Here is a 1,153,433-nt window from a genome sequence, read left to right as displayed (position 1 = left end):
AGATAGATGGTAATAATTTTCACCCTAACAATCCTTCCCTTTTATGCCTCTTTCTCCTTTCAACTACCCCTTTCAAGGCCAAACTTCTAAAACAAAATTCGTCCCCGCTTGCTGACATTCCATTCGCTCCTCAGGGTACGTTCCCCAAGCTCCATGCCCACCTTGTCACAGAACCCGCTCTCATCCCCCCCCCATGACCTCCATGTTGCCAAACCCACTGCCCCCTCCCTAAAAATTTTAAATTTATTACTTTTTTTTTTTTCTGCACTCATATCATGTATAAGTTCCAGGGCCAGGGATCGAACCTGTGCAACAGTTGAGACCAATGCCACAGCTGTGGTAACACTGAGCTGTGGAAGTTCCTCCCCCTCCCCTTTTTAGATTATTTAGGACTATGTGACCCACTTGCTCTTCCCTCCTTCTTGGAAGAATGTCTTCCTTTGGTTTGGGGACATCACACAATCTCAGCGTTTTCCTTAGACCTCCCCCTGCCCCGAAAGGCTCCTTCCGGGGTTCTTTTTCTCTGCATGTGGTACTATCACTAGCTGTTTCTGCCATAGCCATTCCTTCCTTCTTTCTGACGATAAAACCCCAGTGCCAGTCAGGGCAGCTAAGTGCCCAGCTAAAAATACTTCCCTTTTTGCATTCACTTGGAGCCCAGAGGGTGTGTGTCATAGCTCTGGACAATGAAGAAGCTGGCCAAAGAAAGGCTTCTAGGACAGCTTTCATTTCTTTCTTTTTTCTTTTCTTTTTTTCTTTTTGATTTTTGGGGCCACACCTGAGGCATATGGAAGTTCCCAGGCTGGGGGTCAAATCAGAGCTGTAGCTGCCAGCCTACTGGTGTACCACAGCCACAGCAATGTGGGGTCTGAGCCGTGTCTGTGACCTACACCCCAGCTCATGGAAACTCTGGATCCTTAACTCACTGAATGAGGCCAGGGATCAAACCCTCGTCTTCATGGACATTAGCCGGGTTCGTTACCACTAAACTACCTTGGGAACAGCTTTCATTTCTCGATAAAAAAGGCGGACTTGCCCCATAACCCTCCTGCTTCCTATCTGAATTGTGGTTGTGAGCCCAAAGGTACACCTGCCATCTGTGACCATGAAGCCACAAGCTTGAGGACAGAGATCGACTTGCAAAAACAGCAGAGAAGGAAGATAAAAAGTATAAGTGATCAGCTGCACCATCCTTGGGCTGCCCAGCTCCAGACTTCCCACGATGTGACAAGACTGCACCCCGGTCTAAGATGCTCATGTAGCATTTTTTGTGCTTTGCCATCAAATAAATACCTTCCGAATTAATAGACTTATTACCTGGCCTCTGAGGCTTAGAAACACCCAGGATTTTGGTCCTTGGACGCTCTTCTTTTATCTTTCTAATTATAAACAAACTCTGGGAGGAGGGAACTCGCACTAGGTGACTCTCTGTACTTCCTTATATAATATATAATGTATGTTAAAATGCCTAATAATAATTACATATACCGATAACCAAATTTATGCCTCTAGCCTGAACTGATTTGGCATCTACCGTTCAGCGTCTTAGTGAGATTTCTAGGTGATATTGTTTCTTCTCTACATCTCACAATCTGATCCAAAGGGAAGTTCTCTATCTCCTGCCTCTCAAATATGTCGAGAACTCATCCACTTCTCTCCATCCTCAGGCTCCCTCTCTAGAACAAGACACAAGAAGGGAAGACACCTACTCCCCACACAGAGCCAGGACTCAGAAGTGAAGGAAACCTCCGCCCCCAGAACTGTCCACCTTCACGTGAATTTACTCTTCCTCTGTCTCCATTGGCATGACTTGACTTTTCCAGGAGATACGTCCCTAGGCAGAGAGTTTGGTTGCTCCTTATAGGAACTTCTTGGAAGATCTGTCAAATTTTTGCTATAAAGCATCAAAGGATATTTTATGCTCCCAAATTCTTCGATCCCTTTGCCTTCAAATCATCACCTTGCTGGTTTCAACAGTCGTGAACTATTATATCATGAGCCTAATTGAGTCTCCATACTGGAAGGCCTCCCTTAAATCACACTCCAAATTCTCCATAAAATACAACCTTGTCTTTGCCCTTCTAAGACATTGCCAAAATCCTGTTTTGCTTCACCGCAGAAGGCAGTAAACTCAGCTTTGTCTCATCAACACATTGCATTGGGAAGTTGGCTTTTTTTTTTTTTTGCTTTTTAGGGCTGCACCCACGGCACATGGCAATTCCCAGGCTAGGGGTCTAATCAGAGCCACAGTTGCTGGCCTACACCAGAGCCATAGCAATGCCAGATCTGAGCCGTGTCTGTGACCTACGCCACGTTCACAGCAAGGCAGGATCCTTAACCCACTGAGCGAGGCCAGGGATCCAACCCACAAGATCATTGTTCTAGTCGGATTCGTTTCCGCTGAGCCACGATGGGAACTCTGGGAAGTTGGCTTTTGACATCATCACTCTGGCTGTCCCCCAATCTCTTCTTCATCTTCTTCTTTTTCCTTCTGGCCATGCCTGGGGCATGCAGAAGTTCCCAGGCCAGGGATCGAACCCATGCCAGAGCAGCAACCCGAGCTGCAGCCGTGACCATGTTGATACTTCACCCAGGGAACTCCCAGAGTGATCTTTTGAAAAAACACAAATTGGGAGTTCCCCGGTTAAGGACTCGGCCTTGTCACTGCCGTGGCACAGGTTTAATCCCTGGCCTAGGAATTACCACATGCCATGGGTGTGGCCAAAAAAATTAAATTTAACCCCCCCCCCACAAAATTGGACGGACCTTGTGATTTTTTTCTGCCTAAAAGCCTCGTGTGGGATGTCACCCATCCTCCCCTCTCAGTCACTTCAGATTTCAGCTGTGGCTTTAAGGCCATTCCTAGGACAGTGGCTACCTGCTCTGCACACCTGGGTTGGGGGACTTTTGCTCCCTGCCTGGGGAGTCTCCAAAGTCGCAGATGCCAGGAAGCTTGGGGCAAAGGATGAGCAGTCCCACCTCTAGGTCCCTCAGGATCATCACTCTGGGAGGCTCCCTTTGTGCTTCTCAGGAGCCTGGGCATGAAGCCCCACGGCTTCTTTTGTGAATGCAACCTTGGTTTTCCTCTTCCTTTGGCTTAATCTCTTGGTCTCATCTCTTTCCTGAGATCACTTCAAGTCAACTGCTTGCGCGGAAGTTTCTGGTTCAGGCTCCGTTTTCTCAAGGAACACAAGCTACACGAACTTTCTCTTTCACCTGGAAAATCCTCACTCCATCAACGGCTCCCCTCTGCTCTCTCACCTTGTTCTGCTCTCCCCTCTTGTCCCCCATGGTAGGCACACGGGCCACCTCTTAGCTTCCTGAATACATATAAAAATGGCTCCTCAGGGGAGCAGACTATGCCCCCCAAAATGTGCTTCGTTGGCATGAGGATGTGTTTGAGCTGATAATTTGTGAAGAAAAAAGCAGGCACAGGAGAAGCTCTAAAAAGAGTAAAATTTGGAGTTCCCGTCGTGGCGCAGTGGTTAACGAATCCGGCGCAGTGGTTAACGAATCCAACTAGGAACCATGAGGTTGCAGGTACGGTCCCTGCCCTTGCTCAGTGGGTTAACGATCCGGCGTTGCCGTGAGCTGTGGTGTAGGTTGCAGATGCAGCTCGGATCCCGAGTTGCTGTGGCTCTGGCGTAGGCTGGTGGCTACAGCTCCAATTCAACCCCTAGCCTGGGAGCCTCCATATGCCGCGGGAGCGGCCCAAGAAATAGCAACAACAACAACAACAAAAAAGACAAAAAGACAAAAAAAAAAAAAAAAAAAAAACCATTAAAAAAAAAAAAAGTAAAATTTATATTTGTATTTATACTTATACATTTGTGAGGAATCTCCTTCTCTGTGCCAGAGAGAGATAGAACATTCTAAATTATTGAAAACCTCTCGCCAGATTTAGCCTACTGAGTTTCCTGGTAGCCTCTCTCTCCTAACTGGCCTCCCTGACCCCCCTCGTTCCTTTGTCTTTGGCTGGACATGTATTTAAGGTGATGGCTTGGGCCATTCCAGGGAATTACTTGGTTTCCTGGGTCCCTCTTACGTAGACAGGAGGGATACCTGTTATTAAAGGTATGTTTTTCGGAGTTCCCCTTGTGGCAAAGTAGAAATGAATCCAACCAGTATCCATGAGGATGCAGGTTCGATCCCTGGCCTCGCTCACTGGGTTAAGGATCCTGCGTTGCCTTGAGCTGTGGTATAGGTCTCAGACGCAGCTCAGATCCCATGTTGCTGAGGCTGTGGTGTAGGCCAGCAGCTGCAGCTCCAATTTGACCCCTAGTCTGGGAACCTCCATGCTGAGAGTGCAGCCCTAAAAAGCAAAGCAAAAAAAAAAAAAAAAAAAAAAAAAGTATGTTTGTCTCTTGGAAATTTGCTTTGTGTTACAAGGAGGTCTCATCCACAGAATCTAGGAGGGTAGCAGGAAAATCATTTTTCTTCCCCTCCACCATTCTGCAGATGTCAGCGGGAATTTACCCTGGCTGGAGAACCAGGGCTGGCCATTTCCAGAACAAGCAGGTGCACGCAAGAGGCCAAGGCTGGGTTCTAGAGAGTGCCAGGAGACAGGAACTGAGGGCAGAGGGGAGGAGGAGCATGCGGACCCCTGGAGGGGCCAGCCCCTACCCTCTTCTTCCCTCCAGGGATCTTTCTGTGCAGATCCGACAGCACCCCGCCTAGTGCAACTGGGCCTCTCCCTGGAAGAACAGACTGACTTGAGCAACGAGGGTGTTACTGGCGGTCTTTCCTGTGGGAGCTTCCCTAAGCCGCCTTGCCCTCTCCCAGGGGTTCCTCCCTCCCCGCTTCCATTCTGTCAGGACAATTCTGTCTTGGATATGTTACAATTAATCACATCGTAGATTGAAAATGACATGTATATTCTATGTTTCCCGGGGTTTGAGACACATCCTAGACTCCCTGATGAAAACTGTACATTGCTTGGTTTCATCAGCATCGGGGTGAAAAAGTTTTCCTTCTATGCTTCTAGGTCCTTCGGCTGGTCTAGTAATTACATTGACATGAGACAGATTAACAGGAGAAAAGAATGTAGTTTTGTGTGGGAGCCCCATAAAAATATGAGACCCAGAGGTAATCAGGCAGTTGAGGCTTCTGTGCCATCCTGAACTCAGGAATGGGGCAGGGGCCTGGGGCTTCAGAAGACAGGAGGGTAATTCACGGGAAGATAAGAGCAGAGGTCTGTTAATCAGATGCCTGCCCTGCATGCAGGTAAGTCAGATAAAGAGTTATCTCTGGTAATAGCTCTCTCTTTGGGCCAGGCCCCTATCTAAATTCTTTTAGGCAGTTAAGTGAAAGTACAAGTTTTTCTTAAATCTGCTGGGTCTTGATTGCCTTCAGCTCAAAATAATCCACATGCCAAAGGCCAAAGTGGCATATTTGGGGAGGGGGGGTATATATTCCATTTCCCTTCTTCAGCAATATATTTCCTTTTCTAATTAGTTTTTGTGATTTTATTTATTTATTTATTTATGTATTTTTTGTCTTTCTGCTATTTCTTGGGCCGCTCCCTCGGCATATGGAGGTTCCCAGGCTAAGGGTTGAATTGGAGCTGTAGCCGCCAACCTACACCAGAGCCACAGCAATGCTGGATCCAAGCTACGTCTGCAACCTACACCACAGCTCACGGCAATGCCAGATCTTTAACCCACTGAGCAAAGGCAGGGACCGAACCCGCAACCTCATGGTTCCTAGTTGGATTCGTTAACCACTGCGCCATGAAGGGAACTCCTGATTTTATTTTATTATCATTACTATTTTTTGTCTTTTTAGGGCCGCACTCAAGGCATATGGAGGTTCCCAGGCTAGGGGTCCCATCTGAGCTATAGCTGCCAGCCTACACCACAGCCACAGCAACACGGTATCCGAGCCACATCTGCAACCTACTCCACAGTTCATGGCAACGCCAGATCCTTAACCCACTGCGTGAAGCCAGGGATCAACCCCACAACCTCATGGTTCCTAGTGGGATTCATTTCCTCTGTGCCACGTAGGGAATGCCCAGACTTTTTTTTTTTTTTTTTTGTCTTTTTGCTATTTCTTGGGCCGCTCCTGCGGCATATGGAGGTTCCCAGGCTAGGGGTCCAATCGGAGCTGTAGCCACCGGCCTACACCAGAGCCACAGCAACGCGGGATCCGAGCCGCGTCTGTGACCTACACCACAGCTCACGGCAACGCCGGATCGTTAACCCACTGAGCAAGGGCAGGGACCGAACCTGCAACCTTATGGTTCCTAGTCGGATTCGTTAACCGCTAACCGCCACGACGGGAACTCCCCCAGACTTTTTTTTAATGCATGATTTCCCTGTATATAAAACCACCTCTATGCTTTAAAGCTCTCCTCCGTGGACGACTGCTTTCAACCCTCCCCCACCCCCTCCCCATCCCCCAGATGCTCAGGCCTGCCAGTCACTCTGACAATGGGGGTGGGAACATGACCCAAGTAAGTCCTATCAGGCCTTCCCTGGGAACGATATGTGGATTCTGGGAGAAGGGAGCTTCCGTTTTTGACTTGAACTTCTAGCCTGGTCTGTGAAATCCTAGCAATAGTGGTGAATACTTTTCTTAGGATGGAAGAAGCATAGCATACTGTAGAAAGAGAATAGAACCAATATACAAAGACTAGCCAAGGAACAAAGAGAGAGCAGACAAAGGGTAAGAACTGCCGTTCACGGATAAGCATCTGTATTGTTCAAGTCAGTCATATCCATGGACTTCCCAGTTTATAGATGCCAATCAATTCCATTTAAAAAATTAGCTTTGGGAGTTCCTTGTGGCTTAGTGGGTTAAGGACAATGCCAATTGTCACTGCAGCAACTTGTGTCACTGCTGTGGCACAGGTTTGATCCCTGGCCTGGGAATTTTTCTTTCTCTTTTTTCTTTTCTTTTCTTTTCTTTTCTTTTCATTTCTTTTCTTTTCTTTTCTTTCTTTCTTTCTTTCTTTCTTTCTTTCTTTCTTTCTTTCTTTCTTTCTTTCTTTCTTTCTTTCTCTTTCCTTTCTTCCTTCTTTCTTTCTTCCTATCTTTCTTTCCTTCTTTCTTGGCCACACTCATAGCATGTGGAAATTCCCAGTTGAATTGGAGCCACATCTACAACCTACACCACAGCTCACAACAATGCCAGATCCTTAACCCACTGAGTAAGGCCAGGGATCGAACCTGCATCCTCATGGATATTAGTGGGATCTTGACCCACTGTGCGACAATGGGAACTCCATGTGTCATGGGCGTGGCCAAAAAAATTAGCTTTAACTGGGTTTCTAATATTTGAACCTAATGAGTTATGATTAGTAAAGTGCTTGCAGGCATCATCCCATTTCATCCTTCAAAAAATCTGTGAATTGGATTTTAACCATGTTTTACAGAAAAGGAGGCTGAAATTTAGAGAGGTTCAATAGCTTGCTTATAATCACTTGGGTGGAGAGTGTATCTAACTCCAAACTTGAATTCTTATTCTTGTTATGTTACAGTTCACTTTTATTTTAAATTAATTGTTAGAAAGGCTCAGTTTTACTGCTGAATTTATTTGCTGCTGCTTGATTCAGGATGTTAACTAGCCCCAGCGTAATAATACCTCCTCTTTACTTTATCAAGGGTGTCAGGTTGGGACAAGACAGGAGGAAGAAACAACTGGCCATAGATCCCAGAGAGGGACCAGTGGCGTTACCTTATTATGGGATGAGCCTGCCCTAGGTTTTCTCCACTCCTTCCTCCAGTCTGACCACAACTCCCACAAACTGACACACAGCGGAGAAACACAGCCTGGCCTGCGTCTTTCTATCATGGTTGATGTTCTCAAGGCAAATTGAGCACATGAATGTGACATATTCTCATCATAATCAGTGACTTGTGACAGCCACGGTATGGAGAGAACCAGGATCAGGCTTCCCCAGATCAAGGGATTGGCATGTGTACCTCGAAGGAGCTCCAGGTATGATCCAGAAGCACACGTTGTATTCTCCCCGAATTCTGAGCATTCCTGACATCGCTTTTTTCAGAGTGTTCTCCTCTCAGAAAGTTAATGGTATAGCTCAGCGGTCATATGAGTTTTCTAGCGCTGCCGTAACAAAATAGCACAGACTGAGTGGCTTAAAATATTTCATATTTCTGGAGGCTAGACATCTGAAATCCAGTTGGAACTGGGGAGTTCCTGTTATGGCTCAGTGGTAATGAATCCGACTAGTATCCATGAGGATGCAAGTTCAATCCCTAGCCTTGCTCAATGGGTTAAGGATCCAGTGTTGCTGTGAGCTGTGGTGTAGGTGGCAGACGAGGCCTTGATCCCATGCTGCTGTTGCTGTGGTATAGACTGGCAGCTATAGCTCCAATTCAACCCTAGCCTGGGAATTTCCATATGCTGTAAATTTGGCTCTAAAAAGCAAAAAAAAAAAAAAAAAAAAAAAAAAGATGGAACAGATTCCTGCTTCTTCTGAAGGCTCTAGGGCAGAATCCTTGTTTCTGCCAGCTTATTGTGGCCCCAGGTGTTCCTTGGCTTGTGGTACCATAAATCTTATCTTTGCCTCCATCTCCACATAGGTTTCTTCCCTCAAGTCTCTGTCACAGTTTCACTTTTATTACTAAGACATCCATTTTTTTTTCCCCTCCTGGATGAGGCCTAGCTTGAATGTAGGAAGTGTAGGATAGGAAAAAAATTTTTTTCCTCTACCCTCTTAAGTCCAGTACTTGGACCTGCAAATTAACCTGACAAAGGACAGATTAGCAGAAGGAAAAAAACATGGTTTGTTTCATGCATGCAACATGTGTGCATGTGGGAGTTATCACTGATGAGTAACTCGAGGGGTGGTTGGAATACAGGGCCTGTTTTCTGTCTGTCTCTCTTTTAATTGCCATAGAAATTTTAGTAAGACTTGATTTCTATATTTATTTTTTGTCATGGCTTGCAGTGCCTTGACTTGGGATCTTGTCCCCGGACCAGAGATTGAACCCAGGTCACAGCAGGGAAAGCACCGAATCCTAACCACAAGACAGCTAGGGCTTTCCCTATATACCCTCTTAACAAAGGGTGATAAATCCATGGAGATGTGATAAAACAAAGGAAAAAGGGTTGGACTCCTAGGTCTGGTCAATTGTGGGAAGGTAGCTATGTGGAGGAAACTAATAGAAGATAAGGATTATTTTAATAAAGCTTGTTTATACAGACCCAATTCAAGGCTGATTTTCTGTCTCTCGTGATAATGGTTGTTTTCCTCCTCCTCCTACAGGAAAGGGGAGGGGACACCTTCACAAAGGGAAATTTATGACCTGCTTCTAGGCAGACGGGGGAGGGCGAAGAGCTCTTTCTGCTTTTGCCACCGGTTCATTGTTTGAAGCTCAAAGCAACCCTTATGCCCAAGTGGCGTGTTTGGGGTGGCACATTCTGATCTCCTTCAAAATATATCAATTGATAAAGCACGTCAGTTATGGGTATGTTTTTTGTTATAGATTTCTAGAGGCCAAAGTATGAAAGGACTTGAAAAATGATTCCTACATACTTACTCTAGAGGCGGGACACCTGGGCCCAGGGACATCCAGAAACTTGCTCCTGCTTTGTCTCTTGCCTCCTGCCCTTTCTGGCTCCTTCGTACATGGAGTAAGTTCCAAACGCGGGGTACAGGTTCTTCAGGTGCTGTCTGCCATTCCAGACTGATTTCCCATTTACTCATCCTATTTTTTTTTAATTTTTAATTTTTATTTTTTGTCTTTTGTCTTTTTAGGGCCACACCCGTGGCTTATGGAGGTTCCCAGGCGAGGGGTCCAATCCGAGCTATAGCTGCTGGCTTACACCACAGCCACAGCCATGCCAGATCTGAGCCACATCTGTGACCTACACCACAGCTCACAGCAATGCCAGATCCTTAACCCACTGAGCAAGGCCAGGGATCGAACCGGCACCCTCGTGGTTACTAGTTGGGTTCATTAACCACTGAGTCGAGACGGGAACTCCATCATCCTCTTTTTGGTTGCTCTCATAATGGTAAAGTTTTTGTAAATCTTTCTGTGGAGATCACATTATTTTCTGTTTCAGTGGCTTTGCCCTTGCAGGTTTCCACTGGCTCTCTCAGGCTCCAGCGCCTTCCAGAAGCCTTCTCCAAACCCCGAGGTTGCTCTAAACCCCACCTTCCACCATTCCACCTGCAGAGAACACTGTGCATCTACCTGTAGAGCCATTGCTCTGAATATTGAAACTAATGGAATCTCCCAAACTGTAAGTCCTTTAGGTCAGGGATCACGCCCCATTCATTTTTATGACACTAGACCTAGCACAGTGTCTAGTATGTAATAGACACTCCACTAACATTTGTAAATTAAACTGAATTGCTCTTACAAGTTAATGGAATAATCAGGATAGTTACTGCGCTCTATCCACTCAGTCATCCTGCAGTTTTAAAAATGCTTCTTTATTCTTCCAGGTTTTTTGAGGTATAATTGATACAAAGCACTGTGTAAGGTCAAGTGCACAGCATAATGGTTCGACTTACATACATCATGAAATGACTAACACACGTTTGGTGAACTTCATCACCGCGTAGAGATAACGGAGAAAAGAAAAAAAAATGTTTTTCCTCGGGAAGAGAACTCATAGGATTTACTCTCAACAACTTTCATATATTTCCCCGCTCTAATCAATTAAGATTCCTAAAATTTGTGAGCAGACATTTTCCTTGTTTTTCATTCAATAACTTGTCTCTTATTGAAGAAAATGCAATTTCCTTCTTTTAAGGCTTCAGACCACCTCGTGGAGTTTCTCTTTCATGCATGCATGTGTCTGTGAAGGGAGTCCCCCTTAAGTTTCTAGGCCTTTCTAATTTATTTCCAACACAGTTTAGTTTTACAGAGCACCCACTCAGTGGGGGAACATCAGAAATTCATAAGAAGGAGTACCCGTCGTGGCTCAGTGGTTAACGAATCCGGCTAGGAACTATGAGGTTGTAGGTTCGATCCCTGGCCTTGCTCAGTGGATTAGGGATCCAGCGTTGCCGTGAGATGTGGTGTAGGTTGCAGACGCAGCTTGGATCCCTCGTTGCTGTGGCTCTGGCGTAGGCCAGTGGCTACAGCTCCAATTCAACCCCTAGCCTGGGAACGTCCATATGCTGCGGGAACGGCCCAAGAAATGGCAAAAAGACAAAAAAAGAAAAAAGAAAAAAGAAATTCGTAAGAAGGTTCCCTTATCTTTTGTCATTATTTTGAGGAACCTGTTCCTTCTAATGTTTCTTGGAAAGTCACTGTTTAGAGCAGAGAAATTATACCACACCTGCCCTCTCTTACGTCTCTCTACTTTATCAACAACTAACACAAGCTAAAAAGCACCTAAAATTCCTTCCTCTCTAAACCTTGTCATTCTACTAATTTCTAGAAAATGCTTTCCATTCTCAGACTTCAAAAGCTACAGCAGGAAGTTCCTATTTTGGTGCAACGGAAATGAATCCGACAGTATCCATGAGATTGTGGGTTCGATCCCTGGCCCTGCTCAGTGAGTTAAGGATCCGGCATTACCGTGAGCTGTGGTATAGATCACAAAGGTGGCTCAGATCTGGTGTTGCTGTGGCTGTGGTGTCAGCTAGTAGCTACAGCTCGGATTTGACCCCTAGCCTGGGAATCTCCATATACAGCAGGTGCAGCCCTTAAAAAAAAAAAAGCAAAATAAATAAATAAATAAATAAAATAATAATAATAATAATAACTAGAGAACATGGATGATTGGAAAATAATTTGGGGATGGAGAATTTTTTTCTAAATATACACCAAAATGTTTATGCAAATTTGGGAAAATTTTGGCAAAAATGTGACAAACATAAGGTTAATATTGATAAGTCACAATGAACTCTTTATATAAAAACAACAACAACCAAAAAGCAGAAAAGCAAAAACCTATGAAATTTGGTTGTGATGATTGTTGTACACCTATAAATGAAATAAACTTCATTAAGTAATAAAAAAGAAAAAAGAAAAAAATGGCAAGGGATATAAATAGGCAATTTCACAAGGAACAAAAACAAATAACCAATATTAATCACATTTATACACTTATTACTGAAATAAATAATCGAAGAATGCAAATGAAATGTCCTATTATTTCTATCATATTGCCAGAGATGGAACATTGACAAAAAGATTGAGAAAGAAGTAGAGAAATGAATATTACCATGTATTTATTGATTGTAGTTGAAATTTATCTGACCTTTCTGGGTCCCAGTAATATGGACCAAAGTTTAAAATATGCATTTTCATTGACCCCTAAATCTCAGTTTTTGTAAATTTTTAAAATCACAAATGCAAAGATATGCATGTAAATATTTGTTATTATTTTAATTTTTCTTCTGTTTTTTTAAAATTAAAATTATCCATGCACATAATTTAAAGAATCAAAGAGTTCTATAGAGTTCGTTACTAAAAACAGCAACCCCAGATCTACCCTACCTACTCCCTGCTCCCCAGACATTTCTAGGACTTTTAGTCGATTATTTCAGTATTCATCTTCAGAGTTTTGAATAATAAGTTATATGTTTACTTCTCGAGCTTTCAGCTTTAGGAATTATCAGTTGATTTCCCAATAGAGGGGTGAGGCCATAGCTCTCTCTTACAGCTGAGCGGAGGATACACACTCATTTTCCCAATATGGTTTTTAACCCTCATTTAGTTTGGATCAATACTAATATGTACATTATTATTACTATGTAAATGTTAATCATAACTTAGCCATATGATATAAGAAGTTTTCATTCCTTGCACAAATTTGCTTTTTCTGCTAATAATTGCCTCTTTCTTTCCTTTCTTCATTCCTTCCTTCCTTTTCTCTCTTCATTTTCTATGAACTTAAACCACTTCATCTCGAGCTTGCTTTCCATTGTGTATTTCAGCAGCTCGAGGGAACCTCATCATGTGAACACTTTGGGGGAAATAGTGGGGTATCCTAAACAGCCTGCTGCAGATACTGATTACATAGTAAATTCTCTTGGAGGAGAAAGCAGTGGTCCAGAATATGGGCTCGAATTCTAGCTCTTCCACTTTCCGGCTACGAAGTTATTTCATCTCTGTGAGCCTCAGTGTCTTCATGGGAAAGGTGGTAGCAGCACAAGGTAGCAACAGTTTTATTCTAAGGAATCATGATTAAATGAGTAGCAGTGTTCACACGTAGTAAATACTTATGAAGAGATGTTTTTAAATTATTCTATGAGAGCAAAAGGAGTGGGAATTTAGGATGCTAATATCCAGCCAGAAATTTATTAGTTTTTCCCGATGAAGCAATACATATTCATCAATAGAAAATTTGAAAAGCACACTAAGCGTAGAGCAGCACAAAAGAAAACGTCTCATAATCCCACTTTACAGAGGCAACTTCAGTTAACCTTCTGGCATATTTTGTACCAATTTTTGTTTTTTATTTAATAGATTTTGGGGGGGTAATTTACATGCTTATGATGTTAATGCTTTATTGCATTTTTTTTTTTTTTATGGCCACACCTGCAGCATATGGAGGTTCCCGGGGTGTAGCTGCTGGCTCACACCACAGCCACAGCAATATCATATCTGAGCCACGTCTGTGACCTACACCACAGCTCATAGCAATGCTGGATTCTTAACCCACTGATGGAGGCCAGGGATCTAACCCACAACCTCATGGTTCCTAGTTAGATTCGTTTCTGCTGCGCCATGACGGGCTCTCCATTATTGAATTTTGAATTGTTTTTTCTTTTCTTTTCTTTCTTTCTTTATTTTTTGATTTTTTGTTTTTTCTTTTAGTTATGTTTAAAAAAAATTTTTTTTGGTCTTTTTGCCATTTCTTGGGCCACAACCGTGGCATATGGAGGTTCCCAGGCTAGGGGTCCAATTGGAGCTGTAGCCGCCGGCCTACGCGAGAGCCACAGCAACGTGGGATCCGAGCTGCATCTGCAACCTACACCACAGCTCACGGAAACGCCAGAGCCTTAACCCACTGAGCAAGGGCAGGGATCAAACCCGCAACCTCATGGTTCCTAGTCGGATTCGTTAACCACTGAGCCATGACAGGAATTCCCATTTTTTAAAAATTTTTAAATATTTGATGATGATTCAACCTCTAAGTTTTAACCTAAGTTAGGGATTCTTAGATTTTTATACATATATAAAACCTAAGAATTATATAATTCTAATATATTAGATACATATTCTTCGAATTATATATTCTATAATATTATATACAGAATTTTTATTAAAGTATGTTGATTTAATATATATATTTATTCCTTCAAATCAAAGTATAGTTGACTTACGAGTTCTGCTTTTTTTCTGTGGCTTACCGTTAAAAATTTTCTCATGTCATTTGAAAAATCTTTAATAGCTTTTTAAAAAATGAAAATTACATAGTATTTTATTGACCAATAACCCCTATTTGCCTCTGTCTGGAAAGGGTTCTTAGGACATTGAATTTTTATTGGAATGTCTAGGGCAAGCCAGGATTGAGTTGGTCATCCTACTTTTACATACCCTGTTAATTGGATAATTAGATTATTTTTTCCCCATTTTTTCCCTATTTTTTTTAACCTTATAAACAGCACTGTTGAAACTTTTTTTAGCATTTAAGGGTCTTTCAAGTTGTTTCTATAATAACTGCTCTTTTCCAACTTCTTGGGGGCAAAAAAAGGTCTTTTGACCTAGTTTTTTTTTTGTTTGTTTAACCTACAGGGTCTGGAGTAATTATGTAGGTGCTCAATAGATACGGTACTAAGCAAGGGAATGACTACTTAGGTTATAGGCTGAGTTAGGTACCTCCTGAGAAAAGATATGTTGAAGTCCCAAACCCTGGTGACTGTGAATGTGACCTTGTTTGGAAATAGGATCTTTGTGGATGTCATCAGATGTAACTTAAGAGGAGGTCAGAGTAGATTCGGGTGGGCCCTGATTCCCTTATGTCTGTATAAGAGGAGGGAAGACAGAGAGAGAGACACACACAAAGAGAAGAGGACACTATGTGACGTCACAGACACAGAAGGAGGAGGAGGATGTGGTTGGGAGCAGAGACTGGGCAGATGCAGCTGCAAACCTGGTGTCTTAGTTCGTTCTGGCTGCTGTAACAAAAGACCCCAGACTGGGTGGCCATAGGAAACAGAAATTTATTTCTCACATTTCTGGAGCCTGGAAGTCCAAGATCAGGGAGCCAGCATTATTGGGTGAAGTAATGCTGGGTCTCAGATTTGTTGTAACCCCTCATGGTGGAAGGAGCTAGGTGTCTCTCTGGAGCCTCGTTATAAGTCATTAATTTTGGAGTTCTCATCGTGGCTCAGTGGTAATGAACCTGACTAGTATCCATGAGGACACAGGTTTTATCCCTGGCCTCACTCAGTGGGTTAAGGATCCAGTGTTGCCATGAGCCGTGGTGTAGGTTGCAGACGTGGCTCCCATCTGGCGTTGCTGTGGCTGTGGTGTAGGCACACAGCTGCAGCTCCCATTCAACCCCTAGTCTAGGAACTTCCATATGCCACGGGTGAGGCCCTAAAAAGCCAAAGAAAGAAAAGTCACTAATTCCATTCATGAGTCTCCACCCTCAGGATGGAGGCACCTCCCAAAGGCCTCATCTCTTCTTGAATAGGAGTTAGGATTTCAGCATGTGTGGATTTTGAAAGGGACACAGGCATTGAGACTATGGCATTAAGGAACACCAGCTCTCCCAGTTCCCAAAGCTAGGACAGTGAGTGTGGTCCTGCTGACACAGCAACCTCAACCATCTTAGCTCTAGAACTCTGGGAGAAAAAATTTCTATGGTTTTAAGCCACCCAGTTTGGGGCAGGTTGTTAAAGCTGTCCTAGGAAACTAATCCAGGTGCCTTGGGTGAAAATGGAAGAGAGGGATGTCAACAGCCCAGCAACATGCTTGTGACTGTGTGTTGGCAGAGTGCTTCCAAGTTAGTTGGTGTCAGGCTGTTTGAGCTGCTATGAGAGAATACCACAGACTGGGTGGCTTACAAACCATAAACTCTTATGATTCTAGGGGCTGAGACATCTAAGATCAAGTCATGAGCTTATCTGGTGTCTGGTGAGGGCCCATTTTCTGGTTCAGAGATGGAGAACTGTTTTCTAGCTGTGTCCTCACTTGGCAGAAAGGGAACGTTTCAGGGGTCTCTTTTATAAGGGCACTAATTGCATTCATGAGGGCACCACCCTCCCGACCTAATCCCCTCCCAAAGCCCCACCTCCAAATTCTGTCACAGTAGGAATCCCCAACTTATGGATTTGAGGACAGACAAACATTCTATCTACAGCAGTTGGTATTTTCCTTTCCTCTCCTTTCCTCCTAGCTGTTGTTCCAAAGGATGCCTCATGTCTGCCCTCCCTCCTTTTATTTTTTTTTCCTCTTTTGCCACACCTGTGGCATATGGAAATTCCCAGGCCAGGGATCAAACCCGCACTGAGGCTGCAGCCCACATCTGTGGCAATGGCAGATCCTTCACCTGCTGCCCCACAAGGGAACTTTCTCTGCCCTCATTCTTAAAGTGGCTTTCCCTGAAATGAGGATGAAAACAAACCTAGTTCCCTTAGTAGATGTTTTAATATCCTAAAATGATTTATGACATCTCCCTCTGGATGTTCTCTTATGTTAATTATGAAGATGCTCTAAATATTGCTCATCTTATGGTTTTGTATTTCATGAGTGGCCATGAATTGCTGGGTTCTAGGGGTGTTATTTTCTGGAAGCTCTTCCCAAGGTAGCAGCAGCAGGCATTTCTAGGCAGATAAACTCTACCAGCATTTTTCTTGCTTCCCCTGGGGACATTTGAGGTTCCTCATGCTCACATCTTGATTAAGGAGTCTTATTAAACATAAAAGGTAATACGTTACCCCCATCTTTAAGACTTTGATGAAAACACATAAGTAGACAATGGGGGGCTATTTTTCCCCATGCTTATTCCCCAATTAATCAACCATGAAAGTCCTGCCCTCCCCCCACCTCACTCTCAGGGTTGGAGGCCACCTAGGGTCTCCCACTTTAATATCTGAATCTGGCTGCTTCTCTGATATTGATATACAAAGAAATGCTGCAAACACAATTTGACCTCACTTTGTGGTCTGCTTTAATTTTTTAACAGAATATCAGTGCTAGAAGGTAGCTCAAGAGGTGTGGTCAAGACCTTTGCCCCAGAATATCTGAAAACATAAATCCTCTAAGGCATGCAGTGGTCTATAGTCTATTCTATTTATTCTATTTGTAGGGCCCTCTAGGGATGGAGATTAAGGGACTTTCCTTAGTTGCTTATTCTAGTGTTCTTTGAGTTTTCTTACTGTCTTTGTGGAATATAAATTTTTTTTTTGTTTTTTTTTTTGTTTTTTACTAATGCTTTATTTTAGAAATTAATAGGTATGTAACTTTGGACTAGTAGAGTTGGTGACTGATGTTTGAGGAGAAGAGAGGAGAAACAAAAACACTTGGGAGGCATATTAGTTACTTTATTCTTTGGCCGAGAGTATTGTGATTTGGATTTCGGTTCTCGAGGACAATCACAGATTAGAGCTTCATTGTTTAGGAATTCTTGCCGTTCTTTAAAATAGCACATGTTAAACATCAATGATTCTCAGAGACAACAAAGCCATTGTGTGAGGACTCCATGCTAAGAGGACACGGCCTTCTCTGGCAAGGTCCACTACGTTTTAAAGGCAACAGAATATTTTGTAACTTTTTTCTTTTTTGAAGGGCTACACTGGCGGCACATGGAGGTTCCCAGGCTAGGGGTTGAATCAGCTGTAGCTGCCAGCCTACGCCACAGCCACAGCACCTTGGGATCTGAGCCACATCTGTGACCTACACCACAGCTCGAGGCAACACTGGATCCTTAACCCACTGAGCAAGGTCAGGGATTTAACCTGTGTCCTCCTGGAGGCTCTTCAAATTCGTTCCCACTGGACCGCAGTGGGAACTCCACAACACGTATTCTTCTACTCCCTGATGAGCCCACCCAGGATATGCAGAAAAGTTTTAAAGAGCAGCTATATTATCATTTGTCAGCAAATGGATTATGTGAAGTCTCTCATCCAATCAGGACTGTAGGAGAAAATGCCTATCCTTAATCAAAATACTATCAATCAATAGTAACTTATGTGATGGTCAATATGCCACCTCTTCCCCAGGAGGAGTAGCTCCCTATATATAGACCAACACTATCTTCCAAGGTGAACTCAAGGGTAGACTCTTACCTGGGTGTGTAGACACAACATTTGTCCCCCTAGCCCCATAACCCCATTCAATATTTATTCTGTACCTTCTAAGAAAAGATATTCTTCTATCAACCACAGTACTATTATCACACCCAAGGACATTAACATTTATTTAATTTTTTTTTTTTTTTTTTTTTGGCTGCACCCATAGCATGCAGAAGTTCTGGGCCAGGTATTGAACCTGTGCCACAGCAGTGACCTGAGCCACAACAGTGACAATGCAGGGTCCTGCTGAGCTATCAGGTAACTCCCAACATTTATTTAATATTTATAATCTAGTATATAATCTGTATGTACATGTCCCCAGTTGTTCCCAAAATACATTTTGTAGCTTCCCCGCCCCCATCACCTAGAATTCAATCAAGGTCCACATGTTACGTATGATTATTTTGATTTATTCTTTTTTTTTTTTTTTCTTTTTAGGGTGGACCCACGACGTATGGAAGTTCCCAGGTTAGGGGTCAAATAAGAGCTGCAGCTGATGGCCTACACCACAGCCACAGCCACGCCAGATCTGGGACATGTCTGTGACCTACCCCACAGCTCATTCGTGGCAAGACCAGATCCTTTAACCCACTGAGCAAGGCCAGGGATCAAACCTGCATCCTCATAAAGAGCAGTCGGCTTCTTAATCCACTGAACCACAAGAGGAACTCTCTGATTTATTCTTAAAATGGGTTTAAGCACCTTACTTACGCCTATGATGAAGAGTCTTCTCAAGGAGTTTCATAGGAACTCCTTGGGTTTGGAAATAAAAGCATTATTATGTTATGGTGGAAAGAGAACGCAGCTAAGCAATGAACATCCTAGATTCCAGGCCTTGTCCTGTCCCTGATTATCTGCCCAAGTTCAGGTGAGTGACTTGGTCCTTCTGGGCCTCATTTTGTTACCCAGAAACGCTGTGGTATGATAAGAACATAGGCGTTGAAAGACCCAGTTTCGGTCTGGGTCTGCAAAAATTGTGTGAACTTGAGCTCACCCCCTGCCTTCCCATTCATTTATGATTTTTTTTTCTTTTTTTTTTGTCTTTTGTCTTTTTAGAGCTGGACCCGAGGCATATGGAGGTTCCCAGGCTAGGGGTCTAATTAGAGCTGTAGCTGCCAGCCTCCACCACAGCCACAGCAATGCCAGATCCAAGCCATGTCTTCGACCTACAGCACAGCTCACAGCAGCATGGGATCGAGGCCAAGGATCAAACTCAAAACCTCATGGTTCCTAGTCGGATTTGTTTCTGCCGCGCCATGACGGGACCTTGCCATTTATGATTTTTTAATTTTTATTTATTTATTTATTTATTTATTTTGCCTTTTCTAGGGCCACACCTGCTGCATATGGAAGTTTTCAGGCTAGGGGTCAAATCAGAGCTATAGCTGCCGGCCTACACCACAGTCACAGCAACACAGGATTCGAGCCACGTCTGCGACCTACACCACAGCTCATGGCAACGCTGGATCCTTAACCCACGGATCCTCATGGATCCTGGTTGGGTTTGTTAACCACTGAGCCATGAGGGGAACTCCCCATTTATGAATTGATTTGAGAAATTTGCCTGGAGTGCTGACTCAGGGCCCGCTGGCCATGGCAGGTTCTGTCCCTGTCCTCCCAGAGCCCAGAGCACCACTCAGCAGGCAGAGGTGACGCACAAAGTCGCACTGGTGACTGATTTCAACTCCGGCAAGGTGACACACTCTGAGAAGAGTGCTGCTGACAGAGAGTAACGGGGAGACCTCCTCCAGAGGAGGGGGCAGGGGGTGAGGGAAGGAAGGGGAAAACCCCAGGCTGGCTTCTCGGAGGAAGCTGACACAGGAGGATGAGTGGGTGTTGGCCAGGTAAGTTTGGGGGAGTTTTCCTTCTTTGAAAATCAGCTTTTCTTTTTTTTGATTCAGAAAAAGGAAAACAGATGTGGCGGAAATTGCTAGAAGTCCCCCCATAGATACTCTACCCTTCTTCCTTGTCACAGAATTCTTGTTATTCTTGGCGACAACATTGCCAGCAACCTTTGCACCTTCTTGTGGTCTTCTGATGAATTCTGGCCAGAAGGGATGCTTTCTTTCTTTTTTGTTTTCATAATTTTTTTTTGTCTTTTTTTTTTTTTTTTTTTTTTTTTTTTTTTGGTCTCTTTAGGGCCACATCTGGAGGTTCCCAGGCTGGGGGTCTCATTGGATCTACAGCTGCCGGCCTACGCCACAGCCACAGCCACAGCCACACAGGATCAGAGCTGTGTCTGCAACCTACACCACAGCTCACGGCAATGCCAGATCCTTAACCCACTAAGCAGGGCCAGGGATCGAACCTGTGGCCTCATGGATACTAGTGAGATTCGTTAACCACTGTGCTATGATGGGACCTCCAGGGATGCTTTCATATAGGGAGGTGATATACACTTTCATCCCACCCTCCTCTGCTCTGTGGCTTGTAACAAGGACTTGGTCATGAGCCTTCTTTGGCCATGGGGGCAGGGTCACATCTGGGGTGGGGGTGTGCTGACCTGGGTTACCCCGCCATTCCTACTGCCTATAGTTGTGCTTATATGAAAGGGAGAAATAAACTACTGTCTGGTTTAAGCCATTTTGGACCAAAATAAGATAGACTTCTGTTATATGAAGTTGAACTTAAGTCCTAAGCGATACAGCGTGCCTATCAAACATTCCCACTGAATAAAAGAATACAGTGAAAAGGAAAGCTTATTGCCTACAGGCCTCAGAGTTGCTTTGAAGCATCATGATAACCAGAGCTGAACCCAGACTTCAAGTGTGAAGTGACCAGACTCTCCTTCTGCTCTGAATGCACCTTCATCAGGGTGTTTGGGGGTATCCCTCACTTGGGGAAACACCAGTTCAGACTGCTGACTTTTTCTTTTGTTCTGTATCTAAGGTCACTTCAAACCCCACCTTCATTAATGGGGCCATGTTGCAGGATTTCTGGTCAGGAGCTATGGCTTTATGGTATTTGGGGGTCTGTGAACCCCCTTTTGACGCAATGACTGAAGTGACCTTGGCCTCAGATCCTCCCCCCGAAACCTTCTGGGCCTCCAGGACCACATTCACAGACCTAACCTCCATTGGATGAATGATTTTTGTTGAGAAAGCGCTCTAGTGATTCTGAATTCTTACTATTAATTTACATCATAAACCAAAGAATAAACACGAATACCAGAAAAGTTAAACAAGCTGAAGAACACATGGGCATGGATCCTCTTGTGGGAACAGCTTTCCATTCATGGTGTTAGTGTACAGCATTAGGAGAGACACCTCAGTGCTACCCAAGTGTTAAACTAATCCACACACACACACACAAACACACACACACACACACACACACAGCGTGCCATCTTTTTCTCTAGAAGGTAACTGGGTTCACAGGGATTAAGACTCTTTATGGGAATAAACAGATTACGTGTTGCATTGTCATAACAATTCATAGCTGGGCGGGGCCCCAACATTACCTGGCACCATTTGCGTTCCTGCGTTCCTGCATTAGAGCAAGCAAGCTGGAGAGTTGAATGCAGAATCTCATAAACGGATTTGTGCTTCTGGCTTAGCTGATTCTGAAAAGAATTCAGTCAGATAAAAGCAGTGCATTAGGGAATACTATTTTGAGCAAAAAGATTTAATGAAATAACATAAATCCATTGACCGTAAATAATCGGTCTATGGAGCATTCTATTTACTGCACACCTGTAGAGTGAGAGGGCCTCTTGTGGGAGAAACGGACATCTGGGGTCACCACATTGCACAAATGTCTTCCAGGGGTCATTTCCAGGGCGGCCCATAGTCTTCGCTGTGGAAATACTGTTTGTGAATATTTGCTGGAAATTATGTGAAAGTGGACAGTAAAAAGAGGGATTTGACCTCAGTTCTGCTGGTGGCCTCCGTTTCTGTTCCCCGTGGTATGCGAGGCCCTTCCAGTCTAGCCCCTGTAACCTACGCACATCTTCCTATATACCTTATTTTAAAAAAATTTTTAGGAGTTCCCGTAGTGGCGCAGTGGAAACGAATCTGACTACGAAGCATGAGGTTACCGGTTTGATTCCTGGCCTTGCTCAGTGAGTTAAGGATCCGGTGTTGCTGTGAGCTGTGGTGTAGATCGCAGATGTGCCTCAGATCTGGTGTTGCTATGGCATAGGCTGGTAGCTACAGCTCCGATTCGACCCCCAGCCTGGGAACCTCCATACACCGTGCATGTGGCCCTAAAAACAAAAACAAAAAACAAAACAAAAAACCTGCCTCCCCAAAAATTTATAGTTGATTTACACTTCTTCCTGTATATTTTAAATAATCTCTAGATCACTTATAATACCTACTATGATGTAAATGCTATATACATTGTTGCCATTTCATGGCAAATTCACGTTTTGTCTTTTGGAATTTTCTGAAAATTAAAAAAATTATTATTCAATCCATAGTTGGTTGAATCTGCAGATGCAGAACTCAGGGACACAGAGGGTCGACTCTACATACAATGGGATGTTATTCAGCCTTGAAGGATAAAGGAGGGACATTTTGATACGTGCTCCGACACACGATGAGCCTTGAGGATATTCTGCTGAGTGAAGTTAGCCCATCACGAGAGGGCAAGATTCCACTCTTATCAAGTCTTTAGAGGAGTCAGATTCATACAGACAGAAAGGACCATGGTGTTCGTCCCTAGCTGGGAAGAGGGAGGACGGGGAGTTGGTGTTTAGTGGATGCTGAGTTTCGGTTTGGCGAGATGGGATAAATTCTGGTGATGGATGGTGGACGTGACAGCACAACAGGGTGAATGTACCTAATGCCACTGGGCTAATCACTGAAAAGGTTAATGGTAAATTTTGCACTGTGTTCCTTTTGCCACAATTAAAATAAATTAATTGAAAAAGACAACATAGACATCTCTGACCCCTTCAGTCTGGGATGGGTATCTCTCCTACGTGGCCCCAGAGCACACAATACTATTTTTATTATTAAACCATCTCACACATCTTATTTCTTTTTTTTCTTTCTTTCTTTCTTTCTTTTTTTTTTTTTTTTTTTTGTCTTTTTGTCTTTTTAGGGCTGCATCCTCGGCATATGGAGGTTCCCAGGCTAGGGGTCGAGTCAGAGCTGTTGCTGTTAGCCCACACCAGAGCCACAGCAACACCAGATCCGAGCCGCATCTGTGACCTACACCACAGCTCACAGCAACGCCGGATCCTTAACCCACTGAGTGAGGCCAGGCATCAATCCTACAACCTCGTTGTTCCTAGTCGGATTTGTTTCCTCTGTGCCATGGTGGGAACCCCTCACACTTCTTTTTTTCTATTGTAGGGATATATCGTATCAATAATGTAAAAACAATTAGCATCTTACCTATGTAGTTACTATTCAATAAACACATTATTATAATATTTACCAGTTGGATTATAATCTTTCTTACTTGTCTGTCTTTTTATTTTTTTAATTTTTATTTATTTATTTATTTTTGGTCTTTTCTTGGGCTGCTCCCGCGGCATATGGAGGTTCCCAGGCTAGGGGTCTCATCAGAGCTATAGCCGAGGTCCTGTGCCAGAGCCACAGCAACACAGGATCTGAGCCTTGTCTGTGACCTACACCACAGCTCAAGGCAACGCCGGATCCTTAACCCACTGAGCAAGGCAAGGGATCGAACCCCCAACCTCATGGTTCTTAGTCGGATTCATTAACCACTGAGCCACGACGGGAACTCCTTGTCTGTCTTTTTAGATTATAAAATCCTTGAAGACAGGAACTTTTATCTGTGTGTCTCTGAAGACTATAGCAAGGTATCTGATGCATGAGTTTGTCAAAAAATTAAATGAAAGTTAAATGGACCATTCATGGAACTTTAGAGTAGGAAGAAACTTTGGAGACTAAAGAGAATATTGCATCCACCTTCCTGAAAACTGAGTTCATCTATGTCAAGGGCACTGCACAATTCTGGCACATAGTAGGCTTTCAATAAATGTTAATTTTTGTTCCCTTTCCTCTCATTTTACCAAGAAGGAAGTGGAGGTCCACAGAGGTGAAGTAATTGGCTCAGGGTTAAACAGCTTAGGAACAGAAGAGACAAGTGCCACATCTTCTGGTCTAGTGAATCTTTTTTTTCTCTATAAGATGGGACATGTGGGACATGGGAATGACCCTTGACCTCAAAGTAATAGGTTGACAAATAACTTTTTTTTTTTTTTTTTTTTGTCTTTTTGTCTTTTCTAGGGCCGCACTCATGGCATATGGAGGTTCCCAGGCTAGGGGTCTAATTGGAGCTATAGCCACCGGCCTACACCATAGCCACAGCCACGCCAGATCCGAGCTGTGTCTGCAGCCCACAGCACAGCTCACGACAATGCTGGATCCTTAACCCACTGAGTAAGACCAGGGATGGAACCCACAACCTCATGGTTCCTAGTGGGATTCATTTCTGCTGCGCCACGGTGGGAACTCTGACAAATAACTTTTTATTATGGAAAGATTGAAATGTACACAGAAGTAGGGAGGACAGCATTATGAACCGATATACCCATCGCTCAGCTCCAACAATGATCCGCCCTTTGTTAATCTTTTTTCATCTGTACCTCTATTTCCCCCCTCCCCTCCAGAGTATTTGAAGCTAATCCTAAACACCTTATCAAACTCTAACTGTATTTTTCTTTATTTTTTTTCTCATTTTGGCCTGTGGCATATGGACATTCCTGGACGGGGGATTGAATCTGAACTGCAGCTGCAACCATCAGCAGCAACAGTGGACACTTAACCCACTGTGCCCGGCGTGGGAATCAAACCTGCACATCCCCTGTGATCTGAGCTACCGCGGTCAGATTCTTAACCCACTGAGCCATGGTGGGAACCCCCACACTGAAATTTTTATGGATGAAATGATAGAAAGTCTGGGACCTGCTCCAAGATAACCTGGTGAGGAAGTGGCTGGGGGTACAGTTGAAATAAAATTAGCTGTAAGTATTAACTGTTGCAGCTGGATGATAGGTACATAGGGGGTCATTATAATGTCTATTTTGATCTATGTTTGACGTTTTTCATAATAAATTACTTTTTTCAAAGTCTCTGGGAGGGACTGTGAGGGTCATTTAACACCTCTCTGTCCTCAGTGGCTCTCTTCTTTCTCGCAGTGAAGACATTTGTGGTCCAGGAGGGAGAGGGTCTCTGTCACCCATCAGGCCAGGACTGGAGCTGGTGATAACTGCTCCCAGGGGCTCCCTGTGCCCCGTGATACGGGTATGCCAAGGGTGCATACAAATCAGCTGTCCCTTAGCTACTCTTGTTGATAGATTGATCCGGCTGTGCTGCTAGAATCGGGTTTGGTGTTTAGAATCCAGACACACAAAATCAAGGGATTTGTCCTCGTGCTAGTTCCTACCGTGCGTGGATTTACTCAGCATCACCCAGCCCGCCTTAGGCCTGAGGGGCCCGAACCGAGGAATGAGAGGTGACCCTCCCATGAGCCCCACCTTGGCCTTGTCAACTGTCAGAGGGCTTCAGCCCGGAGTGGAGGGGAGGGTTGCTGAAAACCAGCCTCGCTGTATTCAGCGGGCAGAGAGGCCGGCTCCTCCTGGGGAATAGAAAATACATCGCTTCCCTTTGGGAGTTGAATTAACTCTTTCAGGCCCATTGAATTAGTTCAGTAATGACTGTCCCGCTGCCGTAGGATTTCCCCCACTGGTGTTTTTAATGAGCCACCTCGTACTGCCCATGTCCCGATTTAAAGGAATTGACTGGTACACTCCGCCAACAACAGGCTTGACAGTTGTTTTTCTTGGAATAGACCAGGTGTTCTCACGAAGGGATCAATTGACTGCTTGCTTCAGAACTGAGAAGGCGCAACCGCATCAGAGGCTGCGGGGAGATAAGCCCTGGAACAGGCATTCATTTTCAGAGCAGCCCATCCTCGGGTCTTTTGTGTTCCTATCAAGTCTTAGGTTCCTTGTTTCCAATTTGCTACATAATTTCTCTTCAGGCTTGTAGCTTCAGAGAAAAGGAGTAACAGTAAGCAAGTTTTAACTGACAGGTTTTGAAACCTGAAAGTTAAACATCTAGACAGGTTAGCAGTTGCATTGAAAACGCTTTCAAGAAGCCTGCCTTTGAATTGATTTCCAACTTTGCAGGTGGCAGTGTTTATAATTGAACGGCTTTGAATTGCGAAGAAAAGGTCTACTTTTATTTGCAAAATAATCTCATCTCTACCCCTTAATGGCACAAAGTTTGGAGAAACAGGAAAAATAGGATTCTTTTTTTTTTTTTTTTTTTGGTGAAAGGCCATCTTGAGAGGTTTTAAGGACTTTCCCCCACTTTCTTTTAAGCAGAAAAGTAGTGACGTCACCTGCAACTGGCTTTTTAAAGAAAAGACAGGAGAATTGGTCAATGGCTGTGGTTTGAGAGAGAAATTTGCTCTGTGAGAGAGTAGGATGCCGTTTGCTACCTTGGAAGAGGTAATTAAACCATATATTAGCCTGGCACCTGGAAAGGGTTAACTCATTTCTCAAGGCCACCTAGTTTATTTCTAGAGAGCACACGTTCCCCTCACCTCAGGATGGAGCCCTGGTCCTCTGCTAAGCTGGGGGCCTCTGGCTGCACACCCCAAGGAGTTCTCAGAGTCAGGCTCTCCCTGCTCGGTTACCCCAAGGAGTCACTGTCTGTTGGATGTTAGTGCACAGATTTGTCCTTTGTGGCTGCTACTGTGTTAGTTAACTCATCCATCCCTAAAGCCAGGAGGGCACCTGCTGTTCCTCAGGGCCTCAGCTTTGGAGTCAGGCACACTCGGGTTTGGATCCTGAACCTAAACTTTCCTAGCTGGGCGGCATTATTTAGAACCCTCAACTTTAGTTTCTTTTTCTATAAAGTGGGTGTGATAGAGAGCTGGGGCTTTCAGAGGAAGGCCCAGTGAGTGCTGTAGCTCAGGACCTGGGCTCTGAGCTCTCAGTTGAGGCTAGCTATTGCTATTATTATCCCCAGGTCCTCACGCTGGGCCCTGCCTCCTTCTCTCCCTGATGAAATCCTCCATAGCTTCTCTGTGAGGTCTCTACAGGTTCTCCCCCTACTGTGTTTGTGGCACAGTTTGTGGGGCATTTGTTGTAGCCCTTACCACATTGTATTCAAACTGCTGGCTTCCCCTACCATGATGGTGGTTATAGGTGCTAAAGTAATGTATGTTCCTGGCACAGGGGAAGCAATCGGTGAAGGGCAGCTTTGTTGTACTTATTAAATATCTGTCTCAGTTGGCACGATTTATCCAACAAATGCTCAGCGAACGTCTATTATAAGCAGCAATCTCATGGAACCCTAACAACAATCCCAGAAAGTCGATACTCTTACCATTCCCATTTCACAACAGAGGAGGAAGCTTGGAGAGGTCAAGCCAGTTGCCCAAAGCCACCCAGAAGTAAGGAAGCAGAGCCAGGATTTGAACTGAAGACTGTGAGAGCCAGGACAACAGGTTCTCTATCGTTGCATTCTTAGCCACTTGCATAGCTGCTAAGACTTGTAAATGTGCTGTAAATATTGAGCAGATGCATTGGAGTCAGCTGTCACTCTTCGCCCTACAAGCTAAAGAGGGCTCCATTGATTGAGTCTTAGTTCAGCGCTCTATGCTGGTTGTGTGGCTGTTTGTTCTCAGATCCAGTCCTCCTACACCCCCTGATCTGCTCTGGATCAGGCACAAGGGCTGACCTGCAAAGGTATTTCCCAGGCTCTCTTGCTGCCTGGCTTCCAGCTACGTTCAGCCAATGCAGGAGCTGCAGCCACGGAGGAGGTGCAGCCATGGCCAAAGATGCTGCCTCAAACAGAAGTGAAGGGATTTCTCCTTTCCTCCTGTTCCCCCATCTCCACCCAGTGCCCTCCCGGACTGAACACAGCTGGATGCCAGTGGAAAGGGGGCCTGAGAGGTGGAGTTTGAGAGATGAAGTTCCCCTGTGATGCAGAACAGAGGGGCAGTGCATAAAGCTGAACACCAGGCACGTGGTCCCCTCTTCGGTCTAGGCCAGAATTTCTTCCAGTCTGGAGCTTGGCTCAGATACACGGAGAAGGTGCTAAACAGAGAGGAGGGGCTCTACTGGAAAAGGAAAGGATGAGGAATGGGGGGCGGTGGGCGCGAGCAAAAATGTCTCTTTTGGTGTTCTATTTTGACGTGTTTTTTTGCTGATTGGGGTTTGTGGAACAAGTCAGAGTGTATCTTGATATGTTTTTAACTTGCACAGTTAAAAAAAATGCCCATTTACCTTGTGAAAAATGGCCATTTATCCTGAAGATATTATATTCACTTAAGACTCCCACTAGGGTGGTCACGGGGAATATCGTTCATGAATTTGCAGCAGAATGAAACTCGTCAATAGTGCGCTTAATAAATATAGATTAAAAGGATATCCAATATCTGCCTTAAAGCCACAAAGGAATATAAATTTGCAGCAAGAGATCAAGACTCTAATGAAGGCAGCAGGAGATGGCTTTAAAGACAATTCCCTATTGCAGCTTGATGATGAAAATCAGTCTTAACTGTGCATTTAATTTCTTTTGTGGGTTCAAAGCACATCCCTAAAGTTTCATCCAAAGAAGGTTAATCATCATAGTCTTTGGAGCCTACAAAGCTTCTAATATTGCATAGAGTTAGTAAAAGATATTTGCATGAATAAAAATATTTTGCTTATTTTAAGTGAGGTGTTATTTAAAAAAAAAAAAAAAGAACCTAAAAAAAAAAATACTGTCTTTGTAGAAATCCTTGAAGAAGCTAATATGAGAAAAGATATGGGATTCCTAAGTACAAGGCATTCATTTGTTAAAAAAAACACATACACACACTTTCCTCACTCTCCACAAAACATGTTTCTGTAGCAAAATTCTGTTTGGTTTTGTCTTTTTTTTTTTTTTTGCTTTTTGTCTTTTCAGGGCTGCACCCATGGCATATGGAGGTTCCCAGGCTAGGGGTTGAATTGGAGCTGTAGCTGCCGGCCTACACCACAGCTCACAGCAATGCTGGATCCTTAATCCACTGAGTGAGGCCAGGGATTGAACCTGCAACCTCATGGTTCCTAGTTGGATTCATTTCCACTGCGCCACAACGGAAATTCCACAAAATTCTGTTTGAATAAAGAATCCTTTTAGGGAGCTCCCATCATGGCTCAGAGGAAATGAATCCAACAAGGAACCATGAGGTTGCCAGTTCGATCCTTGGCCTCACTCAGCGGATTAAGGATCCAGCATTGCTGTGAGCTGTGGTGTAAGTCACAGATGCGGCTCAGATCCCGAGTTGCTATGGTTGTGGTGTAGGCTGACGGCTACAGCTCTGATTTGACCCCCTAGCCTGGGAACCTCCATATGCCGCAGGTGCAGCCCTGAAAAGCCAAAAGAAAAAAAAAAAAAAGAATCCTTTTATACAAAAGGAAATTTGAAAAGGAAGGAAGAGCAGCAACAAAGCTCCTTCCTTGATGAGGTGGCAGAGACCTACTTAAGGCAGGACATTTCCGAGGCCCATGGCAGGTCCATAAAACCTGTGCTCTTTTTCTTTCCTTTTTGCTCATTGATTTTCCTTTTTGGCCTTTGTCCCTTCCAAGTGGCTTAAACTGTCAAGGGGGCCACACTTCCTGATGCTCACCTTTGATTCCACACACAGCCCTGGTCCCAAACCTTGTTCTTGCTTCCTTCTTATTTCTCTCTAGCTCTACACCTGAGGGTGTCACAGGTTATTGTGCACAAGGATAATATGAGAATTGGGGCTAAAAATTCAGATTCCTGGGCTCTGGTGCCCAGTGTTCTGAATCATTGACTTTGTGCTGAGGTCTGAGAATCTTGAATTTTACCAAACACCTTAAGTATTTCTGTTGTAGGTGTTGAGATATGCTGTTAGGTTATTGAATAAGATGTGACCTTTATTCAGAGGTTTTTTTTTTTTTTTTGCTTTTGAGGGCCGCATCTGCAGCATATGGAGGTTCCCAGGCTAGGGGTCCAGTTGGAGCTACAGCTGCCAACCTATGCCACAGCCACAGCAATGTGGGATCCGAGCTGGGTCTATGACCACACCACAGCCCATGGCAATGCCAGATCCTTAACCCACTGAGCGAGGCCAGGGATCAAACCTGAAACTCTGTGGTTCCTAGTCGGATTTGTTTCTGCTGCATCAAGACGGGAATTCCCCAGAATATTTTTGTTTTACTGAAGGAAGAATGGATCTTAAATTATGGACTTACTGGCATTAGCAATCAGTGTGTCTAGAGAGGTTCTGTGGAAACATGGCTTCCTGGCAAATCCTACTGTCTGGCCTGCAATTCTTCTTGTTTCTCTTGCTGCTCCGCCTTCCCCAGGTAGTAGTAGAGGTGGGGGGTGGGGGGTGGGGAGGGAACCTGGAGGTCAAAGAGAATCATCTATCTCTGGTTTGAGGTTCCAGGACTTGGAGAGTCGGTGGCCCTAATTCTCTGATAGACTACTTTCCAGGTTTGTTGAAACATTCCCAAAATTTAAGCTAAAAAGGAATCAAAACTTGTACTCAGCACTTGCCTTACATACAAGAAGTTACTTCTATAATATGAATGGAGGGGAAACAACTCTGGTTTCAAAAAATGGCTCCCTGGAGTTCCCGTTGTGGTGCAGCAGAAACAACCTGACTAGAATCCATGAGGAAGCAGGTTTGAGCCCTGGCCTCGCTCAGTGGGTGAGGGATCCAGTGTTGCCGTGAGCTGTGGTGTAGGTCACAGACACAGCTCAGATCCCGTGTAGCTGTGGCTGTGGTGTAAGCCAGAAGCTGCAGTACCAATTCGACCCCTAGCCTGGGAACTTCCATGGGCCGCAGGTATGGCTCTAAGAGCAAAAAACAAACAAAACTAACCTAGAGCTACCATATAATCTAGCGATCCCACTCCTGGGCATCTATACGGAGAAAACCATAATTTGGAAAGATACATGCACCCCAGAGTTCACTGTAGAACTATTTACAGCAAGACATGGAAGCAACCTAAATGTCCCCCCCATAGATGAATGGATAAAGAAGATCTGGTACATAGATACACACTGGAACATCACTCAGCTATAAAAAAGAACAAAATAATGCCATTTTGTCACAACATGGACAGACCTAGAGATTATCTTACTAAGTTAACTAAGTCAGAGAAAGACAAACATCATATAATATCATTTATATATGGAATCTAAAAAAATGACACAAATGAACTTATCTACAAGATAGAAACAGACTCACGGCCTTTGAAAACAAACTTACAGTTACCAAAGGGGAAGGGCTGAGGGGGAAGAGATGAATTGGGGGTTTGGGTTGGCATATGCACACTATTGTACATGGGACGGAGAACAAGCACCTGCTGTACAGGACAGGCATTCCACTCAATATTCTGTGATAAGCTACATGGGAAAAGAATCTGAAGAAGAATGGATATATGTATTATGTATAACTGAATCGAATCACTTTGTTGACAGCAGACATTAACACATACTGTAGGAGTTCCTGTTGTGGCTCAGTGGAAACAAATCTGACTAGTATTCATAAGGACGCAGGTTCAATCCCTGGCCTCGCTCAGTGGTTTTAGGATCCAGAGTTGCTGTGGCTGAGAACCTCAATATGCCATGGGTGTAGCCCTAAAAAGCAAACAAAACCAAAAACAAAAAACCCTGCAATTAACAGAGGAAAGTGCATTTCTCCAAAGAAGATGCATCACCAAAAGGCACTTGAAAAGATGGTCAATATTCCTAATTATTAGAGAAATGTAAATCAAAACTACAATGAAGTGACACCTTGCACAGGATGACTACCATCAAAAACTCTACGAACATGGAGTTCCCGTCGTGGCGCAGTGGTTAACGATTCCGACTAGGAACCATGAGGTTGCGGGTTCGATCCCTGCCCTTGCTCAGTGGGTTAACGATCCGGCGTTGCCGTGAGCTGTGGTGTAGGTTGCAGACGCGGCTCGGATCCCGCGTTGCTGTGGCTCTGGCGTAGGCTGGTGGCTCCAGCTCCGATTCAACCCCTAGCCTGGGAACCTCCATATGCCGCGGGAGCGGCCCAAGAAATAGCAACAACAATAACAACAACAAAGACAAAAGACAAAAAAAAAAAAAAAAAAAAAAAAACCTCTACGAACAATAAATGCTGGACTGAGTGAGGCCAATAGGGAACCATCCTACACTGTTGGTGGGAGTGTGAATTGGTACAACCACTATGGAGAAGAGTATGGAGGTTCCTTTAAAAATGAAAACAGGGAGTTAGTTCCCTTTGGGGTGCAGAGGGAATGAATCCAACTAGCATCCATGAGGATGTGGGTTCAGTCCCTGGCCTCAACCAGGGGTTGGGGAATCCAGCATTACTGTGAACTGTGGTGTAGGTCATAGAGGTGGCTCGGAGCCAGTGTTGCTGTGGTGTGGACTGGCAGCTACAGCTCCAATTCCACCCCTAGCCTGGGAGCTTCCATATGCCACAGGTGAGGTCCGACAGAAAATAATAAATAAATAAATAAAGCAAAAACAACAACAACAACAACAACAACAAAAACCCTGCTAAAAACAGAGCTACCATATGATCCTGCAATCTCACTCCCAGTTAAATATATATTCAGAGAAAAACTATAATTTGAAAAGATACATGCACCCCAATGCTCATTGCAGCATTATTTACAATGGCCAAGACATGGAAGCAGCCTAAGTGTCTATCAACATATTACACATATATATAACATATATATTACCCCCCCACCACACACACAATGGAATATCACTCAGCCATTAAAAAAGAATGGCATTTTTAAAAAATGAAATAAAGGGGAAAGTGGAGTGGGGGTAAATTAGGAGAATAGGAATAACAGATACAGAGTACTACTATACATAAAATAGATAAGCCACAAGGATTTACTATATGGCACAGGGAACCATACTTAATACTTTATAATAATCTATATTGGAAAATAACCTATATATAGATGAGGAGGTCTAGATATATCTAGACATATATATCTGAATCACTTTGCTGTACACCTAAAACGAATTCAATTTTGTAAATCAATTATACTTCAATTTAAAAAAAGGGGGGGGAGACTTTAAGGTAGAAGTATGTATTTGAGTCATGCAAGTTGTATTAAATCCTGTCAAAGCTTTATAAGACTTTGAAACCCGGCCTCCTTTTGAACAGCTGTAGAAATTACTGTTTGAGGAGTCACAGTCACCTCGTTTTTCTCTTTTCTTTTCCCCTCTTATTTTGCCACGTCCTTGTCAGTACACTGTCTACAAAAATTACTCCTAAGGGTGTGCATGCAAAGTTGCTTTCTGAGCCAAGAACACAAGCTCAGTGGGGCCCAGGCAGCACCCACACCGAGGGCTCTCCTTTCCCATTTGTCTCTAAGAACCTTATGACCTTGGCAAGATTGCTTTGGATGCCTTGATTGCCTCACTGATAAAGTGGAGATAACAATGCCCATTATTCAAAAAGGATTCAGAAGATAACAATCTGGGAACTTTCCTGAAGTCAGGGATAAGAGCATCTTATAAGTGCCCTTGTTTCTGTTCTCATTAGCATGATTGCAGTTACACCAGGGGACTTTAATTTGGCTTAATGCCCTCTCATTTGCAGCTATTTGATAAGAAGTACCTGATTTTTTTGTTTGTTTGTCTTTTTAGGGCCACACCGGTGGCATTTAGAGGTTCCCAAGCAAGGGGTCTAATCAGAGCTACAGCTGCTGGCCTATGACAGCCACAGCAAGTGGGGATCCAAGCCTCGTCTACGACCTACGCCACAGCTGACGGCAACGCTGGATCCTTAACCCGCTGAGCCACGCCAGGGATGCAACCGGCAACCCCATGGTTCCCAGTCGGATTCGTTTCTGCTGCCCACGACAGAATTCCAAAAAGGGCTTGTTTTTGACTTTTACTCTGAAACAAAATAAGAGCTATCTTAGAGCAGATTGAAACTTTCTGGCAATGCAGTTTTCTTTCAACTTGAATAAAAATCATTTTCTGACCAGGATCTCCTGTTTTGATGGTCTGAAATTGTGTGCATCATTTAAAACTCTGCTTTCTAGCACCTGCTTTACTTTGAAGCCAAAGTTGCTAAACTGTGAAGGATTCTAGTAAGATACATTGAAGCCATTGCAAACGGGCAATTCTGTTTCTAGGTATTAAGGCTGCAATAAATTGAGCCACACGTGTTCAGCTCATCCGATGGGGTCCCCCTCCCCACCCCGAGGCAGTTTGCTTTCTCATTCCTAGGCTCTAAGCGAAAGGCAGTAATAAGGGCAAACAAGTGTGCAGGGGCGGATCTATTTTTGATACACTACCCAGGTCACCAAGTGTGTGCAGTTGCCTGGAAAAGTGCACACTCTGCGGCGGGGCCTTGCACATTTATATCCACTCACGGGTTTAATAGGAAATATTTGAGCCTGGTTGCAAAGATTTGTTCAGTGTGAAATCTGTTCCTAACGCAATGGTCAGATCAAAAGGAGACTAGAAAAGGTGAGTGCAATGCTTTCCCGTGTAAAGTTGCCATGAAACTTCCGAGCCTTAACCTCAAAATCTACTCCAACATTTATACAGAGAACCAGGAGCCTTGAGCTGGCTGCAACTGCATGTTTGATCTTGGTTAAGTTCCAAAAAGCCAGGGAGAATTCAAAGCAGGGCCAGGGGCAACTCCACACTTTAATCCACGCTCCCCTTCTCCTTCCGCCTTTAGTCTCCCTCTCCCTCCTCTGGTATGAACTAGGGTGTATATCCATTTCAATAAGCCTAGACACTGTAGATTCTAGAACAATGAGGAACACGTCTTTCCTTATTGATCCTGACAGGCCCTTTGTTCAGAAAACGTCCCTCAACAGATGTTAGAGAATGTGGTCATAAACCAGAAAGGTATCTGTTACAATTTTTAAGGCCCTTGTATTTCTTGCTCTCTAAATTCCACTGGATAAGGTTTAATTCCCCCCCCCCCTTTCTTGAGGTTCAGGACACAGGAAAGTAGTTATGGCTTACGATAAATTGCTGCCTTTGCTTTTGCATTAGTCACTCCTTCCCCATCTTCCCACAATGAAATAGAGAGAGAACAGAAAGAACAATTACAAAGCCGTACCAATAATAAAGCAAGAACCAGCGCTCTCAATTCACTGTTCAGGGTACTCTGGAAATCAAATAATGCCATCCCCCCTCACCACGTGAGCACCCTGGATGCAATTTTAGTTCAATCAGAGTGTTGGACGACAGATTTAGATTATTTTAACTGCAGCTAAAGAATGCGTCCATTGATATCAAAAAGACTTGATTTGTGCCCTGACTTTGAGGGGAATGCGTGCCTGGGTAATGACCTCGGCTGAAGTTCACGTTCTGTCTAATGAGCCACGTGGCACAAGTGAATTCCGCTCAAAATTCCTACCGAAGCCACAAGTGTGGTCATAAATACATGACCCTGGAGCTTTCGCACTGTAAGGCAATGCCCTCTGTGTTCCCCAGATTTATTCCCTATGCTATAAACTAAACGTGTATGACGAGTAAACAAGGAAAAGGACGGCAGGGGACAGACGTGGTAGGCCGACGTAGGTGAGGGCGCTGACAGCTGTGTGCGGCTTTGCTCCCACCTGGAGCCCAAGTGGATCCTCTACGCGCTGAGATCAGCATTCCCAGTGTCGCATTTTGTACCCCATCCGCCAGTTTTAAGTGTGCGTGCGTGCACACACTTACACACACACACACACCCACCCCTGCTCTGAGTTGGGGCAGGAATGGGCAGGAGAGCTATTCTGTTGTGTTTTCTTTGCGGAGCTCCTGAACACTGCATGGCAAACGTGCAGGTTAGAGTGTGTGTGTATGTGTGTGTGTGTGTGTGTGTGTGTGTGTGGAGGGGAAGGTCCTGAGAACCTGAGTACAAGGGAAGGCACACTTAGGTCCCTCGGAAACGCCATCTGCCCAATCTGTATCATCCTACCTGTTTGGTTTGTTTGTTTTTTCAATGTGATGTTGACATTCCTCCACTGAGAAGGTGTGTCCCTGACACCTCGACAAATAGAGTGCAGCAGAAGTGGTGTGGTTTGACCTCCGAGGCAAGGTCGCAAAAGGCAGGGGGCTTCTTTCTGGCTCCCTCTCCCTCAGATCGCTCGCCTTGGGCTCCCAGCCAGCATGCTGTGAGGAAACCCTGACCACGTGGAGAAGCCACTTGCGAGTGTTCCAATCCGCAGCCTTAGCTCAAAGGTGGTCCTAGGTGGTGGGGGGGTGGGGGAGGGACAGAGGAGACTGGAAATGACTTCAGGAATATGGAGGTTTCACATTTGTGCCAGCTGCCATTCTAGGAGCTGGGATTCAGCTGTGAACAAGACGGATAAAACAGCCTCCTGCCCAGCATCTTCCATGGACTCTGTCAACTGAACTTACCAAGGCTTCTACAACTGGGAGAAACAAGCTCAGATTTTATATGATCCTGACCAAGTTCTGTAATCATGGTAAACCCATTTCATGGGCATTAAGTTGTGCTTTGAAATAGAGTTCCCCTTTGTTAAGGATGAATCAACAAAGCCTAGGAAGTTGGTGGTGATTCGACTTCCTAGGACTCTTGGGGATGACAGCTCAGTCATCTTTGCCCCTTGGGTTTTACTGTTTCCATAAAATCAACAGGGGTCTGCTCCCCCCAGGTGGCCGCTTGCTCCTGTTAGTTACATGGCAGACACTCATAATATCTGGAAGGCCCTTGGGTGGGAAATTAAGAGGACTCCTGCCCCTTTTCCCCATCCTGGCTGGGTGAGGTGCCCCTCTGCGGTCCCCCAGCGCCTCTCCCACCACCCCCTGCACTTTTTTCTGAGTACTTACAGCAGGGCTGCCTTCTTCGCTGCATGGATGTCTCTGCAGGAAGGGAGAGCAGGAGACTCCTTTCCGGGTCCATGGTACCTAGGTTGAGTTCTCAGCCCAGAATAAGTGTGCAGTGAAAGCTTGTGCAATGGTGGTGGAATGACCATGTGCCAGGGCGGTGCCGTCTGGACTCTGCTCCCATTAGCATCCTGTGCTTGGGTTTTCTTGGCTGCCACTGCTCTAGGTCATATACTCTGGTGCAGGAGCTCAACCCTCCCCAGCAAAGATTTGCTGCCCAGCTTCAGGGAGTTCGGTCAGAACAGCCTTCCCCTCTCAGCTCCTTCAGGCTCGGGTTCATCTGCAGAGGCCCCCCCTGCCCAAGGTCATGCCGTGTCCTGAATCCCATGACTGGATACAAGGAGGATACGAGTCTGGCTAGTGTGGCCCAATGGGGGCCAACTCAGACGCTAATATCTTACTTAACACTCCTTGCCTGGTTCAATACAGCACCCCTCCCCCATTCCTTCTGCCCATCTTCCTTCACAGGTGCTGATCCTAAACAAGCATTTTATACTCCAGACTCTATCTCAGCATCTGCCTCTGCAGAACCCGGCCTGCCATGACTTTCTCTTGCCTTTGGTTCATTTGTAAGGCTCTTTGTCTTTGGTCAACTTCACCATTCATCAAGTTAATTTAAAGGTTTATTTGGTGAAGGCTTTAAAATATTCAATTCTGATTATGGCCTAGAAGACAATTGAGCAACAAAGGCTGGGCGTGATATCCCTGGAGTGCTCACTTGGAAACTCCAGGTTGGTAAAGCCTTTCTCACTGCTGTTTAGGAATATATATTTGGGAGTTCCCGTTGTGGCACAGTGGTGAACGAATCCGACTAGGAACCATGAGGTTGTGGGTTCGATCCCTGGCCTTGCTCAGTGGGTTAAGGATCTGGCGTTGCCGTGAGCTGTGAGCCCCGCGTGGCTGTGGCTGTGGTATAGGCTGGTGGCTACATCTCTGATTTGACCCCTAGCCTGGGAACCTCCATATGCCATGGGTGTAGCCCTAGAAAAGACAAAAAAAGAAAAAGACAATAGAAAATGAAGCTCTCTCTCTCACACACACACACACACAAGGAATATATATTTGGCTGAAATTAGATATTTTGATGAGATCTCTGCATTAACTGATAGGCATATTGTGGATTTCCTTTTTTTCTTGATCACAGTTCTGCTGTTTTTGATCATCATATGCCCTGTAAGGAAAATCTGCTTCTGCTGACAACTCTCAGGTTCACACCAAAGTGACCCTTCTCTCTGGAATTTTGCCCCCTGAGATCCTAGGTGCCTTGGCACCCCTCAAACAGACTCTTCTCCCCACCCCATTTTTCCCCAGTTGCTCTTAGGGGAAGTGTTAGTCTGTTACAAATTAATCTGCCACAGCTGGAGGCCCAATTGTCCAGGATCCCCTCCCTTCCAACTCATTAATCTTAACCAACAGAAGTGGTTTGAAGGAGTAGATGTTATCTTTTGTAAGGAAGAAGAGGAACTCCGATCAAAAGTTTATTAGAATAAAAATACAAGATTGAGCAGGCTCTGAAGAAGCCTGTGTTGCTTTTTCAGTCAGAATAGAATTCCTTAATTTATCCTTAGGGTAAAACGTGGGCTTCATTTACCCATAACACATTCAAACTTTAATTCTTTCTGTTATTATTTTTGTTTCCTTATGTTCTTTCTTTTCCTTCCTTCCTTCTTTCTCTCCCTTTTTTTTTTTTTTTTTTTGTCTTTTTTGCCATATCTTGGGCCGCTCCCACAGTATATGGAGGTTCCCAGGTCACCGGCCTATGCCAGAGCCACAGCAACGCAGGATCTGAGCCGCGTCTGCAAACTACACCACAGCTCACTCAAGGCAATGCCGGATCCTTAACCCACTGAATAAGGCCAGGGGTCAAACCTGCAACCTCATGGTTCCTAGTCGGATTCCTTAATCACTGTGCCACGACGGGAACTCCCTTCCTTAAGTTTTCTTAATTCCATCACTTTAATTGTACTTAATAGAAAGTTATTAAAAGTTATACTTTTTTTTTTTTTTTTTTTTTGGTCTTTTTGCCTTTTCTAGGGCTGCTCCTGCGGCATATGGAAGTTCCCAGGCTGGGGGTCTAATCAGAGCTGTAGCCACCGGCCTACACCACAGCCACAGCAACACAGGACCCGAGCCTCCTCTGCCGACCTACACCACAGCTCACGCCAAAGCCGGATCCTTAACCCACTGATTGAGGTCAGGGATCGAACCTGCATCCTCATGGATGCTAGGCAGATTCGTTTCTGCTGTGCCATGACGAGGAACTACCTCCTTATTTTTATTTTTTTATTTTTTGGTCTTTTTGCCTTTTCTAGGGCTGCTCCCACAGCATATGGAGGCTCCCAGACCAGGGGTCTAATCAGAGCTGTAGCCACCGGCCTACGCCAGAGCCACAGCAACACAGGATCTGAGCTGTGTCTGCAACCTACACCACAGCTCACGGCAACGCTGGATCCTTAACCCACTGAGCAAGGCCAGGGATCGAACCTGCAACCTCATGGTTCCTAATCAGATTAGTTAACCACTGTGCCACGATGGGAACTCCTAAAAGTTAAACTTTTGAATTAAACTTACTTCTTTATTCTGAAAAAACTTTAAGTCTGAAGTTACCTCTCAATTATTTACAGTAAAATGTATGGGGAATTTGTATTCATAATTCAAAGCAATGAATAATTCAAAAATTTAATCTTTGGCTTTGGATGCAGGTCATATTTTACTTGTTAAAAATTCATCTTTCTCACATGCACCTGCATGTTCATTGCAGCACTATTCACAATAGCCAGGACATGGAAACAACCCAAATGTCCATCAGCAGATGATTGGATTCGGAAGAGGTGGTATATATACACAATGGAATACTACTCAGCCATAAAAAAGAATGACATAATGCCATTTGCAGCCACATGGATGGAACTAGAGACTCTCATACTGAGTGAAATGAGTCAGAAAGACAAAGACAAATACCATATGATATCACTTATAACTGGAATCTAATATCTAGCACAAATGAACATCTCCACAGAAAAGAAAATCATGGACTTGGAGAAGAGACGTGTGGCTGCCCAATGGGAAAGGGAGGGAGTGGGAGGGATCGGGAGCTTGGGCTTACCAGACACAACTTAGAATAGATTTAAAAGCGGATCCTGCTGAGTAGCATTGAGAACTTTGTCTAGATACTCATATTGCAACAGAACAAAGGGTGGGGAAAAATGTATGCATGTAAGAATAACTTGATCCCCATGCTGTACAGCAGGAAAAAAATAAATTAAAAAAAAATCATCTTTCTGGAGTTCCCATCGAGGCAGTGGAAACGAATCCAACTAGGAACCATGAGGTTTCGGGTTTGATCCCTGGCCTCATACAGGAGGTTAAGGATCTGGCGTTGCCGTGAGCTGTGATGTAGGTTGCAGATGTGCCTCGGATCCCATGTTGCTGTGGCTGTGGCACAGGCCAGAAGCTGCAGCTCTGATTAGACCGCTAGCTTGGGAACCTCCATAATCTGCAGGTGTGGCCCTAATAAGCAAAAAGCAAAAAACAAACAAACAAAAAAATTTCATCTTTCTGATTTTATTTATGAAACGTCTACTGACTTTTAAATCTATCTTTCTTGTCTAAACATTTCCTTTTTATCATGTGAGTCAGAGCTAACAAATACTTTTTTTTTTTTTTTTTTTGTCTTTTCTAGGGCTGCACTGGCAACATAGGTAGGTTCCCAGGCTAGGGGTCTAATCGGAGCAACACAGCAACACTGGATCCTTAACCCACTGAGTGAGGCTAGGGATTGAACCCGCAACCTCATGGTTCCTAGTTGGATTCCTTAACCACTGCGCCATGATGGGAACTCCCTTAACACATACTTTAAAGACTGTAGACTTCCTTCCTGGGCTGTATGGCATTCCATCATCTTCTATGACAATTAATTAATGTCATTGGAGCCTTTTGTAAATATTGATGTTTTTGGCTGTGTGTATGGTTAGATATTATTCTCTTCTTTCCGACTGTAACAGATAATAGTACCGAATCTCCACTGTGTTGGTTTCATTATCTAGGAATATCAGAGATTGTACCGTCACAGCGCCAAACCCCTGACCCCCGATGGCCAGTTGGTGAAGATCTCTTGCTATCCAGAGGCAATACCTTGGGGCAGGGGCGGGGGTGGGGGAGCAACCAAGGAATGAAAAAGCCTTTCTGAGCAGATTGGATTAAAATTCAGATCTATTGACAAACGCTGTTAGAAGAATGACCTTCCCCCAGGCACCTGCTGGGATTTAGAGCCTTTGAGAAGGAATTGGAACAAAAGTGATCAGGGGAAGTGTCTCTCTTCCCTGAGTCTCGCTGCTGTTGTGACACAAGACCAGCTTACCTGGTCAATCCAGACACCCTGGCTCAACTGGATCTGACTCTTGCCATGGCCTTTATTTTCTTAATCTGAGGACACTGACTATGCTTTTCTGATTTGTACTCAGTGTATGTCTCGTTTGCTGGTGGTTCGTTCTTGCTTTCAGGGATTTCTTTCGGATCTAGTCCGTGTGGGCACCATCCCTTTATCGATGCTCTATCATATACAGCAGAGGGCATCTTCCCTTCTAAAATCACCACTCCCCTGGCCTTCTCGTCTCTTCCTTGACCAGTCCCAGGCACCACATCAGACCCTCGGGGAAAAGACTGATGGTGACTCAAGGAAAGCAAGGGAAGCTCACTCCTGTAGTGACTCTCTGATTGTTCTTGGTTCTCTGAGCTCTGTTCTGATTTGTGTTCTGGTTCACAGGCCAGGCTCCCCTACTCACCCTTCCTCCCTCCCTCCCTCTCTCTTCCCCCTTTCTTTCTTGGCTGCGGTGTGCCTCAGTTTGATGTAGGATCTCAGTTCCCAGACCAGGGACTGAACCCAGGCTGCAGCAGGGGTTAAAAAAAAATGAGTCCTAACCACTAGAACACCAGGGAACTCCCTCCCCTGCCTTTTCGGTGGAAGGACCCAGGATGTGGTATCTAATTTTTCGTGGCACAGTAGATGAATTTCACTTTGCATCTTTAACGCTCCTGTTCGGTACCTAAACTGTATCTGGCTTTGTCACTGCACAGAGACAAATGATTAAAGAGAAGCGAGGTGGAGGAGAAAAGGTTTTCCTTCTTCATGCCTTATTGCTATAAGCAGTGAAAAGCTTTAGAAAACTTCTAAGGGACTCTATACGTCAGAGACAGGGGGTTAGGGAGAAGGTATTGGACTGTCTCATATTCTGTAGCACACTAGGGAGAAGAGAGTCTTTGGTCATAAGGAACAGATGGTGGTGATGGGATAGGAGGTTAGGGCTAATCCTGGGACCATCAGAAGAAAATAAAAGGCTTATGGAGTACCATCTGTACCAGCTCGCACAGGCATGATCTAATTTAGTTTCCAAATGTCTTCCTTGGAACACTAGTCCCAGGAGATGTTCTCCAAGAAAAGAGGCCTGGATTTAAATATGTTCGAGATGGAGTTCCCATCGAGGCTCAGTGGTTAATGAACCCAACTCGCATCCATGGGGACGCAGGTTTGATCCCTGGCCTCGCTCAGTGGGTTAAGGATCTGGTGTTGCCGTGAGCTGTGGTATAGGTCACAGATGCAGCTCGGATCCTGCGTTGCTATGGCCGTGGCTCCGATTAGACCCCTAGCCCGGGAACCTCAATATGCTGAGAGTGCGGCCCTAAAAAGCCAAAAAAAAAAAAAAAAAAAAATAGAAAGAGAAAGAAAGAAATCAACTGAATCCTCCTCATCTCATTAGCCCAACTGCTATATCAAAAGGTGGTGGAGTTCCCGTCGTGGCGCAGTGGTTAACGAATCCGACTAGGAACCATGAGGTTGCGGGTTCGGTCCCTGCCCTTGCTCAGGGGGTTAAGGATCCGGCGTTGCCGTGAGCTGTGGTGTAGGTTGCAGACGCGGCTCAGATCCTGCGTTGCTGTGGCTCTGGCGTAGGCCGGTGGCTACAGCTCCGATTCAACCCTTAGCCTGGGAACCTCCATATGCCGCAGGAGCGGCCCAAGAAATAGCAACAACAACAACAACAACAAAAGACAAAAAAAAAAAAAAAAGGTGGTAATACTAATAATAACTCCCATAACTTATTGAGCACCTACTGTATACAAGACACGAGACATATCATTATCCATCACCACAAGCCTGACATAGAGACAGCCTCATGCTCATCTTCATTTGAGGCTCCAACAAATTGATTTGACCAAGCTTCCAATGAACAAGAGTCACTCAGTTTTGTGTGACTTCTCTGAATCATATTGCCTTTTTTTGAAAATGTGTTTTGAGCCCCAACCAATAACCAATATTTAGCACACATCTGGTTGCATAACTTAAGGTTGCCCTAATCCCAAATCTCATGGACAATGATTGGTTACCTTTGTCTCCAGATATGACTGTTTGCTTACCCGCTGATGAAGGTCTGCTTTGATTTCAGCAGAGTGAAGCTACGGGATTATGAGATTATCCTCTCCTTCCTATTATCCCCTGATGCTTTCCCTCTCTTTTTTCCTTTTCCCTCTGTTCATCTTTCCTTTTTTTCTAAGACTGGTGAGGTTTGATGTACTCCCAGCATATTAACACTATTGCCTTTTGCCCGGTTGGGCATCTAACAACCTTTGTGAAGTCAATCAAAATGGCAGGAGAAAGTGGGTGATTCTTGGTGTTTTTATCCTGCAACCCTCCTTCCCCTCCTTATCCCATAATCCAACTTCTCCCATCTCTTCCTTCACCTTCTTGCTTCCCCTCCCCCCATAGGGAGGTATTCCTTCCACGGGGAGAGGGATTCGGATTCAGGAGTGTGGAAAAGGCGGTGTTGTAGGCCAGGTGTGGGAGGGGTGTGAGCTGGGGGACCCGGAGGCAAGTCGTGAGGCTGGGGTGCAAGGAAGGGTCTTTGCGCGACAGGGAGGGCTGAGGACGTGCCGCTGAAATCTTCAGAGGTGAGGAAACAGAAGCCAGAGCCACAGAAGAGGAAGGAGCCTGGGATCAGAAGGCTGGAGAGAGCCGGCAGGAGAGTGAGACTGCAGAGCAAACAGGACCAGGTGGAGGCAGGTGACAACACAGACATGTAGGAGAACAGAAGGGCATTCAGGGAGGAGAGCCAAGGCCACATAGGGTTGACTTTTTTTTTTTTTTTTTAAAGGATTAAGGCTGAATCACTGTTTTCATAAGCATCAGTGCACACGCCATATGTCAGGTGTTGCTGGAGTGGAAAACACGGTACCCTGACTTAGAACTGGCCTGACAGCCTCCCACTCCGCCCCTGTCAGAGGCTGCGGAGAGCACCCTGTGGGTTTAGACTCCCCCAGGGGTGAGGTCATCTCCCAGGAGGCTCTTGGTCCATGACCTTCACCCTCTCCCTCCTTTAAAGTGAAACCCAAACCAATATAAACCCTGTAAACCTCTCTCTGCGGCTCAAAGGTTAGAAGAGCGGGGATTCACTGCACCACTAATGACAGATTCCACAGCAAAGGCTCAATAAACACTTGCTAATTAATTACAGGGAAAGGAGGACCAGGATACTAATTTAGGCCATAGACTCCTTTGAAAATCTGATGAAAGCTACAGACCCTCTCCCCAGAAAAGGCACATGTACCTATACATACGATTTTATTTATATATGAAATACTTTTGCATCCGTGAACCATGGATCTGACCAAAACCCTGGAAGTAGGGCAGATGCCACCAGTATGGGGCAGAAGAGGCAGGGGGCTTGCTCCCCACATCTTTGCCCCCCAGAGGAACGTGGGGCTAAGCATTAGGGCTCTAATGCCAATCTTGTTCCACTGCCCACTGGCAATCTGGAACCTACTGTTAGAAAGACAGACTTTTTATTTTTTGACTTTTTGGTAGTTATCAAGGCTTTTAGAAAAGGGAGAAATTAGAGTTCCTGTTGTGGCTCTATGGGTAAGAATCTAACTAGTATCCATGAAGATGCAGGTTCGATCCCTGGGCTTGCTCAGTGGGTTAAGGATCCGGCATTGCCGTGAGCTGTGGTATAGGTCGCAGATGCGGCTTGGATCTGGTGCTGCTATGGCTGTGGTGTAGGTCAGCAGCTGTAGCTCCAATGTGACCCCTAGCCTGGAAACTTCCATATGCTGCAGGTGTGGCCTAAAAAGAAAAAAAAGGGGCGAGGGAATTAGATTATACTTCTTTATCTTTTGAGTTAATAGCACACTTTCCAGCCCAACTACACATATTATAGTTGTTGCATCTTTCCCTCTGTCAGGAAAAAAACCTACCTGTCATGGGGTCCACGTATGATGGGATGACAAATGCTTCAGGTCGCAGTGAACCAGAGCCTTGCAAGGCAACGTGGATGTGCTGACGTCAGGCACAGCCTTCTGACCAACGCACGGACCCGGCGCCATTCCAGTCACTTGCCAGTCTAGAAAGTCTTCTTCTCAAGCAGAACATCCATCTCCTTCACGGTTTAACAACAGAGCAATGTATGCTGGTAACCTGTGAGCCATGGAAAATGGGTATGACGCTGTATACTCAAATCTCAAGAACTGGAGTTCCTGTTGTGGCTCAGTGGTAACGAACCCAACTAGTCTCCATGAGGATATGGGTTGGATCCCTGGCCTCGCTCAGTGGGTTAAGTATCCAGCGTTGCCGTGAGCTGTGGTGTAGGTCACAAACGTGGCTGGGATCCCGAGTGGCTGTGGCTGGCAGATGCAGTTCCGATTTGACCCCCAGCTTGAGAACTTCCATATGGCACAGGTGAGGCCCTAAAAAGCAAAAAAAAAAAAAGATTGATGACCAGAGGTGTAGCTCTCCATATATGACGTGCATGAAATTCACTCAGGGATTTGTTCAAAACTCTTGGGCCCCAGGCACCAGGCAAAATGCTTATAAGAAATTCCAAGACTGAGTTTGTTGCAGAAATTGAACCATGTGCTTTGAGCAGCTCTAACCTAGAGGATTAGAGAGGGACCTAGTCGACATCTCTGGTGTATAGATTCTCATTCTGGAATTCCTGATTAATTTTTCTTTTTATTTTATTTTATTTATTTTTTTCTCACTGTACAGCAAGGGGATCAAGTTATCCTTACATGTATACATTTTTCCCCACCCTTTGTTCTGTTGCAATATGAGTATCTAGACGTAGTTCTCCTGATTAATTTTTCTACTTTCAACTTCTCAAGGATGACGAGCTCCTTGAGGGCAGGGACAAATCGAATGCTCATGTTTCTATTCCTGAAACCTGACATAGTTACTGGTTGTTGACTGCATGTGACAATGGACATGGTAATTAAAAGGTCAGAGGATGAATATTAATATATTGAGATATGCTGATTTAATACTACCACCATGAAAAAGAAATCTTTACCTAGCCCGTAGAAATCCCATAGGCCATAAAATCCTAAAAGGAGGGAGTTTAAGTGCTCAGAATAATTCACAACTTCCTACCCTTCTCCCTACTTTCTGGATATACATCTGGTTAAAGACATTTTCTGCTGTTTTGGAAAACAGCAACAGTATGAAAGCACGCACTCTGGATGTAGATATTGTGGCAGATAAAAAACTAAAGAGTTAGTTCCCGTCCTCCTAGAGACTCCGGTCTGGTAGGATACCTGGGAGGTATCTGGGCATCAGGGCAGATTCAGTGAGCACAGGAAGGGATGGGGGCTGGGGACCAGGATGCCAGTTAGAATTGTCTGGGGGTTGAAGAGGTTATTCCAGGTTTGAGCAAAAGCAGAAATGGGGGTCTTTTTGCCTTTTCCAGGGCCGCTTCCCACAGCATATGGAGGTTCCCAGGCTAGGGGTCAAATCGGAGCTGTAGCTGCCAAGCCTACACCAGAGCCACAGCAATGCCAGATCCGAGCTGCATCTGTGACCTACACCACAGCTCAAGGCAATGCCAGATCCTTAACCCACTGAGCAAGGCCAGGGATCGAACCTGCAACCTCATGGTTCCTAGTCAGATTCGTTAACCATTGAGCCACGATGGGAACTCCAGGATTGGGAGTTTATAATCATCTGTTTTTTGTCAGTCTAACACTGTTTTTGCTTTTTCTGGGACAAGCACCTCCTTTTACTTTCGAGGACACCCCCTCTCCCACTGCACGTGGTCTCAGTGGTGGTGGCTTTTCTCCAGACAAGGCGTGGCATCCAGTTAGATGAAGCAGACTGTTTCCCTGGAATCTGGAACTTGAACTCCTCGTTCCTAAGATAGGAAACCACTGGCCTTGATTTCTCCTGGTGGTAGAATTCTAAAAACACTGTTTTTGTGTTCCTGCTCAGGAGAAGATGGAGCATAAACAAGTGGAAGCCAGACTTGAGGGGCTTAAATGTTTTGGGAGGTAATGGGTTCCCTATTACTGAAGGTATTCTGGTCTTGCCTGGAGGACCACTCGGTAGGGATGTTACCTAAGAGATTTAAGCCTTAGATGAAATGACTTCAAGTTGATCTTCAACCGCAAATTCTAAAACTCGTGTTAGTCAGGTATAGTCAGTGACTGATCCTTATAACATATAGCCCAGGAGTCCAGAACAATCATATTTTGGAGCCATGAGGAATATACAAATGTGAGTTGTCCTAGGCTTCTTCACGACGCCTTTAAGAGCAACTCTGCTCTTATAGGATCTTGACTTTAAGCGTGTAAAGCCCCCTGTAGGATCTGGGCAAGTGCACATCTACTTGGAGAAAGAGAATTTTGCTTTCCCTACATGAGGCAATAATTTGTAAGCCATATGTGTGACGACTGGCTTTTAAAGCAGCAGTTGCTGTAATAAAATATTCAACTTGGGGGAAATTTCAACCATCTCTCTGCTCACTTCTTTCATTTCCAGTGGGGTTTGGCTGGGGCCTTGAGAAAGGAGGAAATTTTCATAGTGGTAGTCATTTCAAACCAAGCTGCTAAAGTACAGCCATGAATGAGCCTGGAGTAAGAAGCTGGAAATAATGAGATGCATTTATGATCTATTTCAATGCCTTCCATTTTCAAAGTGTGTTTTTAAATATTTTTTTTTCCCGGAATATCAACTTACCTTCCCACAAAGCTTGTTGTGTGCTCCTGCACAAGCAAAGAAAAACATTGTAAGAGCCTGTTTTGGACCATTAAGGTCCCAGTGATGGGTTACCATCCAGCCTTTACATTCACTCCCTGCGATTTACACTCTCCTGCCACTGATGGCCAGGAGTGCACTGTTACTTGGTTTCGGCATATTGGGGTGGGTGGCGGGGGCGCATGTAATATATAGTATTATATATAGGCATTCCCGTTGTGGCACAGTGGAAATGAATCCATCTAGTAATCATGAGGTTGCTGGTTTGATCCCTGGCCTTGCTCAGTGGATTAAGGATCTGGTGTTGCTGTGCGCTGTGGTGTAGGTCGCAGGTGTGGCTCAGATCCTGCATTGCTGTGGCTGTGGTGGAGGCTGGCAGCTGTAGCTCTGATTGGACCCTTAGCCTGAGAACTTCCGTATGCCTTGGGGGTGGCCCTAAAAAGCAAAAATCATCTCTTAGGTTTCTCTGTCAAGATGGGCCACCGTTTAGAAAGCCTTGGGGGTGGCCCTAAAAAGCAAAAATCATCTCTTAGGTTTCTCTGTCAAGATGGGCCACCGTTTAGAAAGCACACTGGTTTTGCAGGATGCTAAATGTGGCCCAAGTTAAAATTTGGTGGGATGTCTCATAAGCCACATGGCTTCTTCTAGACTCTGTTGAGGGTGTGCAAATGACAGAGAGCATGGGACTAGTGACAGTGTTGATTTGATGAACATTTATTAAGCACGTATCATATGCTGGGTGATAAATATCATGCTCCCCACTGTTGAACAGCCCAGTCCTGCTGAAGAGACCAACACATCCAAGCAACTAGTTCCAGTTCCAGGTGGTTAGAAATGCATATGTAGAGTCTGATATGCAAGCTCTTCTCTTTCCTGGGTGCTAAGAGGGGTGCTCTGATGATTTCTATGTTGGAAACAGAGTTGCGCAGAATTCACGGAGAGAGGGTAGGGAAGAGCATTGTAAGCAGAAGGAACAATATGAGCAAAGCCTTGAAGGTATGACCACGTGGGACTTCTTTAGAGGATGATGGGTAATTTAGAGCCCAGCTACTCAAAGTACATATAGTCCCCAGACAAGCAGCATTTTCATCATCTGGGGATTTTGCTAAAAAGCAGATCCTTGGGAATTCCCCTTGTGACTCAGTGGAAATGAACCTGACTAGTCATCATGAGGATGTGGGTTCGATCCCTGGCCTCGTTCAGCGGGTTAAGGACGTGGTGTTGCCGAGAGCTGAAGTGAGTTCGAAGATGTAGCTCGGATCCGGCATTGCTATGGCTGTGGTGTAGGGCAGCAGCTATAGCTCCGATTCGACCCCTAGCCTGGGAACCTCCATAGGCTGCAGATGTGGCCATGAAAAAAAAAATAAAAATAAAAAATAAAAGCAGATCCTTATTTAGTACATCTGGGGAGGGCCCAAGATCCTGCATTTCTTGTCTTTTTTTTTTTTTTGCTATTTCTTTGGGCCGCTCCCGCGGCATATGGAGGTTCCCAGGCTAGGGGTCGAATCGGAGCTGTAGCCGCCGGCCTACGCCAGAGCCACAGCAACACGGCATCCGAGCCGTGTCTGCAACCTACACCACAGCTCACGGCAACGCCGGATCCTTAACCCACTGAGCAAGGGCAGGGACCGAACCCGAAACCTCATGGTTCCTAGTCGGATTCGTTAACCACTGCGCCGTGATGGGAACTCCCAAGATCCTGCGTTTCTAACAAGCTCCTGGATGATGCCAGTGCTGGTGGTCCATACACACACTCTGAGTAGCTAGACCTGGACAGCTGGGGGTGAGGCATGTGACGTGGAAAGACAGGATGCAGGCTGTGAAGGTCGTCCTTGCAGTTCTAAGGGGTTTGCTTCTGATCTTTGGGGCCCCGTCTTTGGGGTAAGGACCCTTGAATTCTATTTTCACCTTTGCAATTTCCTCCCCTTTCCCACAGAGATCATTTCATAGGACTGTTCGTTTTTGTCCCTTGTCTGAACTACTTTGAATTCCCCGGCCAAGAGGAGTTCTTGACCAACTCTCAGTACGCTGGTGTTCGGGGGGCTGGAGGGACCTGAGAGAAATGACTAAACCCTACACTGCGTGGTGGGAAGATACAAAGCAGATGGCCCGTGTCCTGGCACACTTGACGCAGTGCCCAAATCTGCAGCAACCATCCCTTATTCAGTCATCCAACCGCGTGCCTCGCTCTGCATGCTCAGTCCTGGGGTCTCGGGAAGGGCTGGGGGTGAGATGGTGAGGAAGGGAAAAGGGACCCCTTTGACCTGGACTTGAATGCAGACTTGGAAAGCAGTTTTCTTTAGCCAGATAACTCTGAGCCAGAGGGAAAGAAAAAGCAGGGGCCGGGTTAGATGTGGAAGTGGAATCAACAGCAGGATAGGTGTTCAGTATGGAGGACTGATGAGGTGTCACCGAGAAGCGGATGGATGATGGGCTGTGGGCAAACCACAGGCTGACTGTGCACTTTCTGAGCCATTTCTGAAGCACAGCAAGAGGTCATCTAGGTGAGATCCACTGTAATCAAGACATGGCCCAACACATCATCTCAGGAAGGACAAGAGTTTAGCTTGACCCATACTTGGCCCAATTTACAGCCTTAGGAGAATGAATGATACCCAGGTGGATACGATGTCCTTCTTTTATAATATTATTATTACTATTATTATTATTAGGCTTTCAGCCTGAGATAGAAAGGACCGGACTCTTTGCCAGAAAATGGATTGCTAGTGCCAGCTAATGGGAAGCGAAACACAGAAGCCATGGGGATTCCTCCTGCCCATCACTGTGCTCAGACAGAAGAAAGAGCTTGAAAGGAGTAGGTTGGAAATCCTCCGCCTTGTGAGAGGGCTCCTGTGCATTTTACCGAGTAGCTACCCTGGGCCAGGTACTTTCCTTTTTTTTTTTTCTTTTGCTTTTTAGGGCCGCGGGTGCAGCATAAGGACGTTCCCTGGCTAGGGGCTGAATCAGAACTGCAGCAGCCAGCCTATGCCACAGCCACAGCAATGCAGGATCCGAGCCACAGCTGTGATCTACCCCACAGTTCATGGCAATGCCAGATCCTTGACCCGCTGAGTGAGGCCAGGGATCGAACCCACATCCTCATGGTTACTCGCTGGGTTTATTACCACCGACCCACAATGGCAACTTCCCAGCCAGATAGTTTTCATGGGATAGCCTACTTTAATCTTCAAACCGCCTTATGATCAACTACCTTTACTCATATTTCACAGTTAAGTAGGTTGAGACTCAGAAAAGTAAAGGAGCTTGTCCAAGGTTTCACAGCTTGTGACTCACAGAGTCAAATTTGAATCTATCTCTGCCTGGTGACCAATGCTCCCTGCCTTCTGGTACAAGGCCAGTTTGTGCCATCCCCGCTTCAACTGGACTCAAAAGACACAGGATCCAAAACTAATGATGTTAGCAGTAAGTCAGTAAGTCATGGTCCCTTTACTAATGGACCTAGTGGTTTGAACTGTCTCAAAGATGAGGACAAGGCTCAGTGAATTCCTGGAAAATTTCTTTCTTTCTTCCTTCCGCCCTCCCTCTTTCTTTCCTTTCTTTTCGTTCTTTCTGTCCACACCCATGGCATGTGGAAGTTCCCGGGCTGGGGAGCGAACCCAGGTCACAGCAGTGACCTGAGCCACAGGAGGGACAATGCCAGTTCCTTAACCCCCTGAGCCACCAGGGAACTCTTGGAGAAGTTTCTTCATGAGAAGGGAGGGTGTCATCTTGAACCCCTATAGAGATTGTTATCCCTCCAGGAAAAGGTAAGACTTGGTAGTGTCCTTAGGGTCTTGAACCCTAAGGAAGCTGTATTCAGCTCTCTGCAAACAGAGACTTCTTTGTTAGAGACACTTTTCCAAAAGGATTCGAGATGGCTCGTGAAACTCTCATTAGCTATCTGGGAAATGAAGAGAAACCAAAGATCAGGCATATTCCTGAGGCCTTAAACCTTAGGGTCTTTCCTTTTCTGGGAAGGCTCCAAATGGATGTTAAAAGAAGAGTGGATTAAGCCTCTGGCGCAGAGTATTTTCCTATTTTATTTGGAGAAGTTGTAATGGTCCATTGGGAAAGAGAACCTGAAGCAGGTGGATGATCTCAAGGCTATTTGTGGACCCCTGCAGCAGCTCAGAGATGCTATGGTCTGGTAGAAACAAACAAACAAAAGTAGCTCTGAAGCGAGTGGACCTGTCCTCAATCTTCAGTTCAACCACTTAATAGCAAGTGAGCTTGACAAGTTATTTAAACTCTCTGAAAATCAATATCCCCAAATATAAAACGAGTCTAAGAATACCTGTCTCGGAGTTCCCGTTGTGGCTCAGTGGTTAACAAATCTGACTAGGAACCATGAGGTTGCGGGTTCGATCCCTGGCCTTGCTCAGTGGGCTAATGATCTGGCGTTGCTGTGAGCTGTGGTGTAGGTTGCAGACGCAGCTCAGATCCTATGTTGCTGTGGCTCTGGCGTAGGCCAGTGGCTACAGATCCGATTCAACCCCTAGCCTGGGAACCTTCATATGCCGCAGGTACGGCCCAAGAAATGGCAAAAAACAAAACACAACAAAACAAAAAAACTGTCTCTCGGAAGGGGGGGGCAGATAAACGAGGTGATGTATACATAAAGAGCTTAGCGTGATGGCTAAGCTCTAATAGAAGCTTGGAACATGTTGCTACAGTAAAAGAGTATTTTACTCTTAGGAGTCAACTTCTATTTAGGAATTTAAACCAGATTCGTTTGCCCTGCGCCACGATGGGAACTCCGCTTTCTTCCATTTCAGGACACAGGGAGAAGGGCCAGGAAGCAAGATGCCACCAGACACTGAATCTGTGGGTGCCTAGATCTAGTTCACATTCCAGCCTCCAGAAGTGTGAGCAATGAATTTCTGCTGTTGAGATGAATGGATTAAGATGTTGTAGTATAGGCATTCCCATCATGGTGCAGGAGAAACGAATCTGACTAGGAAGCATGAGGTTGCAGGTTTGATCCCTGGCCTTGCTCAGTGGGTCAAGGATCTGGTATTTCTGTGAGCTGTGGTGTCAGTCGCAGATCCAGCTTGGGTCCTGCATTTCTGTGGCTGTGGTGTAGGCCGGCAGCTGTAGCTCTGATTGGACCCCTAGCCTGACAACCTCCATATGCCACTAGTGTGGCCCTAAAAAGCCAAAAAAAAAAAAAAAAAAAAAGAGAGAGAGAGAGAGAGAGAAGATGTGGTATACTTACATAATGGAATACTACTCAGCCAAAAGAAAGAACAAAATAATGCCATTTGCAGCAACATGGATGAACCTAGAGACACACTAAGTGAAGTAAGAAGGAGAAAGACAAATACCATGTGATATCACATACCTGGAATCTAATACACGGCACAGGTGAACTATAGAAAAGAAACCCATGGACTTGGAGAACAGATTTGTTGTTGCCAAGAGGGAAGGGGAGGGAGTGGGATGGACTGGGAGTCTGGGGTTAATAGATGTAAACTATTGCCTTTGGAGTGGATAAGCAATGAGGTCCTGCTGTACAGCACAGGGAACTATATCTGGTCACTTGTGATGGAACATGATGGAGGATAATGTGAGAAAATAAATGTATGTATATATGTATGTATGTGTGACTGAGTCACTTTGCTGCACAGTAGAAATTGACAGAACATTGTCAATCGACTATAATAGAAAAATATAAAAAAGCATAAAAAAGCATTTCTGCTGTTGATAAGCCCCCTGTCTGTGGTATTCTGTGATAGCTGCCTGAGTGGACTGACACTGCTCCCAGTATGGTCATCAGCAGGTTGTTAGTTACAGAAGCGCGGGCCCCACTTCAGACCTACGGAACCAGAATTTGCATTTTCCCAAGAGGCGCAGGTGATGCATGTGCACATTACAGTTTGGGAAGCACTGACGTGACAGGTGGGAGGCCTGTTAGTCCCAGAAAATTCATGGAAAGGCTAGAGGTCTTTAGATCTTCATGGTTATTGCTGAATTACTTAGTGACCAGCCTTCTGGGGTTGATTTGAAAGAAGGCACTTCCCCTCCCTCCCGGCTCCTGTTGCTCCATCAGAGGGCCTGTCACCACTGGGGACCTGGGTTGGTAGGTCCCTGCTACTCTCAGAGTACTAGCATCCTTTCCCACCCCCTGAGAACCATCCTATCCCAGATACATGGGGCCAATAATCTTTTTTTTTTTTTTTGTCCTTTTGTCTTTTCCAGGGCCGCTTCCCACACCATATGGAGGTTCCCAGGCTAGGGGTTGAATTGGATCTGTAGCCACTGGCCTACACCAGAGCCATAGCAACGCGGGATCCGAGCCACATCTGCAACCTACACCACAGCTCACAGCAGCACCAGACTCTTAACCCACTGAGCAAGGCCAGGGATCGAACCTGCAACCTCATGCTTCCTAGTGGGATTTGTTAACCACTGCGCCATGACGGGAACTCCCCAATAATCTTCCCTTGCATCCCCATTGTTGTTCCTAAGGAGGGAGTCAAGTAACCCACATTTTCTTTGCCAGGAAGCTCTGTGAAATGGGTCTCAGCTGTGGATGGGCACTGAGTCCTGACAGCCAGTGCTAGTGGGGGACCAGAGCTAATCCACAACATGGGGAAACACTAGAGGACGTCAGTCCCACTTCAGGTTCAGGTTGGACCCGTGAAACTGGGGGCTTGGCTGTATTTTGTCCTATGAAATAATCCAGATATGAGTGGACCAAACCTTCTCAAGGCTTGGGCAATGAGTGTATTTCCTGAATCAATATCAAGACATACCAGCTGGGAATTCCCATTGTGGCTCAGCTAGGTACTAACCCGACTAGTATCCATAAGGATGCAGGTTCGATCCCTGGCCTTGCTCAGTGGGTTGAGGATCTGGTGTTGCTACGAGCTGTGGTGTGGGTTGCAGATGTGGCTCAGATCTGGGGTTGCTGTGGCTATGGTGTAGTCCGGCAGCTGCTGCTCTGATTTAACTCCTAGCCTGAGAACTTGCATATGCTGCATGTGCAGCCCTAAAAAGAAAAAAAAAAAAAAAAAAAAAGACATACCAGCTAACACAGGGTTTCAATGCCATTCAAATGCTTTCCTCCTCCCAGAACAAACAACTAAGAATTTCCAGGACATTTTAATTACTTATTGTGAAATGGCAACAGAAAATTTGAAATTAAGGCTGATTCAGGAAATTCAAAATCTGAGTCTTTTTTTGGGTAGGTAATTGATGTTTTGGGAAAAATAATTTGATTATAACCCCTAATCCGCTTTTATTGTCATTGAAAAGAACAAAACAGATGCTGTCACTGCAGCGTTTAACTGACTAAGCTTTTGAGAATTCATTTATTGTTGCAAGGTAGCACATCTTCAAGGAAAAGAGAAAAAAAATGTTGCTACAAAAATTTACCATGAAATAAGCTTCAGGATAAATGTTCATTCGATTCCAGTTTTTCAAAAAAATTATTATTGGAGTTCCTGTCGTGGCTCAGCAGAAACGAATCTGACTAGGAACCATGAGGTTGCGGATTTGATCCCTGGCCTAGCTCAGTGGGTTAAGGATCTGGTGTTGCCGTAGCTGTGGTGTAGGCCGGCAGCTGTAGCTCTGATTAGACCCCTAGCCTGGGAACCTCCATATGCCGTGGTGTGTGGCCCTAGACAGATACGCACACTCACACACACACACACAAATTATTATGATTAATTTTTTTGCGAGTAAAGGTGAGATCTAAAAAATCAGTTTGAGCCAACTCTCAGGTGAATTGTGCCTGGTTGCCCTGGTTAATCTCTACTGATTTTTGTTCCTGGAATTATAATCTCTGCCTACATCACTATTAAGGAGGAGCTCCCATTGTGGCTCAGCAGTAACAAACTCAACTACTACCATGAGGACGCAGGTTCGATCCCTGGCCTCACTCAGTGGGTTAAGGACCTGGCATTGCCATGAGCTGTGGTGTAGGTTGCAGATGCAGCTTGGATCTGTGTTGCTGTGACTGTGGTGTAGGCCAGATGCCACAGCTCCAATTCGACCCTTAGCCTGGGAACTTCCACATGCTGAGGGTGCAGCCCTAAAAAGACCAAAAATAAATAAATAAACAACCCCTCCCAAACAAAAAAACTATTAGTTAAGGAGACTTAACGTTTAGATCTGTTTTAAAATTGCTATTAATTTGGGTGCAGTCAGGTTCTCCTGCAAGCTCACAAAGTCTTCAGACCCAGGGTGAAGGCTGTTTCTCATTTAAACATTGTCAAACTAAGAAGACTGATTGGATTGCGCCTGCATTTTGCATATGTCAGCATAGTAGAAGCTTAGTCATGCAAATCCCTATTACTTAGCATGTCCCCAGTCCAGAAATACGGGGCTGTGTTTCCATATTTTATCTGCATTTGTAGTTGAAAGCATGCCTTCTTTTGTGCTTTTAAAGAACAGATGTCAGGACCATGTTTAAAGCACATAACCCGAGTATTGAAAAATGTTTTTTCTACTTTAAAAGAGGAAAAGAATCCACAATAATGAATTCAGTCTGCCAGTTTGTCTTTTCAAGGAATATTTTAACTGTGGAGGGACTTCCCAGCTCCTACCCTTTAAATTTTGCCCTCGTACCACCAAAGAAGGGCCAAAAATATTTCTAACTAACAGTTTCTTTTACAGACTCACCGGGACAGTGATATGTGAGTCAGTCTCTCGAGGGCCGAGTCTCCCTGAGAACTTCGGGGCTGTGTCACATTCTCCTGTATTGAGCCGAACGATATCTGGGGAAATCAGTGATGGACCCGCCCACTTTGAAGACCTAGACAAGGATGAACCAGAGGCAAGTGGGTGCTCAGGGAAAATCGGCGGGGGGGTGGGGGGGGGATGGGGGCAGGGAGGGTTGGAAGAAAAGATGAACGCTGAGGACGCACCAGCTCTCCTGGGGAAATGGCAGGTGAACTGGCAGGAACTCTGGGGGGAGTGGGTGGAACAGATGGTCCCGGGTCACGAATCAAGTTCCATTCTGCGCCGGGTGGCGATCAAAGGTGTTCAAACAGGGACATGAAGCAGGGGGCAGGGCACAGCCAATAGAAGGGTAGATAAAGGTCACGAGCCTATTTGCCCACACCTGGCAATGATTTGCAGCGTTTGCGTGCAGCACAGGGCAAGACTGGAACGGTGCCCGGCGAGGCCAGGTGAGGCTCCTTACCTTATTCCACGAGGTGGAGGAGGGAGGGCGGAGATTACAGGTGGGGAGTCTGCAGCCTGGAGACGTCTGAGATTGACTATAGCAGGTCCCCATTTTTGGAGGTGAGGAACTAAAGCTGCCTTTAAAAGGTGGGTTATTTGCTGTCCCAGGGTCTCAGCTTGACTGTAAATCAAAGGTTCCACTAGAAGGCTGTCATATTTGTTGGGGAAAAGGGACTCTGGCAGTGTCGGAAAAGTGATCGGCAGTGTTGGAAAATGAGACACATGAACACAGGAGATCTCGACAAGGCTCTTTACTTCGGCAGAAGGGCGTGAGGGTCCACAAAACGCCAGAGGGAAGACCCCCCCACATTTATCCCTAACGCAGGTGATGTACCTGTCTCCTTCTCATTGGTCAGGTCAGGGCGCACGTTCTTCTCGGTTGGCTGATTTGAAACAAATTGCTACTGGGAGAAGAGGGAAAGAGGGGGGTGGAGGAGGGTGCCTCATACCAAGCAGGAACAAATGGAGTGACCAAGACTTCCTTGGATAGAAAAGACCTGTGTCAATTTTCACATATTGATAATGCAGCAGCAGAACCCTTCAAACCCCGATCTCTCCACTCTGTTGTGTTCACATATAACCTTTCTCAGAACTGCTCTGCAAATTAGCACTCGGCAATCACAGGAAGGAAGACAAGATGTGGTCTAAATGCTATGATGCTGTTTCAGACTTATCTGGGTTGTGCGTGGCTCTTAGATTTTGGAGAGACATTACCAAGAGGAGCAAATACAGGTTTGGTGCTGGAATCAAATGCCTGTGCCCTTAATTATTCTTTGACAAGCGGTTTTTGTGGGATGCACACGAGACGGCGCTCATGGAATTCCTGGGCCCAGAAAGCCCAAGCAGCCAAGTCTTTGGGCACGTCTGATGATTCTCCATCAATAACCCCTTTTTGGATCTGTTAACTGTGGGGTCAAACAAGTGATTTCAGAGGGGTCTCATGAAGTACTGATGGGCGAGAGACTTGTTTCAGGAGCACGCTTCAGAGGGGCAGGAGCTGAATGAGCCGCGGGAACTGTGCCTGGCTGACACCATGGCCATCTTAGTGCCATTCCTGACCCTTCCCTCATCAGCAAGAAGGGATAAGACACTGGCTGCGTCTCCAGAGCCGCAGATGACAGGCGGCATTCAAGGTAGGTCCCTGCCCTTAAGAAACTTACGCTCTACAGAGACTCTAAAACAGATTATTTCAAGTGCTGGGGAAATAATTACAAGGTAGCTCACATTCTCGCCTCCTTTGAGGGAAAAGATCAAAAGGACCGTTTTACAATGGGTCAGCATGCTGGTGCCTGTCTGAATTGCCCAAGTGCTCCGGAGGCCCTGGAGGTGAAGAGGGGCCAGGACTCAGTTTTAGTGGCTCTTGGCTTTCCCACTCCCTGCCCTGGCTCTGTCTCCTCACCTAAAGCCTGGGAATCTCGGCGCTGGCTTTCTGACTCACCAGGATGTCATTAAGATGGGCGAGACGTCTGTCCTGCACCTTCCGTCCTTTGACAGAAAGGCACCTCTAGAGATGAATACAGGGTGTTGATGCTGATGACAGCAGTTTCGATTTGCATTTCCATATGCTAGACAACCTAATCCGCCCTGTCTAAACATGGAAATCCCATAACTCTGCCCAACTCATCACTCCATTAATCCACTTAACTCCTGGCCAATACGGAATCTAAATATTTAATCTTGTCTATTTGTTATCTGTGTTTATTCCATGTGAATTTATGGTCTGAATCTCCTCCCTGTTTATCCATTTCCGTGGACTCTAACCTCAACTCGGAGGACCCCAAGTGGGGAAAGAGGATGTCTTTCTTTTCTAGCACCCATTACTGGACTTGGCACATAGTAGGGGGCTAACCAGTTGTTTGATGCGAAAGGGCAAGAAGCCCTCAGAGGAACTGCTCTTTTTTTGGTATCTGCAGAGAGATCTTTGATTACTGCCATGGAAAAAATCTTAGGGTTTCAAACACCTGCCACAGGGCCTGGCCTACAGTGAGGATTTATTTTTTTATTTAAAATTTTTATCGGAACAGAGTTGATTCACAATGTTGTGTTGGTTTCAGGCGTACAGCCAGGTGATTCCGTCGTGTATATGTATATGCTTTGGTAGCATTCTCCTCATTATAGGTTCTTACAAGATACTGAGTCGAGTTCCCTGTGCTATACAGTTGGTTCTTGCTGGTTATTTTAATATTGTAGTAGTGTGTACCTTTTAATCCCAAATGCCTGATTTCTCCCTCCCTACTCCCACAGTGAGGATTTAATGAAAAGTTGGATGAATGATCTTTGATCATACTGCGTCAGCCAGCTTAGAATATAAAAAAGGATTATTCTAGAAGGTAGGAGAGTGGAAATCTGTTTGGCCATAAACTATTACCTGAGGTTGGGCAAGCCCCCTTTTGTTTTTTGGCTGCCTTGAGGCATGTGGAGTTCCTGCATCAGGAATGTCAATGCTGGATCCCTAGCCCACCGAGCAGGTTGGGATTTTGGGACTGATCCTGCGTCCCCAGTGCTGCAGAGGCTGCCACTCCCGGTGCACCCTGTGGGTCAAGTCCCTTAAGGCCCCAGGCCTCGGTGTTCTCATCTGTCTCACACGGACAGATGGGATCAGGTGACTCCGAGCCGCCTTGACCCTAAGGCTCTGTCTGGGTCTGGGAGTCAAGGTCTCGGGGGAGGCAGGAGGACGGGGTACTCAAGGGTTGGAAGGACTGCTTGCCCCGTCGCTGCTGCTGGCACTCGGGGTTCAGGGGATTGGGCAGGGAAATGGGGTGCCTGCTCCCCTCCAAGCCTCCTCCTCACTCTCACGGGCTGTCCCTCACAGCCTGGGCTCGGGACGCCAGACATCTGCTCATTCCATCTGCATCAGCTCATGTTTGTTCGGTGCCCCGGGCCGCCTGGGCCGGGAGTCACCTGGGGGAGGCCTGTGAGGAGAGGGCGGGGGTGGGCCCCGTTACGTCAGAGCCTCCATATGGACTGTGTTTTGCCCCGCGAAGCCCGAGCATGTGGCGGGGAGGAGGAGAGGGAAGGCGATCCCAATTTATTGCTCAGTCATGTTTATTTTCACTCTTGGCTGGCTTAGGGCATTTTTCTTAATGTATCGGGGTCACAATTTTATTGACTTCAAGGACGCCTGAAAGCTGTGTGTGTGTGTGAGTGAGAGAGAGAGACAGAGGCAGAGTCTGTTAAGATGACTTGAGTTTTTCTTTTTTCATGAATTCTTTCCTCAGTAAAAATTTGATTTTTAACATAAAGAGTTAGCCATCCTAGCTAAACGTGATTCCCTGCTCACGATTCATTACAGCTGTCAGCATTCTACTATGATTAGTTTAATTTGCCTAGATCAAAAATTAGGATGTGATTTAGCTGCTTTTAAAGAGACTCCCTCTGAACTATAATGGAAAAGAATTAAAAAAGAGAGAGAATATACAGATATATATAACGGAATCACTTTGCTATATACTTGAAACTAACACAATATTGTAAATCAACGGTACTTCAATAGAAAAAAGAGGCTCCCTCACCTTCTACTTTCCTCCATGAATCTGCACTGCTGGAGTCCTCTGGGGTCTTCAATAATAAAAGTAGGGAGTTCCCATCATGGCTCAGCAGAAATGAATCTGACTAGTATCCATGAGGACGAAGGTTTGATCCCTGGTTTTGCTCAGTGGGTTAAGGCTCTGGCATTGCCGTGAGCTGTGGTGTAGGTCAAAGATGTGGCTCAGATCCCGTGTTTTTCTGGCTGTGGTGTAGGCTGGTGGGTATACCTCCGATTAGACCCTTAGCCTGGGAACCTCCATATGCCTTGGGTGTGGCCCTAAAAAGATAAATAAATAAAATAATAATAGTAAAAGTACCAACTTCTACGTATTAAGCAGTATTAAGCACCGTGTCAGGCCCCATGTTGAACAGTTATATAATTTGATGTAGGAAATCTCTCCATTGTACAGATGAGGGAATTAAAGGAGGTTAATTGGGGTTTAAACACAGGTTTTCTGGATTTGTTCATCTCCTGCAAATTGAGTCCTAAGAAAATAGGATTTAAAGCCTGCTTTGGAGTTCTCGTCATGGCGCAGCAGAAATGAACCTGACTAGGAACCATGAGGTTGCGGTTCGATCCCTGGCCTCGCTCAGTGGGTTAAGGATCCGGTGTTGCTGTGAGCTGTGGTGTAGGTCGCAGATGCAGCTCAAATCCCACATTGCTGTGGTTCTGGCTTAGGTTGGTAAGAACAGCTCTGATTTGACCCCTAGCCTGGGAACCTCCATGTGCTGCAGGTGTGGCCCTCAAAAGACAACAGAAGACAGGAAAAAAAAAAAAAAAAAAGCCTGCCTTGGAGAGCCAATGGCGGGGTGAAAATGTACCTGAGTTCAGAGTGGCAAAGATGGCAGGCACATTTAGGGCTCTTAGGCATGAAGGCAGCACCCATCTTCATAGAAGATGTTTTAATGCCCCAGTGTTTCTCCTGGGCTATCTCTAGTGAGCCACAGAGTCCGCTTCAGATCTTGGGAAACAACTGTCATCACTCTTGCTGCCCTGACGCATCGTCCATCACTGGAAACCTTATTCCTGGGAAGGTGCCACTTTTGAGTGTTTCACCTCATTCACCCCGACTGTCAGGCCCAGTGCTACAGCCGCTGGTTGCAAAGATAGGAAGACTTACTCTCTACCCACCAGGGACTCACAGTCGAGCCCTTCAAGGTTTCTTGGCAGCTCGTTGGGTTGAGATGATGGTGCCTGGTCACTGGGGGTGTGGTCCTACATGAATCTCAGGCTAGAGCCCAGCCCTACATAACCCAGTTCTCTTTCTAAGCTCAGAGTTCTGCAGTGACCCAGATGCAGCTAAGTGAGTGATTTCGTTTATCCAAATTCAAGCACGGCTGGTGTTGACCGACGAGCAATGATAATTTTTTGACTATGTGTCCCATTCAATGGCCTTTCAGTAGTAACTTGTTCTGACAGCCCCCAGCAATGCTTTTTGTGTTAAATTACACTTTTGAGGAAGGAATGGTGTCTGCCAAACTATCAAGGAATGGCCAGGTTGGTACATATTTTTAAAAGTCATTTTTTGATGATTGAGGAGAAGATGTCAAAATTTTCTAAACTTTGATCTGTTTTCCTGATTTATTTATTTATTGGCTACTGATCCTTCCCCTCTGGCTTCTGGAAGCTAGCAGGAAAGGAAAGGAATGTTAGGAGAGTGGTCATTTGAGGGTGACAAAGACGAGTTACATGCACGGCGGGGGGACAAATTGGGCACTTGAATTAGAAATGATTCTGAAACATGGGCCCAAGTATTTCTTACTTGTCATAGTCTATTGTATATTTTTTCACTGTTGAATTTCACCAAGAAAGGAGAGGATGATTGAATTTTTTGTTAAAGAGAAATTACATAAGGAATATTTGTTTCATTATTCCTACCTATAGACATGGAGAGAATGGGTCTCTATGCTGGCATTACAGACTGTTTCTGAGACAGTCGGTGGGAAACTTCTTTGGACTCTGTTTAGATGTTGGTGTTGGTTTTGTGTCTATGTAGATGGTTCCGGGGTCAAACTGACTGTGTGACTTCCTATACAGAGGATGCTAAGAGATCATGCAGAAACTCCTCTAAAGCAGGAATGGAGCACATGGCTTCATAAGAGCCAAAACTTGGGGCCACTTGAGAAATAGTGATTGAGCAGCTGCTGTGTGTCAGACACAACAGCTTCTTGACAAATTATCAAAGAATTGTTTGGTCAAATGACACATTTTCTTCCTTAGCACTTCCAATCTGTGCCTCCCTGAGAGGTGAAGCGGGACTCAGTGATAGTTCCTGTGAGTACTTGTCACTATAATTTGATATCTCCGAACCTAGTTTAAAGACTGCAGAACTTTCTTTGGGAAACAAAAATGCACAGATACAGGTCAAAGCCTTAAACTTTGGCATAGCCATCGACTCAGTAATTTTGCTTATAGAATTAATCTTAGGAGTTCTCTTGTGGTACAGCGAGTTAAGGATCCGGTGTTGTCACCGGTGTTGTCACCGCAGCGGCTCAGGTCACTGCTGTGGCCCAGGTGTGATTCCTGGCCTGGGGAGCTTCTGCAGACCACAGGTGTGGCCAAAAAAAAAAAAAAATAATAATAATAATCCTAAAAAAATTGTCACACATATACCCAAAGCTTTAGTTGCAAGACCGTCTGTCTCAGCACTATTTATAATGAAATCTGGAAACGACTTTGATGTCCAGCATTAGAGGGTTGGTTCAAAACTGCATGATACAAATACATGGCGGGGGTATTATTACATCATTTAAAGTAGTGACGAAGAACACTGTGTGACATGGGACAGTGTGGACGGTAACAGGAAAATGGTTAAAAGATGACATGCACATGATTGTATCGTCATTAAGGAATGTATATTCGCACACAGAAAAAAGATCGTAAATTATGTGGCAAAAAGCTAAGGGTTGTCTCTGGTAAGGTTAGGCATGAGGTTGTCTTATTTTTTAATGTTTATAATGATCATATTTCTTTGTAACAAACAAACAACAAACCTACTTGCAAAAACTAGAAAAGCTTTCAAACAGAAGCGCCTTGTGGACGAAAGCTCAAGTAGATGAGTCCTTCTACATTAACCTCCAGCAGCTCAATTTCATTGTAGCTCAAATGGTGATAACATATGGGGAGGAAGATGTCTGACCTTGGAGTTTCTGTATTTTCTAAAATCCAGAGTTTAGTGGTGATTAAAAAAAAAAAGTTGGGGAGTTTCTGTTGTGGTACAGTGGTTAATGAATCTGACTAGGAACCATGAGGTTGCGGGTTCGATCCCTGGCCTTGCTCAGTGGGTTAAGGATCTGGCATTGCTGTGATCTGTGGCGTAGGTCACAGACACGCTCGGATCCTGCATTGCTGCAACTGTGGTCTAGTCCCGAGGCTACAGCTCTGATTAGACCCCTAGCCTGGGAACCTCCATATGCTGCGGGTGCAACCCTAAAACGCAAAAAAAAAAAAAGAAAAAAATAAAATTTACCTAGAAGCATTTTTCTTCCCTTACAACTCTGAAGAGCACCCAGGAATGAACTCAGCTCCAGTTAGGCAGGTAGACGGTCATGCATGCAGCTCTTGTGATGCTAGCGCAAAAAATGGTGCAGGTAACATGACAAATGCTTACAGGGAGGGATAGGAGAATACTTTTTTTGGTAACAAATGTGCTATTCTTAAAAGTTGCTATCGATTTTTTTGAGTTCCCGTCGTGGCTCAGCGGAAATGAAATCTGATTTGCATCCATGAGGATGCAGGTTTGATCCCTGGCCTCTCTCAGTGGGTTAAAGATCCGGCATTGCCACGAGCTGTGGTGTAGGTCGCAGATGTGGCTCAGATCCCACATTGCTCTGGCTGTGGCATAGGCTGGTGGCTATGGCTCTGATTTGACCCCTAGCCCGGGAACCTCCATATGCTGTGGGTGTGGCCCTGAAACAGAAAAAAAAAAAAAAAGTTGTTATCGATTTTTTAAATTGAAGTATAATTGACTTAAATTACATTAATTTCAGGTGTACAACATAAGGATTCCATATCTTTATACATCAGGAGATGGTTACCACATCCATGTGCTACTTTATTATTTTTTTTTAATTTATTTTTTTTTTTGTCTTTTTGTCTTTTTTTTTGTTATTGTTGTTGTTGCTATTTCTTGGGCCGCTCCCGCGGCATATGGAGGTTCCCAGGCTAGGGGTTGAATCGGAGCTGTAGCCACCGGCCTACGCCAGAGCCACAGCAACACGGGATCCGAGCCGCGTCTGCAACCTACACCACAGCTCGCGGCAACGCCGGATCATTAACCCACTGAGCAAGGGCAGGGACCGAACCCGCAACCTCATGGTTCCTAGTCTGATTCGTTAACCACTGTGCCACGACGGGAACTCCCCATGTACTACTTTAATTGTTTCACTTGCAAGACATGCAGTGGCACTTCTCAGAAGAGCTGCTATACAGAGAGCTATTTTTGAGTCCGCCATATGACTCTGCGGTCGGGTTTTCATGAACAAATATTTTAGCAAAGCGTCAACTGCTCAGCCAGTACTAACAGCCTTACCAGGATGAGGATTCATGCCTTCTTTGGGTGGTAGGGGAGCTACTTTGTGTTTTTCTTAGTAGGGTTGCTGGATGGTAAGAGAGGTACAGAGGCCGACAGATGTTTCTGGTAGGGTTGGGGGTGACTGTACCCCACTGCCCACACCTGACTCTAGTTAAGAGCTGCTGTGGTTACCAACTAGCTGGCGGGACTGGAAGAACAATGAATTGTGAACGAAGCTAGCAGCTAGTAGTTCCACGGCAATTTTGCTTTCAGGTATGTTATTACATTCAGCCCTTTTTGCAACCTTCTGAATGTTATTTATTTATGTGTGTATGTGCTATTTAGTTTTGTTTTTTTACCATTTCTAGGGCTGCTCCCACGGCATATGGAGGTTCCCAGGCTAGGGGTCTAATCGGAGCTATAGTCACCGGCCTACACCAGAGCCATAGCAACGCAGGATCAGAGCTGCGTCTGCAACTTACACCACAGCTCACAGCAACGCTGGATCCCTAACCCACTGAGCAAGGCCAGGGATCAAACCTGCAACCTCATGGTTCCTAGTCGGATTCGTTAACCACTGCGCCACAACGGGAACTCCCTGAATGTTATTTAGATATCAGAAAAGTGACTCAACCCAATATGGAAATCTGCAAGTGACATAGCTGAGACCAAAACCCAAGTCTTTGATACCAAATCCTATTCTTTTCCATAATTTTTGTTGGTTGGAGTCATATTAGGAACAAAGGACTACATAATATTTGGCCAGAAATTTCCTAGCTTAAATCGATGTGGTTAGCTTCTATAGGCTGAGAAATAACGTAATAGACATTTCTTTTACATGATTTGTTTTCAATAAATCTTTTTAGATGATTTTCAAATATCTTACATCATCTTTAAAACTAAGTATTAATTCGCTATCACTTTATAATTTAAACGTTGGAAATTTATATCATCCCTAAAAACAATTGTAAACCTTCTCAATAGAGTGAATTTTTAATCCATTTTGCAACTTGAGAATATGCGATTGTATAAATCGATAACACTCTGATGGCAGACACTGGAAATAGAAAACATGAATCTTGAGTACCTAATTCCATGTGAGAAATTATCCACTTTGCAGACATGCGATAGATTTTCTGTGATTGGGAATCAGTTCGGATACAGATTTAGCACGTGGTGAGTTAGGGGTAAGAGTTGGAATTCTTGAGAAAACTCGGCCTCCTGACACTAACATCGTTTTTTGAAATGGACATCTCTAGGGAATTGACACACAGAATCTCACTACTCCCCAGTTACCTTTGGGGCCTAGATACTCCGTTTGTGTCACCATCATTATGACAATGACGACGTGAAGGAGAAACTGAGGCTGTGAACTAAGTGGCCAGGTGTCTGGGGCCCCAGAAGTAGAGCAGGCTCCTGGCACATCCTCTGAATGAGGACGTTTAGGACCTGGATGGGTGGTACCTTAAGCACTGAAGTCTTGGGAGTCAAAGACAGACTGGAGGAACGGTCCTCAGATGTTATGAGGGTGAGGACCCTTGTTAATAGCAGAGAATTTAATGAGCCTCATGTGATAGTCATTATACTTTTAATTATCTTATTGCTGGAAACTACTTGGTATTGCAAACTACTAGCAACCTCCTTGCAATTACCCCCTTGGCCTATGGAGTAGGAGCCACCGGAGAAGAGCGAGGCACCTTGGCTTTTTGGTGCCCTGATGGGTCCTAACACTCCAAATAGTCTTGCTTTCAACCACCTCTTTGCTTTTAATACTGTCTTTCCCTCGAGAGTCTGGAATTAAGACTATGAGCGTGAGTTCTCTAAGCAAACCTCACTTTGTGCATCTGGGTTGAGTCTCCAAGAAAATTCCAGAAAACTGTGGTCCATCACCCCAGATACCCTTGCTCTTGCCTAAGTTAGTTTTTGCTTATTTGTTTGTTTGCTTTATAGGCTGCGGGTGTGGCATGTGGGAGTTCCTGGACTAGGGGTCAAATTGAAGCTGTAGCTGCTGGCCTACACTACAGCCACAGCCACAGCGACACTGGAACCTTAAGCCACTGAGTGAGGTCAGGGATCAAACCCGCATCCTAATGGATACTAGTTAGTTTCATTACCGCTGAGCCCCAATGGGAACACCTCCTAAATTCTAGTTTTTTGTCTTTTGTCTTTTTTTTTTTTTTTTTTTTTTTAGGGCCACACCTGCAGCATATGGAGGTTCCCAGGCTTGGGGTCTAATTGAAGCTATAGCCACTGGCCTATACCACAGCTCACAGCAACACCAGATCCTTAACCCACTGAGCAAGGGCAGGGATCAAACCCGCAAGCTCGTGGTTCCCAGTCAGATTCGTTAACCACTGAGCTACGAAGGGAACGCCCAGTTTTGACTGATGAATTTGTTTTCTGTCTTAGTGAGCTTTCAGGTAGTCATGGGGAAGCCGCATCTTGCCAACTTACTTTTTGAAACAAAACATGCAGAAAACTTAACTAGTTTTCGGACCAGGTCGCAAGTTCTCCCCTTCCCTCTCTCTTTTTTTTCCAGTTCACCTTTTTATTTTAATAAAATCAGAACATGCATAGCACTCGTGGTGTTAGCATCTAAGCTAATACAATAAGCACTTCCTAAAGCTACAGTGACTTGAGTGGCCGTCTTTACATGCAGCAAGTTTAAATCCACGCTTAGGGGATTTTTGAAACTTTATTAACGGCAAATATTGTTTGCTGAGAAAATGTGCTCAACTGAAGGTACAGGTCGCCGTACATTCCATTTCTTGCTTATGCCAACTTCCCCCCTCCCTTACCTGTGTGTGCTGAATTTCCTATAATCACGTGTATTATTTGCATCACACAAATGAATTGGAAAGTATGTCAACTTTGATTTCTCTGCTTGGGACTCACTCCATTTTTCTGTTTTCCTTCTGCCATTCTTCTTCGTGGACACGAATAGAGGCAAGCATGCTGCTAAGCATGATGTTGGTGTAAGACCCACAGCGGCCTGGACAAGGCTCGTGTGCCCCGAGGGTACGCTTGCATAGCCGGGGTGAGACGGTAGATGGTGTGTGTGGGCTGGTGGGTGTCTGGGAAACCGTCTACCAAACGGATGTGTATTGTGTATAATACACAACAATAATTTTCCAGGCAGGGCTTTTTGCTGTCGTTATTGTTGTTGTCTGTCAAGCTCCAGAGTGGCTCAGTGTGCGCGCAGTGCAGATAAGAGTAGCTGACAATCGGGACAGAAAAGGGAGGGCTCCCCTCTGATAGGCTGGTTCTGGGGGTGGCTGGGGGCTTGGGCGGCACTGATGTGATAATCAGAAGTGAAATTTCAGCCGTGTGACAGATTCTCCACCGAGCCGGGCTGGCTTCTCGCTTTGAAGGAGAAATTAAGCTCTTTCTTCTTGGGCTGCTTATTAGCCTTGCCTGACCTGATTCCCATCACCCAGAATATGGAAACTTGGAGACTTCAGTTCTCTGGCTGAGGAGCCACCATGGCCCAAAGTAAACATTCGTTCACTCGAGTCTTATTTTCTTTGATTTCCGAGGCGCTTCCGAGCAGAGCGCAGGGGAGATGGAAGGGGGTGCTGGTGAGGTAGACTCCAAGTTCATGTGCTGTGGGCTTCCTCAGGCAGGTTGTGGATTTCATCGTCTAGCCATCCAGTTTCTTTGGCAGAAATACTTCTAATCTCAAAAGCGTCTGGAGCCTGAGAACGCTCCCAAGTGTCTGATTCTCGAATCTAACCTAAGTCATCCCTGGTGATCCGGTCATGAATCTGACCTGATTGTCTGTAGGTCTGGCTGGCTGAGGGTACAGAGTACATGCTGCCGCCGCAGTGGCCCTCGCTCACCTGGCCCACGTTCTCCATCCTCCGGTACCTGGGTGGGTGCCTCACCTGCAATCACGGCCGGCTCCTGCCCTTCGCACATCACTGCCTCCAGAGTTGCTGCTTTACTACTGCTGCCAGGGCCGGGCAGGCTGGTGATGTGCTCGTGCCACCTCAGGTGGGTCCCTGTGGACTCCAGCGTTCCCTCGGTGCAGCTGCTGGCCCCGGCCACCACGGCATGCCAGTGCCCAGATCTCTCGGTGCTGCTGCTGCAGCTCCTGGTGCCATGGCCGTCGGCTCTTTCTCTCTTCCCATGGATGCCTGCTTAAGAGTTGCCACTTAATCTGCTGGGGACCAGGAGGCAGCAATTTCACGTGCCTTCAGGCCATTGCTGTGCTCCACACGCCTCAGCTTCTGGATATGTCCGGGGAATGTGGCACACTCTTGGGAGGTGGGACGTGGAGTGGTTAAAGCACAGGCCCCAAGGTCACTGGCTGGGTTCCAGTCCCAGCTCTGCTACTTACTAGCTGTGTGACTGTGGGTAGTGTACTCCCCCTCTCTGAGCGCTTCCTCATCTGTAAAATGGGATGGTACTCCTCTTCCTCCCAGGATTGATTACAGAATTCCTTCACTTAGAACCCTGAGAAGGCTGTAAATGTGTGCGACATTAACAATGAGTGTTTTTGGAGTTTCCTCGCGGCTCAGCAGCTTAAGGATCCAGTGTTGTCCCTGCTGTGGCTCTGGGTACTGCTGTGGCACGGGGAATTTCTGCATGCCGTTAACACGGCCCCAAACCAGAAAACAAAAATGATTATTTTCTGCTCTGTCCATTTCATTGAACACTGTCTCCTCCAACTGCAGGTGTCCAGGGATTCTTTCTGCGCCACCCCCCCCCCCCAGTACAGAAATGACCTTCCTTTTCCTTTGTCTTTCTTTCCTTCCTTCCTTCCTTTCTCTCTCTCTTTCTTTATTTCTTTCTTTGCTTTTTACGGCTGCACATGTGGCATATGGAGGTTCCCAGGCTAGGGGTCAAATTGGAGCTACACCTGCCAGCCTACACCACAGCCACAGCAAAGTGGGATCCAAGCTGGATCTGCAACCCACACCATAGCTCACGGCAACACCAGATCCTTAAGCCACTGAGTGAGGCCAGGGATCGAACCTGCAACCTCATGGTTATCAGTAGGATTGTTTCCACTGTGCCATGACGGCCACTCCTGTTTTCTTTTCTTTAGAGGGCTCCCACTGCAGCCATTTCAGGCCTTTCCTCCCCCAAGTCAGACGTGTCCAGGAGGGTCGCCACTAGCCACGGGTGGTTATCGGGAACCTGAAATGTGGCTGGTCTGGTGTGAGGTGGGCCATAGGGATAAAATGCTCATGGCAATGTCAAGTCAAAGTCTGAGAAAAAGAATGTAAACTCCCTTCTTGATGATTATGTAGACTCCATGTTGAAATGATAGGTTTTGAGGAGTTCCCACTGTGGCACAACAGGATCAATGGTGTAGATCCCTGGGACACTGGTTCGATCCCTGGCCCAGTGGGTTCAGGATCCCACGTTGTTGCAGTTGTGGCACAGGTTGCAGCTGTGGCTCAGATCTGATCCCTGGCCCAGAAACTTCATATGCCTTGGGGTGGCCAAGAAAGAAGGAAAAAATGATAGGTTTTGAATATTTGGGGCCTGAGGAAATATATTACTAAAGGTTGTTTTTTGTTTTTTTGTTTTTGTTTTTGTTTTTTGTCTTTTTTGTCTTTTCTAGGGCCGCACTCGCAGCATACAGAGGTTCCCAGGCTAGGGGTCTAATCAGAGCTATAGCTGCCAGCCTACACCACAGCCACAGCAACGCAGGATCAGAGCCACGTCTGCAACCTACACCACAGCTCACAGCAACGCTGGATCCTTAACCCACTGAGCAAGGCCAGGGATTGAACCCACAACCTCAAGGTTCCTAGTTGGATTCGTTAACCACTGTGCCACGACAGGAACCCCTATATTATTAAAGTGAATTTCACCTGTTTCTTTTAAAGTTTTAAAAAATTGACTACTAGAAAAGAATTTTTGTCGTGACAAGATGCAATGCACCATTTTATCATTTTTAGGCATGCAGTTCATGGGCATTAAGTGCATTTACATTGTTGGGGAACCATCATTTTCAGCTCCAGAACTTTTTCATCTTCCAAATTGAAACTCTGTACCCATTAAACACATGCCATTCTCCCCTTCCCCCAGTCCCTGTGACCACTATTCCTCTTTCTGTCTCTATTAATTTTATTATTATTTCTGCTTGAGGAGTGCCAGTCATAGCACAGTGGAAACAAATCCAACTAGGAACCATGAGGTTGTGGGTTCGATCCCTGATCTTTGCTCAGTGGGTAAAGGATCCAGCATTGCCATGAGCTGTAGTGTAGGTCGCAGACGCAGCTTGGATCCCGCGTTGCTGTGGCTCTAGCATAGGCAGGTGCCCATAGCTCCAATTCGACCCCTAGCCTGGGAACCTCCATATGCTGTGGGGAAAAAAAATTAAAAAAAAAGAAAGAGTTACCTAAGAACTTTTCCAGATTTTGGAAGTTTCTGGATGTAGCTCTCAGCAGGACAACTCCCGGGACCTGGACAGGGATCTGCTTAGATGGCGAGTTACACGAGTGGAAGTGGCCTTTCTCCCCCCCCCTCACCCCCCGCCCCCGTCGGGAGGATTAGTGTAATTAGAGCCTCTGCTTGTACAGCACTTTGACATTCTTGGATGAAAAGTGCTAGATGAGCGTAAAATTTTATAACTGTAATGGAATCTGAGCAAATAGCATTGTAATAAATGGGTCTTGCTGCTGATGCTGCATTTAAGAGTCCCTTCTTTATTATCTCATGTTTACTATATGTGATGAACCGAGGTGATTAATAACAATGATAATAATTACTCCTACAGCACTTTACGCTTTCAAAGGGCTTCGTGGCGGGTTCATTATGTAATCTTTACTCTCCACAGTGGCTCCTGTGCTCTGTCAGGTCGGTTTGTTTAAACATTTTCATAGAAAGGGAGACTTTGGAGGAACAGCACAGAGGCATGAAGTTTTCAAGTTCATGCAGCCTGGCCCCGTGGGGCTGGGAGGTCTCACGGGCAAAGCGAGGACGGGTGAGGAACTGGAAGTGAGGATGAAATGGAGCCAGAAGAAAGGCCCAGGTGAGGCTTGGTTGCCTTGCGGGGCTGGGTCTGGACTGCTGGGCTCTGGATGGAGGACCTGAAGCGGGGGTATTTGGCCAGCTAACCCCAAAGACAGCTTGATCCAGAATTTGGGGCTTGAGGTTCCCACCCCAAGGCCCCTCTGCTCAGGCCTGAGTGTGCCCATGGAGTTTCGGTGGAAGCCTGTGTCCGCTCAGCCGCTCCCTACCAGCTGGCCAAGGTTGATCAAGGGGAGTAGGGCTTTATAGCAGCTAATTGGGTGCTATAAGGAACAGACCCCCAAACTGTAGTGTCAGCAACTGTGCATGGCATAATCAGCTGCTCCAAATGCCCGCCTGAGGATCAGCCCGCGGTGAGCCAGCGCTGTAGGTATTTGCCAGACGAGCAGTGTGTCAATTACTCCGCGGACGGCCAGATTTATGTGCTTTTTGGCCGTGTCGCGGAGCTATTAATCATGCTCGTGAACAGGCCCCATGTAAACCACAAGCGAGTGGCACATCCTTGGACCATCCCAGCGAAACACTGTCATGTTTCCCCCTATTTCTTCTGCTGAGGTCTAAGGGACTAAAAATCAGGATGGAGGCAGAGTATGGAGCAATAATCAAGTACCATCTACCTTTCGTTTCTCTTCTTTGCTCACAAATAAAGACCAAGCTATGTTTTCTGGGCCAAGGAGGCCGGATTCCTAGTCAGCCTCAGGAAATGGCATATTTCACATAAAAATGTACCCATTCCCCATTTTCTTTTAATGACAAAGTGAGGATTTCATGGCTTTCTTGTATTTTTTTTTTTTAACACCACAGATTAGATTGGCCATACATGTAGATTTCTTATTACTTGCTAAGCTACATATCTCAATACATCTAATGTCATAATTAAATGTCATCAGGCTAATGTGTATGAGTGTTTTGAGCTTTATCGCTAATTGCTGTGTTAGCATGAATTAGACAGGGAAGTAATTAGAAGCCCCCATGTATCTGAGTCACGTGGTGCGGTTTCTGGGCCAGGCTATGCATGTGTGTGTGTGTGGCCGGGTGGATTCTAGAGAATCGGTTCTTCCCGCTTCCCCCTCATTCAGGATCGCCTCAAAGCACTCGCTAAGCTCTCCTGTCTGGGCAGAAGCCTCTGAAACAGCACCCAGAATGGAGGCCATTGTCTGCAAGTGGGGTTCCATGTTTCTTGAAATAAGCAATTTTCTGTCATCAGTCACCAGGGGAAGCTTCACTCTGAGCAGCAGAATTAAGGGAAGACAGGTTTCAGGGCTCAGAAAGCACGTTCCTCTTCAGGACAGATAAGCGGGGACTGGGGCGGGCACGTATGTGTGGTGAAAGGGTCAGGGTTTGTGCGAAGGAGGAAAGAGGAAGACACTTGTTTGCAGCTTGAGATCTCGTCTCATCTTCCGACATTCATCAAGTCCCGAAGGGCCGGTCCTGCGATCATGTGATGATGGAATGTCTACCTCCTCCCCTCTGCCCCCATTCTTCTTGGTTTTGCACTAAACTGGAGTCAGAGGCGAGGCCTAGGACAATCCTGCTCTGGCTTCCAGCTGCCCTGGCTCTCTGGGGGGAAGCAAGGCCAGGCCTTCGTCACCCAGGCCCTGGGTCCAGGAGAGCCCCCCACCCCGCCTCCTCCAGCCCCAGCTCCTCCTGCAGCGCCTCTCAGCCCAGTGGCCCTCTTTTCTTGGAAGGGTGTGACTGCTTCCCCTGTGAATTTAATTCTCAGGGAGCTGAGGGAGACAACGTAACAGCCTCAGGGAAAAGCCTATCCTTAGATAACCTTTATCTGCCAGAGAGGCCCCTGCCACCTGCTTGATTCTTAGGCAATTTTAATTCCCGGCTGCCCAGTGATAGGGAATGGGGGGGGGGAAGGGGTGTCCTTCACTCAGCTGGGCTCCCCATAGGCTGTTCCCACAGCCCCGAGGTACACTGTGCACTTGGCCTGCTCCTGTTTTGTTCATCCAGATGTTTTTTAATGTGACGGATTTATGCGTCTGCCCCGCTCATGTCGGAGCAGCGTTTCATTGTGGTTTCAGCTCTTGTCCTGCAAGGACTGGCAGAGCCCACGGAGCTGTTCCCCTCCCGGGGTGGGAACAGGAGAATGAGAAAGACTCTGCCGCTGCCTGACAGCTTTGACAAGCCTTGTCAAATTCCCATTCCCAGAGGTGCCTCCTGCCCATTAGGAGGCTGATTGCTTACAGGGGAGCCTCCTGAATTCCACCGGAGACAAGATCAAGGCCTGATGCCCCGCCAGAACGCCGGGCCTCCCTGGGTCTGACCAACACATTGTGACAGAATGGCTTGTCAACAAATAGGCCTGGGCGAGGAAGATAAAGACTTGTCATTTAGAAATAAATGCCATGATTTCTCTTCACAATTTGTAAGCTCTTTTTCAGCTCGTCCCCCGCCACCGCCTCCTCTCTCGGCCCCATTTTTGCTCATACACGTCTCCTGCGGGATGCTGGTGCCCCGGTGCTCACTCCTGCTGGGGGCTTCTGGCTTCTTCCTCAATAGCTCCTTCCCCGCTTCAAAAAAAGTCTCAAGGCAGCACGAAAGCAGGTCAGAGGCCAATCCAAAAACCTGTCGCGTCTATCTCTAAAATGGGCAGGAGGTATCTTTAATTCCTCCCTCTGAGGAGAGAGAAATCAGAATAGTAGCCACTGGCCAGAGAGGGAGATTGATAAGCACACAAGGGGACTTTTGGGGATATCGGTGTTGGTATACCTATTTGTCAGAACTTTTTTTTTTCACGGCTGCACCCACAGCTTATGGAAGTGTCCGGCTCAGGGATGGAATCTGAGCTGCAGCTGTGACCTACACCACAGTTGTGGCAACGCCAGATCCTTTAAGCCCACTGCACTGGGCCAGGGGTCGAACCTGAGTCTCTGCAGTGACCCAAGCTGCTGCATTTGGATTCTTAACCCATTGTGCCACGGCGGGAACTCCTGTCAGAACTCACCGTACCCTTAAAACCTGTGCACTTTGCTGTCAGTAAATAATACTGGCATTTAAAAAAGGCAGAAGGTAAAAAGAAGAAAAATATTTTAGTAGTTCTACCACCCAAACAAAATCACTATTGACATTTGGCATAGTTCCTTCCAGTATTTTTTATGTGTGCTTATTATATATTATGTATATACAGCATGCAGAAGTTCCCCGGGCCAGGCATCAACCTGTACCATAGCAGCAACCCAAGCAGAGACAACACGGGATCCCTAACCTGCTGCACCACGAGAGAACGTCCATGTGCTTATTTTAATAATAGAGTTGTAACCAGATTGATGTTTGCTGTTTGGTCCCCTTTTCAGTTAGTGCTACATTGTAGGCATTTCCCATGTTATAATACGGATTTCAAAAAAACGCCACGAGTGGCTGGATGGAGGCTGGCTGGTTCACCTTTCTCGCCGGCAGCGGTGTCTAACCGAGCGATGGTCAGCTTGCCAGCTCGAGCCTTATGACCGTTTCCCTGAGACAGAATAGATCAGTGAGAACAAATGTCTTTGTGTTTCTCAACATATATGCAGTTTAAACATTAATTTTAGTGCCTTAGGAAGATTCATGCACGTGTATACAGAGCTAAAATGGCTAAGGTTAGTTTATTTTGCAGGGTTTTGTTTGTTTGTTTTTAGGGCTGCCCCCACAGCATATGGAAGTTCCCAGGCTAGGGGTCGAATTGGAGCTGTAGCTGCCGGCCTACACCACAGCCACAGCTACAAAGGATCCAAGCTTTGTCTGCCGCCTGCACCACAGGTCATGGCAATGCTGGATCCTGAACCCACTGAGTGAGGCCAGGGATCGAACCTGAGTCCTCATGGATCCTTGTTGGATTTGTTTCCAATGCACCACAACAGGACCTCCCCCATTTTGCCATTTTAAAATGAGTATCCCATATTAGCCATAAACCCCAATTCACTTCTGATCTCTGGTTTGCTTTGTTGTCTATACCAGAGTCACAGGGACCCATATCCATCATGAAGTGAGTTATTCACCGGCATGTGTGGGGATAGCGTGAATGCTGTCATTTTCATTTTAATGTGTGGAATGAAAAAAAAAAAATACATCAAGGCTTTTTGACGAGCATTTGGAGTCTCCACTGCCTCAGAGCTGGAGGCTTAGCTGCCAAGTGTGCAGCTTGACTCCTCTCTTCCTGAGTGTCTTACCTCTGTGCACGATCCCGTTCTGGGGAAGGCTTGTGACCTTGGCTGGACCCTTTCTTGTCCACAGTTGGTTGCCTTCTTGTCTTCTCAGCATCATGGACTCCTCGCCCCACGTCACCTGCGGGGAAGATGTTAGGTGACCCCAGAAAGGGAAGGAGCCCACCGACCTGTTATTCTGGGTCAAACACGACTCTGAGGTTTTCTCATTTAATTGGCACAATGGCCCTTGAAGGTGGATGTTGTTTCTACTTTGCCCAAGAAGAAACTAAAGTCCAGAGGGTTAGGTAAGCTGCTCCTGTAGACATGGTTGTTCAAATAAGAGAGGTTTACGGTGGAGGTAAACGAGCAAGTCACATCTTGTTCTCATTCCCCACTGTAGCAGCTCTTCCCCGGAAAGGCCCGAGGCTTCGTGCAGAAGGAGATAAGATGCTGAAGCTTCCAGAAGACCTGCCTTAGCCAGAGCCATGTCAAGCAGAGTGTGTCCGGTGGGTGGGTGGGTGTTTGAGAACCAAGTATGTGTGGGGCAGGCTAAGACTTAGGCCCCATCAACCCCAGTCACTTCTGGTGGCACCTTGTGGTCAAACTGTGTTTCCATTCAGGTGGCGGTATTTCCACGAAGGTACTTCCAGATGAAAAGAGTTGGCTCTGCGTGTTGCCAGCACTGCATGTTTTTCCTTTCAGCCACCGTTTCACCAGAAGTGGTGATTCTGGCAGGAAACTGGAAGGATGGAAGACGTTAGGAAGTGTCAGGTCCAAATCAGAGAAGGGAGGACCCTCGGTGAGTTTAGGGGCCTTCCAGGTCTAGGTTTTGGACTCCTCTTCTAGCCTCTACTTTTCTCAGAAGATGATTAAGTACCGGTGGCCTCCTAGGACAACTTAGGTTTGAGAAGAGTATTTCTAATTCCTCTATCCACTGATTTTTCTGCCTGATGTTTGCCTCCCCTCTTGAGACACGCAAACCATCCTAACCGTTCTCATTTGGAGGGACTCAATCAGAAGTGAGAAAGTTGGTAAGGGCTGCTCTTGGCTGGAGGTGACACACCCTGGGACTCTGGCCACTGTGACTCTGTCTGGTGGCCCCGGGGTCTGCAGGCATCATTGTCCTCTGTATAGGGTAGGCTTTCCACTGGCAGGAAAGCGGCTAAGGTGTCAGCAGGCACATTGCAAGTACGACCTTAGCCTTAGGGGAGAGTTCCAAGGGTAAACAGAAGTTGTCTTGTAACCTTGTCTTTGTAACCTCTTTCCATCTCCTTCTCTCTCTCATACACACACACACTCTCTCTCTCTCTCATACGTTAAATAGGAAAAAAAAAATGTTTGGACTCACATCTTGGATTTAGCATCTTATCTTTATGCTGATGGAAACACCATTGATGGGGTGGTGGGGGGGAGAGGGACAGAAAGAGACAAAACCAGAAAGAAGAAGACAGATGGAGGAAGAAATTGCATTTTCCTGGCAATATTCAGAACCACTCATCCATAGGTCATAAACCATTGAAAAACTTCCTTGGAATTGTCTAGCCTTAAATAATGCTCTGGGTACTATTAATACAGATCTAGTATCTAAGTTGATTATGAAAATAGGTAACAACATGAAGCGATGTGTAAAGCAGGGACTTAAGCTATGCCACTTATCCCGTGACCATGGGGAGCTGTCGAAGCTTTCTGTAAAATGGGGATAATGATACTAACCTTCTGAGGCTATTCTATTAACAGAGTGAAAGAAGATGTGCGAAAGTATTCTGTGCGTACGTTTAACTGGATGCTTAGCTCACATGAATTCTCTGCCCGGTAGCTTTACCCTAAGATGGTCTCACGCTGCAGCGGCAAGCTTCCGGGGAGTTTCTCTCGGCACGCTGGTAATTGTCATTAGTCTTTAAAATGACGCCCAGAGTAGATTCATCTCACCATGAATTTTATGGTTCAATAGAGTCTAACTTGACAATGTGAGCGGATAGGAGGTGAAGGTGTCGTATTTGTAAATGCAGGTAAAATGCCTTGCTGTCATGTATGCATCTGTGCATCTAGGATGTTCCTTCCACACGTGGAAAGGGCTCTTGGTGAAAATATTGACTCTCACGCCCATCCCATAAAATAGGTAACATTATCCCCATGTTACAGATAGAGAATCTGGGGCCGGGAGATTACGGGTCCTGGGTGACTCTGCCCATAAGGGGCAGAGCTAGGATTCCAGGTGGGTTCTTCCTGACTCCATCGCCTCACCGTTATCCAGGCTTGTGGAGCCACAGTGTGAGTATAACAGAATAACATACGTGATCCCAGTGACATTGCCTGGGAGTCAGATGTCTTCCCTTCCGTGTGCTCTCTGGGAACAAAGCTTGCCTGAAACTTGAGTTACCCGAGGCACCTGTCTGATCTAAGGTAAAATGGAGCCTCAGAGCAGGAAGAAAGAGCTTAATGACATCACCCAACTCTCACCACTCTTAACATTCTGGTTCACACAAATTTTTTCTTTTCTTTTTGTCTTTTTAGAGCCACATCCACAGCACATGGAAGTGCCCAGGCTCGGGGTCACAATGGCGCTGCAGCTGCCACAGCAATGCAGGATTCACACCTCGTCTGTGACCTGCATCACAGCTCACGGCAATGCCGGCTCCCTAATCCACTGAGTGAGGCCAGGGATCAAACCCACATCCTCCTGGAGACGACGTCGGGTTTTTAACCCACTGAGCCAGAATGGGAACTCCCACACACAGTTTCCTTTTTCAAAAGTGTGTTTTGTTTTCAAGGTTATTTTGCCATTAATTAACATAGGGGAATGGGACAACGTGGATGCCCGAATCTTTTCGTATAATTTTTTACTTGTTGATCCATGGCTGGTATTGGATTCCATTTCTGAAAATCTTCCTGGTGCTCTCTTATTGCATTCCTAGGGGCAAGGCAGTCCCTGGAGCACAGCTCTCTTCCCACCTCACCAGGAACTCAGCCTCTTGGCTCACAAGAGATGTTCCTTCCTTGGCATCTGAGGACCCAAATGCTGGAACCCCTGCCTGCCCAGGAATCATTCCTCTGGATATTTCTTAGGCATTTTTTCCTTTTGTAAACCATGCAATGTTATTTTAGAACAATTCTATTTCCAACGAATTTTTTTTTTTTTTTTAAGATTTGGCTTTAAAAAGATAGGTTTTGGCTATTCAAAAAGGTTACTTATATAAACTGCCTCATTCATTCCTAAGCAAAGGGAATTCATTCATGAGACTGGGAACCTGAGCTCTGTCTTCCAGGGAGGGCTTTGGAACCCTAGAGACTAGAGTTTGAAACCCCTTTACAGGCTGAGGCGGGCCAGGGATGTCCCTTAACCACTCTGTTGCTCCATCTTCAAAAGGCGAGGATAATATGGCCTCACCGAGGTCTTGGAAGGATTAAATGGGATGGTGTCTGCAGAGACCTCGTGGCATCAGGCCCCGGCGACTGCTCATAGGACAGTCTCTTACAATCACAGCAAGGCATTCAGACGGCAAGAGCAGCCGTCCTCTCTTGCTACGAAACATTTGGGTCTAAGTGTCTGAAGTGGTAATCATTCAAAATCTGGCTGTGCGCGTTTTAAATCTGCTCTGCAGAAAGGGCCCGGAGGAGTTAAACAGGAATATCATTTTTAGTTGTTTTGGAGTTTTTCCTCTTTGTTTAACATCAAAGTGGTCTGCAGTCCATTTTGCCAGTTGATACATATTGTTGTACTCACAGAAAGGCTGGAGGAGCTGAGCTGGCTGCCTGATTAGCTGTGACTCCTTTGCAGACTGGCTGAGAGACCAAATGGATTCTACCCCTTTAAGGTTTTAATGATAAGGGGGCGGGGGTGGGGAGACGCTCCTTCCTTTTGGAAGGAGACTCTGTGGAGGCCCCGCTAATAAATCATTTGTTCTCTCTGACTGCACTCTCGCATTCACATGGGCACAGACTCAGATGGTTTCCACTTGAAATTTCTCGTCAAGTGCAAATAGCTCCCAGCCCGAATGGGAGAGGCTTTGAGAGGGGAGGCGCAGCTTGTGACCGGTCCCGGGGACTCACGTGTGGGTGTACAAAGCCTGTGCCGCACAGGAAACGAAGTCAAAGGCTCCCTTTGTCCCCACCCCCTCCCCCCCAAGAGGAGAAAATCAGCCCCAGCGAGGATTTTGGAGCTGGACGGGCTGGCGCGATCCTGGAGAATCACCCCCGAAGCCTGCGCTCTCCCAGGGAACGCTTTGCCAGGCTCTGAAGAAGCTACGCAGGCTCGGGAGGAAAAGCAGCAGCGGAAAGTAACTTGGCTGGAGGGCGGGGGGCGGGGACGGGACCCTCACCTGCCAAAATCTGCTTGGGCTCTTCGGGGTCCTTCTCGCTCCTGGCCTCGGGGGGCGGTGTGGAAGTGGGGGGATGGGGGACACAGTGGCCACGCCCCCTCCGGCTCCCGGGCCTGCCTCCCAGCCGGGTCCATCCTGCCGCCGCCAGGGAAGCCGCTGGCCAGGTTCGCGCCCCGCCCCCGCCCCCAAAGGTGTGTAGCTGGGCTACCCGATGGTTAATGCGCGTGTCTGGTGGGCCTTCGCGTAATTTGATTTGCTTGATATCCAGAGTGATTCCCCCCCTCTGCCTTCCTCCTCCCTTTCTTTTCCTGAGTTTGTGGCAGTATTTACCTTAGTTGGTGTTTTGAGTTGATGAATGACACGTGTTTCTTGGTGTTCGTTTCCGCCCAAGTTTTAATTAAATCTTGCACGAGGCTTCTGTAATTATGGATCTGGGTCTCTCTCCCTCATTTTGCGTGTCAGCGTTTCTCAGCGTTCAGAACTTTGCTGGGGTTTCCTTTCTCTCCTCCTCACCATCCAACCCCAGTGCTGATGGGCCAGCGGGAGGCCCCCTTCACTTGCAGCCATCCTTTGGGTTTTATGGTCTGTGATGGTGGCAGCCACATTCTGCTCCTGACCAGTCCATTAGGCTGGAGGGGGATCCCCCTCTCAGAAAGAGGTGCTGGCCTGCTGGAGGAGGGCCGGGCTCGCCCCAGGTCATGGGACACCTGCACAATAACCCCCTCAGTAGATGCTGCCCGGCCTGCTGGAGGGTTCTGCTTCTATCATGAGTGAGGCCACTGCTGTTTACTTGTTCTTCTTCCTTCTTTCTAAGAGCTGTATGGAGGAAGCAGCCTCTGTATGTTCCAGCTGAGAGAATGCCCACACGGCCGAGACAGCAAGAGCAATGGAGTAATGGTCTAGGAAACAGCTGAAGTGAGCCAACCCGGGGTTGCTATCTGCCTGCAAAGCAGCGATAAAAGGAGCGCAAGGCCGTCTGGTTCAATTTTTGGAGGATCCACAGCTATAGGGCCCAGACGTAAGCTGAATGTGCTTCTGAGGTTGCAAAAATTGGCTGTTTCTTTGACCATATTATTCACCTGCCTAACTCACTCCTAGAAAACTGCTAAGGAAGACATTCAGAATTGGAAAAGGAGAAAAAGATCTTAAGCAGCATTGAGAGATATTTTAGTGGTTAAGAGGATGACCTAGGAGTTCCCATCGTGGTGCAGTGGTTAATGAATCTGACTAGTGAACCATGAGGTTGCCGGTTCGATCCCCGGCCTTGCTCAGTGGGCTAAGGATCCGGCGTTGCCATGAGCTGTGGTGTAGGTTACAGACGCACTAGGATCCTGCATTGCTGTGGCTACAGCTCCAATTCGACCCCTAGGGTGGGAACTTCCATATGCCGTGGGAGCGGTCCAAGAAATGGCAAAAAGACAAAGAAAAAAAAAGAGGATGGCCTTCATGGTTTCGACATGGACTTATTCTCATGACGGTGCTGAAAGTTAGAACACAAATGCCGTGGGGTGTGGTCCTTGCCTGCCCTGAAGTAGCTTCACAATCCTGTTGGGGGCAACAAAGCTAACACAGGCATTTAAAACAGTGGCAAGACGGAGTTCCTGCTGGGGCGCATCAGGATCAGCGGCCTCTTTGGAGTCCTGGGACACAGGTTCGATCCCTGGCCTGACACAGTAGGTTAAGGATCCAGTGTTGCCACAGCCTCCTGGTGTAGGTTACAACTGTGTCTCAGATCTGATCCCTGTCCCAGGAACTCTATATGCCATGGAGCTGCAAAAAATAAATGAATATGTAAATAAATGAAACAGTTCCAAGAGGCCAGGCCAGGCTGTGGAGGAGAGGGTGGAGAAGGCACAGGACATAGTCCCTTCCCTCCCCGGCCCTAGGGAGTGCCGGGCCCGGGCGTGTCATTGCTCTGGCCTGGAGTCCTCCTGTGTGTTAAAGGAGTCAAATGCAATAATCTCCTCAAGTTCCTTAGAGCCTTGATCTTCAGAATCTAATTACCACCACCAGTCGGTCTAGTGTATAACCCAGCAGTAAAGGGAGGGAGGCAGACGGAGGATGCTGTGAGCCCCCGGGTTCGGGAAGGGCTTGTGTCTCCATGAACTGTACGGCTGCAGGAGGAACCTCTGCAGAGCTGGGGCTCAGGCTGGACTTGGAAAAGCCGGCAGGAGACCTAGCGATAATTGCTAATCCTGTGATCGCAAGGTGTGTTTGGAGAACAGGGAGGAGGCCAAACGGTCCCAGCGGTCTGGGAGCGAGAGGGAAGCTGGAAAGTTGGGCTGGGGCCAGCTGGCGGGTGTAGAACTCTGGCCTAAGGAGCTAGAGGCTGAGCTTGTGGGTAAAAGGCGGCCATGGCAGGGCTGATGGAACAGAGGGCAGGCTGCTCTAGGTGTGTTTCTGGGACAGCGTGGAAGCAGCCCAGCCCTCATTTTTGGCACAGGTCCTGGCCCCTCCTTGGTGTCAGAAGCTTCAACTCGCTGCTTTTCCCCACTTGGCGGTGCTCAGTCAACCACCGGCAGAGCACTGGGTCAGAAGACAGGGCAAAAGACAAGGAAGTGATAAACGGGGACAGTGGTAATTGCATTAAATTTTTTTTTATTTTGCTAAAATATACATAGCATAACATTTAAATTGTAGCCACCTTTAGGGATACAATTTGCTGGTAAGTCCACTCACATTGTTATACCACGGTCACCACCATCCCTTTCCAAAACTTTTTTTATCATCTCAAATAGAAACTCTGTACCTGTTAAACAACAACTCCCCATTCCTCCCTCCTCCCCTGCCCCTGGGAACCACATTCTACTTGCTGTTTCTATCAATTTGCCTGTTTTAGGTACTGCAGATGAGTAAATTCATACAATGTTTGACCTTTTGTGTCTGACTCATTTTGCTTAGTACAGTATCCTTGAAGTTTATCCATTTGTGCATCAGAACTTCATGCCTTTTCAAGGCTGCATCATATTCCATTGTATATTTATACCACATTTTGTTTATCCATTCATCTGTTGAGTGACACTGGGGGGGGGCCTTTCACTTTTTGTTTTTTTTTTTTCTTTTTTTGATTGTCTACATGATTTATTAGCACTAGTTTGACAAAATCAATGAGAAAGTTAATATGCCTGGAGTTCCCATCGTGGCACAGTGGTTAATGCATTGACTAGGAACCATGAGGTTGCAGGTTCGATCCCTGGCCTTGCTTAGTGGGTTAAGGATACAGCATTACCGTGAGCTGTGGTGTAGGTTGCAGACGCGCTCAGATTCTGCGTTGCTATGGCTCTGGCATAGGCTGGTGGTTGCAGCTCCGATTCGACCCCTAGCCTGGGAACCTCCATATGCTGCGGGAGCGGCCCAAGAAATAGCAAAAAAAGACCAAAAAAAAAAAAAATGCCTAATGAAAGTGGACTCAACACTCATATATATACTACAAATGCTTCTCTCATTACTACCTTCTTTACAGTGGCACAAGTACCTCCAAAATGCCTCCCCAGACATTCCCCCATAAGAATTCATAAAAATACATAAAGCCATAAAGTATCAGGGGAAAAATTATTATAAATCCTCCTGGGGTGGGAAAGGCTTTTTAAAATAGGAACTAAATAAAAATGGATGTATTAACTATACAAATATTTTAAACACCATAAACAAGGTAAACAAATGACAGTTGGAAAAAATTATTTGTAAGACACACACAGCCAATTTCCCTTCGCCACCCCCGCCCCCGAGACTTTTCAGTCACTAACAAAATGAAAAATTTAGAAGAAATTTGCAATGTGTCAGAATCTACTAAAATGGTCCTAAAAATTAAAAATGAATGGAATCTATAAGCGCAAAGAGAACGAAAGAACAGAAAGTATGACATAAGTTTTAGAAGCTGGCAATTACCTACCCGAAGGAGAGCGAAAAAGCAAAACTGTTTGCCCTATACAACCTTGGAAAGGTTAGTTAGGGTATATGGCAAGACCAAAAAAATTTTTTGTTGTCAGTCTCTGAACACAGACCTCGAGATCCCCTTCTTCAGCTCTACACAGCCAGTTCATGCACAACTTGAAATATTTTTGCTAGTGTGGACATACACATTCAAAACACTGAGTTTTCAATTTGGAAAGTTAATTCTAAAGAATATGTTTTCAGAGTTCCCATCGTGGCTCAGTGGTTAGCAAATCCGACTAGGAACCATGAGGTTGCAGGTTTGATCCCTGGCCTTGCTCAGTGGGTTAAGGATCTGGCATTGCCGTGAGCTGTGGTGTAGGTCACAGACGCGGCTCAGATCCCGAGTTGCTGTGGATGTGGCATAGGCCAGTGGCTACAGCTCTGATGAGACCCCTAGCCTGGGAACGTCCATATGCTGCAGGAGCGGCCCTAGAAAAGGCAAAAAGACCAAAACAAACAAAAAAATGTATATATATGTTTTCAAGTCTTTATAATAAATACTCAGAGTTTAGGTAACAAGGAAATATCACGGTATGCCTTCACATGGTCATGGAAGATTCTGTGACATACCTCCCTTCATCCTTTCCAAATTACCCCAATAGTCCCAAAACCGCATTTTTTCTAGATCCCAAAATGTCACTTTCTGGATCAATCACATCACATACTCCTTTGTTCTTAGAAAATAAGAGACTGGACTAGAAAATCTCCTGGACTAATATTTTACCATAGAAGGGTATTTCAAAGCAAAAGCTAACTTTATGAAATTTTAAAATTTGTCTTCAAAGGCCAGTCACACCATTATAACCACATACATACGGCTTTTTTCTTCCTAAGTTCTCCTTAGGGAGAAAAAAAAAATCAAAAAACCTCCCAAATTATGAACTCCACTTTCCGTCATTCCAACAAATCCATTTTTTTAAATAAGTCCACTACAGAATTCAAACCATGCATCCATGCCTTTTATTATGTATAGGTTTTAAAAGTTATTTCTGCATTTTCTTCATACACAGGCAGAAAGTGTACTGTTTAGCAGCATATGGGAACTTGCAAATCTGATCACTGCCTAGGGAGGGAAAATTCTGCCTACAGCAGGCTTACCCAGGAGGCCAGTCCATCTGCCCGCCTCCAAGAACATGGCGATGAACATGATAGACAGACTGTCCCCCATCTGAACCTTCCATCACTCCATCCGATAACCCTTCTTTCAGGCCCAGGTCAGCGGCACATTTCTTGCCGACCATCATTCAATGTCCAAGGAGGCTTTCACCGTCGTCCTCTGCGGCAGAATCTGAGATGTGCATTTCTTGGCTATCGCCAGAAAATGTGTTGGCGCTCGAGGGGAGATGTCATGGAAAGCAAGACACTGAGCATCCTCAGAAGCGATTTTGGCCGGCATTTCCTTGCCAATGACCTTCCCGAAGATCGTATCGCCACCAGGCCCGGCGGCCTGAGCCTTGGCAATCCCATCTGCCATCTCGGCCTCCCTCCCTCCCCTTTTGGTTATGGTGAATGATGCTACATTTGAAATTTGGCTGAGAAAGGCGTACCTTCCAGGCACTAAAAAACCATTTTTCTACACAGAACTTTGAGCAACTGAAGGACTCACAGACGACTCGGGGGGGTGAGTTGGGTGACTTGGGGGAGGGACCTGAGGGCTGAGAGGCAGGATGGCTAGAATGGCCTTTTTGATGGCGCCTCAAAGCTCGGAATAAGGTGATGAGCCAAGGTCTTGGCAGAAGGCAGGAGCCTCCTCTGGGGGGAGGCAGAGGTTTAGCCTCCGTCTCTGCACCTGCCCCTGCGTTGCCGCTGCTTCCTCTCCTGCCCCTCAAACGAATCTGTTCTCAAAGAAGCATTATTATTATTATTGGTCTTTTTGTCTTTTGGGGGCCGCACCCATGGCACATGGAGGTTCCTGGGCTAGAGGTCTAATCAGAGCTGTTCCTGCTGGCCTACGCCATAGCCACAGCAATGCCGGATCCTTAACCCACTGAGCAAGGCCAGGGATCGAACCCTCAACCTCATGATTCCTAGTCTGACTCATTTCCACTGCACCGCGACAGGAACTCCAAAGAAGCATTATTTGTTGGAATAAGCACCCACTGACTTTCAACTAATTTGTTCTTTCTCTCAGGAGTATCTGCATTTAAAATCTCATCTCTCATTAGAGAATAAAATTTGATTTTGTTCATTGTTAACTGTCAGATGGATTCTAGCACTTGCCACTCAGGCAGAGGTGTAGCTGCCTTTGCTGGAAACTCCCCCGCCCCCCGCCGCCCCAGCAATGAGGTTCCTTCCTCTTGTTTGGCCTTGAGGAGGGAGGTCCTGGCCCTCACAGGAGGAATCGGAGAAGGGACTAGAACCCCGAGGGGTGGGGGAGCACCCCCTTGCGTTTGCTTCTTATTGGAGAGACCATCCAGGCCCTGTCCCTTGAGCTAGGCAGGACCTCGCCGTTGCTAAACGTTTCTGGGATGGGGGCACTTGAGCCCCTTTCTTGGCGGACGGTCTGGAGATCTTAGCTCTGGGGGAAATTTCCCTAAATTGGTTTCACCAAGCATGACTGACCCGCTGGATGGGGGAGCGAGCCGCCGTCTTCATGCACAACTGCAGGCGTTCAGAGGCCAGCTGTCCCGAGGGCTCTAAACGCCTGAACAACCTTCTGGTGACAAGACTCATCTCCGGGGTTCCCACTCTGCCTGCACACGTCCGACCTCTGAGACACAGAGGAGGCTGCCTTTATCCCAGGAGACCTCCCAAAGCCAAAGCAGCGGTCACAGGAGTGGGGGCATTTTGGGGTGTGTGCGCCAGCGTGGTGGAGCCCAAAGACCAGAACAGGTTGAGTCAGTAACACTGCGGCGTGGTGTGTTCAAGGAACCTGCAGAATCCTTTCCCTTTGGATGCTCAAAAAAGAGGACAAAGGTGGCAGTACCCTTATCAAAAATGCAGTCAGTGGCATTTAGTGGGTGCTTCCTGTGAACTGGGTGCTGGGGATAAGCAGAGAAAAGAAGGTCTGTTTTCTGTGCACAAAGTCAAGGTGAGAAAGACAAGCACGTAATCAATTCCAACATAGTGCGGAAGATTGTATTTCTCCCAAATGGCCACAGTGATTATTCTAAAATATGGTATATTAACAGAAAACTTGAGGCATGGTAAAGCCAACAGCTCAGACAATGTTTACGCCTGAAGAGACAGTTTGTTACACTCTCAGATTCCAAGAGGAGGGGGCAGGCCATGCCACCAGGGGCCACACGGGGAAACACCAGAACCATCAGAGGGAGGGAGAGAGGGTGCCTAAGAGTCTTTATTGTGGTTTCTGTGGGGAGGAACCATGAGGCAGGAAAAGCAGGCTTAGGACTGGCTTGATTTGACTAATTTTATCCAGCCTGGGGCGTGGGGACTGTCCCTAGTCTGGTACCAAGCCTTGGGGTGATTAGGTCAGGTACACAGTGGCCTGGACCATGAGGGCTGATAGGGAAGATGGTTGGGGAATGGGCTCTGGACTGGCTGATTTGTGTTTGCGGTGAGTTGCTTACTATCTTGAGGAATTGGTTAATCCTGGGAGGGCAGTCTCTCTAAGGTCAGCAAAACCCCAGATGTCAAAGCATCAGAATACAGAAAATAAAAGCCATGGCTAATACAGTGTTTTTTGTTTTTGTTTTTTCCTGGCCGTGCCCGTGGCACCAGAAGTTCCTGGGCCAGCTGAATCCCCTGCACAGCAGTGACCTGAGTCACAGCAGTGACAATGCCATATCCTTAACTGCTCGGCCACCAGGGAACTCCTTAATATGGTATTCTTTCTGGTGCCACATGCTTTTCCAGAACCTGCCATTGCCCCATCAAGAAGGGGAGTCTAGGGAGTTCCCGTCATGGTGCAGTAGTTAAGAATCCAACTAGGAACCATGAGGTGTCGGGTTCGATCCCTGGCCTTGCTCAGTGGGTTGAGGATCCGGCGTTGCTCTGAGCTAAGGTGTAGGTTGCAGACACGGCTCGGATCCCGCGTTGCTGTGGCTGTGGTGTAGGCCAGTGGCTATAGCTCCGATCAGATCCCTAGCCTGGGAACCTCCATATGCCGAGGGAGTGGGCCTAGAAAAGGCAAAAAGAGAAAAAGACAAAAAGAAAAAAAGAAAAAAAAAAGCAGGGGAGTCTATTTCCTCTGACCTTGAGCTTGGAGGGCCTTTGTGACAACCTCAATGAAGAGACCGGAGGAAAGAGCACAGTGTGGCTTCCAAGGTGAGGCCATTAAAGGTGCTTGGTTCCCACTTGGCTCTTTTCCTGCTGGGACACTGGCCCTTGGAACTCAGCCCCCAGGTTGGGAGGAAGCCTGAGGCCTCTGTGGAGGCTACCTGTCTGTCCTGACGGAGAAGTCAGCTAAGGTCCTAGTTGTCAGCCTGCATCCAGAACAGAGCATGTGAGTAACCATGGCTTAAGGTCCAGTCCCCAGCCTCCCAACCACCCTGGCTGATGCCAACTAGAGCAGAGAAAGCTGTTCTCGCCAGGCCTGCCCAAGTGCAGATTCACGAGCAAGATTAATGGTGTCATTATTTTCAGCCACTGGTCTTGGGTGGTTTGTTGCACAGCAGTAAGTGACCAGGACACAGGATGAGAAAATGACGCCAGAGGGCGGGGCACAGGGTGTTTTGTGTGCGTGTGGAGGGTGGGGTAGGGTGGAGACAGGGTTCGGGATCGAGACAGGTCAGAAAAGGCAGCCAGAGACAATAATACTGACCAGGTCTCAGAGGTGACCATACACCCAGGCTCTCTTTTAAGCACTTTAGGTTCATTTGAGCTGTTTCCATTGCCAACACTTTTTTTTTTTTTTTTTTTTTTTTTTTTTTTTTGCTTTTTAGGGCTGTATCCGTGGCATATGGAGGTTTCCAGGCTAGGGGTTGAATCAGAGCTACAGCTGCCAGCCTACGCCATAGCCACAGCCACGCGAGATCCTTAACCCCCTGAGCGAGGCCAGGGATCAAACCCACAACCTCATGGTTCCTAGTTGGATTCATTTCCGCTGCTCCACGATGGGAACTCCTCCACTCCCAACATTTCTGACACCAAATGTATGTTTTTTTTGCTCACACCAACCACTCCTCCTACTCCTCTCCCGACGCTGGCATTGAAAGCGCATGCCCCCGAAAACGGAGTTGCTCCGCCAAGTTTGTGATTAACCCCTCTCTCCAAAACTACACTCCCTTTCTTGTCCCGCCCCTGTTCCCCTCCAAATTGAGGCGCATCCAGGAAAAGGGGAGATTTCCTGTGAACAGAAGCTCTTCTGTGTCCCACCCCCCCACACACACACAGCCCCCCCCCCCCATGCACCCCGTGTGTAGAAAAAGGCTTTTAGTCTCTCAGGCCTTTTCTGAGTTGCAAAGAGCAGGCTCAAGTAGTTACTAATTAGGGAAGTGAGGGACGCAGAAACACAGGAAAATCAGTCGTTGATAAGCAGGGCCCTGGTTCCTCCGGGGATGTACTTAGCAGTCAGAGTGGTTCTGCAGGATCCATCCTGCCCCCACCCCCACCCCAGATAGAGCGGGTTGACTGCGGGCTGAGATGCCAGGCTTCTCTTAGGACCTTCCCAAGGCTTTCAGAGCTCAGAGGGAAGAGAGAGGATGTGGCCAGAGGGTGACAATGTGTGGGAGGGGTGCAGGTGCTGGCCACCCTGACCTATGATCTATGACCTATGACCCTAGGCCAGTCTCCCCTCCCCCTTCTCAGTCACTGCCACCAGAGCCACCCTCTGTTCACCAGCTTCCTTCCCAGCTTCGCCACCTTCCTCTCTCCTCCCACCCTCTGGCCCATCGACTCTGAAAACAATCGCAAAGGACTGTTGTGTTTTTTTTTTGTCTTTTTTTAGGGATGCACCCACGGCATATGCATATGAAGGTTCCCAGACTAGGAGTCCAATCGGAGCTGTAGCCGCCGGCCTACACCACAGCCACAGCAATGCAGGATCCGAGCCACACCTGTGACCTACACCACAGCTCGTGGCAACGCCAGATCCTTAACCCACTGAGCGGGGCCAGGGATCGAACCTGCGTCCTCATGGATGCTAGTCGAGTTCGTTAACTGCTGCTCCATGTGGGGAACTCCTGTGTTTGGGGTTTCACAGAACATGGAGTCAAGTATAGAGCACACCTCTGCTCCTTGTCTCATTTTCTTCCCGTCACCAAAGCAAAGTGCTAAGAAGAGGAAGTCATTTTACAGTTGCTGCTGCTGAATTTAGATTGGAAAAATGATTTGCTGGAGCCAAGTGGCGATCAGATAAATCCCATGAATTTGTTGCTTAAAAGAAAATATGTCTGTTAGAGGCGAGGGGGCGGCCGCCTGGTGGGGGTCGGGGTGGGGCCCAGGGCCTTCGGCCTCCTTTGGAAGGAGCTGTGTCCACGCCTGTCTCCCGGCCTCAGAGGCGGGCTGGGAAAGACGAAGGCCATTCAGCCCTTCAGCATCCTTAAGACGCTTTCCTTCGGCCCGATCTTACTCAGCCCTCACGATGAGATGGGTAAGGGAGCCGGGGGCTTACACGCCGTCCAGTTTATCAGTAACGAGAACGAGGCAGGAGTGTGGGCCCGCCCGGCAGACCAGGACAGGGTCCATCTCTAACCTCTTTGGGGGCCCGACGTGCATCGACGTGTTCTCACTGGTTTTCGGATGAGATTCTCACTTTGAAGAGAGGCGGGGAGAGAGCCCTGTCGTTTATTTTGTGCTCCTTTGTGCCAGGTTCAGGGAGGGGTGGCTTCTGTTGGTTATCTCATGGAACCCAAGACCCGAGAACACTGGAACCCAAAACAAACGTGAACAGCTTTCTGCAGTGCGGGCTTTTAATAAAGTGGGAAACAGTCGATCACAGTTGCTTTTGATGACCTGGGCTTCTCTAGCGCCACGTCTTTCTCCTCCTGCCCAGCTGTCTCCTGCCTGCTCCCCCGCAGGAAGAAGCTCCAGGGCTGCTGCTGCTCAGGACATCAGGGCTGGGCCCTGTGCCTGTAGCCTGTGTCTTCAGATCTCTCAGCCCCTGGCCGACACGGGGTGCCTGTTACTGCGGCCCCTCTCCCACCCGGGCCCTTGCCCTGCAGGCTCACCAGGACCTCCCGCCCCTGTGGAATCCCCACCAGGTATTTCTGAGAATTCCCCGGGGTGTCCCACAGGTGCTGCCAACAAGTCTGGCCCCACTCTGCGACTGCTCTGTCTTGTCCCTGCCGTGCTAAGCCCCTGGGCGTCCTTGCTCAGCCGGTCTCTGTGGCGGGGCTGCCTGTTCTGGGCACCAAGTGCCCCAGTGTGTCTCAGAATTTCGCTAACACAGCTTCTCAGCTTCTTCCAGAGCTCCTGGTCCCCTTAGGATGCAGTCAGGCGTGCCATGAGGATGAACTCTGATATCCAGTGCGCCTGGCACCCCCTCTCCAGTGACCCCAGGCGCCACGTTTCTGTGCAGATGGTCTGGGCTGGTTACTGGGTCAAGCTCAAGGGCCTGGGCTCCTTCTCTGCTCTGGGCGAGTTCTCACTGTAATATAATAACTGACAAGGGGAGTGTCGGTTATTATACCCCCCCAACACTAACATGTGAGTCACTGATAAACAGCAGCCAGCAATTGTGGATTATCGACACTGTGCCAGCCACTTCGCGGGGAGTTTTATATGCGTTATCACCTTAGCATCCCCGGAACCACCCTGAGATGGTCCACTGTGCCGCCCCTGGGATCAGAGGTCGGAGGAGCTGGGCAGACTGTCCAGGAAGTGACTGGACCTTTCTGGGTCTCAGCCCTTCACCTGTGAAACCGAGCCAGTTAGACTGTAGGTGTTTAAAATCCTTTCAGACTCGAGCACTCATTTCTGTAGCCTTTTTAAGGAATATTTGCAACCTCACAAAAGTCAAACCTCCAGCCCTCAAAAGACGCAGGGCTGATTGTAGACATTCTTCTCATGTCAGCTATCACTATATTCAGTGGGTTACTATTTGGAGGAAGGAGTTGTTTATTTTTTATTTATTTATTTATTTGTCTTTGTTGTTGTTGCTATTTCTTGGGCTGCTCCCGCGGCATATGGAGGTTCCCAGGCTAGGGGTCGAATCAGAGCTGTAGCCACCGGCCTACACCAGAGCCACAGCAACGCGGGATCCGAGCCGCGTCTGCAACCCACACCACAGCTCACGGCAACGCTGGATCGTTAACCCACTGAGCAAGGGCAGGGACCGAACCCGCAACCTCATGGTTCCTAGTCGGATTCGTTAACCACTGCGCCACAACAGGAACTCCCCGGAAGGAGTTGTTTAAAACTGCTATGGTTATTTCAAATTTCAAGTAACCGGCATTCCCATGGTGGCTCAGCAGGTTAAGAACCCGACTAGTATCCTTGAGGATGCAGGTTTGATCCCTGGCCCCACTCAGTGGGTCGGGAGTCTGGCGTTGCCATGCGCTGTGGTGTAGGTCCCAGATGTGGCTTGGATCCCACGTTGCTGTGGCTGTGGTGTAGGCTGGCAGCTGTAGCTCCCATTTGACCCCTAGCCTGGGAACTTCCATATGCCACCAGTAAGGCCTTAAAAAGCAAAAATAAAGAAATAAATAACATTAAAAAATAAAATAAAATTTCAGATAACAGAAAGCTCATCTCCCACTGGCTTCATGAATGGGGGACTAACCAACCCATCTCTGAAAGGTCCAGAGCTGAGAGGGGGCCTCCGCTCTTTCTGTCTACCATCTGCAGGGCTGACCTTTGCCCAGGGCTCACCTTTGTCCTCACCTGCATTTCTTTCATTTGCAAGACAGTTTTCCAAAGCAGTAGGGGCTGGTGGTCATTGAGGGGGAGAAAGCGCTGCTTCCATAATCACTGAACAGTGTTTACTTGCATCCTGGTTGGTTCATCCCCAAACTGCTCTAAATAATCCTAGGAGTTGACTGGCATGGGCCTAGGTTACTATCCATACTTAAAGTGAGCACTGTGGCATAAGGGATAATATTGTATGGATTGTGAGATGCCAGCTGGAGCCCATCCCTTAGAGCAGGGGTCGGTTCATTCTTACTCAAGGCTCCTTGAGGCTGGGCAGAGTCTCCAAAGGAAATTCCGGGTAGTGCATCCAAAGGGATAGAACAAGTTTTGCCGCAGCAATAAACAAACCCCACAGCTCAGTGATTTGAGGCACTTCTTGCTTAGGTTTGGTGCAGGCTCACCAAGAAGGCTCCCCTCATGGGGTCACTCCCGGACCCAGGCTGATGCTGATGGAGGCTTTGTCTTAGCACGAGCTTTCACCATGACTATGGCGGGGGCGGAAGGCTGGTGAGACCAGCACCAGCTGTTAAAAGTTTCCCCTTGGAAGTGGCATGCACCACTTCTGCTCACCTTTCCCTGGGGGAAGCAAACCAACTGGTGATGTCTACCTTCAAGAGGGCGGGACAGTGCAGCCCCTCTGCAAGCCTAGCAGGAGAAGGGGAGCCGCGTCAGTGAACAGCAGCGAGGTCTGACATAGGAAGAACAGGCGCAGATGGGTCATCAGCAAATACTCAGGGTGATACTTCTGCAATCAGAACAAAAGGATTTGGGAGGTGGCTCTGATGTGCTGGAAAAAGCACCAACTTTGCTGCCGAGCATCCAGGTTGGCGTGTGATTGAAATTTACCAGCCATGTGTCTCCAGGCAAGGAATCTTTGAGCATCAGTTTTCTCAACTGTAAAAATAGGGATGGCAGTATTTACCATGCAGAGTCTTTATGTGCTCCAGTGAAATAATGCTCGTGAAAGTACAGTGCACGTTTGTAACTGCTGTTTGCTCTGTGAAAATGATTGTAACGCTTCTTGGACTTCTACTTCTGGAAAACCTTAACATTAACCCTTGTCAGCTCTGGAAGAGTTTTGGGAAGGCAAGTGCTGACTCTGCCTTCAGACCACTGTTTACCACTCTGACCCTATGCTGCTCTTTCCAAATGCTGGATGACAGGAATGGTTCTGATTTTCCAAGGAGTCTCCTCTCTTTTGTGCTTTCATGTCACACTGTGTCCGTGGTCTGTTTCCTCCCAGGTGATATGTAGTTTTAGTTCCGTGGTGACATGAGCTCTCTGAACTCTCTGAGAGGCACCGGTGGCCTGGGACATGGTACGGTGACAAACGTTCCTTCCCAGAAGTGTGAAGATCTGGGTTCCGTTCAGGGTTTTGCTACCCGTAAGCTGTCCAACCCAGACAAAACCCCCAGTCAATTCAACCTCATTGTGCTAATTGGTAAAGTGCAGATAAAAATTCTAGCACCATCTTCCACGGAGGATTTTTGGAGGATAAAGGAATTAGTATTCCCATTATATATCCCCAAATGCGCATGGAGTATTTTCAAGGTGGGCGAGAGGCTCTGAGCCAGGTGCCAAGGGGAATGAGTTAATTGGATGTGCAGAATGCGTGTGTCCGCATGTGAGGCCTGCTTGGCTCTCTGGGGGGGGAGTGCTGGGGGGGGCCTAACCTCGAGAGCATTCTGGCTCTTACGGGTACTTTAGACACTGAGGTGGGGGAGGTGGGAGGTTGGGGAGAGTTTGGGGGCGATGGGGACCTGAAGGAAACACCCTGATTGCTCCCCTCCAGTGACCACTCCCACTTACGGTGGCCCCATCAAGAGAAGCTGGAAGCAGGTGTCAGAAGGGGTGGGTGGGCACCTGGTAGTGGGAAAGCAGAGAGTGAGCGTGTCACAAGGGTACTCACAGGTTTTTTGGTTTGTTTTTTGTCTGTTTAGGACCACACCTGCAGCATATGGAGGTTCCCAAGCCAGAGGTCAAATCTGAGCCGTAGCTGCCAGCCTACACCACAGTCACAGCAACGCTGGATCTGAGCCATGTCTGTGACCTACACCCCAGCTCACAGCCATGCTGGATCCTTAACTCACTGAGCCGGGCCAGGGATCAAACCCACATCCTCATGGATACTGGTGGTGTTCGTAACCCACTAAGCCACAGCGGGAACTCCAGGGTATTCATCTTGAAGACTCTGTGGCCATGGCAGTGTACCCGGGGCTGGTGATTTACCTGCACAAGTAGTAAATGAAAGCCCTTTGGGGGTTTGGCTATCATTCTTTTGGTCCAGTTTCCCAATTCTGGGGGGAGCCAAGGGGAGCTTTACAATAGCCTTTTCACTGGAAGCAGTGGGACCCCACCTCCCGGGTAAATACTGGGGATTTGCCCTCCTGGAGAGCCCCAAGAATGTCTCCACCCCGTCTCAGCTCTGAATCAGCTGTGTCCCCTGACGGTTTTGCTGGAGCAGGGCTTTGGGTGAGGGCTAATTAGATAATGCCTGCGAAGCACTTGGAGTTCCTTGGAGACGGCGCCTCTCGATGTATTATTAATAGCGGTGAGCGCAGTGTTTCCAAACAAAGATGCGCCTACTTAAATACCCAGAGTCGGGGGAGCGGGAGGGCCGGAGAGCAGACCCAGCCAAGACGGTGGTACTTTGGGAAGGGCTTCCCCCAGGTCACGTGATCTTTGGGGTGGGGGTCCGTTCAGGTACTGTCAGCGGTGAGCTGGACAGTGGCAGGGTATCCCCTCAAGAGACAGGACTTGTGTGGACAACTCCGGAGGGGCACTGGTCTGTGACGGGGGCGCTGAGGATGGAAATCAGTCCACATGGCCAGGCTGTGCCCCCCTGAGGGTTATTTCCTACTGAGGAGACCACTAGCTTCCAGGAACACCGCCTGGGTCAGCCAGCTTTCCTCTGAGAGAGGTCTCTCTGTTAGCTGGCTCTGTTCAAGCGGAGGAGGGGAGGTGACTTTCCTGGATGAACCCCTGTCCATCCCAAAGGATGGGGTGCACCCCGTGCAGATTTTACTATGAAATGGCCAGGTTATTAAAGGACTAATTTGGGGAGGCCAATTCTTATATTAGGGATTGGGACCCTCTTTCCCCTGGAGGATTTAGCTCAGAGACCTGGAACCTCTGTCCCCACTGATTCCTGTAGCTGCTCAGGTGGGCAGGTACTCAGGCCACCCCCAAAAGATATGTTGACATCTGTAATGGGTGGGATGTTTGTATCCCCTGAAAATTCATACGTTGAAGCCCTAACCCCTCGTCCCCTGTCCCCTCCATGGTGTTTGGAGACGAGGTCTTCTGAGGTTTTCCGGAGCTGATTAGGTTTAGATGAGGTAGGAGGGTGGGGCTTTCATGATGGAATTAGTGCCCTGATAAGAAAAGGCACCAGAGAGCAGCTCTCATTTTCTCTCTCTACTTTGCACCAGGAGGCCATCTGTAAGCCAGGAAGAGATTTGTTGCCAGAAATAAGACCAACTGGCACTTGGTTCTTGGGCTTCCAAGCTGCCAGAACTGTGAGAGACAAACTTCTCTTGTCTGCAAGCCACCTAGTCCATGGCACTTTGTTGTGGCTGCAGAACAGACTAAGTCCCAACTTCCAGTCCCTTACAGTGTGACCTCGTTCCCAAACTCAGGTTTGGCTGCGAAGACAAGTGCTGTCAGGAATGATTGCTTTATTCAGGTGACCAGCAACCTGAGGAGAGGGCAGACTCGTGTCCAAAAGCCAACTCTGAAGACTCTGATGACCATGACAGTTTTTAAAGGGAGAGTCATTTGGGGAGGGGGTCGAGGTCTCCATTATCTTCCACCCTGTGCAGACTTTCTTCTGATTGAATTGGTGCTGAGATGGCAGGGTGGTGCTCCAGGAATCCTTGTGCTCAGTCGAAGCACCCTCCACCTGGGTGGGGGCCTTCATTCCTGCAGAGGAGCTCAAAGGTATTGTTATTGGTATTCCTTGCACTATTGTTTCTAGACTGTTCCTCCTTTGTTTCTGCATCCCCTCCCTTCCCTGATAAGCAAATGTTTGAATCTGCCCTTTTGGAACTCAGGGAAGGTCAAGGAGGTTGAATGACGCCAACTTCCTACAAACGGGCGTGGGGGGGGGGGTGTTGCTCAGAAAGGATTTATACCCAGTATCCTGCTCTCTTTCAACCTTACTTACCTTACTTAGAAATGAGGTCGTGTAGATGTATTTAGTTAAGATGAGGTCATACTAAAGTAGGGTGGGCCCCTAATCCAACATGCCTGGTATCTGTATAAGAAAAGAGTGGAGTTCCCTTGCAGTCTAGTGGTTAGGACTCTGTGCTTTCACTGCTGCAGCCTGAGTTTGATTCCTGGTCTGGGAACTGAGATCCCATATCAAGCCATTGCACACTTTGGGGGGAAAACGAAAAAATGAAGAAGAGACACAGACTCACACAGAGGGAAGCCAATGCAAAGACCCTCAGGGAGCCCACTCTGTGGAGAGGCAGAAGCAGAGATTGGAATGATGCATCTACCAGCCCCAGGATGATCAAAGATTGCTGGTCACACCAGAAGCTAAGAGAAAGGTCTGGAACCATCCTTCCCTCCAGCTGGCGGAGAGAGTATAGTCTGCCAACACCAAGACTTTAGACTTCTCATCTGCAAAACTTTGAGAGAATAAACTTCTGCGGTTTTAAATCACCCAGTTTGGGGACTTTGTTACAGCAGCCCCAGGAATTAATACTTGGGGGTCCAAGAGTGTTCAGATGCTCTTTCAAGCTGACCACAAACAGCGCCGTGGCCTTAGAAAACCGGCCAAGCCCAGGAGGTCCCGCGCTCTTTGTGTCTCTATTTTGGGAAGTCTGTACACATGGGCTCCCAGGTTCGCCCAGTGAAGCCAGGCCTTCTGCTGCCAAGTTCTCACACAAAATGTTCCAAGATACAAAAGGGCTTAGAAACCCAGAGGCTTGGGCCAGTAGAAAAGCAAAGCTGTCTTCCTGTTTAGCCAAAGGACAAACATCTCTGAATATCAAAAACCACACATCATTATTTAGCCCACGCCTTGTCACAGCATCAGGCGGACACTGTATGAGAGGACACCCATCCTCATCAATAGGTCAGTACCATAAGCTACCAGGTGGGAGTGGGCGGGTTGAGTGCAGGCTCATGTAATCCCAGGGCATTTGATGACCTGCCAAGTTCTGGCTCAGAAACATCTTTGCTGTGGCCAATAGTTGCAGATCACTGCTGCCTAGTCACTGTTGGGCTTCAAGACCCCTTCAAGGAGATAGAACTCAAAGCCTCTGGCCAACACAAGAATGACCAGACCCTTATCATCGCCCCACCCATCTCATTGTAATGCCTCTGCCCCCGCCCCCGAGCAACCTGCCCTATTCCTTCCTGCCCCCTACCAGGAAAGGTATGTGGCCCACTCGTCGTCACCCCCACCCCTATAGGGCCTTATATGCCCCCAACCAACCAGCAAGTGTATCATAAGACACCCCCCCCCCTTTCCCCAACCAATCAGCAGGTCAGCAGTATCCTGAGACCTCCCCTCTCCCTGGGCTAGAAAAACAGAGGTGACCACACACTAGGTGTCAGCTCTCCTTGATTGTCAGGACGTCATCCCGCTGTGCTAGCAAGTACCTCTCTCTTATCTCAATAAACTCTTCTTTCTTTTCTCCGCACTACCCCCTTCCGGTCCAGGGCAGAGGGGGCGGAGCTTGTGGGGAGCAGAGCCGCAGACACCAGGCCTATCTCGGCTTAGATCATCTTTCTCGGAGGAAGAAGCCTAAACCTCCAGCAACCTCGAGACCAGAATCCACCTGTAGAAAGGCTCCTTCAAAATAGCGCCCTGAGGTTTTGCCTTCGGGGAAATCTCCGCCTCCACAGGCACCCTGGCGTCCTGGGAGGGCCCTCAACCTAGGAACTCAAGCCTTCTTCATTGTGTCAGTTAAGCTGCCCAGTTGACTCAAACCTAAGCTTTTCCCCAGTCGAGGAGCAGAGCCCAGGACAGGAGGAACACGCCCCTGGGGAGCAGGGCTGGCCCGCGTGGTTCCGCGTGGCTGGAACTTCATTGAGCTGAGGGCACCTAGGATGCTCGGCTGGCAGAAGGGGGAGTGCCTCCAGAGAGCGCATGTGTGTCCTGCAGGTGCAGCGGGATCGCGGTTCCCTGCCGAGCCTGTGCTTGGATAGCTCAGAACACCGTCTATGTGGGCTGGCTCTTCGCACACTTTCTAGGGAGTGATACAGTCCTTATCAGAGCGAGTGAGAGTATACTGAGGTGGGAGCGCTGAGGGCCACCGGGAGGGGCGAATGCTGCCTGGGCTTTGGGGTGCTCCAGAAAACTGTGGGTGAAGAAGGAGCAGCTCTTCATCAAAGAGTCACTTGTCCTAATTTGAAAGGGCGGGGCAGGACTGCTGAATGATTACTAAATAAATGGACCAGTTTCCTTAATACACGAAAAGAAAATGTTGCTTGCTTTTTAAATATTTCGGTCATAATAGGAACAGGCAATGAAGGTGGTAACATCCCAGTTTATTTCCCCTCCACCCCAGGGTAACCACGAACTTACTTGGAGGTGGGAAGCAGGCACTTTGCACTCCATAACTTTAAGTGATTTAGGAGTGTTCTTCCAAATGTAACAAAAACAAATGCCCATGAGCTGAAGTTGAATTTAATGCAGTGGAAAGGGCACTGGACTAAAAATAAGATCTTGGTGCTTAACTAGATTCTGCCACTAATATGCTTAATATGCTGTCTTACAGGGTCTTCCATTTAAGACTGCAGCTGGGCCTATTAGCTCAGGGTAGGCTTGTCATTTGGGAGCCTGGTAACCAGGAGATGCCCTCTGGCCCAACTTCACTCCATTTGCAAGGTATCTGACTCCAGCCTTGTCTAATCAGACTTCCTTTTAGTTTTCGACACTTTTTTCTCCCTAGGATTTTGGTAATTGTGTCATCAGTCTTTTCCACTTAACCACCCAACTGTTGAGTTGGCTCTTTTTCTAGTTTGATGCTTTTGGACAAATCTCACAAAACTTCCACAGGCAATCTATAGTCATGTGGGCAAATAATCTGTAAAAAAGAGGAGTTAGAAATAATAGTGACCATTTATTGAGCACATACATGAGCCAGACATCATGCTATAAGCATTTTACATGAAGTATCAAATTCACTCCTCCTGACATTTCAACGCAGTGGTGTTTAATGAGCTTGACGGTGAGGGTGGTTTTGGCTGCCAAGTAATGGAAAACCCAGCTCAAGGTGGTTTACACAATAAGGACATTTATTGACTCACACAACTCCCAGGAAGTCCAAGGTCAGAATGAGCTTTAGAGTTGGGTGTTCATTCATCTAGAAGAATAACTTCAAGGACCTAAATATTTCCATCTCTCTGCTCTGCCACCAGCAGTGTGAACTCTCTCCTAAGGTTGGGTCACCTCATGGTTGAGGATTGGCTGTCAGCAGCAGTCAGGGCTCCTGGCTTTCTTTCTTTTTGTTATACCTCAGGAGGGAATTGCTTCTCTTAGAGCAACTGTCCTAGAAACTCTGGGCAGATCCCCTTGTGTCTGGGTGGCCTGATCTGTGTCATGTCTCATGAACTGAAGAGGAGGATAAAACCATCTTGATTGGTGTAGATACATCAAGACCCACTTCCAGAGCTGGAGAAGGGGTTAGCTTCCCTGAGTCACATTGGCTGCCTGGCCAATGAGAGCAGAACCAGGGTTCTGCCAAGAAAGAGGAAGGAGGGATGCAAATGTTGGGTGGCCCACCAACAGTATCTACCAAAGTGAAGTTAACTAACTTGCTTGAGACCAATCTTGTGCAAATCAGCCTTGTTCTTAACCACAGTACCATGTCCCTTCCATCCTCAAACACTCCACACGTCAAACTCAGTTAGAAACATTTCAACCGGTATCAGAAAGGACTGTGAATAAATGCTGTACTAATCCCCAGACACATTCAACTTCTCTAGATAGCCGCTTTTCAAAGGCTATTTTATAAGTACTGGTGAATGTTGAAGAATACTTTGGCATAAGAAATTTGATTGTCAGTTTATGAGCGGGATGGTTCAGTTTCAAAGTTCCAGATCTCTTTCCGAGTCCAAAGTATGCAAGTGTACAGGACTTCATTCCAAACAAGTCATAAAATCAAAGAGTTTATCCATAATAAAAGCCAGGGAAATGAAACTTTTATATTCCCCTGAGTTCACTAGTGAGGACAAACTTCCCCAGTTGTCCTTAACATTGGGAAAAAGAATCAGAACCTATGTATGAGTTGGGTGGTTATCAGTTTCCACGACAGCTCAAACTGACTAAAATAGTAAATAGAATATATTGATTTGCATTTACTGAAAAACCTAGAGCTAAACAAGCTTCCTTTAGCTCAGGAATGATACCCAAGATCCTATTTATTTTGTTCTCTTCTGTTTGTCTTCTGTGGTTATGCTTCATCTCAAGGCCAGCTCACCTCGAGGTCACAAGAAGACTGCCCAAACTCCTGGACTACATCCTCCGCTCTGGCTCTTTTGTCCTTGAATTATTCATTCAACTTCATTCATCCACATCTCTGGACAACGGGTATCATTGAAAGAACTAGGAAACTTCATCCTCGCAAGTCTCTAGCAATGTCTCCTTGAAGCTCATTGGCCTGAACCAATGTGTGTGGCCAGAGTAGGCTGATTCCCATTACTCTACATCATATATCTCACCTCCTGAGTTGATCCTCCATGGCCTGCTCCTACCCAGGGCCTCTAAAAAAGGGAAGGAGAAATGATGCTGGGAATATTACCCACAAAAGTGGATGGCAGTAGCTTACAGGAAGAAGGGCTTGCCCCTGTTGATCAACAGTCCCTCGTCGACTTCCCAGAAACAATGCCCATGATGGCATAAGAAGGGGGCAGTGAGAGAGTAGGGGGAAGAGAACAATCATCAAATTGTAGGCACAGTCTGTTGGAATTTAGCAAGAGTTCTCTGGCTAACCCAAAGTGTCTGTGGGTGGAAAGTTAAAAATCATGTCCTGACAAGGCTGGCTGAGTCATCCCCACCCCCAAAGCCTCCTCCCTGCTCCCCATTGGTGAAGCGTTCTCTTCCACTCCTTTCTGAGAGCCTCAAACTCAGTTTTTAATTTGTCTTATGTTTATCTGAACACTGGCTGGTACCTTCCCGCACAGTGAGGGATGGCTCCCCCCGCAAAACACTTCCCCTGGTAGACCCCAACCCCCCCCCCCCTTCGCTACTTGGTCCTCAGTAGCGAAGGGACGGGCATGCAAACAGAGAGGCTAATGCTAGAGGACCCACGGCTCTTTTGCCCTTGAGTTATTCATTCAACTTCATTCATCCACTCATTTTACAGGTATTTACTGAGTGCCTACCATGTACCAGGTGTTATTCTATGCACAGGGTCTACAGAGTTCAATAAAATTCTCAGAGTCTCCATCACATGGAGCTGTCCTAGTAGTAGAGAAGATAGAAATAAAATATATATATATATTTGTATACAAAGTTAGGAAATGACAAATGCGATGTGAAAAACAACGTGGAGGGAGTTCCCATTGTGGCATGATGGAAATGAAACCGACTGGTATCCATGAAGATGCAGCTTCGATCCCTGGCCTCGCTTAGTGGGTTAAGGATCTGGCATTGCTGTGAGCTGCAGCATAGGTTGCAGATGCGGCTCAGATCTCGCATTGCTGCGGCTGTGGCTGTGGCCAGCAGCTGCAACTCCTGTTTGACCCCTGGCCTGGGAACTTCCATATGCCAAGGGTATGGCCCTAAAAGAAAGAAAGAAAGAAAGAAAAAGTGGAGAAGGGCAAAGGATAGGTGGTGGTGGTGGGGGGTGCTGTTGCTTCGATAATGTGATGAAGGACGTTCTCTCTGAGTAAGAACCAGCTGCAGAAGCCAGGGATGTTCAGGACACAGGGAAATCCCTTAATAATTAATTAGTTAATTGGTTTGCTAGACCCAGAGTTGGGCTTTCGCTACTCTTCGCTCGGAATCAGGACCACTGCAATTCATCCAGATTGCGGACAAACTCTCCGGCCTCCAGTAGAAGGCTTAAACAAGCCATTCTACCTTCCAGCTGAAAGGGCTGAAACGCAGAGGAGTGAGTATGTAAATACTAATTTGCCTCTGAGGTCTGTGCACATTTACAGATAGAGCTTTATGAGTGGAGAGGTGGTCCTTGGGGTTCATCTGCCCGTTTGCAAATGAGCATTTCCCCCAAATGGGCCCATGCGGACTCTCTTCCCCCCACTTGTGGGCTAGTTAGTGAAGCTCATGTGGATCCAGGGACTGAAAGCACCGATTTGACCCGAGCATTCTTTGACCTACATGTTTATGTGGGAATTGAGCGTAGAATGAGTTGTCACTGAAAATATGTGCTTTGTGTATTTAGAAGATAAGTATTTTTTTATTGCTAATTAGTGTTGGACCCACACACATTTGTCATGTTGGTATGTCAGATTCATTTGTCCTTTCAAACCCACTGCCTTAATTAATCTTTCTCCAGCCACTCTCTCTTAGAGCCTGGCTGTAACTCAGACTGCTAGGCTCTGTGGTAAGAGGATTTCTACTTAGAAAATCATGAATTTTAAAGCAAAATCCAGAGCTTGAATCTTGCTAAAGAAAAGATCATTTGGTAAATCCAAGAACCAGCCTCGCCACAGTGAACCCATGGGATGGGGGAGAAGCCTGGGTGTCATTTTTTCCTCTGAAACATTTCCTGAGTCCACCCTCTCTTCCTAAGACTCGGGCAACTCTTCCTCCTTTGTGCCCAGGTAAGACCTTTACACACAGGTATCCAAGTGTCTCTGATTTTATTTTTATCTTCATGTAATGGCCTTTCTCCCACCTTTCTAGAAGCTGTATTCCAGCTTCTAGAATACAGGAATGGTACCCCATTCATGAGTGTCCTTAGCACTCAGCATCCTGCCTGGCAAGAGGTTCTTTGAAAAATGGCACAAAAGAGTCATTCTTCAAGTGCAAGTTCTCCTGCAAGCATCTGAGTCTCATCTGACTCCTACGACTGTTAAGTAGCATTGGACCCTGATGTTTCGGGAAAATCTAATTGATGGTAAATTTCGTATTGAGAAAATTCTGTCACTGAATGAAAAAAATGTTTTTTTCCCCTGGAGAGTGAGAAAGACTGCCATTGTTCCCTTTCAATAACAGAACATCTTTTGGCACCTCAGGGCCCCCTGATGATACATTTGAGAAGTAGTGCCTTAACGAATAAGTATTCCCGTGTCAATAATGTTCTAACCTTAAAAAATATAAAAACAGTGATGACCTTTGTATATCATTTTACTGCTTACAGGGGCTATCCTGTCTGCTCTGTGACTTGACCCTGAAAAGAACAGGCAGAGGCAATTATTATAATGATAACCATTCAAATAATGAAGGAGGTGAGAAGGGGTTTGATTGTTCCAGTTCACAAATCTGGCAGGTAGAAGAATGCGGACATTAGCCCACGTGCTCTGTCCAAGAGTCCTGGGGGTTCCCGCTGTGGCTCAGTGGTTAATGAATCCGACTAGGAACCATGAGGTTGTGGGTTCGATCCCTGGGCTTGCTCAGTGGGTTAAGGGTCCGGCATTGCCGTGAATTGTGGTGTAGGTCACAGACGCGGCTCAGATCTGGCATTGCTGTGGCTCTGGTGTAGGCTTGGCAGCTCCAGTTAGACCCCTAGCCTGGGAATCTCCATATGCCACTGGGAATCTCCATATGCCACTGGAGTGGCCCTAGAAAAGGCAAAAAGACAAAAAACAAAAACAAAAACAAAAACAAAAAAAGAGTCCTGTGTGGAGTGTGTTCTAATGAAGGTGTGAAAGCATCTGTAGACACAAGATACTGCGACGTGATGAGAGGCAGGGCCAGGAGACTGCCTAGTTCCTAGTCTTTCCACATTTTGTCTTCAGAGGAATTCCATCTGCACTGGTCACGACCACAGGCGGAGAGATGGCCTCTGGTGGGCCATGGTGATAAGGCTGAGGCCCAGGGCAGGGGTGGAATTGGGCCACATGCTGGTTCTCATCTCCAGCTGGTGTCTCTTGCCCAAGGCTGGCTGTTTTATCTGCCCTTACAGAGGTTTGTTGGTGACCCTTCCCAGGCAATCCTGCAAGTGAGCTCAAGCTAAGAATAAGCACAGCTCTGGGGATCATGGTCATTAAAACCACCTGCGGCGGGTTGATCATATCAACCACAGGCCCCCAATCCCACATCCAAAATCATTGGGGCCAGATGAGCTTCAGGACCAGAATATTACCTAACACCCGTGGTGGAGATCCTGCCGCATTGTGTAATCAAGCATCTTATTAGCTCTGCAGCCGAAGGCACGACTGCACTCTGAAAGAGACTATTAATAGGCTCACATGTTCAGGTCAGCCCTGGACACCCAGTGAGCTAGGAATTAACTCATGGTTTGGGGAGCACCTTGAATTTCAGAATGGTGGGTAAAGAATGACAGCCCCTTATCCTCCTTTTACCATCACCACCCCATTTCTCCTTTGTGTGCATCTCAAGGACAGAAGGTTTTCTTTGGCTTGCTGGGCTTGACCATGGCCAACATTCGTTTCCTTAAAAAGATGCTTTGTCATCCCCCTCTGGATGCATCTCCATATGTGAAGGCCAACTTTTTTTGAGCCTGAGAAATTGCCTTTAGGTGTTAATAATTAAAGCTGGTCTATATGGAAGTTTGGCCAATGGGTCAGTTCTTCAAGAATGGTTAGAATTTTGCGGACGGATGGGACTTTGGAGAAAGCCTCACGTGGTGGTTCCAGCGGGCGTCTAGGAGCCTCTAGGCAGGGGCCGTCTCTCCATATAAGAGATGGGACTGGGGAAAGGGCAACTGCAGCGCAGACTTTATGTTGGGAAGAAGTGACTGGAGCTGGGTTTCTCAGGGCGGGGATTCTCCAATGAAGGATTTAGGTTGTAGGTCCTACATGATGGAAAGTCACTGAATGTTTTAGAACCGAAACTGCCCGCTGTGTGCTAAAACTGTCAACCTCTCCCAGCATCTGCAGCTCAGTCCTTTGCCTGAAATGCCCTTCCTGGCACCTTCCCGCCCAGGCACACTCCCGCTCATCTTTCAGGACATGGCTCGAATGTCACCTGCTCTGTGGAAGCCTCACCCTGACCCCAGGCGACGCTAACTGCTCCTTTCTCTGTGACCCCACAAGCCTTTCCATGCACCTGACGCCACTTCTTTCACTGCATTGCAATTGCCCTTGAGGCTTTGTCCCCCCAAGTTGAACCACAGGCTCCCTTTGGGAAAGTGCCATGTCTTTTTTTCTTTTTTCTGACTGGCATCTGGCACAATGCTTGACCCGTGCGACTTCTAAACAATTGTTAATTGAGTAAATGCTTCTATGTCTCCTACCATTTTTCAGTGTTCTCTCTGTTCCTATTTTTCTTTCTTAAAAACTTCTCACATCTGTGTAATTGGAGTGATAAATCTTGTCTGGTCTAAGTTTTGGGACCTAGGAGTTTCCACCCTCCTCCAATAAAGAACCATGAGATGGTGTGAAAATAAGCCTCAGGGAAAGATTGAGGTGAAGTTTGTTGGGTGCTGTAGTGGTTGTCTCCCAAAAGATACACCCAAGTTCCAAACCCCAGTACATGTGAACGTGACCTTGGAAAAAGGGTCTTTGATGATGTAATTGAGGAGAGGATCCTGTATGAGATCACAGATTGGGTGAGTCCCAAATCCAGTATCAGGGGTCCTGATAACGGGAAGAAGGGGAGATCCAGGGTTCAAAGGAGAAGGGGTGTCAGGACGCAGGCTGAGATTGGAGGAAGGCAGCTGCAAGCCAGGGAATGCAGGGTTGCTGGCAGCCAGTAGAATCGAGGGCAGTGGTGTGGTGTGGGAGTCTCCATCCCAGCCTCCAGAAGGAACCGACTCTGCAGACCCCTTGATTTTGAACTTCTAGCTCCTCTGCCTGTGAGAGAATAAATGGCAAGTCTGTGGTCATTTGTCACAGCAGCCCTGGGGGACGAATACAGATGCTGCTTAAGATTTCAAGCAGCGTTATCTGGCAGCCAGCAGGGATGCTGAGAAGAGGTGTAGCATAAAGGTTAGGCATCATGGAGTTCCCACTGTGGCTCAGCAGTAATGAACCCAACTAGGATCCATGAGCATGCAGGTTCAATCCCTGGCCTCAATCAGTGGGTTAAGAATCTGGCGTTGCCATGAGCTGTAGCATTGCAGTGGCTGTGGCCGGCAGCTGCAGCTCCAATTGGACCCCTAGCCTGGGAACTTCCATATACCTCAGGTGTGGCCATAAAAAGGCCAAAAAAAAAAAAAAAAAAAGTTAGGTGTCAGACAGTCCGAGTATCATCTCAGCTCTATCCTTAGTGCCTCAGTTCCCTCATCCAGAAGATGGGGTGATGGACTATTAGTACCTGTCACATAAGACTCTGCCTGGCACGGGGAAGGAGAATTGAGACGATGGATGAAAATTCTTAGCACACACATAGGAGAGACTCAGTATTTGTCATTAGTCAATTATTAGGCAGAGGGGTGGTTTACTGGCCTGCGAATGTCATCAACATGACTTCAGAAATGTATTTGAACGTGAAATTCAACTCTCATACTGCTGAGCCCTAAAAGTGTCCTGCTTTTCTTTTCTTTCTTCTTTTTTTTTTTTTTTTTCCTGGTCTTTTTGCCTTTTCTAGGGCCGCTTCCTGAGGCATATGGAGGTTCCCAGGCTGGGGGTCGAATCAGAGCTGTAGTCCCCGGCCTACACCAGAGCCACAGCAATGTGGGATCCGAGCTGCCTCTGCAACCTACACCATAGCTCACGGCAACACTGGATCCTTAACCCACTGAGCAACGCCAGGGATCGAACCCACAACCTCATCGTTCCTAGTTGGATTCGTTAACCACTGCGCCACGACGGGAACTCCTCTTTTCTTTTCTTAATTGAAGTAGAGTTGATTTACAGTATTGTGGTAGTGTCAGGTACACATATATTTGCATACATCAATATTCTTTTTTATAGATTCCTTTCCATTATAGGTTATTTCGGGATACTGAGGTAGTTCCCTGTGTGATACAATAAATCCTTGTTGTTTATCTATTTTATATATGGTCGTGTGTGTCTGTTAATCCCACACTCCCAGTTTATCCCTCCCAGCCCCCTTACCCTCTGGTAACCATAAGTTTGTTTTCTTTGTCTGTGAGTCTATTTCTGTTTTGTGCAAAAGTTCATGTGTACTATTTTGTAGATTCCACACATAAACGATATCATGAAGTATTTGTCTTTCTCTGAGTGTCCTACTTTTCAGCTTTCTCATAGAGATCCAACCTGCTTCCTTTGGGTTGTCTAGTTGTACTAATTTGCAGGCACCTGTTACGTGGTTAGAACCATTGAATTTTATTTTATTTTTTATTTTTTGCTTTTTAGGGCTGCACCAGTGGCCTATGGAGGTTCCCAGGCTAGGGGTCGAATTGGAGCTACAGCTGCTGGCCTACGACACAGCCGCTGCAATGCCAAATCTGAGCTGAGTCTGCGACCTACACCACACCTCATGGCAATGCCAGCTTAACCCACTGAGCGAGGCCAGGGATGGAACCTGCAACCTCGTGGCTCCTAGTTGGATTCGTTTCCGCTGCACCACGATGAGAACTCCAGAACCACTGAATTTTAGAGTTTATCCGTCATCAAGTGAAGAAGTTTCCACCTGGGCTACCCAGAGGGCTAGCCTCCCCAAGCGTAGTAATGGGAGGCCTCAAGTGCTTTTCTCCATTCAGGATGTCTGCCTGTGCATTACTCATGTGGGGAAGAGGGCACAATGCAGCTGAGATGGTAAGGCTTTGCTCGGTGGGTTTTTTGCATTTATTAAATGAAAGGTTTCGACTCCCAATCCAAGACTGTGTCCCACCAGCCTCCTGTTTTCCGTGTCTTCTGAGGACTTTCAGGTGTTGGGCCATTACTGTACATCCCTTGCTGAGCACACAAGTGTGAGCTAGGCAGGCACTGCCCCTGGACAGGGCTCACGGTCCAGGTAGGGACATGGCCAGAGGACACCTGGAGAAATCCAGCATCAGCGAGAGTGGGAATTTACAGCCAAGACCTTGGGTACCTCATGGCCCCTGGGGGCATGACTGGGATCAGCTACTCTCCGAGGGAGGGACCTACTCTCCGAGGTTACTCTGCCCTTGGTCTCTGACTTGCTCAGGTGTCTGCTCCATTCTCCCCTCCCCACCACTGCCCCCACCCCCAAAATTGGCCAGCTTCCAGGTCCACATGGTTAAAAACAACTAAAGTCAGCTCCAAGGTGGCCTAAAAGAAAGGTGAGAGGTTTTTGTTTGTTTGTTTATGATGGAGACTCTACAGAATGCTATTTCAAACTCCAGAAAAGGGTATTTAACTTGAATGTGTGCTGAGATCTGAGGTACAGGTCAGAGATTTATACCATGTATTTTGTAATTTTGCTGCCTTGGAAGAAAATATTGGGCCGCCTCCAATTGCCCTGCATACTCTGCCGAGTGTCCAGAGGACTCGGGTCCTGGGGGCGCTCTCCACCTGCTGCTTTTCTCCTGAAATGGTTGTGGCCCTGATCAGCCCACAGAAAGCCTTCCTCTCCACGGAGGGAAGGGTAGCCCCTCGTTCTGCAGCATCCCTGCCATGCTTCCAAGATGCCTACTGTCACCAGATCCAGGCATTTTGCCACACTGGGGGAGGGCTCATTCTAGGCTTTCCAATTTGTCAGCTTGGTTTTCTATGTCTGGACAGAAGTTGTGCTCTTGTTGGACTTGGTTATTCCTCCCCCCTTTTCTGATCAATTACGCCATCCAAGCAAGTCAGTTCCTGGGATACCAGCCTTTTTAAGGGACCCCAGCTGACAAGTAATACTGACAGTTTTCCTGTGGCATTGCTGTCCCTTTGAGAGATGCAATTTGGGAAGAGAATGCTAATTGTCCCATTTTTATGAGAAATATTTTTCAGAGCCACCCATTCATTTAACTTTTTTTTTTTTTTTACTTTTTAGGGCCACACCCACGGCATATGGAACTTCCCAGGCTAGGGGTCCAATCAGAGCTACAGCTGCCGGCCTACACCACAGCCACAGCAACACAGGATCCGAGCCCGTCTGTGACCTACACCACAGCTCATGGCAATGCTGGATCCCCCACCCACTGAGCCAGGCCAGGGATTGAACCCATGTCCTCATGGATACTAGTTAGGTTTTTCACCTCTGAACCACAGTGGGAACTCCTCATTTAACTCTTGAGGGCATAGTAAGAGCTGTGTTTTGATGTGATTTTTTTTTTTTTCCCACTGTACAGCAAGGGGGTCAGGTTATCCTTACATGTCTACATTACAATTACATTTTTCCCCCACCCTTTGTTCTGTTGCAACATGAGTATCTAGACAAAGTTCTCAATGCTATTCAGCAGGATCTCCTTGAAAATCTATTCTAAGTTGTGTCTGATAAGACCAAGCTCCCCATCCCTCCCACTCCCTCCCCCTCCCATCAGGCAGCCACAAGTCTCTTCTCCAAGTCCATGATTTTCTTTTCTGTGGAGATGTTCATTTGTGCTGGATATTAGATTCCAGTTATAAGTGATATCATATGGTATTTGTCTTTGTCTTTCTGGCTCATTTCACTCAGGATGAGATTCTCTAGTTCCATCCATGTTGCTGCAAATGGCATTATGTCATTCTTTTTTATGGCTGAGTAGTATTCCATTGTGTACATATACCACATCTTCCGAATCCAATCATCTGTTGATGGACGTTTGGGTTGTTTCCATGTCCTGGCTATTGTGAATAGTGCTGCAATGAACATGTGGGTGCACGTGTCTCTTTTAAGTAGAGTTTTGTCCGAATAGATGCCCAAGAGTGGGATTGTGGGGTCATATGGAAGTTCTATGTATAGATTTCTAAGGTATCTCCAAACTGTTCTCCATAGTGGCGGTACCAGTTGACATTCCCACCAACAGTGCAGGAGGGTTCCCTTTTCTCCACACCCCCTCCAGCACTTGTGATTTGTGGATTTATTAATGATGGCCATTCTGACTGGTGTGAGGTGATATCTCATGGTAGTTTTGATTTGCATTTCTCTTATAATCAGCGATGTTGAGCATTTTCTCATGTGTTTGCTGGCCATCTGTATATCTTCCTTGGAGAAATGTCTATTCAGGTCTTTTGCCCATTTTTCCATTGATTGATTGGCTTTTTTGCTGTTGGGTTGTATAAGTTGTTTATATATTCTAGAGATTAAGCCCTTGTCGGTTGCATCATTTGAAACTATTTTCTCCCATTCTGTAAGTTGTCTTTTTGTTTTCTTTTTGGTTTCCTTTGCTGTGCAAAAGCTTTTCAGTTTGATTAGGTCCCATGGGTTTATTTTTGCTCTAATTTCTATTGCTTTGGGAGACTGACCTGAGAAAATATTCATGATGTTGATGTCAGAGAGTGTTTTGCCTATGTTTTCTTCTAGGAGTTTGATGGTGTCCTGTCGTATATTTAAGTCTTTCAGCCATTTGGAGTTTATTTTTGTGCATGGTGTGAGGGTGTGTTCTAGTTTCATTGCTTTGCATGCAGCTGTCCAGGTTTCCCAGCAATGCTTGCTGAATAGACTTTCTTTTTCCCATTTTAGGTTCTTGCCTCCCTTGTCAAAGATTAATTGACCACAGGTGTCAGGGTTTATTTCCGGATTCTCTATTCTATTCCATTGGTCTGTCTGTCTGTTTTGATACCAATACCACACTGTTTTGATGACTGTGGCTTTGTAGTATTTCTTGAAGTCTGGGAGAGTTATGCCTCCTGCTTGGTTTTTGTTTCTCAGGATTGCTTTGGCGATTCTGGGTCTTTTGTTGTTCCATATAAATGTTTGGATTGTTTGTTCTAGTTCTGTGAAAAATATCATGGGTAATTTGATTGATTTTTTTTAATTAAAATTTTTTATTGTAGTTGATTTACAATGTTCTGTCAATTTCTGCTGTATGGCAAAGTGGCCAGTTGTACGTGTGTATACATACAACTCACGTTATCCTCCATCATGTTCCGTCAGCAGTGAGTAGATATAGTTCCCTGTGTCATACAGCACGATTGGATGTGATTTTAAAGGAGCATTTTAAAGAACCTTTCTTTTAACGAATACTTCACATGCTGGCCACTGGTCAACCTTCCCATGTTAGTTTATCTTCTTTTCAGGCATTGAAAGCCACAATTAAAATGCCATTTATGCCTTAGAGTAATCCATGCCTTCACCTGCTGTTATCACCCAGGTCGAATATGGTTGTTGGCCTGGTCTCTACTCCCTTGAACTATCTGGCTACCCACGTGTCTGCTCCCCAAGCTGGTGGCCGTCCTGGTTGGTCCGAGGTTCAGAGGCTTCCCCTTCTCTCAGCCCTTCTGTTTGCTCTCTGAGGTGAGAAGGCCATGGCTTTACTTTTTGCGAGTGGAAGAAAGGGACCTGCTCTCCTGTTTAGCACAAGCCCAGGGAGAATGCTTCCTGCGGCTGCTGCTTTAGCATCCCTGTCTTCTGCAGACCGTCCCCTGTCATGGTGTGGGCTCAGAAGGACAGGGACCTGGAGAGGTGGGTTTGGGAAGGGGTGGGGTGAGGAGAACGCGTGCAGGTCTAGCCTGAAGTCAGGGAGCATCTCTGGGTCAGAGGGGCCCCTATCCCAACCCCTGGGGGTGTGGGGTGATGGGTGGCAGGAGGTGGAGGGGCGTAGGCAAATCTCTTTGTCTCTGATCTGGTCCAGCCCCAGCCCTGCCTCCTCTTGCGTGTGGGTTCATTCTGCGCATTCCCTCCCCAGGCTGGCATCCCAGGCAGGGGGCTGTCTTACATTTGCAACCACACACACTTGTGCACCGGGTGGTTGAAAAGCCACCTTGAAGACTGATGCTTCCCGTCATCCAGAGCAGACATCATTCTACGAGCGCTTTATGAGGTTTCAAAGTCCCCCCCACATGCGCCCCCCCGCACGTTTCTTTACACCTTGTTTTACATGATAACCCCTGGAGGGTTCCACACAATTTCTCTTTTTTTTTAAGCCTGAAGAAAAACACATTTTCTTCTCCCCTTCACTGTTCGTTATCAAAGCACCGAAGCATTTGATTTAAAAGCAAAACAAAAAGCAAACACATGAGGCCGAATTATGCCCTCCGTGGAAAGGAACTGTGAGTGTGGATTAAAGAACTGAGTTGAATCGCAGGAAGAAAATGACATGGATTTTTTAGAACAGACAGAAGAGAAAAGTAGGTCAAATTTTCCAACCTCTCAACTCTGTCATTGTCCCTTTAAAGCTCTTACTGCCAGGGTTTGGGAAAGTCGGTGCAAAGCCATGGATACCAAAGTCACACTCCAGTAAAATACGGAGCATTGGCTTTGAGAAAATGTGGGGGAAGCCTGGGTCTCGGTGAAGACGTTGTAAGGGAGAGTCAATTCCTTTTATTTCCACGTTTGAAATCAAGGCTAACAGATCAGCAAGTAACACATTTGCCATTTTGGTTCCCTAATAATACACCATGGGAGGAAGAATTCAAATTTGACCATAAGAAACTAAGGTTCGGAAAAGTATTTAGATGAGATATTCTTTCTGAATCAAAGCTGCCAAGGACATAGCCCTTCAAACCCTTCTTTTTTTCCCCCCCTCACAAAATTTTATTTTTTTGATTAAACAAAATAGACCTTTTTTTTTTTTTAACATTTCAGATATACATTCATTTAAAATTTTAAAATGGAATAAAATTTACATAGGCCTTTTTCCAGTTTTGCTGTGTGTGTATATATGTTCTTTTTTTAAAATTTAATTTTATTGAAGTATAGTTGATTTACAATGTTTTGTTAGTTTCAGGTGTAAGCAAAGTGAATCAGTCATATATATAAATATATTTATTTTTTTCCCATGTAGGTTATTACAAACTATTGAGTAAATTTTCCTGTGCGATATGGTAGGTTCTCATTAATCATCTGTTTTATACAGTGGTAGGTACCCTTTATTCCCACCCTCCCAATTCTTCACTCCCCCCAGTGGTTTTGAGGCAGAATATTAACTCAGGTAGTCAGTGTAGAAGCATGGGTTTCGATGCATTCTTTGATATGGCCATTGATTAACATTTGTGGCTTGGGGAGTTCCCGTTGTGGCTCAGTGGTTAACGAATCCAACTAGGAGCTGCGAGGTTGTGGGTTTGATCCCAGGCCTTGCTCAGTGAGTTAAGGATCTGGCATTGCCGTGAGCTGTGGTGTAGGTTGCAGATGCGGCTCGGGATCCTGTGTTGCTGTGGCTCTGGCGTAGGCCGACATCTACAGCTCCGATTCGAGCCCTAGCCTGGGAATCTCCATATGCCACGGGTGCAGCCCAAGAAATGGCAAAAAAGACAAAACAACAACAACAACAACAACAAAACAAAACAAAACAAAACATTTGTGGCTTAAGGGCTTCAGGTAGTAACATCCCCACAGACCTTGTTGATTACAGGGAGTGTACCTGCGCCCAGATGGACACTAATCCCCAATCCCCTGTGACTCAGTTTACAGGAGAAAAAGGTCAAAGAAACTAGGAGACTTACAGGACATTTCCACCCCCAGGACCCTATTGGACAAGGACTGATATAACTGAATAAAGCCAATGGAAGAAGACCACATGTTTCTGGACCCTACATTGGCGCCCCCCCAACTTTAAGGAATAAACCCCCCTATAGGACAATAGAGAAGCGGGGGCTCTTCTCCCCCCTCCCAGTAACCCTGGAAGCTATCTGCTTTCCTTTAATGAAAACTTTGCTTCCTTGCTGCCTGTGTGTTCGTGGAGTTCATTCTTCGACCGCCGTGAACAAGAACCCAGATTCTGGTACCATCTTTCTGGCATCAGTTTCACCTATGGTGACCATAAGATTGGTTTTTTTTTTTTTTTTTTGGTTTTGAGAGTCATACCCTCCGCATATGGAAGTTTCCAGTCTATGGGTCAGTTCGGAGGTACAGCTGCCGGCCTACACCACTGCCACAGCAACATGGGGTCTGAGCCACATCTGTGACCTACACCACAGCTCAAGGCAACACCGGATCCTTAACACACTGAGCAAGGCCAGGGATTGAACCTGCATCCTCATGGATCCTAGTCAGGTTCGTTAACCAATGAGCCACGAAGGGAACTCCACCATAAGATTGGTTTTGAAATCTGTTTCTGTGTTTTAAGTTCTTTTGTATCATTTTTTTAAATTAGATTCCGCATATAAGTGATATGTGATATTTATCTTTCTTCTCACAAACAGTGACAAAATGCCTACTGTGGGTGTCTTAGTTTCCTATATGTGCTATTTCAACAAATTACCAAAAACCTCATGGCTTAAAATAATGGAAATTTATTCTCTGGCCGTTCTGGAGGGCCGAAGTCCAAAATCAAAGTGTCACTGGGACTGTGCTCCCTCCAACGGCTCCAGGGTGGAATCTTTGGAAGCATCCGGTGGCTCCTGGAGTCCCCTGGCCATGGCTGAGTCCAGGGTCTGTCTCCAGCTTCATGCGGCCTTTCCCTCCTGTCTCTCATAAGGACCTACACCACAGCTCCTGGCAATGCCGGATCTTTAACCCCCTGAGCGAGGCCAGGGATCAAACCCGGAACCTCATGGTTCCTAGTCAGATTCGTTTCGGCTGCACCACGATGGGAAATCCTGTATCCCTTTTTTCACATTCCATATATAGCCGATGTCATATGATGTTTGTCTTTCACAAATAGGATTTTTGTTTTGTTTTTATTTCATTAGAAATATACCTTCAATGAAGAAATTTAGATGTTACCCATAAGCAAAAAAAAAAAAAAGCAAAATTATGTCACATTCACGCCCCATAAAGCTCTATAAAATAGTTCTGCATTTTTTCTGCTTATGTAAACATCTTTAGAATATATTTTCCAATCAATGAAGTCAGAACACAATGCCCCATTTTGTGACCCAATATTTTGACTTATCAATAATGCAGGAATGTGTTTCTATGTGAATAAATTTACAATTCCTATTCCAATTTTCGGTCACCAGTGTCCCATTAAAGGGCTGTGTGTAAAAATTTCTTAACCACTCTCTATTGTTAAGCATATAAGTAGTTTTCAAACTTTTGCTATTTTGAGGTCTGCTGCAGTGAATATTCCATCATGTCGTTTTTGTGTGCTTGCCTGATTATTTTCCATCAGGAAAATTATTAGAAGTGGAATTGCTGGCTGCAAAGGTATAAACTTATATGACTTTTGATAGCTATTTTCAGAAAAGCAATCTGAAAGGTCATAACAGAGGGAAGCCAATGAAGTGACTTTTTTTTTTTTTTTTTGCCACTTTGTTTTTTGTGTTTTTGAGAGGAGTGACATCTATAAGGTCTGTTCCAGCTCATAGAATTCTGGGATTCCTGGATTTAGGAAATATTAAAACTGTGCTGGAGATGGGGTTCCCATCGTGGCGCAGTGGTTAACAAATCCGACTAGGAACCATGAGGTTGCAGGTTCGATCCCTGACCTTGCTCAGTGGGTTAAGGATCTGGTGTTGCCGTGAGCCGTGGTGTAGGTCGCAGACACGGCTCGGATCCCACGTTGCTGTGGCTCTGGCTTAGGCTGGCAGCTACAGCTCCCATTTGACTCCTAGCCTGGAAACCTCCATATGCCGCAGGAAAGGCCCTAGAAAAGGCAAAGAGACAAAAAAAAAGAAAGAAAAAAGAAAAAAAGCTGTGCTGGAGAAAGAAAGAGACTTAAAGAGAAAGTCAGTGGATTTGGAAAACTTTAAGACCTGAAGAACTGGATGTCCACAAGGAACAAGGACCTTGCGCTCCAAGATGATGCTGGGAGGAAGACCAGAGAGGAGTGTAAGACCAAGGCGTTGAATTTCTTAATTAACGCTTTGGTGGGGACCAGAGATGAGGTGGTCAATATTCTGCTTGTCCATGGCTTCTCCTGCCTCAGAAGTTCTGCCTGGTCTCTGTTGTTCTGTATTTGTTTCTTTTGTGTCCTCTGATCCTTTCTATACCTTGCCCTCAGTTCTCTAAATTGAGGAATATGTTTGGACCAGTCAACTACAGACTAGTCTAGAGATCCCTGTTGTGCAGGTAAATTCAGTGGCTGCTGATTAGCTTCCCAACAGATGCTTTTGTCTTGGGTGCCCACCTGGTCCAGTCGGCGTGGTCGGCGTGGCAGGGCAGGATAGTATTGTACCAAGCATAGGAACTTGTGCGAAGAAACTCTCAGAAGTGGCTGGGATGTGGCGGATATCTGGAAACTTAGACGTGTGGGGGAATTCCTGGTGGGTTCTTTGAATTCCCTGCCCAGGACAGGAGGCTAGTTAGGAGGAGCTGATATAAAGCAGCCAGGTGACACCAAGGACCTGAAATAGGGTGAGGGAGTGGGCATAGAGAAGAGGGAGGGGATGATGCTGATAGTGAACATTGGCTGAGGGCTTTGGATGTGCCAGCGCCTGTTGCCAGCACTTGACACAGACAGTAAAACCAAGTGGTAAATCAATATCCCATAAAACACAATTGGCTATTGGTAATTATGTCCTGATCTCTGCCTGCCCCCAGTCTCCCGTGGAAGCTGGATAAAATTTTATTCTTTGGGGAAGGGGCATCCTTTACATGCCACAATCCTGAAGTTAACCTTGATCTTAGTCCCTCGTTTTTTTTCCTGGCTCCTCCTCTTCCCACTCCCCTCCACCCCCCCCACTTTGAAATTCAAATTTCCTGCCCTCCTGCCGACTTCTCATTACCCACCACTGTGCCACGTCCTCCCTCTGCTGCCCCCTCCCCCGTACCTGAGGCACCATTTCTGGTTAGTTGTATACAGGACCTATTTTATTTTATTTTATTTATTTTTACTTTTTAGGGCCGTACCTACAGCATATGGGAGTTCCCAGGCTAGGGGTCAGATAGGAGTTGCAGTTGCCTGCCTATACCACAGCCACAGCAAAGCAGGATCTGAGCTGCATCTTCTACCTACAGCACAGCTCACGGCAACACCAGATCTTCACTGAGCGAGGCCAGGGATTGAAGCTACGTCCTTATGGATACTCCTTGGGTTCATTACTGCTGAGCCATGACAGGAAGTCCTATAGTATCTATTTTATAAGTTTACTTTTGTTCTTCTCCTGGCCACACAGACCGACTGAAAGTACCATTTTTTCCTTAACTTTCCCATAACAGGACCATTTTTTACACCCCTGAATTTTGGGGGCCATGCTTGTCACTGTGTTAGGGAGGGTTTACAGTGTATTCATTTGTTGGATCCTTACAGCCATAGGTAAGGTGGAAACTATTATATCCCTCTCATTCTATATGTGAGTCAACTGGGGCAAAGAGATCTTCAGTAATTACATCAGCTTCCATAGCGAATACGGTCAAAACCAGGAGTGATGATACAGTCAGGGCAGGGCAGGCTGACTCCAGAGCTTGTAGGGTCATCGACTAAATCACCATACTTTTTTTTTGGCCTCACTCAGGGATAGAACCTGCGCCACAGCAGTGACAATGCCAGATCCTTAACTGCTAGGTCACCAGGGAACTCCTACACCACCATAGCTTGTCACGGCTCTCGGGGACAACCTCGAATTACACTGCTTTGTCTATGCCTCCAGTTTACCCACTTCACTTTTGCTTTTCCTCCCAACACATTCAATCTTTGACCAGGAGTGACTTTTCTTTCTTGGCCCACTGGCATTTCTCCCAACCTTTTAGAGTCTTTCTTTTTTTTGGGCTTTCCAGGGCCGCACCTGCGGGAGGTGGAAGTTCCCAGGGCTAGGGGTCGAACTGGAGCTGCAGCCACCAGCCACAGCCACATGGGATCTGAGCTGCACTGCAACCCATACCACAGCTCACAGCAATGCCGGATCCCCAACCCAATGAGCGAGGCCAGGGACCGAACCCGAGACTTCATGGTCACTAGTCGGATTCGTTGCTGCTGGGCCACCACAGGAACTCCTAGAATCTTTCTTTTTTCTTTTCTTTTTTTTTTTTTTTTTTTTGTCTTTTTGCTATTTCTTGGGCCGCTCCCGCAGCATATGGAGGTTCCCAGGCTAGGGGTCGAATTGGAGCTGTAGCCACGCCAGAGCCACAGCAACGCAGGATCCGAGCCGCGTCTGCAACCTACACCACAGCTCACGGCAACGCCGGATCGTTAACCCACTGAGCAAGGGCAGGGACCGAACCCGCAACCTCATGGTTCCTAGTCGGATTCGTTAACCACTGCGCCACGACAGGAACTCCCTAGAATCTTTCTTACTCTATTTCCTTTTCCTACACAGTCTAGATCGCATGTTCCATCATTTTTATCACTTCTCAGGAGTCCGTTTTCAGTCTAAAGTTATAGAAACCCACCCCCATCATGTTTCCCCATCGCCACATACCACCTGTATTCTCATCCGCTGTCGCTGCCATCACCCCACTTTGCCTATCACCACACTTTCTTCCCTATCCACACACCACCTATGCTATCATTTGTTTATTTTTTCTTTAAATCATTTCACATTTAAAAAGTGACTATAACCAAAAACACCCTTCTAATTGAACATAGTCCAGGCAACTTAAGGGAATTATTAATTTTGTTATGTGTGATAACGGGTACGATTTTGTAGAATGCGATTCTTGTTTTCTGGAATTCCATGCTGGAGTATTTTTGGGGTGAAGCACTTCAAAGTCTGTAATTTACTTTTACGTTGCTGAACAAAAAAGACATTATAGATGAAGGAAATCTGGAAAATGTAAACAGTGGTAGAATCCCTGTTGGGGGGATATGGATGTTCTCTGCGCTCTTCTCTTATTTTTTATGTTTGAAAGATTTCTAAGTTAAAAGTAAACATTAAAAAGACTCTTCCAGAATGAAAGAAAAAAAAAAAAAAAGACACTTTTTGGAGTTCCTGTTGTGGCTCAGTGGGTTAAGAACCCGAATTGTATCCATGAGGACACGGGTTCGATCCCTGGCCTTGCTCAGTGGGTTAAGGATCCAGCATTGCCGTGACCTATGGTATAGGCCACAGATGTACATGTGGCTGGGATCTGGCTTTGCTATGGCTATGGCATAGGCAGGAACTGACTCGCTGCAACTCTGATTCGACCCCTAGCCCAGGAACTTCCATATGCTGTGGGTGTGGCAGTAAAAAGAAAAAGAAAAACAAAACAAGACACTTCTCTCACAAACATAAATGGAAAACTTCTATTGCTTACCATACTGGGACGACGATTCTGGAAATAAATATACCGAAAATACAACAGAGTCTTTCGATTCCAGCTAAGTATCCTTGCCTGATCAAAAGCTCTGGGTGTATTCTCTTTGCAAATAAAGGGGATTAGTAGGTATTAGAGAGGTGTTAAAGAAATCAAGTCCATTCTCCCTACATGATTACAAGAGAATTGGAAAGGGAATAACCCTTTCATTGCATGTTTCAACGTTATTTAATGCCATGTCCTTGTACCTCTTAAATCACCAAAGCTCTTCATGGCATAGTTTGGGAAATGTTCAAATCACTTTTTCCTTTCCTTCCATTGAACTTGTCCTGCCAAATGCTAATCTGAGATCAGCCCAACTATTCAGCTTCATACTCTTTGGCTGTTTTGGCACTAGAGGGAACATAGATATTCATCAGGGTTTTGAGGTAGGAGATGGAAGACGTTCTAGGGATTTCTAGCAGACATGGATTTAATACAAGGAGTTGGGTACTTATGAAACTGTGAAGATGTGAGGGAGTAGAGGTAGGAACATCCTTGGGCTTTTGGCTTCACAGTCATACTTGGGATTCAATTAGAAGGAATTGCTACCTCCGTTGCCATGGGCACTGCTGCCTCACCTCCAGCAGGCAAGCTGATGACCAGACAGTGGAGAATACCAGAAGCACCCACATCTGCTGAGCTGGCTTGTCTGCTGCCCTGATCCCTCAGGATGGCCCTCCCTCCCTCGTCCCTTCCCCGCACCACACAGGGGTATCTCATTGGCAGAGACTAAGTGACGTCCAGAATCCTATTTACAAGGGAGTCTGGGAAATGTGGCTTTTAGTCTTCTGGTTCCAGTCCAGTGGAGGAGATGGAAGAAGGTGAGAATGGACGTCAAGAGCAAAGAACACACAACCCAGGGGCACCCCCATCACCTCAAATGTGTGGTTTCCCAAGCCTGGGTCCCCAGGGCCGCCAGGCCAGCTCTAGTCATGACCACACACTACTCACTGTTCTCTCGGATTTCGCGCATTAGATTTTGTCTGTTTGGAGGATCTCTTGTTTTGTTTTCAATTCAGTCTTATTATTTTCTTAGGTATGAGTTATAATTTTTAGCATTCAATTCCTTCACCCAAGTTCAGCCACAAAAACTTGAGGACATTAAATAATAGACACATTCTAGCCATCATTACTTTATTCCCAAGAGTTAACACACAGGATTATATTTAAAGATAGATTGCTGAAGCAGAATGTGCAAATCTAGTCAGTAAAATATCCATGGAAGGCTTCTAGTTTTCCGAATGCATAGGAAATCACAGCGTCTTCTTCTTTCTCATTCTTCTCCTTGTTCTCCTCCTCCCCTCCCCCTTCTTCTCCTTTTCAATTGAAATATAGTTGATTTAGAAGGTTGCATTATCCCCAGTGTGTAGCACAGTGATTCAGTTATATATGTTCTTTTCCATGGTGGTTTATTAGAAGATATTGAATACAGTTCCCTGTGCTAGACAGTAGGACATTGCTGTTTTTGTTTTATTTTATTATTTTATTCTATTTTTTTGCCTTTTCTAGGGCCGCTCCCATGGCATATGGAGGTTCCCAGGCTAGGGGTCTAATTGGAGGTATAGCTGCCGGCCTACACCAGAGCCACAGCAATGCAGGATCCGAGCCGCATCTGTGACCTACCTACACCATGGCTCACAGCAACACAGGATCCTTAACCCACTGAGCAAGGCCAGGGATCGAACCCACAACCTCATGGTTCCTAGTCAGATTCATTAACTACTGCGCCATGATGGGAACTCCTGTTTTTCTATTTTATATATAGTAGATTGTATCTGCTAATCTCAAACCTCTCATTTGTCCTTCCCACCTCTTTTCCCTTTGGTAACCATCAGTTTTTTTATGTCTGTGAGTCTGTTTCTGTTTTGTAAATAAAATCATTTGTACATAGTTTAGTTTCCACGGACATATAAGTGATACCATATGATATTTGTCTTTGTCTGACTTACTTCACTTAGTATGATAATCTTTTTGTTTTGTTTTTGTCTTTTTGCCATTTCTTGGGCTGCTCCTGCGGCATAAGGAGGTTCCCAGGCTAGGGATCTAATCGGAGCTGTAGCCGCCGGCCTATGCCAGAGCCACAGCAACGCCAGATCTAAGCCAGGTCTGCAACCTACACCACAGCTCACAGCAACGCCAGATCCTTAACCCACTGAGCAAGGCCAGGGACCGAACCCGAAACCTCATGGTTCCTAGTCAGATTCGTTAACCACTGCGCCACGACGGGAACTCTGGTATGATAATCTTTAAGTCTACCCATGTTGCTGCAACAATAATTTCATTCTTTTTTTTTTTTTGTCTTTTTAGGGTCTCACCCGAAGCTTATGAAGGTTCCCAGACTAGGGGTTGAATCGGAGCTGTTGTTGCCAGCCTGCATCAGAGCCACAGCCACGCCAGATCCAAGCCGCATCTGCAACCTACCCCACAGCTCACGGCAATGCTGGATCCTTAACCCACTGAGCAAGGCCAGGGATTGAACCCGCAACCTCATGGTTCCTAGTCAGATTCGTTAACCACTGAGCCACGACGGGGACTCCGGTATGTTAATTTTTAAGTCTATCCATGTTGGTGCAAGATTGATTTCATTCTTTTTTTTTTTTTTCTGTCTTTTTAGGGCCGCAGATTTGTTTCCACTGTGCCATGACGGGAACTCCTCATTCTTCTTTTTTTTTTTTAATGGCTGAGTTATGTCCTGTTTGTGTGTGTCTGTGTGTGTGTATATCACATACTCTTTTTGTTTCTATATCTTGACTATTGCAAATAGTGCTGCTATGAACACATGGGTGCATGAATCTATTTAAATTATAGTCTTTTCCTCAATATATGTCCAGGAGTGGGATTGCTGGATCATACGGCCTCTCTATTTTTTAGTTTTTTAAGAAACTTCCATCCTGTTCCCCATCGTGGCTCCACCAGTTTATATTCCCACCAGCAGAGTAGGAGTGCTCCCTTTGTCCAAACCCCCTCCAGCATTTAACAAGCCTTCTTTATGCATGAGGAACAGAAAGGTGACTTCTATGCATTCAACTGCAAAAGGGCTTAAACCGGGGGCCAGTAGAGGCGTGGCAGAAATGAAGGCCAGAGGGCTAGAGCGATGACGCTATAGAAGGTGCCTCCCTAGGAAAATAGTTGTTTACTCTATGAAGAGATTTAACACGTTGTGCTTTTAAACTCATCATTTAAAATAATCTCAACTTGCCCATTCCTTAGCTTTGTTCTTTTTCCTTTATGGTTTGCCATGCACTGCAAGAGGGTGGATTTCCTGAGGAACTGAGTTAAGTCCCACCTCCTCCCCTTCTTCCACTCCTGGATCTTGCCCTCTGGCAGTGGAGGGAAGTCAAATTGTGTTTTAAGTGGCTCATCCACCCCCATGTGCTCTATTTGAAGTTTTTTTGGTTTGGGTTTTGTTTGTTTGTTTGTTGGATTCCTCAGTGATAGGATATAAAATGTGGGTTCGTTATTCCACTTGGTAAGAACACATTCTTTTCCCGTTAGACTCATTAACCCTCGATGATTACATGGTAATGCTGCATAGCGTTATGTCCTTGGTATCTCTTTATATGGCCACTAATCCAGGTAATTAAAATTAAGAACAATAAGAAGAGGAGTTCCCATTGTGGCTCGGTGGTTAATGAATCCAACAAGGAACCATGAGGTTGTGGGTTCGATCCCTGGCCTTGCTCAGTGGGTTAAGGATCTGGTGTTGCCGTGAGCTGTGCTGAATGTCGCAGATGCGTCTCGGATCCTGCATTGCTGTGGCTGTGGTGTAGGCCAGCGTCTACAGCTCCAATTCGACCCCTAGCCTGGGAAGCTCCATACGCCGTGGGAGCGGCCCTAGAAAAGGCAAAAAGACGAAAAAAAAAAAAAAAAAAAAAACAGAAACCAATAAGAAGAAAAGTTCCTTAGCAGCTTGATGACCCATCTCTTACAAAAGAATCCTTTGCTAGGAAGATGACAATTTTATTTTATTGATTGATTGATTGATTGATTGAAAGATGACAATTTTACACAATCAGATTCTGCCTGGAGTTCCTCTCAAAAAAGGAAAACAAAACAAATGGGGTGAAGAAAGTCATCATTGCTTAGTACGGTTAATGGATAGAACCAGCAGAGAGTACAGCCCGGAACCCAGGCCCAGGGAAGAAAACATTAGCTTCCGGAAGAGAGGCTCAGAGAATGGGTAGAAGTGGCTGGAAGCCATCCTCCTCTGTGATTTGCAGAGAGCTTCCTTATGCAATTAAAGTGCCAGGAAGCAACAACCCTAAAATGCAGCTAATGTCAGAGAAGATGTAATCTAGGGAATGGTAATATGCCCATCTTGAAGTAATGTCGTGATGGCGGGAGCTTTCAGTGGCTGATAAGGAATATCGAAAGCGGTGCCAGAATGAGGGAAGGACAATTTCTAGTTTCTCCAGTGGGGACCCCCGGTGCAGCCGCCCTGACCGCTGACCCACGTGTTCCTTTCTGGAGGGCGAGCGTAGGGCCGTGTCGTGGAGAAAGCTGAACCACGATATGACGGCCAGAAGCTGTTCCTAAAGACCTCACACGCCTCCTGAGCTGCTCCTGTGCTCACTCTTCCTGCGGTTGGCTCCTCTTAATTGAATTTCCCAAGTTCATTTTTCTACCGGGAAGAGAAAGCGCTGAGCAGCTGGGAAGCAGAAGCTGGGCGGAGAAGGGTGTGGTCGGAAATGGGGGGTGGGTGGGAGGCGGCGCTTCCATCAACTGTCCCAACCCGTTTCCTCCCGTAAAATGCACGGGATGGTATTTCCCACAGTTTTCCGCTTTTGTGAAATGACACCAGGCCGTGGATTCAAAGCTCCTGCCTGTCCCAGCTCTGAAGACCCGAGCATTCCAGGTACTCAGGCACTGTTGCTTCTCTGCGGAAATGAACAAGCTGGGGCTCTCTGCTTTGGCTCACGCACTTCTGTTTTCCTCTCGCAGGCATTTATGCAGCCGATGCATATTAAGTGACCTGATCCTCAGTCATTCCATAAATACTTGTTCCTAGAGGACCAGAGTGTCATGTTAATTTTTCTTCTCCATTTTTTTTTTTTTTTTTTTTTTTGTTTTGTTCTCTTTTTTCTTTTTGGCCGCACCTAAGACCTGTGGATGTTCCAGAGCCAGGGATCAAACCCATGGCACAGGAGTGACAAGGCCCTTAGGGAACTCCTGTGGGTTGTTTCTTATGACCGACCTCTGGTGTCACTGGCTTCCCCTGACCTGGGCCCTGGGAACTTTTGAGTGTGTGGCCGGGGGAACCCAAGGTAGTGGGATCTCCTGCATCTCCGTGGATGCCCAACGTTCTACTTCAGAGAAGGGACTTAGGATGTCGTGTCTTCTCTCCTGGGACATGGTGGCTGCTTGTTTGAAAGTGTTCTCCCCCTCAGCTTCCAGAGAGGTGGGGAGATCAAGAGAAGGGTCCATCTTAGCCTGCCTCCACCCCTCAGGCTCTCCTTACCAACTTCCTCCTTCCAATCCCGCAACTACCACATCAGGGGGCCATGCATTCTTGCAACAAGTATTTAGTGAGCTCCCGGTATGTGCCAGACTCTATAAGGAGCTGGAAAGAAATGCCTGCTGTTCTCTGAGGCCTCAGAGCCTGGCATGAATGACCTTCGGATGTTGAGAGGCTAAGAGAGTCAGTATAAAGTAATGGGGGGAGAAAAAAGCAAAGCAAATAAAACAACCTTCGCCATCAATAAGCCACAATCCAAGTAGCAACACATGTATTAAACTCATTCTGTACCTGGAGTTTCCACTGTAACACAATGGGATTAGAGGCGTCTTGGGAGTGCTGGGACACAGGTTCGATCCCTGGCCTGCCACAGTGGGTTAAGGATCTGGCGTTGTCGTAGTTGCAGCTTGGGTTACATCTGTGGCTTGGGTTGCATCTGCAACTTAGATCTGGTTTTGATCTCTGCCCTGGGAACTCCATATGTCATGGGTTGTCCAAAAAAAAAAAAATTCATTCTGTACTTGTCTCTCAACTTTAGTACTTGTAAAACTATATCTTAGAGTCTAGTTTCAGAAGATATTTGAAATAATCAATATTTAAAATTTTTTTTGTCTTTCTTTTTTTTTTTCTTTTCTTTTCTTTCTTTTTTTTTTTTTTTTAAGGGCTGCACTTGTGGCATATGGAGGTTCCCAGGCTAGGGGTTGAATCAGAGCTGTAGCCGCCGGCCTACACTACAGCCACAGCAATGCCAGATCTGAGCTTTGTCTGTAACCTCCGTCACAGCTCACAGCGATGCCGCACCCTTAACCCACTGAGTGATGCCAGCAATCGAACCTGCATCCTCCTGGATGCTAGTCAGATTCATTTCTGCTGAGCCACAACGGGAACTCCAAAACAATATTTTTAGTTGAAAGCACTTAAGAGCGTGTTAGAGACTGAACTGGGACCTCCGCAATTTTTTTTGGTAAAGTTCTAATGGCTGGTGTGACTATTTGGAGAGAGGGCCTTCAAGGACATAATTAAGTTAAATGTGGTTGTAAGGATGGGACATTAATCCAATAGAAACTTCTCTTTCTCTGTGAGCACATAGAGTGAACACCACGTGAGGACACAGTGAGAAGGTGGCCACTTGCAAACCGGAAAGAGAGTTTGCACCAGAAACTAACTCTGCTGACCCCTTGATTTTGGACTTCCAGGCTCCCCAACTGTAAGAACACACATTTCTGTTGGGTAAGCCAGCCAGTCGGTGGTATTTTGTTATGGCCACTTGAGCAGGCTCATGTAGAGCAGTTTTAATTTTTCTTTCCACATAGATTCAGAAATACATATATTTATGGGATGTCTTTTTCTCTGCAAAAGTTGTTGAATCTAGAACTTTATTTGCTAATATCTGAAAAGTATTCAAATAACAGAACACACCTCAAAACCTTTTCTTCCTTCCTCAAAAGAAGCTAACCTTTCCCCTGATCCTCCCAATCTCTTGAAGAGTCTTTCTTAACAAGTGTATTTGGAAATAAAGATGCAATTTCTGCATCTTAAAAGTATTTCGGTGGGAGGGGATGCATGTTGATTTAATGCAGGAGCACAGATTTTATTTACCCACTGCACTGTGGGATCAGGGCAGGGCCCAGGGGAGGGCTGGGAGAATAATGCCCAGACACTGCAATAGCATCTGTTCCCCAAGTCAGGCCGCCAGTCCCGCTGCAGGAAATGCGGGGAGCAGCTTGAGGGGCTCCTACACAGTGCCTGCTTCTGACCAGCTTCTCTTCATGTACTTCTCATATGTATTGATACATATTTACATAATACTATGTATATTCAATCAGTATTTGTTGAATTGAATTATGGAAATGTGTGCTCGCCCATAGTATAAAACCGATTCTGCCAGGATAGAAGCTCTTCAATCGCGAGGCAGGTCCTATTTATACACCTCATAAAGAATGCTAAGCTGTGAGAGATCTGTGGCATCACAGCTTTCATTTATAGCTAGGGGAAAATATTTACAAGCAGGAATGTGGAATTGCATTTGTGTTGACACGTTGTGGGAGGTGTTCTCAGAAAGGTGTTTGGAGGGAGTGCAGGGTCACCCACCGTTGATCTTATTCTGGGATCCCCAGAATGCGCAGGTCGGTCGGGCAGGCTCGAGGCTCTTCCCTGAGCCGTGCAGAAAATATTCGGTTCCGCTCTGTCCTCTCCTCTCTCCCTTTCCCTCCACTGCTTTCTCTTATCTTTGCATCTCCTCCTCCTTTCCTTCTCTTCTTAAAATCTTCTAGTTTTCCTTTTGCAAAAATAAAACGATTGTTGAATTGTTGGTCAAGTTCAAGTTGGTGGGAGGCTGAATGGTAAGTGTTGGGAAAACTACCTTGGGCTGATTAACTTAATATGTGTGAGAAGCAGGAATTCCCGTCGTGGTTCAGTGGTTAATGACTCCAACTAGAAACCATGAGGTTGCGGGTTCGATCCCTACCCTTGCTCAGTGGGTTAAGGATCCAGCGTTGCTGTGAGCTGTGGTGTAGGTTGCAGCCATGGCTCGGATCCCAAGTTGCTGTGGCTCTGGTGTAAGCCAGCAGCTACAGCTCCGATTGGACCCCTAGCCTGGGAACCTCCATATGCCACGGGAGCAGCCTAAGAAATGGCAAAAAGACAAAAAAACAAACAAAAAAATATGTGTGAGAAACAAAAATAGGTTAAACCAGGACTATCCACAGCTGTGCAGGTGTAGGTTTCCTTCGAACTTTGTGGGAAGATTCTGTTTCTTTCTTCTGGCTTGGCTGTCCCCCTCCAGAAGGATGAGGAGAGGAAGTCTTGATTTATTCTAGAAAGAACAATTTAAGGGGGAGAAAAAGAATAGCTCAAGAGGCAAATCCTGGGACAGTGGCCTTGGGAGGTGGTGGTGGGGTTGGGGGTGCAAAGAGGATTTAAATAGGTTTTGCTGTATTTCCTTTTAGTGTTGAACTTTTTTTTTTTTTTTTTTTTTTTTTTTTTTAAGAAGACTAACAGCAGATTGAAATTGCTTTTCAATAGTATTGGGGGGCCAGACTGGTATTTGTCCTGCTCAGGACTCTGTTCAGACACTTGGCATGACTGTAGCTGTTGCAAGTGGGAAGGTTGTCTCTCTAGTCCTGACCTTCAATTCAGCTGTTGTGCCTTTTGCTGGAAAAATGCACGGGTGTGGTAGGCCGTCTCCATCAGCAAAGGCCCTCAAAGTTTCTGGAAGACTCAGTGGCTGGAGGAGGGTCATGATGGTCTTAGATGCTACAACAGCCTATTTTTGCTTCAGGGAGGCCGAGGCTCCTCGAGGGCTGACTCCTTCCTTCCTGGTCTTGCCCGGTAAAGTAAAGCCCATCTGGGCATGGAAGCTGGAGGCAGGCAGCTCAACAACTGCAGAAGAATGAGCAAGACTGGTTCCTTGGTGGGTTGAGCTGCATCTCTGAGATTAAGTTTCTTTTTACAGTGGAACAGGAGTTCCCTGGCGGCTCAGTGGGTTAAGGATCTGTCACTGCTGTGGCTCTTCTTACTGGGATGGTATGCGTTTGATCCCTGGCCTCAAACGTCCTGCATGCCGTGGGCATGGCAAAAGAAAGAAAGAAAAGAAAAGAAAAAGAAAACAGAACAAAACACCTCCCCACACTCCACCTCACCATGGGCCTGGAGATGGAGGGTTTTTTTTTGTCTTTTTGCCATTTCTTGGGCCGCTCCCACAGCATATGGAGGTTCCCAGGCTAGGGGTCCAATTGGAGCTGTAGCCACCAGCCTACGCCAGAGCCACAGCAACGCGGGATCCGAGCCGCGTCTGCAACCTACACCACAGCTCATGGCAACGCCGGATCGTTAACCCACTGAGCAAGGGCAGGGACCGAACCCACAACCTCATGGTTCCTAGTCGGATTTGTTAACCACTGAGCCACAACAGCAACTCCAGAGTGGTTTTTTAGAATAGAAGAGAGACAGCCGCTGGAAGTTAGTGGTAAATCCAGACTCTGAGAGTTGTTTGGAATTTCCTGGGTGTATGTCCCTTTGATTATCCCCAAGCCCATTTTGACAGAGGCCAAGTCATAATGCAAAGGCCTCAGCCAGCACCGTGGGGATAAGGGCGGGCCTTGGCCCGTTTTGGAGATGGGGGAGGTGGCATGGCAGGGGAACTGGTGTGAAGGTGACTAAAAGAGTGTGGGCATGAGTCAGTTGCTGGCTGGTGTCCATTGGCAGCCACAGCAGATTTATAGAATTTCTCTACATCTGCTGGTGTTTCCAGATGCCTGGAAATAATTGGAATTTGGTGGCTGGGCAAGTTAGGTAAGGAGTAGAGGGAAGTATAGTCTTATAGAATTGAATATTATTACTGTGAGAATGATTGCAGAGTCATAATAACTCCCATTTAATGAATGTGTACAGTTAGTCTGTCTCTGGGTCCTATGCTTTGTCCAGAGTAACTCATTTAATCCTCACAGCAACTTGTGAAATCTCTTGCCTGATTTATAGACAAGGAAGCTGAGGGTCAGAACGGTTATGTGACTTGCTCAAGATCACGCTGATGCTAAATGTTGGAACCAGGATTCAAATTCCACATTCTTGGAATTTGAAAGTCCACATTCTTGGCTGTGACAGCACGACTGCCAGCTCAGCTGGTACAGGACCACCAGAAAATCAGCCATCACTGGGGCACAAATCAGATCTTAGTTGTCATTTTGCTTTTGATCCTTTGCACAGTTCCAAGCACATAACAGGTGCTTAATAAAGGTTGTTGACTCAGTCTCTTTGCTCAAGGGGATTACTTTCTTGTTGGAGGGAAAATACTCTCATGCCGGAGAGAGAAACCAATTTGGAACAAAATACCCAATGCCAAAAAAACCATGGGAGGGTCACGAGGGAAGAAAACACATAATCATTTAACAGATTGGATCCAATTAGCTCCTTCTCTTCTAGTGAGGAAACCACCAAAAATCAAATTAAGATCAGATGGTTGTTTGATGAATATAGAATCCAAGCGAAGGAAATTGGATTTCCTAGAGGGTGTATTTTCATCACATGGTGACCACCCCAAGTGAAAAATCCTCCTTCAGCCAGGAAAATGTTTGCCCAGTGGACTGGATGTTTGTGTTGGCCAGCTTGTAGTCTGTCCTGGTCAGTGCTGGAAAAACACCTCGTGTCTCACCTTCCAGCTCTTTCTAGACCCATGGTGACTCCCCTCCCCCCGATGTTTGAACTCGTCATTACGACACCCCCTCCTGGGTTTCCACACTCTTCTCCCGTTACAGATTCTGCATCTCTTCTTATGCTATACACTTATGCCGTTATAGTTGATTCTACCTGGATTAGAGGTGTATGATCTTCAAGACAGTAGGCGACTTGTCTCCTGGTCACATTTTAGGGGTGCCTCCTTCAGTGAATAGGTACTTTGCAACCTTAATCAAGGAGCTAGTCTGTTCTGGGCTTTCATTGTCTTTATCTTTTCCTAAAGACCATATTAAGGCTTATCTTTTTTTCAGACTATGGCTCTCTGAAAAGCTTAAGGTGAATTCCATATAGACATTGAGTTATTTAAAGAGATTTAATAGAAGACATTTAAATAATTATGGTATAAATTATTTTAATTATAATTAAAATATAGTTTATTTAAATAAACATTTTGGGGGGTCTTTTTTTTAGGGCCACACTGGTGGCATATGGAGGTTCCCAGGCTGGGGGAACTGCTGGCCTACACCACAGCTACAACAATGTGGGATCTGACTAGCATCCGTGACCTACATCATAGCCTGAGGCAACACCGGATCCTTAACCCACTGAGCAGAGCCAGGGATCAAACCTGTGTCCTCATGGATGCTAGTCAGGTTCATTACCACTGAACCACAAGGAGAACTCCAAAAAAATTTTTTCTATTTTGAGATCATTACAGTTTCATGCGGTTTTTTGGGTTTTTTTGTTTGTTTGTTTGTTTGTTTGTTTTCCTGTCTCATGGCCGCATCTGCAGAGCATATGGAGGTTCCCAGACTAGGGGTCAAATCGGAGCTACAGCTGTTGGCCTACAACACAGTCACAGCCACACAGGATCCAAGCCGCATCTGCGACCTACACCACAGCTCAATGAAACGCCGGATCATTAACCTACTGAGGGAGGCCAGGGATCAAACCAGCATCCTCATGGATACTAGTCGGATTTGTTTCCATTGCACCACGATTGGAACTCCTCACATGCAGTTGTAAGAAATAATACAGAGAAATCCCCTGTACCTTTTAAAAAACATGTTTTGATGGTGCCCGTGGCATGTGGAAGTTCCCCAGGCCAGGGATCAAACCCAAGCCACAGTTGTAACAAGAGCCACAGCAGTGGCAACACTGGGTTCTTAACCCACTGAGCCACAAGGGAACTCCAAATCCCCTGTACCTTTTACCTAGTTTCCCCAGCATGGTAAAGACGTGGACACTGAAAGTCAGGGTAGACAGAGTCTATTTCCATGACCTCAGGAATCCCTCAGGTCTCACTTTTAGAGTCACCTGTTTCCCTCCTGCCCCTAACCCTTCCAAAACCATTGGCAACTCTTAATCTCTTACTTTCTATAACTTTTTCATTTCTAGAATATTATAGAAATGGAATCATATAGTTTGTAAACTTTGGGGATTGGTTTTTGTCATCCAGCACGATTCCCTGGATTTTCAGCCTCAGTGGTTTGTTATTTTTATTGCTGGATCAGATGGATGTCGTAAATGTACCACAATTTGTTTAACCATCACCCATTGAAGGATGCCTGGATTGTTTACAGTTTTTGCAAATAGCTGTTCACACTTGTGAACAGGTTTTTGTGTGACCATAAATCTTCATTTCTCTGGCATAAGTGAGCAGGAATACAATTGCTGGGTCATATGTTAAATCTGTGTTTAGTTTCTTCAAGAAACCCCCAAATTATTCTCTGGAGTGGCTTTACTATTTTACGTTTCCACCAGCAATGTATGAGTGATCTAGTTTCTCCACATCCTCAGGAGAACTTGGCGTTGTCACTGTTTTTTATTTTAGCTATTTTGTTGGGTGTGTAGTTAGATCTATTTGTGGTTTTAATTTGTATTTCCTTAATGGCTAATGATTTGAACATTTTTTCATGTACTTATTCGCCATCTGCATATCCTCTTCGGTGAAATGTCTCTATTTCTTTTCCCACATTCTAATTGGACCGTTTTTTTCTTCTTGAGTTTTGAATGTTCTTTTTATTTTCTAGGTACTAGTCCTTTGGTAGTTAAGTGGTTTGTAAATAGTTTCTTCCATTCTTCACTTCTTAAGCGGGTCATTCACAGAGCAGATGTCTTCGGTTTTGATGAGGTCCAGTTTATTAATTTTTCTTTTTATGAACCATGCTTTTGATGTCACATTTAAGAACTCTGCATAGCCTTGGATCCTAAAGATTTTCTCCTATGTTATTTTCTAAAGTCATTATAGCTTTACATTTTACACTAAAACATGGTCCATTTTGAATTAATTTTTGTGCAAGGAATGAGACTTAGTTCAGGTTTTTGCTGTTGGTTTGTTTTATTTTTTGCTTTGGATGTCCAGTTGTTCCAAGACCATTTATGAAAAGGCTATCTTATCTTAATTGAGTTGCTTTTGCATCTTTGTTAGAAATTAGTTCGGGGAGTTCCCGTCGTGGCGCAGTGAAATATAGTAAATCAACTATATTTCAATAAAATTTTTAAAAAAGAAGGAAAAAAAATCTGACATGAAGCTTGAAAGTTAGAGTTATAAGAAATGTTTAACAGAGAATACATACTAGGTATATTATAGCATTGTATTATATCATTGCTTGAAAATTAAATGAAAGGAGTTTTTTTATTTTATTTTTTATTTTTGGTCTTTTTGCCATTTCTTGGGCCGATCCTGCGGCATATGGAGGTTCCCAGGCTAGGGGTCTAATCAGAGCTGTAGCCACCGGCCTACGCCAGAGCCACAGCAACGCGGGATCCGAGCCGCGTCTGCAACCTACACCACAGCTCTCGGCAGCGCCGGATCCTTAACTCACTGAGCAAGGGCAGGGATCGAACCCGCAACCTCATGGTTCCTAGTTGGATTCGCTAACCACTGTGCCACGACGGGAACTCCGAAAGGAATTTTTAAAAAGGAAATAAAACCATTAATTAAAGTGAGATATCTTCCTGTCCGGACACTAGATGACTAAATGAAATACTAAAATGTTCCAGTAACTGCATGAAATAATAAACCAATTTCAAAAAAGTATTAAAAATACATACCTCTATATCTACTGTATCAATAATCTGATTCATTTTAAAGGCCAAAAATCAAATGAATGAAACATACCTTTTGAAGTCCTATTCACAAAACACAAAATTGCGTTCACAATGTTGGGTTGAAATTTAACGGCCAAAGCTTCATGTTGTTTCCTTTAACACCTTCTCTGTTTGCTCCGCTATGGGGTAGAAACGCAGGAAATATCTTTGTGGTAAGTTTAGGACCCAAGTGTGAAGATTAGCACTGCTTCCTCCCTGCTTGACACTTCTCTGACCTGTGTTATCCTGAGTCTGTCACTTAATGTCTGTGTGACTGTGGCCAATTATTAACCACAGGCTCGGCGGCGTGGGCGGCTCCAGGTATTAGGGGAGGGGGAGCCGCGAGCGGAGGGACCGGTGTGTGTTGGAGGGGAGTGGGCTGGGCAGCGGTGTGACAGGTGGTGGCCTGGGTCTGTGCAGATGTCGGTGGGTGAGAAATTCAGCGGGGTTGGGGTGGCTGGAGGCAGTTTGTAAGTGCTGTGATGAAATGGGCACCCTTCTCTGGGCTCCCCCACCATCCCTGTCCCCCACACCATGGGAAACTGGTGTTTTAAGCAATGGGGAAAAAAAAGGTAGGGAGGAGAGTCGAGGTTGGTGAAATGCCTCTGGGGCTGAGGGTGAAGGGGGAACAGGAAGCCAGCGCAGATCCTAGAAGCCAAGCCCTCCGGAATTCAGGAGACCTGGGGGGAGGGTCCCCACCTCCTTCTGGCCCTGGGAGAGGGGCTTTGAGTGGGATTTACGTGAATCTCAGAGGATGCAATTTAGGCTGCTGTCTGTAGAAGAAAGAAAACCATTTGTTTCCTTCCAGTATTTTTTCCCCATGCATTTCAAAAATGCAGTTAATCTTGCTGTATATAGTTCAGGGGAGGAAAATTATTTTCCTTCTGTCCTTCTTGGCTAGATCCCTCTATAATAAAAGACAGATTACCAGGAGAAAAACAAACAAGTTTAATAACATGGACACTTCCTCTAGCCCTGGGAGAGGCCCAGGAAAGGTGAGTAACTCCCGGAAATGGCCCAAGTCACCACCTTAGGTCACCTTAAGTCACCTCAAGTCACTTGAGCTAAAGACAGGGAGATGCTGGACGCAGTGGGGACAGTAGCTTTGGGAGGTTCCCGGGAGAAGCATGGGGAACGGGGGCAGGTCGTTCAGCAGATGTAAGTCGTGGCCTTCTTGGTTGATAAGAGGTTCTAGAGATTTAGTCCTCCTCTTCCGTGTTGAGAGGGAGACACCCTCGCAAGGGGGGATGTTCCTTATCACTGTAAAAAACGTCTCTCACAGTAAACTTCTATTTGGTTTTCAGAGCTTCTTCTTTGTCTACTTTTTACTTATTTATTTTGAAATAACCAGATCAAAATAACTCCTATGCCAAAGAGGCATGTTTGGGTGTTTGGGTGGCATATTCTGCTCCCTTTCAGTAACCATTTTTCTTTTTCTTTTTAAAAAATATTTCTGGGAAAACTTTTCTTTAATTCAGTGGCTGTTTTTCTGGACGGCTGCATCAGTCCCAGGAGAAGGTGGAAACTCTTTTCTGTTGCTGCCAACGCCACCATCTAGTGCCAGGGCCAGGCAGAGACCAAGTTGCTGGAATTGCAGCCTGGGGCCCCTCCACTGTTGAATTCCAGGAGGACAGGGCTGTCCTGAACTGCCGGCCCAGGACGGAAAGTGTGTATATCTGTGTGTGTATGTGTGTGCGTGTGCGCATGCACGTGCACACGTGTGTGCACGTATGTAAGGTTGTGGATAGCCTCCCCCTTCTCTCACCTTTTTGCTACCCTCATCTCCTAACAGGGTCTCAAAGTCTCCAAAAATTTAGTAAAAAGGCCTTTTGTTTTTTCACTCCGTCTTCTCTTCCTGTGACCCAGGCAGGGGTCCTCAGAGAAACTGATGAGTTGAAATTCTAAGAGGAACACAGCTTTACATGCAGGTTGAGTTTCAAACTGTCAAGGAGGAAAAATAATTTTCCTTCTATTCTTCTGGGTTCTGTGGCTGAGACCCCTTGTAATAAAAGACAGATTAACAAGAAAGAAAGCAAACAGAAATTTTAAAAACATGTGTACGTAGGGGGAGACTGGAAATCTGAGTAAAATGCCCCAAAGTGGCACCACCTTAAATACCATCTTTGGCTAAAGACAAAAGAAAGATGTTGGGGGGTAGGGAGAACAGCTAAGGGAGTTCAGCCCAGTTAACAGGAGTAAGGCTGTTATGCAGAATAAAAGGTGCTTTGCAGAACTTAGTCAGTACCTTCTCCATTGATAAAAGTCTCCTGTGGTTCGGAGTCATCTTCCTCTTCCTGGTAGAAGGAGGGAGGCATTGACCAAAGGAGAATTCCTTCATAAACACAAATATCCCTTACAAAAGGGTAAATTCTGTTTTCAGGGATTTTCCTGCATCTGCAGTTTCTCAGGAATCATGGGCTCAAAGTAACCATTATGCCAAAGAGGCATCTTTTGGGGTGGCGTGTTCTGTTCCCCTCCAAAGGCATGACGACGTTCTCAACCTCTTCTTTCACCCCATAACTCACACATGTCAACACACACGCCATACCCATTAGCCAGTGGAAAGGACAGTCCTTTTAAGATCAAAATGGAAAGCTAGTAAGACTGGAGGTAGAGGAGACTGTTGGCCTTCAAGCCCCTTGCAAGGAGGTAGAACTCAAAGCCTCTGGCCAAGCAAGACAAGAATGACCAGACCCTTATCATGGCCCCACCCATCTCATTGTAATGCCCCCTCCTCCACCTGAGCAACCTGCCCTATTCCTTCCTGCCCCCTACCAGGAAAGGTATGTGGCCCACTCCTCATTCCCACCCCTATAGGGCCTTATTTGCCCCCTACCAACCAGCAAGTGTATCATAAGTCTCCCCCTTTCCCCAACCAATCAGCAGGTCAGCAGGTGTATCCTGAGACATCTCCTCTCCCTCTATAAAAACAGACGTGACCACACACTAGGTGTCAGCTCTCCCTGAGTGTCAGGAGGCTGTCCCTCTACACTAGCAGCGTCCTTCTCTCATCTCAATAAACTCTTCTTTCTTTTCACCTCGCCATGCCAGTGCATTCTTCTTTCCAACCCATGTGCACAGACAATGACAGAGACCCCGGGGCAAGGAGGGGAGGAAGGAAGGCCTGCTGCCGGCTCGCTCAGAGTTCATCACCCCCGTCCCCCTCCCCTCCTCTCCTCGTGTGTTGGGGAAAAGTGACTCTGGTTCAGATAGTCAGTGTCAGAAAGTAAGACACGTGAACGCAGGGATGTCTCGACAAGGCTCGTCTGCAGAAGGGTGAGAGTGCTCAAAAAGCATGCTCGAAAGAGGGAAGACCCCCCCCCCCATTTATTCCTGACCCAGGTGGTATATCTGTCCCCTTCCCATAGGTCAGGTCAGGGCCCACGTTCTTCTCGGTTGGCTGATTTGAAACAAATTGTTACTGGGAGAAGAGGGAAAGAGGGGGGTGGGGGAGGGTGCCTCAGACGAAGTAGGAACAAATGGAGTGACCAAGACTTCCTTGGATAGAAAAGACCTATGTCAATTCTCACGCATGGACACAGCTCTTTCCCTAGTTTATGTTTCTTCTGCACAAGTGTGCAGAAGGGTCTCGGTTAGCTGAAGAAGCTTGAAGACGGCTGTGGACTGAATTCTGTCTCCCATGACCCACCACCCAAATTCATGAAGATGAAACTTGTAGGGGAGAAAAAAATTTTTTCTCTACCCTCTTAAATCCTGAAAAATGGAGGCCTGTGAATTAAACGAACAAAAGACAGATTAACAGGAGAAAAAGATTGTTTTATGCACACAAGAGCTAGCGGAAAAAGTAGCTGACTGGTAAAATGGTTAATGCTAGAGGCTTAGACACCCAACTCAATAGGGGAAAGGGATGGGGGAGAAAAGGCTTTTATGGAAAGAATGCGTTTCTTTAGAAAAGACAAATGGGATTTTAGGAGAACAAAGGACAGATAAGAAAGTTTGTGCCAGTGTTGGTCTATACTGGCGGAGTGATATTCCCATCTCCTTCCGGGCCATAAAACCCCATGGAGAAGGGATCTCGGGTAGGTTTCACTTCCCTTCTGGGAGTAGATTCACCCTGAAGAGGCACTGGAAGCAGCCTTAGTTCCCAGAACTTGCTGCTTTCAGTCAGACAAGGGAAGTTCTGAGAAAGCTTCTTTTTGCATCTGTCTATTTCCAGTTACCTTCAGCTTAAAATAATCCTGTGCCCAAGTGGTATATTTTAGAGTGGCGTGTTCCGATCCCCTTTAAGCTCTAACCCCACCGGGACTGTATTTGGAGACAGGGACCGTAGACAATTAAGGTTAAACGAAGTCGTAAGGATGGAGCCTTAATCCAACAGGATTATTGTCCTTATTAAAAGAAGGAAGAAGAGTTCCCGTCGTGGCGCAGTGGTTAACGAATCCGACTAGGAACCATAAGGTTGCGGGTTCGGTCCCTGCCCTTGCTCAGTGGGTGAAGGATCCGGCGTTGCCGTGAGCTGTGGTGTAGGTTGCAGACGCGGCTCGGATCCCGAGTTGCTGTAGCTCTGGCGTAGGCCGGTGGCTATAGCTCCGATTCGACCCCTAGCCTGGGAACCTCCATATGCCGAGGGAGCAGCCCAAGAAATAGCAAAAAGACAAAAAAAAAAAAAGAAGAGACACCAGAGACCATCTCCCCACCATGCACTCAGTGAAGAGTGCCTATGGTGGGGAGATGGCTCGGATCGTCAGTGTCGAAAAATGAGACGCGTGAACACGGGGTGATCTCGACGAGGCTTTTTACTTCTGCAGAAGGGCGCGGGTACTCAAAAAACATGCAAAGAAGGAAAGACTCTCCCTATTTATCCCTAACGCGGGTGATGTACCTGTCCCCTTCCCACGGGTCAGGTCAGGACAAACATTCTTCTCAGTTGGCTAATTTGAAACAAATTGTTACTGGGAGAAGAGGGAAAGAAGGGGGGGGGTTGTGGGAAGGTGTTGCAGGCGAAAACTGGAGCAAAATGGAGTCACCAAGATTTCCTTTGATAGAAAAGACATTATGGGAGTTCCTGTCATGGCTCAGTGGTTAACGAATCCGACTAGGAATCATGAGGTCGCAGGTTCGATCCCTGGCCTCGCTCAGTGGGTTAATGATCTGGCGTTGCCGTGAGCTGTGGGGTAGGTCGCAGATGCGGCTCGGATCCTGCGTTGCTGTGGCTGTGGTGTAGGCCAACAACTGCAGCTCCGATTGGACCCCTAGCTGAGAACCTCCATATGCTGTGGGTGCGGTCCTAGAAAAGACCAAAAAAAAAAAAAAAAAAAAGAAGAAGAAGAAAAGACAAGACATTATGTTACTTTCCACACCTAGGAGCTGCAGTAAGATGGTGGCCGTCTGTCCGAAGAGTTCTCATCGGACACCAATCCTGCCAACACCTTGATCTTTGACCTCCAGCCTCCAAAACTGTGAGAAAATAGATTTCTGGTGTTTAAGCCATCTGGTCTCTGGTATTTTGTTATGGCAGCCCACGCAGACTAGGACAAAGATGGGAATAGTCTTCAAGATCCAAAGAGATAAAGTTTAAAAAAATGGTAGAATTCTCGACTGGGACTATGATATACTGGGGTCAGAAGTGAAACTAAGCAGGATCCTGTGAGGTCCTCCTGGGTACAAATCCTTTCTGTGTCCCCTGTTTCTTGTCTGTAGGAAATAAGCTTCAGCCTCCTAGATCTTCCCTGAGTTCCAAAGGGCAGATTCAAACAGTTGCTAATCAGGGAAGAAATGCAGAAACTGAAAAACAGGAGTTCCCGGCGTGGCACAGTGGTTAACGAATCCGACTAGGAACCATGAGGTTGCGGATTCGGTCCCTGCCCTTGCTCAGTGGTTTAACGATCTGGCGTTGCCGTGAGCTGTGGTGTAGGTTGCAGACACGGCTCGGATCCTGTGTTGCTGTGGCTCTGGCATAGGCTGGTGGCTGCAGCTCCGATTGGACCCCTAGCCTGGGAACCTCCAAATGCCGCGGGAGCGGCCCAAGAAACAGCTTAAAAAAAAAAAAAAAAAAAAGGAAAGAAAAAGAAATGCAGAAACAAAGGAGCCATCAAGAAACTGCAGTGCAGCCATGGGGCTAGGGTCCTGGTTCCGCCTCAAGGGAAACGCAGAACAATACTTTTGAGTTCTTCTGTGGGAAATAAGGCCACCAACCAGGAGGAGGATGGTAACTTCAGTTGGAGCCCAAGAGTTCTAGAGCACCTCCCTGTTACCCCACTACCAACTAATCAGGAGGAAGCCACTCGCCCTGCAGCCCTCACTCCAAATTTTGCCTATAAAAACTTCTCCCCCCAAACCATTGGGGACTTTGTGGTTTTTGGAGCCCCAAGCCACCCATTCTCCTTGTTGGGCTCTGCAATCAACTTTTGCTGCTCCAAACTGGTGTTGTGACTTGTTTGGCCTCATTGTGCATCAGGCACATGACCCAGCATTCCCTAATGGAACCTGGACTGACATACCACAAAATAAAGTGATGGGGGAATGAGGCACTTTATGAACATCTAAGGCCAGCCTTGGTGAGGGGTCTCCGTTTTTGTCAGGAGTCAAAAGAACAAGGAGAAATTTGCAAATCATACACTTGTTTCTAAAAGATAGGAGTCGCATCCCTTGAGTCCTACGTCTATTGGACTTTGTGCCAGAAACCACGTCAACCTGGTTCAAGGTAGAGTGCAACCTGCCGATGAGTCCAAATCTTGGATTCCAGCCTCAGAGCCTCCTGCTCGTTCTTTTCCCCCGGTGGAGGGGAGAGCTGCCAGCGCACCCTAATCAGATGCATGCTCTCATCTGGAAATGATTAAAGTCCTAAGGACAGATAGAAGCCATGTTGATAGCATTAATTGGTTCCTTATTTCTGAGTTGGGACTGCTTCATTGTTTAAGATTCCACTCTAATTTGTTGGGATTTTCTCTTCGGCATTGTAAAAAGCAAACTTATTTTGCTGGATGAGAACAGACCCTTTTAAACCGGGCTTTGAAGTTTGCGGCTTTGTAACGTGTCAGCCTTCTGAAAGCTTCTGCTCTCTTGCCAGCTCGAACCGACCCACAGCCACGATTAGCATATCAAAGATTGGGGGCCGTCCTGATGGGGGCTGCAGGAGGGGTGCTTTCCCCCCCCCACCCCTTTTGGGTGGTAAGGAGATACAGGGCCCTGCTAACACAGGCCTTGCTGCCCGGGTGGTTTACTCCTTTCACCTTTAATTCCATTTCCTCTCCTCTTCCGGCTGTGCACTTTGACAATTACACACACACACACACACACACACACCCCTCCCTGAGATACAAAAAAGAATGGAAAAAAAAGGGAGGCATTTTAATGGAGATAAACCCCGTCTTCTTATCCCTTTCTAAATCCAACCACTCCCACAGATAAAGATGCTAAGTATTCAATACTTATTTTTGTGCCTACATTTCGACAAATTGCTGGGTTTAAGAAAAAAAAAAAATGAAACCTTCAGAAAGTTTGGGGAAGCAATTCAGGCCCTGAGGTTCTAATCCAAAATCATTGGAACGCTTAGTAGACAAGCTAAGCCATGGACTGCCTGGCTACTGTTTCCTAAGGAGAGGATCTGGCGGCGCCTAGGAAACCGTCCCTGGAAAAGCACTGCCTCTGTGGGGTCACCAGAGAGGCCCCCAAACAGCTACATAGAGGCAGGTGATGTTGCATACAGATGGTGAGAGAGGGTAGAAAATGGACAGAAATAAAGACTCCCAAGACGAAACGTCATGGAAATAAACAAAAGGCTACGGAAATGACCTGAAGGATCAAAGAAAGTTCCCTATAATGAACTGATTTTGAAAGAAAATGATTTGGATGCTTTCCATATCAAAAATGTACATCAACGAGCCAAACGGGCGAAGGGGGCCAAAAGGTACAAACTAACAGGTATAAATTAGTCCTAGGGGATAACGTACAGTGTGGTGACAAATTGTGAACGAATACATGTTGTATATTTGAAAGTTGTTAAGAGGGGAGATCTTAAAATTTCCCATCACAGGAAAAAAAAATTTTGTCAGTGTGTGTGGCAATGGATGTCGACTTATTGTGGGGATCAATTTACCATAGGTACATGTTTCAAAGCTTGATGTCATACATCTGAAGCACACAATGTTCTATGTCCATCATATCTCAATTAAAAAAAAGAAAAAAGAAACAGAAAAAATTATATACAAGGTAGATTTGTCTTCTTGGAAGCTAAATTACATGACTTTTTAAAAAATTCCTAAAATATAAGGAAGAGTATAACAATATATTAATGGCTTCAAATTTCAACTTTGTTAATATTAAAATATTAATAGTAGATATGGATTATAGATTGTTTTTTATATTTTTGGTATTTTCAACTTTTTCTACAATGGGCATGTATTAATTTTACATTAAACAGTAGCATGTTGTTAATAAATGTCAGAATTCCCATTGTGGCTCAGCAGGTTAAGAACCCAACATAGTCTCTATGAGGATGCGGGTTCGATCCCTGGCCTTGCTCCATGGGTTAAGGATCCTGAGGTAGGGAGGCGTGGCAGTTATTTCCCCAGCTGACTTTGAAAGTGAAGTTGCTTAGGAACAAGGAGGCTAAATTCAAGGTTGAGTAGCTAGTGCCAAGAGATCAGTGTCTGAAGCAGAGCGGTCCTAGCCAGTGGCCACTAGATACACGCTGCTCTTGGGCCCTGGAAACGGGGCTAGACTGAACTGAGATGTTTTCTAAGTGTAAAACAGACATGGGATTTTGGAGAATCTTTTTCTGCAGGTATGGAAGAGATTAAAGATCTCAATAATTACATTGATGATGTAGAAATAAGGAATTTGGGGATATATGGGGCTAAAATTATTTTAGCCTGTTTCTTCCTATTTGTTGTAGTGTGGCAGTTAGAAAATTTAAAGTTAAGTATGTGGCGCCCACTATACTCCTCTTGGACAACATGGGCGTAGAATACAAGCCTTGATCATCAGTGTTTTCTCTGGACACTCGTACTTTTTTTTTTTTTTTTTTTTTTTTTTGTCTTTTTGCCATTTCTTGGGCCGCTCCCCCGGCATATGGAGTTTCCCAGGCTAGAGGTCTAATTGGAGCCGTAGCCACCGGCCTACGCCAGAGCCACAGCAAGGCAGGATCTGAGCCACGTCTGCAACCTACACCATAGCTCACGGTAACGCTGGATCCTTAACCCACTGAGCAAGGCCAGGGATCGAACCCGAAACCTCATGGTTCCTAGTTGGATTTGTTAACCACTGAGCCACGACAAGAACTCCTGGACACTCGTACTTTGACATGGAGAACGTCAAAAGGTAAATTTACTTCTTTTTCTAAAATCAGGTGGTAAAACATTACTCAAAGGAAGAGCACTATTTTATTATTGTTATTACTGTTTTTTAGGGCTGAGGGGCAGCCCAAAAGAAAACCCAAAAGACTTGGAGAATTGTGGGAAGTTAGTTTTAGGTGTTGCTTTCCAACTCTCCATGCAGTTATGCAAATATTTCCTAAATCTGACAAAGCTGCCTCATCCTTTCTCTTGTTCTCCAGGCCCCCTCCCCTCCCCCTTGCCATCTAGCCCACGAAGGGAAGTGAGGGCCACCCCACAAGATGCCACTTTGACGTCAGGGTTGTTTTGACTTGAAGGCAATAAACTCTCTTTCCTCCCTCCTTCTGTCCAAAGGCAGGACATAAGTTTCCCTTTGTAAAAGTTAACGTAAATTTCATTTATAAAGATGTCTCCTTTTCCCGTACATGGAAGAGGAGGAGGACACAGGATGCTCAATCACCAGAGATGATGCTCTCATCAATGGAGGCGGCACTAAGCCGAGTCTGCATAACAAACCTTCTTAAATAACCCTTATCTTTAGTTATTTCCCTCTCTATATATAGCTTCCTACAATTTACAACCCCTAGGAGCTCCCAACCGGCCCCTTTCCTTTGTCTAGTTACTTTCCCACCCCCCGGGGTCTAACTACTTCTTTGGGGTTTTTTTCCCTGAGACTTCCCATGTCCATACAAAATAAACATTTTCTCCTGTTAATCTGTCTTTTTTTTTTTTTTTTTTTTTTTTTTTTTTTTTTCTTTTTGCATTTTAGGGCCGAACCTGTGGTGTATGGAATTTCCCAGGCTAGGGGTCGAATTGGAGCTACAGCTGCTGGCCTATGCCACAGCCACAGCAACATTGGATCCCACCTGCATCTACAACCTACACCACAGCTTGCCACAATGCTGGATCCTTAACCCACTGAGCGAGGCTAGAGATTGAACCTGCATCCTCATGGACAATAGTTGGGTTTGTTACCACTGAGCCACAACAGGAACTCCGTGTCAATCTGTGCTTTGTTTAGTGTTCAGCCTCTACTAGCAGAACCTAAGAGGGTAAAGGAAACTTTTCCTCCCGTGCACATAGTACTAAGCATATGAGAGTTTTTGTTTTGTTTTGTTTTTTTTAAGCAGTTTACAGTGTGATTAATTAGGGAGAAAATATATATTGGACTTTTGGGAAAAATCAATACAGATGTTCTTTTAAACATATGTATTTAACCCTATCTCATAAATTATACTCCTGATAGAAGTTATTTTAGCATATTGAGTTAGATATAATTTAAGAAAGGCAGGAATTTATAGACACAACTGCAGAAAGGATTCCCGTGACAACGTGGCACTAAGAAGAAAACGTTTCACACCAACCCAAAGATTCATGAAGCCAAGAAGCATGACCCTCTCTTGGAATATACTCTGTGCTCTGTCCTGGGGGTGGGGGCTAGGGCAAGGGGACAAATGAAGATGGCTTTGACTATGAGAAGCCACAATCTATTTAGGAAACAAGACCAAATCTCAAGCCCGTGTTGAAAGAGCAGAATTGACCCAGTCCTGGATGAGGTGGGCTGGGATCTAGGTGCAAGAGCTGTTAGGGAAAAAAGAATCAGAGGACCGTGAAGGATCATAAGCAGGATCTTGGACTTGAGCTAGACTCCAAAAAAATGGGTTCTTGTTTGAACAGAAAAGAGAAGCGGAGGGGGAATTGTGGGCAGTATGAGCAGAGGCACAGAGGAGGGAATCAGCAGGTTATCTGAGCCTACAAAGAAGCTAATAGAAGATAGGCACTGTGAGAGCAATTACCTTGAATTTCCTATTTACTGCCATCCCCCCCCACCCCCCCGCCAGTGCCTAAAACAGTGCCTGGCACACTGGAAGCATCTACTCTTAGCTATGTGAATGAATGAAGGTACTGCTACTTTCAAAAATCTGCAAGGAGTACACAGAAGGAATTATCTCAGGACCTTCCTCTCTGGAGCAGAGAGAGGCAGGGCGTGCTTCTGAGGTCCCTGAGACCAGCTCTGTGTCCTAGGTGACAGATGCCTCCTGAGGGGGTGGCAAGTTGTGTCCAGAGTTGTTATTTTGAGGTTTTGAGTTGGTGGTGACCTGGCCCAGGTTCAAAAAATTGAAAAAGGAAGAGGGAGGTAAGGTCTGATGAGTCTGATCCCCCTTTCCTACCCATGTCCATATATTTTGGATGCTAGGAATCGCTCTAAAGTTTTAAGTAATTGATGAGCTTGTCGAATGAGATGAAGAAGGGAGAAAGATGGAAACTGGTCGAGCATCTACTTTGTGCCAGGCATTTTCACTTATACAATTCTCTCAAAGGTTAAATGAAGTAAGGTTAAAAAACATATAACAGGAGTTTCCGTCGTGGCTCTGTGGTTAACGAACCCGACTAGGAACCATGAGGTTTCGGGTTCGATCCCTGGCCTCGCTCAGTGGGTTAAGGATCCAGCATTGCCGTGAGCTGTGGTGTAGGTTGCAGACGTGGCTTGGATCCTGTGTTGCTATGGCTGTGGTGTAGGCCAGCAGCTGCAGCTCCGATTGGACCCCTAGCCTGGGAACCTCCATATGCCGCAGGTGTGGCCCTAAAAAGACAAAAGAAAAAAAAAAAGCATAGAACATAAAATTTACTATCTTGGCCATTTCTCAGTGTGCAGTTCAGTATTGTCCAGTATATTCATATTATCATGAAAAAGATCTCCCTAACTTTTTCTTAAAAAACTCTCTTTCTCCCCCCTCAGCTGCTGGCAAGCACCATTTTACCTTGTGGATTTGACCATTCTAGGTACCTCTTCTAAGTGTTTGTCATTTTGTGATTGGCTTATTTCACTTAATGTAATGTTCTTGGTTCTCAGGGTTTATCCATGTTGTAGCATGTGACAGGATTATTTTCCTTTTTAAGGCTGAATAATATCCCATTACATTGAGATACCACACTTTGTCTCTCCATTCATCCATTGATGACACTTGGGTTGCTTCTACCTCTTGGTTATTGTGGCTAATGCTGCTATGACCATGACTGTACAAATATCTCTTTGAAAACTGCTTTTCATTCTTTTGGTTGTATGTCCAGAAGTGGAATTTCTGGACTAGGTGGGCATTTTTGTCCTCACTTTATGAATGAAGAAACTGAGGTGCTGGGAAGTCCTGCAACTTGCCCAGCATCTCAGGGGCAGAAGGCTACAGAGCCTGTGTCCGTTTCCACCCCATACTGAGCATCAGCCTTATCTGCATCGATGAAGTACGTACCCCGCTTTGACTTGGAAAATTGGGGATTAATTTATGCATACTCTGGGCAGCAGCTGATTTTATAGTTTACATAATTGGAAATGGAGAAGGCTTGGAGCTCTGTTTCATCCAAGGCTCAAGTTGCACAAATGCCTGACAACCATAGAGTTGGTTAAATTCTTTTCTGGACACCAGGTTCCACAATTGTTCTGCGTTTGTTGCAGTTTTGTGTTAATTAAATGCTAAGCGAAGTCTAGGGTGGATTGCTTTAGAATTAGCTGACCAGGGGCCTATTTATAGTTCCTTAACCTTGGGCATACCAATATTCAAAGACAATTTTAACCTGCATTGTTTAACTATGAAGTTGTAATTTATGCCGACTATTGCATTGCTTAAGAGTTTTAAATCAATATTAATATTTTAAATAGAATTTTCATGAGCCTGATTTTATAATGAGTCTGAGTTTATGATGTGTGGGGAGAAAAGAAATGGTTTCTTTGTTGACTTTCTAACCTATTGTCTTTTACTCTTCATCGGGTGACACCTGGGATTTGTGTGGTGGGGATTGGGGGTGGGTGGGTACTGTGTGCATGGGAGGGAAAAGAAGTCATAAGAGGAAGAAGGGCAGGGAAGGTGAATGGCATCTATAGAATGATCATAGAGCTAAATGGGATCTTAGGGACCTTTCAGCCTTTCATTTCCATCAAGAAGGTCCATGGAGTTCCCGTTGTGGCTCAGTGGTTAATGAATCGGACTAGGAACCATGAGGTTGTGGGTTCGATCCCTGGCCTCGCTCAGTGGGTTAAGGATGTGGCGTTGCGTTGCCGTGAGCTGTGATGCAGATTGCAGACAAGGCTCGGATCTTGAGTTGCTGTGGTTGTGGCGTAGGCCAGCAGCTACAGCTCCAATTGGACCCCTAGCCTGGGAACCTCCATATGCTGTGGCTGCAGCCCTAGAAAAGACAAAAAAAAAAGGAAGGTCTGGGCAGACAAGCTGGGTGGCTAGGCCTGCCGTGCAGTGGGTGCATCCCAGGATGCTGCCAAAACTCTGGCACGTCCCTACACCCCCATTCTGGCCTCTGGATTTCCATTGACCTATTAGCCCTGGCTCGGAAGTTTTGGAACCAGGCAGGAAAAGAAAAGTACACTCCCACTGGGTCGAGGGGAGTTTGTAAAGGAATTGCAGGGCAGGGCATGGGGCTGTAAGGGACCCTAAGGAAGAGTGCATTGTGCCAGGGTGGATCCCTGTGGGGAGCCACTCTGACCCCTGGGGCGGAAGGACTGAAGTGAGGAAGAGGTTACGGAGACCTGGAGAGAGAGAGAGCTTTGAGAAGAGGCCCGCCCGAGAGGAGCTGTGGATTTTGGCCGAGGGGCTCAGCCAGCTTGCAGTGGCCGCTAGGATGACAGTGATGGACTGAATCGTGCTTGCTCCAAATACACATGTTGAATGCGAAGCCCCCAGTGTGACTGCAATTGTTACAGGTTCCATAAGGTGGTAATCAAGGTTAAATAAGGTCACAGGAGAGGGGCCCTGATCTGATGGGATTAACATCCTTCTAAGACAAGCCAGAGAGCTGGGTCTGTCTTCCTTCCTTCCTTCCTTCCTTCCTTGCTTCCTTCCTTCCTTTCTTTCTTTCTCTCTTTCTTTTCTTCCTTCCTTTCTTTTTTTTATTACTTAATGAATTTTATTACTTTTATAGGTGTACAACAATCATCACAACCAATTTTTACAGCATGTCCATCCCAAACCCTCAGTCCATCCCCTCAACCCCCCCACCTGTCTCATTTGGAAACCATAAGTTTTTCAAAGTCTGTGAGTCAGTATCTGCTCTGCAAAGAAGTTCCTTGTGTCCTTTTTTTAGATTCCACATGTAAGTGATAGCATTTGATGTTGGTGTCTCACTGTCTGACTGACTTCACTTAGCGTGATAATTTCTAGGTCCTTCCATGTTGCTGCAAATGCTGTTATTTCTTTCCTTTTAATGGCTGAGTAATATTCCATTGTGTATATGTACCACATCTTCTTTATCCACTCCTCTATCTGCTAAGTGAGGACACAGTGAGAGGGTGGCCTTCAAGGCAGGAAAAGAGCTCTCACCAGGAACTGAGGCTGGCTCCTTGACATCCACAAGAGCCATGAGAAATAAGTTTCTATTGGTTAAGCCGTCTAGTCTGGGTATTTGTTATGGCAGCCTGAGCTGGCAAGACACTGGCCTCTCTCAGTCATCTGCTGGTGCTCCCCACTGGCCAAACCCAATCGGATGCCAGGGGCAAGACAGAGTTTGATGTTCTTACAGATCAGCCTTTGGGTAGAGAAGGATGGATCTAGAGGGGGTAAAATATACCCTTGATGTAAAAGTGGAGAAGCACATTTCAAACTGCCCAGGGAAAAAGAGGAACATCCAGATGTGTAGCCTTCCACAGCTCCTCAGGCTCTGATTGAATTTCTGAGGTCTTTGGTTCATTATTATTTTGTTTTCATATGAGCAGGCCCCTGAATTTTGGCCTTTCTGCACGAAGCTCTGAACCGGTCGTGGTCTCTTTCAGTGATTTCATGATCAGGCTGACTCTTGTGATTAGGTGGTAGTCTTTGTCCATTACCACAATTTCTGGGAAGACCGGATGGCCCACATTGCAATCTGACCGTATTTCCCGTATAATTATAGGCCTTAATTTTAATCAAACTATTTTGAGTTCATTTTAATCAGTAAGTGAAATGTGGTAGGTACTATAGAATTTCATCTTGGTTGGGCATTGAAACCATACATGAGACTTTGGTTGCTCTTGGCTCTCATCTGAGGTCCTGGGAGAATGTGGTTTCAAATGGAAAAACTGTGCTTCCCTCATATTCTGCTGTGGATGAAACATAGCTCTTACATTCACAACCATTATTTAATTGCAGGTACAGAATAACTTCTATATATCACTGCTGACTGATGTCTTTCTTTTTAATGCATTTTAAAATTTAAGTATAGCTGATTTACAGCTATGTTAATATGTGTGTAAATACACACACACACACACATATTCCCTTGCTTCTATTATCTTCCATCATGGTCTATCCCAAGAGACTGGATATAGTTCCCTGTGCTATACAGCAGGACTCTTATTCTTTTCTCATTAGTCACACAGTCCAGGGAATAAAGAATGACCCTGTTGTGAAGAAGGCCTTGGCAAGATGGCTTCATGCTTGTAGACATGTATGTTCTTGGCGGGGGATATAGGGCCTAGCTGATGGCATCACTGGCCTCCTGAGAAGTCATTTATGAAGTCTGGCGTGGGAGGGAAGTTGACTTTCACCATTATATACTGGTCAGTTTCATTAATTTACATAGCAGGTAAATTATATGCATAATTACTCAGCAATCCAATAGTTGTGGTATATTGGATTATTAGTGCATCTCTCTTACTTTACTTTCTGTCACTTCTGTGATTTTATAGTATTGTGTCAGGGCTAGATAAAAGTGAATGGACGGACGCAGTGTCTTTCTTAATGAGTAAGCTAAAGAACATATGGATTCTGAGAGGCGTGAGTTTTTGAAATCAGATTGCCTGGGCTTAAATCCTTGCTTCTCCATTTGCCTACCTGTTGGAACTTTAAAAATCCCCTAACTATGCTTCAATTCTCTAATATGTAAGAATGAGAAAAGGTGTATCAATTAATGTTAAGTTCAAAAGTATAAATCAAAAATTCCAAATAATAGGGGCTTAGTCACATATTAGTTTATTTTTCTCATATAAAATAAATCTGGCAGTAGACTGATTCATGGATGGCTGCTCCATGATTTTACCAGAGACACAGGTTACTTTTATCTTTATCCTCTGCCATCTTTAGTTTGTGGTTTCCATCCATAAGTTACAACATGGCGGTTGGTGCTCCAGCCATCTCATCTAAATTTCAGGCAACAAGAGAAATAGGAGAGGGTGAAGGGGCACATGCCTTTGGTGTGTGTCCCTGTCTTTCTGCAGGCTTTACTCAACAGCTTCTGTTTTTCATCTCATCGGTCACTGCTAGTTGCAAGGTATGCTGGTAAATTAGTGCTTTAATTGGGCACATTGAAGTTTCACATAAAATAGGGGTTCACTTCTAAAGAAGAAAGGGAGAATAGGTCTTGGGCAGGCAACTTTCAGATTCTGCCATAGGAGAAGGAGACAGACACATTTTCCTGAAGTTGATGATAAATCCATATGAAAGTGTTAAGCAAAATGGCTGGCACTTGGGAAACACTCATGGCACACATGTAATTATTATCTAATTATAAAGCAAGGAGACATTTGTAACATAATCAAATTGAACAGCATTTGTATGTTTTTGCCTTCAAAAAATAGTTACCTTGGAAGGCCACGTATTATTTCCATTCATTTTCTATTACTACCATCAGAAATAGTTTCAGAGCCATTTAGTATTTACCTAGGAGCAACGGCTTGGTTGATTACATCTCTCAACCATCACTTTCCTCACTGTCGTAGTCAATCAAATTAGCCTCAAATGACACTCAGAGGATGATGGTTGATGATGGGTAAGACTATGTTTTAAATGCTCAGCGGGCTCTACAGGGAATTCTGGTTCACTTATCTCCTGTTTCCAGAAGCCAGACTTCCATATTTCCCACACTAATGGGAGATATTTTTATAAACGTAACTGAGGAAAGTACATGTAAAACATATCAGCACTAACTGTGAAGATTAGTATAATCTAAAGTGTTACTATGCTTTGTGTTAAACTTTGGCAAGGTATTCATGGTAATTTATGCTTATAGATAAAAAGTTTTTTTGGTAACTATTTTGGTAAGACTAAAACTTTATGAACACATAAGGCTCATTTACATACTAAATCATGCCATGATTTTCATAAAGTGGGCTCATTTTATATATTCCATTTAAGCCTAAAAACCTTGTCATGATATAAGTTCTGGTCATTTATTAGTCGACTTGAGGGGCTAATAAATGTTACAAAGTCTACCCTGTTATATTGTCTGCTCTGACATCATTACGTGTAAGATCTACAGGTAACCTGAGATATCACCTGGTCCAATTTCTTATTTTGTCCATGAGGAAGTTGGGACCCAGAACTTGAATGAGGTGGCCGAGATCTCATGGTTTCCCTGTGACAGAGCTGGTAGCAGGATTCGGGTCTCCTGCGTCCTAATATCAGGTCCCTGTCACGATACCAGATTTCTTCTTAGTCACTTCAGGGTTGACCTTGCTCCAGTTCCCCCCACGGGGGCAGGGAAGATGGGATGCTGGGTCCGGGGACTGTCTCTTTGTCTCCTAAGTGTAGTGAGACAGCGACCACTGCTTCTCTATCAATATCCATTCTTCTCTTCCTTTGGCAGCCCCCAAGTTTGTGCTGGGCATTTACCTACCCAAGCTGAGGACATTTCCCAGCCTCCCTTGAAGCTTGGTGTGGCCAAGTGACGTGAGTGGGTACGGCTTCTGTGTCGTGCCCTGTTCCCCATCCTCTTCCCACTGGTTGGGAATGGCGAGACGGGAGCAGATACCTTGGATTCAAACGATCCAAGCCATAAACTGAGGATGGCAGAGCTGCCCTAACAGCGTCGCGTGGTCTACCTCTGGACTATTACATGTGGCAAAATAAAGTTCTGTCTTTATTTACACAACTGTGTTTTAGAGTCCCCTTGACACAGCAATCGTGACTGTACCCTCACTAATTACATTTGATATCGATCCAACACCCCTGTACGATAACAGGAAGTAGACTGTCTCCTTTCAAATTCCAAGTTACCATCAGCTATAATGGAAAAAATAAAAATCATTATAAAAATAAATAAATAAATAATTTCCAAGTTATAATTAACCAAGGTCAGTTTTGCTAAGAACATTCTCCCTACCAGGCAAATTTTTTTTTTTTTTTTTTTTGTCTTTTTGTCTGTTGTTGTTGTTGTTGTTGCTATTTCTTGGGCCGCTCCCGCGGCATATGGAGGTTCCCAGGCTAGGGGTTGAATCGGAGCTGTAGCCACCTGCCTACGCCAGAGCCACAGCAACTCGGGATCCGAGCCGCGTCTGCAACCTACACCACAGCTCACGGCAACGCCGGATCCTTAACCCACTGAGCAAGGGCAGGGACCGAACCCGCAACCTCATGGTTCCTAGTCGGATTCGTTAACCACTGCGCCACGACGGGAACTCCACTACCAGGCAAATTTATTCACTAGAAGGAGAACTGACCTAGGGAGCTTGGCTCAGGGTTCTAACATTAGCTTGCTACTCACTTTCAAAATGAGATGCCTCCATGGCTGTTTGCTTCCTTAGTTATAGAATATGGAGATTATAGTGTTCCTTTATCTCCCAGGGTGTTATGAGTAATACTACATAAAAAAACAGTTGTAAAGCATCTGGCAAATGCAAGGCTTCTGCCTATAATACTGAGCTATTACAGTAGCTTTCTTGGCACCCTGAACTTCTAATGATTTATAGCGAGGCCTTTTTTACTGAAGGGGGCTTGACTTTGGCATGATCTGCCCGAGCTGATGAGCTCTCTCTGTCTTGATCATGAGAACCCAGGGCAAGTGTTCCCCTTTCCCCTACATCCTTGCTTACCAGCCCCGTGGTGAGGAAGGCATCTGACCAATGGAAGGGGGAGCTGGAGGGCCCTGGTTGACAATTCTATTTTTCTATTTTTTTTTTCCAGAAGTGCTGATTGCTCGAGCCTGGACATGTTAAATAAAGGAGACTTGCTTCTGAAACTCTTCTCATGTGACCAACATCACATTTTGCGAAAAACACCACCAAGCTGGAATCATACTTTGGCATTAAAAAAAGCAAAGGAAAGAGACTCATGACCAGTACAATTCCTGTGTTACGTTCATGTCACATACATAGAATAGCTCATTGTGACGGCTGAACCAGACCCCTGATATTCTGCCTTGGAGACCATTGCTTAAGCAAATGACTCTTGACCCTTTTATTACAGTACTTTCAGAAATTGGCCAGAAGGTGCTTGCTTGTGCCAGGCAGTCCTTAACGTTGCCATGTGCGCAGCCTCAGCTTCCCTAGACTTAACTTAGGACCATGAATCCTTCTTCATCCTAAGCATCTTGATAAAGAGGAGATCCGGAACACTCTCCAGACCAGATCCCCTTCCCTAAGGAGCATAAATCGGTTAAAGTGTAATAATAGTGGAAAGTTCAAGAATAGGTGGCAGGTCAATGAGAGAATAGCAATGTCACCATCGGAGTCCTGTGCGGAGATAATAGGCTGCTGTCAATTCCATGCTGGCCTTCAAATGGAATGGTCAGATGAAATTACAAGGCAGCCGTCTTCGAACAGGATATGCTTGTTCACCATGGCATTATCACTTATTTATTTATTTATTTTTGGCCGCCCCATGGCATACGGAGTTTCTGGGCCCGGGATCAGAGCTGAGCCACAGTTGGAATATGTTGTCTATGGCTGTGTTCACGGGTACCCTGAGTGAAGACTTTGCTTCCAGCTTCCTCGGCCAAGTGTGGTCATGTGACCGAGCTGTGACCAGTAATGTGTGGAGAAGTGGTGTCTGGGTCACTGGGCAGAATGTTGGGTCCTCCTCTTTGTCCTTTCCCTTCCCTCCAGCTGGAGCTGAGGTGCCCCCACTTTGGACCCAATGGCCAAATACAGTATCCTACAGATGATGGAGCCAAGAATCAGAATGACTGTTGTCATCGAGCTGGTAGCTGCCAGGCAGCTCTGATTGCTCTCAAGCCTGGGCTGTTCTGTGAGAAAGAACAAACTTCTACCTGCTTAAGCAACTCGTAGTTCAGATCTTGGTTATCTCAGCCGTACCTAAGTCCCTGAAGCATCTGAGAACAGCCTGTGTGCTATTGCAAGGTGACCGTGTGTGTGATGGCCATGCATTCGGCATTTACCCATTACTGTTCCAGATGTGGATGGTAACTTGCTGCTTTGCTCTTTTCCAGTTTCTCTGACTTAGCAGCACCGCCTCCCCTTTTTTCGGAACCCAGCTCCAGGGTTATTCACTTTGGTCCCTGTGCTTCATTCAGTCCCCCCCGAATGAGGTCTCAGGACCCCTTGTGCCCAACTCCGTGCTGGGCCAGCTTCCTGTGCGCAGACTCTTTCCATCGTGGTCCTTACCACCTGGGATTGAAGTGGGCTTGTTCCTCGGTTCCCTCCCTGCAGGGCTGTGAGGTCCCTCCCAGCCGGGCTGTCTCTCCTCTTGTGCCAGAAAGCCTGGGCCATATTAAGCCCACAATGCGATCTGTTAAGTGCTCATCCATGTGGGTGAGGAAGGATGGGGATGCATAAAAACCACTGCAAATGGGAGTGTTTATAATGACTGTCTCCCGTTATGGCTGAAAACTTACTTCTCTCTTGGTTTGAGGTCGGCCCGTGTGGGACTTGGCGATACGGATGTCTGATATAAAAGGAGTTTTATTTGGGAGGAACGCGCTGCTCATTTAAAGTTAAATGCCCTTTCTTCTTGACACAATTGGCGCTTTCAAATCAAGTCCTCATCATGTAACTTTTCATCCTATTTTTCTCGTTCTCCTTGTCCATTTCCTTCTACCCTCAGGAAATCCCCTCTATCTCTCTCCCTTTATTTTGAAGCAGCAATCATGTAGTAAATCCCATCCCACTGAGTCAAATTTAGGTCATCTTTTATTTGGTCAAAATATGGTCTTACTGGCAAGTGGTATCACTATTATTCAGGAACACACATATTGTTTTACTTACAGCTGTGTAGTGTTTTATGTTCTCATATAAACGTTATGCCTGGATTATAGCTGAGGCAAACTGGACTCCATTTATTTGAAAGAATAATGGGAAATCAGGTTCATTTTACCCACCTTTCTAACAGTTCCCTAGTTCTCAAAGGGGCCCTTCCTTGGGCTGCGCGGTGCTGCTTTGCACACCGGCTCTCCACGGCTTCTCTGGGACCGCCTTCCTCCACCAGGGGAGGGGGCAGGGAAAGCTGCTCAGCTGAGCTGCTTGTAGGAAGAGGGACAGACAAAACTCTCAGGTTCTCTTGGGTCAGGATGTTGGAAGGTACTGAGAAAAACAGCAATACTTCCTTTGGGCAGAATGTTCAGAAAAGAAGGAAGAATGCAATCCTGGTTGTGGATTTGTGTGTTCTCACCAGCATTCTCCTGCATTCAGAGAGGGCCCGCTCGGGTCCTCCCTTTAGGGGTATGTGTGTGTGTCTGTGTGTCTGCAGGCTGTTTCGCTGCCCACCCTCCCCTCCTCCCCTTCACTTAGCAAATGGTGAAGCAGGAGAAGAAGTCTGGCCCTAAAATCCAGGCTCTGTCTGCTCTGCTTCTCTCTCGCTCCTCTAAACATGCGCCTGCCTGTTCCACGTCTATATTTATGCCATGTTACCTTGTACATGTATATACATATGTATGTACACATACTGCTATTTTTGTGGGGATGCGTGCAGGAACATAGTTCTGGAACTTCTTTCACGGAATTACACAAACAGGAACGGCATTCTGGAACCTTGTTTTTAGCAGAACTCAGTTGCCTGTATAATGAAGCACATGCTACATACAGATGAAACTGAATGTTCAAATCAAATCAGAAAATATGCTCATTTATGCGCACGTTTCGCTCTCCTTCTGAAGAAGCAGGAGCCGTGTTTTTTTGGATGCCTTTTATCTTTCTTTTTTTGTCTTTTTAGGGCCGCACCCGCAGCATGCAGAGGTTCCCAGGCTAGTGGTCAAATTGGAGCTATAGCTGCCGACCTAGGCCACAGCCACAGCAACACAGGATCTGAGCCGCGTCTGCAACCTACACCACAGCTTGCAGCAACGCTGGATCCTTAACCCACTGATCAAGGCCAGGGATTGAACCCATATCCTCATAACAGATTCGTTTCTGCTGAGCCACGACGGGAACCCCTGGATGCCTTTCTTGAGTGAGTGTGCCATCTCTGAGGTTTGAACTAAGGCCACCAGGTCCCACAGGCAAGCCCACCGGGAGCTCCCAGGAGAGAAGGAGGAGACAGGGGAGCGGCAGGTTTAGGGTTCACTGCATTGTGACACCAATGATGAGATGGTAAATTGACCACATCTGCCTTCTTAACTCCCCTCATCTAGGGGCTGGTGGATGGATAACTCTAGACCCAGGCTCACACTGCAGTATCTCCACTGACATTGAGAGAAAACCAGGGACAGAGGTGATGACAGAGGCAGCATAGCAGGGGGGACAAGATTAGGTGCTGTTGTTGGTTGGCCTGGGTCCAGTACTGGTGTGACCTTGAGCAAATCACTGTAACACCCATTGCCTCTCATGGCTTGAGAATTAAATGAAATAAAAAGATGAGTAGTACCTGGAACAGAGTAAGCTTCCCGTGAATATTAGCTAATACCATTATGAAAACATGGTCAGGGTATATACTTTCTCATAGGTTATTGTTTAAAAAAATCAGATACTGGGAGTTCCCGTCGTGGCGCAGTGGTTAACGAATCCGACTAGGAACCATGAGGTTGCGGGTTCGGTCCCTGCCCTTGCTCAGTGGGTTAACGATCCGGCGTTGCCGTGAGCTGTGGTGTAGGTTGCAGACGCGGCTCGGATCCCGCGTTGCTGTGGCTCTGGCATAGGTCGGTGGCTACAGCTCCGATTCAACCCCTGGCCTGGGAACCTCCATATGCCGCGGGAGCGGCCCAAGAAATAGCAACAACAACAACAACAACAACAACAAAAAGACAAAAGACAAAAAAAAAAAAAAAAAATCAGATACTGTAATAATTGTGCTACGACATTTGTCTACATGTTTTAGGGACTTTTTTTTTTGTCTTTTTAGGGCCGCACCCACAGCATATGGAGGTTCCCAGGCTAGGGGTCTAGTCGGAGCTGTAGCTGCCGGCCTAGACCACAACCACAACAACATGGGATCTGAGCTGCGTCTGCAACCTACACCACAGCTCGCAGCAACACCAGAACTAAGAACTCACTGAGCAAGGCCAGGGTTCGAACCTGCGTCCTCATGGATTCTAGTCAGATTCGTTTCCGCTGAGCCACGATGGGAACTCCTGTTTACATATTTTAAAGGCATATCGCTGGACATTAAATGTTGTTATTTATTAAAACCGATTTATTAAGTTAAAAATTAAGCAAAATTAATTAAAAACTAAGTGTAACATTCATTTAAATTGTTATATTTAATCCTATTGTTAAGGAATCATGATATATAGAACATAGATATATGCTTTTATATGTGTACATAGATATATGCTTTTATATACGTACATACATGCATACACATGTATGTTTTAAGAATGGTAAAAAGCAAGTAATGTAAAATGTACAGTTGAGTAATGCTAACTACATGCCCGTTGTGTGTGAATATGGAACTTCTTCGTCTTGCAGAACGGAGACTTTATACTGATTGGACAACGACTCCCTATTTGTCTCCCGCCCACCCGCTGGCAGCCACCATTCTGCTTCCTGTTTCTGTGAGATGACTACTTTGGATATCTCATGTGAATGAGATCATGTAAATGATTGTCCTCTTTCACTTAGCATAATGCCCTAAAGTTTCACCCATATTGTAGCGTGTGACAGAATTTCCTTCTTTTTTTAAGGCTGAGTAATATTTTATTATTATGTATATGATACATTTTCTTTATCCATTCATCTGTCAATACACATGAGGCTACTTCTGCCTTCTGGCTATTGTGAATGATATTGCAATGAACATGGGTATGCAAATTCTTTTCAAGATCCTCCTTTCAATTTTTCCGTATATTTACCCAGAAGCGGGTTTGCTGGATCATATGCTAGTCCTATTTTTAGGTTTTTGAAGAACCTTCATACTGTTTTCCACAGTGGCTCTTTTTTTACATTCCCGCCAACAGTGTACGAGGGTTTCAATTTCTCTCCATCCTTGCTAACTCTTATTATAATTTCTGGCTTTTTGAAAGTAGCCAAACCAAGGAGTATGAGGTGATACCTCCTTGTGCTTGTGATTTGCATTTCTCTAACGTTTAGTAATGTTGAACATCTTTTATATGCTTGCTGGTCATTCGTGTATCTTCTTTGGAGAAACGTCTATTCAAGTCCTTTGCCTATTTTTTAATGACGTTACTTGGGTTTTTGTTGTTGCATTATAAGAATTCTTTGTATATTCTGGTTATTAATCCCATGTCAGATAAATGATTTGCAATTATTTTCTCCCATTCTGTAGGTTGCCTTTTCATTCACTAGATTGCTTCCTTTGCTGTGCAGAAGTTTTCAAGTTTGGTGTAGTCCTATTTGTCTGTTTTTGCTTTTGTTCCCTGTGCTTCTGGTGTCATGTCTAAGAAGTCATTGCCAAATCCAATGTCATAAAACTTGCCCTCTTTCTTTTCTTATGGGAGTTTTATAGTTTTAGTGCGAGTGTTTAAGTCTTTAATCCATTCTGAGTTAAATCCAACTTCATCATTTTGTATGTGAATATCCAGGTTTCCCAACACAATTTGTTGAAGAAACTCTCTTTCCCCATTGTGCGGTCTTGGCACTCTTGTTTTTTTGTTTTCTCTTGAGGGCCACACCTGCAGCATATGGAAGTTCCTGGGCTAGGGGTCAAATCAGAGCTGCTGGTTTGACCCCTAGCCCACAGCAACACCAGATCTGAGCTGCATCCATGACCTATCGCTGCAGCTTGTGGCAACACTGGACCCTTAACCCACTAATCGAGGTCAGGGATCGAACCTGCATCTTCACAAATACTGTCAGGTTCTTATTCTCGGAGCTACCGCAGGACCTTCTAGGCACTCTCGTTGAAGATCATTTAACCATATACTGTGTAAGCCAATATGTATGTATTATAGGTCTGGCCTTCTCTTTTATCCCATTGGCTCTCTTTATGCCAGTACCATACTTCTTTCTTATTGTATTTTTTTTTTATTACTCAAGTGAATTTATCACATCTGTAGTTGTATAATGATCATAACAATCTGATTTCACAGGATTTCCATCCCACAGCCCAAGCACCCCCCCCCACTCCCCAAACTGTCTCTTCCAGAGACCATAAGTTTTTCAGTGTCTGTGGGTCAGCATCTGTTCTGCAAAGAAGTTCAGTCTGTCCTTTTTTCAGATTCCACATGTCAGTGAAAGCATTTGATGTTGGTGTCTCATTGTATGGCTGACTTCACTTAGCATGATAATTTCTAGGTTCATCCATGTTGCTAAAAATGCCGGTATTTCGTTCTTTTTAATGGCTGAGTAATATTCCATTGTGTGTATGTACCACATCTTCTTGATCCTCTTATTGTATTTTTGTATTATGTTTTGCAATCAGGAAGTGTGAAGCCTCCAACTTTGTTCTATTTCAAGACTGATTTACAGAGTCCCTTGAATCAATATACCTTTTAGGATTTTTTTTTTTCTATTTCTGCAAAAAATGCCTTTAGGATTTTAATGGGGATTGCACTGAATCTGCACACATGTTTTTTGTTTGTTTGTTTTTGTTTTGTTCATCTTTTCTAGGGCCACACCCACGGCATATGGAGGTTCTCAGGCTAGGGATCAAATTAGAGCTGTAGCCGCTAGCCTATGCCACAGCCAGAGCAACGTGGGATCTGAGCTGTGTCTGCGACCTATACCACAGCTCACAGCAATGCCAGATCCTTAACCCACTGAGCGAGGCCAGGGATCGAACCCCCAACCTCATGGTTCCTAGTTGTACTCATTAACCACTGAGCCACAACGGGAATTCCTACACACATTTATTTTTAAGCAAAAACTATTATAACAACACAGATATTTATTGAATACTTGGTGTATATATTCATTTCCTAGGGCTTCGACACATACAAAAAAACACACGAACTGGATATTTGATCAGGCTACCCAAGATGCTTTCTGTACACTCACCTTTTGACTAGTTCCTTCCTCACCTACACCCCACTCACCTGACCAGCCTTCCTCCTTAATTATAGAGCCCAGTCAGTAAGTGCCCTTGCACTTGCCCCTGGCACCAGCTAGTGATCGTTCTAATCTTTAGATCAGAACTCTCTCCATTATGACAGTTTATCCAAGGGGTGAGGAGGGGCATGTCCCTCTGCTAGTTTCCCTGGCAACTGATGAGATGACCTGACTTCAATTCCCACATAACTGGTACTCTCCCTCTTTCCCTGGAGTGAGGACTGCTGCCATGCCCTGCCCACCATCTTCCGCCATCTGTCACAGATGGTGGCGTATTGCTCCAGGACCTGCTTCACACATGCAAGCTCCCCCATCCATTAAAGCATCCATGTCTCTGTTGCTGACTCTGGACTCCTCCTTGGTTTTGAGGCTGAGCCTAAACAGGGTTTGCATGCTTGTGGGTGAAATCGAGGTGCTAGCAGGACTGTGATCCCTCTGAAACCTGTAGGAGGGGAACCCTTCCTTGCCTCTTTCCGGTTCCTGATGATTCTTCGACTATCCTCACCGTTCTGTGGCTTGCAGCTACAGCAGGTCCAACTCTGCCCCTGTTATTTAATTACACGGCTGTCTTCTCCCTGTGAGTTTCTCTCGTGTCTTGTAAGGACATCAGTCATATTGGATTAAGGGCCCACCCTGCTCTAGTATGAGCTCATCTTAGCCTAACTAATTACACCAGCAGGGACCTGATTTCCAAATAAGGTCAGACTCTGAGGCCTTGGGGACTGGGACTACAAATATGTTTTGGGGGCGTACACAGTTCAGTCCCTACCCATTTTATTTCAGGCACTAAGCCAGACGTTAAGCACCACACTACTCCTTACAACAACCTCATGAGAGTAATAGTTATCATCTTCATTAGATGGTTAAGGAAACTGACACTTAGGGGAACTCAGCAACTTGCTTGGGTTTTCCAACTGGGGCGATGTTCGGGAACCACCTGCCTTTTAAGTAACCAGACACTTTGACAGTTAGAAGGGAGATTTTACCTCTTGGACCTTCCTGCTTTAGCATTTTAGCGATTTTTATTTTATTATTATTATTATTTTTTTGCTTCTTTTGGAGCCAGGGATATTTCAGAGGGTCAGGTTACCCTGGGTCAGAAAGGAAGTTTCCCATAGGTTGAAGCAGGCCTGTTGGTTGGACTTTTCACCTGTTCTTTCTGGATATGAGCACAATGTTGACCCTTCAAGGGGATTTGGGTTTGGACCCAGCAGGACAGAAAGGTCTAGAAGCTCAGACTTAGAGAAAATCCGGAGAAGATTAAAGGTGCACATGACTAGTGATTTTCTGGCGGTACAGATGATACACATAGTAACATCTCCACAGCAATATGTAAGACCTGAAATGCACACATGGGCCGCTGAGCTTCATGCAGGAGGGAGAAAGTGGCCAGAAAGTCTGCCTACCTCGATTCCCAGCCTTTCCCAATCTTTTCTGTCTCTAGCCTCTAGCCTCCGTCTTTGCCTTAAAATTGCTTTCAGGAAAAAATAAAATAAAAAGCCCATGAAATCTGCGACTGCCTGTCTAACTCTGTTTAGAAACATTTACATTTTAGCAGACATTAAAGACCAAAGAATTGAACTCAAGCCCTTTTGTGAAGCCATACATTTTTTAGAGATTTCAATCAAAATTTATATGGAAATCAACAAAGACCGGAAGATTGACTGGAAGGCCCCTTGGTGGGAGCAGGGTCAGGACCTTGAGGTTGTCCTGTTTGCTTCTTGGGACAGTGTGAGGGTGCCCCCCCACTATAGGACCCCTAGGACCTTGGGGAGCCCAGGTCACCTTTGAAATTCCTTGAGTGGAGAAAGATTTCTAAGACATTAAGAGCAAAACATGAGGGTCAGAATAGCACAGGTGGTATGGTCCCCAATTCTTGTCATGTTTCTATGGCTTAATGTGTCTGTAAACGTCCAGAGAAAGAACTAGAGGAATCTAGAATACTTGTGTGAACAGACCCTGTAGCAAAGGCAGAGGAATTGGAAGAAATCAAGAGGTCTTTCAGCTTGAACTATTGGAAAAAAATTTTTTTGCAGTGCTCATGCATTTCAAGTTATTGAAAAAGTTGAAGTAAATAAATAAACATAAAAATAAATCAAAAATAAAATAAATGGAAAAGAATGTATTAAGAAGTCCTTTGAAGGCCTCTGTGCCTGTAAGGAGAGAATTTTGGTTATCAGCTCAGAGCATGCTGGGAGAGTATATTTGTTTAGCTCAAACAAGCAGTTGCGTCTTACATAGATACGTACATCCACATGGTGTGCCTGAGGAGCTATGAGATATTTGATGCATATAGTTCTGATTTATTTGTATGGATAGCCCTAGTGTGATTCTTTGAAGAATAAGCCGATGCAAGACTGAAGTCGCCTTTAATAAAAACCCCCTTGCTTCTCCCTTCCGCTTCTCTTAATCAATAAGAAGCCCCATTTGACACAGGCAGACCCTGACCCCAGGATGTTTGAGACTTTACAGTGAAAGACATTCACCTCCTGTGGAGAGAAGCTATTTTCCTTCCTCCGTCACCCAGCCAGAGAGGCAAGAGCGAGGGCTTCCCTCAAGCCAGGAAGGAAACGAGTGGACTCTTATTCTTAAAGAAGGGTTTACGACCCGCCCCAGCTCTCACCGCCTGCTGCCCGACACAAGGTTCCTATTTCCTAGAAGGCATGGAGGCTCGCAGGGCCCGCAGTCTCCCTTCCTGCGGCTCCCGGTCCCCCCAGGTAGCTCTTTTTTTTTTTTTTTTTTCCTTCTTTCTTTCTTTCTTTATTTATTTTATTTTCCCACTGTACAGCAAGGGGGTCAGGTTATCCTTACATGTATACATTACAATTACATTTTTCCCCCCACCCTTTGTTCTGTTGCAACATGAGTATCTAGACATAGTTCTCAATGCTATTCAGCAGGATCTCCTTGTAAATCTATTCTAAGTTGTGCCCCCAGGTAGCTCTTTGCAGATAAAACCCGCCGTGATTCCGATGGGCTGTGTGACTCCAGTGATATCTTGCCTCCGCTGAGTAAGGGCTGGCTTTCCAAGGTCTGGTCCTTTTTCTCTGTGTCATCTTGTTAAAGTGTCTTCTCTATGTGACCGCAGCCCAACTGGAAAAGGGCACGTCTGCCAAGTGGCGGAGACGAGGAGGGGAGCGGAGCCTGCGCTGAGCGGCCAGAGAACGCGCGCACTCGCTCCTTCACCGCGTCGTTTGCTGAGTTTCTACTATGTGCCCGCCGCGGTATAATTACTAAGGATGACAAGACGATTGCGATGGAAAGGAGCCCACAGTCTTAAACGTAGCGGTAGGTCTGCAAGAAATTCTTAAATGACTCGGCTGAAAATAAATAAAATTTTAAAATAGAAGTAATTAGAATGGTGCATGTATATAAGAGAGAGGCTGAAAGAGAGAGACTGAGGGACAGAGAGAGGAAATAAGGAAGGAAGCAAATGTGCGCCCTGGTAACAATTGGTGAATCTGAATGAGGAACGTGTGGGTGTGTGTTATACTATTTTTAGAACTTGGCTGTAGGTTCAAAAGCTTTTAACATTAAAACTCAAGAGTAGCTAGAATACAAAGCCCAGGTCTCTGGCAGGGTGCTATATCCCATCAGTGGAACTTTCTCCACGTTTCTGGTACCACTTGGACCTTTTGTGATTGGGCATACTGTGTGTCACCTCTAGCAAAAAACTGGGAGGATTTCATACACCCTGGCTCCAGTACCGCTTCTTCATTCTGACATGCTCTGTTGGTTCTGCTCATTCCTGTTGCCGACGTAATGACTGGACCTCTGGGTAACCATCTGGCTGTGGTTTATTCTGAATCATTATACATGTCACAGCTAAGCACCATGGAGTCTAGGATCACTGTTTTTGAAGTATACTACTATAAAAGAGTCAATCAATTATAAGATGCCGTCCACTCGAAGATGCATGGTGATACCAGACAGGCAAACATTTGAAGACATTGCCTAAGTTTCATGAGGCTTTATAGATCACCTAGGTTACAGGGAAGAGTAAGGCAAAGTGTGGGGCAAGAGAGGCAGATCAGTGAGTATCGCAGGAGTAGCCCTCAGAGAGCAGGGACTCCACGGGACTCCCCAGTACTCCCCCGCAGTGCCCTGGCATACCCAGCATTCAAACCTAAACAGACAGTGTGCTCCGAATAAGAGCTGCCATGTAGGATCCTTACCTTGGCCTCTCCTGTTCCTGCTAGTGCACTAAAAGTCAGGCAATTTGCATACATGATCTCGTTTTATCTTCACAACAAGCCTGGGGGGAATTTATTATTATCCCCTCTTTGCAGACAGAGAAACCCGAGGGCTAGAGAGACTGAAGGCCTTGCTCAGAGTCACACAGGAAGGAGGAGGTGGAGCTGTAACTTACAAACCAGCAGAGGACTGATGTCAAAATCTACAGTGTAACCACTGTTCTGCCAACACTTTGCTCCAAATGCTAAAATTAAAAAAAAAACAAAAACACGGAACAAAAGGGCTGTGGTTATACAAGCTTGAAAAAATAAGAATGAAGTCTGGAAATTTGGGTCACCTCCTCAGTGTGGCCTTCTTCCCAGATCATTCCATATTAACCTGCCCCCCACTTCCTGCCCCCAGATGTCCATCTACCCCCACCCCGCAACTTGTTTTCTCTAAGCATTTACATCCTATGGCATCTTGATTTGTTTTGTGTCTGTTCCTCCCACTGTAATATAAGCTCCAGAAGGGCTCTGTCTTTATTCTGGTCATTGCTGTAGCTCTTGCACCTACAAAGGTGTCTCACACATGGCAGATACTCAATTGGTGTTTGCTGTTTGAAAGGGTAAATGAATTCTAGTCTTGCCTTTGTCACTTTAGTAAATGGTCAGTCTGATTCTAAAGCTCTTGGTCTTACCCTTCCTCTAAACCACCTAAGATCTTCTCATCTGCATGAGCCTTCTGGCTTGGTTCTTTTTTAAAATTGAAGTACCGTTGATTTACCATGTTTCAGGTGTACAGCAAAGTGATTCAGTTACACACACATATGTATACATTCTTTTTCAGATTCTTTTCCCATATAGGTTATTACAAGATATTGAATATAGTTCCCCAAGTGCTATACAGTAGGTCCTTGGTTGTCTATTTTATACGTGGTATTGTATATCTGTTAATCCCAAATGCCTTGGCTGAGAGGTGACAAAGCGAAAGGAGGAGAGCAAGGGCCAGGCTGTCTGGGTGGAGGGTCCGTACCCACCCCTGTGGACATCATTCCCACACACAGTGGCCTCTTCAACGGGCCTCAGTGCCACGCGCAACTCATTCTGTGTCCTCTGCAATGGCCCCTCTCCCTTCAAAGCTTTTCTCCTGTGTTACTTACTCTTCGTTCTCCAAAGGTGCCCTGCCTCCTGCTTTTCAGGGCACGGAAGCCCCCCCGCAACCTGAGCCCCTCCCTGCCTACACCTGGCCCTGCCTCTCGCTGTCAGATCCAATGGACTAGGAGCCCCAACTCCTGCCTGAGCCAGCTGTCTGTCTGTTTCTCTCCAGAGTTTGCCCCCCACCCCTTTGGCCATTGTCTGCTCTTGTCGGTATCACCTGTGTTTGCCTTTCTAGTGTGTCCTTCCCCTCAGAATTTAAACCAATGTAAGTTTCTACACAATGCAAACCAACACAAGGAAAAAAACAAGAACAAGAGCCTCAGCATCCCCTTCCAGCCAAGTTTCAAATTGTACATGTATGCACATGCATATGTATGTGCACATATATACACATAGGTCTGTATATGTATATATTGCATACATACATGTCATTTGCCAGTAGTGCACAAACATGACATATCATCGTACAGTGCCCGAATGTTTCCTTTTGTTAAAGGTGCTGCTATTTTTGCTGGTAACAAATGGAGGCCCTTACATTTCTTATGTCATGTTTTTTGATCTTTACTTTCTGAGTTGGGGCTTTGAGGTTTATGGCTCCCGGTAAGGGAAGTGTTGGTCCTTTGCCTCTTTAGAGCCAATGGGATCACCTTGCTTAAAACTTTCAATAAATCATCATTGTCCTCAGGATAAATCCCAGGTAGCTTGATGTCATTTATAAAATGCATCTGGATGGGGTTCTCCTTCACCTCCTATGTCCTGGGCAGACTCTGTTACTGTTGGTGACCATCTACTGCCCCTGCCTGGGCGCAGGGGGCAGGAGTATACCTCCCCTCCATGTAATATCAAGTTTGGCCACAGCACTTGCTTTGGCTGATGAAATGTGAGCAGCCATGGCACTTCCGGGCCCAAGTTTAATAGCCCGCGCATGGCTCACTTTCCTTCTCTCACGAGACCAGTAATGTTACACACAGAGGTTACACCAGCTCCTGGAGTGAATACGAAATAAGCAGAGCACCTGCTGGTTCTTAGTGGATGAGTCTCGTCAGGGCAAGCTCACCCCTCATAGGCCACTGAGATTTGGGGGTCATCTGTCAACTGCCACACAGCCTGCTCTGTCCTGACTGATGTGCCTTTGCCACCCTTACCTCTTGCCATTGCCTCTTTTCATCTTATCCTCTCATCCAGTGGCTTTCAAATGGTTTTTAATCCACCCACAGTAAGAAATACATGTTACATCATAACCTGTTACTCACCTCGTAGATATACATAGATGCACACATAAATTCAACAAAAGCTCTACAAAAAGATCTTTTTTGTGTGCAATTCATTCTGATACATTCTTTTTTATCCATTTAAGTAAAAATGCTGGTCAGGTCCCGCTAAGTTGATTTCATGACTCATTAATGAGTCACAACTATGTTTGGAAGACATTGCTCTACCCGCCTGAAAAACGCCACTTCCTTTTCATGCTTTAAATGTTCTTCAGGGCTCTACTCCGAAGGCACTTCTAGGAGAATTCTTACTACTCTAGGTGGCCCACGTGATCCCATGGCACCCAGGAGTTTGCTGTTTTGTCCTTGCCTCTTCTCTCCTCTCCTTTTCCTTTCTATTAATTTTTTTTTTTTTTAGCAAAAAATATGTAACATAAAATTTACAATCTTAACAGCTTTTGACTGTGCAGTTCTATAGTAAGTATAGTCACATCCCTGTGAAAGAGATCTCTAAAAATCTTTCATTTTGCCAATCTGAAACTTTACACCTACCGAGCAATAATGCCCCTCCCCTCCCTTCCCCCCAGCCCTGGCAACCACCACTCTACTTTCTGTTTCTGTGAATTTGATTACCTTAGATAACTCATACAACTGAAATCACACAGTATCTGTTTTTTGGTGACTCACTTATTTCACTCAGAAAAGTGTCTTTAGGGTTCATCCATGTTGTAGCATGTAACAGGATTTCTTTGCTTTTAAAGGCTGAATAATATTTCATCGCATACACCATTGATTATTTATTTATTTATTTGTCTTTTTGCCATTTCTTGGGCTGCTCCCACGGCATATGGAGGTTCCCAGGCTAGGGGTCCAATCGGAGCTGTTCCCACCGTCCTACACCAGAGCCACAGCAATGCGGGATCCGAGCCGCGTCTGCAACTTACACCACAGCTCACGGCAATGCTGGATCCTTAACCCACTGAGCAAGGCCAGGGATTGAACCTGCAACCTCATGGTTCCTAGTCGGATTTGTTAACCACTGAGCCACGACGGGAACTCCTGATTATTTTTTTATTGATGCATATTTGGCTTGCTTGCTGGAAGCCTCTTGGTTATCTTGAGTAGTGCCGCTGTGAACATGGATGGGTAGGTAAATATCTCTTTGAGACCCTGCTTTCAACCCTTTTGGATATATATCCAGAAGCGGCATTGCTAAATCAGATGACAGTTCTTTAATTTTTCGAGTCCCCTCCATACTGTTTTCCATGGCAGTTACGCTATCTTACATTCCTACCAACAGTGCACAAGAGTTCCATTTTCTCTACATCCTCACCAACTCTTGTTATTTTCAGGTTTTTGGTTGGTTTGTTTGTTGATAGAAGCCATTCCAATCAGTATGAGGGGTTTCACTCTTGTCTTATGTGTAGTCAAATTAAAGTCCTTGAGGACAGGAATGATTCTTACCCTTTGTGGTAACTCTGATATGAATATGTTGTTTGCTATACCGTGTGTACACAATAAATACATGTCCCCTGACAATAAAATAGGTCTGCAAATTCCTCGCCACTCTTCCCTTCAAAAGATGGTGTTTGCTTTCCTTCCTCTCCAGTGTGGGTCAGGCTTGCATCGATCACTCTTCTAACAAAGAGAAGGTGGTGGGGGTTATGCAACGTGACTTCCAAGGCTGGGTCGTTAAAGGGTGTGGCTTCTGCGTGGCTCTCTCTCTTGGATCACTTACTCATAGCTGCCAAGCTATGAGGACGCTCAGACAGGCCTGTGCAGTGGCCCCTGTGCAGAGGAATGGAGGCCTCCCATTAACAGCCCCCGGTGAGCCCTCTTAGAGGCGGACCCTCAATCCTCCAGCTGCAGTTAAGTTTTCAGATGACTGTAGCTCCAGCCAACATCTGTCTGCAGCCCCATAAACCATCCTGAGCCAGAACTTTCTAGCTCTCAAAGTTCTGACCCAGAGTAACCTTGAAAGATAATAAGTATCTAGTGTTGTTTGAGGTGATTTGTTCCACAGCAGTGGTCAACTGATACACTCCCACTTTACAGATAATGAAATTGATGCCTGTAGAAATGAAGCAAGCTGCTTCAGATCACACAGCTAATAAGTGGAAGTACCGAATCTCAAATGCAGAGCTCTAAACTCCTCCACTCCATGGCTTTGGACCGTGGAATACTTGGCTCTGGGGGAATGTATTCTGGCCCCTTATGATAGAGTCCCTTTGGAGTGGTACCATGCAGCAGCCGCACAGCATCGCTGCTCTGGGATGCGCATCTTGGGCTGGGTCTTGGGTCTCCTTCTCATTATTAACCTCTAAAGGGGGTTAAGAGAATTACTACCTATTTTATATAGATAATAATTATCTAATTTTAAAAAGAGGCTTTTTTTGGGGTCTGGGTGCCCTGGTCTCCTTGGACCTTATCTTACTTTTCTTGCTTCTCTGGAGTCTTATTTACCCCAGTCAATCATTTGACAACAACTCTCTCGCTCCTGGCTGGAACATGCCAATGATTCTGTAGAACAATTAAACTTCATTTCAGGGTGAGCTGATTTCATGACAGCTTTCGGCAGCTGAGCAGCATCATCCACATGGGATCAGAGCGCTTGGGCTGCTCAGCTGAGGTTGGGAAGCAGCCCTGACAAACACTCCTTCTGTCCTCACGTCCTGTGTCTAGAGCTCCCCGCCCCCGCTGTCTTCACTGAGGTTGGGTCATGGCCTTTACAACCCTTCTTTTCCCTTCATCTTGCTTTCCTCTTTGTTCCTCTCCTTCCCTGACGGGCTCTTATTTTACCCTACACCGTGTGACGGGGGAGTCAGGCTTTTCTCCTCCAAAGATCAGTTTACTTATCTGTATCTTGGATATGAGGATACGTGTCTAGCAGGGCTATTCTGGAGGCTAAACAATAGGGCACAGGTGAAGCCGCGGGATGGTGTCTGGCACAGGTCAGCCTTTGTAAACGAAAAGCTGCTTCCCCTTCCACCCTGGACTCTGTCGATAACGGGATAATTCTCTCTCAGCCCATTACAGAGATCCTACCCTATTGGGTGTTTGGTATTAAACTGCCTCTTCCTTCTGTTTTTTCTTTTTTCTTTTTCTTTTTTTTTTCTTTTTTTTTTTTTTTTTTTTTTTTGTCGCTGTAGCAACTGCTGCCTTTTAGACCTGCCATTTGGGATTTAGCTTCTCTTCTCCGCAGCCACTTGGCATCAAACTCTCCTCTCCCACCTCCTGGTTTTGCCTGTCCTCTTGTCTAGGTTTTCATCACTCTTCCCAAGGGTCCTGAACTCCTCTGCCATCTGCCCTCACCTGGCCCAGCTGTTTTTAGGTCACCTAATCCTTTTACTTTATTCCCTTCCCAGGTAACCAACAAATGGCCATATTTTCCAAGAAACTCCCACAGAGACTTCTTCTGTCTCTTAAAAACACTTGACCTTGATGAGGTAATACAACTCCGGCTGGTGCAGATGTCTCCTCCAAACTCTCCACCCCGGCTCCCCTTTGGGAGGGAAGGGATAACCCTCACCACCTCATCAAGGAGCACGCCCTCCTGAAGACACTCGGACTGTGTCCTGGGCAGTGACAGAATTTTCCAAGTTCTAATCCATCCAGGGTTTTGGATTAGAGGCAAGACACCCTCTGAAGTCCTCAGGGGCAGCCTGAAGAACACATATGACTCCTTCTGAATTTTATCCCTTGTTTGCTAATGACCTGGGAATATGGTTCTTTGTCTCCAATTGATTGGAAGAGCTCATCCCTGACCTGCTATCATTTCAGGCTGACTTCAGAAATATGTGCTTTTTTCTTTTTCAGTACATTCTCCGCAGGATTAGGACGGCATCATTGAGCCCAAGCTTTGTATCGACTCCCATCCCTCTTTGCCTAAATTCTAGTCCAAAGACTTTCAGGCAAATGAGAAACTCCCAGAAGGAACTATGGAATTAAAAGGTTGACTCTCTTTTGCACTTCTGGCAGAAGTTTGCTCCAGTAACCCAAAGACCACACGCTGCATTGGTGCTTTGAGGTGACCAGATTGGATTAGTGGGGATAGACTGGGGGCAGGGATGCAAGGTTGTCATTGTCACAGTAAGGTCAGACCTCCATTCCTGCCTCTGCATTTAACTAGTTGTTTGATATGGGGCAAATTATTTAACTGGACTAGGCTTTAGAAAGCCTGCCTCTGAAAGGGTAATAAGGATAACTCTTCACTGGGCTGTTTGGTGGGAATGATGTCACACACAGGAGCACCTGGGACAGCAGGGGTGCCCAGGGGGAAGTGAGCCCATCATGGGTGTGAGGGTATGGAAATTCTCAGGGGCAGGCAGCGTTCCTCTCTTAGTTGCCCAGGCTTCTCTGGTCCTGGATGAAGAGCGTGTGTCTGATCACTCTTGAACTGGGAAAAACAGTGAATTTCAGGCAAGGTTATATGATTCTGCAGGGCAAAGCTGAACAAAGCCCACTTTACTGCCTCTTTTATAGCCTGTGACTTTTAATGGCTCCTGCAGTTGACAGTACTTCTCCCCCAAGCCAAAGGGAACTTGTTCTCCTGCAGTTTATTTTGCATTTAAATAGCACTTTGGTTTCCAAGGTGCTTAACCGTCATTAATTCATTCCTTCTCCTGCTAGATCCTACACTTTTCTTCTCTTTATTTATATACTTATTTTTGCAGAGTTGGGAGCTGGCTAAAAACCTGGAGATTTGTCCAAGGCCGCACAGACCTGGTCGGGGAGCTGTGATCTTGTTCTTTTTCACATCTCGGTTCTGTGCTACGTTCTCTGTAGTCTGTTACTTCTCACTGCTCAGGGGTCATTAGGCGATATCAAAGGATGTTTGGGAAAGGATTCTCGAACAAGTGTGGCTAGAACAGATCTTCTTCCTTTTGGGAAATTTTGGGAGAAAGGTTCATATGCTGGCCCTAAATCTTTGGGTCTTGAACCTCCATCTTGGTTCTAAGGAAAGTTATGGTGAGTAGTTGAAGTCCTCTGTCTGATGTCGCTTTGAGTCAGTTTGGCCATGACTCCTAAGTTGACCCAGCCATTTGGGGAAAATAGCTAGATCAGATTTCCCCTTTCTTTCATAGAATGATCTATTCTTTCTCCCTCTGAAGTCAGAAATGATCCCTCCATTGCTCCCCAGATGCCTGTCCTTTCTAGCACTCACCCCTTCTTTGCCCTTCTTCCAGGTCTGCAGCCCTGCCAGCTCGCATTTCTCAGAACATTGAACGTGGAATTCCCCCACTTTTTCCCTGTCCCCCTCCCACCTCCCCGGTGTCAAGTTATTGGTCTCCACTTTAAAAAATTTAATGTTCATCTCATAATCAAATTATTTTCCATGAACAGTTAGCTCAGAGGTTAACTTGGAGCTTCATCTACATGACGTTAATAGAAAATTTTCAAAGAAATCTGTGATTTCCACTATTCAGTTTTGTTGAGTAGTGAAGTTTTTCCTTTAGTACCATTTACCCTTTTTATTCATTCTTGCTTTTTTTTCTCTCACCCCCCACCAAATCTAGTTTAGAGACGTACTATTTTCATTTTAATGGTGAGTCTTTAGTGAGTACCATATCTTAGTTCCTAGAGGGAGGAAGAAATATAAGCCAGTCCTTGTCTTCCAGGCAAACCTGTCAGCATATATACCTAAAATGCCTGAATAAAGGGCGTTGGCCCCTCTTTTAGAGTTTAGAATTGTGCGTTAACCTTTCCCTGTCACTGCCATGGTGGCTTGTAGTGTCTATTTTTCCACCGATGTTTCCGTTTTCTGGAGATTATCTAGCTTGGGTTAGGAGAGTTGATCAGTATCTTTCACCAAGAATGTCAGGGTGTTTGAATTATTTGGGTCTAATTTGTTTTTCTCTCTGAAAAGTGGTTTCCTTTAAACTACTCAGGAGCAAATTCCAAGGACAAAGGTGAACATTAGAGAATGGCAGGTGAATGGTTGGTAGCAAGATTGGTTAGAGAGATAAATGCAAGTCTTGCTTTTTGCAAAAGCTCAGGGACACTGTCATGTCGTGCCTGAACAGGGGATAAAGTGTGAGGTTACTACCTCTAGAGCACCCAGTATTTCCATGAGATTTTAAAAGATTTGAGAACATAAAGAATTTGGCCTTATAAATCTGTGATTCCCTGAACTAAGTTTAAAAATAACTTCTAAGGAATTCCAGTCGTGGCTCAGCGGAAATGAACCTGACTAGCACCCATGAGGACGCAGGTTCGATCCCTGGCCTTGATCAGTGGGTTAAGGATCTGGTGTTGCCTGTGGTGTAGGTCGCAGATGTGGTTTGGATTCCCCCATTGCTGTGGCTGTGGTGTAGGCCAGTGGCTACAGCTCTGATTTGACTCCCTAGGCTGGGAACCTGTATATGCTGTGGGTGTGGGGCTAAAAAGACCAAAAATAAAAATTTTTTTAAATTAAAAATAACTTCTAAGATGATGAACCCAAGAAAAGCGTGTGGGGAAGCATTCAGATAATGAACAATTCATAATGATAAACATTAATCAAGCAGCTACTATGAATCCAGCACTGAGAACACGTAGATGAATAAAACAGAATTCCCGTCCTCAAGTTCTCAAGTAAGTGGTTTACAGAATGATGAAAATTACTATCGAAATATGAATAAAGCACAGCGTAACTTTATCCAGAAATGGAGGACTATGTAATTACAGTTCCTAGGGTGAAGATAATTCTCAGCTAGGTGTTGAGGAATAAATAGGAGGTCACCAGGTGGGTCACCATCGGGACATTTGAGGTACAGAGTTTCATGTGATGTTTAAGGGGACTCTGAGACTGGACTGCCTGATGGGAGATGACAGAAGAGCCACACTAAGAATTATGGACTCGATTCCTTTAGGGAAAGGAGAATTAATGAAAGGTTCAGAAGGGATCAAAATTGCCTTGCTTTAAAGAAGAACAATCCAATGCCAGAGATAGAACTCATTTAGTTTTTGTCTGGTAACTCCTCATTCTTCTTTGTATTATGATGTTTCTGTGGTTATTAGCATATTTGAGTTTTTCTGTATACCTGTATACCCATAATACTTTTATTATTTATGGATTGATTAAGGGCTTTGGGAATTACCTCAACGTTGCTGAGGCTTTTGGCTAATTCTTAGAATCATATAAAGGCGAAGTAAATTACAGAATTTAATAGGAGTTTAAGCTGTTTGGTAGTTAAAAAGCAAGAGAAGGGAAATAATATGTATTATATTACTAATGAGTACATTTGAAAGTAACTCTGAGCATGCTATACAACAAAGATGGTGGCTCATTCCTTATGCTGGATCTCCAAAATTAAAAATTTCACCACTGCACTCTCTTCAAGGTCTTCACAATAGCATGCACAAGAAGGAGGGTGTTGCTGAGAAAATTCTTTCTTTTAAAAAAAATTTCATTTAGGTTTATTACAGATCTTATAATTTAGAGGATTAAACAGTATTTTGACCATGTTACAAAGACATGGACGATGTTACAAAGACGTTAATCCGAAGAATATCACATGACCATCAATTGAGGAATACATATATAAAGGCAAAAGATCATGAAGGAAATTCTTTTTTTTCCCCTCTGTTAAAGTTTTAGTGAAGGATAGTTGATTTACAGTCTTGTGATAATTTCTGCTGTACAGCAAAGCGATTCAGTTATGCATATACACACATCCCTTCTTTTGCAGATTCTTTTCCTGGATAGATTATCACAAAATATTGGGTAGTGTTCCCTGTGCTATGCAGCAGGTCCCCTTCAGCCAGTCATTCCATACACCTCAGTGTGCCTATGCCAATCCCAGTCCACAACCTGCCCCCTGCCCCCCGCCCCCACCCCATATCTCTTCCCTTTGGTAACCATAAATATATTTTGAAAGTCTGTGAGTCTGTTTCTCTCTTTCTTTCTCTTTTTTTGCTTTTGGTTTTTAGGGATGCACCTGAGGCACATGGAGGTTCCCTGGCTAGGGGTTGAGTCGGAGCTACGGCTCCCAGCCTACACCACAGCCACAGTAACACAGGGTCTGAGCAGCGTCTGTGACCCACACCACAGCTCATGGCAATCCTTAACCACTGAGCATGGCTGGTGATCGAACCAGCATCCTCAGGGATCCCAGTCAGGTTCATTAACCACTGAGCCAAGATGGAAAATCCTGTGAGTCTGTTTCTGTTCTGCAAATAAGTTCATTTGTATCCTCTTTTAAGATTCCACATGTAAGTGCTATCATATGCTTGTCTTTCACCATCCAACATGAAGCAAATTCTTAACCTGGGCTTATTTAATGCTGGACTGTACAGAAAAAATGACTGATGACTTGGATAAGTTTCCAAATTTTTCTTTGATCAGTTTCCAGGCAGCAGTACTTTTTTTTTTTTTTTTTTTTGTCTTTTTGCTATTTCTTTGGGCCGCTCCCGCAGCATATGGAGGTTCCCAGGCTAGGGGTCCAATCGGAGCTGTAGCCATTGGCCTACGCCAGAGCCACAGCAACGCAGGATCTGAGCCGCGTCTGCAACCTACACCACAGCTCACAGCAACACCGGATCGTTAACCCACTGAGCAAGGGCAGGGACCGAACCCGCAACCTCATGGTTCCTAGTCGGATTCGTTTCCACTGCGCCACAACGGGAACTCCTGTACTTTTAAATAAAAATGGAAATAAAGCATGGGAAATGCTAGTCATCATATTTTAAAAGGGACTCAACATCCCCCACCTTTCCAAGTCAAATTATAATAATAACAACAATAATAATAAAGCTAATTGCTCCTAAGCTAGAGGAATAGACAAAAATAAAGCAAAACTATGTTGGTATGTGGTAAATGATACCAAATGTATACAAGTTATCAGGAAAAGACACAGTAAGTGTTCCTGACTTGCCCCAGAGGGGGGTCCAATAAAGGCACTAGTGAGAAAGGATTATTTGATTGTGGGGTTGCTGCAGTTTTCACACAAACTATGAGGAAGATAGTCAGATGGGTCCATAGGTAAAGGGACTATTTTGATTATATGATCTTGGGCAGATTACTACACAACTCAGAGCTTTAATTGGCCCATCTGTAAAATGGGGATGAGAATACCTAGCTCACTGGAGGGTTTCAAGGACTTCACATGTTATTGAGGTAGTTCTTTAGGGTTCATGAGTGTGGGCTCTGGAATCAGATGATGTACTGGGTTAAATAGCATCCCTCCAAAACTCACGCCTACTCAGAACCTCAGAATGTGGCCTGAATTGGAAATAGGATCTTTGCAGATGTAATTAGTTGAGTTCAAATGAGGTCATACTCTATACTAATAATAATGATAAGAAAACTGGAAAATCATAAGCGTTGACCAGGAGGTAGAGAAATTAAAACCTGTGTGTGGAGTTCCCGTCATGGCGCAGTGGTTAACGAATCTGACTAGGAACCATGAGGTTGCGGGTTCGGTCCCTGCCCTTGCTCAGTGGGTTAGCGATCCGGCGTTGCCGTGAGCTGTGGTGTAGGTTGCAGACGCGGCTCGGATCCCGCGTTGCTGTGGCTCTGGCGTAGGCCGGTGGCTACAGCTCCGATTCAACCCCTAGCCTGAGAACCTCCATATGCCGCGGGAGCAGCCCAAGAAATAGCAACAATAACAACAACAACAAAAGACAAAAAAAAAAAAAAAAAAAAAAAAAACCTGTGTGTATTGCTGATAGGAAGGTAAAATGGTACAGCTGCTGTGGTGGTTCCTCAAAAAGTTAAACATAGACTCACCACTTGTCCCAGCAATTCCACTCTGAGGTATATACCCAACAGAACTGAAAAAAGAAACAGACAGATACAACAGAACCATTCACAATAGCCAGAAGGTGGAAACAACTCCAGGGCCCATCAACAGATGAGTGAATAAACAGCATGTCTTTATCCAGACAATGGAACACGGTTCTGCATTGAAAAGGAATGTGGTTCTGATACACACTGCAACACGGATGCACCTTGAAAGCACTGTGCTGAGTGACCTAAGCTAGACCCAAAGGGGTAGGTATTGCAGGATTCTCTTTCTTGAGGGACCTAGAACAGCAAATTCATAGAGACAGAGAGTAGAATAGAGCTAACCAGGGGCTAGGAGGAGGGGGAAATGAGTTATTGCTTAATGCATACAGAGCTTTTGTTTGGGGTGGTGACCATCACCACTGTCTATTTCCAAAGCCCTTTCATCACCCCAAACAAAAGTATGCTGTTGAATTGTACACTTAAAAGTGACTAAAATGGCAATTATTGTTGTATATGTATTTTACCACAACTGAAAAAAATGGGGTTACACGGAATGAGGGTGGGCCTTAAGTCCAGTCAGTGGTGTCCTTATGGGAAGAGACAGAGAGACAGACACATGGAGGGAAGGCCGTGTGAAGGCAGAGACTGCAAGTGGAGTGATGAGTCTCCAAGCCAAGGTACGCCCACAGTGCCAGCAGCCACCAGAAGCCAGGAGAGAGGCGTGGGATGCATGCTGCTCAGGCTTCCACAAGGAAACAGCTGGGCCAACATCTTGATTTTGGATTTCTTGCCTCCAGCGCTGTGAGAGAATAAATTTCTGTTGTTTAAACCTCCTAGTTGGTCATCATTTATTATGGCAGCCCCAGGAAACTAGGACAGATGACCTAGGTTTAAATCCTAGCTCTGCCACGTCTTATTTGTGTGAACTTGGGTAACTAACAGCTTATCTGCACCCCAGTTTCCTCATTTGTAAAATGGAGATAGTGGTACAGACCTCTTCGGGTCGTTAGGAAGATCAAATGCGATGCAAACCTAAACTCTTAACATAGAGCCTGGTGTGTAGTAATCACTCAATAAATGTGAGTTATTAATGCCAATTATGATAATAATTAGCAACACAGAGAAATGAGAATTGACTCTCAGGAGAGGCTGGCTTGGCAAGCCCTCATGCCAAAAGGATTTGTTGGAAAATCAAAAGGATTTACTTCAAAGAATCTTTACTTTGCCATTCTCAACACAGAAGAAGGTGGGGAAAATGGGTGTCTTTTAAGCTGGCGTCGTTTAAATGCATCTGGAAGTTGAATGATTTGTTTCCCAGGCTCTGAGAGGCTTAGAGAAACTGACAAGTGAAATGTCTTCCTTCTAACGGTCTCGCTCTTCAGTACAGCTCCTCACACAGCTACACACACTGTCGCACTGAGAAGAGAGCTGTGTTTTCACCAGTGGGTTCTCTCTGCAGAGGCGCACAGGGAAGGTGCCCCCATGGCACAGGTGTGAGCTGGCTGTCCAGACTCTGCCGCCAAGATCAGCAAAGCCTGTCCCTTGCTGTCAGACTAAAGTGGGAGGGTATTTGATGTCATTTGGTGGTAAATGAGAAAAAAAAAATCATTTTTAAAGAGCAGTCTAACACCCCTGATGTCCTATAAAACAGAGCTAAATCAGTAGGTGAGTGGGAGGCTTTGGGGATGGGTGGCCGGTGGGGGAGCAACAGCTGCTGTCTGTGGCCTCCCCATAGAGTAGCCATGATTCTCACTACCACCTTCATTGTCCCCATCAGCATTAACACGCCCCCTCTTACAGGTGCTGTGCTGGGCTGGTTCACTGCACCTGCTCCTTGGCACTTGCAACGACAGATAGAGAGGAATCCAAAGTCTGTAGGCCCCACTTGTATTCTCAGCTTTTCATTACTGGGCTCTATGATCTGTAAGGGGTTTTAACCCAGGTCGTCCAACATGGTCCTCAAAACAGCCCTGGCTAGCACTGGACATATCCCCACACTCCATGCAGAGACTCAGTCTTGGAGAGGTTAAAAGACTTCCCAAGTTCAAGACTTGCCGATGAGCCCGTCTTCTGGTGACCCCTCACATTCTGACTTCTCGACATCCTGCTGCTCACATTGGTCCTTTGGCTTCTTCAGGATTTCTCCAGACCTAGAGTCCCTTAAATATTTTTCTTTTTGGCCGGGCCCATGGCATGGGGAGTTTCCTGGGCCTGACTAAACCCTTGCCACAGCAGTGACAACCCTGAATCCTTAACCACTATGGACTTAGATTCCCTAACCCCAAATTCAAAATAATTAAAAGCAAAAGGCAAAAATAGAAATTGTATTGAAAGTGTCTAAAAGTTTAAAAATCAAAATTATTCAAACAAAGACAACCAGCTTCTGGCCACTCCCTGGGATCCTTGATGTTTTTGGGCTCTAGCTGCATCACTCCAGTCTCTACCTCCGTCTTCACGCAGCCTTTTCCTTGCATGTCCCTGGGTCCTCTTGTCTCCTTAGAAGGACACCAGTCATTGGATTTAGGGCTCATAGGATGATTTAATATCAAAATCCTTAACAAATTACTTCTGCAAAGACACTATTTCCAAACAAGGTGGCATTTAGGAGCCCCTGATCAATGTGAAATTCATGTTCCATTCACGGGTCCATTCTAACCCAGCTCAAAGTGTAAAAACCATCCTTAGCTCTTGGCTGTGCAAAAGTAGCTGGCATGGTTTGCTGATTCCTGGTCAAGTTCACTGCCTCGAACATGGTCAGTGCTCGCAATCCTTGTTGAAGGCATGAAGAGGATATCCAACAATACCAGAAACATCGTAGGGCCTGAAGGAAGACGTGTACAACCTTAACTAGATTCTATACATACAAAATTAAATGAGCATCATACATAACTCCATACATGATACTTTGCAATTATCTGATCTATTCCTGATACTCGCTCTCTGAGATAGATATTCTTGTCCCCTGTGTAAGTTGAAATGGACTTAACAAGTGCAAATGACTTCCATAAGATTCATGGCTGAGGGCAGACTTGAATCTCTTCCAAAGCAGCCAGGACTGGAGGGAGTTTAGGGAGGACGAAGCTCTTATGAAGCAAGTTAGGTGAGTCCTGATGGTGGGGAGGCGAGCGAGGGGTCAGGAATGGCGACAGCACCTTACAACGTATAAAGGTAAGAAAAACTCTGCGTGGTTGTTGAGTAGGCAGCAGATCACGAGACAGGGGAGGCCCTGGCTGAGCCGGGAGAGGATGTCAAAGGCCCAGGTGCATTGTGGGATAAAGCCAGGGCTTGAAGCCGGATGACCGAACAGACTGATTCTGTCTGGGAGCAAAGGAGGGAGGCTGAGTCACCCTCCAACCCCAGGAAATAAATGGCTTGAGGGTTTTGAACTTGAGTTATATGGTACAGAGAAGACTTTAATGACTGAAGCGGATTAGAATATGCCACCCCCCAAATATGCCACTTGGAGAGAAGGATTATTTTGAGCTGAAGGCAATTGAGAAACAACAGATACAAGCTCTTTGCCCTCCTCCATCTGCCTAAAAGCAAGACATAAATTTCCTGTGAGAAAGGTGCCCTCCTTGTACCAGAAAAGGGAGAGCAACTCCTATTATTGGAGAAGGAGTGTCGAGGCTGAGGCGAATCTACATAAACAGACCTTACTAAAATAACCCTTATCTTCCATTAGTTTCCCCCATATATTTCCTAGTCAGCTTCCCACAATTTATCACTACGAGAAGCCAACCCCCCCTTTCCTCTGTATAGTCAGTTCTCCACAATTTATCATCCTTTGTTAAAATGGGGTTTTCACTTCTTTTCTGTGAAGCCCTGGTGTACATAAAAATAGCAATATCTATAAAAATTGTATGCCTTCTGTTAATCTCTCAGTTGTCTATTTATTTATTTTATTATTATTATTTTTTGTCTTTTTAGGGCTGCACCCATGGCCTATGGAGGTTCCCAGGCTAGGGGTCCAATCGAGCTATAGCCCCCAGCATACCCCACAGCCACAGCAACTTGAGCTCCGAGACATGAACCCATGTCCTCATGGATGCTAGTTGGGTTCATTAACTGCTGAGCCACCACGGGTAGTCCTCAGTTAATTCACAGACCCCATACACTAAACCTAAGAAGGTAGAGGGCAAGATCTTTCCTCCCATACATGACTTTTTCTTAATTAAAAATTTCAGTTTAAATGGCCCAAATTAATTGCCTTAACCTCTCTTATTGTCCTCATTCTTTGGAGAATTCCATGTGTGAAATTTTTCTTTAAGAAGGACTGTATATTTGATGAAAACTCATGACTAAAATGGAGCCTGCAGATCTCACAGTGTTAGCGGGTAGGTAGTGATTGTAATTTTCCAAGGCTTTATCAATGGGGGTCGAATGAACAGTAATCCAGGCTGCTCTTGTGCTTGGCAGACAGCAGGCTTCCTGTTATTACGATTTGTAAGGTTGCAACTGGATCGAAACTGAATTTGAGTCTCTTCTACCCAGCAGCCCATTCACACCTGTTGGTCCTTCTTGTGTGGGAGCAAAAACCTCTCTGTTGCCCCATTTCTCTCTCAGGTCCTCACAGCAGATCCCATTCAGGCCCCCTCTAGTTTATAAACTTCCACCATCAGGGTGGACCTGAGTTCAGCCTAAGAAGATAGCAATCTGATTAAAATGAGTCACACTGAAGCAGCATCCTTCTGGAGGAATATTTGCATTTGAAAAGGGAGTTTAGTGGTCTAAAATACTCTTCTTGGCAGGCTGTGGCTAAGAAGGGTTTCTGAGCTTGAGGGACTTCTGGGGCATTTGATCCTGTCCAGGCTACTGGGATCATGATGAATGCTCCAGCTGTGCTCAAAGCCTTGGTGGTGGTGGTGGTGGCAGCTTCAGGAGTTCATTTGAAACATGGGCTATCCATCCTACCTCAGGCTACTGGAGCAGAATCACCTAAATGAGAACCTGCATTTACATTCCAGTTTGAGAGCATTTGCCCGAGGGGCATCGAGGGTACTCCTACAGGTGAAAACGGATGTCCTGATTCCTTCTTGTGACCTTTGCCCTCAGGTGATATACCTTTTATATCAGTAGTTTTCAAATTTTATCATGCACAGGACTCCTCTGTTAAAAATGCAGAGGGGCTCTTGAGAGTCAGCCTCTGTAGGTCTGGGGTGTGGTCCAGGAATTTGCATTTTTTACAAGCTGCTCAGATGGTTCCAAAACAGGTGGTCCTAGTTTCACACGTGGACGTCCTTGGTCCTCAAGACATGGTCACCTAGTGCCGTGCTTTATGGGAAGGGCTGCAGAGCTTTCGGAATCAGAGTCTGCTTGTTCCACAGCCAAGAGGATGTGCTGGGATAATGATAGAGTTTTCCCATAAAAATCCTAAATTTAAGAGTATAAAGTCCTTGTTATTTACAGACTGGATCTTTTGCCTGTTTGTCTGTTGAGGAAATACAGTAACTTTAAATTTCAGAGTTTGTTTAAGGCAAGTAATTGGAAGTTTTGTTTACCACCTGGACATCGGTTTCACTCTTTGCAAGAGAAATGTGATTTTTTTTCCCTCCCACTACCCCCTGGCTCCCTCCTCCAATGCTTTCTTTCCTTCCTGCCCTTGGGACCCACTTATGGGCTGCTCACGCTTTCTGGAGTCTGGGGAACGGCTACTCAGAGCAGCAGGTGAAAGCCTTGCGGGTGGTTGATAGAGAAGGAGATGGGATTGCATCACTTCCTTGGTCTCTTCAGGGTTATTACAGAAAGTGAAGTCGTTGGCTGTAGGGAATTAATTGAATATGATGAGCCCAGAACAGTTAAGAGAATATCTGTCCTGAGACCTTCTGGAAAAGAACGCTGTGCATTGCTTTTCCAGTTTGCTGTTTTTCTCTAGGGTTTTGGTTTGTGGCTGTTGAAAGAGTCAGTGGAGATAGGGTCCTGTGCGAGCTTCCCCCAGCAGCCATACGCACGGAGGGTCCAGACGAGCAAAAACATACTACGACCTGTCAGCTCTTCCTCAGTGAGCTTCACTGCAGAATCCATGTGTCAGGATTCTTCCTGCTACAATTCTGAAGGCCGTGCTTGTTTCTTAGGCTTTGGGTGTCTCTAGGAAAAGACCTATTGCATATTCCAGAACGTGTGTTTTATTAGCAATGTGATGATTGCACCCAGGTGGCATGTGGCAGTTCTTCCACCTGATGAGGGGATCTCAGAGGACAAAGACCTCAGGAAGTACATGTGCATTTGTTGCTCAAACTAATTAAGCAAATTCCCAACCTTCTGTCAGTCCCCCACACTGGGCCGAAATGTAGTCATCCTGTGCTTCTTGACGTCTGCCCTGGATGGCTTTTCCCCAGTGAGATAGGCAGTTACTCTTTCGTGAAAATGCCTGCAAAGTTCGCATTTTGAGGTATTCTCATACGGCAGTGAAAAATCTCTCCCAATCTCATTTGTTTGGACCCCTCTGGCTGGGTTTTTCCCTGTGAGTCCCAAATGGTTGCCTTGGCCTTCCCCTTGATGGATTCATTGTTTTGATTTAAGCCATTGTGGCAGAAAATCTGATGTCATTTGCAGCTGCTACACTGAGATTCAAAGAAGCAGTCATTAACCCTTGCAAAGATCCACATGAAGGCAGCGTGGCCTTCTCCACACGCTGTGTCAATAACCGGGCTGTGAGTCATGTTTCCGGATCATATTGGGCATTCCTTGGGCACTGGCAAAGGGGCTTTTAGATTGTTCTTACATTCAGTAAGTGCGCATTTATTAGACACTTACAGTGTACCAGGTGACGGGATCAGGACATGGCACCCAATTTTGCCAGTCTGGCATAAGGATTGTTTTGAGCTGAAGGCAACAGAGAATCAGCAGATGCAGGAAGAGTTCTCTTCCCTCCCATTTTCTGCCTAAAAGCAGCATCCATTTTCCTTTGTGAAGGTGTCCCCCCACCCCACCCCCCCATACGAGGAAGAGAAGAGCAACTTATCACTGGAGATGGAGAGCTGGCACCGAGATGAGTCTGTATAAACAGACCTTACTAACATAACCCTTATCTTCCATTAGTTCCCCCTTATATTTCCTTGTCACCTTCCCCCAATTTATCATCCCTTGACGCCCAAATCCCCTTTCCTTTGTTAAAATCGTACGTAAGCTCCTGCCTCTCCTCACTTCCTTGAGTTTCACTTCTATTTGGTGAACTCCTGGCCACATAAAATATTAATAAAATTTGTGTTCCTTTCCTCCTGTGAATTTGCCTTTCGTAAATTAATTTGCCGGCTTCCGGGAAATGAACTTAAGAGGGTAGAGGGAGTTTTTCCTGCCTGACACAGGCATCTTGATACGCCTGGTCATCTCCTTAGTCTCCTTAATCTCTCAGTGTCTTAAGGATCCCTCGACCTCTAGGAAAACTCTTGGTTCGTGAGCACTGGAGGAGGACTTCTCCTTCCAGAGAGGTATTGGGAACTTGCGATGCTGCTGCTCCAGCCTCTGACAGATTTTGGAGTGGAAGGTGCACCCTCAGATCCACGGCCCTGAGAGCCCTCAGAGGGGAGGAGGGAGAATCTTGGTGTGGACGCCGATGCGGTGCCCATGGCAACAGGGGTCTCGAAGTTTATTAGCAAGAGTATCTGGCGAGCCCTTAAGATCCATCTTAGGTGTCAGGAGCAGGGCCCAAATATTGATCTTTTACATTTAAGTTTTTGGATATCCTCAAGGGCTATTTATTTTGTATGTGCAAGATAATTGCGTATTTCAATTTTATGCAAAAAGATTTTATTTACTGAAGTTACACATTCAGAACTCTAGATCCTTCTCAAGTTTTTAAGCAACTCTTTATTCTGGTTACCCTTGTAGCATGTTTTAACCTCCATTTAAAAATGGTCTTTGACTTATGTTTTTTCTATACCATAAGCCTAAGTAACTGTATCTATTTTACTTATTTTAAACTACATTTATAAATTTAATGTATCAAATTTGTTAAGTCCTTAAATTATCTGACAAATAAAAAGTTTCAAACATTTAAGTAATTTTTGTAAATCTCCTAAATGTATAAATATGGTGAAGCTAAAATATTCTTAAATGTTCCAATATTGTATAAACAGTAAGGTTTTGACTTAAAATCACAAACCTAAATCAGTTATTCAAGTGCACATTCTCAATTGTAGTTATAAGGCTGAATTGTTACTCTATTTGACCATATTATGTTAAACTTCGTGAAATATTAAAACACAGCGATGGTGTTTTATATGGATGCTAGTGTTCCTGCAAATCTATGTGTTGATGTCCTACCCCCACCATATAGGGGGTGAGGTGTTTGGGAGGTGATTAGGCCCTGAGGGTAAAGCCCTCCTGAGTGGGATTAGGGTTTTATTTTATTTATTTATTTTTTTTGTCTTTTTTGGTCTGTTGTTGTTGTTGTTGTTGCTATTTCTTGGGCCGCTCCCGCGGCATATGGAGGTTCCCAGGCTAGGGGTTGAATCGGAGCTGTAGCCACCAGCCTACACCAGAGCCACAGCAACGCAGGATCCGAGCCATGTCTGCAACCTATACCACAGCTCACAGCAACGCCGGATCGTTAACCCACTGAGCAAGGGCAGGGATCGAACCCACAACCTCATGGTTCCTAGTCGGATTCGTTAACCACTGCGCCATGACGGGAACTCCGGATTAGGGTTTTATAAAAGAGACCCCCCCCCCTCGCCCCCTCCTCCCAGAGCTCGCTCCCCTCTTCTACCTGTCAGGACACAGCAAGGAGACAGCTGGGCGTGAATCAGGAAATAGGTTCTTATCAGACACTGAATCTGCTGATGTCTTGATCATGGACTTCTCAGCTTCCAAAACTGTGAGAAGTAAAATTCTGTTGTTGATGTGCCACCCTGTCTATGGTAAGCTTTTATATAGTAGCCTGAACAGAATAAGACAAAACCAAATATATATAACTTACTCCCTAACAGAAAAATATTAGCAGTTTCTATACCAAATTCTAAATCTTCCCGAGAAGATTTAGAAGGTGCTGACCCACTAAAGAAACAGTTGTTCACTTCAAGCAATTTTGGGAAAACGTTCTCAGACTCTTGATTCACAAAGACAAGAGAGTTCAGCCGGAACACGAGTATGTTCTTGTTTGTAACCCTGATGGAACTTGTATGTGGAGCCTCTTTGCAGTCCATAGACCCCATCATGGTGATGAATTGATTGGACTTTGTATTTCTTTAGCTCTCAGAGTAGCAGAAATGTCTTTTCCATCTTTAACTCTGAAGGACCTTTGTGAACTGAAAATTAACCTGCATCAATTTTTTCTCCCACAAAATGTTTATCTCTTAGGACCATGCACCTCTTACAGGCATTTAAATAACATGCGGGAGTTCCTGTGGCCAAAAAAAAAAAAAAAGTGACTTTTTTCTGCATATCTCTTGGCTTTGCTTTATTATTTGATAATTGCGTGATAATTTGGCTACAGCTTCCATGCTGCTCAGGTTTTAATTCTACAATTAAACATGGAATATCTTCATGCATATAAAAGCATGTTCCTGATCTAATACCTGGCCCCCAGTACACGCTCAGTCAGTGGTGATTATAATATTTGAGATTTATGGCCAGGCTCTCCAAACCATGAAGAGGACTCTGTGGTTACACTAGGTCTTCAACAAACACTGAAAACGAGACGAGGTATAAAAAAGAAGAGATAGCTCCTAAATGGTAGGTGTAAGAGCTCAGCAAGAGAAAGGGAATGAATAAGAGGGAGAAAGTAGGCAGAAAATAAGCTACAACCATATAGGGATATTTATATTTAGTGAAATATTTTCAGCTTCAGCTTTTACACAAAAAAACCAGTGAAGCATCCAGTTGATACGCGAATGTGTCACTGCGGGGAGATGGTGATTCACAGAGATTTTCTTCATAAAGAAATAGAGCCTTGCCTATTCAAAAGCACTTCCATTTAATGCAACACTGCATTGAACAGGGCTCTTTTCAAGGGGCTACTATTAAAGGCAAGATTATTATCTTCAGCATTTAGATGGCGTGCTGACTGGGGCCATAACACTGGGGCACTTAGAGGCTCCCATTATCAATATACAGTATGGTCTTTGGAAGTTTAAAAATAGCTCTCACAACCTTTTATGGCTTCCCTTGCCTGGGCAGTGGCTGTGCGCTCTGGAGGATGCTGGGCACCCCGCAGGGAAGGCTGCTGTGTTGGAACCTTGCGAGCCTGGTGACTTCAGGGGGTCCACGCTGCAGGACCACCCTGGAGGTATGACCCTGTCCTAACAACGTCCTTTGAGACCACAGGTAAACCAGAGTTGAGAGGAAAGCAAGGCCCAGGGACACATTTCTTGTTCCCACCATGACACTGGGGCCATTTCTCCTCTCTAGGTTAGAAAAACAGTTAGGGACATTGTGTGGTTCAGAATTCTTTTTTCAAATCTCAATTCAGTTTAATGACTATGTCACAAGCACCTACTATGTTCAAGACTTGAGGTGTTAGGAAGATAAAGAGGAATAAGACTTTCTTTGCCCTCAGGCAGGCTGGGGGTGCGTGAGAGACTTATAACAGATTCTTTCCATGTGATTCCTCGAACGCAAATGCTTCTGGGGACCAGGCCCATCTTGGGAATGAGTGGATAGGCCTTGTGGGGGGACCATGACTCACGAAGACTGTGCGCCGAGGTCCCCGGGGGGCAGTGACTCAGTCCCAAGGGCTGCTGGGCAGGACTGCAGGCCCAGCATCGCTGGACTTCCTGTTTATGAAAAAGGGAGTCTGAGATCTGGATTTTTAGGTCAAATATCCCAACTTTTCAATATTGGGAATGGTGTGGGCCAACCCCCATACATGTATAAGCCAGGTCTGTCTTGGAGCAACCCATCAGCTCACCTTGCTGTGCAAAGAATGATGGAAAGGCGGGAGACTTTGCTCTAGTTCTTTCATTTTTAGGCATTCGTTCAAGATCTTCCTTTTTTGACTGGTTTCAGTCACTCATGAAGAAAAGCCTTTCTAATGGAACAGTCCAAAGACTTAAACAGGATGCTTTGTCAGTGAGGAGCTGCTGGTGCATAGATGGATTTGAGGAGATTCTGGGAGACGCTGGGTGGGCCTGCTTCAGAAGGCCCTCCTGCTCTCGGGCGTGCCCCCTGCAGTTGTTACTGAGGAATTGCTATACTTTTCAAACAGGGCCCGGGGCTGTGGCAGCACAGACCTGTGCCAGCCGGTATAACCACCTGGCACCTGTGGCTATGGAAACTAGAATAATTAAAACAAAATGGAAAATCCAACTCCACCGTCACAGTTGTCGCTCGAAGTGCTCAGTGGCCACAGGTGGCATGTGGGCCCCTCACCCCCACCCCTGCAGAGCACATTTCCTTGGCTGTAGAAAGTTCTATCGGAGGGCACTGAGCTGTAGTTTTCCACACTCATTCCTTCCCCTTGTGTCTTTACTGAGATAACCTGACTTGCCTCTCTTCTTTGCCATCAGAGTCTCCCTGGTACAGTGGCTCAAAGGTCCCCCCCAAACCTCACATTCTATGAGGACAGATGCATTTGTTGAGAGCTTTCTGTCTGAGACTGGGGAGCAAGGTGGTTCTCCCTTCCCCTTTGGCACCCCCCCCCACCATGTATTTATTTTTTTTAAACATTAAAAGATTGTAGAAAACACATAAATATACCATCTAAACCATTTCTAAGTGCACAGTTCAGTGGTATTAAGTAAATTCATGTGCCTGAGCAACTATCACCACTTTCCATCCCAGAACTTTTCATCTTCCCAAACTGAAACTCCATACCCGTTAAACAACAGCTTCCCATCCTACCTTCCCACCCCCCTCCCCTTCCCCCCAGCTATCACCATTCCACTTCCTGCCTCTTTGAATTTGTTCTAGCTCCCTCGTGTAAGTGGAATCCCACAGTATTTGTCCTTTTGTTCCTGGCTTATTTGCTTGACATAATGTCTTCAAGGTTTATTCCTGTTGCAGCTCATGTCAGAATTTCCTTCCTTTTTAAGGCTGAATACTATTCCGTTTCATGCATCTGCCACACTTTATCCATTGGCTACTATGAATAATGCAGCAGTGAACGTGGGAGCACAGCTAAGTCTTCAGGACCCCACTTTCAGTTTCTTTGGATATATACCCATGGGACTGCGGATCACATGGTAATTCTATGCTCCTCTGCATAAGTGGAGAAATTTGAGGCAAGAGGTCTAATGATTTAAAAGTTTGTCTTCGTAGTAGATGGAAATAAATTTCTGCAGATTTTTTTTCCTAGGAAAATCTCTCCTCTCTTTGATCTTGGGGAGGTTGGGCTTAGACTTTGGGTGATGGGGAGAACTGACTCCTGAAAAATAAGCCCAAGACCAGCCACTGAGATCATGACTCTTGGCCTGGGGCCCATGAACTTGAACAGCAGCCACATGGAGTATCTAGTGTTAGGTTCTTGGAGTTGCCGTTCTCTTTGGTCACGCCCTTACCTTTTATTAAGTCTCAAACGTTATAGTCCACTATTAACTGACACTGGGGGGAATTAAGAGAAGGTTTGTGCCCAGGCCTGGGGTGACATTAAGGCAACAGCAACTGCCTGGAGAATAGATTTCAGGGCAGCAAGGAGTAGTGGCTTGGGCACTGCTAGAGTCAGACCGTGGTGGCAGTAGCAAGTGATAAGCAGGGCGGATTTGTGGAACATGTGGGCAGTCCCTGGGGATTCCCAAAGGGATTTGGGGAAGAGAACCTGGTAAAAGGCTGGCTTGCCTGCGGTCAAGTGCAGTGAGGCTCCCGCTGTGATGGTTTGTGTAAAGGAAGGAAGTGCAGTCATTCTTTGCGGGATTGGTGGATATCAAAACCCCTAGAAACTCAAGTCTTAGATGAAATGCATCAGTATTATGTGTATAATCTATGGACATCATCCGAATACTTTAAATCATCTCTCGAGTACTCATCATACCTACTACAATGTAAATGCGATGTAAAGAGTTGCCAGTGTGAGGCAAATTCAAGCTTTGCTTTTTGGAACTTCCTGAAATTTTTTTGTGTGACTATTTTTAATTTGTGGTTGAATGAATCCGCAGATTTGGAGCCTGCAGATACAGTGGGTGACTGTATGATGCTGTCTTGCGGTCACAGGCTGGTTAGGTCTGAGTCGTGGGTTCTGTGGCCCTGCATAGTCACCCATTGGTCACTCACACGGTCATGCCATGCTCTTCCCACTTGCTCTTCCCCTCTTAGAGTTCTAAAACTTTTTGTGGCTTGGGCACCCTAGTGGTTTGCCAAATATTGTCCCCAAGGGTGGGAATGGCACTCACTAGGCTGACCCCAAAGCTTACCCACTGAATATGTCGGTTGTGTGTGGTAGGACATGCTTTGAGGTCTTGCAAGAGAAAGGTCAGGGAGGCAGTCTAGGAGGGCAGGCAAGGCTAGAAAAATAACTAGAGAGAGGTTAAAAAAGGAGGCTTATCAAGAGGGCCTTCATTCATTTCTTCGTTTGTTGGTATTAAAAATGCTTTGGGAAAGGTTGAATTCATTTCCAAATCTTCATTTTGGTCTGAGCCTGGGCTCTCTCACCTGCAAATCAAAGGATGAATCCAATCAGCTATTTTCAGCCAGTCCTCCTCTAGGTTCTGGGGTTCTGAGTTCTTCTGGGGCCTCAAAGGAGGAAGCTGAGCAAGTCTTTAACCAGAGGAACTTCATTCTCCTGACTTGCGTGAAAGGTTTCATTTTAACCAAGGGCTCCACAGCTAAGAAAGGCTGGCAAACTAGGCACCAGAGGCTCTCTGGACTCAGCACTGGACCACATTTCTTCTAGTGCAGGCTGAATTAATGTGTATGCTTTATAAATGTTTTAGTTATCACATGACTAGCAAAATTATTTTGTATTTACTGTATGTGTTGATTTGTAAAATTATATTTAAAAAACATCAAGAAACATTTGAAGATAACCCCACAATGTGACTTCCCTTTTTCAATATTTTTTTCTTCTCTATCCCAGGGGTATGCAAGACCAGCCCAGGTTCAATGATTCCCTAGGATGACTCCCAGGACCCAGCATAAAGTCATACTCACAGCTATGATTTATTACAGTGAAAGGATACAAAGCAAATGCAGCAAAAGGAAAAGGTGCACAGAGTGAAGTCTGGGGGAACCATGGACAAGCTTCCAAATGTTTTCTCCCAGCGGAGTCACATAGGACATGCTTAATTCCCCCAGCAGCAAGTTGTGACAACCCACATGAAATTGTGTTTATCAGGGAAGCCTGTTGGAGACCTGGAGTCCCAGATTTTGACTGGAGGAGGTTGGTCACGTAAGCACATTTGACTGGTATGTTCCCAAATTCTCAGCCCCAGAAGGAAAGCACAAACCACACTGTTGGTACAACCGACTTAGGCATAATGAGCCACTCTTCTCAGGGAATGGTAGGAATCTCCAGAAATCCAAGTTTCCCAGATGCCAGCCAGGGACCAACCTGGCAAACGGGCCTCTCTCCAAAGACAGCAGTCAAGCTTGCTTGCTAACTCTTTGCTGTATATTCTCCTCCTTTCTTTCTTATCTCCTCCTTCTCATTCTTCCTCTTTTGAATAATGTATTAGAAAATGCAAAGAATGAAAGCAGCCAGGCTTCTCTCCATCTCTGCAAGGAAGTACTTGGGTGCAAGCAGCTCTGCTCCTGGGGAGGGATGGCTCTGAGGATGGATGTGGCAGGAAGGCTCTGTGGGAGCCTGATTCCGGGGTACAGGGGTGAGGTGATAGGCACACACCACAGGGATGGTGAGAGGATGGAAAAGGGCCAGTTTTGAGAGCCACCACCAAAGAAGGATGGATGGACACATTTTGGAAGGTGGTTTGTGGCTGGGTTTCCCCCTAATTCGGCATGTTTCTTTCTGGGCTATTTTCTTTGGCTTTAGGTGGATAAATGTTCATAAGAGGTCAGTTCCGCCCCCTTCTCTGCATACAATAGAATTTTCAACTCAAATAAATATTACTTTTCTGGAGTTCCTGTCATGGCTCAGTGGTTAACGAATCTGACTGGGAACCATGGGGTTGCGGGTTTGATCCCTGACCTCGCTCAGTGGGTTAAGGATCTGGCATTGCTGTGAGCTGTGGTGTAGGTCGCAGATGTGGCTCAGATCCCGCGTTGCTGTGGTTCTGGCGTAGGCCGGCGGCTGCAGCTCCAATTGGACCCCTGGTCTGGGAACCTCCATATGCCACGGGTGTGGCTCTAGAAAAGGCAGAGACAAAAAAAAAAAAAAAATATATATATATATATATATATTACTTTTCTGTTATATTTTATATTATCTATGTCACAGTTTGATTCTTCATATAGGTACTTTATTATTATTATTATTATTATTTTTTTTTTGTCTTTTTGCCTTTTCTAGGGCCGCTCCCACAGCATATGGAGGTTCCCAGGCCAGGGGTCCAATTGGAGCTGTAGCCGCCGGCCTACACCACAGCCACAGCCACACGGGATCTGAGCTGAGTCTGCTACCTACACCACAGCTCACAGTAATGCGGGATCCTTAACCCACTGAGCGAGGCCAGGGATCGAACCGGCAACCTCATGGTTCCTAGTCAGATTCGTTAACCATTGAGCCACGATGGGAACTCCTTCATATAAGTACTTTAAACATGGCTACCAATTTCTAAATAGGCATTAGTTTCTTATTGGATGCAGAAAAGCTGATTTATGAGGAAAAATTTAGCTTTAATACAAACTTCATATTCAGAAGCTGACAAAAAGAGACAACAGTGAAAAGGTATTGCTTTCTTTCTATTCTTCATATATTTTCTTGATCAGTTGAATTTTTCCTGAGTAGAAATTGTATATATATGTGCTTATATATATAAAATCTCTGTGTATGTATGTATGTATGTTTGTATATACCATGTATATATCTCAAACTGAAGCCAACTTAAGGTAAAGCAGGGACGCTTCAATTGCGGAGTAGAGGAGCCTTTGGTTTGAACTAGTTGAGTAATGATGTGAGGTCTGAGTGAGCTTTGGTTGCAGTGGGGGTGGGAAGCTGATAAGATTTTGGAAAAGCTGAATTGAATGCTCATTAGTGAGTCTTAGTGTTTAGATAACATTCTTTGTGAGGATCCTCAGACGGTGGAGGCTGAGAGCTGGAGGAACCTGGTTTTGCTCGCTGATGCTGGCTGCCTGCAGGAGGTGCTTTCCATAGAAGATATGCCAAGGAGGAGGAAAGGGGACTTGAGAGGGGGAAATAGCATTGAAAGTCTCAATTGAGGAACCCAGTTTAATGAGTTGTTCAGAAATTAGGAGCCTAAAAACAAAAACATCTTTTACATGTACTTTGCCTTGATCCTTTAAGTTAATTGATCAGTACAATCACTCCTAATCCCTTTTTGGACTTCTAACCCTCTCTGTTTTTCTATGGTTTTAAAGTCTCTCTTTACTCAACAAAGTAAAATTTGAGAAACTGACCAATGTTCCTTTAGATCAGGGGTTCTTAACTTTAAAAAAAAAAAAAATACTTTTGTCAGGTGATTGAAATGTTTGCACTTCTCAGAATGTCTTTATATGCATAAAATAAAAGAATACTGAATTACAAAGGAAACCAATTATATTAAAATATATTTATAAAAATATTTTTAAAAACCAAATTTACTGCATAATAATATATTCCCTCCTCTACTAAGTGCATCGAATAAGATCTAGTAGCAGATCTAATACCCACTGCGATTTCAAAATTGCAATATGTGTAAACAGCATTTTGTTTTAAAACAAAATTGTATGATTTAAAACAATTGTATGTGATATGTGATTTTTGTTGGTGACAAAGTCACAGTTACTGCTTATACTACTGTGGTCTATTGTTTATATTCGGAATAGCAGAAAATGCTAAATTTCAGTTAGAAGTGAGTGAAAATGAGAATAAAAAATCTTTTCCCCCAATTTTTGAATCCCTTGAATTGTCTATGAACCCCTTGTGGGGATCCACGGACCCCAGGATAAGAAACCTTGCTTTAGAAAATTGCAGATTCTGGAGTTCCCACCATGGCGCGGCAGAATCGAATCTGACTAGGAACCATGAAGTTGCAGGTTAGATCCCTGGCCTCGCTCAGGGGGTCATGGATCCGGCCTTGCCATGGTAGTGCTTTTTTTTTTTTTTTTTTACCTTTTTTGGGGAATGTCTTTAAATTCTATAGTGCTTTACAATTTCCAAAAGTTTTACACACATGATTACACATAATCCCATGATAGCCCCTCTTTGCCCCACCCCCATATTGCCCTGTTCCCTCTTTTCCCTTCCCTCTTTTCTCTCTCCTCCCTTCCTCCTCTCCCTTTCCCTCCCTCATTTCCCTTTTCCCCTTGCCTCCCCATCTCACCCTCCCCCTTCCCCCCCCACTTCCCTCTTCCCCTCTCCCCCTTTCCTCCCCATTTCCCTCCTCTCCCTTCTCTCTCCATTTCCCTCTCCCCCATTTTCCCTTTCTCTCCTCCACCCTGTAACCACTAATTTATTCTCTTCATCTGTGAGTCTGCTTCTTTTTTGTTTTATTCCACATAGAATTGGACTTTTTTTAGATTCCACATATAAGTGATATCCTACAGAATTTATCATCTCTTGGTGCGATGCTCTCCAAGTCCATCAGTGTTACTGCAAATGGCAATATTTTATTCCTTTTTTTTTTTTTAACGCTGAGTAGTATTCTATTGTATTTATTATACCACATCTTCTTCATCCATTCATCTGTTGATGGACACTTAGGTTGTTTCCACAAGTTGGCATTTGTAAATAATGCTGCTATGAACATTGGGGTGTTTCTTTTCAAATTAGCGTTTCTGTTTTCTTTTTCCTTTTTTTTTCTTTTTTTTATATATACTAAGGAGTGGAATTGCTGGGGCATATGGTAGTTCGACTTTTAGTTTTTGGAGAAATTTCCATACCGTTTTCCACAGTGGCTATTACCAGTTTACATCCCCACAAACGGTGATTTATGTATCTGTTCACTAGTCCTCTCCACAGCTCTACAAACTGTTGTTAAACTTATCTATTGAGTTCCTAATTTCAATTGTATCTTTTAGTTCTAAAATTTCCATTTCTTTTTTAGTGGGTCCACTTCTCTGAGAAAATGCTCTTTTTAAAAATAAAAATTAAAAAATTATAGTTGGTCACAGTGTTCTGCCAATTTCTGCTGGTATCTCTAAGTTTTGAAGTGTGGTTGACTTACATCTATCTTTTCTTGAATACAATACCACAGCTTTTTAAAGCTTGTGTCTCCTCATCCAGTCAGATCATCAGGGTCAAAAACGAGCCACCTGTGGGGCTGTTTCTATTGCCTGTTTTTCTCTCTTGCTCCTGGTTTTTGCTATGCCTGTTGCCGAACCCAGTTCTTTTCCCCCCAATGAGCAGCAAGTCAAAACGCCGAGGTACAGATGCAGAGAGCGTTTATTCCCAAGAGCGAAGCGAGGAGATGGGAAAACAAGCCTCAGGTACACCGGCAGGGTGAGGGGCTCCGGGTATGTGTGCGCTAAAGAATTAATGAAGCGAGGGCGTCTAAGGCAGCGGTAGGTGTGAGGCGCGAGGAGCACGGAGAGCCTGAGGAGAAGTGATCGGAAAAAGGTGTGCAGTCCACATCTGCGCAGGCGCAATAAGCCCCAGGCCTCCGCGCTCAAGCTGGGGGGCGGAGTCTTGGGCCCTCTGGCGTCAAAAGGTCGCGGAGCGGACACTCGCGCAGGCCCAGTTGGAGGGTGGTGGTCCTAACCAGTCTTAACCCGCTCAGCTCAAATAGGACTCCGATGACGCCAAGTTCCTGGGCAACACCTCCAGCAAACAAACATCTTTTTGTTTAGGCAGTGTGCCAGGCCGCTTGGAGGACCTGTGAGCCTTTAAACGACCTTGACGAGCTAAGGCAGGTGGAATGGATATGAGCAATCATTACCTGGTTTCACCTGCTCCTCTTTGATCACCAGAGATTATGGGTAAAACATTGCAGAAAGACGTACCCTTCTTCCGAAGAGGATTCCCCCATTTCTCTTGGAGGCTGCAAGAGGTGAGTCCCGCTGCCTCCCTCCGTTAGCCTGAAAGCAGATTTCGGACTGGGCTGCGGTGTTCTTGCCCGGGTTCATCTTCTGGATCCTCCCAGCATCCACGCACCCGCCGACGGTTTTGTCAGTGCCCCTGTCTAGGTGGATCCCAAACTCCCGTTTTTGTTTTCCTAGCACCTTGAGACCTAAAAGCTCCACTGGGCTTGCCAGCTGCCTTTAGCTGGGTCTGTGAGCTTCTAGCCTCTGGAGTTTAAGAATTGTCAGATAAGAGTTCCCGCTGTGGGGCAGTGGGTTAGGCATCTGATGTTGTCGCAGCAGAGGCTCGGTGCGGGAAGGTCTATATACCTCCGGCGCGGTCAAAAAAAAAAAATTGTCAAAAGACTGAAGGGCAGAACCATTGAAGAGCCTGGGCTCCCTCTCTGATCTCCCTTCTCTCTGGCGTTTTGGCCCCAACCCCAGTGTTTATTTCCCGGGTCCTGAGCGGTTGCCCAAAGCTCTGCATTGATTCTCAACCTCTCGCTCAAAACTACTTCAATACCAGCTCCTGAAGTGTTGGGTTCATTTCCATGCCTTTTCCTGGGTCTCTGGATCTTGGTGCTTCTGGGCAGTTCTGCAACTTTCCAGGGCTTTCAGATAGGTGACGGGTTTTTGGATTTTTAATTATTCAGAGCCAGAGCTGAGAAATTAGCAATTTAGAAAACACTTTCTTATACGTTCCTTTTTTTTCTTTTTTCTTTTTTTTTTTTAATCCTCACAAAAACACCATGTGGGAGAAAGGTCACTACTCTGGTTCTATGGAGTGGTGACTAGATGAGGTGGGGAGGCTGGAGAGGCTTGAGGAAGGATTTCTCCACCTGGTTCCTGGTGTAAAATGTGCCTTCCCACCGCCCGTGAGTATTAGTTTGCAGGGGCTGCCATAGCAAACCTCGCAGGCGGGTGGCTTAAACCGCAGAGGTGTACTCCCCACAGTTCTGGATGCTGGAAGGCCAAGGCCAAGGTCTTGGCAGGGTTGGTGTCTCCTGAAGCCTCTCTCCTTGGCTTCTAGATGCTGCCTTCTTACTGGGTCCTCCCTCGGTCTTGTGCGAGTCTGTGTCCTAACGGCCTCCTCTTGTGATAGTGCTCATCAGGCTAGGGCCTACGGATGGCGCCTTGCTTTAATTTAATTTCCTCTTGAGACGCTCTATCTCCAGATAGAGTCCCATTTTGAGGTCTGGGGTACGGGAGTTAAGGCTTCCACATAGGACATTTCGGGGTGGGGTGCAGATGGGGGCCACAGTTCAGCTCGTAGCACTATATAAAAGACTGATGAAAGCAGTGACCAGTTTTCCTAAAATTTCTATGCATTAAATGGGTCGGGGCCCTCCTCGTCTTAGCACATGTTGTCACAGTCTGGTACCCCTCCCCGGCATCAGCATGAGCTGGTTGGAAGTGCACTTTCTCACTCCCCACCCCAGACCTACCCGGAAACCCTGGGGGTGGCCCCAGTAAAGCCTTGGAGTCGAGATTCTGATGCGGGCTTCGGATTGAGACCTGGAACCTTAGCAGCCAGGGAAAGGACAGGTTGAGGCAGGGTTGGTTCAGCTGTAAATTCCGGTCGTGTTATTCCCAAGTCCTTTTCTAAAGGAGGACTCTCCTGAGGTGTCCGGTTATGACTGATGGGCAGATCTGTCAGTCGGCAGCGTTTAAACTAATGCTCATCTGCCTTGCGGTATCATTCGGCATTCAAATATCACCTACTCATTTGAGGATTTATAAAGGAGGCCACTTTCAGGAGAAAGCTTTCTTATTTGAGGAATGAGCTTCTTCACTAATCTGGGCCTCAGTTTTATTATCTCCAAAATGAGAAATCTGGATTCCTTTTCCAGCGCCGACAGTCTGTGCGTCCATATGAATGACTCAGAGCAGCTAGTATCTCAGCAGTAGCGAGTGTTATGATTTTCTGGGATTCCCTGAATGGTCAGACTAAACACCCCAAACTGCATCAGGCAGAGTGCTTCCAATTAGAAGTTTCTAGAGATTCTCCAGCTGGGGCTTTGTGTATGAGACTGGCCAAAGATAGATTAACAAGAGAGAAACAAACCCAAGTTTATTAACATGGGCAGTGTGTGTGTGTACACATAGGAGCACCTGTGATTGGTGACCCAGAAGGCTGGTTAACTTGAGTTTCTATACCAACTTAAAAAATGAAAACAAGGTGGTTTTGGGCTTTCGCATGGGAGAGGCATGTTGTGAGACAGTGATCAAGAAAACCACGGTAAACACGGTTGAGGTTGTTTCGTAAGGTTTGTTGTGCAGTTGGTTCCTTCTCCGTCCTAAGAGCTGTGAAAGCAAGACATCTTTACAAAAGGATACTTCCTTTATAAATGTAAATTTTCTTAGCAAAAGGATAACTATGCCCTGTTTTACAAAAGGATACTTCCTTTATAAATGTAAATTTTCTTAGCAAAAGGATAACTATGCCCTGTTTTTAGAGTGGTTACTGAATTTGTTCTAAAAGGCCTTTAGCTCAAAATAACCTATATGCCAAAGAGACATATTTGGGCATATTTTGGTGGTGGTGGGGGTGGCATGTTCTGGTACCCTACTGTTTGTATCCAGTCATTGTTGTGTTTCCCCATCCCTGGCTGTGTGCATACAATGAGTGCTTGATAAATGTGGGAGGATTTAGGTCATACTGCCTCAAAGATTCCCAACTTCCTCAAACCCAGGAAGCAGCCTCACCTTTGGGGTGCCTTCAGTAAAACTGTGGGCTCAGTGTTACTGTGTCACCAGCAGCCGTCATTATTGTTTCATACACAGTGAACAGCATGCTTTCTATTTTATATATAAGCCTTTTGATCGCCTTATCACGACTCACAAAGTAGGCAAAGAAGGTTTTATTAGGCTTATTCTACTGCTTTGCAGAATCTTCAGGAAAGTTGAATATTTGCCCTAATACACAAACCGGCCAGCGAAGGAATTTGGAAGCAAACCTGCTTGGCTAGTGCCAAGGTACTCCCCACTCATCCCAGCCTTTGTTTCGAGACTGGGACTATAGAGAAATAATATGCGCAACAACCCAACTCCTGAAACACGAGGCAGTGCCTTGGCGTTTCTGCTCTGGGTGGCCATGGAGCCTGGGCAGCTTCTCTTTCCTGATATAATCAAATTTATTTCTAAACAGTTTGAGTCAAGTAAAGTGTCAGGTCGGGAGGGAGTAGGTGAGCAAGCAGAATAAGACCTGTGTGGCTCCTATATCACTTTCCTCTTTGTAGCCGTGCAAAGCCCAACTGGCCATGTTTCTGGGGAAATTTGGAAGGCTGCTGGTTATTCCTATCAAGGGGGATTGTGGTGGGGCCTGCGTGGAAGGAAATCAGTAGGGAGCTGACGAGTGGTGTGGGCAAAGCTGGTTCTGAACGCGAGGTTCTTCCAAGTAGGTCTTCAGCATCTCTACGTGTCTGCTTAGAGGACGGCAATGTATTTGCATATGGTAATGATGTATCGCCTATGCGTTACTGTTAATTATTTTAAAATGACCATAACTACTATTAACATGTGACAGTGCCTCATTAGACTGTGTAATTGTGTCTGTCAGTAATGATATTATTATGTGTCTTTTAACAGAATATGGGACGTTCATTCTAGTCCCTTGGACTCTTCACAGCCAATTCTCCAGGTGGAAGCCTAAGGCCAGACAGTCAGTTCATCCATTCTCTTGTGTCTGAGTGGGGTTATGCTTTAAATTGCTTTAGGAAGAAGGTTATCTTATTTATTAAAGCCACACACACACACCCTCATAACTCCAAAAAGTCATAGCCATTCTTTGGCACTTTGCTGTATTGTTTTACAACTGATTCCAAAAAGGTTTCTGCCCAGGTCAAACCCGATTGTTTTTGATGGACATAAATCTGTTCCTTTTCTTTGTCCCAGAACATAGCTGTTCTCAAACTGGAAGGTTGCCCTGTTGTGTCTCATTCCAGGTGGTACCCCCTGCCCCCTCCCCAGGAGGGCATTTAGAAATGTGTGGGGAGTGTTTCGGATTTGTTGCCGTCACAGTGTCTGGGGCGCTGTGGGCATTTCCTAGGCTGAGGCCAGTGCTCTAAACTGAGGGGTTTAGTCCCATTCCACAAAAAGTTGTTCTGCCTCACATGCCAGCATCAGCCCTGCGAGAAGCACTGCCCTGTTCCTCTGCCTCTGCCCTGTGAACACCTGGAGTCTTTTTATTTGCCCAGAACTGTCGGGCCTCTTACCCAGAAGAGTTCTCAGCTTGGTGGGCACGCTCAGGAGATGGACGCAGGGTGGGGGGGGTTTCCTGCTCTTGCAGAAAATGTCCCTGCCTTTTTGCCAGGCAAGCTTGGGGCTGTGGGTTTTAGTTTAGCCTAAGGGCTTTGAAATTGCAAAGGATCTCTTTCAAAAAGCCAGCTTAGCTGTACGTCCTGTGGTCCTGTAAATGGGGCTTATAACTAGTGACAAGATAGCGCCAAGCCGATTACATAAACAGGGACATGGTCAAGTAAATAAAAAGCAAGAGACTTGTTCAGTGTAATCTTTTCCCTCCTCTTGTGTCTGCTTTGAGGAAGCCTTCCTCACTGCGGGCCACTTGAGTGGAAAAGGCCATGGCTGATTGCATCCAGGGGGACAGCTGGCTGGAAGGCCCGGCTACCCCCCTGTGAATCGTTCAAACAGATGAGCTAATACATAGTCTGGGCATCTCCTGGGAATTTGTGCTGAGATGTTCCTGTTGGCTCTGGGGCCTAGAACTGAAGGGTTCTGGAGACACAGGCCCAGGGCTGGCATCTGAATTAGGATTAAGATGAGTGGACAAAGGGAATTTATTGAAGAGTTGAGAGCAGAACTACGAAGGGAGGTCGTTTCCATTGTGGCTCTGCGGGCTACAAACCCTGCTACTATCCATGAGGATGTGGGTTTGATCCCTGGCCCTGCTCAATAGGTTAAGGATCCAGCATTGCTGTGTTGGCTGTAGCTCTGATTCGACCCCTCCCCTGGGAGTGTCCATAAACCTCAGGTTTGGGTCTAAGGAAAAAAAAAAAAAGCAAACAGAACTAGAAAGAGCCAGAGACCAGTGCTAAGGGCCATAAAAGTGTGACTCTATTCTCTTCTTCCCCATCTGCGTCCCTCTGAGGCCTGCCTGAACCTTAGTTGAATTATGTGCATGGCTGTGCCTCAATGTTGAATTCTTAAGCCACCCTCTCCTCCTGCCTTTGAAGAATCTCAGTTTGCAGCTTCCAGCAGGCTGATTGGAGACAAATGCTTCAAAAAGAGAATGGGTTTTTATTCAATTCTGAGGGCTGAACGTCTGAAAAATGTTGCCTTTGTTCCCGAGGACATTTTTGGGGGCTCGTTTTTATGGACGAGGCCAGTCTGAGAGCATGTACCAGGCAACGACTATTTTTGGTGCTTCCTAAGTTGCTAGTTTTTTATGTTTGCCTGGGGTTACCTCTGAGCATCCATATCTCCCACCATTTAAGACTTCCAGTTGCCTCCCTCAGGCAACATCTCCTGTCATCAGTGTTTTCTTTTCTTTAAAGAAACAAAGCACTGGTGTTACTCGCAAGGCTGGGGGAGCTGTTTCTGAAGAGGATGGCGGGCCCTCGTCTCCTCGATGCTCTCACGATGTAGATGCAGAACAGACACCTACTTGGGGAAGAAAGAAAAAATATGCCTGCTATGAGTTTAAACCCAGATGCGCTTCAGATGTTGTTGGTATTATTATTCTCCATTGATGGTCTTGCCAGCCATCATGGTAGGAAGTGAAAACACCTGGTTTACATTATCGTGGCTTGTCTTTCAGTGCAGGCATTTGGGCGGGAGATGTGAGCGTGCTCAGGAAAGCACTAGCTGCGCCTTCCTGGGGATTTTTTGATTTGTGTTCCTCATCTTTTCTTTCCTCTTCTATTTCCTTGAGGTCGGCTTGTCTCCTCACAGCTGCTGCGGCTGCTGGCCTGGGCTGGTGTGGTCCTCCCTCGCCAAAAGGACACACAGAGCCAGACGCTTGCTTAGATGTGAGGTGTCCAGGGTCCCCCGTCCCGGCTCAGCCTCGTCTCCCTCCTCTGTGTAATCGTGTTTACTCTCTGAGGGTAATTAGTCATTTCGGTGGGACAGGATGTGAGTGAGTGCGAACAGGTTGGGGGGTTCCAGCTTTCATCTCTCTCTGCCTTCCAGGCTTCGATGCTCTCTTCTATGTGCAGAACACGAGTGCAGACTCCCGGGTCCTGAGGTGACTGCTGGGGACAGATTGTCCATTTAGGAGAATGACTGCTCTCCTTATGCCACTGGTGTGGCGAGGGGCAGGAGTTGAACTGATCAGCAGGTGATGTGCTCTGAATGAGAAGGGAATTTTTTTTTGGAGGGGGTGTCTTTTTTTTTTTTTAGGGCTGCACCAGAGGCATATGGAGGTTCCCAGGCTAGGGGTCAAATCAGAGCTATGGCTGCCGGCCTATACCCCAGCTCATGGCTATGCCAGATCCTTAACCCACTGAGCGAGGCTACGGATCGAACCTGCATCCTCATGCATCCTAGTCGGATTCGTTTCTTCTGAGCCACGATGGGACCTCCCGAGAAGGGCAAGTTTTGTGAGAACAGTAGTGTGGGGGGAACGTAAAAGCTTAGGACTGGGTGTTGTGGGGGTCACGTCCCATCTTCTCCTAGCCTTGATTCAACATTCCAAGGTCACGACTGAGTGTGAGTGTGGTGTCTGTTGACAAGCCTTTAGATCCCAGGGGTCTTTCAGGGGATAATTAGATTGCAGTGAGGATGGTGAGGCTAGGGGGCTTTTCTGCCTGTTCCCAGCTGGATGAGTTTAGAAACTCTGTCATGACTTCACTGGTGGTGATCACCCTGAGAGACTGACGCCGTCTAGGCTAATTGCCACCAGGGTCATGGATGTCACAGAGAGCTGAGGTGGTGCTTTCTGCTGGGGCTGCATTTATGACCATGGCTCCGGGCCTCCCCGCCCCACTCTCTCTACTGGGGAAACTGATGTCTCCTGCTCCCCTTTGCTCTCAATTAAATGGCTCTGGATGCAGAGTTTAGAACCTCTTCAGGTTTTTTTGAAAGCGTAGCAGAGACTTGACTGAATTCCCTATAGGGAGATGGAGGAGGAGACTGAAATCATGTACTCAAAGCAAACAACTTCAAATTCCCGTTAATTAGTCTGTTCTCTGCAAAGTCCCTTTAATCCACCCCCTGCCCAGGGTCTTTGGCTGGTCTCCCTGGCGCCCACCTTCAATATTCCTGTCATTTAACGATTCTTCACAAAAGTGAATTGAGCAGAGCAAATTCGTTTGTAACCAAACTCATAGTCAAGTTTACGGACCCAAGCCCATTGAATGCTCACAAAACAAAGGCCCTTTAGGTATTAAGACCCCAACTTCTTTAGAAGGCTGATCAACACTATTATTACTGCTGGGGATCAAATTCTCAACCCATGTGGTTAATCAATGGATTTCTCTCTGGTGAATATAGGACTGTCCCCAAGAGGAAGTCTCATTCCAGCTGCTAAAGCAGGACAATTTCCTCCATCTCATTGCACCAGAAGCTGGAGAGCAAAACCGGTCATTAGAATGTGGCTTAGTCAGTATGCAGGGAATCAGAGGGAAAGTAGTTGGACAGCTCTGGGGAGATTTCAGTCGAAGTGAAGGGCAGCAGGCCTGGCACTTTCTTTGCCCTGCAGGAGGGTGTCATTCTAATCATGGTGTAACGGTGGCCAGATTCATGGACGGGTGAACCCTAACCGTCTCTTCCTTCCCAGCTCCCCTTCGGGGCTCCATTCAGACCTTCCCTTCTCTATTCCATCTGTCATTACAACACTCTCTGTTCCTTCAATACCTTCCCTATAGAGTATTCTTGCACATTTTATTGATTTCATCACGTGTCGTGGTTGGTTGGCAAAGAGAGAGGCACCTTCATCTCAGGAGTTAGGGCTTGCCAGGATGCACCTGTTCCGAAAGCGTTCTTGGTGGTCACCCGTCTTTCCTCATAGACTCGTTATAGCTGTTGGAGCTGGGAAAAACCTTTACCCCATCCACCCTCCTTTCACTGAGGATGAAACTGAGACTCAGAAGAATAAAACTGCATGTCCAAGTTCACATAGTTGAAGCTGGAGCCAGGACTAAATTTTTGGGTCTTCTGAAGCCTATTGTGTTTCAGCTCCATCTCATTGTCTGCCAATCTGAGTAATTTGTGGTGGTTCTTTGCTCCATAGTGTCTACAATTAGACCATAACCGCCTTGAAAACAGGAACACTGTGTCTTCTCTAGGCTATGGTTAGTTTCCCAGTTGGGCATATGTTGTTTGTGCATTTCAACAGACATTTTTAGAGCACTCATTATACTAAGAGTGTTATATTTTACATGTTTGTGAATATCATGATATATTTGAGTTTAATGTATGTATTTATATACATGATAAATATAGGTATATATACATATATGTGATAAATACATATTTAAATTATTAAATTATGTACATATTTATTTATTAGTGCTGGGGATATAGAAGATGAAAAAGATACACTTTCTTAAAAAGATACACTTTCTTAAAAAGCTCACCACGCGTTAGAGCTGCTGTAATAGAAGAACAGGGACATACAAATACAAGGAAAGAAGTTTCATCCAGGACCTCTGGATGCTTTATGGGGAAGATAGGATTGGGGCTGGGCCTTAGAGGAGAATTTTACCAGCGTAGTAGGAGAGGGAGAGGCTTTTTGGTTGCCGCTTGAGTAAACATTTCGAGGCTGGAGAGCACAAGGGGATGCTGAGGGGTGGCTCACAGGTCACTGTCGCTGACATGTGGGAGCTGCAGAGGAGGCAGAAAGGTGAGAAGGAAGGTAGGGGCCTTGGACAGGTATGGAGCAGTGCGGTAATGCATTCCTCTACCACCCAAGAGGGGCCCTGGCTGTGAACAGGCCCTCTGCAAACAGCGTGTTTGTAGAATAAATTAATAAATATGCTCTGAGTCCATGGACTATGGAAATGAACGTATCCAGAGGCAGTGTATTGTTTAAGAGCATGGATTTTGGTTTAAATCCCAGTGTTGCCACATACAAGCTGTGCAACTGGGAAAATTTTAACCTTCTCCGGACCTCCATTTTTTTCATCTGCAAAATGTAGACAGCAATAGTACCTACCTCATAGGTTGATTATGATGATTAAATTGAGTATATGCAAAACACTAGTGATTCAGAGTAGTGCTTGTTTTATAGTAAGACTGCATTTCTTTTTTTTAATAATGATGTTTATTTTTTCCATTACAGCTGATTGACAGTGTTCTGTCAGTTTTCTACTGCACAGCAAGGTGACCCACATGTATTCATTCTTTTTTTCTCCCGTTATCATGCTCCATCACAAGTGACCAGACGGAGTTCCCAGTGCTACACAGCAGGATCCCATTGCTTATCCATTCCAAAGGCAATAGTTTGCATCTGTTACCCCCAAATTCCCAGCCCCTCCCATTCCCTCCCCCTCTGTCTTGGCAACCACAAGTCTGTTCTCCATGTCTATGATTTTCTTTTCTGTGGAAAGGTTCATTTGTGCCATATATTAGATTCCAGATATAAGGAAAGCGTATGGTATTAGTCTTTCTCTTTCTGACTTACTTCGTTTAGCACTAGAGTCTCTAGTTCCATCCATGTTGCTGTAAATGGCATTATTTTGTTCTTTTTTATGGATGGGTAGTATTCCATTGGGTATATATAGCACATCTTTTTAAAAATTTTTTCATTTTTTTATTACTCAAATGAATTTATCACATCTGTAGTTGTATAATGATCATAACAATCTGATTTCACAGGATTTCCATCCCACAGCCCAAGCACATCCCCCCACCCCCCAAACTGTCTCCTCCAGAGACCATAAGTTTTTCAACGTCTGTGAATCAGCATGTGTTCTGCAAAGAAGTTCCATCTGTCCTTTTTTTCAGATTCCACATGTCAGTGAAAGCATTTGATGTTGGTGTCTCATTGTATGGCTGACTTCACTTAGCATGATAGTTTCTAGGTCCATCCATGTTGCTAAAAATGCTGGTAGTTTGTTCTTTTTGATGGCTGAGTAATATTCCATTGTGTATATGTACCACATCTTCTGGATCCACTCCTCTGTCGATGGACATTTAGGTTGTTTCCATGTCTTGGCTATTGTAAATAGTGCTGCAATGAACATTGGAGTACATGTGTCTTTGCGAGTCATGGTTTTCTCTGAATAGATGCCCAGGAGCGGGATTGCTGGATCCAATGGTAGTTCTATGTTTAGTTTTCTGAGGAATCTCCATACTGCTTTCCACAGTGGTTGCACCAATTGACAATCCCACCAACAGTGTACTAGGGTTCCTTTTTCTCCACACCCTCTCCAGCACTTATTGTTTGTAGACTTTTGGATGATGGCCATTCTGGCTGGTGTAAGGTGGTACCTCAGAGTGGTTTTGATTTGCATCTCTCTAATAATGAGTGATGTTAAACATCTTTTCATGTGTTTCTCGGCCATCTGTATGTCTTCTTTGGAGAATTATCTGTTTAGATCTTCTGCCCATTTTTGGATGGGGTGGTTTGTTTTTTTGGTATGGAGCTGCAGAAGTTGTTTATAAATTTTGGAGATGAATCCCTTGTCAGTGGATTCACTTGCAAAGATTTTCTCCCATTCTGTGGGTTGTCTTTTTGTGTTGTTTAGGGTTTCCTTTGCTGTGCAGAAACTTTTAAGTTTGAGTAGGTCCCATTTGTTTATTTTTCTTTTTATTGTCAATACTCTGATAGGTGGATCTGAGAAGATGTTGCTGTTGTTTATGTCAGAGAGTGTTTGGCCTATGTTTCCCTCTAAGAGTTTGATAGTGTCTGGTCTTATATCTAGGTCTTGAATCCATTTGGAGTTTATTTTTGTGTATGGTGTTAGGGAGTGTTCTAATTTCATTCTTTTCCATGTGGCTGTCCAGTTTTCCCAGCACCACTTATTGAACAAGCTGTCCTTTCTCCATTGTATCGTCTTGCCTCCTTTGTCATAGATGAGTGGGCTGTAAGTGCATGGGTTTAATTCTGGGCTTTCTATCCTGTTCCACTGATCTATATGTCTGTCTTTGTGCCAGTACCATGCGGTTTTGACGACTGTTGCTTTGTAGTATAGTCTGAAGTCCGGGAGCCTGATTCCTCCAGCTCCATTTTTCTTTTTCAGGGTGTCTTTGGCTCTTCTGGGTCTTTTGTGCTTCCAAACAAACTTTAAAATATTTTGTTCAAGTTCTGTGAAAAATGTCCTTGGTAATTTGATAGGGATTGCACTGAATCTGTAGATTGCCTTGGGTAGTAAAGTCATTTTGATAATATTAACTCTTCCAATGCACGAGCATGGTATATCTTTCCATCTATGTGTGTCATCTTTGATTTCTTTCATCAGTGGCTTATAGTTTTCAGAGTATGGGTCTTTTGTTTCTTTAGGTAGGTTTACTCCTAAGTATTTTATTCTTTTGGATGTGATGGTAAATGGGATTGCTTCCCTAATTTCCTTTTCTGCTTTTTCATTGTTAGTATATAGAAACGCTGTCGATTTCTGTGTATTGATTTTGTATCCTGCAACTTTGCCAAATTCGTGGATGAGCTCTAACAGTTTTCTGGTAGAGTCTTTAGGATTCTCTAGGTATGGTATCATGTCATTTGCAAACAGTGATAGTTTTACTTCTTCCTTTACAATCTGGATTCCTTTTATTTCTTTTACTTCCCTGATTGCTGTGGCTAGGACTTCCAGAACTATGTTGAAGAGTATTGGTGAGAGCGGACATCCTTGTCTTGTTCCTGATCTCAGCGGGAATTCTTTCAGCTTTTCACCATTGAGAATGATGTTCGCTGTGGGTTTGTCATATATGGCCTTTATCATGTTGAAGTAGCTTCCCGTTATGCCCACTTTCTGAAGGGTTTTTATTAGAAATGGGTGTTGGATTTTGTCAAAGGCTTTTTCCGCGTCTATTGAGAGGATCATATGGTTTTTATTCTTCAGTTTGTTAATGTGGTGTGTCAAACTGATGGATTTGCGGATATTGAAGAACCCTTGCATCCCTGGGATAAATCCCACTTGATCACGATGTACAATCCTTTTAATGTATTGCTGGATGTGGTTTGCTAGTATTTTGTTGAGGATTTTTGCATCGATGTTCATCAGTGATATTGGCCTGTAGTTTTCTTTTTTTGTGGAGTCTTTGCCTGGTTTTGGTACCAGGGTGACGGTGGCCTCATAGAATGAGTTTGGGGGTATCCCTTCCTCTGCAATTTTTTGAAATAGTTTCAGAAGGATAGGTGTTAGCTCTTCTCTAAATGTTTGATAGAATTCGCCTGTGAAGCCATCTGGTTCTGGACTTTTGTTCGTTGGAAGTTTTTTAATCACAGTTTCAATTTCAATTCTTGTGATGGGTCCATTCATCTTTTCTATTTCATCTTGGTTTAGTCTTGGAAGATTGTATTTTCTAAGAATTTGTCCATTTCTTCTAGGTTTTCCATTTTATTGGTATATAGTTGCACATAGTAGTCTCTTATGATCCTTTGTATTTCTGTGGTGGCTGTTGTTACTTCTCCTTTTTTATTTCTAATTTTATTGATTTGAGTCCTCTCTCTTTTTTGCTTGATAAGTCTGGCTAGGGGTTTATCAATTTTGCTGATCTTTTCAAAGAACCAGCTTTTCGTTTCATTGATCTTTTCTATGGTTTTCTTTGTTTCTATTTCATTGATTTCTGCTCTGATCTTTATGATTTCTTTCCTTCTACTAACTTTAGGTCTTGTCTGTTCTTCTCTCTCAAGCTGCTTTAGATGTAAAGTTAGCTTGTTTATTTGGGCTTTTTCTTGTTTCCTGAGGTGGGCTTGTATTGCTATAAACTTTCCTCTTAGAATGGCTTTTGCTGCATCCCATAGGTTTTGGAGTGTCGTATCTTTGTTGTCATTTGCTGCTAGGTATTTTTTAATTTCCTCTTTGATTTCTTCATGATCCAATGGTTGTTTAGTAGCATGTTGTTGAGTCTCCACGTGTTTGTGTTTTTTGCAGTTTTTTTCTTGTTGATTTCCAGTCATATAGCATTGTGGTCGGAAAAGATGCTTGATATGATTTCAGTTTTCTTAAAGTTACTGAGGTTGGATTTGTAGCCCAGGATATGGTCAATCTTAGACAATGTTCCATGTGCACTTGAGAAGAATGTGTGTTCTGTTCCTTTTGGATGAAATGTCCTATAAATATCTATTAAGTCCATCTGGTTTAATGCTTCATTCAGGGCCTGTGTTTTCTTATTGATTTTCTGTCTGGTTGATCTGTCCATTGCTGTGAGTGGGGTGTTAAAGTCCCCCACTATGATTGTGTTATTGTCGATTTCTCCTTTTAAGGTTGTTAGCAGTTGCCTTATATATTGTGGTGAACCTGTGTTGGGTGCGTAGATATTTAAAATTGTTACAGCATCTTCTTGGATTGATCCTTTGATCATTATGTAATGTCCTTCTTTGTCCCTGAAAATATTCTTCATTTTAAAGTCTATTTTGTCTGATATGAGTATTGCTACTCCAGCTTTCTTTTGATCCCCGTTTGCATGAAATATTTTCTTCCATCCTCTCACTTTGAATTTGTATGTGTCCCTAGAAGTGAAGTGGGTCTCTTGAAGACAGCATATATATGGGTCTTGTTTTTGTATCCATTCAGCCAGTCTATGTCTTTTGGTTGGGGCGTTTAGTCCATTCACATTTAAGGTAATTATTGATATGTATGTTCTTATTGCCATTTTATTAATTACTTTGGATTTGTTTTTGCTGCTCTTTTTCCTTTCCTTCTTCTCTTGTTCTTTTCTGCCTATAGAAGTTCCTTTAGTATTTGTTGTAAGGCTGGTTTAGTGTTGCTGAATTCTCTCAGCTTTTGCTTATCTGAGAAGGTTTTGATTTCTCCTTCAAATCTGAATGAGAGCCTTGCTGGGTAGAGTAATCTTCATTGGAGGTTTTTTCCTTTCATCATGTTGAGTATATCATGCCTCTCCCTTCTGGCCTGCAGAGTTTCTGTTGAGAAATCTGCTGATAGCCTTATCGGGGTTCCCTTGTATGTTATTTGTTTCTTTTCCCTAGCTGCTTTCAAGATTTTCTCTTTGTCTTTAATTTTGGTCAGTTTGATTAGTATGTGTCTTGGGGTATTCCTCCTTGGGTTTATTTTGTATGGTACTCGTTGTGCTTCCTGGATTTGACTGAGTGGTTCCTTCCCCATGTTAGGGAGGTTTTCGGCTATTATCTCTTGGAATATTTTTTCTGTCCCCTTCTCTCTCTCTTCTCCTTCTGGCACCCCTATAATATGGATGTTGGTGCGTTTCACGTTGTCCCAGAGTTCTCTGAGACTCTCTTCATTTCTTTTTGATCTTTTTTCTCTTTTCTGTTCTGCATCCGTAATTTCCACTAATCTGTCCTCCACCTCACTTATTCGTTCTTCTGCCTCCTGTATTCTGCTGTTAGCTGCTTCTAGTGAATTTTTTATTTCAGTTATTGTATTTTGCATCTCTTTTTGTTTGATATCTTGTATCTCTTTGGTCAGTGTTTCCTGTAAGTTATACATCTTTGCCTCCAGTTTATTTCCAATATCTTGCATCTTCTTCAGCATCAACAGTCTAAAGTCTTTTTCCTGGAGGCTGAGAATCTCCTCATGGCTTAGCTGTTTTTCTGTTTTTTTTTTTTTCTTTCTTCCTCATCTGAGTTATAGTTCTCTGTCTTTTCATTTTTATAGGTTTTTGGTGTGGTGACCTCTCTTACTTCTTTTTTTTGTTGTTGTTGTTTTGTTTTGTCTTTTTTTTTTTTTTTTTTTTTTGCTATTTCTTGGGCCGCTCCCGAGGCATATGGAGGTTCCCAGGCTAGGGGTTGAATCAGAGCTGCAGCCACCGGCCTACGCCAGAGCCACAGCAACGTGGGATCCGAGCAGCGTCTGCAACCTACACTACAGCTCACAGCAACGCCGGATTGTTAACCCACTGAGCAAGGGCAGGGACCGAACCCGCAACCTCATGGTCCCTAGTCGGATTCGTTAACCACTGTGCCACGACGGGAACTCCCCTCTCTTACTTCTGATGTCTCCCCCCTGTGGCTGAAGTCAGTATGGGGGCTTGGTGTAGGCTTCCTGATGGAAGGGGCTGATGCCTGCCCACTGATTCTAATCCCTCTGGTGGGTGGGGCTTAGTCTCTGGATGGGATTAGAGGCAGCTGTGTGCCTGAGGGGTCTTTAGGTAGCCTGTTTACTGAGGGGTGGGGCTGTGATCCCACCTGGATTGCTGTTTGACCTGGGGCTTCTCAACGGCTGGCTGACGAGTGGGGCCAGATTTTCCCAAAATGGCCACCTCCAGAGAAAGGCACTGCTGCTGAATATTCCCGAGAGCTTTGCTTTCAATGTCCTTCCCTCACAACAAGCCACATTCACCCCTGTTTTCCCAGGAGGTCCTCCAAGAACTGCAGTCAGGTTTGACCCAGATTCCCTTGGAGACTTTGCTCTGCCCCGTGACTCAGTGCACTTGAAAGTCTGTGTGCGCCTTTTAAGAATGGGGTCTCCATTTCCCCCAGTCCCGTGGAGCTCTTGTGCACAAGCCCCACTGGCCTTCAATGCCAGATGCTCCAGGGCTCTTTCTCCCTGTGCCAGATCCTCACACGTGAGAGTTTGATGTGTGGCTCAGAACTCTCACTCCTGTAGGTGAGTCTCTGTGAACCAGTTAGTTTCCAGTCTGTGGAGCTTCCCACCCAGGAGGTATGGGGTTGTTTATGTCACGAAATCGCCCCTCCTACCTCTTGATGTGGCCTCCTCTTTTTCTTCTGGAGTAGGGTATCTTTTTTAAGGTTTCCGGTCCTTTTGCTCAGTCTTTAGTTGTGAATTTTGTTGTTTTTAGGAGAGAAGTTGAGCTCCAGTCCTTCTATTCCGCCATCTTAATCCCGTCCTCCCTATATAGCACATCTTCTTAATCCAGTCATCTGTTGATGGTCATTTAGGTTGTTTCCATGTCTTGGCTATTATGAATATTGCTGCAATGAACATGTGGGTGCATTTGTTTTTTTCAAGGAAAGTTTTGTCTGGATATATGCCCAAGAGTTGGGTTGCTCCGTCATATGGAAGTTCTATGTATAGATTTCTAAGGTATCTCCATAGTGGTTGTATCAGTTTACATTCCCACCAGCAGTGCAGTAGGGTTCCCTTTTCTCCACACCCTCTCCAGCATTTGTTATTTGTGAACTTATTAATGATGGCTATTCTGACCTGTGTGAGGTGGTACCTCATGCAGTTTTGATTTGTGTTTCTCTATTTGTGATGTTGAGCATTTTTTTCATGTGCTTGTTGGCCATCCATGTATCTTCCTTAGAGAAATGTCTATTCAGGTCTTTTGCCCATTTTTCCATTGGGTTGTTGGTTTTTTTGCTGTTTGTTTGTGTATTTTAGAGATTAAGCTCTTGTCAGTTGCATTGTTTGAAGCTATTTTCTCCCCTTCTGTAAGTTGCCTTTTTGTTCTTTTTATAGTTTCCTTTGCTGTGCAAAAGCTTGTCAGTTTGATTAGGTCCCATTAGTTTATTTTTGCTTTTATTTCTGTTGCTTTGGGAGACTGACCTGAGAAAACATTTTTAAGGTTGATATCAGAATGTTTTGCCCATGTTCTCTTCTAGGAGTTTGATGGTGTCTTGTTTTACATTTAAGTCTTTAAGCCATTTCGAGTTTATTTTTGTAAGCACTACATTTCTTAATTATTTGTATTATTATAATACTACTGGCTTTGTATACCATCAAAATAGGGAATGTCTTTTCGAAAATGCCTCCTGCTACTTGTCCTATTGTCTGAAATTCTTGCATGAAGCTTTCTTTAAAAACTCAAGGCCTTTACTAAAAAACATATGTAATTAGAAGTTAATTATATGGTATCAGTCATTATCACTTTAGCAAGAATTCTGTTACCTAATAGAGCCTGAGAAAATGGGCTATATTATACCAAATAAGGAGAATTAATAATAGCACAGTTAACTGACTCACGTCTGGAGGGGGAGGAACTGATGGAAAATATAGTTGCTCAGACTTTAGCGGTGTTTTACAAACTTAACGTTCTAGGAAGTCATTCAGGGGTCTGTAAATGTTTTAAAACATTTTATTTAAAAATAAGCTATGAAAAATATGTGCCAAAAAACAATACATATAAAGTGGCACATATTAAAAAAATTGGAGATTAACAGTTTGTTATCAAATGAATGCATTTTGGCATAGATCTTATAATGCAGCTTCTTCTGTGTCCTCTATTTGGCTGAAGAATATTTTGAGACTATAAGGCAAACTTGGAAGTAGTTACAAATGGTGTCTATTTTTTTCTTTTTTCTTTTTCTTTTTCTTTTTTGCTGCATCTGAGGCATGTGGAAGTTCCTAGGCTGGGAATCCAGCCCATGAGACAGGGATGACCCAGGCTGCTGCAGTGACAATGCTGGATCCTTACCCTGCTGAGCCACAAGAGAACTGCAAATGGTGTCACTTTTTAAACAAATCCTTTTTGATCAAAAATTTCTTGATACTTGATATCTAAAACAAAATACAGAAATAAACTGGGTAATAAGGTTGATATAAAATTGCCACTGTTTTCCATGACCCCCAATTTAAAAATGATACATTCATAAAAATGCCCTTGATCTTATTGACTTTATTCTAGGTAAATATCATTATTTTGAGTTTATAAAAGAAATGTGTATTCATAAAATACCACTTTTGTCACTTTCATGTGTTAAAATTCTCTAGATGATGAGTTCATATGACAAAAGAGCTCCGCTTCTAAAAAAGTTGAAACCCCATCAATGGGAAAGTGGCTTTGAACTTGGAGATGAGATAAGTGAGAGCAGGACAATGATGAAGCCTGAACAGTTGGTTATAGGGGAGGCTTGGTGCTGCCCTCAGGCCCAAGGATGTTGACTCAGTGAGATACAGAATATGACTGCAGGCGTGAATGCCTAGTTGTCGTCCTCTCTATCTCTGAATTGAACATAAGTGATTTTAGTTCTTCCCAGACCATTCTGGAAGAACCATGACCCCATGGTGTGTTGTAATTTTACTGAGGTGTAAATTTAAAAAATCTGTACAAATGCATTTGTCAGAAAAATAATATAATATTATAAGATAAAAACTGAGGCATGAACTTGACTCAAATTGTCATCAGTCTGGAGGGGCAGGGGTGTGGGCAGCAACAAGGAGCCCAAAGGAGGATGCCCTGCAGATCAATCACCTAGCTTTCATCAGCCTCTCCCTTCAGCTTTGTTCTTTGCTGGTCTTGTCTGCACTCTAACTCTTTTGAATTGTGATAGAAACTCAATTTCTTTGTGAAAAATGGCCCTGGAGCTCCTTGGAGACATGCCTGGTTCTAGGGCTGGAACAGAAAATATGCAAGGTGAACCAGGAGCATCTTGTAGTGCCAGTAAGTAAGGCAGTGCTAAACAAAACAAAACACACAAGAAAACAGCAGGACCCACTACAATAATAGCGTGTTAAAGGGAGCTCATTGCTAGAGTTTTCCAGTGGCCAAAGCTGGGGCCATTTGAGCTGTGAAAAGCATAAAGTGATACTGGGTTATACCCTAAAGTACAAAATAAATATCCATGAGGCCATACTGACACAAATGATTGAATCAATAAATGAGGGGAAAGGGACAAATCTGTGCAGGAAAGTTCCAAATAATTCTTGTAAGTTCTCTGCCTTCAAGGAAGAGGACCTTAACTCCATACTCTATAACTGTAAGAGTGACTTCCTTCAAGAGTATAGTATGGAAAAGAGGAAGAAAAGAGTAACTTTACAACAGAGAAACCTGACAGACACCACCTCAGCCAGGTGCTCAAGGTCAGCATCAAAAGTGCTAAGTCAAGTTGATCGTAGGTACATACGTACCACGTCATGTCATGGTCATGACATGGTCCCAACATGGGACCTCACCTCTGGGATCTTTCTCCTCAAATACGTAACTCTAGTCTAATGTTGAGGAAAAACATGAACAAATTCCAACAAAAGGGTGTCTTACAAAACACCTGACTGGTACTCTGCAAGGCTGTCAGGGTCATCACAGAGAATACGAGAAACTGTCGCAGCCAAGGGAAACCTAAAGAGACATGATAACTAAGTGTGATGTGGCTCCTTCAATGCAATCCTGGAATGGTCAAAGGACGCTTGGTAAAAACTAAGGAAATTTGAATAAAGTATGGACTTTAGTCAGTGTATCAATACTGCAAATATACCAGCCATACTAATGCAAGATGTAATAGTAGAAGCAGCTGTGTGTGGGGTGAGGATGGCGGACAAATGGAATTCTTTGAACCGTTTGCTCAATTTTTCTATGAATCTAAACTGTTCTCAAAAAAATAAAGTCTATTCACTTAAAAAAACCTCTGGAAAGAAATGCACTTGCAAGTGATCCCAAGGGGGTGGAGAGGTCTAAGGAAACTGGTTCTTAAGCTGACAGTAGGTGTTTCATGGACAATTCTGGGTCCCGGAGATCTGGGAATATATATTCCTTTGGAATATCAAGCGTTTACTGTTTTAGGTAACTTCAGTGAGTCGCCATGTATAAGAATCTTAGTAACTTTTATCATGGGTAGTGGCTCTTTCTGCATATCCTTTCTCTGATTTGTCATGTCAGGAAAAGCACTTCCTCTACCCTCTTAGGTTCATTACTTGGAGGTCTGCAAATTAAATTGACAAAAGACAGACTAGCATGAGAAAAGACAGATTTTTATTGACATAAATGGGCATTTACAGAAAAGTGTGACTCAAGCTGGCAGTTATAATTTGGGGCTGATATGCTAATAGGAGAAGGGGAGGGGGAGAAAGGCATTTATGAGAAAACAAATGACTTGAGGAGAAAGAAATCTGCCCTTAAGAGAATAGATGGGCAGGGCGATAGTTTTGTGATAATGTTTGTTTAGGTAATTTCTTAACCCAGCTCTGGGCTTCTTGTCTGCAGTGATAGGAGTCAATTTTCATCAGTTTTGAAACTCCCGGGAGGGGATTTAAGACAGTTGAATTCTTTTGGGAGGCTCTGCTTTTAGGCAGATAAGGGGAGATGCGGCAGAGGACAACAAAAACTCCAAACCACTCTTCTCAGTGCGACATTCTGGATTCCTTCAGTTGAATGACAGCTTCCCAAATGTCACCAACACAGCCTCTGTTTCCTGCAGTGAAGGCAACACCATTTAGAGCTTTGGCGTTGTCTCCAGAGGGAACAGCAAGGTTGAAATGGACGGAGAGTTGGAAATTTAGTTGAAGGCACATCTTTTAGTGCAGAGGCTTGAGGAGAATTGGGGCAAGATCCTGACCCCACAGTCCAGGACTGGGGGGAACAGCAAGGTGAGGATTTTGAGGTCAGGGGTCCAAAACTTTAGGGCTCATACTGTCTGTTTTCCATTGAAGAGTTACTGGCTTTTTCAGGGAGTTCCTGGCTAGAGTCTGTGGGAACAGTGACCCTGGGCTCATGGACACAAGTCATGTTAATGGGAATGGGGGATGGGGATTGGTGGGTGTGTGTCTTCAGTGTCCAAAGCTGTGTGTGAAGGTGAATGGGTCTGATTCTCAGAATTCACTGCACGATTTAAAAAATGTGATGGATAAATAGCAGTCATGGATTCATGCCCACCCTTGTTGGGGAATGGCTCGGATCGTCAGTGTTGGAAAATGAGACATGGGGACACGGGGAGATCTCGACAAGGCTCTTTACTTGTGCAGGAGGGCGCGGGGGCTCCAAACGCCCGTGCAAAGAAGGAAAGACCCTCCCTATTTATCCCTAACGCAGGTGACGTACCTGTCCCCTTCCCACGGGTCCGGTCAGGGCACACATTCTTCTCGTTTCACTAATTTGAAACAAACTGTTGCTGAGAGAAGAGGGAAAGAGGAGGGGGTGGCAGGAGGGCATTGCCGCGTAAACCTGAGCAAACTGGCGTCACCAAGATTTCCTTTGATGAAAAAGACATTATGTTACTTTCCACACCCTGCTTCTCCTGCTTTCTGTAACTTACTGATAGGTCTTGGCTGCCTCTCTGAGTCCTCTATTGAGATCTACATCATTCCTTTTAATGGCAGAATCGTTGCAAGACTTTGAGGCCCAACTGACTTTGTGGCCCCTGGCTGTTTTCTGATCATTTACTTGGGGCAGAAGTGGCCCTCGAATGGAGTCTTCTGCTGGGATCTCCACTGCCCTGAGCTTTATTTTTAAGCCAAGCAAATAACTCTCCCAGATGGTACTATCTCCCAAGGGGAAGAAAGTTCAGTGTATCCAAATCTCCCAGATCTTGGGTGGATCAGGACTTGGCTTGGGGCAGAGCTGCCCTCTCCAAGCCGCTAGGGCCCCTCCCCAGCTTTGGGAGCACAGGATGAGGATGCTAGAGGACTTTTGGCACTCAGCAGCTGGAGGTCAGTTGGCCAGTACCACAAGGCAACTCTCTAATTTAAAATACGTTGCTTGTCTGAAGAGCTGGTTGAGGCGTATAACTTCACAGATGTATTCCCTCCTAAAGAGTAACAAACCACGTCGGTCCTGCCTGCTGTACAAGGCGGTTTCTAGGCAATATTTTATACTTAATGTGTGTGAGATATCCTATTATAAGATGTATGTAATCTACAGATATTGCTCTCTCATCACCCTTATATGTGTTTTAAACAGCCCGGGTGTCATTTTTTTCCCTTTATTCTGCCAAGGGGGGCCTGGAATATGCTGCCAGAGTTTTCCGGAAAGTTTGGGACAGATTTTTAAGATCCAGCTGCAGGCTCCATTGCCTTTCCTAAATTGCTATAGAACACTAAGCCCCCCCCCCCCGCCCGGTGCCTCCCCAATACGGTTTCCCCCCTTCCCTTAGCTCTTGGCAACCTTAAACCTTTCTCCTGCCTCTATTTTTTTTTTTTTTTTTTTTTTAAAGCAGGGACACAATATCTTTCTTCTAGGCAGGCTTTGCATGGCCTGTAGGAGCAGCTGACAAAGGGAATAAGTAATTTCTTAGCCTTTCAGCTCCACACTGCCTCTGTTTTTTGTGAGTGGCTGGTGCACCTGTTGTGATAAGCAGTGTTCGCTTCACAAGCAATTTGAAAAGAGGGCGAGCTCGGCACCCTACTCCCGCCCCTTTCCTTTTAAGTGGATGTTAATAATTTTAAGAAGGAATGGGGGCGGGGTGGAAAAAAAGACAAGCTCTTCAGATGGAGTTTTAGCCAGATACTCACCCTGCTAACGCCAAGGCTTACAGAGGAGGAAGCTTCGTTTGGGGCCGGGCTGGGCTGGGCAAGACTAAGCTGGGTGGAAGTTGGCTCCATTTGCAACTGGGGGCTTTCCTACCCTTGTTCTCTGTGGGCTGTTTTGGTTTATTTGTTCTGTGGTCCTCTAAGCTTCTTTATTTAACCCCGGCTGATAAGGAGCCTGGAGGCTTGGTGAAAAGAAGCTTCCAGCAAAACAAATTTTGGCCTAAGAAGAATAAAGGACTCTTACTTTTCCTGAGCTGGGTGGGAAGGCACACATGTTGGCCTCTTCCATTTTTCTTTTCTTTTTAAAAAGTTTATTAAACTCATGCTGGCTTGACAGACTGGAGAGCAGAAATCCTCTTGGTATAGCCCTAGACAGATGGCCCACCGGGCTGGCTGGTCATGTGTGCCTCTGAGGTGAAAGGATGGCACCATCTCTTGGGGGAGAAGAGTGTCCTAACATTCTCTCCATGGAGTTCAAGTGGAGCCATTTCCTCTGTTAGCTCCATCCTCCCCTGCCTGTGTTTAGCTAGGGTTGTGGGTCCTGGAGGCCTCTCCGAGCCTGTAGTTACTGTAAGGTGCTGTAACCTACAGTGTTCCTCTGTGTGCAATGCCTGGGGAGGTGTTTGTGAGAAGACCGAAGGTGGCCAGTATGTGGCTTTCCTTGCACCTGCTGCCCTCTGTGGTTATTGACTGTGTTGGGGAGGAAAACTTTTCCTCTACCCCGTTAAATTCTGTGCTGGGGGCCTGCAAATTAAACTGAAAACAGACCGATTAGCAGGAGGGGGAAAACATTTAATTATATATAAGTAAGCATGAAGATTCACAGAAAAATGGGACTCAAGAGGGGGGTTAGAATTTGGGGCTTATATACCATCTTAATAGAGGGTAGGGAGGGGCAGAGTAGCACTTCTGGGAGAACAAATGCTTCATGGAAGGAAGAGGGGAGAGAGGTCACTTACCAGAAAGCAGATGACTTTTTTGAAAGATAAATGGGCCCTCAGGAGAATAGATAGGCGGTATCATAGTTTGTGGCAGTGTCTGTCTAGGAGTGATACAGACTGCTCTGGTGAACAGAAGATCAGGTTTGCTCTGGGGAGAGGATTTATGACAATTGAATTTTTGGGAGGCTCCAATTTTAGGTAGATAAGGAATTTCAGGAACTCAAATGCCTTCGTTCCCAAGTAATTTTGTATGCCTGTGTGGCTTATTTTAGTCCCCTTCACCTTCCAAAGACCTCTCTGAAGCTTGGGAAGCCTTTGAGCCAGCCCCACGCACAGCCCCTAGCTCCCACTAGGCCTGCCCAGAGGATCTGGTGAATGAAAACTGCATATGTTACAGCTTTTACATAAGTATGAACAGTCCTGAGCTGTTTTTGTGTCTTAGTCACACAGGGCTTCAGCTGAGAGTTGCAAGGGGTGAAGGGGTTCTGAGGAAGGTGAAGTGAATTTTGAATGGAGGACGTGAGCCTGTGTGTGCAGGTCTTGACCCGAGTCCTGGGTTTGAGGTGGGGTGTAGGGGCAGGTTGTGTGTGTATTCAATAGGTTAGCAGTTTACCTGAGGCACACCTCACTTTGTCATCCTAGGTGTGTTCCCTGGCTTTTCTTGGCGCAGCATTCGCTGGGCTGACCAGAGGGCAATCGGACCTTTTCCTTATCTGGTACTGGCACCAGGGAATTGTAAGATTTCAAAACCAAGTGTTAAGTTTCCAGTGTTTGGGTATTGTTACTTCTGGGAGGCTGTGGTTTGAATCTGCCTTCTGATCTGCTATTGGTTCTGCCACTGGCCAGGCCCAGACGGTAAGCTCTTGTCCTCATTCTGCCAGCTTTTCCTTATGGGTTTGTTCTGCTTAACTGCCTGCCAGTGTCAACTCCTTGATAATGCCTGCTTTCAGAGATTTTGAAAAATAGGACTTTGGTGGAGGTTTCTCCTCTCCTGCTTCCATTGATATATAACCAATTGATATGTTATCAAAGAATTTATAGGTGCAAGGGGTTGGAGATCATCTTAAAGGGAGATTTCTGGGGTTTTAGTTGACTTAGTACTCATTTTAAAGAATAAATGTCATTATTTCCAAAGAGTGCTTGCATTTCGTAAGAAAATGAAACTTTCTAGTGGTTATTGTGGGTAATGGTGAACTCTTCTTCTCTGAATGATGGGAGTGGATCGCTTCTCCTCTGAGAACACTTCAAGGTCGTTCTGCCTGACAGCACTGGTGGACAAGGTGTTTCCCGAAGAGTGGGAGGTGGCTGTAGGTGGCATCCATGCTTGGCATTAAATAATGTATTGAATTGCATAGTGAGAAAGCATTGCCTTTTCCTATCTGTTTTATGCCCACGGAGTTTCAGTTTGGTCCAAAAAAGTCTTGAAGACTCTCTACCTCCAATTCTTCTCCTGCTCAGTTTCATTCTTCTTCTTCTTCATTGTGATTGTCATACAAAGAGGGAGCACACCCAGGCTCCCTGCCTTCAGTGTCTGCAGCTGGAATTCATAACATTGCATTCATTTTATTTTGTGTTTATTTTCATGGTTCTCTTCTGTTGATGGCAAGTGATACTAGTTTTCGATTCACAGTTGGTATCAAAATTTTATTTAACACGAGCATATTTAAGGGTAAAATGCGACTTGATTTTAAAAAAAGATACGAAGCAGCAAGTAGAACTTGGATGTGACAGGTCTGAAAGTGGTACGCTGGGGGTTGTAGATGCGAAAGAGTGGTTGGAATTGTTTCTGTTCTTTTCTTTTTCTTTTCTTTTTTTTTTTTTTTTTTTTGTCTTTTTGTCTTTTTTGTTGTTGTTGTTGTTGCTATTTCTTGGGCCGCTCCCACGGCATAGGGAGGTTCCCAGGCTAGGGGTCGAATCGGAGCTGTAGCCACCGGCCTACGCCAGAGCCACAGCAACGCCAGATCCGAGCTGCGTCTGCAACCTACACCACAGCTCACGGCAACGCCGGATCGTCAACCCACTGAGCAAGGGCAGGGACTGAACCCACAACCTCATGGTTCCTAGTCGGATTCGTTAACCACTGCGCCACGTCGGGAGCTCCTGTTTCTGTTCTTTTCTGATGGTCTTTTCACCCCTCCTATTCTCGAGGGGATGTTTTCTACTGCTACTAGCTTCTCCACCACCAGTTTCTGCTGCTGGGAGATTGACTTTCTCCAGGAGGTGAATTATTACTTGATGAAAAAGTTCCTCTTCCTTCCTTTGGCAGCCTGTGCCTGTTCTCCCTGGAGTTGGCTGTGGGGGGCACCAGGGCCACGAATGTCGGTGGGGACAGGCCTGCTCTCTCCCTTGTCTGAACATTTGTAACATTTGTTTGTACCTCCCCTTGGGCACTGATCACCTATCTGTCCTATCTTTTCCCCTGGGAGCCAGGCTGTACAGGTTTGGGCCTGTTCTGTTCATCTCTGCATCTTGTACAGATCCGAGGCCATTGTTAGCACTTAGGAGGTCCCTAACAGTGGAGCCAAGCTGGTCAGTGTGGCCGTTCAGGCACCGTCAGGTTCGTGTGGGTGATCTTGGCAGCCTCTGGCAGTTGGTGACAGATGGGGATAGTCAGCCTGTCCCCCACAGCCTCATCGCCGGGTTGGAAGCCAAGTCTAAGACTGAACACTTGGTAGCAGGTTCCCAGAGGTGGGTGAAGTGGTGCCCTCCGCCCTCAGGTGTGTGGACAAGCGCCTCACGTCACAGGTTTGCTCTGAAGTGACACAGCTGCCCCGATTTTGGGTCAGGTGACAGTGTCCCAGTGAACAGACGGAGGCAGGCCAAAGCAGAGTTGAAGACTCGCTATGCTGCTTTTAAAATACCACGGTCGGGGCTCACAGGTCTCATGCCTTGTTCATCCTGGGGGCTGTAGCTGAGCAGTTTTTCTTTCAACAGTATTGCACCCTAAATGCTTCACCAAAGGAAGACCACTTTTAATCTTTGGTGCTAATCACAAACCCTCTGGGGAACATCTTCATCTGGTTTTTCAGTGCACATTGGAGCACCTTTGGTGGACTCCTGACTGGGGGAGATCAGAGGGCAACTAACCACCGCTAGACTACAGTGAACACACGCAAATATCACGCTGTTCTTGATACGGAAGTATTTTAGGGTCAGCGGCCACGCAGGCAGTGTGATGTTGTTGGAATTGAAAAATGTCGTCACCTGAGGCAGACGTCTGGGTTTCAGCCACGGCTCCCCATCCCTGACTCCCAGAGGGTGAAGGAGAAGGACTGACCTGGTAGCTTGGTGTCCTCACAATATTTCTTTTTTTTTTTTTTTTGTCTTTTTGCCTTTTCTAGGGCCACTCCCACAGCATATGGAGGTTCCCAGGCTAGGGGTCGAATTGGAGCTGTAGACACCGGCCTACACCACAGCCACAGCAACGCCAGATCTGAGCCACGTCTGCGACCTACACCCCAGCTCACGGCAACGCCAGATCCTTAACCCACTGAGCAAGGCCAGGGATCGAAGCCACGACCTCATGGTTCCTAGTTGGAATCGTTAACCACTGCGCCACAACAGGAATTCTGAATTGTGGGTTTTCTGCTCCCCCTGAGGATGCTGTGAAAAACCGTGTGTTAAATTGCCGTGTAAGCTGTCAGAAGCCATACAAATGCCAGCTGCTTGTGTTCTTAGTACCATGAAGGCCCACACGAAGCGAAGGATGTTAGGCGTCGTGTCTTTGCTGGGACGCAGGCCTAAACCAGCTGTACCTGCTAAAATCGTGGAGCCGATTTAGTCCTGCGTTTCCTTCAGCGGTGTTGAGCGAAGTCCAAGAAAGGCATCAGAAATAGAACCTTTTCTGGTTCAAAGGAAGATCTCTGTTCTGCTCTGAGTTCTGTCTAGTCCCAAGTTTAATAGCCAGGATTGGGAAGGAACCACGGAGAAAAGATGAGTTATTATTAACTCTGGCCGTGAGGATGTGAGGGGTGGTTTGTGCGTCGAAAGTAAGGTCATCACTTTGTCATTTGCTTTAGTCTGAAATTGGTACTGGTTCTGTTTGGCTTCCTTCATTCCGATGGGCTACCCTCTTTCTGCCTTCAGATATTTCTGCCCCCAATGCTTGGCTTAAGAAACTGTGCATTTGCCTGCTGTCCGTGAGCTGGGGGCTCTCCTGCTGAATGAGTTTGTCATAGCAGAAAAGGGAGCCGGAGGGAAGAGAGTTGGAACACGTTATATTTCTTTTAGGCAAATGCGTATTTTCTTGGCTGCTGAATGTTTTTTCTCTCACCTTTTGACATAATCCTAACGGTCCCATTAAAACACACTCAGCCGTCTCGCTCAGCCCCATCTGCCAGCACTCTGTGTCATTCGGTGAACGACAGGCAGGTTTTAAGTTCCTAAAGCAGAGACCAGCCGAAGTATTGGAACAGGATCACATGTCTCCTGTTTTTATTTTCAAAACTATCCCCCCATTTTATTGCTGAGTGTTGAGTTGCAGCTGGACACAGAGCGGCGGGGAGAGCAGGAAGCGCGCTCTGCCTCTGCGCTTCACACGAGGCCCGGTGGGCTTTCCAAGGAGATTACGGAATCTTATTAGGAATCCTCTGGAGCAAGACATTCCAACTGTGTTGTATTTGGAAATTCCGATTTAGCCTTGTTTAGATGACTCTCGACATCCCTTCCATTTCTTTGAGTGTGATTTTTGTGGCTGTTCCTTGGGTTCAAGTTCATAAATAAAAGGGAGTGTGCTTCAGCCTTGTATACTTTGTGCAACAGAAAGAGCTGGGTGGTTTTGGGTTTTGTTTTGTTTTTTTTTTTTTTTTGCTTTTTTGAGCTGCACCCTTGGCATATGGAGGTTCCCAGGCTAGGGGTTGAATGGGAGCTGAAGCTGCTGGCCTATACCACAGCCACAGCCACGCAGGCTCTGATCTGCATCTGCAACCTACACCACAGCCCACAGCTCAATGCAGGATCCCTAACCCACTGAGCAAGGGCAGGGGTCGAACCTGCATCCTTGTAGATAACAGTTGGGTTCCTTACTGCTGAGCCACAGTGGGAATTCCCAAGAGCTGGGTGTTTGCACATGAAGGGTGAATATTGCTTATGAAGCAAAAAGGAGCTGTGTTTCCTCAGCCTCTTTGCCTACTGGTGGGCAGTGGCAGCTGGGGAAGTAAGTGATCCTGTGCTGGGGAACCTCTTAAATTCCCTTCTTCGTCACCCAGAGTGACACACAATCTCTTCCAGGAAACAACATGAGCCCACCACAGCTGGCTGGGGGAGCTTTCCCTTCTGGCCTAGAGGGTTGTGCTGTGGTTTTAGCAGCCCAGCTACAGCGGCCTTGTGGTGAGTTCTGCATGCTGCTGAGTGAAGCCAGCAGGAGGAGTAGATTGAGTGTCTGTCCTTTGCAGGGAAACTCCAAGGGCTTGGCAGTTGGGTCCAGTTTCTAACGTAGGGGTCTGGGCTGAGGGTTGGGAAGCCTCAGCAAATGCCCTACTGAGCAGAAGTGGAGAAGGAATTTCTGAGAGGAGGCTGGCCTGCAGCGGGTGGGAGGGTAGTCATAGATCAGAGGTAGGTTGCAGGGACCAGAAGCTGCAGCTCTGACTGCCTCTGAACAGACGATGCTGCCACAGTGCCCTTTATGGCTCATAGAGCTGTATTTTCAGTGCAGTTGTTCAGCTGCACAGCTTTAGGCTCTGGGTCCCCCATGACACTTGCTTGGCATAGTTTCTCAACCTTGGTAGTGCTGTTGACATTTGGGCAGGATCATTCTTTGTGATGGGAGCTGTCCTGTGCACCAGAGGCTGTCTAGCAGCTTCCCTGGCCTCTAACTCCTCGACACCAGTAACACTCCCCCACCCCACTGTGACAACCAAAGCTGTCTCCAGACTTGGCTGGAAAGTCCCCTGGAGGGGCAAATTACCCCACTGAGAAGACTGCATTTTGCAGAGAACAATCAACACTGCCCTTCCCCCATCCCGCCTCTGAATTTTTCTGTACTGTTTGGAAAGAGAGCAGGTGGGAAGTCAGAATATGTGTTTAATATTTGAATACCAGTCTCCTTTATTAGATCAACGTTCATGAAATTGTCATTCTCTTTGGATGTCAACATGCTTGAATAACGTCAGTTTCATATGGTTCAACCTAATATCAGCCACTGAAATCAGATTTGTATGAAGCTGGGGCACAAGGGGCCTCAGGACCAGGTCATGATCCAGTTGCTTATTAAATAGCCCTGAATTGTCCTCTGCGTTATTTGTGGTGGGCGGGTGGGGGTGAGGGGGGCAGAGCTGGAGAATGAGCCAGAGGGAACCTGAGATTGTCACAGAAGAGGGCGGGGCCAGCTAGTGTTACAAGCCCTGGCTGTGGCTCAGGAAGTTTCCATGGGTGGTAAGATAGAAGGATTGTCCCGACACTGAAGGCAGGAGGAGAAAGTGAGGTGCAAGCGGGCTTGAGGAAGAATAGGCCTGCTAGAGGAAGGCTGACTGCAGGCGTCTTGGGCCCTCTTTAATCCCTTTATGACTCATGGGCAGTGGTGAAGCATGGGTGCAATTCTAGGGGCAATTGGGGACTTGCTGGGGACTTGGGGACAACTTGAGTTTACTGTAGTTTGGAGGAAAGAACCTAGCTAAGGCCGACCCTGCCCTGGACCATTCCCCTTGGCTAGTTGTTATCACAGGAGCCTGCCCATCTGGTTTGGTAGAAGTTATCACTCCCTGGGCACTCCTCTCCCTGCTGGCACTGGCCTCTTTGGGCATATGCTCCTTTGCCTTTTTTTTTTTTTTTTTTTTTTTAGTACGGTGGTCATCATGGCACCATCAGGACAAGTTCTTCAAAAGAGGAGGGCTCTTAGGCTTTTTTTTCCCCTCACTTGTTCCCTCATCCCTGCCTCGTTGTCATGTCTCCATATGCCTTTTGGCAGATTGGCGCACTGAAAGCTGTTGCCCCATTTCCGTACAAAATTGCGATTTGATCAGATAAAAGTCTTCTTTAGGGCAGGCTTGGGGATGGGGCAGTGGGAGCCTGGGAAGCTGGGATACAGGCCTTGGTGACTTACGAGGAATTTGATGGGCAAATTAATAGGGCAAACCCCAAAAAGAGAATCCTGTGAATTCACAAGATGAGAGGGAGCCTCAGGCAAATTCGCTTCTGCAGCTCCGTTTCACAGATGAAGCAGTCGAGGCTCTGAGCACAGTGTTCTGACTTGCCACATCACACATTTTGTTCTCGCACTGGGCAACTTAAGTCTTCTGTGGCCTAAGCCCATTAAGCCATGCTTATTATCCCAACATGATGTGACCACAGGTTGCCAGGTTCCCTGGTCCCTGGGTCAAGAGTTTTAGCTCCCACATGGAGGAAAAGGCTGCCTGCTTTTCCTGCTTTGACTGTCCTTTCATAGCTCCTAGTTGGGTGCAGTGTATTCAGAGGCCCCAGTTGCATTCTTGCCCTAGGCCTGCCTGGGCTAGTGACTCAGCGTTAAGCTGCCTCCTCGGCCAGGAGCTCATCAGGAGGCTGGGTTCATTTGCCAACTAGGCAAGGTGGACCCATTACAGCTTCTCCGAGACTGGGTAAATATCTACATCTATTTGTGCTGCTTTTAAGTGGGAGGGAGGAAGCAAAATAAAGAAGAAAGATCTGCAGAGGGTGGTTCCTCCTTTCTCCTCCTAGTGGTTCCCTAGGACTTGTTATTCAGGAAGCTGAAACTCGAGAAGGGCGTTTATGCTCTGACATCTACCCAGATACAGGTTTACCAGGATGCCCGGGCAACTTAAGCTTTAGGGTCCCTCACTTACATGAGCCTCTTTCCAGACCCCTCACCTAATATATATTTAAAATTTTCTGTACACTTTGCATTTTAAAAATTGAACATGCTTCACTTCTTGCAAAATGCAAATACGCCTCCATTCGCCTCTACAGTGAGAAACCGCAGCCCTTGGTAGACCAGTACCTCCTAGGTTTTCATTAACTTGGCTGGGAAAAGGCACAGAGCTCGGCGGTGCCTCATGAGTGCCACAGAGGCACAGGTGGGTGGATGACAAGGGAGCAGACGATGTGCACCAACAGAAGTGCCACCTGGGACCTTCCCGCTCCCCATGTTTGGACAAATGTCAGCTCTATCACCAAAGGCCATCAGAGTCCACTGGAAGTGGGCTTCCTTTTTTTCTTCTTTCGTTCTCCTTTTGTGTGTGTGTGTGTGTGTGTGTGTGTGTGTGTGTTTTATGTTTATTTATTTTATGTTTTAAATTGCAGTGTAGTTGAGGTAAAATACTGTATGAGGTTCAGCTGGACAGGATGGTGATCCACAATTTTTAAAGGTTATATTGTACTTTTAGTTATTATAAAACATTGTCTGTATTCCCTGTATTGTACAATATATCCTTATAGCTTATTTATTTTACACACAATAATTTATACCACTTAATCTACCCCTCTCTTCCCCCTCCCCAGTGGTTGTCACCAGCTTGTTCTCTATGTCTGTGGGTCTGTTTCTTTTTTTTTTTTTCTTCTTTTTCTCAATATTTACTAGCTTGTTTTTAGGTCTGAAATTCCACATATAAGTAATATACCGTATTTGTCTTTCTGTCTAATATTTCACTTAGCATAATACCCTCCAAGCCCATCCATGTTGTGCAAATGGCAACATTTCTTTCTTGTTTATTGCTAGGTAATATTCCATTTTGTATTTATACCACATCCCACATCTTCTGTACTCATCTGTTGCTGGATGCTTGGGTGGTTTCTATATCTTGGTAATGGTAAATAACGCTGCTGTAAATCCTGGAGTGCAGCTATCTTTTCAGATTAGTGTTTTTGCTTCCTTTTTTCCTTCCTTCAAAGGATGTGGGGGGAGAAAACCAGTGAGTGGGGCACCCAGGGGGAGTAGGGCCCAGGAAGGGGCTCCAGGCTGTGTGAGGCTTCTTTGACTATGGAGATAACATAACACGATAGTTGCCTGTGAGACGGACAACTGAAGGAGCCCCCAGGACGCACCAGAGACGAGCCAAGAATGGGGTGTCGTTTTACGAGTCTCGGGCAGAGGCTTAATGTTCCTGATCTGTGTTCCACTCACAAGGGCTGCAGGCCCCAACCTCTTCCAGGGGAACGATGCCCTGGGAGCGGTTTCGAGCCCTTCCCCCTCCCTTCCCCGCCACCCCCGCCCCTGTTTGTGTGTGAGTAATTAGAAGGCCGGGCTGCCCGCTTCCAAGGGAGGCGGTCCCTCCTCCTGCTGCCTTTGTGGTGGCTCTAAGTGGACACGCTATTCTTCTGCGCTTCCTGCCGTGGAAGTCCCGACCAGGGTCACTTGCAGGGCTGTTAAACAGCTGCCGCGCCTCACCCTGGCAGCAGACAAGGCCATTCCGGGGCCATCCATCAGCTGCGCCAGACAAGGCTTTTGGGACCTGCCTGGATGAAAGATGGGACGTGAGCGTGGGCGTGGCCCCAGTTTGCCCAGCCTCCAGACGTAATTTGTCCCGGTGCGGGAGTGACAGAACCTGTGCTGTCCTTTGGGTGGTGGCCAGGGCTGCTTTGCTCTGCCTCATTCAGTCGTTCAGTGTTAATTGACTGCCTGCTTAAGACAGGGCAAGACACTGCAGTACCAGCTTTTTCGCCTTTTCATGTCAGTAGCCAACATTTGTGTTGGTAGATGTCAGAAAGACTGCTTGCGGGAAACATGTTGTTGGGGTGTGTGTGTGTGTGTGTGTGTGTGTGTGTGTGTGTGTGTTACTCTACCCTTTAGGGGTAGCTAACCTCCAGCTCAAGGCTTTGGCTTTTTCAGTAGATACCATCTATTCCTAGTTTTATCAATGGAGAATCTCAGATTTTCGTTGGTCACTCTCTTCTTGAGATACTACCATTGAAAATTCAAACCTTCTGTGTCCTGGGCCTTTTAGCCATCACACCCTTGGTGGGTATGAGGAAACCATGTGATTCAGGACTGACAGCTCCCCGCCCCGCACCTCTAGTGTCCGCTGCATTTCTGCTCTCTACTGTTAAGAGGAGAGGAAGTGACAGGCAGAGATGAGTTATGGGCGAAATAATATTCTCCTTCCTAAATCTCTGTCTGCCCTGAGAGCTGGTCCCAGCATCTGTGACCCCTGGCCCTAGGACAACCTGTGAGGTTAACCCTTAAAGAGGGGGCGCTGGCACAGAGGGCAGCATTGGCAGGGGGGAGACTGGGGGTGGTGAATAAATAATGTCTCCTACATAAGTTTTTCACGTATCTGTCAAGGCTGCTGTGATATACGTATTTATAGAGTTACATAAGCTACACTAGCCTTTTGTCATCCTGTTTTCTCCATCAAAGGAAATTATGATGCAATTACTCGCACGTAGTAGTTGAGGATGTTATTTGACCTAAAGGGGATTTTCCTGGTTGAAAAGTTCAGTCATCTTTAGGAAATAAAATATGAATGTGCATTTTGTTAAAAAAGTTTTTTTTAAATTAAAAAAAAAAAAATCCTGGGAGAAAATAGAAACCACAGAAGCTGGCGGTGCTGTAAAAGCGGCCTAATCTGCCTTTGAGGTTCAGATCATTTGCCTTTCAACCGTGTGCCCAAGCCCTGAGCTCTGCACAGGCCAACATCATCAGCCCGGCAGCTTTCCGAGGATCTCTCTGAGCCAGGGTTAGAGGGAGGCAGGACTCTGAAGGAGGAAGGACAGCAGGGGGAAGTGAATCTCGCAGCAGCTACTGGAGTGTGGAAAGCCCCTCGATCCCTCAGCACACCTTCGCTGTTTGCCTTCTGGCCCAGTTGTTCCGGTTTGGTTGTCGGTTAAATATTTTCCTTGCTTTCCCTTTGGCATGATAGATTGTGGACGTCTAAACATGGGCCCTTTCCCATCTGGGCTTTCCCTGCCTCTTTCCTGGGGCTATAAGGGGCTTGTGTGAAGGGCCTGACCTGGCGTGGATGCCAGGCTCCCAGAAGCAGGGGCAAAAGCATCTCTATGTGCACAGCGCTTGGGTTAAGTAGGCCTTTCATTGCTGTAGTCAACACCTTTTGTTGCTGCCAGACCCTTCAGGATTGATCCGGTATTAGCCGTACTTTGAGGTCGGCTGGACAGGGGGAAATATGCCCAGAGCAGCTTCCAGAAGGGACACACTGAACACTGCTTCCTTTGCTTCCTTCCTTCAGGAAATCTGCTGAGGAAAACAGAAGCTTGTTAGTCCCAATTTTGGCGATAAGTAGAATATATAACCAGAGACAGTAAAAACCCTTTAGGAAGTTCCCACTTAACACATTTGCTTCTGTGATTGTTCACATTTTTACATCCTGCCCTTGATTTTCTATTTCCTTTCTATGAAAATTTCATGAGTTGGTTCGTTTTGAAAAAAGAATTCTTAAATCTCACATAATTCTATTTACTCAGACTCCACTTCATGTATGAACTCACTGGAATGGAGAGGACACTGCTCTATCTGAAAATCCCGCATTTCATCAGATGTTCCACTTGGGTGTGTCAGAGGCAGAAGCCCACCGAGGTGGTTTTCCGGTTGCGAAGTTGTGCTTGTGAGCTGTTGAGGGGATGCTTGAATTATAAACAGCACAGCCCGGTACTGTTGCAGGGGACGAAGCTGACGTTTGGTAGCCCAGACTGTAAGGAAGAATTCTTAGCTGTTTTTTTCTGGATCATACCCTTTCCTTTGTGAACACTGTTGACATACTGCCTTCAGACTAGAAGACATGAAATGTGAAAAACTCCAAGCATTTTTTTCCTCTAAGGCACCTATCTTATTCCATGCCTCTTCCTTTCTATTACTCACTTTATGGGTGTTTGCTTTGTTTTTTTGGAATGGGGGAATGGAAGGAGTTCCAGGAGGAAGGAATTTTGCATCAATAAATTCTTTCTTTTTTTATTATTTATTTACTTGCTTTTTTTTTTTTTTTTTTTTTTTTTTTTTAGGGCTGCACCTGTGGCATTTGGAGGTTCCCAGGCTAGGAGTCGAATCGGAGCTGTAGTGGCCGGCCTACGCCAGAGCCACAGCCATGCAGGATCCAAACCACGTTTGCAACCTACACCACAGCTCATGGCAACACCAATTCCTTAACCCACAACGGGAACTCCTGCATCAAGAAATTCTTATGCTCAAAAAAAAAAAAATTCTTATGCTCAAATTCTCAAGCCCTTTTTTAAAAAAAGTTGAGACGTAATTGATAAAAGGTTATATTTGTTTCCGGAGTACAGTGATTTGATATTTGCATATACAGTGAAATCATCATGAGGATGTGTAGTTAACATCCAGCAAACTCTCCAGCTCTTGAACTTTCATTCAAACTCTAAGAATTCAGAGTCCTTTTGTTAGTATCCACTTTGCTATTCAGTTGGCAGTGAAAAATCAAAGAATTTCTTATGTTGGACTGGGCACCACCTCATGTGTGGAGGCATGGAAAGATAGGCATAGACTCATAGACTCATCCCTAAGACACTAGTGGTCCAGGCAAGGTTTACGAACGAGTTAACTGGAGAGCAGTATTCGAGGGACCCACTCTCTAGTCTAGTGCTCTGCTTGTGAAAAGAGCCCGATTGCTCTCAGGCTGATGAACCAAGTGCTAATCTGTGGTGTTCAGACAATAGTGCAGTTGGAATTTAGAGACAGGGAGAATATGCAGGGTGTCTGTGGTTGGTGTCGTCTGTGTGCAGGAGGTGGGGTGTGAGCCAGGCCAGGAAGGTGGTGGAAGGAAGCTGAATGGGTTAGAAGGAGGGTGTCATTGGCTAATTGACACAACTGGAGGAAAGCGCTGGGGACCAGTGTCTCGAATGAACCGACAAACATGCACAGACTGAGGGCCCGTGAGAGATGAGACAAGGTTAGTTGTGGAAGGGGTTGGAACATAGCCAGAGAGGAGACTCGGATCAGGCTGAGTTGATAAAGCTGTGAGGGAGCGATTGTGGGTTTAAAGGGAGTGAGAAGCTTACAGTAAGTTTCTTAGGATGAAGCAAAATTCATTGCCTTGAATCAAATGTAGCAAGAGAGACAGTTACAAAAAGTTTTCTTTTTAAATTAAAAATTTTTAATTGTGGTAAAATATACATAGCATAAAATTTACCGTCTTAATGATTTTTACGTGTACATTCAGTAATGTTAACATTCACGTTGTACAGCCAACCTCGCCGTCTATCTCGGAGTTCTTTTCATTTTCCCAAGCTGAGACTCTATAACCATTAGACAGCCCCCTGGAGTTCCTGTCATGGTGCAGTGGAAACGAATCTGGCTAGGAACCATGAGGTTGCGGGTTCGATCCCTGGCCTCGATCAGTGGGTGAAGGATCTGGCGTTGCCGTGAGCTGTGGTGTCGGTCGCAGACGCGGCTCAGATCCCACATTGCTGTGGCCCAGGCCGGCGACTACAGCTCTGATTCGACCCCTAGCCTGGGAACCTCCATATGCCACGGATGTGGCCCTAAAAAAAACAATACAGCCCCCCATTCCGTCTTCCCTAGACTTTGGCAACCACCATTCTGCTTCTATTTTTATGAATTACTACTCTAGCTTCCTCATGAAGTAGAATCATACAGAATTTGTCTTTTTGTGACTAGTTTATTTCACTTGGCATAATATCCTCAGATTCAGTCACACTAGAGCACGTGTCACAATTTCCTTCCTGTTTAAGGCTGCATGATAGTATTCCACTGTAAGGATATGCTACATTTTGTTTATCTACTCATCTATTAGTAGACGTTTGGGCTGCTTCCTACTTCTTGAATACTGTGACTAATGCTGCTGTGAACATGGGTGTACAAATATCTTTTGAGACTCTGCCTTCAATCCTTTTGGATATGTACCCAGAAGTGGAATTGCTGGATATGATAATCCTATATTTTGAGGAACTATTCTGGATACTAATCCCTCATCAGATATGTGATTTGCAAATATTCAAGTTCTTTGCCAATTTTTGAATCAAGTTATTTTTTGTTGTTGAGTTCTGAGAGTTCTTTATACATTCTGGAAACTAGACCCTTAATCAGAGACGTGATTTGCAAATATTTTCTCCGCTTCTGAAGGTTGCCTTTTTACTCTGTTGTTAATTTCCTTTGTTGCAAAAATATGTCCAGTATGCCTTTTTTATTTTCTCTTGTCTGTTTTTATCATATTCAAGAAATCTCTGCCAAATCCAATGTCACAGTGCTTTTCTCCTGTGTTTTCTTCTAAGAGTTTTATAGTTTATGTCCTACATTTTAGATGTTTGATGCATTTTGTGTTAATTTTTGAGTCTGGTGTAAGGTAAGAGTTCAGCTTTATTCTTGTGCATGTGGACATCCAGTTTTCCCATCACCAGTTGCTGTCTTTTCCCTGTTGAATGGTACTGGCGCCCTTGCTGAAAATACTTTAACCCTATATGCAATAGAAGTTTATTTCTGGGTTCCCTAGTCTGTCCTGCTGGTCTCTTAAGTCTGTCTTTAATCCCACCAGCCCATTGTTTTGATTGTAACTTTGTAATAAGTTTTGAAATCAGGAATTGTGAGACCTCCAACTTTGTTCTTTTTTTCAAGATTGTTTTGTCTCTTCAGGGTCCCTTGAGATTCTGTATATATTTTAGGGTGGAGATTTCTTTTTCTGCAAAAAAAAAAAAAAAAAAAAAATGTCATTGGGATTTGATAGGGATTGCATTGAACCGTAGAGTGCTACGGGTGGTACCGGCATCTTAACAGTATTAAGTCTTCCAGTTCATGAACACAGGGTGTTTTTCTGTGCCTTTAATTTCAGCAACATCTGCGCCTTTAATTTCAGCAACATTCTGTAGTTTTCAGTGTATAAGTCATTCTCTTCCTTGGTTAATGTTTTTCCTAAGTATTTTATCCTTTTCGAGGCACTTGTAAATAGAATTGTTCTCTTAATCAGAGCATTTTGCCATCGGTGAGGGTTCCTCTGCTTTCATTCACCCTCCCCTCCTCAGAGGCCGGCTGATACCAATTATGATGAGAAGGTGGGCCACCCAGAGGGTCACCTTTGCCCTCGGAAGTGGCCGTAACTCTGAATCTGCGGAAGGAGGGAGTCAGGGCTGATTTAGTGTTGGCTGAGGTGGTTCAAGGTCTGAGTCTTGCAGACACATCATCGAATCTGCTTTATTCAGAGCACAAGTATGAATCACCCTCTTCCAAGTGCTACTTCAAGCAAAGGGAAGAGAGATGTAGCAGCTGTTGAGAGGCTATTCAGTTCTTAAAGTTTAACTCCAGTAAAAATTGCAAGAGGTAAATAGTACATCCTTAGCGGTGCCGTCTTTTCATACTAATTCTGCTTTGATCCTTCTCTTCTTTTATCCTCTTTCCCTGTTAGCTGGTTATCTCCCTGTCGTGTGTCCCTCCCCCCTCCCCCACTTCAGCCAACTCCCTTTCTTTAGCCTCCTTAACAAAAGGTACCTATAGCACCGTGATTCCCTCAGGCCTTTGCTGGGCAAAAGCAAGCACTTCCTGAAAAATTCACTCTTGCAAAGCAAGAACAGGTAGTAATGTTTCTGCAGTTTTACAAGGTGACAACGTCTTAATCAGAGCAAGATGCCATGAATTGGTCTAATCCCTGGTAACTATAGGAGCAGAAAGACCGAGAGATAGGTGGGTCTTGTCTAGACCTGGACCTCATCTGACAGTGGACAGAAACAGCCAGGGTCACCTGACTTAGAGGCCAGAGGACATGCTGGCCTTTAAGGCAAAGCAGCTGCACCGCTAGAGGTACCTGAGGTCCACCTCGACCCTGCCTTTGAGTGGATTGTCACACGGACGCAGGGAGCCTGGAGCTTTAATCGATATTGGTCTCTTAGTGACCCGTTTCTAACCTTAGAGCTTCCTTCAGTCTTGAGGTTTGGGGAGCGGGCTTTAACTTTGGATGATGCTGTTGCGTGACCCTCAGGGTGCTCCAGTGGTGTCTGCTCACTAAACTCCAGAAGTGGGGAAGATGTGTAACGAGGCCTTGGAGGGCACCAGCTTGCTTGGACCGGCGCCTTTATCATCGTGTGCTGCGCAGAGGCGGGTGGCCTGCAGGCAGCAGCCCCAGACCACACCCATGGACCCCTGTCCGATGTCACTGGGGTGACCACTGTGGGTGGGTAAGGGGCCTCCCTCTCCAGACCTCATGGTGACTCCCTCTTTCTCTGGAGACCCCCAGAGGCCAGGGCTGCACAATTCCTCCGATCCACAGTGGGAGGCCTGCCTTAGCAGTGAGCAGGACTCAGGATTCTGCTTTGTGTCCTGCTGTCTGAGATGTGAATTTGATACAAAGTCCATAAATATTTCACTGCAAAAGGCATATTTTCTCTCCCTTTCCAGAACCTCTGAAAGAGCCAAGCTTGGTGGCTTGCCAGACAGGCTCTCCTCCTTATGCTGATGTAAGGGCCCCTGGTTGCCATGCCCCTATTGAACCCCACATCCAGAGCTCTGGATGCAAAAGGAAGGCGAGTGTGGAGGGGGAAGCCAGAGGGAAGAGAGGTGCCAGCTGTACCCTGGGCAGCAGGCATTGGGCTGAGCACCGAAACAGATGTAGGCAGGCCAGAAGGAAACGGAACATAGAAACCCAAACAAAGGCAAACCCTTCTTTCCTACTTCCTTCTTCCATGGCACCAAGTCTGCTTTGCTGGAGGCTGAAGATTGATTACTGTTTTGGGGCCTCTGATTATAAACCCGTATGGGTAGAGCTTCAGCTGGAAGATTAGGACCTTCTTTGTTGAACCAACGGAATCTCATGTTATTAAACCTTCCCTCTTAACTTGCCACCTGTTCTCTCCTTCCCTGGCCCTAAGACCCTGAGCCCATTTCTTCTTTTATCTTTGTTGCCTGTTAATTCTTCTTTCATCAGGTCGAAGACTTGTTCTGGAAATTAAGGTTTTGAAGGCAAGGTTCCTCAGCTTCCTCTCTCTGGGTACAGCAGGGCGTCCTGAAGATGTCAATAATCACACCTTCCCGCGCCTTCCTGCACTGTTATCTCTAGCGTGTGTCTGACGCCTTTAATTTATAGCCTTGAACTGCATGGGATCTTTGTCTGTGTGTATGGTGTCTCCAACCAGAGTGTCAGAGGGGGTGAAATGAGCTCCAGGGCTACTGGAACTCTTCGATTCTACATAGTTTAAGTATCTTGATGATTTTATCTTAATGTGCGCCCAAGCCCTTCATGGCATAGCAAGCACTCAGCACATATTTACAATGACCACCCTCTGGGGGCATTCAGAGTGGTTGTCTTAGAAGTTTTCTGGTCAAGCTTTGGGGTGGGCAGTGACATTCCTCCCCAGATGAAAGTCAGGAGGCAGATGCCACAGAAAAACGAGGCCTCCCCCAAACTACTTCCGTAATAGGAGAGCCCAACTGCTACTTCTTAACAACTGTGAAGCCATGACAATAGGCCTAATAAATTTTCCTTGTAGTTTCAAGAGGATGTGGTATCTTTCACTTCCTGTCCCAAATTGCCCTGCATTGTTGTGCCGTGCAACAGCTGCTTCATATCAAGGCATGGCCAAGTTCCAGCTGGGGAAGGAGGGGTGAAATCTGGTGTGCCACCATGATATAGGGACAACTATTGCAGGGGCTTATAGACTCCAGGTCCCCACTCCCAAGCTGTCTGAGCATTCATGTCTAAAACAGGACATTAAAATGTTAGACTGGGAAGAGACCAGTCCCACCCTTCCAGTTGTGCAGATGAAACATGGAAGTCCCCCCAAGGAGATGAGACCTGCTCACTGCGTGCTAACCCATGTCATACATCACGCGTGCTTTCTTATCAGTTTGCTGCTTTCATAAGCAGAGGACAGGGATGAACAGGCGACAGTGTGTGAAGAAGGGGAGACAAGGTTAAGAATCTTCACTGTGCTCCCACGGTACTTTGTGTACACCTGCTTTATCGTACTTTGCCTGCATTGTGGGAAAACTTAAACCATAGACAATAAAATAGTGGGCCATTGGAGTTCCTGTTGTGGCTCAGCAGTAACGAATTCAACTAGTATCCATGAGGATGCAGGTTTGATCCCTGGCCAAGAAAGGATCCCGCGTTGCCATGAGCCTGTGGTGTAGGTTGCAGATGCAGCTTGGATCTGGTGTGGCTGTGGCGTAGGCTGGCATCTGCAGCTCCGCTTCGACCCCTAGCCTGGAAACTTCCGTATACCACAGGAGCAGCCCTAAAAAAAGACACACACACGCAAAAGACATAGTGGGCCATGAATAAAGGCTCTGAGGTGCTTGAAGATGGTCTCTGCAATATTGGTTCTCACTTCTTCCTGAATGTACTTTTTTCCCCTTTCTCTTTTTTCTTTTTTCTTTTTTTTGGCAGCATCTGCTGCATGTGGAAGTTCCTAGGCCAAGGATCAAACCTGTACCACAGCAGCTACCCGAACATCTGCAGAGACAATGCTGGATCCTTAACCTGTTGCCACAAGGGAATTCTTCCCTTCCATTTTTCATCAGTGCCATAAAGATGTACCTGATTTGTGTCATGTCTATATAAGGAGTGAACCAACACACATCCATGAATTGATTCCAATAATTGATTTTCTAAGCTTTTGAATTTTGAAATGGTTTCAGATTTTTAAAAAGTTGTAGGCATAGTAGAAAGAGTTCTTATATACCTTCTACTCAGATTTCCTGAATATTGAAATTTTATCACATTGGCTTCGTCATTCTTTGTCACAGTGGTATACTAGAGCCGCTTTGTTCTTTTTGGATCTTTGTGAGCTAGTTGTTTAACACGGGCGTCGTTAAACACTAAATTATTGTAGCTTACAATTCAGTAGTAAAAGCAAAGAGTGAAAGTAAAGAGGCAGATGTCGTAGTGACCAATGCTTCCTCCAAACTCAAATGAATACACAGTAAATCCACACTCAAAACTCATCTCTTTCCGATGGTTTTTCCTCCTGTCTCTTCTCTGGAGGTGATTTTCTTCTGTCGTGTCTGTGCTGGACATAGAATATCATGGCGTATTCCTGTTCATCTCTTCCCACCTCTGCCTCTGCTGAGCGCCCAGGCGATTTCTTTTTTGCTTTTTTATTTATTTGGATTTATGAAAGTGTGGAGACTGTGATAACAATGCAGGTTAATGTGTGTCGTGTCTACAGCTGTAACACTGTAAGTAGCAACCTCAGTTTGGCTACAAGTGTAAGAGTCTGGCACAAGTCACCAAAAACATTTTGTGAGAATCAACTGGTTTTATAGACATAACCAAGCACACTGCATATTTAATTTTTTTTTTTTTGTAAATTGTATACTACACATTCTTTATTGGTAAAATTTATGCTGAACTTTGCTGTGTCCGTATATATGTGTATATATGCACATATTTTTGGAGAGCTGGTTATTAAACACCAGCACACTACTACATATACATACTATTTTTTTTTCTGAGAAGGAAGTGCAAATATATTGCCCCATTACTGCTAAATATTTCAGAATGAACTTTCTAAAAAAAATAAGGACGTTCTCATACACAACAGCAGTTAAGTCATCAACACTGGAAAATGAACATTACAAATACTGTTGTATTCGATACTTAGTCATACTGATCTTATTCAGAATTTGCTAATTGTCCCAATAATGCCCCCCCCCCCCTTTTTGCTCAGGATGTGATCCAGAATCACTTGCTGCATTTAGTTTTCATGTCTTTTTATATCCTTTAATCTGGAATAGTTTTTCATTAAAAAAAAAAAACAAAACTACTTTTCTGACATTTTTGAAGAGTCTAGGCCACTTATTTCATGGGATGTTCTCCATTTTTAAATTGGCTCTTTTCTCATGCTTCCATTCAGACTTTGTATATTTGATGGGAAAACCACAGAGGTGATGTTGTGTCCTTGTTAGCATTGTACATTGGAGGTATATTATGATATATAAATGAATAAGCATGCCTATATTCCAATAAAACTTTATTTACAAAAATAGGCAGAGAGATGAATTTGGTCTATGGGCCATCATTTTCCAACCCTTGGCTTAGGCTTCAGAATCCAGCTTTTGTTAGGCTTGACCGAACCTGGGCTCCTTTTGTGAAATGCAAAATGAAAATACAGATTGAAAGCTCATTAACTAGACCTCTCTGAGGACTGAGTCCAAATCAGTTCATTTAAAAGTCAGAATTGGGAGTTTCTGTTGTGGTTCAGTGGTAATGAACCCGACTTGTATCCATGAGGATGAAGGTTCAATCCCTGGCCTTGCTCAGTGGATTAAAGATCCAGTGTTGCCGTGGACTGTGGTGTAGGTTGCAGATGCAGCTCTGATCTTGAGTTACTGTGGCTGTGGTGTAGGCCCGTAGCTGTAGCTCTAGCCTGGGAATGTCCATATGCTGCGGATGTGGTCCTAAAAAGACCAAAAGACAAAAAAAAAAAAAAAAAAAAAAAGTCAGAATTGTAGGATATAGAGAGAGAATTTCTACAACTGTAGCAGGCCTGCTACATGTTTTCTAAATGAGTTTTAGTCTCTGGGAGCTAATATTTTCAAAGTTGCACTTTCGTAGGGAATGAGCCGCCAGAGGAGTGTCCTTTCTTATTAGCTGTCACCATTCTTGGATGTGCATTATACTCATCAGTGGAGTTTCCCCTTCTGTGCCCTGAGCTTTTCTGCTGCAGCAGAATCTCAGGGGTGGGTTGAGTTATATGTGTTTCTATTTTTAAAGCATTTTCCAGGTGTTCCAGATGAAGCCAGATGAGGGACTTAGCACTAAGTGATGTATTGAGAGTCTCAGGGACGTATCTTAATGAAGAAATAAGAATAATCTCTAATTACTGCATTGATTTTATGTAAATAGATTCTTATAAAGGGTTTGCAATATTTCAAAAGTTAATAAGTAGTTAAAATACTCTTTCCTAAGCCCTCTCTCTAAACTTGATTGCTACTACTGAGCTTCTTATCAAACTATTTTTTTCATGCATAGTGAAAAACTTCTGGATTTTCAAAAAATAGCAATTATTGGACTCTAAAGAGTCTAAAAAGTGTAGTGGAAATTTAAGCCCATTACCATTTATTCATAAGGACAAGTGACTCAATCAAAACAGTATCTTTGATGGATTAAATGTGTTTAAACAAATAGTTAACTATAATACTAGAGGATTAGTATTTTTAGAGGGCTCTATTTTTGGTAGAGCTTTAGCTGATATTCTTTTGATAATCCCTGTTTTTCCCTGGCAGTTGATGCCTCTATTTGCTTTGGCAATAGTCTTTTAATATGTGGCATTTTCGCATTATACCCGCAGTACAGAATATGAAATTCTGTTTGCAGTGTAAAAGTCTATCAGGTAAGCTTGGGAAATGACAAAACAGTTATTTGCAAATTGCTTTAGACCTAAGATAGAGAATCTGAAGATATCCATCTAATCGTAATTTGTTGATGTGACCCTGTAAGCTATTTTTACATTAAAAATTAATCATTTATTAAGAAAAATTACCGGAGTTCCCGTCGTGGCGCAGTGGTTAACGAATCCGACTAGGAACCATGAGGTTGCGGGTTCGGTCCCTGCCCTTGCTCAGTGGGTTAACGATCCGGCGTTGCCGTGAGCTGTGGTGTAGGTTGCAGACGCGGCTCGGATCCCGCGTTGCTGTGGCTCTGGCGTAGGCCGGTGGCTCCAGCTCCGATTCGACCCCTAGCCTGGGAACCTCCATATGCCGCGGGAGCGGCCCAAGAAATAGCAACAACAACAACAACAACAACAACAAAAAAAAGACAAAAGACAAAAAAATAAATAAATAAAAAGAAAAATTACCTAAACTTTCAGTGTCATCCTGGGATGTTGTCCAGGAAGCCTGCCCAAGGGTTATTTGACTCACTAGAGAATGTGCTTTTGCTTAAATTATTATTTACTCTTGACTGGGGCTCAGAGGCTGTGAAGTTACGTGTTAACTTGGAAACTTTTGTTCGTTAGAGTACAAAGGGCTTCTGAATGGTAGAGACAAGATAACCCCCGTGCTCTCAGTTTTATTTCCTGTAGGTCATTAAGTGGTTTGGTCTCTAACTCTGGAAGCTAATTTTGTCAGACCTTTCTTGGCCGATCATAGAAACCTTTGATCCTTGTCTTCTCTTCTGAACCAGCTCTACTACCCTACTGGTCCCCCCATTGATGGAGTATCCAAGTTTCTGGTATCTGTTTTACATGTGCCAAAGTTTCCTGTCTTTGACTTTTTGAAAATTACCTATCTTTTTTTTTTTTTTTTTCCCCCTTTAGTGATCCAAAGTTAGCCATGTTGTTTTCATGTATCAATTACTTTTGGTCCAAAATTTTGCTATTTTCTTTCTTTCTTTCTTTTTTCTTTTTAGGGCCACACCCAATGCATATGGAAGTTCCCAGGCTAGGGGTCGATTTGGAGCTGGAGCTATTGGCCTGCACGACAGTCACCCAATGCCAGATCCGAGCCGTGTCTGCTACCTACACCACAGCTCACAGCAATGCTGGATCCTTAACCTGCTGAGTGAGGCCAGGGATTGAACCTGTATCCTCATGGATGCTAGTCAGATTCATTTCTGCTGAGCCATGACAGGAACTCCAAATTTTGCTCTTTTCTAACTGCAGTGATCAATCCTATGAATTAAATATTCTATTTTTGACCTGTAAAGATCGTTTTTCAAAGTGACTGTCAGCAGGACCTTTCATTTCACTAGAAAATAATTGTTGTGTTGCTACTACATGTGCCAGGTACAGGGGACACCAAGGTAAGTGACTTGTGCCACAGCCTTCCTTTGGAGCCTCCACAGTTTGGTGGGAGAGGCAGATAAGCAGTGCCATGCACCGAGACGTGCTGAGTGCTAGGACAGGGATTTGTTGCAGGTGTAGGACAGAGATTGTGCTTCATGGAGCTCCGCCTGGTTTAAGTTATTCCTTCACAACGTTATTCACAAGCTCTTGCCGAGACCAGTAGCACATGAACAGGAAAGTAGCAGAGTAAAGGGTTCAGGTAGGGACTCTGAAGCCAGGTGAACTTGCAATGCAGTTCTGGCTCCTCTGTTGCCTAGGATGTGACCTTGCAGTTGAATTCAGCTGTGTAAGCCTCCGTTTTCTCATCTGTCCAATGATGATAATAGGAGTTCCTTTTGTGGCGCAGCAGAAACAAATCCAACTAGGAACCATGAGGTTGTGGGTTCGATCCCCGGCCTCGCTCAGTTGGTTAAGGATCTAGCATTGCCGTGAGCTGTAGTGTAGGCCACAGATGTGGCTCAGATCCTGTATTGCTGTGGCTGTGGCCTAGGCCGGCAGTTGTAGCTCCGATTTGACCCCTAGCCTAGCAGGTGCGGCCCTAAAAAGCAAATAAATAAATAAATAAAAATGTAAAAAAATGAGGATAATAGTCCTGATATGTAGGATCACTGTGAAATGAGACTGGCAGTAAAGGGTTGACTCAGCAGGTTTGGAGTAGTCAAACCTTGTTCCAAAGAAACTGGCCCTTGACTGGCTCCAGAGCACTTGGAATATCCTGTCAGTTGAGAGTGTCTGTTTACTTGGGGCCTGAGGCCTTGCCAGATAGTTCATGCTAACAGTGTGATTTATGATGGAGGAGGCCTCGGGTCACACCAACCAGTTGGAATGATGGAGGGGTTGGAGACGGAGTAAGTAGGCTGAGCCATGCTGCCCTTCCTGCCTACATGACTGGCCACCCATAAAACCCTGGACACCAAAGCTCGGTGGCTTCCCTGGTTGACAGTACTCTGAACATGTCACACACTGTCGCTGGGATAATTAAGCATTGTCTGCACTGCTCCAGTGGGGGAGACACCTGGAGGCTTGTGCCTGATCTGTCCTGGCCTCTGCCCTAAAAGTCTTCTATCTTTGCTGGTTTTTAATAGGTATTCTTTTTCTGAAATAAATGGTAACTGTGAGTAAAAGAGCTTTTCTGAGTTGTATGAGTCCCTCTGGAAAATCGTTGAATCTTAGGGTGGGTGTGGGGAGCCCCCAAACAGGGATAAAGAATATGAAGTGCTCTGGGAGTTCCCGTCGTGGCTCAGGGGTAACAAACCTGACTAGTATCCATGAGGACACGGGTTTGATCCCTGGCCTCACTCAGTAGGTCAAGGAACTGACATGGCTGTGGCTGTGGTGTAGGCCGGCAGCTACAGCTCTGATGAGATCCCTAGCCTGGGTACGTCCATACGCTGTGGGTGCGGCCCTAAGAAAGACAAACGAACAAAATAAAAAAATAAATAAAATGCTTCGCTCAGTGACTGGCCCAGAGTAGATTTGGTTCTGTCTTTACCCGACCTCTGGTTCTTGGCTTGCCCCGCCTTTCCAGCCCTGCCACGACCCTTTGGACCCACTGGCTACTGTTACTTGACCTAAGGAGTGTTCTTTGGAGACTGTGTTCTGGTGAACGGAATGCCCAGCCTCAGATGGCTGGTGGATGACAGCCTTCCTGGCGTCCCTGCTTGTTTAGGCCTCGTAGTCCATGGCCTGATTCTCATCCATCTATATCTTACCTCCCTTACAAGATTGTCATTCAAGTGAAATAAATACTGCTTCTCATTTCCTTGCTATGCACAATGCCTGGTGCCTGAGGTGAAAGCATGGCCTAATGGGAAACCTGGGTTTCAAAGTCAGGACAAGTTGGGCTTGGATGCAGCTCAGCTCTTGAAGTGCCAGGCCAGCTTGGCAAGATGCTCACCCTCTCCAGGCTGAATACGTTTGGAAAGTGGGACTCACGTTACCTATTCTGGTCATTGAGAGTTCCTGGCAGGGAATGTTAGGGGGCACTTAGATGAGGGTTAAGCTCCATCCTCTGATTAGCATGGGCCCCTGGACTTTCTTAGGAAAGAACATGAACTTCCCCTATAACCAGGGTTTAAAAATAGACACTAAGAGTTGCTATTGTGGCATAGCAGAAATGAATCTGATTAGTATGTATCACTGAAGATGCAGGTTTAGTCCCCGGCCTTGCTCAGTGGGTCAGGGATCTGGCGTTACCACGAGCTGTGATGTAGGTTCCAGATGTGGCTTGGATCCCGCATGGCTGTGGCTGTGGAATAGGCCAGCAGCTGTAGCTTCAGTGTGACCCCTAGCCTGGGAACCTCCTTATGCCGAGAGTATGGCCCTAAAAAGACAAAAAAATAAAATGAGGAGACACTGATGATGGACTGCAGGGCTGACAAGCAATAGAATCCAGGTTGCAGGTAGGGACAAAAGGTTACAGTTGTTAAGATTGGTTGAAATCATCTTACGAGGTTCTGTTCTAAGCAATTAACATGTCAGGATTCCTTTAACTCTCCTGATCCCAATGTAGGATGCCAGTTGTTGCATTTGGAAACCGAGGCACAGAGAATAAGTAACTTGTCCAAGGTGACACAGCTGGTAAGTGGCAGAGCTGGGCTAGGGAAGGGCTCCGAACCTTTCCACCTTACGGCTGTCATTGAACTAACTGCTCGCCACAGTGCCCGCACACCCCGGGCAGGAGAAGTGGTGGTGAAAATAGGTTTCTTTGTTACTGGAAGCATCATCAGCTCTCCTGGGAGAAGCTTTCTCAGAAAGTTGGGTGGTAAAACTGAAGTCCCTGTGGCATGTCCCCTGCCCCTGCACCAGGAGTTAGACATCTGAGGAGGAAGGGGCTTCTCCCTCCCAGATGGAGAGAGAGGTAAATCCTGGAGACTGGCAGGCAGGGTGTAAGGCTTTCAGAAAGCAGTGGCAGCAGAGGGACCAGGCACAGGGGACAAGAACCTCTATGGTCTGGGTAGACCAGGTGGCCCTAATGCAGTGTTTGTTCCCTGTTAAAGCTCTGCAGATGGCAAGGAACTCTGGGTGCTGAAAACCCAGACCTCTTGCCAGACACCTGACACTCAAATACCTCCGAAAACCACATTCCCTTTTCCTCCTGTTAAGACTTTCTTTTTCTTTCCTTTTTTTTTTTTTTTTTGCTTTTTAGGGCCGCACCTGTGGCATATGGACGTTCTTGGGCTAGGGGTCAAATCAGAGCTGTGGCTGCCGGCCTACACCACAGCCACAGCAGCGCCAGATCCAAGCCATGTCTGCTGCAGTCTACACCACAGCTCACGGCAATGCCGGATCCTTAACCCTCTGAGTGAGGCCAGGGATCGAACCTGCATCCTCACGGATACTAGTTCAATTTGTTTCTGCTGCGCCACAACGGGAACTCCCTTCCTGTTTAGACTCCTTTTTTTTTTTTTTTTTTTTTTTTTTTTTTGTCTTTTCGCCATTTCTTGGGCCGCTCCCTCGGCATATGGAGGTTCCCAGGCTAGGGGTTGAATCGGAGCTGTAGCTGCCAGCCTACACCAGAGACACAGCAATGCAGGATCCAAGCCATGTCTGCGACCTACACCACAGCTCACGGCAACACCGGAACCTTGACCCACTGAGCAAGGGCAGGGATCGAACCCGCAACCTCATGGCTCCTAGTCGGATTCGTTAACCACTGCACCATGACGGGAACTCCCTGTTTAGACTTCTTGTTGGAGTATATCAGAGGAACAGGCAATGCACATGCAATGCAGTGGAAATGTCCAGTTCAATGAACATTTACAAGCTGATCCCAGCCTGTGCCCAGGCTCAAGAATCAAAAGGTAACCAGCACCCGAAGTACCACTTTTGCCCCCTGTCATCCTTCCCAAGAACACACTGTCCCAGCTTCGAAAGCCTTTGGCTCATCTTGCCTGATGATTATCCTTTTCCCGCTATTACTCTAATGGCTTTATTGAGTTAAAACTTTTGTAAACTGATGACATATGTGTGAGAAAAGAGAGAGATGTATTTTTTTCACTATTTTTTAAGAGATGACATTTAAGCTGAATGCCTTGTAAAGGCTCGACAAAGGCAGTTGCAAACAAAATTATTGTCAAAGTTAGTGTAGGGGAGACAAGTGTAAAAGATTGGGGAAAAGAATAAAAATCTCAAGGGTCACTACAGTGAAACTGCTCTGCAGGTGGCCTTAACCTTTGTTTGGCTTTCCAGAAACCAAAACTGGAAATCATAGATGGTGCATTATCGTTCTGGTTGAAGCAAAAAACCCCAACTTAGAACACGTGTGAGTGGATCCAATTAAAAGAAAAAGCAGGGCTTAGCCCAACATCAAGATACTGGTGTAAATATGTCCAATTTTAGGTTTTAATTTAAAATGTTAATGTATGTAACCTTTCCAGTGATTCTCCACTTTAAGGGGCTTTTTGCCCACCTCTGGCTTTATTGAGAGATAACTGACATATCACCTTGTGTAAGTCTGAAGTGTACGATGCGGTGACTGGAGGCGTGTGCATATAGTAAAGTGGTTATTACCACAGTAGGGTTAGTTAACATCCTTCACCTCGCGAAAGCGCTATTTTGTTTCTGTTGTTAGAGGGAGGAAACTAGCAATCTACTCTCAACTTTAACAACTTCAGAACAACTTTCAAGTATATAATACAGTGTTGTTAGCAGCAGTTACCATGCTGTACATTTGATCCCTGGAAATTTTTTCCCTTAGAACTGGAAGTTTGTATCCATTGCCCATGGTGTCCCCGTTACCCCCACCCCTTCAGCCTCTGGCAACCACTGTACTATTCTCTGCTTCTGTGGGTTTGGCTTTTTAAGATTCCACATCTAGAGGAGATCATACAGTGTTTCTCTCTCTCTGTCTGACTTCTTTCACTTGACATAATGCCTTCAAGCTTCATCCGTGTTGCTGCAGATGGCAGGATTTCCTTCCTTTTTTATGGTGGAGTAATAGTGCATGGTGTATATGTATTTGCTGTGTGTGTGTGTGTACGTGTACACATACATACATACATACGTATCACACTTTCTTCATCCATGCAGCTCGTGCTGGACAGTCAGCCGGTTTACCTGTCTGGGCCATTGTGAATAGCCTGCTCTGAACACAGGTGTGCACGTATATCTTCAAGATAGTGATTTCATTTCCTTTGGAAGTGAAGCGGAATTGGCGGTGGATTTCAATCTCTATAAAAATGGAATCATTCTTTTGCGTCTTCCTTCTGTGGCGCATTGCTGTGTGCTCTTCGTATCTGTGTTGTTGTGGGTAGATGCTCTCCATCCCCTCTCCTCGTGGGTTAGTATTCCATGGAGCACACAGACCATCACACTTTCTTCCGTTCTATCAATCATGCGCGTTGGGGCCTCGTTTCCCATTTGGCGCCCCTCCCCATTTGAGGACTCAGAGAAAGACACAAGAAGGGGAAAGTTTGAGAACTTTTCATGGGTAGAGCTAGGGGCAAATTCTTATAGTCATTGCCTTAAGACTCACAATGGGGGAATCCTCAGAATATTTGGAGAAGAGGAAAGCAGAAGCAGAGACCTGAGTACTGAAATGTCACAGATTGGCTGTACATTTGCCTTTGTTTGTGGCCACCATCTGGAAAAGCCTGTTACATGTGGGTTATGAGGATTGGAAGCAATATATGAAACCCCTGACTTGGCCGCATGTAGGCATCCAGTAAATGGAGGCTCTGGACCTTCTTACGACACATTGAAGAGCCCATTGTTAACTTTATGCATTTGAATTCGTGTATAACAAAAACGGGACCTGGAAATGAAAAAGAGGAAGGCAGAGGAAAAGTCCTATGTATCCAAGTGGGCACTGTTTTCACCCCCCAGGGGGGCCACAGAGGCCTGCAGCAGACTGTAGGGTCTTCAGGCACAGAAAGGGGCCAAGAGGCTGGGGTTCTAGGAAGTCCCAGTCAACCCCTCGTTTTAGCACCCAGAAGGCCTAGAGAGTTCTGTGGCTTGTCCCCGGGAGCCTCTGAGTGGCAGCTGCAGTGTAGAAAAGCAGAACCATGAGTCCGGCCAAAGGAGAGAACAAGTGCGGGGAATTCACTGGTTCACAAAGTCGATCTGTTGAAGGTTAGGTGGCAGACGGCCTCAGGATCATTTGGAAACGGGGTCTGGGATCTGCCGGGATTTCCTCCTCATCTCTCAGTTGAGTGTCTGAGCTGAAATGACCCTGAGATGAAAGTAGGTATCTCAGCTCCACCACCAGAGAGGGACCATGTCTCTTCCTCAGTCCCTTAAATTAGGGGGAGGCTCTGACTGGTGGGTTGGGGCTTACACTTCCCCTTGTGGCTTGGTGGGTAGAGGAGTGGGGGGGTGTGCTTTAATTGGCAGCCTCCTTGAGAACTACGTGTTTTTTGAGGGAGGAACAGTTCACCCACAAGAAGGGGTGTAGTATTTCTAGAAGAAGCAAGGGGTACCAGGCAGAAAAAAACCACTAGGTATCCATGGTTTCAGTGAAGATGCTTTAGGTCCTAAGTAACGAATCCTAACCTGAACTAATTTAAGCAGTGAAGGCAGTTCGTTGGCTCACATGACTTAAGGTCAGGATAGATCTTAGCTTCAGGAACATTTTGATAGGGTTCAAGCTTCTTTTCACTGTTATTTTCTTTTGTTGGATTTCCTGCTGGGAGTGTTAGTTTCATCCTCAGGCCAACTTCCAGACCAAAAAAAAAAATTCCTACCCTGAGCAGAAGCCCTGAGATTCATTCAGATTGGTTTGGGTTAGGTCACACGTCTCGCCCTGATATATTTTGTGGTCAAGTGATGGGATACCCCAGTTGGCTTTTCCTGGGTCCGTGGTTCCCCCTCTGGAGCTGCGAGAGTATTGGTTTCCCTGGCAAGGAAAAGCATGGATGCTGGAGATGGGGAGCAAGCGACAGGGGCCCATTTGATCACTAAAAAGAGAGGATAAGAAATTACCCCAGATTGCACCCCTAGGAAGTGGCAGCTATAAGATCTGAACCAAAGTCCCTGTCATCCTCAAGAGCATAAGCATTTGACTGTAGGGTTCATCTCACATGAGGCTGTTCTGGGTACCTATTGCCGCATTACGCACCGTCTCAAATAATAGCTTAAAACCTAATCGATGACGACTTCTCGTGATTCTGCAACTGATCTGAGCTCATCTGGGCCTTTGCTCTGTTCCTTGGGGCTGGGTCATCCCAGAAGGCTTTTTCATTCACAGGTCTGGTGCCTCTGCTGGGATGACTGGTGGATCTGGCCACTGTTAGGCACTTATTTATCTCCCCCTAGGCTCATTGGTAGGGGGAAATAAATTATCTCACCCTTCTTCACAGGGTGGCCTAGGCCTCTGAGAACAAGCATTCCTTCCAAAAGGATAAGCCCTTGCTTATGCCATCCTTGTTTATTTTCGCCAGGATAAGTCACGTGGCCAGGCCCAGCATCGATGTGTGAGGAATCGACCCAAGACTGTGAATATCAGAAGGCTTAGGTTCTTGGAGGCCACCCACTGTGATGACCACACTGGTGTGCTCTGATCTCCTACCAGTGCCGAAACTATTCTGTCCTGAGGCAAGGAGAAAAAGCCTCTTTTTAGGCTTCTCTCTCCTTTGGAGGAAATTACCATTCGCAATTAATCCAATCAAGGATGTATTGTCCCAGCAGAGGTCCCATCAGTGGATCATCAGAGGACCACTGAGAGGTGCAGCTGCACGGCCGTCCAGAGGCAGGGTCGGCTGGCAGCTCTGCGGCGAATGGTATTTGCAGTTTCTATCACATCCTGATCCTGGCTCTCACCATATAAATTGTCCCAGATGTGCACTTCGGAGCGTGGCGTTTTATTTTTATTTGCTTTCATTTTTTAAGCATAGGCTGAACTTTGAGTTGTGTGACTCAGTTTTTCCCCCTTAGGTTTTGTTCTGAGAGGTTTGTGTGTCGGGGGCCTTGGCAGGGTGCCATGTTGTTCATCACCTTTTTCAGACACCCAAAGCATATGTTTGGTTTTTGGCATTCCGGGAAAACAAGAGGAGAGAATTTCAGAGGGGAGGCCATTTGTCACCCACCAGTGGTCTCCTATGAGGCTGTTGTGTGTTGTTCAACTGATAAATGTCTAATCTCTGCTTTTCTGAGGGGCTGGGTGATCTGTCCGCCTTGGGCTGGTTTGGGCATTCCATTTCTTCTTTCGGTACATAAAGCAGCTTTAAAATTAGTATCTTTTTCCTCTGAAGTTGTCTTCCTCATTCTCTTTCTTTCCTTCCCCCCTTTGAATATAAAACCAGTTTGAATATATTCCAGTTTCTAAACTGCAGGGTTATAATTTTTCAAGCCCAATATTCTTATCATATACATTTTTTTGAGGGCATATGAGAATGTTATTTTTATTTTCTGTTTCCCTTCAAGGGACATGGCACAACAGTTTTCTTAATCCAACTCCACTTCTTTCTGCATATGGATGCTGTTTAAAGCTTAGTATTTTATTATCTCCTCTCATTTCAAATATCTGAATTTTGCTCTTTTATCTCCTAGCTTGGCATTTTTGGAGGAACTTATTCTATTGATGTGTCCGCCCCACTTTAGCTGTTTTTCTAAATTCTGTTTTCATGGCTCATAAAAAGGACAATTTGAGAGTGTCACATTCCTGGGGACTCTTTGTGGTAACTGTCTTGAAGTCAGATGATGGCTTTGTCCAGTGGATTTCCAGGCTGTTTGCAAATCGTGAGTCAAGTTCCCATCCGAGTCTAGAAAATCAAAATTGGGTATCAGTATCCTTCTTTGAGATGCTGAAGCTTGGAGAATGCCATCAGGATACCGGTGGCTTTTGGCATCCCTGGGTCTGCAGGATGAATTTGACATTTCCAGGTCTGTGTTCGTTAAGGACTGAGCCTGTACTCTGCTCCCAGCCTCAGCCGGTCATTGGTTTCTGGCTCCAGGCAGCTGAGAACCATCTGAAGGGAGAAGATCTCATGATGCCGTGAGATTATTTAGCATTCTTTCCAGTTCACTTGAACAAAGCAACTGAAGGGTATTCTAGCTGCTTGGGTGTAAGATGTGGACTCTCCCAGGGCTGAAAGGCATTGTGGAAGAGGAAGAGGCTCTGCCAGCCGTGTCCACAGTGGCTGTGTGAACTGAGTTCTGACCTTGTTCCCCACTGCATCCCCTGCCCTAGTCTCTACCACTGGGCTTACGCAAGAAAAATCCAACCACTCTACGTTTTGTTAAGCCTCGAGGATCTGTGGTGATTGGTATGATAGAGTATTTGCTGAACGCATACTCAGGCACCCTCTTGTCCTTCCCGGGCTGCGGGACCCTACCTGTGCCTCGGGCAGACCCTCAAAAGTCAGGACACCTCTTCTTGGTCTGAGCTGTTCTTTGCTCTTCAATTCACTGAAGCTTGTGCGTTGAAGTGACTGATATCTTGGAGTTTCATTTCTGCCTTCCGCTGAACCAAGAACTGGTTCTTTCCAACCTCAGCCTAAAATAAAACTGCTTTTTGATGATAATTTGGTATTCTCTAGGTAAGTGACAGACATTAATTAAATCCCTGTTATCTATCTGGGACTGAGAGAAATAGCAAAGAATCCTGTTTTCTTCTCAAATGTTATACTTTAACTGGAGAAGCAAGATATCCATACAGAACTTAACCAGAGGATAACTTGCTGCCATATGTAAACAGATTCTGTAGGACTCAAGCAAAGGAAAGGAGAAGCTATTAGCAGATGTAAGGATTCAACTTGGCATAGAAGGGAGTCTGGGCATCAGCGTGTAATGAGTAAGAATGGGTCCTGATGTGACGGAAGTCTCACGTGCACAAAAAGAACCCATCCTCTTCTCTCTGGAGCAGAGGATTTAGGTTTGCAAAGCCTTGGGGTGACTGGAGAGGGCCAGAGGGGTGGGGAAATGACTGTTCTTTGCCCTCTGCTCTCCCTGGGTTCCTCCTGGGAAAGGAACGCCGGACCAAGAGAAAAGCGGCTGGGATGGTTTCCTTGTTCTAGGTCTTGGAGGGGACATAACCCCTCTGGGGGATCCCGTCGACACAAACACCCCCCTCAACCAGTGGTGTGATGAAGTCAACGCATATTATGTTCCTGACACATGTTCAGGAAGTTTGCTAGCCAGTTGTTAAACACCTCTAATATTATAGCTTAAACTATACATTTTATGCAAACTTCCAATTGCAAAATTATATTTAAACAGAGATAAGCAAAATTCAGAACTCATCCCTTCACTGCTGTGTGCTACATTTTTCTACCGTCTGTGCTGTAGAGGTGACTTAAAACTCTCGTAGCGGTGTGGTGGCCTTGTGGGTTGAGCTATGTCCCCACAGATTTATAGGTGAAGCCTCAGTGTGTGACCTTATATGGAAGGAGGGTTGTTGCCGATGTGACGGGTTAAGATGAAGTCATTCACGCGTGTGACGGCCTTGTAGAAAGCGAAGATCTGGACCCGCGTCTGTCCAGAGACAGTGCCTTGTGAACCTGACGAGAGAGCTTAGGGTGATGCTGCTGACGCCGGGGGATGCCGAGGAGGGCGGAGGGCCCTGGGACAGAGGCGCCCACACAGCCTCAGAGGGAGCCAGCGCCGCCGAGACGTGTAGCCTCAGGACTCCTGGGCTCGGGAAGAGGACTCAGGTCTACACGCTGCTGTGTCCGGACGCGAGGTCGCCCGTCCCCCCCACCCCCACCCGGTCGTCGTCCCCCTCCCCCCTCCTCGTTCTTTGACTTCAAGTGAGAACTTGAGGTCAGCCCCAGTGGGGCTGATTTGTAAACAAACACCGCAAATCTTGATTGTCTAGAAAGGGGGTTGGCAGACTACAGCCTGGGGGCCAAATCCGGGCCCCCTCCTGCTTTTCTGAGAGTTTTATTGGCGCACAGCTGTGCTCAGGCGTTTCCCTGCCATCCGAGGCGGCTTTCACGCTGGAAGAGCAGAGTGGTTCTCAGGGTTGGCAGTATTTGTTCTCCGTCCCTTTAGAGGAAAAGCTTGCTGACCTTTGGCCTAGACTTAAGGGAGTGATGAGGCAATGTTAAAAACACAGATAAAACTTTAAAGCGTAGCCGTTACATTGTGGCAGCACAAAACATTGAGAAAATAGGCGTCCAGTATTTGCAGACTGTTCCGTGATTCTGTGGGGAAGTTGCTCTTGTGCACAAAGGAGCGGAGTTCTGACGTAGACCTTTGTCATTCTCCTTTCTTCCTGCTTACCTAAATAACAGGGTCAGTCAGCCTCGGGTCAGAAGTACCCTTGTCTGTCTGTTGCAACCATAGGGTGTCTGCAGATTGAGAGTTTGTCAGAAGTCAGTGGAAGCATCTGTGAAATTCACTTGGCTGTGGGAAATTTGTGTCTTTATAATAAGCCTGCGTGTGCTTACATTGCACATATATATGTTCCCTGGAAGGCCTGGGTTTGAACATTTACCAGCAGACACACCATGCCCCCCAGGGTCCATGCGACACCCACAGCTGAGCAGAGGCTATGCAGTTCAGGGATCTGCTGCCATGTAACTTTGACCTTGGCCTGGTTTCACCACTGTGTAGAATTTGACTTGCCTAAGAGAGCACTGTTGGTGGCAGCAATTGTAGGAGAAAAGGTCGGTGCACCAAGGCGCTTGGCCTGGCTAAAATCTAGTCTGGGTGCAGGAACAGCAAGTGCCGAGCATTCACGGGTGGGGTGGGCCTGCTGATGAAGGGGTGCAAAAGCAAATCCAAGTTCGGACTTGCTCCCACCAGCAGTAGAAGTCCTTATGTGATGGTGTGACGGGGTGAGAGTGCTGATTTAAGAAGACAGATCTGGTGACAACATGAGGGACATTTAGGGCAGAGGACCAGCTTGGGGCTTTTGCCATCTGTGCCTTAGCAAAAGCCTCAGAATGGATGGCTCTGCCTGACGCATGATTTCTGGCATTTGGAAAGAAGACTTGCAAAGTGTTAAGAAATGGGATCCTTGCTTGATTGTGGAAGTCTTAATGGACCCCCAGAGCCTGCGAAACGGAAAAATAGAAAAGCAGTTCTGAAAAGCTTTGCCAAATGGCTGTCATGTGGTTTTCTACTATCCCTCTGTTGCTTTCTGGATGTTTAGCAGAAGTTTTTCAGTAACTTTTTCTCAACCAGAAACAGATATGCATGGAGGGTCTCACTTTAAAACTAAGATTATGTGTTTGCAGTAAGTCGGAAAGGCTATGAGCTCCCTGGAGACTACACGGGGCGCTCCCATAGCACCTCGGGTTCATGGTTTGCAGAGCGTTGCAACCCCTGCCTGGCCCTCACTGGCCTGTGAGTGCAGATACCGAGGCTGCCCCCACAGTAGAGCCAAGGCCCAGTAGCTGCCTGTGACTTTGGGAACCTGTCACGCCCCCCTCACCCCAATAAGACAGTGACTTCAACCAGCATCTTCTCTGAGCCCCATCCTCCATCGGGAGCACCTGTCACTTGCCTCTTCCTTCTGAGCCCAGGTTTGACTTTAGGCAGGAAAGATGGAAGGAACTCTGGTTTGATGCTGTGGCAGGAGACCCTCAGACCTCAGTGTGCTGCCTACCTGCCATGTTGGTCCAGCACTGGTTATTGGGCTTGTGCCTTTCTCCTGATGCAAGATGAGACAGGTTTGTCCCCAGCGGCCCTGCTCGGTGCTCCAGAACCCTGAGAACTGGTGCGTGGGCTTGTTCATGCCATGCGGCCTTCAGAAATGGGTTCCTAGGCCACTGGCCTTGGTCACCTGGTGACAGCTGTTGGGATAATGACCCACCTGCATGCCTTCCCACATCTCCCAGCACAGCCTGTTGCGAGAGTTTCCATTTCTTTCCTCTGAATTGGACTTCAGAGTATTCAGTGGAAAAGTCACTAACTCTGAAATCTACCGGATTAGAGCTCAAATACATGATTTGTAGCTGTGTGATCTTGGGCAGATGATTTAACCTCTGAGCCAGTTTCCTAATCTGTAAAAAGGAGATAAGACCTCAGGTTGTTGTGAGGAGTAAAAGAGCGTAAGTGGAGGATCTGCTGTTGAATAAACACTGCACTCTCAGATCCGCTCCCCTAGATGCCGTTCAGTGCAGATACTGGGTCAGTCACTCTGGGGCTGGGCCTGAGGTTCTGTCTGCTTAACCAGCCCCCAGGTGATGCTGACACTGCTGGGCCCCAGATCACACTTTGAATAGCAGGACGAGACATTGACTCCCTTCTGAGCACCTGCAGCCTCTAACTCTCGCCTTATCCCAGAGGGAGGCCCTTACTTCAGGCCAGAGACCCCCCCGGCCTGCCCTCCCTGTCCTGTACTGTCAGGAGATCTGTCCCTGCCTTCCTGGCCCAGGGGACTAACATCAGGGAAGAACTCTCTGCAGAGGAAGAACGGAAACGCGTTTGTGTGTGGCGGTGAATTTAAACTGGGAACAGTGAACAGGATGACACAGGAACAGGTGTTCTGCAGGAGCAGGTGTGTAAGGGGTGCTACACCTATTTAGACGGTCTTAAGAACTTTAACAGTCGTTTGAAATTTATGATGAATGAGCCCTAGAGAGCTAGGATGTGGGGAAAAAATGGAGGGAGGTCAAGGCTCTGTCCCTGAGCTGATGTCAAGTATGGAAGATTGCAGAAAACAGTGAGGATGCGCGTGTGTTTGTTTTTTTTTTTTTAATATAGTTGATTCATAATGTTGTGCCAATTTCTGCTCTGTAGCAAAGTGACCCACTCATACACATACATACATTCCTTTTCTTATGTTATCTTCCATCATGTTCTTATTTCTTTTTTCTTTTTTCTTTTTTGTCTTTTTGCCTTTTCTTGAGCCGCACCCACTGCATATGGAGGTTCCCAGGCTAGGGGTCTAATCGGAGCTGTAGCCACAGGCCTACACCACAGCCACAGCAACGCGGGATCCGAGCCGCGTCTGCGACCTACACCACAGCTCACGACAACCCTGGATCCTTAACCCACTGAGCAAAGCCAGGGATCGAACCCGCAACCTCATGGTTCTTAGTCGGATTCATTATCAACTGCGCCACGACGGGAACGCCGTTCCATCATGTTCTATCCCACCAGAGTGGATGTAGTTTCCTGTGCTGTGTAGTAGGACCTCATTGCCTATCCATTCTAAATGCAAGAGTTTGATGTGCATGTACTTGTAATCAAACTGGTTTTTATTCCCAGAAATGCATCTTTTCTTCTCCTTTTTAATTTTTTTTTTCCTCACTGTGTTTGTGTGAGACCTTTGGAGACATGCCTCTTCTTGACCCAGACGTCCAGATCCCACTCCTGCCGCAAGGCCCGGCTCACATCCCACAGCCTTCACGGAGGCTACAGTTAACGCGCTGATTAGGGGTCCTGGTTCCTCCGCGCTGGCAGCCGGGGCGCAGGGCTCTTCCAGCGAGAGGACCGCAGAGGCTGCTTGAACACCCAGCAGCTCGTGCCCGGAGCTCCAGTACTGCCGGGCTCTTCTGGCTGGAGAGGGGCCCTGATGGAGGAGGTAGCTGTGCCAGTGATGCGGCTGCCCCAGCCGGAGCCTCCACCGCTGGTCTGGCTGCTCTGGTGAATCCTGGCTCCCTACGGGGAGGCCTTGGGGGCGGAGAGCCGTGTGCTTCCCTCTCCACCCCGCTCCCCGAGGCTCTGGCTTCGGTCGTGCAGGGAGCCTCCCTTCTCCCATCTCCCCACACCAGCGCACGCCCTGCTCGGACAGGGCCGGGGCTTTTCCACGGCTAGTTCATCTTCTCCTTCTCGGGAATCTGGCAGCGGTCCAAGAGAAGTTGGTCTGGAAGAGTTTAATTCCCGGTCTCCGTGTGAACCTGTTCTGCCGTTAGAGGGTCTTCCTACAGAGCTTGGGGGCTGGCGTCCAAAGGCACCGTCTTTGCCCTTCGCACACACTGAGCGGCTCGCCTGAGCTCAGCTCAGGCCTGTGGAGACTCCCGGGAGCAGCGTCCGCCCTCTCCGCCCCGCAGCACCTCTGTCTCCTGAACAGCTGTGAGCCCCTTTCTCGCCTTGTCCTTTGTGTTAGCTCAGAGACCAGGATGGATTGTCCTCGAGAGCAGGAGCCATGCCTGGTCTGTCTTTGTATCATGTGCTTTCATTTTGTCTTTTTAGGGCTGCACCTGCAGCATATGGAGGTTCCCAGGCTAGGGGTCGAATCAGAACTGCAGCTGCCGGTCTACACCACAGCCGCAGCAACGTGGGATCCGTGTAGCCATGTCTGCGACCTACACCACAGCTCACGGCAATGCCGGATCCTTAACCCACTGAATGAGGCTAGGGATGGAACCAGCGTCCTCATGGATGTTAGCCAGGTTCATTACTATTGTGTCACCACAGAAACTCCCTAACTTTGTATCATTTTCATCTACAGTGTTCAAAAATACCTACTCACCTGATGACTGGAAAATTGGTGTGCTTTAAAGCCGTATCAGTCTATCAAGCCTGTCTCCTTTAGGTCTGGAATTGACACTCTTGTGCCATTGTTGTCCTGTCCCAGCTGTTGCAGGCTCTGGAATCTTTTTCTGCAGCTGTGATGGGCAGATACCCATTTGCTGTACCCTATGGATCCTACGAAAAATATCACCAGGCTGCTTTAAAGTCCCAAGCCAGATAGTTTACTATCTGGAAATACATCATTTTTTTTCCTCCCAGATGCTGAGACTAGAACAGCAAGGTGGAATGCCAAATGCTTGCTTTAAAATTCTTTAAACGTTATCATTGATATTATTTTTCTTGCTTTGGAAACAGTTCTCAGGGCTCGAGAGGAGCTCCCTCTGATCCTGGCAGTGGACGCAGGCCACTGTGGCCTTTGAATGTCAGGAGAGTCATCCTGCTTGGGTCTGCGAGCTGCTCTGTTCCTGGTCATCAGTAGCGGGAGGCGAGGGGACCAGGGGCTGGAAGTATAGGCCTCCTTTAGACCAGTTTAAAAAAAAAAAAGTCAATCACAGGCAGGAAAAAATAGAAAGTGAAAGGATGGGATCAGAAATGCAAGCATCTCTTTACCTCATTGGTCCTCCTGCCCCCATTCTCTGGCCAGTACCCACACAGCATCCTCCCCAGGAGTGGGTCTGCACTTGCTCTAACGGGTGAGCCCCCAGCTCCAGCGTGACTGTAAGTCACGAGTCTGGGGTTGCAGCGCTGAACTTAATGGGATTACCCTGTGTTGTGACCCTGCCAAGCAAAGCAACTGGGGAGCAGTCTCTGTAGCCTCTGCTGGGGATGCTGAAATTGTCCTGCGCCCTGTCAGCTGTAAAGGTTTCACGTCACGTGATAGCTTTTGTGTTGTGTGGTGATGCTCAGAGTTCCTAATTCCCGTCAGGCTGCTGCTCTGGGTGGAGTCAGCAGCAGACTGGATTCGGGCTCTGTCTGCTTGCATGGGGCCTTCCTGTAGCAGTGCTTCCTTCCCTGACTCCTCCCGCAGGACCTCTCAGACCCTCATCTTAAACAAATCTCCAGTCGTCTGTCCCTGGTGCAAGTGACTGGGCAGAGCCACCTCTGGAATCAGTTGCCACATATCCTAGTGTGGCCTGTTGCTAGATTTTCCTTTTTTTCCCTTCTGAATTCTACTTGAAGTGTGCAGTGGAAAAGACACTAACTCTGAAATCCACCAGATTGGGGCTCACTTGGGCAAATTATTTAAGCTCTCTGAGCCACAGTTGGGCTGTGGATGAGTGGTTGGTTGGTTGGTTATTTATAGGGCTGGACCTGTGGCATATGGAGGTTCCCAGGCTAGGGGTCAAATTGGAGCTGCATCTGCCCGCCTATGCCACAGCCACAGCAACACCAGGTCCGAGCCGCATCTGTGACCTACACCACAACTTGTAGCAATGCTGGATCCTTAACCCTCTAAGCGAGGCGAGGGATCAGCCCCTTAGCCTCACGGATACAGGTCTGGTTCATTTCCTCTGAGCCTTGATGGGAACACCAAGTGTGATTGTTTAAATACTTCGTCTCTAAAATAGTTAGTTGACATGCTTCTCCCCCCTCCCCCGCACCCCCAAGGAAAAAACCTTTTTTTTCCCTCTCTGGATTTGCCAAGTCGTCCATTTTATTAAATTTAAATGCATCTGTTTTTGTGAGAAATAGAGAAATGGAGGCAATTTGCTGGTTGTAACTGAGAAGCCCAGCCCCTTCCTGAGTCCCTGGGTCATCCTAGGATTCATGGTTCTCACTGCAGGCATGTGGATTTTTAGGCTTCATGCTGGAGTGTGTCATAATGCTGTTTAGGGTCAGGGGACAGGATTCCATGGTTAAATGACAATGAGAGCTCCGTATGGGCTAATGTGGACCAAGCACCTACTATGCGTAGGTGCTCTGAACTGAGGACAGAAAGACGAATGCATCTTATGTTTGCAGAGCTCATGGAGCAGCGAGGGAGGAAGGTCTCTGAGCTGGGGATGGTAGTGTAAGGTGATAACCACGCACGGACCTGTGTGTCTCTTTGTACCATGTGTGTTTCCGGGCCTCACCAGCCGGCGGGTACAGACAAGGTCAAATTCACTGTCAGAACTCGAGTTTCACTGGCCTTTGCTTCTCCGCTGTAATGCAGACCCTCGGCCAGTTATTGCTGAGAGTCTCTCATGCCCTTTGGCTCTGTCCCTGGGGTGGCCTTTGCCCCTCCTCTGTTTCTGGACCTGGTCTTTCTGCCGAAGGCCTGGGTTCCAGAGGACAGGTGCCGCCTTCCCTGCCAGCTTCCTACGCCCAGCCACTTGGTGTTCGGGGCTCAGGAGCAGAGAACACCACTCTCTACCTAGTGTTTTTGTCACCTGGGCATGAAGCAGCGTGGCTCTGCCCCTGTGCCTCGCACAGTCCTTTGCTTCGCCTGTAGCGTCTGTTTCCACAGAACCTGGGTGTAATTCCATGGGGCCAGGACCAGGGACCAAAGCCTCTGACAAACACACCAAGCACCTCCTTGCTGACATCATCCCTGTTGGGTAACTGCAGAAGTCAACTCCTTTCTCTTTCCTGCCGAGAATCACCTCCTTAAATAGACGGCTTCTGCTGGCCACTGGTCGTCAATTCCCAGACATGCCCAGGCTGAATTCCTCTCGAGTAGATCCTTTTCCTCCTTTTTATTTGTGGCCCTCATAACCTCACCTGGACGGCTGCCAGAATTTCCTCATTGGCTACACTGCCTCCGGTCTCTGCCCGGCTCCATCCTGTACCCGGATTTACTTCAGTAAATGACCCTTGGATGGGGTCCTGCTGGAATCGGCCTTCTATAGGATTCTTCCTGCTGGTTAGAGCAAGGTTCCAGGATATCATTAAAATCACCTTGCTAGTTATTGGCCTATTAAATATTTTTATAAATACGGTTTTTGCTTTACCCATTGTCAAACAGAACTTCAAACAGTTTTCATTCATCTTTCTAGTTAGTCCCAATCAACCCATCAGTATCCAGGGAAAATGGCCATTTGGAATTAGTGTCTTTATTTGTTCCACCTGGATATCTATGAAATTGGAAAGTATTAGAACTCTTACGGAGAAATGGATCCTTACCACATTTCCAAAAGAAAGATTGGATTTAGGCCAACCATAGCTTTATTCACCATGGGCTTTAAGGCCTGTCTCTGAGATGGATTTTCTGGAGAATGTTACCTTGACCTGGCAGATCATGTGTACCTGTTGATGGAAACCACTGGACAAGCACAGCAGTGAGTACACGATGTCAAGGTCTTAATTAAGCAGCGTGTGAATCACACTGGGATGGAAGAAATCAGGAAACTGAGACTTCCTCAAAGAGTCGCCTTTTAGTATTGACCAGTGCAAAAACCTACAATAACAACACTTAAAAAGTGTTTTGCTAAGGCCAGAAAAGCGCCACGAGGATTTCTTATGCATTAAATGAACACTTAGAAGGATTTTATCGTAATGCATGCAATTAAAATTTTTCTCATTGTTTTCATTTTGAAGGGAAGAATGAACTCCAGGAAAGTTTTTTCATTTTATTTTTTAGTATATGTTCCACAAGTTGCGGGGATTCAGGTAGGAGTCATTGGAGGCCTAGGTCTAGGAGGGGACTCTGCCTGCGGACCTGGAAAACAGTTCTCCTGAGTCCGTCACCGCCAAACCCAGAGGACACTGACGTAGGTGAGCAAAAGGTGTCCCTCCACCCTCTTCGGGTCTCTGGCTGGGCCTGAAAATCAAACTGACCAAGAGAAACTAATACACGCATACACATTTATTGATAGCAGTTTTATGAGACATAGGAGACTGTGCAAGGAAATGAAGTCTTAAAGAAACAAAACTGGGTGTTTTTCTGCCCAGCTTGGTAGGGAGTGGAGCGTCGTGGGGCAGGTGTTCAGGGCAGAGGGTGTGAGGGCAGGGCAGTGAACTGCAAGGGACGGTGCCAGGCCCGTGTGTGGCGAGTCTTCTTGGCATCCGTCTGTCCTGGCGATGAGGCCCCTCTGGGTGTTGCGGGGAGGGCACCTTTACCCGAGGGCTTGATGACCTGCTTTGGGGAGAAGAGCTGGAGGCCACCAGGCTAACCTTCCTGCTTCTGCTGTTTCTCGAACCCCTTCAGCTGGAAACGTTCAACACGCCCAGGTGCCGGATTTTGGGGGTAGCGTGTTCTGAAGCCCATCACTGAGGCTCTTTTTCAGGGAAGCCGGGATCTGGATACGGGAGGCACGTACCTCCATGTGTGTTACCACACAAGGAAAATGTCATCGTTTTGTCCTTCTAGTACTTTGTCGTAAGGTCAAGGCTGAGTGTAGAGAGAGCCAGGCCGGCTGGAGTAGGCAAGGAAATCCCCATGGGGGAGCAGAAATCACCCTTACCTCCGAAGGCCGGGCAGGCTTTAGAGAGCCCGGGGCAAGCACGGCCTCGGCGGGGGTGAGTGGGGTGGGGGTGCACCTGAGACGGCAGGTCAGGGCCCTGTGTTGGGAAGAGGCACTTAGCCTTCAAGGGTAGGGCTTTATGACCAGGGCCATGAGAGGCAGGCAAAGCCGCTGAGCCCTAACTCCGCCCGAAGCTGGAAGCCATGAAACAAGGAGACAGGCTTGGAGAGGGAGCCCTAGGTTTGGGGGTGTCATCATTTGAGACATGAGGTAAATGTGGCCCCACTGGGGAGGACTGTGTGCAAAGGGCAGTTTACAGAGAAAAAGTACGGAGACTTGGAGATGGATTATTACGGGAAGGGAAAGAAAGCGAGGTTAAACATGACAGCAGGGTTGGGGCCCTTAGAGACCTGGGTACCAAAGATGCGAGGAGGAGCCGGGTGGGAGGGGGGCTTATGAGTTTGGCTTGGTGGTTTGAGTTTAAGGAAATGATGAGAAGCCCAAGTGGATCTTAGGGACAGGAGTCCGAGTCGGGCCTTGAAGAGGAACCTGCGAGCAAATGCTCCCAGCGCTCACACGTCCCATGGGATCCTTGCTGCCTGGGGCCGGGCATCCATCCTGCCGGCCACAGCTTGCCACTGCGACAAGCAATGCAGGACTGGAAGCCAGGGAGATGAGGTCAATTCGCTGTGTGATTCGACTCACCCATTTGGTGTCCAGTTCAGGGCACAACTTTAAACACGGTGCCCCCTGTCTATATTCTCCATCGATGCTTAGGAAAGGACTCTGAAATTAGTGTTGCTGGCTCTAGTAAGTAAAGATAGAGGATGCCCAGTTATGTTTGAATTTCACTTAAGCACTGGAAAGTGTTAGAAGCATGTCCCCAGCATTGTTTTCTCTGTACGTACATATAAGAACATTGTTAACATTTACCTGAAGTTCGGATTTAACAAGGTGTCCTGTATTTTATCTAGCAGTTCTGTCCTCTGAGAACTCATCTGACCTGGGCGCGAAGGGACCAGCATCACTTCTTTTCTTAGCTGAGAGGCCCTGTCCTCACGTCACAGTTCATTCTCTGTCCTCCTTGCCTCCCATTGAATCAGGCGATGTAATTCAGAACCCAAAAGGGGTTGTTCCACACCCACCACATTCCCGGTGGGGCCCAAGGCATTTTCACACATAGGGTATCAGTGGCTTGCAACTTCTTTGGGGATTACAGCACTTGGAAATCAGATGTTTTGGGCAGAAAATCTTGAGCTTGAAATCGTTTTACCAGCCATCTAGATGAGATGATGGTATTTGCAGGTGTGCCATAAAATATTGCCGTAGAAAAACACAAAGAGTCAAAACAGAACCATTAGGTTCTTTAAGTCATCCCACTGATAATTTTGAGGGACACTTTACCGAGAGATTGGTTTTTGTGCTTCCTGTGGTATTTTGCCAGTTCCCACCCTGAGCAGTCAAGCCTTTGTGTTATGAGGCCAAAGCGTGCTGTGTCGGTACCCAGCAGACCACCCTACCCAATGCCTTGTTTTAAAGACCCTTCAAGTAGGGTTAATCTGGGTCGGCCAGGAGACGAAGAGGTTGAGGAAGATGTTTGCTGGTGAGGAGGTGCATTGGCTCAGTGCTGGTGGGTGGGGCGTGGGAAATCCCATAAACTAAGAGGAAGGGCCAGCTTTGGGGTTTCCAAGCATGGAAGGGCCTGGGCCCCTCTCATGCCAAGTGCCTCCCAGGGATTGTGGCTGCTTGCCAGTGGAGCAGTGATGGGGGGCCCATGGGTGGGTCTGTCAACACGGTGACCATAAAGGGGCTTCTTGGAATCTTTTCAGGGTAGATTGTCCAGATCTTGCCAGGCAACCCATGACTCTCTTCTTTTGTTATGAACATTATTTCATTTTAATTGTGGTATAGTTCATTTATAATGTGTTAGTTTCTGGTGTGCAGCAAAGTGATTTAGTTACATATGCGCACACACACACACACACACACAAACACATATGTACTGTTTTTTTTTTTTTTTTTCTTTGTATGGCCACGCCTGTGGCATATGGAATTTCCCAGGCTAGAGGTCAAATTGGAGCTACAGCTGCCGGTCTATACCACGGTCACAGCAATGTGGGATCTGTGCTACATCTGTGACGTACACCATAGCTCATGGCAACGCCAGATCCTTAACCCACTGAGAGAGGCCAGAGATCAAACCTGCAACCTCATGGAGACTGTGTTTGCTTCTTAACCCACTGAGCCACGACAGGAACTCCTATATTCTTTTTCATATATATAGTCTTTTTTTAAGGCCGCACCCATGGCATATGGAGGCGCCCAGCCTAGGGGTCTAATCAGAGCTATAGCTGCCGGCCTACGCCACAGCCACACCAGATCCAAGCCGTGTCTGCAACCTATACCACAGCTCACAGCAACGCCAGATCCTTAACCCACTGAGTGAGGCCAGGGATCGAACCCACAACCTCATGGGAACTCCTCATATTTTTTTCTTATGATTTATTACATGATGCTGAATATAGTTTCCTTTGCTGTACAACAGGACCTCATGTTTATCTGTTTTATATAGAACAGTTTGTACCTACTAATCTCAAACTCCTAATGATCCCTCCCCATCCCCTATTCCCTTTGGCGATCCTCAGTTTCTTTTCCATGTCTGGAAGGAGGACTCTCTTGAATAAACTTTAGTGAGGCTCCTCTCAGCCAGCTAGGCTTCGATCTTGGGCTTTGGTGTCTGTCTTTGTTGGGCCTGCATTGTCCAGTTCTAGCAGGAATCCTGTTGAGAACCCTCACCCTTGATTTCTAACCATCCTCCGTATCTGATCAAATTCCTCATCCCCCGTCCTTGGTATCTGACCACATTGTTTTGTCTGCAGCGAGAATCCTGTTGAGTTGGTTCAACCATGTGGAAAGTAGCATCATGTCTTTTCTATCAAAGGAAATCTTGGTGACTCCATTTTGCTCTGGTTTCCCCGGAAATGCCCCTGCGACCCCCTTCTGTTTCCCTCTTTTCCCAGCAACAATTTGTTGCAATGAGCCAACCGGGAAGAATGGGCACCCTGACCTGACCCGTGGGAAGGGACAGGTACATCCCCTGCGTTAGGGATAAATGGGGGCGGGTCCTTTGTTTGGCGCCCGCGCTTTTGGGAGCACCCGCGCTCTTCTGCAGAAGTGAAGAGTCTTGTCGAGATTTCTCCTTGTCCGCGTGTCTCACTTTTCTGACACTGGTGACCTGAGCCAGAGTTATCCTAATTTCCAACAGCCAGAATCCCCTTTGGCCCCTGATGTCTCTGTTGAGTAACTTTCTGTCTACTGCTCCCCTCATCCTGATCCTTGGCTGTGAACTCCCACCTTGCGTATTGAATGCACTTGTCTCCTAAAGCAGGTCTTCCCTCTCATTTTTAACAAGTGTCAGAGTAATTTTTTTTTTTTTTTGTCTTTTTGTTGTTGTTGTTGTTGTTGCTATTTCTTGGGCCGCTCCCGCGGCATATGGAGGGTCCCAGGCTAGGGGTCCAATTGGAGCTGTAGCCACCGGCCTACGCCAGAGCCACAGCAACTTGGGATCCGAGCTGCGTCTGCAACCTACACCACAGCTCACGGCAACGCCGGATCCTTAACCCACTGAGCAAGGGCAGGGACCGAACCCGCAACCTCATGGTTCCTAGTCGGATTCGTTAACCACTGCGCCACGACGGGAACTCCCAGAGTAATTTTTAACACCAGTGCGCGGCCGCAGCAGGAGGAGGGAGTGTTGGCCGTGATGGGGTCTCCTCGCTCAGCCTCCTGGTGTCCCCCTTCCTCCCTCCCTCCTCCTGGTCTTGCTAACATGCAGCCCTCCTGATGTCGCAGAGAAGCCTCGGTAGCGACTGAGACTGCATTTCCCTCCAGCCAGGCAAGTGGGAACCAGAAACAGAATGCATTTGGTTCAGAAACATTAAAAAAATCCCATTATTCTTGCTTCTTTAAATTGCAGATGAGCATTCCATCCCAATTTTTCTTCTTGCTTGTTCTTTTAGCCCAAGAGGTCACAAGAACTCCAAGTTTAAGGAAAATCTGGAGAAGACCCTAAAGTCGAGAAAGTTCTACCCATTCCCTTAATCCTGCCCTCTCAACTCCCACAGCCGCGTTAGGAAAAGAGCCCCCTTTTAAAACATTTTTAGTGGCTGAACACCTCATTTAGTGCAGTGTTGCAGGAACGCAGTTAGAAAAACTGGAAGTTATCTCATCATGTTAAAAGGACGCTGACATTTAAAAAGCCCATGTCCACCCTGACACAGTGACATTGTTTATAGACCAACAGGGACCTCGGACAAAAGGGATGCGTAGGGAGGAATGCAGAGAAGGAAGGGACAAGCCACAGTCATCGGGGCTGAACTGAGGAGGAAGCCCGCAGCCAAATCTGAGACACATGGCGCTTTTGTCAGGTTCCCATGATTAGCAGGAAGTTGAGATGACTCACGGCATCCTGTCACCCCTGCTCCGTGCTCCCGTTACCCCCTCCCAGGGTTTCAAAGCCCTGATTTGTGTAGGGAAAAAAAAAAAATCACAGGATTTGTCAAAGAATGACTGTGTTCCATTTTTTCATATCTGTATCTTTCAAAAGCACGGCGAGGTTGTATGTCTCACCACCTCAAGCTGACTGGGTCTCCCCAGAATGGCCTCGCCTTGGAGGCTGGTGCTGTGGGGTGGGAAGGCATCCAGGGCGAGCTGTGAGGGGCTTTTCTTGTGTCCCCAGGGAACCCTGGATGGATGGACGGTGGGGCGGGGTGGGGGGTGGACCTTGGCCGCCCAAGTCTTGCCCCGCATCTCTTATTGAAAGGACGTGTCCCCAGTCCTCAAGAGCAGTTTCTGTTTCTTTAGCTTTGCCATCTACCAGTCTTGTCAGGTCTCAGGGGTGGGAGGAATGTGGGGACAAAGATCTCCCAACATAATAGGGGTAAAACTAGCAAGGGAGATTCTGTTTTGTTTTCTTGTTTGCTCTCCTAATTGCCACTTACTGGGGTTATTCCTTGCGGAGATGGGCCTTCGATTCACTCTCCCCACAAACTATTATGATTTAAAAATTCAAGGGAGATATCCTGGCTCATCCATTTCGTTTTAATAGGATGACCTAGAGTAATCAATAGAGGAAGTGCGGGAAAGTTAACGAATGGACGGCCCTGTTTGAGAGTATTGAATTAAGTGATATGCGTGCAAGGTAGAAAGATGAGATCATTTAGAAATGAGGTTTTTAAAAAAGTCTTTGGCCATTATCACTTGCATTTAGAAAGCCAATTTGAAAAAAATCAATCTGAACTGGACTTTTTTTCCCCTTAAATCTTTATCAGTCCTTAGGTGACAGGATGCTATGGAGATAAAACTTGGAATTGGCTTTTAAAAAAGAAAAAGAAAGCCAGGGTATAATCTGTTGGCTACATTTATGGAAACAAGCACTAAAAACCCCCTTATTCCCTTGGCCTGGCACGTCGGTGTGTGTATTTTTTTTCTGTCCACCTGACATTTGTCTAATGGTTAGAAATGTGTAATGATTACAAGTTCTGGTGAAATACCACAGGTGAATAAAGGTGAATTTTGCCTGAGGTTAAGGGGCTTTCCCAGGAGAGGATGTATTTTGTGGCCCCAAATTTCATTATTTAGCTTGTAGATCTGGTTTCTTTTGAAAACAAACGCTACGTCTGGAACTTTCCATGCTTGGAGTCCACATCACTTTCAAGAAAGCCTCGAAGATGGGGCTGAGTGAAAACAGCACTCGCTATGAGTAGTTACTGCTGTTCTTTCTCACTGGGAAGGCTGGAGACGTCAAGGATCAAATGCCTTGTTACGCAGGGTGATGTTTCTCTGTGTCTCAGCCTTTTCATCAGAACGACTGCGGCAGAACAAGGGGCAGAACGGCTTTTGTGGAACACAGCGGCAGGGTCATAACGGGCACCCACTCATCTCAGAAGTCTTTACCTAACTTCCCGCAGTCACGGCAGAGGGCACGGGATGGAGGGCCTCTCACTGGTCTCTTTGGATGGTGCGAAGAAGCAGGTCCGCCGTCGCAGTTTCCAGAGAGTTTGCATTCCTCTCTCCTGCTTTCCCATCCCTCGCCACACCCGCCCGCCCCGAGGAAGTGCAGTGCCTTCTGCTCCGCACCAGAACCCTGAGGTGGGCACGTGCGTGGATGCAGAGGTGTCGCTGCCGCCCTCAGAGACGGATGCGCCGAGGACGGGCAGGTGGTTGCGACCTTCACACATCTGTTGGTCCCCAGGGTGTGGACGGCCTTGCCGCTCGGACGTCTGACACCCTCTCTTCTCCTTTGGTTTGTCGAATTTAAGTGTGGCAAGCGGTGGCCAAAAGGAAGAGCTTCTTCCCTGGTTCCGTTTTCTAAGTGGTTTCCACTGTGGGGCTCCCCAGAGTTTTACCTCGGCTCTTGGTTCAATCCTGAAAGAAGTTGCATCAGGCGCGGCAACTTTTACCTGCTTTGTTCCTCTTCTCTCTGATGAGTCAGGTATTAATAAATGGCTCCCTGGGGCGGGGGGGTTGGGTAACTCATACTAGAAAACAAATTGAAATGCGAAATTCTTGGAATGGTGTCGATGTGATTCCAGATTCATTGGTGGGTCTACTCTCCTTCCCACGGTTTTAGAAGAAAATCAAGCAAAAGGGGCAGCTGACGTAATTGCCCATTTTTCCTTCATCCATGAACTCATTGCTTAAAAACAGCAGCCCAAACTGCAGATGAATACTCTGCTGATCAGATTATAATCCTTCCAGAGGACACAAAGAAATTAAGAGGACAGTCAGTTGTCTGCCATGTAACAGGAAAAGGGGAGAACAAGGGTTAGTCCGGTCACAGCCTCTGCTCCCAGGCATCTGCCTTTCACCCAGCGCTGGGCTGCCACCCTTGAGCTGGGTATCAAGAGATGGCGATCGTCCATTGTCACCTCAACTTCAGGACAGACACAGGGCCGTTTATCTCGTCTAGTTTGGGAGGGTAGCATTTGTCTAGTTCTCCTAATTGGGTTAAAAGCGTGTGAGAGACAAAGGTGAAACTTAAAAGGACGAATACCTAAGCATACCCAGTTTTGCTTTTGCCTCCATATTTTTCTCCCAAGCACATGTAGTCTCTATAGAACTTCACTTGAAAACTTTCTTTATGTAGCAGGGAATAGCTTGCAGAAGAGAGAGGGAAAAAAAAAAAATACAAGATCTACTGTATTTTATTGATTTGTACCTGGTCTTGTTCCAAAATTGTTGTTGGATGCACACATGATTAACTGTGCCACTGATGGCTGTGTTACTTACTCTCTCTCTCTCTTTTTTTTTAACTGCAATTTAATTGATGACCGTGGCATAGCCAAAGATTAATGAAGATGGATCCAAGTCCTTACTACTGAGCAAAGAGCCTCCGAGCATGGACTGGAGAGTCATCATCATAGCCATAGGAAGGCCATTCAAATGAGAGATGTGAGAAGTGGCAGTTGTGTGCTAGGCGGCATCCGTCCTTAGTGCTCTCTCAAGGTGCTGGGCTTCCTTGCATGTTGTCTGTTGATGAATATTGGGGAACCAGACATGGCAAGAAGAAAAGAAGGGCCCGAAGTCAGTCGCTTGGCAGTGCGCGTGGCCAGTTGGAGCTGGCCAACCTCAAGCTGTTCCCGGGCCTCAAGAAGGGTATGAAGGGGTGGACTATTCCAGGGCTCCACTCACTCATCAGGGGCTTTCCTGGGTGGTCCTTGTTGTTGCTGTTGTTTTTTTTTTTTTGGCCATGCCTACAGCACACAGGACTTCCCAGGCAAGGCCAGGGATTGAAACCAAGCCATAGCAGTGACCTGAGCCACAGCAGTGACAAACCCGCCACACCACCAGGGAACTCCTGCTGGGTGATCCGTTGAGGATGACCCTAACCCCGGGTCACACCGAAGCGTTCTAGTCTTGATGGCCAGTTTTCTAGGTATCTCCAGGGATGGCTGTGATCCATGAATGCAAAGGCTGTGTGACTCTCAGAGAAGTTTAAGGCTAGGCTGTGCTGTATTTATTTGTTTATTTTCCACATTGTGACTCAACCTCCCTTTGTCTAAACCCTTATTTCATTTTCTTTCATAGTTTCTCCAGTGCCTCTCAAAAAATTTGCTTTGGGTTGCAATAGAGAAGTATTTTGGTACTTTACAGCTCTGGCTTGTATTTTTTTTTTTTTTTTTTTAATCATTTGTGTCTAAAAGGTGGCATTTTTTTTTTTTTTCTCTAAGAGCTTAGAGTGAAGAAGCTGTAATTAATCAAGAGGGGTTGTCACTGAAACATGAAGATCCCCCATAGTTTGTTTGTTTTGTTTTTGCTAACCCTCTAAGAATAATTTGCGCACAGAGCTATAGTCACATAAATTGGCAGAGAGCAGATAAATGTGCTTAGTAGTCGCTGTCGTTGGACAGCCTTGGTGATCATTGCAGTTCTTCCTCTAGAAAGCTTGACTCATTTATCAGTCTCATTCCTGGTGATGTGTGTGCTGGAAAAACCTCCCAGTGCTAGTCCCGTTTGGGGTGGTGGGCCAGCTCCCTGCAGGCGGCAGTTATTCACAGTCCAGGGGACAGCACTGAACTAACACGAGCAAGGTCCATGGAAGGAGCCAGTCGACAGATGGCAAAAGAGACTCGGGGTCCCACTTTCCACAGGGGGCCCCAAGTAGCCAGAGGAGCTGTGCCCCGGACTTCACAGACATGCACATGCATGCACACACATGTCACCTTGTGTTACCTTCATCTCTGTCTACTCAGCAGTACATTGAGACTGCCCCCCCCCACCACCACCACCCCGGCTTTTGCAGGAAGCAGCTTAGTTTTGAGAAAATCAGAAAAAGCACCGTCATATTGGACTTCACTTAGCCTCTCGCTTTTTTTTGATTCTCTCTGTTTTTGCCCACAAGCCACACATCTCAGGCCTGAATGCAGGGTGGTGAATGTATTTTGCAGGAGTTCCTATGTATCTAGGGTACAGCTCTTCTTTCATCATTCTTCACCTTTTCTTTCATCATTCTTCACTTTTCCTTTGGTTGGCTTTCACCCAGAGGGGTGTCTCCATTGACAAGGTGGACTCTTCAAGGAGAAGCCCCTTTTCTCCCTTCCCCTCTTGGATGTGTGGGCGTCTGGACGGATTAGACCACCGAGGAGGTGCTGGTTACAGTCTCCCACATCCTTCTTCCTGGGGGAGGTGTCTCTAGAGGAGGCAGGTCTGTTGTGTTTTAAATGGTGATATATTTACGTGTGTAACAAAACATATTTTGCTGACTGTCTTCCACCATATGAACAGGTGGTCTTGCTGAGCAGGCCCTCCCTGAAATCTTTAATTGTTGATCACACATGAAAATATCTTTGTAATTGATGGAGACAGAGTGGCAGCACTTGGAAGATGGCATGGCCTGAGAAAACAGAGAGGTTCTGGAATGAAACGTGGTTGGTGTGCTGAGAGCCTGGGGGAAGGGAGAAGTGAGGGAAGACTCAAACATGGTTTTGAGCCAGATCTGGAAGGGCCTAATGCCTTGCAAGGAGGGTGGGCTTTTTCTTGACGGCTAAAGGGGAGCTCCTGAAAGATTTTAAGCAGGGACCAGATTCACATTTAAGAGCAGTAGTTATGGTGATGGTGTGAAGATTGGCTGTCAGGGGCCCCGATGGCAGGTGAAGAGTCTACTTAGGAGGCTACTGAAGAAATCCACAGGAGAAGTGATGAGAGTTTGAACTAAGTACGTTAGGAGATGAACTCAGAAGATGCTAAGAAAGTCGAATGGGTGGCACTGATTTCTACCTTGCCTTTCGAATAGCCATCCTACCCTTCTCTTTATGGCTAATGAGATATGAGCCAAATGAAGGACCTTAAATCCTTTCATTCTTTATCTTTTTTTTTCCCACCTAGAACTTGAGAATAGCCATCTTGTAACCATGATGAGCTCTTAAAGAAAGGAGCCTCGTGAAAGCTTGGCAAAGAAGAAAGACAGGTGTCTAGGGCCGCGATAACAGTGTACCAGCCTTGAGTGGTCTGATTTTTATGCTTTATGAGAAAAAAATACTTTCTTGTTCAGGCCACTGTGATTTCCATCCATTGCCATCCAGCAGCCAAAAACAATTCCTGGGATAAATGTTGATAAGCTGGGTGTAGGGGGTGAGCAGGAGGAGTGGGAGCTGGACTCTAATTTGTTGCTTGCCGAGGGGGTAGACGATGGTCTCATTGCAAAAATAAGGAATGGAGAGGGAATTCAGGAACCAGTGTGCATTTACGTTGTACGTGTTGAGTTTGAGGGATCTCCACGACGGCCAGCCTATGTCCAGCAAATAAAGGGATGTAGACCTCAGCTAGAGGCATGTGTCTGGAAGTCAGCACTTTCAAGGTAACAGCTGACATCATGGGAGTGTTGTAGGTCCCCCAGGGAGAGCATAAGAGCAAAGGGCTAAGGGCAGAGCCCAAGGAACCCAGCTCTTTAGGCTAATGTGCGCTTGAGCTGGCCAAGGGCGGGACAGTGAAGATGCGTGTGGAAAGTCACGGGGAGGACCCAGAGAGCGTGGAACCATGGAAATCACGGGCATTCAGGGGAGAGGGTGGTTACTAGTGACACAGTTAGGAAGTGCTTATAAAAGAGAAGAGAGCCTTCCTTCCTTCTACAGAAGGGCTGTTTGTAGGATGATCTTTCCAAGAAGGTGGTCACAGGGGCCATTTGTGTCCTGACGCCACAGCTCTTGTGATTCTTTTATTAGATTCTTGCAGTACCCTCTTTGTTTCATTAAAAAAAATTCTCTCCTCCTCTCATTGATCTGTCTCCCCAAATAGGTCAAGTGATACATTTTATTTAAGATCACAATGCATTCCAAACATTCATTTTCAGTTATTCCTTCATAAAGAGCTTTGGGGGCTGCCCTGTAGCACACACTGAGGTGAAGCACAACCGAGACTGGATTCTACACTCTGTTAATTAAAGCTAGCACTAGAGAGTTTCCACCAAGGGCTCGGCTACAAGAGGAAAAAAAGGCTTTTAACGGAGGTTAAAAGAGAAAGAAAAGGAGTTCCTGTCGTGACTCAGCAGGTTACGATACGCTGCTAGTATCCGTGAGGATGCAGGTTCGATCCCTGGCCTTGCTCAGTGGGTTAAGGATCCCCTGTTGCTGTGACTGTGGGGTAGGCCGGGAGCCTGCAGCTCCGATTTGACCCCTAACCTGGGAACTTCCATATGCCACACATGTGGCCCTGAAAAGAAAAGGAAAAAAGAGAGACTGGGTGGAGGGCAAGAATGTGTTGGTTTGGCCCACGCTTGTGGCTGTGGTCCCCGCAGACATAGCTGCTACCCTCCAGTGGCAGCATCCAGACTCTTGTGGACACCGGTCTTTGCTGGATTGCCAGGCTGAGCTATCATGGGCTAGATCTGTATTTTGTCTCTGAAGTCAGTGAGTGTAATGTATAGGGTTGTTTTGCTGAACTTTTAATTTATTTTCTTAAACTAAGCAGCAAGGAGCGTGTCTTCTGGGAAATGTCTTAAGATTGCATCAGCCAGGAGCTCAAGGACCAGCTCTCTCCCTTGTCCAGGTCTCTCAAGATTTCTCAGAGAGAGAAATTGTTCTAGCCCTGAGCAGCCTCCTGCTCAGAATGACCAAAATAATTGTTTTCAAGGGCAATTGGGAGGTGAACTCATTGCTTTTAGCTCTGTAATACTGCCCTCCCTAAGGAATGCGTCATAGCGCTCATCTGCACTGTTGCCATTGCAGAGAGCTCTTACTTGGTCCCCCCAAGAAGGACCCCAGGCACTACTTTGGTAAGGACTGTCTTGTCACTTAAGAGTCGGGGCTCTTCCGTGGCCCATTAGTCAGCTCTGGGAGAATCAACAAACGGGGCATTAAAGATCACTCTGAACGTTTACTGGGACTCTTCTTGGGCTTTAAGTTTCCCTTCAAGATGCCACACGATGACACCGTAAAGATGGGATACCTGTTCTCAAATTGCCTAAACAATCAGGGGAGACATTACAGTTTGAACTCATTACTCTTAGGCTAAATAGCCATAAGCACATGCATATATAAGCACATAATCCATCGTACGTATAGAGATGCCGTAAAACTCTGCTTATTTGGTGGCCACTTCTTTAGCCAGCTCAGCCCTCCTGGAAAAAGCTGAAGTTCTCTGAGCAGACACACTGATTCTTAAGGAAAAAGTTATGATTCTACAGTTCATGCGTTTTACTTGCATTGTTCCAAAGGATTTCCTCTTATTTTGGATATATTCTAGATAGCATTTCCAGAACATGCAGGATTAGAGGTGTGGACATGGGCTGTCCCAAGCAGTGGTTGTAGACCACCTACCAGAAGAAATGATTTTCTAGAACCTGACCATAAAGCCGTAGTTTTCAAACTTGTCTGATACACATCAGCATCCCCAGTGTATCTTTAATAATTTCTAAACCTACGACACACCCACGATAGATAAATCACAATTTTTAGAGGTGGGGCAACAGAGGCACTGGTAGTTTTGGAAGCTGCTCAGCAGACAGCATTGGGAGTCACTGCAGTGAAGGTGAAGGAAGAAGAACAGATGTTTAATTGTGTGGCCTCCTGGGTCCGTTTGGGGTAGGAGCAGTTACCCCTCACATTTCTCCAAGCAGCCTCTGTCTTCCTCGGGGTGCATGAAGGTGAGACAGTGTCTTGAATGGGGAGGAGGGACAGGCTTTCTCTCCTGGTCCTTGGTAGTCCTGGGCTGCATCACTGTACTACGCATGTAACCCCTAGCAGAGGTCCCTTTCATGTCTTGCTGGCTTTGTCCCCCAGGATGGTCTGGGAGTGGGAAGGATGGGAACTTGTGGGCCTTCAGGATGGGCTGGGTTGTAGTTTCCATTCGGCTGGCAGCCTCTGGAGGTGTTGCTTCTCACCTGATGCAGCCTGCTCTCCAAAAGGCCATCGCCGCTTTCCACCAGGGACTGTGGAGGACGACGGCCACCCCCACTAGTCAGAGGGCATCCTGCACACATGCCCCCATCTCTTTGGGGCATCCCTTTTCACTTTCTACACCTTCTCCCTTTGATTTCTTCCTGTCTTTGTGTTCAGAACGTCCTGCTGCGGGACCCTGTCCCTGGGACTTGGAGTTCTCTATGGAGGGAGGAGGACCTGGTTCCTTCATTCATTCCTGCATTTTTTTTTTTTTTTGGTCTTTTTAGGGCCACACCCGAGACGTATGGAAGTTCCCAGGCTAGGGGTTGAATTGGAGCCACAGCTGCCGACCTATAGTACAGCCACAGCAGTGCCGGATCCGAGCCACGTCTGTGATCTATACTGCAGCTCCAGGCAATGCTGGATCCTTAACCCACTGAGCATGGCAGGGGATTGAACCTGTGTCCTCATGGATATTAGTTGGGTTTTCTACTGTGGAGTCACACAGAAACTCCCTTAATCCATTCTTGGCTCCTGCATCTCACCTTGGGTCCTACCTAACAAAACCTTCGGGCATTTGTTAGGTATCTGTTACTTAGCTGCCCTGTTCAGCTTCTGCTGTCACGGCAGAGGGCGGGGTGAGCTCTGCTCCCCTGCGCAGGGGTGGGAGGGGGCAGAGAAGTGGGGGAAGCAGTGAGGACCTGGGGTTTCTCTCCTGGCGGAAGGGCTGCGTGGGGAGGATGAAGGTGGCAGGTGGGAAGGAAGGCGTCTCATTTACTTTGCCGCAAGATCGCCTTCAACAAAGGATGCTGGCTAGGAGCTGTCTGTTCTGTAATGGAACTTGTAAGACAGCAGGCCGTGAACTTTTATGTTCCATAGTCTACATTTTTATTAAGGCAAAGCTCCCTAAAAATAGATTGGATAAAAGCCTAGAAAGAGATACACAAAAATGTTAGCAGCAGTTGCTTTTTGGATGGTTTGACCGTGGGTGATTAGAAAAATCTTTTTCAGCTTTCACAAGGAACATATTGTTTTTCTAATTAAAACAAAAAAAATCTAATCAACAAGTATTTCAGATTTTGTTCCTTCCTTCCTGTCTGAAAGGGCAGGGAAGGAACGTAACGTAACGTCTGCGTTACGTTAGCGAAGACCTACCAGGCGAGGTGGTGGGAGCGGTGACGAGGTAAATTTCCCAGCCTTTAAAGGAGGCCCAGGCTTGCTTCTTGGCCTGTGGAATGAATGCTTTCTCTTTGTTTACTTTCCTTAATTTAAAAATCTGTCTCATGGAGCACAGTACTTGGTACATGACAAGTAAGAACCCAATAAATAGTGGTCCAGTTGAATGACGGGAATAAAGTTTTGATACTTAGAAACAGAGCTTTGGTTATATAGAAAAGTCTGTTTATTTCCCCTAAGTATTGACGACAAATGAAATGATTTCTGTAACAACAACAACAAAATTAACAGACCAAGTCTGTGGCCAGAGGACATGCGTTGGCGTTCATACCCAGGAAATGAAGAGGCAGGCTTCACGGACTGGGTAGCCCTTGAGCACGGTTTTGAAGAAATCAGTGGACGTTTTATAGGAAGCGCAGGGATGTTTCGGGTGCGTGGACTGGCTTGTGCCAAGATCTGATGGCTGGAGAAAGGTGGGCATAGCGGGCGGCCAGGTTGTTGACTGGAACAGATGGTGCGGGCAGGAAGGAGCCTGGCAGGGATCACCGTCAGATAGAATGGGCTTCACTGGTGAGAAGCTGAAACAAGGATATTAGGTTTCTTCTGACATTTGTAAACGCAGAGCTTTTGCAAGGTTTTGTCAGAAGGTGTTCCTCTTGACACACCCGAGCTCTCACCCTTCATTCTGTGGCAAAGGAAGAGAAGCTTCCTCCAGAGAGGGATGCGGAGGACACCGGCCCTCTCTGCTGAAGCCACGGTCCTCCGCCTTCTCTCTCGCCCAGTCTTCCAGGCAGCCTTGGAAGGGTGAATGTTACAGAATGAGCATGGTTGAGAAACCTGCCCCCTTTAAAGATGCAGGATGGGGAGTTCCCATTGTGGCTCCATGGAAATGAACCCAGCTAGTGTCCATGAGGATGTGGGTTTGATCCCTGGCCTCGCTCGGTGGGTTAGGGATCCAGCATTGCCATGAGCTGTGGTGTAGGTCACAGACGTGGCGTGGATCCCAAGTTGCTGTGGCTGTGGCGTAGGCTGGCAGTTGCAGCTCTGATTCTACCCCTAGCCCCAGAACTTGCACGTGCCGAGGGTGCGGCCATAAAAAAAAAGGAAAGAAAAGATGCAGGATGGCCTTGGGTATCGGGAGGAGAAAGAATGTATTCCCTCCATGGTTCACTGGGGGGGGGGGTCTCCCTCCTCCTCATCTCGGACCCCCTCCCTCCCTCCCCGCTGACATGCCCCCCATGGACCTCTTCTCTCTCCCAGATGCCCGATGCCTGTTTGACACCCTCGTGCTGTCCCGTTTCTCTCCCACGCCTGGGGCTTTCTCAGTGTGCCCATGGCTTCCCCCGCAGCCCTTGGCTCTGACCTGGCAGCCCTCTCTTCTGTCCCGAGCTCAGGCTTTCATTTCCAGGCGCTTTCCTTTCATTTCCTACTAGGTGTCTTTCAGGCACAGCAGAGTCAAAACTAAACTCATTTCCTTCTCCCCCCAAACATGTTCCTCTTTTGTTTCCGGGCTCAGTTATGGCCTCAAATACCTGTTTGCCCTGGACTCACTCTCTCCCACCTCCCGTGTCCAGTCACATCGCCATCATTCTCCTTGTGAAATGTCTGCTGAATCTCTTTTCTTTGTCTCCCTTGTGCTAATTTTGTGCCTTAACCTCTTCTTTTTTTTGTCGTCTTTTGTCTTTTTTTAGGGCCACCCCCACGACATATGGAGGTTCCCAGGCTAGGGGTCTAATCGGCGCTGTAGCCACTGGCCTACACCACAGCCACAGCAACGCAGGATCTGAGCCACGTCTGCGACCGACACCACAGTTCACAGCAATGCTGGATCCTCAACCCACTGAGCAAGGCCAGGGATCAAACCTGAGTCCTCATGGACGCTAGTAGAGTTCATTAACCACTGAGCCCTGACAGGAACTCCCTTAACCTCTTTCTATTGGGCCGGTTCATTCACTCTTAACTGGCCCTCTTACCTTCAGTCTCTTGCTCCACTCCCCTCCCTGCAACCCCACTGACCCCCAGATCTGTCCTCCTTGTCGTCTACTGCCAGAGTGATCTTTCTGAAACAAATCCGATCACGTCAGTTTTGCTCAATTGCACGTGAGCTCCTGAGTGGGGCCAGTAAAGACTCAGGCTGGCCCAGGGTACCTTCCCAGCCTCATCTTATGGCACCTGTGACCTTGCCGCCCCCTTTACCCCCATCTCCCTCTGCTCAGTATTTTTTAGGCCCCAAATGCAACCTGATTGCATTCTCTATTCTTGCAACTGCTAGAGTTCATTTTTTCTGATAGACTTCCCTTGTACGGACCCACAGACACGTTATGCAAGATAACATCACAGACAAGGCTACACACAGTCCTGCTTCCCTTCCTAGCCCAGCTCAAGGCACCTTCTCTGTGAAGCCTTGTCTCGTCCCTTTCCCACACTTCTGTTAAAGTCTGTAGAAGTATGATTCATTTACCTGGTTCTCTCTCAACATCAGCTCTCTAGAAGGTGGGATCTGAGCCGTGTTCACCTTCATACTCTTGGATTCTAGCACAGAGCCTGGTATAAGGTGCGTCCTCAATCACTATTTGTTGAGTGAAATAATGGATATATTATTCACTCTTTGCACACTAAATTTTTTCTTTCCCCTGGAAAGATCCCATTTTCTTTATAATTTCTTCCCTGAAGGTTAAACAGTAGATGGAATATTCTTATCCCCTTCCACTTGTATTTGCATAGATGTGAGAAATTCCTTGTCTCGGAAGGAGAGATCCAGGGAGGGACCCTTCTGTGGCCACAGGTAACACGTGCAGCTGCTCCGGTTGAGTGGCCCATGTGGCTCAGTCTTCTGCAGGTTGTCCTCAGGAAACCCATTCTACTCCAAGGCCCCACAATAAGTGGCCATTACTGCACAAGAGCCTGCCCTCGTCCAGGCTGGGTGGGTGACTGGGTGGGTGGGTTTAATTATGGATTGGGTTTTTGTTGTTGTTCAGAGCAGATATTAGAAAACCCATCTGTTTCCAGGTCTAAGATTTAGACTCCAATCGGCTTATCAGACATAAACCAGATATTTTCATCTCCGTCTGGCTGACTCCTGTGACTGTCTCTTGATTGGTCCTGACTTGAATCGGGGTGGAATGGGGGTTGGGGAGAGAACTGGGGCAGGAATGTCATTTATTTGCTCCTCCAGAGCCCTGATAATTATTCCACTAGTCTATGTTTAAGGTAGCAGGAATTACTCATATTCCAGCCATCTGGAAGAATCTTAAGCCACATATGATTTTGCAGAGAGAGTCTGCTTTATGGGGCAAAGAGATGACTAGGATAGAGCTGTATATATGGTAAATGCCTTATTCTATTTAAATGAATGAATAAAGGGGTTTGTGGGCAGCAGGTTATAGTTTAAACTCAACAAACCTGAGGCAAGAGAAGAAATGGATTTTCCATTTTCATCTATCAGATGGGCAAAGACCAGAAAGTTTAATAATCCACTGTGTTGGAGAGGCTACAGGAAAATAAACAATCTCACACGTTGCTAGTAGGCATGTACTTTGTTAAAAATAATCCATGTAGGGCAATTCGGGAGGATCTATTAAAAATACATGTGCATGTGGCTTTTGACCCAGTGATTCTTTTTCCGGCAATTTATACTACAGCCGTACTAACATGTAAAATGACATTATGTACGAAGGTATCCATTGTCACATCATTTGCAATAGCACAGATGTATAAATATTCTAATGTCTAATAGTTAGAGAATTGTTAAATACATGATGATGCACCCTAACAGATTATTTTAGCTGTAAAGAACAATGAGGACACTCCTTCTCGACCAATACAGAATTGTTTCCAAGATATATTGATAAATGGAAACATTCGAAGTGCCCAACATTGAGTACGTTGTGGTATCATTTAAAAAAGAGAGACATGTATTTGCTTGTAACGCTTTTATCTGAAAATAGACAATAGAAGCTGACAACATTGGTTGCCTCTGGGAAGGGGAAGCAGATGGCTGGGGGAACAAGGTTAGAAGGGAGACTTTGTGTTATCTCATTTGTACCTTTTGAATTTTAAACAATCTGAATATTTAATTAAATCAAAGAGACGCACATGCACACACTTTGACTTTTGTCTTTAATTGAAAGGAAAGGTTATGTATTGGGAAGAAACCTGGCATTCCTTTCTTTTGATAACAATCTCAGGAGGACCGCTGAGGAAGCGTGAATTAGTGCAGGCTAAAAGGGATGCTTGATCAGCTCGTGGAGCATCGTGGTCAGCGTGCAGGCTGTGAGGCCAGACTACGTGGACTCGAATGTACACTCATGCCTTCTCTGTGCCTGTGGGAGAGTTACCGCTTTACTCTCTGGTGTAGTCTTCAAACAAGGCACAGTAATAGTATCGGACTCGCAGAGTTGCTGTGAGGAGGACGTGGAAGAATGTGCATGTGACCTGCGTAACGGTGGCTTCTCTTGTGGTCCTTGTCTTTGTGCAGATTCGCATTAAACACACTCACACACAAGGTAACAGAGAAGCTTCATCAAAAGCGATTCAAGTGATGACTGTAGTTTCTTAACAAAATTCCAAGAGGGTAGTATATGCCTGAGAAAGAGCTAAACTTAAAAAATTTTCTGCTTTCAACTTGTTCACTTCTTACTTTCAACAGAGAATAGGTGTACTTGAAAATCTTTTTCCACTCTCAACTGCCAGCTGAAATTTCTCCCACTTGCCCTGCCATGTTTTCTGAAAGCTAGTTTTTTTTTTTTTTCTTTGCCAGGGTTTCTCTTTATTTCAAATATAAATCTTCTTGCCTCTCAGGCTCTCAGTTTTTCCACCCCCCCCAACTCAATCTGTGGATTAAAGCCCACAAGCTGAGAATATGGGGAAATGCCAAGTGAACCAAATCAGAATTTTACTAGTGGGAGTGGGAAGGGATTGGAAAAAAGGCTTTAAAAAGATTCTCACAGTAATAATGTTTTAGCCCCTGTTACACACACAAGGAATTTATAACATTGCCTGACATAAGCACTCAATAAATTTTAGCTATTAATATTCATAATAACCATTTTCCCACAACCCGATAGTTTCCCATAATGAACATTTCCATGCATTTTCCTTGCATTAACTCCCATACGCTTCACACCAGCACCGGATGAGGAAACCGATAGCGCTTCAGTAGTTGGCTGGAGTGACAGAGGTAGAAAGGGGACAGGTCAGGACTGAAGCCAAGGGGCATGACTCTGGTTCCCGTGTTAACCGCTGGCTGTATTGCCTCTAAGTTGGACTTTCTGTCTTAACATTGTTATCAGGTGTCCAACTGGTCTGATCCTCCGGTCCTGGAGTTTCCCCGGGGCTTCTGCCCGATTCCATTGCCCTTTGTTGTCCCAAAGAAGATGAGAGCAGAGTAGGACTGCTGGTCACCCTCATGTTGCTGGGAAGACAGTTGCTGTCTGTAGCTGGGGCTGCCTCATGTGCGAGGCAGGTGCCAGAGGTTTCTGGCTGCGGCCCAGTGAACACCCCTGCCAGTGAATTCTCAGTGGACAAATTCAGTGGTTCTTTGCCTTCGCTCCCGAGCTGTCTACCTACTAAGAAAAATGATGCCAGGGCTCACCAGATCAATAAACGCCCTGAACAAATGGGCAAACTCTAGGGGATATCCTAGGATCTTTGTTTCATAGTTCCTCGTGCAGCAGAAACTGTAGTCCCAACATATCCATGGATTTTCATTCCTTCCTTTTGGAATGTCCTGGGTTGAATCTATCAGTTCAGGAGAAGAGGGGGTGGGCAGACCACCCAGCATAAAGAGTCTTGGCTTGGCTTTGGGTTTCATGTTAGAATCGTTATGTGAAAGTGAGAGAGAGTCTTAAATCCATGTTTTGCTGAGAAAGAGAAGTGTTTTCCAGATTCCAAAAAGCTTCCATCTGTATGTCAACCTTGGAGGCCTGAGATGGAGTTTATTCTTTGGAACCATGATTTTTTTCTTTTTTGTCTTTTTAGGGCCGCACCCGTGGCATATGGAAGTTCCCAGGCCAGGGGTCGAATCAGAGCTGTAGCTGCCGGCCTGCACCACAGCCACAGCAACGCAGGATCCAAGCTGCGTCTGCAACCTATAGCTCACGGTAACACCAGATCCTGAACGCTGAACGGGGACAGGGATCGAACCCACATTCTCATGGATCCTGGTCGGGTTGGTTACCACTGAGCCACAGCAGGAACTCCCTGAACCATGATGTTGAGAAGAGAGGTTTTGACATGAGGAACGTTCCCATTCCGCTGGAAATGGAAAATCCTTTTCAGTTCAGGGAGGGGTTGCTGAGGAGGGAGGGAGAGAGAAATGGAATTGTAGGTGTGTTGTAGTTTCTTCCTTCCAAGTCAGGCCTCCCCGTGCAAAGGGGCTGTGCAAGGGAAGGAAGTGCAGGCTATGAACACATCCCAGGTGAGCTGAGGGCGAGTCAGCACTGGGGCCTGAACTCCCACTTCACATGCAGAGCTCGAGAGGTCCCAACGTGGTGCTGCCGGCTGAGCTGGGGCAGCCGAGGGGAAGAGGCCTGTGATGTGTTAGTCTAGGGGGCCTCGGCCCTCGCCGCCTGCTCCCATCACAGTTGCTGCAGCAGGAGGCGTGGACAAGGCCGAGGGACTGGCTGGGTGCGCTGGCCAAGGGCAGTCACCACCGAGCCGAAGAAGGTGGGCAAAGGGACTGATGAGCTGAGGAGCTAAAGGGAGCTGGAGCCAGACCACAGTGCTTTGGGGGGCCAGTGAGAGCTGAGGGGGCCTGGTCCGTCCCGAGGTCCCTGGGAGCAGGGGTCTCAGTGTGGCACTGCCACCATGAGAGAGGACTCGACAGTCCCCCTGGTCTGAGGCAGCAACAGCAGTGCTGACAGTGGCCCAACCAGAGGAGAGCACAACACCAGGCCCTCTTTCCCTTGCCCTGGGGACACCGCGCTTCCCCCCACACCTGGAAGAAGAGGGGGAGGGGGGACACTGTAAAACTGAACTGCTCCCGGAAGAGGCTGCTTTACTTCAGCGAGATGGGCTGGAGCCACAAGAACCTGAGGTTTTGCCACATCCCTCCCAGCTTCCACCGTGCTAGTCGAAGTAGGGATTTCTGAGCAAGATGAAGAAAAACATAAGAGTGTGTGTGTGTTTGTGTGTGTGCGCACATGTAAGGGCTGAGCTCCGTGATGCTGGGGGCAAAACAAGTGTCAGGGGCAGCATGGTGGCCATCCTGAATTTATCCATCGACGTCCTAGCCCCCTAGTTCCTCAGAATGTGACCTTATTTGGAAATAGGATTTTAAAGAGGTAATTAAGATGAGTCGTGTGGGTGGACCCTTCCCCATTATGACTGGAGTCCTTACAGGGAGAGATGAGGACGCAGATGATACCCCCTGTGGATGATGCAGGAGGAAGAAGTCCATCTGCCAGCCAAGGAGAGAGACGCAGAAGAAACCACCTCTGCCATCCTCTTGGATCTCCAGCCTCCGGAACTAGAAATAAACGGGAGACAATAATTCTGGGTGTAAGCCCCCCAGTCAGTGGTGGTTTGTTACGGCAGCCCCAGCAAACCCGTATAGCAAACCAACCCTCTCTGGATGATTGATTAAGCCTTTCCATGAAGCCACCAGTTGCAGGAGGTCCAGAAGTGAGTTACTGGGTGAGGTAGGTCAGAAACAAAGGAAGCAGCACGTTAGGACAGAGGCTCGGCGTACTGGAGGGTGGCCCATGGGGGCTGCAGAAGCAGCTCAAACATGCTACTGGATTAACTCAAGGACGGTGGGATTTCTTCTGCGTGGTTTCCCCAAACCAGTACAGGGCCAGGAGGCAGTGGAAACAGTGTCTCCCTTCACAAGCTTTTCCTCCTATCTGTAGGGTGTAGTAATTCATGCTAGGCAAAAGCAGAGGGATGTTGATTTTATAAGTGGCGCTATCTGCGTTGCTATCAAGGGAGCATGTGAAGCGTGGTGCTGGTGTTGGGCTGGGGGGGGTGGATGGGCTGATGGGGGAGGAAGACCAAGAGCAGCCCCCTCCCCTCAGCCCAGTGAGAAAGGGAATGTTGAAAGATTTTTATGGCTAGGACCATTTCCTCCAGCTCCCAGCAAGACGTTTATTCCAAAACATCTTTACAAACACTCTCATCTTTATCTCTTCTAAGTTGCCAGTTGCTCTGATCTCTTAGCACCGCGGCAGACACCGCTCGACTGAAAACGCAGTGTGATTTATGGGTATCATAAATCACAGAACCAGCGTTATGATGATTTCTCGTCCGTACAACAAGGAAGTCAAAAGGGGTTGGTAATCACTTTTAACGTAGGATGGTGATTCCCATGTCACAACGGCGTGATTTCGCACAACCTGGGGCCAGTGTGAATGCGTTTGTGAAATTGTACGCCGTGTTCATGCATCACCCAGCAAGGGCTCAGGGGCTCTGTGTCCCTGGGTCTGCAGAGATGGTGCGTGACGAAGCCCAAAGAATGTTCCCGTCCCTTTAGCACTCTCCTCCACTGGTCCCCTTCGCGTTTAATAGGATAAAGCAAGTAGTGCCGTTGTGCAGTAAGTGGGACCTGGGATCTGATTCCTGCCCAGAGGTCATTCTTACTTTGCTCCAGAAGACGTGCCATCTCCAGACACCATTAATGAAAACCTCTTCTGTTTGTTAAAAATCCCTCTCCCTTTTCCTTCCTAACCCCTGTCGTATCAGCAACGAGTTAAACTATGTTATCACAGTGATGCTGCCGCTGATTAACTTCTCCTCACATGGATGGAGACCTCTGGCTAAGGGGGGGCAAGTTCAAAATAAAAGAGACCCCAAATGCAAGTGTTCCATCTGTTCCTGGAGCTCTGGGATTTCCTTGTCATATTTTCTTTTCACTCTTTGTTGAAAGATGGGCTGACAGGTTTATAAAATGGCATCTTTTCTCTTTGAATGGATATAGCATATGATTTCTTTTCTTTCTTTCTTTTCTTTTCTTTTTCTTTTCTTTTTTTTTTTTTTTTGTCTTTTGTCTTTTTTTTTTGTTGTTGTTGTTGCTATTTCTTGGGCCGCTCCCACGGCATATGGAGGTTCCCAGGCTAGGGGTTGAATCGGAGCTGTAGCCACCGGCCTACGTCGGAGCCACAGCAACGCGGGATCCGAGCCGTGTCTGCAACCTACACCACAGCTCACGGCAATGCCGGATCCTTAACCCACTGAGCAAGGGCAGGGACCGAACCCGCAAGCTCATGGTTCCTAGTCGGATTCGTTAACCACTGCGCCACGACGGGAACTCCAATATGTTTATTTTATTTTATTTTTTTTTGTCTTTTTTTAGTTATTTCTTGGGCCGCTCCCGCGGCATATGGAGGTTCCCAGGCTAGGGGTCAAATAGGAGCTGCAGCCACTGGCCTACACCAGAGCCACAGCAACTCGGGATCCGAGCCGCGTCTGCAACCTACACCACAGCTCACGGCAACGCCGGATCCTTAACCCACTGAGCAAGGGCAGGGATCGAACCCGCAACCTCATGGTTCCTAGTCGGATTCGTTAACCACTGCGCCACGACGGGAACTCCTTACTTTCTTTTTTTAAAATTTTATAGCCACACCTGCAGCATATGGAAGTTCCCAGGCTAGGGGTAGAATCAGAGCTGCAGCTGCTGGCCTACACCACAGCCATGGCAACACCAGATCTGAGCCGCACCTGCAACTTATGCCTCAGCCTGTGGCAATGCTGGATCCTTAACCCACTGAGCGAGGACAGGGGTTGAACCTGCATCCTCATGGAGACTCTCTTGGGTCTGTGACTCACTGAGCCACAACGGGAATCCCCTGATTTTTTTTTTTTTTTTTTTTTTAAAGCAGTGGAATCTCAGTTTGGTTTCTGAGGGTCATACTTGATGCTGTTCTCATTTCTAGTCTGTGTGTCTCTTGGGTTGAGTTTTGTCTGCCAGTTGATAGACAGTGGCCAGCATGAGCCTAAAGACCTTGCATTGGGTGCTTGAGGGGAAGGGACCAGGATCACGCTGACGCCTTATTTTTTCCCCTAAAGGGATGGGGTCAAATGGACAAGTCTTTATCAAGTGATGCTGAGCTATGCTGGCACTAGGCTAGGCTCATACGGGGTTTGGGGACAAAGAGAGGAACCGAGGTGTGTGTGGGGGGGTCCTGCCTGCCTAGGGAAGTACATCCTGACCCTTGAAAGAGGGTATTAAGTAATTGGGGTTGGTTTGATAGACTAGGGGAGTAATGAAGATTCAGAGAAGTTCTTGGAGCCCATGTTGGCCACAAGGCTTATGGATTTCAACAGTGAACTTGGCAACTAAGTCATAAAATCCATGCCTTTGAATTCATTCTATTTTTTTCCCCCTAGGTCTGAGCTGTTTGGTAAGGTTCATGTTTCCTTAGGGAATAAGCAAGTGAATTAGGCATATCTTTTGTCTAAATGGCAGCAAGGTAGGATTTAACTCCTCTGCAGAGTGATACAATTGAATTCTCAGTTTTGGGAGAAGCGTCATAATATTTTGTGTCTTACGACTACATTTTCCCGCAAATGCAAATGTCTTTAAATGGACATTGATACTTCCCATTTAGCTCTCTTGTGAGTGATAGAAGAGTAAGTAATATCATTCCCATTTTACAGATGGAGCTGAGACTTTGAAGGAATTTGCTAAACTAGGGAAGAGAGAAGTTTGTTTTCCAAAGTCCAGAAGGTGCAGCATCAGTAACACTGAAGCATAAAACTTCCCCTTGTAATTAATATGTTCCTTATAGATCATCTAGAAAATTCAAACATGTTTAAAGAAGAAAATAAGAGCCATCTATAATTTCACAACCCAGATCCCTGTTTTATCTTAAGGATTTTCTTCATTTTTATATACAAATATAAGAGTATTATGCATATTTCTCTAAAATGAGATTTTTGTTAAATACACAATTTTGTATTCCATTTTTCTTATTATATCATAAGGATAATAATAGGAACTTTTTATACTGCCTCATATGTGGCTCAGTTCTCCTGGGCACATACCAGGATTACGTTTTTTCACCCATTTTGCAGGTAGGTGGAGCTGTGCCTAGTTCTGGCCAACGGGCTGTCAACTTTTGTTGTGAGGTGTGTCGCTTTTGCACTGAACACATTTTGTCTGTGTGAGACCATCTGCAGTGTCCTTCCCCTGCTGAGAGGGTGGTTGTATGTTCCCCTGAGAGTTGGGCTCTGGCTGCTTGCACTGCGAACAGCTCTTCATCTGTGGCCTTATCTTGTTTGGACGTGAAATCTGTTGTGTTTAGCTACTGAGAACGTGAAGTTGTTACTGCAGCATAACCTAGCCTGTTCCAACTAATCCAAGAGTTTCTGATGTTTGGAAGAGTCTTGCGAACTTGGTTTCCAAAGACAGTAATTTTGCATTATATATTATTCTAAATTTTATTTAGTCATCTCCTTCTTATTAGGTATTTATTCATTTCACTTTTTTCTTTTTTAAATAGTGCAGCTGTGAAAACTCTCAAGTGCTTATCTGATGTGTTCTCACGGGAAATTTTTATAAGTGGAGTTTGGTCAGGAAAAAAATGAATATTTTCAAAGCTCTGGATATGAATCCACAAGCTTCTCTCCAGAGACGTTTTTCAAGTTTGTACTTCCCTTCGGCAGCACATGAGAATGCCCGTTTCCACGCACTCTTGCCAAAGCCACATCTTAAAACATTTAAATATTTTTTTCCTGTGACTTTAAAGGAAAACTAATTGCCATGAATTTGATAACGAGTTTGACCTTTCTTTAAACGCCCTTTTGCCTGTTTGTATGTTTTGTGAATGATACGAAGTATGGCCTGACCTGCTGGGGGTCTTCTCTCTTTTTCTTAACTGTAACCGCTCCAGCCTCTGAACTTCTTGTTGATTTAGATAGCTTGGTTTTCCATGTCATTTCAGAAGGAGAAATGAGACAGATTTGTATGGATAGATGTTGCCTGCACAAGGAGAGGAAGAGGGACAGGGAGCAGCTAGGTGGTGGCCTCACTTCCCTCAGCCACAGAGCCACCCTGCTGGGTATGGAGGGAGGGGGCCCTAGGGACTCCCGGATGACACCAGGGGTGAGATGCCCCGTCTCACCTGGCTTGATGTGAATGCTGGCACAGGAGATGCGAGGGGGTCTGAGCTTCCACGGGCATGGCTCACACACTCTCGTGGAGGAACAGGTGACGGCCGAGCCGCTCCTGAGACAGGGCGCTGTTGGTGAAGACAGGCGGGCCGGTCCTGTGCTGTGGGATAGAAAAGAAAGGCCCTGCCCAGGTCCAGGAAAAGGACAGCAGGTGCTCGGAGGAGCAGGTGGTTGCTTCCGTCTGTGGGCGGGGACCAGGGGAAAGTTGTAGCAATCCGCTCTTCTGGGACAGGCGGGTCCTGAGTGCGGGCTGGTGTTATCAACCATCCTCCCTTCATCTGCAGCTCAGACTGCACTGGGCACCCTGTGTGTGCTGCACCGGGCTGCCCTGCGAGCGGTGGGTGGGGTGCGGGCTCCCGGGTGGCCTCTCGGAGGAGGAGAGCGGGAATGGCGCCTCTCGTGCGTGGGACCCGGACACTGACTGCCAGGAAGGACAGCAGTCCTTAGAGGTGTGCAGAGGATTAAGTGAGGTACCAGATGTCAGTGGCTTGATGAACGGTGGCCGCTGTTACTGTGACTCTCTCCGGGGTGTGAGAAATGGCAGACTTACCTCAGAACCCAAAAAACAGTTAATTGGCCCAGAAAAGGATTTTTGAAAATTTGTTTTCTCATTCTTGAATAGAGTCTTGGCTACACAATATATAAATGCCTTTTAGAATTCTTTCCTCTCGTTAACCTGATTTTTTTTTTTTTTTTTCCTTTTCGGTGACATACTGTGTGGTCTATTAGCTTACTTGGAAACCTGGGCCTCAGATCCCCTAGTTCCATTGTCTGCCTTCAACTGTTGTACAATAGAGGACGGAAGAGGTTTCTGTAGCATCCTGCATTCATATTCTGCGTCCCCAGAAGGGCCTCTGCCAGCTTTTGTTTTACGGAACTCCACGCACTTAATCTTTCTCGGATGGTTTTGTGGCTGTCTATAGCGTTTGCATTATTCACTCCAGAAGGGCAGGAGCCTTGTTTTGTTCTGCATTCCCCGAGCATTCAGCGCGAGGCTGGCAAGTTGCTGGTGTGTGTCGTTCCACAAACACTCGATTAAGCGGATCACCAGAGGAGCTGGGTGTTCTCCTTGGGAACTTCTGCTTCTGTTCTCAGTGCAGGTAGGAGATGTGCAATTTGTGTGAGGGATGTCGGAATGGAAGGTTCGCATGTGCCAAGGCCTCCCCCCACCTCACATATTCTATTTACTGAACCAATAGTTACTGAGCATGAGGTACCGGCGGCGGGGCTAGACCCTGCGATGCGAAGATAGTCCCTGCCTTCAAGGAGCTTGCTGTCCAATGGGGAGACGAAAGTCCAGATAATTAAGTGACGGTGAAATCAGGCCGTGAGCTGGGAAGCTGGACTGGCTGAGAAGAGCTGGGGATCGCAGGCAGCCTGATGAATGGACAGGCTTCAGACGGGTGTTCCTTTCGTGTGTGTTCAATCTGTAATCAGTGTGGATGCGGAGAGGACACTCTGTTAATAAAAACTGTTTACCTCTTGTTCTTGTTCAGACAGTGGGGTTTAGGACAGACATTGAATGCGCCAGAAGAGTTAACCTTTTGGGCACTGCAGTTTGCGAAACCGGGCAGCTTTTGGGGAGGCATATTCAAGTGTTGAAGATGTACCTAGTGAAGCGACCCGCCTGCTCCTCTAAGTACCGCCTGACCGTGTGTGCATCGATTTGTTTCAGGGTGTTTGCAGGTTCCAACGGTGACTTCAGGCAGATGTCTCAGAGCTGGCCTGTGTTTGTTTAGAGTGACTTCTCATATCCAGGCCAAACACTCTCCTGTGGGGTCAGCCGGTGAGGAAGTGGCGTGAGTCCATTCGGGATCTCTGTGCTTGGCCAGTCATTACCAATTCATGTTTCACCAGCTCCGCGAGGAGCAGCCGTGGAAGCTGCGGAAACGGGTGGCATCTGTCGAATGCAGTCCCGTGAAGTTTAGCCTCGCCTGTTTGTGAGTGTCCTGGGCAGGTGCCCAGCTGCTCTGCTCGTGCATCTGACTCCGGGAGTAGAGAGAAACCCCACCTCCATGCTTGCCTGGGGAGGGAAGGCTGCTCAGGGAAAGACGTCCTGGAGCCAACACTGGAGGCTAAATTAAATTTTTCCTGGAGCAGGCGGGGTGGAGCGGGGAGAATCGAGTTCTGGCTCCGGGGGTCACCCCGTGAAAAGAGGTGGGGGCGGGCAAGGCCGTGCTGTGTGTGGATGACGCTGAGCTGCCCAGTGTTAGCAGATCTTTGAGTGGCAGGAGAGCTTAGGGGTCAGGGCTGAGGCCAGACAGGGGGCCAGAGCCAGAGCACAGCAGGCTGAGGGAAGGCATTTCACCCTTCAGTTCTGACAATGGAAAGTGAGCTAACGATTTTATTTATTTTTACATATACACAAAAGTCCCCCCTCCAACATTTTTTTATAAAAATTTAAAGGGCTGGTATGATACAACACATCTGTCACCTATGTGGTTTCGTGTGTGTGTGTGTGTGTGTGTGTGTGTCTGTGTTTCAAGGGCCACACCCTTGGCATATGGAGGTTCCCAGGCTAGGGGTTGAGTTGAAGCTGTAGCTGTCGATCTACACCACAGCCACAGGAACACCAGATCCTAGCTGTGTGTGTGACCTACGCCACAGCTCATGGCAGCAACACTGGATCCTTAACCCACTGAGCAAGGCCAGGGATCAAACCCACATCCTGGTGGACTCTAGTCAGGTTCGTTACCGCTGAGCCATGATGGGAGCTCCTGTCACCTATGTTTTACGATCAGTTTCACACTCTACTTGCTTCAGCAATTTGCAGACATGACCCACAGGCCAGGAGGGGCCAAAAGACTTTCAGGGCATCTTGGAATTTTCCTAATAATACTAAATTTTGTTTGCCATTTTTTTCTTTTTTTTCTTTTCTGTGTTGACTTTGCACTGATGGACCCAAAGTGAGAGTAGATAAAACTCTGGTGCCTTAGCATGAACTAAGGCCGTGACACCCAGTATACCAGTGGTCATGCTATCTTGACTGCCATGCGCTTGTGGTCTAAAAATGGCCAGCTTCAGTTAAGAGCATTCTTGATGAAAGCTTTACAAATTACTAGTTTTGTCAAATCTCAATTCCTGCGAACCTATCTTTTTAATATTTGGAGTGATGAAGTGAGAAGTGTGCAGAACGCACCATTGTCCATGTTGAAGTATCATGACCGTCTACAGGGAAAGCACTTGTGACATCGTTTGAATTACAGGCTGAACTAGCAGCCTTCTTCATGGGACATTCAGTTTCTTTTGTCTTTTTACGGCTCCACCTGCGGCATATGAAAATTCCTGAGCCGGGGTGAAGTGGAGCTGTAGCCACCTGCCTACAGCACAGCCACAGCAACTCCACATCTGAGCTGCATCTGTGACCTACACCACAGTTTGTGGCATCACTGGATCCTTAACCCAGGGAGCCAAGCCAGGGATGGAACCCTCATCCTCCCAGAGGCAACTCAAGGTCCTTAACCTGCTGAGCTACAATGGGAACTCTAGCAAAAATGGTAAAGGTTGCACCTTTTTTTTTTTTTTTTTTTTTTTAACTGCAAGAATGACTGTATTACTTCGCTAGGGCTGCCTTAACAAATTACTGTAGCCTTGGTGCTTAAAACGACAGAAACATGTCCCTTCACAGTTCTGGAGGCTGGACGTCCAAAGGTGTTGGCAGGGCCACATTCTTCCTGGAGGAAAATCTGTTCTGGCCTCTCCTGGCTTCTGGCTTTGGTCTCTGTGCCTTGGAGTTTCTTGGCATATGGCAGCCACACTCCTCTGTCTGCCTCTGTCTCCCCACTGCTTTCCCTCTCTGTCTCTATGGCTCCTCCTCTCTGTCTCAGATCCTTCTCTCCTTCTCTCTTCTAAGAGACCTGTCACTGGCGTGTGGGCTGATTGGACAGCTCAGGATGAGCCTCTCTTTGCAAGAGCCTTCACCTTTTGCTCATATAAGGTAATAATCACAGGTGCCAGAGATTGGGAAGTGACTGTCCCTTTGGCGTGGGGGTGGGTATTAATTCTGCCTATGGCAATGACTGACAGATAAACTATGGATATTCAGACTTGGGTATTTGCAAAATACTTTCTTGGAAATGAACAGAATGAACCAATTGCTTCAAGGAAAGCAGCGACTTTTTTGTTTACCAATTAGAAAAGTTGAGCTTTCAAGTGAAAAGTAGAATTCTGGAAAACTTGTATAAATCATCATGAGCTTGACAGTTTCTAAATACTTGAAGGCTTTTCTGCTGAGATTGGTGGTGGTATGAATGCGTGCGATTTTTTAAAATTGTTCTTTAATGAAATATGTCAACAGTTGGAAGTTCTGCATAACTCTAAGAACCAATATTTTCCAAATGGTCACTGCTGTGAATTATGAGTGGGTAAAAGATCCATTCAAAGTGCAAGATAAACCAATACATTTTAATATAACAGAGTTGGAAAAGTTTACTGATAAGGCTGTGGACTCCACACTGCAAATTAACGTTTAAGAAACTATCAGTTTTCCAGTTTTGTATGAAAAAGGAATGTCCACAATTGTCTGAAAAGGCTCTTAAAATTCTCCTCCCTTAACTTAGTGGCATCTCTGTGAGGCTGGCCCTGGATCTCTGTAAATGCTCCAACCCAAACAACATATCATAGAAGACTGAATGGAGAAGCAGATGTGAGAAACTAGCTGCTTTCTTTCCAGTGAGGCCAGACATTAAAGAGCTTTGCAAACATATTAAGTATTACCACTAGTCTCATTATTTTAAAGATAGCTATTTTTCAGAAAATATGTTTTTTATGGTAACACATAATGATTCTTTAGAAACAATTGCTAAATATTTTAAAATATTCTCCGTTGATATTGTGAGTAAAGGTGGTAAATTGATAGATATAATCTGCAAAAACTCGTTGGGGTTCCTCATACTTTTTAGGTAGTAAAAGTATCCTCAATCCAGAACATTTGAGAACTGCTGTTCTGGGAGTTTGGACAGAGCAGTGACAGGTTAAGGATACGGGAGTTGATGGGCTTTGATTAGCGGGAAGGAATTCCAAACATGCTAAAAGGCAGGAACAAGGACTGAAGGACAGAAAGAGCATTGTGTGTTTGGGGAAGGTCAAAGCAGAACGGTGTGGAGTTCCCGTCGTGGCACAGTGGTTAACGAATCCGACTAGGAACCATGAGCTTGCGGGTTCGGTCCCTGCCCTTGCTCAGTGGGTTAACGATCCGGCGTTGCCGTGAGCTGTGGTGTAGGTTGCAGACGCAGCTCGGATCCTGCGTTGCTGTGGCTCTGGTGTAGGCCAGTGGCTACAGTTCCGATTTGATCCCTAGCCTGGGAACCTCCATATGCCGCGGGAGTGGCCCAAGAAATAGCAACAACAACAACAACAAAAGACAAAAAAAAAAAAAAAAAAAAGCAGAACGGTGTGACAGGAGCAGAGGATTAGGCTGTGAGGCAGCGAGTGGGAAATCCAGGTTTCAGGGCTGTGAGTCTGGCATGTGGGGTTCATCTGAGGCAGGGAGAAAGCACGGAGGATTCTGGGAGCATGCATGTCCCATCTGGTGGGGATGCTCTAGATGGGGTTGCTGAGGCAGTGTCTGTCCTGAGGCTGTTTGTTGCATTGCATGATTCAGGGGTGAGGCAGTGGGGACCACACGCAAGTCATGGAGGAGAACTGTGAGAATATGAAGGATTGAACACATGGGGCAGATGTTTTCCAAAAAAATACGGCGATTATGGGGATGAATGCAAATGAGACGAAGACAAAGATGTGAGATGGTGTAAGATAGTCATGTCTTACATCAAAGCTGTACCATGACGTCTAAAACCTATCTTCTTAACTCTCAGTCCAGGAATTTCCCCTTTATTCTCTACTGTTCCTCTTTTTTGATTCTACTTGATAAGTGCACATGGCTTTGCAAAATTCTTAGGTGGGACTAGAGTCCCACTCTTTGGAATAACCAGCACAAGGATATCCTTGATCAATAAGCAGTATTTACACCAGAGTTCAGAAGTTATGCTCTTGCCTGGAGGGATGGAAAGCCAGATGTGTTCATTAAGGGAAAAAGCTTCTTAGGAAAACATGCGTACCAAGGGAAGAAAAGGGGGTCCCAGGCATTCAGAAGAGGAAAGTGACGTGGTTACATGTCTGAGGGGACAAGCCTGAGTGCCATAGGGTGTGTCCTATCCTATGTTCCCCAATTCTCCATCAGTGATTTGTGCCAAAGACTTCTTGGTGACCCATCACTTTCTAATTATATTCCCTCTTAAAGACTGCACTTTTTTTTTTTTTTTTTTACCATTTAGGGCCACACCTGCAGCATATAGAGGTTCCCAGGCTAGGGGTTGAATCTGAGCTGTAGCCTATGCCACAGCCACAGCAACACCAGATCCAAGCCTTGTCTGCAACCTGCACCGCAGCTCACGGCAACACCGGATCCTTAACCCACTGAATGGGGCCAGGGATTGAACCTGTGTTCTCGTGGATGCTAGTCAGATTCGTTTTCACTGAGCCACGACGGGAACTCTAAGACTGTACTTTTCTTGAAATTCTCTCTTGGTTTCTGTGTCATCACTTCTCTGTTTTCTTGCTACTTCTCAGAACATTTTTGATCTCCCTCCAGGGTTTCTTTTCTCTTTACCTTTTAATCTTCAGATGTTTCTTAGAATTCTGCTCTTGGTTTTCTTTCCTGTTTGCTCCACATTTTCTTCCTAAGTGATTTCATCCATTTAATGTTTTAATGACAGTAACAAAGTCCATGTGGGTTGGAATTTACCTCTGTCACAGCTATATTCCCAGCCCCTAGAGAAGTACCTGGTGTATCATGGGTGCGCCGTAAATAGTTAACCAGTGAATAAGTTAATTGCCAGTCATAGGCAAAATCTCAATGTAACCCTAATAAAACTTGGCTGCCTTGAGTCCAGTATAACACATTGAACAGTCATAAGAAACATAAATTTGACTCTAGAAAAAAGCATTTGTACGTGTAAATTGGTGGTGCCATTCTGAGAGGCGGTCTGGCACCTTTTAGTTAGAATAAGTGTGTGTTCACGTTGTGACTCGGTAATCACTTTACCGGTCATATATCCCAGAAAAGAAAATATCTTCTGGGTCCGTAGGAGAACATAAATAAGGATGCTTGTTTTCAGCATTCTTCGTGGTAAATCTAGCTGTCCTTCATTGGCGAATATTACATAAAATGTGGCAGATGCAGAGAAAGGATGCTCTGAAGTAGTTGGAGGCAACTATGTAAACACAGATGCATACATCAACCTTGAAAATGTTGTGCCGTGGAATGAGGTATGAAACAGAATGATATCTGTTATACAATGTCACTTATGTAAATTAAAAATATGTGCACAGAGCTGCAGCACACATTCTATGCCTTGTTCTGGGTGTTGGTTACATCAGTGTAAATGTGTGTGTCGGTTCAACAAACTGTGTAATTAAGGCTCTTCTGCTTTATGCAGTTATACCTTAATTTTAAAAAATTCACACAAAATAAGATGCATTGTATGAGAATACGTGTCAAAGGCTATGCATCAAACATGTTAGAACCGTGCCTGTGGTGGGGAGGGTGGGATAGAAGGGAATGAATGAACAAACGAACGAATGAAATAATTTAAAAATCTAACAAAAATGGCACTTTTCATGAGTCGATGACCATATGCTATGAACTCAGAAGTTTGAGATCCTTTCGTATATTTCACCTGTTTATCTGTCTATGAATGGAATTATCATGCATCCGCCAACAGGAATGTTCCCAAGCCACTATCCACAGCCTGACTCTCTTCCTAAACTCCAGTTCTGCATCTCCAGTGCCCCTCAAGTCACCCCTACCTGCATACTTTCACTTTCGTATCTTCAACACTAAAAAACCCTTTTATCTCCCTTCGGAGACGAGCTTTTCCAACATGTTCAAATCCTAGTGACCGAAAGACTCTGCGTGCCTCTCGGAGTGTCTCAAGCGGGAGCGGTGTTTTAGCCAAACAGCATTGGCATCACCTGGAAGTTTATTTGAAATGCAGACTCTCCGGCCTGACTGAATCACAACTTTCCTTTTAATAAGATCCCAGGTGATCTGTTTGTACATTAGAACTTGAGAAGCGCAGCTCTATTTCTTGTTCACTTTGTTAACCTTGCCCAGATGATTGGGTAAAAATAAGTGGTGACCCCTCCCACGAATACCCAAGTGGGGTTAAGGATGTACTCTATTCAGGCTTTGTACGCCAGCATCTGTTAGATGAAGAGTAAGGCATCCAGAGTTCTAGCCTCTTCTTGGGTGCGTGACCTTGAAGGGGCCACTCCTCATTATGCATTTCAATAGCACTCTATATTAACAAAGCACTTCACCACCAATTTATTAGTGATTCTCTCCCAAACTCCCTGCATCATCCTTCTGAGCAATACATGGTAGTGAATTTTCTTTGTAACCCATAAGTGGCTGATAAATTGTAAACAAATGGGTTGAAAAGGTAGCGTAATGGAAAAGTGTTGCAGTTTCCTCCCTCCGTCCTCCATGCATCACTTAGGCAGAAGCCAAAGGCTCACGGGCTTGATTATGTATCGTGGATATGATTCTTAACAAGGGAAGAGAGAAGAACTTCATGTTACATGACATAAACCATTAGTTCAGTAACTGGATAGGTTTGTTGAGGTTGGTCTCTCTGTCCAGTGACACTGGCTGAACTGAGGTCCAGCGTAAATAAAGCTAAGCCAGTGCCTTGCACTCTGTGTGTGTAGCGATGTGGAGCTACTGCGTTCGCACAGAGATGAAGTGTATTCTGCCCTCAGTTTGAGTTGGACATAAAATAATGCAATGAATAGGTTAGTCTGGTTTTTCTCCTGATAAATGGGTTCTTAAAACAAGTTCCTCCTTGCCCAGCGTAAGGGCAAAGGGCAACTTTAAAATGCCCTCTGCATCTGCATGCATTTGTCTCCAGGAATCTCTGCTTCTTTCTGTCTTGCCTCTTCTCCATCTCTGCCACATACATTGACTTGAGATTTTATACTTGCTTCTAGAGCCTTCCTTTTTCAGAGACACCGGTTTCATTCCCTATTGCTTCCTTTTCACAGCCTCACGCCACGTTACATACTCCCCCTCACAGTCAGGCGCTCCTCCTCTTCCAGCCCTAGAATAACAGCCCAGGTAGGGCAGCACCACCAGTCCTGACTCCAGCTCCTCCCAACAAGGGTTGGGTGCTCCCTACTCACGCAGGCCATTCCCACACTGCTTAGGTTCACCCAAGACCAGCCTCAGAATATGCAGACCTATGATTTCGTGGCCAACCCATCAATTTCTGGGATGGTGATGCTCTCAGAATCAATGCTTGTTTGACTCCCAGAATAAAAAGATTTCCATCAAGACAAAATAAAGCAGCAGCAACTGCTGGCCCATTGAGAAAGCTACATATTTACCATTAAAAAAAAAAAAAAAGAATGGGCTGTGACACAAGAACCAAAGCAAGTTTCAGTAGTGACATAAAACTGGGGTGAGTGGATGAGAAAGGGAGAGCAGGTCGGAAAGAGACAGCATCAAAGAACCTGCTGCTCCCATCAGAAGTTCACTAGCACCATGCCAGCATTTGGCGGGGGGGGGGGGCAGCATTTAGCTTAAGAAAATCTATTTGAGGGCAACATCGTCATTATCCTTTTAATGGGGCTGCTCCAGCAATACAGTGAAAGTAGGCTTTAAAAAAATAAGGGATCCTCTTTTGGCAATACAATTAAGGCTGTTTGGGAGAGGCAGATGCTAGTAGTTTAGCTTGTAGAGACTTCTTCTAGAAAAGAACATTTTTGCAAGTGTAGTAGTACACTGCAGTAACCAAGTCCCATAGAGCTGTGCACAGCCCAGTGGTCGTAGTGGTCTTCCAGGGACACACACACACCAGTGCAAAATGGAGCTTCCTCTAAGAGTCAAACAAATCTGTTTTACATCATTTGAGAATAAGTGGAAAATTACTGTGCTTTCCAAATAACAAGAGAAAAGATAACTTTGGGGAAGCTAACACGAAGTTGCTCTGCGTGTAATAAATCAGTTGCCCTAAAAGTGGGTTACTTCATCCTTTCTCTTTCTCTGCACAGGGCAACTGCCTTTGCCAGACATTAGGTGATTCAAAAGGGCTTAAAGTTGAGCTAATTAAAGTAACTTAAAGAGGGAGCTGGAAAAGCCGAAGTAGAAAATTGAAAAGGTCAAAAGATTTGGCCCATATCCATTTATCACTTGAAATCCAAAATGCCCCCATAGAATACTCTTCTGGATGAATGCGGGGTTCTGAAGGCAAGAGTTCTTTTGGGAGCTCTGCTCTCTGTCTGCTTCTGACAGGCCAGGAAAATCAGGTGTGGTCTTCCTCTAGCAACATAAGATACTCCCATGGGCAGATGCCAGCAAAGCAGAGAGGTGATAGGAATAGAAGAATGACGTTACCTGGAATTTTATATCAACAATGTGGGGGCACAGGTGGAAATTGGCTTTGTTGTACCCAGGGATAGATGCCCGTGTTGCTGTGAGACCCATGAAGGAAATCCATGTGATGAGAGCCGTCCCTTTGAGGTGGTTCCCAGATTGGAATTTTCATACAACGGTGTTGGAAAACAGAGCCTTTCTCCTTACAGCAAAACACCCCGTGCATGACCTTCCGTGACTCACTCACTTTGGCCTGAGGTCCTATGACCCTAAGAACAGAGGCTGGAGTAAGTGATCTCGGGCACATTCGTGCCCTTACGTTCCACTGGACTGTGAGTGCAGGACATGGTCCATTTGTTTGTGAAAGTTTACGACTGACGAAGGAGGCAATGTATACGCACGGTGAAAGTTGTCAGTGTAAGGCTGGGTGTCTTAGGTGTCATCTGAATGCTACAGGCATTCATTTGTGTATGGCCAAGGTGCGCTGCTCAGAAGGCTTACTGTTCTCTAAGTGTGGGTGCCTCACCTCTCTCCTTCCGCTCATGGCCAGACATCTCGAATGACTCGTCTTCATGTGCTGTTTCCATGACTTCATCTTCCATTCAATTCTCATCCTATTGAATTGTGGCTTCCACTTCCCCAGCTTCGTAGAATAGTTTTCCACCAAGATCGTTATCAACGCCCAAGCTGCCAAAGCCCATAGACGCCTCGGTGCCCTTATCTTTCTAAACTTTTCGGCATTTTATACCGTTGACAAGTTCATCTTGACATTGTCCCCTTCCCTTATTTTCAAGACCTCCTTCTCCCGGGTTCTTCTCTCTCCTCACCAACAACTACTCAGTTTCTTGTTTGGGCTTCCCTCCCCGGCCTGTCCTTTAAATCCACATGCTGCCTTACTAACCTCTCTGTTCTTGGCCCTGGCTGGGTACTTTCTGGACTTACACACAAGCTTTTAAATTTTTCATTTTTTTACTTTTAATTAAAAACTTTTATTAAAGCATAGTTGACTTACAATGCTGTGCCAATTTCTGCTGTACAGCAAAGTGACTCAGTTATATACACGCACACACACATACACACATATATATATACACATTCTTCTTTAAATATTATTTTCCATCATGGTCTTTCCCAGGAGTTTGGAGGTAGTTCCCTGTCCTGTATAGTAGGACCTCACTGCTTATCCATTCTAAATGTAATAGTTTGTATCTACTAACCCCAAACTCCCAGTTGGAGATGTTATTTAAAAGATCTTCAGATGTCTAAGGCTTTGGCCATAGCAGCCATCTGGGCTACTCCTTCTCAGTCATGTGATGCTGCAAAATAGAGAAGCAGTGTTCTACCAAGAGATGGTAAAAGATGGTGACCTTATGCTTTTACTTGGTGTGTGTATGTGTGTTTTTTTTTGGGGGGGTCCTCTTAACTTTTTTCTTATTTATTAAAGTATAGTTGATTTACAATGTACTAATTTCTGCTGTACAGCTAAGTGATTATATATAGATATATTTATATCTAGATAGAGATATCTAGATATCCCTATCTATCTAGATATAATTTTCCATCACGGTCTGTACCAGGAGATTGGATGTTGTTCCTTGTGCTTATTGTCTACCCATTCTCAATGTAATAGTTTGCATCTCCTAACGCCAAACTCCCAGTCCATCCCACTCTTTCCCCCTTGGCAACCACAAGTCTGTTCTCCATGTCTGTGAGTCTGTTTCTCTTTTCTAGGTAGGTTCATTTGTGCCATATTTTAGATTCCACATGTAAGTGATACCATAAGGTATTTTTTCTTCTCTTTTAGATTTATTTCACTTAGTATGATAACCTCTAGCTGTATCCATGTTGTGGCAAATGGTATTATTTCATTCTTTTTTATGGCTGAGTAGTATTCCATTGTATAAATGTAGCACATCTTCTTAATCCATTCGTCTGTCAGCAGACATTTAGGTGGTTTCACAAAAGCTTCTCACACCACACACATGATGCTAACTCTCCAATCTCTCTCTCTTAGCGAGACCTCTCTATCCTGTGTGGTTTACTAGCTAATTTATCTGGGTGTCTCATAGATATTTGAAAATTACATCCAAAATTCAACATACACCTTTTCTCCTCAAATTTATTTCACCCTCTTAAAGTCAGTTCTTAACTGTTGCTCAAGGTAGAAATTTGGAAGTTATCTTGGATTCCTCCCACTCCATCATCTCACCCCCACATCTAAATGATCCAGAGCTGTGAGTTCTGCCGTCTCCTCTCTGCACCCCCATCCCTGCCCTAGTCTAAGCCCTTATCATTGCTCTCTAAATATTTGGCAAGCCCCTCCCCGGCACCTGTCCCCAGCCTCTGAGCCTTTCTCTTGCATGTCATACTTCCCATTGACACCAGGGAGTCTTTCTCACCCCTAAATGCGATCATGTTCAACAGTCTTTGTTGTATTCAGCTCTGGTTGATGCTGTGCATGCTGATGTGTTTAGGGGTAAGTCTGTAGCTTTCTTTAAAATCTATTTAAAAAATAAGATGGATGAATAAGATTGGAATAAGATTGGATGAATCAGGAGACAAATGGACAGGAAGTTCTCATTGTGGCTTAGCGGGTTAAGGACTCTGTGAGGATGTGAGTTTGATCCCTGGCCTCACCCAGTGGGTTAAGGGTCTGGCATTGCAGCAAGTGGTGGTGTAGGTTGCAGATGCAACTCGATCTGGTGTTGCTGTGGCTTTGGTGTAGACTGCAGCCGAAGCTCCGCTTTGACCCCTGACCCAGGAAACTTCCACAGGTGCTGCTTTAAAAAGAAAAAGAAAAAAAAAAGGAAAAAAGAGACAAATGGATAACTGATAAACTAGAGTACTCGTCCCGTCCCCCCCCCCCCCCACTTTTTGGTCTGCATTGTTAATAGTTGTCAAGCAAATGCATTATGTCATCTTAAATGGCATTTAAGCTTCTCAAAGGCTGGACCATCCTATGCATGTTTCTGTCTCTCATTGCTCCTAACACGGGTATGGGTCAAAGAGCTTCTCTGCCAATATTCTTGTGGAAACAGATGGAAGATATCATTTCTATTTGGCCTTTTGTCTAAGCTCAAAATAATGACAAGGAATACCAAAGAATTAATCAGGATGTATAAACTGAACATATTAATGCCTTCAATTGTACATGTTTTAAAAAATCATTGACTGAAATATGCTTTTTGAGGCATTGGGTTCATTTATATACCAGAACATAGGCATCCACAGTCTGTGGCCTTACATGTCTAAGACTAAAGCATGAGTAACCTTGAGGCAATTTTCATTTGGGTGGAGAGTAAAATGCCAGATTATTTTGTCAATAGCAAGCTGTTAACACTGAGTTCAGAAGATATTTAAAAGCAAATCACTGGAGCCCCACTGAAACACTCCCTGGGTTTCATGTTTTGGAATCAACCAAGAGATCATCATTTCTCAACAAGCTCTTCTTGCATCCTCAATAAATAGACATCTTTAGATGATGTCCAAGATACACTTTTGGAGAAAATTCTGGGGAGTTTCTGCTGTGGTGCAGTGGATTAAGGGTCTGGCCTTGCTACATCTGTGGTGTAGCTTGCAGCTTCAGCTCAGATTCAGTCCCTAGCCTGGGAACTTCCATGTGCCACTGCTGCAGCCGAAATATATATATATATATATAATAAATAAAATATGGAAAGTTCTGTTCTTTTGGAAATAGTCATATAGTGAAGGCAGAGTAAAGTTAAGAATTTCTGTGGCAAATAGCACAATGCTAGAGATATTTATAATATCTAAAAATAAGAAAGGATTTGTTCCACATTGGATGCTTTGGTTGTAATCTGGAACTCTTTTGCCATGAGAAATCGGAACCAAGCATATCCTAGTTCCAAGCATAATTTGGCATTATTCTATTATATGTGGTTTCAGTTTCTTGGAGTGAAACAAGCTCAATTTGTTTCCCATGAATCCACTCAGAGTAATCTTTGCAGAGGAGTCCGGCATCAGGAAGGACGTTGAAGGATGCATGTGGGTGGGAGGGTTGCATGGGGGGGTAAGTCGTTAGTGCTGACCTCATAATCTTGAGTCCTCCGTAGGAATTGCCAGTCCTTTTGAGTTGCGCGTAGCTTTTTAATGTCTTTTCCCCATTTTTAAAGTTTTATTGATTATATAATTGATTTACAACATTGCAATGATTTCTGTGTACAACAAAGTGATTCAGTTATGCACATACTTATATCTATTTTTTCAGATTCTTTTCCTATATAGGTTATCACAGACTGTTGGGTAGTGTTCCCTGTGCTGTACAGCAGGTCCCCGTTGACCATCCAGTCCGTATACGATAGCGTATACATGCCAAACCCCTGATCCATTCCTTCCCTCCCCATCACATGTCTCCTTTGGGAACCATAAGTGTATTTTTGAAGTCTGGGAGTCTGTTTCTGTTTTGCAAATAAGTTCTTTTGTATCATTTTTGTAAAATCTCCTGCTTGAACATAAAAAGTACAAATAAAAAAGCAGGAGTTCCCTATGGCTAAGTGGTTAATGAATCTGACTAGCATCCATGAGGACACTGATTCGATCCCTGGCCTGACTCAGTGGGTCAGGGATCCAGTGTTGCCATGAGCTGTGGTGTAGGTCACAGACACGGCTCGGATCCTGTGTTGCTGTGGTTGTGGTGTAGGCTGGTAGTGTAGCTCCGATTTGACCCTTAGCCTGGGAACTTCCATATTCCATATGCCCTGAAAAAAAAAAAAAAAAAAAAAAAAAAAAGTCAAAACCCAAAATAAGCATAAACAAAAAAGCAAAACCAAAATTAAGATAACACTTCCCGGAGTTCCCTTGGTGGTGCAGCGGAAACAAATTCGACTAGGAACCATGAGGTTGCAGGTTCTATCCCTGGCTTCACTCAGTGGGTTCAGGATCCCGAGTTGCTGTGAGCTGTGGTATAGGTCACAGACACGGCTTGGATCTGGCGTTGCTGTGGCTGTGACGTAGGCTGGCAGCTATAGCTCCGATTAGACCCCTAGCCTGGGAACCTCCATGTGCTGCTGGTGTGGCCCTAAAAGGACAGAAGACAAATAAGTAAATAAATAAATAACATTTTCCCCCATTTTTCTTTTTTGATGTCAACATAAAATATGTATGGTAGGAACATTTGAGAAAAATACAGCAAGTCTTCTTAGGATATAGACAAAGATGCACTTGCATCAGATGTCAAAATTACATTGTCACATTTGATATGCAGTGCCACAAAAATGAATCTCTTGCCTAGATTTCCATGGTAGCTGTTCTCTATGGGAAGGAGTATATTTGGTTAGGGAAATAGTTTGCAATCAAAGTATTATTGCTTTGGGGGCAAGGAGGATGTCATTCAGAATAATACAGCAGCAAAACATGCTGATAAATTTTCAGTTACTTACCTCGCTGTTAATAGAAAGTTATGTGTGTTAGAGCATCAACCCTAGTTAGCATCCTGTGAGAACCTTCAGCTTTAAACTCATGAACTGGAAGGAAATGTAAGAGGAGCTGGGCAGGACCAAAGCAAAACCAAAGATTCATGGATCTTCTGGAAAACCAGCGCGACCAATAGTGTCTGAGTTTCAGTTACCGGAGATAAACTAGCAACAGTGAAAGATCATCTTCCGCTCTGGTTGACACTGCCGGTCTGTAACCGGAGGCATCCCTTACCATTCTATCTAAACTAGAGTAACCCAGATCCACCCTCCGGCTGGCACTTCTGTTGCTTCCATGACTTTGTGTCAAGAGCACAGACTTTGAATTGAACAGAACTAGGTGCTGCATGGTGTTGGGCAACCCGCCTGATCTTTAGAAGCCTCGGCGTTTTCATCTGGAGAAGGGGCCTTCTCGCCCTTACCCTTTACGTGTGATGGAAGGCTTCATGACAGGTTCTCAACAGGTAGTTGTTGTTATTGCTGTGATAATGGTCAGTTTGCTTTTCCGCTTAGGGTTATGGTGGTCATTTCCTGGGGGTGAGTATGAATTTGGGGAGGCAGAATTTTTTTTTTTTTTTTCTTTTCGTTTTTGGCTGCCCTGCGGCATTTGGAGTTCCTGGGCCAGGGATCAGATCGGAGCCACAGTTGTGACCTAAGCCGCAGCGGTGGCAACGCCAGATCCTTAACCCACTGTGCCAGGCCGGGGATCAAACCTGTGTGCCAGCGCTCCCAAGATGCTGCCGATCCTGTTGAACCACAGCGGGAACTCCTTGAGGGCCAGAATTTTGTCATGAAGGCCAGACGTTCCAATGTTCCATCCTTCACTGTAGAGCAGCTTTTCCTAGAAACTGCTTCTGCAACCCCTTTGGGAATCGCCCCCTTTTTTCTGCTTTCCTCACCAGCAGCCTTTGTGAGGCTGCATGCACAGAAACAGGCGAAAAAGGTGCAGTTAAGCCACAAAAGGGTAATGAGCATTTATAAAACTTGCTTTAGGGAGGACACCAGGGTTACTATTCTAAATGTTAAAATATCCTCAACTCAGAAGTGAACAGCAGCCGCCTCAGATCCCCTGAGTGATGCCCCCCTTCCCTCCTGCCCCCAACCCACTGGTTAGTCTTACATGTCCCCTTGGCTAGGCTGTTGTTAGTATCCAGTTATTCAAACATTTGTCTGGGTGTTGTTGGGCAGTGTTTTGTAGACATGGCTGTCTCCTCTCAGTTGACTTTAAGTAAAGGAGATTTCTGTTGATAATGCGAGTGGGCTCCATCTGATCTAATCCTGCCTAAGTTTGCAGCCTGCTGGGCTGTCTGACAGATTTCAGACAAGTCAGCCCCTCTAAGGGCATGAACCAGTTCCTTAAAATCTCAGTCTCACGGTCTCGACTCACCATTTCTCTCTTTCTTTCTGTCTGTCTCTCTGTGATTTCTCTGTGTCTGTCTGTCTGTCTGTCTGTCTCTCTCTATATATACACAGGCATGCTTTGGAAGTATTGCAGGTTTTTTCCCAGGCCACTGCAATAAAGCAAATATTGCAATAAAACAAATCACATGAATTTTTTGGTTTCCTGGTACACATACAAGTTATGCTTACACTATCCCGTAGTCTTTGAAGTGTGCAAGAGCATTATGTCTACAAAATATGCGTACCTTAATTCAAAAAATACTTTATTGCTAACCGTCTTCTGATAATGCGGGATTACCACAAACCTTACGTTTGTAAAAAACACACTATCTGTGCGGTGCAGTAAAGCACAATAAAATGAGGCATGCCTGTACACACACACACACACACACACACACACACACACACATCCTATTGGTTCTGTTTTTTTGGAGAACCCTGCATAATATTATATCACATGCTGTGCTTTCCTAGAAATCCCTTCCCCCCACCCCATCCAGAAGTAAAAGCCTGCCCAGCAGGAATCCAGCCAGGGACCCTTTCCTGTCCTGATTGGTCAGTTTCCAGGCAGCACTAGTGGTTAAATGTTTTGAAAGTGCTCTTGGCTAGACTCTGAGAGTACTTTGCCCAGGGAGGTACAGCAGAGGGCAGAGCTTCTGGAAGGAGGACTTAAGCTTTCCTTGGTGTCTGTCTATCATCTCAGCACTGCTGTTCTTTCCCTTCTATGTCAAGGGGCTTCCAATTTCTTGCAAAAGAAATTGCACTGCTGATAAACATTAGTTATGGAAAGGTTTTCTTTCAAACTCAAGGGAAGGAACAAGATAATTTCCCCTGGTTCAGGAAAGTCAGAGTAGAATAAAGCTTCTTGAAATACGAGCTTGATAAAAATAATATTGTCAGTATGAAATAAAAATGAGGACTTGGAGACAGTTTCATTGAAACTCACTTGATCATATATAATAAAGCCAAGAGAAATTGGGTATTGAGTGGGGGAGGGATTTTAACATGCTGAATTGAATCAAGCCGCGCTCTTAGCTTGTAAGTTTAGCTTCCTCTGGCAGAATGTTGGAAGAGTCACTTGGGCAAGGACTGTTTTGTTGATCTCAGAGGGCTGGGTGGACAAAGGAGTCTGTTGAGTCCCCAGTTAGAAATATTTCTCTGAGTTCAGGTTTACTTTGCTCCCCCACCCCATCCAAACAAACAAACCAAAAAACCCCGTTTCTAATCTGTGTTAGTACATTGGTCCCCGCAACACAGGACACTTATACAGATGAAATCTATAGTAGCCAGAATGGCCTGCCTCCCCAGTTTAGAGAATAAAGTAAGGTCACGTTTCTTACAGTGTTTCATCCGCGATCACTCTGAGAGCCCCGTTATATTCAGAGGCAAGAAGTTCAGTGATTCTTCCGGGCTGTGCCGAATGACTGCCGTGTACCACAAATTCTCCTGGTGGGATCCTGTCATTTAAACCTGACAAAAGGAGTTCCCTTCGTGGCTCAGCGGCAACGAATCCGACTAGTATCCACGATGACGTGGGTTCCATCCTGGGCCTCGCTCAGTGGGTTAAGGCTCTGGCGTTGCTGTGAGCTGAGGTGTAGTTTACAGACGTGGCTGGGATCTGGCGTCGCTGTGGCTGTGGCGTTGGCCAGCAGCTGTAGCTCCAATTCGACTCCTAGCCTGGGAACCTCCATATGCCATGGGTGTGGCCCTAAAAAGACAAAAATAAATAAACAAACCTGACAAATGAATCAACCCTTTTTTTGGTCGTGCTTATCTGCTCTGCTGTTCTTTCTCGCTGGCTCATAATTGCTCATGCTCGTGCTCACTTGTCTTCCCTTCACCCGGGGAAGCGGGTTCTTTCAGGGTTCAGAGGCCCTGAACCTGGCTTCCGATCCTTGCTTGGTCTCCAGAAGATTCCCACCTGCCTCTTCCCTGCTGCCTTTGCCTGTCTTTGGAGGAGTCCTGGGGCCCTTGCCTGGCCTTCTGCCCTGTGGGGAAGAGACGGTTCTCCCCCTGGCAAGGAGCGTACGTTGACCAAACTTTAGTCAGTCTCCTTTTGAATACTCTTCTGGATGAAACCTCATCCTTGACGGGCCGAGCCCAGTTTAGCAAGGATCCCCATTCCCTTGATATCTAATAAAATTCCTCTTAGTGGTTTTCCAACCACTCACCCCTTCAAGTCTGCCCACTGGCTGGACATCTCCAAGCTGTCTTGGCTGTGTTCAGAGTTGAGCTCACTTCTGCACTGAAGTCTCTTTCCCCTACTGCAGTAGCTCGACTAAAATCTGTCTTGCTGTTTTAAACAGATGTTGGGTGTAACCTGTCTCTGACATCTCCCCCAAGTTCAGAGCCTCCATTCTCTATGGCCCAGCGTGGCTGATAATGGGGACATTTGTTTCCTTAAGAAGAAATTGTCACTTTTACCCACAAGGGGAGTCTGGCTTCCGAGGTCAGCCACCCAACTTAATGATGGCATTTGGATCCAGAGCAACTTAGAGTCAGGTCTCTCCCCAGAGCCCGAAGCAGGGGACTGTGGGATCCACCTTAATATCCCCTGCAGAGCCTGGTACAGTCCTGGGACACATCACCATCACTCCATTCTTCCTCCTCCCACATACTGTAGGGCCCAGCCCTTGCCTGTCCTATTACAGTGGCCTCCAGGCTTGTGACCCTCAATCTGCCCTCTGCAGCAGCATCCCTCTGAGCTGAAGGACTCGTGACTCCCTCCCTGATACTCCTTAAGGGCTTCCCATTTCTTACAGAGTTAAGACAAAGCCTCTTAAGTGGCCTGTATGGGCCCTTGCCCATCCAACTCCCGTTGGCTTTCAGCTTTACACTCAGAAAAATGGCCCTGAACTGCTGGTCTCCCTGTCCTCGTTGTGCCTTGGACGTGTGGTTGGGAACACCTACTATGGGCTGACCTTTTATGAAGAAGCAGGGAAGTTTGAAAAAGCAATAGGAGACGTTCTTTCCCTGCTCTGGAGGTTCAAAATGTGTATATTTTTGTGTGGGCGGAACGACAATTGAATAAAGAGAAAGATGGCTTTTTGGCCCCTGGGTTGGGGCTTGAAATCTCCAGAGCAGTCCTAGAGGAGTCTTCCTAGGGGAAGACAGGTTGACCAGCATGCAGCTTGGAATTTAGCCCCTTGCATCTATAGTTTATCACTTTGAATTCCGACGTCTCATCAGAACAGCTCATTTCCTATCCTCTCAATTGTGGGTATTACTGGAACATTCTGCAAGTTATTTTTCTTTAGAGAGGAAAAAGACGAGCTGGTTGATTTATGTCAGTATTTTCCCTCCACGATTTCAGGTTTCTTCACAAGGTGGGTTTGATGAGAAATCAGCTGTGAACAGTTAGTTACCATTTTAGACATCTTGGCATTTGGGCCAAAACATTTGGGGCTATATGAGCTGTGAACGTTTGCACGATTTCTGCTTCCTGACAGTCACGCGTCTGTGTTTCCCGGCGTTGGGAAACTTTGGCCCTATAAGAAGTAATGGGCACTTCGTGTTTTTATTTCAGTTTCATCTCTTTGCTCATCTACCAGCCCCGTGCTGCCGTCTGGTGCTCCCTCAGTTTTGCTGGACTGTTTCTGGAGGTCTTGCTAATTGCCATAATCCTCCTTCCTTCTGCGCGTGCAGCTTTAGGATGTATCTGTTTTCTCCTGAGTCCTCCCTCTTGTCTTGGTTAGTCCTCATCTCTGGTTAGTTATCATGGTCCTATACTCACTCTGTCTTTTCCTTCCTTTACCTCTAGACAATTTTATTTCGCTTTTATAGTGCTGCGTGGTGGGGAAAAAGATAAATGAGACAAAATCCGGGAGTTCCCGTCGTGGCGCAGTGGTTAACGAATCCAACTAGGAACCATGAGGTTGCGGGTTCGATCCCCGCCCTTGCTCAGTGGGTTAACGATCTGGTGTTGCCGTGAGCTGTGGTGTAGGTTGCAGACACGGCTTGGATCCCATGTTGCTGTGGCTCTGGCGTAGGCCAGCCGCTACAGCTCCGATTCGACCCCTAGCCTGGGAACCTCCATATGCTGCAGGAGCAGCCCAAGAAATGGCAAAAAGACAAAAAAGAAAAAAAAAAAAAAGGGAGAGAGACAAAATCCTCCATTCTGAATCAAACAATGGCAAAAAAAAAAAAAAAATCAGAAAAATGAGATACGGAAACTTGAACAAAATGCACAACGGAAGAAGCAATCCCTTCCACCTGGGCCGGAGGGGCGCCTTCTCAGAAGAGGCCGCCTTTAGCCCGTTCTGTGCCTTAGGATCATCCTGATAGAGGTGCTAAGAAGCCAGTGCACCCTTACCCCCACCCCAAGTTAGGTTCTAGCAGCACCCATGCCTAGGGGAGTCTCCCCTTCCCTATGCAAGCTGTTTCTAAGTCTGAGGGTGGGGGAAGTAAGGTGAAAAATCTCACGCTCAGTTGGTGTCAGGCTTTTCTTTCTTGCGTGGGATCTCAGGGCAGAGCAAGAGGTTCAGCTTCAAGTTTCAAGCATGTTGGTCCTCAGGGTTCCTGGCCTCTCCTTCCCCCGGGACCTCTCCTGGGTTGGCCCTGGGCTGTGCACAGTGTGGGTCGGACCCTCTCCTGGCCTTGGCTCTTAGCATCCGTGTTATCTTTGTGTCAAGGCCCCACGTCTGTCTCTTTGGCCTGGAGGGGTTGGTCAGGAAAAGTTTCCAGAGAGCCATTCCGGTCTGCCCCTACCATGACCTATAAAATGCAACCAATGCCTCATTAATTTTAAATGAAGCTCCCATGTAACCATTCATCTCTGACGCCACAATTAACTTCTCCTCCCCGCTCCCCTCCTTCTGTGCTTGGCTGGCTGCCTCCTGGCCCATTTACCCTTTCTTAACTTGCACCCCAGGAGGTTGCAGGCCCTTCAGTAAAACTCCAGGAGGGCCTCTCTAGTTTATGGCCCCTTCTCTTTCCACAGCCCTTCAGATGCCCTGCCCCGTTCATTTTCTGCTGCTACTCCGTCCAGACCGACCAGACCATCCGAGAATGCTTTAAACATAGTGAGTCATCAGACTTCCCAAGTGGTCATTCTCACCTTGCAATTTCCTCCCTCCCTTCCTCCTCTGACCCGCAGCCTGGCGTCTTCCGCTCCGGGATGTGTGTGGGTTGCGGGTGATGGGAAGGGCTTCCTCAGCTACGCTTGCCCTCAGCAGGAAGGAGGAAATTCAAGAATTAGTCTATTCTTCACAGCTGACAAACCACTGTTTTGCTTGCTGCTGAGGCCCTGGGTTCTTTGTCCTGCACCAGTCCTGGGTCCAGCTTCCTTTGTGTTTATTGAGTGCATGTTGCAAAGAATGGAACATCCCCTGTGGCCTAGAGGACTAAAGGCTGGGTTTTCTCAAACGGACTTTGTCTGGCCCACATTCGTCCGCGCTCTGGTTCCAGGGCCTCTCCTGTGTGTCTGTTAGGCCGTGGCTGTGGACCGTTGAGGGAAGGCCTCATGGCTCCCATATTATTGTCTCTGCCTCCCGCCCCCTCCTCCTCTCGGCCTGCAGGACAGGGAAAGGGGAACTGCTGCTGACAACGTGCAGACGTGGTTTCTATTTTAGACGATGGGAGGCCCAGCCTAGGACCCGGTGGGGTTAGGGGAGGGCCTTAGAGCCTCAGGTGGGAGAGACGAGGCAATTAGGGTAGATGCAATAAGGTGTCTAGAGAAAAGCAGTCAGCGGCCGCAGAAAGCCCAGGTCCTTGTTGTGGAACCTGAGCTGCGTCGTGCTTCCCTGGGAGGCTTAGGGATGCTGCAGTGATGATGAAACCCGGGGCCTTATCCCCCTGCGGGCTGGAGAGGACGAGTGGGAGCCGGGGCTCGCCACCCCTCAGGCACTGGATCCTGCCTGGGGGTGGGAGGCTGACCTTCTGGAGTCAGTGTGTGCCGAGGGCCTGCTGGGCCCTTTGGTTTCCCTTTCCCTGATTTTCCAGCCAGTTTTCAGGCTCTCTTTCCATATTGCTTTGTAGACCCTGTGTGGGATGATCAGGGCGGCCAGTTTTAGCAAATAAAAATGCAGGATGCGCAGGTACGTTTGAATTTCAGATGAACAGTAAATAAAATTTTAGCACAAGGATATTTGGGGGTACACTTAACGCTAAACAATGATTTCTTGTTTACCTGTAATTCAGAGGTACCCGGGCATCCTATACTTCCTGTGGCGACCCTGTCCCCTGGTCAGGGCCCACAGCTGGGGTGCTGCTGGGCTGTCGGCTATTGCCCCTCCTTTCTGTGATCTAGTCTTCCTGACGGGGACACAGTATTTCTTTCCCTCAGATACTTTATTTCCTTCTCATTCTTAGCCTCAGCACAGCCAGCACATCCTCAGCCCTAGTTACCGGACAGAGTCCCAGGTCTGGGTTTAGGGCGATCCCCTCAGGCGTGGCAGCGCAGGAGGCGCCCCATGCATGGAGTCCCCACTCAGTGGCGGCCTTGTGCCAGACACTTTGGATAAAGAGCCTCATGGCAGGTTTGCAGCAAGCCCTGGATTCCAACTCTGCCAAACCGATAAGCCCCCAGAGTTACGGACAGACTGCATTTGAACCCTAGCTTTCATTTTGCTCTGATGCCGTGTTTTGCTTCGTGGTTATGCGCACTCATGGCTGCTACAGCAACTCTGTGAAGGGCTCTGTTAATAGCCAGCCACGTCCCGGCAGCCCTGGGATGGGTGAACCCCCAAAGCCGCACCCTATTCGGAGAACGTGCCTGTCTCAGGAGGGAAAGGAGCCCCGTGCGTCCGGGTTGGGGGCATCTGTCTGGATCTGAAAAACTAAGACGCACATGCGAGGGGCTCTCCAGGTCTGGGGAGAAGGCTCAGTGGTCACCACTGCAGTGTCCCCTGGGAGTATGCTGCTGGGGCAGGGATGGTCGGAGAGAAGGGCAGAGGTGGTTTCTCGGACACCAGGCGAGTTTCTCCCTCCTCCAGACTCCTTCCTGTCCTCCCAGCCCTCTTCCTTCCCGACCCGCTCTGCAGCCTCTCCCCACCAGCTTCTCCCCTGCCTGCGTCAGGAAGGTGTCCTCCTAGCCGCCTGCTTCTCTTAGTGTTGTGTTAGCTGCCGGGCCCACAGCTCCCCCAGATGCATGAACTTCACACTGTTTTCCCTCGTCTGTCTCTGGTTCTGGGAGTTGACATTGTATTAGCATCTTCCTCATTTGTGCAAGCGTTGCCTTCCTGTAAGCCATAAACACGGGGCAGGAGATTTCAATGGCTAGGAAACTACTTAAGAGAAAAAAAAAAGAGAGAGAGAGAGAGAAAAAAAGTGTTCGGTCTTTGTCCTTATCATGGTACAAGTTTGTTTTCCTAATGGGGGATTTTCCAAGCGCTCTCAGGGCTGTGACTTTATGGACTCAATGTGGTGGAAAAGGGCACACTTCCGTGCAGAATATCCTTTTACTCTCTTCTGCTCCTCTGAGCTTTGCTTCTGAATACACAAAACCTGTATTTGTGACTGCCAAGAGGCCTTCTACTGAGAGGGAAAATGCATTGTAAATCACTCTTTCACAGCCAGTTAACAGGCAGTGTCTTTCTCACCAATAATTATGGTTTTGCTTTGAGTTGAGAAGGTTGTTTTTGGGGCAGTAAATTGTGATGTCAGTTATCCGTCACTCTCTTTGCATGTGATTCCTCAGTCGGAAATTGGTGTTCTTAACAGTTGAACCTCTGAAGTCTCCAGGGCTTTGCAGCTGAAAATCTTGGAGTCCTCTGCTTTGGAGAGCGGGGAGAGAGAGAGATTTAGAATGGCCTTTTTGTCTTTGATAGGAAATTTGAAAATGAGGGAAGGGGCCTTGGTTCCTATTACTCAAATTCTTTTATGTTAGAGAATTTTAACAAGGCTTTACATTAATAATTTTTTTTTTTTTTTAATTTCAAAGCTGAGTGCATCAAGTTCATGACCATCTGGTTACTTAAAAGGGTGTGTCCCTTTGTGCCAGGGCCTTTGTATATACACGTTTCTTTTCAGAAACCCTGGCACAAGCACATTGGGCTCCTCACCGGATCACGGTGTTAAAGTTCACGGGCAAGAAAATTCCAAGTAAGAGAATGAAAAGGCCGCCATCCCGGGAAATTGTTGGTGGAAACCTTCTTTTCCAACCTCGCAGTTAAACTCACCCAGTGGCAGGTTAGGGTGAAATCCTTTGACCACCGACAGTCGTGCTGTCCTGTGCGTCTTCACTGTCAGGTTTCGGGATGGTGTTATTTGCTCGCTTTAGGTCATCCGTTGTGAGCAGCTGTTCGGCCACCCCCCTCAAGGGAGAAGAGCCATTCACCCAGAGCTTCGGCAGTCCTGGGGTCACGCCGGCCGTGGCCGGAACCAAGAGCCGGTTCACAGCCAAGCCAAGCGTGTGGCTTTGGGTCTTATTTCACATAAAGGCGGGGCTATTTAAGTCATGAGGGCACCGTGCTCCTTCAACGGTCTGCTGAACTGACACTGGGGTTTGGCCTGTTTCTGTTTTATGTGCGGATGGGGCAGGTAGTGTCGGGGTCTGACCTGTGGAATTGCTGACTTGATGATGCTCCGAGGTCTGTCTGAACTGTGTGGCAGCGGGGCTGCGCGCGGACGAGGACGCAGGACCCAGGACCCAGGACCCACGACCCACCACTTCAGCGCTGCGCTCTGGCTCCATGAGTGGTAGCTGTGCCATCTTGGGCAAATCACTCTGTCCACGTCTCCTGGTTTGTAAAGCCAGGCTTGTCCCCTGGTTTGTAAAGTGGGCATAACAGTGCTAACAGTGATGGAGCGCTCTCTGGCCTCCAAATAGTTCTGGAAGCCTGCTGTTTCCCACCACGTCCTCGGCTGCCACCATGCTCCACGTCGCCATCATATTCCACCTGGAAAATTCCCGTATTAGCCTCTTAACCAGCCCTCCTTCCCCCACCATGTAGGAGACAGAGGGATCCTCTAAAAAGGTGAGCTCAGACCTCTGCTCTGCCTTCCCTGCTCCTGCTCCTTGCCTTGGATTAGAAGGCCTTGCTTGATTTGTCTCCTCGTTACCTCTCTGGCCTCGCTTTTAAATATTCTCTTCTTGATCCAGCCATGCAGACCTCTTTGCTATTCTTTTTTTTTTTTTTTTAATTTTATTTTCCCACTGTACAGCAAGGGGGTCAGGTTATCCTTACATGTATACATTACAATTACAGTTTTTCCCCCACCATTTCTTCTGTTGCAACATGAGTATCTAGACATAGTTCTCAATGCTATTCAGCGGGATCTCCTTGTAAATCTATTCTACGTTGTGACTGATAAGCCCAAGCTCCCGATCCCTCCCACTCCCTCCCCCTCCCATCAGGCAACCACAAGTCTCTTCTCCAAGTCCATGATTGATTTTCTTTTCTGAGGAGATGTTCATTTGTGCTGGATATTAGATTCCAGTTATAAGTGATGTCATATGGTATTTGTCTTTGTCTTTCTGGCTCATTTCACTCAGTATGAGATTCTCTAGTTCCATCCATGTTGCTGCAAATGGCATGATGTCATCCTTTTTTATGGCTGAGTAGTATTCCATCGTGTATATATACCACATCTTCCGAATCCAATCCTCTGTCGATGGACATTTGGATTGTTTCCATGTCCTGGCTATTGTGAATAGTGCTGCAATGAACATGCGGGTGCATGTGTCTCTTTTAAGTAGAGCTTTGTCCGGATAGATGCCCAAGAGTGGGATTGCAGGGTCATATGGAAGTTCTATGTATAGATTTCTAAGGTATCTCCAAACTGTTCTCCATAGTGGCTGTACCAGTTTACATTCCCACCAACAGTGCAGGAGGGTTCCCTTTTCTCCACAGCCCCTCCAGCACTTGTGATTTGTGGATTTATTAATGATGGCCATTCTGACTGGTGTGAGGTGGTATCTCATGGTAGTTTTGATTTGCATTTCTCTTATAATCAGCGATGTTGAGCATTTTTTCATGTGTTTGTTGGCCATCTGTATATCTTCCTTGGAGAAATGTCTATTCAGGTCTTTTGCCCATTTTTCCATTGATTGATTGGTTTTTTTGCTGTTGAGTTGTATAAGTTGCTTGTATATTCTAGAGATTAAGCCCTTGTCAGTTGCATCATTTGAAACTATTTTCTCCCATTCTGTAAGTTGTCTTTTTGTTTTCTTTTGGGTTTCCTTTGCTGTGCAAAAGCTTTTCAGTTTGATGAGGTCCCATGGGTTTATTTTTGCTCTAATTTCTATTGCTTTGGGAGACTGACCTGAGAAAATATTCATGATGTTGATGTCAGAGAGTGTTTTGCCTATGTTTTCTTCTAGGAGTTTGATGGTGTCCTGTCGTATATTGAAGTCTTTCAGCCATTTGGAGTTTATTTTTGTGCATGGTGTGAGGGTGTGTTCTAGTTTCATTGCTTTGCATACAGCTGTCCAGGTTTCCCAGCAATGCTTGCTGAATAGACTTTCCTTTTCCCATTTGATGTTCTTGCCTCCCTTGTCAAAGATTAATTGACCATAGGTGTCAGGGTTAATTTCCAGATTCTCTATTCTGTTCCATTGGTCTGTCTGTCTGTTTTGATACCAGTACCACACTGTTTTGATGACTGTGGCTTTGTAGTATTTCTTGAAGTCTGGGAGAGTTATGCCTCCTGCTTGGTTTTTGTTTCTCAGGATTGCTTTGGCGATTCTGGGTCTTTTGTGGTTCCATATAAATGTTTGGATTGTTTGTTGTAGTTCTGTGAAAAATGTCCTGGGTAATTTGATAGGGATTTCATTGAATCTGTAGATTGCTTTGGGTAGTATGGCCATTTTCACAATATTGATTTTTCCAATCCAGGAACATGGAATATCTTTCCATTTTTTTACATCTTCTTTGATTTCTTTGATTAAGGTTTTATAGTTCTCGGCATATAGGTCCTTTACCTCTTTGGTTAGGTGTATTCCGAGGTATTTGATTTTGTGAGGTACAATTTTAAAAGGTATCGTATTTTTGTATTCCTTTTCTAATGCTTCATTGCTGGTATACAGAAATGCAACTGACTTCTGAATGTTAATCTTATATCCTGCCACTTTGCTGAATTTATTAATCAGTTCAAGGAGTTTTGGGGTTGAGTCCTTAGGGTTTTCTAGGTATAGAATCATGTCATCTGCATACAGTGACAGTTTGATCTCTTCTCTTCCTATATGGATGCCTTTGATTTCTTTTGTTTGTCTAATTGCTGTGGCTAAGACTTCCAAAACTATGTTGAAGAGCAGTGGTGAGAGTGGGCATCCCTGTCTTGTTCCAGATTTGAGTGAGAAGGCTTTCAGTTTTTCCCCATTGAGGATTATATTTGCTGTGGGTTTATCATAAATGGCTTTGATTATATTCAGGAATGTTCCCTCTATACCCACTTTGGCGAGGGTCTTGATCATGAATGGATGTTGAACTTTGTCAAATGCTTTTTCTGCATCTATTGAGATGATCATATGATTTTTGACTTTTTTTTTGTTAATGTGGTGTATGATGTTGATTGATTTGCGTATGTTGAACCATCCTTGTGAACCTGGGATGAACCCAACCTGGTCATGGTGTATAATTTTTTTGATATGTTGTTGGATTCGGTTGGCTAAGATTTTGTTGAGAAGTTTTGCATCTATATTCATCAATGATATTGGGCGATAGTTTTCTTTTTTGGTGGTATCTCTGTCTGGTTTTGGAATGAGGGTGATGGTGGCCTCATAGAATGTCTTTGGGAGTATTCCTTCTTCTTCAACCTTTTGAAAGAGTTTAAGGAGGATGGGCACCAATTCCTCTTTATATGTTTGATAGAATTCACCTGTGAAGCCATCTGGTCCTGGGCTTTTATTTGTAGGGAGTGATTTTATGACCTCTTCAATTTCATTTCTAGTGATTGGTCTGTTCAGTTGGTCTGTTTCTGCTTGATTCAGTTTTGGCAGGCTGTAAGATTCTAGAAAATTGTCCATTTCTTCCAGATTGTCAAACTTATTGCCATATAGTTGTTCATAGTATTCTCTTATGGTTTTTTGTATTTCTGCTGTATCCGTTGTGATTTCTCCTTTTTCATTTATAATTTTGGTGATTTGGGTTCTTTCTCTCCTCTTTTTAGTGAGTCTGGCCAGGGGTTTATCAATTTTGTTCACCTTTTCAAAGAACCAGCTCTTGGTTTTATTAATTTTCTCTATTGTTTTTTGAGTCTCTATTTTATTGATTTCTTCTTTGATCTTTACAATTTCCTTCCTTCTGCTGACTTTAGGACTTCTTTGTTCTTCTTTTTCTAATTCATTTAGGTGGAGGGTTAAGTTGTCAATTTGGGATCTTTCTTCTTTTTTGAGAAAGGCCTGGATTGCTATAAATTTCCCTCTGAGCACTGCTTTCGCAGCATCCCATAGATTTTGAGAGGTTGTGTCTTCATTATCATTTGTTTCAAGATAGTTTTTAATTTCCTTCTTGATTTCCTCATTGACCCATTGGTTTTTTAGTAGCATGTTGTTTAGTCTCCATGGAGTAGGTTTTTTCTCTTTCCTTTTCCCATGGTTGATTTCTAATTTCATGGCATTGTGGTCAGAGAAGATACTTGAGATAATTTCTATGCTCCTAAATTTATTGAGATTCGCTTTATGTCCCAATATGTGGTCGATTCTTGAGAATGTTCCATGAGCATTTGAGAAGAATGTGTATTCTGATTTTTTTGGATGTAGTGTCCTGAAGATATCAATGAAGTCTAACTTTTCTATTGTTTCCTTTAGGATCTCTGTTGCTTTATTGGTTTTCTGTCTAGAGGATCTGTCCATTGATGTGAGGGGGGTATTTAGGTCTCCTACTATGATTGTATTCTCATCAATATCTCCCTTTATGTCTGTTAATATTTGTTGTATGTATCTGGGTGCTCCTATGTTTGGGGCATATATGTTGATGATAGTAACATCCTCTCCTTGGATGGATCCCTTAATCATTAAATAGTGTCCTTCTTTGTCTTTCTTTATGTCTTTTGTTTTAAAGTCTATTTTGTCTGATATGAGCGTTGCAACTCCTGCTTTTCTGTCATGTCTATTGGCATGAAATACTTTTCCCCAGCCTTTCACTTTCAATCTATATGTATCTTTTGTCCTAAGGTGAATTTCTTGTAGGCAGCATATTGAAGGTTTTTGCCGTTTTATCCACTCAGCCATTCTGTGTCTTTTGATTGGGGCATTCAGTCCATTGACATTTAAGGTGATAATTGATAGATGATTATTTATTGCCATTTGATCCTCGTGTTCCAGTTGATTCTATGGTTCTCCATTCTTCTTTTTTTTTTTTTTTGGTTGGATGGTCTCCTGTTATTATCTGCTTGAGTGTATTTTTTTTTTCATTTTTTGCAAATGCAATATTTGGTTTTGGCTTGTGGTTGCCCTGTTTTTTAAGTATGCTAACCCCTTCCCATAATTGTGTGTTTTAGCCTGATGGTCCTGTAAGTTCAAACACTTCATTATTATATTAAAATTAAGAAGAGAGACATACATACAAACAAAAAGGATTATTTACCTCCTAACATCCCTTGCCCACATTTTATGGTTTTGATGACTCTTTTATTTTTTTCTTTTTAATTTTATTTTGTTTGAAGCATGTTCATGATTAAATCTGTATGCTGGCTTATTTGAGTGACTGCTCTCTGATTGTATCTTCCTCAGTCCTAGTTCTTCCTCTTCTTCTTCTTCTTCTTTTTTTTTTTTCTTTTCTTTTTTCTTCCCTTTCCTTCCTTTCTTTTTGGTTTAGAGAAGCCCTTTCAATATTTCCTTTAACCTGGGTTTTGTGTTGCTGTATTCTTTAAGTTTTTGTTTGTTGGGAAAAATTTTTATTTCCCCTTCTATTTTAAATGATATTCTTGCTGGATAAAGTATTCTAGGTTGCATATTTTTTCCTTTGAGCACTTTAAATATCTCTTGCCATTCCCTCCTGGCCTGTAGTGTTTCTGTAGAGAAATCAGCTGATATTCTTATGGGGGTTCCCTTGTAGGTAACATTCTGTTTTTCTCTTGCTGCCTTTAGGATCCTCTCTTTATCACTAACTTTTGCCATTTTTATTATGATGTGTCTTGGTGTGGGTCTGTTTGGGTTCAGTTTGTTTGGGGCCCTCTGTGCTTCTTGTATCTTGAATCCAGTATCCTTTAGATTTGGGAAGTTTCCAGCAATAATTTCTTCAAATATATTTTCCATTCCTTTATCTTTTTCTACTCCTTCTGGAATTCCTATTATGCGTAGATTGGCCCGTTTTATATTATCCCATAGGTCTCTTATATTGCTTTCCAGTTTTTTGATTCGGTTTTCTGTCTGTTGACCAGATTGAGTGATTTCCATTATTCTATCTTCCATATCACTGATTCGTTCTTCTGCATTATTCATTCTGGTTTTTACTGCCCCTAGTTCAGTTTGCATCTCTGCAAATGAATGTTCTAGTTTTTCTTGGCTCCTCCTTATATTTTCTAGCTCCTTTCTGAGGGTATCTGCATTGCTGTTCATATCTTCTCTTAATTCCTTCAGTATTTTCACTATTTCTCTTTGAACTCCAGGTCTGTCAGACTGCAGAGATCAGTTTCATTGTTGACTGTTTTAGGTGAGTTCTCCTGTTGGTTTGACTGGGGGTGGTTTCTCAGCTTCTTCATCTTGCTTGTTGTTTTCTTTCTCCTGAGGGAGTTGTACTCTCCGTGATCGGGCAGTGTTTGCCTTGTCACTGCCCTGGAATATTTCCTGAGGGCTGTCGTTGTTGGTCAATCTTTTTTTGAGGCAGTGTGGCTTTTCTGGAGTGTTGATGGGACTAACAGTGTTTCTTTGAAGCAAAGGAGGACTTCCTGAGGGCAGACAGGACTGGGAGGTCCACCCCACGATGGTAGCAGATTTCACTTGGTTCTCAGCACCCCCTGGGGTCTTGGGCGGGTAGCAGGGCCCTTGGAGACTCAAGAGGTTCCTCCCCAGGGCAGCCCGACTCAGAAAGACCGTCTGAGATCTTTTCCCGATTCCGCCAGGCTTGTTGCAGCTTTTCTGGGCTGCAGGGGGTCCTGCCTGGAGCTGGCAGTCCTATGCAGCTGGTCCACTAGGTCTCAGCACCCCCTGGGGTCTTGGGCGGGTAGCAGGGCCCTTGGAGACTCAAGAGGCTCCTCCCCAGGACAGCCCGACTCAGAAAGACCGTCTGAGATCTTTTCCCGATTCGGCCAGGCTTGTTGCAGCTTTTCTGGGCTGCAGGGGGTCCTGCCTGGAGCTGGCAGTCCTATGCAGCTGGTCCACTAGGTCTCAGCACCCCTTGGGGTCTTGGGCGGGTAGCAGGGCCCTTGGAGACTCAAGAGGCTCCTCCCCAGGACAGCCCGACTCAGAAAGACCGTCTGAGATCTTTTCCCAATTCGGCCAGGCTTGTTGCAGCTTTTCTGGGCTGCAGGGGGTCCTGCCTGGAGCTGGCAGTCCTATGCAGCTGGTCCACTAGGTCTTAGCACCCCCTGGGGTCTTGGGCGTGTAGCAAGGCCCTTGGAGACTCAAGAGGCTCCTCCCCGGGGGAGCCTGTCTCAGAAAAACCGTCGGAGAATTAGGTCGATCTATTCACGGCCTGGCTAGGCTTGTTCTAGCTTTTCTGGGCTGCAGGCCTTTTCTAGGGGGCTGGTGGTGTTTGGTGCTGCTCTGTGGAAGTGTAGCCCCTCCAAAGGGCAAGCAGGCCTGTGCAGGGAGAGCCCCTGCGATGGTAGGCTTCAGGCAATTGTTGAGGCCAGCCCTCCTGGATGGCAGGCAGCCCCAGGTTCGTCGAGAGCGTAGTGGGTGGCGGGGGTGGGGGGAGGGAATGCACTGGGAAGCACAGCTTTCTGCTAGCTAGCGGGCCTGTAAGCTTGCTGTGGCGTGGGGGGTATTCTATGGGGACCCACCCCTTCTTCTCTCCCCTCCCCAGCACGGGCGCAGACCAGGCTCTTCTCCCAGGTTCCCTCTGAGGCGGCTTTCCACTTCCCCGCCCCTAGAGTATTGCTCCCTTCCTCTGCGACAGCTTTGTTTTCTAGTCTCCCAGGCAGTCTCTGCCCCGTCGAATGGTTTAGAGACCTCCCAAGCAGTTTCCGCTCTTCCCCGCCCCCCTAGCCCGGGGACTAATCTCTGGAGCCGAGGTCTCGGTGCCCAGCCCCCCCCCCCCAGGCGTCCCCTGGCCCCCTCTCGGGGACCAACCTTCAGAGGCGAGGTCTCGGTGCCCAGCCCCAACCCAGGCGTCCCCCGGCCCCCTCTCGGGGACCAACCTTCAGAGCTGAGGTCTCGGTGCCCAGCCCCCACCCAGGCGTCCCCCGGCCCTTTCCCGGGGACTAACCTCTGGAGCCGAGGATTCGGTGCCCAGCCCCCACCCAGGCGTCTCAATTTTTGGTGACTGTGCCCGTAGTTCAGATGGTCCGTTGGGTTCTTGATCGTTTTTCCGTACTCCAACTTACTGCTACACTCTTCTCTGCATCTGGAGATTCCTCCGGTTCGTTTGATCTTTCCCCCATGTAGGTGACTTTCCACGGTGCGGGATCCCTTTCTCCTCCGCAGTTCCCTTTTGGGAGCGCCCGTCCCGCTCGGATTCACCTTCTCTCACTCTCCTCTTTTCTCCCGTTCTGCCCAATAATGTCACGAACTTCTTGCCGTTATTGGAGTTTAGGTTCCTCTGCCAGCGATTGGTTGTTGTTCTGTGCGAGTCATTTCTTCTGTAGATGTGCTTTTTTTGTTGTGTTTGTGGGAGAGGGTGAGCGTGTCCCCCTACTCCTCCGCCATCTTGTCCTCCTCCCTCTTTGCTATTCTTAGAGCGCAGCAAGTGTGTTCCTAGATCAGGGAACTGTACTGGCCCGAACCGTCCTGCCCGCATACCCATCCCCAGGGCTGACATCCTCGTTTCCCACTCAGATAGCCCCTGATCAGGAAGCCTCTCATTCTGCTTTGCTTTTTCTCATAGTTTGCATTTCTCACCATCCTGTGCTGTTTCTCTCTTCCGCCCTGGGATGCAAGTTCCATGAGGGCAGGGTCTGTGTTATTTATTTCTGTATCCCTTGTACCTGAAACAGTAACTGATGGATTAATGTTTGATAGGTAAGTGAATAGAATCTGCCTCATAGAGTTCTTTCAAACATTAAATGATATACTATTTTGGAAACTTAGCTCAGTGCCTGACACATGGTAAGAATTCAATAAATGTTAGCTATGATTCTTTTTATTGCAGAGTTTAGTAACAAGAAGTTCACTGGGAAGAGAGAATGGGAAAGTGACTGTGGTGAAGAGGCACAGCAACTGGTGGGGAGAAACTCACTCGGACTTCTTTGTCGGAGCCTGGGTTATCTTCATAACTCATCCTTTATGTTGTTTCTCATTTGCCATTTTAATGGTAACATGCGAGAGTTAGAGAAGAATGATAAAAATGGGCTCAGAGGACATCCTCAGGCAGTTGCCTCAACCAGTATGGGCATGAGGAATAAGTAAGCGCCTCAAAGCTGGGATAGATGAGACTACAGGTAGGTATCTATTCTGATGGAGGTTGTGGGCTTGGGCGTTTACTGGGAGGCAGCATTGAGGTGGTGGGTCCTGTGTCCTGTGTTCTAAGCACTGTAGGGGTTAGCTCTCAGCTTTTGTATCAATCACTTATTGCTGTGTAACAAAACATCCCAAAAAGTCGTGACTTAAAACAATGACTTCTCGCAGTTCTGTGGATTGGTGAGGCGGTTCTGCTCCTTCTGATGTTAGCTGGGGCCGCTTGTGGTGTAATCGTCTGGGCTTGGCTGGGCTGGGACACCCAGGACGGTGGTTGTCTGGGGTCTTAGTACTGGCTGTCAGTTGGGAGGCCTTGGGTCTCTTTCACATCACCTCCCTCCCGGAGGTCTCTCATCATTCAATAAGTAGTCTAGCCTAAGCTACATGGTGACTGGCTTCCAGAAGAACAAGGAGAAGCAGCAAATCCTCTTAAGGTTTATAAGTCTCCAGATGCTACTCTGCTACCTTCTGTTGGTCAAAGCAAGTCACAAGGGGAGGGGAAATAGAGTCGGCCTCTAGCTGAGGGGATGGAGGGGCCGTGGGTGTGTGGAGCTGCGAAGGGTGGTTGGCACCGTCTTTCCAGATGACCTGCTGTACCTTTTAACTGACACCAAATGATGACTCTTGTCTTGGACTCCCCATGAATCTTCCCTGCCTTTGCGGGAGCTGGACTTGAAAGCCCTAAGACTGCAAGGCCGACAGCGTCAGCATCCAGCTTTGTACAGAGGATCCTGACACCTGTTGCAAGGGGCACAGTTTTTCTCTCTGCTTAAAAGAGGAAATCGTTCATTATTGATTAGAAGTCAATGGCTTGGGAGCTGTTTCCTCTGTGGTTAAGATTATTTTTTTAGATTTCACAAGCATTTATCAAGCCCTGCCGACATGTCAGACACTGGGCAGGTTCTTTAACGTATTTATATTATTAAATTCTCACAGCAACCCCAGGGGGATTTTGAATGATTCAAATGGAAATTATTCACCCCATTTTTTGAACACAGGATGTCATTTGTTCAGGGTCGCATGGCTAATAAAGGGCAGAAATGAGAGTTAACTTCTCATTCTGCATACTACATGCACGGACTATGACACCACTCAGCCTCTCTTGTATCTGAGTCACAAAGGAACAAGGATGGGGAAAGACAGTAATGCTATTTTAGTATTTTATTGAAATGAGCCATAGATCCATTTAATGTCCAAAAAAAGGGGGGGGGGATTGGCGTGTACATGGACTTTGGAAACAAAGCTGTATACATGAATACTGGGCAGAATTTTGCTTGGAGCTTCTGGAAATTATGAAATGAGATATGAGTTTTGATTCTCAGGTTGGTATATCAGTTACGATAGGTCTAGTGGAGCGTAAAAGAAAACCCCAAATGACAGTGACTTAAATAGAATAGCTATCTATTTCTCCTCATGAACTGAACTCTGGGGCAGGCATTGCAGGGCTAGTGTGTCTGCTCTGTGAAGTCAAGGACCAGCCTGGTTGTTTGCTTGCACCCCTGCTCTCTGCACGTGCTTCCACTCAGGGACCAGCAGGTTTGCAGGGTACAAGTTACTCATCTGCATTCAATTATCAGGAAGGAAGAAAAGAGAAACACTCCTTCCCCTTTGATACATCCCAGAGGCTGCACATGACACTTCTGCTTATAGCTCATTGGCCAGACGTGTTCATGGCCGCATCTAGCTGAAAGGCAGGCTGGGCAATGGCCAGCTAAAACTTGGGGTTTCCACTATTAAAGAAGGGGATGCCCGGTGGGAGACGGTTGGCTGTTTCTGGGATGGCAGATGTGGTTTGGAAATAAGAATAGTAATTTAGATTACGTTATAAACAAAGATGAATAAAAAAGATCCCGTTTTCCTAGGTGCTCATTTTCTCAGATAGTAAGCTATACTAGTGTTGTCTTTTACGACTTAGGCAGTATTTGGTGTAATGTTACTGGATGCTTACATTTCACTGCTTTAACAAAGCTCTATTTTCTAAAATAAAGTCTGTTGACTGCCATTCAGATAAGCCATATTGATGACATAAGCCATTTGTTTAGGCCGCATAGTCAAGTGTGACATGCCGCCACCATCTAATGATCACTTACCCTCATCTCAATAAGGACAGGAAACAAACAGGTCTATTTAGTGCTAAATTTGTCAGACTAAACCTATGAAATAAATACTGTATAATGACAGACTTTATGATTACTTAACGTTTGCAAAGTAAGCAATATTTGAATAAAAACTATGCCCCACATTTTGCTTGTTGCTGTGATGGTTAAGACAGAAGGACGTATAGATTGGGTTTATTTATTTATTTATTTATTTTTTGCGTTTTAGGGCCACACCCGAGGCATATGGGAGTTTCCAGGCTAGGGGTTGAATCAGAGCTACAGCTGCTGGCCTGTGCCACAGCCACAGCAACACAGGATCCGAGCCACGTCTGCAACCTACACCACAGCTCATGGCAGTGCCAGATCCCTGACCTACTCAACGAGGCCAGGGAGCGAACCTGCATCCTCATGGATACTAGTCAGACGCATTTCTGCTGTGCCACAGCGGGAACTCCCAAAGTGTACTTATTAAATAAGTTGTTTAATATCTTTTATGTATTTGGCTTTGTTTGGCTTCCATATGCCTATGGGCTTTGAGGGGGTATGTAATACATTCATAATACAAGTGAGTCAAGATGAGAGTTTAGCTAGACTTTGAACTGGGAGTAAAATTTGGATGGAAAGGAGGAATGTCAAAGGGATGTGGTCTAGGTAGAACCTTGGACTTGGTCAACACCTGTGGTCCAGGGAGGAAGCCAGCAGCGTGGCTGGGTAGGATCACATGGAAGACCTCAAAGCCAGGATAGTGAGTTGCTTCTACCAGCAGTGGGGATCAGTGGGCTGTTTCAGAGCAGGCCAGTGACGAGAAAAGTGTAAGGATGAGGAGTGATACAAGCCTCAGGGATGGATCCTTCCTCCTGTACCCGCCTTTGGAAGCGGACTCATAAAAAGAGACAGAGGGAAACATGCGGGGGTTAAAACTGAGGGTGGGGTGGGGTGGGGGGGCAGAGTAGCATAGAAATCAGAATGGGGGGGCCTCTGGGGCTTGGGACAGAGGGTGGTTGTTAGCAAATTGTGAATGCTTCAGAGAGTTAAAGGTGCATGGGAAGTGAGAGGGTTGCTTTTGGACGTGGGCTAGGATTGCCGCTGAGAGCTCACAGTCTCCGGGGTGCCGCGTGGCGTGGGCCAGACAGCCTGGGATGCGGAGGAGATGAGTGCGAAGGAAACATCGGGGCGGGGAGATAACTACTGGGCTGCCATTTGGCCGAGAAGGAGGGAGGCATGGCAGTTGGAAGGGAACTCTCCAGGCCACCCCTGGGAGGCAAGAGTTACAGGTTTCGGGGCCGGGGCAGCAGCTGTAGGAAGGGCCAGAAGAAAGGTGTGGAGGAAGCATGGTCATGGACGTGAAGTCCCTGGGGCGTTAGGGGCTAAAGCCTGTGAGGAGGGCTGGCTGTCTTAGAGCAGAGGAAGCCTGGAAGGACACGAGGTAAGGCAGGTGTGGCAGCAGAGAGAGAAGCGGGTAGAGGGCGGGGAGGGAGCTTGCAGATGAACAGGCATCGAAGGAGTAACTGTGGTCTCTGGAACTGGAAGGATTGTCCAGAGAGGACCCGCTGTACAGCACCGAGAACTCTGCCCAGTTCTGTGGGAAATTCTGTGATGATCTCTGTGGGAAAAGAATCTGAGAGAGAATGGGTATGTGTGTAAATGTATGACTGGGTCACTTTGTTGTACTGCAGAAATGAGCACAGCCTTGGAAATTAACTGTACTTCACTAAAACCTAGAAGGAGAAGAAACCAAAAACATTGCATAGTAGGTAAAACATATAGATTAAAAAAAAAAAAAAAGGATTGACTGAAGGCAGCAGACAGGTGTCTTTGAGTGTTGTCTCTGATTGGGAGCAGAGGTGGGCGTGTGACTTTCTTCCTCAGGGCTCTTCTTCAGGAGCTGAGCAGATAAGCCGTGGGTCTGGTGGTGGCTGGGTGCTGGCCTTGGCAGCGGCCTGAAGGCCTCTTGGTCATCTTGTCTTTAGAACGGATCCCTTAATGCATATTTAGCCTTCACTTCAGAGATGTTTCCAGGTGATTGTTTTATTTTGCAAGAATAAATGGTGAGAGAAGGGCTTCCTTTGGCCACTGGAACCTTGGATTCTATGGCTCATGTTAAGAAGTAAAGTAGTTCTAGGGAGTTCCTCTTGTGGCTCAGTGGTTAAGAACCAAACATAGTCTCCATGAGGATTCAGGTTCGATTCCTGGCCTCTCTCAGTGGGTTAAGGATCTGATGTTGCTGTGAGCTGTGGTGAAGGTCGCAGACGTCACTTATACCCCATGTTGCTGTGGCTGGGGTGCAGGCCAGTGGCTACAGCTCCAATTAGACCTGTAGCCTGGGAACCTCCATATGCTACAGGTATGGCCTGAAAAAGATCCCTCCCCCCTAGAAAAGAAGTAAAGTAGTTCTAGAGTTCCCTGGTGGCTCATTGGTTAAGGATCTTGGGGTTGTCACTGCTGAAGCTCAGGTTGCTGCTTTAGCACTGGTTCAGTCCCTGGCACCGGAACTTCTGTATGCCACAGGTGAAAAAAAAAAAAAGCTCTGAAGTACTGAAGTGGAGGAAGGGGGTAGGGTCTCAGCAGATCCTTGCTCCAACTTCAGGGGTGTCCCTTTCGAGCTGTGTGCTCGGGGGGTGGCTAGAGCCTCTCTTTGTTCTCTCTTTTCGTTCCATTTGAAGTCCTGACCTGCTGTACCTCGGGGGCATTTCTGCTTGGTCAGGGTGCTGCTGGCTCAGGGCAGAACAAAACTCACAGCTGCAGGAGAGGCCTTCGGAGAGCACCAGGGATCCCAGCGCTGCCTGGTCCTGAGCCGAAGGAGCACAGGGTCCCCAGAGGCTGAGGGCCGGGGGCCCACTGGGCTCTTGCAGAGGAGAGAAGGTGGTAGAAGGCAGCCCCTGCGGGTGTGTGCCGACACGGCCCTCCGCCCAGGCCTCTCTCCGCTCTCAGCTGGGCTCTTCCCGGGGGAGAATCAGGTGTGTCCCGGCTCCTCCTCCGCTGGTTACTGGCTGGCGGCACAGGGCAGCCCTGCTGGGTCGCAGGAGGTCAGAGCTCACGGCTCACTCCACCGGGATCCTCTGGCCTGGGACCCAGCCTCCGTGCCCAGCCTGGGACAGTTCGTCCTGTCACCCCCGCGGGTAGCAGTCTGTCCTTTCCCTGCACAGAGCCACACTCCTCTGGGCAGCAATAATATGTGATTTCTTTTCCTGAGCCTCTATGTTAAGTCCTCCGAGACTGTCAGGTTGGTCTCATGGCCTTGAACGCTCTTGGAAAAGAGCTCTTTTGTTGCCATTTCCCTGGAAGCTGCAGGTTGAGATAAATAGTGCCGTGACATATAAGGCACGAGGTTAGGGGTGACTGTTATCCCAGACTTGGCCTCCGCCTGCCGGGTGACCTTGAATACATCCTCTTTTCCCGCTCACCCTTGGGGTTGTCACGTGGGCTGATAATACAGTCAGGCTGTTGGCTGGTGGGGCTCATGGAGGTGTGGGTGAGGCTGACGGAGGTCACTTCTGGAAAGGGCTTTGGGCTCCTTGCATGGCAGAGCATAATACATGATGTCCAGTGATATGGGTGGTATCATTACTCCTTTAGTCTCAGCCTTGCTGCACCTGAGTTCCAGTTGAGGGACAGAGCTGCACACGAGGCACCAGCCTCCCCACACCCACAGAAGCTGCATTAGTCACTCCCGGTATCACGCAGGCTCTGGCTGTTGGGTCAGTGGACATTTAATTTGATTTATCTTGGTCTGGCTTAGGCCGGATGAAGTCAACTAGCCAACAAATCCGTGATTGTTTCTAAGGAGCAGAGGCTCCAAGGCAGCTCTCTAACCACTTAATTACCCTTCGTTGCAGGCAAAGCAAGGCTTGGGCTTGAATAGGGTATTTGCACGTCTGCACAGCTTTCCTTCTGTTCACTTTCTCCCCAGACTCTCCGCAAGCTCCTCACTGTACAGCTCATCGGATTTCAGGAACCTTCCCCACCCCATCCCCTTTGGTGTGAAAAGAGTGGTTATTAAGAAACGCAAACTCAATTTTTGTTTTAGTTAAGTTCTGTGTTTAGTAACTGTTGGGTCTGTCTTGCCATTTTCTTGACTTTTGTCTCTGTCTCTCATATATACTTTTTTTTTTTTTTTTTTTTTTTTTTTAGTGTCTGATGCCTCAGATATCAACTACTATTGATAGGATTCAATCTTGAAAGAGATTAGGTTAAATAACTTTTTTTGCCCCAGACCATTTCATATCTGAACTAGTAAGCCTGTGGGTGGAGCAGGTTTCGGGGGAGTTTATCTTCGCCATAGGCTAGAAGAATTCTTTTTATGGCCCTTTCTGTAATCAGCAGTACATGGAGAGTGGAAATCACGGACTCACTCCAAAGTCAACTCATTATCTGTCTGATTCCAAACAGTGATAGTTATTTTTCAGAGGAAAAGAATCCCATGGCATCAACTGTGTCTTCTCTCCTGCAGTTCTGCCTCTAAGGCTGGTTAGGTCTGCGCAGTCTCCTTACGCTCGTAAGAACGGGCTGCTAACTCTGTCCTGATTTATTGCCCTTTGTTCATGGTGCAGGGACTCCTTCCCACGGCGAGTTAACCCCGTTCCTGACGTTACTTTTTGGGTCACAAGGAGAAGACATGTTCTGTTTCTCTATCCCCTGGACGTTTCTTCTCCTCCAAGGTAACTCCGAGCCTTTTTCATCCTTTTGGCCACAAATACATCTAGAAAGAGGCACCTGTAATCATGGCATCCCTTTTTTGTCCTCTCATTTGTTCATCACTTAATTTTCACTCTGGCATTTGCCCCTTTGCTTGTCTGAAACTGCTCAGGCGAAGGTCAGCTAGGACCTCTTTGCCAATTTGCTGACTTGGTTAGGGTCTGTGAATTTTGGTGGGGAAAGTACTGACCGTTAACCGAAACTTAGCATTTCGTTCAACTATGAGCATGGGTCCCCTAGATATGAATAGTACCCCTAGATATTTCAATTTCGCATCACAGTTGTGGTAGACTGCAGGTAGTATTGTCTTCTTTCCTTGCTATTAAGAAATTGCATGGCTGCTGAATCTCCTGCTGGATCTTGTTACTTAATGCATCAGTAAAGAAGCATATAGTATAATGTTTAAATACTTTGGTAACTGTATTCCAATCTAAGTAGTTTATCATATATATTGTATTTTATGTGTTTAACAATATTATTTTGAGAAGGGACCCATAGTTTTCACCAGACTGCCAAAGAGGTTCATGGTGCATAAAAAAGGCAACAAACCCAGTTTTAATCATTAGCTACCTGATTTCTCTAGAGTGTTCTCTTAGAGTAAGAGCCTCCTACTCGAAGTTCTCTTCTCTTTTGTCCCCCATGACAGCACTCTTTCCTCCCATCTTTCTCATTTCTTACCCCCTGGCCCTTGGTTCTCCTTTTTTTTTTTTTTAATAATTTTTTTTTTCTTTTTAGGCCACACCTGTGGCATATGGACGTTCTTGGGCTAGGGGTCAAATCAGAGCTACAGCTGCCGGCCTACGCCACAGCCATAGCAACACAGTATCAGAACTGCATGTGTGACTTATACCACAGCTTGCCGCGGTGCTGGATCCTAACCCACTGAGCAGAGGCCAGAGATTGAACCTGCATCCTCATGGATACTAGATGGATTCTTAACCCACTGAGCCACGATGGAAACTCCTCCTTTATTGTATTTTTTACATTTGAGATTTTTCCAGGGCTCTCTCCTCCCTCCCTCCTTTCTTCTTTCTTCAAATATTTATTGAGTGCTTACTCTTAAGTATCTGACAGTCCTGGAGGGGTAGAGACAAGCAAATAGGTCATTATAGTGCAGTCTGATGTGTGTTATAGGATACTCAGGGACACTTAGGAGGAACACCTAAACCAGCCTGGGGCATTGCAAAGACTCCTTTTCGGAGGTGCCCTTAAACCAAGTCTTAGAAGAGCAGGTAGAGTTAGGCTCCATGGTGGGAACAGAGTGGCGGCTACAGAGACCTGTGTGGATGATAAAGCTGAGGCTGGAGAGATAAGGAGGGGTCAGACTCTGGAGTGCCTGTCATCATCCTAAGAGTAGCTATCAAGGGGTTTTAAGAAAATTGCCTTTTAAAAGGTGGCTCTGGCTTGGAGTGAAGAATGGACTGGAAGGGCAGTCTGGAATTGGGAGATAAGAGGCTGGGACTCACCTTTGCTTTCACTTGATTGCATCGCTCACGTCCATCCCATATGCATGCTTCCCCTCTTCCTGAGATGCTCTTCCATGGTTCCTGATGCTCCTGCAGAACCGGGCTCCACCTCGCAGGCAACATCCCCTTCTTAGAGTTCCTTGACTTCTGTGCTGCGTTCTTGGAGGTCATTCGGAGTTATTTGTTGTGCCTCTGTTTCCTCCCTCTGAGTTCCCTGGGGGCAAGGACTGGGCCTCACTCATCTTCTTATCTCTAACACCTAACAGGTTGCTGGGCCCATTGTAAACTTTTTGAACTGAGCCAAATTAAGGAAGAGAAACTTATAGAGCTCATCATATAGCAAAGAGAGCCTACGAACCCTCTCAGAGCTGTAATCTCAGAGGGAGGTCCTCTAGCTGTCCTTTAGCTTTTTAAATGTAAGCACTTTATTTCTGTCTAGGAAGAATCTGCTGTTTAATACCTTCCCCGCCACTCCCTGCCACCACCAGCCCCATCAGTGGGAGCTGCCAGGATTCAGAGATGTTTTAAGAGGACTTGAGTTCTTTACTTTCAGTAAAATGGATCTAATGGCCTTCTTTTGTTTTCAGTGCAAAAGAGAGGTTTTCCCCCAGGATGACACATAGAGAGGAACTAAGTAAAGTGGGCTGGATCTCAGCCAGGGAAGCTGTAGGTTGAAAGCCAGAATATCCCAAAACTTGACCCCATGGTGAAAGGTATTTGTGTGTGGCTCACTCTCTCTCAGGCGGGGATGGAGTGCAACAGCTGCCCTAATTGTAAAGATTTCCCCGTGAACCTGGACAAAGCCCTTGAGCTGCCTCGATAATTGGCAGAGGGTGACCCCTCCCATAGCTTCCGCCTTGAATTTCAGGTTCTTGATAAAGGCTCTAGGGACAGACAGGGCACAGCCTATATTCATGTGCATATATGTGTGTATATATCCCCCCCCCCTTACAGGCACTTGCTGTATTTCCAAGCTTCCCCCCGTGATCAAAATGGAGAAAATGTTAATGGTTTAGGTTCACTGCTCTTTATGCAGACAACAGCCAGACATGAGGGAAACCTGGGAGTTGGAAAGAACATCATAAAGATCGCAGGTCACTTTTTAAACGTACTGTGTCTGCAGGTCAAGTGGAGAAAGAGCTGCTTGCTGGCAGGGATGCTCATGTAATAGGCTCTTATTCCCTGGCTGGGAGAGTGTGGATCCATATCAGAAGCAGGCGTCTTTCCATTCCTTCCAAAAGCAGGAATAAATGCTGAGGACAGGGGTGGGGTGGGGGGTGGGGTTGTGGTTTTAACAATTGAAGAGACAAAAAAAAAAAAAAAACGCTTCTTTTGAAAGTTCTAAAAATTAAACAGGTACTCCCGACAGTGAGTTAGGGGATGTCGGTTTACATTTGACAAGTACTTCAGTAAAGGTTTCTCATAAACCTTAGGCAAATCCCTGCCTTAGCCAGATTTTGGCAGGGAAAGTTCTAGTTCTTGTCAGGACTCATTGGTATTGGGAATTTTGCCAAGTAAGTTGCTGGGCCCCATGGATCGGAAAACTTAAAAGACACCCTTTTTCAGATAGAAAGGGAGAGATGAAAGTTGTACTTGAAGAAAATCTTGGAAGCAGGTTGGGCACCTGCCACGAACTGACTGTTTGTGTCCCCTACTCCATCCACCCAAGTTGTGTGTTGAAATCCTAATTCCCAGTGGGGTGGTATTTGGAGGGGGCCTTTGGGAGATAGGGCGTGAGGGTGGAGCCCTCATAAGTGGGATTAGCGCCCTGCTAAGAAGAGGCTTGAGAGCCCGCTCCCTCCTTCCACCAGGTGAGGACAATATGAGAAGCCTGCCACCTGGAAGAGGGCTTCCCCCAAACCTGACAGTGTGAGCACCCTGATCTCCAACATCCCGCCTTGCAAACTGCGAGAAGTGCTCTTCTTCTTCTTCTTCTTCTTTTTAAAGATATTGAATTAATGCACTTTATTTATTTTTTGTCTTTCGTCCTTTTTTTTTAGGGCTGCACCAGTGGCACATGAAAGTTCCCAGGCTAGGCATCTAATCGGGGCTGTTGCTGCCGGCCTACAGCACAGCCACAGCAATGCCGGATCCTTAACCCACTGAGTGAGATCAGGGATCGAATCCGCAACCTCACGGTTCCTAGTTGGATTCGTTTCTGCTGCGCTGTGACGGGAACTCCGAGAAGTGCACCCAGGCGATGGGACTCTATTAGAGCAGCTGAGAGGACTAAGAGCCCTGCAGTTCTTGCTCTTGATCCCTGTTGAAAAGCCAGCTTTGCCAAGATAGGACTTCACTGAAAGGAACGTAGCACTATCTAAGGATGAAGCTATAAACTCGCCGTAGTGTACGAGCTGTCACATAGATGTTGAGCTGGGACTAGTTCAAGCGAGTACAGAGAGATAAGTGCTGAGTACGCTGTGGTTTCGTCAAATTTAAAACATTTTCTTGCATCCTTTGAGTTTGTTGGGGCACCTTGGGGTGCCTCCCTGTCCCCTTTGGAATTTAGTATTTGGAAGGATATGGCAGATTAGGCACATGGTAGAAAACTAGAGAAGACAAAGTGATTGCTGGCCAAAGTAATCAGTGAGGGCCAAATCCTCAAGGCCCATCCATAGCCACCAACTTCATAGAGCGGAAGCTCTTAAATGGAGTGGTTTGTGGAACTGTACAGCGAGGGCCTAAAGAAGTAGCAAAAAGTCTGAAGCCGTGCTTAGCTGCTAGCCACACGTGCCTGTTTCAGTTTAAATGAATTGAAAGGAAATACGACTGAAAACTCAATTCCCCTGTCACCCTAGCCGTGTTTCAAGCGTTGGACAGCCACGGTGCAGCCAGACAACGTCTCCATCATCCACGTCCTGCTGGACCGCACTCATCTGACCTGCAGCAAGGTCAGCAGACCACACCCCATGGCCCAGTCCCGTCTGCTGCCTGCTTTTGTGCAGCCCAGGAGCTAAGAATGGTTTCTATGTTTTAAAGTGGTTGGAAAAAAATCATGGACATTAATTTTATTTCTTCTTATAACAAATACCTACACATATCCTTGACTTTGCTTCTTGATCCATAAAGCCTAAAATATTTCTTATCTAGATTTTCCCAGAAAATGTTTGCTAACAGCTGGTCTAAAGCATCTTCTTCTTCTTTTTTTTTTTTTTTTAATTAAAAAAATTTTTTTTATTACTCAAATGAATTTATCACATCTGTAGTTGTATAATGATCATAACAATCCAATTTCATAGGATTTCCATCCCACAGCCCAAGCACATCCCCCCACCCCCCAAACTGTCTCCTCCGGAGACCATAAGTTTTTCAGTGTCTGTGAGTCAGCATCTGTTCTGCAAAGAAGTTCCGTCTGTCCTCTTTTTCAGACTCCAGTTGAGGAAACTGGAGCCGAGAGACAAAGTGGCTTGTGGCAGATTGCACAGCCTGGAAGGACAGTCTGAACTGTGGTTTTTGTTTTCCCTGCTCCTTCACTGTGTCCTGGCTTCTTTTCCTTCCTAGGGCCTCTGTTGCTCTTCGCCCAGCAGATGAAACACCAAGTTCTTTTAGCTGTTGTGAATTAGAAAGGGAGTGACGGAATCCCAGATCCTCTTCTCTTATGAGCCCGTCACAGAGAGGATCAGGAACCTCATCTGCTGGAGCCACGTGTTCACATAGGAGTCAAGTACAGACCTTGGGCTTCTCTCCAGGGGAGGTTACAGACACAGAAGACCCGGAGAAAGTACAAATAACTGCAGACTTGTGTTTCTCCTCCAAACCATACTGCATGTCTTGATCTATGACTTAGACATTTGAAAAAATTATTTTATGGTTAGTGCCAGTTGCATTGCATTATCGTGGTGTTGTGAGTTAAAGGCATTAATTTTTCAAGCATAACCATTTGACATAGACCGCATTTTAAAAAGAAGCCTGTTGGAGTTCCCGCTGTGGCACAGTGGAAACAAATCTGACTAGGAACCATGAGGTTGCGGGTTCAATCCCTGGCTTCACTCAGTGGGTTAAGGATCTGGCGTTGCCATGAGCAGATGCGGCTTGGATCTGGCATTGCTGTGGCTCTGGTGTAGGGCGGCAGCCACAGCTCTGATTAGACCCCTACCCTGGGAACCTCCATGTGCCGTGGGTGCAGCCCTAAAAAGGCAAAAGACAAAATAAATAAGCCTGTTGATCATTTCTTCATTTTTGTTTTTGTTGTAAGAATGTGTTCACCTCCCCCCACATACATACACATCCTCCAAATGAATGACCATGAAGATTACCTTACCTGATGATGTGGGTAAACATCTAGTCAAGCGTCCCTGCAGGATAGGTGGCTTACGGGAAGGAGTTACAGTACAGCTTGGATCTTTGTCGTTCAAAGACCTGTATTTGCAAAATCTCCTACTGGCTGAAATTTATCTACATCCCCCCAAATCAATAATTACAGTTCTCTCCCCGTCATTTGTGGGCACGCACAGAGTGGTGACTATTTTGAGTCACTCAGCGTGCAGATTTCTAGCTGAGGCTGAGCAAGGCCATGCTCTGCCATCTGGTTCTGGTTCTGGTACTGGGAACAAGAGCCCTTTTCGCGGTCTGTTTAGTGCCTACATTTTGTTGCTTTTCGTTGGTGATTTCGCTATTTAAAATGGCCCCCAGTGTAGTGCTGAAGTGCTTCCTGAGAGCAGGAAGGATGTGATGTGCCTTAAATATGTGTGTTAGAAAAAATCTTTGTTCAGGCATGACTTCCAGGGCTGTTGGCCCTGAGTTCAATGTGAGCAAATCAACAGTACATATTAAATGGGTTGTCTTTAAAACAGAAACACACATAAAACAAGGTTCTGTATTGATTGGTTGATGGATACATTGTAGCCAGAGACCCTCAGGAACCTAACCCCCGGTTTCCCCCTAGGAGCAATGGTTCAGTGACTTTACTGAATGTAACTACTGCAAATAATGTGTATCAACTAATCTTTGTAATGCACAACCTTCACTGTGCCTCTTCCTGTGCATCTCCTCTGGTCTGGCTTTCGGGTCCAGTAATACCTGTACAGATTGCCCTCTTCCCAGGGCTGGCTAGCACTCATTTTTCAAAATGACAGCATTTCCTGACCATTATAATTGGGAATACTTACCTTATAGCAGGGTTTCTGTGTCATTTCAGGGAACTTGCTTATTCTCTCTGGGCCCCAGCCAGATAGTAAAATGAGACAGATGGGACTGACTTAATTCATAGGCAGGTCTGGTGGAAGATCAATGTAATGAAGATCCCTTTGGCTACGCTACAACCGTATAGGTTTGGATCTTCCCCTAGGCTTTATTCTCCACCTGGAAATTCCAGGGGACTCCAGGTAGGAGTGGATTCATTGAATCTGAGGCAGACTAATTGATGTGAAGGTGTAGTAAGAATTGCTTGGTTCTTGAGGAAACTAGGATTAGAAGGAAAATATCTGAAAGGAAGGCATTCATAAGGCAGTCTGTCTATTGATTTCTCAGTGTTTCAGAATTCAGCAGGTACATGTCTAGTGGGACCATCACTGTGTGTGAGAGCCTGCTGGAGGTTCAGACTGAGCAGCCGAGCCTTGACTAAGGCTTTGATGATGTGTGCTGAGAAGCCTTCTTTATTTGAATCATGCGTTCTTTTCTTCTTTAAAGGGAGAAAAGGTTCCTTGAGGTTACTGAGAGCATGGGGATTTCTTTCTGAACTCCTTGGAACATATATGAGAGATGAAGCTTGAACATTTCTCCCTATTTGGAAGTCTTGCTGGAGTCTGCTTTGTCATAACTAACTCATCAGTGTCACAGCCACTTTCTCGTTCTGCACTGCTTTCTGTGGCATCCTGTGAATTAGCATCAAGTTTCCTCAAACATGGAAATGTTCTTATCAGAGAGCTGACACATCCAGAAATTTTTCGAGGGTGTGTATGTGCGTATCTGCGTCTGCATGAGACTGTGGGAGAAAACTCCATGCAAATCCCAGCCCAGTAGCGGTCTGGGTCTCTAGAACAGATCTCCTGTCTGAGCTTCAGAACACTAGGGCCCACTCTGGATGGCTCCATCTGTTGTGGCAAGAGCAGCATTCACCCTGTGAAACTCGTCATGTATTTCCTTGCCCAGCCTTCCTGGGCTCCTCTGTGTCCTGTCGGCTTAGTAGAGCCACCCTTTCCCCAATTTACCCTAACCAGGAAGAGGGAGGTTCTCTTAAACGCGTGTTCTCGCATCCTGCACACCTGCTAGGTCCCCCTGCATTCAGTGTGAGGACAGCCTACCTCCCAAGTACCCCCATTAGGCATGAATCCCCCTCTAACCCACTGCCAGTGCTTTGGTTCCACCCATCACATCTTTCTATTGCCCTTCTCCAAACCCTTGGATTTCTCTTCTCCCAGCTCTCTCTTTTTTTCTCACCAAAGTGGTTCAGTCAGGTCTTTTTCTGGTTGAAGACTTGCGACGAGAGCTACATGCCATGCAGAGTCGGTGAGGCTCTGCAGGGTTCGGCTCCTGTGTTCCGCCCAGGCTCCCTCTTTGGAACTCCCCAATTTGTTTGGTACATTTCGGGTTTCTTTGCCCTGATCGGTTCTGCTCCTTCTGTCTGGAAAGCCCTTCCCAGCTTTTCTGTTTGGGAAACTCCCACTTGGTCTTGAAGGCCCAGCCTCAGGGTTTCAGACCTCTCTCTGGATGATGAGCAAAATATTTAAGAACTGGTCTTGCGTGGCTCCTGAGCAGTTAGAACATGAAGAGCTCTTGGTGTGGCCTTCCCTCCGTGCACCAGGTAGCTGATCTCTGGGTGAATCCCACCCTGGCAGAGCTGGTCATCCCTCCCCTGTGCCCCACCTGTACGTGTGGAGCACCTGTTACTTACCCTGCGTTCCATCTGCAGACATTTAATACTTGCCTACTTGGTGTAGGGCTTGTCATACGGCATTTTTTTTTTTTTTTTTTTTACTCAATTATTTCCTATGAGCTCTTTGGACAGTGGGGACCAGCTCTTTCATCTCAGCATCCTTGGCACCTTCCTGGTGCTGGGCACATAGCTTGCTCCATCAGTCTTTTTTGAATGAGGGTATGTGGCTGGGATACCCAGTATCTAGACCCAAGGGTCAGAATGTCATTGTGTTAAAATGGATCAAGGGATTGACTGGTCATGCAGTGAAGGGCTTCCAGCAAGAGATGTTAGGTAACAGTGCTTATTTATAGCGGAATAGCCCAGAGAAACAGCTCATTTGTCTTCTCTGCTCCTCCTAATTCAGCTTTTTTTCTTCTTCTTATAGTTCTTTTTTGAATGGAATAATGTCACCCACTCATTGGTTTTATATAGCTCCTATTGAAGTAGAGCTCTGCAGAAATTGTGCCTATTAATTAAAAACACAGAATGTGGGCAGTTTTTGAACTGCTAATTAAAACTCTCACCAATCAGGTTGCATTAGCAGTTTTCAACCATTTTTCTTTTCCCGAATCTAGAACTTTACTTACCAGAGAAAATGACTTTTAAAAAGACACTTGCCAAGAATGATAGCATCTTGTTTCAAAAAACTGTTTCCTGTGCCTCCAGTGAGATCCTAAGGTCGGACGTCTTCCCAGAGCTCTGAAAGCTGATAGGGGCTGGAGAGGATGCAAGCGGCCTTCCAGGCCCACTCCCTGCTGCTCTCCAATGACGGCTCCAGCTGCAGGTCTGTAGATAGCACAGCTGCTAGGGAAGGGCCTGAAACTGCTTTCCTCCTCTGGCTGGTCAGGAAGAAAATATCTTATCAGTTTCTAGGAGCGCCTGGGGCAGTGGTGGCCTCTGAGTTTCAGCTCCTCTGCTGCTGATCACCATGACTGCCTGCCGTGAACTGAATTAATTCCAGGAGGGCGGAAGGCAGATGCATCCTAAGGCTCGAGACCTGCTCCCTGTTCTGCCTCCTTTCAGGGGCTGGAATTCTTTGCTGTGCCCACCGACGCTGGGGCAGCGGCCTAAGATGTGGCTCTCTGGGCATGGTGCCAGGGAGCTCACACAGGACTCCCTGTTCAGCCCCAGACTGCATCCTGTGCTGGCGCTTGGGGTGGGGCTGCCCAGCAGGGCTGTCCTCGTGCCTGGAGTCCGAGCTTATGCGGGCTTCCTCGAGGTGGGCATGGGTGTGGGGCGTGGGGCTCCTCCAACAAGTGGCCCCATTGTATCCTGAGCGGGGGGCTGCAGGGAGCAGCCAGTGATGGCTGCTGTGCGATGGGGCCCCCGGGCGTGTCTGCGGGGCTTGATTCCACTGAACTGGGAGAGAAGCCATGTGGTGAGCATGTGCAGGGGGCCACGTTTGGGTCTGAGGGCTGGCAATGTGCTTTGAGTTTGGGCTTCCTTTCTTTTTCAGAAGGTAGTTGATTCATGCAAAATGCTTAGCCCCCTTTGATGTGCAGTGTCTTTTTGGAGGTTCCAAAAAAGCAGTTCAAAGGTTTACTTTGGGCACCACACCTCCAGCACATGTCAAAGTCAAGGCCTGGCTCCCCAGGCAGCACACGGGAGAAAACATTTTCTGCGGCTTCTTCCTCTATTTTGTCTTATGCTGAGCCCAGATCTCCAGACTTCACACTGTCCTAGTGGCAAAGAGTGGACGTTGAGCAAAAGAGAGTAAATGGCTCTGAGCTTTTCGAGGGTCCAGAGAAGCAAGGACGCGCTGCGAATCCCTGTCCTGCTGAAATGGGGCAGCTAGAGTGAGGTTGACGTTTGTCTGCAGGGACAGGCGGTCCTCCTGCCTCGGAGCTCAGGGTTCTCCCAGGGACCTGGTCCCAGGCGGAGAAAGAGCCATCTGGCTGCCCCACGGGGGGCGGATGGTGGTTCTGCCTGGGTTCGTTTTGGGTTGCTTGCCACAGCGCTGTCTTCCCCGCTTTCCTCTCCTCCGGGGGGTGTGGGTGGGGCAGGATTGGAGGCACATGAAAGGGAAGGGCCTGTGTATCCGCCTGGAGAACACTGATCAGGCTTCAGTGCACTGAGCGTGTCCTTGCCCTCATGTCCCCAGGGCGTGGGCACGATGGGGAAGGTGCCCCCAGTTGTGCTCGCAAGCTGGACGTTGGCGGGGTGGATGGTGTAGGATTTCTGCCTGCTGCTTGAGAGAAAGCAAAGTAGACCCACACCTGATGAGGGATGTGGCCATGACCTTGAACTCAGCGGTCTGGGGAGGGATTTTCTTCCTTCTCTTACGCTCTTATCATCAGGAACTCCACTCGATGAGTCACTTCTTTAGGGTGTCGGCCGTTTACCCACCAGCTAGTGGTAGATGTTTCTGCTGTGATCTCCCTGCTGTGCGCTGCTGTCCCGATCCTTTACTCTGTTAGAAAAAGGAGTTTAAAACGTACAAATCACATGACACCACAGGCGAAGGGTACACCAGGAGAGCGGAATCTGGAGGCTCCCCAGCCCCACCCTTGTGCCCGTTCTCTCCCCATGTAATGTAGGCACAGCCCCCAGCAGCCCCCAAGCCCGGGCCAAAGTCGGCATCTCTGAAACACCACACCTGTTGAGTCAGTGTCCAGAGTGAAATACTACAGCATGTGGCAGTCTCCTCGCGGCGACTCTACCACGGTTTGGCAAATGACAGAAATATAGCATCTTGCGTTCAATACAATTTAATTCAGCTTTTTACATCTCTCTCCAGTTCCCGTTACAGATTTTCCTTTTGCTTCTTTTCCACCATGACCACAGGGGAAATTCCACGAGGTCCCTCCCTCATTTGTGGTTGAAAATAGCGCCTGTGTGCCCATCCAGTCTCTGCTGGGGTCGGACTGTGCTGAGGTCCTGCTCATGGAACACCTCCGTGAAGAATCCTTTCCTGGGTCCATGTCCAGAGCCCCTCTGGTTTCGGAGCATTGCTGCACACACTCTGTCACTTCATGCTGTGCCTTCGCCAGTTTTCCCATGTTTTCTGAAATCTTTCCTTTTTGGAGGATATTGGTTTCTTCCCACGAATCAGTTTTTACATCGCATTTCCTGGCAGCCCTGCCCGCCACGTCACTCTAGGTTATTCCTTTATTTTAGGCCAAACGCTCACATTTTTTGAATGTCCTCTTCTGATTGCACTAAACCTAATGGTTAGTTCCTCTGGGTCAGGCAGCAGGCTGGGCTCGTTCATTGATCAGTGCCTTTCAGAGAAACCCTGCCCTGCCGTCCTATCTTCACATGTGAAAGTGCTGTCACTGGCTAAGTTAGACCTGTAGTGAGTGGTCAGGCAGCTCTTCCAACACAAAACAGATCCTCTCTTCTCTGTATTGCCGGTGGTTCCCCTCATAGCTAGATGGAGGTGCTTCTCAAATTCACCTACCATTTAGCAATTGCTCCAGTTCCCCCGTGTAACTAGCTTGGAGAGGTAATTAATTCAAAGGTGCGGATGAAACTTTATTTCCTTTGTGTGTGTGTGTGTTTTGTGTGTGTGTTTGGGTAGTGGTCGGTATTGTGCACAGATGTTCCTCTTGCCTTTAGTGAGCAATGAAAGCGTTTGGTTAGTTTTTTAAAACAACCCTAGGCTCGCTTACCAATTGCATGTGATGAGAGTCAAGCCATGTCCCTCCTCACTTCAGCAGTCCATCTCCTGATTGTGTTCAGGCCTGCTGATCTCCTTCTTTCCTGGCTTTGGTGCCTGGGCATCCAGGCCACTCTTTCCTGGCTCCTGGGAAGCCACCATTCAGCGGGAGGCAGCTCAGTGGCCAGTACAGCAGGGCAAGGTGCGCTCTCTGGGTCAGGGTGGTAGACAGGCCCCCAGCGATTGTCTATAGTAATAGTGCGTACCTTAAAATTTGCAGTAGCCTGGACCCACCTACCTGTGCCTCAGGCCAGAGAGAAGAAGGCATAGTGGAGAGGTTGGGAAGCCAAGTTGTGAAGGGACGAGCACACAGAGAGTCACGCTGGGACCGTTTTGTAGCTGGAAAATTTGAGGAGGAGGAAAATTAAGTAATCTGGGAAAGGAAGAACAGATTCAAACACCACACTCTCATTTCAAGTTGGGAGGCCTCTTGGGCCGAGAAGAGTGTCGTTATTAGTGCAGGTGGAAGAAACACAGCTATATATTCACCCCTGGTGCCACTCGCGTGGAGATTAACATTGAACAGTGCTGCGCTGTCTGGTCTTAGTGGGTAAACTTGTTGAGGGCTGGATAATGTCATTTATGTCTCTAGTGCCAAGCAGAATGCTTTGAATGGAGTGCGTTCTCAGAAGTATTAACTACTACGTCAGTTGACATAAAATTGAAAGCTCACTTGAACAAGAGACCCGAGTAAATCACAATTTATGTGCATGCCCTGCTAGCACCTGTAAGATATAGGTCCTGAAGCCCTGGAATTAATAATGTTAGGGCACAGACTAGCATATTAAGACAGAAAGATCCCAAATAGAGTGACGTAGATAGGATCAAAATTTCTTTTTCCCTCGTGTAACAGTCTAGGGGTCAGCAGGCTGGGGCTGGAGGCAAGGCAGTGGCTACAGCTGCAGTCAGCAGGAAGGAGGAAAAGTGTCAGAGGGAAAAAAAGTTAAAAAATAAAGGAGCCAGGCAAGTGACCTGGAAATGGTGCCTATCCTTCTCATATCCCATTGGCTATAACTTAATCACATGGCCACACTGAGCTGCAAAGGAGGCTGGGAAATGTAGTCTCCAGCTGAGGGGCAATGCCCAAGTACCACTTGGAAGTTGCATTATTAAAAATGGGGAGAATGAATACTGAGGGACAAGTAGGTTACAGGGAATAATGCAGCAGGTGTTGAATCCTATTCACCAACCACCTGTAACCCTACAGATATTGACAGTATAGAGTTTTACCCAGAATCTGAAGTGTCCTCCTCTGGAGACTGTTAGAGACAGAGATGAAGTGAGATGATGAAACCCCCTAAGGGGCAAACTCTTGGGAGAGCCAAGAGATTTTTGCCCCAGAGAACTGAAATAATTTTGGTTGGTTGTTGGGAAAGCATTACAGATGCTTACATTGTGCAAAGTAAAGTGAAGCTTAAGGAGAACTGCTGAATACATCATGTTCAGTACTTAATTCTCCTGTTTTTTATGATGGTGTTTTACCCATTTTAAGATTGGTGCACGTACAGTTTCAGAAATGTCGAATTACTCTTTATTCAATGTATGATTTTCCAGTATGTATTGTAAGTTGACCTGGCACTGCTGAGATTTTATTTATGGTGAAATGAACAGAGTTTTAGATTTTTGATTCAGAGGACTTGAGTAAGAATCTCATTTTTGAGCTCTTTTTTTTTTTTTTTTTTTTTTTTGGTCACAGTGTTAATTTATGAAAGGGAGATGCTAGTAGCCAATTTAGAGAGGTAGAATGGATGAAATGTGTTAGGAATGCAAGCTCTAGGTCAACTCTCAAGCATGGTACAGATGCTAGATTTATCATGGCTCTTACTGTTCCTAATTCCTAGTAAACTTGTAAAAAGCTTTGAATGGTGTGACGACAATTTGGGCATTTTGAAGTGTAAGTACTAATTGTATAAAACTAAAAAATTTATTGTTATGGTTGAATTAGGGTTTGAAAAAATCTTGCCCTAGGCTCCTTTCGAAAGAGCACAAGTTTTCTAAAGTATCTGCAGTTGTCTTTAGATGTTTCCCTGGTTCATTTTCTTTCTTAAGGTATAAGCCTTATGCAGTTGTTTTGGTAATAAGATACATTTTATGAGCGGAGTGAAAAAAAAAAAAGTCTCTTCCCAGTGATGGTGAAAGCAACAGGAAAGTTTCCTGCTAACAGTACCTATGTGTGAGTTTTTTAAAAAAATTATTTTATTATAGTTGATTTACAGTGTTCTGTTAATTTCTGCTGTACAGAAAGTGGTACATATATATATATACATTCTTTTTTTCACATTATCCTCCAACATGTTCCATCACAAGTGATTAGATATGGTTCCCTGTGCTATACAGCAGGATCTCACTGCTTATCCGCTCCAAATGCAATAGTTTGCATCTACTAACCCGAGATTCCCAGTCCATCCCACTCTCTCCCCCTCCCTTTTGGCAACCACAAGTCTGTTCTCCACGTCCATGAGTTTGTTTATTTTCTGAAGATGGGTTCATTTGTGCCATGTATTAGATTCCAGATATAAGTGGTAGCATATGGTATTTATCTTTCTTTCTGTCTCACTTTACTTAGTATGAGAGTCTCTGGTTCCATCCATGTTGCTGCAAATGGCATTGTGTTATGCTTTTTTTTTATGGCTGTGTGAGAGTTTTTTCTTCTCCCTGGACAAGAAGCTAGCTCAAAGTCTTGTCTCTGGTTGGTGGTGTTTCAGATCAGATTATCATGTTATCCAGCTTTATTGACTTGGAGGAGGTGCCCAGGGCACGACTATGTTGTCTACGGAATAATTCCAAGATGATAGGGAATCCACGGTCAGTCCAAAGGCCCTTCCTTTGAACTGTTCTTCGGGAGGTGACCCAGAGCACAAAGTCTGAAAGCCAAGAGTCTGTCTCTGGACACATGTGATCAGGGCAAATGGCTCTTTTCTTCTCTGTCTGAGGTTCTGTATTTGTTGAATGGGAAACCCCCTGCTGGATTCCTACCTCACAAGCCTGCTCCGTGGGGGTGCTGCAAGGCATTTGATGGTGGAGGTTGTTTAAAACCACTTGGTCTTGGTTTAGTTCACTTGTTGGCTGAATGAGATGTACTCAAACACTAGAATATATAAAGAAGAGTTCCTTTGGAGCCCACAACTTCTGGGTGACCTGCAAACCGGTGATCCTTATCTCGCCAGGTAGAAGGCCATGCCCTGGAAGCAAGATGAGAACTCTTTCTGACATTAAAGTACTGTTTATGACCTTATAGAACACCCAGTTTTTCCAAAGAGATGACGCATTAAGTAAACCAGAACAAAATCAGCTCTATTATCTTGTAAAGGGTCTGTTTTGATGACTGCAGACAATGACAGAGAGGAATTGCTGTGAGCAATAGGTGTTCTAGTGACTGTAGAGTGAGGATGGTGCTTTTCACGGGATTGCTAAATGGAGCCACTCTTCTCATTGTCGAGTCTGGACATCTGTTGAATGCCACAGATTGCAGAGTAAACCAGTGGGAGCTTTGATGCTGCACTGGTAGACTGCCCGCCAAGACCTGCTGTGTTCTGAATTGCAGAAGGGCCGGGGGCCGGGGGGGAGAGGAGGACACTAGAGACAGGACTGGATGCGAGATCTGGTTCTGCTGGGGGCACTCGCCCCGCTAGTGGAAAGTGGAGGTTGTACGAATCTGGAGAGAGACACTGCCTTAGGGTCAGGCTAGTCCCAGTCCAGGTGTGTGGTTTCCAACTCTGGTTTGAAATGGAGAGAAAAACATGCTTTCAGCCTCGTGTCATGGGGCCACTTGGGAGTGAATGAGGATGAGCAGGGGTCCTTGGCACGGGTAGAGAGAGTTCCTAGTGGCCTTGGGACTAAGCGCAAGGACCAAGTGTGATCTTCAACCAGCATTTTCAAGCAGTTCCTGCAGCTGGGCTTCCATTGCCTCGTCAGCCTTTTGCTTTGCTGGCGTCTCTTCTTCTGTCTGCCCCATGGCTGAGTGAAGTAACCCGCTGTCTCTGCAGCGATCTGCCAGGTATCTATAGGCAAAACCAAATAAGGACGTAAATAAAAGTTCTTGTTTCCAGAGATTCATTCTTTCAGAATGCAGCCCCCAGCGTCTGCTGTTGTCTTGGTTAGTTTGCTGTGCAGATTTTCTCCGTCTCCGCGTGTCTGGCTTGATGGGTAATCTTCCCAGTGTGGAAGAAGAGTTCAGATTGGAAACAACGGGATCTCAAGCATTAGAAAAGCTTGAAGAATTCATTTTTCATACCTGCTGCAATGCATTAATGACCAAAGGTTACATAAAACACCAAGTATTTGAATCTCATGCTACAGAAAGTTAGCGAAAATGCTTCATGCCATTTTCCGCTGCTATTCCAAGACCACATCTGTTTGGAACTGAACTGTAGCACGTGTGCCGGGGAACCTGTATGAAATTAACTTTTATAGCTGCCTTTACAAGCAGGATCCTTTATTGTCTACAACTTGGCTGGGTTTCAGGAAGTTCCCGAAGTGATTTATTGTCATATGTGCCTATTCTATGGTGGCTGATGAAACTGATATATTATTGAACATATGCAGTCATTCCGACCAGCGACAACAGATCATCTAAGCCTTTTATCCAAAAGGATCGAAGAGTTCACGTTGTGGAAGAGAAGAGAAAGTTGACTATTTTGTTTTAAGTGAAATAATTACTTGCAGGAGCAAAACATTTGTTACCAATCCTGTACCTCTTTTCTTTTTGCCAACATAGCCAAAACGTTAGAATCTAGAATGCATTGATTAATTAAATACTTAAGGTAATATTCCCCCAACAGATGTTAAGTCTCATTCTTATAATATCTGGGATGGTTAGTTTTTCTTATTAGACCATGATATTAAGAGTTAAATATCAGGAAATTAAATTTCTTTCATGTTACTTAATGCCAAAAAAAAAAAAAAATCCTCCAAACCAATCTCCCCCCTCAAAAAAATCCAACCCCCAAAACTCTCTCTTCTTGTTTAACAGAGGGGCCCATTTGTCCAACCAGTCATCTTTCATATGGTTGCAAGAGGAATTTGATGAAATGGCAGGTGATAACAACAGAATCTCTCTTTACTAGTCAAAAAACTTCAGAGCATATTTTTCTGTTGATGAATCAGAACTTCCGTATGTGAGAGACAGTGCCATTAACTAATAAACAAGAACAACAATTGCATTTGATGAAATTATAGGAAAGAAAAAATTAAAATGTAGTCCTAGGACTGCATTTATAGCGTATAAAATATTTAATCCTGTGGCAAAATCTGGAGTTTCTGGATTCAGTGTACACTGGCTCAGCCAGAGAGCTAATTGACACATTCATATTTCAATTGGAAATGAGTAGTCAAAGATCTGAGAGTTTCAGATGGATTTGGAAATAAAGCTGCAAGACTTCAGGTCGTATAAGGCTGTGTTAACCAGTGAGAAGATTTAGATCCAGTTTTCTAGTTACAGTGTCAATTGAAAACATTTGATTTATAGCGTCAGTGGAAAACAAACAGACAAGCAAATCCCCAGGTGTTGTATAAACACTGTCCACAGAGTCGTTTATAAGACAAAGGTAGGGAGAGTTACTCCAAATGGAATTAGAGACAGTTGCTTTTTTTTTTTTCTCCCCTCTTGATGATATAGATGCCCATTTTTGGGGAACAGAATTTGGATGCTAGTTGGGGGATTCTGTCTAATTCTCTTCCAGAAGCATTTTTTCTTTCCTTTTAAAAATGTGATTCATAGAGTTACCACCTTACTCATCTGCAAAAGAAGTTTAGGTATCAGCAGATGTCATTAGCTCTCTAAAAATAGAACAGTAGAAACTGAATTTAAGAGACTTAGCAGCATTGATTAACAAACTAATCTCTCAAATTCTGAGATTGTGTCTGTGTACAGGCTGACATGGAATGAATCCTAGCTGAGTGAGTGCCTTGGTATTCAGTGTGCTTTTCCCCTCGCTTTAGGCTCGCTGGTTTGATGGGGTTAGTTGCATGTTTCAAAAATGCGATTCCCAGACGGGTGAGGTAGCGTCATATAGCGAAATGATCGTTCATAGCTCTGGACAATTGCTAAGCGTCAGAACACTCTGTTGCTGAGGCACCGCCGCACACTCTCGAGGCTGGAAGCAGACGATGCCGAGTGCGGGGCTTACTACCAGGAACATGGTCTTTGCTTATGAAGGACACTGCACTTTCAAGGAGCTTGGAAACAGTTGAATGTGGGTAATGTTAATTTGGTGTAAAACTTCAAGTGGCATATTACTGATGCCAAAGAACAAAGCAATTGAGGATCTGGTAACGAATTACTAACAGCACTGCCACTATTTTATGTAAGTGTGAACAGGAATCATATGTTTCCTGTAGTTCATCCTTGTTGGTGTACTTGGTGTTATTGGTAAAAGTGTGATAACGAGCAGCTCGTTGATTACTGAGAATTGCAGTGGGCTCCTTTGATAACAGTATTTTGTACCCATGCCCAGGAGGGCCCTGGGCACAGTGGACATTCTTTAAAAAAGTGAAACAATTTAGTCGTTGTCGTGATTCAAAGGCACCATCACAGACGTGAGTCAGGAGACCCTGCCATCATCATCCGTCGCTAATGACCCTGTGATTTGCTGTTGCAGGAAGCTGCTGAGACGACCACAGGGAGTTGTCTGGACTTTGCAGTGTGGCTCCCTGTCCTGGGAACTCTAGGCCTTGCAGTGGAAAGAAAACTCTAGGCCTTGCAGTGGAAAGAAAATGAATAGATATTGGTGAGTGTGGGGAAACAACCTTAATTCAGGGCTTCTAGGAGGAGATGGGGAGGCCAATTTTTAGTCAAAATCTATCAATCTGTCGGCAGCTGTGGATACCTGGTTCGTTCGTTCGTTCCTTCCTTCCGTCCTTTCTTTTTTCTTTTTGCCATTTCTTGGGCCACTCCCGCGGCATATGGAGGTTCCCAGGCTAGGGATCAAATTGGAACTGTAGCCACTGGCCTACACCAGAGCCACAGCAACGCGGGATCCAAGCCGCATCTGCAGCCGACACCACAGCTCACGGCAATGCTGGATCCCTAACCCACTGAGCAAGGCTAGGGATCCTAGTGGTTCCTAGTCAGATTCATTAACCACTGAGCCATGACGGGAACTCCCCTTCCTCTTTTTATTTGAGAATCTTAAGATGATTTATCTAACACCCGTGATAGGACAAAAAGAACCCGTTCCCCAGCAGGGTGGTTTTAGATCGAAAGACACTCAGACCAAGGGTTCAGGGTTTGTGTGTTAGCATAAAAAAGGGTTGCTGAAGATGCAAAGGCAGAGTAATTGGAAGGAAAGAACATAGACTTACAGAATCTGAAAGTGTGGGTCCAGAAGGGATCCACAGGTAATTGTCCAATCTCCTGTCATTTAGTCGATGATGAAACTGAAGCGCATTGACACTAAGTGCCTGTAGTGGGAGAATTAGAATCAGAATCAGCCTCCTAATTCCCAGTCCAATATTCTCTCCAGTACATCGATTGCTAAATAAAACCTAACTCTTCATCCTTGAAGCCCAGTCTTATCAAGGAGACATCTACTATAATTTAATCATTGGGTGGCACTCTCTCTAGATAACTGCTCTTGTGCCAGACACATGTCACTACTCATTGCAAATCAGTAAACTCACTCTCTGGTATGAATCCACCTCTTCTGCCTCTGGGAAGCTTGAGCCACTTCCTAGAGCTGCTGGACTGGGGACCAGAAAATCTGGACTCCAGTCATATTTCTCTCAAGTAACTTCTCAGGTCAGTTCCCTTATTTATAAAGGTGGAAGAAGGAGTGGGGCATCTCTAAAGCCCTCTCAGCTCCAAATTGCTAAGACTAATTAAACACAATTGAAGAAGAGACAGTGAGGGAGGGCTGTTTCCTGGACAAGATGACGACTGGTTTTCATATGCAAACGTGCATTGTGAGTTCCAAAGGGGCGGGGGGTGGAGATGGACTGTGGCGGGAGGAAGAGGATCCAGATAGCTTGACAGCACCAGTGGGCAAAGTTGGGAAAGACCTAAGCTGTTCAGATGAAAGGAACGGCCAGTGAAGCCAGTGCACAGAGCGTCTAGGTGAAGCTCACTGAGGGTCCATTGACTGAGAATGTGGTAGAAACTAGCTCTTTGAGCTCCTCTGAGTGTTAGTTTTCAGTAATGTCATAGGAACGCAATTATTCTGTGATCACATACGTTAAAAATATTGGGCAAACGAAATGATGTTCTTTACGAAGGACTCCTCAGTGCCTTTAATGAGAAAATGCTTTGGGAGTGCCCCAGGGGCAGAATGTCCCAGAGTCAGTTGTTCACAGAACACATTGTTTTCTGGCACTTTGCTAGCACAGACCTGGAGAGAGGGGAGAGGACGGGTTAGGGTGTGCTTTAGAGCCTCTCAAGAGATGTGGAAGGATAGGTGAAAGGTGAGAACCCAGCACCCAAGCAGCATCAGTGCAGGCTGAGAGCAGATCTCAGCCTGGGACTGCAAACTGTCAGGTAGTGGGAATCTGCCACGTGCAGTGAAGGCCCAGGGTAAAGCACATGCCTTCTGGAAGGAATGAGCAGGCACAGAAGAACTCCCAGGCTATCTAATGCTTTCCATTAGACCAAACTAATTCTATTACTTATCTGGTTTCTAGTTACATCCAAGCCTGTGAATAGTACACATGGCAGAGTACCCTCATGCTGAAGCAGAGATGAATTTTTATATGGTTTCTTTTGGCAAAGATTAATTTTGCTGTGAACAGTAAGTAAAGGAGCAGGTGGGAGCCCAGAGCAGGTCTTAGACGAAGAATGTGGAATCTCAGTGCTGTGAAAACTTGGAGTTTTTCTCTGGAGGCCCCTGGACGTGCATCACAGGCTCCGTGGGTGCATGGGTGCATGGGTGCAGTCTGTGGGAATGTGTACACCTGCTGTTCTGTGACAGTGTGAATGGCTTTCATCAAATGCTCAGATGAGTCTGGGAGCTCAATAGCAGTCAACAAATGCTTTCCTGAGGCCAGTTTTGCAGGGGAGGAAACGGAGACTTGGAGAAATGCACTAGTTTGCTGGACATCAGCATATTGTTTTTATTTTTGGTTGCCGGCAGAAAAGTTTCCCTGAGAGCTGGTAAAGTCGGTGGACAGGAACATCCACTGGGGGAGCCTTGATCACTGGTTTAGGGGTTGCCCTTGCCCCTGACTAAAAGTAGGCCTTGAAAAGTGCACTACCTTTCCCATTTTACAGATAGAAAACAGACAATGCAATTGTTTAGAGGGCCCTACACCTCGAACGTGTGTAGTAGAAACCCCAAATCTTGACTCCCATAAGAAATTACTCATAATTAATTTGTTGCATCTTAAAAAACTCAAAAAATTTTGGCTTAAACATGCAATAATTGTGAAAGATTTTCTCTGTGTTCAGTATCACACTGTGCCTTTGCCTTGAATATCACAAAGATTTTGAAATCAAAAGGGTTTTCATTTTACCTTTTAGAAACATGGTTTAATTTATCTGCATGATTGCATTTTAATTAGCACTCCCATTGCCTCTTTAAACATGCAAAGATATAAAAACGAGCCAACCAAATAGGAAGACATACAGCCAAGGTGTTTGCTGCTGTGTGTTATTGAGCACTGCCTTGGGATAAACCCCGTACCAGACTCAAGTTTAATAGTGTGAACTGGTTCAAAATAAACCCATTTGTATGCATGATATTTTACATAAGAGTTAAGCTGCCTTAGCAATTGTTGATAATTATGGATCCTTGCACAGCTCTGAGGCTCTCCAAACATTCTTTGGGAGTAAATCAGCCATTCCCACAATTTCAAAACAAATGTGTAAAGAATTTTATGGGGGGCATTTTCACACAAGTCTTGGGTGGTCAGGGGATGAGCCTTGAAAACCGATAACCACATCAGCCTTCTGCCTGTGTGCAAGTTGTTGTGGGCAGGGAGGGCAGGGGAAGGATGCAAACCAAAGGAATGGACTTCATTTTGGAGGGAGGTTTTGTTTTTTGTTTTTTTTTTTGGCGGTGCCTGCAGCTGGAGGAAGTTTCCAGGCCAAGGATCTAACCTGCATCACAGCAGCGACCGGAGCCACAGCAGTGACAATGCTGAATCTTTTAACAGGCCACCACAGAACTCCCTGGAGGGAGGGAGGTTTTAACTCTTTAGAGCACAACACGAAGCGGGGGGTGGGTTCAACCTGGTGTCTGCTGCTGTTCTGGGGGCCTCCACTGTTCAAAATTCTGAGCTAGGCTATTAAAATCAGACATGGCTCAGTGGTAATGAATCTGACTGGTATCCATGAGGATGCGGGTTCAATCCCTGGTCTCACTCAGTGGGTTAAGGATCCAGCATTGCTGTGAGTGTGGTGTAGGTCACAGACTCGGCTCGCATCCTGCATTGCTGTGGCTGTGGTGTAGGCCGGCAGCTGCAGCTCCAATTCGAGCCCTAGCCTGGGAACTTCTATATGCCGTAGATGCGGCCCTAAAAAAAAAAAAAAAAAAAAAAAAAAAACCCAGATATAACAGTGAATACAAAGAATCTGACCAAATTGTGGACCAGACCTTGGAGGCCCTACTTCCAACCCTGAAGACCTCTGGGTGCTGAGCAGATTGGTCCTGGCTTCCTTCAGCCTTTTCAGTAGAGGCCATGCAGGCTGTGAGCTGTGGCTCAGGCTGGTAGTCAGATCGCCATCATTATCCACCAGCAGTCGGCTCTCCAAACTAGGCTGAAATCTGGTTTAAATAGTATTCCCTGAATACTTGACAAAATACTGCCCTGTGATAAAATGAAATGTTTCTTGTTACATGTTTCCTCAACTACCAGCTGGCCAGCTAAAAGTGGGACTCCTGGGAACGAAGCACCTAAATCCCCCTCTTAAGTCACATTGTGACCAGAAACCTCTGGAGAAGATGTTCATATCTATGCAGCTTTGAAAGAAAACCTAAAGCAAACTAAGAACTTGTAGCTTTAAAGTAACACCAGTTCTTTAGCAACCCTGGGGTCCTTTTTTTGAGCTCTCTGATCCAATAGAACTGTTCATGGGACAGAACTGTTGTTTTTTGGTGGAATTCAAAATCATACTTTTTGCAAAGCAGGTCATTTCCATTTTTGTAATTACAGGTCCACTGAAAATAATTTGATAATGAAATCTCAATTACTAGTTGGAGCTGTCCAGAGCATTCTCTCTGGCGGGAGGTGGAGTAAACAGAGAGACTTGACCTCTGAACTCTTAATGCCTAAACAATGTACCTCCAACTCAATAAATGCCATCTCAAACGGCCAGGGCCCCTGCTGATGGCTTACTTTTCCTGTCCTATCAAATTCCTCGTAAAAAGAAGGAGGGTGTGTGGACACAAAACGGGGTGACAGCCAGAATCTTTATCCAGATAGACCCTTTACCACGATGCTGACAAGTGAGAGCCAAGGCACAGACTTCCTGCTCTTTCCCTCTAAGCCCATGGAGCCTTCTCTGGTAAACAGGCCTGCCCTCGCTTCTGTGTAGTTCTCCTTCCTTCCTGCATTTGTTTAAAGCATTGCAGGTCCTACGACTGCCTCGACTGTCATTCTCCCCAAATGCAGCCCACACAATGGCAGGGTCACAATGGGAGTGGGAGGCTGGCAGGGATACTTTTGTGCCTTGAAAGGTTTCAAGGGACGTGGTTGGTGGGGGGTGGGGAACGGCGCTGAAGCAGCCCTCTTCCTGCAGTACTGAGGCTGACAGGTGGAGCAGGCTCTTCTGAGCTGATGTGCAGGAGCACATTTTCATCGTTTCCAGGTGTCGTTGAGCGTGGGTTGAAGAGTCTCTGCGGAGTGCTCCCTGGTTCCCGTAGCTCTGACATGTGCCTGCAGCCCTGAGCACAGTGCCTGGAGACACAGGGCTAGGGACCACCTGCACCTGACTTGTAGGGACTGCTGGGACTTTGTCGATGCTCAGTGCCTGCCTCCCCCTCCCCTGCTGCTGGTGAACCTCCCTCAGTGCTGGTGCTTGGTGCTGCATCCCAGGCTTGGCTGAAGGAGGAAGGAAGGAGGTTGTAAGGACCAGATAAGATGTCGCATTGGAACCTGTGAGCCACCGATGGTGACGACCTTCGTTCAAAAACCTTTGTAGCTCTTAACTTCCCATTCACTATAGTCTCTTAAGACCTGGGTCGGGTCTATAAGAATTTGTGTGATCTTACACAAGTCACTTGCTGAGAGGTAATAGAATATATATATGCTATATATATATATATATATTTGGTCTTTGGTCTTTGACCTGGCTCCTGAATCTCTTGGAATGTCTTGTGTGTTAGCTGTATTTTTTTGTTCTAATGAGAGGCTTCTTGGTGGGTTCCTGGCTGAGGCTGGTCACCAGAAAGACCAACCATGGTTAGAAGCTGCAAGCTTTCAGCCCCACATCCTGTGTTTTTAGGGAGAGAGGAGAGGGCTGATGATTGATCAGGCCTACCTGAAGAAGCCTCCATAAAAATGCCACAGTGTGGGGTTCTGAGGACTTCCGGCTTGGTGAACTCGTGGAACCAGTGGGGGACGGATGCACAGGAAGAGGGAGGGAAGCTCTACCCTCTTTGCATAGACTTTGCTCTGGATCTTTTACCTGGATGTTCATCTGCATCCTGTATCGTAGTCTTTCATAATCAGCTGATGAACTCTAGCGAGACTCTTGAGTACCAGGAGCTGCTCTAGTCAGTTAATCACACTTGAAGCGGGGATTGTGGGAACCTCCAATTTATAGCTGGTGGGTCAAAAGCTTAGGCAACATTGTGATTGGCGTTTGAGGTGGAGGAGGGAGGGCTGGTTCTGTGGGGCTGAGCCCTTTACCTGTGGGGTCCAGCACTAACTCCAGGTTGAAAGGGTCAGACTTAAGCTAGTTGTAGGACACCCAGCTGGTGTTTTGGAGCAGCTCGGTGTGGGAGAACCAGCCACACATCTGGCATCAGAAGTGCTGTGAGTGTGGTAATCGTGTGAGAGTGAAGGAGAAAAACAGGAGGAGAAGTGGAGCTTTTCTGTCCCCTACAGTCTCCGAGTCTCAGTTTCCTCATCAGTAAAGTTGGAACAGTTCAGTGGTTCTCAAATGTGGTCTGCAGACCAGTGGCATCAGCTTGTCTGGGAACTGGTTCGAATTGCAAACTCTCCAACCCCAGTGGAGATCTACTGAGTCAGCCCCCCAGGGTGGGCCCCCAACTGTCTGCTTTGTTTTGACAGCCCTGCGAGGGGCGGGGATGCTGATGTACCGCCGAACCCGGGATTGCCTTGAGCACCTGCATGTGTGTGCCTCTTAGTTTGAGCTCAGCCAGCCAGTGCAAACCCAAAGCCCTGCATACACATGATAGCATTTCCAGAGGGAGATGTGTCAGGTGTCTCAGCTGTGAGCTTCCTTGCTGATATACAAATGAAGACTTATAATCCTGGGATGAAAGGCAAACTCCAGAAAGGTGAACTAGCTTGGCAGGTTGAAAGCCTCTCCATTCAGGATTCTCTTTCTTAAGTTGAACTGAGATGCTCTCACAGCGTAGTGATAAGGGCTTGGCTCCTGGTGGCTCTTCTGGGCAAAATCGACGTGGGTATGCATGCCTGCTTGCTCTGGAAAGAGAACTGAGGGTATTTTTTCCTTTACCCAGGAATCAGTTCTTTGCTTGATAAAGATTTTTCGAGAACACTAATAAATGCTGTGCAGCAACTGCTATGTTCTGTTTTCAGGCTGGGAAGGCAGGCCCTTCTGATGTGGCTGTCACAAGTTTTTATCATGAAGTTCTGACCCCAGGCCCTTTGCATATGTGATTTCTCCTGCCTCTTGTGCACCCTCCCTCTCTCCTTCTTGCTCGTGAAATTTTACTTACCTTTTGGGACTCGGTCCAGGCATCAGTCTCTTCTGGGATGTCTTCCTGAATGTTCACATTTGGGTTAAAAGCCCCCTTCTGCTGCCTCCAGGTCCCCCGGGCCGGGCTGGTCTGCGTCATGGCCGTCAGCACGGTGACATCCCTACCAGGGACTTAGACATTTCCCTGACTCAGCAGAGCTGCTCGAGGGCAGGGACGGTTTTGTTCCTCATTCGTTCTGTTCCCAGGGTCTAGCCCAGTGCCTGGCACAGAGAGAGCATGAGTCGTTCTTTATTCATGGAGAGTGATTCCATGTCCCCTGGCCACCTACCTTTAATTGTTTGTGCCTCCTAGTCTCCCATGTGTTTATACATCTACCATCAAATATCTATTGTCCAAGGACGTGGGGCCGGCTGCAGTCCGGGATGCAGAAGGGAGTCCGCTGCACACTCGCCTCGAGGACTCGAGGCCCGGGTGTGTCCCTGCCCCTTTCTTGTTTGTTTTTGCAGCTCAGGTGCAGAGGCCAGTTGACAGCACTTGATCTCCTCAGGGCCCCTCTCTTGATGGGTGGAGTGCTTTCCTTCCTCCATCCCCTGCCCCCACTTTTGTCCTCTCCAGAGGCCATCCGTTTAATGTATTTGTATGATTCCTTATTCGCTCGTGCTCTTGTAAAACACGTATTTCTGTTTTGTGAACACGTGTTTGACATTTGCATAAATGGCATGTGAGAAACTTCAGTCTGCTTCTTACTCTTTCTGCTCAGCCTGTTCACAGGCATCCTCGCTGCTGTGTGCAGCATCCTTGTTTCACGCCTGTGTCCCCACACTGTGCCACATCCCGTGCTGGCCCCTAGACTGCCTCCCACTCCCCATTACCAGCTGCATCCACTCACTGACTGATAGGAGAACCCCCAAGAATGCGGGGCACACACGCCCCAGGACTCAGGGGCAGGGCTGCTGGGTCACAGCAGAGAGAAGTCCTTACGTTGTCTGAACACTGCTGGATTCTTTCCAGGATGGCTGCCTGGATTGTGTAGGTTGGCAGGAGTTCCTTATGTATATTCTAGATTGTAGTCCCTTGTTCGTTTTGACATTGTAAATATCGTTCAGTGTGTTGTTTGTTAGCTTTGTCCATGGTAACCTTTGCTTTAAAAAAAAATATTTTGGGGTTCCTGTCGTGGCTCAGTGGTTAACAAATCCGGCTAAGAACCATGAGGTTGTGGGTTCAGTCCCTGTCCTTGCTCAGTGGGTTAAGGATCCAGCGTTGCCGTGAGCTGTGGTGTAGGTCGTGGACACGGCTCAGATCCTGCGTGGCTGTGGCTGTGGCGTAGGCCAGTGGCTACAGCTCCAATTGGACCCCTAGCCTGGGAACCTCCATATGCCATGGGAGTGGCCCAAGAAAATGGCAAAAAGACCAAAAAAAAAAAATTTTTTTCTTCTCCAGAATATATTACAAAGATTGGTTTTGAATAACCCTAAATGATCCTTTGATTATGAGCCAAAGTGGGTAGCTTTTCACCCTAACATAAATTTTGCTATGTTTTCTTTTGTATTTTTAAGGCCACATCTGAGGCATATGGAGGTTCCCAGGCTAGGGGTTGAATCAGAGCTGTAGCTGCCGGCCTATGCCACAGCCACAGCAATGTGAGATCTGAGCCATGTCTGTGACGTCACCCCAGCTCACGGCGATGCCAGATCCTTAACTCACTGAGCGAGGCCAGGGACCAAACCTACATCCTCATGGACACTAGTTGGGTTTGTCACCACTGAGCCACGACGGGAACTCCAAGCTTTTAAAATATCAACCAGCTCATCTGAAGAATAAATCCATACTATTATTAGTGTGTCAGACCTTCCGTGTGATATTTACAACTTAAGAGGCAGTTTCTGGAAATAGAGGAATAGTGGTAATGATGGAATTGGCAGGAAGCAGCATGACAGCTAGAAAGAGTGGGGGGTATGTGGGGTCAGCCTGTCCTCACTCCAGTGACCTCACTTCTGTGAGTATCAGCAGTTAGGGATTCTTGGGTATATTCACAACACGTTAGCCTTTCCTCCTACGCTTCATATTTGTAGGTTTCTCTGTAAAGGTGGGCAGGTAAGTTTAGAGCACATGGACTCTGAGTAGTTATTTAATATGGGTTAACTTTCGTCATGACAACAACGCACTGATACTTTCACCCAGAGTAATGTGTTTGAAGATATGTTTAGTTGCCAGAAGTTCACTGCTAGAGGAGGAGGGGTCTAATAGAGGAGGCAAAGGACTCCCTTCTTAGGATCCTCAGCGGGCTTTTCTTTCCTGCCCTTTCCTCCCCAGCCCTGATACAACGTCAGAACTCACTGTGACAGGCCAGCCCGGGAGGCAGGATGCTTGGGGCCGCCGCTGGCACCCAGGCAGCCAAGTCCCTCCACCTTGCTCTTCCATTTCTTTGTGTGCGCTTGCCGGATGTCCCTCCCTTCAGCAGGATGATGTTGTTGTCGCCTCAGTCCACGCGGTGGAAAACAGGTGCACCTGGCGACCACGCTTTAATTCCTCTTCCGAAATCCTGGCATCCGTAATTCAGGATTCTCATGAGCTGGAATGGGTCTGGCGCTTACTCGTGTCCCAGTCAGCTTGGCCGTGGGCGAAGGGCCATGTCGCACAGACCTGACAATTGGGAGCTCTCTGTAGGAGGAGGGTGGGGGCAGTTCTGGACAGGAAGGCGGCACATACAGTCTAATGGGTGTCCGCTCTCAGAGCAGCCTCTAAGTAAGGAGGCATTTCCTAGGCACTAACCAAAGGGCTGCTTTTAAGAAATAGCCCATTCTTTTTCATCCCAACCCCGAATGGAAGGAAGGGAGGAAGGAAGGAAGAAAAAAGAAATGAACAGAACTTGGTATGTGTTATGTCCTGGTTCTGTTGTGCTGCGCGCGCACACACACACACACACACACACACACACACACACACACACGTCTGTCTCATGTGGCGAGTACACGTGTGCCCTTGTGCAGAAATGCGTATCGTCAGATACTGTAGTGCAAACATATGCTCTCTTGAGGATCCAAGCATATGAGCTTTTCAACACACACACCCTGCACAAAGATTTTTCAAGGAAAGCAAATACGTTTAGGTTTTAGGAAAGAGGAGAGATCCGTTACGATCAGAGCATGCAACAAGTGCAGCATTCTGCCCTCCAAGCAGTGCCTTGCGGGGGATAAAAAAAGGCGCTAAAATGGCTTGATTGGGATTTTAATGAGAAATTTTTCTATTCTACTCCACCCCCCCCAAACCCCTGGTTATTTGGTTATTTTCTCCAGCGGGTCCGTCAAGAGCCCCTGTAGCGGGAACACAATTCAACTTTCCCAATTAATTGCCGGTACTTTCTCCGTCCCGCTCAGCAGGGCCTCCCCTCTCAGGCCGCTGAAAACCTAACAGCACGCCTCGCCTCTCCGTGTGAATGCCTAATGGTCTGTTCATCAGGGGGCTTAAAAATCCTTGGGCTCCAATATCCGCTCCTTGGGCACATGGTACGGCGACTGGAGCTTGTCTCCCGCTCACACTTGGATGGGACAGTAAAATGTGTAACAGGAATGCCCTCGTCCAAGAGAAAAGGTGAGGCCCAGGGGACACAAGAAATGTACAGATGCATGACTTAAAATACACACGTAAACACTCCCCTGCCTCTGGTTCCTCCGTGTCCGTGAATGAAAGGGCTTGCTCAGGAAACTGGGTGTGAGTGGAGGGGCTGCCGCCACTCCCTAGATGCCCGTGGAAGTTTAGAAATTGAATTGGCCCGTGAGTTGGATGTGCATTGAGAGCTCTTCTGAGGCTGGACCAGAAGAAACCTACCAGGTACGCATCTTCCACGTGGGCTCGCCGCCGGGTTTTGGACCTAAGGGCAGAGGTGACGTGTGAGCAGATTTAAGGGAAGTGATGAGGCTGAGGATAGTTAAGCACAAATAAGGACCGCTGATTGTGAGTGTGGTGTCCAGCCACAGTTCAGCGTAAGGAAGGAGGGAGAAGAGAGTTGGATTCCTAGAGATTCCTGGTTTTGGCTAATTGAGTATGATGAGTGTGTTTGCCTGGAGTGGGAGGGGGTGGCAGACAGTGATTGAGGGCAGGAAGTGGGGAATTCTGCCTTGAAAATAGGGGCGTGTTAAGGATCCCCAGGGAGTTGGTTTTCTAAATCTGCTGCATTTCACTATAAACGTTACAATTTGAAGTTGTGTCTCGAATGCAGTGGTTCTTAAACCAGGTGTGGTTTTGAGTATCAGTGGTTGAGAGGCGTTGGTTTGAAGGAAGGGAAAACAGGGAGAATGGTCTGATGGAAGGCGCAGGACCACTGAACAGCTGTGGGAATGATTGGAGCTAATGTCTTTGGCAAGGGGAATGCTCCTCAAGTGTAGAGCGACCCCGGCTTACATGGCAGTACCTGAGAATTTGGTCAAACTGTCAACAATCAAATTCCTTCCCAGCTAAGCTTTATCTTGACATCTTGGGCCCTGGAATGTTTTATAGTCTCACCACTACCCCCTCAAAGCCTGGAGAAGTTTATCTAGAGGATGTAGTCTTTTCGCAGTTGATCTTGGCGTGGCAGAGAGAAAGGAAGTTTTGGGCCCCATCATTTCCATAGTGTTGCTGGGGTCAGAAGAGAGATTCCGGTGGGTTAATAAACTCTCCCTGTTCCTTAATGCTCAGCCCACCTCTTAGAGGGCTTTGGGGCATCAAAACAAAACAGACCAGAAAACTCAATCAGACCTGGTGCTGTGCATTGAGGATAATGGGATGGGAGCCATTTATAGTCACTGTCATGACTGTTGCATTATATGCAGTCCCGGGAAGGAGGCAAAGGCACCATCATGCCATCATGCCAGAGCTCATTATTTTGGAAGGGGCAAGATCAAAGTCACAATGATGGTGGGATGCCCTTTCTTCCATGAAATAATGTTGTGGCGTCTGCCGTGTAGGGTGGGCAAGATGTCTTTTGCAACTGCCGGGGGTTAGCCAGAGGGCTTCTGGGTGGCGATCAAGCCGTTAAACTGGAATTGGGCATCGAGTTTTGTTCTCCTTCAGAGAACAGGAGCTCATCCCCTTATCCCACTCATGTCCCCCGCCTCTGTCAGCGGAAGATGAGCATTTGCGAGAAATAAGAATTCGTCAAGGGAAAGAAGTCCTCTTCTGGTCGAGAGGGCTGGAGAGAATGTTCCATATCAGGAGACCTGAAGAAGAGGACTGGAAGAGAAGGGGGTTGAGGAGATCGAGGACTGGGAGATGGAGCCTCCAGTTGGGGGGGTTTCCTTGAGAGGCTTGGTTCATGGAGACTTAAGTGAGACGAAGTTACAACTTCAGTTCCAGCTATGGCTATCCTGGTCTTTTCACATTTAACTCTTGCAGAAAATACATTTAAAAAGTAAGACGCCATTCCAGTAATAACAAAAACAACATAATATTTAGGATTTGATTTAACCAAGAGTACATCAGACCTCCATGGGGAAAAGTTTTAAAACTCTAATAAAAGACTTAGAAAATGATCTCAATACATACCATGTTCTTGGATGAACCATTAATATTATAAAGATAGCAATTACCCCCAATTAATTTATAACCTCAATACACTCAATCAAAATTCTAGTTGGATTTTTTTTTTTTAGGAACTCAATAAATACATGAAAGAAGAAAAGTTCACAAAAGCTAAGAGAATATTAAAAAAACCCATGAAAGTAAAAGGAGGACTTATCTATTCAGCTATTAAAACATTGAACAAAGCCATAGTAATAACAAATAGTATTTACAGACATACAGACCAGGTAGAACAGTAGATTTGAAAATAGACACAGACTCAAGTGGAAGAAGATATGTGCAGTGTCTCAAAATGACGAAGTAGGTAGATGATGAAAAGAAGGCTTGCAAGTCAACTCCCATGAACAACAGTTGTGAACAGGCATTTTAGGAAGGAGAAAACCTAAAAGGAAATAAAGGTAGGAGTTCCCGTCGTGGCGCAGTGGTTAACGAATCCGACTAGGAACCATGAGGTTGCGGGTTCGATCCCTGCCCTTGCTCAGTGGGTTAACGTTCTGGCGTTGCCGTGAGCTGTGGTGTAGGTTGCAGACGCGGCTCGGATCCTGCGTTGCTGTGGCTCTGGTGTAGGCCGGTGGCTACAGCTCCGATTGGACCCCTAGCCTGGGAATCTCCATATGCCGCGGGAGCGGCCCAAGACCAAGAAATAGCAAAAAGACCAAAAAAAAAAAAAAAAAAAAAAGGAAATAAAGGTAAAGAATCACTCATATGTCTTAATACACAGAGAAATGCCAGTAAGAACAATGAGATTTCACTTTCATCAACCTGGACTGGAAACCATTAGAAAAAAAGTGGATGATCTCGACTAGTGGTAGAGAGTGGGATCTGGGTTACCTAGGGTTTCTCGTGCATTTCTGGTTGAGTCTAGACTCATGGGTAGTCATTTCATGAATAACCTGTCACTGCTTAAGTAAATTGACTGAAGACTTCTGCATAAGCTGTGACCCAGATAGTCCAAGACTAGGTATGCATCCTAGAGAAATTTTCACACCGCTCTGGACAGGGAAATCTCTAAGGATGTTCACATGAATATGTTGCCATGCTGTTGTATCAACTGCGAGTTAGAGACCCCTTGTCTATCCCCAGGAGCGTTTGCCGGTAAAATGCAGTAGATACACGTCATCTAGGTAAGTCATACAGTGAGCAGTAGTCGACGAGATATGCAGTAGAAACACAAGTTCTCTTAAAAATATAATGCTGGTTGAAAAAAGTAAGAAACAGATAAAAGGTGCATCACCAGCCATTTCTGCAAGTTACAGAAACATCCATATGCTGAAGAGCTGTAAACACTGGACGAGAAAGCATAGGGACACAGAGATGGATGTTGAGCGCCTTAGAATAATTGCCTATGGGGAGGAGTTAATGGGGGTAATAAATGGTGACAAAGGAGCCAGATAAGACAAAAAACAGACAGACCAGGGAAGATCCCCACCCTCATGGACCAAAAATGACATTGTGCCCAGAGATGTCAAGCGTGATTATATCACTAGCCTCCAGTGTCAGGGTAAAGAAAGGTATTCCTGGCCCGCCAGCGAGGGATTCCTTAAGTGCATCCATCCCAGCTGGGTGATGAAGACCTGTAAGTCAGGAAGCATCTGGGGGTGGCTGAGTGCCACGCCGGTCCTCTGTGGAGGCAAAGAAAAATGGGTCTGAAGAGCACTCAGGTTCTCACAGAGGCAGAAACAAGGCCACTCCTGCATCCTCAAAAACAGAATCTGGCGGCGAGTACAGGGAGACGGGGCTGAGGATGAGCGCACCAAGAGCACAGGCCAGGAAGGCCGGCCGTGGTGCAGCAGGTACACGACGCGGCACATGGTCCCTGCCCTGGAGTTCATGCCCTGCTTTTACTTCCCTGTCACACAAGGTGTGACAATTCCTAGTGCATCTGACCTGATGACACCCCTCTGACTGGACACTCTTAAGGCCTGTCTGGATGGCGGGACGTAGCCTGCGGGGTCCCAGGTCCCAAGACAGAAGCATCTAGAAGAGGCAGCGTATGTTCCCGTGTCTGTGATAGGATGTTTTCTTCCTCATCCCTGGGGACGTCTGGGGACTTGGAATGGCCTTGTCCACATAGGGTCACTTCTAACCTTCCTCAGACTCCCCATCTGCCCAGCACACCTTCTCTCCCTTCCCCTGGAGGGCTGGGGCCGACACACTGCACATTCCTCTTCTCCAGAGTTCCTTTCTCTCGACTGCCTTCTCTAGACCACACCTGCTGCTCCTCATACCTCCACGCTGCCCTGCAGCCTGTGGGGCTAACGGCACTGTAACAGCATCCTTCATGATGCTTTTGACCTTGAGAAAGCTTGGGAAAACCCAGGCTTCCTACGTGGTGTAGCCTAAAGCTACTGTCTCCAGCTTGTGTGTTAATGGGCCCTATGGCAGCGGGGGGAGTAGAGGGTGAAACTTAGGTCTCAGCCTAGACGCCGTCCTTCTGCCGTCTGTCCTGCCGGCTCTCACCACACTGCCTTCTGTGCAGCGTAACTGCCCTGTCAAGTGCGAGAGTGTTATGTGTCTGGATGTGCCCAGACTTGGCGTGTCTTTTACGGCTCCGTGTTTCGAAAACATCTCACTTCCGCAACAAAGGGGCTTGTTGTGGCTGGGAGGTTTGGAGAATAGATCACTGATGGAGACAAGCCCGGCCAAATGCCCTCTTGTCTTTGCCGATGCGAATCAGAATGACCTTTTCACCCTCTTCAAGAGGATATTGATAAGAACCAGACACGGCGCACATGTGAGAGCGAGAACTCGAGAGGAGGCCGAGCACAGCTGGAAGGGCAGGGAGCGGCCCTCTCTCGGGAGTGATGTTGATGGCAACCCGCCTGCCGCTGCCACATTTTTCTGGGATGGTCTTGGAAAGAGAGGCTGTTCTCTGCCCAGCGTGCATGCACGGTGTGTGTGCACGCATGCACACACAGACACTCTCTCTCTCTCTCTCAATGTTTCTGTATTTCCCTTCCTCCCAGAAGCCAGAAGTGTAATCCCATGATCGTTGGAAGAAAGGAAGTGAAGGTCGGTTGGGTCTGGTTAAGGGGGGATGATTTTTAGCAGCAGAGGAAAGTGACTTCCTGGAGAATCCGGCCCATGTTGGGGGAGGGATGGAGCTGGATGCGCCTTATCGGCTGGGACTGCCCTAACGGTACCACTGACTGCAGGGCTTAAACAACAGATGTCTATTTCTCATGGTTCTGGAGGCTGCGAGTCCAGGGTCAAGGTGCTGGCAGTTCTGGGTTCTGGTGACTCACAGACAGCCACCTTCTTTGTCCTCACGTGGCCTTTTCTTGGTGGCCAAGGGATGAGGACAGGGAGGGAGAGATGAGGGACAGTGGAGAGGGAGAGAGAGAATCTGTTTTTCTTTTCTTATAAAACCACTACCCCCGAGACGAGGGTCCCCCTCTCATGACCCCATCTAAACTACGTCCCAAAGGCCCTGCCTCCAAAGACCATCGCCCCCGGGGTTAGGGCTTCAGTGTCTGAAGCTCCAGCTCCACAGCCAGCCCACATTGCCCTGCTAGGCTGGGTTCTCAGTGCCCAGATGGCACCTGCTTGGTCAGGTCCAGCCTCAGGACACTTGGGGACCCCAGGAATCCCCTTCCTGGTGGGGCCAGGATCCCCGGGGAGAGTGAGGGTCACGTGAACCACATGGAGCGGGAGCAGATGTGCCTTCTGAGAAATCTAGCTCAAGGACTCTACTGTTCTACTGAAGTGTGGTGGCCTTTAGTTTTGAACCAGACAGCCGGTATTGGAGCCTTCCAGCTGGGCGGACCCCCCCCCCCCAAGAAAAACAAAGCAAAAAATTACACTTAGACATTTAAAAAGTGTTTTTTATTATACTAACTTTAATGGTTAGATGTCCCATCTAATTATGATGTGATGTCAAAGCTAATTATGACCTAAATTTTTCATATCATTTTTGATTTTCAAAATTTAACTTTCTGATTTCATCAAGGTATGTTCCTTGACACCATCTGGAAAACTTAGCTGTCCACTTCAGCACATACCCATTTTTCCCTGTATCTTCCCTTTTCCCATCACCTGGTGATACAAAGCATTCCCTATATTGGATTGGTGTTTCCTGCACAAGGGCCGTTTTGTTGTAAATGACTTCATTTTCTTTTTTTTTTTTTTTTTTTTTTTTGTCTTTTTTTTGCCATTTCTTGGGCTGCTCCTGCGGCATATGGAGGTTCCCGGGCTAGGGGTCGAATCGGAGCTGTAACTGCCAGCCTACGCCAGAACCACAGCAACGCAGGATCCGAGCCGCGTCTGTGACCTACACCACAGCTCACGGCAACGCCAGATCGTTAACCCACTGAGTAAGGGCAGGGACCAAACCCGCAACCTCATGGTTCCTAGTCGGATTCGTTAACCACTGCGCCACGACGGGAACTCCGACTTCATTTTCAATGTCACTTTAGCACTGTATTTGGAACAAAAAACTGGACTGTGCCTGTAGCAGGTGTTGCTTCCGTGCACCTTTGGAGATGAGGACGAGAGGGAGGGAGGGAGCTCTGCTGTCAGAGATTAGCCAGGGAGCCTGGGATGTGGCGATGGAGGTTGGGTGGCTCCATGGTGGCCTGAGCTCCGTGGCTGCAACACACCTTCAGCTTGATTACCTCTCCATTCAGGGAGCTCATCCCCTGGTGCTGGTTAATGTGAGCAGAGGAAGAAGACCAGGAGCAGAGACAGTTCATTTTCTTTTTAACAGATGGGGAAAAAAAAAAAAAATCTCCTTGCTTTTTCCTTCCTTTCTTTGGATTCATACAGAGTTTCAAGTTGTTTGTGACTGAGTGTCCACAGCAACCTCATTCCGTGTCCCAGTGGCTTGAACTTAAAGACCAAGCCTCAGAAGACCCCCTAGCCGTGTGACAGAGGCCATGCCCTCTCTTTCTACTTGGGGACGTTCTGTATCACAGGCCCACTGTGGTCTTTGCAGCGTTAATGCCTCATGCGCTGTACGCAGATACAGGGATTTGCAGTTTTTGAAAACATTCAATTAACATCCTTTTCTTTGTGTATGTGTGTGTGGGGGAGAGGGGGGTGTCCTTTTTTTCTCCTTCACAAGTCATTCACCTCTGTCTGTTTATAACAGATTCTTACACAGAGTCATCTGAGGAGTGTTCCCTCCAGTCCTGTCCATGCTGAAAGAGGTACTAAAAGCAAGCCCTAGTCTCTCTACATATTCAAACTCAGAGGAGGAAAGGGCCTAATTATTTTTGAGAATGTTGTAGGACGTGATTTTGACCCCCAAATTGTACTGTGAGAAGAAACAGATGGGGAAGTAAAAGATGTTCTTTTTAAGAGAAATCCTTCCTCTATCAAGAGGCTTCTACAGTCGACTACACCTTCCATCCCAAGAACGAGGCGCCTCCGAGAGAGCCTCACCAGCGTGCGGGTGTGAGCGCTCTGGCCGAGGAGCGGAGAGGCTGCCCGGTCACCGCCTTGTAATTGGTTTCGAAAACGCCTTTGCGCAGTGGCGGGGAGCCAAGCCCTCCCTCCCCTGGGTTGCCTTCCATTTGACAAGGCTGATTCCTTCTGTCAAGTAGTTTTCCGCTCTGTGTCCCGCAGACCTGTTCCCAAGAAACAAAATAGCCCAAATCTTTAGAACGGGGCCCAGGCCACAGCCAACCTGCCCATTATAAAAAGAAGACCCCAAGCTCAGGTTCGCTGATGTTTACAGCATTTGGCTCCCGTTGCCTGGAGCCAGCCCGAATGCGCCGTCCATTAGGACGCCGCCAGACTTGCAGTGTTGCGGTGCTGAGTTCGAAGTTCAAAAAAATGGAGAAGAGTAAAGTTTGAAGATGCAGGAAACATACGTGGGGGGTGTGTGTGTGTGTGTCTGCCTGTCTGTCTCCTTTTATGGTGTCATTGAAACGAGTGAGCAGTAACGCTGGGGTTTTGCTTCCATCCTGAGGCTGTTTTTCCCGCTGTTTCTAATCCAGACAACAAGCTTAACATCTGCATGTGACAAGGGAGAATCCAGCATGGGAGGGAGACTCATTTCATCTCGGTGGCTGAGGCCGTGTGCTGGTGGAGGCCTGGCACGATGTGTGCACGCAGGAGAGTTTTCACGTGGCGGTGATGGTGTGTGTGTGGAAAGAAGGGAGGATGGACAGAATTCCGATTCCCTGGGATGGAGTTTTGGCCATTGTTTTAGATCTTGCGTTACGAAGAGTCGTGCACAGCTATAAATATGAACGTGATTGGCAAAGGCCGCAGATGAAATCAGCTCTGTGACGGTGGAGCATGCTTTATACACATGCGCATTGGCGGCGTCTGTCCCTAGGACGCACGATCTAGGGTTTGTTCTCTCTCCAAAGCTTACTCATTGTACTTTGATGTGTACGCCTCTTCTCTGCCGTCTTCAGAAAGCTGCTTCTGAGCAGCCTAACTGGAGATGCGTAGGCACAGTAGCTCTCAAGATTCTATCTGTTCAGATCAAAGGGCAGGGCTATTCTTCGATGTCGGCAAAGGGATTATTTAACAAGAAGTCCTTGTCGGTGTCAACGTGACACCTGGGGTGACATCACACTTGGGAAACAGAAGGATTTCAGTCAGTATTCACTCACCAGCTTCAAAGCTGGACCTGCTTTTACATAAGATGCTTCTTATTTCTTGTCTTTTACTCCCTGATGGGAAGTAACACCTGAAAATTTTCTGCTGCTATTTTTTTTTTTTTTTTTTTTTAACAACAAGGCCGTGCATTAGAAGACCTTGGCTGCAAGGTGGCCCTCTCTAAGCAGTGGAACATCCACCCCCAAGTTACCATACGAGTCCCCCCGCCCCACCACCTTTCAGGAAGGCTTGGAAGGAGATTTGCTTTGCTGCAGAATTTGGCAGGTTCAAAATACTTAAGTACTGTCTGCTGTTTACACTTTTTTAATTGAGAGGCGGCTGGAAATACTAGAAATCTCTGCCCCTCTGGATTTTGCAAACCCCAACCCATTATAGGAATTCTTGTGAGCGTGTCACAGCTGATGGCCAGGCCGAGGAGGGTGGCCATGAGATCAGCTGTAGAAAATGAATGAATCTGTTCCTGGGGCATGTCCCAGGATGGATGTTACCATTTAAAAATCTGGAAATCTTACTCAGGCAATTTAAAAGCTCTGACTTATTTCTTCCTTGGACCTGGAAGACAGTTTGGACTGACATGTACTTGTGAGGAAACATTTCCTGTGTTCTCCACATGGTTATTTCTCAAAGTCGAATGTCCCCTGGATCATTGGGGCACCTTGTTAAAATGTAGATTCTGGAGTTCCTGTTGTGGCTCAGTGGTTAACAAATCCGAGTAGGAACCATGAGGTTGCGGGTTCAGTCCCTGGCCTTGCTCAGTGGGTTAAGGATCCGGCGTTGCTGTGAGCTGTGGTGTAGGTCGCAGACATGGCTCAATCAGATCTGGCATTGCTATGGCTCTGTCGTAGGCCAGTGGCTACAGCTCCGAGTCAACCCCTAGCCTGGGAACCTCCATGTGCCTCGGGAACGGCCCTAGAAAAGGCAAAAAGACAAAAAAAAAAAAAAAAAAAAGTAGATTCTGATCTCTCAGTCTTGGGGTTACAATTTTGCATATTTGATAGTTTTAGGTGGTACTGGGGTCCAGAGTTGAAGGCTTCCTTCCTCTCTGGCAGTGGGCATGGTGTTTAAGTCCTGGCAAATTCATTCTTTTTTTTTTGCTTTTTAGGGCCATACCTGCAGCATATGGAAGTTCGCAGGCTATGGGTCGAATGAGAACTACAGCTGCTGGCCTATGCCACAGCCACAGCAACACCTGATCTGAGCTGCATCTGCGACCTACATTGTAGCTCAAGGCAACGCCGGATCCTTAACCCACTGAGCGAGGCCAGGGATCAAACCCATGTCCTCATGGGTACTAGTCAGGTTCCTGCTGAGCCATGTGGGGAACTCCTGGAGAATTCATTCTGACTGCTCCCATCCCCTCCAGTATGCTGTCCATTTGCAGGCCTTCTTCCAAAATAGTGAGAATAAATGAAATAATGCTGAGCTCTTTCAGGAGCCAGCATGTGGGAGACAGAACAGAGGCAGGTTACAGAAGAGAATGGGATCCGGCAGATACAGAGGAAGATAGAGACAGACAGGGGCAGACAGAGTCCCTCTGTAATTTCTGTCACTCTCTATCTCTTCCATCCTTTCCTCTCTGTTTCAATTTCTTTTTTTTTTTTTTTCCCCATCTTGTTTCCCTCATTGCTTTTCTGTCTGTCGTAAGATAACAGAATCATTTCACTCAAGTTCAGAGGCAAGTGGGGGCTTGTAGAAAAGTGGTCCGGACTGCGAGCCAGGAAAGCAGCGTCTGAGTCCCAGCTCTGCCGCTGGGTGACGTGGGGCCAGGAACTTAGGGTTTCCAGGCCTCTGTTTCCTTTTCTGTAACATGAGCCAGTTTGGTTAGATGATCTCGAGACCCTTCCCAGCTCATGAGCGCTGATTTACATTCCATGTAAATATGTTTATCTGTTACTTGGGGCAAACCTGTTCAACTTGCAAAGTAAACGAGTCAGCTGTGTGTCCAGGTTACCAGCAGCTCTAATTCCCGTTTCCAGCAGGCATGTAACGGGTGCTGGGAAGCTCTCGTGTGGTAATCACATCCCCAGCCGCACTGGTGCTGGTATGTGTGGGGCTCTCTCAACCAGCCGCCCTCTGAATGTCTCAGAATTGAAAATTTCTTCTTCTGTACAACGTGAACAGCCTTTGTCATTCCGGCAATTTTTAAAAGACTACCATCGTTATTATTCATATGATTCGAGGAGCAGATTCTTACTTTACCCCCCCCCACCCCCGCCGCCCCTGTCAGAGTCCAAAAATTCACTTGAAAGGCTTTAAAGCTTGACACTGTGGAAGCTGTTTTGTAAATAATGTCATTGTTATTTCTTGGAGAGGGAGGAGGGAAGAGGACCCCAAGGTTAAGGAGCTGGAACGTGGTGGAGGGAGGGTGGTTGACCTACTAACTTGCTTTGGTTTTTCCTTGAAGTTGTTTGATTTACAAGCATAATAACCAGCATGTAATCAGACACCAAAGAAACAGCAGAAGGGAAAACAAAGAGAAGCCATCCAGCATTGCAGAGGACAAGGCCTGTCCTGGAGTCCGCAGGGGGGTGGGTCTGTGGTGGTCACAGCAGGGTGTAAAACCAAGAGTCTGTCACCTCCAAGATCAGCCTTCCTTGGCTGCCGCTCAGTGAGACACATTGGAGGGGAAGCTGTTTTAGACCATTTGATGGTGATGCAGAGAAGAGGGCCCACTTAAGCGCCTAAGGCAGGTAACTTGCTTGTTATCTTTTAAGACTGCTTCTTAGGAAAGGGTGGCCAACACCTACGGAGGGTCTTTGTGGCCCCGGTACTGTCAGATTCACAGGTCAGTGTCCCCTGGGGTCCCTTTCCCGGTGAGGATTCCCCGGAAGGCCTAAACGAGTTGACCTTTGCTGACCTATATCTGCCTGGTGAACACAGCGGTCCTCTGTTACCTTTGCAAAGCATCCCTGGGCGGATGGACGTCAACAGCATCACTTGCCTTTGTTGGACTCTAGCCTTGACCCTTGTACCTCAAATGAGCATCCACAAATGAGCAGCAGGCCAAGTAAACATGCCAGTTGGGAAATCAGTTTCCCAGAATTGGTGCTTTGGAGAATTTTCAGTGTATCTGTGGAGGTGGACGGGAGCTAGAATGCAGTAAAGGGGGGAGACTGCTCTGGGAGGGTGGGCGCCGTTGTTTGGGTGTAGGTCCGTTGTGATTTTCCCCTTATTTATTTTTCCAGGAGATAAGAGGGTTTTCTGTGAGCTCGCCTAAGCTGCCTGGCCTTGCTGATAATGCTTCTAATGGTCTCCAAATTCTCATCCAGATGTGGGCTGTGTTTATTCATCTGATAACATGGTTTTCTAATGGGACGGCTTGGAAACCGATTGGTTAAAGGCACTCTTCTGATTTATTTTCTTGTCCATCTGCCTTTCGTACCATCCATTTAATGGAGTGTTGAGTTGCTATTCCTTTAACATTGCTGCTTTAAATGTAAAAATGGACAGCAAGTCAGGTTGAGCAAAGGGACAAGACAGTCTGTCTCCACCACCACCTCCCAAGTCAGAGTCCAGGCTTGCTGTCCCTTCGCAGTGGCTTCTTGCCTGGTCTGCCTGTTTCTACTCTTGCCCTGTTCTGAGGCCGGCTCCTCCGTGCATCCAGAGAGGTGGTTTGAATTGCAAATCAGACCATGTCATCCTTGTTATAAATTGCTTTAATGGCTTCTCATTGCAATTAAATTTTTAAAAAATATTATAAATACCTATGAATCCATTGCCCACAGACTGGAACATTAATAAGAACGTTCATCTACTTAGGTATCGAGTTCCATTGCATGTTGCTCCCAGTTCACTCTTCTGAGCTTTGTATTTAATTATCCCTCTGCTTTATTTAAATATGGTTTTATTACCTAAAAAGTACCTTGTTAAATTTTAGTTACCTTAAACATTATGAAAAGTTTACCATTCTATGTGATATCTTCTGGGACGTACTTTTTCTACTTAATTATCGTATTGCTCAGATTCACCCACACTGTTGCACGTAGTTGTAGTAGATTTAACTCCTTGATAGTATTCCATTCTGTGACTCTGCCGTAATTTATCTCTTCTCCAGTGGGTGGGTCTTTTGGTTGCTTCTAGAGTGTTGCTAGTGGGGACATTGCTGCTAAGAATATTCTTGGTCAGCTTCCCACTGCTGTTAGGGTAAAGGCAGAATCCTTCATGGCTGCACAGTCTCAGTATTGCCTGGGCCTCCCACCTCTGTAATCTCACCCTTTCTCACTCCTCTCATTTTCCGTTCTCCACCCCAGGCAGTGGTACAGAAAAGGGTGGAAGAAAGTGAGCAGCATGGTCTGTTCAGGAAGTGGTGATCTTTCTCTTTCCTCTCTCCTTGCTAACTTCAACACTGCCCCCAAATCCATCAGGAATGATATTTCACCGTATCTTGCCTGCTATCCCACAACAGGACGTCTCTTCATCTATCATGTGCCTTTTTTTTCTTTTTCTTTTTTTCTTTTAGGGCCACACTCACAGTATATGGACGTTCCCAGGCTCGGGGTCCAGTCGGAGCTACAGCTGCCGGCCTACACCACAACCACAGCAACATCAGATCCGAGCTGCATCTGTGACCTACACCACAGCTCACAGCAACACCGGATCCTTAACCCACTGATCGAGGCCAGGGGTTGAACTTGCAATCTCATGGTTCCTAGTTGGGTTCGTTTTCGCTGTGTCAAGACGGAGCTCCCTTATTTTGTGCTTTTGTGATTCCTTGTATCTCCTGTGTTTCAAGACACTGCATCAGCACCTGCCCTTCTGCTGGACACTGAGCTCTGAGAGCAGAGACTGTTGCTATTACTGGCTGTATCCCCAGGACCTAGCTCAGGGCCTGGCCTATAGTAGGAACTCAAGGTATGTTTTCAAATGAATATAACAGTAATTCACAGAGAGTAAGGAGAGTGATTAAAATCACAGGAAAACTGTCGTGGCTCAGTGGTAGCAAACCTGAGAAGTATCCATGAGGATGTGGGTTTGATCCCTGGCCTCACTCATTGGGTTAAGGATCCAGTGTTGCCATGAGCTGTGGTGTAGATCGCAGATGCAGCACAGATACCAAGTTGCCATGGCTGTGGTGGAGGCCGACAGCTACAGCTCTGATTTGACCCCTAGCCTGGGAACCTCCATATGCCGTGAGTGTGGCCCTAAAAACACAAAAACCACAGGAGACCACATATTGAGATCTGGTGGGCTGCGTCCTCAAACTTCTAGAGCAGGAGTTGGCAAACCTATTCTATAAGAAGCCAGAGAGTCAACATTTTCAACTATTTTTCAGCTTTGATGTTATGTCACGGAAGTAGCCATAGTTAATAAGAAAGCAAATGAGGGCAGCTGTGTTTCTGTACAGCTTTTAACTATAGACGTTGAAACTTATATTTCATAGAATTTTAATTTTCATGCAGTGTGATTCATGTGTTACAAAATATGATTCTCTTGATTTTTCGTAGTCCTTAAAAGTGGGAGAACTCTTCTTAGCTCTCAGGCTGTACAAAAGCAGGTTGCGGCTGGAATTGCCCTGTGAGCCACGGATGGCTGACTGCTGTTCTAGAGAAGTCTTTGCCCGTCCAGTGACATTGGTCAAGGTCAGCACTTTTTGTAAACAGGTAGCCACTAGGAATAGAGAGTGCAAAAAGGTCCAGAGTTAAAGAATTACTTAAAGAATTAAAAGAGACCCTCTTTAAAAGGCTTTTCGTGGAAAATTGCCAAGTGGCTCTCGGAGCCCTCGGCCCTTCCGTTGCCACCTTTCCTCCTTTAACGCTGACCTTACAGTTCAGGCGTGCAAAAGCGCGTCTTACGGCAGGTTAGGGTGCCCCCCTGAAACAGCCAGGTCATCACCCCATGTTGCATGATAAACTGCACACCCCTCTTAACCTGGCTGCCGCTCTCTGGGCGGATTCATTTGGCCGGAACAAGGCACTCACCACTGACACTTGCTGACACTGTCAGATGACCCCGCTGAGTCATCTTGTGGTCTCTTCATGGAGCCTGAGGCTCTTCCGGTTCACGTTTACCGCTTGGGGTGGACTGTCCCTCCCCGAGCAGAGGTTCTCCAGATGAGTGTGAGCCCATTTCCCAGTCAGTTCTGGGAGAGGCCACACCTGGCTCAATGCTGCAGATACCCGGCCACAGGTGTCAGGACACTTACTTCTTCCAAGCCAGCGTCGTCTCTGCCTGGATTTCTGTGCTGGCTGGTTTCACTGCATCTCCTCCTGCCCTGCCTAAGTCACTCTCCACATAGAAGCCTGAGTGATCTTTTGAAAGCAGAAGTCAGATCACGTCCCTCACTTACTTAACGCCCTCCAAGGGGTTACCTTTAGAATAAAATCCAAATTCCTCACCCTGTGTTATAGGTTGAGCCCTGTCCTCTCCCAAAAGATGTCCCAGCCAGCCAGACATGACATGCTCCACACACCTTTGTGTGGACGCAGGTTTGCCAACATTACCATGAAACCAAGAAAACAAAGTAAAGCAAAACAAACAAATGCGTCTGCCTTGCAGAATTTGCTAATAGAAAAGCCGTATTGACACACTTCTTAGTCTGTCGGCAGACAGTCCCCGGAAGGTCACCCGCACATGCTAACTTGCTTTCGTTTCCGGAGATGGAAACGCTAGTTCAGCACAACTCCGCAAAAACAGTGATGCCGAGCGGCCGCAGTGGGTGCCATCATGGACTTCGATGAGGAACCGGGTGGCGAGGAGGCAGGGGCACCGTTGCCTGCTCGTGGTCCAGTTGCTGAAGGGGGCAGATGCGGTTCCTTGTCTTGCCTCACTGTGAGGAGGTCGTTAGCACGAGGGACCCCTGCCCCTGGAAGGGTGCTCAAAAGATCGGCTGATTCTGCCCTCTGCACTCGGGCACCCACCCGAGTCATTTTCTGGCCTCTACTTGGCACTGATGGTCTTCCAGTTCGAGTTTGTCCAGTTGGGTGGATGGTCCTTCCCTGAGCAGAGATTCTCCAGATAAGTGAGCCCTTCTCCCGGTCAGTTCTGGGAGAAGCCTCACCTGGCCAAATGCTGCCAATACCTGGCCACGGGTTACTTCTTTCAAACCAGTGTCGTCTCTGCCTGGATTTCTGTGCTGACTGGTTTCACTGCATCTCCTCCTGTTCTGAATAAGTCACTCTCCACATAGAAAGCCGAGTGATCTTTTGAAAGCAGAAGTCAGATCCCATCACTCACTTGCTTAAAACCCTCAAAGGGCTTATATTTAGAATAAAATCAGATGCTTTACCCTGTGTTATGAGTTGAACTGTTTCCTCCGCCAAAAGATGCTGCAGTCCCGGCTGTCTGTGAGTGAAGTAGGATCTTTGCAGATGATCATATTAAAGTGGGGTAATTGAACGGGTTCTAATCCAGTATGACGGGTGTCCTTACAAAAAGGGAAATTTGGATACAGAGACGGGTATGCTTAGAGGGAAGATGACGTAAAGACATAGGGAGCGTGCCAGCAGCAAGCTAAGGACTGCCTGAGGCCACCAGAAGCAGGAGACAGGCCTGGAACACATTCTCCCTCAGGGGCCTCAGAAGGAACCAACCAGAGACAGACAGTTTGGTTTTGGATTTCCAGCCTTCAGAACTGTGAGAGAAACCACTTCTGTTCTTTGTCATCAAAAAGTGTACAAACAGTAAATGCTGAAGAGGGTGTGGAGAAAAGGGAGCAGGCCTGCACTGTTGGTAGGAATGTAAATTGGTACAGTCACTGTGGAGAACACTATGGAGGTTCCTCTAAAACCTAAAGATAGAACCACCATTGATCTGGCCCTCCCATTCCTGGGCCTCTATCTGGAGAAAAACCATAATGCAAAAAGATACATGCACCCCAGTGTTCATTGAAGCATTATTTGCAATAGCCAAGACATGGAAGCAACCTCAATGTCCATTGACAGAGGAGTGGAAGAAGAAGATGTAGCACAGACGAATGAAATAATGCCATTTGCAGCAACACAGGTGGACCTAGAAATGATCAGACTAAATGAAGTCAGACAGTGAAAGACAAACATCACATGATATCCTTGCATGTGGCATCTAAAAAAGGGTACAAACGAACTTATCTGCAGAACAGAAACAGGCTCACAGACTTTGAAAACAAACTTGTGGTTACCGAAGGAGAGAGGCTGGGGAGAGGGATGGGCTGGGGGTGTGGGATTGGCATAAGCACACTGTGGTGTATGGAATGGTTGGCCGATGGGGAACTCTACCCAATATTCTCTGTGGCACAGGGTACTCTAGCCAGTATTCTGTGACAGTTTATGTGGGGAAAGAATCTGAAGAAGAATGGATGTGTGTACATGGATAGCTGAATCACTTTGTTGTACAGCAGAAATCATCACAGCATGATAAATCAGCTATACCTCAATAAAACTTGAAAAAAATGAAGAAAAAAAAAAAAAAACAAACCAAAAAACCCCAAACCAGAAACAACAACAACAAAAATTCTGTTCTTTAAGCCACCTGTTGGTGGTACTTTAGGGCAGCCTTAGGAACGGAATACATCTGCCTACAAAACCTGTGTGAGGCGGGTCTCCCGTGCTCTTGGGCCCCCTCTCGAATTATGCTCACTCCCAAGCCACCGTGCTGCTTGACGGAGGCAGCTCTGCCCAGATAGCACTGGGCAGAGTGTGTGGGGGTGGGGGTGGTTAGAAGTAGGGGCTTTGTTGACATTTAAGGGGAGGGGAGGCCAGGGATGCTAGAAATCCCCAAATTTGTGGAGGAGCCCCGCACGGTATTGCCAGTGATGGCCCCGCTGAGAATTACTGCCCCACACCGGCCTGCATTCAGTTCTGTGAAACCTCCCCCTGTCCTCAGCTCCCCAGGGCCTTTGCACGAGCTGCTGCTTCTGCCTGGGATGCTCTCTCTTGCCCTTGACATGGTTTAGATCTCAGCTTAGATGTGGTCTTTCTGGACTCTAGAGTCCCCACTTGTTCACTCATTTTCATATCAGTCTTAAAAAAATAGTGCTGCGTGGTCAACGTTATCACTGTTTGACCTTTAAAACCCCATTAGTTTTTCTGTTTGCCTCCTCCCACTAGAACCTGTGTTCTATGAGACCAAGGAGTGTGTTACTAAGTCTTGGATCCACGACACAGCCTGGCCCAGAGCAGGTGCTCGCGTGAAAAGGCTGTTTGGATGAATGACTCCTGTGCCCTGCAGCTGGGTATCAGTGAGAGCCCGAGTCAGGGAGTAGGAGGGAGGGGGCAGAAGAGTTCTGGCAGAGAGGAAGATGGGGTTGTTGAGATGGGGTGGGAGAGGTGACAGGGCACTGGATCTTCACAGCAGCTGCACATGCCAGGCTCTTCTCAGACCATGAAGCAAGAGCACCCGGGATTCCTGAAGGGCTTTGGTGGGGGGCACCCTTTCCTTCTTACAGTGGGGAATAGGGTATAGAATTCATGATTCCCAGGTTGGTAAGACTGGAAAATAGAAATAGCTTCTCCATGGTTTAAGAGGAGCTCATAGGTGACGGGTGATAGGCTGCCTTTCGGTGTTACTGGGTAATTGGGAGCCACGAGGAGAAAACCCAGCTCTAAAGCTGACATTAAGAAGGACCAGCCTGCCTTCTGCGGATGCCCTTTTGTGTCTCCTGAGAGCCAGACGCTGGGGTGGATGGGACATGAACTCCCCCCCCTTTGTTTTTTAGGGGCTTATCTCTTCCTTTAAAAGATACCGAACAAACGTGCAAGCTTCTACAAGGACCCTGAAACGAGTCACTTCAAAGGCATCACACAAAGTTAGGTTTTTCTCGCCCGTCGCAGCCTTTATTTCCCCCTTGGAAGGCCTCTGTTTTCCTATGTTTGCTCTACACACGTTTCATTTTCCATCTCGCTGTGCCCTTGCAGCTTTGGAGGCAAGAGGCACTGTTCCCACCTGGGTGAGAGGTGGCCCCTGCTGTAACTCTACCTCTGCTGCTCATTTGCTGGGCGACCTTTAGTGTTTTACTTAACCCTGTGCAGGCTTCACTTAGTCTGTAGACAATTCAGCGAGAATACATCCCACCGCAGGGGCCCGGGGTGGCGAAAGCACGTGGAGGCGCTTTCCGTCTGCCTGCCTTTGCCTTTGTTTTCTTGTTCCAGCTCTTCGCCGGGCCCCTGGGGCAGAGCCGAAACGGCACACCAAGGTAAAGAGAGGCCCTCGTCGTTCTCGTCCCCGTCCCTTACCCAGGCCATTCGAGCACATCGAGGAGGCTCCCGTGTGCCGCAGAGGAGGTCCTCGTTGGTTCTCTGTTTTATGTGCACTTGTGTATATGTGTTAATCCCGTCCCCCCCACTTATCCCTCCCCCCCGCCCCCAGTTTCTCCGCTGGTTGCCGTACATTTGGTTTTGAAATCTGCGAGTTTCCGTTTTATCAGCGGAGTGCTTTTGTATCGTTTGTATTAGATTCCGCGTGTAGATACCATAGCGGATGTGTCCTTCTCTGTCTGACTTACCTCACTTCCTATGACCATCTCTGGGTCCGTCCCCATTGCTGCAGATGGCATTATTCCTTTCTCTTTTCCGGCTGAGTACTCTTCCATTGTGTCTGTGTACCACATCTTTATCCAGTCCTCTGTCGATGGACATTTAGGTTGCTTCTCGGTCTTGGCTGTCGTAAATAGTGCTGCAGTGAACACTGGGCTTCATGTGTCTTTTCAAAGTATGGTTTTCTGCAGATAAGGGCCCAGGGGTGGGATTGGTGGATCCTATGGTAGTTCTATATTTAATTTTTAAAGGAACTTCAATAATGTTTTCCATAGCGGTTGCACCAATTTATATTCCCACCAACAGTGTGAGAGGGTTCACTTTTGCTCTACATCCTCTCCAGCATTATTGTTGGTAGACATTTTGATGATGCCCATTCTGACTGGTGTGAGGGGTACCTCATTGTAGTTTTGATTTGGATCTTTCTAATAGTGATGTTGAGCATCTTTCATGTTCTTTTTGGCCATCTGTCTTCTTTGGAGTGATATCTATTTAGATCTTCTAACCATTTTTTATTAGGTTGGTTGTTTTTAATATAAAGCTGTGTGAGAAGTTCCTGTTGTGGCATAGCAGAAACAAATCTGACTACTATCCGTGAGGATGAGGGTTCAATCCCTGTCCTTGCTCGGTGGGTTAAGGATTTGGTATTGCCATGAGCTGTGGTGTAAGTCACATATGTGGCTTGGATCCCATTGTTGCTGTGGCTGTGGCCTAGGCTGGCAGCTGTAGCCTGGGAATTTCCATATGCTGTAGGTATGGCCCTGAAACGCAAAAAAAAAAAAAAAAAGCTGCATGAGATGTTTGTATATTTTGGAGATTAATCCCTTGTCAGTTGCTTTCTTTGCAAAGATTTTGTCTCATTAATATTTTCTTTATCTTTTCTTTTCTTTTTTCTTTTTAGGGCCTCACCATTGGTATATGGAGGTTCCCAGGCTAGAAGTCCAATCAGAGCTACAGCTGCCGGCCTATGCCACAGCTACAGTGACATGGGATCCGAGCTGCGTCTGCAACGGCAACACCAGATCCTTAACACACTGAGTGAGGCCAGAGATTGAACGGGCAACCTCATGGTTCCTAGTCAGATTTGTTTCCAGTGCACCACAATGGGAACTCCCACGATGGGAACGCCAAATATTTTCTTTAAATCATCTCACTTTTTAATTTAAGTTGATTTACTTGAAAAGGAAAAACATGCATCAGTATATATGATGAGATCTTAAATTTGTCAAGCATATTTGCTCTAATACACATTGTATTACTGCATGATCATTAAAATTAAAAAAAACAAACAAACCAGTATTCATGGAGTCCTGGTCTAAGTTCCCCTTCCTCAGTGACACCTTTGCTTGTCCCCAGACTAAGTCTGTCCCGCTGTCATATACCCCTGCTTCCTCTTTTGTAACATTCTTGTAGTTATCCACATCCCCTTGTAATTACCACCCCATCGCTCCCTCTTCCACTAGAATGTAATTGCTGTAAGGGCAAGAGCAGTGCTTATATATCCAGGTGAAGCATAGTGCCTGGAACATTAAAGGTATTCAAAACCTTCTGGTGGAATTAGATAAAAAGTTCTCCTGTGTCCTGACCTCAGACCACCTCGAAACCACCAGCAGAAAACTGCAGGGCGTGACACCTTCGCTTTCCTTCTACCCCAGCGCTTTGCAACTTGGGGACCATTTGAGGGCCAGTGAGCAGCCAGATTACAGCTAACTCATAGAAAGCTGTAGGTTATGTGGTTGCTACAGATCGTCTCTTGAGCCACAGTTTCAGGATTGCTGTGGCAGCGAGTGAAGAGCTGATGGAATTGCCAAAGCTATGAGCTCCCGGAATGTATAAGTAATGGGGACTGGCTCCTCATTTTTCCATCCCCACTGACTTCCGCCCACATAAATGTATTCCCACCGGAAGGGGTTTGTTGTTGTCGATGGTGCCTGGGCAGTGCTTAAAGCCCCACGGGTTTCCCCAGGAGGCCCTCAACCTTATTTGTACCTGTTGTTCCCTTGACCTCTGGTTCTGTCATAAGTTGCCACAAGTTTCTGAGGATCTGAGGCAGCGACCGTGCAGTCACTGTCGCTGTCTTGGCAGGTGTCTGGCTCTGCATGGGTATTGAGTCCTTGACAGTGGTTTTCTAGAAAAATGATGTGCTTCTTATCTGTTTGCTAATTCCTTCCACCTATCACAAGGCTTTTCTGTAAATTCCCATCAGTCTTGACAAAGTTATCTTGTAGACTTAGGTAGTGATTTTGATGGCTGCCCAGAGCTGTTTGTCTTGTTCAGAACTAAATTAATAACACCACGATGGCACCTACTTTAGCACCAAACTTCTTAAACTCTCCTAATATACTAATCAGCATGTCAGTGAAATATTTTTTTTTTTCTGGATAAAGACAAGCCTGGTGAAATGGATTAGACATTCACATGGCGTTGCATAATTCAGCATGCCAGTGCGGTGCATATGATTTGCATTAATAGCCTGCATTGGAAGCTGCTGCTCATAGGTTTCTCTCATTAGGTCGAATGTGGAAGATTCCAGACTGTCAATCAATTACAGTAATTTCCTTTTCCATATTTATTCCATCACCATCATTGACAGCTACCATTAAGTGACATTAATACAATACAATATCATCTTGCATTTCTACAGAGCATCTCAGGGTGCCTAACAGTTCCTCTCCAGCCCAGAAATCACATTACAAAAGGAAAAGTGCCCTCGTTCGCTAGGTAGGAACTAGGCTGCCAACTCTCCGGGGTACTGTGGGAGCTGCCCAGAATCTCTGGAGATGTTCGGGACTTCTGGGCCGGGGGTTTTTCTGTTGCCTGAAACTATCTGAGGCTGTGGCTCTGGGGAGTGGGATGACTTAGTGCATGATGATGGCTTTCCAGGGAGCTCACTGGACCACGCTGGCCGCCACCCTGCCATGTGGACTTAGGATGTGTTTACAAGGCAGAGCTGGTGGGAGCCCTCGTGGAAGAACTTGCTGTCTGAGAAGGGCAGCAGTTGCTGAACGTCACTTTTTTACAGTCACTTCTGCCTCCACACCCGCTGCCCAACCCATCTTGCACCATCAGGGAAAATGCCGTCGGCCGCCCTGATTCAGTAGAAAGGGACAAAGCAGATAGATTATTCGTATGTACCAAGTTGCCAGCCAACTCTGGTATATCCTCTCTTCCCCTTCTGTCTTTCCTGGAACCAGGGACCATGAGTTTTGCTGCACAGAAGCCATCTCTGTGGTCCAGGTGTCACTGACTTTTTATATAGATTCCTCCTTTGCTCAGTTTTGGGTGACACATCAGTAGGGTTTCCAGAGAAGATGCAGAATGCCCAGTTCGATTTGAATTTCAGATAAGCAATGAATTTTTTAGTATAAATATGCTCAAAATATTGCATGGAACATAGAAAAGTTTCCATCATGTATCAGAAATTCAAAATGAACGAGGCATCCTATATTTTTATTTGCCAAATCTGGCAACCCTACCCATCAGGTGAATCAGAAGCCTAAAAACCAAGCCAATCAAGCTACTTGAGATCCTTGATTTGAGATCCAAATCAAGACACTATCTGCAATGAGCCCATGTATTTGCAGAGTGCTGTGCTTGCAGCTGTGGGGGACATAACCCAGCATCAGACTTGGTGAGAAAACAGAACGGGAGGGGAAGGGCCACGGGCCAGACGCAGGCTGGGGTGCTAGTGCGCAAAGTTTGGCTCAAGAACTATAGAAAAGCAAGAGTATTAAAAAATTACTTCTTGTGGTTTTGTTAATCTATCACTTTTGGCTTCTTGCAGTCAGAGCTCCTGCTGGGCGGCCAGGGGCAAGGCTGGAGAGACTGGAAAAGAACATTTTCTGATAGGCACGGAAATCTCGTGGGCAAGCTCTCGCCTTAAGTCTTTTGTTGCTGGGGTAAAGCCAGCTTCATCTCTGCTGACGATTGAGGGAGAGCCTGGGAGAAACGATCCATAGGTCTTTGCAGATTGGATGACTGACACATTTCTGAGCAGAGAATGTGAGATGAAAGATACTTTACCAAGAGGATTTGGGAGGTATTGTGTGGGAGAACCGGGAGAATAAGGCCCCTTTGATAACTGGAAAAGAACCGACTCTGCTCTGATGGGGCTGCCCCTCCTCGTATCCACACTGGGTGACACCTGATGCCACCACCCCTCCTTGCCCAACAACCCAGCATCACCTAGCTCAGGGTACCTCGAACACTCACGATGCTTGTAGCAAGTTACTGTAGCTCTGTGTCTTCTGGGAACTGGGAGAATAATTATATCCTGGAGGAGGGAAGTAAGGAAGAAACAAGACCCAGAACTGTGGTTGAGAGGGGACAATCCTAGGAAAAAAAAAAAAAAGTGACTTAAATAGTGGATGAGCTGGGGAGAGCAATGTGTCATGAATTTTTTTCTGATCAATTCACATTTGTGCGGTTGGGGATAAGGAGCTACGTGCCTTGTGCTGTCGTTTGTGTTAACTGTAAGGCAAACAGCATTCTTAATTGTTGATGTCTTTTCAAGCAGTTAAGAAACATTCTCAAGAGCGTACAGTGGCAAGGGCAGAGCCAGGACTGGAGAACAAGTCTTTCTTGCTCCAAGACGTGTCCTAATCCCACTTCCCAGGCTGCCGTCTCCCTGATGAAAAGTTACTCTGCCTCTCTGTCTATTGCTCTCATGTCTGTGTAGTATATTTTATTTTGCCATTTGGTGCAAAGAGAAACTTAATAGTCTGTATTCAGCCTTAAATGATAGTGAAGCCCTAGTCTGCCTCTGTGATGGAGTTTATTTGTAAGGGGATAAATATGCAGACTCAGTACTATTTGTGACTTTCCAGAGTGGCCAACCCTTCTGGAAAAAATGGTATTGAAGTTAGCAGCAAAGAGGTTGTCTGGTGATTTGGTAAAAGTGTTCACCGTAACATTTTACAAGAAGAAGAACTGTCATCCGAGGGGAGCCCACAGAAGCAGCAGCAACACAACAGCAACATATGTGTCATCTCTTTAAAGACACCTACACTGGTTTCTGAGGAGGATGGGAAGGCTCTGGAGATACTGGGAGGGGAAAAGGATATTAGAGCTGAAAAGGACCTTTGTCCTACTTAGAGCTGCTGGAGGGTTTGGAGGGATGAGCGAGAGATACCCACACAGTGAACCTTAGGTGACTGCCTCTCTCCCGCAGAGCCTGGCTGGAGACCAAGCAAGTGACGCGAGAGCTTAAACGTTCAGTAAAAGAAGAAGGTACTCCATCTCCGCCTTCGTTTTCCTTCGCTGTGCTTTGTTTCCTCTGGTTCTCCGTATCTTATCTTAGATAATAGTTGGTAATGGCTACAGCCTGTGCTTTTGCCCTTGTGCCAGCCTTCAAGCAGGGCTCTGCTCTCCTCATATTTCTCTCCATGAAAATTCCCTTCACAAGGCAAAGAATGCGGATTTTTCTGAAGATGGTCTAAGAAAGACTAACTAGGGGATTTACACCTGACAGAGCTCAGACGTCAGCCCCGAATTGTTGTTAGATAGCTCTTCTCAAGTCTTTTCTCTGCTGTTGGCCTTTGTGTGTTTTAAACCTTCTACCAAGTTAGCTTCTCAGGTTCTCCGTTTTAGAGAATCCTTCCCCTCTAACCACCTTTGATTCTTTTGCAAACATTTAGCTGTTTTTTTACTTCTCTCCGTCGTTGACACCAGCTACCCACCGGCCCTGGGCACCCGCGTTAGATGAGAGCATTTCTTCAATTATCAAAGCATTTATCCTCAAATTCACGTCTCTGCTTCTTGCAAGGAATTCATGTAAAGCTAAGAAAAATGAGATTTCTTTGTATTGCCACAGGAACATAATTTCTCAGGAACAATATCTGGCAAAGTTTACCATATGCTTTAGGTTCTTAATTTTTGGGTTATGTGCTGGCTTCTTATCCAAGGCTAGAGGTTGGGCACGGAGGCAGCGGAGAGAATCAGATCCTGTCCAACCACATTTTCAGGATGCCATCAGTTCTTGCCACTGAGGAGGCGTGTGTCCAAAGACTTCTGCGTCGATATTTACCCAGTAGCTGGACTAGAAGCTGGTGTTTTGGTTTTGAGGTTCTCCATCCACGGAGAGTGGCCAACCACCTTTCTTCCTTCTCTTTCCTCAGGGGCTGTCCTCCTCAGAGTTCCTCACTGTCTCTTGCGGAAATCAGAAATGTCACTTTCCCCTGTGTGATGGGAATTCTTTTGTGAATACGCTAAATCTCAAAGATCTGAGAATTGCTATATTAATTTTTGGATTTTAATATTATTGGTGGCTTATGCTCTTGGGGATATTGCAGTTTAGTGATCCTGGTTCACAGCCCCGTGAACCAGGGAGGTTTTCCCAAGAGATTTTCCCAAAAGATGGCTTGTAAAGCCTTTCTTCCCTTGCAGAATTCACCTTCCTGCGGTTTTGTGTTACTTTTACATGAACTATGCTCATTAAGACCACATTTTCTTAAGTGAAAATATGGCTGATTATACTTGATATGTACTAGGCTATTAAAGATATTTGTTCAATAAATCTGGAAAATTCAGGGTGTGCTGTTGTTGGCTTTAATTTTTTTGGGTTTTTTTTTTTTTTAAGGTCACACCTGCAGCATATGGAAGTTCCCAGGCTAGGGGTCCAGTTGGAGCTGTAGCTGCTGGCCTATGCCACAGCTACAGCCATAGCAACTCGGGATCCAAGCCTCGTCTGCGATCTACACCACAGCTCATGGCAACACTGGATCCTTAACCCACTGAGCTAGACCAGGCATCAAACCCATGTCCTCATGAATCCTTGTTGGGTTCGTTAACTGCTGAGCCATGATGAGAACTCCTGTCGTTGGCTCTTAAATCCATGTAGAGAACAACTTTCCGGAGGTCACTGTGTTTTGTTGCTCATCATCCGTCTCCCCTGAAGACCTGTATTTTGTCACTGTTCTTATACTGGGGAGCTCTTTTCTCTTCCTGACTCACTTACTTGGGCAATTTACTTTGATCTTATCATTATTTGATCAGGAATTCTGCTCAAGCCCAGGAATTGTGGCTCTTCTTTCTCAGCTTACTGATTTCTGTGCACATCTTCCTTGCCAGTATTTCTTTCTAGGTCAGATCGCTTTCCCAATCATCCTTCTTTCTCTCATTGGATGTATGTCACATCCTAAAGAATAGCAGCTTCTTTATCCCCCCCCCCACTTCCCACCGGATCTTCCTGTAGCGCTGGCTGCTGTGGTTTCTCCTTGTCTTCCTGCTCACTGTGCTTCATTTCTCTCGCTGTCATCCAGGGGTAACAGTTCAGTGATCTTTCCCCTCCTCCGTCCACTGAGTTCAGTTACAATTTACAGTCCAAACAGTTTCTGGTTGTCAGCTTGCCTGACGGTAACGTCTCACGTTAACTCTTCCTCTTTCCATCCCACGAATACCCCTTGTCACCTGTGTCTCTGGAGTTGTCAGGATTCATCCCAAGCTGTTTCCTTTTCTTTCTTTCTTCTCCTTCCACTCTTGTTCCTTTTTGCTCTCTCTTTTCTTTTTTTTTATTTTGTATAATTGTAGATTTTCAAAAAGGTTGCAAGGACGGCTAAGCTAGGACAGGGAGTTCCCGTGTACCCTTTCCTGTTTGCGCCAGGGTTGCCTCTCACAGAGTTACCGTACTGTACCCAAACTGGGAAGTTGACACGAGTACCACGTGTGTGGAGAGGTCTGTGCCTTTGTGTCACGCGTGTGGATTCGTGTGACCATCAAGATACAGAACTATTCCATCACCATAGAGCCATCCTCACGCTACCCACTTGTAATCACACTCGCTGTCCTTAACCCATGGCAGCCACCATACTGTTCTCCAGCTCTGTGATTTGTTTATACTATAAAATGATGTGTTTATCTATTTTTTTGTCTTTTTAGGGCCACACTCCAGTATATGGAGATTCCCAGGCTAGGGGCCGAGTCAGAGCTGTAGCTGCCAGCCTACACCACAGCCATGGCAATGCTGGGTCCTTAACCCACTGAGCGAGGCCAGGGATGGAACACAAGTCTTCATGGACTTGGGTTCGTTAACTACTGAGCCACAATGGGAATTCATATAAAATGATACGTTACGGTATACAGGGGATGTTGTACAGTATACGACCCATTGCGACTGGCTCGTTTTCATTCAGCAGAGTGCCCTTGCAGTGTGTATTGAGAGCTGCTTTCTATTCATTGCTGGATAGCATTCCAAACATTTCCCTACCGAAGGACAAAGGACGCTTTGGTTGTTTCCAGTTTGGGGCTTGCACATAGTCTTTGCTCTCTCTCGATACTGTTCTTCCAGGTCGCTGCTTTCTAGCAGATGTTTGTAGGAAGAGAACATCTTTTGGAAGAGGGAGACATACCCACTAGTCCCTTACCTGACTGAGGCTTTGGTTCAACCCAGAAAGGTTGACAAGGTAGATACATTTTTCTTTTCAGAAACAGCCTTGGGTTTTTTTTTTTTTTTTTTTTTTGGCATTGGGGCTTAAACCTCCTGTTCCAGTTCTTGTTTGCCAGCTAAATGCCTTGCTTGGGGTGAGTGCACTAGGCTTCACCTCTTTGGAGGTGTTCCAGTGCAAAGTTTGGTCACACACACAAATCAGGTCTAGTTATTTTAAGTTAGGATGTTAATATAAAATGACTACATCATTACAAGGGCTTTGGTGCCTGTTCGGGAAAGCCTTCAAGTTATTTCTGGCAAAATATATTGAAACTGGTGGCCTTTAGAACTCCCTACTCAAGGGAAAAAGAAAGACCAGCTGAGTTTCAGCAGTTTGACTTGAAGGCGGGGTCACCTAGTGGCATCGCTAAAGGAAAAAAAAATTCACAAGTTCATTTTCCAAATGAGTTTAAGGTTCAGCCCCGTGTTAGTGTTGCACGTACGTGTTTGAGAGGGGCCCCCTGAGCCCTGGAGGCAGGTTTTGTCTCGGTTCTAGTAAATTAGTGCATCTGCCTGGCATTTTTGGCGTGTGGTAACGGAGGCTGATGCAGGGTTTCCCTTCCGTGAGTAACTTGGCTTCGTTTTATGTTTGAAGAGTTCACGCATTGGCATTAAATTCAAGCCGAGGTGATTATATGGCAGAGAAATAAAAGCACAAATATTAAAATATCCCCAGATACTCCATACTCTTTCAGGGAGAAAAAGCATTTAATGTAGGTGACAGAGATGTTTGAACTGGCTCATCAAGGTTTGGTTTGTTTTGTTTTGTCTTCTTAACGTTTGCAGGAAATTTAAAATTTTGATAGTTAGAGCAGTAATCCGAATCTTCTTCATCTTAGGAAGTTTCTAGGTCTTGACTTTGTCGAGGGCCTTCAGTTTTAGCTAACACCCTGTGAAGGAAGGCGCCTACCCCCGACCCTCTCCCTGCCCCCGGCTCCCTGGCATTTGAAGGCGCCGAAACACCTAGGAGGTGACAGTGCCTTAGAGTTATAACTTGTATCTGGAAAGCACTTGGCACACTTTATCCCGTGCACCCCGAGTTTCCCTCCAGGTGGGCAGGGAAGGGGGGCTACGGAGCGAGTCACTGGCAGGGTGAGGAGGGCGCTCTCCGCCCAGGCGCGTGTTCCCAGAGCAGTGTTTGCAGCATTTGTCATCACAATAAGGACTTTCCAAGTGGCGTAGCAGAGGACTGTAAGATTCACAGATCACATGCAAATGAACTTTAACCAACAAAACCCCGAAAGCACAAACCCGGAACCCCTTTTGGCAGGTTTCTTGGGTGCGTTACAGACACTCAGGGCAGAGCGGGTTCAGGGGCGTTCGAGACCCGCGTCTCAGTGAGGATTTGCACAGCTTCCCATGGACCCAGTTCCCCAAACGAAGACGTTGAGGGGGAAGGGAGTGGAGATGCTGAGGTCTGTTTTTCAGAAGAAGCGACTGGTCAGAGTCGTGGCCTGCTCCCCTCCTGGTACCGCGGGCATCACAGCAATCAGAGCTCTGCTTTCATCAGCCTCCGGGCACGTCCACAGTGCGGGCCGAGCCTGGCGGTGGCGATTCTGGTGTCAGCATCTTGAACTGGCTGTGAAAGGTCAGAAACAGATTTTACTGAGTGAGTCATGGTGTTGGGGTTCATGCCATCCCCTCGTATTCCAGGCCCTTGAAATTTGGGAGTCTCTGTTACCAGCCCTGTTGGCAGTTGAACAAGGAAGGTAGCTCATTCGCCACTGTTTCTGGGCTGTGGAGAGCCCAGGTGCCATCTCCCAGGTCGCGAGGCTTCTAACCGTGTAGCTGGCACCTGGCTTCTGAACCTGGCTGGACCTGACGTCTGACACGCAAAGCTACAGTGGGCGTCTGGCGGAATAGAGCCCAGAGCTGAGAAGCAAGCAACGTGACAGGAACTAACACCGCCCCAGCGCCTCATGTGTGCTAAGTTCTACGCCAGAGGCTTTCACCACCCTGTCTCATTTGTCACTGAGAAATGACAAGTGACAGGAGTCTCACCAGAGGGCTTCTGGGGTCAGGTGGTCAGAAGACACCTAGGTGGGTTAGGGGGCTTGCACTGGCCATTAGTACAGGCTATGAAAGTGGCCTAAGCAATAGGACATCTGTTGGCTCGGGAGAGGCGGATGCAGGGTTCAGTGATGACCGGAGACCCCAGGCTGTCTCGATCTGTGTGTGCAGCATTGACTCCATCCTCAGGCCGCCTCTCTTTACAGCATTGGGTGGCTGCCACTCCCCTTGGTACTAGTGCTCCCTGGGAATCATGACCGGGGAGGGCCAGCTAGAGGGAGCTGGTGTCCAGCCCTTCCCGCAGAAAAGCAGTGAACCTCCTTTCCCGGATAGCCTTTAGCTCTTCCATCTTGAGAGCCAGAATTGGGTCACGAGGCCTGTCTTCAACTCCAAGAAGCACGGAGTCACCCCGAGGGGTTTAGACTAACAGAGATCCACTCTGCATCTGGAAATGGGGTCAATTAGCTGCAAGGGGGCAAGGAAAATTCAAAAGAAATCTTGCTTTTGGTAAGAAGGAGCAAACCTTGAGCTATAAAGAAGGGAAGTTAGGTTTTCCGTTTGGTTTATAAATGAATAGTATTTGGAAAGAGATCCGTCCCCCTCAAAAAAGGAGCAGTTTTGCTTCTACAGGGGAGGGCAGTGATCTGAGGTGTCCTCTGAAACTGCGCTCTTAAGCTCGGACACATTTAAAACTGCTTGCCAGACATCTAAGCCTTGTGACCTCAGGCATCTTAGACCCAGCACCTTCAAAAGGGCAGCCGTCGCATGTGCATCCAGCCTCCTCGAATGTGTGGGCTCTCTGGTTTGTTCAGCGACACCACCACGTCCGTAGACACCCAAGCAGCGGATTGGAGCGTTTTCTCGCAGTCGCCCGCAGAGGGTCTGAGAAGTTCTTTCCCATGAAGGGATGAAGCTCAGGTGGTAAAGGAAAGTTGATAAACATATTTGGTGTCACTTGGAAGCGTGTGCCACCACCAAAATGAACTGCTCGGAGAAGGACAGGTCTCAGACATCAGAAATAACAGGCTGTATCCCACGGAATCGTTTGGTTTCCTTGTGGTTTTACTTACTGCCTGATGAGCTGTACATGGATGAGAAAGAACTTTTGAGACATCTCAATGAGTAGCCGTCAAGTTCTCAGGCTTGTACCTGCTACACATTCTCTGAATCCGCTGTGTCTCTTCCTTGCTGCCACCACTGCCTTGTAAAGTCCCCTCACTTCTCACCTGGATTAGGTCTTACTTCCCCCGTTTTCTCCCCAGCTCCCTCTCTCCATATTGCTGCCTGATGAGCCTCATGAAATGCCAGTCTGGTGCTGCCTGCCCGGTGCTAGGTAGCTCTCACCTAGGTAGCTCTGGAGCCATCCTTCTCACCCTGCCTGCTTCCCCCAAAGCTCCTTTGCACTCTGGCTTCAGGCCGGGCTTGGCCGGCAGGAGGCACTGGTGAGATGGGGGAGGTCGGAGCAATGAGAAGGGTCATTTACCCCATGACCCCTTCCCTGGAGGTCCCCACTCATGGGCTGCATCCCTCAGCAGGTGCTCACAGCTCTGGTCAGATGGCCTTCTCCACATGACTCTCTTCTCCAGGTTTCAGTAACCATTTCTCCCTTCCCCCTTCTGGCCTCAGGATGGCTAAGGACCCTTTGTGGTCTCCCTGTACCCTGCCCACACCTTTGAATGCAATCCCTTTGCAAATGCTTCTTAAATCTCTGAATTCAGTGTGCCAGTATGTTTCTTGCCTGGACCATGGCTAATACAGCCATGCCTAAAGCACATCACTAACTCTCTGCGGCCCAGGGAACAAACACAGCATCCAGCAGCAGGGGACACGCCTTCAGCCCTGCTGCTTCGTGACACCGTCTTTGCACTCGTGCACCCTGATGGACTTGCCATTCTCTGAGTGTGCTGTGTCCTTTCGCTTCCTGAGGATTTTGTGCGTGAAGATTTATCGGCCTGGACGTTGTCTTTTTCAGCTTTCCAGGCTTTGCTCAAACATCACCTGTTGACTTTTGCTGACCTCCCTGGAGCAGGGTTCGCCGCCTCCTCCACTGTGCTCCCAAATCGCGTTGTCCACGCATTAGTCCTCCAGGGGCTTCTCATCGCTAGAAGGACTGTTTCCATCTACTCCCTGAACTCCTCGCCTGCAGTGACTGTCTTCTCTTTTACTTGGTTCTCCAAGTGCCTGCCGTCGTCCCTAGCAGGGCCAACACGTTTTTTGAAGGAGTACATTTCGCTTATGGTCTTTATGATTTCTTGCTCCGTTCATAGAAATGCGATCACTGCAACAGCATACAGTCAGCGCTCTGTATTCACGAATATGGAACCTGCAGATGTGGCGAGTTGACTGCACGACCCCATTTTAGAAAATGGGCTTGAACAGCCTCAGATTTTGGTATCCTTGGCAGTGGGCGGGGGGGGTCTTGCAACCGACGGTACCGCGTTCACGAAGGCGAGTGTCTGTAGTTGTTTTCTGTCTCACGTCGACTCCGAGAGACGGGTAGAGGGAGGCAGGTTCTTCTCCATGACTTGGATTCTTAGGGGCAGGGCTATGCCAGGAATCTAGACGTCTTGCTCTGAGTTTGGTCATCATTCACGTAGAGCATTCTGCCTCCTGAGATGCCAGAGGGAAAAAAAATAACAAAGCCGGAGGGCAGTCTAGATGAATTATTGCCACCCCAAGGGCCACCTCAGACAGAGGGCCGCTCCAGTACCCTAGAGGGATGACTCCCTGTGGTTCTATACCCGTGCTTGGAGAGCGGTGTAGAGAGAGCTTGTTGTCAGATGGTCCTAACAGAACGGGTCACATTCCGGAATCTGACCTCCCGTTGCCCGAGAATGCTGTCTGCTGTAAGCTCCGGGGACCGTCCACGGAGCAGAACAGCTGGATTACAATTAGGATATGAACATCACAAAGAAGTGTCTGCAACCCCGGGGCAGGGATGGATCGTTTCTGTAATTCAAACCATATCCCATGAGAAAGTTGTTTACAGGCAGCAGCACAAATAGAGATAAATTGGAGAGCATTTGGGACAATTTCTGTTATGTCAATAGACAGCGCAGAGGTTCTCTCCATCCCTGCCTTAGGAGCAGGGGCATCACGTGGAAACACCGCTAATCATGCACCTCACTAGGAAGGAACGTTTGTAGGTTTGCAGGCAGAGAATTTCAGTGGGACAAGGAAGCTGAAAGGTCATCCAGTGCTAGGCTTTGGACGTTTGGATCTTTTCCAGCAGGAGAGAAAACATGAAGTCTGAATGCTCCAATTCGCTGAGGGTCAGGACAGATTAAGTTTTAGTTGTGGCGCAGAGGCCCTGCCCCATGGGGGGTCTCTGCACCCTGGGGGGTGGGGGGTGTCACAGTGTGGATGTGATCCCTGTGGCTTCATCCTAACCTCTCACCAACACGATGAACCTTCCATTAACTGCAACGCCCCGTAGTCGCTTGCCTCTTGCTCCCTGTCCTCCACTGGAGACAAAGAGATGGGTTAACAGAACATAAAGGAAATAAACCATCAATTTCTGTGCATCCGGCTTTATCTTTTTAAACCTTCTACCTTGGTGTTCTAATCGTAACATGTTCGTATCTTTTAACCCAATGATTTCCTTTTTTGGTGGGGGAAATTTATCTTAGGGATATCATAAGAGTTCTAGATAAAGATCTAGACGAAACGGAACCGTCCCATGATAAGGGAAGCATTAGTTAAATCCAATTCTATGTCGTTATTTAAATCACGTGTTTGGAAAAACCATTCAATGATGTGAAGGTGCTTATGATAGAAATCACAGGAGCAAGATGCAAATCTGTACCTGTGGTATAATCTGTCTGATGTTTTGAAAACCTTTTTATCTCTGCCTAGATACATAGAGCTATAAATAGAAAACTCCTGCAAGGAAGACCAAAAAATGATAATTATGGTTATCTCTGGGTGGCGGGATTTGGGTGTATTGTATTTTCTCCTTTGTTCTTAATTCATTGTCCAATCTTTACCCGAGTAGACATCCGAAAACAGCTTTATAAACAATACTGAAAACTCTTCGCTGGCTTCTTCCTTCTTTCCAAGACAAAATCCAGACTCTTTAGCGGGGCCACTGGGACTCTTTAGGATCTGGCCGCCCATTTCCTGACTCAGCTCTCTCTCCTCCTCTCCTTAGGCCCCGCTTCCACCTGCCGTGGGGTCCGCTGAGTTTGCGGTCCTCTTCCACAGGTGCAGTGCTTTCTGAAGGGCCCGTGCCTTTGCATGTTGCTGTCCTTTCTGCCCGGGACACTTTTCTTTCCGAGCTGGTGCTGGCACGCTCCCCTCTGCGGCCCAGACCTCCTCGCTCAGGGGAAGCCTCCTGTGGTGGGTGCTGGTGGAGGCCCTGCCCGCTGGGTCCCCCTTCAGGTCCAAGGTGTCCAGCCCCCAGCATCGTGCAGTTGCCTGCTGGTGGCTCACAGAAAATCCCCGCCCCTGCTGTTGTCCGTAGCTTGAGGTCTTGCCGCTCCCCTGGGACAGCCCACATCTAGTGAGTGGTCGGAGCTCCAGGCCTGGCCTCAGTTAGTGACTGCCCTGAAAGGCCAGTTGAGGGCTCCCTGAGAGGTTGGCCAAGGCCACTTTGGCAACTGCATCACCTGAAACTTCTTCCTCCGCCCAGTCCTGCCAGGGGGCCTCTCCAGGAAGGTGTGTCCACACCAGTCTGTCTTTGGGACCCCCTCCTTGGCCCCTTCCTGCACTCCCAAGATTAGATTAGAGCCTGGTCCTCCAGGGCCTTGACTGCCCTTTGTTTGTGTCTCCCATTGTATGGCTCTTTTTTTTTTTTTTTGTCTGCACCCGTGGCAGGTGGAAGTTTCCAGGCCAGGGTTCAAACCCGCACCACAGCAGTGACCAGAGCCACAGCAGTGACAGTGCTGGGTCCTTAGCCGACTGAGCCACCAGGGAGCTCCAGAACATGGTTCTAGTGCCTCCCCTACCTGCCCCCACCTCCCCGCGGATAACAGGGAGTGCCTCCTTTCTCCTGTGTCTGCAGCACCTGCTGCAGCACCTGCCTCCTAGTTTGTGATGCATGAATGCATGTGAAAGGGGAGCAGAACAGAGAGAGAATAACAGGTCAGGAAATCAAAGGAGTCCCTCATTGACAAAATGAAATAATTCGGGTCCTTCCACACCTTGCACTTGAAGTTACATTTCCTATGGACCCTTCTGTGTATCTGCCAACACACCAAACTCTGACTTTAAGGTCCCAGGGAGGCTCCCTCAGGGGCACCTCAGAAAATTCCAGTCAGGAGTTGGAAGAATGCTGCACTCTATTTTTTCCTCTTGTCTTGTATTTGCAAGACTAGCCCTTCTTTCTTCTCGCCTTCAACTCTCCTTTCTGTTTTTCCCACCACTTCCCAAACTGGGTCTACGGCCAATTTGTCATCGTGGGAGTTGCAAAGGAGTCATGACAAAGGGCTGAGCTGACCACGCGATTCTTCTTCAGGAAACTGCAGAGGGGAAGGTTGGGTGCCTTTTCAAATTCATATCATCCCCTGAAGAATGACTTTGGGGTAGGGGTGTTCTGATTCCTTATTCCTAAGGAAGGATTTAGGTAGATGTTCCCTGAGGGGAGAAGGGAACCTCTCTCAGATTCCACTATTATCTGTGTTCGTAATCCCAAGTGGGGGCGATTAGGTCCCAGGCTCTGTATCCAGTTCATGTGGGAAACACCCAGCTCTTAATCTTAATAGATCCAGGAAAGCCCCCGCCCCCTCTTCTCTTTCACTGTCACAGGGTCCCCTCTTGGCTGGATTCTGTAGTGCTGGAAAAGTTCTGAGTCGCGACAGAAGGCTGCTCCGTATTTATTCCGTATTTCAAGAACAGCCTTGCTCTTCTCTTACTATGGGACCGCCTCATTGCCTCTGGGAAGTGGAGCTGAGTTACTCAGTGACCCTTCCCAGGTCCCGAAAGCCATGATTCCCAGTGCCCGGCGAGTCCGTTGAGGACGCACGGCTCCCTACCTCCTCCCTCGCTCTCTCTGTGCGTGTGGGAATCCGCTGGAGAAAGTGAGCATCCTCTGCTCCTTCAGGCCTTAAGCTTTGGGGGCCGCTCCCCATGTGGCAGAGTCGCCTGTCTTCCACCGCCGCCTGGCACTGGCTGGGTGACAGTGGGACAGTACTAACAAGGCCGCAGACCAGAAGTCATAGTCTCTAACCAAGCCTTTCTCAATTTGAGAGCAATGGTGATGCTTTAACCTCCGTCGTATCCCTGCGCCTCCTCATTGATCCAGATCATGGGCAGGAAGGAGGGGCCCTATTGACTGGGTTCCCCAGAACCCCAGCCTCAGAGAGGGCTCCTCTGCTTGGCCGTCCACACTTGCCGGGTGGGGTTAAAGCTCTGCTCTTGATGGGCCGAGATTTGGAAGGGGACCCTGTGACCTTGACTAAGAGACCAGCTGGCCGAGCTTGTCCCGTCTGCAGTCTGAGTGACTCAGGGAAGGTCTTGACTCACTTGGGGCTTCCCCATAAATCACCCCCCGTTAAGTGACAGTGTAGTCATGGAACAAACAAGGTCCCTGCCAGGGCTCCTTCCTGTTCCCACAGACGTCCCGTTGAAGTACCCGCGTGGGCGAGGGGACGTGCTCCCCGGAATCCCTCCCTTCTGCGGGCTGGAATCCAGTGCGTGTCGGGTCTCCCAGGCCAGAGTAATCCCTCTTCTCCAGACTTCCACGCTCATTGTCTAGGACGTGCATTTGAGACTTAGGAGTCCTGACTGACTGAATTGCTTGCTCAGTTGTTGTGGTCATCGTTCTTGGGGCATTTTATCTCAAAGCCCAACCTTCTTCAAGTTTATGAAGCAGAAGGGCCACGTCGTACACCTCCTTGTATTTCCCCCTCCCTGCCAAGAGCCTCACATGGATTTATTTGCATTTGGCAGTGTGGAGATAAATGAAGTGCAAGCAAATGAGAACGAGCAAAGGTTATTTATTCAGAACTTCCTTGAGCAAGGGCGTCCGCCACTGTCACTTAGGTTCTGGCAGAGACTCAGAGGCAGGCCGAAGAGGGGGAGGATTTATAGTGGAAAAGGGGACATCTTCAGGAGTGTCTCCACTGGACACTATTGCCACTGCGAAGCTGGAGGCAGGCCAGCTAGAAGCAAGGCGTCCCCTGCGATGGGGGAGGAGTGTGTATTTGACTTTCTCTGGTTTGTCTGAAGGCGGAAGTGGGGACAAAAATTAGGAAAGCTCTCCGTTATTGAGTTCTGGCCATTTGGGGCCAGTTGTTACAGGGGTTATTATTTGACTTCTGGGATTGTTGCTGCTGATAGTAGTCTGACTTTCTGTGAGCCTGATTTAGAGTAGGCTGCCTTCCTGGGCTGGTTACTGTAGATGATGGATGGTTCTCTTGGGCTGCTCACTGCAGCGTGTAGGTCAGAACTCTATTTTTATTATATATGATCTGGCCAATGTTCCTTTGTATATTCAGGCTCTCAGTAGACATCAATAAATGGTGGTTGACATGAGGACGCAAGTTCGATCCCTGGCTTTGCTCAGTGGGTTAAGGATCTGGCATTGCCATGAGCTGTGGTATAGTTTACAGACATGGCTTGGATCTGGCGTTGCTGTGGTTGTGGCATAGGCTGGCAGCTACAGCTCCGATTTGACCCCTAGTCTGGGAACTTCCATATGCCATGGGTGCGGCCTTAAAAAAGACCAAAAAAAAAAAAAAATGTTTTTGGTTGATTAATTCATAGCTCTATGGTTGGAGCTTTGAATTTCCAAATTGATATCCTTTCTCTTTCCTGTTGCTGCTTGGCTAGACAGTTTATTGAGCAAACATCTTCCCTTTAATTTTTGGATCAAGACCTCAGAAATAGCACAAGGGAGAAGGAGATTTACCCTGTTTTCCTCCCTTTTTTATTCATCACTTTGGAGTCTAAAACACCAATCAAGAATGGTCTCCATGGAGTTCCCGTCGTGGCTCAGTGGTTAGTGAATCCGACTAGGAACCATGAGGTTGCAGGTTGGATCCCTGGCCTTGCTCAGTGGGTTAAGGATCCAGTGTTGCCGTGAGCTGTGGTGTAGGTTGCAGACGCAGCTCGGATCCTGCGTTGCTGTGGCTGTGGCGTAGGCTGGCGGCTGCAGCTCCGATTAGACCCCTAGCCTGGGAACCTTCATATGCTGTGGGAGTAGCCCTAGAAAAGGCAAAAAGACAAAAAAAGAAGAAGAAATGGTCTCCAGTGTTTCTGACTAGAAATTACTGTAGTTCAAGTCCATCTTCGTATGATGCAGACACGAAGGCCTGCAGACGTGTTCGAGGTCATGATGGTGGGTGATAAGCCAAGATTACAGAAGAGGTTCCCACCGAAAAACACGTAGATTTGTCTCCAGCGTGGACCTAATGGGTTTTTGTGCAACATGTTGGCACAAGAGAATGGGAGACCAATGAAAGTCTTGTATGGTTTTTGAACATTGGAAAAAAGCCAAGATCCGAAAAGTGGAGGCCTTTAGAAGAGCGTTGCTTTGGAAGCCATGGAGCAGAAACACGTGTGGAGGGAAGCGTGTTGTCGTCAGCACAATGGGTGATGGGCTGTTGTGGTTTCCTATGGCTGCCGTGTAACAGCGTACAACAGAATGGGTTCACTCAACGACAGAGTTATTTCCTCAGTTGGGCGGCTGGAGATCTGCAATCAAGGTGTCAGCAGGGCCACACTCCTTCCGAAGCCTGTAGTGAGACTCCCTCCTTGCCTCTCCAGGGTCTCGGAATTGCTGGCAATCCTTGAAATTCCCTGCTTTATAGCACCCTCTGTTCCAGCATCACATGACGTTCTTCCTGTATATCTCTGTTTCTGTGCCCAGATCCAGTCTCTTCTTTTAAGGTACTGGCCGCACTGGGTTAAGGGCCCACCCTCGGAGCATGGCCTCATCTTAGCTAAGGACATCTGCAATGCCCCTGTTTCTCATTAAGGTCCCATTCAGAGGTGTTGGGGGCTAGGACTTCAACATATCTTTTTGGGGAGACACAAATCAACCCACAGCCCAGGCCACCGTGCAGCCCTGCGTCCCCTCCATGGAACTCTGTGGTCGTCGTGAGTCGCTGACCTTCCCGTCACTTCCCAGCAGGGCCAGCACATGCTCATGACTAAACAGGGCTGATCCATGAGCCCTGCTGCTGAGCAGCGCCGCAAGCAGGCAGTGATGAATCAGAAATTGTCATTTAAATAAAGCCACCCAGTTTCTCTGTGAATATGTGTCACAGGGTAGTTAGAACCTCATACCCAACCCACTGCTGCACGTTGGTGGCACTGTTCAGTTACACATCTTTTTTGGGGAGCCTCTTACTCACAGTCCCCTCAAGCCTTATTTCTCTGGGGGAGCTGAGGGCGTGTGCTCACCCACCTTCCTTTCATCGCGTAACCTCGCCTGCCTCCAAAGTTCGTGCTGTCCCGAAGCTCTGTGCATCAGCCCAGGCACCCCTGTTAGTCACCTCTTGCCACTTTTCTCTTTTTTCACTCTTTCAGGAAGTAATGTTTTTACTCAGGTAAAAGAGTCATAGGAAGAGTGTTCTGCCTGTTTGATGATTCATTCCTTTGCCGTTTGCTGTTTTTAAAAGTTAGAGGGGAAAACCCTTCTGTTCAGGGCTTTGGTGAATGGGCTTGGTCAGTGACGGTGAGAAAATGCAGTCATAAAACACTTTCAACTTAAAAGCGGAAGTCATCCTGTTTATTGGTCTTTCCGATCCTTCTGAGGGGCAGCATCATAGTTCTCATAGCCCCTGGAATACGTGAGATGGGCTTCCCGGCTTTCAAAAGACCTGCTATCCGTCCATCTGACTTCCTCCATGTTTTGTTGTGAGTGAGTCATGGCAAGATGGGTGCCCTGTCAGGACTCTCCTCACTTCACGCGTGGATCGGTCCTGGTCACAGGCTCAGAGCCTCTCAGAGCTGAGATAGAGCTGGGCTTAGGCAGCTAAATGGGTCCCTCAGAGGGCTTCGGGTGCTGAAAGGGGTTCCCTCCAAGTTCGTATGTTGAAGTCTTAACCCCTGATACCTCAGAACGTATTCGGAGATTGAGTCTTTAAAGAGGTCAGCAGGTTAAAATGAAGCCATCTGGGTGGGCCCTAATCCAGTAAGACTGGGGTCCTTACAGAAGAGGAGATGAGGACACAGTGAGGACACAGGGAGACAATGGCCATCCGTGAGCCAAAGGAGGGAGGCCTCGGGAGAAACCAGCTTGTCCACACCTTGATCTCGGACTTCCAGCCTCCAGAGCTGTGAGGCAGCCCACACCTGTCGTCTCAGTTGCCCCGTTTGTAGAACTTTGTTGCAGAAGCCCTAGCAGACTCACACAGAGGGGGACAGGTTTCCGACGTGTAAAGGGAGCCCTTAAAGGTACTGTGTCAGCCATGGAGATCCTGGTCCAGGCCCCAAAGACCTGCCGGCCCAGCCCTCATCCAATTTCTTGACGAGATGTTGTGTTTGTTCTACTTTGTTTACGGATTCAGTTCAGCTGGCATCTCGTTGGCGATGTCAATTCTTTTGCCATCTTCTGCAATACCAAGGGAGAATTTTTCTAAGCTAATTTTTTTTTAGCTGCAAAGATGACAAATGCTATCAATGATATCCAGCCAGAGTATATTTTCATCCCTTTTCTTCCCATCAAGATAAGCCAAAAGTATTTGTTGCCAGAAATGGAAAACAGCTTGCTCATCAGCCAGATGATTGCAGTGTTCAAAAGTTCCTCTCATTTGCCATGTGTGTGAAAAGTTAAGAATTGAAAACAGACACGCTTACTCTGCTTAAACTGTGAGCTCTGTGAAGCAAGGAAAAGAGATATTTGGATACTAGAAGAAGAGTGGTGGAGATGGTTTTGATGGCAAAGCGAAAGGGTCTTTTCAGATTGCTCTGAGCTGAGAACGCCCCCCCGCCCCGACCAGTTGATTTAATAGATGTAATAGAGGATAAGGCTCTCCATCAATTAGACGAAAGATGAGCCTCAGGTTACCAACCACCGCAGCTACCTTTGTGTTCTAGAAGAAACCCCACTGTCCTACACAAACGGGGCCCTTGGGACCTTCACTCTCTGACCTGAAACAAAACTATCTAGGCAATTCAGTTAGACGTTTCCCTGGCTGCCTTGATGGCGATACCTCCATGAGTTGTCAAGAGACGTGAGAAGTTTGCAGTGGGCCTGGGGCTTCATTAGAAACAGGCAGCCTTCAGAGGATGGGCTTGAACTGTTCCGTTATTTTCACTCATGAAGAAACCAGGGATATGGGTCGAGTGTCTGAGAGTCAGTTCAGTTGCCCGGTGGTCATCCCCTTATTATGTTACAAGGCCGTGTGTTTGCTGAGTGGTTTCTGATCATTCTTAGTCGTCTGTCTTTGCAACGACTTCGGGGACTGTGTGACAATCAAGAGAGCTATTTTAAGGTATAGAAATGCAGGCTTACAGAGGTCAAAAGATTAACTCAGGATGGACCAACCAACCAACAAAAACCAACCCTGCCCCCCCCCCCAAAGAAATCCCCTGAATTAAAATCAGGGTTCCCACTCAGGGCTGTAATTACCATTGCACAGATTTCTGGAAACACCCATCATCACTTTGTGTCTTTAGGAATCATTTGCCTCTCAACACTCGGATTTCCTCCTGGACCTGATTCTCAGGGTCCTGGAAGTTAACTTGAACCCCGGGATTTGGCTACCTAAGAGAAGGGGAAAAAAACAAACCCCAAACACCTGCCCTGATCCTTCTTTGTTAAGGCCAGCTCAGAGTAGGGCAGAGTAAGTTCTCACGCAGAAACAATGCTGCATTGAGTTCCACTTCCTACGGGCGCATTCCTGCCTGCCAATTTGTGTTCAGGGTGGGTGTTTTTAGCAGCGGGGGCCTCTGGCTGGCTGCGGGCGGGAGGGGGAGGGGGCGGGGACCAACTTTCAGGTGCACACGGGCCGCAGCGCTCAGTCTCCTTTGCCTCCACTACCCCCCCCCCCCCGCCCGCCGCCGCCCCCCCCAGCCTTCCCTGGGCCCTGAGCCTCGCTGTGGCCCCTGCTCGCTCTTCCTCAGATGAAAGCACGATCCATCGATCGGAAAAGGTACCTGTTACAAGTCTGTGAGCGGAGAAACAAAAGCCCCGCCGCGGACACCCTCCCACTAACTGGTCTTAATGGTAGGTTTAATTTCCTCGGCTCCCTGAAAGGAAGGGCAGGACCGCCGCGGAAGGAGCCCGGCTGCGGGTAGTGGCGGCGGTGGGGAAACGACAGCTGTCGTATTCATGGTTAATCAGGTGTGTCTGTCTTTGTGTCGCATCTGTCTGCTACTGTTGCTGGGCCACATGTGAAAGGGAGGGGGCCCTGCGTGTTCAAAGGCAGCAGCCTGACCTCTGCTTCGTCCTCCTCGGGGCGGGCAGCGTGTCTATTTAACTTTCCCCATTCTAGGAAGCTGTAATTCTACTCCATTAGCCCACCCTCGCCATTTTGGCCTGACAGCCGCAAGCTGCATCCAGAACGCCGTAAATCTGCCCCAAGAAGGAGGCCTCTCCCTCCCGCTGCTTTTCCTGGGGATGCCCTTCAGTCTCTCCGGCCGGAGAAAACCAGAAAGAGAGAGAAACACGAGAACACAGGGCGTCTTGGGCCGCCTCCCACCTGAAATTGACCTGGACGCCGAAGGTCCGTTTTCCCTCCTGAGCTCGGGGCCCCAGGGCTTCCTGACGCCACGACCAGGACCCAGGACCAGGACGGCCCTTTGCTCCAGATCCGCTTGTCTCACACACGCGGGTGTTTGCATCAGAGCTTAGTCATCCCCCTGGAGCCCTGTCCTCCTCCAGCGTCCCTGCAGCCCCAGCCTCTTCTCTGCCCAGGCCCAGGGGGCGAGGGCGGAGCGAGGGGGAGGCTCTGGCTTCTCTTTGGCACCTTCCACAGCCCAGCCCAGCCCAGCCCAGCCAGACATGGCTGAGCAGCCAGAATGGGAACAAGCCCACCATCCACCTCCCAGCGCATGAGGCTGTATTAAGGCTCAGTGTCCACAAGTCTCCAGTGGGAGGGAGGCTCCAACTGACCCCTCCTACCCGTGGTCCTGGGGGCTCCACCTCACCCCTTTGAAAGTCCTTTGCTTCCAGCCCTTCTGTTTCCAGCCCTTGTGTTTCTTGGAGTAAATGGTAGTCATCAGCCTTTTCCAGGCCAAGGAACTCTCACTCAGATTTTGATTTTCCTTGAGAGTCAGCCAGGGTTCAGCAGAGTTTGCCACTTGCAAATCTATTTTTGTTTAAGCTACTTCTCAGTACAGGCACAAACTTTCACTCCATCGTGTTAATTTTTCTTATGAGAAGGCTGGAGTCAGGCTCTACTGACCTGGTGCTTTTGGTGTGTGTGTGTGTGTGTGTGTGTGTGTGTGTAGAGTACGTATCTTTTTTTAAATCCAAATTATTGCCTTCCCAGAGTGTGGCTTCGTGTCAGTCCAGCTGAGTTTCTTTCATCCATGAGCCTGTATGGGCTGCCAGGGCTGAATGATTAACCTGCAACTTTGGGTTCAGGAAGCTCTTGTTTCCTTGATACTGAAGGAATTTGGGAAGCCATCCTGTTGCCTTGTGTGCTGCCATTTTCCTCTGCTACTGCCTGGATCTCCAAATTTCGGTGAAGTCAGTAGGTAAATATGAAGCTCTCACTAGAAGCCTAGCATTCTGCTAGACTCTTGTGAGGCCTTGAAGAACATATCATCTTTGAGAGACCAAGGATTGTATGAATAAAGTAATAAATAACAAAATAAGATTGAAAAAGTTTTAATAACTTAAATCAAAGTCTAACATACATGAAGGAAAATGCACAAATCCTAAACATATAGCTTGATGAATTATCACAACTAAACACACTCCTCTTACCACCGTCCAGAGCAAGAAACACAACTCTGGGCATTTCCCTGGTGGCCCAGTGGGTTAAAGATACAGCATTGTCACAGCTGTGGCTCAGGTCACTGCTGTGGCATGGGTTCAATCCCTCGCCCAGGAACTTGCCAAAAACAAACATTTTAAAAAGAAACGCAATGTTATTGCAGCTGGAAGCTTCTTAATGTTCTAGGCATATGGGAACTTTGCAGTGTCTAAAACTTCTCTCCTGCAACACAGTTTGGAACTGAGATTGCGTTCTTAATTACGTGGCTATCGACGTTCAGTGATGGGAAGGTTCCCACTGGCTGGAAGGGATTTGCTCAGGGAGATTTTGAATGTGACCTGGGTTCTTTCTGAGCTTGGACTTTGGAGAGCCCAGGTTGGCTGGATGTGTGGTGCTCATTGCTCCAAGGAAGGACGTGGAAGATTCTGGCATCTTTTTAAAGAAACTGTGGTAAAGTATACGTAATATGAAATTTACCGTCTTACCGTTTTTGCGTGTACAGCTCATAGTGTTACTGACACTCAGATCGCTTCTCAGCCAGCCCCCGGAACGCTTTTCATCCTGCGGATGGAAACTCTGTGTCGGCTGAACAGTAGCTCCCAGTCCCCTCTCTCCTCAGTCCCGGCAACCACCGTTTTCCTTTCTGTCTCTACAGACTTGACTGCCCTTGGTACCTCGTATCAGTGGAATCCTACAGCGTTTGTCCTCTTGTGACAGGCTGATGTCCTCGAGGTTCATCCGTGCTGTAGGGCACTCAGGATGTCCCCCCTCCTTGGGCCGAGTCCGGCTCCACTGTGGGCGTGGGCCGTGCTCAGTCAGCCCCTCAGCTGCGCGTGAGCAGGTGAGCCCCTCCTGCGTTCTTCTTCCGTGAGACTGCCGTGCACGATGCTGCTGGAATGTGGATGTGCAACGATCATTTCAAGACCCTGCTTTCAGTCATTTGGGGCACATACTCAAAAGCAGAACTGTCACATCACAGGGCGGTTTTGTTCTGAAGTTTCGGAGGAATAGCCTCGCTGTCCTCTGTAGCAGCAACACCGTTGCGGCAGCAGGTTCACTGGACTCTTTGCGCCTGCACGGCCTCTGGGGCAGCGTTACAGGGAGGGGGACGCAAGGGCTGGGTGTGCAGGGGGTGCTGGCGTAGGGGGGGTGCTCTGGACTCTGGAGGCTCTGGTCCCGGGGACTTGAGGGTAGATGAGGCAGGAGAAGCTGGGGCCACAGCCGTTCCATGGTTTACCCTGGAGACTCCAGTGAACAGAGTGGGAGTGATTTATTTTCCACAAAGAGAGATGACTTTGTCTTAATTTGTGGGAGAATGGAGGGCCAGGGGGTTCCTGATGACAAGGTACTATTCAGAGACCTAACGCTGTTCAGCGTTATCTCCTCCAGATTTTATGGGGCTTTAGGTAAAGGTGTTGGTGAGGAAGAGGGAGGGACATGGCAGCAATGGCACCAGTCTCTCTATCCAGTAGAGACAGGGCAGGCAGGGGTGCTACCTGAAAAAAAAGCTGGTCCTTGGGGAGTTCCCGTTGTGGCTCAGTGGTAAGGAACCCAGCTACTATCTATGAGGCTGGAGGTTTGATCCCTGGCCTCACTCAGTGGATTAGGGATCCAGCGTTGCCATGAGCTCTGGTGTAGGTTGCAGACTCAGCTCAGATCTGGCGTTGCTGCGACTATGGCATAGGCCAGTTGCCGAAGCTCTTATTCGACCCCTAGCCTGGGAACCTCCATGTGCCCCACGTGTAGCCCCCCCAAAAAAGACAAAAAAAAAAAAAAGCTGGTCCTTGGAAATACAAGTGCTAAACCCGAATGCCAGAAAAACCCTTGTGTTGGATATTCAGAAACTTTTTCTAGCAAATTTTAAGTGTTTCTGTGTTCTAAATCTTGATGCTTTCTTGCCAGCCTAGCCATCAACATGTGTTTGAAGTGGGCATTCTGTGGGTCCCGTGGGTAGGGATCTTCAGGACTCAGATATGGGGATTCATTATTACCACTAAAAAGAATATACATAAAAGATTTGCTTCTTCCAAATCCATTAGCATTGGACATCTCCCATTTTATCGTAAAAACAAAGCAAAACAAAACCCACAATTAGTCACGGTACATATTTGTTCTTAATCTTAAAAGTCATGTATGGCTGGGAGTTCCTATCGTGGCTTATTGGTTAAAGAACCCAATTAAGATCCATGAGGATGGGGGTTCGATCCCTGGCCTTGCTTAGTGGGTTAAGGATCCGGTGTTGCTGTGAGCTGTGGTGTAGGTTGCAGATGGAGCTTGGATCCCGCATTGCTGTGGCTGTGGTGTAGGCCAGTAGCTCCAATTCTGTCCCTAGCCTGGGAACTTCCGTATGCTGCAGGTGCAGGCCTAAAAAGCAAAACAAAACAAAACAAAGTATTGTATGGTTACCACCTAAAGTATCTAAAGGAAAAAAATAAATGCCCTACCCCAAAGGGGAACTGTTATTTAACAGTTTGTCTTTCTTTTCTTCCAGAACGTTCTACATACATTAAGCACAAACATATCTGTGTTTCTATGCATGCAAATGCCTGAGGTAGCTCAGTCTAGTTTCTACTAGTTAGAGTCCAAACATTACTAATATCAATGCACAGGTAATAATACATTTATGTATAATAAATGCTTTACCATGCTAAGCTGCTCTCACATATTGTTGAAGCTCAACCACATTATTTAAAATCAGTATTATTCTCATTTAACAGAAAAGAGGTTGAAAAGATTAAGACACTTGTCCAAATGCCCACAACATGTTGGCAGTGGAATTGGCACAAGAATCCAGGTCTTTGAAATAAATTCCAGTCCACCCGTCCTTCTCCTCCACCATCACTGGCGGCCAGATATCACCTTACAGAAAGGTTCAGAGAAGCTACCAAGTCACCATCTTCATAAAACTTGCTCATCTTGATCTCTCCTCGGTGTCAGTTTATATATTTATTTATTTATCTTGGCTGCACCTGCGACATGTGGACGTTCTCTGGTCAAGGGTTGAACCCACACCACAGCAGTGATCCGAGCCGCAGAAATGACCACTCTGGAACCTTAATCTGCTGAGCCACTGGGGAACTCCTCCATGGTGTCAATTTAGAAATCTTTAATCTTACACTTGTGCGTGCACTGAACTCATTTAAATATAAATAAAATAAGAATAGAGTTTATTGAAATAGACATTAATAGAATCTTAGGGAAGACAACTGTTAGAAAAAATGTTTAGTATTCATGGTGTGTGTGCAGCAGCTTATTTAAAAAGTTGTTTTGATAAGGTACGTGCCTTGAACTCCTACTATAGGGATTTAGAAGACGTAAAATAGTGTAATCTTCTTGCCCAACTGAGTTTTAGGTCAAACGGCAAAAAGGTGTTGATCTGCCTCCTTGATATAGAATGATAACTTTTTTTATTGCTGAGTTTTTTAAAAGTACATTAGTTAATTAAGAACCATTTATCTAGAGATATGTTTTCTTATCAAGTACACACTGAGAACGTGGCCATAGATGTTACATAGCAACAGAAATGCCTCTGTGATTTTGGAGGTGAATTCTTTTAATTTTCTTTTTTTAACCTCACAGTTGCTGTATAGGGAATTATTGATAGTTCATGTTTTATTTCCTTTTGTTATAAAATCTTCATAGTTTGCAAAAATAAAAGTTAAGAGCTGTGTGTCCTTTATTTCCTACTCCCTGTGAGAAATGTTAAGATAGAGAGAGAAGATTCAGTGATGGCTTTTGTTGGTGGAGAAAATGCGGCTGGAAACTGGTAGATAGGAGTGAGGAAGAAAAAATTTCTTTAGTACTGTACTAGATTCAGCTGTAGAGGAGACAGAAATGTAACAATGACCTAGAAAAGGTAACCCGTATTTCTCTCTTAAATAAAAGATGTTCAGAATTAGCAGTCCAGGGCTGGTAGAGTTCCTCCATGAGGTTTTCAGATGTTCAGTTTCCTTCTAGTTCATTAGCCTGTCATTCTTAGAAAGCAACTTTTGTCTTTATGGTCTTTATTGTCCAAGATGGCTGCTAGAGCTCCAGCCATCATATTTGTATTCTTTAAAAGAGGAAGAACATCCCAGAAATTCCATACAGTACTTCTGCTTGTGTCTTATTATCTAAAACCTAATTATTTGGTCGCTTAGCTGCAGGGTAGGCTGGGGAATATGGTATTTATTGTGGATGGAAATAAGCTGGAATGAAAATTGATATTCTCTTATTTAAAAGGGAGGAGTGGATATTGAGAGGAAACTCATATTCTTTGACACAGTTCATCCATTTTGCTCCCCTCCCCCTCGCTCCCAATACCCCTGCGTACCTGTCTTCTGCCTTCTTGTTACCTGGGTTATCATGATAATTTCTTGAGCTTCAGAACCATCCTGCACCAAGATGCAAACTTGGGAATGAATGCCACGCCCAGCAGAGCAATAAGATTCAAGTCACGTGAGTCCCCTGGCACTGTTTTGATTAAGCCTTTTTTGTTAAGATTTTGATAGTTGTGTCTGGGCTTCAATCTGAACTGATACAAGTGTAATATAAACTTGGAAAGTGGCTTTCTCGTTAAGATCATAGCGAGTTTTGCCTGCCAGTGCAGATGAACTGACCCTCCACCCATCCATCCCGGGCTGCTCTGTGCCCAGCACCAGGGATACGAAGCTGGCTAAGACATAGACGTACCTGGAGGAGCTCACACTCCAGCAAGGGACACACAAACCAACACCGTAAAAGCACTGCAGTTGCTTTAGTAGAAACCTGTATGAAGTAGAGTGGAGCCCAGGGATATTTGTAATATTCTCTGCTGCCATCTTTAGACTGAAAAAAAATAACCCCAAACCCCTTATAAGTAAATCTGGGGTGTTAACGATCCCGTATTTTTCTTCTTCAGTGTCAGCATGTTGATCATCTCTTATTATTTCTTGAGCATAAAAAAATGTTGTTTTTGTTTGACTTATATGAGGAATATGATGTTATCAGATTAAACACTAATTTTCCCTTGAGAAAATTTCAGGATGATAGGAGTAGACTATTTTTACATAAAACCAAAGATAGATTGGCTACTTATAACCTGCTCAAGAGGAAGTGAGTGTTTTAGGTGAAAAGAAATGTATTTTTCCTTTTACGTGTTAGAGTAAGCTGAATCTGTGTTTACTTGCTGTTATTCGCATTGCAGCAAATCATCCCCGCATTTGTGTGTTCCAAAGAGCTCTAGGTGATTTCTCACAGCGACTTCCACAGACAAGGAAGCCGAAGTTCCTGAGTGTCTAGGCAACTTTCCCAAGGTCCTGCCACTGTAAACAAGGGAGGCTGGATTTGAATTCAGATCTGGACTCTTTTGTATTCTACACCTGTGCCAATCACAGCCTTACCATGGAGACTCGGAAGTGAAGGCAGAAGGAGGTGGAAGGTTAGCCGAAGCTAGAGAGGAAAAAAGGTTAAGCTCTTGCGAAGTTTTCCTGCTCAGCCAGGAAAACATTGCTGCCGTTATCAGGTAATTGAAGTGTCAACGGGATGCTGTCAGAAGGGCTGGATGAATTTGTTCCTGTTGGCCTGTACGCGGCTGCTGAGTGAGCCGCCCAATTGCAGTTTTTAGGTAAAGAAACTCTCTGGCGATTGAGGGAGTTCCTCTTTCGAAGCAACTCCACTAACATGCAAAATCAGCGTCCCTGCCATTGGCCTCGTTACTGCCTCCAACACTGATCCTTCCATAAAAGAGGCGTCTGTCACTTGACGGGACTGAGCCTGTGAGACTGGGGAGGCTTCCCTGGCTTGGTTTGCTCACATGTCTGCACACTCTCTTTCCCTGGTGTGTGTTCTTTCATGGCCAAGTCCGGGTCGCCCGGGGACCTCCCTGTTCTTTGGCTCACGAGTTTGAGGGAGAGACCTGGACCCTCTTCCCCGGGTTGGTGATGAGGAGGCTAGACTTCCTTGCCTTCATTTTGGTCCCTGACCTCCTCCCTTGTCTTTTTCTTTCTCTCCATTCTCGTTCTCCTTTCCCCATGGACCACCAGCCTCTGTGTCACTGTCCCCCCCCTTTCTTGGTGCCCTCCCTCCTCCATCCTGGCTGTCACCAAACCTCAATGCTCACACCTTCTACTGGGAGAAGCAGTGGTTCAATGGAAAAGCCGTTGAACGGTTCACTGGTCCTCTCGCCGGTCCGCATCTTGACCCCTGACAGCCATTCAACTGCTGCCCGGGGAACTGGAAAGAAATAGCTCAAGCATTTGTTTCTTTCTTTCTTTTTTTTTTTTTTTTTAAATATCTTTTTGCCTTTGCTAGGGCCGCTCCCACAGCATATGGAGATTCCCAGGGTAGGGGTCTAATCAGAGATGTAGCCACTGGCCTACACCAGAGCCATAGCAACACGGGATCCGAGCCGCGTCTGCAACCTACACCACAGGTCGCGGCAACTCGGATCCTTAACCCACTGAGCAAGGCCAGGGATCGAACCCGCAACCTCATGGCTCCTGGTCAGATTCATTAACCGCTGCGCCACAATGGGAACTCCCAAGAGCATTTGTTTTCTTAGTAACCACATAGGTTTTGGTGTTGTTCGGTGGCATGTGTACTTTTGATCAGCTTTCATTTCCAATTCTGGGATATGCCTTTTTTAAAAGCTTGTGTCTTTCACTCGAAGTGTAGTTGATAGATGACTTGTAAACACATGTTGAAACAGTAGGTCCTCCAGGTGATGTCTCATATTATAGACACTTAGAGAAAGGTATCTTTTGTTTGTTGAAGAGTAGGAGTGTTATTACAATATCTGTCACACTGGGAGGCAGTCAAGGGATCTTTTAGTAAAAAGTGATTGATCTTTTACCCCCTCCTTCGGAGATATTGAAAGAAACCCCCCCCCCCAGTGCTTTATAGAATCTCCTCAAATTACCTGATCTTCCACTCCTAGTGTTGAAAATATTTCATTTTTTTACATAACGTTTTAAACGACACTCCGTGTAAAAAGTAACAGAAAGTGTGCACAACCACACCAGATAAACATAGACATCATCCATGTTTGTCCAGGTTGTCATGTTTCACTCTATTTCCTTTACTTAGGGTGATAGAGCCTTTGCTAGGTAATCGCGCTGTTGCCACTGGAGATTATGGACTTTTTGTCAATGTATTCTGAGAAGGTGAGAGGCGTCTCGATTCCTCTGAAGTGCTGGGATCTTCTATGAGTCAGTCAGTAGCAGCATTTAGTCCTTCTGCTCAGTAATCAGATGTCCACCATTCCCGCGGTGGACACCTTCACGGGTCTGAGAAGTCAATGTTCTCAACCACGGTGTCCACGCTGGATGCGGGAAGGGATGCGTTAACTGATAATTGTTGAAATACCAGCGTTTTGATTCATTTACTTTGTTGGTAAATTCCAGTGCATTCCAGAGGCAGCCTCCTTACAAATGCTCTTCTGAGATTCTTGGGCTCTAATGTGCTTTCTTGATGGGAGAGGAAGGGGTGGGTGTGCACCTGGCCTGCGGTCATGGGGCCGTATTGGTGTGAACATTATCTGGGTTGCGATCTGGGTCAGAAGGAACAGAGAGTTTCCACCCCTATGGCTCCCTGTTGGAGGATGTGGTTGGTTTCCACTGGAGAGGGGCTGCCGGGCCTCTCTAGTTAATGGCGTGTAGGGAAGGGGCTGTGGTAGAGAAAGGTCTGCATGCTGTAGCCCCACTCTGCTTCTGAAGCCGAGATCAACAGAGTCAGAAGATTTCAGCGAGAAAACAGAAGCAAAGTCTCCTTCTGAGAAAATAGCTGAAGTCTGTTCTTTTGTAATTTTTTGGACACTTTTTTTTTTATTACAGTAGCGTTAAATCTTACAATGCTGTGTCAATTTCTGCTGTCCAGCAAAGTGACCCAGTCATGCGTATACATATATTCAAAATCTGTTCTTTTGATACATGTAACCGTTTCTGGCCAAAAGCAAAAGGCCGACATTTATTCTTTGACATCAGCTCCAGTCAATGGGAAGGGTCACCTTGCAGGTTTGGGGCCTCTTGTCACTTGCTGCACAGTTTTCGTGGCTTCATTTTCTCCCTCTCTGAGTTTTATGGAACCAACTCCTCCATAGATTGTGTGTGTGTGTGTGTGTGTGTGTGTGTGTATGTGTATGTGTAGAATGGCTGTGGTAGAACTAGAAGACCCCTCCCTGAACTGGGCAACTTGTACTTGGCCTGAGGACTTGCAGGCTCGCCGAGTCTACCGTTGGTCCGCACAGGGGCGACTGCAGGAGTTCCCACACCTCCGGTTTGCTGCTTCAGTGACAGCTTGGCTGCCCAAGTGTGTGGGGGAGGGAATCACAGCTTTTGTTTTTGCAGCAAAGGTCTTTCAGCTTTTTTTCCGTGGGAACCAGTTGACATGTAGTTTCAATGACCCCTTGCAATTTGTCAACCTGGAGGAGGAAAGATCAAGGTCTTATATTTGGGTGTAACGTTTTCTATACCATTTACTTTTGCCTGATGACATAGGAGGACTCCTAGGAAACTAGAGCAGCATCCTAGGCACAATGCAGAGGGCCAGACCGGAAGGAAATCCAGCCCTTAGAGGCAGCTGTCTGCTAGAGGCTGTGAACGGGAGCATACACCTGTGAACGAGGAAGCGCTCCCTGCCCCGGGGCTGGGGGGTAGGGGAGACAGCAGGAGGTGAGTGCTCGGAGTTTGCTCAGAGCAGCGGCCCTGAACCCACTATTTCAGGTGATCAGGCGCACAGAGGTCCTCCGATGCCTGAGGCAGCCCAGGGAAACGGGGCCTCTTGCATCCCAGACTCCTCACTTGGTCTTGCGGGGTTGCTCTCCTTGCCTGTGTCAGCCTCTGCTACCGCTGCAGCCCCTGCTGTCTCTCGTTCCACTCCTCACGATTCGGGCTTCCTTGTGCCTCTTCTGGTGATGCTTGCTTGCTCCTCCCCAGATGTGGCCGCAGACGTGACGGATCTCACCACCCCGCGTCCTGCGAGGCCTGATGGGACCACGCGGTGTGGTGGTTCCCTCTTGGCAGAGCTTCCCGCCCCGGCCAGCTCTTGCTTGACTTGTTTGCCGCTGCTCACATCAGATGGGGCAGCAGGGAGGCAGGACCCTACTGGATGAAGCTGGCCTTTGAAGAGGGAATTGCCCGAGGTGAGCCCCTTCCTCAGAGAAAGGCTGTGGGCCATTGTAAAGGGGACACGTGTGGGACAAAAGTTTTTCTTGGAGTTCCCGTCGTGGCGCAGTGGTTAACGAATCCGACTAGGAACCATGAGGTTGCGGGTTTGGTCCCTGCCCTTGCTCAGTGGGTTAAGGATCCAGCGTTGCCATGAGCTGTGGTGTAGGTTGCAGACGCGGCTTTGATCCTGCGTTGCTGTGGCTCTGGCGTAGGCCGGTGGCTACATCTCCGATTCGACCCCTAGCCTGGGAACCTCCATATGCTGCGGGAGCGGCCCAAAGAAATAGCAAAAAGTCAAAAAAAAAAAAAAAGTTTTTCCTGAGCCTCTCTGCAGCATAGAGGGAAGAAGATTCAGTTTTCTGGGAGAAATCCTCGGGAGAGCTGAGTGCTGGGTCAGAGGAGGGCAGCGTGAGAGGACCGCCCACCTGCCTCCAGATTGTGGGGTTGCCTAGAGGAATTTGAGAATATATGGTGGATTCTTAGCTTGTGCCTGATGTGCGTCCCCCCTCTGGTGCCTCTGTGTTTGTCGTGGGAAGGGTACCGAAGACCAGGGGTCCAGAGGAGGCAGCCCAGAACCAGAATGTGAAGGTGTGGGAGCTTGGGCTAGATGCCCAGATTGGCTGAAATTGCAGGGAAGATGTTAGACACTCAGTGGCCTGGACTTGGGTGGCCTAGAGATTATCCAGAGGTCTTCCTTAACCTCTAACTGTCACATAAAAGGCAGCGTCTGGGTAGAAAGATGAGATCAGACACCAAAGTTCAAATAGCCAGAAAGAAACACCAGACCAGAGGGGAGGGGCCAAGACTGGCCCCCATTAGGGCAGAGAGGTGGAGCTGCTGGAATGTGGGTCAGGACCTCTCGTTTAGGGACAGACTCGCCAGTGGGCGGAAGGCATCCTTCAGGGCCACTTCCGTGATTGGGAGAAGGGAAGCTACAAGGATGGAGGGAGAACTAGACACCCAGCCTCAAGCCACGTCCCTTCCTCGCAGAGTGTGAAAGAGTGCCGAGGAAAAGTGGGCTGCACACCCACTCGCCGGCCTTTCTCTCTCCTAGCCCATTGTCTCCACTCCCCTCTCGGCCTGGGCCCTCCGCGAGAGACAGAGCCATCCTCGGAGAAGCCTTTGTCACAACCCAGCCTTGATATGGGCCGTGAAGGTGAATGGATGAACACCAAGGAAATAAGCCGCTGAGCGCGGTTTTGAGACTGCATCTCAAAACGATGTTGGTCACCTGCCTCCTCTGAGTGTAATAGAAGTCATGCAGCTTAAAAACTCTGACTGTTGATTTGAAAATTTACCCCATGCAGTGATTGATAATAGAAGCTTTCAGGAATGAACAAAAAAAGAGGGGGAGGGGACGGTACACCAGTGCCGGGAAAACATATGTGGATAAGGTTCCACATATGTTTGAAAGGGAGGATGCTTAAAAGCCTTGACAGTTCACCTTCCCCATGTGGCGCTCAGCTGTCCCGACTTCCCGGGTCTGGGTTACAGGTGGGCACACAGAGGCACAGGCCATCAGGAGAGGAGGGTGCAGGCTCTCTGTCCATCTTGGTATCATTCTTGGTTTTTTTTCTTCTTATGGTTGCACCTGCAGCATATGGAAGTTCTCAGGCTAGGGGTCAAATTGTAGCTGTAGCTGCCAGCCTATACCACCGCCATGGGGTCCGAGCTGCATCTGCAACTCACTGCGGCCTGTGGCAACACCAGATCCTTAACCCACTGAGTGAGGCCAGGGATCCATCGCACATCCTCATGGATGCCATGTCGGATTCCTAACCCACTGAGCCAGAAGGGAAACCCCCTCTTAGTATCATTATTTAAAGCGGCACAGTGACCAGACTACCACCGATGGCTTATTTTGAACCAACCAGGAGAAAAAAAAAGGAGGCCTGGCCGTTCCCAGAGACCGCTGCCCCTGTCCCTGCCTGCACTTAAGAGGGCCACTTGACCGTTCCGAGGAAGATGTTACTGTGGACCAAAAAAAGACATTCTGTTTGACTGGGCCGTGCTCCAAAGAGGGAAGATGTGGCCTCTTCGTCCCTCGATTGCCTTCGAAGCAGACTTTTCCCTCCCCCGGGGTCGTTCATCAGATTAGAGCCCTTTTCTAGGCCCTCGACTTTGTTAGAGATTTTCTTAGGAAACACCCAGTGGTTTCAGGTTTTAGTGGAAGGAGGGTGGATGGAACTTCATTGACGCTGAGCCTGAGGTCGAGGCGAGGGCAACGATCTGTCCGATTCGCTATTCTCAAGATGGAAGGAGGGAGGGAAGTTACACCAAGCCCCTCGAGTGACGCCGTCTTAGTGAAGCAGTCCTGAGGGTCAGCCTGGGTTTGAGCGGCCTGGAGGGGATTTATTGCCTAGAACAGCGAATTCTAAAATGCAGCTGCAGTCCAGACACGTGAAGAACCTTCGTAAATACTGATGCCTGGGCCTCATTCCCACAGAGTCTGACTCAGTCGGTGTGTTTATTTCCTGGGGCTGCCACAGCAAAGTTCTACAGACTTCAGGGGGTGGGGTGGTGCTTAAACAGCAGACATGTATTGTCTCGCAGCTCTGGGGGCTAGAAGTCCAAGATCAAGGCCCTGGCAGCGTTAGTTTCTTCTGAGGCCTCTCTGCTGGGCTTGCAGCCGCCTGCCTTCTTCCCGCATCCTTACAGGGGGTCCGTGCTCTCATCTCCTGTTCTCATGAGGACACGGGTCACATTGGAGCTGGCCCACTGTCGTGACCTCCTTTCACTTTAGCCACCCTCCAAAGACCTGATGGCCAAGAGGAGCACCCTCTGAGGCGCTGGGGTTAGGACTTCCACCATGAATCTGGGGGGACACGGTGTAGCCCGTAGCAGTCGGCCGGGCGAGCCCAGGCATCGGTGCCGTGAGCGCCTCCCCCAGATACTCGGATTGCAGCTGAGGTTGGGAATCTCTGTTCCAGATGGCTCTGTCCGAGCATCCAGAAACAGCTGCTTGGAGCAGAATCCCCGGACAGTCATTTTTTACATTGTGAAAGTGCTGGGAACTTGTGCAGGAAAAGGCTGCTGTAAACAGAGCGACGCAAAGAGCTTCGGATACCAAATGAGGTGACCGTGGAGAGACTGTTCAGAAGTCCCTCCTGCCTCCCTGGGGATGGGGATGGGGGCGCTGCTCTTCTCCCCCGCCCCCGCCCCGGGGGTCCAGCAGGCGGGGTGCTTTTAAGGAGCTCCCCAAGGACGGCCAGACTCCCTCACTGCACTGCTGGATTTTCTGAGCGTCGTGATCTGTGGCTTGGTTTCCTGAGTTGACCTACCCCCCAGGAGGGGCACGCCCTGTGCAAGCAGCTGGCCTCAGTTCTTGGGCCAGGAATACAGTAGCACCTTCCAGAACCCCGCAGCGGGGCCCTTGGACAGACACGCCTGCCTCCTGTGAGAGTGCTTGATGAGAGGTGAACAATTAACGGGAGGCTGGGGTCGCTCCCAGGCGGATCTGCCGCGGGTGGTGACTGGCGTGTGGGGGCGAGTGTCGTGATGCAGCGCCCGGGCTGACTCAGCCCAGCTCCCCTCCCGGCTCCCGGCAGGCACGCACTGGCGCCTCATGGCTCAGCCCGCGGCAGGAGTCTGTTTCTCTGTTGCTCTTGCCCTGCAAACTCAGTTCTGGCTTTTTCAAAGATTGCTGATTTTTTTTTTTAAAGACAATCCTTTTGTGAATCTGACTTTCCTTTTTGTTCATAGCTGATGGTTGCCCTGTGTCTCTCACTCCGAGGCCAGTTATTCACAAGTAAGAGGAGCGGTTCCCCCCGCCTCCCATGAGCCCACATTCATCCGGAGGTCAGGAGGCACTCAAGTTCCCCTCCTGACGTCCTCTGTCCTTAGTCCCCCCCCTCCACCCCACCCCGAGAGGACAGACTTGATGCGGCCTCGCTCTCCAGCCTGGAATGTGTGTCAGGTGCTGGCTTGGGGGGCTTTCCTTCCTTCACTGCACGGCATCCTCTCAGAGGACCAAAGCCACCAGTATGCTTGGCACCCCCACTTTGCAGATGAGGAATCAAAGCTCAGGGGGTGAAGACCTGCCTGGGAATATCCAATGGTGGGAGAATCAGATTCAGATCTACCTCATCCTGACTCCAGATCCCATTCCTGGCTGCTGGGCCTTCTGAGCAGTGCTGACACACCGCTGCTGATCCCACGCGCCCCCCTGGCTCTACAAGGCATCTCTCTGGTGGGCCGTCTCACACCTCTGACCCAGACCTTTCCTTGCCTGAGCTGCAGGCTGGGGCCCCTCGGAGCTCACCTGCCCCCCGCCGAGCTCCAGATGGCCCTCTTTTTGGGAGCCTGCTCTGCCCTGACCTTCCCTTTCCTGAGGATTTGTCTCCATTCAGTGACTCAGGCCAAGATGTGGGAGTCACCCTTGACTCCTCGCTCTCTCCCAGCCCACAGGCACGTCATCAGCGAATCCAGCGAGACTAACAATATCCAGAACCCAGCCACCTCCTCCCACCTCCGCCGTGACCGCTCTCCTCCCCGCCTCCGTGAGTCATCTCTGTCACCCCCTCATTCAGAGCCCTTGGAGCCTTCCTGTCTCATTCAGGGGTGTCAGTTATTAAGTTATTGCCTCCTGACTCCACGCCCGTCCTTCCACATTGGATTTCACCTCGCCCCGACTGGGCCCCCAGAAACCACCCTTCTCCTTGCTCAGCTCGCTCGGCCGGTAGGAGGCGCTAGAGGGAGAGCTCACCCCTGCAGAAGGGACTGCTTCCTCTGTTTTCTGTGGGTTCCCCTCGCCTGCACCTCCTGTGAGGGGCACCACGGCCCTACTGCCTCACCCCCACAGAGGCAGGCCCTTGCCGTAGCAGCAGTTACATCCACGCTGCAACTTTCTTCACACTCAGGAACCAACCTCACTGTGCACCCCAGGGTCAGCAGAGCTGGTTGCATTTCCCCCTCTGCAGGGTCCTGAACCTGGAGGACCCTCTTCAGAGCTTCCAGGGGTGTTTTAAGCGGCCTTGGGGAGAATCCTAAAGAGGGTGCTGGCATCACAGGAGAATGAAGACGGGAGCCACCTGGCACTGTCAGCGTCTCCACTGCGCACGGCCCTGGCTGTACCTGGGAAGTGCGTTACATCCTCCCTCTCTTTTCACCCAGTTGCTATAGTTTTTCCCGGCTGGGAGGCCTGGGGGGGTGCAGAGCTAACTAAATTTAGAAGCTGCAGAATCTATGGCATCTCAACTTCACTCTCACTTTCCATTCTGACTGGCTTTTGAACTAATGGACATGGAGGGGCTGCCTTCCTAGAATAGTATCCTCCGAAGTTCATGGAACATCCTAAGTGGTTACCAGCTCCCGTGAGCTTAATTCATAACAGACAGGCCTGGGAGTGTCGGTGGCTGGCTTGTCCTCTGTGTACAGACTCTGTGAGGCCAGGTCTGCCGTGGAGATGGCCACACCTCACTTCTAAGATGAAGCTTCATCGAACTGGACTAACGACATTTTCAGACCAGGAAGAGGCAAGAGAGTTTCTTGACGCTAGCAGTTAGCAGGGACTCACCTTCCCAGAGCTGAAGGTGGAATGGACCCTAAATCCGGCACGTTCCGGGCTACACCCTGCCCTGCTGGGTTGTGGGTAGGTTCCCTGGATTACAGTGGCATGTTACAGTTCTCACTGCGTGGTTCATCTGTTCAGTCTTGTTTGCCTTGGACCTGAGCCACCCGGGTTTCTGAAGGTGGTGAGCTGGCCACTGTTCCTGGCCCCACAACACAGGTGTGATCTGTGCCATGTGAAATGCAAGTGGCAATTATGGTGGCTGATTTGAAAGGAAACTGAACACCCTGGCTTTCACCCGGTCAGCTTGACTTGGCTATGGGCACCTTTCCTCTTGGGCAAATGAGGGCTGAACTCTTGAGTCAGACTCTTTCAAGGGCTTGCATTTCTAGGTTCGAATCACAAACAAGACAACCTTGTGAAGTTGGGGGCTGTCTCAGCAAACTGGTGGCCTGTAAAAGGAGACCCTTGAGTACATAAAACCCCTCACTCTAAGGGTTTAGATTTTGCTCAGGTTAGAGCTACTACTGCCTTAGTTTACTGTGCCATATACTTTTTTCTTTCTACGGCCACACCCACGGCATATGGAAGTTTCTAGGCAAGGGGTCGATTCGGAGCTGCAGGTGCAGGCCTGCATCACAGCCACAGCAACACGGGATCTGAGCCAAGGCTTCGACCTACACCACAGCTCACGGCCATGCCAGATCCCCGACCCACTGAGCAAGGCCAGGGATTGAACCTGCATCCTCATGGATACTAGTCAGGTTTGTTTCCACTGCGCCACAACAGGAACTCCGAACTGTGCCATATTTGAAACGAGAAATTTGAGCTGTATTTTAACTTTGGAAATTGTTGGGCAGGAGGTAATTGATAAGTACCCTCGGCGCATGTAGCACTGTGCTGGGAACTCAATGGGGAACCTAAAATCCAGGGTATGCTTGGTTACTGTCCTTAGGAAGCTCCTAATCCGTTTAAGGGAATAGAAGCTACATACACATAGACCCCATAAAACCAGAGCATGCGTAAGCATTAAAATGTCTGTCAAGGAGTTCCTGCCATGGCGCAGTGGTTAACGAATCCGACTAGGAACCATGAGGTTGCGGGTTCGGTCCCTGCCCTTGCTCAGTGGGTTAACGATCCGGGGTTGCCGTGAGCTGTGGTGTAGGTTGCAGACGCGGCTCGGATCTCACGTTGCTGTGGCTCTGGTGTAGGCCAGTGGCTAAGCTCCGATTCGACCCCTAGCCTGGGAACCTCCATATGCCGCGGGAGCGGCCCAAAGAAATAGCAAAAAAACCAAAAAAAAAAAAAAAAAAAAAAAGTCTGTCGAGACAGGCGTGCTGTAGATACTCAGAGAAAGAATCCATCACTGTGGACCTGCGCTCACTGGAGAAGGCTGCGCTGGAATTGGAGTGGCCTGGAGAAAAGGTGGAGGAGAGGGGGGACCTCAGGCCAGGGGCGGTCCGAGCAGGGACTTGGTGGCTCCGACACTGGATTTACAGGTGGACGCACTGCTTCTGAGGGCGTCTTTAGGGAGGGTGGCGAGCAGATGGGAAGGGCTGGAGTTGGAGCACCCCGGTCCGGTGGGGGGACACCAACCAAGGGAAGTCAGACTGTAGTTTGTGCAATTTGAAAGATGAAACGATGATTCAAAGGGGAAAAGATAAGAAATATTTGGCAACTGTGCCTTACAAGTCAAATAAGAGGTACAAGTCCTCCTGAGGACTTGGGAGGAGGGAGGAAACCCCCCGGGCAGGTTCGTCAAGGAGCCTGGAAGGGGAAGGGCCAGGGACGGGGAGGAAGAGGAAGGGGAAGAGGCAGAAGAAAGGAATCATGGGGGTGGGGGCTCAAAGCAAAGCTGACGATGGAAGGTGTCCGGCTACTTGGTGGAGGAGATGGGTGTTTGACCAGAATTCGGTCTTAAGACAGAATGAGAAAGTCGGTAATAGTTACACTGGGGGCCAGGGGGTGGGTGGGCAGGGAGTGGATGAGGGAAAGATGCCAGGATTACACAGCATGTGCCAGGGCCACGCTGTATTTGGATGGTTTGAGCCTGGGGCGGGTCTGGGGGCTGTGGGCCCTTCTCCAGTTGTGTTCAGTGATTCCAGAGGTCAGGATGCGAGTTGGTGGGGTTGATTGGAAGGGAGGGACCGAAGGGATGAGGTCTCTGTTGCTGACGAGGGCAGCCTTTATTTAGCTTCGTACAAGTTTCCACAGGCTGGAGCGGGTGGATTCTGAGGAATGGGCGGAGCACCTGCTGGGCCAGGAGACCAGGAGGAGGAAGCAGTCCTGTGCTGATGAGGTTCTGGGGAGACCTGGTGGGCCAACCTGGCGGGGAGCTGGGAGGACGAAGAAGAAGGGAAGAAAGCAGAGCACTGAGTGTTTTCTTTGATACTTTTCTACATAAAGGAAGTTAGGTTGAATTAAGTTGTCAACAGTAGCATGAATAACATGATAATGATAAGGTAGTTAACTTAGAAGATCTTGGAACAAACCATTCTCCACATTTCTTTAGATCTTTTTTTCTATCCAGGCTTATTAAACACTCTTTCCTTAAACACTCTGTGCTTAAGGAAAGAATTTAGAAATGGGAAGAGCAGGGATTCAGCTTAGTTTGGAAACTCGGCTCCATCATTTCCTAATGGTGAGATCTTGGGCAACTTACCCAACGTTCCACGCCTGATTTTTCTCGTCTGTAAAGTAGGAATAACAGTACCTTTCCTTGGTGCTGTAGTGAAGATAAACATTAGGTTCCAACAAGTGGGGACTATTGTTATTTCAGAATTAGAATTTCAGAGGTGTTTGTTTTTCAGGGGAAGTTGTTCTTTAGCCCTGCCGATTTCCCCCTCATCGTTCCTTGCTTCTCACTCCTCACTCAGTAAACACGTCTCCTTAGATCTGTGCTTTGGAATATGGAGCGCTGAGCCCAGGTAACTGGAAGTAAATAAGCCAATATTTGTGGATACGTTGTAAATTCAGCCACATTTTGGAGTTCCCGTCATGGCTCAGTGGTTAACAAATCTGACTAGGAACCATGAGGTTGCAGGTTCGATCCCTAGCCTTGCTCAGTGGGTTAAGGATCTGGCATTGCCATGAGCCATGGTGGTGGGTCACAGATGCAGCTCAGATCCCGCATTGCTGTGGCTGTGGTGTAGGCTGGCAGCAACAGCTCTTGATTAGATCCCTAGCCTGGGAACCTCCATGTGCCAAGGGTGTGGCCCTAAAAAAACAAAAAGACAAAAAAAAAAAAAATTCAGCCACTTTTTGGAACGATGAGGGAATTGTGGGGAATTAACCCATGAGCAGAGCTGTTTGGCACGTCCCAGCACTCTTCACAGGCCATTGGGATCTTTCCGCCTGAGACTCACACGGGCGTGGGCGACCGTCTCCTCCCCCAGAGCCTGAATCAGGGGTCGCTGTGCTGAGTCACGTGGCCCTCTGCCGGGAGTGACGTCAGGGCTGTGGGAGTTGTTGGAGGCGCCCACGAACCCAGCGTGTGGGTCAGAAGCACAGAGTCTTGAGCTGTGTTCCCAGGGGTAACTCACCTCCGTGACGCGTAACAGGAGAGTCAGACAGTCCAAGCAGGAAGTAAATTCAGATGTGTTTGGAAGATATTAAAGAATGTGGAAAAAATTCTCCAAGGGGGCCTGAGCTCCCCTTTCCCTTTTCTATGTAAAACATTTTGGTTCTCTGGCTGCATCTTTTCTCGAGGTACCTGAGCAAGACCGTGTGCTCTGACAGCTGGGAGATTTCCTTGTTCGTCCTGTGTGCAGGGGAAGACCGAGTTCTAGTTCTTATTTCTTTTTTTTTTATTTGCTTTTTAGGGCTGCACCTCCAAGCTGCAGCTGCCAGCCTGCACCACAACCACAGCAACACAGGATCCGAGCCACATCTGTGACCTACACCACAACTCACAGCAACGCTGGATCCTTAACACTGAGGAAGGCCAGGGGTCAAACCCGCATCCTCATGGATCCTGGTTGGACTCCTGCTCCACAACAGGAAACCCCTGAGTCCTAGTTCTTAGTGTCTGGGTGAGTTCTACCTCCTTGGCAGACAAAGTCTGTAACCGTCATGGGCTTGGCCAGGATTTTGTTTTAATTTAATTTGTCTAAAGCACAAGGGAAGACTTTGTGGGGTGAGGCCAAGAAACCATACTTCATATTTGCCTAAGACCTTTGCCTGCAGACCTCAGCTCTTAAGCTCATTGACAAAATAGTTGTGGGAGCACAGATTTACACTGAAACGTAATCCTTACTCCAGTATTTCCATTGTGTGAATTTGACAGAGAAACTGCCTTACTTGTGTTGTCCTGATTTCTTTGTTTCTATGGCCTGCCTTAGAAGCTTCCTTATTTTAAGCAGCAACCAAATTGTATCTGGGGTTTTGTTATAAAAAAGTACCGTGGGATAGAATTTTTCCGGAGGCAGACATTGCAGAGTTGTCCGTCCAGGTAGACTTTCAGTGCTTATGTGTGGAAAGGGGAGGGGAAGGGTTGTGAATTCCAAGTTCAGAATGGACATCTGTTGCCCTTTGACCTCTGGCCATCCAAATCTTCCCTCTCAGAACTCAGGAAGCAAGTTGAGTCGGATACACCCATCGCTGTCTGAAATCGCAACTCTTCTTTTCTAAAACTCAGGAACTGAAGAGATTTCTTCCTCTCCAGACTCACTGTCCAGAGCCTCACTGTCAGAACTGAGGAATCAAATTTAGACCGAAGGGTCCTTTCCCCACTTCCTGCTTATTAGAAACCCCTCACTTTAAGGTAGAAAATTAGGAAACTACAGGAAAGAATAGAGATAACAATAGTGACTCATGGTCAGAGGTATGGTCGTGAAAGCTAGTTTCCTGATAGTGGCGTATGTCAGGGAGCAAGTGAGGACTACCCTTCTCTTGTCTCTTTCACTTCCTCCTCATTCTCCCTATCCTGGAAGCATTCAGAATCCATTGCAGCACCACTTACTGCAGCCAAGACGTGGAAGCAACCTAAATGTCCATTGACAGAGGAGTGGATAAAGAAGATGTGGTACATAAGACAATGGAATATTACTCGGCCATAAAAAACAGTGAAACGATGCCATTTTCAACAACATGGATGGACCCTGAAATTACCATCCTAAGTGAAGTTAGTGAAAGGCAGACAGCATATCATATCACTTATATGCGGAATCTAAAAAAAAAAAAAAAAGGATACAAATGAACTTATTTGCAGAACAGAAATAGACTCACAGACTTTGAGAAACTTGTGGTTACCAAGGGGGACGGGTGGGGGCTGGAGGGATGGACTAGGCGTTTGAGATTGGCATGTGCACACTGAGGTATATGGAATGACTGGCCAACAGGGACCTGCCGAATATCACAAAGAACTTTACCCAATATTCTGTGATAATCTATGTGGGAAAAGAATCTGAGAGAGAATGAATGTGTGTATATGTATAACTGAATCACTTTGTTGTACCGCAGAAATTATTACAACATTGCGCATCAACTGTGCTTCAATGAAACTTAAAAAAAGAAAAAGTCCATGGTAATTAAAACAGCAATAGCAACCAAACACTTTGTTGCTGGATGTGCATGTTGGCTTGGCTGACTTTTGCATCTGGCCAACACGTACCATGTGTGAGATTTTTTGTTGTTGTTGCCAGCCTTCTGCACTTGAATCTAGATTTGGCCATTGGGCCTTCTTTTGGTAGCCAGCATCATGTTGCTCTTGGCACTGGACCTCTTGCCCAGGCATGGGAGGATGACCCACCAGGCTGGTTTTTTCAGGCTCACATTTGTAGCCACAGAACCTGTGGAAATATTGGGATCCATCCTTGACTGGAACTCACTTCTCTACTGACAGACAAGGACGAAAATGCCCAGTTGAAATGTAGTTTAAAATCTCAGCATCAAGAGAGTCAGGAGTGAAAATGATGCAGGACTGATGGTACCCATTGACTTGAAAAAAAAAATGCATTTCCCCCCAAGTGCTCAAAAGATCACCACCACTGCTGTCTGGGTTCCGACTGAGTGTGTGAGCAAAACAAAGCCAGATGCAGCCAGTTAACTCCCAGGCGCTCGGATGCAGCCCTACCACGGGCAGCTTTCCTCTGGCACTTATTTTCTCTAACCGCCATCCTCGGTTTTGTCGGCATTGCTTCTTGGGGTGGCAGCTGCAGGTGAAGGGGCAGGATGTGGGGAGTCTGGCGGGTGCTCGGTCATGTGGCCATGGAGCAAAGGTGCCTCTTGATCCAGTGTCTCTGCTAGTTTCCAGGCTCCTGACCATACCTGTTCAGTGCGAATATGACTCCCGCCTGAGCGGCTCTGTTTGTAGACGCCTCCTTCATCTGGCTGCCTGTAAAATGACCTCAACTTTGATAGTTGCTCCATTCCTGGTAAGGGTTTGGGCCACTGTCTATTGGGTGTCTTTAAGGGAATTTTAAAAATTGGTCTTTTGACCAGGCCTGGAGGCAGAGTGGACCATGCGTGAAGACAAGGCCGTTTGCTCGTGTTGGATGAAGCCCTGCTCAAGGTGAGGGAAAGACTTGACATTAGCTCCTGCTGTGCCCTCATGTACATCACAGAGTACAAGTCATTCATGCAGCCAGCTCGGGGCCACAGAGCACGTGGGCGGATTTCGCTCGTGTGTTGACACCTTGCTTTGGTGGCGCTCTGAGTGCCCCGCTACCTTCTCCCCTTCCCGCTCGTCCCTGTGCACTCCGAGCAGAATGTTGGCTTTTTAGGTAGGCCAACCGAAGCCTGGAGCGAGAAATTAGTTACCTGGGGGACGATGTAAGCCAGCGTTCCTGCCAAGACCAGATCCCTGGTCTTTGAGCCAGTTCTATAAATCCCCCAGTGGGACTGGACTTAGATTTAATTTAGTTTTTCAGTCTTGGCAAACTGGATGCTGTGTGTTTGCGTAGACTTGCACCATTTAAAAGGTTCTTGGAGTTTAGATCTTGCATGTAATTTGCTACATTAGCTTTGGGCAAAAATATTTGCTTTTTGGTCCTTTGTGGTTTCAGTTTCTTCTCAGCATTAACCTGGCACGTCAGAGAGAGCTGTAGTGTGGAGCGCGGCAGGGGACCCTGAGTTCGGGGCAGGAGGGCTTATTACTAATGGCAGCTTTTCAGGCTGCAGGAGCTCATATAAGATTTTCTCAGTTTGGTTGGTTGGTTGTTTATGTATTTTGGAGATTACTCAATTGAGATAAGGAAGCCAAGCAGTTCAAATGAAGCCTTTAGGTTTGGATCAACATTGGGAAAAACCTTCTGATGCATTGGACTAAGTAAGAGTATCACTGTGCTGTTTGTCATGCAAAATGACGTTAACAGGGTCACAATTGTCCCAACACCTCAAAGTTCAGTCCTCTGAGGTGAACAGAACCAGGGTGTGTTATTCCAACGAAAACTCTAAAGTTCTCCAGAATGTTAAATACTTCAGCATTGGTGAATGGATTGTCTAGTAATTAGGTCTAATCGCTATATATTCTTTTGTGACAATAAGCAAGCAGCAGATATTATGCCCCATTTCCTGAGAGGGACAGCTGAAGCAGAGAAAAGGAAGTAACGGGTTTAGACACATGAAGAAACAGTGTCTGGACGTGCTGGGGACAGCCCCTGAGGATAAATCCTGAAGGGATACTGACTTTCAGCAGAGTTTCCCTCTGCCCTTTTGAAGCAAAGGCTCTTGTTTTGGTAGACTGTGGAACTCCTGCTTCCCTGTTTCTGCACCACTGCCGACGTCTCAACTGCATTTTCAGCCCCAGTGGGATCACACCACGTGGAGGGTTAGGTTCTAAAGTCAACATGGAGGGTGAGAAGCTATTATATTTTTTAAAATTCACCCATAAAGGACACAAGGAACTTCTTTGCAGAACAGATACTGACTCACAGACTGAAAAACTTATGGTTTCCAAAGGAGACAGTTTGGGGGGTGGAGAGATGCACTGGGGGTGTGGGATGGAAATCCTATAAAATTGGATTGTGATGATCATTGTACATCATAAATGTAATAAAGTCATTGAGTAATTAAAAAAACTCACCCATAAATTTGCCCATTTTCATGTAGAATGCATAGTTTATAGCATCGGTATGTATAGCATATGCAGAAATACATATGTGGCAGGGAACCTACCTCAACATGATAAAGGCCATATATGACAAATCCACAGCGAACATCATTCTCAATGGTGAAAAGCTGAAAGAATTCCCGCTGAGATCAGGAACAAGACAAGGATGTCCGCTCTCACCAATACTCTTCAACATAGTTCTGGAAGTCCTAGCCACAGCAATCAGAGAAGTAAAAGAAATAAAAGGAATCCAAATTGGAAAGGAAGAAGTAAAACTATCGCTGTTTGCAGATGACATGATACCATACCTAGAGAATCCTAAAGACTCTACCAGAAAACTGTTAGAGCTCATCCACGAATTTGGCAAAGTCGCAGGATACAAAATCAATACATAGAAATGGACAGCGTTTCTATATACTAACAATGAAAAAGCAGAAAAGGAAATTAGGGAAGCAATCCCATTTACCATCACATCCAAAAGAATAAAATACCTAGGAGTAAACCTACCTAAAGAAACAAAAGACTTATATTCTGAAAACTACAAGCCACTGATGAAAGAAATCAAAGATGACGCACATAGATGGAAAGATATACCACGCTCGTGGATTGGAAAAGTTAATATTATCAAAATGACTTTACTACCCAAGGCAATCTACAGATTCAGTGCAATCCCTATCAAATTACCAAGGACATTTTTCACAGAACTTGAACAAAATATTTTAAAGTTTGTTTGGAAGCACAAAAGACCCAGAAGAGCCAAAGACACCCTGAAAAAGAAAAATGGAGCTGGAGGAATCAGGCTCCCAGACTTCAGACTATACTACGAAGCAACAGTCGTCAAAACCGCATGGTGCTGGCACAAAGACAGACATATAGATCAGTGGAACAGGATAGAAAGCCCAGAATTAAACCCATGCACTTACAGCCAACTCATCTATGACAAAGGAGGCAAGACGATACAATGGAGAAAGGACAGCTTGTCAATAAGTGGTGCTGGGAAAACTGGACAGCCACATGGAAAAGAATGAAATTAGAACACTCCCTAACACCATACACAAAAATAAACTCCAAATGGATTCAAGACCTAGATATAAGACCAGACACTATCAAACTCCTAGAGGAAAACACAGGCCAAACACTCCCTGACATAAATGACAGCAACATCTTCTCAGATCCACCTCTCAGAGTATTGACAATAAAAAGAAAAATAAACAAATGGGACCTACTCAAACTTCAAAGTTTCTGCACAGCAAAGGAAACCCTAAACAACACAAAAAGACAACCCACAGAATGGGAGAAAATCTTTGCAAGTGAATTGACTGACAAGGGATTCATCTCCAAAATTTATAAACACCTTCTGCAGCTCCATACCAAAAAACAAACCACCCCATCCAAAAATGGGCAGAAGATCTAAACAGACAGTTCTCCAAAGAAGACATACAGATGGCCGAGAAACACATGAAAAGATGTTCAACATCACTCATTATTAGAGAGATGCAAATCAAAACCACTCTGAGGTACCACCTTACACCAGCCAGAATGGCCATCATCCAAAAGTCTACCAACAATAAGTGCTGGAGAGGGTGTGGAGAAAAAGGAACCCTAGTACACTGTTGGTGGGATTGTCAATTGGTGCAACCACTGTGGAAAGCAGTATGGAGATTCCTCAGAAAACTAAACATGGAACTACCATTGGATCCAGCAATCCCACTCCTGGGCATCTATCCAGAGAAAACCATGACTCGCAAAGACACATGTACTCCAATGTTCATTGCAGCACTATTTGCAATAGCCAAGACATGGAAACAACCTAAATGTCCATCGACAGAGGAGTGGATCCAGAAGATGTGGTACATCTACACAATGGAATATTACTCAGCCATTAAAAAGAATGAAATACCGGCATTCTTAGCAACATGGATGGACCTAGAAATTATCATGCTAAGTGAAGTCAGCCATACAATGAGACACTAACATCAAATGCTTTCACTGATATGTGGAATCTGAAAAAAGGACAGACTGAACTTCTTTGCAGAACAGATGCTGACCCACAGACGTTGAAACACTTGTGGTCTCTGGAGGAGACAGTTTGGGGGGTGGGGGATGTGCCTGGGCTGTGGGATGGAAATCCTGTGAAATCAGATTGTTATGATCATTATACAACTACAGATGTCATAAATTCATTTGAGCAATAAAAAAAAATGGAAAATAAAATTAAAAAATCACGAAAAAAAGTTTTTCATTGTAGAGAATTCTTTTCTTATATTGAAGTATAGTTGATTTACAATGTCATGTTATTTTCCAGTGTATAGCAAAGTGATTCAGTTATAACATATTATATATATATATTTTTTTTCAGATTCATTTCTGTTACAGGTTATCACAAGCTATTGAATATAGTTCCATGTGCTGTACAATAGGACTTTCCTTATTGTTTATCTATTTCATATATAGTAATGTCTCTGTGTTAATCCCAAACTCCTAATTTATCTCTCTTCCCTTGCCCCTTTGGTAACCATACATTTGTTTTCCATGTCTATCTACGCATGTTTGTTTTCTATATAAACAAATAAATTCTGTACATAAAAAAAAAAACATACGCAGGTAAAGACGGTGCGTGCCACATTTAATTTTTAGTGCCAAATCTTTCAACATTAGCATCTCAGCAAGAGGCTCTGAGAGACAAGCAGGAGCAAAGATTGATTGAGGGCAGAGGAGCCCCACATCTCTCCTCCCCGGCTCCCCAGGGCCTTTGCTCACTGAGAGGAAGGGCAGGAAGAATTGCTCATGTTGGAAAATGTCCCCCTCTCTTCCTCTCTCTCCTTACAGCTGCCCTGTGTGCCCACCCCTCTTTCTCACTCTGCTTTGTCCCCCTGAATGGATACAGTTGAATCCAGGAAAGTTAAATATGCACGTGATGTCATTTTACCATAGGTTTCACAAATGCCAGCTCTCCGTCAGAGAACGTCATTGCGAAATCATAAGAAAAAGAAAAAGGAGAGCTTGTGGCTTCCTCATCCTCATTAGCAGGAAAACACACTGATGGACTTCATGTTTTGGGGGGAAGGATCAGTCTAGCATCGTCGTACGGGTTTATCGTTCATACTGTTAGTAGTTTACATGGGAATGTTACATTGTCCAAGCCAAGGAGATCCATGCCCTTGTGGAAAAACACAGCTCGTGTTGTGTCCTGGCATATGCACTGCACGGGGAACCCTCTGGTCAAAGCGAGTGTAGCACATGTTCGACAGCATCTGGGGAAGCATCTTAGGCTGCGGAGGGATATGCACCAGGGTAGTTACGTCAGAACATCGTTTTACCTGACCACTTGCATCAGCTTTCTTCTCAGTTACCCCAAAGCATCAATACTTTACAGCAAGTCGTGGTGGCAGGAGCTGGGTTGGGAACTTCAAAGAGGTCACAGACGAAGGGAGAACCTAGTCTGGAACAGCCATCCCTGAAGCCAGCTCCAGGACCGTCTGGGTTGGTCAGTTGTCTCTACGCTCTCAGATCCCTCTCTCATTTTCTACGTAGGGCTCTGTTTTGTAGTGCACAGGGCTGACGCATAGACTACATCCCCAGACTCTCGCCACGGGTCTCCCTGCTGGTCTTGGCCATTGAGAGCCATTGGAAGACAAGAGAAAGGGAGAACCAAGGTATTTCTCTCTCTTGTTTTCTGCTTGAGATGCTGTCTTTGCGAGAGTTGGGTCTAGTCCGCAGTCGTGGCTCTTCTAGGACAATCTGTCCTGCTGGATTTCCCCAGGGCTGAACACTGGGAAGGCTCATTTTCCCATCATTTCCTCAGCCTTAGAAAGAGTAGTGGCTTCCTGCCATTGCTAATATCTGGGTTGTCTGACCATCCCTTTTGGTTTTTTAGTCTTCCACCACCATTACGGCGAGATCCCTATATTAAAATTTTGATATAGAGCTACCTGATCGGACCCTGTTTTGTTTGTTTGTTTTCACAGACCCTGAGTAATACCCATCCAGGCTCTAGCCTCTGCTTGTATCTTATTCTTGACCTGAGGTGTTTGTCCTTAGGTCTAACTTCAGATTTAACCAGATCATTGCTCCTCGCAGACATCTTTCTGTTGTTTGTTGGCCTCAGTCCTGATGCTCGGGCAATGCTCAGTGACTTTTATGCTTTAGTTCCCTCCTCTCATACCTGTTTCTGTTGATACAAGACGTTGTTGGAAATAGAAGATATTGGATTTACACACAGAGGGGGGTCTTTAGATTTGTAATCCACTGCCCTCATTTCACCGGTGAAGGCACCAGCTGCCTAGAATAGTTAATGACTTCCCCAGGGTCACCAAGTTCATGGTGATGGGGGAGGAGGGAAGGGACGTTTCATGTCTAGATAAACTTTTTATCTTCTTATTAACTGTAGCATGTGCCTACCTGATGACTCTCCTCACTGCCTGGACTTTGCCCTCAAGCAGATCTTTTGCACCTAGTGGACAGAAATATTAATTAATTAGTTCAACTTGTATTTATTGATCATCATTAAGGGCAAGGCTCAATGCTGACTGCTTTGGGAAGGACACGTGACTAGGAAATGATTGCCATCCTCAAGACATTCACTCTCTGTGAAGGGGTAGGACTTACCTACAAATGATTTAGACCTAAGTCATGTATAGTATATGCAAGATAGAAAACCATAAGCTCCACACGAGGGATGCACATAAAGCATGATGTGATGTGGAGGGGAAAGAAAGTGGGTTCTGGCTGGGCAGTGTTGGTGAAAACTTTAGGGAGCAGGGAGTATTTAAAATGGATTGAGGAGTTCCCGTCGTGGCGCAGTGGTTAACGAATCCGACTAGGAACCATGAGGTTGCGGGTTCGGTCCCTGCCCTTGCTCAGTGGGTTAAGGATCCGGCGTTGCCGTGAGCTGTGGTGTAGGTTGCAGACGCGGCTCGGATCCTGCGTTGCTGTGGCTCTGGTGTAGGCCGGCGGCTACAGCTCCGATTCGACCCCTAGTCTGGGAACCTCCATATGCCGCGGGAGCGGCCCAAGAAATAGCAAAAAGACAAAATAAATAAATAAATAAATAAATAAATAAATAAATAAATAAAAATGGATTGAGAAGCATGGATACTGTTTGACCACATAGAGCTGGAGGGGAAGCCATTCATGAGGGCACAGTGAGTGGTTCCGTGAAGCTGGAAAGTCGATGGCCTTTAAGGGGGATGACGGGGATGACAGCAACCAGCACCACCACCACGGCTAACATGTGATAAGCTCCGACCATGTCCCCATAGGCTCTGCTAAGTGTTTTACAAGCTTTGTCTCAGCCTGTGAGCTGGGGATTGCCGTTTCTGTCCTGCCGATGGGGAAACTGAGATTCAGAGAGCTCAGTTCCTTGTTGGAACTAACTGCTAACCCAGGTAATAAGCAATGGAGCTGGGAGTCCACGGAGGTCGGCCTGATGCGAGGTAGGCTGTTACCCCCTAAGCCAAATGGGTAGGCTATAAAGAGAAGTCAGGGATTTACATTTAGATGAAAAGGCGTGACTGGTAAAGTTAGTACTGAGTTTCTAGAGCAGTCGTTAGGACAAATGAAGCGACCTAGATTCCTGGGCGGCAGGGGGAGTCCAGCTGTCACATCCTCACTCGAGCAGAGGTCTGTAGACTTTCTTGATTCACCGTGACCGTGACTACATTTTCGACCATGTTCTCTCCATGGAAGTATGTTGATGGTCACATGTTTGTGTATGTGCGCACCTGCCTGTGCTGTGGTCCTAATATGTTATGCATTTTATAAAACATACGTAAAAGTAAATTGAACATGGATGAAGCGAAGATAAAAAATATTTCAGCAACATAGTTTTTATTTATTAGCAACTCAAAACACCATCTTTACCTTCACAAGTAAAAGGCTTTCCCATATTTTTCATTAAGCTTAGTCAGGTTTTCTAAATCCTGATTGAGTCTCGCATAACTTTAAACCCTGTCAAGACACCATCAGTGTTTACTTCCTAGCACTGCATGCTTTTCTTTTAATGCTGCCAGTCGTCAAGGTTTCGTACCATCACTGGCTAGTATCTCAAGTCATAATAGATGCCCAGCGCGAGATTCCTCATTCATTTCAGGTGTCCGTCCTTATCTGGCTATGCCCACAGCATGCCCAAGCTAGGGATCAAACCCACACGCACAGCAGTAATCAGAGCCACAGCAGTGACAATGCCAGAGCCTTAACCCCTTGAGCCACCAGGGAACTCCCCCTAAATCAGTTTGAAAAAATAATTTTGAGGTCTTTCACGGGTTGACCTTTGGGAAATGAAAGCTTCAGTGCTGCTGAGCTCGTGACGTGACTGATGAAGAGCTTGTCAAAGAGCGTGAGGGCCGCGGGCTCTGCCGTGTTCCCATTGTTTGCCTGGGCCTGTGTTATTGGTAGTACTTTCTCTCTATGCTTTCTTTCTGTGGAACTTGCACAGTTTTTTTCAATGATTGGAAGGTTAAATTGGTTAAAGTTATATATTATGACGCATACAGCCACTCAGTCAGGCACAAGGAAATAGCAAAATGTTCTAAAAGGATGAACGTAGACCAGGGGCTGAGGCTGGATACCTGTCTCAACCGCTCGGGAAACTTCACTCAACCCCGAGTATTGCAGATTGGGTGAGAGCACTAGGTTAGTCTGGATAATCTGGATAATACCTATTTGTTAAGCCTAATTTTTAAAAAAATTTTTTTTTGCTTTTTAGGGCTGTACCTGCAGCATATGGAAGTTCCCAGGCTAGGCGTCAAATCAGAGCTGGAGATACCAGCCTACACCACAGCCACAGCAACACAGGGTCCTAGCCACATCTGCGACCTACACCACCGCTCATGGCAATGCCGGATCCTTAACCCACTGAGTAAGGCCAGGGAGCGAACCTGAGTCCTCATGGATCCTAGCTGGGTTCGTTACCTCTGAGCCATGACAGGAACTCCTTAATTAATTTAGTTTTAAATAAAAGCATGTGTTGATAGCTTGATGGTTTAAATTCCTGCAGGATTCCATTACTGTTGAATCTTTAAAACTGTGTACCTTGTCTATTTCTTGAAGATGTGGGCTTCCGGAGAAAAATAGAAAAGAGGGAGGTGACAAAAACATTCAGAGAATATCTTTTTCTCTAGAAAAATCTGCGGTGTGATTTATAATCCCTGAAAAATTCTCCTGGAGTTCTTAGGGGCCTGAGTGACTAAATGCTGCTCTAACTAAGAGGAAGGTATGTTTTACATGCATCACTATTCATTACTTCTATATACTAGGATGGAAGAACTCAAACAGTTACAGGAAATTAAATCCTATTTTCATTAAAACTCCTCTGTTTGAATCTGGAACGTGGATAGCCCTGACATTTAAATCGGAATCCACCCCCATCTTCATTCTGTTGACCAAAGTAATACAAGGAAAATATGGGAATTATCTGTTTACCAAAGCGATACCATCTACACCCAAGCATACTAACCCAAACTCCAGAGCCTCGTGGATGAAATCTCTGCCTCCCGTGTTAAGGCCACCAGGTTCAATTCCTGCTGGGCTGGTAGTTTTTTCAATTAAATTTCCATTAACTTTTCGCCTCTGTGTCATTAGACACTAATTCTTGTGTGTGGCAGGGATGAAAGTGTAAAAGGAAATATCTGACTCATGCATCACGTTGCTGACAAGTGAAATGTGACGATGACAACATTTTAATGTGGGAGATAGAGAAGCCAGCAAGAGGACAGGTCTTTCAGACCCGACACTGACCACGCAGAGGAGTGGTGGCAGCTGCAGCTCAGGAAGGCAATTTGGAAGATAGCGATCTTGGCTCGGAGCCTTCAGGACAATGGAGGCTGGGATGGAAGGAAGAAGCTGGGTGGAGAGAGCAGGCTGCATTAGCCTTTGCCACGGCACGAGGAGCCCTCGTGGGCAAGAGAGGAGGTGGAGGGGAACAAGCTGGTACGAAGCAGGAAAGACAGACCTCCGTCACTAAAGAAAGGCCAGACCAGGACCCTCAGAAGCGACCCCTGGTTAATACCTGCATTCTTAGATGACCCAAAGTTCAAGCAACAGGAGGGAGAATATTAAGAAGAACATGTGGCTAAGAGGACAGAAGAACAGGTCATGCATTTAACCTGAGCCATGGAAAGGGTTCCCAGGGCACCGATGAAGACAGTGAGAAATGGGCAGAGGTGGCAGCAACTTGGCAAGAAGGGAAAAGGTAAAAAGACAACATCCAATGGAATATAAGCCCATGCATGCATTCGCTAATTGGTGGTGTGGAGAAAGAGTAATAATTGATGCTAAAGAAGGCTATTCCAAGAAGACGGGTGAGGAAGAACTGGCATTCTTTTTTTTTTTTTCTTTTTTGTTTTTTTGCCATTTCTTGGGCTGCTCCCGCGGCATATGGAGGTTCCCAGGCTAGGGGTCTAATCAGAGCCGTAACCACCAGCCTACGCCAGAGCCACAGCAACGCAGGGTCTGAGCCACATCTGCAACCTACACCACAGCTCATGGCAAAGCTGGATCCTTAACCCACTGAGCAAGACCAGGGATTGAACCCGCAGCCTCATGATTCCTAGTCAGATTCGTTAACCACTGAGCCACAGCTGGAACTCCAGAACCGGCATTCTTTTAGGCATTTCATGGAAATAAGAGTAAACAGGTTTTAGAGTTCTGTTACACAAATTTAAACCAAATGAGCTTAGACACAGAACTTTAAAAATAGAGGAAAATATTAAGAACAACTTATTCATTAGGTCTTTTCTAGGTTTACATTTTGTGGGGGGTTGATTAAAAGATTGGATGGTAAAATTTTTAGATTATTCCATGTTTTAATTGAGAATACAAAGTAAAACAAAAATAACTGTACTTTCACATGTACATCTATATACATGCAGTCTATATATATTTGTATATAATAAATAGAATCAACTTTTAAACACCCATAATTATGCCTAATATTTTATTAAACCCTTATTATTCTGTGCACTTCTTAAGACATTGCACATCTTAATAATTTATCACAATTATTCTCTTAAAGAGGAACTCTATTTCTCTCCCTTTTAAAGATGAGAAAACTAAGAAGTTCAAATCCAAGTTCATAGGGTCTGTACATGATAGAGTTAGGGTTGGGAAACAGGCATTCTGATTCTAGAACCAGTGTTTGTTACCTCGACTCTGTGGAATGGCAGTTAATAATAATAAAAAAAATCACATCTGGAATAGGTTTAACATTTATATTTGAATATAGCTTTGCCTGCTGTACTGAGAATATTTACTTCATCATAAAATAGAGGAATCCAAATTGAAGTTACAAGGCTAAATTGATTCAAGAGGCTTTTTTTTTTTTTAGCGGCTGGAAAGAAATCACATCATTTCTTAGAAGGATGCAAAACATCAGTGTAAAGTAAAATGGCCTTATTTCAGCAAGATTCTGCTGCATTCTTGACCTTAGCTAGTGCTCAGCCCCTTGGAGTGTGTGTGTGTGTGTGTGTGTGTTTGTAGTCCTGGGATCTACTTTGGAGTCAATCTTATTACTTCCATCTGTGCACCGACAGTTTGCAGACATCTCCTGACCTTGGTCTGTACACAGTTTTGCTTTTGCTTTGCCTGCGCAGGCACTGATGTCTCACAGGAACCAGGGTCCCCCAAACTCTTGCGTTGGTGAAGCACGCATTTGGTCCCAAGTAACAGGACATCCAGCTCACAGTAGCTTAAACAAATATGGGTTTATTTTTCTCATACAGTGAGAAGTCTGGAGCTAGGCAGCTGCCTGCATTGGTGTAGCTCTCTATGTTTTCAGAGTGGGAGTTTCTGCCGTGCTCTTAGCCTTTCCTTCTTGTTTGTAAAATGCAGTTGCAACTCTGAACATCCACAGCAGGCAGAGTGAGGAACAGGCAGCACCAGCTGTATCTGTTTCCTTCTCTAGGGAAGTAAATCTTCTTAGAACACCTTGTGCCCTTCCCTTTGGCCTCTACCCTCCAGGGCTGCGGCTAGGGTGGGTCAGCACTGGCTGCCAAGCAGGCTGAGAAAGTATTGGGGCTGCAGGGAGAAGGAAATTGGATGTGGGTGTTGAGTAGCTAATGGAGTTTGCCCTTGAATCTCAATAGACGTCGTAATTTAAGAAATAGCCTGAATTACAGAAATGTGTAATAGATAATCAAAAAAATTTCAAACTCAGGCTTTAGGTCAAATTAGGCTAAATAATATATCTTTCCTTTCTAACCCTCTTATAACATGTAGTTTGAGCCTTTACACATTTGGTCTTGAAATCTTATTTTGAATATTCCCTTTAACTGTCATGAAGAAATGACTTCTTAAGCAAGAAAGAACCTGAATTCAGATCCTGTCCAAAGGATCTGAAATTCCACATTGCTGCATTTCAAACTAATGAGATTTTACTACACTTCTTTGAAGAACATTTATTTCTGCATAGATAGTGTTCATTTATGCTCCCTGGGATGAGATTGACAGAGCAGGGCTCCAAGAAAATGACCCTTTGCATTGAATTTTTCAAAAGTCAGCATTAACTAGCATTATGGTTCATTTTTACTTACCAGCATGCATTGTTGGAAATACAAAATGCATTTAAAACAAAATTATGCAGACCGATTTCAAATAGGAACATTAACACATATGGGAGTTATGTTTCTACAAAAATTCAATCTGTAAAATACAAGAAAAAGTTAAAATAACTTGTGAAAAACAAGCAAATAATGTTTTTTAAGGGTAGCTTATGAGAGGAGCAGAGAGAGGAAGAATGCGGCACCCAACCGCTGGTGGTGGTTCTTTTGGGGGAAGCAGGTTACGGGTCGAGGGGACCTGAGTTGTCCGTGTCTACACTGAGACAGGTTAAACGTGAACGGGACACTGTGAATAATGATGCCAGGGTGAGAGGCACGTCACGATGGATAGTCACCCTAATTGGACCTGGATCCGAATCCCGGCTCAAAAATTACAGATTCGTTAATCATGAGGACTTTGCATGATTTGTGTCCTATTTTTCTGAAATGTTTTGTTTTGTCCAGTTTTGTATTGCGTGGGTAATTTGAAACCACGTCAAATTATGGGATTTTAAAAACATGGGCGATGTGAGGCTTGTCCTTTAAAAATATCCAGAACTAAGTTAATTTTTTTTTTTTTTTTTTTTTGGATCCGTGCTACCACTTCATATAGCAAACTGCCAGTTGATGGCAATTTTAGCATTTACTTTTGTAGCATATTTTTGGTCATCCATCCAATACAAGTAATTCTTACGAAACCCATATTGTGTGTCAGATAATATATTACTGTGCCCATTAATCCATTACAAATGACCCCATGAAGTAAGTATTCTTAGTCCAATTAAAAAGAAGAAAAACCTCTGTGAGGTTAAATGACTTGCCCCAAATCGCGTGACTGGTGTGTGTTGGGGCTTTGATTCAAATGCAAGTCCAGTGCCTTTTCCCTTAGTGTGTGACTAGTTTGAATATTGTTTAATGCAGTTATCTTTATTGTTTAAAATGTGTGCTTAAAATAAGTGTTGCATTCTTATCTGTGCTTTTTAGTACATTTCAGGGCTAAATTATTTTCATAGCAGTGCACCTCTAATTTTACAGCAGTAGTGGTGGGAAAATAAAAGAGGCTGCATAGAATTTTGCTTTACTGCGGGAAGAGATATAAGAATTATAAACCTAGGATTTGGAGACAGAAAAAAAGTTAGCAATACCAAAGCACTATTGTCCTCAATATAAGATATTTGAAAGTAGGAAAGCACCTGCTTCCTTCCCACCTTCCTTCCTTCCTTTTTTGTCTTTTTTTTAGGGCTGCATGTGGCATAAGGAAGTTCCCAGGCTACGGGTTGCATCGGAGCTGTAGCTGCTGGCCTACACTACAGCCACAGCAAGGCGGGTTCTGAGCTGCGTCTGCAGCCTATACCATAGGTCCCGGCAACATTGCATCCTTTTTTTTTAGTTTCAGGATATTTTATTTATTTTTTATTTTATTATTATTATTTTTTTTATTTTCCCACTGTACAGCAAGGGGGTCAGGTTATCCTTACATGTATACATTGCAGTTACAGTTTTTTCCCCCACCCTTTCTTCTGTTGCGACATGAGTATCTAGACATAGTTCTCAATGCTATTCAGCAGGATCTCCTTGTAAATCTATTCTAGGTTGTGTCTGATAAGCCCAAGCTCCCGATCCCTCCCACTCCCTCCCCCTCCCATCAGGCAGCCACAAGTCTCTTCTCCAAGTCCATGATTTTCTTTTCTGAGGAGATGTTCATTTGTGCTGGATATTAGATTCCAGTTATAAGTGATATCATATGGTATTTGTCTTTGTCTTTCTGGCTCATTTCACTCAGGATGAGATTCTCTAGTTCCATCCATGTTGCTGCAAATGGCATGATGTCATCCTTTTTTATGGCTGAGTAGTATTCCATTGTGTATATATACCATATCTTCCGAATCCAATCATCTGTCGATGGACATTTGGATTGTTTCCATGTCCTGGCTATTGTGAATAGTGCTGCAATGAACATGCGGGTGCACGTGTCTCTTTTAGGTAGAGTTTTGTCCGGATAGATGCCCAAGAGTGGGATTGCGGGGTCATATGGAAGTTCTATGTATAGATTTCTAAGGTATCTCCAAACTGTTCTCCATAGTGGCTGTACCAGTTGACATTCCCACCAGCAGTGCAGGAGGGTTCCCTTTTCTCCACAGCCCCTCCAGCACTTGTTATTTGTGGATTTATGATGATGGCCATTCTGACTGGTGTGAGGTGGTATCTCATGGTAGTTTTGATTTGCATTTCTCTTATAATCAGCGATGTTGAGCATTTTTTCATGTGTTTGTTGGCCATCTGTATATCTTCTTTGGAGAAATGTCTATTCAGGTCTTTTGCCCATTTTTCCATTGATTGATTGGTTTTTTTTGCTGTTGGGTTGTATAAGTTGCTTATATATTCTAGAGATTAAGCCCTTGTCAGTTGCATCATTTGAAACTATTTTCTCCCATTCTGTAAGTTGTCTTTTTGTTTTCTTTTGGGTTTCCTTTGCTGTGCAAAAGCTTTTCAGTTTGATGAGGTCCCATGGGTTTATTTTTGCTCTTATTTCGATTGCTTTGGGAGACTGACCTGAGAAAATATTCATGATGTTGATGTCAGAGAGTGTTTTGCCTATGTTTTCTTCTAGGAGTTTGATGGTGTCCTGTCGTATATTGAAGTCTTTCAGCCATTTTGAGTTTATTTTTGTGCATGGTGTGAGGGTGTGTTCTAGTTTCATTGCTTTGCATGCAGCTGTCCAGGTTTCCCAGCAATGCTTGCTGAATAGACTTTCATTTTCCCATTTTATGTTCTTGCCTCCCTTGTCAAAGATTAATTGACCATAGGTTTGAGGGTTTATTTCTGGGTTCTCTATTCTGTTCCATTGGTCTGTCTGTCTGTTTTGATACCAGTACCATACTGTTTTGATGACTGTGGCTTTGTAGTATTTCTTGAAGTCTGGGAGAGTTATGCCTCCTGCTTGGTTTTTGTTTCTCAGGATTGCTTTGGCGATTCTGGGTCTTTTGTGGTTCCATATAAATGTTTGGATTGTTTGTTCTAGTTTTGTGAAAAATGTCATGGGTAATTTGATAGGGATTGCATTGAATCTGTAGATTGCTTTGGGTAGTATGGCCATTTTTACAATATTGATTTTTCCAATCCAGGAACATGGAATATCTTTCCATTTCTTTACATCTTCTTTGATTTCTTTGATTAAAGTTTTATAGTTCTCGGCATATAGGTCCTTTACCTCCTTGGTCAGGTGTATTCCGAGGTATTTGATTTTGTGAGGTACAATTTTAAAAGGTATCATATTTTTGTATTCCTTTTCTAATGTTTCATTGCTGGTATACAGAAATGCAACTGACTTCTGAATGTTAATCTTATATCCTGCCACTTTGCTGAATTTATTAATCAGTTCAAGGAGTTTTTGGGTTGAGTCCTTAGGGTTTTCTAGGTATAGTATCATGTCATCTGCATACAGTGACAGTTTGATCTCTTCTCTTCCTATATGGATGCCTTTGATTTCTTTTGTTTGTCTAATTGCTGTGGCTAGGACTTCCAAAACGATGTTGAAGAGCAGTGGTGAGAGTGGGCATCCCTGTCTTGTTCCAGATTTGAGTGAGAAGGCTTTCAGTTTTTCCCCATTGAGGATTATATTTGCTGTGGGTTTATCATAAATGGCTTTGATTATATTCAGGAATGTTCCCTCTATACCCACTTAGGCAAGGGTCTTGATCATGAATGGATGTTGGACTTTGTCAAATGCTTTTTCTGCGTCTATTGAGATGATCATATGATTTTTGACTTTTCTTTTGTTAATGTGGTGTATGATGTTGATTGATTTGCGTATGTTGAACCATCCTTGTGAACCTGCGATGAACCCTACCTGGTCATGGTGTATAATTTTTTTGATATGTTGTTGGATTCGGTTGGCTAAGATTTTGTTGAGAATTTTTACATCTATATTCATCAATGATATTGGGCGATAGTTTTCTTTTTTGGTGGTATCTCTGTCTGGTTTTGGAATGAGGGTGATGGTGGCCTCATAGAATGTCTTTGGGAGTATTCCTTCTTCTTCAACCTTTTGAAAGAGTTTAAGGAGGATGGGCACCAATTCCTCTTTATATGTTTGATAGAATTCACCTGTGAAGCCATCTGGTCCTGGACTTTTATTTGTAGGGAGTGATTTTATGACCTCTTCAATTTCATTTCTAGTGATCGGTCTGTTCAGTTGGTCTGTTTCTGCTTGATTCAGTTTTGGCAGGCTGTAAGATTCTAGAAAATTGTCCATTTCTTCCAGATTGTCAAACTTGTTGCCATACAGTTGTTCATAGTATTCTCTTATGGTTTTTTGTATTTCTGCTGTATCTGTTGTGATTTCTCCTTTTTCATTTATAATTTTGGTTATTTGGGTTCTTTCTCTCCCCTTTTTCGTGAGTCTGGCCAGGGGTTTGTCAATTTTGTTCACCTTTTCAAAGAACCAGCTCTTGGTTTTAATAATTTTCTCTATTGTTTTTTGAGTCTCTATTTTATTGATTTCTTCTTTGATCTTTATAATTTCCTTTCTTCTGCTGACTTTAGGACTTTTTTGTTCTTCTTTTTCTAATTCGTTTAGGTGGAGGGTTAAGTTGTCAATTTGGGATCTTTCTTCTTTTTTGAGAAAGGCCTGGATTGCTGTAAATTTCCCTCTGAGCACTGCTTTCACAGCATCCCATAGATTTTGAGAGGTTGTGTCTTCATTATCATTTGTTTCAAGGTAGTTTTTAATTTCCTTCTTGATTTCCTCATTGACCCATTGGTTTTTTAGTAGCATGTTGTTTAGTCTCCATGTAGTAGGTTTTTTCTCTTTGCTTTTCCCATGGTTGATTTCTAATTTCATGGCAACGTTGCATCCTTAACCCGCTGAGCAAGGCCTGGGATTGAACCCACATCCTCGTGGATACAAGTTGGGTTCATTACTGCTAAGTCACAAGGGGACCTCTAGTACCTTTATTTCTGACAAGATTTCCAAGAGCCCTGAACTTTGCCACAGTACAGCTCATGGTATAGTAGATGTGATATAAAACAAGAAACATCCTGTACCTGCCAGGGGAGTTTAGTTCATTACTCAAGTCCAGAGATACTGCTATCTGTGATCTAACTTATGGTGAAAGTGCAACGTGAAATGTCATGATAAAGATTTCGTCATTTTTACTCCCTTAGATGTAAAGTAACTCAAAAAAAATTCAAGGTCAGTTTGTCCAGTACTGAAGTAAAGATGCCAGAAATACATAGCATCTGTTGGACCATATACAACAACATTGCACAACCATTCAGGACATGAGGCAGAGATGAGTTAGGCTGTGAGCAAACATTATGTGTGGGCGTTTTTGGCCATCGATCTTTCATTACCCACTCCTTTTAAATGATTCTACTGAAAAATGCAGAATACTCACTACATTCATTTTCCTTAAGTTCCCTCAAAACACCAGAACTCCAATTTGCTAGTCATATTTTTATTGTTCATGACAACTGCTGCATAGTCATGGCGGGGGAAGTCACTGAGTGTTTTTGCCTGGCTGTTATTGTCTGAAGAAGGCCCATTTTGGCAATGGGAAAATATATTGATTAAGAGCAATTCATAGCATCAGAGATTCAATACAGAAATATAGGTCTTGGGAGAGATTTATTTTTATACTAGAGCGGTTCTCAATTTTCTATGACAACAATCAAGACTACTGCCGTAGATGTTTAAAACAGTGGATTAATCCATCCAGTTGGATGAAGGCCGTGGGAGTTGGATAAAACGGAAACTTTTCAGTATGGTGGTTCCAGTTCCAGTGGAAACTGCCTCTGCTGGTGACTTAGCAGTTGTGTGACTGGCACGAATGGCAGGCAGTCAGGACAGTGTGGCTCTTGACATATGACTGATGTGGTTGAGGACCAGCAAGAATCATTTCCTTCTTCAGAAGAATAAGTAATATTTATGAACCCAACCATCTTGCTAAATGCTTCAGAAACAGATAGTTTGTGTTATCTCCCAACAACTTTATGAGGTGGGTATTATTATTTCAGTAGTATAAATAAAGGAAGATGCTAAGGCTCGCAGAGATGAAAGTCTCCTGCTAAAGTCGTCCAGCGAATAAATAGCTCAACTAAGTTTGACCTCAGGCCACTGGCTTCCAAGTTCCTTATTATCTTCTTTAGATGACACTGCTTCTTAGTGGCTGGGTACATACAAGAGAGCCTCATGGATGGATGGTAGGCTCAAAGGCAGCCAGCATATATCAGCCTGAATTAAATTAGCAGGCATAGGGTCAGTGGTCCTTAGATCAACACATAGTCTGTGTCTCATTCCAGAATTCTCATAAAGAGTCTGAGCTCTTGGTGGTAGCTTGTCCAAGCCTCCTCTCTAGGAGTTAATGTTTGGGCTTCTCCATCTTCTGCCAGCTCACCGGGGCACCACCTCCCCTGCCGCCGTCATGGTGTGGGAGGCTGCCTCGGCATGGAGAGATCTCTACAAGCACGAATTTCAGGTCCTAACTTTGTTGCGGAGACAACCGTAAGTTGGCTGCCTCAAAGTCTCCTTTTTCGGTCTTCAGGTGTTCCGTCTCCTTTCTCCCATGACCCTGTTCTCATGGAGGTGTAGCAGCTATTGACAGAACGAATGAAAACGTGAGCCTCTACTGACAGAGGCGTCCTTTCTGCCAGCTCTCTGGTGTGACCTCCAGGCCCTTCCACCTGTCGCCCCTGGGCTGTGTCTCCTCTCTGTCCCAAATCAGCTGAGGAGCCTTCATCAGCCCGCTCCACCTCTAAGCCTCGCTGAGAAAGAGCCAGCCTGGTAGGTGTCATGTGAGAGTGACTGGGCCCAGTGGCCAGGACAGCAGTCTGGACACTGTTAGATTCTCTCCAGACTCGCTTCCAGTTACTCCACAGATACCCGCTCCCCGCTGAGTGTCCTGAAATAGAGAGAGATGAAGTAATGGAAGAATCTGGAGCTATCCAAGGAATTCTAATTCCAGTGATGGTGAGAATTCTTGCCCTGGCAGGGGAGGGCCTCTCTCTTCTTCGCTCCCACAGTATCTTGCATCTCCCTCCCCCACAGAACCTCCCTGCTGAGGTGGGTCCTTTACATGTCTGTTTTCCCCCCTCAAGAACAAGGAATCAATTGTCATTTTCTCTTTTATCCACGGTGCTTAACATTCAACCCGGCACACAGCAAGCCCTCAATAAATGTTTAATAACATGGGTAAAATTTATTGAGCATTTCCTCTGTGCCACTGTTTTCAACACCTATGTCCAGGCATACCCCAGGGATATTTGGGGTTCAGTTCTAGACCACTGCAATAAAGGGAATCACACAAATTCTTTTTGGGTTCCTAGTGCCTATAAAAGTTACGTTTACAATATTCTCTAGTCTGTTGAGGATGCAATTGCATTATGTCTGAAAAAAAAGAGACATACCTTAATTAAACAATACTTTGCTAAAAAAATTGCTAACCATCATCTGAGCCTCCAGCAAGTTATCTTTCTGCAATAGTCACATCAAAGACTGCTGCTCACGGATGACCATCGTAAATGTCATAATAACGAAAAAGTTTGAAATACTGTGAGAATTACCAAAACATGACACAGAGACAAGGAGTGAGAAGAATGTTGTTGAGAAAATGGCACCAATAGGACTTCTCAACACAGGGTTGTCACAAACTTCCAATTAAAAAAAAAAAAAATGTGGCAACTACGAAACACAATAAAGCAAAGCACAATAAAGCGAGGTATGTGTGTATATTAATTTATTTAATCCTCACAACAATAAAATTATCTTCTTTTATCCATGATGGAAGTTCAGGGAAATTACATAACCTGCTTGGAGTCACACAGCCCATGGTTGGAGGATGTGGGATGTAAACGCAGACTTTCTGACACGGGATGGCTCTCAACCACTGCACTTGGCTGTTGGTTACATGAACAGTCACTGCAGGAGACTTGGGAATAAAGAAGACATCTGTGAGAAAAATATTACTTCATTTCTTATTTTATATATAATCTCAGTACCATCTAGAAGTAACTATACTTGGCATTTCTCATTCTGTGGGTGGTGGCATTTTGTATAGTTGAGTTTATGCTGGAAACAAATGGGTAGCTATTTTAACTTATAGTCATTTTAACGATAGAAATATCCCTTGCATAAATGCTTTGATCATTATTTACCCAAGCTTTCTCCCTTGATAGGGCACTGTATTATTTCTCCCTGTTTGAGATGATTCTGTAATTTTTGGTGCTTGTTTTTGTTGTTTTTTGTACAGATTATATTGTTTGAGATGATTCTCCCTGTTTGAGATGATTCTGTAATTGTTGTTGTTGTTGTTGTTGTTTGTACAGATTATATTGTTGTGTGGTTCACAGAAAAGGATATCCTGGAGATTTTTGATAGACGCTGCCAAGTTGTACTAATGTACACCCCCTTCAGCGGGATCTGAGCAGGCCGTAGATGTTGGAGGGGGTTTGGAAGAGGGAAGTGTGGAGACTTCAAGATTCCGAGTAAGGCAGAGACAGCCCAGGAGACAGTGAGTTGCCTGCTTCAAAGTGGGAAGGGTGGCTGGCCTTTGGCACTGCTGCGCTTCACCCACTTGGAAGAAATGGAATGAAACCAAAGCTGCCCAGTGAGGAAGTGGAATTCTGTTGTCTTAGGCTGCACCTCTATTGTCTAAGGGTTTGAATGGCTCATTCTTGCTATGTGTGCCAGGTCATTAGGCCTCAGATCGTCAGCAGCATGATGACCTGTCTTAAATTTCATTAAAGAATAGTAAAACACATTTCAAAGGCCAAACAGCCCACCCTGAAAATACTCTTAGAATTGTCTCTCTTTCTGTGTGTGGACGCGTGTGCATGTACCTGTGTGTGTGGGATGGTGGTGGAGTGTGGCGGGGGGGTCCATTTGCGAACAGTTGCCATTAAGAGAAATCAGCCAAGCGAAGGCATCGACTTTGCCATTTTAGCGAGTTTTTGCGAGCTTACTCTGTTAGGTTTGGCACACTGCGGTCCGTTTGGGGCACCGTGCTGAGGCCCTTTCATGAATACCTGGGAGGCTTTCTCTAGCTCACGGCGCTTCAGGAGAGGAATTAGAAATCTGTGATGCACCCAGGGTCTAACTTGGTATCTTGTAAGATCCCAGTTTTAATTATCCAGGAAAGGCCCTTCTCCTCTGCCTTTGCCTTGTGCTCTGAGTGGGTCTCCTGGCTGTCCCCACCCTTCTTCTCTTTAACTCTCTAGCAATTATGTCTTGACTGCAGGGCGATCATATTTTCATTCGGGGGCTCTGTTTTTATTGTTTGTCTTTGCTGTAACAATGTTCACCTGATTTTATCTATTGACTTTTTTTTTTTTTTTTTTTTTTTTTAATTCTTAAAGACCCAGTGTGCTTTGTTTACCTTGGTAGCATGATGAAAATGACCTCAGTTTCAGAACAGCAGACCTGGCCACAATGGGAACGCCAGCCGTGGAAGCTACAGATTATTTTTGATAAAAAATTGCATCCGTTGACTAAAAGAATAAGAATCCCGTGGAGAGAACTGGTAGCATTTTCCCTGGGCGTGTGAGAACGTTCATTTTGGCAATGAACCTTGTAATTAACACCATGGGCTTCAGAATCAGATAAACCTAAATCAGAGGACTGGCTCCACTTAATAGCTTATGAAACTGGCAGCAGTTTCTGAGTCTCAGTTGCTTCATCTGTGAAGTGGGTATAATGACATTTACCCCCATAGGGTGCCTGGGAGGATTAAATGAGATAAATCACGTAGGCCATTCAGTGCAAGGCCTGGCCTGTGTGCTCCGTAAGCGGTGACCGCAGTTATTTTGATAGTTAATCTTATCACCATCATTATTTGCTTGACTCATAAAATTTCTCACTGGCTCTGTCCCATAGTAAGGACTCTTTTTTTTTTTTTTTCTTTCTGAATGTAGGCTCAATTTTTTTCCTGATAAACTCCACATATGAAAAGGAGGGAATATCCTTTTCCAGCAACCAGTTACTGCTGTGCTGAGCATTATACATTTCATGTGTTTTTCCTCCTTTTCCAATTGTTTGAGAAATAACTGTCTGTTTCCATGGCCGGCCCAGTAGTGTTTGATTGTGGGGTTAACTGATCCCTAAATGGATGGGGGAGACGAGGGAGACACCAGAGAAAATGTTGATGAGGAAAACTGCACTGCGGTATAAATATGTGTCCGGCTTGTAATAGAATCATTCATTCCACTGCCACCTGGACGCACGGTGCATACATTTTCACTCTTGCATACGCTCTCCTAGGGTACACACTATAAAAACAATAAAATATTAATAATAAAAAAGGGCCTTCCTGAAGATGCGGCATGTTATGACAAGTTGTAGGGCATTAACAGCAATTCTGCGAACTGTAATTTGAGCCATCTGTTTTCAAAAGAGCCTGCCCCAAATCTATGGCATGCCTGATTCAAATCGGCTGCTGTGGTCGTAGGTGTCTCCTTGAATTTTTTCCTTCATTGCTCGACTTCGCTCGCACCATTTTTTCCTTTCCTCTCCTCCCATGATCAATGTCCCCCTTGCACAAAGCATCACATCTCTCAAAGGTTGATTTCTCCGTACTTAGCAAAGCTTTCTCTCTTTCTCTTGTATAATTCTGCTGGGTGGGGTGAAAAGCAAGGGTTTAAAGTCAGCAAGCGATTTTCTGTTGGTGTCTTTAGCCTCTCAAATCAAGACCCTAATTTTTATTTTTTTTTAAATTTTTACATTAAAAAAATTAAAGTGTAGTTCATTTACAATGTTCTGTCAATTTCTGCTGTACCGCAAAGTGACCCAGTCATACATCTATATACATTCTTATTCTCATATTATCTTCCGTCATGTTCTGTCACAGGTGATGGGATATAGTTCCCTGTGCTGTACAGCTGGACCTCATTGCTTATCCAGTCTAAATATAGTAGTTTGCATCTACCAACCCTAAACTCCCTGTCCACCCCACTCCTCCCCCCTCCCCCCTGGCAACCGCAAGACCTTAATTTTTAGTTCACCTGGGTCCTGCACTATTTTAATGGAGAACCTAGCCACTCAGGCTTTCTTTTCCTGGGACGAACTGAGTACAGGACAGTAAACCCACTTGATTGGAGGAGCCAGAGCCCTGGGTTAGGTGTCTAATTTCCATGCGGGCATCTTAGCTCCCTGGCTTCTGCCGTCACAGCTGGCAGAATGGCTGGCAGGCAGGTGGAGAGAGTATGACTAGGTCCCTAAGTCCTCCCCCACCGTGTGCCACCCCCGCCCCCAAGAAGCAGGACTGAAAATGCTTGACCTTAGGTAGTAAAGAAAGGCGTCCATCTTTGTATGCAGCCTCTAAGTGGGATGAAAATAATTGCCATTTTTATAAATTTGCTGCTAAATTAAAAAAAAATTTTTCTCATTCATTCAATACTATGTTTCATGCAAGGATGACAAGTGTTCAAGTGTTCTCTCTTCTATTTTCTCTAATGACAGTAATACTTTTTTGTCATTTATTTTTAAATTTTTCTATTATAGTCGGTTTACAGTATTCTGTCAATTTCTACTGTACAGCAAAGAGACTCACACATGTATATTTATTCGTTTTCTTATGTTTATCCTCCATCATTTTCCATCATAAATGACTAGATATAGTTCCCTGTGCTATACAGCAGGATCTCATTGCCTATCCACTCCAAATGCAATAGTTTGTATCTACTAACCCCAGATGCCCAGTCCATCCCACTCCCTCCCCCTCCTCCTCCCCCTTGGCAACCACAAGTCTGTTCCCCCAGTCCCTGAGTTTCTTTTCTGTGGAAAGGTTCATTTGTGCATATATTTGATCCCAGATATAAGTGATATCATATGGTATTTGTCTTTCTCTTTCTGACTTACTTCATTTAGTATGAGAGTCTCTAGTTCCATCCAGGTTGCTGCGAATGGCATTATTTTGTTCTTTTTAATGGCTGAGTAATATTCCATTACATATATATAGATATATATATATCTATATATATATATCTCACATCTTCTTAATCCATTCATCTGTGGATAGACATTTAGGTTGTTTCCATGTCTTGGCTATTGTGAACTGTGCTGCAATGAACATGCAGGCACATGTGTCTTTTTTCAAGGAAAGTTTTGTCCGGTTGTATGCCCTAGAATGGGATTGCTGGGTCATATGGCAGTTCTATATTTAGTTTTCTGAGGTACCTCCATGCTGTTCTCCATGGTGGTTGTACCAGTTTACATTCCCACCAACAGTGCAGGAGGGTTCCCTTTTCTCCACATCCCTTCCTGCACTTGTTATTTGTGGACTTGCTGCTAATTTTGGAAGCCTTAGTGGTGGTGGTGGGGAACCACTCACTTTCTGGGTGAGAAACTCTGGGGAAAAGGACTTGGTGGGTCAGGCTCTTTGCAAAGAGAAGGCATTTCAGACTCAGGGCTCACCTGGCTTGGTCTGGGAGGAGAGAGCACAGAGAAGACAGGTGTCTAGGGATTCATTGCTGCTCATTATTTGTTGGTTCAGGGTGGAAAGTTTGGAGAGAGACTGCCGAAAATGGTAGTATTAGCTAACCTTTCTTGAGTGATTACTGTGTCTCAGGGACTGTTCTAAATGCGTCCTGCGTGCTAATTGAATGTTCGCAGCGGGCTGGGTGTTACTATATGTGCGTGTGTGTGTTGAGGCGAAATGCACATAACATGAAATAAAGCATTTTAAAGCGACCAGTTCAGTGATGTTCACAGCGTTGTGCAAACGCCTCCTCTGTCTAGTTCCAGAGCAGCTTCATGACCTCGAAAGGAGACCCTGTATCCTCTGTATTAGTTTCCTAGGGCTGCCTTAGCACTCCTGCAGACCGGGTGGCTTGAAACCCCAGAAATGTACTGTTGTCGTCTCCCACTCTGCGGGCCGGTGCTCCTAGACCGGAGCCTCTGCAGGGCCGTGCTCAGACTCTGCACGGCATCCTTCCTTGCCCCTCGGCCTCTGGCGATCCTTGACTTCCAGCTGCATTGGTCCCGTCCTGTTTCCGTCTTCCAGTGGCGTTCTCCCTGGGCATCTTCCTGTTGTCTTTCCTCTGCCTGTGTGTCTCTGTGTCCAAAGTTCCCCTATTTATAAGGACAGCAGTCCCGTACTGGATCAGGCCCGTCTTGAGAACATGGCTTTAACCTGATTACCTCTCTGCCAAACTCTCTTTCCAAATGACATCATGTTCTGAGATGCTTAGGGTTAGGTTAGGACTTCAGTACCTCCTTTCTTTTTTATTGACGTGTACTTGGTTTACAGTGTTGTGTTTAATTTCTCATGTGCAGCCCAGTGATTCAGTTGGACATATCTATGCATTCTTTTCCATTTTGTTTTATCTCAGGGTATTGACTCTACTTCCCTGTGCTGTGCAGTAGGCCTTCTTGTTTCTCCATCCTAAATATAACAGTTTGCACCTGCTAACCCCAAACTCCCACTCCATCCTTCCCCCACTGCCCTCTCCAGGACTTCAGCATAGCTTTTTGAGAGAGCACAAGTCATCCTATAAAACATATTAAGCAGTTGCTTCTCGTTTCTCTCTCCTTCAGCCCCTGGCAGCCACCAGTCTGCTTCCTGCTTCTATGGGTTTCCCTACTCTGGGCATTTCTTTTGAATGAAATTATACAATATGTGACCCTTTGTGTCTGACTTCTTTCACGTACCATAATGCTTTTGTGGGCCGTCCATGTCGTAACCTGTATCAGCACCTATTTCCTTTTATGGGTGAATAATAGTATACTTGTCTTTCAAATTAAGAAACTGAGGCACACAGATGTTAATGAATGCATCCAAGATTACACAAGAAGTAGGTACCAGAGGTGGGATTGGACCTTTAGAAGACTCCTAGGAAAGCCTATGTGTCCTTAGGGAGCGTTGCCTGTAAAGAGCACTGAGCAAAATGAGCACCAGAAAGCGAGGGGACCAGCAGCCAGGAGAGGAAGATGGGGGGCTGGGGGTGACCCTCCGACAGCAGGAGGGTTTCCAAGGGCCTCTTCAGAATGGTGCTGGTACTCCGTCTCAGGTGGTTTCCTATGCCATGCCGTGCCCCACCTTCTCCATTCTTCTCCAACCTTCGGTAAACCCTTCCTCCCTGCACCCTTTGGTATCAAGATGCTTTGAGGAAATAATGAAGGGCAGCCCCCTGAGTGGAGACAGGAATTCGGATTAGAAGGGACCTGGGGAGTTCCCGTCGTGGCGCAGCAGACACGAATCCGACTAGCATCCGTGAGGATGAGGGTTTGATCCCCGGCCTCGCTCAGTGGGTTAAGGATCCGGCATGGCTGTGGCTGTGGTGTAGGCTGGCAGCCGTAGCTCTGATTAGACTCCTAGCCTGAGAACCTCCATGTGCCGCAGGTACGGCCCTAAAAAGCAAAAACAAAACCACAAAAACCCAAAAAGGTGACCTGGAAAGTGTAATCCCTGGACATTTTACAAATTCATGGATGTCTGACTAAGCTATTGTGTTGAAATTTTAAGAGAAAGTAGGATCCTGGGGCAGAACTGGGGGGTGGGGCGGGCGTGTGGGGCAGGGAACTGTAGGATTTAAGGACGGACCTACATAGTTTTGTGTAATTATCTTGATGTCACTCAGAAAAGCTTTGACCTGTCGAAAGTAGTCCTGCGGCCCGCACCACCCAGACGCACAGCCGCTTGATCTGCCCTTGGACGAGCAGACAGTGAGGTGGCATGTGTCATGAGAGAAGATGTATGAGTTGTTCCTGTGCCAGGGCAGTTCCAGAACAGTCCAAAAGCTTTCAAAATTGCAAGGGCCCATTTGCCAAACCAGAGAGGTGTGGGTCTCCACAGGCCAACCAAGACTGAATTTGAGGACTTCCAGGAGTGAAGGCAGTATCCTGGCTTCCCAGGGCTGTTGTCACAAGCACCACAAAATCAGTGGCTTCAAACGACAGAAGTTTATCCTCTCACAGTTCTGGAGGCCAAGCCGATTCCTTCTGGAGGGATCTGAGGGTGAGCCTGTTCCTCTCAGACACGAGTGGCCGGGGACCATGGACCCCTCTGGTCTAAGTGGTCAGTAATGGGAGAATCACAGTCCTCTCCCAGTATCCACAGGAGCTGGGTTCCAGGACCCTCAAGGACACCCAAATCTGCGGATGCTCAAATCCCTTGCATAAGATGGGATGCTGTCTGTATGAACCTGCGGACATCGTCCCGCGTATTTTAAATTACGTCCAGATTACTTATAATACCTAATATCATATAAACACTAGGTAAATGAGTGTTAATGTGTTACAAATGCTGTGTAAATAAGTGCCAGGGTATGGCAAACTCAAGGTTTGCTTATTGGAACTCTCTGGAATTTTTGTGTTTTCTTTGAATAGTTTCAATCTGTGTCTGGTTGGGTTGGAGGATACGGAGCCCCTGGATACAGAGGGCTGATGGCATTCAAATGCTGCTGCCCCTGCTGGCAACCCAGGCTACAAGGCTTAGCCCTGGGGAGACCCTGGGGCTGTCAGACAAGAGTCATTGCCATCACAATGATGCATGAGATGTGTAGGGTTGGGTGGTGTGCTGGAGACAGTTGGAGCGGCGAGTCCCACCGTGGAGTGTAGACAGGATGGTTTGAATGCTCTTGCAGTTGCTTTCTCAGTGGCTTGTCATCTATTGCTCTGTGTATCATCTAAGCTTTTATCTTGTGATAAAGTCAGGATTTTTTGTTGTTGTTGTGTTTTTAAAAACTCAGCAGCACTGAGCTTAAAAAAAGTTCATGTGTGTTGAAAAGCTCAGTACTAAAAGCTTTCGTTCAAGAATATTGATGAAAGTGAAATTTATGAAGAAGCATCCCTGTGTATTTAAAAAATTAGTAACTCTTTTAAGACAGTTATGCCTGGTAATGATTTCACATGTGCAGTTCTGTTTTTGTATCCCTCTGGGAAGTATGACTTTTCAGATAGGTAAAATGATTTTTCTTCCAAGTTAATTTTGCTTAATCGACTTCATTTTTTCTTGTGTGCATAAGAAAAGTAAAGGGATGTTTATTAGTGGAATAGCTCCATTAGCAGAGGAAGAATGTCACAAAGAGTTAAATGATGCAGTTTTATATCAGTTTTTTCAAGAGAAAGCCAGTTAATTTAAATAATGGTTTGATCATTTTTTTTCATCCACCTCAAGGACTCAGAGTAAAGCTTTTGAAAGATCATTCTGTCAAAGACATGGCATGTGACATCATTGTAGTTTATCACTTCATTTAAAAACAATTCAGCAGTTCCCATCGTGGCACAGTGGAAACAAATCTGACTAGCATCCATAAGGATGCAGGTTTGATCCCTGACCTCTCTCAGTGGGTTAAGGATCTGGTATTGCTGTGAGCTATGGTGTAGGTTGCAGATACAGCTCTTATCTGGCGTTGCTGTGGCTGTGGCATAGGCCAACGGCTACAGCTCCGATTCGATCCCTAGCTTTGGAACCACCATATGCCACAAGTGCAGCCCTAAAATAACCAAAAAAATTCAACAATGAAGGTAGTAGTACTACAAATACAGATTTTGGTGGAATGGCACATGAGGGGGAAAATAGTGTTATTACTAAATTAAGAAACCTGTGGAGCACAAAGGTATTTTTGGAGTAAGATGTAGTGCGTTCATAGTTTGAAACTGCATGCAAACAAGCTGTGATTGTCTACCAACAAATAGAAGCAATAGTGGACAGACCTTATAAATATTTTTATTTATATACAGAGAAATATTTATGAAATATCTGAGCTACAAAATATTTGTGAGAGAGATGATTTTCAATTAAAAAGTGCTTCAGCCTTGGCAGTATGTGCTTTTTAAAATTATTTTCTGCATGTTCTTAGATTTTAGAAATGTTTGAGCCTTTGAAGTGCGTGCTGCATTGTAAATCAACTCAAGTGTAAGACAATGCATAGTGACCTTTTACTTAAAACTTTTTTTTTTTTTTTGGTGAACAAATGACTCCTCTACATTTGGTTGCATTTTGTTTAAAATCAGTTGGTGATCTTTAATCAAGTATTCAAGGAAAGGTGAGCCAAAAGACCTCAGCTCTGGAAGCTTTTAGGAAAATGTAATTATCGAAAACAAAATTTGTGCCTATGAAAATCGAAGAAGGAGTCGAAGAAATTAAATAAATTTGAGGGTGAATAATGATGCTTTGAAATATATTTCTTCTGGGAAAAATATTTTGATGCAGCTTTTATTTATTTTTATTTTTTATTTTTGTTTTTTGTCTATGTTGGGGCCACACCTGCGGCATACGGAGGTTCCCAGACTAGGGGTCCAGTCGGAGCTGCAGCTGCCAGCCTACACCACAGCCACAGCAATGCCGGATCCAAGCCGCGTCTGCAACCAACGCCATAGCTCACGGCAACGCTGGATCCTTAACCCACTGAGCAAGGCTGGGATCAAACTCTCATCCTCAAGGATACTAGTCGGGTTCGTTAACCACTGAGCCACGACGGGAAGTCCATTGATGGAGCTTTTATATTTAACTGGATGAGTTTATACTCTGTCCTGGAATGGAATGAAACTGTGTGTGGGGATCTATGGTTTTGTAGCATCTAAATTTGGCAAAACATTAAAAAAAAACTTTACTGAAATAGTAAAGAAAAAAATTAGACTGTTTTCCATTTATCAGAATTACTTCTTCACTTACCAGATATCTCAGCACCTATAGGAAGAATATGTTCTTATTTAAAAATACTGTGGCATGAGATACCACCTCACACCAGTCAGAATGGCCATCATTAATAAGTCCACAAATAACAAGTGCTGGAGGGGCTGTGGAAAAAAGGGAACCCTCCTGCACTGCTGGTGGGAATGTCAACTGGTACAGCCCCTATGGAGAACAGTTTGGAGATACCTTAGAAATCTATACATAGAACTTCCATATGACCCCACAATCCCACTCTTGGGCGTATATCCAGACAAAACTCTACTTAAAAGAGACACATGCACCCACATGTTCATTGCAGCACTATTCACAATAGCCAGGACATGGAAACAACCCAAATGTCCATCGACAGATGATTGGATTTGGAAGATGTGGTATATATACACAATGGAATACTACTCAGCCATAAAAAAGAATGACATAATGCCATTTGCAGCAACATGGATGGAACTAGAGAATCTCATACTGAGTGAAATGAGTCAGAAAGACAAATACCGTATGATATCACTTATAACTGGAATCTAATATCCAGCACAAATGAACATCTCCACAGAAAAGAAAATCATGGACTTGGAAAACAGACCTGTGGCTGCCTGATGGGAGGGGGAGGGAGTGGGAGGGATCGGGAGCTTGGGCTTATCAGACACAACTTAGAATAGATTTACAAGGAGATCCTGCTGAGTAGCATTGAGAACTATGTCTAGATACTCATATTGCAACAGAACAAAGGGTGGGAAAAAAAAATGTATACATGTAAGGATAACTTGATCCCCTTGCTGTACAGTGGGAAAAAAAATAAATTAATAAAAAGCTTTAAAAAAAAACCCCAAAATTAAAAAAATATAAAATTAGTGAGTGAAAGTAAAAAAAAAAAAAATACTGTGGCCAACTGAGAAGAGTCAATTGATGGTGTCAACAATTTTAAATTTACAGACTATGAAATGCATCTTTGAAAAAGATTGCAGGCAATTTTATGAAAAAGTAGAAATGGATATACATATTAAAAATATGTTCTTCAGAAAAATAACTGTTACATGGTGTTAGATATAGATGTGACTCCAGAACTGACTACATGTTTATGAAATAATACTATTCTGTTTATATTATTTTTGACTGTTTAGTCTAATTCAACATGCTTTGCTTTAATGGATACTGATTATTTTTTTTTACTTAAATGCTTTTATTTTTGAAAATAATTTTTGACTGGAACTATTTTATAGGCCTCCCATTATAATAAAATCAACTTGTCAAAATATAAAAATTTTCTCTCTTTTCACTTTCAGAATTGTCCCAGTGTGGATAATAAATTATATAGTTATATAGCAGTCAGTATGGTTGCATGTTAGATAGATGCCTATTTTGAATGCTTTGAAAATTTTACTTACTTTAATTAATTAATTATTGGCTGTGTCCACAGCATGTGAATATTCCCTAGCCAGGGATCGAACCCATGGCACAGAAGTGGCAATGCCAGGTTCTTAACCCTTAGGCCACCAGGGAGCTCCTTGAGTGTTTTGGAAAAACTCCTACTGCCTCATTGATGACTTTAGGGGATGATCCACAGTCACCCATCCATTTCCTTATTCCTGAACGCCAAGAAGAGGAGACACCTCCTGATTCCTTAGTTAGGATGTGGACGTACGTCGGGAGCTGGATGGTCTCGCTTGCTCCTTCCCCAGCTCACTTTGCCTTCTCTCTCCCCACAGCCACACGATGTGATACCGACTTCCCCCTCTCGCTCGGGCAGCTCTGCATTGCGTAAGTAGGCATTAAAAACCTGTTCATTTTGTTTTGGTAATTGTATTTGCATTTACTGTGTACCTTTAACAGATTATTTTATTGCTGATTTATATTACTATATATAGTTCCTTTCCGTGTAGAAGGCAAAGGTAATTCTTTCAGCATTGTAGCATGCTGCACACAAGCATGTTCACTAATGAGTTCATTAAGAGTCACCTAAGTAGGTAGTTGGTGTTCTAAATGCTTTATATCATGCAGAAATCCACAATGCATTGCTTATAGGTGGTTAAGGAATATAGGTGATATAGGGAACACATTATTATTTTTTCCCCGTTAATGTAGTAGAATATGGACTTCTGCTACCCGCAAATTCCCTATCCAGGGGCATTTCAGGTACGGATTAGAGTCAAGTAACACGGGCCAACTGTATCTACTGAATGATTTATTTATTATTTTCCAGCTTGATTGAGGTATAATTGATATCGAACACTGCGTAAGCTTCAGGTGTACAGTGCATGGGTTTGATACACTCATACACTGCAAACTGATCACCCCTATGGTATTAACGGACCCCTCCATCACTCTGAGTGACTGTTTAAAATGCCAGGCACTCTCTCAGCCCTAGGGGCTCAGCAGTGAACAGTCTTTGTCCTTGCAGAGCTTACCTCTGGTGGGGGGAGAAGAACATGAAAAGATACACATGACATAAACTATGTCAGGGGAAGATGCGTGTCAAAGAGAAAGATAACCCAAGCCGGGGGTGATGCAGACAGATGAGGAAGGGGCTGTCAGAGAAATGGTCCAGCAGAGAGACCGAAGCGAGGTGTCCAAGTCAGCCATTGGGATATCTGAGGGCTGGGCCAGGGCTGAGCCAAGGATGCTTGCTGTGCTGGGGGAAGAGTGGAGCCGGACGCGGGGGAGGAGATCTTGGAGGACCTTGGAGACCGGAGAGTAAGGACTTTGGACTTTACCCTCAGGGAGAAGGGCGACTGCTGGAAGTTTTGCGCTGGGGAGTGACAGAAACACAGCCTACACTTGCAAAGGATCATTCTAGCTGTGCTTTAGGAAAAATACTCCTTGTGTGTGCATGCATGCGTGTGTGCGTATGTGTGCGTGTATGTGTGTGCACATGGTGGGGAACAGAAGGGGAGAAACAGGAGGCTGGAAAGAAGACTTTTGCTTCGCCCAGACAATACACGATGACGGCTTAGATGAGGGTGGTTGCACTGGGAGTGGTAAGAAACGGTGGATTCCAAGTATATTTTGAGAGCAAAGCTGACATGATTTGTGACGAATTGGAGGTAGGAGAAGCTTGAAGTCTTTTGGCTGGGTTAATAGAAAGGAAGGGGTTGCCATCTGCTGAGCAGGAGATGATTGAGAGAAGCAGGTTTGGGTGGGGTGGAGTGGGGGAGTCAGGGGTTCACGTTCCAGCGTGTCAAACCGGAGGAGCCTCTAAGACGTCCCGGTGGAAATGCGGTGGTTAATTACTTACCTTCCTGTGCCTGGTGAGGTCGTTGGTAGATTGGCGCTGTTAACAATGCCCGTCTCCCCCGCGGAGGACTGCTGCGAGGAGTCAGAGTTAGCAGCTTAAAGGACTTGGCCAGAGCTCACGGTAACCACTCAGATGTTATTGTCATGAATAGCCTTGGTGAATTCACATTTTCTTAGAAAATTTGAAAAGGAAATACCACGTACTTGAGTGCAATAGAGCCCATCCGTAGAGTCATAGAATTAGAGGCAGAAGTGAAATTCTACCCTTATTTTAAGGCTGAGATGACCGACGCATGGCCAGGGACCAGGAGGCTCGTGGCGCGTCTAGAATCCAGGTCTGGATTCCAGGGCTTCGGCCCCTCCAGCCTGTCATTCTCCCATGACATAATGCTTCCCATGAAGCAGTTTTCCCCCAGGGTCTCGACGTTAAAGGGTGTTTGCTAACAACCCAAGATGATTTAATGCCTAGCAAGGCTTCTCGAAGAGCAGGGAGCAATCTGGGCCCGGGAGAAGGCAGCGTGTGGGTGAGGTTCACATCTCACGCCCTGCTTAGAAGTGAGAGGTGTGGGAGGAAGTGACCTAAGGCAGTCATAACCCCCAGGGGACCCGGCCTCAGCATCCCCCACCCCCGCTAGGAAGGCTCTTTTCTGTTGTGAGGATATCACAGGATCCAGCGTCCTCTGTCACATGGGCCCGCTCCGCCAGGGGGAAGGGGTGACACGACAGAGGTGGCAGTAAAGTCAGGGCTCCCGAGTGGCTCCTCTTCCTCCCATCTCATCTCCTCTTGCCCTTCACCCCCCGCCCCCAACTTCCAGGTTAATGCTGCCCAGGAATTACATGTGTCTGATCTTTTCCATTCATCTTCAGAGGGCAATTAATGCATAATTTATTCTTGAGCCCTTTTGAGAGTCTGAAGTTGCTGTTGAAGGGCTTTGTGGCAGGCCTGGAAATGAGGGCATCAGAGCCTTTGCCGTTAAGGCCCCACCGCAGCTGTGCGCACAGGAAAGCTGAAGGCTGGAGTATTCCCAGGGCTTTCTAACTCCTCCCAGAGTGAGGACTTTGAACCCAAGGAGAGGAGCAGCCTCTCCCCTTGCCCGTGGGAACATGCTCTCTACCCACGGGGCTCATAGCCAAGCTCTCCTCCCTCCATGAGCCCCAGGCTCTGCCTTGTGGTCTAGCCCAGCGCGTCTTGGGACGCTAGGGGCAGTGGGCAGCAGGCTGAGTGTTGAGAGACCCCAGGGGCCAAGGGGCCAGCTTCTGCTTCCCTGCCCACAACCACCCCCACAACCCCTAACTTGGTAACAAATGCTAATTTTGTTTGTAGCAGAAATGTTACAAATTCCTAATGAACCAATGAGACGGAGGAGAAGCTGACTGACTGGGGCTTTTGGGAGAGCTATTGCTTTTCTTTGCTTTTTTTAAAAAAAATTCTGGAGTTCCCGTCGTGGCACAGTGGTTAAAGAATCTGACTAGGAACCATGAGGTTGCGGGTTCGGTCCCTGGCCTTGCTCAGTGGGTTAATGATCCGGCGTTGCCGTGAGCTGTGGTGTAGGTCGCAGACGCGGCTTGATGCCGCGTTGCTGTGGTTCTGGCGGAGGCAGGTGGCTACAGCTCCGATTGGACCGCTGGTGAAAAACCACTGATCGTTTTTTCACTGACCCGGTGAGGCGGGGAAGCCCCGAGGGGCTCTCGCTTCTGGCGCCAAGCGCCCGGCCGCACGCCGGCCGCGACCCGCTCCGGGGACAGTGCCAGGTGGGGAGTTTGACTGGGGGGGGTACACCTGTCCAACGGTAACGCAGGTGTCCCAAGGCGAGCTCAGGGAGGACAGAAACCTCCCGTGGAGCAGAAGGGCAAAAGCTCGCTTGATCTTGATTTTCAGTATGAATACAGACCGTGAAAGCGGGGCCTCACGATCCTTCTGACCTTTGGGGTTTTAAGCAGGAGGTGTCAGAAAAGTTACCACAGGGATAACCGGCTTGTGGCGGCCAAGCGTTCATAGCGACGTCGCGTTTTGATCCTTCGATGTCGGCTCTGCCTATCCTTGTGAAGCAGAATTCACCAAGCGTTGGATTGTTCACCCACTAATAGGGAACGTGAGCTGGGTTTAGACCGTCGTGAGACAGGTTAGCTTTACCCTACTGATGATGTTTGGAACAATGTAGGTAAGGGAAGTCAGCAAGCCGGATCCGTAACTTCGGGATAAGGATTGGCTCTAAGGGCTGGGTCGGTCGGGCTGGGGCGCGAAGCGGGGCTGGGCGTGCGCCGCGGCCTGGGAACCTCCATATGCCGCAGGAGTGGCCCAAGAAATGGCAAAAAAGGCAAAAAAAGAAAAAAAATTCTATTGGCGTATCTTTGACTCGCAGTGTTGTATTGGTTTTGGGTGTACAGCAACATTATTCACTTAAACATATACATATATCTGAACTATTGCTTTTCTGATTAAAAAAAAAAAAGCGCAGTGTCCAGAGTAGAGATTTTGATCATGATACTGAAAGGCCCCAACTAAGGATGGCAAAGCAGAGGGACCCAGGGAGTCGGGGGCCAGTCGTCCCTGCAGATGTGCTGGACCAGTACCTCACCTGGACCTCTTATGAGTGAGAGGAAACCGTCCCCCCTTGAGTAAGCTGAGGTCTGGGAGCTTTGTTCTTGCCCCTGAGAGCAGTCCGAACGGCGGCCTGTGTCTCCCCGCTGCAGGTGGAAGCTTGGCTGCTGTGTGGCCTTAGGAACTGCACTTGAACTCTAAGCCCCAGCTGCCCCATTTCTAACATGAGGACAGTAGTCTCTTCCCTGCACACGGGTCCTTAGTGCGTTCCAGGGACTTCCGTAAGTGTCCCTAGGCTAGGCCTTGCCCCTCTATTGTGTGGGGGGAAGCATGATGTGGAACAAGGCAGGGAAGGAAGGAGGGAGCGTCTGGAGGGGGCGGGAGTGAACAGGCCAAGAGAGGCACTGTCTCGAGGACAGATCAGTCTCTGAGTCCAGCACCAGGAAGCAGACCCAAAGGTGTGAATTCGCCTGAGGCAGGCTCAGCTAAGCTTCCTGGGCAGGAAACCAGGGCCTGTGTGTGGGTGGGCCTGGTGCGCAGGTGAGACTGCAGCTGGGAGGTGAGGATGCTGGGGCTGTTGGTGGGTCTTCACACTTGCCCTGTAAGGATGATGAAAGAAGTGTGTGAGTCTCTGTGTGTGCGCGCATGTGCAGAGTTCCCGTCGTGGCGCAGTGGTGAACAAACCCAACTAGGAGCCATGAGGTTGTGGGTTTGATCCCTGGCCTTGCACAGTGGGTTAAGGAACCGGTGTTGCTGTGAATTGTGGTGTGGGTCGCAGACGCAGCTCGGATCTGGCGTGGCTGTGGTTCTGATGCAGGCCGACAGCTACAGCTCCGATTGGACCCCTAGCCCGGGAACCTCCATTTGCCACAGGTGCAGCCCTAGAAAAGACAAAAAATAAAATAAAATAAAAATAAAAACAGAAATCTGATTTTTCACTTCCCTATTTTGAAAGCCCTCCACTGCTGCTAGGCCCATATCCAGAAGGAGGATTGGACAGTGACAGCTAAGGGATGCAGGGTTTCTTTTTGGGGTAATGAAAAGTTTCCCCAATGTGGTGATACAGGTAAAACTCTGTGAATACACGGCAAGTCATTGAATCATACACTTTAAAGGGATGCGTCATATGAATATTTGAATTCTATCTCAAGAAAGTTGTTTAAAAAGAGAAAAAGAATGCTTTGTTAGTTTCTTATTGCCAAGGATGAAGTGTCTTCTGCAGATGCCTTCTGCTGGCCACTCTGGTCAGGTGTCTGACCACTATCTGCTTTGCCCTGGTGCATCTTTACCTCTAGTCACGGAAACTGTCATGTGGCTTCAGGTTTCTGGGTTGTGTAGCCTACGGATCCCTCTTCTTTGTCTGGCGGGATCCTAACTCTGGTCCTGCAAAGTGAATCTCAATTATTGAGCACCTACTGTGCTTCTGGCAGAGTGCCGGGCACCTGTTTTATGTCAGGCACAGAATCAGGCATTGTAAATATATTTTCTCATTCCATCTGTGAATGAAATCCACACACGTGTTAGGATAAGTTGCTTGTTAGCTGCTGTGGCAAGCAACCTTGAAGTCTCAGTGGGCTAACACAATAAGGTTATTTTTTGTTTATATCATAGCCAGTGCTTGGGGGTGTGTGTGTGTGTGTGTGTGTGTGTGTGTGTGCGCGCGCGCTTGTGCGTGCCTGTTGGGTCTGGGGGTTCTACTCTTTGTAGTCCCCGGAGGACCCAGGCCCCTCCATCCAGGGGTTTCACTGCCTGTAGGGCCACTGAGTCCTCTGTTGGGTTTTGCATCCAGCTGGCTAAAGACAATATACGGAAGATTGCGGGAGAGAGTTCAGAGGCCAGTCCTGGAAGCGATTTAGCCCTTCTGTCCACCTTCCATTAGACAGAGCTCATTCCTGTGGGCACGGGGGCGGGGAGGAGGCTGGGGAATGTCTGGTTGTTACCCAGAGAAACAATGAACTAGAGTTGGTGAACACATAGCGTTGTGCCTGTCACAAAGAGATCCTTAACGTCGTCATGACTTCACAGACTGGCTACTCTTAGCCATCTCCTAGCCAAACAGTCAGCTGTGCCCGGAGAGAAGGTTTGTCTTCTGCTGTTCCATGTTTCTGCTGTTCTCCAGTCCCCTGTGCCGTGCTCAGTACTCAGCATGTTCCTCTTGTGTTTGCGCTGGATGGAACTGGAGAAGCTAAAACTTGCCATGGTTCCTCAGACATCCTCGCTTCTCTGCGACCTGGCAGTTTTCCACTTTCGCTGGCAGCCCTTCTCCTCCGTCGGAAGTTTGGCAGTGGAGTCCCTGGCTCCCACCCAAGACTGGTGGTGCACAGACTCTTCCTCACCAGGTGGGCAGCCCACGGTCCTTGGGATGCTCCTTCTCTGCGGTCCTTCAGCAGGATAACCCAGGTCTAGTGATGTGGGTACAGCTAAGGGAAGAGAGGGTGGAGGAGAAAGGCAGTGACGCTGTTGAACCCGGTGGGTCTTTCTCCTTAAGGAGAAAGACTAGATGGTTGTCCCAAAGCAGAGCGTTGTTGATTGACAATGAACTGATCGCTTTAGAGGCACACATTGCCCCTCCTTTTACCAGGCAAGCTCGAGCCCAGGTTCCCGTGTTGGTCCTGGGGGTGTTCCAGCCTCCCCCTCTAGTTCCTCTTTTGCCAAGTGCTGGATGCTCTCCGTGATCCTTCAGGCATATTCCATCCTTTTCCTCCTCCTGGGTCCTTTCGCTGGCGAAATAGCTCTTGAAATTCGATACTGTTCCTGACCCAAACCCTCAACTCGGCAGTGCAGAATGGCTATTTCTTTTTTAATTGTGGTCCCCCCCCACTTGGCCATGACCTGATCAGTGGTTATCATTGTGGATATATCTGAGCGTGGATACAAATGAAGGAGCGAGGGGTAAAGGGCTCCATGAGGGGGAGAAAAAGGCCCCTGAGAATGGAAATCATCAAAACCAGAGGCTGGAGACTCGGCTTAAAGAGCACCGTCATTACTAATTGAGGAAGCTTAAAGACAGCGACGAGAAAAGGGCAGTAAAAAAAAAAAAAAAAATCCCAGTGACAAACCTGCCAAACATGAGAGGGTTCTCGGTCCTCTGAGAGTCAGGATGCTCGCAGGCCTCTCATTTCCTTTGTTTTCCCACTGGGCCGGGGGAGGGCATCGTGCAGGCATCAGGCCCCAGGAGGCGGACGGGGCAGAGCAGGCCTGCAGCAGCGGCTGGGCCACCCCTGCGGGTTGTTGGCAGGGCTTGAGAAGGCTCAGCAGTGCTGGGCACTCTAATGGGCATGTCTGATCCAATACGAAAACTCTTTAATCATGAGTCTGGCCTTGACACTGACCAGTCAGGATGGAAGTCACCTACCACTCTGAATCGGGGCGTGGGCAGGCTCCCCGTGCCAAGCCTCACCTGTCTAGTAAAGCTGCTGGGTTTTCACGGTGGAGTGGGGGTTTCAGAAGAGGCTTGGGGGCTGCTGAGGCAGTGGGTGGGAGAAGGGCTTGGAGAGGGGTTTTCTTGGTCACCCAGAAACATCTCATCTCTGCATGACCATTTCAACATCTCAATGAGTCCAGCTTCCCCGGGGCATGCCTGCTGAATTCCTGCCTTGGAGCCTCCCCACGTCATCTGTGCTTCTGTGAGGACTGAGCCACCTTCGAGCCACGACAGCTCGGGCTCTCCTTGGTGGGATCCTTGGTTGGTTCTGTTGGAGATAGTTCATTAGGCGTTGCAGCTGATGATTTCCAAGAGTGCACGTTTCAAGGTCACCAAGGCCGGTTACCCTTGACCTTTCTGACTTTCCTGAGTGTTTTTCCCTGGGAGGCCGCCTCCCTCCCCCACGGAGCCCCCTTTGGTCTCTTTCCCTCTGGGGGCTCTTCCTCTCCATTCCCCAGGCAGGTCCTGGGTATTTTAATCAAAGGCAAGGAGAAGGCAGCTCCTGGCTTGTCATTAGGATGATAGGATGTGAAATGACCACTGGATTGTTTTCATTTCTCCAAGACAGCAGCCTGGTGTTCTGCGTTGTCAGCTCATTAGAGGATGTCACTGAGAAATGCAAAACAGCCCAGCTCCAGCACCATCAGCCCCTTCTAATTCCCTCAGCACAGGACCTGAGAGCTGGAGCACGCTAATCTGACTGCATCACTAGGGCAGTGCAGTTTTTATTGGGCTCACTCAGAGGTGGCTGCAGGGGAAAAGAAAAAATTCAGGCACTCTTTTTTTTTTTTTTTCCCCGCAGATAGCAGGTATGTTTCCATATATATATATCTCCACAAGAAATCTGTCTCTGTATTAGGTTCTACCTTGTTCCAGAAAGGATTTAAGGCTGATCTCGACCTGACATGCTTCAGCTTCAACCTGAGATAGATAGATCTGAGATATTAAACTCTTTAAGAAAAGACAAATTAGGTGATAGTAATTCCCTTCATAAAAGAATTCTCGACATTAAGCAAAGGACACACTTTCTCTGACTTTTCAATATAATTTAAGCTCCCTACATTTATGACAAAGCGAGGGGTCCTTTATTGCAGCAGCGGGCGTTCGGAATTGCCTCACAGTGCTTCTCACCCTTTCTCCTAGAATACCTCGATGCCAGGGAACTGGGGGTCTCTGCACCCCAGGTCTAAAGGTGGTTCAGGGGGTCCTGCAGCAAGAAGGACCTTCCGCAGAGTCACATATTCTACATGTGAGGGGAACTCTGGCCTGCCATTCCGTAGTCTGTTTACTATAAAATTCACACCTGGCCTGTGGTATTAAAGACGTTCCCCTCATCTGCCGAGACCCTCGCAGGGCCAAGGGCCATCTTTGGGGTCTCCCCTGCCTGCCCGCAGCACTCGTTTTCCCACCGGCAGCCAAGGATAAGGGGCCTGGGCAAGTCCTAGCCCTGGAGAGACCAGAGGCCTGGAGTGCAGGCCACCCTGGCATTTCCAGGCCTTCTTGGCCCCCAAGATCCAGCCTATTTTGTCATTTTATTCTCCTTATTTAGCTTCTCAGGACAGCCTGTCCCATTTCCAGGCTGGTTGACCCAAAAAGAGAATCTGAAAATGAGGATGGGTGTGTTGCCAGCTTTCAAAGTTTTCCATTTGCGTTAAGATTGGGTAGAGGTAAAACCACTCTCCTGAGTACAGTTCACTCTGGGACAAGGTGAGTTTGAACTGCGTGGGTCCGTTGATAGAAGGGTTTCTTGTGCTGAGTACCCGTTACAGTTCTACCTGATCTGGGCTTGGCTGAATCTGTGCACGTGGAACCCCTTGTCCTGAAGGCCGATGGTAAAGGTACACGGATTTTGAACTGTGCAGAGGGCTGGGGCCCCAACCCCTGTCTTGTTCAAGGTCAGCTGTATAAATTCTTCTATGTGTAGAACATAACATAGAAAATTCTACCCTTAGAGAGAAATAAAATATGATGAGGGCTATTTATGTTTTAACATGCACGAGTCCCTCTAGGACCCAGATGGTGGTTGCTAAATACCTCTGCAAGGAACCAGGGCTCCTTGGAGAAGTGGCTGATTCCAGTTGAGGAGAGTAAATACTCAAGATGACCCTAGAGGAGCTTGTCATTGTGAAATTCAGGCAAACTTCTAAAGACGACAGGGGTGTGACAGAAAGACTCAGAAACCCACCCAAATAAGCTCCACATGTCCAGAGATGGGACAGTAATCACTGTAGTGGCTGGAACACATTCAATACCTCTATATTCTCAAGTTTCTCAATGTTTCTTAAAAGAAAAAAATCACATTGGTCACCTTTGAAGGAACCTAGGAAACTCATATTTTGAAAACTAGAGAATGAAAGACTCCAACCTTCATGTACATTTACTCATGAAGTCTGTCTCAGGGAAACCAAATAGTTGATTAGGAACTTATTCTTTATGCCAGGGTTAGCGCTAATACATAAAACATAAATGATGAAAGTGGAAAGACAACACCTTGCAGCCCCAAACAGACAGTGGGTCCAGGCCAGTGTTTCTCACCTTTGGACTATTGGCATTTGGGGCCAGCTAACCCTCTGTGCTGGGGGACGGTCCTGTGCATCGTAGCAGTGTCCCTGGCACGTACCTACTGGATTCCAGTAGCATTTCCTCCCCCAGCTGACCAAAAGTGTCTCGAGACATTGCCCAATGTTTTTTAGGAGGGCAGAATCAGCCTTCTCGAGAATCACTGCTCTAGGCAGTAATCACCAATGACTCCGATGACATCGTAAAAACAGCAACAACTGGTCTTTGTGTATCTCTGGGTGGGAGGTCTCAGCACCACCTTTGAAATTCTTGCCAAAACCAGAACAAAAACAAACTGGTCTGAACAGTCTCCGAATCTAACTTCCACAGAGATGTCATATGACGCACACGCACGCATACACATTATGGGGATACAATCAGCAACATCCAGACCGAGTCAGGTGCTCAGTACACATGACATGGTTTATTCAGCAAAACTCTGTAAGGAATAAGCAGTGATAGGGAAGGAACTTATAGGGGAAGAGAGCATTGTAATGAGGGTCATATCAACCAGTTACACTATCGAGCTCTTAGTTGTATCCCAATTTAAACAAACTTAAAAATTGTAAGATTCATGAGAAAACTTAATGACCTTGAGGAATCATCACTAGATGTGTTTTGTTTTTTAGGCAGGATAATAGTATTGTGAATATGTTTTTAAAGGTCCTTCTCTTTTGGAAATGTGTGCTGAATAGTTATAGCTGAAATAAAAGGAAGCCTAGGAGTTCCTTTAAGGTAATCCAGGGAGAGGGTGTGTAGATGAAATGACATGGGCCGTGTATTGGTAATTGTGGAAGGTGGTTGATGAACATCAAGTTCATTGTGCTTTTCCTATGTTTGACTATCTTTGTAATAAAACTTTTTTTTTTTTTTTTAAAGTTAAAACAGTGCATGAGCCCTCAGGGGAAGTTCCAACATTAAGAGAAGGTTGCATTAGTTCATCCCATTTGAGCTGCCTCGCAGGATTGCAGCGTCAGTTCCGTTTTCTTCCCAGGAGCCTGTGTCTGCCAGTGGGTGCTCAGGAGTGAGTGGAGATGAATAGAGGGGTCACAGCCCTGTCCTCATGTTCATTATCCATTAATTGTTCTAAGTAGTGAATTAACTGGTTCACAATTTTCATAAATTTATTGGCCCTCCAGCTAATGAAGAGCTGATTGCGGCACCTCTTGGCATATATCATTCCATCGTGGAACTGGCGTGCCTATTCCCCAAACTATTGAGCTTGGCTTTGGAGGGAACGACAGCTGCTCAAATGTGGGGCTTGAGGAAACTGGTGTGGCCAAGAGTGGAGACACCAGAGATACAGGCTGGAAAGGTTGAAAAGGTCCAGGAGGATTAATAATGCATGGGCACTTCCTTCGTTCACGCGGCGCGGTAAGCCTCCCTGTCCTTGGCTGCCAAGACAATGGTCGAAGAGTTAACCTCGGTTCCATCTCCTCCCTCCCCAGCCCATCGTGCTCCCTCTGCCAGCCCCTCCCTCCAAGAAAGCAGCCTGGCCTCTGATGCTCCCTGCCTCAGGGGACGGATGTGGGAGAACGGAGAGCAAATGGCCTGCGTGCTGTCTGCTGTCTTACACCAGTTCCGGGGACTCTGCCCTTAGGAAGAGACGTCAGGAGAGGAGGCTGGCTCCCTGCACCCATCATCACCCCAGGTCTGGGCAAGATGTTCCCTGGAGTAGAGAAAGGAGTAAAGATAGTGGGTGATGATGATCTTACGGAAGGAGGCGCCCTGCATCTGCTTCCAAAGCTGGCTGCAGAGGGAGGCCCAGCAGACACTGCAGAGACTTTGTGGCACAGGCTGGACCAGGACCACCTCTCTGCCCCTTACTTGTCTGGCACAGAGGCCCGGGAAGCATCTCATGGACAGTGGCACAGGAGGTCTCAGTGGACCCATGGGCACCTGCGTCGGGACTGGTACCAGCCCCTCTTCCCAGATCTTGCTCCACATAAAAGGCTCCACCCGGGGAGGGGGAGCTCCAGAACTGGCTGGGGTTCAAGCCCACCACAGCACCCCCCGCATGAAGTTGGCAGTGGTAGGAAGTGTACATGATCATCTTTCTTTTTTACCCCCTGCTTTTTCTCATCAGCACTGCACAGAAAAAAAGCTTTTTCTCATGGTGCACGTTGTTTTGGGGGTATGCATACAGGGTTTCAAGGACTGATTGTCTCCAAGCCCTCTGTCTCTGGAGCACTCAGGAAAAGATTGCCCACAGACTGTGAACTTGTTGGAACTCTGTTGCAGGTGATTGGGTCACAGCTTGAACTGGTTCCCACCAAGAGGAAGCCCCTGTTACGAAGTCTGGGGTGTGCACCCCACGATAGAGTGGAGCTGGAGGCAGGGTGTCTCTCATCTCTTACCTCTACTGTTTCCTCCCTCCACACCTCACACAACCCGGCCCTCAGCAGCGCCCGAGCTTGAAACAGAACAGCAGGGTCAGCATCAGGCCTGTGAACCCCCACGCCCACCGAGTCAGGGGCTCTGTGGAAGCAGCCTGAGAATCTGAGTTCCAAGAAGACGTCTCAAGTCGTTCATTCGTATCTACTCTAACACGTGAGAACCTCTGAATGTGGCTTTGGCCGTTGGAAAGAGGCTGAAATGATGGCATTTTTGGGGAAACATCCCGAGGAGAAGACCTTGTCGACTTGGCTGGGAGTAGGTACCCATGCCTGGACCAGGGCATTTGTGGAATGAGGAGGGATCCCAGAAGAAGGAGGGGATGTTCCCTGGGGAGAGAGGACGGTGCCAGCTGGTCAACACTACAGGCATCTCCCCCTTATTTTGGGGACCATAGAAAGTGATGATTTCAGGGCCTCTGCGGTTCCCAGCCAGGGGTTCCAGTATTCCTTCCCCAAATGCCTTCTCTGTTGACCTCAGTGACCCATTTTCCTTACACTTCATGACTCTTCTTTTGGCGCCTCTGTGTTTGCCTCTCTTTCCTCGTGTTCCCTCTACACCGGCACAGTCCAATATTCTGCCATCAACCCTCCTATTTTTCACCCTGTTCCTCCCAAAGTGTCCCCTGTGTCCTGTATGCAGATGACTCTCAGGTTCTCCAGACACTCTCAGCAGCTGAAGGACTCCTCATCCCGGAAGCCACTCTGTCCCGGTATAACCCAGGGGAACTGGAGACTCATGTGGTTCAGTCTAGGAGGGAATGCTAAATTTCAGGAAACTGTCTAGCCTCTGAAGGAACATAAAAGTAACCCAAATCCTACATTTACTTCTGTAACACAAGCACAGAGTAAGCCGCAGTTGGTTCTTCTGCTTGTTTCTCTCTCCCAGCCTCCCCCCTCCATATTATTCAGAGACTCCTACACTTCAAATTCTAGAAAACGCTTCATCCCTCCCTTTTATGCCTTACTCTGAATGTTTGTGTCCCCTCCCCCCAATTTGTATGTTGAAACTTAATCCCAGTGGTTTCATGATGGTGCTTGAAGTCGGGGCCTTTGGGAGGTGTTTGGATCACGAGGATGCAGCCCTCATGGATGAGATTAGTGCCCTTAGAAAGGAGACTCCAGAGAGCTGCCTCCCCTCTTGTGCCACGTGAGGTTATGGTGAGAAGATGGGCATCTCCAACCAAGAAGCAGGGTCTCACCAGACACCTCATCTGCTGGCCCTCGACTTCCTGGCCTCTGAAACTATAAGAAATGAATTTCTGTGCTTTATCAGCCACCCGTATGGTATTTCGCTGTAGCAGAGTCATGCAACTGAGACAGAAACTCAGTTCTCTTCTCTCTTTTCCAGCTGATGTCCCGTTGGTCTTCACTTTTCTGGATCCCGTTGCGGAAATATCACTTGGCCTCGCTCCTTTTTTCTATCACCACTGTCAAAGCCTTGCTTCAGAGCATCCTCAGATCTTAGTAGGGCTGTTTCAGAGTCTGTTAGCTAGTATCACCGAAACTCGCCTCACTCCCTTCCAGTCTGCCGCTGACACGTGGCTCCTGAGAGTAGAGCTGGTCATTCTGTTGCTTGATGGTCACTCACATGTGCCACCCCCTCCCCCCATGTCCATGGCTCCCCCTTTTTTTGCTTTCACAGTCCTTCCCATTATCATTCCTTCAGGGTACCTCTCACTCTCCTCCGAGACCCTGGGCACTCTGGCTGTATCAGCTGGGCTGTTCCCTCTTCTTCAGCCTCCCCTTCCCTGTCCCACTTTGACTATTTTGTTCATATGCCTATATTCCCTGGAAGGCAGGCCTGCCCCTCTCTAGCTGGGCAGCTCCTGCTGTTTCATCCAGGTTGATCCTCCCTGCTGTCTCCCGCCCAAGAAGCCCCTCCATGCTTCTCCCCAAGCACAGGCTCAATGCTCGCGCCCTTCACTTCATGCTCACAAGATTCATCCACGCCTTTCTGTGTCACCTGTCACACTCTCTCTTTCTCTTCCAGTGTAAACTCAGGAGCAGGGAACTGGTCCATCGTGGAAAATCTGCAACAGCTAACCTGCAGAAGTTGCTACAGAAATAATGTCTTATCCACACAACACAGATCAGTGTTGCTCTGTGTCAGCGCCTCTTCATCATATCATGGCAGGGAGACTCGGAGAGCCTCCGACTCCTTTCTGGAAGGACTGGAGGTGGAAGACTTTCACTCTGATTCAGGTATCCAGCCTAGCAGCCAGGATGCCTGAATGAGACACTGGAAGACATTTATTGGTATAAAAAGTCTCAGTTGAGTCAGACTTGCTCCCCGCCTAGTATTTACGCAGTTGTAAAGAAGCCTGCTACCTGTGAAAACAGAGATCGGCAAGGCAGATGTATTGTTACTCCCTTTGTAAAGGAAGTCACCTTCCCATCTCTCCCTCTTCCCTGTTCAGTGCCATGACCTGGAAGACACAAAGGAAAGCGTTCTGCCACGTCTCCTCCTCAGTCTCGCTAATTTGACTATTTCCTCCATCTCCCCTGACGATGCACTGCTCAGGGCACTTTCATCTTGCTTCTAGATCATCGCAATCCCTCTAACTTCAGACCTCCTCTTAGACAGCCCTCTCTTTCACCGCTTCTCTCCCCTCCAACCCTGGGTTGAGTGAGGCAGGTCCCTCTACATGGTACCATGAGCATCTTGACTTTTCTGTTTCCCCATCAGACTGCAGGTTACTCTCACTGCCTGTACAGAAGAAGCACGCAGAGGTTGCTGTGGCACAGAGGAACCACAAACGTAGGGATCAAAATATTTTCAACTGTTTGTGGTCGTATTTGCTAACTAATGTGAGGCACTTTTATAGTTTGGTATCAGAAACCTAGACTGTCTAGTGACTTGAACTTCGTTGGCTTAGGAACTAGGTCTTTTCTTTCCATCTTTGCCTTTTCAACACAGATTAGGATTTGCCTAATTAATCTGTACTGAGCCTTATGTCTCAGGCATGGGACTAGGTACCTGCACATACTTTGTTTCTTATAGTTTGTCTTCAGTAAATCAGGGATGATAATTGTGTCTGCTACCAAACAGTGCTATGAAAATGGATTTCTGTCTTGAGAGAGTATGTGTGCCTCCCTAGGCACCTGGATTTTCACATAAAAGCTATTTGTTCCCTAGAAAGACTAAGGCAGGTGCTGCCCAGGGTTTTGAAGTTTCTAATTGATACATATCTACCTACCCATCCATTCACGGGGGCTTCAACATGCACAGAAGAAATCCTCAAGTTTTACATTTTTAAAGAAGTCGGATCAAGTGTTACAGTTTTAAACACCTTCCCAAGTCATTCCCAACAGCATACCTCTTCCTTTCTATCTACGTGGATGGCTTCCAGCAACTAATTCTGCTTTCAGACTGAACGGGAGGAATTTTGATGAGATTCGGAGGGGAAGAAGTAGCTTCTTGAAAGTGAAAATCAGTTTAAAAGAAAAGATTCCATGAAAAATAACATCAGTGACGGAACAGAATTTCTAGAAAGTGATATTTTCATACAGGAGAGTGAAAATCAGGGACTGATGCTCTCTCCTCTCATTTAACCATGGGAAAATCTCCTGGAGATTTTCTCACCAGAAAAAGAGGGGCAGTCTCCGATCTGTGTGATCCAGCTGTTCAGTCTCTGCTTGCCTGGCAGCCAGTTCGAAGGTAGGATGCCTGGAAGCAGAATCCGTGGCCCCAGGAAACAGAGACATGGCGCCGGGATGTCAGTGACAGCGCTTGTGAGCTACTGAGACATTGCACATGGAAGGCGAGAGACTCTCCTTCCTTCTTCTTTCATCAAACCATGTCCAACAAACTGGAACAAGATGTGGTCTCTATGGATGATGTGAGTGAGAAGCACCTGTCACAGGAAGCATGAACTGAGGAAGGTCTTAAACGATTGCTCGTGGGGCAGAGAGAGAAGGGAAAGGAGCTGAGGAGCATCTACGGAGGGAGGGGAGGATGAGCCTGCTTGGATGATGAGAACAGTCTGGTGGTGAGACTGCAGGCGAACAGAAGGGGATGGGGGAGACCCAACCAGCAGTTAGATGAGTATCCCTGACTCTGACCTCAGGAGACCCTGGCAGCCAGAGCATCATTCCCCGTGGTGATAGGATCCTGGAAAACCATGATCCTGGGGCCATGTCAAGTTCACTCCCTCCTTTCCAGTATGTCTCTTTGCTTGGGGCGAGCGCATAGAGGGTGGACCCTAGAGATCCTGGGGAGGGCTGGCTGACTGAACTCTGGGGAGACTAAGTCATTTCTGTAGGAGGTAGTGTCACGGATTGGTTGAGTTGGGTGCTGCCTACATTTCGTGTGATTGAGTCCTAACCCCTAGTATTTCCGAATGTGACCTTATTTGGAGGTAGGGTCTTTGCAGAGGTACTCAAGTCAAGAGATCACTAGGTGGGCCCTCATCCAGAATGATCGGTGTCCTTATGAGAAGAGGACGTTTGGATACGAGACAGGCACACAGGGCGAATGAGCCTAAAGCTGGCCATGTGCCAACCAAGGACAGAGGCATGAAACAGATCCTTTCCTCATGGCCTTCAGAAGGAAGCAACTTGGCCAACACCTGAATTTCTGACTTTTAAACTCCGGACCTCTGAGATGATATGTTTCTGTTCTTCAAGCCACTCAATCGGTCATGCTTTGTTGCAGCATCCATAGCAAGCCCATACAGTCGTCCAGTGCCAGTATGCTCTTCTTTCCTTCAGGGGAGCGTGGAGAAGAGAAGAAAAGGATTCTCAAGACTCTGCAAAGTGAGGCGGTGTTCTTCTGGCATAATACCTGGAAACTGATGGTATTTACATCAATGAAACAACTGGCCCCCATCTCAGCTGATTCAGTGATTCCTGTTATCTTAACCCACAGTGTTTGTTGGCCCATAATACTTGTTCATTTGCTGCATGATTGGTTATAAGCTGGACACATAATCTAGTGGACACATGTCAATTCCGTGCCTGTATGCAGACAAATGCAAAGTTCTACGGCTGGTCTCTAGCCATGGTCACTTCTGATTGTGAAGTTTGAAAAGGATCAAAAGCTTGAGACCAAAGAGATCGCCTAAGATGCCCTCTCTCCTGGGCTGAGTGGTGCCTCTTCATTGGCTTCTCCTCCGTTTGAAGAGGACAGGCTTAGAAGAGAGCAAGCATTCATGTTTCCTTTCTTACCACATGCTTCTTTGAAAGTGTTGTTTTTCTTTCTTTCCTTTTCTTTCCCCCTAAAAAAAGATATAGAAAGTTTGAATGCCAATTAGGATACAGTGATCCTAATAGTGAATCAGTTGACTGAACGTGCCAAATTGATGCTCACCGTAGGAATGGCCTGGCAACAGCATAATAAACTCTTTGTGGGAGAAACATCAGAGAGGGGAGGAGAGCGAGCCAGCACATGGGCTAGAGGAGACCCGCAAATGTGTGCACCTTCTCGGTGGATTTGAACATGCCCGTGCCCTCTTTTGCTGACATCCATCAAAGCCTTTGCCTTTTTAGCAGCTGCCTCTCTGAAGATGTATCTTGCACTCAACATTGTTTCTAGATCTCAGATGCAATGGTGTATTTCCTCTGTGACTCAGTCAGGTCCCACAATGCTTGAGATCTTAATAGGGCTATTGAAACAGTCAATCAAAGTAAGAAAAAAGGGAGAAAGTGTTAGGTAGGAGCCAAGCTAAGGAGACACGCCTGAGGCCATGAGCTCTCTAAAGGTGGGTGGAGTTCTAGCAGGTTGTGTTACTCAAATAACCTCTTCCCGTGGGCCTCCCGAATTATGTAAAAGACCTTTCCACCCATCAGAGAGAGGTCCCTGCAAACCTAGCTTTCTGGAATTAGGCCAACCTCAGTTAGAATCCCAGACCCACCCTTTTCTAGAGTTGTGAACTTGGGTGAGATACTTTTAACCTCTGAGTCTTAGTGTTCTTAGTCTTTAACCTTAATCTTCGACTTTTAACCACAACCTTGAAGTGGGCACAAACCCCATCAACAACAAAGTGAAAAAATAAATTGTGGCGTGTTCACATGATGGGATATTCCACAGCTATGAGGATAAGAAATCTACAACCATACGTGATGCACAGGACAGTTACACAACACAACTACACAACACGATATGGATGAATCACACAATCATAACACTGAAGGAATGAAGCCACAGAGAAAAGGGTGCATGTGGTGTAATGCCACTGAACGTTCAAAGCCGGGTGGAACTAATTTATGTTATTCCAGGTCTGCCTAGTGGTTGCCCTTGAGGGGGTATGACTGGGCAGGGTCAGGTGAGGGCTAGAGGTGTCCCTTCGCTTGTTCTGGGTGGTGATGACTTGGGTGTGTTCACTTTGTGAAATGTACTGAGTTCCACACCTAAAACTGTGTGTAATTTTGCACATCTATGTTATACTTTAATAAAAAGCTAATGAAAGAAGGTGGATGATTATAATGGTACCTTGCTCATAGAGAGGGGAGGATGAAACGAAATAACAAGTGAAAAATATCTGGTCATAGTAAGTGCTTGCTAGATGTTCACAATTAGTTATTGTTACTGCTTTTGCTATCCCAGTGAAGGTGTTGGTGACAAATGTAGTTCCTGTCACATCTGGGTATGCCTGCGACCCTCCAGGGTTTTTCAATAAGAAGGCATATAAAGTGCCCAGCTCTTCATTGGAGGCACACCCCTGAGCTCCCCATCCAGAGCTGTGCATCCCAGTGGGGAAAAATATAGAAAAAATTCAGCCCTGACTATCCTGACTTGGGATAAGAGTCTCCAATTTTTTTTTTTAACACATTGATTTAAAAAATGCAAAACATGAGTTCCTGTTGTGGCTCAGTGGTTAACAAACCTGACTAATATCCATGAGGATGCGAGATCAATCCCTGGCCTTGCTCAGTGGGTTAAGGATCTGGCGTTGCCATGAACCGTGGTGTAGGTCACACACGGCTCGGATCCCACATTGCTGTGACTGTGGTGGAAGCCGGCAGCTGCAACTCTGATTTGACCCCTAGCCTGGGAACTTCCATGTGCTGCAGGTGTAGTCTAAAAACACAAAAAAACAAAAAAACAACAACAACAAAAAAGGGAAAGCAAAACAAAACCCCACCCTGTGTCCTGAGTGTGCCAGAAACTTGGCAGAAAAGAGTAGGCTGGTTTTGGCTGTTCTTAAACTGGTTTACTTCCTCTCGCTTCCTCCTTAGATTAAAAATAGCAGTTTAATCTATTGGCAGATAAAAGCCTTTCAAAGTACTAGCCCCATTTGGAGCTGTTGCTGTTTATTGTTGATTTTCTGTAATACAGATGTTTTTGGCATAATGGATGCTCCAGAATGTCCTCTGTCAGCTCAGTAAAGAAGATAAACAGCAGCCTGATCTTGAAAACAGGGGCCTCTCCAGAAACCAGCTGACATAAGCTCAATTGGGCTTCACCCCACATACAGATTTTAATAAACAAACCTCGATGGTCAGCATCTTACTCCGGCATATTGAAACATATCACATGCTTTCTGCTCCTCTTCACAGTTTGCAGCTTTTGCACAAAGCAAGTTCTGGGTTAACAGAATGTAATGCATCTGAACTGGGAAAATGCCTCTTCTCTACAGGCCGTGAGAGAGCCGAGGTGTGAGAACATTAAACGGTGGGGCTGCAGCAGGACCCCAGGTTCAAGGCTGAGGGCTTAGAACTGCAACTTCTGCAGCTGAGTCAGCGCCGAGAGCCAGGAGGCACTTGCGGACCTGTTCCCGCCCCACTGGGTCTCCCCGTGTGTCTCTGCCTTGCCCCCCCACCTTCCCTTCCACATTGCCATGGAGCCTCACCTGCCTTTCTGGCTTTTCAGGCATCTGCCACGTGTGTTCGTCGGGCCCATGAGGCAGACTCCCTCTTTTTTTTTTTGGTCAAGACTGTGGCCTCCAGAAGTTCCCGGGCCAGGGATGGAACCTGCACCACTGCAGTGACAATGCCACTTAACCGATGGGCCACCAGGGAACTCCCAGACTCCCTCTCTTCGTGTCCTGTCTTGGCACTTAAGAACCCTGTGACTTCCAGCTCTCGCTTAACCTCTCTTAGCTTTGTGTGTCTCATCTGTAAAATGTGGATCATAGTGGACCCACCTCACAGGGCTCTTAAGCCCTGTATGTACATGTGGTCATGTGTGCAAAGCTCTTAGAACAGTGCGTGGCCGGCACACAGTGGGTGCTCCATAAATGATGGATGTTCTTCAGTTCTGTTCCAATCATATGTGCCTGGTCCTTTCCTGCCCGAGAATCAGAGAGAACCCATCAACCAGAGGGAGGTGACAGGCACACCTCATCTTACTGCACTCCGCTTTATTGGGCTTGGTTGATAGTGCAGTTTTTGCACTTTGCAGATTTGTGGCAACCCTGCATTGTAGGACAGTTAGTGTTTTTTAGCAGTAAAGTATTTTTTAATTAAAGTAGGTTCATTTTTTTTAAAGAGGTGACACAAGTATACATTTAATAAACTACAGGATAGTGTAAACATAACTTTCACATGCACCAAGAAACCAGAAAACTCGTGCAACTCTCTGCATTGCGCTCTTTGCTTTATGGCGGTAGTCTGGAACCAGGCTCCCAATATTTCTGAGGTCTGCCTGTGGTTAATTGGATTTAGGAAGTTTTAAAAGAGAAAGATTAATCCTTAAGCGCAGAGTTGAGGAGCCAGTGGTTTTCTCAACTTTGGCAGCCCTGTCTGAAACTTGGGGCCAGATGATGGTTGTGGCAGAAGCTGTGCTGTGTGGGACATTTAACAGCAACCCTGAGCTCTGCCAAGGGCACTGTACCCATACCCTCCCCTAAGACAATCCAAAATATCTTCAGATGTTGCCAAGTGTCTCCTGGGGCCAAAAGTCTTGTCCCTAGTCTAACACCCCTGGGCTAGGCCATGACTGCACTTGTGAGCACAAGCTGCACTGGTGAGCAAAGGCATGATAAATGAACTGGGGAGAAGAGGGGGCAGAGCAAGTTATCCTAGACAAGTGCCTTCCTTACCGTGCCATGGAGCTTCTTAGAAAACAGAGGAGTGGAAGCTGGATTCATACCCTACCAGTACCTGTGCTGGTCTGCAGGCATTTTCCTACTTTCATCTGCAGTGCCTTCCTGCCAACTCCCATCTCACAGGGATGCAGGAGAGTGGAACTGGTCAGGGGGCGGGGGGGTTCCATCCCCAGCAGACTGTGAAAGGACCAAGTCTCTAATCATACCTCTGCTTTCAGATCTACTTGTTGGAGATACACATATGGCATTTCATACCAGCGCCTTAGTTTTGTTCTTTTCCTTCACCAGTTTAAATCCAGTGAAGGCTTTACCGCATTGGGCTGCCCTATTTCCAGCTTCGTCTCGATTGTGTTAAGTTTATGAGAATGATGTTTAAGTGCTTTCATTTTTCCATTTCCCCACTTCTTTTTATAAAACCATAGAGGCAAAATGCAATAAAAAATTCAAATAATTTCAGAAACATTGCTGTGAAGATAAAAATGGCAACACTGCCAAAACTCAACTCTTGGCTGACAGCACCGCCACGCACTAAGCTCAAAATGTTCATTTTCCCGCTGATTTATAGAGATCTGGATTTGGCACACAGCAACTGGTGGAGAGGTGTCAGTGTAGAATGTGTGAATGGGCGGGGAGAGTTTGCGATTTATGAAAGTTGAAAACCGCTAGTAATTATGACAAGGTGAGATACGGGCTCTGGGTCAGAGTGTATATTTTATCTTCTTAATTAGATCATAAGTACTTCAAGGGGAAGAAAGGACTTTCAGAAAATTCTGCAGAACCCTCTTTAGTATGCGTGCAATAAATACTTATTAAATTCTAATTTAATGAGTAATGGGTGGAATGAAATTAATAGTTTCTTTAAGACAGTGATGCAATGCTTAAGGATTTCTTAAATTTTTAGAAAAGTGCTTCGTGCCTAGTTAAGGAATGTTGAATGAGTTGTGTATAGGTAAAGATCTATAGGTGTCTATAGAGAGGTAGGTACGGAGATAGAGCTCTATATGGATCCATTGTGAAATGTAACTCTTTACTCATTCATTTTATTTGCTGGTACTCATTTCTCCTGGGTACTAACAGTAGAAACCAGTTTGACCTGGTGTAAGCAAAAAAGAAGGTGTAGGGACAAGATTAGAATCCTGCTCAGAATCCAAGGGCCGTGGGGCTCCTTGAGAGAATACAGTGAGGTCTTGGGCAGCCAGAAGGAACCCAGGGAGGACCCTCTTTGTGTCTCTGATGTGTGTTTTTTTCTGGCATCTGTCCCGTTTTTCTCTCGCCAGACTGAGCTTCTCCACCTGTAAAAATGCAGGAAGATGGCCGCCTTAGAGCTGTTGAGTTTATTGCTCCTCTAGCACCCAACCAGCCATCAGCCGGGCCATCTTCATCTCAGTTTCAAATTCCCGGGAGAGACAGTCAGCGCGATTGGTCCAGCTGGGGTCAAGCTCCATCTCTGCCCCAGTCTCTTCTAACCAGTCTAACGGGGTGTGAGAGGAGCCGAGTGATTCTTACATGTCTGGGAGCTCAAGTCTGTGGATGTGGGGTGTGATTTTCAAAGAAAGAGGATTCGCTTGTGGAGGACAGACCACCTCGAAAGTGTACCACACGTGTGTATTGTAGTGAAAATCTTAAGCACTTATCCCAAGTGTATGACTAGCAGTATTTTCTAGTTCAGCTGTCTTTTTCCTGCTACAACAGATTAGTAGATTTTAAGTATGTTTATTGACTCATCGATTAGCTTGAAAGATACGACCAATTGTAAAATGAAAGAAATTTGTGAGCTTTCAAATTTCACACCCGTGAGTTTGATAATAGTGGGACGAGTCCTTCCGGATCTTGAGATTGTCATTTGTCCTTGAACATGAAGTAGGTCTCCTAGGGCTGCCATGACAAACCACCACAATCTTGGGCAACTTAAAACAGCAGAAAGGTGTTCTCTCACAGGTCTGCAGGTCCAAGGTCCAAAGTCACGTGTTCCCTCGGGACTAGTGCTCTCTGGGAAGGATCTAAGAGGGAGTCTCCTTCCCTGCCTCTCCCAGCTGCTGGCATCTCCAGGCATTATTTGGCTGTAGCTGCTTCACTGCAGCCCCTGCCTCCATCTTCCAGGGTCCTCTCTTCTTCTCCGCAGGTCTCTCCTCTTTGTGTCCTTTAGAAGGACACTTGGACTTGGATTTAAGGCCCACTGGGATGATCCAGGGCCGTCTCGTCTCCGGGTTCCTACCTTAACCACATCTGCAGAGATTCCTTCTCCAAATAAGATCCCATTCATAGGGTCTGCGACCTGGACATCCATTAGGAAAGCCTCCATTTAACCTGCCACAGAAGGTGCAAATGGCCTGACCGGTAGCCCTCTTGCACTTTGGCCTTATTTTGCCCACATCTTGTTTAGGGCAGGGCTGTCCAAGAGGTGGCAGCTGCTCTGGTGAGTCTGAGATTCAGAGCCCCTGTCCTGGGGCAGGGGCTGGGGAGACACGGTTCCATCTCCCCAAGCTGCAGAACAGGACGTCATGCTGATGATTGTCCAAAGTGAGGTCTGCAGACAGAACTCACCGCTTGCCTTTCTCTCTGTTCTCTGAAGGATGGCATTTCTTGCTTTTCCTGGTGGACCAAATTAGGAAGGCAAAAGGCTTTAGAACTGATGTTTGTGGCAGACTCACTTGCAGGATGGAACCCAGTGTCTGGCTGGAGTCACCCTGATCTTTAAAAGCTGGATGAGGTCAGCATAAGTCGTCTTCATTTAGCTGAAGTGTAAACTGGGAGAGCCTGGGAGCCAGCAGGTCAGCCCAGCTCACACTGTGTGAGCAGCTGTGTGGACGCGTTCTCCTTTGTGGGACTGAGGGTATTATAGCACTTGTTTTTATTTGTCAAAATATTACACTCAGGACTTAACATGAGTCATTTTTTAGAGCAAAGTTTGGGCTCTGTGACAGTGTTTCTTAACTGCCACTTAGGCGAAGAAAAAAAAAAAAAGTCCTTTGCTAGGCAGAGTCACCAAGGCATAGCTTTCTAGAAAATTGTGCAGTTGTGCTTTCAACCTTCTCTGGACAGCCGGTGGATCTTTGCCAATTTTCTTAGAAACCCTCTTCCAGGACGTAATTCTTTTTTCAAAGATAACAGCAGGGGATGGAAGATAAGGGCTGGTATGGGATGATTATGTCTTATTCACAGAATCTCAGCTCTGAAAAAAATCAGAAGAAAAGTCATTTTACTATAAGATACTGTGTTTTGTTTTGTTTTGTTTTTTTAAACTATAGAGCAAAGGAGTCCCTCTCGCAAACAAAATCGAGTTTTACTCTGAATCACAATATTCCAGCCAATCTGTACGTCGCCGACTTGCCTGTTTCCTCGATGTCTGTGTGGTTCAGCTTCCAGGGATAAATACCACCCACCGTTTGCCTCCCAAATTGTGGAAGGCTTGGCTACTGAAAGAAATGTCTGCTGTGACATAGGAACAGTCTAGACCCACTTAACCAGGTGTGTGTTTGCTTTCTCTCCACCTGGCCTCCTTAGTATCTTGCATCCTCTTCCACACCCCTATCCCCCTCCCCTCAGGAAACTTAGGAGCGGGCTCCAGGATTCCCTCCAGTACAGGGAAGCGTTGCTGTGTTTCTCCATGTGGGAGCCAGGCTGTCTCCTGGCGGGAGTGCTCAACACGGGCGGCTGCCCTGGGGAGCTCAGCTCCGGCCCCGCATACCTCAAGCGTTAAAATGCTTAAACAACTCAGCAGTGAAAGAGTGAGCTTGCCTCTTGGCATCCATCCGAGTTGTCGATTTGTGCACAAATATGTAAAGGCTTTTCAGGGAGCCCTCACTTCTGTCCACGGGTGAGCCGTTTCTGACTCGGAGATGCGCTCTGCCTGGACCTCAGAAACGCTGTGCCGCCAGGGCACTGGTCTACCAGATGTCTGCCCTTGTTTTTCATATTCAGGTAGGCACGTGTTGCCGAGAGAAATTCCTCCAGGGAAAACATCTCCCTTGTCCCCCTCGATGGTCCCTGTCCTCCATCAGTTTCATGTTTCTGGCCAAGCAGACCCAGGGGTGTAGGAACACGAAAAGAGCACCACTGGTTGGAAGGGGGAATTAGCAGGGATACGGGCCATGGAATCCTGAGGGTGGGACCTTTCCAGTTTTCGTGTGTCTTGTCTTGTAATGACCTATTTGCTTTCCTGTCTGATTTATAAGATTAAGAACTCCTAGCGTGCAGGAGACATTCCTCTTGGGTCTCTGGTACCAAGCTCATATCCCACATCTAGTGCCTAAGCAGCACTCAGAACTTAACGGTTGAATCAGACAATGACTCTGAAGTTCGATGTTTCAGCTCCGATTTAGGGTGAACCATGTTACTAGAAGAGGGGGGGTTGAATGGTGGCCTTCAAAAAGATGTGTCTAGGAAGTTCCCGTCATGGCACAGTGGTTAATGAATCTGATTAGGAACCATGAGGTTGCGGGTTGGATCCCTGGCCTTGCTCAGTGATTTAAGGATCCGGTGTTGCCGTGAGCTGTGGTGTAGGTCTCAGACGCAGCTTGGATCCAGCATTGCTGTGGCTCTGGTGTAGGCCGGCAGCTGCAGCTCCAGTTCAACCCCTAGCCTGGGAACCTCCATCTGCCACGGGTGCAGCCCTAGAAAAGGCAAAAAGACAAAAAAAAAAAAAAAAAAAAAAAAAAGATGTGTCTGTATCAGAGTTCCCAGATGGAACAGCCGGTTAAGGATCTGGCATTGTTATTGCTGTGGCATGGGTTTGATCCCTGGCCCAGGAGCATCGGCATGCCACGGTGTGGCCAAAAAGATTAAAAAAAAAAAAAGGTCTGTTCATATCCTAACCCCAAGAGCCCGGGAAGGTGACCTCTCTGGGGAAGAAGATCTTTTTGGAGATAATGAGGTGAAAGGTCTCCAGGTGATATCACCCTCAGATTGTCTCCAACCCCAATGATATGTGTCCTTAAAGAGGCAGAAGAGGGGACGGCCCAGAGCGCAGGGGGGCCGGCTCTGCAGGGAGGGAGGCAGAGATGGGAGTCCTTCAGCCACCGTCCAGGAACACCTGGAACCACCAGCGGGGGGAAGAGGCAAGGAAGCTTCCCCCCAGAGCCTGCAGAGGGAGCGTGTCTCTGCCAACATCTTGGGTCTGTATTTCTGGTTTCTGGAACTCTGAGAGAGTACATTTCTGTTGTTTTGAAGCCCCCAGTTTCTGGTAATTTTTTGTCATGGCAGCTCCAGGAAACAAATACAGGGGGTAACCTGCCCTCAAGGAGAGCCATTAAGGAAGTTCTCTTGTGGCACAGTGGGTTAAGGATCTGGCATTGTCACTACAGTGGCTCGGGTTGCTGCTGTGGCGTGGGTTTGATCCCTGGCCTGGGGACTTCTGCATGCCGTGGGAGTGGCCAAAAAAAGAAAAAGAGCCATTAAAACCAGCAAACAGAGCTGGGCTTGTACTGGAAAGAAGAGGCAGAGGAGAGGCTGGCTGAAGCGTTCCTGGTGGCAGAGCCTCAAGGACAAGGATGGGATTGTCATGAGAGGCTGGGAGGGCAGATCTCAATTTTCAGAGGCTTTGCAGAACTGAAGGAAGTTTGAGCCAGGCAAAAGAGTTGGAGTAGCGGGAGCTTATCGCGTATTGCAGTTGCATAACCAGGACCTGGGCGCGCCCTGCACCGGGCACCAAACAGCCCAGAGAAATACTTCAAGGCTTTGCCTGTGAGGAGCTTCAGAGAGAAGGGGCCTGGGGGTATGGGGAGAGCTGCCAGGCCTTGGAGGACCCGTCTTTTGCCATAACCAGGAGTTAAAGAAAAGGACCCAGGCAGGGTCGGCTTGGTTGTTCCCATCAGCAGTGATAACTGGCCCTTGGCTTCCCCAGACCACCCTGTGCTGCCCAGCCTGGGTCACTGCTCACGAGGGCTGGGGGCCTGCGTGGCACAGAGAGCCAGGCACCCTTCTTCAGAGGCCAGAGTGGCCCAAGGCAGGAAAATGTCAGAGGCGTGCTGGGGCGGGGCAGAGAGAGCAGCCCCTTTCTTGTGACAGAGACAAACACAAATACAAGAATTTTAGGCACTTGGGGGTGGGGGGAGGTGCCCAGGGCTGACCTTCAGGAGACCCGGGCTGTTGCTCTAGCCCACCGCTCAACAAAGTGGCTCCATTACTCTGCAGAAGGAACCTCACTTCCTCGTCTTCACTGCGCGAAGGTTGGCTCTGTCACCTTCAGAGGCTATAGCCCTGAACATCTATGATTGCTGCCTGGATATCGAACGAAGCAGATTCAGCCTGTGGAAAGGTTTTCTTCCTGAGATATGCAAGCCAATGCGAAATGCTTTTTGATATATGCACCTTCCCACCCCAAATGGAGTGGAAAAGGCTAGGCTAAGCTAGACTAAACTAAAATAGACATCGAATGTTTATTCCTAAGAACAGGGCTGCATAGTTTTGGTTTAGTACGATGCAGGCATCAATGAATGAATGTTGACTAAACAAATGAGTGAGACTTGGAAAAGGATCTTAAAGATTTTTACGAATTCCCCAAATCTCATTTGAAGCAGCTATCTGTGCAGTAACAACATTTTATTTTATTTAGCTCCATCTATCTTCTTTAAGTCAGAAGTTGCTTGTAGATGAGGCTTGTGTAACCTTTTTTATCCCCCAAATCAGCGAAGGCGGTCCTTTGCCCAAGCTGATGGTCAGTTCGTGTTGGTGACTCACTGAGCATAGATTTCCATCATCTGTGCTACAGACTCTCCAGAAAACCAAAGAGAAAGAGCTGCTGGAACCTAGTTAGGGTCCCTGTGTTCTGCTCTTTAATGTTTTCCAGTTTCTTTCTTTGGACTCTGGTACCCCCTGACCTATTTCATGTCTTGTTTCTTTATTTCGTGGAAAAAGATGAGCGTGACATAGTGTCTCCAATCTTTCTTTATTTCTGGTATAAGGACCTTAATTTCACTTGCAAGAACAGGCAGAAGTTATGACCCTGTGCATCTTTGGTGTGGGGAGGGGGAGATTGCTAGCCTGTTCTTAAAAGAAACAGAGCACAAGACAGAGAAAGCTCAAAATGACAGCAGAAGGCCAGGCCAGGCAGCAGAGCATGCCCCCACCCCCGCCCCCACCCACCTGGCCTGAAGTGGGGACGGTACTTGGTAGAAGTTGGCTTGGAGCCAGGCCTGCCTTGCTTTGATTGTAGCCAGTGTCATTTCTGTGTAAAATTCTCGACAATCACATTAACAAGCCATTTAACAGACGCTATAACCACCCTGCCATTCGGGTTCATCAGATTTTTCCTCCTGTGACAGGCCCTGAATGAGCATTAAGGTTGAATGTGATTGGTTTTGGCAGGCGGCATCTCCCCGTCTTCCTGGCACACCCCGCCATGCCCTCCATCACCGCCGAGACCGGCAGGAGGAACTCGTGTTATTGAGGAGGCCACCAGATTTTGCGTGCAGGACCGACACACACCCGCACTCTCACACACGGCACACACACTTTAGTTATGTGCCTGGAGAAACACAAAGACAGCAAAACAGTGCCATTGGCTGAGTAAGGTGAGACTTTCACTCCTCCAGGTTCTGCAGGTTTGTGTAATGAACTGGAAATAAACACACTACATATTAAGGAGCCAGGAGGAACTGCATCCCTTGTTTGAACTGGGGGACTCACACGGGGGTCAGGGAAATCTGGAGGAGGACAAGGAAGCTTGACAGTGAATTCCTTCATCCCTCCATTTACCCATTCGTTCACTCATTCATTCGTCCGAAAAGTCGCTGATACTACATAACAGTTTCTGCCTTTCCTCCCTCCACCCTCCCCCTTTCACTTCACACACAATCTAAGGAATCAACTAGATGTGCAAAGACATAATTTTAACAATGTGAGAAATTCTGGTGTCAAGGAACAATCCAGATATTATCGGGACATCAGAAGATGTGCTCATTGCTTGCAGATGACCAGGAAGCCCTGGGCAGTGTCCTCTCTGAGTCTTAAAGAGGAAGGAGGCATTTGTAGGTCTGGGTATTCATTGGCTCTCTTGTCATTTGTCCTTCTTTTCTCTCTGATTGTCACATCAGCTTGTCAAGATCCAGGGCTGTGTGTCCGGTTTGTTTATATAGCAAGAGGCTGGTCCAGTGCCTGGGGCCTGGTAACCACGTCCACACTGAATCCAGGAACACATCTATAAATGGCTGGTGCTACGATTCTTTATGTAGCATACATTGGTGAGCCAAGGTCAAGATTTTGTTTTGGTTTTAGGTCACAGCAGATAGGGCAATGTGGCAAATATATGAGAACACAATGACGGGGGGGCCAAGATGCTGTCCATGTGGGGCCTGGTGCAAGGTGACCCTGGCTCTGACCATGGGTGCAGGGTCAACTGTTGAGCACCACCTGTGATTATAAAAAACCACCACGAATTCACCCTCCTGGCTTGGGAGGCGGACCTCCATGGGGAAACTCTGCCTGAAAGGTGAGCCCTGCAGAAGTCCTTTGGTGGCCCTGGCCCTCTGTCTCTGGGTCCTGGACGGTGGGTGGGTAACCAGGGGTTGACCACAGTTATGTAAATCCGAATGATGGGAAAATCGGCAGTGACAGATGATTGTTTCCTGCTGAGTTTCCCTTTCTTCTCTATGACTCTTTTATCTGCAGAGTGTGGTCTACTCGGTAGAGAAGGCTCAGGAGGGCCAGAAAGGTGGTGTTTGCTCCTTCAGCCTCATTTCGTAGCCTACCTGACAAGAATTTGCCCAATAGGAGAGAGAGAACATTAGGAGGGTTGGCCTGAAGCTCCCCATCAGCTGGAGGTAGTTAGATTTGTCTGGGACTAGAATTAGGTGGGTTAGGAGAGGATGTGTTGAAACAAGAGTCCATTCTAGGAATCAGTTTCTTTTCTCATTCAAGCCCAGCCTTGACTGGTGAATGACATTGAGCAAGTTTCTTTAACTTCTTTGGGCTACAGTTTCCTCATCTGTTTCCAAAATCTGGCTCTCAAAAACATCACTCATTTTCCTTTATCAGATCCTCAATGTCCGTACCTAACATATAAGTTTGGCAAATACCATTTTCTGAGTAAGAATAAAGGACATAGTTTTTCAAAACCCTGGGGCCTGTGAATATTTTCCAGACTGTGCATTGTTTCAACCGTTCCCACATTTAGCAGTATCCCTGGAGTGTGTGGCATTTCGAAAGGGGTAGAGATATTAAATGGCGACATTCTACAGCTACAGTGGAAGCATTAATTGCATTCAGCGCTGTGCTTGGTCCCTGGGCCTGCCTTTCATGCAGAGGATGTAGGAGCCTAGATGTCTGGTTTCAGAAATGCAAGGAGGTGCTGAGCTCTTTCATTTATTACCAATACCTTTCATTAGACACCTAATTTTAGAATTAAAATGCAAATATGCACATAGCACATTGGAGCTAAATAAATGCTAATTGTTTAATTCATACTAAGATGTAAATGACTGATACTAGACCCAATCCTCAGAGTGTGTTTAAGGTAATAATAAGGAAAAACCCAAAGCAAAAGAAGGAAAGTGATGGAAACAGCAAGGATAGTGTAGGAATGTGGGAAAGGGAGGGGATGAAGTTTTCCAAGATAAATTCTCCCTTACTTCCTTCCCACTGTTAGACAGAAACCAGTGGGGTAGGATCCAATTTCAGAGAATGTCATAGTCTCCTTGTTTTATGACCCAGGCTAACTTTTAAGACCTGAACACCACTTGCGCCAACACTGGATAAAGCTGCCAAAGCAAACCTCAGGATCTCGAGAGATTTTCTGAAACTAAAATTATCTTTTTTTTTTTTTTTTACATCATGCATTTTTCTTGAATGTAAAACATACACCCCTTACCGTAGAACATTGAGATATCACAGCAATGTATAAAGAAAGGAAAAAAAAAAAAAAAAAAGACTTCCTCAATTCCACCACTGTTAGCATTGTGGCTTTTTTTTTTTTTTTAAGCTTAAAGGGAGTTTGCAGACTGCACCCATGGCCATTTAGACTGAGGGAGGAGGTTGCAAAGCCACCACAGCAAAAATAGGTTTCTGGGGGAAAGATAAAACTGTTTACCACGTGTGTATTCAGTGAAGTGTGTATGTATCGGGCCGAGGGCCTGCATGTTCACTCACCACCTCCTTTTTCTAGCCCGTATTCCTAGGAAGTAAGTTACCTGAAGGGTCCATTTGCCGCGTTCAAATCGGAGCTCATTTTTAAATTAGGTGGAGACTAGGAGGAACGCAGATCAGAAAAACTCTGTGTGTGTGAGTGCTCGCTCACGGAATTTCCAGCAGGAGTGTGAGTGTGTGTGTGTTTGCATCCGCACAGAGCTCAGGGAGCCCGGTCAGGAATAGAGCGGGTTCAGAAAAGCTTGGACTCCGCTCGCACGCCTCTTCCCATCTTTACGACCTGCACACAGATCTTTTCTTCAAAAGTGTCAGGTGGTGTGTGAAAAATCCAGGAGACTGTGGGGCAGTTTTTCCAACACTGTCTGCTCTGCCCCGGGGAGGTGGGCGGTGGTCGGCTGTGCCCCCCAGGCTCCAGGGTGAGGCCTCCTTCCCCTGGTGGTTTTGGAGCCGGCTGAGGGCAATAATAAATATCATTTGCTGCCACGGAGGCCTGGGGCCGCGCTGACCACAGGAGTCGCCGTCCCCAGGACGCTGGGCCCGCTCACAAAGCAGGCATTTATGAAGTGGTTGGCTCGGCATTAATTAATTCCCCAGCCATTCAGCAACAGTAACAATCCCTTCAATTAGAGTCCAGGCCCGGGAAAGCCCTGGTGTTTAGTGGAAGTGACATCTGCACAGCCAAGGGTGACTCTGTTAAGCCAGCACCGCACACAGAGGGACCCAAGGCCCCCGTCCTGCCTGGCGCCTTCCTTCTCGTGTGGCCTCTGAGGAAGAAAGAGGACTCTTGTAGGAATGTTCCATTTGTGCTTTTCCTTTTGGTGGTTAGCTTGTCCGAGGACAGTGCTCTCATCTGCGTCTCCTCCGGGGCTGATGGGGTGAGGACTGCGCTGTGTCCGAGGGACCTTAAGTGACCCGGGGCCCTGGCAGGCTGGGGGGGGGGCCAGCGGGCCAGGGCTGACACGCACGTGGATGTGGAACCCCCCGAGAGGCTGGGCAAAGCTTGGCACGTTTGCTCGTTGTAAAGAATTTGGGTGCCAACAAGAGCCTTGGAGTTCCGGGACTCTTAGGATTATAACAGCTCAAAGGGTGGGGAAGATGTCGAAAGTGGAGCTGATTGATAATTACATACAGTCGGGAAAGCATTTATTCTTTTTTTAAATCCTGTTTTATTGAGATAGTATCGAAATTCAGAACTGTTTCCGTTTACGAGGTACAGCATCGTGATCTGACTTACACACATCATGAAATAGTTACCATGATCGTTTCAGGCTCTGCCATCATCTCACATAAAGACAAAATTAAAGCAACGGAAAAAAAATGTTGTCCTTGTGATGCGAACTCTTACGCTTTACTCTCTTAACTTTCACGTATAACCTGCAGCCGTGTTAATTGCATTAATCAGGTGATGTGTTATAGCCCTAGTATTTATTTATCTTATAACTTCAAGTTTGTACCTTTTGGACCACCTTCACCCAATTCCCCCCACCGCCTTCCCGCCTGGTGACCACAGATCTGGTTTCCTCTTCTGCGAGTTTGAAAACATCTGTTCTTTAAGGGAGTTCTCTGTCGCGTAGGTTGCACGCAGGCTCTAAATAAATGCTTGAGGGCAGCTGACTGATGAGAGACTTGCCCCTTTCTCTCCCAGCTCATTTAACTGCCACGCTGCCCAGCTCTTTGGCCTTTTTCCCTTCCAGTTCTCCCGGTACCCTGCAAGCATCTTCACCTCATCAGCACAGAGGCTGCTCCCGTCTGCAGGTGGACATCCCTCTGTAGCTTTCCTGGACGTGCCCTAGCCGGGGCTGCTGCAAACCTGCCTTCTTAGAGGTTTTGCTGCTGATTTACCCATCTCAGCAAATATTCCCCAGCTGATGTGGTCATGTATCACTTTCACATTTCTGTTTGTTCATTTCTGCTGGCACTTTTAGAAGGAGAGTTTTTAAATGTTTTACCCCTTTTCTATATCTACACCACGCTAGACACCAACATCATGAAGAGAGCCCCCCACCGCTAGGAAAGCGGGTTAAACCTGAGCATGTGCGCAGTGACCGTGAGGCAGGATTCAGATGGGCCAGCGCGGAAGAGACGTGCACCTGCGGGTGATGGGGGTTCCAGGGAGGGAGGCCCGGCCGCCTCACCAGTCAGCAAAGGCTTCCTTGGGCCTTCGCTGTCCATCCTGAGAGGTGGCCAGTGTTTCGTCACGTAAAGGGAAGCAGCGGGGACGTACTTCAGGGTGTAGGTTCTGGGGGGAGCGAGGGCTCCACGTCAGGGGAAAGCATAGATTTTGGACCGGAGAAGGAGCGGGACCAGCAGCTGAGGGCGTCATGGGCCAGCCTGAGAAGCCCGGGGTTATTCCGGCAGATGCGGATCCGGGGGGCAGGGTTTGTTCTGGGGGAGGAGGTGAGGTACCCACTGAAGGAGATGCCCACTCAGGTGCAGGCCTCGCGCTTGGGCCCCGAGAGTGACGCCTCCTTGCCTGGCGAGGAGGTGGGGGCTCGGGGGTGGGGCAGCAGTTTTATGATTAGAGCTGTCCGCTTAGCAGATTGCTCTGGAAGCTCTATTTAGGATAGACTGGAAGATGGGGGGTGGGGAGGTGAGCTTGTGTCCATGTTATGTTAAAAGTTAAATCAGGAGTCCTGTCGTGGCTCAGCGGAAGCGAATCTGACTAGTAACCATGAGATTGTGGGTTTGATCCCATCTGATGTAGCTGTGGCTGTGGTGTAGGCTGGTGGCTACAGCTCCAATTTGACCTCTAGCCTGGGAACCTCCATATGCCTCAGGTGCGCCCCTAAAAAAGCAAAAAAATAAAAATAAATAAGAGTTAAATCAGACAGAGAAGATGTGGACCAGGGACAGTGGGGAGTAGGTCAGTGTTTAAAGTCAACACACAGAGAGCACTGGTCAGAAGGACTGGCTGGTGGTCACTACTCCCATAATGCTAGCTCGTGCTCACCAAGGCCAGGAATGTTCCAGACACTGTGTATGTTAATTAATTAAAAATTTCTGTCTTTTTTAGGGCCGTGTGCACAGCATGTGGAAGTTCCCAGGCTAGGGGTCAAATCAGAGCTACAGCTGCCGGCCTACACCGCAGGCACAGCAGCTCAGGATCCAAGCTACATCTGCGGCCTACACCACAGCTCACAGCAACACCAGATCCTTAAGCCACTGAGCGAGGCCAGAGATCTAACCTGCATCCTCTTAGATACTAGTTGGGTTCATAACTGCAGAGCCACGGATGGGAACTCCAAGTATGTTAATTAATTTAATGATGAAGAAGCCCAGAGCTGAGCTCTAGTCTGGTTCTGCACTAACTAGTTGTGGGAGCCTCTTTGACTCAACTCTGCCCCCTGTGAAATGACTGAGTTACATCTGACAATCCCAGATGTCCCCCAGAGCTCTGAAATCCCATGACTCCTGACAGATGTCATTGTGGGGTCACCTAGAGTGAGCACCCACGCCTCAGGGACCCCAATCTAGACTCTTCGAAGGCTCTCGGATCAGGGACCTTGGGAGGTCGGTCCCTCTGTCCAGACTCTTCTCTTGGCTCCCTTCTGATATTTTTAGGTTCTCAAGTCTCCCTTGCAGATGGATTCCAACCATCTGCCCTTCAGACCTGCCCTTCCCTTCGGGCCCCCTCCCCACCTTCATCCACCACATTCCCCTCCCCCCTCCATCACTATTGTGTCATTAACAAAACGCCCCAGACCCTTGCAGAGCCCCTACAGCAGAACCGTCCCGAGAGAGAAGCAGTGGATTTAATAAGCTTCCCCTTAAATGGCCCCAAATCCCTTCCAGTGATTAGGGGGGAAGAGCTACACACAGGAGGACACACCTCCCGGTGCAGGAGGTGAGGGAGGGAAAGAATAAAGGAAGTCCCCCCCCCCCCCCCCCCCCCCCCCCCCCCCGGCCTCAGGGACCAAATTAAAAAGGCAGCACCGCTTATTCAAAATCAGATGAATGTCAGTGGGATGTTTGTCAAACAAACTTGTCAGTATTTGTCAAAATTTGAGGAAGTATCAGTCAGTAGCCGCACTTGAGCATGTAACCGAGTTATTTATAGCTGCCAGTTTACAGTTTTAACTAATGCAGGGCCAGGGTTCTCCTTGTAAAAGCTTTATTTATAATGATTGTGTGGCTATAAATAGCTGGGTTCTCTGGGTGTCACAGACAGCTCCCCCGCTGTTGTGCCAGAGCCCAGCCAGGAGGCATAGAACCCCAGGGGTGAACCCCGTTTTGCTCTCTTGGTGGGGGACCCTGTCCGTGAGTCTTTGGCTGGGGTGTTTCACCCTCTTCCTCAGCGTGCCTTTTGGAACGAGGTGTTGTGCTCAGCCGTGTTCCCAGGAGACGGTAGACGTAACTTCATTTATTAACAGCTGCCCAGAGATGTCCCTGGAAAGGCTGAAAGGGAGCTTGTGCGGCCCCGCCCTCTTTGTGCCTATTTGGGGACAATGAGCTAATTACAATCTCTTTCTCAGGCTGGAGGGTGGCGGGAGATATCCTGTTATTCTCCAGACCAGGCAGAGCTCCAAAGGTTTGTTTACAGCTTCAGATTTAATTTGACCCACGGTGATAAGCTCTTCTAAAAATAAGTGGGCGTCAGAAATTTAGGAACTTACTCGTTCCTTGGGTCAGGAGACCCTTGGGGTGGGGGGTGGGGCAGCAGAAGAGAGCAGCCGTGTGGGGACATACATTTTACGTGTCCAGCACGAGGTACGTCAGCTCAGAAACTGGGCATTTTACTAGTATGTTTGGCACATGGGCCTTATTTTTACCATCTCCCCCGCCCCTGAAAGCTAATCTCTTTGTCATATTGAAATTTCTGGTTTTCTCCATTTTCCCATCCCATCCCAGCCCCCTTAGACTCCGTTTTAATACTCTTAGGCTCTATCTTATTTTGCCAGGCTTTTTTTTTTTTTTTTTTAAGAAAAGGTGTGGCTATGGAAAAAAACGTATTGGATCTTAATTTGCAAAATTAGTTCTGGTTCATTTTATTGCTGTAATTTAATACTCATAATGATTTTCTGACACATATGTTTTAGCAGCAAGCTTTACTTCCTCTTCATTTTTCATCCCCGATTCCGCTGAAGTACATTAGTCAGGCTGGTACACAGAGAGCAGCCGCCCACGGGAAACTGACATCCCGCTGCCAACTCGGCAGGCTCTCCGACCATGCCGAGCCCCTGTGAGTGTGCAGGTAGGCACATCCAGGGATTTAGGGCACAAGGAGACAGGCAGGCGGTACTTGTAGAAAAGGGTATGATCAGTTTTTTTCTTTCATTATGTCGTCATCAGCATCTTCATCATTGTCATCATCACTGCAATTCTTTGTCAAGGAGGCTGTGAGATGCATCCTATTTGTTTTTGTTTGTTTTTGTCGGGTTTTTTTTTTTTTTTTGCCATTTCTTGGGCCACTCCTGCGGCATATGGAGGTTCCCAGATTAGGGGTCAAATCGGAGCTGTAGCTGCCAGCCTACACCAGGGCCACAGCAACGCAGGATCCGAGCCGCGTCTGCGACCTACACCACAGCTTACGGCAACACGGGATCCTTAACCCACTGAGCAAGGCCGGGGATTGAACCTACAACCTTATGGTTCCTAGTCAGATTCGTTAACCACTGCGCCACGACGGGAACTCCCGAGATGCATCCTATTTGAAGCTCGCCCACTGGATTTGCAATAAGGAGAGCCTGCCTAAGTACTGACCACAACACTCCAGCGGATGCAGGCCGTGGATGTAGAGGCCCCCGTGGTGTAGGACCCTGAGGAGGTGCTATGTGTCCAGACCCAGGTGCTAGGGAGGGCATCCTGGAGGAAGTGGCCCCAGGTTGACACCTACAGGTGGTTCCTTCAGGCGGCAGCTGTGTCTTTTTGTTTCTGTGCCGATACCTCCTGACATCATAGGTGCGTGGGAAGTATTGGTAAAGAGAACAAGTGAAGGCTTAGTCATTCTTGGCATTTGACTGCCCTTACGGGAACACTTCTGTTGTGCATTTGCAACACGCAAGTGACTTAAATGAAAACTTAAAGAGAAGAGAGACTTCTGGAGTGTGTGCCCTAATGTGGGATGAGGCGCACCTTGTAGCGGATGCACTAACAGCCTATCAAGGTGATACGCTCTCTACTGAGCAATGGCCAAGTGTCTAAACCAAGGGATCGGGAATAAACCGGAATAGTGTGCGGGTTGAGGCGAATTACTTCGGTGGCCTGAAATGATTCCCTCCCCGTTTATGTTGGGACGTGCCTTTACCCACACAGGGGGCTAAGACGTCCTGTGCCCCCAGTTCCAGGTTTGTGCTGAAGGAGGCGGCATTGAGCCAGAGGGAACAGGAGGAGCTCAAGGGGATGGACCTCACTCCCAGTCCTTCCTCATTCTCTGTCATTTCTTCGCCGAGATTTTTACTATCTCCATGATCGGTTTCACCACTTTAAAAAGAGATTCTCGGGAGTTCCCGTCGTGGCGCAGTGGTTAACGAATCCGACTAGGAACCATGCGGTTGCAGGTTCGGTCCCTGCCCTTGCTCAGTGGGTTAAGGATCCGGCGTTGCCGTGAGCTGTGGTGTAGGTTGCAGATGCGGCTCGGATCCCGCGTTGCTGTGGCTCTGGCATAGGCCGGTGGCTACAGCTCCGATTCGACCCCTAGCCTGGGAACCTCCATATGCCGCGGGAGTGGCCCAAGAAATGGCAGAACGACAAAAATCAATCAATCAATAAAAGAGATTCTCAATGTTTATTTTAAAATCAAAGGAACAAGTGTTTTTGGGGTTTTTTTTTTTATATTGCTTGTTGGTCAAAGAGGGGACTTTAGTATTACCAAGCATTACCAAGCATGTCATTTCAGAGAAGATTCTTGGAATTGGGAATGTGTTCGGCCGGTTGGTAATGACTCCCATCTCAGCAGTCTTATGACTATATATCCTAGACCTAGGCGTTCCCATTCAAAGGAAAAAAGAGCACAATAAATTTTGCAACCTCATTTGTCAATCTGATAGATGGCTTGTACCTAATATTTTTGTTTGTTTCTGTTTCCAAGAATTTTCCTAGTGGGGAGGACTAGCTGAGGAGGACATGATATAACTGTGTTAGTTTAGGCCATTAATTCTTAGAACTGTAAATGTTCAGAGCTTCAAGACACCGTTTGCTTCTTCTATGCCAACCCTCTCTACTTAGTGATGAAGAGTCTGCGCCTGAAGGACTGAGGGACTTGTTCAAAGCCATTTGACTTCTCGGAGGCAGAGCTGGTATAGAGCTAATGTCTCTTGCCTCCCTGGAAAGAAAGTACTGTTTGTTGGGTATGGACGTACCCGTTATAAAGGTGCAGCAGAGTGGTTACGGATGAAGGGTATGGAGCTAGGCAAGCCTAGGCTCTGTCACAATTTGTGAGGCAATGACATGTTGCTTCTTTCCTTTGAGCCTCAGTTTTCTCATCCATAAAGTGGGAACAATAATAATACAAGAGTGTTGGGAGGATTAAACGAGAAAATGCAGGTCAAGAATTTTGCCGTGGAATGTCTCCAACACATAACAGAAGCAATGAGAGACACAAAACCACAAAGTGAACAAGCAACACAGCTCCCTACCTCTCTCCAAACGATGCTCCTTGATCTTTCAAGCTGGATGGATCTGCCGCAGAAATGTTACCTGCACACTTTCTTCTTCCTTTATATCCTTTGTATGTGTGTATTTCCCCTGAGAGAAACACATGAGCCCTGTTCACCATTCGGCTTCAGGTGTCCCGAGACAGGCTGGACAGATGGGTGGGTAGGATGGAGGAGGGAGGAGAGGGCCCTGAGTGAGCAAGCGACCCCCAGGAGTGAGAGGAGTCTGATCATGTAGGAGGAAGGCGTGTGAGAGTCTGGGACAGGTAGCCCCACCTTGGAATCCAGCCTGGACCTGTGGCAAGTACAGCTGTACTCTGGGTGGTAGCTGCTTAGATCAGAGGTGGAAACTCAAGGTAGGAGTGACCTCCAGCAGTGAGAATCCCACCCCTGGATGGACACAGGTCAGGGCTTCGAGGAACTGAAACGTGCTTGGGAGAGGGTTAACCATAGAAGACCAGCTGCTGTACGTTATGCGACGGGGGGGGGGCCTTGGAACATTGCGTTTGCGCTGTTGTCTGATCACACAGCCCAGGCGATTTCACGCACATCCTGGAAATACTGTTTGCACATAAAATATCCCATTTTAACCCCTCGATAACCCGGTGAAGTTTTCATGGCACTCGGCAGATCAGGAACAGGGAGGCCCAGAGAGATTTCCATTCTAAGCACAAAGTGACAGAAGTCAACATGAAGCCTAGATGGAAAACAAATCTGATTTCAGAGTCTGTCCTGTCCATGCCACTGACCCAGCTCCATTTTACGTGGATGCATTTTCCAGTATATTTCCCTCCCACTTTAGTTTGCCGATGGAGTTGTGGCTGTCCGTTCATGTGTCTGGGGAAGTGAGTGGATTCTGGAGGCAAGCTGCATAAATTCCTGTGCTGCCCCCACCACTTATTGGCCTTGAGACCTTGGGAGCGAACCAGCTTCTCGTGCCTCAGTTTCCTCATCTGTAAAGTGGGGTTTCGAGTCAGGGTTCTCCAGAGAAATAGAACCAATAGAGAGAGAGAGAGACAGAGAGAGAGAGGCAGAGAGACAGACAAGTGTTTGTGGAGGCTGACAAGTCTGAAATCCGCAGAGCAGATTGGCAGGCTGGGGACCCAGGGAAGAGCTGATATTGCAGCTTGAGTCCTAAGGTTGTCTGGAGGCCAAATTCCCTTTTCCTGGGAGGATCTCAGACTTTTGGCTCTTGAGACCTTCAACTGATTGAACAAGGCCCACCCACAGGACAGAGGGTCATCTGCTTTACTCAAAGTCTACTGATCTGTGTTAATCTCACCTGAAAAGTACCTTCACAGCAATATCTAGTCTAGTCTGACCAGATACCTGGGGACCATAGTCCAGCTAAATCGATTCCTGAAATTAACCATCCCTGGGGCTAATGAGATCTGCCTCATAAGGTGGACGTGAAGAGTGACTGAGCTGATGTGGGAACAGACCTTAGAACTTGCCCTGCGCTGGTAAGCTCTGGCCACGTGCTACCTGTCATTCCTCCCCAGCAATGGACATGCTCTCTCGTTTTGGCTGGGATGTGTCATGTCTGTCATTGAGCCTAGGCTCCTGCAGCCCCAGTGTTTGCTTCTCTTCCATTGACTTCTCCTGGGGCTGCGCTAAAGTCTGTGGGCCTCCCCTGGGCCGCCGAGTCCAGGAGGAGGAGGTTGATCTCACCTGGTGCCCAGGATAAAGGAGGATGCCAGGCACGGAGGCCCGCAGTGGAGGCCCACGAGAGGCAACCGCGGGAGGGTCGGCCAGGGACGGCTGCCTGAAATCGCAAGGCTCGATTCCACCGAGAGAATCTTTGTTGTTGTTTATCCTCGTGGCAAGAAGCAAACACACTGCTCTTTAATTTTCCTTGGCAAGGTCTGCAGCGCCGAGAGGCTGCCAGCCCGTCTGCTGGGCCTGTGCTGCGCCCCCACCTCTGCCAGCCTCAGGTGGAGGCCCCCAGCCCACGCCTTTGCTGGAAAAGCAGTTGCCGCCGCACTCTATCCCCTCCCACCCTCTGCTCCATCTCAGCCGCCCAGCCGTGCTGTCCGGGGCCTGCCCCACCTGACAAGGGAGATACCCTTTCACCGTTACGTGGCACATGCTCTGTTTAGAAGCAGGAGCATTTTTGCCTCACTTTGGTGGATGGGGGAGGTGGGATTAAAACTGGGATCAATGCAAAAGATCCTGGAGGGCCATGCCAACTCGAGGAGGACGGCGTGGAGGGGGTGGTGGTGGGAGATGGGGGGTGCTGGGACCGGTGAGAGAACACACGAGGCTTTCATCTTGGAGGCTGATCCGTTTCTGAACCCTGATGGAAAGGTCATGAATTTTAAAACGTGTCTCTCCCGCCGACAGCTCCAGTCATGAAACCAACCCTCTGAAGCTCCCCACGGCTGCGGGCCAGGCCAGGGCACGGCTGCTGTCAGCAAGCCCTGATCAGGTGGGGTCTGAGCACCACCGTCCTGGGACATTCCCCAGGTCCGGTCCTCCTCCCTGCCAGCTCCTGGTGGTTTCCAAGAGGCCTGGCACCAACGTTCTGTGAGGGCCTCACGGCTGACTTCTTGTGTCACATGTCACCTGCTGTGGTCCCTGTTCACCTGCAGGAGGACTGCGTGCCTGGGGCAGGGGCGGGGAGCTTGCCTGTCTCGCTCCAGGGCTTTCAGAGCAGTTCTAGAAGGAGACCCAGGTCTCTGATGAGGGTGAGCCGCCTGCAGGTTGCAAGTTTTGTTCTCGTCAGGGTGGCTGCCTGGCTGTGGGCGGGAGTGGAGGTGGCTCTGCTGCCTTTGCGGGGCTGGGCTGGGTGATGGTGACCATCGTCCTTGGAGCCCTGGGAGAGCTGTCGGTGTGTCTTACTTTAAGAGAAGTGTGTGCTGTTGGCAAATGGAGTCTGAGTGTTGCAAGGAATTTATTGTTGTAGCTTAACTAGAAGATCGGCTCAACCCTGCACAACTGCAATCAGGGTTTATCTGTTTGTAAATTGAGAGCTGGGGATATTTGAATATTGAGTTTTCTGAGAGCAGGGAGAGTGGAAATGGAAAGAAGATTGCAGAGATTTCTGGAGCTGTCAAGTTGCCAAGAGCAGATCCCTGACAGCCTCCAAGAACTCCGCTCCTTGGCCAGATGGCTGAGCAGGGAGACCAGACTCCAGGCCCTGGAAGAGGGCGCTGTGCACAGGCGATCTTGCAGAGACACAGGGGCTTCTGGAGCCCCTGGGAGCCCCACCTGTGCCGGCCTCGGGTCCTGCCTGGCTTGGTCCCGCCATCCCTCAGGAATCGGGAGCCCTGCCCAGAGGTGGGGGCACATAGAAAGGAGTCCCCTTTGTTTCAGCGCTGGGGCTCCCAGGTCTCTCAGTTATGGGGAGGCTCCTTTAGAAAGTGTGCTGGTCAAAGCAGTCTCCCCTCATTTAAGAAAAAAATGGGAGTTCCCATCGTGGCACAGCGGAAACGAATCCAACTAGGAACCATGAGGTTGTGGGTTCGATCCCTGGCCTCGCCCAGTGGGTTAAGGATCCGGTGTTGCCGTGAGCTGTGGTGTAGGTTGCACATGCGGCTCGGATCCTGCGTTGCTGTGGCTCTGGCATAGGCCAGCGGCTACAGCTCCGATTGGACCCCTAGCCTGGGAACCACCACATGCCGCGGGCACGGCCCTAAAAAAGTTTACAAAAAGACGAAAAGAAGAAAAAAAGAAAAAAATGTTTATTGTGATAAAATACCTGTGACATAAAACTTACTGTTTGAGCCATTTACACCGCAGTCTAGTGGCGCCAAGCACTGCACGTTGCTGTGCAGCCCTCCCCAGCGTCCGTCTCCAGAACCTCGGCATCTTCCCCGGCTGAGACTGTCCCCGTTAACAAGAACTGCCCGCCTCCCTCCTCCCAGCCCCTGGCAACTGCCGTTTCCTTGCTGCCTCTGTGAGTTTGGCCACACTGGGTACTCACGGGAAGGCATCACACAGTATTTATTCTTTGGTGTCAGGCTTACTTCACATAATATCGTCAAGGTTCATCCATGTTTACCACGGATTGGAATTTCCTTTCTTTCTTTTGTTTTTCTTTCTTCCTTTTCTCTTTTTGGCTGCACCCTTGGCACCTGGAAGTTCCTGGGTCAGGGATTGAGTCCGAGTTGCAGCCTCGACCTATGCCACAGCTGCGGCAATGCCAGATCTTTAACCCACCCCACCACCTCAGCAACGCCGCTTTCTTTTTTATTTTGATGACATAAACAGAACATAATAGTGACCATTTTAGCCACGCACGAGTCTACACTTCAGTGGCATCACATGCATTTCCCAAGTCCTATAACCATCACCACTGTCTGTACCCCATACTTTTCATCATCATCAACATAAACTCTGCCCGTTCAGTGGTAACTGCCCACCCGTGCCCCTGGCGAGCACTGTTTTACTTTCTGTCTAGGAATCTGCCCATTGTAGTACCTCATATGAGCGGAATCATGCCGTATCTCCCCCATTCTTGGCACAGGTCATTTTAGAACAGATTTGCAAAGACTCCGGAGGGACAGAAGAGCAGCAAACAACAGGATGAAAGCCTGCACAGGGCTACGTTGGCGGTCAGTTCCTCAGAAGCAGGTGGTCCTCCTCCATGGAAGAGGGAGCCTCACAAGGCAACCTGGACAGGAGCCCCTGAGCCCAGAGCGGGTGGCACTCTCCTGGGATGGCAGGTGACCCTGATGTGGAGAGAGGCTGCAGCAGTGGAGAGAGGCTCCAAGTTCTCAAATCCCAGTGCTTCCCCTGCTTTGATTTCCCTGACAGTAATTTTTGAAAATCCGACTCTCCACAGAGCCTGCCTGCAGGCAGGAAGGCCTAGGATGCGCTGAGCTGATAACTTACGCTTGGCCCTTACATTTGTCTTGGCCACAGAGGGGAGTGGGCAAAGCTTGGATGGAGGAGTTGTTCATGGGTTTGAAAACCAGCTCTTCCATCTACAGTAGCTGAGACCTGGAGCAAGTGCACCTGCTCCAGGAAGTTCAGGATCCGCTTAAGAAAGATGAGGATGTGAAGACTCCATCTGACAGGGTGCTCTCTGCTGGGGCCCCCCGCCCCCCATAAGTGCCCAGTGGTGATAGTGATTGTCCTAATAATTCGCGTGGATGCTGTTTATCAGTGTCTTACAGGTTTCGTTCATATGTCTTACGCTCCTTAAGTCCAGACAACTTTAAGACACTGACATTGAGTTTGGGGGTAGGCGTGCCTGAGGATGGGGTATTTCTGTAAATTTCCTGAGGTGAACAATACCTCGTGAATCTTGAGAAATCACCAGTTTCTGTCCTTGTCAACATCTCACTCTCAACACGCATTTTTCCTTTCTAAGCATTGGTGAAAATAGAGAATTTGGAAGTGGGAGTTCATCTATGATGAAAAAAAAATTGCGGCTTTTGAAACCTTCTTTTATTTCAGGCACTGCATGGTGGGTGGCGGGAGCCCCAGTAAAAAGATGTAGACAGAACAATCTGAAGTCACCCCAGACGAGCCGGTTCCCCTGGGGCGGGCCCTGCAGTGGAGGGACGGAGTGGGCCTGGTGGAGCTTGCAGTTCAAAGGCACGTCTTCAGTGGTTCCACTCAGGGCGGCTCCAGTCTATGAAGGCTGCTGGTGGGACCCCATCAGTGGTCCTCGTGGTTTTAGGAGGAGTCCTCTTCCTCGGGGAGATGCTCGGCAAGGACTCAGGTGCCCTCTGGCGGGGACAGCCTCCTTGTAGACACAGGGCCTTTGAAGGGGAAGCCCACCCACTGGTCCTATTGTCTCCAGCCTTAGGGTGAGTTCTTCCTCAAAAGCCTTCTGACCCCTTTTTGTCACCTCACTCAGGTTACCCAAAGGTGATTATTAACAGCAAGTCTCGAAGCCAAAGCCTTTCGGTCTTGATCCCCTGTGTCAGGTGCACAGCCGGCTCCCATGTGTGTTGGCTCAGCCCCCAGGCTCCGTTTAGCAATGGGTGTGTTGGGGCGGTTGGGGAGCGTCCATCTGCCCACAGATCCCAGTTGGGTGGATTAATTAACAATGATAGAGTACTTTGAAGGTTGGAGGGCTAATTATTTCGCCGGTTCCCTCCCTCCCTCCAAGTTCCCTTGATGGCCTTTTGTCTCTTTCCCTCATGGGACAGCCTTTGAAGTGAATGGGAGAGGATGAATCAGGGGTCAGTAAATAGAGCAGGCCATTCCAGATGGCCGGGCCAGAGAGCCTGTCTGGACGCGGCCCCACTGCAGGGGCCGAGATTTCACGAGATCTGCAGCACCACGTGGATTTCTTCCGGAGCTGGCCAAGCTTCCAGAAGACTGTGGCTTCCCAGACTCTCAAGTGGGCGTAACAAAGAACAGAGCTTCATTCGCTGCAGTGAAACATGGGGCCCTCGTACGTCCAGGATTGGCTCCCAGTTTTGATGGGAAATCTTTCCTCTATGAACCCATTTCCTCCTCTGACTCTTATTACGCCTGACCCCCTAGGAGGATCATGCTACCTTCTGCTCCCATTCCCAGGCCAGCAGCAGGTGGGGGGCAGGTAGTTCTCAGCGTCCTGCGGGTGTAGGGGGCTTGTGCTGCCTTGTAGAGGATGGAGGTGGTTGCTTCTCTGCTTCCCTCTCTCCCAGTGACCCTGATTTTGAAATTAAAATGCATTTTTCTATTTTTTAAAAAAATCTTGAATTGTGCATACTTTTTCAGTGGGGGAAACCCAAGGATACAATAAATACTGTAGGTTGTGGGATGACACATATATCCCCTTCCTGAGCCCAAGAGTGGGTCTTTGGTGCATCTCTGTGCATATGAAAGGGAGAGAAGCTTGGGGCTGGCAAATCCTGAGTTGCTTTAATTCGTGCATTCATTCATCTGTATCCACTCCGGTTGCAGGGATCTTAGAGATACAAAGAAGAGAAGATACCCGGTTCTCAAGGTGTGTCCAGTCCAGTAGGGAGAAAAGTAGGAAAACATATAAATATGGCAAAAGAGACCTTGAGTGATTGTTTTGTATTTTGCTCTATTTTTGTGTTCCCTCAGATCAACAGGTAGATGGGCCCTTGGCCTGTCCTTGCCTCGGGCTATTTTCGGGGCAGAAAGCAGAAGCTGCTTGAAGTCAAAGGCTTTTGTAAAACTCCCTGGCTCTTTGAAGAAAGGAAGCTGGAACCCCAGGGGTGGAGGGGAGAGAGAGGAGGCCTTTGACGGCAGGAGGAGAAAAGAGACAGGCCTCCGGGGGCAGAGGCCGAGCAAGAGAGGGCTTTGAGGGCGAAGAAGAAGGGAGACGGACAGAGGAGCAAGGGACGGTGCAAAGATCACTAGGGTGTGGGTGGAGCACACGCAGAGGGGACGGTGGGACCCAGGAGATCCCAGACTCATCCCCAACTGCCCAGATGAGACCCCGGGGCAGGGGTCAGCGGGCCCTGGGGGCCCAGGCGGGGGTCGGGCAACAAGGGACTCTGGGGACCAGGAATGGCTGACCACTGAGAGGCGGGGGCTTCCCAGTGCTTTGGTGATGGGGGAGGCCCCGTCACTGCACCTCCCTCTGAGCTCCTCTCTGTTTGTGGGGCATCCTTTAGTTCAGAAGACAGTTGAGGTGAAGGAGTAAGAGGATGCAGAGGAAGAGGGTAAAGTCACATACCCCTGGTCGTGCAGGGGAACAGAGGACAGGCCTGGGAAAGTGTGCAGCGCTGGGGACTTGGGCCTTGGAGACTGTGTGATCCAGGGAAAGAATAGTCTGGGTGGGTTGCCAAGGGACTCTGGAGGGAGAGAACAGGAGGCAGGAGATATTTGGAGAGAAGGGCCACCTGCTATGTGATGTGAATCATCCCGCTCTCCCTAAAGTCTTTGGTCACGTCACTGGCTGCTCCACGCTCTGACGTTCACCCCCCCATCCCCTCCTCTCCTCTCAATGGGTGGCAGTGGGGGACCTGCCTACAGACGGCTCGAGGTGACATCAGAGGCTGGGCTGTCCAAGCCCTGTTACTCAGAGGCTGAATCATCCAGGCTGTACCCACATTCCTTTGTTCATTCCGTTCCCGACGCCTGTGACACCCCTTCCCTCTTTCTGCCAGGCAAACACCTGCCCACACATCTCTCGAGTGTCCTAACTTCTGTGAGGGTCTGTGTGCCCCGCTCCTCTCCTCCCACTCCTGGGCAGAATCACCAGCTCCGAGGTCCCCCGGAGCCTCTGGGAGCCTTCGCTGCACAGCCTTCTCGCCTTCTCTGAGTGTGGAGCCCGGCTTGCCTGGATCTTTGTCCCCCCCCCCCCACCGTCCCACCACCTGCTCTAGCACAGGGCCCAGCCTGCTGCGGGCACTTGGGGATCAGGTGGGCAGGACACAATGCACCAAGAAGAAAATGAGATCAAAAAGTGAGGCATTGGAGCAGAGGGAGAGGACCTAAATGAGAGCCTCCTTGAAGCATCCCTCAGAGAAGTCTAATTTACATAATTAAAATCCAGATAATTGGGAGAAAGGATGGTGAGCCAAGGGGTAGACGGAGCTATATACACGGAAGGCAGCACAGACCCAAAGACACGATGAAGCCGGGCTTGCAGATCTGTTGGGGCTGGAATCATAAAAAGAGACAAAAGGTGGAAGATACACAGGATAGAAGGGCAAGGGGGCGGGGGAGAGAGGCAAGAAGCGGTGGAACAAGAGGTGTTGTGGTGGGGGACCCTGGGCCTCGGCTCCCAGAGACGGTCCGGGGGGAGGGGCTCTGGCTCGAACCAGGTCCCGGGTCTACAGAGGGCCAGGCTCGGCTGTGGAACCCCCACACCCGTGGCCGCTGAGCAGCGTGCAAGCCGGACGTGGGAAACAGGGAAGATGGGCCCAGAAAGGCCTAGAGACGTAGCCCAGAAGCTCCCCGGCCGTTTTGGGGGGGAGGGAGGAAACGGAAGATAATAATACACTCTAGAGATAAATTAATAACACCGCGCTACCTCGCCAGGGTGTTATGAGTGTTAATTAATTAATTATTGTTTGCAAAGCACTTTGAAGGTGGAAAGGCTCTGTAATTATTATGAATAAAATGTCAGAGATAATAATCCGGCAAAGGCAGTGACCTCCTCGGCGCCTCATTTGCATGGCACGGAGTCGGCGATTCGAGGCTCCTCTGCCAAGGGGAGACCTGCCGGCCCGACAGATGCCCGTCCTGGCCCTGCCTCCTTCTTCCATGTCATTCTGTCGGCCCCGGGGCTGTGGCCTCTGCTCCCTGGCAGCAGATTCCCGAGACGCTGGAAGCGGTGATCTGTTCATGAGTCTGAATGCCGCGTCTCGAATAAACTGATGGCGGGATTTCTTTATGCGGGGAGCGTGTGGACAGCACAGGCCTGGGCGTCCCCCTTCCAGAGTTCCATGTTGCTGGTTGTTTTGTTTCAGAGGTGCTGCCAACATGGCGTTGGTTTGGGTCTGCTCTTGGGGGGCGGGGCGGGCAGGGATGGGGAGGGAGGGAGACCAGGGCCTCCCTGGGAAGATGGGGTGCCCACCCCAGCTTGCTCAGGTCTGGCAGGGGCAATGGCCATGACCTGACCATGTTACTGGCCCAGATAGCTGACAGTCTAAGGGAGGGAGACTCAACAACCAGCGCCCCCCTATTCCCACCCGCCCCCTGCATGTACATGTAATAGGTCTGGTGGCAGGAAAGGCAAAGAAAACTATATTGAGTGAGGCAGAGAGTGGAAGGGTCCTGGAGACCTGGGGGCCAGGCCGAGGGGCTGGTGTGAGCTCCTCCAGGTATAACCTGGAAGAAAGGTGTTTGAGGGCAGCTCTTTCCAACCACTTCCCCCCACCCCCAGCCTCGAATAACACGGCAAAGTCCTGCAGCATATTTCAGGGAATTGCCCTTCCTCCCCATGTGGAAGAGAGAGGGCAGTGCGTCCCGACCCTGGCCAGCCGTCTCGGAGTTCCATGCCTGGCGCACAGCACCACAGAGCCCATGGCATCACACCAGTTTGTACAGGAAAAGAGGAGAGCAAACAACAAAAGCTTCTTTTATCTCCTGGGGACAAGGGGACTCCCCTTATTTGCCTCACATGTGCCTGGTGAGAGACTTCGGAGCTCATTTCTTTTTTTTTTTCTTTTGTGGCTGCCCCGTGGCATATGGAATTCCTGGGTCAGGGATCAGATCTGAGCCACTGTGGTGACCTGAGCCACAGCTGCAGCAATGCCGGATCCTTAACCTACGGTGCTAGGCCGAGGATAAAACCCGTGTCCTGGCACTGTAGAGAGGCCGCCAATCCTGTTGCACCACAGCAGGAACTCCCCTGAGCTCATTTCTGAGCTAAGCCTTGACAGTGCAGGGGTCAATCCACCTGTGACCTGACTTATAAATCAGAAGGGCAGACTCTTGGAATTCCCATCGTGGCTCAGTGGTAACAAACCTGACTAGTATCCATGAGGACACAGGCTCAATCCCTGGCCTTGTTCATTGGGTTAAGGATCTGTCATTGCCGTGAGCTGTGGAATAGGTCGCAGGCACAGCTCAGATTCCACGTTGCTGTGGCTGCGGTGTAGGTGGGCAGTTGTAGCTCTGATTCCACCCCTAGCCTGGGAACCTCCATATACCGCAGGTTACAGCCCTAAAAAGACCAAGAAAGGGGGGGGGGGCAGATTTTTTTTTTTTATCGGGCCTAGTATGTTCCCAAGGAGATGCGCTAAAGAGGGGAGGGTGGGAAGCGCGTGCCCACCAGCCCCAGATAAACCCTCCCCATTTTGCCCCTCCATCTGTGACTGTGGTCTTAGGGAAAAGCCCCAGCGCAGGCCACTTTTCTAAACGGTGATTCTCAAGATCAGGATGTGGGGGTGTTCTTACCGCCATGTGCTAGGCCCCATCCCCAGGGTTTTCGATTCCGAAGGTCACAAGTGGGGCCCAGGAATTTGCATGTCTGCCACTTCCCAGGTGTTGCTGATGCTGCTGGTGCAGGGCCCCCCTTTGAAAACCAGTGATGTGGAGAACTAAGCACTCGGCTTTCAGAGGGTCCTGGGTGAAGGTGGAGCCTAAAGAGAAAAGGGGATGGAAGTTGGGGAGGGGGAGGCATCCACGAGCAGAGGTGGTGGACGGGACAGGCCTGGGGGCTGGTGAGCGGGGTTCCCCTGGGCCGGGGGCAGAATTCTCCCCCGCTTCTCCTTGCCCTGGGCGTGGGACCCTCCCCTACCCTCACAAGCTCTTCCTTCTGCTGAACGTCGAAGGGCTTCCCAGGGCTGGTAGGTGTATTCGTTTGCCAGGGCTGCTTGTCACAAGATCCCACAGCCCGAGTGCCGGCAACAACCTGAGTTTATCGTCTTGTGGTCTCAGGGCTGGATGTCAAGCTGAAGAGTCCGCAGGTCGGTTCCTCCTGTGGCCGCGAGGGAGCGTCTGTCCCAGCCTCTGGGGGCTGCAGGCATTTGTTTAGAGATGACCTTCTCCTTGGGTCTTCACGTCACCTTCCCTCTGTCTCTGTGTCCACTTTCCCCTTTTTCTAAGAATCGCAGTCATACTGGACTAGGGCCCACCCCTCCCTCATCTCAGCATGTGCTTCTGCAGAGACCCTCTTTCCAAATGAGGCCACGCTCGCAGATACTGGCCATTAGAGCTTCAACCCTCTGGGGGGACACAAATTCAGCCCCTGAGAGTAGGCTCTCCTTCCTCCAGTAAGCGCTTTGGTCTGTGCCTTTAGAGGCCTGGCAGCCACCTGGGCGTGGGGACCTGAGACGGGATCCTCTCTCTGTGCCCGTAGGGTCTGTGTGGGAGCCCTGGTCCTCTGCACAGAGACGTTTTGGCGAGGCAGAGCCTGTGCTCGTTCCGTCTCTCCCTCCTGACCTTGGCTCGGTGCTGCTGATCAGCCCAAGGGACCAGTGGGGGCAAGGTGACAACTTAGCCTGAGCACGGCAATGAAGGGCCAGATTTTCAGACGGGAGGCTGAGCCTGGTTTGGGGTCAGCCTGGGAGTGGGGGACTCAGCCCCCACTTCCTCATCTGTTTTACGGGGTTGGCGATCTTTACCTCCTGGGGTGGTCAGTGTTAAATGAGACAGTCTGCACAACGCCCCTGGTCGGTGGGCGTGGGCGTTATTAATAATTTGGAGCCTGACATGAACGCTAACCAAAAACCTGTCTCAGAGCACCAAGCGAGGTGTGGATTTGTGCTCCGAGTTTGCAAAGTTCCTCCGGACTTTTCTTTCCCCGCCGCCCCCACCGGGGCTGGGAGCCCTGCAAGTCAACGGCTTTGAGGCTTTGAACTGGGACTTCAAAGAGAAGCCAGCTCTGTTCTTCAAACAGGTTTATAAAGAGATTTTGATACAAGACAACAATACTTGTCAGCAGTGCCCAGTTATCGTCCTTCCCTTTGTAGTTTTATTAGGAAATAATTTCCCAGCCGGTGAGGCTCCTGCTGGCACGCCTTGTTTCTCTATTTGCCATCGGATCTGCCCACCAGAGGGGCTGCCCCTCGCGCTGCAGCGGTTTCGCCAGCTGGGGGCCCAGAGAAAGACATCACGAAAGGGTCTCCGAGGCCGATTTACCATCTGCCCCTCCCCTCCCCCTCCCCCTCTTTGTAGCAGAAATGCAATTTGTTTGACCTCTGGGGAGGTTTAAAACCTCAGCTCCTTAATTGCCCCCTCCCCCCCCATTATTATTTATTTTTTTTTAAGAGGGAGGAAAAAGAGGAAACCATGGCCAGAAAATAAAAGAACCTTTTAAGCCTTCCTTTTTATCCCGCCCTCATTCTAGGCTGGCGGTAAGGATTCCCCACAGATTAAAACTAAGTCACCCGGCTCACTGGGGGGAATAAAGCGAGACCTTTTTTTTTTTTTTTTTTTTTTTGCAGGGGCCAGCTTTCCCCTGCCAGCGGTGAGGTTGCTTTTCCAGAAGGGACTGTTCCTTCTTCTTTCCTCGGGTGCTGTTGATTTCCTATAACTTGGAACATGGGACGAGGAGTCACTCACTGCACACCAAACGCTGGGGCAGGTTCTGAGGTTCCCGCAGGCTTGGCTCCCAGCAGGGCTGGAGTGCACTGGGTTGACAAGCAGACATTTCAGGGACCCTTCATTACAGGGCTCTGCGCCCTAACAGAGGAAGCTCCCTGGCCTCGGGAGCCCTCGCCGGAACTGCTGGAGGGGCTCTTGACGTCAGCTCGAGGGAGAGGCAGGGTCCAAGGGGGTTTAAGAATGGGGGCTTCTGGGGTGCATTTCCACACAAGGCAAGGGGACAGAGAGGGAGAGTGGAGATGCTGGCGGGAGCAATAGGACCCCAAGATTGGTGGGACAGAATGGAATTAGAGCACTTAGCTACAGAGGGAAAGATGCCTCATCTCCTTTTTATGAAATTGGGGAGGAAACATGAGTGAGGGTGTCAGTTGTTTAGAGGATAGGAGAGCAGATGATGTGGGCAAGCCCAGCTTTCCTGCCCTTTATTTTCCTGGAAATAGGATCTTTATTAGGAAATAAGGATTAATGGTACTTCCTGGGGGTGGGATGGGAGCAGTTGGCTTAATGGGACTTAGAAAGTTAGAGGTAGACATTTCTATGACCATTTCGTTCAGAGCCCTCATTTTATCCAGTGAGGTTCAGAAGGATTGAGACATTTCCTAAGGTAATATGTTGATGAGGGATGGAGATGGCGCCTGAACCTTTTCTGCAGGCTCCCTCATCAGGGACCACCGCTCTGCAGGATGCTCCCTGCATCCCTGAGCATGCATCGCTGGTCTGCATCCCCCAGGGAGCATGGCGTTGCTGTGGCAGACTTTGGGGACACTCTGGGATTCCTGATCAATTGGGTGATGAGGTGGTTTCCAATGCCCTTGATCTGTTTAGAGGAGAGGAGTCAGTGCAGAGGGAAGCCTGGTGTGGTTAAGGGTCATCCAGGGTCACCCCAGGGCCCTGCACCATGAGCAGAGAACTTCTGGGATGGGAGCTGCAGAGCCAATGCCATTCCTCAGACTCTAAAGTATTTTGCTGACCCAAGATTATTCACCTACCCATCAATAGTTTCGTACTCTTGCCAAAGGAAATAGTAAATGCTTCCACGGAAAGCCACAGAGTAGGAACTGACCTAAAAACGTGTAGTTTCTGAGCAGCCATGTGCCAGACCACAGGAACACAAGTAACCTATTGGTTACCGGCCAGGCTCTATGCCAGTGATTACACTCACGGTACAGATGGGAAACCTGAGTGGAAAGATGGATGCTTTCCAAAGATTCCTCCAAAGGCAATAATAAAACTCACAGTTTTATGTTTATTACACTTATTCCTAAATCTTCCTCCTGCTGATTACTTCATATTTCCATGGAATGTGCAAGAAGCATTGAAGAGGAGGTTAAGAATAGACCATAGAGGTTTTCTGCTGGGGCCTGGCAGACCTCAACTCCAGCCACTTATATAATTTTTTGAGGGATCCAGTAAAAAAAAAAAAAAAAAAAAAAAAGGAAGGTATAATAAAATGGTTGTAATATATTTTATATGTTTGAATTTAGGGGATGGCAAACTCTGGTTTGCAGGCCATATCTGGCCTGCAGCCTGTTTTTGAATAGCCTATGAGCTAAGAATGGTTTTTACATTTTAAAAGGGTCATTAAAAACAACAACAACAACAACAAAAAAGAATACTGCAGCAGAGACTGTAGGTGCTTAGAAAGCCTAAGGTATTTACTAACTGGCCCTGCAGAAAGTTTGCTGACACCTGATAACAGATGAATGCTCTTAGCCCCCAAAACAAGGATGTGCCCTTGCATTATAAACAAGACAATCATGAGATTTCTCACAACTCTCCATTTAGTCTACACTCAAGGTATCGTGGCCTTGGAATGAGATATGAATTCCAAGTCGTTGGACTGCTGCTGCGTATTCCAATCATCTTGGCTGATCTCATTATATTCTTTTGGACCTAAGGCTCAAAGTGAACCTTGGAGGCCTTTGGGACCCTCAGGCTTGGCCACACGGCCCTTGCGACCCCTGGACCAGGGGAACACGATTCGGGTTCTTCTAGCTGGATCGAAGCTCACAGGTATCCTCTGAGGAAGCTTTTGGCACCTTAGCTTGCCCGCCCTGCTTTCAGAAGCTCATTCGTCTGTGGGGTGAGGGTCCTCCCCTAGTCCTGGGGTGGCTGAGCCAAGGGGAGCGGGCCGTGTGTCACAGATGGACCCCCGATTCCCTGACCTGCCCGTGCCTCCAAAACTTCATGATGTCTGTGGGGAGTCCACCAGAGGCTGAGTCCCTGTGGACGGGGAGAGCTGTGTTTCTCACCTGCCAAGCCGGCTGGGCAGAGGCTGCCCGTGTGTGTTCTGGAGCCTTCCCTCGGAGATGGGCGGCTGAGCTAACACCTCGTGACACGCAGCAGCTGGCCAGGAGGGGCCAGGACAAGCGCAGGGCCTCAGGGTCATGTGCAGGCCCCCAGGTTGTGGGGGGTGCACGCCTCGCTCTCCTCCTCTGGCAGCCAGAGAGGCAGAGCAGTGGAGGCCAAAGCGAATGAGCGGCGACGTCACACTGCCGGGGTTCAAATCCTGCCTCTACTGTGGACTCGTCATCGACCTTAGACAAATGACCTGACTTTTTGCATCTTCAGTTTCCTTACTTGTAAAATGAGCAGTAATAGTCCTGCCTCATGGGTTATTGGGAGGCTGAAAAGAGATGTTGGATGCAAAGAAATCAAACAAAAAAGGCCAAAAAAAAAAAAAAAAAAAAAAGCACAACAGTTCCTGGGGTCTTTATTCCATCCTCTGAGCATTGAGCTTATTTCTGTGTTGATGCTTCATTTGAAGGGCCGAGGGTCTCCAGTGAGGAAGGAAGAAGGGGAGCGGGGGAGAGAGACTGTGCTTTGTGGTGCTGAAGTGGCACAGACAAGACAAGTTTTGGAGGGAAATTGTTAGCAGATTGGGAGAATCGGAGAGAAAGCGCCCGCGAGTACCGCGGTGTCCCAACCATCCGTAGACATTTCCCAGGAGTGTCTCTCGGTGGTTATGTCTCCTGAGGCGGACAGCCCTGGGCTCAAACCCCAACCATGACTGGGCAAGAGATTGGATTCTCTAAGCCTCAACTTCCTTGTTAGTGAATAGGAGTAATAATAATAATACCAGCCCTCAAGGTTGTTGTGGGCATTAATCGTTGGCCTCAAGGCTACTGTGTGTGCCTTCATCGCGTGAGCACTCCACACCGAGACCAGATGTGACTGTGAATGGGGGGCCTCACTGGTGTCCCCTCATAGTCTGGATCTCCACGGACCGGTGGTGGACCGAGGTCCGAACAAGGTCTTTCTTTGTGCGCAGCCAGCAGACCTGCAGAGATGGAGTTCCATTAAATGATGTGTGCGACAACGCAGAACCCCGGAGCCTACGTCACTGAAGTCACCGCCATGCAGTTAATTTCCTGTTTCTCTTACGGGGTTAATTTCCCTTGCTTTGGGTTGGGCAAAAGTCCGTTTTTGAAAACACCCCTTGTAATGGGTGTTTCAAAACACTTGAGCGTCAGTATGAGCCTATTAAATTCTAACAGCTCTGCTGGCAGGTAAAGCACATTTATAGACTTAAAAAAAAATAACCATGCTGTTTGCCTTTCCGACGGCCGGGGCCAATCTGGAGCAATTTTGTGCTTAAGGTCAAGGAATTTTGAGAGATGGATTTTGTTTCTCCAATTCTCTCTCCTCATATTGTCCTTCTTTGTAGGAGTGTAAATTGCAGGATTGTTTATCCGCCTCTAGCTGAAACAGGTCTTGCCAGAAATCCACTGCTCCTCTTCAGTGGACTCAATCTGTCTATTTTTAAGTTGTTAATACCTTAAAAGGATTTTGCTGTTTCTGGGCTTTTTCTCTTCTAATTTTCCCCAAATATTTGAATGTCCAAGAGATGCTGTTAAAAAAAAAAAAAAAATCAACTCTGAGACTCTGAAGGGTGGGATTCTGGCACCATGGAAGGCTATGTGATTGTATAAATAAGTATCCCAGGCCCTGATGTTTCTGCTGAGGGAGAAGAATCTGGAATAGAAGAGACGTTGAAGCCAGGTCTAGCTTTCAGGGAGACAGAAGAAAAGAAGGAGAGGATATATTGAGAATGAAAAGGTGCCTGCGGGAGAAAAGGGAGGGAACAGTGGCCGTCAGCGCGCAGGATCACCCACAGGATTTAGCAGGAAGGTCCTTTGGGGTAAAGAATTTAGGGACCAACACATTCCAGAGCCGGAGGAAGTGGCAGCAATGGTGCGAGAAATGGGAAATGTTGGGACGTTGGGAACTACAAGACTTAAACTGCTTCAACTCGCATGTTGACCTGTGGTTTTGAGCACACGAGGCAGCGAGGAATGGACCACCTCAGTACCCGCTGAAGTTTTCATCATGGGGCTTGTTCATAAAATGACGTCAGAACGTCAGAAAATGTGTTTAGACTGGGTTCTGTTTTACTTTGTGGGAATGCAGTTCAGAGAATCAGTAACTTTTTCATATGGCTAATGTCATTGACTTACAAAGAATTCTTCTCCCAGGCAAACATAAAAAGACATAAAACCCCATAATTAAATGCCTGCTCTGACCGCAAAGTCAGACTGTCTTAAACTATCCCTTTCATGCACATAGAAAGATGCATCCCTCAGCATCCATTGAAAACTTGTAAAGTGGAATCTTCCCTTTATCCTTTCGGGGAATTCTGTCAAACCAGGCTCTGTCTCAGAAGACAGGCGGCAGTGGAAGCAATTTCAAGTCCATTCTTCTTGCTTTGGGGGTGTCCTCTACTGATTTGCAAAGTAGGCTAGTAACCTCTTCTCCTCCCTCAGCCATGCCAGGTGTGTTCAGAACACACTCAACATGGAACATGGCCAGTGTATGTGAATGATGAGGTTGGAGCTGAGGGAGTCTTTCTTGGCTCCATTTCTTGGAGTCAAGCGGCAACCATTGTCACCTTCCTATACATGACTCTGAAGTTTGTAAAGGTTTCAGGTCTGTGAGATGAGATGGAGCTGGTGTAGCTGAATGTGCCCTTCTAGACAGTAGGGGAGCAAGCTCTTGAATTTCTGGCTGCTGCTCAGAAATTGCTGACCCTGTATTCTTCCCAACCCCAACAAGGCCATTCTTTAGTTATCACACATGTCAAGTCTGTTTGTGGTAAACTGGAGAGTGGCCCCCAAAGATAGCTGCATTCTAACCCCCAGAACACCTGGAAGGTGTTTTGAAGATGTGATTCCATTAAGGATCTTGCCATGAGGAGGGTATCCTGGATCGTCTGAGTCCGTCTCCCCAGGATACAGTCATCTTTCGTTATCCGTGGGGGATTGGTTCCAGGACCAGCCTTGGATACCGAAGTCCACAGAGGCTCAGGTCCCTCGGTCGGCCCTCTGTGCCCATGCTTCCACAGCGTGGATTCAGGCCACCTCATATTGCGTAGTCCTGTCGTATTTATGGTGAAAAAACCCATGTACAAGTGGACCCACACAGTTCAAACCTGTGTTGTTCAAGCATCATGGAAATCACAAGAGTCCTTGTAAGAGGGAGGCAGAGAGAGATTTGACTGCAGGAGAGCAGAGGTCAGCGAGAGGGTGGGAGCAAGAGCTGCTGCAAGAGGTGCATGGAGGCCCCCCCCTTTTTTTTCTGTCGCTTTTGCTTCTTCTCAAGTTCCATGTTCACTAAACCACCCGGGTCTGTGTTTCCTTCCTACAAGGTGCATGATCGACTGACAGAATTGCCTCATCTGTGTACTTGACTCAACACCACTTTCCTCTCTTCCCACCCTGGCCAGCAACTTTCTCATCGGGTTAAAGAGGTGCTTTGGACCCCTGCCTCTCAAGACGGTCTTATCCTTCTGTCTTGATAGAGTCCTTCAATTTCAGGTTAGAAGCAGCTTTTGTTAAGCACATCCATGCCAACTCCAGTGAAATAATTAACTCAGCCAGTGTGGAGAGGAGTCACGGGGCCCAGGGGCCCACAGCTGTAACACACACCCCAGGTGACGTGGAGCACGTGGGCTACCCTGTGTTGGCAGGATTGGGAAGTCGATGGGGCTGGCTGGAGGCAAGCAGTGGGGACCTTCATTTTTTGGGAACAAATGTTCTGTGACAGCCACTCTGGTGTCCCTTTCCCTTTGTTCCTGCAGAGGTAGCACCTGTCCTGATCTGCCCCCTCTGGCTTGTGCTGGGCACATCTGGGGTTGGGTTTTGCTAAACCCAGGGCTCATGGGAAACTTGGATGCCCACAGTTCTTGGGCCAAGGCAGCTGAATTGCAATCACCCTTCACTGAGATGCTGGGCTCTCTGGGAAGGGAACAAGCAGTCAGGCGAACCAGAAAGATCCATTTAACCAACGTAGAAGATGGGCATTTTTGATGAGAGCATTAACCTTCTCCAGGCTGGCTGTCATTTCCAAACGACAGCTGCGTGCCTGGCATTTCCAAGAAGTCTTTCATCTCTAAGAGAAGAAGGGGAAGCAGGGGTCGCATCTAATATATTAAAAGCAGAAAGGAAACCTTTAAGCAATTTGGTACCCTTTGGCCTGCGGGTCCCCCCCTGCCCTCCTGCTCCCCCTGAGGTGGTGCATATTTTAAAGCCTAACCTAGGAGATGTTTTGAAAGAACAAGTTAAGAAAACAACAACAAAAAAAAAAAACCCCCAACAAACAAAAACTAGCTGAGACTTGCCTTTAGAATGTCAGAAACGGGCTGCCCTGGTGATTTGGCAGGGGATGAATTCTTTGGGGAGTTGGGCCCTGAATCATTTAGGATTCTTTTGGTTGCAAGTGACAGAAAGCCGAGTTTGTATTTCCCTCATTAGGGAAAAAAAAAAGAAAAGAAAAAGACAAAGGTGTGTGTCTCGGGTGGCTGTATGGTCTTGTTACAGACGTGGCCTTTGGTTCAGGTGAAGATGGGCTTCACCATGTCCTTGAGAGTCCAGGGGGTCCCTCTCTCTTCTTTTGGGTGGGCTTAATTGTCATGTACTCTCTTCCTTCCTGCTTGTGTGGATACTGCCAGCACCTGGAAAACACACACTTCTAGGTTCAGATTCAGTCGCTGTGAGAAGCTCCTTCCCTGACCAGCAACGTAAAAGTTTGGGAATGGGATCCTCTTGGTCCTCGCGGGCTGATTTGTCATCCCAGAGATAATTGCTGTGAGGGGGCACGGACCCCTGCCCCTCAAACGTTCATGCACGTCTGAATCACCTAGAAATTCTGTTAGATGCTGACTCACAAGGTCTCGGGTGGGAACCTGAAACTCTGCATTTCTAATAAGCTCCCAGGTGGTGCCGAGGCTACAGAGCCAAGGGCCATTCTTGGAGGAGCAAGGGTACAGACTAGGCTTGGGCTTAGTTTAGGTGGTATGCTCCGTCTACATAGCCTGAGAGCTTGTAGACTCAGGTTCAGCTGAGGACAGGGGCTGAGTCCAGTGGAGAAGAGGGAAGAACATTCCCTCAAAGCAAAATGAAACACTGTTGCCTCCTGAAGGACAAGTCAGATGCTGATAGCAAAACAGCACACTTCCACTATGGGCCCCCTGGGTTCTTTGTTAATGGCAACAAAAAATTCAGCCAGTGGTGTTTGGGGATGTCTGAGTCGCTTCTGTGCCTCAGTCGCACCCCGGGAAGCAAAGAAAGAAGAGACCCAGGGCTGGAAGACAGGTGACAAGCACTCTTTTAAAATGTGCCCCCGGTGATCGCCGTCGCTCTTCATTATTAATCGAGGAAGGACTGGCGAGGGCTTGGAGTGGGTAGTGATTTTGTTTAAGCACCAGCCCGGAGAGACCGGGAAAGGAAACCAAAGGAGAAGCATGAATTATAAATACAGATCCTGCCATAGGAAGCGGATGGAGGCCCAGGCGCCTGCAGTGGAGAAGGGGTCTCGGTGCTGCAGGCCCCGCAACTGCCAAGTGGAGGTAACATGTGACCCAGGGACCTGCACTCTGTGGTGCACGAATGCTCATTAGGGGACCAGCCTTCATGCTGCTCGTGACAGAGGATCAAATGCCAAGGCAGGAGCCACACGTCTGAGAATCTTTGGAGGAACTTCTGTTTCTTTGGAAAGACATAAAACCTAGAGTTTTGTTTTGTTTTTTTTTTTTTAATGTAATTGCTCTGATTATTATGATAAAGAGGTAGGTGGACCTGGGGTACCATATAATTGGTTGATAAGCTATGATAATGAGAGATTATTCTGGAAAGCATTTATTTAGACGTGGCATTTAAGGGGACTAGTTGCATGATTTAGGTATTTGAATATCACCACGTAATAAATAATAATAATAACCACAATAATCCCAGCTTGATGGGGGCCCTGCTGGTTAGAGAATGTTCTAGCTAGGTTACCAGATGGAGAGCTGTAATTAGGCTCATTCTCTGGTACTTTAAGAAATGAAGGCAGCATCACTTTTAGCCCCTGGTCACCTTTCCCTTCGCTTTATTCCTCGGCATCCCGTCGCCTTCTGGCTGTGCAGGCAGTCCCGCCCGCTCTCAGCCTCCTACCTCCCACAAGCCCATTGTTATCTCTCCCGGAGCCTAAGCTGTGAGCGTTTTGCTGCTGGGAATCCTGGCACTGTGCAAGCTCCTTACACGTCTCTTATCAGGTGAGCCTGCACCATCTCTTAAATCCCTGTGGTAGGAGGATGTCAAGGTGTTAGCTACAGCAGACGCGTTGCCAAGGAGGTTTCTAGTGCTGGAGACGTTTCTGGAGTGAGTCTCCTCTATCCCCAAACATAACCTGGTTTCTTGAGGAGAAAAGTTAGGTCAGAATAACTTTGTCCTTATTTGAATTCAGCCAGTAAGGTGGTTCTAGAAACTTCCTTCTCAGTCCTGAGTGCATGCAGTTCTCTGGGAGGCCAGCACCGGCTACCACCCTCAGGCTGCTGCCGTCTGACCTCCTGTCCCAGAGATGCTTCTTGCTTCTGTTGGCATCTCAGCCATGCCCCACCACCCCCCGTCTATTCTACTACAAATTCTCTTTCCTTATGGATGTTCCTTCCACTCCCTCCTTCCTCTCTCAGCAGATAATGTGAAAGAGTCTAATTCTTGCCCAGAATTACATCCAACAGGAGATACCCAATCAGACCAACTCCCTGGGCTTAATTTGAGGTGACGGGTTGATAACAGGAAACAGCACCGTTGTGTCTCACACTCTGGGGCACTAACTGTAAGGACACCTGGCCCTCAAAAGCTGGGGAGAGAAATGTGTCCCAGGGGCTGAGAAGAGACTTCCTCCCTGCGTGTGGCCCCCTGCACCTGACCTCCACCTAACTCACTCTTTGACAAAAGCTTTTTTTCTCCTTCCCCCCCCCCCTTTTTTTTTTTGGCTTTTTAGGGCTGCACCTGTGGGAAATTCCCAGGCTAGGGGTCAAATCGGAGCTGTAGCCACCGGCCTACACCACAGCCACAGCAGCACAGGATCCGAGCCGTGTCTGCCACCTAAACCACAGCTCATGGCAACACCAGATCCTTAACCCACTGAGCAAGGCCAGGGGTCGAACCCTCATCCTCATGGTTCCTAGTCAGGTTCATTAACCACTGAGCCACAAAGGGAACTTCTGACAACAGCTTTTAATTGTGAATATCCCCTGTTAGTCCCTAAACTCCCCTAGGCTGGCACTGTGTTTGCCCCTACAGCTGTCCATTTCCAGAGCCAAGGGCAGTGCCTGGCCCAGACAGGTGTTCAAAACCCATGTATTGAATTTGTTTATTTATTTTATTTTTTATTTTTTTGTCTTTTTAGGGCCACACCCACGGCATATGGAGGTTCCTAGGCTAGGGGTCAAATCGGAGCTATAGCTGCCGGCCTACGCCACAGCCACAGCAATGCCAGATCTGAGCCGTGTCTGCGACCTATACCCCAGCTCACGGCAACGCCAGATCCTTAACCCACTGAGTGAGGCCAGGGATCGAACCCGCAACCTCATAGTTCCCAGTCGGAGTCATTTCCACTGCGCCGTGACGGGAACTCCTGAAATTGTTTATTAATTCATCTTTTCAGGTCGGGTGTACAGAGATGAGGAGAGTAAGCTCCTCTGCTTTTAGAGTGACAATCCTTTATGATAGACTTTGTTGAAAAATGGTGAGCAAGTGTTTAATTGCTCCAGAATCTAGTAAATAAAACTGTTAAAAAGGTACATGTGGGCAGGGGGAGATGGGAGGGTTAACAGAAATATTGAGATAGGGAAGGACCCTAAAATTCTATGTAATTAAAAATTGTATTTCATATTCTTCTTCTCAAGTAAATTTCTTTTCAAAATTTTTTATTATAATTGATTTACAGTGTTTCATCGATTTCTCCTGTACAGCAAAGTGACCCAGTCATACTTATCTATACATTCTTTTTTTCCCCCACATTATCTTCCATCATGTTCCATCACAAGTGATCAGATATAGTTCCTTGGGCTAATCAGCAGGATCTCATGGCTTATCCACTCCACATGCAATAGTTTGCATCTATTAACCCCAAGTTCCCAGTGCATCTGTTTTCTGATTGGTTGTCGTATCTGCACACTGACCAGCCTTCCTGAGAGTTCCAGTTTTCCCGTTTTTTGGCTTACAATTTAGTATTGCCATCTTTTTAATTTAGCCAGTGGGTGTGCAATAACATCGTTTTTGTGGTCTGGATTTGCATTTTCTTGATGTCTTCTGGAGTCAAACACTTTGTATGTGTCTCTTGGCTGTTGGGTGTCTTCTTTTATGATGTGCTCTTTCATGTCTCTGTATGTTACTTTGCATTTTTTTTTTTTTTTGCATGTAGCTTTTGTTCATTTTAAAGGGACTTTAGACATTATGACCTTGGCTTTCACTTTAAAAATGTGTCTTTGATCACACCAGAGCCCTTTCTTCAGATGAAATCTTAGCGAGAAGAGTAACATGCAAACTCGGTCAAAGCAGAAATGTTCTCGTAGAAGGAAGAGCCTTTCCCACCCACGACCCCTAATATATTCCAGTGAACCTTAAAACACTACCTTACAGCAAAGACAGTTTTTAAGAACCAGGGTAACAAGTGACCCAATAAAAGTCCTCAGAAATCCTTTACAAAATATTTGCTAACCCTAAACAATAAAGATAGCAGGAGAAATAAGAATATGAAAGGCATTTTCACCACATGAATGGGTTGCAGTGGCCTTTGTGCTGTTAATTTCCATTTATGCTCCCTTGCCCAGTGGGGACTTTGCATCATCTCTTCTCCCCACAATTACAAGATGCTTTCAATTTTATTTGATTCGTTGTGGAACATATGCACACCAAGAGACAGATGTGTGTGTGTGTGTGTGCACGTGTGTGTGCACCCACGGGCACTTATAAACTCCTTTGTTCCAAACGCTCAATACTCTTCCACTTTTACAACTTAGATTCAGTTATTCCCATGTCCTGAATCCAGCCTTGGTCCCATAGAAGCAAAAGTACTTCAGTTCTTCAAATGGAAACATTTTGCGGTCAGCTTTATTTAGCACAGCTGGGTAGGCATTTTCTCTGTCCAATGCCAGAGCCCAACACTCATCACACGGAAGAACGTTTTACTGGTCCCTGATGCGTTCACCTCATCTCCTTGCCTCGCCAGCCCCGAGAGGGCACTCGGGGGCTCCGCTTCCTCCTCCTCCTCTGCCTTTATCTCTCCCAGAGCTTCATGCCCCAACTTCTATTTCTTTGCTGCCATCTGTTTTACCTCCCTTCGCTTTTTCCCAATCCCCAGTTTCCTTTTTTTAAATTATCCCCAACAGGAGGGACTTGCAATCTGTAGATATAAAAATCTAAAAGAAATATGGAAATAAATTTGCATACAGTGGAATTTGGAAAAGTGAAGGAGCTTGAAGGTGGTGGTGGTGGGGATTCTGCCTTCTTTTGAAAAGGGAGCTCTCAGTGGTGGTACCTGGAACGATTTTAGGCAACACACTCAATGACAGGCTCTGTAAAAATCTGAATCATTGACTACTTCCTTTAAGGGTATTAACATATTTGTGCTAAGATAGTATACTTGTTTTCTGCTGGCTAAAGTGTCCTTTTAAATATGTAAGCTTCAGAAATGGCTATGTTTCTCTGGCAGAACTTAGGAGTTAGTGACATTTGGGAAATATTGGCTGGGTCATGCTCAGTAAATCAGAAGAGTGATTTTGTTTGAGGTCTCCCTCCTCCTATCAGATCTAGAGAAGCAGAGCGAGAACACAGCCTATCGAGTCCTGCGTCCCTGTTAGGATCAACAGAACAGTTCAGAGCAGTTTAGGACTGTGGTCTTCAAGGTATGGTCCACACTGGGGGTTCCCACAACACTTTCAGTGTGTCCATGATGTCAGAACTATGGCCATACTACTCCTAAGATGGTATTTGCTCTGTTCAGTGTATGGACATATACACTGTTGATACAAAAGCAGTCGTAGGTAAGATGCTGGTGTCTTCAGACGGTTCAGGCTGTGGCAGCAGGTCACACTGCCCTGGTGGTGGGTGTGTACTTGCCCACGCTGGCAGAAAAAAGAAAAGCCGGTGTCACTCAAAAGGGACCTTGATACACCAGTAATGATTATTCCTTGTGCTAAATCTCGACACTATATATCTCGGTACTATTCTGTGGGACAAAATGGAACGTAAGAATCCAAGGGTTGGCGTTCCTGTTGTGGCTCAGTGGTTAATGAATCCGATTAGGAACCATGAGGTTGCAGGTTTGATCTCTGGCCTCGCCCAGTGGGTTAAGGATCTGGTGTTGCCATGAGCTGTGGTTTAGGTGGCAGACATGGCTCGGATCCCGCGTTGCTGTGGCTCTGGTGTAGGCCGGCGGCTACAGCTCCGATTAGACCCCTAGCCTGGGAACCTCCATATGCAGTGGGTGCAGCCCTAGAAAAGCAAAAAAAAAAAAAAAAAAAAAAAAAAAAGAATCCAAGGGCAAAGGTTGTCTCAAGGAAAAGCACTCATGTTGACTTGAACTGGCCCCTTTTTTTTCATGGAGCACAATTTTTACTTAAAAGAACAACTGACAGACAAACTATGCTTATTTATACTTGGGTGTTAGGCAGATATTTTCTCAATAGCAAATGAAACGGGCTTGTGACTTCAAAGAAACAAATGGTCTGTGTTTATAGCCCATGATAAAGTTTGGTGAAATTTAGATTTCTGGAGAAACATGCATTCGTCACCATGAAGCAACCTGACTAGTTCCCCAAACCTAACGAGTCATGATGAGATTGGTGGTAATATTTGCAAATGTGATTTTTTTTGGCGGGGTGTATCTCAGTGCATCAATATTTTTTCCCAAAGGTCCAGTGCATCATAAATCGTGCATTGGTGAAAGAGCCGTTTTCAGTATAAGATAGACCAGTGGGTTTTAATGTAGCGCATTGTGAAAAGCAGTCACGATAGAGTTTCAGATTTCAGATTCCGTAATGTTGAAGAAACTGCCATTGTCAAGTTTTGGTGTAGCATTGAATAGGAAGATCTACAATTACATAAAAAGGCTATTAAAATACTCCTTTTCACACTGGCATATCTCTGTGACTGTATGAGGCCAGATTTCCTTCATATACTTGCACCAAAACAACGCATTTGTAAAGTATGAGCACAGGGGCAAATAGGAGGCACCAACTGTCTTCTATTAACCAGACATGAAAGAGATTTCTAAAAATGTGCGACATTGTCACTCTGCTTAATTTGGTTTTGTTTTAGAAAAACAGAGTGTTTTTGCTTTTCATGAAATATTTGCTAGCATATAATGGTCTTATTATTTTTAAAAGAGTATATATTTTTTAAAGTTCTCAGTTTTCATTTTTAGCCCAGGGCATTATGAATAGATAGACCTTAAACCAAAGCTCTCGAGACTCTGCAATAATGTTGAAGAGCATAAGGGGGTCTGAGACCAAAAAGCATGAAAACCAGTCTTCTGCAGGGTGGGGCTCTCATCTTCTGTGACCAAAACCTCCCACGTTTCACTGAGTGGCCTTGGGCTGAAGTGATGTGCGTGTGTGTGTGTGTGTGTGTGTGTGTGTGTGTGTGTGTGATGGGGGTGGGTTCCAGCGTAGGATCTTTGCATCATAAAAGTTTAAGAGAAGGCGTGTGAAGGGGTATAATGACTGCTGTGAAGGGGTCTAAGTCCAGCCTTAGCACATTACAGAGAGATGATTTCTAGTGACTTTGTGAAAATGTAGACAGCTTTGGATGACGCTTGTTTCTGTTGTTGAGACAGAAACACAGAGAGAATACAAATGTCGGTTCAGAAATAAAAAATGTGATGGAAGGTTTGGGTCATCTTCCTCGTCGCAGTGTGTTGCGGTGGGAGCCTCTCAGGGGGTCTCCAGCCGTCCCTACCTCCTGACTGTCACACCATTGTTAGCCTCCTCCTCTTGAGGTTGAGCCGTGCTCAGCACCTTGCCTCTAATCAAGGGATAGGATGTCACCACTGAGGGCGGACACAAAAAGACGGTGACATCAGTCTTGCCCTCTCTTACTGTCACTGGCTGGTTCTAAGGGAAGCCGGCTGCCGTGTTGGGAGCCACCCTATGAGAGACCCATGTGGGAAGGAATTGGTAGGTCCCCAGCGTACTGCCCTGAGAGACTCAGTCCTGTCAACGGTCACGAGTGAACTTAGACATGTATTTTCCTTTTCCAGGGTCCTCAGATCCCTGACTGACACCTTGATTGCTGCGTGGTGAGGGGCAGAGGGACCCAGCGAAGCCATGTCTGGATTTCCGACCTACAGAAACTGTGAGATAATAAGTGCTTGTTGTTTTAAACTGCTCGATCATGGGGTAATTTGTTACACAGCCATGGAGAATACAGGGTAGATAAGCATGTTTGTGCAAAGCTTGCATATAATTTCAAGAGGCGTTGAGAAACCTCCAAAGCCTGTTGATGGATAATGTAGGGACCTCGTTGGAACCCCTGTTTTAGGAAGACATTAAAGGGAAAGACAGTGGAGGAAGAAATAAAATAAGAACAGCAGAGTCCGTGGTGGAAGGGAGATCTGGAGAGTCTGATTAGAGACGGTTGTGTCAGGGAAGTTAAGCAAGAACCGAATGCCTTAATGGGAAGAACATTCACTAACATTTTCCAGGGGGACAGATTCCCGAGGATAGCAGCTAAACTGGCGAGTGACATTTTTCCATCATGATATAAAATTGGCGGGATATGTAACCCAAAGAAGCAGAGACCACTGTTCTGCGCTGAGGTGTATGGGAAGAAAGGTTCAACCCAGCCTGGTTAGGTTGGAAAAGTGTTGGCTAGTGACCGAGGATCCTGGTATCCGGGGCCTGAAGAAAATGTGCAAATTGTGGCAAGGGCTCTAAGTTACCAAAGGTTTTATAATGGCCCACGAAACTTGGAAGTTGGGGGATTGAGTTGGCCTCAGGCCTGGCTGGCTCCAAGGACTCCGATGGTGCCATCATGTCGCTCTCCGTATCTTTTTGGTCGACCTTCAAATGGCCAAGGGTTGGGCGTGGGCTAGGCAGTTCTGCAGAGAGAGCTCCAGGCGTTCTTATCCGCAAAGAGTGGCCCTCAGAGAAAAAGACCGTCTTCTCTCAGTGTCCATGTGAAATCTCGGGAGGGAGTGTGATGGTTGTGCCTGGAAAGCCATTATCTCCCAGGTACCCCGGCACTGCGTGGAGGGGTGGGAGGATAATTACCTAAAGGAAAAGGGGGTGCTCTTGTCAGAAAAGAAGAAACACCGTGGGGCAGATAATGTGACATATGTCTACCGGAGTGAGTGACAATAACCAGAGGCTGGAGGATTGTTTAATATTTAAAGTTATGCCGACATAACGCAATAACCTGAGACTTAACGCAGCTGTGTGGTGTTTGTGTCTCAGCAGTCCCTCATTATAGGAAATTTGGGTTGTGTATTTGAATTGACTTGGAATGATGGCGTCTAATGAATAGAGTTCTGGCAGGGGTGGCCCTGGAGAAGGGGTTTGGGGGATGAAACCATGAATTCAGAGGCTCAGAATCTTAAGGAAAAATGCAGTCCTTTCTCCTTCTTGTGTGTCAGCATCTGTTGTTTTTCTCCTAGAACACAAAGTGCCTGCAGAGCCCATACCCATTTGAATAAAGACCGAACAACCACTGCAGCAAAGGCTTAGCTGCCAGATGCTCTGCATGTGACTTGGTTGAATTTCTACCACTTTCCTAAGTCCCTGGATGAGGCCTTGTTTCATCCGGGGACTCCCACTATTTTTGAAATGAAGAATTTGATTCCAAATGGCAGAGATTTAATTTTTAAACTCATAGAAAGAGACGATGCCAGCTATTCAATTTAGATCTTCTTAGATCGTAAATAAGGACTTGTGATTGACTGAGTCATTTAACTTTTTAAAAAATAGGGTTTTGTTTTTTTTTTAAAGTTCATTTTTTTAAAAAAAAAGTTCCTCTGAGACCAACAGTAATGTAGAAATTGGCAGGAGAGATCTCTCTGGTGGGCCATTTCTCCCCCATCCCACCCCCACCCCAGTTTTGTCACAGTGTGATTTGGTCGGACATGAGAAAATGCTAAATGATAGGTTAAATGATCCATATGTGGCAAGGTAACACATTCCTAACTTCTGTAAAGTTTTTCAAATTGTAACTGCCACCGTCACGACATGTGGATAATATCAGTATTAGTCGTCAATTAAAAAAATTACAAGGTACTGAATTTGCTTACTTTAAGACATGAAAATAGGAGTTCCCATCGTGGCTCAGTAGTAACGAACCCGACCGGTATCCATGAGGACTAGGGTTCAATCCCTGGCCTCGCTCAGTGGGTTAAGGATCCGGTGTTGCTGTGAGCTGTGGTGTAGCCCGGCAGCCGCAGCTCCAGTTGACCCCTAGCAGGTGTGGTGGCCCTAAAGGGCAAAACCAAACCAAACAAAAAGAAATGAAAATATAATTGTTAATCAGAAAGACATGCTCTTGGCTGTAGTCTCCTCCCCTGTGGGAAGGCCAGTCCCCTCGGCCAGTAGCTGCCATTCTACTGCAAGGGCTGTCCCCGGGGCCCTGCCTCTCGCTCGGTGGCTAAGGCACATTCTAGAGACTCACCGTCTCTTTGCCTCTCAGCACTTAAAGCTCAGTGGAAGCCCATGGTGTATCCTGGATCCAAACTCAGGGGATTGAATTGGACTTCCCACTTGATGTGTTTATCTTGAGAATCACATCCGATATTAATATTAATGATATCCCTCGTTTAAGCTTTGCCTTGTCTCCAGTATCTATGTACCATATTCTATAATTGTGTTTTCACCAACAGTCTTTGCAGGCTCGTATTTTATAGCTCGTGAAATCAGTATCTTGGATTCCATCATATCCGTGTTCCATGCCCGGGCTATTTCCATACACAGATATCCCCCAAATTATAAGTGAAAGAGGCCAGATAAGTGAAAGAGAGGTGTTTTTTTTTTTTTTCTTTTCTTTATTCTTTTTAATAGCCACACTTTTCAAGGCTGGGAAATTACAGGCAGGATTTGCTTTGGCCCTTTTGGACTATTTATTTCCTCTGATTTCTGGAAATTACTGCCTTGGAGATTCTGTATCTTATTGACTTTGGGGAAGGCAGGTAAAGAAGCATTCCCATGTCCCCCAAATAGCCTCTTGGTGACTTTTCTGGCAGTTCATTTTGGCTCAGTAATGATGTATTGAAGCAAATATGTGCCAGCCCAGTGCCAGGCACAGGAGTTGCGGTTGCACTTCCTGCTTCCTAGACCATGACGGTCTATTGAACCAGAATGAAGGGACGAGGTCAAGGGAACTAGCACCTGTTGATTGTCAAACACAGGGAGGAATTCCTCTCCAGCCCTCACCTGTGTCACCTCAGCCCACCTTCAGAACCACACTGACTTCTGTCCTCTGGAAGCTCAGGGACATTAAATATTTGTCCAGGCCACACAACAAATGTGTTGTGAAGTAGAAGTCGAGCAAGATTTGAGTCCATGCGTATTTTTATCCATGCTTATTTTTACTACTTTATATGCTTTCTCCCTCCAGCACTGTTCATTTTGCCCTGTAATTAAGTTCTAGGAATTCCATTTCCATCTCACTACTTAGGTCTAAAACTGACAATGTTAAGAACGGTTGGAAAAACATGCTTTCTTAGAAACTAAAAACTGCTCTATCCTTCTATGTTGTGAATTTCAAATCTCAAGTGAACCTTTTGGGAGTTGAGTTCATTTAAAGCTGACTTTCTATTTCTGAGAAAAAAGAATAGAATGATAGCACACATGTTATGGCTTTTTAGCAAAATGTCTTTTTAAAGGAAATTGTGATGTGATTGAAAGATCTTGGTGGGCAATAAATAGGTTTTTTTTTCAAGGTACCATTTGGAAGCATTCAAGAGTCAGGAATTAAGGACAGAGTTGCTGTAAATATTTTCAATATATTCCACAAATCTCAAATCACATCTGGTTTGCCCAGCATTATCAGCAGAACCTTTCTTTATTCAACTCTGATTCCTCCACTATGATTTTGTCAAATTAAAGGGCTCAATCATATGATTTAGCATTAGCATTAGAGGAACTGTCCCTAAATTGGGGTCGGGCAAGCCGATCTAGTGCAATATTTCGACAAGTTCCTATAAGATACTCTTTGATTCGAATACGGGTTAGTTAGCAATTTGCGTTACTAAACACAAAACTAACATTCATGATTTAAACACACAGGAATAACTGCATGAGTACAAGTATGTAACATGATGGGCCATCGGGCCATTTCATGAAAAATATATTAGCAAGCATTTAGTTTTATTTATTGTTCAGGCCTCGGAGTGCTGGTCTGCCTCTCTGGGTCCAGCCTGCCGCTGGCACATGGCCACAGCTGCCACAGAGTCAGTGAGAAGTGTGTCCAGGCTGCACCATCGCGTCTGTGGTGCATCCTTTAGAAAGATCCTGGTGGTAAGATGTCAGCCTCGCTTTCTAGAAGCCTCGCGCACCCATGCAGCGGCACGGTCTCCCAGCCTCATTCCCACAGACCTACTGCGAGGAGTTCTATCTCTGGGTCTGATTTCAAGGTGAACAGGTTGGAGAATTCAAGGGAAGGCTATAGATTTTTTTTTGCTTCTCACGTTGGTTGATTAGCCCGGTACGTGGTATTTGATTAACGTCCGCGAGCTCTAATTAGCAGTGCCTAACAGGGTCTCCATACCCTCAGATATTGATTCCTGCCTCCAGAAAAACTAATCTAATTGTGCTCCTTATCATTAGCGAATGGGTGGTGTACTGACATGATATTTTTTATTGGGAGGGCTCCTTCATCATGACCGCTTTGGAATGGGCTGGAGGGGGACACGGAACTAAGGTGTCAGGAAAAACGTCACATTTGATCACCCTGAGACTGTTTTGATCCCCAGAGGAGGGAAAGCCATAACTATTCCAGGAGAAATTTTCTTTTTAACTTTCCCCAAAGAGGAAAATTGGCATAAGACTCAAATGTGTCATTTGGACCACAGCGGGTAGAAGAAAAGCAAAGACTTTGCGGGCATCTCTTTGTTTCTGGGCCTACTTGTCTGCTGATCTGTGCCTGCCTTCCTGCCACTCTTGAAATGACGGCACAGGACTACAGTAATTAAGGCACCTCCATGGCTGCCTTTGCTGATCCCTAGTTTTCAGGGATCGTAATGAAAAGACATACCCCCCCCCAAAGGAAATGATGTTAATAATATTGGCTTGGCGCTCGAAACACACACAAACCATCGCTCAGCTTACACGGGTTTTCTTCTCTTCTGCAGAAATTGCAAACTCCTCTTTTTCAGCGGTACTTTTACATCAAGAACACCATCTAATAAGGAGAGTCTCCTTTGTTCCTCTAAACATAGCACTGGTCTTTTTTTTTTTCCTTTCTGAAAATATTGAAATCTACAGTCAGACCATTTGGAGATTTTCTCTGGAAGAGCCCAGAGGGGCCATAACTCGAGCCACAGTGGAATAATCCTCTGATCTCTGTGTCTGCTTAGTGCCACCCTGGAGCGAGTATTACCCGCTGCTGCTTTTGTGCCATCGTTCTTAGTAGCATCTATTCCTATGAGAGCACTTATCACACTGTATTGCAATTATTTGTTTATCGTCTGTCTCTCCTGCTAGGCTGAAAAGTCCTGGAGGGCAGAGGATCTATCTGATTCATTGGTGCAAAAACTCAATGTCCTAGGTGCTTGTCACCAAGTGGTGAGGTCACCTTTCTATTATTACTGTAGATTACAGTGGGTTGAAGTCCTGTCTCATTGGTGGCAGCCTTGTCCCCGTCCCCCCTTCTGAGGTCCCTGGCCTCCCCAGTGCTCTCGGAGCATCTCAAGGTATCCCATGCCCATGGCACTCAGTTGAAATGAGGCTGTGATGCTGCGTCTGTCTCCCCTTGATCAAGATCTTGCCTGAGTTCTCGCTGTCATCTCCCAATAGGTCAGGACCACTCCCTCCTCTTGGGACTGTGCTGCTGCTACTCTTCTGGAATGTGGGGAGGTGCAGTGGCAAGGCTTTCCTTCCTCTCAGTGGAGGCTATTTTGGCAGAAATGAGAGGGAGAGTGGTATAAAATGGAAATAAATTTGGAGAATCAGGTGGGACTGGCTAATGAAGAGGCTTGTAGACATGGAACTGGGTTCTGTTTTTAGTGCAATACGGTGGGAGATATTACTAAAAGAGGGTCTTAATAGGATAACTTTGATGTAGAAGATTATTCTGACTGATGAAAGGCTAGTGGAGTAGTTCAGCAGTACATTAAGCAGAGACACCAGTAGGGAGCCATTGCAAAGACCTTGTAGGATGCTGGTAGAGGTGGAGATGGAGGGGGTGGGTATGCAACCTTTTGATCGGTTATGGATGCAGAATAGTTCAGTTTGACGCCCACTTTCACTCAAGCTAATGAGTGGGTAGAGGCATCATTTCCTTAGAAGGGAGACATTGGCAAAAGGCATGGGTTTGGGGCCAAATCAAGTGTTCTTTGTAGACTTTCAATTTGAGATGTCTATTGGGTATCCAGGTGGCCATATCGAGAAGGTGGTGGATGTGCACATTTTGAGTTTTAGAACAGGATAAGGGCTAGAGATATGACTTCAGGAGACATCGAAATGTAGATGGTGGTTCAAGACCCAATACTGGATGAGATTGCAGAGAGAGAGGGTGCAGCTCTAGAAGGGAAAAATCTGCAACCAAGTCCTGATGTAATTGGACTTGGGAGGAGGAGGACAGCCAGAAGGACGTTTGAACAAGGCCAACTAGTGACACGAGAGGAGAACCAAAAAAGAGGGGCATTGTCGAAGCCAAGCGAGGAAAGAACTTCAAGAGGGAGGAAGTCCTCAAGTGGCATATGGGAGCCTTAAATAAGAAGACAGAGGAATGTGTGTCGTGTTCCTCTTCAGCCTGGCTTGGCGCTGCATCCCAAGCTGTCACTTGATGTTCTGAGGCAGTGGGAAGAGACCCAACAGGGCTGGCGCATTGGAACACAGTCTTCTCACACTGCTGAGTCTCCCAAGGTGTGTTTTATTTGGACTTAAATAATGCAGTGTGCAGGACACCCACATCCTGGTACAGCCTGAATCACAAAGAGTCCTTTTCACAATCCTCCTCCTTTTATCCTCATGTTAGGATCGTGCCTGAATGTCCTTCTCGTCTGGGGAAACAAAGATTCCCTGGCACAGGGACACCAGATCCACACAGAGAAAAGGCATCCTCCTGCCACTCAATTTTGAAAAAAAATGAAAAGAACGACCACAAAAGAAAAAAAAAAAAATCAACAAAAGCTTTGGCTCAACCAGAGGTAAAAATTTACAATTAGAGATAGCTTTTGTTCTCCTTCTGAAACATGGTATTACTGTCATTTCACAGCTTTAGTGCTGCATAATGGATGGGTGTTTGCTTTGCCTTCGGGTAATTAAAGAGTCCACCCAGGTTGTTTGTTCCAAACATGGGAACAATTGGACCCAAAGGTGACTGAATTCAGGTCTCTAACTCTTTTGCTGAGTTTCAAAATGACAGTTTTTGCAGCTTCAAGCCAAGTTATTTCCTCGGGGTCTGCGATAGCGCCTGGAGTCTATTATGTGAGCAGTTGCTATTTGTTGCATGAATGAATGAGCGAGGAGGCCAAATGATAAAGTGGGGAAAACACTTGATTTAATTAGAAGATGTGGCTCCATGGGAAGGTCATTTATACTCTCTGCACCTGAACTTCCCCGGAGTTTTAAAGTGATGTGTTGAAAAAGCACGGTTCAAGGGGCAAACATAAGTAAAACAAATTCTGTTAATTTCTCACATCTCTCAGATGAAGTGAAAGGAGCTCCAATACACTGTCCATAAAAAAAATTAACCCAGCCCTCTTCTCTCACAGCCACCGCTGCTCCACCGTCTCCCTTTCCTTAACATCTTCCTCTTCAAGGACATCCATCTCTCCCATCCTCCAGTAGCCACTGAGACCGTCTTTCACCCCATCTTGCCTGTCCCCAGCACTGCAGCTTGCACCTCCTTCCAGAAAGGCTGCTACATCTTTAGGAAGGGAAGGGAAGGAGGACTTGGTTTTGTACGCAGAAGATGACTTTGGGTGGTCTAGAACGAGGTGTGTCCTAGAGGATTTGCACATTCATGGTTTTTGTACCATCACATATGCAGAACGAGAATAAGGTCCGCTCTCCAGAGAAGATTAAATAAGCACATGTAGCTGTAAACTGCCCACAGATAGATGGCGTCTGGTGGACTCTGCTGCAGCAGCCTTATTTAGTACCTTAAGCACAACTTCTTTGGGCTTATTCTCACAAAAGATAAGGTGTGTCTTTATAATAAACATGCATCTGCTGTCCTTTTAAAAAATAAGTTCCTTAACAAATAACAAGCAAATTGCTGCCCTTAAAAAAGCAGCCAATATAAGAAACATCTAGAGGTGGCTTTAGATACATTGTTATGAAGTTTTTTAGTGACAGCTGTGTACACAGCACAGTTTAGAATAGTGAATATCTGCACATTTATCAGCCATTTACAAATAATTTTAGTTACCATGTGAATTTGTTGTGTATACACAGTACCTTCAATGAGCTACTGGTTTAAAGGGAGAGATTCAAGAACCATTTCTGGAGTTCCCATCGTGGTGCAGTGGTTAACGAATCTGACTGGGAACCATGAGGTTGCAGGTTTGTTCCCTGCCCTTGCTCAGTGGGTTAATGATCCGGCGTTGCCGTGAGCTGTGGTGTAGGTTGCAGACGTGGCTCGGATCCCGCGTTGCTGTGGCTCTGGCGTAGGCTGGAGACTACAGCTCTGATTTGACCCCTAGCCTGGGAACCTCCATATGCTGTGGGAGCGGCCCAAGAAATAGCAAAAAGACCAAAAAAAAGAAAAAAAAAAAAAAAAGAAGAACTATTGCTTAAGTAGAACTTCTGTGATAAAAGTCTGAAAATGATATTTTTTTCTATTCAAAGTGAGTGAGAGTCAGGTTTCTGGGGGGGGGGTTGTTTGATTTATTTTGTTTTGTTTTGCTAAAAAGCTAAAAAGGGCTGTACTTGCTGCATATGGAAGTTCCCAGGCTAGGGGTCGAATCGGAGCTACAGCTGCTGGCCTACACCACAGCCATAGCAATGTGGGATCTAAGCCATGTCTGCGACCTACAGCATAGCTCAGGTAACACCAGACCCTTAACCCACTGAGCGAAACCAGGGATCAAACCGGCTTCCTCATGGATCCTAGTCGGGTTTGTTAACTGCTGAGCCACTAAGAGAACTCCCAATAGACATTTGTTAACCCACAGTTTCTCTGGATCAGGTATATGTGAGTGAATAAGCTGCGTGGTTCTGGCCTGGAGTCTCTTACGAGGTTGCAGTCATGTTATCAGCTGGGGTTCCTATCATCTGAAGGCTTGACTGGGGCTGGATGGTCTGCTGACTCTCATTTGGCTGTTAGCCTCAGTTTCTTACAGTAGGAACTGTCCAAGGACTGCTTCAGTGTCCTGACCTGGCAGTGCTGGTTTTCCCCAGAGAGGGTGGTCAGAGAGAGAGGAAAAAGCCACCCTGCCTTTTCTGTCCTGAGGTCGGGGATCATACACGGCTACTTCTTTCACGTGCTATGGATGAGAAGTCAGTTGCTAAGTACAGCGTACTCTTAAGGGAAGGAGAATTAGACTCAACTTTTTGAAGGGAAGAGTGTCAAAAAAATTTGTGGATGTCTTTTAAAACCAACACAAATTCCTTGGACTAAGTTGCATTTTTTGTGCTTTATATTCCAAACAAAATGTGAGTTTTCACAATAGGGGTAGGTAGCTACTTACATTATGGGCGTCTCAGAACACAGTACATATATCTCTTTGTTGGTTCTGGAGAAATTGAGTTCCGGGGCTTAAGTAGCTTCTTCTTCCAGGTATAGGAAAGTTCAGTGTCTAAATCTAGATTTGGGTCCAGATTTTCTGATACATAATTACATGCGTGGTCAGATCACATTCCAATAATGAGAGCAAAACCAGGGCTCTTTGGCTATCCTGTAATTTACTTTTCCAGCTTTTGGCTACTTATGTAATCTCAAACATCTGGATTTAAACTGGAAACATTTCATCAAAAATCCAGATGTTTCCAAATATAGTTTTTTTTAAAAAAGGAAAAGCTACCCAAACCCCTTGGTGAATGAGTAATTCTGTGTGTTGCATGGCTATCTTGTTAAAGACTTAACTCCCCTCCCCAGTGCATATCATTCTAGGCAGAAAGTTTCTTATATAGTCAAGTGTTAAATCGGAAATCTGGACTGAGGCCAAAGAAATCACAGACCTAGGACAGGAGAGCGAGGTGTGCGACAGGGCACCGAGATACAAGCGAGGGAGGAAATATCCAGAAACTTATTGCACAGCTTCTGTGCCCTTCTCCCAGAATTCGCTCACCCAGGTTGTGATTCAGTCAGGGGGAACCTTATAAGGAAGACTATAGAATAAGGCAAAACCCTCAAATCGAGGAAGAGCTTCCATGGGACCACTCAGGGCTGATAAGTGCCCTCTGCATGCAGAGGTCATGTGGTACCTGTCTCCCAACCATAAGTCTTTACCTAAGAGAACGAGAGAAGTCGTGGAGATCTCCTGAAGTTTCATCCAGGAAGGGTGAAATCATTATCCCTCAGAACAGATTTAAAGGGATAGTAGAAAATAAAAAAAAAGAATTAACCACCCCTCCTGCATAAGGCTCCGTTAAAGTATGCCGCAGGCATTTCCTGCCTTTTAACCAATGCGTGGTGAGTTATTCGGAAAGAGTTAAGTGAGTTTCAGTGTTATCTTAGTTGGTGCAGTGATGAAAGCCCCTTGGACTTGTGTACCACAGTGTCTTCAGAGAAATCAATACCATGACGTCTTCAAGGTTTATAGTGATGTATGGCGGTATTTGCTCCAAACTCATAATTCTTTTATGTTTGTTTCTAATTTCCCTGCGATCTCCTTTGGTTCCTGTGTTGTCAGTTGTCACTTCTCACTGCTTTCTGTATGCTTCTCTGTATAATCCCGTCTCGTCTTTTAACTGCTAGTTGGTGGTGCTCACCCAGGTTCTTCATAGGGAAAGTGGCTGGAGAACTGACTAATGGGTAACTTAAGGGAGTTCTGATTCAGCTTATACATTAGGTAAACAGCAGAAGCAGGTACATGCTAGCTGTTCACTGATACTAAATATTTGTTGAATAAATGTGCCTTTATCTTCAGTAGGCTTTTCCTCCACATATATTTCATTAACTCATTGATTTAGCAAGTGTATACTGAGTGCCTACTATGTGCCAGAGGCTGAGCTTGTTATCATTTAACACTGCATCGATTGTGTTAGTCAATTTCTTCGATCCGCATTCCTGCATTCATTGCTCAACATTGTGCTCTGTAACTTGGACCAAGAAATGGATTTTCCACGTCTTTTCGGAATGGCACATCTCATATGCCACCTAAACAGATGAAGAGGCAATGGATTTAGCAGATGGGGAATGAATTTTAATCCCGCAAATGGCAGAGAATTTGCTGTGTGGTCTGTTGGTAATAAAACTAAAGGCTTTAATATGATGTTTTAATTCTCCTGATTGCTTTAATAACTATCTCTGTACTTTCACAACAACCTTCTGAATAAGGTAAGACCCCTAGTCTGAACTCTGTCAGACGTGAGGTTGGATGTCCTAATGGCCCAAAGGTAGGGACTGAGTCAGGGCTAGAGCCCGTGTTTATTCTTTGAAATCAAGTCTTTTCCCTCTTCAATCAGGGCTCCAGGGTCCATTTCTCTGCAGTTGAATGTCAGACTGTATAGTATTGGGCTGATCTTGATTCAATGCAGATTAAGTGTTTGGAGATGTGATTGGACATCCGTGTAGCAAAATGTTTCCCAAGAGCTTGAAAGGTATCAGCGAAGCATCTATTTTGGAGTCTATCTGTATTTCTGACCTCCTGCTCTCCTTAGTAAATGAGTTGAGATGCCAGAAATGGAACTGCCATTCAAGAGTGGTTTTCATGAATTGAGCCCCTGGTACAGGGCTCCCAGGAGCAAACCTCTGCGCTTTATATGCCTAGAAGCTGAGGGAAGGCCCTGATGCCAAAGGCTAGGTGCTTTGGGAGGAGTTTGTCCACACCACTGGGTCCTTGCAGACGCCTCTGCTGAGGCGACAGGGAAGGGCTGAACCTGGTGTGTCCTAAGCCCCACAGTGCGGATACCCCAGCTCCCAAGACAGAACGAAGCCACAGGGAAAAGAGAATTTTCAAAATAAACTGTAGCCCATCCAGACAATGGGATTATCCAGCTCGAAAAAGGAACAAGCCATCAACCCCACGAAAAGTCAGGAAAGAAACGTCAGCGCCTGTTGCTAAGTGTAAGAAGCGCATCTGAAAGGGGTTCCATACTGCATGATTCCAACCATGTCACGTTCTCGAAAAGGCAAAACGCAGAGACCAGTACAAAGATCAGCGGTTGTCGGAGGCTGAGGGGGAGGGAGAAATGGACAAGCAGAGCCCGGACAGTTTTCAGGGCAGTGAGAACACTCCGTGATGTGGTAGTGGTAGGTGTGTGGCATCATGCTTTGTCCAAACCCATGGACCCGGACGCCAAGAGTGAGCTGTAAACCGTGAGCATGTGGACCACGGTGACACGGATGTGTCAGGGCAGCTTCATCAGGTGTGACAAACGTACCGCCCAGGTGGGGGATGTTGAAAATGGGGGTGGCTATGCAGGTGTAGGGGCAGGGTGTAGAAGGGAAACCCCTATACCCTCCTCTCCCTTTTCCTGTGAACCTAAAACTGCTCTAAAAATGCAGTCTCTTAAGGAGAGAGAGAGGGAGCTTGCCTGCCCTGAGGGCGCTCCACACGTCCAGGAGCTTGGGTTCTGCCTGGGGAGTTGTCGGGTGCCCCTTTCCGGTCAGCACGGGGAAGTCGGTGACAGGCCAGCCACCGAGACCGAAACGCATTGAGGGTTTGCAGCCAATGCCAGCGTCTCCCTCACTGCACATATCGCGTTGGGACAGTGGTTTGAGCAAGTGTTTCCTCACGTCATCGTGGCCTTTCTCTCTAATGAGTCTCTTTCTCCCAGATCTAAATAAAAAAGACGCTAAAAATATGACACACACGGCAAATGGGTCACCCACATCTGGGCTTTTCATTTGAAAAGGGGCGGTGGGGGTGGGAGGACAGTTAAGCCAGACGCGGCTGGCTTTTCTTATCAAAGGAGTTGGGGGGGGGAGCGCAGAGATGCGGGGGCGAGACGGAAGCATCCACCGTTGCTGCTGAACGACAGACGCATCCATGGGGACTAATTACTGTGACGATCCCAGGCGTCACCGACTCAAAGCCGGAGTGCTCCTCTCGATGCCAAGTTCTCACATTTGGGCACCTGGATAGCACCTATGAAGTTGGCCTGTACCAAAGAAACCGTGTGCAGATGGATATTTGCATGTGAAAACTGTGTAATTGCGCGCGTGTGTGAGCAGAAGCTTCTGTGCACAATTATCAGCCTCTCCTTGACATGTTGGGAGCAATTTCTGGTCCTGGGGAAAACTGGCTCACAGTGTGCCAGGGCAGATCTGAGTCTTGTGCCTGTGTGAGCTGTGCCCAGGTTTCAGAGAAGCAACTCTGATGTGTCATTGTGCACATGTTGACCATTGGTGACAGGCTGGCGCTGTGCCATAGCGAGGAATGCTCACACGGTGCCATCAAGTGGACCTAGATCACCAAATCCAGTTCCACCACGGCACCCGCCAGGACAGAGCGGCGGGAGAGGGTACCGTTTGTTTGAGGAGCTGCTGGGCACTGGATACGCTGGAGCAGCGGGTCCGTGTGGTCTTGTTGCAGAATTGTGTTATTCTCTTGGGAGACTGAGACTTGGGGTGTGGGATCCAAGCTGTGACAGGGCAGGATTTGAGTCAGGACTGTCCTCTTGAACTGTCCCATGCTCTGCCATCTCCCAAGGGTGCCGGTGAGCCCTTGGTAAAAGAAGATGGGACCCGAAGGACAAAGATGTCCATCAGGTCATCATTCTCTGAGAAGCGTTTCCGTCTTCTGTCTGTGAGTCACCCCGGGTCCTGGGAGAAGAGCTCCGGAGCCCAGTGTCAGAGGCACGTGCTCAGTTTCCGAAGCCCGTGCTCCTGTGCTCAGCACAGAGCATCGCAAAGGTCACGAGGTGCCACGTGGGCCTGTCAGTCTCCCACCTCGCGTCTGACTGTGCCCTGGGCCGACCCCTTTGCCTCCTGTGCTTCCGCCTGTCTCTTCGCTTGAGGGTGTTCTCCACTTGCTTCCTGCTCAGATCAAGGTGCAGTTCTTCCAGAAACTACTACCGCTCGAGGGAGGTCGGATATGGGTGAGAAGCTGGGTCGTGGAGAGGTTGAGTAACTCGTCAAAAGTCAGCGTCAGTAAGTGGCAGGGCTGCACCCTGAACGCTGGCAGGCTGGCTCCCCACACCAGCGCTCCCAGCCTTTACGCCGTGCAAGTGCTCGGGGAGGATAGTCAGAATAAATATCTTTTATTCACAAAGCAATCTCTAAGGGCCCCTTGTCATCTCAGAGCCTGCTATGGAGCTAGACGCTCCGCACACTCAGTGGTTTCTGTGTCGATGGAGAGTGTGTTCTGGTCCTGAACAGGCCACTCCCAGCCTTAGGTTTAAGGTGCATTTGCATGGTTTTCGGACAGTTGGAGAGATGAAGTCAACAGCAGGGAGGACAAGGGACTCTGGGCTGTGCATCATTTTTATGCCACCTGTTGGCTTCAGACAGTCTTCCAGCCAGTTCTCACTGGCGGAGCAGCAAGATTCAAGGGGAAGGGGATGGCATTTGTGCTGTGGTGTCAGGACTTCGGAAAACCCCGTGTTCTGTTGCCCATTTAGGTGGAATTCCACACTGTATTTTCTATGGCAGCCCTGGGGTTTCTCCTAAAATCCCACTCAGCTCCCCATGGTCATTTTCCCTTCTGCAGAGGCTCCAGGAAATCAGTCCACTTCCTTCCCCTTCAGAAGCTGCCTTTGGAGTTTGTTTCCTTAACACCCTGCAAAGACAAACACAGAAGACTTTTTATTTTTTTATTATAGCTGATTTACAGTGTTCTGCCCATTTCTGCTGTACAGCAGAGTGACCCGACACACATACATACCTTCTTTTTCTCATATTATCTTCTATCGTGTTCTATCACAAGTGATTGGGTATAGTTCCCTGTGCTATACGGCAGGACCTCCTTGCTTATCCATCCCCAAAGTAAGAGTTTGCTTGCCCCAAACTCACATCCGTCCCACTCCCACCCCTCCCCCTTTGCAACCACAAGTCTGTTCTCCACGTCGGTGAGTCTTTCTGTTCTGTAAATGGGTTCATTTGTGCCATATTTTAGATGCCACATGTAAGTGATAGCATACGGTATTTGTCTTTCTCTTTCTGACTTACTTCACTTAGTATGAGAATCTCTCGTTGCACCCATGGTGCTGCAAATGGCATTACTCTGTTCTTTCTGTGGCTGAGTGTATTTCATTGTGCTCATGTATGGCCACAAAAGACCTTTTTCTTTTACTGCTGATCATAAAGGGAAAACAGCATCCCCCCAAATCCCCAAAATGGAGAAGCGGTAAATGGTTCAGCATCTTACAAGGTGCTTATTGTCTTGACCCGTTGTGTGTGGTTGTAAACTCCCTCTGGGATTGGGGGGGAAGCCTCAGAGGTATTGCATCCTCTTCTGAAGATGGACTCTCTGAGTCTTCCCTGCATCTTCTGAGTCCTCCTCTAGGCGCCTCACAGGGAGCATTTCCTTCCCATGTTGCCTTTCCAGCCTGAACCCGCAGCCCCTCTTGGTTTCCAGTGGGGGTATGACATTTCTGAGGACCTCTCAGGTGAGTTACGATGACTGAGGTGATTGACTCTTGCCTCTCTGGGTCTTTCCCTAAACTCGTATAGGGCCCCCCATGGGCGAGAGCAGTCCTTCTGTGCTTCTGTCTCCCTGCTTGGTGGGTTTGCTGTCCAGACCTTGTAGTCTGCATAACGATGTAGAAATAGGTTACGGCTTGACTTGGGGCTTTACCATTGAAAGGTACCTAATTCTCTGGTAATAAATGAACACTTTTATTCGTATCAGGAACCAAGGGCCTTTTAGGGAGATGTGTTTTTGTATTTGAAGATCTTCTTGTAGATGTTAGCAAATACGGGAATAGACAAGCGGATGGAGCCAGCCTGGCTTGGACGGATGTCTGCCTGGAAATGGCATTTCCAGGGCATGCTGGCCTGAGTAACGAAGTCAGGGACTCCTGGAGCTGAAGGAGACCTGGGGATGGATGTGGAGGTGCAGGGAGAGGACGTCCAAATGACCTTATTGCATTTTCATAGTTCCGTGTACTTTGACGAGTGATGCCAGAAAAGCAGAGACACACAGCTGGGAAGAGGCAAGAAAGAAGACAGTGGGGTCAGAGCAGGGCAGGGGGGGGTGGGGTGGGGGCAGCCAGATCTGAGAGGCAAGGCCAGAGCCCAAAGCATTGCACGTGGGCCAGGAAGGGCAGGGGTTAATGAGGCCAGAGAGAGGGGAGAACAACTCAAGTATGACCAGAGACTAAAAGCATGTCAAGTGGGAGCCAAGAGCCGTGTGAAGCCAGTAAGGAACCTCCACCCCAAGATGTGCTCCCGCTTCAGTCTGGGTGGCCCTTTCCCTGTTCTCTCGTCCACACTTGCTCAGGCGGTTGTGAGTGATGAGGCCACCCCAAGGAAGCAGTAAGACTCCGAAACCTCGGTGTTATTGCAGTCTTTCTCCAGCCCAGCAGTCCCTTCGTGACAGGGGCAGAGAGCTGTAGGAACTGTTCCCAGCAGACCACCACGAGCTTCTCAGGCAGAAGCTGTTCTGGACAGACAACAAGATCTGGAGCAGATTTGGACAATAACGATGACCCTCTTGGCAATCGTGCAGGATCACACATACAAGACACTAAAAAATCCTATGGTGCTGCTGAGTCATTTTGTGGGAATCTGGCCTTGATTCAGGAGATAGTGTTTCTGGGCATTTCGCAGTGAATTCCGAGACTTATTTCACCAGTTGAAAATACATGTGCCCTATGAAATGCTATTAACACTATAGTAAATGGATAATAATAATGATGATGATAACTATTGTCATTCGAAGGTGACTTCTTAAAGTAATCCGCTTAGCACAGACCCTCAAGCAGGTTCCTGTCGTCTGCAGCACAGGTGATAATGTGGTGATGCAACACTGCGAGAGCCCCTTTGTGGGTCTGTCGTTAGCGTATTAGATACCCAGAGAGCATGTGTAAAACCAGGTAAGTATTTCTCCAATGCCTCTCTCCTTCAGATAGCCCATATTTTACATCGGCCCCCTTCTGCTTCACTGGTATCAACATCTTCCCCAGGGACCTGGAAGGGTTCTGATGCTTAGTCTAAGATCTCCTGGCCTTTTTTTCACCACGAGGGCCCTATTCTTTATTTCAAACTCAGATTAGTCTCCATGTAGCTATGAATCTAATGGACCTTATGACCTGTTTTGGGTGGGTTGTCCAGCTCTGATTTTTGTCTCCCTTGAACTAGACCCCCGGGACTGCCCCCCAACCCCCATCTCAGAATACGCCCTCTTAGTACTCTACTTGTTGAATCAAAGAGCTGAAAGCTGACTTCTCTCGAGCAAGGTCACACTGGATCCTGTGTGGAGGTCCATGGATGTTGCTTTTTAAAATTTTTATTTTATAAAAGTATGTTGGATAGGAATTCCCATTGTGGTTCGGTGGTTAACAAATCCGACTGGGAACCATGAGGTTGCGGGTTCGATCCCTGGCCTTGCTCAGTGGGTTAAGGATCTGGCTTTGCCATGAGCTGTGGTGTAGGTTGCAGACACAGCTCAGATCCCGAGTTGCTGTGGCTGTGGTGTAGGCCGGCAGCTGCAGCTCCGATTCGACCCCTAGCCTGGGAAACTCCATATACCACGGGAACGGCCCAAGAAATGGCAGACAAAAAAAAAAAGGATGTTGGATATATATTTTAAAATTAAAATATAATACTTAAGATTAGACTCAATCCCCCCTCTAATCTCAATTCTTGATACCTGGAGGCAAACATACAGCTCTTTCAAGACGCGTTTCATTTATATTTTACATAGTATGTTTATGCCTCTATTTTCTGACTCTCTATACTACTAATGACTCTCTTCTATGAAAAATGATTATATAGCTTCTTGCCCTCCTTCCCCCCACACACACACAGTCTCTCTCTGTCCCCATCTCTCTCTCCCCATCCTATTGTTCTCCTAATTTAATTATATATATCTGGTATCTACTACTACATAACCAATCTGTGGAAGTTAGTGCTGTAATATAATAAACATTTATTATCTCAGAGTTTTTGTGGGTCAGGAATTTGGGGCTTCTGGCTCAAGGTCTCCTATAAGGTTGTAGGCATCTGAAGATTTCCCTGAAGCTCAAAGACCTGACCTCAAGATCTTCTGCATGGTTGGCCAGTTGATGCCGGTTATTGGACAGAGGTCTCAGGTTTTCTCCACTGGGATCTTTCTACAGGGTCCTTGAGGGTCCTCATGACATGACAAGTGGCTTCCCCAAGAGTGAGTGGTCCAAGAAAGTCTAAGCAGAAATTCCCATGTCTTTTGTGACCTAGCCTCAGAAATCACACACCATGGCTTCTAGCATCCTCTATTCATTGCAAATGAATCACAAAAATAAGACAGTCGAGCCTTTTCTGAGAAGAAGAATGTCCAGGAATTTGTGAGCGTATTTTAAAACCACCACAGATTCTTTTAATTAAATAATATTTGATTATGTTACTATGGCTATTGTATTAATTTTGTATTGCTGCTGTATCAAATGACCACAAACTTGGTGGCTTAAAACAACACACATTTATTTTCTTACAGTTCTAGGGGTTGGAAGTCTGAAATGGGTCCTCCTGGGCTAAATGTAAGGTGTTGGCAGGGCTGCCGTCCTTCTGGAGGCTGGAAGAAAGAATGTGTTTCTCACCTTTTCCAGCTTTTAGAAGCTGTCCACAGTGCTCAGCTTGGAGCCCTTTTCCCCCTGCACAGTCAGCAGTGGTGGACTTTTTTTTTTTCTCATGCTGTATCACTCTGAATCCTGCTTTCGTCATTAGTTCTCTCCCTGACTCTGTCTCTTCTGCCTTCCTCTCCCTCTTGTGATCACCTTGGGCCCAGCCAGATCCTCCAGGATAATCTCTACACCCCAAGATGAACTTGATCACATTTGCAGGTCCCCGTTGCCATGCCGACAGCATTCACAGATTCTAAGGACATGAGCATCTTTGGTGGCCACTATTCTACCTACCACAGCTCTGAAAATATTGCTCAAGACGTTATACTACAGTGCATGTTATAGTGAATCATAATCATAATTCCTTTCTATACAACTTTTTTATTTTCCTTGGAGCAAATAATTGCCTTTTGCCTTACTCACATATTTTTTTAAAAAAGTATTTACCATTAATTCATTTCTAACATCTCATAAAGCTGATAATCATGTCCTGATTCCTAAACATGCCAACTATTCTTCATCTTTCTTTTTTTGGCACCACTCCTTAAGAGCACTCTGTTGTCTTCAGTTTGGGATTTTTTGTTTGTTTGTTTTTTGTTTTTGAATTTGATTTATTTTTTTTAATTTATTTTTTTTTTTTTTTGTCTTTTCTAGGGCCACACCCACAGCATATGAAGATTCCCAAGCTAGGGGTCTAATCAGAGCTGTAGCTGCTGGCCTACACCACAACCACAGCAACACGGGATCCAAGCCGTGTCTGCAGCCTACCCCACAGCTCACAGCAACACCGGATCCCCAACCCACCGAGCGAGGCCAGGCATCAAACCCGCAACCTCATGGTTCCTATTTGGATTCATTAACCACTGATCCACGACGGGAACTCCCAGCTTGGGGTTTTGCTCTTTGAGGATGCTCTATAGATATTTTCTGAGACTTCCTTTACTATTATCCTGGAATTTCTGTCCCCTTCTTTTTGGTTTTAATGTCTCTGTTTCTAGGATTCTAGGACTTTTTCTTCTTTGATTCCCTCTCCCATGTTACTAAATCATATCTCTCAGTGGCCTCTTAAGCAGAAGTACATAGAGGGGGCCAGGAGTTCTCTGGTTGTTACTCCAGAGCACTCCTCCCCACCTCCCCTGCTCTGTTCTCAGGAGGCTGGCATTTATGGAGATTGCATCAGTAGACTCCTTGCCTTCTGACACCCAGTAGATTTTGGCCAATCGAAGCGATGGGAGTTGACCAAGAGTTAAGGGAAGCAGGGGTATTTGTTCTCTAGCTCACTTCTTTTGAGCTGTGAATTGGCTACAGCATCTGTCAGGTGGCTGTCTTCTATGGCTGCAGCTCTCTCCAGTTTTGGGAACTTAGCTTTGTAACAGCTCGCTGCTCTGGCCAGTCTCAGGGTACCTCACCCTTCCTGGTTGGAGTCCCTTAACCCTGACCATACGTTTGTAAGCAGTGAATTCTCCCCGGTCTGCATGAGCCCTCTGTTTCCCATACTGATGGACATAGAAGTAAATTTTTGATCCATTGCAAGTATGAAAATGTCTTTATTCTACCCTCACCCTGGGGTATAGAATTTTAGGTTGAAAGTCATTTTTTTTCTTGGCACCTTAGAGGTCTTGTTCTGTCTTCCGGCTCTCAGTGTCTCTTTTGATCATAACTCGTGTGATTCTGACACCCGATCCTTTGCCTGGGACTTGATTTGCTCTCAGTCTTTATTTCCAGTGTTCAAAATTTCTTGATGACGTGCCTTGGTATATGTTTATTTTGTCTCACTCATAGTGTTGTACGCTCAGTGGCCCCCTTTAATCTGGAAAGTTCTGAGAATTTCATTTTATTATTTCTTTGATGATTTTCTTCCTCCCCCTTCTTTCCAATTCTCTTTTTCTAGAAGTCCTTTCAGCTGGAAGATGAATCTCATGGATAAGATGTGTTAATTATCTTTACGTTTTCTCTCTTACTTTTTAACTTTTTTTGTTTGGCATTCCAAGAGACCTTGCCGTCTAACCTATTTAATTTTTATTTGCCTATCATGTTTGTATAGTTTCCTATGGCTGCAACATACTCTATATTATCTCCTTTTGTCTCATGGTTGGGACTGCTCGAATTTTCAGTCTTTGAGATTCACCTCTCTGTTTAAGGATGAGTCACCAGATTGCTGGTAGACAGCTCTGTCTGCACAAGTGGAGCTTGTTGACTGTTGAGTTTCATTCTGGGTGATCAACAAATGTTGGTCTCTGTAGGTCTTTTCTCTTAGCCTGGTCAGTTTCCTCAGCGAGGGTTTCTCTAATCCAGTGCTGTCCAACTTGTGTGCTGATGGAAGTGTTCAATATCAGTATGGTCCAGGGCGTTCCCGTCGTGGCGCAGCAGAAATAAATCCAACCAGTATCCGTGAGGATGCGGGTTCGATCCCTGGCCTTGCTCAGTGGGTTAAGGATCTGGCGTTGCTGTGAGCTGTGGTGTAGGTCGCAGACGTGGCTTGGATCCCACGTGGCTGTGGTTGTGGCGTAGGCTGGCATCTCTAGCTCTGATATGACCCCTGACTTGGAAACTTCCATATGCTGCAGGTGCAGCCCTAAAAACAAAGCAAAGCAAAACAAAACAAAACCCCAACATACCAGTATGTTCAGTATGGAAGCTGTTAGTCACATATGGCCACTCAGTACTAGAAACGTGGCTAATATGGCTGAAAAAGTGAATTTTTCATTTTGTTTAATTTTCCTTAATTTAAACTGAAACAGACACTACCTGTTTTGACTAGTGGCTACCATCTTGGACAGCTTAACCCTAATCTTCTGCCTTGGCTATCAGCCTACCTCCCGAGTTAGCGGAAAAGTTGGGTATCTCACTGTTCAGGGTGCAGACGTCCACCTCCGTGTCCTTTCGGCAATAAGGCTCTCCATCTGCCCTCAGCTGTTTGGAGGACAACAGCTATCTTTCTGAACCTCTCTAAACTTCCAGTTTTCTGGGGCAGCAGGGGAGGGACAGTCACATCTGACTCCATGAAGTCGGGGATGGAATTGGGGATCTAGGTGCTACTTACAAAGTCTTCCAACTGGTCCTCCCCTTTGCCTCGCCTTCTGAGGGCCTGTGATGTAAATAGCTGGGTTTTTCCAGGATTCTTTAGGGGAAAACAGTGTTTATGGTTCTCTCTGCAGCAGGTGTAAGTTTCAGCTCCTCCTGGGCTTCTAAGTCGGCTGCAATCTACGTTGCGGCTCTCAGTTTTTGTTGACCTCGAATTTGTGCTGTCATCTCCTCTTCAAGTCTCTTTGGCCATGGGGGTTTGAGCCACTTTTATTCCTTGCCTAGTAAGGTTTCAGCCAGGGGAGGAGAAGAACAGGTATGCCAGCACCTCTGAGCCAGCGGCCTGGCGACTTTGTTTCCACACTGACTTGGTCCAGCTCTTCTGCCAAAGGCATGGGGTTGTTTATTTTCCCTACAGATGTTTTTGCGTTGTTCTAAAATGGAAGCTTTTGTGTTAGTCACCATTACATGATTTATTTTAGCAAGTAGTAGGATATCCGGTAAGGTGGCCAGCACTGTCCTCAGACCTCATCTGATGGCTCTTAAAGGACAGTCTCCTGCAAGAGCAGGAGTGATCAACAAGAGCATCTCAGTCTTACTTGCCTGTTCACACGAGTGAAACCAGGGTTATAAACGTACCCTTCCTGGCTGCAGAGAAAAGAATCGCTTCCAGGATTCTCTTCCCAGTGTTTTTTTAGGAATCCCTAAGGATGTTCACATGTGTCCAGAAATCAGTTCTGGTCATTTATGAATCCATTGCTGACCAAGCCAGGACCACACAGTAGTCTTAAGCTGGAATTTTCCATTTGGCGGTCAGTCTGAAGTTAGACTATGTCTCCCATTGCTGGTGCAGCTAGAGGGACCATTGTTAATGAAAACAGGCTCTCCCGCTCCCAAACGCAGAGAAACTGGGGCTTGCCCCTTTGCCCCCACATCCGCCACCCTTGGGAGGTGAGAGACAAGTTCTGGGGTTTGGATACTTGGGACAGAAGCATCCCAGACCTTTTGTGTTACCACTTACCTCCCCACCTGGTGTGGCTGAGCTTCAGCTTTCTAGCTCAAGCCCTAACAGACCTGCAGGGATGGGCTTCTCTTGAGCAGAGGCTCCAGCCACTCGCTGTAGACCTTCAGCAACGCCTCCAGACGAGGTCTCCACGGTAAGAGACGGAAGACTCCCTCTGCCAGCTCTACAGTGTCTCAGCAGGCGTTTCAGGGTCTAGTTGCTGGAGCCAATGGAATCCGGCTTTCTTAACTCACACTTACACCCCCACCCCAGCACCCGCCCTCCCCTTGAGTCCCCTCTCCAAGACCCATGGCTCTTTCTTCTCCCCACCCTCCATGTGGACTGTTAATGTCTATCAGGCCTGTCTTTATATTCTAAAAGCCCAAGGGATATTTGAGTTCAATCCACTTTTTCCTCCCCTGAGTTCCTCTGGAGACGTCTAGGTTTGGATCAGACATGGGGGAGAACCTTGCTCACCCATCCCCTCTGTCCTAACTTCACCAGCTAGCCGTTTAGCCACATCCTGCAGGCAAGTCCAACCCCATAGCGCAGGAGAATTTTGTTCTAAGGCAGTGGTCTCCAACGTGAGCATCACAAGATGGTTAGAAAATTTTAAAAAATGGAATTTCTATTTTTTAACCTCATGGTTTTTTTTTTTTTTTTTGATGGTTTGTTTTTGTTGTTTTGCTTGCGTGGTTTACATGCATACATAAGTGTTACAAGCCATGGTCAAAATTTTTTTAAAAATAGGCTACATTTGGAGTTCCCATTGTGGCTCAGTAGGTTACAAACCTGACTAGCATCCATGAGGATGCAGGTTCTGTCCCTGGCCTTGCTCAGTGGGTGGGTTAAGGATCCGGAGTTGCCTCAAGGTATGGCGTAGATCGCAGATCTGGTGCAGATCGGGTGAGGCTGTGGCTGTGGTGTAGGTCAGCAGCTGCAGCTCCCATTCAACCCTAGCCTGGGAACTTCCATATGCCACAGGTGTGGCCCTAAACAAAAAATTAAAAAATTAAAAAATGAAACAGACATAAAGATAGGCTACAATTTTGTTAAAGTAGGCAAACCAGTAGTGTCCATAGTATGGGCCTATGGGACCCAGAGGCTGCAGACACCTGGTTATGACACTGTATTTAATAATTGACACTCAAATGTTTACCATGGGGCAGTTTTGGGTGGATATTATGCCCATTTGGGTGGCAAAATTGTTTTGCTTTCAACTTCCAGGAAACTCACACAATACTTGTCCACAAGTCTTTTAGGTTCACACGATTTAAAGCAGATTAATAGTTGAACTTATATTATTAATGCTGTTATTACCTAATCTTGTTGCCTTTACTGAGATAAATTGCATTATTTTGTCACCTTAGAAAACAGCTGTTTTCTTTCCATTTGTTTACAACCGCCGTGTGGTTAATTGCTTTACTGCAGAAAGCCTTGGTGTTTATAGATTTTTGCTTCCAAAATTTCTTACAAATTTTCAAAAATTTGGGGAAAAAACCCAACCCTGACAAAAGGAATCCACTCATCACAGTGAACAGAACTGTACTTGTCCGTGACAAGGTCCACGGACACACTGTCACTTGAGGTGGCTGACTCCCCGGACTTTGGGGCTGGCTTACTGAGAGGGTGAGGTCACGTAAGGTCACGCTGAGCAGGCAAGAGATGACTGAACAGCACAGACCCTGAGCTCCAGGGTCAGAGTGACAGGAGAGCGTGTGTGGAGAGAAGGGATCAGCTGGACTTGGCTGGTTGCATAGGATCTTGAGTTGTCATTGACAGGGCAATGACTTACGTGCCATTGAGGCCCGGATTCAGCGTTCCTGCTGTCCAACAGTGGTAGGTTCCATTGCTCACCACCCTTAAAGGTGACCCCAGGGATCCCCCCCTCCTGCTCCTCACACCTGTGTAGTCTCCTCCCACCCTGCCCTGGGGTGACCTGTGCGCCCAGGAGAATATGGCGCGGTGATGGTGCGTCTCCTCCAAGGTCAGGGTCTTGAAGACACCAGGGCGCTGGGCCTGGATGATCTCTCTCATTTTCTTTCTCTCTCAGACCGTACGCTCTGGGAGAACCAGGCTGCCGGGTTAAGAACAACTTTGTGCTGGTTCTTGTGCTAAGTACAAGGTGTACAGAGAGAAGACACATCCCGTCTCTTAGAAATAATCCTGTCTCTTCGGGAGATAAAATGTTCTCGAGCAGATGCAGTGAACTATACCAGGTACCGTGGCGGTGGGACCAGCGCACCTGTGGAGGCCATGCTTGTTTCACCTTTGGTTCACAGAAGAGCTTTTTGCTGGGAAGAAGGAAACAAACAGGTGCCCTTGAGGCAAACGGGGAAAAGGCAAAAGGGAAGGGGGTCCTTGCAGGCAGACAGCTGGGTATATAAAGATGGGGGATTGGGTCCAGTAGGACTTACTGGAAAAAAGAAGAATTTACGGGATCTTTTATGGACCCCACTGAAAACATAAAAGATATGTGAGAGGAAACGTCTGTCCTCTAAAGTCACACACCTTCCTGAGACTTGAGGCTGTAACAGATCACACGAAACCCCTAGACCAGGGCCGTCCAACATGGAGACAAGAATCCATTCTGTTCTTGAAATGTGCGAGTTCAGGAGTTCTCCTTGTGGTGCAGCTGATTAAGGATCCAGCACTGTCACTGCTGCAGCTCAGGTCGCTGCTGTGGCACGGGTTCGCTCCCTGGCTCCAGAAATTCCTCGTGCAGCGGGTGCAGCTAAAAAGAAAAAAAAGTGTGGGTGATCCAAAATGGATGTGCTGTAAGTATAAAATACACTCCAAAAATTGAGGGATTAATCAAAAGTAAATATCTCTTCAATACTAAGTTTTTGATATTGATTACATGTTGAAATGATATTTTTGATATATTGGGTTGCATAGAGTACGTTTTTACAATTGATTTCACCTTTTTCTTTTCATGTCTTTCAAGGGGCTGCTAAATTTAAAATCCTCGCTGTGGTCTGCCTTTGGGGCTGTGTGGTGTCCCTCTTGGATGGTGCTGGGGAAGAGGATGGAGGAATGGGGTCAAGGGGTGCTGAGAGGACCGCAGCCACTGCGCCCTCCTCTACACTCACTCTGGGCTGAGAGGGTCTAGCCTGAGGCCCAGGGGACGCCTAGCTGAGAAGACGTGGTCCCAGAGTTCAGAATCCAGGGGAGGTTACACGTGTGCTGGGCATCCCTACAACACGTGGTGTTGACAGGAATTCCTGGAGACTAGTGTGCGATAATGCTTTAATCACACCCCCACCCCCACCCCCACCCCCCGAAGCTTTTTGGCTCATATGCTCAGAATTCTCTGGAGCATCTGCTTTCCTTCTGCATCTAATACAGGAGATGGATGGGGTGGGGCGGGAGGGAGCAGGGACTGTGCTACAAGAATGTGGAAGGATACACATACCTGACAAGAGAGAGAAAGGCCGTCTGTCTTCCTTAGGGAACTTGGGTCTGGTATTGGACATGTTCCATTTGCTCTGCCGGAGGGTCTGAGATTCCAGCAAGTCTCTATCCCTCTGCGTGGTTTGGGGTCCTTGCTAGGTGGCTTTGGGGGGGAACCCATATCTTGTTTACCTTTATGATTTGTGAGAGACTGGAGCTGGGCTTTCTTGGGCTGGAAGAGACCACAGGAGCTCCCCGGCCTGAAGACCCTACCCACTGGCCTGTAGCCTCAGGAACGGACAGAGTCAGTTGTTGGAGGTTTTCCAGGCCCTTGATCATGCTCTGCAAGGAGCATTGATTCTACTCTAATCTCCGGCACACGTTGTTCTGCGACCTTTGCAAAGCATCTCTCTGTGTGTTTATATCCTCATGGGTGAACTGGTTTCCGGATCTGAAGAGCCAGAGTGCCCTGCAGATTTACTTCGGAACATTGTTTAAGTGCGATGTCAATAAGAACATCGAGCTTTCTCGGGAGAGAGCCCTTTGAAGGAGAATAATTGATGGATGGAACTCCATGACCTCTCTGCAAAACTGAAATAGGAATAGAAAAGGCCATTGCCCAATTCTGGGAATGTGGCCGAGGGTGGCAGTGAACCCCCTTGTCCCCGCTAGGTTACTGCAGACTGTGGAAGACCATGTGGTCTGAACCAGCTCCACACAGTGGGTTCTCTCTCCTGGAAGACGTGATGTAGTGTTTTAGAGAATAACCCTTTTAGTTTGTTGGTGCTGATATAGCCAAGTACCACAGGCTGGCTGGTGTCAACACAGATGTTCTGGTCACACAGTTCACAAGGCAGGAGGTCTGAGGTCACGACCTGAAAGGGGCTGGTTCCATCTCAGGACATGAGGAAGAATTTGCCCCGTGCTTCTCTCCTAGCTTCTGGGGGGCTGGCGGGCCCTGGCTTGTAGAGGCAGCGCCCTGATTTCTGCCTTTATCATGACATGAGGTGCACGGGTCTGTGTCCCCAGGTTCCCTTTATGAGAACACCCATCTTGTTGGACCTCATGACCTCATGACCTCTTTTTAACCTAATGATCTCTCCTCTGTAAAGACTCCATCTCCACATAAGGTCACACATGGTCTGAGGTCTTGGGGGTGGTGGCGAGGAATTCAGCATGTACATTTTGGGGTGGAGAAAAGTAAATCCTTAACAAATTCTGTGCAAGAGAAGTATTGATACGCGTATCCTCCTGTTATTCTTATGTACATGTAGCAGCTTTGGTTGAGCAACCTGCTTTTGTTTGGGGGGAGAGATGTGCGCCGATCTCACTTTTCTGTAATTGCTGCCCTTTGTGTTCTCTCAAATGTTTGTTCCCCTCTGGTTCCTGGTTACTTCAGCAGACCCTGCTCTCCTTCTAGAACATTCCATTTCCTAATACAGCCTCATTTGGTTATTGGGGTTCTGAGCACTTCTTCCCCCAGGGTTTGTTTCCTGTCATGTGCTGGCTATGGCAGATGCCCTTCACTCCCAAATGAAACACCTAAAGAACTGACTTCAAATAATTCCCATTTTTTTTTTTCAAGGGCGCTACTGAGATGGAATGAAGGCAAGAACTCATTAGAGATTTCTTTTTAAAAGATAGTTTTTTTGGGGGGATAATTTTATTTAATTTTTATTTTGGGATAGTTTTGGATTTATAGAAAAGTTGGGGAGATAACACACAGTTTCAGTTTTCCCTAAGGTTATCCTCTTACATGATGGTGCATTTGTCAAAACTGAGTTAATAAGGTTGGTACGTTACTATTAGCTAAACTCTGGGCTTTACACAGAGTTCACCAGTTTTTCCCATTCCAGAATCCAGCCCAGGAACCACAGAGCATTCGGGTGTCACAACCCATTTGTTTCCTCTGATCTGGAACGTTTCTCTGTCCGGTTTTGTCTTTCCTGGTCTTGACCGTTGTAAAGAGTCCTGGCCAGCCATTTTGTAGAATGCCCTTCAGCTTGCATTTGTCTGATGATCTCCCTCAGGTTATAAAGTTTTAATGAAAGTAAAAGAAGTGACCCTAGGAAATAGGCGAGTACCAAATCTCTCCAGGACTTAACTACCAAACCTTGACAACCTGAGCTCTTGAGGCTTTCACGGCCTCGCAGGGTGTGTGGGGCAGGACATAAAACCTAGGGCTTAGTCAAGGTGAGGAATATCATAGAAAAACACTGTCAACCCCCCCTGCCTTCCCCCTCCCTGACAAGCTGGGAGCCTGTTAGATTAATGAGGAATAAACTGCTAGATTAATGAAAGATAAACGCCACCACACAGAAACAGGCAGCTAGAAACCTTCTGTCACAACCCTCGGGGCTGGGGGGGTAAGACCCAGCTCCTGGGATCCCCCAAGAACCTGAACTATAAGCCAACCCTCATGTGAGTTTTCAGTCTGAACTCACACTGTATTCGTGGGCTGAAAAAAAAAATGTAATGTGAAGAAATCCTGTGTTAGAATCACCACGAGGTATATTTCCTATTATATTTAGCATTTATATAGTATTTGTGATATGCATTATAGTCTAGCTATAAATAGCTATCTGTTGGAACTTTTAAAATGATAAAGCAGACTGAAGAAATTGAGAAGTTGCGAACCAGAAGACTGACCTAAACCAATCACTCAGTCTGTAGTCCTGTGAGACAAAGATTTGGAAAATGTGAAAGGAAGGTAAAGAGAAAATAAGAATAGAACGAGGATCTCTGCCAGAGTGGTCCAGTAGACTCTTCTGTGTTGATGGAAATGTCCTAAATAGCCACCCATGGCTAGAGACCGCTGGACATCACACGTTTGACTTCTGTCTGGTCAATGTTCCAGAAGGGGATAATTAGAATGAGGAAGAAGCAGTATCCAAAGAGATCATGGCTGGGAACTTTCTAGAATTATTGAAAGACGCCAGTATTTATTCTAGCAAATCGCCCAGTCTAAGCAAGATAAATACAAAGAAGGAGATACCATGACCCACCAAAGGCAAACTGCAAAATGCCGAGAAGAAGGTTTTTACAACGCTGCCAGTGAGAAAAGCCAGATTATCTACAAAGGACTGATGATTAGACATATAGCCATTTTTCATCAGCATTGGTGGAAATTGCCAGACAAAGGATCCGTCTCTTCGCTCTGCTTAGAGAAAACTCGTCAACTTACCATACTTGGCTGCAAAACTACCTTTTCAGAATGAGGCTGAAATAAAGATATTTACAGATAAACTACATCTAAAGGAGTTTACCGTGGAAAGACTGCTACCCAGGAAAATTCTGAAAGATGATTTTGGGCAGAGGGAAAATCATTCAAGGTGGAAGGTCTGAGCTACAAGTAGGAATGATGAGCAAAGATGCAGTTCAATCCAAATAAAACTGTTTAAAACTATAAAAATAATGTCTAGTTTGTGTGGATATCTAGGCTAGAGAAGCTAATGTATTACAGAACAACCACGTGTGAAATGGGAGAGCCTTGATCACAGTTAAAGAGATATAAGGTCCCTGTCTTATTTAAAAGAAAAGGTAAACACTAAAGAATAAACCAAAACCTTTAGATCTCAAACAGCTAGAGACTCAGATTGGAATAGAAAAGGAAATAAATAATACACCAGCCAAAAGAAGGGATGCAGAAGAGTTGATCAGCACAATTAGCAACCTGATCAAATGGACCTACAAAGAGCATGGCACCCAGCTCTAGGAGAAAATAACTCATTTTTCAAAAAACAAAATATTAATGCAAATCACTCAAGTAGCTGGGCCATAAAACTGGACTTCAAAAGATTGTATTCACCCATATTGTGGTCTCGAACCACTAGTAAATTAATTTAGAAATAATATGTTAAGGAGTTCCCATCGTGGCTCGGCAGAAACGAACCCGACTAGTGTCCATGAGGATGCGGGTTTGAAATCTGGCCTCACTCAGTGGGTTAAGGATCCAGCGTTACCTTAAGCTGTGGTATAGGTCATTAGGTGTGGCTGGGATCCCATGTTGCTGTGGCTGTGTTGTAGGCCAGCAGCCGCAGCTCTGATTCTACCCCTAGCCTGGGAACCCTATGCTGTGCCTGTAACCTTAAAAAGAGAAAAGAAACAAAGAAAATGCTAAATTAGAAAGAAAGAGAGAGAAAGAAAAAAAAAAAAGAAAGAAAGAGAAAGAGGAAAAAAGAATATGCTAAATTTAGAAAAACCCCATTCATTTGGATAGTAAACATACACATATAGCATAAACACAGGCTTCCAAATAGTTTATGGGTCAAATAAGAAATTGTAATGAAAATATCTGGGACTGAATAATTAACATATTATTATATAAAAATCAAAACTTGGGGATTTAAACCAGTACTTTAGTTAGTGCTTGCATTCGAAAAGTGAGATCAAAATGACTGAGTCAAGCATCAAACTTAAGAAGTAAGAAAAATAATGGAAGAATGAGACCCCCAAGAAAGTAGGAAGAAAAGAACCAGTATCTATCTCACGACATAATATGGTATCGCTAGGACTCTTATTCATTCATTTAACGGGTATTTACTGAGCACCTAGTAAATACGGGGAAAGATGAAGTCCCTAACCCTCAAGCTTTTCTTCTAATGGGGGAACAGATGGTACATAAGAAAATGAATGAATAATAACAACTTCAGGTTGTGAGAAGCACATTGATGTTGAGGAAAACATAGCTGAGCAAAGGAACAGGGACCCAGGAGAGGTGAAGCGTCAGTGGGGGCTATTTGAGACTCCTGGATTCTTCCAAGGACAGGAAGTCATGCAGCCACTAGGAAATGGGAAGAGCCCCCATCCTAAGTAATGGAATGATGTCAGGCTCCCAGCCGGATGCCTCTGCACACGCCATCTGTGGCTGGGCCAAGGTTGTTGGGGGAGGTTGCAAAAATGCCGACAAGAGGAGGCAGGTGGATAATGGCTCTCCAGGACTTTGACTCTAGAAACTCTTCCAAGCCCTTTGCCCAATCCTGTCCCATCCCTTAGACCCATGTCCCCTTTGCCTGGTTGTCCTGCCCTCCTGGCAGCCCCACCAGAACTTCTTTGAGAACCCCCTGTGCTCAGACCATTGTCCCTCAACCTACCTCCTGACCTAGGAGCCTGGCAGGGTGGAGAGAACATCAGGCAGGTAATCATAGCATCTCCATTCCTGGTCCAGCTGTGTGACGTCAGCTAAGTGGCTCCCTGGCCCATGACCTCTAGAAGCCCTTTGAGCACATGATCCCCTGATGCTGGGAAATTAGTCCGTGCTAAGGAATACCTGAAAATGTAGCAGTGGGGGCAATGCGGGTCCCTCCCCTCATATTTACAGTTTTAACAAAGCTTTTGTCCACCTTAGCCCAAAGCAGTAGAGGCTTTCAGGCAAAGTGAAGAAGATGGGGTGCAGAAAGGCGAGGCTGTCATCTGCGTCACCCTGTGGCCTCCCAGAGAGTCAAGAAGTCGCAGTTAGTAACCAGGAGGGCAGCAAAGATTCCATACAGCAGTGGCATTGGTGGAGGGTTTTGAAGGATGCATAGGACTTCAATAGAGAGAGAAAGGCCTTCCAGAAAAAGGGAGTGATGTGAGCAGCATCAAGGGATGGGGAAGTGGGTGGCATGTGTGCCCTGTCTGCACTATCCCTGCACAGCCCTCGAGAGTTAGTGTCCAGAGCAGCTTGTCGAGAGAGTGTGTAACAGCAGCCTCCTCTACTTTCATGCCGGGGGACTGCTGTGTGCTTAACATACGTTAATTACTCCTCACAGCAAGTCTATGAGGTTGAATAATATCAAGATCCCCATTTTACAGATGATAAAACCGAGGCCTGAAGGGATCTACAGGATTGGAATGCAGGTCTAACTCTAACTGACAGCAGGAGGAGGAGATTCAGCAGGGCAGAGGGGGATGCAAGAGGCTGGGAGCTGGGAATTTGGGAAGGGGGCCAGCAGATGTGGAGAAACACTGGGTCTGTACATGACATGCCCAGAGAAGTCATGAGTGGGCTGATTCTCGTGGCTCAGTGCCTCTTTGGAGTGACATGTTCATGGTGAAAGTTCTGCTCGACAGATGATAATGGCTCTGGAGGGAATCACGAGGAACGATGAGTGTGCGCTGTGCGTTGTCCCAGTGCGGTTACTAGAGAGCAAAGAAGGGTGCACGGCTTGTCATGCGGTCTCTCGGGGAGGCAGCTGGCGGTATGTGGTTGTGGCTGGTAAGCCACACGCGTGCACGCACACACACACACACACACCTTGATCTGTAGCATCTGCTAACATCATAGTGTAAATACGTCCCCAGCTCCCTGGCTGATGTCCAGGCACTGCTGTGATGTCGCTGAGCACAGGTCTGGGAAGAGGACTGGGATTTGCCATTGCAGCGTCTCCTAGTCTATAGGAGTTGCTCAAGAAATAGGAGTTGAACTGAGTGAGAGAATGAACTGATGACCCTGCCTCTGAGATCAAATTCTCCCTCAGCGTGTAGTCGTGCCAAATCCAGTGTCCCCTTCCTGAGGTTAGGGATGTATCGGAGAGGCGGTGTGCCAGAGTGATCAAGAGCCCAGTCCTCGGGGGACTGCCTGGCTTTAAGTACAAGGTCTAACACTTATTAGCTGTGTGACCATAGGCAAGTGACCACGCTGCCTCAACTTCCTCAGCTGTAAGATGGGGTAATGTATTGCCTTCGCAGGGCTGTTGGGAGGTTTAAACTGTGATATGTAAAGCCCTTAGAATAGTACCAAGAATATAGTAAGTGTCAAATGAGTTTTTGTCATCATCGTAATCATCATCTGCAATTGTCACTCTCATTTGCTGTTTTTGTCTCCTTTCAGTATAAATAGAAGCTATAATTAGCATTCACAAGTCACAGTTTATTTTCATGTCTGCATGCCTTAAATAACCCCAGGTTTAGAACAACTTCTGAGGTTGAATATTCCTTAAAATATAACTTCTCCTCCCTTGGGCTCAAAGTTGGCCATTGTAGCCTGGATGCTCCCACCATTTGCTGTGAGCTTTTGGGTGGTGAATGAGTGATCAGCGTTTTAGCACAGAGCATTAAGTTCGGTGTCATTTAATAAATGTGCAGCCATGACCATTTTTGTGGTCGTGGGGATCTAGGGGGCAAGGTGGATAATTAAATATACCAAGAATCCCCAGACTTTACTGTCATTCTCCTTCTAGGCTTTATGGTTTTTCCTAACCTAGAACTCCAGACAGGTGGTTTAATGACTCACCCCATTCACCACACTGCTGTGTGATCTGGGACTGCTCTAGCAAGGAGCAGAGAGCCTAGAGATTCCCCACCTGGGACAAAGAACCAGTGGGCAATCAAAGGTTAACTTACCTTTGGAGAAAATCCAGTTTTATTACCAAGATCCCTGGAGAACATTTTCATTTAGGTAAAACATGTAGCTATATCTTGTTTAAACTAGCCAAGGTATCTTTCCATGACATGCAGAGGCCTGGGGATATTAGATAGAGCAAGTGCCATTTTCCTGGATTAGGTGGAGCCAAATATGGCTAATCAGTTTCTTACATTTCCATAAGCTGATAGGGCTGGGACAGATTGGGGTGAGGCACATATGGAGATTTTCCTCCATGCTCTGCCTCAAAGGCCCTGCAATCCGGGTTCAAACTTGGGCTCCTTTGTTCAACAAAATATTTGTTGAGCCAGACACAGTTTCAGGTAGAGGCTACACTAACGAACAAGACAGACAAGATGCCTGCCCTCACGGAGGTTACATTCTAGACGGAAGGTTATAAACAAGTAACAGATTAATGTATGATTTCAGATGCTAGATCCATGCAGAAAAAGAAAGCAGAATAAAAAGACAAAAATGGATACAGGAATCTCTTTAGAAAAAAAATGGATACGGGAATCCCTTTCAGGGTAGGGGTGAGAGGTCTGAAACCTGCTGAGAGTGAGGAAGCCAGTCGCGTGATGATCTGGGTGAGAGAGGCCAGCAGGTGTAAAGGCCCTGAGGGGAGGGGCCATGGCATGCACAAGGCTGGCATGGCTGGAGCAGAGTGGCTGAGCCGAGACCATGAGGGGCTTCAGCCAGGGGAACTGGAGCTGCAGGCAGGGTCCAGAACAAGCACAGAGGGAGCTTGGATTTTATTCCAAGTGTGACTGACTGAAGGGTTTGGGGAGTGATACGTAGTTTAGGAAATTCCGTCCGGCTGCTGTGTACAGACGAAGACTACAGGGGAGTAAAGAAGAATAATGGAGATAAGTTCGTTGGTTATTTTAAGGGTACCTAGACTTTGTTTTAGCCAGATTTGGTAAGACCTTGAGACATGGAAATAACTGCCTTGAAGGGAGCAATTTATATTCACATTTCCTTAGAAATAGGAGGCACAGGATGCCATGTGGGCTCCCATGGAAAAGCACCAGGGTCTGTCAGGATGCAGAATAAATGCAGAGAAATGTAGGCATAGCCTTTGTAGTGGTTTTCACAGGGAAGAGTGAGCATGGCAGGTAAGCAGATTTAGGATTGGCTGCTTTGAATACATTTGATTGGCTCTGGAGTATAGAGGCAGTCCCTAGTTGTTTGGGACCTGGCCCCGGGATAATTCAGGTAGGTGGATGGTGAACCACAGTGTGAGAGCCCAATAAAGGATGCCATGTCTGAGCTCTGGACTGGTTGGTGTGCACTTGAAAAGGGTGCTTGCCCTCAGTCATTTGCTATCTCTAGGAAGTGGCTGATGCTGAAAGGAGCAGTGCCTCCATGGTCAGCAAGTCCCAGGTGTTATAGCCTCAGAACACAGGAAATAAAAGCCATGGTTCACACAGTGGGAGGTGATGGTTTGTGAAGACCCTGCCAGAAAAGAGGAAAATGAATAATAATGTTAAATAATAAGACCAGAGTCAAGGTGTCAAGGTGTCAAAGTGTCAAGGAATGGGTCTGAGGCATTTCCGTAGGCGACGTGCGTGCTCCTACATTTGAATTCATGGTCTTTAGGAGATAATTTGATTCTTGCAGGGAAACATGTATTTTATTCAGAGATATTTTAGGGGAAATTTCCAGAGTCTTGCTGGTGGAGAGAAATCAAGGTGTAGATAAAACTAACTCCTCATCCCCCGCTACGTGTCCCCTCAAGAGCCCCTGCTTCCATTTCCTTCCTGCTTACTTTCAGCAGCAAACCAGCAGACACCTGAAGTCTCATTGGGAGTGTCTACTGACACCTAGCCAAAACCTGAAGCAGCAGAATCTTCATCTTGTAGCAAGAGACAGGATTCTGTTAATCTGAGGTTGCAGTGGCTCTGGGGGGAGGGTTTCAGGAGCACACTGCACTGTGGGAGAACCCGAGGAAGACCAGAGGAGACAGGAGATGCTGAGTAGGAGGAGATTGTCTACACGCGCCCCTTGAGAAGCCGAGCGAGTGAGCGTTGTCCCGCTGCTTATCAGAGAGAGGGTAGCTAAGTCAAGGTACCTGACCACCCAGACCCAACTCTGGGCCATCACTTGCTCTCTTCAGTGCAAGATCAACTGAAATCTCCGTTGGTGTTCAGTGTGTCTTTAATCTGGGCCACACCGGTGTGGAGGAACTGGGGAAAAAAGCAGCTCCTACGCCAGAATCACCCGGTGGGCAGCAAACAATCCTGTTTTGGATTGCTGGGTAGAGAGGAGTACCAATCAGTGGGTGACCAGTTTCCCATCCAAGGAGATGGTAAGACCGTTCTCACCCTCCTTGTAGCCAGAAATACCTCCCACCTCCCTCCAGGGAGAGAAGGGTGCTAATGTGCTGTGCCAGCCTGTTCTGTATTCTTCGTGCCATGACATGTCCTCCAAGGTCATCCAGTTTTATCTGATGACTGATTTTCCCGTAAAACATCCCCTGTAGGGAGCGCACAGCTTCTCCCCGAATATAACCAGTGATGAAGAACTTAGCTTCCTGAGGAAGCTGGTTCTATTTTCAGATAGCGTAGTGCTAATGTTTGGTTCTACATATGGAAAGTCTTTCTGTCTTCCTGAAGCTTCCAGGTACTTGTTCTAATTTAAGCACCTTGGAACACAAGATATGTTTAATTTCTTTTCTGTTAGGTAGTCTTTCAATTTTTCGAAGACAGCTGTCTTATCCTTTTATATCTCCTCTTAATAAGCAAGGGGGTTTCTTCATTTGTTCTTTGTATAGTTTGGTTTTATGTCTCTTCACTCTGCTGGTGATTCTCCCTGAAATATATTTGATTGTATACCTCACTTTTAAAAAGTGGAACCTAGAAGTGACCACAGAATTCCAGGTATGATCTGAGCAGCACATAGTACAGGATGAAAATGTTGCCCTTTGTTATAGACTCTTTACTTTTATTAGAGTCAGAGTTGGTTCAATATTTTGTGGCTTCATGGTATCAGATTAATTGTTGACTGAAACTCTCAAGGCTCTTAAAAAATGTCAGCTGCCTTTATATCAAATTTCTCCTCTTCATGTACTGTAAGATTTTAGGACTCAAATTCTGGACTGTTAACCTTATTAAAACAAATTATTTTTAGATTTTACTTATCATCCCAGCCCATCAAAAATATTGGGGCATACGCAGGGCTGTGAGCTCTTTCTCCGGCAGATCACCAGGACGCTAGGAAGCCCTCGCTAGGTTTGACATCAATCCATTAATGAGTATTCTCTGGATATGATTTCTGAATAGTTAATAACCCACTAAAGTGTTCTAGCATCTGACCCATTTTTCTCTATGTTGAGCACAAGTGTATCATTAGAGACGCCACCAATTGTTTCGCTACAGTCCAGACGCCTGAGTGGAAATGTGTGAGCATTGTCTTTATCTGCCAGCCCCCCACTGAGGGATGGAAATGGGCCGGACTAACAGGATGTGTTCTTGCGAACCCATGCTGGGTCCTCTAATCACTTCTTTGTCATTTGGGGGCCTATTATAACATCGCTTTAGTAATACATTCTGGAATCTTGTCTGAGATCCATATCGAGCTCAATCACCCGTAGTTTACAGATTCCATTTTCTGTCCATTTTAGAAAATTGGAAGGATGTTTACTCATTTCCAGCCTTCTAAGATCTCTTGACTTCTTCCTCAACAGCGTGCCTATCCTGTCTCTGATCTCCACCGTGTCCCAGATAGAGCTGAAAGCTATTTGTTTTTGGTTTTGCCTTTTTGGTGGTTTCCTGGCCTTCGGTCACTTTGATAAAACACTCTCTTGTCACTTTCTTTCACATCTCTGAAGTTTGTGTCCTTCCCACCCTGTCCTTTAAAATCTGAGCTTCCAGAGCAGTGTTTTGCAACCATAAGTAAATATTGGGGTCACTTGGGGAGATTAAAAAATGACTTCTGCTGGTTTCCCACCTGAGACAAACTGAGTTAAAACTTCAATAAGTAATGGAAGCATTTTTTTTTTTTTTAAAGTCCCCCAGTGGACAGCCAAAGTTGGAACTATAGTGGAGTGGCCTATTAGTTTTCTTTATTTCTGGTTTTGTGTGCTGGTTTTTGTTGTTTGTTTTAGATTTTTTTTCCCCTCGGTATCATTGGTCTCACCTGTCTTGGCATCGTGAGATTTGAATGTCGGAGAAATTTCTGAAACATTTTGAGAGCCATGGACCGTCCCTCCTTACACCTTGAAATTTTGCTTTTCTTTACCTTTGAATCTTATTAGTAAATCACTCTGTCTTCATGTCTCTTGGCTCCCACGATGTGAACTCAGTGACCTTTGCCCTAAGACTCCTTTCTCATCCTCTTTGATAAACATTCCTTTACCCTAGTAGGCCAGAATTCAACCTAAGACAGTAGTTTTTCCATTTGTGTGCTTGATCTGTTTGGAAACGTAGCCGGGCTAGTTTTAGGCTGCTCTGCTTTGGGCCAAATGAGGCTTTTAGTAGATGTTTATGGAGTTGAAATCCATCATGACCACATCATGCTGGTAGTCACTTACAAAAAATGTGTTGGGAACCTATTACACTTTTCATTTATCTTGTCCAGTGTCCCAGTCTGTACATTAGGGATTCACAAATCTAGTGGATCCACTGCTTAGACAGTGGCAAAAATACACATTTTAGGATCCGGCCCCGGAAGATATGATTTAGTAGGGGCTCAAGAAATTGCATTTTAAAGTTCCCTTAAACAATGTTGATAATTGGCCAGGTTTCAGAAGCACTGGCCTGAACCACAACAATATCCTTATGTTCTTGTTCCCTTATCTCTTGTCTCTTCAGCTGACATCCACCCACAGGTCCATGGATTTTCACAAAGATGTCTGTCTTGCTGGCATGTGTTTTAGTCAATTTCTTCCTCGAGCAGGCCTCTTTGTCTTGAATAGAGCATATACTTCCATCAGCATTTTTCGATTCTGTATCTCTTCTTCCCCAAACTTGGTGAAACAAGTTCATATTTATTGCCCTCTCTTGTAAGAATTTCTTTCAAGTTATCCCCAATTCATTTTGTTACTCATGCTCTGCTGACTGTTCATAAAGTAAGACTTCCAAGATTAGAACAATTTTTTTTCTGTTCCCATCCCTGCTCAATAGCTTTCTGGTTAAAAAAAAAAAAAAAAAAAAATCACTACTCACCTGACTCATGTATTTTTCTGTGTAATATCTTCTGATTTTCACAGCAGTTAGTTTTATGGATTTATCTGGACATTTTTATTTATCATCATCGATATCTTATGGTTAAGGAATTTTCCCCCTTCTCAGTTATGTTTCCAAAAAAAAAAAAGCCATTTTATTGTGAAAATGCTCAAAAATATTTCAAAATAGAGACACTAATATGTTGAAATATAAGGTACATCACTTAGCTTCAGTGCTATGTGGATTCTTTCAGAAAGCAGATGCTGAGATGGAGTTAGGAGAGCAAAAGTCCTACTGGGGACAAAAGGAAATGGGAGGAGGCAGAATTGGGCAGAGGGTGATGCAGATGTGACAAAGTTTACAACAATTCAACCAGCAGGGCCAGGAACAAGACTGTCTTTTGAGGAGTCCTGTGTTGGCAGCAATGGCTGGGGCTTTGGACCACAGTCTTCCTTGGTCATTGGCTGGGGCCACCTTGAGAAGACAGGATCCCTTGGTGTCCCTGAAGGAACTGACAGCTACAAGATATGAGTTGACCACTCACCTCAAAGAGGAGCAGAGTCCCCTGTTAAACACACCCTTCTCAAGCTAAACTTACTGCCTTTTTCCGTTAGAAGTGCAGCTGAGCAAAGTTGCCCAAGAGGTACTCGGGTGGACCTTCTGCCTCCATCGTGTGACAGCAGCTGTTTCCTCCTGCTAATCAATGCTGAGGTGGTGACTGCTCTTCTTGCCTGCTGGTCACTGGACACTGGAGTTCAGGGTGCCCAAGTGGCACCCTTGGCTTGTGGTTTACTGGGACCTTTGGGGATCATGCCATTTAGCCCTGAAAAGCCCAGAATTCCATGGGCAGGAAGCATAAAGGTTCCCAGTGGGTCGTGGGGAATGATGCTAAATGGACCACTCCTCCTGATTAAGTCCCTTGGTTCAGATATTACAGAGTCTCTGATTCACCGTGTAAACTACACCCCAGAGGATCTTTGCATTTTGTCTTTGCAGATGGCACTTGAGTGGCGTCTTCAGCAGACCATTCCAAACAGTTTCTGCAGGGGTCAGACGAGTGAATTAAGTAGAGCTGTGTTAGGGACCACTACCTCTGGATGTTGAGACCTCTGAGAGGGGCACTGATCTGGCATTCTCCCCTACCGCCCACCCCAGCAGTGATGATGAGGACATTTGGTCTTCTTATCTTGGCGGGGGGTGGTAGGGAGCGCAGTTACAGAGCCTTTCCCATTTGCCCCCCTCTGCTAGATCTCCTTCCAGACCAAGGATGTGACATGGAGATTATCCCGATTGCTGAACATGTCAATACTAGTTCTGCATTTGGTGACTGGAGAGATGGCAGCTAGGTGTGTCCTTCGACCGGGGGAACTTACACTGGACTTTGGCCAGGACTTTGTTCATTACCTGACCCCATGAATCCTCAGTCTCACAGGGGCCAGGTCTCTAGATATAAACATCAACTCAGACCTTGTGTCCAGTTGCCCTCAAAATGTCTTATTTCCCTTCCCGTAGCATCAGTTGTCCAGGTAAGTGACCAGAGGCTCCTTTGGGGAAGCCCAGGGCAGGTGCTGCAGTATATACTTGCTGGGCATGCAGGAGGCCCCCTCCTGGGGGACTCGCTGCCTCTGCAGTCAGCAAATTCTGGCTCTGAAAACAGGCTCAAGTCTAGGAACTGGGCAGGAGATCCCGGTGCTTGAATTAGAGTGACCTCCTCAAGCCTCCTGCTCAGCCATTCTCCCTCTGTCTTGATTGCATGGTAGGCGGTGCCCTCACTGGCTGCCCATCTATCTTGCCCCTAAAAATGCTGTGCTCTCTAGCACTTTGGCAGCTCCTTCTGTATTGCTGGTTATTGCAACAATTGCAACTCCCTGGCTTCTGATATTCAGGACCACTGCCTGGTCTCTGTTTCTAAAAGGCCCATTGTCCCCATTTTGTCAACAAGCCAAGTTCTGTGACAGCCTCTCCTTAAAGTCCTTCAGCCCTGGCCCGCAGAGGACAGCCACTGCTGAGCTTGGCGATGCTGGTGCCCCTCCCCGCTGCACTGCAGATGCCCTTCCTGAATGCCCTTCTGTGCAGTCAGGCTCAGGTGGGTCGTCTGCGTCATGTGCAATAATCCACTGCAGCACATCTGCGTCTCCAAGCCCGTTCATCCTTTCCTCCAACCTCTGCTGCGACAGTTCAGGCATTTCAACTTTGCCCACGTGGGCCGTAGCTCTCTTCAGCATTTAGACACCATCCTAGCACATAGCGTGCACCATCTCCCACGGTCTTTACCAGGGTAGTAAATGCCACATCCTGAAAGGGTGCCCCTAGTCCGTGCACCCGCCCCTGTCTGTTCACATGGGCTGGTCCCACGATCGAACAGCCTTAGAACCCAGTCCCGTGGCTACCCCCAGCTCCTGCAGGTACCTGTGAACTCATTCTGCAGGTTCTCTGGGAGTGTAGTCCCTTGTCTCCCTTCTCAGACACAGTATGTTCCCAGCTGGGTTATGTGGAGAGAGAACCCCAGCTGTTGACCTGGCTGCCAAGAAAGGAGGCAGGGGCAGACCCCAAGGCACTGTGGCCCCGAGGGGAGAGGCCTCCATGCTGTCTTTCCACAGGGAGGAAGGGCCTGCTCCTACTGTGGAGGGAGCCACCTCTGCCATTTCGCAGAGATTCAAGGACTCTGGAGAGCCAAGATGTTGGGGGGCATCCACCCAGGTGTCCCCATCCCCGAGTCAGGGCCCCAGGTTTTCCCACCCAGGACCTTGACTTTGTCGTATTAGGTATTTCCAGATTTACTACTCAATGTCCTAGAAGCCAGGGCTCCGTCTATTAACACCTGAACTTGGTCTTCAGCTTTTTCTGCTCTCCTCCTGTAGGTGATAAAGGCCTCTTTATGAGACACCTAGGAGTCCCTCTGGCCTTCCTACTTAGATTTCAATTGTTTGCTTTGTTTTGCTTTTTAGAGCCACACCTGGAAGTTCCCAGGCTAGGGGTTGAATCAGAGCTGCAGCTGCCAGTCTACACCACAGCCACAGCAACATGGGATCCAAGACATGTCTGTGACCTACGCCACGGCTCACAGCAATACCGGATCCTTAACCCACCGAGCAAGGCCAGGGATAGAACCGGCATCCTCATGGATTCTAGTCGGGTTTGTAACCAGCTGAGCCACAATGGGAGCTCCTTGTTTTGTTTTTTAATTTTTTTATCTTTAATTGAAGGATGGTTGATTTACAAGGTTGTGATGATTGCCTTAGCTTTTGTGATGGAAAGGAAACTTAGTAACAAGCAGCCCAAAATGAATATGTATGCATTGTTCCCTTGCCACTCCCCCACCCCTTCCCCCAACCCCCAGCCCTACACACTTCCCGCATCGGAATTCCTGCACCAGCCAGAGTATTCCTGACCACTACAATTTTCTCCCCAAATTACCACTGGTTAAAAAAAAAAAAAAAAAAAAGAATGTTAGCTATTGGGCTACCACTTTGTTTCAAAGACTATCCATGACCCATATTCAATCTGGAGTGTGGTCCATTGTCAGTCAGTTGTAAGTAATCCAGATCCCAAACACCACCTTTTAAAAATTACTTACTTATTTTTGGAGTTCCCATCGTGGCGCAGTGGTTAACGAATCCGACTAGGAACCATGAGGTTGCGGGTTTGGTCCCTGCCCTTGCTCAGTGGGTTAACGATCCGGCGTTGCCGTGAGCTGTGGTGTAGGTTGCAGACGCGGCTCAGATCCCGAGTTGCTGTGGCTCTGGCGTAGGCCGGTGGCTACAGCTCCGATTCGACCCCTAGCCTGGGAACCTCCATATGCCGCGGGAGCGGCCCAAGAAATAGCAAAAAGACCAAAAAGAAAAAAAAAATTACTTACTTATTTTTAATTGCGATAAAATATACATAACATAAAACTTGTCATTTCAACTATTTTTAAATATATGCTTCAGTGGCCTTAAGTGCATTCACACTATTGTGTAACCATCACCACCGTCCATCTTAAGAACGTTTTTGATCTTGCAAAGCTGAAACCCTGTACCAATTAAATAACAACTCCCATTCTCTGCTCTTCCTAGCCCATGGCAATCACCATTCCACTTCCTGTCTCTGTGAATTTGACTGCTCTATTTATCTCATATAAGTGGAATCGTGTAGTATTTGTCATTTAGTGAATGGCTTATTTTACTTAGCATAATGCCTTCAAGGTTCATCAAGTTGTATCATGTGTCAGAATTTCCTTTCTTTTTAAGGCTGAATAATATTCCGTTGTGTGGAGGTACCACATTTTGTTTATCCATTCATCTGTGGATGGGTACTTGGTCCAAACTCATCTTGGATGCAGATATTGAGGTGGAGTTAGGGGTGAAACACACCTGTGAAAGGAAAAGACGGGAAGCAGAATTAGATAGAGGAGCCGTGAGACTTTCACACACATCTGATGGAGTTTTGCCAGCCCAGTGGAGAGGTTTGGCACAAAGATTACGATTAAAGGAATCCCACGTTAGGTATAAATGGCTACGCCCTTGGAGCGCAGTCTTAGTCACTAGCTGGGGCTGTTCTTAACAGTAGAAGAATGTAGCCTTGACTCAAAAGCTGAGGTTGACCTGAAGGAGTTAACAAGAGGAGGCTGTTTCTAACCACCCTCTTTGCAGCTGGACCAAGCATCCTTTCTTAGAGTCAAGCAGCATATCTCCGTGTCTACGCTAAAAAGATCAACATTTTGCCAGTCTTGAATTATTAAAACACTCTTGATTGGTTCCGTGAGTTTCCGGGCAAATCCTGTCCTCATAAAGTGCATTCTGTTCTCAGCCAAGATTCCATCATGTTGGCATCTTAAACCATGGCCCAGCCGTCTAGATTGTACACACGATACCACCTACAGAGACTTCTAGCTCTTTTCCTAAGTCCCAGATACTGATCTGAAGAAGCAATGAAAACATCACCTGGGCTTCCAAATCCATCAATTTCCTGCTTCAGGTTTTATAAGCCTTAAAAATATATTCCTACTCACTTCAATGACCTTGTTTATACCTCTAAGAATAGGAAAGATGGATGTGGTTTGTGAATTTAATAAATCTGGAGGACTTCCTGTTACATCCCAACTGCTTGATCCAAGAAGTTTGGTCACGGCCATTCTCCAAGGACTTCCCCCCGTTCCTAACAGAGAGTCCCAGCGCCATAGCATGTGCCTCTTGTCTGAAGCTCTTCGGGAATTCCCTTGCATTCCCCAAGGTTTGGTCACACTCCTCATCATTCCACATTTTTCTTTGGAAGTTTGGGCTTCACCTTCACAGGATAAGTCTCGTATCACCTGCAAAACTCTGAGGATGAAGGATTTCTTCTCCTTGGTTTCTTCTGTGTCACACATTCTTAATCTCTGTCTCTTGTCCTCAGTTTTCTGGGTTGTTTGTTTGTTTGCTTGTTTATGGCCACACAAAAAATGTGGAAGTTCCTGGGCGGGGGATTGAATCCAGGCCCAGCTGTGACCTATGCTACAGCTGCAGCAGTGCCGGATCCTTTAACCCACTGTGCCCCAGAAGGAACGCCGTCTTTCTCTTGACTCTGGTTTTAGTCCTCTCCTCCTCCCCAGTTTGAACTTACTGCAGTTTTTGGTTTTGGTTTTGGTTTTGGTTTCTGCATTATCCTTTGCATTTTCTTCAAGATTACCCCTAATATGTAACATTCAGAGAGACAGTTCTTAAGCCCTTCAACTTGTTCTCAATTATGAATGGCTTTGCATTTGCAACAAAGGCTTCCACTGGCAAACATGTTCCATGCAGCGCACATCACAGGGATAATTCTGCTGGCTTCCACTCTTCCTGGTTAGGATTGAGCATCCAAAGGGAAGAATACGCTCCCCAGACTCTGGTTCACCTTGCTCTGTAGGCTACATTTTATTGCCACTCCGTCATCCAGTACCTCCCACAATTCCCCTGGTCAGAGAGAATCACTTGGTGATTTTGCCCCATCAAATTACCACCCGTTACAAATGTTTGCTTAATGTTTATTGAATTGTCAATAATTAACATAGCTCTGCCACAGCCACCAGATTGCAAAGCATCAAGGAACCAGAGGGAAAAAACAGAGGGAAAAACTCTAAGGATTTTAGTGATTCTTTCACCTTCTCCCACATGCCAGCCTCTGCTGCATTGTCAGATTTAATTTCTGTCTCCTTGGGCTTAGGCCAGCAGAACAATTCTTCTAAATTGACTATCTCCACATGCAAAATGGGATCAACATTTTTGTCCGAGTTGAACAATCAATTCTTAGAAAAAAGTAAAACAATCAGTTTGAGTCTTTTTCTTCCCACTTAATTGTTGAACTGAATTGACTGATCAAATAGCAACAGATTCTAAGGTAATGAAAAATACCTTTGGCACCTAGTCACATAATGCAGGAAGCTCTTCTACAGGAATTCCGAGAGATTCTTTATTATCCTGCCCAGTTGATAGGGTGTTCGAATACTTCCAGTGATGGGAACCCACTGAGTGTCTCTCTGATAGCCCTCATGGTGCCCATAGCCACCTGCTACTTCCATCTCCACAGTGGACCCCGGGGCCCTTTCACTGTTACTCTCAGTACCATCTGAACCCCATGCGTGTAAGTCTCCTTATGTGCCAAATATCTGGGGAAAGACCTTTGAATTGCCTACCAAATCCTCTCTACTTAGGAGAAAGAGAGGTCCAAAGTATGATGCTATATTCATGTTATAGAAGAAAGCAACGGGGTCCCATGACATGAAAGCATCCTGACAGCACCATCACCAGCGCCCACTCTCAGGCTTATCTTACTGATTCACTCACCCACCTATCCATTCTCTGTCTTGGAATTTAAGGCAACATATGTTACACAAAAATGAAAAGTGGCTGTCAGAAAACAACATTAAGATCATATGCTAAAGAAAAAAAAAAGCTCAGACTAAAATCCAAAAAGGTAGAAGACTAAGGAAAAATACGTAGGACAATACCCTATACCTCTGCTTATAGGTAAATCACAAGTTTCTTCCAAGTTTTCCAGTAGACGGTCAGCTTGGTCATTAATCAGGCCTGTGGAAATTAATGAGTCCTGTTGTCTGTCGGATGTTTGCTAGACATCATGTTAGGCAATGAAGGACATTTGAGTTATAAAGAGTCAATTACAGGAGTTCCCTGTGTGGCACGGTGAGATTGGCAGCATCTCTGCAATGCCAGGAGGCAGGTTCGACTCCTGGCCTGGCACCGTGGGTTAAAGGATTTGTTGCTCGTTGGTCGCAACTGTGGCTTAGATGTGATCCCTGGCCCACAGGGTGGCCAAAAAAGGAAAAGAAAAGAGTAGCAAAAACAAAAGTTCCTACTTTTCAACCATTTGATTGGCCTGGGAAATGCTCTCAGGTTCAGCTTTTGAGACTGGGAGATACTGTAGCCTTACTCTAGGCCTGGGTGTCATCTTGCATCAAAAATGCACATAACTTTTGGCCCAGGAATTCTGTTTCTAAAAATAAATCCTAAAGAAATAACTGGACAAATGGACAAAGATATGTGTCAAATGATATTTATTGATGTCTTATTGTTGCTAGTGAAAACGAAAGCAATCTAAGTGGATTTGCTTGATAGAAAGCTATGCAGACGTTGAAAGTGAAACATCGCTATTTTCTACACTCACCTGGAGAGGCAGCCACAATATACATAATTTTGAAAGGTTAGCAGATTATGTAGAGTACAATCACATTTTTATAAAAGAGGAGAAAAACAATTTGCAAAAATATCTCAAAAGATACACATATAAAAGTTAATAATGGCTATTTCCAGATGTGGGATCTTGGAAGAATTTTGCTTTTTTCTTTCTACTTTTCTATATTGTCTTAATCATTTTACAGTGAGAATCTACATTACCTTTATTGCCGGAAACAAACAGAAAGCCTTATTCATGGCTCTGAGACATCAGAGTTTTATCCAGTTCAGTCTCTTTGTTTTATAGATGAGGAAATTGTGGTACGCAGTGGTGACCACAAGGTTTGTATAAAATTTCTATAAGACATTCTGATTGCTAGTTAGATATCTGCATAGCATTATACAGGAATGCTTTGAAAGGGGCCCTGGATTATGCTCATCAGCATTCTCTCAACCAGATGATGCTCAGCTTTGGCTTTTGTCCCTGGTAGAGGGACACTGAGATTTGATGGTGTGTTGTCTTTGCACCTGTAGCTTGGCCTCAGTCCAGTAACTAATGGTCATAGGAGTGAAACTGCCTGACAGTGATCATTCCCATGAACCCCTCAATGGTCATTGCCTTTTTTTCACCCATTTGGAACTCAGCCCCTGCCCTTGATGTTGCTATTCACTTTCGGGTTGCTCCTGTGGCACTGTAACGCAAGCCAAAAGAAGACCACTCTAATGCATTATACGTTAGCATGCTGAAAAAGGACCACGTCTTGCTTTTGTATCTCTGTGTCCTCATCAGTGTATCGATGCTTGTGCACGACAACAGCAAGAGAACACTGGCCTGTATAATAGAAAACCCAAAACAAAAATACTGTCCCTGTGGTCCATTGGGAAGCCAGCTTCTGGAAAGTGATCTAACTACTCAGACTCGGGTAACTCTTCTGATTCTCTTGCTAGAAAATTGTGCTGCGTTGTGGGGAGGAGGGTGAGGGGGGCAGTTCTTGGGCTTCCATAAAGCTTGGCTTGGAGATACAAGCAATTCTTTTTTTTTTAATTTTATATTGGTCAGGTTTTTCCTTTCCTGCCCTTTAAGAAAGCCTATCTCCATAAAGCATTTGCAACCAAATGAACTGTTCTAAACAGACTGGTACAGGCACTAGGCTTCACTGATAACACACCTTCTTCTGCCTGGACGTGGCCTTGGGAAGCTGAAGGCTAAAGAGAGCTCAGGGTGGTGGTTGGCAAAGACCTCTGCTGAGGCTAGTGTTCTGAGAAGCTGACTGGTCATCTCTGAGCCTGTGGGATGGGGCCAAGGGTATGGACTTGACAGTCTGGGTTGGGTTAGAACCCGAATATCAGGTCTGGCCCCTGAAAGAGTGAGAAAAACCCAGATAGAATATTGCTTCTCTGTGTTCTGGAGGGTGCCTGTGATTGGGGCTATCTATGTGCAATATGCAGAGTTTGAAAAAAATCTGAAAAATCCTCTGTCCAGACCCTTGAGGACCCAAGTCCACTCCCTCTCCTGTTCCCAGAATAGCAGCAGTGGGCAGGGTAGGGCCTCGACCAGGACTGTGTCTTCATTGTCCCTGCTCTTCCCATGCCTGGCCTTTGGATATGCATTACCACTGTCCTCACAAATATCCCCGCAGATTATTGTTAACCAGTAGAGACGGAGGTGCAGTGAGGCTAGGAGCTGAATGGGATGGAGGAGAAGGGAATTAAAGATTCTTTTCCTTCTCTGCAAGCCCCAGCATTCCAAGAGCCAGGGTCCTAAGAAAGACCACATCCAAAAATGTCTCCCATACTTGGTGGCTGGTACTTGGCATCTCCCTCCTTTTCCTTCCCTCTCCTTCCCTCCCCTCTCTGCTTCCCGAATTACATATCTGGAGTCATGATGGAAACACACCTGATCCCAGCCCTCAGGAAACACAGGCTAGTGAAGAAGCAGATATTCACTGAAGGATCGTAGCAATAAATGCTTAGGTTAAAACCCGCTCTGAGTGCACAGGGGAGAGAGGTACACAGGGCCTTGGGTTATGCAATAAGGGTATTGGCCTTCCATGGAGATCCAGGAAAGAACTGATCATTACATGTAATTACTCCCTTTAGTTCAAGGATTTGACTCCAGTTGAAATTGACAAGGCCTGGCTCAGGTGACACTCGGGAACAAGGGAGCCAAGTCTGTGATTTGTTGGGTGCTGTGTTAGAAAAACTGATTCTTTCCTCCTAGGAGTCCCTCACCTGTGTCTCTTTTACGAGGCACACAAAACACAGGCTTCCAACACTTCTGGCCACCAAATATGTGGAAAACTGTCCCCCATACCAAGCAATTCTCTGCAACACCACTGGGTGTCCTGCAGTTTAACTTAATTCCAGCACTGCCTGGAGGCAGTGTCAGATCCCACAGGTAGGGCTCACCCCCACAGACCGTTCCTACCCCTCTTCAGATGCCAGTCACAGCCCAGGTAGCCCCTGAGCTTCAGCCTAAAGCACAGTACAGGGGAGTTCTCACCAACTCCTCCTTGGGTTTGATGAATTTGCTAGGGCAGCTCATAGAACTTGGGGCAAGGCCTACATGCACCTGCTGGTTTATTCAAGGCTATGATAAAGGACACAAGTGAACAGTCAGCTGGTGCGATGCCCAGGCGACATCTGGGAGGGTCCCGAGTGGAGGAGCTTCTGCCCCTGTGGAGTTGCGGGGGGAGGTCAGCTCCTGCTGAGGGTGTGTTTGCCTGAGTGGAAGCTCTCTGAACCCCATACTGTTGGGGTTCTATGGAGGCTTCCTCACATAGGCACGGCTGGTTATTAACTCCATTTCTAGCCCCTCTTTCCTTTCTGGAGAAATGAAGGGTGGTCCTTTGGTAACTAGCTCCACCCAGAAGCCCCCCAGCATGGACCCATTAGAACAAAAGCTGTTCCTAGTGCCTTATCACTTAGAAAATCACGAGGGTTTTAGGAGCTCTGTGCCAGAGCTGGGGTCAGAGACCAATTTATATTTTCTATAATCTCACTCTGTGCCAGGCACTCCATGTACCTCTTCCGCTAGAGCCTCAGAAAGCCCTGTGGTTTGGGGCCCATCATTTCTGACTGACAATAAGAACCCAAGTTCAGGAAGGAGAAGTGACCTGTTCATGGCCACCTGCCTGATGGGTGACTGAGCACAGGTTTAAGCCTAGCATGTTAGAGCGGGAAGAACTGCCATGTGAACGGGTGACACCCAGAGCCATCTTTCTTCTGGAGCTTTGGAGTGGGGGGATTGGGGGGGGGAATGGGAGGGGAGAACAGAGTCCCCACAAAGGGAGGAGAAGAGGAAGGGACAGAATCAGGACTCTGGCTAATTTAAAGTCAGCTATGGTTTGCACAGTCGGATCGGCCTAGCCCTATCCAGCCATCTGTCTGAGGGCAAATGGAACAGCTGGCCAGAGGCAGAACCCTGCAGTGACTCTTACAGGGGGAGAATAAACGTATTTGCCCACCTGTGGGCAGGAACCCCAACTATTCTGGATGGTAGGTCCAGAGCCAAGGAGGCTTCTGCTGCCCGGGGTCTTCAGTTTCTGAATCAGCGAGGAGGGTGGTCCTCTGGGCCCCGAGAAGGGGTAGGGCATGGGGATGAGGGGACCTGGGCGTGAGGAAGGGGCAAGGGGCAGTTTCTGTTTACCAAACGGTACAACTGTATTTCATCATTGTCACTACTGTACCCACACCCACCTGTTGAATCACAGCACTGGCTATCTGGCTATTACCATTTGTTTTTTATTATTATCACTATTTTAATTATAGCTTAACCAAGGGTAAAGAATATAAAAAGGAAAATCAGGAGTTCCTGCTGTGGCTCAGTGGGTTAAGAACCCACCATGGTATCTCTTGGATAGAATCTGGCCAGAAGTCTTACCTTGTTTAACCCATAGGGTAATAAAAAGAAATATGGGAGTTCCTGTTGTGGCTCAGTGGCAGTGAGCCTGACTAGCATCCATGAGGATGTGGGTTCGATGCCTAGGCTCACTCAGTGGCTCAAGGATCTGGCATTGCACTGAGCTGTGGTGTAGGCTGGCAGCTGCAGCTCCAATTTGACTCCTAGCCTGGGAACTTACGTATGCTGTGGGTGTGGCTCTAAAAAGACAAAAGAAGGAAAAGAATTATGAATCAACCTTCAAAAGGGGGAGATTCAAAAGTTTGTCTTCTTTTAAAAAACAAATTACAAGGCCTGGCATCCAGGTCCACCGGGGCCCACAGTTTCCCCCTGGTGATAGTTGCCCAGAGCTGAGTAGAGGCTGTCCCCTGCATGCGGGGCAGACGCCCCTTGCTGAGCCACGCATGTATCAGACAGCTCCCATCGCCCACTGGCCAAGGTTTGTCCTAAGTTCTCGACTCTCCTGCACTTCTGGGTGCTGCAGACTTGCTGGAGTCAGGGGTGTCCAGGGATCGGGGTCGAACAGGAGGCACATGGCTAAGGTGAGGCATGATGAGGCGGTCCCAGTGGGAGAACACCCACAGCCGGGTCATTGAGGAAGTGACTGGGATTATGAGGGGGAGAAGCCAGAGAATTTGAAGTCGTGGGCACGCAAGGTAGGACTCCGTGACCATTCACTTATCCCGAGGCCAGTCGGTATTTTAGTCCATCATTCTCAGAGCTAACAGAGGTTAGCAAGGGTTTCCAGGCTTGTCATGCCAGAAATGGTGCCAGGCTGCCAGGCCTCATGGAAATTTCCACTGTAGATTCGTCTGCTTTTAAGGGTTGCAAAGCACTAGTGGATGAAAATACGTAGACATTTCTTGTTTCTTTTTCAATTCTATTCCATCATTCATTTGCATGAATATTTATTAAGTGTCGATTGGTGCAACAGTCTTGGAGAGACAGTTATTGTCTTTCCATTTAGCAGGTAAGACTTGAAGGCAGAACAGTGAAATCGCTGGCACCACTGAATAAATGCTTCTGGACCCTTTTCATGCCAGGTAACTAACAGGCAGAAGGGAGATTTAAATCCAGTCCTTCTGCTGGTTCTGCATTCTTGTTCTCCATAGATTTGGAAGGGAATGAATCAAGCCTTCACCCAATAAAATTATTCCTCTTGTGCAGCCCTGGATAACATACCTGCCAGCTTACTTTTCTTTTAAAATGTGTTTTGTGTCCATTTACATTTTTCACCCACCACTGATTAGGACCAGTCTGGACATGGGAGAGGATGCTGCGGTAGCTGTCCCATGGTCCAGAGGGGAGGCCTCCCCCAGCCATTGACAGGGTGTGCATGGGGTCCTGAGAGGGCGACCTCAGTGGGAAGGCACCGGGGAGCTGAAGGAGGGCGTCGGTGGGGAGCAGAGCCCCGCAGCGGCCCCAGAAGGTCAGAGGTCTTGGGATGAAGGCTGTCCCTCCGCAGGGCGTGCGACTCCTTTGAGAGTCACCGCTGTGGGGCTTGAGAAGACAGTTCCCGGGGAGTCACCCCTCCGAGCCCTCTGAGCCCCTCTTCAGGTCAGACGGGGCCGCACGGGGAGGGCGCTCCATGCGTAGACGAACACCGACCGTGCTGGAATAACGCGTGCTCTCCGGCGTTCGCAGCTGTGGAGCCCCGGGGAGTTGTCTGGCTACATGTGATTTTACATATCTGACAGCTAAATCAGAGACCCAAATGCCAGAGCAGCACTCAGGAACATTACGTGGATTTGTGACACTCCCAAGGGGACTCGGGATCCATAAAGCAATGAAGGGATTACAATGAGGCATAAATATAGCATTTTCATCTGTGACATACAATCCCGCTCTATTATTTCTCACATTGTTATGTGAAAGAAATCTATACCCCCTCTTTCAGGTCTGTTGCCAGGAATTAAAAACAAAGAGAGCTTTAAGATAGGCAGCAAAAAGAAGCTCTGGAAGCCCCAGGAAGGAACCAAGCACCAAGTGTGATAAGGGTGACAGTTCCATCGAGGCGACTGGCAACAGAGGGTCGACCCCAGGATCCCGCACGTTGTCAGCCAGCAGCACCCTCACCCAGGCCAGCACGTCAGCTGTGCCAGCGACTAGCTGCGTGGCTTTGAGCAAATCACTCCCTCTCTCTCTGGGCCTCCACTTCCTCTTTTGTCCAGGGGACTCCACAGTTAGAGGCGTGCACCCTCACAGGGCGGGCGAAGTGGAAGAACATATTACAACTTTCTCTGAACTTTTAAAATTTCTAGTTGTTTATATGTAGGTGCAATGCACCTTATGTATTAGCATTAGTAGACCTCTCTCGTTTATAAAGGAATAAATACACGTGTACCAAAAGGGGGGGCCGAAAAATGCTTTACTGATGGAAGCATATGAATAAAAACTTTGGTGGCCCCAGATTTCACCCAAGCTGGTCGTTCCACTGATGCTGGGGAGGCCCGTTTGGATGTGACGGTTCATGAGTCTACGCATTTGAGGACCCTTCTCGGTGGTCTCCCCCAGATTCCCCCACTGGGGTTAGTGCATCTTCTAAGGAAGAAGCTCTGTGCCCGTGTTTTGGGCTCAGAAACCATGAGATGCAAGTACTGGCCCCCTTAGAACTGTGCTTCCCACAGTCAAGTGCAGGGAAGCTCTGTCCTTGCAAATAATTTTAAATCCCTCATATTTGCTTCATACTCTAAAGTGCACAAAGCAACGAAAAAGTAGTTTTATGTGTACAGACCGAGAGACAGGGCAGGTACTATGATCCTGTTTTATATATGAGGAAAGAGATTCAGAAAGGCCAAATGATTTCCCCATGGCCACCCAGCTATGGGACAAGGCCATCACCCAAACCCCCATTCTCCCAATAAGGACTCCAGGGCTCTTTTCACTTATAACCCAGTGCAAACGTGCTCCCTGCATCCCAGGGAGAAAGAGGTGACGGTGTACAAGTCCGCCAGTGTAAATGTGACCCCCAGCTATTTGAAAAGAAAAAGAAAAAAAAAAAAAAAAGACATAGAGCGCAGGGCCCACTGTTGGCAGATCAATAGCATCAGTCTTGTGCACACAAAATCTCACATTATTCAGGGAGGCCTGGCAGAGGGAGAAAAGCAGACGCCTGGGCTCCTCGTGCCACCAGCTGTCATGGCTTGCTCCGCCGCAGCTCCTGACAAGTGCTGTTGTGACAGTCTCTCTACATACACAGTTGCAGGGAGCAGCTTGATAGGGACAGGAGTAAAAAGCCTTGTTTACAGAGGTGTGAGGGAACAAAGAATACATACATACTTAAACGAATGTCGTTTTTAGAAGGCCTTTCGTCCTCCCAGGTGTGTTAGTGCTAGAGGATGCCAGGTATGGCCACCTCCCTGAACTGGCCACCCCCCTCTTCCCCGGCAAATGGTCCCAAACACCCAGGAGAGACACTTTCCCCATTGCTCTTCTTTCTTCATTCATGGGATAATGAATGGCCTACAGAAAACATTTTATCCTTTTTAACACCACTGTGCTAAGACATCTAGTACTGTTTTGCTAACCACGATGATGCTGATGGGGTTGTCAGAGGACTCCGATGGTTATTCATCTGTGTCCTTCTCGAGACTGCACACCTCGTAAAGGGAGAGATGCTCTTTCCATATTCCCACGTCTTCTGGCACGGAGTCCAATCCATCTAAAATGTACAGTACTTGTCTATTGAATGAATTGTAGCCCACATGTTGACTCGCTGGAAAGCTTCTCTTTTTGCCTTGCATTAGCCTTACAGCAGGACTCAGCCTCCTGAAGTTCACCCTGAAGGGTTACTTTAATTAATGCTTGCCTGGATGCATATCGCCAATAAAGGATTACTGTCAGAATATGTAAAGAGGAGCTCCCGTCGTGGCTCAGTGGTTAACAACCTGACTAGTATCCAGGAGGACTCAGGTTCGATCCCTGGCCTCGCTCAGTGGGTTAAGGATCTGGCATTGCTGTGAGCTGTGGTGTAGATCGCATACTCAGCTTGGATCCTGCGTTGCTGTGGCTGTGGTGTAGGCCAGTGGCTACAGCTTCAATTCTATTCCTAGCCTGGGAATCTCCATATGCCGCAGGTGTGGCCCCAAAAAGACAAAAAAAAAAAAAAAAAAAAAAAAAAAAAAGTTGTGCAAACCCAGCAGCAATTCCTCTCCTAAGACATATGTCAGCAGTTTTTCAACCATTGATGCTAAGAATTAAGTTCTAATCTTCCCAGGTGTCGCTGTATGAAATGATTTAACTTCTTGTTTATGACTCTAGAATAGGGCATTAGATGCCCTCCACAGGAACTTAAGAGTGTCTCTGATTATCTTTATTCTGAGATTTGGAAGAGAAACCCTTGTTGAGAAAGGCTGTCCTCTTGGCAAGTATACAAGAAGACACCAAGTAGGTCCTCACAGAGTTGTTGGAAGTTCCCGTTTGTGGCTCAGCGGGTTAGGAACCCCACTGGTATCCATGAGGATGCAGGTTTGATCCCTGGCCTCAGGCAGTGGGTTAAGGATCCAGCATTGCCGTGAGCTGTGGTGTAAGTTGCAGACTCAGCTCGGATCTGGCATTGCTGCGGTTGTGGTGTAAGCTGACAGCTATAGCTCTGATTCAACCCTCAGCCTAGGAACTTTCATATGCTGTGGTGCAGCCTTAAAAAGAAAAAAAAAAAAAAGAATTGTTTGTAAAACAAAAAATTCTCCAACAACCTAAATATCTCTCAAGAAGAGCAAAACATGAATTCTGGTATATTCCTGCAGTGGAATACTATGTGACAGCTTTTTAAAAAGATGATCTAGGACCACATGTATTAATTAATAAGGATAAATATAGATAACTTCATGATGAATTAAAACAAATTGCAGTAAAATATATAGAATATTTTTCTGGAGTTCCTGTGGTAGCTCAGCAGAAATGAATCTGACTAGTATCCATGAGGCCACAGGTTCGATCCCTGGCTTTGCTCAGTGGGTTAAGGATCTGGCCTTGCTGTGAGCTGTGGTGTAGGTCACAGACACAGCTTGGATCTAGTGTTGCTGTGGCTGTGACAGCTCCAATTTGACCCCTAGCCTGGAAACCTCCATATGCCACAGGTGCAGCCCTAAAAGGACCAATAATAATAATAATAATAATAATAATGATAATATTTTTCTATTTATGCAAAATTTATATGAAATTTTACGACAGCCCAGAAACCATTCTACTGCTCATATGTACTTAACGTATATAGTAAAAGTATTTTTTTACTAGAGAAAATATTTAATCCAATTGAAACTTACTTTAGAGCTATGCCATTTCTAAAAGTATTTAAAAAGTACATGAGGATGATAAACTCCACAGTTGGAAGAGGTTACCGTTTTTATTATTCCTTGTAACATGATATATCATTAATATGGCAGAATATGTAACTCTATATTAAATACATTTTATATAACGGACTACACATAAGTAATAGTGAATATATAATACAGAATTCTTATATATTATTCTTTGTATCATTCCCTATATTTTTCTATATGTCAAAATAAATGATTTTAGGAATCTGCACTGTTAAAAAAATAAGTAAAATATAGACTCCCTCCTAACCTCCTCCCTCAATCCATCTGCACTGAATTGTGATAAATGGCCCCCCTTTCAGAAGAGAGAGGAAGTTCTTTTTGAAATTGTTTTAGACAGACTCTGATCATTTCACTCCCCAGTTCAGAAACGGATGCTGGGTTTTGGGAGCTGCCTGACAAAATCTATATTCCGCAGCGTGGCGTCCGGAGCTCTCCACAAGCTGGCTCCAGACCCCTTTAGAAGCAGCCCTTCAGTCTCTGAAAGTCTTCAAGCACTTTGCATTCCATTCAGATTGGAGTGTTTGCCATTTCCCAGACATATGCAGTGCTTTTCCCTTTCATGCCTTTGCTGATCACATTTCCCTTCCCTCAGTCTTGCAATTCGATGTTATATACCAGAGTGTTAATAGCATGTCTCCTCTTCCACACAGCCACTCTCCTGCGAGAAAATATTCAGGGATGTGCACGACGCCTTAGCTTAAGAATATTCACTGCAGCACTGTCTCTAATGTCAAAGTTAGAAATACCCTCAATGTCTTAGGAAGGCCTAAATACACCCATTTCCCATGGGATACCGCACATCAAAAACACAGCCTCTTGAGCCAGAAGTCAGACCACCTGGGATGGACCATTCTGGCACATTCCAGCTTTGGAATCTTAGCCTTTCTGTACTATATATCCTAATCTAGAAAATGCAAATAAACTAGTACCTCTTGCACAGAGTTGTTGGGGGAGTGAAATGCGTTTTGTTCAACATTTGTTAAAGCATTTGTAACAGTATCTACCACACTGTAAATTCGTTGATAAATGGCTAGTTCTGGAGGTAGCTCATCTACAAAGTCTTTTTTTTTTTTTTTTTTTTTTTGATCTTGTCCGAGGCATATGGAAGGTTCAAGGCCAGGGATCAAACCTGAACCACAGCAGTGACAACACCGGATCCTTCTTCACCCGCTGAGCCGGCAGGGAACTCCTCATCTGCAGACCCTCGAGTGAAGGACTGTCACAGTCTACTCTGGTGTCCCATCAAACCGAGCACGGTGCTCACACAATGAAGGACTTAGGTCACATGTGCTAAATCTCAGAATCAGGGCGTTCCCATTGTGGCTCAGTGCTCGTGAACCCAGCTAGTATCCATGAGGTTTGATCCCTGGCCTTGCTCGGTGGGTTAAGGATCTGGCGTGGCTGTGGCAGTGGCATAGGCTGTCAGCTGCAGCTCCAATTCAGCCCCTAGCCTGGGAACTTCCCTATGCTGCAGGTGTGGCCCTTAAAAAAAATAATAATAATAATTAGTGCTATTCTAGCTGAGCCCTTTTAAATTTCAGGTTCTAAAATCATGACTAAAATTTGAGAGAAGAACCCAAGGGTTGCAAATCGAGTCTTACAAGTAAAGTGAGATGGAATTAGGTGATGAAGGAGAATCAGACCCCTGTGGAAAGGACGCAGAATAACAGCTAAAAGGAGAACTCAGCTCTGCCTCACTGGCCGGGGGCCTTTGAGCCGGTTTCCCTAACCTCCAGCCAAGGTTTCCTCTCCTGTCAAGGAAGGACAGTAATATCCACCCGTCTGAGTTTGTTGTAAACTTAGAAATCATGACAGTTTGTGTTCCTGTGCGCCTGACACTGGTCCAGGCGCCTTTCCCAATCTCTCACTTTTACTCCCCAGGACAACCCCGTGAGGTTGTTGGCGTTGTCTGCTGCAGGTTGGATTGTGTCTCCCCAAAAGATGTGTTGCATTTCTAATCTCAGATTCTGTGAATGTGACTTTGTTTGGAAGTGGGGTCTTTGCAGATGTCATTGGTTGAGACGATACCGTACTGGATTAGGGCGGGCCTTCTGAGGCAGCTCTTCGGAGATTAGGATGCAGACCTGGGGAGAAGGCCACGTGACGGCAGAGGGGAGACTCACTGGGGCACCTACAGCCGAGAAACACCAAGGAGTGCTGGCAAACACCGGAAGCCTGATCAGGCAAGAAGGATTGTCCCTTAAAGGCTTAGGAGAGAGCATGATCTTGCTGACAGATTGACCTTCTAGCTTCCAGAACCGTGAGGGAGTACACTTCTGTTGTTTTAAGTCACCAAGTGTGTAGTAACTTGTTATCGTATCCCCAGGGACCAGCTCAGGTGCCATTCCACAGATGTGGAAGCTGAGGTACAGAATCGGCAGAGACCTGGCAGAGTTCCCCTACATCTAGGCAGCTAGTTGGGCTTTGAAACCAGGGCTGACTCCAGAGTCTGTGCTTTTTTTCTTTTCTTTCTTTCTTTTTTTTGTCTTATTTATTTATTTATTTATTGCTTTTTTTATAGCCATACTCGAGCCACATGGAAGTTCCCAGGCTAGGTCGAATCTGAGTTACAGCTGCCAACCTATGCCACAGCCACAGCAACTCAGGATCTGAGCTGCATCTGTGACCTACACCACAGCTCATGGCAACGCCGGTCCCCAACCCACTGAGCGAGGCCAGGGTGGAACCTGCATCCTCATGGATGCTATTCGGATTCGTTTCCACTGGGCCACAACAGGAACTCCCTTTTTTAGGGCCACACCAGCAGCATATGGAAGTTCCCAGGCTAGGGGTCAAATCAGAGCTGCAGCTGCCAGCCTACCTCACAGCCACAGAAACACCAGATCTGACCCGCATCTGTGACCTGCACCACAGCTCACCACAACACCAGCTCCTTAACCCACTGAGCGAGGCCAGGGATTGAACCTGAGTCCTCGTGGACACTAGCCAGGATATTACCACTGAGCCACGATGGGAACCCCAGGAGTTGGTACTCTTAATTCAGCTGGATTCTGGGTAGCATCATCATCTTCTTGGGGAAACCAAAAGCTGTTCTCAACTTTTACATTTTGATGGACTTCACCCTCCACTGATCCCGAAAGGCATTATTCTGCGGTATTAGAGTGGTTTTGTCATGTGGTTATTAGAAGTTTTGTCTTCTATGACCCAGCAGAGGCTCTGTTCAAATCACACAATTTTTCACAAATGTCACATAGCCAGGCCCCCACCTGGCTGGGCCTGGCAGCCAGGGACTAGGTTCTTCCTCAGTGGCTCCTGCAGAGGGTGCTTAAGCAGCTCACACCCCTCAGACCACAGCAGAAACAAGCTGCTCTGTGTACAGCATCCTCTAGCTGCTCTTAGAGGGCCCTGCTGACTTGGAGAGACAACCAGGAAGTGAATCGGTGCAGAATCAGTGCAGTCTGAACTACTCCCCAGACTCCATTTGACCCAACGCTTTACCTTCCTCTTCCATCAAAATGATTTTTCTAATTTGCAAATATTAGAAAGATTTTCAGATTTGAGCATCATCTTCATTTACTCCGTGTTCCTTCTCTCTCTCTCTCTCCCTGCCTCCATCCGTATTCAGGGAAACACGTGCCTGAGAAAGTAGACTAGAGGTAACCCAAGAGCGGATTTCCAGCCCTGGCATAACCCGGGCTTTGTTTAATTAGTCATTCCCTCTGAGACACACAAAAGCATACCGGGTAGCTCCCATTTGCCTCCTTGGTGTTTTTACGCTTTGACCTGTAGCTTTGCCGAGAGCCTCCCCCACCAGGTTCCCCAGGGAACACAGAAATGTGATCCACGCGGGCACCGGGGCCTTGGTTTTCAGGTGCGGGCCAAAGAGAAGCCTATTCATCTCAAGCTCCGTGGGCTCCAGGCTGCAGTAGGCTGTTATTCAGGTTGATAAAAGCTTCCATCCCTCGGGGAAAACTCTTCCGCCCTGGCGACCGTGACCCTGACTCAGGAGCGTAAGTGGAGCCCAGGCACACCTGTACCTCTGACAGCTGAGCCAGACACAGAAAAGCCTCTGCTGACAAGCTTATTGGACAGCAGACACCTGCAGAGGGGCCCACACCCTTTTTCGTGAGGGCCCTGACAGCAGTCTTGAGCCAACAGGTCTGTGCACATGGTGGAGGAGAGCTGGCTGGGCTATTCACAAAGGAGGAGCTGGACTTTGCCAAACCCCAGCATTACGCTTGGGAGGAAGCACAGCCCCATTCATCACTGGAATTCGTTGTTCCTCCCTCACCGGTTTTGTTCCAAAGAAAATCCCATCACTGTCCTGGTGAGAGAAGGATGAGGGCAAAGCCAGTTTCAATGTGTTAGGCCTACTGTGTGCCTGCCCCAGAGTAGGAACTTTATATTTACCATCCTGTTTAATCTTCCCAAGAACCCATGTGACACAAGTGCCGTTTTTTGTTCTCCTGATTTTACAGACAAACTCAGCTCAGAGAGGTGAAATCACTTTGTGCGAGACTGCACGTCTAAGGAGCAGCCAGGCAGAATTTGAAAAGGATTCCCCCAGGGTTTTGTGTCCACTGCCAGCTGTTCCTAAGCAAATCAACTCAGGAAGCCCAAAGTCCAGGGGTGGGGGCCTGTTCATTCTGTTTGGGGCCCTTGGTTAGTGGGACTCACGTAGCTACACGTTGGCTCTGCGGAGGGTCAGCCCGCAGGCGTGACCCTGCTTCCCAGCACTCTGGGCAGATGTGCAGGATGGCCTGGGACCCCCTGCGTCCAAGCGGACTTTGCTTTCAGACTCCTCACCAGCCTGAACTCGAGGCAAGTGTCCCCCTCTATCCATCGAGAGGCACCTCATTTTATTCTTTAAAACAGTGGTCCTGGGCTGCAGGCAGTTTTGTTTCCTAGGAGACATCTGGCAGTGTCTGGAGACATTTTTGGTCGTCGTAACTGGGAGGGAGTGTGCTACTGGCATCTAGAAGGGAGAGGCCGGGGGCGCTGCCGAGCATCTCACAAAGCACCGCAGGAGGAATGATCTGGCGCACAATGTCAGCAGTGCCCAGGTTGAGAAACTGCTTTGAAATCTGACCCCACCATGCCCAGGGAGGCTTTCGCACAGTGGCTGGCACACAGCGATGAGCGCCCATTTCCAAGCATTCCTGTGGGATGCTGAGTCGGTGGTCCCTGGAGGGTGATCCTGGGGGCCGAGGAACTGGATCCTTCCCCCTCGCAGTGACTGTCCAGGTCCCTGGAGCCAGCCCACACCTGAACCTGGCTGCCTAGTGCTCCCCTAACACTGGCTGTCTCTAGTATGGATAACTCTGTATGAATCTGTTCCTTCATTGAAGCGTTTTGGTTCTTGTTTCTTAAATAGAGCAGCCAGCTAGCTAGGTGGTGGCAGTGAACTGGGCTCTGAAGAGATGTTTATTGAGTCTGAACTCTTGAGCCTTTAGTGGACATCGGAGTTCCCACTGTGGAGCAATGGGATGGGCGGCCACTCTGCAGTGCCAGGACGCAGGTTCGATCCCTGGGCTGGCACAGTGAGTTAAGGATCCAGCATTGTCACCCCTGTGGCATAGGTCACAGGTCACCACTGTAGCTCAGATGTGATCACTGTCCTGGGAACTCCACATGCCATGGGGTGGCCAAAAAGGCTTTAGTGGATATGGGGGTGGCTTTGCAACCGCCCAGGGGAAAGAGCATGGTCACTGGGCTCAGAACTGGCTTTTGACTGGCACCTCAACCCCTTCTTGGAGCCATCGTTTCCTATTGTGTGAAACAGGAGGCATCATTCTTACTGTCAAGGGCTGGTACGAGAATTAATTGGAATAACGAATGCAAAGTGCCTAACCCAGCAGGTGGCATAATAGACACTTAAATGGTCCTGTGATTACGAAAAGACGAGGACAGGCTGGCCGTGGGGGATTGGCTGGGGGACAGCCTGTGTGTCACCAGAGTGGTCTGGATCTGTTTGGAGGGCTTCGCTGGTCACCCCGCACCCAGGCCCTGGCCTGCGGAGTGGGTTCTGTACGTGGGCTGGGATGTCCTGTCCGGGGACCCCTGGGTGTTCTCAGGAGGGAGTGGAGCCAGCCCCTGCTGAGGCACGTCCCGTGGCCTGGCCTGGGGGAGTGTGCGAGCAGATGTCACCTGGAACCCTGTTCTCCTGCGACCGTCCAGGGAGGTGGCTATCCAAGGTGGTATGTGACTTCCAGTCACCAGGGTGACCCTGGGTGAGTGATGTGTCCTGCTTAAACCTCACTTCCTTCCCTCTGTGATGGGTCACGTTAGCTGCTTCCTGGGGGTTACGTGAGGATTCGGTGATGACGATGACGGCGGTGATGACACGGAGAAATAATGACTAGGGAAGTAACTGGCCCTGGCCGGGACCTGAAAGGGTTAATTTGATTGTTCTGGTTCCATTCTTTTCTCAAGGCGTAGCTGAGGTCCTCATGCACGTGACCACTTGCCTCAATGGTTGCCTCAACCTCCCCGTCACCCAGGGACATGAACCCTCTGCCCACGTGGGCTTGTCACCTCCTTTTCCCTTTGTCCCTTCTCATGGCCACTTCCACACCTTGGCCACCAGGGAGCTGCTTAGAGCAGCCTTCTCTCTCTTCCCATGCAAAATCCTCTTCCTCTCTTTTTCTTTTTCTTTTTGGCCTCGCCCACAGCATGCGGAAGTTCCCGGGTCAGGGATTGAACCTGCGCCACAGCAGCAACCTGAGCTGCTTGCTACAGTGACCATGCCGGAGCCTTAACCCACTGCACTGCAAGGAAACTCCCACTCCTCTTCCTCTCTTGAGGCACAGCCCTGGGCCCCTCTCTCCTTGTCACCCACCTTCCCTAAGAGCTTGGGTCACTGTCCTCTGAGCACCAGAGAGTGGCCACTGTGCCACGTGGAACCACGGTGCCTCATGAAGGGCCAGACAAAGAGTTTACGGACTTGGCCCCTCTGCTCAGAGCATGTCTGGGGCAAGACCTTCAGCAGAGGCCGTCCGTGTTCCTCCTTCGCCTACCGCATCCCTTCGTGCCATTTGCCCGGATTTCAGCTGGTACGTTTTCTTGCTGTAACATACTTCCTAATAGAGCTGTGTGCGCCGACGCAGCTCTTCCCCCGCTGAGCCGTGGGGACCACGCGTTGGTTGACTTTATGTCTCCAGACTCTCACAAACGTCAGGAACAGGGGGGCAAACACGGAGGAAAGACCGAATCAATGTTTCCCACCCCCCGCCTGCCCCCTTTGGAACCAGGGGTCTGTGTGTTAGCAAATGTCCCTTCCCTCTTTGCCACCAGAGGCCTGGTCTCGGGAGGGTCTGAGAAGAGGTCCCCAGGGGTGGACAGTGGCGGGGAGGGGCTCTCAGGCTGCCTGTCGGCATCCCTGAACGCACCCTCGACTCTCTGGCCTCAGCAGGATCCAGATCACAGGGACACAGCGCTGCTTTCATCAGGGCAGAGAAGGAAGCCTCATTGTCCTGCTCTCCTCCTGAACGTCCCCCGGGCAGAGAGGAGCCCTGGCTTCTCTCTGTGCATTTTTTCCACCAGCCAGTCTACAGGCTATGGTCCAAATTAAATGTCCCCGATGTCATCCGTCTCCAAAGGACTCGTTCTGATGGCCTCGCCCTCCTTTTCATCCCTCAGCTACTCAGTGGAGCGCTTCATACTGGCTTCTGTGCTGCTTCGGCTGGTTCTGTTCATCTGCGGTTTGTTTCGTGTTGCTTTTCGCTTCCCTTAAAGAGCGTTCTTCCTGGTGGAGGGCATGTCCGCAGGAGGCAGGCATTGACCTTGCCACCGCCTGCTTCCAAGTTGAGCCCAGGCCAGGTGCCCAGGAGACACCCCATCAAGTGTTTACATCCCACGGCCTTTCTCAGTCACCCTCCTCCGAGTGCAGCCTGATGACGAAGGCCAGAGTGTGGCACCGTAACCCGGGCTGGGGATTTTCAAAAAGGAAAAGAAAAAGCAGGTGAAAGGAAAAGGAGAAGAGGATGGCAGGCCTGGGACGAAAACACCAAGACTGACAACCAGCCCACCTGCCCCTTCAGCTCCCGATGAAAAGAAAGCGAAGCCATCGGATTCACTTCACTTGCTCTCCTGGCCTGAGATGGCTCCCTCCCCGAGGCCTGTAGGAAAATTCAATTAAAGGGTCCATCTGCGAGGCAGCAGCTGAAGAGGAACGACTGTGGGGAGGCCCACATTTTCATCAAAAAGAGCCCGGGTCCTTCCATCCGCCCCCCTCCTCTCTTACTTACTAGGCAGCCCCTCGCCCCCAACCACAATTCTCTCCAATTAGGCCGCTCAGAGAAGTGGCTTTCATGTGCTCCTTTCAAATGCACACACATTAAAGACGTGTACATCCCACAGACGCGGGGAGAGCGCGCAAAAACCCACAAAAAGAGCCCGCAGAGGTTGGGAATCCGAGGCCTGGTGCCCCAATTAGTCCAATCTCATCAGCTGGCCTTGTGGCCGGCGCTGTGGCACATGGTTGGAAGGCTGCTCAAGCCAAAAGGCAGGATGTGACTGAAAAATAAACAAAAATCACAACCAGGCAAGCTTTCTGGGCCTCAGGGAGAAGCCAAGGGAAAGGCAGAGGAAGGGGTTAAACGAGGTGACCTCCAGAAGGGGCCTTGACCTTCTGGAGCCTTCTCACACCAGGGCTACCTCCCTGGGTTCGCGTTTATTTGAGGCAAACGGAGCAGCCACTAGCCATGCTGCTGGCTGCAGGGATTTGGGGCTTGGGGGCCCGGGGCAGGGGAGAAGCCCACCACCCACCCCGGCCCTGTGCTGTGCTGCCAGAGCTTGCTGAGGCCGTTTGCACAGGGAGGAGGGGCCTTCCAGGGACCCCGTCCATTTCCTTCTTCCCCACATCCCTTCAAAATAAGCGATGCTTGGACAGTGTCTTGGGGCAAGTCTGCGCTCAGCCCCCACAAAGGCCCCTCAGCCCCCACCCAGCAGTGCCCTCTTTGCCTTCAGAGGAGCCCTTCTTTACCTGGGGGGCTTTGTGGGCCTCCTCCCTGCCCCCTTTCACTCCCTTGTGATTATTTTGATTAGAGAACGTGGGGCCAAGGGCAGCTCACTTCTTCCCTCCGTCACCTCCAGTGAGAAGACGACAAATCGCCTTGATGGGAGAGAAGCCTGACATACTCAGGCCCTCTGGGAAGCAGGTGCTTTACTTTTTAAATTTTTTTTTAACTTAAAAAAAATTTATTGTTGATTTACAGTGTTCTGCCAAATTCTGACATACAGCACAGAGGCCCTGTCATAGATACATGCATATTAAATATATATAAATATATACATTCTTTTTCTCACATTATCGTCTATCATGTTCTATCACAAAAAATCAGATGTAGTTCCCTGTGCTATACAGCAGGACCTCTTTACTCATCCATTCTAAATGGAATAGTTTGCATCTACTAACCCAAACTCCCCATCCATCCCACTCCCTCCCACCTCCCCCTTGGCAACCACAAGTCTGTTCTCTATATCTGTGAGTCTGTTTCTGTTCTGTAGATAGGTTCATCTGTGCCATATTTTAGATTCCGTGTATAAGTAATATCATCTAGTATTTGTCTTTCTCTTTCTGACTCACTTAGTATGAGAATCTCTAGTTCCATTCATATTGCTACAAATGGCATTATTTTATTCTTTTTTATGGCTGAGTAGTATTCCATTGTGTATATATACCATATCTTCTTAATCCAGTTATCTGTCAATGGACATTTGGGTTGTTTCCATGTCTTGGCTATTGTGAATAGTGCTGCAGAGAACACATGAGTGCATGTATCTTTTTCAAAGGAAGTTTTGTCCAGATATATGCCCAGGAGTGGAATTGCTGGGTCATATGGTAGTTCTATATTTAGTTTTCTGAGGAACCTCGATACTGTTTTCCATAGTGGTTGTATCAATTTACATTCCCACCAACAGTGTAGGAGGGTTCCCTTTTCTCTACACCCTCTCCAGCATTTGTTATTTGTAGACTTTTTAATGATATGGCTATTCTGACCGGTATGAGGTGGTACCTTATTGTAGTTTTGATTAGGCAGGACGCTTGAGGTCCTGCTGTGTGGCTGGGAAGTGGGAGCTGTATTCTTCTGCTAGGGCAGCCATACAAAAAAGGTACCATGAACTGGGGGCTGACACGATAGAGAAGGTTTTCTCATGGATCTGGAAGGCTTGACCTGAGGTCATGCTTGGGCAGGGCTGGTCTCATCCCGAGGCGTCTCTCCTTGGCATGAAGGTGCCACCTTCTCCCTGTGTCCTCTTGTGCCCCTTCCCCTGTGCATGTTTGTGTCCTAATCCCTTCCTGATTAGACACCTGTCATGTGGAATTAGGGCCTACCCTTGCGACTCTTTCATATGGTCACATTCTAAGGCACTGGGGGGTTAAGGCTTCAACATAAGAACTTAGGGAAACATGGGAGTTCCCACCGTGGCGCAGCAGAAACGAATCTGACTAGAATCCCTGAGGATATCGGTTCAATCCCTAGCCTCACTCAGTGCGTTAAGGATCCCACATTGCTGTGGCTGTGGTGTAGGCTGGCAGCTGTAGCTCCAATCCAATCCCAATCCCTAGCCTGGGAACTTCCATAGGATGCAGGTGTGGCCTTAAAAAGAAAAAAAAAAAATTTAGACAAACATAATTCAGCCCGTAACAGATGTCTTCATAGTTCTGCCTAAAAATGGATGCATTATTGGCTGATTTAATTGTTTTGCCTCAGGACTTTTAGGACTTTGAGGAGACATCGGCTTTACAAAGGACCAGACCTTCTCAGGCCAGGCCTTCACTGGCTGGCATGAGTGGGCTCCTTCTATTAAATGTCGAGTTGGGGACACTACTTGTGACTGTTATGGAGCATTGGACCAGAGGGATTCTCGTACGCAGTCACCATTCATTTGATGGCGACTGAGTCTGGAAAATCCCTCTCTTTCTGTCTTCCTTTCTTCCTTCCTCTCTCTTTCTTTCTCTCTCTCTTTCCCCCTGGCTTTCTTGCTTTCTCGCTTGCTTGCTTTTTATTTTAAGAGCCACAAGTGTGGCACATGAAAGTTCCCAGGCTAGGGGTCAAATCAGAGCTACAGCCTATACCACAGTCGCAGGAATGTGGGATCCGAGCCATATCTGCAACCTACACCACAGATCATGGCAATGCCGGATCCTTAAGCCACTGGTGGAGGCTAGGGATCGAACCCGCATCCTCCTGGATACTAGTTGGGTTTGCTACCGCTGAACCACAACAGAATTCACTGGAAAATCTCTTACTTTGAAGTGGTTAATGCATCTCTCTCTTTCCCTCTCTCCGTACCCCCCCCCCCACAAATCTAGTCTCCTTGCCTCCCCGTCTCCACACCTGTCAAGCCCCAACCATCTCACCAGACCCCTACCCCCCATCAAACGTGGCCTCACGCCACATTCCTTACTCCAAGCCTGCACGGGTTGCTCCCCCTTCTTAAAGTGCCCTCTGCCTTCTCTCTCTGTGGGGCATCACGGGCAGAAAAGAGAGCTGATGGTTTTATCCACATCTCTGGACTTCTCTCCTGGGGGAGACCATGCTCGTACAGATAGGAGCCGTTGGATGCTGCTGGCCCGGGCCCTCCTGGCTCCCTCTCCCCTGCTCCCGGTCACAGATGGCGTGCTGCGTGGCAGGAGGACCTAGGCTGCACCCCCACTGTGAACACATCAGTGCCCTGCAAATCTCCAGGCAGAGCTCTTCTCGGGCCACTCAGGAAAGCTCTTTTGCATCCGGCTTCTTTTAAGAGCCCAAACCACATAAGCCTTAAATTAAATTAAGTGCGCTTCTCCCGTGCCTTCTGGGCTTTCAATTAGATACTGGGCTGGGCAGAATTAAACCCTTATTCCTGCAAGAGTGTGGATGTCACTGTGTCCCACAGAGGGTCTGGCCTGTCCTTCCACAGGCCGTCTTCTCTCTTTTGGGTTGGGCAGCTTTGCAGACAGACCTCTGATGACCTTGAACTTCAGTATCTTGCTTACTGTCCTCTTCTCACCCCCTGGGCCTGGGACTCCTCCCATGAGAGAGGGCAGTAGCATGGCTAAAACTCAGGCTCTCTTTCAGATCATCTGGCTTCAAACCTGATGCTGAGCTTTGAAATTGTCTGAGCCTCATGCTTTCATTTAACTTCACTTGTTCATCTGTAGAAAGGGGGGGACAAGATCCTGCTTCCTGTGAGGACCCAGAATAGGGGTCGAAGCCAAGCACGCACGCGTTCTGTGAGTTTAGCTGAGGCTCTTAGGTCTCAGGTGACTTTGAGGCCTTTGGGGTTTCAACACATCCTCACTTGGAGAGTGTGGGGATGGCATCAGAAAGAAGCAGCCTTAAGAGCTCCCCGAGGCCATGTTCGACTCATCTGCCTTCCAGCAAAGCAAACCAGGAAACCTTTTCTCCGCTGAAAGCAGACAGCCTCCCCCTGCTCTGCTTTTAGGAGAAACACAGGAACCTCAGGGGCAGTGGGAGGCCTGGCTGTGCTCGCCCGGGATTTAGTTGGGTTGTTTGCTGACTCGGTCCATTGAGGATCTTCTGGGGCTGTGTTGGAACCGAGCGGCCTCTGGTGGAGGGGGGGAGGGGGCTCGTGTAGCCATGGGAGCTGTAGGAGGCAAGGCCGGGTGGGGAGGAGCATGGCATCTGTCCCTCACCTGGCAGGTGGACTAGCTTGGGGACTTGATGACGAGAAGACATAGAAGCTGTTCCACCTAAGTCTTTACGGTCTAGGCCCAGAAACATCCAGAAGCTGGCAAGGAAACTCTCTGGCCACTTTTGCATAGATGCCCAGCTTGCAATGGCTGCTCAAGGCCGACCAGCGGAGGAGCGTGAGCAGTTGCAAGCCCTGACAAGGACATGACACCTGCCGATGGCCTGGCGTAGTGAGGCTGGGGATGATCCCTCAAGACGCTGAGTGAGCACGCTGTGCAGAGCTTGGGAGGCGAGCAGGGCAGACAGGTTCGTAAGGGACCCCCAGGAGTATGTGGCGAGCAAGAGGCTTGTACTGGGTCAAAGCCCTGTAGGTCCAGCATTCCGGCCGCAGCAGTCAGAGTAGCAAAACTGAACACACCGTATGTTGAACCCAGAAGCTCTGGAATCCTAGGACACCTGAGTGACAGGTGCTTCTGGGGACATAGCCTTCTCCCAACCCCCACTTTAGAGGCGTGCCTAGGACGGACTGCCTGTTAGGACCGAGGGTTTGGCCTAAGAAGGAAAGAAGGGTGTGCTGGCTTCTTACTCCATCACCCCGAGAGTGAGGTCACAGGCGCTTCTCTGCCGTCACCCGTGACCCTGACCTTCAGTGCCCATCGCTCTGTTCTTTGCTCATCTTCCCTCCTCCTCCCTCTCTAATTAGAACAAAGGACTATCAAGGTGAGGAGGAGGGACCTTCACCGCTGCATAGGACCAACATTTTACCTGATGGAAAACGAGGCACGGAGCTCCTGTTCATTTGCCTCCTGGGTTTGGGTTTGCTCCACAATGGCTGTAAAATGCAGCAGGTCGTGAAAAGATGCTACTAAGTCCAAAACAGGCCAGACCTATTGTTTTTGTCATCTTGTGTCCAACCTCCATTCACCAGTGTCACCCTTAGCTTTCAAATCATTCGTTTCAGAAAACACACAGTGAGTGCTTGCTGCAGCTAGGAGCTGCGCTGAACTGTTTTGGGGTGTTTTTTTTTAGCAAGTAAATTATGTGACTCCGTTGAGTTTCTCCATCGCCACCTGCCAACACATTCAATCCAGCAGAGGCATTAATACGAGCGACATGACAGAGAGGTAGGTGTTAAGTTGGTAAAACACGGGGGAGAAAAATAAGCATGTAAAACAAGAAATCTTGGACCACCCGTGGTACGTTCATGGGCCCTGAGTACGTGAGAGCTGCGAGTGACGGCTGCCTGTGTTCTTTTTGTTCATTGATGCACAATGTACAAAATCTAGTGAAAGGCGCAGGTCTGAAGAGTAGAAGGACAGGAGTTTTGACAAATGACGCAACCAGGTAACCCACAACCCTACAAGCCATAGGACACTTCTGTCACCCAGGAAATTTCCAAGTGCATCTCCTCAATCAGCACTTGCTCTGTGTTTATTTTTAAGATTTCTAAAATATTGTTGTATTTCAATCAAGAAAGTCCCTGGATACTTCCAAAGTGACCCGAAGACGTTGTGTTTTCGTTTGGTTGGTTGTGCTTGGATGGCTTGTTCAGAGCCTGCTTTGCACATGCTGAGTGAGAGCATCACTAAGTGCTTCCAGACACGTCATCTGAGGAAGGATATTCATAAAACCGACCTGCTGGGGACATAGGGGAAGCCACCTCTCTCCTCTTGGGCCTCTTCAGCAATAGTCTCACAGCTGGTCTTGATAACTCTATGGGCTCATCAGGAAATGAACAACTTGGCCACTGCTGAGCTCTGGCCCTTGGGCCTGCTCCTGTCTTACCGTGAAATAGTAGCCAGCAGTGGCCACCCTTGGGGCCAGTGCTCCATGCGCCTCTCACATTTGTGCATGTCTTGCAAATAAAGGCGTCTACGGATATTGTTCCAAAGCAGCCTCTCAAAGGTATCTGCATAGGGGACAGCCTCAGAGGACAGAGGTCGTGTCTCTTTCCAAAGCCAAGGGCAGGTGTGTCCAGTACAGTGAAGATCATGGCTCCCTCCGGGGCAGAGAGTGGGTTGTTTGCAGCCTATTAGAAAAGATTCAGGTTTCCCAAGTTGGGGCTCCTCTCCTGCAGTGCCGCCCCCACGAGTGCAGGCAGCACCTGGCCCTCTGCACAGCATCCTGTGGGAACTGGGGCTCAGGGAACCAGCCAAGAAAATGATGAGCCTCCGGATACTGGTGGTGCTCGGAGAAATAACTCTTCTTCACCTGAGGGGGTCTTGTGTCTTAGCCGGTATCCAGGAAACTGCTGCAGGTCAGGCTACTTGTTGAGCTTGCGGGTAGAGAGAAATCGCAGACTCTTTGCCATTCTTAAAGCTATTGCAAACCAAAACTGTAACTCTGGAACCTTTTCTTCTAGTTAAATCATTATTCTGTTTGAACAGTTGCCCAGAGAGGATGGCTCATGGGCTAAGAACATTCACTTTGAGTTCAAGTCTCATCACAGGTACTGGTGCTCCTCCTTCTAAAGTCAAAGGAAGCTCATGGCTGCAGAGGTAGGGAGTAAGGGGTTTGCTGTGTGAGGGGTTTGCTCCTGCTAACCCAAGCGCGAATTCCCCTGTCTGGTTTGCCCACTGCCACCTTGCTTTACTTGTGCCAGCTGATCACACCTGATGCCGTCCTCGCTGTAATTGCTGCTCTCCCCCGTCACCAGGTCTCCTGGGAAAGCGGAGCAGCGTGCTGTGATCTGCAGAAGTACCACACCGAGACCACGAGCTGAATTTTTAACGTGTACAATTTTGGTAGCTTTATGGCTTCATGTACCTGTAAACATAATTCATGATGCTTGTAAAAAACTAAGATTCAGAGAGATCACCAAAAAAGTATCACAGAGTATTCGTCATTACACCCCCAGGAGGCACTGCTAACATTTTGGTGATCTTTTCAGACATTTTTCTATACGTACACATGTTGTGTTTTTGTTTTCGTCACCCCCCCCCTTTTCTTAAACAGAACTTTGTTTTTTTTTTAATGGTATAGTTTGGATATATTTCCATCCCAATGAGTAAAAAACATGTAACATCATTTTTAGTGACTGTATAACATAGACATAGCCTGTCTTTATTTATTTAATCAGCATCTTTACACTGGATCCTATCTTTATTTAATCGGCATCTTTTCACTATCATAAACAGTGACCTTCTCTCTGAGTCTCTCTCTCTCTCTGTATCTATCTATCTATCTATCTATCTATCTATCTATCTATCATCTTTGCACCCGAGCTTGAACATGTCCTTAGGATTAATTCTCAGGAAAGGAACTACCCAGTCAGTTGCATCCGAACTTGTTTTCCTTCAACCCAATAAATGTTCTTAAAATTCCAAGGTTCTGATGATTTGCGTGGAGAAAACAAATAGGCAAAGGTGCAGAAACCAGTTCCTATTAGCTTGCAAAGGAGACTTCATTAGCATCATGCGAATCTCTGTCCTGACCTGACCCAGCCTGACAATGGGACAGGGCTGGGCCTTAGAAACAGCCAGAATGGAGAGTTGTGATAGCCCAAGACTCTTACTTCACATTTCTGTTCCTCTTGATTTTGATCATCTGGTTCTTCTGTTTTGGAAACTGAGAAACAAATGGTTTCCTTATTTTATGTGGTATAGCCTCCATTTCAAAGATCCCGGGGAAGGGGCTCATTGACTTGGCCTGATTCTGGCACCTGCCGCTGGTCCAGTCAACCATGCCCATAGGGGCAGGCCCATTGCTCTCACTAGGCAGATCCCATGGTGACCGTGGGGATGAGGGAGACAGTCTTAAAAAAACAAACAAACAAAAAGGTTCTGAGCAGACCCTTCCTTAGACGTCTGCTGAAGCTTTTCGGGCATGTGCAGAACCAAAATGTAGTTACAAATCTATTCAGATTTCCTTCCCTGAACATCTTTCTCAAATTGGAGATCACTTTTCAAGTGAAGATTTTGATGGCTTTCAAATGAAATTTTAAGAAAAGTCATGTCTGAAACTATAGCAGAACATGAGATAATATAAAGTATAGAGAATATAGGAATTACATGTATGAAATAACATGTATAGTTACATGTATGAAACTATAGAGATGAAAGAAACTGTGAAATTATATTGTCTCTTGGTATGATCGTGTGAGAATACAGTATTTTTTTTTTTTTTTTTGGTCTTTTTGCTATTTCTTTGGGCCGCTCCTGCGGCATATGGAGGTTCCCAGGCTAGGGGTCGAATCGGAGCTACAGCCACTGGCCTACGCCAGAGCCACAGCAACGCGGGATCTGAGCCACGTCTGCAACCTACACCACAGCTCATGGCAACGCCAGATCCTTCACCCACTGAGCAAGGGCAGGGACCAAACCCGCAACCTCATGGTTCCTAGTCGGATTCGTTAACCACTGCGCCACGACGGGAACTCCAGAATACAGTATTTTTATTTTGACTTTTATGAGTGCTCAGTACACTTAGTAGAGGTATTAATTATATTGAAGAAAACAGATTATGAAAAAATAGTCTTTGAGTAACATTTTTAACAGTATGCTTCTACAACCAAGTATCTTAAATTACAAAAAACTCCAAAATCTATTCCTTCTGTTCCCGTGGATCTGCATTCCTGGGGAGCCAGGAACTACAAAAATGTGTGAATATTTTGCCTATGGCCCTTTTCTTCAAGGATATCACCTGCTTGTCTTCTTCATTAAAAAAAAAAAAAAATCTCACTCCCAGGAAACACCCTAGTGTTTGAACAAGCTTTGTTCATCTACCTCCATACCCTTATTTTAGAAAACAATTTGTCCTTGGTCAGTCGTTTAACTGGGCAATCTTCTACCCTAATTCTATCTCATGAACTGGACCGGCCCCTTGTCTGATTATTTTTTACCACCCATCTCTCGACTGTTCAAAATTCACCTCCCCTTATCACCCCGGTGTAATGATGCTTCTGTCCTCACCCTTTGGACCTGTTAAACACCTGGCATCTCTGTGACTCATTCAGAAACTAAAGTTTATTGCTTTGCCTCCAGGGTGACAGTAAAAACATTTGACAACCTGCACTTCATGGTCACTGACCCGTCACAACGGACAGGGCAGTGATGGACAGAGTCCTGGAGGGACCTGTAGTGCAGAGCATTCCTGCTTCTAAGGCTGGTACCAAGAGTCTGGGAAAGGTCTGGAGCCCAGAGGAGGAGCCAGGAACATGGGAGCAAGGGGGCAAGGGGAGGGACTCTCAGGAGACTGGAGGTAGTTCATGGGGAAGGACATCCATAATTTAGCAACCAGTATGACAGTAACTATTTAAACACACCTAAGTTCCCTTGATGTCATTTTCTTATGGCCGTTTGTTCTTTCTTCCCATTCGCAGTGGAAATTCCTTGGGGTCTAAAATTACGCCTTAAACTTCTTGTTATCCCATAAGACCCAGCCCATAGTCATTCTCAGGGTAAGGATGGTTTTTCTGCATCCTGTGATTCAGGTGACACCAGGTTGGGGAAAACCCTTGGTGCTCAGAAATGGACAGTATCTGACTTAGAAAACTGAACCTTAAGGTTGACCTTTCTGTGCTCAACATCAGTAAGAATTAATTTCTTATTCTCTGGGAGATCTGGGTCCTCGGGGGACCAACCATCTGACGGACTCATCATTTCAGAACCTCTGGAAGGATGCTTTTTCAGTGCCGGTTAGGGCCTGGGAAGACCTTTTTTGGAAACTCAGGTGGAAAGGTCAGTTGCCCGTGCCTGGAAGTAACTATCACACATTCCACTCCCTCTTTCCCCGCCTGTGGTGGCGGTGACAGTGTCAGGGAGGAAGGTGGGACTCATGAACCTGCCAGGCAGTGTGGAGACCACGGATGCGTCCTTTATATGTGATGTGGTTGTTGGGAGTAGTGGAAAGAGGCATGTCTGCGCTGGCTTCGGGCATCCTGTGGGCTCCTCTGGAGCTGGCCTGGAGATCCTGCCAGTTTGTAGAATGTGGCTTTCTTCGTTGCCCCATGTTTAGAAGGAAGAAGCTGGACTACGTTTCCGTTATCCCGCTCCTGTGTGACCAACCACCGCAAAAGGCGGGAGCGCACGCCAACATGCATTTGGTCACAGTTCTGCAGCTGAGCTGGGATTGGCTGGGTGGTCCTTCTGGGGGTCTCACTGGTGTTTGCCCCCGTGGAGGCAGCCTTTCAGATGCAATCCACGATGGCTCCGCTCACAGGCCTGGCGGTTCGCCAGGGCTGTCAGCCAGGATGCTTCAGTTTTCCGTCATGTGGTCTTTCCAGCAGGGTATCCTGGGTTTCTAGCCCAGTGCAGCAGTGTTCTGAACAGAGAATGCCCCAATCCCTAGCCACAGATGAAACTTTTTCCTGCACTGTGTTTGTGGATGTCCCATGGACCAAAGCAAGAGCCGTGACTAAGCCCAGAGTCACCGTGGGAGGTGACCTCATGAGGTGTGCCTCATGGAATCACAATCCACCACAGACCACGTGACCTCTAAGGTCCTCCCAGCTCCAGCATTCTTCATTTGCTTGGGGATGTGTGCTCCCATTTTTAAATAGCAAATTTAGAGACACCCCTCTGGAACACAGACAGCCTGCAAATTCCCTAGTATCCCCAAGAGGACAAAATGGGAAGGACCTTTCCCCTGTGACACACAGCCCCTTCGTACATATTGGCGCTTTAAACTTTTATTTATTTATAATTTTTCTGCATATTTCTTCTCTTTTCATTGATTCATCACAAAATGCATATGTATTAATCCGACTAGGCTACCGCTCTTCCAGGACTGTACAGCCATTGGCTATAATGATATCGTAGTATAAATGGCTGAAAAGATTTGGCATTAGTCAATCGCACTGACCTTGATTCCCCCCCCCTTTTTTTTTTCATATTTTCACCCTTTAAGATTGCACTATACATCCATTTTGGTTAGAGGGCAATTGTGCAAAACTGTAAGGAAGAGAAAAATTAAAGAATGAAATCTGGGAGTTCCCTGGTGGTCCAGAAGGTTAAGGATCCATGTTGTCAGTGCTGTGTCATGGGTCGCTGCGGTGGCGTGGGGTCGACCCCTGGCCCAGGGAATTTTGCATGTTGTGGGCACAGTCAAAAAAAATTTTTTGTTTTAAGAAGGAAGGAAATTTGAACCTGAGTGTTTAGGAAAGGTTTGCACATAAATCAGTTCCCAAAATGCATTAATAAAATCTTATGGAAATTACAAAAAAAAACCCATGTTTTTAAAAAATAAAACCATATAAGCACGGGGAAATAGGAAAAGGTACACGGAAATAGCAAGTAGATGCAATGAGATGAGGGTGTCTCAAACCCAGCACTGCGGACGCTTTGGACTGGATGATTCTTTGTGGCGGGGACTGTCTTCCACCTTGCAGGGTGTTTATCAGCACCCTGGCCTTTACCAGCTAGGGACGCTGCCTGTCACTTGTGTAAATATCCTCAAACATCGTTAAATGCGCCTTGCGGGGCAGTGGGCAATTGTCCTGAGCTGAGAGCCATTTGATTAAGTGGGCTGGGAGAACGGGAGCCCAAAACAAACACAAGGAGAGGCTGCTTCAGATGTAAGAAAGAGCCTTTCAGCTACAGCAGGAGCAGGAATGGGCTGTGCAGGTGACACACAGGGTGAATAGTGCACAAAGGCCTGGCTGTAGAAGAGCTGGGACAGTCACAGCCTTCCCCCTCCTCTGGCCCACAGAGATGGCTAGCCTCAAGGAGGGTGCTTCCATTTTTTCATATCAAATTTAGAGCTCCCAGAGCTATAATTTTTATAAGATCTGGGAGGGAGATCGTTAAGCTGAGATGCTGAGGTTGGAGAGAGAAGCAGAGATTCAAATGTCTACAACAGCCAGGAAAGGAGAAAAAGAGAAAGGAGCACAAAGCCATCTCTTCTTGGGGTTGATGAAGGCTCTGGGTTTTGTACCAGCTCCCTATCAAATATGCTTCACCAAAGCCCTCCGATCCAGGGGAAAGGCTTGTTGAGGAAGGGGAGGTTAAATAATTGCAGAGCAAATGCAGCCCAACTATGGATCCTGTTACAGTCACTGATTTGTCCATGAGAAGAATGATCAACAGGATTATGAGACATTTGATAAGGTCAGTCTGTACAAAAGGGGAAAAGATAAACAAAAATCAGTGGGCATACAGAGTGTTGCACTTTAATAATAAACAGGTGACTACACATTGAAACAGAGGGAAAAATAAAACAGCTCATTTTTACCTATTAGGCAAAAAAATTAAAAGAATCATCACGTGCAGTGTTGGTAAAGCTCTGAAAAAACAAGGCATTCTCATGTACCTTCAGTGAGAGGACAAAACTCTTTAGGAAATTCATTTGGGAAAACCCATCAAAATGAAAAGTACACAAACACTCTGACCCAGAAATTCTTCTTCTAGAAACTGTCCTGCAGACATAGTCACGTATGCACGCAAACATATGTGTGCAAGGATGTTCATGGAAACGCTCCATGTCATACCAGAAAGATACTAAATTGAGGAGCAGCTGATGCAGTGATGAATATTACGCTGCCCGTTAGTAGGTTGGAACATCTGAATGTACCGATAGGAAGAAGGTGTCAGTTACTAAGTGAGAAGAAGGGAGCTCGGAACCACACGTGTATCATGATGCCCCTCATGTACCCAAATCTCTGCGTGTTCGCCTGTCCACTGCGTGTATACACAGGGTGTGCAGAGATGCAGCACGGGGCTGGCAGGGCGGGCCGTTTTTGTAAGGGGCATAGGATACCTCTGTAAGCTTAGACACCACCTCTGCAGAGGAAGGTAGACACGGAATGTTTACGGCTTTCATGAAGATCCTGTCCACTCGTTGATCTGAGGCCGTGGAACGGACGTGCCAGTTCGAATCAAGGCGGCCAGTGTTCTGATTCCTAATGCCGTGCTCATCCCATTCATCCTGCCCCTTTTAAATTTCTAAGGATTTTATTGTTTATTTTAAGCCATTTATCACAGCTATTATCTTAATTGTCATTTTGCTTAACAACCACTGGGGCTTAGGCTGTATTTATCTAATATATTTTAAAGAATATATTAGAAAGAATAAGCATGCCCTTTTGACACGAGATTGCAAGTATTACCAAAAAAAAAAAAAACCAATCCTTAGATAATTTATTTCTCCAAGCATAAAATTTTCACACGATTTAAAACCATGGTTTCCCTGGAGCAGATCAATTTATTTGGTGATTAGTGCAAACTTTCCGAGTGAGGATCAGTGCAGGGCACCTTGGGACAGCATCCTGCCCTAGAGACTCTGGGAGCGCATGTCAGCACGGGTGAGTGATGGGTGTCCTGGAGAGAAAAATGCAACGATTTGTATAACCAGAGAACGATGAAGGGCGAATAAATATAATCCTGGCTGAGAATGGAAGAGAAAAGAACAGACAAGGTGAAGATTTCAGCCCCAGGGTGCCAGATATGTATTCAGAAGTGGCTTCCGGGAGTTCCCCTTGTGGCTCAGTGGTTAAGGAATCCAACTAGGAACCATGAAATTGCGGGTTCAGTCCGGGGTTAAGGATCCAGCGTTGCTGTGAGCTGTGGTGTAGGTCGAAGATGCAGCTCGGATTCCGCATTGCTGTGGCTCTGGTGTAGACTGGTAGCTACAGCTCCGATTAGACTCCTAGCCTGGGAACTTCTATATGCCGTGGGAGTGGCCCTAGAAAAGGCGAAGAGACAAAAAAAAAAAGAAGTGGCTTCCAGACAGGTAAGACGCAAGCCAGCGTTGAAGGGACAGAAGCAGTGTCAGGATGATAGATGCGCTTTCAATCCTGGAAGAACATCAGATGACTCAGACAGGATCTCACATCTGATTTCTCTGGCCTCCTCTTTAATTACCTGATAAGGTCGATCCCTTGTGAAGCTGAGCAGAAACAAACATAAAACCATAGCTGACCCACGCTGGAGACACAGAAACTTAGTAAATCATCTGTTTCTAAGGACATAATCAAAATTCTTTTCAAGGCTAAAGATAGACCCTCTTTAACTTTGAAAAAAATTACTCAGTGTTTTAAACTGGGAGTTCCCTTCGTGGCTCAGCGGTCAACGAACCCAACTAGGAACCATGAGGTTGCGGGTTCGATCCCTGGCCTCACTCAGTGGGTTAAGGATCTGGTGTTGCCGTGAGCTGTAGTGTAGGTCACAGACGAGGCTGAGATCCAGCGTTGCTGTGGCTCTGGCGTAGGCTGGTGGCTATAGTTCCGATTCTACCCCTAGCCTGGGAACCTCCATATGCCAAGGGTGTGGCCCTAGAAAGCAAAAAAAAAAAAAAAACGAACTCTTTCCTGTCAAAAACCTCACATTCCTTTCCCCTCATCTGAGAGTCAGAATGACAAAGAATGGCTAGCAGACCACTCAAGGCCCTAATGCAGGAGAGAGATTCCATGGGAAAAACGCCATTTGGGATTATTCTTCTGGAGGTGGGAAACATGCGTTCCCCTGCTGGATCGTAAACAGCAGAAAAACAATTTTTAAAGTGGAGGCAATGTCACATAATTACTTAGAATTTGACCAAAATGTGTAAAACTTACTTATTATTAACTTTGACCTATCTTTAAAATTGACATTCCTATTTTTAACGTGAGTTGATTGAAAGAACTCAAAGATAGGCCAGAGTTGGTTGTATTTCAGGGACACTATCCACTTGTCCCAGTGGTGACTTTGGTTCTCCATCCCGGTCAAGGTTTGGTATAAATTCGGATAAAATGTGCTCCCAGAAAGATGTATATTCTGGAGTTCCCAATGTGGCTCAGTGGGTTAAGAACCCAGCATGGTGTCTGTGAGGATGTGGGTTCGATCCCTGGCCTCACTCAGTGGGTTAAGAATCTGGCATTGCCACACGCTGCAGTGTAGGTCACAGATGCTTTTTGGATCTGTTTTCGTTGCGGTGATTGTGGTGTGTAGATCGCAGCTGCAGCTCTGATTCAACTCTTCAGCCAGGAACTTCCCTATGCTACAGGTGCGGCCCAAAAGAAAGAAAAGGAAGGAAGGAAGAAAAGAGAAAACGTGTATTCTCTGTTGTTTAGAGCCAGAAACTTCTCTAGGAGAGGGTCAGTGCAATCCATGGCTATCAGAATAGCACGAGGCTGCTCCGTGGGGGGATAGCATGTGTGTGTATGGAGAGGCTTTTCATTTTCTCCAGTATTTTCTTGGCGTTACATGGAGAGGCTATCAAGACACCTTCTTCAAAGCAGCAAGGCTTCTGTTTCCTTGCCAGCACGCTCTTTATCTCAGGGTAGGAAGTCTTTGCTAACCGGCGCTCACTGCCCTCAGAAGCACTTTCTGGGTTCACGGGAGGAGAGGGCAGCGCTGATGTCACCAGCTGAGAAGGCCAGGCAGCAGCCCAACCCTGCCGATCAATAGGGATGCAGACGCTGCCGCCGTCCGGGCAGACAGCCTGGTGTCTGCTCTGCTTTCACTTCCTCCAGGGTCACAGCCCATCGCTCTGGTCACACGAGTCCAAGGAGAGAGCAGGCCCCAGTTTCAGCTGCATGTAGTGTAGAGGTGCCCATCATGAGAATTTCTAATGAGCAAATGAAAAATGCAGGCCTGCACCCCATTCCAGCAACCTTTCTTCAGAGCCTGCACCAGGAGCCTCACCGTTCGCAGGAGGCAGGGCTGCCTCCAGGCCAGCTCCACGGGCAGGGGGCCGTGCAGGCACACACAGGGCTCTGCACTTGGCTTCATGCTCTGCCATCATCATCTTAAAATCCTCACTAATTCTTTCTCGAGGGGTCCTGCCCTATCTTCCTGGGGAAACGGAGTTCTGACATCAGGTGTCCGGTCCTGCCCCACATGCGGAGGCCTCACTCTGGTTGGGAAGCGTGCATGTTTGGAGGTTTGTCTGATGCTCGGTCAGAGCTTGCTCAGGGCATTAACGGAAAAGGAAAAAGCCCAAGTTCTCCCACGGCAATGCTCCTTCCTTTTTAAGTTTATTCTTTTCTTTTGGTGGAGCACGTGCATCAAGGCATTGAAGGAGAGGTCTCAGGCAAGGCATAGTTGAACTGTCCTCATTTAACCCTCACGCTGGCCTGATCATTTGGCTGGGACAGAATGTTCGGTTGGAAAAACGTCCTCCCAGAATTTCAAAGGCACTGATTGCTCCCCGTCTCCCAGCTTCCAGCGTTGCTGTTGAGAAGGCCTTTAATGGTCTCCATTCCTGATCCTCTGTAGGGAACTTGCTTCTGCAAGTGCTTGGGACCCTCAGGATTTTCTGACTCTGCTGTTTCTGTACAGCTTCTCCCCCTGCCTTGCTCTGGGTCTGCTGTTCCCCAAGCCCAAGGCTCCTTTGCTTGAGTCTCTCTGAGGAGGAAACTTCTTTTGTCCTGCAAGGGCGGGGCAGTGGCGTGAGTCATTGATGCCATGAGCCCTTCCTCCAGTCTTCCTGCCGCCACCTTGATCAGCTTGCTCTCCAGAACCGTGAGGCAGTATATTTCTGTTGTTCAAGCCACCAAATTTATGGCACTTTGTTATGGAAGCCCTCGGGAAGTAACTCACCATCTGAAATTCTACTTATCCAAAAGTGTATCAACAGAAATGACACCTGTGTTTGTCATCAGCTTGGCCGAGTTCTGCTTCGCAAGAAAATTTAACCATTAATCGGGACATAGCTATGAGAATTCCTGACAGGCCCTTCTGGGATTTTGTCACCAGAACTGCCATCATTAATCCTGTCCCATCAGGCCTGGGAGAATAGCGTGGGGCTGTGTAGCTGCTGCAAGGAAGAGAAATTAAGTCAGGGAGTAAACCCAGAGCAGAAAGTGGACGTGTGTGGACTGACTCCTCTGCCAGGCAGTGCACTCCGTGCTTTGCAGGGGAGGGTCAGCTTGTAGCTCCTCGTTCAGGTTAGCGTGGCATCAGGACGTCGCCATCACCGCTGTTCAGAAGGAAGTTGTCACTACAGCAGCGAACAGAGCTGCCTGTGGGGCACCCACCGCTGTTACTGTCTAGGAGGGAGGATGTAAACAGGTCTTTTGAGGTTTAAGGATCCTGTACTGGTTCTCTAGGGCTGTCATAACAAAGTACCCCCAAGCGGCTTAAACAGTACTTATTTATTTTCTCACAGCTGGGGAGGCTGGAAGTCCAAGAGCAAGGTGTAGGCAGGGTTGGTTTCCCCTGAGTCCCTCTCCTGGGCCTGGAAATGACTGTCTGTGGGTCCACACCTCCTCTTCTTAGAAGGACATCAGCCTCCTTTTAACGTAGTCGTCTTTGAACAGACCCGATCTTCAACAACAGCCGCATGCTGGGGTACTGGGAGTTAGGATCTTGGCATACCCATTTGGAAGAGACGCTCCTCAGCCCTAACCCTGTGCAGTCATAACAGATGCGAGGGAGGCTCTTCCAGAGCCCAGGAGGAGCCTGGGAGAGAGGAGGATGTGCGGTGTCCTGAGTCACCGAGTTTGCCGGGCAGTTCTCACCAGATCCTCCAGAGTCAGCGAGCAACGCGACAGGTGAACAAGAACAAGCGACTGTGAGAATGAGAGCAGCTGGAATGGAGGCCAGCCGAGTGGACCAGGCCTCCAGGTCACTAGTCCTTTGCCACCAATGCTCCTGATTGGAGCAGGAGCAGAGAACAGACCCGAATTCCCGAGGGCCACACGGGTGGGGCCAGGACTCCTGCCCTAGACCCTTCCATGGACCAGGGCACACTGGCTGCACCTAGAACCACACACATGACAAACACAGTGAGCAGATAGTTATTGTTGTCGCCAGTGGCCGTAACATAACCGAGTCTTAGGTCACGTGACTCTCCAGGGACCCAGACCTTGCAGGCAGGGGAAGCAGAATCCAGCGTGGAGATTCCCAGCTCCAAATCCATACACTTGGCATGTCATGCCCCAGAGGCAGTGCGTTAAGTATCTCCTAGGATACCCTTGAACCCTGTGACAGTGAATTTTGTGCGTCACCTGGACTGGGCCACGGGGTCCCCCGATATTTGGTCAGACATTATTCTGTGTGAAGTTCTCTTCAAGTGCACAGGTTAAGGATCCAGCGCTGTCACTGCAGAAGCTTGGGTTGCTGCTATGGCGCACGTTGGATCCCTGGCCTGGGAACTTCCATATGCCTCCAGCTCAGCCAAAAAACCCCCATTATTTGGTGGGCATCCGTGAGGCTGTTTCTGGATGAGATTCCCACCTGAATCAGCAGGCTGCCCTCCCTCATATGAGTGGGCCCCATGCAGTCCCTTGCAGGGCTGCTCGGGACAAAAAGGCTGAGGAAGGGCCTTCTCTGCCTCTGCCGGACAGTCTTGGAGCTGGCCTATGGCTCTCCTGCCTTCAGACGCCAGCTCAGACTGGCACGTCCACCCTCAGCCGTCCTCGGTCTCAGCTCGCCAACCACACTGCGTGGGCCTTAGCTTCCGTGTCACCTGAGCCAATTCCTTAAAAGACCATTTTTTTGATTTAAGGAGAAATATATCTCTCCCATTGGTTTTGTTTCCCTGGAGAACCTCGACACATACAGACTCCCAAATGCTCTACAAATGTTTTTCCACAAGGATATTGATGAGCTATTTACACATTGTTCTTGTTGGCTCCGTGGAAAATAAACAAAATGTAATTTCCTTAGCCATTTCTAATTGCTGTCTCTAATTGAACATAACAATAGTGCACTTGAAAACTATTCTCAGTTCCAGACTTGGATGATTTAAGATGGGCTTTTCCCTCAACACAGCTGAACGGAGGCGCTTTTCCCTTTTCCTTTTCCTCCTTCATCTCAGACGTGTGCTTATCAGATAAGAGGGTGAGAATGAGGTTTGCCGAGCAACCCCTTGGCACCAGAGCATTGGGCGAAGTCCTGACATGGACTGTCACACGTGGCCGTCACAAGCATCACTTTATTGACTGTCTTTCTTTTACTGATGGGGGCTGGATAGCATCCGTGGGGATAGGAGGTGACCGAGGAACCAGCTCTTTTTCTGGGAGGTTGCTCCAGTGACTCAGAATTTGCTGAGTCCACCGAGTTCTTTAGCAGGCAGAAAGCTGGATTCCACATAGGGCTGGATCTGGGCGAGCGTCTCAAGAGTTTTAATAGCTGGACTCACGGAAGGCAGCAGCAGGCGATGTGCAAAAGACTGACCCAGTGGTATCTTCCAGATGCCCCCTCTCTCTCCCGCTGACTCATCTGGGTTGAAGAAGGACCTGCCCAGTAAGAACCTCTGGCTTCAGGTGGTGTCCCAGTAACTACCTGAGCCCCGGGGCCGTCAAAACCCCGAGGTGCGAAGTCAGCCTTAATCACAGCTCTCCTCCTCCTCCTCCTCCTCCGAAGCACTTAAAAATGGAGTTGATGAATTGAACAAGAAGCACATGTTTTCATTTAAATTACAATTAGCAATTAGAGAGTTAAGCGTGCCCTAGATAGAATATCTAATCGTTGTTGTCGAGTCTGTGGCAGAGCTGCTTTACTGTTGCCATCCTCCTTTTATGTTTTGCTTTATGATTTTATAGTAAATTTATGCAGAAACTGTGGAGAGTCCCAAGTTAAATAAAGCTGCCAGGTTGGAGTTACTCGGCTTCTTAAAAAGAGGGTCACTAGCCTAGGCGCCCTGTAGCCTCCCTGCCCAGCTGCTTCTCTTTGTTTGTTTTTGTTTTTGTCTTTCTGACTTTTCTAGGGCTGCTCCTGTGGCATAGGGACATTCCCAGGCCAGGGGTCTAATCGGAGTTGTAGCCACCGGCCTTCTCCAGAGCCACAGCAACGCCGGATCCGAGCCATGTCTGCGACCCACACCACAGCTCATGGCAACGCCGGATCCTCAACCCCCTGAGCAAGGCCAGGGATAGAACCTGCAACCTCATGGTTTCTAGTTGGATGTGTTAGCCACGGAGCCATGACGGGAACTCCCTCTTTGTTTTGGGAAGTGTTTTCCGACCCCCTTAGCTTACATTGCTAAGCCGGACAGTCTGACAGTGAGGGTTGCGGCATAAACTACATGTTTCTGAGCAAAGAACGGTTAGCGATCACCACTTACTTCTTGGTGTGATCTTCTGAAACTCCAGAAAGGGAAAAGCAGGCTATCTTCTCCTTTACTTTCTCTGGAATGTTTCCCAGAGAAATTAATGTTCACTTCTGCTTTTCAGTGGAGATTATTTTAAAAAAGAAGAAGAGGCCAAGAAAAGGTGCCAATACATACAATTTGGGAGACGAGTCAGGTGCATTCCAGATGGCGGGGAACTTGGCTGATGGACTTGCCAGGGGGAAATCCACCCGGCTGAATAGCCATAGCACAACCACCTTTGATCTGCCAAAGGTTTCTACAGCAAAGCAAGCCAGTGCGTATAACGAAGCCATCTAATGAGAAAGTAGTTCCTGATGCGGGGCCCCTCCCTCCAAATACAATACGATAAAAGGAGAGAGACATGGTTTATGGTGAAGTTACCGCTGGGACCAAGTACAGTGCAGATCACCGCCAAGACAATAATTGTCAGAGGCTTGGAGACCTGAATATATAACTCCTTGGCACCGTCTAAGGAACCACAGCAGTTTCTAAATTTTCACAAAACCAGACACAGCAATGGGGAGGATGGCTCCTTGGGGATGCCGTTAGGAATCTGAGACTTTTGGCAGCGTTTGCTGCAACTGGCCAACGTGTGGATGGCCGTATAGGACTGGTAGACGCTGGGGAGAATCAATTCTGGATTTCTTTAAAAGGAGAGGCAAGGAGTCTAAGGCTGAAGGGAATGGAAATCATCTCTGGCTTCTACAAAGCAACCAGTCTTTTATTTCAGCTTCTCTTGTAACTGGAGAGAACCTGTCACTCCACAAAAATTAGGGAGTTCCCATTGTGGCAGAGCGGAAACGAATCCGCTAGTATCCATGAGGATGCGAGTCCAATCCCTGGCCCCACGCAGTGGGTGAGGGAGCCAGCGTTGCCCGTGAGCTGTGGTGTAGGTCAGAGTTGCAGCTCGGATCTGGTGTTGGTGTGGTTGTGGTGTAGGCCTGCGGCTACAGCTCCAGTTCCATCCCTAGCCTGGGAAGCTCCGTATGCCTCAGGTGCGGTGCTAAAAAGCAAAAGAAAACAACAACAGCAAAAACCCAAATGGGGAGTCTTCAGGGTTCCATGTAGGTTTCTAGGTCAAAATACAAGGATGAGAGAGACGTGTCCCTGTCTTCGGTTGCAGGGGGGAGAAGGGCTCCCTGGGTACCAGTGCTGTCGTGAGGGCTCGGGCTCCCACGCGGAGTAAAACTCCCGAGAGAAGACGGAGGGCCGGGCTCCCGTTTCTCCTCCCGTGTGGTTTTTCATCTCGTGGAATTGTTTGTCTCCAGCCTCAGAGACAGTAAATTTCCGCCGACACGCCGACAGCCCTCGCGGAACATCTGCATAACGATGGGATTTATTCTGCTCATTATGACTCTGCTGCGGAGCGCGGCCCTATTTCACTCCTGCAGACGAGCCGCGCTTCTGTAAATCATCCCGCGGGCTCTTCGGGCGAATGGCCGGCCGTCTTGGGAGAAACTGGCACATCATCTCCGAGTTGTCTCGGCGTCTTCATTTGGGTTATTTCTGTGTCATAAAAGTTATGGCATATCAGACAGAAGAAGGATCAAGAAAGCCTCTGATAAATACTTTTCAACAAGCTCGAGACAAACCTAATAACAGAGCCACCGAGGCTTCAAAGTAGACTCTAAATGCTTCCCCGCGCCACGCACTCCAAGGCGGCTGCGCCTCTCTCTGGAAATCAGGCCCCTTTTCTGCTCCAGGCACTCTGCTCAGTGCGGAGTGATGGGAATTTCATCTTGCTCGCTGGATAAGCTGTCCAGCTCGGAGATGAGTTTTGTGTTCCTCAGAATGCCTCTCGCCTTTGAGTTTTGAGAACATAACCAATATGCACAGAAGCAGCCCTTAAGTGCAAAGACCAACAGAGACCACGAGTTTCTGGACAAAAGACACCCCACTCCGGAGTGCCTTCAGCTGTCCGCCATCACTCAAGGCCTCACAGACTATTTTCCTCCCCCTCTTGCTCTCATTTATCTTCCTTTCAGGATTTGGCACAAAACCCCCAGGCCTGCAGCTGGCAGTTGATCTAAGGTTCAGGCTATTTTCTGAAGGGTCTTCCAGTGTTGCATTATGGAAACACACAGCCCCGTGGAGGGAAGGAGAACGTTTGGCCAAGAGGGAGCTGGGCTTTGGGAAGAGGGTGAGAGGAGATGTGTTGCTCAGGGTGCTTCAGAGAACCAGAATCGGCAGGATGCACCTGTATCTGCGTCTGTAGGTGAATATACACATCTCTATAGAGAATAGATTTATTATTTGAAAAATGGCTCGTGTGATAATGAAGGCAGGCCAATCCCAGGATCTGCAGGGTGCGTTGGCAAGCTGCATCTGGGCGAGCTGATGGTAGTAGCATTCCAGTCTTAGTCCGACACCCTGAGCCAAGAGAACACACCATGGTTCCATTCTGAAGGCCAGCAGACTCAAGACCCAGGAAGAGGCCGTGTGTCAGTTTGAGTCTGAACGTTGAACAAAGCCACTGGCCCAGTTTGAAGGCAGTCAGATAGGAAAGAATTCTCACTTACTCAGAGGAGGGTCCACTTTTTGTTCTCTTCAGGCCTTCAACTGATTGGATGAGGCCCACCCACTCCAGGAGGGCAGTCTGCTTTCCCCAGTCTGTCAGTTCAAAAGCTGATCGCATCCCCAAAACACTCTCATAGAAACACCTAGAAAAATGTCTGGCCAAGTATCTGAGCCCTCAGGGGTCCAGTCAAGCTAAAATTTAGCACTGACCACCAAGAGAGTGATACGAAATGAGACCCCAGGAAGCATGCTCTGCCTGGGTCTTATTTACCTGTGCCACCTTGGGAGTGGGTCCAAGACCATGATGCATCAGGGAGATGGTTGTCTCTCTGACGAAGTGATAGTGGCAGAGGATCATGCTGCCACCACCACCCCTCTGTCCCCACCACAAATAGCAAAGCTCTTGGCATGAAAGACTTGTTTTCTTAAGGAAGTTTTCAGACCGTGGGATTATTTGTTCCTGTGGTCTCCGGGGTCTAGGACAAGGGTGGGAATGGCCCCCAAGGAAAGGCAGGGAACAAGGAGTCTTGCCTTCGTCGGTGAGTGTCACTGTCTGCACGGCCGTTCATCCGCTGTGCACTGTGGCTGCTTCGTGTTCATTGGGCAATGCCCAGTGCCACAGAGACCTCCACTGAGGCCTCCGGGCCATGAAGCGTGAAGGCGGGTTCTCTCCGGGAGCCACCCTGCTGGAGCTGGAGCAAGACCTGCCCCCTTCCAGGTGTCTCCGAGCACAGCCGTGTCTGCCACCTTTGGTGACTTTGCCTCCCCCAGCCTGCTCTCCGTCCCTTCTCTTCCCAGCCTCTGAAAGCCCCTCTTTAGGGCGAGTCCTGCCTGCCTGTTCAACGTGGAAGATGAAGTCCCCGGGCTAAGCCTTGACTTGCTAAGCAAAACTTTGGCTGCCCCGTTATCTTTAAATGCACCCCCTGAAACACAGGTGAATTTATTCACGCCCCTGGGGGCAAGGAAGTCCACAACTCAAGTTCTCCGAGACCCCAGAAAATTCACAAAAAAAGGAATGGAGGTGAGGGCAAAGGTTAGGGAGGGCAGAGGGTAGAAAAAAAAGAGCAAAAGAGTGCAGACTCCTTTCTGAAATTGCAAAGGTGGAGACCAACAATAATAACCATAATTATACCCATATCCTGTCATTATTTCTCAATTTCATCCTGTTATCATCTTCCATATAGTAGATACAATACTCAGTTGCTTTTTTCTATTTCTCCTTGAATTGTCCTAACTTTGTAAGGATTTCCCCTGTATTCCAGATGAGGCAAGGGAGAGAAGGTACATTTTTCACTCCAGGCGCTGTGCTGGGTACTTTAGGTATCTTTCCATTACAATTTTCCCCCAGACGTAGGTCACATTTTATGTCCACTTCACAGAGGAGACATCTAAGGAGCAACCTGTTGAGGACTGATGCCAAAAGCTTAGAGCTGTCCATTTGGCCGGCACGAGAGGAAGGGCTTCCAAACGCTGTGTCGAAAAATCAGGCCACCCCCCCAGCTGCATGGGAGGTCACCTCTAGGCTAAGGCACCCTGGATCGTCCACTCTGCCCCTGGGTATTCTTCTGGAAGTTTCTCTGAATCCGAAGCCCTGAGGCCTATGGGGTTTATTGGGAGGAAGGAAGGAGGGGAGGGAGGATTAACGTCACCATAGCGCAGCGACACCGTAACACAGCGACACTGTGCTTATTAAGAAGATACAACTAGAAGGCAAATGAATGCTAAATGAGAAATTTTATTTTCAGTTCTCACTTCTGTCTGCTGGACCGTTCTGCTCTCCCTATAGTGTAGCAATGATAATATATATATATATATAAAAAAACCCTGCATAATTTCTTTTCATCATCTCTAAACACTGTTTATTGAGTATCTAAGCGGATGGGCTAGTTGCGTGGAAAGACATGAAATCGGCCGACTGACGAATTCACAGCACGCGTTGAGGCTGGGGCCTCGGGTGCCTGGATGCAAAGCCACACGTTTTAAAATGACAGGTATTTAGGAATTCCTTCCCTGGAGCCCTCTGTCCCCTGCCAGCCCCGGAGGTGGGCCGATCAGAGCACTCCCCACCCCCCACTTGGTGCTCGCCTCCCCTCCCCCACTTCAGGTCCAAGGCCAAACACTGCACTATTTGTTTGTCCAAAACCACAGCATGAACTTTTCCAGCAATGGCAGGAAAAGGGTTCCTGTGCCCCTGCCTCCTGGGCCCCATCCCCTCCTTCAATTAATACCAAAGGTTTCAATTATCCTGGAAAGCTGAGCTCTGGTGTGTTATTAGAATCGAGTTGCAGGAAAACATGCTCTCAAGCCCCCATGTTCCGTGGAGAATTTTCCATTCTCCGGAAGCCACTGGGGTGGGCTGTGGCCTGAGGTCCCTCTCTGGAGTAGCTTTTTCTCCCCTTTCGTGGCGGGCCGTCTCAGGAGCAGGCTCCCGGGGTCATGGGTCTGTGCTGCCTGCTGGTTAGGAAGTGCCAGGAACTTGGGGTTCCTCCCGGTGCCTGAACTTGAAGATCAGCTCCAGCAGGCTGTCCCCTGACACTTGTCATCTCTGCCAGTAAGTGCGCTGCTCTGGGGCGTGTCTTTTCACTTTTTTCTGTTCTTATCCATCCTTATAAATTCCTTAAGGGAAAGAGCAAATACTTTATCTGTTTTGAAGAAGACTAATCAGGAACTAAGCATGAGAAATATGAATGAAAAGAAACTCCAAACTAGAAAAAAAAAAAAAAATCTGTCAGATGTGGGACTGACCCTGAGTAAACACCTAAGGACATTTACTTACTAGTCACAGCTCAGCCCTGGGCACACATAAAGTTGTGTTTTTTGTTTTTTGGTTTTTTTTAAATTTTCCAAATAATATCAACTTTGCTTCTCAAGTCCCATCATTATGGATAGACCAGGAAAAAGAGAAAGTTCTCTAGTTTAAGGTGCAATAGTCACTTCATAGGAACTTCAGACCCATCCAGGAACTTTCTGGTTTCTTCTGGTTAAATCAATCAGTTTGGGGTGGTTTTTCAGTAACTTGAAAATAAGGGAGTTCCCTGGTGGGGAGACATACATAAAACAAAACAGCGGCCACACAGTATAAGCACCTTGTAGTGGGTATTTGAATGGCTCCTTAAGACTTCCTTCAAGGAAATAAGGTACAAATTTAAAACTGATAAATAGATAAATGAAATTTAGCTATGACTTTATTTGGGTTGAATACATGGATTTTTTTTTTCATGTCATCTTTCTAATCTTAAAGTAGAAATGTATTTGCATTGTTTATATACAAATTGACAATTAGAGGTGGGACACATAAGAGTAAACTCTAGCGTGGCCCTGGAAAGTTACATTGAGAATTAAGATTTCCTGAGAATAATCAACAGCCAGATAACAGTATCTCTAAAAATTCTCAGAAGACAGCCTCTTCCATGTGTTATGATCTGCAATGTTTGGTGGTTTCAAAATCTCCAGATGTTTGGGTAGGGTGACTCCTTTTCTGGGTACAGGTCCAAAAAGAAGAGACAGCCTGGTTTTTATTTCCAAGAATGATGCCACAGGTCAGTGTTGCCTGAAGTGGAGCATGCCGGGAAGAAGCGCCAGAATGGCCTTTGATATACCGGGTACACTAGAGGCTCAGTTGCAGTCATGATGGATTATTGACAAACTGTGTTTCTGTGATGCGTTGTTTTGAAAGCATATGTTTACTCTGATGAGGCTCTGTTCCAAGTTTGTGTCAGTGTTCAGTGCACTTGTTTTATTTACGTATATTATCCTTGTCCCAGAGATTCCTAACCACAAGACACAAGGCACAACTTTGTTAGTCATGCTTCCCTCCCACAAAATCCATGTTGAATAGTTATGATTCTGAACTCATTGCGGGTCCTTGAAATAAATTTTTTAAAAATTACGAAAAATAAAGGGAGTTCCCGTCATGCCTGAGCAGTAATGAATTGACTAGTATTCATGAGGACGCAGGTTCGATCCCTGGCCTTGCTTAGTGGGTTAGGGATCCAGCGTTGCCGTGAACTGTGGTGTAGTTCACAGACACGGCTCAGATTCTGCGTTCCTGTGACTGTGGTGTAGGCTGGCAACTAAAGCTCTGATTTGACCCCTAGCCTGGAATCCTCCATATGCCATGGGTTTGGCCCTAAAAAGATAAAAACAAAAAACAAACAAACAAAAAAACAACCCACCACAACAACAAGACTCCTAGGAAGTCCCTTAGGGCCCAACAGGTTAAGGATCCAGTATTGCCACCGCTGTGGTACAGATGTGGGTTCGATCCCTGGCCTGAGAACTTGCACATGGCTCGGTTGTAGCAAAAAATGTATATATAAAAATAAAAAATAAAGTCTGTATTAAGGCAGCCAGCCTTCAAGATGGCCCCCAGAGATTCCCCACTTCCTGGAGGTCACCCCCTGGTATAGCCCCCTTCCCACTGCACCAGCGTTGTTCTCTGGGACCAACAGAATATGGCAGAAGTCCTGGAGTGTGACTTCTGAAGCAAAGCCACTTAAAACACAGCTGCCACCACTTTGCCGTTTTGGGCCACTCAACTCCAGAGGGCAGCCCGCTGCCATGTCACGAAGATACCCAAGCAGCTCAAGAAACCATGGCTTCCTGTCCACAATCAGCACCAGCTTTCCAGACAAGCCGTCTTGCACGTGGATCCTCCGACCTCAGTCAAGCCCTCAGATATCCGTCACTCTGGCCAACTTCTTGACTGCAGCCACGTGGGAGAGCCCAGGCCGAACCATCCAGCCAGACCCCTCCAGTTTCTGACTCACAGAGACAGTGAGAGATAAGAAAACATCACTGGTTTTTAAGCCTTAAAATAATAAAAGTTAATCCCTTTTTAAGCCTCTAAATTTGGAGGCCATTTGTAGGTCCCCAAAACTTGTCCTCTGGAGAAAGAATTCGGCAAAGAGCCTGAGGGTAGTGAGCAGATAAGTGCAAGAGAGAAGAGAGAGAAGGTAGGGGTGGCGAAGCACAGACAGGCTCTGCGGGGGGTGTGCAGAGAGACAGAGAAAGAGCCAGAGCGGAAGAGGTCGCACGTGCTCTGGAGGTCACGTCCATCACTTGTGTGGGGGCGGGCCTTCCGGGCTCCCTCTGGCCAATCATCTTGCTTCGTCTGGCCTTGAGCCCCGCCCCCCATCCTTTGGCCTGACGCAGGGCCCTCCCCTGCGTGTGCGCCCCTCTTTCAGCCACGATGGATTCCACCCCCAGGGTTCCTGGGAGGTGGAGGAGATGTACTGGGGTCTGGTGCCCCCTCCCTTCTCTGACCCCCGAGGAACCTTCTGCGAGTGTGTAGTTCCCGAGGTCTCCTTGACCTCAGGAATGAGAACGGGGTGGCCGCTATCTTTTGTCCACGCAGGACGCTCCTCCTTGCTCCTGCTAGAGTCTTTCTCTTGAAGCATCTGCTCACAGGGAAGAGGTGACAGGTGCACGGCCTGGGACCCGTCTATCTCCTGCCTCAGCAGTAACTCATACATCATCTGCGCCGTCCCCACTTCTCCTCTCCTTTCCCTGGTGGGTGGTGTTTAGGACCAGGGGCCTGCGTGACCTTGGTGGTGAAGGTGAAGCCTCCTGGGTCTGCATGGTGTCCTTGACACCCTCCAGGTCTCTCTGATGACCAAGATAGGGATGGGGTGCTGGCCGGATCCGGTCCCGGCCGACAAAGACTCTGTACGTGACTTCTGTGGTCTCTTCTCGTGGCTCAGGCAGGGTCCGTGGTTCCTCGTGGCTCAGGCAGGGTCCGTGGTTCCCCGTGACTTGTGGAGTCCATTCAGCTCCTGCCAGCCCTGCAGACCCCTCCTCTGGGGGTAGCTTGTCCTTCCTGGTCAATGTCTGACCTGGAAGTTCTTCCTTGTAGCTCTAGGGGTTACCAGTCACCTCGCAGTGGTGACAGCCACCTTCCCAGCAGATGGTTGAGCAGCTGCCTTGGCTGCTTTTCTTGTTCTGGATCCTCGCAGGACCCGTGAGCACCAAGCGAGGCTCTGGTCGCTTCCCCAGGCTTTCGCCCTAACAGCACCACGCTGGTGCTGTAGCTCCTTCCTCAAGACAGTCCCTGGCCGGCTGGTGGGTCTAGTTACACGACCCTTGTGGTTTGCTCCAGTGCCTCTGCCTCTCCCCTTCCTGCACTGGGCAAGGGCCTCGGACAGGGCTTCCGCTTCTGTCTGGAGCTCCTTTTCTGCCACATCGGCCTTCCTCCCTCGGGCAGTAAACCTCCCGGCCGGGCAGTCGTGGGCCTGGCAGTCGCGGGCAGGAATAGCTTCTCTAAGCTGTAGGAGAAACTGGAGCAGGCCTGCCTGACTGTGCTCTTGATGAGGAGAAACTAGACTGCCAAAGATGAAAATATAGGGATTTCATATGCCCAATTTATTATCCCTGTTAGCCATTATTTTTGATTGAAGTGTACAGTATCTTTTTTCCTGTCAATAAGCAAACTACCAGAGTTCCCATTGTGGCTTAGCAGAAACAGATCCGACTAGTGTTCATAAGGATACAGGTTCAATCCCTGGCCCTGCTCAGTGGGTTGGGGATCTGGCTTGGGGGGATAGCAGCTACAGCTACAGCTGGCCAGCAGCTACAGCTCCAATTCGACCCCCTAGTCTGGGAATTTCCATGTGCTGCAGGTGCAGCCCTAAAAAGCAAGCAAACCAACAAACAAAAATAAGCAAACTACATACACACACACACAAAACACAGACATACACATTCAGGGAACCAGTTCAAACTGGAACCATACCAGCACATTTTCTTGAACAAGTTTGTCCCAAAGAACTAAATCTAGAATTGAAATCATCTTTAAACTGATTCTGAACTTAACTGTAAATCTTTCCATTCCAAACCCCACATCTCAGGTCGTAGTGGCGTGGGGACAGTCAGGAGGCACGTGACTCAGAACAGAAGTGGACACCTCTGCTGTTCTGTTTCCCCCATGTGTTTGAAAATATTTGATCATAACCATCTTTTTAAAATTTTCAGGCCACGCCTGTGGCAGGTCTAAGTCCCTGGGCCAGGGGTCAAACCTGCACCACAGCAGTGATAACACCCACCAGATCCTTAACCTGCCAAGGGGCCAGGGAACTCCGCAACCACCTTTTTAAACAATTACACTGGTTTAGTATATGCGTGGCACTATTGTTTTTTTCATGGCCCACATTTCAGGAACTGCTCCTTTAGAGTCCTCTGCTCACAGGGCTCATGAGGGAAAAAGTTAGCAACTCTGAACGAATCTTTTGGCTCCCCGTTTTCACCTTTTAAATGGCACCGTGCCCGCTCCAAACGGTTGTTCTCACGTTCCATGAGAACATGAAGGACGCATGTTTGTAAGCTGTGTCTTCTAGACCCGGGGCTGCCAATCAGCAACCTCGGGGAGGAAAGCAGCCCTGAGATGTCTTGTTTGGTGTGGGCAGAGTTGTTTTCGTTTCTGTGTGTTTGAAAGCATCTAGATTGTACGAGTTCACTTTTGTTTTTGTTCTGTCTTTTTAGGGCCGCACCCGCTGCGTATGGAAGTTCCCAGGCTAGGGGTCGAATCAGAGCTGTAGCCACCAGCCTACCCCACAGCAACAGCAACACTGGATCCGAGCCACATGTGTGACCTACACCACAGCTCACGGCAGCGCCAGATCCCTAACCCACTGAGCAAGGCCAGGGATCGAACCTGCATCTTCATGGTTCCTCGTCAGATTCGCTTCTGCTGAGCCACGACGGGACCTCCCGGATTGTACAAGTATTCTGTTGTCATTTTTCTTACAAGGCTTACAGATACAGTCAGTACTGTGTTACAGGGGCTATAAGAAAGTCTGGGCCCAGTGATGGGAAGGATGGGAAGGGGGAAATGGCCATTTTTATCTGGAAGGATCAAGAAAGAATTCATTAGACTATGACACGTGACTTGAATGTGGAAAGCTAAGGCAGGGTTTGCCTGGAAGCACCAATCTGAAGGACACTGTAGGAGAGAGCAGTGTTACGGAGGCCAAGTTTTAAAAAAAATACAAAGAAAGGGAGAATTTCATTTAAAAAAAAAAATGAGTGTGTGTGGGTAGGAGGGCTGTGGATAATAGAGCCAAGTATTTGAGGAAGAAGAAGTAAAATGAGCCCTGAGAAAGCGTTCTCCTGGATTTCTAATAGAAAGTTTATCATTGAGAACCTCTGTCTGGTCAAGGCAGGGTCCATGGGGAGCTGGGGACAGGCCAGGACAGCAGAATTTCATGGTCAAAAATGGGGAGGTGGGGCGTTCCTGTTGTGGCTCAGCATGTTACCAACCTGATTGGTATCCTTGAGGGTGCAGGTTCGATCCCTGGCCTCGCTCAGTGGGTTAGGGATCCAGCGTTGCCATGAGCTGTGGGGTAGGTCGCAGACATGGCTTGGATCTGGCATTACCATGGCTGTGGCTGTGGAGGAGGCTGGCAGCTACAGCTCCGATTTGACCCCTAGCCTGGGAACTACCATATGTCATGGACGCAGCCTCAAAAAGCAAAGAAAAAAAAGATGCAGAGATGAAATATAGACTGATCTTTTTAAGGGCTTTGTTATTAAGGGAAGAAGCGATACAGGCTGTTGCTAATGCAGAGTGGCCCGTCTTCTTTAAAAAGGAGAGATTTGAGCATGTTTGTTCGCCGTGGCAAAGGAGCCAGTGGAGAGGGAGGGGCTGAAAATGCAGAATGCCTAGCGGAGCCCCCTCTGGGAGGCAGGAGGCGGGCAGGCTCAGGGAGAGCTCGCAGTGCACCTGTGGGCACAGGGGCTGGGGGTTGAGTTGGGCTAAGCGTGGTGTCTGCTGAGCAGGACTCGTGGAAGGACAGAGGGTGAAGGTCACTGAGTGACAGGAGAGGCACTGGAGGATCTAGGGTCTGAGTAGACTCGAGACCCTCGACTGGGTGGGAAAGTGCGTAGGGCTGTGAAAGGCACGGGATGGCCTCAGTGAAAACCTGCAGCTTCAGGTTCGTATGTGGAAGCCCATCCACGGTCACATGCACTTCAGTCGCATTTGGGGGCCCCCCCAAGCTCCTTCACACCCACGGGCCTTCGCTAGACCCCATCGGAGCAAGAGAAGCAACAGTGCGTTTCCCACGTGGGACAGAGTTCTCTGGTTTCCGCTCCCTTCTTGAGCCATCAGAACACCATCTCCTTCACACAAAGCATAAATAGTTTCAAAAGATGTCACTGGGACAATGACATAGCAGCATCTTAGCTCCTGAAGTCATGGGCGTTCAGCCTGAGCTGGACCCTGGGGCCTGGATTTCCTCAGGCCTCTCCCACACCTGTGCGTGGATGTGGTCCCAGCAGTAGCACCTGGGGTTCTGCGGGCTCATGACGACCTCGTGTGTGACACCTGCAGGACCCCAGCCTCCCCGGTGACAGCACCGTGGCCCTCACAGCCTCTGCTGTGGACTGCGAACAGTCCTTCCAGATTCCGCACCGAGTCCCCTGTAAGCCCTTGCGCTGCCAAGGCGACAGCATGCTGCTTCAGTCCCACCAAGCAGAGGTGGGGAAAGCACCCCCACACACTGCCTGCCACTGTGTCACCTGGGCTCTGAAGCAAGTGCCTCAGGGAGACGGACCCCTGCCCCAACCCCTCTCTCTTCAGAAGTTCCAATGAGCCTGGGGTCAGACCACATCTGCTCCCCCCGTATTTCCTCTCTCTTCCCACGGATTCCCACGTCCAAAGCCTCCTCCTGGTGGGTTTCCTGTCTCTCAAGACACTCGAACCCTCGAATAGACTCCGAAGTCTCCTGGCCCACGGGTCACCCCACAGGATGACTCTGATCTCATCCCAGGCTTCTCTGGACACCGCTGCTAATTTCCTAGAGCAAGTGGTGCAGATGTGCCTGCGGCCTCTTAAGTTGCCCTTGCCCTGCTCTGCAGCAAATCCTCTCTGTGGGCCGATCTAATAGGTGCAATTTTTTTTTTCTTTTGCCAGTGTACCTTTTCCATGCTTGAGGATTTTAATTTGATTATTCGTAAGTGTCTGGCTGCCCCTGATAAATCCAGTCCGAAGAAGGAGCTGGAAGCAGGAAGGGCAAAGGCAGGGGCGAGGAGGGAGGATCTTGAGACCCGGTTCTGCTGTCCGATGACGCTGCCATAACCACGTCCCCGGCTTGGGGGCTCCGGCAGTGGAAATGTAGTAGCTCAGTGCGCTGGAGGCCAGAAGCCTGAGATCGAGGTGTGGGCAGGGTTGGCTGCGCCCGGGGCCTCTGTCCTGGGCTTGGAGACGGCCGTCTTCCCCGCGTCCTCCCGTCGTCTTCCTTCCGTGTGTGTGTGTGTGTGTGTGTGTGTGTGTGTGTGTGTGTCCTGAGCGCCTCTTCCTCCAAGGACACCATCATGCATCTTAGCTCATTTCGCCTGACTTCCTTCTTTAAAGGCTCTACTTCCAAATGCAGTTACATTCCGAGTTGCCGGGCACAGGACCTGGACATACGCATTTGAAGGAGACGCAATTTTACCGTAACTCTGGCCCTGTGGAGTCAAGAGACGGCAAGGGCATTGAAGCAGGACCTGCCTGTGAGACCCCGAGCTCTATGGGCTGAGGGGGCCTCCCTGGGGCGGGGCCGGCAGAGCTTGGTGATGTGCGCTGCCCTCCTCTCGCGGGACCTAGTGCCAGGCCATCGTGGGCAGAACGGAAGGCATCTATGCCACATTCCAACGAGGGGTTTGGAAAATCCCGTGGAATCATGAGCTTTTATTAATTGAAGGCTTCCCAAAGACCTGTCTACCTTGATCAAAAGATGACTCTCTCTTCGTGACCACAGGGAGCCCTCAGGGACAGGAACTGGCTCCTGGACATCCATGACCTCAAGACTCGAGACCAGAAAGACAAAATGTTCACACAGATGCAGAACAAAAGCATCATTCATGGTGATGGCATCACTGAAACTGTCAGACAGGAAGATTACCAAGGGTTTGGCGTGAGTGGGGAAATGTAAATGAAAATTTGAAAACCGTACCTGGGCCGTATTCTCATTTAAGGACTGGAAATACCAACTAGAACCTATTGATTTATGGTGCTAACTTTATTGTTTTATCCAAAAGAAAAAAGTGTCTAAGGTTTTCTCAGATTCCCCTGAGATCTTGGTGCCCAAACTCTAAACTCTATTTTCTTTATGAAGACTTGAGTCCCAAAAGGGCATGTGTTCCTGGGTGACTATGGCGGGGAAAGGGCTTCTGTGGCACTTTTCGAGGTCGAAGCCCAAGATGCTGTTTTGGGGGAGAGGGAGTCACAGCCTTGAGATAGACGGTCTCTTTCCTGGTTTATAGCTCAGCGCGTAAGATACACGTATTTCATTTTAACTTCAGGATCAATGTACAGTGTCTTCAAGCACACCAAGTGCTTCGAAGGGATGTGCGCCAGGATCACCTTTCTGGTGGTGAAACATGGGTACTCCTTGCACTTGTCATGGCCCCGACGTGCTAATCCAGGATTCCCTCATCACTCAGTACATTTTTATTAAGGACCTGCTGTGTCCTAAGGACTGCGTCGTCCGCTGCGAACACAAGGCCCCTCCCCCAGGGATTTATAGCGGGTTAAGTGCCCGGGTGACCTAACAGGGAGGCACTGGGGGGCGGGAGGGATGACAGGGAGAGCCGAGTGGGGTGTGATGGAGAGGTAAGCAGAAGCCGAGGGGTGCTAAGTGTAGCCCCCGAGTGATTCAACACATCGGATTGAGAGGTCCCAATTCCCCTTCGAAAAAGATGGCCAGGACGGCCGTGGGCACGAGGGACTGCGGGAGGTCAGGGCCGAACAGAGCATCGAGTGAGGAGGCGGCCGTGGTCCGGGTGAGAGGATGGGGTGGGCGGTCGACGCTGACGGACGAGCACAGGGTGCTCTCCTCGCGGGCCCGTGGCCGCAGGCAGGAGAGGCCGCCTGGGAGAGGGGCTCGCCAAGAGAGATGCGCTGATAACCTCAGCAGCTCGAGTTTGGTCCAGGCTCTGCGGGAACCTCCCTACGGCCAGGACGATTAAAGGCTCTAGAGGGGAAAGAGACACACTTCCCTTGAGGGCACCAGGGAAGGGCTGGCAAGCCGGCCCTGTGTGGATGGGTTGGGGCGGCCCTGCGTGGAGACAGGGGCCTGCAGTGGGGAACCCGAAGTCATCGCAGGCGTGGGTCCCCACCTCTGGTGCTTCGTGTGCACGCTGGCCGAGCCGCTTCCCTTCCCAAGGTGTTGTCCCCTACAGCAGCCACTAGCCCCACAGGGCCACTTAAATGTAAATGTATTAAATTTAAAATTGACATTAAATTAAAATTTATAAGTGAATTAAATTTTAAATTGAAATTAAATTTAAAATTTATAAGCGACCCCGTCTATGGTGTTTTTTTTGGGACAGCAGCCTGAATGGGCTCAGGATGCCTTGCCTGCTCTCCTGGACCCCCTGCGACCTTCCCTCGTGGGTGGCTTGCCCTTGCCCAGGGCCATCCTCATGGGTGGGGACCCCAGGGCCTCTCTACCCCATGTCTCACAGCCACCCACCAGCCCTACTCCCTCCCAGGCCAAGAACCCGCTCTTGGACCAGCCGTGGCCCCTTTTGCTAAGGTCAGCAGGTAGTATGTTCCAGAAGAGGCTGTGACCCAGGGGGCAGAGAGCCTGGACAGAGAGCAGGAATCATGTGCTTTGTGCTCCGCCTCCGCAGAGACCGGCTGGGTTTCTTAAGGGTGAATGTGGATGTGGGCCTTGGAGGCCTTGGAGGCCCACAGGAGAAAGAGGACGGAGGGGAATGTCACTCCCGGGGCCGTGAAGGAGTGACGGGGCCTCAGAAGAGAAACAGTAAATTAAAGACAAGGTGCACGAATGGCGTGCTTTCCCTGTACTTCAGAGAGCAGGTTCCATCTATATTTCAACACCCGGCACGCTCAAGAATGGAGCAGACACACATGTGCTTGCAAAACCAAAACACAGCTGGTAGGTCTAATTTTAGGTCCCTAAGCGTTGGCAGTGTCCCTTCATCCAGTGAGCGCTGTCTGATCTCCCAGAGTCTGTGCCAAGAGCCAGACTCCGCCAAGCTCCCTGACAGTCCTGTGTGCAAGCCGGAAGGTGGGTGGCGCCCCTCTGGGCCTGGGGTCCCCAGGAGGGGGATCCATCATGACAAGGGGATGGGGCGGCCCTTCTTGCAGGCTCAGTCCGGGGCCTCAACTTGTTTGGGGGAACCTCTAAAAAATAGCAGTTTGAAAAGTAGTCTTGGGGAGTTCCCGTCGTGGCGCAGTGGTTAACGAATCCAACTAGGAACCATGAGGTTGCAGGTTCAATCCCTGGCCTCACTCAGTGAGTTAAGGATCTGGTGTTGCCACGAGCTGTGGTGTAGGTTGCAGACGTGGCTCGAATCTGGCATTGCTGTGGCTCTGGCGTAGGCCAGTGGCTACAGCTCCGATTCGACTCCTAGCCTGGGAACCTCCACATGTCGTGGGTGTGGCCCTAGAAAAGAGAGAAAGACAAAAAAAAAAAAAAAAAAAAAGAAAGAAAGAAAGAAAGAAAAGGAGTCTTGGAAAGAAAAATGTAATCATACCAGGTTCACCCAGCAGGTGCGTTCGGGAATAGAGAGGGGCTTCAGGAATAAACTGTTTGCCCAGAATCATGCTTGCATGGAATATAAACTCTCCATCTTGCCAGGAATGATCTGAGGAATGAGGGTCCCGTCTGACAGGAGTTTCTAGAACCGTGCTGCTTGGGTCTGAATCTGGTTCTGTCATTTAGCAGTTACATGACTTGAAGTGATGGCTTAACCTCTCTGTGTCTCAGCTTCCTCATCTGTAAAATGATGCTGACCGTGGCGCCCACCTTCTAGTGGAACCTGCAGGAGTGATGTGACAGATGAAGGAGGTGACGCCTCTGCGGTTAGAACGGTGCCTGGCACAGAGCAAGCATTCAGGAGGTGTCAGCTATTACAGTGAACTGATTCTTTCGGTTTGGGGCACTTAGCGTTGCTAGCATGGCAAGACGGCAGAGAGGAAAATGTGTCTGCCTGGGTTCAAAGTCCAGGTCTATCACTAACCAGCTCTGTGAACTTGAGTACGTTAAGCTCTTTGTGTCTCAGTATTTTCATGGGCAAAATGAAGCTCGTGATATGGGCATATTCATGGCATCTTCTCTAGATGCTGGTTGTGAGGATTAAAGGGGCTTTTCTAGGGAAACAGGCAGAAGAATGCCTGGTGTTACAGAGGAAGAACTTCAGAAGAGCTAGCTGTTATTATTATTACTCTTATTATTATTATTATTATTATTATTATATGGCTTCTAACTTTCAAAGGCAAAGTATGCAGTAAAGTTCGCTGAAGGCTGAAATGAGAGTCAGCCTCACCTACTCTTGCTCTGAAGACCAGAGGGAACAGTGGGATCTTACAGGCACCAATTCAGTTAATCAGCAAATATTGGCCGAGTGTGGACATGTGTCCAGAACTGGTCCTTGTTGTAAACATCCAGGAGCACTGTGCTGGAGAGTTCCTGGCTCATGAGGGTTTAGATGCAGATGCCCACCCAGAGGTCAGCCTGGTTTGCTAAGGCAAAGCATTTCTAGGGCTGCAGGTGTCATGACGCCTCTGAAACACTGCCAGCCTCAAAACCAAGAAGCACCGGCGAAGGAAGACCTTGGCTCAGACCCTTAAACATCCCTAAAGTGATTCCAAGTGTCGTCAAGGCCCAGAACAAGGAGACAGAATCAAGTCTAGGCCTTGGGGTGTTTCCTAGGCTGCCCTCCGGCACCCCTGTTCTACCTTTTCCATCACACGCCCCACCATTGCCCGCCTGTTGTCCTGCACCGGGGACGAAAGGGAGGCAGGAGACCGAGGGGCTTAGCAATGATGGTGGCCCTAGCCCTCCTGGGTCACCCGTGACCAAGAGTCATTGGACGCCCTTGTTCATCTACCCTCAGGAAGCACGAGTGGCCAGTAAAGCTGCGGTGAGACGAGGAGGCCATGAAGGGCCCCTCCTCCTCGGAAAGCACAGCCTCCTTCCTGCCCCGAGCCCCGTCGAGCCTGGCTAAGCGAAGTCGGGATGCTGCCTTCAGGTAGACCCTTGGCGCCCACTCTGTGAAGAAGTGAAAGCTGAAGTCAAGGACACATGTATGGACTGTCCGAGGGGTCCCTGTCTGCTCTGGCTGCCCCGTCCCACAAACGCACCTGCCTTCTTCTCCTTTCCCTGGGGACAGTGGTCCTGTGGGGGGGACCTGCCACCCAGCCCCATCACCTGTTTGGATGCCCTGGAGGAGAGAGGGCTGGGAAGGGAGCCTTGCCAAGGAAACTCAAGGAAGGAATGGGGACGCAGGCGCCTCAGAGGGAGACAGGACCCTGGAGAACGCTGTGCTCCATCTGCCTTTCTGTCGCCCTGGTGAGAGGACCCAGCCTCCCTTCCCAGCAAGGCCGCCCACTTTCTAGGAGGGACCACGCCTTCCCACTTTGCAGAGCATCAAGCCTCCACTCACAGGCATCCCACGGACGGAACAGCCCAAAAGCGGTCTCCAGCCTTGGAGACCTGTTAGATTCCCAAGCCCATCCTCTGCAGGAGTTACGGGAAACCAGGGCGTGGCTTTAGGAGTTCCCTTTCTGGCTCAGAGTGGGGAAGGAAGGCCATTTCTCAGGAACGACCCAGAAATACCATCCCTCACTCTCTTTTTCTCCTCTGGTTGCTTTCAATTTAAGTCAATTAGGCAGAACACGAGATGACAAAACCTGCAGCTGAACACGCCCGGGGTTCCTATTTATCTGTGTATTTATTTATTTGCTTTTCTTTTTTTTTTTCCTCCCTCCTTCTCCCCCCAGCACCTTGTTCTTGAAACTTGTCTGGTTCAACATTTCACTGGCTTGGTTAAGTATCTTGTAAGGAAATCATTTATAATAAAGCTAGTATGCTTGGGTTTATCATTCTAAGTGTGGGTCAGGGTTTAGTTCGCTATGTTAAACTCTCCATGCTGCATGTGATTTGTCAAGCTTTGTCAGGAACAAAAAGTTCCGGGATGTGCAAAGCAGGACTGCTTGGTTTCCATGGAGATACTGCTAGTTAGGCTATGGAAATCCTGAAAAGGCCAGAGGATGAGTGACAATACAAGGATTTAGCGGCTGATCTGAAGAGCCAGACTGAATTAATGAGATTTTTCACAGAGCGTTATTAACAAGGCTAGCACCGGATGGCTCTTAGGCCCTCGTTTTCTCAGCTGCAGTCTTGGAAAACAGACATGGAAAGATTTAATTGCTGTTTTTGAAACCCTTTAAGATTATTTTAACCTATAACATTTTAAGGTGGTAATAAAAAATGGGGTTCTTCTTCCCCACCCCCATCACTCAGTTACTGTTATTACTGTGTTTTGGGTGGCAGTTGCCCTTTATCTGCATGGAGATGGGAAATTCAATAGTACTTATTATATTGAGCAGTTAATTCCCACATACTGTGAACACATTACTGTTCAAAGTAGGTTATCTGGAGTTCCATTTAGAGCCGAGGGAGAGATACCATGTCACCGGCTTTATACCTCCTAGGGCTATATTAATTATTTATTATAGATGGCTGATGTAAACTCTTAACTCTGGCGGCTCAGAGTTTGTACACGTGTCTAGACCCCGTGCTCTAGCTTTTTTGGAGTTTGGGTGCGGACTGCTAAAAATGAGCGATTTGTACGGTTCTGGCATTTAATTGCATGTGTTGCTGCTGGAGCAGTTAACACCGAAAGGAAAGCAGTTTGGACAGGACGCTTCTTGGCCATCATCAGGTAGCAATTTCTTTCAGTCTGGGAGCTGTGCCATCCAAAGGCCTTCTCCCTTTTTCTTGGCAAAGATGATGCCAGAACTCCTAATTCCAGCTGCTTTTTCCCTCCTCCCTCGGCTGTCGGGAACCAGGCTCCAAAAGTAGAAGTTTTGGGTGTGATGAGCCGGGCTGCCTTTTCATTTCCAACGTGTGCCCAGCACAAACTGTCTGTAAAATGTCAGCGACCCCTATCCTGAAGTCAGCCAGCGAGGGCCAGGGACAGCAGCAGGCTGGGTGCCGCTCTTCCTTGCTGGTTCGCGGAAGGGCACTGCCCATGTGTTTCTGCGGGATATTAAACCGAAACGTCACTGCTGAGTAATCCCCAACAAAAGCACGTGCGGCCGCGTTCCCCAGATTCCTCTACAGTAGACTAATCCACCCAATCTCACTGTTAGCTTCCCCGGGCGGGAATTCCACAGTCTCCTTTGATTTAGTGGTTTGTAAAATCTCTGATTAAGTGCTTTTGTCCTCCCGTTTTTGCCTCTCTAGTCCCTAAATGACGTGGGGAGGAAGAAACCAGGGAAGGTGAGCTAGGGATCCACCTGCCTTTGTCCTTCCCCATCTGGTTTTTCTTTATTACTGTTATTTTTTAAATTTAAGGTTTGTTTTTTTTTTTTTTTTTTTTTTTGACTCTCCTGCCATGCGCCAGCATTTTACTTTTAAGTTATCACATGTGCCCCTTCACCCTGCTGGTATATGCAGGGTCCTCCCAGCTAAGCTGATCTTAAATTTGTCTCCATCAAAGATCTGTATGTTACCAGTTCCACCTGATGTCTAAGAATCCACTGCTCTTGTGTCTTTAGAAGGATTGTGGTAAGAGCAAGGGTGATGGGGTCAGACAGACTTGGCCTTGAGAACTGGTTCTGTCGTTTGGTAGCCATTTGGTAGCCATGTGGTTGTGGGCAAGTCCTTTAACATGTCTGGTTTTGGTTTCCTCATCTGAAAGTGAAGTGTAACCACCATAGCATAGATAAGGTACCTAGGTGCCAACACACAGCAATAGAGTCTCCATAAATTATGGCAATGATAGCTATCATTCCTATGACTGCATATTTTTGCACAGCAATGCTTTGTTTTGGGACATTCTGTTAAGCACTTAGATGTGTATTTTTCTGGTACCTCCGCTTAGATTGAGCTTCTCCAGGTTAAGAGCCCAAGTTTCCCATTTACTTTGTAAGTGCTAATTGCATTTACTTTGAGCTATCATCTGCCTGATTCTCTGCCTCTTAAAAATGCTGATCAAAATATTTGGGGAAATTTGCCTTGGATAGTATAAATTACAGAAATAATAGTCAGTTGAAAATCTGCCAGCTATATTAAGGTTCTTACTTAAATTTTAAATTGAATAGCAAACTAGTTGAATTTCTGTCCATCCAAAAAGAGAAATTCAAATTGAAAAAAAAAAAAAAACCCACAAAATTCAGGAGTTTTTGATGTTGTCTTTGTTGTTGTTTTGGGGTTTTATTTTTTTCCCCATGGAATTCTTTTCATGACCCTGCAGGGTCATGAAAACATTTCTTCTGCCCTTAAGAGAGAGCTGCCTCCTCCTTTCTTCATAGTTTTCAGGGAAGGGGAATTTGGAGATTTTCTTCCATATACCTTTCAGAGTCTGATAGCTATGCTCAAACTCACACCATTTCTACAAATAAAGGTGCACCCTCTTATCAGGGCTGGCTGGTGCAGAAGATAAAAACTTCAGTCTAATATCTGGGAATGAGAAACATAGCAGTTCTCTGTTTTTTTAAAGTCAGATTACCCGTAGCTCCAAGCTCCCGCCATGCAACTGGAGGGAAGTCCAAGATTGACCAATATTGGCCTGCTTGGCTCAGACTACCACTCAGTCACTGCATGAACTTGACCAATTACTAACCAACCATTCTGTGCCTCAGTCTCCTCATTAGTATAATGGGGCTGTTAGTAGCTCTCTTGTTTATGCAAGGTGGTTGTGCAAGACTAATTGAAACCATATGCATAAGTGCTTATAGCAATACCTGTTTCATATCAAGTGTTCAGATGCTGTTGCTTTGATCATAACTTTGATGATTACTGTTATGAATTGAGAGACTTATGTGACCCCAGGAAAATGGGACAGAGACATCATCTTAGCCTAGCACTCTGACCATCCCTTATCAGTTCACTCCTTGTGCTCCTTGGTGTGCCAGCCAACACCGATCCTCTATCACCTGTTGGGCACCTGTGTGTACACTGGGCAGACACAGAGTGATGGCCTAAGCCGGACTCAATACTGGTGGACCCTCACATGGGCCTGCGCTCCAAAAATACAGTTCCCTAAAATCCACAGGCCACCCCCACCAGAGGACTAGCTGCCTTCCCAAGCAGAAGGGAACAATGTCTTTTATACCCTTTCAACTATTCAGTTTCAGAGTCTGTCTGTCTGTCTGTCTCTGTCTCTCTACTAAGGGGTCCATGGCCTCCTGGATGATCCAGTTCTGTGGCTTTAGGACCACAGTCTCTAAATAAAAGTCTGTTAATTTTCCCCTGGAGCAAAAGATCCTCCACCTGCAGAATGGGAGCCTCACTCTCTCAAAGGTGGGATGTGGGCAAAGGGAAAGAACCTTCTCTCCTTTGGGATTGTGTTGCACCTACAGCAGGATTCAGGACACAGCTAATTTCTCATTCAGACTTCATGCTGGCTTGAAAGCAAGTTTTGGACAGCATGGGTCTGGCACTTTCACCCCTTTAGAGTCTGAGCCAGCAGTGTTCTAGGAGCTGAGCCGAAGGACGGATACATTTTTTTCTGAGTTGAGGCATTAGGGACTTTGGACAGATGCCTAAATCAGAGACTTAAGGAGTCGGTGGGTCAGAACTGAATCTCCAGACCAAAGCTGGTCTATTAAATCCAGAGCAGCTGAAATGAACAGGCAGTTAATGGACTCATGGGTGCTGGGGAGCCAGTGTATGAGGGGATTCCAAGAGGAAGGAAAGAAGGTGTATCTGGAGGTATTCCCAGTAGTTGGCAGTGACTTTTTAAAAAATGTGCCATATATGTCACTTGTTTCCATCCTATTCTAGGATTATTGTCCTCTAGTGGCCAATATGGTTCCTTCTTTTTATCCTACTGCCCCTGGCCTGATTGTACCAATGTCTCTGATAAGTTAGAGTAGCCACACTTCTTACTGTAGACCTCTCAAAGAATATCACAAGACCCCACTTTTTCATTCAGTACCCCTGCTCCAGCATTAGATTTAGAAGAAAAGAAAAACTAGCATCTGTTGATCATTTCCTGTACAAAGGCCACATCCAAGTGTGTTGTCTAATTTAGAATTGGGTTCTAATCCCAGCTCTTCCAGTCCAAGCTGTATGACCTTAGGCAAATCATTTAACATCAAAAAGATCTGCCTCACCTATAAAAGCTCTAAAAACAATGCTTCTTTGACACTATCAAGCTTTGGGCGTTATCTTTATTCTTTCCTCATAACCTAATTTTCTGACTCTATAGTTTCACTTCTACCATTTTTTAGCTATCTGTTAGACAAGGAAATAAATGGAAAACCAATCTTCAGATGAACTCATCAATGCTGATACGTGTTAATGACTTAACAAGTTTTATCTCTCAGTGAAATTTAAATTTTAAAATGTAAATTTCATTTCTTAGTTCAAAAAAGAATTTGAATGTCTAGGGTCTGTCAGATTCTGTTGTTCCTGTGGCTTGAATGTTTTAACCTAGAATTTCCCAAAGTATGCACCATAAAAAAGTTCCACAGGCAAATAAAGCATTAAAATACAACACACTAATTTCTGCTTCTGCCCAAGGTGGAGTAAAGGGGCCTGAGTTTACTTGCTTCCTGAAATAACAAAATATACAAACTGTACAGAACAGTTATCAAGACTGCTCATCAGGCAACAAAGGACAGTGAACCCTAAGAGACAAGAAAGATGTGAATGCCTTAGTTTAGTGTCTTGGGAGATCTTCCAGACTGCAGTGCAGGGAGGGACAACCCAGGCAGAATCAAGGAGATGGACCTGATGCTTTGGGAAGTCATGATGGCCTGCACTCATCGAATAGCATGCTAGAAAGGAGAGGGCTGCACACAGAGAGAACTCTGGAGACCTGAAAAGGTCCGCCATGAACAGACAGCGGTGTATAGATCAACACATGCATGTGGGAAACTACCATATTTAAGTAGGGGAGAGACACTCAAAAGACACCCAAATGCCTGCTATTCACGCGAAGCTGAGCATAGTGATTGTTCCCAACAGGCAGACTAGAAAAACTCATAATTCATAAGACATTTGGCTAGAATACTCAGGAATGTTGTGCCTCTGCAGTGGGGAATAATTAACCTGAGATAGAGCATGGTCATGACCTGCCTAATGAATCATAAAAATCACATGTGAAAGGAACAAATTATTTCCAAGCAACTGCATCCCAGAACAAAGATAAATTATAGAAAGACAAAAATAACCAGTGCCCAACAGGATAAAATTCACAATGTCTATTATTCAAACAAAGATTACCAGGCACTCAAAGAACAGTAAGCCTGACCCAAAGTAAGGAGAACAATTAATTGGAACCAATCCAGAATAAATGCAAGTGTAAGAATTAGCAGACAAAACATTAAAACAGTTGTTAAAACTGTATTCTATATGTTCAAATGGTGACACGAGACATGGAAGATAATTTTAAAAGACCCATATCGAACTTCTGGAGATGAAAACTACAATGTCTAAAATGAAATATTATGTTAGATGAGATAAGCAGCTGATTAGACGTGGCTGAAGAACAGATTAGTGAACCTAAAGATATAGCAGCAGAAAATATCCAAAATGAAGCTCATAAAAAATAATCCAAACAAATGATAAAACAATCAGTGAGCTGTGAAACAATTTCATGTAGCCTAATGTGTGTGTAATCATAAAGATATTTTTAAAATATCTTTACTCTTTCTGAGCATATTCTCAGAATATTTATTCTGAATGAGAATTTTTCAAAACGATTTTTCAAAAACAGGATAACCCCCCCCCAAAAAAAAACCTCACTATCCTAGAATATCAGAATATCACTGCACTAGAAACTGCCAAAAATCAAAGACAAAGAGAAAAGTTTACAAGGGGCCGGAAGAAAAGAAAGACACATACATTTATTTAGGAGAACAATAAAACACTGACAATGGGAATCTTCTAAGAAGCCAGAAGAATGATGTCATTAAACTTTCAAACAAACTAGTAAATAACTGCCCCCACCAGAATTTTATACCCAAAGATAATATCCTTCAAAATGAAAGCATAATAAAAACTCAGAAAATTCATTCATAAAAATGTTTCCAGATACACAAAAACTCAGAAAAGTCAGCAGTATGCAAATAAAATAACAAATCGAGATCTTCAGAGAGAAGGAAAATGGTTCTAGAAGGAAGCACAATAAAGTAGATGGGGCTGAAAAGCACTGGGGAGGATAAATGTGAGTAAATCTGTGTTACACTGCCTGATAAAAAATTATGTCTGTGGTAATGAAAATATATGAGGAATTAGAAAACATGAAAACAACAGCACAAAAGGCTAGAGGAATAAATATTGACTATTTTAAATCCCAAAGTTGTAAATATACTATGTTGAGATTTGACTCTAATAAATTTAAGTTTGCATATTGTAACTAAAACCCTGATCACAGAAAATGGAATGAAAAGTACTCAATAAATAGTACAAAGAGCTAGAAAAAGGAGAAAAAGGGAACAAAGAACAGACAGGACAAACAGAAAATAATTTCAGGTAACTATAAACCTACATTTATCTGTAATCACGTTATATGAAAATAGGTAAAATATTCCAGTTAAAGCAAAACATTGTCAGACTGTTAGAAAAGAAAAACTATGTGCTACTGAGAAAGATAGAACTTAGATGTAGGAAAACAGAAAAATGCGAAAGGATATATACCGTGGAACCATCAAGGGAGTAAAAACTGGTCAAGCCCTTCCACCAGCTGGCTTCTCGCTCTGCTCCCTGCCGCCTGAGGACACAGCCAGAGGCAGCCTGCCTGCAAACCGGGAGAGGCTCTTCGCTGATCTCAGGCTTCCAGCCTCCAAAACTGTGAGAAATAGACAAACGCTGCTTAAACCGCCCACTCCTCAGTGTTTGTTATAACAGCCTGTTCTGAGACGGGAAATACTATCTGCGCCACGTTACTGGTGAGGAGGCAGAGGCAGAGGGCAGTCGAGTCATCTGTCAAGGAACACACGGCAAGCACGTAGGGAAGCCAGGTAGGTAGTAAGGTTCTTTCTGGAGCCCTAGCTCTTCACACACACCCAACCCAAGACACAATCAACTTCCTGGTCCACCATCGGTTCAGGAGACCCATAGTGTGAAGACTTCTCAACGGAGCCCAAGCTCTTGGTGCGGGGTTGGCTGGACAAGAAGGCAGCCTGGGATTCAGGACTGAGCCTTCTCTACCGCTGGTCATAGTGGCTGGTGGGCAGAGCTGAAGATTCTTGTTTGTTTGTGTAAAAAATCAAAAGCATCACAGAGAAATGGGAACTTAGGGAGATCAAGGGTTCTGAGCAACAATGGCAAACACGGTTTTTGGAAAGGAAGATCACATGACTGGGTCACTTTTCTGTACAGCAGAAATGACCGCAAATTACCTACACTTCAATAAAACTTGAAAAGACAAGAGAAGTACAGCTTTGCTCCTCGCCCTGCGTTTCTCCTGCTCCCGGCCCGTGCCTTCCTCCAGAAACGCCGTTTTCAGAGCTCTCCGCAGTAAACTTAATAAAGATTGATATCGGCGACAAATTCTGTCAACTTCCATGCTGCAAAACTTAGTCACTGTGCAAAATGGACCAAGGGAAATAAATAACCCGCGGAATGATGGAGTGTGTAAATATCGGGGTGGATGAGGGGCACAGCGAGGCTGGACGAAGCAATGCGGAGCCAGCGAAGGCAAGTCCCCAAACCCTGAATGGATGCACGGAGGTCTTCTCACGTCGATTCTAACTCTCTGGCAGTTTTCTCAGGGTGGGAGTGTGTGCCGTAGGCTCAGTTGTAAATTTCCATGCTTATGTTTACATTTCCTAATTTCTAAGATGCAAGTTTTTCAACATTCGGTATTTCTGAACTCAGACTGAATCCATGGGTACCTATACTGTGGCAGCATTTCCTGTTTTCCTACAAGGCTGTGATCAAGTTCAAGTTGTCGCCTACAAATGGTGACATCTTAAATCCAAAGACATGTGTGATTCATATATGTGTAGAAAATATTATATTGAACCTATTTTTTAACCTTTTTTTTTTCTTAAGGTAGAACTGACATAGCATTGTTTTAGTTTCTGGTGAACAAAGTAATTAATGATCGGATGCTGGTATATGTTGCAAGATGATCTCTACAGTAAGTCCAGTGAACATCTGTCATCACACTTTACAATTTTTTTTCTTGCGATAAGACGTTTCAAGATCCACTTTCCTAGGTGCTTTCAGATATGCACAAGCATCACCGTGTGCATGTTGCCTCCCCGTGACTTACTCATTGTATGACTGTAAATCTGTACTTTGTGATGCCCTTCACCCGTCTCATCCATTCCACCCCCTTTCTGCTTTTGTGTTGTACTAAAGTATACATAACATGACACTGATCATTTTAACCATTTGAAGATTACAATTCAACAGCATTAAGAAAATTCAGTGTAGTATAACTATCACCAATATTTTTGTTATTTTAACCATTATCTCTTTTCTGAACTTTTTTTTTATCATCTCAAACAGAACCTCTCTACCCATTCATCAGTAACTCCCCATTCTCCCTTCTCCCAGCCCCAGAAAATCACCATGCTACTTTCTGTGTCTATGAATTTGCTTATTGGTCATGTAAGTGGAATCATACTCTTTGCCCTTTTGTGTCTGACTTATGTTATCTAGCATAATGTTTTCAAGGTTCATCCGTGTTATAGCATGTGTCAGGATTCCATTTCTTCTTATGGCTGAGTAATATATACCACACTGTGTTGATTTGTTCATGGGGACACTTGGGTTGTTTCCAGCTTTGGGCCATTGGGAATGATGCTGCTGTGGACATTGGTATACAGGCTCAATCTGAATCCTGTTTTCAGTTCTTTGCAGTTGAATACCTGGGAGTGCCATTGCTGGATCACATGATCATTTTGTTCAACTTTTTGAGGGAGGAACTGCCAAACTGTTCTCTACAATGGCTGTACTATTGTATATTCCTACTAGTGCTGTGTGAGGGTCCTAGTTTTTCCACATTCTCACCAATACTTGTTATTTCCTGTCATACGTATGATTTAAAATAGCCATTCTAATGGGTGCCAAGTGGCTGTCATACTATTTTGAAATCTGCTTTTTTCTATTAATGTCATATCCTGAACATCTTTCCATGTCAGTTAATATTCTTCTGCAGACCATATCAGCTGCCATTTTAATGGCTGTAGTTGTTCAGTTCTATGTATGCACATTTGTATTTTTCTAAATAATCGTCAAAGTTCCCATTGTGGCTCAGAAGGTTAAGAACCCAGCAGAGTGTCTGTGAGGAAGCTGGTTCAATCCCTGGCCTCACTCAGTGGGTTAAGGGTCCAGCATGGCCTCAAGCTGTGGCGTAGGTTGCAGATGCGGCTCAGATCTGGTGTGGCTGTGGTGCAGGTCTGCAGCTGCAGCTCCAATTTGACCCCTAGCCTGGGAACTTCCATATGCTGCAGGCGTGGCCCTAAAAAGAAAGAAAAATAAATAAATAAATGAATAAATAGTCCTCTATTGTTGAATATTTGGGTTCTGATGATGAAATGACTACTTTATGGCCATTTGGGGGGCACACAATCTTAATTATTTCATTGGTATAAATTCCTAGATATGCTATTGTTGAATCAAAGATATGAATGAATAAGGCTTTTAATTTGTAATTCTAAATTGCCCCCACTTAGTTTTAAAAGGAAAGATCAACAGTGCTTCAGTTCAGAACCACCCACACTACCACCGCCAACTCCAAAGATTTAACTGGAAAGGCTGTACACTCATGAGGAAGCAGATGTGAGGATTTGGTCAATGAAACAGAAATTGTATCTGTCAGGCCTTTTGCTAGATGGCTTGACAATCCTGGGGGGATGGAATTCTTTGCAGTATTCATCTTAGGTCTGGGAAAAAACTTTTTTCAAAAAAGCATGATTACTTTCTTTCTGACTCATTTTTTTTGGTTTTGTCATTCTTGCCTGTATGTAGTAGGGGAAGAAGAGAGTAAAAGTAGAGACGCTGCCAAGGAGTTCCTCGGGTGGTTACTTAAACTTGCAGTTTTGGAGGTCTCTGGTGACCTAGTGGGTTAAGGATCCAGAGGTATCGCTGCTGTGGTGCTGGTTCAGTATCTAGCCCAGGAACTTCTTCATGCCCCAGGCATGGCCCCCCGGAAACAAAACCACCCAAAACATGAAGTTCTATAGAAAAGGAATAAAAAAAAGTTTTTGATTGGTGTGTCTAAATTAGTATATAAAAATGCTAGATCTACAACATGTAAGTCTCTGGAGAATTTTCTTACCTCTGAAAAACTGGATGATTTTACCAAAAGAAAGCACAACATCTCATCCCTCATTACTCATTAGGGGAGATGCTGCGACAATGACCAGAGGGCAGGCAGTGGTACAGGAGGAGCAGTCATCCTATAATTAGAATAACCTGCTCCAGCTAAGTCGCCTGACCCAGTCTGTTTGGGCTGCTGTTCAGAGCACCAGGGACTTGGAGTTGCAGAGGCCGGGAGGTCCCAGATTAAAGCACTGGCAGATTTGGTGTCTGCTGAGGACCTGCTTCCGGCTCCATGGAGGGCTGTCATATCGCTGTAACCTCATGTGACGGAAGGAACAAGGGGGCTCGTTGGGGTTTCTTTTATAAGGGCACTGATCCTGTTCATGAAAGTTCCACTCTCCTGACCTCGTCGCCTCCCAGAGGCCCCACCTCCAGATCCAGTCATGCTGGGGCCTAGGTTTCAACATGGGAATGTGGGGGAAGCACATTCCCTGTAGAGCATCACATCAAAAACCGTAGCCTAACGTTGTGGTCCTTACAGCAGTGATTCTTTTTTTTTCTTTTCTTTTCTTGTTATGGCCATGGCCACACCTGTGGTATGAGGAAGTTCCTGGGCTAGGGTTGAATCAGGGCTGAAGCTACCGGCCTACACCACAGCCACAGCCACATGCAGCTCGCAGCAACGCCGAATCCTTATCCCACCGGGCAAGGCCAGGTATTGAACCTGCATCCTCACAGACACTGGGGGAGGTTCCTAACCGGCTGAGCCACCACGGAACTCCCGCAGCTGTGATTCTCAAACCTTAGTAGGCCTCCAAATCACTGACGGATGTCAAAACACAGATTGCTGGGCCCTGACCCCAGAATTTCTGATTCAGTAGATCCGACTGGGGCCTGAGAAGGTGCATGTCTGATCACTTCCAAGATGCTGCCGGTCGAGGACCAGACTGAGAACCACTGCCTTTGATGATACTGCCTCTCACTCACCTTCTTCAGGGTAGCTTTGGATGATTTAGGTGAATAATTAGGAGCGAGGAGGCTAAATGCTGAACAAAGCAACCGTATAGATTGTATGATAATCACGGCAAAGAGCTACAACTGTTTTAGTCATTGGGCAAAGTTTTTCTCAAAGAGAATTACTGGAGTCCCTGTACTTAGAATTGGCATCAACAGACAGCAGATATCTCGCAGGAAAATAGAGGTGTCAGTCTGGACCATATAGGAACTCTGATGACTCCCGTTTTCACTGCGCTTACTTCAGTGGCTCCAGCAACCAACGTGTTTATGATATTCATAAATGACACTGGTGGATGGCTTAACATCTTTCCAAAGACGTATCCTGTAGGTCTCATATACATATATATACACATATATACATATATATACATATACATACATATATATACACACACATGTACATGTATATATACATACACATATACATATGTATAGTCTTGAGGTCAGGACCCTATTTCCTATCGCTTGGCCTCCAGTCGGTGTTGAGCATATGTTGTTGGTCAGCTCAAGGTCAACCAGACTACAAGGTGCATCCGAACCACCAGAATATGAGCCAAGAACATACTGAGGAAGGACCGGAGGTGTGGTAGACGTGACACGTCCTCCTGTGGCCCCTTCCACACTGACTCTGGATTTGGCCAACAGAACAGCAGCCAATAGGATGAAACAGAGCCTCAGTCAGCACTGGTACCTTGAGGCTTTGCCTCTTGAGATGCTTCCTCTTCGAATCCATCTGCTGTGCTTTAAGGAGCTTGGGCAGAATCACTGAATGGTGAGCAGCCCTGTGAGAAAGAGCTTAGAGGGCAGAGACCATCAGGAATGCCCCAGCCCCGGCCCCTGCGTGAACACAGCTCGCGTGCAGCCTCGGCCACCGTGCTCGGCGCTGAAGAACCGCCCACTACAGACCCGTAAGAAATGGTGGAGCTGGTGGGTACAGAGTCGTAGGTCACTGAAACGGGGGAACTGCAGAAGCAGTCTGTTTAAAACTGAAAAAATAATTGGATAATCAATATGAGATTTCCCTCAGGTCATTTCTGCTTTTGTGATACTTGTACATCCGTCCTCATTGAAACCTGAGAATGAAAATGGATGTCATGAAAATTTCATTTATTCATCCACTCGACTGCCTTTTGCTGGTCTTCTATCAGGAGCCAGGCTCTGTGTGAAAAGAGGAGACAGAGAGGGAGAGACAAGGAAGCCGATGGTCCCCGTGCAGGGTGGTACAGGGGAGCGTCGGGGGGACGGAGAGGAGGAGCAGGGTGGAGGCAGCTTCCCAAGACATGCCAGCGACACCAGGAGGAGAGCTGGTGCCAGCTCGTGACTTCTACGGGATCTTGACTTGAGTGACTGATTACTAGGTACCTTGATGAAACTCAGCATAAAAAATTAAAATGAAAATAACAACAGGGATTTCCCATCACGGCTCAGCAGTAATGAACCCAACTAGTGTCCACAAGGACCAGGGTTCCATCCCTGGCCTCACTCAGTGGGTTAAGGACCCAGTGTTGCCACAAACCGTAGTGTAGGTTATAGATGCAGCTCGGATCTGGCGTGGCTGTGGCTGTGGCAGCTGCAGCTCTGATTTGACCCCTAGCCTGACTCCCACTTGCCACAAGCGTGGTCCGAAAAAGAAAAAAAAAAAAACAAGATAAATAAAAAAATAAAATAACAACAACAACACTCGAGGTAGACAAGGAGAGAAAAGCTGTTGGTACATGTAGAGGTTTCAAATATAGCTCGAGAGAGATGAGCCATCCTTCCTGGCTTCCTTAGAGCGCATCCTGGACGTGTGGCCAAGAAACTGTTTCCTTCCATCACTGTGACAGAATGGCTCGTGTGACAACACACGGCACCCTCCCTCCCCCTCCCCCCACGCCCCACGTGCTGAAAGTCAGAGCTCAGACTCACACCGCCCGGCCCCTGCCCCCAACACTCACAACTTGGGAATTACTGGGAGCAAAGCCTGGCACGTGCGGGAGCCACCCGAAGAGAAACCGTCCCAGAAGAGAGGTGCTAACTAGGTGAAGACATATGACTGAGCCCCATTTCCTAATTCTAACGGAGGGAGATTCTGGCCTGGAGCCAGGAAACAGAAAAGGCATGAAAGGAAGAACTCATTTGGAGCTGGCGGAGTGAGTGTTTTCTGGCTTTACTTAAACACATAGATACAGAATTCAAACAGGGAGGAGGGATCTGACGACCAGATGGAGCTGCTGAGTGAGGCAGAATGTCAACAGTGGAGTCAGCGATGCCCAAGCATGAAAGGAGACATCCTGACAGCAGGGAAGCCAAAGAAGGAGCCGCGCGTGCTGGACCTGGGGCTCACCTTACGCTCAGGATGTTATTTCCATTTAAGGCCCTGGGAGGCAGAGGTTGAGGTCACCAGCTTGACCCCACATTAAAGAAAAACCACAATCTGGCCCTCTAAAGAATGAAAGGGAGGCGTTCCTGTCGTGGCTCCGTGGAAACGCATGTGACTAGCATCCACGAGGATGCAGGTTCGATCCCTGGCCTCGCTCGGTGGGTTAAGGATCCGGTGTTGCCGTGAGCTTTGGTGTAGGTTGGAGACATGGCTCAGATTCCGAGTGGCTGTGAGCTGTGGTGTAGGCCGGCAATTGTAGTGCTGATCGGACCCCTAGCCTGGGAACCACCATATGCCGTGGCTGCGGCCCTAAGAGGACAAAAGAAAAAGGAAGGGAAACAAGTCGCGTGGACGGGGATGAGGCGGTGATGAGGCCGGCCTAGAGACCGTCACCGGACAGGCAGGTGTGGAGTGCCTGTAACAGGGATGTCGCAGAGCGTGACCCGCAGACTCCCTGCTCTCAGGGAGCGTCCACTCTGCCTGCCATTCAACCGCCAGGCGTACGGAGATGCTCGGAGCGCAGCGGCCAGAGGCCGACAGGTGTGATGCAGTGGGGGCGCCCCAGAAAACCTGGCTTGCAGCGCCCCTCAGCAGCCGGCTTGCTCGGGGACCCTAAGTAAATCTCTGCAACGGTCCTCTTCCATCTTTAAGTTCCTGGTCCCTTATGGAGCCACACAGAAGCGTCACTGAGGCAGTGCAGGGAGTAAGGACTTGCTGGAGAGGGGAGGAAGGGCAGGGCGTGCGGAGAGTCAGGCTTTGAGCTTTATGCTGTCGGCCAGGTGGGCACACAGACCCCCGTGTGTGGTCGCTCTCGGAGGATAGGGCGGCCCGGGAATAAACGTGGGAGTTAGAAAGACAGGCCAGGTCAGCGGGGAGACTCAGAGCCAGGGGCAGATGCGTCCACGTCTCCAGCGTCATTCTGCAGAGAGTGGACGTCAGTGCTTCTCCCCCAGCGCGGTTCCGTGCCTCACGCTTCTCTGCACGTGTGGTGCCCTGCTCTGCAGTGTTCACCGCCCTGCATTCCAGGGATGGCACAGGGAGCCGTGCCAATGTCAGGAAGCCTGGAAAAGGGTCCTTGGTTTCACGTGACCTCAACGTAGAGTGACCTAATTTGAGGAAGGCTGCGTCTGGCCGGGCACCCCGGCCCCTCTCCCCCCCTCCCCCTCAACTCAGCCTGTGCTCGGCTAACTTGAGAAGCAGAAAAGCGTGTCAGCAACACCGAACACTGCAGCCAAGTCAGGAACCTCTGCAGGAAGGGGCCGCCTCCTCTGCTGAGAAACCTTATCTCTGCAGGGGTGGGGGGTCCAGGCCAGGCGGACAGACACCCCCTCTCCCGCAGAGAGAGCCCCTCTTGCCCTCAGCCCCGACTCCAGGTGTGTGTGTGTGTGTTTTTTTCCCTTGAGGAGTAGGTCAAGTTCTCGCTCTCCCTAAGTGAACTTGGGGCTGAGGGAACTGTCCTCTGGTTGTTGACAGCTTTTCCCTAAAAGAGGAGAAGAAACCGCCCTCTCCCTGCTCAGGTGCAAACCAAGCAGCCGCACGTCCCCCCAGGGGGCCGCAGGTGAGGGTGAATCCCAGCGAGGAGCCCGCGGGGGTGGGATGGACGGATGGGGACAGCAAGGGATAAAATGTCCTGCCACATCTTGACTGAGAAGCCCTAACCTAGGTCAGGGGTCAGCTGATGTTTTCTGTCAAGAGCCAGCTAGTAAATAAGGTGTCCTCTTTGTGGGCCGGCCCGTCTCTGTCGCGGCTCCTCGGCCCTGCTGCTGTGGGCCTCACCAGCCACGGACGACTGGGAAGCCAACGGCCGTGTCCGTGGCGCCAGTAAAGACGGTTCAGGACCAGAGGCCCCTCCATCGTCTCTGTCTGGCTCTCAGCTGCATCGCAGAGGAGGCCGCTCTGCCTCCCCTACGGGGCTCTGCTTTCCCCTCCGTTTCTCCCACCCCGGAGGGCCGGACTTGGACGGGGAGACCTCCTCCGTGAGAGCCAGCAGGACGGCCACGTCGGGGTTCGGGGTTTTGTTGACAAGTCGCCCACCGCTGGCAGGTGGAGGACGGGCAGAGGGGGTGGGCTCTGGAACGCACACCCTTGTCAGGTCAGGAGCGGGGTTGGGCCTTCCGTAAGCAGTGGGTTTAGGGACGATGGAGTTGTCCCATTTTCCTCCTCGGTTCCTCGTTCCGGGTCTCTCCACTCCGCACATTGCCCCTCTGACTGCATCCCCTTTATTTCTTGGCTTTCGTGTTCTATCTTCCCTCCCTTCATCCGTTCCACAGGCTTCGGGAAGAGCTCCCAAGTTTCCCTCTCTTGCGGCCTTCATCCTCGCATTTCCCCTTCTGCTGGGCTCCCTGATCCAGCCAGAGGGCGGCGGGTACAATGTTCCAGGCTGGACTCACACTGCTTGGGTTCAAATCCCACCACTGCCTGTCATCAATTGCAGGCCGATTGCTTAACCAGTGTTCGTGTCTCCGTTTTCTCATCTGTAAAGTGGGCTTGATAACTGCACGCAGCCTGCATTGTTATGAGAAATAAATATCGGGTCAGTACACTTAGAATAAGATAATTGAACACAAAATGTTTTCACTGTGTAATGAAAGTTCTCTGCTTCAACTTCCTTATTTTTTGTCACAGTTTTTTCACAGTGTTTTATAGTGATAATGCCTTCCCTTATTTCTTTGCTTCTATGTTTCATGTACAGTTTTTCTTCTTTTATTAATTTTTTATTAGACTATAGTATATTAGAGTATTAACTGATTTACAGTGTTCGAGTTCCCATTGTGGCTCAGTGGTTAACGAATCCGACTAGGAACCATGAGGTTGTGGGTTCGACCCCTGGCCTCGCTCAGAGGGTTAAGGATCCGGTGTTGCCGTGAGCTGTGGGGTAGGTTGCAGATGCTGCTTGGATCCTGCGCTGCTGTGGCTCTGGCGTAGGCCGGCAGCTGCAGCTCCAATTCAACCCCTAGCCTGGGAACTTCCATGTGCCACGGGAGCGGCCCAAGAAATGGCAAAAAGAAAAAAAAAATTGATTTACAGGGTTGAGTCAGTTTCTGCTGTACAGCAGTGACCCTGTCGTACACACAGAGATTCTTTTTCTCATGTTATCGTCCATCATGGTCTATCCCAAGAGACTGGATAGAGTTCCCTGTGCTGTACAGCAGGACCTCATTGGTTATAAATGTAATAGTTTGCATCCCCCCACCCCAAGCTCCCTGTCCATCCCACTTCTTCCACCCTCCCCCCTTGGCCCTGGCCCTTGTAATACTTCTCTGTTAGATGGTGTTTGTTGTGCAAATACTTTGTTTTGGCATCAGAACTCCTCAGGGGTCTAGTTGTGCTCAGATGAGTTCACAGCGTCCCTGGGAATACCAGCTACCATTTTCCAGTGCTGTGTTTGGGGAAGGGTCAAAGGTCCGCCCTGGGGAGTTTGAGGAGAGGGGTCATGAGCTCCCAGTGGGAGGCCTGGTCACCCCAGGACCACAGCCCATCATCTCACCAGAAACGTTTCCGGTCCGGTTTAACATTAAACCCCCGTAGCAACTCTGCCTTAGGAGACGGCCGTCTCCAAGGGGGTTGCCCGCTAGCTGGGGGGCTGGGGGTGCTGGGGAACAAGAGCCTAGGGCCGCTGCCAGACCTAACACCACTACCTACCAGGGCTTCTTCTGCCCAAATATTAGAGCTGCCTCCACCATCACTGAGACCGCAGACAACAGACTCCAGAGCTGAGCCCCTGCGACCCGCTTCTGAGGGGCAGGGAGTCAGGCGTTGTCTTCAGGCTCCTGGGACATGGGTGGGGGCAGGGAGACCAGAGCAGAACGTACAAAGCTCTCTTCCAGCCTCTTCTCCCACTGTCCCCTCCAGCCACCTTCCCCAGCCACCCTTGTCCCACATTCACACCAGACGAAGGCAGGTTTCTGCTGACCCAGGGATTACTCACAGTTCTGTGTGGTCATTGTCATTCTCCCTTCCCGGAATCTTCCCCTCTTGCTTCTCTGGTTTCTCTAGGGTTGATCTGGGGGCAGGAGCCTGCACACTACAAATTCCCCATCTTGGGAAGATCCAGAAAATGTAGTCACAAAGTCCATGGAGACAGAGATGCCATCTGACTTTCCCCTGTCCCAGGCATAAGTCTCCCAGGCTTCCCCCAGTGAGATGCCATCCGGGCTCTACTTCAGCAGCTCCCTGACTGTGAGCAGTGAAGGTTGGGAGCTGTGCACTGGTAATAACTTTTACCTGGAAAATAACATGAATACAGAAAAGTGCTTAAGTCGTAAGCGCATGGCTCGATAAACTTACAAAAAGAACATACCCAAATAACCCGCACCCAAATTTAAAAGCTCTCTAAGTAGGCTTATTAACTTGAGTATCACTATTAGAAAAGTCTCCTTTATTTTAGCCAAGAGTTCCCTTCCTATCATTTCCACCAAAACCTAACCCTCCAGCTCTATGGAGTCACAGAAAGAAGTATTTAAAGATAAACATTTGTCTTCCCGTGAAACTTCTTCTTTCCCCACCCAAGATATGTCGTCTTACTTCTTTCAACTAATTTTGCTTGAACAAGATGGCACTGCGGTGTTGATGTAAGCACTTCTACAACAGGAAAGAAGGACTCATTTAGGTAGAGATGCTTGGAGAGCAGATGTTTAGGGGCTGGAGTGACGGTCTGGTCTAGAGAGTTGGCAGGAGAAGGAGAAAAGCTGAAGCAGGACTGTGTCTGCTGGTGAAAGGAATCAGGTGTATTTCTGCCTGGTCTTATTGGAAAGTTTGGTGGCTTCTGGGCCTCCCAGGTGGGTTGAAAGGAGGATGGACCAGTTGCCTGCCATGCAGGCCGAGGTCCTTCTGGAGGCCTGACATGAAGCCGTTCAGCCCAAAAAACCAGGGAGCTGGAAGCAGAACCGACAGCTAGGAGATGACAGCTCAACTGAGATGGAGCCGGGAAAGAGTTCTGGCTGCTTCCAAGGCTCATTTGGGAACTAAATATAGAAGCAACCATACCCCAGTCTCACTGGCCAGCCCAGCAGAGGGAATAAAGCTTTCGGGGTTGGCACAGATGAGGTTTGCAGACCGAGGTAAGCGAGGAATTAATTCTTAGTGTCGAAATACAGTCTGAACTTGGTGGAATAGGAAGCCTGATTCTGAGCCTTTCCTCCAACAACTGAGGCCCCTCGTCAGGACCTGGAACCACGAGAGGGGCAGGGGCCAAGTGCACGTGCAGAGCAAGGGAACCTGTTAAACCTGGGAGCTTGGGATTCACACGCGTTTGCAGCTTCGTTCGGAGTTCACAGCCCATCCTTCCAGCCTGTCTTTGGTGGGCTTGGAAAGGGCAGCCAGAAGTTTTCGCATCCACCAGAGCCTTGAGAACATCAGGACCACTGTCTTTTTCTCTTCTCCCTCCGCCTGAGTCAATTTAATAAAAAGAATGAAAAAGCTGAGCAATGAGCCCTCCTTCTTGGGGCTCACAGTTACCCCGTGTACGCATGCTTGCGTTCGTGTAGGGATCTGCTAGGTGCCTTTTCATGCCCATCTTAAATTTCACTGCCGCTCTTGCTGTGTGCGGAGACTGACGGAAGATAAAAGCAGTGTCATTAGTCTCTTCCGTGCGCAGAAACTGCCCTGTGTTTGCCACTAGGAGTATATGTTTACATCTTCTCCCCTGTATAGACTTCTGGCCTTTGGCCTCTGGAGCTGTAACCACTTCTGCTTGGAAGCAACTCATCCATTTCCTGCTGCCACATGCCTATTGTGTGGCTGTTTCCCCCTCAGATTCCACAGCCAGACCATAAACTTCCAAAAGGTATTGTTGGCTATGGCTTATCCTAAAAGACTGCCAGAAACAAAACTGCTGGTGAAGAAAACCTAGGGCTTTTTTTTTGTTCGTTTTTAACTTATTGCAGTAAAAAAGAATATTGCCTCGACAGAATCTAAAAGCATCTCACAAAGGAGATAGGGGGAAATTACTCAGGGTTTAGGGCTTGCATGGTGTGGCTTTAAGGTGGGTCTTGAAGACAGGGAACGCATTGGGATAAGGCAGAATTTAATAGCGTGGACAGGTAGGCACAGAGATGTGAGGGCCTAAAAGTGAACTTGGGTAAGAAAACTCTTAGTCTTGAGATGTTCGCTACTTTATTTTACTGTAAGTGATGTGATGTATAGTTCATTTACAATATGGTATTAGTTTCAGGTGTACAACATGGCGATTCCGTATTTTTCTAGATTACACTCCATTTAAACTTGTAAAATATTGGCTGTGTTCTCTGTGGATGGTCGTCTCCATAGACGCAGAAAGAGCATTTGACAAAATTCAACATCCTTCATGGTGAAAACTCCACACAATGTGAGTCTAGAAAGAACATGTCTCCACATAATGAAACCCATTTATGACACATCCCAGGCAGTCTCATACTCAGTGGTGAAAAGGTGAAAGCTTTCCCTCTAAAATTAGGAACAAGACAAGGATGCCCACTCTACCCACTTCTATGTAATAGAGTATTGGAAATCCTGGCCACAGTAACCATAAAAGAAAAAGAAATAAAAGGCATCCAACTCAGAGGGAGGAAATAAAACTGTCACCATTTACAGATGACATGATACTATGTGTAAAAAACCCTCAAGTCTCTACCGAAAAAGTATTAGAACTACTCTGTGAATTCAGTAAAGTTGCAGGATACAGGACTAATATAAGTTAGCTGTTTTACTGGTTCTGCGGTCTAATTTTCCAGGAGCAAGTGTTTATTGGAGCAAGTATTTATTGGAGTATTTACTGTACCTTAGTTATTTTTGCCTGGTCCCAGCACTGTTGAGCTCAGAACCAGGAAATTACACTTTATCCCAGAATTGTTTAGCACAGGAATGGAAAAATACATTAGTTTTGTTTCTGCTAGGTTTGCCAATTTTGCTTATACTACAATTTAAACACGCAGAGAAAATACAGCTTAATATTGTGCCTATACCTCATCTGCTCTTCTGAGTGGGTCCACTGTTGGGGAAATAACACTGAAGTTGGTGATGTAGTCATTTAAACAACTCCTTTAGCTAATACTCAGACTCTCAGTAAAAAAGCCCAGTTTCCTCCCCAGTTTTTCACACTTCCACTCTTCTCTCCAGCTCCTCTCCAAAATCATGGCTGGGTGTACAAAGGAAGACATATGACTTGTGTGTCTTCTCAGCAGAGGGAAAAGGGACAGCTTGTGGTCTTCCAGTTCCCGGGGTCTCCAGAACAGCAGCCCCTGGCCACCTGCATGCTACCTCCCATGTTGGCACTTACAGCTGAGGCTGATGCCCAGTTACTCTGCTCCCCTCACTTGCTTCAGGTAGGGTGGGTCTCTCTGGCTGACCTGGTCCCCCCCTAGTATTAGCCATGTGCAACACATGACTCTGATTCCTCACCCTGTTCCCCAGGGGAGGTGATCTATACCCTATGTCTTAGACTGTTCTGGCTGCTGTTACAAAGTACCACAGACTGGGTAGCTTATAACAACAGAAATTTATTTCTCACAGTGTTCTGGAGGCCGGAAGTCGAAGGTCAGCAGGCCAGTGTGGTTGGGTTCTGCTGAAGGTTCTCTTCTGGGCTGCAGACTGCCTACTTCCCGCTGGGTGGAGAGGTGAGGGATCTCGGGGCGGGGGTGGGGGGTCTCTTTTATAAAGGCACTAATCCCATTTATGGCAGTTCCTCCATCGTGAGTGAAGCACCTCCCAAAGACTCCGTCACCTAGTACCATCACATTAGGCATTAGGATTTCAACATACCAGGTTCAGAGAGACACAAACATGCAGACCAAAGAACCCTGCCACAGGGCTTGCAGATTAGACCAACTGAGTCTAGTCCAAGCTTCTCTATTTTGGAAATATAGGATGATCAACCAAAGGAGAAAAAGCAAAAGCTATTTATTTTGAGCTTGCTGCAGCAAGGGCGTCAGCTGCCATCACTTGCATTTTGCAGCCTTAAAGACAGGCAGAGGAGTGAGGAAGCTTTCTGTTAGGAAAAGGGGAAGGCAGGGAAGGGGTGCCCTGATGGGAGGCTGTTGGCACAGGGAAGCGGAGAACAGGCTAATGAGAGGTGGGGTTTCCTATGTGATTGACTGGGCTGTGCGTGCCTCTGATTCTCTCTGGTTGGTCCTAAAATAAAAGTAGGGACAAAAAGTAAGAAAGATGTCTAAAGTTATCAATCAAGGCCTGGCCATTGGGGCTGATTATTATAGAAGTTACTGTTTAGCTTCCTGGATTCTCACTAGAGATAGCAATCTGGCTTCCTACAAGACTAACGTGTAGTGGGCTGCCCTCCTAGGCTGATAGATTTAGATAAGAGGTTGGCTTTCTGGGCAGATCGTTGCAGGTTATAAATCAGGGTTCTATTTTTAAGCACGGCCTAGCTATTTTCTGATTGTATGTATGTTCCGTCTCTCTCTACCATGGAGGACTGACCTAATCTCCTAGAAGTGCAAACGAGGCCTGTCTCCAGCACCCCCCCCCGCAACCCCCTTAACTATGCTGAGCTCCTCGATTTTGTCTCAGGGCCTCCGGGCCCTTGGTGTTTTCATCAACCCCTTCTGGATATTCCTAAATCAGTCCCGCCCCCAACTCTCTTCATCCTGTCATCACCTCCTGGGGCAGGAAGAGCAGGGCTTCTCTGCCTTCCCTGTGGAACTCCTTTTCTCCTGGAACAGCAAGCAAGTTGTATCTCCAGGAGAATAACTTTTCTACCTGCAAGAGAGCACCAAGATTCTGGGTGCTAGTGGTTGGTGCTGAATAGGTCAAAGGAGTAGATAAAAGAATTCCAGTGGATCTCAGAAAAAATTAGTCTTTTGGCAAGGCTACTGTCTCACTTCAAAAAAAAATTTATATTGCATATCAAAGGCTGAATATCAACTCTTTCTCTTTGCATGCCACATGTAACACTCCCACCGACCTCTGGACAGATGACCCTGGAACCAATTAGGAAGAAGGACCTATACTTGCAAACCAAAAGAGAAAATCACGCTAATACTTTTTCAAAATATGGCTCTCATTACAGCAGACAGTCCTCATTGTGTTTGAATGGGATTCTTTTGTCCTGCTTTTGCTCTAACTGGCTTTCTTTGGGGGAACGGAGGTTAATGGGGAGAAATGAAGCTATTTCTTGTGCCCTGTTTTGAAATGATCTCTTCCTCTTCATTTTAAGTGCTGGACTATAAAGTCTCTTTTATCCTCTCAGTACAGAGCTCCACCTTCTCAAAAGGGTCTCCATTGGCTTCTCTGGTTCTTTCCCATAATTTGAGCTCCCCACCCCCTCTGGCTTGAATCTTAATGGAAAAATAGATCTGCAAGCCATCACTTTTAAGGATCTTGTTCATAGGGCGCCCCACCCACCTCCCCCTTTACTGCAAGTTCTCCTTAAAGTTTGTGTGCGCATGTGTGCGTGCAATAATAGGCCCTCTATCCCTTCCCTTCCTTGTCTTGATCGCTCTTACAGACTGTATGTAATAACAATTTTATATCTGACTTCGGCTGTTACTTCATTCCCTCTAGTTCTAACCCATTATTTTACATTTTCAGAGGCTCATTATGACTCATTGGGCAGCCAAAGAAACATAATGAGTCCAAGATGATTGCACATGGCGGGGCTCCACAAATAGATATTAAACAGCTCATGAAATCTATAAATGTCCTTACTATCCTGGGTGCATTATAAAGCTATGAATCAATAATTCAGGAAAGTTTTTTCATCCTCTCTTAAAAATCTGGCTTTCCAGACTTTTTTCCTCCTGGAAATGGAAACTATATACAGAGTGGGAAAAAGAAAGCTAGAGAGAGGGGAGCAGAGAGGTTGAGAAAGACAGAAAGAAGGAAGGAGAAGAAGAAGAATACGAAGAAAAAAAAGAAGAGAGTACAAATAATTTTAATAGCATAAGCCCTTTCTCACAGCTGCTCAATAACTGTCCACATAAAGAATAAACAATAGTGAACACAGCACAGGCTCTCAAAAAGGATTTGTTGAGAGAGCAAGTTTTATGACTGTTTTGGATGGATTTAGACATTGGTTTTGATCATAACCTTTATTGAATATCCTGTGCGTGGAACAGTGCATGCACCCATTCATTAATTCTTAAATATGAGGAAGGAACAGATAGTATCCCTATTAGCTAGATAATAAAACCAAAAGCCACTGATGGAAGAGCAGTATTCAAGCTGAATGTTTGATAAAAGCTAAATAATCAGAGGGAATGCATTAGAGCATTGGGGGGAAAAAATGGAGAGTCAGTTGAAGCTGATCCCTCTTTAGGATTCCCTTTATTGACAAATGATCCTGCCGTCTGTCGGCGTGCCAATCCCCAAACCCTGGGCATTGTTCTAGACTCACCACCATAGGCAATTCCTCTGCACGTTCTCTCTCTTCCCCAATACTTCTCATATCTGCCCCCTCCTGCCTCACCACCAGTGACAGATTCCAACTTGTCCTTGATTCTTGCCTTAGCTGTTGAACTCACCGACCAATCTTCCTGTTCCCAGCCCTGCTTTCTCCCACGCTGCTCGTCAGTCATCTTGCGCGATGCGGCTGTGAGGGCAGTCCTCTTCTCCGGAGCAGGTCCTGCAGTGATGTCCCACCACTGCCTCCAGGATCGCTTCCGAGCTCCTGAACTGAACACGGAGAGTCCTTCCTGGTCTCAGCCCCCCCGCCCTGGCGTGTCCATCCCCTCTCCTTCCCGGCTCTTCCCTTCGGTCACCCTGAACACTGCAGCGTCCACACAACACTCTCACGCCTCCAAATGCCCCCAGTTTGCCCTTTGAGATGGTCTCCCCTTCTCATCATTTCCTTCACTGGCAGTTCCTTACCTGCAAGATATCTTTCAAAAAGCGTAGCTTTTTTTTTCTCTGAGACACGTTCCTGTTCTCCTGTCCTGCCCCTTCCTTCTCTTCATCTTGCTTCTCCAACCCCGCCTCCCTCCAGTGTGCACACATCTCAAAAGTGGGTTTCATGTCTCTATTAGTCAGGGTCTCGGCAGGAAACAGATGGTACCCTCTGATGAGTCTAGATTAAAGGAGAGTTTACGTACAGGGGACTAATTATGAACTTGCGGGTGGAGTTAAGTGGACCCTCAGGAGCTGGGGCTAGCAGTTGCAGAGCTGTCCCCAGGGAGAGGGTGAGCTGGAGAGTAGCTCAGCTGAGGACGAGTGGTGACTTTCAGTTGAGCCATCCTCCCGGGGGCGGGGGGATAGATACCCCCGACCTCCTTTCCTCTCCCTCTGACCTCAAGTGCTCCCCATTGATGGAAGCCAACGAGGGCCTTGCTGCTGTGGTCCATGCAGGCCAGCCTTGCAGGACAGAGCAAAAAGGGGTGTGGAGCAGGAAAGACTTTCCCCTGCCCTCTTAAGTTCTGTGACTGGGCCTGAGAATTAAACTGACCAAAGACAAATCAGCAAGAGGGAAGCAACACATTTGATTTGATGTTAATATTTTTACATGACACAGGAGCCTTCCTAGAAAAGAAGATGCAAAGAAGGAGATAGGCCTGAAAGCTCAGATGTCATTTCCACAAAGACCGACACATTGTGGAGATGTGACAAGACAGAGGAGAAAGGGGTGGGGCTAGGAGCAGTAAATTATGGGAAGGTGACTAGGAAAGGTATGGAGGAAACTAAGGAAAGATGAAGGCAATTTTAGTAGGTTCGCTTTACAGATTCTTACAGATTCATCTCAGCGTCAACTTCCCCTCTTGGGTATAAGAATATTCACCTCAGAGTTGCTGCTGTGGCAAAGTGGGTTAATGATCTGGCTTGTCTCTTTGGAGGTATCAGTTGGATCCTCAGCCTGGCACAGTGGGTTGAGGATCCAGTGTTGCTGCAGCTACTATGCAGCTCAGATTCGATCCCTGGCCTGGGAACTTCCATATGCCAAGGGTACAACCAGAAAAAAAAAAAAAGAATATTCACTTCTTTCTGGGACAAGGAGGGCACTTTTCTCATGGAAAATGTGTGTCCTACTTTCAGGTAGAAAGTGGGAGGTGGGAGAGCCCTTCCTCTATCTGCTGTTTCCCAAGTGCTTTCAGCTCAAAACAATACACATATTTAGTGGGGGGTGAGGGGGGGCATGTTTGGACTCTCTTCACTGGATTAGAACTGGATCAGTGCCATTCTTCTGTGCCCCACTTCCTCTTGTGTGTGCCCTGTGACCCCACACTTCTAGCTGCATCCTAGTTACGTGCTTGACTTTGTAGGGACTCTGTCTTCTACTTGTTGGGGGTTTGCACGTTCATCTTTTTATCCCAGTGCCTCCCGCAGCAACTGGCATGTAACATGTACTCAATGATTATTCTGTAAAATGAAGGAACAAAATTTTGAATGTGCCAGAACTGTTAGCAATATTCGAGATCATTTTAGTAAGCAGCAAGTTCAGGGCCAAATCCTAGTTCTCCTGATTCCCAGTCTTCCTCTCCTACTTAATTTGAACTGCAACCTCAGGTTATTCGTTGGAAGGAGAATTCACACGCGTTTCCCTTAAAAGCAAGAGTCTTCTATTTTGGCAACGAGAGAGCAAGAGACAGCGAGAGAGAGAGCAAGAGAGAGAGAGAAGAATTGGATCTGCCCGTCTTGAGTCCTTTGCCAAGTGCAGACGCCCTTCTCTCTGGATAAGCAGCACTCTCCAACCCAGCCAAGGGCCAGGCGCTGGTGTCATGAAACGGAGCACGTGGCTCAGGAATAACACACACATACACAAACTACCTCTGGGGGCGGGTGGCACGGGGCGGGGGGCGGGGGGAGCGGGCGCTTCACTTTAACATCCTCTTAGTGCATGATCTTTCGTTTCCAAAGCCTTTCTTGGTTCCAAGCCTACAGGTGGTGACGGTGCATGGGAGGGAGGTGGGCGAGTGGTGCCTGAGTTGGGAGGCAAAGCTGCGAGTGCCTCCGTACTCATGACTCAGCCACGGGCTCCTGCTGCTGCCACCACCGTGTTCTCCCTGGGAGAAGCATCCACTTTGGAAGGGAGTGTGTGCCAGGATGTAGGGGCCGCCACGTGCATCATACTGGATTGGAATCCTCTCTTTATCTATCTGCCCTCAGGGAACTATTCGGGAGGCAGAGGTCATGTCCTCTGTCTAGTAAAGCAAGGAATGCATAGTCCGTGCCCGCCCCCCCCCCCGCCCCCAAAGAAGGAAGAAAGTTTGTTGAACTTGAGGACATGGATTTAGTGATGAGGATCTAGATGCCAATCATGTGTCCCCTCACCTAAGAAGTGGTTCTGTCACTGTCACAGGGCAGATGCGACAAGCCAAGATCATGTGCTTGAAACGCCATGTGACATGAACCGTAAAGGTCAGATAGAGCCTTACTGTCCAAGAGCCACTGGCTGGTTTATGACTTTGGACCAATTAAACCGCCTATATGAGCATTAGTATTAAAATAAGAAGATTGGAAACTACGGCTTGTAAGGTCCTTTTCTTCTTTGAAATTCTTTCATATGCCCCTGCTGTCAAACACCTCAACTTTCTTCTTTGGCAAAGTAGAAGCCAGTCAGTCCATGAAGCTCCCACTGCAAAGGAGAAAGGGGGAAACGGGAGGATTTATGATCATATCAGTTCTGCAACTGCCAAAAGAAAAACAGCACTGAATTTTTTAGTTTCTCAGAGGACATGCAGTGTTTGAAAATCATCTTCCTTCTTGTATTTTCCAAAAAAAAAAAAAAAAGTGGACGAGCCATCACATTCTTGCATAACTTTTCTACTTACAGACAGAATTTTTACTGCTTTTTTTTTTTTTTTTCTCTTCTGGAGGTGTAAGGGAGAATTCCCTGAGCTGGGGGTGTGTGGGAGTCGGGGGGCTGTGGGAGAATGCAAGTGCGATGCTTGGGCTCCCCTTAGCTCATTCAAATATGTGGTTTCTGAAAATTGTTTTGCCAAAACCGAGCTTCGTGGGAAGAAGCAGGCAGCAGGGATGTGGTGGGGGTGGGGGAGGGAGGAGTAAGGAATGCCAGGAGAGAAGGGAGTCTTATTTGTTGCTAAATGTTGAATCCCACATAAGAATGTTTTCTGAGCCAATTCGAGGAAATTACAATGAAATCATGGGAGTGTAAATTTATTAGGCCCAGATATTATGTGTTGACATCATTCCTCTCCTGTTTTTATACTAGTTGTGAATACTCTCCAGTGACTTAAGTTGGAGAAGAGTTCTTTTGAGATAGCTTCCCTTCTTATTTATTTTTTACCTTTTCTCAAATGAAAAGGCCATTATATAATGACCGTATGCTTTGATTCCTTTCTGTCAATGCTGTGAATTATGTCAGAAGCCATCTGCATTCGTAAGCGTAACACGAGCTGCTGTAACAAATACACCCAAACTGTGTGACTTCACACAGCAGGAGTCTACGACTCATTCACAGGTATGCCTGGTAGGCACACAGCTTTCCTCAGTGAGAAAATTCAAGGATGGAGGAGCCTGGCATCTCTTGTCTTTGCTAACTCAGAGGAACTGGATGTCCCTAGTATCCAGGCATGGAAAGGAAAGGCAGGGGTGGAGAAGCTACATCTTCTTCTTAACTGCTGTTACTCAGAATGAGAAATACTAATTCTACACATATTCTATTGGCCCAGCCCAGATACAAGAAATAGTCTCTGATAGGAGAGTTTTTTCCGCCAGCAGCAACAATTTATTAGGGAAGGAAGAGCATGAATTTTGACAAATAGCTATTGCTGTTCTGCCGACTTATCTTCATCACTCTCAAACTCTAAGAAAAATGGCAGCACTTCCTTGTCCACTGAATGCAGCTTTTTCTCTAAAATCCTTCAAAGCAGAGCCCCAATTCATCTCTTCTGTGAAACACACGATTCAAAGGCAAGTTCACACACAAGCACTGCCAGTGGTACAACACACCTGCCTCCAGGCTCCCCCCACCGCCCCATCCTCTCCATCTCTGTATGGAATCCACTCCCTTTCAGGTACCAGTGCCCAGTCGCTGTGGTTTCATCTTACAGTGTTTTTGCCTTTGCTTGTTTTTACCTCAGGGGCCTCCTCTCTCGGAGATATTTCTTTTAAAACCTTTGTCTCTATCAAAGGCATTCCAAGCATTGGCACATCAGTGGGGGAGATAACTTTCCTTTAAGAAATCCCTTAGCAGTCAGAGGCATCCCTGACTGAACCTGTCACCAAAGGGTCCCTCCCTGACGTATGAGTCAGAGGAGAACTATTCATATCAGTCTAAAATTGCGAGCAACCTAAACGTCCATTAAATGGACAGGAGGATGAATAAATATACTGTGATATAGCTGTACAATGGAATACTATACAGCAATGAAAGCAAATGAACACCCATTATATACAAATACATGAAAAGCTTTCAAATATAATCTAAGCGACCAGACCTGAAAAAAAAATACATAATGTATAATTCTATTTACATGTGGCCCAAACACAAATAAAATTAATCTGTGGTGTTGTAAGTTGAGAGTGGTCACCTTTGGAGAGAAGAGAGGGAATAGGCACTGATGGGAGCCTGTGGGGGATTTCTTACGTGCTGATCCTGTTCTGTTCTTTGATTTGGGCGGTGCTCAAATCAGGTGTGTTCATTTTGTGAATGCTCATTGAGCTATAAACCTATGATCTACGCTTTTCTGTATGTCTGCAATACTTCATTTGAAAGGTTTTAAAAATCTATCATATTTAAAAATCTGGAGTTCCTGTCATGGCTCAGGTGTTCCCGTCGTGCCTCAGTGGAATCGAATCTGACTAGCATCCATGAGGATGCAGGTTCGATCCCTGGCCATGCTCAGTGGGTTAAGGATCCAGTGCTGCTGTGAGCTGTGATATAGGTTGCAGATACAGCTTGGATCTGGTGTTGCTGTGGCTGTGGTATAGGCCAACAGCTGCAGCTCTGATTCGACCCCTAGCCCGGGAACCTCCATATGCCATGGGTGCAGCCCTTAAAAAAAAAAAAGAAAGAAAAAAAAAGACCGAAAAAATCTCCTCTTCTTCCAACTACCAGTTTCAACCCCCAAAGTAGGGCACGACACAATAGCTGCATAGATATTTAGGTATGGTGGCAAATCAGCTGGAGCAAGAAGCAGGATTTGGAAATGCCCACACATTCCAAGACCCAGGTGGCTCCAATATATTGGACTGAAAAGGTCATCTGGGCTAGTGACCGAGGCACAGAAGGAATTGTTTCTGGATACATCTCAGAATTACCAGCTCACAAGGACAGCACGAGGCCATGACGTCAGAAGAACTGTAATGCAATTCCATTCTCCTGGCAACTGTCCCACATCAGTCTCCCTCTTACCTGCTTGTCTCCAAGGCGAAGTCTCACGGGAAGTGGTTTCACCCACAGGACACGTGGTTTTCTATACCCCGTGGCTCAGACTCAGGTTTCCCTAGAGACGGGATGGATCAATTGGATGTATTTGGAGCTCCGTAGTTTTTTAATAGGCAGTCGCTGGGCCCTCTCTTCCTGCACCTTGGGGCTTCATCTTCACTAGACAAAGGAAACCTGGCCCCCCCAATCAGAGTAGAATTAAGTATTCCATCCCCTTCCTGTTTCTCCCGGGTGATCCTTGACATCTCAGGAGGTGTCTAATGGAGACTTCCTAAATTCAGTTCCGCTGAGTACTTATGCCACAGGAGCCAGGACCATTATTGGTGCTGAGAATGTTCCCTGACAGAAACACAGCCGCTCCTCTGTCAGAGTCCAGTGGAAGCCAGGCTCAGCGCCACTCAGCGTTTTCATTAGCTCCGGTGGCTGAGCGGAGGCTGACAGGACGGCCAGCGGGGGATGTTCTTGAGTGTAACATAATAGAAAAAGTACAGGCTGTGGGGTCAGACAGATCTGGGTTCAAACACAGCGTCCGACCATCACTAGATGCTTGACCACGAACTTAATCTCATTTAGAGTCCGTTCTTCGATTCTAAAAGAAATAGTGTTTATTTTTATAGAGATGCTGTAGGTGAAACATAAAACGAGCAAAGTCCCTAGTGCAGTGACTGACCCAAAGCAACGATAATGACACTTTAGCGCTTCTTATGTACCCGGCGCTGTTGCATGTGTTAGGTCTATGTTGACTCATTTAATTGTCACAACAACCCCATGAGACAGGTCCTAGTGATATTACCGATTTATAAACATGGAGCCAAAGCACAGAGACATCAAGTAACCGGCCCCAAATGGCAGAGCGAGGAGAGTGACCCAGGCAGCCTGGCTGCAGGGGCCAAGAACTTGGGTTCTTGCTCCTAAAGTGCAAGAACAAGGCATGTTTTACTTGCTTAAAGAAACTCCTCTTTTTCCCCCTTTCTTACAATTCTTAACGGCATAGTTAATCTTTCTGGGTAGAAAGAGAGAAATTAAGGAGACACCTGTATGTCTCCCTTCCTGGATCTTGTTTTCACCTCTTCCGTGAAAAGTTTGAGAGGCTAGGACTGCTTTGGTAAGCTCCCATTTCATCCGCAAGCACACACTGAGCGCCTGTGGCATGCCAAGCACTGGCCTGGGCGCTAGGGAAACAGGGGTGAGCCTCTCCCCTCCTTATCCACCCCCACCCCCGCCCTCTACTGGGACTCAGGGTCCACGTGGAAGCGCTGAGGTGCAAAGACCAAAGGACGAGCTTTGGACCATGGGATGGCTCACCCAGCCCTGCCTCCTCATCGGCTTCCAAAGAGGCTTGTGTGAACCCCTAACTAAAGCCAGTTCTGGGTCATGCCAGGAGAGCCTTCTCCAGCCTGGCTCTGCTTTGCTGGTTTGCTCCTAAAACAGCAAGCACATTGTTCCTAACTCCTGGACACACTTGCCAGCAGCAGCTCAGGACCTTCCAGAAATTGCTTGGCTTTTATATAGCAGGTTTTAATTTTAACTCCCTTTCCTTTTTTTTTTTTTTTTAATCAAAAATTAATTAAAACACCATGGCAAGCCCAGAGTTCACTCACTCTGGCAAGAAAGGAAAGTGAAAGGAAGAGAAAAGAGAAAACACTTTTCATTATCTGCCACACCTGGGTTGGCAGAGTCCTCAACAGTTTTGCTGAGGCTGGAATTCAAGACAATTCCTCCTCCAACCCAAACACTCTTGCTGAGGGTGGATGCGCCTCGTGGGCCTGCCCGGCTCTGTGGGTTGGGGGAAAGGCCAGGCCCTGCAGGGCCTTCCTGGTGCACTTGACTGTACTCACCAGGCACCCTCTGGCACTGCCCACGGCCCCTTCTGCCTTCTCCCTTAGACCACCTCTCTCCTCCCACGACAGACCCAGGACGCACCCTCTCCAGGAAAAGACCTTTTCATGAAGACCCAGGGCCCAGGCCACCATGACAAGGGCATCAGGCCTTGACGGTGGAAAAAGACGAACAAGAACTGGGACTTGAGGATTCTTCACGATACCTTTCCCGATACTTCTCTTCCAGTTTCTCCCCACCCACCCACCCAGTCCTGATACAAGCGTGACCAGGATGGAATCAGGCACAGGACTTTGAGGCTTTGTTTCTAGTTCTTCAAGCCCAAAGCTGCAGCTTCAGAATGTTTCCGGGGTTGAGTCAAGAGCAGCAGCGGTCACAACGAGCCCAGACTGTGCTGAGAGATGTGTGGTGGGAAGTCTCCCGGGGTGCAGGTCATGTTGAAAGCCACGCTGAGGTTTCTCCTAAGCTGGATGTTCCTGGTGTTGAGGCAAAGGGGAGGAAGGACAAGCTGGAGGAACGGGGTTCTCCTGGTTCGCACCCCGTCCTTCCCTTGGGGCCTGGCATCCAGCACCCTGGGCTGCCTGTGCTGTGGAGAAGCGGGAGTTAATTCCAGGGCTCAGAGGGTCCAGAGGGAGGAGAGAGTTGAGAGCTCCCAGCAGGGGTGCACGTGGGCTTTCTTTACAGCTTTCCAGAGCTACAGGATTGATTTTCTGCTGGAGTCGCCACATATCAATGCATCTACAGTCCTCCTTCCAGGAATTATCAGACTCCGGGGAGATAATAAGAAAGGAACTGAAACTATTTTTGAAAAGTTTTCCAAAGCTGGCGAATGCCATATAAGGCCCCCATTGGCTTTCATTTTTGCTGGGCTGGAGGGAAGTGGGGGGGAACACGAGGCGATTGTGTGGTTGGAAGCTGGAGCCAAGGCCTCCTTACTCTGAATTAAGACTTGGGAAGCAGAATTTCCCCTGGGGCCCTGGTGCTGACTTGGAGTTGAGATCTTACAGAAGACTCTGCGGAGTGGGAACACAGTTGTCTACTATGCTTGTGCAACAGCATGAGAGATCCTTTTGCTTGAAGACTCTCCATGGGGTGAGCTAGGAAGGCTGAACTTGAAAAAGCCGAGAAGCCATGGGCAAGGAGGGGAAACTGGGTTGACTCTGGGCCTTAGGGTAGACAGTGCCTCCCGTGCCTTGTCCTGTGTCTTAGGTTAGAGTCTCCAGAAGCAGGCGCAGAGTGACCCATGTAAGGAATGTTTCAGGAGAATCGGTAGGTGGTTGGGAAGTCACTCAGAAGAGAGGGATGCTGGGTAAGGGTGCCCATGGCGCAAATCCCCAGGAAGGGAAGTGGTGCCGTGAGACTTACGCTCTCTCCAGAGCCTCCCTGCAACCTTCTCCTTAGTCCTGATGAGGCCCAGGGAGGCTGGACTATTTATATCCTTCTCCCGTCCGTCCTCCATTGGTTAAGGGCTGTCACCTCTGCAAGGATGCAGATTCCCATTATCACTTTCTTTAAGCAGCAGAGTCGTTCCAGAACCCTGAAGGAAGCCCTCTGACAAAAGAGGCCCCTGGAGCTGGGGTGCTTGAAAATAATACAGGACTCCCAGGGGATGTGGGCCGAGCACAGCCTGCTGGGCTGTATCTTGTCTGGACCCATCAGCCCTAGGCTGGCAGGGCCTCAGAGAGTAGGTTCAGTTATCTCTAAGAGCAGCTCTGCTGGAGCAGTTCCTGGCGGAGAGAAGGATCTGGGTGGCCACTGGTGGTTTGTGAGTGACCCGGACTCTGCTGCCGATCCCAGAGTCACTCACCGGGAGTGTGCTCCTCGTCTCACCTTTACTTGTTCTGTCCCCACGTCCCTGTGGGTGGAGCTGGGGGTCATGGTCACAGTGGTGCGTTAGCTGGAGGACAGCAGTGTGCATCTCTCTTTTCCTCCCTATTACCCACATCAGCAAAGAATGCAGAAGCCAGGTACCAAAGAACTGGCATTTCTCTCCAAACGCCCTGGCCACCCCTCGGCTTGGACTTCCCCCAGTGAGGTTGAAGCATCTGGACAACAGCTGTCCAGCCAGCCCACTCACATGACCCGAAGATGTGCCCCGAGCTGACGATGGTTAGTAGCAGAGCAGAGCACGGCAGCAGGGACTTCAAAGGCGTGGCCCTCGTCCCTCAGCAGCCAGACAGAGCTCCCTGCAGCCTGAAGCTCAGCTGCTGGCCTGTCGAGTGTGGCTGGCTGGCCTGGAGGGAAACAGAGCAGTCGGATGCAGAGGCAGCTCTGGGATGGGTGCTGCCTCTCCCTGAGGCCCTGGGAGGTGGGCGGGAGGGGCAGGGAAGTGCAGCAACAACCCAGAAGCAGAAACCCCCAAACTCCTGGCGGTGGGCAGGTGCAGGTCCCGCTGGCGAAGCCCCACCACCGCGGGGCCCCTCGTTCCTCATCCTGCCTCACCCTCCGGCTAAAAATAATCCCTCGTCTGTAAACAAACGCAAATATATTTTTACCCTGCCTCGGAAAACCACCTTCCTGTGGGGTCCAGGGCTCTCTCCGAGGCAACTGGCAGATCACAGAAGCCACTGCACCGCTTGGAACTTTCCACCACAGACGGGCGATGGTGACCCCAGGCGACCTCTGCCTGTGGTGCCAGAGTGACTCTGTGTCGAGAGATTAGCATCTCTAACTGCTTTGTGGTTTCAGAGGCAGGAGAGGGAGGCCAAACCTCAGCGGGGCGAGAGCGTACAGCCCAGGACTGAGAGGCTCCAGGAAGACGTGCTCGTCTTCAGGGTCCCGCGTGCGGCTTCCTGAGGAAAGTTCTCACCAGAGCACGAGACCGTTGAACGTGAGGCCGTGAAACCAAGGCAGCCGGTCCCTCAGCCAGGCAGCTGGCCGCCGGCGGCTTCGCCCCGGGAAGGGGGTGGAGGCGGAACCGGCTGGAAGCATCTGACATCAGAAAAGCTGTTTTCTCCTAAAGGCGGGCACGGGGCAGGTGAGCCCTAAGTAACAGCCTACAGCCGATGACATAGCACTGCTCCTGCCAAGGTTAGCTTTTTCTCACTCACTCCCTCATCAGCCATCAGGCACCTCTTGCCTCTCCCTTGGCGCTGACCTTCACGCCAGGAGTGGAAGAGGCCGGGCTGAATGCGGATGGGCATCGGGGGACGCGGTGTGCTTCGCAGAGCGGCCCACATGCCCGGGAGGCAAGGATAGGCATTGTTAGGAAAACTGTGGTGGAAGCAGAGCTGGGAGGAGCCAGGACAGGAGCCCCACGTCAGGGCCTGGGTAAGTGGCAGAGGCATTCGCTGGGCACCAGAGCTAAGGTCGTTTGACTCTTGGGTGCCGCCTTGTCCATGCCCTAATGCTTCCGGTTCTGATGAAACGGGCGAAGGGCGTCCAAGGGAACAAGCTCGAAGCCACTCAGGAGGGCAGAGCCTGACCTCCCAACTCCAGGTCCATCCACCGCCTCCGACCCCGGCCACCAGAATGGTCTGGGAGGTTCCTTCACGTCGGCCTTCGGCCCCCGACCATGTCATGTTGCTGGGTGAAAAGAGGAGTTCCTCTCTCAGTGCCAGCATCGCCCCCTTCCTCTCACCCTGAGGAGAGAGACAAGGTTTTGAGACATGAGGTAGGTGGGTCCCCACCTATGGCAGGAGCCAGAGGGAGCCTGCAGGGCTGTGAGGGACAGAGGGCCAGGCTGGAGATTTTCATCTTTGGCCTAGATGCGTCCCAACCTTAAACGCAAATGAAAACTTTAGAAACATGCTATTCTTGAAGGGGGCACGTGGGTGTGTTTGGGGGGTAAACGTGGGGGTGGAGGGATCCGAGGGGAGGGGAGGCGGCTGCAACACAGCTCTAAACACCTAAAGCTTACCTGCGGCGCTCAGACCCCGGGACCCCCACCAAGAGCACAGGGCCTTCCTGCTCAAATTCTCAGATTTTGTATTTCCGTCACACACCTGTCCAGGAACGTGACTAGAACACCTGGGCCCAGTCATCCACCTGCCACCAAAGTGGTTGCCAACTTGCCTTAAATCGCCTGACTCCTCTGTCAGCTTCTTCGGCTGTAAAGCAGGGGTCTGGGCAGACAGCAGGCACCTCTCCATCCCAAAGGTGCGCATCCAGCACGGTCAGTGGTGCATGTGAAGTTGACATGTCAACCACTGATGCTTCCAAGATGGATCTGCAAAATGGGAAGTGTTAGGAGGCTCAATGCTTTCCATTTCTATCTTTTCTCAAAAGACAGCCTATTCCAAGCACTGCCTCTGGGGAGGGGGGGGAGTGTGTGTGTGTGTGTGTGTGTGTGTGTGTGTGTGTGTGAGTGAGAGAGAGAGAGAGAGAAAGCATATGTTTGCAAAACAGAGGAGACATTTGCGTATAATAGCATTTTCACAGCATTGAGTATAAACAGGGAGAAACTTATCTTCTGCAAGTGATTAGGAGTGGCTTTTCGTGGGTGTCTGTGAAATGACAGATTGTGCAATTTTTAGAAAAAAAGTTTATAGAAAAAAAAAAAAAAACCCTACAGCAACCATATTTTGACCTTGAGGGGAAAAAATATGCTGGTTTGTTTATAGCAAATAAACTCCTCTCCAAAGTTTACGTTTGGAAGAACCCTGGTTGGCTGCTCATAAAAGGAACAGAATTGTTTGATTACTGGGGTTAACGTTCTTTTACTCACGTGAAAATACTGTCTGTAATTCGATTAAGAAGTGATTTCAAAAGAAAGGGTGACGACGGGCTTAATCGCAGAGTCAATACAGGCACGATCTGATTTTATGAGCCAGCTATTAGAGCAGCTTTGGCATTTATGTGTGATGCGCCGGGTAGGACGTAGCCGCCAAGAGTCATTTGTGTCCGCCGTCTGGACTAATTGAGCGACAGTAATACAGCGCTGCTTTTAGATAAACAATAGGTGGCAGAGCCCCATAGGTCTCGGCAGGGAGCGTGTTTGTGCCTTTCCAAGAGCGACTGGCCGAGCTCGCCTGCCTTAGTCATTCCACTAAGTCAAGTCCTTTAAATCAACTAAATTGAATGCAGTTTTGACAGGGAAATCAGCATGCTGGTTGGACAGCCCTGAGCCCCCTCCCAAGTCTCATTCAAAGCAGGGGGCGTGGGGGTGGAACGTTAGCAAAGCGGGGGAGCAAATGTCACACGGTGGTCACACGTGTTGTGTCATGTGCCGAGCGGACCGACACGGAAACATCGCAGCCCAGCTGCCCACTTCCGTGACCTCGGCAGACACAAGCCGGGCGAGGACAGCCGACCTGAAGGCAGCAGAAGGGATGTAAGGAGGGGTCGAGGCCCCCACCTGTTGGGGGCGACTCTCTTTAGGAGCAGGAGCTTCTCCGCCGTTCTCCCTCCCATCCGAAGGTGCCCTCTAGCCAAAGACCTGAACCTCTACTCTGTGTAGAGATTAAGATCTCTTGTTACAAAGAAGAGAAAGGCCTCACAGGCTGGTCTCCTTCAAGTCACTTTATCTTAACTCAGGTTCACACAACCACCAGGTTTTGCAGGTGCCAATGGGGGGCTGGAGGGAGGCGTTAAACACCTCTTGTCTTTCCAGCCTCCGGCTTCCCCACCCAACTCAGTCACACGTTCTAGTTAAGAGCCATGTGCTGGCCTGGCCAACACAGCTTCCAGACAGGTTTGCTGTGCCCCTGCCACACTAAACCCCCTTGGCCATTATCAAGTCGCGTTGCCCCGGTGGGGCTTTAGGAAGTGGTGCGCAGTCCAGCCACTGTTGCTTGAGGTCCTGTGCTGGCTGCTGCGAAGCAGGAGATAAGATGGGTCCAGGTCCCAGATAAGATGGGCCGTGCACCTGTCACCTCTTCCCTGTGAGCAGGTGTTTCAAGAGAAAGACTCTAGCAGGAGCAAGGAGGAGCGTCCTGCGTGGACAAAAGATAGCGGCCACCCCGTTCTCATTCCTGAGGTCAAGGAGACCTCGGGAACTACACACTCGCAGGAGGTTCCTCGGGGGCCAGAGAAGGGAGGGGGCACCAGACCCCAGTACATCACGTCCACCTCCCAGGAACCCTGGGGGTGGAATCCATCGTGGCTGAAAGAGGGGCGCACACGCAGGGGAGGGCCCTGCGTCAGGCCAAAGGATGGGGGGCGGGGCTCAAGGCGAGACGAAGCAAGATGATTGGCCAGAGGGAGCCCGGAAGGACCGCCCCCACACAAGTGATGGACGTGACCTCCAGAGCAGGTGCGACCTCTTCCGCTCTGGCTCTTTCTCCCTCCGTCTCTCTGCACACCCCCCGCAGAGCCCGCCTGTGCTTCGCCACCCCTACCTTCTCTCTCTTCTCTCTTGCACTTATCTGCTCACTACCCTCAGGCTCTCTGATAAATTCTTTCTCCAAAGGGTCGAGTTCTGGGGGGCCTCCGTCAAGTGGTGAAGGTTCAGTGTTCTCACTCCACAGCCCCCCCCACCCCAGAGCAGCTGGGGAGACATCCTCTTGGGAGACCAACCGTGGAGGCTGAAGTCTTATGAGGAGACAGGCAGGCAGACAAGTATCATACGACAGAGTCTTGCCCCCGGGAGGCACTTCAGGAGGCCGAGTGGCTTCCTCTGTGTCTTAGCTCATTCTCTGTGACAAAAGACCACAGCCTGCGTGGCTGAAACAACAGATGTTTACCCTTCACAGCTCTGGGGGATGCAAGTCCAAGAAAAGGCATGAGAGGATTCAGTTCTTGGTGACATCCTGTTCTTAGCCCATGTGGCAGGTAAAGGAAGCTTTGGTGTCTCATCTTCTTTTTATTTATTTGGCTTTTTTTTTTTTTTTTTTTTTTAAACCATTGCACCTGCAGCATACAGGAGTTCCCAGGCTGAGTCCAATTGGAGCTGCAGTTGCCAGCCAGGCCATAGCTACAGCAACTCGGGATACAAGCCGCATCTGCAACCTACACCACAGCTCAGGGCAACGCTGGATCCTGAACCCACTGAATTGGGCCAGGGATCGAACCCGCGTCCTCATGGAAACAAGTCAGGTTTGTTACCGCTGAGCCACAGTGGGAACTCCGATCATCTTTTTAGAAAGGCTCTAATTACCATCCTGGGGGCTCTGCCCTCAGGACCACACCTAAACCTCATCACCTGCCAGAGGTCCACCTCCAGATGCCATCACAGTGGGGTCGGGTCGAGGCTCCAACCTGTGTATCTGGAGGGGACACAAACATTCAGCTCTTAGTTCCCAGGGTACCCAGCCCCAGATGGGCCAGTTCCCTCTCCGGCCACAGCCCTGACCTTCTGGGCATCTGTATTTCCCACCCACTACGCCACCATTTCTGTCCGTTTCTCTGATTGAAACCACTGGGACAGCTGAAAACTACCTTTCACCCACCCTTCAGGGAGCCCCCCGGGTGCTGCCCCCGGGGACGTCAGGGTCGCCCGGCCTGAGAGTCTTCTCCGTCTTCTCTAAATGTCGCTTCCTGACCTTCTCCCGTCTTGGGCACATTCTAATACTTTCTGTGAAAAATATCCGTGATGGCTAATTTTCTGTGTCAGCTTGTCTGGACTGTTTGGTTAAACACTGGTCTGGATGTTGCTGTGAAAGCAGCATTTTTTTAAAGGCAGGATTAACACTGAAATCAGTAGACTTTAGGAGAAGCATCCCCTCCAAAATGGGGGCGGGCTCAAAGGGGAAAGTGTTGAGCCAAAGAGGGTTATGCTCAAGCCTTACCATCAAATGGAATTTACACTGCTGGGTTCCTGCCTTTATTGGGACCCACGACCCTTTCTCCTTCCGAGTTCACCCACCTGGAATGGGAAGGTCTATCCTTCGAGGTCCATCCTTTGAGGGTCCCACTGTATTCTGGAAGCAGGTAACTTGTAGTCTGGTTTCACGGGTTCCCAGATGGAGAGGAATTTTGCCCCAGGTGAATCATACCCCAAGCCATGATCACTCACTCCTTATTTAGATGAGATTTAGGACTTAGACTTGATACCGGAATAAATTAAGACTTGCAGGGCTCTTGGGATAAGATGAACATATTCTGCATGTGAGAAGGGCCTGAATTTTGGAGGGCTGGAGGGTGTTCCATCATGGCTTAAAATATGTCCCGCAGAATTGGTGTGTTGAAGCCCTAACCTCAGAACGTGACTGTATTTGGAAATAGGGTCACTGCTGATGAAATTCGTTGAGACGAAGTCATACTGAAGTAGAGTATGGCCCCCTAACCCCATATGACTTGTGTCCTTATTAAGAGGGATGATTTGGACAGACAGACACACACACACGCACCAGGGAACACCTTGTGAAGACTGGAGCCCCGCTATGACAATCCAGGGAACTGCTAGAAGCTGGCAGAGAGGCATGGAGCAGACATCCCTCCAGAGCTTTCAGAGGGAGCACGGCCCCACCCACACCTTGATGTCAGATTCTAATTTCCAGAACCGTGAAACAATACATTTCTGCTATTTAAGTCACCTGTTTGTAATACTGTGTTGCAGCAACCCCACCAAACTAATAGTGCCCTTTCCTTGTCACCCCTGCACTAGCCTGCTGGACCCTCACCTGGAAGCCCACCATGCTGGACACGCCTGTGTCACAGAGGGGCGACAAGAGGTCCTGCCTCTTGGCCTCCCCGGCCTTTCCTTCCTGCCACTGACACAAATATCAACACACGCAGGATGCAGCCACGTGGGGATTGGTCTGGCCCCAAGTCTTACAGCATGCTTTAAAAATTAAGCCAAACATCATTAAGTGGCATAAGCACTTTAAAAGTATCTGAAACATGGAAGTCCCATTCCTCTGAAACACACGTTAGTGTGAAAAAGTGAAAGGAGAGAACACAGCCTCAAAAGTTGTGTCTTCTTTCTGTCCATCAAAATACTGGGAACGGGAGGTCCCAGTTACTCAAAAAGACCCATGTGCTTCTTAACTAGCTCTGACCAGAAAGATCCAGTTTCTTGTCTTTATTCCAAAGATTGTGTCTGATGGAACATGGAAAAGAAAAACACCAGTTTAGGAATTGAGGAGCTGGATTCAAAGCCTGATTGGGTTTCTAATCAGCTCTGTGACCTGAGTTAAAAGACTCCTCAAGCTTTTTGAGCATCACCTTTCTCATCCATAAATGAAAGGAAAAACGCCTATCTCAGAGGCTACAGACTTTGCTTTAAGTCACTTATTTTCTCTGGCCTCTGGCTCCTGGAAAGGAGGGAGCATTTTAGCATAAAATACTCAAGTCCTGGAGTGAGACTCCATCCTTATCGGCTGCATGAGGAAGGTCTGCCATGTGGATGATCCACCAGAAAGAATAAAAAACTTGGGAGGGCAGGGAGCCCCCCTGGTCCCCAAGGCCAGGAGTGCCTGTCAGCCCCCCAGAGAGCATCCATGTTTTGTGGGGCCTGGAGTTTCACCAATTTGGGGGCCCTTTTTAAAGGAGTGGAAATCCTAAATACAAATAGAAAAGTAGGCAGGGGACACCAGGAGAGTGGAGCCAGGACCCGGGGCAGTGCAGAGAGAGATGTGAAAAAGGACAGAGAGCAAAACAGAAAGAAAGATTCTCCAACACCCACCCCGAGCTGATTTAATATGGCCGGAGCATCAGTATAGTTCCATTCAGGTGTTTGTAACTGACTACTGGCAAGATCAGCTTCCCTTTTTTGTTGTGGTTTTGTTTTGTTTTGCTTTTCTGTTAACTGGTTGGACACAAGTGCCTGTTCAGATCTCAAAATATTTTGTCTATTTTTTCCCTTATGTGATGCTAAGGATGAATTATTTTCGTATCAGAAAGCCCCCACATGCCGCCAGGGCCCAGCTTTGGACCACATGTGGATCGGCCCGCTGGTCATAGCAAACCTGGGCTGACCCACCAGCACCTGTTCCCACGAAGCCTGGGGACAGCTGTTCCTGCAGAGGAAGGGGACAGCACCAGGAACTTGGCCTGAAGGAAACCAGGTGTGGGAAGGAAGGAGCCGGTCAGACATTCAGTTGGCACGTGCTGACTGAGCACACCACCACCGCGGTCACATACCTGAAGCCCCGGAAGCCACATAGATGTGAGAATTCAGAATGTTCCAGATTTTACCAGGACACTCTGGTGCACAAACCATCTGATAACATCCCAGAGGGGTCTGAGGCAAAATTCCTGGGTATCGAACACGTCAGTATTTCTTCACTCGTGGTATCAGCAAAATGTATGGCTATTCACTAAGTGGGATAAACAGAGCCTTATATCCTTCACATGTGGCCACCAAAGCAGTTAAAAAATCTCTCTGTTTTCAGAGCCTTCTGGATTTTAGATTTATGGATACAGGACTGTGGACTTGGGCCAGGTGCCAAGAGGTGTTCAAAGTGCCCCCAAGGCCCACAGACAGGCGTCCACAGAACCTGGGGGTCCTGCAAGGTGAATAGGTCCCTCTCTGAGCCACATCAGATACAGGCAAAAGCCTCGTGGGAAGAAGGCAAGATTTTAACAGAAAAAAAGGGAGCAAAACAATAGAAATGGTGTGCTTAAAAATAAAATCTCTGCTAGAAAAATCATACGAGGGAGTTCCCACTGTGGCTCAGCAGGTTAAGAACCCGACTAGTGTCCATGAGGATGCGGGTTCAATCCCTGGCCCCACTCAGTGGGTTGGGGATCTGGCGTTGCCATGAGCTCTGGTATAGATTGAGACTCAGCTCTGATCCAGCATTTCTGTGGCTGTGGTGTAGGCTGGCAGCTGTAGCTCTGAGAGTCAACCTCTAGCCCAGGAACTTCCATATGCTGAGAGCGCAGCCATAAAAAGACAAAAAAAAAAAAAAAAAAAAAAGAAAATCACACAAGGAATAGAGGACCTGCCCCTGCAATTCCTGTCATCAGGAGCTCTGGTGTCCTGGAGGGCCTCAGCTGTGGTTGGAGATGTGAGACCAGGCAGGACACAGGTGACACCACCAGATAGAGGCAGAGCCCAGTGGGAGGAGACCCACGTCTAAGGGCCTCTGCAATGTGTGTGTCGGGCTGGGGGGACACGGGGCACTGGGGGACAGAGAGTCCAAACATTTTCAGATCTGAGAGCACCTGCAGGTCCTGTTAGCTGTGTGTGATTGTTTGTACGTGTGTTTGCGTTTGCACCTACAAACTTGGGAGAAAAGGCTTCTTCCACCCATTTAGGTTGAATGCTCAGGGCCTGCAAATTAACTGACAGGAGACAGATTAACAGGAGAAAAAATATGGTTCATTTACATGTGCCTGTGGGAGTTCTTGGTAATGGGTAACGTGCTGAATCTTGGAGGTAAAGGTTAATTTACCAACTTAACAGAAAGGGGCGGGGGGCGGGGCCTTGTGGGAAACTGGACCAGGTTTTGCTGGGTTTTCTCAATGCTGATGGGAGAGGCCAGTCCGCCTCCTTCCTGAAATTTGCAGGAAACCCCCTTAAAGCGGGGCTGGTGGCAGCTGTATTTTTCGGAAGGTTCTGCTTTGGCCAGATAAGGGACATTCAGATAGGATTTCAAATATTTTCACTTTAAAATAATTTTATACTCAAACTATAATTATATATATATATATACACACACACACGTATATTATATATATATACACACACATACATGTGTACATACATAGCAGTTCATACAAAAATGTATAAATATAAAAAGTACATATGTATATATGTATGAAGAAAGAAAGAAAAGAGTTGTTTCCCAGTAGCTCAGTGGGTTAAGGATCTGGTGTTGTCACTGCTGTTGTGCGGATTTGAGCCCTGACCCAGCTTGGGGTCAGGTTTGGTCTAAAAAAAAAAAGGAAAAGAAAAGAAAGGAGGAAAAAAAAGAAAAAAATGTTTCTAGTAATCAGGCATGAGCTACTGATTCACAGGATGGTTACAGCATTTCTGCACCTTCCGGGTCCACAGTGAATCAGCTCCAGGAGGAGGCCGACATCACTCTTCACTTCTATCTTCTCAATCTCCCTCTGTCTTTTCTCTCATCCTCCACCATTTGCTCCCTTGCGGCTGCAGGCTCAGGCCAGGGACAGCTGAGGAGGCGGAAGGGCAGCGTGTGAGTGTAGGTGTGTAGGGGTGCTTTGCTGAGGGTCCTTATTTTCTGATGGGGCAGCCTCAGGCTCTTAGGTCCACCAGGAATGACAGAGGAAAGGAGTTCCATGTGGCTCAAGTCTCCGCCCTCTGAGTCGATGGCCCAGGGACTCTGAAGCACCAGTAGGGCAGGTCACCTTCTGGGACGTGTCAGCAGGTGGGGCAAGACCCGGAGGAACCTGGGCTCTGACCTCACTGGGACCCACAGGCTGGGACACGTGGCTGTAGACTCCCTGCTGAGACTGTCCACAGAGTCTAAGAACGCTTACCTCTTGCTACATTGCTCTCCTCCCCTGACTCCCCCATAGAGCTCCCAGAGGTCATCCTGCACTTCCGGGCAAATAGCTTCGGGATGTTTCTCTCTCCTCTCTCTCACCCTTGGGAAGGTAGGGGAGATCAACTTGTCACTCCCAAATATCTCTTTGGCACACGGCTTATTTCAAGCTGAGAACAATCAGCACCAGAAAGACTCAGGAAGAAACTGACCTTGCCCCTAACTACCTAAAAGCATTTAGACAGAGGGCAGGTTCCCAGAATAGAGCTGGCACCAGAGACATTCTCAAAGATTCCTGGCTGGGTCTGGCGGGAAACACGAGGCAGAGCCTAAAGATCAGAGTTGACACGGGTCCCATTGTCCCTGCAGGGCCAGCACACATTTACTTTCCAAACACTGGCTTTTCCATCTGCACGCCTTCCTCCCCTTTGAAGTCCTAAACCACCACCCAGCATCCCTTTCTGTCTTTGGCAGAAGACGCTATTTAAGGAGAGGGCTTCAGCCATTGCAGCCAGTGAAACAACTTTCCTGGGTCCCTCCCATGTATACACGTTATTCACCTTTTGTTGGATTTTCTCTCGTTCATCAGTCTCACGTCAGTCGAATTCTTAGAGCAGAAGAATAACCCAGAAGGGCGGAGGAAAATGTCTTCCTTCCCATCCAGGGGGACCACCCCTCCGGGCTCTGAATCCCATCCCACATCCTTCACCCCGTTTCTCCACTGCACACCACCCACCCGGGGCTCCCTGCACGTAGCCAGGATTTCACCAGCAAAGGGCAAGGCTGCCTGGGGGCTGATCTGTTTCTAAGACAAGGTGAAGACATTGCAGAGGGAGGGATAAAGCAGCCCTGGTCAAACTTGCGGCGAGTCTCTCGTGAGTGTTTTGCTTCTCTGGGTAGGAACGCCCCTGCTCCTGTTTATCTGGCCCAGGGGAAGTGCTGCGAGTAGACCTCTTGGCTAACAGGGATCCCTTTGCTCTGTGAAGAGGGCGATTACTAAACAATGACACTATTACCAAAGGAGCGCGGAGCTGGCTGGAGCCAAGCGATCTTGTACTCTAGGTTTACAGAGCTATAATTATCCAGAGTTTCAAAACACAATGGTATCTGCTGAAAGGGAAGGAACCAAGCAGATGAATGAGGCACATCCCGTGGACCGATGACTCCACGTGAATGGGGTGGCGATGTTTTTCAGTGTCACTCAAATTAACAAATGTGCTGAAAGGTTTAAGCAGAACAAATGCACAGGAGGCGGGGGTGGGGGGGAGTCAAATCAAGAAGAGGGATCTGTTTCCTAAGACCAACAACAGACTGGCTGGAAAAAGCATATTCCGGGCTGCTGCTGTGAACAGCAGTCAGGACGAATGAAGGCTTATGAGGGTTTGCCACGTGAAAATTGAAGCGTTTTCCAGTTGCCCTTTCATTTCAAAATAAACTCTTTTAACCTCCAGGGGACCCTGTGTGGAGGAGTGGGGGGAGTGGGCGGCCTTACTGGAGAGGTCCATGTAGTTTGCAGTTCTGAGGCCGTGCTGGACTGGAGGCACATCATACAGTTTGGTGGAAACTGGTGGTCAGGAGAGACCAGGGCCTTTAGCCTAAAAAGAGATTTGGCCCATACAGTAGAATTGGCCTCTGCTTCGAGCATGCAGGTTTCAGTATGCCCTCTTCAGTAATGATCTGTCCCCAGACTAAGGATGGGCCACATGCTCAGGGCTCTTGAGGACTTTTTCAAGATCTACAACCTAAGTCAAGGTCTCTAGCCCACCTACTGCTTATGTTGGGGAAAAGTTCTTTCAGACAAAAAAACTAAAGGAAGAGTTACGAGAACAATGACAAAAACAGACTTAGAGGAACCTCTCGTTCAGGCTCTCAGACCTAAGGCAGTGTCTCTTGCACAGAGTGAGGGTCCAGCTGGGGTGGTGGGGGAGGTTGTTGGTTGCAGATTATTCTCTCAAGTGATCTCCCTGCCCACCTGCTTGTGGGCTGTTGCAGCCATGACACACAGGAGCTTGGCTCAGTTCTGAAGGCAGAGCCTGGGGAGATGGGATTAAGATGGCAGAACAGAAGGACTGGAGCTCAGCTTTTCGCCTAAAAACAACAAAATTACAACCAAATGCTGACGTGAAAATCGAAGCGTTTTCCAACCAAATGGACTGAAAACTTTCAAAAAGATATGCTACTCCAGAAGACAAAGAGGAGGCCACGTCAAAAGGGACACATACAAATTGAGAGTAAGAGGATGGAAGAAAATACTCCTTGCAAATGGGAATCAAAAGATAGCTGTAGTGGCAGTACTCATATCAGACAAAATAGACTTTAAAATGAAGAATATCTTAAGAGACAAGGAAGGTCATTACATAATGATCAAAGAATCAATCCAAGAAGAAGATATAACAATTTTAACTATCTATGCACCCAACATAGGTTCACCACAATATATAAAGCAACTGCTAACAACCTTAAAAAGACAAATCGACAACAACACAATCAAACTTACAGCAATGGACAGATCATCCAGACAGAAAATCAATAAGGAAACACAGGCCCTGAATGAAGCATTAGACCAGATGGACTTAACAGATATTAATAGGATATTCCATCCGAAAGCAACAGAATACACATTCTTCTCAAGTGCACATGGAACATTCTCTAAGATTGATCACATCCTGGGCTATAAATAAAGCCTCAGTAACTGTAAGAAAATTGAAATCATATCAAGCATCTTTGCAGACTACAGTGCTATAAACTGGAAATCAACAACAAGAAAAACAACTGAAGGCAGAGCCTGGAAGTGATGTGTGTCATTGATGGTGACACAGCAGGACAGACAACGGGCGCATTGGGAACGTGGAGGCTTCCCGGGCTTTCCCCAGCTGCCCTGGGTGGTCTCTAGTCGAGCCCCGTGCTTCAGTGGGTCTCTTCCCACCTCCGTGCCCTGTTGGTCCCCTCCTCTGATCGCCCCACCCTTAAGCACACTAAACACGTGGACAAAGCACTTGCTAGCTTTCTCTTACTCTACACAGTGAAAAAGTTTAGATCTATTTATCAACTTTCCCAGAGGTGTCAGTCTCTTAATTGTTGCAAAAGGAATATGATAGAAACATGAAAAAAATCAGTAATTAAAAACAGTTACTGGAGTTCCTCTTGTGGCTTAGCAGGTTATGAGCCTGACTAGTATCCATGAGGATGCAAGTTTGATCCCTGGCCTCGATCAGTGGGCTGAGGAGCTGGTATTGCCGTGAACTGTGGTGTAGGTTGCAGATATGGCTCCAGTCTGGTGTTGCTGTGGCTGCGGCATAGGCTGGCAGCTGCAGTTCTGATTCGAACCCTAGCCTGGGAACTCCATATGCCACAGGTGCAGCCCTTAAAAAACACCTCATAGGCTCAAGGCGCAACCCCTGGTACCTCAGAATGTGACTGTACTTGGAGATACTACCTTTAAATAGGTGAATAAGTTAAAATGAGGTCATTGGGACGGCCTTAATTCAGTCTGACTGATGTCCTTATCAGACAAGGGGGTTGGGGCACAGACACACACCCAGAGAAGGCCGTGCTGGTGAGGAGACAGTAGAAGGTGGCATCTACAAGCTCAGGAGAGAGGCCTCGGACGACATCAGCTCCACCAACCGCAGCCCCGGGAAGAAATCACCTCCTGCTGCTTAACCCATCTGGTCTGTAGTACTTTGTTACGGCAGCCCTGGCAAGCTAATCTTCCCCCCAATAAACCATTTGCCCTGGAACCATTGACTTGGCATCTGCTTCTGAGAAATCCAAATTTAGATTCAAAGTTTATTGATTTTTTTTTTTTCAGATTTTCTTATCCCCAAAGATGCCCTTGAAGCTATGCATTACCTTTTAAGCATGGCTATAGCTTTGGTATGCAGTGGCTGATAGTATAATGTTAAGTTTTGATATGTAGTATTATTATTTAACTTGAAGGGTTTTTTTATTGTTTTATAATGATTTTTATTTTTTCCATTACAGCTGTTCTGTCAGTTTTCTACTGTACAGCAAGGTGACCCAGTCACACATACATGTATACATTTTACTTTCTAACATTATCATGCTCCATCACAAGTGACCAGACATACTTCCCAGTGCTATACAGCAGGATCTCATTGCTTATCCATTCCAAAGGCAATAGTTTGCATCTATTAACCCCAAGTTCCCAGTCCATCCCACTCCCTCCCCATCCCCCTTGGCAACCAACAAGTCTGTTCTCCAAGTCCATGACTTTCTTTTCTGTGGAAAGGTTCATTTGTGCCATCTATTAGATTCCAGATATAAGTGATAACATATGCTATTTGTCTTTCTCTTTCTGACTTACTTCACTGAGTAGGAGAGTCTCTAGTTCCATCCATGTTGCTGCAAATAGCATTATTTTGTTCTTTTTTATGATTGAGTAGTGTTCCACTGTGTATATATACTTCATCTTCCTAGTCCAATCATCTGTCGATGGACATGTGGGTTGTTTCCATGTCTTGGCTATTGTGAATAGTGCTGCAATGAACGTGCGGGTGCAAGTGTCTTTTTCAAGGAAAGTTTTGTCCAGATATATGCCCAAGAGTGGGGTTGCTGGGTCATATGGCCGTTCTATGTATAGTTTTCTAAGGTACCTCTATGCTGTTCTCCGTAGTGGTTGTACCAAGTTACATTCCCACCAGCAGTGCAGGCGGGTTCCCTTTTCTCCACACCCTCTCCAGCACTTGTTATCTGTGGACTTACTAATGATGGCCATTCTGACAGTGTGAGGTGGTACCTCAAAGTTTTGATTTGCTTTTCTCTAATAATCAGTGATGTGGAACATTTTTTTCAGGTGCTTGTTGGCCATCTGTACATCTTCTTTGGAGAAATATCTATTCAGGTCTTTTGCCCATTTTTCCATTGGATTGTTGGCTTTTTGTTGTTGAGTTGCATAAATTTGTATATTTTAGAGATTAAGCCCTTATCAGTGGCATTGTTTGAAACTATTTTATCCCATTTTGTAAGTTGTCTTTTTGGGGTTTTTTATGGTTTCCTTTGCTGTGCAAAAGCTTGTCAGTTTCATTAGGTCCCACTGGTTTATTTTTGCTTTTATTTCTGTTGCTTTGGGAGACTGGGCTGAGAAAACATTTGTATGGTTGATGTCAGAGAATGTTTTGCCTATGTTCTTCTCTTCTAGGAGTTTGATGGTGTCTTGTCTTACATTTAAATCTTTAAACAATTTTGAGTTTATCTTTGTGCATGGTGTGAGGGTGTGTTCCAGTTTCACTGATTTACATGCAGCTGTCCAGTTTTTCCAGCACCACGTGCTGAGAAGAATGTCTTTTTCCCATTTTATGTTCTTGCCTCCTTTGTCAAAGATTAATTGACCGTTTAGGTGTCTGGGTTTACTGCCGAGTTCTCTGTTCTGTTCTACTGGTCCGTATATCTGTTTTGGTAACCAGTATACACTGTCTTGATTACTGAGGCTTTGTAATATTGCCTGAAGTCTGGGAGAGTTATGCCTCCTGCTTGGTTTTTGTTCCTCAGGATTGCTTTGGCAATTCTGGGTCTTTTGTGGTTCCATATAAATTTTTGGATTGCTTGTTCTAGTTCTGTGAAAAATGTCATGAGTAATTTGATAGGGATTGCATTGAATCTGTAGATTGCTTTGGGTAGTATGGCAATTTTTACGATATTAATTTTTCCAACCCAAGAGCATGGAATATCTTTCCATTTCTTTGAATCCTCTTTGATTTCCTTGCTTAATGTTTTATAGTTCTCAGCATATAAGTCCTTTACCTCCTTGGTCAGGTTTATTCCCAGGTATTTGATTTTTTTAGGGTGCAATTTGAAAAGGTATTGTATTTTTGTATTCTTTTTGTAATATTTCATTGTTAGTATACAGAAATGCGACTGATTTCTGAATGTTAATCTTATATCCTGTTCCTTTGCTGAATTTGTTGATCAGTTCAGGTAGTTTTTGGGTTGGGTTCTTAGGGTTTTCTATATATAGTATCATGTCATCTGCATAACAGTGACAATTTTACCTCTTCTCTTCCAATTTGGATATCTTCTATTTCTTCTGTTTGTCTGATTGCTGCGGCTAGCACTGCTAATATTATGTTGAATAACAGTGGTGAGAGAGAGCATCCTTGTCTTGTTCCAGATTTTAGTGGGAAGGCTTTCAGCTTTTTCTCCATTGAGTATTATATTTGCTGTGGGTTTGTTGTAAATGGCTTTTATTATGTTAAGGTATGTTCCCTCTATACCCACTTAGTAAGAGTTTTAATCATGAATGGATGTTGGACTTTGTCAAATGCTTTTTTTGCATCTATTGAGATGATCAGATGGTTTCTGACTTTTCTTAATGTGGTCATTTTAAATATTTTCTATTTTCCACAATAATTTCTTCTTCGATTCCATGGGTTGTTATAACTTGGAAGGAGCCCAGGCTGGCCTTCTGTGCACTCCAGCCATGGCATATGTCACTTCTTCTCACAACCCACTGTCCAAAACTAGCTATAAGGCTCCACCCAGCCACAAGAGAGCTGCAAGCACAACCTACCATGTGCCTGGAAGGGATGGGAAAACCATTAACTAACAGCATTAATTAACCACACAACCCAGGCTACATGGACATTCTTTCATGTCTTTCCTCTGACATATGTGCTAGAATGTCTGCAGAATAGAGGATAAACCGGGGATGGAATCATGGGTCATCTTATGAACACATCTTCCATCTCGGAATCTCCAAGCTGCTCTCCAAAACGGTTGTGCCTAGTTTCATTTCTACCAGCAGTGCCCATAGATATTGCTCGTGCCCTTACAATGTGGCATATTATTAGATTTAAACTTTCTTTACAAATTGGTAGGTATGAAACAGTATCCTGTGGTTTTAGTCTCTCCCTGACTAATAGTCAAGGCTGGTCAAGTCTCTTTTAAACCACCTGTCCCAAGTCTGTTTCTGTTTTATAAAAAGTAAAGGCTCATTCCCCATAGATGACACACCACTCCTCTAAAAGGAATCCATGAATTTGAACAAGACCTCAGATATCTATTTAAGGAACAAGGTTGAATTTAAAAATGAGCTTTATTGGGGGTCAGAAAACATTTTTGTAACGGTGTTTTTGCTATTTTTTTTTTCTTTGCTGGCTGTATGGACTCTGTTAAGACTTAGCTCTGATTATGTACAGCAAAAGCAGCCTTCTGCAATGGTGTAATTTTGCCCCGATAAAATGGGGCCAAAATGTGCAATGGTTATCATTTTCATGTGTCACAAAATATTCTTCTTTTGATTTTTTCCCCCAACAATAAAAAAAAACGAAAAATCCTCTTGAGTCATGGGCATATAAAAACAGACTACAGGCCATATATGGCCCAGGAGCCCTGGCTTCTTAACCCCTGAACTATATCTGAACTTGACCTGAAAGACTAAGAATAGAATCGAAGGCATACTCAATGTATCACAGCGTTCAAACCCCTCTAATGACACCCCTGTTAGTGCACCCCTCCTTGCAATGAACACTGAGGGTTAAAAATCTTGGCTGGGTCTTTCAAGTCTCTTTCCTCCTCTTCTACCTTACAAGGATTTTCTTAGATGAGTTTCACAAACATAGTTGGGTCCAATAGTCCTATAAGATTCTTTCTGCATTCTGGCTGCCTGGCTGCTTCACACAGCAAAAGCCAAAGGCACAAGCCTTGCAGCCTCTGCATAACCAGACCTGACTCGTCTCTCATCACTGGTCCAAAACCCCCATACTACCCATCACTACATATACTTGCGAAGTGCTTTACAAAATGATTTGTCCCAAACAGTGAATACTGGGTACCATCCTGTGTGGAAGAACAGAAACTCAATGACAATGAATTTTTGGCCAGAAAAAGAAAAGGAGAAAGACTTAAGAAGGTTGTGAGATTCTTCTTTGCTGGGCTGTCATGTGCTAAAAGGGATGGAGTGGTTCTAGGATCTGACTCTGCGAAGCTAACACAGTGGTGCCTCCACATCCCTCTACTTGAGTTTCTCTGAAGTGCTCTGAAGTCTAGTCAGTGTGTAACGGCGTGTTTACTAGTGTCACATTTTGGCCAAGTAGAAAACCACATGTAGATCAAGCGAGTCTCGTTTCTTCCAGGCCTGGAAGACCCTCCACCCTCTGGTACTCACAAGCATGGGGACTCAGATGGGGACTGCCTGGTGCCCTAGCCTTATCTCTCGGTAGCTGGGACTTCACTTCTCTTCCATCCTATGACAGTCTGGTTGGATTGCAGTATATTTACTGATATTGTCAACTCAGGTCACTGGAACATCTAGATTAGGTACTGCATTCTCCCAAAGGCAGAGCAGATCCTTCTCTTTGGTGAACGTTTTCAGTAGATTGTTTTCAAGGCGAGGAAGGACAAGGGGGATGAAAATCAAGGCAATTCGTTTCTTTCTTCTTTTACTTTGGTTAGTGGGACACTTTCTATCGGGGGGGGGGGGGGAACAGTTCCCTTTTATTTTACCAGATCCAGAGAAGCTATGGAACCTGTTACCAATTCTTTATCCATAATTGATGTTAGTCCTACAGGAACTGGGGATAAGAGTTATTGCTGAAAACAAAAGCTGGTGGCTTTCTCAAAGAAGAGGGGCAGACACTCTCGAGAGTGTTGTGTCATAGTTATGCTTCTCTGTCTCATATGTCTTGTTGCCTTTTTGAGAGTTTTCCTTTTATGTCTGGGTTATCATTGCGCTTCCTGGCCACCAAATGTAAAAGAAAGACGGAAAGAAGATGCCTGGAGAGTATTTGTGATGTTGGGGGGCGGGGTCTAGACCCTAAAGTCTTCCCCTCTTCCCATCTGTATTTGATCCCCACTGACGTTTTTTTAAAGTAGGTAATTTCAAGTTTTGATAATCCACTCTAGCACGTAATGAATGCCCAGGCTGTGAAGCAAGCGGGAGAAGTAATTCCTAGGGCATTTGCCATGGCGACAGGTCTAAACTTTCTGCACACCAAGGTCTGTTAAGAGATAGAGCTGAACAAGCATTAGAAGCCTAGAAGTGAGTGAGAAAAATCTGTTCATCCATGGAGTATTTATCGAATCACTCTCTGTTAAAGGCACTGGCTCACCACTCTGAGAGATGAATAAAAAATTAGAGGAAAGAAATGAAGACAGCAGTTCCCTTCGTTGGCTCAGGGGAAATGAACCTGACTAGTATCCATGAGGATGTGGGTTTGATCCCTGGCCTCTCTCAGTGGGTTAAGGATCCGGCGTTGCTGTGGCTGTGGTGTAGGCCAGCAGCTACAGCTCTGATTCAACCCCTAGCCTGGGAACTTCCATATGCTGTACCTGCAACCCTTAAAAAAAAAAAAAAGAATGAAGACAAAAACTATGGTAACTGGCTGGATAACTGAAGAGGAGTAATCAAGGATTCTGTGTCTCAGGCGATGCCAAAGGCAGAGAGAACCTAGGGGTCAGTGTCAAAGCATTTGTTCTCCATCAAATTTACTCCCCACTGTCGTTCTGCCTTGCTGCTTAGACTCCTATCTCACAGAGGAGACCAAAACTGATTCTTCCCTGGGTCCAAAACTGGGAACATGTATCCTAGTCTGATCCCTCATTTAGGGAGATAACTTGCTTTTCCCCATGTTAAGTTTAGATATTTTCTTTGGGGCTACAACTAACACATATTGAAAAGCAGAAATGTAAGGGTGTGTGTGTGTATGGGGGAGTGTAGGAAGTTTGTTTCCAGGATTAAACTGCAAAATTTCTTTTTTGAATGTAATGATTTTCACATTTGCTAAATTCTAAATGAATCTCAACTATTTTGCCCCAGGATTAATTTTCCTATTATCAATTTTCTGCTCTAGAAGTTTTAGAAGCTATGGTAGGTTTTGAACCTAGCACACTAACAACCAGCAGGAATAGTCTTTTACTTGGAATATGGAACAATGAGGAAGCTATTTTCATCAGGATTGACTCCTTCATTAAAATATTTCACATCTAGTCCACTTGCAGTGGAAGATTTTTTGCACTGTTTTATTTGGGGCATCTCTTACCATGTGCTTTGTTTGGCCACATCTGCATATAGTTATGCAGTCACTGTCTCTTAGGATAGTCCTTCCTCTTTCCTGAGCTGGTGAAACCGAGGGGAATCATCAGAATCAGCTCGCCTCTGTTTTCTTGGATGTGTTTCACAGGGACTCCTTTGTATCAACGGAGTCACTCCATCAAAATATCCATGGGAAGTTCACATAACCTCATTTCCCTCTGTTAATGTTACTGAGTTAAGCACAGGACAGAAATATTCTTAGAAGATATATGGCTTCCTCTTAATCAGAGCTAGCCCACAGTGGAGAAAACAGAGCCCCCAGGGACAAAGCAAGATACTCATGAACTCTGGCCACTGTAAGACAAACAATGGAGACCTTATTCTTAATTTAGATTCTAAGCAAAGGTTTTCCTGGTGACCTTGTTCCTTTGGAGCCATCATACCATTCTGCTGATGGATGAGCAGCTTGCTCTGGTACCATGAGTTCCCATTTTGCCCTCATCTCCCATTATCTTCCAGGATATCTGGATTTTTTTTTTCTTCTCATTTCACATTTCTTCCATAATTTGGCACAACAGTAAAAATAAATATAACTCTGTCCTCTTAATAGAGAAACATTCAGCTAAAAGAAGGGCTATTGCTATAAATAAAAATACTCTCTATGTGGTGTCCTGCCTGGAAATACTCCTAAACTTGAACCTTATAGTGAGGACAACCCAAGGTCTCTCATGCTTAGGAAACCACCAAGCTGTAATGATGCTTAGCTGGATGCAGCTATTCTGTTGCACTGAAGCCTGTGAGCCCTGAGGGGTCCACAAGTCTCCATGGGCTGAGAGCCTCCACCTACAGTGCACAGAACCAACCTCCCCCATCAATGAAAAAGCTTCACTGCATCTCTCCCCCTGCCCCATCTGTGATGGGGGGAAAGTTCTCTGAGAAGAGAAATGGAAAAAAAGGGAAGAGGGAGGAATGTGCAGGATAGAAAGAGACGGGAAGGTGGTTTCTTTAGAGACCTAGCCTTCCTCCTGCTCTCATCTGCTGATGGGGTACAAGAGCAGTCTCTGAGAGCCAGTGGCCTAATTCCACACCTGTGTGTGGAAGCCCCAGGGGCTCTGAGACATCAGCTTTTTTCCATCAAAGAAGGTCCCTTAAATCACCCACAAAGAACAGCATGCATGCTTTGCATATATCACACCAACTTTCAACAGTGGAGCCAATACAGCCAGTTTTTTTCCGTTACTGAAACACATGTCTCTTTCTTAAGCATCAGATAAAGCAACTGGCATGCATTTAGAAGCCTTGTTGTGTGAGAAATATGGTTGCTGTGGTAATTGTTTTCCACAAATGTGGCTGCATGTAAGCTGAATGTGAATGTGGTATGTGTCCACTATCATGCAAAAGGTATGAGGATATTCTAAATGTGATTCTAAAGCTTAGTTGATGGGCAGAACTACACTTCCCTCCTTCCCCAGGAATGCCTGGTATTCATCCTACATTAAATCATTGGATTCCAAAGATCTACTGCTTTACTCATGGCTCCTCTTTATTTTTCTTATCCAAATGCCTTCTCACTCTTATTTGCCCAGGAGAGGTCAACATTTGAGGACCTAGTAAATCAGGTCAGGCTTGGCTTTCCCTTACAACTCCGACTTCCTGTAAAGAGCACTTTCTAACACAGAGAAGGGATCTGGAGGATAGGACAGGGATAGCTCGGCGAGGTTTCCACTGATGTCTGTTCGACTTCATGTGAAAACACTCTTCCCTACTCCTCCTTTTTAAACACACAGACTTCCTCAGAGAGGAGGACTATTTTCATGGCTTGTTGCCTCGTGCAGAATGGAGGCAGCAAGGTCAATTTATATTCTCCTCCCCGCCCACATTTTGGAGAGGCAGGATGTAGGATAGAGGGGGGAAAATGCATGCAAGCACAATAGAATGGTGTTTTGTATACTGTGGTTTGTCAATGCATGTTGAGTAAATTGAATTAGATAAAACAAATGCCATAAATATTGATCTTGCACTAATAGAAGTAGAATTTTGTTTCACATTCCCTGTCATCTTATAACATCTCCAAATATTAATAAAAAATTTATGGGAGTTCCCATTGTGGGCTCAGCAGTAACAAACCCAACTAGTATCCATGAGGACTCAGGTTCAATCCCTGGCCTTCCTTAGTGGGTTAAGGATCTGCCATTGCCACAAGCTATGGTGTAGGTCTCAGACACAGCTTGGATCCCATTGTTGTTGGTGTGGCTGTGTGGAGACTGACAGCTGCAGCTCCCATTCAAGCCCCCGCCTGGGAACTAGGGGAATATGCTGCAGGTGCAGTCCTAAAAAAAAAAAAGCAAAAAAATTTTGCAAAACTCCCATATATATATTTATACTGGTATGAAGTGGTGTTCTATTGAGAAGATTGTCACAATTTTCTGATGAAGTATTGAATATTACTTTTGAATGAAAGAGTAAATGCAGATGGCTGACACAATCAAATTAGGAGCTTGAGATAGTTTTGCCCAGTCCAGATTCTGTTTTCAATCAAGATTTGGGATATTGTTTCAGGGAATTCCCAACCAAGATAGTATGAAATAAAAGCCAGATGAGTGAAACAAATAAAGAACTATGGGAAAGCAAAGGAAGAGATGGTCATATCTGTGAGAAAGTTCTGAGAAAACTGTCACAGAGAAGATAATGCAGGAGCAAAGGGCACAGATCTTCCTGGTTTTGCCTTACATGGTACCTAGAGCCAAGCTTAACAATGAGAAGATTCTCAGTAAGTAGTTATTGAATTCATAATGGAAGGAAAGACAAGGAGATAAGAACCAAAGTTCTAATCTGGGAACATATCCCTGTTAGAGGGCAGGCAGAGGAAAAGAAAGAAGACAAAAATATTTTAAAGAAGTAAAAGAGGAAAAGGGATAAAATTCATGCAAAGTATGAAGGATGTCAAAGAACACGTTGAACAGTATTTCCTAATGCTGTAAAGCAGTACTACAAAAAGTATGGTCCTCAGACCAGCATAAACATCACCATGGAACTTTCCAGAAAAGCAAATCTTTGTGCCTACTCCAGATCTACAAAATCAGAATCTTTGCGGGGGGGCAGAATTCTGTATAATAAGCTCTCAAAGTGATCTTTATCACATTAGAGTTTGAGAAACAACATTGTAGCGTATTTCTGGAAGATGTGTTACTGCTGGCATAACTAAGTTCTCTGATTCTGAGAAGATTTCAACTGTTTGGTTTTAGTATCCTCCTAGAACTATGTTGCAGGGAAATTATTACACTAAATTGCCATCTATCACCTTTGCCAGTAAGACTCTTCTATAATTTTCACAATGTCATTTTAAAAAACTGTTGTGATTTTTCTTTCTTTTTTTTGTTATTTCCCCAATACAGTTTTTTTTTCCTACTGTACAGCATGGTGACCCATTACACATACATGTATACATTCTACTTTCTAACATTATCATGCTCCATCATAAGTGACCAGACATACTTCCCAGTGCTATACAACAGGATCTCATTGCTAATCCATTCAAAAGGCAATAGTTTGCATCTATTAACCCCAAGTTCCCAATCCACCCTACTCCCTCCCCCTCCCCCTTGGCAACCACAAGTCTTCTCTAAGTCCATGATTTTCTTTTCTGTCGAAAGGTTCATTTGTACCGTATATTAGATTCCAGATATAAGTGATATCATATGCTATTTGTCTTTCTCTTTCTGACTTACTTCACTCAGTAGGAGAGTGTAATTCCATCCATGTTGCTGCAAATGGCATTATTTTGTTCTTTTTCATGGCTGAGTAGTATTCCATTGTGTATATATACCTCATCTTTCTAGTCCAATCATCGATGGACATATGGGTTGTTTCCATGTCTTGGCTGTTGTGAATAGTGCTGCAATGAACATGCAGGTGCATGTATCTTTTTCAAGGAAAGTTTTGCCTGGATATATGCCCAAGAGTGGGGTTGCTGGGTCATATGGTCATTCTATGTATAGATTTCTAAGGTACCTCCATACTGTTCTCCATAGTGGTTGTACCAGTTTACATTCCCACCAAAGGTGCAGGAGGGTTCCCTTTTCTCCACCCCCCTCTAGGATTTGTTATTTGTGGACTTATTAATGATGGCTATTCTGACTGGTATGAGGTGGTCTCTCATGGTAGTTTTGATTTGCATTTCTCTGATAATCAGTGATGTAGAGCATTTTTTCAGGTGCTTATTGGCCATCTGTACATCTTCCTTGGAGAAATATCTATTCAGGTCTCTTGCCCATTTTTCCATTGGGTTTTTGGCTTTTTTGTTGTTGAGTTGTATAAGTTGCTTGTATATCCTAGAGATTAAGCCCTTGTCAGTTGCATCATTTGAAACTATTTTCTCCCATTCTGTAAGTAAGTTGTCTTTTTGTTTTCTTTTTGGTTTCCTTTGCTGTGCAAAAGCTTGTCAGTTTCATTAGGTCCCACTGGTTTATTTTTGCTTTTATTTCTGTTGCTTTGGGAGACTGGGCTGAGAAAACATTTGTAAGGTTGATATCAGAGAATGTTTTGCCTATGTTCTCTTCTAGGAGTTTGATGGTGTCTTATCTTATGTTTAAGTCTTTAAGCCATTTTGAGTTTATTTTCTTAGGCTCCATTAAAAGGAGGAAATCATCTGAAACAAGGAAAGTGACCGTGGTCAGTGAACTCTGGAGCAGTGTTTTCAGTTCTGGGCACACCCCTTAAAACTAGAAAAACTGTCATTACTTAGAGGACAGTGACTAGAATATTAATGAAACAATTGAAGGGACTGGAAATGTTCTCAACAGAGTGGAAATTTCCAGCAGTTGACCTCAAACATTTGGAAAGGCTCATATTCATTCATTCATTCATTCATTCATTCGATGAATATTTAGGGAGTTCCTGCCATGTGCCAGGAGGTATTTTTCTAACACAGGGACACAGTAATGAACGTGATTGATTCTTAAATCTTGTGGAGCTTACGTTCTCGTGCAGGAAAGAGAGATTTGCTCTGGATGGGCTCACTGTAGAACAAATGGAAGAAAGCCATCAGGAGATACCTTTCAGATGAATATAAAGAACTTCTAGGTATTTGAGCTGTTGAGCCGTGATGGACAACCTATTCCATGCCTGCAGAAGGCAATGGGAACTAGGACACACCCAATCAAAGCTGAACAGAGGAGTTCCCGTCGTGGCACAGTGGTTAACGAATCCGACTAGGAACCATGAGGTTGCGGGTTCGATCCCTGCCCTTGTTCAGTGGGTTAATGATCCGGCGTTGCCGTGAGCTGTGGTGTAGGTTGCAGACGTGGCTCGGATCCCGCGTTGCTATGGCTCTGGCATAGGCCAGTGGCTATGGCTCCGATTCGACCCCTAGCCTGAGAACCTCCATATGCCGCAGGAGTGGCCCAAGAAATAGCAAAAAAAGACAAAAAAAAAACCAAAAAAACAAAAAAAAGCTGAGCAGAGCTTTACTGCATAGGCTCTAGTTGGAATTCCAGTTCTACTCTTTGCTGGCTGTTGACTTTGGTCAAATCACTCAACATCTTTGCACCTCTATTGTCCCATGTGTAAAATGCAGCTAATAATAATAGACCATGCCTGGTGTTGTGAAGATTAAATAAATTACTCTGGGAGTTCCCATGGTGGCTCAGTGGTTAATGAATCTGACTGGGAACTGTGAGGTTGCGGATTCAACCCCTGGCCTCACTCAGTGGGTAAAGGATCCGGCATTGCCGTGAGCTGTGGTGTAGGTCACAGACGCAGCTTGGATCCCGCGTTGCTGTGGCTCTGGCGTAGGCTGGCAGCTACAGCTCTGATTAGACCCCTATGGGAACCTCCATATGCCGCGGGAGCGGCCCTAGAAAAGGCAAAAGGACAATAAATATACAAACAAACAAACAAACTCTGGATTTGTAGTACAAAGTAAATGCTACAAAAGTATTGTAAGTTTTACTTCTTTTTCAACCAACTTTTTATTTTGAACAATTTTCAAACCTATAGAAAAGTTGCAAAAATACCTCTGTACTCTTTATCTAAATTTCTTAGTTGTTAACATTTGCCTCATTTGCTGTAACTCTGAGTGGTTGGTTGCTCTGTTACTGGAACATCTGAGTATTAGTTGTAGCTGTCAGGGCACTTCACCCCTATAATTTCCCGAGAATGAACCAATTCTCCCACACAACTATACTCCTAATGCTCATATCCATGAAATTGATTATTGATAAAAGCCTATTTTCTACTATGTAGTTCATATTCATTTTCCCCAGTTCTCCCCATATTGTCCTTCACAGCTTTTTAAAAAAATCAATTTTTAAAAAATCAAAAAAATCTGATCCCAGTCAAGGATCAGATGTCACACTTAACCATCATATCTCTCCAGCCCCTTCAGTCTAGAAACATACACTGAAATTTTTTTTGGTCTTTTATGGCATTGGCGTTTTTGAGAGATCTAGCCCCCCCCCTTTTTTTCTTCTCATAATGTATCTCAATGTGGATTTGTCTGATTCTTTCATGGTTAGATTCAAGTTTAACATTTCTGACAGAAACGCTACACGGGTGATGTGGTTTTCTCACTATGGCACATCAGGCGACACTCAACGTTAGTTTGTCCCATTATTCCCATTTGGTTAAGGTGGAGCCTGCCACCTGTCCCCATGGTAGCAGTAAGTCGTCTGAAGTGGCATATTTGAGCCTGTGAATGTCCTAGTCTCTGGGCAGTTTCTCACCCAGTGACTTTAGCAGCGTTGATGACTCTGTTATTCACAACGGGCATGGCGTGGTCAAAAGACAAAGAGAGAAGACAATGGTTCAGGGGAAGACTGCCAGAGGGCATCAGGAGGGCTTTAGAGCAAGTGGTTAGCCCCACTTAGAGGAGAGCATAAGGTGTGATATACATGCTTATTTCTCTGACAAGTTCTAGTTTAATGACACTGGGTAAAATTCCTGCAACCTAAAACTCTGTAAAATGGGAATTATAATTTCCATCCCACAAGTTTCATTTGTGGATTGAATAAAAGGGACTCTTGCTGATGATGGTGAGGAATGATGATGACAGATGTGGCATTAAGGATGAAGATGATGAACCATCAACTAACTTACTGGAGTTTAGAGAAAGAAAGAATGCGAAGAACACAAGAGAGCAGATGTGGGGAAAGGACCTTGCTTCACAACTAATCAGATACGAGAAACAAAAAACACAAGGAAAGACACAGAGATTAAATACTGGTTGAATGCCTCCTGTGTGCCAACCAGTCTCCAGCTGGTACATTTAACCAAAGGGTGATGATGACACCCAGATTTACAAGACAGGTCGGAGAAATTCTGGCCTTACCTCCTCGGTTTGCACAAATTAAGGAGGGCAGAAGTCAGAAGAAGGAGATGGAGCGTTTGACCTTTGTCGTATTCCGCCTGAATTGGTGATGCCTCTGGAATGAAACGAAGTGCAGAGGTGGCCATAGCGCTGGGCTGTTTGCATCACAGTCTCCTGAGAAGCTTATCAAAGCTGTAAATTTCTAAGTTAAGCCGCTCCTTCAGAGATTCTGATTCATTACGTCTTGGGTAAGGTTTTGGCCCACTGCCAAGGTAGAGAAAGTGTTCCATGAACCAAAAAGGTCACCTCAGGGGTTGGAAGTCGATTTGAGCATTGTCAGGTTACAGACAGCACGCACATCCCTGGGTGGGGTAGCACTGGCCTGAGCCCTGGTTTATAACAAGAGGAAAAAGCCACCAAGGTCTTTTACAGATAAGGGGAGGCATTCTGGTGTGCACCTTGCTGGGAGTTGGCACGGGATAGCCTGTGTTGTCCCATAGGTGGCCACCAGCCACATGCGATTCAATCAGAATGAAAGGAGCAAGAGGGGATGGACTTTGCCGATACATTTCTCTGAGTATTCAGGGTCATTAAAAAAAAAACAAACCTAACTTTAATCATGGAAAATGAAAAGTAAATTGAACTTACATTTAATTTTAAATGAATTAAAATCATATAAAATTTAAAATTTAGCCCTTCAGTTAAAGTAGCCCATTTCAAGTACTCCCTGGCCACACGTGAGAGCTAGTGGCTAGTGAATTAGTGGCTGTGAACCAGTTGGCAGCCAGATAGGACAGGGCAGTTCGAGAACATTCCCACCGCTGCCGAAGGTCCTGGGGGACAGCCCTGCCGAGGAAGTGTCAATAACTTGCCATAAACCCACTCCAGGACAACGTAGTCATCACTGGCCTCACTCTAGAGACCAGGGGAGACTTGATGTTTAGTGAATCAAGGACTGTTCTAGTTGGTCTTACTGCCCATAAAGGAAGAGAGACTGTAACAAGCCAGGAGCTATTTGATGAAGTGTAGAAATAACATCCGCATATCTACTCCCTTTCTTTGGTGTGGGGCGGGGAGAGGCAGGGATGGAGCTTCTAAATGCCCTGGTCCCAGAAGCAAGCTCCCTAGGACATCCTCCCTCCAGAGAGTGTCCAAAGGTCATCACTGGCTCCTCCTGGCCATGCCTCCCCACTCCCCAGGCAGTCCGGCTGCCGAGATGGCTGGCAGTGCCCAGGTGCGATGCCAGGTAGTTGCACTTCCTAGCATGTGCTCCGCTGGCCTCCCCTCAGTGCAGGCTGCATCCATCTGCTCCTCTCGCCCTTCCAGGCTGCATTTAGGTGTTGTTTTGTACCCTGGAGGAAGCCCATATTGTTCTATTCCTACCAGAGAAGAAACAAATCAAAAGCAACAAGGAAAAATATGGAGTGTAAGCATGTGTTTCCAGGTCATCAACATGCAAGCAAACGTGCATGAAAATGAGTGTTAATTTCCTGCATGATTCAGTGTTTGCAAGACTATCAAGTCATTTCCCATAGGCGGCCCAACAGCCATCACATGGTAATGAATTTCTATTATAACCATGTATGATGGTTGAACCAGAAAACTAATGATCAAAGAAAAGAACAAAATAATAACGATAGTGATAACAATAATGACGGTAATTAGCTGGCAACGGCAGGCGTTAACGACTGCGGGTCATCTGGGCAATGCAGTAATTTGGGGGCAGTTAGGACAGGTCTGATTTTTTTCACTTTAACATTTGTGGTTTCGGCTGCTTTTCTTTTTAGAAAACTGAAAATTCTCAACTATGAAAATAGACCCAGCCTAATGATCAAAATAGAAACAAGTTATATAGAGAGTAGTTCTTGCTTTTATTGATGTTTTTCTTATTAGGTTTTGGCAGTTTTTAAAAATTTCTCTGGGTTGTTCTGCAGAAATTAAAACAGAAAAAAGGCTCTAGCTTTTTGAAATGTTTGTGTTCAGTACTGAATTATATTCTTCATTACCAGTTTTCTCCTTCGTACATATGTACCTTTTGGCTTCGCTTTAGCTATCTGTAAAACTCAGGGTGGACTTGTACTTTACCATGGACCAGACCGTTTGAAAACAGGACTATTTCAAAGATAAACAGCTATTTAAAAAAATTACTCTATCCTTTTTTTTTTTTTTTAAATCATTCTTCATTATTTTCTTCACGCTTTTTCTTTCTTTTCATTTTCATCAGCTACCTTTTAATATACTGAAAGGAGAATTGATCCGATTTTTGCAAGGTAAAACTACATGATGAATTTAAAATACCCAGAAGAGAATCCTAAATACCGTAAACAGAGTTTAATGTTTAGTTAGCCATTTTTCTTGAAAAGTTGTCTCAGCTCAGTCTTATTTGCTTTAATGGAGTGTTGTTAGTTACCTTCTTTTAGGTAAATATCCTCTATCAGGTTTCAGCCAGAACAAATATTTACTGTTAAGCCCTCAACTCCAGAAAATGGCTTTGAATGGGAGGGGGTGGTGGTTAAATGGAAAGGCTGACTTTGTCTTGGCTTTAGATGAGCCACCGCAATAAATCATTCAAAGACCCTCAAACGGTTGTGTACCAGAGGGATGCTCACCTCGGGGAAGCTAAGGTAGAACGTTAAACGTCTATGCGGGCTGTGATCCCACATAACTAATGGGCACCCTTTTCACAGACAGAAGGGCCAGGCTTTAGTCATCGTGGTAAATCTGTAGTGACAGACGTTTGTTCTATATTTGTGAATGACCTGATTTGGCATGCATGCAGCTCGTTCCACTGACAATGATGGTAACATGGTATGAGGGAGAGAGGAAAGAAAGGAGAAGGAAGTGGGGGAGGAGGCAGCGAGGTGGAGGGATGCGGGAGACCCAGGCCGACAGAGAGGGAGAAGGAGAAAGGAGTATTCAACAGTCGAAGGTCATGAGCATCCAAGGGTGACTCTAGGAAAACCCGCCTTTCGTAGATGGCTATTTTCACTGGGGAGCAAGTCTTAACATTCATTCTCAGCTGATTTGGAAAGAATCACCTTCCCTCCTCCCTCCCTTCTCACCCCCTGCAATCTCTGTGGGATACAGGTCTTCAAACAGCTGTCAGATGATGGCAAAGGGACCCTTCTGCCTCCAGGGGTCCCTTCTAATTTGCAAAACTTGCCTGGCCCTTCACCTCTCTCTACAGTCCTGCCGCCCCTTCAGGGAGGAAGAAACTGGTCCCAATGGATGAAACGCATGAAGGGCTGCCAATTACTGACATCTTCCCTGACCAACCAGTCCAAAGTATGGCCCTCCTGCATCATTCTCAAACCCAGTCATCATCTGAAACCATCTTATTGGCATCTTCATAGCCATTCGATTAACCAACCAGAATGCAAGCTCCATACAAAGAGCAACACGATCTGTCTTCTCCACCACTTCTTCTTTAGTGAAGAACGTGTGTGTTCTTTACCTTGTTTATATTCTCATTGTAAAATACATGCTTGAGGAGTATTCGATGAATCTATCCAGCTCCTTTTCTGTGTTGGGTTGGGTTCTTTCCATTTGTAAACACTAGAGACATACTGGGGTTGCCCCAGGGAAGGGGTGTTTATAAAAGATTCACAAGCAAGAGCTCAGGAAATTCTCCTGGAGGCTCTGCTGAGAAACAGCATGGATGTCATGATTTAGGGTCCAGGCGGAGCTTCAGAACCTGATGGCCCCTCTGGTGACACAGCATCTGCTCTGCTCAGTACTGCTCAGATCAAGCATCCTTCCCTCTCTGCTCCAGGGCACTGCCATCACGGTGAAATCACCCCTGCCCTGCCTCACCACCTCCTCTCTTCCAGACTCTCCAGCATCACCAACTCATCGACTTCCTGAGGTCAAACGCCTCCAGAAAAGGGGGTTGATTGATTTGCCTAATCACTATCCAGTATAAGGAAACTTTTTTGGGAAAAACTGCCTTGAAACTAGCACTCAGTTTTCTTACCAACGGAACAAGTCAGAAGCAACTATAGAGCTTTTTCAAAATACACCTCCTGGAGACCCACTGATATGGAATGAATTACCATCTCCACCTGATATTGAATTGGACATCAGGTATGATGAAAAGTCTCTCCAGGTAACTCTGCTGTGCCCCTCTGGACCAGAGCCACTCCAGTGATGCTTGCCTTTGGTCCAGGTGCCCATCCTTGGTCCAATCAGCTATGCCCAGGGATGTGGAGTACCTGGTATGAAGTGCGGGAGCGAGCAGGGCAGACACTCAGAACTCCCTCGCATCCTTTCAAATGCCCTGTCCACCCTCCCATTATCTCTCCACCCTTCCTCCTCTCTACCTCTCTGTTTATCTTCCCAGGGTTGAGATCCAGATATTGGATCTCCATTCTAACATTCTTCTCTTTTGCCTTCAGAAACACTTACAAGAATTAAGACAAGTTAGAATGGTTCTAAAAACTGGAAACAGAAGAGCTGAGTTATAGAGAGAACGGAGCACATCACTCTAGATTTCATTTCAGAATTAGAATTTAGCTTCTTAAAATAAGAATCCTTTATGCCATAGTCTTTCTCACTCACAAGACTTCCAAGGTAGGAACACGTAGAGGGGAGTTTATTTTTCTGGGTCACACGAGGGCAGCCCACTGAATCACTTATGAACTGTAACTGCTGCTTATTTCCTTTACAAAATCAACAACAAACAAAGGTGAAGGAGGAGGAGGAGAAGGAAAACAGCATCAAGCATGGGCCAGTTTCCATAGCTGGCACAGAAAGACCTTGGGAAGGAATGGGCTAGCAAAATGTAGGGAAGCCTTGGCAACAATTTAGTCAATATAATGTGTATTGAGCTCCAATTTTTATAATGTATGAAAGATAAAGGAAAAGATACAGCCCTGCCTTCAGTGAGCTGACGACCTAATGGGGAGATACTTGGAAGGCTCGACCATATTAAGTAAGATGATACATATAAAGAACCTAGTAAGTGCCAAGACTACTCTATGATCTCAAAGGAGGCTAGTTCCCTTTCATCTGCAATAAAGAAGCAGAGTGAACAAGAGCTCATCCACCTCATCCACCTTCCAATTTCCTCCTCCCTTGCCTACCTCCACTTATCTTCCGGGCTCTCTTGCGGCTAAGGTGGCGTATGACACAGGAGAAGCCTGCTTGGATTGTCTCTTTTTTGTACTTGGTTGAACGGTAGCCCCAAATAATTCATGTCTACTGTCACTACGGCCTCATTTGGAACAGTAAGTCTTTGCAGATGTAATCAAGTTAAGATGATGAGGTCCTGAATTAGGATGGGCCCTACATCCCACAGGACTGATATCCTTGTAAGATGGAAGTGCGGACACAGAGGTGCAGCCACACAGGGAGAAGGCCATTTGAAGATGGAGGCAGAAACTGGAGGGAAGTATCTACCAGCCAAGAAAAACCAAGGACTGCTGGCAACACCAGAAGATGGGAGAAGCAAGGAAGGATTCTTTTCTAGAACCTTTGAGGGAGGATGGCCCTGCCCAGACCTTGGTTTTGGACTTCTAGACTCCAGATGACAGGGAAAAAAAAGTCCTGTTTTAAGACAGCCGGTTTGTGGCACTTTGTCACGGCAGAAAACACCTTCTTTCTTCTTCTCTGAATGAGAACATGATATGCCTTGCGGAACAGCAGACATCACAGCAAGGCACAAGCTAAGCGAGGCTGGGAGGCCAGGAAGACAGTAGACCCACTTCCCTGGGACAAGTTCCCCAGACTTGAGATCAATAAATCCTAGATGTTTCAGTTCTTGACACTCAGGTTTTCTGTTAAGGAGGCTACATTTCTGACTAATGCTCTAGGGTCGAGGGGAAACGATATCAGGGGAACTTGGGTTCATGTCTCAGCTATGTCGTTATGTAGATGGGTGGCCCTGGCAAGTCGTAAAAACTCCTTGAACTTCATTTTATTCCTCTGTAAAAGAGAAACAATAACATGTCCTTGCGTTTTAAGTGAGATATTTTATGAGAAAGCCAGGGGTCGTCAACAGGGCAGGGGAAGCCAATACAAATGACCAAGACTGGAATCTCAGGAAGCCTAGATCCTGGATGTTGCCTATCAAGATAAATGCTATATAAAAACTGTTGTCCCCATCTCTGTCCTTGCTTAGGGAGACCTCCCCACCTCTTTTGTTTTTATAAGCAGGGAACGGCTTTTGACAGCCCTGGTAAAATATAAAGAAAGTACTTTGTAAATACAAAGAACCATACCAACATTGAGGATTGTTTAAGAACAAATCAAAGAGCTGCATCACACAGCTTACATAAGCAGTGTTACTGGGGCGAAGGGCTCCAGATGGCCTCATCCAACAGAAGAGAGCAGAGGGGGTTTTCTTCAAGTTCTGTCTGGCACAGTCCCACTCCACAAACCTCCTGAACCATGCCTTTCATGCCCAAAGTACGCCCTTCCCATCCCAGAGCCCTCCCTTCAGTTACGCGCAAAGACAAGACAGGAGCTGGTGGCCTATGGTGTCAACACTCCCTGGACAGAGACCAGCAGAAGGAATGGAAACTTATTCCAAAGGCCCACAGGCCCTGATGTAATCGGATGGCAAATGCAGGGGAGACCACAGAAGCCTGACCCTGCTCTCTGGACATCCGAGGTAGAAGCTGGGCTTTCTCAGGACGCATGAAAGAGACTGTCTCTACGCGCTTCCCATGCGGCAGAAGGGCTCTCCGCGGGAAGCTCAGTTTTCTCGAACAGCTGGGGCTTCCCAAGGTTCAGAGCATTAAGACGCAGGTACAGGAGGACCTGGCATCCGAGCTCCATCCGGTGCCTCGTTCCTCAGAGACTTCAACTCAAATCACCTATTTTTGGATTCGCATCTACACAGTGGCTGGCCCTGGTCTGTCGTTTCCACCCCCTGCCAACCTCTCACACCCTCTCACCACTTTAGAGCTAAGTGAATACGGTTTTCCAAATATAGTTTTGCAGCCAGTGTGTTAGGCCTTCTAATGAGCCACGGTAATTGCTTCTGCTATTTTCCAAAATGGAAATCAACCTCGGAAGAGCAGCTGGTTGGTTGTAATGCTCCCCTCCCTCCGGTTCCATCCCCCCTTCCTACAAGTTAGTCCAGCTCCAGCCTTGACTGCTTCATCCGTGAGCGGGGCCTGTGGGACACGGCAGCAGGAATGTGCTGATGGCAGGGAAACAGCATAAGCGAGCTATTGTGGGCTTTATTATACTGGAGGAAATAGGGAAGGAGGAGGCAGGAGGGGAAAGATCTGTTTTTACTTTTGATTTTCCAAGATATCCTATTATGTATGGGTTGTGCTTTTCAACATATCTGAGAAGATAACCAGGTTTTTAGACGACAGAGCAAACATGTTTCCGCCCTCCTCCTTTTTTCAAGACTCACTCCCCAACAACAAAGAGAACGAGAAACAGAAACACAAGCCCCATGTTCTTGAAGGGCAGGAGCATCTGCAGTCTGGAGGCACAATGTATGGAGATGAGAAACAGATGGAGAAATGGTAAGGCGCTTAGCGGCTCTACGCAAAGTCAACCCCAAAAGCCCGAGGGGGTCACCAGTGCAGGTCAAGCTGATTCCCTCTGCAGAACACAGGGGCGTCCGGGAGTGGGAGGCCCGCATGTGGCAGTGGACAGGAGCGAGCCCGGCACTGCAGGCAGCCCCTGCGGGGGGAAGGTGACAGCGCCAGCTGCCACTTGCGATGTGCTTGTTGGTGTCCTCCCAACAGCAGAAGATAGCGTCTCCCCCATTTGACAAATGCGAGGACTAAGGCTCCGAGGGAGGGAATCGTTTGCCCCAGACCCAGAGAAAAAGACCCTAAACCAATGTACTCTTCATTCCAAAGCCTTACCCCCAGACCCCACCGCCTCTCCCCAGCTGTACCTGTGTTGACGACGGGGCCGGGTTGTCCTGTGGCTGGGGGGTGTGACAGCAGCAGACTGGGCAGCACGGTGGTTGTGTGGGGTCGGGCTTCACGGCATGGTTCAGCCACTTGAGCTACTCTGTTGGTCTGAGAATTCTTAAGAAACTAAAGTGCGACCCCCTCCCCCTCAACAGGATCTGGTCTGGAGGGGGTGTACCTAGAAAGTGAGTTCTTTGAGGTCCACAGTGGCCAAGGTCCACCAAACACACGTTCTGCGTCCTGCATCCTGAGTGGGGCACAGGCTAATCCCTTCCTCACTGGCCTGTCCCCTGCTGCCCCCACGGCCTCTCCTGCACCCCCCACCCCACCCCCCAGCAGATCCAGATCCCACAGCTGCTTCCCACCCACCCCCCCACCGTCCGGTCCAGTAGTCATGATAGCACACGAGCCTGGGTGAATCCAGGTCAGAAAGAAACAAAGCTTCCAATGTCAAAGCTGTAAAACAAAGTCTGCAGACACTTGAGGAGAGTCTACTATGTAAAGTGGTCCCTGTGTCAGGCACTGGGGAGGTGGAAAAGGCAAAGGGCATGGTGTCTGCCCTCCAGAATCCACACCCGGTCATCGGAGGCTATAGCATCAGCCCAGCAAAGAGAACTGAAGGTCCTGGGCTGTGCGGGGTTAAGGGCTGGTGCAGAGGTTCCCAGTGTTCCTGAAGTTGTTCTCATTGTTTGCAGCTCTGGCTCTTCCATTAAACTGTGGACTTGAATGGAGGGAGGGAGGGAGGGATAAATTCCTGGGTTCAGAAGAAGGAACACCGCCCAGACCTGCAGCTGTTAGGGAGGGTGTCCAGGAGGAGATGGGTCTGCAGCCAGGCACGAAGTTCATCAGCCAGTGACTCCATATCACAAATGGAAGCTTCCAAAGGACAAGACATTCCCTAGGAAATAGATGAACTTGAGATTAAGCCAGAAAGCAGGCTTTGGTGCAGTGAACTTTGGTGAGACTGATGGAGACAGACATCGGATGCCACGGGGACACGACAGAGAGCCTTTCCAGGAAGCACGTAAAAAGGCAGCTGTGAGTAAAAGCATGGAGAGAGCAGGTATCTAGAGCAACAGATAGATGTTCCGACCTATTGTTGCCACTGACTCTAAATTCCCTGTCTTGCAAAGTACAAGGCAATTTTTATAATGCATTTATTTTTACTCTCGCCAGTCACTCTGATCATTATCGGCCTGAATTGGTACCTCAGGCGGCTCCAACAGTCTTCACCTACAATCATAGGCTACTCCAAAAAAGCGACATTCTTGTTGGCATGGAACGCATCGGGGTCACGGGTTCCTCTCTACTACTTACACTGACATATGCAGTGATTGGGTCCGGGGCAAACGAAGCTCCGCTGGTGCTGCCGAGAGCTACGTGGAATTGGGGGTTACCCCTTCACTGGATCAACGTTTACAAGCATGTCCCGTACAGGCCGGCATGGTCCTGGGCAGCAAGCCAAGCGCAGGAGATGGAACGGGGGATAAACCGGGGTCTCTGCTCCCCAGACTCTGAGCTGGTATCCGCAGAGGTGTTCGGTTCCTTTACTAGCTGATGCAGCTTCCAAGCCAGGGAGCAGGAAACCACCTGCAGGTCAAATTCAGCTCTCCACCTGTTTTAGTGCAGCCCTCGAGCTGAGATTTTTTTTTTTCTTCTCATTTTTAAGAGGTTGGAAAAAGCCAAAAGAAGAATAATATTTTGTGACACGTGAAAATGACATGAAATCTAAATTTCAGTGCCCATAACCGAAGTTTTCTTGGAACGCAGCCCTGCTCCCTGGTTTATGTGTTGTCTGCAGCTGCTTTCATGCTCTGGCAGAGTAATTGCCACAGACCATGTGGCTGCAAAGCCAAAAGGTTTTACTACTTAATTTTTTGTAGAAAAAGTTTCCTGACCCCTGTTCTAAGCTAACTTTCTCAAAATGTTTCTATAAAACATCACTTCTGAGGATATTGTTAGATTTTTTTTTTTAAGAAAGAGTTCCACTGTCAACATATTTAAAAACCGTGAGTTATCCAGTTAAACATTTCTCTGCTCAGTATTTCTAATCCAGAGTATGCCAAACGTCGTGACCTTCTAAGGCCTATGATGTGGACTTCCCCAAACCTCCTCATACATCTGTTTATTTCCGGAAAATCGCAGAGTACAGGCCATCGTGCACACCACCGTTTAGGAAATACTGACCTAAACAGAGCTCTTGATTATAGGATTTACTTGTCTTCCTGAAACCAGTTGCCAACAATCAAAGCAGTGTCATTGCTAGTAAAGTAAGACTTTTCCACCCAGATCTAAAGCCCCTTCCTCTTAAGCATGGCGTGATTGTCCTCTAGTTTCCCAGTATGATTCCAGGTAAAGAGTTTAGTAGTCACAGTGGAATATTACTCAGCCATTAAAAGGAATGAAATAACGGCATTTTTAGCAACATGGATGGACCTAGAAATTATCATGCTAAGTCAAGTCAGTCAGACAATGAGACACCAACATCAAATGCTTTCACTGACATGTGGGATCTGAAAAAAGGACACAATGAACTTCTTTGCAGAACGAATACTGACTCACAGACTTTGAAAAACTTATGGTTTGCAAAGGAGAGAGTTTGGGGGGTAGGGGGAATGCGCTGGGGGTGTGGGATGGAAATCCTATAAAATTGGATTGTGATGATCATTGTACAGCTATAAATGTAATAAATTCATTGAGTAATAAAAAATTATATATTAAAAAAAAAGAGTTAAGTAGTTAATATCTACTATCACACTGAGGAGTTTCCATAGGCTTCTGAAATGACAGTTTGTAGGGGAAGACCCCAGTCTCCTAGCTGTCGGGTATCTTGATGACAAGCTGCCTTTTTTTTTTTTTTTTTTTTGGTCTTTTTGTCTTTTTCGGGCCCACAGCATATGGACGTTCCCAGGCTAGGTGTTGAATCAGAGCTACAGCTGCCGGCCTACACCACAGTTACAGCAACACGGGATCCAAGCCATGTCTGCAACCTACACCACAGCTCATGGCAACGCCAGATTCTTAACCCACTAAGCAAGGCCAGGGATCAAACCCGCAACCTCATGGTTACTAGTCATGGTTACTAGTTGGGTTCGTTAACCACTGAGCCACAATGGGAACGCCAAGCTGTTCTTAATCTATTCTATAACCACATGTTGATCCACCCACACATGTGCACAAAGGTCCCAGAAAGAGCCTAGGATGGGTCAGCTGGGGCTCGGACACCCTGGGAAACATCCGAAGAACTGAAGTTTATCAGCACGGGGCCGAGAAGCCTCTTGGGAGAGCAGTAAGTGGACATGATCCAGGCACAGGGAATTGGACTCAATAAAAATATCTTCATCATTGGGAGTGGGGCAGTTCTGAGAAGAGGCGACCTCTGCCATGTTGACTCGTCCCCTGGTTTGATTCCCACCTGTTTGAGCCCTGTGAGGAGGTGGCAGTGGGGAAAGGCTGTAAACAAAAACTGAAGGTGCTCTTTCTTGAAATTCTTAAAATCTGAGTGACACTATTTCTAAACTGAAGAGGGCATTCTTCCTGCCCTGCTTCAAGGTATTGGTTGGGTAACTGCACAGGGCACTGGGGGTGCCGCTGCCCAGGGGGAGACTGCTGAGCAGCAGCACAGCCTCCGGGGAGCGCTGTTGGCAATGGAGCAGCCTTGGCACCGCCCCTGCTCTGCAGAACAGTGATGATGTGGGGCCATCGACTACTGGACACCTTGTCAGGTGGAGCAGCGGTCATCATGGCCACAAGCAGGGGTTGTGGTGTCCAGTGGGAGAGGCAGTGGGGCGAAGGGGAACAGCAGGGAAGGGCAGCTGCCTTTCCTAGAGCTCAAATGTGATTATCCACTACCCTTCCCACTAGGGCAGGTGCCAGGCGCCCTGGGGGAGGGGAGCCATTCTGTCAGGCTTGTGACTAGAAGAGCCCCTGGCTATGATCTCACCCCTAGTCTGGGATAGAAGGTGCTTGGGGAATGCGGATTTCTTCCATCTGCTAACAGAAGCACACCGAAACTCACACACTTAACATGCATTCTAGCGACACTTGTGCTAGAAACGTAAATGCTCACACATACCCAAGCTATGCTTCTATAGGAAACCATAAATTGTTAAAATGAGGTGGGATGGAACTCCCCTTGTGGCTCAGTGGGTTACAAACCTGACTGGTATCCACGAGGACGTGGGTTCGATCTCTGGCCCCGCTCAGTGGGTTAAGGATACTGCATTGCCATGAGCTTCGGTGTAAGTTGAAGACTTGGCCCGGATCTGGGTCTGGTGTGGCTGTGGCTGTGCTGTAGGCTGGCAGCTACAGCTCCAACATGACCCCTAGCCTGGGAACCTCCATATGCCATGGGTGTAGCCCTTAAATAAATTAAGTAAATAAATAAATAAAATGAGGAGGGAATGAGTGAGATTTGGGGGTTCCAGTGGGTGAGTCCTGGGGTCTCGCCATGCCTATTTCAATCACAGAGCTCTGCTTTTATCTGTTACATGCATTGTGCTTCTACCTAAAGACTTTCTGTGGCTAAAAACAAAAACAAGACAAACTTTGGATAGCCCACTTATCAACTCTATGATTTTATAAATGAGGAAACGGGGGATACAGAGGGGTTAAATGACTCATCCGAGTTCACAAAAATGAAAGTGTTGGATTAGGGGCTCAAGTCCAATGTTTCTGTTTTGTTTTTGCTTTTCTATTACACCAAGCAGAGAAAGAACATGCAACAAAACAACGACATTCTGGATATTTTGCAGAACTTCGTGTGTTTCTCAGCTTTAGTGGTTGGAGGTTTGAGTACTGGCTTATTAGATCTTTTCATTTTTCTAGCTATGATTGTATAGCAAGAAAAATATTAGCTATGGGGGCAGTAATGTAGATTAAATGAATACAGTGAGCTATCAAATGACCAGTTAATACAATTTTCAATTCAACTCTAAAGTTGAATTAGAGTCTACTTAGACATGTTGTACTAATCAGAACTATGTAACAAAATGAGATCACTGTGTTTTAGAAAGGGCCTTGAAAAACATTGGCCCAATTTTCTAAGCACAGGAGGAGACAAGAAAGAGGACAAGGAAGTTTGCAAAGAAATTCATGAGTCAATGTTAAGAGAATAGAATTATTAACTCTGGAGAAGAGAAAGCAAAAGAGGCTGACCATTTCCTGGGGCCATGGAGGGTCTCTTCACTGAGGTGAACGCCTCTGTTCATCCGCAAGGACAGAGCAAGTCCTTTAGAAAGACCCTGGGAGACGCGAGGCAGAGAGTCTACAGATGTGAGATCATGATACACAGCTTCGAGGGACCCCAGACTTTGCCGACCTGTGAGGTTCAGGGGGTGGCGCGTGTGACGTGACCTGTCCAGGGAGGAAATGGTAGCTGGATGACTCGTGGTCTCTGTTGTGATTCCAGAAAGTATCAGGCTTGACCATATGGTGGAAGCTACAGCTAAGTCAGCCAGGAGGCGTAGGGGCAGGATGGGGGAGGCTGCACCACCACGTCCCGTGTCCTCGAAGATGGTCCCTCAGAAGGCCCGCCCAGTCTGCACGCTGCCTTCCTGGCCAGTGTGAATGCCCCCTGCACTCTGCCGTGCCCTTCCTGCTGTTCATGGGAGACTCCCAGCTGCCTGATGGTCCCAAGGCTGAAGTCTACGGATGGGCACTGGAAATAAGCCAGGACACTTCTTACAGAAACTTAGGTTGCAGCAAATGTCCTCACTGTCACAAGCATATGAAACATGACAGAGTTCTGGACAGAAAAGATTATCACACATCCCTCCCCTTGAGTCACTGGTTTTTCTCTCTTACCAGAAAAGGGATTTGAAGCTGGTGGCAGTGGGACACGGATGCATGTATCTTATCCTGGGGGTGTGATAAGACATGGACGTCTGAGAAAAGTGACTGAGCTGGCACTCACAGGAGTTGCTAGCATAACCTCTCCTCACTACCGGGGCGGTGCCCGAGTCCGGAGAACAAGACACTGTCAGTGGTCTGCTTGTCCATCGCCCAAGACCCCTTTTCTTGGAGTCCAGGTGAAATGCTGCTATACCGTATCTCTATCGATCCTTGCAGCCCTCAGGGCCCGTGGGGGTGGATGTTTGTAATGGGGGGAGAAAAAAGATTCAGAAGTGTAGTGATTGTTCAGTTCAATTTTACCAGACCCAGAGATGTACTGGAATCCTATAGAATGAAAGGGTTATTTGCGACTCGGCAAAGATTTTTGCCCAGTTAACCCCGAGTCATCAGCATAATTAAAAAGTGAAACCCAGGATTTCAGAAAGGTGTATCTGCATGTTGTCCATTATGAAAACAACCAAACGAGCCAATTCAACAATACACCTCCAACGCACCAGCTTGCCAGATGTCCTGAACTTCTTGGGTGACTTGGCGTCAAGTGTCACGTTCACTTTCAGGAAAGAGGAAACGAGCAGCTGAGCCTCTGTCTCCCCAGGTCAGACCCTGACTAATTCTCCTGTTGTTCATACCTTTCGCCGTCTGGGCAAAGTCATTAGCTGGAAAACCCAGCTTCCGTTCTCTTGTAAATTCCAAGGATTTAGCAGGAGTGGGTCTTAATAATTTGCAGTGTCTGGCGGTACTTAGCTCTCTGCAGACTGGCTATTTAATTTGCAGCCAAGCCCCGTTTGTCTGACTGTGGCTCTGGTCCCCCGTGTCCCTCCCAGGATTCCTTGCCTCCCATGAGTCTGAGGAGCCAGACAGGCCTCTGTCTTCACGCCTCCAGGAGTCTGAGAAGCCCGGGAGGCAATGCCAGCGCCTTTGAGCGCACGTTGTGGAATCAGCCCACTTTAACTGGTTTTCTGTCAGGAGGCTGCTGTGCAGAACAGCTGTGCCCCAAATAACTCAGGCTGAGAAAACGACAGTTTTTAACACTCTACTTGGGGAAGTTTCCGGAAAGTATCTAGATGTCCCCCCACTTTGGCCTATGGATGGGGCGCAGGGGACGTTTTGCACACTGCTAGATTTGGAGGGTCTGGTGCCAGCAATTTGCTTTGGATTTTTAAAAACCGATAATTCAGGGACCGTCGTGAGCAATTATTTCGCTGGTTATTAATGGGAAATGGAAGAGAGAGAAAAGAGCAAGAGATGACAAGGAAATCACCGGGACGGTCGAACGGAACAATTCATAACAGTACAAAATGGGGTTTTTAGGTGAGCGTGAAAATAAAGCAGGTGGTGGTGGCTAAAATTTATTTAAAGGCTAATTAACATTTTACTCCCTTCAGCTGGGATTTCACTTCCAGTCGCTGCAAATGTCCTTAGAACCTTTCTCTTTCTCTCCCTGCGACTGTTTCCCACCCTCACCCCGCATCTCTTCTCTCTTTTTCCAAATGCCTCCAGTGTTTCAAATCCACGTTACTGCTCAGCCCAGGCACCCACTCCATCCACCCCACTCCTTTTCTCACCTCCCTGCTGAATCCTGTTCCACCAGAAACTCATTTCCAACACGCCTCACTGCAGCCCGTCTTGGTTCCTCTCAATGCCGCCCCACATCCTCATGCCAACAGCAGCAGTTTTTGTACAGGTGGAAAGGGGGTGGGGCCCTAAATAATCACTCTTTTTTTTTTTTTTTCCTATTACACATGAAAGGGCCTAGTAGAAGGCCTGGTCCATGCAAGGGAAATGATCAATAAGGAATTCATTAATATTAACTGATAATTAACTGGAGGAAATACAGTAAGGCAAAGAAAGAGAGAGAGGGGGAAGGAAGGAAGAAAGAGAGAAAGAAATGAGGGAGAGAGGAGAAAGGGAGAGAGGGAAGACGGAAGGAAGGGAGAAAGAAAGAAAGGCCATGGCACTTCTTTGCAAAATTTTGCTCGGAGTCCCAAATTTAAAGTTTATCTCTGGTCGCAGCAATCTAGACCCAACCTTATTCTTAAAATTTATAAATAAAGGTGAGAAACTGACAAAACTATGCCCAGAGTCCAGCTTGGGAATAATGTTTTAAAATGATAATGGTGGTTGCTTGGAGAGGAAGATGTATAAGAAATGTAATTTTGAAAAAAAAAGATGAACTGATAATGCGCCTGGAACCCCCGGCTCCACGGGGTATCATCAGTATCATCATTGATGAACTCCCCCCAGTGACACGGACCCTCTCCTCGTCCCCCTTCCTCTTCCGCCCTCTCTCCTTTCTATCTTCTTATCACTGTCTTCACCCAATCCAGCTGCTAGAACAAACTATCATAGGCTGAGTGCCTTAGAAACAACAGACACATTTCTTATGGTTCTGGAGACAGGGAAGGCCAAGATCAAGGTGCTGGCAGATGTGGTGCCTGGGAGAAGCCACTTCCCAGTTCACAGACAGCTGTCTCCACTGGGTGCTCACATGATGGGAGAGCGAGGGAGCTCTCTGGGGAGCAAGGGCACGAATCCCATCCATGAGGGCTCTGCCCTCACAACCTCATCACCTCCCAAAGGCCCCACCTCCCAATCCCAACACACCGGGGGGGGGGGGGAGGGTTAGGAGTTCAATGTGTGAATCGGGGAAGGGCAAGGACACAGAGGTTCCGTCTCTAGCAGTCACCTTCAAGGGTAAAGATTATGAGGATACGGTTTCCATACAATGCGATTCATCTGATTCTCTTCAAAAAAGTCATAAACGGGGCTTCTTCAAATATAAGGGGGAAAGTAGTGCTTTGTATGGACTGAACACATACCAAGCCTTTACAGCCATGCCCTGGACAAGCACCAACTCTCTTGCTGTTTTGTTTCGCCACAATCGGGTGAGTGGTGTGTGTGTAATTCCAGTGTGCATTTGACGTTTTCAGCCTAGACAGATTCACCTGTGCATACTTCACAGAGAAGCAGGCGTGGGGCAGGAAGAGAGAGAATGGAATGAATGTAATTGCTGCAAGTGAGTGTGCTCCACTTTCACTCCGTAACTCGGGCCCCAGAGGACACAGGAGACTGGCTTGCCCCTCAGGGTGCCTCCTCTGGTGTTCAGCATCTCCCAGCCTGATTTCTGTGATTAAATGGACAATACATTTTTTTTTTTTTCTTCCAAAATGGCCCATAAACTGAAGCCAAGAATATTACCTGCTCCTCTGGAGGAGGCCAGTCTGGCTGTCTTCGACCCACTGAGAGGTGCGTTGGGAGATGATTCTGGGAGAGGAATTGTATAGATGCATTTGGGAGCATTGTCAACAATGAATTTTTGTATGTGTTCTGTTTATCTCATATGTGAGGCTCCACTTTAGTTCCATTTTACAGATGGAACAGAGGCTCTCAGAGACTTAAGTATCTTGCCTCCTGCCGTATATATGGGGCTGAGATGAGATCTGAGCCAAGTCAGTCTGGTTTTCTTTTCTTTTTTTTTTTTTTTCATCTTTTTGCCTTTTCTAGAGCCACACCCATGGCATATGGAGGTTCCCAAGCCAGGGATCTAATCGGAGCTGTAGCTGCCAAGCCACAGCCTCAGCAACGCGAGATCCGAGCCGCCGTCTGCCACCTACACCACAGCTCACGGCAACACCGTTGCCTTAACCCACTGAGCAAGGTCAGGGATCGAACACATAACCTCGTGGTTCTTAGTTGGATTCGTTAACCACTGAGCCACGACGGGAACTCCCAGTCTGGCTTTCAATTTCAAGCACATGCTCTTCCAACTCGGCTTGAGCCCAGCTCTACTCTCTCCTTGTATCCCAGTTTGAAAAGGTCATCCATGTCCTGGCCATCAGTGTCACCTTGCTTTTCCCTTGCTTCAGTTCAGGACCATTTTGACATCATCAGGAACACCAGGATGGACATTCAGCCAGCCCACTCAGGTCCTGCCATGCTGGTAATATCAGGCGGTCATCTTTTCCAATGGCTGCAGTGCCATTCCAACTGGCCAGACATCCATCCCAGCACCCATGCTTACTGGCTGTTACGTAATTTTGAGCACACCAGCCATATCTCGCCGTACTAGTGAGGGATCCATAAGAACCAGGGTAAGCGCCTGAGTAATTTTAGAATGCTTTTGCTGCACACGGAGTCACCTGCATCTTTTTTTTCCAGATGGAGGAACTGAGGCAAAGGCAGAATATAGGGTTAGGATCTGAATGCTTCTGACACTTCATCTGTCCACGCTGGTCATTGGGCAGTGCCCCGGAGCGCCTACAGCTGGCTGCCCCAGTCTTTGCAGAGAATTCAGGGGTGACAACTGAAGGAAATCCTTTCATCAGAATGACCTAGTGAGACTTCAGAGAACCAACCAGGATTTTATCGTCTTCACTCAGAAACCCCAGAGGCTACATGGGGGTCCAGAGTCACTGATGGCATCAGGGCCCCCTGTCTGGGTCTATGCTATCCTACGGCTCCTGCTAATTACACTGGCCGCGTGGGTGGCCCAGTGCTTTTCCTACAGGAGGGCTTCCTAGTGAGGAGCAAGATCCCCTGCCATCACGTCCGATGTCACCCTGTAGGATATTAAAACTGACTCGAGATTGTGTTGAAAGATGTTTTCCTTTCCAGTATGCTAATGAGAACAAGATCATATCAGTGGATGTGCGTCGTGGCAGGATTTTTCCGCGGCCGAGTCTTCTACTGAGCTGTTCCATAATGAGGGCGAGATCTGCAAACAGCATCTGGGTGCTAGTCCAAGTTTAAAGACCTCGATTTTCCCCCCAACACGCACGTCTTTTAAGCTATGGCTCTAATTCTTTTAAACAGTAACATTAATTGGTTGTTAAGTAAAACAGGAGAGAACACAATAGATTTATGATATTTCGAGAAGCTATATGAGTTCTCAAGCATTCAGAGAAACAGGCTTGGCTTTTATGAGGTAATTATGATTTAGTGTTTTCTCTCACCCAGTTGAGTCTGTGGCTGCCTCTAAAACAGATCTGGGATGCATGTCAAAATCGGGATTTACAGGCAAACCTTTTCAACACAGAATGTGCAGGAGAAGTTTATTGTTTTTTTTTTTTTTTCTCCTAAGCAGTATTTCCTCCTGCATTTCTGTGCCGTTAGGTTTTGTAGGAGCTCCACGTCCCCCACCCTTTGAAATGGTGTCTATAAATTACTTCTCCTGATAAGGCTGCTGTATCATCAAAAAGTGATTGTTTTTGCAAGCAATCATGAGAGAGCATGCCAATTTAAATAATTCCCCCCCTTTTTTTTTTTTCCTTCTCATCCCTTTTCTCCTTTACCCACTCCAGGAGACATGCTATCATCTTCATTTTTCCACCCTTTCAGAAATGAGCACAGGAGTTCCTGTTGTGACTCGGCGGGTTAAGAACCTGACCAGTATCCATGAGGATGCAGGTGTGATCCCTGGCTTCTCCCAGAGGGTTAAGGATCCAGCGTTGCCATGAGCTGTGGTGCAAGTCGCAGACTCGGCTTGGATCCAGCATAGCTGTGGCTGTGGTGTAGGCCGGCGGCTGTAGCTCTGATTCGACCCCTAGCCTGGGAACCTCCATAGGCCGTGGGTGCACCCCTAAAAAGGGAGAAAGAAGGAAGCAAGGAAGGGAGGGAGAGAGGGAGGGAAGAAGGGTCAGAAACCCACAAAGCTTGATGGACAAGAGATCTTCTTTCTGTGTCTTTTTTTTTTTTTTTTTCCTGGTCTCTCTTTGAAATGAGAACTGTACTCAGCTGTTGGCTTCAGGGACAGCTGACCCTGGGGATCTCCAGGTTCCAGGGGAGTCAGCCTTGCGCCCCCCCCCCCCGCCCCCCCGAACAAAAGGAGGTCTGAGGCAGTTCCGTTTTCTTTGATAGCGTCCCTTTTTCTTAATTTATAAAATAAGGCGGGGGGGGGGGGCGGTTCTGAGGCCTCTTCTCACGCTGAAGTGTTCACATTACCTATATATGGCCCGAGAGTATAATATTAGGCTGACTTGGTGTCTGTTGTTGAAGGGGACATGCCACCCCAAATATGCCACTTTGGCCTGAGAATTATTTTGAGCTGAAGGCCTGTGAGTTCCTGAAACCCCTCCTCTGCCCCAAAGCAGAGCCTCCACTAAGGGACTCAACAGTTACATCCTCTCCCTGGGAGCAACTCTCATCTCTTCTCACAGGCCTTCTGATCAGCACCACACCCAGACAGGCACTGCACAGACCTATCCAATCTCCCATCTATTCTCCTTCTCCCTCTCCTCCCCTAGAAAAACAGTATATAAGCCCCAAATTCTAACCTTCTTCTTGGAGTCTTGGTATGTGTGTGCATTAAAATCTGTGTTTTCTCTTGCTGATCTGTCTTTTGTCAATTTGCAGGCCCCTGGTTACAGAACATTGAGGGTAGAGAAAAGGCTTCTTTTTCCCTCCCTGAAAGTTGTATTGTGTGTGTATGTGTGTGTGTGTGTGTGTAAGAGATACAGGGATGGGAGTGGAGAGGATGATGCTAGAGTAGTATTTTTCTTTAAAGAAAAATTTTTCTGAGAAGAGGCCCATCACCTTGAGGCAGGAGATAGATGGGCTCCAGGACAAACATTCACAACCAGCCACCTACCTATACTCCGAGATAGAAACAACAGGCACAAGGCAAGCAAGTGGTACTTGTCTTCTGTGAACTTATTAAACAATAGTAATGACAGGATCAGAGAGGGGCTGAGCCTTTCTTGGGCTCAGGGTCAGGGAGCCCCCCCCCCCTACGCATTTGCATAGAGACCCCTCCGGGTCAGGAAGAGAGGGGGTGCCAGGCCACAGTACGTCTAGATAACCCTCCCACAATGCTTGGCTCTGGACTCCATCTTGACCAAAAGATGTGCACGCAGATGGGGGAGGACCATGGGTCTGGTCAGGTGTGAAAGATAAAACAAGATAATTGGCCAAAGGAGACAAAGACCTGGAAGAAATGCCCCATATAAGTGGTTTAAGTCGCCTCTCTGAGGTGTGCCTCATTCACGGGGACGCCCACACCCTCGCTCCTTTGGGTGTGTGTTGCTGCTTTGCTTCTGCCTTAGATAAATAGCTACTCTGTGTGCTCTCCCACATGTTGCACTGCAGTTCTAACTATAAACCTCATACCAGTTTTTATAGTCTTTGCCTCTGAAACATTCTTGCTTTCAACAGAGGGCAAGAATCAGGGCAGTTTTTCTTTCAGCTTCTAGTTAGTCTCCTGGCTCACATTCTTGGTTTTCACTCAGGCTGCCCAGGTTCAATTCCTGAGCAGAGAATTAACATCTCACTTCAAGCCATCACCCTCTGAGATCAACCGTATCTCTATCAGGAGCCTCTCTACAACACCTCATCATTGCCACCCTCCCTTCCCCAGGTAAGGGTAGAAGTAGAAGCATGACACGCCGGGGGGTGGGGCGGGGGGGGGCAGGACCGGGTATGGAAGGGGGAGAAGTAACAGATGCCAATTCAAGGTAAGCAGCTTTTCAATATGGGCCCACTTATTTAATTGTAAAGTTGTTTGGTTGGGGTGTTTTGTTTTGTTTTGCTTTGTTTCATCTTGGTTTCTATCTTACTGGACAATTCTTTGTGGTTGTACCTGGCAAGCTGAGAGGAGGAAGTTGCACTTCTGATCTATTCCCTGATGTCTTCATAAAGAGACCATTCAGGGACTTAGACCAGAGTCTAGAAATAGCCTCTGAACATTTGATTAGATAATACACTATATGCAATATATTATGTATTATATATAGCACCACCGACTGTGTAATGCACCCACGATGTCATCATATAGTGCGTATAGCTTTATAATGACATCGTTTATTGCAGCTACAATTTATTGAATATTAACCATGTGCCAGGCATGCCATTAAGACTTTTTCTTAGGTTTTCTCATTAGATGATCTACTTTAGATGATGTAGTTTATATAAGAGTAATTCAAAATAACATTTGGGGGAGACAGGATTAAGATGGCAGAACAGAAGGACTGGAGCTCACCTTCTCACATAAAAACAACAGAATTACAACCAAACGCTGAACAACCTTCAACCAAATGGACTGGAAACTTACAAAAAGATATCCTACGCTGGAAGACACAGAAGAGGCCACATCAAGATGACAGGAGGGGCAGTTACACGATAGAAGCAAACCCATACCAGCCAGGTGGGAAGCCCACAAACTGGAGAGTAACTGTGTCACAGAGACTCACCTACATGAGTGAGAGTTCTGAGGCCCATGTCAGGCTTCCACGCCTGGGGTTCTGACACTGGGAGAAAGAGGCCGCTGAGCATCTGGCACTGAAGACCAGTGGGGCTTGTGCACAGGAGCTCCATGGGACTGGGGGAAACGGAGACCCCGTTCTGAAAGGTGCACACGGGCCTTCATGTGCACTGGGTCCCAGGGCAGGGCGGAGTCTCTGAGGGAGTCTGGGTCGGACCTGACTGCAGTTCTTGGAGGACCTCCTTGGAAAACAAGGGGTGACTGTGGCTTGTTGTGGGGGAAGGACATTGGAAGCAAGGGTCTAAGGAGTATTCCTCAGCTTGTGTTCCTCTAGAGGTGGCCATTTTGGGAGAATCTGGGCCCACCCATCAGTGCTGAGAAGCCCCAGGCCAAACAATAATAATCCAGGTGGGATCACAGCCCCACCCATCAGTAAACAGGCTGCCTACAGACCCCCCAGGCACACAGCTGCCTCTGATTTCACCCAGAGACAAAGCCCCACCCACCAGAGGGATGGGAATCAGCTCTACCTACCAGTGGGCAGGCACCAGTCCCTCCCATCAGGAAGCCTAGAGCAAGCCCCTGTACCAACTTCAGCCACAAGGGTGGCAGACACCAGAAGAGAGGCTGCAACTCTATTGCCTGCAAAAAGGACACCACACCAAAAACCCATAAAAATGAAAAGGTAGAGAACTATAACTCAGATAAGGGAACAAGAAAAAAAAACAGAAAAACAGCCAAGTGATCTGGAGATTATCAGCCTCCAGGAAAAAGACTTTAGACTGATCATGCTGAAGATGATGGAAGACACTGGAAATAAACTGGAGGCAAAGATTGATAATTTACAGAAAACACTGAGTAAAGAAATACAAGATTTAAGACTTAAGCAGAGATGCAAAATACAATAACTGAAATAAAAAATTAATTAGAATCAGCCAACAGCAGAATACAGGAGGCAGAACGAATAAGTGAGGTAGAGGACAGACTAGTGGAAATCACTGATGTGGAACAGAAAAGAGAAAAAAGATTGAAAAGAAATGAAGACAGTCTCAAAGAACTCTGGGATAAGGTTAAACACACCAACATCCATATTATAGGGGTGCCAGAAAGAGGAGAGAGAGAGAAAGGGACAGAAAAAATATTCAAAGAGATAATAGCTGAAAACCTGCCTAACATGGGAAAGGAACCACTCACGCAAATCCAGGAAGCACAACAAGTACCATATAAAATAAAGCCAAGGAGGAACACCCCAAGAAACATATTAATCAAACTGACCAAAATAAAAGACAAAGAGAAAACACTGAAAGCAGCTAGGGAAAAGAAACAACACACAAGGGAACCCCAATAAGGTTATCGGCAGATTTTTTCAGCAGAAACTCTGCAGGCCAGAAGGAAGTGACCTGATATACCTAACGTGATGAAAGGAAAAAACCTCCAACCAATATTACTTTACCCAGTAAGGCTCTCATTCAGATTTGAAAGAAAAATCAAAAGCTAAGAGAATTGAGCCAACACTAAACCAGCTTTACGACAAATACTAAAGGAACGTCTCTAGGCAGAAAAGAAAAGGCCACAACCAGAAGTAAAAATACCACAAATGACAAGGCTCACCAGTAAAGGCATATATACAGTAAAGGTAGGAAATCATCCACACGCAAATACACTACCCAAATCAGAAATCATGAGGAGAGTACAAATGCAGGACACTGGAGGGGCATTTGCAATTAAGAGACCAACAACTTAAAACAATCTCATATATATATATATATAGACTCCTATATCAAAACTTCAGGGTAACTGCAAACCAAAAATCTACAATTTATACACAGACAAATAAGAATTATCAATTCAAATACAACACTAAAGACGGTCATCAAACCACAGGAGGAGAGGACAAGAAAAGAAGGGAAGAAAAAAGAGCAACAGAAACAAATCCAAAACAGTTAACAAAATGGCAATAAGAACATACGTATCAATAATTACCTTAAATGTAAATGAAGTAAATGCCCCAACCAAAAGACATAGACTGGCTGAATGGATACAAAAACAAGATCTATATATATACTGTCTTCAAGAGACCCACTTCACTTCTAGGAACACATACAAATTGAAAGTGAAAGGATGGAAAAAAATTCCATGAAAACCAGAATCAAAAGAAAGCTGGAGTAGCAATACTCACATCAGATAAAATAGACCTTAAAATGAAGAATATTGTAAGAGACAAAGAGGGACATTACATAATGATCAAAAGATCAATCCAAGAAGACGATATAACAATTTTAAATATCTATGGACCCAACATAGGTTCACCACAACATATAAGGTAACTGCTAACAACCTTAAAAGGACAAATCGACAATAACACAATCATAGTGGGGGACTTTCACAACCCACTTACAGCAATAGACAGACCACCCAGACAGAAAATCAACAAAGAGACACAGGCCCAGAATGAAGCATTAGAGCAGATGGACTTAATAGATATATATAGGACATTCCATCCAAAAGCAACAGAATACACATTCTTCTCAAGTGCACATGGAACATTCTCTAAGATGGATCACATCCTGGGCTACAAATCAAGCCTCAGTAACTTTAAGAAAATTGAAATCATATCAAGCATCTTTTCCAACCATAATGCTATTAACTGGAAATCAACAACAAGAAAAAAAACTGCAGGAGTTCCCATCATGGCTCAGTGGTTAATGAATCCGAATAGGAACCATGAGGTTGTGGGTTCGATCCCTGGCCTTGCTCAGTGGGTTAAGGATCTGGCATTGCCGTGAGCTGTGGTGTAGGTCACAGATGCGGCTCGGATCTCGCATTGCTGTGGCTGTGGCGTAGGCCAGCGGCTACAGCTCTGATTAGACCCCTAGCCTGGGAACCTCCATATGCCATGGGAGCAGCCCAGGAAATGGCAAAAAAGACAAAAAAAAGAAAGAAAAAAAGGAAAAAACTGCAAAAAACACAAACATGTGGAGACTAAACAACTTGCTACTAAACAACCAATGGATCACTGAAGAAATCAAAGAGGAAATTAAAAAATACCTAGAAGCAAATGACAACAAAGATATGACACTCCAAAACATATGGGATGCAGCAAAAGCCATTCTAAAAGGAAAGTTTATAGCAATACAAGCCCACCTCAAGAAATAAGAAAAAGCTCAAATGAACAACCTAACTTTACATCTAAGGCAGCTAGAGAGAGAAGAACAGACAAGACCTAAAATTAGTAGAAGGAAAGAAATCATAAAGATCAGAGCAGAAATCAATGAAACAGAAACAAACAAAACCATAGCAAAGATCAATGAAACTAAATCTGGTTCTTTGAAAAGATCAACAAAATTGATAAACCCTTAGCCAGACACATCAAGAAAAAAAAGAGAGGACTCAAATCAATAAAATTGAAAATGAAAAAGGAAGAAGTAACAACGGACATCACAGAAATACAAAGGATCATAAGAGACTACTACATGCAACTATATGCTTATAAAATGGACAATCTAGAAGAAATGGACAAATTCTTAGAAAAGTACAATCTTCCAAGACTAAATCAAGACAAAATAGAAGAAATGAATGGAACAATCACAAATACTGAAATTGAAACTGTGATTTAAAAACTTCCAACAAAAAAAGTCCAGGACCAGATGGCTTCACAGGCAAATTCTATTAAACATTTAGAGAAGAGCTAACACCTATCCTTATGAAACTATTCCAAAAAATTGCAGAGGAAGGTACACTCCCAAACTCATTCTATGAGGGCACTATCACCCTGATACCAAAACTAGAAAAAGATACTACAAAAAAAAGAAAATTACAGACCAGTTTCACTGATGAACACAGGTGCAAAAATCCTCAACAAAATACTAGCAATATTACAAAGCCACAGTTATCAAGACAGTGTGGTACTGGTATCAAAACAGACATACAGACCAATGGAACAGAATAGAGAACCCAGAAATAAACCCAAACACCTATGGTCAATTAGTCTTTGACAAAGAGGCAAGAACATAAAACAGGAAAAAGACAGTCTTTTCAGCATGTATTGCTGGGAAACCTGGACAGCTGCATGTAGATCAATGAAATTAGAACACACCATCACACCCTGCACAAAAATAAACTCAAAATGGCTTAATGACTTAAGACATAATCAAACTCCTGGGAGACAACATAGGCAAAACATTCTCTAACATCAACCTTACAAATGTTTTCTCAGCCCAGTCTCCCAAAGCAACAGAAATAAAAGCAAAAATAAACCAATGGGACCTAATCAAACTGACAAGCTTTTGCACAGCAAAGGAAACCAAAAAGAAAACAAAAAGACAACTTACTTACAGAATGGGAGAAAATAGTTTCAAATGATGCAACTGACAAGGGCTTAATCTCTAGGATATACAAGCAACTTATACAACTCAACAGCAAAAAAAACCAACAACCCAATGGAAAAATGGGCAAAAGACCTCAATCGACATTTCTCCAAGGAAGATGTACAGATGGCCAACAAGCACCTGAAAAAATGCTCCACATCACTGATTATCAGAGAAATGCAAATCAGAACTACCATGAGATACCACCTCACACCAGTCAGAATGGCCGTCATTAGTAAGTCCACAAAAAAGGGAACCCTCCTGCACCTTTGCTGGGAATGTAAGCTGGTACAACCACTATGGAGAACAGTATGGAGGTACCTTAGAAAACTATACATAGAATGACCATATGACCCAGCAACCCCACTCTTGGGCATATATCTGGACAAAACTTTCCTTGAAAAAGATACATGCACCTGCATGTTCATTGCAGCACTATTCACAATAGCCAAGACATGGAAACAAGCCACATGTCCATCAACAGATGATTGGATTAAGAAGATGAGGTATATATACACAATGGAATACTACTCAGCCATGAAAAAGAACAAAATAATGCCATTTGCAGCAACATGGATGGAATTACACTCTCCTACTGAGTGAAGTAAGTCAGAAAGAGAAAGACAAATAGCATATGATATCACTTATATCTGGAATCTAATATACGGTACAAATGAACCTTCTGACAGAAAAGAAAATCATGGACTTGGAGAAGAGACTTGTGGTTGCCAAGGGGGAGAGAGAGGGAGTGGGGTGGATTGGGAACTTGGGGTTAATAGATGCAAACTATTGCCTTTTGAATGGATTAGCAATGAGATCCTGATGTGTAGCACTGGGAACTATGTCTGGTCACTTATGATGGAGCATGATAATGATAGAAAATAGAATGTGTACATGTATGTGTAATGGGTCGCCATGCTGTACAGTAGAAAAAAAAAACTGTATTGGGGAAATAACAATTAAAAAAAATACTAGGAAACCAAATCCAACAATACATTAAAAGGATTGTACATCATGGTAAAGTGAGATTTATCCCAGGGATGCAAGGATTCTTTGATATCCAGAAATCAATCAGTGTGACACACCACATTAACAAACTGAAGAATAAAAACCATAAGATCCTCTCAATAGATGCAGAAAAGGCCTTTAACAAAAACCAACACCCATTTATCTTAAAAAACCCTTCAGAAAGTAGGCATAGAGGGAACCTATCTCAACACAATAAAGGCCATATATGACAAACCCAGAGCTAACATTATTCTCAATGGTGAAAAGCTGAAAGAATTCCCACCTGGGATCAGGAACAAGGGAAGGATGCCCACTCTTGCCATTACTGTTCAACATAGTTTTGGAAGTCATAGCCACAGCAGTCAGAGAAGAAAAAGAAATAAAAGAAATCCAAATTGGAAAGGAAGAAATAAAACTATCACTATTTGCAAATGGCATGACACTATACCTTGAAAATCCTACCTGTTAGATCTCATCAATGAATTTGGCAAAGTCGCAAGATACAAAATTAATACCCAGAAATAGACTGCATTTCTACATACTAACAACAAAAGATCAGAGAGAGATATTAGGAAAACAATCCCATTTACCATCACATCAAAAGGTAATAAAATACTTAGGAATAAACTTATAAAGAGACAAAAGACCTATACTCTGAAAACTATAACATGCTGATGAAAGAAATCAAAGATGACACAAACAGATGGAAAGACATACTATGCCCTAGGATTGGAAGAATCAATATTGTCAAAGTGACTATACTGCCCAAAGAAATCTCCAAATTCAATGAGATCCCTATCAAATTACCAAGGACATTTTTCACAGAACTCAAATGAAATATTTTTAAAGTTTGTTTGGAAGCACAAAAGACCCAGAAGAGCCAAAGACATCTTGAGAAAGAAAAGTGGAGCTGGAGGAATTAGGCTCCCTGACTTCAGACTATACCACACAGTTACAGTTATCAAAACCTTACGGCACTGGCACAAAGACAGAACTATAAATCAGTGGAACAGGACAGAAAGCCCAGAATTGAACCCACACACCTACAGCCAACTAATCTATGACAAAGGAGGCAAGAATATATGATGGAGAAAAGGCAGCCCCTTCAATAAGTGGTGCTGGGAAAACTGGACAGCCACAGGTAAAAGAATGAAATTAGAACACTCCATCACACCGTACAAAAAAATAAACTCAAAATGGATTAAGGACCTAGATATAAGACCAAATAGTATAAAACTCTTAGAGGAAAACAGGCCAAACACGCTCCCAACATAATCAACAGCAACATCTTCTTAGATCAACCTCCTACAGTAATGACAATGAAAACAAAAATAAATGGGACTTAATTAAACTTAAAAATTTCTGCACAACAAAGTAAACCCTAAACAAAAGGAAAAGACAACCCACAGAATGGGAGAAAATCTTTGCAAATGAAGCAGCTGACATGGGATTAATCTCCAAAATTTATGAACACCTCCTGCAGCTCCATACCAAAAAAACAAACAACCCCATCCAAAAATGGGCAGAAGATCTAAACAGACAATTCTCCAAAGAAGACCTATAGATGGCCAAAAAACACATGAAAAGATGTTCAAAATTATTCATTATTAGAGAAATGCAAATCAAAACCACTATGAGATACCACCATACACCAGCCAGAATGGCCATCATCCAAAAGTCTACAAACAATAAGTGCTGGAGAGGGTGTGGAGAAAAAGGAACCCTAGTACACTGGTGGTGGGATTGTCAATTGGTGCAACCACTCTGGAAAACAGTATGGAGACTCCTCAGAAAACTAAAAATAGAACTACTGTTTGTTCCAGCAATCCCACTCCTGGGCATCTATCCAGAGAAAACCATGACTCGCAAAGACACACGTACTCTGATGTTCACTGCAGCACTACTTTCAATAGCCAAGACGTGAAAACAAACTAAGTGTCCATCGACAGAGGAGTGGATCAAGAAGATGTGGTACATAGACACAATGGAATATTACTCAGCCATTAAAAGGAACAAAATACTGGCATTTGCAGCAACATGGATGGACCTAGACATTATCGTGCTAAGTGATGTCAGTCAGACAATGAGACACCAACATCAAATGCCATCACTTACACGTGGAATCTAAAAAAAGGACACAGTGAACTTCTTTGCAGAACAGATACTGACTCACAGACTTTGTAAAACTTACGGTTTCCAAATGAGACAGTTTGGGGGGTGGGGGGATGCGCTGGGGTTTTGGGATGGAGATGCGGTAAAATTGGGTTGTAATGATCACTGTACAACTATAAATGTAATAAAATTGATTGAGTAATTTAAAAAAATAAAATAACAGTTGGTGTTAGTAATTTCTCCCAAGTATTTTTCCTCTCTTGGGGATAAGGAAGTGAAGACACATGGAAAAGAATCCAACCGTAAGGATGTTCTTGCAAATAGATAAGTGTAATAAAACAGGATTATCAGAGGGCCTAACTTTCCCTCACCTGCACCCCCAGCCCCCATCACTGTAACCACCCCTCATACACACTCATCCTTAAAGGTCTAGTGAGAATAATTCAAGGGTCCCGTTATATTCTAAAATCTTCCCAGCTGGGATAATTGGCTTTGGACCCTCCCTTATCCCCATGACTCTCTCTCTCATATGCCAGTATCTCTAACACATAGATAATTTATGAAAAGAGAGTAGACACTTTTTAATAATTAAGAGATAGATAATAAGAGCTTTTAGAATAAGCTGTAAGAGCTTGGAAAAGGAGGGGAGACTAAGATGGGTTGCTCATCCACGTATTTATTTGGAATGACTCAAAAAGGCCTCTTCACCGTATCCATGAGTGGAGACACCCCCCCCCCCCCCCCAGTTTGCTCTGTCTGTTAAGCCAAAGTCTCTTCCAAGCGTTTGGAGGCCGAGGTCACTGGGAGGAGAGCCAGAGGCCTGCCCCAGTCTCTGTCATCCGGCATCACCCACTCTGTGCTCTCCAAGTTACAGGGCAAACAGTAACGCAGGTAAAATTAACCAAGACACTAATTACGCAGCGCAAATGTGTAAGGGATACGGAATGATAAATGGCAAACGCAGAACATGTTGTGTCATATCATGTAATCTCTCTGGCTGCCGAGCCCAGGAACAAAGGGGGAATTGTGCCCTGTTTGTCTAACATGCTCCATATCACAAATTGGAAATCCTTCCTAATTAAGATATTGTTAAATGTCCTTTGTTAGCAGATTTTAACAATGTTAATTAGGAGGTTAGAGTGATCATTGTTCATCTAGCAAACAATTAGGGTGATTTGCACTGTAGCTTTTGAGAAACTTCTGAGCAAAACAGAGGGGTCTCCTTTCTGCGAGGAGCGGAGCTGTGGGGAGAAGGGGCGGATGGAGGGGAGGAAGAGAAAGGGTGAGGCCACTCCTAGCATTTTTGGGCTAGGGGCCAAGCCAAAGTGTGGGGAAATGTTAGCTGTGGGCCTAGCAGCTGTTAGAAAGCTGTGTCGGCCTTGACCTTGTGGAATAACAACATTGGCAGACGTACAGCCTATCCCGGAGATGGTTTTGGGTTTTCGGCTCGATAATTCAGGAGCACGTGGTCAGGGAACAGAGTCTTGAGGTCTCTTAATCATCTGGTCAAGTAAGGGTGCTGATGGAGTTCAGGACAGACTATTTCAAAATGCAACACCTTGTCATGCTGAATATTTTCAGCTAAAGGAGTCTGCAAAAACTGCAGATGCAGGAAGGTCACTGTGACCTTTCCTCTGATTTTCCCCCCCCGAAACAGGTCATAAAGCCCTCCTGGGAGAGGTACCCTCCCTGGACCAGGAGGAGAACAGCATCCTTATCTCCAAAGGCAAAGAGATGCTAAGAAGAATCCAAACACCCAGGCCTTGCTGAGTTTCCCCCAGTTTTCTGTCCTGACGTCACGCCCCTTGTCCTGCGACATGCCTCCACAACTGTGCTCCACATCAAACCTGATATAGAAATCCCCAAATCCTACTTTCTTCAGGTCTTCATTGCCTTATGAAACTCCTGTGTCATATAAAACTTAACTAAATTTGTATGCATGTCTCCTGTTAATCTGTCTCTGTTGGTTTAATGTTTGGACCCAATCAGGGACCCTCAGAGGCTCAAGGAAAACTTACTCATCCTCCACAGTGGCTTCCTAAGGAAACAAAAGCAATGCTGCACCCGCCATATTTCAGACTTTTCCAGTGTCAGAACTGATTATTTTAGCATCAGATGAATCTGTGCTTCTCCCGCCAGTCCCCAACTCCAGCCACCGCTGCACCCCCGACAGCACACTTGAGATAAAATACTTGGCAGGGCTGGTTTTTCTTTTCCTTTGAAGGGTAGCAGAATATGCCACCCCAAGACATGACTGTAGGGTTTCAGGACATGCCACCCCCAAATATGCTACTTTGGCACACAGACTATTTTGAGTTGTCTGCACTTGAAAAACAAATGCAGGGAGAGGCTTTCTTTGAACTCCCCTTATCTGCCTAAAGACAGACGCTCTAAAAGGAGCTCCATTGTCTTAAGTCCCCTCCCCGCTCCCTGGGAGTGGAATCAACCAGGATCAACCAGGAAAGATCGACTCTTATCACAGAAGTTGACACCACACCCTGTCACAGTTATACCTCCCACCTGTTTTTCCAAATGCCCATTCGTCTCTCCTAAAAATCATTTATTCTCCCCTAAAGGGTTCGCCTCTCCCCTCCCCTTTCGCTATTAAGATGGTATTTAAGCCTGAATTCTAAGCTACCTCTTGGAGTTCCTCATTTTCCCAGTTATCTCCTGTGGATACATGAGGTCCATGTTAATAAACTTCTGTTGGTTTTTGTTATTAATCTCTTTCATTACAGAGTTCTCAGCCAAGAGCTCAGAAGGACCAAGGGAAAATCATTTTTTCTCCCCCATACTTTCTTTCCTTCCCTCCTTGCCCACCCCCCAGCCTGATACTGGAGGTGACAGGATTAAAAGGAAGGAAGGAAGAAAGGAGAGAGGAGGGAGGGAGGGAGGGAGAAGGGGAGAGAGGGAGGCGGGTAAGCCTGAGTTTGGCTACTTCGAAACTACAAATACAAGAGCAAAGCGTATCTGGAGAGGAGGCAAGAACTAGCTGTTTGAAAACTACCAGTGCACCTGGGTTTCTTTGAGAATTCAGTTCTCTCCTAGCAAAGGAGGAGGCAGGCATCCCAGAGAGAGGAAGTATTGATTGGAAACTGAACATAAAAGACTCTTAAGTTCTGTTTTTGGCTTCATCAATGATTTCTTGATACAAACTCAGGATGAGTCACTGAACTAAAAGTCACACCTGCTTGGAGATGGTACAGATATCTCAGTGTAGTGACTTTCCAAGGACGCACACCCAACTCTAGCCAAAAAAAACATTTTACAGATATCCAGCAGCTACTCGTGATGCCAGGCACTGTGTTAGATACTTTACAGAAATTTAATCACAGCTAGCACTTAGCTTCAATCACAAATGGCCCTGAGGCCCATTTAAGTGGCTCTCAAGTCTCTTTTATCCTTGGGGGACCCCATCTGCTGGGGGATAAAAAGCCCTTTTATGTCCCACAACCTCACAGACCACCCACCCCAGCAGTTTGTGCTTTGTCACAAAAACCCTCCATCTAATTAACAGGGCACGATTTTGATGAAATACTGGTGAAATAAATTATTCATTCATGTCAGAAATCAAATATAGATCAGATCATCTTGTAAACCGTTCCATGTCTATAATTTGCTTTAAAGCGCTTCAGCATAGATAATAGAATATTACTATGTGTTAGTTTCATTCAAACCTAAGTGTAGGAGTTGCTCTACTAGGAATTTACCTTTTAGGGGTGGGCAGCCAGAGTTCTCATTGGGAAGTCCAGCTACTGCAAATGCACTTCAGTTATCTTGATCAGTTTTCGAAAGAGCATGGCCAAGGTCAGAAATGGGTCTTCACTGGTGGATATGTGGCTTGCGAATAGTATACTGGCTGTTAGAAATGGGCTTCCATTGGTGAAGTTCAATCTGAGAGTCACGTAACAGTGACGTGTAGAGATGAACTCAGTTGTTTGTTTTTTTGCACTGTGCTCTGGACATAAATTCAGATTCATGTGTGCCATGTCTGCTTCTGGCCTGCCATGTCTGTTTTCCACTAGCACCTCAATGCCTGGCACTCAACATACAGCCCTCAAATGCAGGCACTCAACACACATCCCTTGAATGAATGATGAAAACTCCTGTCACCATTGGGGAAATTTCATCTTGGGTGGAGAACACGTCCACCTTTTCTAAGACCCAACCCAACAGAAAACCTTGGCAGATGCATATTTTATGCTTCAAATTTCCAGAAAGGGCTTTCATGAGTTGATATGTGTTGCAGTGTGAACCCTTCAAAAACATCAGTCAACCATTTCCTTCCACTTAGAACCCTTGGTCACCTTACAGCGGGTCAACTTTTCCAGCTGTCTTTCTCCAGGGGCAGCAAGGAGACCATAAACTCATCCAGATGTGGGCACTGGATGCCCTGGAGGCGCGGAGAGAATATTCAGGCTACGAAATTCTTCTGATGGCTCATTACCATGACAAAGGTTCTAACAACTTGGACAGGAAGCAGAACAAAAGGCATCGGAGTTCTGTTTGCAATTCTAGGACTGTATTTGTAACCTCTCTTGGCAGGAGAAAGAGACTGCCAGTAAAAGACTGAAACAATAGGAAGAGCGGGCTCACGGTGCTGAGACCAGAGGGATCGGTACCCATGCTCATACACACCCACACTGTGTGTGTGGACCTTCCTGTGTCTGTACACATTGGGCCAGAGTACATTATTGTCATGGGTAGGAGTTCAACATCGCTGACCTGTAAGATGGCTTAAAAAAAAAAAAAATATATATATATATATATATATATGCAATATGGCTGGAATGCCGATTTGAAATGGAGGAGCGTTTGGGGAGAATGAATAGGCTGGATGAATGGGCTTGGAGCTGCGTGAGCCTCTTTAATTTGTTGGCTGCAGAGGCTGGGACGCAGCTAACAGGGTAACCTGATTAAGTAAAGCTCCGAGAACGGGATTAATAATGCAGAGGAGGAAGGCTCAAGAGTTACTGCGCACGTAGGGTTTTGGTGTCGGGGAGGCAGTAATTGTTCCAAAAGTCACTGACAATTTTGGTTAACAAGTGACACAAATGGAATGGGTCCCTCTGCTGTTCTTCGGAGCCTTCCCTCACGCAGTAGCCGCTAAACTCTGCAAATTCTGATTCATTATGGCTAGCTCCCCTTTTGTTACCTATCTAGCCCCTGATGATCCTGGGAAGTGTGCGGTGGCCCGGACCATTCAAAAAAGGCTCATTGTCCCCGGAGCTTGAGGAGCAAAGCCACTGCTTTTGTTCAGCTGGAAAAGAATGAAACCCACATTCAATGGTATTGTCCCACGGCAACCCAGGCTTTTAATTGGCATGTTGGCGCAAGGATTTTAAAAGGTATGTGATGACAGCTTAGAACCAAGGCATCACGGGGGCAGAAGGGACTCCAGGTTAAGCCTGCTTTGAAATGTGTGTGTGTGCTGTGACTGTCCCCAACTCCCAGGAAACGGGTGTGCTGCTGTCCTCGGAGGGCAGACAGGGCTGTCCTTAGATCACAGGACCGCAGTCCAGATGCTGCACTAACCGGATGTGCTCAGGCATGGATCTCTTCCTTCCCCTCCAGCCCTCAGGCCCCCTGATGGACAGTAACAAAGGTGGCGCCCAACCACACGTCTTATTCTGCTTCCTTTGGTTTCCGTCCTGTTGGGTACACAGGAATAAAAATGTCAGCTAGTCAATCCCAGTTATGCTCACAAAGTGAACACTGGAAGGAGAAACAATTAACACGGAGCAATTTAATGCAACAAGCACTTATTAAGGCTCTGATTATAACTGATCAAAAGTGCTGAGTCATTAACAACATCACTTCTGCGACTTTCGCAGCAAAGTCAAGGTGATCCTTCCAGTGAGCCATGTGGGTGTGTGTTTACATCGGCCTGTGGAGGCTGGGAAGTTCAATGTTGAGGATGCCTAGCTGTGAGAACTGCATTCATGTCAACTCAGGGGAGTGCCAGCCAACTGTCCTGGACGCGCATTAACACTGGCTGTGGAGTTTCTCTGATCTGAATTGACGAGGTGCTGTTAATACTGATGATCCTGAGGCATCTCCCTCTGAACAGGTATTGAACCGTGGATTCCAGAGCTGGGGTGTCTGCTTATTCTGTCTTCTCCCAGTCCACCAGTCCTCAAACAGGAAGCAACACTGACTCTGTTCATGTACATATAAGGGAGGAAAAAGCCTTTCCCTTTCCTTCAGCTGGGGACTTGCAAATTAGACTAACAAAACGAAGACTAGCCAGAGAAAAATATACAAATGTATTCAATATAAGTTTTACATTGCCCAGGAGCCTGCAGAGGGAGAATAAATGGTTAAACCAGGAGGTTTCATACTAGGTTCGAGGAAGAGTGGATAGTGATGGAAAAACATAATCAGAGAAAAGAGCGTGAGACACAGGAGGTAAACTGGGGGAAATTTAACGAGACCATTTCCTTTGGATTCCTCTCGGGGTCCCTCCATCTCTGGAGACAAACATGCTCTCTTCCCCTGGGTATCGAGAGAGCACCTGCCACGTGAGGATCTTATGACCTGCATCAAGGGTGAGGGAAGAGGGCACAGAATCCATAGAAGGCCAGCACGTGCTGTTTTTATGACCCTCAGCTTAAAATGCTCAATATGCGATGCTGCCATATTTTGGGAGAGTGTGTTCTGAACTCCGTCAACCTACGTTCTTTAAGAGATCATCTGCTTCTTCAGTCTCTTTATCCTTAGGTAACTAACGTATGATCCTTTTTACAGTAGGCTGCTACATCAATGAAGAGAAATATACTTAATTTTTTAAAAAACTCCATAAAGAGAATTTTCTTCCAAGCCAAAGGGGTAGGATTAAGTTGTTTTTAAATTACTCTTATTATTCAAGGAGTAACAACAATGTTCTTCCCAGCTTAATTCTGGCAATAGAGAACCCAGAGGTGCTTAGTAAACACATGAGACCAGTGTAAGCTAATAAACATATGCTAGTAAAACAGCCCTTATGTCAATTGGTGTATTTTCCTGAAAGTCAGCTTATCAATAGGCATCAAAGACCTTTTAAATATGTACAAACCTACGACCTCCTAAGTCCCTTCCTAGGAATTTATCTAAGGGAAACGTTTGGACAAGTGGACAAAGATGTATGACTGAAGACATTCAGCAGAGACTTGTTTATAATGGGGACACATTAGGAAACTCTTTTAAAGTCCATTAATAGAGGACTGGTTGGATCAACAATGGCATAGTCATGCAATAGAATAGGCTATAACAATTAAGAATGCTGTTACAGAGAAATACATCTATTTGTGCATTTGGGGTCTGACTATAAATCGGTGCAGCACCATGAAAAACAGTATGAGGGTTGCTCAAAAAATTAAAAGTGGATCTACCGTATCATTCGGCAATTTTACTGCTGGGTATGTATCCAAAGGAAATGAGGCACAGCAGAGATGAATCCGACTAGTATCCATGAGGATGCAGATTTGATCTCTGACCTTGCTCAGTGGGTTGGGGATCCAGCATTGCTGTGAGCGGTGGTGTAAGTCGCAGACGTGGCTCAGATCCCACATTGCTGTGGCTGTGGCTGACAGGGCAGCTGTAGCTCCAATTTGACCCCTAGCCTGGGACCTTCCATATGCCACAGGTGTGCCCTAAAAAGCAAAAAACACACACACACACACACACACACAAACTCCAAAAAACAAAAAAAAGGAAATGAAATCATTATCTTGTAGAAGTATATGCATCCTCATGTTCATTGCAGGGTGTTCCCAACAGCAACACATGGAGACAGCCTTAAAGTCCATTGACAGATGAATGGATAAGGGGAATTCTGTATGTACACACAGTGAAATATTATTCACCCATGAAAAAGAATGAAATCTTGCTATTTGTGGATGGACCTTGATGGCACTATGCTAAGTGAAACAAGTCAGAGAAAGTCAAATACTGTATGACCTCCCTAACATGTGAAGTCTAAAAAAAAATCCAGACTCAGAAACAGAGAGTAGATTGGTGGTGGCTAGGGGCTGGGAGGTAGGGGAGATGAGAAGATACTGGTCCAAGGGTATATGTTTTCAGTTATAAGACAAATAAGGATGTACTGTACATCAATACTCTGCCACGTACCTGAGAATAACTAAAAGAGTACGTCAAATGTTTACACAACAACAACAAAGCAGTAATTACAGGAGGTAAAGGATGTGTTAACTAATCTAACTGTAGCAAACATTTTGCAATGTGTGTGTGTGTGTGTGTGTGTGAAATTATCACACTGTACACTTTAAACTTACACAGTGTTATGTGTCAGAGCTCAATAGAGCTGGGAGCAGAGAAGGCAATAATTACTTTGTGACTGCAGGATTATACATGAAAATTATTCCTCTCTTATGGATGTCCAGGCCTTCCTTTCTTGATTTCAATACCATGTGATGCCGTCAACTGCCACTCTATCCAGTTGGTAAATATTACAACTGGAGTTCACCAGAGTGATGGTTAATTTTATACGTCAACATGGCTAGATCACAAAGCCCAGGTGTTTGGTGAAATGCCAGTCTGAGTAGCTGCTGAATTATTTTTCAGAAGTGATTAATATTTAAATCAGTCGACTTTGCGGAAAGCAGATTCCCTTTATAATATGAATGGGACTCATCTAATCAGCTGAAGGCCTTAAGAGAAAAAAAAACTGCAGTTTCCCCCTTAAAGGAACAAATTCTGCCTCCAGGCTCCCTTGGAACCAAGACTGCAGCTTCAACACTTGCAGAATTTCCAGCCTGCCAGCACGACCCAATTCCTTAAGATAAATGTCTGTGCCCACGCCTGCACCCACTCACACTCACACACTCTCAGGCACATGTGCTCACACCCACCCTCTTGGTTCTGTTTGACTCACACACCAAGGTAATGCAAAGTCACGTGCATAAGGAATTCTGACGCTCTAGGACAGCGTCTTGGTGACTGAGTTCCGGCAGGAGTAGCCTCAGTTGATGGAACAGCAGTCGAGCCTGCTCCATCCACGGGTGCTCGGTCCATCTGAGGAGAGACCAGCGGCCTGGCTATACTTGAGGTCTGACAATGACACAGAATTAATGGGGCCAAATAAGAGCTGAACCTGACTGGCTAGTGCCAGCTGCTTTCAACAAAAAAGACCTGGGTGCCAGCAAGGCCTGGCCTTGTGGACCAAGGGGCATCCTTGATGGGCCTTCTCTGTGTGCTTCCACACAACAGCCTTTGCGGAAGGGCACAGAAGCTTTTCAAGTTAGCTTTAGCTCCACCTTCATTAAAGAAGCCAGCACTGAGACCCAGAAACACGGTCAGCCTAGTAAGCAGTCACCAACTGATCGAACCAGAAGCCTTGCAGGGAGGCAAGGATGCTGTTTAACTCTCCATCGTTTCCCTGGCATCTAGCACCATGCCCAGCACCTGCTGCGCCCCAAGTTAACTATTGTCGAATAAATGGATAAAGGAATGAATGGGTGCTCTTTAGATTTCAGGGAAGTCAGCGCGAGTTCAGACCTGAAAATCCAGCTTCAGAGGCTGTCGGTAATGTTGTGCCAGGATACGCTGCTTTAATTTTATCTTATTTTACTTTTTATTTTTTCCCGCTGTACAGCATGAGGATCAAGTTGTTCTTACATGTATACATTTTTTTCCTTTTTTTTTATTAGCACTTGCCATTCCCTCCCCAGCCTCCAGCAGCTGCCGGCTCCGGCGACACTGTCTGCACCTCGTCACTGTATCACACGTGTCACTTCGGCTGGTCGCCGGAATCAACCCATCCAGGTTATTTGTATAAACCAGGAGTAGAGCAACTGAGGAAAAAAAGGCAGCTGTGAAAAAGCAGTGGCTTCTACGATTCAGTATCATTTTGTTAAGAAGCCAGGCAGAGGAATACCATAAAAGTTGGGGATAAAACTGAAGCAGATGTGATGAAGACTGTTTTGTGTGTGTTTTTAAGAAAGGTAATTTAAGGGATGGCAATTGGCAAAGAGGAAATACACATTTTCAATGGATTCTCCAATAAGCACAAGCGAACATGAGACAAACACCGGTGTGTGTGTGTGTGTGTGTGTGTAAGCACACACGAGACAAATGCTGGGTGTGTGTGTGTGTGTGTCTGTTCCTCTGCTTTCCTGCCTGGTGTCTTCTCAATCTACCCTTTGCAAAAAGCCCTTGGGAGCCATTCTCTTTAACAAAATATCCAAATCTGACATGGCCACATTTTTTTTTTTTTTTTTTTGGAAAGGCAGTTTCCTTTATGTGTCTTCTAGCTATGATCCCATGTTTCTCCTGGCCTTTGACCTTGCTTGCATTCCTCTTTTTACTCTATTTCTTCAATTTCTTTTCCTCCCACTCAAGTGTTACGAGATCTTGAGGCTCTTATTAATCATGTCCAGATTTTCTAAAATAAAGAGGAGGACATAGTCTGGAAAGTGGAAATGAAGCCACAGGACTGTGTGGTTGGCTTCTCCGCAAAGTAGACGGTCCAGTGGGGATAGAGGGCACGAGAGTGAGGGGGCTAGCAGCTCGAAAGATAAAGAGGGGAGGGGGCCTTCAGATACAGGTCTGACACTTGTAAAAGAAGAGGCAGTGTTCTCCAGATAAACAGAACCAAAATGCACACACACACTCACACTCGATATACGTATATAGAGAGATTTATCTGTTCATATTTTTTTAAATGGCCACACCCGCAGCTTATGGAAGTTCCTGGGCCAGAGATTGAATCGGCAGTGCAGCTGTGACCTATGCCACAGCTGCAGCAATGCTGGATCCTTTTAACCCACTGCACCAGGCCGGGGATCTGACCCTCTGGGCCCTCGCAGCCAGCCGAGCCACTACAGTTGGACTCTTAACCCACTGCACCACAGAGGGAACTCCTAAAGAGATTTCTTTTTAAGGAACGGACTCGTGATTTCAAATGACAGTCTGAAATGTGCACGACAGTCCGGCAAGCTGGAAACTCTAGCTGGAGTGGACGTTACTACGGTCTTGAGGCAGAATTCCTTCTTCTCCAGGAAATGTTTGCTTTTTTCTCTGAAGGTGCTCAGTGGATTGGTGGAGCCTAAGCCATGTGGTGGAAGGTCATCTCCTTTATGTACAATCAACTTATTCCAGACTTTCAGCTACGTATACCAGGTATCTTCACAGCACTGCCTACAATCATGCTGATTACACGGCGTGGCCAGGTTGATGCGGAACACAAACCACCATGAGGGGGAAGGAAGGAAGATGGGGAAGGAAGTGTCTCCACGTAAGGGCAGCTCTGAGCAAGCTTCCGCCGGCCCGGTGGGCAGCTCTGGGGCACCGTTCACATTCAGCAAAAAGTCCTGGGACCCCCGCTACTGGCTGGGAGCTGCCCAGCAAGAGGCTGAGCTCAAACACTCTGGTGGTGCAAGCTTTCTGCAGCCGAGGTGTCAACTGGCTGCATCCTTGACCAGAGAAGCGAAGGGGACACATGTCGTTGTACATCCTTATCTCCCATCCTCTTTTCAAACCCTATTCTGACACCCGGCTTCTCCCTTAAGTGCTGTCCGTGAAACAGCACTGCCAGCCATGCCTTTTCTCCATCCTCTCCTTGATTCTGTCCCCCTACTTCTTCCCTCCTCTTCCACACTCTTCATTTTCCTCCAATTCTCCCCCAGCTTCCTTTTGTCATTAACAAAGTCTGCTGTGCCACCTCCCTTTCTTGACCCTGCAAGAGCAGTGGGGTTTGTGGACACCCCAGACCTACTGGTGTGCAAAGCGGGAGGCTTCTCAGCACCCCTTCCTCACCGTGGTGAAGAGGGGCAGGCTGGCAACAGCCCAAACGCATGTTTAAGTAATGGGCACGCTGGTGCCAGAAAATTAAAACCCAGCAGGGAATTGCTGAATTCACAATTTTATTGTCACTGATTGCCTGGTGGCTCTGCACATTGAGAAAATCTTCACAGCTTCTTCCATCTTCCATGGCTTGGTTAATGTGCAGATAATCCGAGTGGTAAACTTTTGATTCCCTCTTCAACCCATTCATCCCCTCCCTGCCACTCAACCAGGCAAAAACAGAGAAGAATGAACTCACAATTGTCACAAACATGCTTCCATCTCATCTTATCCTTCCTCTGTAATCAAATAATGCTATTTCCTAAGTGAAAGGTCTTACAACTCATCTGCCCACTTTGCAGATAAGAAAAGTGACTTGTCTGAGGTCATCCAGAGAAGTAGTGAGAAAGGCCAAGCTCCCGACCCCGTCTGTGTGTGTCCGTGGCTCCCTCCGGGTTAAAGGGAGAGGCAGGCGGGACAGATGTCATTCTGCCCAATTTTCAGTAAGGAAACGGAGTCTCAGCCCTTCCCAGGAAGGAAAGGACATAATCAGGTCTCCTGACCCATTTATGATTATTTTTGACACGTGATGCTGTCTGTTGCTAAGTCCCAGGACAGCTTGTTAGAATTAGAGGTGGAGCCTGGCAACTCACCCTTGGAAACACAGTGGAATCTTTCTATCACAGAACAAGGACAGGCACAGAATAACATCTGTTTTGTGTCTAGTGTTTGGCCGATTTCAGAACCATCTCTTGGTTATTGCAGTGGGTCAGCACAATCACCTGGGAGGTAGCAAGGCCATGTTTCAATAGCCCCATTAAGGGAACAAAGGTTCAGAAAGCAAAGGATTTGCCCAAATCACATGTTCAGCGAGGGGACCAGGACTTGACGCCTGGGTCTGTCAGCTCGCTTCTGGGTGCTAAGGTTTCTGATGGAAGAGTCACACTCGCTAGAAGAAGCGACAGCCAGCTTTCTATGGCTACTTCCTCCCAGCCTCAAGGCCAGATTCCGGTTCAGCCATTGTCACTCCTACCTCAAGCAGCACAACAGTTTCCTAACTCATCTCCTAGTTACTGACTCTAAGTTTTACACGACACGCAGCCCTTGTGAGGAAAGGAAGAGACAGCCCTGAGTGGTGGTGTGCTAGTTTTGATGAGATGTGGACAGCTGTGGAGGAATAAGCTAGCTTAGGAGTATGAGGTCCGGGGAGTGAACTGGGGGAAATGGAGCCGGGGCCGTGTGTTCAACTTCCTGGCCGAGTCCCTCTGTCTTCAGAGATAACGATGCTTCTCGCCTGCGGGTTTGGGAAGGGCCCTTCTCGCACGAGGAATTAGGACCTGTTTCATGGGAGAAGGGCTGGGAAAGGTCTCAGCTGCCTTCCTACTACTGCTGTCTTCTCAGACTCCTACATTTGCAGATATTCAACATGCCAAGGTGTTTGTGGATAGCTGGTCCTGAACCCCAGGGTGATACCACTCCTTCGCCACCAACCGCACTGCCTTTCTTTGGGGAGAGGGTGCGGTTGTCTTCTCCCCTCTTCTGGCCAACTTTCTCCCCATCCACTGGCTATACTCCCACCCTTGGGAGCAGAAAGGAAAGGAAAAAGAGTTCTCAACTGAATGGCGCTGCTGTGTGACGGCATTGTGACATTTATATATACGTATCGAGTTGACTTTCTTATGGGCATTTGCATGTGTTCTCTCTTCTTAACTCTTACATGCTTGCAGTATGTCATCTACGACAGCCCCAGGCCAAGAGTCCCACACTGGACACGGGCAGCTTTGCGCTGACGCAGTCCTCCTCCTGGAGATCACTGGTCACTGAAGCTCTCCCCAGGGACTGATCTGGCATAAATCCTCCGTGAGGTCTCAGCTGCAGAGGCTCTTAGGTGTCCAGCTCTTAGGTGGTTTCTGGCATTCCCTCTCAAGGGTATGAAGGGTCAGACGTCTAGTTAAAAGCTCTAGTTAGAGAGAGGTCGTCCCAAGAGGGAGCCTCTAAGGGAAGGTGACGGCTTCAACTCTCCAGCTGTTTCATAGACAGCAGATACAAGTCTCGCATTTGCCCATGTGCTGGACCAAGAGATGAAACCCGAGGATTGGGGGTGCCAGGGGCTCCCCCTACAGGGCTTGGCATCATTATCTTTAGCACCTCTTCCTACCCCAAGATGGTGTAATCTCCTGAAAAGGATGAGATTATAACAGGACAGCCTAGGTCCTAAATCTGAACGCCCTTTCATGGCTGCTGAAGACACTGGGTTAAAAACTTCAAGAAGGTAAATGGTGGCCTTGTCTGTCAGGTGGTCTCTGGAACGGGCCTTTCCAAATTGCAGATAATTCCTCTAAATTTCCAACTCAAGGACTGACAGGACCAGGCTTTGGGTCTGGGTGAATTGCCTCCCATTTATCAATGCTCCAGCTCTTGCTTATTTAAAAGGTGAACTTTTCCATAGTGATCAGATTGACTTTTTAAAATTCAGTAAATGAATTTTAAAAATACACAGTCGTCTTAAAGTAACTGATCATCTTCGTGATGCTGGCATTTCTTACTCCAAACCTCGGAATGTGTTGCAAGATAGCAATTTTTTGTGCCCCCGCCCCCCTCAGGTAACAATAGCAAGATGGGACGTAGGGTAGAAAAAAAATGGTAGGGGCACTGCTTAATTGGCAGTTTTAAAAGATCCAAATGAAGTCATAAAATGCACGCACATCTCTAAAAGTATGTTCACCAGACTATCATCAAAAGGCCGGACTAAAAATTACTCACTGTTCTGTCTAGAAGTGGGAAAATAAAGGCATTTTTCTCTTTGAAAGCAGCAGAGCTCTTTGTTTCTCAATTTAATGAAATTCTAATAACAAAAAAAAAAAGATCACCCCACCCTATGATTCATTTAAATAACAATGCCAGGTCTGACACAAAAATTCACAAAAACAAGAAAACTTAGCAACAGCCAGGCTGCCCTCAGCAAAGAATACTGAGTCAACAAATTAAAAAAAAGAGCAAAGGCCTGAGGTACTACAAGGTACAGCAAAAACATGTCACTGTGCTCTCTAGACACAAGGGTAGAAGTCCTGGCTTTGATAGTAATTTGAGCATTTGCTCCTTAAGGGAATGTGGTTGAGCTCGAAATGCAATTCCTTTGTTTTCTTTGTGGAGAAGGGGTGTGTGTGTGTGTGCACGCTCATGCGTGTGTCTGTGTGTGTGTAAAACTAAACAGCATTTGAAGGCTTAAGTGTTTGAGTCCACGAAAGTGAATATACCATATGGTCTATTGTCGAATAAGTAATTACAGACTTATTAAAAATACATGCTAATTTTACTCACTGACACTCCATGATAATGGCTTCCTCAGGATCTAATCCATCCTGCCGATCACACTTATCTATTTATGCGGCAGGAACCTCTCGTCCTGAACAAATGGCTTGAGCAAGACTCCAGCTGACCCAGTCCCGCCCCAAAAGACGGAAGCACGCCTTTTCAGGGAGGCGGACAGGTGAGGATTTCTTTCTCTGTTGCCCTTACACTCTCATGTCAGGCCAGGGGCAGACAGAGCAGAGAAGACGTTTCTGATTCCCTCAGCCCTGCAATCTGAAGGGAAAAACAAAACACCCCCCAAATGATCATGTGACGGAAGGGAAGACAGAAATGTCCTCGAGTTGCCTCCTTAAGGAACACAGTACCCATTCAGGTGAACTGCCCCCGGGAAAGCACTGGCCCTTGAAAACGGGCTATGCATTTTATCCTGTCTGGTTCGGGGACACTAGCCTGGACACTTCTCCCAGCTGTTAATGGCCATGGTACTTCCCAGTAGTTCTCAAACTTTAATGTGCTTTTGAACCACCAGGGGGTCTTGTAAGATGCGGATTCCGATTCCGCAGGTGTGGATGGGACCTGGGATTCTGCTGCGATGCTGCTGGTCTGGGGACCGTCCTTTGAGTCGCAGGACTTGGCTGACCGACAAGATGCTCTTGTGCTGGTCCAGGCTTGTGAATGGACCACGTGTCCATATTAGCAGATTATTACTGCAGATTATAACCCAGGCCTTAATTCAGAATATTAAAGTTCATTTTCTCAGGCTTTCTTTCTCTAACCATTGAAGATTTTTAGTTGGTCAATCCACCAGGAGATCCTGACCATCCATGGGGGTGCCATTCTGGAGTATAATTATAGAAGGCATTTCTCTCTCTCATAATCTGGGCATACTAGTCATTAATTTGAGATCAAGAAATCACCAAAGCTTTGTTGCCTATGAGTCTACATAATTCAAATCAAAGCCATGTAAGTTTTTTGTTTGGTCATTTGTTTGTTTTTTGGCCATGACCACAGCATGCAGAAGTTCCCAGGCCAGGGACTAAACCCATTTTATAAAGCACTGACCTGAGCCACAGCAGCAACAATGCCAGGTCCTAACTGCTAGGCTACGCTACCAGAGAACTCCCTTGTGGTTTGGTTTTGCTTTTTTTTTTTTTTTGGGGGGGGGGGGTCTTTTTGTCTTTTTTAGGATTGCGCCCACAGCATGTGGAGATTCCCAGGCTGGGGTCCAATTGGAGATGTAGTCACCAGCCTACACCACAGCCACAGCAACACAGGATCTGAGCCGTGTCTGTGACCTATACCACAGCTCATAGCAATGCTGGATCCTTAACCCACTGAGCGAGGCCAGGGATCAAACCCGTATCCCCATGGATGCTAGTTGGGTTCGCTAATCCCTGAGCCATGACAGGAACTCCCCTGTTTTTTTTTTTTTTTAATGGAAATATATTTCTTATTTTTGAGGACTACAGATGATATATGTTCCTTGTAAAAAAAAAAAATCAAGGAAGTAATAAGAAGTGATGTGATGTGTATTCTTCCAAAGGCACTTTAAATTTGTTCCTGGCAAAATACGACACACTGCGGAAACCTGAATAGTTGAAGCAACAAATATGAAGTCCTGGAATGCCAAGAGTAGGAATATTCTATCAGGCTAATAACAGCCATGGGTGCCAGGTACGGAGAGTCTGCTTTGATGAGCATCCTGCTGTGTGCCCTGGCGGTATTATAATGGTCAGCGTTCCTGGATTCAAGCAAAAGACACCAATTTACTAACCCTGAGCAGAAAAGAAGTTCTCTGAATAGAAGGCTAGAAAACAGCTCTGAAAATGGGCAGAAATCAAGGAGGACTGCGCAGTGGGGACACAGTCTGGATCTTGTCACAGGGTCACTCTGGTTAAGGTCTCACCACTGTCAGACTCTGGACCCCTCATGCAGCCACCGGGAGTGACTTCGCAGTTGTCTCCAGGATACTGAAAGGTTCAGTTTCCCTACGGGGCCAGAAACTTGCCTCCCCATCAAGACTCACGCCATGAAGGACTCCCCCAGGAGTGTCACAAAACGAAGTAGAATCCACCACTTCTTATCATCTTGTTCAAGCCTACCACAAACTGACGATGGGATTTAGGACTTGCTACCTCAAATATGGCACCCTGGTGTACTGAGCACTTTGAGCTGAAGGATTTGAGAACTGGCATGTGCCAGAGGGACCATCTGAGCTTCCCCCGAAGTAGGTCCTAAAACCCTCATGTGAGAGGTGCCCTCTCTGCACCTAGAGGAGAGGAGCAACCTTATTTCCTAAGACAAAGAGACCCAGAGAGGAACAAACAGGCCCCGCCGAGTCTCCCGGCGTTTGCTAGACCCACCTCACTCTCTCTCCCACCGCGTCTTCCCACGACTGTCTACTCTTCCTGGTTCAACTCTTGTCTTAGGAAGGTCCCCACGTAGCGTCAAACTTGCATTAAATAGACGTGGATGCTTTTCTCTTGTTAATCTGTCAGGGGTCCTGGTCAAGAATTTAGACGTTAGAGGGAAAGGTTACCATCCTCCCTTACAGCTCGGAAGCGGACATGATGTAGCCATTTTCAGGAGGGGATCATGGGTCCTGGAGGTAAAGGAATTTACCCAAGAAGCAAAGGTCCTGCCACTTGTGCCCTACACGGTCTTACCCGGAGGCCAGGCATCCTGCGTCTGCCCTTGCACTTCACTCATCTGTGTATTTTTGGGAGGGGGGGTTTGTTTTGTTTTGTTTTAATTTTTTCCACTGTACAGCATGGGGACCAAGTTACACATACATGTATACATACTTTTTCCTCCCATTGTTGTTTTGTGATGTAACTATCTAGACATAGTTCTCAATGCTACACAGCAGGATCTCATTGTAAATCCATTCCAAGAGCAGTAGTTTGCATCCGTTAACCCCAAGCTCCCGATCCTTCCCACTCCCTCCCCCTCCCCCCCGGGCAGCCACAAGTCTATTCTCCAAGTCTGTGATTTTCTTTTCTGTGGGAACGTTCATTCGTGCTGTATATTAGATTCCAGTTATAAGTGATATCATATGGTATTTGTCTTTCTCTTTCTTGGAGAACGGTCTGTTCAGGTCTTCTGCCCATTTTTCCATTGGGTGGTTGGCTTTTTTGGTGTTGAGTTGTATAAGTTGCTTGTATATTCTAGAGATTAAGCCCTTGTCAGTTGCATCGTTTGAAACTATTTTCTCTCATTCTGTAAATTGTCTTTTTGTTTTCTTTGCTGAGCAAACACTTGTCAGTTTGATTAGGTCCCATTGGTTTATTTTTGCTCTTATTTCTGCTGCCTTGGGAGAATGACCTGAGAAAATATTCATGAGGTTGATGTCAGAGAATGTTTTGCCTATGTTCTCTTCCAGGAGTTGGATGGTGTCTTGTCTTACATTTAAGTCTTTAAGCCATTTTGAGTTTATTTTTGTTCATGGTGTGAGGGTGTGTTCTAGTTTCACTGCTTTGCATGCAGCTGTCCAGTTTTCCCAACAATTCTTGCTGAATAGACTGTCTTTTCCCCATTTTATGCTCTTGCCTCATCTGTGTTTTTTGGATCATAATGTTACCAGTTTTCTAAGGAGGAGCAGGAAAAGAAATAATAATAATTAAAATAAACCCCACAAATCAAGGAGTTGAGGGTTTTTTTTTCCCACTCCAATTGCTGTCAGTCTCTTCATCTCTAAGAGAAGCTGGAGCAGAGAATCAAAGCTACGAGAGAACCAGTCTACTGCCTCTTCCTTGGCCGCATCCCCTGCCACATCTCGGCACAACATGGCATTGCTCATTTCACACTCGGCATTTAAGGAATGGCAGTATCCTGTCAGGCTCTTCCCTAGTAGGAATCTTCTTCCCTCCTTCCCCACCTGTGGATAGTCACCATCTGTTTCCCCGACGAAACACATTCACAGGTGAACGCCACCAAGACCCAAAAGCTGTCCCTCTGCCACGCGAGGCTGTAGTATGGAGATGAAAACCTGCGGGCAGAGCCCTACCTCTGGACAATGTGACTGATCATCCTAATGGAACTTCTGGCCCAGGCTTTACCTGGAAGGTTGGCTTTGTCTTTAAAAGGTCACCAAACCAAGATAGAGGATGCTTGTGATAAGCTGAAGTTCGTGGCTCTGGGCCAGCCAGGGCACGCCATCCGATGCCTTAGTGAGGTCAGAAAAAGAGAAATACTTAGTGTATTTCCTGAGGTCTGGAAATTAAATTTTCCCCCCATTACTTTCATAGTGATCTAGATTTCACTTTCTCCCCTAGCCTGATTCCCACTTTGGTAGGGAAAAAAATGCTTAGATCAGCAGAAAAGATTAATACATCAGCAATTCTGTTATTGTGTGTATTGATTCTCAAGAGGCCAGAACAGAACTCAAAGGTGAGTGTAAGTGGAAAATACACGTAGGCAATATTCCACCTGCTGTATTTATGAGCCGTTTAGAGTGTCCCAGGAGGGCTGCAGTTTAAAATCTATCACAGCTTTGGGTTTTTTCTCTTCTTTACAGGAGATGCCAATGATTGTTCATTTTGCAAGTTTCTGTAAGATCCTGTGCTTCCCATGATTGGGACCTAGAAGGAAAACAGTGATGGTCCTGCCAATAAATGAGAAATGCTGGAGGTCGAGAGAGAGTAAAACCCTTTGGTGTTTCAGATTTTCGTTTTGCACCTATTATTTTAATGCTCAGAAGGGCACATTCTGACCTGTGATTTAGCCAGATATCTCTTGCTTTTCTTATGGTGGGTTTTTATGATCCATGGACATGCTACATTTTAAGAACCAAAATACGGAATCTAATTTCTTTACTTTGTTCCTTTCCTTTTTCTGATTTCCACACCATTCGGAAGAAAGAGTCTCTAAAAATCAAATCTGTCTCAATAAGTAAGCTTGCTACAAGACACACGAACCAAGCCTGGCTATTTAAAGATGGAGCCAGTCATTGATTCATTCATCCAAAAAAAACATCTGCATAATGTCCCCTCCATGAAGACTTTGACCCAAGGTCCAGGGACAGAGAAACATTCTCTAAAAAGCCCACAGTCCTGAGATGCCAGACAGCAAACATGACCACAGAACAGGGGGGAGGGCTAGCATACTACAAACAGCTACCATTTTTGAGTATTTACTGCTCTGCTACTAGATATGTTAACGTATATTATCTCTAATCTGGCCACTACTTCTCCAATGTGTTTTCTGATTCCCTTTGTTTAAGGAAATAGACTGGAAGAGGCTCAGACCCTTGCCTAAGGTTATAATCCTATAAATATTAGCACTGGGATCCAAACGTGGGCCTTAAGGCTCTAAATCTCTCGAACTTTGCACCCTGCTCCTAAGTGCGCTAAGAGAGCAAAGACCATTCACCCAGACCCAGCGAGGGCTCCAGGAAGCCTCACCAGAGGTGAGCAGGAGAGGAGACACACATGGATAAGGAAAAGCTGCTGAGGACCTGGAATTAAATAGAGTAAAAATCTTTATTATTTTGAGAAACAGGAGACTGCGAGGCTCATGTGAATTAATTTTTTAAAAACATTCTTACTGTAGGATTTGTTTAAAGAAACACTGATAATTATGTTACAGCATTTCTTCTTTTTTTTTGGCTATAAACTCAGAAATGAATGGGGTTATAATAAGGAAAATTAGCTAAATGAATCTAGGATTCCATTTATACAAACACTGTGCAAAGTGAGAATCTCATAAAACTACAGATTTCTAAATTACAACCCTTCATTCAAACTTCTTACCCAGTAAGATCACTGTGTCTTTTTTTTTTTTTTTTTCCCCTGTCTTTTTGGGGCCACATCTGCAACATAGGGAAGATCCTAGGCTAGGGGTCCAGTTGGAGCTGCAACTGCCAGCCTACACCACAGCCGCAGCAACGCAGGATCCAAGCCAAGTCTATGACCTACACCACAGCTCAAGGCAACGCAGGATCCTTAACCCACTCAGCAAGGCTGGGGAGCCAACCTGCGTCCTCATGGATACTAGTCAGATTCGTTACCAGTGAGCCATGACAGGACTCCCACTGTGTCTTAATTTACATAAATGCCAAAATGCTAGGCCCGATTAAGGGAATTTTACTGTACAGCAAATCATGAGGGGGGGGCTGTAGTAATTCTGTACTTGTATCAAAAAAGCAGTCTCAGAATAATCAAAAATAGTTCGAGACCACTCAAAATAGAGGGAAAGATTTAGTGTGTATACGTTGTATGGTGTCAGGAGCCCCATAATGGCCCTGGAGCTATTCAGCTTTTTACAGATGGTCACGGAGTGCCTGCCATGTGACCAGGTCTCCACAAATATGAGCATGACGCAGGGCACGCATGCTGACGGGTATGGTTCTCACGCACCTGAAGAGCGTGTCTGAAAAACTCACTGTGCACTGTCAAGTCCCTCCTCCTCTGGCCTCCATTCCTTGGAGAGGGAGTTTGTAGGTAAACCGTCTACTGAAAGAAAGGTAACAACAGAGGCTTAGAACCGGCACAGTGTCCTCTGGCCCCCGGTTTAGAGGAGAAATACCACGGATGGGAAAATCAGGCTTCTGTAACCAGACCACCTTTCCCTTGTCTTGTAAGGTCTGTGTGTGGATCCAAAGCCCATTTTTTGAATTTCCATCTTTGCAAAATGAAATATTCCTAATTTAACTGAACTTGCTGGCAGCCCTCGCTTGCCTGTTTTTCTAAAGATGATAGGAGGGGCCGTGGGTACAAGGAGGGGGCCCAGCAGGACCTGGTGCGCTGCTCCTTTCCCCCTAGCGACTGAAGGTTGTCCTGTAGCGTTATCTGGGAGGCAGCTGAAATCCACACGGTGATGCTTTCTTGATTCCCATTTCATTTGTCCCTCTCAGAGCCCTCCTGCAGAGGGCACACCCCGTCCCTGCCACCGATATCTGGCCAGGCTTGGTGTTCCTCAGAGCGGGAGCCACTGCTCTGTCCCAGACACCCAGGTGCAGCCCTCCTGCCCCCTTTGATCTGGAACCAGGCTGGCCCCTGAAGGGTGAGCCCCACAGCCCCGCCTTGGCCATCAGGGCTGCTGTCCCCGCGCCCCTCCTTCCACTTGAAGCCTCCTTTTGTGTGGCCCAGCTTCTAATTAAGCCAAAGTCACGACAGATGGTGTCGTGAGCCTGATTAATCCACACGTGGGACGTGCCCTACAGCACCTGAGGTGTACATGCCAGTCTCGGCTCCAGCGGCTCCCTGGGATCGCAAATAAATTGGAATAGAAGGACTACATGAGAGGGCATGCCGGCGGGGGCAAATGAGAGAAAGGAAGCAGAGGGGGAGCTGGAGGCGGAGGTGCAGGGAGCGCCAGTACTCCAAATTCCAAATGCTTGAACTTGTTTTTTTAAAGTATCTTATTTTAATTGTTATGTGAATGTTTTACAACAATCTCAACCCACAACCTAATGGTAAGGAAAGCTGGAAGCCTGACAAAGACGACTTGCACATCCCCACTCTGACGGATGCCGGCAGGTCCCAGCCCCACCTGCCTAGTTGATCTGTCCAGAGCTCTGGACCCACAGAAGGACAGAAGGATGGAAGCGTCCTGAGTAGGGGGAGGGGAGAGAAGGAGCACATCCACGAGCTCCCTCTAAACTGCTTGGTGGAACTTTCCATTCAATCGCCAGAGCTGTGGCTTCAGCTCAGTCATGAACCCACTGAGTCTCATGTCCCAGTGTGATGCCAAAAGTCGCTGATTTTCTCACTCTGATCTGTAGGAGGCGCTCTACATAGCAGACACATGGACCTATTATCCTTCAGATTCCTTAACTCACCTGGGCCGCCTCTCCCCACCACCTCATCACTGTGTACACATACACTCACGCACACTTTTCCCCGACATTTGCAACACGATTCATGTATTTTTCCTATGTAGAACTTAATTTACCTATTCCTAAAATCAAGACTTATGCAACATCCATTCATGTCAAATCCTAGGCTAAACTCCGGCCGCAAGTTGCTAAAACTCAACGAGTGGTAAGATGGCACTGTCACCAGCCAACTCCAGCTTCCTCAACCTCTCTCACCTCAATTTGCTCCTCTGTAAAATGGGCACCTGCTAACACATATGTGACAAGCCTGCTCTTACTAGTAAATGCCGTGGTGCCTGAGACACGTAACATCTTTACCCAGGACGGGTACTAATACTGAATCATGAAGATAATTTCCAGACAAACACTTCACGGTGTGAGTGTTCTGCTCAGTCCATTGAAGTTCAAAGTTGCCCCTTTTTATGAAAATACGTCTTTCTCCTCTTTAGCAGTAACCTCTCTTCTTTCATCCTCCCCGTTTGTAACACACCTAGATTATCTTAGTACCTATGATTCTGTTTCCTTCTTCCTCTTCATCTTCCTTCAGCTCCGTCTTTGTATTATGATTACTACTACTATTATTAATAATAATCAAAGCCCGAACATCAGAGATTTACTGTGCAGAGACCTAAAAGAGCTAAAGAAGGCAGAGGAGATGGAGAACCAGCAGACAGTCCCAGGCCCAAGTGATCAGACTGGTAGCCAGTCATTAAAAGTAACCACCTCTGGGAGTTCCCGTCGTGGCTTGGCAATAACGAATCTGACCAGCATCCATGAGGATGCAAGTTCAATTCCTAGCCTCGCTCAGTGGGTTAAGGATCTGGCATTGCCGTTGAGCTGTGGTATAGGCCACAGACACTGCATGGATCCCGCCTTCCCGTGGCTGTGGTGTAGACTGGCAGCTACAGCTCCAATTCCACCCCTAGCCTGGGAACCTCCATACAATCTAGAGCTTAGTAGTGATGTGCAGTGTGTCCCCTATGCCCGGGGCCCCCACAGGAGGGGTAGGAGGGTCGGCCCGGCTTCACTGAACAAGCAGTAGGGGTGCACCCTCCAGAAAGGGGTACCTTCACCAATCCACATAAAGGCATACTTGGTGTGAGCTGTGATTAGCCCACTCTTTCTCCTTGTTTTATGGAGAAAGCCTTACTGAAGCCTCTTTCTCCTTGCTTATTTCTATTCATGTTTTAAAGAATCTGGCTATTAGTCCATTTTTCCTCCTGTTCAGGCAGTGCATGTATGTGGGTGCTCTCCCAGGTGGAGAAAGTGTAACCATACTCGTATTAAGACTGAACTGGACTTAAATTCCTCATCTGCCTCTTTCCATCCAAATGAGCTTGCACAGATGACACACCTTCCCTGAACTCCAGCGTCCCTATCCACAAAATGGGCACAGCTGTCCTCAAAGGATCATTTAAGCATCGCAAATCATACAATATAGACTTGGCACAGAATGAATTTAGCCATTGACGGTCAACAAATCACCAGGAAGAGAAAAATGACTTTCTTGAAGTTTCTATGAAAAAAAAAAAAAAATGTGCCTGGCCCCTATCTTAAATAACTATACCAACTTGAGTATGCCTTTATTTATTTATTTATTTATTTTGTCTTTTTTTTTTTTTACCTTTTCTTGGGCCGCTCTCCCTTGGCATATGGAGGTTCCCAGGCTAGGGGTCTAATCAGAGCTGTAGTCGCCGGCCTACGCCAGAACCACAGCAATGCAGGATCCGAGCCTCGTCTGCAACCTACACCACAGCTCACGGCAATGCCGGATCATTAACCCACTGAGCAAGGGCAGGGATCGAACCCGCAACCTCATGGTTCCTAGTCGGATTCGTTAACCACTGCGCCACGACGGGAACTCCTTGAGTATGCCTTTAAATGTTGTCCTTGCATCTCACAGGAAAGTAGTCTGTTACACAAAAATGCAGATTTAGCAAACAAAAATATGTTGCATCCTCTGTCCATTCTCTCTTTGTAATAATGCAAGCAGTTCTGCTACTTTGAAAGAAGGATTCAATTTGCTGTTTCTTGATTTGTCTGTTGCTTTTCAAGGGAAACGTACAGCGCATAGTTAAGTATACCTCTGGATTTGGGCTGGGAGCCTGGCTCTCCCAGAAGTGAACCTCCCTAACCATGACAAAGATGAAGCATCTGCACATGATGAATGAATCAGAGGTGCGGAAACAAAAACAACTGATTGCGCCATATGTCACCAGGGGAACCTGGGTCTTAGGATGAGAAAAACACCTCAGATCTTCAAAATGGGTCTCAGCATTCATTCACGTAGACAGTGGACTGAAGTGGAGAATTTGGTAAAATTGGTGAATTATTTGAGCTGAGATGGACACAGCAATCATGTGGCCCAATCCTCTGGTTGGACAGATGGGGAAACTGAGGTCCAGGGAGTCACACATCTCACTTAGGTGGTGATGCTACTGTCGCCACCCAGGTTTTCTAATCCCTTGGCCACTGAAGAAATCTCTATTTCATCTCCAGGTATGTTCCTGGGAAACCCACAGGAAGGCAACTTCAGGTTTCAGGCCTCCTGGCCTGCACTTGTACAGGTGGTACCTACAGCCCTACGAGGAGTGGTGATGCAGTGTCTCCAGAGAAGACATTCCCTGGGAGGTGGGCTTTTCCTCTAGGTTCCCCTGCAGCTCACGGGTCCTTGTGCTAGTGTGGTGCCTGGTACACAGGAGGAGTGCAGTAAGTCTTCACTAAATGGACGCATTTGAGTGTGCGCTTTAAAATCGCATTACTTTAAGAAACGCATCATGGGTTAGCAAGGAAAGAGAGCAACATACGTTAAGTAGGAAAAATCAAGGACTCGGGACACTGCCTGCCCAAGACAATGACCTCTTCTGAACTTGGTTTTTCTCCACTATCAAATGGGATAAAAGGGATATTTTTACAAGGTTTTATGAAGGTTTTACATGATGATATTTTTAACTGCCTGGCACTGTACTTGGTGCAGCCTGGGAGCTCGGTAAATGATCAGTGAGACAAGGCGAGAAGAGGCTGTGGCAGCAAGTGTCCTGTTGGGTTTAAAAGAGTGATGCTCACGGCAGCAGCAGCCCTGTCATAGAACATCACATTCCGATAGTGTGGAGGCATCGCCACATGAAATCAAACCCTGCGCGTCTGTCCCCTGGTTTAGGATGAAGCACCCCACTCCTCCAGCCCCTTGTCTTGACCTGCCCTCGCTTCTCCTTGCTTCTCTTATGTCCACCGTGATTCTGCCTGGGGGCTCAGGTGCTCCATCTGTTTGGGTCTCAGAATGTACACCAACCTCAGAAGGTGCACCAGTATCAAGAGCGCTGAGACGAGGCCCTGGAGTCCAGGGCCGATTCCAGTCCTGGGGGGACAGTCATGGCTCTGTCCAGTCTTTAAATGGGAGGGAATTCCTCGAAGCTCTAACACTCACGTGTCTCCCCAAGGGGCCTGAGCCAGAAGAGGCTCAGAGGAAAGGCTGTTGTGCAGGGCTCTGCTCAGAGGGCAGGCCCCCCTCAGGGAAAACCCTTAGTATTAGTAGTTCTGCAACGTGCCCCGTGTAACGCCGGAGCCCCAAGCCCGTGACAACCCATGTCTCCCACACCCCGAAGTGGCCACCTTCCGCAGCTGCTTAGATCATTTCCCTGTTTAGAGACTTGGGTTCACATACACAATTTAAGAACAAAGGAGAGGGAGTGGTTTGTGCCAATGAGGGAGCCTACAGTGAGAGCAGATGAGAAGAGTTCACACTTGGTAGCTGTGAGTGGGCAGAAGCCAGCCACTCTGATGAACATGCTCAGGAAAGATGCGGACAGGGCTGGGAAGCCCACAGGCCTTATTTGAGAAACCATGAGGCCTCTGCTTTCCCTCCTCTGCTTGGCCTTTAACAGTTTACAAAGCACTTCTACAGACTTAGGCTCATTCACACCTTAAGAAAGTATGGAGTGGGATTCCAGTCCAAGATGGCGACATAGGAGACTCCAGATTCCATCTCCTAGGACGGACACACCAAATCTATAGCTACTTGTGGAAAAACTCCCAGTAAAGAAATCCAGAAACTAGCTGAGCAATGCCTACCCATTGGGTAAATTAGAAAAACCCTCATCAAAATGGGTAGGAAAGGCTGAGACACACTCTTGCCATAAAGCCCATCTTTGGCATAGCAGCATACAATCAGGAGGGAACTAACAGTCCCTAGATTTTTCCCAAAGAACAAAGGACCCAACATTTAGTGCCCCAACGTTCAAGACTTTCACTTGAGGAATGGGTCCCCAAAGGACTCAGCTCTGAAAGCCAATGGGGCTTGTATTCATAAGACCTGAAAAATTATAGCAAACAAAGAAACAGCTCCTAACTGCACACAAGAACTTGCTGTAGCTACCACCCCAACCCTCGTAGCCCCTCACAGCTCAGCACAGAAGGAGCAGACAGAAATGCCTATCTCCCAGTCTTTCCCTGAAAGGAACCTACTGGCATACTTAGAAATCTGCTGCCTGAGTGTAAGGCTTCTAATTCAGCACACATCTATGGGCTGAGCTGCAATCCTCCCTGCAGACCAGGGAGACCAGTGAGTGCTGCCTCTGTGCTCTCCCTCTGGCTCACTCCAGGTCACAAGTGTGTCCACTAAAGGAGCTTGTGCACACATCGGATGCCCTGGCTTTTGTGGCTAGACATCTTGATCCCCTAGTACTGGTGATCAGCAGAGCTTGCATTCATGAGTCCTATAAGATAGAAATAAACAAACAGTCCTTAACTGGCTATCCCCAAGGACTCAGTGCAGAGGAGCAGGCAGAAACACCTAACTCCCAGTCTTCCCCCAAAAGAGGTCTATTCATGCACTTTAAAATCTGCTGCCTGAGGGTCTGTCTTCCAATCAGTCTGCATCTAAATTCTGACTAAGCACCTCCCCTTTGGGACCCTGATAGGTCTTGGCACACCCTCAGCTACTGGGAGACTAACAATAAAACAATCACAAAGGTTGAGAGACAACCAAAAACTAGGGAAGGGCTGAATGATAAGGTTTCTCTCTTATGTGAGACCACTCTATCAAGACAGGGAGAAATGGCTGTTTTCATCTAATGTGCAGAAACCAGCAGGGAGAGTCAAGGAACATGAAGAAAGAGGAAAATGTTCCAAGCAAAAGAATATTCCAAGATAAAATTCCAGAGAGAGAGCCTAATGAAATAGAGATAAGTGATTTACCTGATTAAAAAGTTCAAAGTAATGATGATAAAGATGCTCACTGAGGTCAGACATTGCATGGACAAAGAGAATTTCAAAAAAGATAGAACATATAAGAAAGTACCAAACAGAAAGCACAGAGCTGAAGAATAATAACTAAAATAAAAAGGTCAATAGAAAGGTCTGAAATCAGACAATCAAGAAGAAGAAAGGGTCAGCACACTTAAAGATGGGGCAATAGATTTCATTCAATCAGAGGAGCAAAATTAAAAAGAATGAAGTTACCTTAGGGGCTTTATGGGACACCATCAAACCAATATGTAATCAATATTCACATCAAGGAATTCACATCTTGGTGGCAGCCTCAAAAGCCAGGACACAAGATGTATGCATAAACTCTTTTAATGGGAAGAGAAGAGGGCAGGAAGTTTATTTAAAGAAATAGTGGTTGAAAACTTCCCTAACTTGGGGCAAAAACCAAACATAAAGATCCAGGAAGCTTAGAAAGTTTCAAATAAGATAAATCCAAAGAGACCTACACCAAGACAAACGTTAAAGGCAAGGAGAGAATCTTAAAAACAGTAAGAGGAAGATAGTTTTTTACTTACAAGGGAGCCCCCTTAAGATTACAAGCAGATTTTTCAGGAGATACTTGGTGGGCCAGAAGAAAATGGAATAATATATTCAAAGTGCTGAAAGAGAAGAACTGCCAACCAAAAAACACTACTACCTAGCAAAGCTGTCCTTCAGAAATGAAGGAGAGATAGAGTTTTCCAGACAACCAAAAGCTGAGGGAGTTCAGCACCATGAGACTGGTCTTCTAAGAAAAGTTAGGGGAGGTTCTATAAGCTGAAACAAATGGATGCTAATTAGTAACAGGAAAGAATATGAAGGTATGAATCTCACTGGTAAAAGTAAATATAAAGCTGGAATACTCTAATGTTGTAATGGTGCTGGGTAAATCACTTATATATCTAAATGTGGGTTAAAAGACAAAATTATTAAAAATAACTATACTGACAATAATCTGTTAATGGTTACACAGTGTTAAAGAGATGTGAACTATGGTATCAAAAACATAAAGCTATGGAGAGAGAGTACAAATTTGGAGCTTTAATACAGATTCAAAGTTAGGTTATCATCAGCCTAAAAGACACTGTTATAAATATAAGTTTCTTTATGTAAACTTCATGGTAACCACAAAGCAAAACTTATAGTAGACACACAAAGGATCAAGGAATCTAAGCAAACCACTACAGGTTAGATCACAAAAAAAAAAAAAAATTTTTTTTTAAAAAAAAGAGAGAGAGAGCAAGAGAAAGAGAAAGGGGAGTTCCTGTCGTGGCGCAGTGGTTAACAAATCTGACTAGGAACCATGAGGTTATGGGTTCAATTCCTGGCCTTGCTCGGTAGGTTAAGGATCCAGCGTTGCCGTGAGCTGTGGTGTAGGTTGCAGATGCGGCTCAGATCCCGCCTTGCTGTGGCTCTGGTATAGGCCAGTGTCTACAGCTCCAATTAGACCCCTAGCCTGGAACCTCCATATGCCGTGGGAGTGGCCCAAGAAATTGCAAAAAGCCAAAAAAAAAAAAAAAAAAAAAAAAAAGAGAGAGAGAGAGAAGGGAACAAAGGGATTATAAAACAACCAGAAAACAATTACCAAAATGGCAACAAGTCTACATCTATCAATAATTACTTCAAATGTCAATTCTCCAATCAAAAGCTATAGAGTGACTGAATGGAGAAAAAAGCAAGACTCAACTATATGCTGCCTATGAGAGACTCAGTTCAGCTTTAAGGACACAGACAAGAAGAGGAGGGATAGAAAATGTTATTTCATGCAAATGCAAGAGCAAATAAAAAAGAGAGGAAAAAAAAGAGCTAGGCATATCAGACAAAATAGACTTTAGGCCAAGATTGTAATAAGAGGTAAAGAAGGTCATCATATAGTAATAAAGGGATCAAACCAACAAGAAGATATAACAAACATGTAATATTTATACACCCAACATAATATCACCTAAATGTATAAAGCAAATATTAATAGACCTAAAGGGCAAAACAGACAGCAACATAATAACTGAAAAGTGGGAGCAAAGGCATTTAATGTTCTTCTTTGAGCAGCTGGGGGATGGCGCCCCTCTGTTTCAACAGAACGGCCACAGCATGGTTCCTCGCAGTGGATGTTAGGGGCAAAATGCAGGTGCCTGGTCTAGGTGGTATGAGCAGGCAGTTAAGGAGTCTCTGCAGGCAAACAATCGGGGTTCTTCAGGCTGAAAAGACCCCTAGATGTCAGTGGGTTCAACCCTCTCATCTGTGGCTTTTGATATCTGGAGAGAGGAAGGGACTTATTCAAGGTCACACAGCGAATTCTCCAATTTCCCCTAATTCAAGGGCAGTGTCCTTTTACAGATACCCTAAGGGTCTGATCTGGGCTGCAGTGCAGGGCCACAGGGGGATCCATCCTTGTAAAGAAAAATGGAGGGACCAGAGCAGGATAAGGCACAGGCAAGGGCAGAGGGTGGGGAGACAGGTGGTCCAGCTCCTGAGGCTGCAGGAACCTCTCTACTCTCAGGCCTGAGGACCCGAAGCTGTCCTTCCTCCCTTCTGACAACCGAGGAAGACTATCAGGTGTACTGTTTTGCTAGAGCTGCTGTAACAAAGTGACAAGAGTCTCGTGACTTAAACCAGAGAAATTCATTTTTTCACAGCCTGTAGGCCGGAAGTTGAGATCAGGGTGAGGGCAGGATGGGTTCTTCTGAGGCCACTGTCCTTGGCTGGCAGACCGCAACCTTCTCTGTCTTTGCCAGGTCACTCCTCTGTGTGCGTCTGTGTCCTAATCCCACTTCTTACAAGGACACAAGTTCCATCAGCTGAGAGCCCATCCTCAGGAGCTTGTTTGAACTTCGCTACCTTTTTCAAGCCCCTGCGTCCAAGGACAGTCACATGCCAAGGTTCTAGGGGCTAGGACTTCAACACAGGAATTTGGGGGGACACAAACAGAGGGTGATTTGAGGCCAACAGAAGGAGTGAAGACACACACAGGGGTGATGAGAAGATGGAGACAAAAACTGCAGTGATGCAGCCACAAGTTAAGGAGCGCCTGGAGCCACTAGAAGCTGGAAGAGGCAAGGACGGATTCTCCCCTGGAGCATCCAGAGGGAGGGTGACCCCGCAGACATGGATCTCGGACTTCTGGCCACTGGCTCTCTGAGAGAATACGTTTCCGTCGTTTTTAAGCGCCCCATTTGTGGCAATTTGTCAGAGCAGCCGCAGGACACACGTACATACAGGAAAGCTCAGACTTTGCCCCTCCTACCTCATATGGGTTCAGGTCCTGCTTGGATTTCCCAGCTGCAGCCCAGAAACGGAAGGCGGGACCCATTGGACCATCAGGTTCTAAATTCAGGTGGATGCCCTGAGCCCTGCCATGTTGTCATGGATGATGCTGCCTGGGGACCAGGCTCACTGCAGCCAGGGCTGGAAAACGCATGCTGACCCATCTTATGGCGTGGGCTTAGGGCTGCACTGTGTGGCCAGACCAGACAAGGCTGGAGTGTCCAAAGCTGCGCAGGTTCCTCAGGGCCAACAGACCAGAGGAAGGTAGGGAGAGAGAGACAACATCAGACGGCGGGCAAAACTATTCTAGATCCTTCTCAGGAATCTCGGAGCCCTTCCCTTCCTGGCGTTTGTACTCCAGATAGCTGCTCACCTCTGATGCTTGGTGGGGAGTTCACAGCAGCAAAAAGTGAAGACTTTCCTGCAGGAGAGCACCTCAGGAACCAGGGGCTGCTGGGTTGCTGACGGCATCCTTGCTGGAAGAGTCCACAGCCCCTGACAGAGCAGCACTGGAAAGCCCCGCAGGAAAGAGGCCCCTGAAAGCCTGGGCTTTGTTATTTCTCAAAACCCACAAGGGAGCCCTGTTTCCAGAAATGGGGCTGAAGCGCCAGCTACAGCTGAGCGGGCCCAGTCCCCCAGCAACCCCCGCTTGGTTCCAAGTCTCTCTGTAACGTGTGCACTTTAAATGACTCTTAGTCTTAAGCTTTTCTGTGCATTGATAAACAGAAGCACCCCCTCTGTATTTGGACACCTTTTCCTAATTTTAAAGCTCCCCCCCTCGGCTTCATGTGCTCCTGATTCAGACTAGCAATAGTCCTGGCCAGGATGAGAAGCCAGCAGGGAAGAGCTACAGTTTAATAATGCTCAGGCCCAGCGGCCTCCCACTGTCCTCACTGAGGGCTCTGATAAAGCCCTTTCATCCTTCCAGGGTTGCAGTTTCCACCCTGGCCTCTGACACTGAAAGGGGGCTTTATGTGTACTTAGGACGAAGTTGAGAGCAGTCGGGGATGTCAGCCACCCTGCATGGGGTGGGGAGAGGAGCCGGGTGTGGGCAGCTCCTGGCCTAATCAGCGGACAGGACTTCCCCAGGTCATGAAGCTTCTAGAAGTTTCTAGAGTGGCTCCTGTCCACTCTAGATGCAGGTGGGCTGCCTTACTACCCTTCCACACAAAGCCAACTTGTTCTCCCAACTTCCTTTTTGTGTAGAGAAACAATCTTTTCACTCTCTGCCCTGAAAGCACCCAGTAGACTGGACAGGCGCCCCCTCAGAGGCGCCCCTTTGCCCAAACCCCACCTTTCACAGCCCTTTTCAGAACGCGAGCCAAGAGCTTTCATCACCCTTGTATATTTACTCAGTGAGTCGCCTGTGCTATTACTATGTGTTTTTATAGCGTTTTTATGCTGTTTTTATAAAGTGTTACTTTTTTGAATTACAGAGTCATTCATGACACTGGTTAAAAATGCAAGCATTCACAAAACGTTGAGTTAAGAAGCTGAAAAGCCCCTGTAATCACACCCTCTGGAAATCTGTGCGAAGTGAGGGGTTTTATTTTCATTTTCCCATCTTAGTTCTGGGGAAAAGAGGAGGATGGCTGGGCGGGTGGGAAACTGACAGGAGGTGCACAGAGAATCAGGCAAACCCTCAGCACACAGGCTGAGCCTCTTCCCCTGAAAAGGCGGCTCGCCCCAACCTCAGGAAGGCTTTCCACCCAGATCTCACCTACCTACGGCGGGCAGCCAGCTCCCGTGAAGGAGGACAGACGAGTCAGTGCGGCGTTAGGGTATGTCCTGAAATGGGGGTGCTAGGGACTGAATCATGTCCCCCTCAGATTCACATGTTGAAGCCCTAACCCTCACATGGCTATGTTTGGAAACTGGGCCTTTATAGCAGGAATGAGAGCTCAAGGTTGTAAGCACGGGGCTTTGATCTGATGGCATTGGTGTCCCTATGGAAAGGGACCCCAAAGAGCTCGCTCACTCTCTCTCCACCACGTGAGCACCAGGGGAAGGTGGTGTCTGTGAGCCGGGAAGCGGGCTCTCACCAGGCCCGGGCCACAAGGCACGGCACACTGATCCCCTGGCCTCCAGAATGATAAGAAACAAATAGTGGTTGTTTCAGGCGCACAGTCTATAGTATTTTGTTCTGGTGGCCGGAGCTGACGCAGCAGAGGGAGGGAAAGAGCTGCTCCCGGCCTGGCAGTTCCCCCATCCCTGCCCCACCCGTGATGGGTGTATTCATTTTTCCCTCCCTACTGCCACTGCTGGGACTCTGACAATGGGACTGGGGGCAGGGGTGTCCCCTTACCGACCTGTGTGTGTCTGGTTCAACCTCCCCCTTCCCCATGGGACCTTCTGCTTCTTCTTTCTCTGCTGCAGCCCAGAGGCCAGATGGTGCCCAGGTGCCACTAACGCTGCCTACAGTGGAGAGAGAGCCTCAGGGCACACTCGACACACCTCTGAATCACATTCAGTGTGTGTCATGCTCTCAGCCGCCTTAGCTCAGATATAAATCCGCAAGAAAGCCAGTGCCCCAATGGCCTTGGTTTAGAGGTTTAAAAGTTCTCCTTCTACTCCTGCAAATTCCAAGCCTGCTCCAACCCTCGGTACCGAATTATTAATTATTTAGCTTCTCCTGCTCCCTCTTGACCCCAGAGGACCTAGGGGTGGCCTCCACATTTGCCTCATCAACATTAGATCATACAGACCCGGCAACCAGCTCCTGCAACCAGCTCCTGCAACGCAAGGCCCACAAGCAATTCAAAAAACAAAATAAGCCCAACCCAGGAGGCAGGTGGAGCAAAAAGGAAGAAGATTTGGGGTTTCTGCTGCCCATCTTTAGCAAACACATCACAAGTACCACCAAGAGGTGTCCCAAGAGGCAGGGGTCTTTTTGAAGAGGGCTTGAGTAGGGAGAAGGGAAGCTCAGGAAGCTGAGGGGTGGAGGGGACCCTGAGTCAGTGCATCACAGGTGTGTCTTTATGATCCACAATAAACAGACTTTATGTCACCACTCAGCAGGATGCACATCCACACGCCGGCACGCCCACACGCGCAACAACTGTTTCAGGAACAATAACTACCTTTATTGCTGGAGATGTACTCTGATGTTATCTAGTCTACATCGTGGAAATAGTTGGCTGGGAATGAAACTGATATGATTAAATTTATGCATCAACATGACTGGGCTAAGGGATGCCCAAAGAGCTGCGGAAACATTATTTCTGGGTGTGTCTGTGTATGTTCCACGGGAATGGAGAGACAGAGTAAAGGAGATCGCCCCCACCAACGTGGGTGGGCTTCATCCAGCCCACAGAGGACTCAGAACAAGCAGTCTCTGTCCTTTGGGGCCAATTTGCTCTTTCGGCCTGAGCTGAGATGGGCCGTCTTTTCCTGCCTTTGGACCTCTATGCTCCCAATTGGTTCTGGGGCCTTGGGGACTCAGACTGGAACTTACACCACTGGCTCCCCTGCTTCTCATGCCTTTGGACCCAGAGAGAATTACAGGACCACCTTCCTGGTTCTCCAGCTTGCAGGTGGCAGATCATGGGCCTTCCTGGCCTCCATAAACACATGCGCTAACTCCTAGGATACATCTCCTCTTATAACCTGGCAGGACCCTGCAGGGCCTCCCCAGGGACAGACTCCCGTGTCCCCTGCCTCTTGTTGGTAGAAAAGTTTTAGCGTCCTAGGCCTTCCCCGAGTTCCAAAGAGCAAATTTAGAGAAGTGAGAAGATGCAGAAACAAAGGAAAAGAGTTAAGCAAGACAAAACCATAACCATTCAGCCATAAAACAAAGTCAACGGCCTTCAGTTATAATAATATTCTGAGTCACATCCTTGGGTTGCTTTGCCGAGTCTGAACCCCCTTCCAGGAGGACAATGTTAACTACAGGCTGACCACTGACATGTAGACCTCAGACCAAGTGGAGCCAGAAGCAGGGCACTGGGATTCCCAAAGCATCCCCTGTTACCCTGCCATCAACCAGAGAATTGTGCCTGAGTTGATCAGTCACCCTGCTACCCACACCCCTCACCTTGCCTGTAAAACCTCTCGCCTGAAAGCCACTGGCATAGTTGGTTCTTTTGAGCATGAGCTGCCCATTCTCCTTGAGGCCTGCAAAACACACTGGACTTTCCTTCACAACAACCCAGTGTCAGTAGATTGATCGTAGTGCACAAAAGGCCGAGCAGAACCGGGTTGGGTCTGGCAACACTCTCAGACATGTCTCTCTCTATCCTGTTGGTTCTGTCTCTCTAATCCAGTGGATTTCTTTCATAGCAGCCTTTGTTAGCATTGCAAGGATGTGAAGAAGGATAGGTGTTTAAATTTTAAGGACAGGAGTTCCTGTTGTGGCTCAGCAGAAGTGAACCTGACTAGTATTCATGAGGATGCAAGTTCGATCCCTGGCCTCACTCAGTGGGTTATGGATCCAGTGTTGCCATGAGCTGTGGTGTAGGTCACAGACGTGGCTCAGATCTGGTGTTGCTGTGCCTGTGACATAGGCTGGCAGCTGCAGCTCCAATTCCAGCCCTAGCCTGGGAACCTCCATATGCCACAGGTGTGGCCTTAAAAAAAATAAATGAATGAATGAATTTTAAGGACGGACTCTGGTTAAACGGATCATAGCAGAGTGGCTCAGACCCTGCCTTGGAGTCTAGCAGCACCTCTGAGTTCAATTCTCAGCTTTGCCCTTTAACCAGCTGCACAGACTTGGATGGGTCCTTTCAGGTCTCTGTTCAATGGGGACAATGATACTTTCCTCACAAGGTTGTGATGAGCGCTTTGAAAGATGAAATGCTTAGCACTGTCCCCTGAAAACAAACTCCTAATGAAATATTTATGTTAGCAAGGCAACACCCCATCGACCCTTCAGCCACCTGTTGTGTGACTACCCTGGAGCCTCACAGCCCTACCTGCTTCTGGCCGAAGGCAGCTGCTCCAGCCTGCGCAGGGCTACGCAGTGAGGTCTGTCTCCATGATGTGGGCGGGGGTGTGTTTATGAATAGTAACAAATGAGGCATCATTCATTTCAGCGGATAAGTGTGCATGTCCAAAAGTGACGCACAAGCCATGTGGGTCTTCAACCCTGGCTTCCACGCTGTCATTTTCAGCAATACGATCTTTTCTGGAATGAGCATCCAGAGGCTGAATTCTTTTTTTCCTCTTTTTGCTTTTCAGGGCCATACCTGCAGCATATGCAAGTTTCCAGGCTAGGGGTCCAGTAGGAGCTACAGCTGCTGGCCTACATCACAGCCACAGCAACGCCAGATCCGAGCCATGTCTGTGACCTACACCACAGCTCATGGCAACGCCAGATCCTTAACCCACTGAGCGAGGCCAGGGATCAAACCTGCAACCTCATGGATAGTAGTTGGATTTGTTCCCACTGAGCCATGATGGGAGCTCTGAGAGGCTGAATTCTAATCTCTCTCAGATGCTAATGTGTTACATGAACTTACAAGGCATTTCATTTTCCTGCATCCGTTCTTGTCATCATGGAAATAATAATATCTGCCCAGCCTATCTCACAGGCACATTGCGAGGCATGAGCACATTTCAAAATACAGAAAGAGGCTGTGAGCCCCTCCCAGAGAGGTATGTTAACACAAAGGCTTTACTATGTGTTACTCCTGTCCATCTTCCCTGGATATTCCATTGTGAAGATTGTATTTCATCTCTTTTTTTCCTTCCCTTTTAAAGGATCAAATTCATTTCTAACTACCTTTTGAAAGCCAATTTATGCTTGGCCATTTGATTAATAGGAGTGGGGAAAACCAGCTTCCCAATCAAAGCACTTGTGAATAATTCAGTGCCTGATGTTAAAAGAGGACGCGGTTTACTCTACATAGTGGGGAAAATTCAAGCCCCCCACCCCACCCAGGTGCATGCCCGGGCCCTGTTCCCTCCCTCATTCAGATCCCCACTGGCCCCAAAGACAGGCCACAAACAGCAGAGGCCATCCTGGGCTACCCCGAGCCCCCATGCTCCCTGGGGATGAAGTCGCAGACCCCAAGGAAGGGACATCTTTTTCTAACTGGTCCACCCAGAGGGGGCGACTTTTTCAAATTTGCAGAAAGTTGATTATAGAGACCAGATGAGGCCCTGTTCCCCAGACAAAGCCTCTGAGAAAACTCAAGGCCAGGCAGGGTCCCTGCAGAGACCCCGCGGGTCACGACCACCTGTCCCTTGCAGGTACCTGGCTGGAGCTGACCCTTCATTCGGCAGAGTCCTCCCTCCCCCAGGTGCCCTCTGTCCCCAGAGAAAGAGGGCTGAGCCTGCAGTGGTGAAGGCTTGGCCTGAGGTATGGAGTCCACCTGAGCCTGCATCCCAGGGCACAGGAAAGCCCAGCCTTCACGGCTCTCATCTCCAAGTCCGTGGTACAGAGTAAACGAGAGATACGTGTACACTGCCTGCCACATGACTGCAGTGCCAACCACTGCTCCCTTCCCGCGGCCACTCCCTGTCCATCTTTAACCCTTCCCACTCCAGCCCCCTTGTCCCTTTCCTGCCTTTCTCCTCCTTCCTCCTCCCCACACCCGGGCTTCTGAAAGCTCTCATAGACTCCAGCTGTGTCCTGCATCTGTGGTGCTCTTCTCATCTCGACACTCTCATTTGCTTCATCCTCTCTTAGTTTTCTGGCTTTCTTTTTTGCTTACCAATTTCCTCAGGTTTCAAGGGCATATTGAACAAAAGTATGGAGGATTTTTTTTTCTCTGTTTCTATTCTTAGTGCTTCAAAGGCAAAGGTCCTTATGTATTCAGTCCATTTTCCCAAAATGAGGCTGGGGGTCCCCAAAGCCAGACATATGATGATGGGTAATGATACCAGCTGACACTATGGTCATGAGGGCCCCCAATCCAGCTGGGCCATTTGAGAAGCTGGTGGTGAGGTCCAGATAGCCCTAACCTGACTTGGAAGCAGGAGAAATGATCAAAATCTTTGTCTTTAAAATGGTGTGTTTTGAGGAATATCAAAAAGTCTCTTCTTGTAATTGAGTTAAATGTTAAACCTTGTTACAGAGGTGTGTTATTTTACAGTTGAAATAATTTATCAGCATTACTGTGACTTCATCCATTGAACTGTAGAGACTGGGAGGGACAATTCAGGTCCCACTAACAAGAGCCTGTTTCCTTAGGGACAAAAACTGTTATCTTTTTCACAGCTGTCTTGCCAGCACCCAGCAGGATGCTAAGCACACAGCAGCCTCTCAACAAATGCTTGGAGCATAAGCGAATGAATGAATGAGTGGATAACACACTCCACACAGGGCCAGACACCCCGCTTACCCAGATGAGGAGGCTCGGCATCCTCTGAAGCCACCAGCGGAGGCCACGTAACACACACCTACCGTCTGTTATCATAAGTGTCGCGACCGTGTGTGCAGAGTCTTAAGGGAACATGAAGGCAGAACAATAAATTGAGGGGTGTGCTGAGTGGGGATATGGGAGGGGGGCTAAATATGCCATCTTTTCAGGTCACACATAAAAATTTTAACTGGAAGGAAAACATTTTAATTGGGAGGATAAATTATTGATAACATTAATTCGCAAAATACAGTTAAAAGCCCGAGAACGAACCACATGCCAAACCGCGGTGCTCTCAGCAAATTGAGAGGCTGCTGCTTGTGCTGTGGGCTGCCCGCCCTTGATCCAGCCCTCAGCCTCACAACAGAGAGCCCCGGTCTCCTGGACCAGCCACCCCCGAGTGGGAACACGCTCCCCACCACCTCCTCCCCTTCCTCCCTCTTCAACCCAAACTCTGAAAAGACACTGAGCATCAGCTTTGTTCACCCCACTGGTATGGCTGGATTTTCTTTGATTTTTTTGTTACCCTGTGGTAACCCAAAGCATCTAAGGATGCTTAAGAAGGAGAAAAATTACGGGGCTTCACCCGAGACCCACTGAATTAGAATCTCTGGATATGGGGCCAACGAAGAGACATTGTTCTAACTCAAGTGCCCCAAATTCACTTCTTTTTGTTTTTGTTTTGTTTTTGTTTTTTTCAGAAATGACCTTACGTGTTTGAGATTTCACAGGAAGCCTGAACAGATGGTACGAAGTTTCTACGTAACGTTCTGCACACGTTGCCCCGAGTATGAGCATCTTATACTCCTCTGGTGCCTCTGTTTTCATTAATGGACTCAGAGAGAGACATTATTATTAACTAAGGCCCGCAGCTTATTCAGAGTTCCTTAGTTTCCACCTAATGTCTTTTTTCTGTTCTAGGCTCCAACATGACATTCCCTTGATGATTTGTTTTTGTTGTTTTTTTTGTTTTGTTTTGTTTTTACTAATTTTTAATTACAAAGAAAATTCGTGAATATACTCTCATTAAAAGTTAAATACGGCTGAGGACGCATCCCTTTAGCGACCCCCCACTCCCCCCTCCCCCGCCACAGCTCTTAACCCTTCCCCCAGAGGCGAATGACGTCCAAAGCTTAGAGCATATCCTTCTGGTCACAATTCTGTGCAGTCACACCCACAGACGTGGCTATCAAGGGATGGAGTATGCGTTTGTATTTCTTAAACGTACATTAAATGGTTTCGTTCTACGCAGGTCATTCAGCATCTCCCTCTTTCACCTCAGTAACAGGCATTGCTGGAGGTTTGGGGTCAGTGTCAGGAAACCGACCACCATCTTCTAAACTGATGCAAAATACCCATCACAGGAATATGCTACATTTTATCTGTGACGTGTTACAGATAAACATGTACGTGGTTCGAACTTTGTTTTCTGCTTTGCTGTTATGAGTTTGCAAGGACTACACCCTGTGCCCATTTGTGACGGTCTCTCTCTGGCACTGCTCACTTGCTACAGCTGCCATGACAAAAACCACAAACTGAATGGTTTAGAAAAACAGAACCTTAGTGTTCCACAGCTCCAGAGGCTGCAAGTCCAAGGCCATGGCAAGGATGCCAGGGAAGGACCTTCTCCAGGCCTCTCTCCTAGATGCTGGCAGCTCCTTGGCGTTTGACAGCACAGCTCATCTCCCCGTGTGTGTCTTGCGTCCAAATTTCTCCTTATAGACACCAAGTCATAGCGGATTGGGGGTCCACCCTACTCATCTTAACTAATCACGTCCACAATGACCATATTTCCAAACAGGGTTACCTGTGATGGACTGGGGGGGTCAGGACTTCCACATAAGAATATTGGACGGATACAACCGACCTCATATTAGGCACTGATCTCTTAACCTCTCTGATCATGCAACCGTATCAAGAAAGCACATTTGTGAGCATGTGCCAAAATATGTGTGCATTCAACTACAACGTGCAAATTACACATGTGCTTTGGTACCCATGTGTGTGCATTATAAACTTCCTTAGCTCAGCTCTCCAGAAAACAGACACTGAAGCTCTGAGCTGTGCAGCCTGGGACGTTACCAGGGAGAAAGGGTGAGCTCAGTGCAGCTGCTGGCTAGGGCTCAGCTGGTCCCTGGAGCTGACAGCAGGGTGGCCCCTTGGTGCCTCCAGAACTGAGGGGAGGGAGGGGCTAGGCTGTCTTCCCCCACGTTGACCAGTCATTGCACACGGGCTGCCCAGGATGGGCAAGGCAGCTCCTGTGGGCCCAGGGAAATTAATTCCCCAGGAGTTGCTCAGCCATGAGCCTTTGACAGTCAGTCTTCCTGCCAGCTGGGAACCAGCTGGAAAGGGCATCTAGGCTACAGCAACCTCCACCAAAACAGACTCTCAATGAGAAATTTCAAAGGATGGTGTCAAGTTGAAGACCATCCAAAGTCATTGTATTTTCTCTGATACTGAATGCACCTGGCGTATCCCCTGAGATATACAGAATCCACCGTCTAGACGTCGAGAATATGCATTTTCAACTTTATTAGAAACTGACAATTGACTCCCTAAGTGACTACACCACCCTCCCCTCCCCTTAGGAGGGCACCAGGGGACTGATTTCATTTCCTCATATTCTCATCGACATTTTATCTTGAAATTATCAAACATCTGAAATTTTTACCAACATTAGGTGTAAGAGCAAGTGGTCAATCTAATTGGGATTTCCCTGATTCTTAAGAAGGGTGAGACTCTTTCTGTTATGGATTTCATGTTCCTATCTTCTTCCCTCATTCTTTTGAGTTCTGTGTCTTTTTCTTACTGATTTTAGGCATCAGTTCTGTCTTTGAACATTGAAACTTCATTCATTCTTAAGCAAAGTAAAATCTGATAACCGTGTCTCTATTCTCTGCCCCTCTAGCTCTCTTCCCATCTTCCTGTGATGAGTTTTTCTGCAAGACAAGCCAGACAGCTGTGGTTTCATCTACCTGGAACCGAAAGACCTGGGGTCTCGCCCCAGTGTTGTCATTTACTAGTTCTGGGCACTTAGGTGGTTAATTTGGTCTGTGATCCTTAGTTTTCTCATAAGAAAATCATGGGAATAATCCCTCTTCCAAGGATTGTTTTAAAGATTGAATGGGCATTTGTATGTGCAGTCTTTATCATTATGGCTTATTTTGCGGCCTTTTTTTTTTTTTTTTTTTTAAATAAAAATACAAACATTCATACACATTCTCTCCCCTCTGCCTGGGATTCACTCATCATTCACATATTCATCTGTTCACTAAAGGGAAATGTATTCTAGCTACCCACCTGCCGTGGTAAGGCTCCCGCCCTGAAAGAGAGCCGTGAGGAAAACAGATACAAAAAAAGAGTCCACTTCTTAAAGTTAATGGAGCAACTTCACACGCTTCATCATGTTTCAAAGGAAGCTACTTTCACCTTGTATTTACAAATGCCCTCTGCATCGTGATGAATCCGAACCTGACATTCCCTGAGCTCTGCCTTAGCCCTGGGCAGCGTGCCTGCTCTAGAAAAGGCAGGCAGGAAAGCCCTGCTTCCTCTTGCACGTCCAGCCTCCTTGCCGCAAGTAACCTAGGCAGCCTGACATCTTCCTAGCTCTCTCTTCCTCCTTCTGCCAGTGGGTCTGTAAAGAACGTCACCAGCTGTGCCCAGGTAGCTGGCTACTTAAGGGGACATGGCATTCACCCTGCAGGTCCTGCCATCTCCTCCTCTCTTTCAAGAGCCCCTGAGTATTTAAGCCGTGAGGCAGACATTGTGATGAAAGGGAGGACAGATTCAGCTCTGAAAGGAAACCATGTTTTCCTATCATGCTGTTATCAGAGAGCCTTGCCTTGTTGGGAAGCAGGGTTTTGTCCATCCCTTATTAAAGGATTACTTTCCCATTTCTCCACTGGCCTTGAGTTAGCGCTCCACTGGTTCTAACAGCATGGTCTGTCTGTTCAAGGAGTGGTGAGAAAATCCATGACACTGCAGATTCAGTAAGGTCTACTGGGTGGAAGTACTGGACAGGCAGGTTCCAGCTCAACTGCGGCTGCATTTATATGCTGAACATTGCAGAAGCGGAAACCCACGTGTTTCAAATGGGACAGTAGGACATTTAGGAGTTCCTGTCGTGGCTCAGGGGTTAACGAATCTGACTAGGAACCATGAGGTTGCGGGTTCAGTCCGTGGCCTTTCTCAGTGGGTTAAGAATCTGGCATTGCCATGAGCTGTGGTGTAGGTCACAGACGCAGCTCAGATCCCGAGTTGCTGTGGCTGTGGTGGAGGCCGGTGGCTACAGCTCTGATTAGACCCCTAGCTTGGGAACTTCCATATGCCGCAGGTGTGGCCCTAGAAATGACAAAAAGACAAAAAAAGGAAACAAAATAGGACAGTAGGACATTTAGATGTCATTTTTCAGAAGATGAAGACAGCATTAGTGTAATGGAGTGGCAGGCAGCAGGAAGCTTCCATGGTCAGCAGAGCCTTCTCCTGTCACGGGGGGTCCCCTTCTTCAGGGCACCACCACCCTTTCTTTATCCCAGCAGCCCTGGGGACATCTGCAAGGCAGTGCAAACCAGCCTGCCAACTCTCTTGCCAGCATTCTGACCGCAAGGTTAGGGGAGAGAAATGTACTTAGTCGGAAATCACATATAACAAACTCTAAGGCAAGAAAAGAAGTGCAAAAGCTACTAGGAGTGCCACTGTGGCTCAGTGGGTTTTGAACCAAGTATCCATGAGGATATGGGTTTAATCCCTGGCCTCGCTCAGCAGGTTACGTATCCGGCGTTGCTGTGGCTGTGGTGTAGGCCAGGAGCTGTAGCTCTGATTCAACTCCAGCCTGGGAACCTCCATAGGCCGTGGGTGCGGCCCTAAAAAGACGAAAAGAAGATGAAGTTCCAAAGCCAAATTTGCCTCTGCAGCCTAAGCTGCATTCTTCAAATATTCTTCCCTTCACTCACAGTGGCTGACACGGGAGGCCGTGTTGTCCAGGCATCTTCCAACTGGCTTCTGTCCCACACTTGCTCCAGCTGTACTATAAACTCTTTCTTCGTGCCTGAGATTTTAATTTTTGTGTGTGTTCTTTTTTTCCATTGCCTTTTATAGTCTTCCATGGACATATGTTTCAATGTTTTTATTTTTTTTAATGTATTTATTTTTGTCTTTTTAGGGCCACAGAAACACCGGATCCACAACCCACTGAGCAGGGCCAGGGATCGAACCTGCATCCTCATGGACACTAGTCGGCCTCATTACCACCAAGCCACAAAGGGAACTCCGTATAGTTGAGTGTTTTCAAATGTAGGTATGCTCGAAGTCTGCTGAGGCCAGGGGATGACTGCCATTGAAAAATCGCTCAGTTCTCAAGGGAAGAGGGGCAGGAGGGGCACAGGGAGAAGCACTGGGTCTGCCAGGAGGCAGAGAGAGCAGGGGAAGTGTGAGCAAAGCCGTTATTGTGGTTTCTGTGGGAAGGAATGGGTGAGGCAGGTGAATCAGCAGGCTCTGGGACACACGGGCTGTCCCTAGCTGCCTAGTACCTAGATGTCTTAGTTCAGGCTGCTCTGAAAGAACTCCATACACTGGGTGGCTTCAACAACAAACGTTTCTCTGGAGGCTAAAAGTCTGAGATGAGGGCCCCAGCACAGCCGGGTTCTGAGACCAGAACTTCTCACGTGACGTCCTCCCGTGAGAGGAGGCGGCGCTGGCTCTCTGGGGTCCTTCTGAAGGCACTCAGGCCATTCATGAGGACTCTGCCCCCTCACCTAACTCCCTGGCAAAAACCCCGCAAATACTATCACATTGGGATTCGAATTCCAACCTATGAATTTGGGAGGGAAACAGACAGCCTACCGCACTGGCTGTGGGGTAATGAGAGGAGGGGCTGAGGGCCCAGAGGGTGGGGCGGTCGGGGTGTGGGCTCCTGACTGGTTGGTTTGCATGTGAAAGGCATGCTGGTGGGAAAGTCCTTTATATCTCTAGGAATTAGCTAGTCCTGGTAGGGGCAGGCTCTCCAGGATCCGTATGGCCCCATGAGGTCGCCAGAATAAAAAGACCTCATTGCTATACTCTTCTTAGGACTGCGACACTCAAATTCTTGATGGAACGGAAAGATCTGAAAGGCAGTTCTTTGGTTTATCTGACACCATTTCCCTTTCTCCGGTGCCCTTCTCTGATCACAAAATTCATTCTCTTTCAGAGAGTCTCTTTTCAACCAACTCATGCTCTCCACCTCTATGTCATCTCTTGTTTGAATGTGTCATGTACCTCTGTTTACGATTGTTCTTAGGGACCCTTTTTAATGGAGTTGCCTCTCCTCAGATTGAGGGCAGAAGCCACGACTGGTTGATTTTGGTAACGCCAAGGCTCTTCACTTGCCTACAGTCAGGCCTCAATCTGTGTCTGCTAAAATAAATATTCAGTGACATGTCAGGCCAAGTTCTCTTTTCATCAATGCTCAAGCTTTAATACTGAAAATAAAATCTTTTGGAAAAACACCTCACTCAAGATTGGTGAGCAGAGTATGAGGCCAAATCTGTAGGAGATTATAGATTGGACTGACGTTGAAGAATGATCATTATGATAGCTTACTGGGTACGCTGATGGTGTTTGGGCCAGACATTTTTAGAATGTACAAATTCAGCGCTCAAGTAGTCTTACCTCTCCAGCAGGTTCCCAAAGTAAATACACGCATAGAAAAATGACAGGCAAAGTTGGGCAACATCTTGTTTTCAGCTGGGATTTCAGCCCCTTAACTACAATGTGCCTCTATAAGCTGGACCAGATCCTGACTCAGTGAGCTCTGCTTAGAATCACAGCAGACAGAGGCCTGACGTCATTTGTTCTTTTTCCCCGAACATAAACCTTCAGACATATCACTCTAAAGAGAGGAACGGCCTATCCAAATTTCCAGAGAGAGCCAGAGAGCAGGCAAGAACCCTGGCCAATATGTGAACAATTGCTGGCTACAGTTTTCAGCCTCACGCTTTCTTCAGCCAGCCAGGGGTCCACCCTATTGGGGGAAGAAAGAACATCTAAAATTGATAGCAAGAGAGGGGTCACTTCAGATGGAGTTGAACCAGATTCAAAGCTGTCTTCTACCATGCAATGCCTCCAAGCCATCCCATCCACCGCCATGTTGGCCAACGAAGTATAACAAAATGTGAACTATGACAGCAACACCTCCTTTCGAGGGTAAAATTATCTCTACCCACCCCCACCCCAGGAAAGCAAAGAGAGAGCCTTGTGTTCTTTTTTCTAGAAGCCCAGGGCCCAGTGCTCCTTCCAGCTCACCCCATCAAGCCCCACCACATGGCCTCAGGTTGTGAGTTTTAATTTCGCTTCAGCCATAACTTCACCCTGCACTCAGATTACCTTTCTTTCAATCAGTTCCTTCTGTTGATCAAAACAGGTGACAGTGTTAAGGTTTCCATCTCCACAGAGAATGGAAAGTGTGTGTAGAAAAGCTGATTGTAAAATCAGCCATAATGCATACAACATGGCATTGAAATTCTTAAGCAACTACTCACTCTGTCAGACAGAAAATGGGTCTTAGATCTTGAAAGTTAAAGTCTACTCTAGCCTCTGTGTTTGGATCCACACTTGATGTAAAAACACACCTGTCCTTAATTCCTAAAGGCCCTAGAAAGATAGATGGGTCTTAAGAGCACTACTGCTGTTTTTTTTCTGCGAAGCTAAATTTTGCTCATTTCCTTTAAAGCTTCCTGCCCCTCTTTCCAGTGCTTGTTCTACTAGACGTCTCCAGAAAAGACTTTTTGACTCACTCCATCAGTCTCAGTTCATCGAGCAGTAATGACCTCCTCCCTCCGACTGTTGTCTTGTCTCCTCTTATGAATCGGAAGTCGTAATACTGATGTATACGGGTACTTTTATCCCAGTGTAGAAAATTGAGCAGCTGATTCCATGGCTTGGTCCTGTGTACGTAGCCCCATGCAATGTAGGTCCCTTTTTATTTGCTTTTAGAGTAGGTGCTTCTTGAGACAGGGATAATTTCTGCAACTTTGTTTTGCAATTACCTGGCCAAGAGCAGTTCTCAGCACAGGATGAGCACACATTACCTGACTCACGGTAACAAGGTAAATGAAGATGCACTTCTGGCTGGTCAAAGACAAAACAAACATTCTGTTCCCTTCTCTGCTTTTTCTAGCTATTGAAACCCTGGTTCCTTAAGTTATTTTTCCCAAGTTGTAACAGTTATTTTCTAGGAATCTTCCCTTAGGCAATATATTTCACAGCTTATATACTTTCTTCAGATGTTGAAAATTATTAGACATGTAAAAACATATATGACCTTGATCTGGTTAAAAAGCTTACTATAAAAAGAAACCATTTATTCTACCCAATACAAATGCATATTAATTTTGTATTATGTGCAAATATTTAGGTAGGGGTCTAGGTACACATACATCCATTAGGCAGCCAAATACCTAAATTAAAAACGGCAAGCTGAAAAAAATTCTGGGTGCAAAGGTGTGATTGCTTTGAAAATAGCCAATTAGAAAAGAGTTCAGCCTTTAATTGGCCAAGTTAAATAAGGCACAATTACTACTAACTTGGTCCCCAAAGATTGGCTCTAATCGTGTCATGTTTAACTTGGCTGCTTAAACTGCAAATGCTCTTCTCCTCTTCCGACTTGGTTCATTTGCCTAATAGAATGCCTTTCTATGGATGACTTTTTTCTTTCCTGACTTAGCCCATAGTGGAAACTCTATGGATTAGGAAATACTGTACCTATTGCTTCCCCCCCCCCCCCAGAGAAACAGCAACATGTATGTGTGGTGGTTGTTCTCTTTTAGTTTCTGATACAAGTTTATGGGTGCATGGTTGTAAAAAGGTCAAAGGTTCATCATAAAACCCGTATGTGTATGGCAAAGCTCCTTATAAACATGCTGTCTCAAAACAGTCTTGCAGATTTTTATGTTGCTTTAGACTACATGTGAGGAAGAAGAATGTTCTTTATGTACTAACTTTAGCCTCCTCTGTACTGAGAGATGAGTAGGTTAACTTGTACATTTAATGTTCAATTAGCTGGCTCAAGGATTTCACACAGATCCATGAGGGCACAGGGAAGGGTGGTTAAATATTTATCTCAATTTCTGTCTAAGAGCATCAGAATTCAGAGAAGGCCAATTTCTTTGTTCAGGATGGTCAGCTTCATGCATATTAGATTAAAAGGGCACCTCACTTCACATGCAATAGTGTGGAATGCATCAACCTAAAAAAAACCCAGGAAACCTGTCTCTCTGGTAGAGAAACATAGACATGCATGTGCAAGAAGCTTTCATTCATTTACTTAAAAACAGGAAACATTTCAGGAGTGCTGACAATGTGCTTGGTTCTATACTAAGCAATAGACAGGCAGAAATTGGTAAGACACAATTGTCGCCTTTCAGAAGCCTACATGTATTTACTGCAGCCAAAAAAAAGAAGAAGAAGAAGCCTATGCGTTTTTAATTGGGTCATTTGCAAGTGAGCAAATCAGGAACAAAATGGCTTCAGATTAATTCATAACATTGTTTCGTTTGTCTTCAGCATCTCTGTCTTGATTGATTGATTGACTTCTTTGGCCATGCCCACAGAATGCAGAAGTTCCCGGGCAAGGAATGAAAACTGCACCACAGCAGTGACAATGCCAGATCCTTGACCACCAGGCCACGAAGGCGCTCCCAGCACGGCTGTCCTGCATGTCACACCCATTTCTCCCCACTCAATACCATCCCCCATCCCGCCTCGGCTCTCATAGGCTCAACAGGAACTCTTAGGGGAGAGCTGGTGACTCTATCTTGTTTTAATCATCTAATAAGAACTCTCTGTATCATCTCTCCCATGGTTGTTTACCTTGCAGCAAAACCAGCAAAACCATATGCTTATGAAAAAGAGATAATTTTCAGATACCTTCATGTACGAAATTTACTTAAGAATAAGCTCCACACACCAAAGCATTTTTAATCTGAATTTGCAGCTTAAATCGTAACACTTTCCACATTCACTATTCCACCAAGTCAGGACGTGCTTTCAAGCCAAATAGTTTGGGGGGGGGGGGTGGAAGGGTGGAGGGGGGATGCCCATAAAATCCCTGCCCAGACCACCGATGGGCACCAGCATGGTCCAGTCTGCACATTTATTATCAGAAGCAATATCCTGAGGTGGCTTTATCTGATGTGTTCCTTCGGAAGGGGCCAGGCTTATGGCCTCAACTAATAAATTCTCTGCATCAACATACTGCTCTATCGTAGAGTTTTAATTTTCAGTGAAACATAAACAGTAAAATGAATCTGTATATGTGAACTCATACACAAGCAAGAAACAGACCCATAGACATAGAAAATGAACTGATGGTTACCAAAGGGGAAAAGTCGGGGTGGCGGGGGCGGGGGTAGCGGTAAACCAGGAGTTTGGGATTAACATCTATACACCGCTACATATAAAACAGACAATCAACAAGGACCTACTACAGCACAAGGACCTCTACTCACTATTTTGTAATAACCTATAAAGGAAAAGAATCTGAAAAAAAAAAATAGGTATATACCCATGTATAACTATCACTTTGCTGTACACCTGAAACTGACACAACATTGTAAATGAACTATACAATAAAGATAATAACATTTTGAAAAAGAATCTGTCTATAAAATATCTGTTAGCCTTGTTGATCACTCAACACACAAGCAAGCGAATAAACAAAAACCCACCACTACATAGTGTAACCGAGCATGTGAACTAAAAATCCCAACGTTACAGAAATCACAGTAATACAGATGATACCATAAAGAATAACGTACAGTTGAAACAGAATGGTTTCTCCTGGGATTCAGGAGAAGGTATCTGTGGAACATGTTGATGTGACAGGAATGCCTGTCACTACAGACATTTTTTTATTTTTATTTTTTTTATTTATTTATTTTTTGTCTTTTTTTGCTATTTCTTTGGGCCGCTCCCGCGGCATATGGAGGTTCCCAGGCTAGGGGTCGAATCGGAGCTGTAGCCACCGGCCTACGCCAGAGCCACAGCAACGCGGGATCCGAGCCGCGTCTGCAACCTACACCACAGCTCACGGCAACGCCGGATCGTTAACCCACTGAGCAGGGGCAGGGACTGAACCCGCAACCTCATGGTTCCTAGTCGGATTCGTTAACCACTGCGCCACGACGGGAACTCCCTGTTTTGTTTTCTTTTGTTTTTTAAACAAAATCTTACCGGAAGGCCAAGAGGTAAGTAGATAAAGAAGGAGGTAATCTTGCTGAAGTTAGAGGCTGCCCAGCCCCCCTCACATACACCCACACATGAGCAACACATGTGCGTACGTGTGCATACACTCACGCGAGCACCCATTTGCACCGTGACCCTTGAAAAGGCTTCACAGAACACAGAACATCTCTGCTTAGCTTTACCCTGACACAGCCTGAAGCAATATAGTCGGGCTTGGCTTGGTGCCTAAACTGTAAATTTGTAATTAGTTCCAGAAAAGAAAAAAAAAAAAAAAAAAAAAAAAGATACTTAAATCAAGAATGAGCTTGGGGAGTTCCCGTCGTGGCGCAGTGGTTAACGAATCCGACTAGGAACCATGAGGTTGCGGGTTCGATCCCTGCCCTTGCTCAGTGGGTCAAGGTTCCGGCGTTTGCCGTGAGTTGTGGTGTAGGTCACAGACGCGGCTCGGATCCTGCGTTGCTGTGGCTCTGGCGTAGGCTGGCAGCTACAGCTCCGATTCGACCTCTAGCCCGGGAACCTCCATATGCCGCAGGAGCGGCCCAAGAAATGGCAAAAAGACAAAAAAAAAAAAAAAAAAAAAAAAAAAAAAAAAAAAAAAAGAATGAGCTTGGGAGAGAGAGAGGAATCTGATTCGGGATGTCTGCATGTACTTAGGCAATCAGTGAAATACTGGGCATCTTGAGTCCTGGGCTTTAGCTTTGGCTACCAACTAATCTGATTACCTTGAACAAGTCACTTAAGCTCTCCGTGCTTCAGTTTTCTCATATCTGTAACGAAGAATTGTCGCAAAAAATTTCTCTCTACCATCCATTATGCAGATGCTATGTGCGACCATACACAGAAAAATACATTCCAAAGACGAATACTAGGGTGCCTAAAAATTCTTTCCCATGAACACTGAGTTTACTGGGCAATAAATAAAAGAAGAAAACAAGATTATTCTGCTAAATACAGCCTGTCACTGTGAATGACTCTGACCCATCTTTCATCAAGCATTCCCTTCTGAGGATGGAACTAATTCTTGGAGTTAGAAGGAACACACAACCTAATGCTTCAACTTCATCAAAGGTCTTAAGTCACCATCCATGTAGAAAAGGGATCCAGGAGTGGAACCAACCATAGTCAGATGCTACAAGTTCTGGCCAATCACTAGATGCCTCCTTTTTCAGATTTCCAAGTGAGTCAATCACACAGCATGAGTTAAGGCATCGCTGGACAAGAAAAATGTGGCATCGGGTGGACCAAAGCCAGGAGGGGATCATTTAGACCCCATGTGGATGCTCAAACATTCATTACACAACCATGCGAAACAACCTCCAAGCACAGAACTCCTTGAAAAGGCCACAGAACAGAGGCTGTTACCTTCTGCCTGAAGTTCTCTTGTCCAGCTCCTTTTCGAACTCTTCACTTTCACGCTTCGATTTGTTTTGCTGCTGCCTTTTCACTCGGACCTTTATTTTCCCCTGGTGGAAATAAAAAGTTTGAAAAATGGTAACCAAGACATCACAGAAAATATTCGATGTGTACTTCAAGTGAAAATTAAATTCCTACTAAAGACACACAGTCAACAGGCATGTTGGAGCGTTGCTTCAGGATGATTCCAAGTGTGTTTATACAATTAGACTTACCCTCAACTAGACCATCCCTTTTGGGAAAGATCTTTTGGGACATCCTATTATAACCCTTCTGATACTATTAACTTCTGGAATTATTTGGAAATCAGCCCTCCTTAATTAGCCTGGCTAATTGAAAATTTTATATATTAAGAGTAAGACGATTTCACCTTGACAGTGGTTTTTTTTTTTTTTTTAATAGGTTGTGTGGGTTCAAGTGAATAATCAGGGCAGTTCATGTAATTTAAGATCATGTTCTATCTGAAGAAAGAAATCAAGCGTAGGGTTTTCTTCCCTTAAAATAATACTGAGACCAGTCATTCATGTATGCAACCTTTATCTAGCAACCAAGTGCCAGGCATCGTGCTGGGCACCAAACAGACAGAAAGGAGTGAAACAAGCTACTTTTGTGAATCTTCTAGAAGTAAGGATGTTTGGGGGATAGGCAACATGTTGTAGAAGAAGATAGATTTGCAAAATTATATTGAGCCAGGTTTTAGTGACACTGCAATTGTACGTAATGGAAAGGAGAACTCTTGTTTTTTTGTTTTCTTTTGTCTTTTTGCCTTTTCTAGGGCCGCTCCCCCGGCACATGGAGGTACCCAGGCTACAGGTTTAATCAGAGCCGTAGCCGCCAGTCTATGCCAGAGCCACAGCAACGCGGGATCTGAGCCACATTTGCAACCTACACCACAGCTCACGGGAACACCGGACCCTTAGCCCACTGAGCAAGGCCAGGGATTGAACCCGCAACCTCATGGTTCCTAGTCGGATTCGTTAACCACTGAGCTATGACGGGAACTCCAGAACTCTTGATATTTTATCAAAAATTACTGATACAACAAAAATAGGTCCAAAAATAGAATTGGTGAATAAAACTGTCTAGGTTTAATACATTCCCATAATATTAGTTATTTTTACACCACATATTATCTCCTGAACTTACTTTTGTGTGACAAAGAAATGCTATCTAATAAAAGTTACATTGAAGCTATATGCCCTAAGAAACAGTGACAACAGAAGAGGCAATAGCTTTTTCCTTGGGTTCTGGACATGAAGAATTATCCCTGAATCTCGGGGAGCCTCAGGTTTCTCCTCAGTAAAACTTAAGAAAGAGACTGCTATTCCCACCTTGGAATTAAGTAGCGTTTATTTGAAATTATTATGTTTTCAAGGACAGGCTAAATTCGTAAGGGCAGAGACCATGTCTGTCCTCCCGTTATCCCAAGTTACGAAGCCCAGGAGGCATTCCGAAAGATTTGTTGACAGTACACATGTGTTAAAGATTATTTTGAGGATGACATGAGAAAACATATGACAGATTATTTGAACATGATGAAATATTATGTTTACGTTAAACTCACTTTGTTTCTTGCTTTCTTGGTATTTTTGCAGTTTGGATACATTCTTGACCTCTCTTTGGGGATAGCCAAGTTGCTTAGCAGAAAAAAACCTTGGTCCCAAACTTTGAGAACAAAATCTCACTTACTAGCTAGCTACAAGAGCAGTTGTCCAGTCTTGCCTTGAGATGATCTATCATTCCCCAGGCATTTTAAAACAAGGTTTCAAAGGGAAACTTCATTCAAGTCTCTGTAAGCATCTTCTCCCATTAGCACCAAGATAGGATTTCATGATGTCCAGAGGTTAAGATGCATATCCCAGGAGTTTTCTAAATCAGGCTTTGAAACAACCTGTCTTTATGTAATGAATGGCCAGGAGAGAAATCCACACAAACCCAAATCAACAAACGCTTTGAACAACGTCCTGAGAAAACAAACGCAGTAGACTGTACAGCTTTAATCAGCCGTCAATCCCATCTGTTGCTCCTGAGAAGGAGCCAGATCCTTTCCCAGCATCTCTTCACCCAAGTGCACTGCAGTTGGCGTCCTCCAGGTGGGATGTTTGTCAGCATCCCCACCATCCCCAGAGAGAGGACCCTGCTAGTTACTCACTCACAGCCCTAAGGGAGCTCAGCATTCCAAGGAAAAGCATTTTCTTAAACGGTCCCTTCAAACCAGTGGTCCTCATAAATTCCCTAAGGCATCTCGTGGCCCCCTCCTGTCCTCCTTCTCTTCCCAACGTAGATGGCGGGTCTGGTGTGAGGCCCTCATCTCTGCTATAGACCAGGCTGCCACCAGCCATAGGCTTCCGCCTCCTGACTTAGCCAGTTCCCAGATACAGCCGTCTCTCCAGCTCCCTCCGGCGCCTTCCAATTCTATCTCAAACCAAACCCCGTCCAGACAATGATGTGCTAAAGCTCTCATCGGGAGCCTCTGAGAGCTGGCTCCTGACCGTTCTGCACCACTGCCCAAATTAATCCATGTAGAATGGATTAATCCATGCAGAATGGCGGCATGATGACCACACCGTCTGGCATCACGTCTGAAGGGTTTCATTTATTTCCCTTCAGGGACATCAATATATTTTTCTTCCTACCCTCGGTGAATGCCCTATTGAAAACTCTACCGAGAGACCACTAACTGTGAAGGACATTCACCATCTGCACGTAAGTTTGAAGGTTTTACGATGTGTCTGACAGAACCAGGCACAGATACCTTACACCAGGTACTTGTAATTTCCCGGAAAGCTGACATTGTTCTGCTCACACCTGGAGCTGCGCCGTGTGCTCCTGACTGGCGATGGTACCCAGATGTGCACCGAACTATTGCTATTTACGTTCTTCCTCTCTTTGTAGAGGTGAAGTCTTTTCTGGGAGTGTCATGATGCCTCAAGGAGCAAAATTAAAGCGAAAAGGAATTCCGGTTGTGGCTCAGCAGTAACGAACTCGACTAGTATCCATGAGGACTCCGGTTCTATCCCTGGCCTCACTCAGCGAGTTAAGGATCCGGCGTTGCTGTGAGCTGTGGTGCAGGTCGCAGACACGGCTCGGATCTGGTGTTGCTGTGGCTGTGGCATAGGCTGGCAGCTGTAGCTCTGAATTGACCCCTAGCCTGGGAACCGCCATATGCCACAGGTATGGCCCTAAAAAGACAATAAAATAAATAAAATAATAAAATAAAATAATTGTTAGTAATAAAATAAAAAGTAAAATAAAAAAATAAAATAAATAAAATGGAATAAGATAAATAAAATAAAATAAAATGAAATAAAGCTATTTGGGTGCTGAGTAATGAAGATTGAGATGGTTCCTAGGGAAATCTTGCATAGGGAGCCATTCTCAGTGTGTGTGTGTGTGTGTGTGTGTGTGTGTGTGTGTAGGGGGAGGGGGGTGTTGTGAAGTCTAGCAGGGAAGGATTAATTCTTTGGAAGTACTAGGAAACCCAGGAGAATACATATCTGATAGCGATGATGAAGGGAAAAGCTCTTTACATTTCCGAAGGTTTTTCCTGGAAAAAAGGGACGATGTTCCCCTCACTTGCATCTCACTTCCTTTCCTTCGGGTCACAGTCAGGTCTTCACGGGACGGAGACAGAGCTCCTCCTCCACCCAGCAGCCCAGGTCAGCCCCCCGTCGTCATGGTGTGGGGAAGATGCCAGGACAGCACCTGCTTCCTGAGCTAAAGGGCGGATTCCCCAGGCCCACACAGACCCGCAGGGCTGAGCCCTGGGTACCTGTCCACTGGGCACCAGGGGGAAAAGCCTGCGAGGACAGTCACAGCCTGGCACAAGGCCAGGGCTGACGAACACCAAGCAGCTCAGAGAGTAGGACTTGGGAAACGAATGGAGGAAGCTTCAGGATAGAGCTGAAACTGACACTGTGCTGGCACAAAATGACATTTTATCAGCTATTGGGAAAAGGGGCCACAACGGCTTGGTTCTAAGGGATTTGATTGGTATTTATCTTTATTTTTAAATAATTCCAGACTTACAGAAAAGGGGTTTTTTTGTTTTGTTTTGGTTTTTGTCTTTTTGCCTTTTCTAGGGCTGCACCCACGGCATACGGAGGTTCCCAGGCTAGGGGTCTAATCGGAACTGTTGCTGCCAGCCTACGCCAGAGCCACAGCAACGCGGGATCCAAGCCTCGTCTGCAACCGACACCACAGCTCACGGCAACGCCGGATCCTCAACCCACTGAGCAAGGCCAGGGATCGAACACGTGACCTCTCGGTTCCTAGTCGGATTTGTTAACCACTGCGCCACGACAGGAACAAGAAATGGAAACAAAAAATTCCCATGGCAGCTTCAGCCAGACTCCCCAGTGCTGCTCTTTGGCCTTTACTACATTTGCTTTGTCATTTCCATTTTCTCTGGATGAACGGATACAGAGGTGTGTCTATGTGTGCACATGTGTACATACAGGTACATACATATTTATCAATAGATCTCTGAACTGTTTAAGTGTGCCCCCAAACCATTCAGACAATACTATCCAGTTGATGGAACTTATCCTAATAACGTCTTTCACAGAAGAGTAACTGTTCTTCTGGTTCAGGGTTCAGTCCGAGATCAAGCACTGTATTTAACTGTCACCTTTAGAATAGTTCTAGAGTTTTTCTTGGTCTTTCACGAGCTTGAAATTTTTGTAGAATGTTCCTCAATTTGGATTTGTCTCATGTGTCCCATGATTAGATTCAGATTATGTACTTTTGGCTGGAATGTCACAGAAGAGTTGTGTCCCGTTCCGACACTGTTTAGGAGGCACATAAAATCGATTTGTTCCATTAGTAGTGAAGCCAGCTTTGATCACGTGGCTGAAGTTCTGTCTGCCTAGTTTCTCCACTAAAAAGTCACTGTTTTTCTCTTTGTTATTAATAATCATTTTGTGGGGAGATGCTTTACAGTGAAGTCAATGTTCTCTTTGTCACCAAGCATTCACCTGGCACTTTTAGTCGCATTCATTGATGTTTCTTGCCTGAATCAGTTGTCATTATGACGTTGGCCAAATGATAATTTTCTGACTGTGCCGTTCCTTCTACATTTATTAGCTGGCATTCCACTTCCCTCCCCCCCTTGTTTTTTTTTTTTTTAATCTTATTTCTATCAATGTGGCCTCATCGATGCTTATTTTATTTGATGGATAATTATCTTTTAACGTGACATATATTTTTAAACAGTGACATTGGGAGCTGAGAATCATACAGAAGGGTTGCCTGACTTTTTCAATGTACCCCGGGATACACTTCCTTCGAGGGAATCCTGGGAAAAGGAACTTGCTGTGCGTGAGATGCTGGTTTGGATCGTGGTCAGTAAAGAAAACTGACTCTGGGCCACCTACAACTATCCAGTCTGCAGTTCTTCATTGCAGGTGGTGCTAAGAAATAATATCTCTCCTAGAGGTCTAACATTTGGGGTCCTCAGATGATTGCTGTGACCAGCGGAAGGAAAGTGGACACACAGGAGTTGGATGGAACGCAGGCCAGCTTGAAGGTCATGAAGATGGACTCAACTAGTCGGGAACTCATGTGTCCTTCATAAAAGGCAAACGGATTGTCCATGGGACTGTGGATTGAAATTTCCAAAGGCCAGTGATGAGGAGTCTTCTTCATTCTCGATTCTAGAGCTCTCTCCACATGGCTTCTTTTTCACCCTTTTCTTCTTTTCTCTTTGATCTGCCTCCTGCTCAGCCTCTTCTTTCTCATCACCCTCTTATGTTTGTTACCTTTTTTCCTTATTCACTGGCTTATGCCTTAGGAGCAGGCAACCAACTCTCCCTCTGCCCTTCCCCGTGGCAACCACAGGTCTGTTCTTTACGTCTATGGTCGTCGCCTACACCCGGGGGCCCCCAGGAGCTGGAGGCAAGTAAGGACTCTCCCCTAGAGCCTCTGAAGGGAGCATGGCCCTGCTGACACCGTGACTTCAGACTTATGGCTTCCAGGACCATGAGAGAATAAATCTCTGTTATTTTAAGACACGTGGTTTGTGGTCCTCTGCGATGGAAGCTACAACAAACTAATAGCAGTCCCTTCCAAAGACCCCCTGCATTATTGGTCTTTGACTCTGGCAAGAAGGGGCCGCCGTCTTGAGCCCCCTGCCCTGGAGCCCCCACCTTAGGATACCTGCTTCATCCTTCTTCTAGCCAAGCCCTCCCTATGGGGCTAAGGGGTATGCCCATCTGAAACCCAAACCTGCTTCTTCTGAGCCACACCCCAGAAAGCCAGGATCCCTGAATTCTCAGCCCAAAAAGCCCACACCCGCTTGAGGGCCAGGGTGGACCCCTTTCCTGGGGTTCTCTAAGGGCATTTCACCTCGCTGGTATATGCATCCCTAGATCCAAAGAGAAGGCTATGGTTGATATTTGCAGGGGTGAAGAAGGACCTGAATGGGCGGGCTGGTGAGTCCACACGTGTGCGACGGTCAGCAGAGCCCCTTAAGACCCGGGGCTGACCAGGAGGTGAATGGAAGAAAAAGCGCCAGCAGGGCCAGAGGGCTAAGGGGCCCAGGATGAGAGTGTGGCTCTCCATGTGCTGCATTTTCAGGCACAAAACTCTGAGAAATCTGCTGCTCCAGATTGTTTTTCTTTTCTTTCTTTCTTTCTTTTTGTTTTGTTTTGTTTTGTTTTTTAGGGCCATACCCACGGCATATGGAGATTCCCAGGCTAGGGGTCCAACCGGAACTGTCGCCACCAGTCTACGCCAGAGCCACAGCTATGCAGGATCCAAGCCACACCTGTGATCTACACCACAGCTCACGGCAACGCTGAATCCTTAACCCACTGAGAGAGGCCAGGGACCAAACCCTCGTCCTCATGGATGCCAGTCGGGTTTGCTAACCACTGAGCCACGACAGGGACTCCCAGATTGTTTCGAAGGTAGATTCGTCAAGGGAGGAAAGCAGGACTTTCTATTTAACTACTCAAACATTATAACATAGCTTGGTTATAACCCTTAAATGTTTAGACATCTGGCATGTGGACCTTCACTGGTTCTCTTGCCCCAAGCGACAGGTGTCAAATGCAGGGCTGCCCAGGTATGTTCGTAACCTCCATCCCTGGAGACGTGCTTATCTTCCCATCACCAACCCCCGCCGCCCACTTAGGCTGGCTTATCTTGGCTTCTGCCTCTTGCCTCTATAGACTCTTAGGGCACTGTATTGTTTTTTTTTTAATTTAGGTTACTTTCTGTTTGTGGCTATTAAAAGTTATACAACGAATCCAAATGCATCTATTTTTGTGCATATCCCCAATTAGTTCATTAAAATAAAGTCCTCGAAAGGGAACTACTATACCAAGGGGTGTAGAGATTAAGACTTGAACGCACCAAATTCTTCCCCACAGGTGGTAGAAGAGAGAAAGCCTCTGCCTCCATCCCTGCCAACGATTAAAAGATATCTTTCAAGGATTTTTTTTTTCTTTTCACATCAAATGCTTTAAGTTCTTAGTGCAAATAAGTTAATTCAATCATGCTTCTGCTTCACGAAAAACATTAGACCCTGGGTTTGGGGCTAAGCCAGACTTGCTCAATAGGTATAAAAGGTGTGGACAGGTGTTCACATGAGGTGATACCTGGGGCAGTGAGGACAAGCATCCCTCCTCTCCCGCCTTTTGCTCAGGACCAGCACCGCCCTCCCACCACTTTTTTTTTTTTTTTTTTTTTTTAAACATTTCTCTCCCCCTCCATCTCTCTCTTTGGTCACACCTGCAGCACGTGGAGGTTCCTAGGCCAGGAACTGAACCCACGTCATAGTTCGCCCTCGCCACAGCTGGGTCCTTAATCCACTGCCCAACAAGGGAACTTCCTGCCCTTTCATCTTAAGGGTGGCAGAGTTCGCACTCTCCCCTTGAAGACACCCTGCAAACAGCATTTTGGAGGGAGGATCCCAGGGTCCCCGACCTGTGACCTTGTAGATCCTGTTTTTGTTTTCCAGAGACATGGAAGGGAGGTTGGTGGGGAAGTGGTGGAAGGAGATGCTAACATCCTCCTGCTCCTCAACGTCAGGAGTGCCCATCTTGTCACCGCAGTGCAAGGAAAAGAGGGGAGAGTGAAGGCAGAGCAGCAGACGGGCCGTGGTGGATGGGTGATGTCGCCGTCACCAGCATGGGAGAGTGGGGGCTTTTGGAAAGGAGAGATACAGGTCAGAGGGGGGGAGAGTCATTATTTCCAGACCAAGAAGAGTTGAAAACCAAAGACAATAATCATGACGTCCTTTCTGAGCCGTTAAAGCAAAACTCACTCTTAAATTCTTCCTAAACTGTCTCTCTCTCTCTCTCTCTCTCTCACACACACACACATGCTCACATGCAAATAGACTGCAAGCAATTCTTCAGCCTCTGCCTGTGGAAACAAAATCAATATTGTGTTGCACATAAAGCACCTATTTAATTTAAAATTGCATTTTATAGTCCATTTACCCCACCAGAGTAGCCCAAAGTCAGTCACTTCTTTCTGTTCATTTCCAAGCTCTAGCTCACTCTGCATTGTTCTCCTTGTCAGTGTTAAGCTTGTGAAGGGGGCTTTGAAACAGACAAGAAAAGCTCCAAGCAGGAAGCTGCAGCTCTGAGACCCTGGGTGAAAAAAGGCGCGCGCACGCGCACGCACACACACACAGACACACAGACACACACACACACGGCTCTAAGCTGGCATCTATTCTTTAGTGTTTTTGTTCTTCTGACTCCCTGTAGCATGAAAAAGGATGGAAAAAAGAAAAGCCTTAGAAGAGGTGCATGCATGTGGATATATGTGCCCACGTGGTTCTGTGTTGGGCACGTGGGTTATGATGTCAAAACTGCAGACATACTATCCAAGTGATGCCCATAAAGTGTGGTCTCTGCCTCAGAGCCCAGGTTCGGGTAAGTAATCTTCTGTCCTCCGTTGCCTGATTTGGTCCTTGCATCACAGTGTAGCTCCTTCTCTAGGTAGGGAAAGGACCCCTTCAACAAAACAGTAATCACGCTGAGCTGAAACAAACACCTGCTGTCCGAAGCCTCCACATATCGCGTCGTTCAGAGGATTCTAAAAGACCTTATTCTGACTTACTACACGTAGCAGCAACAAACTCAGCCCCAATATGCATGTGGATAAGAAAGGTAACTCTCCTTCATTGTGTTTAACTCGATTTCTCTTCTGAGTCTCCATCTGTCCAGGTGGACAGTTCTTAGTCAGTTCAAGGTCCCTCCTTCCTCCATGTAGAGTCCAGCTCGACACTGTCCCACCACGATGCCAGGCGGGGTATGGATGGGTCCCTGTTGCTCTGCATTCACACTGGTACCCACTGAGGCGCCCATTGCTGGCCTGGTCCCCAGATGCCCGTCCGCGCAGCTGGCTGCACCCTCCACGGTTCTCCATCATTCTGCCTTTTCTCATTTACAGGCTGTCCTACTCCTACTGACATAGGGATGCTGAAAACTCCAGAACAATCTAGAAAACTCCGGCCACCTCCTTGCCTCTCCCAGGTCCATGGCGTTCTTTGGCGGCTTGTGCTCTAGAGGCTGCAGATCACGCCATCTGGAACCTCTACACATCCCTCCCCATCCTAGAGTCTGCCCTCCCTGCAAGGCAACCCCCCCCCCCGGAGTGAGACGCAGACCCCCTCTCCGTCTCTCAGACCCTCCTCACCCCCCAGCTCCCTGCCTGAGGGTCAGGGCTCTTCCAACAGACACAGGCCCTTTTCCTAGTGACCCACCCCCCTCCTCTGGTCACTGCTTGGGAAATCCTTTCAGATCTACAGATGCTGCTGCAGACACTGCGGGACCTGTCCCTTGGTTCCCGTTGCCTGGCTCTGTGTGTACTGGCCTGTGACTCTCTTCTGAGCCCCCATGGGACTGTCGGAACCGTCTTGCATGGTTCAAGCTCACGCACATGCAGAGCACCTGAAGGGTCTAGGAGTTTCTACCAAACCCCCGACCCCAGGGTGGTGTGCAGCCAAAGATGATGGGTGAGGAAATAGAAAGCCCAGCTCTCTTATCTCGAATTGACACCAACTCTGAGGCATGATTTATGCTGTGCAACCAGGCTGAGGCTAGCAGTCAGTCTCGCTGGCCGGCTTCCTTATGCAGTGGACACTATAGTGAGTCGCCAAGACCCAGGCAGGACCACAGGCCTTATCTACCAGAGCGCTGTTGCAGACGGTGCTTGGCTGGAAGCCCTCAGGGGAGCTGTCTCTGCTGGACAGAGTTGTTTCAACCCCGGAGCTGTGCAGCCCTCATCCAATGCCTGGCCGAGGAACACATGCCCTGCCACAACTCTGGGCAGCGTGGAAGGCCTCTCCATCTTCAGAGCTCTTCCTGGGGTCGCTGAGCTCTCCCGAGACTGCCTCCCAGCACAACTTCTTCCACCCAGTGCTCGTCCTTGGGGGCTCTGCTGAGCGCGTTCTCCAGTGACCTGACAGCACGGGGAGGAGCAGGTGGGCGCAGGGGTCAGGAACGCTGCTATCGCCAGGCGTCCCGGTTGGTTCAGGCCATGAACAAAATTGACAGGGTGGCTTACAAATCACAAACGCTCCTCTCTCACAGGTCTGGAGGCTGGGAAGCCCAGGATCACAGCACCTGCCCACTTTACTGTCTGGTGAGGGCCTGTTTCCTACACGGTCATCTACTTGCTATAGCCTCAGACGCAGAGGAGTGGGCGTGTTCTCTCGGTTGTCTCGTATAAACGGCGCGACTCTTATTCCTGAGGGCTCCACCCTCGTGACCTGATCCCCTTCCAAAGGCCCCACTTCCCAATACCATCACCCTGGGGGCTGGGATTTTGACATACGAATTTGGGGAGGAGGACACAAACATTCAGCCTATAGCACCAGAGGTGCCATTCTGGGAAAACCATTCCATTTCTCAGCACCTCGGTTTTCTTATCGATACACAGGATGACGATAATACCTATCTTACTGGGTTGTAATGAGAATTAAAAGACATAAAAACATGCTTTATATCATTCCCATAGAAAGCTTCCAGAAAATGCCAGGGATGTGATAATGCATACAAGGTCTTCAAATTGTTTCTGGGGGCGAGACTTTTGAAATTCAGAAGCCTAGGAAACACTCCAAGCTTCTCCTATGTCATTGTTGCTTGAGATAAAGCAGGTAGAACAATCTAGCCTGAAAGAGAGAAATGGGTGAAAGAAGAGAGGTGGCGGGGGCGGGGGTTGAGGGGGGAAAGAGAGAAATCGGTCAATGTTTCCAAGTATCATCCTGCCATGAATACTCAGAACCTTTCATCTGGGAATAAACCAACGCATGGACCACGGAAAAAGCCATCTAGTTACCCCAAGATAAACCTTTTTTAAAAGAAATCGGAAATGATAGCGTTCAATGGACACTTTTCAGATCCTTATCATGGTTTCCCCCATGCCGTTCAGTCAAACGAAGACCTCAAAGCTTCCAGTTAAACCAGCCCAGGTCTGGACAGGGTCACAGGAAAAAGACACAAGCAAATTAGTCAAAACGCGGTAGAGAGGAGAGGAGAAGAAAGCAGGGGCTAATTCTCTGTTCATTTCTACCTGGCAAGGTTTCCTCCCCGAAACAAGGCGGCTGGGCTCTACAGATATCAGTAAGGGAGCCTTTTTCTCCCAGGGCGGGTGGGCACATGATGCTTAGCCCTGGACTCCCAAGAAACCCCTCCTCTCCCGTCTACAACAACAGAAGGGAATTCTCTGCTGACTGAGAAACAGGTCTAAGACGCTTGCCCTCGAAACCTTCTCAGCTGTGGGAATCAGCCAATCCTCCCACCGGCAACTTTGAGGGGACACCTTACTGACAATAGCGGTAGGAGAAGAGCGGCTTGGATTTGGAATAAAATATTTATAATGCCTCTCTGGGGGCGGTGAGCTTAGCACAAGGAATCCACGGGCGACGGCTCTCCAGAGGTGTTTTTCTCTTTCTCCCTGGCACGGATAAAATCTAAACTGTACTTAAGAAACGGTGTTAAATGTGTTAGTTGACTGAATCTGGCATTTATAATGCAATTTAGCAAAGTTTTATATTGACAGCATGACATTTTTAAAGGGCCCTTTCTGATTAACAAGGTTCAGAATCACTCCCTTGATTATGCTCGCAGAGTGAGTATAAAACGCTACAGGCTCTGGAAGCGATGAATTGGGGTTGTGTTAACGGTCCACGCATGCTGCTTTCTTAGCGACCGTTTTGAGGGAAGATCAGGCCAGGGCTACATTTTTTAGGACAGAAGAAAATGTTTTCTTGCTTTTAGGAGACTTTCTGTAAGAAAAAGGCCTCCATGGGTAGACAGGCGGCTACAGATTCCAAGCCAAGAATGAACAGGTGGTCTAGACATTACCTTTTGTTTCCGGTGTCTGGATAAAGCGAAGAAATCCAGCCAGGGGCAGGCGGGGGTGGGGGGGGGGGAGCTCAAGACTCTCTTTGCAAGGAGTGAATTCAGAAAGCGTTAGGTGTATCTCACCTCCCTTCCTGGTCCTGTTCCTGCGACACTAGATATTCCCTGCATAGCTCCTAAATATCCAACAATCACCGCTGGAGCTCCAGGGGCAAAGAGGGGAGGTGTGTGAGTCATCTTTTAAAAACGGAGCAAATGCCACACAGAGAGGGACATAAATGGTCCCAGCTGGTTCCTAGTGGAGCCAGGCCTAAGTGTCCGCTCTCCTGAAGATGACAACCTTGGCAGCCATCCACTGAGCATCCACCCGTGTGCCGGACACCACGCTCAAAGTGCTGCCCGTCTTTTTTACTGTGGCCAGATACACATCCCGTCAGATGTCATTTTTGTGCACATTTTTCAGGGTACAGGTCGGTGGCATTTACTACACTTATATTGTTGTGCGTCCATCACCATCCATCTCCAGAACTCTTTTTCTTTAACTAGGTGCTCATAATATATTTTTGAAAAACATTTGTTTTGAAGGAGAGCTGTGGTACCATGATGTGTTCATTTCTGCTGAACAGCAAAATGACTCGGCATATATACATACATTCTTTTTCATATTCTTTTCCCATCACGGTCTATAACAGGATACCGACTATAGTTCCCTGTGCTCTACAGCAGGACCTTGTTGTTTCAACATTCTACAGAGCCACAGCTCTTTTCATCATGCAAAATCGAAACTTCGCACCCACTGAACACCTCCCCGTCCTCCTCCCCCAGCCCCTGGCAACCACCACGTTACTTCCTGTCTCTGTGAAGCTGACTCCTCTAAGGACCTCACATAAGTGGACAGTATGTGTCCTTGGGTGACCGGCTTACTTCACTCAGCCTCGTGTCCTCAAGGTTCATCCACGTTGTCATGTGTGTCAGAAGGACTTTCGTTTCTGAGGCTGACTGTTCCACTGTATAGATGCACCATACTTTATCTTACTTCAGGTTCCTATGGATGCTGGAGCAGAACTATTGTCCCCATTTTACAGGTACTAAAGCTGATGCTCAGAGAAGTGACCTGCCTAAGACCCTTCTCCCAGTGAGTGATGCTGCTGCGATACGAAGCCATATCCATCTGCCACCTTCCCCATCCCTGACCCCTGTTTCAGTTCAATCTACGTCTTAGGTCCAACTAGCATCGGTACTCCTGTTAAGACAGTAAGTGCTCTTCAAGAGAACCTCTCTTTTTCATCATCAGTTGTGACCTGTTTTCCTATGCATGGGTTGATCAGAACCCTGGGAGAATCCAGTGATAGATACCCAGAGAGCTCACAGATGTCAGATGCCCCTCCTCTGAGTACAGGAAGGAAATGAGTAGTTGGGAGAATTCAGGAGACAGTTCCTAGGAGCGCTGGTTCATAGAGATGCATCTTGGCAGAGGATGAAGAGAGGTTCCACTCGCTCAGCCACGTGTCAGGCAAGCTGAGATCCAGAGGGGAGAGACCAGACCCAGGAGGTGGCACAGGTATTTAATTCTCATCCACCGTGCCGCAGGCCACCAAAGCTGGGGGGAAAGGGTACTGATACTCGTCCAAAAGGACCAGACATTCCTGAGACCTAAAATTACATTTCAACCTCTCTGGACCTTGGACTCCTTACTGACATTTCAAGGAAGGCTATTTTTAACCTAAACAGAGAGTTTAACGTGTCTAATTCCTTGTGGGCGCATCCAAAACCATCCAATTTGCTGCGCCTGGTTTGCATAGTTTTGTTTGAACCTCAGAAGGAGGAAGGAGGTTAGCAGATGCCCAAGGGGTGAGAAGCACAGTGAGTGTTGGGGGTGACAGCTCCTGTGCCCACTTCCCACGGCTGCCTCAGTTAAGCAGAGGGAGCTGCCCTCCAAAAAAGACCCAGGGCACATGCTCTGCCAACCACCTTCCCAGGTGGAGAGAGGGGGAGGGGAAGGAGGCTTCCCTCTGGCCCCCCAAACCCCCGGCCCTCTAGGAGCTGGGGCAATGGCCGTGGGAGGGCTCCTTAGGCAATTTTGGGGGCACAGACTGTCACCGATGCGCCTAACTAGAAAGGAAGAAACTGGCAGGGGTTAGCCTTTGGATCTGGTGGCGGGGCGGCGGGGGGGGAGGTGCTGGCACTCAGTCAGTCGGGAGAGCGAGAGTGTGGGTCAAAAGCCGGAAACATCAGGGCTGCTGCATTGTTCCCTTTTATTCCTGGGTCCCCACCACGGTCAAGCTTTTGGAAATGAGCTGACCTTTGCGATTCCTCTGGCATCTAACCTCCTCTGACATTCAGGGATGCTAACAGGCTCCTCTGCAGAGTGAAACTAAGAGTAAGAGCCCCCCTGGTGAGGCGGGAAGTCATGGAGGGCACATACCAGAAACACCAAGACAATGTCAGTGCCTGGAAAACGAGCCTGTACACACGTTCCTGATGAGCCCAGGTCACTGGGCCTCCTGCTGCTGATTCCAGCACTAACACAGACCCCTGGGCCCAGGCAGCACACCTGAGCTCAGCAACCACTTCCCACCCTGTGATGCTGATGCCTGGCACCCAATCCCCCAGGTGCCACATCTCTTCCGCGTCAAAGCAGCGCCTGGGCAGCATGTCACAGTTAAAGGACCCATCAACATGTCCATTCTAAACACTCCCTTTGGAAGGATTTATTAGTTGTCCATTAAAATAAATTAAAGCCTTACTGGATTACAGGCCCTTAGCATGTAAGCAATTTGTTGGAGGGATTTTATTTTTTGGGGGGGGGGGAAGGTGTGTAACCTAAGACAAGGTTCAAATTTATTCTGATTTATTTGTGAGTGGACAGAAAACACCATCAAAGAAAGATGTGACATTCGGTATACATTTTTTTTTTTTTTTTTTTTTTCCTAGAAATGACAGCCAAAGACAGTCAAGCAGTACACATCTAACGGGGAAGGAAACTCCTGGGCACCTTTTCTTCTTCCCAAATATCCAAGCCAAGCTCTTTCTGTAGCTTGGCCCTAACGATTTGACCAACTGATTGTCTAAAGGACAAAGCTGCAGGCAGTGGGGCCTGTCCAGGTACTTCCTCTGGGAGGCTTTCCAGTGTGAACCAGTGTCCCCCAGCCCTGCTGGAAGAGCAGCACCCTCACAGCAAGGCCACAGTCAGCAGAAACTGCTTCCTCAGAGACCCCTGGCAGTCGTAAGCGCTTTCCCCCTGTATTATTATTGGGGAGGAGGGCCCAGACCCAAAGCATAAATCACCTCCAGCACCACAGAAATGCTTTTAATGTCTGTTTCCAAGGGGTTTCAGTGGGTAGGTTTGAACTGGCCACTTTATGTTTGTTGTTGAAACTGAAAAATGTGACTTTCTCAAGGCAGAGCTGGAAAGACACTTCTGCTGGGAACTTCCAAAGAGGGTTGTCAGTACATGTCTTAGCCTAAGTTGGCAAGACCAAGAGCTGCGATGAGAAGTGAAGAAATCCCAACAGAATGGAAGCCAGAGGTTTACCCCGAGGTGGCTCGGTGAGGTGCTGCAGCCAACAGTTCTTTCTGCTAGCCAGTGCCAATGCCTGTTCTGGAGGCTTCATGTGTATTAACACAGTGGGTCCCGAACGATCAAAGCTCTTAAGCCAGGAAGCACCACCCCACTTTCACGGGAAAGGAGCCCGAGGCCCTGCCAGGTGGAGTGGCTTGGCCCCAACATACAGAGAGCATGGGGCAGAGGAAGCCCCTGGACCCAGGACTCTGACACCACACTCCATGCCCGCAAGCCGAGGCCCCCGCCTCTTTCATTGCTGCAGAGATGCCCAGGACAAAGGGCGGCCTGAGCAGATGTGATGGAGAGTCCAAATCTTTGCATTTTACCTGGGAAATAAAACTGTCCCTGACATGGGTGCTAGCAGGAAGCGTGTGTGTGGTGGGGAATGTGAGCATGTATACACGTGCCGATGCAGGGGCAGCGCCATGTGCCCGCCTGCACCTCATGCTCAGCATCGCAGCCCTTAGAGCTGCACAGAGGACTTCGGGGAGAACCCCTCTGGTCCAGGAGCAGGGGTGGGGGTGATGGGGGAGCGCCCACAGCCCACCTCACCCCGCCTCCCAGCCGCACAGTGGGGCCGACTACCCAGCTCCCCCACCTCCGAGCTCTTCCGACCAAAGAGCAGCAGCACAGGTGTGCCGGTGACAGAAGAAAGATGGAGGCGGGGCTTGCCACCTGTTCAGGAGGACCCAAGGAGACCAGGCCTGGAGGGGAGGAGCCTTAGCTGCAGCCTCTGGAGTTGGGGGTGTCCCCAGTCTTCCCACAAATTCGAGTCCTCATGGAGGACACACACCTGTTACTTTGGGCAGACGGAGCAACTCCGAGGCGGTGTCCTGCTTCACTGCCTTGAGCCCCCATCACTACCGAGGATGGACTTCCCACTCTCCTGGAGAGGTCCCGTGTCTCACTTACAAACGTTCTTGTTTTTAAAAGAGGTCTAATTAGGAAAAAATGATGTCAACAAATACTGCCCGGGCAGTGCGCCAAGGTGCCAGTCTCACTCCTTCCCAAGAATACACCCTCCCAGCCCTTCCAGGCCCCCCGGGGACGGCCCTGGAGAAGGAGCGGAGAAGCTTCTCGGCCTCGACACCCAAGCTTCTAATGGCGAAGCCCTTCCTCAGATATTGCTGGTCCGGATACACCTCGAAACACGAGGAGTGAAAATCACCCCCTCACTCCCCCTCCAGATAATCCTCTTAGTTATTCTTATTTTATTTTGATCTTTTAAGGGATGCAGTCACAGCATATGGAGGTTCCCAGGCTCGGGGTCAAATAAGAGCCACAGCCACGGGCCTACACCACAGTCACACGGGACCCAAGCCACGTCTGCAACCTACACCATAGCTCAGGGCATCGCTGGATCCTTAACCCACTGAGCAAGGCCAGGGACCAAACTTGCAACCTCATGGTTCCCAGTCGGATGCGTTTCGGCTGTGCCACGACGGGAACTCCTCTCTTAGTTACTCTTGAACACCCGCCAGCTGCTCCTTCTGATCCCCTCTGCCATGGTGGGAGGCCTTTCCACATCATCTTGGAAACCAGTGGCCTCCACACGGCATTTCCAAAGCAGAAAAGCAAGACCTCCTTTGTAGAGTTTCTGCCTGTCCATTTTCTGCTTCCCGTGGAAAACGTCACCTGCGTCCCTCTGAGAGGAACCGCCTCCCCAGCAGGAAGTTCCTCTTGAATCCCCAGGGAGCACAGTCGGGTGGGGAGGACACGGAGGAGGAGGCAGGGCAGCTGCTCACCCCTCTTCCTCTGGGTGCCCCCTCCCAGGGTCCTCACCCGAGCTCAGGAGGCACCCCGGGCCTGGGTCCCAGCTCAGCCACTAGAATCTGTGCAGGGACAAGTTAACTGCTGCTCCTCAGCTTCCTTGCTAATAAATCAGAACCATAATGTCTGCAGCATAAGAGCGGCTGTGAGGATTACATAAGATGACGTCTACAAGTCGTCTGGCACCTCATAGGTCCTCAGGAGATGCTGGTTCTATGGGTCACCTAGAGCAGAGGGGGGCTGGATTCAGGGTGTAGGATGCCAGTCAGCTCTCTCTCTCTCTGCACCAGAGGCACAACAAACAATGTTTCTTGCCTCAAGGAGAGACCGAAGGTTAGTTGCCGCCAACACTTCTTGCTTCTTTCAACTTGCACGAGCCAGCAACTGCCTCCCTTGTTGTATTCCAAGTGCTACGTAACGGAGTACGTCGGTCCAATGCTCTCACGGAAAGAGGGGTGTGAGAGCACCACAGACACCTCTGCAGAGACCCAGGCAGACAGACAAACCAGGGCTCTGAGCAAGCTGGCCATTCTGGGGTTCCTCACTCCCTCACACTTCCTAGCAGAGACCTGGGATGCAGGCTTCCCCAGGACACAAGTCTGTACCTACTCAGGTCCCAGAAAAGCACCTGGCAGACGGGAGCCCTCCAAAATATGTGTGGAATGAGCAAACGATGACTGACCAAAAACAAGCAGGGGGAGTTCCTGTTGTGGCTCAGCGGTAATGAACCCAAGTAGCATCCATGAGGATTCGGGTTCGATCCCTGGCCCCACTCGGTGGGGTGGGTTAAGGAGCTGGCATTGCCATGAGCTGCAGTGTAGATTGCCGATGCGGCCTGAATCCCATGTTGCTGTGGCTGTGGTATAGGCCAGCAGCTATAGCTCTGATTCAATCCCTAGGCCTGGGATCTTCCATAGGCCAAGGGTATGACCCCAAAAAGCAGGAAAAAAAAGAAAGAAAGAGAGGAAGGAAGAAGAAAAAATAGTGACTGAATGAAAACTTTGGGGAAGAAGAGCTTCAAAGGCAGCTGGCCTCAGATCTGATTTCTATCCCACCACTTCCCATCAGTGAGCTGCCTGAGAGGCACTCACCTGCCTCCACTCCACTGCCTTATTTCCAAGGTAGAGAGAAATCCCATCAACACTGGGACAGTCTTCTGGATTAGAGACAGCACGTGTAAAACACACCGCATGCGGAGAAGAAAGCAGAGTGGCCTGGCCCCTCAGGTAGTTCCTCTAAGGACCTGGAGTCGGAGGCTCTGGCTCTCACATCTGGAGGGATGTGGTGACTGCTGCTGGTGACCCTGAAGTGCTGCACACCTTGGATCCCCCAACACAGAGCAGGAAGCCCGCACGTCCACGACTCTCGGTCCCGACCAAGAGTTTCTCAAGGAAGATCATGTTCTCACCACAGCTCAGCCTCCTCTGCGGTGGCACTTGGGACAAATGATCCACACTGGCAAGGCCTCGTCCTCATCGCTGCCGCCGTGTACCTGGCCATCACCTTCCCTCTCGGCGCGTGTGCCCTCTCTTTCCAGCTTGGGTGACTCAAGGCCAGAGCTACGAAGGGGAGCCATGCTTCCCCTCCATGGGGATCACTTGGCTAAGGCATGGACACGAGATCTGCAAAGCAGTTTGGTCAACTACATACCAACAAGCAATCTCACTTCCCAAAACACCGTGCCTTCCAAGATCAACTTATTCCCACCATATCAACATTCAGTCTGTTTGTACTAGTTTGGTTTCGATGGGACTTGTATCAGTATAAATATTACTTTAGCTTTTAACTGCTAATTATATCAACATAAACTCAATTTATAGCGATAATCACAGTCATAATGAGCTTCTGCCAAACACTGCCACGGACGCTTCGAGGCATCGTGTGAACTCCGCCATTAGCAGTCATGTAAGTGCTCCCATTACTCAGGAGGATGCTGGCTAAAGGACGTCTCTAAGAAACTCCTTCCCAAAGTCCATGGTAGGTGAGAACACCAGAGGACTGGACAATGTGGATCCATTTATTACAGCCTGCTTGTTTCTTACAATAGCCCAGGCTGGTAATAGATTGCAAAGGAGGACCTCCATCTGGCAGGAACACAGTCTCAGTTTTCAACCTGGTGTAGGTCACATTGTATCAACTGCATCATAACACTCTCATTCAGACAAATGCCAAATAAGGCTCAGTCATACCATGTGCTACTTCTATCTCCCTATGTCAGGATACAAAAAGGGAAATTTGCTGCATCGTGTGAATTCAGACTGCTTTTTTAACTCAAGAGATTAAAAGTGCTTTACTAACTTCAACTAGGGCTCCTTTTTCAGTGACAGTTTACTGGATGTTTGTTTCTGCCACTCAGTATTCACCTCCCCCCTCCACTGAGTGGACAGTACCCCAGTTCTTCTAGGGGAACCCCCTACACCCCACACACTCAGCTCATATTGTTCTTGTAAAGAAGGCTCCATGTCTCTGCTCTAGGAATGAAGCATGTGATGATCATCCAATCAGCACATTCCACCCACATTCTGTCCACCGTGATTGGTTCAGGGCTGAGCACATGACCCACATCTGGCCAATGACGGACAATGAGACTCAAATATGGGAAGTAAAATTCCTCTTTTTCCCCTGAGGTCTGAGACTCAGAGGCAGGTGCTTTGGGGTTTCTTACAGCCTCAATCTGCTGACCCCACGGAAGATGCTGACTCAGAATGAAGGAGCCTATGGAGGAGAACTCAGCGGAAGACAAAGAGTCAGAGAGAAACAAGTGTCAGTGACATTTAAGCTCCTGTATCACAGCCCTTTCCCTGGACTTTTCAATTATAGGACTCAAGAATCCCATTTAGCTCATCGTAGTCGGGCTGTTCACTATCACTTGCAGCCAAAGTATCCTGGTTGATACAGGCAGCAGGTGGACATTGGGTAAGATTTTACATATTTCTAAGATGAAGAAATAGGAGCATAAAGAAAGAATGTCCAGTCAGTAATGAAGCTGAAGACAGAAAGGTGAGCAGATCCTAAATATTCCAGAACCAAAGCAACCTGCAAATACAAAAGAGTTTTAACAACATTCAAAAATCAGAAGCTGGGGTGGCAGGTACAAAAACCTAAGTCTTTTCCTTTTCACATACTTGTGATTCTCCAGTTGTTTGGGGGCTAAAGAAAGGAAACCCTTGGAGAGACAAACAGAAGCATCAGGAGAGATGCAGAGACTCCAAGGGGGCCGGTAGGGAGTCAGTGAAATGATCAATTCCAAATTCAGCAAAGTTGGTGAGAGACTAAAGTAAAATTTGAGAAGCTGGCTATGTGAGACCCTCTTGTCCTTGGGAAATCTGGTTGCATGTGTGAGGCTGAGTCAGTGGGAGGAAAATCAAATCCTCAGGGCTTTTGAAGACGCAGGTTTTCATCTCCAAATCCGTCTTCGCAGCGCCCCAGCCCCTGCTCTCTGCCACGCTGGTGCTGGAGCACGTTATCTGTCAGGGTCCCCCCAATTAGCACTTGGAATGCAATCACAACACTGGAGAGCGTGCCCTCATCTGCCAGGGGCGGGCTGGTTTCTGCAATTAAACTAAAGTTCACGTTTTGGCTAATAACAGGAGAGAAATGTGACAGTGAAGGGAAGGCGTACTCATTAACTCATGCTAATGGGTGCTGTAACCACCCAGCCACCAGCCCGCCAGCGTGAGAGCCGGCACGCAGTGTCACTCTGATCGCAGAGTGTTTGCAGGTTTATTTCGCAACATGGCTGAGGTCTGGCAGTTATCTAATCGGGAGTGGTTTTAAGGGAAGTGAAAAGGATGAGCTTGTTTTAAGTGCCGGTCTTAGGTCTCAATATTTTATGAAATAGTCATTAATTTTCAATACAAGACTGATAGGGATATTACAAGTCTTGCGGTGCGTAGGCAGAAAACGATCCCTGGATACCCTAGGAGTTCGCGGAACGTTGGGGAAACAATTATCTCTTATTTATGTAAGGCAAATGGCAATTATCACACCAGTCCAACTTGTCGAAGAAGATAGGTCACTACAAAGAAGGGGACAGACCGAGTGTGACACCGGGTGTTCAAGAAAATGTGGAGAATGAAGTTATTTTTACTTGATGCAGAAACAAACCCTATGATCCACTGGTTCGATTATTCCTTGAACCCGAGTGCACTGAGTATGAACCTATGAAATGGTAGCCACTCTGACGGGCGCAGCATGTGCAGCTGTCAAGAAAGCAGAAACTGCCCTGATCCCCGGGAGTTCTTTTGGCCACAGGGAATTCGGGCCCAGGAGACCCAGTTAGGGCAGGTGGTCAGGGAGCTTTGCAGCCACCCACCAAGTCTTTCACTACTTCTGGCTCCTGGGTCACCCAATTTCAGGCCTCGATGACCTAGAAATGCGTTGACTTTGGTGTAAACGTTACACTTGAGCATTTGGGAGCACAGGGATTAACCCACAGGCATTGAGGCGGCCATGGCTCTTTTTAGGTCAGTCGGATAAAGCAGGCACGTGGACCCGATCCTCTCTGTGCCGGTTAAACCTTCCTATCACACCCTCACAGACAGAGCTTCACCCCAACGCCACATGGCAGCCGTGCACGTCCGCAGCAGCAAACACACAAAGAAGGTGTGTGGATGAGACTGTTGTCCTTGTCATGACCAGAGGCCAAACCGCTTAAACACATCCTCTAAACACAATGGGTCATTTGTCCAAAATGACAGCATCTGTGAGGACCCCCTGAACGGTTCGAAGGGCTCCGCAGATCCGCAGCGTGATGGAGGTCGTCTGTCAAGGGCGTCATCTTGGATGGGCCGGATTTCGATAGCTGCAGATGCGCTCCTAAATGGATGCTTCCATTTTAACTATTAATAACATGCAGGCAAGTCCCAGCTTCCCTCCAGAGCACCATCTATTCAAAATTAATTTATTAAAAATGCATTCTAGTCATTAGTGCTAAGCAGATTTATGAAAAGCAGATCATCTTAGATACACAAATGTGCAGGCCTTGAAGTGTGTATCTGTCCCTTATTTTCTATCATTTATGAGGAATCCTGGCCATGTGTGTCAGTGTGGAGGTCATTCTCGTGGTGACATGGCTTTCCAGCATCTTCTGACAGGTGGTAGTCGACACCAATCTATACTGACGTCAGTTTATGCTGAGAAACTCCCGCTAAGTGAAGGCAGCGTGCAGAGCATGGGCTGGGTGCCTGTTGCATGCTAGGGAGAGTCTTAAAATTTCTCCTCATTTTAAAATGAGGAGTGTTCTGGCTTCATTTTTTGACTTGCATTTGTACTGTTTTCCTTTTCTTTTTTTAGATTGCCAGCTGAGTTGGTGACAGCTGGTACTATCAGTAACAACACATATTTTTAAAGATCTTTCATACGAACCCAGGTAAAATCTTATGTGGAACTTCTCTCTAAACCATGTCATCAGGGGGGGACTGGCTTGTGCTGGTGGAAAAAGAGGGGGAAAAACACTCAAAAACCTTATTGTTTTAAAATAGTCATCACAAAAAGAGTTGCCATAGGAGCCAGCCTTTCAGGCTGAAATTGTGCTTTCCTTGACACTGTATAATTTCAGTATTAGAAGTATTTTAATATTTAAGATACTTAAGAAGTGTCTTTAATACTTTAAAGTATTAAGAAATATGTACGCCAGGTTCTAATTTTCAAAAGAAGATTATGTTCATCTATTCATCACTGAATTTTAAGGCAGGAAAGAGACCACAGAAATCACTTGACCTTGACAGAACACTCGACAGCGAAGCCTTCTGAGGACTCTGGAATTAAATCTGTAGCTCATGTCCTGAAGTCGGAGTGATACAACCTGTATGCATATCCAGATCTTTCCATTACACCAGGCCTCCTAGCTCCCTGCTTATCATTCTTTGCGAGTCTAAACTTTCTATTACCTTATCAATGGGGAAGAGAGAAATGCAGAATTTTGGAGCTGGAAAGGACTTATCTACAGATAGACATCACATAAATATTTATTTAGCTAGCCCCTATCCTGTGCTAGACATAACATTAGATGTTGTGGAAGCCAACGTAAGTAAGGAAACCCTGCCTGGAGTTTTCGTAAGTGTGTGTGTGTTTGCGTGCGCGCGCGCATGCGTGTGTGTGTGTGTGTGTGTGTGTGTGTGTGTGTGTGTATTGGTGCCAGAGTGGGTGTGGAGGTCAAGAAGGACAGTTATTCAGGAAGAAAGGCAGTCTTGCCCTTGCACTGTGCTATTTGGAATATGACAGAAGGATGCCCGGGAAGGAGGGAGTGTGCCACCCACGGCCCAAAACCCGGGCTCGAGAATCATACGGGAGGCTTATTTATTAAGAATACAGCTTCTGGAGCACAGACCAGAGCCACTGAATTGGAATTTCCAGAGCTGGAGACCCAAAGTATGGGGTTTGGGGTTTTTTCTATATCTGTTTTTTGTTTTTTAGGGCCACACCCACGGCATATGGAGGTTCCCAGGCTAGGAGTCGAACAGGAGCTGCAGCTGCCGGCCTACATCACAGCCACAGCAACGAGGGATCCAAGCCATGTCTGCGACCTACACCACAGCAACACCAGATCCTTAACCCACTGAATGAGGCCAGGGATTGAACCTGCATCCTCATGGATACTAGGTAGATTCGTAACCACTGAGCCACAACAGGAACTTCAAAGCTGCATTTTCAAAATGATTTCTACTTTGTTCTGCGCATCAGCCCAGTATGCCAACCATTGCTCCCTTCCGCCCAGGGGTAAAGGGACCAGTCAGGATTGATCTATAAGAACAGTATCTCTTGCACTAAAACTGGCAAAGCTGAAGGGCTTTCCAGAGAGCCAGGGACAACTAAGCTTAGTCCAGAGTTATCATTACCAGGCCACCTCTGACTTTCTTGGAGAAACAAAGGCTGATAGGTCACCATACCCCACACCTCATGTCAAGCTGCAAGTCCTCTGATGGGGACTGAGCCATCAGCAGACTACAGCGCCTGGGGCAGAGCTCAGGAGCCCAGGGTGCAGGGTGGGGGTTTATCTCCCTCAAATACTGAAGATCTCCCTGGGATTAGAAATAGGTCTCCCTGCATACCACGCTCTTGGATTAGAGTCAATATTATCCATATTATCAAAATGACTATACTACCCAAGGCAATCTACAGATTCAATGCAATCCCTATCAAATTACCAAGGACATTTTTCACAGAACTCAAATGAAATATTTTAAAGTTTGTTTGGAAGCACAAAAGACCCAGAAGAGCCAAAGACATCCTGAAAAAGAAAAAATGGAGCTGGAAGAATCAGGCTCTCTGACTTCAGACTATACTACAAAGTTACAGTCACCAAAACTGTATGGTACTGGCACAATGACAGAAATATAGATCGGTGGAACAGGATAGAAAGCCCAGAATTAAACCCACATGCCTACAGCTAACTAATCTATGACAAAGGAGATAAGAATATCCAATGGAGAAAGGACAGCTTGTTCAAGAAGTGGTGCTGGGAAAACTGGTCAGCCACAGGTAAAAGAATGAAATTAGAACACTTCCTAACACCATACACAAAAATAAACTCAAAATGGATTAAGGACCTAGATATAAGACCAGACACTAGAACACTCTTAGAGGAAAACATAGGCCACTCTCCAACATAAATGACAGCAACATCTTCTCAGATCAACCTCTTAGAGTAATGACAATAAAAACAAAACTAAATAAATGGGACTTAATTAAATTTAAGTTTCTGTACAGCAAAGGAAACACTAAACAAAATGAAAAGACAACCCACAGAATGGGAGAAAATCTTTGCAAATGAAGCAGCTGACATGGGATTAATCTCCAAAATTTATGAACACCTCCTACAGCTCAACACCAAAAAAAGAACCCCATCCAAAAATGGGCAGAAAATTTAAACATACAATTCTCCAAAGAAGACATATAGATGGCCAAAAAACACATGAAAAGATGTTCAACATTATTCATTATTAGAGAAATGCAAATCAAAACCACTATGAGATACCACCATACACCAGCCAGAATGGCCATCATCCAAAAGTCGACAAACAATAAGTGCTGGAGAGGGTGTGGAGAAAAAGGAACCCTAGTACACTGGTGGTGGGATTGTCAATTGGTGCAACCACTGTGGAAAACAGTATGGAGATGCCTCAGAAAACTAAAAATAGAACCACCGTTTGATCTAGCAATCCCACTCCTGGGCATCTATCCAGAGAAAACCATGACTTGCAAAGACACATGTACTCTGATGTTCACTGCAGCACTACTTTCAATAGCCAAGACATGGAAACACCCTAAATGTCCATCGACAGAGGAGTGGATCAAGAAGATGTGGTACATAGACACAATGGAATATTACTCAGCCATTAAAAGGAAAGAAATACCGGCATTTGCAGCAACATGGCTGGACCTAGAAATTATCATGCTAAGTGATGTCAGTCAGACAATGAGACACCAACATCAAATGCCATCACTTACATGTGGAATCTAAAAAAAGGACACCGTGAACTTCTTTGCAGAACAGATACTGACTCACAGACTTTGTAAAACTTACAGTTTCCCAATGAGACAGTTTGGGGATGGGGGGATGCACTGAGGTTTTGGGATGGAGATGCTATAAAATTGGGTTGCAATATTTGTTTGTACACATATAAATGTAATAAAATTCATTAAGTAATTTAAAAAAACTGAATTAAAAACTACGCTGTATGCCTGAAACTTATGTCATCTATACCTCAATTTACAAAATAAAAGAGAAAGCATTAAAAAAAAAGAAAGAAAGAAATAGTTCTCCCTGTAACCACAGCAATTCCAAAATAATTGCACTCCACTGCTAACTCACGGTAAAATGAGGAAAATAAAGGACAATGAAGTTCCCTATAGCTAAACTTACTCAATTTTTAAAACTCTGAGTCTCTACTATTTAGAGTAGGCCAAGTGATAGTTTATAACATTTTTATTTATTTATTTTTTCTTTTTATGGCCATACCTGTGATATATGGATGTTCTTGGGCCAGGGGTCAAATTGGAGCTGCAGCTGTGGTCTACAACACAGCCATGTCAACACCCATGTCCCACCACAGGCCAGAGATCAAACCCACATCCTCACAGAGACATCATGAGGTCCTTAACCCATTGAGCCACAACTGGAACTCCTATGACATGTTTCAATGTCCTTACTGGGAAAAATAAAACGCTGTCAATCACATGTTGGTCCCTGAAATTTACAGAAGGTTTTACCCTTTTCTGAAACCCACAGGCTGGGAAGAGTCACTCTACGTCTTTTAAACAGAAGTCTTCTTTTTTCCCTCTACCTCTTCTCCTTACAAACACTAAAATCCTTCTCCAGATAACCCTGAACCTTTTTAATTTGCTCCTTCTGGAAGGGTAATGTCTTAACAAATTTTTATTTCTGTTCAACTTATTTAATTCACTGTATTGGCCTTCCTGAAATCAACTGGAATGTAAGCATATTTAAAACAACTTAAACTTCTGTTAGAAACATGACCATTTATTTATACCCCTAAAATCATTACACGGAGTTTTCAAGACAGTGGAATTCCCATCCTGGCTAGAGGTAACAAACACAACTAGCATCCATGAGGACACAAGTCTCATCCCTGGCCTCGCTTAGCGGGTTAAGGACCCAGCGTTGCCATGAACTGTGATGTAGGTCGCAGACGAGACTCAGATCCCGCGTTGCTGTGGCTGTGGTGCAGGCCAGCAGCTACAGCTCCAATTCGACCCCTAGCTTGGGAACCTCCATGTGCCACAGGTGCTGCCCTAAACAAAGGCAAAAAAAAAAAAAAAAAAAAAAAAGAAAGAAAAAGAATTTTCAAGACATTACAATTTTTTTCTCACCAATAGAAGTAGGTTTTTATTCCTCTCCTAGCCCTGTTTGCTCTGGAGAGCTTCTTTTTCTCAGCCCTCATATTTGATGTCATCCACGGCTCGAGAATTTCAGATCAGCCAGTAGAAGTTCTTGTCTCCCTCGTGGCTAGGGGGCTCGATTTATGTGGATATGAATAAGATTTATGGTGTGTAATAAACATTACTAAAACGTGACAAAAGAGTGAAGATTTAAAGACACTTACTAATTCAAAATGACATTTTAAACATTTGCAGTCTTTAGAGCAATACATATTTCAGGTCTTTATACAGGTTTCCAGGCAGAATGCCTGTTAGGAAATGAGTATCATCTGTGTATTTTTCTCTCTCTTTGCACCACCCCCACCCCCACTTACCGCTCCCCAGTAGCTACTCTATCCATCAGCGTTTAGTGGTGCCTTTATGCTCAGCACCTAGATGTTAAACAAATTAGAATCTTAATATATGAGGTGTGACTATGAGGTCTAAAAAGAAATAGGGAAGAAAAACATGCAGGAAGAAGAAGAAAAAAAAAAAAAAAAAATGACTGGCCCCGACTTCAGCTGTGGATGCTCTGGTTACAAGTCCAAGTTTTAAAGGACTGAAATTGACATAGTGCCAGTCTTTTGGAAAATGCTGCCAGGGTTATTTTGCCTCTTACATGGGAAATTATACAAGTAAGTCTACCGAGAAAACATGTCATGGATTTGGAAAGTTGGTGCCTGGCCAGTTTTCACACATCTGGCTTGCTGGGCAGTCTCTGCTCATCAGCTAATAAGGACGTAGGTGAACCTGGCTTAGTCCTGGGCCAGCACCTTGATCCGCATTTGATCCCACCTGGATGCCGGCCCTCAGCTCTGGCCTGGCCTCTCCTTTCAGGGCCTCTTTTCTTTCCAACACAAAATGGTCTCATGTTGTTAAATGGTCTCTAATTTTTCTAATAGTAGACAGTCAAGTTTCTTGCTGGTTTTCAGGAACGTGCTTTATTTTGCCTCCCTAATTTGCTCCCCATCGAATCTGATTGCATTTACTTGAGCAAAAGGGAGGGGCCGTGGCTACCCAGAAAGCCCTGGACTTGAAGCCATCCTAATGATCTCATGGGGTGTTGTGTGTAATGCAAACCCCAGGTCCCCTCCACGCCGCGCAGATGCCAGTCTCGGTGACTGACACGTACTTAAGCACTCGGGGCTGTTTTCCAGCGTGTGATTTACTCTCTCCCTCTCATTACCCGGGAGACGGCAAGCCAAGAAAATCTGAGGCTTGGTGTTTAGGGTAAAGAGTGTGCCTGGGAACAGGTCACAAGCAGCATCTTGGCCCTTTGGGGCCTGAGCTCACTCAGGGAGGAGCTCCGTGACAGATTCCAGGACAGCCCATTTCTGCATTTCGAGTAAAGTCAGAAATAGCGACCCAGGAGGGAAGCGGCAGTGGTGAGTTACGGTCAGTCACTGTCGAGAACCTAACTCGTTCCCAGGTAGCCCATAATGCTCAACAGCGCATATTATAGGGAGCTGTTTTTCTCTCCTCCCGCATGGTGGCATCCATGACCCCACGCATGGGGGGCACAGGGTGGGTCCCTTTCTTGCATTTGCTCCAAGGGCCAGCTCGGGCCCCCATACCCTGACGGATGCATGAAAGTTAAGTCTTTTGTGTTTTTGGTGCCCCGCAGCATATGGAGTTCCCGGGCCAGGGATGAAATTGGAGCTACAGCTGTGGCAACAGCAGATCCCTAACTCATTGTGCCAGCCTGGGATTGAATGTGCATCCCAGCATTCCCAAGATGCTGCTGATCCCACTGCACCACAGCAGAAACTCCTGAAAGTCTTTTTTTTTTTTTTTGGATCTTTTTAGGGCCACACCCACGGCATATGGAGGTTCCCAGGCTAGGGGTCTAATCAGAGCTGTAGCTGCCTGCCTATACCACAGCCACAGCCACACCACATCCGAGCCTCGTTTTCGACCTACACCACGGCTCATGGCAACAACAGGTTCCTTAACCCACTGAGTGAGGCCAAGGATCGAACCTGCGTCCTCATGGATGCTAGTCAGATTCGTTTCCACTGAGCCACGACAGGAACTCCCTGAAAGTTAAGTCTTGATGACACCACGAGTTCCTGTCATCAGCAGGGGCCTTGCTCCAACATGGAAGTACAAAAAATGAGCCAAAGCTTCGAAGACGATGCTTACAGCTGGGAGCTTTCGTGTACCCACATGCTTGAATTTTTTTATACTGGGTGTTAATTTTTCTTTTTTCACCTTAATAGATGCTGCACCTTACCTCCCACCAGGTAGATACATGCCTGGAATTATTTTTCCACTGGTAGGAGGGGAGTTGCATTTTGTCAGGCCTCACTTCCTCTCAGGGCAGAGAGCCTTCCAACATCATCATGGCCCCACCCTTGCATCTAAGCGAACGTGCCACAGAGAGGGCCTTTCCCTTGAAAATGGTAACCTCCTTATAGTACAGGTAGCTCTGTGCTCTGCTTAGTACCCATCAGGTGTGTACTGTTTACAAACAAAGCAACTGGCTTCCTGAAAGAAAACATCAGCAGTTAAAGATGCTAGAGTCCGGCTCACCCCTAAATCTCTAAGTAGTCTAATCTCTTGACTTTGTCATCGGTATTTGGGGGCAGTGTGGTGTCATCAGTATTTGGGGGCAGTGTGGTGTCATCAGTATTTGGGGGCAGTGTGGCACAGTGGTTAGGGACTTGGCGGCAGGGGGTGGGGTGAGGGGGGTGTTTTGTTTGTTTGTTTGCTTTTTAGGGCCGAGCCTGCAGCATATAAAAGTTCCCAGGCTATGGGTCGAATTGGAGCTATAGCTGCCAGCCTACAGCTCAGCCACAGCAACGCAGGATCTTAGCCGCACCTGCGACCTACACCACAGCTCATGCCAACGCTGGATCCTTAACCCACAGAGCGAGGCCAGGGATCAAACCCGCATCCTCATGGATACTAGTCAGATTTGTTTCTGCTGCACCACGTTCGGAACTCCCTGCTTTGGTTTTTTTTAATGTCAGAAAGCAAGCTGTGTGACCTTAAGAAAATGACTTACTATCTCTGGATCCATAAAATGGTGAGAGTGATAGTTCAAACAGGCTCTCAGGTTATTTCTGGTACTAAAATTTGGTGATTCAACACTAACAATGGCTGGCAGGCAATTCTGTACACACTGTTCAGTGAACAGCATCTGTTTATCTCCACGCTTGGGAAATTTCCCTCTGTTTTTCAAATGGTGCCCATCTTTCCTCAATGATTTTTAGTTACGCATTTCTGACTGCTTTTTTCTTCCATTCATTCACGATGATGACTGGCTTCTTCTGCTTTTCTCTCAAAGCAAATGAAGCTATTCAGGCTTGTCCTTAAGCGGAGGTGCAAAAAAACGAGATCCTCAAAGCAAACACAATAAGGGCTATTGAGAAGGAATTGTGAAAATCAACACTCAGATTAATAGATGTAATTTAACTAAGCGCAGGGCCATTATGAAAATTCCCTAGAAACTAGGGCCCCTAGAGCTCAGGCAGTGGCAGCCTGAGGACTCAGGGAAGCTGAAACGAATGCAGGGTCTAGCCTGGTCCCTGGGTCTATCTGCTGCCTACAATGTTACCCTCCCCCGGGTACTTTGGAGCAAAATGATACCGTGTTAAGTAAATAAACAAGAACACCGAAGTGGAGCCGGGGAAAAAAATAAAACAGGAGTGGCACCAAACTGACAAGTGTCGAAAGTGGATAACGGATGATGAGTACATGGGGTTGATGTTCTTTTTTTTTTACTCGTGTCTATTAAATTTTTCCACTATAGAAAGTTAAAAAAATTCCGCCCCATAGCAGGTCTTACTCTAGAACTAAGAAGTTGTGGAAAGAAGGGTGGAAGGCTCTGGGAACCCATCTGGCGGAAGCCTCTGGCCGAAGACAGCATGACAGAGGACGCAGCGGGTCCATCCTTTGGCCATTAGCTGCTTTGGGAACCGTGGGACGATCCCCTAACGATTTTACTAACGTCACAGCCTCCTCCTTAGAGACATCATATCTAAAGGCGGACTATGAACCTTGAGGAGGCTAATTAGTCAAAACCCAGGAAATTCTCTTCTCTCACTTCATGTAAGTTTGATCGGCCTCACCTTCTCCCACTGGGCAGTCATTTGTGTGCATGTGCGTATGTCGTGGGTTTTCCCACGGGTGTTTCTACTGCGAGCTCTGAAGGTTCTCCGCAAAACTGAACTAAATGAAAAATGAAGAAGACTTGTTGCTAACTCCTCCTCTGAGTGTCTGTCTGCTTGAGCAGCCTGTGAGCTACCCAGCTCTGTATCCTCTGACCGATGCTAGAGCCTGCTCCCTGGCAGTGGCAGAAGGAAGGCTGATTGATTGGAGCTATGATGTCACGAATGAATAAGGTTTACCAGATGTTCCTAAAGGCAACTAAATTCTCAGTGCAGCAGTGTGAATTCAAAAGCACACACTCTGGAGGCGGACAGGCTGACGTTCAAATCCTGCTCCATCACCAGGGAGGCTAAACCTAAGAATGGTGCACATGTTTTAAACAATGTAACTGATTTGTTTAAAAACAGCAAATGTCCTAAGATATATATATATATTTTTAACCAAAAGCCTTATAGCTCTTTAAGTCCAAAATCCTCAAAACTGCTTGAAAGTCAGGATGAACTGATAGTTTCTTCCCACTTCTGTTTTAAACCGAGAGGTTAGAGTCTATATTGGAAAGACGCACTAGAGACCCATGCAGGGATTTCAGTCTAATGACAGAGAGAGGGGCAGTTTTGAGGTTTATGACCAGCATGAGTTATCAAAGTAATGCTGCCTTCCTTCTCTCCTTTTTCTGACAAAATAAGTGTTTTCCACCTTTCTCTCTGATTCTAAGGTAAAGCTCCAGATACCCGTCCTTCTTGCTGAAGAAAGACAAATAAAGCAGGGTTGATCCCATAACCCTTTCCCCTCCCAGGAAGCCCGTGGGTCAAATAACCCCTCTCCGAGATAAGAAGAGATTCTCCAGCCCTTCAAATCGGCCTGGGCTGTGAAGCCATTACCCTGGTCTGTGCCCACTCCCAGGCTGCCAGACTTCCTGGGCATCAATTGGCCATGGGTGGGCCCGGAGGTGGTGTGCAGTGTTCTGCCAAAGTCATCACCGTGCAAGACAAACCTCGGAAAGACTGAGCCTCTAGCTTCCAGTTACCATCTTCGAAATGAATGAGGCAGATCTGGGATGATGCTGGCCACGAAGCAAAGTTGCTAAATGTGACCTCTTCGCTGGAGAAATGAGAGCATGAAAAGCAGTGGGGGCTGAGCTCATAGCTCTAACTTGTGGACTGGCCTTGGACAAACCTCGATGACTACCACCCAAAGCGGCCCCCTGCCCCAGGCTAGACCCCTCAGTTTTGAAGGTGGGCCCATCCCCCTTGCGGTCCCATATCCTTGATTCTGGAATCCTGACCCAGGCTAGCAGCTCCAAGACATTTGGAGAGAGAAGCACAGGGTTCTGAATGACCTCCTCCCACCTTTCAACCTCCCGACCAGACCCGCAAGCCCCCACCTATGAGCCCCAGGAAGTCCTGCAGACACGCAAAGAAGCTCTGGCCCAGGCCCCACCCTTCCTAGGAAGTCAGAGTACTTGCTCAAGAGCAGGCACTTGATCCCCATATGAACTTCTTCCTCTTCAAAACTTTGTCCCTCATATCTGTCTGCAGGTACATATTTACATATGGATAGAAGACTCACCCATTTATTCACTCACTGATATAGCGAACAGCTATTAAGTGCTTTCTACGTGACAGGTATTTGGCCGTGCTCTGGAGAACAGGGCACGAGATGTCTCTTTACCTTTAAGATCTTTCCAGGCCGGGAATTTTGTTTATTCGTTTGTTTCAGTGCACAGGATGGAAACCAGCCCCAAGTGGTTGTGCTGTGGGTCCCCGTTATTACTAATGACAGTGGCCAGGGACACCCATGTGGAGCAACGGATTCAGGACGAATCACACCTTCCAAAAGTGCTTCTCTGCCCCCTTCCCTCCTTCCAAAGGGTAACATCTAATTTCAACGACCAACAAGAAAACCTTGGGAAAGACGCAGAAGACAATGTCCCAGAGGTGGTGGCAGAGGAGCAGGAGGTGGGTGTGGGGCTAGGAGCTGCTGCTGGTGGGGAAAGTCCTCCGTGTGGAAACGTCTTAAGAACGTTGAACAGGTTTTCAAGTAGAATCTCCTCCTTTCCTTTCCCCATCTCCCCACTGAAAGCAGTTCTAGGTGCCCGACTAAAACCATCCCAGGGCACCCCGTCATCACTAGGCAAGGACGGAGCACCCCTGCACTCACATACTGTACTCTAAGTACGTCCCAGAGCCAAAAGAGGCCAGGAGGGCCTCCCCCTCTCTGCTACTGGAAGCAGGGTGTCTCTTTTCAGCTGTTCTCCAAGTGAGGGCATCTGTCAGAAACCCAGAGCTGAGGCTTAAAACAGTATCGTCGAACCCTACACCTCCCACTGGAGAAAGCCAGAGATAAGTGACAGAAGGGGGAGAAAAGAGAAAATCCACTGGGCAAGGAGACAAGGGCGCCCTTGGGTTCTCTCCTAACATCACTCTCCAGTATCACAGTTCCCCACTCTCACCCCTCTGGGGACTCATGAGAACCAGGGAAGTAGTAGATGTGAAAAGCATTTCGACAGGTTGTGCCTTAACCTTTCATCTGTAAAACGGGTACAGCAAGAGCACCCACCTTACAGGGTGTCACAAAGATTAGAGTCAATGTACACAGAACATTTAGAATTGTGGCAAAGACAGAGTAAGTGTTTATATAAGGGTTTGCTCTTTTTTTTTTTTTTTTTTTTTGGTCTTTTGTCCTTTTTTAGGACAAAAAGAGGTGGTGACCATTTACAGAGGCGGTGGCAGGTGGCAGGAGTCAATGAGGGATGGTGAAATGACTCAGGGAGCAAGAGATCAAGGCTGGGGCTGAAGAAGTAGGGGTGGCAGGACGGAACGCATCCCCCTTTCTCTCCTCCCACCTCTGATCTCCTGCCTCTGTCTCCATCGCCCAAACCAACCAGAAGCAGAGGGCAGGTCCAGGAGATGCTGCCCAGGCAGTCAGCCTTTGGGGGCCCAGGGCCTGGATCTGATGGAGGAGACAAACCAAGAATAACTAACACAGCTGTTCTTAGTTGTGATCCTGGCATCAGCATTTACCAGTGCAAATTCATATTCTTGTTACGAATGTTGTGTATCTCTAATACGAGGACCTGTTCCTTTTGATATAGATTTGAGTTTTATTCTTTGATGGCTTTCTGTTTGAAGGGTGTGCTGACGTTACTGTTTTCACTCCGGCAGCTTCTGTTGTCCACGAGCTAAAGAGGAACCAGTGCCCAAAGCAATTGAAGCCTCATCCTGATTTGGAATTCCAAGCGTTTGCCTGCTTACGGCCCATGTCTCATCCTTGGGAACCTCAATTTCCCTTAACATAAAAGGGAAAGAAGAGTTCTAACTCTCGTAGCAGAGTTGTGAAAAAGAATACCCTGCCAGAACTGTACAAATACGAGGAACTGGCAGATAGAAAATTCTAAAATATTTCTTAATAATATGCACGCGTTCTGACTTAACAAGCATGACATATTGTGGCTACCCTGTTAAAAAAAAATCCGCTGATCATTTTTCACAACTTATTTATTCTTGGTGCCTATTTCCTTTCCAAGGAAGGAAAGGGGATAAAAGAACTTTAACATTTTTTTTTTTCTTTACCGAGTGCTTTTTACATTATTCCCAAAATTCACTTCCACACAGAGAATATATTTCAGGGTCTGCCTTCTGAGTTTTAAATATAAATTATTTTCTATAGACTTTTTAAGCATTTTGTTCACCTAAATGTGTATATTTCTGCTCTAATTGAAATTCCTAAATAGTCACTTTCTGAACTGTCAAAATTGTAAAGCTGTTGATGGGCGCAGCACTGGGGTTTCCATGGCAACTACTTTCATTGCCTAGGCGACGCTGGTCTGGTGATATCACCACTGAACTGGCTCAACTCTTGAAAACTTGGCGGTTCCCAAAAATGTACAAGTATGTCCTGAAAGTTTAACGGGCTTTTATTTTTAATGGCTGGCACCACGCTTGCATCTGCCAGGACTTGGGAAGCGGCAGTGCTATTCTGAGGTTTATTGTGGGGGGGATGGGAGGTTTGACAGGCACGCTCAGACTACCAGTTCCTATTTGGATGGTGACGTGCTATGAGAATAACTCCCACATAACATTACCAGTCACTGCAGCTGGGATGCAAGTGCAGCTGACAGCATCTTAGTTCACTCATGAGATGCTAAGACGCTTCTGAATTTGAGTCACAACTGGAGTCTAGATTGTCTCATAACTACTATTTTTTTTCCTTTTTTCTGTTTTTATTGTTTGTCTCTTTCTCTCCTCCTTTCCTTCTTTCTCTTTCTTCTCTCTTGTCCGAAGAGACCAGGGATACTAAAAGCTGGCAGCATCATGATCTGTTCATGCTGGACGTCTGATCGAATGTGGTGTGTCATTCCTAAACTAACTCCTGTTACGCTGTTTGTGGGAAAGTTACATTAAAAATAAATCATTTCTCAATAAGCAGTTTTGTTGGTGTGGGGTCAAAAATTACCCAGGGAGAAGGAGAGCATTCAGCTGGCCTTTTTTTTTTTTTTTTTTTTCCTATCTAGGGAACTCAGGTTTCTTCTAATTACATCCGGAGGATCATTTAAACAGGGTGGTCCATTTTAAAGCAGCCACATTTAAATCTACTTTGCATTAAATGAGCTCGCTTTTAGATGAGTTTGGCTGGCTCAAGAATACATCACAAAATGCAAATCTGATGATAAATAAAGCTTTGGCTACATCACGGAAATGGGGAGCGTTTCAAAAAATGATGTTAGCGCTGACTGCTACGTGAAATGGCACCCCTTGAAGGCTCCTCATATCTTAAACATTTAAATGTATGCTACTGTATCAAATATGTCCATGTGATATGTGGCAATTCAACAGTAACACAAAATATAAGAAGATGAAGTACAAGCTTTTCCTCACACGTTAACACTGGCAAAAATACGAGGGTGGGAAAGGGCTGCTAGAAGTTGAGAGCGTGAGGAAAAAGGGTTCTGCACCCTTATTCGAGGAGTCATTCTGAAGTGAGTATCGGGCAGAATGGGAGCTCCTCTGTGCCAATTACACCACGTCTCCTTGGGACCCGTGGCTGCTGAGTTGTTGCCCCTCTTGATTGGCTCTCAGAGGAAAGAGGTACTGGAACAGGGCACCTACTCTCAGGTAGGGTGGAAAAGAATTTGATGGGCTTTTCAAAACAAATGGGTCAGACTCTGAGCGTACCAAAAAGATCACTCCCTTCGAAGTGCTCACCAGTGCCTGAAGTCAGTCCCCAGTCCCTCTCCCACTCCCAGAGGTCAGAGGATGGGGCTGAAATGCCAACCCTCTAGTCACGTGGTTGGAGTTCAGGCACCAGGCTGGATGCTGAACTTATCTCCAGACCTCATTAGCATAGACTCAGGTAGGGCAGAAAGGTGCGCCTTAGGAATTAAAAAGGACATGCCCATCTCTCAGGATATTCCAGGGGCTTTTGAAGTTCTGTGCCAGAACTCAGGACAAGGACCACTCGCATTCTGTGTTAAATCACAGTGGTCTCTCGTAGGTGGGTTCCAACTAGGGCCACCATCAGTAGCCACCTGCCACCCCCGTAGGTGCAAGTGATTTCCCCCCCCCCGCTCCAACCTTAAGAGATGGAACCAGTCCCCCTTCCTTGAATGTGGCCTGACCGTGTAACTTGCTTTGACTAACAGAATGCAAGTCAAAGACTTCTGAGCCCAGGTCTTAAAAGAACTGATAGCTTCTGCCTTTTCTCTGGGGGGATATTCCCTTTGAAAGTCACTGTCATGCTCTGAGAAAACTCAGCTTAGATGTTTGAATGACCAGGGACAACACTGAAAGAGACCCTGTTGAATGCAGCCATGTCAGTGACCCCAACTATACCACGTGGGGCAGAAGCGCCTCCCAGCCGATCGAAGCCAACTTAAAGAATTGGGAGAAATCATAGTTTGTAGTTTTAAGCTACTATGTTGAGGGCAGCTTGTTACACAGAGGCAGATAACTGAAACACTGAGATCCTTCTGACAGGTCAGTGTTTTGGCCACAGAACCATCTCAATTATTCAGAAATCGTTACGTAGAGAAGAGCGTTACAGCAAAGCTCCATGTAAGAAAACTTTAGAGGACTGTGTCTTACATGAAAAGATATGATACCGAGCCTGGTTAATTCTGAATGTGCCTTTTCCAGGGTTTCTTTTACCTACTTCTGTCGCCACTTTTGTGCACTTTTCTGGGTCCTTCTGGTTTACTCACCTGGTGAACTTGATAAAAGGGCTAACTATAAACCCATGCAATGTCCTTCCAAGCATTCATGCAAAGACTCATCCAAGTAGGTTTGGTTACTCATTATAGCTACTATTTTCATGGCCTACATTTGGTAGCATCTCTAACCAAAGACCCCACAACTGGTGCCTAAGAAGAAATGGATATGCCTCTTAACAAGGTGAGGTGGAAAGAACATGGCTGGCAGGGCAGATCTATACCGGACGGTCATTCAGGACGCCAAGTTCCCTCCATGATACTGCCCTGCATTCTCCTAGGGCCTGGTCACTGCTGGATTCCCATGGTTCCTGGGGGTGGGGGGGGCGTTAAAGGAATCATGCTCAGTATTTTAAACCAAGGTCTGGAGATGACCCACAGAATTTCCATTTTCCATTTTCCATGTAGCCACATCTGCTAGTACCCAGCAAAGGGACTCATGCAAGTAGGTCTGGTTACTCATTATAGTTACCTAGTTACCATTTTCACTGCCTACATTTGGTGAATCCTCCACATTTTGTAGAAGCACATACTCAGGGGCCATTTTATTACTAGAGCAGCCATATATATTCAGCTTCTAACTCTACAGGAGAAGAAAGGCTGCATTTTGGTAAAGAATTAGAAATATGTACCAGAGATGTCTTGCCATTTTTGAGGGCAATCTCAGAAGAAATGGCATTTCAAAAAAAATTGAACAGTACAGCATCATAGTAATAGACTGGCTCCCAATCTAAAAGCATGGTGCTGAATTCCAAAGGGAATGTCCCCCCAGAGAAAAGGCAGAAGATATCAGTTCTTTTAAGACCTGGGCTCAGAAGTCTTTGACTTGCATTCTGTTAGTCAAAGCAAGTTACACGGTCAGGCCACATTCAAGGAAGGGGGACTGGTTCCATCTCTTAAGGTTGGAGCGGGGGGGAATCACTTGCGCCTACGGGGGTGGCAGGTGGCTATTGATGGTGGCCCTAGTTGGAACCCACCTACGAGAGACCACTGTGATTTAACACAGAACACGAGTGGTCCTTGTCCTGAGTTCTGGCACAGAACTTCAAAAGCCCCTGGAATATCCTGAGAGATGGGCGTGTCCTTTTTAATTCCTAAGGCGCACCTTTCTGCCCTACCTGAGTCTGTGCTAATGAGGTCTGGAGATAAGTTCAGCATCCAGCCTGGTGCCTGAACTCCAACCACGTGACTAGAGGGTTGGCATTTCAGCCCCATCCTCTGACCTCTGGGAGTGGGAGAGGGACTGGGGACTGACTTCAGGCACTGGTCAATGATTAATCAACCATGTCTACATGATGAAACACTGATTTATAAAAATAAGAATAATGAAACAAGAAGGCTCAGAGAACTTCCTGGTGGATTCCCCCCCACACAGATGTCCTGGGGGGCAACACACCTGGATTCCATGAGGAGAAGGCACGGACGCCCACTCCCTACGTGTTCCTTCATCTGCATGTTGACTTGCAGCTTTAGAGTAAAACAGTAATTGTAAACATAGCACTTTCCTGAGTTTGGTGAGTCATCCCAGTAAATTCCTGATTCGGAAGGAATCATGGAAACCAGTGAATTTATAGCCAAGTTGGCAGAAGTATGGATAGACTGGGGACCCCGCTAATGGCTGGTGTCTGAAGTAAGAATAGTCTCGTTAGACACCTTGCCCTTGCTTTAAAAACATTTTTTTTTAATTAAAGTCTAGTTGATTTACAGTGTTTCTTCAATTTCTGTTGTACGGCAAAGCGACCCCTGTGCTGTACAGGAGAACCCCACTGCCCATCCATTCCAAACGTTGACAGTTTGCATCCACCAGCCCCAAACTCCCAAACATCCCACTCCCTCCCCGCTCCCCGCTCACCTTGGCAACCACAAGTCTGCCCTACTTAGCCTTTCACTTGTGGGATCTGATGCAAACTCTGGTTAGTTAACATCAGAACTGAATCTGACACTGGTCAGAATGGCCATCATTAACAAGTCAACAAATAACAGATGCTGGAGTGGGTATGGAGAAAAGAGTACCCACCTTCACGGTTGGTGGGAATGTAAATTGGTACAACCCCTATGGAAAGCAATATGGAGGTTCTTCAGAAAACTAAGTATAGAACTACCATGTGACCCAGCAATCTCACTCCTGGGCATATATCCAGACAAAATTTTCACTAAAAAAGACACATGCACCCCTATATTCATTGCAGCACTATGCACGATAGCCAAGACATGGAAACAACCTAAATGCCCATCAAAAGATGAATGGATTAAAAAGATGTGGTACATATACATAATGGAATACTACTCAGACATAAAAAGAACAAAGTAATGCCATTTGCAGCAACATGGATGGAACTAGAGACTCTCATACTAAGTCAGAAAGAGGAAGACAAATACCATAAAATGTCACTTACATCTGGAATCTAATATATGGCACAAATGAACCTACCTACAGAAAAGAAACAAACACAGAGACATGGAGAACAGACTTGTGGTTGCCAAGAGGGAGGGGGAGGGAGTGGGATAGACTGGGAGTTTGGGGTTAGGAGATGCAAACTATTGTATTTAGAGTGGATAAGCAATGAGATCCTGCTGTATAGCACAGGGAACTATATCTGGTCACTTGTGATGGAACATGACGGAGGATAATGTGAGAAGAAGAATATGCATATATATATATACATATATATGTGCGTATGTATATATATGTATATATGACTGGGTCACTTTGCTGTACAGCAGAAACTGACAGAACATTGTAAATCAATTATAATAAAAAAAATTTTAAAGAACTGAATTGAATTATGGACTCTCAGTTGGTGCTGCAGAATTGGCACGAGATTGCAGTAAGTCACCTTGTGGCTGAAACAAGGATCTCATGATGCAGAGAGTTTGGGTTAAATTGCTTGTACTCTTATTGTCCATATACCCTCTCATAAAGAGTCTGTTTCTCATCAGGTAAACGTTTGTAAAAGAACAATACCTATATTCAGGGCTAACATGAAGGTTAAATATATAGGAAAAGTACCCTATAAATTGAGGAACGTAAAGCAAATATTAGCTACTATTACGGCACCAGACTAATGCATAATCAAAATCTTATTTACAGCCCAACAAGAGCTTTGTGGCCCAATTTTTACCCCTTTTCCAGTCAAGTGAGAGAAATAATGAATGTAGATTCCCAAAGCTAAAGATATAAATTTGGTACTATGTGTCTTTTGTGTGCATGTCTGGGATTTTTTTCCAACCAAGTTTTTTCCACTCCGTTCCAGGCAGAAAGTCGACAATTTCTTCTCATGAATCATCTCTCTATGGCACTCTTCCACACCCAGCAGAAAAATTATGTGAGGCCATGGTCTTTGCTGGCCTGTGCTCAAAGAAAACATGCAGAACCGAACTCCATGTGGTCTCTGAGTCATTCCTCAGATCCTGAATTCTCTCAGCCCTTGACTCTGAGTTGGGTTAGTGGGAATCCCAGCTGGATGCTGTGGGGACGGTTGCTCTCGAGACTCAGCAGAAAGGGATGGGGATACAGTGAGGTGAATAAATATGTCTGCTGCACCTACTCGTGAAAATGAGACTCAATCTCCGCAACAAAGATAAGATGAGCCTGTGGGATTTTTTTAACAATGCAAGGCTCTAGTTAATAGGATGCTACTTTCCTGGGTCCTCTGTGCCCCCATCCAAAGACGGTCAAGCACAGCTACGATTTTATAAGGCAGCAAGAATAAACTATGGACACACTGTGTGCTCAGGACTGCAGGGATCAGGAAAGATGAGAACAATACCTGCCAACTAAATTCAAACACGCATTGAGTACTTCCTTGACGCCAGGACTGGCGATGTAAGAACTACGGTCTTGGGCTTCAAACTCTCTATGTATCTACACACACGCACGCACGCACGCACGCACGCACGCACGCACGCGCACACCTTAAAGAGATCGCTGGGCCGCTGTTTTATGTTACCCTCACCGAAATCTTAGCAGGAAACCAAGAGCAGGTCTTCAACGCTCTGGTTTCTCTTCACAGAGCCTGCCTGAGACCTCGAGCTTGGGACTTAACTTGCCCCAAACGCACCAAACCGGACTTGCTATGCAGAGAAAAGCATTTTGCTCCTGTGAAATGACCTCGCTCATGGTGAAACCGTAAAAAGAAAGCTTTCCGATCATGTATCTCCATCACACAACTTAGAAAAATGAGGAGTTTTTTTTTTTTTAAAGTTAAATTATTTTGGCCCGTAAGTTTTCAGATGGGGTTGTATATTTCCCTAAAGGGTCAAAAATAGAACATTTATTAAATGGCAAGTTATTCAAAAACCAGCACAGGCCCCAGTTGTCTTTCAAAAGCTCAGATTTACTGCATATTTCTCCCTTGAGAAAGGCCTTTTTAAAAATGTTCATTTCCATTTTAAGAGACTGAGGGCTTTGATCTGTTGGGAGCATTCTTTTCCTTTCCCTGACTGGGGCCTATGGACGACTCCAGGCAGAGCTGGAGCCTTGCTCTCAGGGCCTGTGTTCTTCCATGGCCTTCCCCTGGGGTTGGAACAGCACCTCCCACATGGGCCTTCACCCTGGTTAATCCGCAGGCCAGGCTGAGGAGTCCCGACACCAGGGGCCACGGGGCCAGGTTTATTCTTCACCCCTCAGTGAGCATCCAGCTTCTAGGACATAAGACACAGGTAAAACAGCTTTGGCATCCTTAGACCCAGTGGAAGCTGCCAGGCCTTCCTTTATTCAGAATTTCATAGTCAATTTAATGTTGTTATTCCAATAATGTCAAATCATAGCCACTGTGATATTGGAGTGTATTTTGCTTCTGAAAAAAAAAAGTGTACATTGATATGGGTGGCACACCTGTTGGCCACACATTTTTCTATTCTAGACAGTGGGAGCTAAAGGGTGACATGGGTCACTTTTAGTATCGAAACTGCTTTGTTTTCAAATGACAGCACACCTCCCTCTGTAGGACCACCTCTGGCCCCCCCTGCCCCTTGGAGCAAATTAAAGAGAGGCTGCCCTAAACAGCAGATTCAAGTCCCTCCAAGGTGCCCACCTTGGCGAGCCCATCACTGCTAGGTCTCAGCTCCCACTCACCTGGCAACAGTAGGCAGTGTGCCTGACCCCCACCACCACCTCTTTGAGATTCCTGCACAATCTGCCCAGACACACACACACACACACACACACACTCACTCACTGAAATCCCTGGGGTAGACCAGATGTTCCTTCCAGTGCTACACACTTCCTTATTCTTCTGCTTCTTCCCTTCCTCCTCCTCCCCCTCCTCCTCTCTCCTCCACCCCCCCCCCCCATCCCCTCTCTTCTGCAACAATACAATGAAATGGTACATAAGCTTTACATGCAGTCGACCTGCAGATTCAACACCAACATTTCATGGCCAGGCCACTCTCGGAGGTCACTGTCACTCAGCATTTTATCACTAGGCTGTTCCATTGAGTTTACTCCATAGGCTAAGTGCCTGTTAGGAGAAACAGGATCACGGGGGTACAGAGACAGAATGAACAGTTGAGAGAGGTGGGCCACCTGCCCTGGACACCCGCTGCCATCTCTCACAGGTAAATGACATGTACGGGCTGGAAAAAACCAACCCTCCTATTTTCTTGTAGCACACTTTGTTTATTTGTTTGTCAGATTAAACGTTCAATCAGTTGTGACAAGCCGATGTACTACACAAGGCATCGTGTGATCCAGTGTAAACCCTGGGCTCTCCAGGCGGAAAGGAAACCAATCCAAGCTGCTCTCTCCAGGCTGTTACCCACTGTGGAGGGAAAAACGCTAACAAGGGGGTTTCTTCCAACTGACTTTCTATGGCAGGGAGGGAAAGAAATCGTGTTCCCCAGGAGAAAGCAGTTGATTTTATTTTATTTTATTTTATTTTATTTTATTTTATTTTTGTAGCTGCAGGCAGTCTGTGGATAAGTGGGTATTACGATCCTGGTACATCTCTAATTAATAAGATCAATTGCTTCTGTATTTTCTTTTACAAACTCATTTAGATATGTCAGGGCTGCAATTATTTTGAGAATGATCTGGCTTTACGCTTATTCATCTTTCCTCTTCCTCAAGGAGAAAATAAAACTGTCAGCTTAAATGCCCTTTGAAGTCTGTTTTAGAGCTTTGATTGAAAATTAAAAACAAAGTCGCTAGCCTAGTGGCACTTACAGGGTCAAAGTTCCCGTCCGCACACTGGGTGTGTGTCTGTGTGTGTGTGTATGTGTGTGTGTGTGTGTGTTGTGTTAATTTCTGGTTTTAAAAGGGCCCTGTGTTGGCTTTCTAGTAACATGTTACATCCCTTTGCTTTAATCTCCTTAGATCTACAAGAACCCTGAAGTTTATACTATTTTTACATAGAGAAGCACCGGGCATATTGCTTAGCTGGTGTTTTCTCACTCGGAGAAGGATCTCTCTCCAAATGGACATGGTCACGCTTGGTGTGAACGTGGAGGATGGTTTTGGGAGCTTTGCTCACCACTTTCCCACCCCCTGCAAGAATTACTGCCCACTGAACATGCAGAAATCCACCCCCACTCCTGGGGACCCAGATGTCACCCTGCCAGGCGGGAAGCCCCCACCCTCCCTCCTCCTCCTCCAAGGCTGTGCGCCCAGCTCGGACAGCTTCACCACTGAAAACCCGAGAACCTGCCTGGGCATCCCATCCGTCTCAGTGCAGCCCCCATGGACGCAGACAAATAAACCCAGTTGTCCCCGCGGTGCCCGAGGAATGCTTCTAGAAGCTCAATCTGGGCAGGGTGGACCCAAACTGTTCTGAAGGAGACTTAAACCTTTTCTTGGAGAAGACAGAGAGGCTGGCACGAGGCTAACAAATCAGAGAAACTGCCCTGCACCGAAGCAACCGTCTCTCCCTGGCCATCCCCTGCCTGCTTCTCCCTCCCCTGCCTTTTGTCTGATTTGTCTTTAAGTTTTTAGCATTATCCCTCCGTTGACGAATGAATACTCTTCTGGAAAATGAGGTATTTCCAGAAGCTGGCAGACACTGACTGGAGCTCAGCGGTCTGGCTCCCTCGATTCATTATTTGAATGGGAGAGGCCTGGAGGTTTGCGCTAGCATCACACTCACGGAGATGAGAAATGTGGTCTGGCCCCGGTGGTAATAAGGGAATTTCTAGCCAGGTCCCGTCTAGACCTCGGTTTGTTAGGGAGTGAAAGCCACGAAGGGGGAGCGGCAGTACCCCGCTCCTCAGAGACATGGTCCTCGGGGAGCAAGCACCAGCCACATTTCAAGGCTGAACCCTCGCCTGGCCCCTCACTGGGGCTGCTGTAAATAACATTAGCCTGTCTTTCAGCGAGCTCTGGGAAGCGTATACACTGAACACGCTTTTTGTTGTCTGTAGTTGTGCATTAAGCTCAGTACTGTCAAGTCTAATTATTCTCATTAAGGTCTGAAAGTTTTAGGGATTAATTAAGCAGAGAGCAAAAGCTTATGCAGAACAGCAATATTTTCCCCCTCAAGGATTAGCCTGTCATTCTGATGGGGTTTTCCTTGAGCGCTGCCCATTACTTTAGAAGATAGCAAAGTGGAGGGCTCATATAACATGGATTAGGAATAGCCTACATTTCACATGTGCTATTCAGCCATGAAAATAAGTCCTGGCCCTTGTGCCCACAACCCAGAAGGCTCGCTAATGAGAACCAGGCAGTGGGGCTAATGAGAAATCCAATACGTGCTGTCTCTCCTTCCCGCTTCCTTTCCATTTCCTTTCCTACGGGATCCACTGGGTGTAGGAGGAGTCTGCGGTGATGCCCGTGGTCTTCTCTGGGTGTGAATCTTAGGAATTACCTAATTCCGCCCCTTCTTGCTATAGATGCTGATAATGGGAGATGGTGGCTTGTTCAAAGGGCCATAGTTATTGATAAAGCTCCTGCAAGGGAAGGTGGCAGGAAACTTCTGGAAGCATTGATGACCAGAAGATGGATTAAAACGGTTTGGTGTGACCCAAACCTCCATGGAAATGAGATGGTCTCACAGTCAAGAGAGGATGATGATAAGGACCTCATTTGCATGTGAGCCCCAGGGAACTCTGGGACACCAGGAAGTGTCAGCATGTGTCCTGTTTCATGAAGAATTCCAAGGCTTTCTGAAGAAATGGGGGAGAGGGGATGGACAGTTAGGCCCTGGCAGTGTCAGATGTAAGAAGGAGAGACAGATGTGCACAATCACCCTTGCCTTACTCCATGAACTTGCATTTGCGGCAAGATAGATTTTTCAGGGGGCTATTTCCAATGTCCGTTTTTTTTGCACTTCACCTAGAGGTACCACTCCCATTTGATGATCTTTTTTTTTTTTTTTTTTTTTTTTTTTTTTTTTTTTTTTTTTTTTTTTGTCTTTTTGCTATTTCGTGGGCCGCTCTCGCGGCATATGGAGATTCCCAGGCTAGGGGTCGAATCGGAGCTATAGCTGCCAGCCTACGCCAGAGCCACAGCAACGCAGGATCCAAGCCGCGTCTGCGACCTACACCACAGCTCACGGCAACGCCGGATCGTTAACCCACTGAGCAAGGGCAGGGATCGAACCCGCAACCTCATGGTTCCTAGTCGGATTCGTTAACCACTGCGCCACGACGGGAACTCCCCATTTGATGATCTTAAGTGGAGCATTCCGACTGCCCCACTCTCCCAAATCTGCTCACTCACTTATCGCTTTGGAGTGGCCCCCATGTGTGCCTAGAACTTGGGCTAATGCAGTGCCAGAATGCCCAGGGCTCATGGGTGCTGACTTGTGGCTTCCACCCAGGAGAGGAGGGAGAACCACTTCTACCTCAGACCCGGCCATACCTGCTGGGTCCCCCTTCACCCCAGCATGTCCCCATCAGGCACATCCAAAGGACTGCCCAGCATCCTGCAGGTGGCCAGAGAAAGCACCACCTGTAGACGCCAGCTGGAAATACAGCTGGAGAACAAACTTGACTGCTGCACTGGGTCGGGGACCTCAATGTACCCTCCTCTCTTGTCTCTGGGTCGCTTATTACTTTGGCTCCTCAAAAAAAAAAGGCAACAGGAAAAGTGTAGCTTGTAGAAGCTGAATTCACTGGGCAGAACCACGCCTGCCCCAGCGACGCCAGATATGACAGCAAAAAGGGAGCAGCAACTGTCCAGCAGCCTTGGCAAAGATGGCTAAAGGAGCAGAGGCGCCCTCGCTGTTACCATCAGCGGTGCCAGTCCCTGAGTGTGACACGTTCCTCTAGCTCCTTACCTCATAAGGAGCCTTTTTCCCTCCCTAATTCTCCAGGGCACTTTGCTTGCTGCTCTTGTTTTCCTAACATGGTATTTGCTTATATGTCTCTCTCTCTATGAACCATGAGTCCCAGAGGGTCTCACTGCCCCACTTATCTTGCTTCCCCACTGGGTGTTTGCATCCTTTCAATATTCGTATGTTGAAGCCCTAACCACCAATGTGATAGGTCTGGGGTGAGGTCTGAGGGAGGTAATGAGGGTTAGATGAGGTCAGGAGGGTGAGTCCCCCATGACGGAGATTAGTGCCTTTATAAAAAGAGGATGGGACAGAAGGTCTCTCCCTCGCTCTGCGCCTTCACTCACCAAGGAAAGGCCATGTGAGAGCATAACCAGGAAGAAGGCTCTCGCCAGGAACCAATCAGCTGGCAGCCCGATCTTAGACTTCCCAGCCTCCAGAACTGTGAGAAATACATGTCTGTGGCTTAAGCCACCAAGTCAACGTTAATTTATCACAGCAGCTTGAACTGACGCAGACAGCCTGGAGCCATGGTTCTTACGTAATAGGTGATACAAACTTGCCGACTGGCTGTTTCACCTCCCCATAAATAGTGGCCCAACAATTAGTCAGTAAATCCATTTTCAGCTTCTACTGTGGGAAACGGGATGTGCTGAGCAGTGGGAAATGACGTCTTTGCAAAACCGAACCAAAGGTCCAAGGAGCTTAACACAGTATTAGATTTTTTTTTCCCCCAAGGGATGTGTGTCCTTATGCATGTAAATCTAATTAATCGTATTTCCAGCATATGCAATTAATAACCTGAGAAAATAAATCAATGACAGACAGTCATGTTACTCATAATTTGAGGCCTCTGTGTCTCAAGGTTTAGGTTTGGAATCAAAACGGTTCAGCCTGAGGGGTTGGGAAATAGGAGGGATGTGTGCTTTTTTAAATTCTGAGGAAACTTAAGGGTAAAGAATAGAGCAAGTTGAATATGTTAATAGGTTACTCCTGGATGTTTTTTTAATGTTACGAGCATAAGAAGTGAATGAGAAATATTTTGTAAATAGTACAACTAACTGACAGGCCTTTTCTTATTTCTCAATGTACTAACAGAGGCTGTGATGGATGGACCCCTCTTGCCCCAGATCTTCCAAACAGGAAACTGTGTGCCCTGAGTCAGGAGTGAAAGAAGAAACGTGACATAAAAGGATAAATGAACGCCGGGTGAGGAATAAATAGCATTATTTTCTCTACTGCGTGTTAATTACAAGAACGCCTTAGATCCTGGAACCTTGAGTCTTGCAGTCTTTTATTTTTCTTTCTTTCTCTCTTTCTTTAATTAGTTCTGTTCCATGAGTGTCTGGTTGATGCGTATAAGATAAGCTCAGACATACTTTGCCAATGATGCTGGAAGATTCCTCAATTTAGCAAAAATGGTGCTTCATGGCCACTTTCAACATGTATGTGGAGAATCATACACACCTGACCAACAGGTATATTTTCTTTCCTCTTTTAAGCTGTGTTTTCACCCATCTACTCTTTTTTCCTTTTCTTTTCTTTTTTTTTTTTTTTTTTGGTCTTTTTGCCTTTTCTAGGGCCACACCCGAGGCATGTGGAGGTTCCCAGGCTAGGGGTCGAATCGGAGCTGTAGCCGCCAGTCTACGCCAGAGCCAAGCTACGCGGGATCCAAGCCGTGTCTGTGACCTACACCACAGCTCACGGTAACAACGGATCCTTAACCCGCTGAGCAAGGCCAGGGATTGAACCCGCAACCTCATGGTTCCTAGTCGGATTCGTTAACCACTGCGCCACGAAGGGAACTCCTCACCCATCTACTCCTGACCACGTGCCTTTAAGGATGTGTAGAAAGCTAGGATGTGACAAAGGCCCTGCACTCAGAGATCACGGGGACCAGGAAGCAGGGAACAGCCACCAATGGGAACGGGGGCAGTTTAGCACCAGGGACACTGCCCTCATTGATAAGTAAGATGTGCGCTGGTGCCTCCGCCCACCTTCCCCACCCCCACTCACCCAGGATCTCCTGCCTTCCCAACTCAGCCACTGGCCTGGGCACAGCAGGGGAGGTGCCGCCACTCAGCCCTACTCACCACTGCCAAGGGGAGGGGGACACAGCTGATCTTCTCATACTTTTCAAATGATGTCAATTATCTGGATTTGATATGAGTGATCAATTTCTTATGAACCGATAACTAATACAAGTTTTGGAAATATATCGTGCAAACTAAAGCCTAGCTTGGCCAGCAGCACCACGTGTGTGTCCTAACGTTGCCGAGATGTCCTTGGCACTCCACCCACGCCCCCTTGATGTTCCCTTCCACATCCAGCATCTGCTTCCTGCAAACCTGTGACCCTGCTTATAACTGACCACAGGAGCCCTCTGTGCCACGTGAAGGGAAACCCAGATGGCCAGAAGGTCAAGGCCCCAGAAAGCATCCATTCATTGCTGACAAGCAAGGGCTTGAGGACAATGCCCAGCTTCCCCACCCTCAGTTGGAGTCAATCTGAGGCAAGTTCTAGAGTTTCCTGGTGGGATCGAGCCCCAGCTGACTGATCACAGTGGCAAAGGGCTTAACCGCGCCCCGTATTGGCTTTCTCCCCTTCTGTGCCCCTCCCACTCCCCTAGCTATGCTCCCGCATCACCTCCTAACTCAGCTACTTGCACCTGAAGGCTTCCCTCAGCACCTGCATCCAGAGGGGCCAACCCAGACACCCTCCAACTGAGGATGAGGCACATAACCCACCCAACCGCCAACTAAGAGAAGCCTCTCCCTGCCAGGTCCCTTGACTCTACACTGACCCTCACAGGGGTGGGGGTGGGGGGTAATTTCCAGTCCAGGCCGGGCTCCTAAGACAGCCCCCCAACCCAGCCGCAGCGCCCCATCCCTGCCCGCGTGGGGAGCAGATGTCGTTCCTCGTCACCCATCCCCCTGGGGACTTGCACTTGACCCTATCTGTCACTGCGGTGTGACCCCTGCGGTTTCACACCTGCTGCCCACACGCGCGGAGGGAGGTGCCCCAGGATCTTGCCACAGACTTCCAGCCTCACCAGGCTCACTGCTGCTGGGATGAGGAAGCAGCCCACGTCTGGAGATTTCTAGAGTGCCCAGAGGCCCAAGAGCTCCACAAGCACCTGAAAGAAGCCCAAAGGGGGACCCTCCAAAACAACAAGGTTCCCAATGGGGCTCAGGTCCTGAAATTGATCCCAATTAGGAGTCTAATGGCAACGTGGCCTTCTCATGAGGGGATGTTCGTAAAACCTTCTAAGCTGTTCTGCTTGGTCCCCGAGCATTGCCACAGCACCACCACTGATCCACCCCGAAGCAGTGGGGTTTGGAGCACAGAGGTCAAATCCGGGCTATGACATCGGATGAGCTATGCAGAGTGGGAGCCAAGGCATCCAGAGATTTCTGGCAACAGCCTCCCGTTTTTGTAGTGGCCCATTCCTCATTCTTCCTCTCTGATGGCCCCCAAAACTGACCTCACCCACTTCACAGCATCGGGAACCCTTCTTCACCTGGTCCATGACACCACACGGGCCTCCCTACCAGCCCAGCAGGGCTTCCCGCTGGGCATGTGGGGGAGGGTCAGCCTCTCTCCAGAGGACCCTGGCCCAGATCCCTCTGCCTATGTGCTTGATTCTTGCAGAAGCTGGTCCACAGCTCAGGGGGACCAGAGTGGGTTTTGGGGTTTTGTATTCAGCAAGGTATCTGTAGCCTAGAACACCGCCTGCACATAGAGGGGCTTAATTGAAGTTGCTGCTTAAATAAACGAATAAAGGGACTCATCAAGGAGCTCCCATCGTGGTGCAGTGGAAATGAATCCGACTAGGAACCATGAGGTTGCCGGTTCCACAACTGACCTCACTCAGTGGACTAAGGATCTGGCATTGCTGTGGCTGTGGCATAGGCCAGCGGCTGTAGCTTGGATTCGATCCCTAGCCTGAGAACCTCCATATGCTGCAGGTGCAGCCCTAAAAAATAAAATAAATAAATAAATAAATAAAAATAAACTGATGCATCAAGGCTCCAAGCAATAGCCCAGCCAGCCCCTGTCCCTCGTCCCCAGTGTGGGTGTCCCCAGGATGGCACCACCCACTGCAGCCCCCCCTTAACTGTCTGGTGAAACACTTGGCAGTTTCCTCCTGTCTCAATGGGACCAGGGGTCCTGGGGAAACGGGAGCGATGGGATGGGATTTGAGGAAAAGACCCCAACTCCGGCAGAATCCAGGAGAGTGGACTGAACCAAGGAAAGATTGGAAGACAGAAGAGGCAAATTCCTTCATTGTGGTCAGGGGAGAGTGAGGAAGACGGAGAAGTGTGACCTGAATGGGAGAAAAGAGGACAGGCTGGGGTGGCCACCTGGGTGTGGTGCGGCGGCGGGGGCAGAGTTCAAGAGAGGACACCACTGTGGATTGTTCCAGATGTCTCTGGCTCGAGACGGGGCAACGGCACTGTTAACCCAAACCAGGAACAAGTTAGTGCTTAGTTCAAGCCCCGACAATGACAGAGCCTGACGCCTTCATGGTCAAATCAAAAATGCCTCTGTCGTCTGGGTGAGTTGATGAAAACTGGGACGCACATTTTTTGCTGAATCAGACCATCAGATGGTAAGACTCTATTGATAGAGAATTCATTAACCATCCGCCTCGTGTTCGCCTTCATCGTAGAAACACGCGCGGCCTTTTTAAGCACACAGGATATACTTGGGAGCAACAGAGGGGCAGAGCTAGAGGTCACGGCCGTAGAGGGCTTGCCGTCTTCTGCCAGCTGTCACAGGGCCGTGTGGGCCAGAAAAGGCTCCTCTAGTTGGAAAGCTAAACTTGGCACATTTGGAGCAGTACGCAGGCTGATAGTTGCCTTTCTTTCTTCTTCTTCTTCTTCTTCTTTTTTTGCTTTGTTTTTTGCTTTTTAGGGCTGCACCCATGGCATATGGAAGTTCCCAGGCTAGGGGTCCAATCGGAGCTACAGCTGCCGACCTACACCACAGCTCATGGCAACGCTGGATCCTTAACCCACTAGGTGAGGCCAGGGATCAAACCTGCATCCTCATGGATACTAGTCAGATTCGTTTCCACTGAGCCATGACAGGAACTCCCCAGTGTGCCAATTTCTGCCATACAGCATCATGACCCAGTCACTATCTATACACGTTCTTTTTCTCATACTATCTTCCATCATGTTCTATCCCAAGAGACGGATATGGTTCCCTGTGCTGTACTGGAGGACCTCACTGCTTACCCATTCTAAATGTCACAGTTTGCAATCAACTAACCTCCAACTCCCTGCCCATCCCACTTCTTCCCCTGACCGTTTGGCCACCGCAAGTCTGCTCTCTGTGTCCATGAGTCTGAAAACCAGTTCAATAAACGCCGAATCTAACACTTTAGATGGTCCATAGACGCCGTGTAAAACATTGGTTACTAGCACCGCTTTGTCCAGTACCTGCTTTGCTCTAAGCACTGTGTCTGCCTTGTCGCACCGTGATCTAATGCCACACTCCAATGTCAGGAATGACTGGCTGGCAGGACTACCAATCAAAGAACTTCTTCCAAATTTTCGAGGCAAAGGGAGTGTCAGGGAGCCTGGACTAAGAAGGGATCACCTACCCCCCTCCTTCTGCAAAGACACGGAGGCGGAGGGCGGGGTGAGCTGGGTCGCGCACACAGAGGCCTCCTGCTCCAAAGCACCCAGAGCTCAGCTGTGCCTTCAGGGGGAATGCTACCACACACCCCGGCTGGGCCCACCCCATAGCAGCGGCTGCTTTGATCAAAGGCGCCACGCCACCCATGAGGGGCAGGAGGCAAAGCCACAAGCAGTGACAGGCTCCAAAGACAGCAGAGTCACGCTCGAGCAGAGTGAAATCTTCGCAAGCGTTCAGTCTGGGAAAAAACCCAGGAGCTGCGTCAGCTCAGCCACCCCCGCCAGCAGTGAAAAGGAAAGGAACACACAGGAAGGCAGGCGGCTTCCGGCTCTGGGTCGGGGAGACAGCCAGTGTCCGGCTGAGCGCAGACCTGCAGAAAAGGTTCATTGAATCAAGAGGCCTTGAGCGAAGCAGAGCCAGGTTTGAATCCAGGCCCACGACTCCGCGTGCCTTTGGGCAAATCACTAAACCTCTCTGAGCCTCCTTCCTCATGAGTGACGACGACTGCTTCAGACACTCGCTGTGAGGACGTCATGAGATGATACAGGCACGAGCACGCACGCACACGCCCCTAGCACAGTGCCCGGCACATCGCAGCTGTTCCATAAACATTGATTTTCCTGTCACATCCTGCATCCGACAGTTTGGGAAAGCCATTTGGGGCAGAGGTTCCTGCTAGAGAGACCTTCGTTTATGGGTTAAATGTACTAGTAAGTACAGGTCTGAAGCCTACCCATCTGTTTAGAAGCCAGAATAGAAATCTAAGTCCACAGACTTCCCAGATGTACGTGCCCTGGGCTGCAAAGGCCTTAGGCTGCTCTCGCGGTTTCTATCAGTGCTCACCAGGCCCTGCAGACCAGAGCCTTCAGAACCTTCGATGCTCCTGCGAAACCACCCTGCCCCTTCCCCCTGCTCTCACTCGCCAGGAGCCGCCAGCTAAGCCTCCCGCACAGCCGGCCCTTCCTCCTGAACCGGGTTTAGCTCATGCTCCCCTTTCTATTCCTGCCTCTTGGGATCTGGTCTTTTGCTGGACGTCCTTCTCACACACGCGGAAAACTTGCTTCTTCGGTCAACTCTTGTTGATTCCTTGATTGGAAGCCCACGATCTGTTCTCCAGGAGATGTTTCCACACTGATGCTGCCCATCGATTGTGTCTCGTTTATGTCCACCTGTGTCTGCAGGGCCTGGGACGGACTGCCCTGCTCCGTGTCTCACCTCTTACTCTTCCCCAAGGTACACATATGCACACACGCCAAGCACCTGGGAAATCCTGTGAGCCACACTTGGTGATTCCTTTGTCATTTGCACACTGCTTATCTACAGGGAGGTCCTTAGAAAAAGGGAGAGCTAGATGTGAGGTAAGAGGAAGAACTTCTCTATGTGGCTCAGCAGGTTACAAACCTGACGAAGATCCATGAGGACGTGAGTTTGATCCCTGGCCTCGCTCAGTGGGTTAAGGATCTGGTGTTGCCGTGAGCTGTGGTGTAGGTTGCAGATGTGGCTCAGACCCCAGGTTGCTATGGCTGTGGTGTAGGCCAGTGGCTACAGCTCCAACTTGACCCCTAGCCTGGAAACCTCCATATGGCACAGGTGCTGCCCTAAAAAAGACAAAAAAAAAAAAAAAAAAAAGGCAGCAGCAGCAGCTTTTCCTCCCCTGGCTCTCAGCTCTCAGTGATTGAAGAGAAGCACCTCAAGGAGCCAGAGACTCTGCCTCAAGCAGCCGAGTTCAGCTCCCACAGATGCTCACACAGATGTCACCCTAAGGTGGACCGGGAAACCCAGCGCCTCTCGGAGGGCGCCACGGTCCTGGGGGTGAACACACCCAACAGGAAGGCTGTTACCTCACTTCAGGATGTGTCAGGTGATCTAGACCCAACATGGAAACGGCTGCACCACTCAGGAATGGCAGGGCTGGCACCAGCCTTGGGCCCTGGCTCCACCACCACCATTATGACACACAGCGGTGACGCACCAAGCCTCGCCCGCGGGTGGATCAACAGGTTAATCCTCCAGTGCTGTCAGCCTAGGGCACAAAGGGGTGCTGGGGGCTGAATGGCAGCCTCACTAAGGTGTGTCCAATGTCCTAACCCCCCACAAGCTGTAAATGTGATCTTATTTGGAAACAGGGTCTTTGTGGGGTAATTCAATGAAGAATCTTGAGACAAGCTCCTCGTGGATTACCCAGTGGGCCCCAAATCAATGGCAAGTGTCTTAGAGGAGACACACACAGAGAAGAGGAGAAGGCCAGGAAGACAGGAGCAGGCAGCACTGTAACTACGCTGCTGCCAGCTTGGGACCATGCAGGCCAGGAGAGGCAAGGAAGGACGCCCCCCTCAGACAGGACAAGGCCGCCAAAATAGGGGCAGACCGGCCAGCTGAGAGCTCGGCCCTCCTTGGTCCTTTTGTTGGGGGACCACTGACTGAAAGCACCCACCTTGACCAGGAACGAAAACAGCCGCCTGCGTGAGTTGTCTCATAACAGGTGCTGCCCTGAAGATGGACTGGAAGGGCCTGGGAGGGACCAGGAGGAGGGAGGAGACAGCCAACCTCCCGGATCCTTGACACCAGAATTCATCTTGGCTGAGAGATGCACGCGCCACCAAGAAGGACCCCTGGACAGACGACCCAGAGACAACCCGGAAACTAAGCTCATTCCCACACAGCCTGAGCCTTGGAGCCACGTGGCAGAGCAGTTCTCCTGGTTCCCCGCCCTGCTGCTCTCCTCCCAATAAAGTCCTCTGGTTTCTGAGCACGTGTGTCTCCTCAGACAGGTCATTTCTGAGTGTTAGACAAGAATCCACGCCCAGACCCCGGAAGAAACACTATCTTGCAGAGCATCCAGTTTGTAAACTACCCAGATCCTGGGTCTCTGCTGTTAGGAGAGTCAGCAAACACTTGGAGGCAGCTGCGTCACTCCCTTTCCTGGGCGTGGACTGAAAGTGGGAAGCAGTCTTTTTCAGGAGGGACATGTGGCAGCAGCACAAGGCCTGTCTCAGCTGCCTCTGCCCTCGAAAGACAAGCCCTTGCTCTGGCTGGACCTTGGACCCCGTGCTGAAGTGCCAGCATCAGCGGGGCTGCTGGAGAAGCTGTGGCGTGTGGGCTCCACACAGGGCCTGCCTAAGTGGGGAGTAGGGGCAGAATTTCTGCCACCCTCCGTTCACCATGAAATGTGTCAGGTCTGGGTTTTAGAGCCCAGAGGAAGAGGCATCTTTTTTCAGTGCACCCCCTCAAGAGGACACCTTCTAAAGTCATAAGAAGATACTGCTGGTGAAACAAGAGTCCCCTAAAACTGAGCTCCCCTGACAGGTTGAGGGTGAACCTCTCTATCCAAAACTTTATTCCCTTTCCTGTCCCACCGCTACCACTCTCAGGACGGAGGAGGGTCAAAGAAAAGTGGGGACGGAAAGCAAGCAGGACCTGCAGGGCCTTCCTGGGCACAAGAGCCCCTCTGCGTCCCCTGTTTCTTATCTTTAGTCCCAGGCCTTCCCCGAGTTCCAAAGGGCAGCCTCAAAAAGTTATTCGTTGGGGAAGTGAGAGGATGCGGAACCAAAGGAAAAGCAAGACGCGTAGTGACAGCTTAAACAGCAGTCAGTAATAACACAGAACCCCATGCCTCCTCCGGGACTCCACATGACAGTCTAACACAGATCTCTGAGTTGCTCCGCAGAAACCAAGACCCCCCCCAGGGAGAGGACCGAGCGACATGCTGAGCACCAGCAGGTTGTGCGGTTCCAACCTCAAACCGGGTGGAACCAGAAGGCGGATGCTTAACATTCTCAACACACCACCCAGTTACCTCCCCACCAACCAATCCGAAGAACGTCATGCACCCTGCAACCTTCGACCCGCAAGTCACCTTCAAAACCCCTTCCCTGAAAGCCACAGGGGAATTCGGGTCTTTTGCGTATGACCTGCCAGGTCTCCTTACGTGGCCCTGCAATAAACACTGTGCTTTCCTTCACCGCCACCCAGTGTCCGCAGCCTGACGTCACTGCTTAGCAGGTGACTGGACCAAATGTGGATTCAGTAACATCAGGTTTCAAAAACAACAGTTCTGACGACACATGATGGTGACAGTTGTACACACGGTACACCAATGTGACACAGTGGGTGCTGTTGAATCATACACTTAAAAATGGTTAAAGTGGTCAATGTTATGTGAGATATATTTCACCATGAACTGAAAAGATTAATAATGTAACATACCAAAAATCATTGAATGGATTACACTTTATTTATTTATTTATTTATTTTTGTCTTTTTTGCCATTTCTTGGGCCACTCCCTCAGCATATGGAGGTTCCCAGGCTAGGGGTCTAATCGGAGCTGCAGCTGCCTGCCTACGCCAGAGCCATAGCAACGCAGGATCCGAGCCGTGTCTGCGACCTACACCACAGCTCACGGCAACGCCGGATCCTTAAATCACTGAGCAAGGCCAGGGATCGAACCCACAACCTCATGGTTCCTAGTCGGATTCATTAACCACTGTGCCACGACGGGAACTCCGGATTACACTTTAAATGGACAAATGGTATGGTATGTATCTCAATAAAGCCATTTTTAAAAATGCAAACAAATAAAAAGACACATTTTGCAAAAAACAAAAAGAAAAAATGTAAGGCTCCAATTAAATTGTATCTATGGAAAAGATGTTTTAAATACTACATGTGCTAGCAGAGGCTCTGGACAGCAGCCTTGCACTGTCCTTAACCGCTTCGCACCAGCCTCCCCACTGTCATGTCCTTTGTGCAACCTTCAAGATTTGAGCTCAGCTTTGGGTGACTCCACCATGCAGGAAGCAGTGCTTGGCTGTAGACAGAACTCCATGGATTTGGAGCTCTGATTCCCCGGCTACCTGATTCATCAATCAGGCTGCCCACCTCCCAGACCCTGACCTTAAAACTCGAGTTTTCTCTCTTCACCGTGCCCTAAAACCCCGTGTGCAGGCTGCTTGCCTTTCCTCTCTAACCTAGCTCATCCTGCATTTTCCAAACCATCTCTTCTATTCTTGGTTTTCCCTTAAACCTTTAGCTTTTCACTACATCACACCTTGAATGTGCTGAGAGCTGCAAGCAGGGTCATGGACTGTTTTGACAGAAGGAACATTAAAACAGCAACAATTCACAATACACGCTGTATTATCTGTACACATGAAATGCAGGTAGACACAAAAACAGAAACAACTTGTCAATTTATCTCCTTGGACTACAGGACTACATTGGGAAGAAGAATCGAGAATTCCTGACACACTGCATTTGCTGTAAAGACATCATGAAAGAAGACCGGAAATACTCACTGAGCAATGACAGAAGAACCAGGTCATAAAAACATCTTATATAAAAATAAGTATCTATTGTTCCTGGGGAGGCGCCATGTCCAGATCAGGGCATACATTGTGATAAGATTTAATACTAGTGTAAACCTGTCATTTTCTCAGCTGGATTTGTGCTTCACCCCCATTAGAGCGTCAGCAAAGAGTGGCAGAGAAGCACAGAAGTCTGAGAGAAAGCAATTAGGGCGAAGACAAGAAGGAAAAAATAAAAGCCAGTCTTGAAAATACAACATTGTACCACACAGAGCAGGGAGTGTTGGGAGAAGACCTTGAGAGATTTAGAAAAAGAGAACAGACACCATAAGGACGGTTGTAAGTACGTTTTTATCTTATTCGAATTTTTAGAAAGTCGGCAATTTGCATACGGCACCTGTATTAATCAGACACTTGACTGAACAGAGGCTTCTCCTTCCTTTCTCTCGATCAAACTGTCTGGGATGCCGCTGGGGGAATTGACTCTGATGTTCAAACAAGGAGCAGGGAGGAGAGTCTGGAGGCACCACTCAATGAAATAATTTAGCACTTTTATTAGGAAATCATTATATTTACCAAAGGAAAAACCTCATTTTCACTGCAAACACAGAAAAAAAATCAAGCAAGCAATTTCAAAGGCTGCATGGGGAAGATTAGTCAAGTACACATCTGTCCCCAAAGGAAGACAAGCTGTACAGGGAAATCCAACTCTTGATTATTCAGAGTCGTCCGGAGGTGGATCACACAGCTTCACCTCTGTCTGTTATGCTGAATGGCTGTCTTCTGCCACTGCTGGTTAGCTCTGCGAAAGCTCTTGTGAACTACCACACGTGTCTCATTTTCCAGGGTTCTCTGTATCTGGGGTGCCTGTGTGGTTTGCTCTCAGCCAAGGAGACACAAGGAAGTTTGCTGAGGATGAGGACTGGGTTACGGGAAGGCTTCCCCTCTGGCGAGAGACAGGTAAGGGAGGAGACTGAGCTGTCAGTCTCCCCTTGTTCCTGTCCTGTTCATGGTTTTGATGCTATGAGCTGCCAAGGCCATTGTACAGCCTCAAGACGGCAAACGCAGGGGATAAAAGGCAACAACTGGGGATGTCAGAGTGGACAGAAAGAAAACACCCGGCTCCCTGAAGATTCGACTGAGCAGCTGAAACAGCACCAGCCCCCACTTTCCACCAGATTTCTTAAGTGAAGAAGCAAATGCTGAGGCTTTAAGGTACTATTGGGGATCTCTGCTACTTGCAGCCCAAAGCATTTCTAATTGACATGCCATGTAGCAGGGGTCTCTGCAGTGCTGCAAACTGCCTGAAGGCATCTTTTTTGCACTTTCAGAAGATGAATTATTTCAGCTCTCAATTTAGATTTGTAACTTTCCTGGGACTGATGTCTTTTCTATGGTGTAAGAGAGGAATCAAGACTTTTGACATACAGATATCTAATTGACTCAGACCATTATGAAAAAAAACCTTTTAACCACTGCACTGCTGCGTCAACTCTGTCATAAACTAAGTAGGAATTTATATAAATGAGTGTTTTTAATACTTTCTTCTGATATGTTACTTGATATTTCTCTTTTATATGAATAGTAAGCTCTCTTAATTGACTGCAGCTTTACAATACCTCTTAACATAATAAACCTTCCAATTTTATTTTTCTTATTCAAGGAGTACTTGACTATTATCCTTTTCATTTTCATGTGTTTTATAATTAGCCTGTCACTTTCCCCAAAGAGGAAAAAAAAAAGAAAAAAAGAAAAAGAAACATTCTAAATATCCTAAATCCTGAATAATATTTAGGTCACTTGGCTTCTTTATAATATTGACTCTAATCCATAAATAGTCTATTTCTCCTTTTATTTAAACCTTATTTAATTTCTCTCACAATGTTTTCTTGTACATTTTCCCTTGCATTTATTCCCTTGCACTACCTGCTCTGTGTGGTACATTTTTGATGTTTGGGGGATGCTGTTGTACATGGTATGGATTTTAAATTGTTGCTAGTACTGTAGCACCCCCAAACCTAAGTTTAACTTCTGTGGTTTCAGTAACCTGCAGTCTGGAAGTACTAAATGGTAAATTCCAGAAATAAAAAATTCATAAGTTTTAAACTGTGCTGGTTCTGAGTGGCATGATGGACTCTCTCACTGCTCCTCTCCATCTTGTCCAGGACCCTAAATTATCCTTCTGTCCAGTGTGTCCACGCTGTATATGCTCCCTGTCCCTGTCTCGTTAGTACCTGTATCAGACAGAAAGACAGTCTATATAGGGTTGGGTACTATCCAAGGTTCAGGCATTTACTGGGAGTGTTGGAATATATCTGCTGTGGATAAGGGGGAAATACTGTATACATGAATCTATTGGTTGTTGTAGACCGATAATATTCAGTGGCCTTGCTGAATTTACTTAATATTTCTAATAGTGCTTCTAAAAATTCTTTTGTCTTTTTCTAAATGCACAATCATGCCATCAGTATTATGCATTCCTTTAAAATCTCATGGCTTTTATGTCTTTTTTCTAGCTAGTAATTCTAGCACAACACAGAAGAAAGGTGATTCGGGTATCTTTTCTCTTTCCTAATCTCAAGGGCAGCTTTCACTATTGTACCTTTAAGTATGATGTTTGCAATAGATTTTTTGTGGATGCCCTTTATCAGATTAAGGAAATGACTTCTAAGTAAGGATTTGTCAAGAATGCATGCTGAATTTTACCAAATGCTTCTTCTACATCTATTGAGATGGCCATACATCCTTTACTCTATTCTTGTTATTCTATATCACCCATGTTATTCTATACTCGATTTATATGTCTCCTTTAGTCTCTTTTTTTTGTTGGTTGTTTGTTTTTTTGTCTTTTCATAGCCACACCCACAGTAGATGGGTGTTCCCAGGCTAGGAGTCTAATTGGAGCTGTTACCACCAGCCTACACCAGAGCCACAGTAACACCAGATCTGAGCTGCATCTGCAAGCTACACCACAGCTCCTGGCAATGCCGGATTCTTAACCCACTGAGCAAGGCCAGGGATTGAACCTTCAACCTCCTGGTTCCTAGTTGGATTCGTTTCCGCCTCACCACGATGGGAACTCCCTCCTTTAGTCTCTTAATGTGATAAACTATAATTGCTGTCTTTTAATTATTAAACCATTCCTATATCTCTGGAATTAACCCAAATCGATTCTGATTTGTACTTTTTATAGATCACTCAATTTGACTTGCAAATATTTTAATTAAGAAGTTTAAATCTACATTCATGAAAGAGATTCACCTGTAATTTTTCTGTCTTGTTGTGTCCTTATATCTGGCTGTATAAAATGTTTTAAAATGTCTTTTGCTTTTCTTATTCTCTGGAAGAATTATACAAGATTGTTCATTTATTAAAGTTTGGAAAAAATTGCCAAACTGGACCTGGAGCGGTCTTGAGGAAAAGGTTCTTAATAATGGATTCAGTGTTAATAGATATTGGACTCTTTAGAATTCCTGTTTCTCTCTGTATTCATTTTGATAAAATGTTTTAATAAATTGTCACATGTATTGGCATAAAGATGTTCATAACATCATTTCAGTTTTATTTAATGTAAGCAGAATTTGTAATGATGTCCCTTTCATTCTTGTTGCTAATAATTTGTACTCCCTCTCTCTCTCTCTCTCACTCCCTGTCTCTTATACACACACACACATGCATACAAAGACATAAATACATAATACTCCTAGGAGTTTATTAATATTACAGTCTTTTCAAAGAATCTAACTTTTGATTTTGTTCATTTTCTCTATTATGCATTTGTCATCTATTTCGTAAAATCCTTATCTCTGTGATGTAAAGGTTTCATTGCGTGTTGTTTCCCTAACTTCTTCATACAAATACTTACATCAATATTTTTCAGCATCTTTTCTAATATATATATATTTGAACCTATATAATTCCATTAATAACAATTTAATATGCCCTATTTTTTATAATTTCATTCATTTTTATTACTGATTTCTAGCTTAATTCTATTCAGCCAAGGACTATGATTTCAAGCCCTTAAAATGTGTTGAAATTTGGCTTTCTGGCCCAGAATAGAATCAATTTTTGAAAATATTTCGTAAGGACTGAAAAAGAAGGCACGTTCTTCCCTTGCTGAGTAAGCTTTCTCTATATATGAACACATCAAATCACTGGGTCTGTCATTCAGTCGTTCTAGAGCCTTATTAACTTTTGATTGCTTGCTTATCATTCACTTACATTGCTAAAACCTCCCACTATGAATATGGAATTTTAAAGACATCATTTCATTACTTTTTGACTTTCATTGTTCCTTTTGAGAAGTCTGGTGTTAGTCTTAGTGTTACACTTTTAAAAACAGTATGTCTTTTTATTTAAACCTGGCTACTTTTAACATTTCTGTCTTTAGTTTTGATAGTGATATATCAGAACATATATCGAGATGCATTTGTCTTGGATTTATCCTCTTGGAGTTTCCTAAGCTTCTAGAATCTATGGCTGGATATCTTTTTTCAGTTTAGGGAAATTCTTAGCAATTATCTCTTCAAATTTTGCTTCAATTTCATTCTCTCTGTGCTCTTCTTCTGGGATTCTACTTGGAATTTGGGACTCCAATTCCCTGCAGGTTAGGCCTTTTCCTTCTGCACAGCCTGGAAAAGACTCGGGACTCCAACTGCCCCACAGGAGCAATGCCTGTCAGTACACTTATAGCCTATTTAATCTGGTACACTCTTTGGAAAGTTCTTCCATAAAGTTTCTCTCTGCACCACCCAATTTCCATCCTCTATCCTGCTCCTTAAACACATTCTGGGATGTTTCTTTGTGCCCCAAATAGGGACCATCCTACTTCCTCTATCCTTGGCCCTACCACCTGCTTTAAAGTTACGTCCAAGGAGGTCCTCCTCAACAGTCAGGGAGGATCCTGGGTCAAGTCCTACCTTTGTCAGCTTGGGGCTGCCTAAGCAGCATGCAGGAGAAACAGGCAGAAACAATGTAGCTCTGGAATTTCATACATGCAGCTTTTCTCCATGGGTGGATAATCCAGTCATAGTCCTTTCTGCCCTTCAGCAAGATTTCATCTTAGTCTTTAAACGTGCCAGTAATAACTTTATGTTTTTAAGTATTTTTTTAAAGACTCCCTTTCCCAAACAAAAGACACAGAAAAAGTAAATCCTTTGTACTTTGTATAGAACCTCTGGTGTTCAACTCATAACAACCTGATAACGATTTATTATCTTCATTTCAGAGAGAGTAAAACAGGTTCAGATGACAGAGGCAGTAAATGGAACAGGCCGAGACTGAACTTGAGATGATCCATCTCTTTTCAAGTCTGGACACGTGCAGTGGTACCAAACTCCCACCCCCTCCATCCTTCTCCCTTACCCTCCTACGCCCTATTTCTCCCCAAAATACATTCAGTAGATCTAATGAAAAACCAGGTAACACAGGACCATCAGCTGCAAGATTCCCCATGCAGTTCTGCTTGGTGTGGAGCAGCACATACGAAACTCGAGCTCTGCTCACCCTATAATCACATTTTGAAGGTTTCACTCAGATTCATGACAGCTGCGGTGCTGAGCTTCTTCCCCACCCCAGTCCTCTCACCATTTCACTTCCCAGTGATTCAATAAGGTTTCGGCATCCGTGATCTTTGAGGGCTTATTTTTCAAGCAACAATGAAACTTCAGGGAGGGTAAGGGCCAAGACTCGGTTTAATGAAAATGGGGAGATTTTAAAAAAAACAAAAAAGGTAGTTCCCTTTGTGGTGCAGCAAAAATGAATCTGACTAATATCCACGCAGATACGGGTTCAATCCCTGGCCTCGTTCAGTGGGTTAAGGATCTGGTGTTGCCATGAACTGTGGTATAGGTTGCAGATGCGGCTCGGATCCTAAGTTGCTGTGGCTCTGGTGTAGGCTGGCAGCTATAGCTCCTTTCTGACCCCTAGCCTAGAAACCTCCATATGCCGCAGGTGTGCCCCCCACCCCACCCCCCCAGCCAATAAAAAAAAGCGAGCCTTGCACCAGGAGTTAGTTTTCTATGTGCACTCAGAAGCCACTGGAAGTGTGTGGACATGCCTTTGTGTGCGTTTCATTGGTTCTGAGTGCAGACAGGATGGAGGGGCTGAGCGGGTTTGACAGGGCGGTGGGGAAGGAGAAGGGTCCTTGGGTGGGGAGGCGAAGGCAGGGGCGTCTCGGTGGCAGCACTGGGAGCCGCTGATGGACATAGGATTCTGGGCAGGCCGTCACCCGCATGCTCATCATCCTGCCACTCAGCCTTAAGAGATGCTCTGTGTTTATTCGTCCGGAAGGCCCAGCTCAGGCTGGCCTCGGCCTCATTGGGCAGGCCGTCGCAGCCATCAGCCGTCATCATTCCAGAGGCCTGTCACACGGCCCGACGCCCACCATGATTCCCAGGAACTTGAGAGACACCAAGTTCTCAGCACATCCAGGATTCACGGAGGAGCTGGGCGCCTCTTCTCCCCTCGCTGGTGCCCTCCCAGCTCCTGCCAGCTGCCTGCCCCCATACCCATTACTGCCACCCTCCTCCCCCGACAGAACAGATACCCAGCACCCGAGGGATTCTGTTTTCCACTGTCGTTGCCTCTGAGTCAGGTGTGAGAGTCGGGGGCTGAGGGGTGAGGCCGTTAATCAGTTAGGAAACCCTGATTGCATCTTAATAACAAATGCAAAGCACCGCAATTTGCAGTAATGGGAAAAATCAGCAGGTCCCTGGGGGTTGACAGGAAGTAAACACTCTCCAGGCTCAAGTTGGGGGGAGGAAAGATCATTTGCGAGTGTCCTGGCAGGGCTCAGAGCCCGGGTGCTTTCAGCCCTCAGAGAGGAGACCCTGGAGTCAGAAGAGACCAAGTCTGGACTGGGAGGTGAGCCTGTGGGGCGTGGCCTCCCACGGAGCCTCCACCCTCTGGCCTCCCTGCCTCCCCCCCACCCTCACCCCTCACCCCCACTGCCCCAAAGGAGGAGGATTCCCAAGCAAGAACATCACACTCTCTCCCAGCCCCTCTGCCAAATGCCCACCCAAAACAAACAGAAGAGACCATGACTAACAAAACCTGGCCAAACACAAATATTCAATGCAAAGCATCCTAGGTTGAGGGACAACCAGCAAAGGCTCACTTCCCCTCCTGACACGATGACTGCACACACCCCTAGTCAGAGGGGGCCGGGACCTCGGCATCAAGTAGCCCGGCCCTGCTGGGTCAGTCCTCTCCGTTACAGCTTCCTTGGGAAGGAAGGGAAAGGAGCAGTTAGCCCCACTAGAAGGTGAAATGTTTCCACAGCATCAATTTTTCTTCCTCTTTGAAACTGTTGCCAGCACTGAATACGCGTATTTCTCTTACATGTAATTTGATTCGGATGGTTTCTTGACCTGCATCCAAATCGAGCCGTGGGTAATTATTACTGTCACTATTGTTACTAATACTGATATTTATCATAATCTCACAAATGCCGGGGACAGCCCTTAATCTTGCTGTTTTATTTGGTTGAAAGGAAAATGCGACGCACTGGCCCCCCTCCCAGTTTATCCTCTTCCGTTCACTTTCCCCGACTCCTACTATGTGAATAATTAGCCCAGTTACCAGCGAGCGCCAGTCAGCTCTGACTCTGAGTTGCATTCAGCGGCTAGAGAAAGGCCAGCAGGTAGAAATGACGGGAAGTCAAAATTTTCTCATGAGAATGAGGAAATATCTAATTGTTAGGGCGTCTCACCAAATGCTTTATAAGCAGTCAGCTCCCTGTAGCGGGAAATACGCAGGTAGAGGCCACGGTGATCACCCCTCAGGTATGCCATGTAGAGAAGTAGTGAACTAGGACTCTGGTTGGCATCCTCAGGTCTATGGGCATCACCCAGAAGGCTTGTCAGAGATCACCGGGTCCCACCCTAGAGCTGCTGATTCAGTACATCTGAGGGGAGCCCAAGAACTGGCACTTCTAACAAGGTCTCTGATGCTGCTGGTCCAAGGACACGCTTTGAGAACCACGAAACTACGGAGACACCAGAATAGCTCCTTTAAAGCTTTCTTTGGATTCTGAGATTTTATGATAACAAAAATAATAACATTTTATAATAATTATTACAAAAATAGAGATTATTTAAGAAGCGACCCAATGAGTTCCTGTAGTGGCTCAGCAGTAACCAACCTGACTAGCATCCATGAGGACAAGGGTTTGATCCCTGGCCTCGCTCAGTGGGTCAAGGATCTAGCATTGCTGTGAGCAGTGGTGTAGGTCGCAGACGCGGCTCGGATCCCACGTTGCTGTGGTTGTGGCATAGGCCAGCAGCTATAGCTCCAATTAGACCCCTAGCCTGGGAACCTCCATGTGCCACAGGTGCAGCCTTAAAAAAACAGACCAAAAAAAAAAAAAAAGTGACGCAGAGTGACTGGCTCTGGAAAAAGGGATGAGATGGAACAGTTCTCTTCTGAACTTAAAACGGATGTTTAACAAGAGGCAACCTTAGTCTCCACCCTTTGGCACTGTCGTGTCTCCATGGAGAAGCAGATTTATCCCACAAATGCCTAGATGTCGGCTCCGCCTGTCACTAGAAATTTCCATGGCCTCATTTAGTTCAGGTGGATAACAGCACACACATAAAAAGACAGCCCCCTGGTTTTTACTCTCCCTGGAATAATTGTAGACCTCTGGCTGCAGTGCCATAACAAAAATAAAAGAACAAAAAAAATCCTTTTCCCGGATGTGAGATGAGCACAATATGGTAACACAACCTCAGCTTGTGATGTCTGTTACTCTGCTTCTTTCAGCAGCTGTGAAATCCCGTGGAACCACGTTTTCCATAAGCCATGTACGAGTCCCACGAGCAGCTGTAAAGGGAAGTAAGGCGAGAGGGGCAGTCCCCATAAATCCCTCATAAAACATGACCTGTACGAGGGCTTCCTGGCTGCAGGGCGTTTTTCCACGTCCATTATCCTATTTGATCCCCACAAAACCACACAGGACACACTGGACAGGTATCCCTTAACTCCATTTCACTGATTAGGAAGGTGATACTTTGAGAGTTTCTGAGCTGTCCAGGGATCACCCAGGACCATGCACAACAAACACTGCAGAAGGAAAACCCAGGTTTTCTGACTCCTGGAGCAATCTTTGCAACTGTATTTCAAGAGCTGCCACCAAGCTGCTCTTGAAATACAGCAGTAAGCAAAGACGGGGACAAGGGAGATGACCGGGAAAACGGTAAATCTTCGGCAGCAAGAGAGGGCCAGCGCCTCTGGCCAATCGCCAGCTCTCCTTCCCCCTTTCGCGCAGTCTCTCTGGCAGGCAACCTCATCTCCTCATCCGTCTGTCCATGCATCCACCCATTCATCCATCCATGCATGCATCCATCCACCTACCTATCCATCCATCACCTACCCATTCATCCATCCATTTACCCATCCATCCATCAATCCAACCATCCTTGCACTCACCCACCCATCCATCCATTCACTCATCCATGTACAATCTGCCCACAGACCTAACCATCCATCCACCCAACCATCCAACCATCCATTCACCTCACTTGAAAGATGAAGAAAGAGGTCCAGGGGGATGAAGTGCCTTTCCCGAGATCACACAGATAGTTGGTAGCAGAGTCAGGACTAGAACTAAAATTAGAACTCAATAGACTCTCAATTCAGACTATGTACTAGGCTACTTTTCATAAGGATGGCAGCATAATATTTGAATAGATTTCTGATGTGCTTCTCTGTGTTTTATGTTATTCTATGTCTCTTCCTTTTATTCTAGAATTGTCTTGATAGTTTATGCTTATTGCCTGAGTGAAGGAAAGAGAGATAAGAAAAAGTCACCCTTAGAGTATGCAGGGTGCCAGGTAGATATTTTTGCAGAGGGTGGTGAACTGTTCATATACACAGTATAGTTTGAGCCACCTGAATCAACCTATCCATAGCACCAGAATGGTGGTCCAACCTCATACAGTCTTGAGAAAGAATCACTGCCCCATCCAGTATGAGTGATCTTATCACCAAGCTTCTCTCTAAAGACCGCAGCACTGGGGCCCTTGGATAAGCCTAGAGGTGAAAGGTCTATAACCCTTGGGTATCTGGTAGACCCCACATGGAGTAAAGGGTCAGATAGTGCTTCCAAGGAGAGAAATGGGGGTGGGACCTATATACCTTTCAGGGTCCAGAGGAGGATTTAGAAAAGTTCGAAGAAGACACTTCAAAGGGCAGGGTTTCCCGAGGCACGGGGCCTGGGGCAAGGGTCCCATTTCTCCAAGTCAAGGAGAGTACCACACCAGACCACAGAGGGGGAAACTCAACACAAGCATGAAGACTCAGGGCATGAAAAATAGATGATGCTGGGAGTTCCCACTGGGGCACAGTGGTTAAGGATCCAGTGCTGCCACAGCTGTGCCAGAGGTCATAGCTGCGGCTCAAGGCCTGGCCTGGGATCTTCCATAGGCCAGGGGTCCAGCCAAAAAAAAAAAAAAAAAGATGATTCTATAAAAGCAAGATTTCTCCACCCTAGGACTAGATACAGATTCTCTAGGCTGGAGGAGTGAGAAAGAGAAAAGTTGAAAGGGAGAGAAAGAAAGCCGAGATGCTATTGAGTGGAATTCATCTGGCCAAGTAAGAAAGTAAGAGAAAGAGGGACAGAAACCCCTGAGTTCTGGAGAGGACTGTGCCCCCGGGACCAAGCAAGCCACAACCTGTAGCAATTCCCATCTCTTCCTCGCTCCGAGTCTGCCGTGCCTGGCAAGGCAAGGAGCCAAAGAAACGTCCATGAAGTGTGTCTACACAGGTGGGTTTGCGGCAGCTCTTGAAAGCCCATCCTCAGTGCGGATTATACGAGTAATATGTTTTCTGTGCTCCCGAGAATGGTGCTGGCATAACAGACAGAAAGAGAGAGGGCAAGGGAGAGAGACACAGAGAGAACCCTAAGAGGCTTTGGAATCAGACATGGAGGAGGCCCAGCAGCGACCCGGCTGAGGAAGGGCATCTAGCAGAGGCCAGAGATGCGAACCTCAGGCTAAGGTGACCCTGCTGCCCCAAACGCTCTAATTTCACACTGTTGGCCTTGAAGAGGAGGATTCTGAAGTTGTTTTTGTTTTTGTTTTTACTTCTTGCCTGAATGGGGACTCCACATAGAAATCAAACAGTTACCAAACACAAAAAAAGAGATTAAAAGACGATGTATTTTGGCATATCTCCCTTTCTGATATACCCTCAAGCCTGAGACAAGAGGCTCAAGTGTAAAGTAACAACTGAAACCCTGGGGAACGCATCGAGACAGGGCCCTCAGGAACCATTTGTCTTGGAGACACGGGCCTTAGCTGGACAGAAGAAAACGGATCCCGGGAGTTCCCTGGCGCTCCACGTGTATTTGGGATGGTCAGTTCTGGTCTCTAGCATGTCCTGGGGGCCTGGGATGTGGCTGTACTTTCTGTCCTCTCCCCCTCCTGCAGCCTCTTACACAAGGATGTAAAAAGCATACAAAAATGGTTCTGAGCATCTCTCCTCAGCAGCACTAGTGGGTCTTGAAGGCTGTGGGGTCATTGGCTTTATTCTCGTCTTGATGGGGGTCAAGCATGAAGACAATGCCTGGACACCCCGGCCCACCTTGACACCTGCTCCCAGGAGCCCTTCTCCTGTTCCCAAGCAGGGTCACGGGAGGTCCTGCACAGGACGGGCCATCACTCTTGACCAGCAGGCCCAGGGGACTCTCCCTTGAGGAACCTGCTGAAGTCATTTCATAACCTGACCTGAATCACGTCACCTTCTGCTGTTTTCAGCCATGAGGACACTCTTGCTTCCTCATGAAAAAGCCCAGATCACCCGAGGACACGTCTTGCAAGTGATCCTGCTGGCCTTCACCTAGGTGTCACCCAATCCTCTGTGTTCCCTCCAGGGGCAACAGCCATCATTTTCACTGTGACAAATACACTGTAACTGAACTAGTTAGAAGGATTTTAAAAAATCCTTTGTCATCTGCTAAATAATGCTTTGATCCCTTGTCCTTTTTCAGAAAGAAAACAAGCAACTAGTTACCCTAGGAGCTTTCACCCGGGCTTAGCGAAAAGGCATGTGTTAAAGAAAACGAAAGTGTAATATGAACCAGCCAGACATATCAACATTTCATCCACCCCTAGACAATGAGTCCCCAAAGGAAGGTTTGGGGGAAGAGCACTGCAATGTGAGAGCAGTTAGGTCCAGCCACCTGTACCTCGTCCACATGTACACAGTATGTGGACAAGCATAGGAAGTCACATCAGGAAGCCCATCAACTCACCTATGGTCCCTTCACCAGCTGTTAGTGATGCTGCCCCTAACCCCCAGCACCACCCTAGAAACCGTAGGATATACCAAAACACAGAGGATATGCCCAGCGCCTTCACCTCACATAAATGACAACCTAACTGGGGACTGAAGTTTTTACCTATAGGCAACAACTAGAGAGCAATACAAAGAATTTTATGATTAGGAAGTAGCATAATGGTGGCTGACAGGCATTGAGTCCCTTTGGTCAGCATTTTACATATGTTATCTCATTCAATCTTTAGGAAGACAGACAAGTACTGTTATTAGACTGATTAAAAACAGAGACTGAGGTGTGCATTGGCCCAAGGTCATGCGGTCAGAAAGGCAGGATTTGAACTCGGGTCTGCTTGACCTTGGAGCTCTCAAGCTCTCCCCAGTGCTGCACATGCATCAATGAGAGGACCAGAGAGGATGCGCCGTGGTCGTTCAGAAAAGACAGTCAAAGAAGGCCGGAGGGTAACAGGTGCAATGCCCCAAACCTGGCCTAACTGGAACCCGGGTAATGAAAAACCTTTGATTGTTGGAGAGCTGTGAGTTCTGGGCAGCTCCATCCCCAGATCTGTCCAACTGAGAACCGAAAAGGTAAGGAACTTTTGCAATGTCACAGGTCCCTAGGTTGTGAAAGGCGGTAATTCAACAAGATGCTGTCCCGCCCTTGTCTTGGGCAGAGGGTCAGAAAAGGACACAGTGTAGCTCCAGATACAACTCGAATTCAGGACATTGATCTCCTCTGTAGGAACTTCTTTGATTGGCTGTATTTGTGTACCTTGGGTATCATCAGATTGGCACAGACTCTGACACCCAAAACCACCTGAGAAGAGCACATTTCACCTGCTGTGAATGGGTGCTATGGTTCCATGCTTTCTCGTTTAGGGCCCGACACTATCTTGAAGTAACCCAGATCTCAATGATGGGTAAAATAAATAAAGTGCTCCATCTCAGTTTTGTGAAACTGGAGTCTGAAAACAGCTCCTCTCTTAGGGAGGTAAGAACAGAGGTGAGAATGGGAGATAAAGATGGCAGTGGGAGGTAAAAACAATCTTTTGAGAGGGTGAGAGATGTGAGTCCAGAGGACCCATTTCCCTTTCTTTATCATAAACTATTTAGTGGGGGGAACAGCTACCAAATTTCTAAGTAAAACTCCCAAATTCTTTAGAGTATTATGGTCTCACATAAGAGCAATTCTCATTTTACTTTTAAGATTGTTAACAGGTTACAATACATGTGCTATCAACCTGTATTTTCCTATCTGATCTCCTAATAACTCTAAGGTAGGCATTATGCCTCTTGTCTACAGTTAAGAACTACAGGAACAAGAAGCCCAGTCATTTACCCCAAGTCAAATGGCCATAAAACGTGAGAGCCAGGGTTCAAACCCAAATCTGCCTGAACCCAAAGCCTTGGCTCTTGACTGGCTCTGAGCAAGTCACTGCACTCTCTCCCCACGTAACGAGATGTGTTCACAATGAAACGAGACTGGTTTGCCCAAGTGACTACTCTGCACAATGGGGTGTTCAGTTTTACTTACAACCTGGTGTTTGTTCAGCGATTCCGTTTCGAGCTGCAGGACCACTACCAGCACCAACAGCAAAAATCCAATACAAAGTATTTAAGCAAGAGTTAGAAAGTAGATGTTTAGAGTCGATGGCTATTTTTTGAGGCACATTTTACACATAGTAAAGAGTGCAGATCACAAGCGTGCATCAGTTAGTTCCGGCAAAATTATACACCTGTATAACCATCACCCAAGCAAGATACTGAATATTTCCATCACCCGAGAAATTTCCATTTTCTCATCCCATAGGCAACCACTATGCTGACTTCTAATACCATAGATTAGTTTGCCTGTGATAATTCATGTAATTGGAAGCATACAGTGTATCTCCTTTGGGGTCTTAGTTCTTAGGTTCGGCATGTTTTTGCGAGTCATCTATGTTGTTGCAAGTGTCTGTTGTTCATTCTTCTTCCTGCCGAGCAGTATTCCCTTGTACATGTGTACCAGAACTTTTTCATACACTCTCCTGATGATGGACATCGGGACTGTACCACTTTGGGGCTATTATAAATAAAGCTGACATATCCTTCTTGTACAAGCCTTTTTTGAGAATTTTTTATTATTATTAGCTGATTTACAATGTTCTGTCAATTTTTGCTGTACAGCAAAGCAACCCAGCCATACATATATATGTACACTCTTTTCTCGTGTTATCTTCCATCGTGTTCTATCACAAGTGATTGGATACAGTTTCCTGTGCTATGCAGCAGGATCCCATTGCTTATCCACTCTAAATGTAATCGTTTGCACCTACTAACCCCAAACTCCTAGTCCATCCCACTTTATGGGTAAATGCTTTGATTCTCCTTGCGTTTTTATCCTGCACTGGAATGCTGAGTTCCTGGGGAGGCGCACATTTAATGTAAATGAACCACCAAAGAGTTTTCCAAAGTGATTTGAACAATAATGAGACTTCCAGGTGCTCTACATCTTTGTCTCCATTTGAGGTTGTCGGATTTTTATTTTAGCCATTCTAGTGAAAGGCTTTTTTTTTTTTTTTGTCTTTTGTCTTTTTGTTGTTGTTGCTGTTGCTATTTCTTGGGCCGCTCCCGCGGCATATGGAGGTTCCCAGGCTAGGGGTCGAATCGGAGCTGCAGCCACCGGCCTACGCCAGAGCCACAGCAACGCGGGATCCGAGTCGCGTCTGCGACCTACACCACAGCTCACGGATCGTCAACCCACTGAGCAAGGGCAAGGACCGAACCCCGCAACCTCATGGTTCCTAGTCGGACTCGTTAACCACTGCGCCACGACGGGAACTCCGAAAGGCTCTTTCACTGTGGTTTTACTTTGTAATTCCCAATGGCTAAAGGTATTGAACATTTTTCCATGCGTTTGCTTGCCATCTCTTTATCTTCCTTGGTGATGTGTCTATTCAAATCTTTTGTCCATTTTTTTGCTGCTATTGGACTGTTTTCTTGAGTTTTGAGACTTTCTATGTTCTAGATAAAAGTCTTATATCAGATGTATGTTTTGTAAATGTTTTCTCTAAGTATATGGCTTGTCTTTTTTTTTTTTTTTTTTATTCTCTCAACCATGTTTTTCTAAGAACAGAAGTTCTTTATTTTGATGAAGTCCAACTTGTCATTTTTGTCTTTTATGGGTTGGGCTTTAGTTGCTATAACTAAAAAAATCTCTTCCTAAACTTCCTAACCAAAATCACAAGCATTTCATTCTGTTTTCTCCTAAAAATTTAGTCATTTTACTGTTTTCATTTAAGCCTAAGATCCATTTGGAATTGATATTTGTCTATAGTGAGAGGTATGGATCAAAGGAAATTTTTAAAATTTTAAGTGAATATCCAGTTATCCCAGTTTAAAAAAAAAAAAAAAAAAAAAAAAAGCTCCTTTCTCCACTGAATTTTCTTGGCACTTTTATAAAAAATTAAGTGACCATATCTGTGTTCTGTACTCCTTTCCATTCCACTGATCTATTTGTCTATTATATCGCCAAGATCTTACATACTGCAGCTTTATAATAACTCTTCAAGTCAGACGGTATTAGTCCTCAAACTTTGTTCTTTTTAAAAGTGTTTTGGTTCCTCTATGTCATTTGCATTTACATATAAATTTTAGAACCAGTTTATCAATTTCTATCAAAGAGTCTTCTGGAATTTTGATTGGGAATTCTTTGAATCTATGTGCAGACAACTGATGTCTTAAAAATATTGAATTCTTGACTCAAGAAAGGCAGTCCTTCACTATATCTCTTCATTAATTTAAGTCGTAGTAAATATCTCCTAGCATTAGTTCATACTTTGTTTAATCTATTCCCAAGTATTCATAAAACATGTTGGTGCTATTGTAAATGATTTTTAAAATTTTGTTTTGTTTGCTCTTAGTCTATAAAGTTGCTTTTTATATATTTACCTATATTCTGAAAATGTGATAAACTTATTTGTTATTTCTAGCATTATTTTGAAGATTCCTTAGGATTTTGTATGTGTACCATCATGTCATTTATATCTGAAGACAGGTCAGTTCTTCTTTTCTGATCTTTATGCCTTTTCTTTCTTGTTCTTGCCTCATTACAGTGGCCGGAACCTTCAGTGCAATGTTGAATAAAAGTGAAGAAAGTAGGTGTTTTTGTCCTATTTCTTCAGTAGAATGTGTTCAGTAGTTCTTCACTGAGTATGATGTTAGAGGTAGGATTTCTGTCTTTGCACTTTTTCAGATTTAAGAGGCTTTTTGGTTTTTCGTGTTGCTTTGTTAAGAGTTTTTTATATAAATGACTATTGAATTTTGTCAAATTCTATTTATTCATCACATTACCTATTTTATTTAAACCTAGATTTCAAATATTTCTGCCAGCTACTTGCTGTTTATCTCCTTGTTTTCTCCTATGTGTGGTCCTCTAGGCAATTTTGCTGATCCCAACACAGTGTGAATCTGGATTCATACAATGTGACTGAAATCTGGTATTTCCTGACAGCTGTACTTTTGTGCGGTAGCTTCTGTTTTCACTCAAATACTGTTCATTGTAAGAGTGTTTTTAATTTCGAGCCAAGTCATTCTAGAACTACATATTTAACTATTAGAAGTAGTTACTGCAGTGTTTTTTTATCCATCTACCACATTTCTTGAGACAAATGTAGCCAAAAGCCTCAGAACTTGGCTTGTTTAATCAGAATCAATTCACAGTCTGAGAAAGAAATGCAGAAATATTGCAGGCCCTCCCACTGCATCAAAAGCCATGCAGCCAAGGAAGACTGGAAAGGAAATGAAGCACTGAGATGTGCCGTCGGGCAGCCAAGTACCGTGTTATCTGTGGATCAATCTGACCAAACCACGTGCAGTAGGGAGCGGTCTGGAGAAAAAAAGTTAAAACCTTGCCAGCCTAGATCTGGCTAAGAAAAAGAAATACCTCATCTCCAAGGATTGCTAAACATTTCTTACACTATCCCCTTAACAACTGTCACTCAATCTCGAAAGGAGATATCCATCATCTCATCAGATGTGACAATTTAAATGCTTGAAGCCAAGCCTAGTCCAGATTGAGAGTTAGTTTTTTCTCTCTGTGGCTTCATACTTGATACCTCTCTTTCCCTTTTCTTGTTTTCTTTACTTCCAAACTTTGCTGTCAACCAAACACACCAAATATCTAGAAAGCAACTTTTGCTGCTGACAACAAAAGAACAAATGCTCAAACTAAACTTGCTCATGATCAACTTGGGAATGTTCTTGTGACAATTGATACTCTCAAATCACAAAATATTCTGGAACGAGCACTCTTTTGAGGTTACCTTCAGGGCCAAGACATTCATGAAAACAAGCCTTCATACTGTACAACTGAATGGTGCGTCCAGTGAGAAAACCCTGCAGGACTAAAGGAAGCTGGGGTCAAATATGTTTAGAAAATGCGACATATTATTATATCCTTCTGGAAATTCACATGACACATTTGCATATCAAAAGGTCTCAATATACTCTTAACCTAGCAATGCCCTTGATTTTTTTGGGGGGGGGTGGATCATAGAATCTATGGTCTGGGCTTGGTTTGACTTGATTTGGTTGACGAACACCTTTTGACTCATTCATTCCATAGACTCCTAGCCTGGGAACCTCCTTATGCCACGGGTGTTCATTCCACAGAACACACTTGGATGATGCCACTCTACCTTCTATGTTCATCGGTACCCTATACACACTTGGTTGTACATCCTGTGAAAGGAAAACGAGTGTCTCTCAGGGCCACCTTCAATGGTGGGTTATCACAGTCACCCTTCAGGACGCTTCAATCTGGCCTGGCCTTCACGGCTACTTGGATGTTAGGGCATCTTCTGGAAAAAGGTCACATTTAGATTTCTGATTTGGCTTAAAAGTTGAAGGCAGTGGTGGGGGGAGGAGGATAAATGTGCTGCAGCAGAAAGTATGGATCGGGGGAATGTGCTGGTGGAGAAAGGAGAACGGGGAAGAGAATAAAGACACAAAAGAGCTCCAGGGAGGGACCCTGCCTTTGCAGGAGGCTGTGCAGCCTGCATGTGTGGTTCACTCCGGAGGGATGAGGTGGGATTTTATCTACCACGAGGTCAACAGTTTTTAAGATATTTATTCATTTATTTATTTAGTCTTTTGTCTTTCTAGAGCCACACCCGTGGCATATGGAGGGTTCCAAGCGAGGAGTCCAATCGGAGCTGTAGCTGCCAGCCTACACCACAGCCACAGTAATGCCAGATCCAAGCCATGTCTGTGACCTACACCTCAGCTCACGGCAACACCAGATCCTTAATCCACTGAGCAAGGCCAGGGATTGAATCCGTGTCCTCATGGATACTAGTCGGGTTCATTAACCACTGAGCCACAACAGGAACTCCAGATTTATTTTATTTTATTTATTTGTCTGTTTTTAAGATAATTAATGTGATTTAACTCCCACTTCTTTATGTTCAAATCATTTCTCTCATGGGCAATGAGGTCTTATTTCTTCTTTTGCCTCTCCTGCCATCTCTTCCTTTGGGGTCTTGGGTTGGTTTAGTTTAGTTTTTATTACTAGGACACTTCTTTTTTTTTGGTTTAATTTAGTTTTTATTATTAGGAAAACTTCTTTTCCCTCTCTCTCTCTCTCTCTCTCTTTTTTTTTTAATAACCACCCCATGGCATATGGAAGTTCCCAGGCCAGGGATCGAATCTGAGCCAGAGCTGCAACCTACGCCACAGCTGCAGCAATGCCAGATCCTCACCCCACAGCACTGGGCTGGGGATCAAAGCGGCCCCTCCACAGAGACAAGCCAGAGCATTAACCCACTGTGCTACAGTGGGAAATCCCAAATTAATTTCTTTAATAGGAAACTTCTTAATTAATTAATTTTTTTTTTGTCTTTTTGTCTTTTCTGGGGCCGCACCCACAGCATATGGAGGTTCCCAGGCTAGGGGTCTAATTGGAGCTATAGCCACTGGCCTTCGCCAGAGCCACAGCAGTGCAGGATCCGAGCCACGTTTGCAACCTACACTGCAGCTCACGGCAACGCCAGATCCTTAACCCACTGAACAAGGCCAGGGACTGAACCCGCAACCTCATGGTTCCTAGTCGGATTTGTTAACCACTGCACCATGAAGGGAACTCCAGGAAACTTCTTGATGTACTCTGGTATGTTTTAATTTTTCTTTCTGTATCTCAGAATACGCCTCCTGTGTACAGAGACTCTCGAGTTCAAGGTCTAGACCAGGGGTGGCTGCAGGGATGGGAATGTCCTATACCTGCGCTGTCTTGCGAGAGCCACCAGCCGCATCATGAAGGCCGATGAGCACCTGAATGTGGCTAATGTGACTGAGGATCTGAAATTTTAATTTTAATGAATTTAAAGTTAAATACGTGTGGCAGTGGCTACTGTACTACAGAGCAGATCCAGATGCTTAGACCTTTGAGGAGAAAATAAATAATTTTTATCACATTGCACCTGCAGGGCTACACTCCTTTCCAGGTACTGCAGAAACTGCTGAGCCGATTACTATGTCCTTTAGTTCTAGACCGTGTGTCTGCCACGGTACATCTGCAGATACACAGGTTTTGGCAATATTCCCAGTTTTGTAGATACAGGGACAGGTTTTCCTAATTACGTGACTTTTACTACACCAAAGAAGCTGTACGTGTTGTAAACGTGAAAGGGCTTTGGAGGCAGGTGGACTAAGGTCAGAAGCCTCATTCTGTCACTTACAATCTCGAATGACTCTTTACCCACTCTGGATCTACCAGGTCGCAGCAGGAACTGCCACAACCCTATAATACGGCCTTCCTCTGCCCTGTCCCAGACACAGTGATTTGTCTGGAAAGAACAGGTAACCCAACCTGGGCCAACTCGTCCTCTCCCCGGGAAATTTGGGAGATTCGAGAGAGAGAGATCAGATGCTTCGGGTGGCTGAATCTACCTCACCAACCCTGAATGCTATTGGTGTCCTTGCTTTCAACATGCGGATCCCGAAATTCAAGAGAGAGGAGGATTACAGAGGCCGGCAGTGGGGGCGCCAATACCAGAGGTAACAAGGACACTGAGTTCCCTGACTCTTCCCTGGCGGTCATCACAGCACTCAACAACAAGTGTCAAGTCCTCTGCTCCTCCCCAACGAGAAGATGACACATCCCAGCCCCAGCGCTTAAGCAGGACCATTGACTAGAGGTGACATGCGTGGCCTCCTGGCCCGAGGCAGGCAAGGCCCCTCTGAGACTCCCCGGGTGACCCCGTCCCCTATGGGGGCACAGTTAGAGAGGGGACAGATCCAAAAGTATCCAAGCAGCTGGGTCTCTGGGTCACCACGTGAGGACAACTGCCCTGGAGAACCACCCAGAGCTGCAGGCTGGTGTCAGGCCACTGAGATGCTGAGAGACGGTAATGACAGCACCACTTGGCTTCTTCTGGCTAACATCCCCCCTCAGCCTCCTGTCCCCCTTCAGGAAAGTGGAGATAAGACTGCTCTGCGGGAGGAAGCATTTCTTTGATCTCTGGCATTTAGGGCTCCAGGTCTGGTTGCATTTAGCATAGCTTAAAGGCCACACAGGCCCCAGTCAGTGACATAAAATCAGTGCAAGTCTGATGTCATCTGAAACACACTCGCATTGGCTCAAGCCAGCCCAAGGGGACCCATCACAGAGGGTCCCCGGTCAGGCGGCAGGAGGGATGAGTGTAGGGCAGGCCTGGGACTGCCTGTCCTCCCACGGCACTGCAAACCTCATGCCATCCTCACGGCGAGTCGGGGCAGATGCCAGGGCCCTGAGAGATGCCCCCATCCTTCTTCTCGCCACTGGCAGATGGGCAGCAACTCACAGAGCCAGCCCTTGAGAGACAGAGTTGTCTCTGCCAGCTGGTGCCTAAGAGAAAAAGGCAAAAATACAAGGCTCCTAGAAATCTACTGGCCACATCGAGGCCGGCAGTGGACACCTTCGCACAGCAGCACCCACCCCGCTCAGGCTGACCTGGGCCTCCCTTTCTGCTCGACCTCATAGCTGTGGAAGCCTGGAGTGTCCCGGTCAGCGCGTGGGGGAGGAAAGTCCCATCTGCGATGCAGCAAAGGGAGTCCTTCCGCCTCGGCCTCCAGAGCTCAGCGGGCCACTCCCTGCGCTTGGTGGTTACGGCTAGAAGGAAGATCTACTGTCCTGGTGACAGCCCCGCTCGCCCAGCCCAGCACGCTCGACTGCTCAGGAGGCCACATTTACGAGGTGCAAGCTCGAAAACAGAAATGAGATCAGTTTGGGTTCATAACCCTAGGAATCCATCTGGTTACTCCATGTCATCAGCTGGGGAACCACAAGGCCTGGCCTGGAAGGCTTGCCTTTCTTTCTGCAGTGACCACAGGTCGGTGGGTTAGCCAGGCACTGGGGGGGTCCGGGGGGTCAGGAGACCCCCACACTCTTTGCACATGACCTGAGCGACTTTCAGCCTTCACTGAGGCAGCCAGCCAAGGGCCTCGGGGGTCTCAGGAGAACCAGACAGCCTTTCAGAGAAGCCCTGCTGTCTGGAGAGCAGATGCTGCGACCATCGGCGGGGGGCGGGGAGGGGGGGTCTCTAGTCTCCACGCAAGCTCGGAGGCCCCTGTTTCACGTGGGCACCCCTCATACCCGCTGGTCACCGCCACAGGACAGGCAGGAAGCGACGAAGGGAACAAGAATTGAGGAATCCTCACCTCAGTCACGGCTCATCATCCCCGAGATCTAATCTACTGAATGGCCACTTCCTTTCTTACCTTCTCACCACTGATTTTCTCAGTGGGTGGGGAGGGGCTTGGATTCTTCTGGAAAATTTTTTCGTCAAGTCATGGTCCCCAAGGCTCAGTCCAGAGCCAGAAGGTGAGGGTGCTGTATACACGCCTTCTTAAAAGAAGGCTTGGCTCTTAAAGGCTGTGTCTCGAAGACCAAGCTAAAACCAAAGTGAAAAGAGAATTTGTGTATCTGTTTGTGGTTTAGAAGGTCAGAGACTCCATTTCCTTCCTCCGGAGCTTGAAAAGGCTTCCTGCTCCTCTCTCAAGGAGCCTTTCATTTGTGGGCGAGAGGCACTGGTTTATGTCGACGGCAGCATATAAAATTAAGTGCATGGCTGGTTATTTCATTTCTAGCACATTAGAGTTCTTCTCATACACAGAAGTTATTCACAGAGTTTATTTTGTTATTTGTTTTCTTTTTCATCTCGGGGGGATTTTAACAAGGTTAACTCCCAGTTATTGAGGTTATCGAGTTTGTTTGCCAGCAGCTGAATTGGGCTGGAGTCGCTGGAAGCAGGCGGGTGCTGGGGATGCTGTAACAGGGAGAGGGCTTGTCTGGACGAGGGATTCAGGAAAGGAAGGGGAAGGATGCAAGGCCAAGAGACTGGGTACCAAGGCTTGTTGACAGATTCAGTATGGAACCTCAGAGCAAGAAAATAAAGAGTAATTCCAGGCCTGCAAAGTCTAGAGTTAGCTTCATATAACTGAATTATAATGTAAGCCACATTATATAATTAAAAATGTTCTAGTAGCCATATTAAAAAGCCAAAAGAAATCAATAAATAATATTACTATTTTGATTATTTTTTAATTTAACCCAGTAAGTCCTAAATACCACCACTTAAAGTTAATATTTTACCTCTTGCTTTTTTTTTTTTCATACTAAGTCTTCCAAATCCAGTATGTGTTCTCCACTTAGAGCACACCACATCACCAGTGACCCACATCCCAAGCGCGCCACAGCCACACGTGGCCAGTGGCTCCCGTAACGATCAGCAAAGCCCAAGAGGATTAGAAGGATGTAAGGAGAGATGAGTGGGAAGGGGTCCTTGGTTCAGAGAGGAATTTGCTAAGCTCTGGCCATGTTCTGCTCTGGATCACTGCGGGACCCCCAGGAGATGGCCCGAAGGAACAGAGATGAAGGACTGATGGCTGCAGGGCGGGGAGAAGACTGATGGGTCTATGCAGATTTGAGGTAATAAAAATCCCTTGTGGGAGTTCCCGTCGTGGCGCAGTGGTTAACGAATCCGACTAGGAACCATGAGGTTTCGGGTTCGGTCCCTGGCCTTGCTCAGGGGGTTAATGATCCGGCGTTGCCATGAGCTGTGGTGTAGGTTGCAGACACGGCTCGGATCCCGCGTTGCTGTGGCTCTGGCGTAGGCCGGTGGCTACAGCTCCGATTCGACCCCTAGCCTGGGAACCTCCACATGCCGCGGGAGCGGCCCAAAGAAATAGCAAAAAGACAAAAAAAAAAAAAAAAAAAAGAAGACATTTCCAAAGTGATTACCGTCCTCGGCAGGAACATTTTCAAGTGTTCGGTGAACACGGCTAAATTGTTCCACAGGGCACATGTTCACCTGCCTTCCCTTCACTTCCCGAGAATTCGGTTTTCACAACTCCATGCTCTGATTTTCACGCTCGTCAATCTGGTCAATCTGATGGGTGAAATGAGCATCCTACTACACCTCACATTCTAACTCCTCTGAGTATGAATAACAGTCTTTAAATATGTACTGAACACGAGTATTTCTTCCTCGGTGAATCGCCTGTTCCCATCTTTTGCCCATTTCTACACTGGGGTTTTGTCTTTGTCTGCCTAACTTAATGGTACCAACATTGTGTCTAAATACATCCTGCAGACACTTTTCCCAGTTGTTTGCTTTTGATTTTGTATGTGGTGCCTTTGCTCACATTTCCACCATGGGTACAACAAGGCTAAAATAATCACATAGGGAAGCTGGAGCTGGGAACTGGAGGAAGGGTGACGATGGGAAGAAATAATTCAGTGCTTTCCCTTAGTGATAAACTGGCCTAAAGGCCACATGCAGGAGCAATGAAAATCCCCTATCTGTAAGTCTCACTGCATTAAAAAGAAGTCCAAGTTTGTACTTTATTTTAGTAAACATTTGAATCTCTAAACTGTAAAAAGATAGAAAAATAAAGATATTTTCTCTTCCAGACTTAATTCTGATTTTTCGTCAGAGAAATGCCAATTGAGATATAGGGGGAGAGTCTTAGAAAAGTAATGTTGCTGATTTAGAAGAAACAGTAATAACCATTTGGAAACACTCTGCAGTTTAAACAAGTTTCTCCACATTATCCTTTTTTTCACAGATGGGGAGGCTGGGCCAGGTTAAGCATAGCATTTACTCCAGAAACATTTTTCAGCACCTACTCTATGCTAAGTGCTTCTTAAAAAGGAAGAATGTCTTGCCAACTGGCAGTAGGACAAGAGCATGAAGAAGTTGGGATTTACTCTAAATGTGCCTGAACCCAATAAATACAGAAAAATCAATTAGCACAGCCCTGTCTTGAAGGCCTTATGGTCTCATGGGGAGTAAGGATATTGAAGACACAGGGGCAGCGCAGTGCCTCTGGCTCACGAGAGGTGAGTATATAGTCGGGAGGGGGGGACTCTACCTCAAAGGATCCGAGCAGTTTTCACAAGAGGCAATTTTCAAGCGAGTTTGGAAAGAAAGTATGTAGTTAAACCATCCAAAAACTAAGAAAGCAGATTTCAAATAGTTCAGAGGAAAGATAGATGTGATTGCAAAGACGAGGAATTCTTGAAGCACTTGGCATCTGCAAGATGATCTGCTAGGGGAGTAGTTTGAGATACAAAAATATAAGTGGTGAGAACTATGAATGCAGAAACCAACACATGGTGAGGGCTCTGGGAACTGGCCCATGGCTCCAACCCAGGCCAGCCTCTGATGGGACCCCTTTTAAAGATCAGATGCCTTTTCAAGCTATAATAATAATAAGAGCTCTTGCTAAGATGGCCCTTCTTAAGTTCCAGGCTCTGTTCCAAGCACCTTAAGTAGAGCAGCTCATTTAACCCTCATAAAAACCTTCCATCTCCTTTTTTCAGGTAAAGAACTGAGGCACAGAGAGTTTTGGCCCCTTAACCTCAGGCTGTTCGGTTCAGAGGAGGCGGGGTCAAAATTTGAACTTGAGCCGGGATGCGAACGTGGACATTCAGACTTCCTCATCTGTGTTCACCATCACCGCTCTCCAAGCAGATTGACTGAGTACTTACCATGGTGCAGGTCTATGGATTTACATATATGCCTGATCTCAACCGCCACAAACCTTTGAGGCTGTGAGGGTGATACGCTAAGTTCTCCCCTTGAGTGGCATTAAAAGAGGTTATCCGCTTGCCCAGGGTCACAAAGTGGGAAGTGGCAGAGCCAGGAGAATGACCTTGGACAGAGCCAGAGCTCCCGGGTACCATCACAGAGGTACACAATGCAGGAGGAGGGAGGGGACGGTCCCACGGCATTTGGCACTGGACTTGTCCTATCTGCTGTCATCACTCTCTCTGGAGTCCCGCAGACAAGTGAATTTTCAAAGGATGATGTGCAATTATTTGAGGAAGTTTGCAGACCTGGAGATGACAGGCTTAGCTAAAAGGAAACTGGCAAAGGGGTGTCTGAAGGTCCTGATGATCTGAAGAGCTGTAAGGCAGAGATGGGACTCACTCTCCACGGCTTCAGGGGTGAGAATCAAGGGCGATATCCCAATGGCAAACTCATAAATGGAATGGAGCTGGGAGCCCTTGGATAACCAGGGGTTTTTTGAGAAAAGGAAGAAAAAAATAATTTTCAGAGAGTTTGGAGAGGGCATTCTGTGCCGGACACAGAGCTGGTTTAAGTGGCCTCTAAGGTCACGCTCTTCTCTTAGCTTATGGAATCTTAATCCCCTCCGAACATAGTTCCTTTTAAGAAAACCAAGGTACGGCAGAACCAAGACTTGACAAGTTCATTAGAAGCCATTTATCCAGAATCCTCTGGCATGTTGTATCAATTCATTGGTACACAAGAGCCATAATTGTGTTCTGAAGGAAATAAAACTGGTGTCAGTGTCTTAAAAGATAGATTCGATTATGTTCCTTGAAACTTGCTGTTCAGAGCATTCTGCAGCTAATTCTTTTGAAAAGGTACGCTCTACAAAGGATGACTTTAACCAGAAGGCATGATTAAATTAGGATAACCCACCTCCTAACCATGACAAATAGCAGATGTTCTAGAACAGTCTCTGAATGGGAAGACGGCGCAGTGTCGAACATGAAGCCGTTTCCTAGTGGGAACGCAGACAGCAAGCCCTGCTCATCTGCTCCACTGACCAAGCCCAGGTCCCAGAGACACTGACTGCCACGCTGGCCCCGGGGTTTATTCTGCTGTTTGGGGGGCAGGAGCACTGTTGCTTGTAAGCCTGCCTGCCAGGAGCATCCACAGAGCAGCTAGAGCCCACGATGAGGGTCTCCCAGCACAGCAGGTGACACCAGGCTGTCTGAGGGTCTGGACGTGAACATTTGGGAGAGACGATGACTCCAGCTTCAGAGGTAATCCCCACCCACCCCAGCAAGACACCCCAATACAACTCTCCCAGGGACGGCTGTTCCCCCAGTTTATTTAGGGAGCTTCTAACACCAGGGACATGAGGCTGTGTGCCAATGGCCAGTGCTGCCTACTTCACCCCACGCCCAGATGTGAACTCTGAGGGTTTGCCTTGCTCGGGCCGGCCACTCACCCTGTTCCTGGGGCAGGCCTGGCAAGTCCCCTTCCCGTGTCCCAGAGGGAAACTGAGCCCCTCACCCCGCTCCGGAGAGGAGGCCCTCCGCCACCCCGGGCCCTTCCTCCACTTCTGTCTTGTCACTGACCTGTGGTTGGGTTGTTCTCTCTCTCAGGGGTCTCCAGCCCCCTTGCCTCCTCCAGAGCCTGCTCAGCAGAGGACACACCAGGAAAGAGCCCAGGCCCAGACACCAGAAGCCTGCGCTGCACGCAGGGCCCAGGCCCCGGCTTCCTGTCTGGTCCCGAAGCCACAGGGCTTGTTTCCTCAGCAACAACCCAGGAGTAGCAACCGTTCTCTGGTCGCAACATGAAGAAAATGTGGGGGAACAAGAGAAGGGGTATGAAAGGCCTTCATGAACTAAGAAACATCCTCTGATGCAAAACAGGAGCTACAAGGGCAACCTGAGGAAAGAAATCCTGACTCACGCCACAAGGCACGTGGCCTCTGACACTATGCTCATTAAATACGACGTCACAAAAGTAGGAGCCCCCCGTGGCCACCAACTCAGGCAAGGAGTAAGCAAATACATGCCTGGGTGAGGAGACAGTTATTCTGGATGAACACCCCACATTTCAAAATCCTCTCCTGGAAGCCTCTGGTAGGTTTCAGCGATGCCAAGAAATATAGGAAAAAAAGTAATTTGTGTCATAAGTTAAAAATATAATAAACTCTCTACATTCCTTATTATTATTCAATTACTGAGATTTAAACTTTCATTAAATAACCTGCTAATTTGTTAAATGCAAAAAAAAAAAAAAAATTCTACGATGCTTCGCTTCTGGGTATAAACCCCAAAGAACAGAACGGAAAACAGGACCTCACACAGACACCTGCACGCACGTTCACAAAGCGCTGTTCACAAGAACCGATACGGGGAAGCGACCCAAGTGTCCGTCGACAGAGGAATAAAAAACCAAAATGTGGTCGATCCACACAAAGGGATGCTGTTCAGCTTTCAAAGAAAGGAAATGCTGAGACACACTAGGACACGGATGAGCTCTGAGGACGTCATGCGACGTGAAATAAGCCAGCCACGGAGCGCACATACTGTATGATTCCGCTTATAGCAGGCACCCAGGATACGGGCCTACCCTGTTTGATGGCTCTTTATTGCTTTTTCTGCACATGGAAGGTTTGTGGCAACCCTGCCTGAAGCGAGTCTGTCAGCGCCATTTTCCCAGCAGCACTGGTTCACTTGGTGTCTCGGTGTCACCTTTTAGTAATTCCCACAACACCGCAGACTTTTCCATCGTGGTTACACTTGGGCTGAGCATCTGTGATCAGTGATCTTCGATGATACACGACAGTTCGCTGACGGCTCAGATGACGGTGAGCATTTTTTAGCAATAAAGCAGCTTTAAAGCGTGCACATGACTTTTTTAGACAATGTGCACTCAACAGACTAGAGTATAGTATAAACGTAACTTTTAAATGTGCCGGAAAACCAAAAAATTCATGCAACTTGGGTTTATTGAGGTGGTCTGGAACCAAACCTGCAACATCTCTTAGGTCTGCCTGTCGTCAAATATATAGTCAGAAGGTAGAATGTACTTTCCAGGGGTCAGGGAAGCAGGGAGTTATTTTAATGGGTATAGAATTTCTGTTCTGCAAGATGAAAGGGGTTCTGGAGGCTGGTTATACAACAGTACGAACATACTTAACACCACTGAATTGTACACCCTTAAAAAATGACGACGATGGCAAGTTTTATTACGTTCCATTTACCACAACTTTAATAGGAGACATGGGCCATGCACATCCTGTGCTCCCTGCGGCCCCTTGGTTTCAGAGGCGTTTCTGAGACTCCGCTAAACAGTCATCCGCTGCTTACGAATCCAAAGACCACCTTGTGCTTCCCTTTCTCTCCAAGGCGCTTCAACAAAGGCAGAGGTCTCTGGCCGCAGAAGAGAGTTTTGACAGGCTGACGAGGCTGCTGACCACATCAACCTTCACAAACAGGAAGAGTCTGACAAGGGGCTGCTCCATTTCTGTGCTTTTACCCTCCCTGCTGCTGAAGCCCCAGATGACGGATTCTCAGACTCAGGGCATCAGCCTGGACCTTCCAAGGGTCCCCTCCCCAGGGTGACTGCCTCGTTTTCCTTCTCTTCTCACTCTCCGTGTTCTGCCTGGGTCATTAGACTTGTACAGCATTGACCATCTCTATGCTAATGAATCTCCAGCCCAGATCCCTCTTCTGGACCATAGATTTTTTTATCCCAATGCCTCCTAAGAATTTCCATTTGAAAGACTCTCAGTTATCTCCTTCTAGCCTATACCCATCCACTCCAATCCTCCCTGCATCTCAGCAAGTACCACCCCATCTTCCCCATTAGGAGCCAGGAGCTGGAAGTGAACCACAGCCTCCCCTCCTCCTAGATCAAACTCCTGTTGTTTTTATCCGGCAGGTGTCTTTGGAATCCATGGACCCCCCTCTGCCACTTCCCCACCATCACCGCAGTCTGGACGGATTCAGCAGCCTGATGTCACACGGTTCCAGCCATAACCCCCTGCATGGGGGCGGGGGCCCGGCTGACGGCACACTGCCCTGGGGTCCTGGAGAATCCCCACTTACAGAGGGTCTTGGCAGGGTTGACAGAAACCAACAAAGGATGGAGGGGCAGCAGGGAGCCTTCAATGCCTGAAGCCTGAAGGGAGCTGTTACTATAAATAACTTAGAAGGAGTTCCCACTGTGGCTCATTGGGTCAAGAACCTGACTAATATCCATGAGGATGAGGGTTCAATCCCTAGTTCTGCTCAGTGGGTTGAGAATATGGAGTTACCGTGAGTTGTGGTGTAGGTCGCAGCTCAGATCCCGTGCTGCTGCGGCTATGGTGCAGGCCAGCAGCAAGCAGACAGACAGACAGACAGACAGGACTTAGAGAGAGAGCCAAAGGGGAGAAAGTCTGCCGGGGGGATCTATGGCTGCAGTAGAGGAACACAGAAGCCATGGCAGGGAGGGAGCTGGGGAGCAGACACCCCAATTTCTCTCTCCTTCCACCCTCCCCTCTCCGGATCCTGCTCCTATGGGCTGAACCTGTCTGGAAATCAGAGGGCATAAAAGGCTGCCGCTGTTGTCCAAACAAAGGTTATCAGCCTACTCAAACTCAGAGCAGAATGCAGAAATTCTTCTCTGGAGGGGCAAATGGAAAGTATCCAAGCATACCTTCTCAAATTCAATCTGTACACGGCAGCTTTTGCGACTTTCCCACAGCGAGATGTGATCTCGTCATCCTTCACCTAAAGGGGGACAGAGGCTCCTCGCTGCCCCAGGGTGATGTCCAAACCCCTGAGCCTGGCCAGGCACGCACCCAACAAGCCCAAGCCCCTGCCCGAGCCTGACTGCTCTTCCTCCCTCTCTCCACTGCAGCCGCTCAGAAACGATGGGTAATGCCCGCTCAGGTCTCTGCACCCCTTTCCCTGCCCACTTCTTCTGCCAGTGGGTTCTCAGTTTAGTTGTGGCCTCCTCCAGGCAGCCTTCCCTCACCACCCAACATGGGGCTGCGTGCCCTCCTGTGACTCACCTCTCCCCTCCCCAGCCCCTACGGCAGCGCTCTGTTCTCACCCGGCAGGCACTACTGCTTTTGCTATTTCACATCCATCGCGGATGCTCGTCAGATTTGTTTCTGCTGAGCCATGACGGGGAACTCCCATGGACACATCTTATATGTTCTATAGAGATCACGCACACGAGCGCTGAAGTCCAGGGCTGTGAGACAGCAGGGGGAACACTGAGATGCCAAAGGACCTATCTGTTGTGAGCCGTTATTAGACTTCTGCTCCAACCTCCGCTGCTGCCCCGCACCTCGCCTCCTTCCAGCTGAATGGAGAGTGTTTAATAGAGAGACTGCAGCTTTCATTCAAAGGAACAAACAGCTAGCAAGCCGGGCTCTCGAAACACTAGTAGGATGTCAAGACGGGAGCCTCGGGGAAGCTCTTCCTGAAGAGCCCTTGAGTCACTAACGCTGGGGAAGACGGCGAGAGTCAGGCGGGCTGAAGTCAAGGTGCCTCCGAGAATAATGAGGACTACTGCCCGCCCTGCACTGTCCGCTCACCAAATGGGGGGCTCCAAGTCCATTCGAAATGTACAAAAGCCTCCCAGCGCTCCCATTAAAAGGAAAAAGGGGCCCCTGCATCCATTTTAAAAATGGGGATGGAGAGAAAGGCACCAGGGCTTTGCCCCAGTTCACAGCACGAGGAGGCAGAGGGGCACCTGGTCACAAGGTTTGGTCACAAGCACCCCGCGTTCCCCCAAAACACACAAGTGTAGGAGCCCCCAAAACGAGGCAGCAGAAAGACTTAAGTCCTTTCTGGTGTGAGGCATAGCAGAAAACATATTTAAAAGTAAATGAAGGAACACAGCAGCAAAGGCTTGGGGCTTAGTCTGCTGCATGGAGGCAGCTCTGGATGCACGAGGCCCTCGGAGAAGGAGGCTGTAAACGCAGGTTGCCCTTCTGGCCAGGAGATCTCCAAGGACTTCACATATGGAGCCGTTTTTACACATGAAATTCTTAAGTAAATTGTGCTTAGGGCTTGAAAACACAGACTGTCCTATCACAGAGCTTGGAACAAGCTCTATAATAGCTGATGCTGCGGTAGGTACCTCACGGAGGGGGTCGGGCTTAGTGAGTGGCGTCCCAGTACCCAGGGGTCTGTGGCAGAGGGAGGGAGGGAGGGAGGGAGGAAGGAGAGGAGGAGGAAGGAAAGGGGGGAAAGGAGAGGAGGAGGTGGGCAGGGAAGAAAGGAGAGATAGAGAAAGGAGGCCCAGAGAGGAGTAGGGGAGGAGGGTGGAGGCAGTGACAAGAGGACAGGAAGTATTCTCTCCCCTTGCTGTCTCCCTGCTTTGGCAATGAGGACATGGTCTAACAGGGCCATGTCACATCTGGGGACAGAGCCAGCACTCATCCAGGTTCTTAGCCTCTGACAACCTCATCCCCCTCCAGCCCTTCTGGCCTGGGCCAGTCGCGGCTCCCACCATCATTCATCCCAGAGCTGCCATTCCCACCCCTCCCTCCCGTAGCAGTAAGTAGGGCCCTTCTTCCTTTTTTTTTTCTGTTAAAGCCTTTGGAATGGCTCATGAGATCCCGGCCGGGTCCTGACCGATGGGACAGAGACTTAACTTGTCTAAGAGGTGACTTGTTTGCCTCTAAAATGAGGACGGGCAAGGTTGTTCCAAGGCTAAGAGGTCTATGCGGCACCTGCTATGCACTTGGAACCAGATGACAAACCTCATACGCGTGAAGTCCCTTTCTCTGCCTTTCACAACAAGCGCCTGTCCCTGGACTTTCTGGAGGGGTTGAGGGCACTGAGGAGCCTGCAGCCCATCGCCAGGGTCCAGCCTCCCCGAGCTACCCAATCCGGCAGCCAGCATGGCCTTTGAAGAAGATGCCTTTCTCAGCTCACAGGCAGCTGGAGGAGAAGCACGTACTTCCTGGGTGTGATGCCAGCTCGGTAACCATCTCCAGCCAAGGATAAAACTTGCACACGTGTGTTCTAACCTAGCAAGGAAGGCCGAGAAGGCCTGCTGGGCCTGGGATCTCTTCCGTGAGGCCGAATGATGAGAATCCACACTCTCCCTGCTGGGCAAGGCCACCCTTTTGGAGTGGGACTTCACTAAGCTTTGGACGCTGGGGGTTACAATCAACCACCCCAGCTCTCCACCATGAAAGCAGCGTAATCACTCATCTTCATCGTAAAGGGTTTACTCACTCGCCAAAGAGACTCCACCCCGTTCTTTCCACCATGCATTCTTCCAATGAGGAGGGAACAAGGGCTCACCAGGTGTCATCACTGTCTTGGTGGAAACAGAAGACGGGGAACTCGGGACGAGACTTTTCAAGGTTACAGAAGTTCTGATCATTAGCGTGCGGGCAGACTACTAAGCAGGCTGTTCTGAGCCTGGTGGTTTGTTTATTACTTTCAGTCATCCTGGTAGTTGTCTTATCAGCCCATTTAGGCTTCCCGCTACTGTAAACACTGAGACTTTGCAGAAGAATATTAACAAAAAGCAGAGAAAATTATAGGATTGTGGTCTTCTCTTTTAAAACATTTAAAGTGCAGGGTTTTTCATCAAAGTTTTATGGAATGAATCTTCTAGGCGGGGATATATGTTTCTATTCATTTCTATATAAATGGCACATTCATATTTACATGAGTCTGATGAAATTAGGAATAAAAGTGATAGTTTCTTTAATTCATCCAATACATTTTATTGTGTACCTACTATGTGCCATCACTGTTCTTAGCACCAAGGACAAAACTGTGAATGAAATGAAGCCCCCACTCTCTTGGTGAATATAATCTAGCAAAAGGGGTTGGAGAAGGACCATGGGGATGATGTCAGGTAGCGACCCACGCTAAGAAGGAAAAATAAAGCAGAAGTAGGCAGAGAAGGCCTGGGTGCTATTTTAGATAAAGCGGTCAGGGAAGGCCTCCTGATAAAGCAAAAGAATTGGAAATGTGGATTTTTGAAGTCAAGAGTCTCCCAAGTGGAGAGAACAGTCAGTGCAAAGGTCCTGTGGCAGCAGAGGCTCAGCAGGTTAGAGGAAGAGGAAGAGTGAGGAGGTCAGCGTGGCTGAAGTGGAGGTGAGGGGGCATGAGTGGAAGGAGATGAGGTCAGAAAGGCCATCAGAGAGGGCAGGCAACAGGTAGCATCTGCAGACCACGGAAGGAACTCCACGTCTCTCCCAGAGAGCACGGGGAGTCTCCTTACAAAGATTTGAGCAGATTCGGAGCAGAACATGATATAGGCTAAGTTTCAGAAGACCTACGCTGACTGCTGTGCAGAGCAGAGACTTTAGCAGAAACAAAGCGGGCACTTGGGACCACTGCGATAGTCCAGGCAAGAACTGGTGGATCCTCTATTAGATATGATATACTTGATGTCTGGCTTATAGTTTTCCTTGACTAATACAAACCGGGATATTCTCCCTCCTGCATGAAAATGAAGTTTCCTACTCCATAGCCAACCCCATGATGCAGCCTTTCTTCAATGGAACATAGCGATGACTACAATTCTGTTACCAATATACTCTTTTGATCCCATTCACCATACTTGAAGAAACAAACAAACAATTCTTTTCTCTTTTTTCCTGCAGAAAAGTCCGCCTAGCAGTTGGTCTCGAATATGTGAGGCATTGGTAGAAGATGAGATTAGGAACTGAGAACTCTGCTTTATTAAATGTTCTTTTCTTCTAGAGAAACAGCGCTTAATTACTTCCAAACGTCACTTGTCAGACTTTCACAAGTTATCCTTCAGAAAGGATGCCTGTGATGCTTATTTTCAGGCAATGAATCATATTCTAAATTACAGTATCTGAAAGTTTCAGCTCTGTTAACATAAGATTGTTACTGAGTTTTCACCATGAAAATGGTTTTAAAAAATGGAGAGGAGTTCCCGTCGTGGCGCAGAGGTTAACGAATCTGACTAGGAACCTTGAGGTTTCGGGTTCGATCCCTGCCCTTGCTCAGTGGGTTAAGGATCCGGCGTTGCCATGAGCTGTGGTGTAGGTTGCAGATGCAGCTCGGATCTCGTGTTGCTGTGGCTCTGGCGTAGGCCGGTGGCTACAGCTCCGATTGGACCCCTAGCCTGGGAACCTCCATATGCTGTGGGAGCGGCCCAAGAAATAGCAACAACAACAACAACAACAACAACAAAAAATGGAGAGAGCAGAATATGGCCTTTCATACATATACTGCATTATTCGTTTATAATATCCAGTGCCCCTCTCTGCCAACCAGTCCTTGCAGAACGATTTTGCTCCCCTTTCTGCTAACTCTGGGCTTGAACATTTGATGTCTTTGGGCCAGAAAAATGTGAATGAACTTGGCCTGTACCATCTCTGCCAGCAGCCTTCAAAGATAACACTAGCCTCTGGGGCGAGGCTGGTAGGTCCCAGATGGCGCTGCTCCTTCAGCCTAGGTTCTGGGATAAAAACAGCACAGAGCAGAGCCCAAGTGGCCTAAAAACTGCGACTCGGGGAGAAAAAGACCTTGTTTTTGCAAAGACACTGAGAGTCGGCATTGTTACTGCAGCATAACCAAACCTCAGCTGACTGATTAAAATCTATACCTACATTTTACTCCCTTTTGCTTCAAATAGGTGGAGCCTTAGCATAAGGTCTGTTGCTTCCTTACAAATCATCATAGCCTGATTTGGACTTACCTAAAAGGACCTGGAGAAAAGTTTAGGCATTTTGAAGACTTAAAGTCTCAAGTGATCATCATTTTCTCTCCAGTTTAGTTACACTTTGGGGTTTTTCTAAACCAGAAAATCTCCAAGGTGAAATTTCATTTGTGACCACCCTCTGCAATATCTTAACCTGGCCCCCAGGATATGGAAAATGCTACACCTATCAGAAGACTGGCTGATGTTGGGAGATGGGCTGGTCCTCCTAGATGCCGGGTTGAATACTAATTAGGACTCTCAACATTGTATCATTCCAAAGAGTATCCTGAAGTTACTTAGAGATCTGCCTAAATGTGAATACATATCAGATATTTTTCAGTTCTGCAGATTAAAGGTCCCCAGTGGTGTATCAATACACTTTCAATAAAAATCCAAACTCCTTCCCATGACGTGCCAGGTTCGGCACCAACTGGCCCCTGCTGGCTCTCTCCCCTGTGGCCCGCCTCTTTCCCCCTTTGCTCTGTCTTCTCCATCCCTACTGGTCTCCTTTCAGTTTCCCAAACACATCAAAATCGTTCCTACGTTAGAGACTTTGCAACTGCTCTTTCTTCCTCCTAGAACATTCCTGACTCATCTCCTGTTTGATTTTCCAAAGCTTCAAAGACCCTGCCTGAACAGTTGGGGCTCTTCTGAGAAAGGGTGTTCTGAGCACCATGCTCTCAACACATGTGCTCATCAGCTCCCAGGATGGATAGGGCAGTGAAGCAGAGAAGGGAGTCAGGATAATCCATCTGCACCCATGCTCAGGTTTTCTCAAAACCTCCCTGCAAGATCACTGCCCGGCCCACTGGCACTGGAAGAGGCCCGAACAACGCCCTGGCAAACCACCTTGTGACTCAGAGGCACTAGCCGCAATTAACATCCCAAACACACCTTTTTGTTTTCCACCTTTTCCGTCCCTTTCTAATTCAATTTTCCCTCACAGTGCTGTCTAGTGCTGTCTATACAACCAAAACGAGAGATCTGTGACCAGAAGGCAAATCTTTCTACGTAGGTGGCGAGTATCTTCCTTTGTAAGACCATCCTTTCTTCCCTTAAGTGGATGGAATTACCACCAGCCTAGCTACCCTCGCACAATAGGTCTACCCTGAGGTGTAGCTATTTTAAGCCATCCATATGATTGTTGTCACTCTTTGTTTCCTAAAACCTACACAGATCCTATTGTCAGTACCTTAGTTTCCTTTATTTCTGCAGGTCCCTCACTCCAAGGAGGGGGCGGAAGGGTGAATTATTTTATTTCTTTTATTTAATTTTCCAGATGCCTGGGGAACCGTGCTTAGAGAAATTCAAACAGAAGAAGAAAGAGTGTCATTGAAAGATGAACGGCCCCGATGCCTTCACTCGGCTATAGAGAAAAGAAAAGGGTGCTCCAGTGGACGGTGGTCCGTTTCAAAGGACAGAAGAGAAATCTCTCTGCTGTGATAGTTTCATTCGCAGGCCACAATGCGTCTCTCTACATCTTGCAAGGGAGTACTCCATGAAGCAATATGCATAGGTACACACACACACACACTCCCCTACGTGTGCAAGCCAAAGAATGTGGAAGGGCTTCTTCTGTGAGCTGGCAGTAATCTCTACAGAGGGACTGGAATAATGCCTGTAAGGGACTAAGCAAATACTTCATTCCTGATTAGGATCCCAAACAAGGGATGTCTTACACTCTTTTCTAAAATTTTGCCATCATCACAGCACTACCTCTATTTCATGTACTCCTCTGAACCTTCCAATTCATTACAAACAACAAAAAATATTACTAACAACAGAAGATAGCAGTTTAACTGCTTGTTATGTGCCAGATGCTAAACAACTGACATGAATTTTATGATTTTATTTCTAAAAAAGCTTTAGCTACGACTGTTGTTGTTATTACTGTTATTATTATTATTTATTATTACTATCATTGCCCAGATCCTAAAACCACGACTTTGAGATTTAAATAACTTGTGCTTGGGTTTCAAATCCCAATCATCTGACTCCAGGACCCAGGCTTTGAAATAGAAACTGGTCTCCTCTCACTATGGAAACCACATGCAAGAGCAGAAAGCCAAAGAGCAGAAAACTCACCATCTAGGTAGGGTGAAAAGCAGTCAACATTTGACTTAATAAACCCAATTCTACCTAGCAGCCTCTCACTGCAATATAGCCTGGGACAATTTCCCAAAATTCTTTTCTCAGTTCTCGGTTCCACTGCAGCCACATTACCTCACTGGAGCCCCCATCCACAGGAGCAATCTCTAAGTGGCTCAGTCTTGTAATGAAACCCTTTGGGTAAATCTCCTAAAACTCATTGGTTGGAGTCCAGGAAGGAAACTTCCTACCCCAAATTCCGCTCTAAATTTAAAAATGTTTTAGTAAAAAATATTTATAGTAGGTCTGAGTATCCCCCTTCCCAGTTACAAAAGAGATGGAAATTCTGGATGAGATATTGCTACCGAGACAGAATCTTCCTCAGATCAGTACCGGGAACCAAAGAAATGCCCTCATATACCGGCGAGGAATAGCCTGGAAACAGCCGGCAGCAAAGACTTCACGAAATACTCGCTTAGACGAAGGCGGTCTCTACTGCACCCAGAGACCGGGTTGAAGTCATTTGTCTGATATCCACCTCTCAGGGAGCACAGATCTCCGCTCTAAGTACAAGAAACACAGAGAACTGTTGCTCTGGGGGCGGCTCGGCCCCGGATCAACGCTAACGTGGTCAGACACCTGCGCGATCAGCCGCAAGAATCACAGCAGGCGCGGGGCTCCGGGCAGCCTCCCGGAAAATGTGACAAATCACCGGGCCGCCCACCCTGGGACACACCTGTGCACATGGGGATGACTCTGCCTAGTAAGTGTACTAATTATTTCCAAGGTCTGGCAGTAACTCTCAGGGCTTCTGCGGCAGGACATCGAGGGCAGCGCTTTAAGCTCTGCAAGAAGAAGCGGGGTGGAGGGGGGGGGGATTTTTTCCCACATGAGCCCCCGGGACCCCTCCAGCAACCACCTCCCGTTGCCTTCAGCCACTTAAACAACGTCTGTAGCACAATGGGCTGCGAGAGGAATAGTTCATTCCCTCCCTCAAAGGGATTCCCACGTATCTCCTCGTGAGCACAGTTTTCCCGGAACAACACGATCGCATCGCGCTCGCCCACGCAGTTTTCTCCGCTCTTCCCTAGAGAAGCGCTCCGCCCCGCGTACTTACACAACCAGATACTGTGCGGCTCCCGGCTCCCCATGCGTTCCTCCCTCCTGACCTCTGGGAACGCTTCCTCCCAGCCTGGAATGCACTCCCCTCCCCCACACTCACACGCTGGCCCTTCTTCCATGTCCATCGGACCCTGAATCGGCTTGGTCGGCTGTCCTTACCCCTCTGGGTAAGGATTGTAACTAGAGAGCGAGCTCTGTTATCCGGGGGATGCTCACCGCTTAAGACTGGGGAGCCTACGTCCAAGGCAGGGATGGTCAGTGAGGGCCCAGTGAGGGTAGGAATCCCCACTGTCCATCCAGATCGAGCCTGGAGCATCTCCACCTCTGGGCCACTCTAGATCCTAGCAGGATGGTCCAGCCCTTGCGGAGAGGGCGGGGGCATAAAACAGAAAGGTGGGGAGAGTGGAGGAAGCTGGGACTCATCGGAGGCTGCTCTAAATCAGTAAAGGGTGACCAGTGGGAAAGCAGAAAGCTGTCTTACACCTTCCAGAATGCCCTGCGTCTGAGACTAACTCTCAGCAAGATTATTTTCCTGCTTCCTATGTGATCTTTCAGCCATGGCAATCAAACAGCAGCATTCCAGAGATGCTGAGCCACCCGGCAGTCCTTGACCCAACCTGGTTCCACATCTTCCCAGTGCTCATTACACATCCTGCACACATCTGCCCATGAATAAAGATTTGTCACTTGCTTTAGGTGTGGACAACTTTTCTTAATGAATTTCTACATTTCTCAATAGCAGGGCTTGGATCCCCTAGCCTGGAACTCAAGCCTGTGCTAAGTTTATATAATTACATAATCTCTAGTAAGATGTCATTTTATAGTTTATTCCTCTTTTACAGTATTATGTAAAAAAAGATCTGAGTGGATTTTCATCAAATCTACAGAATTTGGGGAGGGGGGAGCTTAAACCAACACAAATTTATTACCATAGAGTTCTGGAAGCCAGAGGGCTTACTGGGCTAAAATCAGGGTGTCAACAAGGTTTCACTCTTGGAACCTCTAAGGGAGAATCTGTTTCCTGGCCCTTTCCAGCTGCTAGAGGCTGCCCACTGCCCTCGGCTCATGGCCCCTTTTCTCCATCTTCAAAGCCAGCAGCACAGCATCCTCAAATCGCTATCCGGTTCTGACTTTCACTTACGAGGATGCTTGCACATGCAGCACACTGATAATCCAGGACCACCTCCCCATCTCAAGACCCTTAACTTAATAACATCCACAAAGCCCCTTCTGCAATAGTCACAGGTCCCAGAAACTAGAACATCCTGTCACCGGCAGGGGCGGGGGTGGTGTGGCCATTATTCTGCCCATCGCAATGGAAGAGCTACTGTTATGCCCAGGCCTGAAGGGGAAGACAAGAGAATGGTTTCCCAGGCCCAGAATGAGGTGTGGTGGTGTGAGGTCTGAACAGTGGCCAGGTGGTGCTGCTATGAAAGGTCAGACCTCAGTCCCTCCCCACTTTGCAGAGTGAGTTTGAGCTGGTCTCATTTAAAGTTGAAGCCATATAACAGGTATATAAACTTAACCTTAGGGGTCTTGGATGAGGCGAGAGAGGCGACCTGAAGGAGACAGCCTTCTAACTCAGTGGAGGAAATAGGAGCCCAGACTCTGGAACCAGACCGCCTGGGTTCAAAGCCCAGGGTTACCAGTCACTGGTGACGTCAGGCAAATCACCTCAGCCCCCCGTGCCCCCAGCTGTACAACAGGGATGATGCTGAGAACATCCGGCTCACAGGGTGGTTGTGAGAATTTAATGAATTTGTGGAACTCTCAGCCTGGCTAATAGTGAGTTCTATTATTCTTCTTTTAAGAGGCTGCAAATGGATTTCAGTGAAAAGCCTCTCCACGCAGCAGACAGAGAAGACAAAAATGCTTTCAAAGTGAAGGTACAAGGTCAAGCACTCAGAACCACAGGTCCTAACTTTCAGACAACCTGTTTCTCATATGGGGTACTCAGTGAGGACTCCTGCCCGTGCACAGAGCAAGGAGGATTTAAATATTTAACACGCACATCTGGAAAGGTCAGCGAGTGCTCAAAATATACGTGTGGAATTAAAACAACAACTCTGTGATGGATTTAAAATATGTTCACAAAGCCTTTGACACACCTCCCTTCAAGAAGTAAAGACTAATTCTCTTCCCTCTCAAGTATTGGCTGGATTTAGGGACTCATTTCTAATGAACAGAATAAAGCAGAAGCGGGGAGCTCCCATCGTGGTGCAGGGGAAACATCCGACAAGGAACCGTGAGGTTGCGGGTTCCATCCATTCCTGGCCTCAATCAGTGGGGTGAGGATCCAGCGTTGCTGTGAGCTGTGGTGTAGGTTGCAGATGCAGCTCGGATCCTGCGTTGCTGTGGCTGTGGTGTAGGCGGGTGGCTGTAGCTCTGATTCGACCCCTAGCCTGGGAACCTCCATATGCTGCAGGTGCAGCCACAGAAAGACAAAAAAAAAAAAGAATAAAGCAGAAGTGCCAGTGTGCAACTTTGGAGACTAAATCATAAAAGACACTGCAGGGTCCTCCCTGTTTCTTCTCTTGGGGAAATGAAGGGCCACATCGTGATGACACCCAAGCAGAGCCTATGGAGAAACCCACAGAGTGAGGAACTGAGGCCTCCTGCCAACAGCCATGTGAAAGTACCATCTGGAAAGCAGATCTTCCAGCCCCAGTCAAACCTTCAGATGAATAAAGCCCCTGTAGCATCTTGACTGCAGCTTCCTGAGAGGCTCTGAGCCAGACCACCCAGGTAAGCCATGCCCAGAATCCTGGCCCTCAGAAACTATGAGTAATGAATGTTTGCTATATTAAGTCCCTTAAGTTTGGAGATAATTTGTTATGCAGTACAGAAAACTAGTAAAGCTCTTTCGTTGATAAGATATCCAACACCTGATTCTTTCAGCAGTATCATCATCCTGAAACATCACGCATCTATGACTGATTATACATAGCAGGCAACCCACCCGAATCCTTCAGTACTTGTAAAGGTATTTCCAACACATACGTGCGCACCGTGCAGAGCCCTGGGGTCCGTGCAGGGCACTCTCTTTGAACAGTCCTCCTTCAGACACAGACATGTCATCGCCCTGTTCCTACATGTGGCCAGCGGACTCTTTGTCATCCTCAAAAAGTCCTATCAAGGACTTCAGAAAATTGCCTTTAAATAAATCTCTAATTTAACAAGACCTGTCATTCTCTGGCCAGACCTGTCTCACACACAGAGACTTACCAAGGACTGCTGTTCATTCATTCAGCATTAATTAATTACTAATAAATGGTTAATAATGAACTCACCAGGCATCAATCTTTACAAAGATGAAAGACCCGGCCTGTGCCCTCGGGAGCCTTTAGGAAAAGCGCCATCATGTAGTCCCGTACAACCGTGGTGGAGCAACACTTCAAGCCTCCTGGAGGAGGGTGGGGAGACCACGTGGGCTTTCGAGAAAAGAGTTTGTGCAGAGACTCAATTCTAACTTTTGAAAAGGATTTTTTTGTGGCCACACCCATGGCTTGTGGAAGTTCCCAGGCCACAGCAGTGACCTAAGCCAGAGCAGCGACAATGCCAGACCCTTAACCTGCTGCACCACCAGGGAGCTCCACTGAAAAGTACTTTTGTAGCACCTTCAGGACCCCTAACCTTGCCCTGAGTGGAAAACCAGAAGAACAGAGCATGCTGTTTTTGATGAGCAGTATTATGTAACGCCCGGTGGAATATTCAGGTTCAACAAAAGCACCAAAGAATAACAACCGTAATCCAGGATGTCAACATTAGCCCCGAACACGCCCTTGGTTCCTATGAAGGTTGAAGCCAAGTGCTCAGCGCCAGGCAGGGTGGAAGCAGACACATCTTCTCCTCGACAGGCTTTGTTCCAGGTCAGTCTGAAAGGTACACAACACTGCCCCAGCTCAGAGGCTGGCAGAACTCACATAACAGGTGGAAATATATGTCAGTGAGAGATTTCCACAGTGTTTATTCACTTGCCAGATTTATTTATCAGGTACGGGATTGAAAGGATTTCCCCACAGGATACGTAGAGCTTAGTGTGCAGAGAAAATGCTCTTCCAGGAAACCTTCCACTAATCAGGTCCTGGTTTTTGCATCCTAGCAGAACCGTGCTTGTTGCCCTTTGCCGGCATTTCTGGCAAGAGCAAACATCCATGCCAGCAAACAAAGCCAGCTAAAGTGTGGCATCTCTCTATTGCACTGAAGAGCAGCTGTCTCTTTTTCAAAGTACACAGGCACATTTTAATACTAGGTTAGACCTGTACGTTTAAGATGAAACAACTTTAGGTCCCCCAAGCCTAAAACACCTGAATGGGAAGGGAAAACAGCCTTCGCCCACTGCTCTGTCTACCCGGAGCCATCATGAGGTGATTTCTAGAAGCTACTCAAGCCCATGCTGGGTCTAGGAATGTGTTCATTAAGAATTTGTTGCATCAGAGTTTAAAAATGCAGCTGGATATTCACGGGTCTCCTGACAGGCCGAGTGGAAGGGAGGAGGCCAGCCTAGCAAGCGTCTTATGTGATCTTTGCTCTCCCTGCCTCTATGGGGAGGCCACAGCAACCAGATGAAGAATGAGCAAAATCACCCCTCATCTGGCCTGGTTGATGCCAAACATCTGGATGTTACATAATAAGTCATGGGGATCATTTTTCCTGCTTTCCTTTGCTCTCTCCTTCGAAATAGGCCTAGGGAGTTCCCACTGTGGCTCAGCAATAACAAACCTGACTGGCACCCATGAGGATGCAGGTTTGATCACTGGACTCGCTCAGTGGGTTAAGGATCCAGCGTTGCTGTGAGCAGCCGCGTAGGTCACAGACGAAGCTCAGATGGGGGGTTGCTGTGGCTGTGGTGGAGGCCGGCAGCTATAGCTCTGATTCAGCCTCTAGCCTGGGCACGTCTACATGCCTCGAGTGCAGCCCTAAAAAGAAAAAAAAAAAAAAAAGGCCTAAAAATAAAATATGGTTTTTAAACTCTAAACTCCATATATTTTCCATAAGCTCTTTGAGCAGAGTGGTTCAACTACTCTTTTCAACTAGAAACTGCGGGAGTGCTCAGAGCAGAAACCACTCAAATGAAGCTGAGAACCATGGGGTCTTCAGACACCCATTCCTCACAGGCAAACGGCTCAGGACAGTAATGGGAAGTGCAAACGTGCTAACGGCTGTGGATGCCAGTGACCTTGACCCTGAAGAAGCTCCCTTATGCACAGTGGCTCAGTATTACACAAAGAGGAAAGACACCAACAACCCAGAGGATTTCCTTTTGTTTAGTTCCTTATAACTTTTCAAGGTAACTTGAGACAGGACACAGCTGACCTTTTGGGTTTTTTTTGGCCTCGTGGCATGTGAAAATTCCCCAGCCAGGGATCCAACCCGCGCCAGCGCCACAACCAAAGCTGTTGCAGTGACAATGCCAAATCCTTAACACGCTGTGCCACAGCTGGCCTTAAGGTCACCAAGTCCTTGGTCAAACACAAGGTGTGGCCACAAGTGACTATGCTGGTTCTCTCCCTCTCTCTCCGTCCTCAGGGAAGCTGTTCTAGGCCCGAGGCCAGCCTCCTTCACTTGGTCAGGAACTGGGCTGACTCTCTCCGCTCACTGGGTCTATTTTCCCTTCCCTGGCTACTCTCTTTTCTGCCTCTTGGTTACTCCTCCAGCTCATGTACTGCTATCCATTTAGGCCCAAAGAAACAAACCTGTGACCCCAAAGGGTGACACATCATGCCTCAGGCACCGTGGCAGGAGCGTTCTCTTTGAGGAAGGGATTATCCCCACGTGACTGTGGAGAGACTGAGACTCCAGAAGACTAAGTAACTTGCTGGCCAAGTGGCTGAGCTGGAATCTGAACCCAGGTCTGAGGACAGAAGAGGCCGGGTAAAATCGATGTCAAGAGCCTGGCTTTTGAAGTCAGCAGACATGGGTGCAGACTGAACTCTACCACTTAACTGTGTAACTTTTTGCAAGTCACTAAATTTCTCGAAGCCTAACGCTCCTTATTTGCAAAATGGAGATAACGATAACGGTGTCTCCAGAGGGTTTTGCGATAATGAAAACGGGAAGGTAAAGTACTTGGTGGAGTGACCGGAGTGCTGGAAGTTTCTGAAAGTTATTCACTATCATTATCAGTAGCCACTGGATTTGCTCTATTCCCCTCAATGGCACACCTTCCACAAAAGCACTTTGCCTTTGGCTGTTAGGCTTTAAACAAAATACCCTGGTGACTCTGCATCTCGTGGCAATGAGGAGTTGCTTAAACTACTTCTTTTATTTTTTTGCTTTTTAGGGCCACACCCGCAGCATATGGAGGTTCTCAGGCTAGGGGTCTAATCAGAGCTGGAGCCGCCGGCCTACCTCACAGCCACAGCCACACAGGATCTAAACTGCATCTTCGACCTACACCACAGCTCATGGCAACGCTGGATCCTTAACCCACTGAGAGAGGTCAGGGATGGAACCTGCATCCTCATGGACACCAGTCAGATTTGTTTCTGCTGCACAACGGAAACTCCCCGTAGGAATTTTTATTGTTTGCTCAACCAGAAGTTTGAAAGTAAATGGTCCTAAGGAAGGTTCGATACCATCAGGGCCTCAGGCTCACCGCGGCTGCCGTAGCTCCAGACATCATACCTTCATGTGCTAGAACCGAAGGGAGAAGGACAAAAATAACGTCCTCCTCATATCCTCCTCTCTCATAAGGAAGGAAAATCTTTTTCAATTGCTTCCAGCAGATTTTACATGACATACCCTTGGTCAAAAGCGAATATATGTCTACCTATGTCTGGCCAAGGAGAATGGGCTTGCCTTGGTTGCCTGCAAAGGGCCAGAGAGTAAATAATGCAGTCTTTGCAAACTCTACGGTCTCATCTCTGCTGTTGCAGCATGAAAGCACCTGGAGATGAAAGGTAGAGGCATGAGTGTCTGTGTTCCAAGAAATTTTTACCCAAAGAGTTGGCAGCTGGATCTTGCCAATCCCTGCCTTGGACCAGTCACAAGCCATCAGTGTCACTGAGTACGTCGCCGTCCAGATTAAAGCTGGGTTCTGTTAGCAAGGGAAGAAGGACAACGGCTGTTGAGCGGAGCGTGCTGCAGGGAGAGGGGTGCTGCAGGACTCGAGGGAAAGCAGTGAGATTTAAAGGTGTGAGGAGCAGAGTTGGACCCCTCAGGAAGCTAGAGGCTACACGCACGCAGAGATGGGAAAGCACAAACCCACCTGCTTCTGGTGTGGACACATCCCCAGTGTCCACACCAGTAGTTCAGACTGCTATGGAAGAGCCCTAGGATTCCTCAGAGGTGCCCGGGGCATGTGTAGGGGGGACCACAATGAGAGGGCCCGTCGCAGGCCCCTGCCCTTGCAACCGGAGCCAGAGACTTCTTATTTTCCTCTGTTCTACGTACAGGCGTTCCTCCGAGATAGTGCAGGTTTGGTTCCAGACCACAACAATAAAGCAAAAATTGCAATAAAGCGGAGTCACAGGAATTTTTTGGTTTTCCAGTGCATATAAAATTATGATTACACAACATAGTCTATTAAGTGTACAACCACATGAGGTCTAAAAACACAAGGTATATACCTTAGTTTAAAAATACTTTATTGCTAAACAATAGTGACCATCCTCTGAGCCTTCAGCGAGTTGTAATCCTTTTGCAAATGGCAGGGTCAAAGATCACTGATTGTGAGTCACCATAACAAATATATTAAGAATGAGAAAGTTTGATGAAATATTGCAAAAATTACCAAAACACGACACAGGGACGTGGAGGAGGCAAATGCTGCTGGGAAAATGCACCGATAACCTTGCTTACAGGATTGCCCCAAACCTTCAATTGTAAAAAGCCAAAAAAAAATTCAACTTCTTCGAAGTGCAATAAAGCGGAGAACAAAAAAAGAGGATTCCTATAGTGCATTTCTGTTTGGGGGGCCTTAATGGGAGGGAGCAGGGGGAAATCGCTAATAAAAAAAATTAGAAACCACTGGCCTAAAAGATAAAAATCTAATCTGCCCATAAAGTATCACTTTCTAATTATATCTCCTGTGTTTCTAGTAAACTCTGCCCTCAGGAGATGCCTTATGCAAGACCGACTTCATCTCAAGTTACTCTACCCTTGTCCCTTTCCTTCAGCCTTGCGCCCCAGCTCATCTGCAGGCCAGGACGCCCCTCTTAATTCTACTCAAAGAGAAACTTTCCCCAACATAGAAGCTCCCTCTCAGGCTAACATAACGTATTTGCATGTTACAGTTGGTGGCAAAGGGAATATTAAGAGGGAAAGGAGTCTCTGTCTTTACATTTCATACCTAGTTGTACAGAAAGAACATAAATGAAAGTTGAGTGTAAAGCAACGAGCGTGATTAGTATATGTGTGATACACACACACACATAAACAACATACACTTCCGAATGCGTTTGACCCTGCCTACATCCCTGGAATACATGCTCTCCAGTAAAGCTGCCAGAACTCACCTCCTTGGGGGGCTTTCTTTTTGGCAATTTAGATCCAGTTTTCAAGCCACAAAACCAGCCCATTCAGGTATGGTGTATCCTATTTCCTTTTCCCAAGAATGGTTTCTCCTACCTTAATGGACTCTTTCGCTGGACTCCAAATGACTTCCAGGTGGTTCGAAACAGCACCTCCGCCTTCAAAAGCAGCATTGATGTGCCTCAGGTTCTGAAGGTGATTCCTCAGAAGATGCCCCCACTGTTAAGGGCAATGGCCACTCTACAGCCATGACTGGACTCCTGAAAACATAAAGCAGGGGAGGTCCCTTCAGCTGGCATAGTCAAGGAAGTTCTTAGATGGAAACAAGTACAGTTGGACCTTGAAGCTGGATGAGGTTTGGTTAAGAATAGGAATAAGGAGTTCCCATCATGGCTCAGTGGTTAACGAACCCGTCTAGCATCCATGAGGATGTGGGTTCCATCTCCGGCCTCCCTCAGTGGGTTAAGGATCCAGTGTTGCCGTGAGCTGTGGTGTAGGTCACAGAACTCAGATCTGACATTGCTGTGGCTGTGGTGTAAGCCAGCAGCTGTAGCTCCAATTAGACCCCTACCCTGGGAACCTCCATATGCCATGGGTACAGCCCTAAAAAGACAAAAGACCAAAAAAAAAAAAACAAAAACAAAAAAAAACACGAATAGAAATAAAGAGGAGTTCCCTGGTGGCCTAGCAGGCCCACCAGCTTTGTCACCACTGTGGCATGGGTTTGATCCCTGGCCCAGGGAACTCCTGCATGTCCCAGGTGTGGCCAAAAAAAAAAAAAATGATAGGAATAAAGATTCAGGGATGAAGAAGTGACTGTGAAATCTGGTTTCAAATCCAGGCTTTGCCATTTACTAGCTGTGGACGGTGCCTTATTTATTTAACTTCTCTGGACCTCAGCCGCCTCATCTGTGAAATGGAAACAATCAGACTATCTCTCAAGGCTGTTGTTAAGGATTAAGTGAGTTAACACAGGTAAAACCTTAAGTGTGATGTAAACGTCTGCCCATGGCCAGGACTAACGGTCCCCAACACGGAGTGAAATCTCACTGACCCTCTCTCCTGGTCAGTCTCAGGGATGCATGAAGTGCTTCATTTTTTAGATATGAAAAAGTTTAGTCCAATCAAAATAGAAAACCTGACCCTCTCATTGAAATCGGTGATTCTCTCCTTCCACCAGTAACTGGAAGTGGCTGAGGTCTGGGGACTTGTGCTTGGGAGGGAACATGGTCAGAGTTTGTTTCTTCTCCTCAGACTCCCCCATCACCAGTGGTTCAGTTCTCTCAGGACCCAAACAACAAATTCTTCAAGGAGGGCTCAGCTGTTAAGCAGGGGTTGGCGAGAGACAATCAAACCAAATGCTGGCTCTTTCTCTCTTTGGGTATTTGTGTGGGGATTTTCAATGGTTGGAGGTCCCCTTCCATGGGCAGCCTCTGCTAGTGGGCCACCCTTCCCCCACAGATCCTTGCTCAAGCTGCTCATCTCACCTTCGCCTGGGAAAGTAGGTCCACTTTGTCAACAGGAAGACTAGTGTAGGTGTGCCTGGCCAGCTCTTGCAAAAGAGGCTGTTCCAAACACCTCCTCCTCTTGACACTGTAAACAACTCTCTCTCCTCTGAGGTCACATCTGTCCCTATGTCCCCCAAGCTCCAGGAGACACTTGTAAAGCGCTCCAGGTGGTTCTGTGGAGCCCTCCTCATCTTAGGGTAGGCAGGAAACCACAACAGGTGGACACTTGTCTTTAAAAAAAAAAAAAAAAAAAATTCCCTGCTATCTTTTCCTGGGTCCTTAGCTTCCCATCACCCCATCACACAGCCTGGAGGTGAGAGATGGCGCTGTTGCCTCCAGCATCCCCACAGATAAGGTCTGCGCCTCATTGTAGAACGTGGGCGGCAGTTAGCGCATATTGTTCTGTGTTCAAGTCTGAGCAGAAACTCAGCACGTGTGAACAGGAGTCCCCCGTTATCATCCTTTGATGGGTGGATGAATGGCGAGATCTGAGCAGACTAGGAGCATTATGGGAAATTCCCTGGCTGGCAGTTTAGGGGGCCCAGGGAAGGGCGTGACTACCAGAGAATGGAATTTGGGCTTCGGGGTACAGACAATGGGAAGCAAGGAGTGTTTCTCTCTCCTTCTCCCCAGGTATGAAAGTGCAGCCCCAGTCACGTGCCTTGCCCTCACATTCTCTGAACTCCCTTTTTCATCGAGTCACGTTGGCCCAGAGAGCTCTCAGAACGTTTTGTTTACAATCAAAAAAGGAGCGAGGTATGCGTGGGGGGGGGGGGGGGAAGTAGACTGCACTAGGGGACATGAGAACAGCCACAAGCCAAGGAGAAAAGTGAAGGAAGAAAAAAAATTCCAGTGAGCAGAGAGAAAAGTCGCCCCTCCAATCCTCACACACGAAATGAGGACGCCTGGCGCCTGCAGCGGGGTCAAATGAGGTCAGAGGAGCTTATCTCTCCGTGTGCCTGGAATTAAGGGCATCCCAGGACAGCTGCGGAGCAGGAGGTTCCCGGGCCTCCTCCACATAAGCGGGTTAAGATCCCAGGACTCGCGTGCAAAAAAAGATCTTCAGGAAAATGGTGGTGGTTTAGTTCTTTTACCAAAAAAAAAGGCTGCAGATGGTTTCTCTGATGAAGGAAGCTCTCAAGAAGGAACAAAGAATAATTGTCGAAAAGTTTGTTCTATGTCTCTTTCAGAATCAATTCTCAGCAAGCAAAAACCCAAACCACTGCTGAAAGCAAGAACCTACCTCCTTCAATTACAGTCCCCAATCCCGAGTTGGGGACAAAGAGAAACGCCATCGGGGCGTGCAACTCTCCCGGAGGAACCCCGAAATCCGAGGGGCTCGGCCAGCTGGCCCCGGAGCGCCCCAGGGCCGGGTGCGTCTACATTCACTAAAACTTTTGCAGGAGGGGTGTGAGGACTTGGCCGCCCCGCGCGGCTCGCGGGGACCTGGACCAGGCACCAGCAGCGCGGCACTGCCACCTTGTGGGCGCCCACCGTCCGGAAGGTGGGGGCGGCGGAGGGCTGGGGGCCCCGCGCGGCGGGCGCCGCCCGCAGGAACGCGCCACCAAGCGGGAGCCGTGAGAGCCCGCGGGGGCGGGGCCGGGGGCGGGGCGCGCCAGCGCCGGTCACGTGGGTTAGCAACAGGCAGCAGCCAATGGGAGCGCGAGTCAGGTGGTGCGTGCGCTCGCCGCCCGCGGGAGAGGCCGGGCGGGAGTGGAGGCGTTCACGCGCCGGGGGCTGAATGGGGCTGGGAAAAGGCTCTCTAAACGGGTACGCCTCTTGGGCATGGAGGCCCTGGCGGCGGCGGAGGGGCGGGCGAGAGCCTTAAAATAGCTGAGAGCTTTAAATCAGGACTCTCCCACTTGCAAGCCCCAAAGCAGCAACCCCGGGGACAGTGGGCGGCGGCAGGGTGGGAAGCGGAGGAAGAGCATCCTGAAGCCCGTGCCTCCCTTTCCCCCAACCAGCCACTTGTTGCCATGCCAGAGCCTTGGGGCTGAAACTGCCACTTGGATCCCCATAAGGGGATTAAAACAAAAAGAATAATGAAGTTCCTGGCGGTGGCCCCTCCGTGTTGGCAACCTCGCCCTGCCTGTAGCAGGTAGGGAAGACAGGCTCGGTCATTAGCCACTCACGGAGCCCAAGATTTGGCCCCAAGAGGCCAAAGCAGAGCAAAGGCAGGAATTGGGTCAAAAGGAAAAGTCAGCTTAGTAGTTGGTTTTAATTATCGTAAGTGGAAACGCCACATCCAAAAGTACATCTAATGACTTGTATGGTAATCCCAACGTGTTGACATAAACCAGCCCGCTCCTGAACGCAGAGAAGACCACAACACAAACTGTCAGAGGTATATTCCAGGACAGGGGCAAAACCAGGACCAAAAGAGACAAACATGGTTTCATCAGATTCTCGCTTTTCTGGTTTCATGGTCAGGTGCACATCTGATCCTCCTAATAGGGCATCTCTCTCTGTCTGTCTCATTGCCTTACAATGTCCTCCTGAAAGCTCTTTGGCATCTTTTCTGTTTGGGGGTTCACCTCGTGTTTTCTTCCTCTGAAATGAATCCAGGGAGTAGACGGCCTCAGAAGAGCATCTAATCCATTGCCTTGCCTCAAGGCACTTTGAAAGACTATAAATTGTGATAGAGTAAGGTGTTATTATAGAGACCAGAATATCTCAGAACCTACAGGATCTAGCCATTTCTCTTCTTAAGGTAACCTAGGGAAAGCTGTGGCAGGGTACCCTTTTAATAACCACTTTGAGTAAGATATAATAAGAACTTTCTGATCCCAGGTTTTATTTGCTTCTATTTAAGCTCTTTCAGGGTCAGGCTATGCCAGAGGGCAGTTGAACATCTGCCCAGCAGCTTATGGGAAGGATGTGCACTTCCCTCTGTCAGGAACAGAGATCAGGGGTGCCAGCTGCCACTGGGAACCTTGCCTGGTGTCCAGGCACCGTGGGGATTTGCCAGGTGGCTCTGAGAAGACCACTCTGAGTCATTTTCTTCTTTTACTCCAACACTGCCAGGTGAGTTCACTGATTCACTCAATGAATAGGCCTTATGCACTTACCATGTGTGGAGATAAATGGACTGTACTTGATGGTCATGATTATGCAAATTTGATACAGTATTTGATTTTTACATTTTATCATAGTCTTAAGTCCTTGACCAGGAGAGGGTTTGGAAGATGTCAAGAGGATTCAACAACTATTTAGTGAGCTCTGACTCTGTGCCAGGCCTTTGTGTAGGCACTGGGGCTACAGCAAGGAACTTGCACAGTGAGACAGACTCTTGAGGAACGGAAGCAAGAATGGGTAGGTGCACCTGTTTCCCGGGTCCAGTAGTAAGTCCCTACCCCACACTAGCTTATTGTTGCTCTCTCTTATTTTGCTCCCTCAAACCCCTCCCTTTCAGTCCTGCATTCTTTGGGGAAGGGACTTACTTGATCATGGAGCAGTAAGGTCACCCACATGTTTCATATTATTAAATAATGTGACATGATAGGAAGAATCACAGGCCAGAAATAAAGAACCATATACCTGGTTTCAGCCCTGGCTCTGCCACTTGATGAAGTCTGTATCTTTCTTTTTTTTTTTTTTTTTTTTTTTGTCTTTTTTTAGCTATTTCTTGGGCCGCTCCCGCGGCATATGGAGGTTCCCAGGCTAGGGGTCCAATCGGAGCTGTAGCCACCGGCCTACGCCAGAGCCACAGCAACGCGGGATCCGAGCCGCGTCTGCAACCTACACCACAGCTCACGGCAACGCCGGATCCTTAACCCACTGAGCAAGGGCAGGGACCAAACCCTCAACCTCATGGTTCCTAGTTGGATTTGTTAACCACTGCGCCACGACGGGAACTCCTGTATCTTTCTATAAATCTCTTAAGCTTTGAATCCCTTATCCCTAAAATAGGATGATTCTTGCCCTGCAACTCCCCAGAGTCAAGACTGGAGGCTTTGGTTTTCTCATCTGTAAATTGAGAGGTTTGAACTAGATTTAAGGTTTGCATTCTTTCTTTAGAAGTGGACTTCCATTTTAAGATAAAATCTAACCTGCAGTTCCTATTGTGGCTCAACAGTAACAAACCCAAATAGTATCCACGAGGATGAGAGTCTAATGCCTGGCCTGGCTCAGTGGGTTAAGGATCTGGCATTGCTATGAGCTGTGGTGTAGTAGGTCGAAGACATGGCTCAGATCTGGCGTTGCTGTGGCTGTGGTATAGGCTGGCAGCTAAAGCTCCAATTCCACCCCTAGCCTGGGAACTTCCATATGCCATAGATGTGGTCCTAAAAAGCCAAAAAAAAAAAGATAAAATCTAACCTAAAACCCCAACAGTGAAGACAGGCTTGCTCTAGTGGCCCCAGGAGAGAAGGCTCAGAGTCCTGCACACTCTCCTTCCCTCATCCTTACAAGGCCTTTGCGGCACTTGTGCAGGATCCCAGGGTTCCACTGAGCACAGTGTGAAACCTGCTGTATTCAATGGTTTATAGTACCTCCTAGTCCTAAAACTCTATAAATCAAGATATTCTAATTTGGGGTGTCTATGATAAGATTTAACCCCTGTTTTCTTCCATCATTAATTAATAGGTTGTGGGAGACAGGCACCAGTCCTACTAAAACCAAGATATGTTTCAGTCCTCTCTCCTTCTTTGTGAAGTTAATCTTTCTGTCACAGAACAAAACTAGATTCTGATGGAAGACAACATTCTGTAAGGAGAAAAATACCAGATTGAGAGTAAGAAGATAAGTGTTCCAACCCAGGCCTTGCCTTTAACTAGCTCCCCAAACTTGATCAAGGCAAGGAAACTTACTAATCCATCCAAATCAATAAAATGAAGAGGTTGGGTGACTCAGTAATCCTAAAATAACACATGCCCATTTCTGGACTCCATGCCCTAATGAGTTTCTCTAAATTAAGTAACTTTCAAATTCCACCTTTCTAAAGGCCAAGTCACTCTATCACATTCTCTTTGTTATATATACTCACCCTATTTGGAGAGGAAGGGGGGGGTGGGGGAGAAGACAAATTAGGTCGTAACTGACACCATCAGGACATCTAGCTAGAAATACCCACTGAATCACTGCTGTGTTTGCACAGGTGGTTGGAGCTCACAGTATGCCCTGACCTCAACTTACCAAGTGGGAGCCATATCTCCATTAATAAGGGTCCTGCTAGGCACAGAACTTCAGTATGGGCATTCTTGGGGGCAAACCAGAAAATCCCAGGGTTTGGGAATGTTTCAAGCAAACAGTCTGGATTCAAGACCCAGGACCAGGGATTGGACCAAAAGGAATGACCCCACAAGAGACAAACAGAATGATGCATTGCCTCTAAGCAATGTCCTGGGAAAAGGCAACAGGCCTTGCCCGGGAAGCCAGGGAACTTGAGGGGTGGACACAAAAACAACAGCTCTGGTCATGGCTGTGACTTGGCTATAAGTTAACTTTATGGGTCACTGAGTCTGGAAACAGACTATAAAAAGAAGACAGCATGGACCAAGCAGCTTTGTGTTGGAAATGGCTGTGACCAGTTGCTTCTGGAAGGGAGATGCATTGACTGCCATAAAACTTGATGGGCTCAGCACTGGTCTGTAAAGGCTGGAATCGGAAGTAAACTTTGGACCTGAGTAATTGCTCGGAAGCTGTGCTTAAGCGTGGGAGCCGAGGGGATTTTGTTCCAAGCAGTAAACAATATGGTACCTAACTGATGCATATGATCTGCCTTCTCTGTGACCTCTACTCCCAAAGTCCTGTCTGCAGGCAGCTCCTTTAGGTTAATCTCACAGTCCACACAAATTGGTACCATTTGACTTTTACTACAATGGCTTTATTAAAACAAACAAAAAACCTCCTTGTTGTTCCCGAAACATTTAAGGTAAAACAAAATGAAAACATCAACCTTGGAGACTTGCTATCCTTAACTATCTCTTCTGGAGGAAACAAAAATGCGTTACATTTTATGTTACCTTTTCTCCAACCATTCAACTCTAGCCTCCTCCAGCTACTCAACAATTATTTATACAAAGCACAGACTTTCATGTCACCTGGTGCCAGAAAGCAGACCATCCACAGTTGGAAGCAATGAATAAAACAAGATTCTGCCAGAAATATTTCAAAAAATACATGTCTTGGAGTTTCCATTGTGGCTCAGTGGTATAAACCTGACTAGTATCCATGAGGACGTGGGTTTGATCCCTGGCCTCACTCAGTGGTTTAAGGATCCAGCATTTGCTGTGGGTTGCAGTGTAGGCAACAGATTCGGCTCGGATCTGGTGTTGCTGTGGTTGTGGCCTAGGCCAGTGGCTACAGATCTGATTCAACCCCTAGCCTGGAAACTTCCATATGCTGTGGGTGCAGCCCAAAGAAGACTGCCCCCCCACCAAAAAAAAGTCCAACCACAGTGTAATTAGCAATGAATAAAACAAGATTCTGCCAGAAATATTTCAAAAAAATACATGTTTTTCACTTGATTTTTTTCACCATTCAGAAGGGATATTACAAATATGACTCAAAGTACAACGCAGGAAAGCACTGAACTGAGTTTCACAAGGCCAAAGAGCTCGTCTTAGCTCTCACTATCGCTGTGTGGCAATCAGAACATAACCTCCTATCTCTGAGCCTCCGTTTGTTTCTCTGGAGGATGAGGGAGGTTGCACTGGGTCATATGCTACCTCACTAAGCTCATCTGTAACAGCCGTTACTATTTCCTGAGGCAAGCACTTTGCCTTCTTTATCAGAGTCCTCATAACAACCCTGTGATGTATGTATTATTATTTTCTCCATTTTTCAGATAAGGAAACCGGGCTCCGAGAGGTTTAGAAACATGTCCAAGGTCACAGAGTGCGTAAGTGACAAGTCTGGCATTTCAACCTGGCGTTTCCCCCAGATCCCAAGTTGCATCAACGATTTCATGTTACCGAACCACCTTAGCGTTCACCCCGGGCGGAGGGCACTCTAGTATTTAATTTATATCGTATCTTCACCTTGACTTGCATGGAGCTGCTAATATAGATCATGCCTACATTGGTCACCACTCTCTCATCTTTAGGGAGGCACCCATCAGGGGCTGCCAGAGCAGAGGAAGTACTTGGGGGACAGCGTGCCCAGCCCCCTCCTCAGGGATGGGGAGGAGAGGATACTTTGCCTAGTGAGCGTGGACCCAGCATTCAGAATCCATGAGGCCACTGCTGCCCAGGAATGACTCAGGTAGAAGGGACAAGGGGAACTCAGTGATGCCTGACCAAGACCTTCCTGTCACTTCCCAACACACCCCTCAGACCAAGCCTGGCATCTAAATCTCCCGCCATGTGTGCAGCCAACACGATGCCCTGTATGTAGCCGAGCAGAGCCAAGAAAGACCAGCAAAACGTCCTTCTCAGGAAGCTGGGGATGGGGCAGCTTGGTTTCTGGCTTCCCCACCTGTGAAGTCACTGCTCCTGCGTGGACACCCTCCCAAACATCAACGTGCTCCATGAGATGACACAGAGGCCCGCACCTGCCTCGTGACCGAAGACTTAAGATTCCCTGAAATCAAATGAGCTCACTTTGTCTCTACAGACCTTGGGGGGTGTTTGGGTTTCCATGATGTTGAGAACAAAAAAACAGCCATTTCTGTAAGAAGGGACAATAATGATCCAGAGATGCATAACACACAGACCCTGCTTGTGAAAAGGCAGTCTCCTGAGGTCTACCAGGGCTTCACTCTGCTTAGGACCTATTGGGTTAATCCAGTTATCCTAAGACCAGGAAAAAAGACACATGGGAGATAAGTATAATTTTTTAGGTCCACAAATTATTAACATGCATGTAATGGATTAAGTAGAAAACAATCAGTTGAAGAATGTCAACCTGAAGAAACTGCACATTTTGTCTTAAAAAACTGGGGCTGTCAGAAACAATGCAAAATGATCTCATTCATTATCAAGAAAGAGGAAGCAGCTAGGCGTATTCTCAAGAATCACAGTGGAGGAGCTAATTCTGCTTTACTTGTTTATATTAGATTAATCTTGATCTGTATTGTGCATGTAAATTACACTTCCTCCAATAAATTCAATTTTGCAGATAAAGATGTACTTTTTTTCTGATCTATTTTTAGTTGCTTGAAAACTGCCCCATATTTTGCTAACCACGTACGTATTATAGGAACCCCCTACCAGCTCCCTGAGGTGATAATTATCATTTGGAGAAGCCCCCTTGAGGAATGCGTGAATATTCCAGGGGAAAATAACTCTGACTTCGATGTTAGGAGACCAAGAATTGATTCTAGCTCTACCCCTAACTAGAAGTGAACTTCCAGACAAATGACTTCACCTTTCCAGTTCCGTGTACAGTGAGGGAGGAAAATTAGATGACATCTTTCTAAGATTCCTTACAGCTCTAAAATTATGTCTTTGCTCAACTCTCATGAACAAAAGCAAGGAGACTCTCCTGCATGAGAACACTAGATCGACTGGGAGGCATTGACACAGGGATGGACTGGAGGCTGAGCCAGGGACCCTGGAAGCATGCATGTGGAAAAGAGCCAGCGGCAAAGGCTGGTGCCTGGTTCCCAGGAAATCCCCGGGGTGGGGTCCTGGTTCTATCCTGAGCTCGCACTGAGACTGTGCAGTGGGATTCCATGGTGTTAAGGAGACCCATGGATTGTCCTCTGAATTAGTCAGGAATATTTCCATCAGGAGAAGGGACAGGTTTTTTTAAACTGTATCGGGAGGAGTTCCTGCTGTGGTGCAGTCAGTTAAGATTCTGACTGCAGCGGCCTGGGTCACTGTGGAGGTGTGAGTGCCATCCCTGGCCCAGCGCAGTGAGGTAAAGGATTCGGTGTTGCTGCAGTTGTGGCATAGGTCGCAGCTGCAGCGTGGATTTAACCCCCGGCCCAGGAACTTCCACAAGCCTCTGCTGTGGCCATAAAAAAAAAAAAGGAGAAAAATGCAGCAAGAGTGAAGAGTTTCATAAAGAATGACACCTCTGACGAGAAGAGACCCATCTTTCAGACCCCAATTTTTTGTTCTCTCCACTAAACCCTGATAATTGGACAAGATTTTAGTGGTTACATTGATCTTAACCTTCTAGGTCATCCTGCAGGTAGTGGAGAGATTCTTTAACAGCAAGCGTTTGCTACTGATCTTTTTCTGGGTCTGATTAAACCTGATGTGCAGGCACTTGCTCACTGCCCACAGGGATGCATAAATAATATTCCTGTCCCACTGGTCTTTGTTTTCTGGCTAGGCAGTTTCCTGGACTTTATTATTCTTTTCCTTTTTTTCTTTCTCTTTCTTCCTTTTTTGTTTTGGGTTTTGTTTCTATAAGGCCACAAATGTGGCATATGGAGGTTCCCAGGCTAGGGGTCAAATCCGAGCTATGGCTGCCAGCCTACGCCATAGCCACAGCAACTCAGGATCCCATCCATATCCTCGACCAGCACCAGAGCTCACAGCAAGGCCAGGGATCCTTAACCCACTGAGCAAGGCCAGGGATCAAACCTGCGTCCTTTTGGATACTAGTCAGGTTGGTTACCACTGAGCCACGACAGGAACTCCTGGCTAAAAACCAACAGAAACAAGTCAACCCTTTCATTCTCCCTCACTTTCAAAGCAAATGTTTTATTTAAATATTTGAATATATTATTTATATTTAAATATTAAATCTATATATTATTTATATAAATATGTGTACATTATTTCTATAAACATATTTAAATATTCAGTGTCCACCTAGGGAAAAGCACTGTGTATGATACTGTGAGGGATATCAAAATAAATTTTAAAAACACACAGCACAGTGGCCGAGGGTAGACTCTGCAATAAGAGCCTGAATTAAAATTCTGGTCCCACTATTTGTTAGCTGTGTGACCTTGGACAAGTTACTTCACTTCTCTGCTCCTCTGCATCCTGACCTGCGGTGTGGGGATAATATGAGTACCTGCTCATGAAGATGCTATGAGGATTAAATTAAACCACGTCTATAAAACACTTAGAAGACACCTGACACCAAGCAAATGCTCAACAGCTGTTAGCCCTTGAGTTCATAAATGATGGAGGTGCACCTAAGCCTCAGTAATGAACAATTATATCAGTGCCGTCCACTAACTTGGATAGTTGTGAGATTCTATTTTCCTCTTACTATCTAAAGCTACCCATATTTTGGTGCAGTTTTTCTGAAACCATAAAAATCTCTTCCCATCATATCAATGATTTTCCACTCTCAAATCTCAAAGCACTAAGGGAATGAAAACACACATAATACATCTTTTTTTCCCCTTGCTGTGCCAGGCACCACACTAAGCAATTTACCTCTGGGTTTCTGGTTGTTTTGTTATGTTTAAACCTCTCTCAACACCTCAATTCCCCATTTGCATACAAAGCCTTCTAGACTTCAGAGACAACAGTATGGACAGTACATAAGCATCAGACCTGGGATTCAACCCAAATCAACCTCAGCAGCTACCCTCGCTGACTGACTCTGTGATTCCAGGCTAATCCGATGAAAGCCCTGGAATTTCACAACCTTCCAAGAATACAGTCAAGAAAGAGAAGGCACCATTGTTTTAAGCTGCCTGAGTCTAGGAAATGATGGGCCTTGATATTAACAAGGCAGCTTCTCTCCTAAGTGCAGAAGACCCTTGAAAAGGGTATTTTAATCGTGGGTGTCATATTTTATGATTGTGTCTGTTTGTATTTAGAACACTTGTTATCCTTGATGTTTTTGCCCTGAGGACATCCAACTGAACAAAATTGCATACATCTTTGTGGATTACCCTTCTGCATCCATAAGTTATCTGCCCTTTTAAAATAATTTGCACTAAAACACCAAGTGTTTTTTCTAATGGGAATAGACAGCTAGTGTTTTTTGATGCAAATGACTTCTCCCCACTTTCTCCCCAGCCCAGAGCTCAGTCTGCAGCAGCAATGGAGGGCTCAGTGCTTCCAGCAGCAATTTAAGCACAGCAGTTGGGAGCTGCAATGTGACTTCAAGCCCCCTGCCTGACGTTAGGGAAGGCTAAATGAGTCTTCGAAAAAAGACAGTGTGAGATGAGTACGGATGTGCTAAGGGCACTTATTATAAATAGTCACCTCTTTTGTTTTTAAGAAACCAGCTTCCACTCAGGTAGCTCTGCGTTTGTGTGTGATGATTAAACTGTTAAATAAAATCATAAGCATAATCTATTGTATCACAGGGTTTCATTTTTCTCCCAGATGTAACATGTTGGGCTTTCTTTTTAACGTCTGATAGTATCTCCGAACTCTATCCATAGAAAAACATTAAGAATTCCATTTTATTTTATACTTTATTCCAACACTTAAACATATGTTATGAGTTTCTAAGTGTGTATCTCTTTTTTCACTAATTTTACCTGAAAAAAAAAAAAAAAAAGCCAAATATCAATTCAGGACTTCCCACTGTGGGTCAGCAGGTTACAAGCCCGACTAGTATCCATGAGGATGTGCGATTGATCCTTGGCCTCACTCTGTGGGATAAGGAGCTGGCATTACCGTGAGCTGTAGAGTAGGCTGCAGACACTGCTCAGGATCCCGAGTTGCTCTAGGCCTGCAGCTATAGTTATGATTTGACCCCTAGCCTGGGAACCTCCACATGCCTCAGGTGCTGCCCTAAAAAGAAAAAAAAAAACTTCAATTCAGTGCAAGAAAAGATTGGAATACTTAAGTAGAAAAAGGGAAACAAGCACTGCACCCAGAAAGAAAACTTGAGTATTGCCACCTCTTGGTTAAAAGAAATATGTTTCCTACAATAGTTTCTTTGGGGGGGGTTTCTTGTTGTTGTTTGTTGTTTTGTTGCTTTTTTTTTTTTTTTGGCAGAAAACTGACTTTGGAAGAAAAATATATAGCAAAAAAGACTATTGTAAGACTAATGAGATGTTTGAGAAATGAGCTCCGCAGGCAAAAGGCAGCCCACAGAAAGAATTATGCACGGCCTTAATTGTTGTTAGGATTATAATTAATAATTACAGTTGGTTCTTAAGCAGTAATTGCTTTGGTGTCACTTCCAGCAAAGCTCTGGCCAGAGTCTCCAAGTACAGTGGGCTCCCCGCCCGAAAGCAGTTGGACAGCACGGTTCCCCTGTGGCGGGAACGGAGACAGGTTACCCTGGGAACCCCGACGAGGGCGATGTTAAATCACTGGCAAACCATTCAACGGTCCACACGTCACGAGGCGTCCTGGAGCAGCTTTCTCATGCATTCCACTCCCCAGCCTCCCATGCGTCCCACACTGTCCTCGTGTCCACCCCGGACTCTGCACATTCTTGGCCTCGAGAGACACAGACCTGCCTCCCTGGCAGCTGCTGCTCTTTCCACCTTTCCCCCCAAGAATTTTCCCGAAATTCTTGATTCTAGTCCCTTGTCTCCTAAACTATCCCCCGCCCCCATTCTAGTGTTTCTCGAGGTGTGGTCACGTCAGGATCACAGGGATGAATGTTTAAAATGCAGATTCCGAAACGCTGCCCTGGACTTACTGCACTGCAGTCTTAATGGGTCCTGGGAAAATGCCCTTCACTGTGACCTTCCTGCCCACCCCTGATTCTAAAGCAGGCGGGAGCTTGAGAATCACTGACTCATCAAAGAAGTCACTTACTTGTCTCTCTCTCCCACCCAGCCTTTTCCTTCTTCAGCATCTCTTTTTCAACAGCTCACACGCATTCCCCAAAACACCAAGATGAAGCCTCTAAGCATCTTTGGTCCTCCCCAAGAGCCTCCTCTCTGCTCAGCGTCACTCCCTAAATGCTTTTCCATGAGTAGAACTGAGGGCATTTTAAGTTCCTCCCTTTCTCTCTCTTTAAAAGCAAATGTTTGCATCTTTTACATAATCATTCCTCTGTCTCACAGGCTTTTTTTCTAGACCCTTAGGCATGATTTTGCTCAGAGCTCAAACCCAGGCTTTGGCTCTGCTTTCCCGAGGCTGGGTCTCTGCGGCACCCCCCTCCACACGGCCAGCACACCTTGCTGCAGGCAGAGGGCCTCAGCTCTCAATCTCTCTCTCTCTCTCTCTGCCAGTCCAGTGGGTCACCCCAAAAGGAGGAGACGGATCATGTTAGGACCAGCACATGGGGACCCCAAAACATGTAGCTGTGCCAATCTAATGTCAACTCCTGCCCATGGCCCTTTCTGCATTTACATGTGGACTGAAGGCAGCCGAAGAAAGTTTGGGGGCTGGCAGAGGGAGTCGGACTCTTCTGGACCCTCAGAGACGCCCATGTAGGATGGACAGATGCCTTCTCTGCACTGATTCCCCCAGGGAGGTTTCTATCTCTGGGTCATGAAGCAGAAATGGCCAGCTGGCTGGCTAGATCTCCTTAACCCCCTCTGGAGCCCCTTGGGTGAAAGAGCCATTAACCTATTAAAAAAAAACAAAACAAAAAACTTCAGCCTGAACGTGAGTTATGAGTGTGAAGATGGAGTTTGTTTCCTCGTTTTCTTCTGGTTCCCAGGGCTAAAACTCGCTGGCTCTAGGAAAGAGTCTAGCGCAGGGCCGTTTGCATTTTGGCACGGAGGGGAGCCCTCGGAGCATTCCACTGTGTTTCTGGAATTGTGATATCCACCACCCCAGAGAGATCTTTTTTTCCTTCACGGAATAGAATCCTTACTATTTTTCCATACTAGTCCCACGAGATAAAAATAGAAGAAGACGACGACGACGAAAAGGGATGAGGGTTTGAAATCTGACCTTCTATTTGGGACAAGATGAATTATGGAGGAGACATTTTTTTACGGTACTGTTTCTGACCCAAATAGCAACGAATGTCCTTCTTTCTTCCTCCCACTGCTTCAGCAAAAAACAGCTGTGTGCAGCATCTGGAAGAGTGGTTCCGACCTTGTTTTATCCTATTTGATTCCCACTGGCTTTTATGTTTTCCATAAATGATTGAAGAAAAGATCTCAGTTGGAAATAGCAATAAAATCTTCCATAAATCCTTGGTTAGCACCGCTTTCAAGCAGCTCACTGGATCTCTCTGCCCAGCCCCATGGTCTGGAAAGGCTGTCTGGCCAGCTGGCCAGGGGGGAAACAGGGCCTGGGTCTCATCAAAGAGAAAAACCCCCAGCCAGCATCTTCTTGGCTCCCTCGGGCAACCACATAATACACTGTCTTTCTTCTCAGCCATGGTCTCAGTTTTGACCCCACTAAACTCCTTCTCGCTGAGCCTCCATTATTTTATTTCACTTTATTTTGCCTTTTCTGGGGCCGCTCCCTCGGCATATGGAGATTCCCAGGCTAGGGGTCTAATTGGAGCCGTAGACACCGGCCTACGCCACAGCCACAGCAACGCGGGATGCAAGCCACAGCTGCAACCTACACCACAGCTCACGGCAACGCCGGATCCTTAACCCATGAGCAAGGCCAGGGATCGAACCCAAGGCCTCATGGTTACTAGTCGGGTTCGTTAACCACTGAGCCATGACGGGAACTGCACCCATTTCTCTATTTATTAAATGAAGGCAGTGATGGTATCTTCCTCACTTAGGACAGTGCCCGGGACATAGCAGAGATTCGTTTTCATTACTCTAAGTCATTCGCTTAACACATACTGAAAATAATGAACGTTTCCTGAAAGACCGTGACAGGCGTCTTATTTACTTGGTGCTGTTTCATCCTCTAAACAACCCCAGGAGGGAGGTACCATCATTCCATTTTATGGAAGGAAAAAGTTAAAGTTTTGCAAATTTAAGTTACTGTACCAGGGACTCTGCTTATAAATGGTAAAGCAGGAGCTGTGCTCACCAGAATCTGTGTTCTTTCCAACAAACAACAAAGTCCAGTATTGAGAATCTACTGTGCTCTTTGGACGCTGGGAGACCAGATAAGAAGGGCCTGGTGCCCGCAGACTGTATGTGCCACGTGCCAGACCTCCCAAATCCTTCAACGGTTGGTGCCAAGGTCGTTGGAGGGATGTGATGGGAGCACCAGGCTCAGTGTGTGTGGCCTGCCTCTCAGCCTCTGGTCTTGCCTCCTTTCCCTGCTCTGGCACCATGATACTCACAGCTCCATTCTACCTACTGGTAACATGAGAACTCTGCCCAGACCAATTTTCTGTCAAATCGGCTCAGAAAATTCATGTTTTCCTTGGATGTGAACCTTCTCCAGAAACTGGACCTAGGATTACTGCTCCCAGGAGCCCCATGTCTGAAAACTGGAGGGCAAGAAAGCCAACTCTCAACAAACAGTCATGAAAACTGTGGAAACAAACCCAGAGTTGACTCAGACCCCATCCAGCCTCCAGCCCATGCCGTTCAGGGACGGCCAAACTACCCTTCGAAGAGCAAGCAAGATTTCAGGTCTTCTGACACGAGCCTTCCAACTGTATCTCCAGGGTCAGATTTGGTGATCATTTGACTCCAACTAGCAATCATATAAGGGGATTTTGTAAATTTATAATTTTCAAAGGGCACATCAGCCAATATCCTATTATAATCTCTTAACTCCATTTCTTTCATTAAGGAGCGATTTTGGTTCCCAAATGGGCCTTTAGGCTTTTTCCCCATTTTGATTAATTTAACTCAACTGATACAGAAGGTTGTCTGAACTGACAGGAAACCTCAAGTTCTTGTTCTTACCCAGTCTTTCACCAGAAGAAATCCTATCAATTCCAATAGTGTCCAAAGGACTTTAAATTGTTTCCTATGATATTTTCCAAAACTAATAAAGGAAGTGTTTTCCATTTCCCATAGGATGACCTTAACCTCACCACAAAATTTAGGGCCAAATTTTATCCAGTCAACGCTCTTTTAATAACCCAACGTCACGGTCCTAACTGAATCAAACCATAGCTTACCCAGCCCAACTACTTCTCTTCCCTCTACTACTGTCTCTATGTTTACTTTTTGGCCAAGAGAAGAAGTTTACCCTCTGTTTTTTAGCAAAAGAGGCTTGCTAAAGAACAGAGGGTAAACATGATTGATGAGGAACAGAACACTTATAAATTAATACAGACTCAGGGATAGACAATTACACGGTCAAAATTATAAACTCAGTATAATCTCCTAAAAGTAACAGAATGGGAGTTCCCGCTGTGGCTCAGCAGAAACGAACCCGACTGGTATCGATGAGGATGTGGTTTCGATCCCTGGCCTCGCTCAGTGGGTTAAGGATCCTGTGTTGCCACGAGCTGCACCGTGAGTCACAGATGTGGCTTGAATCCCACGTTGCTGTGGCTATGGCATAAGCCAGTGTCTACAGCTCCGATTCGACCCCTAGCCTGGGAACTTCCATAAGCCACAGGTGTGGCTCTAAAAAGACAAAAGAAATATTAATTTAAAAAAAAATTAAAAGTAACGTAATGAGACTATTTTAGGACCTCTCCCATGGAGCCCAAGGTTTCTGAGGGGTGTATAAAGGAATGGATAATGTGAAGGTAAGAAACTTTTCCACATGATTGATGAGGAACAGAACACTTGTAAATTAATACTATTTTTCAGAAAAGGGAAAAAGGGAGTGGGACTGAAAGGAGGTTTATAGTGAAGTGGTCTTTATACCACCATTTCAAGATCCTTTCCAAATGTTTCATGGCAAGTAAATAGTGCATCTCCTATCCCACCGTGAAGCTGGGCGGCACTGATGGACTCTGGGAGACAAAAATAAAATATGCAAATTCTGTCTTCCTATCCTGCGCTACTCATTCCACTGATTTTCGTGGAAATGTTAACAGATCACAGATCATGCCAGCATCTACTTTAGTACCAATTGCATCTCCTTCTCCTCCATCTGATGAGGTGGAGCCGTGGGAAGGAACAGGTAAGAAGCTAACCTGGGGGCGGAGAAAGAAAAGAGCAATGTCCACAAACACGGGTATAATCAACTCAGGTTGTGGAAGCCAAGGAAAACGTTCTGAGGCCCAGATATAAATATTTTGTACCTTTCTGCCAGGCACTGTAGTTTATTACAGGAACCACATTTTAGAAATTCACAGGCAAGTGCGATAAATTTGAGAACATAAGTTGGAGCCCTTCCCGTTCCAATAAGCAGTCACAGGTGTGGTTTTCATGAAATTGTATATTTAGGGAGGGAATGGGAGGGAGGGAGGGAGAGAATTACATGTTCTAAGCAAACTGTATTTGCATACACATTATGCATGTACCCAACACACACTTGTGCAAAGATGATTAAATATGTTCTGTGTTGGCAGCCTCTTACTGTGTTTCCTTAAAGCAGGAATAGCAAATGGGCTCGTCTTGCATGCCAAATCCAATCAATGTGTAGTGGTTGTTTGAAGTGCTATGTTGAGAAGGATTCAGAGGTAATATCTATGATCAATTAACAACTGGGTTTTTTTGTTTGTTTGTTTTGTTTTTTTTTTTTTTTTGCCTAATACGTCCCTAATACACTCGATGCAGGGCTGCTATATTTTATTACTTGGGCAGGGCAAGGAGGGGGCGGGGAGACGCTCCCAGAGTCCAGTACACCTGGTGCCTCCTGGTGGTAAAACCCAGCAGCCCTGAATGCAAGGCCAGGAAACAGGAAAGGTTTAGAAAGAGCATAGCGACCACAGCAATGCCTGATGCCCACCGAGGGAGCAGGCCGGCATGGCATGACAGCCATGGGGAGAGGGCCGGGGTATACTGCAACGGTTGTGTCACACAGTTGTCATCCCTGGGGAAGAACCATCAGAAATATCCTCATCTGTGCATACTCCCAGCTCCCACGCGTTGTTCATCTGAACAACCCAGTGTGGCGTCATGGAGGTATTGACAGGTGGGGACAGGGCAATGCCAAAGGTAATAAGAAAACAGAAGAACTGCCCTCCTTCAACACAGTGGAAAGAGAAAAGAGTCATGTTAGTGCTCCTGAATGTTCTGCCACCATTTTTACCAAAGACCAGACCATGGTGAAATTCCTTGTCCTCTGAATTTCATGTTTCCTTCCTCTTCCAAGGACCTATTCCCTTGGACGGCCTTTGGCTCTTCTTACAGGAGCATCCATTTGCCCTCTGAATACCAGCGTGGAAGGAAGGAAGCTCCAGGGTCTTTGTGGGTCACTAAGCTGCCTTTAGCAGAGTCACATCCCAGAGGGAACACTGGTCTGTTTTTCCCCGACACAATTCCAGCTGAAGAGCCGGCAGGCTCCAGGCCTCTCTCCTCTTCACAGTATTTGCGGGACTTTCCTTCAGAGAAGATAGGTGAGCTATGAACACTGGAATATGCCAGCCTTCTCCCAAGCCTTCCGGAGGTCAGTATAAGTAAAGCAGATCAATGCTTGCCTTAAGAAAGGGAAGATACAACCTAAACTTGATGGTCTCATAACCTTGAGCCCGTTAAGTTGCTACAGATCCTATAATTTCCTCTGCTTTTTTCCAGCTCAATTTTAAAATTGTAGCTATGAAGAGGCCTACCATTATTAGAAATTCTCTTTGCTTTATTTTGTTTTGCATAACTGGTTCATTCAAGGTGATGCTATTTAGTCATGCAACAACCATTTAGTTATAAAGTCTATTAGGAATTCTTTTTTATTCATTCAGATAACATGCATTTTTGAGGACTGGATCAGATTGACTCAGGCACCAGCCTCAGGAAGCTGAGGCTCCCACAGAGTCTGAGGCAATCACAGGACCCTGGGAGTGGTCCAGCAGCTGGGCAGGCAAGAGGGAGGCACTTTGCCCTGACTTGGGTGTCAGCAAAGTCTCCTTAGAAGATGCAGCATGACACCGAGACTCGAAAAACAATTTTTGGTCTTCAGGGCTGGGTAAGGATGAAAGGAAAACATCCTAAATGCCTTAAAAATGTAGGTGTCCAACATGCTTTTCCTTTGAACCAGAAGCTCCACTTCTAGAATATTCCTAAAGCACTAATCCGACAAGTGCACAGATATGTAAGTACAAGAAACATCACAATCCAGCAATCCCACACCTGGGCAAAACTCCACTGAAAAAGATACATGCACCCCTCTGTTCATTGCAACACTATTCACAATAGCCAAGACATGGAAACAACCTAAATGTCCATTTACAGATGAATGGATTAACAAGACGTGGTATATATATATATATATATATATATATATATATATATAATGGAGTATTACTTAGCCTTGAAAAAGAACAAAATAATGGCATTTGCAGCAACATGGATGGCATTAGAGACTCTCATACTAAGTGAAGTAAGTCAGAAAGAGAAAGACAAATACCATATGCTATCACTTACAGCTGGAATCTAATACATGGCACAAATGAACCTATCTACAGAAAAGAAACAAACTCTCGGACATGGAGAACACACCTGTGGTTGCCCAGGGGGAGGGCGAAGGAATAGGATGGGCTGGGAGTCTGGGGTTAGTAGACACAAACTATTGCCTTTGGAGGAGGTCCTGCTGTATAGCAGAGTGAACTATATATAGTCACTTATGATGGAACATGATGAAAGATAAATATGAGAAAAAGAATGTATATATGTGTATGACTGGGTCACTCTGCCGTACAACAGAAACTGACAGAACACTGTAAATCAATATTTTAAAAAAAATTTCATCACAGCCCCATTTCTGATGATACAAGAGAGAAGGGGAGAAAGAGGAAGAAGAAAGAGACAAAAGCAACATAGTCAACAGTAAGAGACTGGCTAATTAAATAGAGATACATTCAATGACAAGGCATAAATGGAACCATTAAAATTTATCTTGTAGAACAATGTTTCTTGATACGTGAAAACGTTCTCAAAAGGTTTCTGAAAAAAAAAAAAAAAATCTGACTACAAAAAGACGTACCACTAACTAAGAGCTTAATGGTCCCTGGACCCGGCAGTTTCAGCATCACTCAGGAGCTTGTAAGCATATTGAGTCTCAGGCCCCACCTGGAACTATTCAATCAAAATCTGCATTTAGACAAGAGCCTTAAATGCTGTGAAAGCACATTAAAGTTTGAGAAGCACTGGTCTACAGACACACTGCTATTCGTCTACAATTTAGTTTCCACTGGTCCATGGCTTCGTAAGAAAAGTAACGGCAATGTGTTGAGTTTTTCTCCAAGCTAAATATATTTAATTGGTAGCAATGTTCTTTATTCTAATATTATAATCTTGCTTTTATGGGGTTAAACTTCCTTTCTTTTGTATGATGGTGGTGATTTTTGGATGCTAGGTTTTGTTTGTTGTTTTGCTGCTGTTTCCGTGGCCTTAGTTAGCAAAATAAACAGTTGGTATGGTAATCCTATGTGTTGTTTTTGAAATCTTCTAGGAAATCTGGGAATCGTGATGAATGCTAACGCACATAGCTTTCAAGTGAAATATTATGTGTGGGTGTGTGGTCTGGGTGTTTGTGTAAATTACATGTAAACAGTGGTTCTCTTTGGGAGGTAGTACCTCGGACACTTACAGAGTTTTGTCTTTTTCTTCTTTTCTGAGTTGTCTGAGTTTTTTGCATTTAGTACAAAAAAAAAAAAAAAAAAAAGGATTGAAGTAGAAGCTACAGAAGGAGGAGCCTCCAGAAGGCAGGTGTTTGGTCTCAAAGGCTTAGGAGGTTGTGACTGTTTGGGGACCTCGGATCCAATGACGATACACATGGACTGTGGACCCGGTCAGTCAGGTCCAAGGCCAAGGACTTAATGATCTTGAGTCTCAGGTTCTTATTTAGAAGATGGGCTATGATAAAATAGGACCTGATTCTAGGGTGGTCCAGAGGCTTAAGTGAATTAGCATGTGCATCATTTTAGCAGGCTACTGAAATAAAAGACCACAAACTGGGTGGTTGAAAACAAACGAAATTTAGTCTGTCACACTTCTGGGGGCCAAAAGTCCAAAATCGAGGTGTCAGCAGGGCCTTGCTCCCCTTGGAGCCTCTAGAGGAGATTCACCCTCTCCTCTTTCAGCTTCTGGTGGCTCCACGGGTTCCTCGGCTTACGGCTGCACCACTCCAGTCACTGCCTCCTACCCACGTGGTCTCTTCTCCTGTCTCTCATAAAGACACTTATAATTAAATATAGGGCCTGCCTGGGTAGTCCAGGATCCTATCATCCCACACAGTGTATTTCACTTGAAAGTGGTATGTGTTAGCATTCATCACAATACTTTATTTTGTTATGTCTGTAAAGCCCCCCACCCCTTTTCAAATAAGGTCACATTTACAGATAATGGAACTAGGACATGGAGGTACCCTTTTTTTTTTTTTTAAGGGCAGCACCTGCGGCATATGGAAGTTTCCAGGCTAGGGGTTGAATCAGAGCTGCAGCTGCCGGCCTACACCACAGCCAAAGCAACTCGGGATCCAAGCCACATCTGTGACCTGCACCACAGCACACAGCAATGCCAGATCCTTAACCCACTGAGTGACACCAGGGATCGAACACATATCCTCGTGTATACTAGTCAGGTTCTCAACCCAGTGAGCCACAACAGGAACTCCGGGACACGGAGGTATCTTTGTTGGGGGGCGGGGGTATGAATCACCTCAATGTAATCCAACTTAAGTGACACCTAACAAATGTAGTTTTTGTCTCACTTCTGTTCTCTGGGGCGATCTGTTCCAGAATTCTCTCCTCAAGTTTCTGCTTGGATAGAAGCCCCTTGCTTTCTCATCTCCAACTCAGGTGAATGATTAATATGACTAAAAATCTCCGTCTCAAAGATCTTTGCTCTTAAGGGGCTTGGCATTTCTGCTCGCCGTGGTCACCCGGGGGAATGGGGAGAGGCTGAGCAACATCAAGGTCTAACAGGAGTCCTCTCTAGAGGTAACAGAAAAATGAGCCCACGGAGTCCTTTCACTCTACAAAGTTCCTCTGGTTTTTTCTTTCTTCCGTCAGTCACCTTGCATTCATCTGTAAGTAACTACTCCCCGAAGGGCACAGGGAGAACTGCTGCCATTCAGCACAGGACAAGCCGTTTCTCAGGACGGCCTCTTCTAAGAGCAACCTCCCAGGGGCGCAGGGAGGGCGTTTGAAAGGGCGACCACACCTGCCAGAGCGGAGCCGGCCTCCAGACCCGCTGGCACCTCCCAGCACCGCTTCTCCAGACCCAGCCAGCAGATCGCTTGCACCACCGCCAAATCCCTCACCTCGGCTTCAAAAGCTCCAATGACCACATTTCCCTGTCACTCTTTTAGGCCCTCAAATGGGGTGGGGATTTATACAAAGCTGTGCATCAAGATATAAGGGCGGGGTTTGGCATGCGGCAGAAGCACAGCACGTGTTTTGTTACATGAATGAACGAATGAATAGGTTTTTGCCTTCGGGAGAGTCGATCTTTAGAATTCAACTTTAACATTCATCAGACATATTGTACCTTCTTCACTGTACATATTCATTCAACAAGAGTCCCTCCCTCTTCTGCCAGGGGAGCAGCCTCCGCATGGGAAACTCAAGTGCTGGCTGGGTGCATCATTTCCACCTCTTGCCAGGGCGAGTCCTTGGCCCCTGCGATGCGTTTATAGACTCAGGACCAAGGAGAGGATCTGACACTACAGCTCCTTGTATGTACACGTGAGGCACCAAATCACCCACTTCCCTCCCACCTGGGAGTCGCCCTCCTTCTGAGAAAGCCAGCATCGCCTCCACACCACGGCCCCCCTGCCCCTGAGAAACCACACAAGGGAGACACACAGGACAGAATCCTTTCCTAAGCCAACTCGGACAGCTGCCAGTCTCAGACCTGCAAATACAGGCTACAAATTCCCTTTGCGCACCTGCACAACGCAGGCTTTCCCGTGTGCATATTTGGGAATACACTTGTCGCTCTCACTGGCTGGCCTAGAGACCGTGCAGGAGAAGCACCTTACTCAGTCACCCATTTCCAGTATCTCTTCAGATCCAACTCCCTGACGCTCAGCCCATTAAATGGCCCTCTCCTCCTGCACACATAAGGAGCTAAAACTGTCACTTGGATCTTTCAGGCTGAAGGTCATCATAGGTTCCTGAACAATTCAGACAACTAAACCAAACCTGAAGCTGCCGTTTGGATGAGCAAGAAGATCGCCCGAGTCCCGAGTCCTTCCTTCAACCTGTAGTCACCGTGAGGGAAGGTGCCAGTGTCACCCCTGCTATGATTTCTATCTTTCACTGGTGGACCCAGGAGTTTAACTTATCCAGCTTCCAGAAGCTGTTCTGAAAGTATCTATAAGCAGAGACTTTCAGATAATTAGAAACAACAGCAATTCGAAAAGCTTCACAACTGCCTGTGGAATAGTGAATTTGGCTAATGTTGTTATACCCATTAGAGTGGTGGTGTTTTTATTTCAGGCTACAAGCAGGCTTTTATAAGAATGTGAAAATCAATAAGAAAGGTTTGTCAGGGTGACATGTTTGTTAATGTTTTATTGATTATGCTATTGGTTGTAAATTTTCTAACTTAATAAAGCTCAAGATTTTTTTTTCAGTAAAAGACAGAGGTTATTTAATTAACTGGCAACTTAATGCAAACTACTAACATGATACATTGTGACTGCTTCAAAGTGACACCCAATTCATCACTCTCCAAAGTGGGCATGATGTCACACACACACACACACACACATGAATATTATGCCCCTGAAAGAATCAGGGAGAGGGAGGTTGATACAAAAAGAAAAGGCATCAGCATTCTCTTGTGGCACAGCACATTAAGGATGTGGCATCATCACTGCTGTGGCTCAGGGTCAACAATCTCTGGCCTGGGAACCTCCATATGTTGTAGGCATGGCCAAAAAATTAAAAAACAACAAAAAAGGAAAGGCACCACTTATATAATATTATATACACTTCAATTTCTTAAGAAGGAAAAAAAAAATGAAAAGCATCTACACATGCTCTTAATACTAAGAGCATCTGACAACGTGCATTTTAATACTAAAAGAAAAGCTGAATGAGCACAGTGATGTTTTACTTATAGAAAGAAATTAGGAATACGCTCTTCAAAACCTAAGCCAAGTTACAAACACCCAAAATTCAGGTAGCATTTGTAAAAAATTCATGACAATCCACTTTCTGTATCCCAAGTGAAAACACTGTGACTTAACCCAATGACCTTGTGCAATCACAGTTATTCATTTAACATATCTAAGAAATCACAGAAATCCAATCCAGCAATGGTTTATGTTACGCTCTCCCAGGACTCTTTCAGCCCACTCTACACACCTTGTACATTCACTGTGCTAAGATCCTGTGCTAAAAAGACTTCCTGGCCCTCATCAGCAGTCCTGAATATCTCCTGCTGTAGGTGCTGCAGCATAAAGCTGTAGACTTTCAGCATCTTCCAGTGAACCGTTAGTAAAACAAGTCGCTCTCTCGTCAAATACAAATCTTTAAGCTGGGATATATACGTCCCCGAGCTTGATTTTCCTTGCTTCCCCCCCACCCCGCCCCCGACACAATATTACATCTTTTGCAGCCTTCCTAGAAATACATCGTGATGTTCGCCTGGAAGAGAGGCAGTTCCCAGTTTGCCCCAATGGAACCTGGCTCTCACATCTGCCAAGAGGTGACATCCCCTTTAAGGCTACAGAAAGCACCCTGAGGCTGGTAAACACCTATTTCAGTCCTAATCACTTTTCACACTAATAGAGAAACTGGCATTACTTTTTAAAATTGTCTTCCAAAGTTCTTTCCTCAGGAAATGATTTAAATAACTGTTTTGTAGTCACAAAAGCCTCTTGAATCACCAGCTCTTCCAAGAAATTGTAAAGATGCTCAGGGATCTGCTTCAGGAAAGCATGCATTTGCTCAGAAGAATGTTAGAAGGGGAAGAATTACCAGCCTGAGCACTCATTTCCCCAATTACCATCCATGCTCTCCTCCCTACCTGCCAGGTTAATCACTAGCCTGTTCTATCACCCACCACATTAAAGCCTCCTTATCTGGTAATTACCTTTTCTCTCTCTCTTTCTCCCACTTTTTGGTGAATTATTTTTAACATGTCTTTTCAAGCCCTTTCAAACTTTTGAATGGAGCCCTCATGTGAATATTTCAAACTTTTCCCTCCATCTGAAATCTCAGACAAGCTCTGCCAAATTCTCAACAGCAATTCCCAATTAACCAAAATTTCACTGAGGCATGAGTTCCATTCCTTTTCATTAATTTAGAAGCCTCCCACAGCGGCTTCCTAAAATATTTGGAAAACAATTTTAAAATGATAATAATGCTTAGGTAGCCATGAAACCAGATTGTCTTTGGGCTTGACCTGGTCTCAGTAATGAGTTAGTGCTTCTAATACTTTTTTTATACTTTTAAGAAATGTCTCGTGCCTTTTAAAAGTGTAAAAACGCTAAAATATTTAAATATACCTTGTAAATTCAAATAGATGAGATGACACTATATAAATATTAAAAGAACAAAATTGGGAACACAGTATTACAGACGTCCTTTCCTTGGGTTAAAGAAGGAGATGTGCTTCCTGAATTAAAGTCATTGTCAAGGTCTTAGTTTTACACTGGGCGATGAGTTCAAGGTGCTTATTAAGTAAACACGAATGAATGAATGAAAACATATATGGAACCCATATTGAAAGTGAGCCAGAAGCCAAGATTATCATTAATCCAAATCTATGTATTTGAGACTATGGAGAAAGCAAACTGCGGCAGAAGAGGACATGCACGATTCATAAAAACACCATGCATTTTTAAAAAGTAATTAAGGTAATTGCTCCACCACATTAAGAAAGAGTGGGGGGGGGGACTGTAATTGCAATGTATACATGTAAGGATAACCTGACCCCCTTGCTGTACAGTGGGAAAATAAAAAAAAAAAAAAAAAAAACAACAACAACAACAAAATAAAGACAAGGAAACGGAAGCACAAAAAAAAAAAAAAAAAAAAAGAGTAGGGGGCCTTGGTCATCCTTGGTCTTGGCCAGGGGAATGAACAACAGACCATACATCCATCTCAGCAGCTGGCTTGAACAGACAAAGGCATGACGTGCTTGGGGGCAAATCCCCACTAATGAAACTATAGGTCAAGGCAGCCCCCTGTGCATGGAGCAGGAGACAGGGCATCCTCACTTCACAGGACACTTCGAGGGATGAAGGAGAGGTGAATTAATCTGGATGTGAAGTTGTACTGGGCAGAAGAGAGGGGGAAGAGGAAGTCAGGAGACAGTGTGGAACTAAGCTTATCCCAACAGACAAAAGGATGCAGGGCTCCTGGAACTCTGTGTTCAGCTCTTGCATCATTCACAAAGTAATAGAAATCCCAATAAGCAGTGGCTTAAAAAAAAAAAAAAAAAAAGAAGAGGCAAAGCAATTTTGGTTTTCTCACACACCAGGTCTGGAGACAGGCATCCAAAACTGGGAGCAGCTCAACCATGCTCTTTTGATCATTTCCCTTTGCCATTTCCAGTTTACAGCCTCAGAGTCACAACAGGGCTACTGAAACTCCAGGCATCGCATTGGGGTTAAAGAGAGAAAGCATAAGGAAGTGGTGGAGTCAACTGCCCCAGATTCTCTGGTAAAGCTTTCCTAGAAACACCCTGACTTGGGCTCATCTAGGGGCTCAAACTGCTTCTGACTTTTAGCTTCAGAACAGAAGCTAAACAGAGTGCAGACATTTCATGTCTGTGGTCACACTGGCAGCAGCGACAAGAGGAAGCTTGGAGCTGGGGGACTCCTGTGCCTACCACAGATTCATGACACACAGATCTGGAATTGAAGTAATTCCAGGGCTCATAGTCTCTTCTAGAAGTCACTGTACCACCATTTTTCCATGGTCTGAAACCACATTTAAGAAAAGGAGCTGCATGTCTCCCAGTGAGCTGATGAAAGAAAACAACTGGATTCCTGACTCAAGAGAGAACAGAGTCTTGAGTCAGATTTTCACCCACATTCTCAATGATCACAAATATACAGCCCTGAGAAGGACACATATAGACTGACAGTGAGGGGGTGGGAAAAGAGATTTCAAGCCAGTGGACAAGACAGGAAAGCAGGAGTTGCAATACTCCTATAAGACAAAATAAGACTTTAAAACAAAGGCCATAAGAAAGACAAAGAAGGACACTATTGGTAAAAGGATCCATTCAAGAAGAGGATATTACAATCATCAATATATACACCCCTAAAATAGGAGCACCCAGATACGTACAACAAATACTAACAGATATAAAAGGAGAAACTGATGGGAATACAATCATAGTAGGAGACTTTAACACCCCACTCACATCCATGGACAGATCCTCTAGTCAGAAAATCACTAAGGTGACAGAGATCCTAAATGAAACAATAGAAAAGGGGGACTTGACATTTTCAGGACATTATATCCAAAAAAATCAGAATATACATTCTTCTCAAGTACACATGGAACATTCTCAAGGATCAATCACATACTGGAGTGCAAAGCTAACCTCAACAAATTTAAGAATATAGAAATTATTTCAAGTATTTTCTCTGACCACAATGGCATGAAGCTAGAAATCAACCACAGGAAAAGAAATGAGAAAAAACTAACTACATGGAGACTAAACAACATCTACTAAAAAAACCAATGGGTCAATGAGGAAAGCAGGAAGGAAATTAAAAAACACTGAGATAAATGATAATGAAGACTGATAATGATAATAATAATGAAGAATGATAATGGGATGCCACAAAAGCAGTGCTCAGAGGGAAGTTCATAGCAATACAGGCTTTCCTCAAAAAAGAAGAAAAATCTCAAATCAACAACCCACCACCTAAATGAATTAGAAAAAGAAGAACAAACAAAACCTAAAGTCAGCAGAAGGAAGGAAATCATAAAGATCACAGAGCAAATCAATAAAATAGGATTCAAAAAACAACAGAAAAAAAATCAATCAAACCAAGAGCGGGTTCTTCGAAAAGGTAAACAAAATTGACAAACCTCTCACCAGACTCACCAAGAAGAGGAGAGGAAAAAAACCCAAATAAACAAAATAAGAAATGAAAAAGAAGAAATCACAACAGCTACTGCAGAAATACAAAAAAAAAAAAAATGAGAGAATACTATGAACAATTGTATGCCAACAAATTTGACAACCTAGAAGAAACGGACAACTTTCTAGAGACTTACAGCCTGCCAAAACTGAATCAAGAAGAAATAGATCAACTGAACAGATAGATCACTAGAAATGAAATTGAATATGTCATAAAAACACTCCCTACAAATAAAGTCCAGGACCAGATGGCTTCACAGACGAATACTGCTAAACATACAAAGAGGAATTTATAGCCATCCTCCTTAAATTTTTCCAAGAGGCTGAAGAAGGAACACTCCCAAAGACATTCTATGGTGCCACCATCACCCTAATACCAAAACCAGAAAAAGATACCACCAAAAAAGAAAACTATAGGCCAATATCTCTGATGAATATAGAAGCAAAAATTCTCAACAAAATTTTAGCCAACCAAATCCAACAACATATCAAAAAGATCATACACCATGACCAAGTGGGATTCATCCCAGATTCACAAGGATGGTTCAACATATGCAAATAAATCAACATCATACACCACATTAATGAAAGAAAAGTCAAAAACCACATGATCATCTCAATAGATGCAAAAAAAGCACCTGACAAAGTCCAACACCCATTCATGATCAAAACTCTTATTAAAGTGGGTATAGAGGGAACATACCTTAACATAATAAAAGCCATTTACGACAAACCCACAGCAAATATAATACTCAATGGAGAAAAGCTGAAAGCCTTCCCACTACAATCTGGAACAAGACAAGAATGCCCACTCTCACCACTGTTATTCAACATAGCATTGAAAGTCTTAGCTATAGCAATCAGACAAACAAAAGCAATAAAAAGTATCCAAATAGGAAGAGAAGAGGTAAAATTGTTGCTGTGTGCATATGACATGATACTATATATAGAAAACCCTAAGGACTCAACCCCAAAACTACCTGAACTGATCAACAAATTCAGCGAAGTAGCAGGATATAAGATTAACATTCAGAAATCAGACACCTTTCTGAATACTAACAATGAAATATTAGCAAAGGAATACAGAAATATAATACTTTTGAAAATTGCACCCCAAAAAATCAGATAGCTGGGAATACACCTGACCAAGGAGGTAAAGGACTTATATGCTGAGAACTATAAAACATTAAGCAAGGAAATCAAAGAGGATTCAAAGAAAGGAAAGATATTTCCATGCTCCTGGGTTAGAAAAATTAATATTGTAAAAACTGCCATACTACCCAAAGCAATCTACAGATTCAATGCAATCCCCATCAAATTACTCATGACATTTTTCACAGAACTAGAACAAACAATCCAAAAATATATATGGAACCACAAAAGACCCAGCATTGCCAAAGCAATCCTGAGGAACAAAAACCAAGCAGGAGGCATAACTCTCCCAGACTTCAGGCAGTATTACAAAGCCTCAGTAATCAAGACAGTGTGGTACTGGTACCAAAACAGATATACAGACCAATGGAACAGAATAAAGCACCCAGCAATAAACCCAGACACCTGGGGTCAGTTAATCTTCGACGAAGGAGGCAAGAATATAAAATGGGAAAAAGACATTCTTTTTAGCACGTGAGGCTGGGAAACCTGCACAGCTGCATGCAAAGCAATGAAACTGGAACATACCCTCGCACCATGCACAAAAATAAACTCAAAATGGCTTAAAGACTTAAACATAAGACAAGACACCATCAAACTCCAGGAAGAGAACATAGGCAAAACATTCTCTGATATCAACCTTACAAATGTTTTCTCGGGTCAGTCTCCTAAAGCAACAGAAATAAAAGCAAAAATAAACCCATGGGACCTAATCAAACTGACAAGCTTTTGCACAGCAAAGGAAACTATATATATATATATATATATATATATGTATATATATATATATATATATATATATATATATATATAAAGACAGCTTACAGAATGGGAGAAAACAGTTTCAAACAATACAACAGACAAGGGCTTAATCTTTAAAATATACAAACAATGTATACAACTCAACAGCAAAAAAAAAGCCAACAACCCAATGGAAAAATGGGCAAAAGACCTGAACAGACATTTCTCCAAGGAAGATATACAGATGGCCAACAAGCACATGAAAATATGTTCCACATCACTGATTATTAGAGAAATGCAAATCAAAACTACCATGAGACACCACCTCACACTAGTCAGATTGGCCGTCATTAATAAGTCCACAAGTAACAAATGCTGGAGGAGGTGTGGAGAAAAGGGAACCCTCCTGCACTGCTGGTGGAAATGTAAATTGGTACAACCACTATGGAAAACAGTATGGAGATACCTTAGAAATCTATACATAGAACTACCATATGACCCAGCAATCCCACTCTTGGGCATACATCCGGACAAAACTTTCCTTGAGAAAGACACATGCACACACATGTTCATTGCGACACTATCCACAATAACCAAGACATGGAAACAACCTAAATGTCCATCGACAGATGATTGGATTAGGAAGATGTGGTATATATATATACACAATGGAACACCACTCAGGCATAAAAAAGAACAAAATAATGCCATTTGCTGCAACATGGCTGGAACTAGAGACTCTCCTACTGAGTGAAGTAAGTGAGAAAGAGAAAAACAAATACCACATGATATCACATAACTGGAATCTAATGTATAGCACAAATGAATCTTTCCACAAAAAAGAAAATCATGGACTTAGAGAAGACACTCATGGTTGCCAAGGGGGAGGGGGAAGGAGTGGGATGGATTGGAATGGATTGGGAATTTGGGGTTAATAGATGCAAACTATTGCCTTTGGAATGGATAAGCAATGAGATCCTGCTGTATAGCACTGGGAACTATGTCTAGTCAGTTATGCTGAAGCATGATAATGTGAGAAAAAAGAACGTATATATGTATGTGTAACTAGGTCACCTTGCTATACAGTAGAAAATTGACAGAACATTGTAAATCAGCTATAAAGGAAAAAAATACAAATCATTATAAATGAAAAAAAAAGTCAAAAAAAAGTTTAAAGTATATACAGCCCTGGCAAAAATGTATTATCCTCTCTGAGATCTGTAGTGTGAAGAATGATTCCTGTATTGCAAGTCTGTCCTGAGATTTCTCTGGAATTCTGCAATATCATAAGAACTTTAAGAATGAACAGCACGAGTTTTGGCCTCTGACAGCTGGGTTTCAACTGAACTTGGACACCTCCTAGCTGGGTGATCTTGAAAAAGGGATTCAACCTCTACAGGCCCTCAGTTTTTATCTATAAAAAGGAGGTAGTGGTACTTAGACTTCTTCATAGGACCACAGTGAGGAATGAGGAATAAAAAGAAATCCTGTGAGGCATCTGAAATAGCACTTGGTACGTGGCAAGTACTCAATAAACATCACCTAGTCATTTTTAGGTACATGTACTAAGCATGGAAGGGAGATGTCACAGATAAGACTTACTAGTTTCCTCTTTCCCGGGTCATGAGATTTTCATATGGACTAAACAAGGTAGGAGTTATGAGTCTGACTACAGCGCAGTGTGGGGAAATGCAGGCAGCAGACACGGGGGGCAGCTGGATTCCAGCTCAGTCAGTTGAGCCAATGATGCGTCCTACTGAACCTGCCTCACACCAGTTAAGTGCATTAGCCCCGCAAAAATAGATAAAACAATCAATTCCCATGCCTTGGCTAAACTACAGCTTTCTAATAAACAGCATCATCTTTCAGAGAAGCTACAGAGGAAGAAACAAAGTTTTCTCTAAGAAGTGAAGCCAGCCCATCTTGCCCTGAGGAGCTTTTATTTTCTCTCTGGTGCCTGCCTCTGGCGGGGAGGTCACTGGGGCTCCACTGGCAGGAAGGACGGGAAAACAGGGCAACAGGCTTCCTCCTCCAGACGGCACTCCTGGAGTGCTGCTGAAGAGGAAATATGTGGGTTCACCTCTGTGAACCCAGGACAGGTCCTGTGCCGTCCAAGATTGGGGACAAGAGAAGGGAAGCTGGACCCTGTCCTCAAACCTAGGGAGCACCCTGCCCTAGCATCCTGTGGGGTCCTTGGGTCTGTGAAAGGACAGCATTTGCCTGGAGTCTCTGGAGGTCCGTTGATATTGTCAGCAGGGACCAGGGAGGCCATGGGTTTCTTTCTGCCTTTAGAAGACACACTGCCTTCCCATTGGCGAGAAAGAAGAAGAGAAACCTTTCTCTCCAGTCCCAGATTTTCCATATTTAACCACCCCCTAGTCAGGATTGACCCCTCAGGAGACGGGGAGATAATTTAATCCTCCACAGCAATCTGGGACAGCTCTCGCCAGAGAATGTGCTGGAAGCTGCCAAACCATGAAAGCAGAAGAGCAGGTGCTCCAGACTTCCAGATGCAGGGGAGTTAGGGCTTCTTTCTCCACGAAGCAGCAGCTCCTGGGTATGGTTCCGAACTCACAACTTCCTCCGTCTGCCTGATGATGGCGGGTAGTTCTCCCAGGCAGAAATAATACACATCAAGGCTACTTGTGAATAATAATAACAAGGATACATTCAATGCTAGTTCGGGGCTGGTCACTTCCTTTGGTTCACGTGTTGTGTGCCATAGGTACTTATTTTTCTTTATAAGCATCTGAGAGAGGGAAGCACTATTTTAACCTCCCTTTTAAGAATGAGAAAACCAAGGCCAGCAAAATAACTGGTTCCCATTACAGAGCAATGAAGGTCTCTGGGGCCCCGAGCTTCTGTGCTGCATTATCACAGGAAGCTGCGTCCCTGAGAACGCCGTACACACACCCGCATCCATTTGGAGCACAAGGCGCTGAGTCTGAGGGTCAGCAACAGCCACAATTCAGCTCCCTGTACTGATTAACATAAATTAAAAGTACTTTGTAAATTAAAGTTCAGAAAGAGTACTTCTACTCAGCATTGCACGAAGGCAACAGAAAGGCTGAATTAACAAGAACAAGGCCACTCACTGTGTTGAGTTTACACCTCGTGGCATCTAAGCGATTTAGAGCAGACCAGAGCCACAACGGGAACGAGCTCAAGTGTCACATGCAGTCCTTGTCTCATGGAAGGTGTTCAGCTCTGGAACGTCTCCTTGATCACACCTTTCACTAACAAGTCTAGTCCCTGCTTAGATCCTCTGGCTAAGAGCTTTCAAACACTGATTCAATACTGACTGATTTCTCCAGGAGTCTTGACTTCAATACTGACTGATTTCTCCAGGAGTCTTGACTTCCGCCCAGGACACTTTTCCCAACCACAGCTGCCAACATGCGACAGCTCCCTATCCAGCACTCGGAGTTTACTGGGTTGGCCCTTCTTCCTCTGGGGTATAGGCTTCAGGATATTGTGGCAACACAGGGCATGGTGGTGTGGAGGCTTCTTTCTCAGAGCTGGAGCCAGAGGGGTCGTCTGTGGGGAAGATCTGAGAATGCCATCGCCACGGCAGTTCCTGGGTACCAACAGCACTGAATGTCCCCTTGACAGCCATCAAGATTCTTAGGCCATCAAGACTTTTCCTGGACTTGAAAAATCAACTCACGCCCTCATTTGCTGAAGAGGAAGCAGAGGCCCAGAGAAGTCAAATGCTTGCTGCATACACACAGCTGTTCAGCAGTCTGACAGGGTCTAGAATGCAGCATTTGACTCCCTGTTCAGTGCACCCCACAAAAGAGCTGAACCCTTCCAACCAGTTTCTTCCAGCCCACATTTTCTCCTCCCTCTTTTTAAAAGAAATGTGTTGCCAGATGTAGCCTCGAAGTTTCCTGGCTGCTTCTAGGACAGCAGGCTTCTCTTGAAGCCAAGAGCCCCTTCCTGCAGGCCTCTCAGTCACGTGCTCTATAAATGTGCACTGTGCAGTCACATTCTTTGAAGATCCTTTTCCTTCATCTCAGCTCAAAATAGCACCTGCCATAGTGTTAGCCTTAGAAAATTCAGAGTGAGGGCCCAAAGGAATGGGTAAATTTATCACCCGGTGAAATGACCTACATTCTGCTTAATTGTTTTTGGCCTGACCATTACCCCAGCCATCAGAGTCAAAAAGAAGAAAAGAAATGGTAAGATCTCAGTGTACAGAGATTTTATGGCTCTGGTTGATCTTGAAAATGAATAATTGTCAGGAAGAAATTTCAAGATAAAAGAGTCTTAGCATAGAGTTAATTTTACAAAAGACCTGCTTGTGCTAATGTTTCAGGAAGAAGAAATTATCAAAATGATGACTTGTGCAGTTCTCAGAGGTGGATCATCTGATCTGGTTCAACTGCTCTTTTATGATGATGTCTTGGGTCAGGCTTTACTTTATTACAAAAAGACTAAATTGGATGCCGTATCTTTTTATATGAGCAAAAGACACTGGTTTCTCTCTCATGCAGAAAATGCTTCATACTATCAGATGTAACTGAAGAAACAAAAGTATTTGTGAAAGCTGAAGGAGGATGTTGTTGAAAGATATTTAACATGTTTCTAAGGTCACTATCAAATGCATATCATCTCCCTATTTTTTAACACTTCCTTAGTTAAATCCTGTTGGCGAGCTTCAAAAAGACATTCACTTCCTTCTCATTTGATCATTTAGTACATTTGGCATCTGTTGAGTTTCATTTCCTAACGTGTTTCCCATGGAGATGTACATGGCATGGCTTACTTAATATAATTTGTTGCTTATGCTCCAGCATTCATGGTATTATCTGCCTAAATGTGCAAAGAGGGGCTGGGTGTAAAAACTGGGTGTTAAAATCAACATGGGTTTTCTGCATCTTATAAAATGCAATCAGTACTGATAAGAGTTCACACATTTCAGCTAAAGAATGATACTTCTTAGAATCTTTTCAAACAGTGCCCAGACCTCAAATTCCATAATAAAAGTAAGCGAGGTAGAATTCTTACATAATGTGGATGTTTCAAAAGAAGCTCTCTGGTAAAGCAAGTTCCCCACCCCGGGTACAAAGACCAAAGAAAGACAGTGCCTCTCTGACCACACACGATTTACCCACAGACTGTCCAGGTCCCTCGAGGTGAAAGGAAATTTCATTCATTTCAGATTAAACGTGTCCAAAACTGAATTCGTCATCACTCCCCCAAATTCAATTTTTCTGTTTCCCATCTCAGCTATCGACACCACCATCTGCCAATCCCCAGAGCCAGTCACCAGCCCCATCGGCTTTTATCTTCTAAATGTCCCTTGGATTCATCCAAATCACTGTATCTCTGCCCTTGTGGCCAGAGCCACGTTACGGCTTCAGTGGGTCCTGGGCACTTTTACCTTCAAGGGCCTCTTCTGCATAAAAAAAAATTTTTAATTATGTTTCATTACTTTGTTGGTACAAAGACAAATATAACCCAAGCTGGATTCATTATTACATGTTCATCATTATTTTATTCATTTTAAAATTCTGATTACATGATAAACATTTTCACGGGCCAATAAGACATGCCTGGGCACTGTGCCTGCTGTGTCAAATGGCTAAGCTGGACCTGCTCATGGCCCTGCCCCTCACCTGGGCTACTCGGACTGCTGGTCGCCTGGTCTCTACAGAGCTACTCTTGGCAATTCATTCTCCAGCTGCGGCCAGAGGACCTAACCATTCACACTTGCTTACAACCCTTTCGGGCTCTGCACTGCTTTAAAACAAAAAATTATATTGAGATAAAATTTGCATAACAAAAAGTTAACCACTTGAAAATAGACAATATCGTGGGTTTTAGTATACTGCGGACTCTTGAACAACACGGGGCAGTTACCGCATGTGTGACTTACAGGTGTTCTCCTATCCATGTTTCCTCCACATCAGCGGATTCAACCTACCACAGACTGAGCAGTACTGCAGTATTTACTGTTGAAAAATAGCGCCTCCTAAGTGGACCCGTGCAGTTCAAACCTGCATTGGTCAGGCGTCAACTGTGATTACAATCCTGTGACACTATCACCACCATCCAATTCCAGAAGATCGCCGTCACCCCAGAAAGAAGCTCTGTACCCATGAATTCTTCCCCTTCCTCGCGCCCGGGAAGCGCTAAGCTACTTTCTCTACGGATTTGCTGTTCTGGACATAAATAGAGTCATCGAATATATGGCCTTATGTTCTGCCTTCTTTCTTCTAGCACGTTTTCAAGGTTCACCGATGTTGTAGCATTTATCAGCACTTCGTTCCTTTTTACGGCTGAAGGCTGAGGAATAGTCCTTGTATGGACAGACCACATTGTGTTTATCCAGTCACCAGCTGAAGGACATCTGAGTGGTTTCCACTTTGGAAGGATATCTAGTCAAGTCCTTTGCCAGGCTTTCAATTGGGCTGTCTTTTTGAGTTATATGAGTTTTTTATATATTCTGGACGCTAGACCCTGATCTGACATATGATTTATATATGATATTTGCTTCCATTCTTTGGGCCGTCTTTTCACTCTCTTAATAGTATTTCTGATGTACAAAACTTTTACTTTTTATTAAGTCCAATGTACCTATTTTTTTTCTTTCATGCTTGTGTTTTAAATATCATCTTTAAGAAACCATTGCTTAATCCAAGGTCAGAAAAAATTTTACCTATATTTCTTTCTAAAAAACATATAGTTTTAACTCATCTTGAGGTCTTGGCTCCATTGTGAGTTAATTTTCATCTATGGTATGACACAGGTGTAAGACAAAGCAAACACTTCTGACCTTGCCTCTTGCAGAGACAGACCTCATTGGCAGACACAGTCTTCTTCATGGAGGATTATCACTGCAAGCCCAAAACCGTCCACACCTATAGACTGGATCCAGTGGTACAAGGCTTCAGATGTGTGTGCTAATGTCAGAAATCTGAAATCTTTGCCCTCTACCCTCTTGAACTCTGATTCCTGACAACTTACACCTGTGGCATCTGCCTTCTGCTTCCTGCTCTACCTGCCCTTCCTGAGCAAGCATCTGTCTCTCATTCTTACTGACTCCGCTGGCCCTCTCTTTCCTGGCTAAAGTATGAATCTGGACTCTCCCTATACCTGTTTAACTCATTAGCAAATGCTTATTGAGTACCTAGTACATACAAGGCTCTGTTCCAGGTGCTATAAGTATCTTTGAGCAACAAGTCAGGAAAAAAAAATCTCTGGCCTTGTAGAACTTACATTCTAAGGTCCAAGCATAACAAAGAGTTCATTTCACTATTAGATGTCAAAAGAGATTGGCCAAGGTAAGGCTGTGTCCATCGGCAGCTGGAAGTGCCTCTGAATCTTGAAGAGTTAAAACCTTCTATTCTAATGCATTCTTTCTTTTTTTTTTTTTTTTTTTTTTTGGTCTTTTTGCCTTTTCTAGGTCCGTTCCCACGGCATATGGAGGTTCCCAGGCTAGGGGTGTAATCGGAGCTGTAGCAGCCGGCCTACACCAGAGCCACAGCCAACTTGGGATCCAAGCCACATCTACAACCTACACCACAGCTCATGGCAACGCCGGATCTTTAACCCACTGAGCAAGGCCAGGGATCGAACCCACAACTTCATGGTTGCTAGTTGAATTTGTTAACCGCTGAGCCATGACGGGAACTCCTGCTCTAATGCTCTCTAACAAATAAGTCAGGCACATCCTTCTTAAAAGGCAGTGCTTCCTCCAATGTTCTGCTTCGTCCTTGGCTGTCTCCCCACTATCCTCCCAGCTATGGGAGGGAGACTGTTTCATTGCAGTTCCTGGGCATAATTTGGAAATTTTCTTACAGATGTGAGGCCCTTTGACAATCTGCTACTTCTCTGCTAATCAGTCAGTGCTCAGGGACTATTTACTCCTGCACATTATACATGGTGGCCAAAACTTTCAAAATTTTGTCCTTTGGTTACATCTAAACTCTTGGGTGGGTAATTTGGAGGCCTGGAGATTTCTTTTTTAACCAGTTTTTCAGTTCTAGAACAGCCTGTGATCTTACAACTATTTTTTCAAATATCTTTGGCCAATTCTTCAAGTGAAAATTTGGGAATTGCGAATTTCTCCAATGTGGAGACCTAAGCAAGACATCATCGAGCCTCTATGTTTCTCTTTGGTCCCAAGCCATCTTTTGTTACATGACCCTCTAGTTCTGTCACTGATTTCTACCTTTTTGTATAGAAACTTCGACTGTTGGCTTTTAAGTCCATTATAGTGACAAGTCTCCTTACACTCCTTTTTCCTAATTAATAGTGATTTGTAACAGATGGGCTTAGTCTTATGTACCTTCCTGATCTCCTATATCAAGCAGTATTTTTATTTTTTTCATGGGTGAGTGTTTTCATTCTGCTATAGAGCCATTTAGGAAAAAAATCAGGCTTTTAAAATCCCATCTTCCCACTTTTTTGTGATCTTCTAGTATACCATCTTTGGGCTTTCTATGCAAACACCTTTGTTGCATTTCACTCAGACTGGCATAAAGTAGGTACTCAAATGTTTGCTGATGAGTGAGTGAATGAATGAACAAACGTTTTAAAAATTAATTTTCCTAGTTTCAAATGATGCAACTGACAAGGGCTTAATCTCTAGAATATATAAGCAACTTATACAACTCAACAGCAAAAAAACCAATCAATCAATGGAAAAATGGGCAAAAGACCTGAATAGACATTTCTCCAAGGAAGATATACAGATGGCCAACAAACACATGAAAAAATGCTCAACATCGCTGATTATGAGAAATGCAAATCAAAACTACCATGAGATATCACCTCACACCAGTCAGAATGGCCATCATTAATAAATCCACAAATAACAAGTGCTGGAGGGGCTGTGGAGAAAAGGGAACCCTTAGCACTGCTGGTGGGAATGTAAACTGGTACAGCCACTATGGAGAACAGTTTGGAGATACCTTAGAAATCTATACATAGAACTTCCATATGACCCCGCAGTCCCACTCTTGGGCATCTATCCGGACAAAGCTCTACTTAAAAGAGACACATGCACTCGCATGTTCATTGCAGCACTATTCACAATAGCCAGGACATGGAAAAAATCCAAATGTCCATCGATAGACGACTGGATTCGGAAGAGGTGGTACATATACACAATGGAATACTACTCAGCCATAAAAAAGGATGACATAATGCCATTTGCAGCAACAGGGATGGAACTAGAGACTCTCATACTGAGTGAAATGAGCCAGAAAGACAAAGACAAATACCATATGATATCACTTATAACTGGAATCTAATATCCAGCACAAATGAACATCTCCTCAGAAAAGAAAATCATGGACTTGGAGAAGAGACTTGTGGTTGCCTCATGGGAGGGGGAGGGAGTGGGAGGGATCGGGAGCTTGGGCTTATCAGACACAACCTAGAATAGATTTACAAGGAGATCCTGCTGAATAGCATTGAGAACTATGTCTAGATACTCATGTTGCAACAGAAGAAAGGGTGGGGGAAAAAACTATAATTGCAATGTATACATGTAAGGATAACCTGACCCCCTTGCTGTACAGTGGGAAAATTAAAAAAAAAAATTTAATTTTCCCATTTTTTCTAACTCATCTGTATTTTTAGTTGCGATTCCCTTTTCTAATTTTAAGTAACAATTTAATGAATGCGCTTGCTCTTTTTTTCTTCTGTTTTGTTTTGTCCACACCCGCAGCATGCAGAAGTTCCTGGGCCAGGGATCGAACTCTCTCCACAGTAATGACAATGCTGAATGCTTGACCCACTAGGCCGCCCCTGTGTTTGCTCTTTTTTAGGTTAGTTTGTACCCTCTTTCCCACCTGACTGCTGTACATCATCATGCTTTGACCACAACGACTCAGGGTTCCAACACAGACAGATGCTTTCAGCACCTGTTCTTCTAAAAGCAGTTTAAATTATTTCTCGTCAGAGGGGTGTAAAACTATCTGCGCTAGGAAATAGAGGGGAGCACATCCCGTAGTTTTGGCAAGATGAGTCTTAGAGTAGTGTGACCAATAGGCCAAGACTCAATGTCTATTCATGGTGTGGCCCACAGGTCTGAGCTGGTTCATGAACTGCAGTAAGTATGTAAAGTGAGAACAAGTACTTAGAAGTGCAATTCAACACCACCAGAGCATCCAAGTGCCTGATTTTGTATTTTATAAAAGTATCAGTCCATGATATACTGGAAATAAAAAGCATGGGCCCTTCAGCACCAATAGTGGGAGAGACCCCAGTTGAGCTCTTAGCTGGATCAAATGTAGAGGCGGCTCATCCTGTCTACAGAACAGACTGTGAACCCGAGGACTGTCCACATCACATGACTTTCTAGAAACTGTGTAAGCCTAAGGTAATGACTCCTGATGGGATATGCTACAGTAGAAAAAAAAAATCTGTTTGTGGAATAATGGATAGTACCCTGAAGTGATGCAGGATGGTGGAGTTTCAAAACCACTTGATCGTCCATCTTGGCAGCACACAAATGTAGCTGCTTTTCGAGGAAAACCTCATTCATCGGTACAAAAAGGCGGCCTCGCCAGAGAAGGAACTAATGGGGGAGCCTGTACCAAGTCAGAAAACACCTCGTTGACACGAAAGCTGACTGATGAGATGGGAGACTTCTGAGTCCAAAGAGAACGAAAGTGAAACACAACAGGCAGATGGTATCGGGACATATGAGAAACTGTAGGTGTGACACAGACGTGTGTTCTCTGTGCAAGAGAGGACTGGGGTCATCCAAGGCTGTCAGTTACTGTCAGTGCAGTTGCTAATGTTAAAGGACACGTACTAGCGTGACTTATCAAAGCCATTTACAGCTGCTGAGTTAGAATGAAATAGGAAGCAATGGTAGGAAGGACCCAAGACACGCTGCACTTGCGTGGGTGAATCATCCTTGAAAACTGCTACCTACATAGAGTTTCTCCCCCAGTGTGGCAATTTTGATTTTTTATTATTTATTTAAAATAATAATCGGATATTATTTTAAATCCTACCAAAGTACAGTGAAGTCTGTGGTTCCTGAATGCCTCTCAAGCCCTCTGCTTTCTCCATTTTGAGACTGTGCTTCTTGGGTTAACAGGCTTGTATTTCCTACAAATCCACTTTTTAGGAAATTACGTTCTTTCATCCCGCCACCTGATGATGGAATGAGACATTCTCATCGTGCTGAGATATTCTGGACGGCCAAGACATTGTTTTCAGCCAGGGAACAGCAATGCCAAGGGCATGTGAAGTTTCTACAGTTAATGGGTCAAACATAAAGAATGTCAGAAGCCAGACTTGAAGGCCACAAGATGAGGCTTGCGACATCCCTGTGCAAAGCCAGCCAGGAGAACCAGTGGGGGAGGAAAAATGCCTTCAGGGCTGGCAAATCTCCTGGAAAAGCGACTGGATGACCTTCTACCCAGGAACTTCCCCGAGGAGCTGAGCCACAGAAGCTGTCCCTGAAGGCACTGTGTGGTGGCAGGGGCGGTCAGACTTAACGACTAGGGCAATCAGAAGGATTCTGAACAGGAAAAAATGGAGAATTCAAGCAAGAGGAGAAGGTGGCAGAGTTGGAAAGCATGGTGGAGAACTCCGTAGAGTGTAAAGCTAAACTGCAGTTTATATAAAAATGACGAGTAAATCCTGGGATGGCATCTTGCATGGCATGATGTGAGGTGGGCCAGAGAAAGCATGCGGAAAGACAGTGCTGGTCATTAAAGCCTTCCTCTGCTTGAGATGCTAAGAGTTGTTTTTCTACCTGGGGATCCAGGAGCAGAATGGCTGTGATGCCACAGAAAACAGGGTCTTCAGTGTTTTGCCCACCCTGGATTGTCCAGGCTCCGTGGCTGACCCTCTTGCTGTCTATTAGCAACACTGCCAAAGATGAGCATGGAAAACAGAAGGCCACCCAGGAGGGACACAGAGCGGCAATTTGTAGTACAGTCTTGTACAGGCAAAGGGAGTGCTTCTGCGTGACCGAGGTGGGTGTAACCCTTACTTTCCCAGGCCACACTCAACACCTCCCACATCAAGCCTGTAGTTTCACAATGACAGTAATTTTTGACTATGGAGTCCTGTGTAGACTGGCCGCTGGGATTCTCTGGTCCCAGCCTCCCTTCTTTCTTCCTGAGTCTGAACCAGCTCATCTGCTCATGGCAAAGAATCTCAGAAGTTTCCTGCCAAGTGCTGTCATTGCTTCTGAGACACCTCTGCCCCTGCCTGAGAGTCCACTCCCTACTCCAGATCCCTCCTTCTGTAGCTCCTTGGTCTTGACCTCACTGGATGTTTTCCCAGAAGGACTCTTTGAGTCTTGGGTCAAGGCATGTGGTTACTTCTTTAGATGCTTCGGAGTCACCCTTTATGAAAAGCCATTCCTACTGGCATATTCTCCATTTAGTCTAAAAGCATTTATTAAGCACCTACTGTAGGTCAGAGCTTTAGCCAGGAATCTGGCTCTGGTTTCTCCTTGTGTCATTTTTTCAATTTATTAATACGCTGAAGTTCTCGTGCCATAACGTAAATGGAGCTCAAGTCCTTGTGGCACAAATGGAAGCAGGAAAACCATAAAGGTGGGGTTACTAGTTAATTAATTTGCTAGGGCTGCCATAAAAAATATCACTATTTGTTTTCTCACACTTCTGGAAGCTGGAAGTCCAAGACCAAATCACTGGCAGGATTGCTTTCTGCTGAGGCCTCTCTCCTTGGCTTGTAAACAGCCACCTTCTTGCTGTGTCTTCATGTGGTCCTGTCTCTGCACATGGCATCCCTGGCGTCTCTTCCTCTTTTCATAAAGGCACCAGTTGTACGGGAATAGGGAACCACTCTTATGACCTCATTTAACCTTAATTACCCTCTAAAGGCCCTGTCTTCAAACACAGTCAGGCTGGGGCTTAGGGCTTCAACATATGAATTTGGGGAGGGACTCAATTTAGTCTATAACTAAAGTGAAGATGCTTTTTTCTCCAAGTTGTAGAAACTGAACTCAAACTCAAACCTCTGTTCCGCTGTCCCAAGGAAGAGAGTATCCACTGTCGATCCAGGGAGCTGAACAGGAATCCAGGTCCAAGAGCAACTGCTAAAATTATGTTCACTTATGTACATAGGTCCAAAGACAATTATTCTCAAGTTCAAAAGCTGTTTTAAGATGCTGCAGGTCTATTCTGTTTTAAGATGCTGCAGGTCTATTCTACCCAAGTGAATTAATACTCTGAGAAACACCAACAGCGAACATTAAAGCAACCACGTGCCTGCAGTGTACGTGAGACTGTTTCCACTTGGATCATCGCTGGGGATGACACTGACATCACTGTTAGTTCCCTTACTCAGAACACAGTTAACAAAGAGGCGCTCAGCATGTACAAGGCCTTGACTTAGAAGCTTTTGCGTTCACCAAAATGAATCAGAAACTAGAATCCTCTCCTTTGCTTTCTAAATCCTAGGGCTAACACTGGAAGAGAATTTTGAAAATTCAGATGTTCAAGAAAGTATAAGTAGTCAATCAACCAGCAGCGGCACTCCTTCAAGTCAGCTTGTCCCTGCCAACTGCACAGTTACCCACAGCCCAGACGGACACTTCAGAGGACACCAGAAAAGGCAGTTTCTTCTCCCTTTTACTGCTTAGTGTTTTTGTTCAGATTTGGGATTTGGATTTTAGCCTATTTTCTTAACTGATCACAGCTTGGAACACTTCTCTCTCTTCTTCTCTCTAGAATTCTCCATCTTTCTTTTTATAGGCTTTATGTCTCTCTCCTTCCTCCTCACCCAAAGGCCTTTGCTTTTAGTTCTCACCTCCTGCACACAGTCCTTCACAAATTCACCCACCCTTCCCCAGGGAAGCCTTGAGAGGCCAGTTCCTTCCAGAGACCCCAGGTTCATGTTTGAAACTTGCCCTTAAGGAGTCATTTCTTTCCACATGTAGATACTTCAGGCAAGAACCAGCAGCACAGTTCACGGCCTCTATCTGGGGTCTCGACCAGAAAGTTGCTCCTGCAAAGGGACAGAAGCACTGGGCTTTCCCTTTGAAGGAAGCAGAATTCTTTTATCTCAGAGAAGAGTCCAATTTTATGAGCACACTGAAAGTTTGACTGAAGCAGGTGAAACCCTGGCCAATGCCTCTTTCATAACTGTATCTTTCCTCACAAGGGCTATATGTTTGCGACGGATCAGATTTTTCTTAAAAAAAAAAAATAGACAAAGGTGCGCTCTGGTAGCCTATGCGGCTCAGTTTCATGTTTCTGAACCATGAGATTGCTTGTTGTTGAACTTGGGCCATGTGTGCCTAGGTGCTGGGACACTTTCTGCCTACAGGAGCAGAATTCCTGGAGTTGCACTGCAGAATTAACTCTGCCATCCAGCAAAGCCAACAGCCCAACTCATCCTCAGACCTCAAAACTTGTGCAGGACCTAAGACGTGAACATGTGGAAGAAGAGTCAGGACTGGGTAGCCAAGAGATAAGTGACTGGACAGATGAAAATTCCTCCCAACAATGACTGTTAGGCTATTTTGATAAGGAGGCTTTTCATCAATTCTAACGATTAAAGAAACTCAGTCATCCTAGAATCACAGTCTTCAGAAAGAAGTTCAGTGAACCTGAATCCTTGGCAATATTGCCATCAGCAGGATGAGGGATTTTTTTTTAAGTAAATAACAATCATTTTGTATAATCTACATATCAAGAGAATACATAATCACCCAGCTGTGGAGCTCTGCTTAGGTGTGAGGCAGATACACAGCTATTTCCAAAGAGAAGTTTCCAGTAATTCCTCAAGACCAGACATGACCTGATGAACAATTATGGCAAACAATCCAATACCATAGCAGATCAAGGGCACTGAGCCAGAAGGAATCCACTGAAAGGTATGGTTCAGCCCAGCCCCCCACCCAGGGAGCAGGACGAGGACTGCGCTGTGTCAGGGACCTGCCTGCAGGGCTCACTCAGGGCCGTCATCCTGGGGATTGGCTATGATACAAACGAACTGTTTTGCTAGGGATAAAAAGGTTTGGGGGAGAGTCTCCTAAACTCTTGCTGACTAGAGAGGATAAAGAGGCCCTACATATATTGACCAGAGGAATTGCTTAAAGTATCAGGAAGAAAAATAACTCTAAAAAGAATCAAAAAGAATGTTAAGAAACTCATGAATGGAAAACATGACGTGAGGAAGAAACACCCCCAAGCTCCTAATGCAGTGTAGGGTATAAAATCCGCCCTCCATGCGTGTTACTGAAGAGGTGAAAAATGAAATGAATGAATGGAGAAGGCTGAGTCCACTGCATGTATCGGGAAGAGCCTCTTGTCACAGAAGTTGACCTAGAGCTTCAAAAGGAGGCACCGTAAACATCTCGTACTGTTTTGTACACGATCGCATCACCATTATCTAAAATGCTGCTTGGCATGAAATGGGTTCCTGCAAAAGTAGCTGATGAATGAATGGGTGTGGAATCCACACATACGGAGGGAAGAGACCAAGTGCATGAGTGACGACTGAGTGGCTGCTTCAAGCCGCCCTGCCTAGTGACTTCCTAAGATCTGCCCAAGCCAGTGATGCATTTACCTCTCCAGATACATGCTAAAGACTGAGCACACCAAATGCATGGCTTCTTTGACTTACCTTGCTCATAATTTCATTCTCCGAAGGTAGTGGAAGTTGTATCCCTCAGAATTGCCTCTAACCAAAAAAGTAAGAACAATTTAAGACTGAGTATGAAGGAGATAAGAGCCTCCAAAGAAAGTGGCCACATCTTCAAAGTTTTAAGGGTAGGCCATTCCTGCAGATATACATGCCCGACACAATGAAATGCAGACACAATGACTCAAAATATCATATGGACAAATAAATGAGATTTACCTGGAAAACTATGAATAAAAGGAGCAATGAATGGGGAATATGTACAGCAGATATTAAAACATATTCTAAACATCAGCAACTGAAAAGCATGATACTGCATCAGAATAGACAGACGAATCAAGGGAACAAAAGAGGGAATCTAGAAATAAACAGAAACACACCTGTGGGTGACATCTCAAATGACGGAGGAAAAAGTAGATTATGTGATCAGTAGTGTTGAATCAACACAGAAGCCATCTTGAAAAAACAAAGTTGGATCCATGCTTTACACCTTACACCTGGATAAATTCTGAATGTAAAAAATTAAACCTTCAAAGTAGTATAAGAAAGCATAAAGGAATTATTTAGTAACTTTAGAATGAGAAAGACTTTTCTGACTGTGACATAAGATTCAGAAGCCATTTAAAAAGACTGAATAAATTCTACCACGGAAAAAATAAAATACAAGTTCTCCATGCAATAAATATTACAAAGTCAAAAAGACAAACAGCAAATCAGGGAAAAATTTACTTCTTCCATTACAGACAAAGGCTTAATATGTTTGTTCAAATTAATTTCTTAAAAGATCATCATTCAAAAACAGGCAAAGAAAAAAACTTTAATTGGCAAATGATAAACAAGTAGATAAAGGATAAAAAAGTAAATTAAAAAGTCTCTTAAAGATACAAAATATGGAGTTCCCGTCGTGGCACAGTGGTTAACGAGTCCGACTAGGAACCATGAGGTTGCGGGTTCGGTCCCTGCCCTTGCTCAGTGGGTTAACGATCCGGCGTTGCCGTGAGCTGTGGTGTAGGTTGCAGATGCGGCTCGGATCCCGCGTTGCTGTGGCTCTGGCGTAGGCCGGTGGCTACAGCTCCGATTCGACCCCTAGCCTGGGAATCTCCACATGCCGCGGGAACGGCCCAAGAAATAGCAACAACAACAACAAAAGACAAAAGACCAAAAAAAAAAAAAAAAAAGATACAAAATATGTTTGACATCACTCGTGTTAAAAATATAAATTAAAACTCCCCTGAGATGTTATTATTTTTTTTTTTTTTGGCCACTCAGGTTGGCAAAGATCCAAAAATCCAATAAAATACTGAGTTGGTGAAGTCTGAAGGAAAGGGAATTCATTTATCACTGGAGTAGAATAAACTGGAGTGTTACAAAGATCAATGGGGCAATATCTATTAAAATTACAAATGTGCACACCCTTTGACCCAGAAATTCCATTTCCAGGCCTTTATCCTACCGTTTCACCCACATATATGTGAAGTAATGTATGTACAAGATTATTGTTGCAACACTGCAAGAGCAAAAGATTGGAAACCACCAAAACATCATTAAAAAGGGACCCATACATCGGTTTCCAACGGCCCTGCTACCCGCCCAAGCCCCCAGGGGATGCTCTAGTGGACCAGCTGCATAGGATTGCCAGCTCCAGGCAGGACCCCCTGCAGCCCAGAAAAGCTGCAACAAGCTCAGCCAGACTGTGAAAAGATCCGCCTACATTCTCAGGCTGTCCTTCTGAGTTGGGCTGCCCTAGGGAAGAGCCTCTCAGGTTCTCAGTGCCCCAGATAGCTGCTCCAGCCCCCAGGGGGTGATGCACCCCTAAAAAGCAGCTGCCCAACACCGCCAACCCCCTGCAAGAACCCCACAGCCTAAAAACACCAGAGCAAGCTCTGCATGACCAAGTGAAATCTGCTACCATCGCAGTGTGGACCTCAGTCCTGTCTGCCCTCAGGAAGTCCTCCTTTGCTTCAAAGAAACACTGTTAGCCCCATCAACACTCCAGAAAAGCCACACTGCCTCAAAAAAGATTGACCAACAACGCCAGCCCTCAGGAAATATTCCACGGTAGTGACAAGGCAAACACTGCCCGATCACGGAGAGTACAACTCCCTCAGGAGAAAGAAAACAACAAGCAAGATGAAGAAGCTGAGAAACCACTCCCAGTCAAACCAACAGGAGAACTCACCTAAAACAGTCAACAATGAAACAGATCTCTGCAGTCTGACAGACCTGGAGTTCAAAAGAGAAATAGTGAAAATACTGAAGGAATTAAGAGAATATATGAACAGTAATGCAGATACCCTCAGAAAGGAACTAGAAAATATAAGGAGGAGCCAAGAAAAACTAGAACATTCATTTGCAGAGATGCAAACTGAACTAGGGGCAGTAAAAACCAGAATGAATAATGCAGAAGAACGAATCAGTGATATGGAAGATAGAATAATGGAAATCACTCAATCTGGTCAACAGACAGAAAACCGAATCAAAAAACTGGAAAGCAATATAAGAGACCTATGGGATAATATAAAGCGGGCCAATCTACGCATAATAGGAATTCCAGAAGGAGTAGAAAAAGATAAGGGAATGGAAAATATATTTGAAGAAATTATTGCTGGAAACTTCCCAAATCTAAAGGATACTGGATTCAAGATACAAGAAGCACAGAGGGCCCCAAACAAACTGAACCCAAACAGACCCACAGCAAGACACATCATAATAAAAATGGCAAAAGTTAGTGATAAAGAGAGGATCCTCAAGGCAGCAAGAGAAAAACAGAATGTTACCTACAAGGGAACCCCCATAAGAATATCAGCTGATTTCTCTACAGAAACACTACAGGCCAGGAGGGAATGGCAAGAGATATTTAAAGTGCTAAAAGGAAAAAATATGCAACCTAGAATACTCTATCCAGCAAGAATATCATTTAAAATAGAAGGGGAAATAAAAATTTTTCCCAACAAACAAAAACTTAAAGAATACAGCAACACAAAACCCAGGTTAAAGGAAATATTGAAAGGGCTTCTCTAAACCAAAAAGAAAGGAAGGAAAGGGAAGAAAAAAGAAAAGAAAAAAAAAAGAAGAAGAAGAGGAAGAACTAGGACTGAGGAAACTGCAATCAGAGAGAAGTCACTCAAATAAGCCAGCATACAGATTTAATCATGAGCATGCTTCAAACAAAATAAAATTAAAAAGAAAAAAATAAAAAAGAGTCATCAAAACCATAAAATGTGGGCAAGGGATGTCAGGAGGTAAATAACCCTTTTTGTTTATATGTATGTCTCTCTTCTTAATTTTAATATAGTAATGAAGTGGTTGAACTTACAGGACCATCAGGCTAAAACACACATTTATGGGAAGGGGTTAGCATACTTAAAAAACAGGGCAATCACAAGCCAAAACCAAATATTGCATTTGCAAAAAATGAAAAAAAAAACCACTCAAGCAGATAATAACAGGAGACCATCCAACCAAAAAAAAAAAAAAAAATGGAGAACCATAGACTCAACTGGAACATGAGGTTCAAATGGCAATAAATAATCATCTATCAATTATCACCTTAAATGTCAATGGACTGAATACCCCAATCAAAAGACACAGAGTGGCTGAGTGGATAAAAAGGCAAAAACCTTCAATATGCTGCCTACAAGAAACTCACCTTAGGACAAAAGATACATATAGATTGAAAGTGAAAGGGTGGGGAAAAATATTTCACGCCAATAGACATGACAGAAAAGCAGGAGTCGCAACGCTCATATCAGACAAAATAGACTTTAAAACAAAAGGCATAAAGAAAGACAAAGAAGGACACTATTTAATGATTAAGGGATCCATCCAAGGAGAGGATGTTACTATTGTCAACATATATGCCCCAAATACAGGAGCACCCAGATACACACAACAAATATTAACAGACATAAAGGGAGATATTGATGAGAATACAATCATAGTAGGAGACCTAAATACCCCCCTCACATCAATGGACAGATCCTCTAGACAGAAAACCAATAAAGCAACAGAGATCCTAAAGGAAACAATAGAAAAGTTAGACTTAATTGATATCTTCAGGACACTACATCCAAAAAAAGCAGAATACACATTCTTCTCAAATGCTCATGGAACATTCTCAAGAATCGACCACATATTGGGACACAAAGCGAATCTCAATAAATTTAGGAGCGTAGAAATTATCTCAAGTATCTTCTCTGACCACAATGCCATGAAATTAGAAATCAACCATGGGAAAAGCAAAGAGAAAAAACCTACGACATGGAGACTAAACAACATGCTACTAAAAAACCAATGGGTCAATGAGGAAATCAAGAAGGAAATTAAAAACTACCTTGAAACAAATGATAATGAAGACACAACCTCTCAAAATCTATGGGATGCTGCAAAAGCAGTGCTCAGAGGGAAATTTATAGCAATCCAGGCCTTTCTCAAAAAAGAAGAAAGATCCCAAATTGACAACTTAACCCTCCACCTAAACGAATTAGAAAAAGAAGAACAAAAAAGTCCTAAAGTCAGCAGAAGGAAGGAAATTATAAAGATCAAAGAAGAAATCAATAAAATAGAGACTCAAAAAACAATAGAGAAAATTAATAAAACCAAGAGCTGGTTCTTTGAAAAGGTGAACAAAATTGACAAACCCCTGGCCAGACTCACTAAAAAGAGGAGAGAAAGAACCCAAATAACCAAAATTATAAATGAAAAAGGAGAAATCACAACGGATACAGGAGAAATACAAAAAACCATAAGAGAATACTATGAAAAACTGTATGGCAACAGGTTTGACAATCTGGAAGAAATGGACAATTTTCTAAAATCTTACAGCTTGCCAAAACTGAATCAAGCAGAAACAGACCAACTGAACAGACCGATCACTAGAAATGAAATTGAAGAGGTCATAAAATCACTCCCTACAAATAAAAGTCCAGGACCAGATGGCTTCACAGGTGAATTTTATCAAACATATAAAGAGGAATTGGTGCCCATCCTCCTTAAACTCTTTCAAAAGGTTGAAGAAGAAGGAATACTCCCAAAGACATTCTATGAGGCCACCATCACCCTCATTCCAAAACCAGACAGAGATACTACTAAAAAAGAAAACTATCGCCCAATATCATTGATGAATATAGATGCAAAAATTCTCAACAAAATCTTAGCCAACCGAATCCAACAACATATCAAAAAAATTATACACCATGACCAGGTTGGGTTCATCCCAGGTTCACAAGGATGGTTCAACATACGCAAATCAATCAGCATCATACACCACATTAACAAAAAAAAGGTCAAAAATCATATGATCATCTCAATAGACACAGAAAAAGCATTTGACAAAGTTCAACATCCATTCATGATCAAGACCCTCGCCAAAGTGGGTATAGAGGGAACATTCCTGAATATAATCAAAGCCATTTATGAGAAACCCACAGCAAATATAATACTCAATGGGGAAAAACTGAAAGCCTTCTCACTCAAATCTGGAACAAGACAGGGATGCCCACTCTCACCACTGCTCTTCAACATAGTTTTGGAAGTCTTAGCCACAGCAATTAGACAAACAAAAGAAATAAAAGGCATCCATATAGGAAGAGAAGAGATCAAACTATCACTGTATGCAGATGATATGATACTATACCTAGAAAACCCTAAGGACTCAACCCCAAAACTCCTTGAACTGATTAATAAATTCAGCAAAGTGGCAGGATATAAGATTAACATTCAGAAGTCAGTTGCATTTCTGTATACCAGCAATGAAACATTAGAAAAGGAATACAAAAAAATGATACCTTTTAAAATTGTACCTCACAAAATCAAATACCTCGGAATACACCTGACCAAAGAGGTAAAGGACCTATGTGCCGAGAACTATAAAACTTTAATCAAAGAAATCAAAGAAGATGTAAAGAAATGGAAAGATATTCCATGTTCCTGGATTGGAAAAATCAATATTGTGAAAATGGCCATCCTACCCAAAGCAATCTACAGATTCAATGCAATCCCTATCAAATTACCCAGGACATTGTTCACAGAACTAGAACAAACAATCCAAACATTTATATGGAACCACAAAAGACCCAGAATCGCCAAAGCAATCCTGAGAAACAAAAACCAAGCAGGAGGCATAACTCTCCCAGACTTCAAGAAATACTACAAAGCCACAGTCATCAAAACAGTGTGGTACTGGTATCAAAACAGACAGACAGACCAATGGAACAGAATAGAGAATCCGGAAATAAACCCTGACACCTATGGTCAATTAATCTTTGACAAGGGAGGCAGGAACATCAAATGGGAAAAGGAAAGTCTATTCAGCAAGCATTGCTGGGAAACCTGGACAGCTGCATGCAAAGCAATGAAACTAGAACACACCCTCACACCATGCACAAAAATAAACTCAAAATGGCTGAAAGACTTCAATATACGACAGGACACCATCAAACTCCTAGAAGAAAACATAGGCAAAACACTCTCTGACATCAACATCATGAATATTTTCTCAGGTCAGTCCCCCAAAGCAATAGAAATTAGAGCAAAAATAAACCCATGGGACCTCATCAAACTGAAAAGCTTTTGCACAGCAAAGGAAACCAAAAAGAAAACAAAAAGACAACTTACAGAATGGGAGAAAATAGTTTCAAATGATGCAACTGACAAGGGCTTAATCTCTAGAATATATAAGCAACTTATACAACTCAACAGCAAAAAAACCAATCAATCAATGGAAAAATGGGCAAAAGACCTGAATAGACATTTCTCCAAGGAAGATATACAGATGGCCAACAAACACATGAAAAAATGCTCAACATCGCTGATTATAAGAGAAATGCAAATCAAAACTACCATGAGATACCACCTCACACCAGTCACAATGGCCATCATTAATAAATCCACAAATAACAAGTGCTGGAGGGGCTATGGAGAAAAGGGAACCCTCCTGCACTGCTGGTGGGAATGTCAACTGGTACAGCCACTATGGAGAACAGTTTGGAGATACCTTAGAAATCTATACATAGAACTTCCATATGACCCTGCAATCCCACTCTTGGGCATCTATCCGGACAAAGCTCTACTTAAAAGAGACACATGCACCCGCATGTTCATTGCAGCCCTATTCACAATAGCCAGGACATGGAAACAATCCAAATGTCCATCGACAGATGATTGGATTCGGAAGAGGTGGTATATATACACAATGGAATACTACTCAGCCATAAAAAAGGATGACATAATGCCATTTGCAGCAACAGGGATGGAACTAGAGAATCTCATACTGAGTGAAATGAGCCAGAAAGACAAAGACAAATACCATATGATATCACTTATAACTGGAATCTAATATCCAGCACAAATGAACATCTCCTCAGAAAAGAAAATCATGGACTTGGAGAAGAGACTTGTGGTTGCCTGATGGGAGGGGGAGGGAGTGGGAGGGATCGGGAGCTTGGGCTTATCAGACACAACCTAGAATAGATTTATAAGGAGATCCTGCTGAATAGCATTGAGAACTATGTCTAGATACTCATATCGCAACAGAAGAAAGGGTGGGGGAAAAAACTGTAACTGCAATGTATACATCTAAGGATGACCTGACCCCCTTGCTGTACAGTGGGAAAATAAAAAAAAAAAAAAAAAAAAAGGAACCCATACAAAGCAATATAATTCAACTGTAAACAAAGAGCTCCAAAATGTACTGACACGTGGGAAAAAAAATCGAAGTATGGAACAGTGTATAAAAACAACAGGAAAGTATATATATTCCTATTTTTTCAAGAACACAAAAGTCTCTGGATGAATACCCAATTAGGTCACTAAAGCCAGGTTTATATTCGAAGGGAGAGGAATTTGACTCTATCTTTTGATGGGGGGGAGTGGCAAAGAATTTGTAGACATATTTAAAAACCACACTAACTTTTTATATTCCTATAATTCTGAACCATGTGAATGAACTACTTATTCAAATATTAACTCAATCAATCTTTTTTTTTTTTCTTGAGAGAGAGAAAGTGAATACCTATAGGTTTCCAGGTTACAGCAGCTTGTTTTTATTAAAAGAAAAGAAAAGATCAATGTTCTTCAGAATTTTTTTTTCCAATGTGGGCTTGTTTCAGCCTTCCAAGAGGTCCTAGGATAGATTCTTTCTGGTTTCTGGTGGAGATACTAGCCAAACCAGGGAGAGAAAGAGAAAAATGGGGGCGGCGGGGGGGGGGGGGACAGAGAGAGAATGTTACATCTGTGTAGTTAGCTATGCAGTAGTATAATGACCGTCTTTATAGTCCTCTGTTATTTCTAATATTCCCTCAATGAGCAGAAATTACTTCTGTAACCAGAAAAATAAGTGTGGTCCAAAAATTTGTGTGTCCTTTAAAATTCACACATTAGCCAAAATTCACCTATCACAGGTTCACCTTGCTTCCCAATGATGGCCAATCCCAAGAAAAACATTGCACCTGCTCATGGATTGCTAAAAAAGGAAGGAGCTAGTTGGAAAATCCAAATAGGAACCATACTGGTCTCCATTTTCAAAAAAGGAAACTAGGGTGAATGAGCAAATATAGGAGGAAAGAATGGTTGAAGTGAGCACGGTTGGAAAAGGTGTAAATGTCCACTGGGCAGGAAGGAGCCATGAAGAGACTATCAAAGGAGCAACACGGGGACCTTCAATAGGAATCACTGGATGTAACCAACACATTAAGATATCTTCAGGTAGAACCTTGTGATGTTTGGCCACGGAGAGTGCGTGCGATGTACAATTCTTCTCAATTTCCTTATGAAAGTGTTAGTAATCCTGTGTCCTTTGTATATATATTTTCTCAGACCTTCAAAGGAATTTAGCCGTAGAGGCGCCTATGAAAAACCTTTAGCTAGGGAAGGTCATGCCCAGCAGTCTTGAAACAGGAAATGTGATGGTATGGGCCAGAAATGTAAGGAGATCAGTTGGCTGGAAGTGCAGGGCGGGGCAGGAGATGAGGCTATAAGGACAAGAAGCAGGAGACATAGTGGGGGCCCCTTTGCTCCGTAGGGTGTGTGCAATTTATCTCCTAGATTATGCAGAACCACTGAAGGGCCTTAAGTGGGAGTGTCTTAGATTTGTATCTTAGACTAGCCATGTGGCTGCAGCTGGAAATATGGGTTAGAGGAGACAGGGAAACATTTTAGAGCTTTATTTTACAACAAACCTCCTTCATGGGAATGGATGAGGGTGGCAGGATACGGATCGTGGTGGTGAAAGAAACACACAGGTTCGAGAACTCTTCAGAGGACAAAGTCAGCAAGATGGATGACTGACTCGACTGAGGCCAGAAGGGAGAAGGACATCAGGGACATTTCTTAGGCTTCTTTGAAAGGATGCTCTTGACCAAAAAACCACCGAAAACCAAAAAACAAGAAACAAAAGCATATCTGGGCTCCATACCATTGTGGCTCAGTGGTAACAAACCTGACTAGCATCCACGAGGACTCGGGTTCAATCCCTGGCCCCACTCAATGGGTTAAGGATCTGGCATTGCCGTGAGCTACGGTGTAGATCACAGATGCAGCTCAAATCCCATGTTGCTGTGGCTGTGGTGTAGGCCAGCAGCTGCACTCTGATTTGATCCCTAGCCTGGGAACTTCCATATGCTGCAGGTGCAACCCTAAAAAACCAAAAAAAAAAAAAGAAAAACAAAAGCTTATCAATTTAAAAAAGAGAAATTTTGTATGCTTTGTTTTTAGTTTTGTTTCCTGTTTCTTTTCAGCAGTAATTAAACTATGAATTCAGATTTGAACCTATTGCACTGGCAACATTTACGGGAAAACCAGGTAGAGAGGTTCAGCAGGTGAAAGCACAGTCTGGGAAGCAGTCTGGGCCGGAGGCACAGAAATCACAGGAAACAAACAGGAGAGAGGGCTAGGTTGGCATGTCGGCAGAGTAAGAAAGGGAAAGCAGGAAGTCCTTGGAAAGTGATGTTTGGAGTCAGAGATGTGACTCTGTGGTTGATGACCTCATTATCTAGGTCAGGCAGGACCAGAGACTCACTCCAATTTATCTCAAGAAAATTGGAGTTTATTGAGAAAGTCAGGTGGACTGGAACCAGACTTGGAAACCTCAGGAAATGAGGCGGGTCCTGGGGTCTCTGTCCTCTCCACCCCTATTTCTTTCTGTAATCCTCTTCACTATTTCAATACCAACCAGGCTTATTATCTTTTTTTCCCCTAGGATTAACTAGTCCAAGATGCAAACCTGAAACTGCAAGCAAACAAATCCATGAGGATTCGAGTTTGATCCCTGGCCTTGCTCAGTGGGTTAAGGATCCGGCATTGCTATGAGCTGTGGTGTAGGTCACAGACGCGGTTCGGATCTGGCGTTGCTGTGGCTCTGGTGTAGGCCAGCAGCAACAGCTCTGACTAGACCCCTAGCCTGGGAACCTCCATGTGCCTTGGGTTTGGTCCTAAAAGATTTAAAAAAAGAAGAAGAAGAAAGAAAGAAACTGTAAGCAAAATGCTGTATATATGTTAATTTATATATTTCTCAGGGGAGAGAGTCCATAGCTTTCCTAAGCTTCTCAGAGTGACTAAGATACAAAAGAAGCTTCCAAACCTTGTCATCACCACTCTCTCTCTCTCCAGGGAGAGGCAAGCTTTGGCTTGCCTCAATCCCAACTCAGTCTCTTTTTTTCATTTCTATATTGACTACAAACTATAAAATTCTTTTCATTGTCCTCAGTTCAGATCTTACAATTAGAAAATATGCTTTGTCCAGCCTTTTGCATGAGGCCAAAGGTGAAAGGACTGCTGCTCGAGTCAGGAGGAGCTAACGAGGCGGGGAGGTGACCACAGGATGGAAAGCAAGGCTGGGCAAGTTGGAGGTTAAGTAAAGGAGTTTCCCTTAGAAGCAAGAGGTTTAGACAGGAAGGATGGTAGAGGCATGGTCCAGGCAGCATGACCATTAGCCATTAAAGATAAAGAGATCCCTATCTAGCATATTGACCTTGGTGATCAACAGCCGACTGATTAAAATTACCCCCCAAAATAGGATTAACGGACTGATATTAAGCTGGAAAGAGATCGCTAATAGAATTCTACAAAACTTGTTCCTCACCTTATCTTTCAATGCTTTTTGTCAATAAAAGCATAGCAAACATGCATATCAAATTCCACAACGCTGGGGATAACATACAACATATTGGAAAACAGACCTCAGTCGCCAAAAGATCTTGGCAAGTCGGAATAATAAACCAGAGCAAAGATGATTAGATACGGTAGGACTGAATATAAAACGCTGTATTTAGACTTATTAAAATCAAACACACAACTCCAACATCAGGGAGAAGGGACCCTACTACAAGTGCATCTATACCTTCAAATAATTTCAAATCAACCTGAGCCACCAGTATAAGCTAATTTTTTCCAATGAGAAAGAAAGACAGACTTTGTATTAAGCTTTAAATGCTAAGGTCCAAGGGTGGTGGACTGTTCTTTATTGGTCAGATGGACTGGACATCTAAGGTCTGCTTGCTAGAACTTTTTGTTTTTTTTTTTTTTTTTTGGCCGCACCCAGCATGGCATGCAGAAACTCCCAGGCCAGGGATGGAACCCCATCACGGTGTACACAGTGTAAGAGAAAAAAATCCCGATAAAAAGGTAGACGGGAGACACCAGGATCATGATGACTAAGCAAAGTCCAGCCAACTGCCCCTAACCACCCCTCCCCCACGCATCCGCTTTTGTAAACTTGCTTGCCTGTCCTCACTCCGGTCCGTCCAGCCAAGCACAGCCGGAAGAACTAACCCATAAAAGCCTTGTGAAACCCATCCTCCAGGCTCAGACTCCAGAGAGCGATCTCCTATGAGCCTGCCGGGATAATAAACCTGAGTTCTCCAACTCTCCAACTGCTGGCTTGGTTTCTCACTGGGTAAAAAGGCTGCTGGAGCTGATACACTGCCACCACAGGGCTGCTGCGCCGCGTTGGTAACTACAGCAGCTGTAGCCAGAGCCACAGGAGTGACAACACTAGAACCTTAGCCTGCTGAGCCACCAGGGAACTCCAGATACATTTTTTATTTTATTAAGACTTTACTTCTTTAGAACCAATTTAGGATCTCAGCAAAATGGAGGGAAAGTTCAGAGATTTCCCATTAACTCATCGACCCCAACCCACCCCCGCCTCCGCATGCACAGCTCCCTAGTCCAACCTTGTCCACCAGGGTGGTACATTGGCTGCAGTGGATCGACCTCATGGACACGTCATAAGCACCCAAAATCCACTGTTTACCTTCGGGCGCACTCTTGGTGGTGTACTTCCTACGGCTTGAAAGCTACAGTAAATGCAAAATACTCTGGCCCCGAGGATGGCCTACCTGGTTTAGATTTGGATTTCTTTCTACGGATTTTTTTGTCTTAACGTTACTCACCCAGGCTGTACTTATTCTGGTCCATGAGCAAAGGACTCCCCGCCTTCGGCACGGACGCAGTTCTAATGGCTGACCTCCAGTTATCGCGAGAACTCCGAGAGTCCTGGACACACCCCTATCCTCGATGGTCTTAGGGTATGCGCTAGTCCTAACCGCCGACCTTCAGTTATCGCGAGAACTCCATGACTACTGGCTATACCCCTGCCCTTGATGATCTCACAGTTACAGCGCCCGACCTAATGGCTGACCTCCACTTATCGCGAGAACTCCGTGGCTCCGGGACACAGCCCTGCCCTTGGGGAGCTCACAGTTTTGCAGCAGTCCCACACTTAGAAACAGACTCCTACAAGTTGCAGTGAGCATCCAGGAGGGGTGACTGTTTCGCCTTCATGGTGTCAGCAACAGAAGGCACTGAGGGGCAAAGTCTCAAAGTTAGTGACTAGCGCTGTCGGGGCTCAGACTCCATATAATGATGCTAGGGGCACACCTGGCCTCCATCCACCTTTCCCACTTCCTCTCTGAGCTCGGCCCGCTAAAGTCCCAGAAATCAATTTTATTGATTTTTGCTCCCTTGGAATTCTCCCTTTTTGGAGTCCCATGTTGTGGCTCAGTGGTAACGCCTGGTATCCATGAGGATGCAGGTGCCATCCTTGGCGTTGTTAAGGAGCTGGCCTTGTTTTGAACTGTGGTGTAGGTCACAGAGGTGGTTCAGATCTTGTGTTGCTGTGGCTGTGGTGTAGGCTGGCAACTACAGCTCCGATTTAACCCCCTAGCCTTTGGAACTTCCTTATGCCGCAGTGCAGCCCAGGATGTTAAAAAAAAAAAAAGATTTCTCCCTTTTAATCACTCAGCCCCCACCTCCTTTATCCACAAGGCCACCACATCTCACCTTCACCCCTCCCTGCCTCCCCTCCTTCCCTCTCACCCAGAGTCAGCTCATGACTCATTCTGGCCCTGGCCCTTGTTGGAGTCAATGACCTCTGCTCAAAGGACACTTGGAGATAGAGATGAGTTTTGGTTACAGTTTGGAAAGGACCGGAATTTGTGGCCTTGATGGTGTGGCTTGCCAGACAAGCTTGTCACATAAATCTGAGTAACCCACACATCCTCAGTGAAAATCACCTTGCTTCCACATCCAGTTGTGAATGTCCAAAGACTGGTACATTTCTGTCCATGGGGATGAAGTTTAGTCACGTCAGAAGTTGGGTTAACTGCATATGTGGGAGCCATGTAACAAATGAAAAAAACAAAACAAAACCAGACAAAATCCTCCAGGGTCCCAAGCTTGTCAAGAAGGGACTGACATAAGAAGAAACGACAGCAGTGTCCATTCTGAACGTCCTGGTGGAGACGGTACAGTGGCAGCAGAAAGCAGAAGTGAGGCCCAGTCATGTTGTGGGTGAGGGGGCACCTAGATGGAGCCAGCGTGGCCACAGGAAGCAGAAAGGTTAAAAAGACCAAGTGTAACATCCAGCAGAGCCAAAGGCCCACTCCAGGTAAATAAGACTCTGGGGTGCCCCCCCACCCCACCCCCGCGGCAAGGAGATGGGGCAGGAGCGTCTGGTCTGAAGCAGAGCCAAGCCCAGGGCTCTCTCAGCCCAGGAGGCAGCAGACTGGACTTGCTGGGCAGAAGGTAGCAACCCTGCATAGTTATTATTCCTTTCCTCCAGCCTACCAGCAAGGCCAAGCGTACATTTTCGGGCTAATGATCTATCAGAATGCCAAACCAAACTTCATTTTCTGTTTGAAAGATTTTTCCATTTCTGGCCCTAACGAAAGGCTTGGCAATCACACCCGGAGCTCTTCTCACACACGGTCATGACGATTAACCGAAAGCAGCCATACGCCTCAGGGTAGCAGAGCCCCCATCCAACGTGCAAATGAGTCCCAAGGCAGGCTGAGGAGTCAGCAGAGGGGCACATCTGTTCGTTTTCCCTTCCAAAATAATCGCAGCTCTTAAGCTCCCGTCCACGCTTGCCAGGAAAGCGCTGCCCCGGTGCTGGCTGTTGCCAGCAGTGACCGCACATGACTCCCAGAGCAGCAATCCAGGGGGACCCCCCCTACGCCCAACAATAGTTACATACATTGAGCCCTAATGCATTTCAGACTTCTGTGGCTTGTGTGTACTTCAATAAAAATTACAGCCCACTCTTGGAAAGCATAATGAAAACTTGGGCTTTTTTAAGGGCTCTAACTATTTAATTGGTACAATAACATCTATCCCTGAAACTTACACCACTGCCCACCAAGTCACAGAGGGGACACAGGTTATACAGTGACTGGCTCAGCCAGGGGGTGACGTCACGCACGCCTCTCTAGGCCCTTTAGCTCCTCCCCAGCACGAAACCCAGGTTTTTTCCCTTTGCAAACTCTCTTGTCCAACATACCATCCACATTATGGTTGTCAGTCAATCAGAAAGTCTACTAAAATAGGGGGATCGGGAAAAAAAAAAATGATAGGCATAAGCAAAGTTTTACTTTAACCTAAAAGCAAACGTACATTAATTGGCCAGATTATCCTGGAGCCGACGTGTCTGACTTCTCTCTGACCACGTTCAACTAGGAAAGAAAGAGAAACCTTACACAATATGCTCACAAATCTAAATGCCTCGACTAATCAAAATAGTTCTGGCTTAGAAGTCACCTGAGGGATTAGCTCATTCAACGTCTTTAATGGAATTGAAAGTGATGTAACATTTTTATCATTTTACAGATAAATAAAATGAAGTCAGACCAAGGACTTGGCCAGCCTGAGCAAGCTGTATCTTAAGTGCCTCTGAAAAGGGATATGCATGAAAAATGACCCTCTGCTCCCTAAAACCCTAGAAAGATTCAGGAAGTGGAGGCTCTGCGTGTCACTGAAGACAGGAGACTGAAAACAAGAGGATTGATTGTTTTCAGCCGTGCAAGAGGCACGATCTCCTAGGCTGCTTCATCAGCTGACCCAGCCAGGCAACTGGTCCCCATCCCCAGGCGCCAGGCGGTACAGGGGGCTTATCTGGAGGATGAAATAATGTGAGAGCCTCTAGAATCAAGACCACCAGCTACACTGGAGGATGGGGGTTGGGACCCTACTGCCATCAGGGCAGGGAGCGCAAGTCCACCTGAAGGAACCCAACTGGCCTCTCAGCCCAAGAAGGCTGGCAGCCATGCAGTTACCCTCAGACAGGCCACTGGCGTGTGACAAGAGGGCAGGGTGTGTGCAAAGGCCCAGGGGCTGAGCCAGTGCTGCAGGCCTTTGGGTAGGATGAGCCGTGAGCCATGAGCCCAATGAGGTGGGCAAGGCCAAAACAGGGACCTTGAATTTTACCTCCTAGGCTAGAAGGAGTTGTTGCAGAGAGTTTTAAATAACCAAATGACATGATCACATCAACATTCTAACTGGATCATTCTGGCAGCAGAATGGGCTCTAAATGGTTAAGGAGGTAAAAGTGGGATCACGTGCTTGGGGGTTTAGGTGATGTCAAGTCCAGGAGGAAAGCGTTACAGGAGGAGGAAGAGCAGGTTGAGATGGGAAAGAATACACGGGAAAAGGAGTCAGAGGCCTCTGGCCGGCCGCTTATTCCACATGGCAGGACTCCGAGCTCACAGGGTCGCCCCTTAAACTTGCTAGTTAACAGCCCCGGGAAAGACCTGAGATACTGCACGTCAAGGAATATTACAACTCGAACAGGGCGGTTGCTGTGATATTTTCACCCACTTGCCCATCTCTCGCCAGGGCAGGAAATGTCATTTAATTTGGGGTTTGCCAGGAAATACACCAGTGTGTAGTAGAGCCGTGGAATAGAGGTCAGTTTCACAATTATGAAATAGCTAGCTTTTCCAGAAGCACCAGAAGTCTTTGGGCCATATTTTTCAAAGGCAGCTACTGAAACGATACCCACATAGCCTGTGGCTGCTGGGGACGCCAGTGATGATGACGTGTGGGGGGGAGGGGCTCCGGGTACCCAGCTGAGTACATGCAATGAGCTGGGCAGCTCGAGAGAGGAAGTGAAGGTTCCTCTACAATCATGAGCAGCAAGGATTGGGCATCAAATTATACCTGCGCATCTACCAAGACGCTCAGTGTGTCCTCCCACGGCCTGGATGGTTCTGGAACCGTCCACAATCTGTACAGAATTGATGCTACCCCCAAGAGAACCAATTCTACCTCACTGCAGCTTGGCACTCAGGATGGCTTTAGCTGTGACCAAACAAATGACAAAATCTGAATGCCATTCTGGGCTCAAAGAGTTACCACCTAGAGGAAGAATTCAACAACTCATTTTCAGTTTGGAGGCTGACGATAAATGCCAGCTTCTATCATCAGCAGGTCACCAAAAACAGCCTTGCCTCTGATTCAGACCATGTCCGAAGACAGCTTGGACCCAGGAGAGGCAACTGCCATGGTATGCAAAACTTAAAGGGACACCAGAAAAAACAAAACAAAAACTCAGTAATCAAGATAAATAATCTTCGTGCAATATTTAAAAATTTTAAATTATTGTAAAAAAAATCCCTGATGAACATACTATCAAAAGTTTATAAAGGTGTGCCCATACTGGAGTCTGAGGCAAAAGCAAAAAAAAAAAAAAAAACTCAAGTCAATTCAATTATTTATTTAAATTTTTTTTTTTTTTTTGTCTTTTTTTTGTTGTTGTTGTTATTGTTGCTATTTCTTGGGCCGCTCCTGCGGCATATGGAGATTCCCAGGCTAGGGGTCCAATCGGAGCTGTAGCCACCGGCCTACGCAAGAGCCACAGCAACGCGGGATCCGAGCCGCGTCTGCAACCTACACCACAGCTCACGGCAACGCCGGATCGTCAACCCACTGAGCAAGGGCAGGGACTGAACCCGCAACCTCATGGTTCCTAGTCGGATTCGTTAACCACTGCGCCACGACGGGAACTCCTATTTATTTAAATTTTTGACATGTTGCTCATGGTGGGATTTTTTGACATTCATTTTTTTCTAAAATATATGACATTAAAACATTTTCAGAAGACCTAAACAGACAGTTCTCCAAAGAAGACATACAGACGGCCAAAAAATACATGAAAAGATGTTCAACATCACTCATTATTAGAGAAATGCAAATCGAAACCACTGTGAGGTACCACCTTACACCAGTCAGAATGGCCATCATCCAAAAGTCTACCAACAATAAGTGCTGGAGAGGGTGTGGAGAAAAAGGAACCCTAGTACACTGGTGGTGGGATTGTCAATTGGTGCAACCACTGTGGAAAGCAGTATGGAGACTCCTCAGAAAACTAAACATAGAACTACCATTGGATCCAGCAATCCCACTCCTGGGCATCTATCCAGAGAAAACCACGACTCACAAAGACACATGTACTCTGATGTTCACTGCAGCACTATTTTCAATAGTCAAGACATGGAAACACCCTAAATGTCCATTGACAGAGGAGTGGATCAAGAGGATGTGGTACATACACACAATGGAATATCACTCAGCCATTAAAAAGAACGAAATACCGGCATTCTTAGCAACATGGATGGACCTAGAAACTATCATGCTAAGTGAAGTCAGCCATACAATGAGACACCAACATCAAATGCCATCACTTACATGTGGAATCTGCAAAAAGGACAGACGGAACTTCTTTGCAGAACAGATGCTGACCCACAGAAGTTGAAACACTTATGGTCTCCGGAGGAGACAGTTTGGGGGGTGGGGGGATGTGCTTGGGCTGTGGGATGGAAATCCGGTGAAGTCAGATTGTTATGATCATTATACAACTACAGATGTGATAAATTCATTTAAGTAATTTAAAAAATAAAGTAAAAAAATAAATAAATAAAATAAAATAAAATAAAACATTTTGAGGAGTTCCCGTTGTGGCTTAGTGGGTTAAGAACCTGATGTAGTCTCCATGAGGATGCAGGTTCAATCCCCAGCCTCACTCAGTGGGTGAAGATGCGGCTCGGATCCGACTTTGCTGTGGTTGTGGTGTAGGCTGGTCACTGCAGCTCCAATTTGACCCCAGCCCAGGAATTTCCATATGCCTCGGGTGCAGTAGTAAAAAGAAGAAAAAAATCCATTTTGACTACCGACTTTTTGGTTAACCCCCTTACCTCTCACACCAGAGGCAAACACAGCCTGGCTGTTGTGTGGTCAGAAATTTGTTTTTTACACATTTTCTCTCACAGCACCCTATCCCTACACACACACACACACACACTCACACACACACACACACACACACACACACACACACACACACACACACACACACAATGGCAGGGAGAAATTAAAAGCTGCTCTTTGGAAACATAGGCAGACATCCTGTTCATTGGCAGAGGTGACAGAGGGCATTCTTAAAAGAACTGCTCTCATTTACCTTTTTAAGAGTGTCCCCGTTCACCTTTAAACGCACACCTGAGATGGGCCTCGCTAACAGAGCTGAACCTTGGGTCGTGCTCACACACGAGAAGGAGGAAGATCAATTTCAGTCCCCAAAGGACAGAGTGGCTGGCGCGGGAGGTCAGTCAAGGCCAGCGCAGCTCCACGGGCCTGGAATAGGATCCCTGTCCGCAGTGCTTCGCTGCACACCGGCTGGAGCAGGAAGGAAGCCTGGAGACTCTGCTGCTGGCCTGGAAGGAGAAGGACGGGCCTTGTTCAAGCTGCGGGAGAAAGACTTTCGACAGCAGCTGGAGAGGCCGAGGCCAGCGTGCACCCCGGAGTCGCAGAGTCGTGTTTGCACCTAACACTGTAGAGAAATTGGCCAAGACCAGCTCAACCAACTGAAAATATTACTGCTGTAATTCTGTCAAGGTCACTTGTCAGGCTGGGTTATCTACTCCCCAAGGGCTCGCTGCACAGATCGGCCTTAGTGAAGGGCTCTAACCCGCGCCTCCATCTCAGGGAAACCTCCAGGGTTGGGCGGCCCTATGACTCCTGTTCTTTCCACATGGCGATCGGATTCAGGCCATCCGGGGTCCACAGCGGGCGCCACAGAGCCTGGAACCCGCGCCAGTGATCATGGCAGCCCTGAGCCCTTCCAGATGCAAAACGGACTGGTGCCATTTCTGCCACCTCAGAGATTATTACAAGGTTGCCATTATTTGAGTGCTGAGGGGGGTTGACCCAAGGCAGCCAGGCTTCTCCTCTAGAAGGTGTGTGAGCACCGTGTCCCCGCTCCCAGGAGCACACTCCTTTGCCCCTGGGAGAACAGCGTTTGGTGGAACGAGCTGGGCACAGAAGTCAGACCAGCAGACCGCAGCTGCGGGGCCTGGGGACATTATTTACCCTCTCAGAGGTGCAGTGGGAAGAGCTAACGCCTGCAAAGCGCCTGGCGCAGATCGCTGCTCCTCACGTCTGTCCTGCGCGCCTTTCCCAGCACAGACTCGCCACCTAGGATCTCTTTTGTCACCGCCTTTTTTTTTTTAGCTGCCCCCAGGGCAGGCAGAGGTCCCCAGGCCGGGGCTCAAACACAATCTTATTCCCCAGCAGTGACCTTAACCACGAGGCCACCAGGGAACTCCCTCACCACCTCTTAACTGGTCCTCTTTAGGCCAGGATCTCAGGGCTACTTTTGTTTACTGTCATCATGTTCAAGGCTTGGCCTGGCCCTCTCTTTACCAAGCTTTTGGCACTGGGGAGGGTGGGACTGGATTTTCAGGAAGAAAAAGCAGCCAGATCAGAGCATCACATGCTCATCAGCATGATATTAGGCAGGGAGGCAGGAGCAGAAAGAACAAAGTCATATCTCTTCCACTGCTTCTCCCCCTGGGCTCCCGGCTAGACCCAAGGAACCAAGAAAGCCAGCCCAGCGGGCCACAGCCCCGCCACTCGGCTGTGATGCTGAGCTAAGTCATGAGAGAGACACAGGCGCTGAGGCTGAAGGAGACGGCTGGGCATCCTAGAGGGACTGTGGGAGCTGTGGATGTAACACTGCCCCCGGCTAGTGTGATGGGGAGGGAACTCTAGAGCCAAAGCATAAAATGCAGAGACCTTTCATTTAAGCTACAAATTCAGGACTCATGTGCTGCCAGTGAGGAAGATGATTGGAAATTACGAATGCCCTCCCAAATCTCAGATATAAGACTGCCAATCTCAGGAGGCCGCCTGGGAGAAATTATTGGGAGACTTTCAGTCTGATGGGTCAGGCCTTTCTGGGGTTAAGAGCTGCAAAATGAGAAAGTCGGCTCCAACCTGGGAGGGCCGTGTGGGTGAGGGCCAGGCAGAGACGGCTGAAGTGTGTTAAAGGAAAAATCGAGACACTTGTTAGAGACACTAAGGCTGCTACAATGGGGCTTACTTCTGACTCTAACAAGGACAGTGGGGACTGGTAGTGACAGAGCAGGTGGGGGTGAATGGATGGAAAATTACTAAGTGGGGGCATGGGGGAGTTTTCACTAACCTGATTTTACGGGGTTCTTGCTCAAGTTAGATTCTACGAGAATGACGAAGGAAGCCCAAGGTCAGGCCTTCCCCGGTCGAGGGTCCCAGGAGGCTGATTCAAGTTGGGTCAAAGGAAAAAGTCTTTTGTCAAGTGCCTGGGCCCTGCTGGGGGTTTTGGCTAATGGCAGGGGAGCAAGAGATGGTTTTGAACAGCACTCGGGGGTGGAAAGTGCCCCGATTCTAGGAACTGAAATGATGTTTCAATTAGCTAACTTCTTATTGAGGAGATTTTATTGGCAAGAGAGGCCTTTCCAATGCTCATGGGCCCGGTGGCAGCAGAAGCAGCAAGAGCAGCCATCAGCCATCTTTGACCTAAGTCACAGGTATAGCAAATGCAGTTGCGGAACCAGTCCACCAGGTGGCAGAGAAAGAGCGACGTGGCCCCCCAAGAGGTGATGGTGGCGGAGAGCAAAGGTGAGCCACTCAGGACCCACAGGGGTTGGATCTGGGTTTGTTAGCAACACATTTGGTGAGGGGCCTCCACATCAAAGATATTTTTATTTTTATCAAGGCCGTCACCCATGCTTTTGGCTATGTAGAGCTTGGGGAAATAAGAAGTGATACTCAGAGTTCCCGTTGTGGCTCAGCGGTCATGAATCTGACCAGTATCCATAAAGATGCGGGTTCAATCCCTGGCCTTGCTCAGTGGGTTAAAGATCCGGCGTTGCCGTGAGCTATGGTGTATGTCACAGACGTGGCTTGGATCCTGCGTTGCTGTGGCTGTGGTGTAGGCCATCAGCTACGGCTCTGATTCAACCTCTAGCCTGGGAACCTCCGTGTGCCACATGTTCGGCCCTAAAAAGCCAAAAAGAAGAAGACGAAGAGGAGGAGGGGGAGGAGGAGGATGAATACTCAAAACTTGTTAGCCTTTGTGAGAAAATGAAAAGATGATGATGAGTCATTTGGCCAAAACTGTGTCTGTTTGGATAAAGAGCATTGATGCATTTACCTGGGGTTCAGAGATCACTATTAGAGAAGACGAGGGTGCTGGCTGCTCCTCGGCCCCGTCTGATGGAGCAACTTCTGCTTCCTTTCTCTGCTTGGCTCCCAGCCTTTGAAAAGGATTCCACTGACAGCTGGAGCTGCCTCCAGGGGCTTCCCATCTCCAGTTCCCTGGGTGTGGGCTCTGCCTCCGAGAACAAAGGCAGGCAAGGAAGCAGCTCCATTGCCCATGGCAGCTGGCTATGGGCAGTCTGTCACTCCCCCAGCCCCGGGGGCAGGGGGGCAGGTCTAGAGGGAGGAAAGGAGACTCCTGGGAGCAGGCCTACCCTGAGGCCAAGTGGAGAAAGAAGCAACTTCTGCTTGAACTACAGTCCAAAGGCAGACTCAGCTCTGCAGGATCTTCCAAGTGGGTCACCTCCCCCAGCCTCTCCCTTGGTCCTCTGTCCAGCTTGCCTTTCCCACCTTATCCCCTCTCCACAGGAAGAAAAGGTATTTATTGAACAGAAGCAAATGCTACTGATAATACTCTCCATACTATAGAGCAGGCTTTGAAACAGCTATAAACTCATTTATTTCTCACAGTAAGGTCATGGCAATATCATTACACGTGCTTAGCAGGTGAGTAAATTAAGGCAGCGAGAGGTCAGGTGACTTCCCTAATGCCATAGAGCTAGGAAATGACAGAGCCTAGAATTCAGTTCACATCTGTCTGACTCCAAAGACCATTTTCTTTTCAGAACTGGATGTAGCCTTCTATGATTGTATTGTTTTATGTGTCTCACCCCTCCGAGGACTGCCTGCATTTTTTTAAAAGGGAGAGTCAAGGGGCAAGACCGAAGATGAATACAGCACATCGCCTCCTGCCCCAAATATCTGCAACCTCACCCACGAAAGATTAGTTTTCCCAGAGTTTAGATCTTAGATTTATATTTTTCTTATTTGCAGGTTATTTTTGCCCTTCGCTACCCCGGATCTGGCTTCTGGATGCACTCCTTGATTTTCTGTGTCATTAAAAGGATTAAGAAATGGGAGGTGGGAAATGAATTTTCACAATTGTAATTCAACACCTTCCAACAGGGCTGACCCGCCAAAACATCTAAGCAGCTGAGAACCATCACGAGTGCCCCCTCTGGGGACCGACCGCAGTGACGTCACTGTCACTGCCATTACGATGCGCTCACCCTGTCTCATGTCCATCGTCACAGCCCGATCTCTCCAGGAGGCCTTCCTTCCTTTATTCCAATGGTGGGAAATGTTTTTAAATAAATAACTGTTTTAAAGATCCTGCATTTGGAAACTCCCCAAATTTAGACTATTGTATTGATTTCCTAGGGCTGCTGTCAAACAGTCCCCCAAACTGGGTCGCTTAAGACCTCAGACATTTATTCTCTCACGGTTCTGGAAGCCGAAAGTTTGAAATCAAGGTTCCAGCAGGGCTGAGCTCCCTGCCAAGCCTCCAGGAAAGACTCCTTCCTTGCCTCCTCCAGCTTCGGGGGTCACCCGAAATCCTGGTCATTCCTTGGCATGAGAACACCACACCCCAATCACTGCCTCCCTCTTCCCCCAGCTTCTCGTCTGTGTCTGTGCCCACGCTGCCCTTTTCTCATGGACCCAGTCATCGGATTCAGGGCCCACTCCAACCCAGTATGTCCTCATCTTCACTTGGTTACATCTACAAGGACCCTGTTTCCAAAGACCACAGGCACGGGCACCAAGGTTAGGCTCTCAAGACAGCTTTTCAGAGAGAAGGCAATGATGCCGCTTGCAGTAAATGTGGATGGTCCTGGAGACCATCCCAGTAAGGGAAGTAAGTCAGACCGAGAAAGACAAATACCATACGACACCCGCTTAATGTGGGATCTAAATATGAACACATCTAGGAAACAGAAATGGAACTCAGACGTAGAGGACAGACGTACGGTTGTCAAGGGGGGAGGTGGTGGTGGGGAGCAGGGGGTGGGGGTTTAGGGTTAGTAGATGCAAACTATTACACACAGAATGGATAAACAAGGTCCTACTGTACAGCACGGGGAACTAGGTTCAACATCCTATGTTAAAACATAATGGAAAAAATGCGAAAAAGTCAGAGTTCCCTGGTGGATCAGAGGGTTAAGGATCCAGCACTTTCACTGCTATAGCTCCGGTTACTGCTGTGGCGTCGCTGTGGGTTCAACCCCTGGCCTGAGAACTTGTGCATGCCAAAAAAAAAAAAAAAGAATGTGCGTGTGCGTGTGTGTGTATGTGTGTGTAACTGACTCACTTTGCTGTACAGCAGAAATTAATACAATATTGTAAATCCACTACACTTCAATAAAATAATTTTTCCTTTTTTTGCTCTTTAGGGCCACACCAGAGGCATATAGAATTTCCAAGGCTAGGAGTCGAATCCATGCTACAGCTGCCGGCCTATACCATGACCACAGCGATGCAGGTTCTGAGCCACATCTGCGACCTACACCACAGCTCGTGGCAACGCTGGATCCTTAAGCCCCTAAGCAAGGCCAGGGATCGAACCCACATCCTCATGGATCCTAATCAGGTTCGTTAACCGCTGAGCCCTGAAAGGAACTCCCAAATAAATCTTTTTTTAAGACATCTTTTCAGGGGACACAATTCAAGCCACAACTACCTTTCCCCAAATGCAAGACAGACATCAATAATCGATCATGGGATTTTTTTCTGAGTACACATCACAACCCTTCTCCGAGCAGCTGTCCCGGCTACACGTCCAAGCAATCAGAGCCAGCACCTTGGGTAAAACCGACTTGCCACCAGGAGTTCCACTGAAGGGACGTGTCTGTAATAAAGGCAGTAGCGGTGATGAGCTTGTGGGGGAGATGGTGCCAGCGCCCCTCAAGCTCAGTGCAGCTAGCCTCATGTACCAGGTAGGCCCTGCAGAGGAGTCATTCTAGACAGCTCTGCTGCCAGACATCTCTTTCTTGGCCCAGCATGTACAGTGACGCATGGCCATCACCTTAGAGTCACCGAGGAAAAGGTCCCGCTGCTTTTTCTGAGTCTGCAGTCCTCAGGCACCGTAGCCTGGCCTGGTTCCAACGTCACGCCATGCACTCATTTCTCTTCCCTCTGCCCCCTGCAAATTGGAAATAGTGATACACAGACATCTCACAGGGCTGTGGGGCAATTTAATTAATGTTTATAAAGCACTCTGAGGTCCTCCGACCAAAACTGCTGTGTAAGTACAAAATTATTATTAGTTCTCAGCCCCCTGTCCCTTGGCTTCTGACATGCGCTTTTGTTGTTTCTAAAGCAGAGTCCTTTACGGGCTGTCCAGCTGGCTCTTTGGGGCACAGAGGCAAGTACATACACATTTGCAGAGTTTTGTTCCCTTTGAAAAAAGCATTCCAACTCTGTGGGATGTCTCAAAGCTTTTCAACATCTGAATTTCTCCCTACTTGTCTCTACTGAGAACTGTAATCTACAAGAGGAGATTGTCAACAGGCTACTTTGGAAAAGAGTGAGGGGGGCAAATGGTCAATTTGAAGCAATGGCCCCTCTTATAATGAAGAATAAAACAATATCTCCATCTCATGCTGAATCTAAATGAATCACCAAGTGAGGTCTGTCTCCCTTGCCCAGAGGGATGCTGTGCGTGTTTATGCATTGAGAGGAGAGAAGAATAGAAGGTTTGCTTTCAGTGCCCAAGTTTTGCCTCTTTCCTTCACCCTAACCTCTCAGGAACCATGGAAACAAATACGGGCCGCCTAGATGATGGTTTCCTGCCAGTGTGTGTCACCTAACTGTGCACTTGCCTGGCATCCCGTGGGGAGAATGAAATACAGCAGCAGAAAAGAAGAAAGATATGTCTGCAAGTGAAATGCCTTGTCCCCCAGAGACAGAATGGGGGCGCGGGGAATCCATCAAGCTCTGGGGCAACAAACACTATCACCAGGCCCCATTTTCCTTCTCTCTAAAGTGCATTCCTACCCATCCCCAGAAACCCACACTCAACCCACCAGGATCCCTTCAAGGTATCTTAATGCTTGGTTAGCAGAATCTGTTTGTCTACTGCTGGAAGATTTTCTTTTTAAAAATCACTAAGGAGCAATTATGTAACATGTAATCCGTTGGACAAAAGCATAAAGAGACAGCAATGAAAGAAGCCAATGTGTTGCTCTGTCATTGTAAACACGGAAACAAATCAACCAAAAGAGCACAGATGATGCCCCTCCCACACTTCCTGTGTCAGCCCATCGCTGATCAAATATGATATCCAATTATCTAAGGAGAAAACCAGGAACATTCTGCGAGGATAGGACACGAGGAAGGGCTGGGAGTAAGGACAGATAAAACCAGTTTTAACCACGTAACATCTCTGACTGCAGGAGCACCAAGCCCTGTCAGCTCTCAAGATGGCTGGGATGCATGGAAACCTTTCCCATGACCTAAGATGATTAAGGGCTGTCCGTTATGTAGGGGTCAAGATGGAAGGGGTTGTTTCTCTCCATCCCATTACTTAAAAAGAGGGAAGGAAAACAAAGTAAAAAAGAATTAGGTAGATAGATGGACAGATAATTCAGTATAGATACATAGATATCAGCCAACAGCTAGAAGCATAAGAAAACCCAAGAGCGAACATTGAAAAGTCAGTATGTAGAAACCAGCTTGTTCCAACCCCTGCTTTTGCTTCCATTGAAGCTCTGCTTCTTTGGGCTTCCACCAGCCTCCTGGATGGGCTTCCTGCCTCCCATCTTCTCCAGCTCCTTCACTTCATCCTTCCCTTTGTTTTCCTGATTATTGTCCTAGAAATGGATCTAATGATATGGCTTCCCAACGCAGAATCCTCCCCTGCTGCCCTACTGTGTAAATTCTCTACTCTAACTTGTCCATCGTCCACAAACACCTCCTTCCAACTGGGCCTAGGCTGCGGTGTCTGTGCCCACGAAACTCTCATGCAATCCTCTGTTCAAGTGCACGCTCTCCCTTTTGGCCTGAGATTGTGCCTCTGCCATCTGTACCACCCCTGATCATGACTGCCAGTCAAAACCCTGCTTCTCTTTCAGGTCCAAGTTCAAATGGAATTAGTGCTATAAATCCTTCTCAGGTACTCCCAGAAGAACGTGGGTAATACCCACCCCTGTCTGTTTGCTGTGTTTGCACTCTTCTTTGTGTAATTCCTAATGTTAAGTAAAACGAGTAGCCGTGCATAGAGCTCTGAGTCATTTCTGGCTCCCACTAAATGATAAACTCCTTGACAGGAAAGCCTGGGTCTTGCTTTTTGGAGTATTACACGGAGTATCACTACAACAGTATTTTGTCCAGATACCTGCTCATCAAATATCCTTTATGTTTAGTTTCACCCATTCCACACACACACAGACACTGCAAAAAGGCAGGTGGCAGAATTTTAATTTCTTAGGCAATTTAAAGGTGAAAATTAGAAAAGAAACCCGCCTGGTCTGGAGAAGAAAATAGATTGCAATAATCATCTCTGACCAAAGAACTGATTGTATCTTCCCCACCAGTTAGGTCAAAGCTGGCGTACAATCAATCAATTGCAAAACCACGAGGGATGACTGCTGTTGAATTAAGTAAACAGCTCCTACGCTAAGATTTTTAGACCTTCGGCTATTTTACAATTAATATTCAGTGAATACAACCAAAGACATTTGCCAATGAGGAAAGAGTCAGGACCCACGCTGAATTATCCGGAGACTCCCCATCTTCCTGGGCTGTGGGGTCGGACACGTGAGCTCAAGGCCTCTCTGTGTCCACAGGCTGCTGTGGAATCTCTCTTCCTGCAACCCCGGCAAATTATCGGGCTCTGCTGGGGTCTGTGAGTGCAGCTCAGTATTTTCTATGATGAAATCGGCTAAGAATTATTATGAAAACAGAAACCCCAGGCTTTCTTTGGGGAGGATATGGAGTTAATAGTCACATCTGTGTTTTTGTCTTGGGATGTCCCAAGGTGAAATTATGATAACTGTAGACCTAACTGCATAGACAAAGCAGGGTCCTGAAAACAAAGCTCTCCTTGGCAGTAGAGACAAAGAATAAATACGGTCTGCTGTCCTCTCCCTCCTCTGAAATACCAGACAGGCTTCAATCCAGGCCGCAGGAAACCAGCTGGGTCACTCCTCTTGATAAATTCTGCCTCCCCTTACCCTCCTCCCCCCCCTCCTCCGCCGCCCCACACCCTGTCTCTGTCTCTCCCACACACACAGGACCTACACCACAGCTCACAGCAACGCTGGATCCTTAACCCACTGAGCGAGGCCAGGGATCGAACCTGCGTCCTCATGGTTCCTAGTGGGATTCAATTCCGCTGCACCACAATGGGAACTCTGGTCCTGTTGCGTTTAGTTCCACCTTGTATTAACCCTCGGAAAGCAGCAAGACTCTCCCGCCAAATGAATTCTATTCTTTTTAACAAAAGCACTTTATCTGTCAAATATTCACTGTCTTTGTCCCTTTCTCTGCTGCCTTTATTTTATTTTATTTTATTTATTTATTTTTTTTTTGTCTTTTTGCCTTTTTTTTCCTAGGGTCGCACCCACTGCATATGGAGGTTCCCAGGCTAGGGGTCTAATCGGAGCTGTAGTCACCTGCCTACACCGCAGCCACAGCAATGCAGGATCCGAGCTGCATCTGCAACCTACACCACAGCTCACGGCAACGCTGGATCCTTAACCCGCTAAGCAAGGCCAGGGATCAAACCTGCAACCTCATGGTTCCTAGTCAGATTCATTAACTACTGCGCCACGATGGGAACTCCAAGTCCTTTCTTGATCTAATGCTAATCTTGTTCTAATGTTACTGTTTACCAGATACTGGGCTAGGCTCCTAGATATATTAGCTCATTTAATCCTCACACAAACCCAATAGGCAGGTATTATTTGGATTCTTATTCTAAAGAAATGCAGGTGGGGCTTAGAGAGCTTGAATCCCCTGTCTCAAGTAGTAAAAACCTCTAAGTGAGGAAGCTGGGCATCAAACCAGCTTAAACACTCTTGAGTTCTGCGTGATCACACTCGCCGTCTCCCCAGCTCTTCTGGCAAAGCATTTGAGAAGGGAGTTGATTCCACCCAAAGGAAATCTATAGCTTTTGCAGACATTGTGTGGGCTTTCATCTTCACAAAGAGCCATTTTCCAAGGTGGATGCGACTATGATGCTTTTATAACTATTACAACCAGTTGCCCTAGACTGTGTTGACCGTGTGGGAGGGGTACGGAGCCACCTGAGAATTCTGAGTGAAAGCCCATGCGTCGCGGACAGAGCCCCTGACTGCACACACCCTCTGCAGCAGAAACCCCCTCCTTTCCGTCCCCTCCCACGTGTGGTCGTGCCAGTCCCGGAGCTGACCGTGTACTACTTGGTGGCCAGGCAGCTGGAGGATGGACTCGGGCGCATCTCTGGGAAGGGGATGCTGTTTCCCAGAGGTCCACCCGCCATAAACACCCTCCCTCGCAGAGGAAGGACGCCGCCTAGGTTTCATCCTTAGAATTTCATCCTGAGTTCCAGGTCTCACACTAATTTACGGACCTCTGAGCATTCCTCCCAAAGTCTGCTGAGCAGTTTTAAATATAAAAGATTACACTCTCCCTCTTCACACGCACACATTTAATGACACGAACGCTCAGACAAAGAGACAGAAACATGACCCCTGGCATCCCTTCCCCTCTCATATTAGTGTAGGCTCCCAGCCTCTTTGGGAAAGAAGGAGGGGAAGGGCCAAGTTTGATAAGGAAACACAACAGCTGCCAAAACGCCAGTGGAACATGAGAGAGCTTCTCCGCGTGGTTTTGGGGGACTTCTGGCTGGGGCTTCAAGAACGCGGCACTGGGCTCCCTTCCCCAGAGGAATTCCCAATGAAGACGGTGGGCACGCCTCCTCCATTGCCTTCTTTGTTTGGAACGATGGAAAACATGAACCAGGAAAGGCATTATGGCCTTTTGGTTTGCATCTGAGAAAGCAGAAACCACACGGGTCTTGCCCACGATCAGACAGCTAGGGGGTGGGACAACCCAGGCTGCAGGATGGGTCCAGCATGGCCATCAGGTCACCACGTAGCTCGGCCTCCGCAGGTCACCCTCTCTGACGTCTTCTCACCGTCCCTGGGCAGCTTGCTTGTAGTTGCCAACAGTCTCTAACTGAAGATGGAGATTTACAAAGGAAAAGAAACCCAAGTCCTTCTTCGACACGTATATACAGCTATAAAAATAAACGTGGAAGTCTTCTCTATTGCTTCTTTATGGAAGTCCTTCCTGGAGAAGAGGGCCCTGCTGGGGACCGTTCATCGCCTTGTTAGGTCTGTATACACATCAAACGCCTTGGTCAGAGCAGGGCCTTCACACAGGGAAATTATTTGCTAAGCATTTCCCACTGTCTCACGTCTTGGCTTGGCAACATCTCCCAGACATAAAGCATCTAGGTTTGGAGGGGAAAAAAACTGGCATTCAGAGATGCGCTCCAGATGTGGAAGAGGACAGCTGTCCTCAAAAGTCGGCACAGGGCCAGCGCTAGACATGCACAGTTCCCAAGCTCCTCTTGCAACATCTCATCACCGTAGCTTCCATAGCACTGAAAAAAAAAGTCCAAAGAGTTGACCAGGTAGCTGAATAAAACGCTCAGAATAAAGGAGCAGCACTCGAAAGCACCTGCCGGGCGGCCCCAGGCTTCGTGGGGGTCACATCCTAGTTCCCAAGGTCCTGCTCACGAAAAGTGGGGTGGGACCCCCTTTTGCATGTTTCCGTCACTCGAAGGACTTCACAGGAAGGATGTCATCTTTGGGGTGGGGCTCGTGCTTCTGTCCAGTGGGACATGGAGCCTTCGACTCGGGAAAAAAACAGCTTGCAGAAATCCTGCTCATACCAGCTCTGTCTTGTGAAGAGTCACTGGCTCCAAGGGCTTATTTGGGGAGGTGACGGGGAGAAAAGCATGTTCTACGACCGGTTTAGAAAAATCTGGAAAAATACTCTGCTGTCGTGCAAACTTCTGAAAAATAAAATCAAGCAAAAGAGAGAAGTTGAGAAGTGAATCAGTGGAAGACTGCGTCCGGCGTCACCTTGATTTAAACTCCAATTCACTTGGCACTAGCTGGACGCGTCTCTGGAAGCCCTTGCGATGTTGGCTGCCCCCCTCACTCTGCAGGGGGCTTTGACGAGTTTGCTGGTACCTCTAAACTGCAACCAGGAGTTGCAGACTGGGGCCGTTTTAAGACCCTACAGTCAGATGCCTGCATAGAGAATCAGTGCCCGTGGAAATGGGCATTTGTCAACCATGAGCTAAAGTTACTCAACTTTCAAATTCACTGCCAGGTAATTCTAATTATCTTCGTATATGCAAATAACTCTAAAGACCAGCTGAATGATCCTTGAGTGAAGGTCAGAGGCCTTATGTCTTTTTATATCCGTGCAGTGAGTGCCTAGCACAATGCTGTCTACACAGTGGGTGCTCCCCGGAGTTTTTTTGTTTGGTTTGGTTTTTTTTGTTTTTTGTTTTTTGTTTTTTTTTTGCTTTTTAGGGTTGCACTTGTGGCATATGGAAGTTTCAACGCTAGGGTCGAACCAGAGCTGCAGCTGCCAGCCTATACCACAGCCACAGCCATGCAGAATCTGAGCCATGTCTGTGACCTATACCATAGCTCAGGGCAACACCAGATCCTTAACCCTCATGGATACGAGTCAAGTTCCCTACCGCTGAGCCACAACAGGAACTCCCTCCCTTAGTCTTTTAACTGACTGATGTCTAAAATAGCAACCAAAGGAGTTCGCCTTGTAGCTCAGCAGGTCAGGAACCCAAGCATCTGTGAGGATGTGGGTTCAATCCCTGACCTTGCTCAGTGGGTTAAGGATCCAGTGCTGCCACAAGCTACAGCACAAGTTGCAGATGCAGCTTAGATCTGGTGTTGCTGTGGCTGTGGCTGGCAGATGCAGCTCCAATTCAACCCCTAGCCCAGGGACCTTCCATATGCCGCAGGTCCAGCCCTAAAAAGCACACCCACCCACCCACTCACCCACCCCCATACACACAAACAGCAACCAGAGAGATGAGTTCTGGGCCAGAGAATCAAGTAAGTGAATAGAAGGGCCCAGTGGGCTATAAGAACCAGCCCCAGTAGCTCCTGGGCCACCCCTGTCCTGGTCACCACATAGCCAGCACTTCCTGAGCCTACTGAGACACGTGGGACAGATCACTTCCTAGTGGTCAGGGCCCAGAGCTGGCCCTGCTCCTCCACAACCACTGTCAACCCAGCTGAGCAGCCACGAAGAAAGAGGCCTGGGGGGCAGAGAGGTCTTTAGGCCGGAGTCTGCAACCCACAGCTCAAGGGCACGTCAAGGACACCCAAGTACCAGCCAGCTGTCCTTCACCTCAGGCTACTTACTCCCTGTGTACCGCTGGCTTTTGAGGGTTAATTCTTAAAAGTGGTGGAAGTACCAAAATCATAAGAGGGAATCTCTCAGAGAAAAGATTCAAGGGAAGGGGGAGGAGACGGATCCATCACTGGAGTGGCCGGGCCACCCACAGGGAGAGCAGCTTCTGCCCCAGGACGGTGCATGCACAGCCTTCCACTTTCCGCCGTGACTCCCAGGCCCACTGGGGCTTCCGCGGGCTCTCGCGGCATTCCACAAACTTCCTTCACCTGTTCTACTTCATCTTCTCTTCCCAGTGCTCTGTGCACAGCCAGCAGGTAGAAAACGAGCTGGGACCTTCCCGCAGGGACTCTCACCATCTGGGGGCCTCAATATTCAATGATTCACACCTGCTACAAAAGGCATTTGAAGTGGGGCCCCCAGGTGATTTTTCATAATAATAGATGTTTTTAAAAAGACACTTACGCAGGTGAAAATGATGAGTGTTAAGTAGAAAGTGACCAGAGCCAACAGCAGGACAATCTCAGCTCTGTATTTCTTAAAAGTATCTTCTTTGCGTCCCTTAGAGCATCCTTAAAAAAGAAAGAAAACACCAAAATATGAAGGGCTTTTCTACCAGGATGGGGGAAAAAAAGCTAAGAATGCTTTGTTGCGGCTTTCTAAAGTCCTATTTGTCTCACAATCCCACCCTCACATCTGTGTGGTTGGGAAGGACGACAGCAATGATGGCATCAACGGCAGGCGGTGGCAGCACCCAGCGCTCACTCTCCCTCTGTGCCTGGCTGGCGTGCAAAAGGGTTGACATACAGCATCTTGCTGAATCTTCAGAGGCCGGTCTGAGGGTCCCCAACTTACAGAAGAAGGTGTCAAGGTTCAGAGAGGCTAAGGGGCCATGGCAGGTGGCAGAGCTGCCCCGCGATTGTGGAACAAGTGGATGCGTCTTGGTGGATGGGTCTTTGCAGAACCGTCAAAGCTTTGCAAAGTATTAAAGTGCCAAGGTCAGCAGCAAAGGAAGCGACGACAGAACAGCTCCCTGGGGGCTGCTAAAGGCTGTGGCTGCAGCGCTGAGGGGATCAAGTGCAGGAGGAAGGAAGCCTTCGACCCAGGAGGGGCCAGGGCTGGAAGAGCCTCCCCTCTCCAGCAAGACCTCCTGCGTGCCGTTTGGGGTCGTGAGGCTGCTCCAGTCATCGAATGCAATGGTGGGAGCAGGTGGAGGGCAGGTCGAAGGGGAGTCCAACCCAGGGACCACGGATGGGCCTCCAGAGAGCTGTCCACCCCGGAAACCGGATTCAGAATTTTGTGCAATGGTCTGGAGGTGGATTCTCACAGAGGTCTGTGACCTCAGAAGAGAAAGGCTGAAAGTCCTGACAGTTCCAACATTTATCAAGCTCTCAGTCCCCCCAGACACTGGACTGAGCATTTCAGTGCAGCATCTATTCAACCTTCACCACCAGCATGTCGTAGATATTATTATTATCACCATGTGAGAGATGAGAAAACTGAGGCTAAGAGTCAGTCAGAGGTTTGCCTAAGGTCACACGCTAATGAGCCGCTGAGTTAATATTTGAACCAGATCCAAGGGACTCTCAGTCTGGCCACTTAACCTGTTGGCAGAACCACCTTCAAAAAGGAAAAGGAAGCAAACCAGCGGCCCTGTTCCTTTCCTTTCTGCTGCCCCGCAGGACAGGCCTGCCCTCTCTGTCCTTCCTGCCAGGTGGCTTCCAGTTCTCACTCAGGTGAATGACACCCCTGAGAGCCCACTGCAGCAGGGGGTGCATCATGTCAGGTGTTGGAAGTGCCACAAAGACAAAGAGATTAAGAAGGAGATGGGGTGGGGGTGTGTGGGTAAGGCTGTGAACCAAATCCAAATACTGACCGCTAAGCAGCCACCGTGTTCCTGCACATCCAGGAACACGGCCTTGAGTCAGAGCCCTTTCAGTTTTTCCACAGAAAGAGAACGGAGCCATTGTACCAAGCCCAGGACTCTGAAGCAACCTGTTTGTCATTTCAAGCCTCAGCCACTAACAAGATCTGTGCAAAAGTCAAATGCAAGAGGTATTTTAAGCTACACGGAAAAAAAGTTATGAAGAAAAAGTCCAAGGAGATACTCCTTGTCTCAACCCTCAATTCTTGGTCTTACTGCACAGAGCAGAAACGTGCATTCTGCCACGAGCACTGGGTTTTCTTGCTGTACTTGATTTTTGGCCTGAGTTGGAGTTTTGGGAAATCCAATCACCGTGAAGTGAGAGGGAAATGCTAGTCTCACGTTAAGGTGAAAAGGTGGAAACACGGGGTGGTTCCCTTAAGCCAGCTTAGAAAGCCCCAAGCGAGCAGAATATCAGGCAGTTATCTGATCTATTCGGGACGACACAGTTTCTCTGTCTTCCAACAATTAGACTTGCATACTTCCTATGGGCTCCTAAGGGCTTGTCTATGAAGAAACCACAGCTAGATTTACTTGTCTGACTACATCTGGCATCCACCCCAGTCAGGCTGGGGTAGATCTGGCCATGTAAAAACAAGAAAAAAGAAAACGTAAAAGGAAAGCAAAGGAAGTTGACATCCTTGCAGCAGGATGTAGCTTTTAGCCACAGAGGTGATCCAACGCTTGCAAAATTAAAACTCCAATTGAGAGGGACCCACGAGCGTGCACCTGCGTTCCGAAAGGAGATCACCTCACCTGTCACTTTCAAGATCACGGTGCCGCTGAGGTTTCTCTGGGTCTCCGGGTCCTCCAGAGTGCAGCGGTAGGCCCCCGAGTTGCAGCTGGTAGTGTTCTGGATCTTCAGAGAATACAGCCTCCCACTGGGGGCCCCCGAAGAGCCATTCTGGAGAGCGGACCGCAGCTCTTCCCCGGGCACCTCCAGGCTCTCTGCACGGCCGCCGGCCAGCTGTTCAGGGAGAAGCACATCCCGTGATGCCCTGCACCAGCACCTGCACCCACCAGGCCCCCGCACCGAGCTTCCACCTCTCGGTTTCACGAAATCCATCCTCAGCTAACTGTTTTAAAACAAGAAACTGTGTGTGTCTGTACGCGCCGGGGGAGAAGGAGAGAAACGAGGACGCTCCTCTAAGGCACCGTCTAGTTTGGAGCAAGATCAGGACTGCGTGTCTGGATCCTTTGCAGCCCAGCTTCTACTCTCTGGGAAGTGTCCCTGTTGATGACAACAGTGTGTCACTGACGACTGCGCCACGAAGTGGGTGAATCACCCTGAATCACCCACTGTTGCTGGCTGTTCTCTGTTCAACGTTCTTTTGTTTACTTCAGATGCCAACTCACCCAATTGACTGATTCTCATTTCTGTAGCCCAGCCTTTTGTTAGGAAACGTTCCTGAATCTGTTAAGGTCATGGCCGGACAACTCAATGAAAAACAGATGCAGATGAGCCACACCTTCCGTGAGCAGTCACCCTGTTCTCCAGAGACTGCACCCCTGTGGGGTCACCCATGACATCTCAGGATGTACCACGCTGACCACCCCCCCCTCCCCGACACCCGCTAAGGTGGGAAGACAGCTGAAAACAGCACCACGTGGAGATGTCACATGCAAGCCACTTGGTAATCATAGCAAGATATATATGGAAGGACAGGTCGGGCTGCAACCACTGAACCCAGGATGGACCAGCCTGCCTGGGGTAGACGCCAAACATAGTAGAACTAATCTGGCTGGTTTTCTTTTCCACAACTATCTTTGCCATTAAACCGGTGGGGTCTTTCCTTCACCTCCTACTTCCAAGATTGGGCACACAGCACATTCATCACCGAGTCTTTCCCCTGGTGTACGTGTGTGTGTGTGTGTATACACACATACACACATATGTATGTACACACTCATAGCATATGGAAGTTCCCAGGCTAGGGGTCTAACTGGAGCTATAGCTGCCAGCCTACACCACAGCCACAGCAATGTGGGATCCTTAACCCAGTGAGGCCAAGGATTGAACCTGCATCCTCATGGATACTAGTCAGGTTCAATACCACTGAGCCATGACACGAACTCTTCCCGTGTGTGTGTGTGTGTGTGTATTTTTTTAATTAAAATTTTTTAAAGATTTTTATTTTTTCTGATAGTTGATTTATAATGTTGTGTCAATTTCTGCTGTTCCCCCAGTATATTTTTAATTTGCCTAGTTAACTTGCCCATTGATTCTCCACTGAAATGTTTTAAAGCTTCTAAAACTGATTTACACAAACAGTAAAGCCAGTCATACACTGCTCAAGAGCTGGGTGGCTGGGACCAGCAGGGAGCCTGGGATTCAGCAGCACACCCTCCCTGTCCCCAGCATGGTGTCAGCACCAAAGAGCCATCTTAGGAAGAGGCACCAGTCGTCAGGCTGTCTTTGGTTGCACCTGCTGATGTTTCGTCTCCTGTGCAGGGAGCATCTGACAACTCCTCTCCTCACCAAAGGGGACCAGTGCAGGGACACAGACAAGCAAGGGATAAGGGGACTATTGGTTTGGCAGAGATGGCCCAGGGCAGAACACAGACACACAAACGCACACTTGGGTACACACCCCCTGATTAATTAAGCTGGGGGTGCACCTCCAGGGCCACGGGAAGCTCTGGTCCCGCGTCCTCGTTAGCATTCCTGTGGAGTGGGCGGCAGAGACATCTGGTGGCAGATTTATGGTTCCTGCAAGAAACCCTGCTTCATCCCCTCCTTGCACTGGGCTGAGGCTAATGGCTTTTCTCAGGCCCAGTCTATGAACATAAAGCCCACTTCTTGATGCGTCTGCCTGTGTTGAAAGGTTCCTTTCCAAATAATCAAGGATCTACAGACTGCCGCGTTTAGGTATTCAAAAATAAAGCAACACAACATCAGCAACAAAAGGAGGTGTGGCCCAGGAATCTTAGGCATCCAACTGACTCTAGAACCCTTCTGATTTACCCCATTTTTCCCTTTTCAAGCCCAATTAAACCACTGGCTTCAGCCTTACCAAGTATGCATGCCTCTCCCCTGCTTTGCTGCCTGGCGGAAGTGTTCCCTTCTCCCAGCTCCTGAGGGGTCAGGTAACTGGGACTCTCCAGGGCCAATCTCTTCCAAGCTCCCCCTCCAACCCCCAAGGCCAGTCTGAACTAAGTAACTCCGCTCCATCTCTGCAGTCCCCAAGATGCTGTCTCATGCTGCTTTTCTTTTCTGAATTAACTTCCAAATGTGTTCAACTCAGATTTTCCTCTAATAGATTCCACTGGAACTCAGTTTTGCTAGAAGACCCTGTATCCAAAAAGATGGCAACTTGGCTGCAACAATCATTTTGATATTATCTACCTCTGGTTTTCTCCTTGGGAGGGGGGGCCCCCTCCCTCAACTCAAAAAGGCCTGTCTGGAAGTCAAGATCAAAATCCCCCTGGAGCTGGTGGAAATTTAAACCATTGTGCTCATTTTCATAAAGATGACTCCGATATCACGCAGGCTGCAGGGAACGAGGTGTTGGTAACCAGAACTGGCTGGCAGTGGCTTTCTGCCTATTGACAAAGGAGAATTCACTTTAAAAATGGGCAGTAACAACAAAAAGTAGTTTATGTGATGGTCAGATTTCCACGGGCCCCTGGCAAAACCTCCAGTAAGCCTCTGGTTCCTTTCAAATGGCAAAGCAAAGGCGGGGTGAGATCATGAGAAGGAAAGTGAGAAGAAGCTGGGGAAAGTCAAAACAAAGAACCCCAGAGCAGCCTGCAGGATTCTGACTTGCTAAACCACCACGGCCATCAGTGGGACTGGGACAAAATATCTCAGCTCTCATGGGCTTATCTTCCAATGGCCCTTTCCTGGATCTTCCTGAAAAATCCAGAACACTAAACTCGAGAGCTCGATTGCCAACGTAATGTGCCCGATAACTAACTCCAACAAAGAGAACTGCCTGTGCATTTCCACGGTGCACTGGGAAATAGCTCAGAGCCTGCCCTTTAGCTTCGAGCTACAGGTAGGAAGGTGCCTATCGTGCCTTCCTCGTGGCATATTAAGATACACCTTCTTACGGAACACAGGCTGGGGAACCTGGGATTTGCCTGCAGCTGCGGAAACCGCTCTCATTTTTATGTTAATGTCACATGATTAGGATGGGAGTCCACTGCTAGCTGTACCAAGAGACATCATGCAAAAATCCAGATTTGTGGGAGTTCCCTCTGTGGCTCAGCAGGTAACGAAGCTGACTAGCCTCCATGAGGAGGCAGGTTTGATCCCTGGCCTCGGGCTCAGTGGGTTAAGGATCCGGCGTTGCCGTGAGCTGTGGTGTCGGTCGCTGACGTAGCTCGGATCCAGCATTGCTGTGGCTGTGGCTGGCATCTGTAGCTCCAATTCGACCCCTAGCCTGGGAACTTCCATATGCTGTGGGTGCAGCCCTAGAAAGCCAAAAAAAAAAAAAAGTTCAGCCCATCAACCTCAGCATGGAGGCTAAGCAGCCATCACTTGGGCCATCTTTGGCTTCGTCTGGTTTTCTGAGTTCTTAAAAACCTCTAAGCTGGCTCAAAATCAACCCCTGGCAAGAACGACTCTTTAAACATTCCAAATCTGAAAGTGTTTCATTGCCTCTCTGCAAAAGCACTTTAGGAAATAGTAATTTATAACAAAAGAAACCCTCAGATTCCTTCACAGCCGAGTACAACTGACGGGGACTATTCACTGCACACGTGGCTGCACGGATGCCTCATCGGGCTGAACCACGACTCGGGGCAGGCAAACGAATTCCTCAAACACTCATCCCAATTACATTTTTAAAATCCACATTCTGTGTATTAACTCTTAATGCTGACACATTCTCTCTTTCTGATTGAATTAGAAAAGGGCAAACTATAAGACATCTTCTTTTCAGAAAGCCTACAGACTTTTGACTTGTCTCAAGGCCTCCAATTTGACTTAATAATTTAAATAGTATATTCCTGCCCTAAGACGGAGATTTGACCTTAAGGAAACCACAAGCCCTAAATTAAAATAAACTCTCCTTAATTTGCTGAATACTAAATCAAGCAAACACAAGTACTAATTTTAAAGGCATATGAATTAAGTAGGTTTTTTTTAAATAGTGGACAAATTTCAACGAGAGAGAAGTAAATCAAATAGATAACTAAACATGGCTGAAACTGAACCAATATGTCAGTCAAAATCCCTATTGTAGAAAGAGATTTTTTTAGAAGTTTACATAATTTTATCCAAATACATGCTAACTTCCTAGATTACCATATTTGTATATAAGAAGACAATTGCGGGAGTTCCCGTTGTGCGCAGTGGAAACGAATCCAACTAGGAATCATGAGATTGTGGGTTTGATCCCTGGCCTCAAGGATCTGTTGTTGCCATGAACTGTGGTGTAGGTGGCAGACGCAGCTCGGATCTGATGTTGCTGAGGCTGTGGCGTAGGCCGGCAGCTACAGCTCCAACTGGACCCCTAGCTGGGAACCTTCATATGCCACGGGTGTGGCCCTAAAAGAAAAAAAAAAAAAAAAAGAAAGACAACAAAAACAAAACAAAACAAAAAAGAAGACAACTGCTCCATTCCTAAAGCAAAGAATTTTGACTTCATAACCTTGAAATCCAAATTTATCGTACATGAGATCTGTGAAGAATGTGATAGGAAATTAAGAGAAAAGAGATTTTTTTGGAGGGGAAAAATATATGCACATATATCTGCATATAAATATTTAATCCAACAATTTAATTAAGCATATTTAAAGGAATGGACTTTAAGTACTTAAAGGTGGCATTAAATTAATCTGATATATTCCAATCACATTGAACGGTTTTTTTTTAATGGCATTTCTCATGCACTAACATTCATGTACCTCGGTCTCTAACTCAATTAAAGTGCCAATATATTCCCCATTCATCATAAAAACAGCTCTTTATAACGTGCAAAATAGTTTGGCTCAGAGGTTGATGTCATAATGAGGGTAGAATGTACGAGCATTAACATCGCTTTTTTTCTAAGTGTAGTTTTATTGGAAAAATGATTTTCCACTTTGAAATTTACTGGGTCTAACAGACAGAGCTAGAGTTATGGCTGTTAACAGGAGTTACGAGTATGGCAGAGGCAACATAATTAAGAGCACAGGCTTTGGAGCTAGACAGACCTGGAAACAAACCCCAGCCCCACCATGATTAGCTCTGCTCTTGGCCAACAGACCGAACAGCTCTCAGGTTCTGTCTGCTCCACTGAGATGGCGGGAGGGAGAGGAGAGGGTAAGAAGATCTCGCAAAGCTGGTATGAAGATACCTATGATGTGGTCGGTGGACACTGTAGCATCTGTAGTGTCAATCACACAGGAAGCCCTATAAATGTTACCACTCTCTCTTGTTTTTCACAGCTAAGGCTTTGTTCAGCATTCTAAAATAGTTCCCTGTACATAAGACATATGGAAGAAATATTTACAACAACAACAAAGTATTTACTGAATGAATGACTGAATTTTAAAAGCAATGAGGGAATTACAAGGGCACTGGCTCTGGAATCAGAAGGCCTGCTGTCAGGCCCCAGCTTCACCACCTTTTAGCGGGGTCATAGTTGGGAAATCACTTCACCTCTGATGCTGGTTTCCTCATCGGTAATCACTTTCCTTACCTCGTGGTTTTATTTTAAGAATCAAATGAAAAAACACACAGCAGTGCTTTACTACCGGTAATGTTGGTAAGAGAAGTGCTCAATGCATCCGACAGCTCTCCCCTCCTCCCACCCCTGCAGGCCTTCCTTCCGGCTGATACCTCCAGTCTACTCTGGGACAAAGCTGTTCTAGAAGAGTCCCAATGTCTCCTCTAAGGAGGAATTATTTTTCTACCCCCAGGGTCTCCAAAATAGCCACAACATTCTGGGTTTTCTAAAGCACCATCATAACTTGAAAAAACTCACATGCTATCACATATATGGAATCTGACATACGGCACAAAGGAACCTATCTACAGAAAAAGAAAGAAAAAAAAAAAACCACACAAACTCATAGACATGGAGAACAGACTTGTGGTTGCCAAGGGGGAGGGAGAGGGAGTGGGATGGCCTGCGAGTTTGAGGTCAGTAGATGCAAACTACTGCATCTGGAGTGGATAAGCAATGAGATCCTGCTGTATAGCAGAGGGACCTGTATCTGGTTACTTATGATGGAACAGGATGGAGGATAATGTGAGAAAAAGAAGGTATATAAATGTATACATATGCATATAACTGGGTCACTTTGCTACACAGCAGAAATTGACAGAACACTATAAATCAACTATAATTTTTAAAAATTAAAACAAAAATAACTGGCGAAAACTCACTGGAACTGGGATTCAAAGGCAATGTTAGAGTACTCATTGTTCAGGCCAACCATCCTTCGTCTATCGGCTGCCATGGGTCCTGCTGGATCTGGAAGGGACACCCTTACCAGCTCTGAGTTCGTGTCCTTCAGAGGGCACTACATCTGGTTCTTGCCTCCAGCCTGACCTCTGTGATACAGAGACTGGTTCTGATGGGTTTATGACCCAATCGAAGCCACCTAAGTATAATGACATATTGGCTGAGATAGAAGACGCACAATCCCTTCCCTTTGCACTTGATCCTGGGAGGGCAGCCAAGTCTGCAGGGATCAGCTACTGTCTCACTGCCACGTGGAGGCTGATAATAAACCAACACGAAGGAAGTAAACGTTGAGAGACAGGGAGATACCAGGCCCTGAGAATATTCAGGAACCTGCAAATCTAGCTGGACCTGAACTGAGTGGCTTAAACAACAGAAATTTATTCTCTCGTGGTTTTGGAGGCCAAAAGTCCACTATCATGGATCCAGCAAGGCTCTAGGAGAGAGTCTGTCTCGTGCCTCACCCTGAGCTTCTCAGCTGCTGGAAACTGGCTTGTCGACAAATCACTCCAATCTCTGCCTCAATCCTCACGTGCTGTTCTCCCTGTGTGTCTGTATCTGTGTCTCTGTTTTCTCCTCTCATAAGGACACCAGTTCTTGGATTTGGGGCCCACCCTAATCAAGTCTGACCTCCCTTTAACCTGACCATATCCACACAAAAAAATCCTATTTCCCAATAAGGTCCTACTCGCAGACCAGGGCTTGGGACTGAGATGTATCTTTTTGTGGGACACCAGTAAACCCACGACACCGGCCGTAGCTGAACTATATTTTGATTTTAAAAATTGTTTATTTCAATTATATAAAGCAATATATTCCCTTTTCTTTAGGCTAGTTTTTTTTAATCTTTTTTTTAATTGAAGTATAGTTGATCCTTTCAGCTAGTTTTGACTGGATCATAGCTCTTCATAACCATAAGACTTTCAGCTGATAGGCATACCCTGCCTGGCTCCATACATGAACATGGCACCTGGGGGGCAACCTCTGCACAGCTCTGGCCCCAAGGCCAGTCCTGCTTTGTCCCTCAGGCTTCCTGTCCCCCAACTCCCTGGGGAAGGCGACACCAGGACCTGGCTGGAGACAGAACCTTGGTTCCCCACAAATGACCTGGTGAGTCAGGTCCAAGATAAACATGAACACCTTGCCTATGACAACCAGCATCTGTCTTTTGTGGGGTTTTTTGCCTCTTTAGGGTCGTACCTGAGGCATATGGGGGGCTCCTAGGGTAGGGGTCCAATTGGAGTTATAGCTGCCAGCCTAACCACAACCATGGCAACAAGGGATCCGAGCCGCATCTGTGACCTAGAGACCTACACCACAGCTCATGGCAACGCCGGCTCTTTAACCCACTGAGCGAGGCCAGGGATCGAACCTGCAACCTCATGGTTCCCAGTTGGATTTGTTTCCACTGTGCCACAACGGGAGCTCCAGCATCTGGCTTTTCCCATAGGTTTTTCCCATCTGGACCAACAATCCCAGACAACTACCCACTCTTCTCTGGCTCTTAGGTCTGCACCAGAACTAAATGACTCACTTAGGAATTGGACTAAGGTATACCCTAGTCCAAAAACAAAAATTAAAAAAATATGCTTCTGGGTGTAAAGAATCTAGGGAAGTCCCTCAGTCCAACTCTGGTAGAAAATGTGGGGTTATTCCAAGAGTAGCCAGGGAGGGGTTAGGGAGACAGGTTCAGACGGGGGAGCCCCGTTTAGGTAATGAATCTCTTTGTGGCCCTGTCCGACATCAAACTTTCCTTGATGTCACTGAGACCTGCTTCTAACTTCCTCTTCTTTGTGCAGTGACATAACCAAGTACAGAACTAAGATAATCCAGCCCTCATGTGATTCGGGTTCCCCCTTTTATTTATGGAAAACAAGAGTTTGCAGTTTTTTCTACTTAACTCTCAGCTGCCTGTTTCCTCCCTGCCCTCTTCCAAGCTGGAAGACAGCAACTTCACTCTGTCTCACCATGATGGAAAAATCTGAGGGAGCCTTTGGTTCCATCTGGCTGGGCCTTCTGCTATAGCCCCCTCTTCTGTAGCTCTGTCCACTCTCCCCCAGAACCCCATGGACAACAGGACTAGTGACCAAGAGAGGAGGCGAGGTGGCTCCCAGAACGGGGTCCAGTCTTCTGGAGCTACCCTGATGGCAGTTTCACTGGAATGGAAGACTAAAGCTTCCTCCGTGACTCATATTCTAGTCTGAATTACAGTCTGTCTCTCACCCCAAGAAACAGGATTTTCTTCTGACACAGCCTTCATTACGTTGTCCTCTTTGCTTAAACACTTTCAAAGACTCCTTGCTGTTGAAAGGATAAGCTCAAGCCCTTACCTTTAGCATTCAGGGGGTCTTCATGATCTGTCCCCAGCCTGCTCTCTGGTATCACCTCTCAGGCCTCTCTCTGCAGTGTAATTCTCCCTTCTACATGGTCAGTTTTCCATCGATTCCCCAAACGCTTGTGGGTTCCTGGGTCTGTGTCTTTTATGGTCCCCTGGCAAAAGTTTTCAGCTGGTCCTGGGATAGCCACTGCCAGGCCCAGGACTTGGCATGCATTTGGGACACAGAAATATTTACTAAACGATGAAAATGTAGACACGAGAGACATCTGAAAACTAACCTTATGTCTTTCACAGTCTGACCTAAAGGTTATTGGACCAGGTCAAGCAGTAGAGTGCTGGTGCGCATGGCAGGATTTTTTTTTTTTTTTTTTTTTTTTTGCTGCTGCGAACACACACATGGTTTTCTCATCTCAGTGTTTCTGGGTTTCTATGCCTAACGTAGAAACATCTTTTTCTTCTAAAATATCTCCAATCTATCTTAAAATGGACAGCATTCTAGAGTCTGGTAAGTGCAGTGAACGGCATGCATTGTCTCCTTCATGGGTCCATCAGGGTTGGTGGCTGCATAGATGCCACCTGTCCAGGCCATTCATCAACCCTACCCGCTTCTAAGGCTCCTCTTTAGTGCCTCCTTATCACACAAGATGGTAGAGACAGAAAGTATGACTCTTCTGAATAGGAGATCAGCAACAAATTGAAGACAAGCAATATCCTTGTAGCTACTATTCTGGAGCTTTCAAAGCAGCTTCATGCAAGCCATAAGCCTGCTCTCCCTTGGTTTCCAGGAGAGCCCAGGACCTGCCACAGCTGTGGCTCTTCTAAATATTATAAAGTTCAAGTCTGCTCTAGTCTCTGAAATCATAGTCTTACTTCCCCTTTCTCCCTTCCTTTGGAAATCATCTAAAAAGGGCACTTGTCTTGTGACGCATCTCTGGTCTCGCCCCTGCAGTGTCACCCTGAGACGACACTATAGATCCTCTTTCATTTTGCATCAACCTGTTGGGCTCCTAGCACAACACAAGATTGTACTGCCTTTCCCTTGTAAATAACACTTGTTATCATCAGTGGCCAACTTCAACCATGCTCAACCACTCTACCCATCCGGTGCCATCCATCCTCTCCCTCTACATCCAGTGCAGCCCCATTAAAGAGAGCCTGAACCCAGAGATGTTCCACTTCAAGGACAGATGTGGTCCTTTAATGGCTGTTCCTACTCTCAAAAGATGCAGGATCGTGCTATGACCCTCTTGTGCTAGAACCTAACCCAAGGTCACTGCCAATGGATGAAGAGTTCTGGCCCAAAGTCTATTTGCTTCAAAATATCTCGAAATACCTCCCCCAACAACCACGACCTATTCACAATCTTAGTAGCTAAGTGTAATGGATATATTACATTGACTTTTCTTCTCGATCATTCATTCTGCCTTAAAAGATGTAATATCGGAAGGGACGAGGGGAGGCCCACCGCTGGATCCCATTTGGGAAGACGTCAGTCCATAGGAAAGAAGAGCCAGGCTAACAGGAACTGGGTTATCTCTGCTGATTCCTGGCTCCACCTTGGAGCCCCTGTATATATCTACATCAAAGGGGCAGTACAGTCCCCTGTCACTGTGGCTCTGAAACAGAGAGAATGCAACAGACACTGTCGCTTCCCAGCTCACCCTAATGCTGCAAACACTAACTGGACACTGCCTGCTTTGAGTCTTTTGGTAAAAGCCACATGATAAGAAACACATGGTTTACATGGGTTCTTTTGTTAATCCCAAGTAATCAGTGCCAACTGGCCAGTGGCAGGATGCTCAGTGGTGCTGGAGAACAGAGTGGTAAATGGATTTTTAAATTGTGAGTCATTATAACCGTAATTGTGATGTGCAGAAGGCCTGTAAGAATGTGATTCAATCTGGCGGACGGTGAAAACCCACACCCCAAGGGACTCTCTGCTTTACTTGTCCAGCACGCAGCCCACAACTGTGCAAAGCGGTTTTACAAATAACCCTACTGAGGATGCAGCTAGGCCGGCTGTGGGCACCAGGCTTAAATTCCCTCACTTTATAGCAACCTCTCCGCTTCACTGAAACATTTGACAAGAAGGTTGTGGGGGGAAATGACAAGATGCTTAATCTTCTGTAAAACAAAGTATTCCAGTATTTCATTGCTGGCCTTATTTCCAGAACACTCTACCCATTTTTGTTGGACAAGCACAATCGATGCAAAAGTATAATTACTGGGCTGGAAAAGAACAAATATCTACAGAAAATGCTGAGATCTGTTAAAAAGAACCAAAAAAACACACAAAGCATATCACTTGCAAGGTATCCAATTAGTTTACTCGCATAGCATAGCTCTCCTTTCTACCGCTCCTCAACCACAGTTTCCTTCTTAAAAAAATAACTAGGGTATGATGTTTCAATGACCCTATTCCATGGACCAACAGGAGAAAAGAGAATGCCAAGAGACTGTTGTCTTTTTTCTTAACAGAGATTTGAGAGACTCTCAGGGTTACGCTTGCAAGAACTGTGTTCGGCAAGTAACCACATACATTACAGACTTAGATCATCAGCTGACAACCAAAGAAAAGCCAAAGGTTAATTGCTCTGGTTTACTGCATCATTCCCGATGACCTTGTGCAAGAAGATTTAACTTGACAACTGTTTGAACTCTGCAGTCTGAAATTTCATCTACTTGTTTCATGAGTACTTTTTAATGACTCCCCCGGGGATATTAATATTGTTTTCCTTTTTAAATTACTCCCTGGAAGGATCAGGGTTTTATGTTTTCCCCCTCCTTTTAGATAAGTAAGGCCCTGGCTGCCTGGCCCAAAGACACTTTCATTTTCTTTAAGTAATTAACAAGATAGCCCTCTCAGAAATTAGGCTATGGAGTCAGACTGCTCGGTCCAAATCCCAACTCCATCCTGTAGCCAGTTGTGTAATGATGAGCGGACCACTTCACTCCCTAAGGCTCAGTTTCCTCATGTGTAAAGTAGTAACAGTAATAGTATCAATCCCTTAAATCCATTCAAGGACTGAAAATTGATGTATGTAGATATTTATCTCAGAGCGTGGCAGATGGTCAGGACTCAAATAATATCGGTTTTACAATATTTTTTTGTGTTACTATTGTTTTTACCAAGAAGCAATTTTGGAATTCAGTATTCTCTGATCCCAGAGTGAATAAGATGATAACGAAGTAGGAATAACAAACCTACTTTCATGCACAGTACAGTGACCTGAGGCCCCAGCACCAATTCCACTGTGCATGGTCATGAAGGACCAGCCTGAATTCACTAAGCAGCCTGGAAATTAACAGGGCAAACACTGGGTGCCGAGCAAGATACACAGAAGCAGTGATGCAGCACTGGCCCCAGGAAACTGACAATCTGGTTAGGAGAGGAGACACACACACACACACACACACACACACACACACGGGTCCTGTGCTGCCTTGTTAAATGGCCAGTTATCTGTGTGGGTTCTAACAGCATCTTTTACAGTGGGCAGAAGAAAACCCAGTATTCTGTGGAAAGCGACAGACACACAGAGATTTTTCTGCAAGGTGAGATGACAACTCAGTGAGCTCCGCAGAGCAAGGCTGGGATATCATATTCATTGGGCTTTAGCTGGAGGTGCCATTGTGGCAGTAACCTCATTTAAGGTGGTATGGTGAGCAAAAAACCAGCGACAGCACACAGTGGCTGCTTGGCTTTGCAGTGCCACCAGAATGGTGATCTTAGAACTGAGAAGGTTCCAGTTGAGAGGAAACCTTTTAAAAGCCTGAGTTTGATTCAGTCCTCTCATGGCAGGGACAGTGACACTGTTCTTACACTCGAGGACGCCTCTCACGCGCCATAACACTGCCTTCCTGGCTGGACCTCTCAGGACGGCCGGAGGTTGGAGCAACGGGGGGTGGGGAAGGAGGCCAAGGACAGCCCAGCAAGGGGCGACTGACAGCTCACCAGCACCTAAGAAACACGCCTAAAGCACCGCACTCTCCTGGTCCTTCCTCTCAGATTGCCCACCCTCCCCTCCTCAAACGTATGAGCAGCACAGCCGCAAAACACCCCAAGCCAGAAATCCGGAGACATTCCTCCTGACCAGTGTCACATCTGCCCTAGCCGCTTTTCTCCCTGGCCTGCTGGCCACAACCACAGGTGGCCTCTGGAATTAATCCGAATAAGAGGCTCTCTGCACTTCCACAACGTCTTTTTTGGACCATTCATCTCAGATCACGTTTGGAAGCAAGGAGAGGACTGTGGTCCCGGGGGAGGAAATCCAAGCCCGCCAGTACCTGGAGGCGGAGAGGCGAGCGGGAGGACCCCACCGAGTTCAGCTACGGGAGACGCCCCCCACCCCCAGCCACCGAGGGTCGCCAGCCCGGGGCGGGTGGCTCCCCAGGCTGCGATTAAACCACCAAACCCTAGCCCGCTTACCTTGGCCCAGGACACCGTGTAGCGGACCTGCGGGTCCCAGGGGACGGGGCAGGGCAAGTCCACAGCCTCCGAACAGACCACTTTCACCTCCAGCACCGCGGGCGCCAGGCTGCAGGCTGCAAGAGGGAGAGAGAGGCGTGAGCAAGGGAGAAAACGGGGCGTCGGGGGAGGCGGGCGGGGGGCGCCAAGGGTCCGCGGGCCCTACCGCAGCTCAGGAGCAGGAACTGGAGGCCGCGCGCCATGGCTGGGGGCTGCCGGCCTGGGGCCCCGGCGCCGCGCCGCCTCTTATACCCACGCGCCCGGGGACTTCCCCCGGCGCCGGTCCCGGGGGATCCCCGCGGGCGGCGGAAGCAGCGGCGCGCCGCCCCCGCCCGCGCCACCCCGGGCGCCCCCGGCCCCGCCCCCGCGCGAGGCCCCGCCCCCGCGCCCCAAGCCGGCGTCACTGCAGCGGCTGTAGCCGCCCGGCCGCGGCGACAACCATCCCCGCGGAACGCACCGCGCGAGAGGCTTGGCGAACCGCGCGCGCACGCCGGACACCGTCCCGCTGACCCTCCGAACCGAGCCAGGAGCGAGGCCGGGCGAGGCTGTGAGGTCCTTTGCGCGGAAGCGAAACCAGATTCCGAGAGGATGTGTGGCTTTCCCCGGCTCCCAGCCGCCGGTGGTGACATCACGGCGAACCCGGGTTCTCGTCCTTCTCCAGATTGTGTGATAAGCAGACTAGGTTTCGCATGGAACCTGGCAAATCTGTCGTACTTGGCCTCCGGCCTTCTGGCTTTGTCTTCCTTATAATCCAGCCTGCTGAAATTATTTCTGCAAAGGACAACCTCTCCTATTAAATCAAAGATATGAGAAAGAGAGAGAGAGCCAGAGAGGGTGAGAATTTATGAGAACTATTAAGATAAAACCCAGAAGAAAACAGAAATTACTTCTATCCACCCAGAAGTAATCTCTGATAAGATTTTTGGTGTCTTTGCTTCAGTGCACAGATACTCCAGGGGCGATTTTGTAACCTACTCCATATTAGCTTAATATTTTGCAAGAGCTTCCTCCTCATCAAAAAGATTTAGCAGCACCATTTTGATAGCTGCATAATATTCCACCCCACAGCTGTACCTATAAAGTAGAACTTCATTGTTAGGACTAGTCCAGGGTTGGTAATCTAAATAGTGTTAGTATTAGCTATTTATTTTATTAATGTTGCAAACAATACTGAGATTGTTATGATGAACTTCTGTGTGGATAAAGTTTTGCTCTAATATGGAGTATTTTCTTAGAATCAATACCTAGAGGAAATTGTACCAAGTCAAAGGGAATTTACAATTTTGTTAAATATTGCCCAAATTACCTCCACAGAGGTGTCCTCGATGGATATTCCCAACACTCTTTCCCAGCACACAAACTGTTACTGAACGTGCCCACCTTTGTCCATTCAAGGAGTTAAAAGGAATGGCATCACCGTGACATTTTCATTTGCCCTTGGAAGTGGCTGTACCAACTGACAGTCACAGTGGCTATGTCTAAGTGTCTCCCCATAACCTCCACCACAGCAGTTTAAACTAAGAAATTGTTAAACATACAAAAACAAGAACAGAAAATAAAAGAATCAAACACATCTGTATGCAATAAATCCTTAATTAAACACCTGTTCCTCAATGGATGCCATACCTGGGCAGTTAAGCCTCCTTCCAGTGTTTTAGGGTTATAAACAATGTTGCATAGGGCTGGGCATGCTCAAATCTTCTGGCCCAGACAGCCCACCGTTTTATTAAAGCTTACCATCTTGTTCTCCAAAATGTGTGTGCCCATTTATACTCTCTTCAGTAGGGCTTGGCATCATCAGACTTTTTTTTTTTTTTTTCATTTTTGGCAATCTAATGAGTATGAAATAATAGTTCCTATTTTTTTTTTTTGTCATTTTTTTTGGCTGTCCCAAGGCACATGAATCTCCCAGGCCAGGGAACTGTCTTGACCTAAGCTGCAGCTAGCTGCAGAAATGAGGGATCCCCAACCCACTGTGCTGGGGCTGGGGATCGAACCCGAGTCTCTGCAGCTCCCAAGACACCGCTGATCCTGCTGAACCACAGCAGGAGCGCCTATTCATTCTTTTTGTTTAATTTACATGACATTCTACAAATAACACATGCTGGAGAGGGTGTGGAGAAAAGGGAACCCTCCTATACTCTTAATGGAGAATGTAAATTGGTACAACCACTAAGGAAAACAGTATGGAAATATACCTCAGAAAACTAAATACAGAACTACCATATGATCCAGCAATCTCACTCCTAGGCAAATATCTGGACAAAACTATAATTCAAAAAGATACATGCACCCCCTATGTTCATCACAGCACTTTTCATAGTAGGCAAGACAGGGAAGCAACCTAAATGTCCATCAACAGATGTATGGATTAAGAAGATGTGGTACATACACACAATGGAATATTACTCAGCCTTGAAAAGGAACAAAATAATGCTGTTCATAGCAACATGGATGCAACTAGAGATTTTCCTACTAAGCGAACTAAGTCAGAAAGAGAAAGACAAACACCATATGATATCATTTATATGTGGAATCTAAAATATGGCACAAATTGAACCTATTTACAAAACAGAAACAGATTCACAGACATAGAGAACAGACCTGTGGTTGCCAAGGGGGAGGGGAGGGAGTGGGAGGGACTGGGGATTTGGGGTTAGTAGATGCAAACTATTACATTTAGAATGCATATGCAATGAGATCCTGCCCAGGGAACTACATCCCATCTCTTGGGATAGAACATGATGGAAGATAATATAAGAAAAAGTAATATATATATAGTATATATAACTGAGTCACTTGGCTGTACAGCAGAAATTGGCACAACATTGTAAATCAACTATAATTTTAAAAATGTAAATTTCACAACAATGATTACTACAAGGGAGGGAAATCATTTCTTATGTTTTGAAGCCTTTGGGTGTCCTCACATCATCTGGCCTTTTCCACTGGAGCTGTTTATAAATTCTGGGCCAAATCCCTTCTTGGTGAAGTGCGTGCCAAAGAGCTTCTCCGAGTCTAGGTTACGTAGTTTTGACTTTACGATACCTTTAATGTACAAGAGGATTTTTAAAATATTTTAATGTAGTCAAATTTATTGGGTTGTTTTTTTTTTTTTCGTTCATGGTTTGTGCTTCTGGTATTGTGGTTAAGAAATCTTTTCCTACCCTGAGATCATAAAAACATTCTCTTTCATTTTCTTCCAAAACTTTTAAAGTCATGCTTTCTCATATGTTGGTCTTTAATTCACTTAAATATGGTTTGATGCAGGGATATAGCTTATTTCTTCCATATGGATAACAATTGTTCCAATGCTGCTTGCCTCAAGTCTTCATTTCCCCACTGATTTGAAATAGCATCTCTGTTATATACAAATTTCCATATGTGTGTGGGCCTGTTTCTGGACTCCACTCTGTCTCTCCCTGTGCTAATTATCAATATCACTTTCTATTGCTTAATTAAACGAGAGTTAAGTCTTGCTGTGGTGCTGGAATGAGTGAGCCCTCATGTTGATCTGCCTCTTCCAGACTGTTCTGGCATTCTTGGTTCTTTGCTCTGCCTTAAAACATATTAGAATCGACTTGTGAACCTCAAAAAACCTCGTGAGAATTTTAATAGGAACCCATTCAATTCAAAAATTGCAGAAAATCAATATCTTTAGAAATCGGTTCTACAAATCCATTGATATTGGGTATCTTTTCACTTGTTTAGGTCTTCAAGAATTTTTAAAACTTCATGTGTAGAATTTTCTACACTTTTTACTGGATATATTCCTATATCCCTTTATATTTGAGGGTGCTATTTTCACATGTACATTTTCTAAGCTGAGTTTTCAGTGAGTAAAAATTGATTTTTGTGTAGTCAGCCATCTTGATGAACTTTCTTATTAATGTTAACAATTTGTTCTTAGAATCAACATGAAAACACTTTGATAGTCATGAATTATTTAGAGGGTTCCCCCCCCAAAATTCCAAATATGCGGTTTGGCTTGAATTGTGTTTGCAGTTGAGCAGAACGTGGTTTGTGTGATTCTTGCTCTTATCAAGAAATGCTGTGTGACCTAATGTATAATCTTTTGGTAAATGTGTCATGTGTTCTTGGAAAGAATGTGCATTTACCACATGGGGCTCTTTGGTCAAGCTTGTTATTGTGTTATTCAAGTCTATAGTCTTCCTAATCTTGTGTCATCTTAAACTGTCAGATGAATGAAAAACTGAATGATATCTGTCCAAAATCCCCTTGTGACTATGAAATTACCCATTTATTGTTGAAACTTTATCAATTTGTTTCTCTATATGACTTGATGCTAAGTTTTAGGTGCCTGCAAGTTATAATTAATCATCTCTTCCCAGTGAACTGTTCCTTTTCATCTTTATTTAGTGACCATTTTCCCCCTAATATTCTTTTTTTTTTTTTTTTTTTTTTTTTGCTTCAAAGACAGTCTTGTCTAATCGTATTGTAACCACATCACTTTCTTTGGGCTAATATTTTGCTAGTAATTTTCTACACTTTCACAGTCAACATTTCTTTATCCTTAAGTTCTATGTTTTTTAAAAAGCATATAGCTAGATTTTTCTAATCCAGTGCAACTGACGGTCTGTCTTTTGAAAGTTTGATTTTACTTTTTTCCTGAATTCTGCTATATTGGAATTTATTTCAGTCATCTTTTTTCATGCGTCATACCTGATTTTTCTCCGCTTCTTTATTTTCTCTCTCACATCTGTTTTATATTGACCACATTTTCCTATGCAGTAGTGTTCTCTACTGCTTTAAAAGTCATACATACAATTTCTCATCTTAAGTGATTACTTCTACATAACTCTTAATAAGCACAGTCGATCTAATAAAATCTAAAGTTAATAAATATTGCCAACATTCTCCCCAAAATACCTGAATGCCTGACCTCTGTTCATCCTCCGCCCATCTTAGATCATGACCTGTACCTTCACCCCACCTTCTACTCCCCAATTAGTCTTTTTTGTGTATTAAGTATCTGCCCAAATCTATCTGGTATCAGACATCTCACTGCTTCTTTACTGGGTCCGTTTCTTCTGAGGTATCTTAGAAATGACAAAGAAAGGTAATTCTTTCAGCAAAGGTCTGTTAGCAGTAAATGCTGTTTGGCCACACAAGACCGTGGGGTCGAACCCACACCACAGCAGCAATCCAAGCCACAGCAGTGACAGTGCCAGATCCTTAACCCACGGAGCGACCAGGGAACTCTTACTCTTCATTTTTATTTGCCTGAAAATGTTTACTTGGTGTATATTCCCAAATAATATTTTAGTTGTGAGTAGATGGCTGGTTTCTCTCAGCACTTTGAATGTATTATGCCATTCTATTCAGTTGCTGTGGCTGCAAAGTTCTGGACAAGCCAATACTCATTCTTTTTCGTAGCAACCTGTCTTTTGGCTACAAGTGGTTCTAAGATCGTGTGCTTCTACTTGGTGCTGTTTCAGTTACACTGTGCTGTCTCTAGTAGAGAATACTGTATTATTAAACCTGCTTGAGGGTCATAGTTTTCACTTGTCCTGGAAAATCTCCTTTACTCTCTTGGAATATTGCCTGACCTCCATTCCTTCTGGAGCACCAAATAGATGTGTGTTGGACCCTCCCATTCATGCTCCAGGTCAGTGAGCCCCTCTTCCAGGTATTGTCTCCCTTCATTTTTCTGTGTGGGGCTTCTGTATAGTCCTCAGATCTCTCCTTCCATTCATGTGTTATTTATGCAGCAATATGTAATCTTCAGTCTTACATATCAAGTTTCAAATTATAATTTTTTTTTAATTCTAAGTTACATTGGAGTTCTTATTTTACTCAATCCAGTCTTCTTTGGAGGTATCTTTTTTCTTTGGGGGGTGGGGTCTTGTTTTTCTGCTTTATATATAGTAGTATGTATCTGTTAATCCAAACTCCTAATTATTCCTCCTCTACCTTTTCTCCTTTGTTAACCATAAATTTGTTTTCTATGTGAGGGAGTCTATTTCTGTTTTGCAAATAAGTTTATTTGAGTCATTTTCTTAGATTCCACATACAAGTGTTCTCATATGATATTTGTCTTTCACTGTCTGATTTACTTCACTTAGGATAATCTCTAGTTCCATTCATGTTGCTGCAAATGGCATTATTTCATTCTTTTTTGTGGCTGAGTAATATTCCATTGTATATATATATCCCATATCTTCTTTATCCATTCACCTGTCAATGGACACTTAGACACTTCCATGTCTGGGCTACTGTAAATAGTGCTGCTATGAACACTGCAGTGCATGTATCTTTTTGAATTAGAGTTTTTCATCTTTTCCAGATATGTGCCCATGAGTGTCATTGCCAGATCATATGGTAACTCTACTTTTAGTTTTTTTAAGGAACTTCCATGCTGTTCTCCATAGTGGCTGCACCAAAGGTGTCTTATTCTTTTATTGTGTTCTTTATTACTTCTTTGATAACTTTTATCATTTTAAACATGTTTCTATTGGAGTTCCCATTGCGGCGCAGTAGAAATGAATCTGACTAGTATCCATGAGGATGCAGGTTTGATCCCTGGCCTCGCTTTGTGGGTTAAGGATCTGGTGTTTCTATGAGCTGTGGTACAGGTCACAGATGTGGCTGTACCTACGGCTCAGATTTGACCCCTAGCCTGGGAACTTCCACATGCCATGAGTACAGCTCTGATAAAAGAAAAAAAGGAAAAAAAAAAAAAAAAGGTTTCTTTTATAACCTACCCAATGATTATATCATTTGAAGTTCTTAGAGTTTTAATATTGGTTTTCGTTTTGTTTGCTAACTCTTGGTTTTTGTGGATTGTTTTTTCTTTTTTGTAGGTTGTGTTTTCATGTGTTTTGTAATTTTTCATTGTAAGTTAGTCTTTAATTAGGGCTTCACATAAGGGTTTCCAGAGGGTCTGGGGTGGGGTGTGCTTCCCACAGAGATCCCACTAATACCTGGTGCCCCAAAGGTATCAGCAGCCTGTGACAGCATTTGATATTAATTTCTTAGTGGGGTATGTCCTAGACCCCTCTAGTAATTTAAATTTACATACCAGATCTGTGTGAGGGCACATTTATGATTATAATTTTTTAAAGGAAGGCTTTTGCTTAAAAAAAAAAAATCCTTCTCATCTTGATGGGCAAGTAAACAATTGTTTTTAATTCTTCCTTACTCTGGGCCAGGGTGGGGTTCCAACTTTTACACAGCTGGGGCCCAGGCTCCCTCTTTGAGTAGCTGCTGGTTATTAAAGCCTAAGCTCCTTGATTCCCCAGCCAATTCTGAAACCCAAACAACTGCTTTTCCTCACCTGTACCCCCCATCAAGAAGCCAGATCACCAGCTCGTGCAGGCTCATAGCTCTTTCTTCACATTTGACCTGCCAGGTTGCCCTTACTCTCCTGCAGGTACAGCTGAATATTGCTTAAATTGTATTCATTATTTCCAGAAATTTGCAAAAGGTGGGGGTTTTTTGGTATTACACAGAAAACTATATTGCTGAAAATAGAAGTCCCCGATCTATATTTAATGGTCTATGAATGTCTTCAAAGCAACTCCCTCTGAACCCACTGAATTATACACATGCATTTTCACCCTGACCATACTCTTCCTCCTCTTCTAAGTGGTCCCTGATACTGTAGTATGAACATATTTTCAAGAAGGCCACCCCTTACAGAAGCATTCCCAGGGTATATAGGCCACATCACAATACAAAAAGCAGAGGATCTCAGCACATATCGGAAATGGCAGCAATGGTAGGAAAGCAGCATCTCCAAGCCCTACCTTGGGGGGTCCTCCCTGAACAAAAGAGAGGAGCTGGCAGGTGGCTTGATCTTCAGTTTCAGGGGGAAGAGAAAAGAAAAACGAACACAAAGGAATACGTACAATCTTTCTGAAACCACTAGCTGTCACCTTCATGGGTTTCTGCTCTGTTACTTTAAAAAGAGAAAAGCCTAAATCATCGGCCAACACTGTGGGCACACAGCCTCACTGCCAATAGCAGGCATGGACTCCCCGTGGGCCAAAAGCAGAGATGGCCAGTGCTCTGACCACTGCTGCCAACCCTCAGGCCCTCGCTTCTCATGACAACTGACTTGCACCAGGACCGCGGCTTTGCTGTTTCATTTCTCTCAGAGGACTCACCAGGTGCACATGTGACCACAATTGGCATTCAGACACTGGAGAACCTGGGCAGTTAGGAGGTCGGGGCGATAGAAAGTTCGAGAGTGTTATCTTCGTTCTCCTGGCTCCCCACCCCCAGCCCTGGTGCAGGGGCTCTAGCGGATGGCCAGGGAGAGGAGGAAGTTCTAGTTCACTGTTGAACATTTATGAAGCCGCACGAAAGTGGTGCGTAGGAAAAGTTTGTTCTCAAGAAGTTTACGTGGGACGTCAGTGGGGACCTTGCGTTGTCTCTCAGTTCTACACGTTTCTCTGGGAAGATCTTGGGGCGGGGGCAGGGGTGTGGTTGGGGGCAGTTGTCCCAGGAGGGGAGGGGGAGAGAGAGGAGGGGATTCAGGGAAGGCAGAGCCTGGATGAGGAGAAAAAGGAAATGAGAGTAAAGCCTGCCCCCTAAGGGAAAGTCCTGCAGGAGGGGCCGTGAACACATTTTTGGTGTTGTCTTCAGACACCTGTCGAATACTGAGCCCAACCCCAATGTGCAAAAGTTGCTTGTGACTGGTGAGGAATTGCTCCTCCGGGGGCAAATCCACGGCTCCTGCCCCGGGCACCCTTCCCTCCGTGCAGACTCTCACTCCTGGGCTGACTGACCAGAAGGGCTGTAAAAAGGAGAGCTGGGGCACCCCTGCGCCCTAGGGTACCTTCTGAGCCTCCTTTCCAGAGAAGGGGTTTTGAATGAAAGGCATGCACGTGAACTTATCCTGCCAACAAATCTACCGCACCTGACTCCTGTCAAGAGTCAAGGTTTGTGGTCAGGCGCCTTCCGACCCACAAGCAGCCCAGGGTGGGGAGCTCTTTCAGGGGGCCGCGGGGTTGGGGGAACCCCTCCAGCCCTGCCCTCAAGCTGAGAGGATCTGTATACACACTCCATCACTCTGGCTTCTCCCAGGGGCTGAGAGGGAAACCCAAAGTGTGGCTATGCAAATTATGGTTTGGGGTTTTTTTGGGTGTTTTTGGTCTCTTTAGGGCTGCACCTGTGGCACACGGCAGTTCCCAGGCTAGGGGTCGAATCAGAGCTACAGCCGCTGGCCTCCACCACAGCCACAGCCACGCCAGATCCTTAACCCACTGAGCGAGGCCAGGGATCAAACCCGAGTCCTCATGGTTCGTTACCCCTGAGCCACCACGGGAATGCCTACATTATGTTTTTTAATAAAATTCCCCCCTTAGGTTTTTCCCTTTGGGCCACTTCTTAGTCACCCCGGACTTTCCAGCAATGTGCTCATTTGTTCACTTAATGAACAAAGTAAATAGAACTCTTCTTCCTGTACTCTTCTGGCGGCCTGCTTTGCTCCTCCGAGAAACCAAAAGCACTCAGAGATGCTGTTCACCTGCCATGAGGGAGGAAAAAGGCAGGTGAGCTGATTCCGTGTGGAATGTGAAGAAACCACACAACGGGAGCAAGGTGCGCCGACACAATACACAGAGAAATTGGCCTCAGACTCGGTTTGCGGCACTTTGAGGAAAGCCTCCTCCCTTGTGGGCTTACTCGCAGGCAGCACACACCTCCAAGGCCGTGTCCAGAAAAGCTGCCACGGGAGGAACGCCAAGTGTTACAGGAACAGCGACACTGGAGGGCCCTACACACGCTCCTTCCTGTGTCTTTGGACGTGCTCTTCCATCCTTCAAGAATCTTCCTGCCCGGAATCACAGCCTGGCTTCCTCCCTCATTTCCTTCAAGTCTGCTTCCAGAACGGTCTTTCTTAACTACTCTCTCTAAAAGAGCCAACCCCTGCCAGCTCCTTTACGCTGTTTTATTTTTCTCCATAGTATTTCTCATGATCTGACATTCTCTCACATGTTGGCTTGCTTTTTATATTTTTGTCTCCTCCATTAGAATTTAAGGCTATGTCTTTTTTAAACTTCAGGATAAACATGATATAACATTATGTTAGTTTCAGGTACATGACGTAATGATTCAATATTTGCATATGTTGCAAAATGGCCACCACAATAAGTCTAGTTAACCTTGATCACCAGATTTAGTTACAAAAAATTTTTTTGTGACGAGTACTTTTAAGATCCATGCTCAGAGTTCCTGTCGTGGTGCAGCGGAAATGAATCCACCTAGGAACCATGAGTGAGCCTCACTCAGTGGGTTAAGGATCTGGCATTGCCATGAGCTGTGGTGTAGGTCGCAGATGTGGTTTGGATCCTGTGTTGCTGTGGCCGTGGTGTAGGCTGGCAGCTGTAGCTCTGATTGGACCCCTAGCCTGGGAACCTCCATATGCTGCAGGTGCGGCCTTAAAAAATAAATAAATAAATAAATAAAATTTTAAAAATGATTCATTCTCTTGGTAACTTTCAAACATGAAATACAGTATAATTAACTATAGTCACCATGCTGTAAATGACATCCCCATGACTTATTTATTTTTTATTTTTTCTCTTTATTTTTTATATTACTCAATTAATTTATTACATTTATAGCTGTACAATGATCATCACAACCCAATTTTATAGTATTTCCATCCCAAACCCCCAGCACATCCCCCCACCCCCCAACCTGTCTCATTTGGAAACCATACGTTTTTCAGAGTCTCTGAGTCAGTAGCTGTTCTGCAAAGAAGTTCATTGTGTCCTTTTTTCAGATTCCGCATGTTAAGTGATAGCATTTGATGTTGGTATCTCATTGTCTGACTGACTTCACTTAGCATGATAATTTCTAGGTCCATCCATGTTGCTGCAAATGCTGTTATTTCTTTCCTTTTAATGGCTGAGGAATATTCCATTGTGTATATGTAGCACATCTTTATCTATTCCTCTGTCAGTGGACATATAGGTTGTTTCCATATCTGCGCTATTGTAAATAGTGCTGCAATAAACATTGGAGTACATGTGTCTTTTCGAGGCATGGTTTTCTCTGGATAGATGCCCAGGACCCATGACTTGTTTATAACTAAAAGTTTGTACCTTTTGACCATCTTCACCCATTTGGTTTACCCTCTGCTTCTGGTAATGACCAATCTGTTTTCTGTATCCATGAGTTTTTTGTTTGTTTATTTTTTTGATACCATATATCAGCTCATACAGTATTTCTCTTTCTCTGTCTGATTTATTTCACTAAGCTAACGCCATCAAGGGCCATCCATGTTGTCTTAAAAGACAAGATTCCTTTGTCATAATTAATTGACCATATATGCATGGGTTTACTTCTGAGCTCTCAATTCTGCTGTGTATGTGTCTGGTTTTATGCCATCCTCATCTGTTTTGATTGCTGTAGCTTTGTAATATAGTTTGAAACCATGGAGGGTGATGCCTCCAGTTTTGTTCTTCTTTCTCAAGATTGCTGAACTGAAAGTTCCAACCCTCTAATCAAATGGTTGGCTCCACTGGAAGCTTGGAAGGTCTAAAGCAGAGACTGAGAACAGGTACCTACCAGGAAGGTAATGTGAGTGAATAAAAAGAGCCAGTTGCCTGACACTAAATCTGACGTATGTGAGAGAGGGAGGCAATAGGGAGTAGTGGGGTCCATGGCAAACTGAACAGCAACAGCCCATCTGAAAGGGCTGCCACTACTCAGCTCCAGGCAACGGCTGTGCATGTGAAAATGCTAACCCAGTATTGCCAACTCTTTCTGGGATTTTTTTTTTTCCCCAGAGAAACCAAGAATTTAGATATATGAAATCTCTGAAATGCTGCAAGCCATTGATTTTTGTTCAAAACCCTATGCAAGACAAAACAAACATAGCTACAGCTGTCATTTATGTCATAGGCTACAACACTTGGTGGTAGCGGTTTTGTCTGGGACCTTATGGAGAGCTTCCTTGATGGCCAGGGTCAGCAGGAAGGGACCGGTAACCTCCCATGAAGCTGGATAATGGGTTTCAGTTGAGGAAGAAAAAATCATGCTAAGAGGAGAGAGGGCTGACTAAGTGGATGCCAAGGACAGAGTCTGCCATTTGGCTGCTGGCCATTCCCATCAGAGCTTAACTGGAGTAACCTAAGTGTTATGGAATGAGTCCTGAACATTTTTCTTCTTCAGGGCATAACACCCATAATAACCAGGCAAGGCATAAAGCATCTGTCTTAGCCATTAACATGCATAACTCTCTGGATGAAGTCTGAGAACGTCTCAGGAACTCCCAACTGTCCGAGCAGCAGCACAACAGGAACGGACTGTGGGCCAGAAATTGAGACAGCAGATGCTCACAAGGCCTGCACAAACCACCCTCCACCAGGCCAGTCCCCAAACACGGACCCACTGTCATGCTCTATGTTTGTACGATTCTGCTCTTGAGATCAGAGAGCAGCTGGTGGACTTTCTGCCTGATGTGACTCAGCGCTATGGACACCAGCACTTTCTCTTATCTTCCAAAAACGGAATTTAGCTGGAGACAGAGTTGAGCTGACAAGAAGTCCTACAACTGCCTGTGAATCAAAACTACTGCCCTCCATGTCAGTAAACATAGGATGTTGCAGCCAACAAGCCATCACATTATCCCTACCTGGATGGACAGAGAACCCCAAGGGAACTCAGGATGGAAATAATTCCAGCTGCTGCATCCACCTCCTCCCCATGCACTCTGAGGAGACTCAGGATGAGAAAGCATGGGATACTGGCCCCAGAGAGCTGCGGTACACGGCAAAGGAATGATTTCAGTAAGCCCAGGCTCTTGCACTGTCCCATACTTAGAAAAGTGCTAAACTCTTTAACTTGAGGTATCTAGTTTTCTTTAATTAACAATAATCTTTTTTTTTTTTTTTTTGTCTTTTTAGGGCCATGCCTGCAGTATTTAGAGGTTCCCAGGCTAGGCGTTGAGTAAGAGCTGCAGCTGCTGGCCTACACCACAGCCACCGCAACACTGGATCCGAGCCGTGTCTGTGGGCTACATCACAGCTCACAGCAACACCGGATCCTTAACCCACTGAGCAAGGCCAGGGATCAAACCCATGTCTTCATGGATATTAGTTGGGTTCATTACTGCTGAGCCACAATGGGAACTCCAACAATAATCTTTTGATGTCCGACTCCCTGTTTTTGTGGCAAAACCTCCTATAAATCCTGGCTCCCCCTTCCCTTGTCTCTGCGGAGAGGTTCCTCAGAGTTATCTGAGATGCTGTGCCCCAGGCTCAAGTCCTCCGTTTTGTCCGCCAAGTAAAACAGAACCCTCAACAACTCTGAGGTCGCGTGCTTCCTCTCAGTCCACACGCCTTTCAGGTGTTTAATCTCTAGCACGGTCCTGGCGTTGACATCCCTCTGCTCTCCACATGCAAGAATCACCATCCCAGGGAAGAGTCATTTGCAGGATGATGGTGTTTGTTTAACACCAGATGTTGTGTGCTTTCCCTCACTTCCTTGCTGTGCGTAGCCCTGGGGATGCTGCACAAAGGATGGTTTTGAGGAAGGCTGGGAAAGGTCTCTCCCACCCAAACAGATCCGTGAGCAGCTGCCCGGAGAAGAGGAGACGGCAATGCATTCAGCTCTAATCATGACGGCAGCAAGCATGCTTCTCGTGCAAACACAACTAAGCTTAAGGGCTTCTGTTCTTTCTAGAACAGATACCAACAGCACCATGGAAAGCACATCCCACTAGGACCCGGGAGTGGGAAAAAAATCCATTTACTAAGTGTTACTCTTCACACACACATATCACACCACTTAATCCTTATGACAATTCTGATGGGTGATAGTCAAAGGTCTGTTTCTATATCTGAGGGACCTGATGCCCAGATAGGCCTGACCCAAGAGACCAGCGTTAGGTAATCATACGTCTTGGACTTTCCAGATGAGGACCACTCTGTTCTACCGTCCCTGGCTGGGACTTGAGAAGCTCACTCTGCGGTTCAGCCAGGAGGAGTCCAGTGGCCCCACGCCTTGATGCCTACAAAACCTACTCTGTACATGCCTGCTAGACAACACAAGTGACACAGAGCCAAAAGGGAATAGAGAATTCTAATTCACTTACGTAGTCACTTATGTAATAGAGAAACAAAAAAAGCCAAAGAAAGCTCCTTAAAACACGCACAAGTAGCTTACATGAGAGCAAACCACGGTGGCATCACCAAGTTCAAGGCTGACTTTCTGATGTCTCATGGCTAACAGAACAGACCTTCCTTAAAGATTTAAACATGATAGTACAGTCAACTGCTATTCCAAAGACAGACTTGGGTGGGGACACAAGTCCAAAAAATCTATCTGTAAAGGGGGGGGTCTGCCAACCAGGAGCATGAGAGTAGAAGTGTTTAGCATGCAGAAGCTAAGATCTCAATGGGATCTGAAGGATGGTAAGTTGGTCTAAGCTGGAAGGGGCGGACAGTGTGAGTGTGTGAGAGTGTGTGTGTGTGTTAGAGTGTGTGTGTGTGTGTGTGTGTGTGTGTGTGTGTGTGTATGTGTGTCTACAGGATCTGAGATGTCTCTTTTGGATGGGGATTTGGGGCTGGTAACCCCCAAGCACCACTTCTTCCTGAGGAAAGGAAGGCACAGGAATGGGTGAGGGTAGAGGTGTCTGGATCCTCCCCATCCCACCCCCTCCCCATCTCTGACCTCACATCCAGGCCCCATCTGCCAATCTTGGGACCCAGGCTCACTGGCAAATTACAGCTGAGAGTAAGAGCTGACAGGACCTCACCCCTCCTCTACTTAGGACCTCCCGAGACACAGCATGGAACAGAGATGGGTTTCTCTCACCTGTTCTCTCCAGCCCATGTGAGCACGTGTCAGTGGGCGCCGAGTCTGGTACGCATTTTTCCTCTACATCTACACCAACTTGCAAATTACTATCAATGACTGAAAATAACCTTGATCTGAATCTTTTTTCTGACATCTTAACAGGTCCTAGACCATCATCTGTCATTCTCAACAAAGACCCAGATCTGACATTCCACCTGTTCCATTTGTCACCCTCACTGCATGGAGCTCACCTAGGCCCATCCATTTGTTGTTTTGCTCTCTCAAAGCCTGTCTCACATTACTTATTTTCCCCTCATGAAGATCTGGAGCCCTTCCTGTCAATAGGTCTCAGGCACGGTCAGCCTCAGCTACATGGCCAAAGCCACACTGGGGTCACCCATTCAGCCAGGGCTCATGACAGCTTTGGCCCAGGTGGGCTCAGGTCCAGTTCCCCTGGCAGGGACACATCCTCCTCCAGGATCTAATTTCAGGTGTTTGAGGATGCTCAGGAAGTCTGAATGGGATAGGATGCCTGAAGTAGGAGGATGGCTTTCAACACTGGGGAACTCTTTTGGAAAGATCTATGGCTTTGATTCTGCAGCCAGGGTAGGCTCTGCAGGGTAATTGACCCTTTGAGGGTTCCAGCTCACCTCCTTGCACTTCTGCATGACAAGCAACCTCTCCATTCACCTGGCCTCCACTGCAGAGGCATCCCAGGGGCTTTGCTGTGGTGGAACTCACACCAGCCCCAAAGGGTCCCGCCTGGCTCTCTACTATCTCCCTAAGGCTCTCTGATTGCCTTTGAGTTTTAAGAAATGCCAGGCTCTCCCAACTTAAAGGCAGATCTCTTAGGCAAGCCTCTTAGACTCCATCTTCACAGCTTAACCCAACCCTGGAAGGTTGCCAGGGGAACAGACTGCAGAGGAACATGAAGAGACTTCTGGGATAGGGGGAACCTGGTCTTCCTGTGCTGCAATTCTGCAGGTCTTTGCAGAATGGTTCATGGAGAGCCCACCCCCGCCTCTCTCATTTGCAGGCACCTCCAACCTCCCAGCCTCTGCCCTTTACTCGTGAGGATTTTAGGATCAAGCTCACCATCTCTGTCACTACCATCCCAACCACGACGACAACCTACCTACATGCTGGCCCTTGAGTCTTTTTATACCTTTGTGGATATCCTTTCTTCTATCCCATCTGAGTCACCCACTCCCAGGACCATCACCTCCCCTTCCAAAGACCAACATTTCTGAAACCTTTCAGGATCTTTAACCCACCATGGCTACCCTCTTCTTCACATCCAACCCCTCACGCACCGTCCTCCTTTCCCTCCTTGCCCAACAGCATCCCCGGCCCATCGTTCTGCTCGCCTGCATCCATGCTCCCTCCTCTCTCCATCTGTCGTACTTCTTTGGCTAAATCCCAACAGTTTGAACTCAACTCATCTCCCAAACCCAAGCCATTGTGTGAGGCTAGGGGAAAACACACCACTACACAGATGGGTCTTGCTTTCTATTTACGACCACAAACCTCAAGTGGGCCCTCGGCACTGTCTGAGTGATTCCACTACTTCTCCCCTTCCCCCACGCTCAGCTGAGGACCTTGGTTCTTATTTTACTAGAAGACAAAGTCAGAAGAGAATTCTTCTCACCAACGAATCTACTGACTTCTGAATCTGTATTCTCGAGCTCCTTCCAGAGTTCTCCACCCGAGCCCATTCAAGAACACCACGTTTCCCCTCTCTCGCCCAACTCATCTCTCGACTTGGTCATTTCCCTCAGCCTACAGATACTCTAGAATAACTCCTCTCTTTAAAAAAACAATCTTCTGTGGAAGAGGAAAGGTCCCACAGGATATTAATACACACTCTGAAGCCTCAATAATCAAAACAGTGTAGTATCAACATCTAAAAAGTAGACAGACCAATGGAATAAAATAAGAAGTCAAGAAATAGACCCAAAGATTTAAAGAAATCTAAGATATGATAAAGGGGGTATCTCCAAATTACTGAGGCTAACTGGTATTGGGTTAACTGTATAATCACTTAGAAAATAAAATTAGGAGTTCTCATCTTGGCTTAGTGGTAACGAACCTGACTAGTATCCATGAGGATGCCTGTTCAATCTCTGTCCCTGCTCAGTGGGTTAAGGATCCAGTGTTGTCATGAGCTGTGGTATAGGTCACAGACATGGTTCAGATCCCGCATTGCTGTGGCTGTGGTGTAGGCTGGCAGCTACAGCTCCGATTCAACCCTTAGAACCTTCAGAATTTTCATATCTTGCATCTGTGACATATACCTCAGCTCACGGCAATACCAGATTCTTAACCCACTAAGCAAGGCCAGGGATCGAACCCACGTCTTCATGGATACTAGTTGGGTTTGTTTCCACTGAGCCACAATGGGAACTCTGAAAAAATTTGTAATATGACTAAAAATCCTATCAAAAAAACCTTTAGCATAGTCAAAACACAAATGAAAACTGATAGAAAAGTATCTGTAACATAGATCATAAAGAACCAATATCTAATGTTTTAAAAATTAAGAAATACCAAAAATCCAATAGAAAAATGGACAAAAGACATGAATAGACAATTCATTAAAAGAAATATAAAATTGGACCTTAACACATGAAAATATGATCAATTTCACACTTAATAAAAATGCAAAGTAAATCCATACTGAATAGCATCTTTTACCCATCAGATTGGAAAACAAATTTTCGTAACCATAACAATACCATATATATATATATATATATATAGTCTCTCTCTATATATATACTCTCTATATATATAGTCTCTCTCTATATATACTCTCTCTATATATAGTCTCTCTCTATATATAGTATCACTTTGCTGTGTACCTGACACTAATACAACATTGTAAATCAACTATATTTCAGTTAAAAAATACAGATATCCAAGGTTATTCATTTCAGCATTATATATAGTTGAAACATATTGGAAACTATCTAAATTGCCAAAAACAGGACATTGGTTGAATAAAGTGTAGTATTCACACACAATGAGGTCCTGAGCAATTTATTTTTTTTTTTAACAGCATACTTTATTTATTTATTTTATTTTATTTATTCATTTATTTTTGTCTTTTTGCCTTTCCCAGGGATCGAACCCAAAACCTCATGGTTCCTAGTCGGATTCATGAACCACTGAGCCACGACGGGAACTCCGGTCCTGAGCAATTTAAACAGACGAGGACTAGCTCTGTGAATCGATTCGGAATGACTTTCAAGAGACACTGCTAAGTGAAAAGGCAACGTAGAAAAGAGCACATGTCACCAGCCGTCCTTCATGTGAGAAAGAAGGGAAATCATAGGATTTGCATATATTTGCTCTCTTTACAAAAAGAAGCACAGGAAGAACAAACCAAAAAGCAATATAGTCGGTTTCCTATGAGATGCACCAGGGAGGATGGGGCAAACTTAGGGCACAAAGGATGCTTCTCTGAGCCTTTCTTTCTGTTTAGTTTTGACTTTTGGTAGCATTTCTGTTCTCCATAACAAAAAATAAAATGAAATCAATAATGAACTTGAATACCTAGGACCCCCTTTGTCCTTCTGGCCGTCCCCTGACTTCTGCCCCCAGGTGTTTTGGGTGGGTGGGCAGGCGACACCATTCTGTGAAGTGCATTTCTCAGGCCACGGGACTGGCCCAGGGTCAGGCACCCACCGCACACTGAGCCAGCGACCTGCCATACCTTCAGCTGCTGCTGTCCAGAGAGAGGCCACCTTCCTCTTTGTCCCTGTGCTTGAGTCCAGCAAGTTGTAGACCTGGAGTGACCTGTGGCCACCTTGAAAGGAAGCCAAAACAGAGGAGAGCAGAGCTGAGAGACAGATCAAAGAGGCCAATTTACGGAAATAATGTTCAAACCGCTGCTATTTTTACTTTATGATGTCAACTATCATTTCCAGTCTTGGCCTTTGCCGGCGTGAGCTGGGTTTTCTGTCGCATGCATTCAGAGTCTCAATAGGTATATACACTCGTTGAAGCCTCTCACTTTGCATGTGTGGACTCTCCACCCACGGGAAGAAAAACATCCAAAGTCACCCTGGGAGATGAGAGCAAAGCTAACGCTCACATCACCTGGACCCAGGTTCAGACTAGGAGGCAGCATGGTAGGTGGCCTCAGCTTCAGGCTCACCTGAGGGAGAAGCAGAGAGAAGCTTACGTCCAAGGTGGCAGAAGAGGACAGGCTTGAGGAAGAGACCTTGGCTTCCTGCTCCCATGGCCCAAGGTGCCCCAGGCCCCCCGAGGCTCCCGCTGCAGTGGCTCAGCTTCCCTGCAGAGCACTAAGACCTGCCAGCCCAGAGACCTTTGGGTCTGGTAGGTGCCGTGTTGCCCAGAGTTGAAGGATGGCTCCCTCATCCCAGGAACAAGCACTTGGGGAAAACTCGGCAGCTGGGAAACCTCTCGTTGCAGCAGCTGGACCCGTGGACTTGGAGTTGAAAGAAGCAGGCTCAGAGCCAGCTCCTCCATTCACCTATGGGCTTTCTGCACCCAAAAGGTGGATCATAAAGATGCCCCAAGGAATCAAGGAACCGAAGCTCGTGTGGGGTCTCAGTAAGGCAGCCGTCCAACCAGCAGTCCGCAGCCTGAGTACAACCTACGGGTGGTTTCCATTAGCCAACACAGAGCTTTTAGACTAAACCAGGCTGTGTTGAAAATTGGGGTATTTCACATGAAAAAATCCAGGTTTTTGCTTTCTCTTGAAAATAAAAGATCAAGACTTGGGTATACCAGCCAGAATTAAGATGCGTATGCCCTCCTTGTCCAGCCTCCAGTAGCTAATCTGCCCTCCCACCTCTCCCCCACTGCAGCTAAACTGGGTGGGGGGCAGGTTCTGGTGGCCGCTCAGCATCTCATGCAGCTCTTTGTTCCACGGCAGCAAACTCACGCTCTGCACCATCTGCTATCCAAGCAGGGAGGCCAAGGATCGGCAGAGACCTGGGAAGCTCCCGCCCACTTCCCAGGGTGCCCACCAGCTCCACACGTGATGTGATCTGTGTGGTGCTGGCAGGGGTCTGAGTTCACAGGCACCACTCTAAGTGCAAATGGCTACGTAAAGTTCATGGGTTAAAGAAAGGGAAGGGGAATGAGGGCTCAAGTTCACATTCTCTCGGTTGAGCTACAAAATCTAGGATACAGTCCCAGACTGGAGGGGACCAGTGGTGAGCTTTGTGGGGTGGGGGGTGATGTCAGCGGAGGAACAGGGCAAGGACAGAGGCAAGAAATCCAGCCTCAGGGTCCCTGGGAAGCAAGGGACATTGATGGCCTAAGCCCAGGTCAGAGCCTGGTGCTGTGAACAGATACAGTTGACTGGGGGACAGGAAGCCAGGGGGAACTTTACAAAGGCTTGGTGACATTCACGTGGGTCCCCATGTGGAACCCACAAGAGGCCAGGTTTGGCCTTTTCTGGGGAAGTTCCCCTGAGTCTATTTTGTGCTTTGACAGAGGAAATAAAAGTTCCCAGTAACTCTGGGGAGAGGTCAACCGAAACTTAATTAGGTGTCAACCAGAGCCCCCTGGCAGAGGAGCCATCAGTGTGGTTATTACGGAGCTAATTCAACACAGGGCCCTGGTTCTCAAACTCAGCTGATGCGAAGGTCTTAGAAGACAGACTGCCTCCTGTACCCTAAGTTAGACGCATGTACTTTATCTTCATTTTTAGCCCATGATTTGAAACTCAGTGAAGCACTGAGCTGATGTGGACGGCACATGCGTGCTATGGGAACAGGATGATTCTAGATGTTTTCATTCACTTAGCAAACACTTATTCACCGAGGACCTAGAATTTACAACCCATTATGCTCAACGCGAGGGGGCCCACAACCTCGGAAAAGACACTGCCTTTGCCCTGGAGCAACTTCCAGGCCATTCGGGTCAAGTGCATGTCTGGAGGCTGGAAACCAACTGAACTCAGGGAGATCTGTGCAAATTACCTGCTACACCTCTGCAGTGCAGCCCAAGACCAGATACTGTTGCCCTTTAATAAACATTTATTTGTAAGAGTTTCTTAATCAGACTTCCCTTGCTGGGAGGATCGCAGAAATTTTTTACCAGTGCCTCAGCCTGGAGCCGGCAGCCTTGCCTGAATTTAAAAAAAAAAAAAGAACATCTGATTTCCCCCCAAAATGGAATGTTCTTGGTTCTGCTTTAAAAAAAAAAAAAAAAAAAGGCTACTGTTATTTAATCCTTACTTGCTAGAGCAAGTGTCTACCACTTACTAGTAGACCTGCTAGTGTCTATCTGCTAGACCCTGGTGGGATCTTTACATATATTTTCTCATCTAACCTACACAGCAGCCCAGTGACTCGCTAGTACCATCCCCACTATGGAATGAGATTCGATAACATTTAGTTCCACCTAGATTACTTCTGAGGGTCCTAAGATCTGTATGAAATCTTTGACAGTAGAGTCCGGTTTTTGCTGAAGGCCAGTCCACACCATCGAGCATCCGTTGTTCGCCACACATAACGCTCTTCGGCACTGGGAGGTCCCCAGGGGTTGGTAGCCAGGCTTCCTGGGACAGCACCTTGGCATCAATCAGCCACCCCAAGACAGTGACCCCAAAGCAGACCTGCAGCCTTACACTCCCCCTCCGTCACTTCCTGCCAGAGAAACCAAAAGAAGAACTCACACAATCTGCCGTCAAGGGTCTTGTCCGGCCCCTTGACGCTCGGCCGGCCGCTGCGGGGGTTTTGGGAGGGGAAGTAACATTGACATCACAAGAACCTAGAGCCGAAAAAGGCTTGAAGGGCTCATCCTGTCCAGGCACCTTGATGAGGCAAAACACGGCTCTCTTCCTGCAGAGCCAGAAATGGAAACTCCACCTCTTTCCATAATTTCTGCCAGCGTTTTAGCCCCCAGACAGAGAAGGTCCTCCAACTCAAGTTCTTATTTAACTGAAGTGTACTATTAATTTTTTTAATCCAGGAAGATGAACTAGTCAGCATGTAGTCCTATCACAAACCTCCAAAATCTTAAAGATAACATGACAAATAGTCTTTTCATCTCAGGCCCCTGAAGCACAGTGATCTATTACCTGTGTTTTTCACTGGGGATTCTTAACTGTGCGATTCTGCCACTGTTTTTTCCACATATGACTGGCAGCTGGAATTACGGTTTCCCATTCTTTGCTCGTTCCCTGTTGTAGAGATCTATACACCCACGACCCTTGCCTGTGGCTTGCCGTATCCCTCGTGAGAACTGAGGCAGTGTATTTCCTCGCCCCAGTGATGTGTGGCTCAGTCATGTCACTCGCTTTGGAATGTTAGGGGAAATAATGGAGCAGTGGCTTTAAATGTTCTTGTTGGATTTGAGTTGGACTCTTGAATTTCTGCCAGAACCATGGGAAGACTATGTCCCAGAGAGTGCCAGACCCAGAAAGAGATAAAGGAAGGAGGCCCAAAGCGGAGCCATGCCCACCTGAGTCCAACCAAGATCAGCTGAACCTCACCCCCTGCACACACCAGTGAGCAGGAAGAGCCAATGTCTGTGATGCAAGTCACGGGGATTTGGGAGGGGGGAGGGGGTACTTGTTACAGAACATTTTCTAGGTCCTGCCTGATCCTTGCATGGAAAACACTGGGATTGGGAGGGGGTTGGTATTCGTTACACAACTTTATCTAAGTCCTAAGGTCTAATCCAAAACAGAGCCAGACTACTTTCTGATCCTTACACGGTACAGCCCCCAAGACTTCCTCTTTCATGGAAACTTCCCCGGTTATTTCAGACCTACTATAACTTGGTCACTCAAAACCTTTTTTTGTGTGTCCTATATTTTGGTGCCTATTTATATTCCATATAACACTTTCTAGAGCTCAGTCCGATATATTTTTTAATAACTGCGCATGTGAAACCTTATCAATAAGACCGTGAAATCATTGAGAACAGGGACTATATGAGCATAGCCTAGGCAATAAAACTCTTAATTACAAAGATTCTGTACCACTATCCCCCATCCTCGTCAGAATAAGGTTTCCGGGGAATTCTGGTGGCTCAGCAGGTTAAAGATCTGGCATTGTCACTGCTATGGTTTGGGTTGCTGCTGTGGCTTGGGTTCAATCCCTGGTCTGGGAACTTCTGCAGCAGGTGCAGCCAAAAAAAAAGAATAAGCCTTTCAATATTTTCTTAGAAACACACTGTTATTGTATCCAAAGGGGCCAGTATAAGGTTCTGCACACAATGGCCACAAGAGCCATTCACATATTTATGAAATATTCATTAGAAAGACAAATGAGATTGAGTTTTTTGTCAGATAAATATTTCTGATCTATTAACATTTATTTTCATGTTTCTTCTTTTGATAGAGATAATATTCAATTATCAATTCTACAAGATATTTAAAGTAAAAATTTCTCTTTCCCATCTAAAATATATTAATAAGAATAAAAGTGAGTTAGGTTACCTAATTAAAATACCTATGAAGTCAAATCTGTGAAAAGTTAATATTCACTCCCAATGTCAGAGATCTGTATGTCTCATTTTTCTTAATAAAACATACTTTTGTGTATGAGAGTCCATAATCTTGGTTTTCATATTCTATATTTGAGAGCAGAGACAATTCTTTAGAATCACATTTCTTTTTCCACAGTTTAGTTTCAAACACAGGGTAGTTCCTCTTTTTATTTACGTAAGCAGAAAGACTTGCTTTATATAAAAAAACTCAATGAACTGGGTTTTTTTTAAAAGATACATATTTACATTTCCTATACAGGAATTTTCCAGATGACTGGTTGAATTGTTACATTCATATGGTACATTGATCTGGAGTTAAAAAAAAACAATTGAACAATAGAAAACACTATCTTTTCTTTCCATCTATGGACATAACAAAAAGCATCATGTCTGACGCTGCCAGAAATTATATAACAAAATGAAGCTGCTGCTTCAAATCAGTCACCTCATCCAGTTATCCCAAAGAATTGCCTGTGCTACAAACTGTGCTGAAAATCTTTTTTTTTTTTTTTCGTGATTTCTTCAAAGCCGGCTGTACATTTAAAAAATACTGTTAAAAGCAGCAAATCTCTGTCTTTGAGAATGAATGCGATTTGGGGAAACAGAAGTCATTTGGAAGCAAGTTTAGTGAAAAAGAAGAGCAGTCAACCTGAGTTTCATAAAGAAAAATATTCATATTTGCCCCAAATCTCACAACCCAGGGACAATGCCCTCAACAGACTGGTATATTTTCTTCCAGCAATTTTTTATGTATATATCTTCGCATGAACAGGATATGTCACATATACAGGTTGGACTTGCCCCCTTTTTGTCCCCAATCAATATTCATCTTATTATTTCATGAGGTTTCAGGAAGCTAAGTCACAGGCAAACAGTCACAGTTCAGAGAGTGTTCTAACTTCCAACTTCTTTCAAAAATGTGTAGAGGTTGAAAAAGGTGAACAGTTATACAAAAAAGAATGTTTGATTTCCCACGATCCTTGGTGACACTGTCTTGCAAGCATAATATTTGGGCACAGACCCATGATGCATGACAAGTGAGAGAGAAATCAAGAGTGAGAGAGAAGGGAAGGTTACGGTTTTAACAGAGAAAAACAATAATGTGGTATTTGCCCAAGTCAATCATTTGTATAGACAGTGTGTGATGTGGTGTGTGTGTGTGTGTGTATGTGTGTGTGTGTGTGTGTGTGTGTGTGTATGAGAGACAGAGACAGAGTGAGGGGGGACCATGGCTTTCATCACAAATCAAATAAAAAAATTTTTTCCTGTGTTTAACAGTGGACTAAATCTCTTAAAATCCAAGAAACACCACTCGCAGCAGAAATCAGGGAGGACAGAGAAACAACGTACATTTACCAGGTCTTTCCCCAAAGTGAGAAGCGCCAAGCCACGTGTAAGCATTGCTTTCTTGGCACACAGACTAAATAAAGCCTGTTTTCCAAACCCTAAACCCAATCACTGAGTCCAGTGCCAGCCACCACTCCCTGAAACCCTCATGGATCCAGTTCTAGGAAGGAGGAAACATGGACTCAGATTCTCCATCTGGACTGTGCTCTGCAGACTTAGAAACTAAGAACTGAAATGCTCCTTCTCCACCCTGCCCCAACAACTGAGACCTTCTCCCATCACCCAACAGAAGATCCTGAGATGGAAATGCTCTTTGTCTTGGACCCACCCAAGTCATTGCAGTCTTCCTGCTGGAGTTAGGCCCAAAGACCCCCATTTTGCCATTTTTTGCCCAAAAAGATTTCTTTGTAGAGCCAGGTTAGACTGCTTTTTTTTTTTTTTTTTTTTTTGCCTTTTTGCTATTTCTTGGGCCGCTCCCGCGGCATATGGAGGTTCCCAGGCTAGGGGTCCAGACGGAGCTGTAGTCACCGGCATACGCCAGAGCCACAGCAACGCGGGATCCGAGCCGAGTCTGCAGCCTACACCACAGCTCATGGGAACACCGGACCCTTAGCCCACTGAGCAAGGGCAGGGACCGAACCCGCAACCTCATGGTTCCTAGTCGGATTCGTTAACCACTGCGCCACGACGGGAACTCCTAGACTGCTTTTTAAATTGTATTTATTTATGTATTTATTTACTTACTTTTTAGGGCCACACCCATGCCATGTGGAGGTTCCCAGGCTAGGGGTCAAATAGGAGCTGTAGCTGCTGGCCTACATCACAGCTCATGGCAACGCCAGATCCTTAACCCACTGAGCATGGCCAGGGGTCAAACATACATCCTCATGGATCCTAGTTGGGTTCGTTACTGCAGGAACTCCCAGGTTCGCCACAACAGGAACTCCCAGGTTAGCCTGCTTTTAATTCAATAAATTGTCCTTTCCCCAGTTCCTTAGTCACAGAATCAACTTCTCTACCTGTGATGAAGGTGAAGGTCTCAGAGCATAAAACTGTGCCCTAAACAATACATTTGGGAAGATGCTATGCAGCCAGGTCAGCCCAACTGAATGGAAATCAAATCCCGTCGGTTGAGAGAAGAAAGGGAAAGGCGGTCAAGAGAGTGGGTCATTGCCATGTGGTTCCGGAAAGCGCCCTGCCTCTTGCTCCTCCTGGGCCATCTGGGGCTAAGCCCAGAGAGGGAAGATGACAGAGAGTAACCCCGCTAGCTGGGAAGACCCAAGAGCCCATGTAAAACCTTTGAAATCCATAAGACCTCGAAGTCCCTTGAGCCCAAGGGAAGTAACAGAGCAGAAATTAGTACGTGGCGTATCAAGGCAGACATTACAGCTTGATGTTTTCAGAGGACCAGAGCAAGGCAAAGGAGCCTCATCAGAATGAGCTGGAGGAAGCAGGGCCCCCTACATCCCTGTCTGGAGGCCAGGTGGGGACGGGACAGGGCACATGCTGACAGGTGACTATCCACCACACCCCTTTCCATCAGCCCCAACCCCAAAGTGACTAAGATTGCTTCTGCAGCTTACACTAAACAGAAACTGAAATGGAACAGCCATCAAAAGTTGTATTGTTTGCAAAGCCTGAAATGACTGCTCACTATAGGAGTTACACACAAAGGGCTTGTGCACGTAGTAGTTCCACGATACACTCTAAGTATCTCCATGATTACTGGTGACTGGGAATACTTCACTCCGCCTTCTTTCTACAGAGAAGTGGAGGCACTAACCTTGAGCACTGAAAATAAGGGCAGGGCGTAATAACAGAGCACAAGTTGGAGAACTACTGGATTTTCCTCAATGGAAAACAAACGAGAGACCCCTGCACTCCACACCCTCCCACTTAGAGTAGCCATGCTCTTCTTCAGCCAGTACTCATGCTCCTTGCTCAGGATGGGCTATCTCTCCCCATCTCCTTGACGTTGGCCTTGGTCACGTGACTTGCCTTGACCAGTAGAATATGGCACACCAGCTAGCATGTGTTTGAGTACTAAGAAGAGGCTCTAAGAGGCCTCTTTTCATGTCCTGTCTTGCCTTCCTGCCATCCTCCAGCCTGGATCTCCACATGAAAGATACAAGGAGCAGACCTGAACCTGACCTGAAGCTTGGAACCAAGCCTGGCCAAGTGCAGTGGAGTCTAGCAAGACACAGCTGAGCCTCGGCTGACCCAGGATGCACGAAATTAATATTTGCTTTCATAAGCCATCAAAATTTGAGGTTGTTACTACAGGAAAATCTAATTCGCCACCAATTAAGATGATTCTTCAACATATCAAAGTAAAGAAAGGAAAGATGGAAGGTGAAACAAGGGCAAGAAAAGAGTCTAATGAAATGAGGGGAAATTGCCTTTTCAGGGACTTGACCAGCAGTGGTAATGTGAGTGGCATGGCACCCTAGCTAGTAAAGCAGGGGTGAAGTGGGAGAGAAATAGAGTCGTATAGAGGTCTGAGAGCCTTTGTGACCCCAAAGAGAAGGATGAGTTCAGAGAAACACATTTCTTCACCCTCAGATTCTTTCTGCCTTTAAATCTCTCCATTTGGTGGAATTTAACTCCCTTCTGAGCAGTAAGCTTGGTAAACTTTAAAGCCTTGCAATGGATTCTGCATTGCAAGATCTCCTATTCCTATTTAAAATGCAGCAGGATGTACGTTTGCTATTGATTTGGGTTTGCGATTTGAATTGTTCTTGTGTAGGTATTTGCCAAAGAACAGATGTTTTCTCCATGTGTCATCTGAGATGGGTTAAGTATGCCCAGGAGGGTACGGCTGACATAGAGGTCTCTCCCTGAGCAGACGGGTTAGTTATAAATTGCTCTGCACTTTTTCCTAACCCTGTAACAGCTGAAGTAAAACCTAGCAGCTGAACAGTTAACCCATTTGTTTAATTTGATTTTGATTTTTCCATTAAGCTCTCATAATTTATTTAGATAGGTCCTGAAATACCGAATGGAAATGTGGAGAATTGGGCATAAAGGGGGATTAAGAACCAAAATATGAGTTGAATGAAATCTATCTTGCAAAGCTCCAGACCTGTCCAATAAATCGCGGGGGGGAAACTTGCTCAAAATTACTCCTTAAGTAGTTCTGAGCAGCAATATTACATCTGTGTTTCTGAACCCATGGGCTTCAAGGAACAGCTTCTTTCTCGGGGCTGTGCTTCAAAACCTCACAATTAAAGCCGGACGCTGGCCAAGGTGTAAACCATAAAGCTCCCCTAGAAACACCCAGAATCTGTGCTCCAGACCCCTCTGACATCAGATCCACCTCAAGAGGGACTTTCTCCATAACGCTTCATCCCACCCTCCCTCCAGAGACGGCCCTGGCCCTGCTCTCCCAGAGGATCTTTCCAAGGCACACAGGCCAGCCCTTGTTAGTTTCCCCCACTGATGTCCTTTGTTCCCATCTGGCCAATCACACTTCAGGCCACCTTTCTGCACCCAGCCCCTCCCTTCCTGCCTGCACCCAAAGCAGGAAAGATGGGGAAGGACAGGCCACTTTTACCTCCCTGTCCTTTTTAGGTTGATCCCTGTGTTTGCAGAGAGGTGACACCGAGTGGTGATTCAGAGCAAGTATCTGAGATCAGGGTGCCCTGGACTTAAAAGCTGGCTCCATCCTACTGGAAGTGAGACCTTGGACCCATCCCGTCATTTCCCCATCACCTCCCAAATGAGGATGAGAAGAGCATTCACCTCAAGGGGTATTTGAAGGAGACACAAGAGCTGGCACCTGATGAGCCCTCGGTTGCCAACAACAGCTAAGCCTTGCTCTGAGGTGATGCCCCTTGTTAAGCTGACAGAGATTTCCTGGGTGCTGCCCACGTACGGGGCATGGTACCTGATGCTGGGACTATTGTGTGAAAAGGTACCGACCTGATCCTGGAAGATCTTTCAGGCTGGCAGGGAGAGGAGCAAATGCTAAAGCATGGGGAGACCCACTGAGGGACTAACCCATGGGTGCACCGGAGGCACGCAAACCAAGCTTGGCCAAGGGCAAGGAAGCCCATGGAAGAAGTGAGGTCTCCCCCTGAGATTTAGAGGGTGAGACTGTGTGGGTAAAAGAGCAGCTGAGCCAAAGGAGGTGGGGGGGGGGCAGCACGTGCAAAGGCCCAGAGGTGGGAGGTGCCTGAGTCGGGTGAGAAGGGCAAGAGAAGACAGCGTGTGAGGCAGAGCAGGAAGGATGGAGCAGCTCAAAGCAGAGGCAGTGCGCCTGGATGTTCCTGAAGCCATGAGGCAGTGATTGCATCATATTTCCTTCTTCCAAAGCTCTTCAGAGAGACACGGGAAACGGGATTAGAGATAAGATCAGAGGCTGCAGACAGCTGTGCAAACTGTGGCCCGAATGACAGCGCCAGACCAAGACGGAGCGTGGGGTGGGCCCCAGCAAAGCCATGCTCACCACGTTGGGTCCTTGCACAAGGAAGAGGTCTGTCCAGGCAGGCAGCCATAGCACCCAAAGTAAAATCTCACCTGTTTCTTGAACTTTACACAAGAATAATTGCCAGAAGAATATGATATCTAGGAGCTCCCACTATGGCACAAAGGGATTGGCGGCGGCGTCTTGGGAGTGCTGGGATGCAAGTTCCATCCCTGGCTGGCACAGTGGGTTAAGGATCCAGCATTGCCCTAACCCTAACCCTAACCCTGTAGCTTAGGTCGCAACTGCGGCTCAGATCTGATCCCTGGGCGGAGAACTCCATATGCCAAGGGGTGGCCAAAAGGGGGAAAGAAAAGAATCTGACACCTAGATGTGAGATGAAATGGCAGACGTTCTAGAAGACAACATGGATAAAAAGATAATTTTGCAAAATCATGGGAGAGACGAAGCGACTAGTTGTGGAGACGGGGAGAGGTGAGTACAGAGAAACTGAAGGAACATTGTAAATCAACTATACTTTAATAAAAAAAATTAAAAATAAACAATAAACTCCTCTTTTTTCCCACCCAACTCCACGGGCCTGGACAGGATTTTCCAATCCAAGGGGCCCCCACTTTTGGTCTTTCACACTTAATTTATCAAGACTTCCTAGTGGACAGCATTTCTGCTGTCACTGCCACCAGCCTCACAGTCCCCTGAATATCTTTGCCACGTGGCCATTGCCTTTATTAGCGATTTCCCAAAAGATCCCCTGAAAAAGTTTTGCTAATGACTTGGGAGTGCTTTCATGGTTTTCAAAGGATTATAGAAAATTCTCATGGCTGTTGACGGGTCAGGGCTTAATCTCATTGACTTCCTTTTAGTCTTTGGTCTGACAACCAATAACTAGAATTATCATGATAACGACCCTTGACGTTTTTAAAGGCCATTTACCTTACTTCAAGTGACCCTCACAACAACTTTATGAGGGAGGCTTTTTCTCTGAGGAGCCAGGCTCAGGAAAATAAAGTGACCTCCCGAAGGTCACACAGCTAGTAAATTGTAGAACTGAGATGCAGCTGGGACTTCCAAAGCCAAGGTCTTTTTCCCAACACCAAACTCCAAGACAAAAGGAAGAGTAAAAATGTTAGCCAGGTTGTGCTTCTATTTTTTTTTTAGATGATGGACAATTTCAACTATAAAAATAGAGACAAGGGAACAGTGGCATGCTCAAGACAGTTCCTACCAGCTCCCAAGACCTGAGTTAAATATTCAGAAAGTTTGCAAGCTGCCAATCAAACCCTTGGTTGTTTGAAGCAGGACACGGTGGAAACATTACAGACAGTGGAATATGCTTCAAATTAGGGCTTCCCGCTTCCCCAGCCAGCTTCCCAGCACAACGCTGCTGACCCTATCCACCACCTTCCAAAATGATCAGCTGCCGACCATCCTGTTCTGTCTACTCCAACACTCACTGATTTCTTCTTGTCCCTGAGGGCTTACTTTGATGCAATTCCCAGACACTGTATCATTTCACCTAAAGATACTTCAATAAGTATCTCTAAATAATGACTCTTTTCCAGGAGTTCCCTTCATGGCTCAGTGATTAATGAACCTGACTAGGATCCATGAGGACGTGGGTTCAATCCCTGGCCTCGTTCAGCAGGTTAAAGATCCGGCATTGACATGAGCTGTGGTGCAGGTCACAGATGTGGCTCAGATCCTGTGTTGCTGTGGCTGTATATAGGCCAGCAGCTGTAGCTCCAATTCCACCCCAGCCTGGGAGCATCCATGGGTTGTGGGTGTGGCCCTAAAAAGAAAAAAAAAGACTCTTTTCCAACATATCCAAAACACCATGACTACACCCCCAAAGACCCCATGATTTCCTAAAAATCATCAAATATCCAACTGAAGATTTCTATATAGTTGGTTTTTGAATTGGGATCCAAAAAAGAGTTGCTGATACTTTTTCTCCACCTGTCTCTTGACCCTTGAGTCTCTTTTAGTCAATAAGTTTCTATCTTAGTTGTTATTTTTGCTTTTTAGGGCCACACTCGCTGCATATGAAAGTTCCCAGGCTAGGGGTGTAATCCGAGCTGCAGCTGCTGGCCACAGCCACAGTCACAGCAACATAGGATCCGAGCCATGACTGTGACCTACACCACAGCTCACAGCAACACCGGATCCTTAACCCACTGAGCGAGGCCAGGGACTGAAGCCCCATCCTCATGGACACTAGCCGGGTCATTACTGCTGAGCCACAATGGGAATGCCAGTTTCTATTTTAGTTTGCTGGGGCTGCGGCAGCAGAGTTCCAGACAGCGGGTGGTTTAAACACAGAACACATCTCACAGTTCCAGAAGTCCAAGGTCAAGGCACAGCAGGGCTGCTCTGATCCGGGGGCCTGGAAGGGAGAGTCTGGTCTGTGCCCCTGGGCTTCCTGTGCCCTGTGCCCTGTCTTCATCTTCCTTAGTTTGTAGAAGCACCACCGTCCCCTCAGTCTCCATTTTCATCTTCACAACATAGCCTTCCTGTGTGCATGGCTGACTTCAAATGTCCCCTTCTCATAAGGCACCCATCACGCTGGATCAGGGCCCAGTCTAATTTTATTTTGTAATTATATACGATAGTTACTGAAGTCCATAGGCAAGTCAACAAAACAAGGTAAATTCTGGTCCATTCCTGCCTCTCCCACCTGTTCCTTCCCCCACCCCGAGAAACCATTTTTTGGTTAGTTTTTGCTTTATCTTACTATAAAATTAATTGAGCAAATAGGACTCTGTGTGTGTGTTTGTGTGTGTGTATGTGTTTCCCCTCTTTCTTATTGTTCAGGAGGGGGGACACTTTCTCCCCAGCCCCCAACCTGTCCCTTCCCCTTATAAATAACCATTTTTGTTAATTTTTGTTTTACCTTAATGTAAAGTAAATTAAGAAAATAGGACTGTGTCTGTGTGTGTGTGTTTGTGTGTTTTTCCCCTCTTGCTGTTGGGGAGGGGGACACTCTCCCCCCCGCCCACTTGGTTCCTTTGCCTGGCCTAATTGTTAAGGTGACACAGGACAAACTACAGAGGGAAGAAAACAAATTTGTGTGTATAGCAATCTCATAGAAATAGGACCTGTGAAGTGACAAAAGCAGGCTGTTTATATACCATTTTTTAGACAAAAAAAAAAAAACAAAAAAAAAACAACCCACAATTATTTGGAAGATTTGACAAAACAGAGGGGCCTGTGCTTGGGGTGTCAGACTAAGGAAAAAGCAACACAATTTGTTGATAAGCTTCCTTAGCCTTGAACTTCCTAACTGTGGGAATAAGGATATTTTCTAGCTTCCTCATCCTGAGAAGACAGCTTCACATGGGAGATTTATTTCCCAATTTCAGGGAGAAAGAGGGTGGCGGTCAGAGTGTTTTCTCTTGCACTGGCTGTTTCCTAACTCACAATAATCAATATGCCAGTTTGGCATATTAGAGGGTCAGCCTGCCCTGAGCCCCAATATTAGATAGAGTTGGGCATTTTATCTTCTCTGGAACCTTGCTTTTTTTTTTTTTTTTTTTTTTTCCACTCAATGTATCCTAGAGATCACTCTAGAGAGAGTTGCAACTTGAAGTCTTACTTTAAATACTGACCTTTTAATCATCCAACACAAAAAGTGTTTTCCTATCATGATGGCTCCAAGGTAAACAGAAAGCTGGAATGTCCCTACTAGAGTCAAAAATTTCCAAAAATGAAAAAGAAACTGTCAGCTCATACTTCCTTAGGCAGTTTGTTAAAGCTGTCTTGGGTCTCCCAAATAATCCTGTGAGTAATTTTCTAAATTCTCAGAGGCTATCATGTGACAACAATCCCATCCGGTTGTACTGCACTTGAGCAGAGCAAGCTTTCTGTAAAGGAACTATAGGTCAGACCATGCTGGGTTCAGCCCTGGTGTTACCACCTCCTAGCGGGGTGGCCCGAATGAGGGGCAAGTTAATTCCTCAGCCAAGGATTAATGAGAGAAGGAAACACAATGAGGTCTGACTGGTGCCCAGGCCCAGGGACCAGCAGATTGTCAACATTTTATTTATTTATTTATTTTTTGTCTTTTTGCCATTTCTTGGGCCGCTTCCACAGCATATGGAGGTTCCCAGGCTAGGGGTCCAATCGGAGCTGTAGCCGCCGGCCTACACCAGAGCCACAACAACACAGGATCCGAGCTGCATCTGCGACCTACACCACAGCTCACGGCAACGCCGGATCCTTAACCCACTGAGCAAGGCCAGGGATCGAACCTGCAATCTCATGGTTCTTAGATTCGTTAACGACTGAGCCGTGATGGGAACTCCTGTCAACATTTTAAATGTAGTGGTTCCAATGATTATTTTCAACAAGCTCTTTCACGCATATCATCCTGGCTTCATTTCCAGAACAATCTTTGGAGGTAATTGTCCTAGGGGGCATTACTTCGTTTCAGATTAAATCTATAACACAGTGAGGGTGTATTTTTACATGTGACAGCTTCATTTCATAGAAGTTAAATGTCCTCCGTGTATACAGCACATGATGCCCACGTACTGGATGTGAACAGTGGTTGTACTGCATAGAATGTGGACGTTTTAACCAATGAATAGTTGCTTTTCTGATAGACTGCTACTCTGACAACTTACGGATGCACAGTCCTTAATCAAGAGTCAACCAACAATTAGACCATGTCACTGCAGGAAAATACGATCCCATGTATGACCATGAGGACTCGGGTTTGATCCCTGGCCTCGCTCAGTGGGTTTAGGATCCAGAATTGCCATAAGCTGTGGTGTAGACCGCAAATATGGCTGGGATCCCCAGTGGCTGTGGCTGTGGCTGTTGCCAGCAGCCATAGCTCTGATTTGACCCCTACCCTGGGAACTTCCATATGCCCCAGACGTGGCCCTAAAAAGCAAAATATATAAAGAAATAATAAAATAAAATGCAAGACAAACTGTGGGGGAAAGTAGGAGTAGAAATTCCATTTATAATCAGACCCGGACTTTCATTTTAGCTACTCTCTTTAAATTGATCATTCCTACAATTCACAAGTCATTTTCCTTTGAAGCAAATGAGAGATGAAATTATTGAATGGTATTTTTGAACAGACGCATTTCAAGACATTAAATCCTCAGTGTGTGTGCATGCATGTATGTGCATGTATGTGGACATTTGGTGTCTGTGTGTGTGTGTGTGTGTGTGTGTGTATGTGGCAGGAAGAGGGTCCTACTGGTCTTTGCAGGACATTTCCTTCAGCCCAGTGGTTCCCCACTCGCCTGCACAGTTAGAATTCCAAGGGAGACAGAGTTTAAAAACTGGTCCCCAGGCTGCACCCCAAGGCACAGTTAAAACAAAATCGGACTCCCTAGGGTGGCATCCTGCATCAGCATTTTTCTGGCCCCTGCCCCAGGTGATTTAAAAGTTTAAGCAGATTTAAGAACTGATTTAGCTAATTCTCTGCAGGGGAAGCTGGATCTGACAAAAATCACAACACTTTTTCTGCTGTGACCCCCACACACTCAAGGCCTTGAGACCTTGGTAGCAACCTGGTGAATGCAGGCCTGTTGGAGTTTGAAGATTTCAGTCTTTGAAAGAGGACTTTGCAGGAGGTGGTGCTGAGAGAGACACTCCCACAAGCTTAAATAAGGCCCTCCCAGCTTTAAAATGTCAAAGTACTGAAAGCAGCTCCACCTCAGAAAACCCCCTTGTGTGGCTGGCGGGGCAACTTCTCCCCTGCGGCCTCGGGGAAGGACCTGGGCAGCGGGCCAGGGCTGGCTTCCAGCCTCTCACAGCCTGGCTCAGGCCCAGGCCTTCTGAGAGGCCATCAGTAAGGGAACCCAAGGGAGTTACTGGCGTGCGGGGAACTGTTGGGCTGGTTTAGACAACAAAGGGCGACACATCCTTCATACCAAAAAGCACCATCACCCCCCATTTTCTCACAGTCACAGAACAGCAGAACCAGGGCTATCCCCTGCTTTAAAGATTGGGATTCTTTTTTCCACTTCCCTCCCTTTGGAAAAGTGAAGGTGCTCAGGTTAAGATGGTAGGTGCTTTATACATCCAGACAAAACTTAAATTCAAAAAGATGCATGCACCCCTATGTTCACTGCAGCGCTATTCATGATAGCCAAGACATGGAAACAACCTAAATATCCATCAACAGATGAATAGATTAAGAAGTGGTACATATATGCAATGGAATACTACTCAGCCATTAAAAGAACAAAATAATACCGTTTGAGGCAACATGGATGGAACTAGAGACTTTCACACTAAGTGAAGTAAGTCAGAAAGAGAAAGACAAATATGTCACTTATATCTGGAATCTAATATATGGCACAAATGAACTTAACTACAAAAAAGAAACAAACTCATGGAGATAGAGAACAGACTCATGGTTGCCAAGCGGGAGGGGGAGGGAGTGGGATGGACTGGGAGTTTGGGGTTAGGAGATGCAAACTATCGCATTTAGAGTGGATAAGCAATGAGATCCTGCTGAATAGCACAGGGAACTATATCCAGTCACTTGTGATGGAACATGATGGAGGATAATGTGAAAAGAAGGTATATATACGTATAACTAGGTCACTTTGCTGTACAGCAGAAACAGACAGAACATTGCAAATCAACTATAATAAAAACATTAAACAAAACAAAAAAGATGATGGGTGCCCAGAGGTCTGCTTAGGTCACCCCTGACCTTTCACCCCGAGCCTCTAAGGGGTTTTAGAAAGGCCAGTTTGAGGAGCCAATGCCAACCTGTTTTTTAAAGGAGGAAAGGGAGGCTCTCAGGGACTAAAGTCACAGCACACGTGGCCCTCCTGGACCTCTGACGGGCTGCGCGAGGACCGGAAAGCAAGGGGAGGGCAGTGGGACCTGAGCCTACGTCTCCAGGCTCTCTGCCCTGTGGGTCCGCCTATAGGCTTTGTCTTCACGGGAAATGAACTCCACCAGCTCTGTGTTAGTGCTCGCGGCCAAGGGTCAGGAGAAGGCTCGGGTGCGGGGGGCCGGGTGGCAGACAGACCTGGGGAGCCATCTGGCACTGCCCACTCAGTTGGCCTCACCTCCCCAGCTTCTGGGGCACAGAGACTCCCACTGGTGCCGAGGATGGGGGTGCTGTGTGTGGACCACCGGCCTGGCAGTCTCTCTGAGTAAGAAATGTCTGCCTGAATGGTCCCCGCTGGCCCTCTAGTCTCACACACAATAGTTCTTTGTGGAAACTACAGAGTAGAACCACAGAATCCTCCTGAAACGCCTCCCGGATACCAAGGGGGAGATGAATCTCCTTTCGCACGACACAGCGCAGGAGCCCAGGTGGTCCACCCTGGCCCATCGCCACTCCTTGGAGTAGAGGAAGTCTTACGTTCTTCCTCTGAGCAGCCTCAGGACCAAGCAAGATACGTTTTCACTCCAGTCCCACGGCAGGTACCTTGAGGGCAGGGCCTGAATCCTGTCCCCTTTGTGTCCCTACAGACTCGGATGCAGAGGAACAGACATGGCGGGTTTGGGTTGTTGAATGAATGGATGCGAACAGCCTAACACCAACACCACTTCTATCCCATGCCGGGCACTGTTCCGAGGGTCTCATTTCTCTCAGAAGCCTCCGAGATAAATGTCATTTGCGTCCTTATTTGACAGAGGCGAACAGTGGCTCAGAGACGTAAAGTAATTTGCCCAAGATTATTCATTTGGAAATTGATAGAGCCAAGATTCAAGTCCAGTCGGTGCCTTTCCCTGCCAGGCGTTTCGGGGGTCAAGCTCCTGGCCGGACAAGGCTAGAGATGAAGCAAGATGCTGACGTGGGCTGGGCAGCCTCGTGGCGGGGCCAAGGCCTGCTCCTTTGGTGGGGGCAGTGTTAGTAGACACATTTGAAAAGCACCCATTGATTTCAGATTTAATTTACAGGACATAAAACCTACCCTTCAAAATTCAGGGGTTTTCAGTAAATTCACGGGCTGTGCGACCCTCGCTGCCGCCTCATTCCAGAACATTTCTGTCACGTCAAAAAGAAACCCACTCCCAGGAACGGTCGCTTGCCATCCTCGCTCCTCGCAGCCCAGCAACCAGTCTGCTTCCTGCCTCTGGAACCGTGTCCAAGCCCCTGAGTTCTTGGGGTTTGAAGCAAAAGGCTTTAGCCTCCCAGACCTCCCATCAGCCTCAAAAGGCTGAATATTGGTTCAGCTAAAAACGAGTTAAAACAGTCTCCGTCATGTTGTGTCCCGCCTTGGCCACTCACTTACTCTAACCGGCTTGTCACCAATAATTTCTTGCTTGCTGAATTGCCTTCTTCTACTAATGGTTACTTTCTAGTTAGAGATATAGTGCACCTGGGGTTTTGTTTTCCTTTGAAGCCCCCCACCCCCGCCCCGCCCAGCACCCACATGCTTTCCTGAGCAATCTTCAGGGCAGAGAGAGAGTCAAGGTATGATAACCCCAAAGACCACCAGAAACCGTCCCCAGACCACCTGACTCCGGCCTCGATGACTGTGAAACAATCTATGGAGGAGGAAGAATGCAGACACCGTCATCCTTATCAACAGCCCTGATTTTTCAGGCTAAACCTCTAAAGCCTGTTGCCATCCCCTCAAGGGAGGACCCAGTCTTGAGGGCATTAGCCTCCTTTGCCTGCAAAGCAATAAAGCTGTTCCTTCTGCTTCCCCCAGAACTCTGTCTCAGACGCTTAATTGGTGCCGGTGTACAGAGGCTAGGTTACAGCTACACCTCTATGGGTCGGTCCCATCTGGACTTTTCTTTTTTGCTTTTTAGGGTCATACCTGCTGCATATGGAAGTTCCCAGGCTGGGGGTCGAATCGGAGCTGTAGCTGCCAGCCTACACCACAGCCACAGCAACGCCAGATCCGAGAGGCGTCTGAAACCTACCCCGCAGCTCACGGCAATGCTGGATCCTTAACCCACTAAGCAAGGCCAGGGATCGAACCCGCATCCTCATGGATACTAGTCAGATTCGTTTCCACTGCACCACAACAGGAACTCCTGGACCTTTCAGGCAAGGGGACCACACAGCTGGGGGTCAAAGGCAGCTCCGCTGATGACCTTCTCTCGGCACTTCACACACTTGCTTTCTCCTTATTTCTGCTCAGGACGCTTCTCCATAGTTCACACCAACATCATGACAATTCACTATCTTAAATTTGCTCTTACAATGAGCTCAGGGAGATCACATTTCCCCTTTTCTCTGTTCCTCCAAGCCTGGCTGAAAAAACAACGCCCTTAAAAACTGTGAGGTCACTCCGCGAGGCTGTCCTCCCACTTGTTTTGGAGAACACTATGGCTTCTGCCTACTGACAGGAGTCCGAGGCTGGAAAGCGTGTTGACCCCTGTCCAGCGGGTTCACTGGATGTGGTGGCCCATGCGCTTTGAAAAATCCCTTTGGCTTTCTTTGGGGACAGAGATGGAACCAGGGACATGAGGAGGCGTTTCTGAGTCATACTGAGAACTTCCCTTTGCACAAAGGATCATCCAGCTCACCGACTTTTTTAGGCTCCAAATGAATCGCATACGCTGCCCTTCCCTTCCTTCTTCCTCCCCCCAGCTCTGGTCCTCACCCCACCCCCGACCCGTCACACCCAGGCTGGGCTTGGAAGAGTTGACCAGGGGCTGGCCGGCAGCGAGGGGGCTGCCTCCTCCCCCCGACAGGGGATAGAAAAACTACCATGTGAACACTGGACCACAGTGGACCTCGAGCCTCCCTAGACTGGAGACTTTACCTGCGCCTACGCTCCTCTACGCTGAACGAGTATCAACAAAGCTGTTACCGTGGAGGGAAGGGAAGCTTCTAAACAAAGCCCTTTAGCTCTGTCTGACCAAAACTGCCTGCTCAGGGTTGCGGCTCCTTTGGCTTTGTTCTCTTTGGCTGGATCTAGAATCTGTGTTTCCACACACCAGCTCTAGGTGGCAGTAATGGACCACGGAGATCTGCGGTTCGCTAGGTGACAAACAGCCTGCAAAGTTTCAAGTCCAGAGGCTGAGAGGAAGCTCAAGGGATCTATATGTTCCTAGGTGCCAAGGGCACCTGATGATCAGTTGCCACCATTATCTCTTCCGGTCCCTGGGTTGGAGGAAGGAAAGCCACAGACTCCTAAAGACATTACATGAAGGATGCAATGGAATGAGTTGATGGGGGAGGTTGTACAAACTGTCTTCATATTTACACACTCCCCCCTACACACACACAAATATACTGAAGCGTGTGAGCCTAACGAAAAAGTGCACTTGAGAAATCATTCCCCTGGATTTATTTACATAAAGAGTTTACGGGGCAGCATCCTCATGTGCAAAAATGGGGCTAAGAGTTCCAACTTCCTAGGGTTATTTTGAGAATTAAATTAATCTTTATTAAAAAAATGAGTTGCCTAACACAAAGACATACAGAGAAACACACGCGCGCACACAGAGGGAAGTCATTATCGAGCTAACAAAATTAGTGGGAAGAGCTCTGTTTGGCCATACATCATCCTGGGTCCTGACCTGGAAATCACTCAGCTCTAACTAGCTGCCTCATTACCAAGGTCACTGGCTTTGTCTCCTTCCCAGAGCAAATCACCCTCTAATCGTGTGGGTCGCTGCTCTGTACACTGGGGATTAACTGCCTTCCAGGCTTAAGATCACATTTGAAATGCACTTTAAAAATAGATATGCATTTATGAAAGGTAAGGGAGAAATATTTTCACATGTTCATCTTCAGGTGGGAGGCTGTTCTTGGATTTTAAAATACGTGTAATCTATAAACTGTCACTCGCCTGATGGGGCCAGAAAGAGAGAAGACTGGAATTATTCCTTACCATGGTCCCTTTGGATCCAAGATTCATGGGTCATGCACAGATTGCTTTGTTTGGTGGGGCAGACAAAACCTTAAGATCCTTTCTTCTGAGGCTTCTGCACAGGACCAAAATTCTATGGTTGTCAGTCACCCCCAGTAAGGAGACAAGATCTGACAGTGATAATACTTCTCCCTGAGTCTGTCTTTCGTTCTATGATAATTAATTTAAAAGGACATTTTCAACACTTGGGCCAGATAATAGAAAAATTAGAGTAAGAAGGCAACCAGCTGGCTTCTCAACCATCCTGGCAAGTCATGATCAGAGTGGCCCCTGGCAAGAGCTTCTGCGCCAGACACATCTTGGCGGGGCTCCTCCAGAGGAGGTGGGGGGGAGGCAGCAGAGCAGTCAGATGACTTCACTGCCGCTGAGGCTGAACCATCTCAGTGCTCAGCACCTGGGGGCTGGTCAGAGGCTCTTCAAAGCCTTCTGGAAGTTTCTGTGGCCCATGTATCCATCAGAGAGTGAAGGATCCCATCATTGCCCAACTGGCCCCCTTGCTTCCAACCCTGCTGCTCTAGTCTATTTTCCAGGGCTATCCCTGCACGTGTAAGTGGGGTTCTGCACCCTCTGAAGAGCCAGTGCTCAGTGTGTCCCAGCACAGAGGACAAAATCCCAAATCCTTACCGGGACTTTGATTTGGTCCGCACTACCTCCCTGACCTCATCACCTGCCATTCTCCCATTCTCGGCAGTAACCTTACTGGCCCCCAGCTACTTCTTTTTTTTCTCTTTCTTTCTACAGCTGCACCTGCAGCATATGGAAGTTCCCAGGCTAGGGGTCAAGTCAGAACTGCCATTGCGGCTCAGGCCACAGCTACAGCCATGCAAGATCTGAGCCGCATCTGCGACCTAAGCTGTAGCTCACAGCAATGCTAGATGCTTAATCAAATGAGCAAGGCCAGGGATCAAACCTGCATCCTCATGGATACTAGTTGGGTTCCTAACCCACTGAGCCACAACAGGAACTCCCCCCAGCTATTTCTTAAACACTCAGGCTCACCCTTCCTCAAAGCATTTGCCACTCTGTTGCCTCTGCCTGGAATGCTCTTCCTCCAGTTACCCAGCTCCTCTTCATTCAGGTCTCTGGTCAATTGGCACCATATTAGAAAGACCCTCCTTCCCTTCCCCCAACTCTCTCTCCTTCCCATCACTCTTTCTGGTTTGAAACAAACCAAAAATGAAACAAACTTAATGACAAGTTGCAAAAAAGAATACAGAGGACTTTTCCCCCGAACTATTTGAGAGTGAGCTGCCAACACAATGCCCCATTGGTGTCAGATGTTCAAGTCTGGAAGGCTTAAACAAGAACATTCTCCTAACAACCATAATCCAGCCAGCAGGATGGGGATGTGGACATTGGTCCATCACTGCCACCCAGTCCTCAACCTCATTCGCGTTTCATCAATGGTCCCACAACATCCTTTATAGCCAGAGGACCCTGTACAGAAGAATCCTGTACCCTTGTTTAAAAATTCTTAAGAATTATATCTGGAATCTAATATACAGCACAAATAAACCTTTCCATAGAAAAGAAACTCATGGACTTGGAGAACAGACTGTGGTTGCCAAGGGGGAGGGGGAGGAGGAGGGAGTGGGATGGCCTGAGAGTCTGGGGTTAATAGATGAAAACTATTGCATTTGGAGTGGATAAGCAATGAGATCCTACTGTATAGCACAGGGAACTATATCTAGTCACTCGTGATGGAGCGTGATGGTGGATAATGTGAGAAAAAGAATGTATGTATGTGTGACTGGGTCACTTTGCTGTACAGTAGAAAACTGATAGACCACTGTAAACCAATTATAATGGAAAAAAATAAAAATAATTTAAAAATAAAAAAAAAATTTTTTTGTCTTTTTTGTATTTTTAGGGCCGCACTTGCAGCATATGGAGGTTCCCAGGCTAGGGGTCTAATCGGAGCTGTTGATGCCGGCCTATGCCAGAGTCACAGCAACACCAGATCCGTGCCACAGCTCATGGCAACACCGGATCCTTAACCCATTGAGCAAGGCCAGGGATCGAACCCGCAACCTCATGGTTCCTAGTTGGATCTGTTTCCACTGCACCAAGACGGGAACTCCTAAAATAAAAATTCTTAAGCATTTCAAGATGTTGGCAGCAGAGCATGAAACCAAGTGTGGGATCCTGGAGCAACGATGGGGGCCTGAGCCAAGCCAGCGGCAGTGGGGAAGGTAGAAGAGAGAGACAGTGGACATGGCAAGGAGACAGACCCAAGAGGCTTGAGGGGTGGGGACATGGCTCCCGAGACACTGGAAGAAGAGCAGGAGTGGGGGGAGGGGAGGTGCAGGGGAGCAGGGAGTTCATCATCTGATTTTAGACACACCAAGTGTGAAAAGGGATGGCAGGATGTCAGGTAGAACTGTCCTGTAAGAAGTTGGCCACGACACAAAGAGAACAGACCTGTGGTTCCCAAGGGATGGATGGGGAGTTTGGGATTGGCAGATGCAAACTATCAACACATAGAATGGATAAATGATGAGGTCCTGCTAAAGAGCACAGGGAACTGGGTCCAGTCTCTTGGGACAGACCATGACGGAACAGGAGAAAAAGAATGTATGACTGGGTCACTCTGCTGTACAGCAGAAATCGACACAACACTGTAAATCCACTATACTTTAATTTAAAAAAATGTTTAATAAAAATAAAAACAAAAGCCCCCCAAAAAGAAGTTGGCCGGGAATGTCTGGAGCCCAGAAGAGAGTTCTAGGCCAGTGCCAAGAGAGAGTGTGGGCTGTGAGCCCCCAGGAGAAGAGGAAAGAAGAAGAGGGAGGGCAGGCCCCCCTCCAGATGCTGGTTCCCTCCGTCTGCGCTCATTTGCCTCAGTTAGGAAGCCCCTCCCGCGTGCCTCCCCAGGCCACCCCACCTCCAGCCACCTTCTTCCTTTCCTTTACGACTGTATTAGGTCTGCTTAGCCTCCCAGGACTTGCTCAGGGACCACAGAAGCGTACTGAACCATAAGCCTCCAACAGCAGAGAGTGGTTTGGTTGGACGTGTCTGATCCTGGCGACTCCTGTGTGGGTTCCAGGAAAACTGCTGCTCCCCCTGTTTTAGAGGCAAAACGTACACAAAGGCTCTTTTCTGCATTTCTTCTTAGCACAGGTGACATAAATGTTTGGACCATTGAGTAAACTAACGGAAATAATTACAGACATATGCATTTAGGAACAACAGCCTAATTCCAAAACCAAAGATTCCTTTTCTGCCAAAACTAAAGATTCTAAATCAAAAGACATCCCAAAAAAACAATGCCAAGGTTCTAAGATCTCAGATTCCCTCATCCTAGGAATAGCATATTCTAGACAGAAGAGCGGGCATGGATCATTTGGTTCCCCCTATTCTGCATCACTGCATTTCCACAAAAAACATCACTTTACTTCCCTCCAATACAATGAGGCTAAAGGGACATTTTGTCCCTCCCAAGACCAGGGCAAAAACCTTGTCAAAATAAGGTTTTAATAAACTTCAAGTCTTAATAAAAACTTATTAAAATGTATATAATTATATCACTGTATAGTTTAAGTCAAAAGGCCTTATGTTAAGTATGATTCCAATTTTGCAGCCACATGTTACACAGGAACAAAAATTTTATATTATTTTATTTATTTATTTTTTAATTTAATTTTTTTTGCTATTTCTTTGGGCCACTCCCGCAGCATATGGAGATTCCCAGGCTAGGGGTCGAATCGGAGCTGCAGCCACCGGCCTACGCCAGAGCCACAGCAACTTGGGATCCGAGCCGCGTCTGCAACCTACACCACAGCTCACGGCAACGCCGGATCGTCAACCCACTGAGCAAGGGCAAGGATCGAACCCGCAACCTCATGGTTCCTAGTCGGATTCGTTAACCACTGCGCCACGACGGGAACTCCAGGAACAAAAATTTTAGAAGACAGCCATAAATATCTTAGAGGAATCACGATGGTTTTTCTTTTGTTCTCCCTCATCTGTATTTTACTATTGTCTTCTTGTCTTTATTATTGTCTTTGCTTCCGTAAGAAAGAGTCCATGAAGATTCTTAAATGTCTGAAAATTCACACTGCGCAGATTCCAAGGAGGCACCTGGCACGTATGTATGTATTCGATGAGTGAGAGCGTGAGAAATAATGATAAGGAATGAAGGCCAAAGGCACAGTCTCACGCTGTGTGTCCCTGCTCGTCCTCCGACCTTCTGACGATGGCCGTCTTCTGTGCCTGCAAGGACTGAACTCAACGCCGTGCTAGGCTCTCCTTCGGTTGCTGCCTCCCGGAACCCATCAACCGATCACTCACAGAAGGATAACGTGGCAAAGGGGACTGGCCATGAGGGAAGTTGTTTGGCTTTTGTGAATCAAAAGCAAGACTCTAGAGGCCCCTCCTGCAGTTAATTGCAGGGATAAAGGTGAGTGTCTCCCAGGTAAACAACCTGTGGGCGGCTGTGGAGACAAATCCCAGAAGACCAGACCCCTGCCAGCCACCTGCAGTGCTCGCCTGAGAAGGCTCCGTATTCCAGGAACAGAGAGGCACCTGCTGGTATTCTTAAGTTAGCTTTGTTATGGATTATTCTTCCAAACTGAACACAGGAGGATCAAATTGTAGGGTCCTTCAGAGGCTATGCCTTCAGAGGAAGGGTAAAAAAGTCACACTGGAGCTGAGAAAACAGACCGACTGCAGTCAGTACTGTATTTGCGAATACCTTTTTCTCTTTTTAGGGCCACATCTGCAGCATATGGAAGTTCCTGGGCCAGAGGTCGAATCGGAGCTGCAATTGCAGCCCATACCACAGCCACAGCAATGCCAGATCTGCACCCTGCTCGGTAGCATGCGGCAACACCAGATCCTTAACCCACTGCGCAAAGCCAGGGATCGCCAAACCTGCATCCTCATGGACACCATGCTGGGTTCTTAACCCACTGAGCCACAACAGCAACTCGGTATTTGCTAATATGTTACAGTTCAAATGTAATTACTCTGCCTTTGGTTGTTCGAGTTGGTAAAAAATAGTATTTGCTGCTCTTTGATTACAGCAAATAGATAATCTACTGGAAGTCTTCATTCATTCAATGTACATGCACTGAGCAACTGCTTCTGTGTGCCACCTTAGCAGCCAAGTGCCACAGCATAAATGACAGGAACTAACCTTTCCCACCTAGATGGGAGTGACAGGGCAGTGGTGCGCTCAGGCTGGTTTGTACCAATTCTTGAAAGCCCATTTTTAAATTTTCAGGATTTCTGCAAGCCAGCTGTTAAATTCAACCACGATTCTAGAGTAAACTACATAAAATTATACTTAAAATATATTAAAAATAAAGGTAATAAATGCTCAAAGTTCACATCCCTTTCTAATTATTTTACTGCATTTTGCTATTATCTATGGTCTTAGGGTTATTATTTTTTTACAATTGTGCCTGTATCCTGAAAAAAGTACATGATAAAATGCCATTACTCATCTCAAGTTGGTAGTGTGAAATCAAGGAAGGAGTATTTACACCACAGAAATTGGCAAATGACACGAACCAGGGCTTGATTTATTTTTTGGTTGCTTGTCCAGACTTAAAGATGACGGAAAAAAATGTTAATGATGCAGGTTAAACATAAAAGTACTGCATATCTGTGGCTGCCAGATTGCAAATAATACCCCCAAAATGAGGAAATACTCTTCCAGTATTCAAAAACCATGATCTGATTTCGGGACAATGTTATATATTTGATGATGAATGGGGTGCCTACATATGTTTTCATTTTTTTCTCTTTGTCTCAAAGGAAATAACAGCATCTGCCAACATTCCTGTTTAAAGCACACTCATGTATCAATGTTTTGAGTAATTTTGCTGAACTGGAGAGTAGTCAAACATTTACTCACAGTCTGCTTTTTCAATTCATTGTCTGATCCCAAGCGCAGGCTGACTATGGATGCAAGAGTCCAGCAGAAATCAACAAAAGCATTCTGCAAGTAGCGCAGGCTGACTAGATGCAAGAGTGCAGCAGAAATCAACAAAAGCATTCTGCAAGTAGTGCAGGCTGACTATGGATGCAAGAGTCCAGCAGAAATCAACAAAAGCATTCTGCAAGTATCAACTAGCTAAACAGACTTTACAATCAAGAGTACTGTGTATTTTATAATTATTTGTAAATTGTGTGCTAACACAATGATAACAACTGCGACTATCAACTTGGTAGGAAATAGAGTGATAAGAAAACCTACCAAAAGTGTGAGATAAGACTGTAAAGCCAGATTGCATTCTCCACTAGAAAATGATAGCATGTCATCTGCAAATCCTTGGGTGAAACAGTCAGCTCTCCCACTTGTCAAAAGCAAAAACTCACCAGACATAAGCATAGCAAATATGAAAGAGGAGGCTTGTCATGGGCGACAGTCCTCAATAGTTGATTTTTAGCTAATTCCAGACAAAACAGCTTATCCTGCTGTGCCATCCTCACCAGATTTATCATGCAATATTAGAGGCTGAAGGCAAAAGAAGAATCAAGCTTCTCCTGTCCCTCTCCCTGCCAAAAAAGATGGTTCCATCATTCCTGATGAGTGTAAGTTTCCTGCAAATGGTGAAAAATTTTTGCTATTTAATGGTGGAGAACATGATGTAGACAGAATTGTGGTATTTGGTACAGAATCTGACTTAGACGACCAAGCATGCCACGGAGTGTTTAAATGTAGTCCAGACACGTGCCACCAGTTATAGACGCTACGTATATTGATAGAAACAGTAGCATCCGTTGTCTGTTCACTTTACTTCCAGGGAAATCTGAAGAAAGTCATGGCAGATTCATATATATATATATATATATATATATATATATATATATATATAAAATAGAGGAGTTATATCTAACAGCAGACCCCGAATCCTTCATGGTCAACCGTGAGAAAAGAACTATCGTCACTTTCTCTAAGATATACCCAAATGAAACTACAACCATGGATCTACACACATTTTAAATGTATGCAAATTTTTTTTGTATTTTCATTTCTCACAATAACATTTTCTTAAAATTTTGTTATTAATTTTTCATATTTCATGGTGTCCTTTTTATTTTTTGGGGGGGGCTGCACCCACAGGATATGGAAGGTCCCAGGCCAGGGATCGAATCCGAGCCACAGCTGCGACCTACACCACAGCTGAGGCGACTCTAGATCTTTAACCCACTGTGCCACAGTGGGAACTCCTCATTATGTCCTTTTTAATGTCCCTCTTTTATTTTATTTTATTATTGTTATTTTATCTTTTAGACAAAACTGTTATACGGTGCACAACTAATTGTGCAGCAAAACTGCTTGGGGCAAAGATTCTTATGGTAAAAAAGACCTAGCACCAGACAAATGAGCTGTGCCATCCTCTTCAGACTTCAGAGGCTGGCATCACTACAAGACGAGGGATGTGGGGTGCATTTCCAGAGACCAATGAGCCAGCTCTGCAGTCCGGCACTGCGTGGGTTAAATCAGCTTTTGTGGGCTAGCCTAGGACTCTACCTACCATTTTTAACAGGATTTTTTTTCAGGTATTTAAAAAATAAAGTCTCTGGACAAGACTGTCTGTTCCACCAAACCAAACCACTGCATGCTACCCCATCTCTCAGCCAGCCCCAAAGATGCCATCATGGTCACCGGTTGGCTTTGAATGGTTTGACTCCTACTACCCCAAAATGTATATCTTTCACTTCTCTCTGTGCTGGAGTCTGCCCTGAGTTAATTAAATAGCAGCACAGCAGAAAGAAATCAATCTGTATTCAGTGCAGCAGGTTTTGTGGGAATTACTTCTCCCGCCGAATTCACTACGCCAGTTAATAAAAACACATCCAGGGCTCTGCTGGTGTTTGGGACAGGAGCACTGCAGGAGAGTCACCACTGTCCCCGCTGGCACGGGAGGGACACCCTTACCCCTCTCGGAGTCCTGGCTCCTGGCCCCACCTCTCTCTCACCTTTGGTCCTTCGCTGTTTCCTGGGCTCATTCTGTGAAGTGTGTCCGTGTGCTGGGGAGCAGGCCTCCCGCTGCAGTGGCCCCCAAGCAGAGGACAGGTTGGCTTTAATTGTTTGTATTAACTTCTCAGGGCCACAGAGATGTCTGCTGGATGACAGCACGTGAAAGGCAGAGCCTGTAATTAATCTTCACAGAGCTTGGGGTGCTTGGCAAGCTTGATGAGCTGGTGTCTGCCCTACACGTGAACGGCACCCTCTCTAATCCCTCCACATGTCAAGTAAGCGTCCATGAAGCCAAGGTGGGGAAAAGGCACAGTCCACAGCTCAGATCTGTGAGATCCTGAGCACGAGGACAGAAAACCCCAGGGTCCCCTGAGCAGGTGCTGCAACAGCAGGAAGGATGCTAACGGAACAGGAAATGTTTCTCTTTTTAATTGTGGCTGAGACCTTCCCGGCCTGGCCAGCAGACCAACTGCATAGAGACGGCTGTTTTGCCTCAGCAAAATGGACTCTTTGCTTCCCGCCGTTTATTTATTTGCATGTGGTTGTGTGTGAGAAATCACGCAGGCCATTAAGGCCTATCCTCGCTTCCTTACCTCTACTTTCCTCCATAACCCTGGACACCAGAGGACCGCAGGGAAAAGAACATCTTCTGACCTTTTCAGATGCTCACCCCCCACCAGGAATAAGGCGAAGACAGCTGCACTTTGCAGGAGGAAAGACAAGAGGCCTCCAGCCCACCCCCGCCGAAAGTGTAGCTGGACCCAAATTCCTGCCAAGGAACCAACCGGTTACCGCCTGGAGGAGCGAAGGTGAAGTGAAGGTGGTTGGGGAGGTCCAGGTTCCAAGCCTGATGCTTCGCACTGGACAGCCCATTAGATTCCTGTGCTTCCTGACATCTTTGCTCAGAAATAATCACCCGCCTCCTGGCAGCAGCAGACAGAGCGATGACCTCCCTGGCCTGGGCAGGCTCACGGGAGAGCCATCTCTGGGCCTGGCCTCAGGGGGTCCGTAACGTGTGTGAGCTCCCCTCCCTCACCTGCCCTGCCTGCTCCTGTTGGGGAATCCAGCTGTCTCTCCATCACCCTGCACGCCCAGCAGTCCAGCCATGAGGCCAGCAGGCAGGAGATGGAGAACGGGGGCCCTTCCAGGAGAAGCTGTTGCTAAGTCTCTCCCTCCCCTTCTGCACATACAGAAATATGGGATCCGAGCAGAGACCAGGGTAGAGACAGCTTCCTGCTCCCTGGTCTAGCACTGGGCTCAAGCCCAAGCTCCACCCAGGGCCAGGTGGGGAGTCACAGGTTCAGCAGTCTACATGGGACTTCTGGGACATGCCTGGGAGAAAGAAGGCTTGGTTGGAGAGAGCCCCCCAAAGCCTGTGCCATTCCCCTCTGTGTATCTCGAAGGCACCAGGCAGCCCTGGGCCGATACTGGATGTTGGAGAAAGAGGGGGAAGGTGCAAGGAAGACCCTCAAAAGAAAAGGTGCCTTGTCAGAAATGCCCACTGACCCATGTCAGCCTAACCAACTCCTACTCATCCATCAAATGTCCTCCTTATCACAGACGTCCCAGTTTCCATCCACCTGGCCTCTCTCACAGATTCCTGGCTCTTTTCTGTGTTCCTACAACAGAAATGGTCATGACTTCCCCAGCCTGTGATACAAAATAATTACCCAAAATACCTGAGTTTTATTAGCTTGCTAACCTGTTAACCCAGGTCCTAAGGTTCATCCTCAAATTATCCCCCAGTTATTCCTGTGGGACCCAGGGCTGCCATAAAGTCGCTCAGCAAGCCCTCTATGGGGGAACTTGGCTTTGGTCTTCACCTGGAGATTCAACACCCTAAGTTTCCTCAAGGAAGACACCCCTGTCTCACGCCTTCGGGTCCCTCTGCGTCTCTGGTCTGTGCAGGTGCGCAGGGAACTAGCCCTCCTTCTGCTCTGTGCCTTGTTTCATCACCTGGGTCTTGAAACACTCTGTGTGTACCCCAAATCTCTAGAGCCTTCTGGAACTTTCCATGGTTCCCCCCTTTCTATAGATTCTCAGACCAGACAGGAGAAAGGTGCCATGCTTCCCTTCCAGGCTCCTGTCTTGTTCTTCATTATCCTGAGACCCAAGCATACACCATTCCTCCTTCTCCTCGTTAAAACAAAACAGGAAGACAACCAGGCTTATCAACCCAGGCAAGTGAATGACCTGGTGGGGCAGGTAACTGGCCTCAACCACGCGAGGTCTGCTCAGCCTGCACTGGGGACAGCGGAGACACACGTTTCTGCACAAATGATCAGGATTCTATATACACTTGTCACGTTTGTTGTGATTACATCATCACAGCCAGCCTCTGAGCTCCCTGAGGGCAGGGACCACAGACAGTTCAGCTGTGTGTTCACCCCGCCTGGTGGCGCTCAGTACACAACCATTGCAACAGCTGGCATTTATTGGGCACTTACAGTAGATGGGCCAACACAGGCTGGGACTTGTACAATGTGTCCAACTTCCTGAGTCCAAGTTTTCTGCATTACAGGCTGATAAAGCTGAGTGATTAACCCTTACCTTCTTTCTCTGCTCCCCACACTAATTACCAAACCTGCCACAAGAACAAAACAGTGTACACAGAAGTCCAGGGCGTGGCACAAAGGTGAGGGTATATAGGGGAGAGTGCCATAAGCAAGGAACCTTCCTTTTTCCTCAACTGGGTTCAAAATACATGTTTTCACTTGATAATTCTCCCTCCAAGCAGCCCACCCATTACCTCAGTTTCCTCCTCCAGCCCTAAAGATGAGGAGTGAGCTGTACAGAAAGTATTCATCACCAGCTTGACCACAATACAGAATTTGGAAGGGGGGTTATTTGGGCGTGGGCTTTGAAGGCTAGTCATTTCTATCCTCTGAGGATGTTAGAATGTATGGGGGTTTACTACATCTCTGCTTAAAATATCTCCCAGACAAACACCCTGGCATTCTTGACTTGGTGTCCTCTTATCCATAGTCCTACCACAGACAACACCTACCTTGATGACCAATAGCAAAAGGACAATAACTTCCTCAATCTCCTGGAGCCAGAAACTCTTATGGTTAGAACTGTGAGATCAGAGTTCCCATTGTGGCTCAGTGGGTTTCAAAGCCCACTCATATCCATGAAGATGTGGGTTCAATCCCTGGCCACACTCAGCTGGTTAAGGATCCAGCGTTGCCATAAGATGCAATGTAGGTCGCAGATGCAGCTTGGATCCGGTGTTGCTGTGGCTGGGGTGTAGGCTGGCTGGCAGCTGTGGCTCCAGTTCAACCTTTAGCCTGGGAAGCTCCATATGCTGCAGGTGCAGCCTTAAAAAGAAAAAAAAAAAAGTGTGAGCTCATGCAGCCCAGCCAGCCCCCTGATGCCTCAATTCCCCTGTCCAGGGACTCCCTAATATCTGCAGAAGCTGCATTCAACTTGTCAGGGAGCTTATTAGGACACCCTGGGACCCCCCACCTGTATATTCTGATTCAGTAGGTCCAGGAGAGGTCTCAGGAAAACGAGTTTTTGTCTTTTTTTTTTTTTTTTCACCTTTTCTAGGGCCGCTCCCACAGCATATGGAGGTTCCCGGGCTAGGGGTCTAATCAGAGCTGTAGCCACTGGTCTACACCAGAGGCACTGCAACGAGGGATCCGAGCCGTGTCTGCGACCTACACCACAGCTCACGGCAACGCCGGATCGTTAACCCACTGAGCAATGCCAGGGATTGAACCTGCAACCTCATGGTTCCCAGTCGGATTCGTTAACCACTGAGCCATGACGGGAACTCCAGGAAAACGCGTTTTTAAAAACGTCCAACGGAACTCCTGCTGTGGCTCAGCAGAAATGAACCTGACTAGCATCCGTGAGGACACAGGTTCAATTCCTGACCTTGCTCAGTGGGTTAAGGATCCGGCATTGCCATGAGCTGCGGTGCAGGTTGCAGACACAGCTCAGATCTGGTGTTGCTGTGGCTGTGGTGTAGGCCAGCAGCTGCAGCTCTGATTCAACCCCTAGCCTGGGAACCTCCATATGCTGTGGGTGCGGCCCTAAATAAATAAATAAATACATCCCAGTTTGACAATTGTTGCAATTGTTAACATCTCCTGACAGAAGTGCCTCCTGCCGTGATTAAATGCCTCTGAGGATGCTCAAAGTAGTCCAAGGCATCTTCAGACAAGTCTGAGATTTTTGTTGAGCCAAAATGCTTTTCCTCTACCTTCTACCTATTGATTCTTTCTTTGGAAATACACTGAACTAGTCCAATCTTTCTTCCACAGGACAGCTCCTCAAATATGAAAATAGATACCTGGTGCCTACACCACAAGGTTGTAATGACAGTTCTTCCTACAACCTTGGCCCTTTTTGGTCCAATTCTTCTAGACTATAGGCCTCTCAAAGGCTGGGAGCACGTCTTATTTGTCTTTGATCTCACAGTACTCAGTTCTAAGCCATACTTGGTACTCATTCATTTACTCGACTACAATTTATGGACCACCTACTAAGTACTGGGCATCCTTCTAGGCTCACGGATACAGCCATAAACTAAATGAAGTCCTTGATCAATGAAAGCTTACATTCTAGCCACGGAGACAGACAAAAGGCAAATAAACAAATGGATAAATGGAAGATGGGATAAATTCGAAAAAGGGAAATCAGGCAAGGTACAGAGATGAGGTAGGGTGGAAAGTGTGTTTCCTAAAGGTGTCAATTTGAAATCCAAATAGACTGTTATTTTAGTCCAAATATACAAAATGCACCAGATGAATATTTGTGAACACGGATCATTACCTTCTATCCTCAGGGAAGCGGCTGATGGAAAGAATAATCCATGTTTCAGCCGATAGAGGGCAGCTGAGCCCAAGACATATTTCTGTGGGCTGCGCTCAGCATCAAGCACCAGCACTCCAGCGCCATGGAAACCACCCCATTACTGCCCAGTGAGTAAATCACCCGATCACCCCCCATCAGGAAAAGCTTCTCACTAGTGTTTTTATTAAATTGTCACCAGGCCATCAGAATACTTCTACGATGTTGAAAATGTTCTTTCCTCACTGTGCAGAACCAGCAATCCAGGCTACACATACAGAAATAAGAGTTCAGCTACTTCTCACGGCCTCAAGAGGTTTTTATTTGCAATGCTTGTTCAATTATCCCCCCCTCACTTAGTGAACCAGGATTTGAATCATGAAGTAGCTGGTTATTTTGACACAATGTGGGTCCGGACAGGGAAGTCACTGAAAGAAAGGGGACTGGATCTTTGGAGGAAGGAATCAGAGAGAAATAATACATTATGTGCCTTATTACCCCCAAGCAACAGCGTGACCGCACTGTTGAAATACCCTGGAATTCAGAGTAGGCATCTAGTTGTAGGTGACTCCGTAAACACGAACAAGATTTCAGGAAAATTCAGGACCCACAAAATCACCACTTGTGAAAGTGTCATACCTCTGTCTGCCTCCCATAATGTTCAGCACATGCAGGAAAAACTCGAAATGTATTTTTACAGCAAGACAGCGGGTGGGCATCTGATAAACATTCTCTCAACTGCCATGCCCTTCTCCTGGAGTAGACTGAATTCACGGCTCCCTGCTTTGGCCTCCGCAATTATCTCCTGGAGTCATTTCGGTTGCCTGCTGGCTTCACCCGACTGCAGGTGCAAGCAAGAAAAACAAACATCCAACACCGAAGCACAACCATAACGTTAAGAATCGCTGCTATTTCCTACGCTCCATTATTCACACACTATACTACTTACCACCCCCTCTCCACCAAATGATGATGGGGACATTGTACCCACTTTAATACGATGAAGATTCAGAAAGTTCCAGTCAGTGGGTAGGATTTTAGGCCACCCATAAAAAGCTGTAAAACCTAGACTGAAATCACCACCTAAGTCTTAATGGAATTTGGGGGGCAAATTCTGTCGAGAAGCAGAGCTTCTGTAGAAAATGAGGGACATTATAACCCGAAGAGAATTATGGCTCACAGCCCTGGAGATAAGGATGCAATGGACTGGCCCAGAAACCTGGAAAAGATGAAACAAGGATAAATAAACTTTTATTTTCTTTTTCATGCTCTCTTCCCCCATCTACAGAGAACACCCGTTAGTAAAATCATAGTCCATACAAGAAACTGGCAATCCATGTCATCGCGCGGGATTTTATCTCATCCTTTTCTTCTCCCTTCCGAACATAAAACATTCGTTTTTGATCTGTGTCTGTCCACAAGACCTCTGTTTCTCTGACAGCAGGAACATGTCATCAAAAGCCAGTGGGATAAGCGCGGGGTTAGTGCGCTTAGAGGTATTTATGTATCTCACAGAGCACTGGGACGGCTTCGAAGGTGCCCCATCTTATCTTTCCAACTTGCTGCATCCTTGTCTAGGTCGCCTATTCACACTTGAGAAGCTATTTTGGGCAAGTCACTTTCCCCCGGGGGAAATCTCCGGTTCAAGCGCAGGGCGTATCTAGGAGATGATGGGGAAGGTACCCGCACCTGGCTCAGTGGCGCCCCCTCTGGAGGACAGGAAAAGGACCAGCTGACGGCCCAGGCTTCCTTAAAAAGAATCCTTAGGAAGGAGTGCAGAATCTCTTCCCCAGGGGGCACCAAGCCCTTTTCAACAAAGGGTTTGATGGGCTCCTGTTGGAAGCCTTGTTCACAGAAAGCAGAGGTTTCCTCTTACAATGATAGTATCACTGCCCCCCCCCCCCCCCCCCCCCCCCCGGTTTAATGCCTTGACACCGACGCACCCATTATCGGCTCATTTAATTTAAATGAAAGGACCGGCTGAGCAAAAGCAAAAATAATTCTTTTCTCACAAATAACTGTTAAAGGAGCCAGTTTGGTTTCTGTTCATTAGCACTTGGTTCTTCACACCCATGTAATTAGCGACACCTCTGTTACCAGCCTCTTGGGGTCTTTGGGGTTCCTCGGGGAGAACAATGAACCTTAAAGAAAACCAACCAACCTGGAGAACTGGCATTCGTGTCACTGGCATTGACGTGATTCCAATTCCTGGTGGGTGAACGTGTTTATCTGGGTCACCTAGATTTGGCTGAGTGCTCCGGGGAGGGTCTGTCTTTAAAAAGCGGTGGGGCAGGACCTAGAATTTGCCTTCATTCCCTGAAAGAAAACCCGCAGTCCACAGTGTACCGAGAGAGGTATTTTAGAAGATTTGGTAAAGAGAGGGTTCTGTTGTCTGCACGCAGCAAAAACTCAACCAAATCCCAGTGGGCATCTTCCTGGCGCACGTGCCCTGTGGGCCATCCGCTGCCTCATCGCCCGTCACCACGCCTCATGCAGGGTCTCCCAGCTTCGGCATTCTTGGGTCCTTCCCGCCAGCTCTCATTACATCTCATCCTTCCTTTTTAAGGCCTTGTGCTTTTGTCCTGCCTTCTCCAGACCTGCCTTCTCATGCCCATTCACGCACCCATTCCCATCTACTGAGTAGCGGCAGTGAATCACTATTCTAGGTGCCGGAGTGACGGCAGAGAACAAAACCAAACCTGCCCCTTGTGTACCTGATGGTCTGCTCAGAGAGATGCACAGCCAAGGATGTGCTGAATGGCGCTGTGAAGAGAAGTAAAGTGGAAATAGGATCTCCCACGATGGGAAGAGGGGTTTTGAGACAGGGCAGCAGGTCTCAGTCAGGGGACATTTTTGCCTCCCACGGGACCTTTCCCAATGTCCAGAAACACTTTTTATTGCTACAGTTACAAGAGTGCAACTGGCATCTGGTGGGCAGAGGCCAGGGATGCTGGTAAACATCCTATAACCCACAGGAAAGCCCCACACGACTAATGATGATGCAGCCCAAAAGGTCACACGTGCTGAAGTCAAGAAACTCTGAGCTAGGGCGCTGCCCAATAAGGAGTCACGAGCCACCCAGGATCCTGAACAGGGGACATTAAATATAGAGACTGATTATCAGGGGCTTGAAGGGAGCGGGTGGCTGGTGAGGGCTAAAGAGAATTCCCAAGATTGCAGAAGCAGCGGCTGCAGGGAGCAGATGTTTCCCTCAGGGCTTAAAGAGAGCACCCAAGCTGAAACCCAGACTTCCGTGAAGAGGCCAAGGCTGTGGTTCACTGGCTGGTAGGGAAGTCACTGCTGGACCAGCCAGAAACCTGCTCCTTGGGGTGCCAAGGGAAGCTGCCGGTGGCAGAGCCCTGCTGGAAAGGGAGCTGGGGAAGGCAGCTCTGGGGAAGCGGCAGTGCTGCAGGAGTCAAATGGAGTAGAAAGTCATTCTGCAGGAGGACACTGGAGCACACCGCGCCACTGCACATGCCAAGTAGGGGAGAAAGCAGGCTCAGCAGGAGCCCGGAGCTGGAGAAAGCCCAGGAGATGCAAGGCCAGCAGGTGGCTGTGCAGAGGGAGGTCAGGAAATAGGACTGCAGTGCTGGCTGGCTCGGCATGCCCAGCCTGGAGTGTCTGCATCGGGGTGTGGGGCACAGTGAAGTGACTGCCAGGCCAGGGACAGGGCCAGAGCTGTGAGTTCAACAGGGATCTGCACGCCCTGCCCAGGCATTGCTGGCTATGCTGTGCAGAAGGAGCCACAGAAAACAAAACTACAGCAGCATTGGAACTGGGAAAAGAAGCCCTCCAGCGCTCTCTACTGATAGGACCTAACCTCAAACCACTGTAAGGAGAAGTGCTTTCGAAGACCCCATGCCAGTATCGCAGAGCAGGTACTGCAGGGTGAATGTATAGCTGAGAGGCAATAAATTGCTAACAGTCACAAGCACCCAGAAATCCACTATGAGAAAACAATACAGTCGCTCCGGTGTATCTGTGGGTTCTGCCTTGCAGATTAAACGAACTGGGGATCAAAATATTCAAAAAGTATTGGAGTTCCCGTCCTGGGGCAGTGGTTAACGAATCCGATTAGGAACCATGAAGTTGCGAGTTCGATCCCTGGCCTTGCTCAGTGGGTTAAGGATCCGGGAGTTCCCGTCGTGGCGCAGTGGTTAACGAATCCGACTAGGAACCATGAGGTTGCGGGTTCGGTCCCTGCCCTTGCTCAGTGGGTTAACAATCCGGCGTTGCCGTGAGCTGTGGTGTAGGTTGCAGACGCGGCTTGGATCCCGCGTTGCTGTGGCTCTGGCGTAGGCTGGTTGCTACAGCTCCGATTCAACCCCTAGCCTGGGAACCTCCATATGCCTCGGGAGCGGCACAAGAAATAGCAACAACAACAACAACAACAAAAAAGACAAAAGACAAAAAAAAAAAAAAAAAAAAAAGGATCCGGCGTTGCTGTGAGCTGTGGTGTAGGTTGCAGACGTGGCTCGGATCCCATGTTGCTGCGGCTCTGGTGTAGACCAGCAGCTACAGCTCCAACTGGACCCCTAGCCTGGGAACCTTCATATGCAGCAAGAGCGGCCCAAGAAAATGGCAAAAAGACAAAAAAAAAAAATTCAAAAAGTATTTCCAGAAAGTTTCAAAAAGCAAGACTCGAATTTACCAGTGCTGGTAACTTTTTGCATAGCATTTGCTTTGTGTTAGGTATTATACATAATCTAGAGATGATTTAATGTATACTGGAGGATATGCATAGGTTACACATGCATGCTTTGTTTGCCGTCTCACATAAGGATTAGAGCATCCTCGGACTTTGGTAACCATGGGTGGGGGGAGGTCCTGGAACCAAAGCTCCATGATACTGAGGTATGACTATATTTCAATATTTGCACTGAGGTCTCAATGGGGGGAGGGAGGAGGCTATGCAGACATCCAGAGAAGGAAGCAGCAAGTTCAAAGGTAAGGTGAGGTCTAAGCAGAGACGCTGACTGTCCATCACCATCCTGAGCAATGAAGCCCTCTCCTTACAAAGCTGCCCCTGGAGACTGTGAATAACATTTGTATTCCTGATGCTTCCTCAGTTTTCATTTTGATGGATGTCTGATTAATGTACACCTTTTTGCTTAAGGATATACCCTTGGATTTGATTCCAGCTCTGCCACTTACTACTTAAATCCTTCAGTCTCCATTTTCCTGTCCTCCAATGAAGAGGGAACCTCTGCAGCATCAATAAAGATTAAATGAGGTGATGTCTGCCCCCAGCACACCGCAGGATCTAATACACGGTGGCCATGGCGATGTTGACAGTGAGGATGATAGAAAGAACTATATTAAGCAGGTCCCAGTGTTTTTGTTTTAAGTCTGCAGTGGATATATGGTCTCTGGCTTGAAAAGACTTTAAAAATATCTACCCGAAAGAAACACCTGTAACTCATTTTTCCAGATACAGAAAGTAGAAAAAAAAAAAGGTTTACCTTTGTCCTGCTCCCACCTACCTCAGTTTCTCAGAGCCTCCAAATTGCAGAAATAGGAAAGACCGTAGGGATGGAGTCTAACCCACCCATTTCACAGAGGAGGACGATGAGGCCAGAGAGCTTGAGTGCTGGCAGAATCAGCAGGATCCCATGGACCCGGGGCCTGACTGTTTCTGTTGAGCACAGTGGTGAGAAGAGCTCACAGTGGAGGGTTCCCTTGGCTGAAGAGCTTCTGGAAAAGGGAAGTTGAGAGATGAAGGGGCCAATCAGTGCACCTTCCAAGGCCCAGGGAGGTTCCTGGGCAACCTGAGAACTTCTCACTTATTTATGCCTTGCTGATTTCTTTATTCTTTTCTTCTCTCACTAAAATAGACCTTCTGTGAGCTCAGGCTCTGGGTATCCGGCCATCTCCATAGCTGTCGCCCTAAACCCCTCCAGGCACTGAGCAGGGGCTCCGGAAACAGGGCGGGAGACCTCACCACCTCCACAAGCCAAATGCTCCCTCCGAGCTCAGAGGTCGGAAGGAAATCCAGTCTCTGCCTCTTTGCCTTGTTGTTCCGGTAGAACTTCCCAGCACAGTGAAAACACAAATACAGCTAAACTTATTATTGCCCTTATCAGTAACATTTTTTAAAGTGAACAGAAAAAAGAAAGTGCTTTCATCCATACACACTGTTGGGTTCTTTCCAAAAAACTCTTTAAATCATGAACATTCTGAATGTTACTAATCACCTTCTTGTTGGGTCTTTTGTCTCTCCAAAGGGTTGGGTCACACTTGGTAGCATTCCTGGGACAGCCCTGGACGGGAAAGGTCTCCAGGCCAAGTAGAAGCAAATGTGTGCTCTGGTGACCTGACGGTACAGCCAGGACTGAACTAAGACTGGTACCAAGAGAACCCAAGTTCGCAGCCAGAGACCACAAAGCACTTCGCATCAAATCCAAAAAAAAAAAAAAAAAAAAAAGAAAGAAAGAAAGAAAGAAAGGCTGAAGACTGTGCTGCGATGTCTTGATTGGAAGGGCCCTGATAAGCTGTCATGATTGAGAACAGGAGCAGGGGTCAGCTCAAAGCTTAAAGGAGGAAAAGCAACTTGGTCATCTGGTGCCTGTGCCAAATGCAGGCAAAACAGGGGTTTAAAGGAGCTTATAGACTGGGCCACCAGCAGGTCGCCTCACAGGCTCTGCTGTCAACGGAAGAGGAAGAGAGGCACTGTGAGGGGGGATTAAGGCTGACAAAAGCAGGGAGCCTTTTTCTCCAAAGGTTTGTCATCACTGTTTTGAAGCCTGTAACGAGCTTTAATGCGGGGTGAAAAGCCATGTAAACATTCAACAAACAGGGTGTCCTGGCCACTTTTACATAATTATACTCAAGCAAAAGACTTTTTACAAGAGAAAACAGAACCTTTATATGCAGTGGGCAGTTTAGATCGTGCTCTGAATCATTCCGAAAGAAACAGATAACCAGCCGGGGAGAAGGAAGGGCTCACGTAGCCTAAGGTGCATTCACCTGCTTTGCATGGCCATTCTTTTGTTCAGCAAGAATGGATGTCTCCCTAAACACCTGTCTTCACTGATAATTCAGTCCCTCTTCTCTATGCTGCTTGTGCAAAGACCACCCTTTCTCTCTTTTCTCCCTCGTTAGCCAAGAGAACTTCCCATTGCCAAGTTCCATGACAGAGGTCCACAGAGGCAGCTGTGTCCTCAGGAACTCCCTCCTTAGCTGTCGGCAGTGGATTTGGGTGAGGGTCTCCACTCCCTTATCAAGGTAGCTCAGGAGGCAGAGGAGGGGAGTCCATCAGGCCTGGAGAAGATGCGCCAATCAGAATGGCCAGAACAGGAGTTCCCGTCGTGGCGCAGTGGTTAACGAATCCGACTAGGAACCATGAGGTTGCGGGTTCGGTTCCTGCCCTTGCTCAGTGGGTTAACGATCCGGCGTTGCGGTGAGCTGTGGTGTAGGTTGCAGACGCGGCTCAGATCCAGCGTTGCTGTGGCTCTGGCGTAGGCCGGTGGCTACAGCTTCAATTAGACCCCTAGCCTGGGAACCTTCATATGCCGCGGGAGCAGCCCAAGAAATAGCAAAAAGACCAAAAAAAAAAAAAAAAAAAAGAACGGCCAGAACATCTTTTCAGATGCGTCATCATAAATACTTCCATTGGTGGTGCCCCTGACCCCCCCTGCCCCCGCCCCATTCTGCCGCAGGGAAAGATGACAACATAAATTCCCAGTCTGGCGACAGAACTGCTGTCCGTGATCCCAATCGTACTCCAGGAATTGCTTTTAAAACAACCTGTTTAAAGAGGACACAGGACAAATCCCTCAAAGGTCAGTGGATACAGGCGCAATCTGTTTTAAAATCTCAGGAAAGGGAAAAAAAAAAACCCACAGAGTAAGAGAACATACAAGATGAATGACCTCCCCACACTGCAGGGAGAAACCCATACCAGCTGGGAGACAGATCTGTCACAGGCAATGAATGACACCAGCAAAGGCTGCTGATAAGTTCATTCAGTACAGAAACTGAAATGTGATTTATTATTGCATACACAACATGCAGAAGTGTCATTCTTTGCAGGGTATAAATACCCCCAGAATACTCATGGTCCAGCTACAGAATGCAACCTTTTTTTTTTTTTTTTTTTTTGGGCTTCTTATTTTGTCCTCACCCTGTACCCTTATTTCCATACTATTCATGGGGTGTGAAGTAGAAATTTTTCAAATACTAGGTTTTTTTTTTAAGTAGTAGTAATGAAGCCAATGTAATCTGCATTTCAGAAAAAAACCATCTCAAAGAGACAACCTCTTATTTTATAAGGACACTTGTTCACTCAGGTATGTTAGAGGTATAAATATACCACGTGTATATTATTTCCATGTAATGCATAATATAGTCTTTATATTAAAACTATAGCTGGAAGTTCCCCTAGTGGCACAGTGGGTTGAGGATCGCTGCTGTGGCTTGGGTCACTGTTGTGTGTGTGGGTTCGATCCCTGGCCTAGGAACTTTGCATGCTGCAGGGTGTAGCCCCAAAGAAAACCAAACAAAAACAAAACAAAACAAAACAAAAACTTAAGCCGGTTTAAGTTTCACGGATATGTTGGAGAGCACGTTTCCAGCTGCCCAAGCTGTATAAGGCAAAAGTCTCTATGACAGCATGATTACCTGTAAGGAGAAAATAACTTCAAACTGCGTTCACGTGGTTGAATTCCTATGATGTCAAACCAACGTAAGTGATTTTTAAGTATTTTCACCAGACATTAGACTGAACTAACGTTAGGATTTAAATCCACAAATAATCGAATAAAGATAGGGTTTGAATCCCTAAGTCATCTAAATACAGACAGCATTTCACGACCTTCCCCAAACCTTCTCCCAAAGCTCATCACACGCAATGCCATAAGCTGAAGGGCCTTAGCTTCCTGCCCACCCCAAGCATCCTCCGGACGGCATCCTCCTGGTGGTCACGAGCAGCCGAGAAGCAGAGTGTCAGGCCCGAAAGAGCAAGTCGAAGAAAGCAAGGGGGCGACGATGACCCACAAAGCAGGGCAGCTCTGCCCAGGGGAGGGTCGGTCAGGGTCCCTGAATCTCCGCCTGTGAAAATGACAGCATCACCTGGAGATGATGCGTGCAGAGCAGTGAAATCCAGGGGCTCGGAGGCTGAGCCAGGGTGAGTGTGAGATGGAAGACGAGGAAACACCGAGACGGCAGCCTCCCCGGCCCTTCTTCCCACCCCAGGCTCCCAAAGCTCAAAGCTTCCATTGGAGGCCAGGAAGCTTTGATATTAGACGCCACTCGATTTTTTTAAACCTAAAAATGAGACGGTTCATTAAGATCTAAAATGACCAAGAAAGCCGTGGAATCAAATATGCTGGAAAGTTTGATGGGGGAGGGGGCGGCAGGGAAAGTGAGCATGGAAAGGAAGCCTCAGTTTTTTTTCCTGCTGAGGCTGCACCAAGTCTAGTCCATTCGGCGAACCAGTTACACCAGCGTCACCAGGGCAATATTCCCAGTCACGCAGACCTTGGAGTTTTGTGGATGAGAGGGCTTACAGGCATCTTGGATGGACACTCACATGGGCTCCAGGTAAGCTTAAATTTTGGCCAGTAAACAGAACTGTTCTATAACCTTAACTAACCTTTCTTCAAGTTTGGCCATCAGGAGCAGAGGGGGTCAGCCTGGTCTCCACTCTCCTGCAGCCACTAGGGTTGCTTAAGGGGTAGCTACGATTCCACTTGGAGAACGTACAGCTGTTAGCACAGAGCCTGGAGACGGCACTGCATTATATTCAGGGGAGGGGAGGAAATGCCACATCCAGGCAGCCCAGGGAATTCTGCGCTGATGTCCTGGGGATTTGTTAGCCTGCCTGGTGAGGGATGTCACAGGTGCAGACTCAAGAACTGGAAAATGTCAGGCTTTGCTCAGCAAGTCCCTTCTGTGGTCAAGGGGAGGAACGGACAAGCTTGGAGGGAATACAAATGGGACAACTGCTTAAAGCAACTGAATAAATCTGCCCACTTCTCCCTGACCCTTTAGAGGGAGCAAGAAAAGAGACATCGAAGAGAAACCCCTTCTAGCAAGCTCTCCCTCATGCAGTGGAGACACTGCTTTTCTTTGCGCGTGAATTTTTCACAATCTGAATTTCATGAACTGGTGAAGAGCTACATCTCAGTATTTCTCCCCACATTACAGTTTTCTTTCTACATGTTTTAGTAGAATTGTGTGTGTGTGTGTGTGTGTGTGTGTGTGTGTGTGAGTTGGTGTTGGTGTATTGGCTTCCCTGAATTGCTATAACAAATAACCACAAATTTGGTGCTTACAAGAACAGGAAATTATTCTCTCCCTGTTTTGTCCTCATCTCCCAGAAGACCATGTATTTCCAATTTGGAGGCCAGGCAGGTCTTTTCTCAGGTTTCCGTAGAAGAAAAAAAAATGTTGTTTCTAGAAGAAAATCATCTGAGACTTACAATTCTGCCCTCAGTGAAGACATTTTAATTATGTAAAACATTTAGATTCTTGCTGTCTTAAACATCTCTGTTGCAGAAGATGATCTGAGATTTATGAGTTTCATAACCAAAAAGTCCATTAAAGTGTTTATTTTCTGCAATTAATGAAAAAGTCTCTCCTCTATCTCTAGAGGGAAAGAAACATTACAGGCAGCCTCAAAAAGAGCAGTTTCTTCCTATACTAGTGTTTCCTAGGAAAAAAGAAAAAGGATTCTAGGATCCCCTGGTACATCCCGTTGTATGCAAAGAATGAAGGGATGGAAAGAAGGAAGAAAGGAGGAAGGGAGGGGAGACTGATCAGTTTACAGCATTTGGTCATTTAATGTCTTAATTCTTTGTTTACTCATTTCTCTCTGTTGCTACAGTAAGCAACCAAAGAGCAGAAGCTGTGACTTAATCAATTGTATACCCCCATGTAACAGGGACCAGCAGGTGGATGGTGAAAGTTGGATGCATGTATGGATGCATGGATGGATGGATGCATGGAGGGATGGAGGGATGGAAGGATACATGGATGGATGGATGCACAGATGGAGGGATGCATGCATGCATGCATGGAGGGATGGGTGGTGCATGGATGCATGGATGGATGCACAGATGGATGCATGGATGGATGAATGGAGGAATGGATACATGGATGGATGGATGGAGGATGGATACATGGATGGATGGATGGAGGATGGATACATGGATGGATGGATGGAGGATGGATACATGGGTGGAGGGATGGATGGATGCATAGGTGGGTGGATGCATGGATGGATGGAGGGATAGATGGAGGAATGGATGGATGGAAGGATACATGGATGAATGGATGCATGGGTGGATGCACACATGTATGCATGCATGCATGGAGGGATGCATGGACAGATATATGGATGGATGCATGGATGGATGCATGGATGGATAGATACATGGATGGAGGGATGGATGGATGCATGCATGCATGCATGGATGGATGGATACATGGATGAATGCATGGAGGGAAGGAAGGAACAAACAAACAAATGAACAAATGAACAAACGAAAGGATGAAGGAAGGGAGAAATGAAGAGCATGGATAAAGTAAAGATATGCAATCTCCTTTCCTCTTCCTTTTTACCATTTGAAGAGAAACGCAATTTTATCAGCCTTTATGCTCTCATTAGTGATTCTCATGGAGGTGTGGTCTGAGTATAAAAATCTCCAGGCTGCCTTGGGGGCCCTTGTGTAGTCCACAACCCATATGTTCCCACCACCAGCAGGAGAGCTTTGAGCCTGCAGATGCCGGAGGAGAAACAGTGCGGAAAATGGTTTTAACTTTCCGTGTCTGGCATCTGGCCAAGCCTTTCTAGGGGGCAGTCCTCTCCCACATCCTGACTGACTTTTGCCCCCCCCCATGGAGAATTCCCCCTCAGTATCTCCATCCTGCACAGGAGGACACTGAGCGTAACAAAGTAACCAGAAGCATCCGAGACCAAGCACCTGGGGCTCGAATCTAGGCTTTCTGACTCTCGTGTCAGGACTTACTCCATTTCACCACAGGTAGAAATACAGTATTGGTTGGTGTCTTCATCTCATAGAAAACAATGTTCTTGCTAATATTTAAAGTCTCAAGGAGTTCCCTAGTGGCTTAGTGGTTAAGGTCTTGGCATTGTCACTGCTGTGGCATGCTATGGTCTGGGAACTTCTGCATGCAGAGGGCTTGGCCAAAAAGAGTCTCAAGAGTCTAGGATGCCCAATTACTGATGAGCTGCATCAGAAGTGAGAGAACAAGCTGCCTCCTGATCCTGAGACCATAAGTCCACTTAAGCCATAGCTAATGACACCCAACAGAGAGCTGAAAGTGATCAATTCAACCAGAGGCAAAAAGTAAAGTGGGCTCATATCGCCAACCCTGGAGAGGCCCTCTGAGAGTGCCCCTCTGAGCATCAGGCACGTGGAAGAAAAGACCCTGGACCAGACAGCTGGGACAATAGCTCCCAGTGCACAGTGACAGGCTCATGTGTCCTTGGGCAGGTCACTCTCTTAGACGTGCACCCATGGAAGGGCGATCCCTGAAGGTGGTTTGGGGAGGGTGCCTTAGGCGGGCTGCCAGGCTACACTGCAATAAGGTCACAGGGACCAGGAGGGAGACGGCACTGCAGCTGCACTGTGTGTAAAGGGGTGCAGCCCGGTCCAGGAGATGCTATGCCCTGAGTAACATCACCAGGGTATCGGCTTAGGGCAGAGATTCCAGTCCGTAGAAGCAGGAGGCTAAAGGAACGAAACTGGGCTACAAGCAAATCAGGGTGGATATTCTCCACCTCCAGCCCACCCTTGCCTCACCGTTAGGATTTGTGAAGAGGCAACAGGAAGAAGATGATGGGATCGATAGAGAACAGGTGTCTGAATCACTCAAGTCTAGTTAGATGCTGGCTCTGCAAACCACTGGCTGACAACTTAGTTCAGGTTCTACAGCTCCTCTAAGCCCCAGCTCCCTCCTTGGCTTGGGGAAAGATGGAAATACCGTTCCCTCCCCACCCCGCCGCCTGCCCCGCGGCCCCGAGGAGTGAAGCCCTCTATAAGGCCTCTGAGGTATCTGAACAAGGTGAAAATCATCAAGCACTCATCTAAAGACTCCTTAACTCCTCCCAGATACGGAGCGCTCACTACACCAGGAGCTGGTTGTACCTGACAGGGTAGCACAGACCCCACAGTTAAACTATGCCTCAGCTCGAGCAATAGAAAAAGTAGGAAATGAAGGCGTGTTATGACCCAGTTGTGATTACCTTCTCTGAAAAACCATATCCCTGAAAATGGTGTTACAAATTAGGAACCCCGTTTGTAGCAAGATTTTTAAAAATCGAACTCCAAGCGAGCATGGCCGGGCATTAGACCATCAGCTGTGACTCAGCCGAATCTTGTTCACGGCAAACATGCTTCCTTTCCTATTAGTCCCAAATGTTAGATCTGTATTTTCTTACAGTACCATTACTGTGAGGCTCCAAAGAGCTATGTGTTTCAGAAAGAAAGAAAGAAAAAAGAAAAGGGAAGGGATAGGAATGGAAGAAGGAAAGAAGGAAGGAAGGACGGACGGATGGACGGACGGAAGGAAGGGGAAAAAAAAAAAAAGTAAAGCTTCTTGATTTAGCAGGCTGGCATGTTACTTCTGTTTTCAAGTCCTACCAATTAGCCCCAGCACATGGTTTATCTTGGCAGCTTTCTGCTTCCCATCACAGATGGTATGGAAAAGTCTGACTGCTGACTTTCTGGCTCTTCTTTCCCATTTCCTCTCCCCACAGCTAATTTAAGAAAGTCTACATGATACCAGGACAACTGTCAGCCCTGCCTCATTTCCCCTGACTTTGCTGTCTCCAGCCACCCACAGCCACTGCTGGTCGCCTCCAGAACCTGAGCCTGATCCGACAGGGTCAGGGAAAAAAATCAGCATCCTTAGCCAGTGTGGCATGGGGTTAAGTTTCACCCCAAATGGGGAACCAGTGACCCTGAACTTCTGGGCTCCTGCAACTTCCAGCAGCCTCAAGTTGAAGCATCCTTTCTCTTGTAGTTTGTATCAAGTTTGTAGATCTGGGCTACTCCTTGGCCCTGTCTGCTCTCCCTGGGCAGGGCGGTCCTCCCGTCCGAAGTTCGACCAGCCACATCCTGGTTCTTCCCACCTCACCCAGTGGAGCACTCATCATTTCTTGATGCCCATCAGCAAGAAGATAGCACTCAGCAGTCTCTGTCTATGTGGCCCCATCTGTAATCACACCCATCCAGGCCAGCCTCTCCACCTGGAGGCTTTCCTGAGCTGAACACTCACTTCCATCTCTTAGCTTCCAGAATGCAGGGCCAAGCTCCCTAGGGCAGGCAGAGTGGAGCAGAGTCTACTGCTGGATGGAGGGAACAGGAAAGATGAGACAGAACACAGCCTCCGCAGTTGCCAAGGTTGGAAGTCCAGTCTGAGTCTGTGGGAATGGAAAGTAACGGCTTCCCAAAAGGCAGGTAATAGCATAGGCACTCCTTATTGATGGCTGACAGGACAGAACCCAACTGCTACCAGGGAGGGGCAGGGCGCCCTGAGGTTGCTGGATAGCCCCAAACTAACAACTGCAATTGAACCAGGACTAGAACCTGCTCCTTTAACAAAGGAACCTTCATTACATACAGCTCTGACCCATCACTCCATGACTTTTACGACTTCTGGTGGTTTCTTATTGCCTGTAAAATAGCTTGATCCATGGCTTCCTTTGCAATCTGGGATCAATATGGTACTAAGGTTTTCCAGAGAAACATATCTCTATATCTGTCTATATATCCATCTATATTAGAGAGAGAGAGACTTTGATTGATTGGTTGATTGATTTTTAAGGAATCGGCTCATGTGATTGTGAAGGCTGGCAGCTTCAAAATCGGCAGAGTAGGCCAGCAGGCTGGAGACCCAAAGAACTGATATTGTAGCTCAAGTCCAAAGGCAATCTGCCATCAGAATTCCCTCTTCTTCAGCAAGTCAGTCTGTTTTCTATTAACACCTTCAACTAATTAGATGAGGCCCACCCATATTATGGAGTATAATTGGCTTTACTCCAAGTAATTTAAGTGATTTTAATGTGAATACCACCTAAAACAAGCCTTCACAAAAATGTCTACAATAATGTTTGATCAAATATTTGGCTACTGCAGTTCAGCTAGATTTTGACACATAAAATTAACCATCACAAACATGGTGCTCTCGCTTCTTTTCCCATCATGCGTCTATATGGGCCCTTCTTCTGGCCTCTCAGAGACTAGTGACAGTTCCTTGGACACACGGAGAACATCAGTAGCTCTCTCGTCCATCCCAAGGGGTCCTGGTCTCAGCACATATCATCATAATCAGGTGTTTACCTGCCTGTCTGCTCCCTGGATTTTGACCTCAAAGACACTGTCTATTACTCATCCTCCTCTTGCCAGCATCTAACATACTAGTTTCAGCTTGAAGTCCTTGAAGGTATGCTTTGTGGAACAAAGACTGGTCCAGAAAGCTGAAGCTTCACACCAAAGAGGAGAGCCCAGGGGAGAACCAGGGACTGAGGTAGACAAAGAACTGAGAGGTCAGAAAGTCTCGGTCAAGCGCAGAATTGCTTCTGGCTCTGGGAATCACAGAAGCCTTCATCAAGGAAATAGCATTTGCATTGTGCCTGCAGGGTGACGGGATTTTAACAGGTAGAGATGGAGGAAGGATATTCCAGGAGAGGCAATGCCCTCAGTAAAAGCACGGAGCAGGATGATGCAGAGAATGTTCAGGAAAGAGTGGATAGAGGGTTTTTTTGTTTGTTTGTTTGTTTTTTGTCTTTTAGAACATAGGTTACATGGAGGTGGAGAAGGAGGCTGGAAAGGCAGCAGGGGCCAGATGCTGGCAGGCTGTGATGCTAGGCTCGGCATGCTGGGTGTATCCAGATATGGTGGTAACCATCAGACGCTGTCTACACTGGGCATGGGTTAGAGAGCGACATAATGGTTCAGGACGGGCTGTCACTTCTGCCTCTGTCTGGAAAGGTGTTAGACTGAGGTCACCAATGTGCCAGTCCAGCGAGGTGAGCTCACTGATGCCTGAGTGAATGAAATGCCAGGGGTGGGCAAGGAAAGCCACCTTCACTGTCATTCATTTGCAAACTCTAGACAGGGCCACAGATCCGACTGCTTCCTTTTCATTTAGCGGTGCCATTTAGACACCATCTGAAAGAGTAAAGGAAATTGTTTCAAATGCTGAAGCCCACAGCGACGGCTAGGCTTTTGTCTAGGCTGCAAATGCAAGTAAACACAAGGATGCCGGGATGATGTCATCAAGATGGTCCCTAGTGTGGGTCGAAAGGTGGGGCTCGGGGGCTGGGGACTGGCGTCCACACCTCAGCAAGGTCAAGTGTAGTGGGTTTCACGTCTCCTCCTCCACAGCCTCAGGGTGACCATGGTCTGTCCAACAGCCCTGGGCTGCCGGCCTCGGCACAGGAAGATGCAGCACCGGGGTCATTTGCTCCGGCGTCCACCCTGCAGGGCCGGAGAGTGCAAACGGGCCGCTGGCTGCACAGTAGCTCCCGTTCCTCCACTTCCCCACCTCTGTTTTGTTCTCCCACTTAATTCAGTCTTAAATATGATTGTGAAGGAAGACTTCCCCAAACGGCTTCCCTGAGCCCTCAGCTTCAGGGAAGAGCAGGTCCCCTCACACCTCTCAGATGCCATAGTCCCCAAGGCCATTAGGAAGGCGTCACCCAAGCCCACTGCTGCTGCGCCGCCTCCCCTGCGGGACTGAAAGGTGCCCGTGCCTATTCTCCGCCCCTGCCCCCAGCCCCAGGGCGGCAGGGGCGCCCCCAGCGCCTCTGGTACCGGGAAGCCAGTTTCCCAGGCCAGGGCTAGATGCCCACAAGTGTGCTGGCACTTGGCAGCAAGCTCAATGCCAGTGTTCTGGGGCGAAGGCTCCACTGCGTGCAGCCCTAGCAGTGAGCTGCTTCTGGGGCGTTCTGGGGGGGGTCCCTTTGTGCCCTCTTTTATTCCTATGGTTTGGGCTGCAGCACATTTGGGTGGTTAAAGCAGAGCTTTAAGAAGGAGAAAGAGGGGTTACTGTTGTGGCTCAGTGGGTTACAAAACTGACTAGTATCCATGAGGATGTGGGTTCAATCCCTGGCCTCACTCAGTGGGTTAAGGATCCCGCATTGCCATGGCTGCGGCTTAGGCCAGCAGCTATAGCTCCGATTTGACCCCTAGTGTGGGAACTTTCACATGCCATAGGTGTGGCCCTAAAAAAGCAAAAAAAGAAAAAAGAATAAGGGGAAAGAAGGGCAGAGGACCAAATATCCCAGAATATTTCTTCTGTGACGGTCTTTCAGTGAGGAAAAAACAGACAAAATGATTTTTCCATTAAAAGAAAAGAATCCTAGCAGGAGATCGAGAAAATGAATGAAAGTCTTATTTAAGCACAGAAGTATTCCGTTTACTCCCCACAGGCTGCATATACCTCTCTTCTTCCTTTAGCAAAAAACCCCGGTCAGATGATAGGATACACTGCCTGCCTGCGGCCTCACAAAGCTTTACTGAGGCAAACCGTCTCACCAAAGATCCTGTGGCAGCTCCCAGGAGCTCCATTTCTCCCAGTGAAACAGCAAAAGTAGGGGGAATTTCAAGGGCTGGGCGGGGGCCCCCTGACTTCCTAAGAGAAAGCCTGTGGAACATGACAAACCCCTCCTTCCGGAAAGAAAAACCATGAAGCTTCATTCAACAGCAGCAGCGTGGGATTCTGACCCCTCAGTGCCAAGGAGAGAAGGGCACCCTGTAAGCAGGAAGGTCCCTCCACCTCTGCCACCCTGTACCTGTTGTTCCTGGGGCTGTGAAGGGCGACAGTGCTGGAAGGAGGTGGTCCATGCTGGGCATGGAACAATAAAAGTAGATCCTTTGGGTGGATTCGTTCAACGAGGACAAGACTGGAATTATTATTAATATGAAAACTAACCTGGCTCAGGAGCAGAAACTTATCAAATCTAGCTTAAGTGCAGATTACAGGAACAAAGCATTTGTAAGGTTGCTATCCAGCCATAATAAAGCCTGATATCAAACACAAGAGGAGGACAGGGGGCCGGGGGGGGGGGGTCGAGAAAAAGCATAGATGCTTCCCAAGTTACATTCCCCACTGCTGCATTATCTGACTTAGTCCTCACTCCTGCCCCGTGGGTTAAGGAGGTACTAGGATTACCTCCATCGTGTGCATAAAGAAGCCCAGAGAGGTTAAGCAACTTGCCCAAGCTCACACAGCTAGCAGCATTCAAACTGAGCACTGTCTGAGTCCAGAGCCTGAGACCCTGATCTTTTTAAACTCCCTGCCTCACAGGCTGGCCTGAGTGCTACCATCAGCTCCCATTCAAGCCCTGCCAAGTGGCCACTCAGGACAGGAGAGGCACATGGTTGAGCAGAACAGCCAGGGCCTAAAACAGGGATGCAGAGATGGGCAAACCATACCCCATTCATTCCTCCAACAATGATCCCAAGCCTAACCCACACTTCTCCCTATAACCCCAAGGGGTGACACCCCTATTCTGTGGCTCCAACTAGCTGCAGATAATTCTCTGCCCAGATATTCTGGGTATTACAAATGTAAAACAGAAATATTGAGCCCGTGAGATCAAGCCCGTGAGGCAGAGCATAAGATCCCAAATCGAAGCTGTAGCTGCCGGCCTACGCCAGAGTCACAGCAACAGGGGATCTGAGCCGCATTTGCAACCTACACCACTGCTCACGGCAACGCTGGATCCTTAACCCACTGAGCAAGGCCAGGGATCGAACCCGCAACCCCATGGTTTCTCATCGGATTCGTTAACCACTGTGGCACGACGGGAACTCCTGGGAGAATGTCATTTTCAAACGTTCAATCATTTTTGAAGATCCGTCGCGAAGGCCAGTGCATGAACCTGCACCCCGTGGCCACGCCGAGTGGTCGCTCTGTTCCCGGAGACTCTACCAGAGACCTGACAAGTCCTGGTCCCAGCTTGGTGACCTACTGAACTGCCCCAAGTCAGGGGCGTCTCCTCCCCCGCTGTGCAGTCACTGCTGATGGGGCCCAACTGGACACGCAGGGTCCTAGTGAGATTCAGCTTATGTAAGACGGGGTCCCACACTCAGCATCTTGGCTTTCGTTAGTTGAGAGAGCGAGGAATCCAGCACCTTCATTTGTGTGATTAAACCCTAGTGAGACTTCTTAGTTCCGAGTCACTCATTTTCTTCTTTACGTGGTATTATTAGTTTCCAAAAGCTTTGGAGGAAGACTCCAAGGATGCCAAGTCGTCAGTCAGTTGTCTGGGATGTTGGTTACGTGATACCTGGCAGCCTTCTCCCTGGCAGGGCGGTGGCACAACAGCTAGTGGTTTCTCATTACTGAGACCAGTGGGGCGTCAGGATGGCTCAGTGGTTGGCAGTACTTCAACCAAGGACCGAAGTCCCAAAAATCACCATTAATCTCTAAGGAGAAAACAGCATTTACGTCTCCCACGTGGTCGGGGGCGGGGGGGGGGGGGCGGGCGGGGAACACAACCGCAGAAAAGCTATCCTGCTGCCCAGAATCCAAATTCCTACTTTGGAATCGCTGTCTCTCATCCTGCAGTGCCATCCACCGCATCCCCCTGCCAACCCCTGCCAGGGCTGGTCCACCCCTGCACCCCGCCTCTTTCTACTGGAAACATGCTAGGACAGAGCTGCCGCTTTCTCTCTGCTCGAAATCAAAAACAATTTACAACAGCACCAAAGAAAGGAGAGCTTTGGAGGGAAAGTAAGCCGCTGTCAGAGCAATTTATACCAGAGCCGCACACTCAGATATTGGGCTGCTCCCAAGATCTACGAAATCTATTTATAAATCAGCAGTTGAATTGCTTGGGAACATCTTTGCACAGATAAATGCTGACCAGGAGCATTAGTCCACAGTAGAAAAAGATTCTTAAGGGACAAATGATGAGCTGCAGACGGAAAGAAATAATTCATAGCACTGTTTTCACTAGACCTTCTCCTGCCCTGCTTTGGGCGAGTTGGTAAGAAGCAAATTTAAATGTTCATTTGCGGCTGACATCTACTTCCTGTTGCCCTGCACGCCCTCCTTTTGGGAAGTGTTCCTCCTCGCCACCCACCGCCCCTGTCATGTCTCCCGAGCTGTCACACAGGAACGAACGTGGTCTGTGGCCTGCTCTGCGGGACGCGGCATCCGCGGCAGCTCCCACAATCCTGCCTCCTTGGGCTCACAGCTTCAGGGGCCCGGAGTGGGTCTGTGTGATCAAGAGAACGCAGGGGAAGGGGATGGCAGGTCACTTCCAAGATGAGGCTAAGAAAGCCTGCAGTTTCCATACTGGATTCGTCTCTCCCCTCGGCTCTTTTCCTTTCCTCTTTCCCTCCTGGATCAGTCCCTCTGGGGGGAGCCAGCTGCCCTGTGGAAAGGCACTCAGGCAGCCTTTGGAGAGGCCACAGGCTGAGGCCGGCCACCAACCACACGGGTGGGCTTGGAAGTGGACCGTCCATCCCAGAGGAGCCTTGACAAGACGGCAGCCCTGGCCGACATCCTGTCTGCAGCCTCGTGACAGCCCCTGCATCATAGCCACCCAACACTGCTCTTGGCAGATTCCTGCCCCACAGAAAGTATTTGCGGTGTTAAGCTGCTGAATTTGGGAGTAATTTGCTATTAGTTATAGATAATTAATGCATGAGCCAATCGGATTATGCCAAGCTCCTCAACAAATTGAACACAGTGATGGGTCCAGAGGTGGAAACTCAGTCAAAACAGAGCCAGGCAGAATCCTTGGAGACTAGCGAGAGAGGGTCAGGCCATTTTCTCTGAGATCTGGACCAGATACTGCGCTGCCTCACTAAGGGGCATTTGGAAGTGTCAGGGACATAGTTAGCAGTCACCACGGGCGGCAGCACTGTTGGCATTTGACGCCCAGGAGCCAGAGATGCTGAGCATCCTGCAAAGAATTATCCACTCCAAATTGTCAACAGCACTCACACTGAGTTTGGCGTTGGCAGATGCAAACTATTACCTTTAGAACAGATAAGCAGTGAAGTCCTCCTGTACAGCACAGGGAAAACCATATCCAGTCGCTTGGGATAAAACATGACAGAAGATAGTAGGAGAAAAAGAATGTGTGTGTGTGTGTATATATATATATGACTGGGTCACTATGCTGTACAGCAAAAATTGATACAACACTCAAAATCAACTATCCTTTCATTTAAAAAATAGTAAACAAAAAAAGAAGAACAAAAAAGGAAAAAAAAAGAAACGCTGGCTAGGCTGGAAACTTCAGCAGCTTTATTTATTTATTTATTTATTTATTTATTTATTTATTTATTTATGGCACGTGGAGAGAGCTTTGAGAAGAATGGAGGCAAAGCTAGAGGACAGCAGAACCAAAATACAGTGTATTGAAAGAAAGGAGGATAGAATCCCGATGATGGAATTTGAATCCCTAGGTCCAGTCCTGCCTGAAGCCAGAAGCAGTAGTACCTGTTGATCTTCCCAACTACGTGAGCGGATACATTTTTCTCTTACGCTTAAAAGCGATTAAACTGGATTTTTGATGTCAGCCACCAAAAGAACCATGACGGCTTCCTCATTGAACCATCCATTCATTCCAGTACTATTTATTGAGATTTTGCTACGTGGAAGTCACTGGTTTAGATCCTGGGGAATTCTGAGTGAGAGATGGCACGTTCCAGACGGACAAGGAGTTAACTATTAATTACAATACAGAGTGATAGGAAGTATTTATACACACACACACTTTTTTTTTTAATGTTAAAGAAATGCAAAAAAAAAAAGGAACAGTGGCCCAGTCAAGTGGGAGTGGCAAGTCGTCAGGGAAGATGTCGTTCTATATAAAAGGAAATTGAAGCTTGTCAAGGACTGTCTAGCAACACCGCCGACAAGAGGGGAGAGGAGCCTCTCTTCATAAACGAGTGACTCATTACCCAGGCCAGAGCTGTTAATACATCCTAGTCCTGGCTACGGAGGCTGAGATCACAGTGCATCAAGAATCATTTACGGGCCATTTGGGAAAACACAGACTAATAAGACACAGCAGCCCTCAGCCAATAAACCATCCCTTCTAAAGCACCCGGGCCATTCTCGTTCCCCGTCTCTTTATGATCTCTACTATTTCATCCTGAGAAATACGTCTCTATTACAAAAGAGGATGCTATTCTCTCCCAGCCAGACTCAGGTCAGAGTGGGCAAAATCATTTTCATCATTCCTGACACTTTTACATCCCGGCCACCCGGCACACGGAATCACGGGAGGGAATTACATGCTATTAATTGGTGCCCTGCAATAATTCTACTCCTAACACCAGAAGGCAGATGCATTGGGCTTCAGGCTAAGCAGCCTCTCAGTCTCTCTTGAACACCCCAGGCTGAGACTCAGGAGTAAGTGGAGGAAGAAGTAGCCACTGGATGTTTTTTGCAGAGACTCCCAAACATTCCCCAAGTTTGGAATTCCAAGCCCCTCAATCCAGAACTTTCCAGGCCATCCATCAATCACACCATAATACTGATGGAGAGTCGATGGAACAAGGCGTTCTAGGCACGGGAGGAAAACCGAGGCAGGAGAGTCTGTCCTCCATCTCAAAGAGCTCACAGTCTCATTACGGAGACAATCGGGAAATGATGAGGACTGATGCCACAGAGCTGGCTGAAGCCCAGTGGAGAACTGCAAGGAGGCAGTCCCCGGATGCCTGCCAGGGCCTTGAGCAGAATGGGTGGGGTGTGACGGTGAACGAAGAAGGAGGAACACTTTCCTTAAGGCCAAGAAGCTCAGAGGCTAGAGGCAGACGACTAGGCGCCCGGAGTGACGGGCCAGAGGGTGTGGGCTGGGAAACAGAATCAGAGGCAGCGTGAGCCAGACGGGAGCAGTCACAGGCCAGGGTCCGGCTATAGACCTACTGCCCCTTGGCCTCAAAGCCACGGTCCTTCACCTGCACAGTGATAAGAGAGCTTTAAGCACTTCTCCTTTGCAGCAAATGCACTGTTAAGCTTTGTCAGCAAAGAGCTCTGGGGGTGTGCGGAGGGAAGGGGCTGCTCTTCCGGGTTCTGGGGTGACGCTGCCTTCTCCCCGCCTGCGGCTGCATGGCTCCCAGCGACTGCACTCAGCCTCTAACCCTCATCACCCAGCCCCATGGTGACCACTGGTCCTGGCGCTCCTGATGTAGCCCCTGAGCACCCCAGTCACTGCACTGCCCCTCTGGGGACCAGGCTTCAGACAGCTCCCCCTGCCCTGCCCCTCTGTGTCTTCTCCTGCCAACCTCGGCCCATGTCCGTCCCAGAGGGGTGTCTCCTCCCTCTCAGCAACCAAGGACAACCCAGAGAACTTCCCACCACCCAGCAGGCCGTGAACTCTCTTTCTCCAATGCTGTCAGAATCCCAGCCTAGCAGAGGGTCCCCTTCCAAGCCTGTCCTTCCAAGCATTCTTTCCATCAGCTTCAGGGAATTCTTTTTTACTTTATTCCTATTTTTTTCTTTTCCTTTTTTTTTTTCTTGCTGTGGCCACACCTGCATCATATTGGAAGTGCCCAGGCCAGAGGTCGAGTTGCTGCCGCAGCTGCTGGTTCTGGCATTGCTACACCACAGCCACGGCAACACCAGATCCGAGCCGCAACTGCGACCTACACCACAGCTTGTGGCATTGCCAGATCCTTAAACCACTAAGTGAAGCCAGAGATCAAACGTGCATCCTCATGGATGCCAGTCAGGTTCTTAACCCACTGAGCCACAATGGGAACGGCACTATTTTAAAAATTGTATCAAAAGTAGAGTTGATGTATAATATTATATGCTATAGGTGTATAATACAGTGATTCACAACTTCTAAAGGTTATCCTCCATTTATGGTGATTATAAATATTGGCTATCGTCCCTGTATTGTACAATATATCCTTGTAGCTTATTTTATACTTAATAGTTTGTACCTCCTAATCTCTCCGCCTGTACCCCCTTCCCTCTCCCTGTGCTTAGCCCCTAGTTTGTTCTCTGTATCTGTGAGTCTGCTTCTTTTTTGTTCTATTCACTAGTCTGCGGTCCACAAATAACTGACAACATATAGTATTTGTCTTTCTCCATCTAACTTACTTCACTTAGCATCATGCCCTCCAAGTCCATCTATGTTACTGCAAATGGCAAAATTTCATTCTTTTTTAGGGCAGCGTAATGACCCATCGCCAAGATATGGACACAACCTTAGTGTCCCCTCACAGACGGACAAATAAATAAAGAAGATGTGATATATTATATACAATGGAATTCAAGGTACTCTTTAGGGTATTTTTTTACATCTTTAGAGTTACTCCCCTGTTAGAGTTAATAAATCTTTTTTTTTTTTTTTTCCTTTTTAGGGCCTTGCCCAGGGTATACGGGAGTTCCCAGACTAGGGGTTGAATGGGAGCTGCAGGCTGCTGGCCTACACCACAGCCACAGCAATGCCAGATCCAAACTACATCTGTGACCTGCCCCACAGCTTACTGCAGCGCGGGATCCCTAACTCACTGAGTGAGGCCAGGGAGGGCACCTGCATTCTCCCAAAGCAACATCCAGTCCTTAGCCTGCTGAGCCACAACAGGAACTCCAGAGTTAATAAATCTCTATATTAAACTTCCCACATTCAGTTTACTGTGTGGTTTGTTTCCTGACTGGACCCTGCCTGACACCGGCAGAGGAGTCTAGCTGGTGTGGTGGGGGCGGGGCAGCCAGGGGTGGGGGATGGGGGGCGAGTGTTCTGGAAGCAGGTGCCCGGAGCTGGATTAGGAGAGCGGCTGGGGCTAGGGCTGCTTCATTCCTGTTCGAGTTGGCGGTCTCTGAGAGGGACGAGCAAGGGGAGGGATGAGAAGAGACAGAAGAGGGGAGGAAGGCCCTAGAAGCACGGCTTCGGAGACCCGCTCCACCCGCTGCCCGTCCATCACCACCACCTCCAGGTAAGCGGTCCGCCGGGCAGAGCCAGCAGGAGAGTCTGCACAGAGCACGGTCTGAGAATGACTCTCAGAAACGCCGGGAGGACGGACTGGAGCAGGTGGTGGAGACAGCGGAGGGCAAACCCGAGTTGACCGGATCTGGGGCTGGAGAGTCCAGGGAAGAATGAAGGGGAGCAGGGGCCGACTGGGTCCAAACGAGGAAGGATTCTGGGGAAGGAGGAGGAGTTATTTCCAGGAAACCTCCCGTAAGAAAGAGGAGCTGAAAGAACCGGCCTCTCTCCCCTCAGCGTCCTTGCTTACGGGTGGAAATACTAAGAGCTACTGCACACCATGGTCTGAAGGATTCAGTGCAACACACCTACGCGGTGCTTGGAACTTGGAAACGCTCGTTATGTTGGAAAGGAGGGCGCAAGGGATGGGTGCCCATGAGGAAGCTTGGGCCTTGGGGGGAAGATGGGGTGGGGTGGGGGTGGGGCTGGCTGCAAGGACAGGGCTCCTTGAACCCTGGAAAAAGAGGGAGCCGCAGGAGGGTTCCGGTCCAGGGCGAGGGAGGAGGGCCCCCTGGTGGAGAGCAGACAGCAGTGAGCGGCAACTTCGGCCTGAAGCTGGTGGGCTTTAGAAATTTCAAACTAACCTTATTCACAGTTGTTGGATGGTCCCCATCCTTTTAAGCAGGGCAGGGTCACTGTATTGGTTCAGACCCTGGGAGTACATTTTTCAAGTGGTAATCTATTGTCTGACACCAGAGGGTCAGAGGTCACCCCTGCTCTGGGGTCACACCCAAAACACAGAGAGAATGTCTGTGTTACCTTCTTCAAGGCACTTCCTGTTTCTATTTTTTTTTTTTTTTTAAGCCTCTGATCTTAGAAAATTCCCTGCAGGTTAATTAAAAGCTTTACTTTCCAGCCTCTGGTGTGTTGTGCTAAATATATTTGTTGGTTTGCATGTCAACAGCAACTGATATTAGTGAAGAGCTTAGCAACATCAAAGGATTGAGTCAAAGAAGAGGGGAAAAGAAACTCAAATACCACAGCTGAATTACTGTCTGGCCTTCAGCGCTTATTAAAATCACCTAATTCTACACAAGAAGCACTTTATGAAAAGGCTTCTGGTAAATAACTATATTCAAACAAGACACACTTTTAAATTAAATAAAGCACTCCAGTGTTCACATTGGTTTATAAGAATATGACTGCATGTCGACTGAGTCAAGAGTAATTGACGAATACAATGTGATAAAAATGATTATATGTTAAAGTCTTTGATAAACTACCGCCCCCAACAATACACACACACACACACACACACACACACACACACATATACACACACACACACACAGAGACTATCACCGCCACTCTGGACAAAAGGCCGGGCAGACTCTTTTATCACCCTTTATTATAAAATTAAAAGGAAGAATCAAGATAATATTGGTCAGGAGTTTCACTCTCTTGAGCCAGAATTCTAACCTTTTTTCAAATTCTAAATCTGACGGTGATCAGGATGTTTTTTTTTAAAAAAAAAGCTTTCAAAGCAAAAAACAGGATTTCTCCAAAAGACAGCCTTTAAAATGATTGCTCCCTTTGAGGGGCAGCCCAATTCAAACTTATTCTAAAACTAACACACAATTTCTTAGGAAAGATATTTAGCCTCCTTACAGCCGACCCCCCTTGATTTATCAGTAAGTAGTCAGCATCAAAAACAAATTCCATTAAGTCCTTCTCTGGAGTTCTGAACCCTCTGCTTCTACTACTGACTTAAAGATCCTGCAGTGTGTTAGGGACACACATACACACCCCCCAATGAGGTTAGGGTCATTTAGCACTTGCTTACTTGGCTTCCCCAGGGAGTTCACAACTTCAGCTTGAGTGGTGATGTTTGGGAAATGACAGCCCCCGCCCCCTTCCTGCAGGTAACTCCTCACTTAGCAGCCACCACAATCCACTGATCCCACCCCCACGTCAGTCTCAGTCACAGCCTGAAGCTGTCACCCTCACTGTCCCCTGCGCTCACCCTACCCCCACCCCCCGGCCTGGATGTTCAACCACAATAGGCTGGACACATGCCCAGAAAACACGCTTTTAGGCTATATAACTGGGTAGACTACACTCACATTAGCCACTTCCTTGTCCGTGAGTCACTGAGCAGCCCTATAAAAATCAAAAGGGGATAATGGAAATTCTGTGGAAAACCAGAAGGAAAGAAAAAAAACATAAGAATCAACTCGAAGTGGTGAGAAAGTCACAAGAAATCACAACTGAATCTCATCTCTTAGGACTGAATACAAATTCAAAGGTTCTGTATTAGGTAAGGTAACTGCTAGCTGCTGAAACAAACACATCTGACTTAACAAAATAAAAGTTTACCACTGCAAAGAAAATTGAGGAGCATAGTCTACTTGATGTTCAGGAAGGAGAGAAAACAGGTTGCTGAGAAACCATGCTTTACCATAGTTCCCTAGGACAATCTTTCATACCTCCCCCTAGTCACCTGTACACAGGTATGGGGTACTTGTCTTTGAACCCCTCCAGTGCTGGGCACCTCATCCCCAACTGTAAAGCGTATTGCATCCTCAGGGCCCAATCAAATGGACCCTTAGAAAATCTGATGCCTGGGTGGGTCCTGCCTGGGGTTAGATGGCTTTCCACATCCTGCATCAGAAGAGAGATACACAGGTATGCGTTCGATACCGCAACTGAGATTCAATTCTGAACTGACTCCCTGTATTACCAGAAATGCAGGCTCTACATCTGTAAGAACAAAGGGAAACTTTGAAAGCCACCCCAATTTGCTTCTGGAAGGCTTTGGAGCCACAGAAATAAAGACCCAGGTCACATTTTGAGTATCTAAATCTAACTGCATTGTAAGAATCATTGCATCACCGACTCTTGTCCACTCATTTGGTCTTTAGGAACGGGGGATGTTTGTAATTGGTGACGCTCTAGACACAGGTGAAGGATTGTGATTGCTGATTTGCATGACAGGTACATATTAATTCAAACTGACTACATAATAGGTTTACTAGGGTTTATTAGTGAATTCACTCTTCCTTGAGAAGACCGAAGAAAATAAATGCGACACAGACACACACACACCCCGAGCACGTCCTGCCTATTTATTAGCATCTCTATGGACACTGGCTTCCGCTCCTCTCAGTGTTTCACATACTGGGCATCACTCCTAAGAACCTGAGCCTGATTCTACATAGAAGTTACTGCTGCAGTGAAGTGTGATCGTATTGGAAAACCTGTCCCCTTGCTGCATGTCAGAGTCAAGGTGATCGGTAATACAGGACGTGCTAGCTCCTGACAACAACTGCAGCTGCTGGACGCTACAAACAGTGAAAAGGCATGAGGAAAGATTTTAACTAGAGATTTTAACTAAAAAGCTTTCAGGAGAAAGAGGAAAGGAGGAACGGGCAGGACCCACCCTCATGAAATACTTTTCTGTCCTAAATTAGAGGAAGGTTTTACACTTCATCTGGGAGAGTCCCATTTCCTGAGGACTTTCATAGACAGATGATATTTGTCAGGGGCAACAATAATGCTGATATTTGCATGTTTCAAACATATGCGTGACCTTAACAGAGGCAGGCACAGGGAGGGCTCTGGAAATACAGCTGATGACATCTGTGGAGTGGAGACAGCAAGCTCACAAGAGCACTGGGGTAGGAGGGAGGGCCAGGGATTACAGAAAGGACAGCAGTGGTGGGAGCCATCTGGGGGCTGTGGCCTTTGTGGTGGTGCGGGGTGGGGGTGATATGATGCTGGCTTGGGGCTGTGTCTCCCAGAGCCAGCCAGTAGGAATGAAAATAGCTCTGATAACAGATGCATAAAAAAGATCTGAGGCTGTTAGACTCCAAATGAGCCTTTTATGTCCTCAATTCCTTAAATTCAGGTGCCATATTATAGACAGGTAATTTCATCGAAGTAGCTTACTTCTAATGACATGGACATGCACATTTCCAGCAGACTTCTGATAGATTTTTCTCTCCCCAAGACAAACAACAACAACAACAAACCAGAAAATCCCCTTGATTCCAGCCTTTATCTCTCTAGCTTGCCATGTGATAATTCCACGCAACCAGGAGTATCTTTAGCCTGCTATTTGAGGCTGACGGCTGCTTCAAAGATCTTGATAATGCCAGTGTTTAGAAGATTGATATCGAGTACAAACATCTAAGGAGATGCATTTGGTTTCCATCAAACCCACAAGAGCTTGTACAACAAGAAAACAGGAGCGGGGGGAGTCTTTTCTAATGAGCTTAGAGCATTTTAACGCATTCCCAAATTACCTAAGAGCAGCTTTATGAGATGGGGAAGGGAAATAGAGAAAACCAGAAATGACTTTCCCCAAGCCTGCATGCGCAGGGACGGGGTAACAGGTCATCCAGGGCCTGTCACAGATAAGCCCCAACGACTGTCTCCTGGTGATGATGGGACCTTAAGGGTTAGAACCTTGCTGACACCTCAACTTTCCTTACTGACACTGTAGCCTTTATCGCAGAAGGATGCTTGAAAGTGCAAGGAGGGACTTGCTATTAGTAAAAGATAGTCACGGACCAAAAATCCACTTGGAAAAGGAGTCTTTATGACTATTTTACAGATAGAGATACTGAGGCAGAGAAGGCAAATGGCAGGAAGGAAGGGGCAGAGCTGGGCAAGCCCTCAGACCTTCAGGTCCCAACCCCACCCTCTCCCCAGGTGGCGACACTCAAGGCTGAACCCCTCTTTTAAGTCGCCCTTCAACAGAACAGAGCCAGGCGAGACCAGGTGCCGTTTTGGTAAAGCGTGTGTTCCATCTGATCGAATTCTGCCGGGAGATAACTTCACTGACATTCTGATTTCTCTAATGTCAAAACAGGTAAAGGATCATAAAGTGAAAATTAAATCTCAGGTGAGTTGGAGAAAACTGTCAGGCTTAAAAAGAGAAGACAGGAAGAAAGAAGGGGAAAAAGCCACGTAGTCTCTCTCACAACAGCAGGAATCACAGTCAGCAGTGCGCTAGTTTCAATGACAACATCAAGGCAGCCACCCTGCAAAGGCCTCTGCTGGCTTTCCTGCTCCCAGCAAAGCATTCTGGGGAGAAAGTCATCAGCAACAGGGCTAGAAAAGGTTTGTAGAGGATGCTGAGATGGGGAGAGTCCTTGAAATGAAATTTGTACGTTGGGAAAATTTAAATGAGGGCGTAGGACAATATAAGAATAACTGTACTTATATAAACACTTACCCTAAGGGAGCCATGAATTCTAAGAAGCATTTATTCTTTGGGGAGAAAAGGAAAAGACAGCATGAACTGGCGGGGGAGGGAGGCCTATGAATCGTCATCATTTCTATCTGGGGAGAGAGGAATACAAGGGGGGAGGGAAGGGAATGAATTCACCCTACACTGTAAAGACATGCCCTTGACATTGAGCTAGAAGTACTTTCCAAGATGCCTGCTTCACCTGTTTTGCCTGCTGGGCATGGCTTGAGCACTGGGGACATGTGGTACAATAACTGCAAAGAGCAAATCAGTAAATCTTTTTATATTATTAAAAAAATAGATTTCAAGAACAAAATCTGACAGTTATCAGGGAATGAGTCTTAAGCTCTGTTTCTAGAGGGTGCGGGACATTCTCCCTTTGAAAAGACTACAAAATGCAGCTTTGAGTATGGAACGGCTGATGTCAAGTTGACAGGTCCAATAGGTGACAAACAGGGGTGTTCCACCAAGGGAGAGGATGGGCCCCGTGGCGGGGGTTCTTCTAAAGCCACATGCAGCACCAGTGGTGACTTCCACACATCTTAAAATTCAGGTCAGCTGGAAGCTAAAAAGGGATATTTTTCTCTCTGGAAAAAATGGTATTTTTGAGTAAAATCTAAAACCTAAGCAGAGAACATCAGGTACAAAGAGGCCCAGCTCTAAGGTACACATTTCTTCCTCTGCTCTGGGCTTTCATTTTTCTCCTGTGGAGTCACAGTGGGGTTGACCTCTTATCTGGGACAAGAGTCCCTCCTGTGATTCTGCATTAGAGGAGCAATGAAACGCCTATATGAGTCCTACTTGAAGCAATGGGGAAGAAGAACCCAACTTTCCACTGGAAGTGCCTCCCTGCAATGTCGGGAAGGAGCAGATGTCCATGGTCCTGATTTTATGCTGCATAAAAGGAAGCGCTGGGCAAGGCAGGATGCATGGCTGTGTGCCCGTGACCATGAACTGAAACACCTGAGCCATTGTCTTAGCTGCGCCTTGAGACTTTACCACTAGAGGACGCTGAGCTGTTCACTATACTCCTTTGGGAAGTCGCCTGGAGTCCTCTGTTAAGGTCATAAAATCAGCATCTTCATAAACGGATCTCCTGTTTCCCTCCATTTTGCATGTTCAGAACAGCTTATTATAGAGTTAGGCATGGGGGGAAGGAGGGCAAGAAGAGCAGGTCCTTCTGAGAAAAGCCATGGCAGCTGGGTAGCATCTTTCTTACAGCTGTCAATGGCTCCTCATCATTCATACCTGGGAGGCCCATCTATTTCTGTTGCTATGGAGATTTGCAATGGGATGAGGAAGTACCTTGACTTTTCCGTTCACCCTGTGACTTGAAATAAGAATATATATGCTGAATCTAGATCTGAGTTATCACTTGCCTCTATATAAATTAAGCAGGAGACTTACTAAGTCAGACATCTGCATCTTAAATCTCTCTCTATTCATATCCTCCCCCCCCCCCGTTCATTGATTTCTAGCAAGAAAATAAGTTTCTTTGATCAAGATAACTTAAAGATAGCTGCCTGCATAATTGCTCTCCATCGTTAGCAGTCTATGGGACTGTTTCTGACTTTCAACCTGAATTCTCATTTCCATCTAAATTTGGCCTCCTGAGCATAACTTCATTATGTCTGTAGCATATGACGGGCACTGGAAGGGTAACGGGATGAGAAAACAAGGGAAATGGCCACTCTGCACTATTGCTCTCACAAAGCCCCACGGCTGAAACCATCCTTCTCCTATAGTTACTCAACCAACATGGGGTGAACTTCTTCATCTGGCCAAGAACTAAGTCCAATAGGTTGTGTGACACACACAGCATGGCCTTTGAGAATCAGGAACTTACATCCTCATGCCTAACGAATGTTGAAAGTGATATGACAAAAAGATCAAGGATGAAAACAGAGGCCATTTTAAAGACATTTGGAAAATACTGCTAACCATAAAGAAAAAAATCAAAAAGCACCTTCCTCTAAGAACTGCCGACAATGATGATTAACGTGTGGCCTTAATTCGCTCCAGCTCTTTTTCTGTTCTCTTTTCCCCACAGTTGAAACTGTACTGAGTATCTAAATTTATTTCCTGACTACTCTTCTCTCGCCAATAAAAGAATATTCCCACTTTACCAGAGACACCCTGCGGACAAAATTTTTTCCTAATTAGCTCTTTTGCTCTGGCCCTGCTATGATAGCATCATTCATCACATTTTAAACGCTTTTGCTTCAAAGTAGCATTAGGTTCTGATTAAGGAGGGTTTGCAAAACGATGTTCCAATGTGATTGAGTTTGTGTGGCTCTGCTCTAAATCTTAAGTGTGAGAAGGTGTTAGTGGACCATCCACACCCACACCCCCAAGGTTCAAGGGCAAAGAGCTAACACTGATGGAGAAGAATCCGCCCTTCAGATCAGAGAAGCCAGTGCCAGGATTTCAGGCTGGCAAATACAGAGATGAAGAGAGAGCAGGGGGATTACTGGGAAAATCAAATTAACTGCTGATCTGAAGCCCAGATTATACTTCTATTAAGAACAATCAGGTCCAAGAATCTCTCTCTTTAAACGTAAGCCAAGGCAGTGGGCAGTCAGTCCTCTGTGGAGCTGAAGCAACAAGGGAAAAGGCGAAGGAATTCTGAAAGGAGTTTCAGAGTTAAAAGAAAGATATATTTTCTTTAAGTTCAGACATGGGGAGTAGCAGGGTTAGATGAGTAATAACCAAAAAAGGTTTAGGAATAGTGTCAACGGCTATTAATTTTAATTTGATTCATATTTCTTAAATCTGAATGAATTGCAGAATTGACCTGTGTCATCCCCGCCCCAATTCATTTACACATCCTCACCCCCACACTCGAACGTGACTATTTGGAAATAGTGTTGTTGCATGTATAATTATTTCTTAATTTTTTTATTATAGTTGATTTAAAATGCTCTGTCAATTTTTGCTGTACAGCAAAGTGACCCAGTTATACATACATATACATTCTTTTTCTCACATTATGCTCCGTCATGTTCCATCAAAGTGATTGGATATAGTTCCCCGTGCTATACAGCAGGATCTCATTGCTTATACACTCCAAATGCGATAGTTTGCATCTCCTAACCCCAAACTCCCAGTCCATCCCACTCCCTCCCCCTCCCCCTTGGCAGTCACAAGTCTGTTTTCCATGTCCATGAGTTTGTTTCTTTTCTGTAGATAGGTTCACTTGCGCCAAAGATTAGATTCCAGATATAAGTGACATCATATGGTATCTGTCTTTCTCTTTTTGACTTACTTCGTTTGTGGCATATGTAATTATGAAGCTGAGGTTTTACTGCAGTAGGGTGGGCCTCTAACCAATATGACCGGTGACCTTATGAGAAGGGGAAATTTGGACCCAGAGACAGCAATCCAGCGAGAATGCCTTGTAGGGGCTGGAGTTAGGCTACCACAGGCCAAGGAACCATTCTAAGCTAGGAGAAAGGTCTGGAACCGATCTTCCCTACTGCTTTTAGAGTGGGGTGTCCTTGCTGACACCTTGATCTCAAGACTCCCAGCTTCCAGAACTCTGAGACAATTTTCTGTTGTTTGAGCCACTTGGTTTGTGGAGAGATGTCCCCTTCAGCCAGCCTCCATGGAACACTTCCAGGGACGGGGCTGCTGTTCTTGGGGCAACACATTCAATTACTGAATAACTCCAAATATTTCACTGTATGGATACCATACTTTTGCAATACAATTATTAGCAGAACTAGCTAATGTTAAACTTTACTATTTGTTTTACATACAGCTCTATTTGACATTCCATCAAAGGGTGCTGCATAGAAACATATGCGAGCTCTACGGCTTAGCCCCTAACCAAGGCACCGGGATTCAGAAGCAGCAAAAGTGCTAGGTGCTTGGATGGAAATACACAGCTTCTGGGCTCTGACCTCACCACTCCTGAAAAGCAAGAGCACACTTCACACTCTCCTCTGTGACTGGCAGAGGCCTCCCTCCCCCCACCCCGAGAACAAATCAATGCTAAGCAGCTGACCGACTGAGTCATAAGAAGCACAGCGCATGAGCCAGAGCATAGAATTTTCCCTTCCTGCTACAAAAGGGCAGGCAAGGGAACAGAGCTGTGCGTCATCAAGGACCACTGGTAATGGGAAAAACCCACGGGAGCAGTCAAGGGCATGGGAGAAACATCTCCTTTGATAGGTTCCATTGCCATCTTTTTTTTCAACCAGCCATATTTCAGAACGGATTGAGAGCTCAATGGCTGCCATCACCCCTTCAGTCTGATTCAATAAGCATTTGTTGTCTAACACTGACCATTTGCCCCAGGGAGAGACAGCTGAGTAATGGAGCCGATTAATCCTTCCCAGCCAGCTGCAAAGAGGCACCTGGGGGCCGAGAGGCTCCTGATCAGAGATCGGTGCTTTAGGAAGAGGCAGCAAACAGCTTCCCTTTCCAGAAAGGCTGGCCCTGGATGCTGATGAGAAATACTGTCCCTACTCTGTAACGCGACCTTCCTCCAACATCAGTGACCAGATCCAGCCATCTCACAGAGGAGCAAAGGCAGTATTTTCTTTCCTTCTTTTTTTTAAATAATAGGTGTTGTTTTTGGTTTTGTTTTTCTTTTTAGGGCCACACCTGCAGCATATGCAAGTTCCCAGGCTAGGGGTTGAGTCGCAGCTGCGGCTACCAGCCTACACCACAGCCACAGCAACATGGGATCTGAGCCACATCTGCAACCTACACTACAGCTCACGGCAACGCCAGATCCTTAACCACTGAGTGAGGCTAGGGATCGAACCCGCATCCTCATGGATACTGGTCAGGTTCTTAATCTGCTGAGCCACAACAGGAACTCCTTTTTTTTTTCAATCTGTATTTTCATCCTCCAGACCAATTAAGAATGTTCCAAACCCCTTTCCTTTGGAGGCATCAAGAACTTTTGACTCATAGAGTTCCCTTGTGGCACAGCAGGTAAGGATCCAGTGTTCCACTGTAGCAGCTTCGGCCATTGCTGTGGCTCAGGTTTGATCCCTGGCTCAGGAACTTGCACACGGCATAGGCATGGCCAAAAACAAACACACAAAAAAAAACCCAAAAAACCTCAAAAACAACTCTTGCCTCATACATTCACATTCTGTGAAATGCACACACATAAACAGACACTGAGAGGTGGTTACCCTGAGCTGGCCCCATGCTAGGTGCTGCAGAAGCTACAAAAATAAGACCCAATGCCCTGACAATAAGGCATATGGAATGACTGCCTAACAGGGACCTGCTGTGTAGCACAAAGAACTCTCCCCAGTACTCTGTGATAATCTATGTGGGAAAAGAATCTGAAAGAGAATGGATTGTGTACCTGTGTAACTGCATCACTTTGTTGTACAGAAGATATTATCGCAATATTGTAAATCAATTATTTTTCAATAAAACTTTTTTTTCTTTGTCTTTTCTAGGGTTGCAGCTGGAGCATATAGATGTTCCCAGGCTAGGGGTCTAATCAGAGCCATAGCTGCTGGCCTACACCAGAGCCACAGCAACGCGGGATCTGAGCCACATTTGCAACCTACACCACAGCTCATGGCAACGCTGGATCCTTAACCCACTGAGCAAGGCCAGGATGGAACCTGCAACCTCATGGTTCCCAGTCAGATTCGCCAACCAGTGCGCCATGACGGGAACTCCTATTTTTCAATAAAACTTTAAATAATGAAAAAATTAAAAAGACCTTATGTCCTGAAGGAGCTTGGGGAGAGAGTAGGCCAAGTTCACCGTCTTCATCTGCTGACCTCCGTTCCCAGGCTGACAACTTCAACGTCTCTTTCACATGGGGATCAGAGAGACCAGTATTTGCTTGCTGGGGAACATGAGGCAAAATCCTAGAGGAATTTCATAAAATTTGGCAAACTGTTTTAGAAATTCATAGGAAAAGCAAAGGCTGGGGGTAGCTGAGCCTATTCTAAAGGTGATGACCAAGGTCAGGGGTCTTGCACTGCCAGCGATGAGATCAACAGCTGTGTAGAGCTGTTGTGATTAAAATGATGCGGTGTCATGGAACAACGATGCCCAAGAGGAAGCTGGAAATAAGCTCGCCAATGCGAAAATGTGATATGTGACAGAGGTGGCATGACAAATCAATCAGAAAGCAGGGACTCCTTCCAAATGGTGTTGAATTGATTCTTCCAATAAAAAAATTAATTTTATCTATCAAATACTCAATTCTCTCTTCCTTCTGGATCCACAATGGAGCTGCACTTCCCGTCCCCTCTGAAGTTGGACATGCATGGTCACATGACTTGCTGGGGCCACTGAAATGTGATCAGAGGACAAGTGTGTCACCTTCAAGCACAGCCCTAAGTGTGTGACCTGCCACATTCCCCTCCCTGCTTCTGGGATCCCAGGTGTTCGGTCCAGAAAGGCCTCTATCAGTCTGGGTCCCCGAGGGACTGTGATGAGCTAAGACCCTGCACACCTACAGTGGACAACAGCATAGTGAGACATAAATTGGGGGTTAAACCTCTGAAATTTGGGGTCGTTTGTTTCTTCAGTATAATTTTTGTTTCTTCAGTATAATTTAACTTCCTTTTAACTAAAATAAAAATAAGTCCCAAGTTAAACACCAAGTGATTAAAGACTTAAATATGAAAACTAAAAAATTTTTAAAGGGATGCAGGCAAATAGTTTTCTGACCTCAAAGTACAGAAGGGCTTCTTTTAAAAGTTTTTAAAAATTATAAACCACAAAGGAAAAGACGAATGTATTTGACTGCATCCAATTTAATGTCTTCCATTTGTCAATACACACCATAAATTGAATAGATAAGCCACAAACTGGAAAAGATATTTGCAGTGTGTATAACCGACAAAAGATTAATATCGAACATACATAAAAATACCCTGGAGATCAATAGGGAGAAGACAAACAAGCCAAAAAAAATAGGCAAAAGACGTGAAAAGACAATAAACCTGTGGAAAAACTGCTAAAATCCTTTAGTCATTGGGTAAGTGTGTATTAGAGCAATTTAAACCATTTCACACTGATCATTTTGGTAAAAATTTAAAATTTGATAATACTCATGACTGTCAAGGATGTAAAGAAAAACTACACTGAAGGGTAACTTCGCCGAGTGTAGTGAGATTGAGAACTCGCGTAGCCTTTCGATCCAATAATAATTCCTTTAGTGTATTTCCTAGGAATCCCTGCTCATTTGTACAAGAAGATGTGTAATCAGGAATGTTTTCTGCAGGCTTGTGTTAGACGGTAACAACAATTCAACATCCACCATCAGCAGAGTAGATAAGTAATGTCTGACACATGCAATGCAATGCTACCCAGCCACTTGTGTTGATGTGGACAAATCTCAAAAACACATTAAACAAACAACAAAATGAAGTTGCAAAAAGGTGTGGGGTATATGTACCATTTCTACAAAGCTTGAAAACACATACACTTTAATAGATACATGCATATATTGAATGTATAAAGTAAGAACTAAAGCGTGTATGGAAATAATAAACACAATTGGAGACAGGGCATGGGGCCAGGAACACTGGGGATTTCTAATGCACATGTATCATTTTAATTATTAAGAAAAAATGAAATGAATCCAGCTCAACTTGAGATGAAACTGGAACTGGATAGAGCTGGGAGGTGGGTTCACACACATTCGTTACGCTGTTCTCCATACTTTTCCACTGATGAATTTTTTTTTTCATTTATGACTTCTCAAGACCTCATCATGAGCAAAGCATAAGATGAACCCCAGAGCAGTGTTTTATTCACCTCCCACACTTAGATTAACACATTTTAAATGAATAACTTCTAATTATAACATTTCTGTACCTCTTTGGCATAGGCCAGCTTCAGAAGACACCAGTTTTCAAATTTCAAAAGACTTGAAAATTTCAAAAGCTGCACCACAGCTTATGGCAACACCGGATCCTTAACCCACTGAGCAAGGCCAGGGATCAAACCCACATCCTCATGGGTACTAGTCAGGTTTGTTTCCACTGAGCCACAATGGGAACTCCTCCCAGGTGAGCTTAACTTTTCCTACATGCAGCCAAGACGGACAACAAAGGCTTTCAGAGAAATGAGGGTGAAAACTCGGGTTTCAGAATCTGTGGGGAAGAACCTTAGGTCTGTCACTGCTTTGTAACCTTGGGCAACGACACTATCCATTTCTCCAGTGGTACAAAGGGGATAACACCTATTTTGTTGGACCTGATTTTTTATAGGATAACACCGTTCTTTTTTTTTTTTTTTTTGGCTAGGAGAATTAAATAAGAATGATGACTATCACAGGCAAAGAGAACAGACTGTGGTTGCCGAGGGGGGAGGGGGCGGGAGTGGGATGGAGGGGGAGTTTGTGGTTAGTAGATGCAAACCATTACATTTAGAATGGATAAACAATGAGGTCCTACTGTATAGCCAGGGAACTATACCCAGCCTCCTGAACAGACCATGACGGAAGATAACATAAGAAAGGGAACGTAAGTCTGCATGTATGACGGGGTCACTTCGCTGTACCACAGAAGGTGGCACAGTCACTTCGCTGTACCACAGAAGGCGGCACAACACTGTAAATCAAATCTAATTTAAGATTTTTAATTAAAATAAAATAAAATGAGAAAAAAGAATGATGTGTATCAATTACCCTAGAGAGGATCCGATTTATAGCAGAAATAAGTGATTTTTTTCTCCTTAGAATTAACACAGAAAATTCTAACCATTTAATGGAAGTAAAAACTATGACTGTCCCAGACGATCTTACAATAAATGAGCTCCAAGCAGATGCTTGGATCCTAGGAATGGGCTGAGCATCCCAACACCATCTCCCCCCAACTCCCCGACACCCCCGCCCCCCGTCTTCCTTCCGTCTTCTCCTCCAAGCCACTGCCTGTGCTGTAAAACAGCCTATCATCCTGCTCTTCTCACAGCCTATCTTATTTAGTTAGATGCGTGCCTGGAATTTTGAAAAGCCACAATTGGATGTTTACGCCCCAAATACAGTCCTTCAGCCGACAATCCGGTCGGTCTGCTGATTTCTCAATATTTCTTCTTAACTGGTTTCATTATCTCAGTGTGTCAAGTGACACCATCACAGTGATAATTAGAAAATTCTTTTTTTTCCCCCTAGTTTTTTACAATAGAGGGAAAGATGCCATATTACAAAGCCATAGCCTTTTAAACCACTTCACTCCTGAATGAGTTGTCTCTTGGGAAGACTGGAGTCTAGGAGTTGCTGCTGTGGCGCAGTGGATTAAGGATCCTGCATTGCCGCAGCTGCGTCGTAGGTCATAGCTGTGGCTAAGATTCCATCTCTGGTCTGAGAACTTCTATATGCCATGGGTGCAGCCAAAAAAGAAAATAAAAGAAGAAGACTGGACTGTATTTTCAAGGTCTACTGTTACTCTTTCTGCAAACCAAGTACTAAAAAAACAATTTTATATGTTCATCTTTTTCAAAACTCCATATTTTCTCAACTCCTTCTTTTATGTCTGTGAAAAGAGACAAGACGTGGAGTCTAGATACCCAAGCAATCAGGAACTGTAAGTATGTAGCCTATCGGGTGATTCTGCTGAGCCGACCACACTCTGTGCCTCAGTAAATGCTTGGTGTGTGTCCACCATATCCTAGGTGTGTGGGAGACGGCGCAATGGCTAAGACAGAGCCTCTGTTCACAAGGTACATGTAAGATATTTTTGAAGACTAGACATAGGCTTGAAAAGATAACTCACAATACAAGATAATCACCCGTCTGTAGAGACAACAACTCTGAGAATTCTGTGCAAAGACAGACCATGCACTGTGGTGTGGGAGGAGATTGTGGGGCAGAAAAGGATGCTTGATCTGGACACTGAAGGGGGGGTGTGTTGGCAGACCCAGGGGTTGGGGTCCAAAGGCATTCTCCCCTTCCTCATCGCTTCAAGATCCTTGATTTTGTTTGGAAAATAAGATGCCCACTCCAGGAAATCAACCATGTCTTACAACAATCTTGCTCTCCGTGCAGCTGGTGGATCCAGAGATGGGTCTAGGGTTTGGTTTTGCTCAAATCCGGGGAAATTTTTTTTGCTTTTGCCCCACTCCCTTTCTTTCTGCTTGAATTCCTGTCCTTTAGAGATGCGATTCTGAAAGCTGAATCATCCTTCTAGTGAACGTTACAGGTGGTGTCCCCAAGACGATGAAGATGGCGGAATACAAGGATGGAGGAGTCTGGGTCACTGGTGACACGGCAGAGCTATTCTATCCACTCTGAGACTGCTCACCTCCACATTTTCTGCTGTATGAAATAACTATGCATTTACTATTTCATTATTTTGTTGGCTATTCCATTACTGATACAGATGGGTCAGCTATTCCCAGGAGGACAGCAAGAACTATTAGCATGTCTGGGGGATGATGAACAGACAGATTTGACTGGGCCAAACTAGAGCACTTGATCAAGGGAATAAATATGAAGGTCTAGTGAGAAAACTCCTGGGATTCAGAATCAGAGAGACTGGACATCCAATTCTGGCTTAGGCACTTATTAACTATGTGACCAAAGAAAGTTATTCTGCTTTGCAGCCTCTAGAGTTCACGTCTATAAAACTGAGTACTTATATATACCTACCAGTGTTATTACGGCAACACTTATAAATAGTATGTGTTCAATAAATGACATTTTTATTGAAAGAGAAGGCTGAAAAGCTAGGTTGAAGCCGAAATATGGAGGCCTTTGACCACCAGACTAAAGGATTCTCGACTTTACTGATAATGGGAGGTCCTTGAAGGTGCCCCTGTTAACCTCAGTTCCTATACGTAATACAAAATGCCTAGCTTTCAACAGAACTACCCAAATTCCCATGAGAAGCAGATAACTTGAATAACCCTCTATCAATGAAAGAAATCCAAACAATAATGAATAACCTTCCAAAAAAGAAAGCACCAGGTTCAGAAGGTTTTCTGGTTAAACTATCAAACATTTTAAGAAGAAATTATACCAATTCTCCACACAATCCCTTTCAGAAAATAGAAGAGGAAGGTATATTTCCTATGGAGGCCAGCATTACTCCAATACCAAAACCAGATAAAGCACTACCAGAAGGAAAAACCATAGACCAATATCTCTCATGAATATAGGTGCAAAACCCCTCAACAAAATATTACTAAATCAAATCCAACAAGGTGTAAAAAATAGGTACCAGGACCGAGTGGGATTTGTTCCAAGTAGACAAGACTGGTTCGACATTTGAAACAAATCAACCAATGCAATGCACCACTTCAACAGCCTAAAGAGGAAACATCATACGATCATATCAATTGATTCAGAAAATGCACTCGATAAACTCCGTTCATGATAAGAACTGTCGGCAAACTAGGAGAGGGGAATTCCTTCAACTTGATGGAGAGCATCTACAAAACTCCCTGTGGCATCATACCCAATGCTGAAATGTCTTTTTTTTTTTCATGCTTCATGTTTTCTTTCATGTTTTCTCCAGAAATGGAGAACTACAAATACAGTCAACAGATCTTGGACAAAGGGCAAAGGCAATTCAATGGAGAAAGAATAACCTTCAACAAATGATTCTGGAATAAATGAGCATCCATATACTATATATATGTGTGTATATATATACACATATATATACAGACAAACTTTTTTCTGGGTATATACATCCATATACTATATATATATATATATACACACATACACACACAAAAACTATATATATATACACACACTATATATATATATATACACAATATATATACACACAATATATATATATACTATATATATATATATACTATATATATACACTATATATACACACTATATATACACTATATATATACAGACAAACTTTTTTCTGGGTATATATATCCATATAATATATATATATATATATATATATATATACACACAAACTATATATATATACACACACAATATATATATACACAATATATATACACACAATATATATATATACTATATATATACACTATATATACACACTATATATACACTATATATATACAGACAAACTTTTTTCTGGGTATATACATCCATATAATATATATATATATATATATATATATACACACACACAAACTATATATATATACACACACAATATATATATACACAATATATATACTATATATATACACTATATATACACACTATATATACACTATATATATACAGACAAACTTTTTTCTGGGTATATACATCCATATACTATATATATACACACACACTATATATACACACACACTATATATATATATACACACAATATATATACACACTATATATATATACTATATATATACACACTATATATACACTATATATATACAGACAAACTTTTTTCTGGGTATATACATCCATATACTATATATATATACACACACTATATATACACACACACTATATATATATATATATATATACACACACACTATATATATATATACACAATATATATACACACTATATATATATATACTATATATATACACTATGTATACACACTATATATACACTATATATATACAGACAAACTTTTTTCAAAAACTAACTTAAAATGAATCATAGAGCTAAAAGTAAAACACAAAACTATAAAATGTCTTGAATAAAACAACGAAGATCTATGTGATCCTGGATGTGGTGACGGACTGTTTTTTCCTTTCTCTTTTTTTTTCTTTCTAGGGACACACCTGCAGCGGATGGAAGTTCCCAGGCTAGGGGCTGAATCAGGGCTGCAGCTGCCAGCCTATACCACAGCCACAATAACGCCAGATCTGAGCTGCACTTGTGATCTATGCCACAGCTCATGGCAGTGCTGGATCCTTAGCCCCCTGAGCAAGGCCAGGGGTCAAACCCAAATCCTGAATAGATACTAGTTGGGTTTCCTTAACCCGCTGAGCCACAATGGGAACTCCAGAATTTTTAGATACAACACCAAATCACTACCCATGGGGGAAAAAAAAAAGGATAAATTGGACTTTATTAAAATTAAAAACTTATGCTCTGAAAAAGACACTGTTAAGGAAAAAAAGAGATAAGCCATAGTCTAGGAGAAAATATTTGTAAAACACTTGTCTAATAAAAGGATGCACCCAAAACACACAAAACCCTCTTGAAACTCAACAAAAAGAAAACATTCATTGTTCACCAGGTAGCATCCTGAATTTAGCAGCTAAATGAAGGTAAAAATCGCTGTGACAAACTGACTGAGAGATTAAGCACTTAAGGCAGTTCACCCAGAGTGCGGCATGTAGGAAGTGTCCAGTGACTCCCAGACAGGACTGTCATCACACAGCGTCCATAAACACATGCTACAGGAAGAGGGAACAGGGCCTCAGATTCCTTAGTAGTCTTAATTCACAAGCAAAACATGTACCTTAAAAAGTGCAGGAAACGGGGGGTGCCCCTCTTGGATCAGTGGTAACGAACCCAACTAGGATCCGTGAGGATGTGGTTGGATCCCTGGCCTCGCTCAGTGGGTTAAGGATCCAGAGTTGCCTCGAGCTCTGGTGTAGGTGGCAGACGCGGCTCAGATGCCACGTTGCTGTGGCTGTGGTATAGGCTGGCAGCTACAGCTCTGAGTCCACCTGGGAACCTCCATATACTGTGGGTGTGGCCCTAAAAAGACCCCCCTCCCCCGCAAAAAAAAAGGTGCAGAAAACGACTACATTGCTCACCAGAAGACATCACTGGCCCTTTAGCACTGCCTAGTGTACAGCATGTTAAAATTCTGCTACCCACTGTTTAGAAGTAATTGGCTGATGTACCAACGTGTCTAATACTTTTACAGACAAAAGACTGCAGCCTCACACTTACCTGTGTAATTGAAAACAAATGATGCCTGACAAATGCTTAATTATTTCTGAATTTCATATTAGAACAATGTCAACATCTTGCAACATAGATTTTGATGAATAACTTGGCTGCACTAAACCTCTTAAAAGAAAAATACTGGCTTTGATGATCTGAGATTTTCGGTTTATGAGGTCATTAATCATGGCAAGTGTTGTGCCTCGTTTCTGCTAGAGAGTTATTATCTGCCCTTAGGGCCATGGAATGTTTATTAGACTTAAGTTAAAAAAGAAAATGGTTTCTGCTCAAATTCTATTAAGAATAATTTCTCAATCAGCAACCATTTCCCCCATCTCTCCATTAAATATAAGAAAGAGGAAGCTTTAAAAGAAACTCCACCAGGCTGCCCTTCACCATTCTCACACCCTTATGTAGTGAAATGACAGTAACACCCATTGGCTTAAAAAATCTTTCTCTCTTTGGTGAGACTGTGACCGAGGGTAGGTGTCTCTTGCAATTCTGAACTCGGGGCAGGGGGAGGGGGGGAGGGAATCAGGGCATGACAGTGTATGTGCTTTTTTAGAAATGTTTAAGCTCCACTGTGCAGATACATATACCACATGGACCACATTATAAGAAAAGGTCCTAAAATGTCTGGAACCCATGGAAGCTCACTTGGAATCACCATAGCTAATAAATACGGCGAGCATACATTTTACTGAAAGCCACTACACCGCGAGCATACATTTTACTGAAAGCCACTACACCTGCAGTCGGAGCAAATGGCAGCGACAGCAAGGAGAGGGGACGGCAACCAGAAGCAAGTTATTTCCGCCACCAGAGCCTTGGAAAAGTTCAAGAACAGAGGCACCACCTCTGAAGATGGGATCCCAGCGTTGTGGGGAGTCTGGCCCAGAGGAGACGAACCTCCAGGTCCTCTTGTCTCCTCCCCTGGCCTGCCGAAGATGGAGGGTTTCTTTCTAGAGGGGTTGCATCAGAGAAAGTCTGTCTCCAGAGGCACCTGGAGCACCTGAAGGTGCAGGTGAGGAGTCCCGCCGAGAAAAGAGATATCAAATGACAGGCTACATGTTGAAAAGGCAACCTGGAACGCTCCTCCCCTGGCTCAGCTTCCAAAACACTGGTGGCCAGTGTTTCCTCTATGGAGACACTCAATCATCTTAAAAGAAGGACCTAGATCTAGTGAGACTTGAGCATCCGCCAATGAAACAGGAGGTCCCTCCCCAGAGGCCCATCTGTTGACAAGCCCCAGCCATGGATACAGTTTGCAACCAGCGTGGTTAGCTCCTTGCTAAACTGAAAAGACAGCTGAGTAGCAGACAGTTGAGGGATGGTTCTCTCTGTAAGACAGTGACCAAAAGAAACAGACAAAATTAACTCGGATGGAACAGACAATGTGGAGAGCAAAAGAACACAGGACTCTAGAATGAATATTCTCCTGGAGGTAAGAAGAGAAGAGAAGCCATTTTTAAAAAAGAAAATAGGAGTTCCCCCTCGTGGCGCAGTGGTTAATGAATCTGACTAGGAACCATGAGGTTTCGGGTTCAATCCCTGGCCTTGCCCAGTGGGTTGGGGATCCGGCGTTGCTGTGAGCTGTGGTGTAGGTTGTAGACATGCTCAGATCCCGTGTTGCTGTGGCTCTGGCGTAGGCCGGTGGCTACGGCTCCGACTGGACCCCTAGCCTGGAAATCTCCATATGCCACGGGAGCGGCTCAAGAAAAGGCAAAAAGACAAAAAAAAAAAAAAAAAAAAAAAAAAAAAAGAAAAAGAAAGAAAGAAAGAAAATAAATACTCAGAGAGAAAGAAAGCACGCTAAGAAATTTAAAATCATGGCGGGAGTTCCCTTTGTGGTTCAGTAGTTAAAGAACCTGACTAGGATCCATGAGGATGCAGGTTTGATCCCCGGCCTCGTTCAGTGGGTTAAGGATCCAGCGTTGCCATGAGCTGTGGCGTAGGTTGAAGACGTGGCTTGGATCCTGCATTGCTGTGGTGTAGGCCAGCAGCAGTAGCTCAATTCCACCCCTAGCCTAGGAACTTCCATATGCCATGGGTGCAGTCCCAAAAAGCAAAAAAAAAAAAAAAAGGAAAGAAAGAAAGAGAATTTTAAAATGACGGCAAACATTGTAAAATTAAAGAGAAGAATTAATAGATAAAATTAAGGAATATTCTAGGAATTAGATTTAAAAAAATAAAAAGGTGAGGAGAAATAGAAGAGAAAGGATAAGAAAATCAGAAGATCAATTAAGAAGGTTCAAAAGCTGACCAACATGAGTTCCAGAAACCAGAAAAGAAAAAAATAGGGGAGAGAGTATTTTGTAAAAACAACCCCAAAAGCATTACTAAAACTGAGGAAAGAAATTTCCATGTAGAAAAGGGCTTCCTGAACACCTAGCCAATAAACAGGGGAGAAAAAATTCTGAAATTTTTCACTGTGAAATTTCAGAACATAGACTCCCCCCACATCCCCCCAAAAGACACTAACAGTCTCCACAATCAGAAAAAAAGATCACATACAAAGACTCCAAGATTAGAATGCTGTAGAATTCTCTATCGCCAACTGGGGTTGCAAGGCAAAAAAAAAGCCACAAGAGAGAATGACTTCTAAACAAAGCATCAATCAAGCCTCAGGCTAGGAAAAGGATATTTTCTGACATATGAGTCTTAAAAAAGTTTACCTCTTCTGCCTCTTTTTTTCCCCCTACAGCCTGCTGGGGAATGAGCGTTCTCCTTCAAAAAAAAATGAATAAACCAAGAAAAAGCATGCGATTGAAGAAAAAGCATGTGATTCAAGAAAAGAGGATTCCCAGGATGAAGGGAAGGCTCTGGATGACAGCTGTGCAGAAAGCAACTAATCCAGATCCTATCAAGACGATGAAGCTCCAGGAGGGTAAACGGGCAGATTATCCATCCTGTTTGACAGGAAGAAAAGGTTTTTCAGGAGTCGGAGGCTCTGGGGATGGTTCGGTCCTAAGTACAAAGAGAGCGAAGTAAATTTTTCATTCCAAGGAAAACTCATTGTGTAAGAAAGAAAATGGTGGTGGCTGCCGGGGGCGCAGGGGTTGGGAAAAGAGGGGGAGTTACTGTTCAACATGCAAGATGAAGAGGTTCTAGAGACCTGTGGTGCCACAGGGTGTCTGCAGTTTACCACTGGGTATTGTTAGGAGTAGAGCTCACGGGAAGAGGTCTTAGCACATGGGGGTGGGGGGAGAGGAAACGTCTGTTAATGACAGAGTTAGTGTCTTGAGTGTGCTGATGCTTCTACAGGTCTATACCTATCGCCAAACGCATCAATTGTATACACTAAAATGTCCAGGGGTTTTGTATGTCAGTTAACCTCAAAAAGGCTGTTTTTAAAAGAAATAAAATGTATTCACAACATATATTATTGCACCTATGAACAATAATACACAGTCATTAACAATCTAAGCACTGAATATGATTTTACTGAAAAAAAACCAGGATTACTATATTGAGGGGATCCAGAGAAGTGCAATGTGGTGTGTGGTGTGGTGTGTGTGTGTATGTTTGTAGGAGAAGGCAGGAAGTGGAAAACCAAATCCTCATTTTCCGCAACAGAAAATAATAACTAGAATTGAAAAAAATTTAAATAATTATCACATAAGCACAGTTTTCAGAAATATGGGGGGAAACGATTTTAGAGTAGAAAGTGGTTGTCCTTAGAGGACAGGGAGGGAGGGGTCAGAGGCACCTGCGTTTCATTACATGCCCTTCTATTCCACATTTAGCTTTTAACACCATGAACATGTATAACTTTGGTGAAAACAGAAGTTACTTTCTGGAAAAAGTCACCCGTCCCTTTGAGAAAGCAGTTTTGGTACCGTTGCAGTAGTAAAAGCCGACTGTGAGCCCTTGGCGTATATAAATGGATGGTGAGAACGTGAGGGGGTCAGGGGAGGGAAACGAGGACCAGCCACTGGGGCTGAGGTCCAGGCACCAATGGACCAGGCATCAGAGCATCTTCCTGGATGCGAGAGGGATTCCAGATACGGGGGAGGTCAGGCTGGCACAGAGCATCCTTCTTCACAGGAAAACTGCCTCAACAACTATGGTGACTTTCCAGGGAAGGGTCTAAATTAGGATGGTGAGCAGTGGAAATGCCCCTCTCCATGAGCTGACTTTATTTTTTTTTTTTATTTATTTTTTTGTCCTTTCTAGGGCCACACCCGTGGCAGATGGAGCTGCTCAGGCTAGGGGTCTAATCAGAGCCATAGCTGCCGGCCTACACCAGGGCCACAGCAACGCGGGATCTGAGCCGCATCTGCAACCTACACCACAGCTCACGGCAACGCCAGATCCTTAACCCACTGAGTGAGGCCAGGGATCGAACCTGCAACCTCACGGTTCCTAGTCAGATTCATCAACCCCTGAGCCAGGATGGGAACTCCCATGAGCCGACTTTAATCAGGCTCCTCTGAGCCTCCTGCTCAGCTAAGCCTGACTCTGGGCCTCCTTCTCTGACCATGCAGAATCTATTTTGCCCAAGAATTCTGATAAATTAGTTTAGAGAAAATCTCCTACCCTTAGTTTCTGACCAGCCCTCATCTCCTAGCACTCCTGCTTCCAGCAAGAACTCTGTTAACTTGGTCTAACAAGAAGCCCCTGGCCCCTGATGTCTCCTCTTAGTCATTTTCTAGCCTCTCATCCTCACTGGAGATGGAGATGAGTCCAATCTCTCTCCCCGATGCAAGACCCCAGTACAGTGGTGGCTCCCCCTTAAATAAAGTCTGCTTTACTGTTCATTAACAAGCATCACTGAATAATCTTTTCCTTAACAAAATAACACTTTTTCTTGAATACAGAAAGAAGAGATAAATGTGAAGTCTCAGATCTTGATAACGTGTCACACATGTACTAACTTCTCACTCAATACCCTTTTCCTTTTCCTAATGACCACAGCTGTCTGCTTGCCTGCATGTGATAAAGCTCTTAAGAGTTTTTCTCCTGGATATGTTTTCAATGCTGAGATGCTTTGATCTTACCTCTCTAGGACAAAGAAGGAGGTCGAATAATCCTGAGGATTATTTCCTGTCTTCATGACACACTTTTGCAGCTAGATATGACTTCTAGGAATAAAATCACGCCTGCCCAGCGGCACACTTTGTTGTCCACGGTATTTGATAATCCCCGTGGAAAAGAGAAGTTGGCTGATGTTGACTCAGCGGCAGGGAAGAGTAGGGTAAAAAGCAGACTGGGATATCAAAGGCTTTGCCTAGAACGGTGGCGCCAGCTCTTGTCACGTGACTCCTTCGACCTTTTCTCAGTTTGACAGTTTGTGAAATAAAGCAGTTGGACTGTGATCTCGGAAATCGTTCCAGCCCTAACATTCGATGATCAGAACTTTAAATCTGGTACGTGGTTTTTCAAAATCTGGAATATTGGGTTCCACTCTTTGAGAATTAAGGTTTCATGGGCTCAAAAATTAACCAGTAGTTAATTATTCTGCTTGCACCTTTCTTTCTGCCAACATTTAGATACTTCCCTACATGTAACCGGGGAGACGGATGCTGGGTAAGAGGCAGAGTTTGAATGTGTCGTTCCATAAAACTTTGACAAGAATGTAAATTGTTTAATTTGGAAACAAGTGAAATTATTGACATTTTGCTGCCCCTGCTACTGTCAGCCTGCTCCTTCCTCCTTTGCATTTCGAATTCGACTTGGACCTACTGCCTAATTATGACTTTCTCCTCCACTGGCTTTTTTTTTAATTTTTAATTGAACTGTAGTTGATTTATAATGTCCTGTAAATCAGGACAGTGATTCAGTTACATACACGTTCTTTTTCAGATTCTTTTCCCTTATAGGATACTGTAAAATACTGAGCATAGTTCCCTGTGCTAGACATGGGAATCTTTTATATGCAGGAGTGTGTGTGTGTTCATCCCATCCTCCTAATTCATCCCTCCCCCCTTTTTCCCTTTGGTAACCATAAATCTGTTCTCTATTTGGCCATCTTCGTAATTCAGGTACTGGCTCAGGGACTTTCATCTGCAGTCAAATTCCATCTTATGACTGTTTTTATCAATTCTCCAGTGAACATTTCACAAAATGGGTTCCACAGAGCAATCATTCCACAAAATATTAATCTTTGAGAAAGTCTGATGGTTTCCTAAGTTTGAGAAAACACTGGATTAGAACACTAATCAGGAGTTCCCGTCGTGGCGCAGTGGTTAACGAATCCGACTAGGAACCATGAGGTTGCAGGTTCGGTCCCTGCCCTTGCTCAGTGGGTTAACGATCCGGCGTTGCCGTGAGCTGTGGTGTAGGTTGCAGACGAGGCTCGGATCCCGCGTTGCTGTGGCTCTGGCGTAGGCCGGTGGCTACAGCTCCGATTCAACCCCTAGCCTGGGAACCTCCATATGCGTGGGAGCGGCCCAAGAAATAGCAACAACAAAAGACAAAAAAAAAAAAAAACAAAACAAAACAAAAAAAAAAAAACACTAATCAAGTTTCTTTACCTCAAGTGTCTTCAAAGACACGACTGGGCTCATGCTCAGTGAGCATCTCTGAGAGGAAGACACGGTGTGCACAGCTGCTTAGACGAGCACGGCCAGGAAGTCCTCTCTTCCTGGACCATCTGCCTGGATGCACTCCACGTCACGTATCTCAGAACCACTTTAATAAGAAACCCTTTTCAAACATCACGATTGTCTTCATAGTTTTTCCAAAAAGTGCAACATGCAACGCTGAGTAGTTATGCTCTGAGCCACAAGGGAAGTCTAAGGAGGTCCTGCGGTAGAGCACAGGGAGCTATATCCAATCACTTGCGATGGAACATGATGGAAGACAATATGAGAAAAAGAATGCATACATGTGTGTATAACTGGGCCACTTTGCTGTACAGCAGAAACTGACAGAACACTGTAAGCCAACTATAATAATAATAAAAGAACCATTTCCAATTTCCTAGCAGACACACAGAAATCTGTGCAGCCGATTGGTTTGGATAGTAGAATAGAGGCACAAGCAGTGCATGCCACCTACTGACCTGGCCGCTGCCCCTCTAACTTCTCTTTCTTAGGATGGTGATAGGCAGGGACCATGCAAAGGACTGAGTGGAGATGCAAGAACACGATGGCACTAGAATTACTAACTGGAAGACTGCATGCTGACTATCCGACTCCGATGGTGACAAAAGTGAGAAATAAATCTTTACTGTGTTAAGCCATTAAAAAAAAAGGGTGACGTGCCTGAATATTATGTCAAAGAATCAGGGAAGATTTGTATAATATGCACAATAGGGAGTCAATAACATGGGTTAAATAATGAATCTTTAGGTCGTTTTATCAAAAACTCTGGCAAAGTTCCCACTTGGGAGATAAAGCTACAGGTGAGGAGGAGGATTAATAAGCAATCAGCGGTGTGACCCTCCTCCTCGGTTCCAATAACTGGTCTCCTGGTGCCATGTCACTCCATCCTCCACTTTAGCAGAAGGAAAATCCCACAAAATTATGGTACATTTTGTTCCCTTTCAACTAGTGATTAGAGTGGCTCAAATTAGGAGCTGGGGATAATTTTATAATTTTTAAAGCTAACTAAACATGACATCTGTGATGACAATAAATTTAACCATAGAAATACATCGTTCTAGCTGGAATATACTGAACGATCACATCGAAAGGAAGCAATGTCACCACCGGCCCATTGTATGGAGCAGGATCATCTCCTTGGCTCCATTTCTCTGCACAGGAGGAAAATCTGACCTCCCAGGCAAGCGGCTGAATCCATTATTCCATGAGAAGTCATAAATGCAGCTGTCGGAGGGCACACAAATATTTTTAAATGGTACTTAAATGGATAATTACCAACTGGCGGGAGACTAATGTGGTTCTCTTTTAAATCTGTTTCATAAAATGGGAAGACGTGTGTGTGTGGGGGGGGGTGGGGGTGTGTGGGTGTGGGTGTGTGTGTGTGTGTGGGTGTGGGTGTAGGACGTGTGGAGGAGGGGTGGCAGTGAGGGGAGCACTAGGTTCCTCCATAAATGGCATTAAAGAAATCAGAGGAAATGGGGGAAAAAAGGAAAAGTGAGGGAAGTTCTGGCTCGGCGCATAACAAAAACAGATGTTCATTTATTGATGGATAACACTATTTAGTATTAAAAATAACATTTCATAGCAGAAGTGTTATTTCAATTCGTTTAAAATTCCACTTGAGAAGCTAAGCTTTCTTATCTATAGATATGACACAATGAAGAGCTTAATTTACTGGAAACCACTGAGAAGGAACTGGAGACATTAAGCCAGCTCGCGGAATGATCTGACCGAAGTCGGTATACATTTATTTAGCCAAGAGATAATTCACCACGGGCTCAACCAAATTAGAGCTGTGTCGGCAAGAAGCAGGGGAAGCCATTAGTTTAGAATTGCACAGCATACAATTTACCTACAAATAATACTTACTAAAGATTTTAAAACATTATCTAAAGACCGTAGAATGTACTATGTGAGCTGGCAAAAGCTCTGCATGCATTCTATCTACCACTCAAGGGACTGAAAAATCTAAACACAGGCATGCACATAGAGAAAGCTCCAGAACCATTTCAAGGCTGGGAACATACAGTGAATGTTATGAATGAACCCGCCACCTAGGGGAGTTTTCCCAAGTGGGGGAGGGGGGCGGTCACACAATAAACAAGAGATTTTTCTGACCAAAGAGGATCACTCTGAAGAATAAACAGAAGTGGACTAATTACTAGAATAATAAGAGAACAGAACTGTCTGAAATGAAGAGTTTCAAGAAGATCTGATAAAGATTGAGGCTGAGGAATCTCAAGAGAAATGACACGGAGGCCAAACCTGATTGGACCAAGAGCAGGTTAAGCAACTTAAGCAGGAACAAAATGACGCATTTCAGTTGGATGGTTAAAAAGCCAAGTGGGGAGTTCCTGTTGTGGCTCTGTGGGTTAAGCATACAACATAGCGTCCCTGAGGATGTGGGTTAAGAATCTAGTGTTGCCACAAGCTGCGGTGTAAATGTAGGTCACAGCAGATGCAGTTCGGATCTGGCGTCGCTGGTGGCTGTAGTGTAGGCCGGCAGCTGTAGCTCCAGTTCGACCCCTAGCCTGAGAACTTCCATATGCCGTAGGTGCAGCCGTAAAAAGAAAGAAAAAAAAGAAAAAGTGGTACATTGAAAGTTTGAGGCTAGAGTCAAGTGCATTATTTACAGATTTTTTAAAAATGTCATTTCTTCCTCTCTACACTTAAAGAAAATACCTCAGGCAATAAAAGACTACTATATATTTCAGTTTATTCCTTCAATAACTAGATGACTGCGATGATGCGTTCCAACCTTAAGATTTATCAAAGCTTTAGACAGGTACAGGCTCCTATGATTCTATTCCCTTCACAACACACCTGCCAAGAGGCACCAGACCACCAGCTCTTAAAAACCTCCAGTGAGAGACAAGCTAGTTCTCACTAGATTAGACTAAATTTCATATCTTCAGAAAAATGAAATAATGATTCCGGTAAGGATCATCACTGGATGCTAAGACCATCAGTAAAAACTGTTAGGAAAGATGATATTGGCATGACGCCGAAGTATCACCCCCATAGATGACTTGCTAATTGCACAGGAAATGGTGAGACCTGGGGGTTACCACCTTAAGTGAGGGATGGGACAGCATCTGAAATGATGGGGCAGACTTCTGTTCCTGTCCCCTGATGTGACGCAATTCTGAGTACACGGCAGTATCCGAAAGACAATCTCTTGTCCTAAATCTGAATCCAGTCACACTTCTCAACCGAACTTTCGGTTTACAGGAAACACAAGTGATACAAGTTCAACACCAGCATTTGTCTGTAAGTCAGACAAATTCAGAACGTGGGCCACTGTCCAGAGTACCCAGCCTGCTTTTTCAGCCCATCTCCAGGGAAAACACGGTGGCATGACTGTTCGCAAATGAAAGAGAATAAAATACACAACAAGCAAATGCAGTGGGTGACTCTTGACTGGATCCTGGTTTGTGTTTTGTGTTTTCAACCAAAAAAATATTCTGGGAACAAACAGAAAAAAATAGAGTAATCTGCATATTAAATGACAGTAGCAAAGTATTTTTAACTGTGTTAGATACAATAACGGTATTTTTGTCAAATTAGCATAAGTCCCTTATTCTTAGGGGAGAGAAAGAAAAAAATATAATAAAAGGTTGGCTTCTGTGGTTAGTGTACTAGTGATCATTATAGGACCCTCTCAACTTCTCTATATAATTTTAAAACTTCATGAAAAAAGCTTGAAAAATCTTTTGGTAGACTAGTCTGAAATCTGCTTCTGATTGTGTTCACCCAGGCATCCTAATTCCACTGCCTGTCTCGTGGCTCTGGGGACCACACTGTCTCCAGTTTCCATGTCCCCTCCACCCCCTCGATCTGGCTGCTCCCAGGCAGTCACTTTGCGGGATCCTCTGCTGATCAAAGTTACAGCCTCAGAGCTCAGCCTTGGTCCTCTCTGCTCCCTCTCCCTCTGCATTTCTCTATTCCTTTAGCTTCAGTTGCTATTGAAATGCCAAAGACCCAAGTCAGGCCAGACCGCTGATCTGAGGCAAACAGATCTGAACAATGAAAAAACTTTCATGCCTGAACCATCCACTTCACAGGCAAACCAAGATCTAAAAAAAATCTACTAAGTCAGAGCATGTTCTTTTCTCTTCTGAAATTCCAACCATCTCAACTTAAAGGGAAAATCTAATAAACTTCTGATTAATTAAAAACGCTTTAGAGGAATTGTGCCATGTAATTGAATGTTTAATTAAATCCAGGTTCAACCCTTTTACTAATGCATAAGCACCTATTCCTACTTAGAATATACAATACTCAGGACATAATTTTAGTTTCTTTTTTTTTTTTTTGCTTTTTAGGGCCCCACTCACAGCATATGGAGGTTCCCAGTCTAGAGGCTGAATCAGAACTACAGCTGCTGGCCTACACCACAGCCACAGCAATGCAGGATCTGAACCGCGTCTGCGACCTACACCACAGCTCACAGCAACGCGGGATCCTTAGCCCACTGAGCGAGGCCAGGGATGGAACCCACAATCTCATGGTTCCTAGTCGGATTCGTTTCCACTGCGCCACGATGGGAACTCCGAGTTTCGATTTTTTTTTATTCCTAAATATAAAGCACCTTCATGTCAAAACCACTGAGTATATTTAGATTTGGATTATAACAGAGATCTAAACGACAAGAGCAGTTGAGCTGAATCTGTATTGTCTCCAAGACTCACTGGAATTTGCTCAAATGTTCACATCCTGTTACCTGCATTATCATTATCACCATAATTATTCTCCTTCTCTTTCTTCTCTTTTACACAAACCTCAACTTGTAAGGGAAGACCCAATATTCTAGCATCTTAGAGAAGTGTAAAAATGCAGAAAAGATTTGAGGCAAAGAGTAAACATTTAACAATGGGTAGAGATGTGGAAAACATCCAAGACTCAAGGTTCAAGAGCAAATGGTTAAACTTTTTCAGGGCTCTTACTTTTTTTTTTTTTTTTTCTTTCTTTTTGCTATTTCTTTGGACCGCCCCCATGGCATATGGAGGTTCCCAGGCTAGGGGTTGAATCGGAGCTGTAGCCACCGGCCTACGCCAGAGCCACAGCAACGCGGGATCCGAGCCGCGTCTGCAACCTACACCACAGCTCACGGCAACGCCGGATCCTTAACCCACTGAGCAAGGGCAGGGACCGAACCCGCAACCTCATGGTTCCTAGTCGGATTCGTTAACCACTGCGCCACGACAGGAACTCCTCAGGGCTCTTACTTTGAACCAAACCACTCCCTGGTTTTGAGGAAGGTTCTGGAATAATTTTCGGTGTTTCTGCAGTATTTCAAAAGAACTAAGTATCTGTTTTCACCAAGAAGAGTGAAAGAAGAACAAATCCCCCCGAATGCTGCCATTACACTTTCAAGTTAACTAATTTCCATCTCTTCTGCAGCCCAGCACTCACAGAGCTTGTGTTTGTAACGACTGTATCAGTTTGCCCATGAATAAGGATTTCTTTGGCTTGCATGTCTATCTGGCTGGCAGATTAGGAAGTTCCTTCAAACTCAGGGTGTTCTTGAGGCCTAGTATCTCCCCCCCCCTTTTTTTTTTCCATTATAGAGAATGATATATTATTTCAACATTTACATGTATTTATATAACCACTTGGGAAAATGGTCTGTTCATTGAGGCCTAGTATCTCTTTACCAACAGACAAATGCACATCATTTCAGGGTCTCTCAGCAGATAAGCCTAAATTCACACCCTTAGGTTATGACCAGCACAGGTAATTGTCTTTCTCCTTTATATAGATTTCGGAAGTGAGTGGAACCATTACTTTGATAAACATATCGTACCAACTTATTATCATAAGCATAAAACTGCTACATATTCACAAATTATCTCTATTTTGCCCAACACTGGCCATATTTAAATATCAGGCAATTCTTTTAAACTTGCCCAGGTTACACAAAGTTAGTGAATGCCCAACAAAATTGATTCTATTTTCCTGAGCAGCTAGGCAAAATTTGGAAAACAAATCAGATTAAATCTAAAAAATTTTATTTACAAAGATAATGTTTTTATTTCATCTTTGCTATTTTTTTCTTCCTTGCTTTAAAAAAAAAAAAAAAAGTATAGGGGTTCCCGTGGTGGTTCAGCAGTTAATGAACTCAACTAGTATCCATGAGAATGAGGGTTTGATCCCTGGCCTACGCTCAGTGGGTTAAGGATCTGGAGTTGCCCTGAGCTGTGGTGTAGGTCGGAGGCACCGTTCGGATCCTGCGTTGCTGTGGCTACGGTGTAGGCTGGCAGCTACAGCTCCGATTCAACCCCAGCCTGGAAACCTCCATGTGTCACTGGTGTGGCCTTAAAAAGACAAAAAAAAAAAAAAAGTATGAAGCCCTTTTAGAAGCGGGATGGAGCACATCAGCTTTGTTGGAAAATTCTGGAATCTTCATTCATATTAGCTTAATTGATATTTCTGAAAGCTCATGTTTGCAGTTATCTAATGTTAACACAAGTCCAAAATAATAATCAACTCTCAACCGTCAGTTAGAAAAATCAAACTTCTAGCTTGGGAATAATAGGAATTTAATGGACAAACCAAATATCACCACAATAAATAAAATATTGTCGCGCTGTCCTCTTTTAATTCAAGAGTATGAAAAGTTTCTTGTTGTCATACATTTAAAACTCTTTAATACCCGAATAACATACTGACAACTAAAAAAAAAGACTATCACAATACAAAGAGAGACACAAATTTAGCACTGCAGACATACAAATAAGCAAAATACATAGTACCCATACCCATTGCTTTCTAGAAATCTCATCATATAACTCAATTTATTTGATGTTACATTTCAGACAAAATGAACATTTTTTAAAATCCTTATAAATATATAAATCCAAACCACGAAACATCTCCTAAACATTATATTTACTCTTAAGTACAAATAGATATTTGGAAATTGCATTCACAATGCTAGCTACCCTAGATTTTGTGAAATCTTAAATGGATTTAGCTGTATTGGGGCTTAAATTCATTGCTCCACACCCCACATGTACTTTCCTGTCAAACTCACTCAAAGTTAGTAGTTACAGAATTAAAGTCAAACTACTATTCTAGAAATAAGTGTCAAGGTTTCCTGAATAAAGAGATTGAAACTGGTCCACCGAGGTTCACGCAACAAATGTTTCATCACAAATAAGTAAAGTAGTCTTAGTAATGCCCTTTGCTAAAGCGAGTTATAAATATTTAAATATTTATCATCAGTAATGAGCTTTAGACTAAAAAGCTGTTTTTTATATCTTTTTTTTTTTTGGCCTATTTTCTGTGGACATTCCCTCAAACCTAAAATCTGCTAACCAATTTCTTCTCACAAATATATACATTCAACCGCCCCTTCATCATGACAAAAAAGTTCATTAACTTAAAGTCACATAGCTTATGCTTTTATTTGAAGTAAACTGCGTTAGAACTTGACTCCATTCTAAAAGGGACTTAACAGGAATGGCAACACTTAGATCACACGCTGCCCCTCCATTTATCTCCTTTAAAGGTCTTTTCAATTCCGGGCATCAGCTTTCAATAAGAAACACCAACGTTTCTTGCTCATCCCTTTGGCTGGCCTACTGCAACACAGTCGGATACATAAACCTAAACCATCATGTTTTGGAACGGCTCAGGAGAACACGGCAAAATATTTAAATTCTCAGCACATCAAACCATGAGCTTGAACACCTCATGAATTGTTTCCACTGCCGAAATTTACTCCAAAGTGTCCATAAAAGTCCATAAAAGAATTTGAAATACAATGGGAAAAAAAACCAAAATCCTCATAAACTCAGCAACGAATTTAAATGGAACCCCATTCAGAGTGAGGGATGGCGCCGACTGAACAATGTGGCTTTAGAAAAAAAAAAAAAAAAAAAGCTAAACTAAACCGCTTTAAGGAAAGACTCAAATCAGATCCCCAGGAACAAGAACTGCTCCATGACAATTTCAGAGAAAACTGGTGAGCAGAAAATAAACGTGGACAAAAGGGTGCGTCTCAAAAACAAATGACCACACTCTGCTTTGCAGATGACTCTGATGCAAATTCCTCAATATTTTTAATGCTCTTTAGTAATGTGCCAAAACAGGTACAGAGTTGAAACCTCACAAGAGGTGAGGGGGGGCCTCTTGGCAAGGAGCATGCGCAGAAGGAACCAGCACCAGGGAGGAAGGGGAGCCAGGGAAATGCCAACAGCTGAGGGGGCGGGGCGGGGGCTGCGCACTGTGCAAAAGGGCGTGTCTTGGGGGCTACTCTCCCCTTGGGTCCACCCTCCATCCCAGGCTCTCAATGACTATGAGAAGAGGAATCAATTCATGCCTAATGGTCCACAAAGAGCCCTACTGCAGCATTACAAGCCTGGCCCCTGCTGTGCATCTAGCAGCTCAGAGCGAAACCTGCCCTTTCTCTGGGAGGACTCAGAAGAAGCACTCTAGGGAGGCTTAGCTGATAGCCCTTTTTTTTTTTTTTTTTTTTTTTTTTTTTGCTAAACGTAAGTAGAAACGAACATTTTCACTTCCAGCAGACAGGAAAACCAGCTGAATCAACCTTCTGATGGAAAATGGACCACGAACATATGCCCAATGGGCTGTTCATGCCTTGGGCACCGATCACAGAATATGCGAGAAAAGAAGAGCTAAATGACCTAACTTCAAACATGGCAACGTCTGCTACATTTCTTTGTGCCGATTAAGAGGAAGGTGCCAGACAGTCGAGGAATTCATGACAAACGCACTGGCAGAAGCCGTACACCATCAGGATGACGAGGCTGGAAGGGACCAGGCTGACAAAGACGACCCCGAGGGTGACCTTCTTCGACACCAGTAAGTAGATGCCCAAGGGCAAGGAGCTGAAGTACAGCAGACCCAGCAACCAGACCAACACCCGGATGGACGTCTGAAAGAGCAGGGACGTGCAGTTCCACACCGTCCAGTTGTGCGACACGGTGGTCACCGAGTCGAAGCTGGAGGGCCTGTAGAACTCGACCACGGGCGTGGAGCTGAGCGACGGCGAGCTCTCCCGCTGCACCTCCATGATGGTGATGACCAGGCAGTTGGAGGACGCGTGCGAGGGGCTGACCAGCGAGGCCAGGCGCTTGGGGGTCAGCAGCAGCTCCGTGGGGTTCTCGGGCAGGCACTTCCTGCCTTTGCCGCCACAAGTCAAGGTGACCAGAATGTTGTTGTCGTCAGGCAGGCTGCTGACCTCGTCATCCGGCAGGCAGGTCTCGAACCTGCAGAAAGGGCAGACGATGACGCCCTGCGGGGAGTCCCCAAAGTCTATGATCTTGCAGAGGCATTTGGCGCACACCCTGTGACAGCACCCCAGCACTTTGGGTTTCCTCTGTTTCAGGTTGTACCGGTTGTAACAGATCTTACACTCGAGCTCGTCAGAGACCTGGGACTCGGCGGCGTCCTCGGGGGGCTGGCTGGCCATCCTGAACTCTGCGCGCTCAGTCTCCCGCCAGGCGCGCGTTTCGCTGAAGGACGACTTGGATTAATTAAGCTGTCTCTCTGAACATCATAGCATCCAATCGGCAGAGGCGCAAACAGACAGGAAAAGGAGGGACAGAAATCTTCCAGGCATTTTCAGCTTCTACATATCACTCTGTCTCAAATGCATATTTACAAAGGCCTCATGAAGGGGTCTGCAAAGGAAAAGAGATTCCAACATAGTGAACGGTTCCGTGAAAAGTGCTTTATGGAATTTTCTGAGCTTCAATGATTAGAAGCAGTAGACTTGAAAGGTTAAATCCCCTTCATCTTTTCACACATGTCTGCCCCCAGGATAGGAAAGTGTTATCTCCAGGCTTGGCCTGTTTGGGTCCACAAATACGAGAGTAAAGAAAGATTTAAGAATCTTAATGGTGTACACTCCAGCGCACTGTGGCTGCGGCTCAATAACAAACTCTGGCCTCTTGGAAGAGAGAATGGGGCACTTCTCAGAAATAGCTACGTTTGCAATTAAACTCCTTTCAGTATAGACTATCTCATTCAGAGGATCATTGGGATAAATACCAATTCTCTAAATACCCTCAAGAGTGCTTGAGAATACACAAAATAAGGAAAACCTTAAGGGTAAGTGTTTGAAATATGTCTTCAGAAAGCACTCTGAGAGAGATGAGCATATTTAAATACAGCAGACTTTTCTCACCTCCCCGGTGTAAAGAAATCTGTTATAAATGCCTTCCTCATTTGACTACTAAACCTCAAAATTTTGGTTCTCTACTGGTCTTAAAAACTATGGTTGTACACACACATTCACTTAAGGAAGTATGAGGCATGTGACACTGGACATAAGCACGATTACCTAGTCAAGTCTAACTCCCAAGAGCAGAGAAGTAAACACAGAACACAAGCTCAGTTACGTCTCCAGACAGGAAGAATCGCGCATGCATGGCTATCGAGAAGGACTCAAACTTCATCCACCTGCCTACTTTATGCTGAACAGAAAGCATCATACAATCAACAACCCTTAATGCTGGCCCCTAGTTTGCTTTTCCTACTGGCACTGGACAGATGGCTGAAGGCTGAAATCTTGTGCACAGTCCATTTTCAGTTATTAGTGCCAATGGGAGGGAAGAGCAATATGGGAAATCTGCAAATAATTTTTATTTTGCTTTAATACATGTGATTTAGGAGGGTAGTAGATTTGCCTTAAATTATGTTTTGCTTGGAAAAATACCAAAATGTATTTGAATTTCTGAGCAGACCCCCCAGCAATAAGAGCAGAAGGCTGCCCTAACAGTTCTGAAAGGTAGAAAGCAATGAAAATGCTCTGTCCAAGAGATATCTTCCCCTCCATGTTCACAGCAGCATTATTATTATTATTATTATTATTATTATTTGTCTTTCTGCCATTTCTTGGGCCGTTCCCAAGGCATACGGAGGTTCCCAGGCTAGGGGTCTAATCGGAGCTGTAGCCACCGGCCTACGCTAGAGCCACAGCAACGCGGGATCCAAGCCGCGTCTGCAACCTACACCACAGCCCACAGCAACGCGGGATCCTTAATCCACTGAGCAAGGCCAGGGATTGAGCCCGCAACCTCATGGTTCCTAGTCGGATTCGTTAACCACTGCGCCACGATGGGAACTCCCACAGCAGCATTATTTACTATTTACAAGAGCCCAGATGTAGAACCACCCTAAGTGTTGAAGTATACATATAGGTGGATAAATACATATATATACTCTACCCAGAATATTGGGATAATCTATATGGGAAAAGAATCTGAAAAAGAATGGATGTGTGTACATGTATAACTGAATCACTCTGTTATACAGCAGAAATTATTCCAACATTGTAAACCAACTATACTTCAATAAAACTTTTAAAAACGGAAAAAAATTAATTTATAAAAAGTGAAAAAAGAATACATATGTAATATACACATATCTACAATGGAATGTTATTGAGCCATAAAGAAGGAAAGCTTGCCATTTGCAACAACATGGATGGACGATGAAGGCATTATGCTAAGTGAAATAAGTCAAAGATCAGGACTGCATGATCCCACTTATATGTGGAAACTTAAAAAACAAAACAAAACAAAAAAACCAAACCTCATAGAAAAAGAGATCACTTTACATTTGCGGTTACCCAGAGGTGGGGTGGGGGAGGGAGAATGGTGGTCAAAAGGTACTAGCTTTGATTAATAGGATAAGTACTAGGGACATAATGCATAAACTGATGACTAGAGTTGACTCTGCTGTACGGTGTAATTCAAAGTTAAGAGAGCAAATCTTAGTTCTCATCACAAGCCCAAAAAACATTTTTTCTTTCTCTTTTCTTCTATATCTATATGAGATGGTGGATGACAGATATTAACTAAACTTGTTATGGTGATCATTTCACAATGACCTAAGTCAAATCTTTATGCTGTACACCTGAAACTTACAGGGCTTCATGTTAATTAATCTCAGTAAAACTGGGGGCAAGTAAAAACATTTGGAAGGGCGTATGTGTATGTGAGAGTTCTTAGCATTTGACAATCAGCTGGTTACTCTGATACTTTCTCTATAAGGCTTCCAACCATTAGAAGAAGAGTAGCAGGAATGTTTTACATTGGGCCAACCACAATCTTTAGTTCCTAATTCTGGGAACATAAGTTATTCACTTAGACAATATTGAGCTATTATTTGAAATGAAGCTTTCCTTTTTCACAGAAACACTCTATCATACCTTTTCATATGTTAAGCTATATAGTGGTATTATGCTCACAATGTTCCTATGTATAAAAATTCATATGGGGGCTTCTTGGTAACATGCAAAGAAAATACTAAATGTTCAAACATCCAATCAGAAAGATACCTACTTTAACTCTAAGGTCAATTCTAACAAACCCACTCCATCAGCTTGAAATACTTCATTAAATCCTGCCTCTGAAAGTGGCACTCTGCACCAGACTGGCGGGCAGCCTTGAGCTCTGGTAGCAACGCTGGAAAGGCAGCCTGCACAAGTGTCTCCTGCTGGGATGGCATAAAATGGCATGGTGACTGCTCCTCTGGGGGGACGGGTACCAACGGTTACAGTCTCATTATGATTCTAACGTGCCCCAAAGAACTTGAATAGTAACCTAAAATCTGTAGCTTTAGAGGGTTACAAATGATGGGAGTTGTTACTTTGGTCCATTCAGCCTGTTCCCACCCTGCCTTCACTCCACAAAATGTGGACAACAACGATGATGTTGAGTGAAAGAGGCCAATCCCCCAAAGAGCAGATAGTTCATGATTCCACTTCTGGAAAGCTCAAGAAACAGGCAAAACTGAGCTGTAGGAGGGATGCAATTTAGGTGGTAAAACTAAGAAGAATAAACAGGAAGTGAATAGCATAAAAGGGCAGGAGATGCCTTTGGGGAGGGGGGAGGCTGCTGAGAGGCTGACAAGGTTGTTTTAACCTGGGACACCTGTGAGGGTCCACACTGTGCTACACTGCCAGGCAGGACATTTTTCTATGCCGGTGTTATCTTGCACAGTAAAAAGTTTAGGGGGAAAAAAATCCATGGATAAATATTTTAGCTCTTTTGATAGCCCCGATTTTTCTATCAATGAATATTTTAGATCAACTTATTGTTTCCTCTGTGATCTGTAAGTTCATTCATTTTATTCCATAAAATTGAAATGTCAGTCACTTATTCATCACTTAAATATCCAAGCACTTCTATAAATTAATATTAAAAAGGATGGAATCTTTAAGATGAGCAAATCTGGAGCATTACGTGATGAGAACAACTGCTGAACATTTGTTTCACCAGGCACAGGGAAAAGACTCTGCTTTCTGAAACTGCCTTAAAAATAAACTCATGGAGTTCAGTGAGGTGATGGATGTGGTAACTAAGCTTATTGGGATAATTAATCATTTTGCAATATATACATGTATTTATTAAATCATCACACTGTGAACCTTAAACTTACATAATGTGTAACAATTACATCTAGATAAAGCTGGGGGAAAAATAAATACAAAAGATTTTCTTTTCCTAGAAAGATACACATTCAAATATCTAAAGCTGATATTCCTCATTAATCACTTAAGTCTTTAATCCTTTTATAAATCATCTGGGGTAAAAACATACAAGTATATCATGACCTATGTAATTCTTCTCGATCAGTTTGAGCTATTGGGCAAATGACTATTTTCACTGCCCTAAATGCACAATACTTACTATTAGATTAAAATCTACTCCCTCAACTAGTCAATTCCTTTGACATTGAAGATGCAAACTTGGCTTGTATCCAGTGCACATCCGTTGTCTGTCTACCTAAGATCCTTTTTCTCTTTTTCTTTTTCTTTTTTTTTTTTTTGGCCACACCTGCCACACATGGAAATTCCCAGGCCAGTGATCAAACCCATGCCACAGCAGCGACAACACCTGATCCTTAACCCACTGTGCCACAAGAGAACTCCCTTTCTTCTCCTCTGACCACACTGCTCCCTTCCCCTTGCACAGCATCTTTGAGGAAGTCTTCCCCTCTCTCAGATCACGTGACAGTGGCTGGACTGCACTAATCACAGCGCCTCCCTTCTCCCCATGGGTGGACCTGTGACCCAGCCCCAGCTCATCACAGGACTCCACCATCCCCCAGCTGACAGGGTGGGCATGCCACTCCAAACAGCCCCATCCAAGTTCCTTCCTCGGATTTTTATTTGAATCTTAGAGGAAGAGGGAACATGCCATGGGCCAGGGGAAGGAGCACAGACCAGAAAAAAGAGGTATCAAGGAACTGTCATGCCATCAAGATGGAAAGTGAGAGAGAACAAAGCCAAAAATAACAAGAGAAGTAAAGGCAGGCAGGAGGCAGAGATGCAGACAAAGGCAAAAGACAGACACCCGACGAGAGCAGAACTGAGCTTCTGGACCTCATTGTGTGTGAGGCTCCTGTGAGCCAATAAATCCCAGTTTGAGCTCAGGCTAGGGTTTTTTTTTGGTTGGATTTCTGCTACTCCCAACACAAAGAGCCAGGAAACAATTACCGTGCTGAGTTTGACTTTGAAAATTTATTGTGTTTTTAGATCGAGGTTCTTCCTCAGGCCTATAGAAATTGTAAATAAATAACTGAATAAGGAGTTCCCGTCGTGGCGCAGTGGTTAACGAATCCGACTAGGAACCATGAGGTTGCGGGTTTGGTCCCTGCCCTTGCTCAGTGGGTTAATGATCCGGCGTTGCCGTGAGCTGTGGTGTAGGTTGCAGACGTGGCTCGGATCCCGAGTTGCTGTGGCTCTGGTGTAGGCCGGTGGCTACAGCTCCGATTGGACCCCTAGCCTGGGAACCTCCATATGCCGCGGGAGCGGCCCAAGAAATAGCAACAACAACAACAAAACAACAACAAAAAAGACAAAAAAAAAAAAAAAAAAAAAAACTGAATAAAACAACCCAAAGACAATAGGAATTCTTTTTAACTTTCATGTGCACACGTGTGTGCATGCGTGCATGTGTGCGCATATATACATACGGATTTATAAACAAAAACATACAAAAGTCATCAAACATATTATTAGTGCTCTCTGTGTCTGTATGCATTTCTTTTTACTTGGTTAATTTCTCCTCTTCACTTCCCTCTGCCCATATCAGCCTGAATGCTACCCTTGTACCCCCACTACTCCATATTACTACCTGCTGGGTTTCCTTGCAGGTATATTTACACATGCATATGTCTTTCTATGTAAAGACACCACGAGCCCAATTTTTTCCACTGCTTTTTTTCTAACTACTATACTATACCCATTTTTTTGCATCTTGCTTTTCCCACTCAATAATGGCTCAGAAAATCTCTCAATTCAATCAGTAGAGCCCCTAATTCCTTTTTTTAACAGCTACATAACATTGCACCATTTGGATGTACTGAAATATGGACGACCACTCCTCCCCTGGTCAGCATTCATGTATCTCCATCTTTCACCCAACACGAACATTACTGCAGAAAACAATCTCGTAATACATATCTTTGTATACAGGTGTTTTCGTGGGTTTTTTTTTTTTTTTTTTTGTCTTTTGTCTTTTTTGTTGTTGTTGTTGTTGTTGCTATTTCTTGGGCCGCTCCCGCGGCATATGGAGGTTCCCAGGCTAGGGGTCCAATCGGAGCTGTAGCCACCGGCCTACGCCAGAGCCACAGCAACGCGGGATCCGAGCCGCGTCTGCAACCTACACCACAGCTCACGGCAACGCCGGATCATTAACCCACTGAGCAAGGGCAGGGACCAAACCCGCAACCTCATGGTTCCTAGTCGGATTCGTTAACCACTGCGCCACGACGGGAACTCCCGTGGGTTTTTTTAATAAGAGAACAAGGAGTGGAATTACTGGGTCAAACAGACATTACTTCTAACACAGGCTGCCAGATTGCTTTCCAAAAAGACTGTCACACATACTTCAACTCAGTAACATGAGTGTTCTTTTCCCCTAACAGCAATAGATGTTATTGAGCTTTTTAATTTTTGCCAATTTGACAGGTAATATATGATTATTTGTCTTCTCTTTTGTTGACCTTCTGCCTTTGCTCATCTCTCAATTATGTCTTCATATTTTTTACTTATTTTTCTATTGGTTTATCCACCCTTTTAATTCATACATGTTCTTCTTCACTACAAGTATTAAGTTCTATCCTCTGTATTGCAAACACTTCCCCAAATTTACGATTTACTGGCTTTATTTAATATCCTTTGAAATACAAAATATTTTATTTTGAAGTCATATGTTTATCTTTTCTCTTGCAGCTCCTGAGTCTCTGATCATAATTAATACTAATATTGTACATGTAGTTCCTAATATTGTACGTGTAGTTTTCTCACAAAATTTTTATTTTTAACTTTCATTTTATATATATGTGTGTGTGTGTCATCTGTGTCAATTCCTTTCGTTAAATAATCCACTACTCTCTTTTTTTTTATGGCTACACCCATGGCATATGAAAGTTCCTGGGCCAGGGATCAAATCCAAGCCACAGCTGCAACCTACGCCATAACTGCAGTGACACTGAATCCTTTAACCCACTGCACCAGGCCAGTGATCAAGGCTGCACCTCCACAGCGACCCAAGCCACTGCAGTCAGATTCTTAACCCACTGCACCACAGCAGGAACTCCAGATAAACCATTACTTTCTGATTAACTGCAATATAGTCTTTGTCATATATTAAATTCTCATGCATTCTCAGATCTATTTCAGATTTTCTATTGTATTCCGTGGATCCTATTTGTCTAGATATCAGCCTCGATGGTAATAATTTGAATCCCATGGCTTTTTAATAATATTCTGATACCTGGTAAGTTACATCTCCCATAGGTAGTCCTTTTTATTAATTCATTCAACTATTTATTCAATGTCTCCTATGTTCCAGGCACAGTTACAGGTGCTGGACTTTCAACAGTGAGCAGAATCCCTTCCCTCGTGGAGCTTACATTCCAGTGATCTGGGAGGAGGCAGTGGAGGGTTTACTTTCTTGGCTGCTGTAACTTAACCTTCTGTTACGAACTTTCAGATCATTTCATCAAATTTTTAAAAAAGCCTGTTGGGATTGGAATAGCATCAAATGTATACTTCAATATTAAGAATTCCATCCAAGAATATGGCATGTCTCTCATTTGTTCGAATCGTGCTCTGTGTTCTTCAATAAGACATTTTCATTTTCTCTGTTTCATGCCTTTCTTTTAAACTTATTCTTTAGTATTTTTAAAGGTTTTTTTTTTTCACTGTTTTAATTTGTTCCTACTTTTCATTTCTAATGTTGCTATTAGGGGCAGAGAAGGAGGCTTTTGATTTTATTTGAGTCCCGCCACTTACCAAATTATCTTATTCATTCTTACAGAATTTACTAGGAGTGTCTTGGATTTGCAAAGTATACAACCATATCATGAGGAAGAGAAGATTGTTTTAGCTTGTCTTTTCCAGTTTTTATTCCAGTTATTTCATTTTTCTTGTTTTAATAAACTTACCAGAAACTCTAGTAAGAGTGTTTAATATACTAAAAATAATGAGAAGAACATAAGCTCCATACCTTTTCTTTATTCATTCCTCAGACCCAGACCAATACCCTGGCCCAAAGTAAGTGCTGAAAAAACATTGCTACGTGAATAAGTGATAGCAAGGTTGTTTAGTTCCTAATACTAACTGCAACTCTGTGTGTGTTTTGCTGTTTAGGATGATACCGTTGGTTTTGGTAAACGATCTATTATATTACTTTCTTTCCAGCCTTTCTGTTCTTAATTTATACTTTTTATTAGTTGTGTCTATACATTTTAGTCAGTGCTTTTCCAACATCTATTGATGGGACGATATGGTTTTCTAGCCCTAATTTAATCATGTGAGGGATTTTGCACTGATAGATTTCCATTCTCATGTTCTTGGCTTAAACCTTCCCTGGTCATCTCATTGATGGGTCCTCAAATATACGGATGGGTTTTATCTGCTAATATTTTGTTTAGAATTTTTACAGCCATATTCAACATTAAATTGGTCTCCAGACTAGTTTTACACTCTATCAAGTTTTGTAATTAAATGCATGTTTATTTTACAAATGAATTAGGAGCTTTTCATCATCTTCTGGAACAGTGCAAATAAAGATAAAATTATTTGCTTTTTTAAAGGTTACATAAAACTCAGCTGTAACTCTGTATGGTTCCATTGCCTTTTTAAAGGCAAGATATTTAAGAACTTTCCAATCTCTTTTGTGATATTGTCTTATTCAAATGTTCTACTTTTTCCTGAGTCAAATTTATACATTCATATTTGGCAAGGAAATAATCCATTTCTTCTGGCTTTTTTTTTTTTTAATTTTCCCACTGTACAGCAAGGGGATCAAGTTATCCTTACATGTCTACATTACAATTACATTTTTTCCCCACCCTTTCTTCTGTTGCAACATGAGTATCTAGACAAAGTTCTCAATGCTACTCAGCAGGATCTCATTGTAAATCTATTCTAAGTTGTGGCTGGTAACCCCAAGCTCCCGATCCCTCCCACTCCCTCCCTCTCCCATCAGGCAGCCACAAGTCTCTTCTCCAAGTCCATGATTTTCTTTTCTGAGGAGATGTTCATTTGTGCTGGATATTAGATTCCAGTTATAAGTAATATCATATGGTATTTGTCTTTGTCTTTCTGACTCATTTCACTCAGTATGAGATTCTCTAGTTCCATCCATGTTGCTGCAAATGGCATTATGTCATTCTTTTTTATGGCTGAGTAGTATTCCACTGTGTATATATACCACTTCTTCCGAATCCAATCATCTGTTGACGGACATTTGGGTTGTTTCCATGTCCTGGCTATTGTGAATAGTGCTGCAATGAACATGCGGGTGCATGTGTCTCTTTTAAGTAGAGTTTTGTCCGGATAGATGCCCAAGAGTGGGATTGTGGGGTCATATGGAAGTTCTATGTATAGATTTCTAAGGTATCTCCAAACTGTTCTCCATAGTGGCTGTACCAGTTTACATTCCCACCAACAGTGCAGGAGGGTTCCCTTTTCTCCACAACCCCTCCAACATTTGTTATTTGTGGACTTATTAATGATGGCTATTCTGACTGGTGTGAGGTGGTATCTCATGGTAGTTTTGATTTGCATTTCTCTTATGATCAGTGATGTTGAGCATTTTCTCATGTGTTTGCTGGCCATCTGTGTATCTTCCTTGGAGAATAGTCTATTCAGGTCTTTTGCCCATTTTCCCATTGATTGATTGGCTTTTTCGCTGTTGGGTCTTCTGGCTTTTTAAATTCAGTGCCATCAAGCTGAATGTGGTTATCTTTGTTAGCATCTTTGAATTGTTCTTGTATCTCTGATTATGTCCCTTTTACCATTTCTAGTCTTGTAAATTTTTATTCTTTACGAATTTCCTGATCAGACACATAAATCTTTATATCTATTTTACTGTTTCAAAGAACCAGCTAGTATGATATATTTATATATCCTTTCTATTATCTTTTATTTCCTTAACTTTGCCTTTTATCTTTATTACTACCTGTTTCTAATTTACTTTGTTCCGTCACTCTTTTTCTCATTTCATGATGAGGTACATTTTGTCTTTATTCTTAAATAATGAACACACTCAAAGGCTACAAAATTTCCACTGGCTACAGCTTTCCTTCTAGCCTGTAGCTTTTGGAAAAAATCATGTTTCTTTTATTGATTTCTAGATATCTTTTAAATTGACTTTTGTCTTCTCCTTTGATACAAAGGTTATAAAGAATGATTTTAAATTTCCGAGTAGTAAAGTTTCTTTTTTATCACCTTCTTTTATTTATTTATGTCTAATCTCACTGGATTATGATCAGAGAACAAGATCTATAAAACTCTCTCTTCCTTTGGCTTTGTTAAGGTCGTCTTTGTGGTCAATTGTATGATCAAGTTTTGTAAGTAATTCCGAAAAGAATATTCTGTATTCAAGGGATGTAAGGATCTAACATACCCATTACATCTAACATTTTTATTTATTGAATTTCTCCGTCTTAGGGAGTCTGTACAAAGTTAAGATGGGTTGAGACAAGTGAGAGAGGTTGTCTCATCATAATTGATGAAAGTACCTCATCATAACTGCATCTGCATTTCTAATACTTTGCTTTACAGATTTAGTGGCTGTTATTTGATACACACAGGCTTATTTCTCTTCTCTGTAAACAGTGCCTTTTTAGAATCATATCATGTCTTCACTTTTCCTATTCTTCTGAGTCTTTGTATTGGCCTGAGAACTCTGTCCCATCCTTTTTTTTTTTTTTTCAACTTCCATCATTTTGTTTCAAGCGTTTCTTAAAAATACGATATAACTGGGTTTTGCTTTTTAGCAGTATCAAAATTGTAATGGGAAAATTCAGTTCATTCACATTTAATGTAAAGACTGTTACCTTTAAACTCATCTTTCTTTCTCACTTGAGCTAAATAGCTAATTTAGAAATTATCCAAAAAAGAAAGGAAGAAAGAGAAAAGGAAAAATTTCCCCGGATATTATCTTCCCTCATCTTGCAGTATTTCATATGAAGTTTTTTGTTTGGATGCTTTTTGTTTGATACTCTTTCCTCCAGTATTTTTGTTAGAAAGTGGGTAATGACATCTCAGAATTCTTACATAACAGTAAATTCCTTTTACCTTGACAGGAAAACGGCAGCTTGGCTACGTATGTGGCTTTCGGGTTGCTGGCTTTTTGTCTCCATGGTCTGCAGAAGTTACTCCACTATCTGTACCTTCCAGGGTCACAGATGAGAAATCTGCTGCTAATCTGACACTCCTCAATGTAGGTGATTTATTCCCTCTGTCTAGAATCTTTTAAGATTCTGGTTTTTATGCTTAAGAGTTCAAGAACTTTTCCCATATATACAGAGAATTCATAAAATTTTCCTGACACTTGATGAGTCATTTGAATTTATAGACTCAAGTCTTGATTTTTAGGCTCAGAGAAGTTGTTACTTAATAACAAAGTTTGGAGAGGGTGTGGAGAAAAGGCAACCCTCTGACACTGTTGGTAGGAATGTAAACTGGTGCAGCCACTATGGAAAACAGTATAGAGGTTCCTCAGAAAACTAAAAATATAATTACTATTTCTTCCAGCAATCCCACTCCTGGGCACATATCCAGACAAAGCTTTAATTTGAAAAGATGCACGCTCCCGTATGTTCATAGCAGCACTATTTACAACAGTCAAATCATGGAAACAACCTAAATATCCAACAGCAGATGAATGGATAGATGATGTGGTACATATATACACACTACTCAGCCATAAGAAAGAATGAAACAACGCTATGCACAGCAACATGGATGGAACTAGAAATGATCATACTAAGGGAAGTCAGACAGAGAAAGACAAATGCCATATGCTATCACTTATATGGATAATCTGAAATATGACATAAATGAACCTATCTATGAAAGAGACTCACAGACTGAACAGACTTGTGATTGCCAAGGGGGAAGGGGGTAGGGGAGGGATGGACTGGGAGTTTGGGGTTAGCAGAAGCCCACTATTATGTACAGAGAATGGATAAACAACAAGGTTCTACTGTATAGCACAAGGAACTATATTCAATACCTTGAGATAAACCATAATAGAAAAGAATATAAAAAAGAATGTGTATATATGTGTGTTAAACTGAATCACTTTGCTGTACAGCAGAAATTAACACAACATTATAAATCAACTATACTTCAATTAAAAAAAGAAAGGGAGTTCCCGTCGTGGCGCAGTGGTTAACGAATCCGACTAGGAACCATGAGGTTGCGGGTTCGGTCCCTGCCCTTGCTCAGTGGGTTAACGATCCGGCGTTGCCATGAGCTGTGGTGTAGGTTGCAGATGCGGCTCGGATCCCGCATTGCTGTGGCTCTGGCGTAGGCTGGTGGCTACAGCTCCGATTCAACCCCTAGCCTGGGAACCTCCATATGCCACGGGAGCGGCCCAAGAAATAGTAACAACAACAACAACAACAAAAGACAAAAAAAAAAAAAAAGAAAGAAGAGAGAAAATTTGTTTCTTACATTTATTTAATTATTGCCTTTCCTCCATCTGCCCCCTTCTCCCCTTCTGGCTCGTCAGTTACTCACAGGTTATATTCCCTAGATCCATTTTCTCCTGTGACTTCCATTCCTTTACATTTTTGTTCTATGCTTTCAGTTTCTTCCACTTGACCAGCCAGACCACTAATTCAGGTCTCAGGAACCATCATCACCTGCTTGAATTTGTTTACTGAAATGTTTGATTGGAAAACCATGCCTTTCACCTCTAGGAAGTCTTCTTGGGCTGCATTTAAGTCTCCTTCTGCGCTCTTACTATTTTCTGTCAGGTCGGAGTCTGCTATCGCATTAGCCATGTGTTCATGGAGCCCTTATTTCTCTTTGTTATGTCACTGGGGTTCTGGTCTGATTACTGTGAGACCTGGGAGCACAGGGGTCACTCCTGTGACCCCGCAGAGCGAAGCAGGCAGGCACTGGGGGGAAGGTTCTGGTTCAAAGTCTCCCTCACGCCCCAGCCCATAAGACAGGGCTCACTCAGCACAACTGTTCTTCTCCCCTTGCTCCCTTGTGGGACACACACACACACTCATGCACACTCACGCACATACAATGGAGTAAGAATGATTTTCATTTTTCCTTTCAGGAGACCCAAGCCTCTGTAGGTCAAGCCCATTCTGATACCCAATGCATTCTGGTCCCTCCCCAGCGCTCAGCATTGCCAGCCCAGCCCAGGAAGGAGGCCCTCCATCCCTCACCACCCCCACAAAACATCCATAGGCTCAAGGCTCCCCCTGCAGGGCTCTTTGGGCTCCAGGAATAGTTTGGGTCAGGAGAGACAGGAACAGGAGAACGGAGGCACCTGATCTTCCTGTCTTCTCAGAATCCTTGCCAACTACAATCCCTGGATTTTTTTTTTTTTTCAGCTATTTATCCAGATGGGAAATGTGAGAATTTGTGAGAAAAGTTTAATTTGGGGAGAACATTAGCAGTTCTCGTCATGTTCAGTGACCACTATATAAAGATATGTAATCAAACTGATTTTAATCCCTAAGTTCATAACTATTTTTAAAATTCTCCCTTCTGCATATTCCGTTGCTTCCTTTCTTCTATAAACTGTCTAAGCCCAAGAAATCCAAAAACTTGACATCCAGGAGTATAAGAATTCTTTTACTTTTCCCTTGGATAGCTCACCTAAATAATCCCTCTCAAGTTCTACATTTTCATTCAAAGAGTTGTATTAGCACAAACTAGTTACATCAAAAAAGCCGTTAGATAAGAATTCTTCATATTTTTCTATTCCGAAAGCATCCATATCTAGTTTTAAAAACTTAAGACTGTTTGGGTCTTAGGCTGTCTGGGGTTTTCTTCCCCAGCTTTTCAAGACCAACTCTTCTATTTCAAACTGAAGTTGGCTGTAGACCATTTAACCTAAATATCCGTGGGCCCTCCCCCAACAGGCACAGGGGCCGTACTGTGGCTGCAGGAATTCCCAGCCCTGAGTTCAGCCCATCAGCGGTTGGAGGAATTTGCTTCCTTTCCCCTAAATCTAGGCTGCCCTTGTGACGCTTCGACGAACAAAATGAAGTCGAAGTGACTTTGCGAGAGTTCTGAACCCTGACCTCCAGGTGACTTGCAGCTTCTGCTCTTGGCCTCTTGGGGCTTTGGGCCACCACGTGAAGAAGCCCAGACTGGCCTCCCTGAAGCTGAGAAGCCAGAGAGCCCAGACAAACGCCAGCCCCACACCAGTCATGAGTGAGACCATCACAGACCACCCTCCTCCAAGAGCCATTGGAAAGAGTGACCCCAGGGACAGCAGCCCAAAACTCACCCCTGCTGAGCACAGTAGAAAATGCTGACCCACAGAATCATGAGCAAATGAAATGGCTGTCAGACAGTGAAAGACAAACATCATATGATATTGCTTATATGTGGAATCTTTGAAAGAAAAAGGGGGGGGATACAAACGAACTTATCTGAGGAACAGAAAGAGACTCACGGACTTTGAAAAACGTATGGGTGCCAAAGGTGACAGGTGGGGGTAGGGGGTCGGAGGGATGGACTGGGGGTTTGGGATTACGGGGACCTGCTGTACAGCACAGGGAACGCTACCCAGTATTCTGTGATAATCTCTGTGGGAAAGGAATCTGAAAGAGAAAGGATGTGTGCCTATGTATGTCTGAATCGCTCTGCTATGCAGCAAAAAATTATCACAACCTTGTAAATCAACTCTATTTCAATAAAACTTTAAAAAAAATTTTTTAATCACAAAAAAATGGTTGCTATTTGAAGTCACTAAGTTTTGAGGTGGCTTGTTTTGTAACAACAGATAAGCAACACATCATGCTAAACCATCCCCTTCCAAACTAATACAAAGCTAATTTCTATCCCAAGAAACATTCTTCATTTAGCCACAGCTTTCATTCCTACTAGAGGACTTTCTTACGTACTTTGATGCTGCCTCACTCTGCAGTTCGTAAAGGTTTTGTTTGTGTTAGAAAATTATCAGTCAGAATAAAGTTCCTGCATATTCTTCTGTATATAAACTTCTATGATTTTTACTATAATGACTTCAATTAATTAAGGGAGTTTCTCTAAGATGCTCAAAACTTTTAGAAACACTGCATCACCTTCACAGCAGTGAAGGGCACCACCATTCCCATTTAATAGAAGTGTAAATGCCCACAAAAGGTAAGCACTTTCCCCACGATTACATAAAAGTCCACACAAAGGGAGCTTGCCTGTCCAGAGCTCTCTCCTGTATCTCACTCCACTGTCCATATAAATCCATTTTATATGTCTCAGGTGAGTTTAGTTTCTTCCAAGTATGTCTCCTCAGGTTTCATTTAGCCTGCACCATGCTCACAGAATCCATCAAGCATTTTAATTTGGCATCAACAGGACAGGTTATATTTTCCCCCTTAGGAAAGAGCCGCCACTGCCAAATTTCAGTTCTCATTTCCTGGATCCTCCTCCCATCCTGGAAAACAAACATTATTAACACTGCTCCCTACACAGTGAGACAATACATTTTAAAGGGCTCTCTAACCAAAAAAACCGATATGTATTAAGAAACTGTCATGCTCATTACCTATGGCTCCTGTTTTTAGAGATGGTGCTAAAGACTTGCTTCTATCTTTCTTTCTGTGCAAAATGGAGCATCATTCATCAAACAAACATTTTCAGTTTCTGATCATCGGTTTTTATGACATTCTAAATTCTCTGACTAATAGCTCTAGCCCCCAAATATGTGACAGATCCTGGCACCTGCAGCATCATTCTTCTTTGTGAGTAACTGAGGCAGAACACTGGTTTCAAGCTTAACTAGACATGCACTTGCCATCTCTCAAATGCCAAGTTTCTCATTCACAAAACCCTATGCTCCAAATCTTATTATCTATGGCACTTGAGTCTCAAGTTAGGCTTAAACCACACCCATGGCATCTACCTTCAAGAAAGTCCAGTTTTTCCATCTAGAGGTTTTATAAGCTGGGTTCCAGTTAGAGTTTGAAAGACTCACATTACTGTTGATAAGTACGAATTGCCAATAATATGCTGGTCTCAGCCCCCTCAATTTCGTAGTTCTCCCTTGGGGAACATTAATAACATTTAAGCTTTTGTAGAGCATGTAAGGCTCAGAACTGGGGTTTTTGCTATGCCTTTTCTTTAACAACAATCCTTACTGTTATAAGAAAAGACTCTAACTTAGAAAACCCTTGAAGAAGAGGCTCAGCAGATGCTGAGCCCTCATTCTTGAAGGATCAACAGCTGACTCTAAACGAATTTAACCTCCAACACCAATAACCCTTAATGGTTGCTTGGCAGCATTCTGAGCACTTCCTGAAAACTTCCCTCAAAGACTGAAGCTCTTACTTTACCCCTCCTCCAAGACCAAGCAATTTAATTTGATGGAGAATCATAATCTATTTATTAGAATACAGCCAAGTTAATGATCTAGATCTCCAGGCTGTTAAATTTGGATGAGAGGCCACTATTTAAACAGATGGAGGAGGGATTAAAGATGCAGCACATGCCAGAACTTTTAAACCAGTGAATGTTCAGCAATGAGGAAGAAAAACTCCTCACCTTTTTCTTTTTTAAAAAAAGCAAGAAACAGACTTCTCCTGCATTAAGCCACTTAATGTTGTTCTAAGGCTTGTTATTGCAGCTACCATTACCCTGACAAATACAAACTGTGTGTTTGCATGTATACTCTGAAAACTGCCTGAAGAATATAGAGCCAAATGTTACTGTGATTCTCTCTAGCTGGAGACATTCTGGGTCAAGTTCATTTTCTTCTTTGTGCTAATCTGTGTTTTATACAACAAATGAGTTATCACTTCTGTAAGAAGACACAAAAGTTAAGTGATGATAGTTGTATGTACCTGCAACCTCAGGACAGGACACGTGCAGCCAGAAGCACAACCATCACTTGCAGGCAGTCTATGTGGAGCCAGGAGACCAAGATGTGGGGCCTGGCTCTGACAATGACTGCTTATGTGACCTTGAACTAAGACAGAACACCTGCCTCTCAGGTGGTGGTGTGGATTCGATGAAATCATACAGGAAGAACTATTTTACATAAATAAACACTGTAAGGATGCTATTGGAAACTTAGAAATAATGTGCCCATTTGATATATTTAAGTCCTTCAGCATTCTAAACTGGTTGTAGATATAAGAATGTGCAGCAAACACAGTACCAAAAGGTACCCAGGTTTTCTATCTATATAGACAGAGCATGTAAAACACAATCTGGCAAATTTGCAGTATCTTAACATCCCACTACTGATGAGTGAAAGGGAAATTTCATTATTTTTTTTCTTGCTTATTCTATCTAGATGGGGCATGAACAGATGAATACATGCTTATAAGTTTAGATGGTTTGCTTGGTACCTTACTTTTAACTTGGAAGAGACAAAGCTATAACATCAAAGGATAATAGGAATATAGGCTGCAAATCACATGATTAAAAGTGACTTGTGTCCTTTCCCATTAGACAAAACTCTGCTATTAATTCCTTCCCCCATAATTTGTCTTGGCCAAAATGTAATAAAACTCTCTAACCATATCAAGAAAGAATTAAAGGACTAAAGAAAATGACATAGGTGTTTTTGTGCCATTTCTACAATTTCGAACTTAGGCAGAAGTAAGTTAATTATTTTGATGCAGGTTTCACTAAATACAACACACACATACACACATTTTCCTTCTCTTTCCAAACCACTGTAACTGCTGTTCTTTTGGAAGACTAAGATAATACACCTACTGGTCAAAAAACCACACAATTACACTTCTGAAGTCATAGCTGAAAATCACAGACCTGCAAAATATTTTCATCAATGTATTAGTAATTGATAGGACAGTCATCTTCAACTTCTATAGCAACTCACTTAAAAGAGCCACAGTGGATTTTAATTCTTGATAGACTCGTGATGGTGCCCTCTTTTGATACTACCCCCTTCATTTAATCATTTAACAAGTATCTACTTAACAAGTATCTATTGTGTCATGCCTATTACTATACACCTATGTGTTAGATGCCGGGGACGCAAAGACAAATAAGACAAGATTTCTGAAGGCTGAAGTAGATTACAAAGGCGAATGGAACTTTTCCTCTGTTCATCTTTTTTTTTTTTTTTTTTTTTTGGTCTTTTGTCTTCTTAGGGCCGCACCCAAAGCATATGGAGGTTCCCAGGCTAGAGGTCGATTTGGAGATGCAGCCACAAGCCTATGCCAGAGCCACAGCAACGCACATCTGAGCCACATCTGTGACCTACACCAGAGCTCACAGCAATGCCAGATTCTTAACCCACTGAGCGAGGCCAGGGATCGAACCCGCAACCTCACGGTTCCTAGTCGGATTCGTTTCCGCTGCGCCACAACAGGAACTCCTTCTCCGTTCATCTTGTTCCGCCTCTCCAGAGCTCTCCACACAAGGCCCACGCCCCTCCTCCTGAAACCCTCTCTCTGCATCCCTTCCCGAATGTCACGCTTTCCCAAGTCTCTTCCTGATCACTCTTTCTCAGTGTTCTCTGCCAGCTCCTCTCCTATCAAAGCTCTGAATGTTGGAGCATCCCAGTGCTTGGTCTTGAGCCTTTGTTCCTTCCCTCAGCTCATGGCATCTGTTCCTGCAGCTTCAAAGCCCAACCCACAGCTCTCCTGATTTGGTGTCTGCAGCTCATACTTTTTTCTTCTGAGTTCTAGACTGCCAACTGGACACTATGCCAACGTTTCAAGCTAAGATTAAATCTAAGATAAACGTGTGAGAGATATGTGTGATAGAGATGTAATAGACACATGATTGACATGTGACAGACACAAGATCAACATGACTGACACGTGATCGACAAGCTACAGATACAGGAAACAGATGAATAAAAACAGATGATACATAAAAATTGATGTGTTAAAAGATGATGACATGATAAGACAGATGACAGATACATAGGTAACTGAGGTAGGTGATCGACACGTGACTGACACGTGATAGACGTTTAGAAGGTTTTCAACTTGTTTCAAAATCTTTTCATTGATCAACTAGCAACCAGGAGGTGATCAATGAGGTACATGCCTCCATGAGGGATGTGACTACATTTAAAAGCCACCTCAGGGACATGATGTACTCTCTTCTACTAGATTTCATTTTCCGTTGTTTAAACCAAAGTCCAAGTTTAAACATATTATTTAGAAATAGAAACATTGGGGCTCAAGAGTGGAGGCAGAGCTCCAGGAATCAGGTGCCTCCAGGAATAACTGAAATCGTGCAAAGCAGACTGGCAAACTAGGAGCTTCTCCAGAAAGTTAGAGGCTTGGAGAGAAGCAAAGAGGAATAATGAGGAGAGAGAAAACAAGGCTCTTGGGAGCACTGCTAAAGGGTTGGGGAAAAAGAAGAGAGAAAAGAATCAAGAGGGTGGAGGTCATCTCGAAATCCAGTGAAAGAGGGTGACAAGGAGGTGCCAAAGCAGCAAGTGGGTCAGTGACACAAACCATTAAAGGAGGCCTCATGTAACCACAAGCATCTAAGGGGAGACAGACCACCATGGGGTTAGGGTCAAAGCTTGGTCAGAGCAGAGAGAAGACGCAGGCAGTGAATCGGCTAAAACAGCAGAGAAAGGAAGCAGGGAGGAACGTTACAACAGTCAGTCCACCGATGAGAGCAGAACACAGAGGATAAATCAGGAGCACATGCCGCTGCATACAGAATGTCAAATTTGAGCTCTTTCAATGTGTCCAGTTTTTTCCCCACTTGGCACTAATGAAAACCTAAAGGGTATTTCATCAAATTTTAGACTATAGGCTAACCAAATAATATTGTATTATGAAAATTTAAAGGTCAATTCTGCTTAATAGCAGTGACCAAGTCATGACAGAAAACAAGTGTTTTAACAGAGATTTTAAAAATCCCATTGTGACTCAGAGGTAATGAACCCAAGTAGGATCCATGAGGACGTAGGTTTGATCCCTGGCCTGCTCAGTGGGTTAAGGATCCGGCGTTGCCGTGAGCTCTGGTGTAGACTGCAGATATGGCTTGGATCTGGCTGGGCTGTGACTGTGGTGTAGGCTGGCAGCTACAGCTCTGATTCGACCCCTAGCCTGGGAACTTCCATATGCCGTGGGTACGGCCCTAAAAAGACAAACACACACACAAAAAAAAACCTATGTAAAACTGCAAGAATCTAATTTCTGAATTTAAAAAACAATAAATGTTTCTCTTACTTAATAAAACTGAAAACTACAGCATCATGGATTTTACAGCTGCAGACGGAGCCCACTGATTTATTTTCTAACAAGCGCACAACAAAGACCTGGGAAGTGCCAGAGGGCTGCAATGGGACTATTAGTGATGTAACCAGCCACCAGGGTCCCTTGAGCAAGTAACAGGCCAAAGTCTGGGGGGACTGACACATCAAATATGTCCAAAATCCTTCATTTCATGATAATACTTAAAAAAACAAATTGATCACCTTTGGAAGATACTAGGAAACCTGAAGATACTAAGGAAGATACTAAGAAACTCCTGATTTTGAAGATGGATAATAAACAAAGGGAAAGACTCCGGGGTTTATCCTGCCATTCCTTTACAAACAGTTCCTTAGAGTAACCAAAGAACTGACGAGGCAAAAGTCTTCTTTATAGAAGCATTTCAGTGAATCAACAAAGAATGATAGAATTACAGTATTATTTTGCAATTGAAATAAATGATGTAGGTCAGGATTGGCAAATGACGACCAATAGGCCAAACCTAATCTGGTAAATATAGTCCAACAGGCCAAACCTAACCTGGGAAATACAGTCCAACAGGCCAAACCTAATCTGGTCAACACAGTTTTACAGGAACAGAGTCAGGCCCACTCCTTGACCTACTGCCTGAGGCTGCTACCTGCAATAACAGAGACAAATGGCCCTCTGTGCCCAAAACACTCATTGTCTGGCCCTTTACAGAGAGAGTTTGCCAGCCCCTGATCTAGACAATGATTATCACAAGTTGCTAAAACGGCTGGGCACAGAGCAGATGGAGTTCATAACGGATGGATCCAGCTGACAACCCCTGTTCACAGGTCAAACGGAACCTCACAAAGGGGGGTCTGGCAGATGTGTCCCCTGATGTCCTGCAGTGGAAAGTACACACCTGACCCCACCCCTGGAGTCTTCTTGCAAAAAAAAAAAAAAGGAGAATTTGTCAAAACTCTGGTTGTAATGACCAGTTCACAGGAAATAAAGGGGACAGAAAAATTAAGCTATATCAGGGAGATTTAATTAGCAAAAATTCACACTGTGGGAAACTCTATAGGCAAAGAATCTGGTTTCTTTAGTAAATTGCAAGGGGGGGGGAGGTGAACCTATAGATCGAAGGAGGCCTAAGACAGGAGTTCCCATCCCGGCTCAGCAGAAATGAATCTGACTAGTTCAATCCCTGGCCTTGCTCTGTGGGTTAAGGATCGGCATTGCCCTCAGCTATGGCGTAGGTCGCAGACTCGGCTTGGATCTGACATTGCTGTGGCTGTGGTGTAGGCTGGGAGCTGCAGCTCCGATTAGACCCCTGGCCTGGGAACCTCCATGTGCCACAGGCACAACCCTAAAAAGGAAAAAAAAAAGAAAAGAAAAAGAGGCCTAAGACATTTATCAACTAAATGCATGTATCTTCCTTATTGGGATTCTGATTCCACACAAAAACTGGGAAAAAAAAAAAATTTGCAAGACAATGGGGAAAATCTGAATACTGATCAGATATTTGATGACAGAATGATGTTTTCTGATGTGATAATAGCACTGTGGTTATACTTTTGAAAAAGGCTAGTCTCCTTATTGTTTTAAGGATACACCCTGATGTATTCACTGATGAAATAATACGGCATCTGGGCCTTGTTTAAAATAATCTGATGGGGAGGGAGGGGGGCAGACAAATGAAGCTAGATTGGCCATATGTTGATCATTGTTAAGGCTTGGTGATTAGTAAACAGAGAGTCACTCTACAATTTTCTCCATTTTTGAATATGTTTAAGGTTTTTCCATAATAAAAAGACAAAAATAAAACCCATCAGCAAAGCTTTCTGCCTCTACTTATGTTTCTCCTGCTGCCCATCCACCGTATATATCTGTTCCCAAACCACATACTTATCACCTCCAAGGAAGGTACAGTTCAAGGTGGCACCCAAGTAACTCAGCTGTGACAGCCCCTGATGATAAACGCTGCTGAAGGAACACCGGGGGGTGGGGACACTATGGAAAACATTGTGGAAGTGATGTTACACCTTCCCGGGCTCTGCCTTCCCACCCCTGAGTATTCTTGTACATTGCAGTGAACACACCCCGATATTCTACTTTCCTCCTACGGAGGAGATTTCCTTTCTCTAAGTGGCCCTGATGTACCCCACCTTATAACCCAGATTCCACTGCCTATTTCATAACTCCATGCAAGAGACTCGGCCGCCACTCCACCCCCCGGGGGCCCTTTACTTCCGCGGTGACTTCAGCTGCCCACCTCCTGCTCCCATCCTCACCCCAGGCTCTCCTAGACTCCTGCTCACTGGTTGTTAACAACCCCACACTCACGTCCGCCCAGTGCTCATCCCTCTGCTACACAGCTTCCCTGGTACCTCCAGCTGCCCACTGTGGGGCCAGAGGATGGAAGAGCCAGGCAACACGTCCACAACCAGGGATCCATGGCAATAACCGCAATGAAAAGGATGTCTAAAAGGCAAGGGGAAAAGTGGGATTACATAGAGCCAAAAACCTTCTGCCCAGCAAAGGAAACAATCCGCAGAGTGAAAGGACAACCTACAGAAGGGAGAAAACATTGGCAAACCATACGTCTGATAAAGGGTTAAGAGCCAAAATATATTAAGAACTCCCTCAACTCAGCAAAAAATTAATAACCTGATTTACTAATAGGCTAAGAACTTGAAGAGACATTTCTCCAAGGAAGATATACAAATGGCTAACAGGTTAAAAAAAAAAAAAAAGGTCAACATCATTAACCATCAGGAAGCAAAAATCAAAACCACAGCGTGATATCACTTCACACCTGTCAGGTCAGGATAGCTACTATCAAAAAATCAGGGAATTTCCTGGTAGTACAATGCATTAAGGATACAGTGTTGGCACTGCAGTGGCTTAGGTTTAATCCCCAGCCTGGGAATTTCTGTGGCTATAGGCACCGCCAAAAAAAAATAAAAAAATACCAAGAGTTGGAAAGGACATAGAGAAACTGGGACCCCTGAACACTGTTGGCAGAAATGCAAAATGATGCAGCTGCTATGGAAAACATAATGGAGGTAACATTACAAGATCCAGCAATCCCACTTCTGGGTATTTATCCAAAATAACTGAAATCAAGACCTCCAAGAGATACTAGCATTCCGTGTTCACTGCAGCACTATTCACAATAGCCAATATGTGACACTAAACGTCCACTGATGGATAAAGGGATTTTTTAAATGTGGTATGTATATACAATGGAATACTATTCAGCCATAAAAAAATAAAATGGAAATCCTGCCATTTTCAGCAACATGGATGAACCTTGAGGACATAATGTTAAGTGAAATAAGACAGTCACAGAAAGACAAACAATGCATGATTCTACATATACGAAGTATCCAAAGCAGTCAAAATCATAGAATCAAAGAGTAGTTATGGTGATTGCCAGGGTTTGAGGGGGGAGAAAAGTGAATTATTAATCAATCAGCAAAGAGTTTCAGCTCAGCCAGATGAATAAGTTCTAGAGATCGGCTGAATGACACTGAATCTATGGTCAACGATAACGTGTTACACACTTAAATTGTCAAGAGGGTAGGTCACATCTTAAGTGTTCTTCTACAAATTTTTTTTTTAAATGGGTTCTTTTATTACTGAACAAAATGCAGAGGCAAACTGTGAAGATGAAATTGAGGCATAGCAATGCTGAAGGAAACCAACGTGGGGGGGACCAGCTTACTGTTTACCACCTCAAACAGCCTAACAGCATAAATGAATAGGTTTTGACATCAGATAAAGAAATGGTATGTTTCAATCCCTGAAATTTTTAAAACATTCTAATGATCACATTTAGGCAAAAAAAAGTTAAGGTTTTTTTTTTTTTTTTTTTAGATCTGTGTTGGTTGTTTTGTTACTGTTGTCATGTTGCTGTTACTTTATTGCTGCCTGAACTAAAGTGTGAGGATTAGGATGGGGAGGAAGGTCACTCCAAAGAGATTCTGTGAATCTCTGACACAGAGATTCCGAGAAGTGTCTGACACAGAGAGCTCTGCTGGGGGTGGACATTGCTGAGTCACTGCCACCCCCACTCTCACCTTTTAAGGTTATTTTCTGAAAGAATGCAGTGGCAACACTGTGGGCAGTCTGACATTTAATAAATAACCTACTGTGATAAGGACATCTTAGGACATAAATCCCTAATTTGGGCCACAATAATTTTTGGTTAAACCAATCCCAGCTTTCTCTAACGATGGAGCTCTGGGAGCTTGAGTCAGTCCCTTGAGAAGATCACTTAACCTTTCTGTGGCATGGCTTTTTCACCTGAGAAATTAAGATTCTGGACTTGATGGCTAAAGACCTTCCTATTCCAACATTACAGGGATCCAGGAATAGGGACAGCCTTTCCATCGGTACCGGGGTATCAGCAGTAATTCAAATGACAGCTGAGAGCATTTCCGTCCCCACAAAGCAAAGCACCCGTAACACTCTTTCTTACTATTCAAGGTTCATTAGGTCCCCCTAAATGTTCTTCTTAGGGCCTGACACATACATCTAAGCAGCTTATAGATATTAACTGTTGCTAATGTAAATTACGTCTAAGGAAAGCAAATTGCTGTATTACAATATTAAAATACATGGTGATGATCATGCCTTTATAATGCACTGGTACTCTGAGGGCAAAAAATTGTGGGTTTGAATCCCAACTCCACCAATCACTAATTCTGTGATCCTGACTGTGTTATTTAAAATGTTTGAGTCTCTGTCTCTCGATTTAATATGAAGGTAGTACTGACCTCACAGGTTATTTAGAAAGGTTAATAAGTAAAAATAACCAATGTAACACGCCCAGTTAAACAAACATTAGTTCCTTCTCTGCTGGCCAGTTCTGATCATTAAATTCTTCTAGGCATTCCTGATCTCTATGTCATTTCTGGTTTCATCCTGGATCTCCGGTCATAATATACCCTTGGCTTTTATGCGTAATTGACAAAGGCTCTCTCCTTGACCAAACACTTGAATCGGGCTTCTCTGAGATCTCAGCTCAAGGAAGCCTCAACCTTGGCCCCTGAGAACTGTAACTTTCAGCACCAACAAAGTCATCCACCCATGACACCAAGAGATGAGCAAACACTAGTAGCATAGTTTCTACCAGCTCAAGGCCATGGTCCCAGAATGATGACCCCAGCTTGAACATTATTTACTGAGCCAACATTTGCAGAGTGCCTCTTGTGTGCCAGGGACCACATATCTAATAACAAGCAAGACACTGCCACCTTCCTCAGAGAACTTCCTCCCAATCCAGTGACAGGAACCAGCTGTTTACAAAATACAGCAGTTACAAGGCAGGGAGACACATACCGGTGGCATCTCAATGTTCAAGTACCCGGTGGTGTAACTTAGTGTAAAAAGTTATCCTTCTTGACTTCCACTGAAAAACCATGAACTGCAAAGCAGGAACAAGCTCCATGGGCCCAAGCACAATGCCTTACATTGTGCAGCATTTGTAAGTTCATCAAAGCTTTTGATATACATGCTGTTATTGGCTATTCTTTCTTATTTGGATGAAACATAGTATATAGCACCTTAGAATTTAGAAACAATTTTCATTATCCAGATGTCTAAAAGGTGGCCACTAGTGTCCCTTATATGTAGTTCAATACTTATAACTCTTTCAAGGCTCTTTTTTTTTTTTTTTAAAAGCCACACCCACAGCATATGGAAATTCCCAAGCTAGGAATCAAATCGGAGCTACAGCTGCTGGCCTTCGCCACAGCCACAGCAATGTCAGAAGCAAGCCTGTCTGCGACCCCTACACCACAACTCACCAGAACACCGGATCCTTAACCCACAGATGAGGGCTGGGGATCGAACTCTCATCCTTACTGATACTAGTCGGGTTCATTACTGCTGAGCCACAACGGGAACTCCTCAAGGCTTACTTTGTGTCTACAAATCTACAAAATAGGAATTTCAGAAAAAGAAAAATAGGGGAAGATTTTCTTTCATATGTTCCTATAAAGTCACTGATTTCTTCTTTTTTGTTATTCAGTGTACTATAAATATTCATTCATGAATGTAATACCCTGAATTTAAAAAAAAAACTGTGTCTCAAAATGTTACAGGCTCTACTTTTGAGCTTCTATTAATCCAAAATCAATGCCTATCAAAAACACACATGTAAGGAGAGTTCCCATCGTAGCTCAGCGGAAATGAGCCTGACTAGCATCCATGAGGATGCAGGTTCAATCCCTGGCCTCACTTAATGGTTTAAGGATCTGGCATGGCCGTGAGCTGTGGCACAGGTTGCAGACGTGGCTTGGAACTGGTGTTGCTGTGGCTGTGGTGTAGGCCAGGAGCTGTAGCTCTAATTCGACCCCTAGCCTGGGAGCCTCCATATACCCTAAAAAGACAAAAAACAAACAAACAAAAACAAAAAACAAACAAAAAAAACCCACACACACACATACTTAAGGACATACAATATTGGTTCAATACAATATTGGTTGTTTACCACAGGGGCATATATAAAAATAAATTACCGCTAATAATTAAAAGATTTCTCCAACAATATACAGGGTAAATGCTGGTATATCAGAGTAGGTAAATGTAATTTCTGTGTATCTAACAATTTTTTCAAATACTTAATTTTTTAAAGCAGTTTAAGATTCAGAGCAAAATTGAGGGTAAGGTACCAAGATTGCTCATATCCACCTCTTGGCCCCCCACACTTGCAGGGACACCCCGCCACATGATCAACATCACTCATCTGAGCAGTACATTTGCTACAATTGACGAATACTACCTAATAATTTTTAAAAGCTAGTTGCAATACTGATTTCTACTTCTTATAACATAATGAAAAGTATTAGGTCCAAAAGAAACCAAATAAAAAAAATTTTTTTAATGTGAGAAAAAAGAAGGTATACATGTATGTGTGACTGGGTCACCTTACTGTACAATAGAAAATTGGCAGAACACTGTAAACCAGCTATAATGGAAAAAAATAAAAATCATTATTAAAAATTAATTAATTTAAACATAAAATAAAACAAAAGAAACTAGCATTAAAAATTAAACATTGTGTCATTTCATTTAAAAAAACTAAAAAAATAATTTGACACCAATAAGTCAAATTTTGTGTTTTCCAAATAAAAAGGTTGTTCTTAATATTCTACAAATTACAAATAAAGATCTACACTAAGTCATTATCAAATTTTTTATAAAAATTGACATATATTTATAATTTATTTTATGTAAGAAATAATTTTAAAAACTGACTCAAAAGAAAGTACTCAAAAGACCAAAATTATAATAACACTATTATAGGTCATTTTATCCTCTAACACAAGACAGATAAGCCTCTTAGCCACAGGTGCATATTGAGAAAAATTTCCCTAGTTTGAATTTTGCAAGATGATTTTTTTTAACTTTTCCTGTCTAATCATTATATCAGAGACTCCTTGATTATTCTAAGAAAAGATTCGAATCTAGAGAACAAAATTGCATGATCACATATCCTTTTGCCAACTTAGATCAAACAAAGTAATGACCCTAAGGATGCCTTTGGGTCACTAAAGAATGAAGAATGAGAGTAGTTTGTATCAGACCTACGGTCCCATGAAGAAGGGGTGGATAAAATTTACCAAAGCAAAAAACTGTTTTAAGTTCTTTTTTTTTTTTTTCTTTTCTAGGGCTGCTTCTGTGGCATATGGAGGTTCCCAGGCTAGGGGTCAAATAGGAGCTGTAGCCGATGGCCTATGCCAGAGCCACAGCAACACGGGATCCGAGCTGCATCTGCAACCTACACCATAGCTCATGGCAACACCGGATCCTTAACCCACTAAGCAAGGCCAAGGATCGAACCCGCAACCTCATGGTTCCTAGTTGGATTCGTTAACCACTGCTCCATGACGGGAACTCCACTGTTTAAGTTCCTAAAGAGCAACCATGACTTGAGAGACTAAGTTGCTGAAGAGAAGGCAAAGGCACTAAGGTGGGCCTGACATTCTCCACCACTTTGACACCAATTTCTATGCAGACCTGGGGGCCAGAAGGACAAGAAGCAAGCAACAGCTCACTGTGGTATGTGCTCAAAAACTAGAGTTCAGGGAGTTCCCTGGTGGCCTAGTGGTTAAGGATCCGGCATTGTCACTGCCATAGCTTGGGTTCCATCTCTGGCCTGAGAACTTTCACATGCCATGGGTATGGCCAAAAAATAAATAAATAAATAGAGTTTGGGTTTACCAAAGTGGACTTGGACTGGAAGAGCCAAGATCCAAAAGAAAAGAGAAGTGCAGAGAAGCAAGACCAACATTCTACATAATATTTTCCTTCAGGATTTTTAAGTTTCACAACATGAGAAGCCAGAAAACCAAAGACAGTGGCATACATGAGGTTAAGATACTAAGCAGGTGAAGTCAGCCATACAATGAGACACCAACATCAAATGCTTTCACTGACGTGTGGAATCTGAAAAAAGGACAGACGGAACTTCTTTGCAGAACAGATGCTGACTCACAGACATTGAAAAACTTACGGTCTCCGGAGGAGACAGTTTGGGGGGTGGGGGGATGTGCTCGGGCTGTGGGATGGAAATCCTGTGAAATCAGATTGTTATGATCATTATACAACTACAGATGTGATAAATTCATTTGAGTAATAAAAAAAATGGGAAAAAAATAAGATACTAAGCAGAAGAGTTGCCATTGTGGCTCAGAGGAAACAAAACTGACTAGTATCCATGAGGACACAGGTTTGATCCTTGGCCTCACTCAGTGGGTTAAGGATCCGGCATTGCCATGAGCTGTGGTACAGATCACAGATGCGGCTCAGATCTGGCATTGCTACAGCTCCAATTCAACCCCTAGCCTGAGAACCTCCATATGCCGCAGGTACAGCCCTAAACAGACAAAATTAAAAAAAAGAAAAGAAGATACTAAGCAGAGCTTTTGATTTGTAGGACTGAGGAAAAAGAAAGTAGAGCTGGGCTTGCCAAGAAAGAAGGCCTCAGGTTTTCAGTTGGGCTCTCTAAAAAGCTATGCGCCAGGAATTAAGGAAAACCAAAGTAAAATACTCTTCAAAAAGAACGAAACTCAGAATCAAGTATTCTCAATCCTTCACTGAATCTAAATAGGCAGCCCCTACCTCTGTTTCCAAAAGAAAACCAAATGCACTCTGAAGGAAGACATTATTCAGAGCTTCTGCAGTTTTTTCAAATACACTGTCTAACAGTCCATCAAAAATATCTTGCTACATAGCAACATAGATACAACTAGAGATTATCACACTAAGTGAAGTAAGTCAGAAAGAGGACAAATATCATATGACATCACTTATATGTGGGATCTAAAATATGGCACAAATGAACCTATCTACACAACAGAGAAAGAGTCACAGACATGGAGAACAAGCTTGTGGTTGCCAAAGGGGAGGGGGAGGAAGTAGAATGGATGGGGAACTGGGGGTTGGTAGATGCAAACTACTATATTCAGAATGGATAAACAAGGAGTCCTGCTGTATAGCACAGGGGTCTACATGTCTAACCTCTTGGGACAGACCATGATGGAAAGTAATATTTTTTTTAAAAATGTATATATATGTATGACTGAGTCACTTTGCTGTACAGCAGAAATTGGCACAACATTGTAACCCAACTATACTTTAATAAAAAATAAAAAACATGAGAGTTCCTGTTGTGGTTCAGTGGGTGACAAACCCTACTAGTATTGATGAGGGTGAGGGTTCGACCCCCGGCCTCCATCAGTGGGTTAAGGATCCAGCACTGCAGTGAGCTGTGGTGAGGTCACAGATGCAACTGGGATCTCTTGTTGCTATGGCTGTGGCGTAGCCCGGCAGACGTAGCTCCAATTCGACCCCTAGCCTGGGAACTTCCACATACCACAGGTGCGACCCGAAGCAAAATTAGTAAATAATAACAAAAAATACCATTCTGGCGGACAAGACCAAATGACAAACTGGGGCAGAGGAGTGTGGAGGAGGGAAGGGGGGACATAAGACAAAGTGACCCACTGGTGATCCAAGGACTGAAGCTATTAGACTATGACAACCTGTGCAAGAAAATAAGATGATTAAAAGGACTGTGATTAACATGTGCAAGAAAATAAAATGACAAGTGAAGAATTTCACCACAGAACTGGAATCTATTTTAAATAGGAAAATAAGAATCAAATAAAGATTGTAAATCTCGGAGTTCCCGTCGTGGCGCAGTGGTTAACGAATAAAAAAACCAATATCTAGAATAGACTCACTTTGATGTGATAGAGTGAAGAGGCTGGTAGAAAAATCCTCTCCCCAGAAAGCAACTAAAAGCTGGTCAAAACCATCCAATACAATCATCTCAGCATTCTGGAAGTTTCAGCACGCAGCAAACTGAGATGCTGAACTCTGGGTGAGATGAACACTGAGTTCTGTAGTGCTCTTGCCTGGGGCTGCTCCCATCACCCTGTGCCCCCTTCAGCATGCTGGTTCAACCAGGGCACAGCCAACCATGGGAAACAGCAGCTTCACTGCCAGCTGTCAAGGAAGTTCATTTGATATGATTCGTTGCTGTTTAAAGTGTTGACCTCTGTTATAAGCTAATAGAGACAGTAGCTCCACCAGCCTAAGAAAACAATTCTGTTGGAAACAAACTACAGACAGAGTGCTCCAGAAGTTCAGACAGCAAAGGGAGGCTTGAAACTGTTTTCACATAGTCTGGGTTAAGCAGAGGCTGAGCACCTTCATAGTAGAGACTAGTGTTTAAGACTCTAACCCACTCAAGGTAAACAGAGCCTGAATACATGCAAAGAGAAGAAAAGCATGCCCAGGGAAGTAAAAACAAGGGCAAACTGGAAAATAGCTTGAACTCTGAGTGGCCTCCCCAGGTCACATGCAGATCTGTCCACAGAGGGTGGAAGCCCTAATGGCTTGAGATATCGGAGTACAACTTCTAATCAATCTTTGGCTGAACCTCCAGCTATACAGATACAGGAAAGATCTCTAAAATAAACAATCAACTGACCAAAACTATGCTTCAAAAACCAAGCTATTCCTAGATAAACAAAACTGAGAGAATTCGTTCTTAGCAGACCTGCCTTACAAGAAATACTAAAGGAAGTCCTTCAAGCTGAAAGAAAATGACAACAGATATTAACTACACCATGGAGAAATGAAAAATATTCCAAATGCTAAATAAGTAGTAAATATAAAATATTCTATTCTCTTATTTTCTTTAAAACCCATAAAATTATAGAAAGCAGTAATTATACACTACTGAACTTGAAATATATAGAGAAGCAATTGTTTATTTTGGTAGTATATCTAGATATAATACATATTGCAATAACACACAGGCAGGAGGAAAAGGATATATATTTGAACAAAGTTTCTATATTTCACTGGAAATAAATAATGTTAATCTGAAGTACACTTCTACAAAATAAGTATTGTGATTTCTAGAGCAACGACTAAGAAAATAACAACAACAACAAAAAGGTATATTTTAAAATCAACAGACAAATTAAAGCATCCCACTAAAAACTAGTTAACACAGGAGTTCCCGTCGTGGCTCAGCAGAAACAAATCTGACTAACATCCATGAGGACGCAGGTTCAATTCCTGGCCTCGCTCAGTGGGTTAAGGATTCAGTGTTGCTGTGAGCTGTGGTGTAGTCACAGACTCGGATCTGGTATTGCTGTAGTTGTGGTGTAGGCCAGCAGCTATAGCTCTAATTCAACCCCTTGCTTGGGAATCTCCATAAGCTGCAGGTGCAACCCTAAAAAGAAAAAAAAAGAAAGAAAGAAAGAAAGGAAAAAAAACCTAGTTACCACAAAAGAAAGAGGTCAAGGAGAAATAGAGGTATGAAATTGAGGCAAATGGCAGATATAAAACCATATCAACAGTTACACTAAATGTGAATGGACTAAACATTCCACTCAAAAATCAGAGATTGCCCAACTGGAAAAAACAGCACAACTGAACTAGACACTGTCTATAAGTGTCACACTTCAGTTCTAATATACAAATTGACTGGAAGTCAAAAGAGAGAAAGACGAAATTATGTAAATAGAAACTGGAAAAAAAATGAATGAGCCAGAAAACAATAGGAAAAAAAAAAATCACTGAAATCAAAACATTGGTTTATAAAGGAAAAACTAACAAAAACTGACAAACCAAATAAGTTCATTAAGCTTCTGTTAGCTTAAGAAGACATAAATTGTCAAATTATCAAATTATACACAGAGAGATCCCACAGAAATTAAAAGGCATATAAAAGATTATAAACAACTTTATGTCCACAAATTAGACAACTTAGACGAAATTTTAAAATTCCCCAAAAAACCACCAAAATAGACTCACAAGAGAAAATCTGAATAGACTTATACGAGGATAAAATCTGAATTTGAAAATAAAAATCTTCCTACAAGGAAAAGCCGAAGGCCGTATGGCCTCACTGGTGAACTCTACCAAAAATTTAAATAAATTTTCTACAAAATAAGTATTGTGATTTCTAGAGCAAATAAAGAAATAAAGCCCATTCTTCACAGATTCTTTCAGAAAATAAAGGAAGAGAACACTTTTCAATTCACTCGACAAATCCAGTATTGCCTTGCTTTCAAAGCCAGATAAAGCTATCAGAAGAAAACTATAGAGCAATATCTTCATGAATAAGGACACAAAAATTCTTTTTAAAAAGGCTAGTAGACTGAATTTAGCAATACAATAAAGGGATTATATAGCTGGGACAAGTGAGATTTAACCCAGGAAAAGATTAGTTGAAAATTCAAAAACTAACACAATAAACTATGCAGTAAGTATAATATTAATAAAAGAGAAATAATTAATCAAAGGAAAAACACATGATCATCTCAATACATGCAGAAAATTATTTAACAAAATCTAATACCCACTGATAATTTTTTACAACTCTTTAAGTTTAGCAAGGGTCTTTCTCAACCTAACAAAAAATAATCCCCGAGGGAAACACAGACTCGTAATAAGGAATGAAGAGAAATGGTGAATATAAATGAATAGTGATGCTATAAAATAGCAATAATAATGTGTCGTGAGGTTTTATTCATATTAAATTAAATGGTAGCAACAGTAAATTAAAATAAATGACAGCAACAGTACAAAAGAGAGCAGGGGATTTATTGAGTTTAAGTATTCTCAGAACCATGCATTATGAGGGAAGTGGTTAAAGTGTCAATTTAGAGTAAATTCATAAGTAAGGTATCAATTTAGAGTAAATTCATAAGTGAATGTTGTAATCTCTAGGATAATGAATAAAAGAATAACAACAGGATACACAACTAACAAGTCAATAAAGAAGAAAACAATATTAAATACTAATCTAAAATGCAAAAAAGCGAAAGAACAGATCAGATCATTAAAAAACAAACAGTAAAATGGTAAATTTAAAATCAAATATATTATCAATGTAAATGGACTAGTAGATACTACAAAGATTGTCAGATGAGATTTAAAAAATCCAAAATCCCACTCTGTCACAAGACATGTTTCTTTGAAAACTCCATCTTGTCCTTCTTTACTTTATCCCATCTTCCTGCTTGAAACACAGTAAATGACTTAAGCTTAAGAACTGTTATGTGCCTAGAGGTCAGAGTAAGAGCTTAACCTTTTACCCCCAAAGTGGCTTTTAAAATAGTAAAAGAACTTATATAATAGTAAACAAACCTTGTATCATCCACCCATAGCCATTCCTCACTTGATCTCATCTAAAGAGCACAATAAAAGCAGTGTGGTTTCTTGAGGCAGGGCTCTTGGTCCCTGAGACCTTAAGTCTCCCAGTTTCCACCTTTACTTAAGATAAATGTTTCACGGAGTTCCTGTCGTGGCGCAGTGGTTAACGAATCCGACTAGGAAACATGAGGTTGAGGGTTCGGTCCCTGCCCTTGCGTGTTAACGATCCGGTGTTGCCGTGAGCTGTGGTGTAGGTTGCAGATGTGGCTCGGATCCTGCGTTGCTGTGGCTCTGGCGTAGGCTCTGATTCGACCCCTAGCCTGGGAACCTCAATATGCCGTGGGAGCGGCCCAAGAAATAGAAAAAAAAGACCAAAAAAAAAAAAAAAAGATAAATGTTTCTGTGTTTTGTTTTATGTTAACTTTTTTCCTTAAGTTCCACAGCACCTGCTCTTCAGCCCCATCCTGCTGAGCTGGCCCCGGCACCACTCCATGCCGCTTACAAAAGAAACAACTCAAAAATAAAGGTCTGAAAAGCTAAAGTATAGAAAAAGATATACCACATAAACACTAACCAAAGAAAGTTACACTAATATCACACAAGTAGACTATAAGTCAAGAACCATTACTAGAACTAAAGAGACATTTAATAATAATAAAAGAGTCTAATACAATAAGGATATATAACAAATTACAAATTTGTATGTATCCAATAACATATCCTCAAAAGATACTGGAAAAAAAACTAATAGAATTAAAAAGGAACATATAAAAATTCATCATCAGAATGAGAGATTTAGCTTATCTTTCTCAATAATTGACAGAATAGACATAAATTTAAATCTATGGATAGAAAGTTTGATAAATACAACTAATAAATCTGATCCAATCTACAGATACAGAATAACTACAGAACAAACTGTACAGTCATAAAGTGTTCATGTATCAATTACCAAATGTGACCATATTCAGGCTATAAAGCAAGTCTCTAAAATATCAAAAGACTAAAATCCTTATAGCACGCTATTTGATAATAATGGATTAAGCTAGAAATCCATTTTTAAAAGATCATTAGAATATTCCAAATACTGGAGGTTAAGCAATGAGTCTAAGTAACCTATGAGTCAAAGAAAAACAAACACAAATGGCTTTTTTTTTTTTTTTTTTTTTTTTTTTGTCTGTGCCCACGGCATACAGAAGTTCCTGGGCCAGGGATCGAACTGACACCACAGTAGCAACCCAAGCCACAGCAGTGACAATGCCAGACCCCTAACCTGCTGAAGCACCAGGAAACTCTAAAACAGCCATTTCTGAAATATCTTGAGAAGAAAACTAATAATATGACATCAAAACTTGTAAGATGCTATTAAAAACCATGGTTTAAAGGTAAATGCGGAGCTTCGAATGCATATATTTGAAAAGCAAACTGAAAATCAGTAATCTAAGTATTCTCACAAAGTTAGAAAAACCACATCTAATTATAGCCCAAAAAATATGAAACTTGACAAAAGAAGAAAGGGAAAATCTATATAGGTCTATACTTGATATAATTGCATCCATAATTTAAAAATTTCCTATACAGAAAACTCAAGTCTTAGACAACTTTACTAATGAATTTTCTATCAAACGCTGAAGGAAGACAAAACCAATCTATTCCAGAGAACTGGACCAATAACGGAAACACTTCCCAATTGATCTTATAAAACCAGCACAAAACCAAAACCTTGAAACCAAAACAAGGCAAGTTCACTACACAAAAAGAAAATTACAAGCTAATCTCTCCCATAAACACAGATATAATATTCTTCAACAAAATATTAGGAGTTCCCATCATGGCGCAGTGGTTAACGAATCTGACTAGAAACCATGAGGTTGTGGGTTCGATCCCTGGCCTTGCTCATTGGGTTAAGGATCCAGCGTTGCCGTGAGCTGTGGTGTAGGTTGCAGATGTGGCTCGGATCCTGCGTTGCTGTGGCTCTGGTGTAGGCCGGCGGCTACAGCTCCGATTCAACCCCTAGCCTGGGAACCTCCATATGCCACGGGAGCAGCCCTAGAAAAGACAAAAAAAAAAAATTAGCAAATTGAATCCAATAAAACACAAAAATGATAGCACATCTGTTGGATTTATGACAAGAATGAAAAATTGTTTTAACATTTTTAATGTGATTACCACATTGACGAAATAAAGGAGAAACAAATTATATCATAATCTCCATATATGCAGAAAAAACATTTGATAAAAGTCAACACAGGTTTATAAAACTTTTCCTCTTGAAATTAAAAATGAGAATGAGACAAACACATGCTATCATTACTACTATTCAGAATTACAACCAAAGTCCCAGCTAGTGCAATGAGGCAATAAAAAAATAAAGTATAAAATTTGGACAACCCAAAGTGATCATGCGCACAACATCCAAATGAATCTACAGATAAACAATTAAGACTAAAAAGTGAATGTAGCAAAATTCTTGGAATCAAGGTCAATAACACAATACAATGCAATAGATTTACATAGGCAATGCAACAGACTTACATAGGCAACAAAAATTAAAAGGTGAAACTTTAAAAGATGTCATTTGCAATAACAACAAAAAGAACAGAATTTAATGAAAGATATGTAAGAATGCAACAGAGAGGACTTGTTAAAGAAAAATCTAGATAGAGAGCTATATGGGGTTCATTGATTAGAAGACTCAACAGGAGTTCCTCTTGTGGCTCAGCAGGTTAAGAACTTGAAATAGTGGCCGTGAGGATGAGTGTTCCATCCCTGACCTCATTAAGTGGGTTAAGGATCCAGCATTGCCCAAGTTGCGGAGTGGGTTGCAGATGCAGCTCAGATGTGACAATGCCATGGCTGTAACATAGGCAGATTCGACCCCTAGCCCAGGAACTTTCATATGGCACAGGTGCAGCAGTAAAATGTGTGTGTGTGTGTGTACACATAAATATACACACATATATATAAGATTCAATATTGTATACAAGTTAATTCTCCCAAATTTATCTATAAATTCAATGCAAGCCCAATCAAAATCTCAGCCAAGTTTGAGATAGGGGAGGCTGGGGGAAGCTGGTGTATTGGAATTGACAGAGTGATTCTAGAATTTTTTATGTAAATGCTAGACACCAAGAAAAAGCCAAAAGAAAAACAAAGTTGAAAGACTTACACTATCTGCTACCAGGACTACAATAATTTAATGCATGCTTTTTAGACAAATAGCCCAATAAGACATAATACAGAGAATCCAGAAACAGATGACCCGATTCATGAAAAAGGTGCCACTGCAATTCAGTGGAGAAATAATGATCTTTACAATAAATAATGCCCAGTCAACAGGATATTTACAAAGATAAAAATCATCTTGACCCCTATGCCTCACACCATACACAAAATTCAATTCCAAGAGGACTTTAATGTGAAAGTGGACTTTAATGTGGCTTACTTTGTGAAAATGCACAGAGCTGTAACCTTATGACTTGTGCACTCTTCTGTCTGCATGCTAATCTTCAATAACATTTACTTAAAAAATAATGCTTCTTTATGTCTACACATGATATATATAACACAAAACGGGTAAAAGATTTTGAAAGGTCATATACACAGCACCCACAGAGATTTTCCAGAACTCAGATCTGATCTTTTATGCTCCTGCTGAAAATATTTCTTATTAAAGTATAATTGATTTATAATGTTCTGTCAATTTCTGCTGTACAGCAAAGTGACCCAGTCATATATTTATATACATTTTCTCATATTATCTTCCATCATGCTTTATCACAAGTGATTGGATGTAGTTCCTTGTGCTATACATCGTGACCTCACTGCTTTCCATTCTAAATGTAATAGTTTGCATCTACTAACCACAAAATCCCAGTCCATTCTACTCTCTCCTCCTCCCACTTGGCATCCAAGAGTCTGAAAATATTTTAATGTCTTCCTGATCTGGCCTCCACTTCCTCAGCTACATCTCTCAACCACTCCATCATCCTTCCTCACCTCACCCCATCGCCTCCCCAACTCTACTTACTCTCCTAAAACCCCATCGGCTTTCAATATGCAAAGTTCCCTCTTTCCAGCTCTTTTGCCTACTCTCCCCACCATAACCGGTTCCATACCTGAACCCCTGCCTGGGCCATCCTTCATATAGCAGAGACATTAATTATTCCCAAATCTTGTCTGGATGCTTCTCCTATGTGCTCCCACAAGTATCACGTGTCCCTCATGTCACACCCTTGTGTAATAATCAGTCACTACTCCATCGGCTCCAGGAGGGTTTTCATTTTGGAATCATCAGTGCCTTGCATACAGTAGGTATTCAATAAGTGCTTATTGAATAAATAAAGTAATAAAGTTGGTAGAACCCTTAAATGCATTTACCTAGAAAGTGTCTCCTTTCTATAATGCAAGATGTTTCCATGGGCTGTCTGAATCTCTCTCTTCATGGGTCTCATAGTCTTCATGGGTTTTGCTTGTCTTTGCTTTTTAGGGCTGCACTTGCAGCATATGGAAGTTCCCAGGCTAGGGGTCGAATCGGAGCTGGAGCTGCCAGCCTATACCACAGCTCATGGCAACACCGGATCCTTAACCCACTAGGTGTGGCCAGGGATCAAACCCACATCCTTGTGGATTCTAGCTGGGTTCGTAACCTTCTGAGCCACAATGGGAACTCCCTTCTCTTTTTTTTTTTTTTTGTCTTTTTGCTATTTCTTTGGGCCGCTCCCGCGGCACATGGAGGTTCCCAGGCTAGGGGTCGAATCAGAGCTGCAGCCACCGGCCTACGCCAGAGCCACAACAACGCGGGATCCGAGCCGCGCCTGCAACCTACACCACAGCTCACGGCAACGCCGGATCATTAACCCACTGAGCAAGGGCAGGGACCAAACCCACAACCTCATGGTTCCTAGTCGGATTCGTTAACCACTGCGCCACGACGGGAACTCCCCTTCTCTTTTTTTTTAAAGTGGACCTTTCCTGGCAGAAAGAAAAATCTATGTTTATAGACCAACTCACCACAACCTCGAGGTTAATAATCAAACCATTCAAATTTACTGCAGACCAAAGAATAAATTATCTTAGTCCAGACATCACTTTGAATTCCAAAATGATTTATTCTCCTCCTAATTACGTGTCCTACTGTTGGAGTAAAATTTTTTAAAGATCTCAGTTTCTCCCATCATTGTCTATAGGATAGGTAAACGTTGTCTTTTATATTCCCAGCGCTTAGAACGCTGCCTGGCTCAAGGCAGCCACTCAATAAACATCTGTTGAATGAGCAGCAGTGTCTGACCTGGCCAGGAGTGTGAGGGAGGTTTCCCTAAGGAAGTAAATGACAACAGGGTTGAAATCAGGAAAATGAGCAGGGATTGCTGAGTGAAGAGGGAAGGGAAGAAGATCCACACAGAAGGAACACCCAGAGCAAAGGCCCAGGGGCAGAAGGAAACACTGCATAAATGACAGGTTAAAAGAAGATGCATGAGACTGGAGCTCAGAGACCAAAAAGATGTAGAGCTGACAAAGACGTTGGAAGAGCTCCGTTGGCTGTTTGAAGGATACAAAGGCAATTCTCACAGAATGAGATCAACACAATTGTCAGAGCTGAGCAAAAACAAGAGCTATATGTAAAAGCAAAAAACAACAACAAACAACAACAATCCACTGAAGAATTATTTCAGGGTCAAAAAACCAAATCTGGCATTAAAAAAAAGATAAAATATAGTCAATTAGTTTGTTTTTTGGTTTTTTTTTTTGTTGTTGTTGTCTTTTTTGCTATTTCTTGGGCTGCTCCCACGGCATATGGAGGTTCCCAGGCTAGGGGTCGAATCGGAGCTGTAGCCACCGGCCTATGCCAGAGCCACAGCAACACGGGATCCGAGCCGTGTCTGCAACCTACACCACAGCTCACGGCAACGCCGGATCTTTAACCCACTGAGCAAGGGCAGGGACCAAACCCGCAACCTCATGGTTCCTAGTCGGGTTCGTTAACCACTGCGCCACGACGGGAACTCCCAGTATAGTCAATTAGTAATACTTTCTTCTTTTTCTCTTTCTCTCTCTCTCTTTTTTTTTTTTTTTTTTTTTTTTTTTTGGCTTTTTAGGGCCGCCCCTGCAGCATGTGGAGGTTCCCAGGCAAGGGGTTGAATCAGAGCTATACAGCTGCCGGCCTAAGCCACAGCCACAGCAACGCCCTATCTGAGCCATGCCTGTGACCTAAGCTGCCGATCTAAACCATAGCTCACAGCAATGCCAGATCCTTAACCCACTGAGCAAGGCCAGGGATCGAACCTGTGTCCTCATCGATATTAGATTCGTTTCTGCTTCTCCAAGACGGGAACTCCTAGTAATACTTTTTTTAAGAGCACTGCTACAATATATTTTACCTAAACCCCACAATATAATCATATCTAATCTTATTTTTCTATCCTAAAAAGATGCCTTCATCTTAAGCTGCTACTTTAAAAATGTTTTATAAAACACATCAACTGATGAAAATCGATTTGTAGATTTAGTTTAATAAGAAATGCTGATTCTATTCACTGAGATATTACTGACGCTGTAGTGAGTAAGTCTGATATTTTAATGTTAAAGTATTAAGTTGTATATGTGCCATTTACTTCAGCTGGATGAAAGCACTATGTAAATGAATATATTCTCTTATAAAACCAAAAAACTTATGCGCTAAGAAAAGGATTGACACCTTCAGAACTAGAACCTAAGAAGAGTTTTAACAAAAAGAATTGTTTACCCTGCTTCCTAAAATCTGTTGGTAGGAAGAACTTCCTGCCTTATCCTAACAGATTCCTTTGCTCCCAACATTCTCCAAGCCACTGGATACTAGCCTTCTCTTCAGCAGGAGAGCTGAATCGAATGACTTCCCACTGACAAACTGGTGTCAGTCACAGGAACACACGCGTTAATCCTGGTGCATCGTAACTCTAATGAAACTGCCATCACTTACAAGGAAGCTAAATGACAAAAAAACCTTTTTTGTTTTGATGGCCAAACCCACGGCATATAGAAGTTCCCTGGCCAGGGATTGAATCCAAGCCACAGCTGCGGCAAAACCAGCTCCTTTGACCCACTGTACGGGCTGGGAACCAAACCTGCACTTCCGCAGTGACCCATGACACTGCAGTTGGATTCTTAACCCACTGCACCCTGGCAGGAACTCCAAAAACATCTTTAAATCAACACAAATCAATTCCCACTACTAGAAAAATGTGGGTACAAGACAGTCATACTATTTTTTTCCATATAAAAATGTAATTGGAGTTCTTGTCATGGTTCAGTGGTACTGAACCTGACTAGTATCCATGAGGACACGGGTTCGATCCTTGCCCTTGCTCAGTGGGTTAAGGGTCCGGTGCTGCCATGAGCTGTGGTATAGGTCACAGATGGGGCTTGGATATGGCATTGCTGTGGCTGTGATGTAGGCTGACAGCTGTGGCTCCAACTTGACCCCTAGCCTGGGAACTTCCATATGCCACAGGTGCAGCCCTAAAAAGCAAAAAAATAATAATAATAATCGCTATTATTCACTTCTATTATAAGAAACATAGTTTATAAGAAACATAGTAAATAAGCTGATCATAAATAATAATAAATACATATACTACCTCATTTAATCCTTTAACCCTCCAGACAACGCACTGTGATGGGTCCCATTAGCGCCTCCCTTTGAAGTGAGGAAGGGAACTTGCTCTAGGTCACGCGGGTCACTAAGCAGCAAAGCCAGGACTCAGACCAGATCTGCCACCAGGAAACCCATGCTCTCCACCTCCATGCAAAGTAGGCACAGTGAGCCAGCAAGGCAGACTGCACACCAATGAACAACTCTTGATTTCATGTCCATCTATTAATACCTAAGAGCTAATTTAATAATCTCCAATGTGAATGTTCACTTTTCTCAGGACACCTAAGTTCATAAATGACACTCACACTTCAAATACAACAAATAGCAGAAGCTTCTTTTTAATTCACAGGCTGGGCATGGGGATAAATTTTCTATAGTCCTGTTCACATTTCAATGATTAAGATAATTAAAAGCTTTTCAAAAGCACAACTTTCCAACCCCCTCCCAAAAAAATACATTCACTTCAGTTTGAAAAACAGATAAATCTATTAGACTTCCTTGGTTTTGCAGCCTCTAGCTCTCGTGACACCATGTTTTTTAAGTGCTTGTTATTATCATTAACATTTCAATATCTGCAAGCAAACTGCTAATTCGCTTTCACAGAGAAGTGAAGGTTAGGTGTGCTCTTAGCCCTAAATCTGCACATGCAAAATTCCAATTCACATGTTCATTAGCAAGAGCTCAAAACTTACCTTCAAGTGGTTTACATTCATTTTCACAAAGACTTGAGAAGAGAGGAGAGCCATACCATACCTCTTTTAAAAGACTTCAACGAAACAGTTAAGATATAAAGGAATCACTGAAAGCTCTCACGCAATACAAAGTTTTTGCCATGGAAATGTTCATGTCTCAGTGATTATCGATGTCTCAAGTTCTACCAAATAAGTCATTCTGATCTGTTTACTAGCACAGAGGATGGCATTTTCTGTGCTCTTCTCTGGAATCATTTAATAAGCTACGGACACAGTCACTTGACCACACCAAGCAGACAGAGGCTTGACTATGAAAATCTAAAACTCTTCCATAATAAAGTTTTCCTAAGACTGATCCCCTGTGCTGGAAACAGGCATTAGAAAAAATTGTTTTATTCAGTTAAGAAATACTTACTGAGCACTTACTACATTCCAGGTATTGTAACTGAGAATACAGTAGGGGAAAAAACAAACAAACAAACAAACAAACAAACAAAACAAACCCAGAGCCATTGCCTTTATGGGTTTTATAAGATGGAAGAAAAAGGACAAACATACATACGTTTAGTTTGTTTACATGCTGAACAACTCTTGATTTCATGTCCATCTATTAATACCTAAGAGCTAATTTAATAATCTCCAATAAGAATGTTCACTTGTCTCAGGACACCTAAGTTCATAAATGACACACACACTTCAAATACAACAAATAGCAGAAGCTTCTTTTTAATTCACAGGCTGGGCATTAGTTTGTTTACATGCTGTGCTAGGTGGTAAAAGTGATAAGGAGAAGAACAGGTTGGGGGGCCGTAGAGAGTTCAGAAGACAAAAAGATGACATTTTTATAAAGTGTTTAGATAAGGCCCCTCTGATAACACTCAGGTACAGACCTGAAAGAAACAAGGAAATCATACAAACATCTGGAGAAAGAAGAGGCCCAGCAAAAGGGTCAGCAATGGAGGCCAGAGCGGGCTTGGTATGTTCAAAGAGCAAGCCTGGAGTGCAACGAGCCTGGGGGAGGGGGTGGGGGCCAGCAGGGGCCAGAGCCAGCAGGCAGGGCTCAGAGGCCCCTGAACTGCTTCGCCATTCATGCTAAGTGAGGAGGGGATCCATAGTGGGGGGTTACTGGGCTTTCTCTTGGTGTCAGAGTCCTCTGAGCAGAGAAAGGATAGGAGCTGATTCGAAGTTCAAAGGATTATTCTCGCTGTGACCAAGGAAATAAATATACTGGCAGGTATCAAGACAGAGGCTGGGAAACCAGTTAGAAGGGACCTGCAGTAAAACAAAAGAGCAAAGGAAGTGGACTATACTACAGTGGGAGTGGTGGAGGTGGTGACAGATGATCAAATCTGGAGGCAAAGTCAACAGATTTTCTCATGGACTTGAACTAAAGTATGAGGGGGAAAAAGGGAGATGTCAAGGATGACTCCAAAGTTAAGGTCAAGGCAACTGAAAGAATGACGCCATTTACCAAACTAGAGAAAGCTGTGGGAAGGGCAGGTTGGGGCTGTATCTGTGCAGGGACTCAGGAGAGCATTCTAGGCTCCGTTGAGTTTGAGGTGCCTATTCGGACATCCAAGCCAAGGTGTCAAGCGGACACCCAAATGTGAAATGAAGGGCAGAACTTTCTTCTGAAGATATGAACTTGGGATTCACCATCAGGTAGGATGATATTAAAGCCACGAGCTAAGATGAGATACTTAGAAAAGTGGGGTAGACAGAGAAAGGAAGGACTCCAAAGACTAGCCTTGATGGCTCTGCAATGTTTGGATTGATCTGCAGAAACCATCAAAGGACAGACACTGTGCTGGAAAGCCAGCGCAATGGGCAGAGCAGCAAGAAAGAAAGGCGACCTGGGGGCCATGTGTGATGTGCTGAATCTATTAGCAAATGGTCACTCCCTTCCCTGCCCGATGGTGGATGGAGCCGGCCTCCCTGCCCTCTGAGGTCAGGCCTGCCTGCGTAAATTTCTTCAGCCAACAGGAATGTTTAATGGACAAGATGAACAAAAAGGGCTTCCATGTGTTTGTGAGGCATGACTTCACTCCTGGACTCCAATAATCTGCCATGACAAGAGCACACCTTGGTACCCCCTCAACCTAATTCCCAGAGCAAATAAATATGTGAGGAGCACATCTGAACCTAATCCACAGCCTGGAACAGGGCCACCCAACTCAACACACTCTAGATTGGCCAAAATGCGGCCAACCTAGGAGACCCATGAACGAAAAAGTAAATATGAGCTACTGAGTTTTAGGATGTTTCTTTTTGTTTTCTTTAGGGTTTTTTTTTGGGGGGGGGTTGTTTGTTTGTTTGTTTGCTTTTTAGGGCTGCACCCGCGCCATATGGAAGTTCCCAGGCTAGGGGTCAAATCAGAGCTACAACTGCCAGCCTACACCACAGTCACAGAAACACGGAATCTGAGCCACGTCTGCCACCTACACCACAGCTCACGGCAATGCTGGATGCTTAACCCACTGAGCGAGGCCAGGGATCAAACCCAAGCCTTCATCTATACTAGTCGGGTTCGTTAAACGCTGAGCCACGATGGGAACACCCAACTTTTTACTTTTTTAATACGGCTACCTAAAACTTAGAATTACGTATTGGACAGCACCGGTTTAGGGATTAAAACACCGATACTATCTGAAAAGCATGGTTTGGAGCCACCTGTTGTCATGGTGACTATAAAAGAGGGTGAAGCTGGTCTACTGAAGTCACAGGAAGAATTATCCAGGGTGTAGAAAGCCCAGGTGCACTATCTAAGCCTTAAATCTGAGATCAATAAGGAGCCATATTTTAATGAAAAAGTCAAGCAGTAACTGGAAATCACTATGGAATGGTATGACAAGGCAAGTTCACCTGAAACGGCACCTCCAGCTTCCCCGAGATAATAAACTGCTATCTAATGCATAAGTGCCTTTCCAACCTAGAGAAGGTTTAGAACTAAATACTTAAATAATGAAGAAAATCAGACAATGAATACTTTTAAGAAAGGTTTAGAAATGTGGTTTATATTAGTTTGTGCATAATTATTATCTTTTTAATGTTTGAAAGAATCTGACATAAACTGACAGATTAGCCCTGTGATTCTAGTTTAAAATGTGTGATATATTTAGACGTATGATTTATTTAGATTGAAATGCTGAGGAGGACTTGGCTATGTCTATAAAATATTAATTTGGTAAATGATGGAACAGTCGAAGGAACTTGAGCTAAGTATTTGGAAAGGCTTCACTCACTTGAGTCATACATTTGCCCACTGAGCATCTGATTCGTTTAAATAGGAAATCAAATCTATTAAATTTATATACGCAATTGAAAATATTTAAGGGTTTAAATTTAACTAAGTATACAAATGAGACTGATAGTGTAAGGAACTCAATCTGTTCAATCTGAATTAAAGTTTCATCCAAGAAAAAGTGAAAGGTGATAGCTCACCAGATTTGTAAGCAGATAATAAGTAACCTGGACTTGAAGGCTTAAAGAACACTAGATGTTTATTTCTACCTGTAAAAACATCAAATATTGGTTGTTCTGTCTGCACATGAAACTTAGTCTTAATAGCTGATAATTAAGACTTTATCGGAGTTCCTGTCGTGGCTCAGGGGAAACGAATCTGACTAGTATCTATGAGGATGTGGGTTTGATCCCTGGCCTCGCTCAGTGGGTTAAGCATTCGGCATTTCCGTGAGCTGCAATGTAGGCAGCAGACACAGCTTGGATCCTGAGTTGCTGTGGTTGTGGCACAGGACAGCAGCTGCAGCTCAGATTGTACCCCTAGCCTGGGAACTTTCATATGCCAAGGTACAGCCCTAAAAAAAACAAACAAACAAAAACTTTACAAATATTCATTTATTTAACCCTCAAAACACAGGGAAGTAAGTAATATTCTCCCCATTTTATAGGTCAAGACAATGAGGCACAATATGATGAAGTAGCTGCCCCAAGGTCAGACAGAGGGCAGCAGGGTCACCATTCAAATACAGACTGTCTGGCCTCAAAACTCATGTTCTTAACCACCAAGCTTTACTGACTCCCGGATTGCCCTTGATATTTTTTTTAAGATCCATGCTCAGAGTTCCCGTCATGGCTCAGTGGTTAACAAATCTGACTAGGAACCATGAGGCTGTGGGTTCGATCCCTGGCCTCCCTCAGTGCGTTAAGGATCTGGCCTTGCAGTGTAGGTCGCACACGTGGCTTGCATCTGGTGTTGCTGTGGCTGTGTCGTAGGCCGGCAATTACAGCTCAGATTCGACCCCTAGCCTGGGAACGTCCATATGTCGCAGGTGCAGCCCTAAAAAAACAAACGAACCAAAAAAAAAAAAAAAAAAAGAAACGAGTTATCGTGAAGATCAAAAGAGACAGTTTGTGCAGCATACTGAATGGAATATCTGGTACCAGGGAAGTGATTAATAAATGGTAGCTACTTCAGTATTTATTATTCGAAGAACCTACAGAACTATGTTGTATTACTTGCTGTTATGGACATTTGCCTCTTATTTAATCTTACTTTTCATATAGCTTAAATAAGAAAAGCCCCTTAAAATTAAAACTCTTTATCACTCTTAAGATGGTGAGAAAATGTTTATAAGGGGGTGGGGTGGGGAGATGGGAGGTAAAATACTAAAAGCATTATAAAAACAAATGTAAATGATTTTTAAAGATCCATATTTTTTGCTCATTGACTAGAATAACCAAAAGTTTATTTATAACTGCTAGTATAAAATTAAGCTAGCTAGTGTTTTATTACACTTTTTACATATAACCTTTAAGACATGACCATCAGGAATCCAAATAAATGGAAAATGAAATTGTGATATTTGATTTTTTTATTATATTTTTTATTCATTTGATATTTGACTTCTAATATTACACTTCAAATAACTAAAAGCTCAAATTAATTTATAGTGCTCTAATGATACATTTTGAAATTAGATAACTGAAGTAATACTACTGTAAGAAACTTGAATCACTTTCCCAGGGCCCTAAAATTGACTTTTTAAGGCCCTCAATAGGGCTCGGGTTCAATCCATGGCCTGGGAACTTCCACAGGCCATGGATGTGGCCACAGAAAAATTAAGCTATACACAGAGTTCTCCTGGAAGAGAATGGGTGAGAAAAGAATATTCCTTAGTTCTCAGAACAGGTCGGTTACTGAGAAAAGAATAAGTGAGCCCATGCACAGGGAATTATAGCCATTATCTTGTAATAACTTATAATGGAATATAATCTGCAAAATACTGAATGACTATGCTCTCCACCTGAAACTAACACAATATTACAAATCGGTTACACTTCGGTTCTTTTTTTCTTTTCTTTCTTTTCTTTTCTTTTTTTTTTTTTTTTGTCTTTTTGCCTTTTCTAGGGCTGCTCCCATGGCATATGGAGGTTCCCAGGCTAGGGGTTGAATCAGAGCCGTAGCCACCGGCCTATGCCAGAGCCACATCAACACCGGATCTGAGCTGCATCTGCAACCTGCACCACAGCTCACGGCAACACTGGATCCTCAACCCACTGAGCAAGGCCAGGGAGCAAACTCGCAACCTCATGGTTCCTAGTCGGATTCATTAACCACTGCGCCACGACACGGGAACTCCGTATACTTCAGTTCTTTTTAAAAAATGTGACCCTCGACTGATGACAGCCTACATAAGGTAATGCAAAATAGACACATATAAAAAATGTACTTATATGTACACAGCAAGCCTGACACAACAGAAAATACATATTCTTTTAATGTATGCATACAAATAATAAGTGAAAGAACAACTACCTTCAGAAAGTATCTTTTCTATAAATTAGTCTATTTTGGTTTCTTTGTGCAGAAAATACTGGCATACGTCATAATATGCTATGAAGAAATATTTCTTGTTTTATAACTTTAGGTTTTGTTTCTTTTTATTAAAATAAGAAAAAAGCCCAAAGGACATAACAATTAGTGCCTTTCTTTCTACACTTTATGTCAGTGAATTAAGGAGCAAATCTTGCAGCATTGCTTGACATAAAGAAGTCAGGATTCTGGGACGTTTTGCGTACCTTTAGGTTAACATGACTTAAATGATCACATCAGTTTCTTCCTTCTTAAAACAGGGATCATAATAGTACCTACTTCCTGGGTTCTTGTGGGGATGAAATACGTATTTGTGAAGTATTGACAACAGTACCTGGTCCATTAGGAAGCACACACAAGGGTCTGATTGACAGAAAAGAGATGGAACTGAATCAGACTAAACAAGGTCTGAGGAAACCATATGAAACAAGACCAAATGCCAGATAAGACCACAAAGAAACCTTTCATCATAGATTCACAGTCAAGAGTTTGAGTAAGCATCCCTCTTCAATACCGCTATGCCCGACACATCACAGAGTGATAATATTGTGTGAAGTGCCACGTCTCCCTTGAATGACTACGGTTCTGAGAGAGGGAAGCCCCGGTTCATAATGGACTGATACTCAAAGAAACAGTTTCCCATTTAAACACACGGGACAACAAACACATAGGTTTATTATAATCACCCCATTACTGTCTTGATTATTTAACAGGTCTCCCTGACCAATTAGAGTATGTAATACTCTCTTGTGGAAAATCTTTATTCTTACGCCCTAATGTGTGGTTTATAATATTCAAAGTACATGACACCACAATTCAAGGGAGTCACTTCTTAGTTAGGAGGGAAAGTGAGGGTGCAGGGCCAGAACCAGCATCTTGGCTGCAGGACTGACCAGTCTCTGAAACCATGTAAACAGCCCCTGGGTAACTACTTTAGGATTCTGGAGCACAGGTGTTGAAGAGATGGTCTGTGCCACGGTCCTTTTCCTACCGCCCCTTCATCACAAGCCCTGCAGCCTCTCAGTGTGTATTCATCTTCCTTTTCCAACACCTTTTTTTTTTTTTTTTTTTTTTGGTCTTTTTAGGGCCACACCCACAGCATACGGAGGTTCCCAGGCCAGGGGTCTAATCGGAGCTGTAGCCTCCAGTCTATCTCACAGCCACAGTACAGCCAGATCCAAGCCGCATCTGTGACCTACACCACAGCTCATGGCAACACAGGCTCCTTAACCCACTGAGTGAGGCCAGGGATCGAACCCACAACCCCATGGGTCCTAGTTGGATTCGTTTCCACTGAGCCACAACGGGAACTCCTCCAACACTTTTAAACATATTGAAGCCTCCACCTTTGGCTTTCATTTCAACAGATTATGAGGTAAAGAAGCAGAGATCTACACCCAGACAGCCTGGGGAATGGACCCTCGATCACCTAACAGGATCCCCAACTTTGCTATCCACCATACAATCTCTGTACACGTCAAAAATGCGAAATGAAGAATCATAACATGTGTTCTATTTTTTAATGCACACGTTAAGAACTACGCTTCCAACATTCTTCTGGTTGAATAACAAATTAACCAACTCCTATTTTTCAAAGCCCTGGGGATATAAAATTACTTTAAAAGCATTAAAGAATTAACCGGCAACTTTTCCCCATAAGAGAAAGAAAGCTGAAAAGTAGGCCAAAGGAGACTGTCTGGATGTCATATTAATGAGTTACACATACGAAAGAATAATCACATAGTTGGAAAACAAGTAATTCCTCCCCCATAAGAGCTCAAATGACTTTCATCAAGTGATATGGAATATACCAGAGAAAACACTTGATACTGATGTCCAAAACTACGCTGTATACTTGCTACAAAGAACTGGCACATATGGAAATCAATGGTTGACCTTGAACTACGTTTATAACACTCCAATGCTGTGCCAAATTGTATAAATTTATGTAATCTTATTATCCCCATTTTAACTGAGAGCACAAAATAATGAAACACATGCTCACAGAAGTTTTTCAACCTCCATCCACCTCTCTTAATAATCCATGGCACAACATTCTCCTTCCTATCACCACCAGCATGGGTCCCCCATGCCTTTTCTCAGCACACTGGATACGATCAATACTCACCACGCACAGCAGGTCAGGTGACAGTACCTCACATTTATAGCATGTTTCCTCGAGGTCTCCATGTTATTCTGGAGAACATTATTCTCCACAGCCACAAATCCAAACCTAAGTGTTTGGGTAATGATGAAACCATTAAAAACTAACTATCATCCTTTGCAAATGCGTTTTTACAAATGCTACAACACATTGTACGAGATGCTAAATTACCAACCAGTCATCACATTATCACCATGCGACTAGAAATTGCTAGAGAACAGTGACCCAGAAACAGCTAACAAAGGCTTCAATGGCCTTATGCTGCCTGTGCAGGCTTATCTGGTTACAAACAACTGACTGACTTTTTTTTTTCTTTTTAGGGTTGCACCCTCACACATATGGACTATTCAGCCCCAGACTAGGGGCTGAATTAGGACCTGTAGCCATCGACCTACACCACAGCTCACAGCAACCCTGGATCCTTTAACCCATCGTGCAAGGGCAGGGATCGAACCTGCATCCTCATGGCTGCTAGTCAGATTGATTTCCCCTGAGCCATGACGGGAACTCCCAACAATTGACTCTCAATGGCACAAGTACAAGGTTAATCCTAACTTAAAGGACATTTCTTGGCTCCTTTTATCTCTTTGGACACGCTTGGTAAGTCAAGTTACAGAATTCTTCAGAGAAACCAATAGCTGTGGTTATCAGTCCATGTTTTATACCATATACCAAAAATTAGGGCCAGGCTTTTTAAATTTAATTTATAAAACTAAGACCTCATAAAATTATGAGTTTAAAAAATTATCAAATAATTTTACAAAATTTAGACTTATCATTTAAGACTCTGAAGCCTAGAAATGCAGAAGACTGCTACTACTGTGAAGCAGCCAGAGTGACAACTGGTAGTTTACACCTGAGGATGCTCTGTGCTGTCCCCTACTTCCACCAGGTGGCCAATCTCAGCCACTGACATCCGGCACACTCCCATTTGCATCTCCTAAGGAGGCAATGTGGATATCATGGCTTTTTTCCTTTTTTTTGCTTTCATCATTTGGTGATGCACATACCTCAGGATGCTAGTAATATATATAAACATGCCAAATTATTGTTTCTCACTGAGCTGACAAAAGCTTCATTTCGTGCTTCAGAGTGTAAATAAACCACTAGAACAAGTCGGTGCTCACTATACATGACTGTTTACTTCTGATGTATATACTGACTTTATTTTTTGGCAGAAAGCAATACAGCTTTAAAGATGCCAAACTATAATGAATCCTGTGCCTTGTGAGAGCTAGCAGCAAAGGCAAAACATGAGTCCTTATTGTGCTGAATTAAGCCTGTCTATTCCCAGTCTTCAAACTAAGAGCCACAAATGTAACTGCTCAGGCTAGAACTCACAGTGAGGGGCCCATGTGGCTGAAAATCAGGTCCAAAATCCTTGCACTTGAATGTTGGAACTGCTAACAAAGGTCTGAAGGACCACAAAAATGTTCATTTTTTGCATATAACATGAAACTATATTGTGTCTATATAACATACTCAGGCTTCAATATTCTGTCTTTCATGCTTAAATGAGAAAGTACATATTCTTCTCTCCTGGTTATCTCCTCAAAACATATCGACTGCATTTTAATCAAAGTACCATTTATTATCATTATCAAAGAGTATTTAGCAGAGCCTTCAGTGAATCTACAGGTAAAATTCCATTTAGCAACAAACCCAACTGTGAAATAATCTGCAAATTGTTGCTCCAATTCAATTCTTTGGTTTCCAATACAATCTTCTAACGAAGTGACATTACTTAAAATTACCAGCAAATATGAACAGACTTAGAAACCTAGTAATAAGCCAGCTCTCACAACCCTATTTTTAATCCATTCTTTGTGTCTGCGACAAACTATCCTAAAAGGATGGTAAAGCTTGGGGCCACTGAGAGAGGAGGAGGGTACCCATAACTTGAGCAATTCCCCAATCAGTACTCATATGCCCTTGGCAACTGCCTCCTAACCCTCTCATCACACTCATAAACAGATGCAAATACCGCCCAGATACCTGCCCCCAGAGGTGCTTTGGACTGATGCCTTCCACAGAGAAACGCAAAGCATTTTCCAATTCCTTAAAGCACGACCAAATACCTTGCATTAACCACAGCCACGACACCGGTGCCAGGGAGCTCATTTACAAAGTACTGGTCCTATTAACGCTGGGATTGCTGGATGGGAAACAGGTGTACCTTTCCCATTTAGTGACACACACCTTCCAGAGATAAAGGCAATTATGTTCACAACCCAAATGAACTTCGGAAGCACCTCAAAATGCTCCAGTCCGTCCCGGGCTTGTAAACCTGGGTCACTTTTCAGAGACTGTCGTGAGTTCCCCTGGCGACCCTCGCATCACCCCATCCTCAAAGAGAGTCAACTAGGAAACACCAAAAGTCCAAAGGTAAATATTTTCATACCTTTTTTTGTTGGTTTCTAAAAAGCCTCGATAACAGACACACACAAAAAGGAGAGCGAGCGAGCAGGACGAGAGCGGAGGCACCCCCGCCGCGCCGCAAAGCCTCTCCCGCGAGCGCCCGGCCGCTCGGGGCAGCCCCGCGCCGCGCACGCGGTCCAGCCGAGCCGGGACGGGAGCGGCGGTCGCGCCGGGAGGAGGCTCGAGCCCGCGCCCGCCGCGAAGTTCGCCGCCCGCCGCCGCCCCCGCCGCACCCCGGGCGCCGTCCGAGGATGCGGGCGCGGCGGAGACCGTCTCCCGGCGGGGACGCGCCCCTCAGGGACTCGGGTGCAGCCGGGCCGCGGCGCCCGCTCCCCGCGGCGGGCGGCCCCCCACCCCCGGCGCCCGGCCCGAGCCCCCGGGCGGCGGGCGCGCTCGCCTTACCTGGCCCGCGGCGGTGGCTGTGGCCGTTGGCGGTGGCGTTGGGCGCGGGGCGGGGAGCCGCTCTGGCGGCGGCGGCGGCGGCGGCGGCGCCTGGGAGGGGAGGGAGGCGCCGGCGGAGGAGGAGCTCGGGCGAGGAGCGGGCGGGCGGGCAGGCGGGCGGCTTTGTTTTCGCCGCGCGGAGCCGCCGACCCTGCGTCACCATAGCAACCGCCTGGGGCCCCGGGCCCGGGGGGACCCCAGGCACCCGGCGTCCGGGACCCGTCGGGCTGCTTCCGGGACCCCCGCCCTTCTCCTCAGCAGCGTGGCTGCTCCGAGGGGACGAGGACCACCCCCGGGCCGCCAGCACCACAAACACACCCCCTCTCGGGCTCCTTCGCCAAAGCGTTCGTCTCACCCCAGCAAGAGGGGAATGGGGGCGAGAGGAGCCAGCCCGGGGCCAAATCCTATTTCCATCCTAGTAGGCACCCCCATTTGGCTTCCCACACTGGACGTTCCAAAGCCCCCCACACCACGCCTTTCTTCTATGGAGCTGCACCCACAAAATGGAAATTCACTGACGAGAGGAGAAAGCAGTGCAAACTGATAAGTGTGGAGCAACTGGTCCCGGGTGCTCCTGTTGCCACTGCCGCAGCGGGCTTGGAGCTGCCAAGCGGAGCCCTGCGTCCTCCTCTCCTCCTCTCCCCCCCCCCCCCCCCCCCCCCCGCTTTTACCAAGCTTCTCCTCGGCGGGTCTGGGCTCGCTCTACCCAGTAGGAAAGAGGGGGGAGGGGGCTTTCTTGTTTACTATAGGCACAGGATGCACTTGTAACCTCACACGCTAAAATACAACTTTCAGGCTGCATTGTGAATCTCTGCTGCTCCCACTGCCTAACTACTGGCTGTGACTGCTAAGCATCTACCGCGAGCGCTGCCTTATTCTGTGCCAAGCCCCAAGCCCCGACCAGGCACTGCAGGCCAAGGTGCTCCGGAGAAGACAAGGGTGAGGCTAAGCTTAGCACATGCCAGGCATCCTCTCCTATGGAAATTCTTGGAGATGGAGGGAAAAGTACTAGCACACCCACAGTAAGGCTTCCTCTGAAGGACAGAGCTGGAGGACAGCTACCACCGGGTGAGTCATCAGCCATACTGTTTTCTTGAAAGATCACTTACTGATCCCAAAACCTAGAGCGTCTCCATTTCACCCCAGGGAATGGCATTTATCTTCTGGCACTTGTGAATCACCAAAGGAATGGCAATAACAAATAATAAAACCTCACCATAGCTGAGGTGTTCTGGGTTTGCTACCTATGAGAAGTCATAAAGCAGAACAAATGTTATTACTAACTGAAGCCACACATTAATTAATGAAAATAGAGGAGTCATTTGATGGTGGAGAATAGAAACAGCTTGTTCCTCAGAAAGGTTGGCCAGTTTCCTGTACTGAGAACATTGGTACTTCCAGATGAAGTCAAGAGACAAGGTCTTCCCCACAGTCTGTTAAGTGGTTGGATGGTATTTGTCAAAATTTTAAATGTACATACCTTCCACACAGCTATCGCAATTCTCAGAAATTTGTCATGCAGAAATATAGAGGGTAATGACAGATGTACAAGGATATACATTGAAGCAATTATGTAATAGCAAAAATGGGAAACAACTTGTCCGTCAGTCGTGATGTGATTAAATTTGGCACACTCGTGCCATATAATACTATGCAGCCATTAAAAAGAGCAAACTATATAAAATACATAGAAAGGTAATGATTTCTTATTGAATAAAAAGAAAGGCCTCAGAACCACATTAGTAGAGTGATTCATTTTCTGTACAAAAAAAATTCTAGGCAGAAATATAGACATAGGCACATAGACAAAGGTCTGGAAAAATTAACACCTAATTGTTAATAGCGGTTATCCACAGAGAACAAATTTGTGGTTGCGAAGGGGGAGAGGTTGAGGGAGGAATGGAGTGGGAAGTTGAGGTTAGCAAATGCTAGCTATAATACATGGTGGGGATAATCAACCAGATCCTACCATATAGCATAGAGAACTATATTCAATGTCCTATGATAATAGAAAATAATATTAAAAAGTGTATATATATGTATAGATCTATCTATAGATAAGTGAATTATTTTGCTATTCAGCAGAAATTAATACATCATTGTAAATCATCAGTGCTTCATGGGAGTTTCCTGGTGGCTTAGTAGGTTAAGAACCTGGAGTTGTCATTGCTATGGCTCTGGCTACTGCTATGGCTTGGGTTAGATTGTTGGCCAGGGAACTTCTACAAGCCATGGGCACAGCCAAAAAACAAAGAACAATACTTCAATTTAAAAAAAGATTTAGAAATGGTGGTTTTCACTAAAACTAAAGCATTAAGAATTGAAGAGTTATATACAATTCAGTTTTGATGGGTTGGTTTGATGTTTTTTTCCAGTGAGTATATATTAAGGATTTCTCAGTGAGGAATAAGAAAGATCCTTAATAAATGTTTGTTGACTCATACGTCAATTTGTGGTTGAAAACTGAATATAGAACAGGGAAGAGCTATTGAGTTGGCCAGCCCCCAAATGCTGAAGACTTGGAAAAGTCCACTGAACCGACACTTAGTGAATTCCTTCATGACCTGACTTTGCCTTATTCTGTGAGGTATTGTCATAGACATGTGCTTTTCCTAAGGAGATTTAGTTTTATCTTAAGGTCTACTCTATTCTAGCTCTTATGCAAAAATCTAGGATTGTAAGGAACCATCCTTCTAAAATTTGTCACCTTATCTGCCAGGGTATATCACTGGAACAGGTTAGGTGGCAGCCATTCACTTAACAATTAGTTAAGTTAGAAATGGAGGTAGTAGAGGTGAGAAATTACTGTATGGATGCTCAACCGGCCTTTCTTTTCCTCGCTGTTTTTGGAAATACGTAAGATAATGAATTTACTTTCCTTGCAAGACCTTCTAGAGATGCGTCATCCAGTTCAGCTGACACTAGCCCCACATGGCTATTTAGCACTTGAAATGTGGCCAGTGCATGGAGTTCCCATCTTGGCACAGAGGAAACAAATCCAACTAGGAACCATGAGTTTGCGTGTTCGATCCCTGGCCTCGCTCAGTGGGTTAAGGATCCGGCGGCGGCTTTGCCGTGAGCTGTGGTGTAGGCTACAGACGCGGCTCGGATCTTGTGTTGCTGTGGCTCTGGTGTGGGCTAAAAGCAACAGCTCTGATTCGACCCTAGCCTGAGAACCTCCATATGCCGCGGATGCGGCGGTAAAAAGACAAAAGACAAATAAATACGTAAATAATACATTTTTTTTAAAAAAGTATATTTTGGGGTTTTTTTTGCCATTTCTTGGGCCGCTTTCACAGCATATGGAGGTTCCCAGGCTAAGGGTCCAATCGGAGCTGTAGATACCATCCTACACTAGAATCATAGCAACATGAGATCCAAGCCGTGTCTGCAACCTACACCAGAGCTCACGGCAACACTGGATCCTTAACCTGCTGAGCAAGGCCAGGGATTGAACCCGCAACCTCATGGTTTCTAGTCAGATTTGTTAACCACTGTGCCACGACGGGAACTCCAAAGAAACTATTTTAAAAAAAAGAAAGAAAGAAAGAAAAAGAAATGTGGCCAGTCCAAACAAACATATTCAATTAAGTGCAAAATACACACTCAATTTCAAAGACTTTTGAAAGCAATAGCCCTCCGAAAGTATAATATTGCATCAATAATCCTTGTATTGGTCACATGATGAAATAAATTTAATATATTGGGTTAAATGAAATGTATTAATAAAATTATTCATTTCTTTTCACCTTAACATGCTTACTAGAAAATGTAAAATTACATACATGGCATATTGGACAGCTACGTTTTAAAACTAGTGTTTAGGCTAAAAATCTTCAAGAAATCCAAAGTTAACTTTTAGTTCAAACAGGCTATAATTACCTCATTAATGTTTCCCAATTCATACATGTGCCATAATATAGCAATTTGTGTTAGATATTTTCAACTTATTAGAAAATTGTTATATACAAATAGTAGCTCATTTGCTTATATTTTAGAAAAATTTTACCACATATGTTAAAGTTAGATTACCTGGGCCTGAATCCTAGCTCTACTATTTACCAGCCACATGACTCAAGCAAGCAGTTTAATACATCTGGTCCTCGGTTTCCACATCTGGTAAATGAGCATTATAATGAACTTACCTCATTGAGTTGGTGATAAGAATAAGATAAATGAATTATGAAAAATTCTGATTACGATGCCTGACCATATACAGTGCTGAATAAAAGAATACACTTTTATTACACTTTGTCAGATCGGTCACTTATTCTATTAACCTTCCATTCAAGTTAGTCCATATTTATAACATACATTTCATCTTCCTTTAAGTAAGCTGACTGACACTGTGACCGAGCCATCAAAATTTAATTCTTCTCACCCTTGAGCTGGTTATATAATTATCATCCCCATCTGGGAGTTCCCTGGTGGCCTAGCAGTTAAGGATCCAGCATGGTCACTGCTGTGGTTCGGGTTTGATCCCTGGCCCAGGAACTTCTACATGCCTCAGGTGCAGCCAAAAAGAAAATTACTATCAAAGAGGTATTCTGATCCATTTTAAAATAGCAAAATAAATGGGAGTGTTCAATTACCACATCAGCATTCATAATAATTTCACTTTGATAAATAAGATTTCCAGGTTTAACAAAATGCAACAAATATCCTCAAGTGGTTTATATTCTGTATGTTATTGTCAGAGCCCTAATATGTAAAATAAGTAAGATATCCTTACGGAAGCATTTGTATAAAATTTTTCCTATTTCATAATTTGGAATTTGCCTTCCCCAATCCTTATTTCTTTCTCAATTATATGTCATAGTAATAACTAATATGTATTGCACACAGTGCCCAAGTTCACACAATTGTTTTGTAACCAAATTACCAGATTCTTAAGCACGACACACTAAGAAATATCTTTAAATTATCTGAGAGCTTGAGCTCAAATACGTTTTGTCCCATTAAGCCATGAATTTGGGAATAAGCAAAGAAAAAACAAACTTCAATATTCTCTCATTACAAGATCTTCTTTGACCCTGCTTTCTAGTCACGTTCTGACATTGTTTAATGAGCTCCTAACAACGTGTCAAAACACATGAAAAAAAAAAATACCTCTGTTTGTCTTATCTTCATGGATAAAATTTATTTATTTATTTATTTTTTTTTTTTTTTTGGAGTTCCCGTGGTGGCGCAGTGGTTAACGAATCCGACTAGGAACCATGAGGTTGCGGGTTCGATCCCTGCCCTTGCTCAGTGGGTTAAAGATCCGGCGTTGCCGTGAGCTGTGGTGTAGGTCGCAGACGCGGCTCGGATCCCGCGTTGCTGTGGTTCTGGCGTAGGCCGGTGGCTACAGCTCCGATTCTACCCCTAGCCTGGGAACCTCCATATGCCGCGAGAGCGGCCCAAGAAATGGCAAAAAGACCAAAAAAAAAAAAAAAAAAAAAAAAAAAAAATTTAAAATTTGATTAGAAAAACCCATTTCCAGCCATTCAGAAGGCTTAGGGGGAAAAAAAAATCCTGCAGAGTCTACAGAAACTAAAAATTCAGAACTCACAAATTCAGGAATTCCGGTCATGGTTCAGTGCTTAACGAACTGGACTAGCATCCACGAGGACTTGGGTTCCATCCCTGGCTCAGTGGGTTAAGGATCTGGTGTTGCCGTGAGCTGTGGCGTAGGTCGCAGACACGGCTGGGATCCTGTGTTGCTGTGGCTATGGTGTAGGCCGGGGGCCACAGCTCTGATTCGACCCCTAGCCTGGGAACCTCCAAAAGACAAAAAGAAAAGAAAAAAAAAGAATTCACAAATTCCTCTTCTCCCAGTATCCACCGCAGAACACTAGGCAAGTCTGCTCTAAAAGGCAAATGTCGACTATAATAGCTTCACAAGTTGAGAAAACACACCCCTTCATACACTGCTCCTAAGTGGTAAGACAGCCTTGCTCCAAGAGGTATAGGGGTCCCATGGACTCAGAAAACCTGTGGCCATACACCAGAGTTTACATCATATTTGTTTCAAAGGCTCCAATTAACATTCCCAGTTCCTTCATCAGAGTAAATCTCTTAGAGAAATAAAAGCTCTAGCCAAATGACAAGAATGTCACTTAACTTGAAATGAGCTCTGTGAATCAATTCCTGCATCATAGCAATTCTCTTAGAAAAGTAAAAGATGCAGCCAAACAACAAGAATGTCACCTAGGCAGTTCCCATTGTGGATCAGCAGGTTAAAAACCAGGCATAGTGTCCATGAGGATGAGGGTTCTATCCCTGGCCTCAATCAGTGGGTTAAAGATCTGGCATTGCTGCAAGATCTGGTCTCAGATGCAGCTGAGATCCTGCGTTGCTGTGGCTGTGGTGTAGGCCGGCAGCTGCAGCTCCTATTTGACCCCTAGCCTGGGAACTTCCATATGCAGCAGGTGCAACCCTAAAAAAGAAAAAAAAAAAAAAAAAAGAATGTCACTTAACTTGAAATGAGTACTTTGTATAATGCGTAGGTTGACTAAAGACCATGGATTACCAAATGGTTCTCGCCAGCTTTCTTACCAATGCCAAAGAGCTCCATAATTGCTTATAGAGCTGAAGAAGGACTACTTCACGGCAATCCATTCCGCAAAGATGAGATGAATTTTGAAATTACCTTGCTCCTTTAACCAGGTATTGCAGAAAAAAATGTCAATAAGTGGAAGCAGTGATGCCTTTAACCGCAGAGCTATCTGACACATCAGTTATCAGTGTGAGAACTTCGCTGCTTAGTAAAGAAATGTATCCTGTAAAAATCCTGGGGAATAGCGACAAAAGGAGATGGGACTGGATGGCACTGGCTTATTCCTCATTCCTTAGCCCCTGGTGTTTATTGTGCAGCCCAATTAAAGATATATACATATTATTGCCGATGGGGAAAATGGCTGGGAAACAGAGCTTTAAACAAATACACTGCAGTTCTTTGCCAAGAGCTCCCTGCGGAGAGATCCAAGATAATATCTCAGCCAAAAGTATAATTTGGTATTGACCAGATCCCATTAAAGTGAACTTTTGATGTGCTCTAATCTGGTTTAAATAAGTTTTGTTTTAAACAAACTTTGGACTGTGTTCAAAGATATTGTATTCAGAGACTTAGGATAAAAGAGGTCGCTTCCTTTTCCCCGGTCATCAATAGAGGCTCACTTCTCTTTGCACGGCTTGCTAGCATCAGTTCTTCTCAGTGCTTACACCTTACCTCATTCCAGTGGCAAAAAATATGTCAGAATACCAACCAGTTCTGACATTATATTTTAAATTCATAGTTCATTTGCTTATTGATCCCTGACACAGCTGCAAATTAGCTCTTAGCAGAATGGAAATGATTTGTTTCTAGTTTCCTGTCTTTAAAACGAGGGTATTGCATGCAGCTTGCCCTTATCCCCATAAAGGATTTCGTAAGTTTGCATTAGATTGTTCAGGAAAGCTCACTGATCAAAGGGTCTACGCGGCGCTAATGCTGTAATACTTTTCAAGTGAGAGACTAGAACAGATATCAAAGGGAAACCATTTACTGTACACATCATTGCAATAGTAAGATGATTTGAAAGGCCCTCTCGTTGAGTAGGTCTTTTGAACACTATAAATGAAGAACTCCGTGCCATCAAAGCCATGGGGGTTGTGACCAGACAGGCTCTTTGTGGAGGAGGTGCATTGGAGGAGCAATGCACGTGGTCTTCCACGACACCTCACCATCGCTCTGAGAGTGTGCCTCACTTTGCTGGACAGGCACAGAAATAACCAGGTGCAGGCTTGTGAACTGTAGCCAGACTGGACAGCTTGAGCAGGAGCAGAGGTGGGACACAAACTCTGCTCAGTGAAGTGGGGAGGAGTCCAGGCAAAGGGCGGGTAGAGTTACCAGATAAAATACAGGACACAAAATATTGGAGACCTACTGACACTAAAATATTTTTTCTTTATGTTTCTATGAAATACCAATGTAACTAGGCATCCTCTATCTTTTTTTTTTTTTTTTTTTTTTTTTTTTTTTTTTTTTTTTTGGCCAGCCCATGGCATGCAGAAGTTCCCAGACCAAAGGTCGAACTTGAGCCACAGCAGAGACCCACACCACAGCGGTGACAGTGCCAGATCTTTAACCCCTAGGCCACCAGGGAACTCCTGGGCATACTCTCTCTTTATTTGCTAAATCAGGCAGCCCTGGGCAGAGAGTGCAGGGAGTTTTCAACAGGTACAGATGCAGCTCCCAGAAAGAAGCTGTTCTAGTGGGCAGAACAAGATCTCTCGTCAACAATGCCATGGTCCATGGTTAATAATGGCACTACAGGCAGGTGGTCCATGAAGGAAATAAGGGCAGGTGTGGGGAAGCTCGTGGAGAGGAAGGATGCAGTTATTAGAACAGGGAACAAGATCAAGGCTACACAGACAAGGGTGAGCTTCAGTTAATCTCAAGATATTGGGCTAGAAGGGGAGTTTGCAGTGTTCTTCTGCCTCCATACCATTCCCAGAACCAAAGAATCTGCAGAACCCAGAGGTGTATCAAATTTTCCAACAGGGAGTTAGAGTCTGAAAAATCCACCCCAAAGTCTCTAGCTTGCACCATCACCATGAATGAACATCTCCCCTGCTGGCAGTTTTTGAAGATCCCTCTAGTTTTTGGAGAATGGGTTTGTGGTGAGCAAGGCAAAAACAGAGAGACACGTGGGTTCAGTAGCTTCGGTTCAGTAGCTCAGGGGGAGATGATTTTGCATTGGGCTCAGAGGGAGGTGTTGGTGGAGGCAATGGGGAGAATTGAAGAGGTTAAAGAGGCCTTATGGAGGAAGAAGGGAGAGGAGTCTTACGAAGGGGTTTCCTCCAGGATGAGGGGGAGGGTTGGGCCAAGGCTGCCTGGCCTGCCCTGTGTTGAGGGAGATGACCTGGGCCAATTAGATTTTCTCCCCTGAAAGAAGAGGTGGAGACAATGGGTGGAAGTGGGCAGAGCTGGGATGTGTGATGCACGGCCAGCGCTGACCACCATGCTGACCCCAGGACAAACAAGGACAGGCAGCTGCAAAGAGAGGAACAGAGGTCAGAGTTCCGTGACCCCTGAGAGACGCCCAAAGCCTCCCAGGCTTTCTTTCTGTTCTCTCAACACATCAAGAGCACCCTGTCCAAGTCCCCTGCCCAGATCTACTTCCCCCATGTCTTTCAGCTACCCACCCAAGTGGCACCCATTCAAATGGCACCCATTCAAGGCAAACTTTCCCGACCACCCAATCTGCAATAGCACCCAGTTTCTCATTTTCATATCATTACCCTCTTTTTATTGCTTTCAAAACACCATCTTCTAAAATTGTCGTTTGTTTCCATGTGTTTCGTCCAACACCCTGCCTCTAAAATGCAATCTCCCAGACTGCAGGGACCTGCCTGGCCCTTTCATGCTGAGCACCCCCCCTCTGGCCCTAGAACAGCACCCGGGCGTGATGGGCTCTCAATAAACGCCTGGCGAACGGGTTCTGAAAGGATGGCTTTCCAGTTCTGAGTTCTAGTTCACAGGGAACTGGATTGTTTTCTGGCCTTGGATGCTGTAAAATAGCCACATCTTTATAATAAACTTTTCTTTCCCTTGAACTCATTCGAGTGGCTTCATGTTCTCACCAACAAAAGAGTTGTACCAGGATACTTGTAGAAATTTAAATCAGCAGAGGGGCTGGATGACAGCCAGGAGATGTGCCAAATAGGTCAACTTGTAATGAGAGAGAAAAACCACTGATTTTTTTAAAAATTAGAACAGATACATCAAGAGAAGAATAATCCGCTAATTAAGCCACCAACCTGTCTTGCTGATGATGAGCATGAGCCAATTCAGAGGTTTTATTCCTTCCATGTCGATCTCTGGGCGAGGCCAGAGCTGCAGAGCTGAGGAAGAGGCAGCCCTGCAGCCCTGAGGGAAGGCAGCGTGCGGAGCGTAGGGGAGGGTGGCAGTCAAAGGCAGCGCCAGCTGCAAACCTTCTGTGACAGTCTGCGGATCAGGCTCTGGGCCCCAGGGCCACCAAGGAGGTAGTTTTCCCACTGGCTCCGGAGGTAATAAAGGAAGGAGGTCATTCCAGGCTGAGGACACGGCAGATGCAAGGCGCTGAGGTGCTGAGCCAGCATATCAAGTTCTGAGACCTTGATTCGGTGAGGCCAGAATTCAGAGTGTTTATGGGCTGGTGGCAAGAAATGATATTGGGACGGGAGCAAAGACCAGGTTGTATGGACTTTTGTAAGGAAAAGTCATTTTCTTTAGTAAAATTAAATCCCAGGATGATAAAATCTAGCTCTGGGAAAATCCTTTCCTGGGGAACAGGATCATACAGAGCCTAACTCTGCTTCCTCCTGGATTTTCCCACCTCCTAGGGACTCTTAAGAGCACCAGCTTGAGGGGACCCTTGTCCTTCCAGCTGAAGAGCTGGGACTTTAATCTTCTAAGGACCACACACACAGACACACACCCTATCTTGAATGCTGTTTGACATTCTCTATGAAACTGCCTTCGAAAGAGCTGAGCAAATATTAAAGCAGAATGTGATTAATAATGAAGTGTATTGGAAGGTAAGAGGCTGCCTGGTCCCAGTCCAGGTTCCCATGGATGGATATCCAGTGTCGCCAAGACCAGGGCCATTGTCAGCCTCCTCAATGACAGCTTTGCCAGAGAAAGGCAGCAAGCCAGGAATCCTCTAAAGCTGCCTGTTGTGTAGGCTGACGGAGATCGTGGAGTCACAAGGGGCTTCAGTTAACTCATTTAACAGGAAAGACATTCATTAGAACAGTTTGATTTTCATGAAAACAAAACCTGTCGCCTGGGAGGGTACTTGGTCCTTTCAGAAACTCACATTAGAGAGGAAACCCCAGGCCAGCTTCTTTCTCTGTGTTCTGGGGATTTGCCGCATTCTGTCAACTTTATTTTTTTATTTAGGTTTCAAACCCACCCTCCTCCCACTCACCTTCATTCTCATAACTAGTCAGGACTTTACTATATATATATATTTATATATTATATATATTTTATATTTATATATATATATTTTTTACTATATATATTTTTTACTATATATATATTTTTCGGAAATACCATTATAGCTTCTTAAGTGGCCATGTGACCCTCAGTCACCCCTCAACTTGTATCATCTTAATCTTTTTTCCTGGCTTCATCTTCCTAAAGTACAGCTTTGAACAGTCATGCTTTGCTCCTGAACACTCTGTAACTCCCTATTGCCCACAGAAAGACATCCTTTTCCATCCAATTCTTTTGCTCTCTGTGGTCTGGCACTAACTTGCTTTTCCCATCGTAATGCCTGCTACACAGTCTTCATGCCACAGCTGAACTAAAATATCATGTACTTCCCTAGCGACAGATGTATTCAAAAAAGTGCCCTTTTCTCCAGCTTGCCCCAGGTTCAAATACCACCCACTCTTGGAAGCTCACTTCAGAGGCCTACACTTCATTGACGGGATTTCTTATCCTTTTGGCGGAATAGATCTCTCCCTCCTAGCAGCTCCCGAAGCACGCGACCTTGCCTCTCTCCTGTAGAGCTTACTACCCTGCATTTTGAGCTAGGGTGATATTTGCATATATCAGGAATAGAAACTCCTGAACCACAAAGTATGGTGTCTTCTCTTTGAATCCACCCTGGCCCCTCGCATGGCTTCTTTCCTCTATGCATGGGTGTCTTGCCTCCCATTGGCAGTTTGTTTGTTGAATGAATGAATGAAGTATTTCGTCCCTCGGAGAACTCCCAGCCCAGGTGTGACTTCACCAGGGTCATTTGCCGTGGCGTTTTGTTGAGCGTGCTCGTTAAGGATGTGTTTTGTTTCTCTGTTTGGTGTGGGAGGTGGTGGTTGGTTGTTGGGGTGAAGATAGACTGAAGAGGTGCCAATTTGTAAAATGTCTGGAAATTAACTCCTCTCACTGCTCTGGAGGCGCTCTTATTGGCACAAAAGCCCAGCTTTGGGGCTGCAATCTGAGCTTCCTTCCCTGTGTCCCTAATTATTCCTGTGGGCTTCTTTTGTGGGAGGTTATTTTCCTTCTTGGACTTTTGCCCTGCTTAACAGCCCTGAACACCCTAGCGTTTCATCAGCTTTTACTCCAAAAGGATTTTATAGGATCAATTTGCTTAAGCAAACTTTTAATTTGGTTTTATTTTCTCTTCAGGGACTTTATTTGTGAAATTGGAATGCGTGTGCACAAAATCAGATGATTGAAGTGATTGAAATGCCAGAGAGTAGAAAGACAGCCCAGCCGGGGGGTTGGGTGGGGGTTGGGGGGACACTGGGGCAAACGAATGGCACACATCCCAGATGTTCGTCTTGACTGTTTTCAAGTTGGTGGCAGCAAAATGTTCAATTATTAAAAGTACCTGTGTCTTAGTCCATTCGGGGACTAGGAATATCATATACTAGGTGGCTTAAACAAGAAACTTTTATTTCTTACAATTCTGAAAGCAGCAAAGTCCAAGATCAAGGTGCCAGCAAATTCATCTTGGTGAGGGCCCACTTTCCGGGACATAAACAGCCATCTGCTTCTAACTTCACTCAGCAGAAAGCGAAGGGATCTCCCTGGGGTCTCTTCTTTTTTTTTTCTTTCTTTTTTTTCTGTCTTTTTGCCTTTTCTAGGGCCACTCCCATGGCATATGGAGGTTCCCAGGCTAGGGGTCCAATCGGAGCTGTAGCCACCGGCCTACGCCAGAGCCACAGCAACGCGGGATCGAGCCGCATCTACAACCTACACCACAGCTCACGGCAATGCCGGATCCTTAACCCACTGGCAAGGCCAGGGATTGAACCCACAACCTCATGGTTCCTAGTCGGATTCATTAACCACTGTGCCATGACGGGAACTCCTGGGGTCTCTTCTTTAAGAGTATTAAACCTGTTCGTGAAGCTTACCCTCATGACCTCAGCATCTCCCAAAGGCCCCACCCCCTAACACCATCACACTGGGCAGTAGGTTTCAGCATTTGAATTTGGGGGGAATACAAACATTCAAACCACAGCGACTTCGAGCAGGTAGAATGCCTTCAACTAGAAGGAAGGAAATAACTGTTTAAAAGCTTTCATAAAACTGTTTCTTTCATAAAACAAACACCTAGAAGAAGATAATTCAGCAAAGTTGTTGTTGTTTGCCTCCCTATGGCATGCAGAGTTCCCAGGCCAGGGATCAGACCTGAGCCACAGCTGGGAGCTATGCCACAGCTGCCAAAACGCTGGATCTTTAACCCACTGAGCTGGGCTGGGGATTGAACCTGCATCCTGGTGCTGCAGAGACTCTGTGGATCCCATTGCAACATAGCAGGAACTCCAAGGCAATTCTGCAGGAAGGCAGTTCTTAACATATCTGTCTCCTTGCTCAGTTGACACTGTCCCCAAATGGCTGACATGGCTGCAAAGGTCTCTGTCTTCAGGCAGTTACATCCAAACAGGAAGAAATGGGGTTTGACCAAAGGCCCTTCTCATTTTGCCTTTTAATCAGGAAGGAGTACTTTTCCCAGAATCCCTCAGCAGCCTAAGTCTTAGTGGACTGAATTGGGTCACATGCTCATCCTTGGGCCAATCCCTGCTAAAGGGAGATTCTAAAGCCATGACTGATAGATGCCAATGATGTCATCTGATGGAGCTGAGCACCTAGTCAGGTAAAAAGAGAAACGGATTCTGAGAACAAGAAAAAGAGGAACTAGTTGATGGACAGGCAACCCACTGTACCTGCCAAATGCTGTGCACTGCTCTTCATCTAGTTCAATATCGAGAAGGTACTTGATGAGCAATAAATCAGTGCTGATAAGAGTGAAAGGAGGTCTTTCCACAGAGATTAATCCTGACCAAATAAAATAAAATAATAACAATAACACACTGTTGTCATTATTATTATCATTATTATCATCATCTGAACAGATGATGATGAAGGGTTGAGTCTAAAAGACCAAGAATGTCTTCCTAATTTAAGCTCTAGTTTGTTTCACTGTCCTGGGTATTTTTATACAGAGTTACTGAAAACATTTATGTTTATTTAAAATCAGCTGGAAGGCGATCACTATTTATTCTTTTCTCATTGATTGCAAAATCAAATTGTGGCTTATGTATAATTACTGGGCCTGGAGGCTTATCCAAACTTGTGGGAAAATTCCTCTCCATCTGCCCATCACCATGAGCTTTCATTCAAACTGAGTCCCCCAGCCTTTGTCACTTCCTGCTAGCCTGACTACAGCTGTCGTTTATCTTTTATCATGGCTTCGAAGTATGCCTCTTGTAGTCTTCCTTTCCTGGTTGGTCTTTCTCACCTCGAATTTCCTTTATTTTTTTCATGGGTTGCTCTTCTCCGGTGTCTTGCACTCACATGTTCACAGCCACGTTCTTGTGAATGTGTTGCAATCTGACATGGCCCACAGACATAGAAGTTCCCCCAGTGGAAACCAGCAAGGTTACAAATCCACTGTAAGGCTACAAATCCACTGTAAGGCAGTGTTCTTGGAAGCTCTGCTCCATCTTGAGTCATTCAAGAAACAGCGATGGGAACGAACAGAGCAATTGCGCCATTCAAGGAGGAGGACAAAAATGGCAGGGAACAGAAAGGTAGTCCTGGCTCAAAGCAAACACAGAAGACCTTGGACCAAATAACCACTCATATTGTGAAGAGATAGAAGGAACACAAGGCTGATTAAGGGAAGTAAGAGAATATCGCATGAAAGATTGCTAGGAGGAGGACCGGCGATGGGAAACTGGGTCATAGGCTTATTCAGAAGGCTTTCTTCGAGACTCTTTGCCTTTAAGTCGCTTAACAGAATGTCCAGGTCTCTTTCTGCTCTCCTGTCTTTCTCCGCTTCCTCACAAGATCTAATGGTGAACCCAGAGCGAAGTGTGGGATACCTGATAGGTCCTCCTATCAAAAAAAGAATCACTCTAACGTCAGGCAAGACCTTTCTGCAAATTTAGTGGCTTTGAAATCCTCTGATAATACATAATGAAGAATGAAACGGGCACTGTTTCATGAACATGCTTGCATAAGATTTCACCTTGCCTCTCATAAATTCCCAAATCCCCAACCAATTTTATGGCCTGCTCCATCATTTTCTTCTTTGTAATACTCCACTACCTTCTATGTGTTTTGACCTACCTCTGCTCCAAGATTCAAACATAATGACAATCAAGTTGAAGGAAAAACTCTTTTTCTGTGTATGCACAGGGCTCAGACTTTGTCCTTGCTAACCCTTTTGCACCTGGGCGATAGCATGCAATGGGGAGTCCCAGAGATGGACGATAGATGGGACTTTTGTGTCAGCTCCACCCTAAGTGTGCCCTTCCCCACCCCCAATAGTAAATGAGGAAAGGTTTAGCCAGGGGATGGCACACAAAGTTTTCCTCTCCTACAGGCAGGTTGACCTGTGATTCAAAGCAGAGATTCAGAGCCTCCTAGTTCTACCCAAGTGACTCTCATGTATCCTATGACCAGCTAAGTAACCTTATAAAATAAGGGAAGATTAACGCCCTCACCTCATGAGATTGTTGTGAAGATCACAAGAATTAACATATGTAAAGTGCTGGCAAAGTTCTACATAAGGAGCTGTAGCAGACGAAGGAGTCTTGCTTTTTTTTCCTTTAGCAGCTTTATTGAGATAGAAGTCACATACATACAATTCACTCACTTCAAGTATATGACTCAGTGTATTTCCCGAGTTGCGCGACCATCAAGACAATCAATTTTAGAACATTTTTATCACCCTGAAAAGAAATGTCATTCTCTTTAACTATTGCCCTATTCCCCCACATCCTAGCCCTAGCCCTAGGCAAACACTAATCTATTTCTCTCTCTATAGATTTGCTTATTCTGCACATCTTATGTCAACAGAACCATAACATGAGGTCTTTTGTGACCGGCTTCTTTCACTAAGCCTAGTGTTTTCAAAGTCCATCCCTGTGGTAATATCTCAGTGTTTCATTGCTTGTTATTGGTGGACAATATTCCATGGTATGGATATATCCATTTATCAATCAATGGACGTTTGAGTTGTTTCCGTATTTTGGCTATTATGAACAATGCTGCTATAAACATTGATACACAAGTTTTTGTGTGAACATACCTTTTCATTTCCCTTGGGTGTAAATCAAGGCAGGAAATTACTAGGTCCTTTTATAACTCTATTTTCAGTCATTCAAGAAACTGCCAGACTGTTTTCCAAAGTGGTGGTGTCATTTTTCATTCCCACCAGTAGTGCACGAGCATTTCCACCTTCTCCACAGCTTCACCAACAGTTGTTGTTTTCTGACTTTTTGATACTAGCCATCCTTCCTGGGTGGGAAATTGTACCTCACTGCGGTCTTGATTTACATTTCCTTATTAACTAATGGTGTCAAGCATCTTTGCACCTGCTTCTTTTATGGATTCTCATAAAATACATCTTGCTACAGCAGAACCAGATCCTAGGTTCCCTTGAGAGTTTAAAACAATCCAGTTCATAGATTTGGCCCTCACAAGGTGAGGACATTAGCCGTGTTTTTAATGTTATACTAATCGAGGGAACTGAAAGAATAGGCGATTTCACCTTGCATTCAACATGGCTCTTGTATGGCTTCCATTCCTACCCAAGCCTCTTTTGTTTCTATGAAAACTTTTATTCCGTAAGCTTTCAAAGGCCCTACTTGCCATGATTTGGGTTTTCTCAAATTCTGCTGTTTTGATGTCTTTTTGATGTGTGTAAGCCTACCCACTGTGAGGTCTTCGAGGGTATAGAACATTTCTATCTTTCATGATGCACGTGGAAGTCATCTGTACATACCGACTGAGACGGTCAAGGTCTTAACCACATCTCAAAAAGGGGCCTCTTTAAACTAGCCAAAGCAGTTTAGACTAGATTTATAAACTTGAGCGTGTTAAGTGCACTTCCGTTTCTGCATTGGTCAGATGAGATTCATATGCTCTAATTTCCAGCGCTCTTGTGAGAAGTTTTATGCAAAGTATTTGACATAGGGCTAGACAAATAATAAGCACAGAATAAAAGGCACACACCTAGCAATCACTTTATGCCTATTTTAAATGATTCTGTGCAAAATCACCTGCATGTTGACTCTCTAACCAGTGAGACGCATCAAGATGCAGATAGGGGCTGCCCAAGCATACAAGCTGCTGAGAGAGTGGGAAATAAGAGAGAGGGACTCCAGGGCCGAAGGGACCAAGAGCATGAATGAGGTTGAATTATCAGAGGATCTTCCCTTTCAGAATGAGTGGGTCAAGGCGGAAGGCAGAAGCACCAGGACATCCAGCAACGCCCTCAACCCCATGCCCTCCCTCCATGGCCTTGGTCCTCCCTGTCCAGCCTTGACCCTCCCTATTTGGCCTTGACCACAGTTTTGTTTTTTTGTTTGTTTGTTTGTTTGTTTTTGTCTTTTGTCTTTTTTGTTGTTGTTGCTATTTCTTGGGCCACTCCCGCGGCATATGGAGGTTCCCAGGCTAGGAGTCCAATCGGAGCTGTAGCCACCGGCCTACGCCAGAGCCACAGCAACGCGGGATCCGAGCCGCGCCTGCGACCTACACCACAGCTCACGGCAACGCCGGATCCTCAACCCATTGAGCAAGGGCAGGGACCGAACCCGCAACCTCATGATTCCTAGTCGGATTCGTTAACCACTACGCCACGACGGGAACTCCTGACCACAGTTTTAATGCTGCTGGGGTTCTCCTCTGAAACTTCACAAGAAGAACGAAAACAGACCAGAGTTCTCCAGCTCGGAAGAGAGGAGCTGCATCTCACAGGACTAAATGAAGCATCCCTTAGAAATGGAATCTGTCAGCGTCCACATTCCTTCCTTCACCTTTAGCCAAAAAGGAAGGGGCTAGAAGGCCCAGTGGTCTAGCAGAGTGGTCACTTGCTGCCATCTATGGGTAGAACATTAAAAGTGACCTAAAGGGAAACGAAAATTTCTCACATCCATTACTGCATAGTTACATATAATTTCTATGGAAAGTACCAAAGATTTTTGCTGATTTGTTGATTTTTCTATTATGCAGAAACATGAGAAGGAACATTTAAGATTATCTGGCAACTCTTAGCACAAATCTGTCTGAGAACAGTGATTCACAGATTATGCTATTGGTCTGAAAAGTAAACTGATTCTGATTTGTCTAGCCCACCATGGCCTTTCACTGAAAGCATGTTGAAAAACAGATCGAATTAGGTTAAGGGATTTTTTTAACAACAAAAATTGTCATTGTTCTCATTAGAAAATAAGCTCATCAAAACCTATTATATAGCCCAAGTCCATTTGTCATGGTAACCATGGAATTAGGAATTAGGATCTTCACAATTATTTTGAAATAATACTTTCACTCCACAGCTAGAAACTTCTGCATACAGACAGAAGAATGGGCTTTAATGAGAAAAGCTCAATTGTCTCCTGAAATATTTATACCAGCTTTTGTAATAAGTATAAAACATGTACCAGTTCTGCCCTCCAAAGACGTCCTTAAAAAGGATAGAAAATGGAATCTCTGATTCACCAAAAAACAGAAACAAAAAAAGTTCTGGCTTCTCTGGTCTGTCAATTTTAGGCAAATTTAAAAGTCTGGGGTGGGTGAATAGAACAAGAAAAAATCGAAGAAATGGCCACTGCAGCTGGGGAGGTGGAGGAAGACACACTGTGTGCACAATGCTCGAAGGATCCACCCTGTTTCTGGCTAATATGCCATCTCCAAAGTCGGTATGAGATCAGTGAAAGCAGAAGTAGTCTTTCATGCTTGTATCTTCCAAAGGTATTCCCAGTGTCTGAAGTTTAGACAGTAAATGTGTGTAGATATCTAGCCAACAAAAATTTATTTGGCACCTACAATGGACCCATCACTGTTCTAGGTGCTTATTCGAGGCACTGTTACAAATAAAAGGAAGGAAGGAGGACGGGGATGGAGGAAGGGGTTTTAGGGTGTGTTGAAAAGATGAATGCTAACTTTCAGCAACACAGGCATGATCCAAGGCAAGAGAAATAGCGTCTCGTTGAATGGATAGGTTCGGATGAGGTCATTTGATTTGGCTAAGAAGTTTGCCATGGTTTAGCCTGCATTACCAAGATGTAACGCGTAATGACTAAACTTCGGTGGGGTACGTTGACTAAATTCAAGTAGATGAGTTGATTACTTCCAGCTGAGGAAGGCAACAACCGCTCTTTTCAAGGAAATGAAGAAAATAGATTCTCATCTCGTTGATAGCTGTATCTCTATCATTTAGAACAGTTCTTGGCACATGCAGCTCACTAAATATCTATGAATAGATGTTGGTATCATACCCTCCTACCGGAGGCATTATCCGGCAAGCTTCTGAAAACAAGACCTTCAAAGAGATGGAAGGATCCAAGGTCATTCAAGAAACTCTTTGAATTCCAGCTGGTATCCAAATGCTGGATTTCTGAGATCCCAAGTTTAGTCATGAGACCAGACTATGTGATACTGCTCAGATCTCAGCTTCTAGTCTTATCGACATTAGCAAATAAATACACGCAAAGAAACTGGCGAAGGCACAGCCTCTTCGCCTGCCTTTGCCGCAGAGCCTGACTCGGTCTGCCTTCTGTCTGAGGCTATCTGAAGGCTTCCATGATAATCGCTGAATTACATAACCATCCAAATGAGATTGTACATCCATCTGTTAAGGGCCATCAGAGCCCCCGTGCAATGAATTTCAATTTAAGGAGCTTTATGTCCCATCTGGAGCAAGAGGATTCATTCCTCTTTGAGAGGAAAAGATCGCTGTGATTTTAACCTGGTTTTAATGGAAAACACTCAATTCAAGTTTTAAAATTTAAATGACGTTTAAATATTGTATGTTTCAGCACACACGGAGAGATTGATCTTGCCATCAATTATTTTCAAAGTCACATTTTCACAGCAGTCAATGCTCATTAAAAATAAACCATTTAGACAAGAACTTTCACTGCAGCTTTGTTTCTAAGAGGAGAAAACTTGAAACTAACCCAAATGTCTATCAAAGGAGATGAGATAAATTGTGTTATGTTCATACCATGAAGCTATTAAAAAGAATGAAGTGGATCTAGACATGCCAGTGTGACAAGATATTTCACATCTACAATAAATGAAAAAAGCAAGGTGCAAAATGCTATGCATGTTTCTAATACTAACGATAACAGCAATAAATGTCAGTATATGCATATCAAAAATCTGGAAGAATATACAACAAACTGTAGACAGTAATTACTCTAGGAAATGACATGATGGGGTAACTTCGTTTTCAACCTTATTCATCTCCGCATCATTTTTACAATCATCTCATATTACTTCTGGAATTTTGAGGGCTTCGGTCTCATTGTAAATATAAATAGATATAATACATTTAAAATTAATACACTGGAAGTCATAAATGACAGTTTATGTGTAAGCAGAGCATAATCCTTTTAGAGACTTACTGTGGGTCACGAGCGCTGTTCCTGTTCTTTAGGCACAGGAAACCTTTATCCATTAAGATGTTTATCACAGGAGTTCCGTCGTGGCTCAGTGGTTAACGAATCCGACTAGGAACCGTGAGGTTGCGGGTTCGCTCCCTGGCCTTGCTCAGTGGGTTGAGAATCCCGCGTTGCCATGAGCTGTGGTGTAGGTTGCAGATGCGGCTCAGATCCCGAGTTGCTGTGGCTCTGGCATAGGCCAGCAGCTACAGCTCCGATTGGACCCCTAGCCTGGGAACCTCCATATGCCGCGGGAGCGGCCCAGGAAATAGCAAAATGACCAAAAAAAAAAAAAAAAAAAAAAAAGATGTTTATCACAATTCTTTTGTAATAGCAGAAAATCGGAAACGACCCCAGTGGTTAATAGAAGAATAAACAAGCTGCCATTCTCAGTGATATATTACGCAGCCTTTAAATAGTGTTATAACAATGAAATAACATGAAATGCTTACACTATGATATTAAGGCTAAATGGCAAGATATAAAATTATATATTCGGGGAGTTCCCATTGTGGCTCAGAGGTAATGAACACACCTAGTGTCCATGAGCACGCAGGTTCTATCCCTGTCTTGGCTCATGGAGCTGAGAATCCAGCGTTACCATGAGCTGTGGTGTAGGCGCAGACACTGACCAGATCTGGCGTTGCTGTAGCTATGACATAGGCTGCAGGCTACAGCTCTGATTCAACCCCGAAGCCTGGGAACTTCCATATGCTGCGGGTGCGGCCCTAAAAAGACAAAAAAAAAAAAAAAAGATATACAATTGTATATTCAAATGTGTGCAGTCAGATCTCTCAATAGGAAAGAAAACAGACCTTTTCCAGGGCTGAGAACAATGTCTGCATGGTGGCACTCTTATTTTTCTTCCTTAAACATTTTCAGATTTTCCTATTTTCAGATTACCGTTTACCACATGCATAACAGAAAATAACGCAATCCATGCTGTTGATGGACTATCATAGTTAGCAGCATTCTTATTACTGGCCTGGCATCAAAAATTATTCACGGAGTTCCTGTCGTGGCGCAGTGGTTAACGAATCCGACTAGGAACCATGAGGTTGTGGGTTCGGTCCCTGCCCTTGCTCAGTGGGTTAACGATCCGGCGTTGCCGTGAGCTGTGGTGTAGGTTGCAGACGCGGATCGGATCCCGCGTTGCTGTGGCTCTGGCGTAGGCCGGTGGCTACAGCTCCGATTAGACCCCTAGCCTGGGAACCTCCATATGCCACGGGAGCAGCCAAAGAAATGGCAAAAAGACAAAAAAAAAAAAAAAAATTATTCACATTTTTTCTTTTACTCCACCCTCGGGTTCACAGGAAGGAGAATCAAGTTCTGGTACTGCTGCCCCTCCCACCCGCCTTGCTCCGCAAACACCAACCTCTTCACTCAACGGCTGTGAAATTAGACCATGTCATCAGGCTAAATAGGAAATTGAATAATTTATGCAAAATGAAATTCCCACGAAAGGAGGCCTGTTCTTCTAATGATTAAGCTTAGCATCACCAGTGGGCAGCCAGTGATTGCTCGAGGGATGGACAGTCCAACGTCGGGAGACTTCAGTCACAAATCGGACACTTACTGAATGTGCTTCCTGCCGGTTATTTAATGGCTCCATTTTTCAACTCGTTCGCTTGTAAAATAACCGTGTTGAACTAGAATCTGAATTTTAGACTTGGAATTGCCCTAAAATGAAGGGGAGAGGAAGTACCTATTATGGACAAGAACGTAATAGACAGGTGTTAATCACCTTTATTCCACATAGGAAGAAACATACCTAAAAGGGTAAGAACATTGACAAGGTGGTGACTGAGCTAGGATTCAGGCCTCTGCCGTCTGACTCCTTCTCTTTAGGATTTTGTAGGTTGGGGAAGTGAGGTGTCAGTGGGCTGAATGATTTGTGCAGGGTACGTAGCACGTTGGCAGGTTGGCAAGTTAGCAAGTTATCAAGGTAGAGTTGAGGCCAGAACCCAGATTTATTGATGCCAATCATGTTTTTACTTTTTCTCCCTTTTAAATGTGGGTGCAGATTCAAATTATGTGTAGTCCTCAATTTATTGTTGACTAACATCCATTAAACCATTATTGCTACCATCTTGGTTTATTATATTTTTCCGTTTCATTTTCCACCCTCTCTGTAATTTGCCTTGGGGTGGGGATGGAAGGGGGATATTTTTGGATCTGTTATGGCAGGTCACTAATTTGTTCTTTGGCTATGTACCTTCGACTGTGTAGCCTAGCTCTCAAGTTTGGTATTTTAACCATCTTAAAAATATAATCAAGAGTTCCCACTGTGGCTCTCCTGGTTAAGAACCTGGCAGAGTGTCTGTGAGGATGTGGGTTCAATCCCTGGCTTCGCTGAGTAGGTTAAGGATTATAGATCGCCAGCGTGGCTTGGATCCAGTGTTGCTGTGACTGTGGTGTACGTCAGCAGCTATAGCTCCGATTCAACCCCTAGCCTTAGGAACTGCCATATGCCACAGATATGGCAGTAAAACAATATATTATATATAAATATAACATATTATTATATATGTTATATATATTACATATATATTATATATGTCTAATCAGTAT

The 1,153,433-nt window shown here is 46.2% G+C and overlaps 3 protein-coding genes, 7 long non-coding RNA genes, 1 other non-coding gene and 1 pseudogene across 33 annotated transcripts; 5 read left to right on the top strand and 7 right to left on the bottom strand.

Annotated features, from left to right (window-relative positions):
- The first annotated feature begins 57,623 nt into the window (after positions 1-57,623).
- LOC110261782 (uncharacterized) lies at positions 57,624-83,556 on the top strand. 2 transcript variants are annotated; one of them, XR_014809609.1, is made up of 3 exons: positions 57,624-58,335; positions 80,492-80,641; positions 81,498-83,556. It is a non-coding gene; the product is annotated as an uncharacterized LOC110261782 (long non-coding RNA). The 2 variants fall into 2 exon arrangements; XR_002346319.2 differs by having other exon boundaries at positions 78,879-80,641.
- On the bottom strand, positions 75,418-80,745 carry LOC146401194 (uncharacterized). The gene is made up of 3 exons (XR_014809616.1): positions 80,684-80,745; positions 76,389-76,503; positions 75,418-75,694 (listed from the first exon to the last, which is right to left on the bottom strand). It is a non-coding gene; the product is annotated as an uncharacterized LOC146401194 (long non-coding RNA).
- A 2,157-nt stretch (positions 83,557-85,713) lies between the features above and the next one.
- On the bottom strand, positions 85,714-86,102 carry LOC146401193 (adenosine 5'-monophosphoramidase HINT1 pseudogene; annotated as a pseudogene).
- Positions 86,103-91,032: 4,930 nt separating this feature from the next.
- On the top strand, positions 91,033-104,620 carry LOC146401192 (uncharacterized). Its single transcript, XR_014809622.1, has 4 exons — positions 91,033-91,112; positions 100,105-100,214; positions 101,799-104,116; positions 104,199-104,620. It is a non-coding gene; the product is annotated as an uncharacterized LOC146401192 (long non-coding RNA).
- A 90,913-nt stretch (positions 104,621-195,533) lies between these two features.
- Positions 195,534-732,596, top strand: LOC110261780 (uncharacterized). 8 transcript variants are annotated; one of them, XR_014809604.1, is made up of 12 exons: positions 399,628-399,782; positions 402,155-402,340; positions 419,952-420,161; positions 454,049-454,100; positions 520,592-520,686; positions 703,481-703,586; positions 705,404-705,531; positions 719,025-719,209; positions 723,509-723,802; positions 724,742-724,979; positions 729,037-729,132; positions 730,498-731,444. It is a non-coding gene; the product is annotated as an uncharacterized LOC110261780 (long non-coding RNA). The 8 variants fall into 8 exon arrangements; XR_014809606.1 differs by lacking the exons at positions 399,628-399,782; positions 402,155-402,340; positions 703,481-703,586 and adding exons at positions 313,080-313,578; positions 347,474-347,602 and having other exon boundaries at positions 724,884-724,979; positions 730,498-732,596; XR_014809607.1 differs by lacking the exons at positions 402,155-402,340; positions 730,498-731,444 and adding an exon at positions 719,696-719,931.
- LOC102163473 (uncharacterized) lies at positions 394,583-400,471 on the bottom strand. 2 transcript variants are annotated; one of them, XR_014809613.1, is made up of 2 exons: positions 400,258-400,471; positions 394,583-398,165 (listed from the first exon to the last, which is right to left on the bottom strand). It is a non-coding gene; the product is annotated as an uncharacterized LOC102163473 (long non-coding RNA). The 2 variants fall into 2 exon arrangements; XR_002346316.2 differs by having other exon boundaries at positions 394,583-398,429; positions 400,258-400,446.
- MIR9807 (microRNA mir-9807) lies at positions 566,315-566,382 on the top strand. The gene has a single exon (NR_128492.1). It is a non-coding gene; the product is annotated as a microRNA mir-9807 (primary transcript).
- On the bottom strand, positions 636,538-935,655 carry LOC106507125 (uncharacterized). 7 transcript variants are annotated; one of them, XR_014809598.1, is made up of 11 exons: positions 872,663-872,809; positions 870,008-870,171; positions 765,168-765,268; positions 658,890-659,043; positions 653,004-653,625; positions 650,152-650,261; positions 647,567-647,762; positions 647,221-647,371; positions 641,984-642,154; positions 640,695-640,990; positions 636,538-639,271 (listed from the first exon to the last, which is right to left on the bottom strand). XR_014809598.1 is itself a non-coding variant. In XM_084967402.1 (9 exons), the coding sequence occupies exons 6-9, from the start codon at positions 650,008-650,010 to the stop codon at positions 639,022-639,024; spliced, it is 750 nt and encodes a 249-aa protein (XP_084823528.1). In that variant the 5' UTR covers positions 650,011-650,261; positions 653,004-653,625; positions 658,890-659,043; positions 765,168-765,268; positions 870,008-870,171; positions 929,071-929,137; the 3' UTR covers positions 636,538-639,021. The 7 variants fall into 7 exon arrangements, 3 of the variants coding, with proteins under 3 accessions (XP_084823528.1, XP_084823530.1, XP_084823529.1); XR_014809597.1 differs by lacking the exon at positions 647,567-647,762 and having other exon boundaries at positions 641,993-642,154; positions 650,210-650,261; XM_084967402.1 differs by lacking the exons at positions 641,984-642,154; positions 647,567-647,762; positions 872,663-872,809 and adding an exon at positions 929,071-929,137 and having other exon boundaries at positions 649,958-650,261.
- Positions 655,214-657,092, bottom strand: LOC146401191 (uncharacterized). Its single transcript, XR_014809612.1, has 3 exons — positions 656,953-657,092; positions 656,241-656,353; positions 655,214-655,351 (listed from the first exon to the last, which is right to left on the bottom strand). It is a non-coding gene; the product is annotated as an uncharacterized LOC146401191 (long non-coding RNA).
- A 10,325-nt stretch (positions 935,656-945,980) lies between the features above and the next one.
- Positions 945,981-1,021,881, bottom strand: CD83 (CD83 molecule). 5 transcript variants are annotated; one of them, XM_084967409.1, is made up of 7 exons: positions 1,018,091-1,021,881; positions 983,366-983,458; positions 965,333-965,665; positions 964,837-964,952; positions 951,429-951,639; positions 949,214-949,320; positions 945,981-947,369 (listed from the first exon to the last, which is right to left on the bottom strand). In XM_084967409.1, exons 3-7 carry the CDS (start codon positions 965,502-965,504, stop codon positions 947,241-947,243), a joined length of 735 nt encoding a protein of 244 aa, XP_084823535.1. In that variant the 5' UTR covers positions 965,505-965,665; positions 983,366-983,458; positions 1,018,091-1,021,881; the 3' UTR covers positions 945,981-947,240. The 5 variants fall into 5 exon arrangements, with proteins under 5 accessions (XP_084823535.1, XP_084823536.1, XP_084823537.1 ...); XM_084967410.1 differs by lacking the exon at positions 1,018,091-1,021,881 and adding an exon at positions 1,012,651-1,013,876; XM_084967411.1 differs by lacking the exons at positions 983,366-983,458; positions 1,018,091-1,021,881 and adding an exon at positions 977,486-977,605.
- A 52,572-nt stretch (positions 1,021,882-1,074,453) lies between these two features.
- Positions 1,074,454-1,130,493, bottom strand: RNF182 (ring finger protein 182). Of its 4 annotated transcripts, XM_084967407.1 has the most exons (4): positions 1,129,984-1,130,143; positions 1,127,547-1,127,651; positions 1,099,915-1,100,052; positions 1,074,454-1,077,578 (listed from the first exon to the last, which is right to left on the bottom strand). In XM_084967407.1, exon 4 carries the CDS (start codon positions 1,077,365-1,077,367, stop codon positions 1,076,624-1,076,626), a length of 744 nt encoding a protein of 247 aa, XP_084823533.1. In that variant the 5' UTR covers positions 1,077,368-1,077,578; positions 1,099,915-1,100,052; positions 1,127,547-1,127,651; positions 1,129,984-1,130,143; the 3' UTR covers positions 1,074,454-1,076,623. The 4 variants fall into 4 exon arrangements, with proteins under 4 accessions (XP_084823533.1, XP_005665641.1, XP_084823532.1 ...); XM_005665584.3 differs by lacking the exons at positions 1,099,915-1,100,052; positions 1,127,547-1,127,651; positions 1,129,984-1,130,143 and adding an exon at positions 1,130,403-1,130,493; XM_084967406.1 differs by lacking the exons at positions 1,099,915-1,100,052; positions 1,127,547-1,127,651 and having other exon boundaries at positions 1,129,984-1,130,388.
- Positions 1,129,795-1,134,680, top strand: LOC106504323 (uncharacterized). The gene is made up of 2 exons (XR_001297706.3): positions 1,129,795-1,129,967; positions 1,131,237-1,134,680. It is a non-coding gene; the product is annotated as an uncharacterized LOC106504323 (long non-coding RNA).
- Positions 1,134,681-1,153,433: the final 18,753 nt, after the last annotated feature.

This window comes from Sus scrofa, chromosome 7 (genome assembly GCF_054392235.1).
Source record: "Sus scrofa isolate SSC_HxYL_T2T_F1_AM1 chromosome 7, Sscrofa_HxYL_maternal_Yorkshire_Landrace_v2.0, whole genome shotgun sequence".
NCBI lineage: Eukaryota > Metazoa > Chordata > Mammalia > Artiodactyla > Suidae > Sus > Sus scrofa.
This window is presented reverse-complemented; position numbering and strand designations above follow the sequence as displayed.

What these genes read in the sequence shown, in the direction of transcription:
- LOC106507125 (XM_084967402.1), bottom strand. Translation starts at nt 650,010, where the DNA reads ATGATCTTGGCTTGTCGCATCTGCCCTGTGACAGTGACAGAACCACTT. An exon ending in GTGACAGAACCACTTCTTAG is followed by an intron (nt 647,372 to 649,957) that starts GTGAGGGGACAC and finishes CTCCGTGTTCAG; the next exon opens with TTCAGGAGCTCGGAAGCGAT. An exon ending in GACAATGACCACACAGAACT is followed by an intron (nt 639,272 to 640,694) that starts GTGAGTAATCCC and finishes ATAACAATGCAG; the next exon opens with GCTGCGTGCAGTTATCAAGC.
- CD83 (XM_084967409.1), bottom strand. Translation starts at nt 965,504, where the DNA reads ATGTCACCACCGGCGGCTGGGAGCCGGGGAAAGCCACACATCCTCTCG. An exon ending in TTCGCCAAGCCTCTCGCGCG is followed by an intron (nt 964,953 to 965,332) that starts GTGCGTTCCGCG and finishes TCCCTCTTGCAG; the next exon opens with CCTGCAGCCTGGCGCCCGCG. An exon ending in CACTCATCATTTTCACCTGC is followed by an intron (nt 947,370 to 949,213) that starts GTAAGTGTCTTT and finishes TTTATTTTTCAG; the next exon opens with AAGTTTGCACGACAGCAGAG.
- RNF182 (XM_005665584.3), bottom strand. Translation starts at nt 1,077,367, where the DNA reads ATGGCCAGCCAGCCCCCCGAGGACGCCGCCGAGTCCCAGGTCTCTGAC.